We start from the raw sequence: 1,153,433 nt of genomic DNA, 5'->3' as shown, positions 1-1,153,433 counted from the left end.
GTCTAAAAGAAATATTGAGGATGGTAACTAGAAACATGAAGTAATTTTTAGAGGTGACATTAAAATTCTAAAGATGAAAACAACAATATCCAAAGTAAAAAAGAAATAAAACACTAAATATGATTAAGAGTAGATTTGATGCTGCATAAAAAAAAAATTAATGAACATGAATAAAAAGCAACAGTAATTGTCCAAAATCAAGCAAAAACTGAAAAGAAATAAAATATAGCATTTTGAACTGTGAGAAAACCTTAAGTGGCCAAATATACAAATAATTAAAGTACCCAAAGAAAAGGTAGGGGTAAGAGGGCCAGAAAAAAATATTTATAAGATAGGATTGAACATTTTCCAAATTCGATAAAAATTATAAATCTACATATCTAAGGAGTTCAACAAAGAGTACAAGAAATGTAAAAACAAAACCAACTACACTAAGGCATATGATAATCAAATTTCTTAAAATCATCTATAAAGACAAAAATCTTAAAAACAACCAGAGAAATAAAAACACAAATTACATTCAAGGGAACAAAGATAAGAATGTCAGCAGACTTCTTTTTGTAGATAATGTAAGCCAGAAGGCAGTAGAGTAACAAAGGATTGAAAAAAAAAAATCTGTCAACCTAAAATTCTATACTCAGTGAAAATGTTTTTTAAAAATACTTGCAGGGCTTCCCTGGTGATGCAGTGGTTGAGAGTCTGCCTGCCGATGCAGGGGATGCAGGTTCGGGCCCCGGTCTGGGAGGATCCCCCATGCCGCGGAGTGGCTGGGCCTGTGAGCCATGGCCACTGAGCCTGCGCGTCTGGAGCCTGTGCTCCGCAATGGGAGAGGCCACAACAGTGAGAGGCCCGCGTACCACAAAAAAAAAATAAATAAATGCTTGTGAAGTACAGATTTGTTCAGTCATGTAAAAGCAAAATAATTCATGAACATTATACCTGCACTACAACAAATTTATACCTTGTATCATATATCAAACTGTTAACTCAAATTTGATCATAGACTTAAGGTAAAATATAAATGTACCACTTCTGGAAGAAAAAAGGAAAAAAATCTTTGTGTCTTGATTGGAGAAGTACTTCTTTGATAAGACACTAAAACCACAATTCATTTAAAAAAATTGGTGTCACAAAAATTAAATATCCTCTTCAAAAGATACTATTAAGAGAAAAAAGAGACAAGCTGCAGACTGAGAAAAATATTTATAAATTACATATCTGATAAAAAAACTTACATCTAGAAGATATAAAGAGTTCACAAAACCCAAGAGAAGGATGAACCCACTCAAAAAAAAAGAGCATAAGATTAGAACACACTCTCCACCAAAGAAGAAAAATGAATGGCAAATAAGCACATGAAAAGTGCTCAATATCATTAGACACTAGATACATGAAAATTAAAACCAGAATAAGATATACCTACATACCTATTAAAATGTTTACATGTTAAAAAGACTGACCTTATCAATTGTTTATTAAAAGGTAGAGTTACGGGAACTCCCATACATTGCTGGTGCAAAAGTATACAACTCATTTGAAAAACAATTTGGTCATTTCTAAAAAGTATGTACCTGTCAGGCATTTTACTACTAAGTATTTATCATAGAAGAAGGAAATAAATGTCCCTACAGAGACTTGCACATGAATGTTTATGCCAGCCTTATTTTAATAGCCAAAAGCTGGAACCAAATCAAATGTCCATCAATAGGTGAATGGATAAACAAACTGTATTTTAAAAAATAAAACAGACTACTAAACAGTTATAAAAAGAAAAGAACTTCAACAGGGATTGGAAAACTAAGATCCTGGATAAATTTGGTCCATAGCCTGTTTTTGTATGGTCCACCAAGTAAGAACATTATTTACATTTTTAAGGGTTATTAAATAAACAAACAAACAAGAATATGCAATAGAGACCTTATATGGCCTAACAAATTAAATAAGTTTACTATGTGGTCTTTTGTAAAAAAATGTTTGCTGACCCCTGCACTACAAAATGCTCTTTAGTTTTCTTATAACACTGGAAATTCCTAATTCTCGTATTTAGATAATTCCTTATTTTATAATCTCATGAAGTAGACAGTTAAGTAATTAAGCCCTACAGAGTTTATCTGTTACAATTTCATTGCTTCTGAAAGACTTTAATATCTCCCCAATATATTCATATAAAGTTCCAAATCATCTGCATAGCTTAAACTGTCTCCTATGACCTGATTCTTATTTAATCAACCAGCCTCATCTTTGGCCAATTTTCAGTATTCTCCAGCAATACTGACTTTTTGTAAGCATAAGAAAGCTGGTGACTATATTAATAAATTAAACCTGCAGACAACAAGCATTAACAGATAAAAAGGCATATCAGGGTCAATTCATCAGGAAGACATACACTAAATGTGTATGCACCTAATAACAAAGCATCAAAATACATGGAACAAAAGTAGACAGAACTGAAAGGAGACATAAACAAATCCACATTGCAGTTGGAGATTAAGAAATCTTTTTTTCATAACTGATAGAACAACATCACAAAGAATCAGCAAAAGCATAGGATTTTTGAATACACTGTTAACTACTTTATATGAAGATATTGGGGAGATAGTATTTTCAGAAGCAGTGAAATTGTAACAGATAAACTCTGTAGGAAGGCTTAATTACTTAATTGCCTACTTCACTAGATTATGAGATAAGGCATTACCTAAATATAAGAATTATAAATTTCCAAACTTTTATAAGAAAACTAAAGAACTCATATTTTTTATAGATAATTTCTCCCCAACCAATTTTTCCAGAATAATTTTAACGTATACTTTTCAATATAAATATATATTTTGCATATGCCTAAATATGTGGGTTTATATATATATATATATATATCAACCTTATTTTAATCAATTGCAAGCCTTGGCACAGTAGCAGAATATCAAAGAGAAGGAAAACAGAAAGAAAGTCAATATGCCCAATATGCCTACCTTCACTTCTCTTTCAAGAAACTCCTTGAAATACACTGGAAAATCATTGCTTCTGATTTCCTTAAACTCTCTCTCAATCAAAATTTAGCTCTGACCTACTTTCATTCTCTTTTCCCTAAAGCACTCAACTTATGTCCTTTGATCTCAGAATACTTATTAAACTCTGTGTATATTTCTATTACATTTATTGTGCTCAGGAAAGTGTCCTGAATATGACCATATAAACTTATAACCACACTTCACAGAAAGTTACATAAATACAGAGGCACAAATATTCTGGTTTTATATTCTATTTCATATTTCTTCTTGTTTTCCTCTTTTTGAGCAGACTCCTAAGAAAGACGTAGCTATAACCATGGCCATTTTACAAATGATTTAAGGAAGATATTAATCATACACTTAACCTTCTGTGCTGTTCTTGGAAGGATATACTTTCCAGTTTGAAGGGTCTGATATGGCATTTCTTTTTCTTAAGAGACAAAATGATTTTCTGAAAAATTAAGAAAAAATAAGTAAAAGCAGGTAGAGTATCACAGTGTCTATGTGTTGTACCTACTTACAATTTCGAAAAACTGGAATAACCCGTGGAATGTAATAATTCTCATGTTGTCCTCAATGATTTGGTCTGTACAGACAGTGTAACATAAGCAAAGAACCTCAAAGTCCAGAAAGGTATGGAAGGATTGAAGCTACCAGCATTCCTGAGGCCATCTGGAAATCACTAGTGACATAACGCTTTGGTTTTAATGTTTTCAAGGGCCCCACACAAGTTGAAGAATCTGAGTAGTTACTAAAACAAACAAGCAAAGACTCTGGAAAGCAAACTCTTAGTGAAAGGATAAAATAGGAAAAAAACTTTTCCTGAAGTTGTTATAACCGTAAGCAAGACTTATCATATATATATTTTTTTACAAGTCCACCTTCACATAAGATTCTGGTCTAAATTCATAGCACTCAATTCTTCTGAAAACTCTTCAGTTGAGAATATATTTTCAGCTGAGAATTCTTAGATTGTTAGTGCCCTCAGACAGCTGAGAGAAACAAACAGAAATCATCCCAAAGATCTCAAAGAATTTGTCAGATAATGATTTTTTTAAAATCACAACATAAATGGTACATTATTAAAAACAAGCATTAATGGATCAAGAAAAGAAACAAACAATAGAAGGGGATAAAAGAACACTTAAAATATTAGTATTATCAGATCCAGAAAATAAAATAAGTGTTTAAGTATTAGTAAAAGTGGAAGTGGACATCAATAGAGAGATTAAGAAACAGACTATAAAATATGACTAGGCAAATTGCCAACTAAAAACCACTGGTCCTGCCCACAGGTGTCCCCAGTCATGGAGTGACAATGCGGTGGTGGCAGTGCAAGAACCTAAAACCCTCAGGGAAAAATATCTTCTGGCCAGAAGAATAGAAGAAAGGAGATCGTGTGATCTGTGTGTAAGTGAAACTCCCATTATTTTTTCTCTAGTTTTAGGGGATGGAGTCTTGCCCAGAGGGTGTCCCTAGTCCTGTGGTACTGCAATAATGGGCAGAGGACTGAAACTCTGAGAGAAACCTGTCTTTTAAGCCAGAGGACCAGAAAAAGCAGCCCCTAGAAGTCAAAGAGTGTGGGAAAAGCAGATCCCCTAATTCAGTGTATGAACCAACACAAATGCAATTTACCCCTGAGTTGGGCAAATATGAGACAGATTCAAAGCATCCTAGCAAAAGCCTTGAAACATAATCTGCTGTTAGAATTACTGCCCCAGAAGCTGAGACAGAACTTTCAATCTAAACCTAACCATGCAGATTGTCTGCTAAAAGAAACTGGTGAGTCATCAGAAGATTTTAACAGGACCCAGAGTCTTCACAACATACTGGAAATGTCTGAAACATAATCCAAAATTCATCCACATACAAAGAACCAGGAAAATTCTTAAGGGAAAGGATTATCAAGAGATGCCAATGCTGAGATGTTCCATATGTTGGAAATATCAGACAAAAATTTTAAAACAATTTTAAAAGTTTAAAAGCAATTTTAAATTATTTTAATCATGCTGTATAAATAAGATAAAATTTATACCATTAAATGAAAAGTAAGAAAGAAATTCTAAGAAGAGAAATAAAAAACTATAAAAGAAAAGAACAAATGGAAATGTGACAAATACCCAGAATGATCTGTGAAAACTTGATACTGCAAACTATAAAATATTACACAGGAAACTTAAAGAAGACCTAAATAAATAGGTATATCATATCCATGGATTGGAAGATTCAAAATTAAGACATCAATTTTTCCCCAAATTGAAAATGTAAATTATCTAGAATAGACAAAATAATTTTTAAAAAGAGCAAAGTTGGAGGACTTCTAACTGATTTAGAGAATCACTCTAAAGCCACTGTAATCGAGAGTATGGTATTATCAAAAAGATATTTAGATCAGTGGGACAGAATTGGCGATTCAGAAATAGACTCTCATGTATTTGGTGCTAGGAAAACTATATATTTATATATAGTTTTCCTAGAAAAAAATCAATTTTGGCTATTACCTCACATTATGAAAATTGAGATGTATCTTGACCTAATTGTGAAAACTAAAATAGTAATATTCCTGGGAGGAATCATAAGAGAAAATCCTTGCAACATTAGAATAGGCAAATGTTTCTTGTATTAGACACACAGGAAGCACACACACACAGAAAATTAATGAATTGGACTTTCTCAAAATTAAGAACAATTTCCCTTTGAAAGACTTTGAAAACAAAACAAAGGAATGGAAAAAAAACAACAACAAAGAAATGGGAAAAAATAATCGCAATACAAATATCTGTCAAATACTTGTATCCAAAATACATAAAGAACCCTTGCAAGTCAATAATAATACAAATAGCCCAATTTAAAAATAAAATATTAAAACAGACACTTCACAAAAGAAGATATATGTATGATAAATAGGCACTTGGAAAGATGCTCAGCACCATTAGTCATCAGAAAAATGCAAATTTAAACCACAATAAGTATGTCTATATTCCCATTATAATAGCTACATATTTAAAAACCTGACAATAAGGAGTGTTGATGAAGATGGGTAGCAACTGGAACTCTCATGCACACTGGGGGGAACGTAAAATGTACCATCACTTTGGTAAACTTCTTGGTTAGTATATAAAGTTAAATATATACCTACCATATAGCCCAGCCATTTCACTTTTAGGTACTTCCTCAGGAGAGTGGTCTGTTAAACACTCTTCCCCCAGGGTTAATAAAAGATCTGTAAATATCTTTGCTGAGATACAAACAACCGAGATTAGAATAACTGTTTGGAGACAATACCAAGCCTTTTTACTTTTTTTTTTCATTAAAATATATCCTAAGTTAAAAATATGATATTTTTTAACAGATTTTAGTAAGACATTTTGTTTTGACTTTAAAGATCTTGGAAAGCATAATTTATAGAACAAATTTTTAATGCAATATATGATACAAGAACACAGAAAACTTTTATTATTATCTATAACTTTTACCCTTAAAATACATATTAACAGTTATGTTCCTATTATTTCCTACAGTGTTGAACATTTTAAAATATCTGAGATAAAATCAATAAAAATAAAACTATTATTTCTTATTATTTTAGAGCAAATGTGAGATCATAAAAACTTTTTGCAAAACTTCAACATTGCACAAGTTAAATATTCTCTTGCTCTCTTAGGTACTTTCTTTACCTCACTAGTTTAGCTTTTTTTTTTTTTTTAAGCAAAGTTTTCATATGAACAATTTCTAATAGACCTTCCAGATATACAGCATCTTGTTAAAAATTCATGCTGGCCAGAAGACTAGAAGGTCAGAAAATGTCTTTGAATTTATGCCATGGTCTTTTCGATAATTCATTCAGGTTTTAAAAGGGGAATTCCTCATTAAGTAAAGGACCTAATGCTTATTAATTTATATGCTTAAGCAAGGGCCACCACTAATTCGTTTATTAAATATCAAAGACCATATGCTTTCACCCCTTGTCCTTGCTTATTGATTAACTGCCTTAAGCCAATATAGATGAAAGCAGGGGGAGGAAGCACAGTAACCTAGGTGAGTTTCTTATCTCATTTTTTAACCTAATGAAAGATGGCACTTCTTACATTCCTGTGCGAAAGCCCAGATGAGACAATCCAAAATGAGTTTCCTTGTGTAAGTGTGGATTTTTTGAGCCATGTGATGCAGTCACTTAGATGCAGTGAAGATGATGTGCAGAAGTGGAGGAAGTGAATGGGATGGAGGCAGTAATGGACTGTGGAATGCCAGACTCAATTCTTCAGTTTCAACATATTCCTCACAGACACAGTTAATTCATCAGAACACGTTGCTCAAAGCATGTTAACTGGAGCTAATAGATGTCTAAGGGATAAGGGGGGTGAAGCAGAGGGGGAGGAGATTTTTGGTCAAGTCAGATTGAGAAATATTGGGTAAAACATAGCTATAGACAGAGAGAGACAGAAAGAGAGAGAGAGAGAGGGAGAGAGATGTACAGATACATACGTATACACACATATTTCCTTCCTGGCTTGTTGGCAGGTTGTATGTGTGTTTGTTTGTTTTGTCTGTGTTTATCATTTAACTTCCTTTCACTGCAAGTAAAACAAAGACATTGCCTAAATTGAACAGAGTTGAGATATAATTGTTGTATATCTTGTAGCTCACAGAATTGACAAGGATGGAGAATAGGCTTGGAAAATAGAGAAGCCAGGATCTGGGTAGTAAGAACTTATAACAAATCCTGTCCGGTCACCACCATGGAATGCATGAGCTCCAATTGTCTTTCAGTCGATTATTGCAGCCCTTGGGTCATTCAGATTAAGATTAGAAACCATAGGAGATAGGATTCAATTGGCTAGTTTGGGTTACATATCTGGTGTTTTTATATATAAAGGGCTCCTTTGATTTATAATTCCGCCAGGACTGCACACAATCGAGGAGAGTAACTTCAGGAAAGAGGTTGAGGTGCTGTTTTCCAAAGAAAGGAAACTCTGGATAACTATAACATATAATATAACATTACAATGCAGGATTCCGAAGAATATTTTTATACCTCTTGTTTCCAAAGTTTACTTGACATTGACACTTTGTGGGGTTTTATTTATATTTTTTTCAGAACGTCTATGTAACAAGTAACATTTTAGGATATAACCTGTGGGAAGCATGACTTAGGAGCACAGCTCCAGTGATCAGGCTACATTATTAGTAGAGGAAATGTATTTACCTAGTATGAATCAGTGTTTTTTTTTTTTATAGACGGTCTATTAAGTCTTTTGGATACTATATTTTGTGCATAACTATGTTCCTGTGCAAGTGAGTAGGAGAGTGAAATTGTCTTATTCCACTCCAGTTATTATAACAAAATACTATGGACTGGGGTGATTAAACCACTGACTTTCTCACAGTTATGGAGGCTAGGAAGCCCAAGATCATGGTGCTGGCAGATTTAGTGTCTGGTTAGGTCTGGCATCCTGGCTGTAAACAACTAGTTCCTTGCTGTGTCCTTACATGGTCTCTCCTCAGCACCCAGACATTAGGGGAGCAGGCTGGAGGGAGAGAAAGCTCTCAGGACTCTTTCTCTTTTTATAAGGGCACCAGTCCCATCATGAAGGTCCCACCCTCATGACCTCATCTAAACCTATCTTCCAAATGCCTCATCTCCAAATACATGACATTGGGGGTTAGGGCTTCAAGATAAGAGTTTTGTGGGTTTTTTTGCAGTACGTGGGCCTCTCACTGTTGTGGCCTCTCCCATTGCGGAGCACAGGCTCCGGACACGCAGGCTCAGCGGCCATGGCTCAGGGCCTAGCCACTCCGTGGAATGTGGGATCTTCCCAGACCGGGGCACGAACCCATGTCCCCTGCATCGGCAGGCAGACTCTCAACCACTGCGCCACCAGGGAAGCCCCTCAAGTTAAGAGTTTTGAGGGAGACACAAGCATTCAGTTCTTAACAGAAATATTCTATATTTTAATGTAAAGAAGGAAAGAGAAATTCCATCGTATAGGCCTTTTTACCAACTATATATCTTCCACGCTTGTTAAATAGAGAATCAAAAGGAGAGAGAGTTTTAACAATGACAGAAGCAGTAATTAAGGCTTATTGAATGTTTTCTGAGTGTCAGGCCTATCTTAAGCACTTTACATACATTATGCTATTTAATTTAATGAGGAAATATGAACAAAAATGTAGCATGCCCAATCACATGGCTAATAAATAGAGAGCCACAGGAGGAGTTTATTTTTGTGAATATATAAAAATATCTTATTTCATTGCTCATGCTTTCCCATTTATTTAAATACTGTATAATGAACATCTACTGAAAGTTACAAATAATCTAAAATACTTAAATATTACTATTCTGTTTAGAGTGTTTGAATAACTATAGAGTTTCATGGCAGAAACTTTGGCTATTTACTAAAGTAACAGAAAAAACACCTCATCTAACTGAGTGTAAAAATTGTTAAGGCTTTTGGCATATACTTCTTTTTACCTGATTTATTAGCCTTCAAAAACATGCAAAATTAAATATGTGCAAATGCCACCTCTGTAAAGATTATAATTAATTCATTTTATAATCACATCTCAGGCATTTTATGAGAGCTGGATGACTTTAAATCTGATATGGGTTACAGATCTTTCACTCATTCAATTTGATTATGGTCAGGAGGTCCTGAGCCATGCAAAGAACAGCTATTTCCTGCCTTTACTAAGGCAATATTTATGCACAATTTGAAGACGTTTTGAAGGGAAATGCCAAAGCTTATTTCTCTTTCACAGCATGTTTACAGGTTTCAAAAATAAATGGGGGCTTCCCTGGTGGCGTAGTGGTTGAGAGTCCGCCTGCCGATGCAGGGGACACTGGTTCGTGCCCCAGTCTGGGAGGATCCCACATGCTGCAGAGCGCCTGGGCCTGTGAGCCATGGCCGCTGAGCCTGCGCGACCGGAGCCTGTGTTCCGCAACGGGAGAGGCCACAACAGTGAGAGACCCGTGTACCGCAAAAAATAAAATAAAATAAAATAAAATAAAATAAATGGAAGCCGTTAAGAAGTTATTTTCAACAATCATATTTCATTCATTCACAGAAAGAAGAACGTGCTTAAGGCCATAATTTCTAAAGCTTGTTTTGTGACAGACTAATACATTCTAATAGAACTTAAAGCACTACCCCAGATGCCAAATATAAACTGTTATAAGATGGTAGAAGATGTACTTTTTACCTTTTATGTGCCCACATACATACATGACTCCTACTTGAGTCATGTAGTTAAGACTGAATCACTTATGATTTGAAAGCTGACAATACATGTTAAATTCATATTGCAAGCCAGAAAACTCACTTCCACATCTCTCATACTCTCTGTGGTCATTTAAAATACAATATAGAAGGAGAATGTGATAAATGTATAAATTGGCAAAATATAACTATTTTCTTCAAGAAAGACCAACTGTCCATATTAAAAGAGGATTAGAAGCCCCTACCTCTAATTCCATTTCTGATATTAAGTAGTTTCATAATCTTAAACAAATTGCTTGCTCCCCAGAACCACATGTTAAGTGAACGTTAGACCTGTAAGGAAGCTAAGGGGAAACACTGTACAAATGCTCACCACATTGCCAGCACCCAACCTTTGCTGTTTCTCAAATGAAGTCACTCTCTTTGGTTGGAAAATTCCAGATGTAAGAGATGTCCTTACCTTAAGGACAAGCCATTCATTGTATGACAACAATTTGAGGTTTGATTTGAGGTCAGTTCTTAGCCAAACGACCTTTTTTTTTTCTGCTTGTGTTCACCATACACACTTAATTTCCAAGTTAAAAATTACCAGCTCTTTGAATTTTTTTTTTTATATCACCACATGTCAAGATCCTTCTTTATCTTATTCATTCCTTTTTGGACAAACCAGAATCTCAAATCCAGTATGACTTGCACAGAGTGAGAATAAAATATATCCTGATATGGCGACTACTCTTCTTTTGATGCAGCTAAACTCACATTAGGGAGGGTTGTTTTGTTTTGTCTTAATAGCCACAACACTCCAGCATTTCATATGGAACATGCAAGCTGCTAAATTCCTACATCTTTTAATACATACATTTCTAAACTGCAAGACCATTATCCTATCCTTTCATAGCCAAGTCTTTATCTCAGAATCCAGGAGTCAGCTTTATTCCCTCTATTAAACATTAGCATCATTATTTTAGTATAAGGTTGTTTTGAAAGTAGACCTTTGTTATGCCAAGAATTATATGTTGTTCATAATATTATGTCACCACAGTTTTTACAAGTCAGCATCCTATTCACTTCACTGATAAAGATTTTACAATCGTCAAAGTAGAGGATTAGACTTTATATAGGACACGTTCTCTCTCTGTCTCTCTGTCTCTCTGTCGCTCTCTCTCTCTCTCTCTCTCTCTCTCTCTCTCTCTCACACACACACACACACACACACTGCACACCTTTTAGATATACTTTGGATTGTAGTTTAACCAGATATAAGTCAAACTACTTCTATTATTAATTAGCATACAAAAAAATCTTTCTGCAATATAATCAAGATTTGTTAAATGCCTTGCTGAAATCAGCATTCGGCATATCTGTGATCTTGCCTTGATTATTAGTCTCCAAATTGTGTCAGAAAATAAAATGAAGTTGGATTTTAGTATTAAATAATTCATTTTAAGAGCCCTCAAACAATTTGCTAAATAATCTGCTCCACTGAGTGTGCTGTTCTGGAGCAGCATTCTCAGTCTTGGCTGTATATTAGAATCGCCTGGGAGTCTGGGGAATATGCTGGTACCCGGGCGTCTCCCAGGTCAACTGAATCTGCAGCTCTGCTAGGAGGCCCTGAGCATGGGTATATTTTAAAAACTCCCCAGGTGATTCTGGTAGTTTCTACGGTGTATTTGCCTCAAGCAAGACATAATACTCTGGTTGTACAAGTTGACTTCAGCTGAACTTCAAATCACTTCATGTAATACACTGACTTAAATGATTATTAATTGAATAATTATATGATATTAATTAAAGGATGTCAAATCATTCCCTTCATTCCCTTTTCAGTTATAAAATTATATTCATCAAGAAGGACGTCTCAGTTTGGTAATAGCATTTATTAACGTGCTTTAGTAACACTTGCTAACATTCCGATTTAAAAAAAAACCAAATCACAGACTCAGAGTTTCGGCAGGCAGGAGCATCTAGAAAGAATTTTAAAACATGGTTCATTATATTCATCATGATATTTCTATTAGTAGTAAGTGACACTTGGTTTCCATTTATAGAAGTAATCAAAACATTCTTTTTAAAAACAAATACTGATGGTATGCAGAAACGGTCCTGACAGAGTTATGGAATGGACTGCCTGTTGGGAAATAGTAGTCTAGAAATTTCAGAATCTACCCAATTACCTCTTCTTTTAGAAATATCAGGATGATATTTTTCAGGTCTTCTTTCTTTAGTTTTTCTCAAAATTGCACTCTTAATACTTCTGAAGTACTATTTAGTAAACTTGAAAGACATTCATCATCCAAGGCTGGAGACAGGCTTTTGTAAAGAGTCTGGTTCTTGTTCGGTGTCTTGTCTTCTATGTTAGTTTTCAGTGCCTTTGGTCATCAAATTTTAGCTCAACAAATCAAACAATGATTCTGGTTTTGTCCCAACTCAATGAGCTTCTTAATCATGTTTGATTTTTTTGTTGTTGTTCAATCAAAGTAGAAATTGCATAATTCTACTTTGCCCTCTTTATCTTTCCCAGATTAGAAGTTTGTGTTTTCTTGTGTTCACTCCCAGCTCTAAATGTAAAAGCTCTTTTGGTCTTTTTTAGTATCATTTTCAAAATTTACTGTATTTTAGACTTTAGGGTACTACAGGTTTATGCCACTATGTTTTTTTTAAACATCTTTATTGAAGTATAATTGCTTTACAGTTGTGTGTTAGTTTCTGCTTTATAACAAAGTGAATCAGCTCTACATATACATATATACCCATAACTTCTCCTTCTTGTGTCTCCCTCCCACCCTCCCTATCCCACCCCTCTAGGTGGTCACAAAGCACCGAGCTGATCTCCCTGTGCTATGCAGCTGCTTCTGTTTTACATGTGATAGTGTGTATATGTCCATGCCACTCTCTCATTTTATCCCAGCTTACCCTTTCCCCTCCCCATGTCCTCAAGTCCATTCCCTACGTCTGCATCTTTATTCCTGTCCTGCCCCTAGGTTCTTCAGAACCATTTTCTTTTTTTTTTAGATTTCATATATATGTGTTAGCATATGGTATTTGTTTTTCTCTTTCTGACTTACTTCACTCTGTATGACTGACTCTAGGTCCATCCACCTCACTACAAATAACTCAATTTCATTTCTTTTTATGGCTGAGTAAGATTCCATTGTATACATGTGCCACATCTTCTTTATCCATTCATCCGATGATAGACACTTAGGTTGTTTCTATCTCCTGGCTATTGTAAATAGAGCTGCAATGAACATTTTGGTACATGACTCTTTTTGAATTATGGTTTTCTCGGGGTGTATGCCCAGTAGTGGTATTGCTGGGTTGTGTGGTAGTTCTATTTTTAGTTTCTTAAGGAACCTCCATACTGTTCTCCATGGTGGCTGTATCAATTTACATTCCCACCAACAGTGCAAGAGGGTTCCCTTTTCTCCACACCCTCTCCAGCATTTATTGTTTGTAGATTTTTTGATGATGGCCATTCTGACTGGTGTGAGATATCTCATTGTAGTTTTGATTTGCATTTCTCTAATGATTAGTGATGTTAAGCATCCTTTCATGGCTTATGCCACTATTTTAAATAGGATCTTTTAAATAGGTCACTTTTGTATATTTTGTTTCTTCAGTTTTAGTAATTGATTTTTTTCATAGGGTCTATTAACTAAAAAGAAATTTCAGATCTTAAATTTTATCTTGGAGATCATCCTAGCAAGTATTCTTAACTTATGGGTAAAAATACTAATAAATAAAAGGTGCTGTTTGCCCCACACTATTACAAGCATTTTACTAAGTGCTTTAATTTTGTTATTGCACCTAATATCCACACACAAAATAAATACTATAAGGTAGACAATATTTTCATCCCCATTCTCTGGCTAAAAAAACACATAATGAAGCTCATGAAAGGAACCTGTAATGGTTATCAGCTAGTAACTGTCAGATTTAGGGTGTGCATCCTCCTGTGTTATTCAGTAACTCCAACTCATAACTACTAGAGTTGTTTCCACCTCAATATTATAAAAGAACTTAGCTGAAACAGAACTAGATACCAGGCCTGCCAAATCCAAGTCTGGCTTTCTTTAAAGTATAAACATTGCTTTCCAACTTCAACAGGGAGTTTCAAATATAGCCATGATAGTTTGTTCTGATGTTTTCTCTTTTTTCTCATTGTAGTAATTTGTGATTTATTTTTTTGTAATCTCACGTATTCATGGAGCTATATTATTACGTAGAGTGGGATTTCTCAACTTTAATTATATTGATATTTTGTGTTGGATAGTTGTTGAAGCAAGGGGATTGTAGGATGCTCTATCCCAAAGTTGTGACAACCTAAAATGTCTTCAGATGTAGGCAAATGTTACATAGGTGGCAAAAGTTGCCCCCGGGTAAGAACCACTGCTCTACAAATTTAGGTCACAGGATCATACCTTTTTCTCTTTCCCTAAGCTATTTTTTATGCTCCTAAATCCTTAGTTAAAGTGTCGGGCACATTCTGTTCCTTGGCAATTATAGACTTTTAGAAGGCAAAATGAACTTTTTTTTTAAGTTATTTTAAAATGTTATCATTTACAACATCTCTTTCTCTACTTCTTTCTCCATATGAGGTAGTATTTTTTTTAATTTATTTTTTGGCTGCGTTGGGTCTTTGTTGCTGTGTGCAGGCTTTCTCTAGTTGCAGCGAGTGGCGGCTACTCTTCATTGTGGTGCGTGGACTTCTCATTGTGGTGGCTTCTCTTGTTGCGGAGCACAGGCTCTAGGCGCATGGGCTTCAGTAGTTGTGGCTCATGGGCTCAGTAGTTGTGGTTTGCGGGCTCTAGAGCGCAGGCTCAGTAGTTGTAGCACACAGGCTAAGTTGCTCCGCGGCATGTGGGATCTTCCTGAACCAGGGCTCAAACCCGTGTCACCTGCATTGACAGGCAGATTCTTAACCACTGTGCCACCAGGGAAGTCCCATGAGGTAGTATTACATCAACATAAAAAGATCCTCTAGTTTCTTTTTAAAATATTTGAAAGAGAAAATTATTATCAAGGCAGAATACCTCAGGAATTTATCATATATCAGACTTTCTTAAAATGGAATTCTTACAAAAACTCTATTACTAAGACCCTGTCTCTTTCCCTGTTTTGTAATCTTTAGTAAGAAATCATTGTGATTGGTTAGGCAGAAGTATATTTCTGAAATAAAATGCCTTTGATATCTCTTTCTTCTCTAACCAAGTGTTTTTTTTTCCTTTTAAGTAAATTTACAAATAATTATTTATAAACTTGACATAAAATTCTACTCCCATTTTTTAGTCAGATTGTTACTCCTGAGCATGGTATAGCTTTCATTACAGCAATTTAAATTGATACCCCATCCCACATTTGCCTTCTTTATGTTAAGATTTCATATTTATCTCATTATACTTAATCTCAGTATTTTTATTTAGAAGTATAAAGACATTTAGTTGCATTCTAAACAAACTAATTTTTCCTTAGAAATAGTAAGTATCCACACCACTGTTTTTCTTCTCTGTATTTTAATTGATATACATCATATTATTTATTATTGACCTTTCCTCAGGCATTTGCTGTCCTTTTCAAGATTTAAGAATCTTCTTGATTTGCCAGTGAATGTCCTGAAAAATATGTCCTCTACGGACCCATGAGATGTACTTTGCACTGCAGGAGCTAATAATTTTGTTAGCATAATCATGGTCCAAAAAGCCAAATCCTGTTCTTTGATGCCACTGATGCAACCAGCTGTTCATTTTTCATGTCTTCTTTTCTCTTCCAAAGGTATGACCTTCAAATGGGGAAAAAAGATGAAAATGAAAAATGAAAATACCACCTGGATTCCATGCCCTTCAGTTCCCTATATAATACTTAAAAAGCGGCAGTGACAGGCTCAAGGTTTGTCATTATTGTTTTTTTTTTTTTTTTCTTAACTCCAGTATTAATCTCGTGTGTGTCAGCTCAACTGGCTAAAAGGTTAATGAGATTTTTGTTCCTAGTTGTGGGAGAAATCTCTCTCACATTTAACTCACAGGTTCCAAGAAGATAGCCTAGCACCTGATCAACTGATTAGCCGTGACTCTTTTGCCCTTTGAAAGGTAATCGCCAATCTTTATATTTGATCTCTTCTTACAAGTATCCTTCAAACCTGGCAAATTTTCCAAATTTTTGCATTGTTATGTCCAGTATTGAATATTATGTATTTGGAAAAGCCAAATTTACTTTTGTTACACCTTCAGATGCCATAGAGCTCAGGTGATTAAGAGAGAAAAAAAACTGTTACGATTTTTTTCCTTTGTCAATATTTTGACACTTTGGTTTTCTTCCACTCATTTAGTATCTTCTTTTTTATAAATTTATTTAATTTTATTTATTTATGGCTGCATTGGGTCTTTGTTGCTGTGTGTGGGCTTCTCTCTAGTTGTGGAGAGCGGGGGCTGCTCTTTGTTGTGGTGCGTGGGCTTCTCATTGCTGTGGCTTCTCCTGTTGCAGAGCATGGGCACTAGGCACACAGGTTTCAGTAGTTGCGGCTTACAGGCTCTAGAGCGCAGGCTCAGTAGTTGTGGTGCATGGGCTTAGTTTCTCTGCGGCATGTGGGATCCTCCCAGACTGGGGCTCAAACCCGTGTCCTCTGCACTGGCAGGCGGATTCTTAACCACTGCGCCACCAGGGAAGCCCGAGTATCTTATTTTTTATTAAAAGTTTTCTCCTAGGATTATTTCTCCATCCTCTCTGACTAAACTGATCCTAAGTAATTGTTTAACAATGTCTCTTTTTTCTTTGCAAGTAGTATTTCCAACTTCCATTTATAACACTTTATATCAGAGAGTTTCTCAGACAGTAAGAAAAAGTTAGCATAAAGCCAATAGCTATTTGGAAATGATTCCTTACTGCTCTTCACTTCCATATACACAGTTCTTTACAACTCCTCCAAGAAATTTTCTTTCATCCATTCACTCTGCACATATATTCCATCACTGTTCTAAATTCTGAGGATTTGGCTGAAAACAACATCACAAGGACCATACTCTCGAGGTGCTTACTTTAGCATAAGAGGAGGCAAAGAGAAGGCAAAATTTCATTCAATACATACAATAATTTCACATCGTAATGAAAGCTATGTAGAAGGTGAAACAGGCTGATACGTAGGAGAAAAGTGACAGGTCTCTGCATGCTTGGGAACACTGCCTTGAAGACAACTTGGCCAATTCTGTCTTTCTTTTGGCTCCTGCAAATGCACGAGCATGTTGGCCAATAGTACACCTTGCCCTGATTCTGGAACAGCCACTCATCCTCGAATAGCAGCAAATAACTCCAGAACCTCAAATTAGAGCTGAGTTTGTTATATATTTATTTGCTTACTATTCCTGAGAACTATTTCAGATGTTGGAATAGATATAAAATTTATACATACCCAGAAATATAAGTAAATACCTGAGTCGTTAAGAAAATAGATTTAGGTAACAGGAAAAAAAAGTTCAATTTCCACAGTGGCTGCATGCTAGCTATGAATTTGAGCAAATTTACTTACTTCTTGGAGCCTCAGTTACCTAACCTATAAATTAGAGCAATCCTTTGAGCAATCTATGTTATACATTTGGAATGAGAATAAAACATAATATCTAACCGAAAGCAAATAACTGAATATATAGCATAGGATAGGCAAAGTATGGGTTATCTCTTATTTCTATACATGTTTGCTATGATACTACCTTGGTCTAGAAAAATTTTAAGACAGTAATTGTTACTTGTGGTAACAATAGCACATTGACTTTTCTAGCACAGTTCCCGATTTATAAATTTTATTCCATTTCTAAACTATCAAGCCTGGATTAGTTTTCCTTAGTTTTCTGTTTGAAAAAATAGGAATAAATTATATATACACCAAATATACTGTGCTCTGTATATTGATAAATAGGCCTTGCTTTTCCTGCTTTCTTGGCTGGCAGTACCATCTCCTGTACAAATGATTTAGAGGCCAGATGCAGAGCAATTTGAGATGCAGATGCCCCCTACCATGAAGCAAGTATTGCTCTAGAGGCTCTTATCCTGCCTGGTTATAATTTTGTTATAAAGCAAATAAACTTTTTACTGTGCAGTATTCATCAATCTGTAGCAACAGAATCATTAAAGATGAAAATTTACATGACCATATTGGTAGACATGTTGTAATGGTCTGCATCATAGCATTAATGGCAACAAATAAAGTCTAGGATTTTTTCCAACCACACTTATTATTGATGGAAGCTTATATGCCAGTCCCCTGTTTTATTCTTGTTGCTTAAAATGTGGAAAAAAATTCTCAGGAAAATGTTATAAAGTATAAGCCTAGATAACTCAATTAAAGTATTTAAAATCCTGAATAAGGAGTCTTGGAAATAATCCAAGAAATATATAGAGTTTTATATAAAAAAGAAGCTGGTATTGAAAGGGGAAAAAAATAGGATTGAGGTGAAAGATGAGTTGGTTCTTTGGCCACATAACATCGGTTCATGTCCTATCCCTGAAAATACAGACATGGGCTGGGAAGATTTTGATTATCTTTCTGCCTATCACCCATGTAACAACAAGAAAATGTGCACAGAATTTTGTAGCACCATCAAGTAAGTATACCACCAACTTAATTACTGTTACAGGAAAAAACTATGTATTTTAAAGGGAAAGAGAAAGTCTGGATTTCCTTTTAACTTTTGGATAAACACTGAAGGGAGAAATACAATTCAATTTCAATTTTTTAGAAGCCCATGTTTGTAAAATATCAATCAAATTGATGATAGGAGAGGACTTTGAAATTGTAAGTTAGCCTGGATAACACAGAAATTTATTTTTTAATACAATATGATTATATATTTTTATTTCCTCTGCTTATGAGAGCATCAACAGCTGTTAGTGAGAGAATAGGCTTTCTTCTGAAAGATTCAATCTGAAGGAGAATAAATATATGCTAGAAATTCAGATTTCTAAATTTCTCATTTTATCTAAGTGGCAAGATACTCTTTTTATGAGTGATCTCTTCAAAACTCCTAAAATAAAAAAAAAGTTTATACTTCTGGATGGAAAATATTAGAGTAATCATTAAATAAACAAACAATTATCAGCAAAGTCAAAATTTCTTAATATCTGCTAGACAGCACAGGAAGGATATTTAAACATGAGTGAATAACTTGCTTCTCTGGTAATCATTCAACATGAGGAAAAGGAAAGGGGGTGGAATCAGTAAGGAAATAATGAAGAAAATATGTCTAACCATTTTTATTTGTCATCTACAACATTTCCTGCTGATCGAACTGGCTTCTATGAACGGCTAATGAGAAGAAAATGAATATTGAAGTGCAAGAAAAAATTTTTTAAGAGGTTTGTCTCCTTTTCATTAGAATGTACCATGGGAATATAAAAATGGAGGAGAAATGAGATTTAACATCTTTTTCGCTTCAAATGATTTGTTTACTTCGAAAAGAAATAACAAATTTCTGGTATGTAAGAAGCTTAGAAGTCACCACTCTATCCTAACAAGTAAAAGCTGAACAAACTGAAAAATCAACAACTCATGTTAGATGTGTAAGAAAGTTAGGTCAGAGACAAAGAGCTGCCCCCAAATTGGAGAGACTGACAGGCAAATACAGAGAATCACAACTTACTGAAGAAAAAACCCATGAGGTGAAACCTCCCTGGGAGACAGTGCTGGGGTAAGGAAACCTGAATTGTATTTGATGAATTGCTGGAGGCTCACTGTGTACAACTCTGAGTGTTAAAGTCTTCAAAGAGACCCAGTCACTGGGAAGCCATCCACTTTTGTGAGTTTTGGAACCTACTAGATTCTCATGGTGGATATCAGATAAAAATCTCCTCATGCTCTTGGCATGGGGAGAAGAAAAGGAATTATTTTGAAACACTCCAGAGCATTCCGTATTTCTTAACAATATCTGCCCTCAGGGAAAACTATTTAGCCAGAGCCTAACCTGCTGGGGTTTTATCAGAGCCTCACTGACCAGAGGGAATTGAAATACCAAGCTCCAGATAGTTTTAGCCTTCCACATAGAAGAAGAGAAATACTCCATTCCTGCATACTCTATCCATCCTGTCCCACTTGAGCAGGAGGGGTGGGGGGTTGGTTGGGGAGGAGAGGACTGAGAAACAAATGTGAAGTTCACAGTCTAAAGGCACAGGCTCACTAAGAGACTGAGACCTAATCACAGAACGATAGAATGCTTCCACTTCCCTACATATTACCACCATAATACTAAAGGTCTATTTACATTCCCTTTTACCTAGTAAACCATTCCTGCCTATCAAGAAAAAATCATAAGACATACTAAAAGGCAAAGAACACACAGTTCAAAGAGACAAAGGAAGCATCAGCACCAGATTCAAATATGACAGGGATGGTATAAGTATCAGACCAGGAATTAGAAATAAAACAATGATTAATATGCTCAGGACTCTAATGGATAAAGCAGACAACATGCAAGAACAGATGGATAATGTAAGCAAAAAGATGGAAATTCTTAAGAACCAAAAATAATACTATAGATCAAAAACACTGTAACAGATATGAACAATGACTTTAATGGCTTCTCAACAGACTGATACAACCTAAGGAAAGAGTCTATGAGCTTGAGAATACCTCAATAGAAACCTCCAAGACTGAGAAGTAAACAGAAAAAAAAAAAAGAAAAACCCAGAAGAGTATGTCCAAGAAATATGGGACAACTATAAAAGGTATAACATGCACAAAATGGAACTACCAGGGGAGAAGAGTGGAAGGAGCAGAAGAAATGTTTGAAACAATAGTGACTGATAATTTTCCCAAATTAATGACACCAATCCACAGACCCAGGAAACTCAGAGAATGCCAAGCAGGACAAATGCCAAAAACTTTATAACTTGGCATATGTTTTTCAAACTATAGACAATCAAAGATAAAGAAAAATATCTTAAAAGAAGCCAGAGTGGGGGGAAAAAAGTCTTTCCTACAGAGGAACAACTTCTCTTCAGAAACTATCAAGCAAGGAGAGAGTGGAGTAAAATATTTAAAATGTGGAGAGAAATAAAACCCACCAACCTAGAATTCTGTACCCTGCAAAATTATCCTTCAAAAGTAAGGAAGAAATAAAAACTTTCCCAAACAAAAATCGAGGGATTTTATTACTGGTATACCTGCCTTGCAAGAAATTTTTTTAAAAGTTCTTTAAAGAGAAGGAAAATAACAAAGATAATAAACATGGATCTACATAAAGAAAGGAAGAGCAGTGGAGAAGTAGTAAGTGAAGGTAAAATAAAAATGTTTATTTTTTATTCTTAATTGATCTAACAGATAACAGTTTATTAAAATAATATCAACAATGTGTATATACACAATATGTAAGTGTATATATGTATACACACTCAGGCATATTTATATATAAGTGAAATGGAGGACTGCAATGATATAAGGGATGGAAGGAAGGAATTAGGACTATTTTGTTATTATAATATACTCACATTACTTATGAAGTGGTTTAGTATTATTTGAAAATTGATCTGGATTAGTTGTAAGTGTAAATTGCAAACTCTAGAGTGACCACTAAAAAAGTAAAAAGAAAGAGTATAATTGGTATACTAAGAAAAGAGAGAAAATTTAGTCATATGGGAACTTCCACATCTTGATAAAGAATAACTACAAAACTCTACAGCTAACTACATATTATTGGTGAAAAACTTGAAGCTTTTCCACTAAGGTTAAGAACAGGCAAAAATATCCCCTCTCACCACTTCTTTTCCACATTGTATCACAAATCCTGGCTAATGCAGTAAGACAAGAAAAGGAAAAAAAAGTATAAAAAATTTGGGAGAAAAAGTAAAACTGTGCAGATAATGTGGTGATCTATGTAGAAAATCTGAAATAACTGACAGAAAAACTCCTGGAACTAATAATCTATTGTGCAAATTTGCAGAATACATGGTGAATATACAAAAGTCAATTGCTTTTCTATATACCAACAATAAACAAGTGAAATTTGAAATTAAGAATATAATTTACATTAGCACCCCCCAAATGAAATACATAGGCATAAATCTATCAAAATATGATATCTATATGAGGAAAATTACAAAACCATGGTGAACAAAATCAGAGAAGAACTACATAAGTGGGGAGATATTCCATGTTCATGGGTATGAAGACTCAATATTGTCAAAGATGTCAGTTCTTCCCAACTTGATCTCTAGATTCAGTGCAGTGCTAACCAAAATCCTAAAAAGTTACTTTGTGGATATTGACATAGTGATTATAAAGATTTTTGGAGAGGCAAAAGACCCAGAATAGCCAACGCAATATTGAAGGATAAGAACAAGGTTGGAGGAGTGGCACTATCCAACTTCAAGACATACTATAAAGCTATAGTAATCAAGACAATATGGTACTGGAGAAAGAACAGACAGATGAAGGGAATGTATTAGAGAGCCCAGAAATAGATATGTATAGGTAGATAGATAGATAGATAGATATAATTGCCTGATCATTGAAGAAGTAGCAAAGGCAATACAATGGAACAAAGATAGTCTTTTCAACAAATGGTCCTGGAACAACTGTATATCCACATGCAGAAAAACTAAACACAGACTTTACATCCTTAACAAAAATAAACTCAAAATAGATCACAGAAGTAAATGTAAAACAGAAAACTATAAAAATCCTAGAAGATAACATAGGAGAAAATCTACATGACTTTGAGTTTGGTGATGACTTTTTACATGTATTGCCAAAGGCATAATTCATGATAGATAGAATTGATAAGCTGGACTTTATTGAAATTTTCTGTTTTTTGAAAGACTTTTAAGAGAATGATAAGCCACAGACTGGGAGAAAATATTTGAAAAACATATATCTGATAAGTGACTTCTATACAACATATACAAAGAACTCTTAAACTCAACATAAGAAAACAAAAAGCCTAATTAAAAACGAGCCAAAGGTCTGAACAGAAACCTAATCAAAGAAGATATACAGATGACAAAGACGCCTGTGAAAAGATGCTCCATATCACATATCATCAAGGAAATGCAAACTAAAACAACAATGAGATTCCACCGTATACCTCTAAGAATGGCAAAAATCCAGAACACTGACAACATCAAATGCTAGCAGGCTTGTGGAGTAATAGAATCTCTCATTAATTGCTGGTTAGAATGCAAAATGGTACAGATATTTTAGAACACAGTATGACAGTTTCTTACAAAACTAATCATACTCTTACTATACTATCTAGTAATTGTGCTCCTAGGTATTTACCCAAAGAAGTTGAAGGCTTATGTCCACACAAACACTGACTACACGGATGTTTACAAGAGCTTTATTTATAATTACCCAAACTTGGAAGCAACCAGATGTCTTTCAGGAGGTGAATGGATTAATAAACTGTGGTACATGCAGACAATGGAATATTATTTAGTATTAAAAAGAAATGAACTGTCAATCCATTAAAAGACATGGAGGGAACTTAAATGCATTTTACTCAAAGAAGCTAATCTGAAAAGACCACATATCGTTCCAACTATACAACATTCTGGAAAAGACAAAACTGTAGAAGACAATTAAAAAAAAAAAAAGAAAACACAGCGGTTACCAGTGGTTAGCAGGAGGGAGGGATGAAAAGGTGAAGCTCAAAGGTTTTTTTTTAATGGCAGTGAAACTACTCTGTATGATACTATAATGGTGGCTACATGTCATTATAAATTTGTCAAAACTCATAGAATGTACAACACCAAGAGTAAAGCCTAATGTAAATAAACTATGGCCTCTTGGTGATAATGATGTGTCATTGTAGGTTCATCAGTTGTAACAAATGCACTGCTCTAGTGGGGAATGTTGATAATCGGGGAAGCTATGCATGTGTGAGGGCAAGGAGTATATGGTAAATGTCCTTACTCTTTGCTTAATAATGCTGTGAACCTAAAACTGCTCTTAAAGATAGACTATTTAAAATTATGGGGGACTTACTGCAGTAATTATTTCATAATACATGCAAGTCAAATCATCATGCCATACACCTTAAACTTATATAATGATGTATGTCAATTATATCTCAATAAAACCAGAAAAAAAATTGTGGGGGAAAGAATTACACCAGTCCTGCTCTAAATCTTGATAGATACTATGCCATATGTTCTGTGCTGAGTTTATGTCAAAGGCCAGCTGTAAAGTCTCCTGGGATACCGATGCATTTGGTGAGATTTTTAAACCATTTTGATATATTTTTATTGTTGCTATTTGTTTGTAGAATCAGTTCTGAAATGAATGAATAATGAGCCTCTAAGAAGAGTCAGATGTAGCACATTTCTTCTAGCTCAACTGGGACAAAAGTAACCATTTCTTTTCCTTTATGTTTCTTTCTTTTTTAATGTTATATGCACTAAGAATCCCACTTAAGTGGAGAGCTGAGAATCTCTGAAGAAAAGTAACTATTCAAGGGCTTCCAATTAAAAATGCTGTATATCTTTTCAATGTCAGTGTTATAAGATTCCGGGAAAACTGCTGCTCACCATGCTGTAAAGAAGTCCTGAAATTGATTTTATATTTTAATATGTCCTGTTAAGAATGGTGACTGATCGGAGATTTTGCCCTACTTGCAAATTCCCAATTTAATGAATACTGGCAGAATGAATGAATGACTTGAGAATACTGACTTGAGAGCCCTGGTCAGAGACAACGGATGGCATTAGTTACAGCATAGAAGAACACAGAGCATCATTGTGAGTTTCCTGGCATTAAAATTCCCACAGGACAATATGATGAGAGCCGAGTGATACCAGAACATCAGGCAGGTGGGATATGTCAGACCTTTGCGAAGGTCTTTGGATAACTGCAAAGATTTCACAAAAAGGTACTGCAGATGAGTCTGAGCAGCAGTTCTTAAAAGTGTGGCCCCAGATAAGCAACACTTAATGTCTTCTGGGAACTTGTTACAAATGCAAATTCTCAAGCTTCAGGCCAGACTTAGAGAATCAGAAACTCTGGGGTTGGAGCCCAGCAATCTGAGTTATAACAAAGCTCCAAATGATTCTGATATGTGCTAAAGATTGAGAATCATTAAATTAAAGGAAGAACACAAAAAGCTTGATTCATAAACTCATAAAACAATGGTTCTGTTAATGTTTTACAAGATATTGCCTTTGCTGGAATAATTACCACAGCTATAGCTTGAGTATAAAGTGTGTTTCATTTATTTGTTCATTTATTTATTTTTTCATTCATTATTCCATGTACTGTTAAACTCAGTCACTATTAATTGAGTACTCATTATGTACGAGATAACATTATATGTGCTTAGGAGACATCAGAGAAAAAAACAATAATGGATATGAAGTGCCACAATACTCAAATTAAATTTAAAGCTTCTCATGAAGTATCAAATAATTTTAACTTATACATAATAACAAATAGTTGAGTAGTTTTTATCCACCCTTAGTAAACATTAAAATCACCTGAAAAGCTTGACTTAGTTCCACTGGAAGCCAGTTACATTAGGAACTTGGGGTTGTGATGCTAAGTTCCCCCATATGATTCTAATGCAACCCAAAGTGAAGAATCATTCATTGATACTGATTACCTTATTTAAATAGCATAAAAGACCTTAATTACTGAATTTGATTATTGCCATCCTCTGTAGTGGGACATTAACAAATGTTCAGCCTTTAGTCACAATATTGTCAAGTTGCTCAACATTAGTGCCATGTGTCTCCACCCCCCTAGATTTTTTCAAAGAAAATCTAAACATTCTATACAAAAACAGGCACCTTGGGGATTCAGAGAAATACTTCTTGTTTCTGACATCAAACACAAGAAGTCACTCAATTCATATCAAGTTCAAATATCTCTTTTTGGTTAGAGTCTTTAAACTTAAAATCAAGACACATCATTTCTAAAGAGGAGGGTAGATAAGACTTTTATTGAAATTTTTCCAAAGCTTCTTTGTTTTTCCCTTATGTGATACTAGAAGATGAAATAAGAAGTTAAAAAATAATGTGAAAATTGCATGAACTTAAAGGGGATTCATGTTGGAAAGGAAAATGTAAGCAATGATTTGAGATTCCTCTAAAAAATTTACCTTAAGAGTATCTAAGAAATAATTATGTTAAAGAAATAATTAATGTTAAAATGATTTCAGAAACAGAAAAGATTTTAAAGAGATTGCTTACACAAGTAGTGATGAAAGTGCTATTCTGGGGGTAAGAATATGTTGATTTATTCCCAGTCCTGCCACCTACTAGTTACACAGACTTGGAGAATCTTGTACATGCTTCCTGATCTGAAAAATTCTATCAGGCATTCCTTATTTCAGTATCAGTGATCTATTGTCACAGAAATACTATTTGGTAAACAACCACCAAACCTTAGTGACATACAACAATAATTTATTAAGCTAAGGAGTTTGAAGTTCAGAGATTTCAGGTAGGTGCTTCTGGTCTCAACTGGGCTTGCTCACATGTCTTGAGAATCAGCTGGCTCTGAGGCTGGGGACTGAATCATCTGTGGATCATCTGGCTATAGGCTGAGATGGCTTATTTCTGTACCACACTCTTCTCAGTTCTCTCTGGCAGGCTGGCTGAAGCATCTTCTCATGGTGAAGGCAGATGAGAACAAGCAGGAGTACATGCCAGTGTTTTATAAGCCTTAAAATCACATGGAAGTTCACTATAAAGTTGTATGACAGAGTTCATGGATACAGGGAAGGGGGAAGAATTGGGAATTTTTTTGCAATCTACCACAATCAACTCTCTAGCATAATTATTTTCATTCCTTCCACATGTAAAATATATTCGCCCGTCCCCAGACCTTCAGAAGTTTCCTTCCATCATGGCGACAGACTTGAAATTCAGGATCTTATAAGGTTTCTTCTGATCGGGAGGCTTGTGAGTGAAATAGGGTCAGTATGAGAGAGACACAGCAATCAGTCACTGGTCATTCTGGATTCTGCTGGGCAAATATTGCCAGGCTCCCCCATAAACAAAGTTGCTAGGCTGTTGGTTGAGGAAGTCAGCAGAAATTGTGAGTAGATATTGATTAGATATACAGGAAATGTGTAGAAAATAGAGATTGTGGTGTTCAAAATAGTGTTTAGAGAGGACAGTCAGAATGCTGTTAGTATAATACCTTTGTTATTAATTATACAGTGTAAATCTTAAACTATAATTTAATACCTCATTTTTTAGTAATACATTTAAAAAATTTTTTTCAATAAGCCCTTTGAGTAGCAACTCATTAAAAAAGGGAAACCACATGATTCATTGAAAAAAATACCAGCTTTTCATTTTCCAAATTTGATGATGAATGTTTAATTTTAACACAAACTAGATGTCAGAATTTTCCATTTATCAGGGTGAGTTCATGGTATTAGTGACTCTATGAAAACCGTAAAAGCAGAAGAAAATTTGTTTTTTGCTTAAAAAGCATCATTCTATTCTATTAAAAAAATATATTAAAATGATAACTAAAATGACAGTTTACTACCTGTAGCTTCAAAAAATGTATTTACATATTTCTCTGTGAAGCATGACTTTTCATTTACGTTAAACCATTGTTTTTGCTTTTTAGAAATACATTTGATCATTTTCTCTTCCAAGCCTTCTTTTGCACCTAGAAAAGTGAAGCAATAGTTGTTAACAATTTGGTTCCAATAGCAGGAAGAACTTTCAAACAGTCAAATTATACTAGTTTTACTTCTGCTAGTGTCATCAGATATTTTAAAAAGACAAATTAATTCTAAGAACAGTTTGATTTTTTCCATCAAATTAAAACAAAATGAAAATAAAATTTCTGGAAATTAATTTTTCAAATATAACAGCTGACAATATTGTGAATAATACTGTAAATGTAGTTAAAATTCTCAATACTTAAGATAATTTATCATTGAGAAAAACAAATTTGCTGAATAAGAGGGTCCACATTGAAGCAAATAAATTATTCTTAATAATTAAGAAGATAACTGAGTGAAAATGTACTTTGGATTGTGGTTTTAATATAACTCATTATTTAGCTATACAAGTGATAATGCTATAATAATCAAATCAGAAACTGTTGTTAAAATTTATAAATATTTATATACTGTTATATATGTGTATGTATAGGTTTATACTTTTATCTATATAAAGTTAAATAATGATATCTAGACATTAAGACAAATAAAAATGGAGAGAAGTTGTCATCAGCAGGTTTGAGTTAAAGGAAATACTTCAGAAGACAATCCTTATAGATTGAAAGCAGGAAGACATGGTTAAAAATGAAGAACAAGGGCTTACCTGGTGGCGCAGTGGTTGAGAGTCCGCCTGCCGATGCAGGGGACACGGGTTCGTGCCCCGGTCCGGGAAGATCCCACATGCCGCGGACCAGCTGGGCCTGTGAGCCATGGCCGCTGAGCCTGCACGTCCGGAGCCTGTGCTCCGCAATGGGAGAGGCCACAACAGTGAGAGGCCTGCATAACACACACACAAAAAAAAAAAAAAAAAAATGAAGAACAAAAGAAAGGTCAAATGTATAGGTAGATTTAAACAAATAATGCCTGTCTAAAATAATAATAATGATGTTTTTGGTTTTAGGGTTATATATGTATGTATTATATGTTAACATTAGCATAAAGATGGATGGTAGTAATTGAAAGTAAAGTATTCAAAAGTCTTTATAATTATTAGGGAAATGGTAAAAGTACAATTTTATGTCTTTAATAAGTTTGTATAAAATTTTGTATTATCTTGGGTTTTCACTATAATAAAAGTAAAATATTTCATTAAGAAGATAATAAAATAGAAAACACAAAAATTATAATAATACTTAACCCAAAAGAAAGAATAAAAGGAGTCAAAGAGTAATCTTGAATATTTGGGACAAATCTGGAATATTTGGGACAAAATCAGAAACAGGTTTGTAGAGTTAAACTCAGACATATCAGTAATTACATTAAATGTAAACATATTAAATATTCCAATTGAAAGACAAGGATTGTGTAGCTGAATACAAAAACAAAACCACCTATATGCTGCTTAAAAAAGAAAATTCTTAAATACTAAGGAAATGTGAAGATTGAAAATAGACATATTTGCAAGCCAACACTAAACAAAAAATACTTGGTTTAGCTGTAGTGGTATTGGGTAAAGTAAGCTTCAAAGCAGAAAGTATTACTAGAGACAAAGAGAAAATTTTATAGTAGCAAAATGATCAACCCACCAAGGATATTTAACAATTCTAAATTTATGTGAAACTAATATCATAGTCTCAAAATACATAATGCAAAAATTAAAAGAGCCAAAAGGAGAAATAGACAATTATACAAACTGAAGAGTTTTACCAGTCATCTCTCAGTAAATGTAAATATAGGAAAAAACAAAACAATGCTTTATACATGGACCTACTATGTATTTTCCATTTTTGAACTTACTTTAGCTTTTAATTTATCATTTATGGTACATTCACCAAAATTTATTTAAATAAGTATTTACAGTGCTCCAGACTAAAATAAAGGAGGAAATATGAGTTCTTTTTCTTAAGGAACTCACAAAAGAATAGGTAGATATAATATAAATAGATTACTACAGTACCGAATAACTTGAGTTTGCAGTTAAAATGGAGGTGTGGGAAAGAAGATGTAGGATTCAGAAAACGTATTTAACTTTATCTTGAGATGTGAAGGATGATTTCATAAGATGAGTGAATACAGCCCTGAAAGAGCAGTACCTGTAAAGCCCTTTAAGAATGGAAATTGTATCTCATTCATTTTGCATTATCAGTGTCTAGCACATCTGAGAACAGTTTTTCACCTGAAAAACAGAATAAAGAGTATCCCAGGCAGATACACATTGCTAAGAGAGACCAAGGGAGCTTAAGGGACCTGCTGGTTCTGTGCAGGTTTTATGGAGACTATGAAGAGATAAGGTAAGAAAGGTAAACTGGAAACTAGGTATTGAAGGAAGTCTGATGATCATGACCTCTGTAAGGTTTGAGGTTCTTCCTGAAAGCAACAAAACGCAACAAAACATTCAGATATCCCTTTTTGAAAGAAATGTTTTATAGTTCAAGTGTGGGAAAAAAAAGAAGATGGACCACTTATCTAGCAAGTATTTATCCAAGTAGAACTTGTGGAAATATTGAGTATTGACTTTTAGGCTTAGGAAGGTGTTTTAGTAAGTATGTTTAAATTTTTTCTCTATTTGAAAATACCAATATTTTCCTTTTCTACAATTATTTAAATGATATGAAACATTTCTGTGCATCATATGTAACCCAAATTTTTGACTGAAATAGTTTTTCTGTTGTAGGTTTGAAAAATATATTAAATATGGTCTGATTCAGAGCTTGTACACAGTAGTCTTAAAGTTAAATGTGGATTCAAAAAAAACAAAACTGACACATAGGGCAAATATTATCCTAAAAAAGATATTTTAGAAGAACACTACACCTTGATTTTACTTTTACTAGTATAGGCTTTCTGGTAAATAACATGGTTTTTAATTAAATGACTAATTTTTGTCCAAATAATGGATTATATCTGTTTTTACATATATAATTGCAACTATCACTGAAAAAATGAGCTCATCTAGGCAGAGTTAAATAAAAGTTATGGGTGCCATAAACAGAGAAGCATGCCAAACTCTTAACCAATGCAGAGGAGATAAGCTTTAAGTCCTTTATTAACTTTAACACATGAATGTCTTTTGAAGAAAGATATTAAAGGAAATATTTTAAACTATTCTGTATTACAGGAATATATCCAAAATCACTACCTGGATTATAATTGATGAAGTCACAATGTAATGAAAAATTTGGACAGTATTCAATTATGTAGTTTATTGAAAATTTTCCAAATATTTGCAAAGGTCTATGAAGTTATTAGAGTGAAGCATACTTATTCATATTATGGGGTTCAAGGCATGCTACCCCAAAATATGGCATCTCCCCATACTGAATTTAAGTTGAAGGGGTTTGAGAAAATGGCAGAAGCAGGAAGGTCGTTTTGACCTCCTCCCCACCTACACTTCTTCTTTGAAACAGGTCATAAAACCTTTCTATGAGAGATGCCCTCCCTATGCCTAGAGGAAAGGCTCATCCTTACCTCTGAAGACAAAGGGACACAGATGAGGATCCCAACAAACAGGACTTTGTAAGTTTCCCCCAGTTTACCGCATTTACTTCATACTCCTTAACCTACCATATTTTTACACTACTGCCCACTCTTCATCAAACCTAGCATAAAAATACACAAGTCTAACTGTTTCTTTGGGTCTTATCTCCTTATGAAGTCTCCTGTGTCATGTAAAACTTACATTAAATAAATTTCTGTGCTTTTCTCCTGTTAATTTGTCTTTGTCAATTTAATTTTCAGACCTAACCAGAAACACTAAAAGGTTTGAGGAAAAACTCCCTGCCTTACACCTAAAGAAACATATATAAGGGAGAAGAGGAGAAGAAAAGGTACCAAAAAAGAATATCAAAATTAACCAAATGGTTTTGAAAGGAATGTTACATTTAATTCTGTTCATAAATTATGACTGCATCTATAAATGTACTTCTTATGATAGGATATTTAATTACCTGATAAACTGTAATGGCTACTTTGCATCAAAAATCAAGTCAATAATCTGCATTTTTTTAATTCCCTAAATATGCATTTACAGGATTCCCTATAACAGCTCCAAGACTTTTTGGTCTATTGGACCATTGACCTGAAATTTACAAAGTCATTAAATCTATATTTACATGATAGGCTGGAAAAGCTTTTGCACCAAGTCAATGATCTGCTTCTTCAAAATGCTTAAGACTATATTTACATGAAAGATCAGGTTTTTCCTTCTTCCTTTTTTTAAAAAACAACTCTCAGTATGTATTTCCTTTAGAGCAGAAGGGTTATGTCCTGTTTTGTCGGTAATGTGTGAAACGAAGGTTGACACAGTAAGTTTTAATGGGCCCAGTGGAGATATCATACCAGCAAGATAGTATCTCCATGTTTAAATAAATAAAAATGCACACTTATTTTATCTAAGAAACCATCAAACTCATATTCGTGTCCATCATTTTTGTCCCATAGCATACTACTCCTTCACCCACATATTAAAAATACCCAGCTAATCAATATTCACAAAACTATTTAAACATTTATATATATCCCTGCCCGTGTCCATCAAATTATGTCTTTCTCAGAAATGCTTTTGGGATGTTATTTGTATCTTTATCTACTATTAATTATGACTTTTCTTACAAATATTTCTTTGTCTCTCACCATTGGACTGTTTCTTTAACCCAACACCTGCTGTGTGTATCTACCAGACCCTATCTTCCTACACTAAGTGATAAATAATTATTTACTATATATTTTGTTATATTAAAATGCTTTCAATAAATTACCAATGATTGTCCCCATAATATCAATTTAATTTTCTTTTATTAAATTATTCCAAATACCATATCTGACACTTTGTAGTAAAAAATGTAGAACTACTTAAAAATTTTGTTGCAGGTAATAATAGGTACAGAGAGATAAATTATATTGGTTTTACTTTCTTTTATTTTTGGATGAGAATGTTAAATTACTTAGACTGGATTAAAGACCTGAGTTATTCCTTATTTCAGTTGGAGATTGGGTGACTTCATTTTCTCTATGTTCTTAAAAGCTTTAGAAAAGGACCAAAGGGTAAAAATATTGCATAACACAGAGTATTTTGTTAGCTGAATTTTTTAATTTCATAGTTCACCATAAAGGTTTTTTCTTTGCTTGTTTTTAACATTTGTTGAAGATTTTTGGAATATATGTCAGCAGTTCTCTCTATTGCGTTATAAGTTGGAACCATAGTAAGAAATGAAATAAAGATAAGTGAGGCCAAAAAAAAGTTTCTTAACATTTTTTTTTATTAAACATGTTTATTTGTGTTTGAATACCTATAATCATTATGCTGTATACATAGGAAATTTAATTTATATTATTTTACACTGAATATTTTTTCCTCATTATTATTATTATCCAATACCAGCTAATGGAATTATTTTGACATTCAAACATTTAATGCAGAAAAAGATGCAGGTCAATTGAAGATTTTTTTTGTTTTTTTTTTTTCTGGATTATAGCGGTTTAACATCTGTCACAATTAGGAAGGCTTAGGAATCAAATGCATAAGCCAGTTTTTCAAAGGTGCTTTAAAAATAACAGTGATTTTTAGAATATATAAATAAGTTTAATTAGGCCTCTGAATTTCCAGAGGCAGAACTGCTGATCTTTTGAACCCTCTGTTGATAAGCATCTTGAAGTAGGTCAAAATTTGCCACATAATTATTTGGCAGTATTCCAGTACATGCATTTTGGAAAAGTGTAATACTGACTTTTATTTCTCCTTCTCTGGGTGGTAATAGAAATTGTAATATTTGAGAAATGTGTTACATTTCTGTCAGTCAGGACCTTCCTGTCTCTATTTTATTTAAACTCTACTAAGGAAAGTAAATGTGACCATTCTGCTTCCGACTGCAAAAATATTTCTACTGGGCATCACATTTATGCAGTTTTTTTTTCCATTCTTACTTCATAGTTCCATTTCCATTTTTTAATTTCTTTCTTTCCTGTTGTAGCAGGCGTGCCAGAAAACCAGTAATGGAAGTAAAAGAAGGTAAGTTCATCCAAATTATAAAATTAAAAACTACAATTTATTTCCATCAATTCTCTTTCCTTGTGAAATTTATGGAGAGTGGATTCAATCTGTGGTAACCTGTCTACCCTCAGACCTGCACAGTATCAGTGGTTTGTCTTCCATGCATAAACAGTTCACAAATCCTTGAGTGGATTCAGCATAAAAGTAGACCATTAACTCAAGCCAGAAAAGGATTTTTTAAAGTACTTTGCTATCTGCTGATAAAGGGATTCTAAGATTTTAAATCTTGCATTATTTATGTTCTACACAGCCCATGAAGAGAATGATCTGCCATAGTATTAAGGATGAGATAATAAATTCTTTAGCTTTAACAAAATAAAAAGGTGATGACCTTTAGCTAATAATCTCTTGCAAGAAAGTTCAATAACTGCCAGGGAAAAAGAAAGGCAACTTTTAAGTCTGTTACCGAATTAAAAAAAATCAAACTTTGGAAAGGTTTTGTTTTATTTTGTCAAATAGAAAATAGGTCTGAAGTTAGAATATGAATAAAGTATTTAGTGGTGCATATTTTAGTGATCACGTACAAGAATTCAAATAGTAAACCATGAGAGTGGATATTAAAAAATAATTAGAAGTAAAAATAAATTTAACAAATTACAAAATAAAAAGGAAAGAACCTTAAAAATCATCTAAAGCCATCTGATTTTTCAGAATAGAAAATATACTCAGAACAAATCAAAATTGGATAACAATTTAGGAATTTATGAACCTACATTAAGAAGCAAACACACTCATGTTTAATTAGATTTCTTCCACATCAATAGAAAATTTCTATTTCTAAAACAATTGGTATAAATATCCCTATAAATATAAGAGCCAAAATTGTTTTTAAGTTTTAAACATTTAAAGCCACTTTGAATTTTTTGATGGTTTAAAGGAATATGTTCTTAATTAAAAACAACAAACAAACAAAAAACTTTGTATGGTCATTTAATGGCAAGCTATACCACATGAGCCCCATGTGACCTAAGAAGAAGAAACAAACTTAACCATCAGAGTTTCAAATAGATATGCAAACTACCATTTTGAAAACTTTTCTACCTTTTCAAAGACGTGTTAACAATACCATATACTATGTTCTTCAATAATTCTAAAACATGTACTCATTCAGTAAATTCCCACCTAAATTCAATGCCAGAACAGATACATTGCTTTCTTACACAGAAAACAAGAATTACGTTAACTCAAAATACTATCCCTTTTTTATGGCATCTGCTATGATAGTCTGTACTGAATTTATTGTTCATCTATACTCAAAAACTCCTTTTGGATGCCTGGTAATATTTATTTCCCTATGTCTTTCAAGTATTTGTAGACTGCTTTATTGTAAATGTTATTGTTGATAATGTGTTCAATTTGTAAGATTACCTTATAACTTTAATATGTTACTAATTATTATTTTATTCACTCTTTTGATTAAAATACTTTCTTTCCCAAATTCCATTCCTAGAGGTTATTATAAGCACAAAACAAATATACTTTTTTTAATATTAATTATTAACTAATCCATATTACAATATTCTATTATTTTTATGTTAAAGCTTTTGGGGTTTCTATTTACAAAAATCATACTTAAGAATTATATTCTCTGTCTACATATATATGAATGTATATATATGTGAGATTATAATTTTATGATCCTATCTCTTTTTTAGCCTTATAAAATTAAAATTAATTAGGAGATTTCCATCTTTACTACTGTTAAATATAGCTTAAGTAGTATTTGAAGGTCTACAAATCCATTAAATATGAGATAGAATTCAGTTGTGAAACTGTCAGGTACCCTGGCTGGTTTTAAGGTTGATTTTTAGTCATCTTCTCATTCTTTCAGGTCTTTTCAAGCTTTTTACATCTTCTTGAGTTTAGTTTAGTAATTTAAGTTTAGCTAGAAAACTACCCATTTTCTTTAGGCTTTCAAATTTGTGTCTAAAGAGTTAAGCACAGTATTTCCACTGTAGTTTATGGTATATCTTCATTTGTATGCTAATCTGTATTGTTTCTCTCCCCTGTATTTTTCCTTGAGATCATTTGTGGTTTATGTATTGGCTTTATCTTTTCAAAAAAATTATATCAATCAATATTTGTATGTTTTTGTTTTTCCTACCTTATTAGTTTCAGCTATGTGTTATTTTTCTTCCTTTTCTTTTTTTTTTTTTTTTTTTTATTTTTTTATTTTTTTTTTTTTTTTTTACATCTTTATTGGGGTATAATTGCTTTACAATGGTGTGTTAGTTTCTGTTTTATAACAAAGTGAATCAGTCATACATAAACATATGTTCCCATATGTCTTCCCTGTTGCGTCTCCCTCCCTCCCACCCTCCCCATCCCACCCCTCCAGGCTGTCACAAAGCACCGAGCCAATATCCCTGTGCCATGCAGCTGCTTCCCACTAGCTATCTACCTTACTGCGTTTGTTAGTGTGTATATGCCCATGACTCTCTCTCGCCCTGTCACAGCTCACCCTTCCCCCTCCCCATAACCTCAAGTCCGTTCTCTAAGAGGTCTGCGTATTTATTCCTGCTTTACCCCTAGGTTTTTCATGACATTTTTTCCTTATATTCCATATATATGTGTTAGCATACGGTATTTGTCTCTCTCTTTCTGACTTACTTCACTCTGTATGACAGACTCTAGGTCTATCCACCTCATTACAAATAGCTCAATTTCGTTTCTTTTTATGGCTGAGTAATATTCCATTGTATATATGTGCCACATCTTCTTTATCCATTCATCAGATGACGGGCATTTAGGTTGTTTCCATCTCTGGGCTATTGTAAATAGAGCTGCAATGAACATTTTGGTACATGTCTCTTTTTGAATTATGGTTTTCTCAGGGTATATGCCCAGTAGTGGGATTGCTGGGTCATATGGTAGTTCTATTTGTAGCTTTTTAAGGAACCTCCATACTGTTCTCCACAGTGGCTGTATCAATTTACATTCCCACCAACAGTGTAAGAGGGTTCCCTTTTCTCCACACCCTCTCCAGCATTTATTGTTTCTAGATTTTTTGATGATGGCCATTCTGACTGGTGTGAGATGATATCTCATTGTAGTTTTGATTTGCATTTCTCTAATGATTAGTGATGTTGAGCATTCTTTCATGTGTTTGTTGGCAGTCTGTATATCTTCTTTGGAGAAATGTCTATTTAGGTCTTCTGCCCATTTTTGGATTGGGTTGTTTGTTTTCTTGTTATTGAGCTGCATGAGCTGCTTGTAAATTTTGGAGATTAATCCTTTGTCGGTTGCTTCATTTGCAAATATTTTCTCCCATTCTGAGGGTTGTCTTTTTGTCTTGTTTATGGTTTCCTTTGCTGTGCAAAAGCTTTGAAGTTTCATTAGGTCCCATTTGTTTATTTTTGTTTTTATTCCCATTACTCTAGGAGGTGGGTCAGAAAGGATCTTGCTTTGATTTATGTCATAGAGTGTTCTGCCTATGTTTTCCTCTAAGAGTTTGATAGTTTCTGGCCTTACATTTAGGTCTTTAATCCATTTTGAGCTTATTTTTGTGTATGGTGTTAGGGAGTGATCTAATCTCATACTTTTACATGTACCTGTCCAGTTTTCCCAGCACCACTTATTGAAGAGGCTGTCCTTTCTCCATTGTACATTACTGCCACCTTTATCAAAGATAAGGTGTCCATATGTGCATGGGTTTATCTCTGGGCTTTCTATCCTGTTCCATTGATCTATCTTTCTGTTTTTGTGCCAGTACCATACCGTCTTGATGACTGTAGCTTTGTAGTATAGTCTGAAGTCAGGGAGCCTGATTCCTCCAGTTCCTTCTTTCGTTCTCAAAATTGCTTTGGCTATTCGGGGTCTTTTGTGTTTCCATACAAATTGCAAAATTTTTTGTTCTAGTTCTGTGAAAAATGCCAGTGGTAGTTTGATAGGGATTGCATTGAATCTATAAATTGCTTTGGGTAGTAGAGTCATTTTCACAATGTTGATTCTTCCAATCCAAGAACATGGTATATCTCTCCATCTATTTATATCATCTTTAATTTCTTTCATCAGTGTCTTATAATTTTCTGCATACAGGTCTTTTGTCTCCTTAGGTAGGTTTATTCCTAGATATTTTATTCTTTTTGTTGCAATGGTAAATGGGAGTGTTTTCTTGATTTCACTTTCAGATTTTTCATCATTAGTGTATAGGAATGCCAGAGATTTCTGTGCATTAATTTTGTATCCTGCCACTTTACCAAATTCATTGATTAGCTCTAGTAGTTTTCGGATAGCATCTTTAGGGTTCTCTATGTATAGGATCATGTCATCTGCAAACAGTGACAGCTTTACTTCTTCTTTTCCAATTTGGATTCCTTTTATTTCCTTTTCTTCTCTGATTGCTGTGGCTAAAACTTCCAAAACAATGTTGAATAATAGTGGTGAGAGTGGGCAACCTTGTCTTGTTCCTGATCTTAGTGGAAATGCTTTCAGTTTTTCACCATTGAGGATGATGTTTGCTGTGGGCTTGTCATATATGGCCTTTATTATGTTGAGGAAAGTTCCCTCTATGCCTACTTTCTGCAGGGTTTTTATCATAAATGGGTGTTGAATTTTGTCAAAAGCTTTCTCTGCATCTATTGAGATGATCATATGGTTTTTCTCCTTCAATTTGTTAATATGGTTTATCACATTGATAGATTTGCGTATATTGAAGAATCCTTGCATTCCTGGAATAAACCCCACTTGATCATGGTGTATGATCCTTTTCATGTGCTGTTGGATTCTGTTTGCTAGTATTTTGTTGAGGATTTTTGCATCTATGTTCATCAGTGATATTGGCCTATAGTTTTCTTTCTTTGTGACATCCTTGTCTGGTTTTGGTATCAAGGTGATGGTGGCCTCGTAGAAGGAGTTAGGGAGTGGTCCTCCCTCTGCTATATTTTGGAAGAGTTTGAGAAGGATAGGTGTTAGCTCTTCTCTATATGTTTGATAGAATTCGCCTGTGAAGCCATCTGGTCCTGGGCTTTTCTTTGTTGGAAGATTTTTAATCACAGTTTCAATTTCAGTGCTTGTGATTGGTCTGTTCATATTTTCTATTTCTTCCTGATTCAGTCTTGGCAGCTTGTGCATTTCTAAGAATTTGTCCATTTCTTCCAGATTGTCCATTTTATTGGCATAGAGTTGCTTGTAGTAATCTCTCATGATCTCTTTTATCTCTGCAGTGTCAGTTGTTACCTCTCCTTTTTCATTTCTAATTCTATTGATTTGAGTCTTCTCCCTTTTTTTCTTGATGAGTCTGGCTAGTGGTTTATCTATTTTGTTTATCTTCTCAAAGAACCAGCTTTTAGTTTTATTGATCTTTGCTATTGTTTCCTTCATTTCTTTTTCATTTATTTCTGATCTGATTTTTATGATTTCTTTCCTTCTGCTAGCTTTGGGGTTTTTTTGTTCTTCTTTCTCTAATTGCTTGAGGTGCAAGGTTAGGTTGTTTATTCGAGATGATTCCTGCTTCTTAAGGTGGGCTTGTATTGCTATAAACTTCCCCCTTAGAACTGCTTTTGCTGCATCCCACAGGTTTTGGGTCGTTGTATCTCCATTGTCATTTGTTTCTAGGTATTTTTTGATTTCCTCTTTGATTTCTTCAGTGACCTCTTCATTATTAAGTAGTGTATTGTTTAGCCTCCATGTGTTTGTATTTTTTACAGATCTTTTCCTGTAATTGATATCTAGTCTCATGGCGTTGTGGTCAGAAAAGATACTTGATACAATTTCAATTTTCTTAAATTTACCAAGGCTTGATTTGTGACCTAAGATATGATCTATCCTGGAGAATGTTCCATGAGCACTTGAGAAAAATGTGTATTCTGTTGTTTTTGGATGGAGTGTCCTATAAATATCAATTAAGTCCATCTTGTTTAATGTATCATTTAAAGCTTGTGTTTCCTTATTTATTTTCATTTTGGATGATCTGTCCATGGGTGAAAGTGGGGTGTTTAAGTCCCCTACTATGAATGTGTTACTGTCGATTTCCCCTTTTATGGCTGTTAGTATTTGCCTAATGTATTGAGGTGCTCCTATGTTGGGTGCATAAATATTTACAATTGTTATATCTTCTTCTTGGATCGATCCCTTGATCATTATGTAGTGTCCTTCTTTGTCTCTTTTAATAGTCCTTATTTTAAAGTCTATTTTGTCTGATATGAGAATTGCTACTCCAGCTTTCTTTTGGCTTCCATTTGCATGGAATATCTTTTTCCATCCCCTTACTTTCAGTCTGTATGTGTCTCTAGGTCTGAAGTGGGTCTCTTGTAGACAGCATATATAAGGGTCTTGTTTTTGTATCCATTCAGCTAATCTGTGTCTTTTGGTGGGAGCATTTAGTCCATTTACATTTAAGGTAATTATCGATATGTATGTTCCTATTCCCATTTTCTAAATTGTTTTGGGTTCGTTATTATAGGTCTTTTCCTTCTCTTGTGTTTCTTGCCTAGAGAAGATCCTTTAGCATTTGTTGTAAAGCTGGTTTGGTGGTGCTGAACTCTCTCAGCTTTTGCTTGTCTGTAAAGGTTTTAATTTCTCCATCAAATCTGAATGAGATCCTTGCTGGGTAGAGTAGTCTTGGCTGCAGGTTTTTCTCCTTCATCACTTTCAGTATGTCCTGCCACTCCCTTCTGGCTTGTAGGGTTTCTGCTGAGAGATCAGCTGTTAACCTTATGGGGATTCCCTTATGTGTTATTTGTTGTTTTTCCCTTGCTGCTTTTAATATGCTTTCTTTGTATTTAATTTTTGACAGTTTGATTAATATGTGTCTTGGCGTATTTCTCCTTGTATTTATCTTGTATGGGACTCTCTGTGCTTCCTGGACTTGATTAACTATTTCCTTTCCCATATTAGGGAAGTTTTCAACTATAATCTCTTCAAATATTTTCTCAGTCCCTTTCTTTTTCTCTTCTTCTTCTGGAACCCCTATAATTCGAATGTTGGTGCGTTTAATGTTGTCCCAGAGGTCTCTGAGACTGTCCTCAGTTCTTTTCATTCTTTTTTCTTTATTCTGCTCTGCAGTAGTTATTTCCACTATTTTATCTTCCAGGTCACTTATCCGTTCTTCTGCCTCAGTTATTCTGCTATTGATCCCATCTAGAGTACTTTTAATTTCATTTATTGTGTTGTTCATCGTTGCTTGTTTCATCTTTAGTTCTTCTAGGTCCTTGTTAACTGATTCTTGCATTTTGTCCAATCTATTGTCCATTCTATCTCCAAGATTTCGGATCAACCTTACTATCATTATTCTGAATTCTCTTTCAGGTAGACTGCCTATTTCCTCTTCATTTGTTAGGTCTGGTGCATTTTTATCTTGCTCCTTTATCTGCTGTGTGTTTTTCTGTCTTCTCATTTTGCTTATCTTACTGTGTTTGGGGTCTCCTTTTTGCAGGCTGCAGGTTCGTAGTTCCCGTTGTTTTTGGTGACTGTCTCCAGTGGCTAAGGTTGGTTCAGTGGGTTTTGTAGGCTTCCTGGTGGAGGGGGCTAGTGCCTGTGTTGTGGTGGATGAGGCTGGATCTTGTCTCTCTAGTGGGCAGGTTCACGTCTGGTGGTGTGTTTGGGGGCGTCTGTGGCCTTATTATGATTTTAGGCAGCCTCTCTGCTAATGGGTGGGGTTGTGTTCCTGTTTTGCTAGTTGTTTGGCATAGGTTTTCCAGCACTGTGGCTTGCTGGTCGTTGAGTGAAGCTGGGTGCTGTTGTTAAGATGAAGGTCTCTGGGAGATTTTCGCCGTTTGATATTATGTGGAGCTGGGAGGTCTCTTGTTGATCAGTGTCCTGAAGTTGGCTGTCCTACCTCAGAGGCAGAGCCCTGCCTCCTGGCTGGAGCACCAAAAGCTTTTCATCCACAGGCTCAGGATAAAAGGGAGAAAAAGTAGAGGGAATTAGTAGAAGTATGAGGAAAGAAAGAAGGAAAGGAGGGTAGGAAGGAAGGAAGAAAGAAAGAAAGAAGCAAAGAAGGCAAGAAGGCAAGAAGGAAAGAAAGGAGGGAGGGAGGGAGGGAGGAAGGAAGGAAGGAGGGAAAGAAGGAAAAAAGACAGAAAGAAAGAAGATACAGTAAAAATAAAATAAAGTATAATAAAGTTATTGAATTAAAAACTTATTTAGAAAAAAAAAAAAAGGGACGGAAAGAACCTTAGGACAAATGTTGGAAGCAAAGCTATACAGACAAAATCTTACACAGAAGCATACACATACACCCTCACTAAAAGAGGTAAATGGGGAAAAATCCTAAATCTTGCTGTCAGAGACCACCTCCTCAATTTGGGATGATTCGTTGTCTAAAGGAGGGAAGGAAGGACGGAAAGAAAGAAAGAAAGAACGAAGGTAAAGTATAATAAGGTTATTAAAATTAATTATTAAGAAAAAAAATTAAAAAAAAAACATGGACGGATAGAACCCTAGGACAAATGGTGGAATCAAGACTATAGAGACAAGATCTCACACAGAAGCATACACATACACATTCACAAAAAGAGGAAAGGGGAAAAAATCATAGATCTTGCTCCTAAAGTCCACTTCCTTAATTTGGGATGATTGATTGTCTATTCAGGTATTCCACAGATGCAGGGTACATCAAGTTGATTGTGGAGCTTTAATCCGCTGCTTCTGAGGCTGCTGGGAGAGATTTCCCTTTCTCTTCTTTGTTCTCACAGCTCCCAGGGCTAAGCTTTGGATTTGGCCCTGCCACTGCGTGTAGATCGCTGGAGGGCGTCTGTTTTTTGCTCAGACAGGATGGGGTTAAAAGAGCCGCTGATTGGGGGCTCTGGCGCACTCAGGCCGGCGGGGACGGAGGGGCACAGAGTGCGGGGACGGAGGGGCACAGAGTGCGGGGCGGGCCTGCGGTGGCAAAGGCCGGCGTGACTTTGCACCAGCCTGAGGCGCGCTGTGCGCCCTCCCGGGGAAGTTGTCCCTGGATCCCAGGAACCCGGCAGTGGCGGGCTGCACAGGCTCCGCCGAAGAGGGGTGTGGAGAGTGACCTGTGCTCGCACACAGGCCCCTCGGTGGCGGCAGCAGCAGCCTTAACGTCTCCCGCCCGCCTCTGGGGTCCGCGCTTTTAGCCGCGGCTTGCGCCCGTCTCTGAATTCCGCGCTTTCAGCCGCGGCTCGCGCCCGTCTCTGGATTCCGCGCTTTCAGCCGCGGCTCGCGCCCGTCTCTGGATTCCGCGCTTTCAGCCGCGGCTCGCGCCCGTCTCTGGGGTCCGCGCTTTCAGCCGCGGCTCGCGCCCGTCTCTGGGGTTCGCGCTTTTAGCCGCGGCTCGCGCCCGTCTCTGGAGTTCCTTTAAGCAGCGTTCTTAAACCCCTCTCCTCACGCCCCAGGAAACAAAGAGGGAAGGAAAAGTCTCCTGCCTCTTCTGCAGGTGCAGGCTTTTCCCCGGACTCCCTCCCGGCTAGCTGTGGTGCACTAACCCCTTCAGGCTATGTTCAAGCCGCCAACCCCAGTCCTCTCCCTGCGCTCCGGCCTCAGCTCACAGCCCCGCCCGCCCCGGCGGGTGAGCAGACAAGCCTCTCGGGCTGGTGAGTGCCGGTCGGCACCGATCCTCTGTGCGGGAATATCCTCGCTTTGCCCTCTGCACCCCAGTGGCTGTGCTCTCCTCCGCAGCTTCGAAGCTCCCCCCTCCGCCTCCCGCAGTCTCCGCCCGCGAAGGGGCTTCCTAGAGTGTGGAAACTTTTCCTCCTTCACCGCTCCCTCCCACTGGTGCAGGTGCCGTCCCTATTCTTTTGTCTCTGTTTTTTCTTTTGCCCTACCCAGGTACGTGGGGAGTTTCTTGCCTTTTGGGAGGTCTGAGGTCTTCTGCCAGCCTTCAGTAGGTGTTCTGTAGGAGTTGTTCCACGTGTAGATGTATTTCTGGTGTATCTGTGGGGAGGAAGGTGATCTCCGCGTCTTACTCTTCCGCCATCTTCCGCCTTCCTCCCTTCCTTTTCTATTAGATTTATTTTTTAAAAATTAAGTGGAATAATACTTTTATTTTATTCATACTTCTTATTACTGAAAGCACTTACATTTTCCTATGAGTACAGATTTTGCTGTGACCCACAAACTTTGTATGATATATGACAATATTTATTGCTTTCAAAAGGATTAAAATCATTTTTATTTCTATTTTGATCCAAATTATATGTGATGAAGTGCTTAATTTCCAGTGGTTCAAAAGTTATATTTAATGGTATTTGAGTGTCACCAGAAAATAAGGCTATATAATGGTCTTTTGTTTTTTAATTTTTATTTTATTTATGTTTTTATACAGCAGGTTCTTATTAGTTATCCATTTTATACATATTAGTGTATATATGTCAATCCCAATCTCCCAGTTCATCCCACCACCACCGCCACCACGCCACATTCCCCCGTTAGTGTCCATTCGTTTGTTCTCTACATCTGTGTCTCAATTTCTGCCCTGCAAACTGGTTCATCTGTACCACTATTCTAAGTTTCAAATATATGCGTTAATATACAATATTTGTTTCTCTCTTTCTGACTTACTTCACTGTGTATGACAGTCTCTAGGTCCATCCACGACTCTGCAAATGACCCAATTTCGTTCCTTTTTATGGCTGAGTAATATTTCATTGTATATATGTGCCAAATCTTCTTTATCCATTCATCTGGCAATGGGCATTTAGGTTGCTTCCATGACATGGCTATTGTAAATAGTACTGCAGTGAACACTGAGGTGCATGAGTCCTTTGAATTAAGGTTTTCTCTGGGTATATACCCAGTACTGGGATTGCTGGGTCATATGGTAATTCTATTTTTAGTATTTTAAGGAACCTCTGTACTGTTCTCCATAGTGGCCGTATCAATTTACATTCTCACCAACAGGCAAGAGGGTTCCCTTTTCTCCACACCCTCTCCAGCATTCGTTTTTTATAGATTTTCTGATTATGCCCATTCTGACTGGTGTGAGGTAATACCTCATTGTAGTTTTGATTTGCATTTCTCTAATAATTAACGATGCTGAGCAGCTTTTCATGTGCTTCTTGACCATCTGAATGTCTTCTTTGTAAAACTGTCTATTTAGGACTTCTGCCTATTTTTGGATTGGATTGTTTTTTATTTTAAAATTGAGCTCCATGAGCTGTTTATATATTTTGGAGATTAATCCTTTATCCGTTGATTCATTTACAAATATTTTCTCCCACTCTGAGGGTTGTCTTTTTGTATTGTTTGTAGTTTCCTTTGCTTTGCAAAAGCTTTTACGTTTCACTAGGTCCCATTTGTTTATTTTTGTTTTTATTTCCATTACTCTAGGAGGTGGATCAAAAAAGATCTTGCTGTGATTTATGTCAAAGAGTTTTCTTCCTATGTTTACCTCTAAGAGTTTTATAGTGTCTGGTCTTACATGTAGGTCTCTAATCCATTTTGAGTTTATTTTTGTGTATGGTGTTAGGGAGTGTTCTAATTTCATTTCTTTACATGTAGCTTTCCTCTTTTCACAGCACCACTTATTGATGAGACTGTCTTTTCTCCATTGTATATCCTTGCCTCCTTAGTCATAGATTAGTTGACCATAGGTGAGTGGGTTTATCTCTGGGCTTTCTATCTTGTTCCATTGATCTGTATTTCTTATTTCATACCAGTACCATATTGTCTTGATTACTGTAGCTTTGTAATATAGTCTGAAGTCACAGAGTCTGATTCCTCCAGATATGCTTTTTTTCCCTCAAGACTGCTTTGGCTATTTGGGGTCTTTTGTGTCTCCATACAAATTTTAAGATTTTTTGTTCTAGTTCTATAAAAATGCCATTGGTAATTTCATAGGGATTGCATTGAATCTGTAGATTGCTTTGGGTAGTATTGTCATTTTCACAATATTGATTCTTCTAATCCAAGAACATGGTATATCTGTCCATCTATTTGTATCATCTTTAATTTCTTTCATCAGTGTCTTATAATTTTCTGCATACAGGTCTTTTGTCTCCTTAGGTCAGTTTATTCCTATATTTTATTCTTTTTGTTGCAATGGTAAAAGGGAGTGTTTTCTTCATTTCACTTTCAGATTTTTCATCATTAGTGTATAGGAATGCAAGAGATTTCTGTGCATTAATTTTCTATCCTGCTACTTTACCAAATTCATTGCTCTAGTATTTTTCTGGTAGCATCTTTAGGATTGTCTATGTATATAGTGTCATATCATCTGCAAACAGTGACATCTTTACTTTTTCTTTTCCAATTTGGATTCCTTTCATTTCTTTTTTTTCTCTGATTGCTGTGGCCAAAAATTACAAAACTATGTTGAATAATAGTGGTGAGAGTCAGCTACCTTGTCTTTTTCCTCATCTTACTGGAAATAGTTTCAGTTTTGCACCATTGAGGACAATGTTAGCTGTGGGGTTTTATATATGGCCTTTATTTGTTGAGAAAGTTCCCTTATGCCTACTTTCTGCAGAGTTTTAATCATTAATGGGTGTTGAATTTTGTCGAAAGCTTTCTCTGCATCTCTTGAGATGATCATAGGGTTTTTCTCCTTCAATTTGTTAATATGGTGTGTCACATTGATTGATTTGCGTATATTGAAGAATCCTTGCATTCCTGGAATAAACCCCACTTGATCATGGTGTATGATCCTTTTCATGTGCTGTTGGATTCTGTTTGCTAGTATTCTGTTGAGGATTTTTGTTCTATGTTCATCAGTGATATTGGCCTGTAGTTTCCTTTCTTTGTGACATCTTTCTCTGCTTTTGGTATCAGGGTGATGGTGCCCTCGTAGAATGAGTTTGGGAGTGTTCCTCCCTCTGCTATATTTTGGAAGAGTTTGAGAAGGATAGGTGTTAGCTCTTCTCTAAATGTTTGGTAGAATTCGCCTGTAAAGCCATCTGATCCTGGGCTTTTGTTTGTTGGAAGATTTTAAATCACAGTTTCAATTTCATTGCTTGTGATTGGTCTGTTCATATTTTCTATTTCTTCCTGGTTCAGTCTCAGAAGGTTGTGCATTTCTAAGAATTTGTCTATATCTTCCAGTTTGTCCATTTTATTGGCATATAATTGCTTGTAGTAGTGTCTCATGATCCTTTGTACTTCTGCAGTGTCAGTTGTTACTTCTCCTTTTTCATTTCTAATTCTATTGATTTGAGTCTTCTCCCTTTTTTTCTTGGTGAGTGTGGCTAGTGGTTTATAAATTTTGTTTATCTTCTCAAAGTACCAGCTTTTAGTTTTATTGATCTTTGCTATTGTTTCCTTCATTTCTTTTTCATTTATTTCTGATCTGATCTTTATGACTTCTTTCCTTCTGCTAACTTTGAGTATTTTTGTTGTTCTTTCTCTAATTGCTTTAAGTGTAAGGTTAGGTTGTTTATTTGAGATGTTTCTTGTTTCTTAAGGTAGGATATTATTGCTTTGAACTTCCCTCTTAGAAGTGCTTTTGCTGCATCCCATAGGTTTTGGGTTGTTTTGTTTTCATTGTCATTTGTTTCTAGGTATTTTTCGACTTCCTCTTTGATTTCTTCAGTGATCTCTTGGTTATTAAGTAGTGTATTGTCTAGCCTCCATGTGTTTGTATTTTTTACAGATTTTTTCCTGTAATTGAAATCTAGTCTCATAGCGTTGTGATTGGAAAAGATAGTTGATACGATTTCAATTTTCTTAAATTTACTGAGGCGTAATTTGTGACCCAAGATATGATCTATCTCAGAGAATATTCCATGAGCACTTGAGATGAGAATGTATTCTGTTGTTTTTGGATGGAATGTCCTATAAGTATCAATTAAATCCATCTTGTTTAATGTATCATTCAAAGCTTCTGTTTCCTCTTTTATTTCCATTTTGGATAATCTGTCCATTGGTGAAAGTGGGTTGCTAAAGTCTCCTAATATGATTATGTTACTGTCGATTTCCCCTTTTATGGCTGTTAGTATTTGCCTTATATATTGAGGTGTTCCTATGTTGAGTGTATACATATTTACAATTGTTATATCTTTTTTCTTGGATTGATCCCTTGACATTATGTAGTGTCCTTCTTTGTCTCTTGTAATAGTCTTTGTTTTAAAGTCTACTTAGTCTGATATGAGAATTACTTCTCCAGCTTTCTTTTGATTTCTATTTGCGTCGAATATCTTTTTTCATCCCCTCACTTTCAGTCTGTATGTGTCCCTAGGTCTGAAGTGGGTCTCTTGTAGACAGCATATATACAGGTTTTGTTTTTTAATCCATTCCGCCAGTCTCTGTCTTTTGGTTGGAGCATTTAATCCATTTACATTTAAGGTAATTATTGATATGTATGTTCCTATTACCATTTTCTTAATTGTTTGGGCTTGCTATTGTAGGTCTTTTCCTCCTCTTGTGTTTCCTGCCTAGAGGAGTTCCTTTAGCATTTGTTGTAAAGCTGGTTTGGTGGTGCTGAATTCCTTTAGCCTTTGCTTGTCTGTAAAGCTTTTAATTTCTGCCTCAAAACTGAATGAGATCCTTGCTGGGTAGAGTAATCTTGGTTGTAGATTCTTCTCCTTCATCACTTTAAATATGTCCTGCCACTCCCTTCTGTCTTGCAGTGTCTCTGCTGAAAGATCAGGTGTTAACCTTATGGGGATTCCCTTGTGTGTTATTTGTTGTTTTTCCCTTGCTGCTTTTAATATGTTTTCTTTGTATTTAATTTTTGATAGTTTGATTAATATGTGCCTTGCCGTGTTTCTCCTTGGATTTATCCTGTATGGGACTCTCTGTGCTTCCTGGACTTGGTTAACTATTTCCTTTCCCATATTAGGGAAGTTTTCAACTATAATCTCTTCAAATATCTTCTCAGTCCCTTTCTTTTTCTCTTCTACTAGGATCTCTATAATTCGAATGTTGGTGCATTTAATGATGTTCCAGAGGTCTCTGAGACTGTTCTCAATTCTTTTCATTCTTTTTTCTTTATTCTGCTCTGCGGTAGTATTTCCACTATTTTATCTTCCAGGTCACTTTTCCATTCTTCTGCCTCAGTTTTTCTGCTATTGATCCCTTGTAGATAATTTTTAATTTCATTTATTGTGTTGTTCATCACTGTTTGTTTGCTCTTTAGTTCTTCTAGGTCCTTGTTAAATGTTTCTTGTATTTTCTCCATTCTATTTCCAAGATTTTGGATCATCATTACTATCATTATTCTGAATTCTTTTTCAGGTAGACTGCCTATTTCCCCTTTATTTGTTAGGTCTGGTGGGTTTTTATCTTGCTCCTTCATCTGTTATGTGTTTCTCTGTCTTCTCATTTTGCTTAACTTAACTGTGTTTGGGGCCTCCTTTTCGCACGCTGCAGGTTCGTAGTTACTGTTGTTTTTGGTGTCTGCCCCCAGTGTTTAAGTTTGGTTCAGTGGGTTGTGTAGGCTTCCTGTTGGAGGGGACTTGTGCCTGTGTTCTTGTGGATGAGGCTGTATCTTGTCTTTCTGGTGGGCAGGTCCACGTCTGGTGGTGTGTTTTGGGCTGTCTGTGGCCTTATTATGATTTTCGACAGCCTCTCTGCTAATGGATGGGGCTGTGGTCCTGTGTTGCTAGTTGTTTGGCATAGCGTGTCCAGCACTGTAGATCGCTGGTCGTTGAGTGCAGCTGGGTCTTGTCTTTGAGATGGAGACCTCTGGGAGATTTTCGCCATTTGATATTATGTGGAGCTGGGAGGTCCCTTGTGTTCCAGTGTCCTGAGCTTGGCTCTCCCACCTCAGAGGCACAGCTATGATGCCTGCCTGGAGCACCAAGAGCTTGTCATCCACATGGCTCAGAATAATAGGGAGAAAAGAAAGAAAGAAGAAGATAAAATAAAATAAAATATAGTAAATTAAAATAAAATGGTTATTAAAGTAAAAAATAATTATCCAAAAAAAATTTTTAAGTAATAAAAAAGAACGAAAGAAGAGAGCAACCAAACTAAAAAACAAATCCACCAATGATAACAAGTGCTAAAAACTATAGTAAAAAAGAAAACTAAACACACAGAACACTAGGACAAATGGTAAAAGCAAAGCTATACAGACAAAATCACACACAGAAGCATACACATACACACTCACAGAAAGAGGAAAAGGGAAAAAATATATATATATCGTTGCTCCCAAAGTCCAGCTCCTCAATTTGGGATTATTCATTGTCTCTTCAGGTGTTCCACAGATGCAGTGTACATCAGGTTGATTGTGGAGATTTAATCCGCTGCTCCTGAGGCTGCTGGGAGAGATTTCCCTTTCTCTTCTTTGTTCCCATAGCTCCTGGGATTCAACTTTGGATTTGGCCCTGCCTCTGCGTGTAGGTCACCTGAGGGCACCTGTTCTTTGCTCAGACAGGACTGGGTTAAAGGAGCAGCTGATTTGGGGGCTCTGGCTCACTCAGGCCATGGGGAGGGTGGAGTATGGAATGCAAGACAAACATGCGGTGGCACAACCCGGCGTCAATTTGTACCAGCCTGAGGCGCACCATGTGTTCTCCCAGAATGGTTGTCCCTGGATCCCGGGACCCTGGCAGTGGCGGGCTGCACAGGCTTCCAGGAGGGGAGCTGTGGAGAGTGACCTGTGCTTGCACACATGCTTCTTGGTGGCTGCAGCAGCATCCTTAGCGTCTCATGCCCGTCTCTGGGGTCCGCGCTGTTAGCCGCGGCTCATGCCCGTCTCTGGAGCTACTTTAAGCGGTGCTCCTAATCCTCTCTCTTTGTGCACCAGGAAACAAAGAGGCAAGAAAACGTCACTTGCCTCTTCGGCAGCTCCAGATTTTTTTCCCAGACTCCGTCCCAGCTAGCTGTGGTGCACTAGCCCCCTTCAGGCTGTGTTCACACAGCCAACCCCAGTCCTCTCCCTGGAATCCTACCTCTGAAGCCCGAGCCTCAGCTCCTAGCCCCCACCAGCCTGGCCAGTGAGCAGACAAGCCTCCCGTGCTAGTGAGTGCCCGTCAGCACCGGTCCTCTGTGTGGGAATCTCTCCACTTTGCCCTCTGCACCCCTGTTGCTGTGCTCTCCTCCATGGCTCCGAAGCTCCCCCCCTCCACCACCCACAGTCTCCGCCCGCGAAGGGGCTTCCTAGTGTGTGGAAACCTTTCCTCCTTCACAGCTCCCTCCCACTGGTGCAGGTCCCATCCCTATTCTTTTGTCTCCGTTTATTCTTTCTTTTGTCCTACCCAGGTATGTGGGGAGATTTTTGCCTTTTCGGAGGTCTGAGGTCTTCTACCAGCGTTCAGTAGGTATTCTCTAGGAGTTGTTCCACATGTAGATGTATTTCTGATGTATTTGTGGTGAGGAAGGTGATCTCCACGTCTTACTCTTCCGCCACCTTGAAGCTCCCCAATTTCCTCTTTTATAGCTGTTAGCAGTTGCCTTACATATTGAGGTGCCTTCTATGTTGGGTGCATATATATTTATAATTGTTATATCTTCTTCTTGGATTGATCCCTTGATCATTATGTAGTGTCCTCCCTTGTCTCTTGTAACATTCTTTATTTTAAAGTCTATTTTATCTGGTACGAGTATTGCTACTCCAGCTTTCTTTTGATTTCTATTTGCATGGAATATCTTTCTCCATCCCCTCACTTTCAGTCTGTATGTGTGCCTAGGTCTAAAGTTGGTCTCTTGTAGACAGCATATATATGGGTCTGGTGTTTGCATCCATTCTATGAGCCTGTGTTTTGGTTGGAGCATTTAATCCATTCACATTTAAGGTAATTATCGATATGTATGTTCCTATTACCATTTTCTTAATTGTTTTGGGGTACATAGCCCTCTGCCTTTTCATCTTGTCCACCTTTCTGTTAATGTGGTTTCTGTTCCACAGCCTGCAGGATTGTAGTTTTTCTTGCTTCTGCTGTCTGCCCTCTGGAGGATGAGGCTATCTCGGTCATTTTTTTTTTTACTTGAGAAAGAAATATTTTTTGTCCAAATATATGATTGAGTTTTACTTTGTCAGATTTTCACTGAAGTATAGTGTACAAATATGAAAATGCACAAATTATTATTGAATGGTCAGCCCATTTGAGATGGTTGTTCTCTTGCTCTCTGTACATCCCCTGTTTCACTCACATGACTATCCAATCCTCTTAATTATAGGGCTTTATTAGTAACTGCCTGTGGTCCTTTGCCCCATTCCCCAGCTGCTGGTTTCCCTGGAAATTGATGAGCAAACCTGACATCAATTCCCCCTCTAAATAGTTGCCTCCTTCTCCCGCGAGAAGCGAAGACTGCTGCCATGTCCTGTCTGCCGTCTGCCCGACATGGTAGGGTGTTTCTCTAGGACATTTTGTGTAAGATTCCTCCTGCCCAGTAAGCCATTGACGTCTCTCTCACTGTCTGGCTCTTTCTTCAGTCTCAAGGCTGGGCGACTACAAGGCTTGCAGGCCTGCCTGGTGAAGCCTAACAATACAACACAAGGAATGGGGCACACAGCTGTGAAATATATTACCAACAATCCAGAAGTCTCCTTTGCGCTCCCCCAAACCTCCACCCGAAACAACAAAGGTAACTATTAACCTGGCTTCTATGTCATAATTTAGTTTAACCTGGCTTTGATCTTTATATAAAAAGAAGGATACAGTATATCTTTCTTAATGATCTTTCCCTCAATATTGAATTAATAAGATTAATCCATGCTGTTTTGTGTTATTATAGCTTGTTCATTATCATTGTTGAAATATATAGGGTTTTGCTGTCAGAATATATCCCAATATATTATCCTTTCTAACATAAATGGACATTTAGTTTTCTCCCAGTTTAGAATGATTACAAAAATGGTCTTCTAAATAATCTTATACTTGTATTTTGGTACACATGTGCATTCATCCTTTTGCATTAATATTTAGAAGTGAACTTTCTGGGTGACAAATGTCAAACTATAGTTGATTATCTTAAACAGCCTTGCAAAATAGCTATTTCCAACCTCACTAGCAATGTATGAGTTCCTCTTGCTCCTTACTCTCAGCAATACTTGACATTGTCTGCCTAAATTTTAGCCATTGTAGTGGTATGTGGAAGTATAAAAATTTGGACTTCATTTGCATTTTCCTGCTTATCCATGAGATTGAAAACTTTTCCATGTTTTTATTAACCATGTGGATATCCTTATTGTGAAGGATGTGTTCGAGTTTGTTGCCTAGTTTTGTGCTGAATTGCCAGTCTTTCCTCACTGATGTGTAGGAGTTTGTTATTTATCCCTGGCAGAAAGTTTGTTAGATACATAAACTACAAAGAGCTTATCTTATTTTCTGACTGCTTTCTTTAGTCTCTTCTTTTTAATAACTTTTTAATTAAACATTTTTATTTTGAGAGAAGTGTACATATTCCCATGAAGTTGTAAGAAATAATAGAGACATCCCATGTACCCTGTACTCAGTTTCCCCCAATAGTAATACCTTGAAGAACTATAGAATAATAACACAATCAGGATATTGGCATAGATACAATCAAGATACAGAATATTTCCATCACCACAAGGTTCTATAATGTTGTCCTTATACAACCACACCTTCATTCCACTCCCTCTACCCCCCTCCTTAACTACTGGCAACAACTAATCTTTTCTCCATTTTTATAATTCTGTCATTTCAAGAATGTTATATAAATTGGATCATACATTATGTAACCTTTTGAGTTTGGCTTTTTGCATACAGTACAATTCTCTGAATATTCATTTAGGTTGTTGTGTACCAATAGTTTATTGAATTTTATTGCCGAGTGGCATTCCATGGTATGTTTGTACCACAGTTTTATTTTTTAAACCATTAACCCATTGAAAAACACCTCCAGTTTGGAGATATTAAAAATAAAGCTGCTATATGTATCCCTATACAGGTTTTGTTTGTTTGTTTGATAGTCCTAGTCAGGCCTGATGTGGTTTGACAATGTTTTCTCCCATTCTAAAGCTACTTCCTCATCCTATTAACAGGGTCTTCTGCAGAGCAAAATTTTACAATCTGATGAGGGCAACTTATCAATATTTTCATTTATGAATGATGCTTTTGGTGCCAAGTCCAATAACTTTTTTCCTTGTCCTAAATTTTAAAGATATTTCTCCTTCATTTTTCCTAAAAGTTTTAGAGTTTTATGTTATATATTTAAGTCCAAGACCTTTTTGTGTAGGGTGTGAAAACTAAGTTAGGATGATTCTTTTTCCAGTGGATGTCCAATTGCTTCAACACCATTTGTTGAAAAAGTGATCTTTCCTTCGTTGAATTGCTTTGTTAGCTTTGTCAAAAATCAGTTGAATATTTGTGTGGGTCTGTTTCTGGGTTCTCTGTTGTGTTCTCTTGATCTGTGTACCTATTCCTCTACCAATACCACAAAGTCAAGTTTTCAGCAGGGCTGGCTTCTTCCAGAGGCTCCAGGGGAGAATCTGTCTCTTGCCTCATTTTTTTTTTTAACATCTTTATTGGAGTATAATTGGCTTACAATGGTGTGTTAGTTTCTGCTGTATCACAAAGTGAATCAGCTATACATATACTTATATCCCCATATCTCCTCCCTCTTGCTTCTCCATCCCAGCCTCCCTATCCCACCCCTCTAGGTGGTCATAAAGCACTGAGCTGATCCCCCTGTGCTATGTGGCTGCTTCCCACTAGCTATCTGTTTTACATTTGGTAGTGTATATATGTCCATGCCACTCTCTCACCTCATCCCAGCTTACCCTTCCCCCTCCCCGTGTCCTCAAGTCTATTCTCTACACCTGCCAACAAACACATGAAAGGATGCTCAACATCACTAATCATTAGAGAAATGCAAATCAAAACTACCATGAGGTATCACCTCACACTGATCAGAATGGCCATCATCAAAAAATGTGCAAACAATAAATGCTGGAGAGGGTGTGGAGAAAAGGGAACCCTCTTGCATTGTTTGTGTCTCTTGCCTTTTCAAGCTTCTGGTGGCTGCTAGCATTCCTTGGTTTGTGACTGCATTACTCCAGTCTCTGCCCTCATTGTCACATTGGTTTCTCTACTTCTGTCATCAAAATTTTCTCTGTAACCATCTTGTAAAGGTACTCGTGTTTACATTTAGGGACGACCTGAATAATCCAGGAGAATCTCCCCGTCTCAAGATAGTTAACCTAATCATATTGCAAAGTCCTACTTGCCATATATGGTAACATTCACAGTTCCCAGGGATTAAAATCTGTATATCTTTAAGGGTCATTATTTGAACTACCATATGGAGTATGATTTGCATATTATATCATTAACTCATTTTGAGTGTGAAATTCCATGATTTTTAATAAATTTGTAGTTGTACAACAATAAGCACAATTTAGTGAGAACAGTTCCTTTACTCCAAGAAAAACTTTATGCCAGTTTACGGTTACTCTTTCTTCCTGCTTTCAGTACCAATCACTAATTCTTTCACTATAGATTTGGCCATTTCTTTTTTTTAAATTTATTTTATTTAAGTTTAGTTTATTTACAATGTTGTGTTAATTTCTGCTGCACAGCAAAGTGATTCAGATATATATATAAAATTATATGTGTTCTTTTTCATATTCTTTTCCATTATGGTTTATCATGGGATATTGAATACAGTTCCCTGTGCTATCCTGCAGGACCTTGTTGTTTATCCATTCTATATATAATGGTTTGCATCTGCTAATCCCAAACTCCCACTCCATTTCTCCTCCACCCACCTCTCCCTTGGCAACAACAAATCTGTTCTCTATGTCTGTGAGTCTGTTTCTGTTTCATAGATAAGTTCATTTGTGTCATATTTTAGATTCCACATATAAGTAATATATGGCATTTGCCTTTCTCTTTCTGACTTGCTTCACTTAGTATGATAATCTCTAGTTGCAAATGGCATTATTTCATCCTTTTCTATGGATGAGTAGTATTCCATCATGTATATGTATATCTTTTTTATCCACTCATCTGTTAATAGACATTTTTTTCCATGTCTTGGCTATTGTGAATAGTGCTGCTAAGAACATAAGGGTGCATATATCTTTTTGAATTATGGTTTTTGTATGAATATATGCCCAGGGGTGGGATTGCAGGATCATATGGTAGTTCTATTTTTAGTTTTTTGAGGAACCTCCATACTGTTTTCCATTGTGCCTCTATCAATTTACATTCCCACCGACAGTGTAGGAGGGTTCCCTTTTCTCCATGCCCTCTCCAGCATATGTTATTTGTAGACTTTTTAATGATGGCCACTCTGACTGGTGTTAGGTGATACCTCAGTGTAGTTTCGACTTGCATTTCTCTAATAGTTAGTGATGTTGAGCCTCACTGTGTCTGTTGGCCATCTGTATGTCTTCTTCGGAGAAATATCTATTTAGGTCCTCTGCCCATTTTTCAATTGGGTTGTTTGGATTTTTGTTATTGTGTTGTATGAGCTGTTGCTATAATTTGGAAATTGATAAATTTGGCTACTTCTTATATGAACATTTCATATAAATGGAATCATATCATATATGTTATTTTATGTCTGGCTTCTTTCACTTAGCGTAATATTTGACGTTCATTTATATTGTATTATGTTTCAGTAGCCTATCCTTTCTACTGATGAATTACAGTATATTCCATTTTGTGGATATATCACATTTTGTCCATCCCATTCACCATTGATAGACATTTGTATAGTTTTCACTTGTTCCCCATTATTTAAAATACTCTTGTGAACACTTATGTACAAGTCTCTGGATGGACATATATTCTTATTTCTCTTCAATCAAAATCTAGTAGTTGTGTTGCTGAGTCATATGGTAATATATGTTTAACATTTTTAAAAACTTTCAAGTTCTTTTCTAAAGTGGCTGCAACATTTAAAATTCCAATAAGCAATGTATGTGGGTTCTGGTTTCTCCACATCTTTGATAAGACCTGTTATTGCTTGTCTTTTTTATCATAACCATTTTACAAGGTGTGGTTTTAATATGTATCTCCTTAATGGCTAACGGTTTTAAGCACCCTTTTATGTGCTTATTAACCATTTTAGATACTATTTTGTGAAATAGTTATTCAAATAATTTTCCCAGCATCTGGGTCTATAGGGCTGGTCCAGGACTGGGACAGACTGGGAATCTGGTTTTGAGGGAGGCAGCCTGGAGGCTGGGGCCACAGGGTTGACCTGGCCCTAGGGCAAGCTGGGAGTTGTGGTCAGCCTAGACGTAAGGTCTGTGAGGGTCAGCTTGGTGCTGGGGTGGGCCAGGGGGCAGGGGCTTCAGTAGTTTACCTCGTACTGGGCCTGGCCAGGAGACCAGGTTTGCAGGTACCTACAAGGAGCTTGAGTTCATGTGGGCTGATTGGAAGGCGGGGGCCATAAAAGCCACCCAGGGCCACAGGAGCTGGCCAGTGCTGGGGTGTGCTAGGAATCTGGGTTCACAGGATCCTGCAGGGAGCCACCTAGGGCCATGGGAGTTAGTATGGTACTGGGGCAAGCAAGCTCTGAGGTCCATGGTGAAGTTGGCACTCACATCACCATCCCTCTCCTACAGGGAGAATGTCTCTCTGCTCTGGGTGGCCCATGCTTGGGGAAAGGTTGATAAGGGTAGTGTGAATCTATCTTTCCTATTCTCCTCAATGTGTCTTCACTTATTTTTGTGTTTCACCTAGATTCTGTAATCCCTCACCTGGAATCCTTGACTCTTGTATAGGTATTTTCCTGTACAGATATCTGTTCAAATTGATGTTTCTGGGAGGGGACCAGAGCTAGAAATTCCACCATCATTTTGCTGACATCATTTCCCTGGTAAAATGTTCTAAGTGAAAAAGACTTCATTTCACATTTAGTTAGCTATTAAGAATATGTGTAAATAGTTAGGTAATATCATGAAACCACCAAGCTGAAGACATCTGCATTAAATCCAGATGCCAATCACATTCAAGTTCCATGCAAACTCATTTAGAAATTTCAGATAATGACTAAAGAAAAAAAAATGTCCTCATGCCACTACTTTCCCTAGATCTTACTGTAGGATACCAAATATCATCTTTGAAAAGAGATATAAGCCATGTATTTCTAAAATGTTACATAGTCTCTCCTCGAAATCACATTTTGCTTCCCTAAATGGAGAATATTATAGATTAGACCTCATGACACTTAAGAACTCATAATTTTTCATATTTAAAGAAATTTTTCTTGTTATTTCTAACAGTTATCACATGTTTATAAATTAATTTGTATGGTTAAATAAAACAATGGCATTTGTGGTCCTGTAATCAAGCTAACTTTCATTCTTATTCTGTAGATAACTTTGTGAAGACTCACAAAGGGCTACAGACTTTACACATATAATCAGCTGATTGCATCCTGACAATAGGCCTGTGAGCTATATACTATTGCCAGTTTACAGCTGAGGACACTGCTCAAAATTATACAAGTAAAGAGCTACCTTAATTACTATATTATTCTGTATTTCCTTTGAAAAAATGGAAAGACAAGCCCAATTCCCACATCCTGTTAAATGTGAAATAGGTACAATTATTTAGTCATTGATAAACACTTTGAGACTATACATTACTGACTTACCAAAAATAAATGCACCTAATGCGATTTCTTAACATAAAAATATAACCTAAGGACAATATTGCAGGGAACCAATAATTTGTGACCAGTTAAATATTTTGAGTTAAATTTATATATTATCTATATATAATAGTCTAATTTTCAAATTGAATAATATAATTATGCTTATTATAATTTGAATGTACACCTTCATGATTCCTCAACAAATTAGTTACTAATAAGATGTTATAAACTGAATGATATCTCCCCAAAATTCAAATGTTAAAGCCTTAACCTCCAATGTGACTTAATTGGAGATAGTCTTTCAGGAAGTAATTAAGGTTAAATAAGGTCCTAAGGGTGAAGCCCTAATCCAATAGAACAGGTGTCATAAGAAAAGGAAGAGGGACTTTCCTGGTGGTGCAGTGGTTAAGAATCTGCCTGCCAATGAAGGGGACATAGGTTTGAGCCCTGGTCCAGGAAGATCCCACATGACGCAGAACAACTAAGCCTGTGAGCCACAACTCCTGAGCCTGTGTGCCGCACTACTACTGAAGCCTACTTGCCTAGAGCCTGTGCTCCGCAGCAAGAGAAGCCACCACAATGAGAAGCCCGCGCACCGCAATGAAGAGTAGCCCCCACTAGCCACAACTAGAGAAAGCCCGCGTGCAGCAACAAAGACCCAACAAAGCCAAAAATAAATAAATTAATTAATAAATTAATTTAAAAAAAAAAGAAAAGGAAGAGACACCAGAGATCTCTTTCTCTCTCTGCACATACAGAGGAAAGGCCATGTGAGGACACAGTAGGAAGGTGACTATCTGCAAGCCAGGAAGAGAGGCCTCACCAGAAACCAACCCTGACAGCAACTTGATCTTGGACTTTAGCTTCTAAAACTGGAAGAAATAACTTTCTGTTGCTTAATCCATCCAGATTGTGATACCTAATTATAGCAGACTGAGCTGACTAATACAGAAGGCATAGAGTCTATTTATTGCTTTAACATATGTGCTGTGTTTGTGTTACCTACTTACTTCAGAAGAGTGAGGCAAAGTTACACTGTAGTAACATATGATCCCCAAATCAAATATTATATATTTGTGGTATATATTTTATATATATATATAATATATTATATATATTGTGGTATATATTATATATTAATATCAGTGGTATATAACCGCAATGGTTTATTTCCTGATCACATTTCACAATCACCATGTCTAGGATGAAGCTTTGCTCCACACTGTCTTTATTCCAGAACTCAAGCTGACAGAATAAACCCTACCAAGCCCATCTTGTGGCAAAGGGATAAAAAGGGACTGTGAACCATGAGCTGGCTCCTAAAGCTTCCACTCAGAAATTACACATTTTACTTCTACATGTGTGTTATTGGCCAAAGTAAGCAATAAGACCACTCCTTACATCAAAGGGACAAGGAAGTATAATCCTCCTGCTGGGAAATGGGACGAATATATAACCTGCCACAAAAGAGAGAGTCACATAAACCATCTCATCTAGCAAAATTATAACACTAGTTAAAAATAAAAATTAACTCTTCTCTAAATATCCATACATGCAATGGTCGAATAAACTATGATTCCTCCCCAAAATGGAGTGTTGGGAAGCTTTAAAGAGAATGAGGAGTATGTCTATGAACTGATATGAAATGATTTCAGATATATATGGTGAAACCAAAACAAACTGTATATTGTGAAAAGAAAGTACAGAAGTGTATCTATTACAGTATCTTTCATGTAAGAAAAAAGGAATATATGAAATTATTCATGCATCCAAAGATATACAAGAATGATAGGCCAGAAACTAGACTGATTATCTGAAGATGTAGGTGGGTATAGGTTGGAAAGTATTAAGGAAATGGGAATATGTTAAAAGGAATGAAGGGAGCATGGAACTTCTATGAGTATCTTTTTATATCACTCTGACTTTTAGAACCATTGAAATAGTTCATTTCTAAATACCATTTACTAATAAAAGGAAGCAGGGGTCCTTGGAGAAATGACTGATTCCAGGGTTAAGGCAGGGAAAAAATAAAAGATGAGTCTGGAATATGTTGTTATTCCAAAGGAAGCAAGTGCTCAGAAAAGGATTGAGACATGTTGGGATAAACTGAAAGAGCTCACAATAGCCAAAAATGGAACAGTTTGATCAGCAATATAGATATAACATTTTATTAGTATAGTATTTTATTGTATTCCATAGAATATATTCTATGTACTACTTATTTAATATATTATGTACATTCTATATATGTACATCCTTTCTGATATAAATAATTGATTAAATAAATAAATGTAAGTATTGTAGGCAAGAATCATTGAAAGATGATGCTAAAGTTAGTGCACAAAATTATGATGATAAATGGGATCTATGCTTAGACTCAAAATACACCCACACATGGTTCTTACTTACTGCAAGGATGGAAATAGCAACTCTACAGTGGAGAAATCTGGCAGGCACCACCTCAAACAAGAAACTGAAGTCAACATCACAAGTAGTAAGTAATGTTCATATCATATACCCCTCATAAGATGGCCTGAAAAGGGCACAAAATCACTTCTGTGGTATTTTTAGCAAAAATACATAACCTTAATCCTGAGAAAACATCAGACAAACTCAAATTGAGAGACTCTTTACAAAATAACTGGCCAGAAACATCAAGGTTGTACAAGACAAACAAAAATATTGTGGAACTGAGACAGACCGTAAGAGACTAATGAGACATGACGAGTAAATGCAAGGTGGGATCCTGCACTGGAGCCTCTTCACTTACTGGATAACTGCTCCCATAGAGCTGAACATGGCTGAAGAAGCACTCTCACTAGCCTCATTTCAGATTCAAAGCCAGGAACCTCAAGTGTACTTCTAATACTGCACAATAATCATTCCATGTTCCTTTATTCATTGACTCCCTCACACTCCTTGATAAGCATTTCACCTTATCCTGTCCTCATGTAAAAAGCTCTACTTCATCTTTATTCTCAATTTATAATCTTGTTTTCTATTTCACTAGGAAAATCAAAGCAACCAGAAAGAAACTCCCAACGTTACACCGTGGCACCTGCTATCATCTGCTTTCATATGGTGTCTGCTTTTTTGTTAATAGAGTTGCACTGATCATGATCCTACTTAATGCCAAACATTTGTCTTACACTCTAAAGTTCATTCCTTCTCACCTCTCTAGTGTATCATTATAACTTTCCCATTTCACTCCTATACCATTGTTTTCTCTCTGCTGCATCATTCCTATGAGACATTATCTTGCTAACTTGCCTTGAAAAAATCGCTTTGACACAACAACTCCTCCATTTCTCTGCTCCCCTTTACAGCTAAATCTCTTGAAAGAATTGTCAATATTTTCCCCTTCCCATTCATCTCTACCCATTGTCCATTGAATCCACTCCAATATTGATTTTGCCACTAGCACTCCATTAAACTTGTTCTTGTCATGTCAGCAATTACCTCGACACTGCTAAATCCTATACTCAATTACCAGCTATTATAATACTTGACCTATTAGCAGTCAAGTTGATCTGTCCTTCTTCCTTAAGAAACACTTTTTTTTTCTTTTTTCCAATTGGTTTCCTAAAACTACAAAATTATGTTTTTCATCCTATGTCACTCCTAAGGTCAAATTTTGGAATGCTCTATACTCAATCCTTGGGCCTCTTATTTTCTCTATTACATCACTTCATAGATGTTCATAGATGTTCACAGATGTTCTCATTCAGTTGCTTGCACTTAAATAGCACCCATATGTTAATGATTCCCAAATATGTATCTCTGGACTGGACCTCTCCCCTGAATTTCAGTCCAGTGTATCTCTTACTGCCTACTTAACATTTTGGATATCAAATAGATATTCTGAAAGCTAGCATGTCCATTCTCATACCCCTTCAAGTCCACTTTATCTATTGCCATCCCAATTCCAGTTAATGTCAGCGTTATCGTTCCAGTTAGATTGAAAAACTTGAAGTCACCTTTGAGTGTTCTCTTTTTCTCACACCCCAAATCCAACTCAGCAGTAAATCATGTTTGGTTTTACCACTTCTTACCACCTACTATCCTGGTGGAAATTACCAGGACTTACATTAGCCAAGAGCCTTCTGATTTTCCTGATCCTACCTTTCACACCTACCATTTATTTCTACACAGTACAGAGATCATTCCTTTTAAGTAATAAGTTAGATTGTATCATTTTAGTAGAAACTTCCAATATTTTTATATTTCATTGAGAAAAAAAGCCAAAATCTTCAAATGGCCTAAAAACCCTACATATCCTGACCTTGTTATCTCTCTGACTTCATCTACTACTATCCTCCTCTTTGTTCTCACTGGCCTCCTTGCTGTTCCTTGGCTGTTCCTGTTTCTTAAGACTGACCGCTTAATACGTTTGAAAAGGATTTCCCCCATGTATCTCCATGACGCATTTCCGCACCTTCCTTAAGAACTTATCAGAGATATGACAATTCTGTTTAAGTTTGCAACCCTTCTAACACAGTGCTCTTGGCTCCTTAACCTGATATACATGCTCTAACATAATACATAATTTATTATTTGTTACGTTTATTGAAAGTCCTATCTTTACCTGCAGTAGAATATAAGATTAATGAGGATTGTTTATATATTCCTTGTTGTACCTCTACCATGTAGAATAGTACACAGTAGGTGCTCAATAAATATTTAATCAATGCATGAATGAAAAGCCCCAGCTTCATCATCAATAGCATAGAGATGAATTATGCCACAGCTTTCTTTCCAGATAAAACAAATGTTCTTTTGTAGATATAAAATGTTGAACAAATGAGTGATAGTAGTATATTCCTCAATAGCTAGTAATGTAATCCTCTGAAGTAACTTATTGTTTTCTCTATAGACCAAAATATGTCATGGATGTGGATGATAAAATGCAAAAGACTAAAGTTAATAACTTATTCTTCAAAGATTTTTACAAACACTGTTCACTTTCAAATGTTGAAAATCATATTTTTATTAATTTTTATTGGAGTATAGTTGCTTTACAATGTTATGTTAATTTCTGCTGTGCAGCAAAGTGAATCAGCTATGCATATACATGTGTCTCCTCTTTCTTGGATTTCCTTCCCATTTAGGTCACCACAGAGTACTGAGTAGAGTTCCCTGTGCTATACAGTAGGTTCTCACTAGTTATCTATTTTATGCGTAGTATCAGTAGTGTATATATGTCAATCCCAATCTCCCAATTTATCCCACTCCCACCCCCATTTTCTCCCTTAGTATCCATACGTTTGTTCTCTACGTCTGTGTCTCTATTTCTGTTTGGCAAATAAGTTCATCTATACCATTTTTCTATGTTCCACGTATATGGGTTAATATATAATATTTGTTTTTCTCTTACTGACTTAACTTCACTCTGTATGACAGTCTCTAGTTCCATCGACGTCTCTGCAAACGGCACAATTTCATTCCTTTCTATGGCTGAGTAATATTCCATTATATATATGTACCACATCTTCTTTATCCATTCATCTATAGATGGACATTTAGGTTGCTTCCATGTCCTGGCTATTGTAAATAGTGCTGCTATGAACATTGGGGTGCATGTTTGTTTTGAATTATGGTTTTCTCTGGGTATGTGCCCAGTAGTGGGATTGCTGGATCATATGGTAATTCTATTTTTAGTATTTTAAGGAACCTCCATACTGTCTGTATTGATTTACATTCCCACCAACAGTGCAAGAGTGTTCCCTTGTCTCCACACCCTCTTCAGCATTTATTGTTTGTAGATTTTTTGATGATGGCCATTCTGACTGGTGTGAGGTGATACCTCATTGTAGGGTTTTTTAAAATTAATTAATTTATTTATTTATTTTGGGGTGTATTGGGTCCTCATTGCTGTGCCCGGGCTTTCTCTAATTGCAGCAAGCAGGGGCTACTCTCCATTGCGGTGCGCGGGCTTCTCATTGCGGTGACTTCTCTTGTTGCGGAGCACGGGCTCTAGGTGCACGGGCTTCAGTAACTGTGGCTTGTGGGCTCTAGAGCGCAGGCTCAGTAGTTGTTGTGCACGGGCTTAGGTGCTCCACATTATGTGGGATCTTCCCAGACCAGGGCTCGGACCTGTGTGCTCTGTATTGGCAGGCGGATTCTTAACCACTGAGCCACGAGGGAAGCCCGTCATTGTAGTTTTGATTTACATTTCTCTAATAATTGATGATGTTGAGCATATTTTCATGTGTTTGTTGGCCATCTGTATGTCTTATTTTTAATGAGCTTACATGGAATGAAGTTATCCTTCAAGAGAGAAATATGGCCAGTAAGAATTTCATTCCAAATAATATCACATTTACAGGTTTTAGGTGTTAGGTTGCGGACGTATCCTTTTGAAAGCCACAATTCAGCTCAAACGGTAATGATAAAATTAGACATTCTTCTTTCAAAATTATTTTATTGTTTTGCACCTTCTCTCTTTCCTTGTTTCTACTTTTATGTATAGACTCACTATGATATTTCTTACCTTCAAAATTACTTTAGGATAGGTGAATATCCTAAGCTATGTAGTTTTTTCTTTAGGAAAAAAGAGAAAGCTTTTAAGCCTTGAAGTAAAGATTTACATTTTTCAATAGTGTTAGAATGCACTTTAGTATTGCTAGTAATAGCTTCAATTATTTTCTTAAAGTCTTTAAAGATTTCTCAAAGTACAGCAAATTCACTTAGGCTAAAGACATGTCTAAATGTATAAAAGAGGCAGTTGAAGGCTATAGGCAAACCTCAATTTAGTATGTGATGATGAGCATTTGGCAAAAAAGGTTGTGACAATGGATATACCGAAGAAGATAAAAGAGTAGTCACTGAGTAGCACAGTTTTAACGAACTGACCCAGAGTATAAAAAGGTATTTAGAGTCATAATTAGAGAACAGTAATTCATATCTGAAATTATATGTGAATACCCTACAGTAAAAGGCTGGTGTTTTTGGTTGAATCAATTCAATACTTTAAATGTAATCCAGTGTTTACTGTTTTTGTGAGAGAGACAAGAGCTAAAACTGACCTTCCCTCAAAGGCAGCACTGAGTGTGAGAAATGCCCTGTGTAAGAGTACATTTTTTTAAAACAAAGAATTTTAGCTCCAAGATATTAGCAGCTAAGCTAACAGTAGAAATTGGCCTGTTCCTTCTACCCTCCAAATACAATACTTTCTGCTTCAGTGTATCTTAAATACCCAATGAGACACCTTGAAAGTTCACCATAGTTTTAAAATATCCATTTTCATAGGGCAAACTCATTTGGCAGACAACGCAAATAGTACAATGAATTAGAGAAATCCTGGTTGTTCCCACTGAAATCCCTTGAGCCTAACATGGAATCCAGTCTGACACCAAATTATTCCTAGGAACTCAGAGAAAGATCTCAAATAACGTGCAGGCTGTTTGGGGCAGCAAAATTACTACTAGCAATGAACAGATAGAGGCTATCCCATCTTCACACCTGAAATAAAAATACTGAAGAATTAGATTTTGCTCTTAACCTGTTCTTCACACCCAACTGATTTTTTGTTTCTTCTCTCCTATTTCTACTCTCTTATTCATTCTGCCTGATTCCTTCATTAAGCCAAAATTTCCTGAATTCCTACTATGTGCCAGGCACGAAGATCAGTAAGTCATAAAGCATCTGCTCTCACAGGGATTCTTTATTAACTCCACATAGCTACTGCTTATGGGGCACTTCACACTGTGTTCGTTGTTTACGATGATTAACTCACTTAATGCTCACAACAACCTATGGATGCAGGCATTAGTATCACCTTCATTTTATAAATGAGAAGATAAAGGCTTATGGAAGTTCCATAACATATCCAAAGTCAGAAAGTGTAGAGCTGGCTTTCAGCCCAGGCTTCCTGACTTTAAAGGCAGGCCCTCACTGACTGTGTGATCACACTCTGTCAACATGGCCCTTGCACACATTCCCCACCTTCAAAGCTACCCTGTGTTGTTTAGTTTCTCCGCAAAGCTTTACCCTTTTCATTCTTGATGATGAGCCGATGGTGAGCTCCAGCAATGAGCCTGCGTCCTCTCTACAATAGTTTCTGTTTCCACTCTCCAGATATCTTTCTACTGCTCTAGAAAATCTTCAGTCCCTGATCCCTCAAGGAGGCAGCAAGAGGAAGGAAGGGAAGAATGGCCTTTCAGTGAGAAAGAAACTGAGCTGAAAATATAGGGATGAGAAATATGACTCATATCCTGGTTGTGGCAGGATCTAAAAAAGATATTATTTTTAGTGACAATTTGTGGGGATTCCATTGGATCTTAACCAGATCTGGCTTATAAAGGTCAAAGGGATGAAGCTGGCTCTGTTTTTTTTTTAAGAAAACAATGACTATATTCTGTTTGTGCCAGTCTTCATCGTCTACCTCAGAGTGGACACAGAATGTTACTATATCGAAGGAAAAACTAAACGTGAATTTATCTATTTCAGGCATTGCTCAGTAGAGCCAGAAATCCAAACTGGTATATCTGATGGGACTCTGACACAGTCTCTGAATGGAGCAATGAAATTCACGTGTCTGATGTCTCAGTTCTTCTCTGAACAACTCTGTGTGAGGCAGTGACCATGTTGATTTCTTAGATTGTGCAGCTGTTTCTGCCAGGCAAAGAGAATCAGGAAGAGGAAAGATTTTCCTATTTAAGTCTTGGTAGAGCATATTTTCACAAGCAAAGAGAATAACAAAACGGTATGCTCTAGAGGCTAGAGTTTAAGAGCTATGCACTTAAAAAACAATTTTATTTTATTGAAGTATAGTTGATTTACAATGTTGTGTTAATTTCTGCTGTACAGCCAAGTGATTCAGTTATACATATATATGAATTCTTTTTCATATTCATTTCCATTATGGTTTATCACAGGTTATTGAATATAGTTCCCTGTGCAATACAGTAGGACCTTGCTGTTTATCCATCCTATATATAATAGTTTGTATAAGAGTCATGCACTTTTGAGCAGACCTAGCTGTTTTGAATTTAGATTTTAATAATCAAGTGAAAAACTGGCTAAGGATGCAAACGTTAGAATCAGGATCCTGGGCTCGAATCTAGTCTCTACCACTTACTAGTAGTACTACTTACTAGCTGAGTGATCTCGATTACATTGTTGACCCCTGAAAGCCTTGCCTACACCATTCATAAAATAAACATAACAACATTCCCTACTAGAATAATTGGAATAATGTAAGTAAAACATCAGGAAGAATCCCTGACTTACAGCAGACAATCAATAGTAGCTCTTTTTGTTTTTATGTCATAATGACAGGTGCTAGGATAATCTTTTTAAGTTCTAATTAATAGGAAGAGAATGAAAGACCTCAATAAAATTGAGAAGAATAAAAGACCTCAATTTAGAATTCCAAAGCTTCTCAGAATTTTTGCACTGAAGACTAGGTTTATTTTCCCTGGAGTCTGGGTAGCCATGTGAGACCAGCAGTGGACTAGACCTCAGCAACACCATGTCAGGATGGGTTCAACTCCATGACACATATCAGATCAGTGCTGGCTCCCTCAGGGCAGGCACCCACCTCAGGGATATTTATGAGGCCTCTGGAATTTTTGATGTCATCAAGCTGAGCTAGACATACACACACAACACTCCATGGGGGAAAAAGTAAAACTTTGCTTTTTGACAAGAAAAGTGGAATGATGTTAAAACTTTGCTAGTTCTACTTAAATTAAGACACAGCCCTCACAGCCCCCAGTTCTCTAAGCTATAAAACCTTCCACCCTCTGCCAGGAATGCTTATAAATTGTGACTCATCTCGCAGTACCCATTAGCAATCTTCACTGCTAAATGGATACTTTCAACATGATAAGTGCCTTTCTAGCCTGTGAATGAGCACCGACTTGCCTTTCCACTTAGAAGTGAGCTGGAGGAATTTTTGTTGTTGTTGAGTTTAGCTATGTCACCTGAGCTACCGTAGAATCCTCTGCAAAGGCTCTACCTGTAACTCCTGCTTAGCAGTGTGTGAGGAAACAGTCTTAACACTTTAATCTTTGTTCCCACATCAATGAAATAATAATTATTTCAAGTCATATTTCAACTCCATCCAAAGAATGTAAAAGTTTCACAGACATCAGTTTATTACAGTTGTCCCCCTTTTCCACAGGGGATACATTCCAAGATTAGCAACAATAAATATAATAATAATAATAAAATAGAACAATTATAACAATATACTATAATAAAAGTTATGTGAATGTGGTCTTTCTTTCAAAATATCTTATAGCATTGTACTCACTTTTCTTCTTTTTGTGATGATGTGAGATGCCTAATTGATGAGATGAAATGAAGTGACCAACATAGGCATTGTGATGTAGTGTTAGGCTACTGTTGACCTGATGACCATACGTCTGAAGGGGGATCATCTGCTTTGTGTGATCCTGGATCACCCAGCATGATGATGTTTTTGGTTGGATGTTAGGAGGAGATGATGTTGATGGTTGGGTATCCCAGGCAGGACGGAGTGGCACAGTGGGAGATTTTATCACTCTACTCAGAACACTGTGGCACACAATTTAAAATTTATGATTTGTTTATTTCTAGAATTTTCCATTTAATATTTTCAGACTGTGGTTGACTGCAGGTAACTGAGGCCACAGAAGGAGAAACTTGTGGATATATATGTATTGTATCTGATAGGTGATCATCTTCAAAATGAGAAATGGGGTTACTGGGGAACAAAAATTTCTTGACACTGATTCATGCAATAAAATACAGTTGTTCCTTTGAAGAACATAGAAACTTGCTATCAGTACTTTCAGGTTAATATCAGAACACTTCTATAAATAAAATTACAAAGTATTTTCTGTTGTTTTCTTTAAATGACCCTTACTATCATTGAGTATATTTTTTATGATAATTTTCCTAAAAAATTAATAGGTAAGAAGGAAAGATAGTACAAGTTCAGTGGTAACTAAGACTGTGAGGGGAACTCTTTTATCATCAATATCAAAATAAGAGAGAAAGAAAATGATGAGCAAGAGGTTCAGTAAAAATAGATTAATCTGGCTTTCCTGGTGGCACAGTGGTTGAGAGTCTGCCTGCCGATGCAGGGGACACGGGTTCGTGCCCCGGTCCGCGAAGACCCCACGTGCTGCGGAGCGGCTAGGCCCGTGAGCCATGGCTGCTGAGCCTGCGCGTCCGGAGCCTGTGCATCCGGAGCCTGTGCTCCGCAACGGGAGAGGCCCGCGTACCGCAAAAAAAAAAAAAAAAAAAAAAAAAGATTAATCTGAAAGTTGTATGCTTTCAGGAATGTGGCCAATAGAGACAGAAAATTATTTGTATGCCTAAGAGTGTCATTAAACCTGTGGAAGAAAAGAATATACAGCTTAGTAACAAAACAAAACAAAAATAAAAAAAATAATTTGTGGGAAAAAAATCTGGATAGGAGATATACTTTATAACCAAAATTGGCAAAGAAAGATGACAGTCTAACATATACACAGTAATAGATAAATAAAAGAGAAATAGGAGTGACAATAAAAATAGGACACTAAAGATGAGATGAAGAAGATTAATGACAAAGGAATAATGCATCAGTGAGAAATGATATTACTACTGAAGGTGAAAAAAGTCCATAAATAAATGTACTGGTATTATTTTCAGAATGTTTCCAATTTTAATTTCAGGCTTCAAATACAGTTAAAACAGAGTAATGTAAGAGACTTAAGAATTATGCTAGGTGCAAAATTAAACTTTAATTCTATTTTAAAGAGGGAGAGGGAGGGAAAAGACCATTAAAGTTTCCTTAATGAGAAAACAATTTGATGTTACTTGTTGAATACAATGTCAGAATCAGATATTATAGAATGTTCTCAATAACATTCTACCTACTCAATGATACACTTTTCTGCAGCACCCAAGGTTCAGGATTAACAAATATAAAGACATTTTCCTAGCTGAGATTACTGTGTAAGTAATAGTGGTTGTTTACTGAACATACATTACTTACTTTAGTTCCTTTGTCTAATTAGTCTGTTCCTTACAACAACTACACATTTATCTTTATCTATTAATAAGATAGACTGAAACAGAGAGGTTAAGAAACTTGCTAAAAGCACACAGTTTGCAAGGGCTGGAAATCAAATGTATATGTGTGACTTCAGATCACTCAATCTTTAAACATGTCTGGCTGGAGGGAGTTTGTATGTGTAATTGGGAGAGTTATTTACATGATAGATATCACATTATTACTTCCATATCTTTCTACTTATTCCCTAGTTAACGCATATATTTATTACCTTAGCTCCATTTTGGAGAAAGACCGAGTAAAAAAACAGTTCAAAATAGATAGTAGCAAGATAAATGATAAAAACATAAAAAATTAAATCTCACCAGGTAAGTTGTAGAGATTTTATTTAAAAATCATTTTCTATTCCTTTGTCTATTTCTGTAATAGGTAGACTAGTATAAAACGCAAAAGATAGCTTCCATAAGCATTCATTGAATAAATTATACTGGTCAATCTTATTAAATTTCCAAAGCCTGCCATATATAGAACTAATAAAATTGATCTCCAGAAGTTACAAAAATAAATAATAATAAGATTCAGGTAGAGAGAAGAAGATTGAAGAACAGTGAAAAACTGATAAAATAAACCTACATGATACATTAATAATAACAGGTAGCATTTATTGACCTTTACTTTGTGCCTGGCATTGTTCTAAGAATTTTACACCGATTAACCTCTTTTAATCTGCATTATAATCCTATAAAGAATTAAGCAACATTATTATTGAATTACCAATATTCAAACTTAAAAAAAAATTTTTTTTTAAACCCCACATTTGTTTATTTATTTATTTTTGTCTGTGTTGGGTCTTTGTTTCTGTGCGAGGGCTTCCTCTAGTTGTGGCAAGCGGGGGCCACTCTTCAACGCAGTGCACGGGCCTCTCACTATCGCCGCCTCTCTTGTTGCGGAGCACAGGCTCCAGACATGCAGGCTCAGTAGTTGTGGCTCACGGGCCTAGTTGCTCCGCGGCATGTGGGATCTTCCCAGACCAGGGCTCGAACCTGTGCGCCTGCATTAGCAGGCAGATTCTCAACCACTGTGCCACCAGGGAAGCCCTCAAACTTTTTTTAAATAAACTTTTTTATTCTACAGTAGTCTTAGATTTACAGAAAAATGGCAAAGATAGGGCAGAGTTCTCATATATCTCACACTAAATTTGTCTTATTATTAACATTTTACTTCAGTATGTGTATTAGTCAGGGTTCTCCAGAGAAACAGACCAATAGGATACATATATATAATACATATATACAACATATATATATTCTCTCTCTCTCTCTCTCTCTCTCTATATATATATATATATATATGTATATATGCTATTTATTTAGGTATTATTCAGGATTGGCTCATGTGATTATGGATCCTGAGAAGTCCTATGACCTGCCCTCTGCAAACTGGAGACTCAGGAGACCTAGAGGTGCAAATTCCAATCCAAGTGCAATAAAAGAGCCAGGTCCCATTTCAAAAACAATCGGGCAGAGAGCAAATGCTTCTTTGTCCTGCCTTTTATTTTATTCAGGCCTCCTATGGATTGGATGAGACCCACTGGCATTGGGGTGGACCATCTGATTTACTCAGTCTACTGATTTGTATGTAAATCTCATCCAGAAACAACCTCACAGACACACATAGACTAATATTTAACCAAATATGTAGGCACCTTGTGTTCCAGTCAAGTTGACACATAATATTAACCATCACAGATGTTACATGTGTCACACTTAATGAACCAGTATTGATATATTATTATTAACTAAAGTTTATACTTGACTCAGATTTTTTTAGTTTTTACCTAATGTTCTTTTCAATTCCAAAATCCTATCCAGGGTACCACATTACATTTAGTTATCATAGCTCCTTAGGTTCCTCTTGGCTTTAATAGTTTCTCAGACTTGTTTGTGATGAACTTGACAGTTTTGAGGAGTACTGGTCGGTGTTTTGTTTTATACGCTACTCTTCGAATTTGTTTGATGTTTTTCTCATGATTAATCTGGGATTATAGGTTGCTGAGAGGAAGATCACAGAGGTAAAGTGTCATTTTCATTCATCATATCAAAGGTACATAATATCAATGACATAACTGTTGATCACCTGGCCGAGATAGTGTTTTTTCAGGTTTCTTTTGGAAGAAAATATGCACGTCAGCACTTAATTAGTGGGCCGTTATGTTGTACTTCCTTGAGGTCAGAGTAGCTACATAAATTATTTGAGATTCTTCTGCATGAAAGATTTGCCTATTCTCCACCATTTATTTATTCAATCATTTATTTATGTCATTTATGGACTCAGGTTATTTACTTTACACTTTGTGCTGAAATCTGATCCTACTTTATTTGTTGCTCAACTTGTTCTAGCTCTGGGGATTTGGAGCTCTTTAAGTTGGCTCCTCTGTTCTTTACCTAGAGGTAAGGCCTATAAAAGAATGGGCTTCCCCTATGACTGCTGATCCTAGGAGTTTTTCATTCTCATAGTAGTCCACACTCAGCCTCTCCTAATTCAACCAAAGTATATTTAAGTGTTCCTCCCAGTTGATTGCTTCAATGACTTTTGCTCCAGGTAAGCAGATCTGGTCTCTAACTCTCCAGGTGAGCCTGTCTCACCAGATTTTAGTAGTGGTTTGCCCTGAAACTTCAGTTCCTTGATGGGTCCAAGAAAAGTAATTGCTTTTCAGTTTGTTTAACTTTTTCTTGTTGTGAGGTTAGGAGTGTGCCCTCTGAGCTCTTTACCTGTTAAACTTGAAACAGGAAGTAATCAACCACCTTTGACCTACTATTGTTACCTCTTTTTTACAGGTGGTGAAATTGAGAGCCAAAGAGCTCACATAACTTGCTCAAGGTTATGCTCTGGGAATTGCTGAGTCAAAGGCATGATCTTAACCACTATGGTGTACTCTCTCCATATCCCATAGAACTATTAAAGTTATGAATAAAATTATGTTGGAGCAATGAAAAGGAGGAACTATAAAGGAAAGGAACTGTAAAGTTTTCCTTTCTGTAAAGGAAAGCCTCATGAAAGACATGACATGAGGTGCTGCAGAGAATGGCAAGTTTGCTAGGCAAGGGAGAATGGGGACTTCTAGGCAAAGGAACAACAGGTGTAAAGGCATGCAGACATTAAAACAATGTCATCTGTTCGGATTCACTTGTTGAAGTGGAGGATATATGCTCAGGACACTAATATATCTGGAGACAGGCCCTGTCCTTGTGAAGGGCTGTCCTAAGGGCTGTTCATGGAATTTATAACTGACAAAGAATGGACAGAGTCTTTTAAAGTGAAGAAGAATTCATTAGAAAGATAGCCCATAGGAGGTGAGAGGTAGCAAGAACTTAGTTAAGAGACTTTAACTGAGGCAAGAATAAAACATGAGGGATGTGTGTTTACATACTTAAGAGTTTATGTGTTATGTTTGATTACCTGTGATTAAAACAAAAATTGCAAAACACAATCTCTCAAGAGGCTGATTCAAATCTCTCCAAGTTCTCTCTGTTGCTAATTAAATCTCTCATCAGTATGCAGAACCTAGGGTAGATGAACTTATGTACAAAGCAGAAATAGACTCACAGACTTTGAAAACAAACTTATGGTTACCAAAGCGGGGAGAGATAAATTAGGAATTTGGGATTAACATGTACACACTACTATATATAAAATAGATAATCAACAATGACCTACGTCATAGCACAGGGAACTCTACTCAATATTCTGTAATAACCTATATGGGAAAAGAATCTGAAAATGATTGTGTGTGTATATATATATATATATATATATATATATATATATATATATTTGCTGTATACCTGAAACTAACATGACACTGTAAATGAACTATACGACAAACAATAAAAATTAAATTAAATTTAAATTAAAGAAAAATAAAGTTCTCATCAGTATACAGCACCTAGGGTAGATGGCTTTCATGAGACATTTTCTCCATATTATGACCACTGACATGACAGAGATTTGAACTCACAATAATGCTACTGTTTATTACTTACATCACATTACTATTTTTTTATAAAATCATGCCCTGTTACTAAAACCACACTTGTAATTAAAAAATAACAAGTACTATAATCTCAAAATATTCCTATAGAAAATGATTGAACATAGTTATAATTTCAGAAAAAGCAATTTAAACAAACAATAGGCAACGGACCTTTAAGGCACCTTCTTTCACCCAAGCACACTGGTTTTGAATATGACTTAGGATAATCACCATAATACATGTAAGGTGGAATTTATTCTTACTTTTTTCTCTAAATTCTATGAGTTTTGGCATTGTTTGCGCACCCTTTGGCAATGTTCTTGCAGACTACATTTCTGTAGAACAATTTATGGCAAATGGAACTTTGTGTTCAGTTCTTTGTCTTCTGACTACTACATTGACACTCATTTTTTTCCCATGATGCTCATACTCATTCCTATTAACATTGTAGAGTTTATCTATGTATCCATGCTGACTTCAAATAAAAATTGAAACTCAAAGGAAAGACAGTAACAATTGTCACCTCTGAGTCTTGTATCTTTTTTTCTGCCACCCTTTAACAGGAAGCCTCATACTTAAAAAAACAAACAAACAAAACTAGAAGGAAACCAGTTGCTTAAATAATTAAATAGGAAATATTGGTGCTCCCACCTCCTTCTGGTGTTCAAAATCTAGGCTAGTGTAAGGATGGTAGCTAACTCATTTACTCTCCATAGTCACCAGTTTGAATTAGGAAACAGCTCCGTACAATAATTTCAAACAGATTTTATTACATGATTTTCCAAAGTTATAACAAGAGGAGTTGGGAGAAAGAATTAGGCTGGGCTAAAAGTGGAGTGCCTGCTCATTATTCTCTAGGACTAGAATTGTCTGAGTGAGGGACCCTGACCCCAAATCTTCAGAGACATTGAAACTAAGCATGAAAAATGAAAACTAGGTTAGAAGGCAAAATCAGTAACCCACAAAAGGGAGCCAAAATGAATAACCAAACCAAAATAGAGTAAAGTGGTTGGGAAGAAATAGATATAAAGAATAGGAACACAGCAATGATAAGGCTGGGGGATAAAGAAAGAAAAAAGAGTTATCTATTAAGTGACAAACTTTAAAAAACTGAGCATCAAATTCAAATATGAAAAGTTAAGAAAAATTGCTCCATTATCTGTATGTCTCTGTCATTGGACTAGCAAGACTAGATACACAATCATCATTAAACAAACAAATAATAATAATAACAGTTCCACTGGCAATGTAAAATTTAATTAGTTTACATTTTTGTAAATAGCAAGTTAATTTTAGTGAAATAACAACAAAAAAATCATGAAGCTGAAAAAGTCTCAAATAACCAGGGACAATGTTAGTGATATATAAATAGTTTTAAATAATAGTGTTAGTCTCAAAGTGTTATTATATTACCTAGTGTGGAATAAGTTTGCTTGACTGTTGAATAGTAAAATTTCTTCAATGACTACTATATAGAACCTACAACATAATATATATTCATTGAATAAAAAAATATTTAGTATGTCAAATATTAAATAGATTAGTGAGGTTGATTCCAGGAAATTCAATGAAATTCAAGGAAAGCATCCAAATTAAGAAAGGAAATGGATAAAGGAAAAGTTGTAAAAAATTTAAAGAGATGTGAACATAATGGGTCAAGCAACCTTTATCTGCTCAGAGGATTTTGTAAGAATAAACCTATTAAAGGAATAAATTTACTGAAAATCTCACCCTACTGTGGTTATAATGAAACTCATTTAAATGAATACTTGATAAATGAATAAAGATGAAATGAATAAATGAATGAAAAGGGAACATAAATACTAAATGGTGGAAATTAAATGAATAATTCTCTTGAATAAATCAGCTTCACTTGTGTTTGCCAGAATTCTGTATAGAGCAATACCATCTAAAATGGTTATTCTGAATGGATCATGGTAATGAATTTATCTACACAAGAAGTATATAAATTTATGGCTGTAATCAATATACTCTAAATATACTTTATTAAGTACTCTGTCCTTTAAGTGCCTTAACACATTATATTTAAATGATATTTTTTTCACTGAGTTAGATTATTCAATATTTCTCTCAATAATTCTTTAACACTGAGACTACTTATGTTCCTGGGAATAGGAGGGATCCTTCTCCATGTGTTTTCTTCTCAGAACATTAAACATATTAGCCTAATTACTCTCTTAATATCATTCTTATTCTTCTGGAACATTTCCAATTGTCATTTCTATGGCTATTTTTAGATTAGGTCAACACAAACCACATTGAATCCCAGTCATGTTGTAGAATTTAGGATAAGGCAATGTTTTGTGTTTGTCTTCTGAGTAGCCAAGAAATTTTTTCTTTGATTCCTAAACTAATCTTTTAAAAGGGGAATTGTGCATAAAAAACACACATTTTCCTACCATGTAGAAAAATGACTAGAATTTTTGGAAAACAAATTATGAGTATTTTATAAGCAATTAAGGTTTCATACATTTAAGTTTCTGGAGAAAAATCATCTCTTGAAGGCCAAAGTTCTCAGATCCTGCTCAAATGAATAGATAAGCCTCATTCATTTGTGATTAGAAGACTGATTATATTGAATTAAGTCAATATTTTTTATATCCATGAAAAATGTGAACAATTAAAAAGATAATCCTCTTCTTTTAAACTTTCAATCTTAACACAGTTAATTTGCTTACAGTACTGATTCTTTTTAAATGGTGCAAAGGTAAACGTAAGCCTGATTCACTTTGAATTATTGCCAAATCCAAATTAGTGGGCTCTAAACTCAAAGTTTTTAATTCTAGTTTTAAAAAAAATAAATCTTACAAAGTTCTAATTATTAATCCAGCAAATTAGAAGGTATGTACTCTTTGAAAATGTACCAAATTAGCTTGGGGAAAACTTTGTCCCGGTGCCAGATCTACAATTGGCTTACTATACAATTTCAGACATATTTTACAGTTTTATCTAAATGTTCTAAGTGAAGAAATATCTATATATTTTTTAAGTGCTTTCATTTGCTTTTTAAAATTGTATTTGTTTATTCTAACGTAATTAATACATATAAAGGAATATATACCATTTATAAATTAAAATGCATAATAATAATAATTTCTCTAAGTACCCCCAACTCAATAACTAGAGCATTTATGTTCATGCATTCTCATATGTGTCCCTATCCAACCCTTTGTCCTGCCTCTTTCATATTTATCATTCTGTTGTTTTAAAAATAGTCTTATCATAGATGTTTATATCCCTAAAAGGTATTATTTTTGCTGTTTAGTCCATAAAAACAACACACTATATGTAATTTTCTGAAACTTATTTTCACTCAAATTATTTTTTGAACACAACACTATTTATCTATAGTATATTACTTTTTATTTTGAAATATATTTCATTTTCTAATCATACCATACTTTATGTATTCTTCTGAGAAAATATATTTTGGTGGTTTTCCTAATTCTTTCTTCTTTCATTTAGCAAATATTTATTGAACACCTACTAGCTGCTAAGTACTCTTTCAATAGAAAACACACACACAAACACAATTTCCTGGTCCTTATGGAGTTTATATTCTAATGAGGGTGAACATTGTTATATGTGACATATATGGAACCACTTCTCATATGGTATCAAAATATTCTAATTTATAAGATAATATAAAATGTTCATATTTTTTTTAACATCTTTATTGGAGTATAATTGCTTTACAATGGTATGTTAGTTTCAGCTTCACAACAAAATGAATCAGTTATATATATACATATATTCCCATATCTCTTCCCGCTTGCGTCTCCCTCCCTCCCACCCTGCCTATCCCACCCCTCCAGGCGGTCACAAAGCACCGAGCTGATCTCCCTGTGCTATGCGGCTGCTTCCCACTAGCTATCTATTTTACGTTTGGTAATGTATATATGTCCATGCTACTCTCTCACTTTGTCACAGCTTACCCTTCCCCCTCCCCATATCTTCAAGTCCATTCTCTAGTAGGTCTGTGTCTTTATTCCTGTTTCACCCCTAGGTTTTTCATGACATTTTTTTTTAAATTCCATATATATGTGTTAGCATACGGTATTTGTCTCTCTCTTTCTGACTTACTTCACTCTGTATGACAGACTCTAGGTCTATCCACCTCATTACAAATAGCTCAATTTCGTCTCTTTTTATGGCTGAGTAATATTCCATTGTATATATGTGCCACATCTTCTTTATCCATTCATCCGATGATGGACACTTAGGTTGTTTCCATCTCTGGGCTATTGTAAATAGAGCTGCAATGAACATTTTGGTACATGACTCTTTTTGAATTATGGTTTTCTCAGGGTATATGCCCAGTAGTGGGATTGCTGGGTCATATGGTAGTTCTATTTGTAGCTTTTTGAGGAACCTCCATACTGTTCTCCACAGTGGCTGTATCAATTTACATTCCCACCAACAGTGTAAGAGGGTTCCCTTTTCTCCACACCCTCTCCAGCATTTATTGTTTCTAGATTTTTTGATGATGGCCATTCTGACTGGTGTGAGATGATATCTCATTGTAGTTTTGATTTGCATTTCTCTAATGATTAGTGATGTTGAGCATTCTTTCATGTGTTTGTTGGCACTCTGTATATCTTCTTTGGAGAAATGTCTATTTAGGTCTTCTGCCCATTTTTGGATTGGGTTGTTTGTTTTTTTGTTATTAAGCTGCATGAGCTGCTTATAAATTTTGGAGATTAATCCTTTGTCCGTTGCTTCATTTGCAAATATTTTCTCCCATTCTGAGGGTTGTCTTTTGGTCTTCTTTATGGTTTCCTTTGCTGTGCAAAAGCTTTTAAGTTTCATTAGGTCCCATTTGTTTACTTTTGTTTTTATTTCCATTTCTCTAGGAGGTGGGTCAAAAAGGACCTTGCTGTGATTTATGTCATAGAGTGTTCTGCCTATGTTTTCCTCTAAGAGTTTGATAGTTTCTGGCCTTACATTTAGGTCTTTAATCCATTTTGAGCTTATAAAATGTTCATATTTTAATATTAAAAATATTTTACATGTGGTTAAACCAATTTAATTTCAATCATTGGTTAATTTTTCTATCATTTTCTTACATGAATGAAAGTATATATTGATATTATTGACATTTGGTAAGGAAAGTCATCTCATTCTCTTTTTCAAGTTTATTTTGGCTATTCTTAGCCCTTTGCTTTCCCATATATAGGAAAATATCTCAGAGAATTTTATTTGAATTACATTGAATCTATAGATAGATTTGGGGAGACTTCATAATCATTATGATAGATTTGTCAACTTCTCCCTGTACTTTTATCCATTTTTCTGTATATATTTTAAACTAATTTATTAGATACATCTAAGTTTGAAATGGTTATATCTTCCTGAATTTTGTCAAAATGTAATGATGCTTTTTAGCCCTAATAATGCTTTTGTCCTTAATTTAATGCATATGTATTAAGTGTTCAGTAAATACTAGGAACTTGAAATGTAAAATAGGGTAATAGAGCATCACACATTTTGACCATTTCAAGTATTTCTTTGGGTCTGATTCCTTTGTTTGTCAGGTATGTAGTGAAAGAGTTCTGAACACATCACCCCAAAATATGCCACTCTGGCAGATTGACTATTTTGAGTTAAAGGCACGTGATAAACAGCAAAGATAAGAAAAACATTTTTACCTTCTTTTTCTTAAAAGCAGGATATGAAACTCCTCTGTGAAAGATATCCTCCATATGCTAGAAAAGTAACATTCTTATCATCAGGAACGAGAAGTTGAGACTAAGAGAATTTTACACAAACAGACTTTGTTAAAATAATTCTTTTCTTGTCTTCCTTTAGCACCCCCCCCATATAGTTTACTTACTTTTCCACAAATGCCTTTGTTCAACCTAATATAAAAACATCTAAGTTTCACCACTTCTTTGGGTCTTCATTCCTTATGAAGGCTCCCATATCACATAAAACTTACATTAAGTAAATTTGTATGTCTTCCTTCTGCTGATGGCTTATGTCAGTTTAATTCTCAGACTCCAACAAAAAAACAAACAAAAACAAACCCTAATAGAGTAAGGATAATATATTGCCTCCCCTGTGGTAGTGAGAGATATTGGCAGGAAACAAAATCATAAGGGGTCCTAAGAGCCTTGTTAGGAAGACGAAACTCGTCTGAATCTGCCTGTCTGGCTTGGCTATGCCTACATAATGTGCCACTGCAAATGTGATCTGGGCTCGTATCACTGAGTTTCCTCTGTTTATCCAGGAAAAATCAGTTAAACATTATTAGATGATAGTTCTGCATCTGTACTGTTTCCACTTTCATAACAGAAATTTTCTTAACAAAACCTGATTTTCTTTGAGATTTACAGTCTTCAGTGGAGCCCATCTACTGATCCCATTCCCATCTCTGGAGGTGGTTCTTATAGGCTTAAAATCAGTTGTCTCTTTTGATGGTAATTGGTTCAGAAATGAGCATGTGATTCAATTTAGGTCAATGTAACTGAAGGAGAGGTTTCCTGAAGCTTCTAGAAAGGCCTTTTCTGTTCTGGAATTAACTAGTATATAGATGGTAGAGAACTTTATTCTTCTTCTGGATATTGTTTTAACCAAATTTAAGATCTGGAGCTGCTATAACTAATTAAACTATAACTGCCTCAGGATGAAAGGACATGAAGAGGAGCAAAGCAAAGAGAATCCTACAGAAATGGAACAGGGATCATTGGATTTAAGCCAACTCTACCCCTGGATTTTTTCTTGTGGGTCCCTAGGAATTTATAAATTTTAAAGGTTTATTTGAGTTGTATTTTCTGTAGGGTAACTATTCATCACAGTTTGTCCCAAATCAGGTGGATTTATGCCTCTTGTCCCAGCGAGGTTACAGTGGTGCCCCTTTCAAGATCAAAACCATCCTGGTTTAGATGATGAATTATGTAGTCACCGTCCTTCTTCACAGGTGTTCAACCAGTGCACCAGCACAGGGCCTTATACCCAGAAGGTACTCCTTTTGGATTTAATGCTCTGAGCTTGCTTCTTAAAATTCTTAATTTTATCTTTGAATTTGTGGTTTTTAAATGAAGCCCAGTGATACAATGGAACATAACTCAGGGACTTGGAGCTCATATGCATTCTCACCTCTCAGCACCTTCCTGAGGTGGGTTTTGGTCCACCTGCTCCCTGCTCCTGCCCAGCAGCGATGGCTGTACTCCACTCCTGGGGTTGGGCTCAGAGACAGGGACACTTGAAGTCTGGCTCAACAAGTTTTAGGGCAGGGCCCCAAGCACCTGTAAGGGTCTGCACTCCTGTCAGTTTCTCTGTGCCCGGGGGAGGGGAGGGTGTGTGTAATATGAAATAGAAAAATTTAAAAACACCATGACAGTAAATAGGGAAACTGTGTAAGAAAGGAAAAACCTTCTTTTCTGTTTTTTGAACAAGGAGCACATTTTCATTGCACAATGGGCCCTAGAATTTATGTAGCTGGCCCCGGGAATCATTCTAATACCACCTAAAGGCATCCTATGGAACACAGCAGATTCTGTGTCCACCTACCTCTTAATAACCAAATGAGAACCAGGTGTAGACAGTGGGCCTCCATCATGTTCAACCACGAGGTTACCATTCACACGATACATTAAATGAACGGCACTCGAATGGCACTCCCTGGAGTTACATAACACATAGTAGTAAGGTCCATTTACAGAAAAGTATCCTTTCCCAGAAAAGCAAGTTAAGAACAATAGTTCTAAATCTAAAAAAAAAAAAAAAGAAATTCTTTGCTTTCATATATGTTATTTTCAAGATTCCTTTAAAAAGTGAGTAATACATTTAGTTTTATTTAAGAAATATTTTTTGGCAATTAAGTTTTTTTAACATCTTTATTGGAGTATAATTGCTTTACAATGGTGTGTTAGTTTCTGCTTTATAACAAAGTGAATCAGTTATACATATACATATGTTCCCATATCTCTGCCCTCTTGCGTCTCCCTCCCTCCCACCCTCCCTATCCCACCCCTCTAGGTGGTCACAAACTACCGAGCTGATCTCCCTGACCTACTAGAGAATGGACTTGAGGATATGGGGAGGGGGAAGGGTAAGCTGTGACAAAGTGAGAGAGTGGCATGGACATATATACACTACCAAATGTAAAATAGATAGCTAGTGGGAAGCAGCCACATAGCACAGGGCAATTAAGTTTTAATTGATCTTTTATTCTTTACATCTTGAAATTATTATGACTTCTTAATACATATATTACTAATACTGAAGTATATTTAAATATTTTTTGTGAGTATAGGAGGTAAACCCTTGACAAGATTTACTTTCCACCATGATCATTTAACAACTGAGGAATTCAGTGCCATGAGAATTAGATTCTTATGTCTTTATTTTTTATCTATTTATTTTCACTGAATCATCCACTGATTTCTAATGTTTTGTATTTGAGGATATTTAAAGTTCAGCATTTTTACTTATGTATGAAATATATTTACTCATTCTAATAATTGTTAAGATTTTTATGATTAGGTTAAGGAGAAAAGTTTATTAAATTCTTCAAAAATCTACATAACCTCCCCATATTCAGAAAGACCAAATAATAACCAAAAAAATCCTCTGTTTCTTTATAGAAAAGCAGTTTTTTGAAGTAAATATAACATGGTTTTATAGTTTTAAGTAAGTGAGTGAAAAAAACTGTAGCATCTTTTATTTAAAAAAAAAGAAAAAGATAGATCGCAGGAGAGTAGTCCTTAAGACTTGCTGACTGCTCTGCTATGAATCCACTTGGAACTGGAGTGTGTTAGCAGTGTTTGAAAGATATAGAGTGCTCCCCACATGATATATGTTAATTGAGTTAGAGTCTCACCTCATATAACTTAATTGGAGAATGATAAATATTATTAAATTTCAAGATGGCTATGTGGATAACGGAACGATAGAAAGACAGGGCCACAAGAAAATGTGAAATAGTGATATGCCTGGGACAAGGAAAGCAGAATGTATTCTGTTTGGATATTTTACCAATAACTGTACAAGTAATCAAGGAAAGTCCAAGGCAAGTATTCCCCCTTCCCACTCTTGAAGCCTGTTTTGCATTTCTTGTGTCTTGATAAGCATCAACCTTCTTCTCTTTTCTGCAGAGAATAAATCAACTTTTTCGCATGAATAAAATAAATCCTCTTAAACAGTATATCTGGAAGAGAAAATAGACATTATTTTTAAAATATCAAAATAAACTGGATTAAATTTAAATTTTAAAAATGGGTATTTAAAGGAAGATGTATACAGTTTAGAGTAGAACAACCTAGAATTATTGAAATTTACTCACAGCTTAAATTTAGTGTGTCTCTCTTTCTCCATTGTTTGGAATAATGTGCATAGAAATGTATCTATAAGCAGTAAAGCACGTGATTGACATCTTTTGTAAGTGCTAAAGACTTTTTTGAGCTCTTACTCTTGGTTATGAGAATTCAGCATTTATATGTGCATTTCATGAATCTCAGTAAGTCTAAAGAATTCTTTACTGACCTCAAATGTAGCCCCCCTAACCATGTCTGTCTCTCTAAGCACCTTTGTATTCAGGTACTTCACATAAAAGGAAATCAGAGTAAAAGATTAAAAACCCTAATTATCTGATCCAAAAATTTTTTAAAAAGTAAATAAACACGGAGAAATAAAAAATCCCGATCATAGTTCTCTATTAAACCTGTGGAAGTGTAGATATAAAACCAATTTAGAAAAATTTCTTTTAAAGCCTTTCAAAATACACCATTTATGGCATATTCAGTCTTTTTAAATTACTAATTTTTAAAACTATTATTGTTAAAAGAACCCTTCACTGTAGATTGGAAACTTCATTTGGGGAGGTATAATGCTGTCTTGTTCAGCTTTATGGTCTAGAGCCCAACGAATTCCAGAATGGGTGAATCCATCTTTACTGAAAATATAGGTTTATTTATAAATTACAGAAGGATAGTAACAAGACTCCATTGAAAACTTAAATTTAAATGCACTAATAAGAGTAAAGAACAAGTGGAGATATTCATTTAAATTATGAAAAACTGATGAATGTTGATGTCTCAGTTTCATATTTATGAAAACTAATCCAGCAAGAATATGAGCATTGTTAGTTTTGACATCTTCAATATTTTATTTTAACTTAGCAAAAGTTTGCTAATATGTAATAAACTCTACTCTGAAAATATGATTGAGTATACATTTTTATATTTATAAAATAAAGGGAGACTTCCATCATACCAACATAACCAAAATTACTTTTTTAAAAAATTTTTTATTGGAGTACATTTGAATTACAGTGTTGTTAATTTCTGGTGTACAGTAAAGTGAATCAGTTATACATAAACATATATCCACTCTATTTTAAATTCTTTTCCCATATAGGTTATTACAGAGTATTGAGTAAAATTCTCTGTGCTATACAGTAGATCCTTTTTAGTTATCTATTTTATATATAGTAGTGTGTATATATCACTTCCAATCTCTCAATTTATCCCTCCCCCCGCTTATCCCCTGGTAACCGTAAGTTTGTTTTCTACATCTACATCTACATTTCAGTTTTGTAAATAAGATCATTTGTACTATTTTTTTTTTAGATTCTGCGTAGAAGTGATATCATGTGATATTTGTCTTTCTCTGTCTGACTTACTTCACTCTGTATGACAGTCTCTAGGTCCATCCATGTTGCTGCAAATGGCATTATTTTGTTTTTGTTTTTTATGCCTGAGTAATATTCCATTGTATATATGTACCACGTCTTTCCTATCCATTCCTCTGTTGATATACATTTAGGTTGCTTCCATGTCTTGGCTATTGTAAATAATGCTGCAATGAACATTGGTGTGCATGTATCTTTTTAAATAATGGTTTCCTCTGGGTATGTGTCCAGGAGTGGGATTGCTGTATCATATGATAGTTTTATATTAGTTTTTTAAATATAAAACTGTACTGTTCTTCATAATGGTTGTACCAATTTACATTCCCACCAAGAATGTAGGAGGGTTCCCTTTTCTCCACACTCTCTCCAGCATTTATTGTTTGTAGATTTTTTGATGATGGCCATTCTGACTGGTATGAGGCAATACCTCATTGCAGTTTTGATTTGCATTTCTCTAATAATTAGTGATGTTGAGCATCTTTCATGTGCTTTTTGGCCCTTTGTAAGTCTTCTTTGGAGAAATGTCTATTTCGATATTCTGCCCATTTTTAATTGGGTTACTTTTTTTGATATTAAGCCGCATGTTCTGTTTGTATATTTTGGAGATTAATCCCTTGTCGGTCACTTGGTTTGCAAATGTTTTCTCCCATTCTGTGGGTTGTCTTTTTGTTTTTTTTGTGGTTTCCTTTGCTCTGCAAAATCTTTTAAGTTTAATTAGGTCCCATTTGTTTATTTTTGTTTTTATTTTCATTACTCTAGGAGGTGGATCAACAGAGATATTGCTGAGATTTATGTCAGAGAGGGTTCTGCCTATGTTTTCCTCTAAGAGTTTTATAGTATCTGGCATTACATTTAGGTCTTTAATCCATTTTGAGTTTATTTTTGTGTATAGTGTTAGAGAGTATTCTAATTTCATTCTTTTACACATAGCTATCCAGTTTTCCCAGCACCACTTATCAAAGGGACTGTCTTTTCTCCATTGTATATTCTTGACTCCTTTGTCATAGATAAGTTGACCATAGGTGTATGGGTTTATCTCTGGACTTTCTATCCTCTTCCATTGAATCTATGTTTCTGTTTTTGTGCCAGTACCAAACTGTTCTGATTACTGTAGCTTTGAGACCCCAAATAGCCAAAGCAATCTTGAGACAGAAAAATGGAGCTGGAAGAATCAGGCTCCCTGACTTTAGACTATACTACAAAATTATTTTTTAAATGACATTTTTAATCTGGTTACCAAACACTAATTTACATTTTTCCACTAAGCAGACTCAGTCTTTGAGAAAATTTTTAAACAAGATATAGATATATCTTTCAAATTATTAATGTAACATATAAAGGGCGTAAAGGGACATAGACCTCTTTCTGTTCAGTATGTTTCCTACATGGAAAGTTAGCAGAATTTCCACAGCTCAACTGTCATTTGGTCTTTTTTAAGAACACTGTTGATGTTTAAACTCTTTTATGGGTGCCAAGATTCACTGTTTAAATATTCAGCTTTAGAACGATTGCCAAAAAATGACACAGTGCTATTTCCCTTCTCTTGAGAGTATGTTAGATTTATAAAATTAACTTGTGTTAAAAGTAAGGCATATTTCTGCCAGGATTTCATTAGACAAGCAGATACTTCACATCAAACTCGTGTAATATTTTTTTCACTTATCAATGCTTCAAATAAAATACTTGCATTTTTCAGTTCATGCTATCCATGAAAAAAACTCTTTTAAAATGGACCAAAAGAGGGAAATATTTTAATGTCATTTCTATTAAAGTGCAGAAAGCTTGCTTATCAGTCTCCTGGCCTAATTCTTTACACATTCAGAAAGTCTCAGAACTCTGAGAGAGGACTACATTTTCCTTAATATGAGGTCTGACAAAGATTAGACTTAAATGAATATAATTATCTAAACAAATAAAAAACACTGGTTAATTATTACACTATAATTTCAAGGCTTCTATAAAAATCACATTCCTTCATATTAAAATAACATTTCTATATGTAAATTCATAGGATTTAATAAGAGCATACTCATAATTATTTTAGCCACTGCTCTAATTAAGATCTGTTCCCTCTCTCACTCAGACATAAGTCATACTCAAAATCTTCTTCCTTGATTGTCTTTATTTTCTTCCCTACTTGGAATGACATGGGCTTTTCATTCATCGATTTATCCTTTCTAAGAACTCAGTGTCACTCGGCGCTTCTGATCTGGCCCTGGTTTTCTTTCAGTTTGTCAGTTCTTATACAGCTTCCATCGAGTACCACCTGTTACTTTGGGGCAAGTTAGTTGAGCTCTCTATCTTTCAATTGACTTATCTATAAAATAGAAATAAGCAAAGTATGTACTCATAAGATTATTGTGAGGATTACATAAGCCGAGTGCATAAAGCAGTTAAAATAATATTCAACACACAGCAAGCTTCAAGCCTTTATTATCCTTAGCACAGGCTTTCAATGTTCTTTTCTCCACAAAGTCTACGCCATTTTACACTTCCTTCACCTTGTGAATACTTACTGCATTTCTATGCAGTAGCATATATCTGTTACTTAATTATGAATTAATTTTCCATAGTTGAGTCTTGTTTCATCAAGGCAATTGCAGTCCCCTTGAAGATAGCCCATCTTGTGTAACTTGGTGTTTGCATTCTACAGTGTTTGGGTGCACGACATCTTTTTGTTTGTTTGTTTGTTTTTTGTTTTTGTTTTTGTTTTGTGGTACGTGGGCCTCTCACTGTTGTGGCCTCTCCTGTTGCAGAGCACAGGCTCCGGACGCGCAGGCTCAGTGGCCATGGCTCACGGGCCCAGCCGCTCAGCGGCATGTGGGATCTTCCCGGACCGGGGCACGAACCCATGTCCCCTGCATCGGCAGGCGGACTCTCAACCGCTGCGCCACCAAGGAAGCCCTGGGTGCATGACATCTTTGATAGCTTAAAATCATACTTCTACTACTAACAAAAGCAGTAGTATCATAACAAAAATAGCTAGCATCTATTAAACTGTGACTATTGCCACTTCAGTGCTCTACATGCACTGTCTTTTTAAAACCTTATAATATTCTGAAATGGATCCTATTTTCATAGCTATTTTACCAATGAGGGAACTGAGAAAAGGGAATGTGGAGTGACTTTCCCAAGGTCACATAACTACCAGTAAGTGTCGTCATTGGTATGCCTATGTGGGTTGCCTGGCCTGAAAACACATGGCACTTCTATCTTCCTCACGGTCCCAGAGCTTCTCACTCTTGATTATTGCATGAACTCTTCATTCTTATTTCTGTACTTCTGTCCAGTCAGTTCCGCATAGCACCACATGTTCTGTGTTCAGTTTCCTGTAGCACTAGGGAGAAGGGTAGTGATTAGTAATAATTTGAAGCCTGCCTCACTATGGAATCTCTATAGGGTTTTCTTTTTCTGTTCAGTTGAAGGAATGTAAATAGACTGGAGTCTGTCAATACCATATAAATCTTTATCTAAATTGGATTCTTTAAATTTGTAATTGCTTTTTATTATATTTGTATAGCAATTGCTTCATTAATATGAATGTCTTGCAGGTTTTCTTTTCCAACTTCTTAACAAGAACTTGTCATAGAATAAAATAGTCAGTTTCACAGAATATTATATTGGAGAGGCTTTAGAGACCCTCTAGTCTAGTATCTTTATTTTGTCAGTGAGGAAACCAGACCTTTAAGAGGGGTCTTTCCCACATGACTTAATTAGGCTGACAGATAAGCTGCTGCAATAGAGATTCAAAAGTATAAGAACTATAAAAACATGACGTTTTCCTCTCTCTTTTCTGTGGAAGCCCTTATATGAAAGGCCGAGATCATCCAGGGAATCTCTGCTCCACTTTGTCAGAGAGCCAGGTTTTTGTCCTTTGTTGCTCCAATTTCTCCTACAGTATTTTCATATTCTGCATGATAGAGGCTGACTCACTGCCTTGACACATCTACCAACAGGAAAGGGAAAGAGAGTATGTGATGCAAGTGTTCTGCATCTAAAAGCCAAGATCCAAAGGGGCACATGACACATCCACTCGTATTCTGTTGGTGAGTTTAATCACATAGTCACACCTAACTTCAGGTGAGACTACAGAATGCCTTCTAGGTCGGCAGCCCTAGAGACAATTTGGGCACTATAGTAATAGGGGAGCTGGACTTTGATGAACACCTGGAGGTCCCACCAGGCCACATAGAATATATAGATGGAAGACTTATACTGCCAAAATCATTTACATTACTTTATGTTGAATAAACATATAATGCTAATGTTTTACAGGGTATTGGTCTAATATTGTTACTTTCTTACTTACATATCGTTGTTGTGCCGGTGCTGTTTCCTACCGAAACTTTTGAGAATAAAAACATTGTGTCTGTCAAAACTGTTCTGTATCTTCAGGACAGTTGATGTTGTAGGGAGACATGTTGTGGTTGACTTTTTTTGATGTAATAAAGATACACACATACAAAGAACATATGCTTATTATATATTCAGAGCTTTTTGAGATGAGGAAGGTAATAAAGACATTCAAGGGTTTGTATCTATTAGTAACATAAGACTTTCTGAGTCACGGACTACAAGAAGAGGCATCCTTATATGTGAAGGTTGCATGAATAATTTCATTCATAACCATGGTGAGGTAGGTTATCCACACTTGGAGTAAGAGCTATTAGGAATCAAAATCAGAAGGCTGCCTTATTTATACTTTTATTATTTTATAGCAGCATTTCTGTATAATGCCTTGATTTTGGAATAAAATCTAATTAGAATTAAACTTAAGAAGTTCAAAGTTAGACAATTATTTGCATTCAGCTTCTATAACTGTAACAAAACACAGCACAACTGTCTACAGCACAACAGCTGCTATAACAGTCTACAGCACGACAGCTGTAGACTGTTGTGTTTACAGAATTACATAATGGCAGAGGATAAGATGCAGTTCGATCCATTTGGTTCCTTCCTTCATGTGTATTCATTAGCTGGGACAACAATTTTTGTATGTAACTCAGATGGGAGTCTCCAGAATTGTCATTTGGCCCATAAGCCCCACTTTAAACTTTCTAAAATTTACTTATCAAAAATAACTGAGGGCTTCCCTGGTGGCGCAGTGGTTGAGAGTCTGCCTGCCGATGCAGGGGACACGGGTTCGTGCCCTGGTCCGGGAGGATCCCATGTGCCGCGGAGTGGCTGGGCCCGTGAGCCATGGCCACTGAGCCTGCACGTCCGGACCCTGTGCTCCACGACGGGAGAGGCCACAACAGTGAGAGGCCTGTGTATCGCAAAAACAAACAAACAAACTGATTTTATTTGTTACAGTATTCAGTATCCATATGGTACATAAACAAAATGGGAATATCAAAGTGTATATCATACACAGGGAATTACATATAACTCTGGGATTGTACATTACTTGTACAGGAAACATATCATTGAAATATAAACAATAGCAGCAATATTGTCATAAAATGGTTGTATATTGTCCATATCATTCATCGATTTTATAAATTAGGAGATCTGGGATGATGAATTCTAATTGAGTATCTGTCCGATGAATGTTGACTCTTAAAGATGCATTCACATATGACTGCCTTGTTCATCAGCAGATATTAACTGTTCATTTTGAGTTATAGAATCTGAGTGATTTGAATTTGAATCCAGGCTTAGTCACTTACAAGATATGTGCGTTTCTTAGTTAAGTTACATAAATTCGCAGGTTCTCAGACTTCCGCTCTAGATAATAGGAGAATAAATTCTTACAGACTTTTAGGAGGCAGTAGAAATCGGTTTAAAAGGCTAAAAAGATGGCTAATACAGCTACAGATGTGTAGTCTGTGCCCCCAAAATGGTAGCCATTTCCAGTCCATCTCTGCTCCCACATTATTATAGGCAAAGACTGAATCTCATTTATCTCCACATCTCAACAATGCCTAGTTAAATACCTTGTACAATAGACAGATATTTGTTGAATTGACCTGAATCTGAAATAGAGGATAAAAGAAAATACCAGTATAATTCAAGAGAAAACATATTCCTTGGTTTATATTATCTGGATATCTCAGATGAAAAATATATTTTATTTTCCCTTCTGGTCTGAAATATCAGATAATATCCTAAGTCCTCCAATTTAGTTTGTGTGCAAAGACTCAGTCTAAGATGAATGTTTATGGTTTTCCTTTGGAACTAAAGTGTTTTGGCACTTGTTCAATTCACTAGATGTGCTATTAAAACAGCATAACTGATTAAGCAATTTCACTCAGGTGCAGGTTTGCCTAATGTTGCAGACCTCCTGCAATAACCTGGAAAAATAAATAGGGAATTCAGAGGTTACACTGCTTATATAGTCATTAGGAATAAGCTCCATAGTGACATGAAGTGATTTTCTTAATTGTAATTTCTCCCCTTTTTCTTATACTTGGGTCTTAAATTATAACTGACTACCTTCCTTGGATACTTCATGACAGGACTCATGCAGACCTCTAAGTATATATAAAGAAGAGAACAGATGTTAAATCTCTTCCTCACCTAAAATACAAATAAGGAAAACACACAAGAAAATAAAATCAGCTGTGTTCCCCAAAAACCCATTTTTCTCATACGTTTTTGTAAATTTTTATTTCTATCTTGAAAAAACAATTTCCCTTATTAAAACAGTGTTCATCCTAGAGTTTACATGTCACATAACCTGACAAAATTGTTAAACTGGAATATTACAACATAAACTACATAAATTTAGATTATAAATGTGCTCACATTTCTTACCTTCCTAAAGACGTCCACTGGCATTAGTTGTAGGGAGTCCAGTGTTGCTGTCACCCACCCCTCCCACCACTATTTAAGAATCTAGGGCTTAAACAATCCAAAAATGAAGGCAGAGTCCTGCTTCTAAAAACCAGCCAGAAAGTTCACTGCTTAATGCTGTTTCTCATGATCACACAGTGAGACTATATTAATTTGGAACTGCCTAGTCTCTTGGGCATTTTCATAATCTGCAATGAGCCCTTGATGATCTGGGTCGATGCCTAAGCTCAAGGATTAGCTCAGGCATTGCTCAAATCCCAAATTTGGGATTACATTTGCGATTCTCTTAGTTAATCATCTGCAGACACAGTGCTAGGTATGCTGAACTCTAAAGACCTAAGCCTCTCTTGACAGAACATTAGGGTAATGCATTAGCTTAATCACTAGTTTACAGTCTCCTTTCCTCGTGGGATTGTTTTTAAGGGTCTTGGTCAGGATATGGTAGTGACCTACAATGAGTTCCTACCTTTGAAATCCAGTTCCTCTTTAGATTTGCATTCCAGAGTTTTCATAGAGTAATAGCATCTTTTGAATCAAAATAAATGTTGTTATACATTTTACCCTGCTAATTGGTACATTTTGTCACATTTTATGTGAATTTGATGTAAGAAATATTTACATAATTAGTATTATTAAGTCTTCAAAGGGATATGAATTTCTCAAATCTTAAAATAATCAAGAATTGGATGATTTCAAAACTGGTAGACAATTGGATTATAGACTACATTTCTTCTATTAAATTATAGTATTTTCACAGGAGCTATAAATAGAAATATTGCCATCTTTTATCAGAATTAGTGAGGAATATCCCCTTCCTTCCTCTTGAGAGTGGGTTGGACTTTGTGACTCATTTCTAATAAACCTAATATGTCAGAAGTGACAGTGTGGGATTTCTGAGCCTAAATCCTAAAAAACACTGTGGCTACTCTCTTGCTCTCTCTCTTAGATTGTTACTTCTGAGTGGATCCAAGTGCATTGAAGTTGGATTTGGGGAGGGTTCCCACCATTCCCAGAACCGTGGATTAGTTCACTGTGCCAAAACTGTTTGTGTAAACAATATGGTTTATGCTGACTACCTGCTTTCCTTCTGGGAAGCTAGAATTTCAGTACATGCTAGGCCAAGGGTACTTATGTGACCAATCCCTAATAAAATCCCTAGGCAATTAGTCTTTAATGAGCTTCCCTGGTAACAATATTTCACACATTCTGTCACGTTCACGCCTGGAGGAATTAAGCATGTCTCACGTGAGTCACTGGGAGAGGACTTTTAGAAGTTTGAGCCTGTTTTCATGTGGAATTTGCCCCTTGTGCCTTTTCCCGGTACTGATTTTGCTTTGTATCTTTGAACCAAGCTGGCACATCATTTTTATTTATATACTGTCCTATGAAAACAAAGTTGGGATGAAGGAATAAGAAGCAACAGTCACCAAACAGAAACACTGGGAACCTCTATGTGTGCATTAGGTGCTAAATACCAAAACTGAGAGATACACCTTCAGGGTAAATGATAGTCGATGAAAGAACGTTTGAGTCACAGTGCCTAAATCAAAGCTGTGATCTTGGCTAACTCTCCTCTTTTCTTTCCACAATGTCCTTAAGCAAGTGCTTCATCCAATAGAAAGGCCTTCATAACTGTAAATTATGAACTAATATTTTTTACTGCTTAGTTATCTGTAAAAACAGTTAATAATAGTACCTACTCTCATAAGTTTATTCTGAATATTAACTACAAAATGAATACAAAGTGATTTGAAAATCACTGTTTCTGGAACATCTTGAGAGTTCAGTAAATGTGAATTATTAATTACCATAGAAAATAGGAAAGAAATACAAAAAATTCTTCAAGATAACAGGGAGACTAAAAGAATGGGGAAAAAATAAAACAACTGAGACATAAAAGATAACAAAAAAAGGCAAAAAAATAAGCTAGTAGGAGTCAGTAGCTCAGAAAAGGAATGAAAAAAAAGTAGTCATGGGAATTCCCTGGTGGTCCAGTGGTTAGGACTTGGTGCTCTCACTGCCATGGCCCTGGTTCAATCCCAGGTCAGGAAACTAAATCCCACAAGCTGCATGGCATGGCCAAAAGAAAAAAAAAAAAAAATCAGACGGAACAGCAACTACACAAAATAATACAAATGATAGAGAAATAAAGAATCAGCCTGAGGAAACCATCAAAGTACTGAGACAAAGAACAGAGATATTTTTAAAAAATAGACAATAATAAATGTGAAAAATAGGCAAATGGATTCTAACACATGCATAATTATGCTTCTGAAAAAGAAAACAGAAAAATAAAACAATAAAATGTATATTCAAAATGTAATAGATGAAAATTTTCCTGAAATAAAAACTTGAATTTGAAGAGCGAAAAGATACACATAGTAATCAAATATAAGACATATCTTAGTGAAATTGAACTGAACTTCAGGAATAAATAATCCTGTGACTAATCAAATGAGAAACAGAAAAAAAGCAAGAAACGTACATTGTTGTTGAACTACAACAACTTAAGAAGTTTTAAGGCAAAAAAGAAAAGACTCAATACATTTACACCCATCTAAGTTCCTTTGATTAAAAGGCAACAATCAAGCATTCTCAAGTTTGCCAGAATTTAAGGAATACAGCATTTAAGTGTCTACCAAAGTAAATTTTAAAAGACAAGACTCTCCTTGCCTGCCTTTTGAAGTGGGTTGAAGGTTGGAAATAACTCCACCTGCAAGGTGGCAGAACCAAGGAGAAGACCTATGGTTAAGACCTCAGTTATCCAGGGTACCTAACAGAGAAGAAAGATACTATATGAAATGGGGAAGACCAGTGGTGTTGGATTGGAATTTAAAGTATAGGTGTGAGTTTTCTTTTCATTAGTTCATTTTCTGAATATTCTATGCTAAATTATAGATATATATATATAAAATATATAAATGAAAACTCCACTGGAACAATGAAACCATCTCTATGTTGGGCTTCATTAATTTCTTCCCAATATTTGCCTTCTGTTTTTCAACATGAGAGCATTTTTCATGACAGACAAGAGGTAAGCAAAAAGGAATATGAACAATTCTACTTTTGATGCCTATACATTGTGAGTATAAATCAGTCAGTCAAGAAACCCTTCAGTTAGTCCTGAAATGGGATGGTTTCAGCGAATTATACAGGGGATGTAGTAGCACTATCCAAAAGCAAAGCATTTTCAAATAAAATCCGAACTGGAAGTCATATTTCCCTCTTAAATGGATGAAATATAACTTTTTCCCTCTTTTCAATGTAGCACATTACATAGCTCTGGGCAGAAAGCACAAATAAGACCATAGGAGGCCTCTCTGCAATTAAGATAAGCACATGCTCAATTCTTAGAATTTCCTGGTAGCTTAAAACATAAATACTTAAACAAGTATATAAAATGCGTGGAATATTTTTAAAGCTTACATTTAATATAATCATGCATTTAGTAAACAAAAACAAGGCAATGGAATTTTATTATCCACTGAAAAATTAGGTTTGAATTAGAGATAAAATCATATACCTAAATTTGAGGCCCTGTGAATGTGAGACCTGGGCCAAACTGCTCTCCTGTCCTGGAAGGAGCTGTAGAAGAACATAGAAAATAGAGAAGTACAAATTGCTGCCATCCAGCCTAGATTCTAAGTCAGAGATTTGCATTGCAAGATGCTAACCTTCCAATCAATTAATTTTAGGCCAAAGTAATTAAAGCAAATTTAAGTTAGGCTGTTAAAGATGGAAAATGGTCTGCAAATAAAAATAAGAGCCTTGAAACTAGCAGCGCTGATCTGGTGGAAGAGAAAAAAAAAAAAATGAAGTTCACTTAGTAGAGGATTAATCAAACCTGAAAGAAGGAGAATCCAAATCAGACTGGATCAGAGACACCAAGTGTTCTCAATAGTTCCTGGTTGAGGCAAAACTGGATATTAGTTTCAGAACCCAAAGAACAGGATCCATTACTCACTCTTAAACTTCTATGCTGAAGTTAAATGTTGTATAACATGGGGTCAATCATTATTTTTTTAAATCTGCTTTTATTTTTTTTAATTTCCCAAGTTTAAAACTTCTACGTATTGCAGAATATGGAGAGATCTGAACTGGATAGACACTACCTAAAGAACCTATGTTTATATTACATTTTCTCAATTATTCATCTGCTCCAAATAAAGCCCAGCCCCTCCCTTATTCATCCACTCACTAAGCACTTAATTAGAATCTCCTAGGTCTAAGAAATTTGCTAATTATTATAATTGCAAAAATGTACAAGGTACCTTCTTGCCCTCAAATGACCCAAAATAGTGTTTCCTGTCCTGGGATAGGAATACATACCAGGTGCTATGGAAGTACGGAGGAGAGCACCTAACTTAAACTGGCATTATCAGAGAAGTCTTCTCAGGGAAGATGACATTTTAAATGAGTTTTAAACCATGAGAAGTGGCCAAGGGAACATAATGCATAAAAATATGGAAGAGTGACAGAGTGTGATACACTTTGGAAGCTGAATATTGTTTTGAAAACCTAACAGTATGGCATGATAAATAGAGGTCAGTTCATGGTGGACCTCGAATATAAGCTAAAGATTCTTTTTTGCTTCTCAATACATTGAAGAAAAGCTTTAATGTGTTTTGGAAATCTTACCTGTTAGCACTTTTTGAAGGAAAGCACAGTGAGAATCTTTATGTACTTAGCCTAGACAGAACTCATACACAATCTGGCAGAATTCACCCACCGTATCAGTATGACAAATATTTGGCTTTTACCTACTTCAGTTTTATCCCCAGGTATGGAACATGAGCTCTTACTGTCAGCTATGGCTTCTGGCATCTGTGGCTCTGGATTCCCAGAATCTCTTTGTGACCTCAGAGCTCTAAAATCTTCACTGTACTTTTCTCCCTGACATCCAGTGCTGTGATGAGAAATCTGATTCTACAGTAGATGCTTATATCTTTGTAGGTGGCCTACATTTGCCCACCAGAACATTTAAGGACTCTTTTCCTTGTTCTAAAATTTTGAGAGGACTTTTCTTAGGTTAGGGTTTGTTTCTTGTATGAATATAGCCTAAGCTCCTAGAAAAACTTGGCACTCCTAGAAAAATTAGGCACTTAGTCTTTCTGTACATACCTCTCAAAATTTTTTCTTCCAGTAAATCCTTGATTATTGCTAAATCTCAATTTTCTCTGTGGTCTCCTGTTGACACTCTTTAGAAGATGTTAGACCCTCCGAATTTATCCTCTATGCTTCTGGGCCTTTAATTCTTATATTTTTAGTTTATTTTCTTTTTAAGCTATATTCTGGAAACTGTCTCAATTTCATCTTCCAGGCCATATTTTTGACTTTTTTAAAAAACAAATTTATTTATTTATTTATTTTTGGCTGCATTGGGTCTTTGTTATTGTGTGCAGATTTTCTCTAGTTGCGGCGAGCGGGGGCTACTCTTTGTTTCTGTGTGCAGGCTTCTGATTGCAGGGGCTTCTCTTGTTACGGAGCACAGGCTCTAGGCACGCGGGCTTCAGTAGTTGTGGCACATAGGCTCAGTAGTTGTGGCTCATGGGCTTAGTTGCTCTGCAGGACGTGGGATCTTCCTGGACCAGGGCTCAAACCCATGACCCCTGCATTGGTGGGCGGATTCTCAACCACTGCACCCACCAGGGAAGCCCTATTTTTGACTTTTCAATTCATCAATATTTTAATTTCTAAAAGAATTATCATACTGACAATATTAATTTAAATATTTTATTTTCTTCACTGTTTCCTGTGGTGGTTCTTTTGGTCATGACAGTCATTCTCATTTGTTCTTTGGGCTTTCCTCAAATAGCAAATCTTTGCCCATTTATTTTTTAAAAATAAAGCCCTAAGTTGATTATTATTGATAGCTGCAGTGAATTTTCTCTCCCACTGTGTGGGTAAGTTTGTTTATTTGTTTGCCCCAATACTATCTCTTCCTTAAATGAGAGGTCTGACCTGGAACTCTGATTCAATGGGAAGATTTATGCATTGACTTTGGACATCAGTTTGAGTAAGTGAGCAGGCCAACTGGATGGGCCATACTCCCTGAATGTCACACCAAATACCCATCGCTCCTCAAAAGCTTAGACAATGGTCTTTCAGCTCTTGCTCAAGACTAAACATAGGCTAATAGTTGAACTGGGACTGAAAGCTGTTCCAGAACTAATCAAAATTGGGCCCTGTAGGACTAGTTTTGATCTTCCCATACTCTTCAATATTTTGAATACAACATCAACCTTGAAATCTTAGCTAGCATTCTGCTGAACTTTTTAATGCCCACCTTCTTAAAATTTAGGAAAATATTTGATTTATTTTCTCACTAGCTATTTTTTATTGATATATAATTGATATTTATATTAGTTTTAGGCATACCACTTTGAATATTTGTATACACTGAGAAATGATCACCACAATAAGTCTAGATATCATCTGTCACCATATAAAGTTACAAATTTTTTTATTGCGATGAGAACTTTTAAGATTTACTGCTTTAGCAAATTTCCAATAGGCAATAAAATATTATTGACTACAATCACCATGCTATACATAACATCTCCTTGACTTATTCTGTAACTGGAAGTTTATACCTCTTGACCCCCTTCACCCATTTTGCCCACTCACCAGCCCCCCTCCTCTCTGGCAACCATAATTTGTTCTTTTCATCTGTGAGTTTATCCTGTTTTATTCATTTATTTTGGTTTGGTTTTTAAATTCCACAAATAAGTGAAATCATATAGTATTTGTCTTTCTCTTAGCATGATACCCTCGAGGTCCATTTATGTTGTCACAAATGGCAAAATTTGAAAACCAAAACCATAATAATAAGAAATCACTTCAATACCTGTTAGAATGGCTATTATAAAAGAGACAAGAAATAGGAAGTGTTGGCGAGGATGTGGAGAAAAGGGAACCGTTATGCACTGCTGGTGGGAATGTAAATTGGTGCAGCCACTACAGAAAACAGTATGGATGTTAATCAAAAAAGTAAAAATAGAACTATCATATGATCCAGCAATTCTACTTCTAAGCATTTATTCAAAGAAAATTAAAACAGTAATTTGAAATGACATATACACTCATATGTTCATTACAGCATTTTGTACGATAGCCAAGCTATAGAAACAACCTAAGTGTCCATCAATGGATAAATGGATAAAGAAGAGGTGGTACATATCTATACTGAGGTACTACTCAGCCATAAAAATGACTGAAATCTCACTGGCTGTTTTTCATAAACAAAAAGTCAAACAATAACAACATATGATTTCAGGGCATATGAAGAGAAATAATATCCCCTATTTTCCTCAAGGAGAAAAGGAAAATTAGTGTCTCTTTTCTATATCTGAACACACTTGACATTTGATTTTATTCATATTTATGCATACATTCCTTTTTTGAATTTGTATTTTCCTTTTAAATAGGATATGTTCACTTTAAAAAGTATGTTAACTTAGAATACTTTCTTAGATTTAAGAATTATTGGTTTAGGTAAATTAGACATATAGCCAATAAATTTTTCAAAGAGATTAGTAGATGTATTAAGGAATAAAATATTAGCAATTGGTTCATTTAACAAGCTTTTTTGAAGCTCGTATGATTTATTACTATATATTTGCGATTAGTATTACAGATTTGAACTAAAATTGCAAAGAAATTGCTCAATCATACCAGTTCCATATCTAATGCCAATAGTAATAAGACTTTTCAAAATATTAGTCTTTTTCTCAGGACATTGTTATAGGTTCAATTCATTTACTTCATCCTTAGATTTTCCTGCTTTTCTCCTTAAGAATTTATAGATTGCTCCTTTCACAGGGAAGCCATTTGATAGGCCTACTTTCAACTCTACTCTTGTTTCTTTGCATCAGCAATAGAGTTAGCATTATTCTCATCACCAAGATCTAGTTCATTATCTGATAAGAACAGATATTCTTCACATTCAATTTTGGATATATGATTTTTCTTATTTGTGTTCTCAGTAGGCATATCCTCTTTATTTGCTAGAAATGAAAATTCATTCTTTTCCATAAGAGAATTATCATTCATCTAATTAATATACCTTGATTACCACTTCTCCCTTCATCACTACAACTAAGGTAGTTATTTCTCTGTTATTTTTATGATTTAATTAATTAGTGTGAATCCTAAGTATTTCTGGCATTTTCTGATATCTAATATACAGGTAGCACAAAAAAAAATACTACCTAATAAAGTGATATGTAAGTAAACTTCAGCCCTAAGAGGTCCTGAACTTGGGAAGAAGAACAACTTTATTGGATTTATCCTCTTTTATTTAAATGAAAACAAAAGCATGCCAAACATAGAATATTTAGTTAAGCTTTATCCATTCCCCACAATATAACAATTGTCCAACACATAAGAGATTTTATGAGCAAAGCACTTTCTTTAACTGAAATCGAAATAGCATCAAGATATAAATGAGAATGGGTGGGGGAAGGGGGAAAGTAATTTTATGGATGTCTAAAAGAGCAGCTTTGAAAACAGAGTGTTCAACCAGGCAAACTGATTCCACCAATATCTTCCTCTCTGGCATAGGCTAACATGTTTGCAACCAAGATTGTTGGTTGCTGAAACCAACTGAAAGATGCAATTAACTACCCTAGAAGAGGTACTTGATAATGTAATAAAGATTAAGTGAACTTGCTGCATTTAAGTATAGCATACTGCTTCCAGTGATCCTCTGGAAAAAGTTAGCCATGTGCTCTAGACTAACACAGGCATTTAACAAAAATTTTTTTCTATGACTTCAAGGATAAGATTCCTAAAGGGTATGAGGTTAATGAGTTAGAACACTTAAAAAAAAACTGCAATTTTGACTGTACAAAATTGGGAAGAGGAAAGAATTGCAGAGCCATCAAACACACACACACACACACACACACACACACACAAACACACTTCAGTCAGTGAAGTTCTCTAATGGAGAAACGATTTTGTAATATGGCAGGGTCACAAGGATTACTCAGACTACACTTCTTAAAATTGAAAAGAGACAGTCCTGCAGCCTGTGAAACAAAAGCCACATTCACAGAAAGATAGACAAGATGAAAAGGCAGAGGGCTATGTACCAGATGAAGGAACAAGAGAAAACCCCAGAAAAACAACTAAATGAAGTAGAGATAGGCAACCTTCCAGAAAACGAATTCAGAATAATGATAGTGAAGATGATCAAGGACCTCGGAAAAAGAATGGAGGCAAAGATCGAGAAGATACAAGAAATGTTTAACAAAGACCAAGAAGAATTAAGGAACAAACAAACAGAGATGAACAATACAATAACGGGAAAAAAACCTACACTAGAAGGAATCAATAGCAGAATAACCGAGGCAGAAGAACGGATAAGTGACCTGGAAGACAGAATGGTGGAATTCACTGCTGCAGAACAGAATAAAGAAAAAAGGAATGAGAAGATATGAAAACAGCCTAAAAGAACTCAGGGACAACATTAAATGCAACAACATTCGCATTATAGGGGTCCCAAAAGGAGAAGAGAGATAGAAACGACCCGAGAAAATATTTGAAGAGATTATAGTCGAAAATTTCCCTAACATGGGAAAGGAAATAGCCACCCAAGTGCAGGAAGTACAGAGAGTCCCATACAGAATAAACCCAAAGAGAAACAGGCTGGGACACAGATTAATCAAATTGCCAAAAATTAAAGAAAAATTATTGAAAACAGCAAGGGAAAAATGCCAAATAAAATACAAGGGAACTCCCATAAGGTTAACAGATGATTTCTCAGCAGAAACTCTACAAGCCAGAAGGGAGTGGCATGATATACGTAAAGTGAAGAAAACGAAGAACCTACAACCAAGATTACTCTACCCAGCAAGGATCTCACTCAGATTCGATGGAGAAATCAAAAGCTTTACAGACAAGCAAAAACTAAGAGAACTCAGCACCACCAAACCAGCTCTACAACAAATGCTAAAGGAACTAAGTGGGAAACACAAGAGAAGAAAAGGACCTACAAATACAAACCCAAAACAATTAGGAAAATGGTCATAGGAACATACATATCAATAATTAACTTAAATGTGAATGGATTAATACTCCAACCAAAAGACACAGGCATGCTGAATGGATACAAAAACAAAATCCATATATATGTTGTCTACAAGACACTCACTTCAGAACAAGGGACATACAGACTGAAAGCGCAGGGATGGAAAAAGATACTCCATGCAAATGGAAATCAAAAGAAAGCTGGAGTAGCAATACTCATATCAGATAAAATAGACTTTAAAATAAAGAATGTTACAAGAGACAAGGAAGGACACTACATAATGATCAAGGGATCAATCCAAGAAGAGGATATAACAATCATAAATGTATGTGCATGCAATATAGGAGCACCTCAATATGTAAGGCAACTGCTAACAGCTATAAAAGAGGAAATCGACAGTAACGAAATAATAGTGGATGACATTAACATCTCACTTATACCAATGGACTGATCATCCAAACACAAAATTATAAAGGAAATGCAAGTTTTAAATGACACAATAGACCAAATAGATTTAATTGATATTTCTGGACATTCCATCCAAAAAAGATTACACTTGCTTCTCAAGTGTACATGGAAGATTCTCCAGGATAGATCACATCTTGGGTCACAAATCAAGCCTCAGTAAATTTAAGAAAATTGAAATCATATCAGTCATCCTTTCTGACCACAACGCTATGAGATTAGAAATGAATACAGGGAAACAAACATAAAGAACACAAACACATGGAGGTTAAACATTGCATTACTAAATAACCAAGAGATCACTGAAGAAATCAAAGAGGAAATCAAAGAATACCTACACAAAAATAACAATGAAAACACGACGATCCAAAACCTATGGGATACAGCAAAGGCAGTTCTAAGAGTGAAGTTTAGAGCTATAAAAGCCTACCTCAAGAAACAAGAAAAATCACAAAACAATCTAACCTTACACCTAAAGGAACTACAGAAAGAAGAACAAACAAAACCCAAAGTAAGCAGAAGGAAAGAAATCATAAATATCAGAGCAGAAATAAATGAAATAGAAACAAAGGGAACAATAGAAAGATCAATAAAACTAAAAGCTGGTTCTTTGAGAAGATAAAAGAAAATTGATAAACCATTAGCCAGACTCATCAAGAAAAAGAGGGAGAGGACTCAAATCAATAAAATTAGAAATGAAAAAAGAGAAGTCACCACAGACGCCACAGAAATACAAAGCATCCTAAGAGACTACTACAAACAAATCTATGCCAATAAAATGGACAACCTGGAAGAAATGGACAAATACTTAGAAAGGGATAAGCTTGCATGATTGAACCAGGAAGAAATAGAAAATATGAACAGACCAATCACAAGTAATGAAATTGAAACTGTGATTAAAAATCTTCCAACAAAAATAAAGCCCAGGACCAGAGGTCTTCACAGGTAAATTCTATCAAACATTTAGAGAAGAGCTAACACCCATCCTTCTCAGACTCTTCCAAAAAACTGCAGAGGAAGGAACACTCCCAAACTCATTCTATGAGGCCAACATCACCCTGATACCAAGACCAGACAAAGATACTTACTACAAAAAAAGAACATTACAGACCAATATCACTGATGAATATAGATGCAAAAATCCTCAACAAAATACTAGCAAACAGAATCCAACAACACATTAACAGGATCATACACCATGATCAGGTGAGATTTATACCAGGGATGCAAGGATTCTTCAATATATGCAAATCAATCAGTGTGATACACCATATTAACAAATTGAAGAATAAAAACCATATCATCTCAATAGATGTAGAAAAACTTTTGAAAAAATTCAACACCCATTTATGGTAAAAAGTCTCCAGAAAGTGGGCAAAGAGGGAACCTACCTCAACATAATAAAGGCCATATATGCCAAACCCACAGCAAACATCATTCTCAATGGTGAAAAATTGAAAGCATTTCCTCGAAGATCAGGAACAAGACAAGGATGTCCACTCTCACCACTGTTATTCAACATAGTTTTGGGAGTCCTAGCCATGGCAATCAGAGAAGAAAAAGAAATAAAAGCAATAGAAATTGGAAAAGAAGAAGTAAAACTGTCACTGTTTGCAGATGACATGATACTATGCATAGAGAATCCCAAAGATGTCACCAGGAAACTGCTAGAGCTAATCAATGAATTTGGTAAGTTGCAGGATACAAAATTAATGCACAAAAATCTCTTGCATTCCTGTATACTAATGATGAAAATTATGAAAGAGAAATTAAGGTCACACTCCCATATACCATTGCAATGAAAAGAATAAAACACCTAGGAATCAACCTAAGTAGGGAGACAAAAGACCTGTATACAGAAAACTATAAGACACTAATGAAAGAAATTAAAGCTGATACCAACAGGTGGAGAGATATACCATGTTCTTGGATTGGAAGAATCAATATTGTGAAAATGACAGTACTACCCAAAGCAATCTACAGATTCAATGCAATTCCCTATCAAATTACCAATGGCATTTTTTTACGGAACTAGAAGAAAATATCTTAAAATTTGTATGGAGACACAAAAGACCCAAATAGCCAAAGCAGTCTTGAGGAAAAAATGCGGGGCTGGAGGAATCACACTCCCTGACTTCAGACTATACTATAAAGCTACAGTAATCAAGACAATATGGTACTGGCACAAAAACAGAAATATAGATCAATGGAACAGGATAGAAAGCCCAGAGATTAACCCACACACCTATGGCCAACTAATCTATGACAAAGGAGGCAAGGATGTACAATGGAGAAAAGACAGTCTCTTCAATAAGTGGTGCTGGGAAAACTGGACTGCTTCATGTAAAAGAATGAAATTAGAACACTCCCTAACACCATACACAAAAATAAACTCAAAATGGATTCAAGTCCTACATGTAAGACCAGACACTATAAAACTCTTAGAGGAAACATAGGAAGAACACTCTTTGACATAAATCACAGCAAGATCTTTTTTGATCCACCTCCTAGAGTAATGGAAATAAAAACAAAAATAAACAAAGGGGACCTAATGCAACTTCAAAGCTTTTGCACATCAAAGGAAATCATAAACAAGACAAAAAGACAACCCCCAGAGTGGGAGAAAATATTTGCAAATGAATCAACAGACAAAGGATTAATCTCCAACATATATAAACAGCTCATGTAGCTCAATATTAAAAAAACAAACAACCCAATCCAAAATGGGCAGAAGACCTAAATAGACATTTCTCCAAAGAAGACATACAGATGGCCAAGAAGCACATGAAAAGCTGCTCAACATCACTAATTATTAGAGAAATGCAAATCAAAACTACAATGAGGTATCACCTCACACCAATTAGAATGGGCATCATCAGAAAATCTACAGACAACAAATGCTAGAGAGGGTGTGGAGAAAAGGGAACCCTCTTGCCCTGTTGGTGGGAATGTAAACTGATACAGCCACTACGGAAAACAGTATGGAGGTTCCTTAAAAAAACTAAAAGTAAAATTAGCATATGATCCAGCAATCCCACTACTGGGCCTATACACAGAGAAAACCATAATTCAAAAAAACACATGCATCCCAATGTTCATTGCAGCACTATTTACAATAGCCAGGTCATGGAAGCAACCTACATGCCCATCAACAGATGAATGCATAAAGAAGAGGTGGTACATATATACAATGGACTATTACTTAGCCATAAAAAGGAACAAAATTGGGTCATTTGTAGAGATGTGCATGGATCTAGAGACTCATACAGAGTGAAGTAAGTCAGAAAGAGAAAAACAAATATCATATATTAAGACATCTATGTGGAACCTAGAAAAATGGTACAGATGAACCAGTTTGCAGGACAGAAATTGAGTCACAGATATAGAGAACCAACATATGGACACCAAGGGGGGAAAGCAGCGGGGGTGGAGGTGATGGTGTGATGAATTGGGCGATTGGGATTGACATGTATACACTGATGTGTATAAAATTGATGACTAATAAGAACCTGCTGTATAAAAAAATAAATACAATTCAAAAAAAAGTGTAAGGGAGCTATAGTTTTGTGTACAGATCAGTCAACCAAAGACAGTTCCTTTTTATTGGAAAAAATATTTTTTACAATGATATATTAGATAATTAATTAAATTTACTATGGAAGCTGTCAAAAATAATTACAACCTATCATAACAATTTATTATGGAAAGTCCTAAATTATTTTAGTCCACGAGATTGTATGGAATTCCTACCAACCTGCTAGAAGGTTCACCTCAGAATTCCAGTTGTCATGCTAAGTCTGTCTTCATGAGGTATAAATCTTTCACCATTAGTTTTATGGTGTTTTAGTGGTAAGTGATGCTGTTGGTTCAAATTATGGCAGTGTCAACGTGTAGAGATGCCAGTAGTTTGACACTTGCATCTAGCAAATGTTGTCATCCAAGGCAGAACCTCACTTCAGAGAAATGAGAGTGAGGTAGAAGGAAATGTGGAATAGTGAGCCAAATTGAAAATAGAAGGGGACCATGAACACAGAAGGCTTTCTTTTCAGGGATCCAAAGTATCATAGAATGAGTCATTTGGGGCAAGAGCTTCATGAGGAAGGTGCTTACTGGCACCTTAGAGCAATTGTCCAGCAATCTGGCACAGGCTTCACTCATTACGTTTGATGAATAATAGCACACATTGTATGATATCAGGGTGCTTCACTATTTAAATATGCAATCATTATATTCACTTTTTTACTATTTTTCCCCAGCTTATCAAGTTACTTCTATAACCATTTTTGAAAGTTATGTGTTGGGTTATGTTATACAATATTTTCCCCTAATGTTTAGAATGAGTGCAGTATAAAATGCAGTGAGAAATAGTTAACTGGTTTTATTTAAACATATATAATATAACCTATAAATCTATGTAAACAGTCATCACCCATGTAAAGATGTGCCATTTCACTATTTGCTTAAAGTGGCTAAGATATGAGTACACTGCCACAGGTTCTATGTAAAGGACTATACACTCTTCCCTCACAATATCTTCACATGTGGCCACATAAAATATGATTAATGTGAGGGTGTCACTGAATATCCTTATCCTAAATATTAGTAAAGCTAAACATTTATCTAAATTTAGAATTTTTAGATCTCTGTATAAATAATATTGTCCTTCTGAATTTTATCAACCATCACACTGTGTGGACCAATGACCTGCAGAGCACTTGGTAGGAGGTGGATCATGTTCTCTTCTTGTATGACAGCCTTAGGCACTCTGGGATTTCATTCTTAGAAATACCCATGATTCTATGAGAGTCATTCTTATAGCCTATCTTCTTCAGAAAAATCACAAAAGCAGTTGCTTAGCTGTCACATTAGACTGAGCTGTGAATAAAATTTAATATGATTTGAGAATATTGTAATAATGTTTTTAGACATTTTTCTCTCTTCTCAAAATCAGGGAAAACCTGTGCTTTCCCAGAACAGGTTTGTTTCTATCTCATGAACACTGGTTTCATTCCGGTTTGCTTTTGCAACATGTAAGCAAAGACATGAATTTGTGATCAAACTCTAGCCCTTTAGTGTTAAGCATTGTGAGAACATTTTCACACATTGTTTGCCCTTGGCTTACCTATGTTCCATCCGTTACTCAGATCCCCTATTTATTTGGTTTATCCTTTAGTATTACACTTACTTTTTGTAAACAATGTCATGTCTTTTATGGAAGGTAGAAAGGGAGTGAAAGAGATAGTGATAACTGTGATTGTGGATAACCACTGAAAGCATAATTACTATTGTAAAAATTGAGGTGAGTAGACAGTTCTAAGGAATTACATATATACCTTATTTATTAATGTGACATAATTGTTCTTATTATTAAAATGTTTACCTGAAAATTCTCAAGAAAAAAAACATGATACATGATGTATATGCATGATGTAAAATACAGAATATGTAACGTAATATACACATACACTGCATATATACACATGTACACAATGTATAATGTTATGTGTAATGTGTTATGCAATTTATAATATATATGATCATATAACATAATACATGATGTATAATATATTGAATAGAATCTGTAATGTATAATACATACATAATATATTATACATAATATATATGTACAGTATAACATATCTCGCTACTAGAGTGTATCCTGTGGGTTGGGTTGTGTGTGTGTGTGTGTATGTGTGTTTATGTATACACTTTTTTCATGACTACTTGAAGTGTGTTTGAGACAATGGTAGAGAAAACAGAGGACACGTAGGGATTTGGGGGTTGGGAGAATACTCTGACAGCACTGCAGTCTGGAAGAATTGACTGTTGTATGAAATGAAGCTAGAAAAAACAACAGCTGAAGGCACAAATCACCTACTTTTCAGTATAACAATTTCTTTAAGGTCCAATTCTAAAGGTTTTTTACTTTTTTTTTTTTTGTCTGTTGCGGTACGTGGGCCTTTCACTGTTGTGGCCTCTCCCGTTGTGGAGCACAGGCTCCGGACGCGCAGGCTCAGCGTCATGGCTCACGGGCCTAGCCGCTCCACGGCATGTGGGATCTTCCCGGACCAGGGCACGAACCCGTGTCCCCTGCATCAGCAGGCGGACTCTCAACCACTGTGCCACCAGGGAAGGCCACTTTTTTTTTAATTTAATTTATTTTTTTATACAGCAGGTTCTTATTAGTCATCAATTTAATACACATCAGTGTATACGTGTCAATCCCAATTGCCCAATTCATCCCACCACCACCCCCACCCCCACCGCTTTCCGCCCTTGGTGTCCATATGTTTGTTCTCTGCATCTGTGTCTCAATTTCTGCCCTGCAAACCAGTTCATCTGTATCATTTTTCTAGGTTCCACATGTATGCATTAATATACGATATTTGTTTTTCTCTTTCTGACTTACTTCACTCTGTATGACAGTCTTCAGATCCATCCACATCTCAACAAACGACCCAATTTCGTTCCTTTTTATGGCTGAGTAATAGTCCATTGTATATATGTACCACATCTTCTTTATTCATTCATTTGTCGATGGGCATTTAGGTTGCTTCCATGACCTAGCTATTATAAATAGTGCTGCAATGAACACTGGGGTGCATGTGTCTTTTTGAATTATAGTTTTCTCTGTGTATATGCCCAGTAGTGGGATTGCTGGATCATATGCTAATTTTATTTTTACTTTTTTAAGGAACCTCCATACTGTTCTCCATGGTGACTGTATCAATTTACATTCCCACCAACAGTGCAAGAGGGTTCCCTTTTTTCCACACCCTCTCCAGCATTTGTTGTTTCTAGATTTTCTGATGACACCCATTCTAACTGGTGTGAGGTGATACCTCATTGTAGTTTTGATTTGCATTTCTCTGATAGTTGGTGATTAGTAATTAGTGATGTTTTGATGTGCTTCTTGGTCATCTGTATGTCTTCTTTGGAGGAATGTCTATTTAGGTCTTCTGCCCATTTTGGATTGGGTTGTTTGTTTCTTTAATATTGAGCTGCATGAGCTATTTATATAATTTGGAGAATAATCCTTTGTCCATTGATTTGTTTGCAAATATTTTCTCCCATTCTGAGGGTTGTCTTTTCGTCTTGTTTATGATTTCCTTTGTTGTGCAAAAGCTTTGAAGTTGTATTAGGTACCATTTATTTATTTTTGTTTTTATTTCTAGGAGGTAGATCAGAAAAGATCTTGTTGAGTTTATGTCAAAGAATGTTCTTCCTATGTTTTCCTCTAAGAGTTTTATAGTGTTTGGTCTTACATTTAGGTCTCAAAACCATTTTTGAGTTTATTTTTGTGTATGGCATTAGGGAGTGTTCTAATTTCATTCTTTTACATGTAGCTGTCCATTTTTCCGACCACCACTTATTGAAGAGACTGTCTTTTCTCCATTGTACATCCTTGCCTCCTTTGTCATAGATTAGTTGACCATAGGTGAGTGGGTTTATCTCTGGGCTTTCTATCCTGTTCCATTGATCTGTGTTTCTGTATTTGTGCCAGTACCATATTGTCTTGATTACTGTGACTTTGTAGTATAGTCTGAAGTCAGGGACTCTGATTCCTCCAGCTCCGTTTTTTTCCCTCAAGACTGCTTTGGCTATTCAGGGTCTGTTGTGTCTCCATACAAATTTTAAGATTTTTTGTTATAGTTCTGTAAAAAATGCCATTGTTAATTTGATAGGGACTGCATTGAATCTGTAGATTGCTTTGGGTAGTATAGTCATTTTCACAATATTGATTCTTCCAATCCAAGAACGTGGTATATCTCTCCTTCTGTTGGTATCAACTTTGATTTCTTTCATTAGTGTCATATTTTTCTGCATACAGGTCTTTTGTCTCCCTAGGTAAGTTTATTCCTAGGTATTTTATTCCTTTTTGTGCATTGGTAAATGGGACTGTTTCCTTAATTTATCTTTCAGATTTTTCATCATTAGTGTAAAGGAATGCAAGAGATTTCTGTGCATTAATTTTGTATCCTGCAACTTTACCAAATTCATTGATCAGCTCTAGTAGTTTTCTGGTGGCATCTTTAGGATTCTCTATGTATAGTATCATGTCATCTGCAAACAATGACACTTTTACTTCTTCCTTTCCAATCTGTATTCCTTTTATTTCTTTTAATTCTCTGATTGCCATGGCAGGAACTTCCAAAAGTATGTTGAATAATAGTGGTGAGAGTGGACATCCTTGTCTTGTTCCTGATGTTAGAGGAAATGCTTTCAGTTTTTTACCATTGAGAATGATGTTTGCTGCGGGTTTGTCATATATTTCCTTTATTATGCTGAGGTAGGTTCCCTCTATGCCCACTTTCTGGAGAGTTTTTTTATGATAAATGGGTGTTGAATTTTGTCAAAAGCTTTTTCTGCATCTATTGAGATGATCATATGGTTTTTATTCTTCAATTTGTTAATATGGTGTATCACATTGATTAATTTGCATATATTGAAGACCCCTGCCTCATTGGGATAAATCCCACTTGATTGTAGTGTATGATTCTTTCAATGTGTTGTTGTATTCTGTTTGCTACTAATTTGTTGAGGATTTTTACATCTGTATTCATCAGTGATACTGGTCACTAGTGTTCTTTTTTTGTAGTAAGTATCTTTGTCTGGTCTTGGTATCAGGGTTATGGTGGCCTCATAGAATGAGTTTGGGAGTGTTCCTTCCTCCACTATTTTTTGGAAGAGTTTCAAAGGATGGGTGTCAGCTGTTCTCTAAATATTTGATAGAATTCACCTGTGAAGCCATGTGGTCCTGGACTTTTGTTTGTTGGAAGATTTTTAATCACAGTTTTAATTTCATTACTTGTGGTTGGTCTGTTCATATTTTCTATTTCTTCCTGGTTAAGTCTTGGAAGTTTATACCTTTCTAAGAATTTGTCCATTTCTTCCAGGTTGTCCTTTTTATTGGCATAGAGTTGCTTGTAGCAGTCTCTTAGGATGCTTTGTATTTCTGCAGTGTCTGTTGTAACTTCTCTTTTTTCATTTCTAATTTTATTGATTTGAGTCCTCTCACTCTTTTTCTTGATGAGTCTGGCTAATGGTTTATCAATTTTGTTTATCTTCTCAAAGAAGCAGCTTTTAGTTTTATTGATCTTTGCTATTGTTTTCTTTGTTTCTATTTCATTTATTTCTGCTCTCATATTTATGATTTCTTTCCTTCTGCTAATTTTGGGTTTGTTTGTTCTTCTTTCTCTGTGTCCTTTAGGTGTAATGTTAGATTGTTTATTTGTGATTTTTCTTGTTTCTTGAGGTAGGCTTGTATAGCTCTAAACTTCCCTTTTAGAACTGTATTTTCTGCATCCCATACGTTTTGGTTCATCGTGTTTTCATTGTCATTTGTGTCTAGTATTTTTTGATTTCCTCTTTGATTTCTTCAGTGATCTCTTGGTTATTTAGTAAAGTGTTGTTTAGCCTCCATGTATTTGTGTTTTTTACGTTTTTTCCCCTGTAATTCATTTCCAATCTGATAGTGTTGTGGTCAGAAAAGATGATTGATATGATTTCAGTTTTCTTAAATTTACTGAGGCTTTATTTGTGACCCGAGATGTGATCTATCCTGGAGAATCTTCCAGGCGCACTTGATAGGAAAGTGTAATGTGCTCTTTTGGATGGAATGTCCTATAAATATCAATTAAATCTATCTGGTCTATTGTGTTATTTAAAGCTTGTGTTTCCTTTATAATTTTCTGTTTGAATGATCAGTCCATTGGTGTAAGTGAGATTTGAAAGTCACCCACTCTTTTTGTGTTATTGTCAATTTCCTCTTTTATAGCTCTTAGCAGTTGCTTGTGTATTGAGGTGCTCCTGTGTTGGGTGCGCATATATTTATGATTGTCATATCTTCTTCTTGGATTGATCCCTTGATCATTATGTAGTGTCCTTCCTTGTCTCTTGTAACATTCTTTATTTTAAAGTCTATTTTATCTGATATGAGTATTGCTACTCCAGCTTTCTTTTGATTTCCATTTGCATGGAATATCTTTTTCCGTCCCCTCATTTTCAGTCTGTATGTGTCCCTAAGTCTGAAGTAGGTCTCTTTTAGACAGCATATATGTGGGTCTTGTTTTTGTATCCATTCACCAAGCCTGTGTCTTTTGGTGGGAGCATTTTATCCATTCACGTTTAAGGTAATTATCAACATGTATGTTTCTGTGACCATTTTCTTAATTGTTTTGGGTTTGTTTTTGTAGGTCCTTTTCTTCTCTTGTGTTTCCCACTTACAGAAGTTCCTTTAGCATTTATTGTAGAGCTGGTTTAGTGGTGCTGAGTTCTCTTAGCTTTTGCTTGTCTGTAAAGATTTTGATTTCTTCATTGAATCTGAATGAGATCCTTGCCAGGTAGAGTAATCTTGGTTGTACGTTCTTCCCTTTCATCACTTTAAGTATATCATTCCACTCCCTTCTGGCTTGTAGAATTTCTGCTGAGAAATCAGCTGTTAACCTTATGGGAGTTCCCTTGTATTTTATTTGTCATTTTTCGCTTGCTGCTTTCAATAATATTTCTTTTCTTTAATTTTTGCCAATTTGATTACTGTGTTTATCCTTTTTTTTATCTTGTATGGGACTCTCTGCACTTCCTGGGCTTGGGTGGCTATTTCCCTTCCCATTTTAGGGAAGTTTTTGACTATTATCTCTTCAAATATTTACCCTCGTCCTTTCTCTCTCTTCTCCTTCTGGGACCCCTATAATGCGAATGTTGTTGTGTTTAATGTTGTCCCAGAAGTCTCTTAGGCTCTCCCCATTTCTTTTTGATTCTTTTTTTTTCTTTATTTTGTACCACAGCAGTGAATTCCACCATTCTGTCTTCCAGGTCACTTATCCATTCTTCTGCCTCAGTTATTCTGCTATTGATTCCTTGTAGTGTAGTTTTCATTTCAGTTATTGTATTGTTCATCTCTCTTTGCTTGTTCTTTAATTCTTGTAGGTCTTTGTTAAACATTTCGTGCATCTTCTCAATCTTTGTCTGCACTCTTTTTCCGAGGTCCTGGATCATCTTCTTTTTCTGGAAGGTTGCCTATCTGTACTTCATTTAGTTGATTTTCTGGGGTTTTATCTTGTTCCTTCATCTGGTACATAGCCCTCTGCCGTTTCATCTTGTCTATCTTTCTGTGAATGTGGTTTTTGTTCCACAGGCTGCAGGATTGTAGTTCTTGTTGCTTCTGCTGTCTGCCCTCTGGTGGATGTGGCTATCTCCTAAATGTTCTTCTAAGCTTGATTATTATTTCTTCTTTGACCCACAAGTTATCTAAGGGTATATTTCCCCTAAGTGAATGCTTTTTCTTTTCTTTTTGTTATTCACTTTAACCTAATTGTACTCTAATCGAAAGATATTTGTATATAACAAATCTTTTAAAAATTTAATGAGATATTTTATAACCATATACATAATATCATATATATAATACATACAGTTATATATTATATGTGTATATCAGCTTATATATCTCATAATTGTATGTATATTTGTAAACATACATGTATAATATATATGTGTGTGTATATACACAAGTATAATCAGATAGATATAGATATAAATATATCCATTAAATCAAATGTGTTAACATGATGGTAAATTTCTGTTTTTTGCGTTATTTTTTTGTTAAATTTTCCTTAGGCTACAGAAAGTTTATTTCCATTCATATCTCATAGTGACCTGAAGCTTTTATCATTATGTATTTAAACTGTTAATTCCGTATAAGTTTTAACCATAAAATCCATTTTGCCTGATATTAACATGGCTACACCAGTCTTCATTTGGTTAGTTCTATTTTATGTATTTTCCATTCATGTCTGTCTCTTATATATTTTTCCCCTATGAGTTAGGTATCACTCTTGTAAACAGGATATAGCACTCTTTTAAATCCTTTTTGACAATTTTCATCTCCAATGGTTGTTTTTATCTCTTTCTATTTATCGTGATTTCTAGTATATATGGATTTATTCCTATCATCAATTTGGGAATTTCTATTTGTTTAGCATTTTTGTGGGTGTTTTTCTAGTTGCTTTCCTTTTTCTTTAATAAGGTTTTTGGAGTATAGTTGATTTACAATTGTGGTCATTACTTTTAGCTCAAATTGCACGCTGAAAGGAAGTTTGAATCAACCCTGATAAAAACTCAGATCCTTTTTGTACCCTTAATACAAAAGATGATTAATGTCAAAAAATGCTCTACACAGATAATCCTAGAATTCTCAAAGTGATTATTTGATACTAATACTGATTTTTTTCCCAGTAGTAGCACAGTGCTAATAATCATTACAGTGATTAAGTTAATTTTTAGGTGATACAGTGCGAATGATCCATCACTTGATTCTTAAAGCAAATGAGGTTTAAACCCTACCTTCTTGTTTGGCAAATTAACAGACAAATTTTCTACTGAAACACTTCACTTATAACAAGGAAAGAGTGAGTCTTTCTAATTCTGAATTTCTGTTTCCTAAATGAGAAACCGAGAAATAAAAAATACATAACTTATCTACCTCCAGCTGGTATATAATACAACATCTTATAAGATATCCTCTAAAGTATGACTCATTTTTGTTTGCCCTTTCCTCAGTTTTCACCATTTTCATGAAAACTATGCCATTAATTAATAGTTTTCATTATTTGGAAGGTAGAGATTCTTTGAAAATCAATTCAATGGACTCTGTTCATAAACTAATTTGCATTTATTGCCCTTATCAGGTTTTCCTTCAGTTTATTTGGATTTAAAAAATATTTTATTTCATATTAGAGTATAGTTGATTAATAATGTTGTGTTAGTTTCAGGTGTACAACAAAGTCATTCAGTTATACATACATGTGTATCTATTCTTTTTCAAATTCTTTTCCCACATAGGTTATTAAAGAGTATTGAGCAAAGTTCCCTGTGCTATACATTAGTTCCTTGTGGGTTATCTGTTTTATATATGACAGTGGGTACATGTCATTTCCAAACTCCCAATCTATCCCTTGCCCCCACCCTTCACCCCTGGTAACCATAAATTTGTCCTCTAAGTCTGTGAGTTTGTTTCTGTCTTGTAAATAAGTTCATTTTTATCATTTTTTTTAGATTCTGCATATAAGTATTATCTTATGATATTTGTCTTTCTCTATCTGACTTACTTCACTTAGTATGATAATCTCCAGATCCATCCATGTTGCTGCAAATGGCATTATTTCATTCTTTGTAATGGCTGAGTAATATTCCATTGTATATATGCCACATCTTTATCCATTCATCTGTTGTTGAACATTTAATTGCTTCCATGTCTTAACTATTATAAACAGTGCTGCAGTGAAAGAACAGTGGGGTACATGTGTCCTTTTAAACCAGGTTTTTCTCCAGATATATGCCTAAGAGTGGGATTGCTGGATCATATGGTAGCATTATTTTTAGTTTTTTAAGCAACCTACATACTGTTCTCCATAGTGGCTATAACAATTTACATTCCCACCAACAGTGTCGGAAGGTTCCCTTTTCTCCACACCCTCTACAGCATTTATTGTCTGCAGACTTTTTGATGATGGCCATTCCGACTTGTGTGAGATGATTTCTCATTGCAGTTTTGATTTGAATTTCTCTAATAATTAGCGATGTTGAGCATCTTTTCATCTGCCTCTTGGCCATCTGTATGTCTTCTTTGGAGAAACGTCTCTTTAGTTCTGCCCATTTTCTGGTTGTGTTGTGTTTTTTTTGATGTTGAGGCACATGAGTTGTTTGTAAATTTTGGAGATTAATCCCTTATTGGTCGCATGATTTGCAAATATTTTCTCCCATTCCGTGGGTTGTCTTTCATTTTGTTGACGGTTTCCTTTGCCTTGAAAAAGGTTTTGAGTTTAATTAGGTCCCATATTTTTACTTTTGTTTTTATTTCCATTACTCTAGGAGACAGGTCAAAAAAGATCTTGCTGTGATTTATGTCAAACAATGTTCTGCCTATGTTTTCCTCTAAGAGTTTTATAGTATCCCATCCTACATTTAGGTCTTTAATTTTCAGTTTTTTGATGTGGTGTATCACACTGATTAATTTGTGGATATTGAAAAATCCTTGCAACCCTGGGATTAATACCACTTGATCATGGTGTATGATCCTTTTAATTTATTGTTGGATTCAGTTTGCTAGTATTTTGTTGAGGATTTTTGTATCTATGTTCATCAGTGATATTGGCCTGTAATTTTCTTTTTTTGGGTATCTTTGTCTGGTTTTGGTATCAGGGTGATGGTGGCCTCATAGGATAAGTTTGGGAGTGTTCCTTTCTTTGCAATTATTTGGAAGAGTTTGAGAAGGATAGGTGTTAACTCTTCTCTAAATATTTGATAGAATTCACCTATGAAACCATCTGGTCCTAGGCTTTTGTGTGTTGGGGTTTTTAAATCACAGTTTCAGCTTCAGTACTTTGATTTTTCTGTTCATATTTTCTATTTTTTCATGGTTCAGTCTTGGGAGATTGTATCTTTTTAAGAATTTGTCTATTTCTTCTAGGTTGTCCATTTTATTGGCATGTAGTTACTTATAGTAGTCTCTCATGAGCCTTTGTATTTCTGTGCGGTTTGTTGTAACTTCTCCTTTTTCATTTCTAATTTTTTTTGATTTGAGCCTTCTCCCTCTTTTTCTTGATGAGTCTGGTTAAAGCTTTATAAATTTTGTTTATCTTTTCAAAGAATCAGCTTTTAGTTTAATTGATCTGTTCTATTATTTTCTTTATCTCTATTACATTTATTTCTGCTGTGATCTTTATGATTTCTTTCCCTCTACTAACTTTTGGTTTTGTTTGTTCTCTCTCTAGTTGCTTTAGGTATAAGGTTAGATTGTTTATTTGAGATTTTTCTTATTTCCTGAGGTAAGATTGTATTGCTACACACTTCCCTCTTAGAACTGCTTTTGCTGTGTCCCTTAGGTTTTGGATCATCGTGCTTTAGTTGTCATTTGTCTCTAGGTATTTTTTAATTTTCTCTTCGATTACTTCAGTAATCCATTACTTATTTAGTAGCATATTGTTTAACATCCTTGTGCTTGTGTTTCTTTAAAGTTTTTTTCTTGTAGTTGATTTCTAATCTCATTGCATTGTGATTGCAAAAGATGTTTGATTTGATTTCAATTTTCTTAAGTTTACCAAGGCTCGCTTTGTGGCCCGGCATGTGATCAGTCCTGGAAAATGTTCCATGTGCACTTGAGAAGAATGTTTATTCTGCTACTTTTGGATGAAATGCTCTATAAATATCAATTAAGTTCATATGGTCTAATGTGTCATTTAAGGCCTGTGTTTCCTTATTGATTTTCTGTCTGGATGATCTGTCTATTGATGTAAGTGGGGTGTTAAAGTCCCCCAATATTATTGTGTTACTGTCAATTTCTCCTTTTATGGCTGTTAGTATTTGCCTTATATATTGAGGTGCTCCAGTGTCAGGTGCATATATATTTACAATCATTATATCTTCTTCTTGGATTGATCTCTTGATCATTATGTAGTATCCTTCTTTGTTTCCTCTAGCAGCCTTTATTTTAAAGTCTATTTTGTCTGATATGAGTATTGCTGCTCCAGCTTTCTTTTGATCTTCATTTGCATGGAATACCTTTTTCCATCCCTTCACTTCCAGTCTATATGTATCCCTAGATCTGAAGTGTATCTCTTTCTTTTTTTTTTTTTTTTTTTTTTTTTTTTGCGATACGCGGGCCTCTTACTGTTGTGGCCTCTCACATTGCGGAGCACAGGCTCCGGACGCACAGGCTCAGTGGCCATGGCTCACGGGCCCAGCCGCTCCACAGCATGTGGGATCCTCCTGGACCGGGGCACAAACCCGTGTCCCCTGCATTGGCAGGCGGACTCTCAACCACTGCGTCACCAGGGAAGCCCTGAAGTGTATCTCTTGATCTGGGTCTTATCTTTGTATCCATTCAGGCACTGTATGTCTTTTGGTTAGAGCATTTAATCAATTTACATTTAAGGTAATTATCAATATGTATGCTCCTATTGCCATTTTCTCAATTGTTTTGGATTAGTTTTATAGGGGCATGTTTAATAGTCAGCTGTTTCCTCAGTAAGACTTTAAGCATCCTTTCTGCTGTGTTTCTGCCCTGTTGGTTGTTTGGCCTGAGGTGTCCCAGCACTTGAGCCTACAGGCTGTTGGGTGGGGCCAGGTCTTGGTGAGAAAATGGCAGCCTCCGGGGGGGCTCATGCCAATGAGTACTCTTTAGAACTACCACTGCCAGTGTCTTTGTCCCAGCAGTGAGCCACAGCTGCCCCCCACCTCTGCGGGAGATCCTCTAGTACTAGCAGGTAGGTCTGGCCCAGACTCTTATGAGGTCACTGCTTTTTTTCCTGGGTCCTGGTGTGCACGAGGAGACCTTGTGTGTCCCCTCCAAGAGTGAAATTTCTGTTTCTCCCAGTCCTGTGGAATTCCTGGTATCAAACCCCGGTGGCCTTCAAAGCCATATTCTCTGGGGGCTCCTCCTCCCATTGCCAGACCCCCAGGCTGAGAAGCCTAATGTGAGGCTCAAAACTTTCTCTTCTGTAGGAGAATTTCTGTGGTATATTTATTTTCCATTTTATGAGTCACCCACCTGGCCTCTATGGGATTTGACTTTATTGAAGTTGTGCCCCTCCTACCATCTCATTGTGGCTTCTTTTTTGTCTTTGGATGTAGGGTATCTTTTTTTGGTAGCTTCCAGCATTTTTTTTTTGATGATTGTTAGGAAGTCAGTTGTGATTTTGTTGTTTCCGTAAGAAGAGGTGAGCTCATGTTCTTCTACTCTGCCACCTTGTCTCCAAGCCTACTTGTTTTCCTTTAGATTGGGGTTGTATTTGTACCACTCATTTCGAAGTTAAATAGTATGTAAAGTTATTTCTCTCAACAGTTTCCTGGCTTTCCCCTTCTTCAGAGTGGCCTTCACTGTAGTTCAATCTTCTATTGAGACTATAGCCTTTTGAGGTTCCAGTTTGGGAAGGAGATCACCTATTTGTCCTTATCTTTGTATTGAGCATAGACTTGTTTTCTTGTTCCTCACACCCTTGCATATCCATCAAAACTGACTTTCAAGGTTACCAAATTTCAGAGGCCCATTGGCCCAATGCCATCTACAGAGCAAGCTCACATCTTCTTTACTTTACAGCTCCAGAGGATTCATTTCTAAGGGTTTAATAAGAAGTTTGATTATTTTTAAAATATCCAGCCTTTTTGATTATTTTCAAGGAGGCAGTTGTCATGTTTGCCATAATTCTAGAAAGGAAGTCACTTAGAGGAGTTTAAGAAGATTAAAGCAAAATTGCCAGTACAGACTCTGAAGGATAACATTACAGTGATCTGTAGCATATACTCATTCCTTCATGCTCTATTTCTAGAGTTCTAGGAGTGAATATTTTTACTTTGAAATTTTTATTATTGTACTCCTTTTGATAGGATTTGTATAGATTCTAATTAACTCTGTTTCAAAATCTTTTTCTTTCTTCTTTAAAAGAATATGTGCTCTTTAAATCTGTAAAATTTTTATCACTATGTCTCATCCTGACTTCTTTTCTAGCTCAGATGCTCCCTGTTTATTTGATATGAAAAATACCTGATCTGAGCCTTGCAAGTGGTCTTTAAAAATTCAATTAGCTTTCTTTAATATATTCCATGCATTTATAACATCAAAGAGACACATTACTGCAAATTAATTTTGATGATGGTCTTTTCTACAATTGTTATTTCTCAGAGAGGATAAAAAGTCAATTTCAACTCAATTCATTTTTTGTATATTCCAGAGAATGTGTTATTTTTAAATTTAAAAAAATAAATCCTTTATAGCATGTTTATATTTTAAGTGAAGACAAGCAGGTGAATTGAGTTTAATACTATTTACAAATGTTTTGCTGTGATTTAAAAATGTAAACATGCTATTTCCATTTTATTTAGCCTTTTAAACTAGAAAATGTTATAAAATTAATGAATGACAATGACAATAATGGCATACATTTTCTGTTAATATTTTATAGAAATTTGATCCTAAATGTTTAATACATTGTTGGTTGAAAATATAGGAATAAAAGAGTCCAAATTATACCTATCACAGCATGGGGTTGCATTATCCAGGCCCAAATAAAACTGAGTGCTCAAAATCATCTGTGAATTCCTCAGTTTGAGAGACAAACTAGGGAGGAGTCTTATGTACATTATTGTTGGAAAGTAAAGTCACGAGTTATTTTAAGAAGATATTAGAATGATTGAATATGGACTCTAGAAACTCAATTATCTAATAACTAGCAAATATATATGTATATATATATACATAAAATACTATGCTATGATAATCGGTATGAGAAAGACCTATGTCCTTGTGGTTCCATGTCCTGAATTTTTAAAAATACATAGTTTGATTTCTCTCAGAGTCCTGAGCAATAATAGCCTTATCTCTATAGGAATGAAAAATGCTTCCTAGGCCAGTCAGAGAACAAAATATTTCTTTGTTCTCCTTGCTCCCAAGGTATTTTACTGACTGAAGCAGAGAAGAGGAGGAAAATGACACTTCAAAACTAAGAGTGGGTGTCAAAATCCACTGGATTGGGAGCAAACAGTTCTCACTCAAAAATCTTTGGCACTAGATCAGTATAAATATTTGCCTTGGGGGATGCTCAAGGGTACACTGAGAAATGGGCAGAATAAAATTGGGGGGAGTGAGGAAATATATGGGTGGTTTATTATCCCAGCTACCTCTCACACCTCAGTTTGGTGCAGTGAGTCCTGAGAGCATGATGTATTTACTAGGTGGAAAGCCGGGAACGCCTGCAATCTTGAGGGCAATGAGCTAGGAGCTAGTGGGAGACTTTGTGGGATTTTTCTACTTTTCTTAAAAAAGGAGAATTCACCTAAGAAGTAGAAAAATCAGACTGATAACAAAGAGAAATCTACATGACTTTTGTAAATCTAAACAAATACAAATGTATTTTTTGCAACATTAGTAGGCATCCATAGAATTATTTTAATAAAATCCAATTTATAGAATATTTGATATGTTTTAATTATATATTGGATTTATCTATTCTCACCTCTTCCACTTCCCCTCCTACCCAGTTATCTTGCTTAAAACAGAGTTGGTTTCACTCAATTAATATGCCTTAGAAAATGTTTTACAGATGTTTGTATGTGTGCACTCATGTCCCTGCCCAGCTCTTCTCACATTAGCAGTGCTTTCCGTGATTTCCTAAGCTCCTGCTTAATAAAAGAATAGTAAATAAAAGTGAAAAATAAAATATTGGAGAAGAAGAAGGAAGGCAAGACAGGGTTATAGAAATAAGCTAGGTAAATGAGTGAGAAAAAGGAACCATAGCCAGGTTGACAGTGAGGGAGTAACAGATCTCTGTGAAGTAAGGCATGACTTCAGTCTAAAAGCAAACATACTATATGTAAACTTAATTCATGGTTTTAAAAAGAGGATGATATAAATGCTTGCCCTTCCTCTCCAGTAAAAAATAATACTAAAAACAAAAGCAAACAGACAGTATTTTTTTAAAAAAATATCAGGCTGTTTTGTAATTACCTGCATTCCTTCCCTTCTTGCTTAGGGCAAATTAAAAGGTGATTATGTATTTCATGGATGATGTCTTTATTTGTAGACAAAAATGTGCGATATCATTAGTATTAGCTTATCTGGCTGAATTTTTTCTAATATAATTAAGCAGAATAGATTTATTTATTCTAAATGCATAATACTCATGGCTCTTTATGGTATTCTCTAGGACCTTGATTTAAAATAGCGTGTCTACATTTAAAAAAAATGCTTACCTTGAGCACATTCCAAAGGAGAGCATTGCCAGCAGCTGAAACAATGAATCAGGTTTTCAGCCATGCACATTGCTGTGTTGCTGCTGCCAGGAACATACCCACTGCTGGAGAACCTTTCCCAATTCTGCCTCTTGGCACATGGACAGTCATTGTTGAACTAGCATCTCTCATTAGAGAAAATGACGGATATATATGGCATCTAGTTAATTATGAAAAAAAACCCTTTTCTTTTCACTCCTCTTATTTAATTTGATATACTTTCATATATTCAGTAAAACATTTGGTCACATTTTCTCATCTTTCATGCTTGAGTCTGATAATCATGCATCTGTCTGATGAAATCTGATCAACTGGACCTGGAATTGGACCTTTTCTCACTAAATTTCTCCTTATTGCCTAAACCTCCACAATAATCCTCCTTTTACAACACTTATTTTTAACTCTGTTCTGTAAGGTTCTGGGATTCATTGATGAGTCCTTAAGGGATGAGAAGACACAATTCAGGAAGAAAATTAAGAAGTAAAACTCCAGGCTTCCCATACCAGTTTCAACCAAGCTTCGCTTACTTTTTGTGTGTTGAGGTTCCAGACAAAATTTTGTTACGGATTTAAAAAAGAAAAAAGATACTGCAGCTAAAAATTAAATAACTTGAGAAATGTTTTTAAATAAATACGTTCAAGATTTCTATTGAAATGCATATGTTAGGTAGGAAGGGTACAATATCCTATTGAATATCACTTAAGAACCCCTTAATAGGAATAATTTGATCACATTGGATGCCATCAACCAGCAAAACTTGACACAGACTGTCAATTTTGATGTCAGAGAAGGAAAGGTTCAAAGCGTTTCATTCACTTCATTTTCAGGAGTGTGGCTTTTGCTTAGGATTCATAAGCAACCAGGAGATAAAATAGAGAAGAAGAAAAGAAGCAGGAAAAAATGAACAAAATTTTCAATCCATCAACATTACACACAAGACCGGGTATATTACTTTTTTGGAGGGTGAGCAGCTCTCAAGACTATCTTTTTTTATTTTTAATTTTTATTGGAGCATAGTTGATTTACAATGTTTTTTTTTAATGAGTTTATTTATTTATTTATTTTTGGCTGCATTGGGTCTTTGCTGTGCACAGGCTTTCTCTAGTTGCAGCGAGCGGGGGCTACTCTTCATTGTGGTGCGTGGGCTTCTCACTGTGGTGGCTTCTCTTGTTGTGGAACATGGGCTAGGCATGTGGGCTTCAGTAGTTGTGGCTTGTGGTCTCAGTTGTTGTGGCTCATGGTCTGAGTAGTTGTGGCTCACAGGCTCTAGAGTGCAGGCTCAGTAGTTGTGGCTCATGGGATTAGTTGCTCCACGGCAGGTGGGTTCTTCTCAGACCAGGGCTTGAACCCGTGTCCCCTGCATTGGCAGGCGGATTCTTAACCACTGCACCACCAGGGAAGTCCCTACAATGTTGTTTTAGTTTCAGGTGTACAGCAAAGTGAATCAGTTATACATATACAAATATCTACTCTTTTTCTTTAGATTCTTTTCCCATATAGGGCCATTATAGAGTATTGAGTAAAGTTCCCAGTGCTATACAGTAGGTTCTTATTAGTTATCTATTTTATATATAGTAGTGTGTATATGTCAATCCCAATCTCCCAGTGTATCCCTCCCCCCACCTTATCACTTGATAACCATGTTTGTTTTCTACTTTTGTGACTCTACTTCTATTTTATAAGTAAGTTCATTTGTACCCCTTTTTTAGATTCCACATATAAGTGATATCATATGATATTTGCCTTTCTGTGTCTGACTTACTTCACTCAGTATGACAATCTCTGGGTCCACCCATGTTGCTGCAAATGGCATTATTTTGTTCTTTATTATGGCTGAATAACATTCCATTGTATATATGTACCACATCTTTATCCCTTCCTCTGTTGATGGATATTTAGGTTCTTCCATGTCCTGGCTATTGTAAATAATGCTGCAATGAACATTGGGCTGCATGTATCTTTTAGAATTATGGTTTTCTCTGAGTATATGCATAGGAATGGGATTGCTGGGTCATATGGTAGTTCTATTTTTAGTTTTTTAAAGAACCTCCATACTGTTCTCCATAGTGGCTGTATGTACCAGTTTACATTCCCACCAACAGTGTAAGAGGATTCCCTTTTCTCCATACCCTCTCCAGGATTTATTGTTTGTAGTTTTTTGAGGATGGCCTTTCTGACTGGTGTGAGGTGATACCGCATTGTAGTTTTGATTTACATTTCTCTAATAATTAGTGATGTTGAGCATCTTTTTTAGTTTTGAATTTTATTTATTTTTTTCATACAGCAGGTTCTTATTAGTTATCTATTTTATACATATTAGTGTATATATGTCAATCCCAATCTCCCAACTCATCCCACCACCATCCACTTGCTTTCCCCCCTTGGTTGCCATACATTTCTCTACATCTGTGTCTCTACATCTGTGTCTATCTCTGCTTTGCAAACCGGTTCATCTGTACCATTTTTCTAGATTCTACGTATATGTTAATATATAATATTTGTTTTTCTGACTTACTGCACTCTGTATAACAGTCTGAGCTAAAAGTCTGAATCAAGGTTTCATCAAGGCCACACTCCTCCTGACATCTGTAGGGGATTCAGAGGTCCTTGACCCTTCCTAGCTTTTGGTGATTTGCTAGAAACCTCTGGCATTCCTTGGCTTGCAGCTGTGTAACTCCAAGTTCTGCCTTCATCGTCATATATTGATCTCCCACGTCTGTGTCTTTACATGGCCATCTTCATGTAAGGATACTAGTCATGTTGAATTAGGGAACCCACCATATATCAGTATGACCTCATCTTAACTATTACATCTGCCATTACCCTATTTCCAAATAAGGTCACATTCTGAGGTACTGGGGCTTAGGATTTCTTTGTGGGTGGGAGAAAAAGATAGAATTCAATCGATAGCATCAGGGTTCAGCAAACTACCCATGGGCAAAATCTAGCCACTGTTTTTATAAGTCCATAGCCTCAGGGTTCAGCAACTACCCATGGGCAAAATCTAGCCACTGTTTTTATAAATAGAGTCATATTGTAACACAGCAAACCAATTATTTTATTGTTTTCTATGACTGCTTTCATGCTACATTGGTAGAGTTGAATAGTTGTGGTAAAGAACTTAAGGCTCCTTAGAATCTGAATATTTACTATCTAAACTGCTGTACAAAAATTTAGCTGACCACTGCATTAGACTGAAGTCATCCTTCTTTTTGTTACTATGCAAATTGCAGTGAAAAAGAGAAAGCAGGGAGGGAAGAGAGAGAGAGAGAAAAAAAAGAGAGAGGAGAGAGTGACTATGGGTTGGATTAACACACTTTGCCATACATTTTGTAGCTCCTTCCATCAAAAGATGGAGTCTACTTCCCACCCCTTGAATCTGGACTGAAATTACAATTTGTTTTGACTAACAGAATATGGCAGGTGATACTGTCTGAGATGTATCCTTTGCAAAGGCTTGACCAGGCTCTCGAATGATGAGGGCTAGTTTGAATGATGTGGAAAGAGAGAGAGGCCAACCAATAGCCAGCAACAGGGTTCTGGATATTGAATGGGGCTGTCTTAAATCCTCCAGCCATGGCCAAACCTCTAGATGTCTACAGGTGAAGGGCTACATGAGGAGAGAGCATCAGAGGAACCACCTAGCTGACAACTATCCAACCCACAGACTTATGAGAAATAATAAATCATTATTACTTTAAGGATTGGTTTTCGATGGGTTTGTTATACAGCAATAGGTAACAGACAGAGAAACACTAAGACTGTGAATACATTTTTTTTTTTTTTGGAAACTTATCTGAGTGTGAATTACAATAGCTAGCTCCTTGGTGGTACTGAGATAAACAGAAATATTTTCCCATAACTCCCCCATAGTTTGCTGTTTCTCAGGGAGATGGATGTTTCAGTTTCCCTGTCTCCTCACTTTCAACTCTGACATTTCCTTCTTTTGAGTAGTTCACTAAATTCTTTAATATAATACCCCACACCCCTGATATTTCTGGTGTGTAAAGTAAAACCTATGGTTGTTTATTAAAGTTAATTTATGTGTAGTGTGATATGAATAAAACAATTTCATTTTATACTGACTTGCTATATAACCCAACACTTAATTTTGTTTTAATATAACTTTAGCAAAACAGTGTGGAGACCATAGTACTGCCTGCATTTCTATATACAGAATTGAAAAAAATACACTTACATGCTCTCATAATAAGGTAAAGTAACAGATGAAGTATGCTTTACTCAGTGAGAAGTCAATCAGCTATCAATAATGTCACATTTCAAAAAATATTTCATTAAAAAGAGTGGAAGCTGTAGTAATTTTTCAATAGAAGAATGTCACCTACATACTATCCCCCAAGATACACCTTTAAGTATAAATATTTACACAGATTTCAGCTATTTAATTGTTATTCTTCTTTCTGCTTCCATACGAAAGATTTTTATAGAAGACGTTTGTACAAATGGATGGTCTTTTGTTTGTATGTGTTTTCTTTTCTTTTTTTTTTAAGTAGTTGGATGCTTGGCTAGTTTTATTGAATATACCATAGGGAACACTAACTGCAAACATAAAATACGTGTTCTTAAATTAGACATAGAAGACTTTCCCTGCTTTTATTGAAGCTATAATATATCACGGCAAAGGCCTTGTTTGAGACAACTTGAAAGTTATTGAGACCTAATGAAGACAAAAGATATGGAAGATGTGAAACTTACTAATACAGAAATAAGTCAGTGCTGTCCATTTTAGATGCAAGAAAGTATCTTGTTTAAGTATTCACAGAGGGCAGGAGGGGAGTGAAGTGACTAATATCTATTCTATCCCAGTCCTGATAGCACTTGTAAAGTCCACACTTGTTAAGACTCACAAATCTTGAATGTTAATACTGAGTTTAAAAGGAGAGCTGTAACTACAATTTGCGAGTGCCCATCTCTGTAACAGACTCAGTAACGTTCTCTTAACTGCTTTCATGCCTGGCTTTGTATTGTTATTTCTCATTTCTCAATACATACCATATTTTTACACTTGCTTGTAAACTTGTTTTATTAGATAATAATAAAAAGAAAATGGAGGAGAAGGCCAATTTTTTATTGGAATAAAACTACCCAAGTTAATTCTACTCTAAATCTTAGCAGTACTCAACTATAGGAAATTGAAAGGAACATTCACTATCTAATAAAATGCTAACTAATTACTAATGAATTAAGAAGGAATAAAGTGCTAATAGTAAATTACAGAGCTCTTTTGTGTACATATCCACTCTACAGCTCCTCAGTTAACATAATTTTTTAACCAGCAAGGGGGTAACCACTGTATAACACAGCTAGATTAAGGGAGTTCATTTTAGCCATATGCGTTGTTTACATTAGTTTTGCTTGCTACTAAATTCATCCTTTGATTATGAAGACATCTCTCTTATTGGCACTGAAAAGTTTTCTTCAAATTAGTGTAGTAAACTCAGTACCGCTTATCCTACATTCTCAGCCAATTTGTGCAGGGCACCATTCACACAGACAATATAGAGCTACCTACACATGCGTACTTGTAGTCCTGATGTTTGGATAGGATTGACCTCGTTGCCGACTTCGGCAGCGGGTACTGTCTTAGACAAAGCAGAGCTTATCAACCCACTAGACACAGTGACTGGTTCAAAGATAGACTTTCAAGCCAATAAGAGACAATATGTTGTGATAGTTTTCTTGAGATTTTTTAGGTGAGCTCAGTTCTCTCTTGTCCCATAGAAGTTTAAGATAGAGCCTAAAGTTGCCCAAGGTCTCCAAAAAGTCAGCAAAGGAGAACCTAGAGGAAATGAAGAAAAATTTCATAAATGCACTGCTTTAGGCCTGAACTGAGTATGTTGGATTGTGCTATGTTGACTTTATTAAGCCAGGCACATTTCCCCAAATATTCTTCCTTTTGGATCTGGGTTAGAATTGGTCAAAAAGGCACTCTCACAGCATTTTTTTTTTTTTTTTTTTTTTTTTGCAGTACGCGGGCCTCTCACTGCTGTGGCTTCTCCCGGTGCAGAGCACAGGCTCCGGACGCGCAGGCTCAGCGGCCATGGCTCACGGGCCCAGCCACTCCGCAGCATGTGGGATCCTCCCGGACCGGGACACGAACCTGTGTCCCCTGCATCAGCAGGCGGACTCTCAACCACTGTGCCACCAGGGAAGCCCCACAGCATTTTGAAGGCAAAAATGAAGCAGCAACTGTCAGAAGGTAATTTTGGTCAAACATGCTGCTGTACAGCCTCAGGGGAGCCTGGTCAGTCCCATCTTGTCCTCCATCTCCACTCTGTGTACAGCTAGTCTTCCTGACTTGTAGCTCCGATGATGAATAGGAGCCCTAAACCAGATCCTTTGACTGAGATTCACACAGGTGTTAGCTACCCAGGGACAACAGGTTCTCATAGACCTGTTCAGTGCTCTCCCATTATGGTTCCATTGTGGTTGCTGAACATGCTTGGCTTATCAGCTCTTTCCTGAAAGTTCTTATTTGTTCATCTGTGCAGTGCTTCAAGGAGTACTAGCCAGTGACTCTTTCTCTGCTCCTTCTAAGGCCCATTTCAGACCATCTTTTCTCCAGCTCCTCCCAAACTTCTATAAAGTTTAATTCTGTAATATCTTATTTCTGTAATACTCATACTGGCTCTGCTTCCTTGACTGATACAGATATTGGTAGTAAAAGGGGGCTTGATTGGATTCTTTAGGACAATTTGAAGAAAGAACATGATAATTTATGAGTTCAGAACTTTAAATATCCACCCAAGGACTGCATAAGTATTCAGAAAGGGTTTAGGACCTTCCTGAAATCAATACCACACATAGACCGGAGCAACTAGGGCTCTTCCCTTGGGCCTTGCCTCTCAGGTGGTCCACACATTGGTATGCCTTAGTTAAAAACTTCTGGTTTTCCCCAGCATACAATTATCCTATGTGGGATCCAGGTACTAGATGTACCTACCACAATTTTTTCTAAGTATTCCTTGAGTTTTTAGGATGTCTGGGACTGTCTAGGACTGAGAGGGCTATGTAGGCAGAGAACCCCAAACCAAAACCAGAATCTTCATGGGTCCTAGTTCTGGTTTTCATTCTTTGGGATGATGACCAAACCTTTACTTCATGTATGGGGTCAACCTGAAACCCTGTATCTGGGCTTCTGTTCCAGAAAGGTAATCTGATCACTTCCACTGGCTGGAACAGTAGTTAATTTACAGTTCACTGTTTTGCATAAAATTGCACCACCAGAATGGCGTTGACATGCTGATTTTGTATTATACTCACTCATGTTGGACCCAGGACAAATTCAGGGCTATGGGATAGCCACATTCCTTCACTGACCCTTGCTTGGGATTAGCCACATCTCTGGGTCCATACATCAACTCTCACCAGTGCATATACTGGCTACAGTGCTGTCTCTTGTCTATATCACTGAGAGTAGCAGTGATAGTAGCAGGTATCCTTATTCCTGTGCATTTTCAACACTGACACTCAACATGGTCACCCCACCCTTCCACAGGTTCTACACCACATAAAGGATTTTTTCAGGGGTAGTTGTGCCTATAATCTTCACAAATTATCAAGACTATTGTCCTTCAGTGCCAAGGGGCTTTCTGATTGATATCCTCTGTTGCCTCCAGTTGATGTTACTATGTCATATTCTCCTAGATCAGTCTTAAAGACTAACAGATAAGGGACAAAAATTCTTCATATGAATGGAAGCTTTCTTCTCAGTTCACTCAGAGGAACTTGCCAATCCTCCTTGCTGATATCAGTTTGTGAAAGGCAAAAAATATCCTAGGAATACAATGATCATGACCCAAAGAGTTCTTGAGAAGATATAGTTGGATGATGAGCTGTTCTATGTTTTTGCTGTAATATTCCAAATGGTAAATTTAACGAGACCAAATATTAAATTATCATTTTCCTGTATACTCTGGTTGAGACTTGCATTTGTGGTCATCATAAACAAAACATAGCAATCAGTTTTGGGAGAGTCTCTGGAAGCCAGTATTCATGGACAACAGCAGGAGTGTTACAGTGTCATGAGTAGCAATGTAACAATGTAACAAGCATTAAATAAATGGTAATAGGTAATTGAAGAAACAACAAGTTCAATATTTTTTCAATGAAAATAGATTTTGACGAGCCATGGCATTGTGAGTCCATTTAGTATTTTTAATATTGATGATCATAGTTGTAATTACCAAGACTCTGATTTTTTTTGTAACAACCATTCTACTTATTTCCAAAACAGCCATTTTCCATCTGAAAAATATAAAATTATTTCTTAAAATTAAAGGACAAAAAACCAAATATCTTTAATAGATATCAAATTTTTAAATCAAAATTATTTAATTGCAACAGAAATAGTCACTTTTTAATGAAATTTAATTAAATGTTAATTATTTTCATAAATATAAAACTTCACAATTTTGGCACTCAGTGTCTAGCAAGTTGCCAATATAAAAAATTCATATTGGTCTTGCAAATATTAAAGTTAGACCAAAATATATACAAATGTATCAGTAATATGAATTAATATGAAAAATATTTCATAGTCAAAAATATTATAAGTACCTCCAGAACCACAAGTTGAAACACAAAGCAAAGCAAGAAAAAGGACACTTGGCAATGTACTTTATCATCTAAGATTCTATAACATTCATGATATCTGAAGGGAAGGATTGATATAATTATTTTTTTCTTTTCTGTTACCTAAGTGATTCTATAGCTCAGATCCTTGCCTCACTTCAACAAAGGGTCTGTTGCTCTTTGACAGACACAAATTTCACTGTGTTTAGTCATTCAGATGTGACTTTTCTTTTGAGAGCACAGGACAGAAGATATGTTGAAGTTTTCTATGACCTAATAGTTAATACTTAGCAGCATAGGTGGGTACTCTAATGTGTGGAATCCTTTAAAGTATGGGATCATGGGCTCAGTTCTAAGAGTTGGCTCTTTAAATGATTTTAGCTTTCCTGAATTATTTGGTGTTAAGTGCTGTCTGGTCAGGCTTGGAGTTGACACAGTGTAGATTTAATTGTCTTGTTCAGTAGCACAGATTGACATCCCAGGTGCAGTCTCTGTATTTATAGGAAATAGAAACATATAACACTAGGAGTGAGTATTTTCCTTGTAAATTCTTATTTGGTGTTTTAAGTTGCTAAGGGCAAAATCCTGTATCTCTAATGCTGATGGTCTGATTGTATTATGAGTTTGTGTTTTACCAATTCATAATCCATCTCCCTCTTAGGTCTTCAGAATTTGTTGGGGGCCCAATCAACTCCATTATTCTGATATCTGTTAGTCCATTGCTGATTCTGACCATACTCCATAGATCATACAGAGAGAGAGAGAGGCAGACATAGATATATACATATATCCAGGTGTATATGTACACATATATGTATATAAATATATACACATATTTCTGTAACTGTAGGACATTTGGTCTGAAATGTATTAAATGATGATTTAATACGTTTCAGATTTCATCTGAAATCTGATGATTTCAGATTGCAATTTTATGTCATTCCCTTAATCTGCTTTAATAATTGGCCTACCGTATGCAAGATTTCATTTGAAGTAAAAGTTTTGAAGTTATAAAAAGTTCCAGAAAGCAAGATATCTATTTTATGGATGTGTTATTTACCCTGCTGGGAAAGTTTTGATTATTTTATGAAGAGCCTTCTCCAGTAGAGCTTACATTTTGAAAATTTATGTTGGAGTTTCACCATCTACAAACTTTCCCAGATTTTGGTTAAATTAAGAGGCCTTCCTAGAGAGGTTTATCATAAAAGCTGCATACAAGGCTATTTTACGACCTTGCCAGGTACAGTAAAGAGACACAAAGTTTCTGTGGTGTGGAAGCAGGAATGCTTTCACTGAGCTATAGATCCCATAAGTGAAGTTTAGGTCTGTAAATAAGTTCCCCAATGTCTTAATTTTAGATGGTATAGGAGCTGTGAAAAACATTTTGAACCTTTTATGAACACTCTTGAACGCAATGTACTTCTATTAAGACCAGACTTCTTTACAACTTTAAGACTGGACACAGATGTAGAGAACAAGAATATGGACACCAAGGGGGGAAAGTGGTGGGGTGGTGGGAGTGGTGGTGTGATGAATTGGGCAATTGGGATTGACATGTATACACTGATATGTATAAAATGGATGACTAATAAGAACCTGCTGTATAAAAAAAAAAAAGACTGAATGTTGTTTTTTAATAATTGAAGCCAGAAAATCAATATGAAGCTCTTCAAAATGCCTAGAAGCAGCTGATCTAAGCAGAATGTGCTCACTTTCTAAAATGGATTCTGCATTTAATTGTTTGATCCTACTTAACCTGCTTCCTACTTCTATTGTCTTAATCTTTGTTAGTTTCAGTTTCCTAATCTCTATAATGGGTTTTTAAATAGGACTTACCTCATATAATTGTTGTAATGAGTGATATAATGCATGTTAGCTGATTAATTAGATGGTGCATATAAAGTCAAAATCATATTACCTAGCACATGGTGAGTGCTTAATGAATATTGTTTTTCAGTTATTGGAAGTTTTTTTTGTTTTGTTTTGTTTTTTTTTGCGGTACGCGGGCCTCTCACTGTTGCGGCCTCTCCCGCTGCGGAGCACAGGCTCCGGACACGCAGGCTCAGCAGCCATGGCTCACGGGCCCAGCCGCTCTGCGGCATGTGGGATCTTCCCGGACCGGGGCACGAACCCATGTTCCCTGCATTGGCAGGCGGACTCTCAACCACTGTGCCACCAGGGAAGCCTTGGAAGTTTTTAAGGATAGTATGTGCAAAGCACTGGTGAATAGCTGTGTAGTTTACCATTTTATCTCATTATCTCATTTTTTAAACATCTTTATGAACATGAACTTGATGGATGAAAAATGGCATGAAATGCACATGTTGCAGACACAATGGTGAAAGTGACCTCTAATTTTTCTTATGACCACAAGATTCCATAAAAATTTAATTTATAATGCAGAAATGTTAGTTGTTGCATTCAGTTCACCAGAGAAAGAATTTATATCCAGGAAAGGGCAAGGTAAGAAACATAGATATTAACTATTTATATACTAAAGTGTGATAAATAAAAAGGGTGTCATCCAATTTAGGTTGTCTGATCTATAATACATAGAAGATGTGTCCATGTATATATGAAAGGAAAAGATTTTTAAAAGATAAGAAAAATTTTAAAACGAAAGATTTAGTCAGTCTTAGTATATCATTCAAAATAATGTTTTAAATTACATACATTCAAATTGGTGTGTTTGAGAAAGAGGGGAGTAGGGAGAGAAGAGTTGGAGATAAAAAGAGAGAAAGCACATGTAGTCTAGGTCCTAACTACGTTTTTTGTTACAACTAGATAGCCTCCTAACAAAATAGCTTCCAGCTGTAACAATAAGATCCTGTTTGCTTGTTTTATTGGTGCAAACAGTCATTCAAACTCTTCTTTAAAAACTATTAACCTTGCAAAGTGTTATTATTCCCATCATACTGCAAAGGATACAAAGGCTCAAGAAAGAAATTATCTAGTGATACATGGATTATATATGGAGCAACCAGTATTCAAACTGAAATCTATTTGAAAATCCATGTTCTTTCCATAGCATTATGCTGCCTTTCCTGGAAAGTGAGCACCATCTGGGCAAATACCACACTTCAATTTGTGTTTTTCTTTGTTTCATTGGCATTTAAGACACTGCTTTAACAAATTACATATACTCATTTGGAGTTCTGTTGAAAGAACAAAATGAGTGAAACAATGACGAATTTCATTGGCAAAAACCTCACTGCTTAAAAGGCATTTAATTCCATGTTCATATAGTTCTAAATGTTCAAAAATTTCTGACATTGGATAATGCACTAAAGTAAATTAGTACTACAGAATTTCTTTTTTGTTCCCTGAGGGTGCAAAACATGTCTTATTTTCTTTGTTTCTACAACCATAGTGACTGGAATTTCAGTGAATGTTTCTTGAGTTAATGAAAAGATTTATATGTGGGTTAAATAGAGAGCCAAGTAGGCACAGTGATGAGCATTTGGGACATTGCATAGATATTTTTTGATGCAAATGTGCAGCATATGTTTCTACTTATAATGCAGAAAGCCTTAATTGTATATTAACAACCACTAATTAATAAAAACAGGCAAAAGTTATGTACTGCTTCATGTCCATTAGTAAAAATGTATCCTGTTTCTATTTGTAGTTCTATTCACTATATTGCAATTTATTCAGATAATAAGATGTTCACCTAAGGTAGTTGCCATATATAAGTGGTGTTTAAATGATCAAAGAATTAAACTGAGGAAGAAATATAGAAAAACAGGGACAGTTTATCTTTTTATCAAGATCATTACAATCACTAATTTGATGTGATATGTGGTCTTAATAAGACTAGTAGCCTACAGTTAAATAATGATACATTTAGGCTACAAGCAAAAATGTAGGTATAGGAAAAATCCATAAGTGTATTTATTGTTGAAACCTCACTTATAATTTAAATTGAACCATATGAGACTATGATACACCGTCATTTTTTTACCTATAAAAACAGCAGTTCCATATGGTTGTACAGAAGAAGGAAGGGCATTTTGTTGTTGTTGTGTTTGTTGTTACTTAATCTCCTAGGTTTAGAGCTTTAAAAGTGGGGTCTAAATTTTGTTGTCGGGATTAAAGGACTGTTGGAGCATAGTGAAAATCCAATACACAGCAGCTGGTATTTTTATTAATAATAAATTAGAACTTTAGCTATCATGTTGTCAAAAGAATACTGATGTTAGAACTAGCCTCCTAGTATTGATCTTTTTCTAAAATATACATTATGCCCATGCTGTTCTTCAGATGTTCTGAATATGAACTAATCCAGGTAGAGGAGAGTGTAGACCTTACCAAAGGTTTAGTGTTTGACTTTCTTTTCTAAATGTCACAAACACACACACAAAAAGATTTCCTCAGGAAAATTTTTGAGAAGAAGCCCAAGAGATTTCTTGCTCAATTCTTTGCTAAACAAAACTTCCAGACCTTTCAAAATCCATTTCAGATGTACTCCCAAGGAGCATGGTTGTATGATCTGCACCTTGAATGGGTTATAAGCCATGCTGACCTATATTGTGTATGCTGAGCATGGATCTTTCCAGGATGTCAACGGAAGTTTTATACATAACACAGGTTCAGAATGTGTCAAGCAAAATCTGCATAGTAGACAAGTAAAATGGATTTTTTATTTTAAATAATGCCAGTGCGTCTAATTTTTCAAGTGTCAAGAAAATAAAATAATACAGGCAGTATGAAGTACATTTCTGCAAATACATTAAACTGAAAATCAGTTATGAAGTCCCATCATATAAGAAAAAATTTCAGGTTGGAAATAAGTAAAAATGCCCTTGACCTGATTAAACCATCATCAGTATAATAACTTAGTTTGCTACTTGTCCCTCTGTTTTTCCCTCTTCATGTACCAAGAATATCACCCGGCAGTATATTCTGTGTTTATTTGCCAAGCACTGATTTATATACGTCACCCTTTACCCATATATTTTGTTCCTTTTCCTTACAAAACTTCTGTTATTTTTTCCCTCAGGACTGAGTTCTATGTAGCATGTGGAAGATACCAAACACAAACCCCTCTCTTGGCATCTGGCTCTACTCTGCCAAAGAAAGTTGTGCTGGGGATTACTTTTAATTTCTTTCTTTTACTCTTCAATTGGTTATTTCCAAAATGTCAGCCTTTCCCTCCAAACCATTTCCTTAATGGCTGTCAGCTTCTGAAAAACAAAAGGTGGGAAGGGGCACTTAATACCCCAGTTACCTGCAGGATTCCCGACGCCAGACAGGATCAGGCTTCAGTGCCTCAAACTTTCAGTATGGAATGGCAGCTCTGTTGCCTGGGTCACTTGCTAAGTACAGAAAAGAAAAAAAAAAAAAAGTACTTGAATAGTTCCATGGCACAAGGAAGCAAAGCTGTCAAGTACAGTCAGAACTGAAAACAGCATTTTGCAGAACAAGAAATCACTGCTTGAAAATAAGACACATGGCTGTAGGCAGGTGACGCAGCTGGGTGGTGAGCTGTCTTCACCCACAAACTGGAATTACCTGTATGTCAGATGGGCCAAGGCCATTTCATGCTTAGTCAAGGAAACTGGGGCCAGAAGGAACACAAAAAGAAAAATTTCAGAAGCCTTAAGAGTCATAAAATACTTTAAGCATGAAAGCAATTTTAGTTTTTCCAGAGATATCTACATTTTAACCACATTTACATGTATTATGTAAACCTTAATTGAAGGAGCTTTTGAGTTGATCCATTATCATGCCTTGTCACTAGGGTAGGAATCTGAACAAGGAGACAGAACTGTTAAATTAACCTAAAACCAGATTGTCAGTTCTGTGAGGTACAAGCTTCATTTACTTGATCTATGAGAATGATTATATGTTAGAACAGATGGGGGCCTGAGGGACTCTGGACTCCAATCCTATCACTTTTGTTTTTTTGTTTTGGGGTTTTTTTTTTTTTGAAGAAGAAGACAGAATGGAGAACTAGACTTGAAGTGACAGGGCAGGAAACACACTGAAATTCCTGCCCTAAGGATAGTGTCCACGGCCACTTTCATGCCTGTAGTCAAATGTTAAACTTCAGCCTTCCAAAACAGTTTCTGTTTGCTATTCTGTTAGATATTTTAAGACTCGTATGTAGAGAGAAATCTTGCTTGTAGTTAATATATCACATTATAAATATATGTAGGTATATATTATAATTGTATGTAGTTATATGACATATATAATTACTATGTTTATATAAGGTGCTTTGGGGTTTTTAAGATCTATCTACACACACACACGTAGGTATACATGTGTGTGCCTGCATGTGTGTGTATAGGTCATAAGGGTTCCCAAGACACTTTCAGGGGGTCCATGAGGTCTTTCTGTTTCCAACCTCACATCTGTGTGAGGCTAGATTTCCTCCTTGTACATCAACTAAGAAAACATACACAACAGGTTGAATTCAGAAGCAGGTATGAGAATCCAAAGAGATTTGCAAAAATGTAAAACCATGCCACTCTCCTTACTAAATATGTTATTTTTGAAATTATCGGTTTTTTATAGAAATATACTAGTTATGTCAACATGCAGTGGATTTTTATTGTGAGTTTTAAATAAATAAGTAAATATTTTAAGCTGTTTTAATATCTAATACGATAACCATCAATAGGTATAAACCATATAAACAAAATATCTTTGAGATCCTCAGTAATTTGTAACAATATAAAGAGGTCCTGAGAACACACATCTTGGGACCCTCTGGGCAAAACAATCGTCCCTAAAGCGACTTAGAGCTAGAGCTCTGGGCATGAGAAGGTCTTACACTGAATAGTGACTGGTTACCCATTAATTCCTGGTTTTGGAGGATTTGAGAGAGGCCATCTAACAATACAGAAGACTGAGGTGCATACAGAGAAGGAGTAAATGAAGGCGGCAATAAAGACACCAGAAATGCACCAAGGGTATGAGTAGAAAATAGACTAGAAGGAGAGCAGGCCCGGAAGTAGCACCAGCAGAGACAGGTCCCTGGGTCAGTGAGTAGCAGCCACACCCTTCCCATCATGGGGTTACTGGAAGAGTGAAAATGGCCTGCTATGTTCCCTCGAGACAATCCCGTTTACAGAGATGCCTGAGTGTGTGGCCACTGACACTGTCTCCAGCTCTTCCTTATTTTCTTATGTATCTGCAAACTCAAGGAAGACTTAAAGAAAGCAAATCATAAATACCACTTTATTTTTGTGTCCCACTGATTTTTGTACCTGCTTCGGGGGAACAGTCATTACAAACTCAGGCAGTTCCATGACTTTTCTGATCACTCTTGAGTAAGAGAAAGTCTTATAACCACTTTAAACTGCAAACATAGTTTCAATGACATAGCTGATAAAAAAGATAAAAAAAAAAAAACAAACAAACCTAGTTACATGTAATAACCAGAACTCCAACTAGATCTAAAGTTAAATCACTTTCTCCCTCCCTTGCTCGCCAATTTGAGACATGCTTAGAACTAGCTTCTTGCAGTGAGACAGGTGTTGGGCTGTTTCTCTCCTTACCCACCCATCACGGTGCCTCCTTGCCTGGCATGTAAATACTTGCCTCTTATCTCTCCATTGCTTCCATTGCTGTAGCAGGGGTCCCAGCGTCAAGGGATATTATCTTCTCTGGACCTGGCAAATACTGACAGCTGATTCACATGGAGGCACTTTTGTGGGGTCTATCCCAAAGCTGACTGAGGTCCCTGGGGTTACTTCAGACTGAAATTTCCACCACAGTTTACATGTCTATTCCCCTGTCATCAAAGTACAATTATAACCTGCTATGACAGAAGCCTTCAGATATGTTATGTGTGTGTGTATATGGGTGAGGAGGCTAAAATTGCAATGGCTCCTTCCAAAAAAATCCTTTCTACTCTTTTGACCTTTATGTACTGCTGCTAATAGTAATAGGGTTCAAAGTCATATAACTAGCTTCTGACTATCTAATTCAAAACTTTGCTTTTGATAAGCACCTCCTTTGGAATGAAGCATCTATTATAGATTGATGTCTTAGTTGAAACTTTTCAATTTAAGGCCCTGTTTCACATCCTGATAATGAGCTCCCTTTAATTGAAGAAATCTGCTTTCCTTTGCAACATGAGAGATCCTTTTAACATTAAATGTCTTATGGAATTACATATAAGAAATATGCTTAGAATTATGACCCAGTACACACATAAGCATAAATATTTATGGATTTACACACACACGCATGCACACACACACTCACACATCGTGAGTTTCTCAAAATCTTCTAATTCGAAGTTTATTCTTATCACACCTTTTCTTAACCCTTACTGTAATAATTCATTTCTCAACTCTTTCTTTTTCCTTTTAATAAAAAGGTCTCTCTTTTATTCCTCTACACCGAGCCACGTGCTTCAAACCACAGGAAAAAAATAAATTCGGAAAAATTTTCCCATCTTGGACCAAATCATAGTTACCAATATAATAGAGGATTTTAGGGAGGAAATTAATCTTTCCTTTTAGAGTTATGAGAAACCTTGTAGTCTAGGAGCCAGCCTGAAACAGCATTTAATGGAGTGGATATTGGGAGACATTATTTTGAAACCCATAAATAACCTTTAAAATGATACAATTTCCTTTTTTTTTTCAGAGTAGGGAAATGGAATTTAAGTCATCAAATTTTCTTAGCCTGAAACAATAGTTATTGTATATCTTAAACATCTAACTGAATTATTCTGTCTCCTATTCCCAGCCATCTAAATTCTGCTTAAGTATTTTGATAATATGTGAAAATATGTTTTCTGGGGAGCAGGTAAAAGTCTTATGTGTCCACTAATGCACCAAAATAAGTGACCCATGAAGGTTAGTATAAAGAAAAATCTTAGTAGCAAAGGACAAAAAATTCAGAAAAGAAATTGGCACCCACCGAAACCACTTCATGATTACTCTACAGCTGATTCTGTTTATGTGTAAGTGTGGGCAAACAAGAATTGATGTATTGAGGCGGAGGGGAAGATGGCGGAAGAGTAAGACGCGGAGATCACCTTCCTCCCCACAGATACACCAGAAATACATCTATACGTGGAAGAACTCCTACAGAACACCTACTGAACGCTGGCAGAAGACCTCAGACCTCCCAAAAGGCAAGAAACCCCCCCACGTACCTGGGTAGGGCAAAAGAGAAAAGAATAAACAGAGACAAAAGGATAGGGACGGGACCTGTACCAGTGGGAGGGAGCTGTTAAGGAGCAAAGGTTTTCACATGCTAGGAAGCCCCTTCGCAGGCAGAGACTGCGGGTGGCGGAGGGGTAAAGCCTCGGAGGAGAGCACAGAAACAGGGGTGCGGAGGGCAAAGCGGGGAGATTCCGACCGGCACTCACCAGCCCGAGAGGCTTGTCTGCTCACCCGCCGGAGCGGGCGGGGCTGGGAGCTGAGGCTCGGGCTTTGGTCAGAGCGCAGGGAGAGGATTGGGGTTGGCGGCGTGAACACAGCCTGCAGGGGGTTAGTGCGCCACGGCTGGCCGGGAGGGAGTCCGGGAAAAGGTCTGGAGCTGCCGAAGAGGCAAGAGACTTTTTCTTCCCTCTTTGTTTCCTGGTGCGCGAGGAGAGGGGTTTAAGAGCGCTGCTTAAAGGAACTCCAGAGACAGGCGCGAGCCGCGGCAAAAAGCGCGGACCCCAGAGACGGGCGCGAGCCGCGGCTAAAAGCACGGACCCCCCAGACACGGGCGGGAGACGCTAAGGCTGCTGCTGCAGCCACCAAGGGGCCTGTGTGCGAGCACAGGTCACTATCCACACCCCTCTTCTGGGGAGCCTGTGCAGCCCACCACTGCCAGGTTCCCGGGATCCAGGGACAACTTCCCCGGGAGAACGCACGGCGCGCCTCAGGCTGGTGCAACGTCACGCCGGCCTCTGCCGCCGCAGGCCCGCCCCCGCACTCCGCGCCCCTCCCTCCCCCCAGCCTGAGTGAGCCAGAGCCGCCGAATGAGCGGCTCCTTTAACCCTCTCCTGCCTGAGCAAAAAACAGACGCCCTCCAGCGACCTACACGCAGAGGCAAGGCCAAATCCAAAGCTGAGCTCCTGGGAGCTGTGAGAACAAAGAAGAGAAAGGAAAATCTCTCCCAGCAGCCTCAGAAGCAGCGGATTAAAGCACCACAATCAACTTGATGTACCCTGCATCTGTGGAATACATGAATAGACAGCGAATCATCCCAAATTGAGGAGGTGGACATTGAGAGCAAGATCTATGATTTTTTCCCCTTTTCCTCTTTTTGTGAGTGTGTATGTGTATGCTTCTGTGTGAGATTTTGTCTGTATAGATTTGCTTCCACCATTTGTCCTAGGGGTCTATCCGTCCGTTTTTTTTTAAATTTCTTTTCTTAATAATTAATTTTAATTTTAATAACTTTATTTTACTTTCTTTCTTTCCTTCTTTCTTTCCTTCCTTCCTTCCTTCCTTCCTTCCTTCCTTCCTTCCTTCCTTCCTTCCCTCCTTTAGACAACGAATCATCCCAAATTGAGGAGGTGGACTTTGAGAGCAAGATTTATGATTTTTTCCCCTTTTCCTCTTTTTACGAGGGTGTATGTATATGCTTCTGTGTGAGATTTTGTCTGTATAGCTTTGCTTCCACCATTTGTCCTAAGGTTCTATCCGTCCCTTTTTTTTCTAAATATTTTTTTAATTTAATAACTTTATTATATTTTACTTTATTTTATTTTACTGTATCTTGTTTCTTTTTTCCTTCCTTCCCTCCTTCCTTCTTTCCTTCCTCCCTCCCTCCTTTCTTTCTTTCCTTCTTTTCTTCTTTCTTCCTTCCTTCCTTCCTTCCTTCTTGCCCTCCTTTCTTTCTCTCTTTCTTACTATTTCTACTAATTCTTTCTCTCTACTTTTTCTCCCTTTTATTCTGAGCTGTGTGGATGAAAGGCTCTTGGTGCTGCAGCCAGGAGTCAGTGCTGTGCCTCTGAGGTGGGAGAGCCAACTTCAGGACACTGGTCCACAAGAGACCTCCCAGCTCCACATAATATCAAACGGCAAAAATCTCCCAGAGATCTCAATCTCAACACCAGCACCCAGCTTCACTCAACGACCAGCAAGCTACAGTGCTGGATAACCTATGCCAAACAACTAGCAAAACAGGAACACAACCCCACCCATTAGCAGAGAGGCTGCCTAAAATCATAATAAGTCCACAGACACCCTAAAACACACCACCAGACGTGGACCTGCCCACCAGAAAGACAAGATCCAGCCTCATCCACCAGAACACAGGCACTAGTCCCCTCCACCAGGAAGCCTACACAACCCACTGAACCAACCTTACCCACTGGGGACAGACATCAAAAACAATGGGAACTATGAACCTGAAGCCTGCAAAAAGGAGACCCCAAACACAGTAAGATAAGCAAAATGAGAAGACAGAAAAACACACAGCAGATGAAGGAGCAAGGCAAAAACCCACCAGACTTAACAAATGAAGAGGAAATAGGCAGTCTACCTGAAAAAGAATTCAGAATCATGATAGTAAAGATGATCCAAAATCTTGGAAATAGAATAGACAAAATGCAAGAAACATTTAACAAGGACCTAGAAGAACTAAAGATGAAACAAGCAACGATGAGCAACACAATAAATGAAATGAAAAATACTCTAGATGGGATCAATAGCAGAATAACTGAGGCAGAAGAACGGATAAGTGAACTGGAAGATAAAATAGTGGAAATAACTACTGCAGAGCAGAATGAAGAAAAAAGAATGAAAAGAACTGAGGATAGTCTCAGAGACCTCTGGGACAACATTAAATGCACCAACATTCGAATTATAGGGGTTCAAGAAGAAGAAGAGAAAAAGAAAGGGACTGAGAAAATATTTGAAGAGATTATAGTTGAAAACTTCCCTAATATGGTAAAGGAAATAGTTAACCAAGTCCAGGAAGCACAGAGAGTCCCATACAGGATAAATCCAAGGAGAAATATGTCAAGACACATATTAATCAAACTGTCAAAAATTAAATACAAAGAAAGGATATTAAAAGCAGCAAGGGTAAAACAACACATAACACACAAGGGAATTCCCCATAAGGTTAACAGCTGATCTCTCATTAGAAACTCTGCAAGCCAGAAGGGAGTGGCAGGACATACTGAAAGTGATGAAGGAGAAAAACCTGCAACCAAGATTACTCTACCCAGCAAGGATCTCATTCAGATTTGATGGAGAAATTAAAACCTTTACAGACAAGCAAAAGCTGAGAGAGTTCAGCACCACCAAACCAGCTTTACAGCAAATGCTAAAGGAACTTCTCTAGGCAAGAAACACAAGAGAAGGATAACACCTATAATAACAAACCCAAAACAATTTAGAAAATGGGAATAGGAACATACATATTGATAATTACCTTAAATGTAAATGGACTAAGTGATCCCACCAAAAGACTCAGATTGGCTGAATGGATACAAAAACAAGACCCATATATATGCTGTCTACAAGAGGCCCACTTCAGACCTAGAGACACATACAGACTGAAAGTAAGGGGATGGAAAAGATATTCCATGCAAATGGAAACCAAAAGAAAGCTGGAGTAGCAATTCTCATATCAGACAAAATAGACTTTAAAATAAAAACTATTAGAAGAGACAAAGAAGGACACTACATAATGATCAAGGGATCGATCCAAGAAGAAGATATAACAATTGTAAATATTTATGCACCCAACATAGGAGCATCTCAATACATAAGGCAAATACTAACAGCCATAAAAGGGGAAATCGACAGTAACACATTCATAGTAGGGGACTTTAGCACCCCACTTTCACCCATGGACAGATCATCCAAAATGAAAATAAATAAGGAAACACAAGCTTTAAATGATACATTAAACAAGATGGACTTAATTGATATTTATAGGACACTCCGTCCAAAAACAACAGAATACACACTTTTCTCAAGTTCTCATGGAACATTCTCCAGGATAGATCATATCTTGGGTCACATATCAAGCCTTGGTAAATTTAAGAAAATTGACATTGTATCAAGTATCTTTTCTGACCACCATGCCATGAGACTAGATATCAATTACAGGAAAAGATCTGTAAAAAATACATGGAGGCTAAACAATACACTACTTAATAACGAAGTGATCACTGAAGAAATCAAAGAGGAAATAAAAAAATACCTAGAAACAAATGACAATGGAGACATGACGACCGAAAACCTATGGGATGCAGCAAAAGCAGTTCTAAGAGGGACGTTTATAGCAATACAAGCCCACCTTAAGAAACGGGAAACATCTTGAATAAACAACCTAACCTTGACCCTAAAGCAATTAGAGAAAGAAGAACAAAAATCCTCAAAGTTAGCAGAAGGAGAGAAGTCATAAAGATCAGATCAGAAATAAATGAAAAAGAAATGAAGGAAACAATAGCAAAGATCAATAAAACTAAAAGCTGGTTCTTTGAGAAGATAAACAAAATAGATAAACCACTAGCCAGACTTATCAAGAAAAAAAGGGAGAAGACTCAAATCAATAGAATTAGAAATGAAAAAGGAGAAGTAACAACTGACACTGCAGAAATATAAAAGATCATGAGAGATTACTACAAGCAACTCTATGCCAATAAAATGGACAACCTGGAAGAAATCGACAAATTCTTAGAAATGCGCAACCTGCCAAGACTGGATCAGGAAGAAATAGAAAATATGAACAGACCAATCACAAGCACTGAAATTGAAACTGTGATTAAAAATCTTCCAACAAACAAAAGCCCAGAACCAGATGGCTTCACAGGCGAATTGTATCAAACATTTAGAGAACAGCTAACACCTATTCTTCTCAAACTCTTCCAAAATATAGCAGAGGGAGGAACACTCCCAAATTCATTCTATGAGGCCACCATCACCTTGATACGAAAGCCAGACAAGGATGTCACAAAGAAAGAAAACTACAGGCCAATATCACTGATGAACATAGATGCAAAAATCCTCAACAAAATACTAGCAAACAGAATCCAACAGCACATTAAAAGGATCGTACAGCCTGATCAAGTGGGGTCTATTCCAGGAATGCAAGGATTCTTCAATATACGCAAATCTATCAATGTGATAAACCATATTAACAAATTGAAGGAGAAAAACCATATGATCATCTCAATAGATGCAGAGTAAGCTTTTCACAAAATTCAACACCCATTTATGAGAAAAACCTTGCAGAAAGTAGGCATAGAGGGAACTTTCCTCAACATAATAAAGGCCATATATGACAAGCCCACAGCCAATATTGTGCTCAATGGTGAAAAACTGAAAGCATTTCCACTAAGATCAGGAACAAGACATGGTTGCCCACTCTCACCACTCTTATTCAATATAGTTTTGGAAGTTTTAGCCACAGCAATCAGAGAAGAAAAGGAAATAATAGGAATCCAAATCGGAAAAGAAGAAGTAAAGCTGTCACTGTTTGCAGATGACATGATACTATACATAGAGAATCCTAAAGATGCCACCAGAAAACTAGTAGAGCTAATCAATGAATTTGGTAAAGTAGCAGGAAACAAAATTAATGCACAGAAATCTCTGGCATTCCTATACATTAATGATGAAAAATCTGAAAGTGAAATCAAGAAAACACTCCCATTTACCATTGCAACAAAAAGAATAAAATATCTAGGAATAAACCTACCTAAGGAGACAAAAGACCTGTATGCAGAAAATTATAAGACACTGATGAAAGAAATTAAAGATGATACAAATAGATGGAGAGATATACCATGTTCTTAGATTGGAAGAATCAACATTGTGAAAATGACTCTACTACCCGAAGCAATCTACAGATTCAATACAATCCCTATCAAACTACCACTGGCATTTTTCACAGAACTACAACAAAAATTTTCGCAATTTGTATGGAAACACAAAAGACCCCAAATAGCCAAAGGAATATTGAGAAAGGAAAACGGAGCTGGAGGAATCAGGCTCTCTGACTTCAGACTATACTACAAAGCTACAGTAATCAAGACAGTATGATACTGGCACAAAAAACAGAAAGATAGATCAATGGAACAGGATAGAAAGCCCAGAGATAAACCCATGCACATATGGTCACCTTGTCTTTGACAAAGGAGGCAGGAATGTACAGTGGAGAAAGGACAGCCTCTTCAATAAGTGGTGCTGGGAAAACTGGACAGGTACATGTAAAAGTATGTGATTAGATCACTCTGTAACACTATACACAAAAATAAGCTCAAAATGGATTAAAGACCTAAAGGTAAGGCCAGAAACTATGAAAGTCTTAGAGGAAAACATAGGCAGAACACTATGACATAAATCACAGCAAGATCCTTTTTGACCCACCTCCTAGAGAAATGGAAATAAAAAGAAAAACAAATGGGACATAGTGAAACTTCAAAGCTTTTGCACAGCAAAGGAAACCATAAACAAGACCAAAAGACAACCCTCAGAACGGGAGAAAATATTTGCATATGTAGCAACTGACAAAGGATTAATTTCCACAATTTTCAAGCAGCTCATGCAGCTCAATAACAAAAAAACAAACAACCCAATCCAAAAATGGGCAGAACACCTAAACAGACATTTCTCCAAAGAAGATATACAGACTGCCAACAAACACATGAAAGAATGCTCAACATCATTAATCCTTAGAGAAATGCAAATCAAAACTACAATGAGTTACCATCTCACACCAGTTAGAATGGCCATCATCAAAAAATGTAGAAACAATAAATGCTGGAGAGGGTGTGGAGAAAAGGGAACACTCTTGCACTGCTGGTGGGTTGTTTCAGCCACTATGGAGAATTGGTTCAGCCACTATGGAGAACAGTATGGAGGTTTCTTAAAAAACTACAAATAGAACTACCATATGACCCAGCAATCCCACTACTGGGCATATACGCTGAGAAAACCATAATTCAAAAAGAGTCATGTACCAAAATGTTTATTGCAGCTCTATTTACAATAGCCCGGAGATGGAAACAACCTAAGTGCCCATCATCGGATGAATGGATAAAGAAGATGTGGCACATATATACAATGGAATATTACTCAGCCATAAAAAGAAACAAAATTGAGCTATTTGTAATGAGGTGGATAGACCTAGAGTCTGTCATACAGAGTGAAGTAAGTCAGAAAGAGAAAGACAAATATCATATGCTAACACAGCTATATGGAATTCAAGGGGAAAAACATGTCATCTAGGACCTAGGGGTAAGACAGTAATAAAGACACAGACCTACTGGAGAACGGACTTGAGGATATGGGGAGGGGGAAGGGTGAGCTTTGACAAAGCAAGAGAGAGGCATGGACATATATACACTAACAAACGTAAGGTAGATAGCTAGTGGGAAGCAGCCGCATACCACAGGGATATCAGCTCGGTGCTTTGTGACCGCCTGGAGTGGTGGGATAGGGAGGGTGGGAGGGAGGGAGATGCAGAGGGAAGATATATGGGAACATATGTATATGTACAACTGATTCACTTTGTTATGAAGCAGAAACTAACACACCATTGTAAAGCAAGTATACCCCAATAAAGATGTTAAAAAAAATGAATTGATGTATTTACCTGCAGCCTACTCAGGGCCAAAAGCTGTATTATAATATGTTGGCACATCAATAGTTATCTTTTACTCCCTCTAATAATTTTAATAGTTTTCAAAGGCTTTCATAATAAGTACCACAGACTTGGTGGCTTCAACCATAGAAATATATATTCTCACAATTTTGAAGACTAGAAGTTCGAGATTGAGATGCCAGCTGGTGGCATCTTCTGAGGTCTTTCTCCTTGGCTTGTAGATAGCTTTGTCTTCTCCTTGTGTCCTTGCATGGTCTTCGCTCTGTGTCTTTGTCCTCAGCCCTTCTTATAACAACTCTGGTCATATTGGGTTAAGGTCCACCCTAAAGACCTCATTTTAACTTAATTACCTCTTTACAGACCTTACCTCCAAATACGTTCACAGCTGAAGGTACTGAGGTTTAGGACTTAAAATTGGGGGGATACAATTCAGCCCATAACACTTCCCTCTTAGTTGCAGACCTCTACTAATTTTTGCTCATATCTCCCTACCTATCAAATATGTTAGCACCTGGGTCATAATATTTATTTCTTCCTCATTCCCGCCATCATTATGAATGTCTTTAAGATTCAGGTGGACAATGGCTCCATCCCAACCGTCATCAGCGTACTTCACTTAAGCAGTTCACTTCTATTATCAACCCCCCATGGTAGCATTTATATATATTTCACCACTGCACTCTTACATTTCCGAGCCCACTGTGCAGCCAAGGCTTCCCACTCTTCTAATTCTCTCAAATTTATACTTATTACACCTATTATTAACCCTCATTTGATTATTCCCTTCTTAACCCTTTTTCTCTCAAAATAAATCCCCTTCTTTTAATTTCTTCTCTACTGAGACATTATTTTGTTATCAAACCACAGGAAAAAATAAATCAGACAAAAATTTCCTATCCTTCCACACATGGGCTGTTAAGTATGTGTATTTGTTTTCTATTCATGCATAACAAATTACCACAAATTTAGTACTTAAACAAAGCACAAATTATGAGTTTACAGCTTTCATGGGTCAGTAGTCCAGGTGAGAGTTAGCTGGATCCTCTGCTCAGGTCTCACTGGGCTGAAATTAAGGTGTCAGCCAGGAATGAAATCTCGTTTGAGGCTTAGCGTTCTCTTCCAACCTCATTAATTGAGGGAAGAATTCATTCCCTTGTTCTGTCTGACAGAAGTCCTTGCTTTTTGTTGCTAGCTATCAGCTAGGGCCTGCTCTCAGGCCCTGGAGGCCTCCCTCCTCCAGTCCTTTGCCTTGTGGCCCCTTCTCTTCATCATGTCAGCTCACTTCATTTTTGATGCCAGTAGAAGAATGTCTCTCCATCACTTGATTTTCTTTTAGAGAGCTGGCCTGATTAGGTTAGGCCAACCAAAGATATGTTTCCTTTTGTTTTAAATCAGTCAACTGATTAGTAACCTAATCATGGGAATGATATCTCATCATATTCACTTTTCTGAGATTTTATAGGGCATGTAACAGAGGATAGGAATCTCAGAGTCTATCTTATAATTCTTCCTACCCCAAGGTGGCTGGACAGCATCATACAATGATGTGACCACAGGCACTTCAAATGCATGATATCCAGAAATTTATTTTATCCTACCTTCTTCAAAATAAATTTAGTGTGGCTAAGGACTGACTAAATATTTGTTTAATGTATTATCAAAGGGATGAGCATTGTATTGTGATTCAGGAAAAACAGGTCTTATCCATACTCCAAGCCTTGGTTTTCCTTCAAATCCTCTCCAATTCTAACATTAAATGACAATGTATTTGTACAACTTTAATAAAAAGAAAAACTGTGTCTCTTGAAATAATAAAATATGTCATGCCCTTTAAAATTATTTTCATAGCTTATATGTTAGTTTGTAAACAATATAAGCATGAAAAACAGATCTCATTGTAAAATAATCATTGAAGAACAAGAGCTAGTATTTATAAATTATTTATGGGTTTGTTATGTTACAGTGAGAGAGAAGCAGTGTACAGGCATCAACCAATGGTAAGAATTCACTAACACCCTCACACTGTTTTATAATTTATATTTTGATTAACTTCCTCACACAGTTTTGTAATTTATACTATATATATATATATATATATATATAATATACTCCTAGACTATATTATTATTTGGGGCAAGGTCTATGTCTTATTCATCTTTGTCTTCTTAGCACCAAATAAAATACCTAGAACATGGAAATTATTAGTTATTTATTGAATTAAAGAATGGATTGACTAATGAGTGAGTAATTTGATACACAGGACACTGATAAAAGGCTTGCAAAGGTAAGATACTTTCTTAGGTCATAATTTTCAACAGCATTTGGAAATGTAGAAAGAGAGGTAATTCAGGTGTGTGTATGTGTGTGTGTGTATTCCAGATAATTTTCCATTATAGTTTATTACAAGATAATGAATGTAGTTCCCTGTGCTATACAGTAGGTCCTTGTTTATCTATTTTATATAGTGTGTATATGTTAATCCCAAACTCCTAATTTATCTCTTCACCCACACTATCTCTTTTAAAGCCATAAGTTTGTTTTCTCTGTCTGTGAATCTATTTCTGTTTTTTAAATAAGTTCATTTGTATCAATTTTTTAGATTACACAAATAAGTGATATTATATGATATTTGTCTTTCTCAGTCCAACTTACTTCACTTAATATGATAATCTCTAGGTCCATCCATTTGGCTGCAAATGGTATTCTTTCGTTCCTTTTATGGCTGAGTAATATTCCTGTGTGTGTGTGTGTGTGTGTGTGTGTGTGTGTATCAGATCTTCTTTATCCATTCCTCTGTCACTGGACACTTAGGTTGCTTCCATGTCTTGGCTATTGTAAATAGTGCTTCTATGAATATTGAGGGACATGTATCTTTTCAAATCAGAATTTTTTTCCAGATATATACCCAAGAGTGGAATTGCAGGATCATATGGTAACACTGTTTTTAGTTTTTTGGTGACCCTCAATACTGTTCTCTATAGTGGCTACACCAATTTACATTCCTGCTGACAGTGTAGGAGGGTTCCTTTTTTCTCCACACCCTCTCCAGCATTTATTATTTGTAGACTTTTCTTGATGGCCATTCTGACTGGTGAGAAGTGATTTCTCATTGCAGTTTTGATTTGAAATTCTTTAATAATTAACAATATTGTGCACCTTTTCATGTGCCTGTTGGCTATCTGTATGTCTTCTTTGGAGAAATGTCTATTTAGGTCTTCTACCCATTTTTTTATTGCATTTTTAAAATTTTAAGCTATATGAACTATTTGTGTATTTTGGAAATGAATCCTTTGTTGGTAGAATTGTTTGCAAATATTTTCTCCCATTCTGTAGGTTGTCTTTTCATTTTGTTTATGGTTTCCTTTGCTGTGCAAAAACTCTTATGTTTAATTCGGTCCTATTTGTTTACTTTTGTTTTTATTTCCATTACTCTAGGAAACTGATCCAAAAAAGATATTGCTGCAATTTATGTCAAAGTGTGTTCTGCCTATGTTTTCCCCTAGGAGTTTTATAGTATCTGGTCTTACATTTATGTCTTTAATCCATTTTGAGTTTATTTTTTGTAAATGGTATTAGAGAATGTTCTGTTTTCATGTAGCTGTCCAGTTATCCCAGCAACACTTATTGAAGAGACTTTCCTTTCTCCATTCTATATTCTTGTCTCTTTGTTGTAAATTAATTGACCATATGTGCGTGGGCTTATTTCTAGGCTTTTTACACTGTTCCATTGATCTGTATTTCTGTTTTTGTGCCAGTAACATACTGTTTTGATTACTATAACTTTGTAGTATAGTCTGAACTCAGGGAGCCTGATTCCTTCAGCTCTGTTCTTCTTTCTCAAGATTGTTTTAGCTATTTGGGGTCTTTTGTGTTTCCATACAAATTAAGAAAAAAAATGTGTTTTAATTCTGTGAAAAATGTCACTGGCAATTTGATAGGGATTGTATTAAATCTGTAGATTGCTTTGGGTAGTTGGTCATTTTAGCAATATTGATTTTTCCAATCTAGGAACACAAACATATGTTCCAATGCATGAACATATCTTTTCATCTGTTTGTGTTGTTTTCAATCATTCTCATCACTCTTATAGTTTTTTGGAGTATAGGTCTTTTGCCTCCTTAGATAGGTTTATTCCTAGGTATTTTATTGTTTTTGATGTAATGGTAAATGGGATTGTTTCCTTAATTTTTCTTTCTGATAGTTCATTATTAGTATATAGAAATGCAACAGATTTCTGTATATTAATTTTGTATCCAGGAACTTTTCCAAATTCATTGATGAGCTCTAGTAGTTTTCTGGTAGTGTCTTTAGAATTTTCTATGTATAGCATCATGTCATCTGCAAACAGTGACAATTTTACTTCTTCTTTTCCAATTTGGATTACTCTTATTTCTTTTTCTTCTCTGATTGCTATGACTAGGACTACCAAAACTATGTTGAATAAAAGTGGTGAGAGTGGACCTCCTTGTTTCATTCCTGATCTTAGAGGAAATGCTTTCAGCTTTTCACTGTTGAGTATGATGTTAGCTGTGGGTCTGTCATATATGGCCTTTATCATGTTGAGGTATGTTCCCTCTGTGCCCACTTTCTGGAGGGTTTTGATCATAAATGCATGTTGAATTTTATCAAAAGCCTTTTCCTGCATCTATTGAGACGATCATATGGTTTTTATCCTTCAGTTTGTTAATGTGGTGTATCATATTGATTGATTTGCAGACATTGAAAAGTCCTTGCATCCCTGGGGTAAATACCACTTGATCATAGTGTATGATCCTTTTAATGTATTGCTGGAGTCAGTTTGCTAGTATTTTATTGATATTTTTACATCTATATTCATCAGTGATATTGGCCAGTAATTTTCTTTTTTGTGTGTGATATCTTTGTCTGGTTTTGGTATCAGGGTGACGGTGGCCTCATAGAATGAGTTTAGAAGTGTTCCTTCCTCTGCAATTTTTTGGAATAGTTTCATAAGGCTAGGTGTTAACTCTTCTCTAAATGTTTGGTAGAATTCACCTGTGAAGCCATCTGGTCCTGGACTGTTGTTTGTTGGCAGTTTTTAAGTTACTGATTCAATGTCAGTACTGGTAATTGGTCTGTTCATATTTTCTATTGCTTCCTGGTTCAGATTGTACCTTTCTAAGAATTTACCCATTTATTCCAGGTTGTCCACTTTATTGTCATATAGTTGCTTGTAGTAGTCTCCCATGGTCCTTTATATTTCTGTAGTGTAGTTGTAACTTCTCCTTTTTCATTTCTAATTTTATTGCTTTGAGTCCTCTCCCTTTTTTACTTGACGAGTCTGGCTAAAGGTTTATTAATTTTATCTTTTCAAAGAACAAACGTTTAGTTCCATTGATCTTTTCTATTGTTTCCTTTGTCTCTATTTCATTTATTTCTGCTTTGATCTTTATGATTTCTTTCCTTCTACTAACTTAGGGTTTTGTTTGTTCTTCTTTTTCTAGTTGCTTTAGATGTAAGGTTAGGTTGTTTATTTGAGATTTTTCTTGTTTCCTGAGGAAAGCTTTTATTGCTGTAAACTTTCCTCTTAGAACTGCTTTTGCTCCATCCCATAAGTTTTGTATCAACACGTTTTCATTTCTATTTGTCTCTAGATATTTTTTGTTTTCCTCTTTGATTTTCTAAGTGATCCATTGGTTGTTTAGTAGCATATTGTTTATCCTCCACATGTTTGTGCTTTTTGCATTTTTTTTTCTTGTAGTTGATTTCTAACTTCATAGTGTTGTGGTTGGAAATGATGCTTGATATAATTGCAGTTTTCTTAAATTTACTGAGGCTTGCTTTGTGGTCTAGCATGTGATCTATCCTGGAGAATGTTCCAGGTGCACTTGAGTAGAAATAGAAAGTAGAAAGTGTATTCTGCTGCTTTCAGGTAGAATGCTCTATAAATATCAGTTAAGTCCATCTGGTCTAATGTATCATTTAAGACCTGTGTTTCCTTATTGTTTTTCTTTCTTGGATGATCTGTCCATTGATTTAATGGGATTTTAAAGTCCCTCACTATTATTATATTTCTCCTTTTATGTCTGTTAACATTTGCCTTATATATTGAGGTTCTCCTGTGTTGGGTGTATATATGTTCACAGTTGTTATATATTCTTCTTGGATTGATCATTTGATCATTATGTAGTGTCCTTCTTTGTCCTTGTAACTGTCTTTATTATTTTTTATTTATTTATTTATTTTTTGCGGTAGGCGGGTCTCTCACTGTTGTGGCCTCTCCTGTTGCGGAGCACAAGCTCCGGACCTGCAGGCTCAGCGGCCATGGCTCATGGGCCTAGCTGCTCCGTGACATGTGGGATCCTCCCAGACCGGGGCACGAACCCATGTCCCCTGCATCGGCAGACGGACTCTCAACCACTGAGCCACCAGGGAAGCCCCGTCTTTATTTTAAAGTCTATTTTCTCTGATATAAGTATTGTCACTCCAGCTTTCTTTTCATTTTATGCCTTTTTTTAAACAAATACTACCATCAGGTGGCAATAATGTTACTTAATATAACACTCAGTGATGATTCATTAATATGTTCAATATTTCTTTAAATTTTTCTAAATGTTGCAAGTTCAGATTATAGGCAATTGTGTTAATACCAATGAGTGATTAAGTGATTGTCCACTTGAAATACTAAATAGAGACATTTCTGGAGAAAATAAATTTGGAATAATTGGACAAAGTATCACCCATAGTCAATTTAATCACTGTGTCACCTAATAAGTATTTTCAATTTTATACCACTGTTAATCTTGGCATTTGGAATGATGGTTTGGGAGTAATTCAATAAAGGATGTCTGCTTTAACACATCAAAAATTGTTAAATATTTCTAGTAAAAAAAAATTGATAGGCTTTTGAGATCTAATCAGTTTTCATCTTTAAAAAAAAAAGAAACTGAAGATCTCAGTCTCAAATGAAATATGATGAGTATAATCATTTTCAGTAATACTACTAGATATAAAATTTTTTCTCTAAGTGCTGCCAGAAATATAAAAAGGGACAACGTGAGACTTACAAGGCACCTGGACACCATACTTCCCCAGTTAAGGAAAAGAGGCAGTAAATACTTAATCTTTACATAAAATGTATATTTGATTTGGAGTGCAACAAAAATTTATTACTTAAAAAAAATACTAAATTTGTAGTTCTAGGAAAATGGAGTACTTTTCCCTATTCCCCCCATTGAGTACAACTGAAAACCTTGCACATACATATACAACAAACAAAAGCACTTTGAAAGGTACAGAGAAGGAACCAAGAGATGATACCATAGTGAGCTTCTTGGGTTTTCTTTTTGACTCATATATCCCAGGTTTGGAGCTGAAGAAGCCAGCAATCTGGACACCCTAATGAGAGCAGGAAGAAGACACCAACAAAATCCTTCTCCCTCTAGCCAAAAGACCAGGGAATGGGTAACCTAGCAAGGTAAAAAACACGGAAAAATATTGTAGTCTCCACCCGTAACCAAGGGTTGAGTTGGGAATCTGTACTTACACCCTTTCCAGGCTCTAGACACCCAAACATTCCCACCAAGATGGTGTCTGAGAAAGTTGAGTAGGGAGGTGAGACTTTCATTCCCACCTGATGGTAATGAACCTCACCTCTGTTGAGATATCAGAGTGTACCCTATGGGGAGCCTGGGCTTCCATCCCTACCTGGTAGTAATGTGGAGCCCTTTCCATTCTCCACTAGGGTGATATCAGAGGAAGCCTAGAGAATCAGATCTTTTACCACTGCCTGGTAGTAATAAAGCTAACCTATCCTACTCTCAGAAGCACCAGTGGAGGCCACACAGGGAGCAGTAACAAGGTAATCCTGTCCCTCCCAGTTAGGAGTATATCAGTGGAGACATCGGTAGGGAGGCAGGACTCTCACCCCTCCTCAGTAATGAGGAGCCTCTGTTAGCAAGTGTAAATGGAGGCCTAGTGGGGGATGTGAAATTCCTCCACTGGTGATAATGAGGCTCTACCTCCAAGGTCTCTGGTCATAGCAGTGTCAGAAGAAACCAGTTAAAACAAAGTTTAAGTAAGATTCAGTCTCATGACAAAAAAAGTCCAGTTTTCAATTAAAAAAATCACTCATCATACCAAGAATCAGGAAGATCTTCAACTGAATCAAAAAAGTAATCAATAGACGTCAACAACATGGTAACAAAAAAATTAGAATTATAAAGATCTTAAAGCAGCCATCATAAAAATGTTTCTATAAGCAATTATGAACACAATACAAATGAAAATATAGAAAGTCTCAGCAAATAAACAAAGTTTTAGCCATTGAATAGAAGATATGAAAAACCAAATGTAAATTTTAGAACCATAAATTATAACTGAAATTAAAATTCAATGACTCACGTATAAATATTTGTGGAATACAGCTAAAGCAGTGCTGAGAAGGAAATTTATAGCACTAAATGCATATATTAGAAAAGACAAGAGTCTCAAATCAATAATTAAGCCCCTCCTTGAAAACCTAGAAAAAGAAAGACAAAATAAACCCAAAGCAAGGATACAGAGAAAATAGATCACACGTACATTTCTGGTGGGAGTAAAAAAATACTACAACCACTCTGGAAAACAATTCAGCAGTTTCTTAATAAACATTCAACTACCATATAACCCAGGAATTTCACTCTTGTGCATTTACTCCAGAAATATGAAAACTTATGTTCACACCAAAATCTGTACATGAATGTTTATAGCAGCTTTATTTATACAAGGCCAAAATTAGTAAAACACAGATGTGCTTCAAATGGTGAATGGTTAAACAGACTATAGTACATTCATACCACATAACACGGCTCAGCAATGAAAAGCAATGAACTATTGGTGCATATAACAACTTGGACAAATCTCCACACTGAGTAATACACTGAGTTAAAAAAAGAAATCAGTCCCTATAGGTTATATATAATATAATGCAATTTATGTAACATTTTTAAAATGGTAAAATTGTAGAAATAAAGAACAGATTTCTGGTTGACAACATTTAAGACCTGGAGGAAACTATAAATGGCAATATGCAAGATCCTCATGATGATGGAAAATTCTGTACCTTGACAATTCAGTGTCAATGTCTTGATTGTGATATTGCTCTATAGAGTTGGCCCTGGAACAACATGAGTTTGAACTGCAGGGGTCCACTTCTATGTGAATTTTTTCAATAAACATGTAGTACATATCCATGGTTGGTTGAATCCTGGGGTACAGAACTTCAGATAGGGAGGGCCGACTCTAAAGTTGTACGTGGATTTTTGGCTGTGCAGGGGGTGGGCATCCCTAGCCCTCTTGGGTTGTTCAAGCGTAAACTGTAGTTTAAAAATGTTACTATTGTGGGAAATTGAGTAAAAGGTATGTGGAATCTCCTTGTATTATTTCTTAAAACTACAGGTGAGTCTATATCTCAAAATTTCCTTTTGCTTAAAGAAAAACCATACTGAGTTAGTTCTTTTAGACAGTGACAAATGGTAAAGAGATCAAAAGATGTGTAATTATGAATTCCTGAAAGTAAGGCTCTCTCTGCATTATGCCAGAATTCCAGGTGAAAGTCATTGATTAGTAAAGCAAGTTTTCACTGGTTGAGTGATGATTTGATAATATTTATTTGGTTAGAGGCCCGAGGAATTCCCAAAATCTGTTTGGACAATCACTCCTCATCCCCATGGAGTTCCCAAAGGAACTACCTACACATAGAAAACACAGGGCAAAGATACCATTTTACCCAGAAGCAAAGTGCTTGATACCTCCCAATCCAGAGCTCGGGTAAATCTGGGAAGGAGAATATAGATTAGCAGGAGGCCTACTAAATGAGGCCTCTCTCCTAATCCTAAAATTAGATTTTGAGGTCTTTATCATTTTAGTTAAACCCTGAAGCAATGATGAGCCTACACAAGGAACTGTGAACCCCTGAATAGAGGAGACAGGGAGAAGGCATGACCATGATCTTTAAATGAACAGTGATCCTGCTTCCAGTAAACACGAGCGATGTCTGGTTCAATGATTTAAATAGCCACTTGTCATGAATGCACTGCTATATTTAAAATAGATAACCAACAAGGGCCTACTGTACGGCACAGGGAACTCTGCTTAGTATTTTGTAATAACCTAAATGGGAAAAGAATTTGAAAAAGAATAGATACATTGTATATGTATAACTGAATCGCTTCGCTGTATACCTCAAACTAAGACAACATTTGTTAATCAACTATACTCCAATATAAAATAAAAATTAAAAACTTAAATAAATAGCTGCTTGTCCATGGGGAAAAAGCTAGGGAGTAGGTAAGGTGGGAGTTCCTGTAAAGTTGTTTGGTTACTGACAATCACATTTGGAATAATTTGACCAGAATTTTCACTTATAATCAGAGCATTTTGCATCAGTTAGACAAAATGGTAATAGAAGAATTAAAACATCTACTGCCTAACTGCTCTTTCATTACCCAATTACTGTAGGGCATAGTTGTAATTCAGGGCTTCTCCTCCTCCAAATGTCTCATCATCTGGGAGTAATACACCATGCAAGGAGCAATCAGATTACTTAAAACATCTGCAATGGAGAGCAGGGTACAGGGTACAGGGTACAGTTCTTCAGCAGAGCTCAGTGGAGCAGTTCAGGAACTCAGGGAATGTTCAGTGGTAGTGATGCTAATGGCAGGTCAGAGTCCTAAAGAGACAGGCCTGAGAATTTATCTAGGCTGTACTTATCTCCTGTTCTCTCTGCCCATTCTGAAAGCTAGTCCTCCAGACCTGCTGTTGATGTCGTTACCATCCCATAGTCACTAAATGAATTTACTCTCTGTGCAGTTTAACCTGAGATGTTTCTGTTGTTCAGAACCAAGAACACTGCCTGGTACTATTAAGTACAGGAGAGGTAATGGATGCTCAAAGAATTTGGAATTAGTTACTTGCCTATTTGGGCCTGAAGCTAAACAAAATCCTGCTGGGTTTCAGGAACATGATTCTGGCAGACTATAACTTGAAAGGATGGAATTTCTAATTAAATTATCAACTCTATTCTCCCAGAATAAATTCTCCTTTGAAAGCAAGGCTGTATAAAACTGAATTGCCTATGCTTTGAAACAGTAAAAAATAGAAAGAGGAATTCCAGAACAATGGAGTCCGTTGACTGTTTTTTAGGACAATGGCCAGCTTAAAAAAAGAGAATGGCAAGCTCAAAACCCTAAATTCTTAATGCACATTTTCTATGATCATGTTATAGCTATAGTTGCAGGCCTGCAGGAGCCAAGAATCAAATGCAAAATTTGAATCTATAGTCTGCCAAATTATAACACCTACTGAATTCAGTTAATCATCAGATCTCTTCTGGGAAAGTTACAGCTTTGATTAGAATAGGGCAGGAGTCTAAGAACTGGTGTTGGGCCAATATGGAAAGATTCAGAACACATTGTTTATCCTGAACCCCAAGCCCACAGGGCCTCCCTCCCTTGCTATTTGAAGCAGTCCTTCTTCCCTTAGTTGCGACCGTTTCTCCTTGCTTATAAATGCTATAACTCCCTAACCTGAAGAAATTATTTCTTTAAAAAAATTGTCTTCATTGCCTATCTCTTACATTTTATTATTTCTAGATTTTTAATTTTTATATATTTAATTTATAGGCATGATAAGACATACAATGTTCTGAAATAATTATGCTATTCTAACAGCTGGAAATATTTAACCATACAGCTTGCTGACTAAAACCTGAACTCAATGGTAATATACACCAAATGAAGTTGAAATAAGATCTTTCTCTTGGTGTGATAGAATTCAAAGATTTAGTAGTTAGAAATGCTAGAGAACATTTATCATTTGTGACCTACTCTTTTACTATATTCCCCATGAAGGCACGGAAAAGGTAATGAAGTACATGCGAAAATCTTGGAAGAGAGCTTTAATAGCCTATTTTCATTTTGTTTTTGCTTTCATCTTTTATAAGCACTATACACTAGTGGGAGAAGATGCAGTTGAACTGAGCTTCCTGATAGGAATCAGAGACAAAGTGGCCGTGGTTACAATGAGATGAAGAAAGTAGTTGTGATAATTAAAATGGTCTTAGATTTTTTTTTTTTTTTTTTTTTTTTTTTGCGGTACACGGGCCTCTCACTGCTCTGGCCCCTCTCGTTGCGGAGCACAGGCTACGGACGCGCAGGCTCAGTGGCCATGGCTCACGGGCCCAGCCGCTCCGCGGCATGTGGGATCTTCCCGGACCGGGGCACGAACCCGTGTCTCCCGCATCAGCAGGCGGACTCCCAACCACTGCGCCACCAGGGAAGCCCTGGTCTTAGATTTTTGACAGTTGCTAACTGGTTATAGAGTTTCATAGAATCACAACACATGGACAGTATACCAAAGCTTCTATTACTTAGGGTAGGTCAGACTGTGAAAATATGTAACAAATATACACACACCCCCCCCAAATATGTACACAAGTATATAATAGCTCAACGCTCTAAAAATGTATTTCTTTCCCAGATAGCAATTCTAAGTGGTTCTAGGATGGAGGTTGAACGAAGAGGACATAGGTACCACAAAGCCATTCAGTGATCCAGGATGATGGTGTCTCTGCCAACCTTAGCATGCAGCTTGCATGGGGGATCCTGGGATATTCTGGAAAGGAAAAGAATATGAAGGAGTGAGAGGTTTTTATGGGCCAGACCTAGAAGTGGCAGACATCATTTAAGGTAACATTCAGTTGACTAGAATTCAGTCATGTGGCCACACGCAGTTGCAGGGAAAGCAGGAACTGTAACCTCACTGTGGTCCAAGCGAGAAGAGGAAGCCTATTTTGGTGAATAGTTATCAGTTTAAAAAAAAAAAGCTTCATGACAGAAGCCTGACTAGAATCACAGTGTTAGACTGTTGCAGCCATTCAGCCCAGTCCTCATGTCTGAAGGTGTTGTCAGGCCCCAAGTCTGTTACACTTTGAGGAAGCCACACTCACCGGGAAGCATTCTGAAATCACATCACACATATGCTTGGTGAATATTTCTGCTATCTTTTCTCAGAGATCAGTAACCATTTACAAAGGAACTGTACTATACAGTTGTGATCTAACAGAATACCTACCCCTAGGAGGTTGGTGGTTTCATGGTTATTTTTTTCCCACAGGTTTCAGAATATTGAGATGAGAAGCACAACGGATAGAGAGAAAAATGGATATTATTCAGAGACGAACTGTTGGGTGCTTCCCTTTGTGATGTGGGTGAGTACACATAAGACTTCATTGCCTTACACTAGAGTCTAGAATTGGTTTTGAAATACAATGTGAGAAAAAGAGAATTGTGGGTATTGGGCAACTATGAGGGTTAGATTACAGTGAGCATTTGTTTTGGTCTTCCCAGCATCCAAACATCCTTCTTATTTGATATGGACCTCAAGAAAGTTTAATGGCAAGGCCCTTCTTTCCATAATGGAAGACAGAAGGGGCAGACAGTCTCTCTTACAGTTCTCTAATAGTTGTGGTGTGGCTATGTGACCTAGGCTCAGTCTAGCAGATGCTTAGGCATAGGATTTTGAATTTTGAGGGTTTGACATGAGGCTCAGAGGAGAGTTAAAAGTTACTCAAGCCATAGGGTATATAGAATAAGAAATATGGTGTGTATACATGAAACTCATATGATGTTATAAACCAATGTTACCTCAATTAAAAAATATATATATTCAGTGAGCACCCTTGGTATGGTCAAGAGCCTGTGAGTTTGGCTAGACTTATTAGAGACTGTTTCTGACATGATTTTGCTGTGTATTTCTGCCCTCATCTTCTGACTTTGGTTGCCAATACTTTTGTCAATTCTGTGAATGCTAAAGTTTTCCTTAAGTACATTTCTTTTCTGTTTAAATTGGCCAGGTATAGTTTCAGTTTCTTACAAATACAAAGCCCCATTAAAAAACACCACCACCACCACCACAACAAAGATGTTTACTCATTAGTCAGGATGAAAGGATCAATAGGAAAACATGTTTCAGAAGGATGAATATTGCTAAAGAAGATTACCAAATAATGTTAATATCATGAAAAACTGGTATAAAAATGATACATGGAGTAAACTAAAGAAAAAATTGATATTCTAGTTAATAAATATTAGGAAGAAAGCAAATGGAAACAATCCATTATTTTAACTTAGCTCAAAATATCTATATATTTACCTTTTGCCAGGCACCCTACTAGGTGCTTATTGTTATGGTATCTTATATAACAGTCTGGATAACCATTTGAGATTTATGCTAACACTATTTTAAAGACGAACAAATGATTGTCTGACAGTTTTGTGGCTTCTTATAACAATTCAGGTGATAACGGAATCAAGGGCATAATCTTTGACCTTAGCTCAGAATCTACCTTTTTTTTTTTGGTATAAAATTTCAGAAAACTCCAAAAATGAGTTATTTTGCCACAATGATTAATGTGGCAGACTGCATTGACTATCCCAATAATAGTCTCCATATATCCTGTGAAATAACACTTTTCAGCAACTTCCAACAAAAGATGAAGTCTATTTCTCACCCCTTAGATCTAGGCTGAAGTTAAAATTTTTTCTGATCCATAAATATAGCAAAAATGACATTATATTAGTCATTTTAGTCAAGTCACTAGTCATTGTGATTAAGTCATTAGTCTTGACAAAACCTAGGTCAAGAGACTTTGCACCTATCTTTTCTCCCTTGGACCCGGTGACCTGCATTTGAACAAACTTGACATAGCCTCTTTGTCTTTGAGACAAGACATCCCAATTGAGGCAACACTAGAACAGCTAGACTATCTCCCAGCAACCCTCCACCTGACCACAAATATATGAGTGGGCCTGGCATAGATCAGCCCAGCCAAGTTCAGCCCAAATCAGACCACTTAGCCAACTCACAGATTCATGAAAAATAATAAATGGTAGTTGTTTTAAGTCACTAAGTTTTGGAGTGATTTCTTACACAGTAATAGTTAACTAATACAAGCAGTAATATTTAGTATTCATGAAAGCATTAAAACACTAATGTGTTTATTGGATCAACAAAGCAAGTCTACGGCCTCTGCAATTTGAATGATGTAAATTAAGTACCTTGAGTTTTGGCATTCTATGAAAAATATCTATATTTCCACAATATTGTGATTAATCAAAACTAATTTAAGTAGCCTAACTAGTTTAGAGAATTAGAATATTTTCATATTTCCAATAATTAAATTTTTAAAAATGTATATAGTATAGGTCTTCTTGGGTTAAGATCAGAAGAAGAATATATGCAGTCCATCCAACAACAGAAATATTAGTAAGTGGTAATATTTATTGAATGCTCACCCTGAGCCAGGCTCTATGCTAAGTACTTAGGCTTCATTCTCTTTTTTAACCCTGGGTGACCCCCAATCTGTACTTTATACAGGGAATCCATACATCCTCAGGGTCTAGTCTGATTAAAGGTAAACCCAGAGAACATGTCCTGTCACAGCTCATCAGAGTCAGTTTGCAGACTGCCAATATGCAGAGCTGTTCTAGGATTTGACGGCAGCAGTTGGGGCAGCACCTATGAAACTCAGTGAGTATCTAGGAGTAGAGTCAGTGAGATGAATCTTCTGCAATGAATTTTGAATGGAGAAGGTAGTATGGAGATTTTTGGAGTCCATTAAAGGGGTTTCCAATTTTCCTAAAAGCTCGAGGAATCAGCTTTAGGAAAGACATTCAATTGAGAGTCTTCTTTCTAGGTCTGAGGAAGCTGAACTAGTGCTTAATGAAGTCCCAAACTAAGACAAGTGGTCACTGGAGGAAACAGTTGTTCCAAAACAGAGGTAACCCTCTGTTCATGGTATTTGCGGTTATCTTCTTCAGGATTATCTGGGGAATGTGTTTTAAAATGCAGATTGCTAAACCCAATTCCTGCAGTTTCTATTTAGTAGATCTGAGATTGAGCTCAAGAATTTGTATTTTTAATAAGTACCCTCACGGAGCTTTATAGTTAAACAAATTTGGGAAACACTACTTGAGTGACATAGGATTTACAGCATCAAGATCTCTTGCAGCAGGCAGCAAGGGAGGGTGTAACTAAGAAGAAGGTTTGCAAGATTGAAGCAGTACAACCACAGGCAAAACTGAACAGACTAGAAAGAGGTGATTGTGTGAAACAAAGGGCAAGCTTTATAGCTAAAGGAGTACTGAGAAACAACTGATCTCATACTTCTCTGTGTCCTAAGTTAATGGTTCATTCATTCACTCATTCTTCATATGCTGAGTGTTACTATGGGTCAGGCAAGAGTCTGGGTCTGCCAAACTAAAAGGTTTGTTATAAATGACCCCATCCTCAAGGGCGTCACAGTCTAACAGTAGAGATAGACATATAAACGGTAATTAAAAACCTCATGGTTTTGATGATGTAATAGAAGTATAAACAAAATGAGAGGGAAATAGAAAAGGGAGTAATTAACTTTATTGGGAAAAAGGAGATGTCAGGAAAGACTTTAGTGGAACTTGATCTTGAAGGATGAATTAGAGTTTACACCAGGCAAAGGGGATGAACGTCATCTGCAGCAGAGAGAACAGTATATGCGAAGCCAGTTAAAGAATCAGACATTTCTAGTGAAGGATAATGAAACACGTTGTGGCTAGAGGGTAGAGTCCAGGCAGGAGGGGAGTGCAGAAACCAAGGACCCTGGGGTCAGGTATTAAAAGTGTCTTGTAATTTTACTCTAAGAAACTTGGAAATTATCCAAAGCTCTATGAAGAATCAATTCAGCCATCTAGGTATTTTTTAACAGAAAAAAAAATTATCAGATTTACTTTCAAGAACACTTTCTACATTTAATACATGTACCATATGCCTGGAGTATATGCTACAGATTGAATTGTGTCCTCAAAATGATATGTTGACACTCTAACCTTCAATGTGATGGTATTTGGAAGTGAGGCCTTTGGGAAATAATTAGGTTTAGATGAGATTGTGCCCCCCCCCCGCATGATAAGATTAGTGGGTTTATAAGAAGAAGAGAGACCAGAGCTACCCATCTCTCTCTGCCATGTGGGGGGCAGATTCAGCAAGAAGGTGGTGATATATAAGCCAGGAAAAGAGCTAACACCTGTGTACCCTTTGATCTTGGACTTCCTATGAGAAATAAATATTTATTGTTTAAGCCACCTAGTTTATGGTTTTGTTATGGCAGATCAAGCTGAGTAAGACAATGTACAGGACTCTGTTTATATTTCTGTGTATTTGAAATATGTGCAGATGGTAGGGTGGGGGAGGAGCCAGAGGAAGAATTAAGAAAACCAAAGAGTTCCCTGACCCTAGAAGTCAGGGTTAGAAGCCTATTTTTGTAGCCTATCTGATATTATAGGTTGTTGTGGCATCATACTGAGAGATTTGAAAGATGCTACCATTTTCCTACCCCTCAGCTTGCCTAATTCATATCTAAGCACCGTGACTTGAATGAGATAAAGGTATGTGTGAAAAATTAGGGTGCTGCAGGAAGAGAATTGGGGAGAAGTAAAACTGGGGAAAAAACATGAATTAAAGTAGAAAAAGTATTGAAAATAAATATTGATAAAATTGGGTAAATGCATGTTAGGTGAATCAGATTGTCTCATGGTGAGGACTAAGGTAGTTGTGACACACCCATCACATTCTCATTGTTAATCTTTCCACTATTTTCACTTTTATCCAGACATTTCCATCTGAAGGTCCATTTATAAGACCTATTTCTATTCTTACAGTACTCCCAGTGTCAAGATTCATGAGGTCAGATGTAAATATGAATTAGTTGGTTTAGCTGTTCTCTCCTAAGGGCAAGGGGCTTAATCTTTTTTTTTTTTTTTTTTTTGTACTGAACATGTCTTGTCTGGAGATGAATCAATGAATCAAGTTAGGACTGGTAAATCATGAATAAATGATTTATGCTTGTCTTGATCAAATATGATAGATTGCTTGGGTTTCTATTACTGTGTATAAAGATTTATATAATATGCAAGTGACTGTGGATTGGAGGAAAAACTGAAGGTTTTCTCCAAGGATATAGTCCTATATAACACTGTAATGTTATTCCAAGTGAGTTAGTCCTTGAGAGAATCATGACTGGATATGATCAATTCAATAAGATTTTTTTCAAGTTATTAACCCATTCTTCCTCATTAGCTCATGTCTTTGCCCTTTCTCCTTTTTCCTTTCTTAGCCATAATTCAATATCAATAATTCAACATCAATAATATAATAATACCAAAGATCCATTTGGTAATGGATCTTTCTTAGTGATCTAGTCACTCAAATTTCTGGAAAGTTCTCTACAGTCTTTAACCAGCAATGAACTAAGAGGAAATTCACTACAGCCAAAGGTGAACTAAGAGCTAAATGATTGGATTTCCTCTGGATAAGCTGTAATATGCCGTGTGTTTCTGAGATAGAGGAGGGAAGGATGGAAAGGAGATGGCACCCCAAGATAGTAAAGCTAGTTCAACTTTTCAGGCTAACACCTCCTAGAGAAGATCCAACGGATTTACCAACTTGTATTGCATAATTTTCCATGTGAGCCTTTTAAAAGAATAAATTGGGAGTTGATTGACAAATGACTATTTACTCTGGACTTGGTAATGTATATCACACACAGTGTGTTGGAAGCAGAGGTTTGAGATGGGAAATATTTTGCTTTCCATGGAAGTTGAAATGACTATAATTCTTCACAAACATTATTACATAATGAAAAGCACTACATGCCGTGAAAGTTGCTGTCATCAACAAAGTATCAATACAAATCACAGAGATGGTTTGAATTATGTGCTTGGCAATCTGAGTATAGTGTAAAATCACTTTTCTTAATCTTAAAAAATATGTGAGCAGTATTCAGTGTAAGATAGAAGTCCACATACTACACAATTTAATTTCATTCTGCATTATGAAGAATCAAAGAATAAAAGTGTTTTTAATGTCTTGACCACACCTTTATGGTTTCAGCTGGATGAATTAATTTGACAGGATATGTTAAATATATTCTATACTGTATATCCTAAGGGAATAAAAATATCCAGCAAAAGGTAGATGCAGAGTGTCTTAAGAAAATACATTATCTTGATGAAACCCAGAGAATTCATAAGAAAGAGCACAGGGATATTTCTAGCCTATTCCAAAAGAGAACATGTGACCCCACTTTACGTAGATCATAGAAACACCCTTTGCTCTGCTGAATAGTAAGAAGTAAAGTTTGTTTGTTTGCTTGTTTGTTTTCTGCAGTCTTTTCTGAGGCTTTATTTTCTTTTTGATATTCTGATATTTTAAATTCCATTCTGGGCACTTCTATGGAACTCTAACTTTTGAGGACCATTTCATTTTGAAGTTCTCAGGTTCTTTAAAATTTTCATATCCTCAAGTCTGTAGATACTAAAGGCAAGAAAGATGCAAAGGACGTATCAGAAACAATCTAAAATAATTAACTGGGTTAAGTAAGAAAAATTCTGTGACCTCAAAGATTCCTACCCCCTGATATACACATCCCTTGAATGTAGGCACTACTTGTGAGTATGATGGAGGTCACTCCCATGATTAGTTTACATTATATGGCAAAGGTGAAGTGATTTTGCACATGTAATTAAGGTCTCTGATCAGTTTTACTTTGATATAATCAAAAGGAGATTACCCTCAGTGGACCTTACCAAGTCAAGTGAGCCCTTTACCTTTAAAAGAGAAGTTAGTCTTTGCTTGAGTTCAGAGACATTTTCCTGTTGGCCTTGAAAAAGCAAGCTACCCTGAGTTATACAGCTGCAAGAAAGTGAATTCTGCCAATAATCACATAGGCTTGGAAGAGAACCCACACACACTTCAAATGAGACTGCAGGCCTGGCTGACATCTTATTGCAGCCATATGAGACTCTGAGCAATGGACCCACCTAAGTTATATCTGGACTACTGACCTACAGAAACTGTGAGATGATAAATGACTGTTGTTTTAAGCTGCAAAGTTTGTGATGATTTGCTTATATCCATAGAAAACTCACTAAAGGATATGAGGAATGTATACATTTATATCAATATCAATATGATATCTGTAGATATCTGTATATAGCTAGAAATAGAGAGATTTATTATAGGGAATTGGCTTATGTGATTTGGAGGCTGAGAGACCCAAGATTTGCAGCTGGAACCCCAAAATTGCTGACGGTATAAGTTCAAGTCCAAGTCTGAGTTAAAAGGTGGAACAGTGATGTCCCACGTTGAAGACAGTCAAGCAGAGAGAGGGATTTCTCTCTTAACTGTTTTTATTCTACTCCTGCCTCCAACAGATTGGATGAAGCCACTCAATTGAGGAGGGCAATCTGCTTTACTCAGTCTATCGATTCAAAAGTTAATCTTATCCAGAAACACCTTCACAGACACATTCAGAATACTGTTTAACCAAATACCTGGGCACCCCATACCCCAGACAAATTGAAACATAAATTAATCTTTACAAGAGATAACAAAAGGGATAACTTTATGTAAATACTAGACATTTCCTGTTGATCTGCTTTAAGATAATGTCCAATCTATGGCAGGGAATGAATGAGAAGTTGCAAAGTTTGTCTACAGATCTAATAGTTTATTCCATTCTTTTTTATATTAATATTTATGTTAATATTTATGTTAATGTTATGTTAGGTTTCTCCATCTTTTTTTAAATTTTTAAATTTTATTTTTTTTTTATACAGCCAGTTCTTATTAGTCATCAATTTTATACACATCAGTGTGTACATGTCAATCCCAATCGCCCAATTCATCACACCACCACCCCCACCCTCCGCCACTTCCCCCCTTGGTGTCCATACGTTTGTTCTCTACATCTGTGTCTCAATTTCTGCCCTGCAAACCGCTTCACCTGTACCATTTTTCTAGGTTCCACATATATGCGCTAACATGCGATATTTGTTTTTCTCTTTCTGACTTACTTCACTATGTATGACAGTCTCTAGATCCATCCACGTCTCAACAAATGACCCAATTTTGTTCCTTTTTATGGCTGAGTAATATTCCATTGTATATATATACCACAACTTCTTTATCCATTTGTCTGTCGATGGGCATTTAGGTTGCTTCCATGGCCTGGCTATTATAAATAGTGTTGCAATGAACATTGGGGTGCATGTGTCTTCTCTTTCTTTTTTTAAAACATCTTTATTGGAGTATAATTGCTTCACAATGGTGTGTTAGTTTCTGCTTTATAACAAAGTGAATCAGTCATACATATACACATGTACCCATATCTCTTCCCTCTTGCATCTCCCTCTCTCCTACCCTCCCCAACCCACCCCCCTACGTGGTCACAAAGTACCGAGCTGATCTCCCTGTGCTGTGCAGCTGCTTCCCACTAGCTATCTATTTTACGTTTGGTAGTGTATATATGTCCATGCCATTCTCTCACTTTGTCCCAGCTTACCCTTCCCGCTCTCCGTATACGCAACTCCATTCTCTAGTAGGTCTGCGTCTTTATTCCCACCTTGCCCCTAGATTCTTCATGACCATTTTTTTTTTTTTTTAGATTCCATATATACGTGTTAGCATACGGTATCTATTTTTGTCTTTCTAACTTACTTCACTCTGAATGACAGTCTCTAGGTCCATCCACCTCACTACTAATAACTCAGTTTTTTTCCTTTTTATGGCTGAGTAATATTCCATTGTATATATGTGCCACATCTTCTTAATCCATCCATCTGTTTATGGACACTTAGGTTGCTTCCATGTCCTGGCTATTCTAAATAGAGCTGCAATGAACATTTTGGTGCATGACTCTTTTTGAATTATGGTTTTCTCTGGGTATATACCGAGTACTGGGATTGCTGGATCATATGGTAGTACTATTTTTAGTTTTTTAAGGAACCTCCATACTGTTTTCCATAGTGGCTGTATCAATTTACATTCCCACCAACAGGCAAGAGGGTTCCTTTTCTCCACACCTTCTCCAGCATTTGTTGTTTGTAGATTTTCTGATGATGCCCATTCTAACTGGTGTGAGGTGATAACACATTGTAGTTTTGATTTGCATTTCTCTAATAATTAGTGATGTTGAGCAGCTTTTCATGTACTTCTTGGCCATCTCTATGTCTTCTTTGGAGAAATGTTTATTTAGGTCTTCTGCCCATTTTTGGGTTGGGTTGTTAATGTTTTTTTTTAATATTGAGCTTCATGAGCTGTTTATATATTTTGGAGATTAACCCTTTGTCCATTGATTCGTTTGCAAATATTTTCTCCCATTCTGGGGGTTGCCATTTCATCTTGTTTATGGTTTCCTTTGCTGTGCAAAAGCTTTGACATTTCATTAGGTCCCGTTTGTTTATTTTTGTTTCCATTATTCTAGGAGGTGGATCACAAAAGATCTTGCTGTGATTTATGTCAAAGAATGTTCTTCCTATATTTTCCTCTAAGAGTTTTGTAGTGTCCGGTCTTACATTTAAGGTCTTGAATCCATTTTGAGTTTATTTTTGTTTACGGTGTTAGGGAGTGTTCTAATTACATTCTTTTGCATGTAGCTGTCAATTTTTCCAAGCACCACTTACTGAAGAGACTATCTTTTCTCCATTGTATATCCTTGCCTCCTTTGTCATAGATTAGTTGACCATAGGTGTGTGGGTTAATCTCTGGGCTTTCTATCTTGTTCCATTGATCTATGTTTCTGTTTTTGTGCCAGTACCATATTGTCTTGATTACTGTAGCTTTATAGTATAGTCTGAAGTCAGGGAGTCTGATTCCTCCAGCTCTGTTTTTCTCTGTCAATACTGCTTTGGCTATTCGGGGTCTTTGGTGTCTCCAAACAAATTTTAAGATGTTTTATTCTAGTTCTGTAAAAAATGCCATTGGTAATTTGACAGGGATTACATTGAATCTGTAGATTGCTTTGGGTAGTATAGTCATTTTCACAATATTGATTCTTCCAATCCAAGAACATGGTATATCTCTCCATCTGTTGGTATCATTTTTAATTTCTTTCATCAGTGTCTTATAGTTTTCTGCATACAGGTCTTTTGTCACCATAGGTAGGTTTATTCCTAGGTATTTTATTCTTTTTGTTGCAATGGTAAATGGAAGTGTTTCCTTAATTTTTCTTTCAGATTGGTCATCATTAGTGTATGGGAATGCAAGAGATTTCTGTGCATTAATTTTGTATCCTGCAACGTTACCAAATTCATTAATTACTTCTAGTAGTTTTCTGGTGGTATCTTTAGGATTCTCTATGTATAGTATCATGTCATCTGCAAACAGTGACACTTTTACTTCTTCTTTTCCAATATGTATTGCTTTTATTTCTTTTTCTTCTCTGATTGCTGTGGCCAGGACTTCCAAAACTACGTTGAATAATAGTGGTGAGAGTGGACGTCCTTGTGTTTTTCCTGATCTTAGAGTAAATGCTTTCAGTTTTTCACCATTGAGAATGATGTTTGCTGTGGGTTTGTCATATATGGCCTTTATTATGTTGAGGTAGGTTCCATCTATGCCCACTTTCTGGAGACTTTTTTATGATAAATGGGTGTTGAATTTTGTCAAAAGCTTTTTCTGCATCTATTGAGATGATCATATGGTTTTTCTTCTTAAATTTGTTAATATGGTGTATCACATTGATCGACTTGCATATATTGAAGAATCGTTGCATCCCTGGGATAAATCGCCCTTGATCGTAGTGTATGATTCTTTTAATGTGTTGTTGGATTCTGTTTGCTAGTATTTTGTTGAGGATTTTTGCATCTATATTTATCAATGATATTGGTCTGTAATTTTCTTTTTTTTTGTAGTATCTGTGTCTGTTTTTGGAATCAACGTGTTGGTGGCCTCATAGAATGAGTTTCAGAGTGTTCCTTCCTCTGCAAATTTTTGGAAGACTTTGAGAGTGATGGGTGTTAGCTCTTCTCTAAATATTTGATAGAATTCACCTGTGAAGCCATGTGGTCCTGGACTTTTGTTTGTTGGAAGATTTTTAATCACATTTTCAATTTCAATACTCGTGATTGGTCTGTTCATATTTTCTATTTCTTCCTGGTTCAGTCTTGGAAGGTTATACCTTTGCAAGAATTTGTCCATTTCTTCCACATTGTCCATATTATTGGCATAGTGTTGCTTGTAGTAGTCTCTTAGGATGCTTTGTATTTCTGCGGTGTCTGTTGTAACTTCTCCTTTTTCATTTCTAATTTTATTGATTTGAGTCCTCTCCCTCTTTTTCTTGATGAGTCTCGCTAATGGTTTATCAATTTCATTTATTGTCTCAAAGACCCAGCTTTTAGTTTTATTGATGTTTGTTATTGTTTTCTCTGTTTCTATTTCATTTATTTCTGCTCTGATCTTCATGATTTCTTTCCTTCTGCTAACTTTGGGGTTTTTTTTGTTCTTCTTTCTCTAGTTCCTTTAGGTAAGGTTAGATTATTTTATTTGAGATTTTTCTTGTTTCTTGAGGTAGGCCTGTATAGTTCTAAACTTCCCTCTTAGAACTGCATTTGCTGCATCCCATAGGTTTTGTATTGTCGTGTTTTCATAGTCATTTGTCTCTAGGTATTTTTTCATTTTCTCCTTGATTTCTTCAGTGATCTCTTGGTGGTTTATTAACGTATTGTTTAGCCTCCATGTGTTTTTGTTTTTTATGTTTTTTTTCCTGCAGTTGATTTCTAATCTCATAGCATTGTTTTCACAAAAGATGCTTGATATGATTTCAATTTTCTTAAATTTACTGAGGCTTGATTTGTGACCCAAGATGTGATCTATCCTGGAGAACGTTCTGTGCTCACTTGAGAACAAAGTGTAAACTGCTGTTTTTGGATGGAATGTCCTATAAATATCAATTAAATCTGTCTGGTCTATTGTGTCATTTAAAGCTTCTGTTCCCTTATTTATTTTCATTTTGGATGATCTGTCCATTGGTATAAGTGAGGTGTCAAAGTCCCCCACTATTATTTTGTTACTGTCAATTTTCTCTTATAGCTGTTAGAAGTAGAAGTTGCCATATGTATTGAGGTGCTCCTATGTTGGCTGCATATGTATTTATAATTGTTATATCTTCTTGGGTTGATCCCTTGATCATTATGTAGTGTCCTTCCTTGTGTCTTGTAACATTCTTTATTTTAAAGTCTATTTTATCTGATATGAGTATAGCTACTCCAGCTTTCTTTTGATTTCCATTTGCATGGATATCTTTTTCCATCCCCTCACTTTCAGTCTGAATGTGTCCCTAGGTCTGAAGTGGGTCTCTTATAGACAGCGTATATATGGGTCTTGTTTTTGTGTCCATTCAGTAAGCCTGTGTCTTTTGTTAGAGCATTTAATCCTTTCACATTTAAGGTAATTATCAATATATATGTTCCTATGACCATTTTCTTAATTGTTTTGGGTTTGTTTTCTTTTCTTCTTTCTTTTCTTCAAAAACACATGGAGGCTAAACAATACGTTAATAAACCACCAAGAGATCACTGAAGAAATCAAGGAGAAAATGAAAAAATACCTAGAGACAAATGACTATGAAAACACGACAATACAAAACCTATGGGATGCAGCAAATGCAGTTCTAAGAGGGAAGTTTAGAACTATACAGGCCTACCTCAAGAAACAAGAAAAATCTCAAATAAAAAAATCTAACCTTACCTAAAGGAACTAGAGAAAGAAGAACAAAAAAACCCCAAAGTTAGCAGAAGGAAAGAAATCATGAAGATCAGAGCAGAAATAAATGAAATAGAAACAGAGAAAACAATAACAAACATCAATAAAACTAAAAGCTGGGTCTTTGAGACAATAAATGAAATTGATAAACCATTAGCGAGACTCATCAAGAAAAAGAGGGAGAGGACTCAAATCAATAGGTCCTTTTCTTCTCTTGTGTTTCCCACTTACAGAAGTTCCTTTAGCATTTGTTGTAGAGCTGGTTTGGTGGTGCTGAATTCTCTTAGCTTTTGCTTGTCTGTAAAGCTTTTGATTTCTCCATCGAATCTGAATGAGATCCTTGCTGGGTAGAGTAATCTTGGTTGTAGGTTCTTCGTTTTCATCACTTTAAGTATATCATGCCACTCCCTTCTGGACTGTAGAGTTTCTGTTGAGAAATCAGCTGTTAACCTTATGGGAGTTCCCTTGTATTTTATTTTTCATTATTCCCTTGCTGCTTTCAATAATTTTTCTTTGTCTTTAATTTTTCCAGTTTGATTACTGTGTGTCTTGGCCTGTTTCTCCGTGGGTTTATCGTGTGTGGGACTCTCCTGTACTTAGGTGGCTATTTCCTTTCCCATGTTAGGGACGTTTTCGACTATAATGTCTTCAGTATTTTCTCTGGTCCTTTCTCTCTCTCTTCTCCTTCTGGGACCCCTATAATGCGAATGCTGTTGTGTTTAATGTTGTCCCAGAGGTCTCTTAGGCTGTCTTCATTTCTTTTCATTCTTTTTTCTTTATTCTGTTCTGCAGCAGTGAATTCCACCATTCTGTCTTCCAAGTCACTTATCCATTCTTCTGACTCAGTTATTCTGCTACTGATTCCTTCTAGTGTAATTTCAATTTCAGTTATTGTATTGTTCATCTCTGTTTATTTGTTCTTTAATTCTTCTAGGTCTCTGTGAAACATTTCTTGCATCTTCTCGATCTTTGCCTCCATTGTTTTTCCGAGGTCCTGGATCATCTTCACTATCATTATTCTGAATTCTTTTTCTGGAAGGTTGCCTATCTGCACTTCATTTAGTTGTTTTTCTGCGGTTTTATCTTGTTCCTTCATCCGGTACATAGCCCTCTGCCTTTTCATCTTGTCTCTCTTTCTTTGAATGTGGTTTTTGTTCCACAGCCTGCAGGATTGTAGTTCTTGCTTCTGCTGTCTGCCCTCTGGTGGATGATGCTATCTAAGAGACTTATGCAAGTTTCCTGATGGGAGAGACTGGTAGTGGGTAGAGCTGACTCTTGCTCTGGTGGGCAGAGCTCAGTAAAATTTTCTTCCCCTTGACTGCTGTAGGGTGGGGCTGGTTTCCCTCCCTGTTGGTTGTTTGGCCTGAGGCAACCCAACAGTGGAGCCTACCTGGGCTCTTTGGTGGTGCTAATGGCAGACTCTGGGAGGGCTCACGCCAAGGAGTACTTCCCAGAACTTCTGCTGCCAGTGTCCTTGTCCCCACAGTGAGCCACAGCCAACCCCTGCCTCTGCAGGAGACCCTCCAACACTAGCAGGTAGGTCTTGTTCAGTCTCCTCTGTGGTCACTGCTCCTTTCCCTGGGTCCCATTGCACACACTGCTTTGTGTGTGCCCTCCAAGAGTGGAGTCTCTCTTTCCCCCAGTTCTGCCGAAGTCCTGTAATCCAATCCCAGTAGCCTTCAAAGTCTGATTCTCTAGGAATTCCTCCTCCCGTTGCTGGACCCCCAGGTTGGGAAGCCTGACGTGTGGCTCAGAACCTTCACTCCAGTGGGTGGACTTCTGTGGTATGTGTTCTCCAGTCTGTGAGTCACCCACCCAGCAGTTATGGGATTTGATTTTACTCTGATTTCGCCCCTCCTACCGTCTCATTGTGGCTTCTCCCTTTGTCTTTGGATGTTGGGTATCTTTTTTGGTGAGTTCCAGTGTTTTCCTGTCGATGATTGTCCAGCAGCTAGTTGTGATTCTGGTGTTCTCACAAGAGGGAGTGAGAGCATGTCCTTCTACTCCGCCATCTTGGTTCCAATCCCGTTTCTCCGTCTTTAATATTTTTGAACACAATGCCTATTCATTCCTTCAAAGAAATAAATTACTGAACAACTAGTATTGGGCATAAGTGTCTGTGGGTCAAACCAAGGTTAGGCACTCTGCCCCATTCTTCAAGATATTAAAAAAAATACTGCATGCATTATTTAATAAACAAACTTGGATACTTACTAGGTGCAAAATATTGTACTAGGTACCATGAGTACTATAAAGGAAAATTGAGCCACTATTCCAAGAATAATATCTGATGGGAACAGAGCTGACACACATACAATAACATAAGTAGGCTAGAACAAATATCTTAACATTCTATGAAATTGTGGGAGAGGAAGACATCAGTTCTGTGGGCAAAGGTCAGTTCTAACTGGGGTACTGTAGGTTTCAGGGAAAACATAGTATTTAAAATCAATATTGAAATACAGAGATGACTTTGAAATGTTGGGATATGGTAAAGTTTATTATGTTAATAGATAAGGTAGACATTAATAGATAAGGTTAATGGATAATATGAATGAACCATGTCTGTTGTAAATACTTTTCAAAGCGCAGGGGCAATAAAGTAGCATGGCACATGGACTTGGAAAATGTATTTGTATATCATCCAGTTCACTTAGGATCAAGCTTAACTTTTCTGAGCCCAAGAATTTTTTGACCATAAAATGCTGATAATATTAAAACCTGCACTCATGTCATGAGAATTAAATGATATCATGTGATTAATTTGATTAAAATAAAAATTTTATTTTGCCAATTACTGCTTCCCACTGTTCTCTGTCAAATCTCCCTAAACAGCCGAGCAGGGGCTTCCTGAAGGATATCTCTGTGTGATTGCATATCTCTCTTTTTTTCACTTTTATTAAAAAATCTCATTTTAGATGAGGCTTTGTTTCAAACCTTACAAAATTTCAATATTATATTTGATTCAGAGATTTTCCTCTTTCCCCAGCGCATAGACTTTTTGCTCCAATAGTGTGGAGCAGAAAAGGGAGGGAGGAGAAGGTTGGGTGGTATCTCCCAGTCTCTCTTCTGTCTTCCACATTTTCCTCTCATGGTGTTGGTCCTGGGACAAGGTAGGGAGAATTATAAATTGATCAATCCATAGAGAGAGAACAAGGATCATTTTCCACAGAATTTTACTAATCTATACGAAAGTTCTACTCTTTTTTAAAAAACTTTTTTTCCTTTTGACTTACAGTGTCTTTGTATGCATATTCTTTTTTGTTCTCATAATTGTTTGAGTTGGATTTTCTTGAACTCTTAGCACTGGATTCTAGAGAGAAGCATGGAGGGGCCCTAGTAGTTTTTCAGATTTCAGGCTCAAGGGCTCCCGGTACTCCTTCTACACCAATAAATTGTTTCCTTCTGATAATATGGGACCACTGAGTATACACTCTCTGATTCTCAGAAACTGTCATGGTTCAGAAGGGCTTATTCCTCCAGCCCTGTTCTTTCCTGACTTTCTCACAGGCTGCCATCAACAAATGACTCAGATCTTGTCATTTGGTTTTTTCCTGGTGTTTTCTGAGCTCTGCCTCCTATGAAGAGTTTTGAAGCCTTAGTCTCTCGTCCTCCCCTCTGTGCTTACATTCTGTCTTGTTTCAGCTAAGAGCATAGCACTTACCTCTGGGGAAAGGCCTTCCTACTCTTTTTGAATGTGAATATTTTCCAGAGGTTTTTGAGGTTTTCCATTGGTTAGACCCTGTATATGCTTCCTGCCAGCCTCTGACTTTGTTCCCTTATGTGCAATTTGGAGCTTGTAAGTTTTAGTCAAGTTTAAATAAACATATCTGTGCTTTCTATTTTTCTTTCCCTTTTTTTCCAGAAGAACGTGAGGATATTCAAATCTAAGCTTCTGCCGTATTCCTAATGGAAGCTCTTGTCTTCATTGAATTTTAGGGCTGCAACATCATCATATAGTTCTCAAATTTTTAAACATATTTAATATAACACTCCAATCTGCTTACTCTTGGTAGTTGAAATTCTCTTTTAGACCTTGTTGCCTCTAGTTTTTTCAGTCTGGGGTAGTGAAACCCTGAGTAATCAGTAGTCAAATCCATTTCACCTGCCTTCACCAGTTAAGGTTGTTTTAATTGCTGCTACAAAAGACTTGCCTGTCTTCCACGTGGAAGTAACCAAAACAAAAAGATATTTGCCAGAGTTGTTTTTCAGGAATTCGGAGTTAGCTGCATCTAGTTGGAGCTGAGCTGGTTAAGACTGGATAAGACCACCCACCCTCCAACTAGGCATGCAGTAGTGTTCACCCTGTGATCTTTTGACATCAGAGGGACAAAAACTCCATCCTCAGATCTTGCTAAATGCTTTCATATTAAAATATGCAGAGGGGGGTGGCATGGGGTGGAGCTGCCGTCGATACTGCCTCTTCCCTTCTCCCCACAGTCCAGGCAGCCGGTTGACTAGGCTGATGGCCCTCAAGTCGAGCCTCATCCCTTATTTTGGTCTGGGGAATGCCTGGCCGATGTGAGGGCTGTAAAGGAGAAGGACGTGGAGGGCAGATGGGTAAAACCACTTTAGAAGGTGCACTTCTACCTGTACGAATCCTCTTCTCCTGGGGCTTGTGGATGGAAGAGTTTTGAAGGGTGGCCTGTGCAGAACCACAATTACCACACTTTTTCCAATCACCTTTTCTCACGCTCACCACACCTTGGACCACCCTGCTTCTTTATTGGTATCCTATGAATAACCACCTGCCTGGGGCTTCTCTTGTGTGCAGTGGTAAAGCATCCACCTGCCACAATGGTGGAGACACAGGTTTGAGCACTGGTCTGGGAAGATCCCACATGCTGCAGAACAATTAAGCTCGTGTGCCACAACCACTGAGACTGCACTCTAGAGCCCACGAGCCACAGCTACTGAAGTCCATGCACCTAGAGCCTATGCTCTGCAACAAGGGAAGCCACCACAGTGAGAAGCCCACGCACTGCAATGCAGAGTATCCCCCGCTCACCTCAACTAATGAAAAGCCCCACACGCAGCAACAAAGACCCAATGCAACCAAAAATAAATAAATTAATTAATTTTAAAAATAACCCCTCGCTTTAGGGGAGGTGGTTCTGAGATTTGTTTTCCTGTCTTCACGCTTGGCTGCCGTGTGAATGAACCTTCTCTTTGCTGCAAATCATGGCGTCTTAGCGTTTTGGCTTGCTGCATGTTGCACAAATGAACCTGGTTTGGTAACAGTACCGGGGTTGGAGAAGAAGGTGAATTTGTGTAAAGGACTAAACCCCATGGTATGCAGGTGTGGACCACATTGGTCTGAGCATGGCTGTGTGTCTCTGGGATGGGCAGTCCTTTAGAATGCTTTTCTGTCTCTCTGACCTATGTTCCTTCACCCACTGCTTAAAGGTAGACGCAGATACCCCAGTGGGGCTTGTATGGGGAAAGAGGAGGCAATGTATGCAGAAGTGGACCCACCTGGATGCTAATGCTGGTGGTCCCCAATTTTCACTCGTCTTGTTGCTCCTGGCTATCCTCTAGCTCTGGTTTTCCTCAATGAGGCTATAATAGCCACATTTTTTGATATTATTTTTCTCTATGCATTCTTGGATTTCTGGGATTTCTCATGGTTTCTGGTCCACTCAGGGAACCTCTTCCAACTTAGGTTAATTTTTTCTTGTTATTCATTTCTGTCATTTAGGGGGATACAAGGTGGATCAGAAAGACTATCATGTATTTTTAGATCTCTGCCTTTAGCTGGAAATCAATATGTTTTCTTCAGTTTTCAACATTTTGGTCATGCTCCTCTGGATAAAGTCTGGTTTATCTGTGTTCTTTTAAATTGGTGTACAGTACTGAATAAAACATTCTATTTGCTCTGTCATTAGAAATATGTGGGACATCACTTCCCTTGCCCTCCATTAAATTCCTATGAATTTAGTGTAAGATTAAATTAACACATTTTGACAGTCATCATATTTGCTCTTATAGAAATTAAAGCAACTAACACCAGTAGGTCTTTTTAAATTTTATTTTATTTTTTTGTAGTTATACTAATGTTAAGCTAAGCATTCTATGTTATACTCATGCAGCTGAAGTTTTGATCCATTTCACTCCTTTATTCCAGTGTTTTTGGATTTGGTTTGTTTTCCAATTTATTTTATTTATTTATTTATTTATTTATTTATTTATTATTTTTATTTATTTATTTATTCATTCATTCATTCATTCATTCATTCGCGGGCCTCTCACTGTTGTGGCCTCTCCCATTGCGGAGCACAGGCTCTGGACGCGCAGCCTCAGCGGCCATGGCTCACGGGCCCAGCCGCTCCATGGCATGTGGGATCCTCCCGGACCGGGGCACGAAACTGTGTCCCCGGCATCGGCAGGCGGACTCTCAACCATTGCGCCACCAGAGAAGCCCTGTTTTCCAATTTATTATCTATCACTTCCTGTTTTCATATAAATTATGATCAATATGACCAAAGCTAAAAATAACTTTTTCAAAAGACCACTGTATTTTTTTGCTGAATATACAATTCACATATTAAATTCACATAGGATCAAATTTTAAAATTTTATTATTTTCAGTACTTTTCTAGAGAAACTATTCATTTAATAAATTATTTATTGAGCACCAAGTTGAGCTCTAGATATTAGAGAGAGAGCAAGTCAAATAGGCTCATGGAGCTTGTTGGTGAGGGGGTGAGACTACTGGTACAAACACACACATATTTCAAAGAACAGTATCAGTGAAAGATTATTGTTTTGCAGAGAAGTACCTAGGTAGCTACTTTAGATTTGCTATTCCTGAAAAATAATTGTCTTTTTGTTTTAAGGCCAGTGTTGTATACTAAGAAGATGGCTTCAGGAACACGTAACTTGAGAGAAGTTCCTGAACAATTTTTAGCTACAGCCTTTCACACACCAGGTGCCCTAAAGAGACTAAGGCTTCAAAATAAGAATACATCAAGGATCCCTAGCCAGGTTAGCCCCATAGGTAACCTAAGGAAGTGAGAATTACAGTTCCCAAGTGAGCTGATGGTGTTATGTGTATCATAAATTTTATGCTTACTTTGATTATGATCAAAATACTGACTGTTTTACCTTAGATGATCTAAAGAATTTCATGTTAGGGAAATTGAGGCAATAGTATGTATTTACTATTTATAGCCTCCAATCTTGTAAATAGGCTGTCAGCAATATGCCCACCCTTTGCCCCAAAGGGGAGACAATATCATTATACAGGTTAGGAAACAAATGTCCTTTAACTTGGACAAGGCGTTCTATCTTTCTTCTAAGGACCTTGAATAGCAAACATTCTTGGAGAGTCCTTAACAAAAGCTATCACAAAATGTATAGAAATGTCATGGAGAATTTTCTCCCAACACTGGACTTCTAAATAGGATTTATTTCACTTAGCATAATGCTCTTGAGAGTCATCCATGTTAATGTATATATCAATAATTTGCTCCTTTTTATTCCTGGATAGTACCCATTTTATGGATATATGACAATGTGTTGTATCATTTCAACAGTTCATGGTCATTTGAGTTGTCTTCAGTTTATGAAAAATTCTCTTATGAACATAAGTACGTGTCTTTGTCAAGGAATAAGTTTTTATTTCTTTTGAATAACTACACTGGGGCAGGATTGCTGGGTCACATGGTATGTATATTTATAAGAGATTGTCAAATTGTTTCCCAAAGTGGCTGTACCATTTTGTCTTTCCACCAGTAGTGTATGAGAGTTTCAGTTGCTTCATATCCTTGTGAAAATTTCGTATTGTCATTCTTTGTGCAGAAGTAACACATTATGGCTTATTTGGACTTATTTTGCCATTAATAACTTTTCTTTTGTGGGATATCTATTTAAAATTTTTTGCCCACTGTTTTAATTGTTGGTTTTGTTTTTTATTACCGAGATATAAGAGTTCTTTATATATTCTGGATGAGTTCCTTTATCAGATATACTTTGCAAATAATTTCTGTCAATATTTGGCTTGTATTTTCTTTTTGTTAAAAATGCCTTTTGAAAAGCAAACTTTTAGCCATCTGTACGTCTTTTTTGGAAAAATGTCTGTTCAGGTCTTCTGCCTTTTTTTTTTTTTATGAGTTCTTTGTTTTTTAAGTTGTATGACCTGTTTCTATATTTTGAATCTTAATCTGTTATCAGTCATATCATTTGCAAATATTTTCTCCCATTCAGTAGGTTGTCTTTTTGTTTTGCTGACAGTTTCCTTTTCTGTGGAAAAGCTTTTAAGTTTAACTAGCTCCTATTTATTATTGCTGTGTTTTCCTTTGCATTAGGAGACAGATCCAAAAAAAAAAAAAAAATGTTACCAGGATTCATGTCAGAGTATTCTGTCTCTGTTCTCTTTTATGGTTTTAGGTCTTACATTTAGGTCTTTAATCCATTTTGAGTTTATTTTTGTCTATGGTGGGAGGAAATGTTGTCATCTCATTCTTCTACATGTAGCTGTTCAGTTTTCCCAGCACCAATTATTGAAGAGACTGTCTTTTCTTCATTGTATATTATTGCCTCCTTTGTCATAGATTAATTGACCATAGGTACATGAGTTTATTTCTGGGCTGTCTGTTCTGTTTCATTGATCTGTGTCCATTTTTGTGCCAGTACCATACTGTTTTGGGTAATGTAGCTTTGTAGTATAGTCTGAAGTCAGGGTGTGTGATACCTCAAGCTTTGTTCGTTTTTTTTGACGACTGCTTTGGCAATTTGAGATCTTTGCTGTTTCCACATAAATTTTAGGATTATTTTTTCTAGTTCTGTGGAAGATTTCATTGGTATTTTGATTGGGAGTGCATTAAATATATAGATTTCTTTTGCTAGTATGGACATTTTAATAATATTAATTATTCTAATCCAAGAGTGCAAGATATCTTTCCATTTCTTTCTATTGTCTTCAGTTTTATAGTTTTCAGCATATAGATCTTTCACCTCTTTGGTTAAGTTTATTCCTAGGTATTTTATTCTTTTTGATACAATTTTAAATGTTTTTTGTTTGTTTGTTTTCTCTAATAGTTCATTATTAGTGTATAGAAAAGCAACATTTTCTGCATAGTAATCTTGTATCCTGCAACTTTACTGAGTTCATTTATTCTAATAGTTTTTTGGTGGAAATTTTATGGTTTTTCTATATATAGTATCATGCCATCTGCAAATAGTTACAGTTTTACTTCTTCTCTTTAAATTTTGGATACCTTTTTATTTCTTGTCTGATTTCTGTGGCTAGGACTTCCAATACTATGTTAAATAGAAATGGCAAGAGTGGGCATCCTTGTCTTTTTCCTGATTTTGAAGGAAAAGTTTTCAGCTTTTCACCATTGAGTATGATGTGAGCTGTTGGTTTGTCACATGACTTTTATTATGTTGAGATGTGTTCCCTCTATACCAACTGTGATGAGTTTTTAACATGAATGGATGTTGAATTTTGTCAAATGCTTTTTCTGTGTCTATTCAGATGATCATATGATTTTTATCCTTCCTTTGTTGGTGTGGTGTATCACATTGATTTATTTGCAAATATTAAACCACACTTGCATCCCTGGAGTAAATCCCACTTTATCATGGTGTATGATCCTTTTTATGTATTTTTAGATTTGGTTTGCTAATAGTCTTTTGATGATTTTTGCACCTATATTCATCACAGTTATTGGTCCCTAATTTTCTTTATTTGTAATGTCTTTGTCTGGTTTTGATATCAGGGTAAAAGTGGCTTTGTAGAATGAATTTAGAAGCTTTCCATTCTCTTCACTTCTTTGGAATAGTTTCAGAAGGATGGGTATTATCTATTTTTTATATGTTTGGTGGAATTCCCAAATTTCCCTATGAAGCCATAAGGTCCTGGACCTTTGTTTGCCAGAAGGTTTTTTTTTCTTTTTTTAATTACAATTCAATTTTACCCCTAGTGATCAGTCTGTTCATATTACCTGTTTCTTCCTGATTCAGTCATGGCATGTTTTATGTTCCTAGAAATTTATTCTAGGTTGTCCAATTTTTTGGCATCTAAGTGTTCATAGTATTCTCTTACGACTTTTTGTATCTCTTTGGTATTGCTTGTTATTTCTGCCCTTGCTTGAAATGTCTTTTTGAATATGTTTTGTTCTAAAGTCTATTTCACTTGATAAAAGAACTCTTTGGGCTCTCTTTTAATTTGTGCCATGTTGTATCTTTTCCCATTCTTTTCATTTTAGCTTATATATGTTTTCATATTTAAAGTTGGTTCTTATATTCAGCGTATAGTTTGGTTTTTGCGTTTTAACCACTCTGACAATCTTTGCCTTTGTGTGTTTTCTATGTTTATCTCACTTGTGGATTGTTTAGCTTTTTGAAAATATAGGTCTATAATTTTCATCATTTGATAAATTTTGGTCATTATTTCATTGTTTCTACAAACATTTACACCTGCTCTCCATGTCTCTTCTCCTTCTATACCACCAGTTGCATTTTCTGCTATATAAGATCACTTGACATTGACTTACAGGTCACTGTTGCGCTGTTTATTTTTCTCTTTCAGTATTTGTTCTTTCTCTCTCTACTTTGTTTTGGGTAGATAATATTGCAAGATTTTAATTTCACTTTTTTTCTTCAGTATGTAATTTACTATTAATCCTTTGAGTATATATGTGTATCTTTTATTTCTCCATATTTCTAGAAGTTTAAGTCTTTAATAACCTCCAATTTTCTCCTCATAAATTTTATATTTCTTTTATATTTTTGATCATAGGGAGAAAGTTATAATATACTTTTAATATAGTTATCTGCTAGTTCCCTAAATTTTTATTTCTGGTTTCTTTCCATTGATTGTTTTTTACTCTTATTATGTGTCGTATTTTCCTGCTCCTGTGCATGCCTGACAGTTTCTTATTGGATGCTTCACATTGTATGTAGCTCTTACATTTTGGGATACTAGATTTTCTTGTATTCCTAGTGTGTTGTGCTTTGTTCAGGCATATAGTTAAATTACTAAGGGTTAGTTTAATCCTTTTAAGGCTTGGTTTTAGCTTGGTTTGGAAGTGTCCAGAGCAGCCTTTGACCTAGGATTAGTTTTGCTTGCTATGAAGGAGTTATCCTTTTGACTACTCTTCCCAAGTCCCTGGATATTACAAATTCTCTCTACTAGTCCCAACCCAGAGCTTGTTCAGACTCCTGTTTTCTGGTGATTCGTTTTCAGTAGCTTCCTGGAAGTCCGCCCAACATATATAAATCAGTATCAAGTAAAGGTTCCTGTCTCCAGATATTGAAAACTCTTTGTCCAATATCCTCCCCCCATTATTATTCTCATCTTTGTATTTAATTAACCTACTGCCTTTAGGCAGTAAGCAGGGACAATAACAGGGCTCACATTACTTGTTCACCTTCCCTCAGGCATCTTATTTCTGGGTTGCCTATTGTCTAATGTCCAGAAAAATATTTGTTTCATATAGTGGGTCTTGTTTTCTAGTTGTTTATAGCGGGAGAATAATTTCCAAAACACTTATTTCTTTTTTTATTTTTACATTTTATTATTTATTTATTTACTAGTGAAGTACAGTTGATTTACTATATTGTGTTTAGTTTCAGGCGTACAGCAAAGTGATTCAGCTTTACATATATATAATTTCAGATTGTTCTCCATTATAGGTCATTCCAAGATATTGAATATTTTCCCTATGTTATATACTAAGTGCTTCTTGCTTATGTATTTTATGTACAGTAGTTTGTGTCTCTGTTAATCCCAAACTCCTAATTTATCCCTCCCTGCCTCCCTCTCCCCTTTGGTAACTGTAAACTTGTTTTCCATGTCTGTGAGTCTTTTTCCGTTTTGCATATAAATTCATTTGTATTATTTTTTAGATTCCACATGTAAGTGATAAGGTATAATATTTCTCTTTTTCTGTGTGAATTCACTTAGTATGATATTCTCTAGGTCCATCCTTGTTGCTGCAAATGGCAGTATTTCATTCTTTTTTATGATTGAGTAATATTCTATTGTGTATATATATACCAGCTTTCTTAATTGTCTGTTGTTGGGCATTTGGGTTGCTTCCATGTCTTGCTATTGTAAATAGTGCATGAACATTGGGGTGCACGTATCTTTTTGATTTAAGAGTTTTCATCCCTTCTGGATATATGCCTAGGAGTGGGATTGCTGGATTATATGGTAGCTTTATTTTTCATTTTTTAAGGAACCACCATACTGTTTTCCATAGTGGCTGAACCAAGTTACATTCCCACTGACAGTGCAGAAGGGTTTCCTTTTCTCCACACCCCCTCCACATTTATTATTTGTAGGCTTTCAAAACATTTAATTCTTTACGAATGTGAGAACTGGTTGATTCATTTATTATTGTTGGACTTCCTGGATTGATATTTGTTTTTTTCATTCTCTGCTATATTTGCTTCCTTACACACACACACACACACACACACACACACACACACACACACACTTATATATATATATAAATTTATAAATATATATAAATTTATGTATATAAATATATATATGTCACTGTGAACAGTAGCTTCTTACATTTATGAACTATTTTATTTTCATAATCATATTTTATTTTTTAAGAGCCTTCCTTGCTTTATGATTATTGCCATTATATTTTGTGAAAATAATATCTCCTCAAATTATCATACATATTGATTAACAGTTTGGGGAGATTTTCTTTTCCTTGAATTACCTCTTTTTTCTTAGGCATCTGTTGATTTTTTTTTTCAGTTCTGTTTTAGGCTTCTTTCAACTGTTTAGTGATTCTTTGTCCCTCTGCATCTAAAGATGCAGGGATAAAGGTATGAGTGTGAGCTTATTTTTTTCTTTTGTGCTATAAGGGAGGTTTGAATAACTTTTTACAAAAGTTTGAGATGACTTCATAAGATTTATTTTGGAAAAGAAAGATGTGCATCGTATGGGAATTGGGAGCTGGGGAGTGCCTTATTGAAAGAACGAAAGCAGTCACATAGGGATTGAGAAAGTGCAGCACAAGTTGGAAAAATTCAGGCCCTTCAATTTGGCTGGTATATAAGACATGAGAGGGAGAAAAGGCAAACACAGAGGAAGAGGTAGGGGTGGGAGTCATCTGTGGAGGATCTTGAATATCATCAAAAGACATATGGATTTTATGCTGAAGATGGTGGGAAACCACTATGACTTCTCTACTGTGATGGGAATCTCTTCCATATGTATTATATGTAACTTAGTCACTTTAAGTATTTTATAATCCCGAGTAGTATCTAAACTATCAATAGTAAATAAGCAGTCTAAAGGTTGCTCTTCCCACAAAAACCACAGTATTAAATCATAATTTTTGCTGAAGCTGAGATAAAAGTAATAGACTTCAAAGGAGAAAAGTATGGGAATGCCCTGTCTTTTGTTTCTGCCGTGGCTTGCATATACTGCTCCCTATTTCTGGAATGACATTCTTCTCCTTTTCCCCTACAGAACTTCTATTCACTCTTCAGACTCAACTCAAATATTTTCTCCTGAGAAACCTTTCTTGGCTTCTATAGGATTTAAGTATTTTAACTCTCTGCTCTCTTATCACCTTATTTAGGTCTCCATTATAAGACTTAAGGCTTTACTACAGCTATGTGTTTACATGTCTTTTGCTCTCTTAGTTCTGCCTTGAGCTAGCCATTTTGTGATGAAGTGGTATAGGGAAATTACACTAAAGTCACTTCAAGTTATTTTATTATAGATTAAGTGACATCCATAGATTCGGGGGAAAATAATCAAGGGATCTTAATACATATGTATGGATGAGTTAGGTATGTTCATTCATTCATACATTCAAAGAAGAACAGAGAGCCATTTGGAGACTGCAGTAGCCATGATGTGTGTGGACTTGGTCCCATGCCCACCCACTGACATCCTCCCCTATAATGCTGGGGCTGGAAGCAGAAACTCACATTTCAGAGCCTCTCATGCCAGCTGGATTCCAGTTTGATCTGCCAAGGAGAGGCACTCAGAAGAGAGTAAAAGTCAAAGAAGTGTGGAAGATTTTTTTTCCTGCTTCTAGTAGGGGAGGTAGAGGAAGTGCAGACTCCCAGACTCAGCAACCTTGTGGTGGTTCTTTAGGCCCTGTGAGCAGTGGTTCCACCACCAGCAGCAGTAAAGTTTCCAAGAGTGTGAGTAGATTGTTGGTTCCCGGGCCATCACAGGTTTCCTCCTTTATGCTGCTCCTGCGTGCAGGTCAGTAGTGGTTTCCTGCAGTTACTGATCTCTGAGAAACGGTAGCTTCACATTTTTGTTAGCCCTTTCGATAATTTTGTAATCATTTTCCTTTTTAAAATCCCCTTTGCTTTAAATACTTATTATGTTTAGTGCAGTGCAGGGAAGAGGAGAGGTTGGCATTGAGTAGAATGGTGGCAGTGGAGATGGAGAAATGTCAAGTTTGGGCTATATTTTACAGCAAAGCCAATACAACTTGCTGATAGATTGGAAGTAGGAAGTGAGGAAAATCAAGGATCAAGGAAGATTCCTATTTTTAGTTAGAGAATCGAGTGTATTTACTAACACAAGGAAGAATTTTGAAGAGGAGCAAATTGTACAAGAAATATAACTGTGCTGAAATTCTATCTGTGAGCACTTAGGATGTCAGAGAATTCCTTATAAGAAAGCCTCTGCCTTTATAAGATTAGTACAATTGAAGGAGGAGAGAGGAAAGGAACTGAGTTTAAAAAATTGTGTCCTTTAGAAAGGCAGATTAGGGTAGTGGTTATAAGTGTGAGCTCCAGGATCAGACCATCTTATTAGGAATTTGTTACATTGAGAATTTTATTTTTTATTCAGAAAACTAGTAAGAATCCCATAACAAACATATATATCCACCACCCAAACTGACGAGGGGGATATAAAGAAATGAGAAGAAAATCTGATCTAGCACTCCTCCATTTTATTGTATGTGCTTCAATTCCTTTTTCTGTAAAAAAAGAAATGACTGTTAAATTGTACTCTGTACCCCTATCCTTAGCACTTGTTTCCCTCCTACCATGAATCAAATTAGATATTTACTTTTTCAGTCTGTAGTTTTATACTTTGAATACATATATGCTATTCATGGATATGTATATAATTTTGTATATTTAAATTTTACTTCATGGTTAGAATAATATATATGTTATTCTGTAGAATATACATAATACATATTATTTTTTCAAAATTTTTATGTGTGTGTATATGTATACCTGGTGCAATGGTAAGCCCCCAATAAATGTTAGTTATCATACAGCAACGATATTGGAGATAAGAACATTCTGCTTTAGTCTTAATGAACCTTAAGGAAGGCCCAGCGAGTTAGGTATGTAGCCTGAACACATGGTGCCTTTAAACTATCTCTGCTCTGTCATTATCCTTGTGATAAACTACACTATCTATAAGTCCCTCTGAATCTAGTATTGCCAATAGTTAAACTGAAGTTTATATTTTATTTGGCTGTGCAGTCCTAGAAGGTAAAACTGTGTTCACCATTTTTGTATCTCTAGCACTTAATACAGTATCTGGCCTAGAATAGGCTCTCTGTAAATATTTGCTGAATGAATAATTGAGTGAAATCTGCTACATCATGCAATAGAGATGCCTTTGTGCAATAAAGAACTGACAGCATTTTTTAGAGCAAATTTGAAGAAACAAAGCTCCTTAGCACTGGAGTTGATACAAATGCTGTTACTTGATGTTAGAACTTGGCACAAACTACAAACCTAAATGGCCCAATATGAGGACTGCATGTTTGAGAAAAGAATGGAAGGAAAAAAAAGAAAAAGTGATAAAATCTTAGAGTGTTCCCTGAGCAAGGCTTATTTCTGTTTGGGTGTAATACACAATACATAAAGATAATTCATTAATAATACATACTAATAACTAATTCATTTTGCATGTTTATAACAAAACAGTTAACAATGATTTTCAACTGTATTTAATATTTTTTTAATGGGCATTTTAAATATGATCATTTTGCTGTACATACACATTGCATTTATGAATTAGAAAATATTCCTTAAAAGATGCCTTCATTTCATAGTACTGTGTTTTCAATTATGTGCAAATATTTAAGCAACTATAAAATATAAAATATTCACTCATATTCTTAATGGATGTGATGTCCCAATCCATTTTTTGTCACTCCAAATCACAACATACTTTTTTACGTAAGCTGTATATTGAATCATGTGAATAATACATAAAAAGTTGTAAAATAAATTGAAATCACAATTGATCTAAATATAGAATGCACTGGATTCCTGATGGGTATCCACACATTATAGAAATTAGGCATTCAACCCTATATAGTAATTAAGAAACTACAGACACATGCCTCTAAATCAGTCATTCAAAATCAATCACAGCAAAGACACTGACAATAAATTTCTTTACAATGAAAATATTTCCAAATCACAGATGATAATCTATTTTGAACAATACTCAACACTATAACAGTTCAGTGCAATTTAGTAATTGGGACACCCCTTGAAAGAGATTTGTTTTTTAATCAAAGCAAATTTAATTAGAGAAATTGTGCTCCAGATTTTATCCCAAGTTAATTTATAAATCTGCTCACCACCATTCTCTATTTTAGGGCTATATTTTTTTATTATACAACTGAGAAATTTTATTCGTTATAAAATTTCATATATCTAAATATTGCTATACTACTGACATGGCTAAAAAAATGAATGGTTTATATTAACATTCCAAACACATCTGAAACTATTATCAGTGATGTGCTGATTTTTCTAGATGTCTATAAAATCAAATTAGCCCTTCAAAGTGTCCTAGAAAGCTCTTTTCTTTTCTGAATACAATTGTATTCATATTCTCCAAGTAGCCAGTCTGAATATGTGGGATATAGTTGCCGTTAAACCTTCCTGTGTGAAATGTAAATACTAAATCACCTAATAGAGACCTATCTCAGCTTAATAAATGAAATTATCTATAACATCTTTGGAATAGAATTATGTGAGCTACAATTAACCATCTGGCCTTTTTGTTTCCTGCAGACAAGTTGCAATGGTGTAATAAAATATTTTATTTCTTGTTAAACAGATATGATAAACTTGTCTTTATAGAGCAATAGCATTTTTTCTGACTTTCAGAATAAGGCAGTCCATTTGCAGCAGCTTGATATAAAGGTAGACAAATCATTATTAATATTAATAAAACACTATCACATACACTAAAAGCATGATTCAACAATGGCTAAGAATTTCAAAAGATAAAGCACACTCCAAGGAATGTCCGTCTGTGTCATTACTATATTGAATAAATATTGTTTGAAGAAATTGGAGAGTTAAACTTACTGAGCAGGCCAGATAATTAAATAATTACACATTTGGATTGAAAAATAGACGTAGTTCATTAAAATAGAGACTAACTCTACTTCTGTAGCTAAGCTTCTGTTCAGATGCCAAGTTTGTACTTTAATTAGGACAAAAAAGACCTACGTTAACTTCAATACAACATAATAATTCATAATAATGATTGTATATTAATCTCTTGAGCTTGCTGGAATAAAGCACATGACATATGGCATGGTACAGGCACCTGTGTGGTCCTTTTGGGACTGAGGTGGTACATATTAATTAGCAACTGGAAAATAAAATCTGCTTCCTTCTAAGAAAAGCTACCTCAGTGCGTATTGGTTTAAGGCGTCAAAGGAATTAGAAGGAATACTGTTAGACTCTGTCTACACTCCTTAAATCTTTGTCTAGATGTAGGCCCTGGATTAACTGCAATTAACTGAGTTAATTCTTGACAGATCCTGCTTAAGGAGTTAGAGCAGACATACTTTTCTTTGGCCTCGATGATTGTATTTTGGCTAAAAACATCAAAATTACCATTTTGGTTATAGAAAACTATAATTCAAACACAAGCTAACCAGAACATATTAAAATTTGAAAGCAGCTTTCTCTTGAATGCTACCTGAAAGTGCCTCAATTTAATCCTTTGCTTTGTAAATTCAGATACAATCTGAGTATGAAACTATAAATGTCTTTAAGAAATATGTCATCTCACAATCAGCAAGCTCTCAAGATTCTTGGTGGTCCCAGGAATGCTAAAGGCACTTCAGTGTACATCTTTGAAGGGTAATGGAATGTTATTATGGAAATAAAACTCCGGCTGATTAACAGATAAATGTATATTGAGAAGACTAGATCTTAAAATTACTTTCTCGGGATTAAAAAGAAAAAAAATCCTAATCCCATTGCTAGAGTATATTTAGAAAGGGAAGACAGAAAATTCAGTGGACATTGTGGTGATCAAAATTGGTGACATTTAAAAACTTTCCTTTGCAACTCCACTTTAAATTTACATCACTTGAAATTCTAAATTGCATATAATAACACACTTAACTTAAAAATATTTATACTTAATGGGGTGCTTAAAACTCTGAGAACTTTCCGAATAGCAATTCTAATGAGGCTTTTTTAAACTACCAATTTAAACTCATGCAAGAAATACAGATTCACTAGTGTACCTAGGTAGAATATTTCTTTGCTCAAATGTCACACTATTTTTTTCTCCTGGGTTGCATCCATGCTCCTGTGATGGAACCATTAGGTTGCTGATCTATCTTTTGGAATATATAGACCCATTTCCCTTCCACTCAACACATGGATTAGCAGTTTAAAATGTAATTCCTTTCTATTGAAGGAACGTGTAATTAAGGCACATTTAAATAGCCCTTTAAACCAATGAGATGACAATGTGCTACCCACAGAGAAAGCTTAATTTTTGGAGTAATTACATATAACACAGAATATCTCATGAGAACATTTTTGGCTAGGTCTCCTAATTACAAAAATAGTTTTTCATTTGAGGCAAAGATGCCGATTCATCATTGGACAGATGGTAACGAATCATCATTTTATTTTTGTAACACCTATCTTTGCAAGGGGGAAAGCTACTATATATGGAATATTTATGTAATATAAGAAGTCAATTAGGTATTCTGTGTTTTAAGGAGGATATAAAACTGTGGTTGTAAATCCCAGAACCTGGTCTTTTTTTTTTTTTCCCCCCAGTGAAATTATATGGACATTTTGCGGAGGAAATTATGAGATGTAGCTTGTGGTCTGTTATAATTTTTCATCTAGTTGTCATGGTGTTCTACAATGGTGCACTTATATTTAATGCTCTTATAGATCTAAGTTACCTACATATGTCCACCATTGTTGGGGTGGGCTACCATAATGAGGAATGATGGCATAGGTTTCTTCAAACTCCTCCATTAAGCCAGTGAAGTGGCAGATGACATAGTCTGATCAGTGGTGCAGAAATACATTAAAAATGTCAATCATATCACTTTCTATAATCAAAAGTTTCTTAACTTTTTGCAGCACACAGCGTGAAGAACACAGGTCTGGACCCAGTCTTTATAGCTGTGCAACTTTGGGCAAGCCACTCCACCAAGTTTCCTCATTTTTTTAAATGAGTTGTCGTGAGGATTCATTAGAAAAAACAAATAGGTTAAATCTCGAACAGTTCCTGACCTGTAGTAGGCACAGACTTTAGCTGTGTCTGCGTCTTTTTTGAGAGATACAATGGTTACTCTCTCTCCCTCTTTTTAAAATGGTGCCATTCACAGCAAAGCCGTAGGCGTCTCTTATTATTGTGACTTTTCAGTTTCTTTAGTACATCGCCAAGTGATGTTTTCTCAGGACCCAGGATTAATGTAGATGAGAAATCCTTAAACTTCAGTATGCATAAGGATCGTTTGGGAAATTTTGCTTGAAGACGAAGATTCCTAGGCTTTCTTCCCCCAAATCAGAAATACTGATTTAAACTGCTGATTTAATATAGGGCTAAAATGTCCTCTCATAAAAGCATTTTACTTAATACCCTCCTTCCTGACTGCTGGTGTCATGCAGAGACTCTCCACCTCCCCACAAGTACCCAGGCTTTGTGCCTTTTGCGTGGATTCCCTGGGACAGTTTCGTTTGTTAGGTATAGTCAGAGAATGAACTAGTTCTTCATTTAAAGAGCAGTGATTCCAGCCCATACATCATCTGATAGAATGGCTGGTTATATAGAGTGTACTGGAAAAGAACATTTATAACCCCGTTATATACTGCATGAGAAAGCAGAGAAGCTTAAATTCTAGCAGCACTTCTGCTACTAACTGAATATGTGACTCTACCCCAGTTCCTTAATCACTTTGTATGCACTTAGTGTATCTGATGGGAACGCTGATGCTTTCCCCGACTGAAGGTAACATTCTAGGGCTTAGATCAGAATGTCTCAGGCTTCCTTTTACTCTGGAATCTATACTTTTTCACAAAGGGTTGTATCCCACGTGTGCCCTGCCTGAACCCAAATTGCAGTGGTGCACATCTGCCACATTTTCTTGGGAGAATAATCATTTATGATTCATTATGTCCTGGTACAATACTACGTATGAAGGATTGTGAGAAGTACCAGGCACCCAGATATCTCAGCAACAATTTAAACCTACTACCAATTCACTGAAAACACTTGTTATTTTAATGTGCAAAGGATTTTATTTACTTGGATCTATTAGGGAAAAATTTAAATGATATAAATTTAAAGGCACCCTGAGGTAATCAGACTATAGCAGTAATGTTCTTAGTTAAGAGGTTTGTTGCAGTCAAAGATGTAGAGCAGCATTTATATAATTGATGGATATCTGTTTTAATTATAATTTAGTTTCTTCACATCATCTCTTAAATAGACTCATAAAAATGTTAGTCCAGAGTTAACTTCAGTCTTCAAGTAGCGAATACCATATAATGTAGAAGTAAAAAATACCGAATATTGAGATTTTGATCTGTGCAGTGTGGTTTAGCTAAGTACACAGTCTTTAAACAAAAATATACAAACACAAGTGTTTTGTGCTCTCAATGCTATTAGAAACTAAGGGAGTGAATTTACTTAGGATTTTGTTGTAAAATGATAAACTACCTAACTGACAATTATTTGTCTTTGTTTGTTTCAAATTCAGCTCCAAAGGAAGAACTAGAATGAATACATTGAACCTTGATTCACTATTTCTGATCCTTTGGTATAAGGGATTCTGTTATTTGACCTGACATGCAACTATATGTGTATTTCTCCCACCTCTTTTCTGCTGTTTTCTGTGTAGCAAGAGAGGGCACTGACATTGAGGCTTGTGGGATCTTGGTTCTTTAGCCCTTTCCTATACACACTCCTCAACATGGCAGATACTTTCAGACACACAAGTGCATTGTTTACGAAATATAAGGTAGTTTCATTTCTTATGTAAAATATGTGCACACAGGCAATTCAGATGAAAATGGATTTCTGCTTGAATTATCTAGCTAATTGCCTCAATTCTCTTCTTTGCCTTGAGCGTATAAGCATTACTTATAGTAGGAACAGCTGACCTTTATAAATCAATCAATGCTGATTAATTCTCTCCTTTCAACTTCAGTTTCCCTTTGAACTAAGATTAGGTTTATGTTCATCCATTAAAAAGTGAAGACTTAGACCTATAGACACCGTCTGTGAAGTTGCTCTGGAGGCGTATGATGGGGACGTGTGTTTCAATGTTGTGTTAGAGAAAAATAATCCACATGAAATATTCTGAGGATATGTTTCCTAAGGGGAATTGCTTTGTCAAATACCAAATCAATTTCTAAAGGTAAGCTCAAAGTTTAAACACCTAATGCAATTCTGTGGTTTCGGGGAATAGTGGGTACTAAGGCCATTCAATGACAATGTCAGTATGAAAAGCTTCATTTTCAACATGAGAGAAGAACTGAAGTATAGTAACCCTGTATTTTCTGCCTAAAAGTAGAAGCATGAATATTTTCCACGTTGTCATCTTAGTCACAATTAAGGATAAAGAAGGGAAAAAACATCAAAAGATTTTTTGTAGAATTAAGGAGATTTTCGTTGATCAAAATAACTATTTCTTTCATAAGGAGTCCTTTTTGTTAGTGGCAGAAATAGCAATTTGATGCTTTTTAAGATATTTTGGGTTTTCAAAGAGAAACCTTGCTACTTTCCTGTGGAAATTATATGGTATTCTGTGAAAACTGCCTTACAGCAAGGAGTTTCAGAAAAGTACATGAAGGAAGAGCAATGTGAGATGCTTTCATTTGAGAGTAGCTCTATTTCAGTGCTTCCAACAGAAACAGCACAGGAAGAAATAAATATTTTCTCCCTCACAAGACATACATCACTCCCGAAATCAACTGAGACATATTAGGGATTTCAAAGCTAGTCACCTTATAAGTTGTTAGGAAAAAAATTTACATTTATATTGCTCTGTGCAGCTACCTTGAGATTTTCCCCTGGAATGTTTATGGCTCTTTTTTTTTTTTCATTAATACTTAAAAAAATACAATTTCATAACCAGTGTATTACTACATCTAGTTGTGTTACTAACAGGCACTTCACTTCATAAAATAGTCACATTCAAAGTGGTTTTGCAACCAATCACTCAGTCAGAATACTCGTTCTTCATATTGAATACTTGATAGTGAAAGTTAATCTGAAACCATATCAACTCTTCATTTCTATTACAGAAACTAGGTCACTAAAGCTCTAACATAGGGAATCATTTCTGTTTCTACGTGTTTTATCCATAGGGGCGAAGATTGTCCAGAACTTCTTGGAAAATTTCCCCCCCCAAATATTTTATATATATCTATATATCTATAGATATATCGATATCTATAGATATATAGATATATATAGATATAGATACAGCAGATTTCTTTTTAATAGATAAATCTTAATTATTCTTTCAATAACTTGCTTTTACATAATCAGAAATCTAGATATAAGAAAAAATATTAAATGTGCAAAATGCTCTTTTTACACATACATTAAAAAATACAAAGGATAGCTTTATACTTATATCAAAAGCCATTGGAGGGAAAAAGTCTTCAATGTCAGAAAATCTAGTCAGATTAGAGCTTTCACTTGAATTGTAAACAAACGTTTTCAAATGCTGAGAGTTTTCTCAGTTCTTTCCAACTAAAACACTCTCAAACACATCAAGTCCTGCTTTGAAGTAAACCTGAGCTGCATTAATGCTGTTCAATACTTCTGACAGGGCTTCTTGAAGGGTCTCATTTGATGCAAGTGACTTGCAGTGTTCCCAAGCCTCCAGGAGTATTGAAAACTGGCTTGTCTTCCCATCAAGGTGGTACAGGATATTTCTGAAAAGAAATACAGAATGAGTAAATGTTTTATGCACCATGCTATTTTCATATCAAACATTGTAAAAAATATTTCCAAGAAACTTATGTTTTTAAGAAATTAAGAAATTATAAGAATACAATATTATCATTTTGGGACCTCTGTTGAATTAATGGATCTAGACATTGATCATCAAAAGTTCCCTCTAGTGATGAGAGAGGATCAGACAGTATGTACCTCCTGATGGAAGTACACAGTACTACCTATGAAATCAATTATTTTTGCTAAAAAATTGATCTAAATCTGATGAAGCTTCTAAATCTAACTGCTAATAAATACAAGGGACAGAAAAATATAAAAATGATACCACAGTCTGTCATCAGCAAAATACTGTGAAAATTCTGTAGGACAAATGACCCAGTTTATTCAATGAATAAATTGTAATAAATAGGTGAAGGAGGAACCACTCGACCAGGGCTTTTCAACCTTGTGTTGTTGACATTTGTGGGGTGGTGGGGTGGATAATTCTTTATTGTGGCAGCTTTCCTGTGCATTGTGGGATGTTTAGCAGTATCCCTGACCTCCACCCACTAGGTACTAGCAGCACCCCTCCTTTAGTTGTCTCAGTTAGTTTGGGCTGCTATAACAGAATTCCGGAGACTGGGCAGCTTAAACAATAATCCAATGGTTGGATTGTTGATGAGAGGCCTTTTCCTAGTTATATTCTCACATGGCCTTGTGCATGAGCACAGAGAGATCCCGTGTCTTCTTTTAATAAGGACATTAGTCCCATCATGAGGGCCCCACCTGTATATGACCTAATCTAACCTGGATTACTTCCCAAAGGCCCATCTTCGAATACCATCACATTGAGGGTAGGATTTTAACACACATATTTTGGGAGAACCCAAACATTCAGTCCACGGCTGTTGTAAAAACTAAAACTGTCTCCAGACTGCCAAAACTGTCTCTTATAGGGCAAAATTGCCCCCAGTTAAGAACTGCTGCTTTAGACTAAAAGAAATGTCAACCCATCCAGTATAGACTTTACTAGGTCTTTATTCAAACAAACAATTTTTAAAAATGAGTAGTACAAAATTGAATACTAATTAAGGATGTGTTAATATTAAGAAATTGTTAATATTTTAGGTGTGATAATGGTATCATCAGTATGTTTTCAAAGTGTCCTTATCTTCTAGAAATATACAGTAATATTTACAAATGAAAAGTTATTACGTCTGGGATTTGCTTCAAAATATTTGGAAGGAAAAAGGAGAGTGGAGCTATGGACATCACAGGTAGAACAAGACTGACCATTAGTTAATAATTGTTGAAATGGGGTAATGGATTCATTATACTATTCTCTCTCCCTTTGTATATGTTTGACATTTAGAATTCTTCTCAAGTAGAGTGTGTGTAATAAGACGGTGACTTGAAATTTATCCAAATATCTGAGAAAGAGGAATTTGGCCGTGGGCAAGTCTAAGAGCTTCTTTTTATTCACTGATAGATAGAAAGAATACATTTTGGTAGAAAGCTATGGATTATTGCATCATTTGACTTATTTCCAACCCAAACCACCTGAAATAGCTGAAATTTCATGGTCTAATAAGAGAGGCAGATATATAAATGATTAAAATAATTGTCTAATTGTCATATTAGAAATGTAAGGTCCAGTGATAACGGAAGAAGGATTGCTGCTGGGAACATTTATCATGGAGAATATTACAATTTCATCTTGAAGGATGATGGGAATTACCAGTTACAAGGGTATAAGAAAGGAAACAAGCTAGAAAGTGGAGACAGCACCCTATGCAGGAGGAATAGCATATGCAAAGGTATGGATTTATAAAACAGCTTGCTCTTCTTAGTGGATCAATGCCAGTGTTTCTGTATGGCCAGAGTGCAAGGCCACAGTGGGCAGCTGTAGGAGAAGAGCTGGCAGAGCAAGCCATGGCCACGTCCTACCGGGCCTTCTGTACCAAGCTAAGGAAGTTACACTTTTTCTTATGGGCGGTAGGAAACCAATGAAAGTTTTTAAGCAAGAAAGAAAGATTATTAGATTTTATTTTGGAATAGTTACTTTGGTTGTAATATAAAGCCTAGAGAAGGACTTAGTCCAGATGAAAATTGACAAAGATGTCAATTACACAATGATAGTTGTTTGAAAGGGCCACAGTGCAAGGTTTAGTTAATTTACACTTACCCTAGCACTGACCTCAGTTTTATATAGAGTTCTGGATCATTGTTTCCTAGCTCATCCAGGCTTCACTACTTCAGCCTCTCCTGAACTTCCCACTCTGTACTCTGATGGTGGTGAATGGACACTGAAATTTACCTAATCACCCATGGCAGAACTCTGCAAGTCATTTCTTTCCCTTATATATCCAACTGGTTTCTGAAGATACTCACTTGTCCATCTTTTCAGCATCTTTTCTCCTCTGTTGTGGGACCCTGATCCCTATATTTTCAAGGATATATTATAATATCATTGCTTTACATATCAGCGTTGAGAAATATGTTCCTTCTTTATCAGGTCTAATTCAGTGTTGTGAATATAGGAGGTCTTCAATCATGGTGATTTGACTGACTTACATTTTTATCAGGCTTTGTTCATTGATGGAAATTTCGTAGACCCTCTAATGTCAGTGTAAACTACATCAATTCAGGTTATTTTGCCTTTTAAGCATTAACTCACTTCAAAACAATAGATTTTGTGTCTTTGGAGAAAAATTTCAGTTGATAATAGTACATGGTGGGTGGCAGTGGAGCAGAAGGTGCTTGAACTCAGAGGTTATTTCAGTAATTTTTTTTTCAAAACCTATTATTTGAAATGGGAACTATCCCTAATAATCCAATATCCTTAATCTTTGTACTTATGAATACACTTGGCATTTTATGAATTAGAGCAGTGCAAGAAGGATATTCTTTATATTCCAAATATCCTTGAATTCAGGTATAAACTTTGTATTAAGAAACATATCCCCTGGATATAGGAGGGAGAAAAACATCTTCCAAATGAAGAGGCAAGTGGGTCATGAGCAATGATCTGGCTATGAGCTGTACTCTGAGAAAAATGTGGCTCTACTTTTACAAGGAGAATACTCCTTGAAATAGAGATTTCCCTTTTGATATTTCCACAGCCTTCATAAAATTAAAGAACTTTTCAGAAGTAGCCACTGTGCCATGTTAAAATAAGCAATTATATATGTATATACATAGACATATGTACATGTGTTTTATGTGTAAAAATTGTTATTATATCAAAATGACAAACAAAATAGAATTAGCAAAACACCTAATGAAAGTTTCCCTAAATATAAGTTTTATTAGTTTTATATTTATTATTAAATCGGGGAGGGGGTGGTGAAAGAAACCAACCAATAGAGAGGAAGCTTGACATAGCCATGGAATTTTCCCAGATGAAGATGAAACTGCCTCAGATGGTCACATGTATTCTCCTTCATGACAGAGCTGTGCAAAAGTTACTTTTTCCTGTTAACCTAATCCTTAATTGCCATAAAAAAAGGAGTGGGTTTTTACTGTCAGGATACCTATCAAACATATTTAAATTCCTGGTAAACGATTTAAATAGGTAGGTAGATAGATAGATAAAAACTGGTTTAGTATTTTGAGGATAAAAGTAGTTTAAAGTATATTTTAATTACTTAATCATTTAAAATAGTATTCCTTTGTAGGCAAGTTATACTGCTTTACCATTAAGAATAACCAAATTAGTATAATAAAAATATTTAATCATCTCTCATAATATTCATAGTTTTGAATTCTCTTCCTCTAATTCTCAGTTTCATTATAAATCATTTAATGGCAAATATATTTCCAGAATTTAAGAGTGCAAAAATATTTTCAAAAGCTGTATGAAACCCTTCTGTTTCTTGAGGGCATACTGCTCAGCATGCTGGCAAACAAAGATATTACAATCATTTTTATCCAGAACTGCCCCTTCAATGTGTTGTACCAGTGCAATTAATACATTATGAGAAGTAAGTTTAATGATGTGGGGGGCTGGCATAGTGACCTTTTGACATATTCAAAACCCACTGGCATGAAATACATTCCTATATACACATTCTATGTTTATTAAATGTTAAATGTTATTAATATTCAATTTAATGATAAGATATTAATAAAACATGCTCATAAAGGTTACAGTATTAATCCCTCAATGACAGTTCATTTAAGCATGAGCACAATCTCTAATATATTTACATAAAACTTCAGCCATAACTAGTATAAAATATCTAGAAGAGAGATCATGTGGAAGCATAAAAATACATGCTAAAAATAATGTTTGGGTCTAAAGCACAAGACATGCAATTACTGTGTTTTTTTTTTTTTTTTAACTCGAAAGCAATACATATATTTCTTAAAGACCAGTGCAATGGAGTCTGCAATGTGCCAACATTTGCTTTTTCTAACTAGTAAGCAACACAGTAATACTTTTATAATGACTGTAAACAAGCCATGTGCATAGAAATAGATTCTGTTTTGGTTTGTGAAATTCTACAAGAAGCTAAACACATTTTCCATATGCTACATGATTCAAGTAGTAGGCTGCGGCAAGCTATTATGTAAGACAAACACTCAGATCCATTTCTACCCAAATTGGATACAAATCAGCTTAAAATTACAGATACTTAGATTCTGGCTGAAGATCAGTGACTAGGATTCTTTCATCACAGTTTAAGAGAGAACCTTAATTTGGGGTAGTTGCTGATACAACTTAAGTCAGTTGATCTTTATTATGGTAGAATTTTTTCACCTTGATAAATTGCTTTACCTTAAAAACAAATTGAAGATAACAAAAATATCTTCTTTAAATTTTCATGAGAAGGATAATTTCTCCTGCCCATTTTCAGAAGTAGCTCATCTTTTACTATTTCTCCTTTGTGTACTAAAAACCATTTAGCTTGCTGCATACAAAAAATAAATTGCTGTATTTGGAGACCTTTCCCAAAAGAGTATTACCATATTATTTTATATTTGCTATTTCAATGGAAGACAAAACCCATAAAACTCAGCCATGTTGTTACATTTTGTCACATATGTTTCCATATACTTCTTAGTTTTGAAAACTTTCTTATGCATTCAGTCATTAACCCTAAAGTACCCCAGGATCATCCCTGGGGAGCAAAACTACTGTAAATAGTAGAAACATCAGCTCTTTGCTTTGGGAACTCTAAAAGAAGATGCATTCGCCCATGGCTCTCAGCCATGGGTATCAGAGGGTCAAAAGGGTTCCCCAGGTACCTGACTCAAAGAAGGTGTACATTTGGTTGTACCAGTCAAACACTAATTTTATCTAATTTAAGAAAAAGCATTCATTTATTGAAAGTGTGTATATATGTAAATATATGACTACGTGTACATGTAATAGTTTACAGAAGTGATGAAAAACATTGAGAAGAAGGCAGTAACCAAGGGAAGCTGAGTATCATAGAGTACTGCCAAGATTCTGCTTAGCAACATGTTTAGGACATTGATGTTTCAGACACTCCCACTGCCACCACTTCATTGAGAATACTTCTCCACCACGGCAGCATTGCTGTCTCTTAACACTTGCTCTGTCATTGCCAGAATGTTAATCTACAACTAGCATGAATAATCTTGAACTGCCCCTACATCTTTGCCTCACTTCTCTCAGATATAAAGTCCTAGGAGAGCTCATCCAATTGACTGAACTTAGGTCATGTGCCTGTACCCCAGGAACAAAATACCTAGATCCATTCGCCTTCTGTGGGGGAGATAAGCCCTGCTTTCCACCAAGCTCACAGGGAATTACCCTCACATAGGAAAGAAATTTTGATACCAGGAAGATTTTTTTTTTAATTAAAAAAAAATTAAAACTGCAACTCAATAAATATCTACTACACTAGTGACAGGAAGGAAGAGTGTATTTTAACAGGGTTCTCTTGGAATTACCCTGGAAATTGCTGTTCTACTGTATGGCAGTTTTTCCCCTTATGTTAAATGTTAGCAACTACTCTATAATATGGCAGCAGTGTTTATCAAATTGAATGTGTATAAGAATAAGCTGAGACATTTAAAAAAATTCTCAAGGGATTCAGATGCAACAGGTCTGGGATACCTTATAGGAGTGTATGTTTTTTTCCCTGCTGCATTACTTAAACCTACTGGGTGACACCCATGCCTACTCAGCAGTTCCCTCTGGTGAGTTTTACATTTACCAAGAGGTCTTGGTTTGGTCCCAAATTAGCTTCTTCCAGCCACATGTTATTATATACAAACTTACATGATTTAAATGACATATTAAGTGTGAAAGAAAGTTACTCCTGTGAAAACGAACCTGAACGCTTTGGAAAGACTCACAGAGATGAATTGTCAAAGTGAGAGTGTTGTTGAATTATATGTGGAGAGATAACTGAAAAGATTATTAGCAAGGGGAGGGGAGGACTACAGTGACAATGGAGAAGGAATCTGCATTCAGATTGTTTTGCAAATACCTATTTATTGCTCCAAAATAAGGAAACTGAAATTGGAAATCTCAGATGATGCAGCATTAGTGTGGCTTAAATAGGAAAGTAAATCCGGAATTCCAATTCCCAGAACAGAACTCAAAGAAAAGTCCTTGGTCCTATCTCAAAAGATTGGTGATGAATGTTTCGGTTAAAAATAGACCGCTTTTTCTATCATTTGACCATTTACTGGTTCTGATTGTGTCAGATTAAGGGATGTTTACACTTTGGGCATTAGTCAAACCTTTACTCTTAAGAACTAGAAGGGCAAATAGGTATCATCTTGAGTCCCACCTCTCATGGACTGCTTACTGTGGCTTGAAGTACTAGGTTGACAATGGATTGGGCTGTTTCAGAGCCCAGAATAAAAGAGGTCTGTCATGACTTAGATTCCTACTTGTAGACCCTGCTTTACGTAAGATTATTTAGCCCATTCACTTGATAATAATGTATAGGTTTCTTGAATTAATCAATGGAAGTATAAACCAAGTTATCAAAACAAAGAGAGAAAGTCATAATTATTTAGTTTTGCTAATTAGAGTATAGTCAACCCCAGTAATCCCTTCTAAATTGTATATTATAAATTCTCTAGTTTTCCTGTTTATGGATCTGAATTAACAGAATAGCTACTAAGTTTTCTCTTCACTTGATGCTCTAGACCGTGTCGTCTCTGTTTGTTTAAGCAATGGCCCAATCTGTTATTAATCAATTAAATTACACTAAAAAAATTAGAATTTATGGGCATTTTTCACAAATAACTCTGTTTCTGGATATTTAATTAGTTCTTTTGCAAGATATAAGTTCACTATCTGAAATACAAACTAGTTTTTAAAGTACTTTATTCAGTGAGTAGAGTTATATTAATCTATAGCCACCTTTCTTGAAGCCTAATATTTAATATATGCAAAAAATAATACATGCAGTTCTTAACTGAACCCTTAGGGAAGCTATGGCCTTATTATTGCCAAGAATATATCAACTCCTGCAAGAATCTGTGCCAATAAAACTATCTGCCTTTTAATTATAAAAAATGCCACCCCTTCACTTTGCTGTATACATATAACATATATGTATATGAATGACTATTTTAAAAGGTGTACGCAGGTCAGAATAATTAGACGGCTGATAGGGATAATATAATACATGGACACACACATATGTGAAGATGTTTTAGTAAACTTTATTTTAGGCTATTAGAAAAAATGTAACTTGGTCCATTGGTAGACAAAAAAAGCAGATTCTTTTTACTTGTAATGTTTAAAGGATCATGGTAAATTAATGAATAAAAGTTCTATATTTTCTGACTTGGTATATGGGAGGAAATCCAGCTACTGACTCTGGGAGTTACTAATGAGAGCACAGGTTTCTTATGGTCTAGAGAAACAAGAACGCACATTTGATGAATTTCAGAAAGAAGCCCACTCCTCATGTTTTGTCAGCAACCCAAAGCAAACTTTGTTGCTTAAGCTCAGTGCAACCATAGCATGGTTTCATCGTGGCACTGATCACACACCATTGCTACTCTTAGATGGACACTTGTCTCTCAGGCAGAACTCCTCAAGAACAGAGAGTTTCCTGTTCACTGTGGATTTCACCAGGTTTCTAACAAGTTGATATGGAATAAATTTGATGGCATAAATTAATAATGGTGAAAATAATTGTTAATATTTGTAGCGAAGTTAATGTTGTACGAAATATGCCACCCAAACACGCCACTTTAGCATAAGAAGTATTTTGATCTGAAGACAATTGAGAAAGTGTAGACAGAAGAGCTCTCTATCCTCCCCTAACTCTTAATCACTGGAAATGCATCTACACTCTCATCAGACCAGAGATACAACCAAGAGGAATCTATATAACAAATCTTACTAAAACAACCCTCAACATCTTTTAGTTTCCACCACATATTTCCCTTCCCACAGTTTGCTGCCCTTGAAAGCCTAAAACAATTTTGGGGAGGCTTGTCACTTCTCTATTAATCCATTGCTCTTTTTTAAAAAAAATTTTCCAATTAATTGAGGTATAGTTGATTTACAATGTTGTGTTTATTTTTTCTGTACAGCAAAGTGACTCAGTTTTACATGTGTGTGAGTGTGTGTGTATATATATATATATATATACACACACACACATACGTACAAATAAATATATATACATGTATATATATACACACACACATTATTTTTTCATATCCTTTGCCATTATGGTTTATCACAGGGTATTGAATATAGTTCCCCGTGCTATATAGTAGGACCTTGTTGTTTAGCAATCCTATTTATAATAGTTTGCCTCTGCTAATCACAGTCCTCCCTGCCCCAGCACCCCACCACCATAAGTCTGTTCTCTGTGAGTCTGTTCCTGTTTTGTAGATAGGTTCGTTTGTGCCATATTTCAGATTTCACAAAAAGTGGTATCATATGATATTTGTCTTTCTCTTTCTGACTTACTTCACTTAGTATGATAATCTCTAGTTGCATCCATGTTGTTGCAAATAGCATTATTTCATTCTTTTTTGTGGCTGAGAAGTATTCTCTTGTATATATGTACCACACCTGCTTTACCTATTTATCTGTCAATGTATATTTAGGTTGTTTCTGTGTCTTGACTATTGTGAATAGTGCTGATATGAACATAGGGGTGCAAGTATCTTTTCAAATTATAGGTTTGTCTGGGAATATGCCTATATGAGTGATTTCTGGATCATATGGCAACTCTATTTTTTAGTTTTTTGAGGAACCTCCATACTGGCTGTACCAGTTTACATTCCCAACAACTGCATAAGAGGATTCCCTTTTCTCCACACCCTCTCCAGCATCTGTTATTTGTAGAATTTTTAATAATGGCCTTTCTGACCAGTGTGAGGTGGTACCTCATTGTAGTTTTGATTTTCATTTCTCTAGTAATTAGAGATGTTGAGCATCTTTTCATGTGCCTATTGGACATATGTATATCTTCTTGGGAGAAATGTCTATTTAGGCCTTCTGATCACTTTTTGATTGGGTTTGTTTTTTGTTGCTGAACTGCATGAGCTGCTTTTGTATTTTGGAAATTAAACCCTTGTTGGTCGCATCATTTGCAAAGATTTTCTCCCAGTCTGTAGATTTTCTTTTCATTTTGTTTATGGTTTCTTTTGCTGTGCAAAAGCCTGTAAGTTTGATTATGTCCCATTTGTTTATTTCTGTTTTTATTTCTATTGCCTTGGGAGACTGACCTAAGAAAACAGTGGTATGTCAGAGAATGTTTTGCCTATGTTCTCTTCTAGGAGTTTTTTGCTGTCTTGTCTTATATTTTAGTATTTAAGTTATTTTCAGTTTATTTTTGTGAATGGTGTGAGGGTGTGTTCTAACTTCATTTGATTTATATACGGCTGTCCAACTTCCCAAACACTTGCTGAGGAGACTATCTTTTCCCCATTGTATATTCTTGCCTCCTTTGTTGAAGATTAATTGTCCATAGGTGTGTGAGTTTATTTCTGGACTCTCTATTCTGTTCCATTGATCTGTATGTCTGTTTTTGTGCCAGTACTATGCTGTTTTGATTACTGTACCCTTGTAGTATTGTCTGAAGTCTGGGAGGGTTATGCCTCCTGCTTTTTTCTTTTTCCTCAGGATTGCTTTGGCAATTCTGGCTCTTTTATGGTTCCATATGATTTTTAGTATAATTTATTTCTGTGAAAAATGCCTTGGGTAATTTAATAGGGATTGCATTCAATCTGTTGATTGCTTTGCATAGTATGGTCATTTTAAAAATATTAATTCTTCCAGTACAACAGCATGGGATATACTTCCATTTCTTTGAATCATCTTTAATTTCCTTTACTAATGTTTTGTAGTTCTCAGCATATAAGTCTTTCACCTCCTTGGTAAGGTTTTTTCCTAAGTATTTTATTTTGGGGGTTGCTATTTTAAAAGGGATTGTGTGTTTACATTCCCTTTCTGATATTTCATTGTTAGTGTAAAGAAATGCAACTGATTTCTGTATGTTAATCTTACATCCTGCTACCTTGCTGAATTCGTTGATCAGTTCTAGTTGTTTTTGTTTGGAGTCTTTAGGGTTTTCTATATGTATTATCATGTCATCTGTGGACAATGACAATTTTACCTCTTCCCTACCAATTTGAATAACTTTTATTTCTTTTTCTTGTTTGATTGCTGTGGCTAGGACTTCCTTCCAATACTATGTTGAAGAGAAGGGGTGAGAGTGTGCATCCTTGTCTTGTTCTAGATTTTAGCAGGAAGGCTTTCAGGTTTTCACCATTGAGCATTATACTGGATGTGGATTTGTCATAAATAGCTTTTATGTTGAGATATGTTCCCTCTATACACACTTTCTTAAGGGTTTTTATAATGAATGGATGTTGAATTTTATCAAATGATTTTTCTGCATGTATTGAGATGAACATATGGTTTTTGTCTTTTCTTATGTTGATGTGGTGTATCACATTGATTGATTTGCATATATTGAACCATCCTTGTGACCATGGGATGAATCCCACTTGGTCATGGTGTATGACCTTTTTTATGTGTTGTTTGATTTGATTTGCTAATATTTTGTTGAGTATTTTTACATCTATATTCATCAAAGATATTGAACTATAATTTTCTTTTTTGGTAGTGTCTTTGTCTGGTTTTAATATCAGGATGATGGTGTCTTTGTAGAATGTCTTTGGGAGTGTTCCTTCATCTTCAGTCTTTTGGAAGAGTTTGACAAAGATCAATATAAGTTCTTCTTTGTTTGTTCGGTAGAATTCCCCATGAAGCCATCTGGTCCTGGACTTTGGTTTGTAGGAATTTATTTTTATTACAGATTCTATTTCATTTCTGGGGATTGGTCTGTTCAAGTTATCTCTTTCTTCTTAATTCAGTTTTGGTGAGCTGTATGTTTCTAGAAAGTTGTCCATTTCTTTCAGATTGTCAAATTTGTTGGCATATACTTTTTCATAGTATTTTTTTTTTCAGCAGTATCTGTTGTGATTTTTCCTCTTTCACTTCTTATTTTGTTCTTTTAGGTCCTCTCTCTTTTCTTCTTGGTGAGCCTGGACAGAGATTTGTCAATTTTGTTTACCCTTTCAAAGAACCAGGTCTTGTTTTTATTGATTTTTTTCTATTTTTTAAACTCTATTTTATTTTTTTCCTCTTTGATCTATATTATCTCCTTCCTTCTGCTATTTTATTCTTTTTCTAATTTTGTTTGTTCTTGGTTTTCTATTTTTTTTTTAATTTATTTATTTGGTTGTACCAGGTCTTAGTTGCGGCAGACAGGCTCCTTAGTTGCGGTTCCCTGGCTCCTTAGTTGAGGCACTTGGGCTTCTTAGTTGTGGCATATGAACTCTTACTTGCAGCATGCATGTGGGATCCAATTCCCTGAGCAGGGATCGAACCCTGGCCCCTTGCATTGGGATTGCAGAGTCTTATCCACTGTGCCTGGTGTTCTAATTCTTTCAGGTGGTGGGTTAGGTTGTTTATTTGAGATTTTTTCTTGTTTCTTAAAGAAGGCCTGTATCACTATGAACTTCCCTCTAAGGACTGCTTTTGCTGAATCCCATAGATTTCATATGGTTGTGTTTTCATTGTCATTTGCCTCAAGGTATTTTTTAATTTCTTCTTTGATTTCATTCTTGACCAACCAGTTGGTTTTTTACTAGCATGTTGTTAAGTCTCCATGTAATTGTTTCTTTCTCATTTCTTTTTCTGTGGTTGATTTCTAATTTCATGTCATTGTGGTCAGAAAAGATGCTTGAAATAATTTCTATACTTTTAAATTTGTTGAGGCTTATTTTGTGCCCTAGTATGTGGCCAATCCTAGACAGTGTTCCATATGCACTTGGAAAGAATGTGTATTCTGCTTTTTTTGGATGTAATGTCCTGAAGATATCAATTAAATGTAGCTGTTCTATTGTATCATTTAGGGTCTCTGTTGCCTTATTGGTTTTCTGCTTTGAAGATCTGTCCATTGATATGAGTGGAGTGTTAAAGTCTCCTACTATTATTGTATACCTGTCAGTTTCTCCCTTTATGGCTGTTACTATTTGTTTTGTGTATTTGGGTGCTCTTATGTTGGGTGCATATACATTGATGGGTGTAATATCCTCTCCTTGTATTGATCCTTTTATCATTATATAATGTCCTTTTTTTTTTTTTTCTTTTTTGTGTTACGTGGGCCTCCCACTGTTGTGGCCTCTCCCGTTGCGGAGCACAGGCTCTGGACGTGCAGGCTCAGCGGCCATGGCTCACGGGCCCAGCCGCTCTGCGGCATGTGGGATCCTCCTGGAACGGGGCACGAACCGGTGTCCCCTGCATCGGCAGGCAGACTCTCAACCACTGCGCCACCAGGGGAGCCCTATATATAGTGTCCTTTTTATCTTTCTTTGTAGATTTTGTTTTAAAATCTGTTTTGTCTGATATGAGTATTGTGACTCCCACTTTCTTGTCATTTCTGTTTGCATGAAATATCTTTTTCCATCCCCTCACTTTTAATCTATGTGTGTTCTTTGCCCTAAAGTGGGTCTCTTGTAGGCAGCATACTGTAGGCTCTTATATTTTAATCCAGTCTGCCACTCTGTGTCTTTTGACTGGAACATTTAGTTCATTGACATTTAAGGTAATTATTGGTAGTTAGTATTTATTACCATTTTAAATCTTGTTTTCCCATTGATTTTATATTTCTTCTTTGTCCCCCTTTTCTTTTCCACATCTTTATTGGCGTATAAATGCTTTACAATGTTGTGTTAGTTTCTGCTGTACAACAAAGTGAATCAGCTATATGTATACATATATCCCCATAGCCCCTCCTCCCTCTTAAGCCTCCCTCCCACTTTCCCTATCCTATCCCTCTAGGTCGTCGCAAAGCACCGAGCTGATCTCCCTGTGCTATGCAGCAGCTTCCCACTAACCATCCATTTTACATTTGGTAGTATATATATGTCAATGCTACTCTCTCACTTCATCCCAGCTTCCCCTTACCCAACTGTGCCCTTTCTTTTTGTTTTTCCTTTTGTGGTTTGATGATTTTGTTTTCATAGTATACTATGTTCTCTTCTTTTTGGTTTTTGTGAATCTATTGTATGTTTTTGATTTGTGGTTGCCCTGTTTTTCAAATATGTTAACCCCTTCCTATATTTACTTGCCTTAGAATGGTAGTCATATAGACTCAAACACATTCTAGGAAAAAAAAATCTACATTTTCTTACTCTCCTCGCCCACACTTTATGATTTTGATGTCCTCTTTTGCATCTTCATGTTCATCCTTTTGCTGTTCACTTTCACAGAATTTTTTTTTTTAGCCTGTGTACTGGCTTATTTAAAGTGATTTTCCAATATTAATTTTCTCTTCCTATGGATTCTTACTTCTTTTCTATTTAGAGAAGAACTTTCAATATTTCCTTTAGGATAGGTTTAGTATTGCTGTATTCTTTTAATTTTTGTTTGTCTGAGAAATTCTTTCTCTCTCCCTCTATTCTAAATGATAATCTTGCTGGGTAGAGAATCCTAGCTTGCAGATTTTTCCATTTCAGGACTTTGAATATACCTTACCACTTCCTTCTGGCCTGCAACATTTCTGTAGAAAAATCAGTTGACAGCCTTATGGGGGTTCCCTTGTAGTTAATTCTTTGTTATTCTCGTGATGCCTTTAGAATCCTCTCTTTAACTTTTGTTATTTTTATTATGTCTTGGTGTAGGTCTGTTTGGGTTTATCTTGTTTGGGACTCTCTGTGCTTCCTGTATCTGGATGTCTGTTTCCTTCTTTAGGTTTGGGAAGTTTTCAGCCATAATTTCTTCAAATACATTTTCCCCTTTTCTCTTTCTTTTCCTTCTGGGATCCCTATTATGTGTAGATTGGCATACTTGATATTATCCTATAGGTGTCTTATATTGCTTTTAATTTATTTTTTTTCCTTTGGGTTTCTGTCTGCTATTCTAAATGGGTGATTTCCATTATTCTGTTTTCTAGATCACTTATTCATTCTTCTGTATTATTCATTCTGCTATTCATAGCCTTTGGTTAGCTTTTGTCTCTTCAAATGAATTTTCTAGTTTTTCTTGGCTCCTCCTTGTAGTTTCTAGTTCCTTTTTACAGTAATCTGTATTTCTGTTGAGAGCCTTTCTTAATTCCTTCAGTATTTTCATTATCTCCATTTTGAACTCAGTGTCTATTAGATTGAAGAGTTCCGTTTCATTTATTTGTTCTTTCAGGGGAATTCTCTCAATCTTTTTTTTTTTTTTCCTCCACATACTTTTTCTTAAATGCTTTAATTTTATTTGAGTATAGTTGATTTACAATGTTGTATTAGTTTCAGGTGTAGAGCAAAGTGATTCAGTTATACATATATATATATTTACTATTTTTTAGATTCTTTTCTCATAATTGGGAGTGGTTCCTGTGCTTCTTCATTTTACTTATATTTCTCTTGCTCTATGAGTTTAGGAGAAACGGTTATCTAGTGTGATCTTGGAGGGCTATTTTTATGTGGGAATGTCCCTGTGTAACCAGTGTGGGTTTAATATTTTTTGGTGTGAGCATTGTTTTGAGTATGGATGTTTTCTACCTCTTTCCTCAGTGTATGCTGGCTGTTATACCCTTGATAGGAGGTGTGACTGATGTTGCGGTGACCAGGGCATGCACTGGATATTGAGTGTGGCCTCCTCTTTGCTCTGTGGTTGTCACTGTACTTTCAGGGGTAGGGTCATCTCCCTATTTGGAGTAGAAGCCCCCAGATCCATTTGTGAGCTGTGTTTCTGATCTGTGGTGTGAGGTACGCAGGATTGGAGCACTCCCACTGGGAGAGAAGCCCCTGAGTGTTCCTCTGCTGGCTATGGTCAGCTGTGAGTGTGCTCTGTTGTGTCACCATTCACCCATTGTGCAGGCTCACAGAGTACACTGTTGTTGTCACTGCTCTCAGACCACCTCAGCCGAGAATGTGCTGGCAATATGCTGGATAGGCTGGTAATCGGCCCTGGTGCCTCTTAGGCTTTGTTTTCACAAGGCCACCAGTGCAGGTGCACTGAAGTCAGGTCCCAGGACTGCAGTAGTTGCACACCTAGACCCACTGTGAGAGATATGGAGGCAGCTCAGACCCTAGCTCAGCCCAGCCTTTGTGTGTACATGCCCACAAAGCCCATAGCTTCTAAGGCCAGACCTATCCCAGCCATGGGAGCATCTGTTGTCCATTTGGACGTTCTGCAGGTGCTGAATTTACAAAGCTGGAAGAGGAGGTGTAAATCTGTGGCTCACGCAGCTGCAGGGAGAGATTTCAGCCCTGCTTCCTAAGTTACATGGCCCCTGGGGCTCAGCTGTGATTTCAGCCCCACCACTGCATGGAGGCAAGCCACTGGCTTGTATTCCTGGGGCCACTGAGGCCATGGCCAGGGAGTGTGAGCCTGCCCAGATGGGAGCCTCCCCTGGAGCCCATGGAGGCAGGGTTCAGCAAGTGGGGAAAGAGGCTTCAGTGGCAGCCCTACCCCTCCCTTTGCACACCACTTAACAATGGTACTTCTGTGGCAGCTCAGGCTTCTTCCATGTACACACCCTAGAGCAGTGCCCCACACTCCAGCCCCTCCCGGCTGTCTCTGCACAAGCAACACAAGTTCTCTCCCTGGGTCTTCCTCTAAACCCTGTGTTTCAGCACCCAGACCCTGCCCATACAACTAGACACGCATCACAGGCTGGGACACACAGGGCGGTGACATGGACCGCCTCTGTCCTGACTGCCACAAACCAGTTGTACTCTCCTCTGAGCCTGTGAAGCTTCTTTTCTGTCCTGGTTGATTTCCCCCGTGAGGGTACTTCCCTAGGTACAGGAGCCTCTCCTCTCCTTCAGCCCCCTCCCAGGGGCACAGAACCTGTCCTGCTTCCTCTTTGTTTTTATTTTTTTCCTTTTGTCCTACCCAATTACGTGGAGACCTTTCTTGTCCTTTCAGGTTTCTGAGATCTTCTGGTAATGTTCAGTAGCTGTCTGTGAGAATTGTTCCATTTGTAGGTGTATTCTTGATGTATTTGTGGTAAGAAGTGAGTTCTATATTCTACTACTCTGTCATCTTGATTCCAGTCCACCCATTGCTCTTTTTTAAGATGCTATAAAACCACCACTTTGAGTTACTCATCACTGAGTTTCTCTTCTGTGGATGTGTGCTTCATGCGTTAACCTGCCTTTGTCAGTCTAATTTGCAGGGCCTCAGTTAGTGAACCTAGGGAGGTAGAGGAGAAAGTTGTTTTTTCCTCCCCCACAGTATGCTTAGCAATATTCTAAGCAGTTTTTTATATTCTAGCTCAGTCTTTAAAACAGCTTAGTGCAATATATACCATTAGAATACCCATTTTATAGAGAAAGAAAAGGGCACAGAGAGATTAGCTTGTCCAACATAACATAGCCCTTAAGTAGTAGAGGCAAGATTTAGAAAAGCACATGTTGAAAGGGATTTAATTTGAATATCTGCCTCTGTTTTGGGACTTATATTAAAACCATATTTCAACAAGTACTAAACTTGAAACTCATGGCTGACAGAGAAAAAAGTTCCAAAGAAATAACAAAATGGACTCTTTCCAAACTGCCAGAGTATAGCAAACCTCAGACTTCACAGCATCATCAATAGGAAAACAGTAAATAAATTTTTCTCCCTACTTCATGATAATGATTTCCTTTCAAAATCAAGTGAGATGGTAAGAAATACTTGACTGAGGAAGTTTTCTAACAAAAGAGGGAGATGATCACAGATACTAAGTACTTTTCTACCCACCCTGAGCATTTGAAAACTGTATCTCTTTCTTTTCTTATCAAATTTTACCTAGACAATATTATAACATTTAAGTAAATACTATATCTAAATAGACTCCAAATATGAGGCCTGTACTCATTTTGTGTGTGTGTGTTAGTGTGTTTTCTTTTTTTATAGAAGTATAGTTGATTTACAGTACTGTGTTAATTTCAGGTGTATGGTGTAATTATTCAGTTATATTTTTTTCTTATTCCATTATAGGTTATTACAAGATATTGAATATAATTCCCTGTGCTATACAGTAAATCCTCATTACTTACCTATTTATGTATAATAGTTTGTATCTATTAATCCCATACTCCTAATTGGTCCCTCCCCCATCTCTCCCCTTTGGTAAGCATGTTTGTTTTCTGTGTCTGTCTCTGTTTTGTGTACAGTTTTATTTGTAATTTTATTTTTAGATTCCACATATAAGTAAAGTCATATATTTGTCTTTGACATATTTTACTTAGTATAATAATCTCTAGGTCCATCCATGTTGCTGCAAATGGCAATATTCTTTTTTATGGCTGAGTAATATTCCATTGTATACATATATCACATCTTAAGCCAATCATCTGCTGATGAGCACATGGGTTTTTACATGTCTTGGCTATTGTAAATAGTGCTGCCATGAACGTTGGAGTGCATGTATCTTTTTGAGTTAGTGTTTCTGGTTTTTTCCAGATATATACCCATGTGTGGGATTGCTGGATCATATGGTAGCTGTATTTTTAGCTTTTTAAGGAACCTCCATATTGTTTTCCATAGTGACTGTACCAATTTACATTCCCACCAACAGTGTGCGAGGATTCCCTTTTCTACACATCCTATCCAGCATTTATTATTTGTAGACATTTTCACGATAGCTATTCTGACCAATAAGAGGTGATACCTCATTGTGGCTTTGATTTGCATTTATCTAATAATAAGCAATGTTGAGCATCATTTCGTGTGCCTGTTGGCCATCTGTATATCTGTTTTGGAAAAATGCCTATTTAGGTCTCCTGCCCATGTTTGGATTGGGTTTTTTGTTTTTTTCAATATTGAGTTGTATGAGCTGTTTGTATATTTTGGATATTAACCCCTGTTGTTCACATCATCTGCAAATATTTTCTCCCATTCTGTAGGTTGTATTTTCATTTTGTTGATGGTTTCCTTTGCTGAGCAAAGCTTTTACATTCGATTAGGTCCCATTAGTTTATTTTTGCTTTTATTCCCTTGCCTTTGAAGACTCATCTAAGAAAATATTTGTATGATTTATGTCTGAGAATGTTTTGTCTATGTTCTCTTCTAGGAATTATGGTGTCTTATATTTAGGTCTTTAAACCATTCTGAGTTTATTTTTGTATGCGGTATGGGGAAGCATTTTAATATAGCTGTCCAGCTTTCCCAGCATCACTTGTTGAAGAGACTGTGATTTCTGCATTGTATACTTTTGCCTCCTTTGCTGTAGATTAACTGACTGCAAGTGCATGAGTTTATTTCTGAGCTCTCTATTCTGTTCCATTGATCTATGTCTGTTTTTGTGCCAATACCATGCTGTTTTGATTACTCTAGCTTTGTAGTATAGTCTTAAGCCTGGAAGGTTATACCTCCAGCTTTATTCTATTTCCTCAGGAATGCTTTGACAATTCTGGGTCTTTTGTGGTTCCATATAAATTTTAGGATTATTTGTCCTAGTTCTGTGAAAAATGTCATGGGTATTTTTTAATAGGAATTGCATTAAATCTGTAGGTTACTTTGGATAGTATGGTCATTTTAATAATATTAATTTTTCCAATCCAAGAGCATGGGATATCTCCCCATTTCTTTAAATCATCTTCAGTTTCCTTTGTCAATATTTCACAGTTTTCAGTGTATAGGTCTTTCATCTCCTTAAGTTTGTTCCTAGGTATTTTTTTTTGATGCAACTTTAAATGAAATATTTTTTAACTTTCTGATATTTCATTATTAGTGTAAAGAAATGCAACACATTTCTGTATATTAATCTTGTATCTTGCTACCTTAGTGAATTCATCTATTAGTTCTAATAGTTTTGCTTGGTTTTTTTTTTAGCCACTATTATTCTTTTTTAATTGAGATATAACTGATGTATAATATTATATAAATTATAGGTGTACAACATAGTGATTCACAACTTTTAAAGGTTATATTCCATTTATAGTTTTATAAAATATTGGCTATTTTTGCTGTGTTGTACAATATATCCTTGTACCTTATTTATTTTATTAATAATAGTTTATACCTCTTAATCCCTTATCCTATTGTACCCCCTGCACTGGTAACCACTAATATGTTCTCATTATCTGTGAGTCTGTTTCCTTTTTTGTTATATTCACTAGTTTGTTTTAATTTTTAGATTTCACATATAAGTGATATCATACAGTGTTTGTCTTTCTCTGTCTGAATTATTTCACTTAGCATAATATTTTCCAAGTCCATCCATGTGGTTGCAAATGGAAAAATTTCATTCTTTTTCATGGCTAAGTAGTATTCCATTGTGTGTGTGTGTGTGTGTGTGTGTGTGTGTGTGTGTGTTTGTGTGTGTGTACATCTCAGATCTTTTTTATCTATATCTTGGCAGTTGTAAATAATGCTGCTATGAACATTGGGGTGCATGTGTCGTTTCAAATTAGTGTTTTCAATCTTTTTATATATATATACTCATGAGTGGAATTGCTGGGTCATATGGTAGTTCTATTTTTAGTTTTTTGAGAAACCTCCATACTGTTTTCCATAGTGGCTGCACTAATTTACATTCCCACCAACAGTGTATGAGTATTTCCTTTTCTCCATATCCTCATCAACTTTTGTTATTTGTGTTCTTTTTGATGATAGCCATTCTGCCAGGTTTAAGGTGATATATCATTGTGTGTTGAAATATCTTTTCATGTGCCTGTTGGCCATCTTAATGTCTTTGGGAAAATGTCTATTCAGGTCTTCTGCACATTTTTAAATTGGGTTGTTTGTTTTTTTTGATAGGTCTTATTTTTGTATCCATTCAGCCACTCTGTGTTCAGTTACATGAGCTGTTTATATATTTCATATATTAACCCCTTATTGATCATATTTATTAGCATAGATTTTGGATTGTTATATTTTTATTTTCATTTGGCTCCAGGTATTTTTTTTTATTTCCTCTTTGACTTCTTCAGTGATCCATTGATTGTTTAGTAGCATACTGTTTAGCCTCCACATGTTTTTGTTTTTTGCAGATTTTTTCTTGTAGTTGATTTCTAGTCTCATAGTGTTGTGGTCAGAAAAGATGCTTCATATGACTTAAGAAAATATAAATTTACCAAGGATTTTTTTATGGCCCAACATGTGATCTATCCTGGAGAATATTCCATGTGCACTTGAAAAGAATGTGTATTCTGTTGATTTCAGATGGAATGTTCTATATATATATATATATATATATATATATATATATATATATATAAAGCCACCTGATGTAACTGTAAGGCCAGTGTTTCCTTATTGACTTTCTGTCGGAATAATATGCCCATTGATGTAAGTGGAGTGTTAAAGTCCTCTATTATTAGTGTGTTGCTGTCAATTTCTCCCTTCATGTCTGTTATTATTTGCTTTATTTATTTAGGTGCTCCTGTGTTGGGTGCAAATATATTTACAATTGTTATGTATTCTTGTTGGATTGATTCCTCAATCATTATATAATGTCCTCCTTTGTCTCTTGTAAGTCTTTACAAGTCTATTTTGTCTGATATAAGTATTGCTACCATGGTTTTCTTTTGCTTTCCATTTGCATGGAATGCCTTTTTCCATCCCCTCACTTTCATTCTGTGTGTGCCTTTGGATCTGAAGTGAGTCTTGTAGGCTCACTTGACCCCAGTCGTGAATCCATATGTGTGGGTCTTATTTTTGTATCCATTCAGCCACTCTGTGTCTTTTGATTGGAGCATTTGTCCATTCATTTATGGCAATTATTGATATGTATGTTCTTATTGCCATTTTCTTAATTGCTTTGAGGTTATTTTCTCAGGTACTTTTTGTAATATATATATGATTGTTTTAAGCTGCTGATCTCTTACTTTCAAATGTGTTTTAACAAGCCTGCATTTGTACTCTCCTCCCCTCATGATTTTGTGTATCCCTTAACTGCTTACTGTGGATATAGATGATTTTACTATTTTGTCTTTTAGCTTTCCTACTAGCTTTGCGTATGGATGATTTCCTACCTTTACTGTATGTTTGCCTTTACTGATTAGCTTTTCCATTTTGTAATTTTTATGTTTCTAGTTGTGGCCTCTTCTTTTTTGCCTAAAGGAGTTCCTTTAATAGTTGTTGTAAAGTTGGCTTGGTGGTGCTGAACTATTTTAGCTTTTGCTTGTCTAAAGCTTTTGATCTTTCCATCAAATCTGAAGGAGAGCCTTGCTTGGTAGACTATTTTTGTTTGTAGGCTTTTCCCTTTCATAACTTTAAATATATTGTGCCATTCCCTTCTGACCTGCAGAGTTTCCACTGAAAAATCAGCTGATAGCCTTATGGAAGTTCCCTTCTATGTTATTTGTTGCTTTTACCTTGCTGCTTTTAATATTTTCTCTTTATCTTTAATTTTTGTGATTTTAATTACAGTGTGTCTTGTGTGTTCCTCTTTGGATTAATCCTGTAGAGGACTCTCTGCATCTCCTGAACTTGGATGTCTTTTTCCTTTCCCAGGTTAGAGGAGTTTTCCTACATTATGTCTTCAAATATATTCTCAGGCCCTTTCTCTCTCTTTTCTCCTTCTCAGGCCCCTATAATATGAATGTTAGTGTGCTTGATATTGTCCCAGATGTCTCTTAAACTGTCCTTATTTCTTTTTCTTTTTCTTTTTCTTTTTTTTCTGTTCAGAGCAGTGATTTCCACTACTCTGTCTTCCAGCTCACTGATCCATTCCTCTGTATCATTTAATCTACTGTTAGTTCCTTCTAGTGTATTTTTTATTTCAGTTATTGTATTCTTCATCTCTGTTTGGTTGTCTTTATATTTTATAACTCTTTTTTAAAAACTTCTAGCTCTGTGCATCCATTCTCCTCCTGTGTGCTTTGATCATTTTTATGATCATTACTCTGAATTTTTTCTTAGGTAGATTGCCTATCTCCACTTCACTTAGTTCTTTTCAGGTTTTATTTTGTTCCTTCACCTGGAACATGTTCCTCTGTTGCCTCATGTTGCCTAATTTGCTTTTATTATTATTATGTTTCTGGTAGGTTGGTTACATTTCCCAGTCTTGGAGAAATGGCCTTTTTTAGGAGACATCCTGTGCATCCCAGCAGCACACTCCCCTCTCACCACCTGAGTAATATGCTCTAGGGTTTCCTCCATGAGTGCTGTGTAGGTTCTTCTGTTGTGATGGGCTAACTGTGGGCTGTATGGTGGGCTTGGTTGGCCCCCAGTCCAGTTGGTTGCCAGGCCTTACCTTGTGTGGATGCTGCTGGCCACTAGTTGGTGGGACCAGGTTACAAAGTGGCTGACTGTGGAACCCCAGGGTGTCCTGGGACTTATGCTGGCTCACTGGTGGGCAGAGTCAGGATCCAGAAGACTCTGAGACTGCTGTCTGCACTCTGGTGGGTAAAGCCAGGTCCTGGGGTTAGTGTTGGCCTACTGGTGGGCAGAGCTGGGTCATACAGTCTTGTTGTAGGACCAAGGGTCCCAGATCTGATGTCAGATTGCTGGAGGGGGTTTCTAGTTCCTGACAGTTGGCATGGGGTCCAGGGTGTCCTGAAGCATGTGTTGGCATGCTAGTGGTCATGGCTGGGGTCCAACTGATCCCATGGCAGGGTCTGGGCTGCTGATTGTCAGGCTGGGTCTGCAGGTCACGGGATTGTGGTTTTCTTGAGTCTGATGTCTTCCCACTGGTGGGTGAAGCTGGTCCAGAGGTTAGAGAAGCCTCCCTGGAGGGCAGGGCTAGGGCCAGGGGGATTCTGGGACTATTGTCTTCCCACTGGTGGGTGGAGCTGGGTGTTGGGCCCTGTGGTGCTTAGGGCCATATCCAAAGGCAGCTGTGAGCTCAGAGGGTCTTAAGCCAGCCTGTCTGTTGATGGCTGGGGCTGTGTCCTCACCCAGTTAGCTCTTTGGCCTGAGGCATCCCAGCGCTGGTGCATACAGGCTGTTGTGTGGCGCCAGGTCTTGTGCTAATAAGCTGGATGGAGGATTCCACAATGGTGCTCGCCAGCACCAGTGTCCACGTGGTAGAAGGAGCTTCCGAAAATGGCTGCTTCCAGTGTCTATATTCCCAGGGTGAGTTACACTTGCCTCCTGCCTCTCTGGGAGACTCTGATCCAGGGTCCTCTCAAATTACTTCTTCTGCCCTGGGCCCCTGATCATGTGACATTTTGTGTGTGTACTTCAAAAGTGAAGTGTCTATTTCCCCCAGCCGTCTGGGACTCCTAAAATTATTCCCCACTGGCCTTCACAGCCAAATGCTTTGGGGACTCTTGTTCCCAGTGCAGGACACCCAGGCTGGGGAGCCCAGACCTCTCACTCCTTTGGAAGAACCTCTGCAATATGATTATTCTCCAGTTTGTGGGTCTCCTACCCAGGAGTATGGGACTTGACTATATTGCAAGTCTGCCCCGCCTACCCATCATGTTATGGTTCCTTCTTTGTAGAACATCTTTTTTGGTAGGTTCAGGTCTTTTTCATCAGTGGTTGTTCTGCAGATATTTGTGATTTTGGTGTACTTGTGAGAGGAGGTAAACTATGGTCTTTCTACTCTGCCATTTTGGCCCATCTCTATTAGTTCTAATAGTTTTTGTGTAGAAACTTTAGTGTTCTCTATATAGAGTATCATGTCATCGCAAATAGTGACAGTTTTACCTTTTCCCTTCCAGTTTGGATATCTTTTATTTCTTTTGCCTGTATGATTGCTGTGGCTAGGACTTCCAATACCATGTTGAGAAGTGGTGAGAGTGCACATCTCTGTCTTGTTCTTGAATTCAGCAGAAGGATTTCAGCTTTTCACCAATGAGTATTATGTTGACTGTGGGATTATTGTAAATGGCTTTTATTATGTAATGATATGTTCCCTCTATACCCACTTTGATGAGAATTTTTTTCATGAATGGATGTTGAATTTTGTCAAATGATTTTTCTGCATCTAATGAGATGATCATGGTTTCTGGTTAAGTTAATGTGGTATATTACATTGATTTGCATATGTTGAACTATCTTTATGACCTTGGAATGAATCCAACTTGGTCATGGTGTATTATCCTCTTTACATATTGCTGGATTCAGTATACTAATATTTTGTTGAGGATTTTGCATCTATATTCATCAAAGAAGATATTGGCCTGTAATTTTCTTTTTTTGTAGTGTCTTTGTCTGGTTTGGTATCAGGGTGATGATAGCCTCATATAACAAATTTCACAGTGTTCCCTCCTCTTCAGTTTTTTGGAATAGTTTGAGAATGTTAGGTATCAGTTCATCTTTGTATGTTTGGTAGAATTCCCCAGTGAAGCCATCTCCAAAAGTTTCTAGTATTTAACTTTTATTCTTAAATTTTCCTTGTTCGATGTTCCTAAGCTTTTATTTTAAAGTGAACATAAGTAATAAAATGAAATCTGAAATAACAGTTTATTTCTTAGCATTCACTTAAGTCAAGTGTTTGGGGCTAAAACAAATACGTGGCCTATATATAGCTGCTGTTTTTGAGTTATGAGACTGCTAAAAGCTAGTTTATCCTAACTTTCATTATTTAGCATTTTAATAGCTAAAAAAAAGACAAATAAATATTTTATAATCTTGTTAAAAGAACTTTGGAGATGTCCTCCCACAGCTGAGGCCTTGCCATCATATAATTCAAAAAAGAGTAAGGATAAATGACCACATTATCAAATGCTGAAATAATGGTGTATGTTATAAATGTTGACAGATCTTTAATTGTAGCAGCACAGTGTGCTGCTCTATGTACCATACATCATTGATAAATAGGAATTTAGGATGCAGTTTTCTGCCTTGACCTTCAAGCTCCAACTGTGTTTTGACCATCAAGAGTCTGTAAATAATGTAATTTACAATCTCTGAAAAGAGACTATGTGGACACAATAAACCATATATGTTACACGGGGAAAAGGGAGATATATAGTTGGCCTTATAGCCTCAAATTCAGTCAACGTTACACTCAAAATTCACTGATGTTAACACATCACTTTTTAGTCAGTGTTAAATGGCTAGTGTTTATCCTCAGGTCTTTTATTTATGATCCTATAACCCAGGCTCATTTTAGAGAACTTTAGATATGGCCTAGTGAGTCTTTAATATTTAGGTCTCAAAGGTTTCTCAGCAAACTTTTTTCTGACTATCATCACTGTAGGATGAACACCTGTGACCTACAAAAAAGTAAAAATTTTACCCTCCTGTTCCAGAAAGGGAAAGCTGAAACAGGGATAAGTTTATGTATAGTAATACTCCAAGGTCATGCTTCTAGAACACAGCAATCAAGCTAATTAATAGACTAAAATAGCATCTGCACAGTCAAATAATTGTCACAAAGGCCAACAGACTATTTAGGGAGACAGAATAATACTGAATAACTGAGGCAGCAGCTAGGCACAATGACACCAGGTAGAAGTAGCCAATAAGAACAGAGGAATAAAAAAGGGAACTTACCAGAACACTGAACTACTCATTCAGTTTTCTAGTTTTCAGCAGCAAATCATCTATAGTTACTTAGTCATAGGGGCAAATGACTCACTAATCTTTGACGGCTTTGTTATATTAGTAGAGAATACATAACTTTGATGACTTTCAATTGGCAAGAGAATGCTAAACATTAAGGAGATTTTGAGAAAGGTAAACTGATACCTTTCAGAAAGCTTTCCTTGAGAAATGCCCTTCCATTGTTATCTCTTATAGACCAAACTCTTGACTAATTTATAAGACTCTACCTAGATCCCACCCATCTGAAGAAATTAAAAAATCCTCTCACTCCTCCTAGCTATAACTCTTAGAATATATTACTTTTAGCCTTATTTGACAGTTATTTTTGGAGATATTTTGTATCTGTATTAGATTATAAGGACAGAGGAAACACTAAATTACCATAGTGGTTATAACAGCAGGAAGGGACTACTATCCCCAGGGCTGGGAAATGGCAAGGTTGGAACTATTAAAACTTAGAAGGTGGGAGGAGGTGTCCTACAAAGCTGAAACTCAGACCTCTGAATAGGGATTACTGCTTGGCTGTTGTTAGTATTGCTGAGCTCAGAGATGGGACCCTGTGAAACTGGGGCCCAGACTTATGAGGAAGGGATTCTAGGCAGCCAGTGCTGGTGTCTCTGATGAGTATTATGAGGTTGGTTTAGCTAATGTTGGAAAAAGAGCAAATCAGAATTACTTGCTGCTACCAAGTGAACTGTCACTACCTGGGTGAAGAAGCATTGCAAGAGTGGCAATGACAGGAAAAGCAAGTAAAAACAGGAATAAAATGCAAATAGCAAGAAGCCTCTCTTCCTGCTCCAGGATTCCAGGTTTCCTTCAGTACTTTCCATGACAGAGTAGTGGGGAGTGAGCTGGCCAAGCAGAAATGTGGATTGCAGAGTCCCAACCCCAGGTTTACAGAATAGTATACAGAATGGGATTTCAACTGAAAGACTAAAGCTTAATAATGGCACATTTGTGAAAATAAAGCCGTTGTCTAATCCACACTCATATTCCTTACACTGTTTGGTGTAGTAGGTTGAGTGGTGACCCCAAAGATATGTCCATACCCTAATCCCTGAGACCTGTAAATGTTACCTGATTTGTAAAAAGTGTCCTTGCAGATGTGGTTAAGAATCTTGATATAAGCAGATCATCTTGTATTACCTGGATGGGCCCTAAATTCATTCACAAGGGTCCTTATACAAGAGAGGTAGAGGGAGATTACTTAAATACATGAAGAAGAGAAGAAGGCAGTGTGGAAACTGAGGTAGGTTGGGGTGATAGAGCCACATGGGCAGCCAGCAGAAGCTGCAAGAGGCACAGGGAATGGACTCTCCCCTAGAGCCTCTGGAGAGAGTGTGTGGCCCTGGTAACACTCTGATCTCATACCTCTGGCACCCAGACCTTTGAGAGAACAAAATTCTGTTTTAAGACAAGTTTTTGGTAATTTATTACGACAGGCACATGAAACTAAGAAACTTAGCTTATGCCTTATATAGTGTCCCTCCATATCTGTGGGTTCTGCATCTGTAGACTCAGCCAACCATGGATTATACTATTATATGCAAATATGTACGCATTTTACATAAGGGACTTGAGCATTCATGAATGTTGGTATCCATGAGGGATCCTGGAACCAATCTCCCATGGATATCGAGGGATGACTATATATAAATAGAGATACTTACTAAAATTTATGAAAAAAATGAATTAAATTGATAATCACAAACCTTGATTTATTTAATTAGATGAAGTTTCATTTATTTAGAAATTTTACAAATATAAAACACTAATAAGCTTAGGTAATTGAAAGTTGACTAAACCTACTCTAAATTGTATGCAAAATTAACCATTTAAAAGTTTGAAGAAATTTGACTTTATGGGTTATCAAGACTTTCACTTGTGGCTTACAGTAATAAGTATATAAAAGTGAAAGCAAACATTTTCTGAAATAAAATGAAAGTTATTCATCAACCTCCAGAAATTAATCTAGAAAAATGATTTCTCATATTTTTAATTCTTAATTTTCAATATCTGGAATGATTTTCTATTTATCCATTTGATATTCTGCTTTAGAAAGGAAAAACTGGCACTATAAATCAGCTTTGAGAAAATGTCTTATTTTTTCAGAACTGTCTATTTAATTTCATAGTTAACAGTTAAGAAAAGGAGAGAAGAATCGGGAACAAAGAGAATTTGCAGCAGCTCGCAGAGAAGATACTTAATATTTGGTGCATATATTATTTTCTTTCCTCCTAAACTTTTGTATCTGACAAGACTACATTTTATTGGCTTTGAATGATATTATGTAAAATTAGATTGAGATAGCATATCTTCCAGATTCCCTGGTGGAGCATATGTAAGCTTTGATTAGAAAATAAGACCTACTATGATTAGCAATAAAAAAAATTGGAGACACCTTAACTGGCACATTTGAAAGCTGTTCCTTCCAAAAATATTTGGCCCTGCTTCCTCTCATTTCACATTATTGTATAAAGAGCAGATTACTATTTGCATGTAATTATTTCTGGATGAGAAAGAGAAGGCAAGGTGAATTTTTATTCTACATTACTACCAGCCAAATATAACCAGGCAGATACAAACAGAATTTCTTCCCAATACTATTCAGCCATTTAAAGTGCTTACCAAAAGTAATCTTACCTTGCCAGTCATATTATTTGGGCTGAAATCAGCACAACCTCTATTAGAAAACAGAGAAACTCATCTGGTCCACATCATAATGGTTAAAATCCATTGCTCACATGAGAAGCCTGTAATTCACCCTCACATCTAATCCACTGACAAGTTCTATAGATTCTACCTCCAACATGTTACAAATTCATCTTCTCTCCATTCATCCTTCTATCAGTATGATCTCTAGTGATAAATTTTATGTGTCAACTTGGCTAGGCTATGCTGCCCAGTTGTTGGGTCAAACACTAAATTATATGTTGTTCTGAAGGCACTTTGTATATGTAATTTAAATTTACAATCAGTTGACTTTAATTAAAGGATATTATTCTTGATCTTGCGAATGGGATTCATCCAATCAGTTGAGGTCCTTAAAAGCAAAAACTGAGGCTTCATGGAGAAAAAGGAAGTCTGCTTCAAGACCATAGTATAGAAATCCATCCTGAATTCCCAGCCTACTGCCAGCCTTACAAATTTCAGATTTAAGACCACAACGTCAACTTTTCCCTGATTTCCAGCCTTTCTGCCCTACAGATTTTGGACTTGCCAGCCTCCACAATCACAGGGACTGATTCTTTTAAATCTATCTATCTATCTATCTATCTATCTATCTATCTATCTATCTATCATGAGCCATCCATCCTATATGTTCTTCTCTGGGGAACCCTGATACACTTATATCATTAAACTATTACATCATTTTTTTTTTAATTTATTTTTTTGTAGTATAGTTGATTTATAATGTGTTAATTTCTGCTGTACAGCAAAGTGATTCAGCCATACATATATAATATATATATACACATATATATATTCTTTTTCACATTATTTTCCATTATGGTTTATCACAGGATTTTTTAATATATTTCCCTATGCTATATAGTAAGACCTTGTTGTTTATCCAGTCTACATATAATAGTTTACATCTGCTAATTCCGAACTCCCAATCCATCCCTCTCCCATCCCCCCTCCCTCTTGGCAACCACAAGTGTGCTCTCTATGTCTGTGAGTCTGTTTCTGTTTCGTAGGTAAGTTCATTTGTGTCATATTTTAGATTCCACCATATAAGTGACATCATATGATATTTATCTTTCTCTGTCTGACTTCACTTAGTATGATAATCTCTAGGTCCATCCATGTTGCTTGAAATGGCATTATTTTGTTCTTTTTTTTTTTGCGGTATGCGGGCCTCTCACTGTTGTGGCTTCTCCCGTTGCGGAGCACAGGCTCCGGACGTGCAGGCTCAGCAGCCATGGCTCACGGGCCCAGCCGCTCCGCGGCATGTGGGATCTTCCCGAACCGGGGCACAAACCCATGTCCCCTGCATTGGCAGGCGGACTCTCAACCACTGCGCCACCAGGGAAGCCCTATTTCATTCTTTTTTATGGCTGAGTAACATTCCACTGTATATATGTACCACATCTTCTTTGTCCATTCATCTGTTGATGGACATTTAGGTTGTTTCTATGTCTTGGCTATTGTGAATAGTGCTGCTATGAATATAGGGGTGCATGTATCTTTTTGCAATCCAGTGGGATTGCTGGATTGTATGGTAGTTCTATTTTTAGTTGTTTGAGGAACCTCCATACCATTTTCCATCATAGCTGCACCAATTTACATTCCCACCAACAGTGTAGGAGGGTTCCCTTTTCTCCACACCCTCTCCAGCATTTGTTATTTGTAGATTTTCTAGTAATGGCCATTCTGACTGGTGTGAGGTGATACCTCATTGTAGTTTTGATTTGCATCTCTCTAATAATTAGTGATGTTGAGCATCTTTTCAATGTGCTGTTTGGCCATCTGTATGTCTTCTTTGGAGAAATGTCTATTTATGTCTTCTGCCCATTTTTCAATTGGGTTGTTTGTTTTTTGTTGTTGTTGAGTTGTATGAGCTGTTTGTATATTTTGGAAATTAAGCCCTCGTTGGTTGCATCATTTATAAATATTTTCTCCCAGTCCATAGGTTGGCTTTTCATTTTTGTTTTTCTTTGCTGTACAAAAGCTTGTAAGTTTGATTAGGTCCCATTTGTTTATTTTGCCTTTATTTCTATTGTCTTGGGAGAATGACCTAAGAAAATATTGGTACAATTTATGTCAGAGAATGTTTTGCTTATGTTCTCTTCTAGGAGTTTTATACTGTCATGTCCTATATTTAAGTCTTTAAGCCATTTTGAGTTTATTTTTGTATCACATCATTTTTAATCTCTTCACTTCTTTCATTACCTCTACAATTCCTTCTCCACATTGCAGACAAGGATGGATGGATGAAGAATAGATGGATGGTTGAATTGTTACCCTGTGCTTAGAATCAGATTTAAAATGTACTGAAAATAACATCTCACCCCCTTCTTCATGATTCTAGGCCCTTGTCTAATTCTAATCTCAACCCATATTGCTCTCCCCCAATCAATTTGGACACCTTAAAAGAAAAAGTCCTGTTTCTTTACTTCTACGCACTTATAAAATTTGTAATTAAATATTTATTTCATACATATTTATTGTTTGCTTATTCTCTTTCTCCCCACTAAAGTGTAAAGTCCACAAGGTAAGGTCAGTATTTACATTTTTGAGCACTGTATTCTGAGTACCTCGCATAGTTCTGGCATTTGGTAGACACTAAGTATTTGCTGAATTAATTAATGTAATGTAATCAGTAGTAATCCTAGATAAACATTTTGAAAAAGTGGCACTGACTTCTAACTCACAGATAAGAAAAACAGTAAAATTAACACAAAAATCAAAGGAGATACAAGAAACAAAGTGTCACCCAACCCATAGGCATCAGTCGTACAACCGAGGTCTGAGTAGTAGCAAAGGATTAAATAACTAACTATTTTTCATGAGATAATATATATTCTGCTTTTGCTTCTCTTTACTGGGTTGAGATAGGATTATTTTATTCACCTTGACTTTTTTTTTAATCTCCTTTTTATCTTCTGTCTGTGAGGCTACTACAAATGTGGTCATGAATTTCATTTAAAAATAAAATTCAGAAAGGCTGCAACTAGGTTTTATTACTTACTAATTTGTGGCATTTACCATCTCTGGGAACTTTGGGGGAAAATTTAATTTTTCTGAACTTTAGAGCCTTTATCTGCAAAATGGGGAAAATATCTACCTGGATGAGTGACTGACAGATTAGTAAATATGTATAGAGTGCACCACGGAACAAATTGAATCTTCCATAAATAGTCTTGGAGAGAATGTCAGAGTGAACGAGAAAGGATTTTAAAGCCAGAAAGCCCTGGGTAAAACTCCCAGCTCCAACAATTATTATGTGCATTGTTTTGAAGATCAGAGATAGGCACCAAGTATATTAAATGCCTGACATGATTAGTATTTTAATTTTTAAAATTCTTATAGGCAGTATCCTTGAGTCTTTAATCTTTGCTTGACAGAAAAATGTATTATAAATTGAACACTCCCAATAAAACCTGGGCTATACCTCCACCATGGCCATCACCACCAATTGCAGTATAATGTAGATCCCAACTCATTTAAGATCTAGAGAGAACAGCATAAAGGACCAACTTGATTTTTCTGAATAAAGGGGTCAGCAAATGCTTTCAAAGCACAGAAAAGGGTACACAAGTTAAATCAATCATCACAGGATTTGGCAGAAGAGGACATGAAACTGTACTTTCTAACAGTGGTGGCAGGCAGGCAGGTAGGTGGATGGCAGACATAAGATTCACAGAGTTTCCCAGAGTGCTCCTAAAATTGCCTGCTTGAAAGCTGCAAGTATCTGGACTGTTACTGAAGGATTTCTTTCAGTTCTGGTAATTCTTGATTTCATAAATCACAAAGGAAACTTCCTTCATCTTCACATCTCCAAAACTTCCAATGGACATGCAAACATCAAATTCTCTCTATTCAGACTATTCATACTTTGAATACCTTTATTGCCTTCTAGTTTTCTCAGTGAAACTTGTCTAATAAAGATAGATTTGAAGGAAATACTAGAATCCCAACATATGTAATTTGAGGGTTTGTTGTATTGTCTAGTTAGGGTTACATCAATTATATATTAAACTATATATTATATCTTGTTCTAATTAGAGATTCTAGGGTAAGGAATTCTCATTTCATCCTTATAAATCTTTATAAATTTTCAAGTTGATGTAATCTCAGTATGGTTGTATATTCACAGCCCTTCCCACTTTTTTTTTTTTCATCAGTTAAAAATGTTGTAGCCTTGCAATCTTAGTAAGCCGACTGGATAAGAAGCACAGTAAATGTAATGGGTGGCAAAATCATGAAGGCCCTTGAGGTGACCATGGGGAAGGAGGGACATCTGTGTCCCTTTCCTCCTCAACTAGAGTAACTTATATAAGCTTTCCTCTGAACAAAAGATTCCACTGGGGTTGGGTTCAGGACTAAATATGTGCTTTACAGAATCATGTCTATAGGGTCTCACTTTTTTCTGTATGTGCTTCTCAATATGCTATACCTGCTCCATATTTTGTGTGTATGTGTGGTATAAAGATCTACCTACTTACCATAAGAAGAAAATGTTTCTACTTACAATCTAGTTATTGGCAAATACAAAATAATTCCTGAGCATTTGACCCACTAAACATATGATCTATACAGCAATCAGGTACTGATATTTTAGTTTTGTTATGTAGTGAAATAAAATGTTTAGTGTTTCAGTAGGTACAAAGAAAGTATTAGCCATGATTCTCTCTCTTAATTCTCCTTGAGTCATATTAAATAAGCAAGATATTTGTACATATGGAATGATAAAATATGTTGTACTGATGATAGATAAAATAGGTGATAGGTAAAGGAGAGAGAAACAAGTGCTAAAATGTTTAACATGGTTTCATGGAGAATCTAGATTTTGTTATTTTTTCCCTCATTGAAATAATTATTTCAAAAATTATTTTATTGTTTTTTATTTATTTATTTAAATAAATTTATTTATTTATTTTTGGCTGCATTGGGTCTTCGTTGCTGCACAAGTACTTTCTCTAATTGCAGTGAGCGGGGGCTACTCTTTGTTGTGGTGCGTAGGCTTCTCATTGCGGTGGCCACTTATTGCAGAGCAGAGGCTCTAGGCATGTGGGCTTCAGTAGTTGTGGCACATGGGCTCAGTAGTTGTGGCTCGCAGGCTCTAGAGAGCAGGATCAGTAGTTGTGGCGCACGGGCTTAGTTGCTCCGCGGCATGTGGGATCTTCCTGGACCAGGTCTTGAACCAGGGGGAATCCCCTGCATTGGCAGGCAGATTCTTAACCACTGCGCCACCAGGGAAGTCCCAAAAATTGTTTTTAAAAGAATCAGAATCATAAATACTTCCTCAACTAATATTTCCATTATCTTAGAGATCTGCCAGTTTATTTTTTTTTTACTTAATTGATTAAAATAGTGAATGTCAGGGAAGTTTAAGTGACTTGAAGGATTACGTGATCAGTAGCTCTTTTAGATCGAAACCCATATCTCTAAATTCCCATTCTAGTGATTCCTCCGCTGTACTGCACTGTTGTTTATGTAAAAGCATTTCTAACTATGATATATGAGATTTAGCAGACAAAAGTCCCTCTTCTTTTAATTGTATCTAAGATTTATGGAAACATGAAAGGGTAGGCAACGTTTTGGGACAAGATAATTTTATTAATTCAGGACAATAGGGCCTATCTTTTTTTTCCAGAAGTAGGGATAAATTTGCTGCCTAACAAATGTGCTTTGACAACCATTAGGGTTAGGGGATATAATTCTGCAAATGTAGAACAAATGAAACCTAAGTCTTTATGAAAATTGAATTTATTTCGTATGAGGCTACATTTGCACCAAAATCTAACTAAATTTATTGGTGACTTCTGAGCAGACCGGGGATAATTTGGATCAAACACAAGCAGTACTGTCTAGTAGAAGGAGCAACGCTTTTAGATAAAGAAAAGCCAGGCTCAAATCCCTTTTCTGCCACACATTAACCTTTCCTAAGCTTCAGTTTTCTAAACACATTTTTGACCGGAGATGATGTATTAAGGCCGCAGCCGTTGGTTTCTGCAAAAATCCCCAGGTCAATAATGTGTTAACTGTATAAAGGGGATAATAAGACCAATCTTGCAATTTTGTTAGATGGATTAGAGATAATATATGAAAATGTACAGCGTAGTGCCTGGTACAAGGTAAATCCTCTTCTGTGAAAAGTACTGCTACTACTATTAGTCTTAACGTTATTAAGTACACCATAAAGTTACAAATCATCCTCAGACTGGCAATGTGTCTTGACTTATAAATATGACAACAGTAAATTTTTCTCACTTTAAATGGACAGAAACCTCAAACCTGAAAGAGGTATTTTTTATGAAATCCAAACAGTTGGGCACACATGGATTTCTATTTTGGTATTAGCAGACTGGATCTCAGACTAATTAGCCTGATAAAGTGGTCGTTGTCAACTGAAATTTTTTAAACAAGTGTTTCAACGTCTAATGAAATTGCAGGGAACGTTATCTGTCACAACGGGATATGCTCTTTGTTTTAATAATAACAAAATAAGCTATTGAAAAAAAAGGCTGGAATTCCAGTATATTAATTTGGTTTCTTTTAAAATTTGGTAGTCCTTTTTCTTTTGCTCCTTGTAGTAGAAACTTTAAAAATATGAAAGGGATACATAATTACAAAGCTAGTACATATATTTATTCATAAAAGGGTAAAAGGGGATGTATATAATGATCAGCATTATAATAATTTTGCATATGAGCCAGATCTTCAACCCCCTTTTAGAAATTTTACATTGTGTAGATTATCAAACTCTGTATTCATACATAGATTCTTTTGTGCAAGTAGCCACTATTATTTTAAAAGCATTATGGTAATTCTTAATCACTAGTTATTTTTTTCATAGTCTAAAGAAAGGCGTTGCTGATAGAATTAATGACAAGAGAAACAATGGTGGGATTTTAGTGCCATTCAGACCACCCACACCTCACTGAAAGAAAAAGTACAACCGGAACAAAGTAGTTATTATCCCAATCAAACACTGAACATGAGGTTCTGTTAGTACTTATAACTAACTATAATTTAAACACCGTGAAAACTGTATAATGGGATCAATGTTATTCTGAAATGTTTTTGGGGGGTTTGGGTCTCGACGTCTTAAAATTCTTAAAATCAACTGCATATATGGAGTAGCTGGAAACCTGATCATAGAGCCACTGAGAAATGTGTTTTTCAATAGTTTTGTCTAATGTCATTGATTGCCTAAGTGTAAACCAGTTCTAATATCTTTCAAAAGCGAAGTTTGGGGAGCTTACGTGTTTGAAAAGTACTTTTAATGGATTACTTGCTCTGTTTATTCTTGGCTCAAGGCAGCAGCATCTTGACATTTACATTGCTATTTTCCTGCTTTCAAGGATGCTAACAAAAAATTGTCTTGGCATGGATTGGCTCGAAACTATCCTCTGAACTTTCCACAAGGCCATTCCAGCTATCTTGGAAAGGACATCCTTTATTATGAACCTGCTTTCTTAAGGACATGAAGCCAGAGACTCGCACACATGCAACACACTGCCATTCAAATTACAAATGGGTGTGTTCCCAAAACTCCCGATTAAAGCCATTGTTTAGCATACAGAAGCATCTTCTCAAAGCAATATTAAAAATGTAGTTGCTTAGATAGCCCCTAACAGACTACTTAACCACGGTGTAGCTGAAATATCATGTATTTAGAAAGAACAACAGGACAATACTGCAGCATAACCAATAGTTTTGTTTTAAAGATAATAATTAGCTTTTAATTTATTTTGAATGGTGGTTCTTGAGGATGTTCACTTTCCCAGAGTCTCATTTCTACTTAGCAGCCAGCATTAAACACTAGCTCATGTTGGCTTCCTTCTCAGTTCCCCACCCCCTCAAATCAAAACCACTGCAAGACAGTGGGTGGATTTCTAATTCTGCTCCCCAGAGCCACACCCAATTTCCTATCCTTTGGTAAAATTACCTGATAACCCCACCTAACCCCAGTTAATAGTGCAGCAGTGTGTGTGTGTGTGTGTGTGTGTGTGTGTGTGTGTGTGCGTGTAACCATAATGGGGAGGGAGGGAGGGAAACCTTTATTAGCTTTACTATTTAACTGCTGTCTCTTTATATGTGCAGAGAGACTAGACATGGGATTTTATGCAGATGATTTATTCCAGTGTATAAATGTACGGTTGTGTTGCTGTATTTTGCGCTCATATATTGGAGTTGCCTATAAATAGAAAACCTTTGCCAATCATCTTTTTGATGAGAGCAATGTTAATATCCCATGATTTTCTACTGGTACACTAAAAGTTTAAAATCAAAGATCTTTCTATGTCTCAGCAGTTTAGTCCAGACACTAAATGAAGAAGATGGCAATAATCAGTGCTCTCCCATTTTTAAGACTTTCTACACTGGTATAAGGGCGCTTGAAGAAAGGAGATACCCAGTTACAACAACAGCCTTTAGGACTCATGCCCTTAAGCATAGCAACAATCAGTGACAAGACCAGGATTTTGCTGAAATTTGCTAAAATATGCTAGGAAGAATGCATATTCATAACCTATTAAATTTCAAGCATGAAATGGTTGGTGCCAAAATCTAAAAAGTGGTCCAAACTTCAAAACTTAAAATGTGAGAGAATCTGTCTCAGAAAACTATGATGTTTGCCATGGGGTTTCCTGAACGCTTAAAGAAAATGGTTTGAGGAAAGGCTTTCCTACTGGAAAAGGTTTGTCATTTAGAGTGCCCACATTTATTTCAGAATATAATGCTATTTAAATATTATAATGACTCTTTTTTAAAAACTGCACGTTTAATTCCATTTACCTACAACACTTTATTTTCTATGGGATGTTGCAACCACTCAATAGTCAGGCTTTTAGCAAATGTATAAGGGAAAGGACTGTATACTGAAAATTAAAAATGAAGGAAATAGGTCACTGCAGTGACCCTGGGGAAAAAGAACTCGTGTCACTGGATTTTAAAATATATCTTCCTTGGTTAAGAGAGGTGTGGGGAAGCAGCTTTGACATCTAGAACATTATCAGAGGCTAAGTAAAAACAGCAGAATGGTATACAAGTATTACTTTTATTTTGTAATATTTGTATGGGATTCTATAGCTTATAAATTATCTTCTCACATTTTATCCTCATGTTATCAAACTTTATGCTAATATTTTTTCTAAATTTATTGTCATATTAATAGTCCTTTGAGAGTTTCTATTTTACAGATGAGAAACTGACTCTGAATTGCTAATTAGCTTGCTCCAAGACAAGTCAGTAGTAAAAGACTAGTGTTCATATTCAAACCCCCTTCCCACTTTTACTAATGCAAGATCCAGTGGTCTTCCTCCAATAGTATTGTCACATGGTGTTCTTAATTCAGAAAGCTATTCTACTATTGACCAGTGACCTGCTGAGAGTAAAAGGCAATATTAAAAGCAAATTAAAAAAAAATTTATTGGGCTTCCCTGGTGGCGCAGTGGTTGAGAGTCCGCCTGCTGATGCAGGGGACGTGGGTTCATGCCCCGGTCCGGGAGGATCCCACATGCCGCAGAGCGGCTGGGTCTGTGAGCCATGGCCACTGAGCCTGCGCGTCCGGAGCCTGTGCTCCACAACGGGAGAGGCCACAGCAGTGAGAGGCCCGTGTAACGCAAAAAAAAAAAAAAAAAAAAAAAAAATTATTTTATATTGGACCATAGTTGATTAACAATGTGTGTTAATTTCAGGTGTACAGCAAAGTGATTCACTTATACATACACATGTACCTAGTCTTTTTCAAGTTCTTTTCCTATTTAGGTGATTACAGAATATTGAGCAGAGTTCCCTGTGCTATACAGTAGGTCCTTGTTGGTTATCTGTTTTAAATATAGCAGTGTATATATGTCAGTTCCAAATTCCCAATCTATCACTTCCCACCACCTTTCTACCCTGGTAACCATAAGTTCTTTCTCTAAGTTTGTGAGTCTGTTTCTGTTTTGTAAATAAGTACATTTTTACTTATTTTTACTTTTTTTTAGATTCTGTGTATACGTGGCATCATGATATTTGTCTTTCTGTGTCTGACTTACTTCACTTAGTATGATAATCTCCAGGTCCATCCATGTGGCTGCAAATGGCATTATTTCATTCTTTTAAATGGCTGAGTAATATTCCATCGTATATATATACCGCATCTTCTTTATTCCCCTGTCGATGGATATTTAGGTTGCTTCCATGCCTTGGCTACTGTAAATAGTGCTGCAATGAACACTGTGGTACATGTATCCTTTCGAAACATGGTTTTCTCCAGATATATGCCCAGGAGTGGGATTGCTGGATCATATGGTAGCTCTATTTTTAGTTTTTTAAGGAACTTCCATAATGTTCTCCATAGTGGCTGTACCAAGTTACATTGCCAGTAACAGTGTAGGAGGGTTCTCTTTTCTTCATACCCTCTCCAGCATTTATTTTTGTAGACTTTTTGACAATGGCCATTCTCACTAGTGTGAGGTGATACCTCATTGTTGTCTTGATTTGTATTTCTCTGACAATTAGCAATGTTGAGTATATTTTCATGTGCCTCTTGGCCATCTGTATCTCTTCTTTGGAGAAGTGTCTCTTTAGGTCTTCTGTACATTTTTTGATTGGGTTGTTTATTTTTATTGTTGAGCTGTATGAGCTGTTTGTATATTTTCGAAATTAAGCCCTTGCTGGTCAAGAAATGCAACAGATTTTGTGTGTTAATTTCATATCCTGCAACTTTACCAAATTCATTGATGAGCTCTAGTAGTTTTTGGGTAGCATCTTTAGGATTGTCTGTGTATAGTATTGTGTCATCTGCAAAAAGTGACAGTTTTACTTCTTCCTTTCCAGTTTGGATTCCCTTTATTTCTTTTTCTTCTCTGATTGCCATGGCTAGGACTTCCAAAACTATGTTGAATAAAAATCACAAGAGCGGACATCCTTATCTTGTTCCTGATCTTAGAGGGAATGCATTCAGCTTTTCACTGTTGAGTATGATGTTAGCTATAGGTTTGTCATATATGGCCTTTATTATGTTGAGGTATGTTCCCTCTATGCCTACTTTCTGGAGAGTTTTTATAAGTGGGTGTGGAATTCTGTCAAAAGGTTTTTCTGCATCCACTGAGATAATCATATTGTTTTTATTCTTCAATTTGTTGAGGTGTTGTATCACACTGATTTACAGATATTGAAAAATGCTTGCATCTCTGGGATAAATCCCACATGATCATGTAGTATGATCCTTTTATGTATTGTTGGATTCAGTTTGCTAGTACTTTGTTGAGGATTTTTGTGTCTATGTTCATCAGTGATATTGGCCTGTAATTGCCTTTTTCTGTGGTATCTTTGTCTGGTTTTGGTGTTGAGGTGATAGTGGCCTTATAGAATCAGTTTGGGAGTGTTCCTTCCTCTGTGATTTTTTGGAATAGTTTCAGAAGGATAGACGTTAACTCTTTTTCAATGTTTGATAAAATTTGCCCGTGAAGCCATCTGGTCCTGGACTTTTGTTTGTTGAGAGTTTTTTAATCACATTTTCAGTTTCATTATTTACAATTGGTCTGTTCATATTTTCTACTTCTTCCTGGCTCAGTCTTGGGAGATTGTACCTTTCTAAGAATTTGTCCATATCTTCTAGGTTATCCATTTTATAGGCATAGAGTTGCTTGTGGTAGTCTCTCATGAGCCTTTGTATTTCTGTGCTGTTCGTTGTAACTTCTCCTTGTTCACTTCTAATTTTATTGATTTGTATCCTCTCCCTTTTTTTCTTGATGAGTCTGGCTAAAGGTTTATTGATTTTGTTAATCTTTTCAAAGTACCAGCTTTTAGTTTCATTGATCTTTTCTATTGTTTTCTTTGTAACTACTGCATTTATTTCTGCTCTGATCTTTATGATTTCTTTCCTTCTACTAACTTTGGGTTTTGTTTGTTCTTCTTTTCTAGTTGCTTTAGGTGTAAAATTAGCTCGGTGGTTTATTTGAGATTTTTCTTATTTCCTGAGGTAAGACTGTATTGCTATAAACTTCCCTCTTAGAACTGCTTTTGCTGTGACCCTTAGGTTTTGGATCATTGTGCTTTCATTTTCATTTGTCTTTAGGTATTTTTTGATTTCCTCTTTGATTTCTTCAGTGATCCATTGGTTGTTTAATAGCATATTGTCTAGCCTCCACATGTTTGTGGTTTTGACAGTTTTTTTTCTGGTAGTTGCTTTCTAATCTCATAGCTTTGTGGTCAGAAAAGATGCTTCATATGATTTCAATTTTCTTAAATTTACCAAGGCTTGCTTTGTGGGCCAGCTCTTGATCAATCCTGGAGAATGTTCCATGTGCACTTGAGAAGAATGTGTATTCTGCTGCTTTTGGATGGAATGCTCTATGAATATCAGTTAAGTCCATCTGGACTAATGTGTCATTCAAGGCCTATGTTTCCTTATTGATTTTCTGTCTGAATGATCTGTCCATTGATGAAATGTAGGGTGTTAAAGTCCCCCACTATTATTGTGTTACTGTTGATTTATCCTTGTATGGCTGCTTGGAGAATCTCAATATATAAGGTAAATACTATGTTGGGTGCATATATATTAACAATTTTTATATCTTTTTCTTAGATTGATACCTTGATCATCATGTAGTGTCCTGCTTTGTGTATTGTAACAGTCTTTATGGTAAAGCCTGTTTTTTCTGATACGAGCATTGCTATTCCAGCTTTCTTTTTGTTTCCACTTGCATGGAATATGTTTTTCCAACCCCTCACTTTGAGTCTGTATGTGTCCCTAAGTCTGAAGTGGGTCTCTTGTAGACAGCATATATACGGGTCTTGTTTTTGCATCCATTCAACTAGTCTAGTCTTTGTTGGAGCATTTAATCCATTTACTTTTAAGGTAATTATCGATATGTATGTTCTTACTGCCATTTTGTTAATGGCAAAATGGATAGGCTTTTATAAGTGTTTTTTCTTCCCTTCCTCTTTTTTTTTCTCATGTGATTTGATGACTAATTTCAGTGTTGTGTTTGGATTCCTTTCTCTTTTGTATGTTGTGTGTCTATTATAGATTTTCGGCTTACAGTTACCATGAGGTTTGGATACAGAAGTCTATATATAAACAAGATTGTTTTTAGTTGCTGGTCTTTTAATTTCAAATGTATTTCCAGTGTCCTGAATTTGTGGTCTCCTCTTTGTACAACTGCTGGTTTTGATATCACATTTGTGTGCAGATGATTTCCTACCTTACAGTATACTGTATGTTTGCCTTTACCAGTGAGCTTTTCCATTTATAATTTTCTTGATTCTAGTTGTGGCCTTTTCTCCCTAGAGAAATTCCTTTAGCATTTGTTGCAAAGCTGGTCTGTCAGTGCTGAATTCTCTTAGCTTGTGCTTGTCTGATTTCTCCTTCAAAACTGAATGAACGCCTGGCTCAGCAGAGTATTCTTTGTTGCAGCTTCTCCCCTTTCATCACTTTAAATATATCGTGCCACTCCCTGCTGGCCTGCAGAGTTTCTGCTGAGAATCTTATAGGAATTCCCTTGTATGTTATTTGTTGCTTTTAATATTTTTCCTTTGTCTTTAATTTTTGTCAATTTGATTACTGTGTATCTTGGCATGTTCCTCCTTGGGTTTATCCTGCTTGGGACTCCATGCGCTTCCTGGACTTCAGTGACTGTTTCCTTTCCCATGCTGGGGAAGTTTTTAGCTATTATATCTTCAAATATTTTCTCAGGTCTTTTCTCTCTCTCTCCTCCTTCTGGAACCCCTATACTGAGAATGTTGGTGCATTTAATGCCCCCACCTCTGAGGAGACACTCCGATACTAGCAAGTAGGTCTGGTCCAGGCTCCTATGAGGTCACTGCTTTTTTCCCGGGTCCTGGTGTGCAGAAGACCCTGTATGAACCCTCCAAGAGTGGAGTTTCTGTTTCTCCCAGTCCTGTGGAATTAATGCAATCAAACCTCACTGGCCTTCATAGCCAGATGCTCTGGGAGCTCCTCCTCCCATTGCCAGACCCCCAGGCTGGGGAGCCTGACATGGGGCTCAGAACTTTCACTCCTGTGGGAGAACTCTGTGGTATAATTATTTTCCACTTTGTGGGGTCACCCACCTTGTGGGTATGGGATTTTATTTTATTGCAATTAAGCCCCTCCTACCATCTTGTATGGCTTCTTTCTTTGTCTTTCTTTGGATGTAGGATATCTTTTTTGGTAGGTTCCACCTGGTTTTTTTGATTGTTTTTCAGCAGTTAGTTGTGACTTTCATGTTTTCATAAGAAGAGGTGAGCTCACGTCTGTCTATTCGTCCATCTTATCTCTGTCCATGGTAGAGGTATTCTAAATCACTTGAGGAGCTGAGAAAAATCACCTGAGGGCTGTGGCAGGGGAAGAGGAAGAGTAACCATCAGGAAACCCTTCCAGGATCTTCTCTATCACAAAGGCCTACTCTCCAGAGGAAAGATTTTGTCAAAGAGCAATATTGCAATATTATCCCAGCTTGGGGAGGGAAATTTCACCCCTCTCCAACCTTCCTATTTCACCACATGATCAGCAATTCCCCTCCTAAGTCTTAACCCAAGAAAAAAAAATCTGAAAGCAAATTGTATGGCAAAAGAGGAAAGGCAATTCAATGAGAAAGAATAGCCTTTTTGACAAATGGTGCCAGCACAAGACATCCACAAGCAAAAATAATGAATCTAGACAGTGACCTTATACCTTTCACAAAAATTAACGGGAAATGGATCAGTGACCTAAATATAAAACACCAAACTATAAAACACCTAGAAGACAACATAGGAGAAAAATCTAGGTGACCTTAGGTTTGATGGATTTTTAGATACAACAATACCATAAGCACAATCCATGAAAAAAAAAAAGATAAGTTGGATTTAATTAAATTAAAACTTCTGCTCTACAACAGGCATGCTTAAGAAAATATTTGCAATATTCAGATCTGATAAAGGATTGGCATCCAAAATATAAAAAGAGCTCTTAAAACTCAATAATAAGAAAACAATTCAATTTAAAAGAAGATAGGGAAAAGATCTGAACAAACACCTCACCAAAGAAGATATACAGATAAAAAGTACATAAAATGGGGCTTCCCTGGTGGCGCAGTGGTTGAGAGTCTGCCTGCCAATGCAGGGGACACGGGTTCGAACCCTGGTCTGGGAAGATCCCACATGCCGCGGAGCAACTAGGCCCGTGAGCCACAACTACTGAGCCTGCGCGTCTGGAGCCCGTGCTCCACAACAAGAGAGGCCGCAATAGTGAGAGGACTGCGCACCGCGATGAAGAGTGGCCCCCATTTGCCGCAATTAGAGAAAGCCCTCGCACAGAAACGAAGACCCAACACAGTCATAAATAAATAAATAAATAAATAATTAAAAAAAAAAAAGTACATAAAATGATGTTCAAGATCATATATCATTAGAGAATTGCAAATTAAAAAATGATATAACAATACTGACAAGAGAAAATGCTGACAAAGATGTGGAACAACCAAAAACCTTATTTATTGCTAGTGGGATTGCAAAATGGTATAGCCACTTTGGCAGACAGTGTGGCAGTTTCTTGCAAAACTATACATAGGCTTATCATATGATCCAGCAGTTGTGCTCCTTGGTATTTACCCAAATGAATTGAAAATGTACATCCACAAGAACCTGCCCACAAATGTATGTAAAAGCTTTGTTCATAATTGTGAAAATCTGAAAACAACTAAAATGTCTTTCAACGGGTGAATGGATAAATAAACTGGTACATCTGTGCAATGGAATATTGTTCAGTGATAAAAAGAAATTAATATGGAGGAAACAATTTCAGATTGCTAAGTGATGAGGCCCATATGAAAAAGTTATATGCTGTATGATTCAAACTGTATGACATTCTAGAAAAGGCAAAACTGTGGACATAGTAAAAAGGCCAGAGGCTCAGGGAGGAGAGAGGGAAAGATGGAGAGGTGGAGCACAGATTTTTTAGGGCAGTGATACTGAAATGGTGGATACATGCTATTTATTATACACTTGTCAAAAATCCATAGAATGTAAAGAACAAAAAGTAAACCCTAGCATAAACTGTAGACTCTTTAGTTAATAATGCGTCAATATTGGCTCATCAACTATAACAAACGTACTAAGCTAATGTAAGATGTTAATAATAGGGGAACTATGTGTTGGGAGATGAGGGGACTGTGTGTGTGTATGTGTGTGTGAAGGGTTATATGGGAACTCTCTGTGCTTTCTACTCAATTTTTCTCTAAACCTAAAATATTTTTTACATATATATATTTTAGTGGAGACTGCATAGGTCACTGGGTCATACTGCTTACTCTGCCTTTGCACAGTAATAACTATAGGGAGTTAAAACGAAGCCAACAACAAAACACAGGTGCCACAAGATCTCATCTGCAGATATGCCAGTCCCTTGGAAGCAGTAGAGTAGTACATATTAGAATCACAGTAAAGGAAGGAGGGAGAGAGAAAATTCAGAATACTTAAGGAAATATTGATACATAATCCCCTCCCTACTCAGGGGCAACGATTTAGATTTTACACTGCTGAATCTTGATAGTAGTAATATTTTTGCAATGTTTTGTAGTTTTCAACACACTTTCACTTTCACTATCACTATCATGAATAGTCCCTGATCATATATATCATTGCATCTGCTCTCCACTGCCTACTAAGCTCAGTACATCTGGAGCCCTTTGCAGCTTTTCATTGCACCATTGCAGTCTATCATTATGCTCTTTCTTGGTCCCCTCCCTCAGGATTAGAAGAATCTCCCTTGACTGTAGAGGTTGTGAAGCTTAATGCAGTGGCTATGCATTGAATCCGATTTTTAGAGCTAGAAGAGACTTTAGATAGAAATTTTTATCAACAGATTATCATACAATTAAATGGAAAACCAGAGATACTGAGTGCCTTAACCAACTGGCTGGAGAAATGGGCAGAGAGGAGACTCTTTCCACTACTAAACCATGCTTCATTTGCCTAGCTCTATGCGAACCCTAAAAAAAAAAAAAATCCCAAAATAAGATTCGAACCTCTTGTTTGCTAAATTCTTCAAATCTTCCTTAATACCATCTCCCAAATTTGCTCTTTGCTCTTCATTCCTGACTCCAATGTGCCAAATCATGTTCTCAGCATTCCATACCATTTTTACACCTGTAGTCTCCCTGACTTCCCAACTCCAGGGCACCCTATCTGGAGCACCAGGTAAATCTAACACAAATTTCTTCATGGCTTCTTTTGTGTAAAAAATAACTAAATTCCAAACCTCTCAACAGAGCACTCATGGGACTCTGTAACTTGATTCCTTCCTACCTCTCCATAATCATTAACTAAATAACCATTCAAACAATTCCACTTCCTGTGCTTCACTCCTCAGCACACCACACACAACCTCTACTTTTTGTCTCTCTTCACACTATCCTCCCCTGGTAATGCTCCCTGCCTTAGTCAGTTTGGGCTGCTACAACGGAATGCGATAGACTGAGTGACTGACTTATAAACAACACACATTTATTTCTCACAGTTCTAGAGGGTGGGAAGTCCAAGATCAAGGTGCAGGCGGATTATGCGTCTGGTGAAGGCTTGCTTCATGGTCTATAGATGGCTCTGTCCTCACATGGCAGTAGGGATGAGGGAGCTCTCAGGGGTCCCCTTTATAAGAGTGCTAATCCCATTAATGAGGGTTCTGCCCTCATGACCTAATTATCTCCGAAAGGTCCCACATCCAAATATCATCATTAGATCTCAACATACGAATTTTGGGAGGACACAAACGTTCAGTCTATATAGCACTCCCTAATTTACTGGGCATCCTACCATTCCCTCAAGCCCAGATAAATTTCTCCCTTTTCCTATAAATTCTTTTTTGAATGCCACAAGGTAATAATTTCTCTGTTCACTAAATCCCAATAGCATTTCTTACCTGTAGCATTCATGGGGCACTTTGCATAAGGGTTCTGGAAACTTATTTGAATTATGATTTATATATTTTACCTCGAGTTAGGCTAAATTCCTTGAAGGTAGGGATCTTATATTGCCAGTTTCCATCAGCATGCTGGCACAGAGCAGTGTTCAATGAAGATTTATTTATGAGAAGGAGAGTCAGGCAGTTTTAGATGTAATATCATAGGACTTGAAATCTTTGAATTTTCTGATGCCAAATAATGGGGAAAATTCTTTCACATATTCCAAAAATAAGATATTTCGGTGTTCAGTGACACTTTTTGTTTTAAGGCAAGTATCCTTTGAGACATGATCCAGATTCCAAATGCAACATTTAGCTTTATACAGTGAACTTCTGTCAACTACTTTCTTAAAAAGCAAATCACATTTGACTTCCTTCTTGTATATTTGATGAGAATTGTCATGACACCATTGGTTTGAAGAGTGAGATTCTTACATGGATAACATCTTTAAAGATTCCTTAACATTAAAAAGAACACTGTTCACCAAATGTTGTTTTGTACAATGTAATTAACAATTTTATCTTTTCTCCAAATAGTTGTCATAATAAATAATCAATTTTTCCATCTTCCTAAAGTCTATATCATCCTGTCATACTCATCTTTTTCCTTTGAACATTTCCTCTCCCATAAAGGAAGCGCTTCCAAGAATTGAAGGTAGAAAGTCTACTGCAATTTTGAAATTTTTGTGTCAATAATAATTAGAAATGTGAATTCTCTACCAAGAAAAAAAATAAAGTAGGATGATTTGTTATATATTTCAGAAATAAATACAGTAAAAATTCATGACAATCTTGGAATAAAGGTCAGTTAGATAAATCAGAATGAAGTATTTAATCTATCTGTATTGTTGGCATATATGTGAAAATAGAGCCAAGGAGAAGAATGCAAACAAACATGTATGTTTTTCAATAGAGTAGAGTAATAGTTTAAAATAATGCCAAAATATTGAACCATAAGCTTTCAACTACAAAGTTTGTTATATGAGTTAGAACATTATCATAATCAACATTTTGGGCCTTGCACACTGGAATACAAGGTATGCTGTAATCATATTATTAACAGGAGAAAATATCACTTGCTTAATCATTGTTAACTCAGAGGAAAACAAATATTTTCTTTTCTACTCCAAATGCATGATAAAGTAAATCGTTGAAGGAATAATAAAGTTTACTATACACGTAACTCAGACCACAGAGAGGTCTCTTGTATTTAGTGCAAGAGCCAAAAAGGGCAAAGGGAGAAAGTTTTATATATTTCATAATATATAAAACTATGTCCTTAATATAGGATACTAATATCTGAATTTTTTATAAACTAAAAGTGAAGGAAATATAACTTACATAGTATATTCTAAAAGATATAATTTATCTACTTTGATAAAGACTTTTTAATAATGCTGGATTTAATAATGTGGCTTAATTTTTCTCTTTAGCAGTCATTACATCTACCATACACTATATTTTACTAAATTACCTTGTTCATTCTGTTTCCCCATCCCCCCAACTGGAATATAACCTCATCAAGGCAGATGTTTTTAACTTAAGGTGACTCCTTTCTCTGGTGCTTACAAGAGTACCTGGGGCTTACAAAGTGCCTTAAAAGTGTCTGCTGTGATAAATGAATATTTTCCAAAGTCTTATGATACAGAGTCATAATATTAAAAAGATGATATAAAATAAAGATTTTAAATGTGAATTTGAGATTAAAATCATGAAGGAAAATCCTCAAATATCGGAAGTCAGAAAAGGGTTTTTATTACAAAAGGGTCTCATTCCATCATCTCATTTTATAGATGCAGAAATTAAAGTGTAGAGAGAGCAAGTGATTTGTCAGATCACAGAATTTTGGTACTAAAAGGCATCTTAAACCTCATGTAGCCCAAATATTCAGGTGCTTAGGGCTACTTAGCCTGTTTTAATACCTACAGCGGTAATGAGTTCACCACTCTATAAAAGCATCATACTGTTTGTTTTGTTTTTTTTTTTTTTAGTAGGACTTCTTTACTGGAGTATAATTGCTTCATAATACTGTGTTAGTTTCTGTTGCACAACAAAGCGAATCAGCCACATGCGTACACATGTCCCTATATCCCCTCGCTCCTGAGCCTCCCTCCCATCTTCCATAACCCACCCCTCTAGGTCATCACAAAGCACCGAGCTGATTTTGATTTCTCTGTGCTATGCTACTGCTTCCCACCAGCCAACTATTTTACATTCCATAGTGTATATATGTTGATGTTACTTTCATTTCACCCCAGCTTCACCCCCCGCCATGTCCTCTAGTCCATTTTCTATGTCTGCCTCTTTATTCCTGCCCTGACACTAGGTTCATCAGTACCTTTTTTTTTTTTTAAGAACACAACTTGTTAGAAATTTTTCTCATATGTAATTAAGATTTGTATTCCTGTGTTTCAATTCTTTAGTCTTAGTTGTAGCTTTGATCATACACTATATGTGTAGTCCAGGGTGTTATTTGTGTGTGTGTGTGTATATATATATATTATACATATAACTGATGTGGTGCAAAAGTACCCTTATGAAGAGAGTTCTGGGCCAAATAGTTTTCTTACCTTACTCTTTCTCCAACACCTCTGTCTCCCACCTTTTCCCATGATAAACCTTGAACTAGACATATATATATAAATAATATATATATATGCCTAGTGTGTGTGTACACATACATATATCCAAAAAATATATACATATATACACACACACGTGTTTTTATTGAATGTTATATGCATACATTATATGTGCATCTGTTACACAAAGAGGTGTATGTTTTTATCTTTTGTGCTTTATACAAAAATCAAATAAAACATTTAAAACAGGTGATCCAAACAAGATGGCAGAGTAGAAGGATGTGAGCTCACCTCTTCTCAAGGAAACACCAAAATCACCATTAACTGGTGAACAACCATTGAAAAAAACCACTGGAACCTACCAAAAAAGATACTGAACATCCAAATACAAAGAAGAAGTCACAACAAGATGGTAGGAGGGGTTCAATCACAATAAAATCAAATCCCATACCACCCAGGTGGGTGACCCGCAAAATGGAAATAAATATATCAAAGACGTTCTACCACAGGAGTGAAAGTTCTGAGCCCCATGTCAGGCTTCTCAGCCTGGGGGTCTGAAAATGGGAGGAGGACCCTCCAGAGAATCTGGCTTTGAAGGCCAGCAGGGTTTGATTGCAAGAATTCCATAGGACTGGGAGAAACAGAAACTCCACTCTTGGAGGGTGCATGCAGGGTCCTGTGCATACCCAGATCCAGGAAAAAAAAAAAAAAAACAGTGACCACATAAGAGCCTGGGTCAGACCTACCTGCTAGTATTAGAGAGTCTCCTGTGGATGTGAAGGGCAGCTGTGGTTTACTGCGGGGACAAGGACACTGGCAGCGACAGTTCTGGGTAGTACACATTGGTGTGAGCCCTTTTGGAAGCCTCCATTTTCTCACCAAGACTTGGTCCCACACAACAGCCTGTAAGCTCCAGTGCTAGGACACCTCAGGCCAAACAACCAACAGGGCAGGAAAACAGCCCCACTCATCAGCAGACAGGCTGCTTAAAGTCTTCCTGAGGAAAACAAACAGCTGCCTGCTAAACATGCCCCTTGACACGGCCCTTGGCCATGAGGGAAAAGAACCAGCTACAACCACCAGTGAGCAGGGACCACTCCCTACAAGCAGGAAGCCTGCACAAGCATCTTAGACAGCTTCATCCACCAGGGAGCACACAGTAGAAGCAACAACTACAACCTGGCAGCCTGTGGAACAGAAACCACAATCACACAGAAAGTTAGACAAAATGAGATGGCAGAGAAATATCTCCCAGACAAAGCAACAAGACAAAACCCCAGAAGAACAATGAAGTGAAGTGGAGCTAGGCAATCTACCCAAAAAGAATTCAGTGTAATGATAGTAAAGATGATCCAAGATCTCAAAAAAAGAATGGAGGCATGGATCAAGAAGATACAAGAAATGTTTAACAAAGACCTAGAAGAACTAAATAACAAACAAACAGAGATGAGCAATACAATAATTGAAATGAAAAACACACTGGACGGAATCAATAGCAGAATAACTGAGGCAGAAGAATGGGTAAGTGAGCTGGAAGACAGAATGGTGGAAATCACTGCCTCAGAACAGAATAAAGAGAAAAGAATGAAAATAAATGAAGACCTCCTAAAAGACCTCTGGGATGACATTAAATGCAAGAACATTTGCATTATAGAGGTCCCAGAAGGAGAAGAGAGAGAGAAAGGAACTGAGAAAATACTTGAAGAGGTAATAGTTAAAAACTTCCCTAACATGGGAAAGAAAACAGTCACCCAAGTCCAGGAAGCCCAGGGAGTCCCAGACAGGATAAACTCAAGGAGGAACACACCAAGACATCTAGTAGTCAAACTGACAAAATTTAAGGACAAAGAAAAAATATTAAAAGCAACAAGGGAAAACAACAAATAACATACAAGTGAATTCCCATAAGATTATCAGCAGATTTCTCAGCAGAAACTCCACAGGCAAGCAGGGAGTGGCATGATATATTTAAAGTAATGAAAGGGAAGAAGCTACAACCAAGAATACTCTACCCAGCAAGGCACTCATTCAGTTTTGACAGCAAAATCAAGAGAAAGATTAACAGATAAGAAAGAGCTAAGAGAATTCAGCACCAACAGACCAGCTTTGCAACAAATGCTAAAGGAATTTCTCTAAGCAGAAAAGAAAAGGCCATAATTAGAAACAGAAAATTACAAATGGAAAAGCTCACCAGTAAAGGCAAAAATACAGTAAAGGTAGGAAATCATCTACACACATATATATCAAAACAAGCAATTGTGTGAAGAGGAGAGCACAAATGCAGGACGTTGAAAACGCGTTTGAAATTAGAAGAACAGCAACTTAAAACAATCTGTTTATATATAGACTTATATATCAAAACCTTCTGGTAACTGCAAACCAAAAATCTACAATAGATATACACACATAAAAGAAAAAGGAACCCAAACACAACACTAAAGTTAGGCATCAAATCACAAGAGAAGACAACAAAAAACACCTACAAAATCATATCCAAAACAATTAACAAAATGGCAGTAAGAACATACATATCAATAATTACCTTAAACATAAACATCAAATGCCCCAACCCAAAGACATAGACAAGCTGAATGGATACGAAAATAAGACCCATATATATGCCGTCTATAAGAGACCCACTTGAGATCTAGGGACACATACAGACTGAAAATGAGGTGATGTAAAGTTATTCAGTGCAAATAGAGATCAAAAGAGAGCTGGAATAGCAATGCTCATATTAGAAAAAACAGGCTTTAAAATAAACTGTTACAACACACAAAGAAGGACACTAGGACACTACATAACAATCAAGGGACCAATCCAAGAAAAAGTTATAACAATTTTAAATATGTATGCACACAACATTGGAGCACATGAATATGTAAGGAAAACACTAAGAACCATAAAAGGAGAAATTGACAGTAACACAATAATGGACTTTAACACCCCACTTTCATCAGTGGACAGATAATCCAGACAGAAAATCAATAAGGAAACACAGGCATTGAATGACACATTATACCAATTGGAGTTAATTGATATTTATAGAGCATTCCATCCAAAAGCAGCAGAATACACATTCTTCTCAAATGCACATGGAACATTCTCCAGGACTGATCAAGGGCTGGCCCACAAAGTGAGCCTGAGTAAATTTAAGAAAATTGAATCATATGAAGCACCTTTTCCAACCACAAAACTATGAGATTAGAAAGTAACTACCAGAAAATAACTGTAAAAACCACAAACATGTGGAGGCTAAATAATATGCTATTAAACAACCGATGGATCACTGAAGAAATCAAAGAGGAAATCAAAAAATACCTAGAGACAAATGAAAATGAAAGCACGATGATCCAAAATCTTAGGGTCACAGAAACAGCAGTTCTAAGAGGGAAGTTTATAGCAATACAGTCTTACCTCAGGAAATAAGAAAAATCTCAGATAAACCACCGAGCTAACTTTACACCTAAAGCAACTAGAAAAGAAGAACAAACAAAACCCAAAGTTGGTAGAAGGAAAGAAATCATAAAGATCAGAGCCAAAATGCAATAGAGACAAAGAAAACAATAGAAAAGATCAATGAAACTAAAAGCTGGTTCTTTGAAGAGATAAACAAAATCAATAAACCTTTAGCCAGACTCATCAAGAAAAAAAGGGAGAGGATACAAATCAATAAAATTAGAAATGAACAAGAAGTTACAACAGACAGCATGGAAATACAAAGGCTCTCATGGAGAGACTACCACAAGCAACTCTTTGCCAATAAAATGGACAACCTGGAGGAAATGGACAAATTCCTAGAAAGGTACAATCTCCCAAGACTGAATCAGGAAGAAATAGAAAATATGAACAGACCAATCACAAGTAATGAAATTGAAAGTGTGATGAAAAAACTCCCAGCAAACAAAAGTCCAGGGCCAGATGGCTTCACAGGCAAATTTTATCAAACATTCAGAGAAGAGTTAACATCTATCTTTCTGAAACTGTTCAAAAAAATCACAGAGGACAGAATACTCCCAAACTCGTTCTCCGAGGCCACCATCACCCTGATATCAAAACCAGACAAAGATACCACAAAAAAGACCATTACAGGCCAATATCACTGATGAACACAGACACAAAAATCCTCAACAAAATACTAGCAAGCCAAATCCAACAATACATTAAAAGGATCACACTACATGATCACACTTCATGATCAGGATTTATCCCAGGAACACAAGCCTTTTGCAATATCTGCAAATCAATCAGTGTGATACACCACATCAAAAAATGGAAGAATAAAAATAATATGATCATCTCAGTAGATGCAGAAAAAGCTTTTGACAAAATTGAACACCCATTTATGATAAAAACTCTCCAGGAGGTGGGCACAGAGGGAACCTACCTCAACATAATAAGGACCATGTATGACAAACCCACAGCCAACATCATAGTAAATATTGAAAAGTTGAAAGCATTTCCTCTAAGATCAGGAACAAGACACAGATGCCCACTCTTGCAACTTTTATTCAATATAGTTTTGGAAGTCCTAGCCACAGCAATCGGAGAAGAGAAGGAAATAAAGGGAATCCAAACTGGAAAAGAAGAAGTAAAACTGTGACCTTTTGCAGTTGACATAATATTATACAGAGACAATTCTAAAGATGCTACCAGAAAACTGCTAGAACTCATCAATGAATTTGATAAAGTTGCTGGAGGCAAAATAAATATACAGAAATCTCTTGCATTCCTATACACTAAGAACAAAAGAACAGAAGGAGAAATTAAAGAAACAATCCCCTTTACCATCACATCCAAAAGAATAAAATACCTAGGAATAAACCTACCTGAAGAGGCAAAATACCTATACTCCAAAAACTATAAAACACTAATGAAAGAAATAAAAGATGACACAAACAGATGGAAAGATATACTACGTTCTTGGACTGTCTTGCTCCCTGTCTTCAGACTATACTACAAAGCTACAGTCATCAAAATAGTATGGTACTGGCACCAAAACAGAAATATAGATTAATGGAATAGGATTGAAAGTCCAGAAATAAACCCAGGATCTATGGTCAATCAATCTATGACAAATGAGGCAAGACTATACAATGGAGAAACAACAATTTCTTTAATAAATGGTGGTTGGAGAACTGGACAGCTAAATGTAAAAAAAACAAAACAAAACAAAACAATGAAATTAGAACATTCTTTAACACCATACACAAAAATAAATTCAAAATGGTTTAAAGACCTAAATATAAGACCATATACTATAAAACTCTTACCGGAAAACATAGAACACTCTCTGACATAAATCACAGCAGTATCTTTTTTCTATCTGTCTTCCAGAATAATGGAAACAAAAACAAAAATAAACAAATGAGACCTATTTAAACTCAAAAGTTTTTGCACAGCAAGGGAAACCGTAAATAAAACAAAAGACAACCCACAGAAAGGGAGTAAATATTTGCAGACGATGCAACTGATAAGGTATTAATCTCCAAAATTTACAAACAGCTCATGAAGCTCAATATCAAAAAAACAAAGAAGCCAGTAAAAAGGGCAGAACACCCAAACAGACATTTCTCCTAAGAAGACATTCAGGTGGGCAAGAGGCACGTGAAAAGATGCTCAACGTCACTAATTATTTGAGAAATGCAAATCAAAATAACAATGATATATCACCTCACATCAGTCAGAATGGCCATCATCAAAAAGTCTACATACAATAAATGCTGGAGTGGGTGTGGAGAAAAGGGAACCCTCCTACGCTGTTGGTGGAAATGTAATTTGGTACAGCCACTATAGAGAACAGTATGGAGGTTCCTTAAGAAACTAAAAACAGAACCAGCATACGATCCAACAATCCAACTGCTGAGTATATATCTGAAGAAAACTATGGTTTGAAAGGATACATGCACCCCATGTTCATTGCATCACTGTTTACAATAGCCAAGACATGGAAGCAACTTAAATGTCCATCAACAGAGGAATGGATAAAGAAGATGTGGTACATATATACAATGGAATATTATTCATCCATTAAAGAGAATGAAATAATGACATTTGGAGCAACATGGATGGACCTGGAGATTATCATACTAAGTGAAATATGACAGAGGAAGACAAATATCATATGATATCGCTTATATGCAGAATCTAAAAAAATGATACAAATGTACTTATTTACAAAACAAACAGACTTACAGACTTAGAGAACAAACTTAGGGTTGCTTGGGTGAAGGGTCAGGGGGAGGGATAGACAGTTGTTTTGGATTGACATGTACACACTGCTACATTTAAAATAGATAACCAACAAGGACATAATGTATAGCACAGGGAATGCTGCTCAATACTCTGTAATAACCTAAATTGGTAAAGAACTTGAAAAAGAACAGATACATGTATATGTATAACTGAATCACTTTGCTGTACACCTGAAACTAACACAACATTGTTAATCAACTGTACTCCAACATAAAATAAAATTTTTTAAAAAAGAAACAGAAAAAACATTTTTAGTAAAGTGAGAGACAGGACATTCTCTGAAGTCTGCTTTATTATTTTGACCAGTCATTTAGCCTTTCTGATACCAGTTTCTCCATCTATAAGATGGGGACACTAAGAGTACCTAATCCATTGGCTGTTTTGCCAGGATTAAATTAATTAATGCGTGGAGAGTCTTTAACATAGTGCCTGAGACATATTTAGTGGTCAATAAATGTTACTTATTAAGAAAAACAAAAACATTTAAAACATGTTATCTTTTAAACTCCATTTTCCCTCTTTGTTTAATTTCTACTATTTCTGGAACCTCAAAAACAGGTACATATTTGTATCATCCTCTAAGAGCCTAAATTGAATCCCTGTTCTATGTGAAAATTGTTTTATTAAAATATCTGTTAAAATTGTTAAAATGTTTTCAGAAATCACTCTATTGTGACCCTCTAACCAAATGTGTCTAATCCCCTGGTTGTTTCAAGATTCCTGTAAATTCCACTCTCCCCTGAATATTAAACATACTTAACTCCCTCTTAAAATGTAGTTTCTAGAATTAAATCCAATGCTCTAGAAGTGGACTTACTAGGACAGAATAATATAGACATCTCCTGATTCATTCAAGAAAGCGTATTTCTCGCAGTACAACCTATAAATCCATTTGGTTTTTCAGTAGCTATAACACATTTGATTCATATTGACTTTAATTGTAAAAGAAAATCTTAGTCATTTTGTGTATGATACTGCTAAACCATTATCGTATAGATATAAATTATATCTACAGATAATATCAATATTTACAGGTATAAAGAAAAATAAAGTTTTCTTTATTCTCTATTTATGCAGTTGAACTTTGCTTTGGAGGAGGAGAATGCCCCTCAAATTGTAGATATAGGACTTCCCTGGTAACACAGTGGTTAAGAATTCACCTGCCAATGTAGGGGACACGGGTTCGAGACCTGGTCCGGGAAGATCCCACATGCCGTGGAGCAACTAAGCCTGTGCACCACAGCTACTGAGCCTGTGCTCTAGAGCCCACAAGCCACAACTACTGAGCCTGCATGCCACAACTACTGAAGCCTGCACGCCTAGAGGCCATGCTCTGCAACAAGAGAGGCCAAAGCAAGGAGAAGCCCGCACACCACAATGAAGAGTAGCCCCTGCTCGCCGCAACTAGGGAAAGCCTGTGTGCAGCGATGAAGACCCAATGCCACCATAAACAAATAAATAAATAAATTTGTTAAAAAAATTGTAGATATAATAATTTCTTCACATTAAAAAATAGCGTTATGTTCACAGAAGGTACACATTCTGAACATTAAACACAAATATTTCATTGAGAGGCATAAAAATACAAATTTTGAGCACACATCCTACCTGTAAAACCCTGGAGGTGCCCGCTGCACCAGGAAGCTCTTCTCCATGTCTTGGAGAATCTCATTCAGCATCCGCACACGGATGGGCGCTCTTTCCTTGGGGTCATTAGCAGGACGCATCTCATCTGATTGAAAGAGTTCAGCGCTCTCCCGCAGGCGTGAGGCCAGGGCTAGCAGTTGAGGTGTGTTGGGTTGATCACCTGGTAAAGATAAATGGGCCAGTCTCAGAAGACAGAATCTCAAGGGCACAAAGTAAACATTTTATAGTCATGATGTCAAAAGGAAGATTCACCATCAATACCACTTTTACAATCCTTCCACCAAAAATATTCTGGCTAAATATATTCTACTAAAAGTATTAAATTTATTTACTACTACTACTAATTACTGCTAATAATAATAATACCAGTAAATAGGAACTGACTGTTGAGAGACTGCAATGTTCCCGGCACTGTCAAGCCCTTCACATAATTATCTTGTTTAATATTCACCCAACCCTGTATTGGCATGTCCATTTCATAGAAGCTGAGAATTAATTAAGGTAAGCAAACTGCCACAGATCATCAAGCAAGTAAATGACAGGTAAGAATTAGAAGCCTTATCTTTCTGACTCAAAAATTCATGCTCTTAATGGAGTATCCTGTATTTCAAGAACAAAAAAATTGTAAAATGAATTGTTATCTTCCCTTCTGAGAACATGAGATATGTTACCCTATATTGTTACGTGTCTACTGGGCTCTTTTTACTTTGTAGAGTGTTCCTGTAATTTGAAGTTGAAATATACCTTTGATTTGAAAATACACTAAAAACTATCCTATATAATGTTTATATTGTTCTGTTTTCCTTTTGAGATGATTTTTGTTTGTTGTTTTATTTTTTCCTTCTGTTTATGTAACTTACTGTAAGTCATTCTGATACGAATGGTGGTAGCAAAAGGATCACAGGATGTTCCTTTGACTAAGGGAAAGGCTGCATTTGATATTAATTACAGCCACCAGATCCTGGAGCCAGATGACTTGAGTTCAAATCCCTGCTCTACCACTTAGTAGCTGTGTGATGTTGGGAGAGTTACTGAGCCTTAGTGTCCTTATCTGTGAAATGAACATAATAATAGCACCTGCTTTATAAATTTGTTAATGAGAGTTAAATGATTAGTATTTGTAAAGCACTCCCCTACAGTTAGTCAGTTCCTAGCTGGTGTTCAAACTTAATGCCTTGTTTAAAAAGCATTCTTTTATCATATCACGAGGGGGCCTTCCATCATCATCGTCTTCCAGATAGCTGCACCATTAGATGCAGTCTTTGGATGAGGCGACAGTCAGTGGTGTCATTCTCAGACTAGGTACAACTGACTCCAACAAGGTCAGCACTACACTAGGGAGGATTACTTCAAGTCAAGGTAATGAGATGCACACGGACCTGGTAAATCTCAGCTGGAAATCCTGAGAGCATGGCATTAAGATAAACAGGTGGAGGATTGAAAAGAGGCCTTATGGGACCTTCACTTAGGAAAGTTTCGGCAAAAGGGAAATGTCACAAAGGAACTCTTTCTTTAAATGAAGTCTAAGGGTAAGGGTCACCAACTCCCCAAACACCTGGTCTTTGTGAAAATGCAGATTCCCAGACATGCTGAATTTCTCTAGGGTCCAGGAATCACAATTTCAACATACTACTCAGATTATTCCTTACATTTTAAAGTTTAAGAAGCACTGTAGAGTGGTTATGTGCTAAGAAGATGAAAACTAGTTTAGAATTATAACTGTGGTATAAAATATGTCTGTCATAGAATTACTAACCTTTCATATAGGGATCTTTATTTTCTGTCACCTTCATTTGATGGGGATGATTTTACATGTCAGTTTCATTATATCCCAGCATAGTTCTGACACTCAATAATTGTTTACTGTTTACTGAATAAACAAAGTAGATTCCATAACATATTTTTAGAAAAAATACAATAAAAAATGAAAACTATGTAAATAAATAAATGGTTTTTATGAGGGCTGCAAAGAGAGAGCCTTCTTTGTAGTGCTCTGTTCACTGAAATTAACAAAATGAATAAAATCAATGTAGGAATTCACAGGGTTTCGGTATTTTGATGTTTTCATTAGTAATTTTGTTTGATTTCACAACAAAACTTGAGGGTGCAAGAAGCGGTATTTCTGCTCATTGAGAAAATCTAGCCTCTTAAATGATAATGACATTTTATGAAAATATGGTTTATCTTATTATGGTTAACCAAATTTAATATATGGAAAACTTACAGAAAATATCTTTTTGCACAAGGAAAGAGTAAGATGGATAAGGCACATTTGGATGACACTAGAATTGAAAGACTGAACAATGGAAAAAGCAAGTTCAACATCCTTAAGAGTCTTCCATTTAAAAAAGAAAAATCTCTTCAGATCTAACATACACTACAGAATTGAAGACATTACCACTAAATCAAGTGAGACAAATTGTACCATTTACCTTATTTAGCTTTAAATGAATTTATCTTTCATGATGCTGTGGGTGGACAAAATTGACAGCTTTAGGAACTGGCTGGTTCCAGAAAGGATCCTGATAATGGAAACCTGCCACCACAGCATACCCTATGCATTACTTCAAGGATATGAGGTTACAGATTGAAAAGTAGCTTTACTTCTAATGTTCACACAATCATTTTGATATATAGCTGATGTTCCAAAGATTCCTAATAGCCATTTCCATGACCCAAATGATTGTCCCTTTGTGATCCTTAGGATAACTACTAGAATGTCAGCTCTGTGAGGGAAGAGATTTTTGTTTGTTTCATTCACCACCATTTCCCCAGCACATAAAACTATGCCTGGCAAATCATTTACTGAGTGAATGTGTGAATTATGTACTGTGATCATAGCATCATAGCATCTGCAATATTTTTAGCCTTATCTCTCCTTTCCTTGACTGAAAAGAACCCCATAAGATCAGAAAATATGTTTTCTCTCTCTTTTTATCTCTGTATCCTAGCACAATACCTGATATACGGTAGCCATTTACTAAATATCTTATCGAGTATATGTTGAATTATAAGATAATGTCTTATTTGGGATACATTATTATATTAAATTACACCTAAAAAATCACTCAGGGAGATGTTTAGTTCATGATGAGCATCAACAAATGTTATTTCCTTTACTTTCTTGCTAAATATCAATACTAGCTGCAGTCAAAAGGAAAAAAAATTAAAAGAAGGTATTTTAGGGTAATGATAGGTTATATTAAACTAAAGTGAATTAAAATATGTCCTACCAATAATACTCCCCCCAAACTAAGAATATATAAAACATTATTTAGGGCACAGTGAATGTCAGAAAACAGAGAACTAATTGAGGCTCTTAACAGTTCAGTTTTAATGAATAATAAGTCCATTTGACCAAAGAACATCAACTGGGAGATAGAGATTTCTCTCAAAGAGGGTAAATACAATTATCTTGAAGTTATACATAGTACATGGAGTCTAAAGACCAAGGACTTGTTATCCAAAACCTTAAGAGCCTGGTTTACTTAGTCATTATCAATGTGGACTTGAACAGAGTACATAATACTGATGTTCTGTAGCTTCCTAGGGGAAAATGGTCATTTTACTTTCTAAGCATTTAAATCACTATATAAACACAAGCTACCATTATCAGAGCACGTAAACTAAACACAAATTAGTACCAACTCATTTGCTAAAGGCATACAAAAAATACTGTAATGGCTTTACTAACGATTTTATTCTCAGAGACATTATTTCTTATCACTTCCCCCAAATAATGGCCCCCCACAACTGTATCACACTTTTCCCCATATACACTTTAATGAAGATTTCCAATTTTATTTTGCAGTGCCTGTGAATCTGGAGGCAGTTTTTCTTTCCGTGCGCTGGCATCTCAAACCTCTGAAGAACAAGGAAAGGGGTAATATAAAGTGTAAAAGAACTAGGGAACGAACAAGATGATGGAATAGTAGTAGGATGTGAAGCTCACCTCCCACAAATACATCAAAAATACATCTACCTGTGGAACAATTCTAACAGAATATCTACAGGATGCTGACAGAAGACCTCAGACTGCTGAAAGATCAAGAAAATCTCCATGTAACTGGGTAGGAAAAAAGAAAAAAAGGAAAGTGAAAAAGGAATTGGGTCAGGACTTTGAGCCCCTGGGAGGGAGGTGTGAAAGAGGAAAGGTTTCTGCACCAGGGGAAGTCTCCTCACTGGCAGGGAGATCAGCCGGGACAGAAGGTGAGCTTTAGAGCCTCAGAGGAGAGCATAGCAGTTGGTTTGTGGTAGCCAGAGCTGAGGGAGAACTGCACAGGTGGTCATTGCTGCCACCCTGCACTCCCCAGCCTGATGCATGTCCACCAGTGCTGGTGGGGGCTGGGGGCTGGAACTTGGGCTTCAGGGATCAGAACTGGGGAGAGGACTGGGGTTGGTTGTGTGGAGATAGACTAAGGGGGCTGGAATCTAGTGCAACTGTGGTTGGGGGTGTACTCGGAGGAAGCCTGGGCTGCTTAGAGACCAGTCATCATTGTTTGGGGGGTGCGCGAGGGGAGGAGCTGGGCACAGATTGTAGCCTTTTCCCCTGTGCACATGCTCGCAGAGGGCAGGACACTGCCTGCATGGGCTTCAGGGGCTGTCGTGAGATGCCACTGCCACTTGCCCAAACACGAGGAGTGGTCGTGGGCCCCTGCGCCTCCCCCTCAGACCCCAGGAATGTTCATGAGCCACTGCTGCCAACCTTGCAGACACCACGAGTGGTTGCAAGCTGCCTCCACTCCCATCGTGTGCTCCAGGGGCATGCCTGAACCACCACCACTGAGAATCCCAAGACCAGGCACCAGTCACCACATCTGCACACCCCTATCAAGGGGATAATGACCAGTACATGCTGAGGAAAAAGGCAACTCGTATCCATATTAAAAACAGTCTTCGCACCAAATATACTAAACCCACACAAGCTACACAGGGGTGCCCCCAAATGTAAATAGCCCTTCAAGATCACAGTAGATAATTGTTTCTCCTAAACTCACAGAGTAAGAGAAATACAAGTAAAATGAAGAAACAGAGGAACCACGCCCAGTTAAAATACCAAGAGCATTCCTCTGAAAGAACAAATGAAACAGAACTCTTCAGTCTAATAGACACCAATTTCAAAAAGGAGACAATGAAAATACTGAAGGAATTAAGAAAGGCTAGACAAGAATACAGAGTATTGTAAAAAGGAGCTAGAAATTATAAAGAGGAACCAAGAAAAATTAGAAAACTCATTTGCAGAGATGAAAGCTGAGCTAAAGGCAATGAATAGCAGAATGAATAATGCAGAAGAACAAAAAAGTGACCTGGAAGATAGAATAATGGAAATCACCCAATCAGTACAGAAGACAGAAAGCCAAATTAAAGAAAAAAAGAGAAAGCAATATAAGAGACCTATAGGATAATATAAAGCATGCCAAACAAACAAAATAGGGATTCCAGAAGGGGAAGAAAGAGAAAAGGGGATTGAAAATGTATTTAAAGAAATTATGGTTGAAAACTCCCCAAACCTAAAGAAGGAAACAGATATCCAAGTACAGGAAGCACAGAGAATCCCAAGCAAGATAAACCCAAAAAGACCTACACCAAGACATATTATATTAAAAATGGCAAAAGTTAAATATAAAGAGAGGATTCTAAAGGGAGCAAGAGCAAAACAAAGAGTTAATTACAAGGGAACCCCCATAAGGCTGTCAGCTGATTTCTCCTCAGAAATGTTGCAGGCCAGAAGGGAATGGTAAGATATATTCAAAGTCCTAAAAGGGAAAACTCTGCAACCTAGTATAGTCTATCCAGCAAGATTATCATTTTGAATAGAGGGAGAGAGAAAGAATTTCTCAGACAAGCAAAAACTAAAACAATACAGCAATACTAAACCTATCCTAAAGGAAATATTGAAAGGTCTTCTCTAAATACAAAAGAAGTAAGAATCTATAGGAAAGAGAAAATTACAACTGGAAAATAAATCACTTAAATATGCCAGTACACAGATTAAAAAAAAAATTTAAAAATTTTCTGTGAAAGTGATGATAACAACAATGAAAAGCAAAAAAGATTAACATGAAGATGTAAAAGAGGACAACAAAATCATAAAATGTGGGGGAGGAGAGTAAGAATATGTAGATGTTTTTTTCCTAGAATGTGTTTGAGCCAGTATGACTACTTGTCTAAGTCAAGTAGATAAAGGAAGGGGATAACATACTTGAAAAACAGGGCAACCACAAATCAAAAACATACAACAGATTGTCTAAAACCAAAAGGAAGAGAATATAAGTATAATAAAAAAGAAAATCATCAAACCACAAAAGGAAAAAGAAACGGACAAAGAAGAAATATAAAATCAATGGGAAAACAAGGTTTAAAGTGACAATAGGTACATAACTATCAATAATTACCTTAAATGTCAATGGACTAAATGTTCCAATCAAAAGACACAGAGTGGCAGACTGGATAAAAGAATAAGAGCCTACTGTATGATGCCTACAAGAGACCCACTTTAGGGCAAAGGAGACACATAAATTGAAAGTGAGGGTGTGGAAAAAGATATTTCGTGCAAACGGAAATAACAAGAAAGTGGGGGTCGCAATACTCACATCAGACAAAATAGACTTTAAAACAAAGGCCGTAAAGAAAGATAAAGGACACTATATAATAATAAAAGCATCAATACAAGAAGAGAATTTTACACTTGTCAATATATATGCACCTAATATAGGAGCACCCAAATACATAAAAGAAATACTAACAGACATAAAGGGAGGAATTGACAGGAATACAATAATAGTTGCAGACAGAGAATCAAGAAGGCAACAAAGATCCTAAATGATACAGCAGAACAGATAGATGTAATTGATATTTTCAGGACATTACATGCAAAGAAACCCCCAGAATACACATTCTTTTCAAGTACACATGGAACATTTTCTAGGACTGACCACATACTAGGGAACCAAATAAGCCTCAACAAATTTAAAAGTATAGAAATTATCTCAAGCATCTTTTCTGACCACAACAGCATGAAATTAGAAATTAACCACAGAAAAAGAAACAAGAAAAAAACTATCACATGGAGACTAAGTAACATGCTACAAAAAAAATTTAAAAAGGGTCAATGATGAACTCAAAGAGGAAATCTAAAAATACCTTGAGACAAAAGACAATGAGGGGAGGAGCTTCAAGATGGCAGAAGAGTGAGATGTGGAGATCACCTTCGTCCCCACAAATACATCAGAAATATATCTACATGTGGAACAACTCCTAAAGAACACCTACTGAACACTGGCAGAAGACCTCAGACCTCCCAAAATGCAAGAAACTCCCCATGTACCTGGGTAGGGCAAAAGAAAAAAGAAAATATAGAGACAAAAGAATAGGGATGGGACCTGCACCAGTGGGAGGGAGCTGTGAAGAAGGAAAGGTTTCCACACACTAGGAAGCCCGTTCGTGGGCGGAGACTGTGGATGGTGGAGGGGGGAAGCTTCGGAGCCGTAGAGGAGAGCACAACAATGGGGGTTCAGAGGGCAAAGCAGAGAGATTCCCACACAGAGGATCGTTGCTGACCAGCGCTCACCAGCCCGAGAGGCTTGTCTGCTCATCCACCGGGGCGGGCGGGGGATGGGAGCTGAGGCTCGGGCTTCAGAGGTCGGATCCCAGGGAGAGGACTGGGGTTGGCTGTGCGAACACAGCCTGGAGGGGGCTAGTGAGCCACAGCTAGCTGGGAGGGAGTCTGGGAAAAAGTCTGGAGCTGCCAAAGAGGCAAGAGACTTCTCCTTGCCTCTTTGTTTCCAGGTGCGCAAGGAGAGGGGATAAAGAGCGCTGCTTAAAGGAGCTCCAGAGATGGGCGCGAGCCACGGCTATCAGAGCGGACCCCAGAGAAGGGCATGAGATGCTAAGGCTGCTACTGCAGCCACCAAGAAGCCTGTGTGCAAGCACAGGTCACTATCCACAACTCCCCTCCTGGGAGCCTGTGCAGCCCGCCACTGTCAGGGTCCTGTGATTCAGGGACAACTTCCCTGGGAGAACACATGGTGCGCCTCAGGTTGGTGTAACGTCACGTTGGTCTCTACCACTGCATGATCACCCCGCATCCGTACCCCTCCCTCCCCCCGGCCTGAGTGAGCCAGAGACCCCGAATCAGCTGCTTCCTTAACCCCATCTTGTTAGAGTGAAGAACAGACACCCTCAGGTGACCTACATGCAGAAGCGGGTCCAAATCCAAAGCTGAATGCTGGGAGCTGTGCGAACAAAGAAGAGAAAGGGAAATCTCTCCCGGCAGCCTCAGGAGCAGCGTATTAAATCTCCACAATCAACTTGATGTACCCTGCATGTGTAGAGTACCTGAATAGACAATGAATCATCCCATATTGAGGAGGTGGACTTTGGGAGCAATGATATATATACATTTTTTTCCCCTTTTTCTAAGTGTGTATGTGTATGCTTCTGTGTGTGATTTTGTCTGTATAGCTTTGCTTTTACCATTTGTCCTAGGGTTCTGTCTGTTCTTTTTTTAATTATTTTAAAAAACTTTTTTCTTAATTATTTTTTACTTTTTATTTTAATAACTTTATTTTACTTTATTTTATTTTATCTTCTTCTTTCCTTCTTTCTTTTTCCTCCCTTTTATTCTAAGCTGTGTGGAGGACAGGCTCTTGGTGCTCCAACCAGGCGTCAGGGCTGTGCCTCTGAGTTGCAAGAGCCAAGTTCAGGACACTGGACCACAAGAGACCTCCCAGCTCCATGTAATATCAAACGGCAAAAATCTCCCAGAGATCTCCATCTCAAAGCGTAGACACAGCTCCACTCAACGACCAGCAAGCTACAGTGCTGGACACCCTATTCCAAACAACTAGCAAGACAGGAACACAAGCCTATCCATTAGCACAGAGGCTGCCTAAAATCATAATAAGGCCACAGACACCTTAAAACACACCACCAGATGCAGTCCTGCCCACCAGAAAGAAAAGATCCAGCTTCATCCACCAGAACACAGGCACTAGTCCCCTCCACCAGGAACCTTAGCCACTGGGGACAGACACCAAAAACAACGGGAACTAAGAACCTGCAGCCTGCAAAAAGGAGACCCCAAACACAGTAAGGTAAGCAAAATGAGAAGACAGAGAAACACACAGCAGATGAAGGAGCAAGGCAAAAACCCACCAGACTTAACAAATGAAGAGGAAACAGGCAGTCTACCTGAAAAAGAATTCAGAATAATGATAGTAAAGATGATGCAAAATCTTGGAACTAGAATGGAGAAAATACAAGAAACGTTTAAAAAGGACCTAGAAGAACTAAAGAGCAAAAACACAGTGATGATCAATACAATTAATGAAATTAAATATTCTCTAGAAGGGATCAATAGCAGAATAACTGAGGCAGAAGAATGGATAAGTGACCTGGAAGATAAAATAGTGGAAATAACTACTGCAGAGCAGAATAAGGAACAAAGAATTAAAAGAATTGAGGACAGCCTCAGAGACCACTGGGACAACATTAAATGCACCAACATTCGAATTATAGGGGTCCCAGAAGAAGAAAAGAAAAAGAAGGGACTGAGAAAATATTTGAAGAGATTATAGTTGAAAACTTCCCTAATATGGGAAAGGAAATAGTTAATCAAGTCCAGGAAGCACTGAGAGTCCCATACAGGATAAATTCAAGGACAAGTCACATATTAATCACACTATCAAAAATTAACTACAAAGAACAAATATTAAAAGAAGCAAGGGAAAAATAACACATAAGGGAATCCTGATAAGGTTAACAGCTGATCTTTCAGCAGAAACTGCAAGCCAGAATGGAGTGGCAGCACATATTTAAAATGATGAAGGAGTAAAACCTACAACCAACATTACTCTACCCAGCCAAGGATCTCATTCAGATCTGATGGAGAAATCAAAAGCTTTACAGACAAGCAAAAGCTAAGAGAATTCAGCACCACCAAACCAGATTTACAACAAATGCTAAAGGAACTTCTCTAGGCAGAAAACACAAGAGAAGGGAAAGACCTACAATAATAAACCCAAAACAAGAAAATGGAAATAGGAACATACATATTGATAATTACCTTAAATGTAAATGGATTAAATGCTCCCATCATAAGATATATATATTGGCTGAATGGATACAAAAACAAGACCCGTATATATGCTGTCTACGAGAGATCCACTTCAGACCTAGGGACACATACAGACTGGAAGTGAGGGGATGCAAAAAGATATTCCATGCAAATGAAAATCAGAAGAAGCAGGAGTAGCAATTCTCATATCAGAAAAAATAGACTTTAACACAAAGACTATTACAAGAGACAAAGGACACTACATAATGATCAAGGGATCAATCCAAGAAGAAGATATAACAATTTTAAATATTTATGCACCCAACATAGGAGCACCTCAATACATAAAGCAGATACTAACAGCCATAAAAGGGGAAATCGACAGTAACACAATAATAGTAGGGGACTTTAACACCTCACTCTCACCAATGGACAGATCATCCAAAATGAAAATAAATAAGGAAACACAAGCTTTAAATGATACATTGAACAAGATGGACTTAATTGATATTTATAGGACATTCCATCCAAAAACAACAGAATACACATTCTTCTCAAGTGTTCATGGAACATTCTCTAGGATAGATCATATCTTGGGTCACAAATAAAGCCTTGGTAAATTTAAGAAAATTGAAATCATATCAAATATATTTTCCGACCACAATGCTGTGAGACTAGATATCATTTACAGAAAAAAAATCTGTAAGAAATACAAACACATGGAGGCTAAACCACACACTAATTAATAACCAAGAAATCACTGAATAAATCAAAGAGGAAATCAAAAAATACCTAGAAAAAAATGAAAATGAATACACGATGACCCAAAACCTATGGGTTGCAGCAAAAGCAGTTCTAAGAGGTAAGTTTATAGGAATACAATCCTACCTTAAAAAACAAGAAATATCTCAAATAAACAACCTAACCTTACACCAAAAGCAGTTAGAGAAAGAAGAACAAAAAACCCCAAAGTTAGCAGAAGGAAATAAATCATAAAGATCAGATCAGAAATAAATGAAAAAGAAATGAAGGAAATGATAGCTAGGATCAATAAAACTAAAAGCTGGTTCTTTGAGAAGATAAACAAAATTGATAAACCATTAGCCAGACTTATGAAGAAAAAAAGGGAGAAGACTCAAATCAATAGAATTAGAAATGAAAAAGGAGAAGTAACAATTGACACTGCAGAACTACAAAGGATCATGAGAGATTACTACAAGCAACTATATGCCAATAAAATGGACAACCTGGAATAAATGGACAAAGTCTTAGAAATTCACAACCTTCTGAGACTGAACCAGGAAGAAATAGAAAATATGAACAGACCAATCACAAGCACTGAAATTGAAACCGTGATTAAAAATCTTCCAACAAACAAAAGCCCAGGACAAGATGGCTTCACAGGAGAATTCTACCAAACATTTAGAGAAGAGCTAACACCTATCCTTCTCAAACTCTTCCAAAATGTAGCAGAGGGAGGAACACTCTCAAACTCATTCTACAAGGCCACCATCACCCTTATACCAAAAGCAGACAAAGATGTCACAAAGAAAGAAAACTACAGGCCCAAATAACTGATGAACATAGATGTAAACATCCTCAACAAAATGCTAGCAAACAGAATCCAACAGCACATTAAAAGGATCATACACTATGATCAAGTGGGGTTTATCCCAGGAATGTAAGGATTCTTCAATATATGCAAATCAATCAACATGATACACCATATTAACAAATTGAAGGAGAAAAACCACATGATCATCTCAATAGATGCAGAGAAAGCTTTTGACAAAATTCAATACCCATTATGTTAAAAACCCTCCAGAAAGTAGGCATAGAGGGAACTTTCCTCAACATAATAAAGGCCATGTATGACAAACCCACAGCCAAGGTTGTCCTCAATGGTGAAAAACCGAAACCATTTCCACTAAGATCAGGAACAAGACAAGGTTGCCCACTCTCACCACTATTATTCAACATAGTTTTGGAAGTTTTAGCCACAGCAACCAGAGAAGAAAAAGAAAAGGATTGCAAATTGGAAAAGAAGAAGTAAAGCTGTCAGTATTTGTAGATGACATGATACTATACATAAAGAATCCTAAAGATGCTACCAGAAAACTCCTAGAGCTAATCAATGAATTTGGTAAAGTAGCAGGAAGCAAAATTAATGCACAGAAATCTCTTGCATTCCAATATACTAGTGATGAGAAATCTGAAAGTGAAATTAAAAAAACACTCCTATTTACCATTGCAACAAATAGAATAAAATAGGTATAAACCTACCTAAAGAGACAAAAACCTGTATGAAGAAAATTATAAGACACTGATATAAGAAATTAATGATACAAATAGATGGAGAGATATACCATGTTCTTGGATTGGAAGAATCAACATTGTGAAAATGACTCTACTACCCAAAGCAATCACAAATTCAATGCAATCCCTATCAAACTACCACTGGTATTTTTCACAGAAGTAGAACACAAAATTTCACAATTTGTATGGAAACACAAAAGACCCCGAATAGCCAAAGCAATCTTGAGAAAGAAAAACCAAGCTGGAGGAATCAGGCTCCCTGACTTCAGACTATACTCAAACCTACAGTAATCAAGACAGTATGGTACTGGCATAGAAACCGAAATATAGATCAATGGAATAGGATAGAAAGCCCAGAGATAAACCCACCCACATATGGTCACCTTATCTTTGATAAAGGAGGCAACAATATATAGTGGAGAAAAGACAGCCTCTTCAGTAAGTGGTGCTTGGAAAATTGGACAGCTACATATAAAAGAATGAAATTAGAACACTCTCTAACACCATACACAAAAGTAAGCTCAAAATGGATTAAAGACCTAAATGTAAGGCCAGAAACTATCAAACTCTTAGAGGAAAACATAGGCAGAACACTCTTTGACATAAATCACAGCAACATCCTTTTTGACCCACCTCCCAGAGAAATGGAAATAAAAACAAAAATAAACAAATGGGACCTAATGAAACTTCAAAGCTTTTGCACAAGAAAGGAAACCATAAACAAGACCAAAAGACAACCCTCAGAATGGGAGAAAATATTTGCAAATGAAGCAACTGACAAAGGATTAATCTGCAAAATTTACAAGTAGCTCATGCAGCTCAATATCAAAAAATTAAACAACCCAATCCAAAAATGGGCAGAAGACCTAAATTGACATTTCTCCAAAGATGATGTACAGATTGCCAACAAACACATGAAAGAATGCTCAACATCACTAATCATTAGAGAAATGCAAATCAAAAGTACAATGAGATATCGTCTCACACCGGTCAGCGTGACCATCATCAAAAAATCTAGAAACAATAAATGCTGGAGAGGGTGTGGAGAAAAGGGAACCGTCTTGCACTGTTGATGGGAATGTAAATTGATACAGCCACTATGGAGAACAGTATGGACGTTTCTTAAAAAACTAAAAATAGAATTATCATATGACCCAGCAATCCCACTACTGGGCATATACCCTGAGAAAACCATAATTCAAAAAGAGTCATGTACCAAAATATTCACTGCAGCTCTATTTACAATAGCCAGGACATGCAAGCAACCGAAGTGTCCATCAACAGCTGAATGGATAAAGAAGATGTGGCACATATATTCAATGGAATAATACTTAGCTATAAAAAGGAATGAAACTGAGTTATTTGTAGTGAGGTGGATGGACATAGAGACTGTCATGCAGAGTGAAGTAAGGCAGAAAGAGAAAAACAAATACTGCATGCTAACACATATATATGGAATCTTAAAAAAAAAAAATGGTCATGAAGAACCATGGGCAAGATGGGAATAAAGGTGCAGACCTACTAGAGAATGGACTTGAGGATACGGGGAAGGTTAAGGGTAAGCTGGGACAAAGTGAGAGAGTGTCATGGACATATGTACACTACGAAATGTAAAACAGATAGCTAGTGGGAAGCAGTTGCATAGCACAGGGAGATCAGCTCGGTGCTTTGTGACCACCTAGAGGGGTGGGATAGGGAGGGTGGGAGTGAGGAAGATGCAAGAGGGAAGAGATATGCGGACATATGTATATGTATAACTGATTCACTTTGTTATAAAGTAGAAAGTAACACACCATTGTAAAGCATTTATACTCCAATAAAGTTGTTAAAAAAACAATGAAAACTCAACCATACAAAATCTATGGGATGCATAAAAAGCATTCTTGGAAGTTTATAGTGATATAGGCCTTCCTCTAAAAACAAGAAAAATCTCACAAAACCTAACCTACCACTTAAAAGAATTAGAAAAAGAAGAACAAACAAAACCTAAAGTCAGCAGAAAGAAGGAAATAATAAAGATCAGAGAGGAAATAAATAGAGATTTAAAGAATAATAAAAAAAATCAGTAAAACCAAGAGCTGCTTCTTTGTAAGGATAAACAAGATTGACAACCTCTGGCCTGGCTCACCAAAAAAAAAAGAGAGAGGACCCAAACAAACAACATAAGAAATGAAAAAGGAGACATAACAACTGATATTGCAGAAATACAAATAACCATAAGGGAATACTATGAACAATTATATGTCAACAAATTTGACAACCTAGAGGAAATGGACAAGTTTCTTGAAGCATGCAGCCCACAAAAACCGAGTCAAGAAGAAATAGATAATTTGAACAGACTAATCACTAGAAGTGAAATAGAATCTATAATTTAAAAACTCCCTACATACAAAAGTCCAGGAACAGATGGCTTCATAGACAAATTCTACCCAACATCCAAAGAAGAACTTATACTGATCCTTCTTAAACTCTTCCAAAAGAGTGGAAAGGATGGAACACTCCCAAGTCATTCTAGGAAGCCACCATCACCCTGATTCCAAAACCAGACAAAGACACCACCAAAAATGAAAATTGCAGGCCATTATCTTTAATGAATATACAGGCAAAAATGCTTAACAAAATATTAGCAAACCAAATCAAACAACACACAAAAAAGATCATATACCAAGACCAAGTGGGATTCATCACAACTTCACAAGGATGGTAAACTCTTACCAAAGTGGGTATAGAGGGAATGTATTTCAAGATAGTAAAAGCTATTTATGACAAACCCATAGCTAATATGATACTCAATGGTGAAAAGCTCAAAGCCTTCCCACTAAAATTTGGAACAAGACAAGGATGCCCACTTTCACCTCTTCTATTCAACATAGTGTTGGAAGTCCTAGACACTACAATCAGACAAGAAAAAGAAAAAGGTATCCAAATTGGAAGCAAAGAGAAGAGGTAAAATTGTCACTATATGCAGATGATATGATACTATATATAGAAAACCCTAAAGACTCTACACAAAAACTACTGGAAGTGATAAACAAATTCAGCAAGGTAGCAGGATACAAGATCAACATACAGAAATTGGTTGCATTTCTTTACACCAACAATGAAATATTAGAAAGGGGATGTAAAAAAATACCTTTTAAAATTGCAAGACCCAAAATAAAATACTTAGGAATAAGCCTCACCAAGGAGGTGAAAGAATTATATGCTGCAAACTATAAAACATTAAAGAAGGAAACTGAAGATGATTCAAAGAAGTGGAAAGAAATCCCATGCACTTGGATTGGAAGAATTAATATTGTTAAAATGGCCATACTACCCAAAGCATTCTACAGATTTAACACATTCTCTATCAAATTACCCATGATATTTTTCAGAGAACTAGAACAAATAATCCTAAAATTCATAAGGAACCATAAAAGAGCCAGAATTGCCAAGCAGTGCTGAAAAAAAAAAAAGAACAAAGCAGGAGGCATAACTCTCCCAGACGTCAGACAATAGTACAAGGCTAGAGTAATCAAAACAGTATAGTATTGGCACAAAAACAGATATACGGATCAATGGAACAGAATACAGAGCCCAGAAACAAACCCACACACCTATGGTCAACTAGTCTTTGACAAAGGAGGCAACAATATACAATGGAAAAAAGACAGTCCCTTCAGCAAGTGGTGTTGGGAAAGTTTGACAGCTACGTGTAAATCAATGAAGTTAGAACACACCCCTCTCACCAAAGAAAAAAATAAACTCAAAATGACTTAAGGACTTATGTACATAAGACACGACACCATAAAACTCCTAGAAGAGAACAGAGGCAAAACATTCTCTGACATAAATTGTACCAATATTTTCTTAGGTCAGTCTCCCAATGCAATAAAAATAAAAACAAAAATGAACAAATGGGACCTAATCAAACTTACAAACTTTTGCACAGCAAAGGAAACGATAAACAAAATGAAAAGACATCCTACAGAATGGGAGAAAATATCTGCAAACAATGCGACTTACAAGGGCTTAATTTCCAAATTACACAAACAGCTCAGACAACTCAACAACAACCAAAAACCCCAGCCCAATCAAAAAATGGGCAGTAGACCTAAAGAGACATTTCTCCAAAGAAGAAATACAGATGGTCAATAGGCACATGAAAAGATGCCCATCATCGCTAATCATTAGAGAAATGTAAATCAAAACTGCAATGAGGTATCACCTCACACTGGTCAGAATGGCCAACATTAACATGTCTACAAATGAATGCTGGAGAGAGTGTGGAGAAAAGGGAACACTATTGCACTGTTGGTGGGAATGTAACTTGGTGCATCCACTGTGGAAAACATTATGTCAGTTCCTCAGAAAACTAAAAATAGAATTACCATATGATCCAGCAATCCCACTCCAGGGCATATACCCAGACAAAACTATAATTCAAAAAAAATACATGCACCCCTATTTTCATAGCAGCACTATTCACAATAGCTGAGACATTGAAACAACCTAAATGTCCATTGACAGATGAATGGATAAATAAGTGGTACATATATACAATGGAATACTACTCAGCTATAAAAAATGAAATAATTCCATTTGCAGCAACATGGATACAACTAGAGATTATCATATTAAGTGAAGTAAATCAGAAAGAGAAAGACAAATACCATATGATATCACTTATATGTGGAATCTAAAATGTGACACAAATGAACCTATCTATGAATCAGAAACAGGATCACAGGCATAGAGAATAGACTGGTGGTTGCCAGCGGGGAGGGGTGTGTGAGAGGGTTGGATTCAGAGTTTGGGATTAGCAGATGCAATCTGGTGTATATAGAATGGATAAACAACAATGTCCTTCTGTATAGCACAGGGAACTATATTCAATATCCTGTGATAAACCATAATGGAAAAGAATATGAAAAAGAATGTATATATATATGTATAACTTGAGTCACTGTGCTGTACAGCAGTAATTAACACAACATTGTAAATCAACTGTACTTCAATTAAAAAAAAAGAATTAGACAGCCTACCTTTAAAATGCTCCTTTTATATCTTTGTTCGTGGTGAAAAGCCAACCATTAGTAAGTTTTTATAGCATAGCAGAACATAATGATTTGTGATAAATATTGAATAGCAACCTTAATATAATACAAAATTATTGAGACTACCTAGTGAAATTATCTTGATATTATTCAAGAGACAATTGAAATGTACTTCTAAATTTCAAACGGCAACAGTTTGCCTTTTTTTCTCCATCTGTATGGAAAATACAAATGTATCCTCCATAAGTATTTATCGAGTCCTGTTTTGTGTGTTGTTCGATAAGTACTCATTCTGTAAGAAAGACATAAAAGATTAAATCTCCAGTCTTAATAAATTCCTAATCTAGTTAGAAATAGCCCAAAACCAGGGAATAAATAAGTATGAAGTGAAATAAATGCTCATGAGGATGAAGGAACAGATCATTGTATATACCAATATTCTAATTAGACCCCAGGGAAGAAGTGAAACTTGAGAGATCAGGGAACTATGCAGAAATCAAGGGCATCTCTAATGGAACTCTTAAAAGTTCTGTAACTTATCTATATTAAAGCAGTTGAGGTAGGGTATTCCATCTGGAAACAATACTGATTAGTCTTCCCTTCCTTTCCCTCAGTCCTCGCTCACCCTTCTAGAGGATGAATCCGCATCCAGTTTAAACCCTTCCATTTTTCTAGCTTGCTATAGAGAGGACAGAGCTGAGTATTACAAGCAGTAATAATATTAAGTGAAGAGGAAGAAGGAAGGAGTTAGGGAGGGAGGAGGGAAGGAAGGAAGGAGGAATTACCAGTCAGTGGATATTGAGATCTAGGCAAGCCAGTTCAGAAGAGGCTCTAAAATGTACTGGAGGAAACAGATCCCTGCTACTCAGGGAATCTCTTGCCTTCTAGCCAACCTCCACCCTGCACTGTTCTCCCCAGTCAGAAGGCAGGGTGGGGTAGCATGAAGGGCAGGGGCCTTGGAATCTGATGGACCTATATTCAAGCCCTAAATCTACCATTTAAACGTATACAACCAAGTAAGACTCAGACTCTCTCTGAGCCCATTTCTTCATCTCTATATTGATCTTAATACTCAACTCAGCTCATGGTGTTAGAGTAATGTCACAGTGAATGTAAGGCACTTAGCAGATTACCTGGGGCTTTGGGGAGTGACCCCTAAAATGACAAGGTGCTTCTCAGAAAACATGTTCTTTTTGAGGACCCTTGATATAGGATCCTAAAACACCCTCCAACAGATCAGAAGCTCAAAGTTATTTAACACACATCCTATCCACAAGCCCTCTGAGGCTTCTGGGTATGATCAGTAACTACAGTGCTGACTACACCCCTTGTTCTAACCTGCTAGTGTCTGGGACTGGCACAAACTACCTCAACCTGAAGCACTTCATATCTTGCTGAGTTTCTGCTTGGCAGAAACCTGTGTGTTTTATGACTGTTCTACAATCTCCTGAACAAATTTATAACTGTCTTATTTTAAATAATGATTTTACTGCCTACTACTGTGGCCTCTCTTCAGAGGTTTATACTTCAAAATGTTTTAGTTTATTTCTATCCTTTGTTTTTCTTCTGTGGCTGTATTTTTAAAAACCCACTCAATTTCATTTTAAATTAAGAGTGAAATGTACTGGTCATACTCTAAAACTATATTTTTATATCAGACAGACATAGCCTTTTACTTTAATAGTATTTCACAGTACCTCATCTATGGATGAGCTTATCACAGCTTTAAAGGTGCTAACAATTGCACAATCACAGCTTAGATTTCACTGATTTATAGTGACAAGAAAAAGTATGATTTATGTTCTGCATAACACAGTGGATAAAAGCAGAATAGAAGATTATTTGGGGGGAAAAATGAATGTTACTTAATGTCATCTTGAAAATATCTTGTGGCATCACTAAAGAGAAGAAAAGAAATTGCCAATATGATTACAGTCGGGAAACAGCAGTCCTTTATTATCCTACATTTTCTGTTCTTTATGCTGAATCACAATGAATCATCTCAGCTGATTATTTAAAGAAGTTAAACAAACAAAAATGCAGGTAGAGAAAGAAGTGTGGGAGCTAGTACACTGCTGATATTCAAATAATCTAACATTGGTTCTACAATGCATAAATAAAAATATATTATTTTAAAAATGCAATATGCCAGAAGACAGTGGATAATTATGTCCAAACTAAATACAATAGAAATCCTTTTTGCAAAGATGCCAAAGTAGCATGTTTAGGAGAATCAGGTTGGCCACTTTTAAAAACATAGGTAACACATTCTAAAGATTATCTTGTATTCTAAATATTATCCAGTGATCTAGGTAGCCAAGGCAAGTGGAAATCTAGCAAGAGTCTCAATATATTGCATAGAATGGGTTCTCCCAACAGTGTCTGTCTGCCTAGCACAGAAATTGAACCAGGGGCTCTATTATGGCTTCCAGATGCTGCCACTGTATTATGTTTGCAACTACATGATCTGGTTATTGGCTGCTTTGGGAGAATGAGCACAAGCTTTCCTTCTTTCTTTTTTTTTTTTTTTTTTTTAAGATAAGGACTTAAAAAAATAATTTATATTTTTTTGTCTGTGTTGGGGCTTCATTGCTGTGCACGGGCTTTGTCTAGTTGCGGCAAGCGGGGGCTACTCTTCGTTGTGGTGGGTGGGCTTCTCATTGCAGTGACTTGTCTTTGTTGTGTAGCATGGGCTCTGGGTGCACAGGCTTCAGTAGTTGTGGCATGTGGGCTCAGTAGTTGTGGCTCACGGGCTCTAGAGCACAGGCTCAGTAGTTGTGGCACACGGGCTTAGTTGCTCCATGGCACGTGGGGTCTTCCTGGACCAGGGCTCGAACCCGTGTCCCCTGCATTGATAGGAGGGTTCTTAACCAGTGTGCCACCAGGGAAGTCCCAAGCTTTCTTAAATGAATTAAACTAAAATGTGGTTTATTTTTTATCACTCTCTTCCTGAGGCAGAAAGCTGGGGTTTTATATTTAATAACACATGTGAGTTTAATTATGTTTTGGCTAAACCAAGAAACTGAAAAAGGAAAGGTTTTAATACAATTAATCAACATGAGGGAAAGGGTACTTTATGCTCTATTACAAGCCATGATTAAAAGTATCTTTTAAAAAAAACCTGACTTCGTTAAGTGTTGCCAGTGAGGCAACACTCATAGTGCAATGGATTGTAGCGCTGTCCTGCCATGGGCACAGGGATTTATCTGAAAACTACACTTAGAGGAAAAAAAAATTCACAATGTAATAGCTTCAAGATGGCAGAGGAGTAAGATGTGGAGATCACCTTTCTTCCCACAAATACATCAAAAATACATGTACATGAGGAACAGCTCCTACAGAACACCTACTGAATGCTGGCAGAAGACCTCAGACTTCCCAAAATGCAAGAAACTGCCCACATACCTGGGTAGGGCAAAAGAAAAAAAAAACAGAGACAAAAGAATGGGGACGGGACCTGCACTACTGGGAGGGAGCTGTGAAGGAGGGAAAGTTTCCACACACTAGGAAGCCCCTTCACTGGCAGAGACAGCAGGTGGGTGGGGGGGAAGCTTTGGAGCCATGGAGGAGAGCGCAGCAACAGGGGTGCGGAGGTCAAAGCAGAGAGATTCCCTAACAGAGGATGCGTGCCAAACAGCACTCACCAGCCTGAGAGGCTTGTCCGCTCACCCACCGGGGCAGGCGGAGCTGGGAGCTGAGACTTGGGCTTTGGAGTTCAGATCCTAGGGAAAGGACTGAGGTTGGCTCCGTGAACTCAGCCTGAGGGGGGTAGTGCGCCACAGCTAGCCAGAAGGGAGTCTGGGAAAAAGTCTGGAACTGCCTAAGAGACAAGAGACAATTATTTTGGGGTGTGTGAGGAGAGGGGATTCAGAGAACCACCTAAACAAGCTCCAGAGACAGGTGAGAGACGCGGCTATCAGCGCGGACACCAGAGACGGGCATGAGATGCTAAGGCAGCTGCTGCAGCCACCAAGAGGCCTGTGTGCAAGCACAGGTCACTATCCACACCTCCCCTCCCGGGAGCCTACGAAGCCCACAACTGCCAGGGTCCAGTGATGCAGGGACAACTTCCCTGGGAGAAAACACACCACGCTTCAGGCTGGTGCAACTTCAAGCCAGCTTCTGCCACCACAGGCTTGCCTGGCATTCTATATCCCTATCTCCCCCTGGCCGGAGTGAGCCAGTGCCCCATAATCAGCTGCTACTTTAACCCCCTCCTGTCTGGGAGGGGAACAGACACCCTCAGGCGACCTACACACAGAGGCGGGGCCAAATCTAAAGCTGAACCACAGGAGCTCTGCGAACAAAGAAGAGAAATGCAAATTTCTGCATGCAGCCTCAGGAGCAGTGTATTAAATCTCCACAAATTGATGTACCCTGAATCTGTGGAATACCTGAATAGACAACAAATAATCCCAAAATTGAGGCAGAGGACTTGGGGAGCAAATGTAGACTTGGGCTTTGCTTTCTGCATCTAACTTGTTTTTGGTTTGATGTTTATCTTAGTTTAGTATTTACAGCTTATTATTACTGGTAGATTTTTTATTGATTTGGTTGTTCTTTTCCTTTTATATATATATATATATATATTTTTTTTTTTAAGTATAGTTTTTAGCACTTGTTATCATTAGTGGATTTCTTTTTTGGTTTGGTTGCTCTCTTTCTTTCATATTACTTTTTTATTTTAATAACTTTATTTTATTCTGTCTTTTCTTTCTTTCTCTTTCTTTCTCTCCTTCCTTTCTTTCTTTCTTTTCTTTTTCTTTCTTCCTTCCTCCCTCCCTCCCTCCCCCCCTTCTCTCTTTTCTCTCTTTCTTTCTCCCTTTTCTTCTGAGCCATGTGGTTGACAAGGGTCTCGGTGCTCCGGCTAGGTATCAGGCCTGAGCCTCTGAGGTAGGAGAGCCAAATTCAGGACATTGGTCGATCAGAGATCTCCTGACCCCACACAATACAAAATGGAGAAAGTTCTCTCAGAGATCTCCATCTCAATGCTAAGACCCAGCTCCACTCAACGACCAGTAAGCTAAAGTGCTGGACACCCTATGCCAAACAACTAGCAAGACAGGAACACAACACCACCCATTTGCAGAGAGGCTGCCTAAAATCATAATAAATTCACAGACACACAAAAACACACCACAGGAGGCGGTCCTGCCCACCAGAAAGACAAGATCCAGCCTTATCCATCTGTGTTCTGGTGGAAACCTACACAACCCACTGAACCAACCTTACCCACTGGGGGCAGACACCAAAAACAATGGGAACTATGAACCTGCAGCCTGCAAAAAGGAAACCACAAACACAGTAAGTTAAGTGAAATGAGAAGACAGAGAAACACAGCAGATGAAGGAGCAACGTAAAAACCCACCAGACCAAACGAAGAGGAAATAGGCAGTCTACCTGAAAAAGAATTCATAGTAATGATAGTCAAGATGATCCAAAATCTTGGAAATAGAATGGAGAAAATACAAGAAATGTTTAACAAGGATCTAAAAGAACTAAAGAGCAAACAAACAGTGATGAACAACACAATAAATGAAATTAAAAATTCTCTTCAAGGAATCAATAGCAAAATAACTGAGGCAAAAGAAAAGATACGTGACCTGGGAGTTAAAATAGTGGAAATAATTACCTCAGAGCAGAATAAAGAAAAAGAATGAAAAAAAATGAAGACAGTCTCAGAGACCTCCAGGACAATATTAAATGCACCAACATTCGAAATACAGGGGTCCCAGAAGCAGAAGAGAAAAAAAAGGTACTGAGAAAATTTTGAAGAGATTATAGTTGAAAACTTCCCTAATATGGGAAAGGAAATAGTCAATCACCTCCAGGAAGAGCAGAGAGTCCCACACAGGATAAATCCAAGGAGAAACAATCCAAGACACATATTAATCAAACTATCAAAAATTAAATACAAACAAAAAATATTAAAAGCAGCAAGGGAAAAGCAACAAATAACATACAAGGGAATCCCCATAAGGTTAACAGCTGATCATTCAGCAGAAGCTCTGCAAGCCAGGAGGGAGTGTCAGTACATATTTAAAGTGATGAAAAAAACCTACAACGAATATTACAACCCATCAAGGATCTCATTCAGATACGACGGACAAATTAAAACCTTTACAGACAAGCAAAAGCTATGAGAATTCAGCACCACCAAACCAGCTTTACAAAAAATGCTAAAGGAACTTTTCTAGGCAGGAAGCACAAGAGAAGGAAAACAACTATAGTAACAAACACAAAACAATTAAGAAAATGGTAATAGGAACACACATATCAATAATTACCTTAAATGTAAATGGATTAAATGCTCCCACCAAAAGACACAGACTGGCTGAATGGACACAAAAACAAGACCCGTATATATGCTGTCTAGAAGAGACCCACTTCAGACTTAGGGACACATACAGACTGGAAGTGAGGGGATGCAAAGAGATATTCCATGCAAATGAAAATCAAAAGAAAGCTGGAATAGCAATTCTCGTATCAGAAAAAATAGACTTTAAAATAAAGATGATTACAAGAGACAAAGAAACACACTACATAATGATCAAGGGATCAATCCAAGAAGAAGATATAACAATTTTAAATATTTATGCACCCAACATAGGAGCACCTCAATACATAAGGCAAATGCTAACAGCCATAAAAGGGGAAATCGACAGTAACAAAATCACAGTAGGGAACTTTAACACCCTATTTTCACCAATGGACAGATCATCCAAAATGAAAATAAATAAGGAAACACAAGCTTTAAATGATACATTGAACAAGATGGAATTAATAGATATTTATAGGACATTCCATCCAAAGACAACAGAATACACTTCCTTCTCAAGTGCTCATGGAACATTCTCCAGGACAGATTATATTTTGGGTCACAAATCAAGCCTCGGTAAATTTAAGAAAATTGAAATCACATCAAGTATCTTTTCCAACCACAATGTTATGAGACTAGATATCAATTACAGGAAAAATTTGAGAAAAATAAAAACACCTGAGGCTAAACAATACACTACTAAATAACCAAGAGATCACTGAAGAATTCAAAGAGGTAATCAAAAAATACGTAGAAACCAATGACAATGAAATCACGAGGACCCAAAACTATGGGATGAAGCAAAAACAGTTTTAATAGGGAAGTTTATAGCAATACAATCCTACCTCAAGAAACAAGAAACATCTCAAATAAACAACCTAATCTTACACCTAAAGGAATTAGAGAAAGCAGAACAAAAAAAACCCAAAGTTAGCAGAAGGAATGAAATCATAGAGATCAGATCAGAAATAAATGAAGGAAACGACAGCTAGGATCAATAAAACTGAAAGCTGGTTCGTTGAGAAGATAAACAAAATTGATAAACCACTAGCCAGACTCATCAAGAAAAAAAGGGCGAAGACTCAAATCAGTAGAATAAGAAATGAAAAAAGAGAAGTAACAACTGACACTGCAGAAATACAAAGGATCATGAACGATTACTACAAGCAACTACATGCCAATAAAATGGACAACCTGGAAGAAATGGACAAATTCTCAGAATGTACCACCTTCTGAGACTGAACCAGGAAGAAACAGAAAATATGAACAGGGCAATCACATGCACTGAAATTGAAACTGTGATTAAAAATCTTTGAACAAACAAAAGCCCAGGACCAGATGGCTTCACAGGTGAATTCTATCAAACATTTAGAGAAAAGCTAACAGCTTTCCTTCTCAAACTCTTACAAAATGTAGTAGAGGGAGGAACACTCCCAAAATCATTCTATGAGGTCACCATCACCCTTATACCAAAAGCAGACAAAGATGTCACAAAGAAAGAAAACTACAGGCCAAAATAACTGATGAACATAGATTCAAAAATCCTCAACAAAATACTAGCAAACAGAATCCAACAGCACATTAAAGGGATCATACACCATGATCAAGTGGGCTTTATCCCAGAAATGCAAGGATTCTTCAATATATGCAAATCAATCAGTGTGATACACCATATTAACAAATTGAAGGAGAAAAACCATATGATCATCTTAATAGATGCAGAGAAAGCTTTTGAGAAAATTCAACACCAATTTATGATAAAAAAACCCTCCAAAAAGTAGGCATAGAGGGAACTTTCCTCAACATAATAAAGGCCATATATGACAAACACACAGCCAACATCATCCTCAATGGTGAAAAACTGAAACCATTTCCAATAAGATGAGGAAAAAGACAAGTTTGCCCACTCTCAGCATTATTATTCAACATAGTTTTGGAAGTTTTAGCCACAGCAATCAGAGAAGAGAAAGAAATTAAAGGAATCCACATCGGAAAAGAAGAAGTAAACCTCTCACTGTTTGCAGATGACATGATACTATACATAGAGAATCCTAAATATGCTACCAGAAAATTACTAGAGCTAATCAATGAATTTGGTAAAGTAGCAGGAAACAAAATTAATGCACAGAAATCTCTAGCATTCCTATACACTAATGATGAAAAATCTGAAAGTGAAATTAAAAAACACTCCCATTTACCATTGCAACAAAAAGAAAAAAATATCTAGGAATAAACCTACCTAAGGAGACAAAAGACCTATATGCAGAAAATTATAAGACACTGATGAAAGAAATTAAAGATGATACAAATAGATGGAGAGATATACCATGTTCTTGGATTGGAAGAATCAACATTGTGAAAATGACTACTACCCAAAGCAATCTACAGATTCAATGCAATCCCAATCAAACTACCACTGGCATTTTTCACAGAAATAGAACAAAAAATTTCACAATTTGTATGGAAACACAAAAGAACCCGAATAGCTAAAGCAATCTTGAGGAAAAAAAAAAAAAAAACGGAGCTGGTGGAATCAGGCTCCCTGACTTTAGACTATACTACAAAGCTACAGTAATCAAGACAGTGGTACTGGCACACAAACAGAAATACAGATCAATGGAACAGGACAGAAAGCCCGGAGATAAACCTACAGACATATAGTCATCTTATTTTAATAAAGGAGGCAAGAATATACAATGGAGAAAAGACAGCCTCTTCAATAAGTGATGCTGGGAAAACTGGACAGCTACATGTAAAAGAATGAGATTAGAACACTCCCTAACACCATGCACAAAAATAAACTCAAAATGGATTAAGGACCTAAATGTAAGGCCAGACACCATCAAACTCTTAGAGGAAAACATAGGCAGAACAGTGTATGACATAAATCACAGCAAGATCCTTTTTGACCCACCTCCTAGAGAAATGGAAATGAAAACATAAATAAACAAATGGGACCTAATGAAACTTCAAAGCTTTTGCACAGCAAAGGAAACCATAAAGAAGACCAAAAGACAACCCTCAGAATGGGAGAAAATATTTGCAAATGAATCAACTGACAAAGGATTTATATCCAAAATATACATGCAGCTCAATATCAAAAAAACAAGCAACCTAATCCAAAAATGGGCAGAAGACCTAAATAGACATTTCTCCAAGGAAGATATACAGATTTCCAACAAACACATGAAAGGATGGTCAACATCACTAATCATTAGAGAAAGGCAGATCAAAACTACAATGAGGCCGTTGTAGTTCTGACCTCACACCGGTCAGAATGGCCATCGTCAAAAAGTCCACAAGTAATAAATGCTCGAGAGGGTGTGGAGAAAAGAGAATCCTCTTGCACTGCTGGTGGGAATGTAAATTGATACAGCCACTATGGAGAACTGTATTGAGGTTCCTTAAAATACTAAAAATAGAACTACCATATGACCCAGCAATCCCACTACTGGGCATATATCCTGAGAAAACCATAATTCAAAAAGATACATGTACCACAATGTTCATTGCAGCTCTATTTGCAATAGCCAGGACATGGAAGCAACCTAAGTGTCCATCAACAGATGAATGGATAAAGAAGATGTGGCACATATATACAACGGAATATTTCTCAACCATAAATAGAACCAAAATTGAGTTATTTGTGGTGAGGTGGATGGAACTAGAGTCTGTTATACAGAGTGAAGTAAGTCAGAAAGAGAAAAACAAATACCATATGCTAACACATATATATGGAATATACAAAAAAAGAAAAAAAGAAAAAAATGGTTCTGAAGAGTCTAGGGGCAGGACAGGAATAAAGACGCAGACATAGAGAATGGACTTGAGGATACAGGGAAGGGGAATTGTGCTGGGATGAAGTGAGAGAGTTGCATGGACCTATATACACTACCAAATATAAAATAGATAGGTAGTGGGAAGCAGCCACATAGCACAGGGAAATCAGCTCGGTGCTTTGTGTCCACCTAGAGTGGTGGGATAGGGAGGGTGGGAGGGCGACGCAAGAGGGAGGAGATATGGGGATATATGTATACATATAGCTGATTCACTTTGTTTTACAGCAGAAACTAACACTCCATTGTAAAGCAATTATACTCCAATAAAGATTTAAAAATAATAATAAAATAAAATTAATGTAAGCTTAAAAAAAAAAAAGCTCAAGAGGAACTTCATCCTGCCAACAACCAGGCAACTAAGTTAAGATGACTCTGCCCCAGCTGAGCCCTCAGATTTGTATTTCAATAAATTTTCAATAAATATGTTATTTATTTTCAATTAATATATTCAATATAGACTTGTCTGAATACATCAACATCATTTACAAATTCATAAGAAAAAGACAGAAACTTCATGTAAAGTGATCAAAATTCTTATTAGTAAAATTGAAGAAAATGCTACAGCGACTTTGGAAATCTTTTTGGCAGTATCTGCTGAGGTTAGACATACACATACCCTATGATCCAGCAAGGGGTATGCACGTGCACTAAGAGATACATAGGAGATTGATCACAGCAACATTGTTCGTAATAACCTCAGCCTGAGAGCATCCCAACTGTACCTCACGGTAGAATTGATAACCAAACTGCAGTTTGTTCATACAATGGAAGACTGCACAGCAGTGGAAACAAATTGCATCTCCATGCAACAACGTGTATGAACCTCACACTCATATGTAGGTCAAAGCTACGTTCAAAAGAATGCACATCATCATATCATTCCATCTTATAAAATGTAAAGTCTTCCTTTATAAGGGAAAAATTAGTCTTCAGTGTTTGGCAGTGTTTGCCTTTGGGAAGCAGAGCCAGGTTGAGATTAGGAAGGGCTCAGGGAAGCTCTGGAATTTGGCTTTTCTTCTGTGTCTCGATCAATACAAGTGTTTGCAAGCTGAGAAAATTCACTGAGCTGGATGCTTAGGAGTTTCACAGTTTTCAGCACTTACTATAATTTAAAGTATTTTTGAGATTGTAACTATCATTATTTTTATCTGCGTTTCACCTGTCAAGACAACTGAAAAGTCTGAAATATTTCTCTTAGCATAAAAAGCATATGGAAACAACTCCCTGGTAATATCTCAGGCAGGCACATGCCCAAGATGACGTTAATATTTAAGCCTTAAGCTCATATAAGGCTGCACTGGTTATCTGAACCATTAAGATGCCTCAAGGAAGAGGACCATATCCTGAATGCTGTGGGGCTTCTGGTGTCCCAGTCCTGGTAGAAGGCAATCCCACATCTCAGGAGGACCGTACTTCTAGGGAGAAAGGATAAACAGAGAAGGACAAGCAGAGAGACAACTGGAAGACAGATGAAGAAATGTGCATACAAAAATTCTTACTAGCCTTCTGCCTCATTTTTTTTAATTGAAGTACAATTGCTATTCAATATTATATAAGTTACAGGTGTACAATATAGAGATTCACAATTTTTAAAAGCTATACTCCATTTATAGTTATTATAAAATATTGACTATGTTCCCTGTGTTGTACAATATATCCTTGTAGCTTATTTGTTACATAATAGGTTGTACCTCTTACTCCCATCCCCCCTCCCCTCTCCCCACTGGTAACCACTAGTTTGTTCTCTACATCTGTGAGTCTGGAAGATGGATGGTGGAAGAAATGTGCATATAAAAATTCAAAAGAATTATTATGATGAGAGACTAGTAAAAATGATAAGTCATTAACGTATTTCAATCAATGTAGTGACACGTGAAATGTAGACAGTGAAAGAAAACTTTAAACAGATTTGGATGAAGTACTCAGAGCAGGGAAGAAAACAATGATCACAAAGGAAAGCTGTATGAATAGCAACAAATTGTGAGATAGGAGTAAACAAAAGCAAAGAAAGTATAACTCTGAGGAAAACAAAAGGGACACCATGCTTAGGGTAAGAATTAAGGAACATTATGCAATGAAAATATGAGTTCAAAGAGAAATGGGGAGAAAGAAAAACTAGTTTCAGGAGACAAACACTGACATAGAGACAACCAGGTTTGTTGCAGACCCAGCTGTCTCAAATCTTTCTTGGATGAGATGTGGAATATCAGTAAGTGAAATACAATCTTTAATATAGTTATGTAGTCAGAATCCATACAAAAATACAATGGGGATTAAAACTGAGCATATTTTCAGGAATTCGTACCCAATAAATGGCTAATCTCTTATCAAATTTCTCCATCATTTTGGGCAAGCAATGTAAGACACTTCTCAGAGAATGCTTTTGAGTTTAACTCCTTGTCACACAAAAAAGTCAGTTCCAGAAATGCCAGTTCAGACCACGAAAAATCTAGCATGGTTCAGAGCTCCCATGGGAACAAGATCTTTCCCTAGGACTGTTTGGATTTTAGATGGTCTGCTTTAGATTTCTCAGGGAGAGCACAGACCAGGTACCCAGGGCACCCATCCTTTACTATCTATAGGCCAGTCCAGAGTTTGAATTGGCGGTCATTAAAACCAAGACTGGAGACAGATGGGCTGAGGACTAGACTCATGCAATTTATAAAGTGCACTCTTAATTTTGCAAACTTCGAAATTCATCTTACATTACTCAGAAAGAAGAAGAAAAAAAAGGACATTAGATGGGCCCCCATCACTTGTGATTGTAGAAAAGAACCAAAGTGATACTTGAAAATATGACACTACAAATCTAACAGAAATCATAGCGCTTGCCTCAGTGGCATCATCACCTTGAAATACTATCCCTCCTCCAAAAATGAAGTGATTGACACTAATGAATTATCAAAGCTAATAAAAAAAAAGATCAAATCAGCATTGTCTGTTTTTTAAAGAACAGTGGGAAATGCTGTCAACAACCATTTGACATTTAGTGAGACAATCAGGAGGTGGCAACAAGCCACAGAGTTCGAAATTATGTTTCCTGCTGGGTCTGGTTGCACTAAATAAATGTGTACGTAGCCAGATCAAATGAACATGACTTTTACTTTATTTGGTCATTTGTCATTTTTACAATCATGCTAAATAATTACATCTAAAATTCTGGCAAAGAAAAATAGCAGATATTAAATTAAAAGCATCAGAATTATATAGTTGTTAATTATTTTGAAATGCTATTTTTGCATTGAAAAGTGGATAAAGTGAGAAACAGTAAACTTAGTAAGGTCATTAGTTCTCACTCCTTAGTCAGCTTCCAGGTTCAAGGGTGTGGTGATACTTATTCTTGACACCTTCCCTTGCCCCTATAAACTCGTACCATTGCCTTGTATGTGCGTTTTTTGGACATACTTTTATTTGTCACAAATACATCTGAAGCATGTCAGTTATCTTATCAGTCACTATTTACACTATATCCCCATGCACCATGTATAAATATTCATTCTCTATTATGTGCTTGGCATTGACCAAATATTAAGAGCCAAGGTCACTCAGTCAAAATGAGCTTTCAGGAACCAACCAATAAATCAACTCAAACAAATTATTCACTGGTAAATTATTCTTTTTTCTGGTGGTTGTGAGAATGATAGAGAATGGTCTGCTGCTACCATAAACTGTGTAATAAATAAACAAGATGGCTGGTTGTCAAGGGGTAAAAATTACACTGTTGAAAATGCAATTGGGTTTCAGAGACCTTCATACTTATACTCTCTGCAGTAAGGAGAAACAGTATTTTATAGTTCAGCCTTGAAGGTCTTTCTTTTTAAACTGTAATTGAGAATTTAAGACTAATCACCATTAACTGCCATAGCAAAATAAGAAAATATATCAACAATTAAAGCTTGTATTAAGCAGTAAAATTATATGTTTCATTTAACATGCTACAGGAACACTATTTAGCTAATGAAGTCGTCTAGCATTGTAGTTAAAACTGAAACTGAAATATTTATTTAGTTGTTGATAAGTGGTGTCCATTATTTACACATTAGTACATTAAAGTATTCTATTTTAAAAATAAGGTTAAAACCAAAGTAGTCAAAATAGAACAGGTAAAACAAATCACCTACAATTTAGCAAATATTTGAATAACCTTTTACTATAGTACAGATAATTCAAATAATTTTGAATCATGATAACTAAAATACAAAAATGTATAGCTTAAAGGTGACAACTCATATCCCCTTGATCAAATACTTATATGTAGGTCATGGTAAAAGAATAATTTTTGCCCATTTTGGGGGTTACTTTTTTGTTGTTTTGCTTTGTCTTTTTAGTATGGGTACATCTCGAGTCTGGCCACATCTTTCAGAGTGAAAGTGACAGGAAGACCCAAGTAGTTTCACATCAAAAGAAACAAAACTCAAAAATAACTAACAACTAAAGAAGAAACGGTCCAATATTACAGCAAGAAGCCAAAATGCTCCTGGCTCATCCAACTGAGAACCTGGGATTCTGGGGAGAGGTTCATCTAGACTTTGCCATGTCTGGCCTGCAGTGGAAATCATTGTAGAACGACTGAGGTTTGATTTTTTCCCCCTGTAATTACATGCTTTGAGATATAACTGTTAAAGAAAGGATTATTAATCTCATCTATTTTCAGACCGTTTTCTTTACCTTTTTGCCTTAACTGAAACCTGGCTCTCCCCTGTTGACATTTCTCCCACTGCAGCCCTCTCAGGCGGTAGCTCTTTTTTCTCCCACACCCTTTGTACCACTAGCCATAGAAGAACAATATGAGGTGTCTCTAAGTTGCTGCTCATTCTCTGAAGATTTTAGCTCCTGGCTCAGTCACTCTCTCTTAAAAAAATTACTCCTATCTTAGTTCTTGACAATATCAATATCCATGTAGACATAGTCTGGCCTCTCTTCTCCATAGCCTCTTTTCCTCTATTGATCAGCTACCATACTTCCATGGTCATACCTCAGCCCGTACACTGTCATTACCAATATCTGCACTCTTTACATGGTCAAATTTTCAATAATCCCATTTGCTGGTCTTTTCAGCTTATTTTTCCTTAATTCTTTGATTTCACCAATAAATAAAGTCTATCCATCCTCCTTTATTCATGTTCACCCTCTTTCCCTTTGCATCCTCGCGTTATTCTATACCCAGTTTAGATACATCAGTCCATCGCTATGAATGCTGCTTTGCAGACACTCTCATTTTTCCTTACCTTATCTAGTTCATTACCCTCTCCCAGCAAAACCTAGCTCTGATTAAATCCAACTCTGCCTGCTTTATGCCTGAATCCTGAGCTGAAAGCTGGAAAAAGATACACAATTATGTTGAATTATCTCATGTAAAATATATTTCTTTTGAGAGCTTAACGTTGCCCAAAAGACTAATCCCATTTTCATAGTTCATTCACTCTACCACCTTCTCAACCAACTATTTTATTGTGTTTTACAATCTAAGGAGACTTGCAAAGAGCTCCCAGCACCACATCTACCCATGTGCCATATGCTCTGCCTTCCTTCACATTTTTATGGGTGGACAACCGCATTCATACCTAAGGCAACGTCCTCCACCTTATGCAGCTTCTAGTCAAAGAAATCATTCCAGCAATTCTCCTTTCACTCTTCTAAATCAAATCTTCACTCTCCATCCGATCATTCTCATCAAAATAAAAACATGCTAACCATGCTCAACTCCATGCTTTCCATCTACCATCACCTGTCCCCAATTTATCAACTCCCATTCTCTTTTGAACCCCTCTAATCAGACTGTTTCATATACCACTCTACTAAAATTGTTTTTGTTGAGCTCACCAATGACTTCCAAATTGCTAAATCCAGCAGTCAACTCTCAGTCCTAATTTTTCTTAACCTGTGGCGGTATTTGACGGAGTGAATCACTCCTTCCTCTTTGAAAGCGTTTATTCACTTGGCTTCAGGTTATCACATTCACCGAGTTTGTCTCTTACTCTTTGTCTGCTCCTTCTTAGTCTCCTCCTCTGATTCCCCTATTCCCAATTTCTAAATTCAGGAGTGCCCAGAAATCTTAAACCTTTTCTGTCCTCTATCCGCACTCAACCCCTCAGAAATCTCATTTGGGGCAGCTCTCAAATTTATATTCCCACACGAAATTTCTCCTCTGGATACAACCACAGTCAGTTCTGCTCTTTAACACTTATTTTGAAAATGCAAATTTACTCCAAAGTGATTGATATTAGGGAACAGTTAGAGCATAAAGCTAACTTAAAAATTGCTTTGACTTATGCAAATTTTGTTCTACCATGCATGTATGTTTCTCAGGAGAAGAGATTTTAATTTTGTTTTATTTGTTTATTTAGTGGCTGGGTTTTATGTTTTTGTTTTTTTGGTCATATAAGTGTACCAGGCATACAGTAGGTGCTCAATATTTGTTAAATGAGTAAATGGGTTCAAGAGATCCTGTAAAGTCTATGGGGGTTATATGCAAAGCTTTTTGTACAAGTGTAATTTTCTGAAGAGAGAGACCATACTTTTCTTTGGATTTTCAAAGGGATTCCTAACTACCCACAAAGAAACAGAGTAATAATATAATTCTAACAATGACCCTTTAGGACTTTTTTCTGACCTTCAGAAGTAGCCTACATTACTTAAAATGCTCATATAGGAATGATAATGCTATAATATTACTTATGGATTCAAAAAATAAACCCAATTATTTAAAAAGAAAATAGAATTTGGAATTTAAAATGACAGTATTGTTATTGTTTTTGCTGGCTTTGTTTAATTTTTAAAATATCTCTTCATATCTTTATTACAATGGTATTAAACATTTATGTAGATTTGAACTCAGAAAAGCAACTTGTAAATCATTCATAATTCTATTGTATAATGTTTCTATTTCACAGTATACTCCTTGAGCCTCCTTTCTATGCATGAGAATTATTCTTTATAGATGAACAAATCTTTATGTAATACAAATAATAGTCTCCTCTTTTTGTTCTTTGTAAGTTTTAAGTATATGCAGTAGCAACTGAATTTTTAAAGTGAAAAAATGAGAACTAAAGAAAAGCAAAACAGTCTACAGAAAAAATAAAAGTTGCTTAAAAGAAATCCTTGCAAAAAATATATTATTCACAGAAGTCTTTAACCCTTTATTTATGCCCATATTGTTCTTATTTTGTAAAATACCATATATTTGATTACTCAGTTTCTAAGAAATATTCTAGGAATAGAAAATTATAAGTGGAGAACAGAGTAATTGCTACGGATAGTGACACTCATGACAATAAAAAGAAGAAGCTTGACAAAAGTAGAAAAAATAGAGACTAGCTTAAATATACCAAAAGCAGAGCAATATGAGGCCATTTAGTATGGGCGCAAAATAGCCCTAAACAGCTCAATTGTGCCCAAGGTCATGGTTTTACACAGTCACTATAATAAAAGTAATAAGAATCACTGAGGGAGATAAATATTGTTTTGTAGTAGTCTCTGGATTAAGAATCAACCCAGGTAGTCAAAATTTTAAAATAAAATTAATAAAGTTTCAGATACTAGAAATATTTGGCTCTTTAGAGTGATCCATTTTCCAAGATTTACTGCTTAAGTTCTATAGTGAAAATATTGGCTTTTATATTGAGAAATACATGTCTTCAAATGATCTGACAGTAAGATGTGTGGCCCAAAGAAGAGAAGGAGGGTGCATTTATTTAATTACAATACTGCCCTTTGTGTTTGGTGAATGGTGACAAACTAGAAGTTTAGGTAAAAGATTTGTATATAGATAAAGGGAAAATAAGGATAATTATTAGGTGGTGATTAGAATTCTGTAGAGAGAGAGAGAGAGATTTAAACAGGAAGGAACTTAAATAGAGACTGTGGAAATAATTTCCTGGTTTCCTCTTTGTCATCCTTAATCTAGGATGAGCCAACACTTCAGTCAAATGGACCCAGCCCATACTTCATGGAAACCAATTCCAAAGGACAAACTTCTGGGCCAGTCTTGTTTCAAATAACTGAATATTAGGTATACCTCATTCTTGTTGACATGGTAGCCCACATTCTTCTAAGCCCTTCTCATGATTCTCCTCTATAGGAAGGGAAATGCTATATTGCCATAGCTAGTAAGATAGTGGATAACTTTATCTATTCCTTGTTCACAATTAGTTGAAGAATTATTCATTTGCTAAAATTACTATAATTCAAAGAAAAATTACCTTTAAGGCTGTTTTGAACTTCTAAAGCTATATCGAGAGCATTAAAGGGCAGAACTGGTTCGTTGGCAATTTGTAAAATCACTTCTCCTGAGAGCTGAAAGAAAAAGAAAAAAACACTAGCAATTAATATTAAGGTTTTTTTTTTCCCATGATTTCATACACTTTTATACACTTATCTAGAGTAAGAAAACACAGAGGGTAAATTTATTTTTATAAAATCTTTTTCTTTTAAAACTTTTTAAAACTTTGTTTTCCTGTAAAGAAAAAAAAATCTTCAGTATATTTTTCATGTTTCAGAATAGTATAAGGAAAAATAATATTTTCTTCCTTTTGGGCTAGAATATTAAGAAATAGCTTCCCTAGTTGAAGGAGTTGTAATATGTAAACTTCAAAACAATTCTTTATAAAACAGTTCAGAATGTCACATGATAAAACAATCAAGAACAACTGCAAATCAATAGCTGATTATTGGACCAAGTAAAATTCCAGACAAAATTAATGATCAATTTATTTCATGTAAGATATAATTTAATTTTAAAAATCCTTTCAAGTCCACATACTATTTTCCTTCATGCTTTGCTATATTTGTAATCAGCTTTCCAAAATTTAATATCATTTATACATCTTGGAGATCAATGTTTAAATTAAATTCAAAAAAAATTAAATGGCATCCCCCAAACTCATACCTGGAATTTTCACACATGCATATGTCTCCACCACTGCACTCCAATTGTGTCTGAAAACCAGCATATGCACTACAGCTGAACTAGCATCTGCTTAATACACTGAATGTGTCATATGCATTTTTATACATCTCAAAGGAACTTAGGGCTGGTGGCAAATGACATTGTTACCCCCCATCCCCAAATGATATTTAATATTTACCTGGGTTTAACAAATGTCCCTACATCTTTTATAACACTGAAGCTGGCACGCAGGGAAATCTGGCTGTGTTGATGTTATTAATGCATTATGAAATGTTGTTAGTGAATGAAAACATTGTCTCGTGAAACTACACAGGGGAAATCACACTAACTTGAGATGGTAAAGAATACATAAAAGAAATAACTTACAAGGAAAATGTGATGTTAAATATTCAAATCTACATATTTAACAAGGGTCAAATTCCATTTAGTATTTAAAAGTTATATTTCCCAGTTGTTTGAACAATTTATATAATGATGAAAGTACAATTCAATTTGGTTCTTCCTCTACCTGCTTGAGGAAATGTATTTCTTAGGAGTAGGAAAATGAAACACCTCTGAGATCCTTTTATTTCTTTGAGGTATTTTTCTCCCAAATGTAACAACCACTTCTCCCCAAGTGTCTAAGGTACTTTTGCAGCATTTTATCCCCATCATATGATCACAAAAATCCCGCGAAACTATCTACTTTGATTATGCTGTACTTTAGGAAAAAAGCATTGTATGCAATATGTTGATATGAATCCTGTTTCTATCCCACTCCACCCCAAGCAAATCATGCAAAGAACACCGATATTTGGAAATAAATTATTTGTAAAAGGAAGGTTTAAAGAAGATTAAAAGGCATTATGGTTTCTTTTTCCAATTTGCCCTGGAGAATAAAAACCATAAAACGTACATGTTTCATTTACACTTTTGGAATCTGGAAACCACACATTACAAAAGATTAAAATGAAAGAACGGGGAGGGAGGAGAAAGGCAACTTCTCTGTGTGTTGCTGAAGAAAGTTGTTTTGTTTTGGCTTTCTGAGACATTTGGCAGCTAGAACAACTGGAAATATAAACCAGCCACCTTGCTATGTCTCAAAAAGAAGCTGGCAACAAATACTGGGACTTCCAAGGCACCTGGCCTACAATAGAATGTTTCAAGTAAATCAGCTTTATTTGCAGCTTCATAAGCAAGGGGGAGATTTGTATATGCTTTGCCATGCAGTGAGAATAGATGAGCCATACTGCATACTCTTCTTGCCCATTCTGGAATTCACTCTTATTCAGGCATGCCAAAGTAACTTTTCCTTATATTTATATAAGGCCCCATTCTTTTCAAAATGCTTTATACTCATTTCATTACCTCATTTAATTATCCTGCCAAGCCTAGAGGCAGATAGTGATAGAATTAATCCTGCATTGAAACCACTGAGTATAAACCTTACTGGGTTGTGGTCCAAGATGGTAACATAGGAAGTTCCTAAATTAACCTCCTCCCATAGATACATCGAATCTACAGCTGTACATGAAACAATTCCCTATGAAAAATCCAGCTGAGTGACTCCTACATGTTGGAGGAACAACAAAAAAACCCACACTGAAATGAATAAGAGAGGCTGAGACACACTCCTGCCATAAAACCCACCCCATCACACTGACATACAATAGGGAAGGAACTCCCAACTCCCAATTTCTCCTTTAGGAGAAAAGGGTTTTGACCCAACATCTAGTACCCCAACTTTTAAGACTTCCATCCAAGGCTCAAACCCCCAAAACATCTAGCCCTGAAAGCCAAAAGGGCTGTGTCCACAAGATATACAACACTACAGCCAACAAAGAAACAGTTCCTAATGGATTCAAGAGGACTCACTTTGGTTCTCTACCTATAGCTTAGTACAGAGGAAAATGCCCATCTCCCAGCCTTTCCCTGAAAGAGGCCTATTTGAATACTTTAAAAGTTGCTGCCTGAGGGTCATGCTTCTAATTTAGCTCTAGGGACAGAATGCAATCCTCCCTGGAGATCAGGGAAGCCAATAGATTCCATCTCAGCATTCTCCCTGTTTATTCACATATTTCAAAAGCTGCTCCCTGAGAGTTTGGCTTCTGATTAGCCTGCATCTAGATCTTCCCCTTTGGGACACTAACAGGTATTAGCATACCATCAACTACTGGGAGCCACTAAAACAAAGGAGGAGGCTTGGACAATCACAAAGGTTTGAGATACAACTAAGAGCTAGGGCTGGGCTGAATGATAAGCTTCTTATCCCACATGAGACCATTCTTCAAGAATGGAAGAAGTGGCTGTTTCATCTAATTCACAGAAACCAACACAGAGAATCCGAGAAAATGAAGAAACAAAGAAATAAGTTCCAAACAAAAGAACAAGATAAAACTTCAGAAACATACTTTAATGAAATGAAGATAACTGATTTACCTGATAAAGAGTTCAAAGTACCATCATAAATTTGCTCACCAAAGTCAGGAGAACAACACATTAACAAAGTGAGAATTTCAATAAAGAGAGAGAAAAATAAGGAATACCAAACAGAAATCACAGAGCTGAAGAATACAATAACCAAACTGAAAAATTCAATAGAAGGTTCAGCAAAAGACTAGATCAAGTGGAAGAAAGGATCAATGGACTTGGAGACAGGGCAGTGGAATTCATCGAATCAGAGGAGCAAAAAGGAAAAAAGTGAAAAAGAGTTAAAATAGTGTAAGGTACATATGGGACACCATCAAACACATCAATATTTGCATTATATGGGTCCTGAAGAAGAAGAAAGAGAGAAGAAAGGGGCAAAAAGCTTATTCAAAGAAATAATGACTACACCTGAAACTAACAAAATATTGTAAATCTCTATACTTCAATTAAAAAAAAAGAAAGAAAGAAAAAGGAAAACAGTAGGACTAGATCACTTTAAAAAAAAAAGAAGAAAAAGAAAAGAAAAGAAATAATGGCTGAAAAATTCCCTCTCCTAGGGAAAGAAACAGACATCCAGATCTATGAATCTTGGATGGTTCCAGATGAGTTGAATCCAAACAGACCCACATAGAGACACATTAAAATTAAACTGTCAAAGTTAAAGACAAGGAGAAAATCTTAAAAGCAGCAAGAGAAAAAACAAACTGTTACATACAAGGAAGCTCCATAAGAATTTCAGCAGATTCTTCAGCAGAAACTTTGTAGGCTGGGAGAGACTGGGATGATATATTCAAAGAGCTGAAAGAAAAAAACTCCTAAGCTAACTAAAAATACTCTACCCAGCAAAGTTGTCCTTCAAAATTGAAAGGGAGTTAAGAGTTTTCCAGACAAGCAAAACATAAAGAAGTTCATCACCAGATGTCTTAGAAGATAAGTTAAAGGAAATTCTTCAAGCTGAAATGAAAGGATACTAATTAGGAATAGGAAAACATGGAAATATACATTTCATTAGTATAGGTAGATATATAGTTAAATTTAGAATACTCTACTCTTTCATGGTGGTTGTCAAATCACTTATAAATGAAGGGTAAAAGACAAGAGTATTAAAAATGACTATAATGATAATAATTTTAATGGACTTACAAGATAAAAGATAAACTTGACATCAAAAACAAAAAGTGGAGGAACGTGCTCTTAAACCAAGATGGCGGAGTAGAAGGATGTGCTCCCACTCCCTCTTGCGAGAACACCAGAATCACAACTAGCTGCTGGACAATCATCAACAGGAAGACATTGGAACTCACCAAAAAAGATGCCCCACATCCAAAGACAAAGGAGAAGCCACAATTAGAAGGTAGGAGGGGCGCAATCATAGTAAAATCAAATCCCATAATTACTGGGTGAGTGACTCACAGACTGGAAAACACTTATACCACAGAAGTCCACACACTGGAGTGAAGGTTCTGAGCCCCACATCAGGCTTCCCAACCTGGGGGTATGGCAATGGGAGGAGGAATTCCTAGAGAATCAGACTTTGAAGCCTAGTGGGAATTGATTGCAGGATATTGACAGGACTAGGGTAAACAGAGACTCCACTCTTGGAGGGCACACACAAAGTAGTGTGCACATCAGGACCAAGGGGAAGGAGCAGTGATCCCAGGGGAGATGGAACTACACCTACCTGCTAGTGTGGGAGGGTCTACTGCAGAGGCGGGTGGGCAGGGGGAGCTGTGGCTCACCATGGGGACAAGGACACTGGCAGTAGAAGTTCTGGGAAATACTCCTTGGCATGAGCCTTCCCAGAGTCTGTCATAAGCCCCAACAAAGAGCCCAGGTAGGCCCCAGTGTTGGGTTGCCTCAGGCAAAAGAATCAAAAGGGAGGGAAACCAGTCCCACCCATCAACAGTCAAGTGGATTAAACTTTTACTGAGCTCTGCTCACCAGAGCAACAGTCAGCTCTACCCACCACCAGTCACTCCCATCAGGAAACTTACACAAGCCTCTTAAATAGCCTCATCCACCAGAGGGCAGAAAGCAGAAGCAAGAAAAACTACAATCCTGCAGCCTGTGGAACAAAAACCACATTAACAGAAAGACAAGATGAAAAGGCAGAGGGCTATGTACCAGATGAAGGAACAAGATAAAACGCCAGAAAAACAACTAAATGAAGTGGAGATAGGCAACCTTCCATAAAAAGAATTCAGAATAATGATAGTGAAGATGATCCAGGACCTCAGAAAAACAATGGAGGCAAAGATCGAGAAGATGCAAGAAATGTTTCACAAAGACCTAGAAGAATTAAAGAACAAACAAACAGAGATGAACAATACAATAACTGAAATGAAAAGTACACTAGAGGGAATCAACTGCAGAATAACTGAGGCAGAAGAACGGATAAGTGACCTGGAAGACAGAATGGTGGAATTCACTGCTGCAGAACACAAAAAGGAAAAAAGAATGAAAAGAAATGAAGACAGCCTAAGAGACCTCTGGGACAACATGAAACGCAACAACATTCACATTATAAGGGTCCCGGAAGGAGAAGAGAGAGGGAAAGGACCAGAGAAAATATTTGAAGAGATTATAGTCGAAAACTTCCCTAACATGGGAAAGGAAACAGCCACCCAAGTCCAGGAAGTGCAAATCACTGAAAGCAGCAAGGGAAAAACAAAAAATAACATACAAGGGAACTCCAATAAGGTTAAGAGTTGATTTCTCAGCAGAAACTCTACAAGCCAGAAGGGAGTGGCATGATATAATTAAAGTGATGAAAGGGAAGAACTTATAACAAAGATTACTCTACCCAGCAAGGATCTCATTCAGACTTGATGGAGAAATCGAAAGCTTTACAGACAAGCAAAAGCTAAGAGAATTCAGCACCACCAAACCAGCTCTACAAAAAATGCTAAAGGAACTTCTCTAGGTGGGAAACACAAGAGAAGAAAAGGATCTACTAAAACAAACCCAAAACAATTAAGAAAATGGTCATGGGAACATACATATCGATAATTACCTTAAACATGAATGGATTAAATGATCCAACCAAAAGACACAGGCTTGCTGACTGGATACGAAACAAGACCCATATATATGCTGTCTACAAGAGACCCACTACAGACCTTGGGACACATACAGACTGAAAGTGAGGGGAGGCAAAAAGATATTCCATGCAAATGGAAACCAAAAGAAAGCTGGAGTAGCTATATTCATATCACTTAAAATAGACTTTAAAATAAAGAATGCTACAAGAGATAAGGAAGGACACTACATAATGATCAAGGGATCAATCCAAGAAGAAGATATAACAACTATAAATATATATGCACCCAACAGAGGAGCACCTCAATACATAAGACAACTGCTAACAGCTATAAAAGAAGAAATAAACAGTAACACAATAATAGTGGGGGATGTTAACACCTCACTTACACCAATGGACAGATCAGTCAAAATGAAAATAAATAAGGAAACAGAAGCTTTACATGACACAATAGACCAGATAGATTTAATTGATATTTATAGGACATTACATCCAAACACAGCATATCACACTTTCTTCTCAAGTGTGCATGGAACATTCTCCAGGATAGATCACATCTTGGGTCACAAAAAAAGCCTCAGTAAATTTAAGAAAATTGAAATCATATCAAGCATCTTTTCTGACCACAACACTATGAGATTAGAAATGCATTACAGGGAAAAAAAGGTAAAAAACACAAACACATGGAGGATAAACAATATGTTACTAAACAACGAAGAGATCACTGAAGAAATCAAAGAGGAAATCGAAAAATACCTAGATACAAATGACAATGAAAACATGATGATCCAAAACCTATGGGATGCAGCAAAAGCAGTTTTAAGAGGGAAGCTTATAGCTATACAAGCCTACCTTAAGAAACAAGAAAAATCTCAAATAAAAATCTAAACTTGCATCTAAAGGAATTAGAGAAAGAAGAACAAACAAAACCCAAAGTTAGCAGAAGGAAAGAAATAATAAAGATCACAGCAGAAAAAAATGAAGTAGAAACAAAGAAAACAATAGCAAAGATCAATAAAACTAAAAGCTGGTTCTATGAGAAGATAAACAAAATTGATAAACCATTAGCCAGACTCATCAAGAAAAAGAGAGGACTCACATCAATAAAATTAAAAATAAAAAGGAGAAATTACAACAGACACTGCACAAATATGAAACATCCTAACAGACTCCTACAAGCCAAAAAAATGGACAACGTGGAAGAAATGGACAAATTCTTAGAAAGGTATAAACTTCCAAGACCAAACCAGGAAGAAACAGAAAATATGAACAGACCAATCACAAGTAATAAAATTGAAACTGTGATTAAAAATCTATCAACAAACAAAAGGCCAGGACCAGATTGATTCACAGGTGAATTCTATCAAACATTTAGAGAAGAGCTAACACCCATCCTTCTCAAACTCTTCCAAAAAATTACAGAGGAAGGAACACTCCCAAACTCATTCTATGAGGCTACCATCACCCTGATACCAAAATCAGACAACGATACTACCACAAAAGAAAATTACAGAGCAATATCCCTGATGAAAACAGATGCAAAAATCCTCAAGAAATTACTAGCAAACAGAATCCAACAACACTTTAAAAGGATCATACACCATGATCAAGTGGGATTTATCCCAGGGATGCAAGGATTCTTCAATATATGAAAATCAATCAATGTGATACACCATATTAACAAATTGAAGAAAAAACATACGATCATCTCAGTAGATGCAGAAAAAGTTTTTGACAATAGTCAACACCCATTAATGATAAAAACTCTCCAGAAAGTGGGCATAGAGGGAACCTACCTCAACTTAATAAAGGCCATATATGAGAAACCCACAGCAAACATCATTCTCAATGGTGAAAAAAAGAAAGCATTTCCTCTAAGATCAGGAAGAGGACAAGGATGTCCACTCTAACCACTATTACTCAACATAGTTTTGAAAGTCGTAGCCACAGCAATCAGAGAAGAAAAAGAAATAAAAGGAATACAAATTGGAAAAGAAGTAAAACTGTCACTGTTTGCAGATGACATGATACAATACATAGAGAATCCTAAAAAGGCCACCAGAAAACTACTAGAGGTAATCAATGAATTTGGTAAAGTTGCAGGATACAAAATTAATGCACAGAAATCTCTTGCATTCCTATACACTAATGATGAAAAATCTGAAAGAGAAATCATGGAAACACTCCCATTTACCATTTCAACAAAAAGAATAAAATACCTAGGAATAAACCTACTGATGGAGACAAAAGACCTGTATGCAGAAAACTATAAGACACTGATGAAAGAAATTAAAGATGATACCAACAGATGAAGAGATATACCATGTTCTTGGATTGGAAGAATCAATATTGTGAAAATGACTATACTACCCAAAGCAATCTACAGATTCAATGCAATCCCTATCAAATTACCAATGGCATTTTTTATGGAACTAGAACAAATCATCTTAAAATTTGTATGGAGACAAAAAAGATCCCGAATAGCCAAAGCACGCTTTAGGGAAAAAAACGGAGCTGGAGGAATTAGACCCCCTGACTTCAGACTATACTACAATGTTACAGTAATCAAGACAATATGGTACTAGCACAAAATTGGAAACATAGATCAATGGAACAAGATAGAAAGCCCAGAGATAAAGCCAGGCAGCTATGATCAACTAATCTATGACAAAGGAGGCAAAGATATACAATGGAGAAAAGACAGCCTCTTCAATATGTGGTGCTGAGAAAACTGGACAGCTACATGTAAAAAATGAAAATAGAACACTCCGTAACACCATACACAAAAATTAACTCAAAATGGATTTGAGACCTAAATGTAAGACCAGACACTATAAAACTCTTAGAGGAAAACAGGAAGAACCCTCTTTGACATAAATCACAGCAAGATCTTTTTTGATCCCCCTCCTAGAGTAATGGAAAAAAAACCAAAAATAAACAAATGGGACCTAATGAAACTTCAAAGCTTTTGCACAGCAAAGGAAACCATGAACAATACGAATAGACAACCTTCAGAATGGGAGAAAATATTTGCAAACGAATCAACGGACAAAGGATTAATCTCCAAAATATATAAACAGCTCATGCAGCTCCATATTAAAGAAACAAACAACCCAATCCAAAAATGGGCAGAAGACCTAAATAGACATTTCTCCAAAGAAGACATACAGATGGCCAAGAAGCAGATGAAAAGCTGCTGAACGTCACTACTTATTAGAGAAATGCAAATCAAAACTACAATGAGGTATCACCTCACACCAGTTAGAATGGGCATCATCAGAAAATCTACAAACAGCAAATGCTGGAGTGGGTGTGGAGAAAAGGGAACCCTCTTGCACTGTGGTGGGAATGTGAATTGATACGGCCACTATGGAGAACAGTATGGAGGTTCCTTAAAAAACTAAAAGTAGAACTACCATATGACCCAGCAATCCCACTACTGGGCATATACCCAGAGAAAACCATAATTCAAAAAGACACATGCACCCCAATGTTCATTGAAGCATTATTTAAAATAGCCAGGTCATGGAAGCAACCTAAATACCCATCAACAGACGAATGGATAAAGAAGAAGTGGTACATATATACAATGGAATATTACTCAGCCATAAAAAGGAATTAAATTGAATCATTTGTTGAGATTTGGATGGACCTAGAGACTGTCATAGTGAGTGAAATAAGTGATAAAGAGAAAAACAAATATCGTATATTAACGCATGTATGTGGAACCTAGAAAAATGGTACAGAAGAACCAGTTTGCAGGGCAGAAGTTGAGACACAGATGTAGAGAACAAACGTATGGACACCAAGAGGGGAAAAGCACGGAGGGGTGGTGATGGTGGTGTGCTGAATTGGGCGATTGGGATTGACATGTATACACTGATGTGTATAAAATTGATGACTAATAAGAACCTGCAATATAAACAAACAAACAAAACAACTAATACCAAACTTTCTTTGGGTTATTTATATGAAATATGTTAATAGAAATTTTTCAGACATTACATGAAATTTCTAAAAATCTTATATGTTCTGGTATTATAAGTCATAATTCTGGTTATTACTTTAAAATGTATATCTCAGAAATAACAATTCTTTATCAATTGCATTATTATGAATTTCATCAAATATTTAACCGTGGTCATTTTTAAGTCTTTTGTCATTTACAGACAGTTCTGGGTGTATTCTGATGCTTTTGCAAAAATGTTTCTATAAAAGGGTTTCATCTTCAAGGAATTCATGGAAAAGTCTCTGACAAGTACAGGTTTCTGGTAAATGACTATACTGCTGAACTGAGTGAATAAGCATTTTCAGAACTCTAATGGAAAACTGATGAATTCATAAAAGTGCTAACAAAAGATCAAGATAAAAAAGAATTAATTACATGGGACTGAGTGGACTGATGAGGATGATTATAATTTTTGTGACTTTCTGTTTGAATAAAAAGAAAAAAATCCCACAAGGACTCAGAGGCAAAAAGTATACAAATCTATTTTCAATGCAAAGTAAAGGACCTATTACAGTGGAAGATTACTGGACTGAATTTCAATATTATGACATAGTATTAGTGTCTTTCATGTTTGGTAATTGCAATCATTGTTACTTTTGTTGTGGTCATCCATTTACAATGCTTGGTGTCAGTTCATTTATCTCTTGTAAAAATAAAATATAGTGTGTGTGTGTGAAAAAAAAAGTGGAGTAATGTGAGAGTAAAAATATAGAACATTGGTATGTTTGAACCTAAGTTATTATGAACTTAAAATGGACTGTTATAAATATAAGATGTTTTATATGAACATAATGGTAACCACAAAGTAACAACATATAATGGACACACAAAAGATAAAAAGAAAAGAATCTGAGCACACCGCTACAGAAAATCATCAATTCTCAAAGGAAGAGAGAAAGAGAATAAGAAAGGGACAAAAGAATTACAAAAGAGCCGGAAAACAATGCACAGAATGTCAAGAGTAAATCCATTCCTCAACATAATAAAGGCCATATATGACAAGCCCACAGCAAACATCATCCTCAATGGTGAAAAACTGAAAGCATTTCCACTAAGATCAGGAAAAAGACAAGGTTGCCCACTCTCACCACTCTTATTCAACATAGTTTTGGAAGTTTTAGCCACAGCAATCAGAGAAGAAAAGGAAATAAAAGGAATCCAAATCGGAAAAGAAGAAGTAAAGCTGTCACTGTTTGCAGATGACATGATCCTATACATAGAGAACCCTAAAGATGCTACCAGAAAACTACTAGAGCTAATCAATGAATTTGGTAAAGTTGCAGGATACAAAATTAATGCACAGAAATCTCTGGCATTCCTATATACTAATGATGAAAAATCTGAAAGTGAAATCAAGAAAACACTCCCATTTACCATTGCAACAAAAAGAATAAAATATCTAGGAATAAACCTACCTAAGGAGACAAAAGACCTGTATGCAGAAAATTATAAGACACTGATGAAAGAAATTAAAGATGATACAAATAGATGGAGAGATATACCATGTTCTTGGATTGGAAGAATCAACATTGTGAAAATGACTCTACTACCCAAAGCAATCTATAGATTCAATGCAATCCCTATCAAACTACCACTGGCATTTTTCACAGAAATAGAACAAAAAATTTTGCAATTTGTATGGAAACACAAAAGACCCCGAATAGCCAAAGCAATCTTGAGAACGAAAGAAGGAACCGGAGGAATCAGGCTCCCTGACTTCAGACTATACTACAAAGCTACAGTTATCAAGACGGTATGGTACTGGCACAAAAACAGAAAGATAGATCAATGGAACAGGATAGAAAGCCCAGAGATAAACCCATGCACATATGGACACCTTATCTTTGATAAAGGTGGCAGGAATGTACAGTGGAGAAAGGACAGCCTCTTCAATAAGTGGTGCTGGGAAAACTGGACAGGTACATGTAAAAGTATGAGATTAGATCACTCCCTAACACCATACACAAAAGTAAGCTCAAAATGGATTAAAAACCTAAATGTAAGGCCAGAAACTATCAACTCTTTGAGGAAAACATAGGCAGAACACTCTATGACATAAATCACAGCAAGATCCTTTCTGACCCACCTCTTAGAGTAATGGAAATAAAAACAAAAATAAACAAATGGGACCTAATGAAACTTCAAAGCTTTTGCACAGCAAAGGAAACCATAAACAAGACCAAAAGACAACCCTCAGAATGGGAGAAAATATTTGCAAATGAAGCAACTGACAAAGGATTAATCTCCAAAATTTACAAGCAGCTCATGCAGCTCAATAACAAGAAAACAAACAACCCAATCCAAAAATGGGCAGAAGACCTAAATAGACATTTCTCCAAAGAAGATATACAGACTGCCAACAAACACATGAAAGAATGCTCAACATCATTAATCATTAGAGAAATGCAAATCAAAACTACAATGAGATATCATCTCACACCAGTCAGAATGGCCATCATCAAAAAATCTAGAAACAATAAATGCTGGAGAGGGTGTGGAGAAAAGGGAACACTCTTGCACTGCTGGTGGGAATGTGAATTGGTTCAGCCACTATGGAGAACAGTATGGAGGTTCCTTAAAAAACTACAAATAGAACTACCATATGACCCAGCAATCCCACTACTGGGCATATACCCTGAGAAAACCATAATTCAAAAAGAGTCATGTACCAAAATGTTCATTGCAGCTCTATTTACAATAGCCCGGAGATGGAAACAACCTAAGTGCCCATCATCGGATGAATGGATAAAGAAGATGTGGCACATATATACAATGGAATATTACTCAGCCATAAAAAGAAACGAAATTGAGCTATTTGTAATGAGGTGGATAGACCTAGAGTCTGTCATACAGAGTGAAGTAAGTCAGAAAGAAAAAGACAAATACCGTATGCTAACACATATATATGGAATTTAAGAAAAAAAATGTCATGAAGAACCTAGGGGTAAAGCAGGAATAAAGACGCAGACCTCCTAGAGAACGGACTTGAGGTTATGGGGAGGGGGAAGGGTGAGCTGTGACAGGGTGAGAGAGAGTCATGGGCATATACACACTAACAAACGTAGTAAGGTAGATAGCTGGTGGGAGGCAGCCGCATGGCACAGGGATATTGGCTCGGTGCTTTGTGACAGCCTGGAGGGGTGGGATGGGGAGGGTGGGGGGGGGAGACGTGAGAGGGAAGACATATGGGAACATATGTTTATGTATGACTGATTCACTTTGTTGTGGGGTGGAAACTAACACGCCATTGTGGGGCAATTGTGCCCCGGTGGAGATGTTGAAAAAAAAAAAAAAGAGTAAATCCGTACTTATCAATAATTACTTTAAATGTAATTTGACTAAATTCTCCAAAGAAAAGACATAAAGTGGCTAAATGGATAAAAACACAATAGATGGTTCAACATGTGCAAATCAATCAATGTGGTATACCATATCAACAAAAGAAAAGACAAAAACCACATGATCATCTCAATAAATGCAGAAAAGCATTTGATAAAATTCAACATCCATTCATGATACAAACACTTATGAAAGTGGGTATAGAGGGAATGTATCTCAAAATAATAAAAGCTATTTAGGATAAACCCAGAGCCAATATAACACTCAGTGGTGAAAAGCTGAAAGCCTTCCTCCTAAAATATGGAAAAAGACAAGGATGCACACCCTCACGACTTCTCTTCAAAGTAGTATCGGAAGTCTTAGCCACAGCAATCAGACAAAAAAAGAAATAAAAATTACTCAAATTGGTAGGGAAGAGGTAAAATTGTCATGATACGCAGATGACATGATACTATAGGTAGAAAACCCTAAAGGCTACACACAAAAACTGCTAGAACTGATAAACGAATTCAGCAAGGTAGCAGAGTACAAGATTAACATACAGAAATTGGTTGCATTTCTTTACACTAACAATCAAATATTGGAAAGGGAATGTAAATAAATAATCTCTTTTAAAATCACATTAAAAAAAAGTATTTAGGAATAAACCTCACTAAGCAGGTAAAAGAATTGTATGTTGAGAACTACAAAACATTAATAAAGGAAGTTGAAGATGATTCAAAGAAATGGAAAGATACCTCATGCTCTTGGATTGGAAGAATTTATATTGTTAAAATGGCCATGTTACCCAAAGCAATCTAAAGATTTAATGCAATACCTGTTAAAATACCCACAACATTTTTCACAGAACTAGAACAAATGACCCTAAAATTTATATGGAGCCACAAAAGGCCCAGAATTGCCAAATCTTGAGGAAAAAGAACAAAGCTGGAGGCATAACCCTCCCTAACTTCAGACAATACTACAAAGTTAGAGTAATCAAAACAGCATGGTATTGGCACAAAAACAGATATACGGATCATGGAACAGAATACAGAGCCCAGAAATAAACCCACACACCTATGGACAATTAATTTTTGACAAAGGAGCCAATAATATACAATAGGGAAAAACAGTGTCTTCAGCAAGCGGGGTTGGGAAAGTTGGACAGCCCCATGGAAATCAATGAAGCAAGAACACACCTTCATGCCGTACACAAAAGTAAACTCAAAATGGCTTAAAGACAAATATAAGACAAGAAACCATGAAACTCCTAGAAGAGAATATAGGCAAAATATTCTCTGACATAAATTGTACCAATGTTTTCTTAAGTCAGTCTCCCAAGGTAGTAGAAATAAAAGCAAAAATAAAGAAATGGGACCTAATCAAACTTATAAGCTTTTGGACAGCAAAGGAAACCATAAATGAAACAAAAAGACAACCTACAGATTGGGAGAAAATATTTACAAATGATGTGACCAACAAGGCCTTAATTTCCAAAATATACAAACAGCTCATACAATTCAACAACAACAACAAAACAACCCAATCAAAAAAAAAATGGGCAGAGACCTAAATAAACATTTCTCCAAAGAAGACATACAGTTGGCCAACAGACACATGTAAAGATGCTCAACATCTCTAATTATTAGAGAAATGCAAATCAAAACAACAATGAGGCACCACCTTATACCAGTCAGAATGGCATTATTAAGAAGTCTACAAGTAACAAATGCTGGAGAGGGTGTGGAAAAAAGGGAACCCTCTTACACTGTTGGTGGAAATGTAAATTTGTACAGCCACTATGGAAAACAGTATGGAGGTTTCCTAAAAAACTAAAAATAGAGCTGCCATATGATCCAGCAATCCCACTCCTGGGCATATACCCAGACAAACCTATAATTTGAAAAGATACATGCACCCCTATGTTCATAGAAACACTATTTACAATATCCAAGACACGGAAGCAACCTAAGTGTCTATTGACAGATGAATGGATAAAGAAGATGTGGTACATATATACAATGGAATATTATTCAACCATAAAAAAAGAATGAAATAATGCCATTTGCAACAACATGGACACAAATAGAGGTTATCATAGTAAGTGAAGCAAGTCAGAAAGAGAAAGACAAATACCATCTATCATTTTTATGTGGCATCTAAAATACAATTCAAATGAACGTATCTATGAAACAAAAACAGACTCACAGACATAGAGGACAGACTTGTGGTTGCCAAGGGGGAGGAGGAATAGAGGAGGGAAGGATGGGGAGTTTGGGATCAACAAATACAAACTATTATATATAGGATGGATAAACAACAAGGTCTTATTGTATAGCACAGGAAACTATATTCAATATCCTGTGATAAATGATAATGGATAAGAATATGAAAAAAATATATAAATATAAAACTGATCACTTTGCTGTACAGCAGAAATTAAACACAGCATTGTGCATCAACTATACTTCAATAAAATTTTTTAAAAAACCAAAATATCACTTCATCTTTAAGGGTCCACAGAAACTGAAAATGAAGGGATGGACAAAGATATTTCATGCAAATGGAAACCCAAAGAAAGCAGGGGTAGTTATACTTATTTAAGAGAAAACAAATGGGAGACATAGAAAGTCATTATATAATGATAAGTCAATTTAACAAGAGGATATAACATGTAAATATTTATGCACCCAACATAGGAGCATCTAAATATATAAAGTTAATATTAACAAACCTAAAGGGAGAAATAGACGGCAATTCAAAATAGTAGTGGGATAAAAAGCAAAAAAACAACAAAATAGTAAGGGGCTTCTATATCCTAGTTTCAATAATGAATAGATCATTCAGACAGAAAATCCATAAGGAAACATTGGACTTAAACTACCCATTAGACAAGATGTACCTAATACACATTTACAGAACACTCCATCCAACAACAGCAGAATATACTTTCTTCTCAAGTGCACATGGAACATTCTCCAGGATAGATAATATGTTAGGTCACAAAACAAGTCTTAATGAATTTGAGAAGTTTGAAATCAATCCAGCATCTTTTCCAACCACAATGGTATGAAACTAGAAATCAATGACAAGAAGAAAACTGGAAAATTCACAGATATGTCAAGATTTGGGGTGGTGAAGTATCTCATTGGCTCAAGAAGCTAAGGTCCATGACATTGGCAACTCTGTGATCCTTGACAGCAAGAACTGTGGGGGGTCCTTAGTACCTGCAAGGACTGTTGGGATCCTCAGCAAGAAATCAGGGCAGGTTGTGGTGTACACATGCTTGAATGCAGGGTTGGCTGCAGGTGCCTGCATGATGGCAGGGGCTAGCTATAGGCACACCCACATTGGCAAGGGCCCGGAGCAGTGGCAGGGGCTAGGGGCAATTGTGGGTACACGAGCAGCTACAGGACTCATGTGGCTGTAGAGGCTAGTGCACAGTGGTGGGGTCCAGTGACAGAAGTTGGTGTCACAGCATGTAGGTTTGAACTATAGGGGCTATCTTCAGGATAAGATGTAGCATGTAGGTTTGAACTACAGGGGCTATCTTCAGGCACAGGTAGTGGTACAGGCTCGGGTTAGGAGTCAGGACCGGCTCCCGGTACAGGGGCAGCTGTGAGGGCCCTGGTGGTCAGCGTGTACTCATGCGGCTGCAGGGGCTAGTCATGCGTGAGCACATAACAGCAGAGGATGGTACTGGGAGCTGGGGTCAGTGGTGTGCAGGTGCACAGCTACACAGGGTCCAGCTGCTTGAATGAGTGGAGGTGTAGGCCAGTGACAGGAGTTGGGATCAGGTCCTTTGTGCAGTGCCCTGAAAGGCTGGGGAAGCTGGTCACTCATTCTGTTCTCTATTTTCCTACAGAGAACTATCTCTGGCCAGGAAGTTCCCTCTTGGCTCTGAGCAGGGCCAGCCTGGGGGATGGAGTGATACAGGCAAAATGTGTTATTTGTGTGTGGTTATTTTCAGGTTATTTTGCTCCACTATGTGCTAAAGCTTCTTAAGTGGACTCCTGAGGTTTCCCAGTGCTATTTTCATTGAGATAGCTGTCTAATTGTTGTCTTTGTGGGGAGATGGAGGCTGGTATCTCCTACTCTGCCATCTTGGTGATATCACTCCCCTGAGCTGTCTGAAATTCCATTATAATAACTTCACAAGCACACCATCTGCCTCAAGAACACTGAGTCCTTTTTTCTTCACTCTTTGTGGACCATCCTACCTATGATCAGAGGGTAAAAGAAGAATACATTAGAATGAAAAAAAAAATGTTTTACAGAAGTAAAAGTGTTCAAAAAATTCAAAGGATTATACTAAGAAATGAGTTAATGAACACCACAATGCAAAACTTTTCCTCTCTTATTAAATACTATTGACGTCTCTAAAATTACTGGTTTCATAGGTGTTAGGCTAGATCAGGTTTTTGAAAGAGAATAATTACTAATAGAGACTTATTTTAGATTTTACGAGTAATAAAGGCAAATCATAGTTATCCCATATAAAAGTTTCGCTTCCTTCAGCTTGAAATATTTTGGGTTGTGTTTAAAGGTTCAAAAGAGTGTTTTCAGAAATTTAATAAAGGGAAACATATATACACACATATACTTTTTTCTTATACTGTGTAAATAACAATCTGTTGCCTTGTTGGAAGGTATTTTTATAGTTTCTGACTTTGTCACAAATCTTTCCCTTACTGACCAGTCTAGAGAGACAAAAAAAAAAAAAAAAAAAAAATTTACTAAACTCTGAATGTATAACTAGAGTCATTCTCCACCCACCCCCTCCAACTCACTTATTGTATCTCATTGACCAGTATGATGACTGTATTGGCAATAAATATATTAGATGAATTTACTAGTTAATACACGAATACTGCAATTAGACATACATAGGTTCACTAAAGCAAAACCATAGATTACCAAGGCTCCATAAGGTAATTTCTTTTTAATTACAAGCAGAGACACTCTGTAAACGTGTGTTTTGTTCCATTTTTATCATTCAAAATTAAAGTAACCATGGTTTATACCTCATCCCTAAGCTGTTAAGTTAAACTATCATTGTGGGATTGTTTCTAGGTCTTTAGTCAGACTTAAAATGCAGTATCGCCGCACTCTAGAAGGTAGCACTGTGACATAATCCTAACACCTGTTTTATAGGTTAGTGTGAGAAAGAAATCGAGAGAAACTGGATCTCTATGGCATGGTGTGACATAATATGACAAATAGTAGATGAATCACGAACCATCCCACTGGTAGTTATTGAGCCTTTATTGTGTGGTCATCATTGTGCTGAGGGAGAAAAGAGAAATATAAAACAGTTTCTCCTCTTGTGACTTACTTTTCTGTTAGAGACAAGTCTTGCCACTTTTACACAATAGAAAAAGAAATTAACAGTACAAAATTAGAAAACATGAATCTTTTGTTTTCCTAGAAAGCACCATTATCTACTCCACTTTTAACACACCATGGGCTTATCACACATGCATATTTTTTGGGCGCAAGCATCTAGAGTGCAAAAGGAGAAGGATATTCCAGACATGGGGAACAAAATGATCCAAAAACCCTGGAGTAGAAAGAAGCATAGACTTTTTAGAGAAACATGAAACAACCGGTGTGAGTGAAGTGGAGTTTTTGGTTAGTGGGAAGCAACTTACCATGTGGGACAGGGAGTCAGAAAACCCTAAAACTCAGCCGAGGCATATGGTCACGATTCAGTGATCTGTAGGGAGTCCTGCCCCCTTCCCTCTGCTTTCAGAGCAGAGGTATCATCTGATAAATTACGGCCTGCTGAGAGTCTTCATGATGTGATTTTGTGGTGCATGGTGCCCTTCAGACTGTTATGTTCATCCTGAAGTGACCTGACTCTGTTTCATGTCCCTTTATGGTATAATAGAAAACCCCCTATTTAGCAAAACATGCCCTGTGGATAAAAAAACTTCAGGGCAGCCAGCCATGGGCAGGGGGACTCAGTGGATCTCTCTGGAGATGAGCAGAGGTTACCAGTCTCTAGGACCCCTTTCCAGAGCTGGGATGTCAGTAGGGGAGAGGAAGCAAGGACATACTCCTGACATACCCAGCCAGTTTAACCAGCAAAAGGAGAAATTAAATGGTACTACACAAAATTAATGCACAAAATCTATGTACCTCTAATATGGCTAAAGTTTAGTATTAGGACTCTAATTATCTCTCATCTGGAATACTCCACAAGCTCCCTAGTTGATCTAAATGTCTCCTGTAACCCATTCTCTACATTATAGCTAGAGCTATGCAGTTACTTATTCAAAATATATTTCGCATGCGCCTCCCAAAATACAGAATTGCCTGTGCCACTTCCTTTCTATTGCTCCTTTTTAGCTTTGAGAAAATTGATGGTATCCAATGCTCAACTCAAAAACCTATAATCTGGCAAGTCTATTTATGGAAAAAAATGACTTGAAAATAAAACTTTCTTAGAAAATCAAGGACTTATATATCCCCACAAAAAGTATCACTTCATATCAAACCCACACATCAGAGAAACCAGTAAGCAAAACTTAAATGCTACAACTGCTCCCTCAGCCCTAACAGGGTCTGCCCTGTAAAGGTTGCATATGGAAGTAGAGACACACAATCACCTTGGAAGAAACTTCCAGTTGTTGCCAACTAATTTAATTTTTATTTTATATTGGGATATAGTTGATTTACAACATTATGTTAGTTTCAGGTGTACAGCAAAGTGGTTCAGTTACATATATACATATATCCATTCTTTTTCAGGTTCTTTTACCATATAGGTGATGACAGAAGATTGAATAGAGTTCCCTGTGCTGTATAATAGGTTCTTGTTGATTATCTAGTTTATATATAGAAGTGTGTATATGTTAATCCCACATGCCTAATTTATCTTGAGGGCTCCTTTCTGTGGAGTTTATTTTTTTTTAATTAATTTATTTTATTTATTTATTTTTGGCTGTGTTGGTCTTTGTTGCTGCGTGCTGGCTTTCTCTAGCTGAGGCGAGCGGGGTCTACTCTTCCTTGCGGTGTGTGGGCTTCTCATTGCGGTGGCTTCTCTTGTTGTGGAGCACGGGCTCTAGGCACATGGGCTTCAGTAGTTGTGGCTTGTCGGCTCTAGAACTCAGGCTCCGTAGTTGTGGCGCATGGGCTTAGTTGCTCCGTGGCATGTGGGATCTTCCCAGACCAGGGATTGAACCCGTGTCTCCTACATCGGCAGGCGGATTCTTAACCACTGAGCCACCAGGGAAGTCCCTCTGTGGAGTTTTGATGAGATGTTTAGGAGGCCTTGCCAAAGACCTTGTTTCCACTGTTCTGCACACACATTTGTGAAGCTCAATAGTAGGGGGGAGAAAAAGATGGGAATATTGTTATAGAATCCCTAAGCTTCCAGGAAAGAAATGGTTCAAGACCCCACCCTTTCCTTCTTAAGATTTCAGAGATATTAGACTAGTTTTGATGGCTGAGGTAGTCTCAAATGAAATTTACTGATAGCAAAGGTTTTGAAAAATCAATGAAGAATTCCAAAAGCTACTGAGAGGAAAATTCATTTTAAGGAGAAGAACGATTTTAATCAAGGAAAATATATGGGATATTTCGTTCCTAAAATTTGTGGCTTTTCTCACGAACTCCTTGTGACTGATCCTGTCTGGCCCATGGGCCTAGTGCAGAAACAGTGCATGTGAAGGTAAAGACCTATGTTAGCAAGAGTGGTAAACTTGGAGATCCAGCATTGTTGTGCAGTGCAACACCCAAGGCTCTGGATACCACAGGAAGAGAGAGTCCTTTTCTCTCGAGCACACTGAGAAACTACTTTTTCAGTCACCACCATGTCTCCTACAGCTGCCGAGGGCTGAGCAAGAATTCCGGGACACGAGGTTTGGGGGCTGATATGTGTTTTCACTGCAGAGCTGCTGCAGCTGACAAACCATGCAAAAGCTCGCTGGATCCCTTGGATATGGTGGCAAATTGATGGAATATGAATTAAAGACAGGAGGTATATAGGTGGTATGTCTCCACAGCGATTTAATTTGATGATTAAAGACATGTCCCCCTAATTTGTTTCCTAAACAGATAAAGGTATATTTTTTTTACAAAGGCACACTAACCACCTGTGAATGCCAGGGCATTAAAGAACCAAGAAGGCCGCCTCTGCTAGCAAGAAACTAATTGATGAGTAGTACAAATTCCCTGATTCTATCCTCCTTTCCAATCTCTGCTCCTGCTGGAAGCCCATCCCCTCTCTGTGTTCTCAGTCTAAACTCTGACCACAGAAGTTTATCATGAGCCTTACTTTGGCTTCCCCCAGAAATTTCGTTTGACACAAAATTTGAGTACAAGTAGTTCACTGAGAGGTGAGGGTAACAGAATGAGGAGAGACAAGAAAGGGAAGATGGCCTATAGAAGGCATTTGGTCAAGTCACCTACCACTGTGGGTGACCAGAGCTTAACCCTGTTGGGGCAAACCTGAGAACCAGTATAAATTAGGTTCCTCAGAATTTTCTCTTAAAAAGAGTAAGGGATCTGCGTTTTGTTTCTCCACCTCCCATTAGTCATTGGATGAGGGTTGCTTCATGGAGTTGTTAAATCTTTAACCATCTGGACTGTTGTCCATGGCTGAAGAGAGCCTTAGGCAAAGAAATGGAAATCTATCGCTAAAATAGAATGCTTACTTCCTATTCCCAGACCACAAAGTATGTGATATATATTTTTTTAATGTTAAGGTATCTTTTCTCTTTCAGTGACTGTTATCACCCATTTGTTATTAAATTGTAGCATAGAAAACATATTTACAGATTAACTTGGAAATAATCAAGTTACTGGTATTTTTAGTGATTATTCTTTAGGGCATTTAGTCATAGTTTTGACTCTATAACCCAGTTGTATTTTATGTTAGTTGTGTTGTTCTTAGACAGGAACCACTGTATATTGATATATCTTAGCTCACTGGAAAAAGACACTTTAAGATACCAAATTTTATTTTATACCATGTTTAGTAGTAATTTGCAAAGAGCTATATGTATGTGTTGACTGACAAAGTAAAACTTAAGTATCTTTATTATATTTCACTAATAAGTTACTAATAAGTAACTTCAGCACAGTATTAATAATAATAATAACAATAGCAGGTAACATTTATGAGCTCTTGCCGTGTGTCAGGCATTATTCTAAATTGTTTACATGAATCAATTCATTTAATTCTCACAATAGCCTTGTTCTATTTTACAGATGAGAAAACAGAGTATTGCTCAGTTAAGTAACTTTCCCAAGGCCACTAAGGTAGTACTTGGTAATTCTGAGATTTGAGGCCAAACATTTTGGCTGCAGAATATGGACTCTTACACTAAATTGCATTTTTTTTCTTTCCTTTCCAATCCCTCCAAACTAGGAAGGATTCAACAAGTTAACAAATCAGGAATACCGGTGGCCACTGAGACATTTACCCAACCTGAATACGTGATTCGAAGAAATAATCATTGGCTGATTATACCTACCAGGCATACTTAAAATCAAGACCACAAGTAAAGACTATCAGGAATTATAACTTTCGACACTTGTCAATTCTCATGCTTTCCCGAGCCTAGAAAAATGGATGTAGAGATTTATGAAATAAAAAGTTTTTCTGAGATGCCCTTAGCAAATTAAATATTTTCTCATTTTTCTTACAATAAACAACATTGATTAGATAAGTATCAAATGCAACTGGAAGAGTGAGGGTAATAAACAAGGAGGATCAGCTCGTGTGCATGATGAATGGTATCTATCTTAGGAGACTGTAAGTTATTATTACTCCAACTTTTGAGTTCTTTGAACAAGCCTTAGGGAAATACTTTAAAACTTGAACTAAAACTTTAAAACTTGAGTAAAAATACTTTAAAACATGAACGCTTACCCAACAGTTATCCTTGATAACCCATCCATCCATATTCATACAGCTTGAAGGCATTTCTTGTATTAAATCAATATTTACTGGGCACTGCTAATATGTCAGAGACTATGTCAGCTGCTGGGGATTTTCAGGCTTTTCTCATGAGAGGAAATAGATATTGACTATAATTATTTAATAGTTAAATGTTATATGGTGCTATGAAAAGGTATTCAGGGATGCTAATGCATCTGAGGGAATCGGAAAAGGCTTCCTTGGGAAAATTCCTTCTGTGGGGAAGGCACTGTGCTGGACTGTATATCCTATAGGAAAAATCAAAAGCAGATTTTATGCAAAGCATGTGCTGTACCATCAGCTTACACAGGGTTGCTTAGTTGAATTTTACATATCTTCACGATAATAATAAAACTAAAATGTCAAAAAATACATTTTATTGTTTATCTTGCGTGTATCTCATTAAAGTTTCTTTGAAAGAAAAATTCACCTCTTTGGGTAGGCAGAGCTAGCTACCCTTCTTCAGCTCTCCCCACATCCCTAACACAACAGAAATCAAATTCTCCGTTGTTGCAGGTAACGCTAACAGCTCTGGCGTGGCAAACAGGGTAGGGGTTGTTTATTTTTAAAAGGGTAATTGTATGTTTACTAAATCATGCACTTGGTAAATTATCCAAAGTAATTAATCATGGGCAGAAAGATTAGAGAATTGATTTAGCAGAGTTTGTAATAATGCAAAAGAAACATGCATCAAATATACATAATGCAATAAGACAGAGAAGCCAATGGTTTCCTATTTATAGCTTATTTTTAGCGACTGTCTTTTCAGAGCATAATGCTGGATATCTGTACATGCAAAATAACTTGGTTTTAGTTTGCTCTTTAAGAATTTAATAAAACAGTGCTTCAGTAAAGGATAAAGACAGCATTTCTTCTTAACACCCAATCATTAAACAAAGGATATTTTGGCTGGAGAGGGTGTAGAGAAAAGGGAACACTCTTGCACTGCTGGTGGGAATGTGAATTGGGAATGGAGAACAGTATGGAGGTTCCTTAAAAAACTACAAATAGAACTACCATATGACCCAGCAATTCCACTACTGGGCATATACCCTGAGAAAACCATAATTCAAAAAGAGTCATGTACCAAAATGTTCATTGCAGCTCTATTTACGATAGCCCGGAGATGGAAACAACCTAAGTGCCCATCATCGGATGAATGGATAAAGAAGATGTGGCACATATATACAATGGAATATTACTCAGCCATAAAAAGAAACGAAATTGAGCTATTTGTAATGAGGTGGATAGACCTAGAGTCTGTCATACAGAGTGAAGTAAGTCAGAAAGAAAAAGACAAATACCGTATGCTAACACATATATATGGAATTTAAGAAGAAAAAAAATGTCATGAAGAACCTAGGGGTAAGACAGGAATAAAGACACAGACCTACTGGAGAACGGACTTGAGGATATGGGGAGGGGGAAGGGTGAGCTGTGACAGGGCGAGAGAGGGTCATGGACATGTACACACTAACAAACGTAAGGTAGATAGCTAGTGGGAAGCAGCTGCATGGCAAAGGGATCGGCTTGGTGCTTTGTGACAGCCTGGAGGGGTGGGATAGGGAGGGTGGGAGGGAGGGAGACGCAAGAGGGAAGAGATATGGGAACATATGTATATATATAACTGATTCACTTTGTTATAAAGCAGAAACTAACACACCATTGTAAAGCAATTATACCCCAATAAAGATGTTAAAAAATAAATAAATAAAATAAAAAAAGGATATTTTGGTAGTAATGGATTCAATTCTGTATGAAGTCAATTATTTAGTTAATAGATTAATATTATCATTTGATATAAATTAATATAATCACTTCCTTCTGTACGTTCTAGTTAAAAAAAACAAGAAAAAGTAAAGTAAACCTCCATTCTACTACAGATTTGAACATTGGGTAAAACTTTACTTTTCTAAAAATAGTATTTTTAGAATATTGTTCTATTTTTTTCACAAAAATATTAACATAGAAATATAATGACATCATGTTTCTATAATGTAGAGTCAATAAGGGCAATAGAGAAAGGTAGAGATATGAGAATGCAAAAATAAATCAATTATTCTTTCGAACTTGCTGTTTCTACTTAGAGATGCTTTGAATGATGGTCAAAATATATGTGACCCTTACTGTATGCAAGTATATTATTAATGCAGTTTCTTTTCTGGCTGTAAATGCAATAAATGTTGTTGTAGACTACATCCTACAGAGTGAGACTTGACATTTTAAAAATAGTGAAAAAAATAGTAAAAAAAAAAAAAAAACCCACAATAGCTTTAGATTCTTTGATTTGTGATTATACTCCTGATAAGTTTCTCATGCCAACTTTCTCTGAACTAGATGCTACTGTTCAGTTGAATCCAAATATATATATATATATATATATATATGTATCAATAAATAAGGACTTGCACAAAGAGAGAACACAGTCTTGTTCTAGAATTTCCATGATTTTTCTCTCCTTTGCAAGACAGGACTCTTATAGCTCCTTGATTCTCAAACATCCCAGGATGTCCCCCAGAACAACACAGACCAACAATTCAATAATTTTTTAATATTATTATCGTTAACCAGGGTGATATGATCTTTAATTTTATAAGTAATTAATTCTAGAACACTTTACCTTAGAGATATTTATTTTGAACAAGTGCTTATATAAAGCACCTACAATTCAAGAGTCCTGGAGTAAGTGCTAACAAGCTGAAGCAGTTCTTGTAGGCAAGGGGTTTATGGGTTGGAAGCCAAGATATTAGCAAAGAAAAACAAAAAGAGCATTCAAAGTGATATATCCAAAAGGTCAAATGAGTAAAGCAATGACAAGAAAAAACAGTGATCATTATGGACAGCAAGAGCCCAAGAACACTTCTTGGAGATTTCACTTCTTTTGGACCTTAAGAAAGTAGACAATTTAGAGAGGTAGGGAAAACTGAAGGCAGCGCTCTCAGCAAGATGAAAAGGCAAATGCAAGTTCTGATTCCAAACACTATGTCAGTTTTGATGGAAGGAGGATTCTTTTAAAGGAGAAAAGGAAAATAAGGTTGAAGGAGAAGACTATATTGTAAGAGATCTCTGTTCTTGTTAATGAGTTCCTTATAAAGGAGAAAGATATTCCATTTACATTGAGATGTCTTGAAAAGCTAAAAAAAAAAAAAAGCTTTTTTTTTTAAAGAAACAATATATGATTAATAATAAATTAATCTGGAAAAAAGCTGATACCATTCTAAAGCCTGATCTGGAAAGGTAAAAATAAGGTTTTCATTTCTTCATTTCATCTGATAATTGGTAATTTGTGTTTCCATGTTGCCACCATCACCTAAGATCATAGTATTGGAATGTATGTTGTTAAAAACATGATGACCTTCAATTTGGAATGTATAGATTTATTCCTTGCACCTCTATCGGTCTTGGTTCCCTTATCTGCAGGAACTTATTCTCTTGAATTTTAAAAGTCGTACTGAAAGTATTGAGGGATTTAATCCAATAACAAAAGTTTGGGGCTGTCTAAAGAGCTTATTGTGGCTATTCTGTAGAAGCTGAACTGGATTTTAACCAACCATCATGTTTGCCATGACAAACTCCATGTTTTGTGGGCAGCTCACTTCCATAGATGCTGTGAACTTATTAGCGTACCATGGACTGAAACCTCCTACCCTGACTAGGGATGAAAATAACCACTTGCATAAGTTGTCTCACGACACGCCTAGAGCCTGTGCTCTGCAACAAGAGAAGCCGATGCAATGAGAGGCCTGCACACCGCAGCGAGGAGTGGCCCCTGCTCGCTGCAACTAGAGAAAGCCCATGCGCAACAGCAAAGACCCAATGCAGCCAAAAATAAATAAATAATAAATAAATAAAAAGAAAATTTAAAAAGGAGGTCCCTGTTGTGAGACAACTTATGTAACAGGTAACTGACAGGCTGCTTCCAAAACCAACCAGAAGAATTTGGGAGGGGCCAAAAAGAGGGAGGAGATGCCAGCCCATAATATGTCTAGCCAACCTCCTAGAAACCCTCGCTCTGTAATCCATCTTGAATGAGAGATGTGCATGCCACCAGGAAGGGCCCTGAGTCGAACCAAATATGGGCATGAGTAAGATGAATGGCCAGAGACAACCTGGAGGCTAACCCCATCTCCATAAAACCCAAAACTGCGAGCCACCAGGCAGGGCAGTTCTCCTGGGTTCCCTTATGCTGCTGCTCTCCACTTGAGCATCACTTTCCAATAAAGTCTTTTACTTTGTCAGTACATGTGTCTCCTTGGACAATTCATTTCTGAATGTTAGTCAAGAGCCCACTCTCGGGCCCTTGAAGGGGTACCTCTTTGGTCACAAACTGAGCAGTCTCTTCCACAAGGAGGAGAGCTTGTGTAAAGACTGGGGTTCAGTGAAGCCTGTCACTAGTTGCTGATTGAGATGCAGGGGAAGGCATCTTTCCATAAGCTTCAGGAATCCTGCTTCGTTTGCTTTCAGAAGTTTGTGCTATCTTTGTATTTTTAGCTCCTCAGAGAAAACAGAAACATTATACTACCCCTCACTGAATAATATTTCTTTTCACTCTTTGAAAAGAAACTAGTTCGATAAAGAGATGATATGGTAAATTTATGGGTTTTAAAGGAGTATTAATTGAAAATCTATGTGCCAGAACTTTCATTAATACTGTGAATGCATGATTTCATTTAATTTTACCAGCAAACCTGCCACATTTCATTAAGAAATTCATTAAGAAATGATTTGCCTAACATCACATAGCTGTTTAGAGGCAAAATTAGAACTGGGGTTAAAACGTTCAAACACTTAGTACATTGCTCCAATACAGATTGGAGCAAGGCTATGAAGGGTCTGGTAGGTTATAGAAAAGAATTCAGACTTTGTATTGCAGACCAGAATACCTTGGTGGCTGGTCTATCTGCATAAGAAGCACCCATGAAACTTCTTAAACTGCGAATTCGCCACCATGCCCTTCCATCCACCCTACTCACACAAGATTCTAACTCAGTTGATCTGCATAGAGATGCTGGAATTCACCATTATCAAATAATCACCCCTGCTGATTCTGATGCAGGTGGTTGAGAGATCAGACTTTGAGAACCAGCACTGTATAAAGTAAAATCCAATAAAGGATGTTTGTATGAGGTACTGACATAATCAGATTTACGTATAAGTCTATAATGTTTCCAAATTTCTATATAGAAAGTCTTGAAAAGGTATATATGAATGAGAGGTCATAACTGGTTTATAACAAAGTACATACATAAATAAGAGGAAACATAAGAAGACATTCAGCAAACTTGAGAACAAAGCAATAAAAGCAATTCTGAAAAGCTCATTAAACCATTCAGTTAATTTTTAACAATAGGAAAAATGTATCGAATAATAGAAATATAGTTTTCTCCATTTAAAATGCCACTTATTTAGTGGAAATGGCATCAAAAAGCTATACTTAGTTATGTGCCTGTTTTATTTTTCTTTTCATGTATGATAAGTTGCTAACAATGTATCATTTTTAAAGAAGACAGGGGAATCCAGTCCTCCTCCATTCAACTTATTTAGAAGATTGGGGACACAAACTGGGTCAGGCTGTAGTGAACTATCTCATTTATTTAGGTAGATTAAGAAGTGCTAAGGTTTTATTATTTCAGATCTATATTATGGCATTCATGTAATAAACAAGATAGCTTTGTCTGCATTTCTTTAATGGAAAAAAATTAATTGCTAGGCAACATATCCTTGTGAAATATATAATTTAAATATATATTTATAAGTTACAAAACTAATCCCCATAAGGTCAAACATTTTACGTAAACTTAAAGAGAAGCAAATGGTGAAAGAAATCTTAGCTGTCTGATCTTATCGCCTCAATTTGCAGATAACGAAATAGGGGTGGAAGACTGAAATGATTTGCCTAACATCACATAGCTGTTTAGAGGCAAAATTAGAACTGGGGTTAAAACGTTCAAACACTTAGTACATTGCTTTTTACATAACAAAATGCTAGAAGTAGAATCCAAATCGTGTGTGTGTGTGTGTGTGTGTGTGTGTGTGTGTGTGTGTGTGTGTGTGATGAAAATATGGAGGAATAATGGGAAATTTGGTAAACACACCATGTACACAAATGACCGTGGGCTATTAAATCTGCCCCTTGCATTAGCACAGCACATCCACTCTAATGCGTTAAAAATAATCTGAGTCCATTATTCTCCAACTCCTCTAGAAGTAAACTGACGGTCCTCTCTAGGGCATAAGCTTCCGTCCTCTAGGTACACTCTATCTATTCACCCCACCTTCTGTCCTAGTTCTTGTCCTGTACCTCAGTTTCTGTGTACCCTTAGATAATTTCTGATCTCTCACTTTCTGAGAAAAGTGTGTTAAAAATCCTACATTGTGATTGTGGACGTATTGATTCCTTCTTACAATTTGATCATTTTTATTTTGTATATATGTTGGTTGGTGCTAACATATTTGGAATTCTATATCTTCCTGGATAATTATTCCTTTTACCCTTATGAGATAATCCTCTAATTAAATAAGTCTCTATATTTGAGTTTTGAGTTTTAAAGTCTATTTGGTCTGGTGATGATAATCCTACATCAATTTTCTTTAATATCTGATATATCATTTTTATTAAAAAAATCTACTTTCAGGTTTTCTGTCTCATAATATTTTGTATAACTTGAAATTAGCATATAACTACATTTCTTGAAATTAAAAAATCCTGACAAATTTTCTTTCAACTGATTTAACCTATTTATAGTTATTATAATTTCAAATATATTTTCATTTATTCTATTATCTTATTCTGTATTTTCTAGACAATGAGCTCTTTTTTTCTTTTCTTTTTTTTTTTTTTTTTGCGGTATGCGGGCCTCTCACTGTTGTGGCCTCTCCCGCTGCGGAGCACAGGCTTCGGACACACAGGCTCAGCGGCCATGGCTCACGGGCTCAGCCGCTCTGTGGCATGTGGGATCTTCCCGGACCGGGGCACGAACCTGTGTCCCCTGCATCGGTAGGCGGACTCTCAACCACTGCGCCACCAGGGAAGCCCTCTTTTCTCCTTTTGAAGTCCATGAGTTTGGCTGAGTTTTCTTTGTTCCCTTTCCTATCTCTTCTTTCTCTATTAAAACCAGGCTTCTTATTTACACTCACAATACCAGCCAGCATCCTAGACGCCTGTGGCAATGTGGTCTTCAAACTCACTTTGAACCATTCTCCCTTTCAGTCACTTTAATTTCCCAGGACAGGCGAAGGTCTTCCCTGGCTTTACAAATTCCCATATGATTTTCCCACTAATAAAAGTGCTCTATTTCCAATTATTTGTGGAGCTGACTCCTTCTCATCCTTTAATCCTCAGTTTAATTTTGAGCTTCTTGGTCAAGCTTCCATGTATGATTCTTCCTATTTTCCCTAACATTCTTCTCTGAGTTCTCTGTTTATTACTTGTATAGGACTTTTATTAATATATGTGTATAGCTACTTGTTTGTTTTTGTCACCATTGATTATATATATAAGTTCTTTGAGGGCAGCTGTTCACTATATACCCAGTACCTTCCACAGTTCGTTCCTCATAGTAATGTTAAAGGAACATTCATTGAATGAATAAAGCAATTGTAAAGCTAGTCATGTCTATATCTCCAAATATTTAAGTATCCATTGTACAGTCATATGTTGAATTTTTTGATTCTCCAACATTTTTCGATGAATTACCACCAGATCACAAAGGAAAAATACATAAAATCATTTAATAAGAGTATAAGACATGTCTATGCAAAAATTTACAACTATACATATAGGTAACAATTAGAGATAAATCAAGGAAAAAATATGAGGTTTTGAAGACATTACTATTATATTAAGCATTTTAAACATCACCTAAAGAGAGCTCGTACATGATTGAACAAAATAGAGTAGAATGAACAGTGGGGTATCAGTCGGTGAAAATGGACTCTAACCCTAGCTCTGTCACTATTCGTGTGTCCTTAAAACTAATTCTCTAGGCCTTGTTTTTTTTTTAACTTCATAAGGGATGAGATGAGAGTAATTATATAATACCAAAGAAATGATTGATAACTACTTAAGGCATCGTTGTGATTAACAATCACGTAAATCATATAAGGGGAAATCTGATCTTTCTTAAATATTTGTACCTACTTTTAATATGAATAATTTATACAAGAGAAAATACTGATTTTTTTTTAAAAGTCTGATTTGAACAGAATGTCAAAGTTGTATAGGAACTCCGTTATCAATTATTAAATGACATCATAAATACTTGATATCTAAAATTTTAAACTCTTCCTCAAAAAAGCCCTGTACTGGAAGATATGAAATTATGTTAAATATATTTTAGCAGCCAATTCATATGCAAACAATTATAGTATTGTATTTCAAGAAAGTAGAAGATATTTTAAAGAATTAATTGAGTTTATTTTTATTTTATTCACTTTTCTTTCCAAACTATTTTTTTAAACACCTTTATTGGAGTATAATTGCTTTACAATGTTATGTTAGTTTCTGCTGTATAACAAAGTGAATCAGCTATATGTATACATATATCCCCATATCTCCTCCCTCTTGCGCCTCCCTCATACCCTCCCTATCCCACCGCTCTATGTGGTCACAAAGCACTGAGCTGATCTCCCTGTGCCATGCAGCTGCTTCCCACTAGCTATCTATTTTACATTTGGTAGTGTATATATGTCCATGTCACTCTGTCACTTCATCCCATCTTACCCTTCCCCCTCCCCATGTCCTCAAGTCCATTCTCTACGTTTGTGTCTTTATTCTTGTCCTGCCCCTAGGTTCATCAGAATCTTTTTTTTTTTTTAGATTCCATATACATATGTTAGCATACGGTATCTGTTTTCTCCTTCTGACTTACTTCACTCTGTATGAGAGACTCTAGGTCCATCCACCTCACTACAAATAACTCAATTTTGTTTCTTTTTATGGCTGAGTAACATTCCACTGTATATATATATGCCACATCTTCTTTATCCATTCATCTGTTGATGGACACTTAGGTTGCTTCCATGTCCTGGCTATTGTAAATAGAGCTGCAATGAACATTGCGGTACATGTCTCTTTTTGAATTATGGCTTTCTCAGGGTATATGCCCAATAGTGGGATTTCTGGGTCATATGGTAGTTCTATTTTCAGTTTTTTAAGGAACCTCCATACTGTTCTTCATAGTGGCTGTATTAATTTACATTCCCACCAACATGCAAGAGGGTTCCCTTTTCTCCACACCCTCTCCAGCATTTATTACTTGTAGATATTTTGATGATGGACATTCTGACCAGTGTGAGGTGCTACCTCATTGTGGTTTTGATTTGCATTTCTCTGATGATTAGTGATGTTGAGCATCCTTTCATGTGTCTGTTGGCAATCTGTGTATCTTCTTTGGAGAAATGTCTATTTAGGTCTTCCACCCATTTTTAGATTGGGTTGCTTGTTTTTTTTTTGGTTTTTTTTTTTTTCCTTTTTTTTTTTTGCGGTACGTGGGCCTCTCACTGCTGTGGCCTCTCCCGTTGCGGAGCACAGGCTCCGGACGGGCAGGCCCGGCGGCCATGGCTCACGGGCCCAGCCGCTCCGCGGCATGTGGGATCTTCCCAGACCGGGGCACGAACCCGTGTCCCCTGCATCGGCAGGCGGGCTCTCAACCGCCGCGCCACCAGGGAAGCCCGTTGCTTGCTTTTTTGATATTGAGCTGCATGAGCTGCTTGTATATTTTGGAGATTAATCCTTTTCAGTTGCCACATTTGCAAATATTTTCTCCCATTCTGAAGGTTGTCTTTTCATCTTGTTTGTGGTTTCCTTTGCTGTGCAAAAGCTTTTAAGTTTCATCAGGTCCCATTTGTTTATTTTTTTTTAGAAGACATTTTAAAGAATTAGTTGAGTTAGTTTATTTTTAAATAAGAAAAATGTATGAATCATATCACATACTGCCAGGAATATTATATTCTTTTCTCCTAAACAAAAACAATATGTACACTTAAAATGAATTAAGTTCAAAATTATTGATGAAAGGTGTATTAGGTGGGCAAGTAAAAATGTGCAAAGCTATCTCACTTTAAATTGTTGTAGCCTTTAACTACTAAGCATTTTACCAAATCACAGTAACATTGATATTACTTATCTGTGAATCTTAACTTTGTCATTACCACCTTACAGGAATTCTACCAATTCAGAGTTTGTATATGAAAATGAAATCAATGTTTGATTTCTAATTTCAGACTGTAGGAGAAATGAAATCATACATTAAGTTGTATTTGGACTGTCTTCCCATTAAATCACAACTGTTAACAGCATTTAGATTAAGAGCAATGATTTTGAAACTTTATTAATTACCTCACAAGCTAGAGTTATGGACTAGGTTATGCTGCAATAATAAATTAAGCTCTAAATCTCAGTGGTTTAGCACAACAATATTGGTCAGTGGGGTTTCTGTCCCACATGGTCACTTGGGGCCTCAGGATACCTCAGAATCCTCCACTGGGAACATTGCTGGTTAACAACACAGGTGAAGTGAAAGAGCTGGAGGACCACTCACTGACTATTAAGTGTTGTGGCTCAGAACTGACCTAGATGTCATTTACTCATTGTACATTATTTAGAACTAGTCACGTTACCTCCGACTGCAAAAGGTCTGTGAGATGTGGAGGAGCACACGAATGTATGATGAGAAGTAAAAGGTTCTACCAGTCAAACCTGTGTCTGAGCACCAGCTATGCTAATTCTCAGCTATGCTAAACTTAAAATTACACAACCTCTTCAAGCTCTAACCTGTCATTCATAACTAGAATATACATGTCTTGTTTTTAAAAATTAAATGGGACTACATACAATGTGCTTATCTTTGTACTTAGTATCATGTTGGCATTTTGGGGTGATGTAATATATTTTTCCCTAAAACTTTAAAAAGTAGAAAAATAGATGGTAAGGAAGTAGAAGAAAGACATGGTTAAGAAAAAGAACTCCTTCGGGCTTCCTTGGTGGCGCAGTGGTTGAGAGTCCGCCTGCCAATGGAGGGGACACAGGTTCGTGCCCTGGTCCGGGAAGATCCCATGTGCCGTGGAGCGGCTGGGCCCGTGAGCCATGGCTGCTGAGCCTGTGTGTCCGGAGCCTGTGCTCCGCAACCAGAGAGGCCACAACAGTAAGGGGCCCGCGTACCACCAAAAAAAAAAAAAAAAAAAAAAGAACTCCTTCTTTGCTTCCAAAGCGTGATTCATGAGTCAATATGAGATTTGAACAGTGTGAAAACCTAGTAACTTCAATAAAGTAGCTTTAATTACATGTATACATATATTTAAAATGTGCGACCATGTCTTTTCTATGTTGTTTCCTCAGAAGTCAGCATAATACTTAACATAACTGTTCAGCAAATGTTTATTGAATGTAAAGGTTTGAACCTTAAGACATGATGGACAAATGTCAGTGATTGTGTAAGGTAAGTATAATAGGCACAAATATACATATCTATAAAACCATATTAGAAAAATAAACACCTCTCTATAATGAAAGACACTTGGGTAAAGTTGAATGCTATATCTTAGCTGCCTAGAGATAAATGAATATGGAAATTGCATTTGAAATAAATTTTTAAATAAATGCTAGCCTCTATTTAAAAAAAAAATTACTGAAAGCCTTGTGTACTTGATGACAAAGAATATAACATTTTACCTTGTATTACTTCTCATAACGCTAATCGTTCTGATTTTGTCTGGAACAACAACAAAAAGAGGCAACAATAATCTCATTGAAATATTATCCAGTCAAAAGCCTTAAACTAAAAATAAATTTTATGAGAAAGGAAAAAATTAAGGTCAATGGGTTATAGATTATTTGTATAAGTTCTTCTTTGCATATGAGATACACACTAACTTCTGAAGCTCACTTCTCACTAATTTTAAGTCTGACTGGCAGAGATGGTTGTCTTTTGTGAATAAATGAAAATTCTTTAAATCCACCAGTAACATTAAATCATAGCCTAATTAAGACATATAATTTAACCACTCTTAAATTTCTTCCATTAATTTTAAGCCCTGTAGTCATTACCTGGTAAACCACATTGCAGAACTAAAAAAAAAAAAAAAAAAAAAAAAATATTTGAATGATGACTCAAAATACGATTCTGATAGCTTTTCTCTAATCACTCACCATTACTGAAATGAAGTTTATTTAATTGAACCTGTAAAAGAGATTGCATTTTCTAATCATACCTCATCTGTAGATGCTTATTATTCAAAGGAAGCCTTATGTATTTTCAAGCACCCTTAATTAAAATAATGCATGTAATCTTAGATATGTTTTCCCTTTGGTAGTTGTTTGCAAGTGATTTTGGGCTTTCTATTATTTTTATGCCTTTATAGTCTATGCACTACATAGTCAATATTTTCTTTTTAGCATTGAGCAAAGTGAAATTTGAAAATAATTCATTAATACCTATACTGGTAATCACTTGACTAATATCTTCATATATTCGAGGTAAATATAAAAATTCTGTATCAGAGTGAAATAATGTGTAGGCACAGAAATTCACAGAAAAGCATCAATAATAATTCTGAACTGTATTCATTCTTGAGCAACAAAAAATTATGGAATAATTTTTCCTGACCAACTCCTTATATATGAAGTCTTTTTATAGAGAGTAAAACTGTACAAAGAACACAATAAACAATATACTTTAAAAGTATGGTGAGGGTACAGAAGAATATATATGTATATATTTCACTATTTTTACATGTGTGTATCTATGTAAGTGTATTTACACATGCACATATATTGATACATACAGACATGTATACTAGAGGCTATTTACTCATCCCACAGAAATATTTGCGGAGAACATATTTGCCACATACTTGTGTTAGGGACTTCATTATCTTAGAAATAAGCAGATTTAATGTCAATATTAATTCATAATCACCAACATCTATCTGGCTTCTTCTCCTGTCCAACAACATACTATCTTCTTCTCCAAAATGATTATCTAAATACTAAATACTACAACTTGACCATCCTACTTCATTCCACTTACTTTTACCTACTTCAAAATAAAAATATTCAGAGGGAAATATCTCACCTAGTCATGATATCTACCATGCATTCATACTTTCCAATTTCCCTGTTATTTCAATGTAAACAAAGGGTATCATTCTGAAAATATATTTTCTATCTACTTCCTAGATTCCTTCCCCTCCTGCTTTACTAGTGATCTCTTTGAATCTTCAAAATTTCTTCCTACTAAATCTTTTCTATCACTTCTGGAACATGTTCCGGTCTCTCCCAACTACAAACAAACAAACAAAAAACTCCAGAAAAATAAGCAATAATTCATTAGTCCCTTCCCTGTCCCCTCGCGGGCCAAACTTCTTGAAAGAGCTATTATACTCATAGCCTTGATTTCCTCACTTCGTACTTATTCCTTTCCTCACTGCATCAGATTTTTAACCTTACTATTGACACCGTTTTTGTCAAGGTCACCATTGACTCTGTTTTGATAAATCCAGTGGCCCTTTATGAAGCTTTTGGTGCAATATACCTTCTTGAAACCAGTTTTCCTTGGCTTCTGCAACTGCCATCTCTGGACTTACCTTCTACCTCTTAGCTGCTCTTCCTCATTTCCTTTTGCTGAGGTCTTTTTTTCACATCCATCAAATGCTAATACTTCTCCAGACAAATTCACTAGGGAATTTCATTGCCATGGTTTCAAATATCAAAGAGAATAACTGCCAAGTCTATTATCTCCAGCTCAAAGTTCTTTCTTGAGGTTCAGATAAGTATATACAACAGCCTAGTGGACATATCTGCTGCAGACTTCACAGGCACATCAAACATTCTGTCAAGAACTAAACTTATCATTTTACTCTTTGTATAACTTTTTTCTTAAAAATGAAGATATCAAATTGCTAAGTTTCTCCGTTTACCTAACGAGGATACTTTGTAATGACTGTACCTCCAGCTCTGGAGTATTTTAAAAATACCATTTATGGATATGGTTTATTGTATATAAGGAGCATAAAATACAAGCTATTGGTGTTAGCCCAACTATACACACACACACACACACACACACACACACACACACACACACACACACACACACACACACACACACATACACCATAATATATTTACTTCTGTAAACCCTTACATTGATGGTACAATAATCACTATCTGAAAAACATTCTGAAGTTGAACTATATTGATGGGTAATATATTCTGAAGAAAATTATCTGTAGTACTAACCATTTTCAAGGGGTCCTAGAGTATAGAAAAAAGAGGTGGGGTGGTTCTTGTAGGTCTGGTAGAGATCTTGATAGGAAACTCTTTGAGTGAAGGGAGTACCTCAAGAACACAAGCTTCTGTCAATTATGTACAGTATTAAATTAGTGTATAAAAGCTCCAGATAAGCCATTTTAAAGCAGCGCGGCTGTTACCTTGGAAAAAAATCTATTTTGGAACGCAGGGAAGGAGGCATGATGGTACATAAATAGCTTTCCTCTGATATCTGCTTATATCATATCTGTCTGCTCTTGTTCTGTAACTCCAGTCATGTATTTCTTCTCCTCCAAAGATTATTATTTTTTCTTTATTCTCTGGGTATAAAAGGTAGGAGAAAGCTGAAAAAATAGTGACTCTGTTTTAGAGAGCCATAAACCTACTGTCTATTTTTGGTTCTTGTCCTAAATAGCCTTAGGGGAAATGCACTAAGGAAGAACTATAAACAATTTTAGTCAGAGTTTTTTAATCAATACACACCAAATCTGTTTCTCCTATTTTTTCTTATCTCAGTTCATGCTACCACCATCCACCCAGTTGTTAGAAACAAAAACCTGGAAATTTTTACTCTACGTTGTCCATCATTCTTACAGTAGGACAGAGATGTTGACCTGTTTTGTTTATTGTTATGTCCCCAGCAACTTGAACAGTGGATGGAATAAGCAGATATGAAATAAATATTTTAAGTAAATCCAATTACTTAATGTTTCTTCAATCTGGCCATTTATCTTAATTTCTTCTGCCATTACTCTAATTCAACCCTCCACCATCATTCATCTGGACCATAGCATCTACTTTCTAACCAGTCTCCCAGGACTCATTCTCACCAGTTTCCAATCCATTCTTTATATTACAGTAGGATGACCATTCAAAATGCAAGTCTAATATTATTTCTTCATTCTTTAAAACTTGTCAGGACTTCCTTTTGTTCCTAGGATGATGTCTATATCTATTAATATATCTTCAAATGTCTTCTTACTTCTTTAGCATTATCTCTTGAACTCTGCTTTATGTCCTGATCTCTATTCCTAGACATATTGAACTCCTTTTGCTTTCTTAATGGGCTAACTCTCTCACCTCTGGGATTTACCCATAGCCTTCTCCTTGCCTTGAATACTTTTTTCCCCACTTTTTCACTTCAGGACCTCATTTCATGGCTCCATTTGACACCACTGTTTTCCAGAAGGCTTTTCCTAAAACCTAGGATAGGCACCTGTGCTATATTTTCCCTTAGGCCTACATTTTTTTCTATCAGAGCAATCATCACATTTATTACAATTTTTAATTCACTGTATATCTTATAAACTTGTGAGCTTCATGTGGGCAAGCTCAAGGTCTGCTTTGTCCATTGTATATCCCCTGAACTTTATATTTCAGGGAAGTCTCTGCCACTAGGAAAGATTAAATAGCATTTGAATAAATTATTTTATTTTATCCCCATAATACCCCGATAATTGCAAGTATTTCTCACCAGTTTACCTATAAACTAAGACTCAGAGAAGTCATGAAAATTTCAAAGATTTGCCAATTACTTGCTATGTGATGTCCAAGTCAGTTTAGTGTTCTGGATACTTAGTTTCATCATCTATGCACTAGAGATAAATAAACGTTACCTTGAGATGGTTGACAGAATTTGAGATGAAAAAGGTAAATGTCTAGAACAATGATAAGCAAACCATGGCCCACAGGTAAATCCAACGCACTATCTGTTTTTATGTGAACCATGAGCAAAGAATGGTTTTAAAAATTTTAAATAGCTTAAAAAATTCTAAAGAACAATATTTCATAATACATAAAAATCATGCAATATTTAAATTTCTATTTATTTCTATTATTTATTATTATCTATTTATATTATTTATTATTATCTATTATATATCTATTATTATCTATTATTCTATTATCTATTATTCTATTTATTTCTATTTATTTCTATTTCATCTATTCACCTACATGTTGTACTTTGCTTTTGTGTCAACAGAGTTTGGTAGTTACAACAGATCTATGACAGATCTATCACAAAGCCAAAGTATTTACTCTCTGACTCTGCTGTACAAAAATGCCTGTAGGCACTCAATTATGTACCTATATTTTTTAGTATTGCTTTTAATAATAAAAATAATCACAAGTGACTTCCTAGACTACGTGACTTATAGCTCATCTACCAACAAAAATTCCGGCTAATAAAAATCTATAGTGATAAGTTTCTTTGTTGTTATTCCAAGTAAATACATTATATCCAGAGAGTCAATTAATCAAACATTTTTGCTTTCAGTGAGTTAAACCACTTACAGTATAAATACAGAGAACTACATACGATCCTTATGAGTACTAGGGAGGTAGAACTCAATTTTTTACCTCACTTTCTACCTTTGTACAATAAATATTTATCAAAGATATTCCTCTAAGATCAGGATCCTGAAGAAAGGTAGCTAAACACTGAAAGGTTAACTTGAGCATCCAAGATTTGTGAAGAAGCCGAGACTAGGCTCAAACAGGTATTGAAGCCCTCTTCCTCTGATGGTGAGCAGTCTCTCAGACACTAAGAGATTCCAGCTTAGGAGCCTGAATTAATAGCCTCTTCTCATGAGGTATCAGTGTATTCTAAAACTTAGCTTGGCCAACCATAGTAATTTTTAAATGTTTAATTATTTGGGATTCTGGGACAAAATCTGACCATTTGGAACACGGATCCTTTGGGAAATATGGAGTATAGGGTGTTGGGTACACTGACAAAACAAATATAATTTGAGCAGACTAAAGAAGCCCCCAAGAACCAGAGATTCTACATTCCTGCCTTGTTACACAGTGCATCACTTCCCACTCACTCCTTGTTTCTTCTTCATGCTGCCTCACGACCTATTTTGTTATCCATCCTCATCAGTCTTTCTGTAAACTTAGAGTCCAAAATGTATTCAAAATGAAAGGTTACTTACATGATTGCATTGAAAATTTCCCGTTACTTTCTTTGCCTATGCCCTTTCTTAAAGACATTATCCTAAAACCTTTCCTCCATCAATGTTTTCAGCTCTGATTGGCCTTGTTTTGAGCTTAATGTTGAACTTGTTCATGAGGAGCAGAGTTGGGTAAGTTGATGAGATGATTTGGGCCTGAGTCAAGCAGACCCAGATTTGAACCTCAGTTTGCCACTCAACTGGTTGCATGAACTTGGTCAAGTTACTTGGGCAACTGTCTTACATCTCAATCTCAAAGTCCTCATTTATAAAAAGTGGAAAATAATATCTAACTTAAAGCACTACTGTGAGCATTCAAATAATATAACATAGAAAATATCTAGGATAGTCCCTGGCTCAGAGTAGACAATCAATCAGTATTAGTTTCTTTCCTTTCTCCCCTTTGTCTTCAATTTTAGTTGCCTTAGGATGGGAAAGGCACCAAAATACATTCAGAAAAGTCCTTCTTTATGAGTAAATAGAATATTGGGTCACCTGTAAAAGGAACTCTGCCCAAAAAATCCCTTCAAAATATGTCACACCAGAGTATAATGCCTTGTATCTAAATTAGAAATTTACTACTTTGATTAAGGAAATTCCAACTAGCTATATAATGTAGTAGAAAATGTACTAGATGGGAGTTGGGAGAAGACCTGGTTCGAGTTTGAGCTCTGCTGTTTATTTTCTATGTCATTTATGTTCAATGGACCTCATTTTCCTCTTCTGCAAAATTAGGATAAAATCAACCATACAGGCCTGGCAGGTTGATGTAACATCCTTTCATAATTCCCATCTCTTACTTCTTTTCCAGGCTTTCTCTCACTGTTCCTTCTCTCCAGCCACAAAAGACGTAATTCTAAAGATTAGTGAGGTTCATGAGCCTCTGAAAATTTTGTTTCTTCCATCTAGAATGTCTTTCCACCCCAAGCTCTGATTTGTCTTTCACATATATCTCATCTGGAAGATGGTTTTAGCACTAACCCTCTGAGATAGAGTTGCTCCTTCTACTTTTGCTCCCATAGTCATTTGTGCATAATACTTTCACATGTTTCAGTACAGTTAAATGAAATTATTGGTTATGCATGGAGACCAGATTTCAGGAACAAATTCTAGGGCTTACTCAGCTTTGATGCCTGGATCTATAGGAGAGTATTAGTGCACAAATCTATTCAAATAAGATGGGGAAATATTAGCATGCTTTGTAATCTTTAAAGTCATCAAAATATCCCAATTTTAAAGATTTGGGGAAACAAAAGCATAGATCAGTGCAGAGCAAATGATTGTATGAGGGAACAATTGTATTGTTTTGTATTGAGAATCTGTGAATAGTTAGGATACATCTGAGATTTAGATGAAGAACAGAGGCCAGATAAAGTAAAGGAATTTAGAGAGTAAAGGGAAGAAAGTTACGTAGCTGCCTGGTTCATATTTTTTATTGTATTGGCAAAAAGCTATCTGTGAAAAAATTATTTTAAGCTTATTTGTATGTCATAAAGTTAAATGGCTCTAAGAAAAGAGGTTTTGTCAGAAGTACTATTATAAGCATGGCATAGAAATTGCTGTTATTAGAATTCATAGGATAGGAATGAACTTTAGAGATTATAACTTCCAGGGTCTTTCAAATGTTCACACCTAATGACAGAGGGCAGAGGAAACCCTTCTTCACAGCACAGATCTCTTTCAAGTAACAACAGCTAGTATTTATGGAGTATTTAGTTTATTGCAAGGACTGTGCTAAGAATTTTACATATATTAATGATTTTAATCCTCACGACAACTCTAAGAGGCAAATATGATTCTATCCCCATTTTGTAGAAGGAAAGAGAGAAGGGCAGAGAGAGGAAATATCTTGCCTAAGTCACACAGCTGAGACATGTTAGAGTTATAACTCAAGCACAAACAATTTGATTTGAAGTCAGTGCTCTTAAACTCCATACCAGTGGGAGCCCCCAGAGGTCTTAATAATGCACAAATTGCTGGACTCACCTAGAGCTTTAGATGGAGTCTGGGGCTGAGTCAGATAATTTGTATGTCTAAGGTATTCCCTGGTGATGCTGATGCTGTTGGTTCTCAGACCATACTTTGAGACCCTTGAGACCACTGCTCCATTCTAAGTCACCCAATATTCCATTTACTCATAAATATTTTCCTGAATGTATTTTAGTATTTTTCCCATCCCTCCTATATGGTGATAATCATTGTACTACGGAGGCTCCTTCCCAAAAGATGGACAACATCCAATCAGGTTTACTGGACTTCTGGGATCAACTAGTCATTTCTAGAGTTGATATTCTCACCCATTCAGTGGAAAGAATCATTTCCACGTAGGTTTTATGATGCTATGTCCCTCACCTCCTAAAACACTGTACCTTAAGCCCACTAATCCAAGTAACCTTATATACTGCTAATTCTAAAAATTAATATTTAAAAATGTTTACTTTGCTCTGAGACTCAGAGTAAAAGTTAAGGTTTACAGAAAAATTAACATATATTATTACACATAATCCTCACAACTGTGTGAAGGTGGGTATCTCTTCTAATTGCGGTATGGTTGTTTTACAATGTTGTTTTAGTTTCTACTATACAGCGAAGTGGAGTTCTCTGTGCTATACAGCAGGTTCTCATTACTTATCTATTTATTTTATACATATTAGTGTATATATGTTAGTCCCAATCTCCCAATTCATCAACCCCCCACTCCCCCCTTGGTGTCCATACGTTTGTTCTCTACATCTATGTCTCTATTTCTGCCTTGCAAACCAGTTCATCTGTACCATTTGTCTAGATTCCACAAATATGCGTTAATATACGATATTTGTTTTTCTCTTTCTGACTTACTTTACTCTGTAGGACAGTCTCTAGGTCCATCCACGTCTCTACAAATGACCCCATTTCATTCCTTTTTATGGTTGAGTAATATTCCATTGTATATATGTACCACATCTTCTTTATCCATTCATCTGTTAATGGACATTTAGGTTGCTTCCATGACCTGGCTATTGTAAAGAGTGCTGCAATGGACATTGGGGTGCCTGTGTCTTTTTGAATTATGTTTTTTTCTGGGTATATGCCCAGTAGTGGAATTGCTGGGTCATATGGTAATTCTATTTTTAGTTTTTAAAGGAATTTCCATACTGCTCTCCATAGTGGCTGTATAAATTTACATTCAAAGGTGGATATTTTTATCCCATTTTGCTCATTAGAAAAATGGAAGCTTGAAAGAGATAAACTGACTTTTCTAAGGTCACAGATATGACAATTGGCAGAGCTGGGCTAGGAGGTCAATTGGATTCCACCTCCGTGAAATCCTTGTTTGTCTGAGGACCTCATATTGTCTGACTTCCATATCTCACATACGGGGGAAAGAGACCACAAATTATATTGTTTAAGAAAATGGGCTTTGGAGACAGATGTTGAGGGTAAATTCCCACTTTCTCCATTCTGTAACTCACTAGCTCTGTAACCTAAGGTAAATAACTTGTCTTCTCTAGATCTTGGTTTTCTCATCTATAAAAGGATTATGACAGCACCCACTTAATAAGTTTACCATGTAGAATAAAGAATATGTGTATAGTGAACACACAGTACATGGAAGCATTAAAAAATAAATCCTTTGTTAGGATGTAATACTCTTGGCACACATCTTATGACCCAGAATGAGTGCTCAGTGAGTTCCTTCTGGGCCCCTTGGAGACAAGTAATTTCCTAGAAATCAACCACATGGTTAGAGGCTAAAACTGGAACAGGATGATATTTTACAAAAGACCAGAATTAATTTTAGAGACTCTTAGGGAAAAAACATTTGGAAAAGGAAGGCATTTTTTCCTCATAGAGCTACTAGCCATCAAAATTATTTTCTTCCTTAAACCAAGAACCCAAACATTTTTAGTTTTATTTTTCAATGATAATAGGATTAGAATCTCATTCAAGCCTGGTCCTGAAATTCCAAAGGAAACTCAAGAGTCAATTAAGTACTTAGATCAACTCATGTCATAATACTCTGTATGAATGGACACATTTTAAGAAAACTAATATAAAATGTATTCATCATGTCAAGTAGAGAGATGAAAAAAGAAGAAAGAGGAAAACGTATGCAAGTTGATTTATTTAGCTCTCAGTTAGCAACTTAGGTTAAGTAATAAGGAAAAGAAGGTTCTTAAAGAAAACATTAATTATAGTACATATATTGAGGACTGTCCAGTTTCTCCTTAGACTAGTAGAAAAATGCCAATGCTGTCAGACTTATAGCACCTTGGGGAATCTCTAGACAGTTTGATGGACCTCCTGAATTATTTTATAATTACTCTGCTTGTTCCCAAGTTTTAATGATTTACTTGCAAAAGAAATTTCTCTCCACATTAAAAAAACATGTTCATGAGCTGAGAAAACAGGACTCCAAGAATGCTTTATATTCGGGGGTTATTTACAAGAGAAATGCTGTGAGTGCTAGTGCATTTTGATTGAGTATTATTCTAACCCTAGATTAGATCTCCAATGGAACATCTTTCTAAGCTTTCAGAAGACAATCAATCATGGGACTAAATTTAATTAAGATAATTTATATAGCAGATAAAACATAGTAAGCATATTACATAGGATATTTCATAGCAATTTGGTGGTATACCATCCTCTTCTACTTATGAGAAAACTCTCACACACTTACATTTTGTTTTCTTTTCTTTTCTTCAATGTGTTCCTTTTCAGATTTAAATTTCTACTCTTCCTACCCATACCAATATATTCTTCCAGAGAATATAATTTTTGTCAGCAAAAATTGTTTTGCTGACAATTTAATTTACAATATGTACTTCAGTAGAAGAGCTTCTTTAAGTACTTGAAATAGAAAGGAGCTGCTGCTTTTCTTTTCTTAGATTCATCCTTTGTCCACTGAGAAAAGTTTAGTTCTTACAAGTTTTAAAATTAGGAACACTTTGATAACTTCTCTCAGGATCTTGCACGGGCTAGAAGACAAAGTCTATTATGTATCTTACGATGAACTATAACTGAGATGTAAAGGACACATTTATTTGACATGTTTAATATAGTGCTATTTTTTCTTTTTAGTCAAGCATTCTTCGTTATTCTGTATTTTTGTGGGTAGTTGAGTGTGTTTTTAGGTCTTTTTCTGTCTTCCATAAAGTCTAGTAAACTTTCAACATAGTAAGTCCTCTGTAAAGGTGTTTTGATTGAGTAATTTGGCAACAAAAATGAAATCAACACATTTAAGCTACTTTGAAAGAAACTCTAACATTAATCCTTTCTTCCAGATTCTTTAGTGAGGGTTTCTTTTAAAGATACATGGGCAGATTGTCAGTTTTGAATAATAGTGTCCTTCATGCTTTGTGACCTGCAGAGAAAGAACATCAAAACTTTGACTCCAGACCTCTATAAACTACTGCTAGAACAGAATTACAAGATTAGCTTTGTATTTCTTTTCTTTAGTGCTGTTTTATAAGACCATTTATTATCTTGTTAAATGTTAGAACTAGCATGCTTGACATATTCATAATTTATTTTCTCAAAGAAAAGAATCTCAGAGGAAACTGTAAATAAATATTGGATATTTAGAGGGTCTAATAAATTTAGCTGAATACATTAGCTCTCATGTCAGTTAAAGTCCATAATTCAGGAAATTGAAATTTGGAAAAATTAGTGTGGTATTCATCTAGTTTTAAAAAATAGAAGCATATAATAAAATTGAAGAACATGCAATTTGAAACAAGAAGATAGAAAATTTTAATACTTAAGTTAATATTACCTAAATGTAGAGATTGTTTCAACTGTAATAATCGCATGTTAAGTACATTTTTGGAAATACAAAATTAAATGGAGACATTATTTATGAGAAAAATTTGGCTTCAGAAATAATTTTTGCTTTTTTTCTTTCTCTACAAATACAGTCATGAGCTTAATATTAGAATTGTTCTTTATAGAGTTCCCCTGGTGCTGGCTTCTGTTGCTGTTTCACTCTGCTTGATATACTTAATATAGTAGAATCATAATCAATTAGCCATTGCAGTTTTTCCTAAGTCTACAAGTACAATTTTTCAATGGAATGCATGGTATTTCTGGTAAACACATATGTGAAATCATCTGCTGATTACATGTGCACTTGGGGTAGCAGAGACATATGTCTGTAATGAGAGCCTGAATATACAGATGATGACCAGGCCACATATAAAAATAGAACATTTGTCCACAATCTGCAACAGCAATCGACCCCAAAACAGCCAAATTTAATCAATAATGACAGCTTCTCTAATTTTTGCCCCCATTTCCAACACAGGACCTACCAGAAAAAGTCAAATATTCTTTGCTAACCTATTTAGGATGCCCTGCTTCTAGCTAGCCCTCATCCAGTTTCTCCATGCTTACAGCTTCCAATTAGGGCATATGCAAAGTCTTCCCTTTTTCCCACTACAAACTTTTCCTACTTTTCTGTCTGCCTCTGAGCCTCTGCCAAAGACAAGTGATGATGTGTGGTTCCCTTGCTCTAGCAAGCTCTGAATAAATAGCCTTTGCTCATTCTCATTTGAGTGGTCTTGACTTATTTCCACAGTAGTAATTTTCATGACCAATACTGCCTAGTCTGGAGCACCCTAAAGCCCTCATGATGGCTCCTCTCTCATGCTCCTTTTTGCCTTTCCACTGCCACCAAGCAAAACAGCACTGCATGTTCAACTGATATAGCCAACACTACAGTTTAAGACTCAATAACTACTCCACTGCTCTTACATACTTTCTCAAGATGAATATGCATTTTTAATTAAAAAAGAACATTAATCAACCAAAACTTAAATACAAAAATACAAACAAGAATGAGTTAGAAAGAATGATGAAACACAGATTGGAGACTATTTTATATCATTCATAATAATGTATTCATCCAGGAAGTCAGGAAAATTGATGAGTTTTTTTAAGGCTGCTTTAAAAACCTATGATTCCTTACATTCTTTTAACACATTCATATTGCCTCCTGTAGGCAATTTTAGGTAGTAAAGTTTCTGACTTTAAAATGTCATCTATACTGCAAATCTCATATTCATTGTAAAGAGCAACAAGATCTTTAATACTTATCTGACTCTTCTATGAGTTTCAGAACAGCTAGTTACCTTTGTTAGAACAGCTTTGGGTGACTCTTTTCCTAAAGGAAAATCTGTCTTTTAATTAAATTTTCTGCAGTAGCCTTTTCCTCTGAACATATAAGATTTTACAATCTTAAATCTCATTCATGGAAGTTTCCTATGCTTTCTCTGAAATCATATTCTGTTGGCCCAATGACTATATTGATCCCTCTCAAATTTATTCTAGTCAACTACCTCAACTGAAGCTGAGGAAAATTTATCAGTTAGCAATTTTTATTTTTTTATTTATTTTTAACACCTTTGTTAGAGTATAATTGCTTTACAATGGTGTGTTAGTTACTGCTTTATAACAAAGTGAATCAGCTATGCATATACATATATCCCCATATCTCCTCCCTTTGGCATCTCCCTCCCACCCTCCCTATCCCACACCTCTAGGTGGTCACAAAGCACCGAGCTGATCTCCCTGTGCTATGCGGCTGCTTCCCACTAGCTACCTATTTTACATTTGGAAGTATATATAAGTACATGCCACTCTCTCACTTCGTCCCATCTTACCCTTCCCCTTCCCCGTGTCCTCAAGTCCATTCTCTATGTCTGCATCTTTATTCCGGTCCTGCCCCTAGGCTCTTCAGAACCTTTTTTTTTTTTTTTAGATTCCATATATATGTGTTAGCATACGGTATTTATTTTTCTCTTTCTGACTTACTTCACTCTGTATGACAGTCTCTAGGTCTATCCACCTCACTACAAATAACTCAATTTCGTTTCTTTTTATGGCTGAGTAAGATTCCATTGTATATATGTGCCACATCTTCTTTATCCATTCATCTGTCGATGGACACTTAGGTTGCCTCCATGTCCTGGCTATTGTAAATAGTGCTGCAATGAACACTGTGGTACATGTCTCTTTTTGAATTATGGTTTTCTCTGGGTATCTGCCCAGTAGAGGGATTGCTGGGTCATATGGTAGGTAGTTCTATTTTTAGTTTTTTAAGGAACCTCCATACTGTTTTCCATAGTGGCTGTATCAATTTACATTCCCACCAACAGTGCAAGAGGGTTCCCTTTTCTCCACACACTCTCCAGCATTTATTGTTTGTAGATTTTTTTTTTTTTTTTTTTTTTTTTTTTTTGGCAGTACGCGGGCCTCTCACTGTTGTGGCCTCTCCCGTTGCGGAGCACAGGCTCCGGACGCACAGGCTCAGCGGCCATGGCTCACGGGCCCAACCGCTCTGCGGCATGTGGGATCTTCCCGGACCGGGGCACAAACCCGTGTGCCCTGCATCGGCAGGCGGACTCTCAACGACTGCACCACCAGGGAAGCCCTGTTTGTAGATTTTTTGATGATGGCCATTCTGAGTTAGCAATTTTTAAAAGCCAGTCTTATTTTTTACATACAACTAACATGTGTTTGAATAAACATAATCCAATATCCATAATATTTATAAATGAAACAAGACCTTCACAGACACTATCACTTATGCTCTCAAAAGAGTGCTGGTGTACATAGTTGACTGCAAATATAAAGGAAATAAATCTTTGTGTATCTGGAAAATTTAAATAACTGGTTTTATCTTTAAAAGCAAAATCCCAAAATGCAACTTGGAAATCATAAGAGTTTACTATCTCTGGTGTTCTAACCAGACTATAGAAAATGCCATTAGACATTCTGCCAAGTCTTTGAATCTTCTGCCCTCTGACATTACAACATTGTTTAAAATGTCTTGAAACTAAGTGTTAAAGGATTTGGCATTTATCAATTATTTAAAAGGCTCTATTACAATAATGACTATGCTGGGAAAAAAATCCTATGATATGCACTGTAGGATATAAAAATATCTTTCTAATTGTCACTCCATGGCACTCAATGAATATACTGATGTACGTGTGTGTGTGTTGTGTGTGTGTGTTCTATCATAACCCTGTACTAAATTTGTCTTGTTCCAGAAAGGGCAAAGAATAGTTGTTTAATAAATACTTGTTAAATAGAATTGATTTGTGGTAGAACAAATTTTAGGAGTTTTAATTTCCTGGCAAATAATTATATTAGAAGTGAATTTATAGCTACTCAAGTAGTTATGGAGGATAGAGCCCTAGTGGGACAGGAGCACCTTATGGGATCTCAATGGGAGATTCCAGACATACTCTTGAATATAGACCTAATGTCCTACATTACTCCTGGAGAAAGGTCAAGATAAAAGGTGGTGAGGATGCTTCATGTATTTTAGCACACCCAAGGCAGAGAACTACTTGAGAAAATAACTTTACTTTTACTCCCTTTTGGCCTGTTATCTATAGGGTAGTAGGAAAAAAATACAAAGACTCAGTTCAGAACATGTATATATAAACACATATACAGAAAGCCATATATATATATATATATATATATATGGCTTTATATTAAAATTTATTGTCATCAGTATTGATTTTGTGGATCCTCTAATTTCTTGAATGTGTAACTCCTGGATTCAAATCAGATTTTTCTAGCAAAAAGTTGCACAGCTGGAGCCTGGACATTTTGTCACAATGTTTCTTCCTTAAAATGACCCTGCTTATTAATCATGTAATTGAACAATATATTATAAACAAAATTTGAAAATGTGAAGAATATTTATACTTTGGGAGAGATTTTATGGAATGGTTTTCTACAGAACAATTTTGGGTTCTAGAAACCAGAAACTTTATAGAGTCTAACAAGTCAAAGTTTGAGCTTCATGTGTTGTTATATATTTCTGGATTGCTTTCACTTTTGTGTGATTAGTACTCTTTTCGGCATTTTGATTTCTCTCACTGCAAGATTGTACATATATATTTTTTGTGTGTGTGGTTAGAAAAAAAGGATTCAAAGATTTTATTTTTTTAACATCTTTATTGGACAATAATTGATTTACAATGGTGTTAGTTTCTGCTTTGTTACAAAGTGAATCAGCTATACATATACATATATCCCCATATCTCCTCCCTCTTGCGTCTCCCTCCCACCCTACCTACCCCACCCCTCTAGGTGGTCACAAAGCACTAAGCTGATCTCACTGTGCTATGCGGCTGCTTCCCACTAGCTGTCTATTTTACATTTGATAGTATAGGTAAGTCCATGCCACTTGCTCACTTCGAACCAGCTTACCCTTCCCCCTCCCCGTGTCCACAAGTCCATTCTCTATGTCTGCGTCTTTATTCCTGTCCTGCCCATAGGTTCTTCAGAACCATTTTTCCTTCCTTTTCTTTAAGATTCTATATATATGTGTCAGCATACGGTATTTGTTTTTCTCTTTCTGACTTACTTCACTCTGTACGGCATACTCTAGGTCCATCCACCTCACTACAAATAACTCAATTTTGGTTTTTTTTATGGCTGAGTAATATTCCATTGTATATATGTGCCACATCTTCTTTACCCATTCATCTGTTGATGGACACTTAGGTTGCTTCCATGTCCTGGCTATTGTAAAGAGCGCTGCAATGAACATTGGGGTGTATATGTCTTTTGGAACTATGGTTTTCCCAGGGTATATGCCCAGTAGTGGAATAGCTGGGTCATATGGTAGTTCTATTTTTAGTTTTCTAAGGACCCTCCACACAGTTCGCCATAGTGGCTGTATCAATTTACATTCCCACCAACAGTGCAATAAGGTTCCCCTTTCTCCACAACCTCTCCAGCATTTATTGCTTGTAGATATTTAGATGATGGCCATTCCGACTGGTGTGAGGTGACACTTCATTGTAGTTTTGATTTGCAATTTTCTGATGCTGAGCATTCTTTCATGTGTTTGTTGGCAATCTGTATGTCTTCTTTGGAGAAATGTCTATTTAGGTTTTCTACCCTTTTTTGGACTGGGTTGTTGGTTTTTTTGATATTGAGCTGCTTATAAATTTTGGAGATTAGTCAGATGCTTCATTTGCAAATATTTTCTCCCATTCTGAGGGTTCTCTTTTCATCTTGTTTATGGTTTCCTTTGCTGTGCAAAAGCTTTTAAGTTTCATTAAGTACCTTTGGTTTATTTTTGTTTTTATTTCCATTTCTCTAGGAGGTGGGCCAAAAAGGATATTGCTGATTGTGATTTATGTCATAGAGTGTTCTGCCTATGTTTTCCTCTAAGAGTTTTATAGTGCTGGCATTACATTTAGGTCCTTAATCCATTTTGAGTTTATTTTTGTATATGGTGTTAGGGAGTGTTCTAATTTCATTCTTTTACATGTAGCTGTCCACTTTCCCAGCACCACTTACTGAATAGGCTGTCTTTTCTCCATTGTATATTTTTGTCTCCTTTGTCATAGATTAGGTGACCATAGGTGTGTGGGTTTATCTCTGGGCTTTCTATCCTGTTCCATTGATCTATCTTTCTGTTTTTGTGCCAGTAACATACTGTCTTGATTACTGCAGCTTTGTAGTATAGTCTGAAGTCAGGAGGCCTGATTCCTCCAGCTCTGTTTTTCTTTCTCAAGATGGCCTTGGCTTTTCAGGGTGTTTTGTGTTTCCATACAAATTGTTAAATTTTTTGTTCTAGTTCTGTGAAAAATGCCAGTGGTAGTTTGATAGGTATTGCATTGAATCTGTAGATTGCCTTGGGCAGTATAGTCATTTTCACAATGTTGATTCTTCTAATCCAGGAACATGTTAAAACTCTCCATCTGTTTGTATCATCTTTTTTTGTTTTTTTTGTGGTACGCAGGTCTCTCACTGTTGTGGCCTCTCCCATTGCGGAGCACAGGCTCCAGACACGCAGGCTCAACAGCCATGGCTCACGGGCCCAGCTGTTCCACGGCATGTGGGATCTTCCCGGACCGGGGCACGAACCAGTGTGCCCTGCATCGGCAGGCAGACTCTCAACCACTGCGCCACCAGGGAAGCCCTGTTTGTATCATCTTTAATTTCTTTCATCAGTGTCTTATAGTGTTCTGCATACAGGTCTTTTGTCTCCTTAGGTAGGTTTATTCCTAGGTATTCTATTCTTTTTTGTTGCAGTGGTAAATGGGAGTGTTTCCTTAATTTCTCTTTCAGATTTTTCATCATTAGTGTATAGGAATGCAAGAGATTTCTATGCATTAACTTTTTATCCTGCAACTTTACCAAATTCATTGTTTAGCTCTAGTAGTTTTCTGTTAGTGTCTGTAGGATTCTCTATGTATAGTATCATCTCATCTGCAAACAATGACAGCTTTACTTCTTCTTTTCTGATTTGGATTTTTTTATTTCTTTTTGTTCTCTGATTGTTGTGGCTAAAACTTCCAAAACTATGTTGAGTAACAGTGGTGAGAGTGGACATACTTGTCTTGCTCCTGACCTTAGAGGAAATAGTTTCAGTGTTTCAACATTGAGAATGATGTTGACTCTGGGTTTGTCATATATGGCCTTTATTATGTTGAGGTAAGTTCCCTCTATGCCTACTTTCTGGAGGGTTTTTATCATAAATGGGTGTTAAATTTTGTTGAAAGATTTTTCTGCATCTATTGAGATGATCATAAGGTTTTTATTCTTCAATTTGTTAATATGGTGTATCACAGTGATTGATTTGCATATACTGGAGAATCCTTGCATTACTGGGATAAACCCCACTTGATCGTGGTGTATGATGCTTTTAATGTGCTGTTGGAATCTGTTTGCTAGTATTTTCTTGAGGACTTTTTCATTTATGTTCATCAGTGATATTGGCCTGTAGTTTTCTTTCTTCGTGACAGCTTTGTCTGGTTTTGGTATCAGGGTGATGATGGCCTCGTAGAATCAGTTTGGGAGTGTTCCTCCCTCTGCTATATTTTGGAAGAGTTTGAGAAGGATAGGTGTTAGCTCTTCTCTAAACGTATGATAGAATTCGTCTGTGAAGCTATTTGGTCTTGGGCTTTTGTTTGTTGGTAGATTTTTAATCACTGTTTCAATTACAGTGCTTGTGTCTGGTCTGTTTGTATATTCTATTTCTTCCTGGTTCAGTCTTGGAAGGTTGTGCTTTTCTAAGAATTTGTCCAATTCTTCCAGGTTGTCCATTGTACTGGCATATAGTTGCTTGTAGTAATCGCTCATGATCCTTTGTATTTCTGCTGTGTCAGTTTTCACTTCTCCTTTTTCATTTCTAATTCTAATGATTTGAAAACTCTCCTGGAGATCTCCGTTTCAATGCTAAGACTGAGCTCCACTCAAGGACCAGCAAGCTACAGTGCTGGACACCCTATGCTGAACAACTAGCAAGACAGGAACACAACACCACCCATTAGCAGAGAGGCTGCCTAAAATCATAATACGTTAACAGGCACCCCAAAACACACCACCAGATGCAGTCCTGCCCACCAGAAAGACAAGATCCAACCTCATCCACTGGAACACAGGCACTAGTCTCCTCCACCAGGAAGCCTACACAACCCACTGAACCAACCTTACCCACTGGGGGAAGACACCAGTGGGAACTATGAACCTGCAGCCTGCAAAATGAAGACCCCAAACACAGTAAGTGAAGCAAAATGAGAAGACAGAGAAACACACAGCAGATGAACCAGCAAGGTAAAAACCCACCTGACCAAACAAATGAAGAGGAAATAGGCAGTCTACCTGAAAAAGAATTCAGGGTAATGATAGTAAAGATGATCCAAAATCTTGGAAATAGAATGGAGAAAATACAAGAAACTTCTAACAAGGACCTAGAAGAACTAAAGGGCAAACAAATAATGACGAACAACACAATAAATGAAATTAAAAATTATCTACAAGGAATCAATAGCAGAATAACTGAGGCAGAAGATCAGATAAGTGACCTGGAAGATAAAATAATGGAAATAACTACTGCAGAGCGGAATAAAGAAAAAAGAATGAGAAGAATTGAGGACAGTCTCAGAGACCTCTGGGACAACATTAAATGCACCAACATTTGAATTAAAGGGGTCTCAGAAGAAGAAGAGGAAAAGAAAGGGACTGAGAAAATATTTGAAGCAATTATAGTCAAAAACTTCCCTAATATGGGAAAGAAAATAGTCAGTCAAGTCCAGGAAGGGCAGAGAGTCCCATATAGGATACATCCAAGGAGAAATATGCCAAGACACATATTAATCAAACTATCAAAAATTAAATACAAAGAAAAAATATTAAAAGCATTAAGGGAAAAACAACAAATAATATACAAGGGAATCCCCATAAGTTTAACAACTGATCTTTCAGCAGAAACTCTGGAAGCCAGAAGGGACTGGCAGGATATATGTAAAGTGATGAAAGGGAAAAACATACAACCAAGATTATTCTACCCAGCAAGGACCTCATTCACATTCAACAGAGAAATTAAAACCTTTACAGACAAGCAAAAGTTAAAAGAAATCAGCACCACCAAATGAGCTTTACAACAAATGCTATAGGAACTTTTCTAGGCAGAAAACACAAGAGAAGAAAAAGACCTACAATAACAAACCCAAAACAATTAAGAAAATGGGAATAGGAACATACATATCGATAATTACCTTAAATGTAAATGGATTAAATGCTCCCACCAAAAGACATAGACTGGCTGAATGGATACAAAAACCAGACCCATATATATGCTGTCTACAAGAGACCCACTTCAGACCTAGGGACACATACAGACTTAAAGATGAGGGGATGGAAAAAGATATTCCATGCAAATGGAAATCAAAAGAAAGCTGGAGTAGAAATTCTCATATCAGACAAAACAGACTTTAAAACAAAGACTATTATAAGAGACAAAGAAAGACACTACAGAATGATCAAGGGATCAATCCAAGAAGATATAACAATTGTAAATATTTATGCACCCAACATAGGAGCACCTCAATACAGAAGGCTAATGCTAACAGCCATAAAAGGGGAAATCGACAGTAACACAATGATATTATGGGACTTTAACACCCTACTTTCACCAATGGACAGATCATCCAAAATGAAAATAAATAAGGAAACACAAGCTTTAAATGATACCTTAAACAAGATGGACTTAATTGATATTTATAGGACATTCCATCCAAAAACAACACAATACACTTTCTTCTCAAGTGTTCATGGAACATTCTCCAGCATAGATCATATCTTGGGTCACAAATCAAGCATTCGTAAATTTAAGAAAATTGAAATCATATCAAGTATGTTTTCTGACCACAACGTTATGAGACTAGATATCAATTACAGGAAAACATCTGTAAAAAATACAACCACATGGAGGCTAAACAATACACTACTAAATTACCAAGAGATCACTGAAGAAATCAAATAGGAAATTCAAAAATATCTAGAAACAAATGACAAGGAAAACACGATGACCCAAAACCCATGGGATGCAGCAAAAGCAGTTCTACGAGGGAAGATTATAGCAATATAATCCTACCTTAAGAAACAAGAAACATCTCAAATAAACAACCTAACCTTACACCTAAAGCAATTAGAGAAAGATGAACCAAAAAACACCAAAGTTAGTAGAAGGAAAGAAATCATAAAGGTCAGTTCATAAATAAATGAAAAAGAAATGAAGGAAACAATAGCTAAGATCAATAAAACTAAAAGCTGGTTCTTTGAGAAGATAAATAAAATTGATAAACCATTAGCCAGACTGATCAAGAAAAAAAGGAAGAAGACTCAAATCAGTATATATGTATTTCAAGTAATATTTGAATTAACGAAAATCTAGTGTTTTATGATTTTTGAGGTCAAATAGTATTTGACCAAATTCTCTATTCTCATGAATATTATGAAGCTAGAGGTTCACATATTCATGTGGCTTAAAGGTTACATCTATATCTTAAATAACTGCCACTAATGGAACATGCCACAAAATATTTCAAAAGTTCATGTATTTTAAGTTTTAATGAAGTTGTCTACTTTTAATATATATTATCAGAATAGCTGTCTCGATTTAACTCTTAAAGGATGTAAAATTGTATTCCTCTTTTCAGGCACCCAGTCATCAGAATAAATGTTCTTGCATTCTACTTTCGAAGAATTTTTCTGGGATTTTTATATATACATGCCTTTCTCTCTGCCTTGTTTTATTCATCAGTGAGATTTGCTGTTCTTTTTCAAATTCAGTTGAGAATTTAGCCTTGGGACAATTAACGATTTACAGGATTATGAGATTAAAATGGTGGACAGGTTAGTTTTGGAGTCAAATTTTACTTTTAATTCCAGAGGTAGCCTACAACTCAACGTCAATTTCTACAACTGAAAAACAAAAATAAAAATACTTCTTCACAGGCAGTTTGTTGTACAACTTTAACACCGGCACATTGTAAGCAGTTGTTCAGCAGAAAGTGGCTAGTAAGTCCTATGCATAAAACGTGCATCGTGTGAAAATCGGATCCTCTATATCCTCCTCTAAGGTGTGAGAGGAATCATTTCTATGAGCATTCTACTGCTCTTATGGTCCAGCTGTACAAGCTCAAGAGAGCAGGGAGGGCTATAAGCTACAGATACCTAGTTTGAGCCTCCCCATAAGATCTAAATTCTGCAACTTTTCTGGCTGGTGCTCACTTAAGATTGATTGACACGGGGCTTCCCTGGTGGTGCAATGGTTAAGAATCTGCCTGCCAATGCAGGGGACATGGGTTCAAGCCCTGGTCCAGGAAGATTCCACATGCTGCAGAGCAACTAAGCCCGTGAGCCACAACTACTGAGCCTGCGTGCCACAACTACTGAAGCCTGCGCTCCACAACAAGAGAAGCCACAGCAATGAGAAGCCCCCACTCAACACAACTGGAGAAAGCCCGTGCACAGCAACGAAGACCCAACGCAGCCATAAATAAATAAAATAAAGTTAAAAAAAAATTGATTGATGCATCCAAAATACTCCTGGGCAGGATAGAATCCATCAGTGAGAGACCAGTAGTCCACCTCCTTAAAAGAATATCTCAAGTCCATCATCTGGCCCTAGCCAACATACCTTTTCAATATTACCCCCTATTTTACCTTTTCAATATTACCCCCTGTTTTTCCCCTTTATGTCCCTTACAGTGTAGGGAAACAACCCACTTTTGTGGCCCATAAACCCATCCTGCGTATTCAGATCTCTGTGCGTTTGTTCACTCTCTTTCCTCTATCTGGAGTGCCAATTACCTCAATTGTTCCCTAAATCTTTTCTCTCAAGCCCTAGCTAAATGGCACTTCCAAATGATCCTCCAACCTGGGGTGGAGGGAAGACTTCCTCCTTTGAAGTCTCATTTATATTTTTTTCATAATACTGATTTATTTCTCACTGTATTATAGTTTTGTGTGTATGCCTCAGCTCCCTGCAAGGATACACACCTCGGCATAATGTCTTGCAATGCGCTTTGTATGTGCTAGGTGCTCAATAAGACCTATTAAATAAATGTTAATATATGTTCTCTGGGAACACTGTGGATCAGACTAGGTTTCTGAGAATTTGGGGATTATTCTGAAAAATTATTTGTCACTCTTGCTATAAAAATCAATTGCTAAACTAGAAACTGTTCCTACATGCTCTTCAGAGGCAGACCTACAAAGATCAAGATCAGGTAATAACAAGAGTTAGTGTCATTTATTTTTTACTTTTGCATACCTAGTGGGATAGCTAGTTATTAGCCCTATTATTTTATATTTTTTAAGTAGAACATTATACTATGATTTTAATTTCAATAGGGACCACTGGGTTAATTATGACCAATAAAATGTATCAGCATCTATGGAGTATGGAACACTAAATATTATTATGTTTAATGATTATAAATTTGAGACATCTATAGTTTTTATTACTCAAAGGATACTCTAAAAATATCTCCTGCACATTTAAATCTATTTTTGGAAGTATTATGCTATTCTAAGGAATCATTTTTTAAAATTATTTTATCCATTTTTTTCAGTACTGTTGCTGAAAAGATGGTATCTGCTCATCAGAGTAGCTCTGATACTGAAAGAACAAACAGTACTAATTGTACAAGCACAGATTAAAGAGGGTAATAACTGTGCCTCCAAAAGCTAGGCATATGTTACTAGACTAAGAATGCAGTGTATTTTTTCAACAAGTATTCTTTTAAACATCACTGTGAAAATCACAACAACACATGCTGGAAAGTAAACTTCAACAACAAAATTGCAACTTGGAGTCTACAATTTGAGAGCATTTTGATGGAAGGAGTAGGAAAAAAGAAAAGTGCCTATTCAAAATCTGAAGGGATCTTGTTGGAAACCATGGTTTATGTATAACTGAAAAAATCACTCTAGATAAAACTGCAAGTGTGTATTATTCAAAAATGCCCAATTATACCAGAGACTGGATTTTTTTCAGGCATCTTATATGGATCTTACCACAAGCATGTCAAATTAGGCAATGTAAACATGGTGAGCTCCTGAAAGTCTAACGACAGTGAAGTCGAAAATGCTCATTAACTACAGAGTTCTGAATCTAATTTTATGCTTACCAATTACATTGTTGATAGTCTCCAAAAGCTTCACTGCCACACTACTTGGAAAGACCTGTCACTGGATTAAATAATGTATTTACCTGAATTTCTGTTTCTATACCCTTAAAAATCTCACAGGTGAAATGGAAGATTGAAGAGGACTAATTTTTTTATTAATTACTGACAAAGGACAAAGGACGCAAAGATAAAAAATACAAACAAAAATCCTGAAAGTCAGGATACCACTCTTTTGTTTTTAATATGGACATTTCACAGAACTGTCTTAAAAGTTCTTACCCCTCCCCCTCCAGTGTTGTTAATTCCTTCCTTATCTCCAGAAAACCACTATAGCATACAAAATAGACACATCGAGACAAAGTGCATAGTATTGGAGATCCTGAAGAGTTAATTGACTATGAACACCCTAAAATGCACTAAAATTCATTTCTCCAAGAGAACAACAATAACAAAACACTACAACCTGTATACTGTATTCTTCTACCATAGTTCAGACAATATATTCACACCAAGGATTCACTACTGCTCTCAAGGACATGTCTTGTATATACACTGGTTTTAATTTTATGATTTATTTATGATTCATTTTTTGACTTAAACCTATTTTTATTGCTAGAAGTAAAATAACCTATTAAAAAAACTGAGATTTTTTAAAATAAAGAATTAAATACACTGTGCAAGTGGATTAAGTTGTAAGTTTACATTGGGTTATATTTGCTATGTCTATTGGAACAAGAGAAAATTTACAGATATGAACTAAAGCTAAAGAGCTTTATTATTTATTCATAGCAGATTTATGTGAATTTATTCATTTGAATTTATTTTTTTTGACTAACCATGAAAACTTCTAGACACATATTTCTTGCAATTTTTTAAAATTCCTACAAATCGTTGTATAAAACATATTTCTCCACAGTAATGTTTTTGTATGGCCTTTACTTGTTATTATGCATCAGATATTTCCCCTAAAAGCAGAATAAGCTGATTAAAATACTGGTTGTTACAACACAGATAATAATTTATATTATTATAGCTTCCTAAAATAGCTGAAATTTCTAGAAAAGTTTATGTCATAGGCAGAAGATTCAATTTTATAAAAAGATACAGAGAAAAAAATGATAATATATGTAAAATTCTTTTTTAGTGGAGTAATAAAACATATCAATTTGTTGCTTTAAGAATACAAACAGGTATTATATGTAATTCAGCATATATCTTATTCACAGAATCATCACAGATTGCTATATATCTAACATATATTTTAGTTGGACAATAAGCTTAGTTTTACAAGGTACTTTACTTTTTTATTACAAAGATATGCACACTAAAGTACATTTGGAGAATTCAGAGAAGTAAAAAGAAAAAGCATTACACAGTTTCCCCACAACCTTAATTTTTATATTTACCTCAGTTTCTTTACTCAATAGTTATAAGCATGTTTTGTGTATCATACTGTCTACATTTTAATTTAAAGTTTTATTTACCTTTATATAGTTACAATTTTATTGGAAATATGTGTCTAAATCAATAAACTTTAAATAATTCAGCATTTTGAAGTTCATCATAAAAAGGAAAAACATTAAAAACAATTAAATTCCCAGGGTTAATTGCCAATAACCATTCATATTTCTCTTTTCTTTTATCCTAGTCAACTGACTAAACAATTCTAAGTGATGGAAAATCTCAGAACGCATTTTGTATATTAATCTAACATCTGGCTCTGATTTAACATTCCTAGTAGTTTCCCATTGTTTAACTTTCCATGTCCATTTTCTCCTAATTTTAATTTCATCTTTTGGCATTTTATATATATAATATATATATAATATATATATATATTATATATATAATCTGTCTTTTATTATTTCTGGGAATAGGTAGAGAATACACGCATGCATAGGGTTTCCTTTTTGTGTTCATTTATTAATTTTGTATTAAATATGGAAAATCTTGAAGCAGGCAATAAAAATGATTCAGTGACTGCTTCCCAAGGACCTATGAGTTTGTTAACTTGATTTCAAAAGGTATTCCTAATCTAAACTATAACAGATTACCTGTATCCTATTTTTATAAACACAAAACTCTTAAGGGGCTGCTTTGTTTTGGGGGGTCAGGGTCATTGTTTTCTGTTTTATTTTACTTTAGTAGTACAGTCTAATGAAATACAAGTAGGACAATGATTTAGATACTTCTTTCTGAAAAAGTAGATGTTTCTTCCAGGACTGGCTCTACTTCCCACCCCTTTAAACTTCGCCTATCTTTCAATATCCAGAATTTATCTGTCAGCCTCTATATTGAATCCTACAAGGCAATATCAAGTCATCTTTAAATTATCTTTTTCTTTCTTTTAAAATATGAATAGCTACTGAAATAACCAGTGAAGATAAAGTATAATGTGTTGACAAATTACGTAAATTTAAATCTTATGTTTTGAAAAGGAAAGACTTCAAGTCTTTTGTGAAAAAAAATTTTTTTTCTTCCACTTTGCTAAAAATGTTTCTCTTTTATTTCAGATCTTAATAGTTCCATTCCAAATGGAACTACCTACAATAAAAGTTAAATGTGGCAAGGTATCTTATCAGTCTCTTTCCAAATATATAGTACACTAAGGGTATGTATCAAGTATGACTTATGTTCCAAACACAGAGCCCCACCTCTGGCCACCATGCAGAAAGGAATTTACCTTTGCCTAAAGAGAAGTCTGGCCTTTTCCCTTGGCTCCTGGTAGGTAATATCTAAATCCTTGGAAGGTCATGCCCAATAGGAGTGTCTCTGTCTGTCTGGGAACCTTGGGTCCTACCAAATGTGATTTAGGGTGGTGGTTTTTAGTTTACTCTATCAGCTTAACCTCTGGAGGGGCTGGAGATGGGTATCAACAACATGGGCTATCAACCATGTCTACATGATAGAGCCTCAATAAACTCTCTGGATACCAAGGGTTGGGTGAGTTTTCCTGGTTGGTGGCACTCGATGTGTTTTCTCCCACATCACTGCTGGGGAAAGTAGCATTCTCCATGATTCCAGTGGGAGAGTACAGCAGGAAGCCCACACTTGGAAATGTTCTGGACTCTGCTCCATGCCTTTATTCCCTTGGCTATAACTGTGAGTATAACAGCTTTTAGTGAGTTTTGTGAGTCCTCTAGTAAATTATTAAACCTAAAATTGGTCTTAGAGACCCCCAGACATATAATTAGTGTTAGAGGTAAGGGAGATATTGGGATTTCCAAACTTGAACTTGGTGTCAGAAGTGAGGTATTTTGGACTGTTAACTTTGTAAACACTCCCCCCCCCCAAAAAAAAACCCCTGATTTAAATAAGAATTATTAGCAAATATTTTTTTAAAAACTCAAAAAAAAGGGAATTTGGGGTTTATTTTGTTCCCATAGTTCAATGATGGCACCAAAGACTAATTTTTCCCCCATACTTCCACTTTCCAATTTCTCAGCTTCACCTTAGACCTGAGTTTTCTTTGTGGCTGTAAGATGGCTGAAAACTTCCTAGTACAAATCCAGAGAGATGGAAAGTCTTTTCTTCCCCAACACTGGATTCCTAACCACAAATAAAATGTGATTATTACTACTTGGGTCACATACTTATTTTGAAAAGAAAAATCATCATGGCCAGTATAATGCCATACCTTCACTAGTTTAGACAAGTTTGATCTGTAGCTAAAATAAACTGTGGGACCAGTCCCATGGGAACCTCATGATGATACACAGTGGGTGAAGGCTGCAATGAATATTGGAAAGATGACTACAATGTCCACTATAGAATTCCATTGCTTATCAAAAACTCATTTATGAACAAAGGTAGTTAGTATTTACTTTAGTAAACTTTCACTTCTAGGCCCAAACTCTATGTCTTTCAAGATGCAATTAAGAATGATTTATAGTTTTAGGAGACTTAACAAATATGAAGTCAAGGGAAATCCCACATGAACATGGCAAAGTAAGTCACGATAAGTAAGTTCTAGAAATCAGAGAAAAGTAACAATGAGGTAAAACAAACAAGCAAGCAAACAAAAAAACCTGAACATCATTTTCAGAAAAATCCTAGAGACAAATCAAATTTTAGATTCTAAAAATTCATATCAGGGCAACTAAACATGAGATCAGGCAGAAGTTACACAAAAGTAAATGAGAAGAGAACTAGGAAGAGAAGTGAAAGACCCCAGTAGCATCTTACCTCAGAAAATAGCAACAAAATATAATTCCTGAAAGTGAAGGATTTGCCTTGACATGCACAAGCTATATCCTTTAAATAGCAGAAAATTCCAGTACTGACAAACTATTAAAATATTTCACAGCATACATAACAAAGGAAAACTTCTCAATTATTTTTACGATACATTTAACATTGACCCTAAATCTTAAAAAGATTGTATTATAAAAATGCAAGCCACTCTAATTTAGGAATGTTATTGCAAAAATCCTAACATATTAGTAAACAGTATCATGTGTAACGAGAACGCACTTTGGCATTCACGCTGAAATCAGAAATAGGTCAAATGTTTAGTATCAGCACTATTATTTTTATATATTCTGAATGTATCAGCCTATACAATTAGGAAAGAGATATAAACTGGTGACATAAAAATTGACAAGCAGGAAGGAAATAGAGGATAAGGTTTTAAACTGGAAAGCCCCATATCAATTAAAAAATATTACAAAAGATAAGAATTGCAATAACACCTTTGGTTACCAAATTAATAGATTCATAAGATTGAAACTCTCTCTCTCTCTCTCTCTATATATATATATATATAAAACATATATATAAATATACATAATAAAATATATATAAAATAATAGCAACTACATATATTAAAGTACATACACACATAAAACACAATCACAACATACAACGAAAGCAATGACTATCTATAAAAGGAAAGAAAAGATACTTAGGGACAAATTTAATAAGAAATGCACAATATCTATCTATGTGAAGAAAACTTGAAAATTGTACTGAAGGACACAAAAGAAGACTTGAACACAATGAAAGATATACCATGTTCTTGTGAAAAAAAAAAAGATTAGAATAATAAAGACATCCTTTCAATCTAAGGTAACAACAAGATTTAAGGTGCCACCAATAAAACTAACAAAAGGTTGGTTCTGTTTTTGCTTTTATATGTGTTTGTTAAAAAAAAAAGGCAAACTAGCCAGAAAAACATTGAAAAAGTAAGGCAGTACAGAGACTATTTTTGCTAGATATTAAAACCTATTATAAACACTCAATATTTAAAAATGTTAAATAGTTGAAAACTAAAAATTCAAAAACTGCCATATTTTTAGACACACATAATCCTTTATTAAATGATAAAGGTAGTGTCTTGATCCAATGTAATGTCTCATAATTAACATATCAAAGTCAACAAGGCTTCTTTTTTTCTATTTCCTAGTATTCTTTTCTCTGGACAAGTGAAGGTATCTAAATCTGGTAGCATTTTAGAATAACCTAGAAATTAAGAGAGAAAGAGATATAGTTTTACAAGACATTGGAATGGGTCTGAAATATGGCCCAGGAAGCTGAATTGGAAGACACCCATGGAAAGTGCATTCTTCTTTGGGATTGAGAAAAGGATACAGATATGGACCATGCATCTGTAAGGTACTGCTAAATAATTCAGAGGAAAATAATGCTCATGTTCTGAGTTCCCTATCTCTGACCCAGTTCATATTGTGGGTTAAAGTACCTGAAGGTATGCAGCTATAAATAAAGTCTTACCCATCTCAGGACCTCATATTTTCCATTTCACATTTTCAACAAGTTGAAAAACAGCCCTCAGTTTGTTGTTTGCCTTAAAGTTATTAGATCATTTCCCTCAAAATTTGTCATTTTTATTTGCAACCACTGGTGTGAGGAAAGGCAACGTTAAAATACCCATGCCAAAAAAGAAAACACAGAAGCACACTAAAGGCAATAAATTCTTGGGATTCACCACTGAAAGCTGTTCATAAGGTAGAGATTTTCCAAATAAACCATATGACTTGAGTCCATGATATGCATTTTTACCTCCCTTATATTGTTTATCTATCTATTCTGAATTGTAGCTTAGAGAAGGGAGCTGTACCACGGTGTATAAATGAGTTTTAGAGTCATTTTGGCTTGAGTATGAACCCTGTCACATAAGTTTTGTGCAAAATGTGAGCAAGTACCTTAACTCCTCTGACCCTCAATTTTCTCATTTGTTAAATGTAGATAATAACATTTATTACAGAAATGTCTTAAAGGTTAAATAAAATAATGTATGTAAAGTACGTAATTCATAGCAGTAACTCAATGAATGTAATTATTACAAAGTGATTCAAGCACAAGTATAAAGGCATACTTCAAAGGCAACTCGTGGATCAATAATAGGCCTTTCTCAAATATGGGAGTTAGGATCTTGAAAAATTACTAACATAGAAAACTGACAGTGGAAATATTTAAGATCTTATAGAGAAAATGGAGTTTGAGAACTATGATAACCAGAAAATCCATAAAAACCCTTATCATTAATTTTACACTAAAATAAAACAATAAAGACAGATTGTTAGAATGTTATAAATAATGCTTTTAGACACCCTAAATTATTAATGTAGTTAACTGCCTTTTATCATCTCTCGTTGAGATACTTTCCTCAACGTCCTCCCTCTGTAATTCCAAAGTGATTTTTAAACATGCATTTTCTGAATTTCAGAGAATGTGCATATTGAGACTCCCAGCTACCCCATATTTGGCTCTCTATCTAAATGCTCATTATCTTTCTGATTTCATGGTTCAGGGTTCTTGAATCCTGTCTCCTTGGTCTTATCACAATCCAGGAAGCAATGTAATTTGAATGGTTGAGATGAGACAAAAACAGCAATAATAACCATTTGGGGTGATTTTTAATAAGCATGTTTGGAATAACCAATAGATTTTTCTCAATTTGCTACATGATTGTATGTTTATATGGTCATAGTGCATGCCTTATTACCCTCTTACAATTTATTTCCCTCAGTTCTTCATAGATGTAGAAATATAGCTCAAAGGCCCTGGATATTTTTCCTCCACTTCCTTAATTTCTTTAAAGGCCCAATACTGTGTTTTACCTTTTATATGCACAGCCACTTTTTTAATTTGGCCCCATATGAGTGACCCACAAGTCATTATAGGAATTCTGGAATAAAAATTCTCCCAGGTCCCATGAAGGACTACACAATCAAACCTTCTATGTATATTTATATAGTCAATGTATCTATATTCTCTATGTATTTTACGTACATATTAAAATTCCTCCCAATCATAATTCTCAGTATAGGAAGTATTACTAAAGCCCCAAGGTATTTTGAAGGGCATTTCAATATATTTGCTTAATAATGCAATTACATTCAGTTGGAAATAATTCCACAGGTGGAATTAGAATTGAAAAAAGAAAAGGGAGCTAAAGGTGGTAGAAGAGGGTAAATACTCTTGGAGTATAGCTAATAACACCTATTGGGTAAAAGGACATCTCAAAGTTGCAGGTTCTTTTAGCCTGAAGCAGGTGGAGATTTTGCAAAAGGCCACAGTAAAGAACACGAATGTCAGACAATTCTCTAAATATCAGGTATCAGAACAACTTTCCTCATCAAGAAAAAAGGAAACATTAAGTCTATTTATCCTGCAAACTGCATTAGGTTGCAGCAGGATTCATTAGGAATGTTTGTAGTGGGTGGGAAGAAAGATATTGTATTTATCAGATAACCATGTGATAAGTATGGTTTGACCAACCATATAATTGATATAATAGATCTACCTCACATATATTACAATATCTACCTCACATAACCATATAATATCTACCTCATAAATATTTTATCAGTTTAAAAATCCTAATACATAGGTGGCGCTTGGAATAGTGAATAGAACATAGCTCATTATGTTCCATGTAAAAAAAAAGTCTGGTCCCTGGTTAAAAACCTCTGTGTTAATTTTTCAGGCCCTAACCTAGGCAATTATAAAGGCTTCCCTGGCAAGCCTCGTGGGGGAAGGCTGCCCTCCTCACTGGAGACGTGGTGCACAGCCAATGCACTGCTGTCCCTGAAGGGAGTTGCACTCAAGGTCTCAGGCCCCCTTGCCAGTCATGCTCTTTACATATTTGCATTCTTAGCCCAGGTGCCTTTACTCCTAGGCCTCTTTATCTGAGGCCTTGACAACAGGTCTTCTTCAAGAGCCTTTGCTGAGGCCTACTTGTTGAGAGGGGAAGAGGGAATAGGGGGAGAGAGAGGAGAACACTTAAAGACGCTATTCCTCAATCTAAATGCCCAATCTTTTCCACTCCCAGCTCTTCCTCCTTTCCCTCTTCTGGACCCCAAAGTCCATAAGAATGAATGGCCAAGCCTTTTGTTCTGGGCTTCCTCAACAGCGAGACCACCCCTACTCCAGGGCTGATCCACCTGACCCTTGACCAATGCCCCATTCCACGGAGGAAAATGGAACAAAGGAGTCAGCAGTCTCTCTGGTTTTAGACTCTTACTTATATCATCATTATAAGTGATTAAATGCCTAAGTCTTTCATTTTTAACTTGTTGCTTTAAATGGCTACTCCAACATTTAACAGTTCATTTCTGTCTCTCCCATCTCAGCTAAGCTCCTGACAATATGTTGTTATAAGAGTCTACAATATTACTCAATAATCTTGCTTTTTATTCAACACAAAAAATACAACTAACCTCTCAAAATGATATCTAATTCCTCATAGAAAAAGTAACACATGTTGAGAAAATAAATACTGAGAAAAAACATTGTTTAGGTTAGTTTTACAACATAAAGAAGATTTCATTAATTTCTCTTCCTAAGGAACCCATAGAGTCTTCGTAATGATAGTTTATTTCATTCTATTTAGCAAAACTTTCATATAGGATCTTAACTTTAGGATTCCTAAACACACAGAGTACTGTGTTTTGAGGCTATGTGTTGCTCTTCAAAGTTATATATAACAAATACTAAGGGAGTCTGGTGCATGGAAGGAGTATAACCTCTGGACCCAGTGTTCTGACTCTGTTATTTGCTAGACCCATTATCCAGGACCAGCCAGTAATCACCTCTGACTCTTCTATATCAAAGGTTGCTAGGAAGATGATGTAGAGCTACTCTGTAAACTGCTACATGTTCTCATCAGAATTTCTAATACTCATGAAGATATGCATAAACAATAACAGATTTAATGGATATTAGCAATAGTACATTTGATCTCTCTGGGCCACTATGGCATAATATCTACCTCATAAATATTTTATCAGTTTAAAAATCCTAATACATAGGTGGCACTTGGAATAGTGAATAGAGCATAGCTCATTATGTTCCATGTATTGATCACTACACTGTCATCATCGCCACCATCAACATTTCATTATCAATACATCTACAGGGTAAGTGGAACAAACTCAAAAAGAAATATAATTTAGAAGAGTCTATGTTAGTAATCATAGATTAATAGGATTCTTTTTTCTTTTGTAAATCTCTAGAAATTTTACAATCAGATAATTATCATCCTTCTACGTACAGTTTACCCTTCTGGAAAATACTAGGAATGCTAAAAATATTTTTGGAGCATACCACCATGAAAAATCCTTCATAATCTATAAGTGAGAAACTTATTACATTTCACTTTAAAAATTGTAATTTACAATATCCAACTTTATCACCTGCTTTATTTACCAAATTACTTACTTGGTAAGTAATTATCTACTTTATTTACCAAAGTACATTTATTTACTCCAGACTGTTGTTATTGTTTTCATAGTCAGATTCACCATTTGAAGATACCAATTTTCTCCTATATAGGAGTTTATGACAGCTTCATTAAAGAAAGTTTTTCTCTGGCTTAGAGCAAATCACTTATCTAGAATGAGACTCAAATTCTGGCTCTGCCATCTCATAACTTTGTAACTTAGACAACTTACTTGAACTCTAAGATTTCATTTCCTCATATGAAATAGGAATAATAAAAGTTTAAATGCCATAGAGTGAGATAAAATAAGATAATAAGTATAGAAAATTTAGAAGACAACTTGCTCATAGTAAACATCGTGTAACTGAATTGCAGCAATTTTGATTACTTCTGTTTTATTTTGGCTGTTCTGTAACATTGGACAGTTTTCAAATTAAGATATTTTGATGTCTGCAAGTAAATTTGATCAGGGCCTCTCTTATGTTTTACAAGATGATCAATATCCAAGCGTGGAATTAGGCATACAGTTAACTTTAAGCTAACCTTTTAATACCCTTCATAATTAAAAACTGTATATAATATTAATTATTGGTTTTATTTATTGCTACTTTTGTAGTGGTTACCCATCATTTAATCTCCACAACTACAGCTTATTTTATTACAGCATGACGACACTCAAGATATTTTAAATCAGTCTTCGATAGGGTTTGTGGAGGAAGAACCACTAAAACACTTGCAGGAAAATGGGACAGAATCTTGTGGAAGAAAAGCAGCTAAGACCAAGAAATGCAGAAATGGTGGCTAGGGCAATTATTTGTTTACCCATTGTTATGGTTTATGTGTCACCTTGACTGGGTCACAGGGTTACCAGATATTTGGTCAAACCTTATTCTGGTGTGTCTCTGAGGGTGGTTTTGGATGAGACTAACATTATAAGTAGATTAAGTAAAGCAGGTTGCCCTCTGTAATGTGAGTGGGCCTTATCCAATCAGTTCAAGGCCTGACTAGAAGGAAAAGGCTGACCCTCCTGAGTAACAGAGAATTCTTTCCTGACTGCCTTTGCCCTGAGACATCAGGATTTTTCCTACCTTCACACTTGAACTGAAACATCAGCTCTTCCTGGGTCTCAAGTCTGCTGCCCTTCAGGTGGGAACTACTCCCTCAGCTCACCTGGTTCTCAGGCTTTTAGACTCAGACTAGAACTAAACCATCAGCTTTTCTGGGGCTCTAGCTTGCTGACAAGTCACACAGTACATCTAGAGACTTTCTCACCTCCATAATCACATGAACAAATTCCTTATAATAAATCTGTCTCTCACACTCTCTCATTTATTCTCTCCCTCTACCTTTTATATTTATCTATCTATCTATCTAATCTTCACATTCTTTCTTTGATAAGTAAGCATTCAAATATAAATTTTTATAATAATTGGATTATTGTTTGCTTTGACAATATTTGTCTATGTAGATAGAGCCATTGATTATACCTCATGCTTTCAGTTTTGTTTTCTGGAGACATATTCAAATCTCATATTTGTCTGGGCTTCCTATCAACATTCCATTCAGCTATATTCCAGCAAACACAAGGGCAATATGCTCACCTTGTTGATATTTATATTGATTTACTTGAGCTCTCTACTTTTGATTTTGTTATATGTTTCCCCAAGGACATCCCATATTCATCTCATATAATAATATCAGATAGGATAAATAAACTGTGGATTTTTTCTCATAAAATAATAAGGATGCATTCTGGAATTTTAAAATGTTATGACAAGCAAGCAATTGAAAATTACAGGAATATCAATCAATGTATTTCTAATTCCTACACCACTAGTACATAAGCAGATGTAAATATGCTTATTAAAAAAAGTAACAAATGGAAAATAAGGAATGTTCATTTTAAAAGAAATTCTTGAAGTGGCTATGCATTGATTTTTGAAATGTCACTTTTAAATTATTTTTGTGTTACAGTTTCAAAGATTGCATTTTTTCCATTGTCTCTACTCTCTTATGGAACTTGTTTTGGGTAGATATTAGAGTTCTGCAATTTATCATAGCTGCTCTATTATATTTATTGTATCTTCATCTCTCAGTTGTATATTCTAGATTAATGACTCAGTGCTAACCTCCAATTTATTAATTATTTCTGCAATAGTTTCTAGTCAAATGCAAAATCTATTGCACTTTTAAAATTTCAATGACTGTATTTTTATTCCCAAATTTCATAAGTACTGTTTTCCTATTAACTTACTTTAATCCATTTCTTTCTTGAATTTAGAATAAACATGTATACTATAAAGTTAAATAATTTTTCAATAGAGAATTTATATTCTAAATGTTTTTAAGCTGTCTTTCTTAGAATCAGAAATTCTGAAATGAAGAAATTTATTTCTTCTCATTTAGAATTTGGGTTCCTAGATTGAAGTTTATTTAGGTGATAGGGTTTGATTTTATTTTTCTCTCTCTTTGTGATGATTTTTCCCTGTCCAGTGATATTACAGTTGGTGCTATATAAACCTGACCTGAAGTTATAAGGACATTTTGGCACTTTCGCTCCACAAAGTTATTGGAAGAATAAATCTTGGATTCAATCTCAAAGCTAACAGATAATTTTGTTCAGTTACTAACTTCTTTAGGCTTAAAGCTTATGGAAAGCTATAACTACAGGTGAAAATGGCAACAGGATTTGATTTTTTTTAATGTAATTTCACTTGAAACAGAGCTCCACATCAGGCTTTGTCTTCAAACTTTGAGTCAGTTTTTGTCTCTTTCAGGAGCTGCATCTTCAGATATTTACATTTCATGGGAGATGCATACTATACTCCTCATTGCCAATGCAAAGAAACTGACTTTTTAGTTTAGAAAACTATTTCATATTTTATCTGATGTTGTGTGTTTGGAATAAAGGAATCAAAAACTGAAAACTGAGCCATTGTGAACAAAAGTATTGGGTACTTTTGTCAAATTTCTTTTAGAATAATCTAAGAAAACAAATATATGCATACAGCCTTAAAACTTTATAATAAAAACTCATACAAGTTTTGAACAAGAAAATATCTTATTGTAGGTCACTTAGCTTATTATGGTATTAAATCTATTATATATAAATTCTAATATTTAGAAAGTATAATAGTGGTTTGAACTAAACCAGTTATCCCATTAAAATTAGAAATGCTCTGAAGATTGTAATAAAGGAGATTTCTATGAGCCATAAAAATTCTGTAAGCTTCAAACTGTAAGAAACAGACTTTATATATCCAGAGTAAGTTATACATATTTTGTAAATATTCACTATCCATTTAAAAAATATTGTAAACAAACAGTTCTCAAATCTATTGAGATATAACATACTAACACAGTGTAAAAAAGCAGATGATACAGATTGAGAATAAAAAATAAATTTACATAAGGATTATCAAGGATGTTCTTTATTGAGCAGTCACTGATGTATGCATATTATATAATATGATTCTTGTGTAGAGAGGAAGTTTAAGCTAATGAGTAAAGAACTTGGTTCTGGAATCCAACAGGCCTGGATGTGAATCCAGGCTTGGACATTCACTAGATGTGTGGCTTTGGCTCAGAAATGTGGCAATTTTTAATCTCAGTTTCCTTATTTTTACTATAGGGATACTGGTTATATCTACTTACAAGAGTATTATAAAGGCTAAATGGGATCAAGTGTGTAAAGCACATAATGCTGGTCCAGGATTAGAGCCAAAAAAATGTTATTTTGAAAAGTGAAGCAAATTAATAAACAATTTCTTTTCCCTTAACATGGTGGAAACCTCTACTAGCCTTTACACTTCTGAGCTTTAATAGCTATCTCCCTGTATCACTGGGTTCCTCAAGGAAAGAACATCTTTTCATCTTCATTACCCAGCACAGAGTATAGAACAGATAAATAAATGAAGGGAAAGCACAGACATATTCCTTTAGAGAGCTCTCAAATAGAAAACAAAATGTATTCACCAAAATATTGACATTTCCTGTATAGTCAAAACCACCATAGTACATTTTTTAGTGTAACAATGAAAGGCATTTTAAAGATCCTAAACTATCAAAAGAGGAAGGCTTTCCTGAAATGAGTTGTTAGGGCTAAAATACCTCTGAACCAATAACATCTCAAAGCAATCACTATAAACCTCAGGGCACTTCTGGGCTCCTCAAAGTGCTCAAAGATTTGGTATAGGTGATGATAATTTCATCCAAAGGTAAGGAGAATCTTTTCTCCTCACCATTTTCTTCTCCTTTTTCAGGCAGATGAAAATGTGTATGAAATCATCCTGTTTTTCTCACCCTCTCTCTCTTATCAACCTGACTCTCTGCTGTACAATCTTGAGTTGTCTGAACTCAAGTTCCAAATTCCATTTCTGCTTATTTGTTATACTCTTCACTGAAAAATCTTTGCTCAAATTGGGTCTCTGAAATGCATGACATAGACAATTTTCATGGTAAGAAAATCGCTAGCAAACATAGCCTTCCCTCACTTCTTAGGCAAGGCAGTTGCTGATGTTAATGGAGCCAGTCATTTGCTTATTAGGGGTAAAATAGATTTTGTATTGATTGGTTTGACTCGGGATATAGTATTCCAATTAAGATTGCTAAAAAGAGCAATAGAATTAAACCCTGAGTTAAAACAAGCAGTGATGCAATGGCATACAGATATCTATAGTCTGCTAAAATTCACAAGCAATTCCACAATATAGACAATGTTTCCAGTTCATTCTCAATAGGACTATACAGAGGAATGAAAGTGCACTTTAGATTATAAAAATCACATTTTACTGTTTTATATATATATATATATATATATATATATATTTAGAATCATTTATTTTAGAATCATTTTTTTAGAATCATTTATTCATCACCCATTAGCCTACCTCAAATCCTACTTCCTTTTCTAAAAGAAATGTGTTTTATCAGGTGCACTTCTCCCAAAACAACAACTTACACCCACAGTAGCACACACAGCCCAAATCTCTCTCAGAGCTGACTCTAGGGGTCTCCTGTTGCGTTATCCTCTGTTAAATAATACCATAGGGGCATAAGCTCACAGACCATGTCCCAGGGTCAGGGGGCAGGAGAAAATAATAAGCCACTCTTTTTCACTTGAACTCATTTGTATTTTGTCAGATATCAAGTATCAGCTGAATACTGTGTTCTCCGCTAAAAGAAACTATTTTTCATATTTCCAAAGATCAAAAATTACATTTTAAGAGACCAAAAAACAAACAAACAAACAAAACAAAAAAACAACCCACCTAGATAGGAGCACACACCTGAACTGAAACTGCAACAATGCTGTCACTTTGTTATTTAGGGGTCAGGCTACCAGGCTCTAACCCTTTGAACCTTCCAAATTCCCCATGAAATCCCTGTGAGGCTGAGGTTTTCAGTCAAGTCTAATTTAACTATGAATATTTAGAGGAAATTGAAGACCGCCTCGCCTACTCAGGTAAAGTAGAGACCTGAGGCAATTACCAGAGTAATTCAAGCAGAAAAATTTCCTACTGAGGAAGAGATAATGTTTGCTTGAACTATTCAGATTGGCCATCTGTAATATTAAATTCATTAACTCGCTCCTTCACTCTGCCTATGAAGACACAGCCTTGCTACTATTAAAAATATACACACAAGGGATCTCAAATATGTGTTTGTGAGTTTGCAAAATACTCCACTGATTACTGGTAAAAGAAGTTCACATGTTTAATGAACTATATAGTTCACAGGGAATTAGATGAGGCAGTCCCCAGAGGGGGCAGTAAAGATGGGGAAAAGAAGGATAAACCATAACAATAAGTTTTTCTGATTCTCTAAGATCGATCCCCCTATTCTAGTGACCTGCTGTAGGTGAATCTTTTACACAAACACACACATAAAATTATACCATTCATCAGCTACCAGAAATCCATATTCAAATCATTCAATAAATCTAATGATTTAATAATTCTGATTATAGAAGAGTCAGTGATCCTTCGACTTTAAAGGCAATGGGCAGGCTTCTTCAAGGATAAAAGAATTTTACAGACCACAGTACTGATAAACCCTTTTTAAAACAATAAAAGAACCTTATTTAGTTCCACTGGTCTCTAGTCCAGTAGCTCCAGTTCAACTATTGCCACCCCCAACCCCTCAAGACCGCACTGTTAGCAAAGCCACCTCCTGGAACTCATCACACTCAATTCTCTCCAGCTTCTTCCCCACCAACTAAACCCCCAATATCATGTTTTCTTACGCCGATGACCAAGACTGCAGACAGTATATATGGTTTGACACATCTTGATTAGGAGGAAGTTGGAAAGAGCCCCTATCTGGAAATAAGTATGGACACTCTGGAGAGAAACGAATTAAAAAGAATAGGTTCAGGTCATTCTAGGGGCAGAGGAGTCCATCGGACCCATTATTCACACAAAAAACAATGGATTAAATACCTTTAGATATAGAGAAGATTATAACAAGAGGTTACTTCCATCTGCTTAAGAGAGATTTGGGGGCAAGACCTCAAAATGGTGTTTACAGTATCACAAATTACATCAGTACTGAAAGTCATTTTGTGTCTGTTGGCATACAGACCAGTTTTAGGACTGGTAATACAACATGGACTGACCAGAACTGTAATGATGACACTCAGCAATATGGGATTAATACTCCAAATATGCACATTATGAACCAACAGGCATATACATGTGATACTAACTATGGTTGCACCTATGATTGGTATCCAGTGCAAATAGGATCGTCTCAATAAGACTTTGGAGTATATGTAAATGTCTGTTGTTCATAACTGCTCATCATATTGAATGTTATCACATAAAATATTTATTTTAAAAAGCAGAAATGACTGCAGTGTAGCAGTATTGTAATTCACTTTTTGGTTTTTAAGATGTAAATATCTCTACATTCCTGATACAAATTTAGTGTTTTGGGTTTTTTTTTTGTACTAGAAGATACAGGTAGTATTTTTACAAAAGTTAATGTACAGTGTTTTAAAATATAATAATTCAATGCAATACCAAATAAAAAATATTTGAAGACCAAGTTACGTGGAAATTGTGCTTTATTATATATATATATATGACATCATGTAAAACTTTGTTTAAATGACCTGCATTTTTAAACTATAAAATAAAAATCCAACTAAATAAGAGATTACTCAAAAACACTCAGAAATGAAGCAACTGTAGTAATAAAACTGGTACTAAGCATTGAATCCATTTCAATTAAAGAAAACTAATAAAAAGTTGGAAATTACTATTATAAAATAAAATGCATTCTTGATAATATAGATAACAACAAAAAAAATAAATATTAGCAATCAAGGTTTGGGGTTCCTCAGAAGGTGTAGTAAGTATGCTATTTACAACATCTTACAAGCAGAAATTTACTGGGTGTCATGCTAAGTTGAAACAGGTAGCAAAAAGTGCACAATGAACACAAGCTCTCAAATTTTTTCAGGGTTTTTTTCCCCATAACATAGTAGAGCTTTTTCAGAAACTAATATATATTATAATGAAGCAAAATTAAATATAATACCTCTTTTCCTAATATCACATGTAAATAATTATTTAATTAAATTAATTCTACGTATTCATCTCTATTCATCTATCTCTATTTTCCAACTGCATATATGCATTAAGAAATTATTAAAATAATGTTTATGAGATATTAACAATGGTTATTGGGAAGGTGGGATTTGGGTTAACTTTTTAAAATTTTAATCTTCATACTCCTCCGTATTGTTTTAAATTATTATACAGTTGACCCTTGAACAACCTGGGGGTTAGGGATGCCAACCCTCTGCATAGTTCAAAGTTTGTGTACAACTTGTAGTCAGCTCTCCACATGTGCGGTTCCTTTGTACCTGAGGTTTCACCACATCCATGGTTCTGCATCCGTGGTTCAACCAACCTCGAAACGTGTAGTACTGTAGTATTTACTATTGAAAATAATCCATGTATAAGTGGACCCACACAGTTCAAATCCATGTTGTTCAGGGTCAACTGTAGTAAGAATCTTTCAGAAGGTATTTGCAACACTGGTTTTCATGAGAAGAGGAACTGGGTGATTGGGGAAAGTGGGTATGAGGAGACTGTTCACAATCTACCACTTGGTAATGTTAGAATTTGAATCTTGTGAATTTCTTAGTAATTGATAAAAGCAAATTAAGTTAATCTTATTTTGGTGATTTTTATCAAATTTACACACACGGATGGATTTAAAAAGCTAAAGTCATTAATACTCAAAATGAGTTGAAATTTGAGATCCAACTCTACTACAAAGATTCTATGGCTGTATTGATATGTAGATATATCAACATAAAGCCCTTGGAAGAACTTATTATAACATAAACCTCATGACTGATAAATGTGTAGAAACCTTGTTTTTCCATAAATGATATTATACAGTTATTCATCTCCATCCAGTTTGAAAGTGATGCTCTGATTTTCCTTTCACTCAGCAGGCAAAGCAATGCCCAGTTCAAAATAAGATGCTTTTGCAACATGAAGATGCTGTAAATTGTTTAAAGAACTCTGCAAAACTCTTGTTCTTAGAAAGAAATATAAATGAGTCTGCCTGCTAAAAGGATACTTGGTGTGGGTAAGACAGAGCTAGAAGGTGATGACAGAAGTGAGTCAGCTGGACACAGAGTAGACAATAAAGAAGTATTAAAAGAAAAACAACCATATAAGGCCAGATTCATGTTCAATATAAAAAATTAAACACATTCCCACAAAACTCATTAACATTCCTCATAAAATAACCCGGGCTTGAAGTACCAAATTAACATATAACTGAGATCTAAGGAGATGACTCTCTAGTTTGAATCTTAGAATTTTAAGAAAACAATATATAAACAAAATAGTTTACATACCTCAGAATAGCTTTATACAATACGCTTTAAATAAATTTTCAAAAAAAATGCTACATTTACAAGCTTATTAGCAGATTTATAAAATCTAGGACAGTCATGAATCATGCCAATAAATCCTAAATTAAAAATATTTTTGACTTACAAATCTTTCCCATGCACTTTAAGGAATACATCAGTGTTTTTTGGACAGATGTCATTTTGATTGAGTTTATAAGTCCTACTCTCTCATTTTAGTTCAAAGCTCTGATTTATGAATCCTAACTTGTTCTTTCTTTTATTGCTAGTTCAGTCTTTTGAAGTTCAGATTTTGTAATGAGCTACATGAGAGGTTACACAATACTTTCCCTGTCTTTTTTCCGAAGGTAAAAAAAAAAATCCACCTTTTTTCCTTTGCCCAGGTGCCAAGAGTAAGCAGTCTTGTTCAGCAGGATTTTCATTTAAAAGCACTAACAGATCATTTTTCTCCATAGAACCCACAGGATAAGAGGATAAAGTTCCCATTATTGGAAAGATATCTCTACCGAAGAAGAGCAAAATAAAGCCAGAATCTGTATTTATGCATACTACTCATTATCTGGCACCTATAATTTAGTTGTAAATCAATGTTCCTGAATGGGGTTAAGATGGAAATGTGTTTCTGGAAGTTTCAAACAAGCACTATTAAGAAGCCAGCACAATTCTAAAAATGATTAACTCTTGACTCAAGTTCAAGTTCTAATTCAGCAACATTTCCCTCCCTCAGCAATTCCTGCTCCATCAGGCTTCGGTAATTAAAGTTATGTTTAAATTCTGAAGTAGCAGTGTTCCAAAGGTGGGAAAATATGATCTCTTTCAGTAACATTTTAATAAAAGATATCAGAGGTTAAAACCTTAGCATTGTTAGACATTGTATTAGAATTGAAAAAATATAATTTCATGGGAAATGATCTAAGAAAAAATTTTGCATGGTAACAATATTGTAATATAATAAATTGAAATAATTTAAGCTCCCTAATCATTAATATTTTCAATGATTCATTCCAAAAAAAATGAGAGAAAAACATTTTTTAAAAAATAGTGGGCTTCCCTGGTGGCGCAGTGGTTGGGAGTCCGCCTGCCGATGCAGGGGACACGGGTTCGTGCCCCGGTCCGGGAAGATCCCACATGCCGCGGAGCGGCTGGGCCCGTGAGCCATGGCCACTGAGCCTGCGCGTCTGGAGCCTGTGCTCCGCAAAGGGAGAGGCCGCAACAGTGAGAGGCCCGCATACTGCAAAAAAAAAATATATATATACATATATATATATATATATGTATGTGTGTGTGTGTGTGTGTATATATATATATATATATGTATATATATATATAGTAAAATTACACCCATCATGGATGAAAGCTTAAAGTTCTTTGGATTTTGGAGACACAAATAATTTTTTCTTTAAAAATTAAAAAAAAAAAAGTAATTTAGTGTATGTAATTTGACTTTTTCCAGCAAGAAATTCTCTTTCTAAGTAACTGTAAAGGAATTTAGCTCTTTATTTCTAGCAAGCTCTCAACCTTTTACAGTCTTCTCTAAAAATGGTTTGTAAAATTGATTTTACAGTAGCTCTATTTTTAGTTTTTTGAGAAACCTCCATACTCTTTTCCATAGTAGCTGCACCAATTTACATTTCCACCAACAGTGCACAAGGATTCCCTTTCTCACAAATCTCCACGGATAAGCTCATGTAAGATTTCTAGTGACTAACTCCTTTGGACAAACAAGAAACCAAACTGAAACAGCTAAGATTCTCTCAAAATGGAATCTAAATATATAAGTGATATTTCTTCATTATCTCAACATATAACAATAGATCTCATGTTAACATTACTTTAGCGACAAATCCCAGAATATCTGAAATTATCATTAAGACAAAAGGTAGCAGATGCTGCTTAAAGTAAAAAACATTAGGTAAATTCTTACAAAATATACTACAATTGAGCAAGCATAAACTTTTTTATTTAAGTAATTTAAAAGCTTATTCATGTACCCAAATTTCAGATATATTCAGCAAAATAGTTCAGAGGAATTTTAATTCCCAAAAAATGGGATTAACATTTTGCAGAAACTTATAATAGAAATGAAGGGATAAAAACGCTCAAATTATTGTTTTCATTTCCTCAGTAAAAACTTACAAATTCACAAGTCTTAAAACATGCATCACTGTTATAAATTGATTCTTTTCTTTAAAACAAAATTAAAATAATGTTTCCTAGGAGACATATTTAAAACATCTTCCTATATTTTAACTTTTTGTATTTTTTTTTTTTTACAACTAGAGGCCACTCTTTGCTCATGAGATCAACATAAGCTAGTTTTCATATGAACCAGGAATATTCAAAATTGCTCTTTAATTGCCTTTAATGCATCTAGTGACCTGAAAATTCATGTCTTTTGAGTATATTTTATTTATAACATTTTTCATGTATATTGTGCTTTAAAATAACAATGTTTGTAAAGAAACATCATTTTCCAAAATGCTGGACAACTTTGTATGAATATTTTAAAGTGCTGTGGGTCAAGAACCACCAGAAGTTTCTCCATTATTCCATTTAAACAAAACTTATATGTCTTGCAAGATTTTTAAAATTCTTGTTAATGGAAAACAAATATATGAATACAAAATCTAATTGAATGTGTTACTGGTTTTGATTAAAACATAAAAATATAATTTTTAAAGTCAATTTAATGACGTTGATTTAGTTATTTTTAAATTTCACCTCATAATCTTTATGTCAGTCAATGAGTTCCTATTTTACTTTAAAGTGGTTGTTGCTGATTGTCCCCAGCTTTATGAGCATAGACTCCAGGGCCAGACTATCTCGGTTTAAATCCTAGCCTTGCCACTTGCTGGCTCTGTTACCTTGGCCAAGTTACTACATTTTAGCTCATGCCTCTCTTTCTTCATCTATAAAATGGTGATGATAATAATAGAGCTTACTTCACAAAGTTGTTATGTGGAAATGAATCGATACAAAGTGAACAGTGCCTGGTATACAGTAGGCTCTACATAAGTGTTTAATTTTATTATTTCATTTTTATATTATTGATTATGAAATTATTATCAAGCACTGAACAGGGTTTTTGATAAAACAAACTAGCCCTCATTATTCCAATTAACAGTGCCCTTCATTGTATCACTTGAGAAAGTATGCATTTACTTCATACTGTCACTAATCAAAGAAATTTTAGATTTTCTCCTTTAGAGCTGCCTTTGGAGTCATTCCAAAGCCAAATAAGAAAATTAATCTCATTACTCTTAGTGCTGCAAACAGTATTTCTTAATTTGGTCATTCAGTGTAGTTAACAGACATAAACTTAAAATATTAATGCTAAGAACAATAATAACAAAACTCAAGTTTACTGAATATTTCATATGCCAAGTATAGCACTGAGTTTTAATTTCATTTGATTAACTTTGACCAATTTGGAAAAATGTTTTCATCCTCAGTGAATACAGATGCATATCACTGATAACTGGGGACATTCTGAAAAATATGACGAAAGCTTTGAAGGTGATTTCAGCATAAAAAGCCACAAAAGGTTTTGCATTATGATACAACTCAGGTCATAGGTGACCACTGGGGCTAAGAAAGGCACAACTCTCTGGATGGCATATATTATCTTATTTTGGTTAAAATAGATTGTCACATCATTTCAAAGTCATCAGTCATTAAGTACCTTTAATTAACAAGAAATTCATAACTAGCAATGAATAAAAAATTAAAATAACACATACTTAGTTTAGGCTACACTTTTCCTCTTATTTAATTGCTTCAGGGAGTTAGAAAAGCATGAGGGAATATGTGGCAATAAGATATGCTTTGTTCTAATGACTCTCAATGGACTATAATAATATGTTCTCTAAGTCTTTGGTTAAGTCCCCAAAGTAAATTTTTTAAGCCTCTATTAGTGGTTAAATGGGGATGATATCCACCAAAAACAATGAATATAAAACACAAGATGCATTGCCTAACACATCATAATACATAATAAATAATAACTATTATTACTAAATGTTAGTTATTAACAGTCATAAAATTTGCATCTGAAAGAAAAGAATATCAAAACACAAAGATGCAAATTTTTTTTTCTTTTTTTAAAAAATGTATTCTAGACCTTCTTGGCCTTTAACTATTTGTTATGCCAAATGGAAAACTCAGGCAATATAGTAGTAGTTTTATCAAAAGAAAAAATATTATCTTTATGTACAAACTTTACTGACATTGCTATCAAGGCAAAACCTGACAAGGAAAAATTAGTTGACAGCAATAGCGAGAAAAAGACAGAAATCTTATTAAGATTTGTATACAGAAACAAATAATATAAAGTTACAGGAATGGTTTGAAGTAACATTTTCCCCCTCATTAATGTCCCTTTGTACTGTATGATTGCTCTTATTTATTCTTTGGTCACTTAAACAAGACCAAAACTCATTCACATATAGTACAGCTGCAGCTTTTAGACAGTCTCATTTTTTGTGCTTGAAAAATGAAAATATCTGAAAACGCACTCTGCAACACTAAAGTAAAATTACAGTGCTAGTCTTAAGGTTATCATAATAGAGCAAACAATAGCCCATAAAAAAGATTTGTGGCCATGGCATAAAACTTATCAAATGCCACAATTGTTCTCTGAGAGCTACATAAGCCAAACTTAAGAAATACTATGGTATTTTTGTAACTCTAGAAGCAGCAAAAGTTCATCACAAAGAATAAGGATGCTAAAATGCTAAGGTAATCAGCTTTCTCCATCTCTCGGGGTAATTATTAGAATAATACACTCCAACCAGAGGTCACATATTGCCTAATGAAATAGTTCATCTGAAGAGAGGGTACAGTAATTCTTATCAGCTGAAGGATAGCAGATAGCATAGTCTTAAACCAATGTAATGACTGCAGCCTCACAGTGCTGTGTGGCGATGGGTACTTTCCACAGTGCAGGCTGGACAGTCCAGTACGTAGTGAGTGCCCAACAGTTAGTCAAAGGATAAATGAGCTGTATTAATATGAGTTACCTTTGAATAGAAACCAAGGTAGATTTCAAGGATATCAAAACCAATAAATCCAACACTTCAAAAAGATCTTCTTAGTGTCGCCTCATGACAGACTCACAAGTAGAAGGAAAGTCACAGCCTCAACTCTAACTTCAATCTTTTGTAACTGAAAAAACAGATGTCTGAGGTTATGTGAGCACTAAGGACACCAAAGAAACTTGAGGACAAAACCAAGCTGTACATTTCCTAACTTCAAGTTCAGTGTTGTTCTGGCTGCTAAATCTGATCTTTTTTTCTGTTTTTTTTTTTTGCGGTACGCGGGTCTCTCACTGTTGTGGCCTCTCCCTTTGCGGAGCACAGGCTCCGGACGTGCAGGCCCAGCGGCCATGGCTCACGGGCCCAGCTGCCCCGCGGCATGTGGGATCTTCCCGGACCGGGGCACGAACCCGTGTCGCCTGCATCAGCAGGTGGACCCTCAACCACTGCGCCACCAGGGAAGCCCCAAAATCTGATACTATTTACACAAAAGTTATGATATTGGATCTTTGTGACCTGCTCTCTCTGTGCTTGCATCAATAACAATAGTACTCTATGAAATGAAGAGGATGATACCTCACAACCTTATCATGGGATTCAACCACTCTTTCCATTTCCTCATCTCAAACCCAGGCAGACAATAAATAGTTCTCTAGTTCATAGATGAGGAGATCTATTGAACTGTTAAAATATGTGACAAATTGGATCTTTGTTCATATTTTCATTCTCTGAAGTACTGGATTTTGAAGCATCTGACCCAGAGAAATTAAGTAAATGTAATCCCTTCAGACTGTTTTCCCCTTCTTCCTTGCCAGCACAGATATAAGTTTCACAAATCTTTACATAAATTTCAAAATATTTATGTACATTTGAACCATTTGGAAAAGTGGAACTTAGGATATTTATCACACCATGTCATATTAATTTGTTTAACATGTACCCTGTACTACATGTGTATGAAATCTGAAGATGGCTAGAGTAGGAATAAATAGATCAATTAATTCAAATGCTGTTATTTTAATTAGATGCTAATATATTTAAGATCTTATTATTAACATTAATTTCCTAAGTCTACCTAAAAACAAAATGTGTTTTTTATCCACTGACTTATTTATATTAAAATGTAATCTATACAAAAAGATGCTAAAATTTCCAACTATAAACTGAAACCAATAGTTAAGGTTTTCATGTTCACGTGAACTATTATTTCTGTGACTATATAGTTATGCTCCAAGGACTAATTCTGCTATCTACAAAGCTGAAATAAAGAGTAGGAAAAAAAAAGTTGAACTCTTTCAGTGGGTTCATGGTACATAAGAATGATGCTTTTCATTTAAATTTCAAACCACAAGGTTTTCTTGTTAGTGTGGTGCCTGGATATATACAGGTTTTGAGAATAGGCACTTAAAAAAATCATCTATCATCTCCTGGTTAGAACAGTTTGTTTGGAAAATGTTACCTCTATATTATTAGTGCTAAAATAGAGACAATAAATTCACATGCTCTAATGTAAACAAGTACCATACCAAATATTTTAGGAGACACTTGTTCTAGAAAGTGTATCTTGTGGATGATTCTAGGAACCTGCATTCTCATCTTAGTTCTATCCTCTCACCCTGAACTTCATTTTTTTTCTGTAGTCAGGTAGGTTAGACCAGATGCTCTCCAATGTCCATTCCAGCTCTTTCTGAAACACATAAATACTATAAAAGGCAGTTTTGAATCGTGGAAAAACAGCTTGGTTTCATGAGATCTAGAGTCTGTTCTTGGTACTTGTAGTAGTTTTATGACTTTGAACAAATTTCCTATCTCTAAATTTCAGTTTTCTCATCTGTAAAGTAGGGTTACCATTATCTGTTATCTACTTCAAGTGCTCATTCTGGTGAACAAGATTTTGAAGGTAATATATTAAAACATTAGAAGATGTTAAGATGCCACCATAATGAACTAGAAAGGATTAATGTTTATTGCATTAGGTTGGATTGACTAATGTCAGAATTTATTCTAGCATTTGAATTCTATGAGACAATGAAAATGTGCTGGAAACACAGAACCAAAGATTTTTATTTGTAATGTGCCTTTCTATGTATTTAGGACATAACCCCTAGTTTATAATTCTAAGTTAAAAGATTTCAAAGATTTTTAAGTGTTTCTACAAACTTACATGTTCATGATGGGAAATTATTATATTTAAAATCCATGAAACGTTGGTTGAAGTCATAATGTGAGAAACGTATACTTAAAAGGATATCTATTTTCAAATATACTTGAATGTTTAGATGTTGACAAATAATTGATTTAAAGTATGGCCCTGTAACTGTATGCTCTATGGCACCTTGCATGTAATCTTGATTACACCCATTTCATTTTCTTATTGTAAGTTTCAAATTCCACTGAGCTTACATCATGAACTTTGATAGATGAGCTAGACTGTTGTGTCTGTCTGGGCAGGTGTGAGATAAATTGCTGGGCAGGCTATGATCTTTGGACAAATTACTCTCCTTGACTACAATATATATCGATGAGATGTGTCAGTGTTCATATACACACTTGTCAGTTGAGTTACCCAGGTGATGAAAATACAAGTTAAAGGAACATCAAAATGAAGGCGAAAAAATTCACTGTGTCATAGGAAATTAGTAAAAGAACCATCACCCTAAGCTAGAAATATAAAGCTAGAACCATCACCCTAAGCTAGAAATATAATATAATAAAAGAACCATCACCCTAAGCTAGAAATATAATGAGGTAAAACCTTTGGTAGGTTTGATAGGGGAAAAAATTCAAACCACTTAGTCAAGTCTAAGTAATTCTATTTTTTCATCTCCATTCAAAATTAGTTTTACTTAATACAAATGAAAGTGAACATGACAATAATTCAGGGTGTTTTAAGTGGGGAGGAGCAGGTAAAAGGTTTATAATTTCAATTCAATAAATTTTGACCATTCATTCAAACTAAAAACTGATTTGTTATTGTTTTGAGTTTAATACAAAGAAAAAAAAACATTGATTCATTAGCTTTATTAAAGAGATCTTTAGACTATATGAATATTTTATTCAGAATCTTTTCTGCAGATGTATCATCTATGCCTTAGGAGTAAGGCACTGTTCTAGGCACTGAGGATTAATGTGTAAGATTAAAAAAAAAAGACAAATGTGTCTTCCTTAATGAAGCTTGCTTTGTATAAAATAGTCTGTGCATGTTTCTGCTGCTTAATGAGAGCATTAATCAATCTTGTATTCAAGATATAGAATATTAAACATGCCATACTCAAAACATATCTATATCCAAGAAAAAAGCAAATTTCAGGAGGAAGCCAGATGATTCCCAGTAATTTTGTGTTTGACCAGACTAACTCCTAACTGATATCATTGTACTCCCTAAAACCTAAAAATGTCCTCCATTAGATGATGATTTTTCAGACTAGTGAACTAATGTAGATATACAAAGACATAATTATGAGAATGAGTGTTTAGAGAGAGAACTGGAAGCTACCAGAAAATACTATAACAGACTTAAGAGTAAAAAATATAAGAAATTGTCTAAAATCTGCTTTATCTATCCCCAATTGTTATTGCTCAACAAATTGTGCACTTCTATACACCCATTTTGCTTCTCCCAGACAGAACTTATTCCTAAATGCTGAGGAACAATCTAATCTTAAAAGGAGGCTCACTATCCCAAGAAAATACATCATGCAAATAACACTTTACTATCTATGTAGATTCTTTAGGTCTGATACTCGTCAAAAAAATAAGCTATTTTTCTACTTTTTTCTGAAAATTGGGTATTCTTTAATATTACAACTATCATCACCCCAAATTAACAAATTTCAGATTCAAAAGTTTTATATATATATAAAAATAGTTATATATATATAAAGTCTTATATATACATAATAATTTATTTCAGTAACTATAAAATAAAAGTTTCCAATCTTCTGATAATTTTACTTTTAAAAGAAGCTTTGAGCTTCATCTTAGTTATGTCAAGATTTCCAAGTATTAGATTCTTCATAAAACTCTCAAAATATTTTTTATAAGGAAGAATTTTATTTTAATACTATGCTACTTTTTCATAACAAGTAACAGAACAATTAACTTTCTTTTCCTAATTAATATAAAAGTTTAGAAAGGAATAATATTTTTGAAATTGTAAGAGAATCTGATATATAATAAAAACAAGGACTTTGCTTGAGAACAGTAATTTATTTTCAAGTATGAAGAAAGTGGATTCTAGCATTACACAAAAAGTAGCAGAAGATATATACCCTCTTTACCATCCTTGGTAATCTGTGCTCCTTTCATCTAGATAAATAAAATGAAAAAGTCTCTCTTTTATTCTGATCCTCATGCAAATTTCTTATACCACTAAGGTTACAGAAAACTGTGGTATCACTTGGCATTATTTGTCTTGGTGATAATCAAGAATAATATAACTGTTTCTGTTATACAAAGTACCCCAAAATGAAGACACAACATCTTTTGGAATGCTTTCAAAGGGTCTCATATGGTATTGTGGTGATTTTTTAGTCACTACAAGATTAATATTGTATGTCATCTTGATCCAGGTAGACCCTACTCATAGCCCAAATTTGTGTTTGGCAGTACACAGATAAAAACTGAATTCAGTTTCCTTGGAAACATGCTGACTTACAGAGAATTAAAAGACAAAGAACCCACATGCTACATATAAAAATTGAACTCCTGTTTGGTTAGCTAGTTGGGTGGGATAGAGCAATCTCAAGATCAAAGTAAATTTCATAGAATAATGAATTCATCTACTTTATTCTTAAGCGTGTCTTAAGCTTCTAAGGAAGACTTTAGTCGCTAAATTTGCTATTTAAAGTATTCAATCAATTCTATTGTACAAAATTGAATGTTTGCTAGTTTTTAAAATTACATAAAACTGAACTTATCAGTGAGACCTACTGATGTCCACACAATTTTCTCTATAGTGATCCAATAACTAGAAAGGCAAGCAACAGGAAGTCAAAGAAATTTGAGAAAGCATGAAATAGACTATCTGTTGCTAATTATCAAGAAGGAATAAACACTTTATTAAGCATACCCCTACCACATGCAAGGGATGAAACGGCCTGGTTTTAGAAATTGAAACAAAACTTTGAATTTTCCTTTAAATGCTATGATGATGAGATAACCCATAAAGAAAAATCATATAATTACAGGGAAATATTAATTTTTCCATTGACTCTTTCTTTCATGGTCAAACTTTGGGGGAATAAAAATATTAAAGGCTCTATCAGTAAATATACAATATTAACTAAAATTTATTATTTACTATGATGCAGCATATGATCTTCAAAACAACCATAGCTGGTAGATATTATTATTATCACCAATTTACAGATAAAGCAGCAAGGATTTTGAGAGTTTAACTAAATTTCTTAAAGTGGCACAGTACTAATAGTGGACCTAGGATTAAAATTACATCTGTGTCCAGATCCTTATCATCCACACTCTTCAGCCTTAGCTTTGTAAATATAGAATATAGCAGACATAAATGTGTGTGTGTAGACCTAGAATCTTTATTTAAATAGAATAAGGAAAATAATAATCTCTGAAAAATCATTATTGTAAGATACTCTGGGAAACATTGCTTTGACAATTTTGAAGTTACAAGAAGGCAGATGTGCAACTCTATTTTAAAGATAATAGTAATATATTCAATTCAAATTACAATGAATTTTCAAAATCAAAACTGGACATATCCATACATTTTCTAGTGTCTATTTTCTTTATTTTTGCATGTTAGAAATGATATATATCTAAATCAATTATGAAACCATAAGAAGCACTTCTGAGTTTAGAGAACTTCTGATTGTTGTTCCTTGTTTTGCAGAGAAGAAACAAAGCTATCATACTCAGTTTCTACCCTGTTGCATATTTTATGTATTAATCTACAACATTTTCCTTTTTTCTCAATGCCAACTAACCACAATCTCTATTTGAACAGAAGAAAGCAAGGAAAGAGAGCACCAGAGTTTCAATCTAATATTTCAGAAGAATGTTTTGTTCTCAATAGCAAGCTTCTCTTCTGGTTTTGTTTGTTTTCTTTGCTTTGTACAATGCATTTAAAAATCTATTGACTAGAAAATTAATAGCATATGTTGGTTGTACAGAGTCATATGACTCTTAACTCGCTGAAGGATTTGTATACTAATATTTAATAGAAAGGTAAGACTGTGATAAACAAGAACCTGAAGATATCATAGAGATTTAGCGGGGTGCTAAGAAATGGACTGGAAACATTTCAAATGCATAATGGTAAAGTTAATCTCCATTATTGAAGAGATAAAAACATATTTATACCTTAAAAAAATCTAGTGGGTTGTGGTAAAGGACTTATATAAATTCTTAACAATTTGTGGACCCCTATTTCTGTTATGTTGTTCCTGTAAATCCCAAGTGACTGCTGCTGTCCTATCTTTAAATAATAGCTATCCTCTAAACTCTTTTTTCTCTGGCTTAGCTGTGATAAGAACCTCTCTAAAATGAATTAAAGTGAAACCAACCAGTCACTTCCCACAAAGGCTCATGCTAGTAGATTGTATCATTTAATCATTAAATGCTATAGGTTTGTTCAAGCCCATAACATTGAATAAAAAGACTTAAATCATATGACAAATATTTGACATAAGCTGCTTTCTTATATTGCCCTTGAAAGTTATTTTGCTGTGCCCATTATACTCAAAACAACAGTGTTGTTGGTGGTTGTGTCACTATGCTTAGTCACTGATTCAATAATTTTCTTCAATTATGGAGAGAAATCCTATTTAGCTAAAGGCAGTGTAATTTTGAATTAGTTAAATGTACGAATTGTACAATATGTTAAAGAAATATTTTCCAGGAATAAAAGAAGAGAACACATTTAATACTAAAAGGCTATATAAACTATGTTACAAACATTGTATAACTTCTACCACTAATTTTTAACTTACATTCCCAACAATCCTGCTGATGTCATCCATATTTTAGAGATGAGGAGATAAATTCAGAAAAATTAGGTAACCTAGACAGAATCACTCAGCTAGCATGAAATAGAGCCAGGATTTGAATAGAGGATGCTCTCTTTCCAACAGCCCAGACATTTTCATCTATACCATGTTGCAACACCCACTCTCTCATAAATGTGCCCTTTTGTAGTGCATCTGTCAGGTAATCTGGAGGTCAAGTTTCTTTGATAAGAGAAAAGGTTTCACATAAAGCAAACCTAAGAAACGTAAGTCCTCTAGGGTAAAGTAATGTTTAGAGAGGAGAATTCTTCCCTGAAATCAGAAGGGTTAGAGACAACACTGAAATGAGTTCCAGAAATCAAAGATTATTTCAGGGGGATAATAGGACTGAATCTTACTGAAAAATGGCAAGAATCTGACTTGACAGTAAATAAAATGATACAGGGATACTAAATGCACAGAGTTGTACATCCATCTCCACAATTCAGTTTTAGAGCATTTTCAACATCCCCCCTGCCCATAGCTCCCTGCAGTCCCATTCGTAATCAGTCCTGCTCCCTCACCAGCCCTAGGAAACCTCTGCTTTCTTTCTCTATAAATTATTTTCTTTGAAACACTTCATATAAATACAATCATACAAAATGTAACCTTTTGCATCTGGCTTCTTTCATTTAGCATAATGTTTTGGAGGTTCATTCATGTTGAAGCCATATATCAGTATTTCATTCTCTTTATACTGAATAGTATTGACTTACATGTATATACCACATTTTATTTATCCGCTTGCCAAACTGATGGAAATCTGGATTGTTCATAGTGTCAGGCTATTCTGAATAATGCTGCTGTGAATATTCATGTTCATGTCTTTCTGTGAATGTAGTTTTCATTTTAAGGGAGTAGATTCCTAGTAGTGAAATTATTGGCTCATAAGGTAAACTTATGTTTAACTTTTTAAGAAACTACCAAACTGCTTTCCAAAGCAGCTATGCTATTGTACATTGAGAGAACTTTATCTTCATCATTAAATATATAAAACTTATGTGTTACTATAAGTAGTAGACCTCTTTTGGATATCGAAAATTCAGGTGCTAAGCATACTGTTATGGACTACATGATTTGTTCCCCCAAAATGTATGTATTGAAGCCTTAACCCACAGTGTGCCTGTATTTGGAGATGGGGTTTGTAAGGAAGTAATTAGGTTAAATGAGCTCATAAGCTTGGGGTTCGGGTTAGATGGATTAGTGTCCTTACAAGAAAAGACAGCAAACCACCAACAAAATGAAAGGACAACCTACTGAATGAGAGAAAATATTTGCAAATCATTTTTCTGATAAAGGGATAATATCCAAAATATACAAAGAACTCATATAACTCAATAGCAAAAAGACCAAAAAATCTTCAAAGAAGACATATAGATGGCCAAAAGTTACATGAAAAAGTGTTAAACAATACTAATCATCAAGGAAATGCAAACCAAACCAACAATTAGATGTCACATCACATGTCTTAGAATGGCTATAATCAAAAAGACAAAAAAATAACAAATGTTGGTGAGGATGTGGACAACAGAAAACGCTTGTGCATTTTTGGTAAGAATATAAATTAGTGCAGCTACTATGGAAAACAGTACGGAGGTTCCTCAAAAAATTAAAATTAGAACTACCATATAATCCAGCAATTCCACTTCTGGTTATTTATACAAAGGAAAAAAACCCACTAATTTGAAAAGATAATGCACCCCCAAGTTCTTTGCAGCATTATTTATAATAACCAAGACATGGAAACAACCTAGATATCCATCAATGGATGAATAGATAAAGAAGATGTGATATGTATACATAATGGAGAATTATTTGACCATAAAAAGAAGGAAACCTTGCCATTTGTGACACCATAAATGGACCTCAAGGGCATCATGCTAAGTGAAATAAGTCAGGGAAAAAAAAAAGATAAATGCCATATAAGCTCACTTATATGCAGAATCTCAAAAAACAAACACATACACACGTGAAATGAGTCCATGGATACAGGGAGCAGATTGGTGGTAGCTTGAGGCAGGGGTGGGGGTGGACAAATTGGGTGAAGGAAGTCAGAAGATACACATTTCTAGTTATAAAATGAATAAATCATGGAATGTAATGTACAGCATGATGACTTATAGTTAACAACATTGTATTGCATACTTGAAAGTAGCTAGGAGAGTGGATCTTGAAAAAAAATTGTAACTATGTATGGTGATGGGTGTTAACTGGACTTATTGTGGTAATCATTTAACAACATTAAAATATCAAATATCAAGTATCAAATAACAAGTATCAAATAATTATACTGTACATCTGAAACTAATAAAATGTTATGTCAATTATACCTTAATTTAAAAAAAAAATTAAAAGAGAGAGACACCAGAAAGCTTACTTCTTTTCTTTCTCAACGTGCATGTACTGAGGAAAGACCATGTGAGCACACAGTGAGAAGGGGAAATCCAATCCAAGAAGGAAAGTTCTTGCTGGAGAACTTGATCTTCCACTCCCCAGCCTCCAAAACTGTGAGACAATATCTGTTGTTTAAGCCACCCAGTCTGTGGTATTGTTATTGCCGCCCGAGCAGACTAATACATATACCAACAATTATTCATGGCCACTAAAGGGATAGTTGAGAGCTTGGCAGGTATCTGAGTTCCAGGGAAGAATCATTCTTCACTGAAGGCCTCTGAAACAGCCAGTGGAGGTTTGGAGTCTGGAAATTCTTCAGAAATATGAGTAACTAGACTATATCATATGTTTTCTTTGTTATGTTTCTTTCATAGAGCTGTCTTAAGTATAAAGAATTGCAAGCAATTTTGGATTGAAGAGATGGTGGTACTGAGGTTGGAGGACAGAATATAGTGAGTTAAAAGACTGTAAAATAAATTGCTGCTGCCATAACCACAGTTGTGGTCCATCTGTAGATTTTTTTTTTTTTTTTTTTTTAGAAATTATCTTGTTTTCACAGGCATCCAACTCACTAATTATATGCAAACAATAAGAATCAAACTTCTGCCAAAAGAATTAGCTCTGTAGCCAACAGCAACTTACTTTGGCAGGACAGATGTATTCACTAGCATTAAAAACACTTAATACATTTTTATTCCTGAATTAAATGCTTGTAACTAGTCTCCAAAAGGGACAACTGAAGATATGAAAAGAGAAGACAAGTAACCCTAGGCAAAATATTTTATTCTTATTAGAAAAATAAAGCTGAACCTCATTATTTTAGGAGTTAGAATTTATAAAGAGAAAAAATAATACTTTTATTTAAGCTGCACAGCTTTCATGAAATACAATAAGACTTAGTAATGACGGTTCTGAAATAAAAAGTGTTTGGATCTAAGAAAAGTTCTCTGGAGTACATATGGATTGGACTAGATATCCAAAAGTAGAATTAAAAGAATCAGTTGAAGTGAATATTTTGTTTGGAAGCATTTTCTGGCAAAGTATAAAAGTCTAAAATGTATGTGACATTGGCATATATTCAAAAGTAAAGTATTCTTTATAATTCATAATGATTAAAGCACAGAAGAAAGTAAGGAAAAGAAAATTATCTGAATTTTAGAATTCTTCATTTGAATTGTCGCCAAAAAAAAGTACTACGGTTCCAAACTCTCATTCAGCTGTTTATATTAAATATGAGTAATACCTAGCTTTAAAAAATAGTTTTTACATATTGGGCACACTCATACCATGAACTTTTACATACATTATCTAATTTATTTATGTCATAGATCCTCCCTAAGGATCCTACTATGTCTGCATATTTTTGCCCATTTTTGACAAGGGCAAACGATGAGGGAAAAAAAGGAAAAGAGGAAACCAGGAGAAATCGTCACCATTCTGTAGTCATAACACAATGGATGTAGAATGAAGATAAAATGGAGCCTGTTATAAATGTTGGTAATTCTTCTGCCCCACTCCACCCCCTCCATGCTTTAATTGTGCCGTCTCTGAGAAAAGTACCTAAAGCAAATATGTTACACCTCCAGTCATGTGAACTGGGATATGACAACCCAGCACGAGAAAGACAAAATGGAAAGACAGAACGTGACTTTAGTACACACCACTTTCTGCTGAATGTTATTACAAAGCTCTGCTGGCGGTACACCAGATCTAGACCAAATCAACATTGTAAAGTAATTGCTTTGTCTATGATTGCTCTAAGGGAAATCCATAGTCAATAAATACAGAGCACTAAGAAGTGCAAGAAATGAGAGCTGCTGCCTAGAAACTTTTTTTTTTGCCATGATGCCACAGTAACTGTTAAAGAAGTCCTCTGTGGACAGTAATCAAAGTGCTGTTAAGGCTCATCTCACTCAGACACTTCTTACATTTATACAGGGCTCCAGGTGTAAAGCCCTTCACAAACATTACCTGGAACCATTGTGCTTCCCGGTGAACTGTGCTTCCTTCTAATGCTTAAGTAGTAAACATATCAACCAAAAGTTGCCTATTAGATTTTAATCCTCACAAACAATTCATGGTTATATTTTCCAGTCCTCTTTCTAAGAGAATCTTTTGAAAATTGCAACATGAAATTCAGAGATTCAAAGTGAATTCAATTACCACTAAGACAAAATAGTGGGAAAATAATCTGACTACAATAGTCATGGTCCAGAAAAAAGTTAAAGACATCTGTATCTAATGAAGACCTCCCAACTGAGAAATTAAATGAACTTATATCCCTGTCTTTTTGCATAAAGTTTATTTTTGAGAGCTTAAACAATACTGTAAAGAAGTGTATCTCCTTTCCCTTATATTATACATGCCAGACTTATAGAAACAATTTTCAAGGTGTACATGCTATATCACATTTAATAATAACATATTTATGGGTCTGCCTTTTTGAATTTTCAGTAATTGGAATGTAAAATTCATATTCAAAATAACCTTAGGTATCAATTGCCTTAAAGAGCAAAACATATTAACATAAATTTTGAAGATTTTTAATGAACGTTTTATAGAACTAAATACTTTGCATTTTAATTATTATGTAACATAAAATATATATGTAATGTAATAATTACAGCTTTTAAGGAGACTTGAAGTGGAGGAAGATGTTGTCATTTTATATGGATATGTGTGTGTGTTTATGTGTACAACTATATTTATGACCTTCTTCAGAAAATATTTCTTTAATAAAAGAATAGAATCACACATTATTGGCAATACAGGAAACCAAATTATTTCATATAAGATTAATCCATAGCTATGGATTAGAAGTTGATTACACTGTAAGAACTTTTCTGTAGATAAAATTATAAATTATTTACTTTGAGCTATCTTTTGAAAAAAAATCTGTTCAAAGATACAGAAAACAATATTAGCATCTATTTATAGTGTCCTTTCACTGCAGAGTTCAAAAAGCCTTATTTTATATTAGCTCATTCAATCTAATAGAATTTTTATTGTTTTTTTTTCTGGAATAGAGAAAGTTCCTGAAAATCATTATGATAGAGGATCTCATTTTTATGTGTTTATAAGACATCTGAGATTATGTATAATAATAATAGATCTTAACCCCAGTGTATAGACTGCATTGCGAAGGAGAGCCTTATCCTTAAACTTTACACTAGTATTTCCCTGAATATGTTCCATGAAAAACTAGTTCCATTTTGGAAATACTAGTCTCAACAAAGTTAAACAGACATCTTTTTGTGTGTGTGTGTGGTACGCGGGCCTCTCACTGTTGTGGCCTCTCCCGTTGCGGAGCACAGGCTCTGGACGCGCAGGCTCAGCAGCCATGGCTCACGGGCCCAACCGCTCCGCGGCATGTGGGATCTTCCCGGACGGGGGCACGAACCGGTGTCCCCTGCATCGGCAGGCGGACTCTCAACCACTGCGCCACCAGGGAAGCCTCTAAACAGACATCTTTATGTCACAGCTTTTCAAAGTCTCTAATTTAATAATATGTTTTATGATTATCTTAACAGTGCAGTTTATGCTATGCAGCCTTTTCAAAAATTAATTGATTCCAGATTCACTTCCTTTTTTCCCTCAGAGAGTCTGATGTGATTATTGTACTACTTTCTACTTTGAGAAAGTAACTGTAGACTTCATGATTGGAAATTTTAGAAGTAACTATGATAACATTGCCATGATTCACAAATTTCATTGTAAAAGAAAAAAGATAATGCTATAAGAAAAAAAAAACATAAGTAAAATGCTGTAATGATGAAGTTGAGCTGGCTATATGATTTTTAAAAAATACATATTTTCTAGTTTTACCCATTTAAATTCTAAAAGTAATATTACCCCATGAGCAATGAGCACTTTAGTGACCAGGTAATGTACACTACTACCATTCTCCACTAAAAAGAACCAGGAATCATTGGAGAAATGGGTCTTTCCAGATCTTGGGCAGGGAAGGTACAAAGTAAGTCTGGAAAATTTTGTGCAAAAAAGCAAGGAAGCTGTCAAAGATTAATGGGGTCACGTCAAAAAATTTTAGGCCAAATCTGGAAAGAGTTCCCTGTATCAAAGTTGTGAAAATCTGAGCTTCTAATACAAATGATTTTAATTGATGGAGATACATTGATTCTAAGAAAACTGATTAATAATATAAAAACACTTAAAAGGGAAGAAACCAAAAACATTTATTATTACCATGTGAGGCAGCTATTAAACCAAGTTCATAAATATTTGTTATTAGAGAAAAAGAATTAGACATGTGACCTGCCTTTCCACAAAAACTGTATTTCAAGATAGCCAAATAGTTTGACTTTACAGAAGAATATCAGCTAATAAAGGCAAAATAAATGGTAAAATTAGAAAATCACCATCTTACAATTTTTAGTAAAACTAGTGACTTAGGCAGGAAATATCAATTATTATTAAAACTAGTAGGTAAAATGTTAATGGATATAATTTGTGCTTATCACCACTATTTCTGCTTTTCCTCTGTCAAGACGCATAGTAGTAAAGCCTTTCCCTGTCTCCTTGAAGTTAGACATAGCCATGTGATTTGCTTTAGCCAATGATAAACGAATAGCAGCAAGATGGGCAGAAATATTTAAGAGCTATAACATTCTTGTCAATTGCACTCTTTCCCGACCTTGGTGATTGTAACAAGTGCAACTGATATGGAGATGTAAATCTGAGTTGTCATACAGTGAAAGTTGCAGGCTTTGAATAAATAAGATTTTTTTTTTTTGGTCATTTTAAGCCACTGAGATTTTGGAATTCATTGTTACTGCAGTGTAACCTAGTCTTTCAGGACTATTAAAATGGGGAACTGAACATTTGATTGTGCTAAAGTAACTTCACAGATATGATTTTCTGGTAACAAGGGAAAATATAACTATAATAGAGAGATCAGATTATTACCTTCATCATCAGTGATCCATCTTGGAATTACTGATGATGTGGCAACCAGGTAAAATGTGTCTCTGATGGAATGCACTACAATGTATATATCATCTATGCTGCAATCTAGCCAAATGGGCTTAATATTAATGTATAATCAGGCCTTTAACTTCCAGTTTACAGGATATGAGAGGAGAGAAGAATGTGCTAAATGACACTACAAATCCAGAAGATAAACTAATAATCTGGACATTCACCAGATCAGTGTTATTAAAAAAAAACAAAAAGGACAACTCTACATAAAGACGCTTAATCCACTTCAATGTGTAGTCCCAAATTGAATCCAGGTTTAGACAAGCTAGCTGTAGAATGTATATGGAAGATAATTAGGGATATTTGAATATGAAATAGATATTAGATAACATTGGAGGATTGTTAGTAATTCTGGTAGGTATGACATTATTTTGAGTACTTAGGAACATGTCCTTGTATTTTAAATATTAATTCTGAAGTATTTAGAAATGAAGTCACTTACTTTTATATATATCAACATATTAAAAATGTCTTTAAAATGTGTTAATATAAGTTTGACACTTGGTGACATAAGCATCATTTTAAAGATTATGAACATAAAAATATGAAATGAACTTAAGCAAAGTTAAAAAAGGCAAAACCAAAAAATTAAATAGCTAATTTATATCTGTGTTTATAATTACATGTAAATTAGTTTTAAGCTAGACTTCTAGTTAAAAGTTCTACAAATTTAACAAGTATTTGTTACTTTATAGTGGATTCTCTTTCTCCACAACCTTCTATTTTCTTCATTTAATCTTTGTCAGACCATTGAACCAATTACTACTCAGAGGAGTTAGCTTTACTGTCTGATGCTGTTTACTGCCAAATGAAAATCGATAGAATCACCCATCATTGGTTGGTTTTGGAACACTGCTCGTACCGTCTTGGGAACTTTCTTCCTTTTACCAATAATACGATGCATCATGAAGTGCTATTTATCAGCTGACTCCCATCCTTCAGTCTAATTCCCACCAACATTACTCCTGCTCTCTGGTTTCCAGTGTCATAGCCTCTCTTCATTTCCTAGAATAAGCTGCACTCCCACTTTCCTCTAAGACTTTAGTCATACAGGTTTCTCTGCCTGACTCTTTTTCTTCTCCCTATTTAACTAGGTAATTCTTGCAGACACCTTAGGTCAAAAACTCAAAAATTACTTTTCTAGAAAAAATTTCCCAGGTATCCCAGACTAGGTCAGTACTTCCCATAGCCCTACTTATATTCTAATAGTACTCTATGCTTTCTCTCAGACTCTTAGTATAGTGTATATTTAGACCTATATTTTTATGATCTCTATCTCCCATAGACTCTCAGCAGCATGAGGACAACAATCATTCCTTTTTTGTTTACTGCTGTATCCTTTGCAACTATCCTAGCACTGTTTTGTGTTTTGTATTTAATAAAGATTTGTGTAATGGCTTTTAATAAAGATTTCTGCAATTTTTTTTTTTTTTTTTTAGTTTTGGCATAAAAAGCATCATGATACAGTAAAACACTGAGCAAACACAGTTTCTTATTTCATTCATTGTTATATCTCTGGAAATATAGAGATGCTGAATCTGCATTTTTAAAAGAATGAATGGGGTTGGAGCTTTGACTGAAACCTATTTCAGCTACATACTTGTTGCAATCTTGATCTTCACGTCTATGAGTTGTATAAATTCTATGAAATGAATTATTTAAAGGATGACTTTTAGTTCAGCACTAAAAATCTTTAAAACTAAGATATTCAATTATTTACCTTGCTATTGTCATTACTACATTTGATGCTAGTAATATAATAACCTTCTGAGAACAATCAACAATATTGGACCAGGCAATTATTTATTTGACAAGTATGTACTACCTTTAATTCCAATTGATATCCCAGCAAAGCATTAGTATTTAGAATATAACAAGCTAATTTCTTACATTTATGTGGAAGAACAAAGGGCAAGAATAGTCAAGATATTCTTACAGAAGAATTAAGTAGGGACCATGAATTATAAGACAGAAAGTCTTATTTTAAATATAAGACAGAAAGTCTTAAAGGCATAAGACTAAGACAGTATTGTGTTTGTAACCAGATGGACAAATAGACTGTGGAATATAATTGAGAAACAATCCTATACAAATATTGAAACTTGATATATAAGAGTTTTATTTTATATCATTAGGGAAGGTTGGAATTTTCAATAAATTAGGTTGAAAATGGAAATTGTGACCCTAACTATGGATAAATCACCGCAATCATTATCATCATCATAGTAGATTAAATATTTAAATGTTAAACAAAAAATTACAAAGATTTATAAGGTAGCATAAGAATATTTTCTCATGGTAGAGAAGAATTTCTTAAGACCCTAAAAACACTAAACTTAAAGGAAGAGATTGCTAAACTAGATTACACTGAAACACAGAACTGTTCATCATAAAGAACAAAAAGTGGAAATAAGAGTCAAAATCAAGGAGAAAATATTTGCAACACATGTAACTGACAACAAACTTATGGCCAAGATATATAAGTATCTCCTATGAATCAAAAGACAAACTACAAATTAAAAAGAGAAGAAAAGGCAATGATTGTAACAAACACTTAGAAAACATACTTACAAACATCCAGACAACTGAAATAGCCAATACACATATGTAAAGGAATTGGATTCCTTTAAAGGATTTAAAGGATTGTAAACTTGTATGTAAGAATGTATGAATGTAAAGGATTGCCAACTTCTTGGCAATCAGAGAAAGGAATATAATTTAAACCAAAGTTAGGCAACACTTACATATATCAGATTAGCAAAAATAAAGAAAAAAGCAAATTTGGTAGAAGACTCTATTAAAGAGCATGGTCGCACATGACTTCAAGAACTGAGACAACCTGAGTCCACTTAGCTATCAGCACTGAAAACTAAGGCCACCTGTATCAACATAACTGTTCCAAGAGATTCTTGCTTATGTAGACAAGGCTTTAGGCTAATACACAACTTTACTGTTTGATTCAAGCAATTTCTATGAACCAATATATGCAGATAAAGAGCTTGCTCTTATATGCAAACACCTCTGCTCTCTGGACGATATGTTGTTCACTTAGACAAACAGTTTATTTATCAAATAATTTTCCCATCACTGTGTCCACCGATCAATCCTAAGCTATTGCTATGATTTTTTCCATTAACAATTATTTCTTTGAATTAAAACCCTCAGCTTAGAACTCAAGCCCAGACACTCACATCTTCTATAAATATTTTCCCCAGGATACCCCTCTTACTAAGATTCACTCAAGGTGGTGTCCTCCCTTTGTAAAATTAGTGTAATACACTTTGCTTCATCAGTAGATTATTCTGGTAGTCTCTGGGGGATTTGCCAGTCAACTATTCTAACAAGTTAGCATTATCAAATAAAGGTAAAAATATTTATTCCCTATGTGCCAGTAATTCCATTACTGGGTGTATATGCTAAAGAAAATCATACAAGGAGACATGTACAAAAATGTTAATAGTTGTTGGAAACAACCCAAATTCCCATCAACAGTAGAGCACTACATAAACAAATTTGGTGTATTTATGCAACGGAAAGTTTTACAGTAATAAAAATAAACTACTGTGCCACCTATGAATGTGAATGATGAACAGGGAAATCAGCCTCTCTTCATTATCAATCAAAATTTCCATTACTATTCTAAAACTTAAAACCCAGGTAATACATATCTTTCATGCTTATTCCTCAAAATCAAACACATCTTTGTTCTTCTGAAATAATACTGAAACTCTTCTCTTTTTGGATACGTATATGGATTGCCTACCAAAGATGTACATTGCCTGGTTTGTTCTTCTCTTGGTTTCAAAACATATATTTGAATCCCTTCTCATATGTATATCTGATGTCCCATATTGTTACTGTCTCTGCCTTCAAAACATATACTTGAATCACTTTTCAAATGCACATTAGCAGCCATTTGACATTGTTTACTTTTTTTTATTGAAGTATAGTTGATTTAAAATATTATAAGTTACAGGTGTACAATATAATGATTCAACAAATTTAAAGGTTTTATTCCAGATATCGGCTTACTTTTGAGTAGAGCTGCTCTCCATTTTGATGATTGGCAAAAAGGTGCCCATAAAGGTTGAGGGTGGTGGCTACCTTAGGTACATTTATGTACAAAAGAAGACCTGAAAAACCGGTTTGAGATGTTGATATGCCTGGTGGTCAATCTCCTTTATTTCTATTTGCCTGCAGGTCTTGAGTAACCAGTAAAAGCATTATGTCAAATTCTGTGGTTTTATGCCCACAACAGTAAATCTCATAGAGCAAAGAATCAAATCACAAAAGCATACTCTGTAATTCTGCTTTTAGAAATGTTTTAAAATGGGTAAATCTAAACAATGCATTGTTTAAGGATGCATATAGAGGAGATGAAACTATAAAGAAGTATAATCAAAGGATTCTCAAAAAAAAACATGCATAATGGTTCGAGTGAACCACTCTCCTAGAAAGATTGAAAAGGGACACCTAGGAAGGGACTGGCATTATTCTATTTCTTAACCAGGATGGCTGGTGGTTATGTGGGGGTTTACTTTTTGATCATCCTCTAAGATGTACATATGATGAATACTCTCTTTTGTGCATATATTTTACAATGAAAAAATAAAAATTAAATTTTGTTTCATTTCATTCTAATGGCATGTATTGGTAACCAGTAATCTGGCATTTGAAAAAAGAAGTGTATTAATGCTTAACTTGGACTTATTGTGAGAATATATATTTTTATATTTTCTCAAGCAACTTAATTTACAATAATTTTTAATCTACAAAATAGCTCTAAGTAGAGAGTTTTAGCTTGGGAGGAGAATGCTTATGTCAGGCGTGGAATCAGAATGTATATCTGTATACTTTGAGAAATAAAAATGAAACTGGTAAGGAAGTGACCTGTTACCTTTGTCCATCTTTCACATGAAATATCACTAAGTCACTGTTGGTGTGGATGGGAAGACTTGTACAGAGAGAAAGCAATCACATTGTTTTAGTTTATTCCCCTGCTATGCTGCAAATTGCTTTTTAGTCATTCATTCAACAAATAATTAAACAGACCTGGAGATAAAGCAGGAAACAAAACAAGCCTAGTCCCTGCTCCTAGGGAACTACATTCTAATGGAGGGAAGACAAAAAATTATAATGGTTAAACTAGGGAGGGAAGGAAAAAGAGAAAGGAAGAAAGAATTGTAAGTCAGACAAAGAAAGGGCTTTGAAGAAAAAGCTGGGTGAGAAGATAGGGATGAGGGAGGGTGCTCTTTTATATAGTACTTGGGAAAGGCCTCAGAGACAAAGCAACATTTAAATGGAGATCTGAAGGAAGCATACGAGTGAGCCACATCGATACTCAAGAGGAGAGTCTTCTAGACAAAGGCAGCCCTGAAGAAGGCACATGCCTGCTATGTTTGAAGAATAGTAAAGAGTCCAGTGGAGCTGGAGCATAACTAGGAGAGGAAGTCAGAAAAGTCTTGGGTTTAAATTTTTGACCAATGAGGGTTAAATGCTTTCCCCACACTTTCATATGACTTTTCTGTCAGTGGCATGGAATAAGAAAACAGTTGCCTATTAAAATGGCTAACTGGATGCATCTATGTGTTGGCTCTCTCTCTGTTCCTGCTTAAGCGTCTTTTAACGCACTGTCAAAGCTCCTTACACATCCCTTATCATAACACTAATTAAATCATATTGTAATGTTTTTCTGGTTGTCTATATTTCCCATTAGATTTTAAATTCTGTGATAACAAAAACCATATATATATATATATATATATATATATACACACACATACTCAAACACACATCTTATTGAACACTGCATTATCATTAGAGCAAAGTATGCATACACACTTATTCAACACTGAATGCATGAGAGGATGAATCTATTCTTCAAATGAATTATAGGTAAGATATTGAATACTATTATGAATAGAGAAACTGTTTCTATTTGTTGTAGCTATTTATGAAGAAAGCATTGAAAAGTGAAATGATGATGCTCTCTGGAAATTTGAATCAACCATGTGTGGTCTATTCACATCTCATCAAGTTACTCAGTCTCTCTGACACTCAGATTTCTTCCCTGTACAATGAGAATAATATTTACGGTACACTGAATGAAGAAGAGAAGAATGAGAATCCTGTCTACTCCATAAACTTATTATGAGAACACATGTATAATGAACAATAATAGTCTTATTCTCATTTGAAGTTTTAACATGAGAGGGATAAAGCAACACTGAAGGGTTGCATTGCTTCACAATTAAGAGTGCTGATAAATTAATATAATTATATAATTAATATAATAATAGCATTTTCTCTCATCCTTATGTTGCTTTTCCACATAATTTGCAGTCTGTCACTTTTTAAGTAATAATATATTAATCATTTTTTATTGTGCATCTATGGGTAATCTACATGAAAAATGATTCCTACTAGTTGACTGAAAGAAGAAATGTCACCTAGAGAGGTTCAATAAAGCCCGTATTGTTCCAAAAACCTATAACTTTCTTTCCTTGTTTTAAAATGCTTTCATTATTTCCCCAAGTCATCTGACATAAAAATGACATTTTTTTCTATTCTGAAATAACTCTGCTTTCTAAGATTCTCATCAGTCGCTTGTTTATACATTTATTTGGTTCCATGTTCACAGTCATTTAGTGTAGTCATTCTGGCATATCCATCTGCCTTCATACCCTCCTCCCACTGGGTTATCACTAGTCTGGATTAGCCAAAATTATTAATCAAAGCAGATATGATCATAATTACTTGGTCTTCCTTAGTCTCATTCTTCCAAAGCAGGAGTTTTTAAACATCCACTGTGAGCCTCAGAAAATGTTCATATTCAAGACCTTAAATAGAGAGGACTTAAAAATACCCAAGAAGTGATTTTTTTCTTTAAAAAAACAAAGATAAATTATGCATGGAGAAAACAAGTCAGTTTATCAACAACAAAAAATGGTCTCCATTCTTTCTGTGTTTAAAAAAATAGATCACTTTTTTAAGAGTAGTACTCTTGCAAAAACTGATGTGAGCAAAAGCCAGTTTGATGACTTAAGTCAGTTTGAACAGGTGAAGGAGTCTACAGGCCCAAGCGTTTTGAGAGAGAAGCTCCACACAGGGCTTAATTCTCTTACTTAACTGTGACCCCCAACTCCCAATGCATTAGTGCAGACATGATGCTTTACGATATAGCTGAAATAGGGGGTAGAGTACCTGCTAATGAATAGATCTTCAGAGAAAAAGAGATTCTAGTTATTTAATCAAACCTTTAACAAGTCACTAATATGACTGATTAGTGAAAGCCACTAGGTTAGGTTAGATGTTATGGTACATTCAAAAATGGGCCAGAAGGCATAAATTGCACTTTAGAAATTGTAATCTATTAGTGAAAATAAGATAAATGCACAAACAACTGTAACTCACTACAAAACTGCCTATATGTTAGAGATTGACATGGTGAATATTTTATCATATTTTCAGTTAGGGGGTTTGTTTTGATGGACTCCTTAGAAAAATAACTGAATGCCACATATATGCCTAGGTTCTCATTCTTGTTAAATTTCTCCAAATAATATACTTTTATTAATCTGTCTAGGTTTCTTGAAAATACTTACATAATTTATTGTAAAGTAAAATATTTTGAATGTAATTATAAAAGTAGCTATATACAAAACTCATGCACTTGGATCTCTAAGAGTACTTAGAGAATCTCTATCTCTGTAATTCATGTTTCCAATTGAGAGAATACAGCCATCTCGTGGCAACCTGTAAAACTTTAGACACAAGGTCCTGAGGCACAGTGACCACATTTCCAAAAACAAATTGGAGCCAAACAACTTGATTTTATAATTAACTCATTGAAATCAGGAAAACCTCCCGAAAGTGGCAGCTTGATTGTCCCTAGGAGGGCCCTGAAGGATATGAATAAAATAAATGTGAACCATTTCATTAAGAGTATCTAAATCTTTTATCTGGCTCTTTGCTGAGGAAGTAAGCAGGGTAAGAAAAGGTGAAAAGAAATCACAAATTCCATCTTTCCTTTTCATTGCTCTGGGAATTAGTTACTTGGATCATATAAATGTCTTTATAGCATATAAATTGGGTGGCACTTAGGAGTTGTGATTAATATTTTGTTAATAAATTTCTTGTATTTAGATCAAATTTTCATTATTTGAGATAATAATGAAACTTACACTAATTATACAAATGCTTTGTTCATTCATGTATTTTACAAACTTTTTTTTTACATTTGCCTTGTGTTCTGAAGTTGTCTAATACACTTTACCATCTTCTCAATGTCACTGTTTATTCCAATGTCCCACATTTTTCTTATATTCTTCCTCCATCCTTTACATACTAAACTTGTTGTTAATACAGGCTAATCAAATGACAATTAATGTAATATCTCCATAGGCGCTTAAATATGCATCTCTAATATTTCAATCCCTAAGTCTATAAAATGCATTGCTACTAATATTTCAAGCACTTAGTAAAAAATGTATACTTAACTGCTAAATTGAATGTCAGTATCTTTGCTTTGGCCAAAAATGACAAGGAGAAATTTTAGGCTTTACAGAGACTCTTGTAAACTATTGCTGAAACAAGAATTCTACAGTTTTATTCAGTAGGCTGATCACTGATAGCCATGCCTTATATCAAATACAAACATCTCTTAGACTGAGACATGAGAAATCAAATCGGGAAATGAATAAATGCCAACAGCCAAAATGAACAACCCCTAGAGTGTATAGTATCTCAATATCTGTATGCTTATTTTATTTCATTGGCAATCTGGAGTATTTGCTGAAATCTGGATCAGTGTTGAACTGGAGAAATAGTGATAACTGTAAATGAATTAATTACCACTTGTTTAGTAAACAAAATCTTTTAAACATGAAGTTCTTGAGTCAGCAATAAAATGAAACACAGAAATACCCTGCTATACACAGAGGCATTCATTCAGATGTTTCTAACATTGACAAGAATATCACCCCTTAAGGGGCAGGAAGGGATTCTATCTTGAAATAGTTATTAGTGCCTCATCTTTTGAATATAAGTTACCATCCAAAAAATTAGTTGCTTTTGGTTACTTTAATTAGTCCATAGGCTTACAGAGGTCCTCACAGTGGGGCTTCTTAAATCAGTGATTCCTTGAAGTTTCTAAGGGTCAATCACCTCCTTAAAAGTAGAAGGTCATAACTGATGAGTATTTTAGGATACAGGTTGGCCAATAGGTTTATCTCATATGTCAAATCCAGTGAATTCATACTGGCTGTCTAAAGTGATATATTAAGAAGAACGCTGAGTTTCAGCGTAAATATGATGATTACCTTTGGATGTCTACCAAGGGGGCAGAAAAAGAGATTTGCTTCATGAATACAGCAAGTTTTCTTACTCTTTTAAGTCCATTTAATACTTCATAGGATGCACTGAAACTGGGAGGAAATGCAGTAACCAAACTCATTTTGTGAATACTTCCCATCTATATTTCACTTTTTTTTTTCCCATCGCCTGTTCCCTTTCAGGTGGTTACAATGACTAGACATACCAGAGTAATAGCAACCTGTAAACAGAAATGCTTCCACTGCTTAGCACTGATTTTGCCTTTTCCAAAATACTGATTCTTACTCATTTGTAGACAAATACATTGTTGCAACTGGTGCAGAGTTAGTGGTTGTCTCTGAAACACTATTGCTACTCTAATTTATACTGTTTTGCTGCTGCCACATATTGTGAATGGGACTGACTCCAGTTCCAAGGGAAAGAATGACGTCTAAACTAATCAGGGTAACTTTAATCCCTTTTCCATGGTGATCAGTTTATGTAAACCTGGTGTAATCCAGTCAGCATAGTTATTACCCTATTCACAAGAAATGATTCAAAATAAGCATAAGATCAATTCAGAATATGATTTTTTTTTTTTTTTTTTGGTTGCTGGGTCTTTCTAGCATCACTGCTGTCCTGAGAAAAGAGATCCTCTCCTGCTTTGACAGAATTATGTACAGGTATGATTCCAGAAACTGCTGTCAGCATTTTTGTACCATGGAGGAATTCCACTAGTAAAAAGTCCAGCAGAGAGAAAGACAGAGCTGAAAGGATAACAGATAAGTAGATCTGTGTTTGAGCTCCTCGTGAAGCATGAATCTCCTAGACATTTCACTTGCATGAGAAAAATAGAATTCCTTTATTTTTATTAAACATTTGCACATGGGTCTTTACTAATAGCAAACAAAATTGTTCTGATATGTACCTTTTTCAGTTTTGAAGGAAATGTCTTTAAAATGGATTACCCTCTCTCCTGTTTTCTTGAAAGTCAGTAACTATACAGATCATGATTCTTTTTCTTAATGACTCGGGAACGTAATTATGATCGTTCATTATTATTTTATTTTAGAATGCAGAAATATTACTATTTGAACCTTCACTAAGTGATTCAAGGCCACTGTAATTTCAAATGTAATGAAGTCCTAAACCTTGATTTTGTAAAATTTAATTGACATATTAATAAATAAAACCTAATTGAGTCAAAGTGAATATTGTTTTCCTATCATAATGCCTTTCAAACAAAAATTTGTTGATTTCTTCAAATGTAATTCTTGCTCAGTTTCTGAAATTCAATTCAATGTCATAAAAATATTCATATTTTTGGAATACATTCATTCTATCCTAAAATACCAATTATTGTGAACTCTTCAAGAGAGACACTGGATAATCAAATGATGACTATACTGGATGCTAAAAAAAAATGGCAATTTTGAATATTTTCTATATCACACCAACAGCAGAATTTACAGGTCCAAAGATTATTTTAAAAAATACAGTAGACATTCATTCTTCCCTGGAAAAGAAGGTATACGTACATACATACATATATTGATATAATTCAGTGCTTTCCAAGAAATAATACTGAGAGCAACTAGCACTGAAAGACCATATCGATCAGTTAATACCACACTGTGTGTGTGCACGCGTGTGCACGTGCACATGCACGCGTGAGGGGATCTTTTATTATTGTCACCCATGGGGTCAGTGGGTACTTCCCAGGACATTTAAGTATCATGATCAAAGTTCATTATAACAGACTCCAATAGACCGCTCAGCGTCTTCTGGTTTGTTGTGTTATATTAGAAATTTTTTTAGTAAGTGGTTATTGCCTGGGGATTTTAATTATTTTTATTATACAGAGGCTTTGTTTCAACAGTACGTTTTGGAAGGACATTTGACCTGCCTACCTAGAGCTAATCTGTTATCCATTGACTACCCTGCCCTTTGCCTCTGTACTTCTACAGACCTTTGAGAATGATGTTATCTGAGAATGGTATGAAAAGGCAAAGACTCTCTCGTTCAAAGTGAGAAAAAAATGCAGAAATCAACATTCAAATTCACTTTCTACTTATGAATAGATCTCTGAAATAAGAAGGACTTGTATTTAGCGCATACAAAATTCAGTTATCATCAAAAAAAGTTACTTTATGAGGCTACTGCTTCTTGAATTCGATATAAAAACTTCCTGAAGTAGGCTGACTGTCTTTAAAAGACTGTCATATTATTTACAGGTGATCACAGAGCTCCTTATTCTGATTTATATTACTATTATAATTATATTCTGTAATAAACACATGCCAAAATCAGTTTTTACATATATATATAAAAGAAAAATATATGTTCAGAAAATAACAGTTTTTCTACTTATTCCTATCTTAATATACAATAACAACTCCTTTAATATGTTGTAGCAGAATATCTACTTTGATGAATAACTTCTCTTTAAAAAGGGAGTCAAATTTTGACAAGCTTATATTGTGTGATAATTTGCTTTTGAGTAATAAAAACAAAAAAGAGAAACTGATAGTATAAGGCATGCCTTTAGAAGCTATAATATTTGTGCAGTATAATGAAACACCATAAACCAAACCTCTCTAGGCAAGAAGAAATATAATCAGCGCACTCTCCAATTTTAGTAAATGAAGATATTGAGTTTAATTATACATTTATAAAGAAAATACACACCTGTAATATTTCCCTTTCAAAGCATAAGAGGTTGGTTTTAATATCCTATCATCTCCCTTGAGTAGCTCCAACCAAAATTCTTTATTACAAAGTACAGTCTCTGCATTGAAAATACATATTTGAGATGTTTTCTGGTTTAGCTCATGTCATGAACACATAGAGTGTAGATCTCTATGGAGACATTTTGTATCTAGTAACAATAATTTGATATAGAAGAAAAAATTTCCAAAGTGTTTTTAAAAATAAAAACAAAAGCTTTAAATCCGCAGCTTCAGAATAACCTCAAATGTACACATAAACAGGATTAAAGAATATCATTTTGCTTGCTTTACTAAGTAGAATACAATATTCTCATATTTTATCCAAACAATACATCAACATTAGAGATACATGGAAGACAATCAGATTTGCTCATTCAGATTAGAAATCATAGCCAGGTTTTCTAAGCATTTAAAGAACTGCACCAGAAATTCTATTAGCTCATGAACACAACATGCCTTTGAAATTCAGGAAAAAGAGTAAAAGATATTTGGTCTCATCCCTTTCCTCCTACTTCATACAAGGCAACTGAGCTACATTTTTAAACTATAGCTGAGAATGACATCTCAAAAGAAGTAAAATCATTCTGTATTTTAGTCTGCCTCTCCATTCTGGAGTTATGAGTAGGTTCTTTTAAGTTTTCAGTTACCATGCTATAAGAATCTTAATATAACAACTGGTACAAACATGTTTTAATAGTGACATTTAGAGATAACTGCAGATTCATATTTCACAAGTCATGTTTTTAAAATAATATATTAGCAGAATATGACTCCATTAATTAAAGTGATGCTGGTTAATCATTTCTAAATGAAGATTGACAGCCAAATGCAATTAATATTAACTGAAATGGTTAAAAGTTACAATTATTTAAATGTTTCTCATCACTGAGGACACCACCATTAGCCTTTGTCCACACCACTGCAAAACTGAGTTAAAACTTGTAGCTATAAGTAAGGGCAAATACAACTATATTGATAGAATATAAACTATGTGAGAATTATTAGCCTTGATTTCTAGGCTATACACAAATGCTGCCTTACTCTGCAATGTAATCTGAGTCTGATACTTTCTCCATATATATAATGGAAATAGATATTATATTATTCCTACTGCTTTCTCTTTGTGATATTGTAATGTCCAAATAATTTTAGTAAAAGGTCTCTATTTTGACATTATGTAAGAAAAAGAAGAAATATATATCCATTTAAGAATATTTTTAAAACCACATACTAATAAAAATACTAATATTGCATATCCTATACTAATTAAAAATAAAAGAACCATTTTTTTATAAGGTGGGAAAAACAATGAAAGGACTAAGAAACTGGTATTTCTGGAGGAAGCTCACAAGCAGAATTAGGTCATTTGCTGGTTTCCATGGTACCACATGTACAAGGTATTTTTTGTTTTACTGGATGTACAATTCATACTCAGAGGTTTTAAAATATAATATTGAGCATTTGGGGTTCCAGAGGAAAAGTACTATTAATTCAATAATATAGTACCTTTTCTCTGCCACCCCAAATGCTCTATATTCACATTTGATTTTAAAGTTCTTTCCTTCTAAACATAGCTGCATTTATTTATTTATTGAATGTCTATTACGGCAAACTTTTAGCAAGAAAATGATAATAAAATATATTAAATCCCAAAACACATAAAATAAATACAGGACATTACATCATAGACAAGTAGATCAGAGAAAGGGGTACCAAGCTGGGTGAAGCTATTTATGGAAAATAGAAGAGAACTGAGGAGCAGGCATAAATGAAGAGAAAAACAATTTTAAATTTCCAAATACTTGCTTCAAAAGTTATAGTAAATGAGCAGTTGATTGGGTGAATATAATTTTTTCCAATTTAAAAAAAATGTGGTAAAACACACATAACTTAAAATTTACCATCTTAACTACTTTTAAGTGTACAGTTCAGTGATATTAAATACATTCATAATGTATAATCATCACCACTATCCATCTCCATATCTGTTTTCACCTTTTAAAGCTGAAACTCTATACCCATTAAAGAGTTAACTCCCCACTCTCTTCTCCCCCTCACTCCTGGCAACCACCATTCTGCTTTCTGTCTCTGTGATTATGACTTATCCTAGGAATCTCATGTAAGTGGAATCATATAGTAATTTTCTTTTGGTGACTGGCTTATTTCACTTAGCATAGTGTCCTCAAGGTTTATCCATGTTGTAGCAAATGTCAGAGTTTCCTATCTTTTAGAGGTTGAATCATATTCTGTTGTATGTACACACCACATTTTGCTTATCCATTCATCCATCTATGGACACTTGGGTGGTCTCCACATTTTAGCTATTGTGAATAATGCTACTATCAATATGGGTGTACAAATATCTCTTCAAGATGCCACTTTCAATTCTTTGGGGTATATACCCAGAAGTGGAATTGGTGGATCATGTGGTAACTCTATTTTTAATTTTTTGAGGAACTGCCATGTTGTTTTCCACAGCAGCACTACTATTTTATATTCCCACCAACAGTTCATGAGGGTTCCAATTTCTCCAAATCCTCACCAACACTTGTTATTTTCTGCTTTGTTCTGTTTTATCTTTTGATATTAGCCATCCTAATGGGTGCAAGGTGGTGTGTGGATATGCTTTTGAACATTTCTCCTTCTTAGAATAGCATCATCCTGTAGATTTAATGAAACACTCTACCCTGGATTGTTTGTCCTCTCCATTTTTCTTTTTCTCCTCATCATGAATACTGTCAGGGTAACATCATCTCTATCATTAGTGATGACGAAAATGTTCCATAACGTATGCTATTCAGTGCAGTAGTCACTACCCATATGTGATTACTAAGCATGTGGATTGTAGCTAATGAGATGGAGAAAATGAAATTCTAATTTCATTTAATTAATTTTTAATTTAAATCCACATGTGACTAGTGGTTATTATATCAGATAAAGCATTTCTAGATCCTACTTCTTCCTGAGCTCTAACCTCATGTCCCAACTGCTTCCTTGACATATCTGCCTAGAGGCACTATAGTAAACAAAATTCCACATATCCATCGCCAAACTCATTATCACTTTCTTCAGGCCAGCCCCTAATGTAGTTAATTCAATAATATCAACTTTGTCCAAGATAGAATTATTCAAATGATCCTTTACTATTCATTCTGCTTCATGTTCCATATCCAGGAAATCATATATCCTGTGCATATCCAGTGCTAGAAATATCTCTTAAATCTATCTTCTCTTTTCTAAACTACACATCATCATATCTTGCACACTACTACCAACAACCTACTCTTTAAGGAACTCTCAAGGGAAATTCACTGATATTAAGATAAAGTTAAAATTCTTAAATTCCTCAAGCATCACCCCTCTGGTGAATTCTTCAAGTCTCATAGAGGTAAAATCTTCATCCTCTTCCCTCCCATACGTTGCCCATATTACTATCATCTCTTTTAGTATGTTATATTGAAATGAATTGCTTACCTTGGACCCACTCCTGTATGTTAATTGTTTTTTATTTCAAGTGTTTTGCTTCATCCTTGGCTTATAGTAGGCTACTAGAATGCTTAGATATCTAATAACAATTTATGAGCTCAATGCTGATGATTTAGAAATATAATGAGAAAATTCCTAGGTGTAGAAGGAGAAATAAGCCTATTTCAAAACATGAATCCATCATGATTTTATTCATTTATTAAAGGATTAAGCAGCTAAGATTTATATTGGTATTTCATTCATGTTTAGTCTTTGGAAGAATTAGTTTGGTCTCTATGATAATTTAAAAAAACAAATGCTATTTTTTAAGGTAATTTTAAGGTAATTTAAGGTAATTGAAGAAAACATCTTCAACATCGATGTAAGGTGCAACCCTTCAGCAGCTTTATACTGTACCACCTGACTGTCCCTGAATCCATGATAAATTACACATTTTGGCATCAATATTGAGACTTCTTCATTATTTTCTTGGTTTCATGCTTTATATCAAAAAGACAAATGCCAAGATAAATTCAAACTTTGTAAAACATTTTTTTTTAAAAAAGGAACTATAGGACAACATTGGAAAACTACTTACTAGGATTCAACTCACAGCTCACATCCCATGTATAAGTGTGGGTTATTTATTTTTAATTTATTTTTAATTCAGAAAAGCACTAATGAAAAATTATTAAATTTTTAATGCTTAGAAATTGTAATTTAATTTGACACAAATTATATTTGTGGTATATAACTAAGGTCTAGAATGCAGTTATTAATTTGGAAAAAACAACAGATTGTATTATATGAACCTTTCTATAAGATGTATATTTTTGTATTTAATTAGATAACATTAAATATATGATTTTGTTATAGTGTTGTGTATCAAGTTTAAACTTTTATTGGGAAAATAAGGAATAGTATCTTCAGTATTTCCATTGTTTCTGATTTCTTGAAAATGTTTTAGTATTGATATAATAGCAAAAATAACTGTGCGTTATCATTTTACGAAGTGTTCTTCATATTTCATATCATTTTCATAATTGACAGTGACAGAATTTAAACCTATCTATATCTTTCTATTCAAAATCCAGCACTGTTTCTATAATATCACACTGCTATGTGGATTATAATAAACATGTGATATACTGTGATAATACCACTATTATCCTTACTGAAACAAAATATTCTAAAGACCTCAACCCTTCACAAATTAAATTTTATACTCCATTTATATACGTTAACTTATCACTATATTCTCAGTATTTAATTAATTAATTTAGTTATATGCTTTCATATCTAAGTTGGTATTTTTTTCCTCTCTTTTCTTTAAAGTAAAAGCTAAATGTAGAAAATTCAAGTAGGGGCCTATTTTGAAGACATTAGCACTAGTATTCTTTAATGTGTCAATAATTATACTCAATTATATATATATTGCATTTCCAGAGAAAATGTACACACCATCTTTTCAATCTCAGAGAATCCTAGTGAGAAAATCCATTATGACTGTACCATTTTTTGATGTAGAAAATAAAGTTCTACTAAATAATATAACAAGTTGGGAGTCAAGATAGAACCTAAAATCCATATTTCCTAGTTTTGTGCTCTGGTCAACCCCTCTATATTTATACTTTCATTTTGTTGTTGATCAAAGAAAATCTGATTTTAAAACAAAGTATCTATTAAACACTTTTTTTTTTTTTTAATGGTTCAACAAGTTCCTATATTGGTGAAATAAGACTGAACTTCTGAAGCATAATTTCTTCTCTTGGCCTGAGTCTACAACACGAGTGGTTACCACAGGTAATGTGATGACTGGGGAAACAGTATCAACATTAGGTAAATACATGCCATCATTTAAAAATGTCATAGAACACCTGCTTCTGCACTTTAGATTTTAATTTTTCATACACATAGAATTCTTTCCACCATCCATTTAATGGGTTAAACATCTGCTTACACGAGAAATATATTTGAAAATACATGTAGAAATTGTACCAATATCTGTGCATAAATTTGTGTCTTCTTTCAAATGGCCTCTTATTTTCTGTTTCACACTAAGTACTGATCTCATATTTATGTGTCAGGCCATATTCTATGCTCCCCTACTCCCTCTGACCCATCCATCCTTGCTTCCCAACATTCTCTCAGGAGTTGTAGGATGGCCGAAGCCTCATGTAGCAAGAATCAGTGAGTGTTTGTACCTTTAAAATCAAAACCTTAGAATTTTCTCTGGCTAGGAATTTCATGTGCTAGACATTATCTTCTCATTATATACCTGATATCAATATGTTCTCAAACTGCCCCTTCTATAAAAATCCATGAATTTCCTGATCCACAGAGAAAAGCAGAAAAATTGGAGAAAGTATTATTCTTTCATTGCCCTAAAAATCCTATAATGCTTTACTTAAAAATAAGTATATAAACCTAGGCTTTAAGTGTCCATAACATTTGAACAAATATATATATACATACACATACATATAAACACACACACATCCTCATCCAAATGTATCTAGATATATATACTTAAATATATATATAGATAGATAGATAGATATAGATATAGGTATCAGGTTTGTATTTCTTTCTCTCTCCCCCTCCCTCCCTCCCTCCCTCCCTCCCTCCCTCTCTCTCTCCCTCTCTCTCTCTCTCTCTCTCTCTCTCTCTCTCTCTCCCCCTCTTTCTTTGCACATCAGGAGTACAGTTAAGATTTCAAATGCTAAGGAGTTATTATTTGGGGGCCACATCTATTTTACTATATCCAAATAAGAATGAATAATGATCAGAGAATGGATATATTCAAAACTAAATCAAGGAACTAGATTAGACTGGAAAGGAAAGAGCTATAAATGTAGTTTAAGTTCAGAAATCTTGAGCTTAGGAGAATTTTACGTAAAATATGGTCCAAACTCTACTTATTTTAAAAGTTCAGAAAAAAATAAATGTACACATCTCTTAAACGTGAGGGTAGACCTAAAATTTTAGTTTTTGTATTCTGAGCTCATTCCATTGCCACTCATTGAGTTCAGTTATTTTACCACAATTCCTCTTTCTAAAGCAGAAAAACAGCCTTGTAAAATTTCACTAAGAAGATTTAAGAATGATTCAATCTTTCAACTAAGCATATATAAATATGGATTATTTTAAGTGTACTGAAATGCCAATATTCTGTACAAACTCTATCCCCCAAAGACTGGCTATGACTGGTTAAATCAATTGTTGGTAAATGTAAAAATTCACATAATGTCATATGATCTCAGAACATTAAACTTATTTGCTCCATACTGTAGGATTTAATTTTCTTCATTCTATAAACTCACAGCCAAGTATATACCATAAAAATAGGTATGAGCATCATCGAATAAAAGCAATTATTTTAAATTCAGTCTAACTTTTTCTTTAAGAAAAAGAGCCTTTTTTTTTTTACTGCAACAATAAAGTACCACAAACAACAATGTGGAATCTAAAAAACACAACAAACTAGTGAATATAACAAAAAAGAAGCAGGCTCACAGATATAGAGAACAAACTAGTGGTTACCAGTGGGGAGAGGGTACAGGGAGGAGAAATAAAAGGGCATGGGAGTAAGAGGTACAACTATTATGTATAAAATAAGCTACCAGGATATATTGTACAATACAAGGAATATAGCTTATATTTTATAATAACCGTAAATGGAGTATAACCTTTAAAAATTGTGAATCACTACTGTATACCTGTAATGTACAAAATATTGCACAACTGTACTTCAATTAAAAAATAATGGATTTTTTAATACAAACCATCAGTTATTGGTCTGTATGATCTTGATTGAGTTGCTTATCATCTTTACTCCTTAGTAAAATAGTAGGAAGTACGTGAAATCCTCTCTAGTATATTCTCCAAATGAATATATATATATATATATATATATATATTTCTCTTGATTGGTTATTTTCCTTTCCTCCTTCTACTAATAGAAAGAACAAAACTTTCTCAATCTTTTCATGAATGCATTCCTCTCCTACCTTGGTAATGGTCTCGTGAAGTTTGAAAAAAGGATCCGTTTCTTCAATTTTTGTTGCACGTTTAGGGAAAAAGCCTTCAGAGAGAAAACTTGGACCCTGTGGAAAACCAGAAAATAAACATTCTAAACTCTTCATTGATTTTGTTTTTCAAGGGCTTATTGGATTTTCTTTAAAGATTCAAAAGGACTCTAAATTGCTGTAAGGTTTCTGTTGATTGTTGGACTTCATTCTGTTGATATAATTAACCAGTCACAAAATATTTATAAATTAAAATGATTAGACTTCTATAACACTTGACATTATTTGTATTTACCAAAGGATGTTTTCTTACTCAGAAGAGATCATTATTTGCTGTTCACCCTTTTATTTTTCAAATGCAGACAGTGTAGAGTAAGATACCTTGACTGCAAAACCCATATCTAAAACCCCTTCTCTATTTTATATATTAAATTTTATGCTGAAAGACTGGTAGAATAGAATGTTTTTAATAAAAAAAAGTCTAGGCAACAGGGTGCATAATATTTTAAATACTGCAAAACTTACTTCAAAACAATAGTAGGATATGTTTTGAGTAGAATGACCTCATGGCTTTATGTGCTGCCAATAAAGTTGTAACGTTGTATCAGACCCTTAGCGTGAAGATGGTTGAAATGAATCAAGACATTGTAATTAATCATTCTGTACTTGCAGGTGCAGATAAATTTCAGGATGCAAGAAGACATGGGATGCTGATAAGGTAGCTATCTGCTATGGTCTGAATATTTATGCCCCCCCCCAATTCATATGCTGAAATCCTAATCTCCAAAGTAACAGTATTAGGAGGTGGGGCCTTAGGGATGTGATTAGGTCATCAGGGCTTTGTTTTCATAATTGGAATTAGTGTCCTATAAAAGAGACCTCACAGAGCTCCCTAGCCCCTTATGTGAGGATACAATAAGAATTCTGCAACCTGGAAGAAGGCTCTCACTTAACCATCCTGGCACCCTGATCTTGGACTTCCAGCCACCAGAACTTGAGAAATAAATTCCTGTTGTTTACAAGCCACTCAGTCTGTGATACTTTGTTATAACAGCTCAAATGGACTAAGACAATACCTAAAACAATGCTCTTATAGTTATCAACACTATAAGTATCCTATGAAACAATTATTATCTACATATAATTTTCATTTGAAAACCTGAAGTAACTAAACTTATTTGTCTTAAAAAATATAAGATTGGGACAGAATATATGTACTTATGCAGGTGATAGATATATAGAAAGAAAGAAAAATAGATGATAGATACATAGATGGGTAAATTTTTCAAAATCTATCATGGGAAAGATAGATTAAATCAAGTCTACACCAACAATAACCACACAGGATAACAAATTTAATTTGAATTCTATTAGAACCATTTATTAGAGTAATCCAACAGCAGAACAGACTACATTGGGATATATCAATAGTGAGAAAGAAAGTTAGGATGCTGTAGTTGAGACTCAGAAGTCATACACATGAGAAATGAAACCAACATAATTGTAAGTCTTCATATATTAAATAATTCTGTGATCAAGCAGACTCTTAACCCCCTATTTTGAACAATACTACGATTAAAAAAATAAAGTAATTTAGCTGTTTGCTCCAGCATATATGCACTTTTCGATAATAAGACCATGAATCAACCAAATAGCTTACCTATCAAGACTAACGCTTATTTGTCAAAACTTGTTTATGTTCCTCTCCTCATTTTAACCACCAATCTAAAAGTAATTTTAGAAACTGCCCAGTTCCAACCAGTATTCCAGTTTTTAAGACCTGCCATAAAACCACACAGCCAAGGCCTAAAATATCATAAATGCCCTTTCCTAATTTCTCCCCATTTTGAGAGACTACTAAGACTCAGTGCTATGGGTTGAATAATTCATATGTGAAATCCTAGCCTTTAGTACCTCAGAATGTGATCTTATTTGGAAGTAGGTCACTGCATAAATAACTAAGTTGGAATGAAGTCATACTGGAATAGAGCTGATCCCTAGTACAATGTGACTGGTGTCCTTATAAAAAGAGGAAATTTAGAGACAAATTTGTACACAGGGAGAAAAGCATTCAAACATGAAGGCACAGATTGGAGTGATGTGTCTACAAGCCAAAGAACTCAAAAGATTGCCTCAAAATCACCAGAAACTGGTCAAGAGGCTTGGAACTGATTCTCTGTCACAGACCTCAGGAAAAACCAACACTGATAACACGTTGAACTGTTAAGACAATACATGTCTGTTGTTTAAGTCACTCAATCTGTTGTGCTTTGTTATGGCAGCCCTAGGAAACTAATACACTCAGTCAAGGTGGTTTTCTTCTTTACTGAAATAGGTCTAATACACTTAATTTTGTTTATCAACAGAGTTTTGTGGAGGTATTTTGGGCAGTCAACATAGAAATAGGTTAAAATTTGGGTTTTGCCACTTAACAGTTGTGCCATATTAAGCATCTTAATCTCCAGAGGATTAGTTACAGCATCTAAGAAACTTGGAGAAAAACATATATTTCACAGAGATGTTGTCAACAGTCCAATCCTGCTACATAGGAGACACTATATTTAATAACATTGATGATGTTGCTAAAAACAATAAATATCATAATAATGATGGTGAGGGTGGTAATGATGGGGTAGTGATTACGGTATCATGCTGAACTAAAGGAAATCCAAAGACTCTGTGTGATCCTGGGAGAAACAGTGTACAATTTGCATAGAGGTATCTCTGAATTGACTTTAGTGAAAGTATGACATGGACAATTTGCCGTATTCATTTTCATTTAATAATTAAGCTTGAAGTTCTTAAAAAGTTTGCCCCATGAGTAATTGCAAATAAAGCTGAAATAATTTTATCCATTTAGTATACTTAGCAAAACTAAACTTCATAAATAGTGCAAAAGTAAACTATCAGCGAGACTCAAAATGAATGATCCCATAAGAATAGAAATTGGGAGTTATAATTAATGAGGTTTTTATTGAACTTTCAATTATTCAAAAACAGAACATATTAAATTAAATTATCCATATGTGCCTTATTCTCTAATATAATCTCCTTCTCTTTCTGGTTCCTTCACCTATCTCTTTCATCGCATTGTTTGTTTCTAGTGCCTCATTTTTATAAGCATTTAAACAATATGCATTTGACAATTACTGTATGCCAGGTCCTACACTAAATGCAGGATGTTGTCCTTAATCTCATGGAACTTAATCTAATGCGATTTGGACGATAATCTAACATCCATGTGTTTGAAAATATTAAGACACTACCATTCCTTTTCAATATAATAATAATCATTTATGAACAGTTATTTATATATCCTGACATAAAAAATAAAAGATTAAAAAGAATATATGCTTTGTAAAAGATTTTCACTGCTATCAAATTAACTATGATTGATAGCTGTTTGATAATGGCTCCCACCTGTTGATGAACAGAGGCAAGTAAAACACCACTAACCATTTAGAGAGCACTTTCGTTTAGAACAATTCATTGATAGACTGAAATGAAAGAGTAAGTTAAGATATGCAGAACTTAATATTGTATGTATGTCACATGGAGACCATAGTAAGAATATCACAGAAGAAGTGATATTGATAAGAAAAGTCTATCCAGGATCTAGTTTAAAATTCAGTGTGTCTCGGGGCTTCCCTGGTGGCGCAGTGGATGAGAGTCTGCCTGCCGATGCAGAGGACTGAGGGTTCGCGCCCCGGTCTGGGAAGATCCCACATGGCACGGAGCGGCTGGGCCCATGAGCCATGGCCGCTGGGCCTGCGCGTCCGGAGCCTGTGCTCCGCAACGGGGGAGGCCACAGCAGTGAGAGGCCCGCGTACCGCAAAAAAAAAAAAAAAAAAAAAATTCAGTGTGTCTCCCCAGTCTCTAAACTTACTTGTCCTTTCTGTAACATTTAACAATATTTAGCACACCTTTCTTCTTTCAACTCTTTTTCCTAAAGTCCATGATTTGACTCTGGTGGTTCTCCATTTATATATTATTTTCTACCTATAACTGGATTCTCTTTTCCTTTTTTGAGCCTTTATTGTTTCTAGGTGGTCTACCTAATCTTCTCCTTATCACAGTCTCCCTAGGTGGTTTGGTCTACTTTTCTGGCTTCAATGACCAAATTCAGATTGATAATTCCCAAATCTTTATCTCTGGCTTAGTTCCTGTTTTTAGTTCATCATTTTTTGCCTACAAGAGCTTTCAGACACATTAATTCATGTTGCAAATCATGAGCATGTGTTCCCCCATTGTCACCTTAATTTCTTACCTTGGATAATAGCATAATACCTACATTTTACCCAAATGTGAAATTTTATGTCATTCTTGACTCCCATTTCTTGCAACCTTGGTACCACAGAACTACACTAGCCAATTTCTTTCTAATTCATATGTTTAGACAATTCTCTACAAGTTCTTATTTGTTGCCATAGTCCAGTTACTCATTACTTTCACCCAAACTATGGTCCTTATTGTCTGTAGAGGAAAGTCCAAACTCATTAGTATATTTCACAAACAAGTCCCAACCTATCTTCTTTCACCTTTAAACAACTCTTTCTTTCCCATAAACTTATTTGCACTATTTTCATATAGCTACTGCTTAAGTCACAGCAGTCTATTCACCAAACCTTGAATTCATCCTTACCTTTGCTATCTCTGTCCCTTTCTGCCATTTCTTCTTCTGCCTGGAATGCTTTTTCTTTATCTGTTTATCAGGCTTCTTTCTATAACTGTTTTCCTCGATCCTCACCAACACATCAGAATTCATAGTTCTCGTCAGTCTTTCCATATCACCTTGTGTTTGCTTTTTACTCACCATTTATTACGTTTGTTATATTTCTGTTTTTATCACTATACCATGAGCTTTTTAAGACTTGAGACTCTTTTCTTATTAAATTAGTCTAAGACTGCCAGACAACCTTGAGTAAGTCATTAATCTCTCAAGCTTAGTATGATCCTCCATAAAGCTGAAATGTAAATATACTTGCCCTTCTAACACCAGAGAGCTCATGTCAGGATCAAGCAAAATAACAAAGCATACAAAATGCTCAGTAAGGAGGAAAGGACTACACTATTACTGGATGGTGGTTGATTTTTATCACACTTGCTAGGAATTGCTTTTCTATATAACCAAGAGTCAGAGTTTTGAAATTTAAATTACTAAAAATTTGTATTTGTATATTAAACTCTATGTGAGGGCTTCCCTGGTGGCGCAGAGGTTGAGAGTCCGCCTTCCGATGCAGGGGACGCGGGTTTGTGCCCCGGTCCGGGAAGATCCCACATGCCGCGGAGCGGCTGGGCCCGTGCACCGTGGCTGCTGAGCCTGCGCGTTCGGAGTCTGTGCTCCGCAGTAGGAGAGGTCACGGCAGTGAGAGGCCCGCGTACCACACACACACACACACACACAAAGAATGTGAAATTTTTCTTTTAAAACCTACAGTTGTTAAAATAAAAATTAAAAAAATGGTTTGAAAACCATTTCTGTAGGTAATAGTCCTTGGAGGGTTTTGAACAGAGCAAGTGATATTTTCAAGTGTGTATTCAGGATAGCACACACTGATGCATATGTGGGGAATAAATTTAAAAGAGAAACGATGGAAACAGGAAGTATAGACAGAAGACTATTGCAGTAATACAGTGAGAAAGAGTGAGAAGTTAAGCCAGGACAGTGGTAGTAGAAACAGAGAGGAGGAGATGTGTTTGGTAAATGTTGAGATAAAATTGGTACTACTTAGTAATTAACTGGAGTTAGAAACCTTTAAAAGGGGTCAAGATTGCAAGTATTTCTGGATTTGATAAAATGAGTGATAAAATTGGAGGTGATGTGTTTGTGGGACATCCATGTGATGTTATCCCAGAAAATGAGGGATGTCATTCAACACCAATTTGGTTAAAGACTAAATTCTAGACTAAAGATATAACAATAATTTGAAAAGCATGTACATGGTAGTTAAAATGTAAAAGGGGACTACATGCAGACTTAGAAGTATACTGCGTATAGCACAGATGACACTCTGAATAACAACAAGTTCTCTGAATGGCACTGATATTTGAGTGGGAGAATAAAAATAAAACCCACAATGACATTATAGATGAAATCATCAGAGAAATGTAAAGATAACCGGGTGAGTGTGATTTCATGAGAGTCAAAAAGGTAAAGACTGTTCGGAAATAATCAATGCTTCAAAGGAAGTGAAGAAATATGATAAGATAAAAATTATTCATCAGAAGTAGCATTTCAGAGATTCTTGGTGTTCTTTGTTGGAGGGGTCTCTGTGGATTCATGAATGCAGGAGACAATGCAATCAGTTGAGAGAATAAATGTGAAGAGAAGAAAGGAAACATCAACTATGAACTGCATTATTCTCTCTAGAAATTAAGATTAGGCTGAGAAGTTAGAAAAATTGATCATTAACTATAGAGAGTAAAAGAATCGAGAAAGAGTTTATTTGTTGTTTTTTAGACTGGATTAATGTGGATATATTTTTAATATAAGAGAAAGCATCCAGAAGATAAAAGAGATTTTAAAAATACCAGAAAAGTTGGGAGAAATAAATAGATCACAGTCTTAAAGGAAAGGAATTCAAAGCTCACTAAAGTTACCCAGAAATCAGAGTTGTAAGTAGATGAGCCATTGGTGAAAAAGGATGAAATGAAGGCAGGCTAAAAATATGGTGGAAGACAATGTTAGTATGTAGACAGAGGTGAAGAAAGGAAAAAACACAAAAACAAAAACAAAGGTATGTGTAGTTCAGCTCTAAACTGGATTGAGTTGACTAAACTTTAACTCACTACCATACTAAAATATACCCTTTGCATTTTTTTCCAGAAATAACCGTTTAAAATATTTAGTCCATGTGGGCTTAGGGGGTGCTGAACTAGACAAAAACAGTCTGCATGCACTTTCTTTTTTACAGTTGGCACCCAATGAGCATGACCTGGAATGAATAGGATAATAATTGCCTTTTTCATATACCAATACTAGGCTAAGCACTCTACACATATCACCTAATTTAATCCACAAACTTACTATTAAGGTAGAAACTATTATTACCCTGTCTTTACAAATGGGGGACCTGACAACCAATGAGTTTCATATAGTAGCTCAAGATCATACCATAAGTAAGTGGTAGAGCTAGATTTAAACCCATGTCTCTCTGACTCCACAGCCTACACTTTCATTCCTATGCCACACACCTCCTCCTCACTGCCAAAGTTTCTCATAGCCTGAGATCCTGTGCTTTTGCATTTAAGTAGGAAAAGATTTCCCTCACCTCTTGTTCCAATTCCCTCCAAGTCCTAGTCTACTCTCTAAGTGGCATAAACACTATGCACAGTTTAAAGGATATAATCAAAGACTCCCTGCTTAGACTAAATAAAATTGAATCTAAAACGTTCCATGTGCACTTCCTTCATTGCAATATTCTCCTTTCTGCAATCAGAGAATATACACATCAATACTTAAATTTAATATATGAAATTAAAACACTTGCAAGATTTGAATGGCACTGACATTCATGACACGCTGGGCTGAGGAAAAAGGTAATTAGATCCACAATTTTTGAAACATAACATTCTCATCACTATGCAAAGTAAAACAGATCTGAGATGATGTGGAGCCCAAATAGAAGTGTAACAATCCAAGGGTCAAATACAGAACAACATCAAGATATTATTTTCTGAATTCACTCATGTTTTTCATTTCAATTATTTTTTTCAAGTTCTAGGACGGTCCATAGCATTGGCTTTATTGAGAATATTCAAGGCACCTTCATAGTTTTATTCATATTTATTTAGCATCCTAATTTGAGACTTGGATATTAGAAATCTTAATTCAATCCAAATATACAAAGCAAAACATGGAAAATTCAGATTAAATATAATTTTTACAAAGTCAAAAAATATTTATTAGAAAACCAACACTAAAAATTAGCTCTGTGTGTTTCTTAAACATTTTGCCTTTTCTTGTAAAGTACTTTTGAGATGGGGATAATAATTGTAATATTAGCCTTTGTGAATTATTCCATTGAATTCATGATTTATTTTTGGTCTTGAAGTTCTTACATGCCAACACAATACTTTTATAGGACCCAGTCTTCATATTTTAGACTTTCTTCAAGCTAATCAGTTTTATTTATTTTGCCTTCTTTCCTCCCTTAATCATCGAATATGCGCCTGTCTTACCTATTAATAAATACAAACTGTGCATCACTAGTTAAATAGTCTATGCTTATGTTTTATTTTGTTTTGTTTTTCACATCACACTTTCTAGACATATCAGGAGGCAGGGAAAGCTAAGGTACAACAACAAAGAATCAAACAATAAAAGATGCTCTTATCAGAGTATTTCACAAATTAAGGCATTGTTATAATAAATGCTTTTAGTTTACTTATTTTTAATGGTAAATAATATTTTGATGGTAAATAATTGATTAAGTGCATAGATATGGCCTATTAAGCTTTCTTAATAAACATTAATTATTCCATATGGTAAAACCAATGAGTAGTGTTTGCTAATGCTTCCGTATCTGTGCTGCCATTATGGATAGAAGAATAACACATGACAATCCAGCATAAAGAGCAGGCTCAGGGGGAGGAACCCTGCGAAGGCTGTATTAACAAGGTGACAAAAAATGACTGATCCGAAGTCCCACTTATCAGCCCCGCAGCTTCTAGGATCTCATAACATTAACTCTATAAAGAGTTGTTATAAACTCTACAGATGAGTTGTAAAAGATAACTCATCTCATTTTACATTCTACCCCTTAAACTTCCATGAGAATTCTTTTGTTTTTTGTGTGTTTGTTTCCAGCAAAATAAGAGGGAGGAGCAATCAACTTGCTGACACATGCTAACACTGTGCAAGGGGCCAATGCAGCATAGTTTCACATTAGGAAGGAAAAAATAAATATAACTATTTATTGTTGTATTTTTCTATTCACTCCTAAACAGAGTTCTCTGTAGCTGTGATGCCCTGTAGTGCATACTTCCCAAAAAATAAGTAAATAAATATAATAAAGTATCAGCTGATAAAACAGAAAGATGAGAAATCAGCAGCCTTTTTCTGAAACCAGCAACTGACTGCCTACAGGCTCTTCGTTGTGCATATTTATCACCAGTGGCCCTGCACCCCTGTATTCATTCCCTGAGACTTTAGGGGTGATTCCTTCCTAGCCTCTTCTAGCTTTTTGACTGTGGCTGCATAACTCATATCTCTGCCTCTGTCTTTAAATGGCCTTGTCTTCCGTGTGTCTTCTGTGATAGAGATACTTGTCATTGGATTGAAAGCCCACCCTGATAATTCAGGATGATTTTATCTCAAATCCATAATTTAATTACATCCGCACAGACTCTTTCCCCATATAAGGTCCCATTCACAGGTTCCAGGTGACATATTGTTTTGGGGACCACCACTTCACCACACTACAATTACTATCTTCATGTCTTCAATGGGCTTTCTATACTAAAGCCTGGAAATGTTATTGCTAGTAACAGACCTCAAGATTCAATTCTAATTCAGACTTTATTCTTGCTTCTCCTTTTTTCAAGAATAACCGTAAAATTGAAGGATTATACCTTTGTAAAATAACCCTGAGGTGAGGCACACATTGAAACTGTTCTAATTAAGTAGTAGTTGTGGATTAGCTACAAATTCAAGGAGTTGTCTGGTTTGGAAGGTGTTTACATAGGTATAAAATTGTCAAAACCTATCTAACTTAACACATAAATGTGTGCATTTTATTGTGTATAAATTATATCTTAAAGGAAAGCAACTTTCCTAGATAAGGGACATTACTATCATCCCACACAGATTTTTCTTTCTCTTCTTCTAGTGTAAGTTTTGGTAAGTTCTGGTTTTCAAATAATTTGTCTATTTCATCTAAATTATGAAATATATTTTTATAAAATTATCCATAATATCACCTATTTATCACTTTAATAGGATCTGAGGTATTGATCATGTTGGTAATTTTTGTATCATCTCCTACACAGCTATTTACAATCATTAAAATTTTGGCTGTTGTCTTCTTACTCCCATGATTTCTTACAAATATATTCCATGTTTTAAAGTTTTCTGTGTTGCTTTGATATACATTATTTTTTGATAGCCACAGTTGTTTAAGATCAGAAAAGTGGTGTTGTCATTACCCTCATTTTATGAATAAGTACTGAGATTCAGAGATTATCTAACTAGATAGATTCTGCTACTAGGTGGTACAAACTGGATTGGAATTCAGATCTTCATCTCCAATCTGCTGCTACTCACATTCCATAATCCCGCATCTCAAATGCAAAAATCAAGCCAGATTAGCAGTCAGCGCTAGATATTAGAGAGGATACTATAGAAATTGCAAGACAAAAATGAGTGCCCAGTTTAGTGTAAAACTAAATTGGATACAATAGAGATCGTTTTAAGGTTTAAAAATCCATGATAAAATTCCACACATAAATCACTGTTTGTCCAGTTGTTTTATGGTACTTGTTGAGCGAACATGGTCACAGATAAATTCTTTCATTTCCCTTTCTTGTCCCTACACTTTCCAAGGCTAAGTGTGTATTATATAGAAATGGCTTTTTTAATTAGTGAAATTAACAAAGTCTTTCTTAGTATCCACAGGAAAGGGAGGAATAGGGCATGTATAGTCTCAAAAATAACATTTTATTAATTCAACAAGTGTTAATTACTAAATAATATCAGAAATTTCAAGGATTTATAAAATGAACATGTTTATACATGATATCCTCATCTTTAATTCTCCTGAAACTGCAAATTAAAATAAAACTTTAAAGCTTTTGGTATGTAGGAGGAATACTAAGAGACTAAAACAAAGTATATCTAGAGGACAGTGAATTCAATAACAGTGATTTTGGTAGCTATCATTTACTGAGTGCCTACTAAGTACTGTACTGTCAGAAAGGAAATCCTCATGTATATTTACATGGCTAAGATTTTATGAGCAAATTTTACTGGAACCTGTATTAAATAACAAACCTTGGAAGTTAAATGATGACTGAATAGTGAGAGACACCTGAAGAGATTTACCTTTCTGGAGGTAAATCTGTGTTTACTCTTTAAAGGGGATAAAACCCAGAACCCTGGAAACATACCATTACATTACATTCATAACATTACACATGTAATATTACACTCCAATGGGGAAGAATCCCACCATCCCCTTCCCTTTCAAAGGAGAATTTATTTACCTTAGGGAAAGGAAGCTTCTTTCCTTCTCTTAGGAGGGGAGGGAAGCAACGTACATATAAACTTATAAATTCATATTTTCAGGGTTCTTGTACTTTGTTATAGCATGCAAGCCTGTCTATCTGGCTCTTATTGCCTCAGAAGGGGAAGAAAATGGGATGTAAGGAACCAATGATGTTACTGCTGTAAATAATAATAAGTCTGATCTCTGCTCCAGAAACCTCATGTTGGCATTCAGGATAATATAAATGAATATAGATATTAAAAATATGTCAGTGATAGGTACTTTAATAACAATAGCAATAATAATAACAATGTTCTTATTAATTAATCTGAGTAAATATAATAAATGTATAAGTATTGCATAAATAAATATAATAATTTAAAATAAAAATATTTACTAGTTATATATTATGCATATATGTTTATTACACTAAAAGATATAAATATTTTATATTACATATACTATTTATGTAATAAATATACAATATATGTTTGTCTATGGTAAATAAAGAATCCTTCTGGTCTTCTTTGCTGTGCCTGTCTGACTGACTGCCACTGCCCATCAACCCTTTCTACTAATGATGTACTCAGGTAGCAGCTTTGCTGAGGCCATTTCAGGCAGCCTATCTTCATAACAGGACAAACAATAATGCAAGGCTACCCGGCCAGGGATACTCACCACCCCTTGCTGAGTGATCTTTGGCAAAGCAACACTCCTGAGATGATTTCTCCTTTGCAAACCGTGTGGCTGACAGGGTCTAGGTGCTCTGGCCAGGGATCAGGCCTGTGCCTCTGAGGTGGGAGAGCTGAGCTCAGGACATTGGTACACCACAGACCTCCTGGCTCCACATCATATCAAATAGTGAAAGCTCTCCCAATGACCTCCATATCAATGCTAAGACCCAGCTCCGCTCAATGACCAGCAAGCTACAGTGCTAGACACCCTAGGCCAAACAACAGGCAAGACAGGAACACAATCACACCCATTAGCAGAGAGGCTGCCTAAAATCATAATTAGGTCACAGACACCCCAAAACAACCACCGGACGTGGTCCCGCCCAGCAAAAAGAAAAGATCCAGCCTCATCCACCAGAACATAGGCACCAGTCCCCTCTACCAGGAAGCCTACACAACTCACTGAACCAACCTTAGCCACCGGGGGCAGACAACAAAACAAATGGGAACTACGAACCTGCAGCCTGTGAAAAGGAGACCACAAACACAGTGAGTTAAGCAAAATGAGAAGACAGAGAAACACACAACAGGTGAAGGAGCAGGGCAAAAACCCATGACACCAAACAAATGAAGAGGAAATAAGCAGTCTACCTGAAAAAAAATTCAGTGTAATGACAGTAAAGATGATCCAAAATCTTGGAAATAGAATGGAGAAAATACAAGAAAAGTTTAACAAGGACCTAGAAGAACTAAAGAGCAAACAAAAAATGATGAACAACACAATAAATGAAATTAAAAATTCTCTAGAAGGAATCAATAGCAGAATAAATGAGGCAGAAGAACAGATAAGTGACCTGGAAGATAAAATAGTGGAAATAACTACCGCAGAGCAGAATAAACAAAAAAGAATGAGAAGAATTGAGGACAGTCTCAGAGACTTCTGGGACAACATTTAATGCACCAACATTCGAATTATAGGGGTCCCAGAAGAAGAGAAAAAGAAAGGGACTGAGAAAATATTTCTAGGGATTATAGTTGAAAACTCCCTTAATATGGGAAAAAAAATAGTCAATCAAGTCCAGGTAGCACAGAGAGTCCCATACAGGATAAATGCAAGGAGAAACATGCCAAGACACATAGTAATCAAACTATCAAAAATTAAATACAGAGAAAAAATATTAAAAGCATCAAGGGAAAAACAACAACATAAAAGGGAATCCCCATAAGGTTAACAGCTGATTGTCAGCAGAAACTCTACAAGCCAGAAGGGAGTGGCAGGACATATTTAAAGTGATGAAAGGGAAAAAACTACAACCAAGGTTACTCTACCCAGCAAGTATCTCATTCAGATTCGACGGAGAAATTAAAACCTTTACAGACAAGAAAAACCTAAGCGAATTCAGCACCACCAAACGAGATTTACATCAACTGCTGAAGAAACTTCTCTAGGCAGGAAACACAAGAGAAGGAAAAGACCTACAATAACAAAACCAAAACAATTAAGAAAATGGTAATAGAAACATACATATAGATAACTACCTTAAATGCAAATGGATTATATGCTCCAAACAAAAGACACAGACTGGCTGAATGGATACAACAACAAGACCCATATATATGCTGTCTACAAGAGATCCACTTCAAACCTAGGGACACATACAAACTGAAAGTGAGGGGATGGAAAAAGATATTCCATGCAAATGGAAATCAAAAGAGAGCTGGAGTAGAAATTCTCATATCAGATAAAATAGACTTTAAAATAAAGACTATGACAATAGACAAAGAAGGACACTACATAATATCAAGGGATCAATCCAAGAAGAAGATATAACAATTGTAAATATTTATGCACCCAACATAGGAGAAACAAAATACATAAGGCAAATGCTAACAGCCATAAAAGGGGAAATCAACAGTAACACAATCACAGTAGGGGACTTTAACACCCTACTTTCACCAATGGACAGATCATCCAAAATGAAAATAAATAAGGAAACACAAGCTTTCAATGATACATTAAACAAGATGGAATTAATTGATGTTTATAGGACATTCCATCCAAAAAAAACAGAATACACTTTCTTCTCAAGTGCTCATGGAAAATTCTCCAGGATAGATCATATCTTGGGTAACAAATCAAGCGTTGATTAATTTAAGAAAACTGAAATCGCATCAAGTATCTTTTCCAACCACAACGCTATGAGACTAGATATCAATTATAGGAAAAAAATCTGTAAAAAAATAAAAACACATGGAGGCTAAAAAATACACTACTAAATAACCAAGAGATCACTGAAGAAAGAAAAGGGGAAATAAAAAAAATACCTAGAAACAGATGACAATGAAAACATGACGACCCAAAACTTATGGGATGCAGCAAAAGCAGTTTTAAGAGGGAAGTTTTTAGCAATACAATCCAACCTCAAGAAACATCCCAAATAAACAATGTAAACTTATACCTAAAGCAATTAGAGAAAGAATAACAAAAAAACCCCAAAGTTAACAGAAGGAAAGAAATCAGATCAGAAATAAATGAAAAAGAAATGAAGGAAATGATAGAAAAGATCACTAAAAATAAAAGCTGGGTCTTTGAGAAGATGAACAAAATTGATAAACCATTAGCCAGACTCATCAAGAAAAAAGGGAGTAGTCTCAAATCAATAGAATTAGAAATGAAAAAGGAGAAGTAACAACTGACACTGCAGAAATACAAAATATCATGAGAGATTACAACAAGCAACTCTATGCCAATAAAATGGACAAGCTGGAAGAAATGGGCAAATTCTCAGAAAAGCACAACCTTCTGAGACTGAACCAGGAAGAAATAGAAAATATAAACAGACAAATCACAAGCACTGAAATTGAGACTGTAATTAAAAATCTTCCAACAAACAAAAGCCCAGGACCAGATGGCTTCACAGGTGAATTCTATCAAACATTTAGAGAAGAGCTAACACCTATCTTTCTCAAATTCTTCCAAAATATAGCAGAGGCAGGAACACTCCCCAACTCATTCTACGAGGCCACCATCACCCTAATATGAAAACCAGACAAAGATGTCACAAAGAAAGAAAATTACAGTCCAATATCACTGATGAACACAGATGCAAAAATCCTCAACAAAATACTAACAAACAGAATCCAATGGCACATTAAAAGGATCATACACCACGTTCAAGTGGGGTTTATCCCAGGAATGCAAGATTCTTCAATATATGCAAATCAATCAATGTGAAACACCATATTAACAAATTGAAGGATAAAAACCATATGATCTCAATAGATGCAGAAAAATCTTTTGACAAAATTCAACACCCATTTATGATTAAAAAAACCTTCCAGAAAGTAGGCATAGAGGGAACTTACCTCAACATAGTAAGGGCCATATATGACAAACCCACAGGCAACATCGTTCTCGATGGTGAAAAACTGAAATCATTTCCTCTAAGATCAGGAGCAAGACAACGTTGCCCACTCTCACTGCTATTATTCAACATAGCTTTGGAAGTTTTAGCCACAGCCATCAGAGAATAAAAAGAAATAAAAAGAATCCAAATCGGGAAGAAGAAGTAAAGCTGTCATTGTTTGCAGATGACATGATTCTATACATAGAGAATCCTAAAGATGCTACAAGAAAACTCTTAGAGCTAATCAATGAATCTGATAAAGTAGCAGCATACAAAATGCACAGAAATCTCTTGCATTCCTATATACTAATGATGAAAAATCTTAAAGTCAAATCAAGGAAACACTCCCATATACCACTGCAACAAAAAGAATAAAATACCTAGGAATAAACCTACCTAAGGAGACAAAAGACCTGTATGCAGAAAACAATAAGACACTGATGAAAGAAATTAAAGATGATACAAACAGATGGAGAGATATACCATGTTCTTGGATTGAAGAATCAACATTGTGAAAATGACTATACTACCCAAAGCAATCTACAGATTCAGTGCAATCCCTATCAAACTACCAATGGCATCTTTCACAGAACTAGAACAAAAATTTTCACAATTTGTATGGAAACACAAAAGAAACAGAACAGTGAAAGCAATATTGAGAAAAAAACGGAGCTGGAGGAATCAGGATTCCTGACTTCAGACTACACGACAAAGCTACAGTCATCAAGACAGTATGGTACTGTCACAAAAACAGAAATATAGATCAATGGAACAGGATAGAAAGCCCAGAGATAAACCCCCACACATATGGTCACATTATCTTTGATAAAGAAGGCAAGAATATACAATGGAAAAAAGACAGACTCTTCATTAAGTGGTGCTGGGAAAACTGGACAGCTGCATGTAAAAGAATGAAATTGGAACACTCCCTAACACCATACACAACAATAAACTCAAAATGGATTAAAGACCTAAATGTAATGCCAGACACTATCAAACTCTTGGAGGAAAACACAGGCAGAACAGTCTATGACATCAATATCATCAAGATCCTTTTTGACCCATCTCCTAGAGAAATGGAAATAAAAACAAACAAAAAAAACACAAATGGGACCTAATGAAACTTAAAAACTTTTGCACAGCAAAGGAAACCGTAAACAAGATGAAAAGACAACCCTCAGAATGGGAGAAAATATTTGCAAGTGAAGCAACTGACAAAGGATTAATCTCCAAAATATACAAGCAGCTCATGCAGCTCAATATCAAAAAAACAAACAACCCAATCCAAAAATGGGCAGAAAACCTAAATAGACATTTTTCCAAAGAAGATATACAGAGCTTCCCTGGTGGCGCAGTGGTTGAGAATCTGCCTGCTAATGCAGGGTACACGGGTTCGAGCCCTGGTCTGGGAGGATCCCACATGCTGTGGAGCAACTAGGCCCGTGAGCCACAACTACTGAGCCTGCACGTCTGGAGCCTGTGCTCTTCAACAAGAGAGGCCGCGATAGTGAGAGGCCCGCGCACCATGGTGAAGAGTGGCCCCCGCTTGCCACAACTAGAGAAAGCCCTCTCACAGAAACGAAGACCCAACACAGCAAAAATAAATTAATTAATTAATAAACTCCTACCCCCAACATCTTCTTAAAAAAAAAAGAAGATATACAGATTGCCAACAAACACATGAAAGGATGCTCAACATCACTAATCATTAGAGAAATGCAAATCAAAACTACAATGAGGTATCACCTCACACCAGTCAGAATGGCCATCATCAAAAAATCTAGAAACAATAAATGCTGGAGAGGGTGTGGAGAAAAGGGAACCCTCTTGCACTGTTGGTGGGAATGTAAATTGATACAGCCACTATGGAGAACAGTATGGAGGTTCCTTAAAATACTAAAAATAGGACTATCGTATCCCAGCAATCCCACTGCTGGGCATATACCCTGCGAAAACCATAATTCAAAAAGAGTCATGTACCCCAATGTTCACTGTAGCTCTATTTACAATAGCCAGGACATGGAAGTAACCTAAGTGTCCATCCACAGATGAATGGATTAAGAAGATGTGGCACATATATACAATGGAATATTACTCAGCCATAAAAAGAAATGAAACTGAGTTATTTGTAGTGAGGTGGGTGGACCTAGAGTCTGTCATACAGAGTGAAGTAAGTCAGAAAAAGAAAAACAAATACTGTATGCTAACACATACATATGGAATCTAAAAAAAGAAAAAAATGGTTTTGAAGAACCTAGGGGCAGGACAGGAAGAAAGAAGCAGATGTAAAGAATGGACTTGAGGACATAGGGAGGGGGAAGTGTAAGCTTGGACGAAGTGAGAAAGTGGCATGGACAATTTTACACTACCAAATGTAAAATCGATAGCTAGTGGCAAGGAGCTGCATAGCACAGCGAGGTCAGCTCGGTGCTTTGTGACCACCTAGAGGGGTGGGATAGGGAGGGTGGGAGGGAGACTCAAGAGGGAGGAGATATGGGGATATATGTATATGTATAGATGATTCACTGTGTTACACAGCAGAAACTAACACACCACTGTAGAGCAATTATACTCCAATAAAGATGTTTAAAAAAAAAAGAATCCTTCTGTAAGAAATACAAATTTATACATCATAAATAATACTAATGAATATTATTGAATGTTTAATATTTATTGAATACTAGGTATATGGCAAGTTAATTAAATTTTCTGTGCCTCAGCTTTCTCATCTGCAAAATGAGTATAATAATTTTACCACTCATATTGTCCTTATAATGATTTGATGAATTAATATATGTAAACTTCAGAATAAAGCCCAGAACTGTTAATCCATATAGCAGGTATTACTGTCTCCAATTTTCAGATGAAGGAACCTGAGGCTGAGAAGGATGAAGAAATTTGCCAAAGGAAACACATTTATTCATTGCCAGGGTTTTAATTTACTCACTCTCAGTTAATTCTATGATAATTAGTGCTAGTTCATAGAGTGGTGTTATAGTCCAGTCCATAACAAATGGGACAAATAATACCACTGCAGAAAGTTAATTTTTTTCGTAAAATTATATTTTATTTAAAAAGCTGTATTTTTTCTAAATTTGTGTTCTTTCAACTCCTTTAATATTAAATCATTTCTTTTCATGAAATGAGTTGAAAGTAAATGGCAGTTTTTATTTTTTACTTGTTTTGTCTTTATATACTTAATTAATAAACGTAAAGTTGGCACTCTGTATCAGTCTCAACATTTTTATTTTATGATTAATATCATTTGTCCTAAAAAATATTTTAATGTGAGAAGTACTGATTAAATCCTTTAGGCCCTTTCATCACGTGAGTTTTAGAGATTAAAAAGGTTGATTTTCAGTGCATTTATTCAATTTTTCCATTTTTGAGTACCTTGTGTCAGAACTGAAATTTCAGCTTTGGTCAACTGAGTCTTAAACGTGCACTTATATTTACGACACTGTATCTGACTACACAGTTCTACTACTTCAATAATATACAGCCTAAGAAGCTTAGTAGGCACTTTCACAACTTCAAAACAATAAAAACAATTAAACTACTTACCTGAAACGCTTTTCTACAGAAGTAATACCTACACAGCAAAATGTCAGGGTAATACAGATTTCCTGATTGGTAGGAAGCTTACCAGAATTTTCAATATATATGCTAAATACTACTTAGCAGAAGGTCATAACACCCTCGACGCTTGAATATAATCTGATCATGAAAGAGGACTTGTAAGTTAAGCTAGAGTTCCCAAACATTTTTAAACCAAGTACTGGTTAAAAATAAATATTAAACATCTTGATTGTTTCAAAGATTCCGGCATGCCTGCTCTGTGTGGCTAAAGTATTAAAGCGGGATGTGGTGGTATTACACTCCCCTGAGAATGACTGGTAAGGAGAAGATATACGTTTATACCTAGATTTTACCCAAAGTGAATAAAATCTATAGATAGTTACTGTAAAATACAGGAAATTATGTCAATACTTGAGTTCTATAATATGCATTGAAAAAGATGCTTTATGTATTATGAATAATATCTAATCTTAGTAAAGCACACAGCAAATATTAGTTCAACTAGTTCTCATAAAATCCCTATCAAGTAGATACTACCATTATCCCACTTTATAGACAAAGAAACTGAGACAGAGGGAGTTTAAGTATCTTGCCCAATCAGTAGAGCTGGGAAATGAACCCAGGTAGTATCTGTTCTCTTGTCCACTATAAAATACACTGCCTATAAATTATAATAGAGTACAATATTGACTTATACATTTTTGAGAGTCTTTACAGGTAAGAAAAAATGAAATGCATGTTCACCTTGTATACATTTCATATACGAATAAAAGACATATCTGTGTGTAACATTGTAATTTAAAATCTTTCCTTGCCCTGAACTTCTCTTAGCCTGTAAATTCATCTCTTCTTCAGTAATTTTAAATTCATGCACTATTCTATCATATTTTAATTTTTTAGGTAGAATATATGAAACTAAAACTCCCCCAAATATTTTAGATCCTTATACTGACTAAGTTAGGCACTAGAGATGTGGTCTCCATTTTCGTATGAAGTTTAAATAACCATGAGGTAAAGGGGGCAATACCATAACCTCAAGTCATTGAATGTTTAGCTGAGTGCTCTGTTCTCTTCAGCTTGTCTCTTTTCTTTTGAGAGGCAGGCAGTTCTCTTAAGTATCACATGAACCAATAGGTGATTATAAATTTCATAGTCATTCAGCTGGAGTCCTGGAGAAGGTTCCAGGAGGAGCCACTATGGATGAGGGAAAGGCACACACAGGGGCTCAGAGCAGCAGCTATTTATCAACTCTACTAACTTATTTCAGATATAACTGGTTCAGCTCTACTGGTGCATACTGACTACACATGGCGGTAAGGTACGGCAGCCAGTGGCACTGTGACACAATCAACATTCTGTGCATCATTGAGAATTCAGGACATACAAAAAACAAGTTGCAAGATAGAAAAAGAAAAACTGGTATTTGCAGATCTTGGAGGCAGAGAAGTTTTCTCAATAATGAAGAATCCAAACTTTAATATGGTCCTGAGTAAAACTCGGTCTCTCTGGTAAAGTCTCAAGTCAATTTAACAACAGCATTTCTTGGAGGTCAGAGCCTATTAGCCTCCTGAAAAGTTTTCTGTTAGACAGTCAGTCAGTGCTTTTCTCATGGCTGTATTTAATCAACTGTGAAAGAAATGAGGGACTTAAAGGTCTTAAAGTTAAGGGCAAAAGAATCTAAACATCAGGTTAAGAAAAAAACAAATATATTATCCAAATCCTGGGAGAGCTACTGTAGTCCTTCAAAATCCTTTTGCTAGAAAGAGGAAGAGATTACCTTTATAGTCATGACCTCATGTTCCATAATCTGGGCGAAAACACCCAGAGAAATTAAACCTGGAACATTAGCCTAACTGAAATTTTGCCATTCATTCTATTACTCTTGTTATTAGTTTAAAATCTTTTGTGCGTGTGTGTCAAATACTAAACCCAATGCAGGTTAAATTGTGGAGAAACCAGAGCAGCTCGATTCTGGAAACGATTAGCTACTTAAATCTCTCCCAACCCACCTCCGCACTTTCCCCTTCTTCTAGCCCACACCATCGGTCTTACATTCAACAACATATGAATGACTTCACATTAATACAGTCAGATAACCCTGGGCATATTATGTATTTCTATTCCTGTTACTACTTACTAAAGGCTTAATGAAAGTCTTTATTTCCCTATGTATCCCAGGGAGCACAGGTAGATTTAATTTCAAGGACTGAAAATGATTTCTGGAATATCTTTAGTTTGAGGTAATGTTTTACTTTAGCTAAATGCATTCATTTTAATCATTTATTCCATTTATTCATTTGGAAATCAATAATGACACCAAATTAATTCTTTAATTCACTAAAGCAAAAATCCCATTTAACTGAATAAATACATGTTAAAGAAAAGAGCTACTATTTTAGCCCCAGTGGATTAAACATGTATGCTACATTTATCTCTTAATAAAAGTCTCTAAAGACTATTCTAAACTCGACTTCAAAAAATATCCAACCCCCAACACGAAACAGACTATTTCCTTTGTGATTAAAATATAGAGAAAGAAAATATGCTTTTGGTTGATTTCTGATAGCATCTTTCCTTAATGTTCATTTGAGAATAATCAGTTATCTTGATTTTCCCCTGTCCTCATTTAAAGACAGTGAAATTAAAAGGACATTGATGTCCTACTTTTCAAACAATGGATCACTTCTGATTTAACGTCGATTGAACATTAAACTTCCAGACTTAAAACTAATTGCCTCCTTTTTCTTATTAATTTGGACCCAATTTCCAGCTGCCCTAAGGTTCTCGAAGGTAATTAATTGATTGATGAATCAACTGAAGAGAAATTCAAATCGCCAAAAAAAAAAAAAAGAGATAAAGAAAAACTGTTTTTTTAAAATTTATGACCAACATTTTTTAAATGACTCAATTCTAAGTTTTTATATTCATAATTTAGCAAATTTCACATTTGTAAGGTATTTTTAGGGAAGCTGTTCAAATTTAATTTCATTTTAGATTATCTATTATTTGCCTTTGGGGAGGAGTTTTAATCAAAGTACCACATCACACTAAATAATTATTAAGTTATTCCACCGTGATTTGATAGAATACCAAATCTGAAGGGCTGCAGTAATTCTCACCAACCTCTCTCAATACAGGCAGCAAGGTTAAATAGGAATTTTGGACCTAGGTTTGAATTCTGACTCTGCTACTTACTATGGTGACTTTGAACAGGCACTTTAGTTTTCTGACACTGTTTCTTATGAGTATTATTGGAAACAATATAATGCACTTAGAGTATTATTGTATATTGTTATTTTAGTCATGTGTTAACATATTTTAATACATATATTAATATTTATATATTATTATTCAATATTATTCAATGAGATAATACAACAATCAAATCACTTAGCATGGTAGTTGACAATAGTAGCTGCTCAATAAATTCTAATAATTATTATTATATTAATGTATCTTATTAAACTCTGTATCTCCAGTGCTTAGTGAGACTTCAGGCACATTAATAAATACATATTTATTCGAGCTTAGTATCTTTGAATCTTTATAGGAAACATACGCAATCAAGCATTCCATATGAAAGGGGAAAAGTTGGGGTTTTTAAATCCTCAAAAATGTCTAGATTATTTTGGAGGATTTTTGTACATCATTTGAGAATTAAAAAATTCAAATTAGCAAATAATAACACTTGATTCTAAGACAAGTAAGCAAGAAGACAAGGGCTTACGGTGTTCTGACTAAACTATCATAGCTACCTGTGTGGCTGTGGGCACGCGTCATAAATATTTTCATGCTTTCTTCCCTCATTTGTAACAGTTAAACAAATGTTTATTGAGCTACAGGTTATTATTTACTCATGCACAAATAATAAAATACAGTGATTAACACTGAGAAGCAAATAGGAGAAACATGAAGGTGTAAATACACAAAAATGTGTCTAAATATGAATGTGTGTGCACGTTTGTGTGTGGAGAGAGAAACAGAAGATAAATAAAATTTACTTAAGTACACAATCTAGAGAGAAAGCTATACACACATCTATGCATATATTCAGTTAACGGTAGATGTACATACATATATGTTATATAAATATGGCATGTTGATTTATGCACTTATGAAGAAATAAACTTTCCTTAAATAAACTGAATGACAAAATAGAGGCATGAACAGGATGCAAACCCCAAATGATGGATTGGGGCTTCAGAGAAGGGATCCCGGAGAAGTACTTTCTTAGCTTAATCTTGAAAGATAAGATGCAATCAGGAAGAAAGGTGGTTAGCATATTTCACACAAAGGGAAAAGCATGCTCAAAAGCAAACAGATGAAGAACTCCTTGCTCTGTAGCTGGATACTCTTATTAGTTTGGTGTTAATTGGCTGTAATGTTTGAGTTGGGCAGTGGCAAGGACATGAAAAAATGGAAGGTCACTGAGGATCTTGATACAATGGATTTTATTTTGAAGATAATCAGGAGACATCTTTAAGGTTTTAAACAAGGAGTGAGGAAGTTTGATTAGATTATTTCAATGGCATCTCAGTTCTTATATTTTATGATTTTATCACAGGTATAGTACTTAAAAGACTTTTTTCAAAACTGTATATAAACTCATTCTAAAAAATATAACAGAAGCTCATAGCCATATATATTTACCACTTTTATAAATTATGTCTTGGCCACAGTGTGGTTATAAAATGAAAACTAAGTATTTTTTACAATTTTTATGAGTGCATGCTGGAAAAGACACTTGTTAAACAAAGCAGTTACAGCTATGAAAGAAGCCATATTTGATTTAAAAACTGTCAAAATGTTTTTATGATTACAGTTCAATAATGCAAACTATCACCAACAAAAAGTGAAGATAAAATCTATTTACAGCAAAAGTCATCATAGATCATTTTCTACAAAACAAAGCTCCTTTTCTATGTCAGCCTGATGGCAGTCATAGAATTTTGCTTATACAGTTGCATTCACTAATGTCCAAAACATGTAATCTAGTTCAATAATGATTATCTTAGTCTTTATGCCTATAATTATCCCTCTTCTATAATGATATGTCATCAGATTGTATATTGTTTGCAAAACAACTCTCACTTCATCATTTACTAAGAAAGAGGGAACACTGATAAAAATCTGCTTCTACTGGATGATCTTCTATGTTTTCCTGTTTATAAATTAAATGAGTAGGTTTAAATCACTAACATGGTAAATGGACAACAGTAAAAGTTCAACCAATATACATTTATTAACAATTTTTAGAAATTATTTTTCAGCTCCACATCTTAAAGTTAGAATTGGTATTTCAGGACTGGAAAAGATATTAGGAATTAGGAGAACCCCTCTTTTTACCTCTGTAGCATAAAGGTGGTGACTGATTTACCCATTATAAAGGGAACTCAGTAGGGGGACATCTAGGAATAGACTGTAAGGCAATTGTTAAGAGAAAAGCGCTTGTTTAAGTCACCATACTGCCATTTCACACCACCAGGTAACTTTTCTGAACTGCCCATCAAAACTGTCAGTCACTCACAACACAAAAATGGCCAGTGACTTTTAGTAGAAAGGGAGATGGAGGAGTGAAGGCATATGTAAGTAAATTTTCTTACAGCTATGTTACTTACGTAGCATCTAGACTTTTGTCCATTGCTAAGTTCATTCGCTTTAATGAGATTTTTAAAAATGCTGAGAAGAGAAACAAAATTCTAGCAATGTACTTACTATAACAGTATTCCCTCAAAAGGAAGAAGAATGCACACAAAAACAAATACCTGTATGCACATGTGAGTGAAGGACAAGGGTAAAAAAATAAAGCATATGAATGCACTCCACTTCTTTAGTAAAGTTAGTATCATATTTATATATATTAACTTTCTTGAATGGAAATCTTTCCCGTGCTTCCTTTCCTGGAATCAGTCTAAATTTTAAACAGAGGTCTTTAGTTATGTGAAAATCCTTGAAAATTCTTTTTTTTTCCCTACTGGCTAGCTCTGATAGATTGTGACAATGAGGCCAAAGGCAGGGTTCAATCCCCATGTGGACTAACAGGCTTGTCACTGAAAAAATATTTTCTGAAAACCATTGTCGTCCTAGTTCGCGATCTTGAAAATATGCACTTCTGTCCAAAAGGGAAATCGGCTCAACATCAAAAAATGACTTAGTACAAATAATCATCACCACTAGAAAAGCCAAGTCACATGAGGCCTGGGATCAACAGGATTATCTTTTTGTCTGTATATATTATGGTGAGAGTAGTGGTGCACAGCAGCGTTTATTTTGTTTTATAAATATTTTAGAAATAATGAGTCAATGATATGAACAAAATCTCAGTTAGGCATAGTGACAAAATGGCAATATTTGCGAGTTTTACTCTTATGCCACTTTGGAAGCAATTTACACTTTTCATAGAGCAGACATCCAGTAAACTTGTGATGGGAAAATAAAAGATCATTAGAATTTCCATGAATTCAATTGATTATAAAGTCTATAATATTATTAAATCAACCTACGTTTAAAAGACTTATTTAAAAGCCAAATCTCACTCCCCTACACGACTGCTATAAAAATGCTTAAATGATTGTCTCATTTTGCATTCAAGGGGTATGCCAAAGGCTGGGGAAGCATGAAGGAGAAAGAAACATTGGGAGAGAAGATAAAAAGAAAAGCAGCACAAAAATAATTCTTCTGTCTCCACTTCAGGAGCTTTCTTTACAGAATGGATTTCCCTTTCAATAAACAAAGCATTGGGCAGGGACTCATTTTGCAGACGAACTGCTTGTAATAAATTATACATTCTGGAGTTTTAAAAAATATAGAAAATGTAAATTTAGGGGAAAAAATGGTACTGATCTATCTTATTTAAGACATTAAGAGGGAAAAAAGATTTTAATAAAAAAGATATAAAGATATTTTAATAAATTACCTCATAGCCCACAATCTGAGATTACAAAGCATTATCTTTCATTAAATGAAAAACAAAAACATATAAACAAACAAGCAAAAAACCCCTAAAAGTATTTGTAGGACATGACACATAAGAGGCTGCCCCTTCTGGAAGCAACGGGAATGAAAAGAGGATTCTCATCCAGGTTTCACCACTGACATAACGACCTTGGGCAAAATCCTCAACATTAATGCACTTCAGTTTCTACTTAATGTGGGGCACTTAGCTTCCTTTAAATTCTAAATTTCTCAGATTTTAGATTTGGTATTCCCATTCTCCCCCAGCCATACACACACACACATTTCACCTGCTCTTCTGACTCTAACCATTGTTAGAATTACCCAGGGAGCTATTAAAATTCACTGATGCCTGGGCCCCATCCAGAACAATTAAATCAGCATCATAGGATTGACCTTAAACGATACCTTTTAACAAAATCTCTTTTAATGGGAGTCGACCTCTTCTCTCTTTGTGCAGGCATCATTGAGAAGAAAGGTATAATTGCAGGTTTTTAATAGATACTAGTTTATAAAAACTTTGAACTCCATGGTAGCTGTTACCTGATTTTTTAACATTTCAAACAGCTTTTTTCTTATCTTGGGAAGTAATACATAATAAAAACTATTAGATTATATGTTGAACTTCCTATCCTACCTTTATTTCTATAGCCTCTATTACCTCTGCCAACAAAATAGAGATGAGATACTATTTGGTGTGTATTTGTGAATTCATCAAGGAGTACACAAATGTGATTCTATTACAAATTATGAGTGGAAGAAAGTTTTCAACAACAACAAAAACACTTTAATTTAGCAGAGTGGAGGGAAAATTTATAATTATAAATCAAATATATACTACTATCATCCATGTAAAATACTGAGAAAACATCAAGCAAAATACAATAAAATTTAACAATGGGTACAGGATAATAGGTGACTTTTTCTCTTTATACTATGATTTCTTTCCATTTTTCAACAATGCACATGCATTATTTTTATAAATAAAAACACTTGAATTGAAAAAAATATATAGCCTAAGTTTTTGTGGATCAGCTGAAAAACATTCGGCTTAAGGCCAGAATTTTCCTCATGCTCATAAAAGAAACCAGACTTCACAATACACCTGCTTCCTCTCCTCTGTGTAATTTCTTTTTATATTCATGGAGTGAGCTGCAATTCAATAGCTTTTGTGGGCTTCTTCTCTCTTCTCCTCATTTGGTGTGGCATGAAAGACATTTCAAAAAAAAAAACAATATAAACAACTCAATTGCTTGTTAAATTTTATGTTAAGGATATGCACTGACCCAGCAAAATCACCATAGACAGCCAGACACGCTGCTGAAATTGAAGCATCCCTGCCCACCTACTTGTTGTTTACAGAGAAAGCAAGTAGTGACCTGAAATTGCTTTGCTCTTCTCTGACACATCAGCTAGAGGAACCAAACCAAGAGAAAGGAATAGAAATATGTTAGGTTTTTCTTACACCTTTCTATTTGTCTCAAGTAGAGCAAATTGTAATGAGGATTAAAAACAAATTCAACATAGTCCATTAATGTAACTGAATGTAGACTGGGATTCAAAAACAGTAGAGGCCTCTGATGTTCCTGCCAAAGTTGCACATTACCTGCATTTAATCACAAGGAAACATCAGAGAAACCCAAATTGAAGGACATTCTACAAAATAACCAACGTGTAATCTCCAAAAGCTTCAAGGTCATGAAAATCAACGAAAGACTGAAGAATTGTTCCACAATTGAAGGAGACTAAAAAGACATGACAACCAAATGCACTGTTATGATTCTGGACTAGATTCTTTTGCTATAAAGAATATTGTTTGGACAACTGAACTTGAATGGGATCTGAGGATCATGATATATATAAATGTTAATTTCTATTGATTGAATGGTTTTACCATGATTGTTTTGGAGGAGAATGTCCTTGTTTGTAAGAATTACACATTAAAGTATTTGGGGTTATATGACATCATGTTAGCAATTTAGTTTCAAATAGTCAGGAAAAAGACATTCTTTAAATTCTTTTGTAAGTTTGAGATTATTTTAAAATAAAAGGTACACACACAAAAAACAAAATACAAAAAAAACAGTCGAGGCCTGACCTGGTAGGACACAATGTCACAACTCCTCCCCCTACCAGGAAGACCTTTTAGTGAACGTCCAGTGGTTTCAGCAGTAAGGGGTTCTGAAATGTCATTCCTCAAATATTATGAATATTTTAGCTGAATCTATGTTGAAGGAATACCTTTGTTCTGAATCTGACAAAAAAGCAAAAAGGATCTCCTTCTTTTGCTATTACCTTTCCCCCTCAGTTTTTTTATTTTTTTTTTCCTTTCATCCCAGCAGGAAAGAAGCTTTTGTGTCAGAAAAAAAGACATTTCCCAATTAATCTGATGTTGCTTAGACCATCAGAATGGGGAAACCAATACTGCCTTGTCCCCAAACAGTAAGATTTTTCCTTCCCGTGGCTTTGCTTCTCAAGCAACCCTCACCAAAATCCTCGTTACAGTACCTGCTTCCAACCAAGGTGCTGGGGCATGAAATATTCATTTGTATTCCGAGGAGTTCTTTGTCAGATTTCAATTATTTGGCACTTTAGAAAGAAATTACTCAACACCCTTTGCAGCTGTAAGGCTGTTTTTGGTCCTGTTCCTCTTTAGCCCTTTCCTTGTGTCCCTTCAGTATATACAAAATATAATGGCAAAGTAAGAAACAGTTGAGAGAACTTGCTGAGAAAATCAGATAGCTAAGCTCCAGGCTTGGAGAGTGTGGTCCTGGGTTTAAGTACTCTTTCCTACCAGCCAGGTAAGGACAAATTTTCCTTTGGATTCTCTTTCACAAAGAGATGCTGAGGAACAGGGCCATACTTTAAAGTAAAATAACGCTTTTATTCACCATGAAGATATGCTCTAGTGATATGCCTTGTAATTCAGTACTTTATTATGAAACATACAGATAATAGAGGCTGCAATTTATTGTTCCACAACATCAAAAATGGGAGGCAATGTTGTAAAATTATAATTAAATGTTGGTTGAAGCACTTGGGTGAAAAACAAGCAATATACAATATTGGTGTTTTCAGGCTGAGAAGCAAATAAAGATTAGAGAAAGGAGATTGGGTAAAGCAGAGATCAGATCTATGCTTGGATTAGAAAAGAAAGCACATGAGCCTGTGTTTTGCCTTCCCCCAAATTTGAATCTTTTAATTATTTTCTGATCATCCCAGTTACTATAACAAAGTTTTGACCTGCCTTATACATAAATGCATAACATGATTTCCTCAAAAAAATTTACTTATATAGTTATCTTTATATCTATAGTGATAGAGAGGTAGAGGGAGAATAATTGATAATTAGGAAGAGTGTGAACAATCTGGGTAAAGGGTGTATAAGATTTTGTGTTAGTGTTTGTATTCTATTCTTATTCTTGCAACTTGTCTGTAAGTTTGAAATTGTTTCCAAATAAAAATGTTAAAAAGAGAAAAAAAACAAAACAAAAAAAAGAAGAAGAATTATGTCCTAAATTCTGCATGTGAAATTTGAGGCCCTTCACAGTTGGCCTTAGTCTATCTCTCCAGCCTCTTTCCAGTTCCCCCAACACTGTACTGAAACTGATACTTTCTGAATCACAGCATGGACTTTCATCAAGTCCTGTAACTTAGCTATTCTTCTGCATAATAATTATCTACTGATCCTGTAAAGCCCAACTCAATGACCAGTTCCAGGCTTTTCAGTCAGAATTAAAGGTTCATCTTTGTCCCTACTGAAATATAGATGCAGGTATAGATACTTATCACCATACTTGTAAATTCAGATTATAGGACAATGTCTATATTATGTTCCAATAAAAGTTTGAAATTAATTAATGATTAGTTGTTAATCATTAAATAATCATTATTAATTGATAAACATTAATTAAATAATGCTAAGTGGCTATGGTTCCATAATGAATTGATAAAGAAATGGATATAAATATATGTGCATATGTACTAAACCACGTTAATATTTTTTGTCTTGTCTTTTATTTTCCTGTCTACTCTCTTCTTCTCAATAGTTACTATGTATAGATAAGAAACCTTCCAAATTCATATTTTCTATAGAAGCTTACAAGCTATTAAAATTGAGAAAATTTCTTATATACATACTAATAAAATTCAGGTTCAAATGAGTACACATTAACATGTATACATATATATATATAAACACATACATACATATAGGTACACAAATAACCTGAATTATAAAAAGTATACGTTCATTGTGTTTTTACAATTGATGGAAATTCATATAAATGCTGACAAGTTCCAAGGAACTCAGAGGTTAATTTCTTTAAAGCAAAAATTATATTTCTGTACTTTCTTCTTATAAATACTTTACAATACATCTATGGCTATATATCTTTACTAAAAGGATGTTTTATAGCTAAAGATACTATAAAACCGCAAAGTCGATGCTCTGATTTTTAGTTTTGGTGTTTGGTGTTTCTGGAAGTTATTAAATTTATGTGTTAAGGAATTAAACCCTCCTTTTAGCCATGGGCCAGCTACTGTGTGGGTATATGCCCAGCCATTTAATCAACTTCTAGAACAATAAATATCTCTATGGATGATAGCATGACTTATTCACTGTGTTCAATTTATTCAAGGTATTTAAGAGTAAAAAAGTCTAAAATACCAGATTCTGACATTCTTCATGTCAGTATATTGCTGTGAACTTTTAACTTGCCCCAAATCGCCAGATATTCTGTGCTCCTGACACATGCATTATATTCAATCACTGTATAAAAATAAAGTGGGACTTTTCATATTGTGCCCAACATCACAGAACTAAAAATACTAAAAAACTTTTTACTGTTTGGCATAAGAAAACATGAAGAAAGGCGTTCACTTTGCCAAGTACATATATAAGACTTTAGAAATAACTTTTAAATATATATTTTACATTTTGATATTAAATAACATGCTACTAGTTATTTCAATTTTATTTTGAAACATTATAAATAAATGGTTATGGAAACTTGTGTAAGAATACTAAAATGAGTCTTAAAAGTAAACTTCAGGTATCTAAAAAAATCAAGAAAAAATGATTAGAAGGCATTTTTAAGGTGTGAAATAAGAATGCTAACTCCGTTTAGCCATATGCCTAAATTTGTCCTTCCTGAGAAGGAAAAAAAACCCAAAACTCTTTGTTCGACACAGATTTTTCTGCATTATAATTAGAAATGCAGATGGGAAGTTTAAATTAGGCAATGGTTGACAGGAGGAAAGACATTTGCTTTAAAACTGTTGGGAGTGATTTCAAGTTCAAATCCTTTGAAATGAAACAAGGTCCATTTGTCACAGAATATAATACAATGGTACATGGTCTGGTTAGTTGGCTCAAGTGTGGTTACGACTAAAATGCATTTGTGAGACAAAAGGCAAATGAAGAGCGGAAACTGGTAAGGGATACTTAGAAAAAATAAATTTGTTTTACATTTCCAAAAGCTAACGTACTAAGGCTTTCCAAACCTCTCCACAAGCTCATCTAATACTTTTCTGTGATGGTTTTTACCTTAAAAAAGGAAACATCTGCTATGTAATGAGATGGGATTCTTTTAGAATTTAAGATTATATATATGTACATACATCATACCTTCAAAACTGAGTGTCTTGAGACACAAGGGATAAATATATATGTGTATGTGTGTTTATATATATATATATTTATATTTATATTTCTCTGAACTTTTCTTTCTAGCCAGGGACATACAACTGAGTATCCTATAAATGATGTTCAAAGTAATTAGAAATACTGGTGTAAATCCTTAAGATACACACAGCTTGATTTAAGTTTTCAAAATTTTAAATTTCATATGGTATATCTGGTATTTATTTTTACTGCAATTAAATATGAGTAATTATGGAATATGACTTTGTCCTGCTCTTCCCCAGCTGATTTGGGTCTATGATTTGCACTCATAAAATAATTAGCTAACAGTGTTTAATTTAAATGTTACTTTCAATTAGTTATGTGATATTAAATGAAGGCAATTAAATGAAGGCAATAATCTTAAACTCTCTCTAAGATGATGTTGATTTGTCCACATAGTGATGGGTAGTACCATCAAAATAAAGATACCAGTTTGGTCAAATGAAGCCTAAGCTAGTAAAAAGAACATTGTTAGTGAATAAAGTTACATATGTTCTACCTTCATTAATTGGAGAAGGAGTGTATTCAAATAATACATTTCTAGATTCTCTGTCTTCCATGATGGTGTTTACAGAGACTCTCAGCTCCTGATTTTGTTCAATCAGCAACAAGATAAAGCATACAGGAAGCAAACAGATATCGATCAGTAGCTTTGCCTTACAACACGCCCTTTCTTACTGCTTGGACTCTTAACTCCTGCTTTGTGACCTGACTGAGTCATTTCTGCTCTCTCAATTTCTGAATTACCTTCTCTTCTTCCTTCCTCCCTTCCTCTTCTCCTTCCAGTTCTGATACTTTATTTACTCATATATCATCAGAGTAGTAATTAATGAGTTTTATTTACTACACACATGAGCTTCTGAGTTATCCTGATAGTTTTATATATTTTTCTGAATCATATGCTAGTACTACTCTCTATTAATTTGTACATTTAAAAAAAACTATTAACCTTGTGCTAAAAAGACGAATTTCATTCATAAACAGACATCAACTTTCTACTCTTGTACCCCATAAACACTATTTTTTGTTCCTGCATGTATTTAAATATTTATCTTTAAAACCTCAAAAGTACTTAAATCTCTATTTTTAGTTACATCAACAATTAATCGTATCTCAATGTCTCCTCCTGTAAGATTAATATATTAATGTCTCTATACTTTCATCTCCAAACTTGTCACATTTACTACTCTTACTTTTATATTGACGAGATTTCTATTATTTATATTCTGTTGTATGACCATAATTAAATTATTTATATATAGATTTATTCTAAAAGTTGAAAACCAATAAACAGTACGTAGAACATTTTGACTATGTAACTATTGTTCACTCTAGAGCCAAACTGGATGTCAGAATTACATATGCTTCTGTCCAGTAAGATATATAACCCATTCCTCTGAAAAATACTTTTCATATAGATTTTCCTTTTTTACTTATTGATCAAAATCAAGATACACTTTAGTCAGCTTTATATTTTGATTATGCTTTAGGTTTAATTTTAGTTTTTCTTTTCCAAACTGGAATTTCTGAACTCTTTTTCTTCTTCTTATGGAGTGAAGAAACATTTTCTGTCCTCATGATATTCCCAATATCTGTCAGCTTATTACTTGATCTACACTTATTTCATACTCTATTTTAAATTGAAGGTTTCATATTTGAACTAAAACTTTCTTATATGAATTTTGGGTTTTCCTAGTGTTTTTAGGAAACACTTGCTTTTGACATTTCTTTGCACCCTTCCAGATGCCTCTGTCCTTCTTGCTTCTAATTGGACCATTTGTGTTTTTTAGATGGCTATATAGCCACACTTCTATTTCCTCTATTCACTTCCCTTTTGAATCAGAGTCACTGTTTCTTGGATTCCATATCATCCTTTGTCTTGTTTTTCTCCTCATTTGGTTGAATAACATCTTAAAGTAATTCTCTAGGAATATATGCATGAGAGGTAAGCTTTGTGAGCTCACGCAATGGAGAGGTCTTGATTCTGTTTGCTCAGTTTTGGTAGAATGACTAAGTTTAGTATTCTAGGTTGAAAATATTATTCTCTAAAACCTTTAAAGATATTTTCTCATTTTCTGCTACTCCTCTAAGTTGCAGATGTGAATTCTGATGCCAGCCTTATCCTCATCCTTTTGTAGAGATTATGCTTTTAATCACATTGTTTGTTCATTTATTTTTAATATTTGGAAGCTTTGGGGTTCCTTATGTTTCTTGTGATAATAATATAACATGTTAGGAATAATTTATTAGAATAAGATTAGAGAATGGCCAGTTTACATGTTACTAAGATAAGAAAACTACCTATACTGTGAAATTTCAGATGTACCTAAAGGTCTGCATGCTCTTCCACCTTTAAAAAATTTTCCAGTACTGACCTAACATGGTACATAAAAATGCCCATAACTAAGTCATTTATTTGGAATAGGACACAAATATTTTTTAAAATTCCTGAGAATATCCCAATTAAAAAGGTTAGGTGAATTCATTAGCATTTCTTGAGTGCCTTAGCCTGTGCATTAAGCACTGGAGATACACAACTAAATAAAAACTATCTTTCCCAATGAGAAGCAACTAAGAATATTTGTATGCAATTAGTTTTTTATCCACCAGGGTTCTGAGAAACTAGTATAGAGTGGTCAATCAACGTATGGACTTAAAATGAGGAAGGCAGACAAATGAACAATCTAGAGGCAGAAAAAGTTGGAGGGCTTGACTCAAGGTCCAGCTCTTTGAAGGAAGCATAAGGAAGAAATGTATGGTGGAAGCTAAGGGAACGAACACTGAAACCAGACTGCCTGGCTTCAGTTTCCTCCTTAATGTGTGCATAGCCATAAAATGCTACTTAAACTTTCTAATAAAGCAATGGGTTTACAGATAATAAAACAGACAGATAATAAAACATTTAATACAACACCTGGTACATAGTAGCCACTTTATAAATGTTAGCCATTATCATCATCATCATCACTATTATTATTACTGGCACTTGGCAACTGTGCAACTTGACCAGGAGACTGAACCTCTGATCATCAATACTCTCATTGGGACAGTGGAATTAATAATGATTCCTATGTGACAAGATTTCAAATGAGCATACCATGTAGTATATAAATTTCCTTATAAATGTATGTTATATAGTACCTATGTGCCAGTGTAACTTCATCAGCAGTAAATTTTATAGCTCACATTTCAGAAATACTGTTAGAGTAGTACTGGGCTTGCTATTATGTTATCACTATTGATACCACACCATTAAGTGTGTAACAAAGACGTTCCTCCAAGGCAGGAAGTAACACCCACACTCAAGACCTTCACTTTGTTGAATAAAATGATCCAAACAATCAATTTAACCTCAAATGTGTTTCAACTTATAAAACACTGAGTCATTAACCTTAACAATGTCAGTGTGCTCTTACTACAAGCTCAACTAAATGAGGGTCCAGGGGAAGATTTAAGAGTACATGCATGGAAAGCATTACCAAAGCCTGTTAGGGGGACTAGCCCTTGAGTGTACTGTGAAGGATTAAGTAACTTGAAACAGTGAGAAAGAAAGGTAGATATATGGAAAATTCACCACAAGTGAGAAGGCCATCTATGTTTCTCAGAGTAGCAAATAGCTATTAGTAGGAGTTCTGCTTAAACATTTGAAGACCTGTGGGGTATTGGGGAAACTTCTAGACTCTGAGTCACTTTATCTGTCTCATATCTGTCACTTAATAGGAATATGACCTCTGTCTTAGTCTACATGTCTAGAAAAATGTTGAAATAATCCCTATCTAAATAGCACAGCTGAGGTAACTATATGAGACAAGGAAAATGGCCTTGAACTATATAGAAAACTAAACAAATCAAAGTACTGTTATAACTAACATTAAGAAAATGGAAATACTGGAACCAAATACCAGTTTTTATAATTTCACACACTACTTTTCATTTTAGGCTTTTAGGAATAAAGTAGCACTTTAAAAAAATATCTTAGACTATTTTATTTGGACCCAACTGTGGTGTTAGAGCTAAAAATCCTCACTTGGTCACAATCCTTTAATGTTGTATAATGATTAACAATTTTTTCACTCTACTTTATGCCATTTGCTATGCATGTATTTTATTCTTATAGGGTCACATAGGAGAGAGAGATAATTTAAGTCCATTTCTTTTGCAAGTTTTTGGTAATTTGTAAAATATTTAGTGTCAAAGTACATTAAAAATAATGACACTTGATAATTATCAGTAGATATTAGCTGTTTTACTATGCCCCTCACTACTTGGAATAATAGTTGGAAAATAGTTAATGCACATGTACACATATATGTACATACATACATATATTCATATATACATTTATATACACATTCACAGAGAGAGAGAAAGAACAGGGTGCTTATGTTTTTTTTCCCCACATTTTTATTGGAGTATAATTGCTATACAATGTTGTGTTAGTTTCTGCTTTACAACAAAGTGAATCAGCTATATGTATACATATATTTTCATATCCCCTCCCTCTTGAGCCTCCCTCCCACCCTCCCATCCCACCCCTCTAAGTCATCACAAAGTATCAAGTTGATCTCCCTGTGCAATGCAGCTGCTTCCCACTAGCTATCTATCTTACATTTGGTAGTATATATATGTCAATGCTACTTTCTTACTTCGTCCCAGCTTCCCCTTCCCCCCATGTCCTCAAGTCCATTCTCTACGTCTGCGTCTTTATTCCTGCCTTGCCCCTAGGTTCAACAGTACCGTTTTTTTGGATTCCATATATATGCATTAGAATACGGCATTTGTTTTTCTCTTTCTGACTTCCTTTCCTCTGTATGACTGACCCTAGGTCCATCTACCTCACTACAAAAAACTCAATTTCGTTCCTTTCTGTGGCTGAGTAATATTCCGTTTTATATATGTGCCACATCTTTTTTAACCATTCATCTGTTGATGGACACTTAGGTTACTTCCATGTCCTGGCTATTGTAAATAGTGCTGCATTGAACACTGTGGTACATGACTCTTCTTGAATTATGGTTTTCTCAGGGTATATGCCCAGTAGTGGGATTGCTGGGTCGTATGGTAGTTCTATTTTTAGTTTTTTAAGGAACCTCCATACTGTTCTCCATAGTGGCTATATCAATTTACATTCCCACCAACAGTGCAAGAGGGTTCCCTTTTCTCCACACCCTCTCCAGCATTTATTGTTTGTAGACTTCTTGATTATGGCCATTCTGACTGGTGTGAGGTAATACCTCATTGCAGTTTGATTTGCATTTCTCTAATGATTAGTAACATTGAGCATCCTTTCATGTGTTTGTTGGCGATCTGTATATCTTCTTTGGAGAAATGTCTGTTTAGGTCTTCTGCCCATTTTTGGATTGGGTTGTTTGTTTTTTTGATATTGAGCTGCATGAACTGCTTGTATATTTTGGAGATTAATCCTTTGTCAGTTGCTTCGTTGGCAAATATTTTCTCCCATTCTGAGGGTTGTCTTTTGGTCTTGTTTATTGTTTCCTTTGCTGTGGAAAAGCTTTTAAGTTTCATCAGGTCCCATTTGTTTATTTTTGTTTTTATTTCCATTTCTCTAGGAGGTGGGTCAAAAAGGATCTTGCTGTGATTTATGTGACAGAGTGTTCTGCCTATATTTTCCTCTAAGAGTTTGATAGTGTCTGGCCTTACATTAGGTCTTTAATCCATTTTGAGTTTATTTTTGTGTATGGTGTTAGGGAGTGTTCCAATTTCATTCTTTTACATGTAGCTGTCCAGTTTTTCCAGCACCACTTATTGAAGAGGCTGTCTTTTCTCCATTGTATATTCTTGCCTCCTTTATCAAAGATAAGGTGACCATATGTGCGTGGGTTTATCTCTGGGCTTTCTATCCTGTTCCATTGATCCATATTTCTGTTTTTGTGCCAGTACTATACTGTCTTGTTTGCTGTAGCTTTGTAGTATAGTCTGAAGTCAGGGAGCCTGATTCCTCCAGCTCCATTTTTCCTTCTCAGGATTGCTTTGGGTATTCGGGGTCTTTTGTGTTTACATACAAATTGTGCGATTTTTTGTTCTAGTTCTGTGAAAAATGCCATTGGTTGTTTGATAGGGATTGCACTGAATCTGTAGATTGCTTTGGGTAGTATAGTCATTTTCACAATGTTGATTCTTCCAATCCAAGAACATGGTATATCTCTCCATCTGTTTGTATCATCTTTAATTTCTTTCATCAGTGTCTTATAATTTTCTGCATACAGGTCTTTTGTCTCCCTAGGTAGGTTTATTCCTATGTATTTTATTCTTTTTGTTGCAATGGTAAATGGGAGTGTTTCCTTAATTTCAATTTCAGATTTTTCATCATTAGTGTATAGGAATGCAAGAGATTTCTGTGCATTAATTTTGTATCCTGCTACTTTACCAAATTCATTTATTAAGTGCTCATGTTCTTGAATAGTATGGCTCTTCAAAGAAGATATTATAAATTTCTGTTTATTATGTGATAATCAGAGCTAAAGTTTACTGAGCATTTATTATGTGCCAGGAAGTATACAAAGCTCTCTCTCCATATAGAAACATAGATATTGATATTCATTCAATATTCTCAACTGCAAGTGATTTTTCCCTGCAGGGTGCATTTAGCAATATGTGGAGCTATTGTTGGTGGTCACAGTTGCGAAGAGATTCACTATACTGTCATCTAGTAAACAGAGGTCAGCAATGTTGCTAAACATTCCTCAAAGCACAGGACAAAGAAGTGGCACAAAGTTTCATGGTGTTGTCATTGAGAAACCCCGATATAATACTCAATGGCATCATGAGGCAGGTATCATTATAACACTCATTTTATAGATGAAAAGATTATAGCTCCAAAAAATTAACTTGCACGTGGTAACAAGCCAGTAAGAAACAAGGCTGGGTTTCAAATCCAGACAGCCTGACTCCAAAAGCCACACTGTTATACATAAACTCATCTCCACTAACAGATCTTAACAGCATTCCATACTTTAGCTAGCATTAGAGATACATTCTTACAAGGCTGATTAGGTATGAGACTTAATGGAAAACCTCAACTTTTATGTCCATAGTAGGGTTTTTCCTCATAGATTAATGGAGTCAAAGTCCCAAACAAGAGGGAAAATGACTGAATTGTTGATAAGAAAACATTCACTCTATTCAAAGTTCAAGTATGTTGTACCCTTTACCCTCATAGAAATGGGAAACTTGCTTTGAAAAGTGCTAATGTGAGCTGAAAGTTACCTTCAAGATGTTACGCATATTTCAAAAGAAATAAAAGTCATTATGCATTCTCTCTAAAGAGGATACAATCGCTAACTGTCAAAACCCTAAACTCTTCTACATATATTACATGTAAATGCCATCTTTTAAAAACCTCTTCCCATTTTTTTTTTCTAAATTAGCTTAGTGGTCCATGGTATTACAGTGTCTTGGTCTGGCCTGTGAATAATGTGACAATTTTTCCACTTCTTCTTGCCTGTAGTTAAGTCTGACTGAAGATATGGAAAACAAGTTTTACGACTTAGGTGGTAAAAATATATGTCTGTAAGCTGTACTGAGCTAGCATAAAATATTGCATACTGAATTTATATCTGCCAATAAATAATTTTAAAAACTAGGGACATTTTATACTAATGTACACTAAAATATTTTCTGAAAACAAATTGATAATGTTAGTAATAATCTCAACATACCTGTCATGTTACTGGATAGCAAGTTTCTCAACATCAAAAAAGTACTCTACTTGTATGTGTTCAAAAGATAAATAGCAAATAAATAACATTCAAAACTGGGAAACACTAATTTTGAAGAGTAATTCTTTATGGTAAAGAAAACAGAAACATTCAAAATATGTCATCGCGACAATAATCTATTCCTGTCACTACAGTGGATAAGGACAGGCCTTCTGTAAGAGCCTATGATTGCAAACAACATGAAAATTCTCTCTAAAATAGTATAATTTAGCTTCGTTTAGTTTATAATGATCGTGATTAAATCTAAACTATTATAAGCAAGACACCATCTGGAACCATAGCAAATCAAGATTCTATTTTCTATGATGACCAATCATGGAAAACTTATGCAGACTTCTACTTTGCAATATTGTATAGTAATGTGATTAGATAATCACGCAGACCAATGAACCCAGCTAACTGGAACATAAACAAATGTACAGTTTGTCACTTGGAAATACTTCTATATTTTATCAGGGTCTCCTGACCCAAACTGCTAAAGTTATTTTAAAAGAATTGGAATGAAATTTGATATCAAGTGTTCTGAATCTACAGGAAAAGATATAGAAGGGGGAAATAGAAGGAATGGAAAAGCAGACATTTTACATGCAGTTCACAGGATCAAATGAACACTTTCAGGGATAAAAGAATAGCAACATAGTCAAGTGAGAATCTACAAATTGATTTCGTAAAAAAAAAAAATCTTCTGCAGTACACATTAAGGTGACATATTACTGTTGGTTATGGGTTGGATTGTATCTCCTAAAAAGATATTAAAGTCTTAACCCCCAGTATCTTTGAGTGTGGCCTTATTGGGAAATAGAGTCTTTGTAGATGAACAGGTTAAGATAGCTCATTAGGGTGAGCCCTAATCCAATATGATTGTGTCCTTATTAAAAGGGGAAATTTGGACACAAAGGCAGAGACGGGGAGAAACCCGTGTGAAGATTGGAATTATGCTGCCACAAGCCAAAGAAAGCCAAAGATTGCCAGCAAACCAGCAGAAACTAGGAGGGACGGATTCTTCCTCATAGCCCCCAGAAGAAACTGACCCTGTCTACTGACAGCTTGATCTTGACTTCTAACAACCAGAAGAAACCCCAGAAGAAACAACCAGAACCTCTAGGCAATATGTTTTTGTTGTTTAAGCCACCCAGTTGGTGGTACTTTGTTATGGCAGCTCCAAGAAATGAATACACTGTTTCAGTAGAGATTAATTTCATGGTTCTACTGATATATTCTATGTAAAAATGCAGTATGCAAAGACGTTTAAGACAAAGTCTATAGCCTCAACTAGTATAATATACTATTATGAGAAAAAGAGAATATGAGTAACTTCAAGGCATTACCCTGTTAGATGTCATGAGAATGAAAAAAACAATAGCTGTGTTTCAGGGAAGGATTATGTTACTTACAGGACCATTAGGCTTTATTCATTGGAAAATGTGGAAGGTTGTTATGTCAGGGAGAGGAACGGGAAGGAGGGGAGTAATCAAAGCAGCTTTTTAGGAGGTTAGTTTCTGAGCAGTTTGCAGGATGTACTCGTGGGAGGAAAGGCTCCAAATTAGGAGAACAAAGTCCAGATGTGGTGGAGTAATGAATGGCCTGAATTAGGCAGCAACTATTAGAGATTAAATGATACCAATGAGACACATAATAAGAAAAAATAAACTGAACTCAGCAATAGAGTGACTGGCAAAAATAAGAGAAGAATTGATTGGGGTATGAAGAAGAAAATAGTCAACAATAATTTCAAGAATTAGAGCTCAGAGATAACCAACAAGGACCTACTATATAGCACAGAGAACTATACTGTATATTTTATAATAACCTATAAGAGAAAAGAATCTGAAAAAGAACATATATATATATATGACTGAATAACTCTGTTGTTCAGCTGAAACTACCACAACATTGTAAATCAACTATATTTCAATAAAAAAAATAAAAGGACAGATCCAGTGGAAAGGAAGGGAGGGAGGGAGGAAGGGAGGGAGGGAGAGAGAGGGAGGGAGGGAGGGAGAGAGAGGGGGGAGGGAGGGAGGGAGAGGGAGGGCGGGAGGGAGGGCGGGAGGGAGGGAGGGAGGGAGGGAGGGAGGAAGGAAAGAATTAGAGGAATTTAGATGGATGGGCTTATGACTATATGTCCTGGGTAGGTGGTATTTCCAGAAGTTTGGATTCTGGATTTAAAGGATGTTATTTATAGATGCCTTTATAGATGGATGGTTCCAGAAACTGACCCTAAATATTACTATGGAATAACTGTACTCCTGGTGCTGTCACTTTGACCTCCAGAAAGGCACAGGGGTTTGTAGACTTGTAAGACCTGCTCTCTGCTGAATTTTTTCTCTGATTTGTCATCTGACAGGTATAGTTTCAGATTTTATTTTTCACCCATAGTACTCTTGAGATTTACTTTATCTATGGTGTGTGCCTCTGTATTTCATAAAGTGTCCAAGAGTCTATGGTAATGTTAAAAGTTTTTAAATATATATGTAAATTCTAAGAAAATAAAAATAATGAAAAATTTAAATGAATCACTCTGTTTGCTATGGCTCAGACAACCTTTCTATCTACAGAAATCACTTGGCACTGCGCCTTGGCTTCTTTTTATTGCCATTTATTTGTTTATGCTCATGCCTGGATGCTCTAAAGAGAAATGAATCCCTTGAGCACCACGGATTGTATCACAGCTTTATCTGTTCTTAATGCATAGCAGAGTGTTCTGCACATAGTTTGTGCTCAGTTAAACTTAATTGACGATGATGATTAATATTTTTAAGGAAGTGAAGGCTTAAATTCCTTTCCTGATACCATCATGCATTTGTTCCTTTCCATTATTTCCTTTCTCTGAAATATTTTTCACAAACATAAACAAGTCTAACACATGTTTTTTAGGAAGCTACTAGGCCTACAAATATGGTATTTCTTTTAGCATCAGAATTATATCTTCTGTTTAAAATAAGCTAAAGCCCACTCCTCATTTTGAGAGAAATGCTTCATATTATATATGAAAGCAGAGACAAAATCCAATAATAAAACAGACAAAATAGAGACATCATGAATAGCATCGAGATTCAGAAAACTATACCTTCTTCCATCTCCCACACTAACCCTTTCCCACCCACCCATCCACCCATGATGAAGTGTCACTTTTCCTACGGCACTTCCTGAAAAATGACATCAGGGAGTAATAGAGTGCAATGTGGTGCAGGTCTATTTTTCTGTTGCCTTACAGGTTAATCATAGTGTAGTAACAGCACCAGCTATTTTGAAGGGGTGGCGTGCCCACTAGACAGGGACATTAATCATGCTCTCGGCCTCTTAACAACCTGCACCCCCTCCCCATCCCTAAGCACACACATATACTTTTGTTCAGTACTAAAAGCAAATACCTATAAGTTTAAAATTATGACCTTGGAATCATTAAACTCTGATTTATGTACATGTTTAACTCCATTTCTTTTCACTGTCCCCTCTCTCCCACCCTCTTAGCAACTACTATGACCTTGTTGAAGGAACTGGATATACTACTTCCTTGCAGTAGTTTGGAACAATATATTGGGACTTTCATAAGGCAATCTGATACCTGTCAACCTAGTTGTCACGCATTTTCTATTTTTTAGCTTCAACAATTCAGATGTTTTAAAGCTTCTTGAAGCTCAGCCTTCAAAAGGTGAGTATGTTGATTTGCAGAAAGATTCATGCCTTGGCAAACGTAAACACAGACTCCTTTAAAAATATCATCGTGGGACTGATTATTAAATTAATTACAAATGTATCATGTCTTAGGGTAGATCCTGCCATTAACATCTGTGCCACATTATTTCTATTTTTATATCAGGAAGGGGATTTAATTATCTTGATCTATGCCAACATATTCATTTCCAAACACAGACTCTACATTGGATAGCCTTACAAAATATTTTCATAACTTAGTAAATTAATATATGAATTATATTCATATATTATATATGAATAAGTTAATAAAAGAGAAATCAATTAAAACAATGGGATACCAAATTTACCCAGCAGACTGGTAAAGATTTCTTTTAATGCACACTATTAGCAAGAGTGAGATTAAAAAACATGCTAGGGCTTCCCTGGTGGTGCAGTGGTTGAGAGTCCGCCTGCCGACGCAGGGGACACGGGTTCGTGCCCCGGTCCGGGAAGATCCCACATACTGCGGAGCGGCTGGGCCCGTGAACCATGGCCGCTGGGCCTGCGCGTCGAAGCCTGTGCTCCACAATGGCAGAGGCCACAACAGTGAGAGGCCCGTGTACCGCACCAAAAAAAAAAAAAAAAAAGAAACATGCTAGTGCTCTTCCATAAAGGTTTTAAAATGTATCACCATTCAGTAAGGTCTTTTCAATATGGGGTTTAAAATATTAATACTTTGACCCAAACTTTATGCCTGGAAATATATCCCAGAAGAACTAGAAAGAGAAACAAATATCAAGTTTAAAAATGTTCCACAAAATCGGCTGGGCCCGTGAGCCATGGCCGCTGAGCCTGCGCGTCCAGAGCCTGTGCTCCGCAACGGGAGAGGCCACAACAGTGAGAGGCCCACGTACCGCAAAAATAAATAAATAAATAAAAATTTAAAAGAAGTTCCACAAAAGATTACTTATAATAACAAAACAATGCAGGCAAACTTATCCAATAATAGGTGAATAGTTGCATTAATTATAGTACAATTATATTACAGATTATTAGGTTTTATGAGGTTTTGCTAATATTTGGTTGACGATTTTTACATCTATATCCATCAGAGATATTGGCCTGTAATTTTCTTTTTTTGTAATGTCTTTGTCTGGTTTTGCCATGAGGGTAATGGTGGCCTCAGAGAATGAATTTGGGAGTGTTCCCTCCAATGGATTATTATTTTTTAAAACAATATGAGAAACTATATTATTATCTTAAATAAATGAGAACAATACATACACAGTATGATCAACATTTGATTAAAGATAGGAAAGAAGAAATAAAAGATGGAGAGGAATTAAGGTTTGTAAGCACGTAGTAACCATGATCAAAATATTAATTAAAAAAAGTTTCCATCTACAAATGTAATATTACCAATAACGATGTTTCAAGCAAAGAGTAGAATTATTTTGCTTTCTGGTATAATATTTTATTTATATTATGCTACATAGCAGGATTCTCTTTGCAAGATATAACCAAAAGAACTGTGGCTACTAAGAAAATATAAGAAAACTGAATTAATTCTGACTAAATTCTTAACCAACATTCTCTACTTTCTTTCCAGTTTTCTGACTTGTGTTTTAGTTCAGAATTTATATTTGTCTCACTAAGAATCAAACACAGAAATTCTAATGATCCTCTGTCAAAAAATATCCAAATATACTTTTGCTCAAAATACTGCTCAAAATATGTTGGTATGCATATACACACCATTTGGGGCTCATAACACACACACAGTTTTACAAACTTCTCACAGTAGTACATGGTCATAATCTTTAAAATGGAATAGATGGCAGAGAGTTAGCACTTGAAATTTGCTCAGTTTGTTCAAGGTTCTATCATGTATTCCTTTGTTCAGAAAATGTTCTTAAATTAACTCTTGCTTTAAAACATACCTCCCAGACACTGTCTCCTTAACTGAAGACTCTTCATTCTGACAACTTTTTACTTCTTTTTATGCCCTTTAAGCTTGAAAGTTTGGAACATATTTTCAACCATACCATGGAAATAATTTGCTGTAGTGAGTACCTCATAGCCTCAAGGTCACACCCATTGAATAGCGACACCTTTTAGAACCCAGGTTAGGCGAACACCTAGCTGATACTGCCAAAGATCCTATAACAACTGCTTCAATCTTAAGTTTTCTTAAGGACTCTTATTATTAGATTACAGACTGAAGGCATTTGAGCAGGTTTGTTCTAGAATACTTATCTGTCCTACACCAGGACTTTCTACAGTTTGGCATACCTAAAGTTTAGGATCTAGACTTTAGTCATTTTCATTTCCAAGGTCTTTAGATCTTAAATCAACACAGGCAGATGTGTCCACTCAGGGTCTATGACTTCCTTTCTAGATCAAATTCTAGCTACCCTGAGCTCTAGAATCTCAGAATTCCCTGCTCAGATGGCCCCAGATCTGCTTCCAGTGATTGGGCAGCCCTCTTCTTCAGGTCCATTACCTTCGGGGAAGACTGTGCTTCCAGTGCATGACCATAGGCCCAGGGAGTAAGTGAGGAACAGATGTTTATGGTGGCTACGGATTGTGCTTAAAAGTGTAGACCAAGGATCAAGGGTCAGGGGCTGGGGACCAATTCTTCCTCAGTCGTCACATTTTGCCACAGGATTCTCAGGAGTCTAAGAACATTAAATTCAAACCTTCCTTCCTCATAACTTTAAACATGTATTTGTCAGATCACAAGGAAAAAGCATTTTTATTTAAGAGTTTGTTTTAGTTTGAGTTATAACATTTAAGTATTTAGTGTTTAGCCATATGGTATAATGGCCTCTGTTTATACTACTGCCTCATAGTGTTAAGGGAAAACCAGGATATGGCTTCGCCTTTAAGCAAATTAAAGACATCAAGTCAATTGAAACAGACTGAATTTCAGAGTCAACTAAAAAATTAAAAATAAAGAAAATGGGGACGGGGACAAAAAGAGTGGAAGTAGAAGATTATATAGAAAAAGGCAAGGGATGAAAAAAGAAGGAAAGGATATGAAGAGAAAGACCATATGTGTAGGAAAAGGTGGAAGAAGCCAGACTAAAAAGGAGAGAGAAGTTGAGAAAAGAGGTGAGAGAATGAATAGAACATACAGAACAGGAGTGTAGAAGAGAGGGAGGAGCTGTAGATAGAAGCAACCGGCCGGGTATAGGGAGAATTAAGTCTGTACTTTCTCTTAACTCCTTCAGTCAAGTACCATATCCCGCTAAGTTTCTATCTCCTTGTACTACAGAGGAATGGATTAAACCACCTAGGTTCAATGAACAGTGTTGCTCTAAAAGTCAGTGAATCTACGAGTGCTTCTTTTCCATCAGTCCATCAGAGAGAGTCGGGCCAGGCACATCTCTGGACCCACCACACTTAAGGACCATACTCTCACCAAAGAGGCCTCTGATTTCACTGTGACCACTTTGATTATCCAAAGTCACCCCCTGAACTGGTGGCAGTCTGCAAACCAGTGACTGCCAATGGAGCAACCATTCCTAACCTGGGCCGTATGGCCGCTACATGAAGATGTGCCCTGAATTTAACCTTAATGTTCTGCCATGATCCATGTCCTAATCTAATTTTATTGTTTCAAAGATAAGATCTCAGCAATATTAACACGAATTTTTTTAATTCAACTTTCATATATATACATACACGTATATGTGTGTGTGTGTGTGTGTGTGTGTGTGTGTGTGTGTGTGTATATATCTGAGTCATACATTAGAAGTTATCTCTAAACATGGAGTATGTGTAAAATTTCTAACGTTCTGATAAGAATTACCAGTAAATAAAAATAAAGTGACAAGATACTAATTTAAAGAAAAACTGAAAACGACCATGTGCAGAAAGCTGCTGTTTATTTTTCCTACTTTTGCCCAGTTATCAGTACCACAGAAACACTACACTATTTAGATTTAAAATGTTCTCCACTGATATGAGAAAATTGGGTCAGAATAACTTCAATGCTAAAGCTATTGACAAGAGACTGTAGCAATGAGAATACTGATAAATACTTTGTTCTCTTTAAGAATTCTTTCCATTCATTTACAATCACAGGGACAGAAGCATCATGAAAGGAGACTGAAGACAACTGAAAGCTCTCTTGAGACTAACATGAAAGCCAGCACTATCATGAGGAAGCAATAGCAAGCTGTATAAGCTAAGTGGCATTGGCTTCAATGCATGTTTTTATATTTTAACATTTATGAGACTTCAAGGCCACTGTTGTATCCTTCCTTGTAGTTTCTATAGAAACATTTGCTTATTTAAAAAACAAAACTGTAACCTCCTGTGTGAAACACTCTAAGCTGTGAAACAGACAGAGAAGACCTGTAATTCCAGATGCAAATAAAATAGTATGAAGAAGTTGTGGAGAGAATGGAGAAGGAAATTCATTCATGGCCATAGTCACCATCCACAGCTATGTGAGCTCTAGATAGGCCATTTCCTTCTGAAGTTTATAGTTAGAGCACATGGGTACCAATACTGCTCTTAACATTTTAATTATTCATTGAAAAAATTCATCTAATTAGTCTCGAAAATAGTTTTAGATGTCAAAATATTCTACTTAAAGAAATGTGGCATTATCATTGAAATTAGGAGAGACAAAATTGTCCACCTCCTCATCTTCCAAAATTACCTTGGAAATAAATTTAGGAAACAAGGGATGGAAAAATTAGCACATATTAAAGCTACTGGCCTTCACATTAAATTGACAGTTAAAATATCATATTACAAAGGAAAAAACAGATGAGCAAAACCATTTTCAATTTTTATTTTTAAAATTTAGGAAACTAAATACTCAGGTTTAGAGTAGTTCGGTGTTATCAGATTTTTCCTCTAATGCTTTTTAATCCATTTACCTATATTTGTTTGAAATGTAAACTTTGGATAGCTTAGAATCTAATTTTAGTCTCTGTTTTGTAAAAGAATATATAAACTACTATAAGTGAACATTAATATCAGTTTTGTCATTACATATGAATTATGGCTCATTTTAAATTCAGTTAAGAAATATTACCCACCTCCAGTTGTTACCTAACTTTGAGTCATCAAAGCTGAAATGTTTAGAACCTTTGCAAAGGAAACTATGAAAACTAGGAATTAAGTACCATAGCATTCCACTGCATTCTGAATGCAGTGGGAGATGGAAAGCATTTTAGAACTAATTCATTTTATCTCAAAAACCTTGAGAAATAGTGTAAGAATAGGGAAAAGAGCCCAGAAATCTGTTGCTAGGAGTGCCAGGTTTGAATCCTAATTCCATCACTTGACAGATGTGTGATGTTGGCCAAGTTACTTGACCACTTTGTGCCTCAGTTTCATCTTTAATGAAAGTAGTAATACTGGTACCTTCCTTATAAGTGCTAGTTATAAGTACAAGGATTAAATTAAATGAATAAGTTTAAAGGATTTAGAACAAAACAATGTGTACCACAAATGTTACATGAGTATTTGTTAAACATGATTTTCCTTGATAATGATTACTTGATACTCTATTGACGTCATTTCACTCTACATAAGAGCCCTCTTAGCCAATATGATTTGTCCCACTGATTGGAAGGTTAATATCTAGAAGCTGATTCAAATAAGTAACCAGTAAAACAAACCAAAACACTACACAGTAAAATATTACATGTTAATTGAAAACCTGTGCATGCATGTTTATTGGCCAATATTTTCATATAAAGCCAAGGCCTTTTCTCTGAATACTGATCTGTTGAATAAAGTTCTATGATTTCTTTCTTGTCATATATTATCTACATTTCATGCTGCCTTTTATTTAAAGTGGAATTATTAAAGACATTTTTGAAGTATGCTGAGTGCAGAATGTGTTTAGATGACTACAATTTTCCCCAACTTTGAGAGTTGCCTGGACCATTTCATATCAATTCTTTATTAGCAACTCACCTTTTAAAGTGTTATCGCTACAGGTTTCTAAGAAGTCATTTTTTTCATACTCATGATTCATAATTTTATGTAACAATTAAATTACCTAGTTACTAAAAACAAACACAAAGGGCATATATAGGTCTGAAAATAGAGCTGACTCCAGGCAAATGTACCATTGAAACAGAGAGAACTGAGTGTGCAAAAATTCAGGCAGGATCTCATTACAATGAGCTTCAAGCCTTAAGCATTAATCATTATGTTTTAAGGGAATGAAAATAGTCAATGAATCCCACAAATTGGTTAAGTGGAAGTCATTTAAGACAATGTCTACTGTACTGACTTATTTGGTTGTTTATATGTCTGAGTCCCAATCTAGACTGTGGCCACTGTGAGGAAAAGAGGGCATTTTTGGATTCATCTTTGTATTTCTAACAGAGTGCTGGATTACAACCAATGCTTAATAACTAACTGCTGGCTAAATTAATGAGTGTGTTAGAATGAACCAATATCTGAATAAATCACATCTGGAATTGCCTTATATTCTTAACTTAAATGTTGCCAAGTTTACAACTTGGTCTATCATTAAACCTATTGCAAGTAGTGTTATTGAAATTATCAAAAACTTCATTATAAAACAAGTCCCCTCCTAACAGGCATGATCACAAGATCATCCCTGAAAAGAGCGTTAGAGTTAAAATACAGTGTGCATGCTATATATTTTGATCCAATCACTGTAGGCATTCAGAATAAATATTCTTATTTAGAAGTCCAAGCAAGGACAATTGCTAGGGGAATCTGTCCTCCTTCCAGCCATTTCAAAATATGAGGCAATTTGAAATATGATCTTTGAATTATCCAACTGAGTCTTAAGAGTGTCTCCATTCTTTGTCTTTTCAATATTTGTCTCATATTTCAATTTCTTGTGTTTACTCCTCAGGCTCTTGGAAGCATACTGCAACTTTAGCAGCACTCCCTCTGTGACAGGCATTTCATATACTGTACAATCAAAGCTTTTCAAGTCTGCTCTATAACGGTTGATTTGTTGATTGGGGTTTAACCTTCCCTTCCAAAAGAAGGATTCCAAGGAAGAGAATCCTTCGTAGGGTCACAGTTTATGAGAGTGTTATATTCCCTACTTCATGCTGTTTGCCAGGTGAATGGGATGGTAATACTCAAAGATGACCAAAAAAGGTAAACACAGGTTATATAGAATCACAGTTCAAAATCCTTGTAACAGGGACTTCCCTGGTGGCCCAGTGGTTAAGAATCCGCCTGCCAATGCAGGGGACACGGGTTCAAGCCCTGGTCCAGGAGGATCCCACATGCCGCGGAGCACCTAAGCCCGTGCGCCACAACTACTGAGCCTGCACTCTAGAGCCCGCAAGCCACTACTGAAGCCCGTGTGCCTGGAGCCCGTGCGCCACAACAAGAGAAGCCACTGCAGTGAGAAGCCCGTGCATCGCAGGGAAGGGTGGCCCCCACTCACCACAACTAGAGAAAGCCCAAACGTGGCAAGGAAGACCCAACACAGCCAAAAATAAACAAATAAAATAAATAAATTAAAACAAAAATCCTTGTAACGGCAAAGTTAAACAGCTAGTCAGATATTATAAAGGATAAAGCACAGTAATCCCTCGGTATACGTGGACACCCCCATGGATACCAAAATTCATGGATGTTCAAGTCCCTTATATAAAATGACGTAGTAGAGTTTGGCCCTCCATACCTGCAGGTTCTGCATGTGGATACGGAGGGGCCTGCTGTAGAACAGTTTAACCAAGGCCATTTCCCCAAATCAGTATTTCTTCAAATGTGGTCGAGAGACCTGCAAGTGTCCCTGAGACCAAATCTATTTTCATAATAATAGTAATATTACATGGCTTTTTCACTCTCATTTTCTACATTCATAAGTGTATAGGGTACAGAAAGTCCATTAATAGGGTTTCGGATTCCATACTGGACCTTTAGGAAACTAATACTTGCCATTTCAGTATAGTATCAAAGAAGAATGTCTGTCATTATATGAACAGACTGTTAGACCATATTTCATTCATATATTTCCACCAAAACAACATGTTACAACAGATTAAATGCAGAAACAGATATGAGAACCCAGCTACCAAGTGTTAAGTCACATTAAAGAGACTGGCAAAATGTAAAACACTGCACTCTTCTCATTTATGTTTTCTTGTCTTGGGAAATGTAATTATATTTTATAAAAATAAGTTATTTATATTAATTTATAACAAGTATATTACTGATATTTTTAAAGAATTAATAAATACTATATATATTTCTTCAGTTTCAACTTCTAATATGGTAAATATTTGCACATATTACTCACATAAACAAAAAGCTCTTTTCTTTGGAGTGCTCAGTACTCGAAGAGTGCAAATGGGTTTTTAGAACAAAATGTTTGAAAACCTTTGCTCTAAATGAAGCAGGTCTGATCTGAAAATAACCATACCATATATTTTGTTCTGACATTTTCCTTGTCCTAAAATAACTTACAAAGAAAAGGAATGAGCTAGAGAGAACACTGAAGACCCCCTCCCCACCCGTTTCCAGATGGCACATTTTGAAGTAGAAGAGGTAAAATCTCATTTCTAAGTGACATTAATGAGTTGCATAGCTATCAGTATAAAACAAATTCTATCATATACTACAAAACATCAGTACAGCTTGTGTATAGTTACACAAACTACTTGGTCTCAAGTCAAGAGATATTAATTGACTTTTGAATTCTTATTACCTGTTAACATAACCATGACAGTGACTAATTTCCCAACAGAAAATGTAATGACAGAATGACCTCTAATTTAAGTAAGATAAGTTTTTCTTCAACTTAGTAGAATAAAACAAAGAATCAACATGTAAACTATGAGTTACTTTGCTCCAAAATGTGTTTATGTGTATTGCATCTGCACAAATTATCATTTTTATCCCATAAAATTACCTTAAAGTTCACACACACACTCTCATGCTGCTGTCTATCAGTTTAAGAATCAGATTGATATCAAACTCATCTAACTTAAAAAGAATTAATAAGAGTTTCAAAATACCTAGGCTACTTGGTTTTCGTTTTCTGGATTACCAAAGGACATTAAAACAATTATGCAAAGACCCCTGCTATATAAAAGCTATCATACCCTTTTATCTCATTATCATTTAAATGTTAAATGCTCCATTATAGAGGTAAATTGGGTTTAAAAAGGAATTTTTAAAGCAGAAGAGCAAAAAATATAAGGTTAAACAGAGTGAAGAATCAGAGCTTCAAACTGTAATATAAAGTTTACTAGGGCAAGGATTGATCTTTTGGTATACTAAGAAAGCCCGACCCTCTGACATGCCCTATATAGAGTAAATATACTGATCTGGAACAAAAGTTATGTGAAACAGCTGTTAAGTGTTAAGTGTTGACAGAAGAAATGTGCATTGGACCACCAGCTTGTCATAAATATTGCACTCTTAATCAGAAAGCATCTGTCTTTTCATTTCCTTTTCAGCAATCTCTGCATTGTATTTAATCTGTGCAGAATGCTTCTCCTAACAGGTGCAACAATGTTTACAAATTGAAAACCTTATTTAAATGAAGTTTACAACTAGAGACGTTTCAATTAACAAGGTGATATCTTATGAGAAGGAATAATTCTAACATTTGGCAAACCCATAGATTGCTTTCCATTTGTGAAATTTAATTATTGAAAAATTAGAGTATAGATGCCAAAAAAGCTAAAGATGAAAGGTGCCTCAAGCAATCTATGCAATATACAGGCATCCAGAGAAACTACAGGGAGAAATTGCTGGTGGGAATGTGGATAGTATGAAATATTGGGAATAGATATTATAAAATGTCATATTTCATCAAACAATATTTTTAGAACTAATAATGTCCCATATGTCCATAAAAAGTGGTGTCTACGGCACTAATCTACTTTCCTACAGGTAATTTTTCTCTTATTATCATTATTTTTGAAATTGAGTATAAAATACTTATAATCAATCTTGCTGGATTAAAAAAACTGTCAGAAATTCTAAGGCTTGCATTATAATCATCTAAATAAATTTTAAATGGATAGTTTCTTCAAAAATGAGTATAAATTAGCACACTTAGAGTGCATATACAATTTTTAAAGTGAAAGGACTACAAAATTATCGACTTTAACTTTTTTACTCAAAATTAGTGCAAAGATAATGAACTCACTTCCTACAGGGGCCAAACAGGTAATAGAGGTGATACAAGTCTGGTGAAACATGTGGCCCTTTAGGTTGATCCATCATTCATTTCCCAATTTTTGATAGAAAGAGATATTGAAGAAATATTCTTTAATACTGTAATCATAATGCACAATTTAGCCAATTGTTTCCATGGAAAAAAAGGAATCCATTTCTCCAAAAATTCAAGTTTTCAATAAAGCGCAGAACAAACAAAAGGTATTTGTGGACTGGATCTGACCCTGGGGCTTCCAATTTACAAGCTTTAGTTTAATAGTTGAGAACATGGGCTTACTGTTAAAGAGATCTAAGGTCAACTTCTATCTTGGCCATTTATTAGCTTTATGACCTTGGATCAGCTACTTGATTTTAAGCTCCATTTCACCCTCAGAAAAAAAAGTGTTAATAATAAAAGGTGACTCATAGGGATATCATAAACATTGAATGAGATGAGGTAATATAAAATATTTGCTAATATAAAAATTTTAGCAAAGCAAGCACTCAATAAGTGGTAGATATTACATACTATACATATAGTATATTATGCAATACAAAAATATAACATATATTTTAAATTTAATTGCATGGGAAAAGCTCTAACTTCCTTACCGGCTTTCACTAATTGACATAGGATAAATATCCTTTATATCATGGGTAAAGACTTTCAATATTTATAATTCCTCTTAATAACTGTATACAGATATCTATTATAGGTTAACGCAGAAAGCAAAGATCATTATCTGTTCTTTGGAGAATTTACCGTACAAAATTATCTCATCTCAAGCATTCATATTTTGTAAGGGACAAATCCATTAAAAAAATTTTCCACACTAAAGCAATATAAACAAGGTCATTAGTTATAAAGCATAGAAGATTCTCTTTCAATTGCTTTTTTTGAGACAAATACAGTAGAAAATGAAAATGATTTTGATGGGAGTTAGACATTCTGTGTGTAATTTGAAAAACTGATTAGCTTCTTCAGACTAAGCCAGCTCTAGCCAATAAACTTTAGCCTGAGGTGTTTCACATTATAATAGTACCTTCTGAGAAAATCACTGGGACCTGTTTCCAAATCTTCTCCCATTAACACCTCAGATCTTCCAGCTGATCCTCATCAAATCCCACCTCTTCAGCCTTAGAAGCTTGTTTTTCTTAACGATTCACAAGCTCCTCCCTCCCACTAATGTCTTCTTATTGAAAAAGTTTAGAAATTCTCCCTAATATGTAAATCAGATAATAATAATTGTGATGATACCTATAGTTACTGGAGGTCTTATTATATGCTTAAAGTTAGCCAAGCCCTTTACATGCATAATCTCATTTAATCCTTACCATGGCTCTCTAGATTCCATAAGTATACCAAGTTTCCCTCATCTATAAACCAATTCTGAAAGAAGTTAAATCATTTGTCTAGTACTTGAGTTCAGAGTCAAGTCTAGTGCCATACCTAAGGCTATACTACATTGCCTCTCTAAATTCTTGGCTTAAACTCAACCAAAATGAATTAAACATGTATTGGATAAAAGCTTTCATTCAATGTGTTAACATGACAGGAGCTGGATGGGCTGGGATGGGGTGGGGATGATAAAAAGATGTTAGAAGATATCAAGCAGGAAAATTAAAAGTGAGTTAATTTCTTAATACATCAGTTTCATTATATGTAGTGGTTTTGGTAAGAGGAAAGGTACCTCTATACATGTACCCCGTTTTCAAACAGCAATAGCATATGAAAATTCCATTTTAAAAAATTGATAAATCACAGTGATTACTTTTGCATTACCCAAGAATTCATCTCATTACAATAGGAGTCACCAGAGTTTCTCCATCTGTGAATTTAAGTTGTTAGTGATCATTTGTGTCTACTGAGGGAGTAAGGGGTGAGGGTAGAGGGCTGCAGAGAAACCTAAAGGTCACTTTTGCTAAAAGCTATCAGACATTAAGATATTGCATATCTGACGTTGATAAAAATATAATTTAAACACAACTTCCCAGGAACGTTTATAATTTGAAAAACAAAGAAGGTTTTAGTCTATTTTCCAGCCACTATTTTGTTAATGAAATAGTTACATCAAGAAGGCCACCCCAGAGACTTTCAAATAGCTCCCAATAATGCATGCACAATTTGTAAAAGAAGGAAAAGTCTTTCAGCAGGTTTGGATCTACAGAGAAACAGTTTCCTGTGACATAACTCTGAGAAAGATTAAAAGGCTTAATGTCCAACAGAAGAATGAACATACTTAAGGTGAATCAGGTCTCTGTGATATTCTTTGGGGAAAAACTTCGTATCCTCACACACAAAAAAAGTAGCATCTTTTTAGGCAAGCAAACTATTGACAAACTTTGGGAAGCTAATCCACAAGACTCACATTAACATACAGCACATGAAATGCACTTTCCCTTGGGCAAGAAGAGGATAATCTATTGCACATGTCATCTGTTTCTGTGAATTCTGAAGATTACAATTACGTTTTGATGTTAATCCAACAACTGCACATTTCTTGCTGCGAAGCACACTGAAAATGTGAGTGACTGTATAAATCTTTTTAAATTGAATTCAACACTATTGAAAAGAGCTGATGTTTTCAAATATTCTTACAAAGCCTCTGAACAACAAGAATAACTTTCTAAATGAAGCAGCTTCTTATAGTTACCTATTGGGTAAGAAAGACAAAAAAGCCAGGATAAAATAAAATTCTGCATGTCTGCTATATATATTGTGTGTGTTTTGCATTTTTGGAAACACTCACCTCTAATGCTTTGATGTCCTCATAAGTAAACCTCACGGTGGGAACTCCAAGATGGTTGATGAAGTAATTGGCATCATCTTGCATCTGTACAGAACTGATATTTGTTTCTGGGCACTGACCTCTTCTGGAACAGTTGAAATTATTTTTCTGAAAAACATAATTTAAATTGTTAGCACACACTATGCTTCTTAGGTTATCCCTAAATGAATGCTACTCAAAACGTGGTTCACAGTTCAGCAGCATCAATGGCACCCAGGAGCTTATTCGAAACATGAAATGTAAATGCTTAGTCTCCACCCATGTCCTCCCAAATGGGAACCTTTGGGGATGGAGCCCAGAAATCTGTGTAGCAACATTCCTCTACTGCGCTCATGCTCACTGAAGAGTGACTAGCACTGGACTAAATCAAGCTTTGCTTGTTATTGTTGCTTAAAAAGCATTTTTATCATAGCTATATTATCTGTAATGACTCGTTAAGAGAATGTTGAGTCCCTAAAAAAGGTTTAGTTTTGTCTTTTTTAAAGTTTTCCCACAAATTTAAAGGACAGTTTGGTAAGATATAATTCTATTCTAAAAATGTTTATTGGACAACCACAGAAAAAAATTTCTCAATTTCCTCGTCAAAGCATATCCCCACATGTGTTAAGAGTATATGCCAGGTGAAAGAGTAAGACGCGGAGATCACCTTCCTCCCCACAGATACACCAGAAATACATCTACACACGTGGAACAACTACATCACGTGGAACAAATACATCTACACACGTGGAACAACTACATCACGTGGAACAAATACATCTACACACGTGGAACAACTCCTACAGAACACCTACTGAACGCTGGCAAAAGACCTCAGACCTCCCAAAAGGCAAGAAACCCCCCATGTACCTGGGGAGGGCAAAAGAAAAAAGAATAAACACAGACAAAAGGATAGGGATGGGACAAGGGAGCTGTGAAGGAGGAAAGGATTCCACACACTAGAAGCCCCTTCGCGGGCGGAGACTGCAGGTAGCGGAGGGGGAAAGCTTCAGAGCCGCGGAGGAGAGCACAGTAACAGGGGTGCGGGGGGCAAAGCGGGGAGATTCCCGCACAGAGGATCGGTGCCGACCGGCACTTACCAGCCCGAGAGGCTTGTCTGCTCACCCGCCGGGGCGGGCGGGGCTGGGAGCTGAGGCTCGGGTTTCGGTCGGAGCGCAGGGAGAGGACTGGGGTTGGCGGCGTGAACACAGCCTGCAGGGGGTTAGTGCGCCACGGCTAGCCGGGAGGGAGTCCGGGGAAAAGCCTGGACCTGCCGAAGAGGCAAGAGACTTTTTCTTCCCTCTTTGTTTCCTGGTGCGCGAGGAGACGGGATTAAGAGCGCTGCTTAAAGGAGCTCCAGAGACGGGCGCCAGCCGCGGCTAAAAGCGCGGACCCCAGAGACGGGCATGAGACGCTAAGGCTGCTGCTGCCGCCACCAAGAAGCCTGTGTGCGAGCACAGGTCACTATCCACACCCACCTTCCGGGGAGCCTGTGCAGCCCACCACTGCCAGGGTCCCGGGATCCAGGGACAACTACCCCAGGAGAATGCACGGCGCGCCTCACGCTGTTGCAATGTCACGCCGGCCTCTGCCGCTGTAGGCCCGCCCCCGCACTACGTGCCCCGCCCTCCCCCCCCCCCGCACTACGTGCCCCGCCCTCCCCCCCCCCGCACTACGTGCCCCGCCCTCCCCCCCCGCACTACGTGCCCCGCCCTCCCCCCCCGCACTACGTGCCCCGCCCTCCCCCCCCGCACTACGTGCCCCGCCCTCCCCCCCCCCGCACTACGTGCCCCGCCCTCCCCCCCGCACTACGTGCCCCGCCCTCCCCCCCCCGCACTACGTGCCCCGCCCTCCCCCCCCCGCACTACGTGCCCCGCCCTCCCCCCCCCGCACTACGTGCCCCGCCCTCCCCCCCCCCGCACTACGTGCCCCGCCCTCCCCCCCCCGCACTACGTGCCCCGCCCTCCCCCCCCGCACTACGTGCCCCGCCCTCCCCCCCCCCCGCACTACGTGCCCCGCCCTCCCCCCCGCACTACGTGCCCCGCCCTCCCCCCCGCACTACGTGCCCCGCCCTCCCCCCAATACGTGCCCCGCCCTCCCCCCTCCCCCCTCCCCCCCCCCCCCGGCCTGAGTGAGCCGGAGCCTCTGAATCAGCTGCTCCTTTAACCCCGTCCTGTCTGAGCGAAGAACAGATGCCCTCCTACGACCTACACGCAGAGGCGGGGCCAGATCCAAAGCTGAACCCAAGGAGCTGTGAGAACAAAGAAGAGAAAGGGAAATCTGTCCCAGCAGCCTCAGAAGCAGCAAATTAAAGCTCCACAATCAACTTGATGTACCCTGCACCTGTGGAATACATGAATACACAACGAATCATCCCAAATTGAGGAGGTGGACGTTGAGAGCAAGATTTATGATTTTTTCCCTTTTTCCTTTTTTTGTGGGTGTGTATGCTTCTGTGTGAGATTTTGTCTGTATAGCTTTGCTTCCACCATTTGTCCGAGGGTTCTATCCTTACGTTATTTTTTGTTTGTTTTTAATTTTTTCTTAATAATTCATTTTTATTTTAATAACTTTATTTCACTTTATCTTCGTTCTTTCTTTCCTTCCTTCCCTCCTTTAAACAATGAATCATCACAAATTGAGGAGGTGGACTTTGAGAGCAAGATTTATGATTTTTTCCCCTTTTCCTCTTTTTGTGAGTGTGTATGTGTATGCTTCTGTGAGATTTTGTCTGTATAGCTTTGCTTCCACCATTTTCCTAGGGCTCTATGCGTCCATTTTTTATTTATCAATAATTATTTTTTTATTTTAATAACTTTATTATATTTTATCTTACTTTATTTTATTTTATCTTCTTTCTTTCTTTTTTTCCATCTTTCCCTCCTTCCTTCCTTCCTTCCTCGCTCCCTCCCTCCTTCCCTCACTCCTTTCTTTCTTTCTTTCTTTCTTTCTTTCTTTCTTTCTTTCTTTCTACTTCTACTAATTCTTTCTTTCTACTTTGTCTCTCTTTTATTCTGAGCCGTGTGGATGAAAGGCTCTTGGTGCTGCAGCCAGGAGTCAGTGCTGTGCCTCTGAGGTGGGAGAGCCAACTTCAGGACACTGGTCCACAAGAGACCTCCAAGCTCCACATAATATCAAATGGTGAAAATCTCCCAGAGATCTCCATCTCAACACCAGCACCCAGCTTCACTCAACGACCAGCAAGCTACAGTGCTGGACATCCTATGCCAAACAACTAGCAAAACAGGAACACAACCCCACCCATTAGCAGAGAGGCTGCCTAAAATCATAATAAGTCCACAGACACCTCAAAACACACCATCAGACGTAGATCTGCCCACCAGAAAGACAAGATCCAGCCTCATCCACCAGAACACAGGCACTAGTCCCCTCCACCAGGAAGGCTACACAAGCCACTGAACCAACTTTAGCCACTGGGGACAGACACCAAAAACAACGGGAACTGCAGCCTGCAAAAAAGAGACCCCCAAACACAGTAAGATAAGCAAAATGAGAAGACAGAAAAACACACAGCAGATGAAGGAGCAAGATAAAAACCCACCAGACCTAACAATTGAAGAGGAAATAGGCAGTCTACCTGAAAAAGAATTCAGAATAATGATAGTAAAGATGATCCAAAATCTTGGAAATAGAATAGACAAAATGCAAGAAACATTTAACAAGGACCTAGAAGAACTAAAGATGAAACAAACAATGATAAACAACAAAATAAATGAAATTAAAAATACTCTAGATGGGATCAATAGCAGAATAACTGAGGCAGAAGAACTAATAATTGACCTGGAAGATAAAATAGTGGAAATAACTACTGCAGAGCTGAATAAAGAAAAAAGAATGAAAAGAACTGAGGACAGTCTCAGAGACCTCTGGGACAACATTAAGCGCACCAACATTCAAATCATAGGGGTTCAAAAAGAAGAAGAGAAAAAGAAAGGGACTGAGAAAATATTTGAAGAGATTATAGTTGAAAACTTCCCTAATATGGGAAAGGAAATAGTTAATCAAGTCCAGGAAGCACAGAGAGTCCCATACAGGATAAATCCAAGGAGAAATACTCCAAGACACATATTAATCAAACTGTCAAAATTTAAATACAAAGAAAACATATTAAAAGCAGCAAGGGAAAAACAACAAATAACACACAAAGGAATCCCCATAAGGTTAACAGCTGATCTTTGAGCAGAAACTCTACAAACCAGAAGGGACTGGCAGGACATATTTAGAGTGATGAAGGCGAAAAACCTGGAACCAAGGTTACTCTACCCAGCAAGGATCTCATTCAGATTTGATGGAGAAATTAAAACCTTTACAGACAAGCAAAAGCTGAGAGAGTTCAGCACCACCAAACCAGCTCTACAACAAGTGCTAAAGGAACTTCTCTAGGCAGGAAACACGAGAGAAGGAAAACACCTATAATAATGAACACAAAACAATTAAGAAAATGGTAATAGGAACATACATATCAATAATTACCTTAAATGTAAATGGACTAAATGGTGCCACCAAAAGACACAGACTGGCTGAAGGGATACAAAACCAAGACCCATATATTTGCTGTCTACAAGAGACCCACTTCAGACCTAGAGACACACACAGACTGAAAGTAAGGGGATGGAAAAAGATATTTCATGCAAATGGAAACCAAAAGAAAGCTGGAGTAGCAATTCTTATCAGACAAAATAGACTTTAAAATAAAGACTATTAGAAGAGACAAGAAGAACCCTACATAATGATCAAGGGATCAATCCAAGAAGAAGATATAACAATTGTAAATATTTATGCACCCAACATAGGAAAGCATTTCCACTAAGATCAGGCACAAGACAAGGTTGCCCACTCTCACCACTTTTATTCAGCATAGTTTTGGAAGTTATAACCACAGCAATCAGAGAAGAAAAGAAAATAAAAGGAATCCAAATCAGAAAAGAAGAAGTAAAGCTGTCACTGTTTGCAGATGACATGATACTATACATAGAGAATCCTAAAGATGCTACCAGAAAACTACTAGAGCTAATCAATGAATTTGGTAAAGTAGCAGGATACAAAATAAATGCACAGAAATCTCTGGCATTCCTATACACTAATGATGATAAATCTGAAAGTGAAATCAAGAAAACACTCCCATTTACCACTGCAACATAAAGAATAAAATATCTAGGAATAAACCTACCTAAGGAGACAAAAGTCCTGTATGCAGAAAATTATAAGACACTGATGAAATTAAAGATGGTACAAATAGATGGAGAAATATACCATGTTCTTGGATTGGAAGAATCAACATTTACTCTACTACCCAAAGCAATCTACAGATTCAATGCAATCCCTATCAAACTACCACTGGCATTTTTCACAGAACTAGAACAAAAAAATTCACAATTTGTATGGAAACACAAAAGACCCTGAATAGCCAAAGCAATCTTGAGAACGAAAAACGGAGCTGGAGGAATCAGGCTCCCTGACTTCAGACTATACTACAAAGCTACAGTAATCAAGACAGTATGGTTCTGGCACAAAAACAGAAAGGTTGATCAATGGAACAGGATAGAAAGCCCAGAGATCAACCCACACACATATGGTCACCTTATCTTTGATAAAGGAGGCAGGAATGTACAGTGGAGAAAGGACAGCCTATTCAATAAGTGGTGCTGGGAAAACTGGACAGGTACATGTAAAAGTATGAAATTAGATCACTCCCTAACACCATACACAAAAATAAACTCAAAATGGACTAAAGACCTAAACGTAAGCCCAGAAACTATCAAACTGTTAGAGGAAAACAAAGGCAGGACACTCTATGACATAAATCACAGCAAGATCCTTTTTGACCCACCTCCTACAGAAATGGAAATAAAAACAAAAATAAACCAATGGGACCTAATGAAACTTCAAAGCTGTTGCACAGCAAAGGAAACCATAAACAAGACCAAAAGACAACCCTCAGAATGGGAGAAAATATTTGCAAATGAAGCAACTGACAAAGGATTAATCTCCAAAATTTATAAGCAGCTCATGCAGCTCAATAACAAAAAAACAAACAACCCAATCCAAAAATGGGCAGAAGACCTAAATAAACATTTCTCCAAAGAAGATATACAGACTGCCAACAAACACATGAAAGAATGCTCAACATCACTAATCATTAGAGAAATGCAAATCAAAACTACAATGAGATATCATCTCACACTGGTCAGAAAGGCCATCATCAAAAAATCTAGAAACAATAAATGCTGGATAGAGTGTGGTGAAAAGGGAACCCTCTTACACTGTTGGTGGAATGTGAATTGGTTCAGCCACTGTGGAGAACAGTATGGAGGTTCCTTAAAAAACTACAAATAGAACTACCATATGACCCAGCAATCCCACTACTGGGCATATACCCTTAGAAAACCATAATTCAAAAAGAGTCATGTACCAGACTTCCCTGGTGGCACAGTGGTTAAGAATCCGCCTGCCAATGCAGGGGACATGGGTTCGAGTCCTGGTCTGGGAAGATCCCACATGCCGCAGAGCAACTAAGCCCGTGCGCCACAACTACTGAGCCTGCACTCTAGAGCCCGCGAGCCACAGCTACTGAGCCCACGTGCCACAACTACTGAAGCCCACGTGCCTAGAGCCTGCGCTCTGCAACAAGAGAAGCCACCGCAACGAGAAGCCTGCACACCGCAACGAAGACCCAACGCAGACAAATTAATTAATTAATTAATTAATTTAAAAAAAAAAGAGTCATGTACCAAAATGTTCATTGCAGCTCTATTTACAATAGCCCGGAGATGGAAACAACCTAAGTGTCCATCATCGGATGAATGGATAAAGAAGATGTGGCACATATATACAATGGACTATTACTCAGCCATAAAAAGAAACGAAATTGAGCTATTTGTAATGAGGTGGATTGACCTCGAGTCTGTCATACAGAGTGAAGTAAGTCAGAAAGTGAGAGACAAATACCGTATGCTAACACATATATATGGAATTTAAGAAAAAAAAATGTCATGAAGAACCTAGGGGTAAGACAGGAATAAAGACACAGAACTACTAGAGAATGGACTTGAGGATATGGAGAGGGGGAAGGGTAAGCTGTGACAAAGCGAGAGAGATGCATGGACATATATACACTATCAAACGTAATGTAGATAGCTAGTGGGAAGCAGCCACATAGCACAGGGAGATCAGCTCGGTGCTTTGTGATCGCCTGGAGGGGTGGGCTAGGGAGGGCGGGAGGGAGGGAGACGGAAGAGGGAAGAGATATGGGAACATATGTATATATATAACTGATTCATTTTGTTGTAAAGCAGAAACTAACACACCATTGTAAAGCAATTATACTCCAATAAAGAAAAAAAAAAGAGTATATGCCAAATACCATGGGTCAAGGAGAACCACAAAGCTAAGTGCAACCTCTAGGGAAATAAACGGTGATAGAGTATTATTTCTTAAACTAAGAGTTGTCTAGCATGCAAAACAAATGGCAGTAGCTTTATAAAAATAAATCAAAGCATAATTAAAAAATCATAACCAGTAAAAAAACTGTTCCTATAACTATTATTGATTTAAAATGTCTTCATTAGTAAAATTTCCAAAAATCTAGAATCGTTCTGTGATGCTGTTGTCTCAAGTATGAAATGTGGAAGAATGCCAATCTCCTCAGCAGGAATCATGAGGGATATGAGACAATAGTGCGAGAACATCTCATCCAAAATCTGGCAAAACATATGTATTCAGTGTATGTTTGCCATTGAATCAAGACATTGACACTTCAACCTCTTCCCATGCTTCTTTGGCATGATATAATTTCAAAAACACTTTTAAATATAATCCATCAAAAGATTTGGAAATATAAATTTTAATATTCAGAAAGTGAGTTTTTCTAACTTTTTTCAACTACAATGCTAGATCTTTCAAACATATAATAATGTTTCATTACCTATCCATTTTTTTGAGGTCCTAACAGAAAGATATCTGAAACAAATTTAAAATCAATTAAAATGGAAAGTCTGTGTAAGTGTTTATAAACTAGGCATGGCATGTGGGATCTTCATGTTATTTGCAAATATCTTGGGTAATTAAGCACTTTGGAAATAGAAAGTAAAAAGAGTGTTCTAGCACACAGTCTAACCAGCAAGCTAATGCTTTTTATGGTGACCCCCAGAAACTTTCTTTGTTTGAAAGCCTAATTTTCTGAAAAGACAGTTAATCCTCTTTCACTCCCTCATATACTCCTGGGGCAAAGACTCCTGTAGGTTTTACATCAACTGGGATAGTTTGGGGAGGGTCTTGATTATTCCCAAAGAAGAGCTACCCTTAAGTACTGGATCACAAAAAGCAAAGAGACTACATTGTGTAAGAAGTCCCAAGTATTTTTGAGAGATCCAATTGAAATCAGTTGTGAAAACTGATAACTTTGAAGGTATTTGTTGAGCCAGAATAAACTTTTTTCTAGTTGAATTTGATTGCACTGAGCAGGCAAGACATTCATCAGTGTCCCATCATTAGTGTGTCATGCTCAGCCTGCCTCACTCATTCAAATGTACTAAATGGTGGCTGGAGGCATTTGAATTTGTGAAACCTAGGCTGTTGCATTCTTGTATGTTATTAATGAGGCTTTGGTGGAATCTAGTCTTTTCTCAGATGCTTAAAAAATAAATTTTAATTTTATTGGCTAAGTGGTCTACTTCCCCTTTACTGCAGCAACATCTATGTCTTTTTTGTGTGTGTGTGGTACGCAGGCTTCTCACTGTTGTGGCCTCTCCCGTTGCAGAGCACAGGCTCCGGACGCGCAGGCTCAGCGGCCATGGCTCACGGGCCCAGCCGCATGTGGGATCTTCCCGGACCAGGGCACGAACCCGTGTCCCCTGCATCGGCAGGCGGACTCTCAACCACTGTGCCACCAGGGAAGCCCCTCTATGTCTTTCTGAGATAGCATATGTACCCTACTCATCATCAATGAAAATATAGATTTGGTTTTAATTTAATTTCATATACACAATTCTTACATCCACTCTAAATATCAGCCATGTTCCTTAGATAGAAAATTTTTCTCAACAGAGGAATGCCATGGATCAAAAATTGACAACTCGGGCTTCCAGTGGTTGAGAGTCCGCCTGCCGCTGCAGGGGACACGGGTTCGTGCCCCGGTCCGGGAAGATCCCACATGCCGCGGAGCGGCTGGGCCCGTGAGCCATGGCCGCTGAGCCTGCGCGTTCGGAGCCTGTGCTCCTCAACGGGAGAGCCCACAACAGTGAGAGGCCTGCGTACCAGAAAAAAAAAAAAAAAAAAATTGACAACTCTAAATTCCATGAGTTGTCTGAAAAAAAAATTATTCAATTAAATTTTTAAAAATAATTGTGGTTTAAAATTTTGATATCACTTTTACTCAGTCATCATTTTTATATAATAGCTTCCCTCTGACAAAAAGTATTAATTTCCCATATGTGCAAATAATTAAAATGGCAGAGATGACTCACTCCAATCAATACTTACATTTTTTGTTTGATCTAACAGTTGCACAAAGCAAAATTCTTGTTTTGCCTCAGTCTTTTTCGGGCCCCAGGGATTCTTTCCAGAGGCAGTACAGATTCTCTAGTCTCTCTGTTCTTTCCATGACTAATCCCATTGCATAGATTTAATATTTTCATTGCATTCCATTTTCCAGGCAAATCAAAAGGGTAACATCCAGCCTTCAGAATCACATTTCTTAAAATACTTCTGCATCCTTTCCCCTACTCTGGCTTGCTTTACTTTACCCATTTATTGGAAAGTCTATCTTTTCCCTAAAGGTTTGTATTGCCACCTCCATCATACTTAAACTCCTTTCTAAACCAACTCTAAGATGGCAACAGGCTGAGCATTACCTAGAATTGCTTTAAAATTATATTTTGACGGTTAAGATCTCTTAAACCACATCTATGGTGCTAACATAGACTATTTACAGAGGGAAGACAGGGTACAGAACAATAGGGTTGCGTGGCCCAAGGTGTAGCTCGACTCTACAGCTTGGGGCACTGGGATGTTGAGTCTCCTGTCAGAGTTAAGCCCAAATGAAGAGTAAAAGCTTCAAGAAAGCCAATCCAAGATTGGAGGATCAGAGGGGACACAGAGTTCCCTAACGAGCCTTTCTGGGGCTTGTTCCTTACCTACTGAGTTTCCCTGTAAAGTCTTGTGGAGGACTTCTCTTGCCAGCCCACAACGTTTCTCCTCTCTGTGTCTCTCTCTGTCTCTCCCACCACCTTGTTTTCTACTGTCTACTCTCCTGTGATTTAATCAGTGATGAGGGGCAGAACTACAGGACCCTCAAGCCTATGTTTATTTTGTCCTTTTGTTCCTAACTAGTCTCAGAGTAAAATAGGATAAAAAAAGAACCCAATTTTCAGACTGATTGTTTTTCCCCAAGTTATTTCATCTGGGGATCTCCCTTAAGAGGAGAACATTCCTGGCACACAAACCCTATCCTCTAAGTCTTTTTTATTATTCACTACTTTAAAATCTAGGCCAGATTTACAGACCTGAAGTGATCCTAAATCTGCTTTCTATCTTCATGTGACTTGTTTCCCCTCACAGCACTGCAGTGGATTGTAATGGATCCATATCAGGTAATAGATACTAATCTACTCAACCTCTGAAACACTAATATCTGAAAGGGAAGTACAAAGAAAAGTTATTTCCTTCATTTTTCTAGAAGTTAGCCACCATGGGGGAGAGAAGGTTGATAATAAATTTGTGCAGGTCAATCAATTTTTTGAATTAATTTGCAAGGCTGAGTAAATTCAAATTAAGTATTTCATCCAAGGAGTTCAAAATGTTCCACAATTAATGTCTGATAACAAACATTTTTATTCCAGTTTATAAAATAAGCAAGTTCAGGCAAAGACCATGATTATGTCACTTGTTTAATCTCCTACCACTACTCTGTTGAAGACCTGAAATGAAATCACTATCTCAATCCTAAAGGGGTATGCTCTTTGCAAGTATACTTTTAAGCTTGAAGGCAAAACCTCAGAGTAAATTACTATAAAAGTGAAATATAAAGACATTAAGTCAACATCTGTATTGGTTGAATAGCAATACCAAGACACATTGACAGGTTTCTAAAGTATTTAAATACTTACTCTACATACATAAGAAATCTAAGGTGATTACTTATTCAAACAGCAAGAAAAGCATAACATTCAAAATGAAAATACCACATTCTACATATTATAATAAGATTAAGTCACTTTATCTTCATTTCAGTATTATTTTGTAACTTCAGTTGTGTAGAAACAACTTATCTTCCAGATGTTCCCAGTGTAATAATGTTCACATTGTGATAATGATGCCTATGGTATTTAGAAAATGATTTCTTATTATAGGCACTGGGATGGTTAATTTTATGTGTCAACTTGTCTAGGCCACAAGATGCCCAGATATTTACTCAGTATTATTCTGGGTGTATCTGTGAGCATGTTTTTGGATGAGATTTTTATTTGAATTGGTAGACTGGCTAAAGCAGATTGCCCTCCCTAATGTGGATGGGCCTTAATTCAATCAATTTAAGGTTTAAATAGATCAAAGGGCAGACTTTCCCACCAGTAAGGGAGAACTCCTCCTCCCTGACTGCCTTGAGCTGGGACATGGGTCTTTTCCTTCTTTATATTCAGCTGAAACTTCAGTTCTTCATGGGTCTCAAGCCTGCTGGCATTTGGGCTGGAACTTATACCATCAGCTCTCCTGGATCTCTAGCTGGCCAACTGCAGATATTGGGACCCTGGAGAACTCTGATTAATGTGGACACTCTTAGATGGTAGATCACCTACTTGAATAAGAAATTTTAATCAGAACTAGTGAAAAATTAAACTTTAATGGTAGAGTTTAATGGTAGAGTTTTTGGGGGTTGTTTGATCAACTGGATGTAGTTTCACACAATTTTGTTACATTTTTAATTTTCAGAATTTATAAACATGATCCCAGGCAATGTGAACATGTAACCAGGTGAGGAATCATAGAGAAATTACTACATTTTGAAACTACAAAGAACCTAAAAATCCCAAAGCCCCAAGGTGATTAACCTGAGCTCCACATAAAAAATTTAGGAGATCTGTGGACCTGGTGGACCAAAAAAAAAAAGCATTTTTATTTTACTCAATTCTAACTGAAATTTAACCTTTCATTCAAATGTGAAGAGACCATAAACCCAATAGTATTAGCATTATCTGTAACTTTGTGACCAAATGAAATGAGGCATTTTCATATCACATTTCAGTTGTTGGATAAACTCACCACTAATTTGAAAAGAAGAAAGTTATGAGATATATTGCTGGATTTTGGTATTCAATGTGCTTAATTTTTTTTAAGTTTATATATTACTAAAATGCAAATTTGTGTGCTTTCATATTTAGCTAATTGCACTTTGATATATTTGGTTTCTTTTGTCATCCTGTGTATTTTAATTTAAGCATTTTAAAACATTATTTCTGAGAATGGGTCGATATAGGGTTAACCGGCCTGTCAAAGAGTTCCACAGGGGTGATCTCTCCTTGCAAAACAGTTTTATTTTACAAATTAGAAAACTGAGGCCTCAAATCAATACAACAAGGATTTGATCCCAGTTCTTTTCACTCCAAATGCAATGCTTTTTCCTCTCTACCATGCTTATATATGCAGCATACAGACCACATTAATGCACGTGAACATCCTAATCTTAAATGTGTTCTTCCTGGGATTCTAGTTTTGTTTTGTTTTTAAGTCGTATTAAATTACTGGATATGGTTGTAACAAACTGTTTATCTGTGGCATCTCTTCAGTGCTTGTATTATGTGTTCTTCATTTACTTAGTTTGTATTTTTATGCCAGTATGTCAAGTTGCTATCTAGTATGTCATTCTTAATAATGAATTGCAGATCTCCTCTAACAATCTTTGAGAGGAAACAGGAAGTTATGTCTACCAACTTTCTTTAATATTTTAAACTAGAAACTTAATTTATCCTTAACACCAGCATCTGATACTGAGTTCCTTATACATAAAATATACTTTCAAAATGGTAAAAATATTTTAAAAAATCAATAAATATCTTGCAATGCCTTTTTAAAAGATTAAATTGAGTAGAGGAAAAAATAGTTTTATCTTAAAGTGGCAATTTTCAACCCATAAAATGGGACTTCTAAAATCTCTAGTATCTCAAGGTTTCTGCAAAGTTTTAACAACCAACTCACAGGGTATTAACAAAGTATTCTCAGCCTTAAACAGTGAAGAATTGTTATTCCTCTGGTATATACAAGTAGAATTGGCAAACTGAAAAACACACTAATTCTCATTTCATTCTGTTAATTTTTAAAACTGTAATCTTGTTATTGAATGTAGACAAATACAACTTTATATGTGACATAATTCAAACTGTATTTAAAATATATTTATGAACTAATGAATGCTTAAAGATAACTCTGTAAAGGTGCAAATGGAGAAGAATAAAGACATTTGCCCTTGTTTTTACTGTAACTTCTAACTTATATCCTCCCCCACCCCAAACTCTCTTTTCTCCTTCCACTTCCCTGACCAACTTTAGCTCCCTGACCAAGAGGCACATGATGGCAGAAGACCTATTTCCTTTTTATTTCTCTCCACTTAAGGCTTTGTATAACAATAAAAACTGGTGTGTTATTTTAGAACTATAAAAGTATTCACATTTCAACAACTCTGTTGGGTTTAAATAAAAATCTCAACTAATAAAATAAAATAGTATCCACTATATGCTATCTTATACCACAATACATTCCAGATGAACCCTTCTTTTAAGTGTAAAACTCTAAATCATAAAAGTATGGAGGAAACAACAATAGAAGATAATTTTAATAAACTTAGAGTACAAAAGACAAACTCAGAAGACAAAAAAGATTGATTAGTCCAACTACATAAAATTATGACTTTTCTGCTTGACAAAAATTACCATAAACAAGAACAATCAAAAACCTGGGGGAAAAGAGTCAATGAATATGAACTGACATTTCACAGAAAAAAAAATTATAAATGTTTTTTATACATAAAAGACATATAAAGTGTCTTTTATATTTATTTTACAAAAAACTTTGGCAACTTTTATTGTAGATTGCATTGTAAATGATGTGGGAATTCCAGTGCCTCATATACTGCTGAAGAAAAAAATTAGGACAAATTTTATGAAGGTTAAATAAATGATATTCTATTTATTCAATGGAATAATATGCTGTCTCTAAAAAAAAAATGAAGGTATTTTTGCAAATGGAGAAAAACAATCTCTAAGATATAGTTTTACATTTTTAATGTAAAAGATTAAAAGATTGTAAGATGTCATTTGTGTTTAAAAACAAAAGTAACATTAAAAAAGTATATGTATGTGCTGTAATCCAGCTGGCCCTCTATATCTGTGGATGTACTATGCCATTTCATATACGGGACTTGAACATCCTCAGAGCTTGGTATGGGACGGGGATGGGGAGTTGTCATGGAACCAGTCCCTGCAGATACTGAGGGACAACTACATACACAAATACTATTTGCCTCTGGGGAGAGGTACTGGTGGGAGAAATAGGCTTAGGAGAAAGACTTTTCATTGTCTACTTGTTTACTATTTTTGAACTTTAAATCTGTGACTGAATCACCTGCCCCTCTCCCGTAAATAACATGTTGCAAATCCACTCTGAACTATACGTTCTATGTTCCCAATTCTGAGATTCCCTTGATTGTAAGGAATAGTAGCAATCTAAAAATAGTTTTTCTTAAACAGTAGGAAAGAAATAAACCATCTAACAGCTATCTCACAGTTTCAGAAATGTTAACATTTTATAAAATGTCCACAAGTAGAAAGATGGGGTATTTAGAGTTGTATTGCTGACAACCTTTTAATATAAGAAGGTCAAGTTAGTATCATCAAAAATGTATGTGGTATTGGGTAGGAGACAGATAAAAGTAACTGCCCCTTTAGTTGATTAGGGAAGAAAAAGTTCTCATATAGAGGATTTGGGAATGGATACAACAGCATGAGACCCTTGCTGGGGTAGGGGGTTACTAAAGTAGGCATCCCAAATTACCAGGAGGATACTGAGAGGGAATAGAAAGCCAAAAGACAGTGGGAAAAACTAAGAACAAAACTCCATTCATTTAGTATCATGATTTCCTTAAGGACTACTCTTATTTACATGGTTTGTGTGTTTTTATATTTTCTAGACAAGTATCAAATTATTATCAAAATATGCAAAGATGGACCACCTCACTTACTACAAAGAGACATTTACATAAGTATTTATCATTTACAAACAGACGTCATATTATACTGCAACCCTGTGAGGTAGGTGAAGCAAGTATTATTATCCCATTTTGCAGACTAAAAGCTTTGCTATCCTCTAGAGATGTAAGGATAGCAAATGGAATGACAGGTAGGGATTTCTAACTTAGATTGTTATGCTGTTGCCTCCTTCCCCCACCTACACTCATCCCTGGTTCAATGACTTCTTTTTTTTTTTTTTTTTTTTTTTTTGTGTTATGCGGGCCTCTAACTGTTGTAGCCTCTCCCGTTGCAGAGCACAGGCTCCGGACACGCAGGCTCAGCGGCCATGGCTCACGGGCCCAGCCGCTCCGCGGCATGTGGGATCTTCCCGGACCGGGGCACGAACCTGTGTGCCCTGCATCGGCAGGCGGACTCTCAACCACTGCGCCACCAGGGAAGCCCTCAATGATTTCTTGCTCCCCCAGCTTAACTAAGGAAATAAGGAAGGAGTTCCTCAATTTGTACGGAAAGAGCCGGTTCACTGCTGACTAATCAACTAAATTAAAATTCTTTCAGTTTAAGAGAAACAGAGAAAAACAATTTACCAGCTAAACAAATTCCATAGATCCCTTAGCCACTTTGGCACTTCTGTAATAGGTTTGCTGTTGGTCATCGCAATTACTAAACCTATTTCTTCATGAAATGCACACTGCATATAGAGTGACAACCCCAGAGCCCTTTCAAAAACGGTACTCTGATTATATCTAAATGAAACCATGAGCATATTGAAAAGGTAAAGCAGAAACATCCAAACTGACCTTTGGTCAACACACTGGCTGAAAGCACACTCCCCCTGGGTACACTTCCTATAGGACCTTTAATGACCAAAAGGATCAAGATATAAATTTTACGTCTCAGTGAATGATAACAATTCTGGCTTCACAGTGCTGCTCCATGTTGTGGAATTGGCTGACATAACATACCTTCAGCTATTATTCCACCAGCCTTCTTTTTTTGTTTTTTGTTTTTTGCCGTACGCGGGCCTCTCACTGTCATGGCCTCTCCCGCTGTGGAGCGCAGGCTCCGGACACGCAGGCTCAGCGGCCATGGCTCCAGGGCCTAGCCGCTACGCGGCACGCGTGATCCTCCCGGACCGGGGCACAAACCTGTGTCCCCTGCATCGGCAGGCGGACCCTCAACCACTGCGCCACCAGGGAAGCCCCCCACCAGCCTTCCTGAGGTTTGTCTTAAATAGCTTCTCTTAGTCTCACAGGCAATGCTATTTTAAATAATCCAGGGTCAGCATATTAATGATGTATTCCAGCTGCCAGGCATTAAAAAAATTAACCGAAAAACCTAACTGGTTTTCAATTCAACATTAACTGTCTCAGGCTGCAAATATTTTTAATGAAAATTTAGTAACTTCCCTCAAGAAAAAAAAAAAAGCAGACATTTCAAAAAAGGGACATGCAAAAGCAAGGAAACATTGGAGTTACTCTGCATATATTTAGCATCATTCAGTAGACAGCAGAAGAAAGTTTGCTGTCCTCTCTATGACCAGGGTTATGGGAAGGTTGTAAATCAGGAGGGTACTCTCAGGTTTTTTTAGAGGTAATTCATTTAATTTTAGGAAGGCACAGGGAGAAAAAGCTGAAAAATTCAGACTTGGCAAGCAGAAGGGCAAAAGGATATGGATGGCAAACCATCACATATCACCATTTCAAGCAAGTTAAGTGCTGAGAGTGAGAAGTTAGGTAGAGGAAATAACACCATCAGCAGTACTATGTCTCACTCTGACAGATGACAGCATCGTGGCATAACCTTAAAGCCCTGGGCCAAATTAACTGCTAGCCTAGGGACAGTTTTGCTAGAATAAGTTCATCAGAGCTTTGTAGCCACCGTTGTGTCTAAGGAGCACTGTGCTTAGGATACTCAGACACTACACATGACTCTCACCCCCATTCCTATCCCCACATGTTAAGTTTCTTTGCACCAGACCTAGGCCCATTATTTTGGTCAGCATGTACCAGGAAGTCTTACACTTCTATCACTTGTTTTAACTTAATTTTCCTTTGTGTGAAAGCACAGAGTTCTAAACACTGGACTGCCAGGGAATTCCCCACTTAATTCTCAATTCTTTAATCCCAATGCTGTGATTCCAAAGACATCAGCTTTCAAAATTCACTTTGGAAATCCCCTCTTCCCCACATGTGGAACTAAAAGCACTTTGAAATAGAGACTACTTTTATATGAGACTGTGTATTGGATTTGACATTTTGCAGATAGACACAAAAAGCACACAAATGACCATTTAGCATGCCCTCCTGCTATCTGCCACGACGACATCTCACTTGGATGTGGAATAGTTACGTCAAACTTAACAAAGATTAAGTTCTACATTATGCTAAATGAAATAAGCTGGTCACAAAAAGACAAATACTGTAGGATTCCACTTACATGAATGCTATGACTATATTGGGTCCCACCCACCAAAATTCATATGTTGAAGCCCTAACCTCCAATGTGACTGTATTTGGAGATAGGGTCCATGAGGAAGTGACAAAGGTTAAATGAAGTCATAAGGGTGGGGTCCTAATCTCATAGGGCTGGTGACCTTAAGAGAACAGAAAGAGACACCAGAACTTTCTCCACCATGTGATGACACAGCAAGAAGGTGGCTGTCTGCAAGATAGGAAGAGAGCTCTCACCAGGAACCAGCACCTTGACCCTGGACTTTTCAGCTTCCAGAATTATGAAAAGTAAATGTTGGTTGTTTAAACCACCCAGATGGGACTTCCCTAGCGGTCCAGTGGTTGAGACTCCAGGCTTCCACTGCAGGGGGCATGGGTTCAATCCCTGGTCGGGGAACTAAGATCCCGTATGCCATGCACACTGAGCAGCCAAAAAACAAACAAATAAACAAACAAAAACAATTTTAAAAATAAAAACCACCCAGTCTATGGTGTTTTGTTATAGCTGCCCAACCAGATTAATATAATCAAGCATCTAGAATGGTCAAATTCATAGAGACAGAAAATAGAATGATGGTTGCTAGGGACTAGGCGGAGGGGGAAGCTGGGGAATGGTTTAATGGGTATAGAGTTGCAGTTTTGCAGGGTAAAAAGTTCTGGAGATTCATTGCACAACAATGTGAATATACATAACACTACTGAACTGTACACTTAAGAATAATTAAGGTGGTAAATGTTATGTGTAGTCTATCTTACCATAATTAAAATTTTGATAAAAAATAAATCAAAGAAAAAAAGTATTGATATCTTCTCTCAAATCAGCTCTTTCCTCAGTGTTCCTTAGATCCAAATATGGTCCCAACATTCACCCAGTTCCTCACACCAAATTTTTATAGTCTTTCTATACTATTCAGTTTCTTTTGCCCCTTACTTGTAACTTAGTGTTTCTCAAACTGTAGCATTCAAGAGATCACCTGAGGGCTTGTTACAACACAGGTTGCTGGGCTCTATCCCCAGACTTACAATTCAGTCAGTCTGAGGTAGAGCTAAAGAAACAAGTACATAGAGCCCAATGTTCATAGCAGCACTACTTACAATAGCCAAGACACAGAAGCAACCTAAGTGTCTATCGACAGATGAATGGATAAAGAAGATGTATATATAAACCTAGCATGACACGAATAAGTAGGCAAGGTGGTGCTCCTCTTTCAAATAATATTAAGAATGATTAATTTTCATCTCTCAGGGTTGTCTACAAGACACATGCTAATAAGTAATCACAAAGAATTGCAAAAAGAGGTTAGCAAATAATGTAATAATTTGCACCCACTGCTATCTGAAAGAGAGGTAGGGGTTTTCACCTATAGACACTACTAGCTAGAAGTTTCTTTTCTGATAACTGAACACTGTGGTGGATAGACAAATTACTAGGAGGATCACTTTGTCAATGAAGTTTGGATTTCTGTTTCAAATACATTCAGTTAAATAGCAATGTATTTCTTTGTTCTGAAATTGAACAATAACTTAAAATAAGTTCAAAAAATAAAAAACAAAAACAAAAAAAACTTCAGGACTCACCAATAGATAGGGTCTTGGCTCACAGGAGCTAGAGTTAGAAAGTGTTTGAAAACCCCTAGCCCTAAAGTGACTGGCTTTAAGCCAAATTGTGCTACTCCCCAGGCTCTGAGGAAAATCTGCAAAAGACTTTCTTGGATGTTCATCACTAAGATTCAGGCTGCTCTCCAAGTCTGAAAGCACCATGGTGTGTTCTAATTAGACCAAGATAGCAGATTTATCATAAGGTAAATAACAACTGATAGCACATAAATTGTATAAGTTTAAGCTAAGTTGTATTTTATATAGTTGTGTTTGCTATTTAATTTCTTACTTTAAGTAACAGTGTTTTTCTCTTATGCTAAATATGTAATATATGTAATCATTTGGGGGGTTTTGCTTATTTAATTAACAGGATTTGAGTCAGTAAGCCTGCAATAAATTGTGTGCTCCTATTATCACCAATGTAAACAATTTAATACAAGCCTTTTAGAAAGTCATTTAGCAGGATGTATTAAGTGCTTAAAAAAAAAAATCCTGTTCTTTGATCCAGTTACCTCATTTCTGAGAACCCATAGCCTATAACCAATCTAACAGAAGAGGAAAATTATTTACATAAAGATATTTACCACGTCATTATTTATACTATGTTATTTTTTGAATGTATTAAATATTATAAGTAGGGAATGAATATTAAAAGTAACCTAAATACCCCAAAAGATAAGTACTTAAATTACAACTCATCATATATCATCTAGCCATTAAACATAATCATCATAAAGGCTAGCAGCATGAAAAATGCTTTTGAAAACACAATATTGCTAGACTAATCTCTAAAAATGTAAAACCTACCATGATCCTCCATCCTAGTTTCAACTTTCCAAGGGCTCCCCATTGCACTCAAAATAAAACCCAAACACTGAGCCTGGTTTGGACAACCCAACCTGATATCTGGGTTCTGACTACTTCCTCACTCTCCTCTAGTATTGCACTCTCCCTCACCCACTAACATCACACACTAAGGATTACTTGATTCCACCACATGGAGTTCTTGCCCCCTGGTCTTTTCTTAGCCAGCTCCTTCAGGTCTTAATTTTTTTTAAAAAAATTTTATTGGAGTATAGTTGATTTACAATGTTGTGTTAATTTCAGGTGTACAGTAAAGTGAATAAGTTTTATGTATACATATATCCACTCTTTTTTAGATTCTTTTCCCATACAGGTCATTATAGAATATTGAGTAGAGTTCTCTGTGCTATACAGTAGGTACTTATTAGTTATCTATTTTATATATAGTAGTGTGTATATGTCAATCCCAATGTCCCAATTTATCCCTCCTCCGCTTCCCCCTCCCACCTAAGTTTGTTTTCTACATGTGTGACTCTATTTCTGTTTTATAAATGTCGTCTCCTCCCAGAAAACCTCTTTGGTTATCCAATATGAAGCAGTCAGCCACTCACTCTCTATCATGTCCTGTTGTTTTAATTTTCTACATAGTACTCTTATCATGTGATAATTTCTTGTTCACCTCTTCATTAATTTGTATATCATCAGGCTACTCCTGCTAGAATGCATACTCCATAAGAGCCCAGATCTTGTGCGATGTGGATGGTACATAGAAGATGCTTGATAAATATTTCTTGAATGAATGTGAGGGGGTGCAGAGTATGCCACCCCAAAATATGCTACTTTGACATAAGGATTATTTTGAGCTGAAAGTAATTGAGAGGAAGCAGACATAGTAAAAATTCTCTGCCTTCCTCCTCTCTACTAGGAAAGGAAGGAGGGTTCTTAATCACCAGGGACAACTCTAGACTCTTTTCAGCCCAGACAGATGGCACTAGAGGAATCTACATAACAAACCTTGCTAAAACAACCCTTCCAACAATTCTTTTCCGACATATATTTTCCTTTCTAATTTGCCGCCCCTAAAAGCCTAAAACCCCGTTCCTTTGTCGTGTCACTTCTGTACAAATTCATTGTCCTTTGTAAAGATGCTATATAAACCCAAGTTCTAACCACCTCTTTGAGTTACTCATCACTGAATTCTCTTGTGTGTATGTACAATGCACACATTAATAAATTTTGTTTGTTTTTCTTTTGTTAATCTGTCTTTTGTCCAGTCTAATTTGCAGGACCCCAGTCAGGGGATAGAGGAGAGTAGAAGAAAAGCTGATTTCCCACCACTCCCCTTACAAATGAATCAATCAATACTAATATTTTTTTTTAAATAAAAACATCCTTTAAAAGCAATATTAGATATATTTAAAGAGGACTATGTGGAAATCTTTAAATGAATACATAATGGGCCTAGTTTTTAGGCTATAATATCAGCTACCACTACTACCTGAGAACAGCTTTTGTCATTAAAATATAAAGGATTCCCAAGGAAATGAATCATATTTTAGAGTTTTTCTTTTTAGCCATGCTGCACGGTATGTGGGATCTTATTTCTCTGACCAGGGATCGAACCCTTGCCCCCTGCAGTGGAAGCATAGAGTCTTAACCACTGGACTGCCAGGGAAGTCCAGAGTTTTGCTTTTTGAAACAAAATTTTACAGTGTCAAACATTTACAAAAACCTAAAGCAACATATAATTAAGAAATAAACTATTAGTTCACTGTGTAAGTATAAGAGCTATAAGAGAAAGAAAAGATTCATGTGGGATATAGCTCTTTGGGAAGATTTCATGGAGAAGACACAACTCAAGGACAGACAGAAGTATCTGGACTCAGGGAAAATAAAAAGGATCCCAGAAACATTTGGGAGAAAATTTTTCAAGGAACTTTGAAATATTTTCTTCCCTTATGACTTGCTTTTTTAGAACCTAAATTATCCTAATTTCAATCATGTTGCTTAGAGCCAAGATAATACAGGACTGCAAGGAAATTTATATATATATATATATATATATATATTCTGAGAATAAAGATCTTTATATATATATATATATATATATATATATATATACACACACACAGATTTATTCATTTTGGAAGTTTGAAAAGCTCCAACTGATATGTAATTGGTCAGGAGATATCCAGAATTTATATAGATTCTTTTTAGGCTTTAAGCATATTTATTCAGCATCTGCTTCATTAAATAACAGTGATTTTGATATTTCTATTTACTTTCTGGGGCCTTGATAAGCATAGCAAATACAAACTGAACTATCAGCATAAATGGAAGATAATTATTCAGATATAAACATGGATATTTCACAAACTGCCAAGACTTCTTTCCACAACGAGTGTTTTGAAAGGCAAGAAAGTAAAAGGAACGCTTACGTTTTTAAGAGTAGATTTAATTTGGCGCCATTTAAATCAGACTATAAAATTTTTAAAAATGATAAAATATATAATAAATAAAACTAATTTGTCACCAGCAGTATCTTTCAAAGTGCACCTGCTTAAAGTTAAATAAGATTATATTGAACTCTATACCCCACTGAATCAAGCAATTAATTCCAGGAATTTCTGACATACCATCAGTATATATTTGAATCACCAGCTATGAAAAATGATACAATGCATTATATTCATCAGTGTATGTTTCTAAATTTAAAAAGTGGAATAAAAACAAGACATAAGCAAAGAGGAAATTTTAATATATTGTGTAAAATGTGCTTCACATCTTGTTATAATTTTATTAAATATTTAGTTGCTAATATAGCACTATAAGACTACGGCAAGAGCACACATATTAATAGAACATTTCTTTAACAACTTATAAAAAAGAAACATGCAGATTTTGACAAGCACATAATATGGTAAATCTCAGTAATATGAAAGTTAAGCTATATATTTCAACATAAAATGAATGTTCAATATTTTAAAATAGCAGTAGTGGGAATAAAGTAATTTAATAGGCAGAATTGCCCCTAGTCATTTGCAAACTACTGAAAATTTGCATGTAAAATTTAATAGTCTATTTTCTTTTTCACTAGAGGCCTTATTGAAGACAGGAGAAAAGAGCAAATATGAAGAAATTATGCATTAGTGAGTATATTGTTCTTCTAGAAACTTCAGCTAAAGGAATGACAACACTTTTACCCTGTTGCATTTCCAATGGACTTCATATTTCTACCTAAAAAACATTTTCTTAACAATCATTTGATGCTTGCTTTTGCATTACAACTACAAAAAGTTTGGTTATAAACAGTCATTATTTCTAATATATATATTGTATTCACCTATTTTTACACAGTTTAAAAATTTTCACAATTTATATACACATATACTTTTAAGATAATAAATGATACTATATAAATCACTAGCATAATAATGTATGGCCATAAAAATTCCATATTTACCACAAAACAGAATTAGTATACTAAGGGATACCTAGGAAAATCATTCCATCCTGTACAGTTTTTGTCATATATAAAGTGGTATAGCAGAGAATAATTCACACTCTAAGGGATGATACTTCCCAATTTCAATGAGACTCTTAACTTAATTGTATGAGGAAAGATTTGAAGACTAGAAATTGTTAAAGAAAAATGTGAAGCCAGAAAATGTTGTCACTCCATAAGTCTTTTATATCTGCAATTAACCAAAAGTAAAGGATCTGACTAGGATTTACAGAAGACAGCGTATTTGTGGCTGTTGTTGCTTAAGCTAAGTCATCCCTATGCTACAACACTGACACTCCTGTGAAATCTAGGTTGCTGGGGCCTCATTGCCACTGCTCCCAGTACAATCGCTCATAAAGTGTCTGTCTCTTCCCAAAATGAAGGATCTCATCCTTGTTACTTTTTCTCGGTTGCCTGGTTCAGATCATTAAACTTTCAAGTATTGCCTGAAGTTAAGCAAAATTCACCTGCACCTCACCAAACGCACCATTAAGTCAGTGACAAGAACACACACACACACACACACACACACACACACACACACACACACACAAATACGTCTCCAAATGGATTCTATGTCAAAAATGTTTTCTTCAGATCCAATTCCTAATTACTCCAAATGAAACCTCCAGCAAAAAATCCATTTTAGGACAGTCTGGAATTCTTTAATATCATCTCTCCTCTGTTTTGAAAATCCATTGCTATTAAACCAGTCTGGTGCCTGTGCTTCTCCCAAAGGAGATGGCACCAGTCAAATGTTTTATTTAATTTAATTTATTTTATTTTTTTAATACATCTTTATTGGAGTATAATTGCTTCAGAACAAGGTTAGTTTCTGTTGTACAGCAAAGTGAATCAGCCATATGCATACATATATCCCCATATCCCCTCCCTTTTGAGCCTCCCTCCAACCCTCCCTATCCCACCCCTCTAGGTGGTTGCAAAGCACCGAGCTGATCTCCCTGTGCTATGCAGCTGCTTCCCACTAGCTATCTATTTTATATTCGGTAGTGTATATATGTCCATGCCACTCTCTCACATCGCCCCAGCTTCCCCCTCCCACCACCCCTGTGTCCTCAAGTCCATTCTCTATGTCTATGTCTTTATTCCTGTCCTGCCACTAGGTTCATCAGTATCATTTTTTTTTTTTTTAGATTCCATATATACGTGTTAGCATATGGTATTTGTTTTTCTCTTTCTGACTTACCTCACTTTGTATGTCTCTTTTTGAATTATGGTTTTCTCAGGGTATATGCCCAGTAGTGAGATTGCTGTGTCAAATGGTAGTTCTATTTTTAGTTTTTTAAGGAACCTCCATACTGTTCTCCATAGTGGCTGTATCCATTTACATTCCCACCAACAGTGCAAGAGGATTCCCTTTTCTCCACAACCTCTCCAGCATTTAGTGTTTGTAGAGTTTTTCATGATGGCCATTCTGACTGGTGTGAGGTGATACCTCAATGTAGTTTTGATTTGCTTTTCTCTAATGATTAGTGATACTGAGCATCCTTTCATGTGTTTGTTGGCAATCTGTGTATTTCTTTGAAGAAATGTCTATTTAGATCTTCTGCCCATTTTTGGATTGGGTTGTTTGTTTTTTCAATATTGAGCTGTATGAGCTGCTTGTAAATTATGGACATTAATTCATTGTCAGTTGCTTGGTTTGCAAATATTTTCTTCCATTTTGAGGGTTGTCTTTTGGTCTTGTTTATGGTTTCCTTTGCTGTGCAAAAGTTTTTAAGTTTAATTAGGTCCCATTGGTTTATTTTTGTTTTTATTTCCATTATTCTACGAGGTGGGTCAAAAAAGATCTTGCTATGGTTTATGTCAAAGACAGTTTTTTCCTATGCTTTCCTCTAAGAGTTTTATAATGTCTGGTCTTATATTTAGGTCTTTAATCAATTTTGAGTTTATTATTGTGTCTGGTGTTAGGGAGTGTTCTAATTTCATTCTTTTACATGTAGCTGTCCAGTTTTCCCAGTGCCACTTATTGAGAGGCTGTCTTTTCTCCATTGTATATTCTTGCCACCTTTATCAAAGATAAGGTGACCATATGTGCATGGGTTTATTGCTGGGGTTTCTATCCTGTTCCATTGATCTATATTTCTGTTTTTGTGCCAGTACCATACTCTCCTGATTACTGTAGCTTTGTAGTATAGTTTGAAGTCAGGGAGCCTGATTCCTCCAGATCCGTTTTTCTTTCGCTAGATTGCTTTTGCTATTCGGGGTCTTTAGTGTTTCCATACGAATTGTAAAATTTTTTGTTCTAATTCTGTGAGGAATACCACTGGTAGTTTGATAGGGATTGCATTGAATCTGTAGATTGCTTTGGGTAGTATAGTCATTTTCAAACTATTGATTCTGTCAATCCAAGAACATGGTATACCTCTCCATTTGTTTAGGTAATCTTTGATTTCTTTCATCAGTGTCTTATAGTTTTCTGTGTACAAGTCTTTTGCCTCCTTAGGAAGGTTTATTCTTATGTCTTTATTCTTTTTTGTTGCAGTGGTAAGTGGGATTGTTTCCTTAATTTCTCTTTCTGATTTTTCATTGTTAGTGTATAGGAATGCCAGAGATTTCTGTGCATTAATTTTGTATCCTGCAACTTTACCAAATTCATTGATTAGTTCTAGTAGTTTTCTGGTGGCATCTTTAGGATTATCTATGCATAGTATCACGTCATCTGCAAACAGTGACAGTTTTACTGCTTCTTTTCCAATATGTATGCCTTTTATTTCTTTTTCTTCTCTGACTGAGGTGGCTAGGACTTCCGAAACTATGTTGAATAACAGTGGCAAGAGTGGACATCTGTGTCTTGTTCCTGATCTTAGTGGAAGTGCTTTCAGTTTTTCACCATTGAGAATGATGTTTGCTGCGGGTTTGTCGTATATGGCCTTTATTATGTTGAAGTAGGTTTCCTCTATGCCCACGTTCTGGAGAGTTTTCATCATAAATTGGTGTTGAATTTTTTCAAAAGCTTTTTCTGCATCTTTTGAGATGATCATATGGTTTTTATTCTACAATTTGTTAATGTGGTGTATTACATTGATTGATTTGCGTATATTGAAGAATACTTGCATCCCTGGGATAAATCCCATTTGATCATGGCGTATGATCCTTTTAATAGGCTACTGGATTCTGTTTGCTAGTATTTTGTTCAGGATTTTTCATCTATGTTCATCAGTGATATTGGTCTATAATTTTCTTTACTTGTGACATCTTTGTCTGGTTTTGGTACCACAGTGATAGTGGCTTTGTAGAATGAATTTGGGAGTGTTTCTCTCTCTGCAAATTTTTGGAAGAGTTTGTGAAGGATCAGTGTTAGCTCTTCTCTAAATGTTTGATAGAGTTCACCTGTGAAGCCATCTGGTCCCGGACTTTTGTTTGTTGGCGGATTTTTAATTACAGTTTCAATTTCATTACTTGTGACAGGTATGTTTATATTTTCTAATTCTTCCTGATTCAGTTTTCAAAAATGGTACTTTTCCAAGAATTTGTCCATTTCTTCATGGTTGTCCATTTTATGGTTGTTAGTATGTGCCTTACATATTGAGGTGCTCCTATGTTGGGTGCATAAACATTTATAATTGTTATATCATCTTCTTGGATTGATCCCGTGATCATTATGTAGTGTCCTTCTCTGTCTCTTGTAATAGTCTTTATTTTAAAGTCTATTTTATCTGATATGAGTATTGCTACTCCAGCTTTCTTTTGATTTCCATTTGCATGGAATATCTTTTTCCATCCCCTCACTTTCAGTCTGTATGTGTCCCTAGGTCTGAAGTGGGTCTCTTGTAGACAGCATATATATGGGTCTGGTTTTTTTATCCATTAAGCCAGTCTGTGTCTTTTGGCTGGAGCATTTATTCCATTTACATTCAAGTTATTATCGATATGTATGTTCCTATTCCCATTTTCTTAATTGTTTTGTGTTTGTGGGTCTCTTTCTTCTCTTGTGTTTCCCACTTAGAGAAGTTCCTTTAGCATTTGTTGTAAAGCTGGTTTGGTGGAGCTGTATTCTCTTAGCTTTTGCTTGTCTGAAAAGCTTTGGATTTCTCAGTCGAATCTGAATGAGGTCCTTGCTGGGTAGAGTAATCTCGGTTGTAGGTTTTTCTCTTTCATCACTTTATGTATATCCTGCCACTCCCTTCTGGCCTGCAGAGTTTCCTCTGAAAAATCAGCTGATAACCCTATGGGGATTCCTTTGTATGTTATTTTTTGTTTTTTCCCTCACTGCTTTTAATATTTTTTCTTTGAATTTAATTTTTGTTAGTTTGATTAATATGTGTCTTGGTGCGTTTCTCCTTAAAATATGTTTATTTTATCAGTAAAGAAACTTAGTTACATTTCTTGCCATATATAGGACCTATAAGTCATAAATGTATACTATTTACTTTCATGTTTAGTTCCACCCAATCAAACCACTATTTATTTTGTCTTAGAATCTACCTGCTTCCATATATCTTGAAGTAGAAAATTAATGTCTCTTTTCCCCCATTTCTCTTTTCTCTGAAAGACAATTTTTATTTGCCTTTTTATATCCAGGTTTCCAGTGCAGTCAAACCAGTTACCTTAGACTAAGTTTACACTAAAAGTCCTATTATGTTTTCCAGAGCCTCCCAAATACTTTTTTTTTTTTTTTTTTTTTTTTTTGCCGTATGCAGCATGTGGGATCTTAAGTTCTCTGACCAGGAATCGAACCCTCAGCCCCTGCAGTGGAAGCACGGAGCCCCAACTTCCCTGGACCACCAGGGAATCCCCCCAAATACTTTTGAAATATCATGTTGATAGTATGTTTTCTGACCACTCTGACCAAATTGGCAATGGCTATCTGTTGACCTTCCCGCCAACAAAAGCTCACAGCATGATAGAATCAAAAGAAGACTTGGATTTAAAACCATATTTGGATATTACATTTAAATAATCATACCAAAACAGAATATAATTTTGGGGAAAATTTCCAATGTTATATAATGCAAAAACTATTTTTAACAGTATAAAATATTTTATCATGGGCTTGCCAGGTCCATTATTATTATTGCTATTATTAACATTTAAATGAAAAAAAAGAATTTATCTTACAAATATGAATTTTAAACTGCTTAAAAAAAGATCTTACCTCCACAGTTCAGAGTATATCTCAGTCTCCAAAATGCAATATGAAAAGGAGACCCAGCCCTGTCTGAACCTAGATTAAAATGGAACAGGAATATCCAGAGTTCCTTTAATTATTTGGAACTACCCTGTCAAAGTGGGAAAATGATCTTAAAGAAACAGTTTAGAGCCATCTGATGGATTTTCTGGGCTCATAAATGCAAAAGTGCCTTAGGTCCAGACCAGTAATTCTCAACTATTTTTCAAACCCCAATATATTTATAAGTAACAAGAGCTCATTAAGCAAATAAAGGAAAAGCTTTTCACAATCTCCAGAGGGAAAGAACAGGAACAGGATAGGTAGACTTAAAAGTATCCAGCCTGTTACACTTTTAATTAAACCCCTTAAAGCTGGTAAGTCATCCTGTTACACTTTTAATTAAACCCCTTAAAGCTGGTAAGTCTCTTCCAGTTTTAAGTCACTGATCTAGACCCCAGAGCTGTGGGAAATATAGCATTAAACAGAGTGCTGTGGCTAACAGAAAAATCTGTTGTTTAACGATTTATAGCTTTAACTATTATTAATGAGTTCAACTGGAATAATAAGCATCATTTGGGAGAAAGAGTGAAGACAAAGAATAATCAAAAGAGAAATCCACACTATAATGGAAGTGGGAAGTTAGAAATGCCAGGATATACTTGGATGACACATAGAGCTGCATTAATCATTTGTCAAAGACTTAATAAAAATCATATGTTTTCTACCATAAAGCCTTCTTCAAATTAGACATCTTAGCTGTGTAAAATAAATATTATCTAACAGGGAAATAAAAGATAGCTATACTCTAACACAAAGAAACTATACTCTAATTTTTGTCAGGTATTCACATAGAGCAAATATAACCATTTACCTCAGAAAAACCCAAAGTGTAAAATAAAATGTTCATTACAGATGACATTTCTAAAATTCTGATAAGTACTGGAAATATGGTAAAAAAAAAAGTCTCAATCTAATTTACTCTAAGGAATGTATACATTATGTTCCATTGAAAGAAAATTACCATTTAATTTTGGCACAAGAGTTGTGTTTAGATCATTTGAGAGTGTTCTTAAAAGACTTTTTCAATTAAAATTGCCTCTCTCATTTGCCAGCTCTGTACCTTTGGGTGGAGTGCTTTAACTATCTATGCCTTACCTAATCACTAAATGAGATTAATAATAGTGCTTACTTCCTAGGGTTAATTTCAGGATTAAAATGCATAAGAAAATATTTTATAATGTATATTGATAAGAAATGTTGCTCCCCAAATGTAAGCTGTTAGAAATGTTATTATCAACAAAAGTAAAATTAAATACCTGATACCTAATTTCTGTCATGAAGAAGATTCTGGATTTCTGTCACACAAAGGGAACATAATTCAGAGCTTCAAACGAACCCTGGTAGTTCACAAAGCTCCGTATCAAACTTGCATTGCATTTAACAACTTTTCCTAGAGAAATCATTACACATCTTACAAGACACTAGGAGAGAAAAAGGATTATTGGTGGGGTAATAATAATGAATGGATTTCTTTAAATTACATTCCATTTATTCAAGGGTTTAAAAATGTTAAGGAGCCAGTTAGTTTTCCTATATTAATCAGAAAATAAGGACGATGGCTTATTTAACACCTTCCATTTTTCAAAGTGTGCTCACGTTTATTATCTCCATTGACTGTTATAATAACTTACAATCTATAAGTCTTGAAGACTTAAGTTCTTTGAAGACTGTCTCTGTGTTGCCCACACTTAACATATAAAAGGTATTCAATAAACGTGTGAAAAGATAATTAGCTCTAATTATGAACATTAGTTTACAATAAGAAGAGTGAGAAATCAAATGTTCTATATATTATGGCTAATAGTGTATCAGAGATTTCAAATTCATATTTTCTGATTCTCTCTAAAAACTGTACTGTCACTGGAAGTAGGATAAGGATTCACTATATGAAGACAAATTAGATAAGCTGTCATAGTGAATTCAATTAAATGATATAAGGACAAATATATAAGAGTTTCATAGAAATAGCATACACACAGTATTTACAATGCTAAAAATAATTTTAGGAATAGAGTTAACACCCAGAGTAGTGCATAAATCAAATATAAATAAATTGTAATGTCAGTTAATGGAAAACAACCCAATGGTTAAATGGTTAGATGTATAAGTAGAATACTCACATTCGACTTTACTTAAGGTTTCTATTTTGGCTGTTCCAGATCTTAACAGAAGGGTGGAATGAGTATCATTTATAGAGTAATGGAAATGGGCTTAAGTATCACATCATAGAACTACATGACAAAAAAAAGACAATGTGTAAGGGAAATAAATGATGATCTCTAAAATTTTCATGTATAGATTACCAAAAATCCATTTTAACTATACTATAAATAAGGGAAAATTTTTTAAAAGATATTAATTCAGAAAGAGAGCAGAATCCTAGATTGCTAGACAATCCAGATAGCTAGCAATTTGGGGGAACACAAGGCAGGCATTCCCTTGTCTAGGCTGTGTTGGGAGTAATAATCAGTACAGACATTAGAATCACCCTACGAGCCTTTGAGTTTGTTAATTGCCATCTATGAGTCACCCACTCATCCTTTAAAACTCTAGTAAAATATAATCCACTCCATCAGCATTAATCTTACATTCCTCTGCACATTTATTCTTCAAATAGACTTCTCATCACACTGTACCACATAACAAATCATGGAGTTTGGGCCTTGAAAGCCACAACCAGGACTATTTATATCTGAATCACCAGTGTCTAGCACTGTGCACTCTCCTTAGTATGCACTTATAACAATCATTTACCATGCCATTCAAATATCGCAATGACATCTGTGAAGCCTTCCCCTATCCATTCAGCTGGTAGCTATTCTCATCAGATCGCAGTGCCTTAGGACTTAATCCACCAGCCACTACCGTCCTGCTGCCCCCTTAGCTTAAATCTCTCTATGTTGTATTATAGTTATTGCTTCTGTGTTTTTTGTTGGTGGTGGTGGTGGTTTTTTTTTTGCGGTACGCAGGCCTCTCACTGTTGTGGCCTCTCCCGTTGCAGAGCACAGGCTCCGGACGCGCAGGCTCAGCGGCCATGGCCCACAAGCCCAGCCGCTCCGCGGCATGTGGGATCTTCCCGGACCGGGGCACGAACCCGTGTCCCCTGCATCGGCAGGCGGACTCTCAACCACTGCACCACCAGGGAAGCCCTGCTTCTGTGTTTAATCTGTTTTACCAAATCTGCACCAGCCACTTGAGTGCAGAGGACTGTATTATTTCTCTTTGTATCCTCTGCAGTATAAATTGTTCTGTCTTACAGACAGTAGGTGCATAGTACAGATTTTGTTAAATTCACCATTGTATATATAATGATATGTAACAGTTAATACATAAAATAAGGGCTAGAAATGCAAAACCTAGATAACAGTGCTTAAATATCAAAGAAGTAAATCTTTTATGTCCATATCTTTCAGAACTTTGACATATTCAGAACACTAATATTCTTGTTTGTGTAAGCTGGCATTTAATAGCTTAGTTCAACTTTTATTAAACCAACAGCCTTAGAATGCAAAATACACGTTAAAATACGGACTGAGGTTCGCTAGCATCAGGATAGCATGACAGTAAATATTTAACATTATAGTAAATAGAGAATGCTTTGCATGCCAGATACAATGCTTTTAGCAGCTTATCTCTTATTAAACAATGAAAGAACCAACAATATTATTCAGGCTGTCAAGTGTCTGCAAACACTACCAACAATGTGGAATAGCATAAGAAAAATAAAATAGTAAAAGCAAACATAGAAGCTGTGGAAATCATTCATTTCTTGACAAGACTGAAATATACTCACTTTCAGGTACCCGAAATTTCAAGAAATTTGCCATCACTATTAGATATGTAACGACCTGGATATAAATCTAGTACTTTAAAACTAACTTGACTAGTCAGCACTACCAGTGCATAAGTGAATGGCTACTCTACAGCTCTTCTTGTCACTGGATTTATAAGGGGATTTCCTTTTAATTCTGGACTTTTGCTACTTACTAGCTCAGTGAGGTTTTATAAGTCATGTAAGCCCTCTGATTCTGTTTTCTGCCAAATGAATATAATACCTGCTTGGCCTCTCTCACAATGGTGTTGAAGAATCCAATTGGCATATGGAAACTTCTTGAATATTTTTATTTGCTATACAGATATTTTTAAATATTATTATTGACAATGTTACTATTATTGCTGTTCTAGAGTACTAGGAAAATCATCCTACCCAAAAGAATCTTCACATTGCTTGTAAATCTTTCCTTTGATATTAATTTGTTTAGAGGTAAGGCTTGCCAGAGATGACTTGGTTGAACGCTAAATTGTGCAGGTATCTTGAATGGGGACCAAGTAAAAAGCTAATTTCAGAAGATGAGTGGACTAGAGTATAGGCAGAAATGACTTGGCTAGGTAAGCACTGGATTTTCAGGCACACTGGAGTTGAGGACATGATTACTAAAGGGAAGAGAAAAGGCATTCAAGGTTGTAAAAAAGAGGGAGAGAGAACAAAGACAGAAGGGTTATTGAAAAGATATCATAGGGAAATATGAAATGCAATTCTGATTCCTTCAAATTCCAAGTGGAGAATAACTATCAGACAGTCTACAAATAATTTCTATGGAAAGAAAGTAATAGCATATAATACAATTATTGTAGAGATTCAATAGTTTAGTGTCTATATGTGGTAGAAAAGGAAGATAGGAAAGATCTCATGAAGAAAGGGAAAATTATTTTTGAGAATAAAGTCCACCTGTACCTAGAGAAAGTCCACCTGGACTTAGAGAGTGCAATACAAAGTGAAGTAAGAAAGAGAAAAGCAAATATCGTATAATAACGTATACATACGGATTCTAGAAAAATGGTACAGATGAACCTGTTTGCAAAGCAGAAATAGAGACATAGATGTAGAGAACAAATGTATGGATACCAAGGGGGAAAGGGGTGGGGAAGGAGGAATTGGGAGACTGCCATTGACACATATACGTTATTGATATTGATGGGAACATACCGTAAAGCACAGGGAACTCTACCTAATGCACTGTGGTAACCTAAATGGGAGGGAAGTCCAAAAGGGAGGGGATATGTATATGTGTATGGCTGATTCATTTTGTTGTGCAGTGGAGGCTAACACAACATTGTAAAGCAAACATACACCAATAAAAATTAAAATAAATAAAAGCCACCTGTGTTCATGCATTTTAACAATCAAGACTCAGAACTGAGGCCATCTGTGTCAACATGACTTAACTACTGGCTACAGAAAATTCTTGCCAGGAAGATAAGCCTGTAAGCCGTTAAGTTAACATTACTGTTTGCTTCAGGAATTTTTTGCAAATCAATTTATCCAGACAAATAATTTCCTCATTAGGGTAAATAGCGTATTCAGCAAAAATAACTTACTCATAAATTTATCAATACCCTCATTTTGTTTTTTCTAGCAATCCTCAAATTATTCCAGTTTATCCAATGACAACAATTTTTGCTCTTGAAAGACCTGCCTTCACCCACTTGAGCCCAGAACCCTGACAATGTTGAACTTTATCTGAGCCTTGTCCTCCTACTCTTTTCTGGAAATCCCTCCTTTTAATTGTGTTCTGAGAAAGGATGAATCACAAAGGACTGCACTGCTGTCAGCTATTCAGAGACCCCACTGCCTCCACCCTTCAGGTAAGACTTCCTTCCAGATTCCCTCTTCATTTGCCTCCGTAAAACCCCAGGCTTTCTCCCTCTTCTTTGAGAGATGCCTCATTAATAAAAGTTCTCCATATGACAATAGCCCAAATAAAACTGAAACCGTGGACCTCAGATTGGGATATGGACCCATGCGTTGGGACTCGAACCTGGCCTAAAAGCAAGATTGGGACTTGAACCCACAGTCTTTTAATTGAGATCACACACTTGGTTTCAGGACTTAATGAAGCTCGGGTTCTTGATGTCTCATCACAGAAAGAATCCAGTGAGAGACAAAGTGATAGGTAAGAAGTGGATTTATTTAGAGAGAAACACACTCCACAGACAGAGTGTGGGCCATCTCAGAAAGCAAGAGGCAACAGGGTATGGGGGGGGGTTGTCAGTTTTTATAGGGGTGGATAATTTCATAGAATAATGAAGGGAGGAGTATTCCAGCTATTTGGGAGAAGGGGCGGGGATTTCCAGGAATTGGGCCACCGCCCCCTTTTGTCTTTTATGGTCGGCCTTGGAACTGTCAAGGTGCCTGTGGGTGTGTCATTTAGCATGCTGACATGTTACAATGAGTGTATACTGAGTTTCAAGGTCTACTGGAAGTCAAATCTTCTGCCATCTTGGATCTAGTTAGTTCTAACCAGTTTTTGTCATGTCCTATGGCTACGTCATTCTTTTAAAGGTTGTGCCCTGCCCCCTTCCCTCCTGTTTCAAAACCATCTCCTTAATTCCCTGGTGCATTTTCTGTTTAACACCTCCAAACCCTATAAACATCCTCCCCTGACCTCACATTCTGAAACGCTATTAACAGTCAAGGTGATACTTTTTTCTCACTGCAGTAGGTCTAATAAACTTAATTTTGTTTGATCAATAAGTCATCCTTGTGGTAGTTTTGTGATTCAGCTGTCAACAATGTTAAGGTAAGCCTTCAAAGATGCAAGAGGAGTTTGGGGACGCAGCGATAGGCAGTATAGGAAGAGGTGGGAGGGCAGAGGGAAAGGGAATGTATGAGGTAGATAAAAATTCATGTGAAACAGTGAGTGGCTTCTCTTTGGAAATGAAATGTTTCAGGGAAGCTGGCTGAAATTAAATACATGTAAGAAATTTTCTGGTGATAGAGATGGAAGGATAGATTGAAGCAACATCACAGAAGACCATAAATGATGCTGTAACAGGCAGGAAGGGGGCAGGGCACAACCTTTGAAAGAATGACTTAGTCCCAGGACATGACATAAACTGATTAGAATCAAATGGGTCCAAGATGGTGGACAAGTCGACTTCCACTAGACCTTGAGCCACAGTACATGCTCATTGTAACAGATCAGCAAGCTAAATGACATACCCACAGGTGTCATGACAGCCATGACAGTTCCAAGGCCAACCATAAAATGTCAAAAGGGGGTGGTGGCCCAATTCCTGTAAATCCCCACCCCTTCCTGAAATAGCTGGAATACTCCTTCCACTCATTAGCCTATGAAATTACCCACCCCTATAAAACTGAGAACCCCATACCCTGGGGCAGCTCTTGCCTTCTGAGATGACCCACACTCTGTGGAGTGTGTTTCTCTTTAAATAAATCCACTTCTTACCTATCACTTTGTCTCTCACTGAATTCTTTCTGCAATGAGACATCAAGAACCTGAGCTTCATTAAGTCTTGAAACCACGTGTGTGATCTCAGTTGGAAGACTGTGTGTTTTGGCTGGGTCTGAGTCCTGGCACATGGGTTCAAGCCCCAATCTGAGGGGCACGGTTTCAATGCCACCTTGAAAAATATGCAAGGGAGTGAGGGACTATAAAATTTTAATAGGAATTTTACCTCTGTCTGGTCCGGTAACCCATTTTCCTCTGGTTCATCCATTTTCTAGTTCACTTCAAGAATAGGACATCGGAGGGCATTTCAAGAGCACAACTGAATTGAATTGGCTTATCAAAATATTTCAGAATTAATATATATTGAATTTTACAGGGTTTCCTTTAGCGGTATTACACCCTGAGTACATACATCTGGGAACATAGTTGAAATTCTGTGTGAATGTATCCTCCTGTGTCTGTCTAGAAACCTCCTTAGTTCATTCAAAATTTAGAATAATAAAAGCGATTTCCTCTTATTCAAGATACCGCTTGTAAATTGTTGTTGGTGTTTGATGACCTTTAATTCAAAGCCCCTGCAGGAACAATCATTTCCTGTCATAAGTCTTCTGCTCCTCCTTTATTATGTCCTTAAATCTTCTCTTGGAGTTAGAGATGACCGACAATGGCTTCCTTACAAAAGGGGATTAAAAACCAGGCATAAATACTGGCCTTAGGATATCTGGAAGAAACTTTAAAAAAGAGAAGTCTATTCTGGCCTCCATTGCACATTCTACTATTTGGAGATTAAGCAGAAGTAAAATCAGTTAAAAACATAGATCTGGCTATTAGTTTGCTTTTGCAAATTGACTGGTGATTGAGATTGAAGAAACTGAAGATATTTGGCAGACATCATCTCAAGGCTTTTGCCTGGTCAGTCAGGTCAGTCTGGAGGGCTTCCCCCCCATCCTCACAAGCCACATTCTTCTCAAGGTTTTCCCATCTAAAGGCAATGCCACCAGTGATTTTCTATTGCATTATTCACTCATTTTTTTCATGGCATTTATCACTAAATTACCGTATCTACCTCTTGGTTTGTTTAGCTAAACTACCTGCCTCTAATCCTGACTTAACTGCATTTGTGATAAGCTTTGAAAATCATTTTCTTCTAAAGATAACTTTGGATCTTTGATTCTATCAAAGTAACATCACTGAAGCTGAGTGTCTGACACTTTCACTTCTTCAACAGTTGCCCTGCTTTAGTAAATGGCACTGTCATTCATTCATCCTGTTGCTCAGTCCAAAAGCCATAGACTCTTCTCTTTCCCCTATATTTCATATCCTATGTATCAGCAAAGCCTTCAACTCCACTCTCAAAATGCATCTCACCAGCCCAGAGGAACCTCCCTGGTCCAAACAACTATTGTTTCACCTGTTCCCACTGCAGTGTCCTCCCATCCAGCCTTCCTGCTGCCTTTATTCCCAGAACCTACTATTCTTACTCAGCCAAAGTGAGCTTTAAAAAAAATGATATCAGACCATGTCAATCACCAGCTTAAAGCCCTACAATTACTGCTCCTTCGACTTAGAATAAAATCCAAACTCTGCCATGGCCTCTAAAGCCTTATGTGATCTGTGCCCTATGCTCCCTCTAACCTCATCATTACTGCTTTGGGCATTTAGTTGCTTTATCCCTGACTCATTGGCCTCCTTGTTCTTCCCCAACACACTCCCACTTTAGGGCCTTTGTGCTTTGTTTCCACAAGGATCATTTGCTCACTTCATTCTGATTTCTGCTAAAATATCACTTTCCTAAAAAGGCCTTTCTGGATGATACTGAAATAATACTCCTTACTATATGCTCCTGGCCTACTTTATTTTCCTTCAGAGCATGTATGTCTGAAATCTGAAACCAAAATAATTTCCTATTCCTGTGTTAAACATCATGGGAAACAGGCATATTTTCCCATCCCTGTGTTAAATAATTCTGGAATCAAATTTACTTCCTTGTCCCTGTGCTAAATAATTCTATGGTGAAGTATAATTTTTCCTTCAGTTTGAAAACAAGCAAAATAACTGAGCTGCTTACTTAAGGAAATGCCTGTTTAATCATAAACAGCTTAGTTACCAAGTTTTGCTTGAAGACTCTCACTTCACTGTGCCCTTCAGTTCAAAGTAATTCTGTCACATATTCTCCTCTATGCCAACCAGCTCACCATATTGCAAGACCCACCTTAAAATTACCCAATTCAGTCCTAATACCCTATAAATACCTTGTTCTAATTTCCCACTCGGAAGCCCAATTATGGTTCTGTTAAGGTGATAGTCAACTTTAATATAGAAATTCAATGAACTTATAGCTTTGACTGACCAGAAGTATTTTTTTTCCTGGTGGTATTTTGGAGAGTTACTCATTGCTAATGCTGGAGGTTCCACCAATATCCCATCAAGACTTGTGATGGAAGCCTCTAGACTTCTGTACTCAAAATAGAATGTTTCCCTAAGGCCCTTTGAGGCTCCCTTTTGGGGATCTCTCCAACAGCAACAGTGATGTGGGTCTGAGCTCTGATTTTTTTTGATGACCTTCCAAATTCTATGTTTATTTTGTCTCCTAGGAATGCAGAACAATGGTAAATCTTTATCTACTCAATTAGAAAATCACTACCTTTAGTAGAAAAACACAAACTACCCTTTTTTGGCCTGTTCTTGTCAGTTTCTGTTGTGAATCTATATAACCCAGATAATTTTGTCTTTGAACCATGGAGTGAACAGTCAGCATGGTTTATTGTCCCCCTGAGTAGAAGAAAGAAAGCTCTTTTAAGGCTAGTACTGAAATGAAGCAGGACCCTGTGGGGGATCCTGGGCACAGCAGCCTTTAAAACAGTTGCTAATCAGGGAAGGGAGAGTATGAAAAGACAAGGGAGGAGCGGCCAAGAAACAGCAGTGCAGCTTTGAGGCAGGGTCCTGGTTTTGTCTCAAGGTATACATATAAAAATATCTTTGAGCTCTTTATAGAACTAAAACCCCCAACAAATGGAAGATGTTAGTATTCTTCATTTCAGAGAAGAGACCACCTGAGGCCAGATTAAAGGAACCAGAAAGGCTCATCAGGAGACTACCTGAGACCAGATTAAAGGTGTGCAGGGCCTGCACACACCCTGATCCTTATCAACAACCCTGCCCTTGAACCATGGCTATAAAACTCCTCACCAAATCTGCCCGGGTTGGGACACACAGTTTTGAGGGGCACCAGCCTGCTCTGTCCCCCTTTGCCTGGCAAAGCAATAAAGCTATTTTTTTCCATTTCACGCAGAACTCTGTCTCTGAGATTCAATTCTGCACAGCTGCACAGAGGCTGAGCTTTCGGCATCAGTACCTAGACTGCCTTGGTTACCACATTAGCCCTGGTACCTGGAGGAGTGCTGTTATATAATAGGTGTTCAATAAATATCTGTTTACTAAATAAAAATCTTTTCAGATATAAAATATTTAACAACTAAAAAGTAATTTTTTTTAATTACATAAGATGCACCGTTCTGAGTTTCTCAAATCACAATTTCTGACTAGGGAATTATTTGAAAAATATGAATGGAGAAAAATGGAAGAAAATCTAATTCATTTATATCTACCTGTCTACATATTGTTACATATCTGTAAAAACCAATGGTAAAATATAAGGCTTTAGTCAGTGGTTGCTGGAGAAGCAAGTTTGAACAAGCCTATGCCCTATGCCCTGTCCTATGGAGATCATATTTTGTGTGTGATGTAGATTCCCTCACATTTCTTAATTTTCCCTGGGATTGGCAAACTAGAGCCTTCCCTGCCTTAGAGCTAGAATATACTTTTTCTGCTTCCTCAAATGTCTTATTTTAGCTGAGGAGGAAAAAGAAAATGTTAATATTTTATTCCCCACTTTAGATTATCTTAAAATACACTGATGGAACATTATACTAAAATAAAAAGGCAAAAATTAGTTAAAGCCAAATAATATTTCCAAGTCAGAGGATCTTATCAATATACCAATATATTAAATATATATAATCAATGATAATCTAATTGGGATATTCTCTCTGTATATGTTAACAGAGTATTACCTCTTCAGAAATTCCCCTGATTACTGTCACTGATATTACTTATTCTATGTTCCATTTCCCAAAGTAATTTAATAAAATTTAATGGAAACAATAACTTTCTGATCTAGCTTTTTAAAGTTTCACAAGCAAATGGGTATCTAAAACAAGAATTCATGGCTTGAAGTTGCAGGCATATCACCCTTGCCAGTTTAAGATGGTTAAAATTATTTTTCTGTATATTTACATATATAAAAGTCATCAATGGACTATACGGAACCCACCAATAAGATAAGTCAAATACTTCCTATTCAAATATTTAACCTTATCACTAGCATTTTTCCTCCAACTCCATATATGTTGAATATATTCAAATTTGTTTAGGCATCAGTAAACAGGAAGCTAAACTTGTTAACCTTCCATGGTCTCTCCTAACTTCATCATTAACACTATATCTTATTTCAACAAATATGGCAAGATCAGCTAGTGAGATCCTGCTCACAACATCTAAATTTTTATTTTAGGAAGCTAACAGCAGAGGATTTCCTAAGGTATGTTTCTTCTGCTGGTTCTTTATATCTTAAGCTAGTACTAATTCAACTTTTTGATGTAGTTGTATGGTATTTTGAAAGCCGCTGCTATTTTATGATCGCTAATTAACGTTGTCATTTGTATAACAGAACACTGAGGCTTAGTTGTTAAAGTCAGTATAATATTTAATTCATTATCTAACTGTCCTATACTTATTGTGGACATAGAGAAAAATATAATCTTCCTGAAATCAATCTCTGATGTTCCCCCACACACAAAGCAAACAAAATAAAATCTCAACGCTAATAGTACAAGGTACAGTGATATAATAAATTGACAAATTCATAGGCTATCTTCTCTATATTGCCCAAAGTACTACTGATTTATTTTAATATACAAAATATAGTTTGAGAAGCAGTGGTGTTCAAGGAGAGTCTTACTTTGCCACTAAACTTTATATTCTTGAAAAAGTTACATATTGAGTCTCAGTTTCTGCATTTCTAAAAGGAAGGTAATAGTGTCTATTTTCACAAGATATTTCACAGATACAAATGCATATCTCCTAACCTAGAGTGTGGATCATCAGAGCAGTCCAGTGAATAAAACACATTCTTTTTTTAACAAGATAAAATGAGTAAAGAGCAGAGGTTTATTTTTAAACTCTGGTATACTGAGGTCCCTCAGTATATACCCTTAAAAAGAATCTATCTTTTAATTTAATACTTTGAATAGTAAGTACTTACCATATATTTATTACAAGCAAATACCTTAATCCCAGCTCTCCACTAAAATTAGGTTGGGCAAATAAGACTTTCTACATATTGTCCCATTTAATTGTTACAACCATCTTAAACAAAATGAGTAGTGACTTGCTTTTAGAGGTGAGAACATCCTGCAATCCCACTCCTGGGCATATGCTCAGAGAGAAACATGGTCCGAAAAGATACAGGCACCCCAATGTTCACTGTAGCACTGGTTACAATAGCCAAGACATGGAAGCAACCTAAATGTCCACTGAGAGAAGGATGGATAAAGAAGATGTGGTAGGGGCTTCCCTGGTGGCGCAGTGGTTGAGAGTCCGCCTGCCGATGCAGGGGACACGGGTTCGTGCCCTGGTCCGGGAAGATCCCACATGCCGCGGAGCGGCTGGGCCCGTGGGCCATGGCCGCTGAGCCTGCGCGTCCGGAGCCTGTGCTCCACAACGGGAGAGGCCACAACAGTGAGAGGCCCACGTATGGCAAAAAAAAAAAAGAAAAAAAAATGTGGTACATATATACAATGGAATATTACTCAGCCATTAAAAAGAATGAAATAATGCCATTTGCAGCAACATGGATGGACTTAGAGATTGTCATACTCAGTGAAGTAAATCAGACAGAGAAAGACAAATATCGTATGATATCGCTTATATGCGGAATCTAAAAATTGATACAAATGAACTTATTTACAAAAAAGAAACGGACACAGACTTAGAGAACAAACTTATGGTTACAGTGGGGAGGGATAGTTAAGGAGTTTGGGATTGACATGTACACACTGTTATATTTAAAATGGATAATGAACAAGGACCTACTGCACAGCACAGAGAACTCTGCTCAATATTCTGTAACAACCTAATTGGGAAAAGAATTTGAAAAAGGGTAGATGCATGTATATGTATAACTGAATCAATTTGTTGTACACGTGAAACAAACACAACATTGTTAATCAACTGTACTCCAGTATAAAATAAAAAGTTAAAAAAAAAAAAAGTTGGGGCTTTGGAATCAGACCAATCTGGGATATGGTATCAGGTTTGCCATCTGTCAACTCTACTAAACTTCATTGGGCCTCAATTTGGGCTCCTAAAAAATGGACATATTAGTGCATTTCTCATGTTTGTTGAGAGAATGAAATGAGATATATATAACACACTTAACAGATTGCTTAAAAGCTAGTACATTTAGAGGTAGCTGTTACATTATCAGCCTCAGGAAGAGGTGAGGCCATAAGGGCTGGGACAAATTAAAAATTATTCCCAGGCTTCCAACCTGAAAACCAGGTGGTTCCATTTTCCAAAATTTAAAATATATAATCCTATAATATACAAATATGTCATTTTTTCTCCTGTTCATATCGCTTTCTCACCTCTGAAGAGGGGTTCATATATCATGTGACATGCTATTATCTCCCACAGCTAATGTAGGTACACCCACTGGAAATGGACTGACCAGTCATCTTTTTCATTCCTAGAATTTGAGATTAAGACATCAAAAGTGTGGCTAGTCATAGTTACAGGTATGCGAGGTGTAAGGTGTTTTAAACTACTGGCTTGTAGTCTTTTTTGACTATGTATCCTCTGTTAAAGAAATAGAGAAAGGCAACTTCTGGAAAGTAGCAGGAGAATAAGCAAAAATTCCAAGGTAAGCTGAGATGAGAGAAATGATGGAACAGAAAGATAGGAAGCACATGGTTGATAAACTGTCAAGTTTCTGAGAGGTCAGGCTGTATTTCCTAAAACTGAGTTCCTTGAGATTGTTCTCAATCCTTTTTCAACAAATGTTTTCATTTCTCCTAACTCAATGTTTCTGTTTTTATAACCAAACAATCTCTAAACAGGGGGGAAATATGAAATATGTGGACATTGTGGTTGTCCCCCCCAACATCCGATTTATTATCTGTCATTATATATAGCAGTCCTGTGACTGTGTGGGACTGCTCACCGCACTTCAAGGTGTGGATCCTGACAGGTTGAAGAACTTGCCACAGCAACTGGTTAGGGAAGTAGCCAGCCATCTTCCTTTGGCCAGGAGGGTTTTTACCCTGAGGGCTTTGGAGAAAGTTCTCTTGCTCTGTGAAAAGAACTCTTTAAAGGTTTGTTTTCTTTCTTTTTGAACAGTGTGAATGAAGAAATAAAACGTAGAACTATTGCAACTATTGTGTAACATTCAAAGAAGCCTATTTGGGAACAAAGCTGACTCTCAAAGAACCATAGAGCCAAAAAATCCTAAAGAAAGAGAGCCAAATCAGCTTTTCCCAGATCTATAGTCCTAACTACTTCTGAGCCAATAGATCTCCTTTATTGTTTAAGTAGCCAGTTGAGTTGGGGGTTTTGTTCATTTAAATGAAAGCATTCTGCCTGGTAGAGGAGAGAGGAAAAAGGATGAGGAGACATAAAACAATGAAGTCAGTTTGGAGCACAGTGAATTTGACAATCTTGTAGAATATCCAGGTGGTGATTCCCAGAGTCCCAAAACTGATATACAGCTTTGGAGTTCACTGGAGAGATCAAAGATGGCAATATAAATTGGGAGGGTCATCAGCATAAAGGTGGGAACCAAAGCCCTGGCAATAGTTGAGGTCATCCAGACAGGGCACATTTAGGACTAATTGTGTGTTATTTTCTTTTAGTCACCAGTATCATTTGGCTCAGACAAAACTTGTCTTAAATATTATTTTTTTAAAATAGGTTTCACTTGCATGTGAAATGTTTCAGAACCATCTAAAAATGAAAACTCTTGGAACTCACAGAAATTCTACTATATGGCAAGAAATATGCAGTTGTTTGAAGTGCTTTTCAGAATGACGTGTTGGAATTTAATGCTAGGGGTTTTCTCATATAGAATATATATTTAAGGATTTGAACAGAAGGAATAAGTATTAGTTTTGCTATTACTATTTACCAGAAGTACAATTTGCAGATGTAACCATTACCTGGCATTTATTTTTTTACAATTCTCTGAGTTTTGAATTCTATGCTAAAAAAACAGTACATGTGAATTTATTAATTCCACTGATAATTATATATATATGATATATCTATATGTCTGTCTGTCTGCCTGTCTATCTATCTATACTAAAACAATAAAAAACACTATAGATTTGAAGTTTCTACAGAGTTTATTTTGGAAGAAAGGAAGATTTCTGCTTGCTGCTTATAATCCCCAAATGTATATCAGAAAAACATGTTAAAAAAAGGAAGAAAAAAATATTTGATTGATATAAACCATATATATTCTTTACTGCTAGCATGAATGTTAGATCAGAGAGGGATGCAGCACTACTAACACTGGAGAAGGAATTTTAAAAATCAAAACACTGAAACAGAAAATGGATAAGGGATTAAAAATTAAAGTTGAGGGGAGAACAGTTTACAAAAAGTATAATTACTGGAGATTGATTCACGATGGCAGAGTAGAAGGATGTGCGCTCACTCCCTCTTGCGAGAGCACCAGAATCACAATGACCTGCTGAATAAACATTGACAGGAAGACACTGGAACTCACAAAAAAGATACCCCACATCCAAAGACAAAGGAGAAGCTGCAATAAGATGGTAGGAGGTGCACAATCACAATAAAATCAAATCCTATAACTGTTGGGTGGGTGACTCACAAACTGGAGAACAATTATACCCCAGAAGTCTACCCACTGGAGTGAAGGTTCTGAGCCCCACGTCAGGCTTCTCAACCTGGGGGTCCAGCAACGGGAGGAGGAATTCCCAGAGAATCAGACTTTGAAGGATAGCGGGATGTGACTGCAGGACTTTGACAGGACTGGAGGAAACAGAGACTCCACTCTTGGAGGGCACACACAACGTAGTGTGCACATCAGGACCCAGGGGAAGGACCAGTGACCCCATGCAAGACTGAACCAGACCTACCTGCTACTGTAGGAAGGTCTCCTGCAGAGGTGGGGAGTGGCTGTGGTTCACTGAGGGGACAAGGATACTGGCAACAAAAGTTCTGGAAACTAATCCTTGGCGTGGGCCATCTCACAGTCCACCATTAGCCCCACCAAAGGTCCCGTAGGCTCCAGTGCTGGGTTACCTCAGGCCAAACAACCAAAAGGGAGGGAACTCAAACCCACAAATCAGCAGAAAAGTGGAATAAAGTTCTACTGAGCTCTGCCCACCAGAGCAACACCCAGGTCTACCCAGCACCAGTCCCTCCCATCAGGAAGCTTGCACAAGCCTCTTAGATAGCCTCATCCAACAGAGGGCAGACAGCAGAAGCAAGAAGAACTACAATCCTGCAGCCTGTGGAACAAAAACCACATTCACAGAAAGAGAGACAAAATGAAAAGGCAGAGAGGACCTTGTAACAGATAAAGGAACAAGATAAAACCACAGAAAAACAACTAAATGAAGTAGAGATAGGCAAACTTCCAGAAAAAGAATTCAGAATAAAGATAGTGAAGATGATACAAGACCTCAGAGAAAGAATGGAGGCAAAGATCAAGAAGATGCAAGAAATGTTGAAAAAAGACCTAGAAGAATTAAAGAACAAACACCTTGAAGAATTAAAGAACAAACAGAGATGAACAGTACAATAACTGAAATGAAAACTACACTAGAAGGAATCAATAGCAGAATAACTGAGGCAGAAGAATGGATAAATGACATGGAAGACAGAATGGTGGAATTCACTGCCATGGAACAGAATAAAGAATAAAGAATGAAAGAAATGAAGACAGCTTAAGAGACCTCTGGGACAACATTAAATGCACCAACATTCACATTATAGGGGTTCCAGAAGGAGAAGAGAGAGAGAAAGGATCTGAGAAAATATTTGAAGAGATTAGATTTGAAAACTTCCCTAACATGAGAAAGGAAACAGTCACCCAAGTCCAGGCAGTGCAGAGAGTCCCAGGCAGGATAAACCCAAGGAGAAACACGCCAAGACACATAGTAATCAAACTGACAAAAATTGAAGACTAAGAAAAATTATTAAAAGCAACAAGGGAAAAATGACAACTAACATACAAATAACCTCCCCTAAAGTTAACAGCAGATTTCTGAGTAGAAACTCTACAAGCCAGAAGGGAGTGGTACGATATATTCAAAGTGATGAAAGGGAAGAACCTACAACCAAGATTACTCTACCCAGCAAGGATCTCACTCAGATTCGACTGGAAATCAAAAGTTTTACAGACAAGCAAAAGCTAAGAGATTTCAGCACTACAAAACCAGCTCTACAACAAATGTTAAAGGAACTTCTCTAAGTAGGAAAAACAAGAAGAAAAGGACCTACCAAAACAAACCCATAACAATAAAGAATATGGGAATAGGGACATACATATTGATAAATACCTTAAATGTGAATGGATTAAATGCTCCAACCAAAAGACATAGCCTTGTTGAATGGATACAAAAACAACACCCATATATATGCTGTCTACAACAAACCCACTTCAGACCTAGAGACACATACAAACTGAAAGTGAGGGGATAGAAAAAGATATTCCATGCAAATGGAAATCAAAAGAAAGCTGGAGGGCTTCCCTGGTGGCAGAGCAGTGGAAAGTCCGCCTGCCAATGCAGGGGACGCAGGTTTGTGCCCCGGTACGGGAAGATCCCACATGCCGCAGAGCGGCTGGGCCCATGAGCCATGGCCTCTGAGCCTGCACATCTAGAACCTGTGCTCCGCAATGGGAGAGGCCACAACAGTGAGAGGTCCGTATACCGGAAAAAAAAAAAAAAAAGAAAGCTGGAGTAGCAATACTCATATCAGATAAAATAGACTTTAAAATAAAGAATGTTACAAGAGACAATGAAGGACACTACATAATGATCAAGGGATCAATCCAAGAAGATATAACAATTATAAATGTATATATACACCCAATATAGGAGCACCTCAATACATAAGGCAAATGTTAACAGCTCTAAAAGAGGAAACTGACAGTAACACAATAAGAGTGGGGGACTTTAACACCTCAGTTACACCAATGGACAGATCATACAGACAGAAATTAATAAGGAAACAAAAGCTTTAAATGACATGGTAGACCAGATAGATTTAGTTGATATTTATAGGACATTCCATCAGAAAACAGCAGATTAAACTTTCTTCTGAAGTGCACATGGAACATTATCTAGGATAGATCACATCTTGAGTCACAAATCAAGCCTCTGTAAATTTAAGAAAATTGAAATCATATCAAGCATCTTTTCGACCACAACACTATGAGATTAGAAATAAATTACAGGGAAAACAATGTGAAAAACACAAACACATGGAGGCTAAACACTACGTTACAAGAGATCACTGATGCTATAAAAGAGGAAGTCAAAAAATACCTAGAGACAAATGACCATGAAAACACGATGATCCAAAACCTAAGGGATGCAGTAAAGGCATTTCTAAGAAGGAAGTTTATAGCAATACAATCCTACCTCAAGAAACAAGAAAAATCTCAAATAAACAATATAACCTTACACCTAAAGGAACTAGAGAAAGAAGAAGCAACAAAACCCAAACTTAGTAGAAGGAAAGAAATCATAGAGATCAGAGCAGAAATTAATGAAATAGAAACAAAGAAAACAATAGCAAAGATCAATAAAACTAAAAACTGGTTCTTTGAGAAGATAAACAAAATTGATAAACCTTTAGCCAGGCTCATCAAGAAAAAGAGGGTGAGCACTCCAATCAAAACAATTAGAAATGAAAAAGAAGTTACAACAGACACCGCAGAAATACAAGCATCCTAAGAGACTACTACAAACAACTCTATGCCAATAAAATGGACAACCTGGAAGAAATGGACAAATTCCTAGAGAGGCATAACCTTCCAAAATTGAACCAGAAAGAAATACGAAACATGAGCAGACCAATCACAAGTAATGAAATTGAAACTGTGACTAAAATCTTCCCCCAAAAAAGTTCAGGACCAGATGGCTTCACAGGTGATTTCTATCAAACATTTAGAGAGGAGATAACACCCATCCTTCCCTTCTCAAACTCCTCTAAAAATTGCAGAGGAAGGAATGCTCCCAAACTCATTCTATAAGGCCACCATCACCCTGACACCAAAACCACAGAAAGATGCTACCAAAAAAAAAAAAAAAAAAGAAAAAGAAAATTGCAGACAAATATCACTGATGAATATAGATGCAAAAATCTCAACAAAATACTAGCAAACAGAATCCAACAACACATTAAAAGGATCATACACCATAATCAAGTGGGATTTATCCCAGGGATGCAAGGATTTTTCAGTATATGCATATCAAGCAATGTGATACACCATATGAACAAACTGAAGAATAAAAACAATATGATCATCTCAATAGATGCAGAGAAAGCTTTTGACACAATTCAACACCCATTTATGATAAAAACTCTCCAGAAAGTGGGCATAGAGGGAACCTACCTCAACATAATAAAGGCCATATATGACAAACCCACAGCAAACATCATTCTCAATGGTGAAAAACTGAAAGCATTTCCTTTAAGATCAGGAACAAGACAAGGATGTCCACTCTTGCCACTATTATTCAACATGGTTTTGGAAGTCCTAGCCACAGCAACCAGAGAAGAAAAAGAAATAAAAGGAATACAAATTGGAAAAGAAAAATTAAAACTGTCACTGTTTTCACATGACATGATAGTATACATAGAGAATCCTAAAGATGCCACCAGAAAACTACTAGAGCTAACCAATGAATTTGGTAAGGTTTGCAGGATACAAAATTAGTGCCCAGAAATCTCTTCCATCCCTATACACTAACAATGAAAAATCAGAAAGAGAAATTAAGGGAACAATCCCATTCACCATTGCAACAAAAAGAATAAAATACCTAGGAATAAATCTACCTAAGGAGGTAAAAGACCTGTACTCAGAAAACTATAGGACACTGATGAAAGAAATCAAACATGATACAAACAGATGGAGAGATATACCATGTTCTTGGACTGGAAGAATCAAAATTGTGAAAATGACTATACTACCCAAAGCAATCTACATAATACCCATACTACCAAATGCAATCCCTATCAAATTACCAATGGCAATTTTTACAGAACTAGAACAAAAATATCTTAAAATTTGTGTGGAGACACCAAAGGCCCCGAATAGCCAAAGCAATCTTGAGGGAAAAAAAAAGGAGCTGGAGGAATCAGACTTCCTAACTTCAGACTATACTACAAAGCTACAGTAAGGTACCAGCACCAAAACAGAAATATAGATCAATGGAACAGGATAGAAAGCCCAGAGATAAACCCACACACCTATGGTCAACTAATCTCTGACAAAGGAGGCAAGGGTATACAATGGAGAAAAGACAGTCTCTTCAATAAGTGGTGCTGGGAAAAATGGGCAGTTACATGTAAAATAATGAAATTAGAACACTCCCTAACACCATTGACAAGAACAAACTCAAAATGGATTTAAGACCTAAATGTAAGACCAGACACCATAAAACTCTTAGAGGCAAATATAGGAAGAACACTCTTTGACATAAATCACAGCAAGATCTTTTTTGACCCACCTCCTAGAGTAATGGAAATAAAAACAAAAATAAACTATGGGAGCTAATGAAATTTATAAACTTTTACATAGCAACAGATATCATAAACAAGACGAAAACACAACCCTCAGAATGGGAGAAAATATTTGCCAATGAAGCAACTGACAAAGGATTAATCTCCAATTGCAGTTCAATAGCAAAAAAACAAACAACCCAATCGAAAAATAGGCAGAAGACCTAAATAGACATTTCTCCAAAGAAGATATACAGATTGCCAACAAACACATGAAAGGATGCTCAACATCACTAATCATTAGAGAAATGCAAATCAAAACTACAATGAGGTATCACCTCACACTAGTTAGAATGGACATCAGCAGAGAATCTAGAAACAAAACATGCTGGAAAGGGTGTGGAGAAAATGGAACCCTCTTGCACTGTTGGTGAGAATGTAAATTGATACAGCCATTATGGAGAACAGTATGGAGGTTCCTTAGAAAACTAAAAATAGAATTACCATATGACCCAGCAATCCCACTACCTGGCATATACCTAGAGAAAACCATAATTCAAAAAACCACATGCACCCCAATGTCCATTGTAGCGCTATTTATCATAGCCAGGTTATGGAAACAACCTAAATGTCCATTGACAGATGAATGAATAAGGAAAAGTGGTACATACATACAATGGAATATTACTCAGCCATAAAAAGGAACAAAATTGGGTCATTTTTAGAGACGTGGATGGATCTAGAGGCTGTCATACAGAGTGAAGTAAATCAGAAAGAGAAAAACAAATATCGTATATTAACGCATATATGTGGAATATAGAAAAATGGTACAGATAAACCAGTTTGCAAGGCAGAAATAGAGATGCAGATGTAGAGAACAAACATATGGACACCAAGGGGGGGAAACCAGGGAGGCAGGGGTGGTGGTGGTGGTGGGATGCATTGCTTGATTGGGATTGACATATATACAGTAATATGTATAAAATGGATAACTGATAAGTACCATACATATATAAAAAAATTATTTATAAAAATAAATAAAAATTAAAAAAAGAAATTTTGAAAAATGTGTAATTATTTTCTCATAATGGGAATTTCTGGCTATGTCTTTATGATGAAAACAAAACCAAGGGCATTTTGAACAGCAGAGAAAATCAGTATAATCAACTTTCAGAATAACTTTCTACTTTGTGAAGATCTTAACATTGATATATAAAATTGACATTTTTAAATCATCTACTTGAATGTCCTTATACCAGGCATCTTGCCATCAACTTAAGTGGAACTTGCCCCATTTGATAGTGAATACCTTATGTGGAAATTCTGAAAATTCTTTTACAATCTCCAAAATAAATATACCTTGACTTTTTGGATTATTGTGTGTTTGCTTCTTCTTTAAGCTCTCCTTGGACTTCTAGTTATGTGATCTAGGCCTTGGGAAACTAATTAAATCTCAGAACCTCAATTTCCTCATTGCTAAAAAGAGGGAATTAAATCAATATATATATATATTTTTTTTAAGAAGGAATTATCCCTTGAAAGTCAGAACTTCTAAAGGTAAATGGATGGGTGCAGTTCTTTGCGAAATCCCTGTATCATGATAAAATACAATTTTATTTTAAAAAAAACAGTGATCTTTTCAAGTTATGAACTATAAAAACTTTAGCTCAGCAAGATCATTTTTGAAAACACACTGTCTTTTCAGTTAGTGCCCACCAGATGGAGAAGAAATATGTGGAAGGAATATGATTCCAAGAGGAAAGCCCTATCAGAATCTCTCCCCGGTTACTGTTTACACTTCTCTCCTCTGCCTTGTGATGCAGTTTTGTACAGTTTGCTTGTGAACAACAGCCTCCCTACAACAGTATTCACTTCTGAAATATCACGACTGGACCACTACGTCTCTTGTGTGTTCTGCTGGGTCTCAAAACTCTCCTTTCTAATGAACTTGTTTAGAATCTCTTTTATCACTCGTTTTTCCCCATACTCTCACTAACCAAAAATGCTTTGCTACGAAAATGTAAATATAATTTTTCAGGCAACACACCCACTCCTGTACAGAAGGCCATAACCTATCTCTTGAGAATCAACCAGATTCTGAACGTGTGGGTCTTCAACCCCTTAGGGAGACCATGAGATCATTATAAGTAGTCCTAAAATATGAGCATAAAGACTTATCTGGAGTATAAGTCAATTTATAACATGTGTATTACTGTTTTTCAATTGTGTGATGTGTATGTAATATAAATGTATGTACAGTGCATGTAATAAGTTACATACACTTAATATGTTATATGCAGAATATTATAAAATGTTTTGGGGATTTACAATATTTAACTTTACTTTTAAATGTTGCTGAACTCAGTATATACCATGTATCATGGCCGGGAGATAGTAAAATACCTCCTTTATCTCACTGATTTGGAACTACCTGAATAAATCACTCTTTACAGTATTATTTGTATACTATCTTGGATCATCTTTTTTATTGGTGGAATCAGAATTTTAGAAAGAGGTGGAAGGGGATAAGACACTAGCTAATCCAATATTCTTGATCTATCATTTACTTTCTCAAGTATATTTTGGCTAGCTGAGTAACTAGTAGTATTTTATTATAAGAAAATTGGGGGTGGGTGGCAATCAGCCATCCAAGAAAGTATTACCCATGCATGATTTTCTAGATTATAACCAGGTATCTAACTGTCCATCTATACCTACAACATTGGTTGGTGGGCCTCATCAGCCACAAAGTCAGACTAAAAACAGGCCTATGTAGTATTCAAGTGAATGTAACAGCAGAGCTCTAACCAAGACTCCACTTAAAGGGCTTCAGCAAACACCAAGCCAAACCCAGAGCTCCTCCCACCTAGGTTAGCTGTAGGCAAGTCCTTTTCCTGTCTTGCAGCAGATTCCTACCTGGCTACTCAGACGACAAGCCCTCAGCCTCTGTTCATTCTTAGGTTTTTACTGCTAATCACTCCAAAAAAAAGAAAATAGTCCAAGGAAAGTGAAAAATCTCAGGGAAAAATAATCACAATCCTTTGGAAATGTTGTTCTGTTGACCCCCAAGCCTAGACACTGTGACTCGATTTGCTAGGATAATAGCAAACTCAAGTGGTCCCGGATGAATGATTTTGTTACTGAAAGTGGATTCACCCAAACATTACCTAAGAGTGAAAGTACTATGCATATGTTATCCCTGGAAGAAAGTTCCTCATTTCTGCACGTGGACTCCCCAAACCAATTAAGACAGAACAAGGGTTATATTTTTATTTCTAGTTTTGTTTTGTTTTGTTTTTTTAAACTCTGGAGACCTCTATTTGGAGAGCTCCCCTTTCATCAGGCCTCTGCCTAGTTGAGGAATGATGCCCCCTCTGGTCAGTTCCTCATCAAACCTCCCATTTGGATACATTTTATATATATATATTTTTTTTTTCTTTTTTGAATTTTATTTTATTTTTTTATACAGCAGGTTCTTACTGGTCATCCATTTTATACACATCAGTGTATACATGTCAATCCCAATCTCCCAATTCATCACACCACCACCCCCATCCCCGCCACTTTCTCCCCTTGGTGTCCATACGTTGGATACATTATATATTTTATGAATTCATTTGCTCATTTAGATAGTCTGAAATAACATTAGATACATAAACTTTGGCCTAGAGATGCTTTAGAAAGAAAAAAATTCTTAACAGTAGAATAAGTTTCATTTTGTTTTTATTTTAGCTCTAATTTTAAGCAAAAACCTAAATGATTTAATCTGTGCAGACTTGTCAACTATTTTTGGAATGCCTAAAATGCTTAAAGAGCAAGAAGAGGGAGTATGATTGCCAATTCCTCCTTCCAATTATTTAACTGTAAAATAAGGGTCAATTCTAGCCATCATCTAGACACAAAGCCAATGATATTGTAAAGCACAGCTGCATTGCAAATGAATTAGGGTGTTTTCTTATTTTATACACACACACACACACACATACATAAATACACCTTTTTGGTAAACCAAAACCTACTAAAAATTGCATGAATCACTTTTATGTTATTTTTTTCCCTTGTAGTAACACTAGTCCTTGTTGCAAAAACATCAGTTAAGTAGTTCCAAGATTAGCATTTGACAAGAGTGTGTCCTCATTTTTAAAAAGGCTGATACTTTACATTTTAAAGATCCTCATTTTTGAATTATAGATTATTCTTTTTAAAGGCTCCAGGCATTCTTGTTCTATATCACACAGTCCTGATAAATATTAAAATCAAACAGGGTTCTTAGAATACCTTCTCCAAGCCCAACAGCATTGGCTTTGATATCCCTGTAGAAAAAGGTTAATGCTAAAATACAATTTTTTAGAAAAGTAATGATGATAAATAGTGACCAAGTTATTGCCATAAGAATACATGATAGTATTTTTTTTAAAAAACACAATAGCAACTTTTTTTTGAATGGTATCTTTTCAGCTACATGTTCTATAGTCAAATGTTATAGGAAAATGCATATAATAATCATACACTTTGAGGAGTGCCTGTTATCACAATGAAGGCCCCGAGAAGTTTATCAATGAAAAAAACACAAAAAAACTCACGTAATTTTGACTAATTCAGCTTTTCTCGAATGCATTTGACCAATAATTCCCTTTCTCATAGTCATTGGAGAATAAATTTTGAAAAACACTACATTTGAGGAAGTCAAACATGTTATTTTTTAATGTTTTGATTGTTAAATGTATGGTTATTACTCTGACCAGATAGGGTAGGGGGTCCCCGGAGGAAGAGAACCAGGCATGGCTTTCTTGACATAAGAGAGCCATTTTGGGCCTAAACCATATTCTGACCTAAGTCTGGCCACAATGCTTGCCCTTGAACAAGTCTCAGTAATATTGATCTTAAGAAAACAAAATGACAGATTTATCAGGCAAGACAAGTAACAACAGCAAAGATAACAAATCAGTTGTAAAGAGTCCCAGTTCTATTTCAATGGTAAAGACTAGCCTAAAGTGCTGTCTTGAGCTATTTTGCAGAATTTAAATCCCTCCTCAGGTACTCAACCACCAGTTGAACTGAAATCTAAGGAATGTTGATATTGACCTTTTCTGACCCTCCTGACTTCAATCAACTGAAACTTGGACTCTGCCTACCGCCCAAGCCCCTTCATGAATATGTATGTACTTATAGCTTAAGACTTCCCCAGTTTTGCTGTTGGGGAGACATTGCTTTGGGAAAGATCCCCAGTGATCTCCTTCCTTGCTACAAGTAATAAATCTTTTCTTCTCCCGATCTTTGCCTTGGTTGTGTCTTTTGGCTCAACACCCACCTTCGGGTAACATTACTAAGTTATGAAATTATGCTTTAGTTCACATTCAACTGAATGTGTCCACAGCATGCTAGATTCAGAGAACAGATTCCAGTGAATTGGTATGTGGGGGGAGAAATGGGAGGTGGTGTAGAGGAAGGGAATAAGGGAATAATAAAATCCTTGGGTTCCACCTAAGCTAATTCTGAGCTTTGTCCTGCTTATCTTTATTAAAATGACCTGGATGAGTTTCTTTATTAAGTGGATAGATTTACATACAACTGGAAATAAGGTGATTAGAGGAATGTTAAAAAGCCATTGTAGATTGGATAATTTATCAAAACAACCGGAATAACTTTCAAAAGCAATTGGAAGTTCAGTGAATCTGTATATCTATTACATATTATATGGATATTCTATCTATCTACTTATCTATCTATCTAGCTGTCATTTTCTATCTAAAATAATTTTTTAAATGAAAAAATAAAAAAAGATAGAGAATGTTCAGCTCCCTGTTTTCTTCTCTGTCAATTAGCATCTACAGGATTTGATCATGCCACCTTTTGCCACTATATACTTAGAGCATATTCCTCTTATTCCTAACAGCATCAGAATTAGCATATTTCCCTGTCATTATTGATTTACATAGTTATCTCTCTTGTTACCATGTAAGCTCTGTGAAAAAAAAATGTTTTATTTTATTTATGTTTATATCAACAAAGACTTTTAGCACAGTAGGTGCTAATTTTTTTTTAGTTGAATAAAGGGAATAAACTAAAGAGCCTAACTGTAAGAGATACAAAAATGATATAGGACATATAATCTAAATAGAGATGGTAATATGAAATGGCATTGGTATTAAAGAATTAAGTGGTGTAAACTGTATAAAGAAATCATGTACTAGAGTTGACCCTTGAACAATGCCACGTTAGGGGCACTGGCTCTCTGGATCCCCTTAAAACTTTACAGTCGGCTCTCCCTATCCGCAGTTCCACCAGTATGGATTCAATTAATCATAGAGCATGTAGTACTGTAGTTCATCTTTTTTTTTTTTTTAACTGAAGTAGAGTTAATTTACAATGTTGTGTTAGTTTCGAGTGTACAGTTTAGTAGAACTTTATCTTTAAAAATCTGCATGTCAGTGGACCCATGCAGTTCAAACCCATGTTGTTCAAAGGTCAACCATATTTACTTGTTATTTTTTGTGTGAAGTCCTGTGATTGACAGGATTTTTAAATGTATTCTTTACTTCATTCAAAGAAAAAAAATGTAGATTGTATAAAAAATGCTTATGATAAAGCTAACAAAAATTGTAAGTTAGTAAGTAAAAGCCTAGGAAAAATAGATATTAGAATATTAAAGTGAAGACAGAATCAGATTATTATCCAAACTACAACAGAAGATAGTCTTCAAGTTAAGTTCATATCTCCCTAATGATCAAAACAAAAAAGAAGCAAGATCAGTTCCACCTCACATTATCCATTGATATCCAGAGCTGATCTTCCTAGAACTGAAAGGAAATCTGTAGGTAGATAAAAACAAATCTGTAGGCAGATAGGAAATCTGTAGGCAGATAAAAACAAAGCCATTGTGGGACATCACATTCACGTCAAATCACTTTCCAGGGACAGAGTTCTATAACATGACTTGAAAGTGAGTGACAACATTATGTCAAGAAACAAGAAGTTTAATAAAGGACAGAGGAACTAAAATAACGTAGTTTATTTTATGCTGTTTTTAAATCTTAATCTTGATTGGGGAGATGCAAAAGAGTCGATTATCCATAGCAAGGTTTCTCAACAGTGGCATTGAATGCCATTCTAGGCACAGTCATTTTTTGTCGTGTGGGCTGTCCTGTGCTTTGCAGAAGGTTTAGCAGCATCCCTGAGCTCTATCTACTCCATGCCAGCAACGACCTCCCATTCCCCAGTTGTAACGAGCAAAAGTTTTTTGGAAATGTTTCCTGGGGGACAAAACCACCCCCAGTTGAGAAACACTACTTTAGAGCATTGATTCCTACCTTATGGTAGAATCACAGATCCTTTTAAGAGCCTACTCAAAGCCATGGATTCTTTAACCACAGAAAGACCTGTGTGTACACAAGACAAAAATGCACATGTAATCTTCAGCGTTTGTGGACCTTTACTATACCTCTTATTTAAAGAAAGAGCAGATTGGATATCCATCAGACCATTTCATGAACGTTTATTTCTTGCAACTGAATCTTATATACAATTGGGTGGTTTTAAGGGATATATGGAGAAATTGAAAAAGATTGTTCATAGGAATAACTGAAATCAGAGAAAACACTGCTTTAACTAAAGCTCTCCAAAAATATTTCCATGATTAAGATCAAAATAACTTGGACTACCACTTTTCTTTCTGGAGAAGGTAAGGTATATTTTAAATATTAAAATCGTGGTTGTGTTCTAATTGTGTGCTGAGAAGACTTAACATCAGAAGTGAGATCAGACATAAGAAAAATTATTTACTGAAATCTGTTGTACTTAAATTTGTTGTTTCTACACGACAAGTGACCTTACACTGTTTAATTTGAGAGATGGCCCCATCCCTGCAGTTTGAGTGGGCTGTTTCGCCTTGTGGTTCTGGTAAAGAGCACATTGCCCCAAGCAATGTCATTTCAGAGAATACCATCTCCTTGGCCCAGAGACTACATTAAGATGTGGTATATGACCTCACCTGAGTCCTAAGAAGTCAGTCTGGGCAGTTGAGGAAACGTTTTTTCCTGCTGTGTGCGCTAAGCCTGGAATTGCTGCTGCTGGTATTTGTCCCTACAGTGGGAGCCTTCCACAAATGCTTCTGAGTATTTACGATGTGCCAACTGTGGTTACAACAACCAGAGTTACTGCTTTCAATGAGCTTATGTCATAGTGAGGGACAATAAATAAACAAGTAAATAAAATAAATAATATAATTTCAAATACTGATGAGTACTTAAAAGAGAATAAAAGGAAAGATGTAGAGATCTATATCTCCAGATTTTTGATCTTTTAGTTTAAAACATTTAATTATTTAATGAATGGTTTCATTTCTTTTTTAAAGCCAGTATGAAAGTTCAAAGCATTCTTGATAGCAGCCTCTAAAGGGAAATAATATAAAAAGACATTATTAAATAATGATCTAGAGTTAGAAAGTGGGAAAATGTTTATTATTTTTATTACTAATACTAAAATCCTGAGGATTTTCCTATTTAGTAAAAATCTACTGCTAAATATTTCCCTCTGTATTCATTTCCTAGGGCTGCTGTAACAAAATACCACAAAATATGTGGCTTAAAACAACAGAAATTTGTCTCAAGTTCTGGAGGCTAGAAGTCCTAAATGTTCCCTGAAAGGCTCTAGGCTAGGATCCTTCTTTCCCTCTTCCTGGTTTCTGGTGGATGCCTGTGATCCTTGCCATTCCTTGGCTTGTAAATATATCACTCCAATCTCCTTTACATCTTTACATGGCCTTTTCCCTGTGTGTTACTGTGTCCAAAATTCCCTTTCCACAAGGACATCAGTCATTGGCCTAATGCACTAAGACTTCATCTTAACTTGATTATATCTGCAAAGACCCTAATCCCAAGTAAGGTCACTTTCACCAGCACTGGAAGTTAGGACTTGAACATAACTTTCTGGGGGACACAATTTAACCCACTAAACCTTCTACAGATTCTTAAGCATTTAGTACCAAAAATATAAAAATATGCTCACTTACAGAATAAAAACAAACTATAATTACAACTAATTAAATTATGCATATTTTAAATAACAAAATACTTATTTTGAGAATTATAAAGATATATAGATGACTATCAACCACAGGATTTCTTCCAAAGATACAATGTCATTTCTTTTTTTGACTCAAGTTAAAATAGCATTATTTTATTAGATTTTTAAAAATCATATTCAAAAATGGTTCATAAAATATAAAAGAAAAATCCATAATCTCTTGAGACAAAGATACTATAAATATTTTATTATACTTCCATACATCTCTCTAGTTGTATGAGCTTTTAATCTATAACATTTCCATATTTTTGTACTGTCAATATTAAGAAACTGATGTTTAGATATTTTTTGTGTTGTTGGAAGCATACTGAATCTGCGTAATCTAGATATCATAGGAGACAGTATTAAAATTTTATATGATAGACCACAGCCATCTTTCTCTGCAAAATTGCCAACTGATCATGAAATTTTAGATTCTCACACTTGGTTCTCATTTCAGCTCCAATGGTAGACACTTTTTAAAGTGGGCCTTTCTTTTGTGGGACAGATCAAAATGTAAAAGTTCTTCATTTTTCTTGGCCAGTTAATAAACACTCTTTTAAAATGTCCCCCACTGGTCATTGTTCTGTCTTCTTAAACTATAATAATATATCTACTCCCTTTGCCGTGTGTAAGGGCAGTTATCCACCTTAAGTTTTTCCTTTCTCTAAGCTTAATTGCTTTAATTATATTTCATATAATGCAATTTCAGATGTATTTACTATCTTTCTCACTTTCTCCTGGTTATATGGCCCTTTTAAATTATGTTCTTCAGAACTCATGCAAATTCTCCAGGGACAGTGTGACAAGTACAGTGAAAAGTGGAGTAACGACCATCCTGACTCCTTTCTCTAAAGTTTATTAATGCAAATTAAGGTAAATTTAGGCTTTTAATAGTCATGCAACACTCTTGATTCATATTTAGCTTGCTGCCAAATAGAAGCTCAGAGCTTTTCCACATGTGATATTTCTAAGACGTCTCCTCCAATTATCTATTATAATGGGAACTAGCATTAGTAAGGATAATTAAAATACACAGATAATTCTCCAATTACATCTTACCCATTAATCTGAACTCTTACTACAATTAAATCTCTACAGAATCACTAAAAAGTATAAAAACAGATTGGTTTGGAATTTGGTGTCTTTAATTGCATACCTTAGTAAAATGGTCAAAAGTTAAGCAGAGATTCAGAGATAACAGAAAAGCTTTAAGTGTGCTGTGGATAATCTTACTGATAATAACGAAAAGCACTGCATTTTAATATTTTGAACTCTTAGTATTTTAAAGTTCATACATTAGCTTTCCTTTTAAAGCATTTTAGTAATTTACTCCATCTTTCAATTTGACTAATAGGAATTCAGCCTATTTAAAAAAGAATGGTTTCATCATTATGGTTGATATACAAGTCTGATCATTTATATTTTTATAGACACTTTCATAATGTCTATTAATTCAATGAATACTTGTTGAGTGCCATATATGTATCAGGTCTGTCTCTATTTTGCATTCTGACAAGTTTCTTTGTATACTTGTGTATATGTATGCACATTTACTTCGCTACACTTAATAAGGGCCCATAAGAGTAAAGACAATCCAAAGGACTAAAGTCACTATTTCCTCATATGATCTGCTTTATGGATCTCCTCCCAATTGGTCAACAACTCAGGGAAAAGCATGAAGTTCATGAATTCAGTTCTTAGCTCTGTCACTGTCTGCCTAACTTCTGGATAGTAACTAATTGTCTATATTAATAATACAACACAATTTGTGTGATCTTCAAATTTAAATTTAGAGGAAATAATGTAAATAGCAAATTAATGATTAAAGGTGCTTATATGAAGCATTGATATGTGTCAAAACTTTTAGTTTTAATTCTGTAAATGTTTTTGTGTGACATTATCAGAATTATGTCAGAAAAAAAATTTATAAATTGACAAGAATAAAGAAAGAAGAAAAGGTTATTTTGTATCTTCTCTGTTTAGCCCTGTCGCACACTAAGGTCTGTTTAGAGATAACTAATGCATAAAATTACAAAAAATAATCACTTATTTAAAGTCATAGTTGGCCGTCATCCTGTCACATACTGTAAGAGTCACCGTAGTCCATTTGTCTACTTACTGATAAGTTATATTAGTGAATATGAGCCATTATAAATCTTAAGATTATGGATTGAGAGAGTGGAAACTTTAGATGAAACATAGGAACATGATATTGTTTTAAGTACAGCATCACTAAAAATAATATTGACATAAAGACAAACCAAGGGGTGTTCCACTATGCTCTAGAAGAACTGGTCTTGAAGAGTGTTTAGAAAAGAGAAATAGCTGCAGATATCTGCATATAAGAAATAGCTAAACATTTGTATTATCTCCCAATGTGACACATACAAGATGAGGAAGACTAATATTTATGTGATAAACTTACGGAGATGGCGAGAGAATTACTTAAAATAACTTAGAGTTAACAGAAGTGATAGTAACAAGCAGATGTCCAGATTTGGGGAAGAGGGCCAGGGAAAGAAAACATTGAGTCCTCTTGTCATGATGTTTGAAAATTGTGAAATTGAATAAAATCTCACAATATAAAGGAAGAAATGAATAAAGTGATCACAACTTAGAGCCATCCAGGGTCCAGACTTTGTGCATTTTCAAACTATGAAGGTAATCTTCAAGGTCTTTTTCTTTCTCCTAACTGGTATTCAAAACAACAATGGGCAAATGAATTGCTCAAATAATAGTTTTCTTTCATTATTTGAGAGTTTCAGGTTCATGGCTAACATCTAAAGAGGAGGATTTGCTCATCTAATCCCAGACCTTTTAATTAGAGGTTCTTAACAAAGCGTGCACTTTTGAATCATGCTAGTACCATGCAGTAGTTTGCACAGCTTATCACAAATGCTCATCTCACATATATTCATACATTTACAAAAGAGCTTGATGTCAGCTCTTCTGTGCTCCTAAGACAGTACCTCCTCTTGCTTGTGTAACCAGGGAAACAGCCTTGTTTCTCAGCCTGAAGAGATGTGGGTCACCATCTAAATAAAAGATAAGTTATAGGAATATCTTGCTGCTGTAGATACAGATATATCTTTATACACGCATTTATTTATTTATTTATTTAATAGCTCCATAGGTAATTCAGTTATTTATTCTTAGTGAAGAACCACTGTCTAATAGAGACTAGACACTCAGGAAGAATCTGCATAGAAAATAGCAAAATCCCAGCTGCTGATATCTATCCACATGAATAGAACTGAGATTTACAACTTTTTTCATTCCTTTCAGTACTAACTCTACCTCTCATTTTTATCTGAGTTTCCTCCTTTCATTCATCTGTAATCTTGCCTCTAGTAATTGCCACAGACTGTTCGCTTTTGTGACCAATTTTTTATTCATTTTCTCCTTTACCAGCAGTGCTTTCACAAAGAAAACATGCCCCTAACTGCCTATAACAGAAAACCACCCTAAACCCTACTCCATTTACTACTCCCGTCCCCACCTGGACTGTATATACATTCCCATCAGAAGAGGGGATTTCACAGAAACTACCATGTAAAAAGCAAGATCAAAAGTCAAAATTTAACAATCTCATGAGACTTGCCAGAATGCCACCTCAATGTTTAATGCTGAATTATCCATATATAATGCCGCCTGAACTGCCTCTGTACTCATACAGAAGAGGAAAAAGATGAAAAGATATGATGAAAATCTTTGCATTTTTAGAGTGCAGATAACCATTTTCTCTTTCATTATGTTACAGTTAATAGCTTTTTTGAATGCTAATAAAACTTGTACGTTTTTCAACACTAGTGATAATGTTCAGTCATTTTCAGAGCAACATAACATTTAGATCCTCAAGTAATGAATACAAAGGTATGCAATCAGAAGAGTATGGGAAACAAATAACTACAACTGTTTATTAAGAAATTAATTCAATTACAAGAGTCATAGAAGCATTCGATTACCATGCTGCAGTTACTACATTAATCTTAACCATGACACCATACAACTCAAAGTTGCCCATATGATTTCTGAAAAGGTGTGACATGGCAGTCACTTGTAAATTCTAATAATCAATATATTTAGAAAAGGCAGTAAGGTATCTGTTCAGTGAAACCCATCTGTATTGCCCTGTAGTTGGTTCACTGCCCTCATCTTGTTCTTAAGCCTCGCTTTGTCTCCCAAATTTTTTTTTGATTCTCTTACCCTTTGGAATGGTGGATCTCCATGACAGCACCTTGTATAGATTTCTCTGCTAACCCTGAGAGGCATCCTTGACCTTGAAAAAACCCTTATAATATTTTGTATAATTCTGTAATTTTGTTGATCACTAACGTCCGTCTTTCTGAAGCCCTGGGGATCCAGGATGCCATAATCTCTGCAGTCTATTGTAGATTTCCCTTGTTGAAAAGTGCAATAGTGAAAAAAAGATGCTTGCTCTTTACATATACCCATCAATTACTTTTCCCCGACCATGGCTAAAATAGGTTATCCATAGTATGGCCCATAGTAAACAGAATTAAACTATGCTTTATCAGAACATGCAAATTGTTGGAAAATGCCAATCTCTAGACCAGAGCAGAACGTTTGGCAAAGATGAAAATTTTCTTCTATACTGTCCAGTAGGGTAGCCACTGTCACATATGACTACTAAGCACTTGAAAATTGGCTAGTATGACTGAGGAAATGAATTCTCCATTTTATTTTATTTTTATTAATTTAAACTTAAAAATCCACATGCAGCTAGTGTACACTATCAAACAGTTAAGGTTCAGACTGTGGTTTCTTTTAGGGCTTTTATCTTTTCTTCTTTCTATCTCTACAATTGTGCCTGGCACATATAAAAAACAGGTTCCATTAATAATGTTTATTGAATTAGTAAGCAAGTGAATTGTGTACTATGAGATTAGCTTCTAACTTCCAGAAAAAGTGAAATAATAAGCACACGGAAACTAGGATAGAGCATAGAGCTCAGAACAGTGCATTCAATAAGTAATAGCTACATGTATATTTTAGAATAGTTTCTTGTAAAGTTGCTACTGAATATGGTCTTTCACTCTGCAATGCAAACAGGGAAGTCTGAAAATAGATGAATTTAGCAAACTAGACAATAGTACTTCAACTTTGAATTTGAAAGACTGTGAATTCAGGGGCTGCTGACCCAAGAAAACAAAGGCAAATTGTTTGCCTCTGCCAGCCAATCTTTCAGGTCTCACCAAGGAACACTGTTCAAAGTAGAAGAAACATGCAGAGGCAGGTGCTATATTTTTCATGGAAGTGACAGCAGATAATATCTCATTTGAAAGAAGACTGGTCCTTTCAAGAAAATTGTACAGTATTTCAATCCCTACTCAAGAGCATTTTTCACCACAATGACACCACCATCAATTCTTGCTTTATCTTTTGTCTTCTGTCTTTCATATGATAAAAATAATTGTAGAAAAGCAGACTTGTTATCTGAAGTTTTTATTTCTCTCTTTAAAGTACTGAAAAAGTTGGATTCTATCTTAGTCTTCCTAGGATTGGCTTTTCCTCATAAAATCTTAAATAGGAGAAATGAAAGAATTTGGGGAAGTTAACCGCACTACATCAATGCCGTGTATTAATATTACAATTATTTTAAAAGGTCAGTTATTTTTTTTATAAATTGTTGATATCACTAACCCTTTTATATCTTCCATAGACTCAAACCTGAATCATTAACATTTAACAAAGGGCTTAACTGCTCATGAAAATTTCCCAAAAGTTTAAGGAAACTATTTCTTAAGCCAATTAGTAGACAGGAACGCACTGATTGAAGCTTAATCCAGATGAAATTGAACACTTCCTGGGTTGAAACCTGACTGTATCGAGGACTAACTCCTTGCACGATAGGTTCCTGACATTTGTAATTTCCTACTGTTTTTGAATTAATTTAATGTAGAAGCACAAATTCAGTTCCCGAGGTAGACTTAGCAATATTTATGGCTCTGGCAGAATCTGTGAGATCAGAAGCAAGACGCTAAGTCTCCACTTGACCCAGTTTCTAGCTGAGTAAACTGTGGGCTGATGATGAGCAACAGTCCCTGCATTAGTTTGCCACGGCTGCCATAGCAAAGCCACAGACTGGGTGGCTTAAACAACAGAAATGCATTTTCTCACATTTCTGGAGATTAGAAATCCAAGATCAAGGTGTCATCAGGTTTGGTTCTTCTGAGGCTTCTCTCCTGGGCTTGCAGATGGCCACCTTCTTGCTGTGTCTTTACATGGTCAGAGGCATCCCTAAGTGTCTCCTTGTATCAAATCTTCAATTATAAAAACACCAGTCAGATTGGATTAGGGCCCACCCTAATGCTTTGTTTTAACTTAATCACCTCTTTAAAGGCCCTATTCCAAATTGGCATATTCTAAGGCACTGGGGATTGGGGTTTTAACATACTAATTTGTGGGGAGGGGAACACAATTCAGCCTATAATAGCCCCATTTAATCTCTCCTGAGAGTTTCATGAGACAAGATTAGGATTAATTTGGGTCAAGACATGTAGAAACAACCCATGTAGGAGTGATTGGCCTTCTAACCATGTGTCTAGGTGACTTTCTTATTTTATTATTTTCTGTGACATTACCCGACTCACATGCTCTTTTGAATTTAGCCTCTTAAATTAATTGTTGAGAGAATGGTGGGAGGAGAGAAAGAGAGAGAGAGTGATTCTAGCTATGATATCAACCCAGTCCCTCTTTACCAGAGAAAATCTATAGCATAATAATAATAATAAGTAACACTTGTAAGGATTAACTAAATGGCAGGCACTCTGCTAAGAGCTGTGGATATATTAAATTCATTTATCCTTCATAAAAAGCCTTTTAGGTAGGGAACAATATCATCTGATTTTATGGGTGAAGAAAGGAGACACAGGGCTACTAAGTGGGAGAACTGGGATTTAAAGAGGCACAGAGCTACTAAGTGGGAGAACTGGGATTTAAACCCACGCAGTCTTAATCCATAGAACGTATAATAGCAGGCTTTAGTATGAAATCTTGGGTGATTTCTAAATTCTGTCATTTTCTGCCTGTTTTGCCCTTAAACAAGTCTTTTAACTTCAGATGTGCCCCCTGTAAAGTGCCTAATTTAGAGTTGTTCAAAAGAGAGTTAATATTTAGGGAAAAACTTTGAAAATTGCAAACACATTATAAATATTAGTTATTATTTTTTCATCATTTCCAAATAGTTGATTCAACAGAGCCAGCACGTAATGGCATTCTTATTGGGAGCCTTACAGATTTACTCAGTGCCATCACAGAGAGACTAGTCGTGACAGAGCTGACTGACATGTTCCATGCACGTGGGAATGAATGAAACTGAGGCACAGAAGGAAACTCACATTCCAGTTCATTCATTCATTCAATATTTAAATACCTAGTCTATGTCTCCAATAAAGCTAATACTATAGTAGGAGATTCAAACAGATAAATGATCTGTAAGTAATACAATGTGATTCTTACTACAGTAGAGTTCTTTATAATGCACAAAGAAAAGAAGCAATTCATTTTCTTCTGATGTTAAAGGAATGGGTAGTAAGTACATCAGGGAAGATCTCATAGAGCAGGTGACATTTGTAGGATAAGTAGGGTATCCTCAAAGGGGAAGAGTGAGACATCCACGTTGGGATCATTACCTACAGCATTAAAGGGCAAAGCCTGTTCCTGAACTAGCAAGCCACTCATGCAAGTTCAGCTGTAGGATGCCCAGATGGGACCAGGTCTTGTAGAGGAGGTAGGGATGGCTAATGTTAAAGCTGTGGTAGTTTCTAGAACTAGGACATGGATGCCATATTATTGAAAAGAAATATTACACTACAGAAATAGGCAAACAATAGGGGCTCTGCTTACATATCTCTGTTCTTAAAGACAATCTAATGTTAATTTTTGGAAAACCCTCAAAATGCAAGAGAACAGACTCAAAAGGACTAATTAAGATAATTTTGCAACAATATAAATAAGCAGTTAAGAGGTCCTGAATTATGGCAGTGGAAGTTAAAAACAGAGAAGAATTAGTAGATTTAGAGTCACTCTGAAGTAAAATTAATGGAACTTGGTGACTGATTAGATAAGGAAGAGGAAAAGGAGAGGAAAAGTATTAAGTGGAACCATATGAAATTGCTGGTTCAAATTGTTGGATATTGGCAGTAAGTTTCAATCTACTACGTTAATACCTAGATTGCTAACTATTGGGTTAAGTGAATCAATGACCTATTAACTGAGAAAATATATAGAGGAGGAGGATAAAGTTTGAGTATATATAGACATTTATTCAATGAGAACTGAAGTGCCTAGGAGTATTCAAGTAGGCAAATGGACACCAAGGAGACAGGTTCAGGTGATCTCCAAGAAGTCCATGGTAGTTGACACCATAGGACTTAAGGAGATCACCCAGGTAGAGGTGAAGAAAAAAAGAAAAGACCTAAGGATGAAACCATGTGTTTGAACATGTGTATGAGTGTGGAGGGGAAATATTTAAGGGATAAATACGGACATAATTGGTGAAGCAGGAAGAGAAATAATGAAGAATGCCTTATAATCCAAATGATGAGTGATTCAGAGCAGTCTGTAAGGTTAAGAGTTGAAAAGAGACACCTAGATGTCCCCTATTGACCCTTGTGAGGGCTAAGATATTCCTATCCATGTCTCCAATGCAGAAGCAATTTTCATTCAGTAGCAAAAGTGTAAATTAGATCATGGTGGGAGGAAAAGTGGGATCAAAGACCTAAAAATGGACATAGAAAAATTCCTTCAGGTGTCTGGAGGGTGAGAGAGGATATAAAGAGGGCAATGTCACAGAGAGAGGCAGCACAGAAAGAAAGATTTGTTTGATTTTGTCTTGTGTGTTTATTTTCTGAGGGTGAGGAAAAATGTCTGTTTACAGGCTGATAGGAAAGATCTAGTGAAGAGGAAATGACTAGAGATATGAGAGAAGAGGGAATTGTGAAATTTTGATGAAGGAGGGGTTGACAACAGGAGCTGTCATCACAGCAAGTGGGGTTAAAAGTCTCAGGAACCTTATAACTATGACCCAAAACACATGAATAACAAAGTAAAGAAATTTTTTTTTAAGACCAAAATGTTTACGTATGGTGACTATACCTTAACATATACCTGTGAAGTAACCCAAGAGATTATATCTAACTAGTTTCTACATATTCTTTAAAGAGAGCATTGCATTTTTAAATTTGGTTAAGTCTTTCCTGTAACTTTTATACTCCTGGAAATGTTCTGCATTTGTGTTTTCCCCCTCACTATCTTAAGTCTAGTAAAGTGTGACTGAGATGAATAAAAATCTGTTAAGGAAAAGTAAGTAGAAGAGTTCGTATTTTTCAACCCATATTTCAATATGATTTTTCACAGCAAGGCTATATGCTCCTGAAAGGCTGATAACATATTTTATCTTTAAAATTATTAGATCAAACATTTAGAGAATGAAAGTTGATAGTTCTTAAATGTTATACAATATTATCTAAAATGAACATAAATGGCATGAACCTTCAAGTTTTCTTCCATTATAAGATGACCTTCGGAAATTACTTTTGCAGCCATAAAACTAAACATTCAAGGATGATGCATGCACCGTGAATTAAGTGAGAAGTGTTTACATGGCACACACTGCAAAAGATAAATTGGCAGATGGACCACAGCACCACTCCGTACTTTTTTTCCATTTCACCAGAGTGAATGAAAAACAATGAAATATCTGTGTTAGTGGAAACTTTAAGTGCTATAGTTTATAATGTTTTTTGTGCCTTGAGGTAAAAGAAGATAATGAGAGCAGTAGCCAGAATTCTTCGATCCAACGGGAGCCTGGTAGTAAATGACCCAAATCCTGCTGTGGCCTAAGGCTGTCAGTTTCCATGCTTCCTGATTAACCTTGCTGTGCTTCCAATCACCAGAACCCAGGAGGAGGAGGCGGCAACCTTAGGGAGGCCCCCTAACATCTACAAAAATTGAATGACGCAGGACTTTGGGCGTTAAGTCTAAAATAAATGAAGAAAACTTGTTATCTACATCATTATGTTATCCATTAGGTTATCCATAATCTGCACCTCAAACTTTGCTTTATCTTTTCTCATTTTCTCCTTCTCAGAGGAAAAGTTGTTCAATCTGCTTGCCAAGGTAAACTCCTCCTGCTAGGATCCTGAATACATTTTCTATCGTCTCTTCAGTTCCTTGCTCCATTTACTATCAGATGCCTTTCTTGCAACTTCAGTTTCTTTTTCTCCGGAATACAAATCCTCAGCCTATGTAAATCTCAGGTTTACTTTCTAAATAAATCAAATCAAAACACCAAAAATAAAATTTAATAACCTCTTCCCTAGATTATGTCGTTCCCACAAGTTATGTCTGTTCTCTTTATCTTTTGCTATGAAACAAAATATAGTGCTTTAAAACAATAATTTAATATAGCAGAGGGAGGAACACTCCCAAATTCCTTCTACGAGGCCACCATCACCTTGATACCAAAACCAGACAAGGATGTCACAAAGAAAGAAAACTACAGGCCAATATCACTGATGAACGTAGATGCAAAAATCCTCAACAAAATACTAGCAAACAGAATCCAACAGCACATTAAAAGGATCATACACCATGATCAAGTGGGGTTTATTCCAGGAATGCAAGGATTCTTCAATATACGCAAATCTATCAATGTGATAAACCATATTAACAAATTGAAGGAGAAAAACCACATGATCATCTCAATAGATGCAGAGAAAGCTTTTGACAAAATTCAACACCAATTTATGATAAAAACCCTGCAGAAAGTAGGCATAGAGGGAACTTTCCTCAACATAATCAAGGCCATATATGACAAGCCCACAGCAAACATCATCCTCAATGGTGAAAAACTGAAAGCATTTCCACTAAGATCAGGAATAAGACAAGGTTGCCCACTCTCACCACTCTTATTCAACATAGTTTTGGAAGTTTTAGCCACAGCAATCAGAGAAGAAAAGGAAATAAAAGGAATCCAAATTGGAAAAGAAGTAAAGCTGTCACTGTTTGCAGATGACATGATCCTATACATAGAGAATCCTAAAGATGCTACCAGAAAACTACTAGAGCTAATCAATGAATCTGATAAAGTAGCAGCATACAAAATTAATGCACAGAAATCTCTGGCATTCCTATATACTAATGATGAAAAATCTGAAAGTGAAATCAAGAAAACACTCCCATTTACCACTGCAACAAAAAGAATACAATATCTAGGAATAAACCTACTTAAGGAGACAAAAGACCTGTATGCAGAAAATTATAAGACACTGATGAAAGAAATTAAAGATGATACAAATAGATGGAGAGAGATACCATGTTCTTGGATTGGAAGAATCAACATTGTGAAAATGACTCTACTACCCAAAGCAATCTATAGATTCAATGCAATCCCTATCAAACTACCACTGGCATTTTTCACAGAACTAGAACAAAAAATTTCGCCATTTGTATGGAAACACAAAAGACCCCGAATAGCCAAAGCAATCTTGAGAACGAAAAAAGGATCTGGAGGAATCAGGCTCCCTGACTTCAGACTATACTACAAAGCTACAGTAATCAAGACAGTATGGTACTGGCACAAAAACAGAAAGATAGATCAATGGAACAGGATAGAAAGCCCAGAGATAAACCTACGCACATATGGTCACCTTATCTTTGATAAAGGTGGCAGGAATGTACAGTGGAGAAAGGACAGCCTCTTCAGTAAGTGGTGCTGGGAAAACTGGACAGGTACATGTAAAAGTATGAAATTAGATCACTCCCTAACACCATACACAAAAATAAGCTCAAAATGGATTAAAGACCTAAATGTAAGGCCAGAAACTATCAAACTCTTAGAGGAAAACATAGGCAGAACACTCTATGACATAAATCACAGCAAGATCCTTTCTGACCCACCTCCTAGAGTAATGGAAATAAAAACAAAAATAAACAAATGGGACCTAATGAAACTTCAAAGCTTTTGCACAGCAAAGGAAACCATAAACAAGACCAAAAGACAACCCTCAGAATGGGAGAAAATATTTGCAAATGAAGCAACCGACAAAGGATTAATCTCCAAAATTTACAAGCAGCTCATGCAGCTCAATAACAAAAAAACAAACAACCCAATCCAAAAATGGGCAGAAGACCGAAATAGACATTTCTCCAAAGAAGATATACAGACTGCCAACAAACACATGAAGGAATGCTCAACATCATTAATCATTAGATAAATGCAAATCAAAACTACAATGAGATATCATCTTACACCAGTCAGAATGACCATCATCAAAAAATCTAGAAACAATAAATACTGGAGAGGGTGTGGAGAAAAGGGAACACTCTTGCACTGCTGGTGGGAATGTGAATTGGTTCAGCCACTATGGAGAACAGTATGGAGGTTCCTTAAAAAACTACAAATAGAACTACCATATGACCCAGCAATCCCACTACTGGGCATATACCCTGAGAAAACCATAATTCAAAAAGAGTTATGTACCAAAATGTTCATTGCAGCTCTATTTACAATAGCCCAGAGATGGAAACAACCTAAGTGCCCATCATCGGATGAATGGATAAAGAAGATGTGGCACATATATACAATGGAATATTACTCAACCATAAAAAGAAACAAAATTGAGCTATTTTTAATGAGGTGGATAGACCTAGAGTCTGTCATACAGAGTGAAGTAAGTCAGAAAGAAAAAGACAAATACCGTATGCTAACACATATATATGGCATTTAAGAAAAATAAAATGTCATGAAGAAACTAGGGGTAAGGCAGGAATAAAGACACAGACCTACTAGAGAACGGACTTGAGGTTATGGGGAGGGGGAAGGGTGAGCTCTGACAGGGCGATAGAGAGTCATGGACATATACACACTAACAAACGTAGTAAGGTAGATAGCTAGTGGGAAGCAGCGGCATGGCACTGGGATATTGGCTCGGTGCTTTGTGACAGCCTGGAGGGGTGGGATAGGGAGGGTGGGAAGGAGGGAGACGCAAGAGGGAAGACATATGGGAACATATGTATATGTATAACTGATTCACTTTGTTATAAAGCAGAAAATAACACACCATTGTAAAGCAATTATACCCAATAAAGATGTTAAAAAATAAATAAAAACAAAATAATAATTTATTGTTATCACTCATGGGTGTGGGCTGATTGAGTTCTAGTGAGCAATTTTCACTCAGGGTCCCTCATTTTAAGTGGCTCATTTTAAGTGGAGTGGTGGTTGCAGCTGGAGACCTAAGGGGTCATCTTCACACACGTTTCTGGCCTGGCCTCTCTCTTCAGACATGCTTTCCTCATGGTTAGCTAGAGTTTCCTCATGGATGGCAGTCACAGGATCACTGCACTTTTTACATGGCGACTTGATTTCTCCAGAGCAAACATTCTGAGACAGCAAGTGGGAGCGGGATCCATCTCTTAACAGGAGACATGTCAAAGAATTTGCAGCACTTTTAATCTGCCCCATATGTCTCTTTACTTCCCTTCACTGCAACACATCTTGTAATAATCCTAAATTTTGCTCCTGCTGCATCCTCCATACTCATTGTATCATCCACACACACCTAGAGCTAACATTTACTGAGAACTTGCAATTTTCCAGGTACTAGGTTAAGTACTTTTGAACACAACCTCAACTAAAATCTATAAAGTAGATACAATTACTATTATAATCTCTATTTTATGCATGAGTAAACAGAGCCTTAGAGATTTTAAGTTTCTTGCCCATGGGCACAAAGCTTGCTATTTAGTAGCCTGGCTAGGAATTTAAGTCCACCCTATTCTCTCTCTTATTTATTCTTTAATTCTTCAAAATGTGTTTTTGTTTTACCTGAACTGTTCTCTTTGAGACCACCATTGATTTGCTGTTTATCAAGACCAAATACCTTTTTATCAGCCCTTCTTTGATCTAGCTGTGGCTTTTGATCCTGGTGATCCATCTGTCTTATTGGAATGCTTACCACTTAGTTTCAGTGATAGTATTTGATTTTGGGTCTTCTTTTATATGTGTGATGATCATTTTTCTTAATCTCATAAAGTTCACAGTTTCAGCAACCATTTCTCTATCCACTTGACTTCTACTATTTTATATTTAGCATTCATCTTTCTCCTAAACTCAAGTTTCATTGTTTCAAACACTTTGCTACTCATTTCTTCCCAAGTGTTCTGCCATTATTCAAACTTAACATGTCTCTGAATTCTTCTTTTCATTCTCAAACTTCCTATTAACCTTTTTCTCATATACCTTATTTTTGACAAAGGGCACTATCACACTCTTGGTCACTAGGCTCAAAATATTGGTTAGGCAAATACTTATTTTCTGCCTGTCTTGTACCTTCTTCTTTTGGGAAACCCTTCTTTCCTATCTCTCAATCCCAGGGTTTCAAAAGAAGTTGATCCAAACTCTAGCTCCTGGGGTGGACATCTGACTTAAACTGAGTCATTTAGAGCCATTCTCTACCTTCTGACTGAAACATATGCAAAGATACTCCCTTTTGATGGAGATTTTCTAGTCTCTAGGATGATGTAATTCTGGAGGCCAGGAGCCATCTTCACCACCACATATATGAAATCTACCTGAAGATGAAGCCAATATGAGAAAGTGGATCTGAGAAACAGTAAAAGACCAAATGTTCTGATTCAAATATATGAACCAACGAATTCTCATTTCTGTTTAAGCCAGTTTAAGTTGGCTTCCTGTCACTTGTAATCTACAGAGTCTTGACTGATGCCACTAAGATTATATTTGACTCTTGTTCTCTTATCCAATTCCTGATAATTCTATCCCTATAAAATTCTTTTCTGTGTATTATCACAGATACCACCCTAGCTCAAAACTTCATCATCACTTATCTAGAGTAAAGCAATAGCCACCCACTTGCTGTAGAACTTCACTGTTTCAGTCTTATTAGCTGCTGCCAGAATGATCTTTTAAAGTTAGGGTTTTGATTTTGCCAAGCTTCTTAGCTTGTCATTTAAGGCCATTCAGTCTGTCTGTATTTATCTGTAGAGACTTATCTACCAATTCACTATATCATGTAGCAGAATGCAGTGCTTAAAAGCACAGACTCTTGAGTCAGATTCTAGAGTTTAAATCCTGAATCTGCCATTTCTCAGCTATGTAAATTGATCAAGTTTCTTACCTTTTCTGTATATCAGTTTCAACATCTATAAAATGGAGATAATAGTACCCACTCCATAAGGTCGTTATGAAGATTAAAGTAATTAATAGTAGTAAAGCACCTTGAACATACCTGGCACATAATAATTGTTAATTATTATTTTAATATTGTTATTGTTATTTAGTTTTCATTATAAGACAGTAAAACACTCGAGTGAAAGAATTTTTATCTTCTCTCTCTTTTATTGCTTTTTTTTTGTAGCCCTTGTACCTAACATACTCTGATTCATAGGTGGCCCCAATTAGAAGTTTACTGAATGAATGTATGGATGGAAGGAAGGAAGGAAGGAAGGAAGGAAGGAAGGAAGGAAGGAAGGAAGGAAGGAAGGAAGAAAAAAGTATTTGCTCTCTCAAAACAAAGCTCCCTTCCTCCCCATGAATGTCTACATCCTCACTTCTACTTTTGCGCATTTATGCATACTGTATCTTTGGCCTAAGATATTCTTTTCCTCTAGGATTATATATAGAATACTGTTCATACATCAATATCTTATATAAATGCTGCCTTCTTGAGTAATTGTCTTAGATCCCTCAAGCCAGCTACAAATGGAACTCCCCCCCAAAAAATTCATTCTGATTTATCTAGACTTCTCTAATGGCACATATTTTCCCCTGCTTTGCATTAGAGTTATTTATTGTATGTACATTATACCTTATTTCTAAAGATTAATGATTATAGGAGATAGAAGAAGTATTATTTTTTGCAGTATCTCATAACACCTAACATAGGGTCTTGGGTGGTTAAGACATTCAATAATTATTTTTGTTTTACTTTACTATAATACATATGCAAACAAGTGATTTATTACTAGTAGGAATAAATAGGGATATGTCAATACTGAAGTTCTAATAGGACTAGGAGAAAGAAGTGTTTCAATATTAGTGAACCAAATAGGCTAAAGGCTTTAGATTGAACTAAACTAGATCAGACCCCACACAGACCAGCACCTGCAAAATTGGCTTTATCTGTTTACAATGAAGAAAAGGGATAGCAGGCTTACTACAAATACAAAAAAAATCAAATCAAACATCCTTTTTTAAAAATGACTAATGTCATAATCAAAATATAGCTGATATATGAGAGGTAATAATGTGGACAGTAATTGATGGAATGGGCAAAATTAAATAATACATGGGACCTGATCATCTGGAAACAGACTCATTAAAAATCATCTTGGAATGTTCACTAAAGGTTCACATCTCAGGTTCTCAATCATGGACGTGTTGCATCAGTCACACAACTCTGGGTGTGAAGCCCTCTTTAGTTAGGTGCAAAATATATCAAGTAGATCTAAAGAACTAAGATGATAAATAAATAAGTTGAGCTCAGAGAGACAGTAGAATGATGGGTTGTCTGGGGGAAACAGGGAGGTCGATTAAAGGGTACAAACTTTCAGTATAAGATGAATAAGAACTGAGGATCTAATATAACTACAGTTGATAATACTGGATTGTATAATTGAAATTTGCTAAAAAAAATAAAAAGAAGGTAAGTATGTGAGGTAGTGTATGTTAATTAACTCAATGGTGGGAGTCTTTTCATGTTGTGTATATATATCAAATCATCACATTGTACAGTTTAAGTATTTTACAATTTTATTTGTCAATTAGACCACAATAAAGCTGAAAAAAAGTTAAAATAAGAATAAGAACAGAGTTCAGAAACAATTTATATCCACAGATTTAGCATTTTGTACTCAACTTTGAGAAAAGAGAGGTGACAAGATTGTAATCACTATATTTTTACTTGCTTAATTTTTAGGGTGATTAAAGTGTTAAGGCTCTCATAGAATTGTTAAGGCATTTCATTTCCTAAGTTTTTAATTAAAGTTTAAATGTTTGGTGAAATCTCAGTAGTTATATGCATATTTTATTAGTTATATTAGTAGCATATTAATAATTAGAGAATGCTAAAATAAATTGAAAATTAGACAACGTGTAAATAGTAGTAAGTATTCCTATCTTTGTACTAAGGCCTCTTGAATATTACTGACTCTATCACAAACTGAAGTATGGATTATCCAATAATGAATCATAGCTCAAATGTCTACCATTAATCTGCATTAACCCTATAGAAAATATGAAGAAAATACAGTATAACTAATTAGAGTAGTCTCTCTATATGGAAAACTTTCTTGGAAATAAGCAAGGGACTGATAATTTGTAGAATGGTGAATTTAAGTTGTATAATCACTGAAAAGAAAATCCTTAAGTAAAACTAAAAATGAAAGAATTCACAGAAAGCCTCTAAGACATACTCTGCTATGACTGTGTTAGTTTGTTAGGGCTGTCATCCTAATCACCTCATTTTAATTTAGTTTTCCTTAAAGACCCTATCTCCAAATGCAGTCACATTCTTAGGTAACTGTAGTTTAGGACCTCAGTATATGAATTTTGTGAGGACACAATTCAAGCCCATAACAATGACAAAACAGTTCTATTTTATTTTATTCTACTGGTAAGAAATCTTTTTTTTATATAATGCTCCTAAATATAAACCAGTTGGAAAGACAATTTCATACATTACTTTTAAAAAGTCCAACACTTAAGTATATGTATTCACAATAGTTATGTAAAATGTAAAAATGGGAAAGCAAAATCATATACGAATACCCAGATGAGCCTAACTCAAGATAAACCCTGAATTTTATATACCACACTGTACTATAAGTGACCCCCCCACAAATTATTCCACATAACACCAAGTAAAATAGTATTCTTAGTAGAATGATAACCTGGATCAGTCATAGGCAAATTCATAAAATATTGATATGTACTTTCAATAATCTTTTGTTTCACATTTATAAAACCTACTTGGACAAAGGATTAAGATTCTCATAGTTTGTCATTTCCCACCCTATTAACACTTTCTCAGTTTACACTCACACGTCACTCTTACTGTATAAATTGGCCCTGCTTCTCTGGAAGGATTTGGCCATAGGTAGCAAAATTAACTTGTTCCAGAAATCCTACTCCTGGGAATTCGTCCTATTGATATACTGTCCTTAAATGAAATGATGCAACTACAGAGGCCTTTTTTACAGCATTGTTTGTGATAGCAAAAAACTGAAATAACCTAACAGTCCACCAATAAAGGACTAATTAAATAAATACATAATAACCACACACTGGAATATTATACAGCTGAGAAAAAGAATGGAGAATTCATTTTTGTATCAATAAAGCTGCCCAAGGTATACTGCTAAGTGAAAAAGGAAAGATGTAGAGGAGTTTGTATGAAAGTTTGTACAAGTTTGTGTGTGTGTGTATAATTATTTGTATTTGAATTAAAAATTTCTGAAAGTACACAGAAAATACTGATAAAGGGATTATCTGTAGAAGAAGGATAAAGGGAAGAAATGGGAACAAAATATTTCACCAAAATCTTTTATGCTGTTTGATTTTGAATCATGTGAACATATTATTTCCTGAAGAAAGGAGGAATTTTTAAAAAATGCTTCATTTGCTGTTAGGGTAGGCAAAAAAATTATCACTTTCAGGTAAGATGTACATATATCTCATTTTCTCCAGAGAATCCCATTTTATATTTTGTATCCTTGTGTCTTATACAGTTTAACATTTGTCTCAGAAAACATAAACTGGTTTGGACAGTAAATTATATGGTAATCCTATTTTTTTGAGCATCTTACTATGTGCCAGGCACACTGTTGAACCAATAAGCCTCTTTTGATTAATTCATTTTCTTTTTATTGTGGTAAAGTTTATATAAGACAAAATTCACCGTTTGAATTAATTTAAAATGTACAATTCTGTAGTATTTAATACATTTACAGTGTTATACAAATATCATCACCATTTAGTTCCAGAACATTTTCATCCCCTCAATAATTTTTTTTGTTTAATGTAGGAACTTTTTTGCTATATCATATATTTAGATAGAGAAAAAGAGAAATAGCAGGGATTCTTAGAGTCTTTCTATGTGAAGTTTACAACAGAGGGACTAAAAATGTCTTGACATGAGCAGATAAAGAATAGTATTGTGTTGGCTATTTTGCTGAATTTCATTACAAGTTTAAGTCCATGTCAATGACTGGGAAAATCACTTAAGAAATAAAACTCAAGCTTTTGTAAGGGAAATAGCTAAGGCTCCTGTAAACAAAATATGATCAAATTCCATAAATAATAGTTTTCATTATTGGTATTCAGATTCAACGGGGAAAGGGGAAGGAAATAAATTTTTGAGGGCCTACTATGTTTCAACCATTTTAGGTTTATCCCATATATTGTCTAGTCAAATCCTCACAATAAATATGTGATACAGATATTATAAAAACAATTTTATCGATGAGGAAACAGACTTTCATGAGACTAAGTGATTTGTCAAAGGTGATATAATCAATAATGATGGAACTGAAAGTCAAAACTGTTCGCTCATTGGAAGTCCAAAGCTCATTTCAGTTTACCAGACATGAAATATAACAGCAATAGGAGATTCAGGCTATTTTCAGATGAAAAAGCCATACATACATACATACTACATCCTACTCCAAAGCCATCAGGAAGCGCTAATATAGAGTGGTTTTAGGCAATTTCCTAAGAAGGAAAATATTATAAAAGTAAAACCAGGAAAGTCACATTAACCATTCCTCCACTACTTTATGAAGTGTTCTGTTAGGGGTGATGCTTAACTTTCTTTTGTATGATACTCATGGCATAGAGGAAAACATTTGGAAAACTTATATTTATATATTTTTATCTTATTCCTAAGAGAGGGGAAATGCTTCTTATAAGTTGTATCGAAATATTTTCCTTTATCTTATAACAACAGTATACATTTAGTATCTTCACTTTAAAAAGAATAAAAATTATTTTTAAGATTCTTAGTATGTTTTCACATATAATTGAGAAAAGTTTCATAATTACCATTACATAAATTCCAGTATATTTTTAGATTGATTTAAATTCATCTCTACAGTGAAAAAAATGTTAGAAAAACATGAACAGGTAATCCAGATAAATTCATTAGAAGTTAATTCAGAATGTTTTGAGGTATTCTCCAACTTTTTGTTATTTCTTAGAAAATAACCCCCAACCACTCTAAGGAGATTAAGAAAATACTTGCATTTAAATTACAAGTTGTAATTTAATTGTAATTACAATTGTAATTAAATCATTTCTTTCCATATAATCAATCAAGATATACTGTATTATTAAAGATTATATACTAGAATAAATATTTTAAAGAGTACTTCAAGTGCAAACCTGCTATATATATAGGAAAATCACACATATATGTTACAGGCTAAGATATTTTAAATGGAAAGTCATGTTTTTCATCTAATAAAATAGATGTACTTATACAACTGAGATAAGAACTTACTCAGTGAAAAGATAAATTTCTAGTTTGAAGTAGAATCAACTAAAAGAGAAATTACTGAGAAAAGTGAAGAAGGTAAAATACTATATTTCTTAACTACTATGTTATTTGGAAATTCTAAATCCTATTTCCAGTGGGATAATGAAAATCTGATGTTTAGAATCCTAGTTTCATAAGTAAAATTTTTGCCACTAATGACATGCTAAGGTAGTCATTAAAATTTGACTTTAAAATTATGTATATTCATCTATCTCAGGGGAGAAATGCCACTTATAAAATGTTTGAATGTGATTTCTCCAGTATATACTCTCTGCTATTCCAATTAACAGCAAGTAAAGGAAATTCATCACTGTCAACTCACCATAAGGTCCACAGAATACTGAAATAAGTGAAAGATAATTTATTGAAGTCAAAGCATCTTAAGTTTCTTAGATCACAGCTTTATTGTTTTTGGTTTTTTTAAAAAATTTCCAGGCCTGAATATCTGGATAAGCCTCAATATTATAAAGTTAAACTACAAAAAAAAAACCCAAACATAAATAACTAAGCTTGCATTTATACTTGGAAGTCAATCCATCAATTTTGTTATACTTTATAGAATTCATAAAAAGCTGTTTTCACATATATCATTATGTTCCAGGGGGCCCATTTTATTTTCTCAAACCACAGCTCTCATGAAATTTAGATGGAAAGAAAAAGTATCAGGTTAGTTTTCTACCTTTTCTTCTTTCTTTTTTTAATAACGTCTAATTTCAGCCACAGACCAGCTTGACACAAATGATAAAATATTTATGTAAAAAACAAAGTAAAGTTTTAGCTTCTTGATTTTATAATGCTAAAATGTTTTTCTGATGACCTAAAATAATGTAATTTACTACTAGAAAAGCATATTTAGAGATGGCAATCATTAGTGAGTAGAAATTGCAGTAAGAGTTTATGAATATAATTTGGACTAAGACAAAAATAAGGAAGCAGGGATAGTTCCACTAGAGGTTATGAGCAATTTAATTTAAGTCAGGAAATGTTCTTAGAAACCATCCAGACCAAAGTTTCTCATTTTAAAGTTTAAGAAACTGAATGCCAGAAAAATTATTCTTAAATTTATATGTATAGCCAATGAGTAGCAGTAATCAGAAACTGATCCCAAATTACTGAATACTCAGTCCATCTTTCCCTCTAGAATGGTGAATTCCAGAAACTAGAGCTTCTATCTGGAATTCTGACATAAACTCATGAAAACGCAGTCATGGTATAGACTAATGTTTGTTTTTATTTCCACCTACTTTATCATGTTTTCAGCTTGTGTTGGTCACTATAATTCTACCAGACTTCAAATAGAAAGGAATAGATTTTCATGTCCTTCATACTTCCATATCCCTAGCATCTAGCAAATGATCTGTACCTGATACGTAAAGAATTTCAAAATAATTAATTATATTTTCAAGAGAAGGTAAGTGTATAACTGATGTAAATGGTATAGACTAGGATAGATTGCCAGCTTATGACAAACTTTCCTGTCTGAGCAGCAGTCTCAAATATATACTACAGAAGGTCAATCAGTTATTTGAAGAATAAGTCCCTCCTCTTACTTTTCTAAATATCACATGAACACTAAAATTAATTGAATGCTTTCTGTTTGAGAGGCACCATACCAAGTACTTTCCAAGTATTTGCAGTATCTCATCTGATAACAAAACAATTTATCTCCAACTTACAGAGGAGTTAACCTCAAGCTTAAATGTGATTTGCACTCAGGCTGCCTGACTCTATGACTTATGGTTGTAAGTAATGCTTATCTATACGGTATAGACATTTTAAAATATAAGATTACACTTTCTAATTAAAATAGAATTTTGAGCACTATCTTTATAATATGGTAGGTATTTTCACAAAATTAACTTGAAGGAAAAACAAAAAACAGTATTGGTCCTGGGAATGTAGATTAAGCATTTGAATAAACTATCCATTTTTAGCCATCTGCTTTAACCATGTGACTTAAGGATCATTGTCTATCCTGACACTATTTCATAAGCATTTACAATTTGCAAAAAACTCCAAAGATTTTTGTGAAATGGAATTTTATATGAGTGACTGCAAATCAATAGGAATGAAAAAAAATTGTGGAAGGTTTTTCACCATTAGTAAGCATCACGTTACAAGAAATTTTGTAGAAAGTGAATTCTGTAAATGTGTAAACTTCTTAAGGATTAAAAAGATTAGTAAAGGTTTCCTTCATCTTTAGCAGATATTTACTGTTTGCCTGCTGTGTACAAGGTGATGTATTAATTAAGGGTAGGGCTCTAAAGAAAACTGTCTAGCTTTGTACCCCATTTATATGGACTGTGTGATCCTGAACAAGTTACTTAATTTTGAGTTTTAAATCTCTCATCAGTAAAGCAAGGTTATAATAATATTTGTCTGATAGAGTTGGGGGGAGGATTAGATAATTCATGTAAAGTGCTTAGTTGTGTATCTGGTACATACTGAGTGTTCAACAATAGTGTTAACTATTACCTTAAAGCCACTGTAGAGTAAGAAATCCAATGAAATTGGCATCCACCCAGTTTAAAAGGAGATTAAGTTAATTATAAAGTTAAGATAATAATTGCATGTAAATGATAATGTAGAAAAACATACGCAGAGAAAGACCAAAAATAAAAAAAAATAAATAAATGCTTGTTTTAGCTTTTTTTGATATAGAATGGCAGAAATTAAAAGATATGATAAATCACAAATATTAGCAAATTATAATATAGGTCTTAAAGTTGCCAAACCTCAACCAGCTGTAGACATAAAAGATCTTTAATCCATAGGCTCTGTTAAATCCCTAAATTCTAGTGTGATCTAGTTTGGTGTCACCTATTTATTTTGACATTTAGTTACATTGCATCTTGGTTTTATTTTTTTAAATATATCTATTAGTTATTTGCATTATCTTATAATAATATCTATGGCGGAGGCTTCCTAACTGTAGATACTGGTGTCAAACATGTTTTGCTCCATCACAATACATGCCATTTAAATAAAGAGAGTGATGAATAAGGTTAAATAATTTAGAGAGATAAGTTGATGAATCATAAATAAAACATATAATTGGAAAATTCGTTATCTAGAACCAATCACCAGCACACTGAATAACAAATTTGGGTGACTGAAAGTTACATAAAACCATTTCCTCAAAAACATGGCAGGTTAAACATATTTGTGTATCTCTTCTCCCTCCTGAGACACGACTAAAATAAGAAGAAATAAAGCTATTAAGAACTCTCAAAGAAAAAGAGAAAAAGAGAGTAGACATTAATAGAAGAGATAGAAAGCAGGTAAATAAGTAGTAAATGATTTAACTGGGGGAGGGAAATGACAATAAACTGTGTGTAGAGAAGTTACAAGCAAAAAGAGTCAATTCACCAAGCAAAAACCCAAATTCAGGATGTGAAGATCCCAGTACAGCACAGGTTGAGAGTGAGCCTGAGCTGGGAAATGGGAATATGCTGAAGGTCTGTACATGGAAAGTCACTGCTCATGCTACTCTTAGCCCTGCTCCCATACAGAAACTGTCAACATCTAGGCTCCCATCTTTCAGCCAGAAGGCTGGATGTTTGTTCTCTGGAGGCATGAAACACGACGTAATGACTTGGTACCCATAGACGCCAGGCACAGTGCAAAATGGGGTGAGTCTTTATCTTAAGTTTGAATGGATAATAAAAACTACCAGATGTGTGAGAAAAAACTGCAACATGATAAAGACTGACATAAACCGATAGGAAAAAAAACATGGTAGAAAACCCAAATAATATATAGTCAGATAAAAATATCAAAAAAGCTAATGAAAATCATCAAAAAAGACTAAATAGTAACAATCAGAAAAGTATTGTGTCTGATTAAAAAACAAGAGAAAAGAGTATGCTATAAAAAAGAAACAGAGGAAATCAGCATGAAAAAAATTCAAAAGAAGTTTTTAAAGATAATGAGAGGTGAAAGTTGCTGAGAGTAAATCTTAAAAGTTCTCATCACAAAAAAAAAAAAAAAAGATAATGAGATGTTATCTCCCAGAAATCAGATTTTTAAAAAATGACAGAGATGGGAAATATTTTTTTAAATAACAATAAAATCAGTTAAAGAAAAACCCTACATCTCTCAGAGCCAACTAGGAGGGGTTTCCGAAAAAAAGGACAAAGGCAATAGAGATGTGAAACGTATCAAAGAGAAATTACAAGGAAATTCACCAGGAATGAAGGACATGACTAACAGGGCACATCCATTATCTAACCCAATATGTGCAGAAGTATCCTCATGATGGGACACTTCATTTAAGAACACCAAGAATAAACATGCTACAAGATCTCAAAAGAAAAAGTTTACTTTTAATAGAAAAACAATCAGAATGACACTGTATTCTAAACAGCACCACTGGAATCCAAAATATAAGGAAGAAATGACTTCAAGATTCTGGCTGAATGTAATTCTTGGCATTGGGATATACTGCACCTGGGATATATATGTTGTCCTCTGAGGCAGTGCTCAGACCTGGAAATGAAGACACTGACCTTCCATTCATCTCTGGCCTGTGAGTGATCACAGAGTTGTTGGAATTTGCTAGGAACCAGAGTCACAGGAGGAATTTATAATTTCCTTGATTTTCTAAAGCTACAGGCTTATTTTAAAAGCTTAAAATATATTACGTGTTTACAAATGAACAGGCAAAGTTGCTCTGCCATTCTGATTGCTGGAAGTCTAATTGCTGAAATATGCACAAGGATACATGTATAAGGATGTTTATCAACATAAATAAGAGAAAAAATTAAAATGGTTTAAATGCTCCAAAATATATATATATAAATTATCAATTATAGAAAACAACTTAATAGCAGGAAATATTTAGTATATTAAATTTAAAAATCAAGTTATTAAACAATATATATAGCACGTAAAAGCTTTATGAAAAGCAATAAAAATATATATATACACACACACATATATTTGGACAAAACATTAGAAAAAGTTCTGAAATGATGAAATTATAAATTATTTTTTATTTTTGTCACTTTCTATGTATTTTTAAGTTTGTCAATAAGTATATAATACTTTTAACGTAAGACTTTAATTTTAAAGTATTTTATGTTATATAAAAGATAAGGAAGAGAAGAAAAATGATACCAGGAAATCCATACTAATCCTACTTATTACAAAAATTTATATCTGAACTTCTTACCTCCTAGGAAAATGAGGAAAACTCAATAGATTGTACCACTTTCACTCTATGTGTGCATGTGTATCTATCTGTCTATCTATCTGCCTATATCACAAATAATTTGAGAGTTTTGACAATAATTTGTAATGGAGCTTCCAATGAAAGATGCAAAGACAACATAATGGCAAAATTCATACTAGTAGATGGAAAAAAATTGCATTTGCAATACTGGGGACTATTACATATATTGGTCCTTGGGAAAAGACACACACATAGTGTTTTGTAAGGGAAATGCTACAGAGACCCAAGTCAAGTGCCCTGCGCTGTCTCTTGGCTAAGCTAGGCAGCTTTCATGGACATAGAGTTAAATTGAAATTTTGTAAAAAAATTAAAATTAAAAAGGTGTGCTGTGGAGGGTAAAATTAAATGGTTAAGCTGCTTTGCTTTCTGGTGAGCTGGTGTAATGTGGGAATTGAGCTTGATGATCTTGGGCAGTAAATGATCAACATGACCCACAGATGAATGTTTCACCTAGTATGTGTCCCTAAGGGTGGACTACATTTAAATTGCATTAGATGATCCCTGTTTTATTAGAGTTCTGACTGCTTCAGTCTTGTTTTTAAGGCAAGCTGAATCCAAAAAATACAAATGTGAGGTTTATAGAAAGACAGCTTTTTTTTTCTTAGTAAAATGGAAATAGCTTTACTATATTTTCTGATTATAAAATTAATGTCTTTACTACCGAAACTCAGAAAGTGGAAGGAAGTGTGAAGTAGGAAGTAAACCACCAATAATCCAATGGTCCTACTCTTATCATTTAAGTGCATACAACATTTAGTTTTTAACACTGATAGTTGTATACACATATGAACATTCATATAAATATATATACACAAAATATATGTGTATGTTATATATGCTAACATATACACATACAAAGTGATAACATGTTATGAAAGTAATTTTTTACTCCAAAAATATATCATGAATTTATTTTTTATATAAAAAAAGTATATCTACAACATGCTTAGTGGTAAGGAGAGCTAGAATATGTTTCAATTAAAGAAAGATCCATATGTTCTAGATATCAGTCATGTAGATGAAAACATAATGTTTAATTATGAAAGTAAAGGGGACTAGATGGTCTTCTTTCCCTATCATACTTGTTTTTAAAGGCATTATTTAGAAGTAATATAATAACATTTTATTCAGCAATATACTTATATGTATATCTCCACACAGATATTTAAGTATGATGAAGAACATATATAATTTATATCTGTGTATGAATATGTATGTAAATTCACATGTGCTTTTGCAATTCCATTTATGTTTAAATTTATGTGACCATTCTTTGTATGCTTGGAATGATTATGAACATTATGAACCAATACACAGGCTTCCCTCAGAATACTCCTTCCCTGCAAAAAGCACTGATATGTTGGCACAACTACCAAACATTCACAATCATCATCCATTATGTGGGTATCATCTCTCCCCTTGAATGGCATTTACCATCTTACCTGATTAGCATTTCATACTCTATATGTCTTAATGTCTTTTCTTTCTAAGACACTTTAAGGACAGTGATAAAAAGCGGGAATACAGATGAAAAGTGTCCTGTCTCTCAAAGCCACAAATTCAATTTCAAGGGCTTCATTTTAGCACACTTCAGAGTTGCCTGATTGACTACTCCACATACTAAAGAATGAGCGGCAATTGAGGCCAATCACGCTGAACTAAAAGGAGTTGTGGAGGAAAAACTTTTGATGCGGAGTTCAACTGTAAGAGATAAACAGTATTATTCTACATTAAGAAGCAGCATTTTCTCATCTCAAAGCTCAAAAGAAAATTTTACCTTGGAAATTCTTTTGAAAAATCCTTATTATACTGCCTGCGTTAAAGAAGTTATGTAAGCCTGATACTTGACGTACTTTTGTATCTATTGCATAATTTTCTTCAAAAGTCCAAATGTGACCTCACATGGGGGATCCATTCTAGAAAATGGATAACCTTGCTGAGGTCAGAAAACATCAAAAACATCATTTCTGAGTTTTGTGATAGTACGTTTATTTATAAATGTTTCTGGCCATAGTTTTTAGTCAAGGTGATTCCTAACCATTTTCCATATCATGGTACTCATTTAAAAAATGATAATATTTAGATCTCTACCCTAAATGTTGGTAATTACCCACAGCTGGAGACTGAATTATAGGTACAGAGAGCTGCAGGCTTTCCCTGGACACTCAGGTAACCCATGTCAGCATGGCAGGTGGCATGGCTCAACATACAGAAAATTCTGCTCTACAGGGAAGTCGATATTGCAGTGAGCTTAGAGTGCCTCATCCACAGCTAATCAGTATGATGGCAATGTGGAAAATAATTCTGTTATTCAACAAAGCAAATTTTATTTAAAGGAAACCATAAAATAACTAGAAGTAAGCATCTGGAAAAAAATTTAAACATTGGGCTGTGAAAAGGGTTTACAAAGTTAACCCTAAAGTCAGAACCTTATTAAAGGCAAAAGTTAAAAATCTCAACTACATAACAATTTAAAACGTTATATACTTCAAATGGAGACAAAAATAACATACAAAAGAGATAAAAGTTTACTAAGCTTTATATAAACGCATATAAGACCAACAAACTAACAGAAAAACGGAAAACAAAGTTTACTGAAATGAAATACAAATAAGATACAATGAAAATGAAAACAAGTTCAAATGAATTAATGATCAAAAAAGGGCACAGAGAACAATGAGTTACTCCCTATGGTTAATTGATTAAATAGGATACTACTCAATTTGATCAAAGGTTTTGGGAAACATACACTCTCATATAATTTTATTGGTAAAATTATAAACTATTATATCTTTTTAGGAGGACAACGTTTATCAAAAGTCTTAAATAGCTGCATACACTTTCACTAGCCATTGTACTTATAAGAATTTTACTCTGTGTAGAGGTAATGATGTATATAGTCATTTACATATATCAATGTCTATGAAAATAAAAATTCAAAACAATTAAAATATACAAAAATAGGAAATTGGGCTTCCCTGGTGGCGCAGTGGTTGAGAGTCTGCCTGCCGATGCAGAGGACACGGGTTCGTGCCCCGGCCTAGGAGGATCCCACATACTGCGGAGCGGCTGGGCCCGTGAGCCATGGCCGCTGAGCCTGCGCGTCCGGAGTCTGTGCTCCGCAATGGGAGAGGCCACGACAGCGAGAGGCCCACGTACCGCAAAAAAAAAAAAAAAAAAAAAAAAAATAGGAAATTGGTGAAGTAATATATGGTCTATATATAGGCTGGAATACATATGTATAGAATCATTAAAAATGATCATATAGAATTATATTTATAAATATTAAAAACATTAAATATTTAAAACATGACTTAATGAAGCAGATCCAAAATCAGATTTTGATTAGTCAGAGTCTGTAATTACCATGATTATTTCTGACATGCTCTTATAAGCAAGAGGCAATTTCTGAATCTATAATATCTCATAGTCATAATTGAAATTCATAACTATCCAATTCAATATTTATTGAGCATGTATTACATATGAGGTATTGTGTGTTATCTATTATGGGGCTAAATGAAGAAAAAGACATGTTTCTAGGGCTTCCCTGGTGGTTCAGTGGTTGAGAGTCCGCCTGTCGATGCAGGGGACACGTCCCAGTCTGGGAAGATCCCACATGCCGCGGAGCGGCTGGGCCCGTGAGCCATGGCCACTGAGCCTGCGCATCCAGAGCCTGTGCTCCACAACAGGAGAGGCCACAACAGTGAGAGGCCCACATACCGAAAAAAAAAAAAAAAAAAAGACATGTTTCTAGCCTCAAGACGTTTATAAACTGGCAGAAGAAATACTACCTGCATCACAAGGCAAACTATGATAAATGCCATGTAAGAGTTTCCAGTAAAATGAGTGTAGAGAAAGGAGAGATAATTTTCCGAAATGACCTTCAAGAAGCATAAAATTTAATAACTTTATACTTACTAAGGCAAGAGATAATACTTAGTCATTTTAGGAATTCTGCAACAAAATGGGCATGATATTAAAGGATTTTCTGTTTATCTTCCATTATTCAGAAAATTAAATTACCAGAACACTTCATTCTCTAAAATTCCAGCTAATTAAGGCTTTATTTCTAAGGGCATAGGAAAATATTTTCTCCATCATTAGGCTTAATTTTATTATTCTTAATTTTATCTCATTATCTAGAGCAAGATGAGTTAATGGTGTCTTTTACGATTACTTCTATACATTTAGACTAGCTAAAATATGTTCCAATACTTTGGTTTTTGTCATATCCTTTCTATATAAAAAATAAAACTGTCAGTGCCACATAATAAAACTGTCAATAATTTTCCCCAATATTCCTTTGTCTAAACATATCACCCAAATCAGGAGGGAAAACTGTGTCTCTCCAACAAGTTTTTTTGCAAGTTCATGTAACAAAATTAGAACAACATAACTTAAAACTATGGGATGACTCAAGCATCATCTTTCTAATTAAAAGTCTCATTTTTGTGTGTGTGTGTGTTTGTGTATGAGTGAGAGAGTGGGGGGGGAGAGAGAGAGAAAGAGAGAGGATGCAGAGAGTTAGTTCTGTGAGATACTTCTGTGAATAAGTAATTTTTCTCCTTGAAAACAGAAAAAAATAAATTTGTAATGTGGCAAAGAATATAATAGCTAAAACACTAACAGGAAAACAAAATAAAAGAAGTACTATTTTGACAAAGAGCACATCAACTTCTATTTCCAATTACTGGTAGTAATTTTGAAGTAAAAACCTCACATTACTTGGATATAGTCTGTTTTAAGTCTGAATCTCTTACCATTGCACCCTTATGAAAAGACATATAATTAGTGATATTTTTTCAGTATATGAGGGTGCTAATAGTAGGATATTTTCAACAAGTCTGAAATTTTAGAAGTAGAAGGAACTTTCAGAAATCACCAACTTCTTATCCAATGCAGAAATATCTCCATCACCATGCTGCTAGATGCTATTAAATATTCTGATAAATTCTGGATCAGGATCTGAAATGTAACTTAATAGGTTCCGAGTGTTTAAAGAAATTTATGGAAAAGAGTTGTTATTCACCAAGATAAATTACAGGTTTCATGTGCATTATTCATTTTTGGGTATCCTTCTTGTTATGTGAAAGATAATATTTGTTCTACTATTTCCAGTTTAAAGATCCTTCCACTTTGTGAAGGTGATACAAACAAGAAGCCTATGGAATATCTTTGATTTTATTTTTTCTCTAGTCATCTTCCTAGATCATTACAGGCATATTTTAGAGAGATTATTTTTCTCCTTTAATAAACAGTAAGGTATAATTGTTTCTTCCGAGCCTTTTCAACTGTTTTCTTAGCAGGCATACATTGGTAACATATAAATCACTAGTATATCAGACAGAAATTAGAGCCCCAAACTAGTCGGCAGCAGTTTTTTTAGACACTCATAAATCCTGGATAGGATAGATCCTATCCAGGATAGGATAGATCTAGAGACTGTCATACAGAGTGAAGTAAGTCAGAAAGAGAAAAACAAATATTGTATATTAACGCATATATGTGGAACTGAGAAAAATGGTACAGATGAACTGGTTTGCAGGGCAGAAGTTGAGACACAGATGTAGAGAACAAATGTGTGGACACCAAGGGGGAAAGTGGCGGGAGGGTGGTGGTGGTGGGATGAATTGGGAAATTGGGATTGACATGTATACACAATATGTATAAAATGGATAACTAATAAGAATCTGCTGTATAAAAAAATAAATAAAATAAAATTCAAAAGATAAAAAAATCCTGGTTGGAGATGACCATACTTTATCAAATATAATGGCAAGACAGAATTTCTACATTTAAAGATAAGCTTCTGTTTCAGAAATTTCAAAGTAATGCTTACAACTTTGTGTTAACTTTTTGGTTATTATTTCTGCTCTTGTGTGAATTGATACCTTCTGGAAAAATTCCTCACATTCTAAAGCAGGGGTCAGCAAACTACAGTCAGAGGGCCAAATAGCCCACTACCTGTTTTTGTAAATAAAGTGGTTTTTTTTTTAATGCAGCCATGCCAATTCCTTTCTAACTATGGCTGCTTTCCTGACAGCATAGAGTAGAAGGAACAGAGGCTACATGACACACAAAACCTAAAATATTTACTATTGGGTCTTGTACAGCAAGTTTTCTGATCCTGGCTTCACAGTCAGACCACTATTTTTAAAATTCATGCAGAAAACTTGTAGAAATTCCTTTTGCTTTTTGTCTCAGAATGTGTAAAATTAATACATATATATAATAGTCATATATGTTTATATATGCTTAAGTACAGGCAATATCAAAAAAGCGACTACCTAAGTTAAAATGAATAGTTCATCAAATTGTGGTATATAGTATTATTAGTCACAGACTATTTTGTTAAATTGTTGATTACTGAGAATCTGTAAAAAGCAATGGGGAATAACAAACTTGTTATTTTGCTTCAAAGACTATTTGAAATATCTAAGGAAATAAATGGGCAATGAGGTACAGTCCACCCTAAGTATTATTCCACAGAACTGGGTCTTCTGCATGTTTCTCTATATGAAGGAATATATTCAAAAGATAATAGCATGCCTTATGTATTTCTCCATACAGATTATTAGTGGGAGAAAAAAAAAAAAAACAAGTAAAATTGAGAAGAAAGACCAGTTTCTAGAATGAGTCACCAATGTTCTGTGAATTACATTAGTCACTAAACTAAAGAGCATGGAGCAGTACCTTCTACAATGAAGTAATAAGGCAGCAAAAAATAATGAGTGAAGAAAAAAAGTTCTTTTTTTCAATCTTTTCAAAGTTTCCACTGAATGGAATCTACTTGGTGAATGTTAACACTTTTGTCCTTTTACAGGGAAGAAAAGTAATTTGATATTGGAGGGAGAACTTTTTATTATCCAGTCACAATGATCTCTTATTCTATTCAGAAAGATCATGTAAATTAGAATTAAAGTCCTTTTTTGTTCCCCTTTCTGGAATTTCCATTTCTATTAAATAAAATCAACCCATTTCCTCCACTTTGGAGCAGAAACTGCAACTTATTCGCATGATACATGGTGTTTGATAAATGTTCATTGATCTTTTATATAAGCTTATTCCTTTAAAGAAACATTTTCAGAGACAAATTTAATTTGTCTTCTTCCTATGAATGGAATAGCATTTAATAACTTTGTGGTTCAATCACAGCAAATGATACCCTGGTGAACTGAATTGCAAATTCACTTGCCTGTTCAATTTTGCTTCCTTTGTCAAGAAAATAGTTGAGCCCGGAGAGGCAATTCTTCCTCCAAAAAGTGTTTAGCCTTACCCAGGTGGGCAAGTAGAAATACCATGGTTTTTCAGCCTAGAAGTCAATGATAATTAGTAACTGTGAGACCTTAGATCTCAAAGCCTCTAAATTTCCTCATTAAATGGGGAGTTGGAATGGATGCACCACCAGGTTTCTTCCATTTGAAATGGAGGTCATGTGGAGGCTTTGAAGTAAAACAAGAAGAAAATGAGTTTAGATGTAAAAACTAATCATCTAGTACAAATCCTTTCCATGTCCCCTGTTTCTTGTTTATAGGAAATAGGTTTAATTTGGCTTCCTTGATCTTCTCTGAGTTCCAAAGGGCAGATTCAAATAGTTGCTAAGCAGGAAAGGGAGGGGATGCAGAAAGAAAGGAGACGCAGTCAAGAAACAGTAATGCAGCCTTGGGGCAGGTCCTGCTTCCTTCTCATAGAATATACATAACAATACCCTTGAGTTCTTCTACAGGAAATAAGATCCCCACCCACATGGAGGATGGAAACTTCATGTTGAGCACAAGATACCTGGAGTACCACCCTGTTACCTCACCACCAACCAATCAAAGCAAAGTCACACATACTACAGCCCTCACCCTAAATTTTTCCTATAAAAACTTCTCCCTGAAAACCATCAGGGAGTTTGGGGTTTCTCAGCACGAGCCACCCATTCTCCTTGTTTGGCCCAGCAATAAACATTTCTCTCCTCCAAACTCCAGCACTTCCGTTTGTTTGGCCTCACTGTGCATTGGGCACACAAACTTGGGTTTGGTAACATCATAACAGTAATAAAATGAAAATGGTTTGGGGAAAATAATCTATTAATAATAAGAAATATGTAATTTTTAAAGTTATTTTTTCTTTTAAAACAAGCACTAATTTGATCATGCACATGTAAGGGGATGTTTAAAAGATAGTTTTTAAGTTGTTTAGATTAACAGAGGCTGATGAAAAATTAATGTGTGAAATGTGTTTAATCAATTAGGTTTCTCAGGCCACAAACAACAGAAATTTACTCTGGTTAATGTCAGTAAAAGGAAATTGACTGGAAAACTATCTGGAACTTCTAGAATAAATGGGAAGGGCTGAAAACAAGGTTTGGAAAGAAGAAAATACTATGGCATCTCTGGAGTCCTGGGAACTGGCAGTTATAAAATGTTCTCAAAGTTTGGACAGATTTGTTTCAAACCTGCTGCTGGAAAAAAAAAATTCAATTGTTTTTAAAGAGCCTCTGTTCATTTTTGTGTTCAATTGTACTTTCAAAGTAACTTTATTTCTAATGAATGTTCTGAAGGCCATCATATACCACCATACTTAGAATATTTTCTACCAAGTATCTTAACTCTGCAGTCTTGATTTGAATCCCTAAATACAAGGTGATATTTACCCAGCTATTCAGCTATGATGTAACAAGGGTTGTCTGCTTCCTTATTTTGGTGGGGAATGAGGGGGTTTTCATTTTTCTTGTAGGGGTGCAAAATTTGCCACCCCAAAATGTGTCTCTTTGTCATGAAGATTATTTTAGGCTGATTACTTTTAAGAAACAAAAGACTCAGGAAGAACGTTTGATGTTCCCTCTACCTGACTTAAAAAACTGAGATAGAGAATCTGTTCCAGGAAGGCAGCTATTACCGTAGATAACTATAATATAATATGAACCAGGTGTGACAGACAGGGAGAAACCTAGCAAAGTCTGTTTGTTAAAAAACAGTGTCCCATTGTTTCTATGTGGCTCAGCACAGCAAACATTTGTTTAACAAACATTTGCTCTCTTTATCTTCCTTTAAATTGCCTTCCTTCTCTTTGAAGTCCCAGACCCCTACCTACCTCACCTTAGTCCAGGATGACATATATACCTCATTTTACTCATCTTTAGAATCTCTCATGTTATGTGGGTTTCCCATACAATCATAAGTATGTTTTTTTTTTTTTTACTTGTTAATCTGTCTCATGTCAATTTAATTATTAGGCCAGCAGAGGAACCTAGAATGTTAGAGGAAGAATTTTCCATCACATATTTTCAGTTATCTATTGCCACATTTCAGGTCTATTATTTTTACCATCCTACTTTTAATAGCACTTTCCATGAAAATAATTATTTACGTTTCAAATGAGAAAAAAAATCCAACTAAAACAATAAAGGGAATCTATCACTTTATTAACTGAAAGTATAAAAGTAGAAAAAAATTGAACCAGAAGCTTAAAATCAGATCACCAAGGATCTGATTCCTCTCTCTCTCTCTCTCTCTCTGACCTCTCTTCCACACTCTGGCCTTGCCCTCAGACTCCACACTGTTGCCTCCTAATAACTAGATTCCCTGCTATAGTGGTAAAATGACTGTTACAGTTTTACCACACACCATCAAACGAAAGAAAGACGGTCTTTCCCAGTAACTTCAAAGTTAAGAGGAAAAGTTCTTGTTTTCTCAAAGGAAGTCAATGTCCCACCTCTAGAGGTGAGGGTCAGGACAAGCCCACCCATACCATCTGGATGAGGATGGAACAGGATGTCGGTCCCAGCAAAATCTGTGTATCATTTTCCCAGAAGAGGGGGAGTAAATAAAAAGAAAAAAACAATAATTGTTTATCACATACTGATTTAGAGTCTATCACATCTTCTTATGGTAGTTTCATAAAGAGCAATGTTTTGCTTTTTAAATGAGAGTTATATTTGATTTTGTAAAGGAATAGGAGACTGGTTTATTCCATCTAATTTCATTATTTTGCCTCAACAAATTTCCATACCTATCTTACTTCTAATAATTCATAGTATGCATGGCCATTTCTACTCTTGGAAAAGAAATGTGAGAATTACCTTATTTCACATAAGACACTATGGTAATGGCTTTGGTCCCTGATGACATGTCATCTGCTGTATTCAGATCAGTGATCCAGAAGTGAAAAGTTCTAGCCAGTATTGTCCAGTTTTTAAAATTTCATATGCTAACAACTAATTTAGTTCTTTCTCTTTTAAAAAAGAATTTCTTGAGGAAACTTTTGCCTTCCTTGTACATACTTGATTATTTTTCCCTTCTCTAATCTTCTTGGGTATGGATAATAAAAACAAGCTCCATACCTATACATGTCTGTGACCATTATATGTCAGTTTCATTATTTTCACTTATCAACCTATGTAAACAAACATATGTGGTTCAATTCCCATTATTCTGTTCTAACTGTAACCCATTTTTCCTTGAGATAAGAGGGGTAAAAAATAATTTAAAAAAATTTTTAATAGCATTACTTAATTAACTTGCCAAAAGATTCCCTTAATGAATTTTTTCTAAATATTTGTGTAGTATCTTTTTATTCCACCCTCAGTTTTATTAGAATTTTTAGAGTGACTTATATACAAAATCCAATCACTTTAATAAACATAATTTTTCATTCTTCCTCAATGATAATATAAATATAAGAGTTCTTATTTTACCTCTAGATGCTAGGATGAATAGCCTGACCTGTTAATCCCCATCCTTTGTGGTCTTGGCAAAATACACAGGGAAATCTCTCAGTCACTTTATTCCCACACCAATAGCCACTGTCATCAGCAATTCAGATTGTTCCTTCATTATAAGTCCTGCTTTTAGCCAGGACTTATAATGTAGTGTTATTCTACTTGACTAAGCCCCCCAGCTCTCTCCAGTCAAGCAAGAGATGTGCTGGCAGGGAATCTGATTTCAGTACAAAAAAAGTTGTCATAAAATGTATGTTTTATTGCACACTTTTCAAATATTTTATCAGTAGAAAGATACAATTCTGTGCAGCAGACATGGAAAATGTGGCCTTAAACACAATCTCAAAGGTAAATAATCTTATAATGGGTCCTGTTTCTCTGGCCTAAAATCTGTTTGAAAGCAAAACTAAAACATGTTAGAGAAAAATAAAGCATTATTACTTTATAACTTGCCGACTTGAAATTTTTTAGTTTCGAATTCAAGGAAAATCATTTTTTATGACTGTTTTATTTACACATAGATATATGTTTGTGTGTATACACATGCACACACCCACGTGCATGCACACACATACATATATACTAGTCAAATAGTAAACCTGGCAGGGAAACTATTTCTAAGTAATATTTAGCATTTCCACAAACATTGATCAAATAATAGAATACCAGTTTGTCCTCATTTTGTCTACATATTCTAGATTACAGCCAAATTCAAAACTAGTGTAAAGAAAGACCTAGGACTTCAAACTAATTCATGGTTGCTCTCTAATTCATATTATGTCTGCCTACAATCTTTGCTCATTTTCATTTGAAAGAGTAACAAAAGAAATCACTGATTATGTCAAACGTTCAAAGAAACATCTTTGATGTAAAATTAAACAAAAGTTGAGGTATTTCAATGAAGACAAATGTTTTTCTGACAAGCAAATATCTCAGCTATTCATGCTATAAAACATTATGCCATTTTCCATTTCAATAATCTCGGTTTTATCATGTCACTTTCTTTGTGGCATTTTCATTTCAGTAGTGTTTGCTTTGGTTTGGCCTATTAACACTTTTACTTAAACTAGTGTCAATCTTTCCCAGACTACAGAGGTATTTGATAGAATATCTAGATAAAGGGTAAAGGAAATAAAGGAATTACTTTTAAAACATGTATTTCTAACAATCCTAGGAATGCCAGACATTCTATACCTTGCCAAGAAACTATTTACCACATCTGAATTAGACACATTTTCTGCAACATACACACAGACTCCCAAGTAAATTTTCTGTTAAAATGCATCTTTAGACTAAGTTGTTTAGACAGTTTAAATTTATTTAAGAAGATATCGTACAACAAATTCTAAAAATGAGCAATGAGATGTTGTGTAGATTCCAGAAAGGGGCTTAGTCTTTATGGTCTTCGTGGCCTATTACGCATGTCAGAGAAAGCAGCTGCCAGGAACTCTCTCTATATAAAGGCTCTGTAGATATACTTTGGACTAATGATCAAATCTGGTACTGAGGCACTTGCAGAGAGGAAAAAAATCTGCCCTTAATACCCTAGATAGTGCCCTAGATGGGCCACAAAAAAAATTATATATATATATATATTTCATTCATTCTTAGAGCAACTATTGGAGAAGTTACTACATAACAGGCAATGATTTAGATTCCAGGAAAACATCAGTGAATAAAACAGACAAGTATCCCTCCAAGTCCTCACACACCTTTTATTGCAGAGGTGAGAGACTGACAGTCAATAAGTAGCTTATATAGGATGTTATAAGTGCTATGGTTTTATACAGGCTAGGGGACTCAGTAGTGCTGGGGATGGGGTTTAAACTTAAATAAGGTAGACTGTGAAAGACCAGGACCGGAGCAGTGAGCAGAGGGGATAGGAGCAGGAGATGGGGTCAGTTAGGTAAGGAGGTTAGATTTTGTAAGGCCTTTTAGGGCATTAAAAGGACTGGCTTTTACCCAGAGGGTTATGAGAAGCAGAGCACTGCATGGGTCTGAGTTAGCTTTTGAAGGATAACTGTGGCTGATATTCTGAGAAGACACTGTGGGGAGGGAGCCAGAGACAGAAGTAGGGTGAGTAGTTAGGAGGCTGCTGAAACCATCGTAGACAGGACAAGAGTGGCGAGAAAGTAGTGAGATGTGGTTGGATTCTGGCTATCTATTGATGGTAGAGCTAACAGGATTTCCTGATGGAGTGTGTGGGCAGTATGATATCAAGGGAGAAGTAAAGGATGACTCCACCATTTTTGGCCTAAACAACCGGGTAAGAGTTAAGATGCCTGGGTCCAGACAAGAGACTTGCTCCAAATATTGCCAAGTAAAGAGTTTGGTGTAGAAACAATCCCATTTACCATCACATCAAAAAGAATAGAATACCTAGGAATAAACCTACCTAAGGAGAGAAAAGACCTATATACCAAAAACTATAAAATGCTCATGAAAGAAATCAAAGATGACCAAACAGATGGAAAGATATACCATGTTCTTGGACTAGAAGAAGCAATATTGTCAATATTGCCAATATTGCCTTGGGTAGTACTGACTATATTACCCAAGGCAGTCTACAGATTCAATGAAATCCCTATCAAATTACCAGTGGCAGTTTTCATAGAACTAGAACAAAAAATCTTAAAATTTGTATGGAGACACAAAAGACCCTGAATAACCAAAGCAATCTTTAGAAAGAAAAACAGAGCTACAGGAATCAGGCTCCCTGATTTCAGACTATACTACCAAGCTATAGTCATCAAAACAATATGGTACTGGCACAAAAACAGAAATACAGATCAATGGAACAGGACAGAAAGCCCAGAAATAAACCCATGCACCTGTGGTCAATTAACCTATGACAAAGTAGGCAAGACTATATGATGGAGAAAAGACAGCCTCTTCAATAAATGGTGCTGGGAAAACTGGACAGCTACATGTAAAAAAATGAAACTAGAACATTTTCTAACACCATACACAAAAATAAACTCAAAATGGATTAAATACCTAAATGTAACACTAGATACTATAAAACTCTTAGAAGAAAACATAGGCAGAAGACTCTTTGACATAAATCACAGCAATACCTTTTTGATCGATCTCCTAGTGTAACAGAAATACAAACAAAAATAAACAAATGGGACCTAATTAAACTCAAAAGCTTTTGCACAGCAAAGGAAACCATAAACAAGATGAAAAGAGAACCCTCAGAATGGGAGAAAATATTTGCAAGCAATGTGACTGACAAGGGATTAATATCCAAAATATACAAACAGCTCATGTGGCTCAATATCAAAAACACAAACAATCCAATCAAAAAATAGGCAGAAGACCTAAATAAATATTTCTCCAAAGAAGACATACAGATGGCCAAGAGTCATGTGAAAAGATGCTCAACATCATTAATTATTAGAGAAATGCACATCAAAATTACAATGAGGTATCACCTCACACTGGTCAGAATAGCCATCATCAAAAAATCTGCAAACAATAAATGCTGGAGAGGGTGTGGAGAAAAGGGAACCCTCCTACACTGTTGGTGGGAATATAAATTGGTACAGCCACAATGGAGAACAGTATGGAGGTTCCTTAAAAAACTAAAAATAGGGGCTTCCCTGGTGGCGCAGTTGTTGAGAGTCCACCTGCCGATGCAGGGGACATAGGTTTGTGCCCCGGTCCAGGAAGGTCCCACATGCCACGGAGCGGCTGGGCCCGTGAGCCATGGCCGCTGAGCCTGCGCATCCGGAGCCTGTGCTCCGCAACGGGAGAGGCCACAACAGTGAGAGGCCCACATACCGCAAAACAAAAACAAAAACAACAAAAAAACTAAAGCTAGAGCTACCATATGATCCAGCAATCTTACTCCTGGGCATATATGGTTCGAAAGAATACATACACACCAATGTTCATAGCAGCATTGTTTGCAATACCCAAGACAGGAAAGCAACCTAAATGTCCATCGACAGATGAATGGATAAAGAAGATGTGATACATATATACAATGGAATATTACTCAGCCATAAGAAAGAATGAAATAGTGCCATTGCAGCGACATAGATAGACCTAGACATTGTCAGACTGAATGAAGTAAATCAGACGAGAAAGACAAATATATGCTATCGTTTATATGTGGAATCTAAAAACATGGTACAAATGAACTTATTTACAAGAGAAATAGAGTTACAGATGTAGAAAACAAACTTATGGTTACCAGGAGGAAAAAGGGTAGGAAGGATAAATCAGGAGATAAATTAGGAGATTGCAAGTGATATATACACACTATTATGTATAAAATAGAGAGCTAATAAGGACCTACTGTATAGCACAGGGAACTCTACTCAATACTCTGTAATGGCCTATATGGGAAAAGGATCAAATGAAGAGTGGATATATGCATATTTATAGCTGATTCACTTTGCTGTATACTTGAAACTAATACAACACTGTAAATCAACTATACTCCAATAAAAATTTTTAAAAAATAAATAAATAAACAACAAAGACCTACTGTATAGCACAGGGAACTCTGTTCAATATTCTGTAATAACCTAAATGGGAAAAGAATTTGAAAAAAAAATAGATACTTGTATATGTATAACTGAATCACTTTGCTGTACACTGGAAACTAATACAACATTGTTAATCAACTATACTCCAATATAAAAAAAAAATTTTTTTAAGTTTGGTGTAGTAACCTATATTATGACACTCACCTTATTTCTAAACCAGACCCCAAGGAAATTTTGCCACATCTAAGAATTTTCACTCTGAGGAATTAGAGAATGTGTGAGGCCTCCCTCTTGGGAAACTAGTTAAGAATTATAGCCCCAGAAGTTGGGAGTATAACTCAACACACAGCCTGAAGACTGCTAAAGACAGAACAGAAGGATGAATGTGGACTTGGAAAATCACAACAAATTTATCATTCAGGAAGCCAATAATGGTGAAGGAATAAGGAGAGACACCATCTGGGCAATGAAAGTCCTCCAAGTCATGGTACACAAGCTTGAGTGAAGAATAGAACTGGAGAGTACATGGTGGGGATATAGGTTCTAAGGCTCTTAGGAAAGAACCTTCTCCTTAGTCTCTGCCCTCCAAGAAGAAAGAAATTTGAGAAGGCCAAGAATCTGGCACCCGATTTTGATTCCGAGGAGCAAGGTAAAGCTAATATGTTTTTACCCCTTGATTTTACTACAGTCTGTTTTGATCTGGTCTTGTTATGGGACAATAGATTTATAAGTTTTGCAATTTTGAGAGGTGCTTTTGGCATGCTAAATTAATTAAACAAGAAGACCATTAGACCAATAGGAGCCTACAAAAGCAAACTAAAACCTAAGCCTGAAATGTCTCAAGTTTAAGAAATTACAGTGTAAAGACAACGAATCACAGCTAACTAGGCTTTCTCAAAGAATGTAACCACTTAAGCTGTAGCCAATCAAATAATGCCCTTACTTTGCTTCCCCCTCTTCTCTATAAGCCTTGCCCCTAGCTCCTATCTGCAGAGTGCATCCAGTTTGATGCTGCCAGAGTCAAATCAATTTTTGCTCACATAAACCCTTAAATTTTTAAATATGCCTCCGTTATCTTTTAACAGATATAATCTTTTTTTGATTCCCACAATAACTTTTTGAAGAAGGTAAGATAGTATTATTATTATTCCTGTTTTACAGACTGATGCAACAAACAAACCAAACAGGCTGAGAGATGTTAACCAGTTGACCAAATATCACAAAGCTAATGAACTGTCAACCCAGAAATGGTCCTTCTAGACATACACACAGGCATCAGTCTCATGATCCCTGTCTTGCTTATTGCTCTCCATCCTTAACTAATGCAGTTGGCAAAGCCAAAAACCATTAAGGCAACTGGTAGTTGTATTTCAACTTAGAACTAGTTTACACAGTCAAAGAGCACCACTAATAGGAAGAGTAACCAGCAGCTCTGTCATCTTAACAGAGAGCCACACAAACTTTCTACCTCCTCTCATCAGGTGACAACAAACAAAGCAAAAAAAAAAAAAATTAACTATTTATGCTGCTGGTTAATGCTGGCAATTTAAACAATGGAATTTGCTTGTTATAATCCAGCTGTTAACCACAGTTCTTATAATACTTGGCCTCATTAGCTTCGGTTCTAATCAATACCAAATGAACACACACACAATGTCTGTGAAGATAACCTAAATCACTACATATTTTTGTTTTTACTGGATGCATCATAAGATGTATCAATACCATACTATTTTAAGAATGAGTTTGACATTGTCAAAACATTATTTTCTTTACTAAAAAAAGTAAGTTATGTTCTTACTTTTTAAAAAACACAAAGAGGGCTTCCCTGGTGGCACAGCGGTTAAGAATCCACCTGCCAATGCAGGGGACACGGGTTCGAGCCCTGGACTGGGAGGATCCCACATGCCACGGAACATCCAAGCCCGTGTGCCACAACTACTGAGCCCATGAGCCTAGAGTCGGTGCTCCGTAACAAGAGAAGCCACTGCAATGAGAAGCCCACGTACCACAATGAAGAGTAGCCCCCTCTCGTCGCAACTAGAGAAAGCCCGCGCATAGCAACAAAGACCCAACACAGGCAAAAAAAACAAAACAAAACCCCACAAAGAACAGCAGCAATTGAGTACATAGGAACCTTAATTTGGAGCATACAGTATCAATCAAGTGGCATTTTAGCTGTGATGACAGAAGTTTTATAACATGATTAAAATATATCTTGTAAACATGATTTGTTACTTGTACAGTATTTGCAAATAATTATGTCTTTTAAGAGATATTTTGTGATTTTAAATTATTGACTATTATAATGTTACTCAAACTGTGAACTGTTTCCATAAATATGTATATTTTATGAATGTAATGATTAATTTTTTTCTCACTGGGTTTTCCTGACAGATTAACTTTTAAAATAACAGGAATCATTTTATTCTTTGTGCACTTGTGTACACTATTCATAGTTAAAGGACATTTATCAGTATTTTTCTTTTAATTTCACCCTTGCCTAAATAAAGCTTTTGGCTGGGAAGTGGTTCTGCTGAACTATCTTGCTCCTCAGTACGTCTGTGTGACTAAGACACCCAGTTGCAAGACTGGCTGCTCTAAGTGTGAAGTCCATCTGGCTGTAATTTACATGTCTGCCAGTCTAATCTCATTACCAGCAACTCTTTGCTGCAAAACTAGATTGTACCTCTTCTATCTGAAATCCCAAGCTTGTAGAGTCATTTAAAGGACACAATGAAATAATTAATAATATATAAGCATTTACTTAGTATAGGACATGCTCAATAAATACTTATTTTCCTTTCTATTCTTCTCAGCAAAAGAAGCCTGCACTGTTTTCAGTACTCAATGCAGACTTTCAATTACCCAAGCACACACACAGTTTTGTCTTCCCAAGACCAGTATCCCATTGCTGTCAACATGTGACAACTGTGTTTGAATTAATGATGCTCAGCAACCCCGAGTATTCCTCTGAGATGATTTTAAAAAGTAAACAGTCCTGAAGTCTTAGCCCTGAGGGTGACTGAGTTGAAGTTAATTGTGGTTATAAAACAAGTAATAAAAGTGAGGGAAAATTTTAAATGATAGATAAGGAGATACATTTGGGACTTGATTTTTAAATTCCTTGAAAGGAAGAAAAAGAGATAGAAAAATGAGAAAAGAGAATTTATGAAGAAGCCTGGAAAGAGCAGGTTTAAAGGGCCTACAGGAGAATAAAAGGAAAGTGAAAGAAAAAGCCAAAAAGGGAAATCAGCTCCAACTAAACTTGTTTGGTGCCTGGCACATAGCTTACCAGGTGAATGCTTTCTAAAGAATGATTGCCTACCTTTTTCCAGCATTTCTCCAGATATTGTCTCTATGTATTTTTATAGCATAAGATGCAATTATTAAAATACTGACGTTAAGAATTCATATTACATATAGCACAGCAACTTGATCCATATATGTTCTGTTCAACTCGTACCATTTCCGAGGAAAGTTTATTTCTCAAGTAAATTATTTCGTGTATTTGTAAAATTCCGATTTCTTGTTTCAGGTATGTTTATTTTAAGAAACAATGCTGGAATGAAGTGCACACATCTAATTTGTGTGTCCATGTCCAAAAGATGTTATTGGAATGAGCAGAGAAGTTTGCAAATAAAATGCAATTTCCTACATCCAGTAAAATGCTTAAGGAAATTAGAAAAGGTCCAGAAAATAACTAAAAGTATACAGTGTCGATCTCAAAAGGTTATATTAAATATCTAGCTATGCTTTCCTCATAAAATTCCCTAAGATCAACATCAGAATGTCCTCCAAATAAATTATGAGTCTGATCTAAATTTACTGTTTATTTTTTAGGCTGAAAGGGATCGGTAATCTCAAATAAAACTAATAGGTTAGTGAACATGTAGACAAGAATAAGTTACTTTTAAGGAAGCAATGAATCTATAAGAACAACTATCTTTTTAAACACGATGAAAAGATCTTTTGAGAAATTTCCAAAAATATCACATGACAATTTACACAGCCCTCTGAAAGATTTCCTCAAAGGGAGTTGAAAGTTGTATTGCTATAATAAATGTCCTTCAAGACACTGACAGATTAAAAGACCATACCATAGACCATGGCCTTCGTTGCTAACTGCATAGCTTTCCTGAGTTATTTAAAAAAAGCTTTTGGCTAAATAAACTCTATGTCTGCAGTCTATGATTACATTTTTGAAGCTAAGAATTTTTATGATTTTATCTTTTGAGATACATTTGGTGATTGGAAATTTAATACTGAACAGCAGCCTCTTGAAAATTTCAGACTTAAGGAGCCTCCTGTGCAAAGTGAAGAATTCACTGAACATAAAATTATTATAATTTTAACAGACTTAGAATCTAATGATTACTTCAACATTCATGCTGAGATTTTCTAGATGTTGGCTATGTTGGCTAATATCTGTCCCTTAATAAGTATATTTTAGTTTCTCTAATTCTTTCTTATTGAAAAGTGAATAACTTTTTTTTTTCTCAACAGTATTTTTAGTATTTTGTGCTTAGCCTCAGCACTATTATATTAGAAATTCTGCGTCTCTAAGCATGAGATGAACCCTTTTGAGGATTTCTTTTTTTTTTAGGATTTATACTGAGTACATTTACAATGGTACTCCAATCCCAAAGGTGAATACTGTTCTGATTTCTTTCACCATAGATTGGTTCTAGGACTTTGTATAAATGGAATTTTACAAATGTACTCTTGTGTTTGGCTTCTTTCGCATATCATAACATTTTGAGATTCATCCATGGTGTTGTATGTGTCAATAAGCTCTTCCTTTTTTGTTACTAGGTATGAATAAACCACAGTTTGCTTATCTGTTCTCCAAATAATAGTCATTAAGGTTGTTTCCAGTTTTGTCTATTATAAATAAAGTTATCATGAACATGCTTGTGCATGTTTTTGTATTTTCCATTTTTCTTGGATAAATACCTAGACTTGGGATTGCTGGGTAATATGGCTGATACATGTTTATCTTTCTAAGAAATTTCCAAACTGATTTTTCAAGAGGTAGTACCATTTTATGTGATCACCAGCCAAGTACGAGAGTTCCAGTTGCTCCAAAGCCCTGTCAATATATGGTGTTGACAGTCTTTTTAATTTTAGCCATTCTAGCAGGTATATATAAAATTTAAAAATACATGTATCTATTACATTTGCTCATTAAATACCAATTATATTTACCTTTTGGGTGCTCTCTATTTCTCCCTGCAGATCATTTCCTTTCAGTGTGAAGAAATTATTTCAACATTTCTGCATGGGAAAGAGTTAAGGGTTAACTCAGCAGGCCTGGTTTCCTCAAGTCTAGCACATTCCCCGAAAGGCTGGTCTTTAGGACTGGGCTTTGGCCACTGCAGAGAGATGAGCTCTGAGCCCTTGGAACAGTCCACCTGCTAAGAGTGTTTTTGTATGCCTGAGGTCTCAAGTCATAAACTATTAGAGTTTATGCTAACAATGTAATTTATGGTAAACTCCATGCTGAGATTTGATTCCTGATGTGACTCTGATGATACTTCTATATCCAGCGGCCAGTACTCCAAAGCATGCGTGATCTCTCTGTTTTACAGCCTAAATGTCAGTTTGGTTTTGTCTTGATTTGTTTTTGGCTGCTTGAAGTAACCTTTGCTCTACAGTCCCGTGGCTAGTTTTCTGAACTTCAGGAGATTTCTTTTTGCCCTGCTGCCCTGCTCTAAACTTCAGTGAGCTACTGCCTTGTACTTATTGATGACTTGGAGTACCTGGAATGGATTTTTCTTCTTTTACCTACCCTCCCCCCCTCATCTCCAGAAACCATTGACTTACACTGTACCCAGTAAAATGCTGGATGCCTCAGAGGAATTTTTCTCAGATATCCTTCCTTGTCCGCAACCACTGGTGGCTAGTTCTATGTGCTCAGTACAGATCTGAGGCACTTCAGAAGGATTTCTCTGAGCAAACCTAACCCAGCTTTCAACAGCTGGTTCTTGTACTTGGTGAACACCTTTTGTGTTTCAGAGAGATTTCTTGCAGTTAATCTTCCATGCTTCCAGCCTCTTGGTGTCCTACTCTGTGTTCTCCGTGAAGGCCTATGGGGAAGAATCGGTGGCTGATACTGGCTCCGTGGCTGAGGCTGTAGGGATTCTAAGTCATCATGACATCCCAAGGGGGTCTGTTAAAAGTTCATTAGAAGTTTTTCTGATCTCTCTTTACCATGATACCTCTTCATCTTGTCATTCTGCCATAAGTCCTAGGAAGGACTCATAGCTTTCTGGATTTCAGTTTATTTAGGCTTATTTGCATCTCAGATCTCTAAAAGATTATTTGAAACTATGCTTTTGTAACCTGTCTCACTTATTCTCATTTTAGGGTGGGAGCAATGGTCCTCTGCAACTTTTTACATTTTAAGTGGAAGCAAAAGTCCCATATGCATGCTTTAATTAATAAAAACAGGACATGTAAGAAACATAGTATCTATCCACTCATTTATTCATTTAATATATAGTATTGAATGGTCTCTACTTGCCAGATACAGCATTGAACAAAACAGTCCGAATTCTCTACTTTCAAGGAGTTTATATTCTACTGCAGGAAAGAGGTAATAAACAAAACTGTTAGTTATATAATATGTTAATAAGTGCTAGAGAGGAAAATATAGAGGTATAAGGAGATATAAAATGTCAGGATGGTGTTTCATATTTAATATATGAGGCCAGGAATTTCTAACTCAGAAGGTGATGTGAGTAAAGATCTGAAGGAAAAGATAATGCTTCAAATCTATGACCCCTTTGAACCAGAAAACTGGGCATCGGACAGTTGTGTCTGTCTGTATCTTAGGAACTTCTCTGTGATGTACACTGTTGTTCACCCAACCTTCTAACAATGTAATCCTCTCCTCATACAATCAGGGACAGACAACATAAATTAAACAGCAATATAGATACTACCATGCTTGATTATCACATTCACAAATAATAAAAAAAAAAGATGTTAAAACACAATGCTGTGAAAGACTGTATACAAGAATAGGTACTCTAGTGGGCTTCCCTGGTGGCGCAGTGGTTGAGAGTCCACCTGCCGATGCAGGGGACACGGGTTGGTGCCCCGGTCCGGGAAGATCCCACATGCTGCGGAGCGGCTGGGCCCGTGAGCCATGGCCGCTGAGCCTGCGTGTCTGGAGCCGGTGCTCCACAACGGGAGAGGCCACAACAGTGAGAGGCCCGCGTACCGCAAAAAAAAAAAAAAAAATGAATAGGCATTCCAGGATACTGCTGTGATGTTATAAACTAATATTCTTTGACCCAGAAGCTTCATATTTTGGAATTGATACTAGGAAAGTGTAAAACACTGCAGATTGGCTACTGCATTACTAGAGACTGGAAAGTTAATGATCACTTTACAACTTGCTGAGACTTAGCTGCCATGTGCACATGCATGCATGGAATTAGTAAGGTGAACATAAGACAGTGTTTGTTTCTACTGTGATAGGATAGTCACAGAGGTGTGGGCTGGCACTGCATCCCTGGTAATTAGGGCGCAACATTTCCTGTATTGTATGCCTGAGGCAATGTGGTTCTAAAGCCAATGACTTAGCTTGCTGGGCCTTAGTAGAAATACTGGGTTCTACAGTGAGCAATTTGGGCAGTAGCTTCTTGATCCCCAAGCTTTCTGATCATGCAGAGGTAGCAATGCCCTTGGAAGGTCTCTATGACCATGCTGTTCTGTGAGTCATGCTTGGAAGACCTACAGGTGGCTCTCGCAGCCCTCGCAAAGACTTCGTAACAACTAATTCCCTATCAAAACCTACTTCTGATTAAAGAGAATGCGTTCTGTTACTGCAGTTGTCTAATGATTGATAAAGCAACTCTTTGGAAAAGGGCAAGAGGTTTGTACAACTATGTGTATAATAGCATGGTAAACAATTAAAAAATCTTTAAACAATATATAAAAGTTCAAAAAAAGGGAATTGGTTAGCAAATGGTAATATATCTATGTAATGAAATAATATACATTCACTAATTAAATTTATTTTGAAAAAATTCAAATCTACAGAGAAGGTGTAAGTATATTACAATGAATTTCCCTATATTCACTTTCATCTATATTCACTCACGTACCAATGATATTACTATATATATTTGGAAATGTAAGCTATTTATCATCTATTGAGAGAAAAAATGCAGACAGTTTCCTTTTGGTAACAATATGTCTACATACATTACACAAAGAAAAATATTCTCAGTAGTTTTCTCTGGATAGTAAAATTATAGATTATTAAGTACATTTTTATTTTTGTCCATATATAGTTGATAATCTGTCTACAAAGAACACAATAAGCTAATAAAAGGAGCTACATTAGTTCTCAGGGAATCCTTTGTAATGTACATAGTTCTTTTATCAAATTCCTACTTCTAGGATAGAGTGAAAATGTCAATCACCCTTGTGGACCTTTACCAAGCTAGAGCATATAAACTCCTTTGAGATCATGCAATACCTTATTATTTTCTTAACCAATAACTACCTACTGAATATTATTGAAATTTGCTTAATATTTTGGATGATACTCTATACACAGCTAGAAAAATGTCATTCTATTTCAAAGATGATTGGACTTCATGTACAACATAATTTATAAATTAATATCCTTCATTCAATTTCTGAAATTTTCAAACTAAATAATTCTGGGTTACTTTACTTGAAAAAGGGTGCCGTGGAAAAGGGTACTAGTTTTGATGCTGTGATTCTAAAATTGCTTTTCTTTATAATCCTCTCTAGCTTCACATCTATTTCAATTTTACATCTAAGCTACTGCCACCTTTAACTCTTTTTGTAATTACCATTGACTGCCACAGATAAAGGACTTGGAGCTGCTTCAGGGTGACATGGTTATCACAGATGAATATCTACAGCTACCCTCCATATTTATTTACTTAGACTGTCTCAGAAAACAGTTGTAAACATCAAGATTGAACTTAAAATTGTCATGGTCTCTTATATTCACCAACTGTTATTATACATGGCTTAGAGACATATGGCCAGAATTTGTAAAGGCACAACACAGATAAGTAAACAATAAACATGAAAGCTAACAACCTAGAAACCAGCAGAGCTTAGGAAACCAATTGCAGGTTCTCATATATTATGATGCCAAATTAACAAATAAATAAGTACAAAAATAAATAAAGGATGAATTCACAAGTTAATTACTATATAAATTAAGACTGGCTGGAACAGCCACCCATAAAAATGTTTGATCCCCCTTCACAACACCTGCACAGAGTTTGAGCACCTTAAGATAATTTATCCTATTTGAGAATTCTTCCTTAGGCTGAACTGAAATGATTTCTCTACTCCTTGAAGACACACAGGAAATTGCTATCATGGCCCTCAGGAGGATTGTTGTTTCAGGGTTAAAATAGCTTAATTTCTTCTGCTGTTCAATTTCTTTTATCACCCTGGTCTTAAAATTATAATTTTGCAACTAAAAATATAGTTAACAGTAGTAACTGTGAGGAGATTAGTGTCAAATTGTATGATACTTAAGGCTAAAAATTTGCAGGTGAAATTCCAGATCAAAGGGAAGGAATAATCAATGCCTTCAAGTCTTATCAGCACTGTATGTAGAAGTGCATTTCTGAAAAAGTGTATGCAAATTGTAGATCTTGCCATTTGAAGAAATCCATTTTCAAAGTGAAGAGATTGAACACTTATGTAAGTTTCTATTAAAATTCCAACTTTCAGGTGCATATAGGGTTTGCTTACAGCAGCAACTGTGGCCATTTTCACAAGATGCCTATAGGAAAAAGGTTCCAGAATAAAACAAGTTTGGGAAAAGATGTGTATACATTTTTACTGGAAAATACTAGTTTAAAGCAAAGTTAATTTACATATTGTTTAAGCATTTATTTAACATTATTATTATATCAAATTCCTTTTGTTTCAGAGAACCATATTTTTTCAGTCCAAACATTTATGTTACTTTTACCAAGATCCTATTTAGATTCCTCATTTTATATTTTTTTCTTTCAAATTTTTAAATTGTATATATTTAAAATGTACAAATTAATGATGTGATGTTTATATATCTATGTATTTGTGTGTGTGTGTGTATATATATATATATATATATATGCCACACACATATAGACAAACACACACATTGTAGAATGATTACCAAGATCAAGATAATTAACACATCCATCACCTAACATAGTTAGTATAGAAAACTTTGGTGTGTGTGATGAGAATGCTTAAGAACTACGCTCAAAAACTTTTAAGCATACGATACTGCAATTATTAACTACAATCACCATGCTGTATATTAGATCCTCAGAATTTACTCTTCTTATAATTGAAAATTTGTGCCTTTGACCTACATCACCCCATTTTCCCCTTTCCGTAGAACCTGACAACCACCACTTTATTCTTTTGTTTTCATTAAATCTTTTTTTTTTAAGATTCCTCATATAACTGATACCAAAGAATATTTGTCATTCTCTTTCTAGCTTATTCACTTAGTAAAATGCTCTCCACACTGAGCCATGTTATTGCAAATGGCAGGATTTCTTTCTTTTTTATGGTTCAATCATACTCCATTTTACATATATTACATTTTTTAAAATCCATTATAATATATACTACATTTTTTTTAATCCATTCATCTGTTGATGGACACTGAGGTTGTTTTCATATAATGAATAAGCATGAATAATGCTTATGAATGTGGGTATGCACACATCCTTTGGAGATACTGATTTCATTTATTGGATATATACCCAGGAATGGGATCACCAGATCATATGGTAGTTTAATTTTTAATTTTTTGAGGAACTGCCTTACTGTTTTCCATAATGGCTATATCATTTTAATTCCACCACTAGCATATAAGGGTTCCCTTTTCTCCACGTCCTCACCAACATTTATTGTCTCTTGTCTTTTTTATAATAGCCACCCTAACAAGTGTGAGGAGATATCTCATTGTGGTTTCAATTTTCATTTCCCTGATGATTAGTGATGTTGAGCACCTTTTCATAGACCTATTGGCTATTTGTATGTTTTCTTTGGAAAAAGGTATATTCAGGTCCTCTGCCCACTTGTAATTGGATTATTCACTTTTGTGCTCTTGAGTTTTATGGGTTCTTTATATATTTAGGATATTAACTCCTTATCAGATATGTGGTTTACAAATACTTTATTCCATTTCTGTAGGTTGTTTTTCAATTTATTGACTGTTTCCTTTGCTCTGCAGAGGCCCTTTAATGTAGTACCACTCGTTTATTTGCAGTTTTTTTGCCTATGCTTTTGATGTCTTATCCAAGAAATTATCGCCAAGATCAATGTCAAGGATTTTTTACCTATGTTTTCTTTTAGGATTTTCATAGTTTCAGGTTTTACATTTAAGTCTTTGATCCGTTTCGAGTTAATTGTTATGAGTGGTGTTAAGATAGGGGTCCAACTTCATGCTTTTGTATTTGGATATCCAATTTTCCCAACACCATTTATTGAAGAGAGTGTTTTTCCTCATTACATGTTTTCAGCAGTCTTGTCAAAAATTAAATTACCATATATAAATGGGTTTATGTCTGGACTCTATTCTGTTCCACTGGTCTATGGGCCTGTTTTTATGCAAGTACCACATTATTTTGATTACTATAGTTTTATAGTTTGGCTAGAAATCAGGCAGCGTGATGCCTCTGGCCTTATTCTTCTTTCTCAGTATTGCTTTGACTATTTGGGGTCTTTTGTGTTTCCATACAAATGTAGGATAGTTTTTCTTTTTCTATGAAAAATGCTACTTGAATTTTGATAGGTATTGCATTAACTCTGTGGATCATTGTAGGTATTATTGACATTTTAACAATACTAATGCTTCCAATCCAAGAACATCAAATATCTTTCCATTTAGTTGTGTATTCTTCCATCTTTTTCATCAAGATCTCACAGTTTTCAGTATACAGGTCTTTCACCTCTTTGGTTAAATTTATTTCTAAGTATTCTATTGTTTTTGATGTTATCCTAAATGACATTACTTTTAAAATTACTCTTTCAGATAAATTGTTGTTAGTGTACAGAAAAAAATTATTTTGTTAAAGAACCAAGCAAAACATTCAAATCCAAAATATTAATAATATTTTGCTAATACAATACAAAAGTGCTTGATTAAGATACCACTTAAAAAAGAGAAACGGCAAGCCAAGGAATGGAAACAACCTAAGGGTCCACTGATGGATGAATGGATACAGAAGGTGTGGTATATATGTAACAGAGAATAACAAACCTGATTTCATATTGGATCAATTCCTTTAGCTCTACCCCTTGTCCTCTGTTGCCTGTGCTTAGTCATGTTGACTCTGCACCTTTGTAAAAGAATGTTGCCTATAGCCTGAAATAACACATGATGGCCCTTCTCAAGGCTCTGACCTTCAAAGGTACAACTTTTCCATTATTATAGAGATAAAAAGTTGCAGAACAGAAAATAACAATTTTCTTGTTGAAGGTTTATAGGAACATTGTGATCAGCTGCAAGAACAAAGAAGTTTACAACAGCCAACCATACCCCTTCCCCTTTTAGTAAAAAAGAAGCCTAAATTCTAATTCAGGGAAGATGGTTCTTTGGGACATGAGTCCACTGTTTTCTCAATTTGCTGACTTTTCAAATAAAGTCACTATTCCTTGCCCCAACAACACATCTCTCAATTTATTGGCCTGTCATGCAGCAAGTAGTATGTGCTTAGACTTGGTAACATATATACAAAATGGAATACTACTCAACCACAAAAAGAATAAAATCCTTCCATTTGTGACAACATGGATAAAACTTGAAGGTATTACGCTAAGTGAAATAAGTCAGAGAAAGATAAATACCATATGATTTCATTCATATTTTGAATCTAAAAGAACAAAACAAATGAACAAACAATAAAATAAAAACAAACTCACAGATACAGACATCAGATCAGTGGTTACCAAAGGGGAAGAAGGTTCATGGGTGAGCGAAATGAGTGAAGGGGGTCAACGGTATGGGAACAAGATGACAACTATATTTGAGTAGTGATCACTTTGTAGCACATACAAATGTTGAATTATAATGCTGCACATCTGAAATTTATGAAATAAAAGAGAAAGAGAGAGAAAGAAAAGCAACAAAAAAATTTAAAAAGCCATAACTTACTCAATTTATCAAAGGTAAGCATGTGTCAGTAGATAGTAAAATTATCCCAATACTTATACTTAAAAAGGTGGTTTCTTGTAAAAGCATAAATCCATGTTTGTTTACATTAATTTCATTACTCATAAAAATCCTACATAAAATGTCATGTGTCAGAATGGCAAAGCATTATTATCATGGTTGCTATACAGTTGATTAACTGATGACATAAGTGGTAGGTTTTTAAAACATATTAAATATCAGATGGGAAAAAATAATTCATCAGAAAAGTTTAATTTTTTTTTAAATGATAAAGTGTATTGTTCTGCACTAAAGATGCCATGTAATTGAAATTGAAACAATTTTATGCAACTTGTAAACAACGATGATTTACTAATACCTCTCCTGAGTAAAATGGCCATTCTTTTGAGTCCTATAGAGGTCTAATGTCCAAAAAGTCACAGACAAAAAGTAAGTCAGCTAAAGCCATTAAGAATGTGATATTAATTTTGATTGCATAAATGTGTTTAATCTAAATTTGTTAATACCTCAATTTGTTCACACTGCTCTTTGTCTATATAGTCCACATATTTAAGTCAAGTGCCTTCTGCAATTCAGAGCTTTAGCCAGAATCTCAATAAGACTTCCCTTGATATCTAGATTTAAATAAAAAGAGATTTACAAATTGTCAGTGTATACTGAACAGAAAACATTGTAAAACAGTTATAAACTGGAGGGATTGCTTGGTTTTAACACAAAGTAAAGCCTTGTAAACCTAGGAGATAGATAAACCTGCCAATAGAATCACAATTTTAAATGTGAGACTTTATTGAAGTGGTAAATTAGTGTAAAAAAGGGTTTTAAATCAGTTTATTAGTCTTTATGGTCACTTAAGTTGACTACTTATAGTAGAAGCAGCAGAAAGAAATATAAAGTAGAATCCACTGAAAAGAGTTGGAATTCATAGTGAACAAGAGAGTACAAAGAATCTCTCCTTAAAACATAAAAGATAAGAACAAATAAATGAAAATTATGCCATGAGTCATAAAAGACAAGTCAGTACAAGAATGTAAAAGTCAATTTTAATTTTATATTTTAAAGCAAGCAGAATAGAAAGTAAGCTTCGTTTCAGTACTCTGCATTAAAATTATCAACAACAAAGAGAGAAAAAGAAAATACAACTATTTTAATTCCACCACCCTATTTTCTGTACTCTACCACTCTGCATTTTGGTCAGTAATACGGACTAAATTATGCCTTCCCAAAATTAAGAAGTTGAAGTCTAACCACCAACGTAACTGCACTTGGAGATACAGCCTTTAAGGAGGTAATTAAGGTTGGTGTGCACAGAGAAAAGGCCATTTAGGGACACAGTGAGAAGGTGGCTGGCTGCAAACAAAGGAAAGAGGCTTCAGGAGAATCTACACTACCTGCAACTTATGTTGGACTTCCAACCTCTAGAACTGTGAGAAAATAAAGTTCTGTTTTTTAAGGCACCCAGTCTATAGCATTTTTTTATGGCTGCCCTAGCAAACTAGAGCTATTTTTTTTTTAATTCTAGCATGTATATGCATATCATCAAGACAAAAACTATTCATTAATAACTCAGTTATTTGAAAGTCAGGCTTTTCTTAACTCAAGAAATGAACCAACAGGTTCTGGGTCTAAAATATCTGCCATGCGTTGTTTTTAAATTCTATAGAACAGAGGCATGGTCAGGCAGAAGGCAAACCTGCACTCCATCAGTCAGTAACAACCACACAAGTCCCACAGCAGGCACAGCTGTGGCAGACCAGTACCCCTCAACACAAGAGAAAGAGAGCAGATGCTTAACAACATGGCACTTGATTTGAGGAAGGAAATGGAAATGGACATCAGTTTGTGTGATCTGAAAAGAAACATTGGTAGTTCAATAAAAGGGGAGTTTGTTTACATGATCAAAATATTGAGATTTGAAAAGACAGATTCTGAGTACATTCAAACTTTGTGCCGTTGTTATGTAACATATAATTTTGAATTAAATCAATCACATTATTTCTTTCCTGTGTATTCCAGTATCCATATATCACATTCACCCCTATATTTTAGCTAGTTATGCATGTCTTAGGTTCATGATAAAATCATAAACTCCTGGGTGACAGGGGCAGTCCATCTGCTTATTATGTGTCCTACACACCTAAAGCAACGCTGTACATGGTACAAATATTTATTCTCTATAAATATTTATCACATAATAGAACTCTGTAACAGACAATGAAGTCATAGTGTAGTTTGGTTCTGGGCTCAATGCTCTAATGAATTTGGTTGAAATGAATTATATGTACTGTATTTTCTGGTGGGCAGTTTTTGGTATGTAAAAAAAGAAAACATATTAAAAAACTCTATAAAAATATAACTTTACTACTTTTTCAGACTTTTATAAAAGCACTGTCTATCCTGTGGAGAGTTTTACAATATTGATGCAATCATTTGGTTTTGATCAGGTTTGCAAGCTTCTGGCAGATGCTTCCAAAGCAACATTTAAGTAGAATATATCTAGATTGACTACTTTCATATGTATGAATGCTCCAGGCTTCCTCAAAATAACTTCTTAGAAATTTCACCACAATTTACTTGAGAGTTACAGAACACTGACTAATACATGGATGATCAAATTCTGGTTTTCTAAAGGCAAAATCAATACCTTCTGTGATCTATGAAACATTTCAAAAAATAAAGTGAAACAGCAATATGTATATAGAGAGATGCATGTGCTTGTGTTGCATCCTAATGTTTAAAACTATTATTTGGGGAGAAATCTTATCTTTAATTTTATAACCTACTTTGCATGAAGGCAGTTGTGTTTCATTAATAAAAAGCCATTGACTTTATATCCTTTACTATATATTTAATGGGTCAGTGGAAATTGTTTTCAAGAAAGAGTTTTTTCCCAGGAAAGTGTATCTTTTCTAGATATTCTACTTTCTATTTTCTAAATAGATTTTCTATTCCTTACTCATTCAAGGGACCTGGGTACTTCATTCATCTCTACAGAACATCCTATAGTCCCCAGAAGAATGAAAAGCATACATATCAAGTAAGCATTCAAATATTTGTGAACAACAGGATGGATTATAAACATTTATAATGCTCCTTAAACATCAATACTGGATAAAACTAAGTTCACCATGTTCTATATAATATTAGAACAATAAATGCTGTATAGAAGATATACATAAGAAAGATTAACAAAAATTAATAAAGTGATTAACAAGAGAGTGAAAAGTCACACCACAGACTGGGAGAATAATTCACAATATATAACCAACAAATGACCTGTATCGAGAATGTAAAAAGAACTCTTACAAATTGATAAGAAAAACAGTATGTGAGAAGGTGTTCAATATTAGTAATCATCAGACAAATTAAAACTAAAACCCCCAAATATACCACCATACACGCATGAGGATGATAATACCAAATGTTGGGGATGACATGGAGCAACTAGGACATTCATACATTCATGCTGGTGGTAGTGTATTGGTACAAGTACTTTGGAAACTCTTGGGCAGTATCTACTAAAGTTAAACACACGTCTACCTGGTGACCTAGCAACATCACTTCTAGATAAATACCCAAGAAAAATGAGTGCACCCATTCTACCAACACATGAGAATAATCATAGCAACTAACTCATTAGAGCTGAAAATTGGAAACAATCTCTATATCCAAATAACCACCAACCATGGAGAAAAAATTAGGAGATTCACATCTCAATCTCTTAAGTACCACGTAGATGAGATTTCTTTTCTAACTAAAAAGTTAATTTCTGAATATTTTAATAGATTTTTATCAAAAATCCTTTGTTTCATATGACTGACATACTTTTTTTGATGTCTATAATGCACACTTTAGCATTACCATTATAGGAAAATATTTTTAAATTATTTCCCTGTATTTTGCAGAATAAAATGTAAATATGAAGTAAAATATTAATATGAAATGAATATTTTCACAGAGAGGTAATTTATGATTTAAAATATATATATTCATTTCTTAAACGGAACTCTTAAAAGAAATATTAATATTTATTTTATACTCCTTGTGAGTTTTTAAATTCTAAAACTTATAAGCTAATATAAAGTGAACTAATTATTTCTATTTCTGTAAAAATATTTACCACACAAAGGTAATAGAAAAGCGTATTCAAAACAGTAACAAAATTACGAGAAAAAATTGACAATATAAAAGCATTGGGACACCAACCTTCAAGATGGTGGAGGAGTAAGACGTGGAGATCACTTTCCTCCCCACAAATACATCAAATATACATCTACATGTGGAACAGCTCCTACAGAACACCCAGTAAATGCAGGCAGAAGACCTCAGACTTCCAAAAAGGCAAGAAACTCCCCCCATACCTGGCCGTGTGGCTGACATGGTTGGGGTGCTCCGGCTTATCAGGCCTGAGCCTCTGAGGTGGGAGAGCCAAGTTCAGGATATTGGTCCACCAGAGACGTCCTGGCCCCTTATAATATCAATCAGTGAGAGCCCTCCCAGAGAACTCCAGCTCAATGCTAAGACTCAGTCCCACTCAACAACCAGTAACCTCCAGTGCTGGACACACCATCCCAAACAACTAGCAAAACAGGAACACAACCCCACCCATTAGCACAGAGGCAGCCTAAGATCATACTTAGTTCACAGACACCACAAGAGACACCACCAGACATGGTGCTGTCCACCAGAAAGACAAGATCCAGCCTCATCCACCAGAACAAAGGCACCAGTCCCCTCCAACAGGAAGTCTACACAACCCACTGAACCAACCTTACCCACTGGGAGCAGACACCAAAAACAACGGGAAATACGGACATACAGCCTATAAAAAGGAGACCCCAAACACAATGGGAAGACAGAGGAATACCCAGCAGATTAAGGAGCAAGGTAATAATAACCCACCTAACCAAACAAATGAAGAGGAAATAGGTGGCTTACCTGAAAACGAATTCACAGTAATGATAGTAAAGATGATCCAAAATCTTGGAAATAGAATGGAGAAAATACAAGAAATATTTAACAAGAACCTAGAAGAACTAAAGAGCAAATAAACAATGATAAACAACAGAATAAATGAAATTAAAATTCTCTAGAAGGAATCAATAACAGAATAACTGAGGCAGCAGAATGGATAAGTGACCTGGAAGATAAAATAGTGCAAATAACTACCACAGAGCAGAATAAAGAAAAAAAATTGAAAAGAATCCAGGACAGTCTCAGAGACCTCTGGGATAATAGTAAACACATCAACATTTGAATTATAGGGGTCCCAGAAGAAGAAGAGAAAAAGAAAGGGACTGAGAAAGTATTTAAAAAGATTATAGTTGAAAACTTCCCTAATATGGGAAAGGAAATAGTCAATCAAGTCCAGGAAGCACAGAGAGTTCCATACAGAATAAATCCAAGGAGAAACATGCCAAGACACATATTAATCAAACTATCTAAAATTAAATACAAAGAAACAATATTAAAAGCAGGAAGGGAAATGCAACAAATAACATACAAGGGAATCCCCATAAGGTTAACAGCTGATCTTTCAGCAGAAACTCTGCAAGCCAGAAGGGAGTGGCAGGACATATTTACAGTGATGAAAGGGAAAATCCTACAACCAAGATTACTCTACCCAGCAAGGATCTCATTCAGATACAACAGAGAAATTAAAAGCTTTACAGACAAGCAAAAGCTAAGAGAATACAGCACCACCAAATCAGCTTTACAACAAATGCAAAGGGAACTTCTCTAGGCAGGAAACACAACAGAAGGAAAAGACCTACAATAACAAACCCAAAACAATTCAGAAAAAGGTAACAGGAACATACATATCGATAATTATCTTAAATGCAAATGGATTAAATGCTCCCACCAAAAGACATAGACTGGCTGAATGGATACAAAAACAAGACCGGTACATATGCTGTCTACAAGAGACCCACTTCAGACCTAGGGACACATACAGACTGAAAGTGAGAGGATGGAAAAAGATATTCCATGAGAATGCAAATCAAAAGAAAGTTGGAGTAGCAATTCTCATATAAGGCAAAATAGACTTTAAAATAAAGACTATTACAAGAGACAAAGAAGGACACTACAAAATGATCAAGGAATCAATCCAAGAAGAAGATATAACAACTGAAAATATTTATGCACCCAACATAGGAGTACCTCAGTTCATAAGGCAAATGCTAACAGCCATAAAAGGGGAAACTGACAGTAAAACAATAATAGTATGGGACTTTAACACCCCACTTTCACCAATGGATAGTTAATCCAAAATGAAAATAAATAAGGAAACACAAGCTTTAAAATACACATTAAACAAGATGGACTTCATTGATATTTATAGGACATTCCATCCAACAACAACAGAATATACTTTCTTCTCAAGTGCTTACAGAACATTCTGCAGGATAAATCATATCTTGGGTCACAAATCAAGCCTTGGTAAATTTAAGAAAATTGAAATCATATCAAGTATTTTTCCGACCACAACACTATGAGATTAGATATCAATTACAGGAAAAAAACTATAAAAAATACAAACACATGGAGGTTAAACAATACACAACTAAATAATCAAGAGACCACTGAAGAAATCAAAGGGGAAATCAAAAAATTCCTAGAAACAAATGACAGTGAAAACACGATGATCCAAAACCTATGGGATGCAGCAAAACAGTTCTAAGAGGGAAGTTTATAGCAACAAAATCCTGCCTCAAGAAACAAGAAAAATCTCAAATAAACAACCTTACATTACACCTAAAACAACTAGAGAAAAAATAACAAAAAAACCCCAAAGTTAGCAGAAGGAAAGAAATCATAAAGATTAGATCAGAAATAAATGAAAAAGAAATGAAGGAAACGATAGCAAAGAACAATAAAACTAAAATCTGGTTCTTTGAGAAGATAAACAAAATTTATATATCATTAGCCAGACTCATCAAGAAAAAAAGGGAAAAACTCAAACCAATGGAATTAGAAATGAAAAAGGAGAAGTAACAGCTACATTGCAGAAATATAAAAGATCATGAGAAATTACTACAAGCAACTCTATGCCAATAAAATGGACAACCTGGAAGAAATGGACAAATTCTTAGAAAAGCACAACCTTCCGAGACTGAACCAGGAAGAAATAGAAAATAAAAACAGACCAATCACAAGCACTGAAATTGAGACTGTGATTAAAAATCTTCCAACAAACAAAAGCCCAGAACCAGATGGCTTCACAAGTTGAATTCAAAAGCCCAGAACCAGATGGCTTCACAAGTTGAATTCTATCAAACATTTAGAGAACACCTAACATCTACCCTTCTCAAACTGTTCCAAAATATACCAGAGGGAGGAACACTCCTAAACTCGTTGTATGAGGCCACCATCACCCTGATACCAAAACCAGAAAAAAATGTCACAAAAAAAAGAAAACTACAGGCCAATATCACTGATGAACATAGGTGCAAAAATCCTCAATAAAATACTAGCAAACAGAATCCAACAGCCTAATAAAAGGATCATACACCATGATCAAGTGGGGTTTATCCTAGGCCTACAAGGATTCTTCAATATACACAAATCAATCAATGGAAAAAACATATTAAAAAATTGAAGGAGAAAAACCATATGATCATCTCCATAGATGCAGAAAAATTTCTCATCAAAATTCAACACCGATTTGTGATAAAAACCCTCCAAAAGAAGGCAAAGAGGGAACTTATCTCAACATAATAAAGGCCACATATGACAAACGCACAGCCAACATCGTTCTCAATGGTGAAAAACTGAAACCATTTCCACTGAGATCAGGAAGAAGACAAAGTTGCCCACTCTCACCACTATTATTCAACATAGTTTTGGAAGCTTTAGCCACAGCAATCAGAGAAGAAAAAGAAATAAAAGGAATCCACATCAGAAAAGAAGAAGTAAAACTGTCTCTGTTTGCAGATGACATGATACTGTACATAGAGAATCCTAAAGTAGCCACCAGAAAACTACTAGAGCTAATCAATGAATTTGGTAAAGTAGCAGGATACAAAATTAATGCACAGAAATCTCTGGCATTCCTATGCACTAACGATGAAAAATCTGAAAGAGAAATTAAGGAAACACTCACATTTACCATTGCAACAAAAATAATAAAATACCTAGGGGTAAACCGACCCAAGGAGACAAAAGACCTGTATGCACAAAACTATAAAACGCTGATAAAGGAAATTAAAGATGATACAAACAGATGGAGAGATATACCATGTCCTTGTATTAGAAGAATCAACATTGTGAAAATGACTCTACTACCCAAAGCAATCTATAGATTCAGTGCAATCCCTATCAAGCTAGCAATGGCATTTTTCACAGAACTAGAAAAAAAATTTCACAGTTTGTATGGAAACACAAAAGACCCTGCATAGCCAAAGAAATCTTGAGAAAGAAAAACGGTAGTGGAGGAATCAGGCTCCCTGACTTCAGACTATACTACAAAGCTACAGTAATCGAGAAAATATGGTACTGGCACAAAAACAGAAATATAGATCAATGGAACAGGATAGAAAGTCCAGAGATAAACCCACGCACCTATGGTCACCTTATCTTTCATAAAGGAGGCAAAAATATACAATGGAGAAAAGACAGCCTCTCAATAAGTGGTGCTGGGTAAACTGGACAGCTACATGGAAAAGAATGAAATTAGAACACTCCCTAACACCATACACAAAAATAAACTTAAAATGGATTAAAGACCTAAATGTAAGGCCAGAAACTATCAAACTCTTAGAGGAAAACATAGGCAGAACACTCTATGATATAAATCACAGCAAGATCCTTTTTGACCCACCTCCTAGAGAAATGGAAATTAAAAGAAAAATAAACCAATGGGACCTAATGAAACTTAAAAGCTTTTGCACAGCCAAGGAAACAATAAACAAGACAAAAAGACAACCCACAGAATGGGAGAAAATATTTACAAATGAAACCACTGACAAAGGATTAATATCCAAAATTAGAAGCAGCTCATGCAGCTCAATATCAAAAAAACAAACAACCGAGTCCAAAAATGGGCAGAAGACCTAAACAGACATTTCTCCAAAGAAGGTATACAGATTGCCATCAAATACATGAAAGGATGCTCAACATCACTAATCATTAGAGAAATGCAAATCAAAACTACAATGATATATCACCTCACGCTGGTCAGAATGGCCATCATCAAAAAGTCTACAAACAATAAATGCTGGAGAGGTTGTGGAGAAAAGGGAACCCTCTTGTACTGCTGGTGGGAAGGTAAATTGATACAGCCACTATGGAGAACAGTATGGAGGTTCCTTAAAGAACTAAAAATAGAATTACCACATGACCCAGCCTTCTCACTACTGGGCATATACCCGGAGAAAATCATAATTCAAAAAGAATCATGTACCACAATGTTTATTGCAGCACTATTTACAATAGCCAGGACATGGAAGCAACCTAAGTGTCCATCGACTGATGAATGGATACAGCACATGTGGCACACAGATACAGTGGAATATTACTAAGCCATAAAAATAAACAAAACTGAATTATTTGTATTAAGGTGGATGGACCTAAATCTATCATACAGATTGAAGTAAGTCAGAAAATGAAAAGCAAATACTGTATGCTAACACATATATATGGAATCTAAAAAAAAAAATGTTCTGAAGAATCCAGGGGCAGGACAGGAATAAAGATGCAGATGTAGAGAATGGACTTGAGGACATGGGGAGGAGGAAGGGTAAGATGGGATGAAGTGAGAGAGTGGCATGGACATATATACATCACCAAATGTAAAACAGATAGCTAGTGGGGTCCAGCCACATAGCACAGGAAGATCAGCTCAGTGCTTTGTGACTACCTAGAGGGGTGGGTTAGGGAGGGTGGGAGGGAGACACAAGAGAGAGGAGATATGGGGATATACATGTAAGTATAGCTGATTCACTTTCTTATACAGAAGAAACTAACACACCATTGTAAAGCAATTATACTCCAATAAAGATGTTAAAAAAATAAATAAATAAAAATGAAAGCCTTCGTTATTGCCCCTTACTACCATTCAGTGTGTAAGTCACTGATAGATTATTGCTACTTTCAGAAAACAAACTAATTTATTAGTGTTGTAACTTATAAAATTTAAGTATTTTTGAGATTCTTTTTTCAAGTTATAATGAAAATTTCCAAATAAACCCAAAAGAGAGAGCAGTACAATGAACTCTCTTGTTCCTATTACCCATCTTTGGTAACCATCAACTTTTCACTGTTCTTCAGGAATTTTTTTTGAAAGTGGAGCTTTCATGAATCCCAAGAAAAACCTATAATCCACTGCAGTGGATTTAGATTAATTAAACATTTCTCAATCTTCAAAAGATTCCATCTTTTTCACTCAGGATGATTTAGTTCAAATTTAGTGGACTCACCTCAGGGAAATGGCTTATTTTCTTATGTGAATAGTTTAATTTCTCTTCATTTCAAAACCAAAGTTAGAATATCAAACCAGAGGGAGAGCTCCAAAGATATTACACTCATCTAGTTATTACTGACTGTTTCCTTAGTGTTCTAGAAGATGCTGTAAACTACTGACCCATGTAAGAACATGGGTAAATCTTAAAAGTCATTATGCTAAGTAAAATAAACCACACACAAATGGCTACATACTGTGTGATTCCATTTTTTATGATATTCTGAAAGACAAAGCTGTAAGGGCAAAATCATTTTTAAACACTCACTAGTTTCTGGATACTTGAGCTCATACTTCTTTCTTCCTGATAACCTATTCAGGAATATCTTAACTTCCCAAGGGAGACAACGGCAGCTGACTTTCCTCTTTTGACATTTTTCCCAGACATGTAAGAAAGTCAGAGATTTCAAAGCAGTACAAAGAGAAGGAGAGACTCACTTACAGTTCTGGATTACATGCATGCACACTGGGGTTTGGCTGATCTTAAATGTACAGATTTATCTATTTCATCTTTCATAATGTCTTCTTTATTATACTACATATGGAAATGTCAGTGAAAATTATTAAACTAGTAAATACATTATGAAAGTCATAAAATGTTAGTTTGCATTACATTTCAATCAAGAATTATGGCTAATCCAAAGCACCGTTCATTATCCTTCTCTTTTTCTAGTTCAGTGTCTGTGATACTGGACACTCTGTGGGTATCTAAAAGGTCATTTTCTAATATACACCAGTAGCCCTTGGGGTTGGGAGAAAACCACCCTGCAGTCGTGGCATGATTGCTTTCATTCTGAGATATAATACATATCATTTTAGTGAAAGTCATAAAAAGAATGCAGAAACAAAAGTGTGAACTCTAACAATAAATAGGAAAGATGTTCTGAAAATTTCTTTGAAACAGGTGAGGAGTAACTAAATTTAAAAAATAGATAACTCTAGCAAGACATTATCACAAACTGCATAATTTTTTTTTGTTACTTTGTAGAAAAAACATGCTTTCCTTTTCCATAAATGTTCTGCAAACAATATTTTCCAAGTTTCTTGAATTTACTTCTCATGATATTCTAGGAATTAGACACAGGTCCTGCTATGAGGAGGCTTACAGTGTAGTTGAAAAGACAGAACAGGTTCCACATTTACTCAAAACATGAATGAAGGAGAAGAAATCCCAAAGTAACCAAGTTTACCACAACATGCCAAAATTGGCAGAATTGGGAACTTAAACACTAAATTCAATTTTTAAGAAATAAATTTACACTTTTACACACATTCTCTATAGATTCATGCCTGCAACTATAACCATAAGAGAGTAGAAAGTGAAGAACTTCAGAACATAGGACATTGGTTGAAGGGACAATGATAAAAAAAAATCAGCAATAGATCATTCCTTAAAACACTTAGGGGGACTTTCTTGGCAGTGCAGTGGTTAAGAATCCACCTGCCAATGCAGGGGACATGGGGTCGAGCCCTGGTCTGGGAAGATCCCACATGCTGAGCAATAACTAAGCCCGTGTGCCACAACTACTGAGCCTGCGCTCTAAGGTCTGCGAGCTACAACTATTGAGCCCACATGCCACAATTACTGAAGTCCGTGCGCCACAACTACTGAGCCTGCGCTCTAAGGTCTGCGAGCCACAACTACTGAGCCCACATGCCACAACTACTGAAGTCCATGCGCCTAGAGCCCACGATCTGCAACAAAGAGAAGCCACCAAAATGAGAAGCCCGCATGCAGCAACAAAAAGTAGCCCCTGCTTGCTGCAACTAGAGAAAGCCCGCAGCAACTAGAGAAAGCCCACATGTAGCAACAAACACCCAACGCAGCCAAAAATAAATAAATATATTAAAAAAACAAAAAAAAACTTAGGGATGGTTTTATGCATATTAAAAAAATGAAAATATCAAGAAATGCCAGATTATAAAGAAAAAGGCAGTTTTGCAAAATCATTTTATTCAAAAGTGGTTCATCTTACCTCAGCTACCAGTTGCTGAAGAGATGGTGAAGCTACAGAGTAGAGACTTGAGTTACCGCTTACAGGACTGTGGAGACTAACATAAGCCACAACATTCTTCTGCAGAACCTTCTTGAAATCCTGACATTAAAAAAAAAAAATCTATCTTTAACAGAAATAAAAGTAACAGATTCCACTTTACCAGTTACATGTTGAATAATAAACACTTCCTACCTAAAATCATTACATTGCATAATACTCTCTTTTTTTTTAATGTAAAGCCATCCCATACTATTTACTAGAGTACCCAAGGGTCATAAAGGGGTTTTAAATAAGGGTGGTGAGGAGTTTCATATAACATATAACAAAATATTTTAAAGCATGTTCATGTTCCCAAAAAAGGTAAAAATTTAAGAGAAAATGTCCCTATATGGTTAATACAGTATGAGATTCAACTTCAGAATACAGGATGGAATATTTGCTCTAGTGACAGCATTTAATTTTATAGTCATTGAATTAGAGAACAGACATGGATAAATCACTTCAGTGTTTAATAAAACCAGCGCTTTCCTTTGAAGTGTTGAGCTACTTTTTGCACAAAGCAGCTTTTTATTCTGAGCAAAATAAGGCATAATACAATTGTGGCCTTGCACATATTACTTGAAGTAAAACCTTATGCATTTCATCCACTTTAGTAGAATAAAATGATTCAGTATAATAGTTTTCCACTTTTCTGCTAAACCCTACTTCCAAAAATTGAAGACCACTGATCCTATTAATAATGTACCACTAAGAAGTCCTTCTGTTATTTGCTTCCTTTTCTTGTGCAAATATGTAATGAGTAATTATCATGATGGCAGTTCTATAGATATATCCTAAAAATTGTATTATATTATTTTGTATCTTAGAAACATATCTTTCTTCTTCCAACACTATCAGATGAAAGTCTGCAAGGACTAGTACACCTAGCAAATCAATAATATTATTCCTAGTTCATGTTGAAAATTCAGCTATACCTCTGTAAAAGAAGTGAAAAGACAGTTTATTTAAAAATAAATATTTTAAATAAGTAGAAATGATGAACTGTGGTTTACACATAATATTGTTATTAAAAATGTCCATTATTACACAAGAGCTATAGAAAAACAGCTTTTAATTACATACTACCATACTGACAATGTCTATATGTCAGTCCATTTAACTCTCATGAGAACCTCACAACCTAGGCATTAGTGTACTCATTGGAACAATCAAGTCTTGAGAAGTTAATCTTGCCTAAGACCACTTGTTTTATGGTAGAGAGGATTTGAACTCAGATTTCTTTGACTGCAAAGTCTATAGTATTTCCACAATAGCCTGAAGATGAAGATTCTTCACAGGAGAAATGGTACTTTTTAAAGAACCTATTTAGTAAAATGTTACAATTTTCCTCAAGGATTGAAATCAGTATTGAGTCAAATCTCTAATAACTTTATCACTATAAATTCCATTTGACCAGTATAACCTAATCTTTTTAATTACAACTCTGAGTTTCAAGGGGTTCCTGTGTAAGCAAAATTAGAAAGGGCATTATGACCTGTCAACAAGTGCTTTCCTTACTCATCTTCATTAGGGAATATATTTAGCACACAAATTGCTTTCTTCTAAAAGAAAATCTTTCATTTTCAGAAGGAGTAGGTTTGATAAGAGTAGACAGAACAGTAAAACTAATAGTTTTCTAAATTCCTCCTCAACCAGATTGTTACAAAAAGGCTTCATGAACTGTATTGAAATAATCTAAGATACAGCAATTTACAATAGTACATTTTATAAGCTAATAATCAAATCCATATATTATTCACCATTTTCTTTGCTTACATATTTTTGCTCACCTAGTCAAGGAAAAAGCCAGAAAGTGACTGGATATATAATTAGTTGTCAAATATGCATACATACATATAATAAATACTCTTAAGACAGAGGTCCCTAATCTTTTTGAATAGGAAGAGACTTTTCTACCATAAACATTTTTTCCTATAGACTTCCCACAGTATAGTAGTTGTATTTTTAGTATCTGTTGATTGAGAACTATAAAATTACCAAAAGGTACAACGCAGTCAATAATCAAAATATTTTATTAACTACAAAAATATTTACTTAATTTGAAAATGTAATTGTTCACATACACACAAGGCCACAATACTGAACAAACTGCAGGTTACCATGCATGATGCTCAAATAAATTCAAGGACTATTTGCAGTACACTTCACTTTCCCATGCAGAGGGGTTAAGGATACTTAGGAATTTAAGTTACAAACTATTAATGTTACACAAGCCTACTTTGAGAACACAGCTTAGAAATACACATGCTAATTTAGAATTAACATGAGTTGACTATGAAAATTATTAGATAGATATGGAGAAGGCTGTATGAGATAGTAGAATAAATTTTTGGAAAGAATCTTAAAGACATTTTTTTTAAATGTGCCTTATTGTTACAAGAAAACTAAAACATTGTTTTCTTTATGATAAAAAATTCTGAATTAGTAAAATCATCCCAGATCACAAATACACTCCCCAGATTGTTTCTTAAATTGTTTATATCCTTAAAGTATGGAATTTGGAATAGAAGTTTGAGAGATTGGTTCAGCTATTACATTTTCCATCTTACTAAAAATCTGTCAATTTTAAAATGTTCTGTCAGCAATGGAATTTCTTTATTTGAACTAGTTCTTTTGAGTAATGGGAAAAAATTCACACCACTAATTTGAATACAGAAAAGCATTTCAATTTGCAATGTGTGAATCTTGATAAATTTTACAACTGTAAAATTTTTCTCATTTTGAAGACCTCTTTCTCTCAAAATAAAAAGATCTTTGCTATTTTCTTTTGTATACCTTTTTTGATTTTTCTTGATAGCCAATAGACATTTTATCTTTTTTTGAGTAATTAAATGAAAAATGAAATGAGAATTTCTCATTATATATTTGATATTTTTTTCTGCAAAGCTGAAGCAGTATACAAACTAGGATATCAAATGGTTTTATTTCCCTAGCTAAAGTTGTGTAGGTTTTTTTCCTACATATTTCCATTAAACTTCTTTTTATAAAGTCATAAAAATAAATAGAATATCTAAGAGTTTTATGATGTTTTTATTGTTGTTAATGTGGCATCAATCCAAAGTTGTCATATCCCATTAAAAACACAGTGCATTTGTGAGACACAAACATATCAGAAATATTTGAAAATGTACTCCAGTTGTATTCTAACTGTGATCCATTGCACACAAGATTTCATTTGAACAAAGGCTTCCTAAGGTAGTTAGATAAGTGGATAGGTAGAGATATAGGTAGAAAAGAAGGAGCAGGGAGGTAGGGGTGTAAGAATAGAGGGAGGAAGGATTGAAGGGAGGGAGAAAACAAGGGTAGAAGGAAGGAAACTGCTATTTTGAGTCCAATCCCTATATTGTTTAGGTAAGGTATAATGCTAAGTTAATAAACATTTTACATACAAGATTGTTTCCTAATTCCAGAAAATTGCTAGAAAATTAAAAAAAAAAAAAAGGTAATGGTATGTATCACTTGACCCTTTCTTGTCCAGTGTCTGTCAACCTAAGAAGAAACACAATAACCAGGTAAACACCACTGTGGGTGTAACAGTGTGTAGGTCTGGTAGCAATAAGAAGAAGATACCTGTAGATCATACACAAATCACTGTGGTCTAACTCTAATTCCCTAGCATTCTTAGAAGTGATCTCAGCAAATGAGCATACTGCACACCCTGGTTGAGACACACATTCTTGTTCATGGCTTTATCAATTTGACTTTGTCTACTTTAGTCCAGAGCAAGAGCGAGAGTGAGAGCGAGAGAGTGACTGCGCAATTTTGAGAGCAAGGCATAGTAATTTATGCACGTTTACCTCTCCCCATTCATAGGAGCCAATATTTCCAAAAGCTGTTCCACCCCATGAACAGAAAACAATAGTGCGGTCTGGTCTCCACCCTCTCTTGACTCTTGACATCAAGGCCTGGATAAAAGCTGTGATGACGGCAGTGCTGCTGGCCCATTCTTGTCCATTATAACTGTATGTGGTATGATGATGGCTGCCAACTATGATATAACGGTCTGCAAATAGAAGACAACAAGAGCCATTATAATACAATATACATCTTAACAATAAATTTAATGACATTTACATGATCCTATTGCACAACCAAGCAACAATTATGCAAAATTGTTCTGATAATTAAAACTAACATTTTTCCCCCACTGTCTTGACTCACACATGTGTGTATATCAAAGCAGAGGCAGCTGCTGAACTCAATTATGAATCCAAAGCTTAGATCCATATTACTGTTGTCTCAAGATGCATATTAATTAATGAAGTATACAAATATGCCACAATGAAACCCTTATCTAACATTTTGCCAGAATCATAGTGGGAAGTGCCCTATAAACAATGTGTATATGCTCAGTAAGTATTAATGAACTATTCATACATTTGAGGGAACAGTTATTCAGTAGCTGTAAGTATTAAAAATGTGGTAGTCATGTATGGACTTTGCAATAAATGAAGTATTTAGGGAATCAGTTTTCACTTCCAACTTAGAGTTTTAGACCCTCTCCTTTTTCTGATGGAAAAAATAAATCATCATCAAAAGTCATCCAAATACTTTTTCTTTTTTGCATATTTTATTTCACATAATCATACAAAATCCATTAGATACACCACTAGAAAGATCTCCATGACACATTGATGGCTTCTGAATAACGTATATTGCTGACAATTGTTAGTAATAAGGTAGACTAAAAATGTATCTCCAGAGTTTCCTCTGATTTTGCCAGTGAATGTTGTTGGTACACAGCTAAATTTACTTTATCAAGTAGCCCTACAATCTGTGTAAAAATATTTTTCTTCATTAAGTGTCATTTCCTTAGGAGATGTCCCATAACTTGATGGTTAAGTGTACAGAGTTTAAAGCCTTTCTGCTTGGGTTTGAATCCAGGCCATTCATCTTACTAGTTGTACGACCTTAGAAAGCTTATTTAGGCTCTCATGCCTTAAATTCTTCAACCATAAAATGGGAATAAAAATAGTACATACATCATTCAGTTTTTTTGAGTTTTAAGTTAGTTACTATTTGTAAGGCACTTTGAATAACATCTGACATATAATAAGTACTACACATGTATGGAATGAATGAATCACACCTTGACTTCATGGCATCAAAACACTACTTTACTGGAAACATAACTGTGTGAAACTATTTTAGTTTTCCACACTGATATTGGAACCAACAATGAATTTGATCTGTCAACAATTTATCAAAACTTAATTAATGATATACACAGTGTGCCTGAAATGTTGAATTGATTCACTCATCTCCCAGATATGTATAAAAATTCTGTTGGAATTGTCTGTATCCTGGATAAACCATATATAAAAACCTTAATACTAACTGATGGTTATTTCTAATTTTCAGAGTCATTAAATAAGAAAAGTATGTGAATGAACAGCCAATATTTTTGTGTAGAATTCAAATAAATAAAATTGAGAAGCTTTACATATTATACACCTAGGAATACTACTAGTAAATTGATTTTTTAAATTTGGGTTTTTTTTTCTACATTGAATTCAATAATTTTTTTTTTATCCTATAGTGAGTATAATTTTGTACAGTTTGGTTTTCCAAAAATAACTAGCGAATGTAGCAATGATGATAAATATTTCTAATGCTTCAATTAGAGATCCTTATGATATAAATTTGTTGAAATGGTTGAAATGCAATAGTAACAATTTCCAAATTCATTTATATCTTGTATTTAAAGATATTATGATCAGAGGTTGTTCATCAGAGGTTGCTACTGTAAGGAAACCAGAGAGAAGATGTCCGTGAATTTTTAAAGAGTTGGCAGGCAGGAAACTTGATGGGAATGTAAAACTTGATCTCAGAATTTCCTGGGTTAGCAATTATGGAGTCAGTTTGACTAAGATCATGGAGAAGAATTATGCTCCAAGGATGACTTCAGTAAATATCCCAACCAAATCAATAGCAATGACACAAATGTACTAAAAGACTACTGCATTCTACCATGTAAAACAAGCACCGCAGACAGTAATATGTCATTCAACCTCACAATATGTTCAGAAGTGTTGTTAATTTGTTAATATATTTGTCAGTTATTTTCACTTTTTTAGCCTATATAGTATCATCTGAAGATTCCATAAGCATCCCATAACAAGGTATAAAACTATTTAAAATGTAACCAGGTGATCCTTTTCATAAGCACCTTCAAAACCTAAGCCATGCAAACATTAGGCAGAATGTCAGTGGACCAAGGGTCAGAGATGGGACACAGACTAACAATGAAAGATTTGAAAACCAAAATTTTTATTTTTTTTAAAAACACATAATTAAAACTAAAATATTTCCTTTTTAAAAAAGTCTTTTCTTGATATAAATAAAATCTTCAATGGTGTTACAGTGAATAAAGAAAAAGAAAACATTGGTTTCTATAGCTTTTACTCACAGGTACATGCCAATTTAACAAATCTAAACTCTGTTTTCTCTGTTTTGTTTTGTTTCCCTCTTACATTCTCTACTATGATTTATCTTTGAAGGGATGTGGTAAGAAAGAATAAAGACTTGCTTCTTGGTTTTATATACCAGCCTTTAGAGTGGTATGAACTTGTAATCACATCTAAAGTAGGACATTTAACTATGCTATTAAATTGTTACAGAGCATTTTCTTGTGATATTTCATATAAAGTGTAGATTATAAATATTTGGGTCTACTTACCTGGAGATGTTGAGCCCTTTAAATATCCAACAACATTAGTAACTGTTTCAAATTTTGTGACTGTCTGAATTTGCATGCTGACAATTCTTTCCTCTGGGGGGGAAAAGAAAATTAAAAGATACTTGTTTCTCTATATTCTGCTGTTTTTTTTTTTTCTTAAAGCATTCAAATTTATTTATCCAATATGATCAGACAAATAATTCCAAACAACTGAATTTTTCTAGATAACCAACGTTACATTTTTCGGCAAATATGTATTTGAAACTTTGTGTAGACATTTTAGGTGCTTGTTATATAATGATGACTAAGATACAATTGCTAGCCTCATAGAACTTCAGAACCATAAATAGGCAATTCTAAATTTCACATTAAAAACTGCAGTGGGGTTCAACAGGAAAGCACACAGAACAAGACCTCAAGGAGATGTGGACAACTCATATTTTTAAAAATGAAAAAAATCAGATAAAAATATTTTCAAAGAATTTTAAGTACTTGTCTAGCTTCAGAAAAATAGCATGTGAAGATGATTTAACTTTTTTTGTATGATTCATTATTACATTATCACACTGAAAACTATAAAGCATTACACAAATTAAAAGAATACAGATTCTTAAAGCTACACTTATTTTCAAATCTTGGAGTTTTCATTTCTACCTGTGTTTGTAGGTTTCTCACCTCTCTACTAAATCTCTGCCACCTGCCCTGCCTCTTTGAGTTCTTCTATTAATGCTTGATATTCAAAAATTTTGACAACAAATAAGGCAAAGACACCAATCAGAAAGGACTTCAGTCACAGCCCTGAAGTGGTCTTTGAAGGTCTTTGGTGATGACATGTGTTAATCCTGTATTTGATGGATCTTGGGAAGTCTGGGGGCTGGGGGTGGGGGTGGGAAGGTGGTTTCTCTAGGAGAGGTCCAAGGGCAGCCAAGTGGTACTGTTGGGGAGAGGGTGGCAATTAGATAGCAAGCAATGCAAAGTAGACATGCTATACTGATGGGCCTTCAAATGTCACTTCTTACTGCTATATGAAAACTGTTATGATAAATAAGTTGCTTCTTTCTTTGAATGTGCCCTACTAACAATTTAAATAGAAAATCAGTACACTGAAAAAATTATAACTAAACAAGAATAAAGAGACCTCAAGAGAACACCTGAGTGCCTCATATAGGAGAAAAGGAAATCTGCTTATTGTGTATTGTGAATATTGTAATCTGAGTATTGCAGTTCTAATTTACGTGCTATGAATTTCTGTTCAATATTTTTTAAGTATTATACTTTGTGAGGTTTTTTAGAGCAGTTTCAAAATACAGAAAAACTGAGCAGAAAACACAGAGTTCCCAAATACCCTCTCTCCCCTGCTCCTATTATTAATATCTTACATTAGCATGATCAATATCTGTTACCATTAATGAGACAATATTAATACATTAAGTCCATAATTTATATTAAGGGTCACTCTTTGTATTGTACACTCTATGGGTTTTGACCTAAGCATAACGGCATGTATCCACAATTATAGTACCATATAGAATAGTTTCATTGCCCTAAAAATTTCCTGTGCTATACCTGTTTATACTTTCCTCTCTCCCTTCCTCTTGAGCCCCTGGCAACCACTGATCTTTTAAATGTCTCTACAGTTTTGCCTTTTCCAGAATGTGATACACTTGAAATCATATGTTTGTTTTTAGTCATTAATTCCCTGTTCTAAGTTTGTTCCAAATTGTCCAGATAAATGAACTTTAGATGAGGCAGTCATGAACTTATAGTTGTTGTTTTTAATATTTTCATCTTATTTTTGAGTTAGAAAACCAGAGAAGATTCTTCAGCTGTATCTAAGATTCAATATTAATTTTTTTTTCAAATTCAGCAATGAGAAAACCTTATAATATGTACAAATGTAAGGCAAACTCCTTGAAATATTACCTTATATTAATATAGTGCCTTACAATTTATATTTCCATTTGCACACACATGTACTAATTCTCATTGGATCTCTTTTTCTCTGTGAAGCATTAATGAAGCTGTTATCCTTGTTACTGCATTTCATTTTAAGCAGTGTCATACTGTTTTAATTAACATAACTTTATCATGACTGAAGTAATGGGTCCCCTACCACCACCACCACCACCATCACTGTCATCGTCTCTTTTAATTATTATTCAATGTGGGGGGATTTATGGACCACTACTTTCATATAAACTTTTATATTAGTTCGTCATGTGCCATGGAAAGACATTTCAGGATTTCATTAGGATTGTATTAAATTAATGGAACCATTTGAGAAAATCATGCATTTTATCTATGAATATGGTATGCCTCTCAATTTATTTCAGTTGATTTTATGTCTTTTATGAAGTTTTATATTTTTCTTTATAAAAGGTTTGCACAACTATTATTAAATTTATTTTTAAGGTTTTCCTGCTATGTTAACAAAATATAGCATTTATAATTATTTTACTGTGTATAAGCATGCTATTTAATTTCATATATTAGTCTTATAACAAACCTTCTTGTTAATCTCCTATAGGTTTTAATGGTTAATCTATAGGGTTTTTATTTTTGTTAATTTCACTGTAGATATATACCAAAAAACAGTTTTGCTTATTCCTTTTAAAACTGTAAAGCTTTTATCTACTGCTCTCATCATTTTGTATAGGACTGCCAGTGCACTGTGGAATGGAGGCAGTAAAAGCAGCATTCCTTCGTCCTTTCCTTGTGTTCTTCACTTCTACAAAATGTTTCTACAACTGTGTTTTTTTTTACGTAGTTTGCTATAGGTGTCTGGGAAATTCCTTTTATAAGGAAGATCACTTTTGCTCTTCCTTTGCTAATAGATTTTAGCATAAACAGATGTTGAATCAACTTTTGAGATAACTGCAAGGCTTTTCACTTTACAATGTTAAAAAATGCATGTATTCCTGGAATAAGCCCTTCTTGGTCATGATATATTTTCTGTCTTTGGTTACTAATATTTTCAGGATATATGCATATATATTTATAAGTGGCTTATTGATAATTATACTTCTCAATTTTTTCTTGTCTCATTTTGATATGTGGATTATATAACCTCGCAAATGTTTAGTGATCTTTGTTTCTTTTCATTGATTCTGTAAGAGTTTATGTAGCACAGACATTATCCATTTTACAAAGGAGAGTTAGTGTTCGTATATAAAACTATTTCATCCTGGTATTTTTCGTGTGTGTTGCAGGGAGGAGTACTTTTTCACTCAATGTATATTTTCATTTTATTTCACTTAATATTTTCAAATTATTAACGAATATAAGTAAATTCAGATTTTTACATGTTTATTTCTTCTAAATGCATTTAGCTGTTTGCTTTATTCTAATGCTTCAGAAAAAATACTGTCATTTAACTATAATTTTGTTTCCTTTCCTATTTCTAAGATCAATTTACTTCTGTCTTTTTTGTTTCCCTTCATCAGTTTTACCAGAGTTTAGCTAATTTTTTAGAATTTTCAGAAAACCAGTTTTAGGATTTGTGGATCCTCAATATTTTTTTCTTTATTTTTTGCTACAATATTATATTCTACGCTTATTAGTATCTTTGTTAAATTTTGCCTGAATATATTCTCTGGCGTTTTTTAACCTAAATTTTTAAGTTAAAACGCTTAGCTCATTACTTTTTAATCTTTATACATGTCTTTAAGGCTACAGATTTTCTATTGCGGTGAAGCACACTAATTTTGATATATGTATATATATATATATAAATTGATTTGATATATATTTGATATATATATAAATTTAAAATTCTAGCATTTTAAATTTCTATGATAATTATTTCTATAATAAATGTATTAGTTCAAAGAATTCTTAAAATATTCAAATATAAGGTGTGAGTTACTGTTTTAATATTGATACCTAGCTTAATTTAATTATGAACTGAGAGCAAGGTCTATATACTACTGATACTTTGATTTTAGGTGAGTTTTGTGACCCTGTAGCCTATTACATCTGATAAATAGAGAATAAACATTTTTGTGTATGTTCCATATAAAGAATGTGTATTTCCTATTACAGGGATGTAGCATTTCATATATAGGTCCAGTAAATCAAGCTTGAAAACTGTGTGGCTATAACTTTATTAACTGTTCTACATATTCTCTCTGTTAATTATTGAGACATGTTAAAGTTTCCCATTTGATGCTAATTTATCAATTTATCTTGGCAATAGTATAATATTTTTCCTTGTATATTTTTAGACTACTTAGTTACATGTATGCAAGCTTGGAATTGCTACAACTTCCTGATTTCTATATAGATTATATAGAACAATTATTCTTTATATTGTTTCTATCCCAATTTTTCTCCCTAAAGTCTCCCCCCCCCATTAATATAATTATCCTATCTTTCTTTTGCTTAGTATTTCTCCAATACTTATTTTCCCAGCATTGCATTTGCTTTTGTCAGGCATCCCAGGGGCATTTCTGGCTTGGGCACAATTTTTATGCTAATTTTTTGGCTTGATGTTTCTATACTACAATGTTAATGAAAATTCTGAGCCAGGATTTTTTATTTCTAGAGACATTAAAAAAGATTTTTTTAAAATTTTTTATCCAGAGCTCAGGCAGAAGAAAGCTTTTCTCCATCAGTGGGTGGATTTCTTTCTAGTTTTTCTACTTCAACTCCATGATCCTGGTTTATATAGATGTTAGTTACAACTCCTTTCTCCCTATAGGCTCATAACCATGTCTTTTGTCCCCCTGTGAGTTCTATATTCCCACTCTAATTTACCTAATTCACTGGGATCCATGACCTCCCAAAACTAGGTGACCAGAGGGTCAACTCTTCTGCTTATTTCTCTGATTTTTCATTCTGTCTTCATGTTTCCTTCTTGACATTTTACTTTCTTTTTTGACAGATGCCTTTAAAGACATTTTTTTCTTATGGCTCATACAGAGTTCCTAGACATTTGCATGAACAGATTTCAAATTATTTTACCTGCCCTCTTCTACAGCCTTAAGTCTAAGAGTTTTATTTAAAAGAAACACAGAGGTCTGAGAAAGTTGAACACAACCTTTTTTGCAAGGTTCTTTTCAACTGACAGAAGGTTCTTTTCAACTGACAGAAGGACTTCCTTATGTGTCACAGGGCCAAGACCAGGTCCAAATAATGGCATGCAACATAGCAAAAAGCAGCCTTTAATCTATTTATTTACATCCCCACACATGATGTTGATCCTAATATATGTTGTTTCATAGTATTCCATACCCATGTCTGAAAACAAATGCACATAGAGCCTGTTTTCCGTCACTAAAAGCAGCACTATGATCACACTTTCTATTTTAATAATAAATATCAGTAAAATCTTGGATAAACTTTCACATTCATATTGCTGTTGGCATTGCTAATTTAAACAACCCATAGGTAAAGTAATATTATTCTTCATAGCAATAATATTAGCAATCTTGCACTTTGGAATTTATTCTACAAGAATAATTGTACTCTTTGCAGTACAATTATAGTAGCAATTACAGAAAACAACATAGATTTCCCAAACAGGAAAATTACTTAGAAAATTGCAATAAAATGTGTGGCTGTTAAAATATAAATTAATATGTAGAAACATGGGTACACTAGAAGTGAAAAGAACAGAATACAAATACAAATATACAGATATATATAATGATTGAACTTAGGTAAAATGTATATTTATGGTAACATATTTAAAAAGAGAGATTAATAACTTAAACATAAATTGGGTTAGGTAAAGACATTTCTCCAAAGAAAATATAGATAGCCAAAAGGCACGTGAAAAGATGTTCAACATTGCTAATTATTAGAGAAATTCAAATCAAAACTACAATAAGATATCACCTCACACCAGTCAGAATGGCCATCATCAAAAAATCTGCAAACAAAAAATGTCAGAGAGGGTGTGGAGAAAAGGGAACCCTCCTATACTGTGGGTGGAAATGGAAATTGGCACAGCCACTATGGAGAACAGTATGGATGTTCCTTAAAAAACTAAAACTAGAGTTGCCATATGTCCCAGCAATCCCACTCTTGGGCATATGTCAGGAGAAAAACACAGTTCAAAAGGATACATGTACCCCAATGTTCATTGCAGCACTGTTTACAATAGCGAAGACATGGAAGCAACTTAAATGTGCATCAACAGATGAATGGATAAAGAAGACGTGGTACATATATACAATGGAATATTATTCAGCCATTAAAAAGAATGAAATAATGCCATTTGCAGTGACATGGATGGACCTGGAGATTATCATACTAAGTGAAGTATGTCAGACAGAGAAAGACAAATGTATGATAACACTTATATGTGGAATCTAAAAAAATATGATACAAATGAACTTATTTACAAAACAGAAACAGACTCACAGACTTAGAGAATGAACTTATGGTTACAAGAGTGGAAGGGTTGGAGAGGGGGAGGGATAGATTGAGAGTTTGGGATTGACATTTACAACACCGCTATATTTAAAATAAAATGCCTTTCCATGAAAAGAAAATTAGGATATGTGGAAAAGGCAAGATCATATAACTGATAAGCAAAGAAAACATAGATGATGAAAGTAGATCCATAGGTGACTGAGATATTGGAATTAGCAGACAAGGACTTTAAAATAACTATACTTGTTACCTGGAGGTGTAACTGGTGGGGGACTCCTAGGTGTGCTTGTTGTGTTGTTTCTTGATCTGGGTGCTGGTTACATAAGTGTGCTCAACTGTGAAAAGTAAGTGGGCTCTACAATTATGATTTGTGTTGTTTTCTGAATATAAGTCACATTTAATAAATTTATTTATTTAAAACAATTTTTTGGCTCCATTGGGTCTTTGTTGCTGCGCACAGTCTTTCTCTAATTGCAGTGAGTGGGGGCTACTCTTCATTGTGGTGTGCAGGTTTCTCATTGTGGTGGCAGGCTCTAGGCACACAGGCTCTAGAGTGCAGGGTCAGTAGTTGTGGCACATGGGCTTAGCTGCTCTGCGGCATGTGGGATCTTCCAGGACCAGGGATCGAACCTGTGTCCCCTGCACTGGCAGGTGGACTCCTAACCATTGCACCACCAAGGAAGTCCCTATAAGTCACATTTAAATGAAAAGGTTTAAAAGCTAAAATTGTTTGACCTAATGAACAGTGGCTTAGTTCTGAAAGACCTCTGTCTATAAAGTACAATCTATTAAAAGCACAAAACCTGCAAAAAAAAATTTTTTTTAATGTGTGTAGTTTTAATTGAGATGTACTATAAATGTAAAATACACACTGGATTTTGAAGACTTAGAATGAAAAAAGAATGTAAACTATTTCATTATAATGTTTGCATATTGATGACAATATATTGATAATATTTTGGATACACTGAATTAAATAAAATATGTTATTAAAGTTAAAAAATAAATAAAATAAATAAGTTGGGTTAGGAAGTCCTGCCTGTGTCAGTTGGGGTGAAACACTGGTCATAAAGACGCTTAAGCAAACCTGAACTCTGGGCATTTATTTCTCTTTTCCAAATCCCAGGGATGGTGAAATTAAAACCTTAAGGGGATTGTCTTCTCCTTATAACATCAAATCTCTGAAAACTGGGGCTTCCTGGTGAACCAGAAGAAAATGATGGTGGTTTAGAATAGTTTCATTGTAACTGGAACACAATGACTCTCTCTCATTATACAAACCCATGAAGATATAAACTGGGGCCTGACTTCAGGTCTGCCCTCCTATAAGTCACAAGAAGATGGCTAATTCCTCCAGGGCAACATGAACTCCCAAGCTAAAGTATCTAGATATCTGAGATCCACACTCTCATAAACGAAAGTTAACACAATGAACACATATAATACTCAAAGTAAACATATTAAAACACACAATACATTAATTTAAAAATACGCATTATAACTAAACTTGCTAAAAGAAAAGGGACTGCATTAGTAATAAGAAACAGCCTGAAAACATTTTTTTAAAAAGAGGAAATAAGAGGTATGAAAAATAGAATAATTGAAAGAAATATACCAATAGGTAGGGAGAGTAGAGAGAGATGGTAAGGAATAGATAGATATAAATGAAAAATAAATTCAAGATATAGAAGATCAGATTCAGAATTTTTTCCAAGAAACCACAGAAAGGAATGAAAACATAAAATATAAACATACAAGTAAAAGACACAATGAATAGAAATGGGAGTTCTAGAAAGAACACCAGAAGGAGGAAAAACAAATGGAGGAGAGAAAATAGTTGAAGAAAATATTTATTTTTATTATTATCTTTCCAGAGAAGAGGAGAAGCATCTACATACTTTAGCACAAAATTTAAAGGCATGAAAGACAAAGAAAAAATTACTAAAAGTTCCCCAAGTCAAAAAGTAGACCGCTTACAGAAAAAACAAGAATCAGATTGGTACCAAGCATGTCAAAAACAACATAATACAAGAAGGTCATAAGTTAATGTTGTTAAAGAAATAAAAAATAGCAAGAGGAAATTTGAACCTAGAATGTTTGGCAACAAGGAAGTGAGGGCAATCTAGGCATCCATCCTTGGAGTAATGGATGTATCAAATAGAGTAAAGCTACTCTAAATATTCTATAGCACTTAGAAGAAATGAAGTAAATGTACCTTTGACAACATGGATAAATATTAACTACAGACTGCTAAATGTAAAGAAAAAACTAAGAAAGAAATATACTGCTCAAGAATATTTATGTGAATTAAACATTCATGTACTCATAAACAATGTATGTTTTCTTCTTCTTCCTCTTCCCTTCCTTTCTCTTCATGAGTGAATCAGTCCTAAAGCCATTACACGGGTTGTCCAAGGTTAGCACCTCTGACAGTGGCAGTAGAAGATGATGCCACTGTGGCCCAGAGCAAGGGGTTGAAGACCATGTGAGGAAAGGAAGGCATCCAAATGGATTGGGGTAGTTTAGCACAGGGTATCAGGGCCCAAGCATGAGGAGGATATTGTGTATGTCTGTGTGTATGTAAGTCTGAATATGGAAAGGAAAGTAACTGTCAGGGGGAACAGTGTAATGAGAGAAGTCATTAAAGCTGACTAAGGTTATCCCCATTTAAGAGCTGAACAACACACAGTGTGGGAGCCTGAGTGGGGTGCATTTCAGGTGGGGAATAGGGAAAGCACTTGATATAGGGTAAATAGTCCATGTGTGACAGTGCCTGGTTTGGTTGTCAGAGCCATAATGGAGTGGGAAAGGCATTCTTGTAGAGGAAGAAGGAAAGGCATCAACTGTATACACTCAAGGGAACTGATTACTCAAGTATATATATTCAAAATAATGAGAAGCAGATTTCTCACTCTCAGAGATGGGATTTACAAACATGAAAGGAGAAAAACACTAGGTATTGATATGTACTGATGGTTTTTCAGATAGAGAGATAGATATAGATGTAAATCTATGTGTGTGTATATATATATATTCATACATATTTATATCAAAATATAGTATCAAAAAATATATTTTCCTATCTTTGTTTACTAAGAGGTACTGAAAAAAGCAACACTCCAATAGCAATGAGCACATCTAGAATCCACATCTTGTTTTCTAGACAGCACTCTCCACTCAAAGGAACTAGGGATCATTTAGGAAAAAGCTGGTAACAGGGTTGGGGTGGGGAAATACAACATGATTTGGTACACCTTGCTGTGTCAAAAACCAAGGAAATACACAAAGAATTCTGAGGAAACATCAAAGGACACAGAATCCAGGTAGAAACTGCTGTTACTGGCTGACCTAGGAAAACTTGGGTATCAAAATAAAAATAGGATTGAATAATAATCCATTGAATAAATTAGGAATATAAATCTTCATTATGTAATACATTGATACTGTATTTATAAGTAAAGAAACATACAAACAAACAAGAAAAAGAAAATTCTTCTTTACAGCAAAATGCCGATTAATGAAAGTAGAGAGGATGATGGACTTAGAAGGTCACCGTTGGCATCATCTTGGAAATAATTACTTGAGCAAAAAAAACATCAGTGAACATTGAAACTACTGGGTGAAGGTAGAAATGGTGGGGGTAAGATGTTTGCATAACTTCAAATGCTATTGATTATAAAAAAAAAAGGATAGAGCGTAACTTTAATGAGGTCTGGTGGACACCACCTTAATCAAGTGGTCAAAGTTAGCTTTACCAGTAATGGAACAAACTAATATTAGCAATCAGAAAACAGTCTTATTTCCATAATACTGCTGCCAAGGGTTCAGAGCCTGAATTTATTCATGAGAAACATCAGGTAAACCCAAACTGGGGAACATTCTGAAGATAACTGGCATGTAAGTTTTAAAAGGATGAAGCAGGGCTTCCCTTGTGGCGCGGTGGTTGGGAGTCCGCCTGCCGATGCAGGGGACGCGGGTTCGTGCCCCGGTCCGGTAGGATCCCACATGCCGCGGAGCGCCTGGGCCCGTGAGCCATGGCCGCTGAGCCTGCGCGTCCGGAGCCTGTGCTCCACAACGGGAGAGGCGACGGCAGTGATAAGCCCGCGTACCTCAGGAAAAAAAAAAAAAGGATAAAGCAATGAAAGTAAAAAAAAAAAAAGCTAGAAACTGTTCCAGTTTGAAGGAAATTTGAGACTTGATAACTCGAAACACATGATCCTAGTTTAGATCTATTTGCTATTTAGGACATTATTGGGACAATTGGCAAAAGGTGAATGGGGGCTACTTAGTGCATGGTAGAAATGTATCCAAGTTTAATTCCTGTTTGTAACGGTCCTGCTGTTTGTGCAAGAGAATGTCACTGTTTGCGAGAGAATTCAGATGCAACTGTTTATCATGTCTGTAGCCTACACTTGGGTAGCTGAGGAAGAAATTTCTTTGTGCTATTCTTGCAACTTTTCTGTAAGCTTGAATGTATTCCGAAATAATAAAAATACTTCTGAAATTAGAAAACCCTGGGGAACCTTTAGATGCAGTTTATTATTCGAAAAGTCGGTGCATGTGTATGTGTGTATATATTCTTACTTTAAGATAACATTTCCAGCTCACATTTACCAAATGTTTTCTGTCTTTCATGTTCCATAGTTGGATGGAAGCTTTAAATTTTATATGTGAAGTTCAAAAGATTTCAAGATGACAAAAATGTGTTCCACTCAGAGAACATTTGTATTCAAATAGGGTGAGGAGTGTCAGAGCTAAGAGACATAAAAGCAGCTGCCTCTCTCCAGTCCTTAATTTCATCATGTGCAGAAATTATGTTCCAGTGATAATTCTGTCTTGCATTTTTGTTGCTATCATGAAGGATCAACTGATTCTCAGTCATCTTCCCCAGTAGCTAACAAAGCTTCATCTCCACCTGCACTGTAAGCTTACCCAGTATCTAGGAAAAATTCCAACCTTCTTTAGAGAGATTTGAGGACTAACAATTGCTGCTAATTCTTGAGTCCCAGCTGCAATAATTAAGCATTTGTTGCTTTCCTGACTTCAGAATAGAACTTCTAGGACTGGGACTCTGAATTATTTTTTCAATTTTATTGCACCCCAGGGACAGGAATCTGCTCTAGAATCACAGTTTTGATGACTGGCCTTTTGTAGTCTGCTCACATCTTTCCTAAATGCCAACTGCTTGCCTAAATATCTGAGTATAAAATTTCTGGATTATATATCGGCATAATTTTTATAGCTTTCTGGGTACTCCATTTTTCCACATGGGATCTCCCTATTGCCAAAGGTGTTTCTGAACAAACACTGGTGACTGGACATCATATGTTCTAGACTAAGGGTCTTATTTTCTTATTTTAAATATTTAGCAATTGATACAGCATACACTAACCAATCAGAATGGATTGGCAGCAAATGATTAGAATGTCCACAGCAATGTATACAAACAGATATCAGACCTGCCCCAGACACCATGTTCTTCTTGCCATACTGGAATTTTCTCAGAAATTACATTTTACTATATCCTCCAGTGAATTTAACCTTATGCAAGGAGGTAATTCTAGTCTTAAGACCCAACTCTGTCCACTATGCCCCACTTCACCTGAATCAATGGGGCATGCCCTACCATGTCCTGGATACTGACAAAAACATCAGCTACAAGAAAATGTCCTTACAAAATTTTATCCTCTAATTACATAACGAGTTTTCTATTATAAACCTTAAGAATTAATTGCAAGTTTACAGGAAATACAAGGATTAGAAGAATTAGTTGAATAAAAATCACAAGAAGCATCCTACAAATCTAGACAATAAGACACATGCAGGACCACTGACTTGGTCCCACAGACAAGTGAGTGTCAAAAGAGGAAAAGAGGATCATACTGCATTAGAAGAAATACAATTTTTAGGCCTCAACTGGATATTGGTTTGGATAAACCCACTGTACAAGACTACAGTGATTACTAAAATTTAATACAGTCTGTGTATTAAAAATGATTAAGTTTACTATCATGAAACAGTGGCAATAATTAAACAATTTTCAAAATAATATGTATAGTATGATCTCATTTTGGCTATATATATACATTTATATCTAAATCTATAGGAATTTATATCAAGGTGTTCAAAGCAGTAACTACTGGGTGTAAAAAATGTGTTCTAGACTGAATTGTGGCCCTTAAAATTCATATGTTGAAGCCCTCAACTCCAGTCTGGCTCTATTTGAAGACAGGGCCTTTAAGAAGGTAACTAAAGTTAAAAGAGATCTTAAGAATGGTACTCTAATCTGATAGGACTGGTGGTCTTATAAAAAGAGGGACAGACAGAAGAGATCTGTTACTCTCTCTGTGTGTACATAGCAAAAAGGCCATGTGAGGACTTGGAGAGAAGGCAGTCGTCTGTAAACCAGGAAGAGAGCTCTCACCAGAAGGCTAATTTTCTGGCACTTTGAGTCTCGCACTTCTCAGCTCCAGAATTGTGAGAAAATAAATGTCTGTTGTCTAATGCATCCAGTCTGTGGTAACTTACTATGGAAGCCTAAAATGACTAACACAGAATGTATTGATTTATTTTCATATTTTTGCTTATCTCTTTTCTAACTCAATGTGTAGTAACCATTTTTGTAATAACAGAAATTACATTTTAAAAAAGTAAAAATATGCATGCATATTCCCTAAATATGCTGTAGTACTGTAAAATTTTGGTTCTGAAAAAGTGAGACAAGCAAAGAGATTCTGAACAAAAACCATATGCTTGGTCAGTTTTACCACATACTTTCCGGCAATAGTAGCTAACCCCTCTTTAGTGAACACATATACACAGAAAAATACACGTGTGCATGTACTCTTGGGGGCTTGCATGTATTTGGAAAAAACATTTAAAATTTAACTAAATATTATTCTTTAAAACTAGTAAAATTATCTAAATAGGAAGATATTTTGAGGAGTGTGAACCTAAGAACAAAAATAGCTTTTACCTTCTTTGTATCCCTTATAAGAGTGTATCGACAGTAACACAATAATAGTGGGGGACTTTAACGCCTCACTTACACAAATGGACAGATCAACCAAACAGAAAATTAATAAGGAAATACAAGTTTTAAATGACAGAGTAGACCAGAGAGATTTAAGTGATATTTATAGGACATTCCATCCAAAAACAGCAGATTACACTTTCTTCTCAAGTGCACATGGAACACTGTCCAGGATAGATCACATCTTGGGTCACAAAACAAGCCTCAGTAAATTTAAGAAAATTGAAATCATATCGAGCATCTTTTCTGACCACAATGCTATGACATTAGAAATCAATTACAGGGAAAAAAACGTAAAAAACACAAACATATGGAGGCTAAACAATACATTACTAAATACCCAAGAGATAACTGAAGAAATCAAAGAGGAAAACAAAAAATACGTAGAGACAAATGACAATGAACAAATGATGATCCAAAACCTATGGGATGCAGCAAAAGTAGTTCTAAGGGGGAAGTTTATAGAAACACAATCTTACCTCAAGAAACAAGAAATATCTCAAATAATCTAACCTTATACCTAAAGGAACTAGAGAATGAAGAATGAACAAAACCCAAAGTTAGCAGAAGGAAAGAAATAATAAAGATCAGAGCAGAAATAAATGAAATACAAACAAAGAAAACAAAAGCAAAGATCAATAAAACTAAAAGCTGGTTCTTTGAGAAGATAAACAAAATTGATAAACCATTAGCCAGACTCATCAAGAAGAAGAGGGAGAGGACTCAAATCAATAAAATTAGAAATGAAAAAGGAGAAGTTACAACAGACACCACAGAAATACAAACCATCCTAAGAGACTACTACAAGCAACTCTATGCCAATGAAATGGACAACCTGGAAGAAACGGACAAATTCTTAAAAAGGTATAACCTTCCAAGACTGAACCAGGAAGAAACAGAAAATATGAACAGACTAATCACAAGTAATGAAATTGAAACTGTGATGAAAAATCTTCCAACAAACAAAAGTTCAGGACCAGAAAGCTCCACAGGTGAATTCTATCAAACATTTAGAGAAGAGCTAACACCCATCCTTCTCAAAATCTTCCAAAAAACTGCAGAGGAAGGAACACTCCCAAACTCATCCAATGAGGCCACCATCACCCTGATACCAAAAAGAGACAAAGATACTACAAGAAAAGAAAATTACAGACCAATATCACTGATGCATATAGATGCAAAAATCCTCAACAAAATACTAGCAAACAGAATCCAACAACACATTAAAAGGATCATACACCATGATCAAGTGGGATTTATCCCAGGGATGCAAGGATTCTTCAATATATGCAAATCAAACAATGTGATACATCATATTAACATACTGAAGAATAAAAACCGGAGACTTCCGGGAAGATGGCGGAAGAGTAAGACGCGGAGATCACCTTCCTCTCCACAGATACACCAGAAGTACATCTACGCGTGGAACAACTCCTACGGAGCACCTACTGAACGCTGGCATAAGACCTCAGACCTCCCAAAAGGCAAGGAACCCCCCACGTACCTGGTTAGGGCAAAAGAAAAAACTAAACAGAGACAAAAGGATAGGGACGGGTCCTGCACCAGCGGGAGAGAGCTGTGAAGGAGGAAAAGTGTCCACACACTAGGAAGCCCCTTCGCGGGTGGAGACTTTGGGAGGCGGAGTGGGGGAGCTTGGGAGCCGCGGAGGAGAACACAGCAACAGGGGTGCGGAGGGCAAAGCGGCCAGATTCCAGCGCAGAGGATCGGGCCGACCGGCACTCACCAGCCGAGAGGCTTGTCTGCTCGCCCGCCGGGGCGGGCGGGACTGGGAGCTGAGGCTCCGGCTTTTGTCGGAGCGACGGGAGAGGACTGAGGTTGGCGGCGTGAACACAGCCTGCAGGGCGTTGGTGCGCCGCGGCTGGCCGGGAGAGAGTCCGGGGAGGGGTCTGGACCTGCCGAAGAGGCAAGAGACTTTTACGTCCCTCTTTGTTTCCTGGTGCACGAGGAGAGGGGATTAAGAGCGCTGCTTGAGAGGGCTCCAGGGACGGGCGCGAGCCGCGGCTAAGATTGTGGAGCCCAGAGACGGACATGGGACGCTGAGGCCGCTGCTGCTGCCGCCAGGAGGCCTGTGTGCGAGCACAGGTAACTAGCCACACGCTCTTCCGGGGAGCCTGTGCAGCCCGCCACTGCCAGGGTCCCGGGATCCAGGGACGGCTCCCCCGGGAGAGCGCACGGCGCCCTCAGGCTGCAGCGTCACACCAGCCTCTGCCGCTGCAGGCCCGCCCCGCACTCCGTGACCCTCCCTACCCCCCCGGCCTGGGTGAGCCAGAGCCTCCGAATCAGCGGCTCCTTTAACCCCGTCCTGTCTGAGCAAAGAACAGACGCCCTCCGGCGACCTACACGCACAGGCGGGGCCAAATCCAAAGCTGAGCCCCTGGGAACTGTCAGAACAAAGAAGAGAAAGGGAAATCTCTCCCAGCAGCCTCAGAAGCAGCGGATTAAAGCTCCACAATCAACTTGATATACCCTGCATCTGTGGAATACCTGAATAGACAACGAATCATCCCAAATTAAGGAGCCCTGTGGATGAAAGGCTCTTGGTGCTGCAGCCAGGAGTCAGTGCTGTGCCTCTGAGGTGGGAGAGCCAACTTCAGGACACTGGTCCACAAGAGGCCTCCCAGCTGCACATAATATCAAACAGCAAAAATCTCCGAGAGATCTCCATCTCAACACCAGCACCCAGCTTCACTCAACGACCAGCAAGCTACAGTGCTGGACATCCTATGCCAAACAACTAGCAAGACAGGAACACAACCCCACCCATTAGCAGAGAGGCTGCCCAAAATCATAGTAAGTCTACAGACACCCCAAAACACACCACCAGACGTGGACCTGCCCACCAGAAAGACAAGATCCAGCCTCATACACCAGAACACAGGCACTAGTACCCTCCACCAGGAAGCCTACACAACCCACTGAACCAACCTTAGCCACTGGGGACAGACACAAAAAACAACAGGAACTACGAACCTTCAGCCTGCAAAAAAGGAGACCCCAAACACAGTAAGATAAGCAAAATGAAAAGACAGAAAAACACACAGCAGATGAAGGAGCAAGATAAAATCCCACCAGACCTAACAAATGAAGAGGAAATAGGCAGTCTACCTGAAAAAGAATTCAGAATAATGATAGTAAGGTTGATCCGAAATCTTGGAGATAGAATGGACAATAGAATGGACAAATTGCAAGAATCAGTTAACAAGGACCTAGAAGAACTAAAGATGAAACAAGCAACGATGAACACCACAATAAATGAAATTAAAAGTACTCTAGATGGGATCAATAGCAGAATAACTGAGGCAGAAGAACGGATAAGTGACCTGGAAGATAAAATAGTGGAAATAACTACTGCAGAGCAGAAAAAAGAAAAAAGAATGAAAAGAACTGAGGACAGTCTCAGAGACCTCTGGGACAACATTAAACGCACCAACATTCGAATTATAGGGGTTCCAGAAGAAGAAGAGAAAAAGAAAGGGACTGAGAAAATATTTGAAGAGATTATAGTTGAAAACTTCCCTAATATGGGAAAAGAAATAGTTAATCAAGTCCAGGAAGCACAGAGAGTCCCATACAGGATAAATCCAAGGAGAAATACGCCAAGACACATATTAATCAAACTGTCAAAAATTAAATACAAAGAAAACATATTAAAAGCAGCAAGGGAAAAACAACAAATAACACACAAGGGAATCCCCATAAGGTTAACAGCTGATCTTTCAGCAGAAACTCTGCAAGCCAGAAGGGAGTGGCAGGACATATTGAAAGTGTTGAAGGAGAAAAACCTGCAACCAAGATTACTTTACCCAGCAAGGATCTCATTCAGATTTGATGGAGAAATTAAAACCTTTACAGACAAGCAAAAGCTGAGAGAGTTCAGCACCACCAAACCAGCTCTACAACAACTGCTAAAGGAACTTCTCTAGGTAAGAAACACAAAAGAAGGAAAGGACCTACAATAATGAACCCAAAACAATTAAGAAAATGGGAATAGGAACACACATATCGATAATTACCTTAAATGTAAATGGACTAAATGCTCCCACCAAAAGACACAGATTGGCTGAATGGATACAAAAACAAGACCCATATATTTGCTGTCCACAAGAGACCCACTTCAGACCTAGAGACACATACAGACTGAAAGTAAGGGGATGGAAAAAGGTATTTCATGCAAATGGAAACCAAAAGAAAGCTGGAGTAGCAATTCTCATATCAGACAAAATAGACTTTAAAACAAAGACTATTAGAAGAGACAAAGAAGGACACTACATAATGATCAAGGGATCGATCCAAGAGGAAGATATAACAATTGTAAATATTTATGCACCCAACTTAGGTGCACCTCAATACATAAGGCAAATACTGACAACCATAAAAGGGGAAATCGACAGTAACACATTCATAGTAGGGGACTTTAACACCCCACTTTCACCAATGGACAGATCATCCAAAATGAAAATAAATAAGGAAACACAAGCTTTAAATGATACATTAAACGAGATGGAGTTAATTGATATTTATAGGACATTCCATCCAAAAACAACAGAATACACATTTTTCTCAAGTGCTCATGGAACATTCTCCAGGATAGATCATATCTTGGGTCACAAATCAAGCCTTGGTAAATTTAAGAAAATTGAAATTGTATCAAGTATCTTTTCTGACCACAACGCCATGAGACTAGATATCAATTACAGGAAAAGATCTGTAAAAAATACAAACACATGGAGGCTAAACAATACACTACTTAATAATGAAGTGACCACTGAAGAAATCAAAGAGGAAATCAAAAAATACCTAGAAACAAACGACAATGGAGACACAACGACCCAAAACCTGTGGGATGCAGCAAAAGCAGTTCTAAGGGGGAAGTTTATAGCAATACAAGCCCACCTTAAGAAGCAGGAAACATCTCGAATAAACAACCTAACCTTGCACCTCAAGCAATTAGAGAAAGAAGAACAAAAAAACCCCAAAGCTAGCAGAAGGAAAGAAATCATAAAAATCAGATCAGAAATAAATGAAAAAGAAATGAAGGAAACAATAGCAAAGATCAATAAAACTAAAAGCTGGTTCTTTGAGAAGATAAACAAAATAGATAAACCACTAGCCAGACTCATCAAGAAAAAAAGGGAGAAGACTCAAATCAATAGAATTAGAAATGAAAAAGGAGAGGTAACAACTGACACTGCAGAAATAAAAGAGATCATGAGAGATTACTACAAGCAACTCTATGCCAATAAAATGGACAATCTGGAAGAAATGGACAAATTCTTGGAAATGCACAACCTGCCAAGACTGAATCAGGAAGAAATAGAAAATATGAACAGACCAATCACAAGCACTGAAATTGAAACTGTGATTAAAAATCTTCCAACAAAGAAAAGCCCAGGACCAGATGGCTTCACAGGCGAATTCTATCAAACATTTAGAGAAGAGCTAACACCTATCCTTCTCAAACTCTTCCAAAATATAGCAGAGGGAGGAACACTCCCAAACTCCTTCTATGAGGCCACCATCACACCTTGATACCAAAACCAGACAAGGATGTCACAAAGAAAGAAAAATACAGGCCAATATCACTGATGAACATAGATGCAAAAATCCTCAACAAAATACTAGCAAACAGAATCCAACAGCACATTAAAAGGATCATACACCATGATCAAGTGGGGTTTATTCCAGCAATGCAAGGATTCTTCAATATACGCAAATCTATCAATGTGATAAACCATATTAACAAACTGAAGGAGAAAAACCATATGATCATCTCAATAGATGCAGAGAAAGCTTTTGACAAAATTCAACACCCATTTATGATAAAAACCCTCCAGAAAGTAGGCATAGAGGGAACTTTCCTCAACATAATAAAGGCCATATATGACAAGCCCACAGCAAACATCATCCTCAATGGTGAAAAACTGAAAGCATTTCCACTAAGATCAGGAACAAGACAAGTTTGCCCACTCTCACCACTCTTATTCAACATAGTTTTGGAAGTTTTAGCCACAGCAATCAGAGAAGAAAAGGAAATAAAAGGAATCCAAATCGGAAAAGAAGAAGTAAAGCTGTCACTGTTTGCAGATGACATGATCCTATACATAGAGAACCCTAAAGATGCTACCAGAAAACTACTAGAGCTAATCAATGAATTTGGTAAAGTGGCAGGATACAAAATTAATGCACAGAAATCTCTGGCATTCCTATATACTAATGATGAAAAATCTGAAAGTGAAATCAAGAAAACACTCCCATTTACCATTGCAACAAAAAGAATAAAATATCTAGGAATAAACCTACCTAAGGAGACAAAAGATCTGTATGCAGAAAATTATAAGACACTGATGAAAGAAATTAAAGACGATACAAATAGATGGAGAGATATACCATGTTCTTGGATTGGAAGAATCAACATTGTGAAAATGACTCTACTACCGAAAGCAATCTATAGATTCAATGCAATCCCTATCAAACTACCACTGGCATTTTTCACAGAACTAGAACAAAAAATTTTGCAATTTGTATGGAAACACAAAAGACCCCGAATAGCCAAAGCAATTTTGAGAACGAAAGAAGGAACTGGAGGAATCAGGCTCCCAGACTTCAGACTATACTACAAAGCTACAGTTATCAAGACGGTATGGTACTGGCACAAAAACAGAAAGATAGATCAATGGAACAGGATAGAAAGCCCAGAGATAAACCCACGCACATATGGTCACCTTATCTTTGACAAAGGAGGCAGAAATGTACAGTGGAGAAAGGACAGCCTATTCAATAAGTGGTGCTGGGAAAACTGGAGAGCTACATGTAAAGGTATGAAATTAGATCACTCCCTAACACCATACACAAAAATAAGCTCAAAATGGATTAAAGACCTAAATGTAAGGCCAGAAACTATCAAACTCTTAGAGGAAAACATAGGCAGAACACTCTATGACATAAATCACAGCAAGGTCCTTTTTGACCCACCTCCTAGAGAAATGGAAATAAAAACAAGAGTAAACAAATGGGACCTAATGAAACTTAAAAGCTTTTGCGCAGCAAAGGAAACCATAAAGAAGACCAATAGACAACCCTCAGAATGGGAGAAAATATTTGCAAATGAAGCAACTGACAAAGGATTGATCTCCAAAATTTATAAGCAGCTCATGCAGCTTAATAACAAAAAAACAAACAACCCAATCCAAAAATAGGCAGAAGACCTAAATAGACATTTCTCCAAAGAAGATATACAGACTGCCAACAAACACATGAAAGAATGCTCAACATCACTAATCATTAGAGAAATGCAAATCAAAACTACAATGAGATATCATCTCACACCAGTCAGAATGGCCATCATCAAAAAATCTAGAAACAATAAATGCTGGAGAGGGTGTGGAGAAAAGGGAACCCTCTTACACTGTTGGTGGGAATGTAAAGTGATACAGCCACTGTGGAGAACAGTATGGAGGTTCCTTAAAAAGCTACAAATAGAACTACCATATGACCCAGCAATCCCACTACTGGGTATATACCCTGAGAAAACCATAATTCAAAAAGAGTCATGTACCAAAATGTTCATTGCAGCTCTATTTACAATAGCCCGGAGATGGAAACAACCTAAGTGTCCATCATCGGATGAATGGATAAAGAAGATGTGGCACATATATACAATGGAATATTACTCAGCCATAAAAAGAGACGAAATTGAACTATTTGTAATGAGGTGGATAGACCTAGAGTCTGTCATACAGAGTGAAGTAAGTCAGAAAGAGAGAGACAAATACCGTATGCTAACACATATATATGGAATTTAAAAAAAAAATGTCATGAAAAACCTAGGGGTGAAACAGGAATAAAGACACAGACTTACTAGAGAATGGACTTGAGGTTATGGGGAGGGGGAAGGGTAAACGGTGACAAAGCGATAAAGAGGCATGGACATATATACACTACCAAACGTAAGGTAAATAGCTAGTGGGAAGCAGCCGCATAGCACAGGGAGATCAGCTCGGTGCTTTGTGACCACCTGGAGGGGTGGGATGGGGAGGGTGGGAGGGAGGGAGACGCAAGCGGGAAGAGATATGGGAATATATGTGTGTATATAGCTGATTCATTTTGTTGTGAAGCTGAAGCTAACATACCATTGTAAAGCAATTATACTCCAATAAAGATGTTAAAAAAAAAAGAATAAAAACCATATGATCATCTTAATAGATGCAGAAAAAGCTTTTGACAATATTCAACACCTATTTATGATAAAAACTCTCCAGAAAGTGGGCATAGAGGGAACCTACCTCAACATAATAAAGGCCATATATGACAAACCGACAGCAAACATCATTCTCAATGGTGAAAAACTGATAGCACTTCCTACAAGATCAGGAACAAGACAAGGTTGCTCACTCTCACCACTCTTATTCAACATAGTTTTGGAAGTCCTAGCCACGGCAGTCAGAGAAGAAAAAAAAATAAAAGGAATACAAAGTGGAAAAGAAGAAGTAAAACTGTAACTGTTTGCAGATGACATGATACTATACATAGAGAATCCTAAAGATACCACCAGAAAACTACTAGAGCTAATCAATGAATTTGGTAAAGTTGCAGGACACAAAATTAATGCACAGAAATCTTTTGCATTCCTATGCACTAATGATGAAAATCAGAAAGAGAAATTAAGGATACACTCCCATTTACCATTGTAACAAAAAGAAGAAAATACCTAGCAATAAACCTACCTAGGGAGACAAAAGAACTGTATGCAGAAAACTATAAAACACTGATGAAAGAAATTAAAGATGATACCAACGGTTGGAGAGATATACCATGTTCTTGGATTGGAAGAAACAACATTGTGAAAAGCAATCTACAGATTCAGCGCAATCCCTATCAAATTACTAATGGCATTTCTTACAGAACTAGAACAAAAAATCTTAAAATTTGTATGGAGACACAAAAGATCCTGAATAGCCAAAGCAGTCTTGAGGGAAAAGAACAGAACTGGAGGAATCAGACTTCCTGACTTCAGACTATACTACAAAGCTACAGTAATCAAGACAATATGGTACTGCCACAAAAACAGAAATATAGATCAATGGAACAGGATAGAAAGCCCAGAGATAAACCCACACACCTATGGTCACCTAATCTATGACAAAGGAGACAAGGATATACAATGGAGAAAAGACAGCCTCTTCAATAAGTGGTGCTGGTAAAACTTGACAGGTATGAGTAAAAGAATGAAATTAGAACACTCCCTAGCACGAGACACAAAAATAAACTCAAAATGGATTAGAGACCTAAATATAAGACCAGACACTATAAAACTCTTAGAGGAAAACATAGGCAGAACATTCTTTGAGATAAATCACAGCAAGATTTTTTTGATCCACCTCCTAGAGTAATGGAAATAAAAACAAAAATATACAAATGGGACCTAATGAAACTTAAAAGGTTTTGCATAGCAAAGGAAACCATAAACAAGACAAAAAGACAACCCTCAGAATGGGAGAAAATATTTGCAAACGAATCAACGGACAAAGGATTAATCTCTAAAATATATAAACAGTTCATGCAGCTCAATATTAAAAAAACAAACAACCCAATCCAAAAATGGGCAGAAGCCCTAAATAGACATTTCTCCAAAGAAGACATACAGATGGCCGAGAAGCAAATGAAAAGCTGCTCAACATCATTAATGATTAGAGAAATGCAAATCAAAACTACAATGAGGTATCACCTCACACCAGTTAGAATGGGCATCATCAGAAAATCTACAAACAACAAATGCTGGAGAGGGTGTGGAGAAAAGGGAACCCTCTTGCACTGTTGGTGGAAATGGAAATTGATACAGCAACTATGGAGGACAGTATGGAGGTTCCTTAAGAAACTAAAAATAGAATTACCACATGACCCAGTGATCCCACTACTGGGCATATACCTAGAGAAAACCATAATTCAAAAAGACACATGCACCCGAGTGTTCATTGCAGCACTATTTACAATAGCCAGGTCATGGAAGCAACCTAAATGCCCATTGACAGATGAATGGATAAAGAAGAGGTGGTACATATATACAATGGAATATTACTCAGCCATAAAAAGGAATGAAATTGGGTCATTTGTTGAGACGTGGATGGATCTAGAGACTGTCATACACAGTGAAGTAAGTCAGAAAGAGAAAAACAAATATTAACGCATATATGTGGAACCTAGAAAAATGGTATAGATGAACTGGTTTGCAGGGCAGAAATTGAGATTCAGATGTGGAGTACAAACGTATGGACACCAAAGGGGGAAGCGGTGGGGGGTGGGGGTGGTGGTGTGATGAATTAGGAGATTGGGATTGATATGTATACACTAATATGTTTAAAATGGATAACTAATAAAAACCTGCTGTATAAAAAAAAAGAAAAAAAGAGTGAAAATTAACACATTTTTATACATCTTTCTACCCAGTCTACATATCACAAATCATCCAATTAGTCAGCAGACTAACCATCTGTAACACTATCTGTGCTGCATATTTTCCATTTGTCCATCCAGATCTATCTTCACCCTTTACCCAGCTCTCTGCCCCAGGAGTCTCACCTCTGTGGCATACATATACCTGGCTCCTTTACACTTGGCTTCAAGTTGATTTTAGCAAATGGAAGGCATCAACAAGTGATCAGCAAATTGGATAAGAGAAAGATTTTTAATTTTCCATCACCCTTTCTGTCTGGTCACTTGCAAAACATAAGCATAAATACATTAGTAATCACATTAAATGGATTAGATGCTCCAATTGAAAGATGATCAGATTGTAGGTAAAATGAAAATTATTTGTTATCAAGAGGACATGTTAAAATATAAAGATACAGAAAGGTTGAAAGTAAAAAAAAAGATATAGCATAAAGACACTAACCAAAAAAAGAAAAAGAAAAAGCTAATGTAGTTAAATTAGAATCAGGTGAAATCAAATTTAAGACATGCGTTATAAAGATCACTTCATCTGATAAGTGTTTCAACTAACCAGGAAGATTTGATATATTTGAATTTATAAACATCTAAGAAATGATCTCAAAATATATAAATCAAAAACTGATAGAACTACAAGATAAAATAAACAAATAGATACTTATAGTAGGAGATTTTAGCAGTAAAAATAAGATACAGAATATTTGAATGACCTGACTAAGGTACTTGGTCTAAATGGATACATATAAAACTCTATACCTGCAACTACACAGTACACATTCTTTTCAAATTCTCATGGGACACTAATCAAATCCTGGGCTATAAAGAAAACCTGAAAGAATTGAAATCATACAGAAATAAAGCGGAAATAATACATTCTAATGAAAATCCAAGTTGTTTATCTCTTCCTCAGAAGAGTATGATATCCCGATACCAAATAGCATATAACTTCCAAAAACATAGCAGAGAGTCAGGGTAATTCCAACTGGAGTAGAACTCCAAAGGGCTCTTTATGGAGGAGATGGCACTTGCACAGAGCTTTAGAGTATACTGGGGTTTTACAGCTTGCAAGACATATTTGGATAATACTAAATAGAATAATAGGAAGAAATTGTGGCTACATGAAGGGAATAGCAAGATATAGAACCAGAAAGGCATTCAGGAATCTCTGGCAGTTTCTAGGATAGTAAATGACAATGGTCACCCATTATGAAAAAATGATCCTCAAAATATAAAGATAAGGTATTGCTCTGATAGATTTATACATAAACTACGAAATTTAGTTGGAGCTTCTATAATTTGGAAAGAGTACAGATACTTAAGAAACGATGTGATAAGAATGTAAGAAACTGTAAAAAATTGCTGAGAAACATTAAAAATTGGAAAATACTTGTTAAAGTAATTTTGCTTCAGAGTGTGTATTTCAGATTGTCTCTAGGTCTTCCAGCAAACAAACAAACAAAACTCTAGACTGGATCTAAGCTGAATCATTTCCTAAAATCAAAACCGTCAAGACAGAAAACTGGAAACCTGAGAAGTTCTGGTGAATGACATCTGTGTCACCCTCCGTAAATCCAACCTGTACTCCCCGGGAAACAGAGAATTGACTGTACTTTCTGTGGACTTTGGATAATAGGTTTCCCACCTGTGTTCACTCTGTTTAAGACCCTTGATGAACAGACCTTCAAAGTGATTTCTAAAGCTTTTTTTCCCTTTTGTCTGAGGACTGCAGACTGGCAGCTCATGAAGGCTGATCTCTACTTCTACAGAGTACTCTGTTATCGGCTTCCTGCTCAGACTCCTAGGTTCACTGTGCAACTGGCTGCTTGAAGAGCCATAAAATTGGGGTGTCATCAGTGCCATTTAGTGATTCCTAACAACTAGCTTGCATCTGTCACAAGACCTATCAGTCTTTCCTACAGCAGTCTAGCTCACTGATTTTTTTTTTTTAAAGAGTGGCCATCATATCTACATGAATGCTATATAGAAGTTATCTGAGTACATTACATTTTTCCTTGTGTTCTTCTGGATATTTCCCTCCATGTTGATGCCTAGAAGTTATTAAAGCTCACCCTACGCTAAAACAAGTCTTCAATTCTCTGACTTTTTAAAAAATCTACTGGGGAATTCTCTTTTACAAAGCCTCTAAAAGCCAAGCCACAGCATATCACATCCATACCACTCCATTATCTACTTAAGACACACACACACACACACACACACACACACACACACACACGTATATCTCAAGACATTCTTTTAACAGAATAGCACAATGTACTCTTGGATCTTTTCACATACAGCAACACTGAGTCTACTCTGAACAGGATGGTTAGTCTCATATGTAACAAAAAGCAATGCTGGACTTAACCTGTACTAACATTTCTTGTTAGTGGATATTTCCTTAAAAGCTAGTATGTATTATTTGCCAAAAAAATTTTTAGAATAACCACACTTTGTAGATAATATGTTCAATACTTCTTTTTACATTTCTGTTCAAAAAATGAAAATAATGCATACTTTCAAGTGGCTGTTAACAAATTAGAAATATAGATCTTCAAAATTCATTTGAAATATGTGAAAATTATAAAAATTATCAGAGAACATTATATTACTCTGATGAAAATAATTTTGAACAAAGAACATATATAATTATGAATAGGGAAATAGTAGTGTTATATAGCTACATATATATATAACCATTTGAAGATATACGATCCAAATTTACTTATGTGAAAACTTATCACTAATGACACTAAATTTTATGCATCATAGTAAGTCACTTTTTTCTATTTATCAAAAGCAATTCAAGCATATTAAAATATTTCTTTAAGCACAATTCATTAATATTTTTCACCCTAAATTACATTAACAGGTTTTATACTTTCTCATCTCATTTTTTTCACTATAGTCATGGTTTTAACAACAAGCTCAGATTGATATCTGAAAATTCACATTTCCATGTATTCATTGACTCTCAAGGACAAAGATTGACAATATATAATCAATGGGTAAGACCTACAAAAGTCATGGAAAATTAAATGGCGTCAATATCCAATTATCTAATCAATGCAACAAATCTCTATATATTGGGGCAAGAAACTTTTCTCCTGCTTCCTTTTCTATTCCTCATACAATTTTCTTAGTTCTTCCAGGACTTGCCCTACAAATACCATCCTCTTCACTTCACTTAGCTGAGTCTATTTCATGCATATAGATATTTAATTATTTTGTTTAGTGTGGTTTTACAGTATCAATTTTGTAGCTTTTGTTTGCAAGCAACTGAAAATCGAACATAAGTTGACAAGAAAAAGAAAGGAAATGTACTGCCTCACATATATGGCTAATTCAGTAGATTTGGCTTTTAGACAAGGCTTTATTTAGGCATCAAATGATGTGGACAAGAGTCAGTCTCTCTCTCACCACATTATTCACCTACCCCTTCCTTGTGTTGGTTCCATTTTCAGGTATTATACTCTCAAGGTCCCAGAAAGGCTATTGAAAGATCCCAGGGCTATATGCTTTCTTGTTCAGCTCTACTGTTAAAGTTAGCCATTATTCAAAGTCCAGAAGTTGAGTCATGTCTCTGTTTGGCCAAACTTACATCATCCTTGAACCAACCATCATCCCACCGTTGATGTGATATGCTGATAGACTCAAGCCAATCAGGATCTACTTCTACAACTTAAGATATGGTCAAACCTACTCATACTATATTGCTAGGAAATGTTGGCAACAGTTCAAAAAGGGGAAGGGGCAAATGGATGCTGAAAAAGAAAGCATGGCAGGCAAACTCTACCACATTGCTGTCTGGACTCTAGAGAATTCTGTTTAAGTGTATATAAAGGGTTAAATGAGCAAGATAAATAATTAGTTGATTTGCACACGTATTTTTAATGCACTCCTGTCCAAACTTTTGAGTGAAGATTTTCCTACATTAAAACTCAAGACTATACTTATAAAATTCAAGTCAGATGTAATTATAATAAGCTTTACATTACTTTTTTAAATCTGTAAACTACAAGTGTTGCTCTTATTGCTCAAAAACATAGCACATCATTCTGTATCCTTTTCATGTCCCACCCCGATGCAGATCATAGAGAGGAACTAACGTATTTATGTGTTTCTCAGAAAACTTAAAAGTTAATTATCTTGGATGTACGTATCATGAGTACTGTTGTCTAAAACATTGGGGTTAAGGGTCATTTATCCTACATTTAAGATCAGTTTAAATGTAATAACTCACTGAGACTGCTCAGTAGGTATTTGGGAAATCAAAAGGTAATATTCCATAGTAAAAAAATGATGAAAGAAGGATCCATTACAATGTGAAATATCTTGATTGAAATATATCTCTGTCTGAAAATTTCTAAAACCAGTAATAATCACCACACCCATGAGGAAAACTTGATATGACATAACTGCTTAGAAAGCAGGCCTAGGTTGTTCCTTCTTTAACAATGGAGTTACAAACAGGTTTCAGAGTATATCTCAATTTTTCCTCTAAACTTCATACATGTTGCTAACTTAGTGCAGAGAGAGATATAGCTGGAGAATGCCATTTTGCTTCGTTGTGCTCTTATTATGCAGCCATTTAATATATTTGGGGGAAATTGATCTAGTTATTTGATAAGGAAGATACTTGCTAACATTACATTTTACAGTATAGAAAAGTACTCACTTAAACGTCCTAATTTGATTCTCAGAACAACGTAAGATACTAGAAGGTGAGATATCCTTCCGTAGACACAGACACAGAAAGCTTCCCGCAGGGAGGTGACATATGAGCAGTCATGGAGCTGACATGGACTGTCAGCTCACTGAGGGCAGGACAGTGGCTGAACATGTTAGGGGCTGTAAATGTTTCTTGAATAAATCAATCAGTTAATTAAATCTGGACTTAAATCTGGTCTTTTCAATGTTCAGTGCTTTTCTTACAAGTGAACTATTATTATAGTGTTATTTACATATTTTAACAAATAGAGCTCATTATAAAATTGTGGGGCTCAGGAATAGAAGACAGAAAAAACTAAGCAAAACAAAAATCTCCTCAAGAGCTTCTTCTTTCCTGCTTTGAGGACATAGGCTTAACCCTGTTTTCTATAGTTCCCACTATGTTCAATCAACAATCAGTTGAGGCTCTCAAGATACAGAACTTTGAAAAGCCTATGTCTCTAACAAAGGGCAATTCTGAATGTACTCAGGTGTTTTTTGTTTTTTTTTTAGGCTTTTTCAAAACATATTTTTTATGCTTTTGTTGTCAGGAGAAAACAGATGAGATAAAACATGGTAGTTGAGCCTTTGGGTCTGGACACAAAAACAGAGCCCTCAAGTTGACTTTCACAGCGACTTGATACAAATTTAACAATATGTAAAGAGAGTCTCTTCTTTAGAGGTCTAATGCTGAGGCTGGAGGTAGAAATAAGACACAGCCCCTGATTTTCACCCTACCACAGTAGCTGAATGAGTTGAGTTTTATCCTATGTGGTCCAACAAGGCCTGACAAACTGCACTGCAGTACAAGAAGCATCTCTCGGGCAATGATGCGTAAAGACAGAGGGATTTTTTAGTCAACAGCAGGAATTAGGCTTTAATGCTTTCAACTAAAAGACTTCATACGCCAGATAGCCGACTGCTATCCACTGAATCTTGGCAGGCAACAAGACTGCTGAAGCTTAAACTGAGAAGCTGTGTTAAGCAGATTTTCATGAATGTACAAAATGCTTTATTTGTAAAGCTGCTTTTCTTTGTTACAGTTCAAAATGTTTTTCTTCTTTTTTTAATCTCTCAGCTTGGTCAACTCTCAGTCTTTATCAAAATTACTTTCAAAAATGTCCTTTTAAGAGCCAGAGAAGAGAAATAAATGCTCACATCAACAAAAATATATATTTGTTTTTTTTTAAAAAAAGAATAATCCAAAAAATGTCAATCAAAAGAGATTAATAATGATCATGGGCGTTATAAAAACTAGAAGACACACAGAAAGACATTAAGTACTTTACCATTATTTGGAAGTTCTAGAGGGCTACAGGCACTGTGTGTGATTCTATCTTTCGGTGAAGAGATGAGTTTTGCAACGAGAGATGCTGAGATGGGCTGCACTAGTAGAGAGGTGAGGTTTGATCGGTTTTGTCTAAAGCTTCCATCTGTATTCAAAAGAGAAAGAAAGAGAATCCTTAGTAAACAGAAGTTAAAAACACTTGAAGAGCAGGTTTTTCTGTAATACGTCTTTAAATGATGAGTGGTAAGTTTATTTCAGCTTGTTTATTCCTTGGTTATACTCTGTCTACTTATTAAAAATGATTTGAGATACTTCATAATAAAAATTCAGTCCAAATACTATTAAGTATCCTAGTCAATTATGGCAGATCGTACACAGGCATTTACTTCCATTCTCCACTGAAATGACAACAAAGAGATAAAAAGCATCAATCCACAGGGGCCAAGAGAATAGGAGACACATTAGCAATAAGATTCTATCGATAGAAGCATGAAAGCAGATAAATAAGTGTCAACTGATATGACAGACCAAGAAGACCAAAACCTAAGCCAGCAGAGGGAGGAAGCTGAAAAGCAATGCAGTTTGTACCACAGAACCCAGAAACTCTTGAGAACTGATAACACCAGCTACCTATTAAAATAGGGATAATGGAGGGGCTGGAAACAGGAGAGTTTGATGAAATTTGGATTGTGAGGGGGGGTCTCTCCTCCCGAACCCCTCACTCACCCAGTCAACATGAACAGTGCCCGGTCCTCCCTCCCTCCAGCAGAGACTGAAAGTGGGACACTGAACAGGGAGACACCAGACACAGGGAAGGGTGACTCATACTTTAAATGGGACGGTATTATGATTGCTGAGACCCTTCAGATGCCTTACTCTTGTGGTGCCCAGAATCCTTCCTTCCAGGTTGGGCACTAGATAATTCACTTGTGGTAAATAGGACCAGGGCAATGGAGAATATAGAAAAATACTGAAAATCTGGAAGTCTACCAATAAAATAACTCCCTCAAGACATCCTACATTGACACTTAGCAGTCAATACATCTCACCACATGCAGAACTTCAAATGAACTTATGCTGCCATTCTTAAGTCAGAGCTCTCAGCTAAGGCCAAACCTAGAAAGGCACAAGAGCAGCAGACCTAGTGAGGATAAGAAGAGGACGTCAGGAAGGGGGTCACCAGGAAAACAAAAATCATGGGAATACCAGATGCGTCTTAATGTTCTGAGAACATATTCACAGCAAGATCAGAGAATTAGCATTTGAAGAGGTTCGAGATATACAGAAGAATGAAAAATCTATAAAATGAGACAACTATTAGTTTCAAAGGGAGCAAAAATTTTCTCGAGAAAAATGCAATCATCGTACATTGTGAAAAATATTCACACAGAGTAATATAAATAATGACTTTTTAATACAAAAATGGATATAATTCTTTAGGAAAAAAGAGAAAAGGGCAAATGTCAGGGATGAAGGTACATGGAAACTTATGAAGGAAAATTAAATCTTTATCTTCCATAGTGGTAAGTCAATATAATAAATACAACTGAAAAATGTATTCAGCTCTTAAACATACTATTGGGAGGCACAGACGTAAATATGAAAAGTAGGTAACAACTAAAAATGTTGAAAGCAATTAAGTGCTTGCCTTTGGGACAGACAAAGGGGAGAGAAACACAGGGAAGGATGGGAGAGAAAAGGTGACACACTTTTATAAATGAAGCTTTATAGAAATATCTATTTATATTCATCTATAACTTTGAAAAAATAAAAATTAAATGAAAATGAGAGAAAAAACTATGGTAACACAAGAGAAAAATTACACAAGTACTCTGAGTAAAGAGATTGGAGAGAATAAATTCTACATAAGGAAAGAACTAAAAAATATATGCTTATTCGGTTTATATATTCATACTGACTCAGAAAAAGAAATACACAATGGAATGACTATCAGGCAGCCAATAATGCTTGAGAATACAGAGCTATATTTTTCAGACCTTTATTAGGGAAAATAATTGCCACAGGTTTTCTCAGAATTTAATTTGGTAGAACTGCATGGGGCTGCAGACCTCTACAATACTGGTATACAGGCTCCAGGAGAAAGATTATAAATGAGAAAATATGTTACGGAAGCATTTCCTTAATTTTTCATCAGGAAAACCACAAGGCTAAAATGTGGTATTTAGCTTGGGCCTATGGCAATCACAGAAGTCATGGCTTTGAAGAAAAAGTAATGAGATTTAAGCTTAGGATCGTTTTTGTTGTATAAACACAGAGCTGGTCTCATAATTTAGTAGCCCTTTTTATATGGATATACAACTGTGCATTTTGACCACAGCATAGTTCACTTGACCCTAGTGTAGTTCATAACCATTTTTGTGTCACAGTACTGAGACTGGCTATATAATTTGCAAGGCCCAGAGCAAAATGACAATGTGGGGCCTCTTGTTCAAACAGTGGGAAGGATTTCAATACGGCAATAGCAGGTAAATGAATCAGGTGTGGGTGCTTTTGAGAGCAGATTGCACACCCATGAATCGGGCCCTGCATGGTTCACACAGAAGATGCTAGCAGCCGTGCAGCCAGCTGAGGTCAACTGAAAGGGACTTTCAGACCACAAGGAAGCTGCTGTCCTGAGTTGCTGTTTCTCCAGGCTGCACCTGGGGCCATGGTGATTAATATCTCAAGGCACAGACATTATACCTCACTCCGCGTGCCCGCTGGGAGGTCCTGATATAGCCATCTCACTATGGTTCTCCCAGCATGTATTTTCTCCCTCAGCCATTACCTTTGAAATTTATAGTGTACACAGGACAATGAGATGTATTTATGAGAAATGTGCAGTCTGTTATTTTGCAGTTTTCATGGATGTTAGGTGCTAACATGCTGCCAACACAAAATGAAACGTCTTAAAATGCTGCATGATTTCACCACTCTTCAGTTCAGATACTGAACTTGCCATTCAAGGCCCTTCACCATCTCAGACCTTATATTTCCAACATTATTTCCTACCATTCCTCTCCATATATCTTATGCTAAAACTTAAGCTATCCCCCTACATATTCTGTGATTTAAACCTCCATGTTTTTACGTAACCCATTCCTTCCACTTTACTTGCTCTTCTCATGTATCTCACGTCTGAACTATACATTTCCTTTAAGGCCCAACTCATTTTCCACAAGAAACTTTCTCTGACACCTTCAGTTCTATGTGATATATCTGCATCTTTTTTTTTTCACTGCTTGCCGTTACTAATTAACATTATCGCTATGTAAAAACATTTTGGTTTCCCCTCTAAACTCCTTAAAGAAAAGGACCAAGTCTTCTACATCATTGCATGACACACAATGCTCAGCACGTTGCCAGGATCATAACAGGAGCTCCATAATTAATGGGAGGAAGGAAGGAAGGAAGGAAGGAAGGAAGCAAAAGAAAAGAAAGAAAAGAAAGAAAGAAAAGAAAGAAAGAAAGAAAGAAAGAAAGAAAGAAAGAAAGAAAGAAAGAAAGAAAGAAAGAAAGAAAGAAAGAAAGAAAAGAAAGAAAGAAAGAAAGAAAGAAAAGAAAAGAGAGGAAAGGGAGAGAGGGAGGGAGGGAAGATGGATGAACAGTTTCTTGAAAAATAGTTTAACATCTCTGTCTTACCAGTTTTCTGAATGCCTAGAAAATGGAGCAGGGGTACAACTGAAAAAAAATTAGAATTCTATTAATTCTATGCTTGCTGAACATTAGTGCTTTCTCCCCAGCTAACTACTCTCAAAACCTTCAAAACCCATTCATCCCGGGCTTCCCTGGAGGCGCAGTGGTTGAAAGTCCGCCTGCCGATGCAGGGAACACGGGTTCGTGCCCCGGTCTGGGAAGATCCCACAATGCCGCGGAGCGGCTGGGCCCGTGAGCCATGGCCGCTGAGCCTGCGCGACCGGAGCCTGTGCTCCGCAATGGGAGAGGCCACAGCAGTGAGAGGCCCGTGTACCGCAAAAAAAAAAAAAAAAAAAATTCATCCCAATCAACTCACTAATTAACTTTGCTCTAAAATTACCTTTGTCTGGGTAAAAAAAGGTATATAAATAAAATTATCTTTGAGATATATTTAAAGTTAATAAAAAAATCAATAACTTTATTCTTTTTTTTTCCTCCACAATGCCCTATTAAGCATCTGAAACAATGCATTTAAAAGTTAAATGTGAGTGAACCCTAAACAGTAATTGAACATACCAAAATCTTTGATTTTTTGTACTGCGTGACTAGTAGACTTGCATTCATTTTGAAATACCTGAAGTAAGTGGTTCATTAATTTTTCACCTTCAGCTTAATGGAAATTTGACAAACAGTTCACTTCTAAGAGCAGATACTAAAAGCAGGACTTTACAGGACGCAAACACTAAGTTATAGACAAAAGTTATTTTTAAAAAATTCATTTATTGAAGAATTGATAGAATTTCATTTTCTTACATGATTAAGAGACTTTGAATAAAACCAAATACATGTACCATTTTTATGCAGTTATATTTTAAAGCATTTATAAACTATAAGAACCCATTAGATATGAGCTGAAAATCAGGTGGATTATGTACCTTGATGCAAACGGTACCATCCAGAAAATATATGACATTATATTTTAGCATTTTAACTTTTAGATTATAGCATTTATATCATAGCTTGTACATTGTGTAGGCTCTATAAAGACTGACACTAAGTTTTATTTTAATAGATAGCTAGTTCTCTCTTCACTTTATGAACTCTTTGTAATCTAGATAAGGATCCAAATCGATTCATCCCATTCAATATTCCAATCCTCAGTACAATGCCACATGCATACAGTAGAAAGAGCAAACTGGATATATATACAGAGTCCCAAAATTGACTCACTGTTTGAAAAGTAACTTATAAATAATTTCACTATGAGAAGACTGTCATCCCATCTACTATACCTGAACAACCAAGGTAACGCTGAAGGGTCTTCATTATGCGATTGACTGAAATAAAAATAATACATTAGCTCAGAGGCCTAGACCCTGAACCACAGTGGCTGAAATTGAGAAGAAATGAGATTAAAAATAAGTAAAATGGTTTCTTATTGTACATATGTAATAGGATTTCATTATGCTTTTTCAAATCATTGATGCCCACTTCAAGCCCATCTGCATATAAAGAAAATGTTAGTTGCCAGCATTTTTTGTGTGGCGAGATGGAATTCTTTTAAAATCAACTGAAATGTTAGTGTATAAAGCAATGCCAATTACCCAAAGAGTATCAGGAAAGATAAACCTTCAGAGACCAGAAGTCTTAGACACTGGGATCCTCAGAATTAAGGCACTGAGAGGAGGGATAAGGTAAAGAATGTGCTGGTAAATAAAACAATAAGGGCCTTGTATGGCTCAGTGATGAGAATGTGCTGCCTTTGGGGAGGACAGCACGATTTCCAAATTGAGGTGTGTAACTCAGCCCTCAGCACCTGACTCTGTGTGTGTGTGTGTGTGTGAACATAAGATCAGTGCTACATGATGTAACCATGGACCCTACAGATCCTTCCTATTCAGTGTGTAGTTCTTGGACAAGCAGCAGGGGCAGGACTCATTAGAAATGCAGAATCTCAGGCCCCATCCCAGCCCTTCTGAATCAGAATCTGTAGCCTAACAAGATCCCCAGGTGACTAATGTGCACATTAGATGAGCAATGGTCTAAATCACTATATATTTTTCTGTAGCATAATTGATGTAATTTTCATAGCAAAGAAGATATAAAAAGTGCAATGAAGAGGATGAAGAATAATAGACTATGTTTGCTCACCTTACCCCAAATTAAAGATGACAGAGCCTTTGACTATATTAATAAACTCCAAATCAGCAGTTTTTTCAGAGGGTCTCCTTCAAAATGGGTAACAGGTCTGTGCATATGCTGTCACTAAATAGCAAGTTTAAATTGGACTGAGAACATTTCTTTTTGGTTCTGCTCTTTTCTCAAAGATAAATTTGTTGATTTAAAGATCAAAATTACATTTACAACACTTTATTTCAGTCATGAATAAATATTACAGTCTCTAACTGATTTGAATTTCTCTTCTACATTTTCAGCTATTCTAATTCATTATAGTAAGAGACTGACAAACCTAAAGTGTAAATATTTCCCATTTGCCAGAGAACCAAGCAATCAAAGAGCTTAAAAAGTAGAGATTTTAAGAATACATTTTGTGCTGCACTTTTATGAAAAAGACTTAAATATCAAATGAACAAGCTGATATCAGCAATGTTATCCCAGAATATTTGATCTGACTTTCTCCAGAGGACTGCCACTTTGACAGAAATCAGACCATTAAATATTCGGCGTGGATGTTTTTTCACTTTTATCTTAGCTCACTAAATTTAGTTATTTCCCTGAAATGACCAGCACACTAAATTGGCTAGTCATTTTGTTATCCTTGTAAATACAGCTGATCCTTTATTATTTCAGTGTCTCATAACCTGCTGGTTATATCACCATCTTCCTTCAAACTAGTCAAGTTCAGCACTGTGTTGTTCCGATTTTTATTAAAAATGAAATACATACATTTAAATATGCTTTGTGCTACGCAGTCTTCTGAGAGCTTGTCCAGGCTCTCTATGTGTATACATATTTACATACATACACAAACATACATGTATACACATACACACATGTATAATTATTTTTAAGGATACAGGATTTTTATTACTGACAGCTATTCTCATAATTAAAATGAAAATTACTATTTCATGAGTTTACATCATGTTTCTTGCCTTCTCTCAAACTAACACAAATTGTAGGTCTAAAAGCTGGCTAATGCCAGTTTACCAAACTCTTAGATGTCGCTTACTCTAGGAAGCTTGGTCCTCATATGTGTCCCCACGTAAGTCCTTGCTTATACACTTAGTAAACTGGCTCTGCTCTAATTTCCTTTTCACTTTCTGCTCACTGGCCAGAGTATAGTATAGATATCTTGAGGGCTCATTCACTGGTCTATTGCCACGGTTTAGTACACTTCATAGTAAAAGGGAGGGCACAGTGAATATTTTTTGAATGAATGATCACATCAGTATTCAAGTGAGTAACTCAGTTTCATCTAATCATAAGCCTAAAACTCATGACTTATAACACAATCACAAAATGCTAAACATGAAGACAGATGGTCTCGTCACCTCATTTCCTTGGTCCTCTCTCAAGCTAAAGCGCCCTACCACGTTCCCTAGTAAATATCATATTTAAATATTTAATTACCTTTTAATAAAATAATTTAATTAGCTTCAGCTGATGAATTATAAAAAGTCATATTTAGTTTTACATTAAAGAGAATAGAAAGTAACATACTCATTTATAAAGCAGTATCTGTATATTCTGACTTTAAAAGAGCATACAAATTATGTAGTCAACTGTATTTTTAAAAAGTAGTATATAAAAAAGTCTTTGGTAATAATAATTGATTAATTTATATTAATAACTGTTCATTTAATTTGAGCTCTACCTTTCCAATTAGTTTATTCAAAGGTACTGATCACAGATATGACACAGGCTCAGAAAAAGCTAGAAAAGCTTTCCCATCACTAAAAATATTTTTCCTTTAGGTTTAGACATATAAACTCAAGATTTATATCAGTAAAGTGAAATTATTTGGGCCACAGGAAACTAAAATTAATTTAAATTACCATCATTCTCTCCCCTGAAACAAATACACTTGGTCATCTGTATATCTGTGGTTATGCAGCCTTGGAATTTGTTCTAAGCTTGGCAAACATTTAATTAAAGAAGAGTTTGTATTATATTAAAAAGTTTTGATTAATGTGCAGTTAAGCAAGGTGCTAGGCTTCTTTTGGTCATTATACAGGACATAAGCATAGTATTTAATTATATTGTTAGCTGAAATCTGGCATGTCCTATAATTGAATTGATTATTATTTACAGAATTATGAGAATATATTTTTATAAATAATTTGTTTTTTAATAGCTTTAAAACACATTGATATAATTACTTCAAAGTCCATTGCTATGTTTCAGGTAGATGGTGGTCATCATTAACAACATGTTTTCTAAAGATATTTTTGTAGTATGATCCTTTCTACTCAAAAAATTGGACTTCCTTTGGCATAGGGTTTTACATCACTGAGTTTATATTTATAAATTTGTCATTTTAAGTAAAAATGTAGATGTACAATGGCAGTAGTAATATTCAGATACTGACAAATGTTTTCTTAATTTTATTTCAGAAGAATAAGTGGTTACATGAGAACTGATTCCCTATTCCACATAACTCTAAATATTTCTATTCTTTTGTATTCATCATTTGTCTACTCCAAGACTATTTCATTCCCTAAAGCATTCTAAGAACATGAACATTTGGAAATAAACTATAAACTGTATCATAAGAAAAACAAACTAACAGACAGACAAAATATTTAGTCTGTTCTTTACTTCGAGAAGAGTAGTCTAGATTCATAACTGGAATAATTGGCCATCTGCACATTACATGTAATATAAACAAAGCAATCCTCTTCAGAGGCATTCCCCCGAGAAATTTCCCATTTCAGACTTGAAGGGTGTGAACATTGGAATGATTTGCAAAGTTTCTTATTTTAGAAAAAGTACAGTTTGCAAAGATAGAAGATAAACTATGTAGATGTGTTTTGTCTGTTTTTTGGTTGCTGTGAAAGTATGAAGCCATTAATTTACAATAAAGTTCTTCTTACCAGATTGTAATGAGAACACATTATTTTATGAGACTGATTAGATGAACAGGCAGAAAACCAGTGCATTATTTCTGGATTAACTTAGTTTTTAGATGTTTTCTGAGAGTAAAAATGGAAAAAAAATAGTAACCCTTGTTCTTCTGATATAGATGTTAGATTAAACGAGCTATCTATATGAAGAGCTTCCCAGCTTTTCCTGGCTTCCTGTGTATTTTCTGTTGTCGAAGTGTAAATACTGACACAACAAAGGGACAATGGTCTGGATTCCAAAGACCAGAACGTGCTCCTTACTCTGCCTCTAATTGGGAAGTGACTCAGAGAAATTTTTCACCTCATTTACAGCCTTAAACTCATCCTATATATAATGTCTAAGGATTACCATTTCTAAGATTTTGATTCTAAACTGGTTCATGAGTGATTGTTTAAACAAGCTAATAGTTCCCTCTCCAAACTGTGTTTCAGAATAACATATGGAATTTTATAATCCTGATATGAATTTAATAAAAGTCTTTCTCATCTTTATATTGAAAGAACTTCTTTGTATTTACATGGTTACATCTAAATTTTAGGTAAGATTCCACTGTAATTACAGAAAAGTTCCTGATATTTGGAATGGGTAATATGAAAGATTTCAATCAATTCTCTTCCTGACTTATTTTTCTTAAAAAAATTATTTAAATTATTTTTACTATTAATCACACAAAGAATTATGACTTGAAAAATTTCCCTCTATTATCTTGCTGTAGTGGTAGTGTGTCTTCAGAGAAGATACACCTGAAAGAATAGGATGGAGATTTTTAAACATGTGCCATGGAAAAAATTCCATCAGCTAATAAGCCACAGATTGATCATCAAGAATTGTGTGTACATGGAACTCAAGTCAGAAATATTCTATTATTAATTCTTCCTCTGAATTTATGTATATGAGAATTTTCTTACAGAAGAGTCCTATAACTTGAATCTAATTTAATCAAATTGTTTTGGATGTACATTTTCTCAAAGTATTTTACAAAGTGGAGCCTAAATTCACATCCAAAAAAATTTGCCTATTTTCTTACTAAGGTAAAATTTTTTACTGTATTGAAAGGTTATCTCACTAAATAATGTCTTCTTTGAAGTCACAGCACAGGCTGTAAAGAAACAGTGAGAGACACAGTATAGCACTAATGGTCCAGTTAATAAGCTAGCGTGTTTTTAAGGATAGGAATAATGTCTCTGTTAGTTGTTGTATGTAGGACTTCAAACAGCACCAAGTACAGTTACCTTTTAAAAGCTTTTCCATGATAATGGCGCTTAAACAAACTTCAAGATTATTCACTTTGGCCTAAATTTTCTTTCTAGATTCTTCATTTAATCTTCCTAACAATCCAATGATGTCATATTATATGCTGAGCTACACATCAAGGACCTTCTGGGTCCATCTTAATTAACATCAGACCCTGACTGGTAAGTGGGCAGCATGTCAGAGCTCAGCTACAAAACAATTACTAGAACTGTCCTCTTTACCTATGTCAGGTTTTGAATGATTCTGGCTTTGATAGGATATTTTATACAAGTTTCAAACTAGAAAGAAAATGTGAATGAGAGAGATGACTCCAGACAAAAGAATCAACATGATTAAACTGGCCATGATGGGAAAACAAAGGTGTGAAAGGGAGGGGTAAGGAGCCAAGGCTAACTGAGATCATCATGTATGTTGTAGATTAAGGTGAGAATTAGAGAGAGTCCTTATTGTTCTGTGCCTTGTATGACAGATAAGAAGTATGGGGAATAGTAAGTACTGGGCTCTTGGATAGGGTACTGAACAGAGAATTGGTAGCATGAAAGTGGATTTTAGAAATATTGATCTGAGAGTACTATGCAGAAAAGGACAGAACTGGAAAAGGGAACACAATAAAAACAACACACATAGATCCCATTTTTTCCAGACACAGAGCTCAGTGTTTAAAATATATTATCTCATTCCATTCCCAAACTTTAAATATGATAATACAACTTTTCAAACTGGTTACTGTTATTTCCATTTTACGGAAATGACTCTAAAGCTCAGAAACTTAGAAATGCTTAATAGCTGGTAAGCAACAGAAGTGGACTCACAGTCCACTTCCTATAGACTCTGAAATGAAGGCCCTGGTGTCAAAACTGTGAGAAGTTATTGCGGTTTCTCAACAAGAAGTAACACCTACATGAAAAAAGATGTCTCTGGAAGCAGAAAGGTAGAGGTCCACATGAAAAGCCTACACGAGCCTGCAAAATTTGGCAACCCATTAAACAGAGTCGTGCCAATAAGGTAACAGAGTAAGAACTAAGGTTTCAATCCTGGATTTGTAGAAGAATGAAAGTCCTATTAACCACCCAGATTCAGAAGGAAAACTGTCCTCAAGGTAAAGAGAAGTGAGAATATTTCAAATAATTCCATGTAGCATTTGGCTTCTTGGGACAATTATTACTATAAAGCCTTTATAAATAAAGTAAGAAATCCTTCTCACCTGTTCACATTACAGTTGGTTGTTTTCTGAACACTGCAAATGCCTGCACAATGACATCCTTAAAACTAGAGTCTCCCAGGCCATCAGATGAGGACAAAAGCTGTCAAATACCTAGCCCATAGCAAGGCTTTAGGATTAACGAGAGTGGCCATAAAGTGCTTTGAGCTCCACAGAAGAACAGATACAATATAAATGAGCCACATTATTCCTGTGACAAATATTAACCATATACTGTCTAACAGAACTGAAAAAAATGCAATTTCCTGTTGTACCTTCTAATACTGCATACTGTCCTGCTATAACTTCTTTTAATTCTTTTGAGTTTCCCCTGGAGGGGGAAGGGGGGAATAAACACTTCTGCTTCATGCTCAACTTGTGGAGTGTACTGAGATACACAAATCAGATAGATAAGAGGATAGTCCACGCCCACTTTCTCATAATACCTTTGGAATAAAATGAACTAAAAAGAGAAACACACTTGCAAGGTGGCTTCAAAGAAAAAATAAATCATATGAAAGCAAGATGTCTATTTTTAGAATGTTTTATGTTAAAGTCAAATTCAATTTTTAGTACAAAAGAAGACATCAACTACCTTCTGCATGCATTCAGGATTTATTTGAACTATTTGAAATTTCAAAATTATTTCAAATTCCAATGAAAAAAGTTAATGATGCTAGATTTATAAGATCCCATATTATATCTGTACAACCTATACTGATCCAGTGTTGATATTAATACTGAATAGTTCTCCATAAGAAATTCTAAAAAGATTAACTAATGTCACACTAATGTCATATCAAAATATAAAGATTCAGTAGTCTAAATCTGAGTTTTAATTATCAACAACAATGCATATACTCTTTTAAATATAGTTACAACAAACTTTAAAAAATCTACCTCTATACTAATCTTACAGGTTTAGCAATTTATGTAATATTGAGATGGGAAAATCTCAGTGCGGAAATAATAACGTGTAGAGAAAAGTACAATTATTCACTGAGCCTATTCTGGATAACAGAGATATAAGTAAGACATAAGATGTTAATATCTCTGAGACTCATCATACTAATTTTAGCTGGATGACAAACTAGAGTTATATATAATTTAGTTAATAATATGAATTGGAATATTAGAACACAAATCTGAAAGATTCTCTTTAACAGTGGGATTGAGACAGAGGAGATTGGTTAAAGATGGCAGAGTAGAAGGACGTGCGCTCAATCCCTCTTGGGAGAGCATCAGAATCACAACTAACTGCTAAACAATCATCAACAGGAAGACACTGGAACTCACCAGAAAAGATACCCTACATCCAAATACAAAGGAGAAGCTGAAACGAGATGGTAGGAAGGTCACAATCACAATAAAATCAAATCCCATAATGGCTGGGTGGGTGACTCACAAACTGGAGAACACATACCACAGAAGTCCACCCACTGGAGTGAAGGTTCTGAGCCCCATGTCAGGCTTCCCAGCCTGGGGGCTCAAGCAACAGAAGGAGGAATTCCTAGAGAATCAGACTTTGAAAGCTAGCGGGATTTGATTGCAGAACTTCAACAGGACTGGGAAACAGAGACTCCACTCTTGGAGAGCACACACAAAGTAGTGTGAGCATCAGGACCCAGGGGAAGGAGCAATGACCCGTAGGAGACAGAACCAGACCTACCTGCTAGTGTGGAAGGGTCTCCAGCAGAGGTGGGGGGTGGCTGCAGCTCAAGGTGGGGAAAAAGACACTGGCAGCAGAAGTACTGGGAAGTAATCCTTGGTTTGAGCCCTCCCAGAGCCCACAATTAGCCCCACCAAAGAGCCGGGTAGACTCCAGTGATGGGTTGAACATCACTGGAGGCCAAACAACCAACAGGGAGGGAACCCAGCCCCACCCAACAACAGACAAGCAGATTAAAGTTTTACTGAGCTCTGCCCACCAGAGCAGCTCTAACCAGGACCAGTCCCTCCCATCAGGAAGCTTGCACAAGCCACTTAGATAGCCTTATCCACCAGAGGGCAGACAACAAAAGCAAGGAGAACTACAATTCTGCAGCCTGTGGAAGGAAAACCACATTCACAGCAAGATAGACAAAATGAAAAAGCAGAGGACTTTGTACCAGATGAAGGAGAAAGATAAAACCCCAGAAAAACAATTAAATGAAGTGGAGATAGGCAACGTTCCAGAAAAAAGAATTCAGAATAATGATAGTGAAGATGATCCAGGACCTCAGAAAAACAATGGAGGCAAAGATCGAGAAGATGCAAGAAATGTTTAACAAAGACTTAGAAGAATTAAAGGACAGACAAACAGAGATGAACAATACAATAACTGAAATGAAAAATACACTAGAAGGAATCAATAGCAGAATAACTGAGGCAGAAGAACGGATAAGTGATCTGCAAGACAGAATGGTGGAATTCACGGCCGCAGAATAGAATAAAGAAAAAAGAATGAAAAGAAATGAAGACAGCCTAAGAGACCTCTGGGATAACATTAAACACAACAACATTCGCATTATAGGTGTCCCAGAAGGAGAAGAGAGAAAAAGGACCCGAGAAAATATTTGAAGAGATTATAGTCAAAAACTTCCCTAACATGGGAAAGGAAATAGCAACCCAAGTCCAGGAAGGGCAGAGAGTCACAGGCAAGATAAACCCAAGGAGAAACACACTGAGACACATAGTAATAAAACTGACAAAAATTAAAGACAAAGAAAAATTATTGAAAGCAACAAGGGAAAAATGACAAATAACATACAAGGGAACTCCCATAAGGTAAACAGCTGATTTCTCAGCAGAAACTCTACATGCAGAAGGGAATGATATGATATATTTAAAGTGATGAGAGGGAAGTACCTACAACCAAGCTTACTCTATCTGGCAAGGATCTTATTCAGATTCAACGGAGAAATTAAAACCTTTACAGACAAGAAAAACCTAAGAGAATTCAGCACCACAAAACTAGCTCTACAACAAATGTTAAAGAAACTTCTCTAAGTGGGAGAAACAAGAAAAGAAAAGGACCTACAAAAACAAACCCATAACAAATAAGAAAATGGTAACAGGAACATACATAACAGTAATTACTTTAAACATGAATGGATTAAATGCTCCGACCAAAAGACACAGGCTTGCTGAAGGTATACAAAAACAAGACCCATATATATGCTTTCTACAAGAGACCCACTTCAGACCTAGGGACACATACACACTGAAAGTGAGGGGATGGAAAAGTGTATTCCATGTAAATGGAAATCAAAAGAAAGCTGGAGTAGCAATACTCATGTCAGATAAAATAGACTTTAAAATAAAGAATGTTACAAGAGACAATGAAGACAAGAGACAATGAAGGTCACAACATAACGATCAAGGGATCAATCCAAGAAGAAGATAACACAATTATAAATATATATGTACCCAACACAGAGGCATCTCAATACATAAGGGAACTACTAACAGCTATAAAAGAGGAAATCGACAGTAACACAGTAATAGTGGGGGATTTTAACACCTCACTTACACCAATGGCCAGATCATCCAGACAAAAAATAATAAGCTTTAAATGACACAATAGACCATATAGATTTAATTGATATTTATAGGACATCCCATCCAAAAACAGCAGATTACACTTCCTTCTCAAGTGCGCATGGAATATTCTCAAGGATAGATCATATCCTGGGTCACAAATCGAGCCTCGGTAAATTTTAGAAAATTGACATTATATCAAGCATCTTTTCCGACCACAATGCTATGCAATTAGAAATCAATTACAGGGGAAAAAACATAAAAACACAAACACATGGAGGCTAAACAATATGGTATTAAATAACAAAGAGATCACTAAAGAAATCAAAGAGGAAATCAAAAAAATACATAGAGACCAATTACAATGAAAACATGATGATCCAAAACCTATGGGATGCAGCAACAGCAGTCCTAACAGGTAAGTTTATAGCAATACAAGCCTAACCCAAGAAAAAAGAAAAATCTCAAATAAACAATCTAAACTTACACCTAAAGGAACTAGAGAAAGAAGAACAAACAAAACCCAAAGTTAGCAGAAGGAAAGAAATAATAAAGATCAGAGCAGAAATAAATGAAATAGAAACAAAGAAAACATTAGCTAGGATCAATAAAACTAACAGCTGGTTCTTGAGAAGGTAAACAAAATTGATCAACCATTAGTGAGACTCATCAAGAAAAAGAGGGAGATGACTCAAATCTATAAAATTAGAAATGAAAAAGGAGAAGTTACAACAGACACTGCAGATATACAAAGCATCCTAAGAGATTACTCCAAGCAACTGTATGCCAATAAAATGGACAACCTGGAAGAAATGGACAAATTCTTAAAAAGGTATAACCTCCCAAGACTGAACCAGGAAGAAATAGAAAATATGAACAGGCCAATCACAAGTACTGAAATGGAAACTGTGATGAAAAATCTTCCAACAAACAAAAGTCCAGGACCAGATGGCTTCACAGGTGAATTCTATCAAACATTTAGAGATGAGCTAACTCCCATTCTTCTCAAAATCTTCCCAAAGAATTGCAGAGGAAGGAACATTCCCAAACTCATTCTATGAGGCCACCATCACCCTGATACCAAAACCAGACAGAGATACTACAAAATAAGAAAATTACAGACCAATATCACTGATGTATACAGATGTACAAATCCTCAACAAAATACTAGCAAACAGAATCCAACAACACATTAAAAGGATCATACACCACGATCAAGTGGGATTTATCCCAGGGATGCAAGGATTCTTCAATATACACAAATCACTCAATGTGATACACCATATTAACATACTGAAGAATAAAAACCATATGATCATCTCAATAGATGCAGAAAAAGCTTCTGAAAACATTCAACACCAATTTATAATAAAAACTCTCCAGAAAGTGGGCATAGAGGGAACCTACCTCAACATAATAAAGGCCATATATGACAAACCCACAGCAAACATCATTCTCAGTGGTGAAGGACTGAAAGCATTTCCTCTAAGATTAGGCACAAGACAAGGATGTCCACTCTCACTGCTATTATTCAACATAGTTTTGGAAGTCCTATCGTGGAAATTAGAGAAGAAAAAGAAATACAAATTGGAAAAGAAGGAGTAAAACTGTCACTGTTTGCATATGACATGATACTATACATTGAGAATCCTAAGATGCCACCAGAAAACTACTAGAGTTAATCAATGAATTTGGTAAAGTTGCAGGATACAAAATTAATGCACAGAAATCTCTTGGATTCCTACACACTAACAATGAAAGATCAGAAAGAGAAATTAAGGGAACACTCCCATTCACCACTGCAAGAAAAAGAATAAAATACCTAGGAATAAACCTACCTAAGGAGGTAAAAAACCTGTATTCAGAAAACTATAAGACACTGATGAAAAAAATCAAAGATGACACAAACAGATGGAGAGATATACCACATTCTTGGATTGGAAGAATCAATATTGTGAAAATGACTATACTATCCATAGCAATCAACAGAGTCAATGCAATCCCTATCAAATTACCAGTGGCATTTTTTTTTTTTTACAGAACTAGAACAAAAATCTTAAAATTTGTATGGCGACACAAAAGACCCCAAATAGCCAAAGCAGTCTTGAGGGGAAAAAACAGAGCTGGAGGAATAAGACTCCCTTACATCAGACTATACTACAAAGCTACAATAATCAAGACAATATGGTACTGGCACAAAAATAGAAATACAGATCAATGGAACAGGATAGAAAGACCAGAAATAAACCCATGCACCTATGGTCAAATAATCCATGACAAAGGAGGCAAGGATATACAATGGAGAAAGTACAGTCTCTTCAATAAGTGGTGCTGGGATGACTGGACAGCTACATGTAAAAGAATGAAATTAGAACACTCCGTAACACCATATACAAAAATAAACTCAAAATGGATTAGAGACCTAAATGTCAGACCAGACACTATAAAACTCTTAGAGGAAAACATAGGCAGAACACTATGACATAAATCACAGCAAGATTCTTTTTAACCCACCTCCTAGAGAAATGGAAATAAAAACAAAAATTAAAAAATGGGATCTAATGAAACTTAAAAGCTTTTGCAAAGCAAAGGAAACCATAAACAAGACGAAAAGACAACCCTCAGAATGGGAGAAAATATTTGCAAACAAATCAACAGACAAAGGATTAATCTTGAAAATATATAAACAACTCATGCAGCTCAATAACAAAAAAACAAACAACCCAATCCAAAAATGGGCAGAAGATCTAAATAGACATTTCTCCAAAGAAGACATACAGATGGCCAAGAAGCACATGAAAAGCTGCTCAAAATCACTAAACATTAGAGAAATGCAAATCAAAACTACAATGAGGTATCACCTCACACCAGTTAGAATGGGCATCATCAGAAAATCTACAAACAACAAATGCTGGAGAGGGTGTGGAGAAAAGGGAACCCTCTTGCACTGTTGGTGGGAATGGAAATTGATACAGCCACTATGGAAAACAGTATGGAGGTTCCTTAAAGAACTAAAAATAGAATTACCATATGACCCAACAATCCCACTACTGGGCATATACCCAGAGAAAACCATAATTCAAAAAGACACATGTACTCCAATGTTCACTGCGGCAATATTTACAATAGCCAGGCCATGGAAGCAACCTAAATGCCCATCGACAGACGAATGGATAAAGAAGAGGTGGTACATATATACAATGGAATATTACTCAGCCATATAAAGGAATGAAAGTGGGTCATCTGTAGAGAAGTGGATGGATCTAGAGACTGTCATACACAGTGAAGTAAGTCAGATGAGAAAAACAAATATCATATATTAACGCATATATGTGGAACCTAGAAAAATGGTGCAGATGAACCAGTTTGCAGGGCAGAAATATAGACACAGATGTAGAAAACTAACATGGACATCAAGGGGGGAAAGTGGTGGGGGAGGTCTTGGTGGGATGAATTGGGAGATTGGGATTGACATGTGTACACTAATATGTATAAAATAGATAACAAATTAGAACCTGCTGTATAAAAAATAAATAAAATGAAATTCAAAAATTCAAAAAAAATAAATAAATAAAACAGTGGGATTGAAATCTCGAAGTTCTGTACTGAATACTTCAATTAGAGTATATTTTAAAATAATACTATTGAGGCTGTTACAAAGTCTTCAATGCTTTCAAGTTCCCAAATTAACATACATGTAAGTGTTAACACACACACACAAACATATACACATATACATATATAACAAAAAATAAATCACATTATAGTTTTCTAAAACATGCAGATTAATTACTGGAAAATAGTGTAATTTAGGATGGTAGTTGACAAAGGCATGATTCAAAGACCAAAGAGTATAAAATCAGGATATTGAAGATAAAATGATTCACAGAATAATAATCTCTATTTCTCTTCTGCGGCTAATAGGGAACTTTACTAATTCTTAATTATCTGAATAGAATACATTAATGCCTTCTTATTACAAAAACAGGAACATTGCAAATAAAGCTAAAGGTCATTCTGATCATGCCTCACATTTCAGCCCTCCATACCACCACCACCAACATATTTTAAACTTTATATTCTTTTCATATATACAAAATTTTAAATAACTATGTATTATTATTTCCTTTTCTTTTACTTAAATGATATTGTAATATAATTATCACCGTGGTATTTCTTTTCACTCAACAAAGATTCCTTAAAGATATTTTTCATGTAAGTTTGCAGAGATCTATTTTATTCTTTTTGGATACTGCATAGAATTCCATAATTATAACATTTCTTAATTTATTTGGTCAATTCTAAATTTTGCTACTGCAATCAAAATCTTCGTGAATATACTTGTACATTAATCCACTTGTACATGTGTGAGGGCTTCTGCGAGGCTGCTACAGAGAAGCAGATTTGGGGTAAGAGGATATATAAATTTATAATTTTAATACACCCTGGTATGATGTCCTGCAAATTGGCTATACATATTTTCATTGCAATTAGCAGTATAGGATAGAACTCATATTCCCTATCCTCCCCAAACCTTCTAAGCAAAAGAAACCACGTATGTGAAGGCCCTGAATTATGAAATAACGTGGTGTATTTGAGGAAGCAAAAGGTCAAGCATGACTGGAGTGATGTAAAAGAAGGTCACAAAATCATGAAAAATATTAGGGCATGAAAAAGGTCTTGTCTTTAAGAGCAATGTAATCAATTAAGTGACTGTACTTCCCAGGGTATTTGTGAAAAACTGAGAAGACTGAAAAATACTGAAATGCATAAGGAAAAATAATAAATATAATACATATACATCCATATTTTTATGACCCACAAATCTTCTCTACCACCTCCAGTCCTCTCTCCATCCCTCTCTGAAAGGGACTAATATCATGAACTTGGTTTGGTTAAGCTCATTCAATACATGCTCTGTATTTTAATGTCACCCTAAGCAATCAAAACAGATTTCAAAACATGTTGAGTGGGGAAAAGTCAAATGTAAGTATGTATGCATTTGTGTGTGTGTGTGTGTGTGTGTGTGTGTGTATACACACACACACACACGGTTATGCATATTTTAAAGGATAACAGCAACAAATATAAATGTTTTATATATAATAGAAGAGCATGGCATAATCAGACTTGGGGCTTTGAAAACTCATTAATAATTTATCAGAGAATGAATTGGAAGTTGTAAGAGAGGACACAGTGAGATCAGTTAGCAGGTAGCTGCAGTTGGCCAGATGAGAATTAATGTTGGCTTTGACCAGGGCGGAGACAGTGAAGATGGAGAAAAACAGAAAGATTTAGAACTTACTGTAGGAGGTAGAACTGCTAAGACTACTTGAAAAGATACAGGAATTGAAAGAGTAGTAGGAGTCTAGGAAACTTCTGGATTGAGAGTGCTGGTCAACTTCTCCTCACCCTCCACATGCTTAGTTAACTCTGGGCTGAACTCCTCCACCCCACATAACCCCCTCCACCCCCGTGCACGCACAACCATCCACTCAGGTATTTCTCTGCCTTTCTGCCCCAGTATAAATTTTCTGAACTGAGAAGAGATTTTATTTTGTTGGATGACAAGCAATAGTAGTTGTTCTAGGGACTGGGCATTTTGCTCTTATGAAATGGAATGAAGTCTGAAATCTTTGAGAAAATGCATACTTTTATATTGCTGTAATTCATTTTTCATTTCAGTATTATAAAGCAGAGAATTTTTCTTGTTTTTTCCAAAAAAAAACCACTTTTCTTGAACATCTGTTTTACTCTAGCTATGTGCTAAAGGTACAGACATGACACTGAAGTCAAGCTACAAGCCATCATGGAGACTATGATCAAGTAACCCGGCAGTTTCTGGAAGAGTAAAATGCAAAGTAGGGTTGGAAATCATGGGGATGCTGGAAATATTCCATATATAAACATTGCTAATGATTACACAGCTATAATCATGAAAGGTTCAGCAACCTTTAACATTCAGATTTGTGTCCTTTATGCTCTTCCTTATATGCATGATTTAAAAAAAAAAGTGAAAAAGGTTGGGTCAGAAAAAAAATGCTCCACATAAACACACACAAACAGTTAATATGTAAATGTGAAAGAGATTACAAGTCCACATCTCTACAACTTTCATTCTATAAATATAAGAATTTATATAATACTGTATAAGAATATACAATAGCATGAGGAACATTAAACAATATTTGGGTATAGATGAAAGAAAATTGAATTACTTGAATGTTTTCCTACCTGAGATGCGTGGTATAAAAGTAGACAAATTCAGAAAATATGTCTACTGCAACAGGCTAAAGAAATGATAATCATTCTGAAAAGCAAGAAATCTAATATTTTTAAGAATATGAGATGTACATCAAACAGAAATGATGAGCTATTCAAAGCCAGAAACAAAATTATTTCAAGAAACGAATACCAAGTAAATTCTTACCTTCCAGTGTTGTGAAAACATATTAGTGTTGCCCTGGAAGTTTGGCAACATGTTTGATAATTTTCTTGCCTGAAAGTAATGTATATATAGGGTATGTATCTGCCTCAGATCAGCAATTACAACAGTATATGGAGAAAAGAGAGTGGATCATTTAATAAGTGTATCAGTGTTTCAGAAAGAATGTAAGGAAAGAAATTCATTAATCTTTACAACTTTTTTTTCATTTTCTATTTCCATAAATGCAGGGTATTCAGGGTGCTTAAGTGTTAGAAGCACAAATACCTTTGCAATATGTTATGTGAGAATCAATCCCAAAAAACTACTTGATATAATTTCTTTCATCTGTGTTGTTACTTTTTAAAAATAGGTTTTCAGAGGTTTTTTCAAGTTGATTCAGCAGATTGATCCTTTCTGAGCCTTTAAGTGGTAAAGAAGTGGAGAGCAGTACATAGTTAAGGAATAAATTCATCAGTCACATTTTTTGTTTTTTTCTTCTGTCATAAGCCTTAGACTACCAGAAGTGAAGATTTTTGACCTTAAATGCCTGAGTTCAAAACCAGTCTGGCAATCTTTCAAAAATAATTACCTCCTAACACTCATCTCAGGTCTGAAGAGGGCATCATGTTATTCAGGTCACTGAGTCAATGCATCACAAATCCAAGGATGGGCTTCTATCTCCACCAAATGTGGCACTTTCCCTGTTACCCTGTCAGCTGCACAGGTGCCATTAGAAAGACTCAGCTGCTAATTATTTTTAAAGCAGCAAATGTGTATAGAGATGGGAAGCTGAGGGAAAAAAAACAGTTTGTCAATAGAAATGATAAATGCATGTTTATTATATCAGAAATACTGTACACTGAGCTCTGTGAGTAGGAAAGGTTAAGGTGGGAGTATGGTTTTATCATAGTTAGGGTTGGTTTACTTTGTAATTGCAACCATAGAGTCAAACATTAATTACCCTAAAACCAATTGCCATAATACTGTAACTACAGACCTGTGTGCACTCTTGCAGATATATGTGCACAAACTCATTTATAGTCTATGTGTGTGAGTGCCTGGGTGGTGAATCATATGCAAACAGAAAGAACATGGGAAGGAGGAATTCATAAAAGCCCTGTCTTTAAGTGGGCCTGACCTTATAGAGGTGTAACAGTGACAAAACAAAAGTCATTGCCGAGCCACAGTATTCTTCACCCGGCCACTGAATATCAGAAGTAGCATTTCAGTTCTCTATGACAGACCCTATGCTCTCTCATACTCCATAAGACAAAAGTCTGAGGTTGCCAACATTCATTCAACTGTATCTGTCTCAGAACTCATCCCCACCATGAACTCTTCTTTCCTCAGCTGCAACATAAGGAGTTGGGTCAGTGGATGATTTATATGCATCTTTATTCTAACAACCATAGAATTTTCAGTCTCTCCACATATTAGCTACAATATGGATGATACTAGGTTTGGAGGTTTTCTTCTTCAAAATTATCTAAAAACACTGGAATATATTATTATTGTTAACAAGTAGAAGTCATGTTATGTTATATAATGCAATTTTATAAGATTATATCTGAATTCTTGTGATCTGTCATCCTAAAATCATAGCTACAAACAGAAATGAGAATCATGGACTCAAAGGCCTGTGGAGCCAACAAATAACAAAATTGTGTAAATCAGGACCTCTGTAGGACTATGAAAACCAGTAGGGCCGGTGGCAACTCAAGTCCAAAGAGAGCACTGTGGAATTCAAATTCAATTTCAAAGCAGCAATGACAAAAATAACAACATATTGACAGTCAACCAAAACACCACTATGGATCAGATTCGGTTTTAAGTTGAAAAACATGAGGTGACATTTTTCTAATGAATGTGTTTTTTGCAGTTTTCCTATAGTAAGTGAACACTCAAAGCAAAAGAAGAAAGCTCCTGAGAACCTGCTCATTTATACTGCTCTGCAACAGCCAAGCCTGAGGGCCAGTTACTTCATCACGTGAGTTGTCAGACATTGTTTCCGACAATGCGCTTGCGATTTCTTCACCTGAGTTGATGATATTTACCAACAGGAATTTTATCCAAGCTGTACAATTATTGTACTAGATTATCATGAAAAAAATATCCAGATCATCATAGGAAAAATACAGCAGTGATAAAAACACCCAGAGAAGGTACAGAAGAAGAAAAGGAGAATACACTGACGTTATTTTATTTCCTAATATTTATCAAGCCTGTTTGAGAACACACTTGCATCAAAATGAGTGATACCTGAGATAGGCACATTTGCTCTAAAATGGCTGGATACAGTAAGTCCCCTACATACGAACCTTCAAGTTGGGAACTTTCAAAGTTGTAACATGTGTTCGCATGTCCAATCACGTAAGTTAGGTCACGTGAAATTGCAGCTTGCCCTCCGTCTCCTATTGCTGACAATCCTTCAGCTCTACCATCTCCCACCTCCTCTCCCCGCTCCAGTCAGTAACTCTTCTTGCCTGCTCACTCGATGCCAGCCCCTGTATGCCAGCTGTTGTGCTGTACTACTGTACTTTTCAAGATACTGTACTGTAAGATTAAAAATGTTTTCTTTATTTTTGTGTGCTTTTTATGTATTATTTGTGTAAAAAGTATTATAAACCTATTACAGTACAGTAGTATATAGCTAATTGTGTTAGTTGGGTACCTGGGCTAACTTTGTTGGACTTACAAACAAATTGGACTTACAAATGCACTCTCGGAACAGAATTCATTCATATGTAGGGACTTACTGTAATTTTCTCTAGAAGTTTTCTAATGCACGATTCCCAGAGAATCACTTCATAATTTAACCTGCCTTTAGGCTTTTGTTGAATTTTTTTTGTTTTATTTTTTATTTTCTGAGAAATGTGAAAGACAGGACAATTATTGGAATAATTGCCATACTGACTTCTTTCCAGGATAAATCTAGTTCAAGCCAGCCACCCCCTTCAAGACAAGAATTTCAGGAACCTTCTTTATATAGAACAGAAAAGAAGGCTGTTTGAGTAGAGATGGCCTCTCCCCCAGGGAATACCTCCCTTCCCCACTCATGGGCAACATGTATAATGGTTATGAGAATTCACTCTGAAATTAGAATGCTTGAGTTTGGATCCCAGCTCTGATGCTGAACAGCTGTGTGAACTAATTTATGTAATCTCTCTGTGCATCTGTGACTTCAAATCTTTAAAAACAAAATAAAAAATGGTGGGGATATTAAGGTTTAGTCCATTTGATACAGGTGAGTTAAGACAGATAAGCTTTCAGTTACCTTCCATTGCTCTCAGTAGTGCAGAAATTCAAGTGTCTTTGAGTCCTAACACAAGCTACAAAACTATAACAATCTAATTTGAGTGCCCGAAGCTGATCTATTGTACAGTCTCTCCTTTTTCAAACAATCTCAAACCGAGTGGAAATACAGACTACTCTGATCTATGTTCTTCTTCCTTTCCAATTATCTGTCCTCTCCACTATGAACATCACTGTCATTGACCCCACTGTTTTTCATCAACCGACACCAATTAGGCTATTATGTACCAATCACTCCTGAATTCAAAATGAAGGCTGGAACACCATCTTCCACGGGTAATGAGAAAGTGAACAACCAAAGCAACATTACAGTTTTCATACATAGTTCTTTCATGTGCTGCATTGCTCAGAGGGAGAAAAATGGTGCTTAGCATTCAATCTCATAAAGTTTCCGCTTCTAAGAACATTAGTGAGGGATATAAACATTCAATGAACTTTAGAAATACAATTCAACCACGTAGAACTTGCACAATAGCTTACATCGAATCTATAACCACATATTGCACAATAACCTAACAAAAGTGAAACTCCATTTTTTAAAAAATTTAGTTGAGTAATTTACCAGATGCCCCAAATTAAAAAATGTGTCTGTTACTCAGTAGAAGGTTCTTGTACCTGCCTTGAGGCCCATCTGCTTGAAGGCTGGTGCTCAGCAGATAAAACAAATTCAATCTTTACTGAAGTTTTTCCAAAATATAAAAAGGTGATTTTATTCATATTCTCAAAAAAAAAAAACTATATATATATTTTTTTATGGCTGTGTTGGGTCTTCGTTTCTGTGAAAGGGCTTTCTCTAGTTGCGGCAAGTGGGGGCTACTCTTCATCACAGTGTGCGGGCCTCTCACTATCGCGGCCTCTCTTGTTGTGGAGCACAGGCTCCAGACACTCAGGCTCAGTAATTGTGGCTCACGGGCCTAGTTGCTCCGCAGCATGTGGGATCTTCCCAGACCAGGGCTCGAACCTATGCCCCCTGCATTGGCAGGCAGATTCTCAACCACTGTGCCACCAGGGAAGACCCCTCAAAAATATTTTTATTTCTTTTCTTGTCTCATATACCTTAGTTCACCTCTCCTGATTCCCCCAAACCTAACCAACCCAGAACTCCCAATGCCCTTTTCTCACCTTCCTTTTTACCTTTTTCATCTGTTTTAGTTCCTTTTACCATAACTCCCCACCATTTCCAATATAAATCAAGCAAGATTCTGAGGCTCTCTAAGTACTCAAGTTCATCCATTAAGCTGATCTGCATTAAAAGGCTCAGAGCCCATAAGGCCAGAAATATTCTTCCATAGCTGGTGAAGCGTAGCAGAATATGCCAACTCAAATTATATCACTTTGGTCTAAGGATTATTTTGCGTTGAATGCAATTGAGAAGAAGCTGACACAAAAAAACCTCTTTGTGTGATTAAAAGCAGGACATAAATTTGTAAAGGTATCCTCCCTCTCCTCTCTACAGAAAAAAACAGAAGTTAATTACCAGAAACACTCTAGATCTTTATCAGCCCAAAGATGCACCAGAGGGATCTATATAACTAACTTTACTAACTGGCCCTTATCTTCCATTATTTACCCCATTATATTTACTATCCCACAATTTGTTGCTTTTAGAAACTCAAAGTCCTTTTCCTTTGTCACTTGAATACAAATTTATTGTTCTTTTGTTAAGATGCTACATAAGCCCAAGTTCTAACCACCCTTTTGAGTTATTCATCACCCAGCTCTCGTGTATGCACCATCCCTGCATTAACAAGTTTCTGTTTGTTTTTCTTTTGTTAATCTCTTTTCTCAGACTGATTTGCAAGGCCCCAAGGAAACCCAAGAGGGTAAAGGAAAAAAGTGTTTCCTCCTCTACACTGGCTTTCAATACTCAGATGATTTGTCCAGTCACAATATTTATAAGGCTCTTATTAGTAAACATCAGGGTTTTTGATAACAAGTAAAACTAGATATGTATTATACACCAAAACTTTTTTTTTTTAGAAAACTCGTATTTTCTTGTTAGACAGCTCTAAAATGCCTTTAAAAAGAACTGATATTATAATCTCATTTTACATATGTTCCCTCTTCCTTATTTCAGTATTCTACTTAGAATTTTTAAATTACAGTGCCCATGAGTTAGAGCTTCTAGGGGGTGTGTGGAGAGCTAATGGGCTTATGTTTAATAGAAATTCTAGAACTGAGATAATTACTGAATCGACTTTCTTAAACTCATTATCCTACTCAGTAGAAGTTAATATATTCTTACAATATTAATTGAAGCAAAACAGATTTTTTTTTTTAATTTGAAGGCATATATTTCAGCTGACAACATAGTGATGATGAGCTTTAAATGCAAAAGTGACTATAATGCTAAGTTTTCTTCTAGGATTATTATTGAATTAAACAATTTATGGCCAATGAATAATGGTGTTAATTATGTCCACTTTCAGAAATACATCAATAATTATTTATTATCTTCTGCTTCTGAGTAATTAATTACAGCAGATGCATCTTAGTTTACATTGCCTTGTCTCATAAAAAAGAGTTAGTATTATCTATTGAACATTTTAGAAACCATTATGTTTTGGACAGTTTTGGTGGCTGCCTAGACTATTTTCTCTTCTTTTCTTTTTTTTTTTCCCTGCATTTAGGCTGCTAGTTTTCTAACTAAAACTTCTTAACTGCCATTCATTATTCAGCTAGATTCCAATTGTAACTAAATTTATGCAGGTTTTTATTACTTAATGTATCCTGAAAAAAACCACTGAGAACTCTGTAAAGTCCAACTTAACACTGATTTACCCTCAATTTTTTATTTTTAAATCTTTTATATTTCAAAGATAATATTATACGATCATTTAAAGCACGAATTTAAGCAACTCAGCCTCATATTCTTATTTGTTTTCACACATTATCATTCACGTACATTCATGTATTGAGTCACAAGCACAGTTTTCACACTTTTTTCACAGTCATCTAATCTAATGCATTCTCTCCTGCATAACTAAAACCTTCAATTATTTAAAAATCATGTAATAAGAACTGCTTGAATGGAGAAAAGAGACTTAGGAGCTAGTTTTCATGCTAGCCATAACTTTGTACTTTTGCTGAGTTTAATAGCTATGTGTATACAGCTATGAAACCTACATATCATTGAGAAAACCCAGCATTTTATTTATTACACCTAACTTGTCCAAAAGTGAAGGAGGCCTTCCTCCCTTTTAACACCAGTAATCTTGTCACTAGCACAATACTTCTTATATTTGTCATTTACTGTCATGATAAACTCCAAAGCTATTTAAGCAAAGACACTGTTTCCAGTAACAAACTGCTGATTCAATTACTACCACATGCTCTCTTCAGATGCAAATTATGTTTCAAAATTAGTTAATTTTGCTATACCTAATTGTGAGAACTAGTAATTTGGAAAAAAAAAAAAAAGCCCACATATATACACTTTAAAAATTCATCTGAGACATTTTCTTTTCTTTTTTTTTTTTTTTTTTGCAGTTCGCAGGCCTCTCACTGTTGTGGCCTCTCCTGTTGCGGAGCACAGGCTCTGGACGCGCAGGCCCAGTGGCCATGGCTCACAGGCCCAGCCGCTCCATGCGGCATGTGGGACCTTCCCGGACCGAGGCACAAACCCGTGTCCCCTGCATCGGCAGGCAGACTCAACCACTGCACCACCAAGGAAGCCCACAAAGTCACTTTTTTGAACAATATATTTTTGACTAAAACCTGCACTGAAATGTCAGCCTTTTTTTCTGATGTCACAATAAAGGGAAGACTTTTGGCTTTAAGTTTTGGAGAAAAGCATTTGCTTTTGAGAATATTCATTTTAATAAAAAAAAGATGTATAAGTTTGCTGTTCAGAAAACATAAAACAATATTTTAAGGTACGTTAAGTATAGGTAAGTAGTTAATAAGTAGACCATGTGTCTGTTAAATATAGATAGAAAAAGATGGAGAGATCAAGAGATACCAACTATTTGAGAGGCATTAAATACACATAAGGCATCTGCACACAAAATACTCATATACTGCAAATACGTGAGCATTTAATATTTATTAAGTCCTTAATTATGCTAGCTGTTGTTGACAAGGATTGGGGGTCCAAGTGTCCTCTGCCCAAGAAACACAAAATCTCTGGCTATTTAGCAGGCTAATTGGAAAACTACAACTATTATGCAGGCATACCTGTTGTCCCTGTGTCTTTCCCATAGAATAAATATATAGTACATCCCCCTCTATGGGCCCCTTGCTTGAAACCAAAACTCTGGACCTCCTAACCACACAGTCATTGGGGAAAGCTGATGTGACAAAGAGACAAGGCACATGAACATTGTGTACCTCAGAATTCAGGTACTGTGGTCTTTCCAACCTGCCTGCACTTTGTCGTAAGAATGTTAACCTATCCCTTATATCTCCCCCTTGTTTCTCTTTATGTGTTTTAAATTGATTTTTTTTTAAAACCATGTGAGCAAGCAATTTAATTTGGTTTGTGCAGCTCTCTGTTTTATAACCTCTGGGAGAGCTTGCCTCGTGGTATAATTGGAGGCTACCTTTGCAATAAGGTAATTTTCTAAATGACAAGTTTCATTTCAGTTAGTGATCACACCCTCAAAATTAGCATACACCACATGCTTTGGGTTTTTAACTAAAAATAAATCATTTAATGACTAGGTATACCAGGAATTAAGTTGTGACTCAGAATGTCCCACTACTTGAAAAAACCAGATGCAGAATTTCAAGAACGGCTGAAGTTTATAAAGAATTTGACAAAAGAAAAATGAAGACTTCAGGATTTTCAAAATTAACTTGGGTCTGTTCTTCTGTTTCTGAGATAAGCATTCATTTAAGCCTTGTATAGCAAAGAAACGTACTCATCAATGGGAATATTCACAGCATCATCTGGGGATCTCTACCTTCATATTTTAATGTTTAATAAGGACAATGTCAACCGATGAGTTATTTAAAAATAGCTAATTTCTTGGAAAGAATAATTAATATCTAAGAGATTACCCCCATTCTAAAGATAACAAGCAAAACTACCACACTGCTTGGTTGAATTGTTCTTTAGCGAACAGCTGTCCAAATACTAAAGGTTTATTTTTTCCTCCTTTATCATATGACATACAGGTAAAAACCTTCCTCATCATAAAGACCAATTTAAATAAATGCCCAACATCCATTTACCCATTGAATGTTTTGCTTATTTTGAGCAATGTAAATTCCAACAACAAAAAAATTATATGAACTACACACACACATTCACAGACACACAATCTCTTTGGTGTCATCCTTTGCGTGAAGAAAGGGAGAAAACACTATAAGGTTTTGTAAAGGGTGTTCTAAGAGTTGCTCACACATCAACTTAAAGTACAAGTTGATGTGATTTATTTATTTATTTTTGGCCACATAGCGTGGCTTGCTGGATCTCAGTTCCGCACTAGGGATTGAACCTGGGCCCTCAGCAGTGAAAGTGCCAAGTTCTAATCACTGGACTGGCAGGGAACTTCCTGAATGTGATTTAAATACAAAGAAAATGTGTTGAATTCAGACAGTCAGAAGACTTTTACCAGTATCAGGATTCAGACAGACTTTAGGCAGAGGCTTGAGCATTTGGAAGAAGCTTGCCATCATAAACCACTGCTTACAGGATTCATCTAGTCTTTTAGAACCTGGCCATGTTCACACATCATTTGACTCTGATCTTTCCCACACTTGGAATTTTCAGACCAGGCTCTGGTTTCTTGCCCACAATCTTCCACAGCCCCACACAGTTGATCTCCTAGTGGCTCTGACAGCTTGCTATTGACCAATTAGTCAGTGATATTCCATAGTTGTTTTAAAAATAAATCATTAACAAAGAAAATTATCTACTTTTGTTCCTGACTCTTGCACATATTAACTTATGGCTACTTTTCAGACAGACAGCCATATTCTACCCCGCACCTGCCTTTATTGTCATCAAATGAAGCTGCTTCCTTTTAATCATTTTCTGATCATGAGCATGTCTTCCTCTGGTTTGCTTATTCAGCTTCTCCCCTATACATTTTTATCACATGTTGGAGATCTCTCAATTCCTTAAGCTCATGTTACATTTCACTTCAAGTTTTTTTCCTTAAAACATCTCATCAATACCCAGTCCTTTAATTTGAGCATAGGTGAAATTAAAGGACTCAAAATTTTACCCCCAGTCCACACTCTTCTCTGAATTCCAGACTGCTATATCCAACATACTACTTCCTCTCTCTTCCTGAATATTTGCAAGCCTCCCACTACACGTCCACACCAAACAAACGAAGAGAGTAACTCAAAGCTGCTCCTCTTCCTGTAGTCCCTTCTTTGTGCAATGCCCTTCCAATTCACCTACGTAGGCATGCCAGAAACAAAGGAATTATAGGATACCTCCTATGCCCAATGCAATAGAGAATGCTCCTCTCTCTTCCTGATATGTATCTGTTGATTCCATCCACTTGTTTCCATCTCTACAGCTAGGGACCAGCATCACTTCCCTGACCTATTGACAAGATCTTCCTCTGCCCTCACTTAACCTGTTCTTCTGTCCTCCTAATTTATCTTTAACACTGCATCCAAAGTAACTATTTTAAAACACAGATATGATCTTTATAACATCTCAGTGGCTTCTCATTCTACCTAGGTGCCTAGAATCCTAAACTGTAAACTGTCCCACTTACCTTGCCCACCCCTCACGTTCTATCATACATGTTATCCTCACTCTTTGCAAAGGATACAGAGGGTTTCTTTAATTTACTCCACTTTTGCATGTTTGTTCCACTCATAGGGTAATAACCTATGCCACTCACTGCATCTGAAACACCTGGAAAGTTCTCCCTGACTTCACCTCACCCATCCAAGTCTAGGTCAGAGCCACCTGCTATATATGCTCATGATACCATATGTAAATATGTTCAAATTCTACATTTACTTGTGAAGTTATTTGACCACCCATCTTCTCCTCTAGACTGGGAGCTCCGTGAGGCAGCAATGTTGTGTATTTTGCCCACAGTGTTCTTCAATGCTTTAACAGAATGCCTACAAGGAACAGGCAATCCATAAATATTTGTTGAATATACCAGTAAATGAGTGTAGGAGAAGACTGCAGTTTCCTGAATTTTCTGTTGTAGTACTTGGTTCCACATAAAGTGGTATCCATGCACGGTTTCTATGTGCTTGTTTCTGGTGGCTTACAACTCAGCTGTCTGGGATCCTTAAAATCAAACAAGAGATAATTTCCAAAGATACCTAACTTAAAAGAAATGTTATTATCAAAATAGTATATGTATATGGGAGCAAATGAAAAGAACAGTTGAGTTTATGATGAAAAGTAATCGATTGCCATCTCTTCTCTGTACCCCAAACCCACCTCTCAGAGGCACTTTCTTTAATTATTCCTCCTTTCAGTGTTTCTCTTCATAGCACTGGTTCTAGATTTATCAAATATTTGAATAGTATAAATTGATTCCCTGATATTAAAAAGTGAAAATTTAACTTACACTACCCTTCCCCATTTCTTTTCAAAGCTTAACACTTATACAATTATGCTGAGTCCTTCAACTGGTTGTTTCTCTACTTTTAAATAATATCTGACCCTTTACATTTCTGCAGTATCTTCCAAATCTTCCCTTGAAAGATGTTTTATTTTTAAAACTTTGCAGTTTATGGTTTTACTCTTATATTTTGCATTTTCCCAAAAAGGGCATGCTAACAAATGTATAATCTGATTACATCCTAGTATTCCTTCTGCAAGTTTACACATTATTAAAATATGCCTAAAAACGAGAAAAAACTTGCTCCCAAAGTGTACTGGTTAAAATGTATTCAATAGTTCATGCATATTTACTTTTTTATAAGTGAAAAATGTTGAACTATGTAAATTAATAAATTTATAAGCCATCTGAAAAAAAATTGGTAATTTCTTAGGACAAGGAGGGTAAAAATAAAAGGAAAAACTTCTGACTATTAAATAAAGCTAAATTATGTCTTGATTTGCTATAGTTTTACCTTCTACTTTACAAATAATCTATTTATAATAAATTCCACTTGAATTTAAATTTAACATAGATAAAGAATTTTTCACATGCAAGATGAGTCAAACATCTCCAGGTGAGATTCACCAACCTAAGAATTCATTGAGTCAAATTACTCAAAGTAATGGTTGCAAATATTTTTAGAAGTGAAAATAGAAGAACGTTTATAAATCAATGAAATTTTAGATAATTTTTGCCAGAAGTAGATAGGTAGAACATAGTTCAATTCACATTTTTTTCCCTCCTTCCTTCCTTCCCTCTTTCCTTCTTTCCTTCCTTCTTCCCTCCCTCCCTCCCCTTTTCTTTAAAGTAATAGAGTAGAAAAGAAAATCCCTAATGACTTCGAAATTTCTCCATCGATACCATCAATACCTCTACAACTATAGAGCTTAGGGTTTGATAGAATTTTGCATTTATAATTAAATTTCTAAGGTTGACATTCAGAATACACAGAAGAGAAGACAACTTAGATTCATGTGGAAAAAAATATCTTCATATGTAACAAAATTATTTAAGAAAATATTTTCTATTTAGAAAATAAAATGTATATACATTTTAAAATAAGAAATTTAATGTAAAGAAGATGGAAAACTAAGTTTTGATTGACAAAGATGTGTGGGTATGTTGTAAATATCTATAAACAAAATCTGAGAAAACAAAGGAAGCTTGTCCTATTTTATGAATAAATCGACTGCACTTCTATAAAAACTGAAACAATCCATTAATTAACCTCAATTTTCCCAATTCTTTTAATTCATTTGACTAACTATTCTATCATTAGTATTTGCTTCTCAACATAAAGTCTCTATTGACAATTATTTATTAAAATACGGCAAAAAAAAGAGTAGAAGCACACTTTTGAATTTAATAAAGGCAATACAAGGTCATTAGGTAGATAACATTTTTTGTATTCAAATAAATAAACCAGATCAATCCATTTACCATGAGGCAGTCACTATGATTGTTCAAATGGCATCAATGGTCTATTCATTCTGGAACATTCTGTACATTCTCAGTTTCTTTAATCTTTTTAAATCTATCAGAATGGGTTCCAAGTCTTAGCTAGATCCTTTATCATTTCAAAGAAAAGTGTCTGTAAATGGTCACCCCATAGCAGTTAGAATGCTATTCCAATTATAAGATTTAAACAATTTATATTAGTTTTTATACTTTTAAGGTTTCATAGCTTACTGTACAAAGTTGAGGGAAGAATTCATAAATTAAATAATAAATAATGTTCAATTATCAAATCACTAGCAAGTGAACTAAAATTCTTGGCAAACAACTGTAAAACAGCATCTTATGTTTAGAAGTTCCTAACACACATCTTTTAGATTCCCATTACAATGCTAAAAACTAGGACTGACAGACAACTTAGGCTGTAAAGGCAAGACCAATGGAACTTAATCATGAAATCAATTGGAAACTTACTATGGTTTATTGGTAGAAAATAAGCCAAATTGCCAATTTTATGCATTCAGCTTTAGAAATAATATCTATATTATCTAGAAACCATTCCTCAATTGCATCTTTCTAAAGTAAGGTGTTATTCTCACTTCCTTCCTCCTTACCAAATATCTTTTCCTCTATATTTATTTAGAGATAAATAATGAGTGGAATGAGTGGAAAAAATGAGTGGAAAAAAGGAAGGGGAAATCATATTGGATTACAGAAATATATTTTTTTCTTTGGGTAAATATATAAAAAATATAAGGAAACATCATAGAAACAGTACATACTGAGTTTTGTAATGGAGAAATACATACGTAAAACATATAGAATGCTTTCCTTGGGATGAGATTATAGAAACAAGTATTATAGATAGAATATAAGAAGATTAGAATCTGGTCCTTAGCCTGGTTTTTAGTAGGTTCTCAGTATACAAACACATGTGAATAAACAGAAATGTGTAAATAATTTCTAGTATTGAGAATAAACTACAAGAGAATGTTCTCCATAATACTCATGTTTAAAATCACTAGGAAAATATTAAAATAAGGTTAATTACAGTGTAGTAACTTACCTCATAGTGTCATTGGCAGATTACATGAGACAAATGACTTAGTACAAGACCTGATAGCTTAAGCATATAGAAGGTACATAATGAAGGTTCTTATCATTGTTAGTTATTTCTTCAACAAAATATGTGTAAAGAAATTATTAAGGCATTAGGATTAATACATTTTGATGTATGAAAAAAAATTAGAAAGAAAATATTAACATTTTATTATGCATAAGAAATTATCATGAAGTCCACAGAGTTTTTAAATAACATTAACAATTTATAGCAAAGCTTCATATTTGCAAAAATGTTATGTAAAACTTAAAATCACCTCAGTAACTTAAAATTTTGGCATATTTACTAATGATCAGGAGCGTTAGACTATTGTTATGTGTCCTGCTAAATATGAGCTCAATAAAGTATACATGGCCCCTCTTTTTTTAATTTAAATTATGTATTTCCTTGAACAAAATCACTTAATTATTTTTTACATTAAATGGTAAATGAGTCGTGTAACAATAACTTATAGAAATAAAATTATAAATCAAAGCACAGGAAAAGATCACACAAAAAGGAAATCTCCAAGTTACCTTTATTTTAAAAAAGCTGCTTAAAGTTGCACTGTAAATCTTGAAGAATACTACTTTATATTGCTAATGCAGACATGCTGTACAAAGTTAAAATGAATCAAAATGTGTATAGCTATATATGTGAGTTACAGTAAAATTAAACCTCACATGATACAGTTGGATTTAGGTGATTGTGTAGATTGTAATTTCAAGTTGTAACTTTTTTGAAAATCCATTTTCTCTCTCAAGTCAGCTGATTTGCCTAGTGAAATTATAAAAGACACAATAAAATTAAAATATTTTCCAGGAAACATATTTTGTGCAAATACAAATTTAAGTGATTAATTACTATTCTCAGTAAATATGATATTCCCTGAAATGTGTCTCATCAAAGTAATTTATCCTACAGTAAGGATGGTAGTAGTGAAGTGCTAATGGTCCTTGATATATGAGGCCATCTTCTCCTTGGTTCAGATGTAGCTTGGAATGAAATTCCATTTAGAAGTGTAACCTTAGATTTTCTCAGCATTTTACAGAAGCAGGAATAAAGGATTTTGCATTACACATTTCTCTAACTCATCCTATCTATTGCTCTTATTCCTATATTGAAGGTCTCATGTTGCTGGGTAAGAACTTAAATCTAGTTCTGTCTTAAATGTCCAGCCACTAACAGATTAGATGCACTGCCAGTCAACATGCACACGCGCTGTCTACATTACTTGCCCCTGCTGTGCTCTTGTTTACAGGAAGACGTAAACTCACATGTCTTTTGCAAATGATTCTCCTTGGTAAGTTGTAACCATTACATGTTTGGAAATACAGGTGAGGTGACAGTTATTTAGTGATTAAGGAGCACTTTTCATTAGCAAATTATTAGATTACATAAGCAGGGTCATAGATAGGAAGCAGGTTTAAAGAAACTCTAATTTTATTCACTGAAGAGCTGGGAGGTCCAGCCTCTGTCCAGAATCCCATAAGTCTCTGGCAGAGCTGGTGAGGACCAGAGCCCAGCATTCTTGCTCCAAAGCCAGTGTTTGCTGTTTCCACTACTGCATTCAAGGATTGCCAGAAAATGACTCACAGATAATTATGTGAGAAACTGTGCTTTTACAAAATTTGGACTGGGTCCCAGAAACCAGATCAAGATATTTTAATTTTCACTGTCTACTCTTCAAAATGATTTGAGAATGTATAATTAAATTTATGACAACACAGAAATGTTACCAACGAGGGTGTGGAAGACTGTACTTAGTAAAAGAGTAGGCTCTTCCCTTGTTACTGCTATTCACAGGCCCTGAAAGAATGCTGGGCTAATGTGTGACACTTTATAAATATTTGTTGCATAAACAAATAAATGAACTTTAAAAATTAATGAACTAGGACGGCGGGGAAGATGGCAGTAGAGTAGGATGCAGAGATCACCTTCCTCCCCACAAATACATCAGAAATACATCTACACGTGGAACAACTCCTACAGAACACCTACTGAACGCTGGCAGAAGACCTCAGACCTCCCAAAAGGCAAGAAACTCCCCACGTACCTGGGTAGGGCAAAAGAAAAAAGAATAAACAGAGATAAAAGAATAGGGATGGGACATGCACCAGTGGGAGGGAGCTGTGAAGGAGGAAAGGTTTCCACATACTAGAAGCCCCTTCACAGGCGGAGACTGTGGCTGGCGGAGGGGGAAGCTTCAGAGCCTTGGAGGAGAGCACAGCAACAGGGGTGCAGAGGGCAAAGCAGAGAGACTCCCGCACAGAGGATCGCTGCCGACTGGCACTCACTAGCCCGAGAGGCTTGTCTGCTCACCCGCCGGGGTGGGCGGGGTTGGGAGCTGAGGCTTGGGCTTCAGTTGGAGTGCAGGGAGAGGGCTGGTGGCGTGAACACAGCCTGAAGGGGCTAGTGCAACATGGCTAGCTGGGAGGGAGTCCGGGGGAAAAGTCTGGACCTGCCGAAGAGGCAAGAGACATTTTCTCCCCTCTTTGTTTCCTGGTGCACGAGGAGAGGGGATTAAGAGCGCTGCTTAAAGGAGCTCCAGAGACAGGTGCGAGCTGCAGCTAACACAGCGGACCCCAGAGACAGGCATGATACACTAAGGCTGCTGCTGCCGCCACCAAGAAGCCTGTGTGCGAGCACAGGTCACTATCCACACCTCCCCTCCCAGGAGCCTGTGGAGCCGGCCACTGCCAGGGTCCCGGGATCCAGGGACAACTTCCCCAGGAGAACGCATGGCACGCCTCAGGCTAGTGCAACGTCAGGACGGCCTCTGCCGCAGCAGGCTCTCCCCGCATCGTTCCCCTCCCTCCCCCCGGCCTGAGTGAGCCAGAGCCCCCGAAGCAGCTGCTCCTTTAACCCCGTCCTGTCTGAGAGAAGAACAGAAGCCCTCCGGTGATCTACACGCAGAGGTGGGGCCAAATCCAAAGCTGAATCCCGGGAGTTGTGCGAACAAAGGGAAATCTCTCCCAGCAGCCTCAGGAGCAGCGGATAAAATCTCCACAATCAACTTGATGTAACCTGCATCTGTGGAATACCTGAATAGACAACAAATCATCCCAAATTAGGAGGTGGACCTTTGAGAGCAAGATTTATTATTTTTTCCTCTTTTTGTGAGCGTGTATGTGTATGGTTCTGTGTGAGATTTTGTCTGTATAGCTTTGCTTTCACCATTTGTCCTAGGGTTCCATCAGTCCTTTTTTTTTTTTTGATTTTTAAAAAAATTTTCTCAATTATTTTTTATTTTAATAACTTTATTTTATTTGCTTTATTTTCTTTTATCCTCTTTCTTTCTACTTTTTCTTCCTTTTATTCTGAGCCGTGTGGATGAAACGCTCTTGGTGCTCCAGCCTGGTATCAGTGCTCTGCCTCTGAGGTGGGAGAGCCAACTTCAGGACACTGGTCCACAAGAGACCACCCAGCTCCACATAATATCAAATGGCAAAAATCTCCCAGGGATCTCCATCTCAACGTCAACATCCAGCTTCGCTCAATGACCAGCAAGCTACAGTGCTGGACACCCTATGCCAAACAACTAGCAAGACAGGAACACAACAACACCCATTAGCAGAGAGGCTGCCTAAAATCATAATAAGTCCACAGACACCTCAAAACACACCATCAGAGGTGGATCTGCCCACCAGAAAGACAAGATCCAGCCTCATCCACCAGAACACAGGCACTAGTCCATTCCACCAGGAAGCCTACACAACCCACTGAACAAACTTTAGCCACTGGGGACAGATACCAAAAACAATGGGAACTACGAACCTGAAGCCTGCAAAAAGGAGACCCCAAACACAGTATATAAGCAAAATGATAAGACAGAAAAACACACAGCAGATGAAGGAGCAAGATAAAAACCCACCAGACCTAACAAATGAAGAGGAAATAGGCAATCTACCTAAAAAAGAATTCAGAATAATGATAGTAAAGATGATCCAAAATCTTGGAAATACAATAGAGAAAATGCAAGAAACATTGAACAAGGACCTAGAAGAACTAAAGATGAAACAAACAATGATGAACAACACAATAAATGAAATGAAAAGTACTCTAGATGGGATCAATAGCAGAATAACTGAGGCAGAAGAACAGATCAGTGACCTGGAAGGTAAAATAGTGGAAATAACTACTGCAAAGCAGAATAAAGAGAAAAGAATGAAAAGAACTGAGGACAGTCTCAGAGACCTCTGGGACAACATTAAATGCACCAACATTTAAATCATGAGGGTCCCAGAAGAAGAGAAAAAAAAAGGGACTGAGAAAATATTTGAAGGGATTATAGTTGAAAACTTCCCTAATATGGGAAAGGAAATAGTTAATCAAGTCCAGGAAGCACAGAGAGTCCCATACAGGGCAAATCCAAGGAGAAACATGCCAAGACACATATTAATCAAACTGTCAAAAATTAAATACAAAGAAAATGTGTTAAAAGCAGCAAGGGAAAAGCAACAAATAACACACACAGGAATCCCCATAATGTTAACAGCTGATCTTTCAGCAGAAACTATGCAAGCCAGAAGGGACTCGCAGGAAATATTTGAAGTGATGAAGGAGAAAAACCTGCAACCAAGATTACTCTACCCAGCAAGGATCTCATTCAGATTTGATGGAGAAATTAAAACCTTTACAGACAAGCAAAAGCTGAGAGTTCAGCACTGCCAAACAAGCTTTACAGCAAATGTTAAAGGACCTTCTCTAGGCAAGAAACACAAGAGGAGGAAAAGACCTACAATAACAAACCCAAAACAATTAATAAAATGGGAATAGGAACATATATATCAATAATTACCTTAAATGTAAGTGGATTAAATGCTCCCAGCAAAAGACACAGACTGGCTGAATGGATACAAAAACAAGACCCATATATATGCTGACTACAAGAGACCCACTTCAGACCTAGAGACACATACAGACTGAAAGTGAGGGGATGGAAAAAGATATTCCATGCAAATGGAAACCAAAAGAAAGCTGGAGTACCAATTCTCATATCAGACAAAATAGACTTTAAAATAAAGACTATTAGAAGAGACAAAGAAGGACACTACATAATGAGCAAGGGATCGATCCAAGAAGAAGATATAACAATTGTAAATATTTATGCACCCAACATAGGAGCACCTCAATACATAAGGCAAATACTAACAGCCATAAAAGGGCAAATCGACAGTAACACATTCATAGTAGGGGACTTTAACACCCCACTTTTACCAATGGACAGATCATCCAAAATGAAAATAAATAAGGAAACAGAAGCTTTAAATGATACATTAAACAAGATGGACTTAATTGATATTTGTAGGATATCCCATCCAAAAACAACAGAATACACATTTTTCTCAAGGGCTCATGGAACATTCTCCAGGACAGATCATATCTTGGGTCACAAATCAAGCCTTGGTAAATTTAAGATAATTGAAATTGTATCAACTATCTTTTCTGACCACAATGCTATGAGACGAGACATCAATTACAGGATAAGATCTGTAAAAAATACAAACACATGGAGGCTAAACAATACACTACTTAATAACGAAGTGATCACTGAAGAAATTAAAGAGGAAATCAGAAAATACCTAGAACAAATGACAATGGATACACAATGACGCAAAACCTATGGGATGCAGCAAAAGCAGTTCTAAGAGGGAAGTTTATAGCAATACAATCCTACCTTAAGAAACAGGAAACATCTCGAATAAACAACCTAACCTTGAACCTAAAGCAATTAGAGAAAGAAGAACAAAAGAAACACAAAGTTAGCAGAAGGAAATAAATCATAAAGATCAGATCAGAAATAAATGAAAAAGAAATGAAGTAAACGATAGCAAAGATCAATAAAACTAAAAGCTGGTTCTTTCAGAAGATAAACAAAATTGATAAACCATTAGCCAGACTCATCAAGAGAAACAGGGAGAAGACTCAAATCAGTAGGATTAGAAATGAAAAAGGAGAAGTAACAACTGACACTGCAGAAATACAAAAGATCATGAGAGATTACTACAAGAAACTCTATGCTAATAAAATGGACAACCTGGAAGAAATGGACAAATTCTTAGAAAGGTATGACCTTCCAAGACTGAATCAGGAAGAAATAGAAAATATGAACAGACCAATCACAAGCACTGAAATGGAAACTGTGATTAAAAATCTTCCAACAAACAAAAGTCCAGGACCAGATGGCTTCACAGGCTAATTCTATCAAACGATTAGAGAAGAGCAAACACCTATCCTTCTCAAACTCTTCCAAAATATAGCAGAGGGAGGAACACTCCCAAACTCATTCTACGAGGCCACCATCACCCTGATACTAAAACCAGACAAGGATGTCACAAAGAAAGAAAACTACAGGCCAGTATCACTGATCAACATAGATGCAAAAATCCTCTACAAAATACTAGTAAACAGAATCCAACAGCACATTAAGAGGATCATACACCATGATCAGGTGGGGTTTATTCCAGGAATGCAAGGATTCTTTAATATATGCAAATCAATCAATGTGATATACCATATTAACAAATTGAAGGAGAAAGAACATATGGTCATCTCAATAGATGCAGAGAAAGCTTTTGACAAAGTTCAACACCCATTTATGAGAAAAACCTTGCAGAAAGTAGGCATAGAGGGAACTTTCCTCAACATAATAAAGGCCATATATGACAAACCCGCAGCCAACATCATCTTCAATGGTGAAAAACTGAAAGCATTTCCACTAAGATCAGGAACAAGACAAGCTTGCCCACTCTCACCACTCTTATTCAACATAGTTTTGGAAGTTTTAGCCACAGCAATCAGAGAACAAAAGGAAGTAAAAGGAATCCAAATCAGAAAAGAAGAAGTAAAGTTGTCACTGTTTGCAGATGACATGATACTATACATAGAGAATCCTAAAGATGCTACCAGAAAACTACTAGAGCTAATCAATGAATTTGGTAAAGTAGCAGGATACAAAAAAAATGCACAGAAATCTCTGGCATTCCTATACACTAATGATGAAAAATATGAAAATGAAATCAAGAAAACACTCCCATTTACCACTGCAACAAAAAGAATAAAATATCTAGGAATAAACCTACCTAAGGAGAAAAAAGACCTGTATGCAGAAAATTATAAGACACTGATGAAAGAAATTAAAGATGATACAAATAGATGGAGAGAGATACCATGTTCTTGGATTGGAAGAATCAACATTGTGAAAATGACTCTACTACCCAAAGCAATCTACAGATTCAATGCAATCCTTATCAAACTACCACTGGCATTTTTCACAGAACTAGAACAAAAAACTTCACAATTTGTATGGAAACACAAAAGACCCTGAATAGCCAAAGGAATCTTGAGAACGAAAAACGGAGCTGGAGGAATCAGGCTCCGTGACTTCAGACTATACTACAAAGCTACAGTAATCAAGACAGTATGGGACTGACACAAAAACAGAAATACAGATCAATGGAACAGGATAGAAAGCCCAGAGATAAACCCACACACATATGGTCACCTTATCTTTGATAAAGGAGGCAGGAATGTACAGTGGAGAAAGGACAGCCTATTCAATAAGTGGTGCTGGGAAAACTGGACAGGTACGTGTAAAAGTATGAGATTAGAACACTCCCTAACACCATACACAAAAATAAGCTCAAAATGGATTAAAGACCTAAATGTAAGGTCAGAAACTATCAAACTCTTAGAGGAAAACATAGGCAGAACACTCTATGACATAAATCACAGCAAGATCCTTTTTGACCCACCTCCCAGAGAAATGGAAATAAAAACAAAAATAAACCAATGGGACCTAATGAAACTTCAAAGCTTTTGCACAGCAAAGGAAACCATAAACAAGACCAAAAGACAACCCTCAGAATGGGAGAAAATATTTGCAAATGAAGTAACTGACAAAGGATTAATCTCCAAAATTTACGAGCAGCTCATGCAGCTCAATAACAACAAAAAAAAACAACCCTATCGAAAAATGGGCAGAAGACCTAAATAGACATTTCTCCAAAGAAGATATACAGAGTGCCAACAAACACATGAAAGAATGCTCAACATCACTAATCATTAGAGAAATGCAAATCAAAACTACAATGAGATATCATCTCACACCAGTCAGAATGGTCATCATCAAAAAATCTAGAAACAATAAATGCTGGAGAGGGTGTGGAGAAAAGAGAACACTCTTCCACTGCTGGTGGGAATGTGAATTGGTACAGCCACTATGGAGAACAGTATGTAGGTTCCTTAAAAAAACTACAAATAGAACTACCATATGATCCAGCAATCCCACTACTGGGCATATACCCTGAGAAAACCATAATTCAAAAAGAGTCATGTACCAAAATGTTCATTGCAGCTCTATTTACAATAGCCAGAAGATGGAAACAACCTAAGTGTCCATCATCAGATTAATGGATAAAGAAGATGTGGCACATATATACAATGGAATATTACTCAGCCATAAAAAGAAACGAAATTGACTTATTTGTATTGAGGTGGATGGACCTAGAGTCTGTCATACAGAGTGAAGTAAGTCAGAAAGAGAAAGACAAATACTGTATGCTAACACATATATATGGAATATAAGGGGAAAAAAATGTCATGAAGAACCTAGTGGTAATACAGGAATAAAGACACAGACCTACTAGAGAATGGACTTGAGGATATGGGGAGGGGGAAGGGTAAGCTGTGACAAAGTGAGAGAGTGGCATGGACATATACAAACTACCAAACATAAAATAGATAACTAGGGGGAAGCAGCCGCACAGCACAGGGAGATCAAATCTGTGCTTTGTGACCACCTAGAGGCGTGGGATAGGGAGGGTGGAGGGAGGGAGACGCAAGAGGGAAGAGATATGGGAACATATGTATATGTATAACTGATTCACTTTGTTATAAAGCAGAAACTAACACACCATTGTAAAGCAATTATACTCCAATAAAGATTTAAAAAAAAAATTAATGAACTCATAGAATAGCCTCCAATTCAGGTTCAGTTCTAATATTGGATGAGCTTTGGAATTCTGCATAATTAAATTTTTATGGCAGACAATTATTATGAATTATGTCAATGATGTCTGATAAATTCTCTTTTTTATTTTTTATTATATTTATTTATTTATTTTTGAGAACTACAAATACACACTACAGTATGGCTGGAACATATACCATAGATGTGTCTATATAATTATGGACTATATTACCATATAGTGGAGGCTAGAGATAAGCAGGACTCAAATGAAAAGGACCTTGTTTACTAACTTGAGAAGTTTGAGTCATTTTAGTAAGCAGTGGGGAGCCATTCAAAGACTGCAAACACATCACTCCGAGAGGAGTTTCTCAAAAAGGATTGACGGAGACCCAGACAAGAGCCAGAAAGTAAGGTAGGTCTGCTTGACTCAAAGAATTGCTCCATAGTAATCAGTTCATTGTTATGATGTAAGCATGATTTTCTTTTTTAAAAAGTAATCATTTGTCACATTAATTCTGTCAATTTGCTTTTTATTGGCTTTGTAGTTTTACTTGTATTTAATATGTAAATTACACTTGGTTTTATATTTTCCCTACTGGTTCCCATTCAGTGCCTCATATCACACACACACACACACACACACACACACACACACACACACACCTGTAAGTTAAAGATCAATTGTACCTGAAAACTTTACATACATTAAGAAGATAGAATATACTTTCCATCAACATATTAACTAAACTCAATCTAGCACCATGATTATAAGTGTCCAGGAATCGAAGGATATAAGTTAGGAAGCTTTGAATAAGAAAGAGAAGTCAGTCCATGAGAAGCTTATCTCCTGCCACCAAAATAAACTAGATTTTCAAATGATGCTCCTTAAATACTCAGAATTTTCTACTGGACTTTTAGCCTTAGAATGCCAGGAGCTGCACCAAAAAATTACTATACCCTAGTAAAGGGCAACACATGATAATATATTCCTACTTCAAATAGAACCAGTTGAATCTCAGAATGAGATATGTATGATATATGTGGATTTATATATATGTGTGTGTACCTACATATACATATTTTTAAACATAAATCTTCTGTGTAAACTGATCTCTAACAAAGAGATGAGTTATGACTTCAACAAATAACTAACATTTTAAGGCAAGATTTAAAAAAAAAAAAGAAACCACCCAGGCACTAATAAAAAATGTCTCTGACTAGGACAGAATTGGTTGGTCTATTTAAAGCAAAATGTTTCATCTTTTCCATAGTATGTATAGAAAAATTTAATATTAGCACACCAGAGTAAACACATGTGACTGCTTCTGGCCAGAGGTGACAAATGAGGATTTCTGGCATCTTAGGTTCCAAGTGACCCCTGAGTGCTGGGACATCAATAACTCGTATATTTATGTACCCATTTTGACCTACTGATGTGTCTTGTTATTTCAGTTGGGAAGCTCTGCCTTAAGGGACACTCGAGCTGAGAAAGCTGGCCATGCCAGGAACCTGCTGACTTTAGGGAAAGGATCAGTTTGCTGCATACAAGCTGCTTGGCTTATCTAACTCTAAGTTAATAAAATTGCTCATGCCTCTAGCAGATGAGTCACACACGAGATAGCAATAATTTTCCATTCAAATGCCAACTGCTTGATTGATAATGGCTGCTTGGAGAATTTTGTTGAGAAACATTCTCAAGCTTTGTCTAGGTCCAGTCAGATATAATGCTGGATTGATTAATGACATCAACCATGGGTGCAGTAGGAGAGAGTAGCATTATTAGCTGACCCAGACCATAGGTGGATTGTACAACATATTCTCTGCAACCCTTTCTTTGAAACTATTTTATGAATTGAACCGTTGAATCTTTATATCCTAGATTTGTTGTATGGTTTTGTTTACAAATAATTTAGGTGACAAACCTACCATAATCTTTTGTTGTAAATCTCTGTCTGATTCCATGCTTTTCATGTAGTTGCCTATTTTTATTGATTTATCTCTTTCTATTGATCAGGTAATCTGTAGTTGATTTTATTCCCATTTATCTTTGACATTAAAGTAGAATTTAATAAGCAACCTCACAACAGGACACTGATGAACATAGCCTTGGTCCTAGAGGAAGCTGGATGTGTACACTTTTCCTGTGAGCTCTGCACAGGAGTTTCTGTAACACAAAAGAGATCCCTAGACCAGTGTTGATGAACCCTTGGTTCTATGCTCATTGACTCAGAAAGACTGATAGTAATACCTTGAAAATTACTCATCTCTGTGACTTAGGAGAAGCAGATCAAATTATCAGTGATGAAATAAAGTCCGAGAATTTGTAGGAATAATGCAGACTAATCAGATTTCTTTTTCTTTCCAAATCCACATATGTAATCTTCTTTCAAGTATTTATTTAATGCTCAGCCCAGTCCCCTTTCATGTAAAGAAAGGGAATAATATTTCATTTGTTTGAAAATATGAAAAATCAGCCATCTTATCTTTCAAATAAAAATAACTTTGCTTCTCACATGGTTGGTATCTGGAACATATCAATTGACAGCCCAGAATACCTTCTCTTCAGAGATTTATTACTTTTTATGCTGAATTAGCTGCTAGGGCATTACTATATAGAGCCAGGTGAAAAAATAAAAAAGATGGATACACCAATAGGAAAATGGGCAAAGAAATGAACAGTCTATTCACAGAACAAGAAATACAAATGGCTAATAAATTTAAACAGTCCACCTTGCTAGTCATCAAAGAAATGCATATTAAAGTGAAACATCTTTGGAAATGTTTAAAATAAAATGATATTGGGATTCAGGGAAGCAGGTGCTCTCCCACAGGGGTATAATCTCTCCTAGAGGCTAATTTGACAATATGTATCAATACTTTTATGGGTCATATACTTCCACCCAGCAGTTCCTTTACTGAAAATGTATCCTAAGAAAACTTTCCCCAAAGGCCTTGCTTATAATATTCTTAGTTCTCTCTTTAAAAGTGACTTAGCCTTAAAGCAGGTTATAGAGTTTGGAAACATCACATTGTGAACTACTCAGCACTTTCCTCATGTGAGCACTTGAGCTGAGAAGGGATATTGGAGGATGGTGGAGAATAGGGGCAACGAGTGCTTGGAAAGGATAGAAACAATAAAAGTAGCAGAAGCATCAAGGATTAAGAAGAAAAGTGTCATGGACTTCAACCTCACAATCCCGCTGAGGATCAGATCTGGGACTAGCCTCTGACTCCTTTCTTTGTCTCTAATTAGTGTCTTTCTCCTGTCCCATCACGAGGAAATCTAATTGGCCTGTGCTTCTGCTGCACAGAGAAGTGGTCCTCAGTGGCAGAGCTCGGTCTACATCACTGCTAAACAAGCAACATTGGTTACATACTTCCCCTCACTTCAATTGAATAAACTTTCTCACTTAAATATTTAACAAGACATAAAGTTATAGTTTTGCTTGTTTGAGAGGGTGATACCCTCAAGAACATCCAGTTCAACACTTTTGTGAGTCAGAAACGAGACTAAAGAGGTAAACTGGCTTGACTATCATTACATAGCTGGTTGTAATAACACGGGAAGGGTTTCAACCTGAGTGTTTAGGGAAACGCTTAGTCAAATCTCCCCACAGAGAACAAAAGCCCCCTAACCTTCACCGTAAAGTTAATGCATTGCCCCTTTCTCATGGGTTGTGAGACTGTAAACAGTAAATTGTGACTTCTGTCCCTATAATTACATAAGTCACGTGAAGGTATGTGTGCACATTGCCCAGAAAATTAAAGTGTACAAGTTACAGCAAATGGAATATGTGATGTCACAGAATTCTCATGAGGATCACTCTATCCAGGAATTATACTTGCTTAATGGTTTTATGTTGTCCTTAGAGACTAAGGAAGGATTTGTCCCACCCACTGAACCTGCTTTCAACCAGGTAATAAAGTATGACTGGATGTCACTACTGTTCAGCATTTCTGTCCTGAGGAGAAATCAACAAGATCAGAAATACACATGCATCCCATGATGGTGTGACCCCATCATGACCTTAAAGATTGGGTTGTGGGCAAACCTTTCTGGTATAGCTGTGCCCCACACTCCCCTATACACACCTCTCCAAAACAGAGAGAATTTATAACTGCTTAGAAATAGAGAAAAGGATTTAGAAATGGAGGAGGGAAGGGTGAAAGTATCTCACTAACAGAGGACTAAAATTAGAAGGAATAGTACATATAGCTTAGCACTGTCTTAGATAATGAATAAATAACATGGAATAATCATCTGACTAACAGCTATGTCTTTGTGTCCCAAAACTTACATCTCAGAGCTTATCAAAAGGATTTTAAACTAGACCTACTGCCCTGGATATTTACAATGTGCTTGAATCAATAGGTTTAGAAGAATAATTCAAGATAAAGTTAATTCAGATGAAACTTGGATTCTACTTGGAAGCCTTTTCTGAATTTTGAGGGGTCCACTCTGGTATTTTCATGTCATGTTTAACCTCAGAACCATCACAGCTTCTCGTCAGGTCTCCAGGATTTCTTTTCCTTCTTACTTTGCACAGACATGCTCATATAAACCTTTCAATGCTCAAGGAGGTAAGGAAGGCAAGAGTTGCAAGTCAGGTGGCTTGAGTACAATAAGAATGCTGAAATGGACTAAATAGATAATTGAGGTTTCTGCTTCATGAAGTAGTGATCACTCTTAATGCCATGATGATATGCACATGCCACTGAGTAGCAAGGCATTATATTTTTAAAAAACATGTAGGATGGGTCTCAAATGCAGTCAATAAATGTAATCACAGGCCTGGAATTCTGGCTCCTCTAGAGCATAACTATATTTGCTTTGGGATTTAGAGCAAGGAGAAAAAAAATCTATTTGGTGATGCTTGCTTTAATCTACCTGGTCTAATGACTGTAAGTCCCAAGTTCATACTGGAGAAGTATTATTTATCCAGAAGAAAAGAAGGTAATAAAATGTTAGTGTTGTATCTTTCGAAAACAAAAAGATGAAAGGAGACTCACATGTACGTGTCTTTGTGTGTGATTTTTTAATGCACTGAATAATACTTATCAAATATTGGTCATATTAAAATCTTGCCATTTTTGTAGCAAGATCACAATACCTAAGATTAAGAGAATAAGAAATCAGACACTGCAATGCCTCTTAAAGTTCTACAAATGATGTTATGAGGTATAATCTGGTATACAGAAGGCATACTTTTAAAATAAAAGAATTCATTATAAAAGATGTATTTCAGGTGTTTTTTTCTTGGTTGCCTATGGCCCAAGGGAGTTTACTTCCAAAATGAAAGTCTTCCCTAACTTCTGACTGAGGGGTAAAAGGTGAAACCCATTCACCCAGTTTTGGGAGGCACAGAATTAAGTGGCTTTTTTTCCTTTTCAGAAGGGAATATTTCTGCAGGTGACAGAGGGAAAAGCATATATCAGAAGAAAAACCAATTGTTCACTGAATCATTTAATAGTCCTTAAGCTGAAGATTACTAACCTTCAGACTCATATCATAGCTGGCTGAATTTCATAAAATCAAGTCAAATGAATTTGGCAAATACATATTGAACTCCTACTGTGTACCAGGTGATGGAGTAGGCCCTAGTCTAAAAGAGGCTGGTTACAGGTTCAGTAGTTAAATACTACTAAACTCTGGAAACAAACAGCCCTCTTCATGTATCTGAGCTTAACAGAGTCTTCTCAAGATGTTAAAATTTCACGTTCGAAGAAAGAAAAAGACTACATAGATTTGAAAAACATATTTAGAATATGTTTGCCAAAAGATAGAAAACCACTAAAATAGTTGTCATCAGAATCGTGCAATAACAATATTATACTGCTAACATTTATTAAGAGTTGTGCTAGATCCTGGGCTAAATGTTTTATATGACTTATTTAGTCTCCACATTAACCCTTTGAGTAAGGTAATGTTGAAAACGTAGTATTATACAGAAAACAGTATATAGCACAGAAATTTTTCAATCAGTAATGAATGGATAAATTAGCCCCATTTAAAAAGGAGGAAACTGACTTAGTGGTCTCTCTTGGTCAAAGTCACTCAGCTTGCAAGAGTTCAAGCTTTAGTTTAGTGTGGTAAACACCATGTTAGAACCATACACTTATTCACATGGGAGTAGAGAGAAAGGCTCCCTAATCTAGACTGGGGAGAAGGAGGAGGTCATGAAGAAGATGGAATTTCATATTGCTTTTTCCCAAAGCAGGAAATCTGTGCATTTATTACACTGTGTTCTGATGGTCTGCTGGTATGTCATCTTCCCTAATTAAACTGTCAGTCCCCCGAAGCCTTTAAGATGTCTTAATCCATCTTTATTTTTTAGTGCGTTGGGTCATCTCTTATACAGTGTAGGTAATAGAGAAGATTTTGCTGACTGGATAAATGACCAAGGAGAGAGTGACTTTGATTAACCAATAGATCAAACCTGCACTGCATGGTGGTCCAGACTTGGGGGTATTTTCTAACACTTTACTGAAAATAAACTACATTGAATGAAGATCGTGACTTACAACATCACTGTGTTTGACCCTGTACCCATAAGGTCATGAGACATATTCATCTTTCTAAAAAATATTCATCTTTCATATTATATATGATTACCTAGGAAGATGGTCATGAAAGAAAAGATATTTGTCACATATATGGGTTTTATTTTATGATTTAATAGCAAGATTCCATTGCTATTCATCAGCAAATAAAATTTACCCATCTACCCACAGTGAGTTGTTTATTGAATACAGCAAGATTGATTTTAGCTTGTTTTGGCAGGTGAAAATGAACACCATGCTTTGTTCGTTCCAATGCTTGGTAATATACAAAGTAACAAAGGAACTAGAACAGAAACAGTTCATATATTTCTTAGGAGTCAGAGATCAAGGATTGGTTCATACTGCCATTTCATTGCCCATAAAATATAATACAGAGAAGTTCAGTGAGACTGGCAGGTGTTATTATTGTAGCAACTTATAATATTTGGAAACAATGGTCTTTTTTATAAGTGGGATTAGCTGTGATTGTTACCTTGTGTAACCAAAGATTGCACAGGTATCATTTTGAGTAATAACATGATAAGTAATTTAACAGTAAATGAAAGTGGCATCTGAAGTTCTTCCTTGATCTTTGCTGAAAATACATACCAGGCATGTGGTCATCTTGAATTTTTAACTCACAATAATGGAACAGTCTTCTAAAGACTCAAGGCCATTGTTTGGATTCAGGTATCCCTAAAGGACCACATCCTTAATGTACTGCCCTCTCTTTCCATTACTCTATTTTAATTTGCTAAAGAAGAGCTCTTGAGAAATTCGGCTGCACTTATCTACAGTATAGCATTTTGTGGGAATGAACATCTCTTCAGGGCTTGATAAAAAAGATGAGTACAGCACAATCTAGGTCATAAGGCTATAGAAAACATTAGTTAATATAACTACCAGTTTATAGACTTGTTCACAAATCTAGTCTCTGTTTCTTAATATATTGTGTAAAACACAGTGGATCTAAGTCAGTATCACAGCTTATCTTTTTTGTTTTGTTTGCATGTGTGTGTTTTGTTTCTTGTTTTTGTAAAAATCCTAACAGCTTTCAAAAAGAACCGAAGTGAAATGGATTTGTTAAAAAATCCAAAGTGATATGCATTACTTTTCCTTTACCTCAAAATAGCAAAGAGCATATTGGCTATCTACTTCTTGGGTATCTTCAAAATGAGCTTTAAAATTCTACCCTAATAAATTTCCCTGCAGATATGTAAATTACAACTCAGCACAGACAGACAAATTGAGAGATAGTCTGTAGAAGAATGAGCTTGTGCTCTAAAAAAATGTTAAGGTCATGAAAAACAAACAACATTTTAAAAAGGCTGACACTTCTCTCCAAAAGAGTGGTTGGAATGGAGAGACAGCTATAAGGGATATTTTTAGGATAACTGTCAAAATGTCAGGATGGTCAGTGGGTTGAACAAGAGTATTATATCAATATTAAAATTTACTGATTTGATCACCAAACTGTAGGTGTATAAAAGAATGTCCTTGTCTTAGGAAAAACACAATGAAATATGTAGGATAAAAAACTGAAGTCTGCAACTTCCTGTTAGATTATAAGACAATTAACTCTCAAATAATTTAGAGAGAAAGTGTGCTTGAGAGAGTGTACAGAGTAAGCGTAAAATGATTAAATAAATGAGACAAAATGTTAACTGGTGAATCTAAGTAAATGGTGTGCATTTTTGTGATATTCTTTCAAACCTCTTGTGAAATGAAAATTTTATTTTAAAAAAAATTGATAAAAAAAAATTATAGCAGTAAAATTTATAGTATTATTACTCCAAGAATAATCATAATAATTAAGATAATACTGTTTTTGCATATTCATTGACCATTAACAAAGCCTCCAAATATGCTAATTTGTTTGACATTATCATTGGAACAAATCTAAGACTACAGATGTCCTTAGTCCCATTTTGTTTTGTTTTGTTTTGTTTTTGCGGTACGCGGGCCTCTCGCCGCCGTGGCCTCTCCCGTTGCGGAGCACAGGCTCCGGACGCACAGGCTCAGTGGCCACGGCTCACGGGCCCAGCCGCTCCGTGGCATGCGGGATCCTCCCAGACCGGGGCACGAACCCGCGTCCCCTGCGTCAGCAGGCGGACTCTCAACACTGCGCCACCAGGGAAGCCCCCTTAGTCCCATTTTAAAGATGGAGAAACTTGGAAACAGAACTACGTCAATCCTGTAGTTTGAAAGATTTTGATTTGTAGTCCTTTCTGAAGTAACTACACCACAGACTGCAAATTGCCCTCATTTAGGTCATGAAGGCAAGCTTGTGGTTTGTCCTGTGGTCACTAATCAGCTATCAAGCTGGAAGAATTTGGGTGGTTGCAGATCACTAAGCAGCTCTATAATTTAGAATCAATCTTCTAAGCTGTCTTGTCTATTTTTATTGCATACTATCAGTTTTCATCCCAAAGCTGTGCTAGCTCTTGGCATGATTGATAGCGCAGGTGCACAGTTTTAGGAAAGAAACAATAGGAAACCCTATTGGTTTATGCTGCATTACAAACAGAAAAGGAAAGAAAAAAATCAATGTTAGACAAGTAGAATAGAGAAAATCATTAGGGAAATAAATTTCATTTTCATGCTTTCAAGAATTACATCAAAGAGTACATATTTTACTTGAAAAGGTATAGGTATTCTTTGGGGAGAGAAAGCAAGAAAGGGGGGAGGGTCTAGAAATGCCTATTTCCAGAATTCTTATCTCATGAGAATATAAGGCTTGTCTTCTGAATTGAGAATACTTTTCCTTATTTAAAATTACTTGATGTATCTTGGTTTCTTTGTGTATGAGGGCAAATGTGAGAGAACAAAGTTCTCTACGCTAGCTCTTTTAAAAAATGTTACTACATCCTATAAAGTAGTAGTCTCCAAAGGTAAATGCAATTCAGTGGCTGTACAAGATAATCCACTGAGCTCTGGGTAGAAAAAAAATATATCTAGGTAGGTAGGTAGGTAGGTAGATAGACAGACTTTGTTTTTACATAATATGTTAATATAGTAGTACTGGCATATTATTAATGTAATAGTATGTACCATTTTATTTATTTACATAAATAAATATACATATGTTGAGGATACTTGGTCAAATATTTTTAAACAAATGGTGTGTTCATAAAAGTAGTTTGGAGACCACAACTTTAGTATTCCTAAATAGTATTGGCTATCAAGGGGAAATAAAGAACACTGAACTTTAACATTATATATGTAAGTCTAAGTGTTATACATATAAAAAATTATTACACAGAAACTTCAATTAAATAGATTCAGGAGACCAGAAAGAGAAGTTTTCATGCCTGGCAACAGTAGCAGTGCCCAACAGGAAGAAGAAAGAACTTTCTTCATTCCTGGCAAGGACTCAGTCAATGAAAAGCCCTGGACTCTTTGTTTACTACAGCCCTGCCAACTTCCTTTTCATCTCTATGAAAGACTTCTTCCCTTGCCGTGGGGGGATTTTCATGTGGCTCACCATGGTTGCAGACCCTGAACTACAATTCTCTGTTGATTCCAGATTAAAGCCACCTTTGCTGGAGAAATATCTAGCAGTCTATTTCAGTTCAACATTGCGGTGGCAGATACAGGGGCCAGAAGGGACTCCCAAAGGCTCCAGCATTGGTGAGTAAACAGCCACAGTTGAGCCCACTGTCCTTGCTGCTTTTCTTGCTGATCCTAGAGTTTGAAGGTATGTCTTTTTCCTGGATCCAAGCTCCTGCCCTCTTTGCAGGTGAAGCTGTCCAGGTTTTACCTGGGGTCTATTTTAAGTTTTTGTATTTCTGGTTAAGTCCTTGTTCTCTATGCAAGTACTAATTTGGCACTTTGGCCTGATTTTGAGATAAGACTGATTCAGTGAAAGCTGGCTGAAAACACATTCAGCCCATTTCTTCAGAAATAGGGGCTGCTTCACTGAAACTGTGCTCGTTTTCCAGCCTTCCGTGTATTCCTCTGGAATAGGGTATTCCCTGGAAACTCCCTGAAAAGCCATCAGCCTAGATCCTCCAAGACAAAGCTGTTTCCTTAGAATTGGCTAGTATAGCTTACAAGCTGTTTGAACTGAGTTGTTTGAGCTGTCAGCTGTTTGAAAATTGTTCTTTTACTCTCGAGAAAAAATTCCAGGAAGTGAGATCCCAGTTATTTAAATACTTGGAGGGAGCTCCCATTACAGGGACCCTGGCCGACTTTATGTTTAAAGACTATGATCCTTCCTCATGTGCATTTCCAGTTAAATGGGCCAACCTGACCAAAGGCAATTTAGAATACCAATGACCATTATGAGGAAATTTTGAAATCCCCAAATTCAGTTTTCTTAAAATCAAACTGAACAATAACAGCTCAAAGTTTTTCCGAATTATGTGGAATACTTATTTCAATTTGTATTGGGTTGGCCAAAATGTTTGTTCGGTTAATGAATACATTGTTCAATAACGTTGTTGGTGAAAATGTAAAATGTCTTTTATTTTTACTTAAAACTGAATGAACTTTTTGGCCAGCCCAGTATTTTGAGGCTCTCCAACATTATCAGGAATCTAAAATGACCTCTCATCCAAAAAACATTTGAAGATTAACTGAGTCAAAGCAAGATAAAATGGCTCCCAAAGCCTCAGGATCCTCTTCCTTAGCTTCTTTGCCTCAGGCTCCTCCTTTGGCACCATCCTCTCTCTCTCCCTTGGCTCCTCATGGCCAGACTCTACCTCTGGTTCCACCTTCCTCCTTCCCTTCTACACCTCCTCTATATCCTCAATTCCCCAATACAAATTCTGTCACCAAACCTCCGCTGTTCTCTACCCACTCCCTTTTCCTTTGAAACTGCCAGAACCTGTCTCTTTAAAATTAAGCCTTCTGAGGATCCAGAGGCTAAAACCCTAATTTCTTGTTTTCCCCGGACTAAATCTGAACTGCCAGCCATTGTCAAAGATTTTCCTAAAGTAACTGAAGATCCTCATAAATTTGCTGAGGAATTTAATATATTCATTCAAACTTATCAAACTTGTTTCTCTGACTTATATCAGCTAGTTTATATGCCTGTTGGTAAAGGCCAGGCCTAGCATTGAATGAATATGACTAATTGGGAAAATCCTGAAAGGTCTCTAGGATTACAACTGTTGGGATGAACTGCTAACTCTTGTATAAGCAGACTCAAGTAAGCACCAGGTGACTTCACTGAGCAAGTCCTAGGGCTGTTCCAAAGCCTGTTGACTGGAACAAAATGCAGGCTGGCACACCAAAATCTTATTAATCTGTTCATAACTATTACAATCAATTTAAGATTTTAAAATAAAATTCTGGAAGACAGTAGGAGTGGGTAGTGCAGCACCTGGGGCCTGGCAACAGAGGGGAGCCGTGACCACCCCCAGACCAGAAGGGGCAGGGGAGGGAAGTTCCTGAATGCAGAGGACCCCAACAGGGGCTGTCAGAAGACACCACCGCCATCACTGGTTGTGTTTTCCTCACTGCACTTATCACTATTTAAATTGAAACTGTTCAGTTATTTATTTATGCATTTTTATTCTAACTCCCATTCCTGGAATCACCCCCAGGACAGCAGGGCCTCTGTCTGTTTGCTCAACACTTCATCTCCAGGGCCTAGATAGAGCTTGGTACATGGTAGGTGCCCAGTAAATATTCATGCCTGGTGCATTTAAGCACTCAATAAATATGTGTTGAATCAAAATATAAATAAATAAAATAAAATTCCGATCCTCCTTCAGGTGTAGAGCACAGCAGTGTAGCTTTTAACTCTATGCTTATTAATAGGCTGAATTGAATCTTTCCCTTCAAGTAAAAAGGGCCAGAATGGAATGGGAAACTGTGTCCACTCTAGATTTAATCAGGCAAACCAGCTTTCTTATACTCTAGACAAGTCACCCTCAAGGAAGACCACCAAAATTCTTAAACGTCAACTGTAACAAACAAAGGCACCTAAACAAAACCAAAATCCTCCTAGTTTCTGTTATTATTACAAATAAACAGGACTTGGAGATATGATTATTACAAATTCAAGCACTACGTGCCTTCGGCCTTCTAACGAGCCTTTCCAATGTTTTCCCAATTCTGTTTCTTTTTTGTTTTGTTTTGTTTTTGCGGCCTCTCCCGTTGTGGAGCACAGGATCCGGACGCACAGGCTCAGCGGCCATGGCTCACCGGCCCAGCTGCTCCACAGCATGTGGGATCTTCCCAGACCGGGGCACGAACCCGTGTCCCTTGCATCGGCAGGCGGACTCTCAACCACTGTGCCACCAGGGAAGCCCCCCAATTCTTAATGACAGCGCTCCGAGGAACTACAGGGACTCTTCCTAATCCTTCCTCTTAATCAGTTTAGAGAAACATTTCTCCAAATTGGGGATGAATCTCTGCCAGTCCTAATTGACGATAGAGCCATACTCTCAATACTCAACTCCACTACTATAAAGCAGCCCCTGCCTCAGAGTACTAGAGCAGGTCAAATAGTGGGGATCTCTAATGAACCTCAAGAGGTGTCTGTCTCGGAACCTATTGCATTTTGTTTAGGACCTTTGAGAGATAAACACCCATTTCTCCTTTATTCCTCTGTCCCATACATGTATTAGGCCAGACTTCTTAGAAAAGTATCATGCCAGAATTTCTTTCTCCCAACAGGGGGAAATAATTCTAGAATTTGACAGTAGTCATCAATGTAACCAACCAGATGAATTAAATAATCCTCTGACAACTTTTATTTGTTCCATCTCTCACAGTACCAGAAATGATTCTCAAAACACTGATTATTTGTCCCTATTGAATCAGTTACCACCTTCCTTATGGGTAAAATCTCCAAATGATGTTGGCAAAATGCACAGTGTACCTCCCATCAAGATTCATATAGACCACTTAAAATCTCTTCTGATAATTAATATTCTATAAGTAAAGAAGCCCTTCAAGGCATTAAGCCCACAGTAGAAGATTACAAGGCTTAAGGCCTCATAATTCTTTGTACTATCACCTGTAACACTCACAGTTTACCAGTGAGAAAACCTAAGGGCTGAGAGTGAAGGTTCGTCTACCACCTCTGAGCAATAAAAAACACTGTTATCCCTGACACCTTGTTGTCCCTAACCCTCATTCATTACTAGTTACTAACATTTATTCCCACCAGAAGTGAATTCTTTACTGTAATTGTATTATGCAGCACATTCTTTTGTATTCCAGTTGATGAAGGTAGCCAATACCTTTTTGCCTTCACTTGGGAAGAAAAACAATTTACCTGGACAGTAACGCTGTAGAGTTTTACTGAGAATCCTTCTAATTTCTTACAAATCCTGAAGGCTGATCTGGATGATATGACGTTCCTTAGAGGGTCTACTTTGGTGTAATATGTGGATGATTTGCTTCTTTGATCTCCTTCTCAAGCCTCCTCACAGGAAGACAGAATCCACTTGCTAAAGCTTTTAGCCTTAAAGGGACATGAGGTCCCCAAAGAAAAATTGCAGTTTTCCCAATCCCAGATTAAATATTTAGGGCACCTGATATCAAAACAAGGGCTACATCTAGATCCAGATAGACTTCGTGTCCTGTGTTTCCCAAAACTAAGCACCGATTGGGAGGTTTTCTCAGGTTAGTTGGTTACTGCCAAAACTGAATTCCAATTTCTCTTTTATGGCCAAACCTCTGTATGTTTTACTAAATAACAAACAACCAACCCAATTCAATGGAAAGTACCAAATGACAAAGCCAAGGAGGTATTAAAGGAAAGTGTGAAGAACCCACCTGCCCCTGGGCATCCTAATTCTTAGATTCACTTTTTTCTTGTTTGTATATGAAAAGGAAGGGAATGCCCTTGGGCTGCTACCCAAAAACATGGGGACCAACATCAACCCATAGGGTATTATAGCCAACAAATGGACTCTGTGGAATGAAGATACCCTCCTTGCCTTAAAGCCATTACAGCCACTGTTTTTATTTGGTTAAGGCCACTGACAAAATCATCGTGTGATCCCCTTCAATCATTTTTATACCTCACACGGTAGAAGCCCTCCTGAATTCTCGTCACATTCAATATTTATCAGCCAGCCATGTCACCTCCTAGTAAGTCCTTCTGTTAACTCTTCTCATATAACTCTTTTACATGGTAGTAACCTTAATCCTGCTACTCTCCTCACTGCATTATCAACAAAGTCCCTCAGGACTGTTTAACACTGACAGATCACCTCCTGATTCCTCATGATGATCTGCAGGAAATTTCTTTGGGTAATGCTGACTTCTCATGGTTCACTGGTCATTCTTATTTAAAAATTGACCGTGGCGAATATTGTGCTGGGTATACTATTACAACTCCTTTTTATGTTATTGAGGCAGCACCTTTACCTAAGGCTACTGCAGCCCAACAGGCTGAGTTATATGCTCTTACATGGCCTTGTACTTTAGCCACGGGCAAAACTGCTAATATTTATACGGATAGTAGGTATGCTTTTGAAGTAGTTCATGATTTGTGGATGTCATGGAAGCAATGTGGCTGCCTTATTTCCAGTAGTAATAACATTTAAAGTGGCTTCTACGTTCAGGAATTATTGGATGCAATACTTTACCTACTGCTTTAGCTATTATTAAGATTCCCAGGCATTCTAAACTTGACTCACCAGAAGCTAAGGGAAATCACCTTGCTGACATTTCCACAAGGAATGCTGTTGTTAAAGGGACCAACAGCAGCCAAACCTCTGTCATGGTCCAAAGGGATATTTCCCCAAATGATAACTTGGAAAAATTGGCTAGAGAAAACTCAGAATTGGACTTAGGAAAGGAAAAATCAAGATTGGAAATTTGACAGTTGTTGTTTTGATAAAAAGAGAAAGCTCTGGGGCTTCCCTGGTGGTGCAGTGGTTGAGAGTCCGCCTGCCGCTGCAGGGGACATGGGTTCGTGCCCGGGTCTGGGAAGATCCCACATGCTGCAGAGCGGCTGTGCCCGTGAGCCATGGCCGCTGAGCCTGCGCGTCCGGAGCCTGTGTTCCGCAACGGGAGAGGCCACAACAGCGAGAGGCCCGCGTACCCAAAAAAAAAAAAAAAGAGAGAGAAAAAGCTCTGGTTTGAACCAAATAATAACCTAGTCCTACCGGAGACTATAAAATTCTCACTCCTCAACACTCTACATTCATTAAACCATTGTTCTCCTGACAAGACAACAGAATTCATGAATCAATATTAGTAGGAAAACATTAGCAAGGCCACAAAAAATGTCTACTTCATTTGTCCCACTTGTCTGAAGTACAACCTCAGGAAGCCTGTTGATACTGCTATCAAATATTTTAAACTGCCTAATGGACCATTAGAGACCTGGGAAATGAATTGCACAGAACTTCCTCTGTCTTATGAATATAAATATGTTTTAGCAATGGTCTGGTATGTTTTCACACTAGAATGAAATAATCTACTGCCCCTTCTTTGGCAAAAACCTTTTTGGAAAGACCTCCTCTCAAACTTCATAGTGATTAAGGAACCCATTTTACTGACCAGGTGTTTTGACAAGTCTGTGCTGTTTGGTCAGTTTACAACACTTTTACTGATTTAGAAGAATGTACTAACAGCATTAGTAAGACTCAGCTCAATCTGTAGAAACCCTCGAAATACCTTGGGCAAAAGCACTGCCATTGGCCTTCCTAAATCTAAGATTCACCCCTTTTGGAACTCGTAAACTCTCACCCTTTGAGACAGTCGCAGGATGCCCCATGCATTTGAATTTTGCTTCTTTTGGCCCACGACTGATAAAAGGAAATATACTCCAATACTGCAAAGGCCTAATTGCTCTATTAAAAATAACTATGTTTTGGTAAAGCGATCTTTTCACAGCGAGCTCTTGGGAGATGAAAACCTTAATCATCACACCTTGCAACCTGAAAATTTCATCTACTGGAAAAGCTATCTCCAGAAGAACCCTCAACAACCTTGCTGGACAGTCCCATATTGGGTACTGCTAACCAACCCTTGTACTGCCAAACTCCAAAGAACAGACTGTTGGATTCACATGATAAAACCTAAAGAAACACCAAATCCTGACTGGAACTTCACTTCATCTGGTGACCTGAAAATAAAGATTTCCTGCGATTGAAGCAGATGACATCTGATAAGACAGCTTTCGTAAGATATTGAGATGAGGCCTGTTAGAAGTTTGTCACCAAAACTTTGATAATGATATAATGCTTCAGATGAACTCCAATGTCTATGATGCTGATAACATATAGGACTTTAGATAAAAAGTACCTAAAAGTTCTCCCTCCTACCCCTCCTCATTACTTGAATGTCATCTTAGTAGGTTTCTAATCTGTTTACTCTCCCTCCAACATGAGACACTACACCCAGGATAGGTCCTTCCCTGACATCAAGGGACAAAAAGCCACTGAAACCAAAAAACCTGACTTTTGATGAGTGATGCTATCAGAGAAAGTTCTCAATCAAAAGGGGAAAATGTAAAAAAATCATCATCAGCAGCAGCAGCAACCTCAATTAAAGAGAGTCAGGAAAAGGGGAGCTCTCATGCCATATGATGACAGCAAGGCCCAACAGGAAGAAGAAAGACTCCTCTTCTTTCCTGGCAAGGACTCAGCCAATGGAAAGCCAGGACTCTTTTTTTTTTTTTTTTTTTAACTATACCTCCCAACTTCATTTTCCTCCCCATAAAAGTGTTCTCCTTCCCTTGCCATGAAGGAACTTGCACGTGGCTCACCATGGTTGCAGACTCTGAAGTACAATTCTCTGTTGATCTTGAACAAACCCATTTTTTCTGGAGAAATATCTGGCAGTCAATTTATTTCAGGTCAATATATATGATCAGGTGATGCATTCTTTCACTGAGCAAATATTCGTTGATTCATTAGAAGCAGCAACATGTAGTAGCCAAAAGCAGTGTATGCTGGAGTCAGACTACCTGGGTTCAATTACAGACTCTACCACTTAGAAGCCATGCCATTTTGGGCAAGTTTCTTAACCTCTCTAGACCACAATTTCCTCATTTATAAAATGAGGTTGATGACTGAACTTACCTCACAGGGCTGTTGTGATGATTAAAAGGGTAAATATATGTGAAACATTTAAAGATGCTTGGTACATTGTTAGCATTCAGTAGATTTTTTATTGCTATTATTCATACAATTAATCTGACAAATATTTATTGAGTATGTAGTATGATCCAGGTACTGTGGTAAGCATGGGATTACATGGTTGCCACATACAAGGCCCTGTATTAAGCTCTATGAGGAATAAACAGACAGTTCAGAAAATGACTCTGCCTTAGTATGTATATTAGTTATCTATTGCTGTATAGCTTAAACAGCAAATCTCTCATTTCCGCTTATTTATATGTATGAACTATAAAAGCAGTGAATTCTACTAATTAATACTCTCCAGTTCTTTCTCAATAATCAACTGGCAATAATTTTTACCACTATGACTACGGTAGTAATTCTGGTTCTGTCAGAATTATACTGTGTGGTTCATATTGTCTTGGCTGCTTCTTGCCTCAAGGCCCTTTTAATTAATCAGATATTCTTTTTTTGTGTGTGTGGTACGCGGGCCTCTCACTGTTGTGGCCTCTCCCGTTGTGGAGCACAGGCTCCGGACGCGCAGGATCAGCGGCCACGGCTCACGGGCCCAGCTGCTCCGCGGCATGTGGGATCTTCCCAGACCGGGGCACGAACCCGTGGTCCCCTGCATCGGCAGGCGGACTCTCAACCACTGCGCCACCAGGGAAGCCCTAATCAGATATTCTTACTCTTTGCTTATGTAGGGAAGCAAAATTTGCCACCCCAAAATATACCTCCTTGGCATAAGGATTAATTTAGGGTGACTATTCTTAAGAAACAGAAGACTCGGGAAGTTTGTCTTGTTACCCCCTTAATTGCCTGAGAAAATTTAGATAAAGGGCTTGTTCCTGGAATAGAGCTCTCACCAGAGGTATCTGCAAATCATCAGGGCTAGGAGTGGTAGGGGAAACTTGGCAGGGCCTACAGATCAGGGTCCGCTCTGTGTCCCAGTGTCTACGCAGGGTCCAGCGAACATTTGTTTACCAAATATTTGTGTTTCTGTCTCCAGGTGAATTGCCTTCCTCCCCTCTCTGAAGTTCTAAACCACTACCCCCAGCATCTTCTTTTGTCTTTAGCTGAAAATGGTATTTAAGGTGAGGATTTTGGCCATTTTATCGATTTACTCAGTTTTCCTGGGTCTCCCATGTATATATGCTATTATCAACTGTTTGATTTTCTCCTGTTAATCTGTCTCATATCAATTTAATTCTTAGACAAGCTAGAAAGGCTTATAAAAGAAGAGAAAAAATGTCTTCCTCCTCAGCACCTATGTATTTTGGTAGTAGCTGAGCAATGCAGTCACTTTTTCCTCTCCTGCCTGAGTGCACTGTGGCTGTATTTATGCTCTCTGAGAGCTTGTCTCTGACTAAGGAATTCTCTCCATGATATCACCGACTGCATTCTTCTTTTTACTATAAATGGCAAATAGTCCTATTCTTTGTATTCTCTTAGTTACGATAATGATAATTTTATGTTTTGAATGTGAGTTGGTAAAAGGTCTTTGTTGGTGTCCTCAACTCTCCTAATTTTACTGAAGACATTGATTTTGTATTCATTTGAGCAGTTGTCCTGGAATTTTATATTAGAAAATTTGAAGAGTACCCTCAATCTGGGAAGATGCTTTGTTTCCTTGATTAATTTAACTGCATCATTATAAGCTAGGTTTTGTTTCTTTGGTTCTTCCATTAACAAAAGTGTGAGTGGAGATGTATCCTTCAGCCTTACACTTTGTACAAAAATAAAGTTTTAAATCATGCATTGCCGATTAATAGGAATTATTCATACTCCCACTGCTAAATTACAGTCCCTACCAATTTGTTTGTACAATGAAACATCATTGTTATCATCAGGTTTATTTTCCATAGGAAATTAAACATAAGCAGGAAATGCAGTGTTCCTTTTTCTCATTATGTAAAAGGAAAAAACAAATGAGCCTCTCAGGCTTCATCTGGGTCATTGTTGAACAGACCATGGCCAAGAACAGAATCTAGTGTCACACCAAGTCACATATCTTCATAACCAGGAGGACATTTTGACTGTGGTCACTGAATGACCATTCACTCATCTGATTAATCTGTCAAGCTCTAAGCTCCTATTTCATAATCTTACTTTTGAGTCTATTAAGAGAAAACATTGATGTGTACAAATAGATCACATTAGTATAAATGAAGGCCCCCCAAATCAACTTTTATTCAAAAGCATAAGAAAAAGAAAACACAAAAAGGAAAAAAAGATGTTACTGATAAATGTCACTCAAATTACCTTAATTTGCTAGTAAATTTGATTCTTGCTTTATCTACCTTAAAACGTAAATAAATCCTCAATACTAGATTCCTTTTTGAAATCATACACATATTTATATTCTGTATTCATTTCTGACTTCAGCCATAAATGACATAAGATAGTTTATATCTATAATGCAAATATATGTTATTATCTATTATGTAGAATTTATTTACTATAATTTCTTTAAATAGAGAGTTCCTTATGATTATTTATATAATATTAAATGGCATAAAAGATACATAAGCAACTCCTCCATAAAACAGGTTAACATAATCTTCTGAATTAAAAAAAAACAGTTACTAAACCAGCTTTGGTAGTCATTCGCAAAGCAATACAATTCCATAGCTATATCATACCTTGTAAATGGATCTTAATAGATATGAACATGTAGCTTCAATATGCCATAGAAAACTTTACTGACCCTATGACAGGTGTGAAACTTTGTGATATTTCATTCTTATAAAAATTTTACCATGGAAAATGTCAATGTATAAACAGGTAAAAAGAACAGGACAATAAAACTCCAGGCAGCCATCGCCCAGCTTTAAAAACTCACCAGTTTGGGGGTGTCCTCTTTTTCATCTACACCCCACCTAACAGGATTATTTTGAAGTAAATCCCACATATTCTTTTACTTCAGTTTAAATATTTCATGGTATGTATCATTAAATAGAAAGACTTTTTCTATATTATATCTGTAATACTATTATGCCACTATGAAAAATTTAAGATTATCCCTAATAGCAATTTGTTTTTTTCTTAACTGTTATTTTGATTCAGTCAGAATCATGGAGTCCAGTTAGGCCCACACATTGCATTGGGCTGATAGATCATTTGTCTCTTTCATCTTATAGGTAGCCCTCCCTCTCTTAATTCCCTATGATTTATTTGTGAAGAATCTGGTCATTTGTTTTGTAGAGCTTTTCACAGTATGGATCTTGCTGCTTCCATCCTCATGGTATCATTTAAAATACTTGCTTCTGTAACCTGATAGTTAAATCCAGAGTCCTGATCGGGTTAGATTCAGAGTTTCTACAAGTACACTTCACAGATGTAGAATTCCATCATGAGGCACATAACGTCTGTTTCTCTCTATTCCTCTTTTCCTCTCACTCTTATTAATGTCCACTGTTGCTTAGTGCCTAGATTCATTATCTCATTGGGGGATTACAAAATCGTAATATTTTAATTCTGTCATTCTTTCTTCATGTATTAGCTAGAATACTTCTACAAAGAAAAAGTGTTCCTGTGGCACAATGTTTTATAGGAAAGTTAGGTTAAATGCTTAAGTATTTCTTCTATTTACCCATATTCAGACTGATGAGTTGGTTCTCTAGCAACCTCTGATGGTCCCCAACAGATTTATATTTTAGAATCACTATGCATTCAAGGATTATTTCACTTTTGAATATGTGAAACTCATTCAAATTTAGTTATCTTAGAATAAAAATAAATAAATAAACCAAGACTATACCTTCGGTTGAAAAAGATAATAAAAGAATAAAATTAAAATTCTAGAAGATTTGACCAATACACTGAACGTATAGTTTGTGTTAAAAAGCAGACATTGGGCTTCCCTGGTGGTGCAGTGGTTGGGAGTCCGCCTACCGATGCAGGGGATGCGGGTTTGTGCCCCGGTCCGGGAGGATCCCACATGCCGCGGAGCGGCTGGGCCCGTGAGCCACGGCCGCTGAGCCTGCGCGTCCGGAGCCTGTGCTCCGCAACGGGAGAGGCCACGACACTGGGAGGTCCGCGAACCACAAAAAAAAAAAAAGCAGACATTCCCCAGTTTTTAGAAAGATAATAGTACTAATAAATGGGCAATAAAGTGGAATAATATAGTCCCACTAAGTTTTATTTCCAAAGATCTACAATGTTTTGTCTTCTTACTATGTGCCAACATCTATGCCAAACCCTTTGTGTGATTTACCATGCAGAATACTCACAACTTTATAAGGAATAGATTATTACTAACACTTACACTTGGGAATATCTAGCCTTGTTAGAAAGGCTGAATGATGCTTAATATTATACTTATGCCCTGTTTAACCTTGGGTTCCTGAAATCCCTAGGGGATCTGTGAATGGCTCCAGGAGATCCACCATCCTTCTGAATTTATCTATGTGCACGCACATTTTTCTAGAGGGACTCCGTATAATTTTAAGCAAATTTTGAAAGGAAACCATAATCTCCCAAAAGTCAAGAATCAATGCAATACCTGGGTTGATCAACAAGAGTTTGATGAAGACATTGAGAACTGAGAATCTAGTTGATTTTATTTGTGCAAACATTCCACATATCTACCTGATATTAGAGGCAGTAGCTAGCCACCTTCCTTTGGATATATTTTTCTAATATGCATGACTTTATATCTAAAAACTTACAGAACCTCGAATGTATCTTCTACCCAAGTTGGAAGATGTTTTTCTGATGACAAATAAGACTTAGTCATAGACATTGCTAGATGTTATGTAATCTAGACTTGAAGTCCCAGTAGGTATGCATCTGTTAATGCCATGAAATACAAAAATCTGTTGCATTTAATTATAAAACAAATTCTTAAAATTGTTTCAGAAAATAAAGATCTCTAAGGAAAACATCATCATTAAATAAAATATAAAGATGTCAAATAAACACCATTCACTTTAATATATGCACTTGACAAGAATACCAGGCATAAACATAAGACTGATTTCTCCCACCATCCCTAACAATGAATTTCATGATAGACACACAAGTCTGCTGGTGATTTTCTCACATAACTTTTTTACATTATTCATATCAACTTTAGTCAGTTTCAACAATATTATTGGTGCTATCCGAACTGTTTTTCAATGAATTGGCCATTTTTTAGTTTAACTCTGTGTCCTTCATCCTACACTCTACCTCTAATTGTTAGAAACAAATCACAATATCAGATATTTGCTACTGATAGAATTTCAAAGGTACACTCAATGCCAACTTATTGACAGTTTTAATACTGTATTCGAAGTACAGATCATTCTTTTACTAACACACAAACCCACAACCCTTTTTGCCCTGATGGGTATTCTATTTCATTTCTGCTTAATGGTACTTTTTATCACTCTGTTCATTACAATAATCATCCTGGAACCACTAAAATGAAACACACTAAATGAAATGCTGCAGGGGACAGATTACCAATATTTCTAATTAAAGATACTGTTGACCATAAGCTAATTAGAGTAAGCAACATTTTAGGCATGATACAGAAACTATAAAAATATAAATTACTAGGATTAAAGATAGTGTGTTAGTAGAAACTATTAGGCTATATAAGGTATGTTTACATTGAATTAAAGATAATATTGGGCTGGATTCGTTTCACTGGAATTTTATTTTATTTTTTTAGTTATCTAATTCCTGGAAAAGACCACACTTGGCAGAGTCAATATTTAGATCCAAGAAGGAATAGACACTGCATCCACAATCCTCACCCCTCTTTTTTTCCCCTTTACCTCTGTAAGTTAAATGGAGAATTGAAATATTATCTCATTGATACAAGAAACGTTTAAACCTTCACTTAAATGACTCAAGTGAAGATTTTTATTTTTTCCTGCTTGAATGAATCTATTTTGTTTTTGATGGAGATGTCATTGCTAATGTCCAGGGTGAGGGGTAATATAAGCAAATGAATGCTCACCTTTTTACATTTTTCTAGACAATAACTGAATAAATCTTTCCTATTTTAACTAAATGTATTAAGTCTTAGTCTGGAAACCAAAAGTTAACCCTTTGGAAAACAGAAGGATGGAAGAAGGGCAATTCTGACCATAGAGGTCAGGTCAAAGAACAGGCCTTGTTTGTCAGGGGCATACTCTGTGACATCAAACACTAGCTCCAGGGAAGAGAAAAAATATTTCCTACAAGACACTAGGAAGAATATGTTTGTCTAAAGCTAAAATCAGAAGTCTTTAACTGAATTCTAAAGCAGAATGAAACATTTGAGATATAACAGTAAACTCAGAACTATATAGAAATATTTTCATTTTCAAAATAAGAAAACCAATAAATGCAGAAAACTTTGTTCTAATGAAACCACTATTAAGCTTCATAGAACAAAAGTATATTTAAAGTTGGTGGAATAAAGATTTTCAAAGATTACTATGAATGAAAGAATTATTGAAAGAAAGGTAATATGTTGAATTCTCGAGACAGGTAGCACAGTATTACTAAGGGCAATGTACTAAACCACATGAAACAAATAAGAAGAAATATTAGTGACTGTCTGCATTTAGGTAACCAAAAAATTAATTACCTAAGTATGGGAGAGGGGAATCAAGGTTGGACAATGGATAAGTTAAAGGGGAAAGAAGGGCGGGGCCATAGCAAGAAGCCGGAAGCAGCCGCGGCCCCAGCTCAGGAGACACGGCGGGCGTTAAAGCTCTTGTGGCATTATCCTTCACTGGGGCTATTGGGCTGACTTTTCTTATGCTGGGATGTGCCTTAGAGGATTACGGTGTTTACTGACCCTTGTTTGCCCTGATATTCCACGTCATCTCTCCCATCCCCTATTTTATTGCCAAACGAGCAACATATGACGCCGATGCAACAAGTAGTGCCTGTCGGGAACGGACTTATTTTTTCACTACCGGAAGGGTTGTTTCTGCCTTTGGATTTCCTGTTATTCTTGCTCAGGTGCCTGTGATCAAATGGGGAGCCTGTGGCCTGGTGCTGGCAGGCAATGCAGTGGTTTTCCTTACAATTCAAGGTTTTTTTCCTTATATTTGGAAGAGGAGATGATTTTAGCTGGGAGCAGTGGTAGCACGTGCTTTATTCTGAAAAAATGCATTTAATTTCTTAGAATTCATACTGTATGTACATGTGTGCAAATGTGGCCTTTTACTATGAAATTTAAAATGCTGTTTTTTTATACCTTTGTAATCATGTTCACTTTAAGGAGGACTACATGGGGAAAAGGTTAGTTTTATTCCCAGCCAGTAGATCTCTCCATTTACTCAAGTTGAATTATGTTATTTGTTTAGCTGTTCATAGAGTCCTGGTGCTCTCAGAAAATATGTTAACACAGTCTTGTAGACAGTTGCTCACTCAGTGTGCTGCATCTCCACCTTTTCCCTGGGGACGTGCTTGAGTGGGTACATAGCACTGGGGCTGTCTCAGCTCTGCCCAGGACTTCCAAGATATACCTGTGGTCCAGAGACACAGAGGCGGCTCCCTCTTTATGTTGCAGACTCTTGCTTCTCCAAGTGTGGTCCATAGACCAAGAGCATCAGCATCTCGAAGCGTGGTCCATAGGAGCTTATTACAAATGCAGAGTCTGAGGCCCCACCCTCAACCTAATACATTCTGATGAGATCCCAAGTGAATCGCATGCACGTTAAAGCCTGAGAAGTGCTGTCATGAAGGAAGAAGCATTGCCTTCCCCTTGGCTGAACCCCTTAGCCTCTCTGGGCATTAGCTGCTTGTAAAAACTGTTTCCCCTGCCCCTCATGTTGAGGCCTACTTCAGACTATCCTTGGTATTTGTGAAATGTCCAAACCTATAACTTATAGCCTGTTCCTCACATTTGTGAAGTGTTCTCAGTAGGGAACAGCTATGGCTTCACATTGTCTGAAAGGCAGTGGCTGCCTTCACAATGCTGGGGGGACGAATCCCCCACTGGGAGGCAGGGGAGGGAGGCTGGGCTGGAACTGGCCCCTGCTTTAGCAGGATGGGGAAGAATGGATAAGTAACGCTGTTTAATTTCCCTTCATAATATGACATTTCTCCCCAGCTCCTTCCCTATGCTGCTCCCTACACACCCTCACCAGCCCCTCCAGCCCCCCAAACACACACACTCCCAGCAGTTCCAATTTGCCCTAACTTCTTCATGGCTCGGCTTCTCCTTCCTATAGAGACGTGGAGCCAAGTAAGCAAGCAGAGGGTGAGCTGCTTTATCTTATTTACATGCGATATACTTATTGTCTTTCAGGCCCTGTAGGACTTAAATATATATATATATATATATATATATATATATATATGCCACTTTATGCCACTTTTAAATGAGTCATTGAGAATTCATGTCATGCTGGGTCCTATAATCATAGGTTTTCTAGATCAACTTTTTGTCCAAGACCTATCGAGAAAGGGAAATATGGGAACTAGAACCACGTGTAGAATATAAGCAATGATTTTAAAGCATTGTTAATGTGTGATAACTGACATACATTGAAAACACTGAAACCTTGAAGTTTGTAACTCCTTCATATTCTGTAATGATGCTGGGATCAGAAGACACGAGTAATACCTAAAAGGATAATGTGCAAAGTGATATTTTAGCCTTGTGCATGATTTTATGTTTTCAGTGTACTATGTATGTATAGAACTGTTAAAGTTGTTATTTCCAATATTTATATTAGAAAAATTATATAGACACTATAATTTTAACAAGCATTTTTAATAACACTTGCACTCACTGTATTGTAATAAATTTCACTTTTAACAGAAAAGAAAAGTTTAATTTTAAAAGTTTTTATTCTGATGTCACCTCGCTTAAAAGGTAACAAAAATATGAAAACTGCTTGGTGTTCTGAAATGTGCGGTTGTGAGCAATAATCTACCCTGCATGAGAATAATAGCAATAAGTTGTAAGATACCATTTTGAATGTGTAGTTGGCTTGTAATAGCTTTTCTTTTCCTAAGATGGAGATACTATTTAATTTATACTACCTTTTGCAAAAGTGCCCTTGTTGCTTATACACATTTAAATAACCAAAGTAGCCTTAATGTGTAGCCTTAAAGCATTGCCTCTTGATTGTATTTCCAGAATGATATAAAGTACTTGCATATAGAATATTTGTAGTTATTCCCTACTAATGGAATGGTTTATCAAAGTGATAGATTATTGGATTTTCTGTATGTCTGAAACAGAGGCATTTATTCTACAGCACCTAAGTATCATTAAAGTAATAAATGTCAGTAGGGAAAATAAATAAATAAAGGGGAAAGAAAATAAGCACTCTATGTATTATAGCTTCCCTCAGTGGGGAGGTGGTTAACACCAAGTGAATTATGGGAGTCTGAACAAGGGTGTTGATGGTTTCTCTTCACTCCTCCAGCTCAACTACTTTCAGGTTATTACCCTTGGTATTTTTACATTAATATAAAATAAATTTTTTAAATGATAGTAATGGATTTAGTTGAGAGGAGCTTCATGTTAAGCACTCCAGTTTATTGCAATTAATTAAAAATTAACTTGTTTGATTTTGTATTACTTATTTCAGTTGATAATCTCTTAAAGTAGCACATCTACTTATTACACATATACATTATTTTTTATGCATTACAAAAGATAACCTAGTTTTCTTTTGGCAATGATCGCAGAGAAGTTAAAGTTTAACTCGACAAAATCATTACTGTTATAAAATGGGACGCATTTGGTCTAATCAGAAGATTTTACAGAAAATAAATATTTATTTCACAAATTCATCGCTTGATATATGCTGCATGGCAAAACAAAATTAAATCAACGAACTTATAACTTCCTAGGTACAAAACACTTTGAGAGCTACATTATAGTTAAAAAGAACTATTGGAAGTCAATTCTTCATGGGTCTCACACTTCTGTATATCTTGTAAGCAGAAGCACTGACTGCCTTTGTTCTGGGCTATCATTTCAAGAATGTTTTATATAGTAAACAGACATGGAAAACAGAAACAGTATCTTTCTCTCAAGTTTAATGTTCCTCTTGGGTGACATAATGCATTGTGTGTGCTGATGTCACTTGTCCCTCTTCATGTCACCCTGAACAAACTGGAGACTGGGGAAGAGGCAAAGGAAAATGCTGATATTCTGGCTATTGCTATTGTGGTAAGTAACAGAGTTCTTTGTCTCTGACTGAGAAGGCCTGTGTCTTCTGCCAGCAACCATGAAACTGTGGCAGGCTTATTTGTTAGCTGGAAAGTAAGGTAGAATCCCAGACCCTTCACAGCTCTCAGGAACATATAAAACAGAACTGCTGCCTTTAAAAGAGGGTTAATCTACTTAGGGAGAATACTGATGGAATAAATCAGAGCATACATATAAAAAATAAAACATTTAATAGCACATAAAATTTGATCCAAAACATAGGAAATATTAATTCGAATGTGATCTTCTGAATAAATTAATGTTAAAACTTTGAATTCTAAGATGATTTACTTATAATAGTGATTCCTTAACTCAGTTATATAAATCTTTGGAGAGCTACTTATAGTGAAAGGCTACTGTCAAATGTACAGTCTTCTAATTAAAAAAAAAAAAAGAAGTCCATATTTTCTGAAACCACCCCCAAGAGAAGATAATATTTACATAATTAACCATAGCTTCTTACAAATACCTCTCCCAGGGCTGCTGGTATTTAAAATTCCACAAATTGAAAGCCATTTTCTATTAAAAAATAATAACCTTAGAAGACTATAATAAGAAAGATCAATAATAACAAGTGTTGGCCTGGAGAAATTGGAATCATCGTATACTGCTGGTGGCAATGTAAACTTGCACAGCCAGTTTGGAAAACAGTTTGAATGTTCTTCAAAAAGTTCAAACATAAAATTGTTTTCATATGATCTAGCAATTCCACTCCTGGTTATATATCCAAGAGAATTCAAAGCATGTATCCACACACAAAAAGACTTGTACATAAATGTTAATATTAGTATTATTCATAATAGCCAAAAAGCAGGAAAAAAGTCTATCAATTAATGAATGGATAAACCAAATATGGGATGTCCACATAATGGGAAATTATTTGGCAATAAAAAGGAATAAAATACTGATACATGCTACCACATGTAACAATGAAGCTTGAGAATATTATACTAAGTGAAAGAAACCAGTCACAAAAGACAACATATTGTATTGATATTATTCTATTTATACATGCATTATATTGTACTGCACTATTCCATTTATATGAAATGCCCAGAATAGAGAAATCCATAGAATCAGAAAGTAAATTAGTAGTTGCAAGGTAGCCTTCCCTGGCCCCTTTCCTAAAAAGTGGGTTAGTCTCTTCCTAAGTGACTCATAGCCTCTATATTTATCTCTATTGTGTATTTTCTACATGGTGCTACAAATGCCTTTAAGCAATTTGAGTACTGAGATTGTTTCATGTTATGCTGCTGAATCTTCAGTATTTAAAACCATTCATTCATTCAATACATAGTTTTGAGTAGCTACTATATGCCAAGCAATAAGGACACAGCATAAACAAATCAAGATTTCTGCTTTGTGGATTTTATATTCTAATAGGATACATAGTAAGTTCTCAACAAGGATTTGTTTAATAGAAGAATGAATGTGAAAAATATTTTTTTTAATTTTAGACTCAACTGGCAATCCATAAAAGAATGACTACATTTACAATAAAATGCTAAATGGAAGTGAATTTTGTCTTTCTGAGTTTATACTTCTCAGGGTCTAACGGATTCAATAATAATTTTGACCAACACATGGATGTCAACCCTCTTACTAAATTTATTCCATCACACAGTATTAAAAGCATCATTCTAGATTTAATTAATCCCATTCACAAATAGTGATAAGACGCATTCAAGCCATTAAAATGAAAGTGATAACCCAGAGGTAAAATAAAAATCTATTTGGATTATCTGCATAATTAAACTTACATTACCTCTAAAATAACAAAACATGTAGAGGGTGCATTCAGTACTTAGTTATAAAGTAATCTAGTTAGGGACTTAAAAACATCCTATTAAAATTAATTATAGCACTAACTGATTTAATGCAATATGCAAAACCACAATTGTTTCAGCACTTATGGCATAATGATGCTTTAACTACAGTGAGTGAAGCCAACATATATACACAATTCATTAAGTGCATTTTGTTAACTTGAAGATAGTCATGATTAGCCATCTCTTATGTAGTAAAATAAGATTAGCATATTGGAATTATCAATTTTATTTTTCTGTAATCTGCTAAGATTGGGAATTCGATTAAATAAACTATATGGCTCTTTTAAATCTACAATCTGTGATTCTATAAATTCAGTTGAGCTATTCTGACCTATATGTTTTCACGTTTTAGAAGTACATATTTTTTTAGGTTAGCATTTTTAGCACTTTCTTCTGCAGACCACTATTGTCCTACAAAAATATTAAAAACTGGTTTATAGTGGGGAGAAGGGGAAGTCAAAGAAATTTGGGTAATATTAGATTTAAAAAGTTAAAGTCGTTAATTTATTGAACGATTTCTCAGATCCTCATCATCTGACAGATTCTCAAGTAGGAGAAAAGAGAGTATCCCGTTCAACTATAGGATCCCTTTTGTTTTTCTTTCTTTTAAACATACCCATAGGCTTTCCACAAAACTCACTTTGGGGGGCTTCCCTGGTGGCACAGTGGTTAAGAATTCGCCTGCCAATGCAGGGAACATGGGTTCGATCCCTGTTTCAGGAAGATCCCACATGCTGTGGAGCAACAAAGCCCATGCACCACAACTACTGAGCCTGCGCTCTACAGCCCGCAAGCACAACTACTGAGACCGCATGCCACAACTACTGAAGCCCGCATGCCTAGAGCCCGTTCTCGGCAATGAGAAGCCACCGCAGTGAGAAGCCCATGCATCGCAACGAAGAATAGACCCTGCTTGCTGCAACTAGAGAAAGCCAGCGAGCAGAAACGAGGACCCAATGCAGCCAAAAATTAATTAATTAATTAAAAAAAAAACCAAACCTCACTTTGGTACATTACTGATTTATCTGAAAATTTTCTAAGAAAATATTGAACATAAGTCTTATAATACTTATTCTTTTTAGACTATAATAAATTTAAGCTTCAACAGGTGCGGTTTTATGATTTAGACAAGAGTCGCAAACCTTTCTGTAGAGGCCAGAGAGTAAGTATTTTTGTTGGACATATGGTCTCTGTTATGACTACTCAACCCATTTGTATCATGAAAGTAGCCATAGATATTAAGTAAATGAATGGGCATAGTTATGTTAGAATAAAACTTATTTTCAAAAACAAGAAGTGGGACATAGTTTGCCAATCTCTGTTTTAAACAGTGGAAATTGATTCCAAAATAAAAGTTTAAATCTGTTGTAAGAAACTACATTAAGCTACCTGTTGACAGCTAAGAATAAATTAATTATGGTTCTATTTAATTCAGATTTCTGGCCTTAAAATATCCTTTTAAATCAATCAATCTTAATATTATGTGTTTTGCTCAAAAAGTGATACTTTCTTATAAACATAGGTCATTGTGTTGTTGGACTACTGGTCTTTTCTGAATTCAGTAAAGAACAGGAGAACAGATGGCAACGTTTTATATCAAATGTTAATATATTCCAACTTTGATGTACACTAGGTTTAAGAGTTCCCATTATGTTCCCAAACATCATATTAAAAAAAAAAAAGATTCCTGTCTACAAATGTTTATTTCACAAGCAAGAGGATTTTTGCCTTAGACCACCTGGCATGTGTGTACTCTTCAAACCCTTCACTTCTTAAAGATGTATGAAATAATGTCATATTGTTTCATGAGCCATTTGAAAAGATTTATTCACATTTTATTTCATTTATTTATCTATTTTTATCTAGGACTCTTTCCTTGAACCATTTTCAGCTCTTATCCAAACAGCATGCTTTTATCCTGGAAGGTGGAAAAATATAACAGTACTTCAGTTCTCTAAGGCGCTCCCCTCCTGTGGTACTGATAAGAGCTGCCACTGAAAGCATTTAAGATTCTGTATCAAAGATAGGACAAGACACAGCAGTTAGTCCAAGAGAAGGGCAAGGAGCAGTATGGTAGTAAGCGGGTTAATGGGAAAACTAGGGCACTGAGGAGGATCATCCTTCAAAATAGAGCAATCTCATCACACTGACAGGTGCCACCAAAATTCTTACAACTGGGCTGTTGCTGGCAGTACTCACTGCCGTCTCACTGTCCCAACTCTGCGGTCACCTGTTGCTCCACAAATCAGATAGATGTTAAATAGAAACTTACACTTTGCTATTCTTTGAAACTTATTCACACTAAATTTTACAAATCAATTATATTCTATGGCAAAAAAAGGAAGTTATTAATTTCTAACCATTTAAACCAGACCATTTATATTTTTGCAAGCTCTTATTCAAGAGAAGCAAAACACTGCATATACTACTTACAGCTCTAGAATATTACCCTTACAGATATTCAGTAAACAAATATACTGAGAAATGAAAATGTATTTTCTATTAAACAGAGTACTTAAAAAATGATTAAACTAATAGTTGACTCTAGGGTTTGTTTAAGTGCTTTATATGCTAAGAACCAATTGTCAGGAATGTTTGAGTTATATATGGTGAAATTTCAAGGTGATGGTTTCATTGCAACGAGCATTGTTTTTTGGTCAGCAAATGTCCTGATGTAAAATAACAACTACTGATAAAAATAAATGTTCCACATACATTGCAGTTACGAAACTTGGTCCACTAGAATTATTCTCCCTTCACCAGGCTGTGGATGTGATGTGACTGATTTGGCAGGATGCCATTCTATTTTTTAAAATAAACTTCTTGATATCAAGTTAAAAAAATTATCATTAAAAATTGATGTATTTGTTTTAGAAGAAGATTGCTATGAATCAACTCTAATAAATATAGTCTTTTTGAAATTTAAAGATTCACATACTTGAGAAATTATTAAATGAAAAAATATTTTTAGAAAAACTGTTAAAATGCTAAATCTATTTGTTACTAAACTTATGTATATGGAAGAAATATATCTTCCACTTGTCTGCTGTTTCCTCTCCAACTAAAATTTGAATTGTCAAATAAAACTAAAATAATTGTACTGCATAAGAAACAACTATAAACATATTAATGTTTTAAATCACTACCTGGAAAAAGAACTTCATCCACAAAATTACTTTAAGAATGCATAAGAAAAAAATTATTCCACCCTATAATTATGGGAAGCTACCTGCTACTGTTGGAGGGTCTCCTGCAGAGGCAGGGGGTCACTCTGTCTCATGGTGAGGACAAGGAAACTGGCAGCAGAAGTGCTGGGAAGTACTCCTTGGCATGACCCCTCCCAGAGTCCCCATTAGCCCCAACAAAGAGCCTGGGTAGGCTCCAGTGTTGGGTGCCTAAGGCCAAAAATCCAACAGAGAGGGGACCCAGCCCCACCCATTAGCAGACAAGCTGATTAAAGTTTTACTGAGCTCTGCCCACCAGAGCAACAGCCAGCTCTACCCACCAACAGTCCCTCCCATCAGGAAACTTCCACAAATCTCTTAGATAGCCTCATCCACCAGAGGGCAGACAGCAGAAGCAAGAAGAACTATAATTCTGCAGCCTGTGGAACAAAAACCACATTCACAGAAAGACAGACAAAATGAAAAGTCACAGGACTATGTACCAGATGAAGGAATAAGATGAAACCCCAGAAAAACAACTAAATGAAGTGGAGAAAGGCAACCTTCCAGAAAAAGAATTCAGAATAATGATAGTGAAGATGATCCAGGACCTCAGAAAAAGAATGGAGGCAAAGATCTAGAAGATACAAGAAGTGTTTAACAAAAATCTAGAAGAATTAAAGAACAAACAGAGAGAGATGAACAATACAATAACTGAAATGAAAAATACACTAGAAGGAATCAATAGCAGAATAACTGAGGCAGAAGAACGGATAAGTGACCTGGAAGACAGAATGGTGGAATTCACTGCCATGGAACAGAATAAAGAAAAAAGAATGAAAAGAAATGAAGACAGGCTCTGGGGCAACATTAAATGCAACAACATTCTCATTACAGGGGTCCCAGAAGGAAAACAGAGACAGAAAGGACTTGAGAAAATATTTGAAGAGATCATAGTTGAAAACTTCCCTATCATGTGAAAGGAAATACCCACCCAAGTCCACGAAGCAGAGAAAGTCCAGATAGGATAAACCAAAGGAGAAACACGCCAAGACACATAGTAATCAAACTGGCAAAAATTAAAGACAAAGAAAAATTATTGAAAGAAAAAAGGGAAAAATGACAAATAACATACAAGGTAACTCCCATAAGGTTAACAGCTGATTTCTCAGTAGAAACTCTACAAGCCAGAAGGGAGTAGCATGATATACTTAAAGTGATGAAAGGGAAGAAACTACAACCAAGATTACTCTACCCAGCAAGGATCTCATTCAGATTCAATGGAGAAATCAAAATCTATACAGACAAAAAGAAGCTAAGAGATTCAGCACCACCAAACCAGCCCTACAACAAATGGTAAAGGAACTTCTCTAAGTGAGAACCACAAGAGAAGAAAAAGGCCTACAAAAAAACCCCAAAAACAATTAAGAAAAGGGTAACAGGAACATACATATGGATAATTACCTTAAACATGATTGGATTAAATGCTCCCACCAGAAGACAGAGGCTTGCTGAATGGATACAAAAACAAGCTGTCTTTTGAGACATATATATGCTGTCTACAAGAGACTGACTTCAGACCTAGGGACACATACACACTGAAAGTGAGGGATGGAAAAAGATACTCCATGAAAACGGAAATCTGTCTACAAGATATGCTGTCTACAAGAGACTGACTTCAGACCTAGGGACACATACACACTGAAAGTGAGGGATGGAAAAAGATACTCCATGAAAACGGAAATCAAATGGAAGCTGGAGCACCAATACTCATGTCAGGGCAGAAACTGAGAGACAGATGTACAGAACAAACGTATGGACACCAAGCGGGGAAAGCAGCTGGGGGTGGGGGTGGGGGTGTGATGAATTGGGAGATTGGGATTGACATGTATACACTGATGTGTATAAAATGGATGACTAATAAGAAAATGCTGTATAAAAAAATAAGTAAAATTAAATTTAAAAATTCAAAAAAAAAGAAAAAAATAACAAAAAACCAAACAACCTGATTCAACATTAACAAAAGACTTGAACAGATATTTGTCCAAAGAAGAGATACAAATGGCCAATAAGCACACGAAAAAATGCTCAACTTCACCAATCATTAGGGAAATGCAAATCAAAACTGCAACTGCACCTTACACCCATTAGGATGGCTACCATCAAAAAAACAGAATATGAGTGTTTGCAAGGACATGGAGAAATTGGGACCCTGGCGTACTACTGGTGGAAACTGGTACAGTCAGTTTGGAAAACAGTATGGTGTTTCCTCAAGTAATTAAAGATAGAATTACTATATGATCCAGCAATTCCGCTTCTGCGGATATACCCCAAAGAAGTGAAAGTAGGATCTCAAAGAGATATTTGTACACCCATGTTCATAGCAGCACTATCTGTAATAACTAAACCATGGAAGCAACTCAAGTGTCCATCAGTGGATGAACAGATAAGCAAAATGTGGATATACATGCAATGGAATATTGTTCAGTCCTAAAAAGGAAGGAGATTCTGCAGTATGTTTATAACATGGATGAACCTTGGGGACATTATGCTAAATGAAATTAGCCAGTCAGAAAAAGATACATACTGTATGATCCCGCTTATATGAGGTACTTAGAATAGTCAAAATCATAAAGACAGAAAGTAGACTGGTGGTTACCAGGGGCTGGGGACAAGGAATAATGGGGAGTTATTGATTAATGGGTATAGAGCTTCAGTTTCACAAGATGAAAACAGTTATGGGGATGGACAGAGGTGATTTTTGCACAACGATGTGAATGTATTTGATACCGCTGAACTGAACACTTAAAAAATGGTTAAGATGGAAAAAAAATTGTTTATCATGAAATATATCAAATACAAAGTATAAATAAAATATATATGTATAAAAAAAACTACAATGAGTACACAAATATTAGAATTTTAAAATAAAGACTGAAGATAGAAATGTTTCAGTGATGTGGGGCAAGGAGACTACCAAACATTACTGGTGGGAGTGTAATATGGTTTAACCACTGTGAAAATCAGATTGGCATTTTCTCATAAAGTTAAACATACACTTACTATAGGACCCAGCAATTCTACTCCTGTTTGCTAAGGAGAAAGAAAGCCTGTGTTTACGATAAGACTTGTATATGAACATTCACCTCAGGTTGATTCAAAATAGCCCCAAAGTGGAAAAAATCAAAATGCCAATCAGTTGGAGGATAGATAAGCAAACAGTGGTTTGCGTGCATAATGGAATATATTGAGCAATAATCAGAAATGAATTAATGATACACACATCAACACAAATAAATTTTAAAACCAAGCTGTGCGAAAGATGCCAGGCATGAAAGAATATATATGATCCTGTTTTTATGAGGTTTCTAGAGTAGACAAAATAAATTTATAATAACGGAAATTTGACCAGTAGTTTCCTGGGACAGGTGGTGATGGGACTGACAGGAAAAGGGCATGAGAGTACTTTTTGAGGTGATGGAAATATTCTATATCTTGTTTGTAGTGGTGGTTACACAATTGTGCACATTTGCCAAAGCTCAACAAATTTCACATTTATAATGGGTGCTTTTTATCATATGTAAATGACACCTCAATAAAGTTGATTAAAATGTAAGTATGGGATAGGGTAATCCTAGCTTTGGTTCATTCCATGTGAAAAATTTCAGCTGGCTTTGCCTGGTTGCATGTTCAATTTGAGCTAGTGACTGAAAAAGATTTCTAAATGTGAGGCTGCCTGAATAGAAATGCAGTAACTACAGGACAAGAGTATCGCCGCGGTCTGACCCCAAGTGTCATATTATGTCCAACTCTGTGTGCTGTACTTTAAGAAGGCACTCCACACTTTGGGAAGATGATGATGTTTTTCATGAGGGATCTCAAAAAGAAAGTTCAAAGTAGTTGGAATTGCTTCTACCTTGAGAGAGAGAAGAGAGAACTTGGGATTTTGCAGATGTTCTAGGATACTTAAAGGTTAATGTGGTAGAGACTGCTTGATGCTATATTGATTTTCCTCTCTTCTTTATTAACAGAATCTCAATTTCACTGGGTATGACAGTGTGCCCAGGTATAAAAATTCTTTTCTCAGTCATTTTAGCTAAGACCAATGAGACTTAAGCAAAAATTGTTGGGCAGAACTTTAAAGACTGTTGAAAGATCAGGCAGACTTTGTGGATGTGAGTATTTCCTCCACTTCTGTCCACATGGAGTACTGAAGTTATGGCTGTAACCTTAGCCTCCATCAGCAACCATGAAGAAAAGGCAGAGACTTTGGGTCTATTACCTTTGAAACACTGAATTAATACCAAGCTTTCTACCGGACTTCTCATTTTGTGAGAAAAACAGTCCCGCACTCGTACAAGTCCACTGGTGATGGGTTTCTGACATATGGAGAAAAACACAGAGCCCCTAACAGAAACTAGGTAGGTATGAAGAGTGCATGGATAAATTTACTTTGGCCTCAAAAAGCATAGTGTGAGTGAGCGACTGATAGATAGGTAGGTATTTGGTCAATATAAGGTAAAAATTAATAATAGAGCTTTACAAAAACTGAGCAGGTCTGCTAACAATGTAGTGACTGCTCAGCAGAGGCCGTGGGGCAACATGTCAGCCATGTTAAATGAGGTCTACCTATAAAACAGCGGATAAGAAATTATGTGAGCTAATTCCTAAGGGCTATTCCTTTAAATTCTAAGATACTGTGGCTGAGCTTTTTTTAGACTAATTGCTTTTGCCTATTTCATGTTGTGACAAGAATTTGGCCTAAGGAAGTGAAACTCTTTTACCTCAGTGTGGTAATATTTCTTATAAAAATTATTAGGAAACTAGAAGGAACATTTCTGTGAATGCAGTTTTCTAAAGGTCACATAAAACTTCCAGGTATAACAGATTCTGAAAGATGAATGACAGCCACTTTAGTGGTTATCAAATCATTTTCAAAGGGCTTGTGCAGCACACAGAATGGTTTCTAAATAATATTATTCATAATATTAATTGACAGTCCCTTCAGAATTCTAAATTCAGCATTTTACAAAGCTTTACAAACGAAGGGGAATTGTTAAGGTAGAGCTAAATGCAGAAAAAAGTAAGAAACAAATTACTGCCAAACGACTACACCTATTATCATGTGAAATTTTGTTAATATTGTCTAAGCTAAATCATCCTTTTGGGATACTTCATGCCATACTTTTCAAACTATCCTTCACCTTATAACAGTAAATATGGCCCAGTGATTCTCATTTTTAATCGACAGTGTTGTCAGACATTTCAATGACGCTAGACATAATATTATGACATTCAGGGCCAGAGAGCAAGGGTTCTCTACTTGCTTTCAGTGGAAAGCAAAGAGGTTCTCAAAAGCTGTCAGCCTTTCTCCTTTATGTTCTGAAAGCTGCCTGAACTTGTCAGTTTGCTTTCATGGCACTTTTATGAAATAATGCAAGAAAAAAAGTTATCAGAGCGTTCACACTTTTAAATGTTGTTCTTTTGTAATAGGGTAGAAATGTCACAGGACCATAGAATGTTGGAATCAGAAGAGTGTTTAGTTATCATTAATTCTAGTACCCCCATCCTACTTAGGAGGAAAGCTGGAGAGGCCGGAGGACCTCTCCAAGCCACACATGCAGTCAGGAACAGAGCCACTCTAAAAACTGCATGTCACTCTGAGGGCCACTGGTCATCTTGCTCTTAACATGCAAATAGATAAAGCTAATTTTTACATAATCCTATTTATTGGCAATAATTGTAAATTCTAGTCCCTTTTTTTAACGTTTAAAGCATAAGATTAGAAGCAGCCATAGTTAATAATAATTTCAATTTTATGTAGAGTTTTATGGTTCACAAATATGTTTTAAAAAACACGTTTCCAATATCTCATTTTCTTACATTGGGTGTTTTAAAAAGAAATAAAACCCCCAAATCCATTTTATTAAAATTTCATATTGAAAGTCATGGGTAAGAATAATGGAAGATTCCTCCCATTATCTTTGCTCTTCTACTAACATAGCAACCAGATAAATGACTTTCCAGAGAAATTGATAGAATCACATAAGATAAAACAATTTTTCCCCCATTCTGTTCAGGGTTGACAATGAACTGTGTCTAAATATTGGAATAATCATTCTTTTACCGTTCGTAGTCAGGCTTACTTTGTGCAGTGGCAACACGATCAGGCAAGTAGCTCTCAGATGACATGTGACAATATTAAATTCGATCTTAGTAAGCAGCTCCTCAGTTTCACACTTACGGTGGCTGGATTGACCCAATTATTTTTTTGGAGGTTAAGGGAAACTATATTTGCAGGACATCATCTTTCATAGACCAGGAGCTAGGATTTTGTTATCTCAGTAGAATTTTATGAAGGCAAAAGGATCAGTTAGTTATTTATTAAATTTTAGCACAAATCAGATGAAGAGTTTTGAAGGAAGTAGATATGATTCCCTAACAATGCACTATGAGTTCTTCACTTTGATCCTCAGAAATGTGTGAAGCTTGGAACTTTCATTTAGCACACCTTTCAGGTAAAATATTTCCAGTGTACCGGTTTCAGGCTCCTGGCTCTAGCAAAGAAGATGTATATCGGCTGCCATCCTTAAAAAGGACTTAACCAAAACCAATTAGAGATTCAAGTTTGTAAAATGTAACCATTTTCATTACAGTAGATTGCAAGTTTATTAGATATTTTAAAAAATTATAATAAATTCCTTTTAAAATACATCAGAGCCTCATCCCTGATGTTAAACATATCATTATCTTTTTTAGCTCAGATTTTTTTTGACTATACAATTTCAAATGCTCTATCGCATGCCACTCAGAAGTATATCCACTTTCAGACCCGGTATTTTGATTTTTAGACTAAGAAAGATGACCGTACAACATGTTATTTTGACTTGCTGGAATAGGGAAAACTCACAAAATCTAATTTACATAAATTTACCAGGGATCATAGATGATACAGGTCATGGATGACTTAATCTTTATGAAAATAGAATAGGATTTGGAACCACAAGACTTCTATTCTGTCTCTGCCGTTTACCAGTGGCGTGGCCTCATGTGATTTACTATAACTGTGAATCAGGATCAGCATTTCCTATTCTGTAAAATGGGGATAATGACACTTTCTAACTGGGTTTTTGCAAAAATTAAACAAAGTAATGAAATCATGTAATTTGTGGGAATGCCATGTCAATATCAATTTTATATTAATGTATAAAAACAAATTTGCACAGTAACTCATCACTGTAATTAGCCTACAAATACACCTTTTCCTTTGTGATCTAGACTAAAATCTACAGCAATTCCTATAAACATTCATGCATAATTTGCAGACAAACTTCCTTTACTTTTCTTCATAAATACAGTGCTAATGATATGCAATCAAATATGTCTTCCATCTAATTGTTCCAGAATAAATTTCCGAGTAGTGAATGGAGTAAATCATATGGAAGGCAGTGCTATACAAAGTGTAATTCTCCTGTAGCAGTTTAAGAGAAAGATTATTTCAGTGCACTGAAAATATCAGATTTTCCAGCAGAAATGTATTTTCTCCACGTTACCAGATGGAGTCATAGAGAATGTAAGCCAAAAATAGTTCTTAAAAATCACCAGTTTAATTTTTCTCCCATCCAAGATGTGTCTCCTTATTCTCCCATCCAAGATATGTCTCCTTATTCCAAGATAACTTGTGACATGTCTTTTGAATGCATCATTATACTCATTTTACTGTCATAATACTTTAATTATAATGATACCAATATCAATGTATAATTTGCCCCAAATGTAGGGCACTGCTTTCATCTACCATTTTATACTTGGCCCAAATATTTGCTTTGCCTTCACAATTGGAGATTAGGAAGTATGTTAATTAGGTAAGAAGGGACTGATGGGGGTAGGCATGCTTTGGGGACATCAAGGTGGGTCTCAGCTGCTGCACTGCAGAAATAATTTCTTCCACTATAGGCTGTGTGTTATGTGACTCGGGGGGACGTTAAAAAGTGTGAATAATCTAAACAATAATTTAAGAGACAGGGAATAACTGTTGATTATCACTCTCAAATCCACAACCCAAGACAATTATTTCACTATGCTACTTCTAACCAACTTCTCAGAACATAGAATCTGCTCTACTTCCCTTGCCATCCTCCATTTTGCTTCCTCTTCCCTTCCCCCACTATCACATCAGTCTTCACCATCAATGGTATTAAAATGGAACCAGTCCTTTGGTTTTGTTTCATGCATGGGGATAAAAATTTATATTTCCTCATCTTAACAAAAAAGAGACAAATTAGGCCTCTTGTATTTTTTAAAGAAGAAAAAGGATACGAGGGAGAAAGAGAGAAAAAGCGGGAGAATGTGTGTGTCCATTGATTTATCTCCCCTTTTTCTCTTTGAAACAGTAAACCTAATTACATAGAGTGGTCAGGGGGAAGACTTCTCACTGCTCCTCTATCACAAAGCCATGTTCCCTAGAAATACAGCTAGTAAAAAAACACACTGTAACTGCTTCAAATCACAAGGAGGTAATGATGAAAATGCATTTGTGCTAATGCCCAAGACTCAAGTCAAACCAGTCTTCAAAGCAGTTTCTTAACTAAGGTACTGATTTCTCACAGGACATTTCAATATGCATTATTTTCCATGCCTAGACTTTCATTTTCTGAATACACCTGAAAGATTACACAGCTGAAGAAAATATACTGAATTAAAATTACAGCAATATTCTAGTTACTAAGAGACTTGTTAACAGTTTCTCTAGTTTATGTTATTAGATTCTCTAGTGTTCTTATGACAGACATCTTAAAGAACAGCAGAAAATGCTATTTCATGGGAAAATAAATTAGATTTTATGGACAAAAATGAGAATTATATAAAAATAATGAAAATGATTTCATATTAAGATACACATATGTGTATGTGTTCAGTTGAACATGGAAAATTAACATTTTACACTTGAAACTTGATAGAGAGACAGCAGATATCTATTTATTCAAATACATATATAGATATGTATATAAGGTATATATGTATATACATTTATCCATCTATCTACATCTATATTTGTCTGTGTATCTGTCTGTCTATCTATCTGTCTATCTATCTATCTATCTATGTAGAGTTCTATCTCAGAAGGAAAAGAAAATCTACTTGACAAGCTCCTCTTCCCCTATGGCTACACACAGATTTCAGTTACATTTTTGGTATTTTATTTTTAAATATAAAAGCCAGAATAAGGTCAGCAGGTATTTGAGGATAAGCCACAACATAAAAGAAACAGCAAAAAAACAGAAAAAAAATAATGCACATAAATAAAGACAGTGCATAGAAAGAAACTGGAAAAGGCATAGTTATAACTAATATTATAGGAAGATTTCTACATTCATTAAAAAGTCAGTGTATTTAAGAAAAAATATATCAGAGTTCCAGAAACAGCTCCTAGAAATTAAAGATATGATAGTAGAAAGTTGAGCCAAAGTTGAGGTATATTCTAGAGGTAGAACCAAACAAGCAAACAGAGATGGATTATAAAGAAGAAAAGAAAATTAGAGGTTAGTGTAGGTGGTCAAACATCCAACAGTGTCAGAAAATGGAAGCAAATAAAACAAGGCAAATGATTTTAGTAAATAAATATTTAAGAACATTTCCCAAAACTGAAGGACTTGTATATCCAGATTGAAAACTCCCACTGAGAGGTGTGGGGGAAATAATGGAAAAATAATCCATACTGATGCACATCATTATATATGTATAGAAAAAAGACCCTAAAAGTTTCCTAGGGTAAAAAGCAGCAAAATAGGTCATCCCATAGAAAGGACGTTGAATTAAAATAGTACTGAACTTTTCAACAGGAACACTGTCAGCTGACAAGCATTATAATATTCTGAAGAAAAATTATTTCTAACATAAAATTTTAATACCTAGCCAAAATACCAGCCAAGTATATGGCTAAAAAAAGACATTTTCAAATATGCAATACCTAAATACTTTTACCTCCTACCCATCCTTTCCCAGGAAGAAACTGGAGAATAAAGTGAAGTAATCAAAAAGGAATAATACATTGGACTCAGGAAAGGAAGCAAGAAGAGCAAGGCAAAGGAATGATTAGGCTGATTATAAAAAGGAAATGATCAAGGCAACGAGAGTGAAAGGGTGACATACTCCAAAAGGATGTCTCCAAGATAAAAGAATGGAGCTGAGACATCATCTAATATATCTGTACATATTCAGAGATGTCATAGTACGGCTGAAGAGTTTGGAAAATAATTTATGACGATCACCTCGAAAACTAAATAAATTAAGAAACAGTAATTTAAAAAGTCTTACAAGAAATTCACATAAATAGATTATACGATGACTGATCTGTGAACAATGATTGCATTATCACAAAAACACAAAATACTGATTTATTTAAAAATTGAGGAATAAATAAAATGGGAAGACAGGAAGTGAAGGATGGAGTGCATTGAGTGTTAGTCATGTAAAAAAGCCCAGTCATCTCCTTTCTTAAGAAGATATCAGTTCAACATTCACAAAATAGTAGCATGAATATAGAGCTAAACAGAGCTAAATGACAAATGACATAGTTAAAATAATTTAAAGTGGCTCCATTTAGGGAGTGAGCTGAGGGGTTCAGAAGAGGTGGGATAACAAATTGCTCTCTCTCTTTTTCTTCCTCTCTCTTCCCCCTCCTTCCCCTTTCCTTCCTTTCTGGTCCTAAGTTTTATCTTTCTAACTTACTTCTTAGCCATGTACATCTATTAATTCAGCAAAGAAAAAAAGATAAACCCATATGACATTTAATGATATATCTGTATTTCATATAATTTACTGTTTATTTTTTTGAGAATTTTGGTACTCTATCATTGCACGGTAATCATGCAAAAGGGAACAGAAAATTGTTCTTATTCATACATCAGGCACTGGTGAATTTTTTTTAGTGCTAAGATATTGAATAAAAGTCACATAATACTTGCAAATAAACATTTTCTAACTTGATCAGATTGAATTAAGAGTTTCATTATTTCTACCTCCATTAGGTAGTTAGTACATGGAAGGCATAAATTGAATTTTAGTTATTATCATTCAGTATTTTTTACCAGCCACCCTTAGCATAGTGAAGTGGTCTGTTGCTATGGTCGTTGTTTTAATTAAACTGGATAATCATGGTGTATTTTTCTAAGATGGTCTTGGAAAAATCATTAATTAAATTGTTTTTTTTTGTCCTTGGCAAAAACACATGTAATGTTTCCCTATCATGATTGGTTTTGGGGGGAGGTCATTTTAATAAGCTCGATAACTGTAAACTAATTATTGTGAATGATGATTGTATATTGGCAAGAATTGAATATTTAAGGGTTATGGGTTTAACTGACAGTAGGATATTGCTATTTTGGAGTTTATACAATAACTGCTGTTGTCCATTTACTGCTTACAATAAGCACTGGTGGACAGGAATTAAACCTGTATTTTCAATAAGTTAAAAAAATGGTATGATTGCTTCCTTCAATGACAAGTGTTGAGACAGCATTTGAAACCTCAGAACAGAACCTGTGTGTGGCTGGCTTACAGTTCCATGGGTTGTCACTTTAAGGGAATTTTGCTCTCCTCATAGCAGTTGATAGCTGGTGGGGTTCATTCTTTCCCAAGACTACTTATCCCGAAAGCACAGCTCTATACTTTTTTTTTTTTTTTTTTTGGCGGTATGCGGGCCTCTCACTGTCGTGGCCTCTCCCGTTGCGGCGCACAGGTTCCGGACGCGCAGGCTCAGCGGCCATGGCTCACGGGCCCAGCCGCTCCGCGGCATGAGGGATCTTCCCGGACCGGGGCACGAATCCGTGTCCCCTGCATCGGCAAGCGGACTCAACCACTGCGCCACCAGGGAAGCCCAAGCTTTTTAAACTATTGTGCCAAATTTGGGAGAATATATGTGTTTTTTGTTGTGCTCCAATCTTCCACTTATCTCTCGAAGGTATGGGATTTAGGGTAGTGACTATCAGCAATAAAAAGCATGTTTGCTGGACTATCACTTCGTCATATCTGTGAACTATTACTTCACTGTGTTGGGAGCACACAAGAGTAGGGCAGCATAATATAGTACAAAGGAAAATTGAACTTACTCCCCACCTTCGGAAAAATTCTACAATTTTGCTATATCTTAATTCACATTGGAAAGAATAGCATTCAGCCCCTTTCACAGGTTAAAAGACAACAGCTTAAGTTCTGGGTCTCATTAATCCTAACTGGGGCCATCTTCTTTCTTCAGCTTTACTAGGACATTTTATCTTGTTGATTTTCAAAAAATAAAAAATAAACTGACTTCCTAAGCCAGTGATTTAATCAAATTTCATAAGGCAGTCATCATTTCTGTAAAGAATGGAAAATCCGGGCTTCCCTGGTGGTGCAATGGTTGAGAATCTGCCTGCTAATGCAGGGGACATGGGTTCGAGCCCTGGTCTGGGAGGATCCCACATGCTGCGGAGCAACTAGGCCCATGAGCCACAACTACTGAGCCTGCGCGTCTGGAGCCTGTGCTCCGCAACAAGAGAGGCCGCGATAGTGAGAGGCCCGCTTGTCGCGATGAAGAGTGGCCCCTGCTCACCGCAACTAGAGAAAGCCCTCGCACAGAAACGAAGACCCAACACAGCAAAAATAAATAAATTAATTAATAAACTCTTACCCCCATCTTAAAAAAAAAAAAGAATGGGAAATCCAAAATGCTACCACAATTACTTAAAAATATAAATTTGATATTCTGAGTCAAGGTATTAAAGTTAGAAAGAAGAAGAAATGATTGCACATTAAAACTAAAAAAAAAAAAAAAAAAAAAAAACTATACGAGTGTGTATGTATGTATCCAGAAAGGGAGATACAGAAGGAGCCCACCAGGAGGAATCTAAGAATAGACAAAATCACCCTTCACTTCTTCTGCTGCTTAGGTCTAAGAACTTTACAAAAACCAAGTATTTTTAACTTATATCACATGAGAATATTGTGGTTTTCACATCAAACGGCATGCGTTTCAATTCTTGAAGTTCTTCCTTTGGTGACTCCATAAGCTAAGACTGTCTGCTGGCCCGGCCAGGTTGCCTTTAGGGGCACTCCCACTTTCTCCAGGCTCTGCTCTGCATTGTAGGAGGCCCTGGCCTCTCCAGCAGCATTTCCCAGGCTTCCATGTCAGCTGATGCCTGGCACTGATGGCTTTCTGCTGTTGCAGAAACCTCTGGGTTTCCTTACCGTCTCCCGTTGAGCTTTTCAGTTGTGCTAGTCTCTGTAAAACCTCTATTATAGTCCCTCTGTTTAAAATACTTAAAGCAGTTCCTCCCCATCCCCCAGCATTAGACCTTGATTGATATAGCCACAAAAGTATCTCTCTTTTTTTTTTTTTAATGTGAAGAGATCAGAAAATGCATCATCATTTGTATGGCCTTACAAATCTCTGTATGGCCAGATACATACAAATTCTGTATGGCCAGAATCTCAAGTTAAGCTCAGAACCATGAGCAATTCCATATCCTGGTATTTGTTGCAAATACTGTGTAACAAACTTGTTAGCAGGAAGGATGGCATATCTGTAAATTTGTTGCTGACCACAAACATTAAAATTCACATCAGAATATATCTAATAAGGCAAAGGGAAAAATCAGTAGAACAATTATTTCCTATAAGGAAGAAAATTTTCTAATTATAATTTACAACATGTCTATAATTACAGATTTCCAACATAAAGATAAGGAATAATCCTTATCTTTCATAGAGAATGAAAAAGAAAACTAGTGTAGCAAGAGTTTTGGCAGAAGCTTAAGTCTGATTTTCCTGAGAAAAATCCTTTTTTCCAATAATTTGTTAGTTGTCCACAACAAATGTAACCAACTTGAGATGAATCAAGCCTAAATAATGCAGTAGCATAGCCTGTCACTTTTCCTCAATTGATCTTTGTGACCTATTCCTTAGTGTAGGTTACTTTCCTCACTTTTCAAAGAGTAAGGAGAAAATGGATTCCATGTGGGTGGAATATGTCTATCAAAGCAAGCCAAGTGGAATAAAAAAATAGCATGGAGAGGATATAAAAATGTTTAAAGGATTAGTTTTCACTTTAAAAAGAGAAGAATCGGGCTTCCCTGGTGGCTCAGTGGTTGAGAGTCAGCCTGCCGATGCAGGGGACACGGGTTCGTGCCCCGGTCCGGGAGGATCCCACATGCCGTGGAGCGGCTGGGCCCGTGAGCCATGGCCGCTGAGCCTGCGCTTCGGGAGCCTGCGCTCCGCAACGGGAGAGGCCACAACAGTGAGAGGCCCGCGTACCGCAAAAAAAAAAAAAAAAAAAAAGAGAGAGAGAAGAATCCATCATTCACTGAGTATAAAGAGAGATGATTGACTGGGAAAGTAGCGTAGTTTGAAAATACCATGAGCCAAGAGACTCCACAGTGGACACAAAGGATCGGAGGTATTGGGACCATCCAGCTCCCCCAGGGGGACCCGACCCTTTCACATTCTGCCCACAGAAAAAAATAACAATGGTAATAACAATATGAACATGCTCACAACTCTTTCACATGATAATGGACCATTTCAGCAGCAAGGGATCTGTGAGAAATGAAGTCAGTGCTTCTAAAATCATGCTTGCCGAGAACTCACACCTGTTATAGGTCACTTTCTCAGTGGCTTCAAATTGTTCATGCCTCTCCCCTCTTCTCATCTTCTTTTCATCATGTACTAAGCTGCCCAGCTTGTCTTACCATAACACCAAGTATAACTGCTTAAGAATCTTTCATGGCTCCTGATGTTTCTATCTTTAATGTGAATGAAATGGCATTTTCTTTCTTTGGGGCAAAAGGCTATATATGCCATTGACATTCCTTACAATTCTAATGGCCATTATTCTAAGGATTTCTGTCACATCAAGGGTCTTAAGGACTTTGTTCTTTTCTCCCTTTTACAGCCCACTCCTCCCACCACCCACTCAGTGCAGAGATGAGAAGTCACTTAGGAGATACTGTTTAGGTTCTTCTCCATTCATTTCCAAGATCCCGTATCAAACAGACAGCATGTCCCTATTACAACTGTTGTTTGCTATCCAAAATATGGAGTTTTCACTCCACTCCAGTCAGGCTATTCTTACTATGCTCAAAAATCTCACACTCTTCCTACTTCTGCTTATTATTTTCCATCATGGGAACAGTCTTTCCATTATCTCCCTAGTTATTTGTCAAGCTCTTACTTGTCACATTAGGCAACACTTCTAATAACTACTGTGGTCACCAAAAGTAAGTTGTTAATTGTTCTCTATTCCATTTCTGGTGAAATAATAAAAATAAAAGCTACCATTTACTGAACCCACACTGGGGTTCAACAAGGGTTAACAAGGCATTGTGTTAAAGCTTTGTTTACATGAAATCCTCCCGGGCACCTTCTGGAGAAGATTTTGCTGTTATCATTACCATATAAGAGAACCTAGGATAGCTGTGTTTAAAAGATTCCTAACGTCATAGTAAGCAGCAAAACTGAATTATAATCCTGGTTTCTGAAGTCCAAGCTGGGACTCTTAAGAATTTTGATACGTAGTATCGCTTGACACTTTAACCAACCGAAAAAGTCAGTGGAAGTAGTTATAGTGGCATGATGCTTTCCCTTTGTCTATTCTATAGTGCCTACAATACTGATCCTGATGTATTTATTGGTTGATGGCTTGAATAGACATCTACCTTATTTTACAATCAACATTTTATGGGGCCCTCAAAGTCTATTATACTCAAAAGTAATATATGCAAAGTTTAAATAATTCAAGACAAATTTAAAAAAGTTTTCTGTTTTAAAAGCCCAAGTCTTAAGATACAGAAAAGTATATATATAAAGTATATATATATATATATATATATATACAGAAAAGTATATATATATATATACAGAAAAGTATATATATATATATATATATATATATATATATATATTTTTACAGAAAAGTATATAAAATCATCTCTGAATAGGAATTGCCAGTATTTTTTCTTGGGAGGTGTCAATCACTCTTTAATGTAACTAGGTCCTAAAAATAAAGATTTTCTTCCTACTATTCCCTGATTATTACTATTATTATTAAGGTTTTATCATATTCCTACTATCAGTTGTAAGTATATAAGGTAATTCCAGTTCATGTATTTTTCACCTGAATTTTGGACAATCTGCAATAAATTTCAGAACATCCTTTAGTTTGTAAAACAGTAATAGGATCTGCATAATTTAAATTTAAGATGGGGTTAGATTACCCAACTAATCCTTTCCAGTCTCAAAGCATTAGTCACTATCAAGGTGTCACTGATAAGATACATTACTGTTGCTCCTTTTGCTAGATTATTTTCTCTAAAAATAACTTATCAGACTTTTAATGCATCAGTCAGTGGAATGAAGGCTGGAGAAAGGAGACTGGACATGGGTCTAAAAAGACCTATGGTGGTACACACGGTTATAATTTTGGCAACAGTTCATAGGTCTGCAAACAGCCAATGTTTTATGCATTATGAAGTAAATCTCCCAGCTGCTGGGCAATTCCAAGTGATGAAATTTCCATATGATTCTTGATTATCATGAAAGCATATCTTAGGCTGTTTTAGTTGTCATTTGGCTGTTTCACAGACACAGAAATTATTTTTATATATTAACCAGTTTGACAAAATATGTTGAGTGAAAAACCTGCCGTATTTGAAAGCTAGATTAGAGGGAATTTGATGTTTCAAAATAAGTGGTTGTTAGATTTCAAATCTTTTTCTTCCAAGCCAGCTTGCAAACCAATAAAAGCTAAATTTTCTTGGACATATTTTAAGTTCCTATGACACTGAAAATAATAGGAGGACAACAACTGGCCAAAAAGCAAGAAACCAGCTCTATTATTTGTAGCCTTATGACTTCGGGTAAATTACATAGATTTGACACATCTTAGGCTTCTCATTTTCTGAAATTCTTTAAAGTAATAGCAACCTATAATAAGTTACTTGTACAGAAAACTATGCTGTTTCATCTTTAGGTTTTTAAGGAATTGTGAATAAATTGGAAATCACGAATAGCCAAAATATGAAGTGAATACATACTGAATGAATATTTATATTCCTATTCAAACTTTTTAAAACTAAAAAGAAAAAGCAGATTAAGTTGAAAATGAAATATATCAGGATTGTAAATGAATAACAGCACAAAGCCAAACACACACACACACAGTGTCTTAAAAGAAAATAACAGAAACTCCTCATCATTCTTTTGAATTAGTGTGAATACTCTATCTTCTGAGTTCATTGATTTCAAGAAAACAATAGCTGGAGAAATAATGACTATCCACTTGAGTCCAAGCATGCCAGGAATAAGTAGGAGGTTTAACAGTTATCTGTGAAAGCTCATATTGGACTAAAACTTCTTTGTCTTTTAGTTTTCTACCACACACACGGAAATGTAATTCAGCAAAATTCTGAGAGATAAAACATTTTCTTTTCACTCTTTATATCATGTCTTTGCACCTCTTTCAGGCAGCTGCTCAATTCTCTCTGCTCCATCTTAGTCCCAAAACAAATCTTGAGCTTCACTCCTTTGTGAAAATGCTCCCTAGTAAGATATTATTGAGAGGTGTGCATATATTCTTCTATCAAGACTCTGAAGTCACTAAGGATAGATCATGAATGGCAGCACTTTATACTCTACGACTGGAAGAAAGGAAACTATCTGATATATCTCAACTAACAAGGTAAGAAACTTGAAGGAATGCTTTCAACCTACCTTAACTGGGGACTAAATTGTCTGCAAATGGAATTTTGGGGTAGTGAATTTTTCAGATGAGCTCTCAGTAGACTGTACATTAGGATCCCTTTGCGTAGTAAAGAATCTTAGTCCAGTTTTCGATGTTACTGACAGGTTTTAAGCTTTACCCCCTCCCTCTGGGCCCTGTCCCTACAGGTGGTCAAACTGACTAGAAAGCCTGGTGCTCCCCACTTTGTTGCTGGAAGTTCAAACCATGTACAGGAACCTTCAGCTTGGCTGTATCCCTTAATCACCCAACAACAACAACAAAAAAAAACACAAGTCAGTCTCTTTCCCCTGCCCTTCAAGCCATTTCAGATCTTGTGAGCTGCCTGCTTTCCACAGAAAGCCTCATTCTCTAAGTAATAAACCTCTTCATACCCTCTTGGTGCACGCACAGCATCACGAATCTTAAACTTGGAACCAAATTTTGTGTCCACCCCGTTACTGCAGACTGCCCGCAACACCTCGTTAGTTCTGACAAAATTGATTAAGGTTTAGTGGAATATCTCATTTCTTCCTCTGATGTAGTATCTTTAAGATCAGGCAAGCACATTCCGCACGCTCAAGTGGCTGACTCGGAATTTCCTGGAGAAACTCCAATTGTTACTTTCCGTCCACTCCCCCTTTTCCTCCTCATCATTTAGCATATTTCCATCATTCCCCCAATTTGACTGTTTAGATGAGCTGCACCAGACTCATTAATGCTTTGAGGTTATCTCTACTCCTATTGTGGTCTCCCTGATATCTCTGCACATATGCAAATGCAGCAGCATTTAAGCCAATCCAGAGTGGGGATGACCCCTGCTGGCAATGTTTCCTATATCCTCTTGCCTCATACCTTACATTCAACTTCTTCTATTGCTCAAAGATAAAACTTTTGATTTATTCAACATTTTAAATCTATAGTACTAGTTAACTGTATGTTTATATATAAAAATATTTATGTATGGAAAATACCTGTTTTGATGCTGAGTGGGTATATGTATAAACTTACAATTATTCATATGTAAACTTGCAATTACACATATAAATATGCTTCTAATTTTTCACTATACACATATATATATATTTTGTCTGCTAAGTGATATGGTTATGAATATTTATTATCTCATTGAGAAAAATCTACTGCTATTTTTAAGCAACAGAAAAATATCCTAGATAATATTAATAAAATGAATGGAGCTTTGCCATACAGAATCCAACACTTATTAAATTTCCCCTATGTGGCCTTGAAAAGCAAGGTTCACTGAAGTCACTATGTGAGGCAAGCTGTACAATTTACAGGTTTATAGCACATTTATTGAACATATTAAATCATATTCCAAGCTATGTGTAATTCGCATTTTATTGTTTCAAAGCTGTTGGGTTTTTTTCTCCTCAGGAAAACTATTTATATGCTGTTAGTTATTCTAAGGTCATCTATTTCTATTTTTAACCCAAAAAAAAGAATGCCAGGACTGTTTGTATGTGTGTGAAAGTACCCATTTTGAGAAAAAGGAAGGATTGGATTAATAGCAGAGATCATTTTACTTAAAATTTACATTAAACTTTTTTTTAGGATTTTAGAAATTCGATAAAAAGCAAGCTATTTTTGAGAAGGGGAGATATTTTTCCAGAGGTCAATGAAGTAACAAGAAGAAGGAAAGTTAGAAGAAAGAGTCTAACCGTTGGCTATCCCACACAGTATCTTAAATTGAAAGACTCCTCCCTAGGAGAAATCCCTGACATCTTCCCTCCCCTCCTCTTTCCCATTTATCAACCACGACTCCAACCTAAAACCTTAGTAGGAAAAGAAGAGACCCATTACGTGGGTATAACGCATAAAGAAAGACATGGTAGCATTGATGTCCTGATTCTACACTCTCCCACCCCAACCCCTGCCAATAAGCCCTCTGGAATTACCACTCTGAATACTACTGAACCCTTTGAAACATGTTTGCTCATCAGAGAGAGTTTCAAGCTTTCCAGAAAATTCTCAACACATCATCCAAACAAGCAGAATCCACCAGAAGGAAAAGTGCCACCGCTCTATATCCATTTGACATTTTCCCGTTTAGGACAGAGAGCTGCTCCTCCTGTCTCTTCCCCAAGGTAAGGGCTTAGTTAAGTGAGGGCTTAACTTTCACTGAATTTGTTAGAAACAGGAACATATTTTATTGAATTTACTGATTTATCCTGCATAATATTTTAATAAATGAGGAAGTAAAACAAACAGAGAGCAAGGAGTATCAAGGAAAAAGGTAAAAGAAAAAAAAGCAAGCCAGCCGATTAAAATAAGGGAGAAAGGTACTACCAAGAATATTCTTTTCTGAATGAAAGACGTTATTCAGAATTAATAAGGTTTTAGTTTTTTCCTTTTTCAATCAAGCCTTGGATAAATGTGAAGAACAAGTATCTATTTGGTAAGATTAGAAGTGATGCTTTGTGTTGTATTTTCTAAATGTTATAAACTGTTATTCTGCAACAGTACTTTAAAAAGTTAAGGGGAAAAAAAAGAAATAAAGGTTGTAATGAGTTGAATTATGTTCTCTAAAAAGATATTATAGGTTCATGTCCTAACCTCCAGTACCTCTGAATGTGACCCTATTTGGAAATAGTGTCTTTGCACATGTAATTAAGACATTTAAGTTAAGATGAGGTCATGCTAGATTAATATGGGTCCCAAATCCAGTCACTGTAGAGACACAGTCACACACAGAAGGAAGATAGCCATGTAAAGATGGAAGCAGAAATTGGAGGGATGCAGCTGAAAGCTGCATCCTAGGGACACCTAGGATTACTGGCAATGACCAGAAGCTACGATGATGCAAGGAAGGATCCTCTCCTAGTATTTCAGAGGGAGTACAGCCTCACTGACAGCTTTGTTTTGAACTTCTATCCTCCAGAACTGTGAAAGAATAAATTTCTGTTATTTTAAGCCACCCAGTTTGTGATACTTCATTATGGCTGCCTTAGAAAACCACTACTAAGGTCTATGATAATCCTTCACAAATATCCTTCTTTAAATTAGGAACATTGCTGAGTAAAGATATGGATTTAGTATACAGAACTGCCTTTTTGAAATCTGCACTGGTCTCTTTAAGCCATCAAGTATTACTGTGCTTGTTCTGTGTGTTAACCTAAAATAATTATTTCACCTCTTTAATGAAATCTTGACATTAAGCTATGGTCAAGCAAGAACATGGACCAAAACATCTTCTTGGGGATTCTGCCGGCAGCTTTCGTTTGGGCTGCAGCTCTTCCCAGACTCTCCGGCCTGCTGGCCTACTACATCAGATTTTGCATTCACCAGGCCTCCACAATCATGTGCATCAGAGAAAAGCCGGCGACTTTTGACAGTTCTTTGGTGGAAAAAGTAGGAAAGTGAGGAAGAAAGAAGTAAAATAAGTCATCCAAGATCATACATACACAGTGTGGATGAAAGGCTCTTTGTGCTGCAGCCAGGAGTCACTGCTCTGCCTCTGAGGTGGGAGAGCCAACTTCAGGACACTGGTCAACAAGAGACCTCCCAGCTCCACATAATATTAAACAGCGAAAATCTCCCAGAGATCTCCACCTCAACACCAGCACCCAGCTTCACTCAACGACCAGAAAGCTACAGTGCTGGACACCCTATGCCAAACAACTAGCAAGACAGGAACACAACCCCACCCATTAGCAGAGAGGCTGCCTAAAATCATAATAAGTCCACAGACACCCCAAAACACACCACCAGACGTGGATCTGCCCACCAGAAAGACAAGATCCAGCCTCATCCACCAGAACACAGGCACTAGTCCCCTCCACCAGGAAGTCTACACAACTCACTGAACCAACTTTAGCCAATGGGGACAGACACCAAAAACAACGGGAACTATGAACCTGCAGCCTGCAAAAAGGAGACCCCAAACACAGTAAGGTAAGCAAAATGAAAAGACAGAAAAAAACACAGCAGATGAAGGAGCAAGATAAAAACCCATCAGACCTAACAAATGAAGAGGAAATAGGCAGTCCACCTGAAAAAGAATTCAGAATAATGATAGTAATCCAAAATCCTGGACACAGAATAGAGAAAATGCAAGTAACATTTAACAAGGACCTAGAAGAACTAAAGACGAAACAAGCAACGATGAACAACACAATAAATAAAATAAAAAATACTCTAGATGGGATCAATAGCAGAATAACTGAAGCAGAAGAACGGATAAGTGACCTGGAAGATAAAATAGTGGAAATAACTACTGCAGAGCAGAATAAAGAAAAAAGAATGAAAAGAACTGAGGACAGTCTCAGAGACCTCTGGGACAACATTAAACACACCAACATTCGAATTATAGGGCTCCCAGAAGAAGAAGAGAAAAGAAAGGGACTGAGAAAATATTTGAAGAGATTATAGTTGAAAATTTCCCTATTATGGGAAAGGAAATAGTTAATCAAGTCCAGGAAGCACAGAGAGTCCCATACAGGATAAATCCAAGGCAAAACACGCCAAGACACATATTAATCAAATTGTCAAAAATTAAATACAAAGAAAACATATTAAAAGCAGCAAGGGAAAAACAACAAATAACACACAAGGGAATCCCCATAAGGTTAAGAGCTGATTCTGAGCAGAAACTCTGCAAGCCAGAAGCGACTGGCAGGACACATTTAAAGTGATGAAGGAGAAAAACCTACAACCAAGATTACTCTACCCAGCAAGGATCTCATTCAGATTTGATGGAGAAATTAAAACCTTTACAGACAAGCAAAGGCTGAGAGAGTTCAGCACCACCAAACCAGCTTTACAACAAATGCTAAAGGACCTTCTCTAGGCAAGAAACACAAGAGAAGGGAAAGACCTACAATAACAAACCCAAAACAATTAAGAAAATGGGAATAGGAACATACATATCGATAATTACCTTAAATGTAAATGGATTAAATGCTCCCAGCAAAAGACACAGACTGGCTGAATGGATACAAAAACAGGACCCATATATATGCTGTATACAAGAGACCAACTCAGACCTAGAGACACATATAGACTGAAAGTGAGGGGATGGAAAAAGATATTCCATGCAAATGGAAACCAAAAGGAGCTGGAGTAGCAATACTCATATCAGACAAAATAGACTTTAAAATAAAGACTATTAGAAGAGACAAAGAAGAACACTACATAATAATCAAGGGATCAATCCAAGAAGAAGATATAACAATTGTAAATATTTATGCACCCAACATAGAAGCACCTCAATACATAAGGCAAATACTAACAGCCATAAAAGGGGAAATCAACAGTAACACATTCTTAGTAGGGGACTTTAACACCCCACTCTCACCAATGGACAGATCATCCAAAATGAAAATAAATAAGGAAACACAAGCTTTAAATGATACATTAAACAAGATGGACTTAATTGATATTTACAGGACATTCCATCCAAAAACAACAGAATACACATTTTTCTCAAGTGCTCATGGATCATTCTCCAGGATTCATCATAACTTGGGTCACATGTCAAGCCTTGGTAAATTTAAGAAAATTGAAATCGTATCAAGTATCTTTTCCGACCACAATGCTCTGAGACTAGATTTAAAATACAGGAAAAGATCTGTAGAAAATAAAAACACATGGAGGCTAAACAGTACAGTACTTAATAACAAAGTGATCACTGAAGAAATCAAAGAGGAAGTCAAAAAATACCTAGAAACAAATGACAATGGAGACACGACGACCCAAAACCTTTGGGATACAGCAAAAGCTGTTCTAAGAGGGAAGTATATAGCAATACAATCCTACCTTAAGAAATAGGAAACATCTCGAATAAACAACCTAACCTTGCACCTAAAGCAATTAGAGAAAGAAGAACAAAAAACCCGAAGTTAGCAGAAGGAAAGAAATTATATAGATCAGATGAGAAATAAATGAAAAAGAAATGAAGGAAATGATAGCAAAGATCAATAAAACTAAAAGCTGGTTCTTTGAGAAGATAAACAAAATTGATAAGCCATTAGCCAGAATCATCCAGAAAAAAAGGGGGAAGACTCAAATCAACAGAATTAGAAACGAAAAAGTAGAAGTAACAACTGACATTGCAGAAATACAAAAGATCATGAGAGATTACTACAAGAAACTCTATGCCAATAAAATGGACAACCTGGAAGAAATGGACAAATTCTTAGAAAGGTATGACCTTCCAAGACTGAATCAGGAAGAAATAGAAAATATGAACAGACCAATCACAAGCACTGAAATGGAAACTGTGATGAAAAATCTTCCAACAAACAAAAGTCCAGGACCAGATGGCTTCACAGGCTAATTCTATCAAACATTTAGAGAAGAGCTAACACCTATCCTTCTCAAACTCTTCCAAAATATAGCAGAGGGAGGAACACTCCCAAACTCATTCTACGAGGCCACCATCACCCTGATACCAAAACCAGACAAGGATGTCACAAAGAAAGAAAACTACAGGCCAGTATCACTGATCAACATAGATGCAAAAATCCTCTACAAAATACTAGCAAACAGAATCCAACATCACATTAAGAGGATCATACACCATGATCAACTGGGGTTTATTCCAGGAATGCAAGGATTCTTCAATATACGCAAATCAATCAATGTGATACACCATATTGACAAATTGAAGGAGAAAAAACGTATGATCATCTCAATAGATGTAGAGAAAGCTTTCAACAAATTTCAACACCCATTTATGATAAAAACCCTGCAGAAAGTAGGCATAGAGGGAACTTTCCTCAACATAATCAAGGCCATATATGACAAACCCACAGCCAACATCGTCCTCAATGGTGAAAAACTGAAAGCATTTCCACTAAGATCAGGAAAAAGACAAGCTTGCTCACTCTCACCACTCTTATTCAACATAGTTTTGGAAGTTTTAGCCACAGCAATCAAAGAAGAAAAGGAAATAAAAGGAATCCAAATCGGAAAAGAAAAAGTAAAGTTGTCACTGTTTGCAGATGACATGATACTATACATAGAGAATCCTAAAGATGCTACCAGAAAACTACTAGAGCTAATCAATGAATTAGGTAAAGTAGCAGGATACAGAATTAATGCACAGAAATCTCTGGCATTCCTATACAATAATGTCGAAAAATCTGAAAGTGAAATCAAGAAAACATTCCCATTTACCACTGCAACAAAAAGAATAAAATATCTAGGAATAAACCTACCTAAGGAGACAAAAGATCTGTATGCAAAACATTATAAGACACTGATGAAAGAAATTAAAGATGGTACAAATAGATGGAGAAATATACCACGTTCTTGGATTGGAAGAATCAACATTGTGAAAATGACCCTACTACCCAAAGCAATCTACAGATGCAATGCAAACCCTATCAAACTACCACTGGCATTTTTCACAGAACTAGAACAAAAAATTTCACAGTTTGTATGGAAACACAAAAGACCCCGAATAGCCAAAGCAATCTTGAGAACGAAAAACGGAGCTGGAGGAATCAGACTCCCTGACTTCAGACTATACTACAAAGCTACAGTAATCAAGACAGTATGGTACTGGCACAAAAACAGAAATATAGATCAATGGAACAGGATAGAAAGCCCAGAGATAAACCCACACACATATGGTCACCTTATCTTTGATAAAGGAGGCAGGAATGTACAGTGGAGAAAGGACAGCCTATTCAATAAGTGGTGCTGGGAAAACTGGAGAGCTACATGTAAAAGTATGAAATTAGATCACTCCCTAACACCATACACAAAAATAAGCTGAAAATTGATTAAAGACCTAAATGTAAGGCCAGAAACTATCAAAGTCTTAGAGGAAAACATAGGCAGAACATTCTATGACATAAATCACAGCAAGATCCTTTTTGACCCACCTCCCAGAGAAATGGAAATAAAAACAAAAATAAACCAATGGGACCTAATGAAACTTCAAAGCTTTTGCACAGCAAAGGAAACCATAAACAAGACCAAAAGACAACCCTCAGAATGGGAGAAAGTATTTGCAAACGAAGCAACTGACAAAGGATTAATCTCCAAAATTTATAGCAGCTCATGCAGCTCAATAACAAAAAAAAAAACAACCCAATCCAAAAATAGGCAGAAGACCTAAATAGACATTTCTCCAAAGAAGATATACAGAGTGCCAACAAACACATGAAAGAATGCTCAACATCACTAATCATTAGAGAAATGCAAATCAAAACTACAATGAGATATCATCTCACACCAGTCAGGATGGCCATCATCAAAAAATCTAGAAACAATAAATGCTGGAGAGGGTGTGGAGAAAAGGGAACACTCTTGCACTGCTGGTGGGAATGTGAATTGGTAGAGCCACTATGGAGAACAGTTTGGGAGGTTCCTTAAAAAACGACAAATAGAACTACCATATGATCCAGCAATCCCACTACTGGGCATATAACCTGAGAAAACCATAATTCAAAAAGAGTCATGTACCAAAATGTTCATTGCAGCTCTATTTACAATAGCCCGGAGACTGAAACAACCTAAGTGTTCATCGTCGGATGAATGGATAAAGAAGATGTGGCACATATATACAATGGAATATTACTCAGACATAAAAAGAAACAAAATTGAGCTATTTATAATGAGGTGGATGGACCTAGAGTCTGTCATACAGAGTGAAGTAAGTCAGAAAGAGAAAGACAAATACCGTATGCTAACACATATATATGGAATTTAAGAAAAAAAAATGTCATGAAGAACCTAGAGGTAAGACAGGAATAAAGACACAGACCTACTAGAGAATGGACTTGAGGATATGGGGAGGGGGAAGGGTAAGCTTTGACAAAGCGAGAGAGTGGCATGGACATATACACACTACCAAACATAAAATAGATAGCTAGGGGGAAGCAGCCGCATAGCACAGGGAGATCATCTCGGTGCTTTGTGACCATCTAGAGGGGTGGGATAGGGAGGGTGGGAGGGAGGGAGATGCAAGAGGTAAGAGATATGGGAACATATGTATATGTATAACTGATTCACTTTGTTATAAAGCAGAAACTAGCACACCATTGTAAAGCATTTATACTCCAATAAAGATGTAAAAAATATAAAATAAAATAAAAGAAAACCAAAACATCTTCTTTATTATTATTATTATTACTTCTACTACATGAATGTGTGTTGATGGTGGAGTTACCTATTTAGATAACCGTGCCTAGTTTCTTCCTTTCCTCTGCCCCGTGAACACAACTGCATGGTTGTGTGGTGTATTCTTGTACAAATTAAAAGTAGCTGACTCTGTCTCTGCTTCCCCTCTCTGTGCTCTGAGTATAATCTGAAGACTTAGGGGGTAGACCTAGTATATTTAGTTTTAAATACTCCACTTAAGTGCACAGTCAATAGTCAATTTACAGAGCATGAATTCCGTTTATCAAATACAAAGCATAAACTTGCTTTACCAGCTAGTAGATCCGGGGCCAGCCAATTGGAAAGAGATTAGGCAATCCAAGGCCTGCTTGGCTAAATTCATCACTTGACAAAAGGGAGAGATGTCAGCAGTATCAGTTGAAAGCTGAAAATTAATGCTGAGCATAGCTTAACAAGCCCTGAGTCACCAGCCTCCTGGTTTCCAGGTGCTACTGCTGTTGGAAGGCAGCTCAGTATAATAGCAGCAGCTCAGACTCTGAGTCAAGGGGCTGCTTGACGTCAGCAAGTGACAGGCCATTTGTGCACCTTATTTTCCTCAGCTCTAAAATTTTGACAATAATACTTGTGATTAACAATAATACTTGCCTTGCAAGACTAAAATCTGTATAAAGGCCCAACACAGTTTGACATTTAATAGATGCTCAATAAGTCGTAACCATTATTGTTGATACTGTTTTCATTTTGTTTTTCAAGGTAGTTGTTCAACTCCTAAAAGATGTTTAGTTTCTTGTATGGATTCACATAAGGCGGGCACACTTTCTGCTTCTAACAAGCCATTGAAACTTGAGCAAGTCATTTACCCCTCTTGACCTCAGTTTCTTCATCTGTGAAATGAGAGAGTTGGATTTGGTTTGTGACAACCCTCAAAGTGTATGATTTTAAACCAGAGCACAAAGGAACTGAAAAATGCCAGTTGTCTTTCTGTCATTCTGTTTTGGAGTCATTGAGCCATCTTGACTGATCTTTTAACCACTCACATATATAATGTATATAATGCTGGCTCCAGTGGAGTGGTTAAAGGAAACCCTTAGTTTTCACTAGGCATATCTTCTGTGAGGTGAATATGAATTTGATTGAAAGAAAGAAGATTCCATTGTCTATGGTGGGATGAGGGTAGAGAATTTTGGGGTGCTGACATCGGGGTAGATGAGCAGAAAAGACAGCATATGGAATACATATGAACCCATTTGGTAAAATAATACATATATACATATGTGTGTATATGTAGGCACATGTTTATATATATTATAAGTGTATTATAAAGATGCATAAAAGAGTAGCCATTAGGTATCAGTGGAAGTTATCTCAGTGTGGTAGAACTGCAAAAGGCCTTAACTTTCTTCTTCATATTTTTATATACTGTTTGAACTTGTATAATGAATATATTTTATTTATATATTCAGAAAAATGTAATACAATTACATCCTTGAGATAAGAAAAAGATGTACACATAATACTCAAATATGCAAAAAAGGCCAGCTTGAATTTTTAATTTTACTGCAGCTGATGTATCCTTTCTCATCAATCTCCTTTGTCCCTGGACAATTGGAAGAACAAATATGCCAATTAAATAAATCTCAGTCTGTTTCCTTTCTGCTATTTTAGGGAGGGTAAATTTTCAAAGATGGCATTTGTTTCAAAGAGAGGCTTTTTATTGTCCTTGCAGGAAAGTGGGCCTGGTATCCGTATGCAGAACATGTTAGGGTCTTTTAGCATTTTGCAAACCTGAACAGCAATTTCTCCATGTCATTTGGTTATTAAATATACAGCCGCAACTGCTATCAAGTCAGTGATGTCAACAATTTATAAACTCTCCCCCAACTCTACTCTGAAGCTCACATTTCACTTAAGAATTGATCTCAGCCCTGCTCTGCTAGTGTAGATTTTCTAGTTCTCAGTCACTCGATGGTGCTGTAGGTTCACATGGTATCTCATGCCAGTCAACAGATTCGAAACTATCACACTCCATATCTCCCATGGCTTCCATTCCAAGCTCCATAAATGCTGAGGAAGACTTCTCAGTGCCCCAGTGGGACTTCTCTTTGCCAAACGCAGCACACTGTCATTCCTCCTCCACTGTGATCACTATGGGGGATCAAGCTGGAGTAGTACCTGCCAGGCGATTTTTTTTCTAAAATGCAGAATACCAACAACACCATTCTAGAACTTGCTCTCACTTTCATCCTCTCTTTCTTCTCCTTAACCAGAAAGGCCCTTTCTGTCTGAAAGAAACCTCCCTTACATCATACACTTGTTCTCCAGGAAGTTGCATTTGACACTCTCATTTCCTGGTTCCAAACTGGTAGGGAAGGTAATGGGAGAGAAACTGACCTCAAAAGGAAGGTATATCAGAAGGTATTTTTAAAATATCCTGAAATATTGGAAAAGATACATTCACCCCAATGTTCATAGCACCACTATTTACAATAGCCAAGACTTGGAAACAACCTAAGTGTCCATCAACAGATGAATAAATAAAGATGTGAGATATATACAATACAATGGAATACTATTCAGCCATAAAAAAGAATGAAATTTTGCCATTTGCAACAACATGGATAACTTGAGGGCATTATATTGGGTTGACCAAAAAGTTTGGGTTTTTCCAACAAAAACCCAAAGGAACTTTTTCGCCAAGTCAATACTAAGTGAAATGAGTCATAGAAGGATGATATTGCTTACATGTGGAATCTAAAAATTACAACAAACTAGTGAATCTAACAAAAAAGAAGCAGACTCACAGATATAGAGAACAAATTAGTGGTTACCAGTGGGGGGGCAATATAGGGGTGAGGGAGTGGGAGGCACAAACTACTGGGTGTAATATAGGCTCAAGGATGTATTGTACAATGTGGGAAATATAGCCAATATTTTGTAATAATTATAAATGGAAAGTAACATTTAAAAATTGTATAGAAAAAAAGATTCTCTGGGAACATACCCCTGATTTTTTCCTACTGTTAGAGGACTCTTCTTCACCTTTAGTCTTTGAGCTTAATATCTATTTACGTATAATACTAAAATTCTTTTAAAAATAAATAATAAAAGAAAAAATTGTAAAAATCCCTTTCATATTTCTCTTTAATATTATTTAAATTAACATTCACTGAGTATTTCCTAAGGGTCAGCTATGGAATTAATCAGCTATAGCATTAAGCATGATTCAGTGTAATTCTATGAAGTACTAGCACTTTAGGAATGTTACTCAATGTGCCTGAGCTTCAGTATTGTTTTTTTGCAGAATGGTGACAGTACTGTCTGACTAACTAGTTCCGTTGGCTGCACAATGTGGTGAATAAGGGCATAGATTTTGGACTCAAAAATATGTGAGTTCAATCTCAACTCCTACAGTTACTATCTATGTAATTTGGGAGAAACCTATTTAATCTCTTTTTTGCTTCAGTTTCCTTATCTGTAAAGTGGGGATTAATAATACCAATAATAATGAAAATACCTACACCTCATATATTGTTGTGAAATTCAGAGTAATTACTTGTACAATATTTATATGCTTGGTGCATAATAAGTGTTCAATAAATGATTGCTTTTCAGAATTGTTTGAATATTAAAGGACAAAAAATGAATATGAGAGAAAGTTGTACCCCCTGATATGTTTTATAAAGCTAGTTTATTATGCTACCTGTACTAATAATATGCTATCCATATATACTTCTCCAGTATTTCTGGATAATCCAGGAAAAGTTTTTTAAGTTTACACAATAGATTCATGTGTCAATAATCCATGATTATCAAGTAAATAATACAAACTGAAGTACAAAGACGTAAACATTACCAACACTTTAAGTCACATCCAAATTATTTCCACAGTTCAAGAAACCCATTAAAGCAGAAGAGAAGGAGGATAGGACAAGGTTTGGCAGAAGACATGTTTCTCATAACCCCATCTATAGAGTAGCTTTGGGCAAAATAATCATACTTGACCAATGAATGTCATATTTTGTGGGATGTATTGGGCATGGCTTCCTGCCCTTTCCACTACTGAATTCCATGCCTCCTGCAAAGCTGAAACAGATTAAGTAAACCAAAAATAGTGCTCTCAAAGAGAAGTGCCAATTTTCATGCACTTGGCAAAGAAACTGCCAAATATAATGGGATCTACCTGGATGTCAGCACATAAATACCTTGACCTCTTTCTTCACTAGTAGAAATCTTCTAAATTTTATAAAAGCAAGTTCCTGATCATGAGTGATCCTGGCAGAGAAAATAAAAGATAACTTGTCAGTATTAATCTGGTGTTTTGCAGTATTAAACTGGTGTTTATGAGACAGAAATGGAGTTACTTCAGATTTGATATAAGCTCTGGAATCTTGCAGTGCACAAGGAAGATTTTTTTTTTTAACCAAAACTGGTTTAATCGCCTTTTACAGATGAAAAATGTAGGTCACTCTAATAGTGTTCCACTCATTGTAACTTCTCATTCAATTTGTTATTCTATCTCTTTCTTGCACTTCTACTGACCCCTTTCACTTTTAATACTTTTTAACAGAAATGCTACTGTTAACTTTGCCCTGCCTACACTGCATATTTTCATTGGCAGTTCCTCTTTTTCAATCTCCCCAGCCCACACTTTTGCAGTTCAATCATTGGAAGAAAGGAGAAACATAACTAAACACAAGCGGCCTCTGGGCAAAAACCGAAAATATTCATACAAGATGCTTGAAAGACCAGGTTGCTCAGTGAACTAAACAGCACCAGAGAAATTTAGATTGTAGGGGCAGAGAGCAGAAGCAAGAACTATAATCCTGCAGCCTGTGGAACAAAATCCACATTCACAGAAAGAGAGACAAGATGAAAAGGGAGAGGGCTATGCACCAGATGAAGGAACAAGATAAAACCCCAGAAAAACAACTAAATGAAGTGGAGATAGGCAACATTCCAGAAAAATATTTCAGAATAATGATAGTGAAGGTGATCCAGGAACTCGGAAAAACAATGGAAGCAAATATCAAGAAGATGCAAGAAATGTTTCACAAAGACCTAGAAGAATTAAAACACAAACAAACAGAGATGATTAATACAATAACTGAAATGAAAACTACACTAGAAGGCATCAATAGCAGAATAACTGAGGCAGAAGAACGGATAAGTGACCTGGAAGAAAGAATGGTGGAATTCACTGCTGCGGAACAGAATAAGGAAAAAAGAATGAAAAGAAGTGAAGACAGCCTAAGAGACCTCTGGGACAACATTAAATGCAATAACATTTGCATTATAGGGGTCCCAGAAGGAGAAGAGAGAGAGAAAGGACCCAAGAAAATATTTGAAGAGATTACAGTCGAAAACATCCCTAACATGGGAAAGGAAATAGCCACCCAAGTCCAGGAAGCACAGAGAGTCCCATACAGGATAAACCCAAGGAAAAACATGCCAAGACACATAGTAATCAAATTGGCAAAAAATAAAGACAAAGAAAAATTATTGAAAGCAGCAAGGGAAAAATGACAAATAACATACAAGGGAACTCCTGTAAGGTTAACAGCTGATTTCTCAGCAGAAACTCTACAAGCCAGAAGGGTGTGGCATGATATACTTAAGGTGATGAAAGAGAAGAAACTAAAACCAAGATTACTCTACCCAGCAAGGATCTCATTCAGATTCGATGGAGAAATCAAAAGCTTTACAGACAAGCAAAACATAAGAGAATTCAGCACCACCAAACTAGCTCTACAACAAATGCTAAAGGAACTTCTCTAAGTGGGAAACACAAGAGAAGAAAAGATCTACGTAAACAAACCCAAAACAATTAAGAAAATGGTCATAGGAACATACATATCGATCATTACCTTAAACGTGAATGGATTAAATGCTCCAACCAAAAGACACAGGCTTGCTGACTGGATACGAAAACAAGACCAATATATATGCTGTCTAAAAGAGACCCATTTCAGATCTAGGGACACATACAGACTGAAAGTGAGCAGATGCAAAAAGACAGTCCATGCAAATGGAAATCAAAAGAAAGCTGGAGTAGCTATACTCATTTCAGATAAAATAGACTTTAAATAAAGAATGTTACAAGAGACAAGGAAGGACACTATATAATGATCAAGGGATCAATCCAAGAAGAAGATATAACAATTATAAATATATATGCACCCAACATAGGAGCACCTCAATACATAAGGTAACTGCTAACAGCTATAAAAGAGGAAATCGACAGTAGTACAATAATAGTGGGGGACTTTAACACCTCACTTACACCAATGGACAGATCATCCAAAGTGAAAATAAATCAGGAAACAGAAGCTTTAAATGACACAATAGACCAGATACATTTAATTGATATTTATAGGACATTCCATCCAAAAACATCAGATTACACTTCCTTCTCAAGTGCGCACAGAACATTCTCCAGGATAAATCACATCTTGTGTCACAAATCAAGCCTCAGTAAATTTAAGAAAATTGAACTCATATCAAGCATCTTTTCTGACCACAATGCTATGAGATTAGAAATGAATTACAGGGAAAAAAAACATAAAAATCACAAACACATGGAGGCTGAACAATACATTACTAAATAACCAAGAGATCACTGAAGAAATCAAAGAGAAAATCAAAAAATACCTAGAGACAAATGACAATGAAAACACGATGATCCAAAACCTATGGAATGCAGCAAAAGCAGTTCTAAGAGGGAAGTTTATAGCTATACAAGCCTACCTCAAGAAACAAGAAAAACTGAAGTAAACAATCTAACCTTACACCTAAAGGAACTAGAGAAACAAGAAAAAACAAAACCCAAAGTTAGCAGAAGGAAAGAAATCATAAAGACCAGAGCAGAAATAAATGAAATAGAAACAAAGAAAACAATAGCAAAGATCAATAAAACTAAAAGCTGGTTCTTTGAGAAAATAAACAAAATTGATAAACCATTAGCCAGACTCATCAAGAAAAAGAGGGAAGGGACTCAAATCAATAAAATTAGAAATGAAAAAGGAGAAGTTACAAAAGACACCGCAGAAATACAAAGCATCCTGAGACTACAACAAGCAACTCTATGCCTATAAAATGGACAACCTGGAAGAAATGGACAACCCTCAGAATGGGAGAAAATATTTGCAAACGAATCAATGAACAAAGGATTAATCTCCAAACTATATAAACAGCTCATGCATTTCAATATTAAAGAAACAAACAACCCAATCCAAAACTGGGCAGAAAACCTAATTAGACATTTCTCCAAAGAAGACATACAGATGGCCATGAAGCACATGAAAACCTGCTCAACATCACTAATTATTAGAGAAATGCAAATCAAAACTACAATGAGGTATCACTTCACACTGGTTAGAATGAGCATCATCAGAAAATCTACAAACAACAAATGCTGGAGAGGGTGTGGAGAAATGGGAACACTCTTGCACTGTTTGTGGGAATGTAAATTGATACAGCCACTATGAAGAACGGTATGGAGGTTCCTTAAAAAACTAAAAATAGAATTAGCATATGACCCAGCGATCCCACTAATGGGCATATACTCAGAGAAAACCATAATTCAAAAAGACACATGCACCCCAATGTTCACTGCAGCACTATTTACAAGAGCCACGTCATGGAAGCAACCTAAATGCCCATCGACAGACGAAATGGATAAAGAAGTTTTGGTACATATATACAATGGAATATTACTCAGCCATAAGAAAGAATGAAATTGAGTCATTTTTTGAGACGTGGATGGATCTAGAGACGGTCATACAGAGTGAAGTAAGTCAGAAAGAGAAAAACAAATATCGTATATTAACGCATGTATGTGGAACCTAGAAAAATGGTACAGATGAACTGGTTTGCAGGGCAGAAGTTGAGACACAGATGTAGAGAACAAACGTATGGACACCAAGGGGTGAAAACTGCGGTGGGGTGGGGACGGTGGTGTGCTGTATTGGGTAATTGGGATTGACATGTATACACTGATGTGTATAAAACTGATGACTAATAAGAACCTGCAGTATAAAAAAACAAACAAACAAGCAAAAACAACTAATACTAAACTTTCTTTATTTGTATGGAAATATGTTAATATAAATGTTTCAGACATTACATGAAATTTCTAACAATCTTATATGTTCTGGTATAATGTTATAAGTCATAATTCTAGTTATTATTTTAAAATGTATATCTCAGAAATAACTAAATGTCCTTGTCAATTGCATTATTATGAACTTTCATCAAATCTTTAACCATGGTCATTTTTAAGTCTTTTGTCATTTACAGACAGTTCTGGGTGTACTCTGATGCTTTTGCAAAAATGTTCCTATAAAAGGGTTTCATCTTCAACGAATTCATGGAAAAGACTCTGACAAGTACAGGTTTCTGGTAACTGACTATACTGCTGAACTGAATGAATAAGCATTTTCAGAACTCTAATGGAAAACTGATGAATTCATAAAAGTGCTAACAAAAGATCAAGATGAAAAAAGAAAATTAATTACATGGGACTAAGTGAACTGATGAGGATGATTATAATTTTTGTGACTTTTTGTTTTAATAATAATAAAAAAAATCCCACAAGACTCAGATGCAAAAAACATACAAATCAATTTTCACTGCGAAGTAAAGGAGCTGTTACAGTGGAGGATTACTGGACTGAATGTCAATATTATGACATAGTATGAGTGTGTTTTGTGTTTGGTAATTGCAATCATTGTTGCTTTTGTTGGGGTCATGCATTTACAATGCTTGGTGTCAGTTTATTTATCTCTTGTAAAAATAAAATACAGTGTGTGTGTGTGTGTGTGTGTGTGTGTGTGTGTGTGTGTGTGTGAGTTGTGGGGAAAAAAAGTAAAATTAATCCATCAGCAATTCAATCAGTCTAAACAATTTATATAAGAAGGCTTCATCTTAATATTGATTTATTCTACCATTTCACTTTGTTCTATCAGTTTATATCTGGTCTTATTTAGTTGGCTAAATATATAAGTTATTACATTAATGACCATTCTGAATATCTCACATTTGGTTAATCCTTAGCTGACAAACCTTCTTTTATAAAATATTCATTTAACATAACTTTCAGACTATTATTGTGTTCCAGAGGGGACTGGGTGCAAAGGTCAAATTTCCACCCTTTTCCTTTCATCACATCTTTTCCTTCTGATTTTCAACAATAACTTTACTTTAGCCCCTGTTAATCAGCTTTAGTGGTTTCCATAACCATATATATATATATATATATATATAAGATGATACATAAAATTATCCAAGGCCTTAGAGAAATAAATGCCTATCTCTAATGTAGTAATCTGCAGTAACAGATTTTAAGAAAAATTACCAAGAGTTTACAGTCTACTCTATGATACTAAACAAGATATTGCTCTTTTTATGTATTTATGTACTTATGTATTTATATATGTATGTATGTATGTATTTATAAATGAGAATAGGAGGCTTATGGTGGGGAGTGAAGGACAAAAAAAAGAGAAAAAAGAAACATAGATTGCAAAAGGTCTTCCTCCCCTTGCTTAATTTCTGTAATTTAATCTTTTCTTGTTGTTTTTTTTTTTTGACTGTCCAGTTGGATCATCAACACGTTTCAGAAAGTTATGTAAGCTATTGTAATTTATAGCAAAGTAATGACTCTCTAGAATTTGTTAAGAAAAATAATATGGAAATAGGTTGTTGGTGTAGAGAAGCAGTGTTCTAATTTATTCAACCTCAGGTTTTTTGTCAGTACAATGGAGAAATTCTACACACCTCAGGGCATGTACTGCTTATAAAGTTATTTGTCATGAGAAAACTGAGAAAGAATAGCGGTTGCTATTTATTATTAACACAATTGTACCAAAGCTTTCATGCTTATGACAAAAAATGTGTAGTTAAAATTATAAAGCTGTTGTTCAATCTGGGGCATTTATAAGAAATATTGTGCTCAACTTCACTGCACTAAAAACACACATGTGACTGATTGGTACCATACTGTATTGGACTTTTCCAAAGGGATTAAAGTATAAGGCACAGCTTCACTCACCCAGGGTGATTAAACTCAGGCATCATGAAAAGCTGTACCTGAGGACCACAGTTGTGAAGTTTTGATTAAGCACCAAACAGAAAAAAACTATAATCTTAAGACAGAAAGAAAAATAATGGAAAACATTTTTTCTTTAATGTATTGTTATTTATTTCGCTTTTCCCAGTGTGAATAATTTAGAAAAGTCAGAGTCACTATAACGGTTTGGTTTGACTGCCTGCCTTGGGTAATTAACCATAAAATGATTTATTTTGTTTAAGACGATCTCTGTATTAAGTGGGAGGGTGGCGTTAGTTTAAAATATCTCTATATATCAATATTTCTCTGTATATACAGTTGACTCTTAAACAAAGTGTGGGTTAGGGGTGTCAACCCTCCATGCAGTTGAAAATCTGCATATAGCTTTACAGTCAGTCCTCCGTATCCACAGTTTGGCTTCTGTGGATTCAACCAACAAGAGATCGTGTAGTACTGCAATACATATTTATTGAAAAAAATCCACATATAAGTGGACCTGAGCATTTCAAACCTGTGCTGTTCTTAGGTCATATATGTATGACTTATGTGTTGTTGTGTATATATATATATATATAAAACCTGTGTGTTGGTGTATACACACACACATACATGAGTGTGTGTGTGTCCAAAGAGAATACCAATATTTCACAAATACCAGGAAAAAGTATTTAACACTGGAACAACAAAAAAGGATTGCCATCAACTTTTGTAACTCCCCACTGCCTAGAGAACAAAAGACTGCCTGTAGGATCAAATGTGCTGTGGGCTGGCCCCAACTACTGTTCCATCTTCATCTCTTTCAACTCCGTATCCTCTTGTCCAGGCACACACAATCAAAAAGTACTTGTTTCTCCTTAGCTCAGTGCTTGTGATTGTATAGCTCTTCACCGGGAATCCATCTCATACTTAGACTTTTGATATATTTCTTTTTTTTTTTCCTCTGACAGTTCTCTTTCCAAAAGCCTTACATCCAAAAAATTTAATCATCTCCCACTCACCTTTCAAAATTTAGTCCAAACTTCATATGGAAATGCAAAGTGTCCAGAATAGTCAAAACAAGAACAAAGTTAAAGGACTGATACAAACTACAAAAACTATAGTAATCAAGAGAGTATGGTACTAGCATAAGGATAGACACATAGTTCAACACGTATAGCATTGAGAGTACATATATAAATCCTTGCATCTATGCATAACTGATTATCAACAAGGATGCTAAGATATTCCATGGGGAAAAACAGTCTTCAACAAATGGTACTGAAAAACTGGATATATACATGCAAAAGAATAAATATGGATCCCTACATCACACCAATTCCAAAAATTAACCTAAAATTAATCAAAGGCCTAAATGTAAGAGCTAAAACTATAAAACTCTTAGATGAAAACTTAGGTGTAAATCTTCATAACCTTGGACTAGGCAATGGTTTCTTAGATCTAGCACCAAAAGCATATGTAGTTAAAGGGGGAAAAAATGATAAAGTGGATTCCATCAAAATTAAACTTTTGTGCACAAAGAACATTATTACAACCATGAAAAGACAATGTACAGAATGGGTGAAAATATTTATAAATCAAGTACTGATAAAGAACTCACACCAACTGCTAATGAAAAAATAGATACAAAAGCTGGAAAAACATTCCTCCAAAGAAGACATACAAATAGCCAATAATTGCATGAAAGATGCGCAACATCGTTAGTCATTAGGAAAATGCAAATTAAAACCACAATGAGCTACCACTTTAAGAATAATATAATTTATAAAACAAAACAAAATAAAGAAAAATAACAAAGGAGGCAAGGATACAGGAAAAATTGGACCTCTCATATATTGCTGGTGAAAAGTTAAAATGGTGTGTCTTCTATGGAAAACAGTTTGGTAGTTCTTCCAAAAGTTAAACACAGAGTTATAATCTGAGCAAGTAATTCTCCTCTCAAGAGACTTGAAAGCACATGTTCACACAAAACTTGTATATGAATGTTTGTAGCAGCATTATTTGAAACAGTGAAGAAATGAAAACTCAAATGTACATGAACTGATGAATGGATAGACAATATGTGGTATGTCCATGCAATGGAAAATTATTCAGCCATAAAAAGAATGAAGTTGTGATATATACTATGACATGGATGAACTTTGAAAATATGATACTAACTGAAAGAAGCTAGTCACAAAACATATTACATAATTTCATTTATATGAAATGTTCAGAGTAGGGAAATCTATGGATATGAAAAGTAGATTAGTGGTTGCCAAAAGCTAGAGACAGGGAATGAGGAGTGACTGTTGATAGGTACAGGGTTTCCACTTTGGAGCAATGAAAATGATTTTGGGGTTAGATAGTTACTATTGTTGCAAAACTCTGTAAATACACTAAAAAAATTATGAACTGTACACTTTAACATGGTGAATTTTACGGTATATAAACTATATCTCAATAAATTAAAAAAAAATTGAAGCCGCACCTCCTCTACAATATTTTAGGCTGAGGAAGGTGTCCATCTCATTCCTGCAGCACCTTATTCTTCTTTTCTGGACTATTGTTATACTCTTTCATAATTAGCCCTCATGTCCCCTCTGGATCTTTAGCTTTTTTAATAAGAAGTCTCTTCTTTTGCCTCTCTGTGCTTCACTAATAATAGTCACTTGAGCAATGCTTATTGACTGGATAAAGGAGGGCACTCTCAGGGCATATAAATATAGCTTGAGGAGGGCTTCCCTGGTGGCGCAGTGGTTGAGAGTCCGCCTGCCGATGCAGGGGACACGGGTTCGTGCCCCGGTCCGGGAAGATCCCACATGCCGTGGAGCGGCTAGGCCCATGAGCCATGGACGCTGAGCCTGCCTGTCCGGAGCCTGTGCTCTGCAATGGGAGAGGCCACAACAGTGAGAGGCCCGCGTACCGCATAAAATAATATATATATATATATATATATATATATATATATATATATATATATATATATAGCTTGAGAAGAGAAAGAATCTATAAGTGTGGGTATTTGTATTTCTTCTTTACTTCAGCAATGTCAAAATGTTGCTTACAAGCATCTTGAATAGTGTGATGGGAGCTTGCTTCTATAACCCAAGGGCCACTTAAAGAAGCTCAAGTAACACAAAGCTACTCCTAAAACTCCCTGCTGAGAACTACCTTCTTTATGTAGAACTAAGAGAGTTGTTCAACTGTTCTAGGTCCCAATAGTAATTCCTTGAGAGTCGGGAAGGACCAGTGGGCGTTACGCCAGCCACTGAGGGCTGCTGTATCACAAGAGAGAAGTGAACACAGCACACATTTAGAGGCTGCACAGCTCACATACCCATGGCCTTGTTCAGCATCTTGATGTAAATCACCTGGCCATCCCTGCACTGAAAAGTGTGGCCTAAGAGTCATATTTAATCATTGTCTACTCCATTATAGTCAAATGTGGTTTACAGTAATCTTAATTATATCACAGTTACTTTCATACTTATAAAATTGGCAGCATTTCTTCTACATCTTATAATGAACTACCCGCTATATGGTAATATACATGTTGAGTTATATTTACCAAAATGATTCCTATCCTATGGTTTGTTCTAGTTTAGAGAAGAGAAAATAAAAGGATTAGAGATTTAGCAGGGACTGTGTAACATCATATGCCACACACCTGAAACTCTCAAAAGGCTAAAAATAATTGTCTATGTAATTTAGACTGTTGAATAGTGATGCGTTGGGGTTACCTTTCTTTCAGAAAATGATACAATTCTTTGCTCAAATATCATCTCAGTGTTCAGATTTTAATACATTTCCTTACTAGTTTTGAACCTTTTTTCCCCAAGAGAATTTTATCCCCTAAATTATATTCTCCTTTTACTTCTGAGTATAGGGTCTATCCAGATAGTTGGTGGATACCTATGGAAAGAAAGTCTAAATCTGGTTTCCATAAGTCTATGAAGGGGGAATATCTTGAAGCATTTTTTCAAGGCAATCCATAAATTCTCTGAAATTATAGGCAATTTTTTAAAGTATGTTTTTATGTATAGTTCTTTGGAGAGAAGACAGTGTGTTTCTCAAAGCTGTCAGCATCTTACATAATGATTGTCACTTATTTCTCCTGCCCATTCTCATTAATAATATTCACTCTTTTGTTCAAGAGTAGTATGTCCACAGTATAAAATGAGACACTATGAGGAATTAAAGACAAACATAAAGCATCGTTCATAGAGTCAGGAGTTTAATCATGCATCTGAAGAGACAAGTCTGTTACTTCTTCATTTTTATACAGAATAGAGTGCATCCCTGACCTCCAAGATCCCTTCCAGGGCTGGAAATCTGAAATTGTGAATCATTATTCACATGGAGTAGTGGAGATAAAAAGAGAAAAAATAAACAATGCGGAACTTGCGCACCTTTTCACACCTCATTCAGCTAACTGAACCTGATAATTCCAAGCTGGATGATACCTACAGTGGGATCATTCAGCCCAACCCCCTCGGTTCACACAGGCTCTCTATCTTTTGATCAGTAACAGTAGTCAAAGTGTGATGTGACTGTCACTATTTGCAACATTTATTTATGAAGATTTAACTTCATCCTCCTGAAGTCTGCTGAACAACACCTTTGAGCTGCCTGCCAGCCCAGCATGCCAGTGCGGCTGTCCCGCATGTTTCCAAGTCCCTCTTCACTGCCAGAGGCTGTCCTTGAGGCTGTGTGCCGGTGAGTCTTTCAAACTCCTCCTGCCCTCTTTCTAATAAACAGGCTTCCACTCTGTACAACACCAACACGGTTCCAGGCTGCCTTCCCTCCTCTCTCTGCATCACTTTGTCTAGTGCAGCCAAGATAATGACTCATTTCTTCCACCAGCCTCGCTCTTCACTTCGGTTGACTTGACGGCGCCCTGAAAGCTCAGCCCCAGAGCAGGTATAGGACCGATCTGAACCATATCTAATGGGAACCCAAGGAAGTCTTGCACTCCTGTCCATGTTTTAGCACCTGGCATTTACCTGGAACCTAAAACTCTTCATATTAGTTTCAGCAACTCAGTCTCTGTTTTTCTTTCCTTGTTCCTCTGCCTCTCCTAAATTGACAACTGGCTCAGCACCTCTGTTCTTCTAAAACAGGGGCCCTGTTATGATTTTTAATTTCCTCATGGGACTGGGCTCTGCTTCAGAGCCCCAGTCCTGAGGTTGCCCCAAATTCCCAGCTCCTTACCATCCGAAACTGCTGCCCTTTCCCTATACCTGCCCACAGGACTCAGTACAGAGCTGTTGTCTTTAGCAGGCCTTTAAAGAAAGCTTAGAATCACAAACAAAAAAAGGGCAAAATGAAAAATTTAATATTAATTATCTCTAGCCTTAAAAATGAATCAGCTCTTTCCCATCACAGGGACTTTCTTTCAAGTGCTCTCCCCTAAGGTCAGCTGAACATAGGCTGTCCTACCTCTCCTTTCTTTTAAGAATGTTTCTTCCTTTTCTAGCTCCCACAACAAAATCACACTCCTCTCATAGCTTTGTGTATCTAAAAACTCATTTATACGAGTCACTAGTGCAGGGGCAGTGAAAGGCCAGTTTATTTTATGAGGGATCAGGAATAGTTTACTAGGCAGGGTTCTACACCCTTCTCTCATCAGAGCTGTTGCCAGGGCTAGGGTATTGGGCTCTTCCTGGTTATAGGAAATTGTTCAAGTGATAACATTATCAAATCATAAGCCAAAAAAAGTTACTTAGACCTAATCAGGAATGGAGACTAATGAGCTACCATAATAGGTGTTGAACTCGGCATTTTTTTTGTTTTTCTTCTTGAAGATGATGAAAATAGCAGCATGTGGAAATTTTATCTCTTTCCTCTGTCCTTTTTCATGATAAAGTCAAAGAAGCTGTTTTTTTCCGTTGTTGTTGTTTGTTTTTTTAAATTTCCTCTTGTATTAGTTTGCTAGGGTTGCAATAACAAAGTACCATAGACTGGGTGGTTTAAACAGCAGAAAATTATATCCTCACAGTTCCATAGACTAGAAGTCTAAGATCAAGGTATCTACAGGGTTGATTTCTTCTGAGGCCTCTCTCCTTGGCTCGTAGATGGCCATCTTCTCCCTGTGTCTTCTGTGTTTGTCTGTGTTCTATCTCCTTTTCTTAGAAGGACACCAATCATATTGGATTAGGGTCTACCCTACTTCCCTCATTTTAACTTGGTTATCTCTTTAAAGACCCTCTCTCTAAATACAGTCTGAGGTACTGGGGGTTAGTACTTCATCATAAGAATTTGGGGGGGGGATGCATTTCAGTCTGTAATACCTCTTAACTAAATATATATCACCTGGATTCCATCATCAAATATATTGGGAAATCTTAGTTTTAATCTAAATAGAGTCATGACAACCAGTAAATACCTGTTATTTCACATAGTTATTCATAGCAAGCCATTTTACTCTCAAAAGTGTCCTGGTTGGTCTGCATATGATATAGTTACCCTGAGTCTAAAGAAAGTTTCTTGGTTTTATCCTGTTTTCCTTAGTGTACTAGAAGCCATCCCAGGATGATCAATATCACTGAGTAAGGTTACTGAATAGTGAACTGGCCTCTGCTTACTCGGTTTAATATTCATCAAAGCTTTCTTGGAATATTGAAATGACAGATTTTCACAGAGGTATCATGGTAACAACTTAAGTGTGTTCATGGAGCAGGTGAATATTTCAATGAGATGTTTTCTAGAAATAATTGCCTAAAAATAGCACATTATCATTTTGGTCTGTTGAATGAAAATGTGTGTATGTGAATTATATTAAAAACTGTCACTTTATCATTTTTCCCAGGATAAAATTGCATTTTCTATTCTGTCTCTGAAATGGGAAAAAAAATCACCTGAGGGGCTGGTTAGAGAAGGCTGTTTATGAGTTTTGTTCAAATTTGTGTTTTAAAAAACCAGATTTTTGAACATGGTTTGCAATGAACTGGAACAGATCATGCTGAGTAAAGGATTAGTTGGGATACACTGATTTTCCAGACTCTAGACTATACCAAAAATTCAATTACAAATCTACTTATAACTTTAATTCTTAAACAATGAACCAGATTTTTTTTTTTTTTTGCTGCTTGTTGTTTTGTTTCCTGCTGACTCATAAGCAGGTGTACCTGCAGGTGTTAACTTTGCCATCACAGGTGATATAATCAGCCCTGCCCTTTCCTACTTTCTGTATTACTTTTTACACCATATCCCAAGCTACAAATCTGCAAAAGCTGAGATACAAACCATTCATCTCTATGTAGGGGCATAAAACTGGGGAAGGATTTGTGGCAAGAAGGGGAAGGGGCAGGTGCTTCAGGCCAGCAATCCCACAGGAGATATGACTGAATAATAGTCCTGCCAGATGCTCCTCTTAAAAATGAACTCCATGGTCAAATAAATTTGAGAAACCTTTCAGACTACAGTGCTTTTGGAATTTTGTAAAACACATTATAATAATAGTAGGTTTAAAAGTTCTATAGTAAAGAAAGCTGTGTTTAGTTTAACCCTCTATTTCCTCAACAAATTTACTAAATATACATTTGTAAATGTTATCAAGTCCAAAACCTGAGTAGTTAATGAGAAGTGTAGGGAGAAAAGAGAAGAAAGGCTTTCAGGAGCTCCTGTGCCTAATAGGAAGCTATGAGGGTATTCAGTAATCACATAGGTGTGTAAACATGTAAGTCACAATCTTTGTGAATATACAGGTGGTGATACTTCATGTTACTCAGATGTCAAGGAAAGAAAGGTCATTACCTGACTGGTTTCCATCAGACAGACCCAGTTTTACATGCAAAAGAGGTCCTGAAGCCTGGCTTTTGACTTATTACAAAAGCAGTCCACATTTATACTCCTCAAAAGTCTAACACTGAGGGCTTCCCTGGTGGCGCAGTGGTTGAGAGTCCGCCTGCCGATGCAGGGAACATGGGTTCGTGCCCCGGTCTGGGAAGATCCCACATGCTGCGGAGTGGCTGGGCCCGTGAGCCATGGCTGAGCCTGAGCGTCCGGAGCCTGTGCTCCGCAATGGGAGAGGCCACGGCAGTGAGAGGCCCGTGTACCGCAAAAAAAGTCTAACACTGAGAAGCTTCTCTCTGAAAAAACATAATATTCCAAAGATTTAATTTTACAACTCTCGCTGAAAAATTTAGGACTGAGTGGCTGTTGATAGGCAAAACACAAGTAGAGCACATTTTTTCATCCAGGATGCAGCTCTCAAATGAAATCGTATGGGACTGAAATTTACAATGCCAGCAGCTTGAAGCAAATGCAGTAACACTTTAAAGTAGCATTACAAGATTTATTTTTACATACTTAAAATTTGAAAACTCTCCAGAGAATACTGGAAGTGGAAAATGTTTACTTTAGGAGCACTCAACTATGTTTTGGTTCAACACTAAACCATAAAAGAATTCATGAAGCATCCCTAGAATGTGGTTCTTAGAGACTGCTTTGTAAATAGATTTTAAATAATTCAAGTGGTAAAAAAGATAAACAATTTTCAATTCTCAAGATTATATACAGAAAGTCTCATGGATGATCTAATACAGCAGATAACCATCAAATTTTGTATAAAATCACATTGTTTCAAATATTTACTCTGTAGAGCTCATCCAGTAGAGCTCTCCTTAATGATGGAAGTCCTCTATAATAGTCCCATGTGGCTACTGAGAACGTGAAATGAGAACAGTATGACTATATTTTACGTTTTATTTAATTTTAATTTATTTAATTTAAAATTAAATAGCCACATAGGGCTATTGGCTACCATGTTAGACAGTGTAGCTCTAGCCCTTCTAACTCATGACCAAGAATGGAATTAAAGCCAGATTTCTGTGGTGGACATAGTAATGTCCTGTCCAGATGTTCCATGGTGATCTTCCATTCTGTCAAGGGAGAACTTGTCAACCTGCTGCTGTGAGTGCTATGAACAGACAGTCACCAGCTGTTAAGTTTTTCAGGGTTTGCCTTAGTCACAGGAATCACTTTGCCAAGTGTCATGCCTTTCTTGACGCAGCATACATCCAAAGACTGATTTCAGAAGAGGCATATGGACCTGGCCGTTTGGTTCACTAATGGTCAATCCCGATAGACCATCTATTTCCAGTGGTTGCACTGTTTTGAAGTCCATATTCCCCTCTGCCCAATCCCTACTGCACTCCCTCTTTCCCACAGGTGTTGATCTCTAATAACAATCCTGCCAACTAAACTCTCTCTCAGTACCTGCTTCTGGAGAAGCCAACCATTAAGGATTGCTTAAGGATTACCTTAAGCAATCCTTTCTTAAGGATTTATTCCATTTTAAGGATTCTTAAGGATTTAATTTAAATTAAATTAAATTAAAATTCTTAAGGATTTAATCCATTTCTTAAGCAATCCTTAAGAAATGATATGGAGAGATTTTTAGAATAACTGCTACATTAAAAAAAAAAAAAGAAGTACCTCTAGCACACTCTCTCCACTTCTATTCAACACTGTACTGGAAGTCCTGACCAAAGCAATTAGGCAAGAAAGATAAATAAAAGGCATCTGAATAGGAAGAAGTAAAAGTGTCTCTGTTGCAGATAACATGATCTTTATATATATATGTGTGTGTATGTATATATATGAAACCCTAAAATATCTTCCAAAAAACTGTTAGAAATACTAAACTTATTCAATAAAGTTACAGGTTATGAAATGAATATTAAAAACTCAGTTGTGTTTCTATATACTAACAATAAACTACTGGAAAGAAAAATTAAGAATAAAATTTCACTTATAATAGCTTCAAAAAATAACAGAGATAAACTCATTCAAGGAAGTGAAAGATCTGTGTTCTGAAAACTATAAGACACTGATAAAAGAAATAGAAAAAGACTCAAATGAATGGAAAGAAATCCCACTTTCTAGGATTAGAAGAATTAATATTGTTAAAATATCCATAATACCCAAAGCAATCTACAGACTCAATGCAACCCCTATAAAAATTCTGATGGCATTTTTCACAGAATTAGAAGAAAGAATACTAAAATTTGTATGGTACCACAAACGATCCCAAATAACCAAAGCAATCTTGAAAAAAGAAGAACAGTACTGGAGGTACTACACTCCCTGATTTCAAACTATATTACAAAGTCATAGTAATCAAAACAGTATGATACTAGCATAAAAGTAGATACATAGATCAATGGAACAGAATAGAGAGCCCAGAAATAAACACACACATATAGCCAATTAATTTATAACAATGGAGCCAACAATGGGGGAAGGATAGTCTTTTCAATAAATAAATATCTAGTTATCTATTGAAAACTAGATATCCATATGCAAAAGAATGAAATTGAACTTTTGTCTTACACTATTCACAAAAGTTAACTCAAAAATAAAAAAAAAAAAGACTTGCATATAAGACATGAAAATGTACAACCACTAGAAGAACATATAGGGGGTAAGCCCCTTTACATTGGTCTTGGCAATGATTTTTTGGATTGACACCAAAAGTAAAGACAATACAAGCAAAAATAAATAACTGGGACTACATCAAACTAAGAAGCTTTGCACAGCAAAAGAAAACTGTCAACAAAAAGGCTACATACTGAATAGGAAAAAATATTTGAAAATCATATATCTGATAAGTGGTTAATAGTCAACATATATAAAGAACACGTACAATTCAATAGCACACACACACACACAAATCTGACTAAAAAATGGGCAGAAGACCTGAAGAGACTTTTTCCAAAGAAGACATACAGAAGGTCAACAGGTACATGACAAAGATGTTCAACATCACTAATCATCAGGGAAATGCAAATCAAAACCATAAGGTGAAATCACCTCACATCTGTTAGAATGGCTATTATAAAAAGAAAATAAATAATAAGGGTTGATGAGAATGTGGAGAAAAAGCAACTCTCATACACTGTTGGTGGGAATGAAAACTGATTCAACCACTACAGGAAACAGTATGGATGTTCCTCAAAAAGTTAAGAATATGACTACCATCTGATCCAGCATTCTCATTTCTGTATATATATCAAAAGGCAACAAAACATTATCTTGAAAAGAGATCTGATGCAGCAGATGTTGCAAATAATGTTGCATTATTTACAATAGCCAAATTATAAAAATCACCTAAGTTTCAGTAAACAGATGAATGGATAACAAATAGTGTTGAGAAAAAAAAAAGAGACTGATATTATTTTTATGTTGGCTTTATCATTTGGTAGTGAATGTAAAACCAGACTATATTGACCTTTATAATTTCATATCTGACATTAGTTATACTAATGATATTTTCTCTAAAAAAGCTTAATTTTGTCAATAGCAAAATCTCCTCATACTGTAGTTTATAGGTTCTGACCACAGCAGATAAAAAAGCATGAAAACTGGCTGGAAAAAGTAAAATTAATTGTGTTGATCAGCCTGATTTATTATTTCTCAGGTTTATTCCTTTTCTTTTATATCTGCTATTGCTCAGCTACTGACAAGTTCCTTGAAAAGGTGGGTTGTACTCAGGATAATAACAACAATTTAAATCTTTGAGGAAGCTAATCTGATTATTCTATTTTACAATTTAAAGCTATTAAATTAAAAGGTTAATAAAGTTTGGAAAATGACAAGTTCTGAATATATTCCACTAAAATAATTCACATAAATTTGTGGTTGAAAAAGTAAAATTCAAATAACTAATTCTTTGGTTAGTTGATTAATTGTTCAATTTATTTATTTTATAATATGCAATTTCCATTTTTATAGGTAAGTGTAAAAAACTGTACTCTGGAAGACAACTGGTAATTGCATATGATTTAATCTAAATTTGTTCTGAGGTTATACTGATATAGTCTAAACCTATAGGTACATTTTATAATTTTACTATTATATTTTATATTTCACCTTCAACATTACCCCCCCCCAAGCATATGGCGAACGTATGAGAAAAACGAAGTCAAACTTTGTTCATCATTAAGTCTGAATCACATCAAACTGCAAATCTTATTTGCCTAAGTTGTATAGTGGATGCCAAATCATATAGTGGAATTCCCATTACGTTAGAAGTTAGATAACCTTGTATTTAAGTTCTAGTCATGTTAGTCAAGTCACATTGATTAAGGCTCAGTTTCTTTAAAGATCAGCTTATTTACCTCAAGCAGGGCCAGTAAAAGCTGTCCTGTTAAAAGATATTATAAGATAAAATGCTAAAAACATGTAAAACTAATTCTATTGTTGTTTCAATTAACTTCTTATATGCATTGTGATGGAATATATTTGTAAATCATTTTTTTAAAGCAGTGGACTTTATCCTCTTAGAATGGCCACCAATTTTTGTGAAAACTTTGATTCTTAAAGCAAACAAACAAAAAACCTGATTGTCTCTACTGACAGAGTATTTGTTTAATTTAAAATAGAAAGCTCCTTATACAATAATGAGTAAAGAACATTCTGAGCAACTAATATACTACATGGCAGACTGATTTCCTAAGAATAATAATCACTCAAAAATGTCTCTGAATACTATAATCCTAGACATTTCAACAATCAATTGGAAATTTTCAATTTTTTGGAACCAAGAAATACAAGAAAACTTATATTACCAAAATTACATTTCAAAATGAAATTTAGATTTTTTTAAAAGGAGTGTTTTGAATTTAAACTACTTTTAAAATATGTTGCAAATTAAACTTTCTAAAAAAAATTCACATTGTTTAATAATGAGCCACTCTTTAAATGGATCTAAGAATCATGTTGAATAATACTTCATGTAAATAGGAAGACTTTAGGACATATTCAAGAACCACCAGTTACAGTAAAATAGTAAGAATACAGACATTTTTTATTTTTTCCCAACCAAGTGACAAGGTAGTTCACGCTGTGAGTATCTAACACTCTGCTTTGACAACTAGGCGCATATTTATATCTGCTCTTCTAGTTCAACATTGTCTCAGTTGATTTAGTGCCAACTCAAGTCAGTCTTTCAATATTTGTCCAGGTAACTGGACCAAGAACACCTGGTGAAGACTTGTCACAAATTACAGAGATATTCTTTATTCTTTGAATGGTTTTGGTTGGCAGAGGCAATGTTGAACAGACAGGAGGTAAACAACACACGGATCCACTGAATTGTAACACTGGGAATATTAAATAAACTGTGTTGTTTGATACACATCACTAGAGTAAAATGACTGAAATGATTTTCCTCTCCAGAATCAAAAACAAAACAGGTTTATAACAAATAAAGAACAGGACACAGACATAAAGCTTTAAATCAGGATGGATTTTAGGAAATAGGGTATAATGAGAATCAAGTCTAAGCCAAGATAAAAGAAATATCTTGGGTTTCAATTAAGTAGTAGTCCAGAGATTAGCCAGGCAGTTATCTGCAGATGGTACTAAATTTAAAATCAACTCTGTAACCTACAGAGTTTTCAGAAGATATATTATTAAGGGAAATAATATGGAAACAAAAGGATTTCTAACTCCTAATACTATTTCTAGGCCTTCAGATGACAGACAATCTTAATACTTAGAAATTGGGGTAGGATTTCCTTTTCTGTGTTTCAACATAGTAAAAATAGAATACTCCTTAATGATATCAATTTCTCACTTCTTGATTTTAATGCTCACCCCATAGTTTTTGATCCCCTCTTTCTTTGGAGCCTTACCTTATGCACCCAATTAGTGATTTTAAGCCAAGTACATCTTTGATTATAACTGATCACAGGTATTTTAATAATAACCAGTTACTGTAAATGTCAGTTCTTATGCCTCATTTATCTGAGTCCCTAGATAACATGATCAAGTTTCTTATGCCTCAATTTTGAGAATAAAATTATGCTATTTATACCCTAAAGCCTCTCAGGATTCTAAAATTATATGGTTCCAGGGAACAGGGTTTGCTTGGATCATAGTTTAATGTATTAAAACACTCCTGGCAAGTTGGTGGAAGAAGTTATGATAAAGTCTGATAGTTTGAACATTTTGTCTTTGAAATATTTGATAAATTATCAAAGGAATTAAGAGACTAGATTAGACTTCTGACATCCTAATATCTTAAATGGAATTTCAAAGCTTTTTCAATCAGGGCAATCTCTGCTATTCTGAGTGGTAAAAGAGATGTGAGAGAGTTGACAGAAGCATTTAGGGAGAAAAACTGTGTAAGTGTGTATACATATTTTTTTAAAAGGAGTTTTAATTAGGTTAATTAAAATTAGCATATAGCCAAGGATCAGAATCATCACACAAGCAGCCATGGACCTAGAGATTATCACTTACTTAAGTGAAGTAAGTCAGACAGAGAAAGACAAAAATCATATGATATCACTTATATGTGGAACCTAATAAAAAATGATACAAATGAACTTATTTACAAAACAAAACAGACTCACAGATCTGGAAATCATACTTATGGTTACCAAAGAGGAAACGTGGTGGGAAGTGATAAATAAGGAGATTGGGACTGACATATACACACTACTATATATAAAACAGATAACTAACAAGGACCTACTGTATAGCACAGGGAACCCTACTCAATATTCTGTATGTGGTAAACGAATCTGAAAAAGAATGGATATATCTCTATATATCTATATAAAGATATATATGTATGTATAACTGATTCACTTTGCTGTACACCTGAAACTAACACAACACTGTAAATCAACTATACTCCAATAAAAAGTTAAAAATAAAAGAGAATAATTTATTCACTCAACAAATATTCACTAAGAGCCCACTGAGTACAAAAATTGGGTTGAGGATCAGGAATACATATGTTCCTCTGTCCTGATTGGTGTGGAGGCAGCAATACAAGATGCTGAAAGAAGAGTAACATGAGGTCACAAAGTTTAGGTCAGTAGCCCCAGTGGTCCAACTCAGATGTGGTAGATAAAGAATAGCTCAGTGGCTCTCAAAATTTAGCTGCACCAGAACTACCTGAAGAATCTGTTAGAACACAGATGGCTGGGCCCTTTCCTCAGAGTTTCTATCTAAGTATAAGGTGGAGGCCAGAATTTTGCACTTCCTTACAAACAATCTTGTGAGATATGTATTAGTATAATCCTCCTTTTTATTGTGAAGAGAATAAGGCTCAGAGTAGTTAACGTGCCAAATGAAGCTGAAGTCTTATTCTCGTAAAAAGAGTGATGAATTCTTTTCTGTGTTATAGGGACGAAGATTATTTTAAAACTTTTTACTCTTTTCTCTGATTCTATAATAATCAAGAACTATTTGGATATGCAACAAGACTTACTGAGCTACCTTACAAGAAGACCATGTGTTTCTTTGAAGAACTTATTTGGATCATGCATTGTGGAAGAGTGCATTGACATTCTTATTTAAAAAAAACCTACTTAAACCTATATAAAAATTGTGGTATGCTTCTCAGCAACAAAAGGGAATGAACTACTGATACCTGCAACCATGAATAAATATCACAGACATTATTCTGAGCAAAACAACCTGCACACAAAGAATATATACTTCATGTTTCCATTTTTATAAAATTCTAAAATTTTTTACCATGAAAATCTTGAGACTGGTGGTTAGCTAGGTTTGGTGATGGGAAATTATTCTGAAGTGACTCAGAGAACTTCTGGAGGTGATGGGAATGTTCTAATACTAAATACGAATGGAGAGTACATGGCTGTATCCTTTTGTCAATTAAGATATATCTATTTCAATTTACGTAAATTTTATTTGAAAAAATAAGTGGTGCTATGAAGTATGAGGGGATATATAGACAAAACAAAAATGGTAGAGTAATTGATGAAGCTGGTTGAGGTAGATGGAGGGTTAACTGTACTATTCTTTTTATTTCATATGTATTAAACAAACAAAAGAGAGGGTTCAAGATAGCAGTATGGGAAGATCCTGAACTCACCTCCTCCCAGAGATACAACAAATCTACAACTACATATGGAATAAATCCCACGGTAAGGGACCTGAAAACTGGCTGAACAGAGCCTCCACAACAAAGGGTAAAAGGACAGCTTCGAGATGAGTAGGAAAGGTAGAGATATGATCTCATCAAGGAAAACACCACACCATCTCAGAAAACCACAATTAGAAAGAATCACAAAGATATGGATCTTTAACCTGAGGAGCAAGGGATTGAGCTGCGTATCAGGCATCCCAGCTCCTAGATCCTTCACAGGAGAAAGAAGCTCCCAAAACATCTGGCTTTGAAAACCAATGAGAAATATATCCAGGAAAACCACAGAACTGCAGGAAATGAAAAACCTCTTCTTAAAGTGCTTGCACACAGACTCGACCTGAAAATCAGCACAAAACATATGGCCTATAGGTGAAGGGGACCCACTTCCTAATCTTAAAGTTTCTGTCAGAGAGAAACTAGCTGAGATACTCTCTGGGGGCTGAGATACTGGCAGAAGCCATTTTGTGATCTCAGGCTACTTTGATAATGCCAGAACTGAAGGGCAGCATTTTGGAATTCTCCCTATAAACTGTTAGAGACAGTGGGCATGGCCCCACTGAGAGCTCTGCCTACCCTAGCACCTAAGTCAGGCCTAACAAACAACTGAGCAACAGTCCTGCTTACCAGTGTCCAACAGAAGCCACAACCAGACCCTGCAGCCAGTCCAAGGACAAATCCCACCTGACAGTATACCACAGCAGCCATGACTGTGCTCCACCACAGGAGGAAGATGCACAGAGTGCACACAGGGAAAAATCCCTTGAGCACCTGGCTCTGGTGGCCAGGCAGGATTGTACATCTGAGCCCCACAGGACATCTCCTAAATAGCATCACTCCTTAAGTCTGGGAGAGATAGTTACTAACTAATACATAAAAACAGAGAATTAGACAAATTGAGGAGACAGAGAAATATGTTCAAAATGAAAGAATAAGACAAAACATCAGAAAAAGAACTAAAGGAAACAGAGATAAGCAATCTACCTGATAAAGATTTAAAAGTAATGGCCAGGAAAGATGCTTCACTGAACATGGGAGAACAATGGATGAACACAATGAAGACTTCAACAAAGAGACAGAAAATATAAGAAAATACCAACAGAAGTTATAATGGAACAGAAGAATTCACTAGAGGGGTTAAACTGCAGATAGAAGAACAAATCACTAAGCTGGAAGACAAAACAATGGAGCTCACTCAGACAGAGCTGCAAAATGAAAGAGGCATTTTAAAAAGTGAAAATACCTTAAGGGAATTTTGCAACAACATTGAACAGAATGACATTTATATAATAGGGGTTCCAGAAGGAAAAAAGAGAGAAAAAGGGCCAGAAAAATTATTTGAGGAAATAGTGACTGAAAACTTCTCTAATCTGGGGAAGAAAACAGACATCAGGTCCAGAAAGCCCAGAGAGTTCCAAACAAGATGAAGCCAAAGAGACACATATGAAGACATATTACAATTAAAATGGTAAATGTTAAGGATAAAGAGAGAATCCTAAAAGCAGCAAGAGAACACAATTTGTTACATACAAGGAAAATCCCACAGCAATATCTGCAGATTTTTCAGCAGGAACCTTACAGGCCAGAAAGGAGTGGCACGACATATCCATCATGTGGAAAGGAAATATCCTCTAACCCAGAATTCTCTACCCAGCAAAGTTATCATTCAGAATTAAAGGAGAGATCAACGCTTTCCTCTGATCTCTAAAGGAATTCATCACCACTAAACTGGCCCTGAAAGAAATATTAAAGGGATTTCTTTAAGCTGAAAAGAAATGGCATTAGTTAATAATAAGAAAATATACTAAAGAAAAAAATCTTATTGGAAAACATAAATATACAATAAAGGTAGTAAAAAAATCACATAAAGCAAACATAAAGATCACAAGGAAAAAAACAGTAAAATTTACTAATATTATAATACTTAGTTAAGGAATGCATAAAATAAAATGATGTAAAATGTATCATCAAAAATATAAAATGTGTGTGTGTGGTGGGTGGAAGTAAAAAGACAAAATTTTGGAATGTGTTCAAATTTAAGTAGCTACCAACGTAAAACAGGCAACACTCAAAAATGTTATATGTGAACCTCACAGAAACCACAAGGAAAAAATATATAGTAAATACACAAAGGAAAACAAGAAAGAAATCTAAGTATAACACTAAAGAAAACCACCAATACACAAGGAAAGAGATAAAAAGAAAGAGAAAAAAACATAAAACAGCAAAATGGCAATAAGTACATACCCATCAATAATTACTTTAAATGTAAATAAACTAAAGCAGCCAATCAAAAGACAGAGTGTCAGAATGGATAAAAAAACAAGACCCATTTATTTACCGCCTATAAGAGACTCATTTCATAAGAAAGGACACACACAGAGAGAAAGTGAAGGAATGGAAAAATATATTCCATGCAAATGGAAATGAAAAGAAAGCTGGAGTAGCTATACTCATATTAGACAAAAATAGACTTTAAAACAAAGACTGTAAGAAAAGACAAAGAAGAGTATTACATGATGATAAACAGGTCAATCCAGCAGGAAGATACAACATTTATAAATGTATATGCACCCAACAGAGGAGCACCAAGATATAAAAGCAAATATTAATTTAATATTTGCTTAAAAGGAGACTTAAAAGGAGAATTTGAAAGCAATGCAATAATAGTAGGGGACTTTAACACCCTACTTACATCAGTGGATACACCATTCAGACAAAAAAATCAATAAGGAAACATCAAATTTAAACAACACATTGGACCAGAGGGACTTAATAGCTATAGAGCATTCCATCCAAAAGCAGGAGAATATGCATTCTTCTTAAGTACACATGAAACATTTTCCTGGATAGATCACATGTTAGGTCGCAAAATGAGTCTCAATAAATTCAAGAAAAATCTTCTCCAACCACAATGGTATGAAACTAGAAATCTTTCATGAGAGAAAAAAAAAAAACCCAAAAAAATGTGGAGATTAAAAATATGTTACTGAACAACCAAGGGGTCTTTGGAGAAATCAAAAAAATACCTACAGACAAATGAAAACAGAAATATGACATAACCAAATCTATGGGATGCAGCAAAAATTGTTCTAAGAGGGAAGTTCATAATAATGAAACAACAACAAAAAAATCCCAAATAAACAATCTAACTTTACACCTAAAGGATCTAGAAAAAGAAGACTGAGTGAAGACCACAATTAGCAGAAGGAAGGGAATAATAAAGATCAGATGGAAATAAATGAAAGCGAGACTAAAAAAAAATAGGAAAGATAAATGAAACTAAGAGCTGGTAATTTGAAATGATAAATTCAACAAAACTTTAGCTAGACTAACCAAGAGAAAAAGAGAGGACTCAAATAAATAAAATCATACATGAAAGAGAAGTTACAAATGTAACCACATAAATATGAAGGATCAAATGAGACTACTACAAATAATTATATGCCAACAGTGTGACAACCTAAAAGAAATGGATAAATTCCTAGAAACATAAAATCTTCCAAGACTGAATCATGAAGAAATAGAAAATCTGAACAGAGCAATTACTAGTAAGGAGATTGAAACAGGAATCAAAAATCTCACAACAAACAAAAGCCGAGGACCAGATGGCTTCACTGGCAAACTCCACAAAACACCCAAAGAAGATTTAATACCTATTCTTCTCTCAAAGTTGACACAAAATGTTCACAGATGACTTAATACTTTTCTTCCAAAAAAATTGAGGACTAGGGAAACCTTCCAAAGCACTTTACAAAGCCAGCATTACCCTGATATTAAAACCAGACAAGGACACCACAAAAAAAGAAATTTGCATGCCACTATCACTAATAACCACAGATACAAACCTCAATGAACTATTAGCAAATAAAATCCAACAATACATTAAAAATTGTACATCATGATCAAGTGTGATTTATTCCAGGGAAGTAAGGATGATTCAACATCTATAAAACAATCCATGTGATACATCCCATTAACAAAATGAAGGATCAAAATCATATGATCATCTCAACAGATGCAGAAAAAGCATTTGACAAAATACAACCCTCATTTAACTGTCAATAAAGTGGGTATAGAGGGAATATACCTCAACATAGTAAAGGCCATATATGACAATTTCACAGATAATAACATACTCAATGATGAAAAACTGACAGCTTTTCCTCTAAAATCAGGAATAAGACAAGGATGCCCACTCTTGCCACTTTTATTCAACATAGTATTGAAACTCCTAGCCACAGCAATTAGGCAAAAAAAGAAATAAAAGACACTCAAATCTGGACACAGAAATAAAACTGTCACTATTTGCAGATGACATTATATTATATATAGAAAACCCTGAATACCCCACCAAAAAGATGTGAGAACTAATAAATAAATTCAGTAAAGCTACAGGATACAAAATCAATATACAGAAATCTGTGGCGTTTCTATACACTAATAACAAACTATCAGAAAGAGAAGTTAACAATCCCATTTACAATTACATCAAAAGAATAAAATAACTAGGAATAAATTTAACCAAGTAGGTGAAGTATTTGCACAGTGAAAACTATAAGACACTGATGAAACAAAAAGACATATAAATGAAAAAATATTCTGTGCTCATGGATTGGAATAATTAATATTGTTAAGACGTCCATATTACATAAAGCAATCTACAGCTTCAATGCAATTTCTATCAAAATTCCAATGACTTATTTCACAGAAATAGAACAAATTAAAATTTCCATGAAACACAAAAAACTCTGAATAGCCAAAACAAACTTGAGAAAGAAGGACAAAACTGGAGGTATCATGCGTCCTGATTTCGAACTATACTACCAAGCTATGGCAGTCAAAATAGTACGGTACTGGCAAAAATACATACACAGACATCAATGGAACAAAACTGAGAACCTAGAAATAAACCCATACATATATGGACAATTAAGTTACAACAAAGGAGCAAAGAACATACAATGGGGAAAGGATAGTCTCTTTCATAAATGGTGTTGGGAAAACTGAACACCCACATGCAGAAGAATGAAACTAGACCACTTCTTACACCATACACAAAAATTAACTCAAAATGCATTAAGGATTTGAATGTAAGACCTGAAACCATACAATTCCTTAGAGAAAATGTTGGTGGTAATCTCATTGACATCAGTCTTAACAAATATTTTTTTGTGGATCTGACTCTAAAAGCAAAGGAAACAAAAGCAAAAATAAACAAATGGGACAATGTTAAACTAAAAAGATACTGCATGTGAAGGAAACCATCATCAAAATGAAAAGGCAACCTACTGAATGAGAGAAGATTTTTGCAAACCATATATCTGACAAGGGGTTAATATCCAAAATATATAAAGGACCCATACAACACAACAATAAAAAACTAAACAAACCAATTCAAAAAATGGGCAGAGAGTCTGAATAGACATTTTTCCAAAGAAGACGTACATAATATTAGAAGATGCTGGGATAAAGATATAAGGATTCTATACATACTATATTTGCAACATTTTTGTGAGTTGAAATTGTTTCGAAATAAAAAAAATTAATTAAAAAAAACATTCTGAGATTCTCAAGACACTGGCCAGCACTTTGCTAGATATGACTGAATTCTACTTTTATTAAATGACCTGAGCCAAAAATATATAAAGAGTAACTGTTGCCAACGGGGCAACTTACCACTTAAGCAGAGTATTCATAAAGTATCTGCTTTTCAGTAGCATTGCAGACCACTGATTTACCATACAGAGTTAGCTGCCACGTACAACCTCCTGATGCTGAGGCATTACAACCCAAGGCAATTAGAGCATTTGCAAATGAGAGAGCTCAACTGATATTTTTGGTGATGCCTGAGAATTGTAGATGGATACCTACTAATTTTAATTTCAAAATTGTAATTACGAGAGAGCGGAATGTACAAAGTACAGATTCTTACATGGATTATTAAAGGGGTACTTTAAAAGACAAAGCAGTACTCAGTAGAGCAACAAAATTCATAAATTATAGTCATATTTGACTGAGTTTACTTCCTTCTTGGAAAAAGTTATTAATTGATTGGTAATATTAATATATATAAAGGACAGTTAGACTTAAGTAAGATATTATTAGTCTTTTATAATATCTTGTTGAAAACAAGGAAAAATATTGATGGAACACATGGATAATTACATGAACTTTTGTTAGCTTAATTCCTGACTGAAGTATCATGGTTAATGGGTTAGTATCACAATGAAAGGAGGTCCAAAGAGCTTCTCCTCTGCCAAGTCTGTTTAAAAAGAATATTTGTCAATGACACATTAGACTGAGAATCAATGGTACAGTGAGCACCTGCCAAAATCACAGTTGTTTTTATCTTTGCCACATGATTCCCACTATAATGAACACAGCTTGCTGGGAAAGAAAAGGATGTTTGATGCAAAATGACCATGTCTATGTTGCCAGTGGCTAGACAAACCAATGAGATCCCTTCTTTTAGGGAGCCAGACAATTTGTGTCAACTCCATTCCTTTCCAGCATCATTTCCCAATGTTTTAGTCACCTGACTTGAGCATGTGTACCCCTCGACTCTGGACTTAAAGTTGTAACAACTCCAAAGCAGCAGACATTTCATACTTCTAGGTATGTGCACGTGCTTTGCACCTACATAGCGTACTCGTCCCACATGGTGTTAATTTATCTTATCAGTCAATCAATAATAACACATAAAATGTTTTCTCTTGTTATTGAGACAAAAATGTATTGCAGGCTTTTTAGCAAGTTTTATTCCAACAAATGGGTAGTCTACAATTTTGGGAAGATAAAACATTCACTTTTAAAAATATGGAGTGCTAAGAATTCTTCAACTTTACTATCCTTTGATTACTTTAGGTAGAGTGTACTTATAAATTACAACCTTGTAGTGTTTACAAGAATAATAAAAGATTAATAATGAACTTACCAATACTTGGATAACCAGGTGTAGAAGGGTCTCCTCCTGGATTCAGTGACACCATAAAGGTATCATAGCTAAGAGTTGCAGTCTTTGGTAAATCACAAGGATCAATATACAGAAGAACACCTCCAAATCCAGCCTTTTCCAATAAGGAAAGCTAAAAGAGGAGAACAAATTATTAAAAATGTCCTCATATACATTTTTAGTTCATATATGGACACTTCATAAATGTCACTACAATTAGATGACTCCTTTTTCTGTTATTGTTTTCTTTTAAAATAAGTAGAAACTTCCGATTTTCTCATTATCAAAGCCCAGACAGAGTTATCCTACTGGCCTCTTCCTTTTTCCTCTGTTCAACAATATTTAAGCTGCATTCTTATAATGTTTATATTTGATTTCAGTTGTCTGCATTTGGAATTTCTTCATTTTTTAATTGTCCAAGTAGATTTGGAAGTTTTCACTTTCATGAGATTAACAAAAAAATCTACCACAGACAAAGTTCCATCGTAAAAGGAGAGCTGTTCTGACCATTATTATATTCTTCCCTAGAGCAGAAGACATCCAACAGCATTTTGATTTATTTTCTCCAAGGCTGAGACTGCCACACCAGTTGTTAAAATGTTGAAATCTTTCACATGGTTTGGCAAACAGCCACTGTCCCGAAGCTCCTGAGGGCCCCCACTAGTCACTCTGGTCTCTGCCCTGGATGTCCCAGTCAGACCTCTAAGATAGAGCAACTAATGGGTATATACACAACAAAGTAGTGGGCCTCCTTCTAAATGGTCAGTTCCTGCTTTGTCTCTGTCATTAAATACTTTGAAAATATCCCAATTACCTCTATGAACATACTTAATGCAAAGGTTCCGCTCTGTTCTTAAGTACACAATAGAGAAGTATGATGGGGCAGATGAACTTGACATCCCAGGTTCTCTTTGTTTTAACTTATTAAATTAATTTTGGTGGGTAAAGATCTTATTCATCTTAGTGTGACTTACATGATTGATATAAGTCACAATCTTGATATAAGTATGCTATGTTAATTGCATCTTTTCAACTCCTTTAAAACTGTTCTGTTTCCATTTTTAAACAAGTAATGAACAAGTATGGATTTTTATAATAAGAAAAAAAAAAACCCAACATTGAGAACCTAAGCTAAGTATAATGGACTCACATGTATACCTTCTATAAGAAACCACTCTGATCAGACTTCTTTTTTTTCCCCATCAATGTCTTAATGAAGATAGGGAAAAAATTCAGGGAGAGAGGAGGAATGAGAGAGAAAAAGAGAGAAAATAATATGTGAATAAAGGGCGAGATTTAAGACTGATGCTCCAAATGCAGGACTGAAGTCCTTAGGGAGGATTTCTAATGTTTGGATGCTAAAATTGCTATTCTCAAAAAGAATGATCAATGGAATGATTTTCAATGTTCTGCTTACTATAGGAGAATATATCAAGAAAAAAAATGAACTTCTCTAGAAAGCAATTTTTTAAATATTAAAAATTTCTTTTTTTATTACTAAAGCAATTTGTGATCATTAGCGAGAAAGATATACATGTCAACAAAACAAAGCAAAACAAAAAAGCAAAAGGCAATCCCATTATCTTACCTGTCAAGAGGTTGCAAATGTTAACATGTTGGTGTTTCTAGATCCTTTTACTGGGGCTTATGCACATTCACACATATATTTACAAATAAATCTATGATAAATACTATTTTGCAATCTTTATTTTTCACTTAACAGTATATACTAAACATTTGTCCATGTTGATAAGTATACTTTTGTATCATTTTAATAGCTGTATACTGTGTATGAGTGATACAAATAATATTATATAAAAAGGCCATCAAATGTTATGTAACCAACCCCTGACTGTTAATCAAATTATTCAAAAATTTTTTACATTACATTGGAACAAAATTCCTTATATCTAAATCATTGCACAAATATCTATTTTAATCAAGTGTAGTTTCACAGGTCGAATTTCTAAGTCAAAGTATTCCTGTTCTTATGATTTTCCATTTAGAAAAGCTATAAAAAGTTATATTCTTACCTGTAGTATATGTATTTGTTTCCCCTCATTATCACCAACATTGAATATTATTACTTTTCAAAAGATATTTGTCAATCTGGCCAAAATTTATTTCTCCAAAGATCTTTAATTATTAATGAAGTTAAATTTATTTTTGCTTGTGATTTTGGCAACTGTATATTTTCTTCTGAGAATTACCTGCTTGTGAAAAACTATTTTTACAATTCCTGGGCCATGTATCCATTTGTAACTATATAATGGGTGTTGCTGTTATGCAGGTAATATGCTGGCATTGGGATATGAAGGTAAGTAGGACAAGGTCTTTGCTCGTAGGAAGTTAAGTTTACCAGCGGAATGACGAACAGTTTTCAATTTGAGTACTAACTCCAATTAACTGACAATGAATGGACGCCGGGAGAAGGATTGTGAGGCTAGATTCAGGGTCAGTGGAAAGTGAATCTATGAGAGATCACTGCTTTGGACAAAGAAAGGGAAGTGATAACCAACAATTTTTTTTTTTAATGTGCTGATACTGCTTTAGTGGAAGTCGAAATAGCTTCAAAAGTATCTTCTAAAAAGGTAAATATGATAATTTAATGTTTATGAAACCTAGTGGTTAAATTTATCCTAGTCAAAAATAAAATGCTAAAGTTGCATATTTTGTCTCTTCTGATTATATTTGGAAATATGCTGAGATCCCTTTTATAAGGAATATGTACCATGGTATGTTTCTATACCTAACTTGTCACTTCTGATTATATTTGGAAATATGTTGAGATCCCTTTTATAAGGAATATGTACCATGATATGTTTCTATACCTAACGGCTGATAATGAAGCAATGTGGTTTAATAGAATACCATCTTTGGCCAGACTTGATTACCTCCCTACACCTCATAAGAGACAGCTTTAGATGCGAGCTGACCCCCTCTACCCGTCCTCTGCCTATAACAGTTGGACCTGAGGTGGACACCTCTTCAACATTGTCAAATCTGGTTCCTGATGCCACCCCACACTGACCATCATAGAGCTCTTAAATAAGTAGTTTAATTCAGTGACTTAATTTCAGGAATTGTCTATTGCCAATGACACTGGCAACAGAAGAAACTGCTTACATGACATCAAATTTTAAAAATGTTCCTTTACATTGTTAACATTGCATTTTGAACTTGATGAGGTGAAGGTTGCCTAAAATGCTCAAAAGACCTTGTGTTCTGGTGAGATTACATTTTTTTAAATACTTCCAAAGGCAAGCCAAGGCCAAAAGAATGAAACCAGCTGTCCTTGGGCTGTCTGATTGCAGACTGTCCCTGGGTACACAGGTGAAAGTTATTAGCTCTGCCTAGGCCCTCTTACAGCTTGAGACCTAGATTGACGATTATACTAGGGGTCTAATACATGAAAAGAGATGGCAAGTGTAAGGCCAGATTCCCTATATTAAACTTCAACTGTCCTTTGCTTCTCTTTCTCAAGTATATATATGATAAGTTTGGGGTTCTTTGTCATACTTACCACCTTGTAAACTAAGACAACATTTGATACAAGTAGGACCAATCAGGACTTGGAATGGAGACACCAAAAATGAGTCAGGCAGACGGTGTTGGGCCTGAGTGTTGTGTGCTCACGGAGAAGCAGGCCACAGCCACTGGCTAGTGTGGTGCACTGACCCACAAGGCTGTATTGCCCTGGAGGGGCACCATTTCCTAATTCACACAAAGCACCATATGAGCAACTGGCTTCTCTGTTCAGAATCAATTTTCTGACATGTGCAAACTAGTCTTTTCAGAATGTAGAAACCATGAGCCTTGCCAAGGAAAGTGGCAACTAAAAAGGAGTGGGAATTCAGAGGAAACAAAGATGAGGATGGGCAAGAGAGGGAATGGCACGTACAGACCTCAGGTCCAGCTGTGTGCCTTTCACTTGTATTGGGTGAGATTCTCCTCCCTTTCTCTGAGGGTGCTTCAGTTATTTGCAAATAAATCAATCCATAACCAAGACAAATGAAAAAGCATGAGACTTTTCATTTGATGGTACTGGATTTTGGTACCAACCCTGACACTAAATAGCTATGTGACAACTCATATAGTTTTTCCAGGTCTTTGTTTCACCATCCATAAAATGCAAGGATTGAACAACATTAGTCTCAAAGACCCATTCTGTTCTCAATTAAAAACACATGTAGTCTAATTCTATGATTTTAAAATTGTTTAAGGAGACATTTATTGTACTTTTAAATATATTGTCACACGTGAAATTTGCTTTTAAACTATTGGCAGGGATACCCTCCCCCAAAATAACACACTTTCTATGATTAATAAAGATTTTTCAGGTAGTTTTTATGATATGATTTCATATAATATATAGTATGAATATTTTAATTTTGCATTAAACTTCTGTTAGGGACAGAATATAGGGGAAACAAAAACACTTAGAATCTGTACATTGAAACTATTCTGAGTTACTGAATTGATTCTTCCTTTTCAGTATAAATTCAGTACTAATTTAAATATAGTACACTGTGAAGTGTTAATTTCATCTTTCAAAACTATTTTACAGTGTTTATACCCCAAAACATATATGACAATTGTAATAAATCATGCAGTTAAATGAATAATATTTCAATGCAGCTATCAACCTTCTGTCTAAATTGGAAATATTTCTACTCTACTCTAAAAAGTACTTCAACTAATATTTTATTTCTAGGAGAGAAGTTAAATATTGCATAAATTTACTGACTATGTTTATTCAAAATGTCCACCAGTGATAATTACTAGTCTCCACATATCTAAGGATTGCTCCTCCTCTTCAAAAAAATCATATTGTTTCCATGAACATAGGAACCATTAAAATAAACCAGCATCCTACTCACATGCCTCCCACCCTCTTTTGTTTAACTCAAAGAACCACTAAGTGCTGAGCCAACATGATTCTTAAGTTTTTATGGGTGCTAAAATCTCAATAGGCATGAGGTATCTGAGATAGATGCTAGACTAGTAACCAAGAAATGGTCCTTAGTAACCCCGAGACACTTTTCTGTTTCTATACAGAGTCAGTCAACTCCCTTCAAGCTATGTCATGGCTTCTCATCACCTGAAACACTTCTAATGCCCCCAGTCTCCAAAGTGACATTTTATTAGTATTATTTTTTATCCTCAGTAATTAAAAAGGATTTGATGGATAACTTTAATGGCACTCGATTATGACCTGCTTGAAGACAGTAACCTTATACCTTCATTTTATATCCCTAGTGCCTAGTATAGTGCCTGGCAACAAATGATTTTTCTATTGTTGGGTTAATGAATAAACTAGTGTATGTACCAATGAATGAATGAATGAATGAAAAACATAGTGTATACAGGTACAAGTGTATTACATGAATGTTATTTTGCTCTACTGTTCACCTCCCCTGGCTGGAAAACTTATTCAATAAATTCTTTTGTGACATCTTACATGTGTTCATTAGAACGTGAGATAAGTATTAAGCCAGCTTGTTTCTGAAATAAAAATAAACATGTTCAACTAAGTGTGTTGTCTTTTTATACTTCTGTAAAAATACATAATAAAATAGGTCTATTTTGTTTTGATTTTTGTTTTATTTTGTTTTGTATGATGTTTTGTTATCTAAGGATAGCGATAAAAAGCAGAAACTAGCCCCCAGGGATTTGAACATGTGGATTTGTCTTATTGACAGGGTCTTGGAGGTAAAATGTCTTTGACCAAGAAATATGATCTCATATTTCTTGCTGTGAACCATATTAATATATTTTTCCTTGTGTATAGTATATAAAGCTATCTGTTGCCAAATAACCACCTCTGAAATAAATGGTACTACCAATCCGTGGGCAGGACACAACAATCTTACTGAACAAACCTTACAAAATGAAAAGCTCCTTGGGAATTACTCATTCAGGGGTAGTAGTCTGGCACCTGAAAATGGTCCAACATAGGTTTATATTCCCATTGCCTTGGACAGACAGCATATGTGAACTGGGTGGCTGCATGGTATTCAGATATTCAGGAAACAATCATTTAAGGAAAAATCAAAGCCAGGGACAGTAAAAGAGAAAGGACCCTTCTCTGATTCCTACCACTTAACTTCTGTACTTAACTGGCATCTACTCTTACTTTCAACCCAAATGCCTTTCCTGTTCCAGGAGGATGCTGTTGCTATTGTCATTTAGACAATCCACTCCTTCAGTGTCCAACAAGGGAATACTGGCTGAATTCCACAGTTAGGCTCTAATCCATTTACAGATGCTCCCAAGTTGTTGACTCACCCTTTTGAACCCACTGAATGTGAGCCTTGCTCTTTATTTTCACTGGTCACAATGCAGGAGATCCCTGAACTACCACCTGATATCAAGAACCAAAGGAGAAAGCTTGTGGTTTTCTCTGTAATTTAGTCTCATCAAAACATTGGCTCAGTATTAGAACCATTCCTCTGGCCTCCGTAGCCTAGAAAAGTTTCCTGAGCCTTCATGTGGAAAACGAGAACAAATATAACGTAATGAGACAAACTTGATTTTACAGATAAAATTAAGGCCTATTGTTATGGGCTGAGTTGTGTCTCCCTAAGATTCATAAGTTTAAGTCCTAACACCCAGCACACCTCAGAATGTGACTACATTTGAAAATAGGGTCTTTAAAGAGGTAACTAAGGTTAAATGAGGTCATATGGGTAGGCTCTAATCCAATGCAACTAGTGTCCTTATAAGAAGAGGGAAAGACATCAGAGGTCTGTGTACATACAGAAAAATCACATGAGAACACAGCAAGAAGGTGGCGATCAGCAAGCCAAGAAGAGAGGCCTCAGGAGAAACTGAACCTGTCAACACCTTCATCTTAAATTTTCAGCTTCCAGAACTATGAGAAAATAAATCTGTGTTTAAGCCACCCAGCCTGGAGTATTTTGTTATAGAAGCCCTAACAAATTAATACATTCATATATGATAAATATCTGTCAAACTTTATATAAAGATTCAGGAAAATCATGTGATTAGAATCTAGGTCTTCTGAGCCATCTTCAGGCCAAATCAAGTATTAATTGTACATCTACTATAAACCAGATACTGTCTCACAAGTTATTTGCTGATTTTTATTCAAAGCATTTGATATAAGTCATTTCAATTCCCATTATATAGTTGCTGAAATTGTGATTAAGGAAGGTGAAGAGCTTGACCTGGGGTCAGAGCTAATAAGTGGTAATGCCAGGGATCAAACAAGAGTTTTCTGAATTCAAGCCTAGTGATCTTTCCACTAAAGCACACCTTTTCTTTAAATTATACATCCATCCTTTACAAAGACAAATAGACTAGCCAAAGGGTGAATTTATAAAACACATCAGATGCTTCTTGCTGTGATCTGCTTTCTGAGAAGATACTAAAATCAATACTGTGTGAATTGTATGACTGTTTATTTAGAATGCTAAGAAGACCTGGATTTTTACAAAGTGCCATAATGGGAATTAATATGGATTAAAACAACAGAATGTGGACATTTTAGATTGAAGATTCATGGCTATAATAACAGAAAAATAACAGAAAAATAAAAATACACTTTTAAAAACCATGAACTAACATTTCATAGTACATTCTTACTCACTTAAATTAAATAGTTCTGGAACATGTGAAAAATAAAAACATTGAACACAATATGTGATCATTTCTTAAGCAGATATTTTGACTTCAGGGCTCAAATTTTATGTTGTTCTTTCTTCTTGAAATTGTTTTCCTTATTAATAGGTTTGTTGTTTGGTCCTTTAATTATGTATTGTATCATTAGGATGCCATTAAAGAGATTTGTAAGATTCCTGTTTGCTTTGTTATATTTTGTTATATTTTGGAAGTAAACTCATCTTTCTTTTTTTTTTTTTTAAAAAAAGACTATTATGGTGAGGAATATTCACTGTAATCAGACTGAGTATATCTGAGGCATAATCACAGCATTCTTTTTTTATTTCACTGAACACCTTTACTTGGATTTTAAATTGCTTTACTTGATGTATCCAAAGTTATTTAAATAATTATAGTAAGATTAATAAGAAGCAATGACCCTCTGCTTTTGTAAAGAAAAAACCTGAAGTTATTCAGGAAGTTAAGCCTGTTGTCAGAGTTCTAAAAAGAGTCCTCAACTTTTGTCACTAGATTACAGGGGAGGGAAAGAAGGAGGGAAGAAGGGAGGGAAGGAAAGAAGGAAGGGAGGAAGGGAGGGAGGGAGGGAAGGTGTCCTATTTTATAAGGTATTCTCATGCATATATTTTTGTGCTTTAAACTAATATCTCATTGTGGCCTATGGGATTATTCTTATTTCACAAATGTAATCATGGGATAAAGATGGTTTTATCAAGATCACATAGTTAATCACAGATTTCAGACTAAACGAATGTGTCCTCATAGTTTATTTTCCTGTGCTTCTCCCATTAAACCATATTGCTTTCAAATAATGAAAAAAATTGTGACTCTGCATTTTTTTGTTTTTTAAAGTTCATATTACATATTTGACAGCCTTTGCAATGTCTGCTGCATGGAAGAAGTCTAAATATTTAAAAAAACATCTTTTCAAATATGATGTTATTTTTCCAACTATAGCTTCAAAATATTGAGGAGAATGCTATAATTTATTTTCCCATTCCTCATTTTTCCTATCCATTGTGGATCCACCTATGCAGTATAGATCCATTGCTCCAGGTTCTAGGTTGAGAATATAGTGACAGAGTGGGGACCAGCAAGCATTAACCTAAATTGTTTTATTTTTAGTGAGAGGAAACACAGTGGCCTGGGGTATTTTCATTTGCATAGGTGGTTCATGAACTGAAAACACTAAAGGGTATTTGTCTTTATCAATTTCTCTAACATGATTTCATTACTGATAGCGAATATTAAGAAAAAAATATACAATTGTTACTAGTAAATATGTTGCTGATATTACCAACTGCGTGTACATCTCTTTCCCTTTGTAGACGTGCTGTTGCTTTTCATGTTCAAAAGGAATGGAAAAGAATACTAACACTATATATATTTAGAAATGAAGTCATAAAGACATAAGCTTCTGACTTACAAACTTAATATTTTTTGTGCTTATATATGTAAATATATGAGAGAGGAAGAGACAGGCAGTGGAGAAAGAGAGCATAGTCTCACATAACCACATGCATGAATCTCTGAGATTATGCCATTTTCTAGCTGAATAACAAGATCAAGAAAAAAGTTAGAGCACTTCACATCATTTAGTCTTTGAAAATATACTATTTTTTTAAAAATTTAATATATGCTACAAATGCTCTTAACTAAGAGCATATTTAACTAAAGCCATAATGAATAGAGATAACCCCATGTATAATACATAATAAAGATAAAATATTTCTACAAGTGAATCTATATACAAAACAGAAACAGACTCAGACATAAAAAACAAACTTATGGTTACCAAAGGGGAGTGTGGGGGGGGGAGGGACAAATTAGGAGTATGTGATTGACAGATATGAACTATACATAAAATAGATAAGCAAGAAGGATTTACTGCATAGCACAGGGAATTATATTCAACATCTTGTAATAACCTACAATGGAAGGTAATAAAAAAACTTAATCATTATGTTGTATGCCTGGAACTAACACAATACTGTAAATCAACTATACTTCAATAAAAAATAAAATATTTCTAAAGATATCTCAGAAATTATTATGTTTACTGACAATCTTCTGATGTTTCAATGTGCTGATATTAATCACTATTTAATATTCTTATTTCTACTGCCTACAAAATTGCTTCTTTAACAGAAATATTAAACAGACCTCCCAATTTTCTTACACATAAAAAAAAACATTGGTGACTAGATGTATGTATGACATTCAATCTTTTCTAAATTTACAGCATTATGACTCATCATATAAAATTTTTAAAAACAAGTCAAGTTCTGGGAGTGTCATTCTTTAGCTAAAAATTTTATATGTATTTTCTCCAAGGTGGGTGGATGTGGAAGAGACACACAGGAGAAAATTAAATGAATATTAACATAAAAAAGACTATGTCAAATTACTTTTAAAAATTTACCATGGTAAAACTTCTAATCTTGCACTACCTGCAAGTGTTACATGATATCTGAAGCTGTTAGGAATACATCTGAATTTATTGATTTATTGTTCTGTAGCTTGGTTTGTAAGCAACATGGTGGATGAAAAGAATAGCAAGTCTTGAAGTGGACCAGCCATTAGGTGACGGATGCTGGGCATGCCACAGCCACAAAGTTCAATTTTCTCATCCATAAAAAGAGATGACATTTGCCCCGCCAATCACACAAAATGACTGGTAGATTCAAAGGAGGTAATATTTCTGAAGGATTTTGAGAGTGCAAAATGCTATATAATGTGTGAGGGTTTTTATTTTCTTTTGTTTTTCAAGGGAATGATAAGGAAGAAGAGAAGGTAGAGAATGAAGAAGGTTGATAATTGAGGGAATGCAATTTCTTTGCAATTGTCTGTGGTTAGAGAATGGTATCAGGGAAAAAACAAAAACAACTAGTTAATCTGAAAAAAAACATTTTTCTTGACATAAAAATGATGAGATTTCATGAATTTATTTCCAAAAGTAAATATTCATATAACTTTAAAATACTCCTCCACTGTCTATCACTTATTACCAGGCTGTTTTTTGTATGTTAGATTGGAGGAACCATGAATAAAAAATCCTAAAATACTCCAAGTCATAATTTTTTTCCAAACTGCAGTAGGCTTTTAAATTTTTTATAATCCCATTACTTAAAATAGTAGCTTATATCTTTAAATATTAGGATAATGATTATTACATTTTCCTTACCTATCAAGGAAACATTATTTTTGTTATCCAGTTATTTTTTTCTCCATTAAAAAGAAAAGGCAGTCTATTTCACAGAGACAATTTCTCAACCTCTCCTGAAATTAATTCATTTAATTATTCAAAACCTAAGATTTTAGTCAGGCATAGGATTTGTAACCAGATGTGAACAGCTGAAGGATGTTCTTACTCCAGGACAAGGTAAAGGATTACACATACATGGACATGGATTCTTTGTAGCTTCTTTTAGGAAGCAAACCTGATGCATACGTCTTGCAGATAATTTAATCAGAATAGAAATAACTTCCATATTATCCTTTCTAATGTCATTAATTAGAAAGATTTATACTTGTCAAACAAGGGTCAGAGTGCACATCTCTTGTCCATGCAGTTTATAGATCACCATTTGCTGTCTTTGCAATTCTGTCTGGCAGAAATTGACAATGTCTTCTTACAGTGAAAATCCGTCAGGGGTCACAGCCAGAGTTTCCATTTCCCTGGCCCTGGAAAGGCTTTTGATTTTCTTGAGAATCACTACTCCCTTTTGGGTAAAGAAAACATTATCTATATATTCAGTCAGATTTCAGATATTTTTAAAATAGATATCAAAGGTGCATCTGACTCTGAGTTACCTTTCAAAAACTATAATAACTGTTAAATCAACCTGTTACATTTTTCATTATCTTATATACAATATCTTATCTAAGAGTATAGTTCAAAGTGTTATTTCAATGGACTGTATCCCAGGTGACTGAGGTAACTATTGCAAACTTCCCCACTTCTTTCTCTCTCTTTTAGTACTATATTAAGATAAAATGATGGGCAGAGAACATGTCCAGTTTAATGCCTGAGTGCATGGAAAAAAACAAAGTTACTTTGGATGCAGTGTTCTCAACTAGCTCCAACATGATGAACAGCATTAAAATACCACTGAACAAAAAGACACAGAAAAGAAACAGGTGTGGAAAACTGGGAGAGAAAAAAACATTAGCACACTGGCCTTATGGTTCATTGCTTCTTTCCACATGGGTTCATCACAAGGGAACTTAAGTCTCTCTTCTCTTGTGAATGTTTTCCTATAGAGAAATATCTATCCCATATGAATACACCTATATTTTATTGAAGCAATATCTAAGCAAAAGTGATTTTTTAAGCCAACAAATCTACCTTCCTAGGCATTTCTAGAACCTTTACAAGCTATTGTGCACATCAAATAGGAGTAAATAATTACTTTGTTTTCTCTTTTAATTGAGTAAGTTTTGCTCATGTTGTGATAACAGATTTATTTGAAAGTGAATGTAATTTGTTATAGAAAGCAGCTTTTATAAATGGAAACTTCAACAGAATATGGTGAGATGTTTAAATATTAACCAGACATACTGCTCACTCTCTGCACTAAATTTCAGAAACTTACTACAAATTAAGTACATACTTTATTGCTGGATCTTGCTTACCAGTGGTAAGAAATCCACAATGTTTAATTCTAATTAAAAATGAAATTGAACTGCAATTCCCTGAAAACAAGGGCTGATCAGACTCAATAAGCTTTACTTAATTGAATTGCTTATAGACAAAGAAAAAAATGCTTACATTGTTAGCGAAATATATGCTTCCAAATCTTTTGCAATTCTATTATATTTTCTAATGTTCACAGCTGATTATATCCCATATATATGTTTCAAACTATTTAAGAGTCCAGGAATATACCACTTATCTTTATCTTTAGTATTCACATCTTCTATATGTATACTTACTAGGGCTGCACTGTAAATTACATACTTAAACATTTTTTCTTTAATTTTCAAAGAGATATAAAGAAAACTATTATTCTTCATTATATTTCTTAAATTGGATTAGTATTTTTAAGAAGGATTTTCCCAAATGCCTGACTAATATTATTTAATTATCACAACCACCACAGGAGACTTTTGAGATTACTCTCATAATTTTTATTATTTGTATTTGATTTTTGTTTCTTCAGCTTAAGAAAACTGTTTCTCTGTGAGGTGTGATTTTTCCTATGGTTATGAAGCTTGTAATAGTGAAAATAATAAGTGTTTTTAAACTAATAGGAACACTGAAAAAATAAACTGAACATGAATGAAAAGTATACTGGTGAGCAATAGCAGACCAAATGATTCCTTACTCCCCTCTCTTTGTGTTTTCAATTGTTTGAGATCACAATGGTCCCAACATATCTAAGCCCAGAAATGAAATGGCTTTATCTTCAGAAACAGTGTTCTTTGGATATGAGGTTGGATTAAGGAGCAATGATTCTAGAATAGTCCTAGACAATAACTCTATGTAGCTCTGGACATCTATGTAAGAAGAGACGTTGCAAAAATTGGAATTGCCCAGCAATGAAATAAACATGAAGACTTCATCAAGAGATAGAGTTTATGACAGAGAAATGTCCATCTGTCAAGGATTCATAGAAGTCACACTGGCACTGAGCAGAAGTTTATCTAAATCCATTTCTCTAAGAGTACGTGCCCTGTACAAGTCAAATAAATAAGACAAATGTGATAATACATGATAATATTTTGAAACAGGTGTATGCAAAATAGTATCACTGTCATAATTAATACTGCAGTATAATTTTTATTAGAAGATCTCAAAAATGTTTAAGAGAATAAAAAAATGTGTTCATGTAATAAAGTTGGATGAACACATTAAATCAGAAAATAGAAAAATAAAGTAAGATAAACAATGAACATTAAGGTAGAAGAAAAAATTAAACATAAATTTTTACCCTGAAAGGAAACAAATGAATTATCACACTAAATCAGATGTTTGAATTGAATCAAAGGGAATAATAACCTAGCAATATGTTTTTCTTTTTTCTTCTTTTACAAGAAACTTTCTTGAAACAAGACAAGATTGGAAAAAAGAAGATAATCAAATAGACATCTGGCCAACTAAAAAAGGCAGAAGAGGCAAATTCATATAAAACATCTAAAATTAAAAGTAATTTTAATTAAGATTTGGAAACGTGTATTTCTTTAACATCGTAAGCTTTTTTATTTGTTTATGAGAACTTCAATTACTTTGTTTCAGAAATAAATTAAGTAGATTAAAGAATAAAAAAAATACACTATAGAATGATAAAAATATCAAAGAAATAGATAAAGGATATGGCATAAATTTGAATGCACTAAACAACATAATGGCAAAATAAAAATACAGTATAAGACGTGCAAGATAGAACCCTACAAACAGAATTATATGAGAGATCTACCTCTTTCAGAATTGAAAAAATTCCAAAAGCCAAATATGTATGAATATACAGGAATTAAATAATTAATTACTGAACTTGAGATAGACAATTGCATTTCTCACAGAGCACACATCTACCCACCAATAATCATTTACATGAACTTTGTCAGAAAGAAAAGCTTTTAAAAATTCTAAAAGCTAGACTTTTATTCGCCATATATTTACCATACTCCAATCAATTTGAAATTAATAGTAAAACCATGAACAAAATTAATTTATTCCCAAATAACTATGGATCAGACAGCAAGTGAAAAGCACCTGGAGCACAATAAAAAGTAGAAAACATAATAATGAAACTTTTGGGATACAGTGGAAATTACATTCAGCAAAAAATTTATAGTTTATATGGTTTACCTAGGAACTTAGTTCTCATCTTAATAAATTAGAAGAAAAAACACAGGGAGGATCTTCAAGATGGCGGAGGAGTAATACGTGGAGATCACCTTCCCCCCCACAAATACATCAAAAATACACCTACATGTGCAATAACTCCTACAGGACACCTACTCAATGCTGGCAGAAGACCTCAGACTCCCCAAAAGGCAAGAAATTCCCCACGTACCTGGGTAGGGCAAAAGAAAACAGAAAAAATAGAGAAAAAAGAATAGGGATGGGACCTGCACCTCTGCGAGGAGCTGTGAAGGAGGAAACGTTTCCAAACACTATGAAGCCACTTCACTGGTGGAGATGGGGGGGTGGATGGGGGGGAAGTTTCAGAGCCATGGAGGAGAGCGCAGCAACAGGGGTGCAGACAGCAAAGCAGAGAGATTCCCACACAGAGGATCAGTACCGACCAGCAGTCACCAGCCTGAGACCTTGTCTGCTCACCCACTAGGGCAGGTGGGGGCTGGGAGCTGAGCCTCGGGTTTCGGAGGTCAGACCCCAGGGAGAGGACTGGGGTTGGCTGTGTGAACACAGCCTGAGGGGCCTCGTGCGCCACAGCTACCCGGGAGGGAGTATGGGGGAAATCTGGGACTGCCTAAGACTCAATAAACCATTGTTTCAGGGTGCACAAGGAAAGGAGATTCACTGCCTAAACGAGCTTCAGAGATGGGAGAGAGCTGCGGCTATAAGCTCAGACACCAGAGATGGGCATGAAATGCTAATGCTGCTGCTGCAGCCACCAAGAAGCCTGTGTGCGAGCACAGGTCACTATCCACACCTCCCTTCCCAGGAGTCTGTGCAGCCCGCCACTGCCAGGTTCCCGTGATCCATGGACAACTTTCCAGGAGAACACATGGTGTGCCTTAGGCTGTTGCAACATCACGCCAGCCTCTGCCACCACAGGCTCGCCCCACATTCCATACCCCTCCCACCCCTGGCCTCAGTGAGCCAGAGCTCCCTAATCAGCCACTCCTTTAACCCCCTCCTGTCTGGGCAAAGGACAGATGCCAGAGAGTGACTTACATGTAAGTAATGTGGCTGACAGGGTCTTGGTACTCCAGCTGGGAGTCAGGCCTGTGCCTCTGAGATGGGAGAGCCGAGTTCAGGACACTGGACCACCAGAGACCTCCTGGTCCCATGTAATATCAATCAGTGAGAGCTCTCCCAGAGATCTGGTCTCATTGCTAAGACCTAGCTCCACTCAACAACCAGCAAGCTCAAGTGCTCGACACCCCAGGCTAAACAACTAGGAAGAAAGGAACACAACCCCACCCATTAGCAGAGAGGCTGACTAAAATCATAATAAGCTCACAGACACCCCAAAATACACCACCAGACACAGTCCTGCCCACAAGAAGGACAAGATCCAGCCTCATCCACCAGAACACAGGCACCAGTCCCCTCCACCAGGAAGCCTACACAACCCACTGAACCAAACTTACCCACTGGGGGCAGACACCGAAAACAATGGGAACTATGAACCTGCAGCCTGGGAAAAGGAGACTCCAAGCACAGTAAGTTAAGCAAAATGAGAAGACAGAGAGACACACAGCAGATGAAGGAGCAAGGTAAAAACCCAACTGACTTAACAAATGAAGAGGAAATAGGCAGTCTACCTGAAAAAGAAGTCAGAGTAATGATAGTAAAGATGATCAAAAATCTTGGAAATAGAATAGAGAAAATACAAGAAACGTTTAACAAGGACCTAGAAGAACAACAGAGCAAACAAACAATTAATGAACAACACAATAAACGCAATTAAAAATTCTCTAGACGGAATCAATAGCATAATAACTGAGGCAGAAGAACAGATGAGTGACCTGGAAGATAAAATAGTGGAAATAACTATCACACAGCAGAATAAAGTGAAAAGAATGAAAAGAATTGAGGACAGTCTCAGAGACCTCAGTGACAATATTAAACGTACCAACATTCGAATTATAGGGGTCCCAGAAAAAGAAGAGAAAGAGACTGAGAAAATATTTGAGGAGATTACAGTTGAAAACCTCCCTAATATGGGAAAGGAAATAGTCAATCAAGTCTAGGAAGTGCAAAGGCCCCCATACAGAACAAATCCAAGGAGAAACATGCCAAGACACATATTAATCGAACTATCAAAAATTAAATTCAAAATATTAAAAGCAGCAGGGAAACACAACAAATAACATACAAGGGAATCCCCATAAGGTTAACAGCTGATCGTTCAGCAGAAACTCTGCAAGCAAGAAGGGAGTGGCAGGACATAAAGTGATGAAGGAGAAAAACCTACAACCAAGATCACTATACCCAGCAAGGATCTCCTTCAGATTTGAAGGAGACATTAAAACCTTTACAGACAAGCAATAGTTAAGAGAATTCAGCATGACCAAACCAGCTTTACAACAAATGCTAAAGGAACTTCTCTAGGCAGGAAACACAAGAGAAGGAAAAGACCTACAATAACAACCCCAAAACAATTAAGAATATGTTAATAGGAACATACATATCGATAATTATTTTAAATGTAAATGGATTAAATGCTCCAAAAAAAAAGATAAAGACTGAATGAATGGATATGAAAACAAGACCCATATATATACACTGTCTAGAAGAAACCCAGTTCAGACCTAGGGACGCATACAGACTGAGAGGGGATGGAAAAATATTTTCCATGCAAATAGAAATCAAAAGAAAGCTGGAGTAGCAATTTTTGTATCAGACAAAATGACTTTAAAATAAAGATTATTACAAGAGACAAAGAAGGACACTATATAATGATCAAGGGGTCAATCCAAGAAGAAGATAAAACAATTGAAAATATTTCTGCACCCACCATAGGAGCACCTCAATACATAAGACAAATGTTAGCAGCCATAAAAGGGGAAATCAACAGTAACACAATAATAGTAGCAGACTTTAACACCCCACTTTCACCAATGGACAGATCATTCTAAATGAAAATAAATAAGGAAACACAAGCTTTAAATGACACATTAAAAAAGATGGACTTTATTGATATTTATAGGACATTTCATCCAAAAACAAGAGAATAAACTTTCTGCTCAAGTACTCATGGAACATTCTCCAGGATAAATCATAACTTGGGTCACAAATCAAGCCTTGGTAAATTTAAGAAAATTGAACTTGTATCAAGTATCTTTTCCGACCACAATGCTATGGGACTAGATATCAATTACAGGAAACAAACTATAAAAAATACAAACAAATTGGAGGTGAAACACTACGCTACTAAATAACCAAGAGATCACTGGAGAAATCAAAGAAGAAATCAAAAAATACATAGAAAAGACTGACAGTTAAAACACGACAACCTAAAACAAATGTGACGCAGCAATAGCAGTTCTACGAGGGAAGTTTATAACAATACAATCCTGTCTGAAGAAATATCTCAAATAAACAACCTAACGTTACACCTAAAGAAATTATAGTAGGAAGAACAAAAATAACCCAAACTTAACAGAAGGAAAGAAATCATAAAGATAAGATCAGAAAAAAAGAAATGAAGAAATGATAGCAAAGATCAATAAAACTAAAACCTAGTTTTTTGAGAAGATACACAAAATTGCTAAACAATTAGCCAGACTCATCAAGAAAAAAAGGGAGAACTCAAATCAACAGAATTAGAAATAAAAAAGGAGAAGTAACAACTGACACTGCAGAAATACAAAGGATCAAGAGTGATTACTACAAGCAACTCAATGCCAATAAAATGAACAACCTAGAAGAAATGAACAAATTCTTAGAAAAGCACAACCTTCCAACACTGACCCAGGAAGAAGTAGAAAATATAAACAGATCAATCACAAGTAATGAAATTGAAACTGTGATTAAAAATCTTCCAACAAACAAAAGCCCAGGACGAGATGGCTTCACAGGCGATTTCTACCAAATATTTAGAGAAGAGCTAACACCTATCCTTCTCAAACTCTTCCAAAATATAGCAGAGGGAGGAACACACCCAAACTACTTCTATGAGGCCACCATCACCCTGACACCAAACCAGACAAAGATGTCACAAAAAAATAAAACTACAGGCCAGCATTTCTGATGAACATAGATGCAAAAATCCTCAAGAAAATTCTAGCAAACAGAAACCAACAGCACATTAAAAGGATCATACACCATGATCAAGTGAGATTTTTCCCAGGAACGCAAGGATTCTTCACTATACACAAATCAATCAATGTGATACAACATATTAACAAATTGAAGGAGAAAAACCATATGATCATCTCAATAGATGCAGAAAAAGCTTTCGATGAAATTCAACACCCATTTATGATAAAAATCCTCCAGAAAGTAGGCATAGAGGGAACTTAACTCAACATAATAGAGACCATATATGACAAACACACAGCCAACATCATTCTCAATGTTGAAAAACTGAAACCATTTTCACCAAGATCAGGAACAAGACAAGCTTGCCCACTCACACCACTATTTTTTAAATAGTTTTGGATGTTTTAGTCACAACAATCAGAGAAGAAAAAGAAATAAAAGGAATCCAAATAGGAAAAGAAGCAGTAAAACTGTCACTCTTTGCAGATGACCTGATACTATCCATAAAGAATCCTAAAGATGCCACCAGAAAAATACTAGAGCTAATCAATGAATTTGGTAAAGTAGCAGGATACAAATTAAAGCACAGAAATCTCTTGCATTCCTACACACTAATGATGAAAAATCTGAAAGAAAAATTAAGGAAACACTCCCATTTACCACTTCAACAAAAAGAATAAAATACCTAGGAATAAACCTATCTAAGGAGGCAAAAGACCTGTGTGCAGAAAACTATAAGACACTGATGAAAGAAATTAAAGATGATACAAACAGATGGAGAGATACAGTATGTTCTTGGATTAGAAAAATCAACATTGTGAGAATGACCATATTACCCAAAGCAATCTACAGATTCAATGCAATCCTTATCAAACTACCAATGGCATTTTTTACAGAACTAGAACAAAAAAATTCACAATTTGTATAGAAACACAAAAGACCCCGAATAGCCAAAGTGATCTTGAGAAAGAAAAATGGAGCTGGAGGAATCAGGCTCCCTGACTTCAGACTGTACTACAAAGCTATGGTAATCAAGACAGTATGGTACTGGCACAAAAACAGTAATATAGATCAATGGAACAACATAGAAAGCCCTGAGATAAACCCACACACATATGGTCACCTTATCTTTGACAAAGGAGGCAAGAATATACCATGCAGAAAAGAGAGCCTCTTCAGTAAGTGCTACTGGGAAAACTGGACAGCTACATGTAAAAGCATGAAATTAGAACACTCCCTAACACCATACACAAAAATAAACTCAAAATGGATTAAAGTCCTAAATGTAAGGCCAGACACTCTAAAACTCTCAGAATAAAACATAGGCACAACTGTCTGCTATAAAGCACAGCAAGACCCTTTTTGACCCACCTCATATAGAAATGGAAATAAAAACAGAAATAAACAAATGGGAACTAATGGAACTTAAAAGCTTTTGCACAGCAAAGGAAACCATAAATAAGACGAAAAGACAACCTTCAGAACGGGAGAAAATATTTGCAAACAAAACAACTGACAAAGGATTTATCTCCAAAATATGCTAGCAGTTCATGCAGCTCAATGTCCATAAAACAAACAACCCAGTCCAAAAATGGGCCGTAGACCTAAACAGACATTTCTCCAAAGAAGATATACAGATTGCCAACAAACTCATCAAAGGATGCTCAACATCACTAATCATTAGAGAACTGCAAATCAAACTACAATGAGGTATCACATCACACGAGTCAGAATGGCCATCATTAAAAAATCTACAAACAATAAATGCTGGAGAGTGTGTGGAGAAAAGGGAACCCTCTTGCACTGTTGGTGGGAACGTAAATTCATACAGCCACTATGGAGAACAGTATGGAGGTTCCTTACAAAACTAACAATAGAACTACCATATGACCCAACAATCCCACTACTGGGCAAATACCATGAGAAAACCATAATTCAAAAAAAGAGTTATGTGGGCTTCCCTGGTGGTCCAGTGGTTAAGAATCCGCCTGCCAATGCAGGGGACACAGATTTGAGCCCTGGTCTGGGAAGATCCCACATGCCGTGGAGCAACTAAGCCCATGCACCACAACTACTGAGCCTGCACTCTAGAGCCCATGAGCCACAACTACTGAGCCCATGTGCCACAACTACTGAAGCCCGTATGCCTAAAACCTGTGCTCCACAGCAAGAGAAGCCACCGCAATGAGAAGCCCGTGCACCACAATTAAGAGTAGCCCCCGCTCGCCACACTAGAGAAAGCCCGCGTGCAGCAACCAAGACCCAACGCAGCCAAAAATAATAAATAAATAAAATTAAAAAAAAAAAGAGTCATGAACCACAATGTTCATTGCAGCACTATTATAGTAGCCAGGACATGGAAGCAACCTAAGTGTCCATCAACTGATGAATGGATAAAGAAGATGTGGCACATGTATACAATGGAATATTACTCAGCCACAAAAGAAATGAAATTGAGTTATTTTTAGTGATGTGGATGGACCTAGAGTCTGTCATACAGAGTGAAGTAAGTCAGAAAGAGATAAAAAATACCATATGCTATTACATATATATGGAATCTAAAAATAAAGAAAAAAAAGGTTATGAAGAACCTAGGGGCAGGACAGGAATAAAGACACAGGTGTAGAGAATGGACTTGAGGACACAGGAAGGGGGGAAGGGTAAGCTGGGACGAAGTGAGAGAGTGGCATGGACATACATACACTACCAAATGTAAAATAGATAGCTAGTGGGAAGCAGCCGCATAGCACAGGGAGATCAGCTCAGGGCTTTGTGACCACCCAGAGATGTGGGATAGGGAGGGTGGGAGGGAGCCGCAAGAGGGAGGGTATATGGGGATATGTGTACGTATAGCTGATTCACTTTGTTATAAAGCAGAAACTAACACAACATTGTAAAGAAATTATATTCCAATAAAGATGTTAAACAAAAAAAAAGAAACACAAAATTAACTAGGAAGAGGAATTATTTAATATAGAAGCAGAAAACAATGAACCGGAGAACAAAAAAAATTGAAAAGCACATTATTTTTTAATATACGGATCTTAAGAACGATTTGCACATTGTAATATCTGCAAATATTAAGTATGGAACAAATTCATCACAAGTGACAGCACATTGAAGACTGTGGCATCTGGCTAAATTAAATATTTCGAAAGCAGCCTGACCGTGTCCCTTGACTCAAATCAGACAAAGTGTCCAGCAGTGGAGCATCTGGTCCAGCAGCTGGCAAGCACCCCCTGTGAGTAGAAATGAGCACTAGCTTCACTTGTAAACTAAAGAGTAGGCTGCCGAGGGGAAGGGCCTTTAATAAAGCCAACAGTGGGCAGGAACAATGCCAAATTAATATAGAAATTAGTACAGGCATGTGCCATTTTGTCTCAATTACAAAAGTCATATCTGCAAAGTGGGGAGTCACATCAGACATTTACAGAGGGTTGCAATTTTTGAATATTTTGATCATAATCATTCGGACGTGCTTGCATACATTTCTAACCTCTCTGGATAAAAGATGCTGGAAAATAAAGGAGGGCCAGAATTTCTTCCATATCTGCACAGTTGAAGAGGCGATTACCCACTAACAAACTCATTTCTGCAAATCAAAAAACTCATGACTCCTGATTTCATGACTGACGCAGATGTGAAAGGAATCAGATGGACAGTGAATAATTCTCATGGAGCAGCATTTCTCTTTAGTTTCCCCTTCTCTCCCTTCTTGGACAAATAATAATATTTTTTCCTTATAGAACTCATAGTGAATATTCATTCTTAAAATTATCGAGAGCAAGAAAAGACAAAGAAAAGCATTATCTGTATTTGGTTGTATAGTCTATATCTGACCTTACTCTCATCTTAATGTAGAAAAATATTTTCTAATTCTGTGAGGCTATCCTTTAAGATGTCCTTTGGGTTACTGACATAATTTTACAAGTATTTTGGGAACAGAATGAAAAGCTCCATACTGAGCCATAGCCTGCTTCCACTGCTGCCCTACTGGCTTCATAACTAACATCTAAAAAGGAATATAGTAGAGCAAGATGATAGATAAATCATATAATCAAATGAATGAGAAACCACACCATTTCAGACCTGTAACAATTTTCACAGAAACCGCTGTAGCTGTCATGTGTAATCAGTGAAAATTATCTGAATCATTGTTATTATCTAGCTTCTCCAGTACTATGATCCCTAAGGAAGGGAAACTTAAAAATGGGAATGGAGGCCAAGTCATTCACTGTGTGGGGTAGTTTAGGAGAAATTATAATAACCTAATTTCTATACAAAATCCTGAAAGGAAACTAATAATATATAACCATGAGATTTTTCAATAAAGAGACTCATGTCAGGGCTTGGTATATATTTTAGGGGTTAGAAAAGTAGAAAAACCAGGTTAGGATCTGAGATATGGGAAATGCTTTTTTTTTGATGGTACTCTCTTTGCTCACAGTTCGCAAAACTCAAAAGCTTTTTCAAGTACAAAGCTAGTTCCAGCAGCCTTAAAAATTGCATGATTGCTATACAACCTATTTATTGGTTTCTAAGTTTTATCCTTAGAAAGTAACAATCACCATTTATTATTTGCCTGTATCCTGACATACATTTTGCAGTTGGAGCTACACGATAATGCAGAAAGAAGGGTGTTATTAATTTTCTTGTACAATTGGGAACACTGAGGCCAAAAGTTTAAGTAACTTGTCCAATCTATTAACACAAAGTGATGGAGCTGAGAAAAGAACTATGTCTGTCTGTCTTCAAAACCTATGTCTTTTCTATCATACTATAATTCATGGGGTCTCTTAAAGTATTCTAAAAAAATTATGATTTCCACTTAAACCTGTATCTACAGATTATTCATAGTACCTATCAATGCCTTTTGTTTAATAATTGTTTCCTATTGCTTTTAATATTTCCTTTCAATTAATTTTTGAAATATAATTCTTCCCTTTCTCCTGCTCTACTTTAATTTTCTTATATCCTTTCATTTGTTAACTCTACTGGAAACTATTTATGAATGTACATATATATGTGAGAGACAGAGACAGAGAGAAAGGAAGAGACAGATACTAACATTTGTGACTAAATGTAAGTAACAGACCTAGTGACCCAGTATTTACAAAGTATCTCTCTGCTACATGCCATTTTCTAAATACTATGTTAAAGTATGGATATTTTGAGTAATACAAAATATTTAATACAGTAAAAACAAAAATCTTTACCTTTCTACAATGTATGTTCTATTAACTCAGCCTATATATGGGGATGAATTTACATATTATTTGCATTTTCTTAAAGGAGGTATGTGTAAACATAACATTTCAAATATTAAAAAAACAAAAAAAAGTTTATTGAAAAAGTTTACTACCCTGAAGAGTGGTTACTGAAATATGATTATTATTCTAAAATCCCTTAAGCCCCAGCTGAGCTATGATTAATTAAGGTGGACAAATAAAAATGACCTAAAAGTTAATCCACTGAAATACATATGTCGGTAAAACAAATATTTGCCTTTGATTCATTCTTGTCCTTCATTCACCTAAAAAATAAAAAAGTCATTAATTTATTTCTTTCTCCTTTAAATATTACTTAATTCCTAGTATATGGTTCAAACTATACCTCCTTGAATACTGAAGTAGTTAATAACTTAGACTCAGTAGAAAAAAAAATTAAAGGAGAATTATGGATTGGATAACTCAGAGTGCTGAAATAATTACCCACATTTAAAAATGAGAAATTATTTCTTGTTCCTCTTACCTTAACATCAATTACTGCTTTCTGTATTCTCAGGATCAAATTCATTCTATACTTTATCTTCTTAAATTAAACTATCGCTCACACTGCTGGCTAACAGCTGGACAGTCACAGGAGTAGATTTAATCAGTTAATGGTGTTCCCCCAACTGGAAGGGCAACTGGATTTACCATATCTGCCATCTTTCTTGTATTTTGTCTCAATTCAGATTCAAAGCAAAGAGTCTCAGATCCTCAGACTGTGAAAGTGGCACGATTATTGAGTAATCCACAATGAATATCCACTGCGGCTGGTGTTATAATTTAGAGCTAGATGCCATTCTTCACTTAACAAAAGGGGAGGATTATTTTGGTCCAGTAGAATTTCATCATTCACATTCTTTCGGGTTTACATCAGTAGTTATCAATCCTGCCAAAAATTCTCTATTTCAGTAATTATTTTCTTCCTATTTTCTTTTTCACCCATCCTCATTACATCAACAGCCTAAATCACAGTTAATTGAATGTGCTTCAGTATGAGTTTTTATATTCAGTGAATCAGAAATGTGTAATAGAGAAATTGGAATTAATAGTGTTTTACTAATGCAAAGCAGAAAAGACAGCTGCAGGCGTTTCTGTAGTAGCATCTAAGCCATTCCACATACTTTGCTGATGCTTACACTGCTGTCATTACTCTGATAGGATTGACTTAAAACTTAACCTTAATAAATAAATATATAACGTGCTTCATTTTACTTGCACTTAAAAATGTTCCAATATACAGCTCCAAAGGTAGTTTAAAGGAAACACAAAGGTTTAACAAAAAAAAAAGAATAAACAGTGATTTACACCTCATTAAGATATAAGGTATTCCACAAAAGTGCATTTTCCATATAAATGAAAGTTGATCTTTTAAATCCTAAAACCGTTTTCCTAATTAAAGACTTTAGCTTTATCCTGATTTAAATGAAGCCAGTATAGAAATGCACAACAGAAAGAACTCAACTTTACAGAAGGCCAGGACTTTGGAAAGAAAAGGCTGAGAAACGGTGTTGCAGAAGAAGTGGCCATAGGGTGGTGGTGAGGTGGGGGCAGGGGGAGAGGGGGTCATTTGAGCAGAGATTTGAAAACTCTACGGATTTTTAGATTTAAGGTTGGACAATAAGAACCCAAGAAATATAAAGTTCAAAAGGAATGACAAGAAATTTTTAATTCTCTCCTTTTGTGACATTCTTGTTTCAAAGGGTAAAGAAAATGATTAATTATCCATGGTCTGTTGATAAAGTTTTATCATATTCATGAAGAGTGATCTACATTCTCCACAAACGCACTACTAAAATATAACCATCTGAGCTCAAAAGCAGTGAAATAAATGAAAGTGTCCACTCAAGAATATCCTAAGAATCTATAATAACAAAACAACAAAACAAGCTTTCACATCCATCTGGTCCATTGCTCATTAAGGTCACCACACAGAGGTGTTTTTATCACAAGTTGATTTCAAATGGGCAACAGTCCCATTAAAAACTTACAAAAGGCCCAACAAGAGAATGTGGAAAATTTACAGTTGGAATGAGTATTTCAGTGCTTTGTTCCCACCAACTCTTATTTATAAAAATTATAAAATGAAAATGCATTATTAATTTAGCTATCATTCAACAAGTACTCATTGTGGGCCCCCTATATGCTAGGCACTGTTCTAGGGTCTGAGATTCAACAATTAGCAAATACTAAGCTGCAACTATTTTCAGCTATTTTTTCAAAGAGAGACAATGTGTTCACAAGCATTAAATTTTCAGAGTCCATCATATGTGACAATGCCAGATTTTTACACAGAAGAAATTAAAATATTTATCATGTAAAATGAAAAATGCATATGTTAGTTCTCTGCAAGATAAGTGACCCAATCTACATTATTATAACAAAATACAATGAAATCAAATACAAGCAGATATATGTTAACATCAAGTATCAGGACTTTAATAATCAGACTAAAGTAAGGGCTGATATGCTACCCTATAAGCAATATGGGACAATTTTAAAATGTGGATTACCCATGGTTAGTAAGTAACACCACAGTAAAATGGTTATATCTAAAAATGTAACAAAAATGACTAAAAATTGCAGAGAATGTGATAAAGGCATAGTATCCAAAGTAGAAAAAAGCAATTTTGCCAGCAAAATCACTTTTGCTTAGGATCAAATAGCTGGTTCATAAAGGCTATTTTATAAAGTGATTCATAACTAACATGAAGAAAAGCCCTTCTGCGTTCCTGTTTCTTGTTTGCAGAAAAATGCTTTAGTCTCCTAGGCCTTTCCTGAGTTCCAAAGAGCAGACTTGAGCACTTACTAATTAGGGAAGTGAGGTAATAGGGAAACAAAGGAAAAGCAGTCAAGCAAGAAAAGTAATGATAGCTTAAACAATAGTTCAAGGATAAAAGAGAGTCCTAGTTCCTCCTCAAGGGATACACATAACAATCTGATGCATATCCTTGAGTTGTTCTGCAGAATCTAAGACACCCACACCCCTATCCAGGTGCAGGATGGTGACAAAATGCTGACCACAGCATGCAGACCCCAGACTAGTTGGAACCAGAAGGTGGATGACTGAGATTCCCAAAACATCACCCAGTTACCTCATCACCAATCAATCAGAAGAAAGTCATGCACCCTGCAATCCTTACCCCAAATACTGCCTTTAGAAACCGTTCCCTGAAGGCCATTGAGGATTTCAGGTCTTTTGAGCATATGCTGCCTGTTCTCCTTGCAAATAAATGCTGTGGTGGGAGTATTCCTTCACCACAACCCAGTTTCAGTAGTTTGGTTTGGTTCAGAAACAACTGTAGCTTAAGATACAACATTCTTGAAAATTAAAGTAGCTCTTACTTAGGAATTCTATTCTGGTGATAACAGCTGACAATTTGTTTTGATGTACTAACATGGTTAAATAAAAAGTTAGGAGTACTATGTTGAACACTTAGTTTTCTGCCGGCTTTTTGCTGAAAACTTTTTTTTTTTTTTAAGAACAGAATCCAGCAGATATTTCTTGCAAGGGCCACCTAGTAAATATTTTAGGTTATGCAGGCCATATGGTCTCCATTGCAACTACTACTACTCTGCTGTAGTAGCACAAAACAAAAACCCCAAAACATAGACAATACCTATGTTCCCGTGACTGTATTCCAATAAAAGTTTATTTGCAAAAACAGGCTGTGAGCTGGATTTGTCCCACAGCCAAAGTTTGCCAACTCCTGCTCTAGACCTCCTCTGTGGTCCTTTATGTAAGCCTGGATAGGGAATTATTTAAGAGCCCTGATAGCCATTCTGAATAATCTAATCCTGTTCCTCCCCCACTGCATCAGCCTACCTACCCCAGTCAGGAAAGGCAGCAGCTCATTCCCTGAAGTGTAGAGGATGAAGTCCTTCATTTCTCTTGGTAAGCCTCTGAGAAGCAATAGTAGGCCCAGTGTACATCCTCACTCAAATTCTTAACAGAATTTATTGCAATTATTTTTACTAGTCAGCATTTATGCTGGGAGCACATTCAAAATATATTGTGGAGATTTACAGGAAAAAACCCTAGTGGGACACTAGGAATAAATCAATCTTCCAAGAGGAAAATAGAAATATTAATCCTTTTGGACATTAAATCTGAGCTTCTCGTTGGTCAGAGTAAAAAGAAAAATCACAGGGCTATATTAGTGACTTAAACAGGAGGGCACATCAGAGTTACTTGGAAAACTGTTTAAACATATACAAGCCTAAAACCAACTTGTCTGAGATCTGGTTTCAGAAGGCTGTGGTGAAATCCAACTATGTTTTGAACCCTCAAGGTAAATTTCCTTCATGGTGTGTATAATCTAGTGCACAATTTCTTACAGGAGGTATTTTTGGAATTTTGGGTAGAACAGCTCTTCCTCTTATGGGCCTGTCCCAACCAATGCAGAACATATGATTTCTGCCCTCGGCCATTTAATACGTGTAGTGCCTCCTAGTCATTATGACAATTGAAAATGCTCCTACATATTTCCAGTGGGATATAGGTTATGGGCTATTGATCTAATGAATACAAAGAGAAGTTAGTTATGGAGTGTGCTCAGAGAGCTAATGGTAGATTTAATATTATAGTCAGGGAAGTGATACAGATATGATAAAGGTTTCTATGAGAGAACAAAGATCCCTAATTAGGCAGATAGGTTAAAGAAAACTTCCTATGATAGCTAAGACTAAACTAAGTCTGAAAGCTTTTGGTCACTGGCAAAGTGCCTTCCAAAATAGGATACAGCATCAGCAAGGATACAAAAGTGAGACCAGCATGAGTTTGCATGAGGATTATAATCAATTAGATTTTGATTGATAAACAAGTATGAGGCAGAGAATGATGCATGGTAAGGTTGGAGAGGTCAAAATGGTCAGATTACGGAAGTCTTTGTATGACTGCTTTAGGACTTCAGATATTTGTCCCAAATGTGTTTGAGAATCATAGAAGAGTGTGTATGTGGGGAGGGGGGTCTGGGGGGGGGGAGGTGGGATTGATGGATTTTCATCAAGGAAGCATATTGTCAGACTGTGCTTCTAGATAACACTCTGGCAGCCACACAGATGGTATGTGTGAATGAACGAGGATTAGGGCCAAGAAAAGCTATGGTAGAGGACAGGAAGGATTAAAGATGTGGTTATAAGTTGCAAGCCTTGGTAGTTTTTTTTTTTATTAGGGCATGAAGACAGTCTGAAGAATCAAGGGTGACATTGGTTTCTAACTTGTGTAAGGAGGTATATTGCTCTACTATTCAGGGAGGAAAAAAAATATAGAAGAAGCAAGGGCACGGGGATGAAATGAGTTCAGGTCTGTCCATGTTGAGTCAACCTGCTTCTGAAACATCTAAATGGAGCTGTCCAGCCCTCAGTGGGCGGGACTGTGATGGACTATGCTGTTTGGCAGACTTGTTTGTAAAATCAAGACTAGTCCACTCCTTGATGAAGCATTTAAAACTCCCCTTAAGCATGCAGAGATTGCAAATGATCAGATAATTTATTTTCGTGGGATATTATCAATGACAGGATAGTCTATGGATCTAGTTTCTCATTCCTGAATTTCTGAAAATATATAATAATGTCAACATTTACTAAACACTTATTCTGTGCCACAGACTCTTCTGCATGTCTCATGCAGTCCTCACAGCAACCCTATGAAGAAGGGTCTTTTATTACCTAGCCCCATTTGAAAGATGAGTAAACTGAAGCAGGGACAGTATCTCTACCTTCTACTCAATCACACAGATATTAACAGGAAGCCATGTTAATCCAAGTAAACTTCAGAGGGTCTACCACACTAGTAACTCACATGCATGGCAGACCCTCTACTGATCCTAATATTTAAATCTCCCAAATATTTTTTTCTGCCAGCCAAAGAGCAAACAGCAGTGAACATTTCCAATGCTCTTGCCTATACTTCTTTAGGTATGGCCATTAGAAATTTCTCTATAAAATTATTTTCATAAATTGTCTTTGTTTCTAGTTCCACACAAATGTTTTTTTTTTTTTTTTGAAACCACAGACATTGGTTATCAATATGAGCTTTAGAATTAGACAGACTTGGGTTTGAATCCTGGCTCGGCAACCTACAAGCTGTGTAAACTAGAATAAGCTGCCATCAGCCCTCAAAGCGACAGATCCTATCTATAGGTAACTGTAAAGGTTATGTAGTAAGTCAAAATTCACCATGTTTTTCTTTTGTCTGGGTTGTTTTGGTGCCCTGACTACCTTCTGCTCCACTTGTTGTGTTCTAGGTCTTTAGGGATTTCTCCAGGACACTATTCCCACACACCCCATCAAATTCCTTGGCTAACATTTCATTTCCTTGGGTTCTTTTCCTCTTCCCTAGTACTTGTTGCAAACTCCCTGCTCAGTGCATCTAGACTGAGCTGTTGGAGGTGCTCAGCCTGGGATGGTCTGGCCATACCCTAGGGTAGCCCCTTTATGACCTCCTTTGGGTTCATGAACTGAAGACCAAAGGCCAGTCAAGTCTAGCTCTGTGTACTGCTTCAGCTATCAGACCTGAGGTCACATGTTAAGTTGTTCAAGAAAATGTTCTACCCTGGAAAACTTATATATACTCAGGAAAAATAGTTAGTTTGCTCATTGTTTCCTATATTAGTAGTGATGACAAAAGCTACTAATTACTAACTGCTTTCTATGTGACATGCAGTGGATTTTAAATAGAGTATGTTATTTAAATCTCAAAATAAATTTGTGGCAATATGTATCATGTACTCTATTCAGAAGGCATGATGAAGCTCAGAGCTGTGGCTAAATAGCTCTGGCTATCTGATGTCTGCTAGGAAGCTCTTCCTCTGCAATGCCCACCTATTTATAGAAACAGGCTCCACTCCAAAAAATTTAACCAGGGTTTGAGTCTGGAAATGATTGTATCTTTGTATCTACTAGACTGAACACAATCACAAGGAGACTAAATTATTTCACAGTGGTAACCAAGTTCTCTTTATTTCTATAAACCTGGACTCTTGCACACAGCCTACCACTTTGATGATCAATGAACATTTGTTGAATGGATGACTGAACTATCAGAATGAATCTGGTAAACCTAGAATTCCCCTGGGTGTCAAAAGAAGATTATTTAAGTCTCAACTCACAATCAGATGTCTGACCATGTGTTTGCAGAGGCTCAATTTATCGTGTTCCATTGACAGATAGTAACAACTGGTAAAAGTAATTATTCATGGATCAAACTTTGGTTAAGTATTTTGTAGCTAGAATTTACCAAGATAAAATACGGCAGTCCAGAAAATCACTCTCCACACACAGATTCCAAGTTTCTATCATTCAAAATACAGGTATATTTTAAAGGTGTCACAAAGGTAAATACTAGCGTATATGCCCATGGCCTAAAATTATAAATCAGAGTAGTTCCTTGAAGACTTTAGGCAAGAAACCTGGGGCAGAATTCTTCATAATGCCTAAAAGTCATTTGCTGGGCTCTGCTTTTCATTTTTGTTAAATTTTTTTTTAAATTGATGTGGAAATTTGTGCCTAGTGGCAAACTCAGTATAGATAGCAAATAAGCCAAAGTCTGGTGCTTTTATTCAAATGATAAAGGCATCGAAAGAAGAATATCTGATGGGGAAGAGACAGGTAGGGTATTTCAATATGTGTGAATGAAGTCAATGCAAATTCTGTTGTTCAAATGGCATTCTCTGAATAATTCTGTAAAACCACCTGCAAGGCTAACATATAAAGTATATTGGAAACTAATAAGAGATTAAAAAGAATTTAGAAATTGTATTTGCCTTGTGTGCATGGTAAATGAGCCATTATTAGTATATGTTCTTAAAACATGTATAAATAACAATTATCCTCAGTCTTTAATCACTAAGTCACATTTACTACACTGGGTAATTGCAGCTTGGGAATCCTGTTAGATGTTTTAAATGTGATGGTTTTCAGCAGTCATGGTTTGTGGGTTCCCTTTCCTCTCTTCATTATGTCACTGCATAAATGTCACTGCATTAATAGGTATCCTATCTCCATGAAATTCTATGAATACTCAGGACTCTTCATTCCTTGAGAAGAAGTTCCTGTGTATCACAATTCCAAAGCAGCCTAAAATCATCATCATATTTCTCTGATATTTTAGATATATTATTTTATAAACCATTTAAACTTTCTCTTGTTGTAATTATTTCTAGCTTGAATAACAAATGTAACTCCAGGCATGGGTAGGTACCTATGAGTTGGAATAAATTATTTAGTCAATTAATACTTACATTCACTTACAAAATTAGACATGTGATTTTAATTACTTGGTAAATCTTATCTTTAGGTAAATCAATATTGCAAGATAAACTCATTTATCATTCTTATTAGAAAAATATATACGAATAAGTAATAAAACATAGCAAATGGGAAAAGTCTAATTTAGATCAAATCAACTGCTGCTTCAATATGCTTGTATTTGAAAGAAATTACAAGCATTCAGTGAACGCTTAAAAGTTTAGGATTCAGAACAAATCAGTAGTTTCGTTTGGCTCTGAAACGAAATTCAAAACCAAAATTATTTTCTACTCAATTACTGCTCAATTGACATTCATATTGATAAACGAAATAGATACACTTACAATTTACTTTCAGTCTAAAGGAAATAAGCAGCAGTGGAGAAATGGCAAAATAGTTCACTATAGTGATAATATATATATACACATATATATATGCTTAAATATAATGTGCATATATGTAAGAATAAATAACATTGGAGGTATTGCCCAAAGAAATTTATATACTTTTATAAATTTATATAATTTTTTCCAACAAAATTACTGTTTTGAGGAAATAATCATAGTGGCAGTGAAAAAGTTTAAGATCTATTATTCTTCATTAGAAGTGAGACATATATTCAAGTTTCCTTTCACCAAGACGAGAAGATGTGGAGATCCTGGAACAGACTATGTGATTTAACACTGGCTATTCAACAGTTACAGTGAGATTTGCAAAACTACATTTTAAATTATATTTTAAATAAATTTTATTGAGGTATAATTTCCATAACATAAAATTTACTAGTTTTTAAGTGTATATTTCAATGAGTTTTGACAAATACATATGCCTATGTATCCACCACCATTATCAAAGTAACAAATATTTCTATTGCTCCCAGGTATACAATATTTCCATTACCCCCAAACGTTTATGCCCCTTTGCTGTCAATCCCCCAACCATCAATTTTGGCAACCACTGATCTACTTTCTGCCTCCATAGATTAGATTTGTTTTCTCTAAATTGTGATATAAAAGGAATCGTAGAGTGTGTACTCTTTCACATCTGTCTCCTTTTGCTCAGCTTAATATTTTTTAGATTCATTGTATTGTTGCTTATATCGACAGTTTGTTCCTTGTTATTGTAGAGTAATATCCCATTTTTTTCTGAACTCTATCCTCTGAGCTATATGTATATCCTTACAATAGTACAAACTATTTGATTACCATAGTTTTATCGAAATCTTGGAATCAGGTGGTACAAATACTTCAAACTCCAGTTTATTTTTAATCTAATATATACTTATTTGAAACAATAGAATATCAGCTTATTCCTTAAAATCTAAAAATTTCACAGAGCAATTTTTGTTTTTAAAATAATGCATATTTAAAATAATGGATATTTATGAAAAGAAATGTCTAGAGATGTTCATTTTCTTGCTAATTATTACACAGCATGAGCAATTACAAATATAATTTTTAATATTAGAGATAAGGGCTAAAAATCTTACATAAACTCTATAAAAATTATGTCACAATTTAGAAAAAGTCACAAGTGTAGTAATCTTTAAACATATTAATTTTTACGAGGTTTTCTACACGATCCATATTTTGTCATGCTTGATTTCAGGAGACCTCTAAATCAGCAGTTTTCTCTCTTCTGACCTCCTAAGTAGCCAGTTTTACCAAAATTAAATAGAAAAAGCTTCTTGGAAGACATTCAGAGTTCCAATGTTTGATGAGAACAGAGTCTATAACTGATTTAGCTTGGCAAAAATAAAATTTGGCATCCCACAATAATACAATTATGCTACTAGACTATATCTAGGTTATATTCAAGAGTAATATGAATAATTTTAACTACCATGCACTATGGGAACTGACCAATCCGAATGGATTCTAAGCAAATGGCTTGGGTATACTGAAGTGTACTGGCTCAGTAGCCACTTGGATATCAATCTATAGAAACATCTCTGACTAAGGAGCAACAAGGGAAACAATGGATAGATGGATGAAATGAAGAATCATGCCACATTTCCACAAATATTTGAGATACCATGACAGTTAATTTTATATGTCAACTTAACTGGGCCAAAAAGTGCCCAGATAGTTGGTCAAACATAATTCTGGATGTTTCTGTGAGGGTGTTTTTGGACAACAACATTTAAATGCGTAGAATGAGTAAAACGAATTGCCTTCTCTACTGTGGGTGGGCCTCATCCAATAGTTGAAGGCCTGAACAGAACAAAAAGGCTGACTCTCCTTCTAGTAAGAGAATTGCTCCTGCCTGATAGCCTTTGAACTAGGGCTTTTTCCTGCCTTTGAACTCTAACTGAAACATCGACTCCTCCTGGGTCTAAAATTTGCCAGCTTTGGGATTAGAACTATACCATTGGCTCTCCTGGGCCTCCAGCATGCCAACTCACATTGCAGGTCTTGGGACATAGTGACTTTCCAGTCTATATAATCATGTGGGCCAATTCCTTATAATAATTAAAAATACACACACACACTTACACATTCTATATCCTATCGGTTCTGCTTTTCTAAAAGTATAGAATGTCGGCAGATATGTAATTTCTACAATTGTGATGAAGATTTGGGGTTGATAGTAACGATTGATTAAATTCTAGAAATCTCACCCATTTCTTTACCTAAAATTAAATACAGGAGTGGGTCATGTCTAAATCTTGGTGAGTAAAACATTAAAATTGGTTAACTGTCTGATGTATCATGAAATGTTCATATGATAATATAAACATGCAATGTTAATATTAAAATAAACAAATAAATGGAGCTGGTTATCTAACCATGTCAGTAGCACTTCTGTGGAAAATTTGAGGGACATGGGCCAAATTTTTCTCCTTTCTTATATTCATTTGCCATGACAAAGACAGGTTTATTCAAACCACATTTACTGAGAATGCATTCTGTCCTGGACACTGTATTAGTCATCTGGGATTCAAAAACAAATGTATCCACTTCATTCCTCAGAGATCTTTTACTTCCTCCCTCTCTATCCTGTAAGATGGGGAACGGCACTTCCAGATGTGGTGGGGCTTTGTGGATGAGGCTTTAGTTTTAACAACTCAGTTACTTAAAAACACATAGCACTGTGGGTAAGAGCATATGCTTTGGAGCCTAACAGCATGGCTCCAGCATGGGTTTGAATTCAAACTGTCACAGTGACCATCAGCTGTGTGACTTTGGCAAGTTATGTCACCTCTTTGTGTCTCCATTCCCTCTTGTGTCTCTGTTCCCTCTAAGTACAGTGGAAATAACTGTACGTTCCTCACTGTGTTGTTAGGAGGGTTACTGAGGCAACACATTTAAAAGTATTTGTAACAGTGCCTGGTGTATAATAAACACTTGAAAATTGTTTGCAGTATTTACTGTCTGAGGTACCTAATGTTCTCTCTTGCTGATGCAGGTGTCATTGATGTCATTTTTACACTCTGACAATACTTGAAATATTTATTCATTAAAAATTTTAAAGAAAAATGCTAGAGAAACTTAAATACTATTTACATTAACAATCAAACCCATAAGGTATCTTTGAATTAGTTGAAAAATAACTCAGAACACTTTTACGGAGAAATATTTAACACTATATAAAAGACTTGAAGAAAGATCTGAACAAATGGAGAAACATGGGATCATGTATGGAACAAGACCACATTGTTAATATGGCAATTTTCCATGCAATAAGTTTTAAATTAAAATTAATTTTTAAATGTTTGTAAAAGAATATAGCTACAATTTGGATAAATAATTGGCATTATCAAAATAAATACATATTACAAAGGCCTAAAAAATAAAAGGTGTGTCACTGCTACAGAAGCAAACAATGGAATAAAGTAGAGAACCCAGAAGCTGATCTGTGGATATTATAGAGGTAGCCCCACAAATGTTGGTGAAAGGATGAATATAGTAAACAGCTCTGAGAAAGCTTGCTCACTATTTTGCACCTTGGAGACATAAAAGTCTTCAAAGCTCCAGTTCTTCTGAGTCTCTGCTATAAAATGCTTTCTTACCACCTGGGTAGACATGGCATCCTTAATTGTCTATGGTAATGCCTTGGCGCACACCACAACCTGCAAACACCTGCTTCTGCCAGCTGGGGCTGGTCGAGGTCCAGGAAGAAGCTGCATAAGTCACCTTACCAACCTTCTACTCTTCCCACTCCTAATCACTGTGGTCTAAATAAATTTGTCCTACTTTTCTAGAATTTTCCACCATTCAGGACCAAAGTTTACATCACTTAACATAGCAACATGCTGCAGCAAAAATGCTTAAAGTTATTCTTTCCTCCTAAAGTCAACAGATAATCTGAGTTTTACAATTACTTTCCATAAACTTACTTGTTTTCACATAACTACATCTTGGTTTCTCTTTCTGAATAAAGAAACTCAAAACTCATTTGAACAAGTTTATACAACATATTTGGATAAAAGTAAAATTACAAACAATAAAACATTGAGTTTGAATCTTTAGTTCACCTTGACATAGAATATTCTGTATAATGGCTTCTATGAAAATATAGCTCTAATTTTCTAAATCAAATTTAATATCTTTCAAGGGTAGAAATCATTGGCATGATGAATATATATTAGGGATTTAACACAAGAAATATTATATTTTACAATATGATATGTTATAAATAACATGTTAATGCTTTGCATTTTAAATATGTAAAATAATAAGTGATCACTTAAACTATAGATGTAGATAGCATGGTTTATAAAATAGGTCAGAATGTAATTGCTTTAAATGTAGTACTTATTGTAATGTCAAAAATAGAAATGCCAACCTTAAAGAAAAAAAGGAAACAGAAAAAAGAAAGGTTTTGAGGACAAAGCACAAATAGGAAAAAAGCAAATTACTTCATTTATCTGATTTTATTAGCCAATTTCCTCCCACCACACTGCCACATGAGTTAGTAACACTACCAGACTGACTACAAATCCGTGTATACTAATTCTCCATCTTAGAAGGTCACAAAGCTTCCCATAAGAAATAGCCACTTGAATACTTCTTATTTTAAAACAAGAAAGTAAACAGTAATGTCATGAGCTTTATGCCTTTATTTTTTAAAAATTTCAAAGGACTGATAATTCCATTTTAAATGAGATGGGGAAGGTGAGATCGCCCTATTGTAACTCTACGAAGCACTACGTACAGTATACATACTGTAACATGTGGTACAGTAAGTACCACACATTGTTTTTAAATTAGATGACCAATCTCTCTAGAAAATATGCCCTTGTTGACTAGCCTACAACTAAAATGTTTTATAAGGTTTTAAAATATGATCTATGACCTCTTGCAAAAACTGTGTTAATGTGTCTTCAATTTTTTTCTGGAAAGAATTAAGGTTCAAAAAGATAGAAGGCAGAAATGTCTCAAATAATGAAGAAACTGTTACTCCATCTATAATTATCTATAAAGGTAGACATACCATAGGAGGCAAAGCATCCAAGATGGAGTTAGTGGAGTTACATTTATGTTATGCTTTCAAGATTATACTTCTATTTATGAACGACCTGTGAGGAATACTAGGGTTCTCTAACCTGAGCAGGTAAGTTTACTACGTCTTGAAAGATGCCTGTGATCAGAACTCAGAAAAACATCTTACCCGTTCATAAGCTGATAAGGCCACGTGAGAATCTAGCAGTGCTTCAAGTCTTATTTTTACTCTCAAAAGGTCTAATTCAGAGAAACTACCATTGACACCAACTGCTCCAACCCAGTTTGATATTCAAAGTATAGTAACTGCATAATTAAGAATACTCTAAGACCTAGCAATTCCACTCCTAAGTTTATACTCAGCAGAAATTAGTACGTAAGTTCACCAAAAGACATGTACAAGAACCCTTATAACAGCAACATTCATAATAGTCCCCAAATGGAAACAACCCAAATAGCAACCAACTACTGTATGTATAAACAGACTGTGGTATATATTGGTATAATGAAGACTTTACAACAATAAGAATGAGCAATGACATGCAATAACAATGTGGGTAAATCACTCTCACAAATATAATATTGAGCAAAAGAATGCTAGCAGTAAGGATATATACTGCTGATTCCATTTATTGTAGTTCAAAAACAGACAAAATTAAACCATGTTATTAGAAGTGTGGATAGTTGTTCTTGGGGCTTAGTGATTGAAAGGGGCTATAACGATGGCCTCTGGGATGCTGGCAACACAGGCATATAAACTTTATTAAAGTCATTTAGCAGTATGCCTAAGATTTGTGCATTTTTCTGTGTGTGCATGGTATTTTAATAAAATTTTTATTAAAAATTTAACCACATAAGAATAAAAAACTTAGAAAGTGATTTTTCTGAGTGGTAGTGACTTATTAGGTATTTTAACACAAATTATTTTATTTAATTATGTCTTAGTTTCATCCAAATCAGAAAGGAAGAAATAAAAGCGTCTCTGTTTGCAGATGACATGATATTACGTATAGAACAGACTCCACTCAAAAAACCATTAGAACTGATCAACAAATTCAGTAAATTTGCAGGATATAAAATCAATACACAAAATCAGTTGCATTTCTATACACTAACAATAAACTATTTGAAAGAGAAATAAGGAAAACAATCCCATTTATAATAGTATCAAAACAATAAGAGATGTAAGAATAAATTTAACCAAAATGGTAAATCTGTATACTGTAAGAAAGAAATTGAAAAAGACACAAATAAATGGAAAAATATCCCATGTTTTGGATCAGAAGAATTAAAATTGCTAAAATATCCATACTACCAAAAGTCATCTACAGACTCAATGCAATCCCTATCAAAATTTGGATGACATTTTTCACAGAAATAGAAAAAAAATCCTAAAATTCATATGGAACCACAAAGACCTCAAACAGCCAAAGTAATCTTGAAGAAAGAACAAAGCTGGCAGCATCACATTCCTGATTTCAAATTATATTACAAAGCTATAGTAATCAAAACATATGGTACTGGCATAAAAATGGACACATAGATCAATGGAGCAGAATTAAGAGCCCCAAAATAATACCATGCATATATAGTCAACATTTGTTCAACAAAGGAACCAAGACTGTACAATAGGGAAAGAACAGTCTCCTCAATAAATGGTGCTGGGAAAACTGGACAGCCACGTGCAAAAGAATTTAAGTGGACTCGTATCTTATACCAACCACAAAAATCAACCCAAAATGGATTAAAGACTTGAAATCATAAACTCCTAGAAGAAGACATGGGGGTGAGCTCCTTGACATTGGTCTTGGCCATATACATATATATATATATATATATATATATATATATATATATATATAAATTTCAACCAAAAGCAAAGGCAACAAAGGCAAAAACAAACAAGTCTGATTACATCAAACTAAAATGTTTCTGCTCAGTGAAGGAAACCAACAAAATGCAAACGCAACCCATGGAATGGGATAAAATATTTGCAAACCTTATCTCTGATAAGGAGTTAATATCCAAAATGCACAAGGAACTCATTCAACTTAATGGCAGAAAACAACAACAACAAAACACACACCCAACTGAAAAATGGACAAAGGGCCTGAACAGACATTTCTCCAAGGTGACATACCAATGACCAATAGGTACATGAAAAGATGCCCAACATCACTAATCATCAGGAAAATGAAAATCAAAACCACGATGAGATATTACCTTACAGTTGTTAGGATGTCTATTAACAAAAAGAGAAGAGATAACAAATGCTGGTGGCAATGTGAAGAAAACAGAACACCTGTACACTGTTAGTGGGAATGTAAGTTGGTACAGCACTGTGGAAAACTGTATGGAGGTTCCTCAAAATGGTAGCAATAGAACTTCCATGTAGCACAGCAATACCACTTCTCGGTATATATTCGAAGGAAACAAAATCACTCTTGGAAAGATATCTGTACTCCCATGTCCACTGCAGCATTACTCACAATAGCCAAGACATGGAAACAACCTAAATGTCCATCAACAGGAGAATTGATAAAGAAGATGTGGTATAAATATATACTATTCAATAATATTCAGCCTTAAAAAAGAAGGAAATCCTGTGATTTGCCACAACATGGATGAACCTGAGAGAGCGTTATGCTAAGTAAAGTAAGCCAGACAGAGAAAGACAAATACTGTGTGGTATCACATATGTGGAATCTAAAAAAAAATAATAATAAATAAAATAATTTTTAAAAAGGGATATGTGTGACGAGAGTTCACCCAGACATCAACTAGTTTTGAGGATTCTGACATTTATCAATCTAGCAGAAGTTTCCAAATGAACAAGTAAGCATTAATAAGATGTTAAAATAACCAATTCAGGTACTTCCCTGGCAGTCCAGTGGTTAAGGCTCCATGCTTCCCCTGCAGGGGGCACCGGTTCCATCATGGGCCGGGGAACTAAGATCCCGCATGCCGTGCGGCATGGACAAAAAATTAAAAATAAGCAATTCAGTTAAAATCTGAAAATTTGCCTAAATAATTTCCTGAATTAACTGAGCAGGTATTCTGACATATATGGTTATATCTTGCTTCTTCTTAAGTGCTATTAGCCTTCTAGGCAGGTAGAAGGCTTACATTTACTTAAAAAATTGACAAACATAAATCAGAGGAATTGATTCAGATTTGAGGAAAAAGTCTCAAGACAAAACAGACATTTTTAACTTTTTTGTGTCCACAGAATGAGGTTCTTTGTGTTACACTCTTGGAGTTTAACTGGCAGCCAACAACAAAGATGCTGAATTTCCAGACTGTCTTCAGATTATTCACACATGTGAATCCAGACACCAAAACATAAGAATACTTTTTTTTCTCAAATACAAGGACAACTCAGTTAGTGCCCGGTTATCCATTACAAAAAATAGATTTTGTTATTATTATTTTAATTTAAGGACTCTCCCCCCTTTCTATTAAGAAACATTGTTTATTCTATTAGAAGAATCTGATTCCTAAAACCTTCTAAGAACAGGCATTGCCAAATGTTTGTGAATTCTAAGTCTTACTGGAAACTTTCAGAGAAAAAGAAAACAATTTGTTGAGTTGATAAGCTAACTAATTAAGAGCTCAGCTTCTTTTATCAGGTCCCTACACAAATAATCCTGGCTCCTTTTAAGTCATACACTAATTCACACATATAAGAAATATCAGAATATTTTCCTTTCCAAATGGAAAATAGAATGTAGTAGTATAAGAAAATAAAATATTTAGAGGTAACCCATTCCATCTCTGAAAATATTTAGTTTCCAGAGCTGAACGTTTCATGACCCTATTCTCAGTATAAATCCAATTTCTAGAAGCAAGACCAAGAGAGCCACTATAAGTCATCCTTGTACACATATCCTCTGACACACATTTGCACACCAGAACAAAAGCACATTAAAAAAAAATACAACAGCTCTAATGGAAAGAGGAAAAAAATATCCTTTACCATTTTCTTTCTCATTCCCAAGGCATTCCACTTCCATTTAAGTATGTTTCTTTTACAAATTAAACCAATATTTTAGAAGAGAAGCTCATTTTGTTTCAGGATGGACAGGCGTTGTTTGGTGTAAGGTGTTGGGAGTGCAAAGATAAATTAAAATGATTTTCTCTGTTTATAAAGGGTATTTAGAGACTATTTTGCCCTTCTCCCTTTCTTTAGTGTGTTTCTATGGAGACACGGTGAATCTGATTCCTTCCTCTAGGAAGATTAGAACCTTTAGGATAGAGATCAATCTCTCTAGAGATTAAGCCTCATCCCTAGTTGTACAATGAAGAAATATCTCCAAGATGGCAGCCAAATAACCACTAGATATGTTAAAGCATATTTCCAGAATTAGCTCAGGGGACTCCAAGGAGATGTTCAGGAAATTGACACAAGGTACAGATCCTTGCCTCTCAAGCAGGTAAGAGAAGTTCCTATTTTTTTTTTAATTTGGAATATAATTGCTTTACAATGTTCTGTTAGTTTCTGTTGTACAACGAAGTGAATCAGCTATATGTATACAAATATCCCCTCCCTCTTGGACCTCCCTCCCACACCCACCTCCCAGTCCCAACCATCTAGATCATCACAGAGCACCGAGCTGAGCTCTCTGTGTTATAGAGCAGGTTCCCACTAGCTATCTATTTTAAACATGGTAGTGTATTTATGAAAGTTCCTATTCTTTCTTCCGCTTTGCTGTATCAAATGAGAGAGACTTTGTCCTAACTTTGTATTCAACTTCCTGCTAACTTACATGCAAGTAAATCTGTAAATGCTCACAGAATGATAAATTACGTTCTCCTTAACATTGGTATGAGGGCTCTTTTTATTGGCAGGAGTCTTTTATTTTTCCAACAGGAGGAAGAAAAGGAACATAAAATGAGTGCTAACTGCATGTCAGAGTTGTCTGAAGTAACAAAAACTTTCTGTAAAGTACACTGAAGAAATAACTTCTGTTAATGTCACAAACTCTATTATTTTTGGTAGTCTAGATGGTAGCAGCAAATACAATGACTATCTTGCAAGTAGAAAGTATAAACAGCAGTCTCATTTGAGATTCATGCTTCTTTGAGCTTCCTATATGGAAATGTAAGAGAAGAAAAGGGAAAGAGGTGGTCAGGCAGTTTTTACTATATTGTAAACTGAATCTTAAAACATGCACGCAAATGGATAGTGAGTTCACCTGAATCCTTAAAAGAGTATTATCAATATTTTTTTAAAGTTTTGAGTCCATTTCCCTTAGCCAATTTCAATGTGGGAACAAATGTGTCTATGTCTCCACGTGGCCCTGATGTTTCAGTTTAAAAGTTTGTTACTGATCATTGCCAAATCTGCTACTTCTAACGGGAATTTCTTTAAGTAAACAAACCCTGAATAATTGGAGGATGAAGGGGAAAAAAAGAACAGTGATAACAGTTGTATGCTTCATTCTTGAGAGTAAAGTCAGACCAAAGCTTGAGTCATAAACCTAAGGACATTGGGACACTAGCTAAAAGCCATCAAGATTATCTGCAGAAGAACAACATTACCCTTTCCTTCACCCAAATTTCCTCTTAATTAAGAGCTGCTGAGTTGCTGAATAAATGTAATAAACATTACCCAAACTTTCCTTATAAGAATCATTCATATTTCTGGGGACCCCTGAGATGACTAGGACTTTTGGAAGTTTGTGGGGCAGGCGATAGGTAGATTGGTGGGGATTTGAAGAACTATCCAAAGTTAATTCATTTTTATGAGACATTTAAGAGAATCTAAAGGCTGTAATAATGCTTTTAAAGTTGGAAAAACAGCTGATGTCACAGGCTTTCAAATAAGAAAATGTCTAATAACTGTGATCTATTAAGTGTTCTTAAAAGCAAACTAAGAATTGAAAGTTGTCCCTGACCAGCTCTCTTAAGTAACAGAACAGTAAATGACAATTTTCTGGTAACCTCACTCATGCCATACTCATCATAGATTGATTTGGTTAATTGTAGGAACATAAGTCAGATACTAGGGCTTTCTAAAACGTATAGAAAAATATGTATCTTATAGCTCAACGTTTGTACCCTTTTACTGACATCTCCCTGTTCCCCCCACCCTCTGGCAACTGCCATTCTACTCTGCTTCTATGAGTTTGACTTTTTTTTTTTTTTTGGATTCCACATAGAAGTGATACCATGCAGTATTGCCTTCTCTGTCTGGCTTACCTCACTTAGCATAATGTCCTCAAGGCCCACCAATGTTGGCACAAATGGCAGGATTTCCTTAAGAGGTTGAATAATATTTCTTTATGTATATGCATGTGTGTGTGTGTGTGTGTGTGTGTGTGTGTGTGTGTGTGTGTATCTATCTCACATTTTATCAATTCTCTCATTGAAGGACACAGTTTGTTTCTATATCTTAGCTATAATGAATAATGTTACAATGAACATGAGAGTGCAGATACCTCTTCGATATCTGTTTTCATTTCTTTTGGATATGTATACCCAGAATTGAGATTACTGAATCATATGGTAGTTCTATTTTTAATATTTTGAGTAACCTCCATATTGTTTTCTATAGTGACTGCATCAACTTACATTCCCACCAACAATGCAAAAGGGTTCTCTTTTTCTCCACTAAGCTCCAAATAATACACACTGTGTTTATGTGATAGAAAATGTCTAAGTGTATCAGGAAGAGAAAAGGCCAAGGTGGCTCCCTCAGGGATTATTTTTCAATTTCATAGAAAGATTCCAAAGCAAATAGTCATATTTTTTCAATGGTAAAAACATATTACAATGAGCATCTCCTATAGCCTTCACTGGGATGCAACGACCTGCCTAATCTTATTCCCTAGTTATTTCCTAGTTATTGCATCTAGCATGGTGCAATAGGATTTCTTCCAAATATAGGTGGTCTCTGACTAAGGACAGTTCAACTTATGATGTTATGACTTTACGATAGTGCAAAAGTGATATGAAATCAGTAGAAACCATACGTCAAAATTTGAATTTTGATCATCTCCCAGGATAGCAATATGTGGTAAGAGCCTCTCTCGGGGTGCTGGGCAGGGCAGTAAGCCACAGCTCCCAGTCAGCCACACGACCAAGAGGGTAAAAAACTATAAAACAATGAAATTAGAAAATTCCCTAACATCATACACAAAAATAAACTCAAAATGGATTAAAGACCTCCACGTAAGGCTGGATATTTTAAAACTCTTGGAGGAAAACATAGGCAGAACACTCTGACATAAATTGCAACAAGATCTTCTTCAATCCACCTCCTAGAGTAATGAAAATAAAAACAAAAATAGAGGGGGCTTCCGGGAAGATGGTGGAAGAGTAAGACGTGGAGTTCACTTTCCTCCCCACAGATACACCAGAAATACATCTACACGTGGAACAACTCCTACAGAACACCTACTGAACGCTGGCAGAAGACCTCAGACCTCCCAAAAGGCAAGAAACCCCCCATGTACCTGGGGAGGGCAAAAGAAAAAAGAATAAACACAGACAAAAGGATAGGGATGGGACGAGGGAGCTGTGAAGGAGGAAAGCTTTCCACACACTAGGAAGCCCCTTCGTGGACAGAGACTGCAGGTGGCGGAGGGGGGAAGCTTCGGAGCCTCGGAAAAGAGCACAGCAACAGGGGTGCGGAGGGCAAAGTGGGGATATTCCCGCACAGAGGATCAGGGCCGACGGGCACTCACCAGCTCGAGAGGCCTGTCTGCTCACCCGCCGGGGCGGACGGGGCTGGGAGCTGAGGCCTGGGCTTCCGTCGGAGCGCCAGGAGAGGACTGGGGTTGGCGGCGTGAACACAGACTGCAGGGAGTTAGTGCGCCACGGCTAGCTGGGAGGGAGTCCGGGGAAAAGTCTGAACCTGCCGAGGAGGCAAGAGACTTTTTTTTCCCTCTTTATTGCCTGGTGCGCAAGGAGAGGGGATTAAGAGCGCTGCTTAAAGGAGCTCCAGAGACAGGCGCGAGCCGCGGCTAAAAGCGCGGACCCCAGAGACGGGCATGAGACACTAAGGCTGCTGCTGCCGCCCCCAAAAAGCCTGTGTGAGAGTACAGGTCACTATCCACACCCTGCTTCCGGGGAGTTTGTGCAGCCCGCCACCGCCAGGGTCCCGGGATCCAGGGACAACTGCCCCCGGGGAGAACGCACGGCGCGCCTCACGCTGTTGCAACCTCACGCCGGCCTCTGCCGCCGCAGGCCCGCCCCGCACTCCGTGCCCCTCCCTCCCTCCGGCCGGAGTGACCCAGAGCCCCCGCATCAGCGGCTGCTTTAACCCCGTCCTGTCTGAGCGAAGAACAGACGCCCTCCGGCGACCTACGTGCAGAGGCGGGGCCAAATCCAAAGCTGAGCACCTGGGAGCTGTGAGAACAAAGAAGAGAAAGGGAAATCTCTCACAGCAGACTCAGAAGCAGCAGATTAAAGCTCCAGTACCCTGCATCTGTGGAATACATGAATAGACAACTAATCATCCTGAATTAAGGAGGTGGACTTTGAGAGCAAGATTTATGATTTTTTCCCCTTTTCCTCTTTTTGTGAGTGTGTATGTGCATGCTTCTGTGTGAGATTTTGTCTGTATAGCTTTGCTTCCACCATTTGTCCTAGGGTTCTATCCGTCTGTTTTTTTTTCTAATAATTATTTTAATAACTTTCATATATTTTATCTTACTTTATTTTACTTTATCTTTTCTTTCTATTTTTCCTTCCTTCCTTCCTTCCGTCCTTCCATCCTCCCTCCCTCTCTCCCTCCCCTCTTTCTTTCTTTCTACTTCTACTAATTCTTTCTTTCTACTTTTTCTCCCTTTTATTCTGAGCCATGTGGATGAAAGGATCTTGGTGCTCCAGCCAGGCGTCAGTGCTGTGCCTCTGAGGTGGGTGAGCCAACTTCAGGACACTGGTCCACAAGAGACCTCCCAGCTCCACATAATATCAAACGGCAAAAATCTCCCAGAGATCTCCATCTCAACACCAGCACCCAGCTTCACTCAACGACCAGCAAGCTACAGTGCTGGACATCCTATGCCAAACAACTAGCAAGACAGGAACACAACCCCACCCATTAGCAGAGAGGCTGTCTAAAATCATAAAAAGTCCACAGACACCCCAAAACACACCACCAGACGTGGACCTGCCCAACAGAAAGACAAGATCCAGCCTCATCCACCAGAACACAGGCACTAGTCCCCTCCACCAGGAAGCCTACACAACCCACTGAACCAACCTTAGCCACTGGGGACAGACACCAAAAACAACGGGAACTATAAACCTGAAGCCTGCAAAAAGGAGACCCCAAACACAGTAAGATAAGCAAAATGAGAAGACAGAAAAACACACAGCAGATGAAGGAGCAAAATAAAAACACACCAGACCTAACAAATGAAGAAGAAATAGGCAGTCTACCCAAAAAAGAATTCAGAATAATGATAGTAAAGATGATCCAAAATCTTGGAAATAGAATAGTCAAAATGCAAGAAACATTTAACAAGGACCTAGAAGAACTAAAGATGAAACAAACAATGATGAACAACACAATAAATGAAATTAAAAATACTCTAGATGGGATCAATAGCAGAATAACTGAGGCAGAAGAACGGATAAGTGACCTGGAAGATAAAATAGTGGAAATAACTACTGCAGAGCACAATAAAGAAAACAGAATGAAAAGAACAGAGGACAGTCTCAGAGACCTCTGGGACAACATTAAACGCAACAACATTCGAATTATAGGGGTTCCAGAAGAAGAGAAAAAGAAAGGGACTGAGAAAATATTTGAAGGGATTATAGTTGAAAACTTCCTTAATATGGGAAAGGAAATAGTTACTCAAGTCCAGGAAAAACAGAGAGTCCCATACAGAGTAAATCCAAGGAGAAATACACCAAGACACATATTAATCAAACTGTCAAAAATTAAATACAAAGAAAACATTAAAGGCAAAAAGGGAAAAACAACAAATAACACACAAGGGAATCCCTATAAGGTTAACAGCTGATCTTTCAGCAGAAACTCTGCAAGCCAGAAGGGACTACCAAGACATATTGAAAGTGTTGAAGGAGAAAAACCTGCAACCAAGATTACTTTACCCAGCAAGGATCTCATTCAGATTTGATGGAGAAATTAAAACCTTTACAGACAAGCAAAAGCTGAGAGAGTTCAGCACCACCAAACCAGCTTTACAACAAATGCTAAAGGAAATTCTCTGGGCGAGAAACACAAGAGAAGAAAAAGACCTACAATAATGAACCCAAAACAATTAAGAAAATGGGAATAGGAACATACATATTGATAATTATCTTAAATGTAAATGGACTAAATGCTCCCATCAAAAGACACAGATTAGCTGAATGGATACAAAAACAAGACCATTATATTTGCTCTCTATAAGAGACCCACGTCAGACCTAGAGACACATACAGACTGAAAGTAAGGGGATGGAAAAAGATATTTCATGCAAATGGAAACCAAAAGAAAGCTGGAGTAGCAATTCTCATATCAGACAAAATAGACTTTAAAATAAAGACTATTAGAAGAGACAAAGCACACTACATAATGATCAAGGGATCGATCCAAGAAGAAGATATAACAATTGTATATATTTATGCACCCAACATAGGAGCACCACAATACATAAGGCAAATACTAACAGCCATAAAAGGGGAAATCGACAGTAACACATTCATAGTAGGGGACTTTAACACCCCACTTTCACCAATGGACAGAACATCCAAGATGAAAATAAATAAGGAAACACAAGCTTTAAATGATACATTAAACAAGATGGACTTAATTGATATTTATAGGACATTCCATCCTAAAACAACAGAATACACATTTTTCTCCAGTGCTCATGGAACATTCTCCATGATAGATTATATCTTGGGTCACAAATCAAGCCTTGGTATATTTAAGAAAATTGAAATTGTATCAAGTATCTTTTCTGACCACAACGCTATGAGACTAGATATCAATAACAGGAAAAGATCTGTAAAAAATAAAAACACATGGAGGCTAAACAACATACTAGTTAATATGGAAGTGATCACTGAAGAAATTAAAGAGGAAATAAAGAAATACCAAGAAACAAATGACAGTAGAGACACGACAACCCAAAACCTATGGGATGCAGCAAAAGCAGTTCTAAGAGGGAAGTTTATAGCAATAGAATCCTACTTAAGAAAGAGGAACCATCTCGAATAAACAACCTAACCTTGCACCTAAAGCATTTAGAGAAAGAAGAACAAAAAAACCCCAAAGTTAGCAGAAGAAATCATAAATATCAGATCAGAAATAAATGAAAAAGAAATGAAGGAAATGATAGCAAAGATCAATAAAACTGAAAGCTGGTTCTTTCAGAAGATAAACAAAATTGATAAACCATTAGCCAGACTCATCAAGAGAAACAGGGAGAAGACTCAAATCAGTAGGATTAGAAATGAAAAAGGAGAAGTAACAACTGACACTGCAGAAATACAAAAGATCATGAGAGATTACTACAAGAAACTCTATGCTAATAAATTGGACAACCTGGAAGAAATAGAAAAATTCCTAGAAATGCACAACCTGCCAAGACTGAATCAGGAAGAAATAGAAAATACAAACAGACCAATCACAAGCACTGAAATTGAAACTGTGATTAAAAATCTTCCAACTAACAAAAGCCCAGGACCAGATGGCTTCACAGGCGAATTCTATCAAACATTTAGAGAAGAGCTAACACATATCCTTTTCAAACTCTTCCAAAATATAGCAGAGGGAGGAACACACCCAAACTCATTCTACGAGGCCACCATCACCCTGATGCCAAAACCAGACAAGGATGTCACAAAGAAAGAAAACTACAGGCCAATATCACTGATGAACAGAGATGCAAAAATCCTCAACAAAATACTAGCAAACAGAATCCAACAGCACATTAAACGGATCATACACCATGATCAGGTGGGGTTTATTCCAGGAATTCAAGGATTCCTTAATATACGCAAATCAATCAATGTGATACACCATATTAACAAATTGAAGGAGAAAAACCGTATGATCATCTCAATAGATGCAGAGAAAGCTTTTGAGAAAATTCAACACCCATTTATGATAAAATCCCTGCAGAAAGTAGGCATAGAGGGAACTTTTCTCAACATAATCAAGGCCATATATGACAATCCCACAGCCAACATCGTCCTCAATGGTGAAAAACTGAAAGCATTTCCACTAAGATCAGGAACAAGACAAGCTTGCCCACTCTCACCACTCTTATTCAACATAGTTTTGGAAGTTTTAGCCACAGCAATCAGAGAAGAAAAGGAAATAAAAAGAATCCAAATCGGAAAAGAAGAAGTAAAGCTGTCACTGTTTTGCAGATGACATGATACTATACATAGAGAATCCTAAAGATGCTACCAGAAAACTACTAGAGCTAATCAATGAATTTGGTAAAATAGCAGGATACAAAATTAATCCACAGAAATCGCTTGCATTCCTGTACACTAATGATGAAAAATCTGAAAGTGAAATCAAGAAAACACTCCCATTTCCCACTGCAACAAAAAGAATAAAATATCTAGGAATAAACCTACCTAAGGAGACAAAAGACCTGTATGCAGAAAAGTATAAGACACTGATGAAAGAAATTAAAAATGATACAAATAGATGGAGAGATATACCATGTTCTTGGATTGGAAGAATCAACATTTTGAAAATGACACTACTACCGAAAGCAATCTACAGATTCAATTCAATCCCTATAAAACTACCACTGGCATTTTTCACAGAACTAGAACAAAAAATTTCACAATTTGTATGGAAACACAAAAGACCCCGAATATCCAAAGCAATCTTGAGAACGAAAAACGGAGCTGCAGGAATCAGGCTCTCTGACTTTAGACTATACTACAAACCTACAATAATCAATACAGTATGGTACTGGCACAAAAACAGAAATATAGATCAATGGAACAGGATAGAAAGCCCAGGGATAAACCCACGCACATATGGTCACCTTATCTTTGATAAAGGAGGCAGGAATGTACAGTGGAGAAAGGACAGCCTCTTCAATAAATGGTGCTGGGAAAACTGGATAGGTACATGTAAATGTATGAGATTAGATCACTCCCTAACACCATACAGAAAAATAAGCTCAAAGTGGATTAAAGACCTAAATATAAGGCCAGAAACTATCAAACTCTTAGAGGAAAACATAGGCAGAACACTCTATGACATAAATCACAGCAAGATCCTCTTTGACCCACCTCCTAGAGAAATGGAAATAAAAACAAAAATAAACAAATGGGACCTAATGAAAGTTCAAAGCTTTTGCACAGCAAAGGAAACCATAAACAAGACCAAAAGACAGCCCTCAGAATGGGAGAAAATATTTGCAAATGAAGCAACTGACAATGGATTAATCTCCAAAATTTATAAGCAGCTCATGCAGCTCAATAACAAAAAAACAAACAACCCAATCCAAAAATGGGCAGAAGACCTAAACAGACATTTCTCCAAAGAAGATACACAGACTGCCAACAAACACATGAAAGAATGCTCAACATCATTAATCATTAGAGAAATGCAAATCAAAACTACAATGAGATATCATCTCACACCAGTCAGAATGGCCATCATCAAAAAATCTAGAAACAATAAATGCTGGAGAGGGTGCGGTGAAAAGGGAACCCTCTTGCACTGTTGGTGGGAATGTAAATTGATACAGCCACTGTGGAGAACAGTATGTAGTAGGTTCCTTAAAAAACTACAAATAGAACTACCATATGACCCAGCAATCTCACTACTGGACATATACCCTGAGAAAACCAAAATTCAAAAAGAGTCATGTACCAAAATGTTCATTGCAGCTCTATTTACAATAACCGGAGATGGAAACAACCTAAGTGTCCATCATCGGATGAATGGATAAAGTAGATATGGCACATATATACAATAGAATATTACTCAGCCATAAAAAGAAACGAAATTGAGCTATTTTTAATGAGGTGGATAGACCTAGAGTCTGTCATACAGAGTGAAGTAAGTCAGAAAGAGAAAGACAAATAGCATATGCTAACACATATATATGGAATTAAAAAAAAATGTCATGAAGAACCTAGGGGTAAGACAGGAATAAAGACACAAACCTACTAGAGAATGGACTTGAGGATATGGGGAGGGGGAAGGGGAAGCTGTGACAAAGCGAGAGAGAGGCATGGACATTTATACACTACCAAGGTAGATAGCTAGTGGGAAGCAGCCGCATAGCACAGGGAGATCAGCTCGGTGCTTTGTGACCACCTGGAGGAGCCTGATAGGGAGAGTGGGAGGGAGGGAGACGCAAGAGGGAAAATATATGGGAACATATGTATATTTATAACTGATTCACTTTGTTATAAAGCAGAAACTAACACACCATTGTAAAGTAATTATACTCCAATAAAGATGTAAAAACAAACAAACAAACAAATGGGACCTAATTAAACTTAAAAGCTTTTGCACAGAAAAGGAAACCATAAACAGAACAAAAAGACAACCCTCGGAATGGGAGAAAATATTTGCAAATGGAGCAACGACAAGGGATTAATCTCCAAAATATACAAACAGCTCATGCAGCTCAATATCAAAAAAGAAAATAACCCAATCAAAAAATGGGCATAAGATCTAAGTAGACATTTCTCCAAGGAAGATATATAGATGGCTAAAAAGCACATGAAAAGATGTTCCACTTCACTAATTATCACAGAAATGCAAATCAAAATTACAGTGACGTACCACCTCACACCAGTCAGAATGGCCATCATTAAAAAGTCTACAAATAACAAATGTTGTAGAGGGTGTGGAGAAAAGGGAGCCCTCCTACACTGTTGGTGGGAATGCAAACTGGTATAGCCACTATGGAGAACAGTATGAAGGTTCCTTAAAAAACTAAAACTAGAGCTACCATATGATCCAGTAATTCCACTCCTGGGCATATATCTATAGAAAATCATAATTTGAAAAGATACATGCACCCCAATATTCACTGCAGCACTATTTATAATAGCCAGAACATGGTAGCAACCTAACTGTTCATCAAAAGAGGAATGGATAAAGAAGATGTGGTACATATATACAATGGAATATTAGCCATAAAAAAGAATGAAATAATGTCACTTGCAGCAACATGGATGGACCTAGAGATTCTCATACTGAGTGCAGTAAGCCAGATGGAGAAAGACAAATATCATATGATATTGCTTATATGTGGAATCTAAAAAAAGGGTACAAATGAACTTATCTACAAAACAGAAGTAAAGTCACATATGCAGATAACAAACTTATGGTTACCAGGGGATAAGCAGGGGATGGGGGGGATAAATTGGAAGATTGGGATTGATATAAATACACTACTATATATAAAATACATAACTAATAAGGACCTACTGTATAGCACAGGGAACTCTACTCAATACTCTGTAATGGCCTGTTTGGAAAAAGAATCTAAAAAAGAGTGGATATATGTATATATATAACAGATTCACTTTGCTGTACACCTGAAACACAACATTGTAAGTCAATTATACTCCAATAAAATTTTTTAAAAAAAGAATAAACAACTGATACCTTACAAACATTCTGTGCCCATAGAACCCACTGTTTTTCACCTTCAGTACAGTATTTAACAAATTACATATATATTCAACACTTTAGTATAAAATAAGCTCTGTGTTAGAAGATTTTGCCCATCTGTAGGCTAATGTAAGTGTTCTTGGCATGTTTAAGGTAGGCTAGGCTAAACTATGATAGTGTATTAAATTCATTTTCAACTTACAATATTTTTGACTCTATGAGGGGTTTTATCAGGACAGAACCACAACCTAAGTTGAGGAAGATCTGTACAGCTATAAATATATAATGCAGAAGAGTTAGGAGGCCAATCACAAACTAACAACATTAAGCCCTTTTTTTTCTGAGTATATGAATTTCTTCACAAAATCTTTAAGGGTTTTATGAATTCTGGTAAAGGGGAGGGGACACGATCTTCACTTTGTTCTTTACATAGTAGATTTTTTAAAAAGTAGAAAATATTTTCAAGAGTATAAATGGAGGCAATGGTTAGATGGAGAAAAAGAGAGAAATGAAGATAAAATTGAAGAACTAGAAAGGAATGACCACTTGGATAGGATAGCTAGCGGGACAGTAAGAACAAAGATTCCTCATCTTTCCAATTCCATAAAGATCAGACGCCTGCCCAGAAATAGATGATTGTTGAGTGCTGATTCCCAGGATCCCCTCAAAATGTATTTTAAAGTTTATAAAATGTAGGAGCAAAGACAACTGTCTAGTCTATTTATTCTATCAAGAAAGGAGAAAAAAAATTCCTATCCCTACATTTTCCTTACATAAATTTGCATGTTCTATGCTTCTAAATTTCTAGGAAAGTGCATACCTATTCAGTGAGTAATTCCCATGAGCATGTTTTGATATTTGAATGCAGCTTGTGGTGCACATCCTTATTTATGATATGTATATATACTAATATGTAGAGAATCTTATTTAGAGATTGTTGTAAAATTCAGAGCCATTTTTAATCATGTTGGCCCTCATGACATTGTCATTCTAGATCATTCTTTCCCCCCAAATTTCAGGAAGTAATAAAATATTATGTAGTATCTTCTGCCATAAAAAATAAAGCCCAGATGGTTTGAACTAGGAATTAAAGTATGTGGTTTTGAAGAGATATATGATTTTATGCCTAGAATATAATAAAGCAACAGATTTATTATGTGTCTTAACCCAAATGGGAAAATTTTTCAAAGAAAAATAACTTATGCTTTTAATTAAATGTATCTTTTCAATCAAAAGCATCAGCACTTTACATATGAATCTAAAATGAAAACTGACATTAAAATCCACATTAAGGAGGTTTAGCTTTCAGGCAGAATTATAAGCAGTAAATTTTTTTAAATAGTAGGATGGGCTTTCTTGTCCTAGAGCTGTTTCTAGAATATTTTAGTAATTTCAATGAGTACATTGACAATAAGGATAAATCTCTTCAGTTAGCTTAGATTAAATATCCACTTGCCCTAGGGTTCAATATAAAATGAATCCAAGTTTGAGCGTTCCCTTTGTATCTGATGTGTCACTGTCAATGGTGCATTACTTGTAGGGAATGTATCTGGCGATCTATCTACTTCTATGAGCAAAAGAAAATTCTAACGGCAACTAGCAGATTTATTCATAGTTGGAGAGTTAAACACTTTCTGAGATGAAGGACACACAGTGTGAACTTTTGCAAGAGGAAGGAAATGTACACTCACTCCCTCTGGTATATAGAAGCACTGTATAAAACAGCACAACAAAAACAGAATCTTTGCTTTACAGAAGCTACATTTTTAAGATGGTAGTTCTTACCTCATAGATAAATATAAATTTCCCTGGATATATAGATAAAATTATTACAACTTTGTATAGGAAAAGAATAGAATCTTCCAGTCCTATATTCCAGTCCTTCAGTCTGACATCTACTAAACTGTATAATTGAAAAGTAATTACTTAGGGCCTCAGTTTACCCATGTGTACAGTGAGCATGATACCTTAAAAACAGGTTGTGGAAAGGACTAAATTTAAATGAAGTCATATAAACATGTCATCTTGTACACTACAAAATCACCACCTCATCAGACCAGGGTTCTTAACCTGGAGTTTTCCAAAAAGACACTCTTAAGCAAAAAAGGAGAGGTAGAGGGTTGCAAATCCATCAAAAAGTTGGCACACTATGGATAAGTTTCTATTTTCAAAATTATTCTAATCAGGGTTTGGCTAGTCATACACTGGCTAAAATTCCACTTGTTCCCTTGAACTCTAATATAAGACGGTTAGACTCACCTACTCAACTAGCTAATATAAAGCAGTTTTAGAGCTGAAAAGAGAGTCAAGCTTGGATTTTTCTCTGATATATTAACCAGACACACTCATTAACTCACTCACTCCTTCAACACATAATTTTTGAGAAACACATAGCATGTGTCAAGGACAAGGCATGTTGTTAAAAGCTGAAGGCATAACAGTGCAGAAAAATAGACATCTTTCCCTTTTTGAATTTATCATCTAGCAGGGAGGTCAAATACTAAATAATATCACACAAATGCATTAAATAATAAATGTGATATTTGTTAAGAAAAGGGGAACTATGTATCCAGAAGGCCCAATATATTCTTTGGGATCAGGAAAGAATTACCTAAGGAAGTAATAATATATGAGTTGAAGGTCAAAGAGATTTGTGTGGGAAAAAGTATAGGAGGAGGAAAAACCAGGTAGAAGAAACTAGAATGAAAAAATGTCCTGAGATAAGAGAGTAAATGGTATAATTTAGAAACTAAAAGAAGGTAATAGCCAAGAAATGAAGTTGTACAAGATGAGTCATATAAATGTCAGATTATTAAGGGATTTGTAAGTATAATAATACCAAGCATTTTGTTCTCTGTCAGTGGAGAATATCTTTATAACATTGGGAACCCACTGGAGAGTTGTAAGCATAGATTGATAGGATCAAGTTTGCGTAAGGAAAAGATCACTTTGACCGTTGAATGAAAGATACACTGAAAAGGAAGAGCACTGGATAAAGATCCATATATATCTGGAAATGCGGCCATTTTGTTAGATTAACATATTGGTTCCAATCCTTTAGTTTTCTCCTCTATTAATCGGTAAGTCCACAGCCTTGCCATAACTTTATTCTCTTCAGAAAAGAGAATAAATTAGGAACTCTGTCTTGATTATCTCATAATAAAATGTATTATCTGTATCAAATAGTCAAAATATGGGTACTTTTGACACAAAGTTCAAATCTTATTTGATAAAATCAAATCAAACACAAATTTCAGTTTGTGGTACAATGCATGGTAAATATATTAATATATATTGGGTTTCAGTGGTTCTATACCCTTGGTCTTTGAGTGAGCATACTGCAAGTCTTATCCTGCACAATTATAAATATTTTTTCTGAGTACCCCTAAAGATACATATAACAACTGTTGATTAGAATTAGGTCCAGCCACTAATAGTTAGCATACCTTAGTGCCTCTGGAATTGAGAATTGAGGATGGGGTGGGAAGATGAGATGAGTTGTTAAATCAAAGGATTAGCTGAATTAGTAGGATTGCATTATTGAGGTGGGAAGATGAAAGAAGTGGATTTCATGTTAATGAAAACTGAAATTCCTCATTACTCTAAATATATATTTTTAATTTTAGAGTTCTATTTTTATCTGTTCCAATTATGAAACTTCTACTTGAATTTTTTTTTCACATCTGGTTAGTTATACATGACTTGCAAAACCGTTTTCTTGACAATAGCTGCTGAAAGCTATGAGGTTAAAGAACACATTTGCAAAGGGATCCTCAAAAGCCTTGCTAGGGAGAGAATTATTTTTTAATTATACCACACAGGGAAATGTAGACCCTTGTTAGCTGAACTCAACAATGAAATAATTAATTCTGTTCAAATGACAGATAAAAAGTAGTTTATGATAAAACTGCTTATATTATACTGTTCCATATGTATACTCAGCTTATATAACCGTATCTAATGAATATCAATATTTGTGGGGTATAATTTTTATTAAAAAGCAATTTTTTCAAGTGGATGCATTTTTTTGAATTTTATTTTATTTATTTTTTTATACAGTAGATGATTATTAGTTATCCATTTTATACATATTAGTGTATATATGTCAATCCCAATCTCCCAATTCATCCCACCACATGCCCCCCCCCCGGCCACATTCCCCTCTTGGTGTGCATACGTTTATTCTCTACATCTATATCTCTATTTCTGCACTGCAAACCGGTTCACCTGTACCATTTTTCTAGATTCCACATATAGGCGTTGATCTACAATATTTGTTTTTCTATTTCTGACTTTTTTCACTCTGTATGACAGTCTCTAGACCCATCCACGATTCTACAAATGACCCAATTTTGTTCCTTTTTATGGCTGAGTAATATTCCATTGTATATATGTACCACATCTTCTTTAGCCATTCGTCTGTCGATGGGCATTTAGGTTGCTTCCATGACCTGTCTATTGTAAATAGTGCTGCAATGAACATTGGGGTGCATGTGTTTTTAGAATTATGGCTTTCTGTGGGTATATGCCAGGTAGTGGGATTGCTGGGTCATATGCTAATTCTAAGTTTTTTAAGGAACCTCCATGCTGTTCTCCATAGTGCCTGTATCAATTTACATTCCTAGCAACAGTGCAAGAGGGTTCCATTTTCTCCACACCCTCTCCAGCATTTTTTGTTTGTAGATTTTCTGATGATATCTCACTGTAGTTTTCATTTGCATTTCTCTAATAATTAGTCATGTTGAACAGCTTTTCATTTGCTTCTTGGCCATCTGTATGTCTTCTTTGGAGAAATGTCTATTTAGGACTTCTGCCCAATTTTTGATTGGGGTGTTTGTTTGTTTTTAATATTGACCTGCATGAGCTCTTTATATATTTTGGAGACTAATCCATTGTCCGCTGACTCGTTTGCAAATATTTTCTCCCATTCTGAGGGTTGTCTTTTCATCTTGTTTGTAGTTTGCTTTGCAAAAGCTTTTCAGTTTCACTAGGTCCCATTTGTTTTTGTTTTTATTTCCATTACTCTAGGAGGTGGATCAAAAAAGATCTTGCTGTGATTTATGTCAGAGAGTGTTCTTCCTATGTTTTGCTCTAAGAGTTTTATAGGGTCCAGTCTTACATTTAAGTCTCTAATCCATTTTGAGTTTATTTGTGTGTATGGTGTTAGGGAGTGTTCTAATTTCATTTTTTTACATGTAGCTGTCCAGTTTTCCCAGCACCATTTATTGAAGAGACTGTCTTTTCTCCATTGTATATCCTTGCCTCCTTTGTCATAGATAAATTGACTATAGGTGTATGGGTTTGTCTTTGGGGCTTTCTATCCTGTTCCATTGATCTATGTTTCTGTTTTTGTGCCAGTACAATATTGTCTTGATTATTGTAGCTTTGTAGTATAGTCTGAAGTCAGGTAGTCTGATTTCTCCAACTCCGTTTTTTTCCCTCAAGACTACTTTGACTATTCGCAGTCTTTTGTGTTTCCATACAAATTTTAAGATTTTTTGTTCTAGTTCTGTAAAAAATGCCTTTGGGAATTTGATAGGGATTGCATTGAATCTGTAGATTGCTTTGGGTAGTATAATCATTTTCACAATGTTGATTCTTCCAATCCAACAACATGGTATATCTCTCCATCTGTTTATATCACCTTTAATTTCTTTCACCAGTGTCTTATAGTTTTCTGCATACAGATCTTTTGTCTCACTAGGTAGGTCTATTCTTAGGTATTTTATTCTTTTTCCTGCAGTGGTAAATGGGAGTGTTCCCTTAATTTCTCTTTCACATTATTCATCATTAGTGTATAGGAATGCAAAAGATTTCTGTGCATTAATTTTGTATCCTGCTACTTTACCAAATTCATTGATTAGCTCTAGTAGTTTTCTGGTGGCATCTTTAGGATTCTTTATGTATAGTATCATGTCATCTGCAAACAGTGAGTTTTACTTCCTCTTTTCCAATTTGTAATCTTTTGTTGCTTTTTCTTCTCTGATTGCCATGGCTAGGACTTCCAAAACTATATTGAATAATAGTGGCAAGAAAGGATATCTTTGTCTTTATCCTGATCTTAGAGGGAATGCTTTCAGTTTTTCACCATTTAGAATGATGTTTGCTGTAGGTTTGACATATACGGCCTTTATTATGTTGAGGTAGGTTCCCTCTATGCCCACTTTCTGGAGAGTTTATATCATAAATTGCTGTTGAATCTTGTCAAAAGCTTTTTCTGCATCTATTGAGATGATCATATGGTTTTTATTCTTCAATTCATTAATATGGTGTATCACATTGATTGACTGGCAAATATTGAAGAATCCTTGCATCCCTGGGATAAATCCCACTTGATCATGGTGTATGATCCTTTTAATGTGTTGCTGGATTCTCTTTGCTAGTAGTTTGTTAAGAATTTTTGCATCTATGTATCAGTGATATTCGTCTGTAATTTTCTTTTTTTGTTGTTTCTTTGTCTGGTTTTGGTATCAGGGTGATGGTGGCCTCATAGAATGAGTTTGGGAGTGTTCCTTCCTCTGCAGTTTTTTGGAAGAGTTTCAGAAGTTTGGGTGTTAGCTCTTCTCTAAATGATTGATAGAAGTCACCTGTGAAGCCATCTGGTCCTGGACTTTTGTTTGTTGGAAGATTTTAAATCACAGTTTCAATTTCATTACTTGTGATTGGTCTGTTCATATTTTCTATTTCTTCCTGGTTCAGTCTTGGAAGGTTATAACTTTCTAACACTTTGTCCGTTTCTTCCAGGTTGTCCATTTTATTGGCATAGGGTTGCTTGCAGTTGTCTCTTAGGATGCTTTGCATTTCTGTGGTGTCCACTCTAACTTCTCCTTTTTCATTTCTAATTGTATTTATTGGAGTCCTCACCCTCTTTATCTTGAGTCAGGCTAACGGTTTATCAAGTTTGTTTATCTTCTCAAAGAACCAGCTTTTACTTTTATTTCTTTGCTATTGTTTTCTTTGTTCCTATTTCATTTATTTCTGCTGTGATCTTTATGATTTCTTTCCTTCTGCTAACTTTGGGTTTTGTTTATTCTTCTTTCTCTAGTTTCTTTATGTGTAAGGTTAGATTGTTTATTTGAGATTTTTTTTGTTTCTTGAGGCGGGCTTGTATTGCCATAAACTTCCCTCTTCAAACTGCTTTTGCCACATCCCATAGGCTTTGGATCATCGTGTTTTCATTGTCATTTGTCTCTAGGTATTTTTTGATTTCCTCTTTGATTTCTTCAGTGATCTCTTGGTTATTTAGTAACGTATTGTTTAGCCTCCATGTGTTTGTGATTTTTACGTTGTTTTTTCTTGTAATTCATTTCTAATCTCATAGCGTTGTGTTCAGAAAAGATGTTTGATATGATTTCAATTTTCTTAAATTTAGTGAGGCTTGATTTGTGACCCAAGATGTGATCCATCCTAGAGAATGTTCCATGCGCACTTGAGAAGAAAGTGTAATCTGATGTTTTTGGATGGAACGTCCTATAAATATCAATTAAATCTATCTGGTCTATTGTGTCATTTAAAACTTCTGTTTCCTTATTTATTTTCATTTTGGATGATCTGTCCATTGGTGTAAGTGAGGTGTTAAAGTCCCCCGCTATTATTGTGTTACTGTCGATTTCCTCTTTTATAGCTGTTAGCAGTTGCCTTATGTATTGAGGTGCTCCTATGTTGGGTGCCTATATATTTATAATTGTTATGTCTTCTTCTTGGATTGATCCCTGGATCATTATGTAGTGTCCTTCCTTGTTTCTTGTAAAGTTCTTTATTTTAAGTCTATTTTATCTGAGTATTGCTACTCCACCTTTCTTTTGATTTCCATTTGCACGGAATATCTTTTTCCATCCCCTCACTTTCAGTCTGTATGTGTCTCTAGGTCTGAATTGGGTCTCTTATAGAAAACATATGTATGGGTCTTGTTTTTGTATGCATTCAGTAAGCCTGTGTCTTTTGGTTGGAGCCTTTAATCCATTCACATTTAAGGTAATTATTGATATGTATGTTCCTATTACCATTTTCTTAATTATTATGGGTTTGTTTTTGTAGGTCCTTTTCTTCTCTTGTGTTTCCCACTTAGAGTCGTTCCTTTAGCATTTCTTGTAGAGCCAGTTTGGTGGTGCTGAATTCTCTTAGCTTTTGCTTGTCTGTAAAGCTTTTGATTTTTCCATCGAATCTGAATGAGATCCTTGCTGGGTAGAGTAATCTTGGTTGTAGGTTCTTCCCTTTCATCACTTTAAATATATCATGCCACTCCCTTCTGGCTTTTAGAGTTTCTGCTGAGAAATCAGCTGTTAACCTTATGGGAGTTCCCTTGTATGTGATTTGCCATTTTTCCCTGCTTCTTTCAATAATTTTTCTTTGTCTTTAATTTTTGTCAATTTGATTACTATGTGACTCAACGTGTTTCTTCTTGGGTTTATCCTTCCTGAGACTCTCTGTGCTTCCTGGACTTGGGTGGCTATTTCCTTTTCCTTGTTAGGGAATTTTCGACTATAATCTTTTCAAATATTTTCTCGGGTCCTTTCTGTCTCTCTTCTCCTTCTGGGACCCCTAGAATGGAATGTTGCTGTGTTTAATGTTGGCCCAGAGGTCTCTTAGGCTATCCTCATTTCTTTTCATTGTTTTTTCTTTATTCTGTTCCCAGCAGTGAATTCCACCATTCTGTCTTCCAGGTCACTTATCTGTTCTTCTGCCTCAGTGATTCTGCTATTTATTCCTTCTAGTGTATTTTTCATTTCAATTATTGTATTGTTCATCTCTATTTGTTTGTTCTTTAATTCTTCTAGGTCTTTGTTAAATACTTCTTTCATCTTCTAGACCTTTGTCTCTAATCTTTTTCTGAGGTCCTGGATCATGTTCACTATTATTATTCTGAATTCCTTTTCTGGAAGGTTGCTTATCTCCACTTCCTTTAGTTGTTTTTCTGGGGTTTTATCTTGCTCATCCATTTTGTAATTAGCTCTCTGCCTTTTCATCTTTTCTATCTTTCTGTGAATGTGGTTTTTGTTCCACAGGTTGCAGGATTGTAGTTCTTTTTGCTTCTGCTGTCTGCCCTTTGGTGGATGATGCTATCTAAGAGGCTTGTGCAAGTTTCTTGATGGGAGGGACTGGTGGTGGGTAGAGCTAGGTGTTGCTCTGGTGGGCAGAGCTCAGTAAAACTTTAATCCTCTTGTCTGCTGATGGGTCGGGCTGGGTTCCCTTCCTGTTGGTTGTTTGGCCTAAGGCGACCCAACACTGGATCCTACCCAGCTCTTTTGTGGGGCTATTTGCGGACTCTGGGAGGGCTCTCGCCAAGGAACACTTCCCAGAACTTCTGCTGCCAGCGTCCTTGTCCTCATGATGAGCCACAGCACCTCCTGCCTCTGCAGGAGACCCTCCAACACTAGCAGGTAGGTCTTGTTAAGTTTCTTATGAGTTCACTGCTCCTTCCTCTGGGTCCTGATGTGCACACTACTTTGTGCGTGCCCTCCAAGAGTGGAGTCTCTGTTTCCCCCAGTCCTGTCAGAGTCCTGCAATCAAATCCCACTAGCCTGCAAAGTCTGATTCTCTAGGAATTCCTCCTCCCATTGCCAGACCCCCAGATTGGGAAGCCTGATGTGAGGCTCAGAAGCTTCACTCCAGTGGGTGGACTTCTGTGGTATAAGTGTTCTCCAGTTTGTGAGTCACCCACCCAGCAGCTATGGGATTTGATTTTATTGTGATTGAGCCCTTCTTACCATCTCATTGTGGCTTCTCCTTTGTCTTTGGATGTGGGGTATCTTTTTTGGTGAGTTCTAGTGTCTTCCTGTCAATGATTATTCAGCAGTTAGTTGTGATTCCGGTGCTCTCACAAGATGGAGTGCATGTCCTTTCACTCTGCCATCTTGAACCAATCTCTGCATCTGCATTTCTAACAAGTTCCTGGGTCATGCTGAAACTGCTGGTCTGGGGACCACACTTTGAAAACCACTGGGTTAGAACAATGAAAACTATTAACCTTGTGTCAGACAGCCTACTTACTGTTCTTGGGAAGCTCCGAGGATCAGAGTGTGGGTGATGGTGGTGGTGGTGGGCTGGTGTGCTCTGGATGCATATTTATTGAAACTCATTATTTTATGACTATAGAGAAAAATAGAACTAGAATGGTTTACATCATGTAAGTGTCATACTATCTTCTGGTGGATATCAGAGTTGCAGTCTGAATTCTAAAAAAAAAGGAAATGGTCTTCAGAATTTTCTTATAATTATTATTATAGTCTTAATATGTTTCTTACAATTATTATTTTTAATAATAATAGCTAAAAGAGCACTAATACACTTTGTTGAAAGCCTAGGCACATACTTAGAATTTTCATCTGTGACCCTATTTGATCTTTGGGTTAGAATATATCATAATTTTATATCATTTAAATTTTGAGCTCTTACTAATATGCATAAAGATACCACATAGGTAGAGTTACGTATAAGACAGGTGTCCTCAAGATAATTGACTTCCATCTGGCTAAAATTTGTCATACTGATTTTGTTAGGAGACACTTTACTTCTGTCAGACAGAAAATGGTTATAAAAAATATACAAATGCCTCATATCTCTGTTGTAAATGTTACCCTACAACATGTAAACTGCATGACTGGCACAACTGTATACAGTAGCCCTGGTAAACAAACTCCACACTTGTTTATGAATGGAAAGGACATGTGAGATTTTAGTTTCCTGGAAATATACAAGAAAAAATCTTCCTTATTTAATTTTTGAAAATCTTAAGATCTTCCTGAAAACATTATTAAAGTAAACTACTTCTTTTAGATGAATATATATTCTTTATCCAGCTATTTGGAATGACATTCTCAGAAACTACCTGAGTTTTCTCTTTATACATCTTCAATCAGTAAATATCTGTTTACACATAATGAAACTGTAATGTGGCCTTTGATGTTCACATCTGTTTTTCTGCCACCACTGTACTCTGGTTGCTAACACCAGGAAAACTTCTACAATTCTAACATATCTTTACTGCCACATTTCAAAAGGTGGAGGTAATCTTTAGCCAGTAAAAATGGCACAAGCATTGAGGAGCTGTCTGGCTAATAAAGGAAAATAGTGGGTCAGAAACAGCAGGTGTTTCATGTTATAGCTCTTAGAATTTCATGGGGGTTTATATCTTAGTATTCATCACTCTGACAAGTTCTTCTCAATTAAACAAATAATGCCTTTTTGTGAATCATCTTCAAGAGTATGGAAAGAATAATTATGTCTGATAGTATCAACATATAATTCTAAATATGTGATAGTTATGGGCTGAAATTGCCTATCCTCAATTGAGAAAATGGGCTTGTATCATCTTGAAGTTAGTTCACCTTCAGTTCACTTAGTGAATACTTTGTGGCAAGTATTTTATTAATTTTAAGATGAAGATGAACTTGTAGGTGAAGTGGTTCTCTTGATGTAAAAGGTTGAGCCAGGATTTAAATCCCAAAATGTTTGCTTCCAGAGCCCGTGCCATTAGGCACTAAGTTCCCCTCCCTCATTAGTTAATTTTATGGTTGCTCTTTTAAATGGGAGAAGGGAACTGTGCCATATTAAAACAAAGTTCACAGAGCTCACTAATATTCTAAAATTTGACATTGTAATCTCTAAGTAGACTAGCACTGAAAGTATAAAATTCAAAATACTGTGCATGTGACATTTATTTATTTTACTTTCTTTTATTGTAATACTATGCTATTTTGAGTATTTTGGGAAACATTTCTATTTATACTTAACAAAACTGTTTTAATCTATAGCCAGCTTATCTAAAATATCCTAATAAGTCAAAGAAAACCCTATTTAAGAGATATTTTAATTTGTTGGAAAAAAATAAAATAGTGATAACATGCTTACTTTAAAATACTTTGAGTAAACAGATATGTATAAAGGGGAAATAAGAAAAGCCACCTTCATATTCATCACATATATATCCAAAACAAATTGTAATAGAAATATCAATTCCTTACCCATTCCCCACGCTGCCAGAGAATTCATTATGAAATACTCCCACACAGGGTTAGAAAGGAGAATAAATGGTCTCCTTTTGATCTGTGCAACAATTGTTTGATCCATGGAAGTTTCTTAACCTCTTTATCATCTTAAAATTAAGAATTTAATATACAGAATCTTGAGTGATCATCTTTCCTAAATGAATGAAAAATTCAAGGTTCTAATATGGAAGGTAACCTAGTGTAGTAATTGAAAATCCTTGGCATTGATTTGGAGTAAGAAACATGCATTATAATAGACTACTTTCAAATGAAATACTTATGGAAAAATAAATTACCTTGGTTATTTGCAAATATGCTACCAAATTAAACTTTAGTGAATTTTTCATGTCTATAGACATATGTGTGGAGATAAATTATAAGATAGGAACAAACACACAAATAACTGCAGCATTCTATCACTTATATTGCAATCAGAAAGAAGTATTCATACACATATTTGTTCATGAACTACATGAACAATGTGATACCTAATGTCTTGTAATTAAAAATACATTAAAATCATTATGGGAATCTAATATTAAATTACATATGCCATGATTTTAAATGGGCTAAATGTTTAGAGGTAAACCTATGAAAAATGGATACTTTATAGATGAACTATAAGTCAAATATTGTTTCTTTTCTTATCCTGATCCATAATCTTCATGTTATTATTATTATATGTTTTTGCTATATTGTCATTATTATGTTTACTTTTCTCACATTTTAATCTTAGTATTTCCCCCATTAGAAGAGGATATACTTAAAAGCAAAATATCCATGCCTTATTTTAAATCAGATAAATAAGCCAAGAGAACTGATTAAATAATTTATAAAATTAGGTTTCTATGGACCTGGAATTATAGATATGAGAAATGGGATGCATATTATATGATGTTCAATTCTTCCCAGGTACATCTTCTACATTATAAAAAATAATACTTTAAATGATTTTGTGGGATAGAGAGGGCAGTACCAAGGATGACATATGATAGCAGAAGTAAACTTCTCAACCCTCAATATTTATCTGATGTCAAATGCAGCAGGTTCAATGCATCATACATTTATGTGATCAAGTAAATTGCTAGAAGCAAATTTGACATTAAGATGATAAACATGGCTATTAACAGAAATCAGGCTCTATGGTAATCAGATCCAATACGGTAATTAATCTTAGCTCTGTCACAAAGATTCCTTGAGAGTGGAATGATAACCTAGCACATTTCAAATAATTTAGCCTTCCATCTCCTATGAGGTAAACATGAGAAGGACAGGGCCATGGTGACTGGGATTAAATGCTCTTCTTTTCAATGTCTATTCTGGGAATCTGCACAGGAATACATCGTTAATCCAGCTCCCTTTCAGTCAGAATCATGAAATTATCAAAATAACTGATCGTTATCATAAAATGAAATATGATCGATTTTTACTCTGGTTAAGTTACACATTAAGCAGAAAAATATCAAGTCTGGGCCTCATTGAAATGGTGTCTGCAGATCTTGCTAAGGTTATAGCAGGGGGGAGTGGTGGCAATTTTTCCATAATACCAGCACAGTCAGAACAGGGATTGTGTCTGCCACAGTCGCATAGACACTAGTCATCTTCACAAGTGAAAATAAGTCACCCACCTACACAGTCCTCTTTTTACACTAAAGATGAATAATTCACATAATTTGACTGAAAATATAATAAACTAATTTTCTTAACAATATACACAAAAGTGGTCTGATTTTCTAAAAAATCAGTTTTCTAAAAAATCAGTTTAGCATATTCATGCTAAACTAATGCATTCCTGGAGCAGAATTTTTTTTAAAGAAAAGTACAGAATTTGCCATAAGTTGAATAAAAAGGTCCAACATCTTTTACTAGAATGAAGTAACGAGTTTATAAATGCCTTAACCTCTTCTTTCAGAAAGGACCAATTCCTCAGCCTACCTTAGATCACAAAATCATTACTAGCGTGTGGTAACATTACGGGCCTTCTTACTTTTTGTTTGAAAGTTTTCTTACGAGGGCTAAGGTGGTATAAAGAGAAAGATAGCTAGTGTACAACATATACTAAACCAACACATAACTCCATAACTTGCAGTGAATTACCAAAGATTTATAGATATATATAACCAGTAAATATATATATTAACATATATATATAAAAGTCAGGAAACAAATAAAATATTAGGTATTCTAAAGTTCTAGAAGCAGACTGATACAACCATCTTTGGAAGGCGTTTCTAGTATTTAATTAGCCTTATTTTATAAAATTACTTATCTGTAACCTAAAATATTTTGCCATAATTGAAGCCCATACTTTATAACTTTAAGCTCTGCAAAGATTGGAACAGCTCCTGTTTATAACACATGAAAACTCCTTCGTGTGCTTAAAAACTGTTCTTAACTTTCCCCTCAGGCTTGTCTTTAGATTAAATAACTTCCAATTAAATAATTCACCGCATTTTCCTGATCCATCAATCATTTCTGAGTCAGTTTCTCAAATTCTTCTACCTATTTTAAAATAGAGCAAATCAAACCTACCCTGAGATTCTACTAATTAACAATGCTTGTGGCAGATTTTTTTTCCACTTTTGCATATCATTTTCTTGCTAAAATGAACCCAGTAAGTTTTTGTTTATTTTTAATGATGCTGTCCTGATATTTCCTGGTCTTTTTCAGCTGCTCTAGGGTCAAATTATTCATATTTTTCTATAACTAAAATTTCTCTGGGATTCTGAGACATCAAAGCAGTAAAAGAATATAATTATACAGGATCCCTATCTGCAAAAAAAAAAAAAAAAAAAAAGGGAGCCTACTCACTAAGATCTACTTTGCTCAGACATGTATTTTTAAAATGCATTTTAATAAAAAGAAACAAAGAATAAATCACTAATCCTCGCTCCGAACTTATAGGCCTAGTTAGTGCAATAAAATAAGCCTGTCATTTTCAACTTATAATTAGAAACTATTTCTTTCCTTGAGGGTTTTGTTAACAGCCAACAAAAATCACTACAATACTGGAAGATGTTCACAGCAGCCCAGCAGGTACTTCTCACTTTCCCATTAAACATTCCATATGCATCCATCAAGTCATTACCGTATTCCACATATCTGTCAACCTTTGCCAGGCTATCACACACAAGCATGCACCCTAAGACGATTCTTATGAAATATTCATAAACATTTTCAAGTTACAAATTCCTCTCATTCAAGATAAGATTTAATGGCAACACTTTCCTGAACAAGTTAATGAGAACTCTTCTCTAATAATAAACGAGCTCAGATATACAAGGGCCCCATGATTTCACCAGGCACTCTTGTTGGGAGCAAATTCAACACCAATTCACATTCAGCTTTCTTTTCTTTAGGTGCCTAAGGCTATGTCTTCCTGGCTGTCAGTAATCTGATAAAAATATCAAAATTCAGTCAATGTGGATGAAGAGGGATTTAACCTTAATGACCATATACAACCGATCAGTTGATTTTTACCATATTTCAAGGAGAATATCAAGTGACATTTTTTACCCATTAAATCAAGTCAGATTTTGGACATCTAAACTGGTAAATCTAAATTTTCTGATTAATACACCTGATTGACTAAGAGCAGAAGCCAACAGAAAGACTCCTGACATAAATGAGAAATCGTGTCCAAATGGAAAGCACTTCTCGTACCCACTCAATCAGTTCCCACGGAGCAGGGAATAAGCTAAATTAACGTTAAAACAGAAGAATTACAGAAGAATGTTGAGAATCCTGATTTAGTCCACTCTCACCACACCCCTCTCCCAAATTTTTATTTTGAATATTTCAATTGAAATGCAAAATACAGTAGGATTAACATTCACATACTAATCACCTGACTTCTCCAGATGTTATTTTTTTCCTCACATTTGCTTTATTTTTCATGTGTATCTTTCTCACTCTGAATCATTTGAAAGTAATCTGAAAACTCTTTGTTTAGTTGTGAAGAACGTGACTGAAGCCATAGCGGCACTAAGGTCTGGAAAAGGTATCTTAAAGGTTCTTTCATAAATACAGATACGTTAATGAGCTGTGGGGTGCAGAAAGTACACTGGGTTTGGAATAACAGCCCTATCCCTCCTGTGTAATCCAGGTATGACATTGAGGAAGACACTCAGAGACTAAGTCACTCACTACAGAGCTGTGACCATGCCTACTTCGCCATGATTTTGTGAGGACTATGGGTGTTTACATGAGATAATGTATCTGAAAGAAAATTACATTGTCACACAGATATTATTTGGGTAACTATGTTTTTAAAAAATCCTCAATGACAATAAGAACTGTTCCTTTATCTGGTTACAACACAACAATAATAATGAACATTTATCAAGCATTTACTAAAAGCTACGTGACCATTATTGTACTGGTTTTATAAGAAAGAAAATTAAGTCTTATAGAGGTTAAAAGGTTTGAAGACTGACTCATAGCAATTTAAGTCGTAGAGCTGGGATTCCAAGCTCATATAACTGGTCAGATTCTATACTTTAGCCAGTGAATGTGAGATAGAAAATTTACTACAAGTACAAATAAACAATTGATGCAAATGTATCCAACAAAGGCCACCCAGGTCAGAACTGTGACAAATTCAAATCTGTTTTTAGTCACCTCTTCTACTCCAAGCCCCATCATCCAGATAAAGTATACCTACTTTGTCCCTATGCTAAGGATACTGAATTGGCATTATCCTGATATCAATTACCTTTTAATAAAATCTTTCTAATTATCTTATGTATAGTGACATCTTGAGAAATTTCCCGTTAAATATATGAAGAAGTAACTTCTAATTTCCAGCATTTAACTGATATAATTTCATCCAGAGAGGACTCCCCAAAACCTCCCAAATCACATGAACGTGGTCACATACCCTGCCTATTTATTGCCATCTGCATATATGTATTTCCCAGCCTCAGGGCAAAAGGTAACTTTCTATTTCATCAGAATTTTAAACAACCTCAAATTAATTATAAAACACAAGCCTTTCCTGGCTTACTGGCTGCCTGATCTACCTTATTTTTAAAATATATTTCACCTACCTGTTTTATAATCAATTAAAACACACAAATAATGAAGCCAAGCCAAATAAAAGAAAAGAAATCTACATATGTAGCAACATACGCAGAATTTTTTAAAAACCCAAGAAAAATAATTTTGTACATGTTTTGCAATCATCACCTATAGTACACCATTTGTAGCCATGTTTCACTTCATTGTTTCCCACACAGGTTACTCGGATATTTTCTCCAGACCTCTTTGTTTCTGATTGAGCATTAAACACTTTCTGCCATTTAGCTTTGTTGCCTAAGAATGACAGACAATAAAGAAGCCAAGAATACTGCAGACAACTTTGAAAATTTGAGAAATTAAATTATTTCATTAATGATCTCACCAATAAATCTTCTGACCCAATCAGAATCATATCCTGCAGTTACTTATATCTTTGGTTTACTTTGAAATAGGCTGTGTACATGAAAACACGTTGACATCAATAACTACAAATATTAAAACATACAGAATATGTTAGCACACATAATACCACAGGAATCCAATGTGTGCTAATTTGCTTGTGTTTACAATTCTAAAGAAAAAAAAAATTTAATCCAGGCACATCACACACGTGTGAAAGGTTTAGATAACCTGGAAAGGAAGTCGCATAAAACTTCTCAATAAGGAAGGATTTAAAATGGGAAGAACAATGCTTGCCCATCTGTAATGTAATGGTAACTTTGGAGAAAAGATAATTCCATTTTAATCTGCTGAAGAGTACAATTTTTTTAAACTAATTCTACTCTGAAGTTAAAGAATTCTTGAGCTTGTAAAGTTTATAAAACTGAGAAGAGAGTTTGGTATCATCTAAAATATGTCAAAGTGTTAAAACTGTTCTTTTTTTTTTTTTTTTTTTTTTTTTTTTGCGGTACACAGGCCTCTCACTGTTGTGGCCTCTCCCGTTGCGGAGCGCAGGCTCAGCGGCCATGGCTCACGGGCCCAGCCGCTCCGCGGCATGTGGGATCCTCCCGGACTGGGGCACAAACCCGTGTCCCCTGCATCGGCAGGTGGACTCTCAACCACGGCGCCACCAGGAAGCCAAAAATTGTTCTTTTCTTAACAAAACGAAAATTAAACTGGATTATAACAAATTATATTTATATAGATATAAATTAGATATCACAGATGTCCATAATATCATCACCAAGTTGTACTATTATTTAATTACAGACATGCTATTATTTAAAAGCAAAGAAACTGTATTAGAACAGCTATTAATTTGGGTATTAGACCAGTGTCAAATAAGGATGGCATGTTAAAACTGTAAGCGTTCCTCCTGCATTTCATTCACTCATTTCATACACGATGAAATTTAACCTAAAACTGTTTGGGAATTGTCTTTGTGTGAGAATTATGAAAGAAGTTTGATATGGGTAACTTATGCACTTATGAAAAATAAGCATGTTCCTTATTGATAGGTAAGGATAGTAATTTTAACAACCTAATAGATTCAGATTAAAACAAAATTATAATCATAAACTGAAGAGCAAACATAATTTTCTTTAAAGGATCTACTTATAGTTCTTCTTTGATTGTGCATATTAGTCCAGATTTAAGTCTGCTATTATTCTACATGTATTTCTGGGATTATAGACACTTTAATTTTTCTAAATTTTCCAGTACAGAATTGATTCAAAGAATGGAATTATTCTAATGATGGCTGAAATTCTTGGTGTTGTCAGAGTTTTAAAATTTAGATATTACATGATTATACTATTCAAATAATTTATTAATTATTAAGTTAGGAAAACAAGGAATTTATTACGCTAAATGAGATTACAAGGTGTAATCTAAAATGCAATACAAGAGAAAATATACAAAACTGATGTAAAGATTTCATAAAATTTGGAAATGCAAATCTAGTCAAGAAAAGTAACTTTTTAAAAAATCTGTAATAGAAAGGCTTTTTTTCCCACCAGTACATTATTAAAACCACAAAAGCTTTATTCTTAACTATAATATATATGGAGCTATAAAACCTTCCCAATAACTTTTGCATAAACACAGTAAAAACACATTTTCAGTTAAAAAGCAATTTATTGAATATTTTTGACAATAATAAATAAACATCTGTTATTAATTACTTATTAAAATAATATTTTGAGTGTATATTGTTTTCAAAGTTCAGGTGAAAATATTTTAAGCTTGTGTAGCTACATCAGGTCTTATAGCTTACTAAAGGTTATTATAAAAATAAGAAGTCTGTTGAATTCAAAAATAGATACATTTTGTAGCTGTAACTTTAATTACATAAATTTTAAGAAGAGGTATTTTTCCCCCAATATTAATTTTTTTCAATGATGTTTCCTTCCAGAAGTAATTTAACTCTGTCTTCACATATCTTATAACAACAACAAATTAATAAAATCCAAAGTTGCTGCCCAGGACTCGTTACCAATGTGTTCCAGAGCAAAGTAATAATTAATCTACTTTTATCATAAGAAAATGGATGAGAAAAAATAGCAAAAAAGAACTTAGTGCCGTATCGTGATTAATAATTAGACATCAAGTGGGTTCTTTTAAAACTCTGTTAATGTAGAGCCAAGGGTTTATCTATTTTTTAATTTAAAAAATTGTTAACACCCATGACCTCTATGAAATATCAGCGAGGAAGTGAAAGGAACTATGCAAAATCTCCACGTCAGTTTTAGGATATTCTAAATTCAAATTGTAAGAAAATCTTGAACTAAAGTTTCAACATCATAATCATTCCTGCGATAATCTAAACCCTTTACTGAAGTACAGATCCTTTACTTAAACAAACAAGTCTGGGATTACACTATTTAGCAAATGATATGGTCTTAGATTTTTGATCACATAGGATGGTGACCATTAAGAAAAATGGAATTCAAGCAGAAAATGTAGTATTTAATAAAATTTTTAATGTGATTAAATAAAATATTAGCTTTCTTTTAATGAGTGCTTAGTATGTTCTTGGCATTGTGTTGCATACTTACATGTATTATTTAAATTATTTTTTACAACAGCCTTATGATGTAGGCAATTTCATGATGTTCTTGGAAACACACATGATACCTCAACTTTCAAAATAGTTTAAAATTTGTATTATTTATACAACTACTATAAATGTAATATAGTTTTAATTCCTAAGACAATATTATTTTCTTAATATTACATAATTCTATCACCTCACAAAAAAGTCTATGTATTAATACTGAAGAATGTAAAAATCAAAATCATCTACTATCCTTTTAGGTCATTGTTCATATTCATCCTTAATAATCGAGTTATATTTATTTTTAACATTCATTTCTCCACTTACTTATACCTGCCTTATTCCACAAAAATCATTAGAGGCAGCTTTAGTTTTTTTGTTTAAGATTCAAAGTATGCTACATAGCATCAGCATAATCCTTACTGTTAAATAATGCAAAAGTGCAATCTTGAGAGACCATATTTCTATAATAGATTTAGCTAGTATTGATATTATTATATGCAGTTCAGTTTTGGAATTTTGAGAGAGCTGTCATTCCCCATTATTAAACTCATATCGTTTCTCTTTAGAATCTTATTCAGATTTTAAGGGCTTGCTAATAGTAACTAATATTTATTAGGAATTATGCATGCATTTTAAGATTTAATGCTCACACAAGTTTGTGAGTTGGGATTACTTTTATCGCCATTTTGAGATTAAAAAAAAAAACTTTAAAACTTCAGAGGGGTTACATGATATCCCAAGGTCACATAAACATCAAGCTTGAACTTGAGCCTGTCTCTACCATCTTTGCATCCTGCCATGCTGTACTTCACTACTGAAAATAAATCACCTGTTGAATACGGAACAAATACAACACATTGGAAAGACTGAGAAACCCATCTACAGCAGGAAAAAATGAAAAGCGTCAACCAGACAGAGGGAGAGAAGGAAAAGTTAAAATGTGAAAGGATAGCTCACAATTATCACAAAGCCAGGTGTTATTATCATAGAGACATTTATGCTGGTGTGTCCAAATAATTCCTCAAAAATTAAAATGTCTGAAACTTACTCTTTTGGATTTTAGAGTAATATATAATGTATAAAAAAGATTTCTGAAATGTAATTTTAGAGCACGAACTAGGGGGGAATCAAGTGCTTTTTTCTTTCTTTCCTTCTATCCTTCTTTCCTGCCTCCCTTTCTGTCTGACTTCTTTCTTGATTTCTTGCTTTTCTTAGTTTATATTATAATATTTAAGACAAACAAAATGCTTAGCACCTTTTCTTATACTACCAAACTTGCATGAATGCATGGGGATGATTTATGCTTAACATACTACAATAAGATAATGCAAAAATCAAGGCCTCTAATGAATGATGTCACTAGTTATGATTTCCCAATATTCAAACTGTCAGTCAATAAAAGTAATTATATTATCATGAAGGTAAAATACAGGCATGACTTCTTAGTTATGGGAATCATTAACAACAGACTGAAGATTTGTAAACATACCTTGATTTGGTTTTAAGCCATGAAAAATATTTTAATTTTAGGTATAAGATCGGAAGTATTCAGGATTAGTTATTCTCATTCTAAATGCACTTTCTTAAAGTCTGACTGCTAAATGGCAGAATAACACTCAGTCTAAAGTTTTTCCATTATAACTTATGATTGAAGTTGTATTTCAACAAAAATTACCTTTCGTAGATATGGTAATATTTGGTCTAAGACATTTAGAAAAATAACTAAAGCCAGTCAGTGGAAAATGGAAAACATTCTGATTAAAAAAAAATAATAGCAGATTTGGCTTTTAAATACATTAAACCATTGTTTCCTGATTTTGTGTTCTAGTCCTCACCATGTTTTCTGTGAGCAGTGTAGCAGCTCTGGACTCGTACAATTACAAAGTACGGAGCACTGGTCTTTTGTAATTACTTCTGAAAACAGGGTAGGAAGTGCCTCATTCAATCAGCCAGTGAACAAGCATACCCTTTCTAAGTATCAAGATAGTGTTCACTTCTTTGGGTTCATAAAATGTCTTCCAAAATTGTCTTAAAAAAGAAGCAACTTTGCCTCCAAATACAAAACTATACCCCCCAAATCATGCAATGACACTGAATTAAATGGTTTTTTTTATCTGAAATATTCACAGACTACCATGTAAATAGATCTGCTAGGTTCATCAATACCAGGGAAAATTATAATTATTTTTATATTATAATTTATATTATATATATTTTATATATTATAATTTATATTTATAAAAATATAAATTATAATGCATCAAAAGTTTCAATAAGGAAGGAGTCTTTCTCTTCTTTCCTATTTTCCCAGCATGACACATAAGGCTGTACCAATGTGCACATACATACACCACACACACACACCATGAACATCATATTCAAAAAATATTGAGTTCCTTTTTTATGCACATTGTTGTACTATTGTACTGGATATCACATTTTTTAACATCTTTATACGAATATAATGGCTTTACAATGTTGTGTTAGTTTCTGCTGTATAACAAAGTGAATCATCTATATGTGTATATATATATCCCCATATCTCCTACCTCTTGCATCTCCCTCACACTATCCCTATCCCACCCCTCTAGGTGGTCACAAAGCACCAAGCTGATCTCCCTGTGCTATGCAGCTGCTTCCCATTAGCTAACTATTTTACATTTGATAGTGTATATATGTCAAGGCAACTCTCTCACTTCGTCCCAGAATAACCTTCCCCCTCCCGATGTCCTCAAGACCATCCTCTACGTCTGTGTCTTTATTCCTGTCCTGACCCTAGGTTCTTCAGAACCAATTTTTTTTTAGATTCCATATATTTGTGTTAGCTACAGTATTTGTTTTTCTCTTTCTGACTTACTTCACTCTGCGTGACAGATTTTACGTCCATCCACATCACTACAAATAACTAAATTTCATTTCTTTTTATGGCTGAGTAACATTCCATTGTATACATGTGCCACATCTTCATTAATCACTCATCAGTCGATGGACACTTAGGTTACTTCCATGCCCTGGCTATTGTAAATACTGCAGCAACGAACATTGTGGTACATGACTTTTTCTGAATTATAGTTTTCTCAGGATATATGCTCAGTGTGAGATTACTGGGTCATATGGTAGTTCTATTGTTAGTTTTGTAAGGAACCTCCATAGTGCTCTCCATAGTGGCTGTATCAATTTACATTCCTACCAAGAGTGCAAGAGGGTTCCCTTTTCTCCACACCCTCTCCAGCATTTGTTTGTAGATTTTTTGATGATGGCCATTCTAACTGGTGTGAGATGATACCTCATTGTAGTTTTGATTTGCATTTCTCTAATGATTAGTGATGTTGAGCATTCTTTCATGTGTTTGTTGGAAATCTGCACATATCCTTTGGAGAAATGTCTGTATAGGTCTTCTGCCAATTTTTGTATAGGGTTGTTTGTTTTTTTGATGCTGCAGGGGCTGCTTGTATATTTTGGAGGTTAATCCTTTGTCTGTTTCTTCATTTACAAATATTTTCTCTCATTCTGAGGGTTGTCTTTTCATCTTGTTTATGGTTTCCTTTGCAGTGTGACAGCGTTTAAATTTCATTAGGTCTCATTAGTTTATTTTTGTTTTTATTTCCATTTCTCTAGGAGGTGGGTCAAAAAGGATCTTGCTGTGATTTATGTCATAGTGTTCTGCCTATGTTTTCCTCTAAGAGTTTTATATTCCCTGGCCATACATTTAGGTCTTTAATCCATTTGGAGTTTATTTTTGTATATGGTGTTAGGGAGTGTTCTAATTTCGTGTTTTTACATGTGGCCATCCAGTTTCCCAGCACCACGTATTGAAGAGACTGTCTTTTCTCCATTGTATACACTTGCCTGCTTTGTCAAAGATAAGGTGACCATATGTGCATGGGTTTATCTCTGGATTTTCTATCCTGTTCTATTGATCTATATTTCTGTTTTTGTGCCAGTACCGTACTATCTTGATTACTGTAGCTTTGTAGTATAGTCTGAAATCAGGGAGCCTCATTCCTCCAGCTCTGGTTTTCTTTCACAAGATTGCTTTGGCTATTCCGGGTCTTTTGTGTTTCTATACAATTTGTGAAAAATTTTGTTCTACTCCTGTGAAAAATGCCATTGGTAGTTTGATAGGGATTGCATTGAATCTGTAGATTGCTTTGGGTAATATAGTCGTTTTCACAATGTTGATTCTTCCAATCCAAAAACATGGTATATTTCACTATCTGTTTTTATCTTCTTTAATTTCTTTCATCAGTGTATTATAGTTTTCTGCATACAGGTGTTTTGTCTCCTTGGGTAGGTTTATTCCTAGGTATTTTATTCTTTTTGTTGCCATGGTAAATGGGGGTATTTCCTTAATTTCTCTTTCAGATTTTTCATCATTAGTGTATAGGAATACAAGAGATTTCTGTGCATTAATTTTTATCCTGCTAGTTTACCAAATTCATTCATTAGCTCTAGTAGTTTTCTGGTAGTATCTTTAAGATTCTCTATGTATAGTATCATGCCATCTGCAAAGAGTGACAGCTTGAATTCTTCTTTTCCAATTTGGATTCCTTTTATTTCTATTTCTTATCTGATTGCTGTGGCTAAAACTTCCAAAACTATGTGGAATAATAGTGCTGAGAGTGGGCAACCTTGTCTTATTTCTGATCTTAGTGTAAATGGTTTCAGTTTTTCACCACTGAGAACGGTGTTGGCTGTGGGTTTGTCATATATATGACAAAATGTTGGCTGTGGGTTTGTCTCTATTATGTTGAGGTACGTTCCCTCTATGCCTACTTTCTGGAGAGTTTTTTTTTATCATAAATGGTGTTGAATTTTGTCAAAAGGTTTTTCTGCATCTATTGAGATGATCATATAGTTTTTCTCCTTCAATTTGTTAAAATGTCTTTTCACATTGATTGATTTGCATATACTGCAAATGCAAGAATCCTTGCATTCTTGAGATAAACCCCACTTGAACATGGTGTATGATCCTTTTAATGTGTTGTTGGATTCTGTTTGCTAGTATTTTGTTGAGAATTTTTGCATCTTGTTCATCAGAAATATTGGCCTGCAGTTTTCTTTTATTTTGGACATGTTTGCCTGGTTTTGGTATCAGGGTGATAGTGGCCTCATAGAATGCATTTGGGAGTGTTCTTCCCTCTGCTATATTTTGGAAGAGTTTGAGAAGGATAGGTGTTAGCTCTTCTCTGAATGTTTGATAGAATTCATCTGTGAAGCCAACTGGCCGTGGGCTTTTGTTTGTTCAAAGATTTTTAATCACACTTTCAATATCAGTGCTTGTGATTGGTCTGTTTATATTTTCTATTTATCCCTGGTTCAGTCTTGGAAGGTTGTGCTTTTTTGAGAATTTGTCCATTTCTTCCAGGTTGTCCATTTTATTGGCATAGAATTGCTTGTAGTAACCTCATGATCCTTTGCATTTCTGCAGTATCAGTTGTTACTTCTCCTTTTTTATTACTAATTCTGTTGATTTGAATTTTCTCCTTTTCTTGATGAGTCTGGCTAATGGTTTATCAATTTTGTTTATCTTCTTAAAGAACAAGCTTTTAGTTTTGCTGATCTTTGCTATCGTTTCTTTCATTTCTTTTTCATTTACTTCTGATCGGATCTTTATGATTTCTTTCCTTCTGCTAACTTTGGGCGTTTTTTTGTTCTTCTTTCTCTAATTGCTTCAGGGGTAAAGTTAGGTTGTTTATTTGAGAGTTCTTGTTTCTTGAGGTAGGATTGTAATGCTATACACTTCCCTCTTAGAACTGCTTTTGCTAGCCCATAGGTTTTGGGTGGTCGTGTTTTCATTGTCATTTGTTTGTAGGTATTTTCTGATTTCCTCTTTGATTTCTTCAGTGATCTATTGGTTATTTAGTAGCCTATTGTTTGGTCTCCGTGTGTTTGTATTTTTTACAGTTTTTTTTCCTGTAATTGATATCTAGTCTCATAGCATTGTGCTCAGAAAAGATACTTGATATGATTTCAAGTTTGTTAAGTTTACCAAGGCTTGATTTGTGACACAAGATATGATCTATCCTGGAGAATTTTTCATAATCACTTGAAAAGAAAGTGTATTCTGTTGTTTTTGGATGGAATGTACATAAATATCAATTAAGTCCATATTATTTAATATGTCACTTAAAGCTTGTGTTTCCTTGTTTATTTTCACTTTGATTGATCTGTCCATTGGTGAAAGTGGGGTGTGAAAGTCCCTTACTATTATTGTATTTCTGTCTATTCACCCTTTTATGGCTGTTAGCGTTTGCCTTATGTTTTGAGGTGCTCCTATGTTGGGTGCATAAATATTTACAATTGTAATATCTTCTTCTTGGATTGATCCCTTGATCATTATGTAGTGTCCTTCTTTGTCTCCTGTTAATAGTCTTTATTTTAAAGTCTGTTCTGTCTAATATGAGAACTGCTACTCCAGCTTTCTTTTGATTTCCATTTGCATGGAATATCTTTTTCCATCTGCTCACTTTCTGTCTGTATGTGTCCCTAGGTCTGAAGTGGGTCTCTTGTAGACAGCATATATATGGGTCTTGTTTTTGTATCCATTCAGCCAGTCTATGTCTTTTGGTGGGAGCATTTAATCCATTTACATTTAAGGTAGTTATCAGTATGTATGTTCCTATTACCATTTTCTTAATTGTTTTGGGTTTGTTATTGTAGGTCTTTTCCTTGTCTTGTGTTTCCTACCTAGAGAAGTTCCTTTAGCATTTGTTGTAAAGCTGGTTTGGTGGTGCTGAACTCTCAGCTTTTGCTTGTCTGTAAAGGTTTTAATTTCTCCTTCGAATCTGAATGAGATCCTTGCTGGGCAGAGTAATTTTCATTGTCGGTTTTTCCGTTTCATCACTTTACATATGTCCTGCCAGTCCCTTCTGGCTTGCAGAGTTTCTCTGAACAATCAGCTGTTAACCTTATGGGGATTCCCTTGTATGTTATTTGTTGTTTTTCCCTTGCTGCTTTTAATATTTTTTCTTTGTATTTAATTTTTGATAGTTTGATTAATATGTATGTTGGCGTGTTTCTCCTTGGATTTATCCTGTATGGGACTCTCTGTGCATCCTTGACTTGATTACTTCCTTTCCCATGTTAGAGAATTTTTCATCTATAATCTCTTCAAATATTTTCTCGGTCCCTTCATTTTTCTCTTCTTCTTCTGGGACCCTTATAATTAGAATGTTGGTGCCTTTAATGTTGTCTGTGAAGTCTCGGAGAATGTCCTAAATTCTTTTCATTCTTTTTTCTTTATTCTGCTCTGTGGTAGTTATTTCTACTTTTTAATCTTCCAGGTCACTTATCTGTTCTTCTGCCTCAGGTATTCTGCTATTGATTCCTTCTAGAGAATTTTCTATTTCATTTATTGTGGTGTTCATCATTGTTTGTTTGTTCTTTAGTTCTTCTAAGTCCTTGTTAAACATTTCTTGTATTTTCTCTATTCTATTTCCAAGATTTTTGATCATCTTTACTATCATTACTCTGAATTCTTTTTCAGGTAGACTGCCTATTTTCTCTTCATTTGTTTGGTCTGGTGGGTGTTTACCTTGCTTCTTCATCTGCTGCATATTTCTCTGTCTTCTCATTTTGCTTAACTTACTGTGTGGGGTCTCCTTTTTCGCAGGCTGCAGGTTTGTAGTTCCCACTGTTTTTGGTGTTTGCCCCCAGTGGGTAAGGTTGTTCAGTGGGTTGTGGAGGGTTCCTGGTGGAGGGGACTGGTGCCTTTGTTCTGGTGGATGAGGCTGGATCATGTCTTTCTGGTGGGCAGGACCACGTTCAGTGTTGTGTTTTGGGGTGTCTGTGAGCTTGTTATGATTTTAGTCATCCTGTCTAATAGTGGGTGGGGTTGTGTTCCTGTCTTGCTAGGTGTTTTGCATGGGGTGTCCAGCACTGTAGCTTTCTGGTTGTTGAGTGGAGCTGGGTCTTAGCGTTGAGACAGAGATCTCTGGGAGAGCTCTCGCCAATTTCTATTATGTGGGGCCAGGATGTCTCTAGTGGTCCAATGTCCTGAACTTGTCCCTCCCACCTCAGAGGCTCAGGTCTGGCACCTGGCCAGAGCACCAAGACCCTGTTAGCCACATGGCTCAGAATAAAAGGGAGAAAAAAAAGAAAGAAAAAAAGAAAAATACAAGAAAGTTATTAAAATACAAACTAAAAATTATTAAAATAGAGAAATATAATACATAATTTAAAAAATTGTAAAACAAAGAGCAAGCAAACCAATAAATAAATCCAATGATAACAAGCACTAAAAACTATACTAAGATAAACATAAAAATCAGAAACTAGTCAGCTGCGTACAAAAACACCAAGTCTACATTTGCTCCCAAAATCTACCACCTCAATTTTGGGATGGTTCATTGTCAATTCAGGTATTCCACAGATGCAGCGTATTTCAAGTTGATTGTGGGGATTTAGTCTGCTGTTCCTGAAGCTGCTGGGAGAGATTTCCCTTTCTCTTCTTTGTTTGCACAGCTCCTGGGGTTCAGCTTTGGATTTGGCCCCACCTCTGCATGCAGGTAGCCCTCTGGCATGTGTTCTTCACCCAGACAGGAGGGAGTTAAGGGAATGGCTGACTAGGGGGCTCTGGCTCACTCAGGCCGGTGGGAAGGAGGGATACAGAATGTGGGGCGAGCCTGCGGTGGCAGAATCCTGTGTGACTTTGCAACAGCCTGAGGCATGCTGTGTGTTCTTCCGGGGAAACTGTCCATGGATCAAAGAACCCTGGCAGTGGCAGGCTGCACAGGCTCCCAGGAGGGGAGGTGTGGAGAGTGATCTGTGCTTTCACACAGAATTCTTGGTGGCTGCAGCAGCAGCCTTAGTGTTTCATGCCCGTCTCTGGTGTCCACGCTAATAACAATGGCTCACGCCTATCTCTGAAGCTCATTTAGGCGGTGCTCTGAATCTCCTCTCCTCCTGCACCCCGAAACAATGGTCTCTTGCCTCTTAGGCAGTTCCAGTCTTTTTCCCAGACTCTCTCCCCATTAGCTGTGGTGCACTATCACCCTTCAGGCTGTGTTCACGCAGCCAATCCCAGTCCTCTCCCTGGGGTCTGACGTCCGAAACCCGAGCCTCAGCTCCCAGCCCCCACCTGTCCTGGTGGGTGAGCAGACAAGGTCTCAGGCTGGTGAGTGCTGGTCAGCACCGATCCTCTGTGCGGGAATCTCTCTGCTTTGCCCTCTGCACCCCTGTTGCTGCACTCTCCTCCGTGGCTCTGAATTTCCCTCCCCGTCCACCCCCCGTCTCTGTCAGTGAAGGGGCCTCCTAGTGTGTGGAAACTTTTCCTCCTTCACAGCTCCTTCCCAGAGGTCCAGGTCCCATCTCTATTCTTTTGTCTGTTTTTTTCTTTTGCCCTACCTAGGTACATGGAAAGTTTCTTGCCTTTGGGGAATTGTGAGGTCTTCTGCCAGCCTTCAGTAGGTTTTCTGAAGGAGTTGTTCCACATGTAGATGTATTTTTGATGTATTTGTGGGCAGGAAGGTGATCTCCATGCCTTACTCCACCACCATCTTGAAGGTTCTCATATCACATATTTTTGACACTATTAGCTGAATACATTATATGTTAATTGGGGAAATGGAAATTAAATTTTAAATCTACCATCTTAAACTTCTACCACATGTAATAGAGTAATTTAAAAAAATAATTCTTTTGAATGTAGTTATCATAAGGATTAAATAATTGTCATCAGAAAAAAAAAAGGAGATTGGAGCAAATGAAACAGAGTATAGTTCAGCAAATATGAAAATCATGTCAATGCCTTATGTGAGGTAAGGTTTCAAAATATAGTATTTCTCAGCATTTACTTTACCTAAACTAGAGAATTTCTTACTGATCTTCCTATTGTCCACTTGTTGAGTACTGATTGGTAATTCACCAAATATAGAGATTTCCTCACTAAACCCCCAACTCAGTGTTTTAAATTTACTTGTTTTGTAGATGAAATTGGGTTTGAAATTCAAATAGTATGAAGTTTACTTTTTTCCTAATCTGTTGGAAACAATCTACTGAATATTTGAAAATATCAACACATAACAATTGTTTTCTATCTCTCATTTCCCTCCAGGCTCTTCCAAAATGCCTTCCTCTTTAAGCATACTTTATGGACTTGAGTGGTAGTTGGTTAAGTCATACACTGGCCAAACAATGCAAAATTGATATTAAAATATAAATCTTATCCGATGAATAGATAGGAAACTGTTTCATTTGTAGGAAACTACAAAATCATTTGGATTCCCAAATCATTAAAATTGTGATTACAGGGATAAAGAGGTATATAAGAAAATGCAAAAACCAGGTAATATTTGCTAGTATCTTACCATCTAGCTGTGAGTACTAGGAATGTACTGTATGTTACTTCATTTATGAAAATATCACAATGGCATTTATGAATTTTCATGTGTAACTTCACCATGCACAAAAGGCATAAGATATTTAGTCATTTGTAATTTTACCATATGCAAATTTGACTCTTACAAGATTTGGGGCTTATATGTGGTGCAGACCCAGAAAATGGCCCATCTTCCACATTTCAGTGGGATTTACTCAATTTCTAGTTGTCATGGACTACACAGTAATTTTTTTTTATTACTGCTTTTTGTGAAAATGACTCTAAAAGAAAGCCAAATGCTTTTATTGCCTTTTATAAAATAAATTTCGTACTAGAGACCTATTTAGCAATTTGGGAATTTGCAAGGGTTTGGGGATCTGCTTTATTATGTCTCAGATTGTCACTGAGAGAAATCTAAGTAAATCCATCATGACAGATAAAAGACTATTTTGTCTTAAAGCTTAAGGAATGAAAGCACTCTCCTATAAAATAAACTGCTATAAATACAAAGCTCATAGAAACCTAAAGCCTTTCCTCTAAGGTTTAAGCTTAAGGAAACTAGCACAAGCTAGGTCTGAAGGACTTGGCCCTTTCCTGCAACAACAAAATGTGGACATCAAGGCTTATAGCTAGAAGCCATCTGCCTTTTACAGCTCCTGCTACAAATGTGGGGATTACCTCATCAATCCCTTCCTAGTGAATAAATTAACACATACATACCATTTATGATAAAACTAATGAGATCTCCTCCTTCTTGACTGCGGATTATTTTTCTACTCTCTTTAGGAGGTAATATCACAATTTTGCTTCCCTTTGCCCTCTTTATCTCAGATACAGAGCTTCCCTCCCAGATTCATTTTTTAAACTGTGATTTAGTTACTACTGCACAGTTAAAATAGGATTAACTTTTCTCTACTCATTCAGCCCCATGTTCCCAGTCCAGATGCTCATTTGGAATCATGAGTAACAGTTGTAATTCACATAGAAGTCCATTGGTCCTCTGCCTTTTCTTCAACCCAGCTGTATTACTCTATTACCTCATTTTCCAATTTCAGCCTCAGAATATATCTGATGGACAGGTGAAGCAAGTTCAGCTACAATCATGCTATATAACCTTGTCTACACCATGCTTTCTTTTTTTTTTACAATATGAATATATATTAACAGATATGGAATCCGTGATTCCATAATCTCTGGGACAATCTACAGAAAACAGAGATGCCTAGAATAGAATCTAAAAGGTTAAAGAAAGAGTGCTCTCTCTTCTCTGGCTAGAAGATAATGCCAAGTTTGTGGCAAGGCTCTGTCTAAAGGGAAATTCTGCACAGACCTCTTTGTTAAATCTCTTCATAGGCCTTTAAGGAAGGTGATCAGGGAAAATGTACCGGCGTTTTAATAACTGTGACCTATTCTAGATAAACCACTATTTCAGTACTTTGCGGACCTTGCCAAATGGTTTCATAATGTAAATATTCTCTGCAGCAGTCAAATAAAAAGAAACTGGCTATGTTTTAACCCATTATCTACTGGTAGGGATTTTGAGTATTTGGCCTATAAACACTGTTAGAAAAAATTTTAAATGCCTTATCTTAACATGAATTTTTAGACTTTTTTTCCTTACAAAATATATACAAAATCATTAGGAATTTAGAAAATATAAAGAAATAGAAATCCATAATTCCATCAACCCAATTTAGATAATTGGCCCCTACCACAAACAACATTTTAGACATCTGTATCACTCTTAGGTTGAACAAGCAGGATTCATGTACTGTACTCAAAGCAGTGTTACAGTAGTTCCCTGTTATCCATAGTTTCACTTTTAGAGGTTTCAGATGCTCGTGGTCAACTGCAGTCCAAAGTACACTGAACGGAAAATTCCAAAAATACTATTCCTAATTTTTAAACTACGGGCTGTTCTGAGTAGCTTGATGTCATCTCAGGCTGTCCCACTCCATCCAGCCAGGATGTGAATCGTCCCTTTGCCCAGCATATCCATGCTGTATATCCTAGCCTGCCCATTAGTCACTAAGCAGCCCTCTAAATTATCAGAATGATGTTGGTGGTATCACACATAATTTTTATTATAGTATATTGTTATATGCTCTATTTTATTATTAGTTATTGTTGTTAATCTCTTACTATGCCTAATTATAAATGAAACACTATCATAAGTATATATGTATAGGAAAAAGCATAGTATATGTAGGGTTTGGTACTAACTGTGGTTTCAGGCATCCACTGGGAGTCTTGGAAGTTATCCTTCATGGGTAAGTGGGTCTGTTGTGCTTTGTTTTCCACTGCCCCTTTAAAACATCTGGAAAAGAACATTCTTCCTCAAACAACTAGAGGAAGAGTTCTTCTGATTACTGGTAATAAAATGTCCTCTAAGCAATTTGAATCGCTTGTCTTAAGTAAGTAATTAGAATGCCTAGTCTCATACCATGATCAAATCTGTACCATTGATTTAAAATGTCATCATTTTGCCCCTCTACCAGATTGGGGCTGTTTTGGGGGAAAGAGTATACTTTACCTTATTTCCTTCCTCATGCACTTGTGATACTCATCTATAAATTGAAGATAATAATCTGTACCTCAACACTATGGTTATTGTAAAGATTAATGTGAAAATACATTAAAAAATGCTTAGAAAAATATTTAACCCATATTTCTAACAATGTTACTTTTAGAAGTAACTATAAATGTAATCATTATTATATAATTATTATAAATGTCCTCTTTATAATTTATTTGTTTGACTTATGAGGATTTTCACATATTAAATATTCTTCACATTGTAATTTTTGTATTCAGCTGTACAAATGTAGCATAATTTTCAGTGCTAAATTGGATGTATATATCATTTCAAATATTTTCTCACATCATTGGTAATCATTGTGTTCATCATCTCTGATTTTTTTCCCCTTTAGAATATACTGTTGAAATGGAATTACTGGGTCAAAATGATAATTTTAAGGCCTTTAATACATACTAACAAATCCTACAAAAATCCTACAAAAAATTATCATCAGTGTGTATTATATTTTCAAGACTAACTTAAAATTCTGGCCTATTATCTACTATCAGACATTGATTAAAGTATAAGAGCATCCTTGGAAAATAAAAAACAGGCACAGAATATTCTCTTGGGTCCTTACAGAGTGTGCCAACAGATTTCTGGAAACATTTTTTGCTCCTGGGAATTAGCTAATCTCATATAGGTTTGAATGAGGAGAAATCCAATATATCTTCAGAACCAGAGCATTCCAGGGACATAACTACACAACTACACTGATCATTCTTTCTTAATAGAAAAAGAAAATGAAGTAAGAATGAGCAGTAGTGACTCTCTATTGTGGTGGCTCATTATGAGATACTTAGATTGAACTGCTTTAATTATGTAAATGCATCTGGTGGATGAGTATTAATAAACTCTTAAAATAAATCATAATTCTGCTTTTCCTTAGTATATTATATTTTAATTAAATTTCTGAGCACAGTCAGTAACTGTGAAGTTATACAGTTGGCAAAAATTAATCACTAAGGAGTGTAAATCAGCGAGATACTAGTCTAACATAAAGCACATGGTAATTAGATAACAGATTAGAAGTTTTGCAGATGTCGCGAGAAGAAGACACTGTGGTTCTCATTTTTAGCATTCCAGATAGGTATTATGAAGGAAGCACCAATTTTATGAAGGTCCCACAAACTCACAATATCTTAAAGGTCTTAATATAAAATTATCCATTTTGGAAAGGTTATCTTCCTGTGATACCGCACGCCTCTTTGTCTTTCCACTCTCTTGCTCTCCCTCACACACACACACACACACACACACACACACACACACACTCACTCACTCTCTCTCTCTTCATGTTCTCATATGCACATGTAACCCCAACTGAACAAAATATTCACCCTACCACCAAATAACAGCCATTGGACCAACCTTATAAAGTAGTGGCAGTTTTCCTAATTTCAGGAGTGCAATCTGATTTGTGACATTTTTCATTTTTTTAATCCTATTTAAATCATCTGCATTTCCATAACTCACATCAATGACTTCAGCCTGAAAGAGAAGACAAAGAAAAATAAAGCCCTGTCAGAAGCATTACAGCAAATTGCCCATTTAGCATAACAAAATCATTCATAGTAATTCAAAATGTTCAAAGGAGAACTAATCTCTCTCTTACCCTGTCCCAATCATGACCTTTCTATTTCTATCAGGGTACAACAATTCTCCTTTGAGAAGTCACTTGAGAAAAAGGTTTAGATTAATTTTTGCTTTGCAGTCTCTTCTAAACAAATTACAAACCCTGTTTATGCCTCTAACAGACCACCCAGTTTGGTATATTCTTACATTCATGTTTCTGGAATTTGAATCATTTTACAAGATGCTGCAAAATTAATTTCCTTAAGGTTCAACAACAATCATACTACTCTTAGATGTGAAAACAACTCAAAGATTCTCTACTGTTATCCAAATTAAGTACAAAGTTCACAATGCACAGCTGTTCAGGATGTGCATATATCCAGCTGTGAATGACAACCCCCTGGGTTATGCAGGATACAACCTATACAGCCACCTGTACCACTGTGAAATTCAAGACTTTAGACTATAACACCAAACAACTACTTCTGTCACATTTCCCACTACTCCCTTAGAGTTATGTTTCATATCAATATTTCTCATTTTTAAAAGTCTCATTTTATTAATGTAAAAATTGTATGCCTTCCTGGAAATTTTACTGGGAATCCTATGATTTGGTGAACCCCATCCCACACTTTGAAATGTACTGCCCTGAGAGTTCCATCCAGCATACAGCCAAGAGGATTCCTTTGGACTTTACTTTCTGGAATTTCTATTATTAAAATAATAGCTGTTATGCTTTCCAGTCATAAAATTATAATACTAAATGTGCTGTTTCAGGAGGGAGGATCTTCAAGATGGCAGAGGAGTAAGATGTGGAGATCATCTTCCTCCCCACAAATACATCAGAAATACATCTACATGTGGAACAACTACAGGACACCTACTGAATGCTGGCAGAAGACCTCAGCCTTCCCAAAGGCAAGAAACTCCCCACGTACCTGGGTAGGGAAAAAGAAAAAAAGGAAAAACAGAGACAGAAGAAGAGGGACGGGACCGGCACTTCTGGGAGGGAGCTGTGAAGAAGGAAAAGTTTCCACACACTAGGAAGCCCCTTCACTGGTGGGGAGAGGGGGTGGGCAGGGTAGGGAATCTTTGGAGCCACAGAGGAGAGTGCAGCAAGAGGGGTGCAGACAGCAAAGCAGAGAGATTCCTCCATAGAGAATGGGTGCCGGCCAGCACTCACCAGCCTGAGAGGCTTGTCTGCTCACCCGCCAGGGCAGGTGGGGGCTGGGAGCTGAGGCTTGGGCTTTAGAGATCAGACCCCAGGGAGAGGACTGGGGTTGGCTGGGTGAACACAGCCTGAAAGGGGCTAGTGCACCACAGCTGGCCAGGAGGGAGTCTGGGAAAAAGTATGGAATGGCTAAAGAGGCAAGAAACCATTGTTATGGGATGCGTGAGGAGAGGAGATTCAGAGCACTGACTAAACGAGCTTCAGAGACAGGCGTGAGCTGCGGCTATCAGCACAGACACCAGAGACAGGCATGAAACGCTAAGGCTGCTACTGCAGCCACCAAGAATCCTGTGTGCAAGCACAGGTCACTGTCCACACCTCCCCTCCCGGGAGCCTGTGCAGCCCACCACTGCCAGGTTCCCGTGATCCAGGGACAACTTCCTTGGGAGAACACATGGCATGCCTCAGACTGATGCAACGTCATGCCGGCCTCTGCCTCTGCAGGCTAGCTCCGCATGCTGTATCCCTCCCTCCCCCCAGACTGAGTGAGCCAGAGCCCCCTAATCAGCTGCTACTTTAACCCCGTCCTGTCTGAGAAAAGAACAGAGGCCCTCAGGTGACCTACACACAGAGGTGTGGCCAAATCCAAAGCTGAAACCCAGGAGCTGTGCAAAACAGAAGAGAAAGGGAAATTTCTCCATGCAGTCTCAGGAGCAGTGGATAAAATCTCTGCAATCAACTTGGTGTAACCTGCATCTGTGGAACACCTGAATGGAAAACGAATCATCCCAAAATTGAGGCAGTGGATTTTGGAAGCAACTGTAGACATGGGTTGGCCGTACGCAACTGACCAGTTTTTGATTTTTATGTTTATCTTAGTTTACTTTTTAGCGCTTGTTATCATTGGTGGATTTGTTTATTGATTTGGTGGCTCTCTTCTTATTTTTTCTTTTTTTATTACTTTTTAAATTTTTTATTTTAATACTTTTAAAAAATATTTTATTTTAATAACTTTATTCATTTCATTTTATTTTTTTCTACCTTTCTTTTTTTTTCCTTTTTCTTCTGAGCCATGTGGCTGACAGGGTCTTGGTGCTCTGGCCAGATGTCAGGCCTGAGCCTTCGATGTGGGAAAGCCGAGTTCAGGAGATTGGACCACCAGAGACCTCTGAGCCCCATGTAATAAAAATCAGCAAGAGTTCCACCAGAGATCTCCAACTCAGTGCTAAGGCCCACCTCCACTCAACAACCAGCAAGCTCCAGTGCTGGACGACACATGCCAAACAACTAGCAAGACAGGAAAATTGTAGAATAATACAAGGCTGACCAGTATTTATTAAATAAATGGTCACATAATATTAATGATCACATTGTAAAAATGAGATAATTTATGTTTTCCATTTCAACTTTCTAAGCTATCTACTAAATATGACTCACTGATAGCATCTTAAAACAGAGATATTATACATTTGGTTATATTAATGAACATACTTTTCATATTTAGGAGAGTTTGGGGGAAAATCATACTGGTCTGAGAGCGTGTAGGCCAGACTATGACTTTTTGTTTGTGTACATACCAGAAAAATATGGCAGTTACTAAAATACCAATTCTGTAAATGACATCAAAAATGGCAATTTCAATTAAAGAGCTCTCCAACTCATCTTCTATAAATAGCATATATAAACGATCAATGCATTTTAACATGTAAGAGGACTTTATCCCACAAAAATATTCCTCAAAAAAGGCATCATTTTATCAATTTATTTTGGTTTATGTACTTTGAGGCTATGCATTAAAAGTCAATATTTACAGAAGTCTCAATGTTCTGACAGTTTGACAGGTGATAATAAAAATTATCTATTGTCTTCAAAGGATGCTTCTGAACCAGGTCCTTTCCAAAAGTCTTTCATATTTACCTTCAAGCAAACTGAAAATCACAGATGCAAGAAAGCACATTGAATTTTTCTGAGACAAATCAATATACAATGATATGATAAAATGTCAAGCCATTTTTTCCAACCATTCTTGTTGCTACAATGAACCTCTCTTTATTGCATGTATTCTGTCACGCTAGAAAACCGTCCACTTACCAGTTGGCATACCATGTTTAATTTATGTCCAAATATCAAGGATTAAGTCACATCTGAGCCGTCTTTGGGAAATGCCAAGTGAACAGGAATGTAGGTGCTTGTTGAACTATTTACTCTATGTGTACCAGTTTTTCCCTAACACATAGAGGACTTCCTGACACATAGGAAAGAGTAAATGAGAGGTGCAGAGTGAAAGGAAACTAGCTCTGTTTTATTTTTTTTACCACAGAGAAATATTAAAAAGTCTACACATTTTTATTTAAATTTTATATGTTAATTTTTTTTTTTTTTTTTTTTTTTTTTTTTGCGGTACACAGGCCTCTCACTGTTGTGGCCTCTCCCGTTGTGGAGCGCAGGCTCCAGACGCGCAGGCTCAGCGGCCATGGCTCACAGGCCTAGCTGCTCCGTGGCATGTGGGTTCTTCCCGGACTGGGGCACGAACCCGTGTCCCCTGCATCGGCAGGCGGACTCTCAACCACTGTGCCACCAGGGAAGCCCTATATGTTAATTTTTGAACAAAGAACTTAAAAAACAACAATTGTAACAGAAAATCAAATATTTATACTTTGTTAAAAAAGAAAAAGTATCGGCATGACAACAGACGGGCCACATAGTAACAGCTAAGAGGATACTGGTACACTTTAGAAATGAACAGTAAAATACAATTATCTTCTATCCACTGTAAAATATGTGATTAGAAGGAATCATAAACCAAATAATTAGCAATGACTAAAAATCAAAACATTAAAAAGTGACATTCTAGAGCACCAAATGTTCTATGGAAAAGTGGAGAGACTATTCTGAGAAGAAGCAACAGAAGAGAATAAACAAGAGAACTGAATAGAATTGTTATTTTCTGTAGTAAGCTAACTAAAATTAATAGAACAATCACGGAAAGTAGCCAGGTCAGAGAAGTGTTTCTGGGGCCCTCCACCTGCTGGTGGCCTGGGTTCAACATTGAGGAATGATCCAGGGCCATGTTTCTCTTCTACCTGAGGTAGCAAAAATTATTCATGCTTATGAAATGATGTATGCCTTGAAATTTTTCAGACTTGACATTTTCAACCAAATCAATCACTCTGAATCCTCCCAGTTTTCTCTAAGAGAGATTCTGAATGTACAGAATATTTGAAAAGCCTGCTTTGACTAAAACAGTAATTTTCTACTCAAAGTCAGAAATGGTAAACCCAAGCATTTCTCATACTGACAAAATACAGGGTTATCAGAAGTACTATTCATCTAAATACAAATTTTACTTTAGAAACTTACTACTACTTTATGTAACCTAGCTTTTGAATATTCTTCAAATTAAAGTGCTTATGTTTATTAAAAACTTGTAAAATCAGAATAATCTCCCATGTTTACTGATATCCTTTCTAAAAAAATAGTATATTAGTAATGATGAAGAGTTCAAAATTCAAAGACTGTTAGTACTTTCTTAGTTCTTTTTTTTCAAGTTCACTGAAGGGCTTTCCATCATAGACCTTATTATGAAAACCACAATGTATTAAAACACGAAAGCCAATGCTGCTTCCTCCCACCCTTGTGGCAGACATCACTAATCAATCCTTTCAAACTCCTTCTCAAACTAGTATTCTAGCTAATAAAGACCAGTTAAGATGGGGTTGGCATAAGCATCCAGATATATAAAATAGTAAGTATTTTAGTATTAAAAAGCTATTAATAATTTAAATAATATTTAGTTATTCAAAATATTTAATTACTAGAACAGCAGAAGAACTAATCAGTTAAAATAGACTCCCAACCGATCAGAAGGGACACCAGCAAGTGTGCTAAACTAGTATATCCCAACTGAATTCACACAATCCATTCTGCTGTCTTCAGTGTAAAAGGTCAGATAAAGGGATGGCTGGTCAATTTTATCACTTTTTATTACTGTACTATAAACACATGCTGAAAAAATATTTGCTACAATGATATACTAAATGCAGTGCTTAATGGCACAGTGAATAATTTATTTTCTTTTATTTGTGTACAGTGACCATGTTTTGAAAGCAGAAAAAACAAAGATAAGCCAGAGTAGTCACTTGTCTTGGCATATAGTAATCATTTTTAACAACTTGTGAAATGTTTTATAATCTAACATATAAAGCACATCCATCTAAAGGAGAGAAAATTAAGTTAAAAAGTACTGTAATATAGAAATTTAACCAAAGTGAAGCAAAGTTCTGTCAGGATTCTATTTCCATATTTACATCAATAATCTCCAAAGTCAACAGGCAAAATAATGCAAACCTGGGATAAGAATGTATACTAAATTAAGAAAACAAATTGTTGGGAAGAAAAAAATGCACTATTTAAGGATTTTCTAGGTAATTTAGAAAAAAAAAAGATACGCATTAGAGATGTGGGTTGAAGCATGTGCCTAGGACTTGGCAAAGTGGAAAAAATTCATAAGTAGATCAGGGCAAGAGGTGGGTAACGGCAAGAGAGAGATGAGGGCAAGAGGAGGTTCACAGGGAACCCCAGCTGTTGGAAAACTGGAATTTGAATACAGAACTTTAGAGGGAGAGAGGGAGGGAGGAAGAGAGAGAGAGAAAGAGAGAGGGAGGGAGGAAGAAAGAGAGAGAGGGAGAGATCACATGCACGCACGTGTGTATTATAAGAAGGGTTAAATTGGACAGGGCTGTTATGATAAAAAAGGAAAAAGAAAATCAGTACTTAACCATTTATGTCCTCTGTACTAGCCATTTTACCATGGAGATTACATCAGTTGTTTTCAGTCAATCTTCAGAACATTCATATTTCTCAATATTTCTGACCACTATACAGATGAGGAAATGGAGTCTAGAATATTTAGGTAACTTGCTAGTTTTCATAGCAGGATGGCACCATGCAGTTGTGTAATTGCTTACCTAATAGCAAGTTTCCCCTATTAGACTGCCAGCTACATGTGGGCAGTGTCCAAAACTTTCTTATGGATAATTTTGCTCCTGTGATCGGCATAAAAAAGGGCACTCAGTATATACTTGCTAAATGTTGAGTGTTTCTTGTTACATTAGTGACAGCCAGCAGGCTAAATTCTATATCAGTCAATCTTTCAGTATCAAATTAAAATACAAGGAAAAACAGATTAATAATCAAAGGGTACTTTATTTAATAAATGATACTCAACTTATTAAGGTAAGGATATTGAAGGAGTTGCAAATTCATTCAAGAGAATTCTTCCTGGAGACCATGAAAGTAATATGATAGAATTCTGCTTCCTTTAAAATCAACTATATTAATGTACTGAAATAGTGCATAAACCTAAGGATCAACTTTTGCACAGATCTCTCTAGTTCTGAAAAGACTGAATTTGCAGCATCCAATGAAATGAGGTAAATCTTATTTGTAAACTGTATACTGGCATTTTATGAAAATTAAACTATATATTAAATCTGCTAAGAAAGTTATGTTATCAAAACATTGTAAGTGGTATGCTTTAACTTATATTAAAACTAAAAATCCTGACCTAGAATTTTCTGTCAAACAACAATTATGGTGATTCAGAATCTTTAGAAATAACTTTAGTCAAATTAGAAATCTGTAGTCAAGGGGCTTCTCTGATGGAGCAGTGGTTGAGAATCTGCCTGCCAATGCAGGGGACACGGGTTCGAGCCCTGGTCTGGTTATATCCCACATGCCGCGGAGCAACTGGGCCCGTGAGCCACAACTACTGAGCCCGCGCGTCTGGAGCCTGTGTTCCGCAACAAGAGAGGCCGCGACAGTGAGAGGGCTGCGCACCGCGATGAAGAGTGGCCCCCACTTGCTGCAACTAGAGAAAGCCCTCGCACAGAAACGAAGACCCAACACAGCCAAATATAAATAAATTAATAAATTAAAAAAAAAAAAAGAAAAAAGAAATCTCTAGTCAAACACTTTCTCACTCAAAATGCTATATTTCTTCTAATGAAGAGGGAGAAAAATAGTCCATTGTACTTTAACTGTTTAGGTGAATTCAACTATCTTTGTTGTAAACTTTTATTTCGTATAATAGGCTTTTATTCTTTCCCGGGAATAAGATGTAACCTCCCTAACAAATATTTCACTATGGACACTATGTTGTGATATATTACTTTTTTATTTGTAAATGCTTCTATCTATGAAATTTTAAATCCAGGAAAAATATATACCTTAAATATGTGGAAACTAATCCCATGGACTCTCTTGAAAAAACAAAAAAAGCAGCCAACTTTGAAATTATTTTGTTAACTCAGTTACTGCACAGAGCTCGTGAAATCAGAAACAGAAGGTTATATTAAACCAAGGGATTTTATGTAGATTTTTTTAAGTGAATCACTTACATACAACTTTGTTCAAAGCCATTCATCTCACATTGTGCACCATTGACCAAAAGATGGATTCCACAAAAGAGGGGAGACAAATAAAATGCAAAATCCTTTTCAGCATTGAAAAACTGCTCGAAGCTCACATTTCTTTATTTGTGAGACAGTAGCCTCATCTTCATACCCAGACAATAATACAATTTCATTCTATTCCTTTAGCTTTCCGATATTTTTATCTGTAACAGGAAGCATTCAGAGCTAAATACATATAGCTTTGCCTTCTGCCATAACACTGATAAGTTGCCTTTGTTTGAGAATATTAAAAATAAAAGAGGAATAAAAGAGGAAGACAAAGTCTTCCTAGCTGTGAGAAAATAGACATCTGATTACAAGTTATCCAAGGATTCCATGCAGCGATTATTTTCTCTTTAAGACTTTTTGACAAAATATTTGATGCAGTGTTCAGATTTCATGTGTTAAACTATGTCATGAAATTTCACAAAACAAAGACAAGCAACGCTCTTCAGGCCTAACCTGACATGCTTTGCCATTCTGCATTCAAAAATAAAATACTTCATTTATCTGAGCTTTCAGTTTTAAATGAAAAATTATATTATATATCAGGGAATTATATTTATTTTATTATGTATTCATACTTAAGGCATTTTCCTCCCTAATGATTAATATTTGTCATGTTAAATAGAAGACAGGAAGACTGTATTCAGACAATGTGGTAAACATTTGTACTCCAAATTTTATGATATATAGTTCTGATATTTTCTTAATTTCTCCCATTTAAATGCATCTACTTTATACCGACTACTAATAACAATAGCTAACATTTATTGAGTGCTTCTAAGTTCTGGGCCCTTGACATGGTTTCTATCATTTCTTCCTCACAACAATCATTTGAGGTACTATTACTATTCCCCTTATACAGATAAGGACTTTTGAGGCTTAGAGAATTGAAGCAACCAATCGACAGATGTGCAACTGGTAAGGAAGGTTGCTAGTCTGGGCTCCTGAACTATGCTTTCTGAGGAATGGGATAGTGAGAAGTGTGTTGGTAACAATATTTCATGCACAGCTAATGAGTTGTTGAAAATGTTTCTTCATAAAACTGCATTATTTGACTTGTCTTCCCGATACAAAATAATGCTTAACAGAAAGAAAACTTCAACATTTATAAAATGTACTGGAATAAACACAAATCCCTTATTCAAAGTAAGAACATGGTAGACCCAATCTGACCAACCTGTATTAAATACTAATTGTTCCCTTTACTCTTCTGTACCTGCACTGGTTTCACAAAGGACAAAAGAAATAACTGCACAGGAATTACATAAAGCCATATATTCTATTTATAAAACTGACTAGACATTGCCAGCACTATCAATGTCTTTAACATTATGATGATATTATAGTTGATATTTCCCTTTAATAAAAATATAAATCACTGTTTATTCCCTGAAGCTAACCTCATTCATGCTAAATTATTTATGTATCCATTTTAATATGTATTTTGCATCTGACAGGAGAACTCTCCTTAGGACCATTTTACTGACCCACCTGTCATTATGATGGGGTAAACAATGTCACCTTTCCAGTGCACAATGAATTACAAAATGTTGCAAAGTACACCATCCATCATGCTGGCACTAAGTAGGTTTTCGAAGTAGATCTCAGATATCACAAATGCTGTTTAGACTGTTAGCAGAAAGCAAAAATTGGAAGCTTATACAAAACGGTCATATGATGAATGGACATGACAGCTCTTCAAAGTAAAAGGGCATGGCTCTTCTACAAATAACCTTGTCAAAAGCAAAAGTAGCAGGGAGCTTTGCTGGCAGTTAGACTAGAATAATTTAAGAACTTGTTAATGGCACTGCCTGATAGAAATTCATGCAAATACAGTGTATTCAAAATCAAAAAGTCGGTATGCCTGAGTCATCAGCAGCAACCTCTCAAGCTTGATTTGAATTGGGAAATAGTCTGAAGAGACATAGAAAATTCACCAGTGTCCTATTAATTAGAATATGCGAGTTTCAGTAATACACCTATCTAAAACATGTATATAAAATATATGCAAGTATTCTATATGCATATAAAATAGTCACCAAGAAATTGCTTTGCTTTTGAAAATTATAATACTAATATAGTAAAAGTTTAAAAAGTCAATATCACATTATGTCCTTTATTTATATAAATCTTTAAATTATTATGTACTTAGTGTAATAGATTTGAATTATTAACATAATTCTAAAAATACTTACTGCCAGTGTTGTCATCTAATTTGCACGGTTAATTTCTTAAATTATGTTCTTCAAATACAAAGTGTTTGTTTTATCTATAATTGCATTTTAGTTCCTTTAACATTATTCCCTTCTATCTAGGCCTAATATTTCACACGTGGAATACACTTCTACGTCTATAGCTAACTTTATTTCTCCCTTTTAATAGCTATATTATTTAAAATCTTTTTCACCACTTCTTTATTGAAAATGGTATTTTTTAATTCAAATATAGTTAATTTATAATATTATATTGGTTCCAGGTATGCAACATAGGGATTCAATATTTTTATAGATTATACTCCATTTAAAGTTATTATAAAATATTGGCTATATTCCCTGTGCTGTACAATATATCTTTGTAGCTTATTTACTTTATACATAGTAATTTGTATTTCTTAATCTCCTATCTTGCCCTTCGCCTTCCCTCTCCTCACTGGTAACCACTAGTTTGTTGTCTATATCTGTGAGTCTCTTTTTATTTTGTTATATTCATTCACTTTATTTTTTAGATTCCACACATAAGTGATAAAATAGAGTATTTTCCTTTCTCTGGCTGACATTTCACTAAGCATAATATCCTCCAGGTCCATCCATGTTGCTTCAAATGGCAAAATTTCATTTTTTATGGCTGAGTAATATTCCATTGTGTGTGGGCGCCTGTGTGTGTGTGTGTGTGTGTGTGTGTGTGTGTGTGGGCGCCTGTGTGTGTGTGTAAAAAATTACACTGCTATGAACATTGGGGTGGGTGTATTTTTTTGAGTTAGTGTTTTTGTTTTCTTCAAATATATACCCAGAAGTGGAATTGCTCAGTCATGTGGTAATTCTGTTTTTAGTTTCTTGAGGAACCTCCATACTGTTTTCCATAGTGGCTGCACCAATTTACACTCCTACCAAGTTAATACTAGAGTTCCATGACTTATGACTTCGCAGATACTTAACTACTTCCATGATTCTATAGTAGACCTTGGTTTTCTTTTATATGAAACAAACAGAAAATTTAAACACTTATAACTGATAAGATAAATGTGTGAAAATCCCACAGAGATATGGTTACACAGGAATACAAAAAAAAAAATCCAATGTGCCCAGGCAATTATTAAAGAGGTACACACTAAGGCAACTGAGACACAAGCTATAGTTCCACGGCTTTTCCATATCACCTCAGTCCAGGAATAATGGATGTTTGCCAGAGGAAACTGGAAAGAAAATAGATGGGGGTGATTCCAAGGATCCACTCAAGCTTCTGGGGTTTTGTTCTTGTTCTGTGTTTTGGACATGCTTTTGTTTAAGGAAGGAGATGACTGTGCTGTACTTGAATCAACCAGGATAAAGAGGAGCCTGGAAATGTGTAGGGCTTATGTAGGGTTGGGAGTCTAAAATATGTGGGGTAACTTTAGAATCTCGACTTGGGACCAAAGTTTCTGAACCAAAGAAAGAATGCTGGCGGCCTCCCTCTATTTCCATTAGTACGCAAGTACTTTTCCATTATTGCCTATCAGACATAGTGTATCAAGTCAAATCATGAGTCCTACACTAGGACATGTAATATTATGTTAACTTTTAATTAATAAAAAGGCTTTCAAGGTGGTGCTGGTTATATGCGGTTCTGCTAAATATCAGAGAATGTTACAACACAGAACAAGAACAATGCCAAAGCAGTGGTTAGCTGCTTCTCCTCATGCCGCACCCAAAAAAAATTTTTTTTAAATTGGGAACAAGCATCTATTTCTGCAATGTAATTTTAAGTGATTTAAATTAATCATCTTAATCACAGTTGGATTCTTAAAAATCTGTGCCAATAATCAACAATCAGAAACAGCATTTCATTCATATAAAATCTATAGAAGAAATCAATAGTTTTATTAAAAAAACTGAATGTGTTTGTTCAAATGGGACTCTTACATGGAGATGGAAAAGTTGCCTATATAAAGGAAACTAGTGACCAATTAAATGCTATGGTTTCTAACTGCTCTCTTGTCCTTACCATAGGCTAAGCTCTATCCTCCAAGATTTACATATATTAATTTAATTCTCATAACAAGCTTATGAAGCTGGAACTATTATTATCCCCATTACAGAGATGAGAAAACTCAGCCCTATATGCTTAATTAACAGTGGTAATTGGGCAACTGAGATTTGAGACTAGTCCACGTGGCTCTAGAAGCTGTGCACTTAACCACAATGCCAAAAAACCACCACATCAAAAAAACCAGCTAACCCAGAAAGACTAAAGCAATAATTCACACCTCGTCCCTTGTTTATATTTTCCATCATAAAGCAGACACACTGTATGTCAAATCTTAAATGTGTGAGATCAATTTTCCACTTCATTTCTTGTGTGCATACACAATTTCAAAACACAACTGCTTCCGTTTCTATTCTTTCTGTCCACATTGATCTATTAAAATTTGCCTCTTCAGAACCAAAGAACGAAATGAACTCACACTGTAAGGATTAAGCAAACTGTGAATGACTCAGTCACACACTCAACACTTTTAAATTAAATTCTTCTAACATGTTTTCACTTTCAAAATATGACAAGGAAAGGGTCAGGCAATTCAAATCTTCCTTCCCCTTTCCTGGCACCTCCACACTGAGAATATTTACTGGGTATTTTGGTATGTTGCTTCTTGCCAGTTAGTTCAATTTAGATGAAAGCTGTTGTTTTCTAATTTCATTTCACTGTAAATGACAGAGACAAATTGTCATATTACCTTGAGAGTTCCACTGGCAGAATAGGCTGCATATGAGTAGAGCGGATCTTGGCTGCCATGTTGTTTGGCTTCTTCGCTGCAAGGCTGGCCATTAGGATGAAAGCACTGGCCACTGCTGCTTAGAGTCACTGAGCTGGGAGAAGGGCCTGGCAGGTTCAGCAGCACAGAGTAATTTACAAACTGTACGTCTTCTAGGCCCAAAGAAGTCCACTGAGTCTTAATCTTCTTTGAAATTTCTATGTCGTTTTCACTTTTGTACAGTTGTACCAAATTTCTGAAAGAAATTTAAAAGGTATATTCTAAAAAAAAAAGGAAATCTTTATTCTTTCAAGTTGTGGTGATTCAGTATACGAACCATTATTAATAGATGTGGGATGTGAAAGATGCGTGAGACAGGACACTACACAAGAAATTCACAATTTGGTAGAGGTGATGAGCTTTACAGAAATTATAGAAAATCAAAGCAGAATGAATTAAACTCAAATTAAGAACTAATAAAGTTCTATGGGCTACAGAGAAGAGAAGAATTAATACCAACTAGCTCTTTTATTACTTCTGATCCTTCTATTGACAACAACATAATCTATTTAAAACTCGGCTCCAAACCTAGGGGTCATGTTGGTTGAGACAGTTCTGCACTGTAGTTAATATGATTACATATAAAGCTATGTGATTAATACACAGATATTGGTATTTAAAAAATGATTCAGAGGGAACTCTTCTGATACAAGTTACATGCCAAATTACATGATGCTATGAACATAATGATATGCAATAAAATCAGTATATTGTGGCAAAACCAACCACAGATTGTCAAACCAATATGAAGTTAATTTTTGTGTGTGCTTGCTGTGTAGTCTATATATTTATTCCTATACTTGTTCCATAACCCATAATGACACTATTTTTGCTTAGGACATCCTAGAAACCAGACAAGCTCTGTTTAAAAAATGCATAGAACCTAGAAAAGCATGAGATATGGGAAATTAAAAAATAAAAATTTAATAAAGTTTTGCTTTGTTTTGGGCTAGAATGCAAAGGAACCAGCTCTTTTTTCGGCAAAAAAATCTTCCTATAAGCATTTTATTGCTATCCAAACTAATACCTAAGTGGAAATTTTACTATAGTTGTCATTTTTGCCCATCAAATTATTTTTCTCACACATCCTTATTTTAGGACCCTGTTTATTCAAGAACCCTCAATGAAACATATTTGAAAAAAGAATAAGAAACAGGCACAATAGAAAAAAATACATAGGATGGTATAGGAAAGCATTACTGGAGAAAAAAGGTCTGTTGACACAGCTTAAAAGCTGGTGTATACAGGAAGGTGCGATGACAATTTACCAATTGTTTTCTATCTTTTTAAGGTTATTTCTATTCTTTTTTAAAACAATATCTAATTTAACCAATCATCAGTGTCATGTAAATTTTATGGAAAAACTTATGGGAAGAATTCTACTTTTTATTCTGAAAAATACTGGTCAGCCTCGTATTTTTTTTTTCTTTTTTTGGTGGGGAGGCTTTTTGAGGTATAATTGACAAACGAAATTGTATATATTTAAAGTGTACAACATGATGATTTAATATACATGTATGGTGTGAAATTATTATCACAATCAAATGAACACATCCATCAACTCACCTTTGTTACTTAGTCGTGTGCCTGTGTGTGTTGAGACCACTTAAGATCTACTCTCTTGGCAAAATTCAAGAATACAATACAGTATTGTTAACTATAGTCACCATGCTATATGTTAGATTCTCAGAACTTATTCATCTTATAACTGAAGGCTTCTATTCTTTGACCAACATCTCCCCATTTCCCTCAGCGCCCAGTCCCTGACAACTATGATTCTACCCTGTTTCCAAGAGTTTGACTTTTTTTAAGATTCAACATGTAAGTGATATGATGCAGTCTCTGGCTTTCTTGGTCTGGCTTATCGCACTTATCACAGTGTTCTCTGAATTCATCTACATTGTCGCTAATGGCATGATCTCCTTTTTTAAGGCCGAATAATATTATTAAATGTGTATATTGTATATACACACCACTTTTCTTTATCCATTCATCTGTCCGTGAACACTTAGGTTGTTTTCATACTTTGGCTATTGTGAATAATGCTGCAATAAACATGGCAGTGCAGATATCTCTTTTAGATACTGACTTCATTTTCTTTGGATATATACACAGAAGTAGTACAGCTAAATTGTGGTAGTTCTAGATTTAATTTTTTGAGGAACCTCTATACTATTTTCCATAATGGCCCTACCAGTTTACATTCCTACCAGCAGTGTACAATTTTACCTTTTCTTCACACCCTCACCAGCATTTGCTATCTAGTCTTTTTGACAGATCTCCTAACAGGTGTGAGGTGATATTTCATTGTGGTTTTGCTTTGTATTCCCTGATGATGTTGAGAACCTTTCATGTATCTATTGGTCATCTCTGTATCTTCTTTGGAGAAATATTAAGGTCCTCTGCCCAGTTTTTAACTGTTTTTTTTTCTTTTTCTGCTAATGAATTGTGTGAGTTTCTTATATATTTTAGATATTATCCCCTTATTAGCTATACGTTGGGTATTTTCTCCTATTCCATAGATTGCCTTTTTATTTTGTTAATCATTTCCTTGGCAAAAAAAATTGCCAAGACCAATGTCAAGAAGTATTCTTTTTTAGGAGTATTGCAGTTTCGGGTCTTACATTTAAGTCCTTAATCCATTTCAAGTTAATATTTATGATGGAGTAAGATAGGGGTTTCTTTTGCATGTGTACATTGTTTTCCTTACACGATTTATTGAAGACACTGTTCTTTCCCCATTGTGTTCTTGCCTCCTTGGTCAAAAATTAATTGACCATATATATTGGGTTTATTTCTGGGCTCACTATTCTGTTCCATTGACCTATTTTCTATGATTAATTTGTTTCATTGATCATTTTTGATCAAACAGATCATTGATGTGTTTGGATGACAAAATAATCTTTTGATCACTATAGCTTTGTAATATAGTTTGAAATCAACAAGTGTGATGTGTCCAGCTTTGTTCTTTTTTTCTCAAGATTGCATTGGCTATTCAATGTCTTTTGTGGTTCCATATAGATTTTAGAAATGCCACTGGAATTTTGATAGGGATTACATTGAATCTGAAGATTGCTTTGGGTAGTGTGGACATTTTAACAATATTAGTTCTTCAAATAAGAACATGAGATATCTTTCCATTGATTTGTCTTAATTTTTTTCATCAATGTCTTAAAGTTTTCAGTGTACAGGTCTTTCACCTCCTTGGTTAAATTTATTCTGAAGGATTTTATCCTTTATTCTAGGCTTCCAATTTGTTGGCTGATATTTGTTCATAGTAGTCTCTTAAGTTCCTTTGTATTTCTGTGGTGGCAGTTGTAATGTCTCCTCCTTTATCTCAGATTTTATTTGAGTCTTCTTTTTTCTTAGTCTAGCTAAAGGTTTGTTGATGTTGTTTATCTTTTCAAAAATACAGCTCAGTTTCATTGATCTTTTCCATTGCTTTTCTGGTCTCTATTTCATTGATTTCTGTTATTTACTGATCTTTGTTATTCCCATCTTTCTGCTAACTTTGGGCTTAGTTTGTTCTCTTTCTACTTTCTTCAGACGTAAAGTTAGATTGCATATTTGAGATCTTTCTTTTTTCTTAAAGTATTTATCACTATAAACTTCTTTTTAAAACTGTCTTTGCTGCATCCCATAAGTGTTCATATGTTCTGTTCCATTTTTTCTCAGGATGTATTTTGATTTCCCTTTTGATTTCTTCCATGACACACTGGTTACTCAGGAGTATGTTGTTTAATTTCCATGTTTCAAAATTTTCCAGCTTTCTTCCTATTATTGAGCTCTAGTTTTACACCACTGTGGTCAGAAAAGATATTTGATATGATTTCATACTTCTTAAATTTGCTAAGTCTTGCTTTGTGACCTAAATTATGATCCATCCTGGAGATGTTCTATGTGTGCTTGAAAAGAAGGGGTATTCTGTTGCTGTTGGGTAGAATATTTTGTATATGTCTGTTAGGTTCATTTGGTCTAAAGTGTAGTTCATATTCAATATTTCCTTACTGATTTTCTGTCTGGATGATATATCCATTGTTTAAAGTTGGGTATTGGAGTCCCCAACAATTATTATATTGTTCAGATCTGTTAATGGTTGCTTAATATAGGTGCCAATGTTCAGTACCTATATACTTACAATTGTTACACACTCTTAATGAATCAATCCCTTTGTAATTACATAATGACGTTCTTTGTGTCTTTACAGTTTTTAAAGTAAGTCTATTTTGTCTGATATAAGATTGTAGGGGTCCTCAGTGGCCAAGGTTGTGACTATACACAGTAGCAGTGAGGGCTGTTTGGTAGCAAAGGCTGCTGGGGACTCCCCATCTCTTTTTCTCCCATGTAGGATGTTTTGGCTGAAGGGATCCCTCTTGGTGCCTGGTTGGCTTGCAGGGCTATTACAGTGAGGGTGGCATGGGTGTCTGATGAATGGATGCCCATAGAGTAATCACAAAGCCAGGGTCTGGAGTACAGGTGCTTGTAGAGTGATAGCAGCTCCCAGGATCCAGGACATTGGTCAGCCTACAGTGGCAGTGACTCTATTGCCTAAGTCACAAGAACACATGGAATGGCAGCTATATCCAGGTCTAAAGTGCAGGTATAGCAGAGTAGCCATGGTTCTGAGTTCTGGGGAATGTGCACGGTTAGGGGGGTGGTGGCAGCCCTGGTTCTGGGGACTCTGCAACAGCAATTCTTTTGGGTGTGGGGAGGGACAGCAGCATCTCCCTCTCCTGGGAGTCTGCAGCAGTGATGGCTTTTGGTTACCTCAGTGGTGAAAGCTGTTGGTATCCTCTAAGCATCAGGTCACTGAAGTCCATGCCAATGAACATTTTGGGGCCTCCCACCATGAAAGCTGTGGGGAGTTTGTGGCTGTTGGGGTGTTACAGTCCTGAGTGACAAGATTGTTAGGATCCTCCACAGAGCCAACCACTTGGGACCATGGTTGATACCAATAGCCTCCACCCTTCTTGGTTCCTAGCCATCTTTGGATGTCCCAGCTAAACTGATCTCCCCCACAACCTTTCTCCTTTTTTTTTTTTTTGATCCACTGTGTTGCTATAGCCCTCCCAGACCTATTTTAGTGCCTGGGTATCTAATTTTTTTTTTTTGGTGGGGGAGAGGAGGGGTGAATACAGGTTAGTATTTTCTACTCCCTCATCTTGCTCTCTTCCCTGTTCTTTCATTGCTGTATCTGATCTCTGCCTCTGCAACTCTCTTTGTTCCTAACTGCAGTTCTTTCTGCAGTATTTTGGACAGGGCAAGTAAACTAATTGAATTGAAACTTAACTCAGTTTGATGAAAAAACCATTTGGAAATTAATAATCAATAATCTCCTTTTGTAATATGTATAAAGTGGACTTGCAGAATACACACGTTTTATTCATGTAAATTTGACTATGTACAGTCAACATTAACAGAAAAAGAGAAGAGAAATTTTAATACTACTTTAGACTTCTATTTTTTTTTTTTTTTTTGCTCCTCTACCCAGTCAATTGATGACCATAAGTCTACCAATTAGTAGGCAAGATGTTTACTCTGCCATTTCTTTTGCTAGTCTCAGGTTCAAAGTGCTTTACAGTGTAAGCAACACACAAAAAAGTTTCAAGATGTTTATACTATACAACATGGCCTTGAAAGGTAAATAAAATACTACTTTAGGGACTCAAATGAAGAATTAGTAATTTGTCTCAATGCTGGAGAATTTCTAAATATTATTCACTATTAAGCTAAAATTACTGAGTAAAGGATATTTGTATTCTCTATTTCAATTTAAAGGATATATACTTTTTGTATTATAATTTCATTTTTCAATGTTATGAAAAAATTGAATATATAATATATATAACTTATGAAGAATAATGAAAGAATGACCCAGCCTATGAAGTATAACATTTCCAATATTACTGAAGCCCTCTAGATAGTCTTTATTTCACCAGTTACCCTGGCCCGCAGGGTAATCATCAACCTTTTTTCTCTTTTTGTGGCTTCCTTTGTCTTCTTTTTATAGATTTAATATGTATGTATCTATAAGTCCTTAACAGTTCATTCCTTAGGCTTTGAGTTTCTACCTTTATAGATTTGGTATCTTCTATATATTCTTTTTTTACATATATTGACATATGACATTATGTAAGTTTAAAGTGTACAACATGATGATTTGATACACTTATATATTACAAAATGATTACCACCATACCATTAGCTAACACCTTCAGCACATCACATAACTATCATCTATTTTTTGTGGTGAGAACATTTAAGATCTACTCTCTGGGCTTCCCTGGTGGCACAGTGGTTGAGAATCTGCCTGCCAATGCAGGGGACACGGGTTCGAGCCCTGGTCTGGGAAGATCCCATATGCCGCGGAGCAACTAGGCCCGTGAGCCACAACTACTGAGCCTGCGCGTCTGGAGCCTGTGCTCCGCAACGAGAGGCCGCGATAGTGAGAGGCCCGCGCATGGCGATGAAGAGTGGCCCCCGCTCACCGCAACTAGAGAAAGCCCTCGCACAGAAACGAAGACCCAACACAGCCAAGAATTAATTAATTAATTTTAAAAAAAAGATCTACTCTCTTAGCAGCTTACAATATGATGATTATTGTAAAAATACGAATATTCTTTTGTGATTTGATTTTCACTCAGTATTAAATTTCTGAGATTCCTCCAGGTTTATTATCAGTTTCCTGAGACAAGTATTTTAAAGTTGTTTTGTTTTCTCATTATTACAAATAATACTGCATTGATCATTCTTGTCTATGTTTCCTAATAGATATAGGCAAGAACCTCTCTAGGGAAGGACTTACTGGTCCATAGGTTATGTGCTTGTATAACTTTAATCAAAAATGCCAAAATGCTTTTTAAAAAGTTCTGATTGCACTGCTGCCAGGTCTGCATGAAACTTATTCTTCCATTCCTCACCAATACCTGGTATTGTCTTTATTATTTTATTTGATTTTATCTTATATTTTTACCAAGGGTAGTGGGTGTAAAATTGTATATCATTATGTAACTCAGAAATACTGTCACTGGTGTATGCTAAATAGTTTTCCAAAGCTTGTACTACCAGCATTATTTGAGAGGTCCTTTTTTTTTTTTTTTGCAGTACGCAGACCTCTCACTGTTGTGGCCTCTCCCGCTGTGGAGCACAGGCTCCGGACGCGCAGGCTCAGTGGCCATGGCTCAGGGGCCCAGCCGCTCTGCAGCATGTGGGATCTTCCCGGACTGGGGCATGAACCCATGTCCCCTGCATCGGCAGGCGGACTCTCAACCACTGTGCCACCAGGGAAGCCCTAAGAGGTCCTATTTTTAGAGTATCTAACTTTTGCTATCCAATAAAAGTAAAATTGTATCCAATTTTTATTTGGACAATAAAATTATTTTATTTGGATAATACAAATTATTTATTAATTTGTATCCAAAATTGTATCCAACTATGATTTTAGTTTGCATTTCCAGGATTACTAATGAAGATTTTTTCATGTATTATTTAGCCACCCATATTCCCTTTCTATGCAATGACTATCTGTGTCTTTTGCCCACATTTATGGAAGCTTTTGTATATTCCTGATAATATTTTTAGGTCAGGTGTAGGGTACCTATCTTCTCCCAGTTTTTGGCTTCTCTTTCATTTTCAATGTCTTGTTTTATGGTATTATAAAAGTTTATAATCTTAATGTACATTTTTTAAAGGTTTTTTGGTTTCTTATTTGTTTTTAATAGAATGTACAGTGCCATAAGCTGGCCACAGCATGGTGTCATTTGCTCCACAGAGCCTTTGTGTACATGTATTTTTTAATACAGTGTGATGGTTTCCACATTTTCCTGATGTGCTTAAGAAATTCCTCTCAGGGATTTCCCTGGTGGCACAGTGGTTAAGAATCTGCCTGCCAATGCAGGGGACACGGGTTCGAGCCCTGGTTCAGGAAGATCCCACATGCTGTGGAGCAACTAAGCCCATGAGCCACAACTACTGAGCCTGCTCTCTAGAGCCCACGTGCCACAACTACTGAGCCCATGTGCTACAGCTACTGAAGCCCATGTGCCTAGAGCCTGTGCTTCACAGCAAAGAGAAGCCACCACAATGAGAAGCCCACGCACAGCAACGAAGACCCAACACAGCCATAAATAAATAAATAAATAAATTTTAAAAAAAGAAATTCTTCTCAAACCTAAGGAAATGAAGTCATTCTCATAAAAGTTTTAAAGAATTAAGTTTCTCACATTTCAATGTTTACTTGGAATATTTGTGTGTGTGTGTGTGTGTGGTATGGGATAGGAATGCATGAAATATTACTTTTTTCCATATGAATAATCATCCTAGTCACCTTTGTCATATTCTTCACTCATGTGCAGTGACAGTCATATACAAATTTGCACATGTCTGTCAGTCTGACTCAGCTCCTTAGTCAATTCCATTAGTCCTTTTGATCCATCTTCATAGAAATATTCTATTTTAATTATTATTACCTTAAAATATGCCTCAGTATTCAGAAGGGCAAGTCCTCCTACTTGTTCTTCCTCAAGAACATCTTATTGTTTCTTTTTCTCTTCCATACTAATATTAAAATGAGTGTATCAATTTCCATATCAAGATTATGATTAGAATTACACTGAGACAAGATCAATATGAGGAGAAATATCATCCTTATAATAAAATAACAATAAGCCCTAAATATTATCAAATACCCAGTTAGTGTTAACATAAAAATGTTTTAAAATTAAAATATTTTCTGCTTATTGATGGTGTAGAGGAATACTATTCCATTGTTCTATCAAGTAATCCTGCTAGGCTCTAATTATAATATTTTTATCTTTTTCTTAGTTTTCTTCATTAAAAATATAAGCAAATAATGAAGTTTTATTACTACCTTTCTCATCATTTATAGACTGTAATTTTTTGATTACTAAGCAGGCTAAAACCTCCAGAAGATATTTAATAAAATATTTAATAAGTTATGATAGTTATTTCTAAATATTAGATTAAATATGTTCCTCTCATTTTGATAGAAGCTGTTTTATAATTAGGTATTGGATTGTATCAGAAATTCTGATGCATTTATTAAGACAATAATATTATCCTTTTCTTAATAGGGTGGATTACCTTAATTGAAATTTTTTAGCATTAACTCAAACTTGCATTCCAAAAATTAACTCTACTTAGTAGAATGCATTATGATTTTTAGCTATTATGTGATTTATTTTGCAAACATTTTATTCACAATTATCATGTCTTTTTATAAGTAAAGCTGGTATGCAATTTTCAGGCATGATTTTAATTTGAAGTTACACAAACCTCAAAAAATGAGGTAGAGAGTATTTCGTCCCTTGATCTGTTTTTTTGGGAGAACTTGAATATGATTATAATTTTTGAAAAATACATATTATTCTAATTTTTTAACATCTTTATTGGAGTATAATTGCTTTACAATGTTGTGTTAGTTTCTGCTGTATAACAAAGTGAATCAGCTATACATATACATATATCCCCATATCTCTTCCCTCTTGCATCTCCCTCTTACCCTCCCTATCCCACCCCTCTAGGTGGTCACAACACTGAGCTGATATCCCTGTGCTATGCAGCTGCTTCCCACCAGCTATCTATTTTACATTTTGTAGTGTATATATGTACATGCCACTCTCTCACTTCATCCCAGCTTACCCTTTCCTCTCCCCGTGTCCTCAAGTCCATTCTCTACGTCTGCATCTTTATTCCTGTCCTGCCCCTAGGTTCTTCAGAACCTTTTTTTTTTAGATTCCATATATATGTGTTAGCATACAGTATTTGTTTTTCTCTTTCTGAATAGTTATTATTCTTAAACTAAAAATTGTCTTACTTGATGTTCTTATTATGGGAGAACTATGAACTGCTGATTCAAACTCTTTAATGCTATACTAATTTTATTAGTTCTTCTTTGAATCATAGCTCTTTCATTGCTCCCTGTGTCACTTGCTATTAATCTTCAAAGTTTCTGATTTCATCACTTGCCACAGTACTCTATCGTACGTTTTGATTCCCTTGCCAACTTCTCTTACTATCCTGTCAGCTCAGGATACCAGTGTTTTAAAGGAGGTATATGATAATATACCTCCTTTAAAGGTAGTACTGTAGGTACTGTACACAGCCTCTACATGTTTTGTATGGTACCTACTTAAAAATAATACCAAAACCAAAAATGCACTAACTCGAGCACCTAAATCCCTACATGTATTAGACATGATGTCTTTGTAAGTACTGATTACTATTCCCACAGCATCTAATAGGGAAAAATCTGGATAAGCAGCTAAGAATTATGACCCAAATTCCTGCATCTTCCACAGACTTACATTGCAAATATTTGTTCAAAATTTATTGATGTATCATTTTACACATTATTTTTACCTTAGAGAGATTATCTTATTCAAATCTTATACGCTATGATGGTTGACTGGATTTAAGGGAACATGTATTACAGTAGTCTGAATACCACTTTATCAATATAACAAAAATGCATCCTGCAAGATGTTAACAAAGCTTTGGTATACACATGGTTATAAAAGTACTGGTCTTTAAAAAATGATAGAGAAAACATTTCCTAATAAATATTGCCTAACATTCCAAATAATTAAGGTAATAAATACCTGTTCAAGCTTAATCTTCCTAGATCAATTTTTAATTCTACTGCCTTTAAAACTGTATTTTAAATTTATCAAATTGTTTATATGAGTCTTGCCCCCTGCACCACCCCTCCAAAAAAGTTTTAAAGAAGCTATATGAGTTCTATGTTCTGAAATTATGTAACCTTTAAATCTAAATTGTTTTACATAAATCAGTTTTATTGATACAAATAGTTTGGTCAAATGATTCTATCCATTAATTATTTCAAATCCCTTCGAATGTTAAAATGCAGAAATTTTATTGAGAATCTACAGTTTTCTGAACTTTTTCCCCACAATATTTTGAGATATACGGTGAACAGTTCTGTTATAATTAGGCAGTTTGCTATATTCAAAAAGAAATGTTATTCAGTAATTAACTGCAATATAATTTCAATTTACTAATTTCAGAAAAAGCTGCAAAACTAGGAGTGTGTCACCTAAACTCACACGATATTTGACAAATATTTCACTCTGCCTTAATTTTTAGGAGTTTCCATGGGCCAGCAGTTTTGGCAGGAAGCATAATGAACTGTGATGCCTGAGACTTGAATTTGGAAGTAAGTTTGGCATTAGTGTTTCACTGGCTGGTAGAGACTGGAAATGGGAGGACTTTGGCTTTGGTAGACAAAATTCTGTTTATATCAATGTTTCACACCTGCTACTGGATGAGCCACAGAGCAACCCTGGCGTTCGAATTGGAGGAAGCGATGCATGTAGTATTCCTAGTGCAAGGGTGAGTGCCAAGATTCTACTGTAAATGAACAGGGAAAGAAAACACCTAAAGAAACACACTCACATTACACAGAAAACAAACAGCGCATTTACTCATGTCCACCGAGATTTTCTTATGTGCACATACAATAACATACACACATACTGTAGGGGTTTGATATTTCTTATTTGACTTGGTATTCAATGTAGTAAATTCTGTGAATCATGCACTATATGTACCTAGTAAATTTCAAGATTACAGCATGAACTGACTTTTTATCTCAATTTTGCTTTAGAAATATTAACACTAAAATGCATGGTAAAACTGTATTACACATGATAGCAAGAAATTAAGTGGTGAGGAGGGTAAAGGAACATTCTTTCACTTTTCCTCCCAGCCACCCACTAATACCATGCCAAATAAAACATGATTACTTGCTCAACTACTTTTTGCCTTTTAAAAGACCATATTAACAGTAAGTCCTGTATTTAATGTCTACTCTAGAGACTGAAAACATTGTGCATAATTATTTCACAAAAAGACCCTCATGTAACTACTGTTATTGTTTTACAGGTAAGAAATTTGAGGGTCAGGCAATGTAACCAAGAAGTAAAATGTCCCAGATTTTAAGGAGGTCAGATTTCTCCTACACTACATTGTACTTTAGATTTCCACTATACTACACTGCTATTTAGAAGGAGCAGATAGTCTTACAAACCCTGATGCTTTCCAAAAGCAATACAAATGTTGAGGTTTATAAAGCATAGTATTTGGGTAAAATAATTAAAAGTTAGATGGTATGAGGTTGGAAGAAAGAGATCTTTATGCTCATGAGAAAATAAGACTTAGAGAAATCAAAGTATTTCAAGAACACAGTAGTCTAAATTTCAGCGTTTGAGAACCATCTGAACAAGAAAGAAAAAACTGCTTCTTATATACTCTATTTTTAAAAAAACTAGAACAGAAGTAGATTAGCTGAAAGATATCTTCCTGTCTCCTCCTTGTGATCAAGGATAACATGGTACATAGCTGTCTGCTTTGCACGTTATGGAAGGCACACAGACGGGCTTGGTGATCTCTAGCTAAATCCCTGGCATAAAGCTGGTAATTAATACTCAATTAATTTGATATTTCTTTTAACTTGATATTACACAAACAGTAAAATAAATGACTAAAACCCAGGACACACAGAAATGAAACAAAATAAACTGCCAATACATCTGTTACTACCTGAATTAGAAAAAATAAGAGTCTAGTGGTACATCTCTACATCTTTCATCCTTTGCACACATTCGTACAGGAGATAATTCCATCCCTGGTTAATAACATGTGCATATTTCGATTGTAAGAAAAAAATACAGTAGTATCTAATGATGAAGCATTTAAAAATACATTTTAGAAAGAAGAAATGTGAAAAAATGGAGGCTAATAAGCTTTTATAGAAGGCACCAGCCCAGTATATATACTTATACTTACTATTAATAGCGCCTGGCTTTAGAGACTCTTTCTCTGTCTTTTAGGGAAAATAGTTGTCAAAGGTCACTTTCTGATTAAGCACCTAAATTATCTAAGCTAAATTTAAAAGTTGATTCACAAAATGGACAAGTTAATCCAATCAGTAAGACATTATAAGTCTTCAGTGTCATCTGCTTGGTTCTCTAATGCAATGACATAAACTTGGATGGTACCAAAACTTACATGGATTCTTGATTTAAATAGTCACTACTCTATGATCCAATGAATAAATATTGAGAGAAGCATATTCCATTTCAATAAGATCATAACAAAAGTGACTGGTCTCCATACTTCAGAATAAGCATTTTTACTGAGAAATGTTTAAAGTACCTGAAACACTAACATGATTCCCTATTCTTGACATTAACACAAAATTATTAACATATTTTACTAAACTTAAAAAATAAACTTTTTAAGGACAAGTATTGAGTCTCACCCTTTTTAACACATCCTAAAACTCTAACTACAGTTCCTTGTGCTTAGTAAATGGGAACCATAGCAAATAATCAGTAAATGTTTTTTACTAAATATACTGTTAAGACTATATTGAAAGTATAATTTTAACATACTTATTTTCATTTATTTTCCAATATAGCAAATTAAATCTTGAGTAGTACAGCAAGGTTAACTAAAATAATGAAGTAACCTTATATAATGGGGGGAATTAATATATTTAAAAAATAATTTTTAGATATTGTCTTTCTGTGACACTGCAAATACATTAAAGCTATTGTCAAAACAATGAATGATAATGTCTCCATGAGGACAATAATCAAAATCAGTAGGAATTTGTGTTACTTGTCACTTGTTAATCAAAACTACCTTCCTTCATGCACACATTCATTTCAGCACTCGAGTGAAATCTTCTCTATTAAATCATACTCATTACATGACATGTTGCATAAATCATGAGAAAAAACTCTTAAAACAGTCATCTTTATGAAATGCTTTGAAATCAATCTGTAGAGATATCTGGTCATTGAAAGTAATAACAGTATGGAAACAAAAATGAAAAATGAAAAGTAAATGTTAAAATGATAGAAAATTAGGGTTTTGACAAGAAAAACATATTGCATGTTGAGATATTTGAATAAGCTGTCATTTACAAGCTTCATCTTTATTGTACATGTGAAGAAAGAAGAAAAGAGACTTACTGCTAGAGAAGAAATGAGCAGCATTGATGGTCATGTATTTCTGACATATACTATCCCTAGTTGGGCCAGACCCTCATCTGCTGAACATCATGAATAATCCAGGATAATTGGACAACCAACTGTCAACAAAAGATTGGTAGAGGGTAGTGGGTGCAGGTGGAGAGAGACAGGAGCTTTGGAAGGAGGAGAATAGAGAGTGGAAAGACTCTGGATTACCTATTGGTTTACCTACTGGTAAAAAAAAAAAGAAAGAGGGCTTACCTATTGGTTTTCACATATAAGCTAGATGACCTTGTGCATATCAGTATCTTTTGAGCCTCAGTTTCCACACTGTAATATGTTGAATAGTAACATGTTAAGGTTTTTTTTGAGAGCATTAAATACATATGTAAAGTGCTTAGCACAGTCTCTAGCACTTCCAGGAGTATAATAAAGGTTACTTTTCTTTCCCTTTTCCTGTCCTAAATGGTCTGTCCCAAGTACTGAAACAAGAATAACAGCATCTACTTTAGTATAAGAACTGCATCAGAATATATACATGGACATAATTTGATTCATGGTTGGAACTACTGATATTAAGCCCCATTTGCCATCTTTCTCTTCTTCTGAGAAAGTTCATGATATTTGAATATACTGCTACATATTTGAATTCTAGACACTGGATTCAATGTTTTATATTTTCTTTCTTCCCTCCAGGTCCTTAACAGTTAGGAGCACAATGGAAAAGTTAAGTCTAGAATGATCTCAGATTATTTGTTACTTATTCTTCACAGAAAAATTACCATCATCTCCCTTTAAAAGTTTTTATTTTTTCTTTATGTAATTAATGTGTATTTACTGGAGGAAAAAACTAGAAAAAACAGAGGAGCAAAAAAGTTTAACAAAAGAATGCAAGAAAATAATCCCAACAGGAAAATGCTCTCCTGGTAATAAAAACAAAAACAACAACAAAACAATATTACCTGTTGGCAAAATTGAGTTCATAATTCAAATGCTTTTTAAAATAATACTCATAATTGTTACGGCATTTATACTGTCACCACTACCAACATTTTCTGAGTGTTTGCTCTGTGCCAATCATTGTTTTAGGTGGTTTATATTCATATAATATTTGAACACAAAATTTGAAATTATATTAAAATGGGCCTAGGAAAGAATTAGAATAATTCCCAAGTTTTAAGAAAAGATGTCTAGAAATTTGTTTCTTTGCCCTGGCCCACACCAAACAGCTGAATATAGAGCTGCCAGTTAATGAAGACTGGCAGAGCAAGCTGACAGCATCAAGTCTGGAGGATAAGCCAGTAAGCAAAGTTTCAGAGAATTGTATTCTTTCTAGTAATCTAGAGATGGTGGACATTTCTTGAATCTAGGTCAAATATGTCTTTGTGTGTGTATATTCATACCACTGAATGAATATTGGTGATGCTAACCCAATTGATGAAGCAAAAGCAGATGGCTAATATGCTCCCAGATGAAGGAAAAAAACAAACAAAGAATAGTACTCTCATCACTGAATATCTACTATGTACAAGGAAATGTAAAAGCTCCCATCTGGCAAAATCTGGCTAAAACATCTGAACTTCTTTGGCAGTTGGTCAAATCTCACTTTGAACTGTCCCATGCATTTTTTTTTTTTGGACTTTGCCACTAGATACGTATTTTTATTCTCACATTCATTCTCCCCCCGGCCCTCCACCCGCAAAATGATTACTGACTATCTACTGTGTGGCAGCCACTGTGTTTATTTCAGGTAAATGGTTAAACCAAACAGACAAAACTCCTTGATCTCTAGTTAAGTGAGGTAGGCTTTAAAACTTACAAAACAAAATTTGAAAGTACGAAGAAAATATGCAAATTCACAATCAGAGTTGGAAATTTTAACAAACTTCTCTCACTAACTGATAGAATAAACAGAAAAAGAAAAGTTGACTTTTCTGGAATAATACGACTGGTTTTAAAAATTGACCAATTTGACATACACAGAAAACCATACCCAATAACTTTCTAAGTGCACATGGAACATTTACCAAAACTTCCCATATGGTAGGGCCATAAAACACTAAAATCATATAAACTGTATGTTTTGAACACAGTGGAGTTAGGCTAGAAACAAAAAAGAAAAATATAAGCAGAAATTCCAGTTGCTTAGAAATTAGATAATTCTCCTTAGTAACTAGTAAGTCAAAGGTGAAATTAAAATAGAAATAGGGAATATTTTTAAATGAATGATACTGAAAATATGACAGCAGCATTTTGGGGAAGCAGCTAAAGCAGAGCTTAGAGAAAAATGTATTGCCTTAAACAAGTAAGAAAACAGAAAGTCAATGATTTAGCTTCAATTTCAAGAAATTAGAAAAATAAAAGCAAAATAAACTCAAATGAAATTTAAAAGAAGTAAGAAAAATAAGAACAAAAATGATCGAAATAGAAAACAAATGTACAGGAGAAAAAATCCTATGGACGCTCTGATATGCATTTTGGGTTTTTGGTTTTTTAATTATTTATTTATTTATTTTGGGCTGCATTGGGTCTTTGTTGCTGCACGCAGGCTTTCACTAGTTGCAGAGAGCAGGGGCTACTCTTTGCTGTGGTGGGTGGGCTTCTCATTGCGGTGGCTTCTCTTGTTGTGGAGCACAGGCTCTAGGTGTGCAGGCTTCAGTAGTTGTGGCATGCAGGCTCAGTAGTTTTGGCTCATGGGTTCTAGAGCACAGGCTTAGTAGTTGTGGTGCATGGGCTTAGTTGCTCCATGGTATGTGGGATCTTCCCAGACCAGGGCTCGAACCTGTGTCCCCTGCATTGGCAGGCGGATTCTTAACCACTGCACCACCAGGGAAGTCCTGGTTTTTTTTTATAACACATGAATTTTTAATAGATATTCTTTTAATAAATATCTCTTAATTACCTATTATGGAACATTTACATAGTACATGAATATTTAATATTTGGAATCCATTTACATAATATATGAAGTACATAATACATGGAACAACTAAAAAGTATGCTTCGTTTTAACCTAAAAATTCAGCTAGCAAAGAACTGAAATATACATAATGGTTTTCAGAAACTTGATCAGGCTACTCATTAAACACAGTTAAAGTAACATGGATATTACCTATTCATGTTCCCCTGCCCTTTCCTTAGTCGTCACCATTTTTATGGCTTCTACATACTGTACACAAACTATGATTTAATTTCTCTCATTAGCCAATGGGTTTGGATTTCCTAACAAACTCCAATGAAGACAAAGACCCGAAGATAATAGAAGGAAAAATATAGGGGAAATGAACTAATTCTTTAGAGCCCACTACTCCAAATCCTTGTTTTAATTCTTGGAATATGGGCATAAGCTTATCTTCATATGAGTTCATGGCTGCTTATGGCTACACAATGTTTAAAGTGGTGTATAGTTAAAGCTAGAGCTCTGATTTTTCTTATAGTCACTCACTGCACTTTTCACAGCCATAATAATGTTACATAATTATATTGAACTGTGTTAAGCTATTGTGAGAAAAAGGTACTAACCAAGCAACTTCTGTTAATTGCCACCTTTAGCATTACTTTTCATGAATGGCCAGCAGACTATTTTTAGTCTTTAAAAATATATGCACATATTTCCAAATTAAATCATGCTGTTTGGGAATACTTGAACTAATTTTTAGTCTATATGAAATTAATAAAACAAAAACATTTAATTTGAATCCTAAGCAAGAAAGTCATGCAAAGTAGAGTTTCTTCTTCTGCTTGTTATTTTTGGAAAAACAAAGCTTCTGTGAGGACTGAAAACTGGAAATGAGCACACAATGTTGCTGGCCAGGCTTTCCTCAATATTTCTCTCAAAGAACTGAAATGTCATTATTTTTATATTGTTCAATACCTCTCTCTGTATGTTTTGGCTATATGCACCATGTTGGGCTGTACTCAGCACATGTATAAACAGAGAAAAAAAGGGAACAAAATTGTTCTAATTTTTTTTCTGAATTCAATTATATTGTAGACATAATCCAAAATAACAATATATCAAATACCTAAAGCATTGATACTCCTATACCTTGTATTTCATTAACATTTAAAATCGAAAGTTTTAAAAAATCCAGAATTTCTGATTCTTCTTTTTTCTCCTTTCTTTTCTGGTCTCATCTTTTAAATTGAAGATCTGACATCACTGGTCTGGAATTCTTGCTTCTGAACAATCTACTGGAGTGGAGAACATTCGGCTATTTTAAACAAAGTGTGAGCCTTGCAGTTCACTATGTGCCCTGTCCCCAGTACTCTAGTACTTACTCTATTTATTTTACAATATCTAGTTGGCTTAAATAGGCTTTTTAGTTTTTTGACCTCCCTTCCTAAAATATATACTCTAGAAAGGTAGCAACTGTAAATAATTTATCTACTTTTCAATGAACTTGTTGCAACTATTTGCATTTATCTTTAAAGGTTTTTTTTAATACTCTCTTGAGGGCTTATTAAGCCTGAGGTAATTCATTTTATTTCCTATAAACTAATGGAACCAAAAAATATGCTAAAGAAAATGGCCACAGCAGAATTTATTTTTTTTAACATCTTTATTGGAGTATAATTGCTTTACAATGGTGTGTTAGTTTCTGCTGTATAACAAAGTAAATCAGCTATACATATACATATATTCCCATATCTCCTCCCTCTTGTGTCTCCCTCCCACCCCTCTAGGTGGACACAATTTTGTTTTAATATTAACGACACTGGTATATGTGAAAAAATGAGGGAATGGGAATAGGGATATGCAATATTCATAATTGGTCATCTTTTTTCATATGAATGCATTTATACTACTTCTTGTCATACTAAAAGTCAAAAAAGAATTTTACAAATCAAATAAGAAGCCATGTGGTATACTTGTGACAGGTTATTGGCAGGCTAGAAAATGCATTTATCTTTGGGAAGGATGATTAAAAATTGGCACTAAAATTATTCATCCATTAAGGATCTACTGACATGTCATGATATCAGAGAAATTAATAGAAAAGAAAAAATTCTATTTAGAGATAATTCCATTTGGTCCTACATTTTTCTCCAGGAATATGTTTATTACTACCCAGCCTGTCTGTCTGACTAAACCAGTTCTCACAGTCTTACTACCTATCCTATCCAAAAGAATTATTTTAATTATAAAAAGAATCAGGCCCAGATTGATAGATTGTTTGAAATGTTTTCAATGGAATGAGTGTGGACTGGCCTGTATGCATAAAATCAAGGGTTGAATTGCTGAATTAGGGGTATGCAGACAACCACATCACTTCTAAGAATGAGAGAGGTCATCAACTAAAATGATTTCTGACCCAGTGTTTAGAGGGCATTACTTGCATAATTCCTGAGGCCAGAATTCTCCAAGGGACATTAAGGAAGCCATAGAAGTGGCCTGAGAGGTGGCCACAGCCTGGTGATGAGAAACATAACACTGAATAATGTGCAAAAATCCAGGTAAGCAGTCAATTGTCAGGTAATTGGTTCCCAGATAGCAAGACTCCTGCATGAGTTTATTAATCTGGAGCAGTCTTCAGTCCCTGGGCAGAGAAGACTAAGAAATGCAAGACAAAGGGCCATGAGAGAAAGGAACAAGTGATACATCAGGACTGTGATTTAAGAATTGGCATTTTATTAGAGGAAATAGGGTTTCCCTGGTGGCGCAGTGGTTAAGAGTCCGCCTGCCGATTCAGGGGACACGGGTTCGTGCCCCGGTCTGGGAAAATCCCACATGCCGTGGAGCAGCTGGGCCCGTGAGCCATGGCCGCTGAGCCTGTGCGTCCGGAGCCTGTGCTCCGCAACAGGAGAGGCCACAACAGTGAGAGGCCCATGTACCGAAAAAAAAAAAACAAAAAACTATACAGTATTAGAGGAAATAGACATAATACTAACATGGGAGAAATGCAAGTTTTTGGTGATATTTCTCTGATTATTGATGAACCAGCACTAATAATAATTTATCAACGTGCATTTCAATCCTGAAAAGTATATGTACCGAAACATCAGAGATGAGGAAACTGAAGTTCGGATAGATTGAGTTAGAAAACTCTAATTCAAAAAGATACACGTATCCCAGTGTTCACTGCAGCACTATTTACAATAGCCAAGACACAGAAGCAACCTAAACATCCATAGTCAGATGAATGGATAAAGAAGATGTGGGGTGTGTGTGTGTGTGTGTGTGTGTGTGTGTGTGTGTGTGTGTATATATACACACACAGTGCAGTATTACTCAGCCATAAAAAAGAATGAAATAATGTCATTTGCAGCAACATGGATGGACCTAGAGATTATCATATTAAGTGAAGTAAGTCAGACAAAGACAAATATCATAATGATATCACTTATATGTGAATCTAAAAAAAGGGTATAAATGAACTTATTTACAAAACAGAAATAGAGCCATAGATGTAGAAAACAAATTTATGGTTACCAAAGAGTATAGTGGGGTTTGGTGGGGGAGATAAATTAAGAGTTTGGGATTAACATAGACACACTACTGTATATAAAATAGGCGAACAACAAGGCCCTACTGTATAGTACAGGGAATTATACTCAATATCTTGTAATAATCTATAATGGAAAATAATCTGAAAAAGAATATATATATGTATATATAGATATATATATATATAACTGAATCAATTTGCTGTACACTTGAAACTAACACAACACTGTAAATTAACTATACTTCAATAAAAAATAAAATTAAAAAAATACAATAAATCTCTAAAAAAAAAAAAGAAAGATGGAGTTAGAGACTCTCATATTTCCCCTTAATAGTGATTAATCTCAGAGACTGTGATGGTGATTTGATTGCATGTAGATGTCAAGTAACTTCAGTTGGGGAAGAAGAGAGTCATAGTTGCTGGGAACCACTAAATGAGCCCAATTATAGGAAAGCAATTTATATCATCTAAAGTTGCAAACAACATGTAAAGAATTAGTAAGTCCCATTACTTGATGCAAATGCATTACACACTTGTTCGTTGTGAAGTCACCACAAAACCAAACACTTATGTATATGGATCCAAATGAACACCCAAGAAGGTCTATACTGCTGAATTGTGGGTCTTAATGGTTAGGGCTTGAATTAACAAAGAACGTGTGCAAATGGAATCATGTTCTTATTAATTACATTTCATTTTGATATCTACATAGCTTAAAGTTGCCAGTTTAGTAAGAATGAACAAAACTAGCTCCAATTTTGTTCTTAATATCTGTACTACCTTCGTAGTTCTATCAAACAGCACAAGAATATGTTTGCTGTCTCTTGAAGACTCTATAAGAAAAAATGGTTTTCTCATGACAACTGATTTTTACTTTTCAGGGGTCAGCCAAAGAAGACTGATGATAAACAATACCTTAACTCACCTAAAGCTCCAACAGGATATGAATAGATCCATCAAAATGAAATCAGTAACTGACATTTGTACAAAATATGCAATTAATCCAAAGGTTTACAGCCTCTCAAGATAAATAACTGTCAGGAAGCCATCCTTTACTAAAAGAATGTTTCATCTGAAAGGCACTTAACAATTTCCAGCTCTGCTGTGAAAGCCGACACAATGGCAATGACTGGTTTCCAAAAACTGTGTTTAATTTTCTATGATTTTTATTTAAATGATGAATTCAATACATTGATTTATTAGGCAAAAATGCTGTCAGATAGATGACAATAAACATAGCTTCTATATATAAAAGCAATGTGTTTCTTCTCCAAACGTCTTGATGTTTGGTTTGAAAAATAATTTCAGTTATTTATATAAAATAAGCATGTTAACTTTCATTAAGTATATATTTCTTATAAAATGATAACTGAGTTCTATTTTCAGAGGCTTTTATCCCCTAATTTTTATAGAACCATTATGGAGCACTGCATTTTATTCAATCTTAAGAATTCCCTCTTATAGTCCCTAGGTAAAAAGTTGTTAAGTAAATGGGATATTCCCACTTCACATGAGAAGAAGGAATGAAAAGTGTGATTCTGGAGACAAAAAGTATTCAAATCTCTATTCTGTCATTTACATACTGAACAATCTTGGGCAGATTATTAAAGATCTTTAAGCCTCAGTTGCTTCACTGGAAAAAGGAGATAATAACAGTACATACATTATTAAGTTGCTATGATTAGATATGATAATCCCTATAAAGTATTTTATACTTTATAAATCCCAGTGACCACTCAGCTCCCATCCGCTGCTCAATCCATCACACTGTCTTCGGTACCTACTACATGCATTATATAAATGCAGAGTACCTATCCAGATTATTCCTGCCCAGGTCACAAGTAGATACTATCATGAAGAGGGTTCCATTACTTCAACAGCTGTAGATATTCACTTGATTATGATGCATCAAATAGCTAGTTTCTAATTGTTGACTAGCCAAGAGCACTAGCTCTCGTGTGACCTCCACTACCCTTGTGTACTCCAGACATGGGAAGTAGACACTGTGTTTTGATGACGTAACTTCCCTACAACTACCGCCAATCTCCCTTATTGTCTATAAGGCAAAGCCCCAAACCTACTTTTCCGTATTTACGTTTGGTAAGAGCCTTGTCCCCACTTCCATTTTCAATCTGATCTACTATAGTACTCCCACCCGTTGGATGATTCAGAGGCAGCACACCCCAGTACTGAGGAATAGAGATTGGGAGCCAGCCTAGCATAGGTTCTCCTACTGTTCAGATATGAGACCTGGGATAAGTTATTAACTCAAGTGCCTCATAACAATTCCTACTCCACTGAGCTGCTAAAATCAAAACTGATGCTTGTAAACTGCATAGCACAGTGCAGGTATACCATAAGCACTCTACTTTAAGCTTGCACTTTCTTCTTGCCACGCCTGCCTATCATCTGAGGCTGCCATGCTCCACGTGCCACCACCCATACCTGCTCCCCTCACCTGCATCAGGAAGCTATTTCTGCACAGACCAGCCAACACTCAGTAATCCGTACTCCAAACACTTGGCATCTGGCTTGTAAAGCATCACACAGACTTCTATGGTTATTTAAATATTTCACCTGAACTTTTAACATCAGCAGCTCTTTTATTTCCATAAGTGTAGAAATAGACTTTTAAATTTCTTTTACAGCAGCTCATTTCTTGGAAAGTTGACTTAAAATTATCCTCAAAGTAAGTAATCAGTAAATCAATGTTGAATTAGGGAGATAATAAAGAAGGGAAGAAGGGAGGAAAGAAGAGAGGGAGCAAAAACGAAGGGAAGAAAGGATGTAAGAAATAATGTACGGTGTTTCCTGATTCCTGAGGTATGTCATTATTTATACCTGGAAATATATACTGTTTTTCCCCTATGATTTCTCCAAAAGAAGAAATGTGTATTTTCAGATTTGATTTTACCCTAGAATCAAACTGTTAACACGATTTAAACCCAAAAGACACTTTTAGCTTTGTTTTCTTTTATACAAGTTAGTCAAATATAACTCATTTCTTCATCTTACTATGGCTTAATTAGCTCTTGTAGAGCAATGTGATTGTCAGTTGGTAGTTCCCTAGTGTGTACATACAAAATATATTCTAAACAGACTAGTGTTTGCTTTCTTAATGGGCATAGACATCATATAGGAATCTAACTACTGCAGATAATAGCAACTATTCTAGATTGATGTGTTTCATCTGTTCTACTTCAACTGCTATTATTTTTCAGGGAGAGTAAAAAAAAATGTCCTTTCAGTTACTCTCTTGAAAAAACACAAACTTTGAAACAGTTATCCCACCGCCCTGTCTGAATAACATCAAATATCCTGCTAAAAATAGCCAACACGTGGCTACTTCATTGTGTTTAAGCAGGACATTTTAGTGAGTGATTGAATTGTATGTCAGCACAAAAGGAGAGGACTAGCTCTTCTTGGATTAGGCAGATACTTTTGTAAATGGACATTCATTGTTTTAAGAACAAAACCTGAAAACTCAAAGTGCTTTTTTTGTGCATACGTTTTCCACTAAGAAATACAATGACACGTCAGAACCTGTTAATCTTACATTTAACTTGTTTGGTAATCAAGCAACCCCCACAGACTTAAACACGCTGGGTGTGTTCACTTGGCATCAGAAAGCATGAGGTAATATATCCTAGGTCTACTTTCCTGATATGGTCATTTCAGGAAATGTATGACACTATATAAATATGAATGATAATATAAGTGAGGAGTCTGTAGGAATGGCCCACCAATTATTTTGTAATAAATATAATATGTCAATGTTTTAAGTACAGGATTACTTTGGTGTAAAATAGAGGCATATTTCTAAAAGCAAGGCAAATAGAATATCCCTAGATTTAATAGGCAATGTTGGCCTTAGATCAAACATAATTACTGAGCTACTTCTCCTTGGATTTCTTTCATTACTTATTTCCACCTGGACTGCCTTATCACTAAAACTTGCACTATTCAAATTCTGCCCATTATTCAAGTTCCTCTACCCTGAGAGCACTTTTGAACATGTGCACAAAATGTAATAAAGACCTTGGAGTATCCTTGCTTATTTGGTGTTTTTCCAATGTGGTTTCAATAGATTAAATTAAAATGTATATCACTTTAAATTGAAGTACTCTATCCCACCCCCCACTTTTACTCAAATAAATTGTTCTATTTTAAACTTTTAATGATTTGGCCTAATTAAGGAATTTCTATCCTGGTTAGAATATAAAGAATCCTCAGAGCTAATGGGCCTTTCCATTTAAAATGTTAAATTTAATTTCCTGTGAATTATATTTTACAACATGGAAAATACTAGATCTTGTTATTGAAACACTAGTCAAGTACAGTAATCATGAAAAATGCCAATAAGTAAAAACATCCTGTTCACATCCTCTACAATTAGAGTAATAGAAAAGGTAGATAAGTTATAAATATTTCAATATTTGGAAATTTAAGATATTTAAAAAAAATTTTATGGGTAATATAGAATAATAGAACACTGGGTTAGGAATCACGGACCAAGGGGCTAATATTTTATTTTTTAATATTTATTATTTTATACATATATAGTCATGTAAAATTAGTCATCTCATAACATTTTAAAATTTTTCCTTTTTCCTTTTTTCTTTTTTCTTTTCTTTTGCTTGTTCTGCCTTCCTCCTGTCCACTCACATCACTCTATTCCACACTGCATATTAACAACTTCTGTATTCTTCACACATAACATGAATATGTAATTACAAAATATGTATTGTGTATTCACCAGTATTTTCTCCTAGAACATATATACATAATACACATGCAAATAGATATATACAAATCAATGTATAAACTGGTTTACAAAAAAAGGTAGAGATCAAAATGTACACATTTTTCTATATCCTGCTTATTGTACTGAATTTTATCTCTTGGAAATCCCTCCAAGTCAACCGAAATGTTTTTAATTATTATTATTTTTTACTGATTGCAAAACTAATATTTTATACTTTATGGTAAGCCATATTCAATCATTCTTCTATTGATGTTCAATAATTTTAGTTTTAGTTTTTTCACCAATATGAAATATTCTTGTACTCATCTTTTAATTTACTCGTAGATTTTTTTTTTTTTCTAAACCACACTATATTTCCAGAAGTGGGATTCCTCAGTAAATATTTATCCTTGCAATCCCTTGACAATTACAGAATTTGAGTAGTAACTTTTCACATTTTATTTGGCCATCAAGATTTGCTTTCATGTAAATGATTTATTCGGTCTTTGTCTAATTTTTCTTTTGGTTTGTTTAGCTTTTTCTTCCAAGTTTGAAATGGCTCTCTGTCCATTATAGATATCCACCTTATTTTTGTCACTAATATTGCAACTGGTATTGTTTTTACTACATTATATGACAATTTTAATGTATTTTACTATATTTATAGAATTAAGTAGATTGCTGTTTATTTTCCACTTTCTTGACTTCCCTCATAGGTTAAGGTTCTTTCTCTCAATGCTATATTTAAAATGAAAACTGCTATAATTTTTTTCTAAGATCTTTCTAATAATTATTTTTTGCATTTTGAACATGTGTGTTACTCTTTCTGAAAAGTAATTTGTATATGGTTTAAGTTAAAATTCCAACTTTATGTTGGGATAGCTTGCCAGGTTTACAAAGTCATTTATTAATAAATTTGTCCACTAGCCACCAAATTGAAATACTATCTTTATTGTAGAAAAAAACACTATTTTTATCATCATTCTTTACTGAATTTTCTATTCTGTTCACAATTTTTAAAATCTGCTGCTATACTATATTTATTTGGATTTCATTTCATTACCTTTTATAGAATGCTTACTATAAGGCAAACCTCCAACATTATTATCTTTTTTTTTTTTGCGGTACGCAGGCCTCTCACTGTTGTGGCCTCTCCCGTTGCGGAGAACAGGCTCAGCGGCCATGGCTCACGGGCCCCGGCCGCTCTGTGGCATGTGGGATCTTCCCGGACTGGGGCACGAACCCGTGTCCCCTGCATCGGCAGGCGGACTCTCAACCACTGTGCCACTAGGGAAGCCCTATCCTTTATTATAATTTTCTTGGCTTATTTAGATATTTACTCTTCATAAGAAGTTTAAGAAAATTTTTCCAATTAATAAAAAATCGTTTTAAAATTCTAACTAGAGCTACTTTTTATTTTTAAAGGATAGTTACTTTAAAATTTTTTTTTGATTTTTGGCCGTGTTGGGTCTTCATTGCTGCACACAGGCTTTCTCTAGTTGTGGCGAGCAGGGGCTACTCTTTCTTGAGGTGCGCAGGCTTCTCATTGTGGTGGCTTCTCTTGTCGCGGAGCATGGTTTCTAGGCACGTGGGCTTCAGTAGTTGTGGCATGTGGGCTCAGTAGTTGTGGCTCACAGGCTCTAGAGCGCAGGCTCAGTAGTTGTGGCACATGGACTTAGTTTCTCTGCGGCATGTGGGATCTTCCTGGAGCAGGGCTCAAACCCATGTCACTTGCATTGGCAGGTAGATTCTTAACCACTGAGCCACCAGGGAAGCCCTAGAGCTGCATTAAATTTATATATTGATTTGAAAACCATTATGTCTCTTTAATACGAAATCTTTCCATAAATGAAGACAATGTCTTCCATTTGTTCAAATCTTAATTTTTATTCTTCATAATATTTTGTAGTTTTAAAAATAAATATTCCACTATTTTCTTATTCAAATCATTAAATATTTTATTTGGTTTTGATACTGTTGAGAATTAAATATTATCTCAGTTCTTGGTGTTAACTGCTTGTGTGGATAATGTAACTATTTTCTCTATCAGATACTTAGCTACTTTACTGAGTTCATTATGAGTATTCCTTTGAATCATTTGGGTTTCCTTAGTAATGGGTATCATCATCATCAAAAAGAGGCAGTTGTATCTATTCCAATGTTATAGTGATCACTTCTCCTGACATTAAATTTTATAGTTCTTAGTTCTGAAAAAATTATTAGACACAAACCTCAATTAAACAGAGCTGAGAAACCAGAAAGGGAGGCTCTCATGCCCTGCAGCCATAGCAGAGCTCAGCAAGAAGAAAGTTTTCTCTTCTTTCCTGGCAAGGACTCAGCCAGTGAAAAGCCATGGACTCTTTGTTCTCTTTAGCCCTCCCAACTTCCTTTTCCCCTCTACGAAAGTGTTCTTCTCTTGCCATGCAGGAACTTCTACACGGTTCAACATGGTTGCAGACCACAAATTGCAACTCTTTGCTGATCCAGAATAAATCCATCTTTGCTGGAGAAATATCTGGTAGTCTATTTGTTTCAAGTCAACAGTTTTTATTTGGTTTTAAAATTTTGTTTTAAACTAAATTATGTTTATTTATTTGTTGAACAATCTTATTATACTTAAGTAGTTTCTTTCTCTTCTCAGTTACCCGAAATGTTATCAAGTGTGGCTTCTACATTTTTATCAAATGTTTTTTCAGTGGCTTTTGATGTGATCATCTAGATTTATCTTCTTCAATGATTGTTATAATGAATCATGATGTTAGTTTTCCTGAGTCTGGAGTACTGCCTGACATAGCAAATTCAATTTTAGATATACTAAAGCTTGTCTTCTGTCATTTTATTTAGAATTTCTCTATCTATAGTCACAAATGAGTTTCAGTTAGTTTTACTTTTTGTACTATGTTTATTAGGTGCTGGTATAATAAGCTGGATTCATAAAATAAATAAAAAGGTTTTCTTAAGTTTTTCTGTGGTATGGAATAAACATTGAAATTACAATTTCTTTAAATGTTTAATCTAATTCAGTTGTAAACATAGCTGGTTAGGGCCTCTTTGTGGAAGAGCTCCAAACACATTTCCAATTTCTTTCAGAAGGACACTACTCAAATATTTTTAATCTTTGGTAATTTTATTTTGATAATAAATCATCTATTCCCTGTAGGTTTATGAATTTGTTGCTTGAGTTTTATGTTGTATTCTGTTCTAATTTGTCTTTTAATCTGTCTTGTATTTGACATTATATCTCCTTTTAAACCTTAGCTTCCTTTGCTTTTTTTCCTAAATTAGTTTTCTTAAGGAACTGACATTTGAATGTAGTTATATATCAACTAGCTTTTTTCTGTATTTCAGTCATTTAAGTGTTTTTCTTTGTTAACTCCTCTTCATTGGTAATTGTAGTTTATTTTTATATTTATTTTTAATTACTTAGATCAAGTAATGAATTCTTCTATTTACCCTCTTTCTTCTTTAATAACGAAGACATGAGATTGTCCTGTGAGTGAAGCTTTTGCTGTTGTCCTGTAGATTCTGGTAGGTAATAATTTCCCTTTTTTCTAGGTAATTATAATTTTAATGCTGATTTCCAGTTTGAATAAAATATTTTAAAGAGTATAGATTTGGGAGGAATTCAATTTTTAATATTTAGTTCTAATGTTTTCATGTGACTAAATATATAATGCTATGATTGGATAATAATCAAACATTAGTATGTTATGCTTGGAGAAAATATCAAAAAAAGTAAGGTATCTTTGGTGGCCAAGTACTTGAATGATTTTTGTATGTTCTATGGACATTAAAAAATATTAGGATGTTAAGACTGTCTCTATATATTTTAAATAGTCTCCTACTACAATCTTTATCAAGTTATTTTCTCTTTACATATTTTATTGCTATATTGATAGGTGCAGAGTTCATGCCATTGTTAATCTGTAAATTTGAAAGTACTATCCTATTCCTTGGATGGTTACCTTCTCCTTCCTTTGTTAATCTATAAATTCTACTTTAATATTCTGTTTCCATGATGACTACCATTTTCAGTGTTTATACCAAGACATACATATTATCTGCTCCAAATATTTTATACAAACATTGGTTTTTACCATGATGCTATATACTACCAAAACCTGTATTTATAGTATAATCACAAACAAATTTTTCATTAATATTCAACTTCTGCAATGTCTGAGGTTTCAACTTGGCCAGATTTAAACTCTAAGAACTTGATTTTAACTTCATGCAGTACATGCAAAAAGAGAAACACTGTTGGAATTAACTGACTTTCCCTTGAAACTTTAGATAGCACACATCACTGAACTCTTGAGGGTAAAGAACTCAACAGTTATCACTTCACTTTTGATAGGCACCCACATACACGCAGCTTGGAATTGCAAATGAGTACCTTTAATTTAGAAGGACCATCATTTGATCTATAAGAGCTATCATTTGATTTAAATGATATGATCACAGAGTGGTAAACACACCTTAGCAGTTGTGTTAAATTCCAATAATTCTTCTTAACATCGCTAATAACTTTTGAAGTAATTATTGATGTTTCTTTAGCACATTTGTGTCCTGTGATTTTCATGAGATTTTCAAGCTTCCATAGTGGATGGTAAATGTCAACAAACATGTTGTGCAAGTTAATCATCTCAACTTTTAAAAAAAGGAAAGTCTGTGCTAAATTTTCCATTAAATGTGTATCTTCATTTTTTCAAACTTACTGTTTCTGAAAAAGTTGACTGCAAAATTATAAGAAGCACTACCAAACAAAAAGTTAATAGTTAATAGGTTTATAAAACCACTGAAACGTAAGTTTCTCTACACACTCTAAAGATTGACTGCTCAGCTTCATTACCCTGCTTATTACAGGTAAAGCTAATCTTTAAATCTCTGTTTCTTTCTCTCAGATTCTTCTTATTGGCAGCCTGCTGGCTTTGTGTATTTCACAAGCATTGGCCAGAAGGGGCAGCAGGTTTGAATCTTTATCCCACTACCACTGGGAATCAAAGAGATCCATTTGTCCCTCATGTTACAGTACACTTCATGTTACCTTGTGTGTAAATGAAGTCAAGAAAAAGAGAAATGTAATCCTGTTAGCCATTTCATATAACAAAATATGACTTGTTTTAATGTAACTGATAATATTTTGCTAAAGGAAGAGAGGAAGGAAGGAAAGAAGTCAAGAAAGAGAGAAAGAAAGAAGGACAATTGAGGTTAAGTACTAAATTTGTCAAGATGATAGGTCAACAGGTGCACAAGTGAAATTGTCCCAGGCCACCATGTGTGCAAAAGTCTCTCTATTACAGCACATAAGCTAAGCCTCCATTATCACATTTTTCACATGGTATTGTACAAGTTTCCCTAAATTTCTATCAGGTACATACTAAGATTGCAGAAGAGAGGAAATGTTTTGTTATTTTCTATAACCCTATTGTCTGTTACAGATCTAGAAAAACAAGTGAGCAAATGAATTTAAGCAGTAAGAAAGCTGTTCATGTGAATGGTATTTATAGGGACTCAAGGTCTTTAAATAAAAGGGAAAATGTTTGCTTGGGTTCTATGGCACAAATATTCATTATCATTAGTTATGAGGACTTTGTGCTACTTATAGATATCTACCAAGTATGTATATCCAAATAACTAATACATGTGTCAAAAACATGCCATTGAAAATTAGCCATATATTTTATTTTTTTAATCTATTCAAATGTACATAATCTTTTACTGATTATGTTACACCATAATAGGCACACAACAACATATTTTCTATGGTTGATCTTCTGAAATTATAGAAATAGAAGTTCTACTAAAGCACTGCTTTTATTATTACATAAAAGGCACAATTACCGCAAGCATTTTAAAAGCAGCCATTTTCAAGACAAAATTTTGTCGTTTCAAGAATGTTCGTTAAAACTATAATATAACCACATACTAGTTCTACTTCTGCTCTTTAAGAAAAATGAACTCCTCCCTGACTAGTTTAGTAGTAACTGGATAGAAGGAATATAGCATCACTTCCAGACTCTTCATTGAACTAAATACTTTTTTGCTGCTTTTATCATCAGCAATATCTTTTATAACTACTGAATAAATGCAGTTTATATAAGCACACTATCTCGAAAAAGTCAGAAAACCATTTTTTTTACCATTTTAAGTTGATTTAGGAACAGACAGCATGTTTTCTTTGATATCCTGTTCCCTACTACACCTTCAATTTAAGACCCACTAAAAGAAGAGAAAGGAGATCAAACACTCAACAAAATAAAAGCCTTTTTTTTCAATTAAACAAAGCTTTTGCTTTTAATACTAGAACAGAAGTCCTTTGTGAACAGTATGATTTTGTAGCCATCGAAAAGGGAACAGATTAGAAAACACTACAGAAGTTCTGGTCCAAGATGATAATGTAAGAAGATCCTGAACTCAACTTCTCCCATGGAAATACCAAATCTACAGCAATATAGAAACAATTTTCTCTAGAAAAAAATCTCCAAACTAGTAGAGCAATCCCATCACATCAGGCAAATGAAAAGGAAACCACACTGTAGTGGGTAGGAGAGGCAAAGACAAGATCTCAACATAGACCCCACCCCTGGCATTGCAACCCACAAATGGGAGGGAGGTCAAAACCTGGAGCTTCTCCCTGAGGAGCAAAGGGTTCATACCCCACATCGGGCACCCCAACTTTTAAGACTGGCACCTGACAGATGAGCTTCCATCTGACTTGGAAGACCATCTGACTTGGAAGACCATCTGACTTGGAAGACCAACAGGGTTCACAACTTGCAGAGCCGTGGTAAACTGAGGAATGGCTCTTAAAGAGCTCATGCACAGACACATCCACTGCAGGGCCCAGCAGAGAAGACACCCTTTGAAAAGCACCCAGAGTTTATGTGAAAGAGACTCATTTCATAATTTTGAAGTGCTGGTCTGAGGGCAGGGGCCTGCTGGGATACTCTCCAGGGATAGAAGATGGTGGGTGTCACCTTCCTGCTTGCCTTCTGCCTTGCTAAAGCTGGAAGGCTCCATCTTTTTTTCCCATTCTGGTGGGTGCCATTTTTATGTTCCAGTAGGTGGGCACTACTTCCATGTTCTCTCTCTGACTTGTTAAACCTGGCGGGCACCATTCTTTGTTTTCCCCCTTTCCCTATTTTTTCTTTTTATTCATTTCCTTTTTTTTTTTTTTTCTTTTTTCTGATGGGTGCTATCTTTGCACTCCAGCCCAGAAGGTGACATTTCTCATTCTACCTCATCCACGCTCCACAGTGCCTTCACCTCCTGGAGGGGAGCCTCTATGCATGCCTGGTGTCCCATTTTTTATGTCTGGTAACCCAGCTTTTGCAACTGCCACCCAGGGGACACACCTGACTGCCTGGCTCTGGATGCCAGGAGGGCTTACATTCTTGGTACCCTAGGACTGTAATAATCAGAGATTCAGTTCTTGGCAGACTACCACTCTCAGGGCACTGCACGGATAGCAGACTGAAACACACCCCTAGTCTTTCTGAGAAAGAGGCCTATGTGCTTGCCCAGGAGCTTTGTCTTGAGGGACAGGCTTCTGGTTTGGCACACTCATAGAAGTCTATGGAGCTACTCTCAGGGAAAAGAAGCCTGTGGATACAATCTCTGTACTCTCCCCCTCCACCAGCTTGCTAGTAACTTTCAGAAAGAACCGTTTACCCTTTTCTGGTGCCCTGACTTTTGCTGCCAAGAGACACTTCTACATTGTCCAGTTCTTGTGGCCATACCTGCAAGGCTTATACTTGCAGGTCCCACAGGACTCTAACCAATGGAGAAAGAGTTCTTAAACAGCTAACACCCCCAGCAAGAGGCACAAGAGGCAACAGACCCAGGAGTTCAATCTTTCTGTGAAAGAAGGCTATTAGTTTATCAACAGAGCTGCAGCCTGAGAGACTGGCTTCTAATTAAGCACACAACTATGGGCCAACTGTAACCTTTCCTGAGATCCTGAAGGGCAAGCACTATCTTCCTGCTTTCCTTCTGCCCTGCTCCGGAGCACCAGCTTCTCTCAGATGGGAGCTCTTAAATGTGTCTGGTGCTCTAGTCTTTACATCTGGTGCCATGGTTTTTGCAGCTGCCACCCAGGGGATACCCCTTGATCATCTGGCTTCGGTGGCCAGGGGAGCTTGTATTTCTGGTCCCTACAGGACTGTAATAATCAAAGAGACAGTTCTTGGAAGGCTATCATCCCCAAGACACTGAACAGAGAGCGGTCTGAAACACACTTCCAGTGTTTCTGTGACTTGCTAGTCTCAACCTTAGGGGCAGGATTCAGGTTTGGCACACATCTAGAGGCTATGGAAATGCTTTCAGGGAATGTAGGCTGAGAAATGCCATCTCTGTGCTTTTGCTCTGTCTCACTGCAACTCACTGGTATCTCCCAGAAAGGGCTTATACACTCATTCGGAGTTCCGGATTTTGTGACTGCTACACAGGAAACACACCTCCAGATCACCTGGCTCTGGAGGCCAGCAGGACTTATGTTTACAGTCTCAGGACTATATTTGCATTCTTGAAAGGCTGCAGCCTAAGGATCTGGCTTCTAATCAGCCTGAATCTAGGTGCTGAATGAGATCTTCCCCTTTAGGACACTGGCTGATCTTGGCACACCCTCAATTACTAGGAGCTATTAAAAATAAAATAGGCTGCATGGACAATCACAAAGGTCTGAGAGACAACCAAGAGCTAGGGCAGGGTTGAATGATAAGGGTCATCATCTACATAAGGCCGACCCTTATGTAGACTGGGAGAAGTGGCTGTCTCATCTAACACATAGAAACCATCAAAGAGAGTCAAGCAAAATGAAGAAATAGAGGAATTTTTCCCAAATGGAAGAACATCATAAAACCTCAGGGGGAAAAAAAAAACAAACACCTAATGAAACAGAGGTAAGTAATATACCTGATAAAGGGTTCTAAGTAATGATCACAAAGATGCTCCCTGAACTTGAGAGAAGAATGGAGAAAAACAGAGAGAACTTCAACAAAGACACACAAAATGTAACAAACTTCCAAAAAGAAGTTGCAAAGCTGAAGAATACAATAACAAAAGTGAAAAATACACTAGAGAAGTTCCACAATAAACTAGATGAAGCAGAAAAAATTATCAGTGAACTCAAAGAAGGGTAGAGGATCTCACCCAACTGGAACAAAACAAAAAAGAAAAAAAACAAAAAAGTGAAGATAGCTTAAGGGACTTATGGAACGACAGCAAAGAGGCTAACATTTGCATTATAGGAGTCCGAGATGAAAAGACAGAGAAAAAGACAGAGATCTTATTTGGAGAAATAATGACTGAAAACTTCCCTTATCTGGGGGGTTGTGAGGGGGAAACAGACTTCCAATCCAGGAAGCCTAGAGAGTTTCAAATAATATGAACCCAAAGAGACCTAAAACAAGACACATTATAATTAAAATGTCAGAAGTTAAGGACAAGGAGAGAATCTTTAAAAACATTAAGAAAAGAAAAAAAAACTTGTAATATACAGGGGAATCCCCATAAGACTATCAGATTTTTCAAAAGCAAATTTTCAGGGAAGAAGGGAGTGTCACAATATATTCAAAGTGTTGGAAGAAAAAAAAATTTACCCAAGAATACTCTACATAGCGAAGTTGTCTTCAGAATTGAAGGAGATAGAAAAGAAAAAGGTTTTCAAACAAAAACTAAAGAAATTTATTACCACCAAACTGTCCTTACTAGAAATGTTAAGGGATTTCTTTAAGTTGAAAAGAAAGGGCACTAATTATTAACAAGAAAATATGTAAAAGTTTAAATTTCATTGGTAAAAGTAAATATATAGTAAAGGTAGTGGATTAGCCACTTATAAAGACAGTAAAAAGGTTAAAAGACAAAAGTAGTAAAAATAACTGTAACTACAATAATTAGTTAAGGGAAATACAAGATAAAAAGATGTAAAATATTACATCAAAAACAAAACATAGTAGGGGAGAGTAAAAATGTTGAGTGCTAGAATGCATTCAAACTTAAATAGTTACAAATTTAAAATAGACCGTTATATAAGTTCTTATACATAAACATCATGGTAGTCACAAAGCAAAAACCTATAGTAGATACAAAAAGATGAGAAAGTAATCTAAGCATACCACTAAAGAAACTCATCAAACCACAGAAGGATAGAGCAAGAGAAGAAGAAAGGAACAGAGGAACTACAAAACAGTCCTAAAACAATAACATGGCAATCAGTACATACCTATCATTATCACTTTAAATAAAAATGGACAATATTCTCCAAAAAGATGTGGAGTGGCTAAATAACTTAAAACAAACAAACAAAAAGCCACCAAAGAAAAAAAACATGGCCATCTGTATGCTGCCTACAAGAGACTCATCTCAGATGTAAGAACACAGACTAGATGTGAAGGGATGAAAAAGGATATTCCATGCAAATAGAAACCAAAAGAAAGCTGGGGTATTGATACTTTTATCAGACAAAATAGACCTTAAACAAAGATTGCTATAAGAGACAAAGAAGGGCATTACATATTGATAAAGGGGTCAATCAAACAAGATATAACATTTGTAAACATTTATTTACCCAACAAAAAAGCACCTAAATACATAAAACAAATATTAAAAGACCCTACACATGAACAAAAGTTCTGTTCTGAGAGTGTGTTCGTAAGTCCAACAAAGTTAGCCTAGATACCTAACTAACACAGTCGGGTATACAGTACTGTATTGTAATAGGTTTATAATACTTTTCACACAAATAATACATAGAAAACAAACAAACACAAAAAATAAAGAAAAGATTTTTAATCTTACAATACAGTACCTTGAAAAGTACAGTAGTACAATACAACAGCTGGTATACAGGGGCTGGCATTAAGTGAACAGACAAGAAGACTTGCTGATTGGAGGAGGAAGGGGAGGTGGGAGATGGTAGAGCTGAAGAACTGTCAGCAATAGGAGACGGAGGGCAAGCTGTAATTTCACTCACGCCTGCTTTTATGCTTGCTTCCAGAAATCCTGGGCTTGAAATAAAGATACTGTACTACTGTATTGTATACAGTACTGTAAAGTACACAAAAGCACAACCACTTGTAGAGGATGCACATACATGACAATATACACCAGACATATGAACTAACTTATGTGACTGGACATATAAATGCACATTCGCATCTTTGAAAGTTCGCAACTTGAGGTTTGTATGTAGGGAACTTACTGTATAATAACAGTAGGGGATTTTAATAGTCCACTTACATCAATGGATAGATCATCCAGACAGAAAAATCAATAAAGAAACCTCAGCCTTAAACATGTTAGACTACATGAATTTAACAGATACATACAAAATATTCCATCCAAAAGAAAGAATACACATTCTTCTGTGCACATGGGATACTTCCCAGGATAAATCGTATGTTAGGGCACAAAACAAGCCTTAACAAATTTTAAAAAGTATGAAATCATATCAAGCATCTTTTCTGACAACAATGGTATGAAACTAGAAATCAATTATAAGAGCAAAATGAGATAACTGGCAAATATGTGGAGATTAGATAACATGCTATTTAACAACCAATGGGTCAACAAAAAATCATAAATGATATAAAAATACCTTGAGACAAATTTAAATGGAAATACAACAATCCAAAATTTATATGATGACGTTTTAAGAGGGAAGAACATAGCAATAAATGACTATCTCAAGAAATGAAAAAAGTCTCCAATAAAACTTTAGTTTATATCTTAAGGAAGTAGAAAAATAAGAACAAAGCCCAATGGTAGTAGAAGAAAGGAAATAAAGATGAGAGCAGAAAGAAATGAAATAGAGACTAAAAAGACAATAGAAAAAATAAAAGAAATCAAAACCTAGTTATCTGAAAAGAAAAAAAAAATTGACTAAACCCTTAGCTAGACTAACCAGATAAAAAGAGATATGGCTCAAATAAAATAAGAAAGGAAAGAGTAGATGTTACAACTGATCACATAGAAATACAAAGGGTCATAAGAGACTACTATGAACAGATATATGCCAACAAATTTGAAAACCTAAAAGATATGGATAAATTCCTAGAAATATACAATCTCCAAGACTGAATCATGAATAAATAGAAAATGTGAATTCTACCAAACATTCAAATAAGACTTATTACCTACTTCTCTCAAACTGTTCCAAAGGATTGAAGAGGATGGAACACTTCCAAAGTCATTTCACAATGCCAATATTACCCTGATACCAAAACCAGAGAAAATCAGAGAAGGATACCACAAAAAAAGAAAATTACACGTTAATATCTCTGATGAAACAGATGCAAAAATCTTCAATAAACTATTAGCAAACTGAAATCAACAATACATGAATTGAATACCATGATCAAGTGGGACTAGGGAAGCAAGGATGGTTCAACATCTGTAAAAATCAGTATGATACCCCACATTAAATGAAGAACAAAAAATTACATTACTGTCTTAATAAATGCAGAAAAAAATTTGACAAAATTCAACATGCATTTCTGATTAAAAAAAGAAACTCTCAACAATGTGGGTATAGAGGGAACATATTTCAACATAATAAAGGCCATATATGACAATCCCACAGATAACATCATACTCAATGAAAAAGCTGAAAGCTTTTCCTCCAAGGTCTGGAACAAGGCAAGAATGCCCATTCTCACCACTTTTATTAAACATAGTATTGGGAGTTCTAGGCAGAGCATTTAGGCAAGAAAAGGAAATAAAAGACAACCAAATCAGAAGAAGCAAAACTATCACTATTTACAGATGATGTGATATTATCAATATATATACAGAAAACCTTAAAGACCTCACAAAAAATGTTAGAATAAATGAATTCAATAAAGTTGCAGGACACAAGATTAATATACAGAAATCTGTTTTTTTCCCATAATTCATTGATAATGAGCTATTGGAAAGAGAATTCAAGAAAACAATCCCATTTACAATTGCAACAAAAACAATAAAGTACCTAGGAACAAATTTAACCAATGAGCTAAAAGATCTGTACACTGAACCCTATACTACATTGATGGAAGAAATAGAAGACACAAATAAAAAGACAGTACATGCTCATGGACTGGAAAAATTAACATTGTTAAAATGTCCATACTAGCCAATGCTATCCACAGATCAATTGTCTCTATTAAAATTCCAATGATATTTTTTACAAAGCTAGAATAATCTTGAAATCTGTATGGAACCACAAAAGACCCCCATTAGCCAAAGGAATCTTGAGAAAGAAGAAAAAAGTTGGAGGCACCATGTTCCCTGACTTCAAACTCTGTTACAAGTCTACAGTAATCAAAACGGTACGGTATTAGCAGAAGAACAGACACATAGGTCAATGAAACATAATATAGAGCCCAGAAATAAACCCACACATTTAGTCAATCAATTTATGATCAAGGAGCCAAATACATACAATGGGGAAAGGAGAGTCTTCAAAAAGTGGTGCTGGGAAAACTGGATAACACATGCAAAAAATGAAATGGGATCACTATCTTACACCATACACAAAAATTAACTCAAAATGGATTAAAGACTTGAACCTAAGACTTGAAGTCATAAAACTAGAAGAAAACATAAGTGGTTAGCTCTTTGACATCTATCCGGGAAATAATTTTTTGTATTTTACATCAGAAGCAAAGGTAACAAAAACAAAAAATTGGTACTACATCAAATTAAAAAGCTTTGAAATTTATCAAATTTTATCAAATCATGTATCCGATGAGAGGCTAATATACAAAATATGTAAAGAACTCATACAACTCAATAGCAAAGAAAAAAATCTTAATAAAAAATGGGCAGAATATCTGAATAGATATTTTCCAAAGAAGACATTTAGAAGGTCAACAGGTACATGAAAAGATGCTCAGCATCACTAATCATCACGGAAATGCAAATCAAAACCACGAGATATCACCTCACACCTATCAGATAGCTATTTTCAAAAAAACAACAAACCACAAGTGTTGAAGTAGTGGAGAGAAGGGAAACCTACTGCATTGTTGGTGGGACTGTAAACTGTTGTAGCCACTATGGAAAACAGTATGGAGTTTCCTCAAAAAATTCAAAGAAGAACTTCCATATGATTCAGCAATTCTGCTTCTGGGTATTTATCTGAAGCAAATAAAAGCACTAACTCGAAAGATACATGTACCCCCATGCTCACTGCAGCATTATCTACAATAGCCAAGACATGGAAACAACTTATGTGGGCATCAATGGGCGAATAGAAAAAGTGGTATATGAGTATGTGTGTGTGTGTGTGTGTGTGTGTGTGTGTGTGTGTGTGTGTGTGCATTGTGTGCGTGTGTATTACTCAGCCACAAAAAAGTGAAATCTTGCCGTCTGTGACAACGTGGATCAATCTTGAGGGCATTATGCTAAGTGAAATAAGTCAGACAGATACTGTATGATCTCAATTCTATATGGAATCTAAGAACAAACAAAGCTCATAGATAGAATAGATTGATGGTTGCCAGAGTTGGGGGGTGGGCAAAATAGTTGAACAGAGTCAAAAGGTACAAACTTCCAGTTATAAAGTAAACAGGTCATGGAGATGTAATATATAGCATTGACTGTAGTTAATAATAGTTATAAAATAAATAGGTCATGGGATATAATATACAACATGGTGACTGTAGTTAACACTGTATTTCATATTTGAAAGTTGCTAAGCGAGTAGATCTTAAAAGTCCTCAACACAAGGAAAAATTTGTAACCACGTATAGCGATGGATGTTAACTAGACTTACTGTGGTGATATTTCTCAACATATACAAATATCCAATCACTGTGTTGTACATGTGAAACTAATATAATGTTGTATGTCAATTATACTTTAATATTTTTAATTAAAAAATCACAAGTTGTTTATAATTTAGAAGGCAAAAAATTCTAAAATGCAACCTAGCCAGTTCTATGTCTAGACTGACCCTTACAATCCTCAAAGAATAAACATTTATTCCAAAAGCAAAAAAATGGTTCAGAGTTGTTCTTCAAATAATACAATCTATTAAACTTGTTCTGATATTAATGCACTTCCCATTTTTCATATTATTTACTTCCGATCTATCTAAATTGAGTTTTAATGTTCAACAGTATGGAGGATTGTGTGCCTAGTGGAAAAATGCATTATTGGGAGAATTTAATATAAGCTGCATCTTTAGGATATAAAACAAAATTGTATTCATATTAATTTTAGCCAAGTCACTAGGATTGGCTGTTGGAATTTCACTTCATAACAGAGTTGATTCATTAAGTACACAATGACCAGCTAGTGCCATGGTGTCTACCAAGGGCGAAGAGAATCTAAAAACAAAAAACAAAAAAACAAAAAAAACCCCACCTTTTCTAAGAGGCTAATCATGTTTTGAATGGAAGTACAAAATATAGTATACACAAAGAAAACATTATAAACTTTCAGATGCCTGTGAAGGGTAACAGAATATCCCACCCCAAAATATATCACTTGGCATAAGTATTATTTTGAGCTGAAAGCAACTGAGAAGAAGCAGATTCAAGAAAAGCTCTCTGCCCTCCCCCTTTTACCTAAGAACAGGACATAGATTTGTTAAAGGTGCCAATCCTCCTCTCTCCACTAGAAAGGACAGAAGTTAATCAACTGGAGATATAAGTTAGAACCTTATCAATCCAGAGGCTGGCACTAGAAAAAATCTACACAACACACCTGGCTAAAATTAGCCCTTATTTACCATCACTGTCCTCATATATTTTCCTTCCCACAATTTGCTACCCCAGATACACAAAATCCTTTTCCTTTTTGTCTGTCACTTCTCTACAAAATTATGGTTCTTTTGTTAAGATAATATACGAACCCAAATTCTAACCACTCTGTTGAATTACTCATCATTGAGTACTCCTACTAGGATGCATGACTCAACTTTAATAAACTTCGGTTTGCTCTTTTATTAAACTGTTTTTTGTTTTTGTTTTTGCAGTACGTGGGCCTCTCACTGTTGTGGCCTCTCCCATTGCGGAGCACAGGCTCCGGACGCGCAGGCTTAGTGGCCATGGCTCATGGGCCCAGCCGCTCCGTGGCATGTGGGATCTTCCCGGACCGGGGCACGAACCCGTGTCCCCTGCATCGGCAGGCAGACTCTCAACCACTGCGCCACCAGGGAAGCCCTATTAAACTCTTTTGTTGGTCTAATTTGCAGAATCCCAGCCAACAAACCTAAAATGGATGGAGGAAGAAGAAAATTTTTCCTCCCTTGCACCTGGGAGATCCAATGACAGGTGTGCTAGAAAAACAAGAGAGGTTTAGACAGAAGTCTTCACCTACACTTCTAAAGAATTAACATACCCAAATTGATGGAACAAGGTGCAAAATGCAAACAGGTTAATGGAAAGAATAATACAAGCAGGTTGGGACAGAAAGAAATCAGTATTGGTAAGATAAGGAGGTTGTTTTACTGGAGCTGAGGATGGGTGGGATAGTTGTGATTCCCTTAAGAACAGTCAGGTGGAAGACAATAAGCCACCAAAAGAAACAGTGGACAGTTTGTTTCTCAAGAGATATGTCATTTATTTTTGCTTCCTTTCCCTTTGTTTAGCTTCTGGCGCACTTTATAATTCTTTCCAGTGAGAGTTTTTGTGTCCTTGTTCAGTTTATACTCCCTTAAGTAAATCTTCTCAGGTCATTGATTCTATGGTTTCAAATATATATTTGGTGGTACAGTTTCCTTTTCGTGTGGAACCAAGTCCACCATTTCATTTATCAAATGAAGGACAAAGCATCACTGCTTTGTCTGTGCATTTAATTATGGGTCCCCGTAGAGCAGCCCCCCTTTTTTCAGATATGTTTAAGCACTTAAATCTACACATTAGATGAAGGGAAGATTTGATCAGCCTCATTCAGCTTAATGTGCCTCCAAGTCCTACTATTAAAGCATTAAATGAAGAAACAATCAAGAGAAAACAGGAAAGAGGAAATGTACAGATAAAGAACTAGTAGATACAGATGTTGAAGAATTACAAGTAAACTGAAAGATGCCCCTAGTAACATGTTCTCATGTGCAATCACCTGATTTGCCGACCAAAATATACAAATGGGCTGTTTTGCTTTATGAATATTGAGTCCTGAAAAACAGAGGTGGAAAGCTATCATTATGTAGTAAAGACAAATTAAGGCACTCCAAAATCCAGCATTAAATCTCTCAAAATAAAGCCAACTTGTAATATGATATTTGATATTAACCTCCACATTTAATAAAAGTCACTTAAGATCAAAATTCAAATTATCTATTTTTACTTTTACCCACCTGTGTGATTTACCTGTCCTCAATTTCAAGCCTTCCAATGCCTCCGGTGGTTTCTAAAAACAGTGTTAATATTGTCTCAGTCTGATATAAATACCTGTGTTTAGTGAGACATAATATTGACTTGCTCAACTAGTTATTCCACCCTTAATTCACAGATATCAATTGAGCACTTCATTTCTACACACTGCCGTGTTCTCAGATGCAACGCTTTTAATAATAGTGCCCCTTCCAAGAACTGTTCTATTCCTTTGAACTTTTTCCTTATTTTTCATCTTATTCTCTTTTATCATTGCATTATTTTTCCTTATTTCTCTGTGGTTTCTCCTATTTTGTTTTCCTCATTTTGTGTATATCTCCCCAGTCTTCCCTTCACATCGTACATTATTCATTGCTTTCTTTCCATGTATCATCATCGCAGAAGTTCGCCTTTCTCCTCTCACTTGTATCCTTATTCATTTATTCATTATACATGCTTTGCCATCCCCTCCTGCATACATCAAGGAAAACCTCCCATTCACTAATTCACATACTCATTTATTTTCTAATATTTTCTCTTTCTATGTACAATTTCCCTGATGTTTTCTCAAAGTTATATGTATATAAAGAAAATATCAATATATATGAGTAAAGCTCTGTAATATCATTCAATCCATATATCTATACCAATCTATTTCTGTTACATGTAAATGTATAAATATAGAATATGTATATAAATACGACATACATATAAATATATATGTGTGTGTATATGTATTTGTGTTATCAGTGTCTGAGTATGTGTATGCAGTATTTCTTACTTTTCCATTCATTTTTTCTTCTCATTTTCTCATCTTTCCTCTTTTTAATCATGAGCTGAATATTTAAAGACCTGTGTATGTTTACTGTGTTTAACACCACTAAAAAAAGAGTTGATTGAGCTGGGTTACTCCATCTCTAAAGATGGTGGAAGGGTTAGCAGAGCTAACCTAGGAAAAGCAACAAAGTAGTGGCTCCACCCCTCTACTCTGCTGCCAGTGACATTTGGCATCATCCCCAAATGGTGGTTCTTTCTACTCCCCCTGAGTCCATGTAGCCATGAATGCTAAAATCACTTTTCCTTGAATCAGGGGAAAGCTGCTGGCATGTTGGATGAGACAATTCTTCATCATTCTAATGAAGCATGTCAGACATTCCTGAACTCACTCCCCTACTCAGCATTAAACAGCCATGGCAAACCCCAACCCAGCCCCCAAGACCTGTCCTTATACTAAGTGGAGAGATGCATGAGTCAGAGAGGATGCAAGAGGGACCTCATCAGGGCTTGAATAACAGAACTTTCCTTCCTGGAGGAGGAAGGAAGGTGCTGGAACAAGGCCAACATGGTTGCCTTGGCTGGAGACCACCGTGTTCAGTAAAGCCAGACGCTGTGAGGACAACTCCAGCCTGGCAAAGAAGCTAGTCAGCTGCAAACCTCACTGTCCTATGGAATTCATCTTCCAAAGGAGCTATCATAACACAGTGATTATGAGTATGGATTCGGTCATGCTCAAATCCTCAGCTCTAAATATTGGGTAAGTTACAGAAGCCTTCTGTGCCTCAGTTTTCTTATCAAAAAAGTGGGAATAACAGTATCAGTACTGATAGGCTTAGGACTGTTTTGCAGATTAAATAAGTTGTTATTTGTTCATGTTTTAAATGTGTTAAGTACCATACAAAAAATAAAGTGAAAAAATACACTGACAAGATCAAGTACATCCTTTCTGAGGAAGAGCAGATGAATGAGTCTTTCTATTTATCGCCCTATGTCCTCAAAATCTTCCTCTCTGTCAACCCTTCCTTTAGCAATACTTTTGCAAATATGTTTTTTTTTTTTGAATAAGTACCTCCAATTGAACAACTAGCTAGCTAAACAAAGAAATGATGCTTAAGCGAGAAAAGTACACAAGAGATGGTAGGAGGCATGCAAAAGGAAATTAGAGAACAAAGTTAAAAGAATATGGTTATTTAAAAAAGAATTGGATAAACTAAGTTGAGTTCTGTTTGTAGAGAAACACTGTAATGAAAGAATGTAGTGCCTGAAATGATTTAGATTTACTTTCAAACTCTGTTAACATGTCTTATTGTTTTCCATATGTAGACTCTGAAGCTGAAAAGTTAAATTATTCCATGGTAATTGACATGTTGAATGATTATAATATTAGAATAAGAAACCATCTGGTGTTTTAACACTATTGGACATAGGAAAAAATATTACTTATTAAACTTGTGGAAAATCATTAAGTGACTGGGACATATAATATTTTAGCTATTGATGGTGGGAGATGGTTGATAAAAGTTAAAGTGTAAATATGCTGCTAAAGTAACCAGATTAGCCCAAGATGGAGTCACTCATGCTAGACCCCATGTCAGCAAACCAAAACTTAACAAAGTTTCTGTGCTTGGATCTCCCAGAAAAAGCAGCCCTAGGTGAACCAGTCAGTGCTTGCCTGTTCAGCACATGTTACCTGGCTCAGCTCCAAGATTTCCCTTTGCTCCATGTAAGGAAGGTAACCCTGCTTTAACCACTCGGCAAATGCCCAGTATAACTTCTTTGTTCGTGCTCACTTTGATCTATAAAAATCTCTCACCTTGGGCTTCCCTGGTGGCGCAGTGGTTGAGAGTCCGCCTGCCGATGCAGGGGACACGGGTTCGTGCCCCGGTACGGGAGGATCCCACATGCCGCGGAGCGGCTGGGCCCATGAGCCATGGCCGTTGAGCCTGCGTGTCCAGAGCCTGTGCTCCACAATGGGAGAGGCCACAACAGTGAGAGGCCCACGTACCGCAAAAAAAAAAAAAAAAAAAAAAAGAATTTGTGGGACTGGGAACCTCATACTCTAGAGGTGACCGTATAAGTGCATATTCTAATTATTATACTTGATGAATAAAGCCAAACAATTTGGCTTTATTCATCAAGTATAATAAAAATATGTATACCCTTAACCCAGCTATTGCATTTCAACTCTAAAAACATGGAAAGTAGACAAAGATGTTCATTACAGTGTTGTGATAATCAACATAGCCAACAAAAATATCCAACAATAGGGAGGTAATTAAATAAATAATGGAATCACGTGATAGGGAATTTTGATGTCTATAAAAAGCAGTAACACCATACAAAAACACAGTGAAATGCTAAATGAAAATTACTTAAATTTCTCTCTCGCTTAAGTGTGACTGTAGATGTGTGTATAAACAAACACAGTTTACAGAGAAAGATAAGTAGTAATGCTTCAAAATGTCAATTTGGGGCTGGCAATCTGAGCTGAAGGATTATAAGTTATTATGTTTCTTATATTTTGTAATTTCTACGTTTTGGGCAATAAGGATATGCTAATTTTATATTAGAAAATATGGTTATATATTTAATAATTTGATCTTAAAACACCTTAGGTGAGGGTATCAGACAATAGATGGCAAAAGGTAGAAAGTCTTTGGGAAAAAACAATTAAAAATTGGAAAACAAATATACAAGCTTATGAGATTTTATAGGTGTTGACATGAAATAGCAATATAGGCTCTCCATTCAAAATTTTTAAAACGAAAAAGGCTACTGAACCATTGTATCACACAAAAACTAAACTCTATTCAAAATGCTTTCAGTTTTGAAGATGTTAGCCGATTAAAATACATTGTTTTGCTTAAGAGTTACTCTGCTACAGGAGCCATTTGTTTTCCTTTGCTGCAAAGCCCCAGAAATACTTAACTCACATTTATACTTAATATGAGACTGAGATCAGTGTGTCCAAGAGTTATATGTGACTGCTAAAGACAGAAAGATGTTGATAACGTAACCTGCTTCTTCTACCTTCAGACATGTCTAACTACAGTCCAACTTGTCTCCTGCTAGATGAAGCATAAACCCACAGAGAAAAGCCACACTGGAGCTGGGATCTACTCCACCTTCAATGTCATTCAAAAGAAGCCTCAGAGAAAAATCTGTGTTCTTTGGGCAGGAGGAACCTCCACTTTTATCTTCAGATTTATAAAAACATATTAGGTTGTATTGCTGGCCAACACAGTCCCCTTTTCAAAGGCAAAATGATTGTATTGCCTCTAACATGATGCTTACCTAAAACTATTTGTTGAAAGTGTCCTTAAAATGTAAGTTTAGAGTGTCCAGATGTAAATATGCACTGATTAACAGTTAATCTCAGTTCTGAGCTTCCCATGATACAAAAAATAGATCCTATTTTTGAGATGCATGAATGGGTTCGCCTGAGGTTTACATCTGGATACTAATTATTAACGCTCACTGTATTTCTTTTACATAAAATTTAAGGATGACCTTATGAAAATCCCTAGAGTTTAAGGGGGAAAAGTACTGGCCCTTAAATTTAAAAACCTGGTGAGTACTCTAGGTTACAGGCAAGTTTCCTGTCAGTACAACTAAAGTTTCAGTCTGGAGAGCGTGAAACCCTCATCCCGTTTGTCATGAAATCCTCCTCCAACATTGCCACATCCAGGCAACATGAAGAAAGAGCTCAAGTATGTGGAGAAGTTATTGACTATATTATGGGATTATATGAATATATAAATCCTATGTGCATGCAGGTATACTTCATATATTTATATATTTATTTATACACACATAACTAATGTATCTAATTTTATGCTCAGTTACAGTTGGGGGGACTAAGTAAATGAAATATTGTACATGTGTAGATAGATTTTCATGACAGGTAAATGTCATCAGGTATGAAGTGATATATGGGAATAGGAAAATAGACTTTAACATATAAAATTTAAATTACTTTTTAAAAGTAATTTAAAAAGACTTTGCTTTTCCATTTATATATAATTCAAGTTTTCTAACTAGGAAAACTATTTGATACCTAGAGTTTAAAATTTACCTTGAGTATAAGGTTTCTTACACTCTTGCTAGGAGTAGAGCCCGAGGGACAGCTCTAAAGTATATTCTACCCCAGTGTCATTCAAAGTGCTTTCTGAGAATGGTGCGCTATTGATCCATGATTGAGTAAATACAGAAATTGAACGAGTGATTGAACACCTTTACAGCAATTCTGCAGGCTAATTTTTTTTTTTTTTTTTTTTTTTTTTTTTTTGCGGTACACGGGCCTCTCACTGCTGTGGCCTCTCCCGTTGCGGAGCACAGGCTCCGGACGTGCAGGCCTAGCGGCCACGACTCACGGACCCAGCCGCTCCGCGGCATGTGGGATCTTCCCAGACCGGGGCACGAACCCGTGTCCCCTGCATCGGCAGGTGGACTCTCAACCACTGCGCCACCAGGGAAGCCCTTGCAGGCTAATTTTGTTTCTGTTGGATCTAATAATAAAAAGTATCAAATAATCCACCACAGAGTGAAATTTATTTTAAAAACGTCCTTCCCCACAAATTCCCCACAGAGAATGTAAGCAGCACTGTTCTAGACTGTCTCACTGAGATTTCCAGCACAACTGATCCCCAACTGCCCTCAGCACTTATCTTATAAGTATGGTATCTTTGTTGGCTTCCTACCTTCCCTCTCACTTCCACACTTGTCTACAGAAGCTTCCTGAGGTTACCTTCCAAATAAACTGCCTGAGTTCGTATTTTGTCTCAGAGTCTGCTTCTGATGTCAGAGAGTTTGTTTGGTCTACTCCTGTACCTCTGATATCTGTAACAACGCCCGACAAACAGTAGCTGTTCTATCAATCTTAATTAATTAGTTAATGTTTTTTATTACAGGTTGGGTAACCTTGGACAAATCAGTCTACTTCCCTGTCGCTCAAATTCTTCATGTACATATCAATAGTTCAGAATGGATAACCCCAAAGTACCTTCTGGCTTCCAGCTCTATGGTTATATAATTTGTTTTGTAAAGGACTGTGGTAGACAATGCCCCAAATCCAAAGAAGAGGCAGATTTCAGTGAACTCAGGTAGGTGGAAGTGATATTGATGAGAATTAGGAAATATGGAGGATGCTTAGGATTGGGGTAGGCAGAGAGGAAGGAAGAATCCATTTGGAGACAAGTTGATGTTTAAGGGATGAGAAATCAGACATGTTGAAAAGCCAGTGTGTAAACCACGATTGACCTATAAAGCAAATGTGTTTAGGACAGTGGGAAATTATCCTGGAAAAGCATTTAAGGACAGGATTAATGGCTTCCTCTGCCTGACAAAAACTGGCAATATATATGTATGTGTGTACAGAAAACATTATGAGTCTATAACTAATACTAAGGGAGGACAGCAAAAAAAAATTAAATCTACCTCTAGATGTAATTCATTTCAGTAGAACATTCTAAGCACTAAGAGTCCATAGAGATAAGGACATGAGTTAAGTACACCATTTGAGTGCTGCCTATGCTCCGGGCACTATACTAAGTGCTTTATACGCAGAGTCTCATTGAATCCTCAAGACAACATATGAGGTAGTAAAGTTCTATCCTCATTCTGCTATGAGGAACTGAGGCATACCACAACCAACCTCACAGAATCTGAATCAAGTAATGTTTACTCAAGGCCTAGGGGGGTTCATGATCTTTAAAAGAGAGCTGTCACATGCAACATGAATCCAGCACCTAAGAAGTCACATCTGTCTTGAGGACTGAGGTGGACTTGTTCAATGGAGAGTAGAAGGCACATTATGGGTTACACAAGAGTGGAAGCACCTGAGAGATGTCAGGCAGATGTTTAGGCAAGAATGAGGATCTCCCCAGATAATCTATATGAGAACGCATATCAGGGAATAATAGAAAGGAGGATCCAGCATAAGGGCAATTTAACTACACACCTAAACTGGCTTACCTTTCAGAAAAGGTGAGTATTGGTCTAAATGTTATTTTTTATTTATTTTTTAATTGAAGTACAGTTGATTTACAATATCAGTTTCAGGTGTACAACATAGTGATTCGATATTTTTACAGATTATACTCCATTTAAAGGTATTATTTAAAAAATGGCTATATTCCCTGTGCTGTGTGTTACATCCTTGTGGCTATATATTTTATAGAGTAGTTTGTACCTCTTAATCCCTCCCCTCTCTTGCCCTTTCCCCCTTCCCTCTCCCTATAGGTACCCACTAGTTTGTTCCCTATATCTGTGAGTTTGTTTCTGCTTTGTTATATTCATTCGTTTTATTTTTTAGACTCTACATATAAATGATAACATACAGTATTTGTCTTTGACTTATTGTACTAAGCATAACAAATGCTAGTATTAAAAACACTTTGGTAAAGTCATTAATATTTTTGGAGCCCATTCTTCATTTTCTATATCCATCACTGTATGAGATGCTTTCATCTTCATTTTATTTAATCTTAAATCCCTCTAATAAGTCAGCATTTTTATTCCCACTTCCAGATAAAGCACATGAATAACTTGAGACAAATTGTTAGTATCGATTAACAGTCTCAATCCTTCACTGACTCATTACCAGTTTATATCATACTGTCTTGCACTTGTGAAAATGTATTTGTTTCCCCCAAATGGAGCGATGGCATATTGAGAGGAGGGAACCTGCGTTATCCATCTTTTTGTCTCCAGTATCTACTATGATTTAGGACATAGTAAGGATATAGTAGGTGCAAAATAAATATTTTAAAACATTAAATATATATTATATATATCAAATATTAAATATTTGGGGCTTCCCTGGTGGTGCAGTGGTTGAGAGTCTGCCTGCTGACGCAGGGGACACGGGTTCGTGCCCCAGTCCGGGAGGATCCCACATGCCGCGGAGTGGTTAGGCCCGTGAGCCATGGCTGCTGAGCCTGCACGTCCGGAGCCTGTGCTCCGCAACGGGCGAGGCCACAACAGTGAGAGGCCCGCGTACCGCAAAAAAAAAAAAAAAAAATTAAATATTTTAAAGTGATACACAGGGTTTCTTTTTTTAATATTCCTCTCCAAAACTGAAAGTCCTTTTAAAGAATTTCAGCGAGGGAATCAAGGTTCTTCATACACTAAAGTAAGTCCTTGAATCACAAAGACTTCCTTCTTTAAAATGTAAAGCAAAACAAAACTTTTGCCAAGAAAAGTCTTCTTTAAACAAAGAAAACTAAAAAGCAAACCAGACAGTGTTAGTCTCCATCTCATTTGCAAGTTTCTTCTCATCTCCTCAACCTGTGAAAGTTGGGGTGCCCCATGTTTCCATCCTCAGATATTATTCAGGCTCATGGCTGGATCATGGGCCAAGAATATGCTGATCATTCCTAAATTTCTGTTGCTAATCTCAACTTCTCTCCTAAACTCAAGATGCAAATATCCAGCTTCATACTCAACATCTCCAACTCGATTGATAGTACAGCCCTGAAAATCAGTGTCGCCAGAGGTCCTGACCAAGCACCCTGCATGCAAACATGCTCTTACTATAGTCTTTCCCATTTCAGCTTTGTGACCATTCCACCCTTTCAGTTGCTCAGACCAAAAACTTTCTACTGTAATCGACTAAATTCTTTTCTTTCAATCCCAATTTAAATCCACTTACAAATCCTGTTGGATCTAATTTTAAAATGTATTTGGAATGTGAACCTCCACCTCCAACAGTACTACTCTAATGTAAAGGATCACTATCTTGGACTTGGGTTTCTACAGTAGCCTCGTAATTTGTCTCTCAGCTGCTATTCTTGCCCAGCTCGTGTCTTCTCTAATAACTAGCCCGAGTGACCCTCTTAAAAATCTATCATATCATATCATTCTTCTATCCCAAGCTATCTAATAATTTCCCTATTCATTCAAAGTTAAAGCCTGAGCCCTTCAAATGCCTCTAATTTTTGTCCTCCTTGTTTTCACCACCTTAACTTCATCACCTTCATGCTCTTGCAACACCAGTCACTCAGACCACCTCACCATTCTTTAAACACATGTATGCTCCCAGCTCAGGGTACTGCTTGACACAGACCATGGTTATTATTCAGTCTATGTTCAAAAATCGCCTATCAGAAGAGCCTTCACATACCATCTTATATGAAAAATTATCCCACACCTTTTCCTCACTACCTGATCCATCCCAAAATGTCTGCTTGATTTTTTTCATAACTTTAAAAAAATAATTTTGCACCATCTGACATATATTTACTCATATATTTATTTATTGTCTAAATTCTCCACTAGCATGTAAATACTATAAAATCAGGAAATTGTTTTATTCACTGCCTCTCTCCCCACCAGCAACTAGAACAGTGCCTGGAACACAATAAGTTCTTCAAAATACATTTTAAATGAATAAATAAATAAATGAAGGGGAGATATTATATGACTCACTGTCTCCTGCAGTTATTATCCAAATAAAGTACTATTAGTGGTATAAATCAGTTTTCCATGCAGCATTAACCCGTTTACACACATATTGTGATTTTATAATAAAGGAGAAGAAATTTTAAAAGAATAGTGCATGATCATCTATGCTGGGGGATTACACAGTCTTAGAGACAGAGAATGACAGAGAGAGAGAATTAGAAATGAAAGTTTCACTTAGCTTAAGCTTTAAGGGACTAATCCTACATTGTTTAAATGGTGACTCCAGCTAAACTTTATTCTTGTACAATAATGGAAGCTTCTTAAATTTTAAGTCTGTTGCCCATATTAACGTGATTGAGGGGAAAACTTCATTATTAAATGAGTTGATGCTTTTAATATTATGACCATTTCAGAGTTACAAGGATGTGATCCCTTAAATAGAAAGATATTTAAGCAAAATTAACAAACTAAGCAAAATTTTTGAATGCATATGCAGTAATAATATTGTGAACACTCACTGACTGAATCATAATTATTAATGCCCTGGGTTTTAAAAAACTCATCTAATCTGCATAATAAATGCTTGATTAATAATGAGCCCACCTCTGTAAATGTTAACCCGATTACAACGCAATATTTATAAGGGCAAATATGTCTTTAATGTGCCTTAAAATATTCAAAGAGAGATTTCTACTTGGATATTTTTCTTGCCACATCGTTTCTAAGTTGCTGTAGCCTACCTTTCATCACAAGTTGATGTGACAGATTGCTGTAATTTTCAGATTGCTAAATACTTCTGTCAAAGCCCCTTAAGGCATTTTCAAAATTTCGTTCTTGGACTTTTGGGGATAATTTCCAGGCTATCCTTTTTGGTGGAGATGAGGTAAGCAACAGCTTGAAACTATGATTCATTTCTGTTGGAGTCTCTGTCAGATACTTGCAGGAAAAAGAAAATGACTAATCACCTATTAAAAATGGCAGCAGATGCCATAAGCAAAATTTCATTCAACCTGTTAACTTTGGTTTCAATGTAAGAATTATTTAATTAAAAGTCTTAGTTTTTAAATATCATTTTTTAAAAATAACATCTGCTAAAATATGAGGTAATGAAATTTACTTTCAATATTTTAACAAAGTTCTTTACAATGACCTTTCTCCGCACTTCAGTTTGCACACATCAATATGCATGTATGTATAGAATATACTTTACAGTATTATGAGGACATACATACATGTGCTCCAAGACAGGGCTATTAGCATTTAATATTTCTATCTTTTAAAAAGTCCTAAGGGTATAATGTTTACCACATTTGGTTTTATGAAATAGTGATTAATGTTTCATAAAATAGTTTTCTATCTTTTGTATTCTAAATACATTTTTGTTCAATGTTCCTGTGGTATATCTGAAAAAATCAGGTCCAAGAAATAGCAGATCAATTTTGTGATTCAAAGCAGTATACTGATAAAATGGAAGAATTCAAAACTTTTTCTAAACCAAACAGGGACCTATGGAGGGTTTTTTTTTTTTTTCATGAAGTACTTTTGGGAATTTTGCCGCCAGTTCTTGAAGTAGGTAGTGAAGTGTGGAATGTGGTAAGGACGGAAGAGAGCTAGATCCTGAAGGAGAAGAGAGGAGGGAGATAATGTCGAGATTGTTTCTTAACTACTCCCTGTGCCAGAGGAAGGAGACTACAACAGTACATGAGTTGATGTCTATGTAGGATATTCATAAAGACCATAATCGGTTTGGGCCTGAAAGCAGGGCTAATGCTAGAGTGTCTATTTCCCCGCTTCTGATCATTACAAAAGCAAAAGGGCCCATATAGAGGAAGAACAGTGTTGTCGTTGAGAAAAATCCTCCAGAGATAATACTTTCACACCTACCATTACATCTGCTACTTCAAACAGTTCTGTGAGCTTACATGTCTCCATTTCACAGAAAGGAAACCAAGCCTCAGAAAGGATAATCTGACAAGGGACACATAACTAGTAAGAGGCAGAGCCAGAATCTACCCAGGGCTACTGACATTTAATTCAATTGTTGTTCTACGACACATGCTTAAACATGCATCCCTGACATTCTGTAGTTGGAAAATATCAAGTTCACAAAAGTCAGGTGACTTTCCAAACATCAAAAAATCTAAGCAGGATAGTATTTTCTTATGATTTTCAATCCAGTGATATATACATGACTTCCAAAAGTCTCTTGGTCTTTTTGAGTCACGTTGTATTTGGAAAGTAAGAGATATAGACCAAGTGATTTCCGAGGTCTCTTCCAGCTCTAAAATGCATAGTTTTTTTATTCTATTATACGTTGGCTATAATTAAAAATCATAAACTGATTGATATCATCAGAAACAATTCCAAATTGACTTGGACAATGTTAAATATCACAGATATGTTGATAAGAGCATTATTTCAAACAAACAAACAAAACAAAAACAAACAAACAAAAAACTACTGACTTGGGAAATATATACTGGATAGGAGCAAACCGAAACGGTGCCAAGAACAGCTAATATAAATGTTAGCCATGATTCAGAAAAAAATACACAAGTAATGACTTTTGTAATAATTAAATAATTATTTAATTATAATTAATTATAGTAATTTTAATAATTATTAAAAATTAATAATTTTGTAATAATTAAAATGCATGTGGTGATTTTTTTTGCTTGGAACAGTAATTAATAATTCTTTTTCTTCTGTCTTTGATGACCAATTCACTTAAAACTCAGAAGGCAAATTAGTGAACATTCTACACTTATTATGAACAAAATTTTAGCTGCAAATCTCCTAGGAAGTGATGACAAAATACATTAAACAGACCTATATTAAGTTATTCAAATGTGACAAGGTAAAAACCAAGTTTCTGTTCAACTGATATAACAAAATGAATTTACAAATGAAATGATAGAGCATATAATTCCATTCAGAGCACAAAAATCAAATTGTTAAAAAATCACCCCTCTGAATCTTGAAAACATAAGACTTAACTTTCTGATGGTAAAGCTCTAGTTTTAATTGAACCACTATTTTGGAAACTAGCTTTATATTTATTTATAAACACACATAGATTAATCCTGAGGTTTTTTTCCTTTCAAATACATCTTGCCACAAGATGGAGTACACCCCTTTCAATAATTTCCAGAACACTATGGTAAAACCTGATGCATTAACAATATTTGTTTTACCTATTTTATGGCTAATATAAGACAATTAACACATGAAAAAGCTAAATGAGATTTATTACCAAATATATTAATCAATTACATAACTAATTGAAACTTTCAGTCTTTATTTTTAAGATGTATTTTTAAACTATTTTATTTTGGTTGAAACGAATGTGTTTATTTGGGAGACCACTGATGACACAACATCTCAATAATGCTGTTGGAGATGAAGTCAGGGTGCTCTGACTCCCATCCCTTCCTTAGAAATAGATAAGAACCATCTTATTTCAAGCAGATTCTAAAAGTGGGGATCATAATAGCCTTGCATTTTCCATCCACTTTTTCAACAAATCAATAAAAATACTTGTTACATAAAAGGTTTAACCTTAGACAGCAGCTCCTCAAAATTGCTTACTGTAAAGTAAAATCAAAACACACAGACTATAACTACCTTTTGGGACTCATCCAGAACTTACTGCTTAGTGAAGCCTTTCTGACTCCCCTACTGCAATTAGATCTCTCTTCTCTCTGCACCCAGAGAGCATTTCATCCATATACACATATACCGTTTGATTCAGGGCATGCCCTCTGGGGTTATTATTGTAGAGAGGAGTCCCTGACATCATGCTTGACAACTGTCCCTCTCTTCTTTCAAAACTTCCCCTAATCAGAGCATCCCCCTGGCCAGAATGTCTTAGGTCACCACTCATATATTTATTGATTGAACTCTGAGTTGCAATGAATTTATGACTTCCATAAAAGCAAAAGACTCCTACTGTTCCCTAATTACTTGATTATATTCACTTGTTGTCTCAACTACATGAACATTCTTGGAACTGCTATACAATTTACATTTTAAGATCATGCCGAATATTTTTCCTTTGTTTCTTTCATCAGTTGCATTATTGCAATCAGGTATAGGTCAAAATTGCCTACGAGAGTACAAAATTAATGACAGAAAGAGAGTTCATAATGAGTCAACAACATGTATTGCAGAATAAAGAGAGCTTTTGATGTGTGGAGGATTTTTCCTTGCTGACCCAGAATCGGAGTTCTGTTTGATGCATTAACCCATGGTAGGTAAGAAGAGCATATGAATACTGTACACTCAGATCACAGGCAAAATAAATACTAACTAAGCAAAATATTTAAGACAAAATGGAGAAGCAATGCGTTAGTCCTGCAAGTGACCATATGCAATTAAAGCACTTACACTTCACAATAATAATGTGTTTATGTATTTATCTACTACTTGAGGGCAAGGACTATGTTCACTCATCTATATAGTCTCAGTTCCACTCAGGCCCCAGGACTGTACTTGGCACATAATATGGAAGGCATTCAATGCCTACTGAGTGGGTACATATCCTACTGATCAGATCATTCTCATATGTCCTCATGGGATAATTCATACTAGAATTAATAACTCACAGTTGCCTTATATACTGAAAATTTTTTTAATTGAACTAGAATAAATGTTTAGTCTTTATATAATTAAGGTGATATAAACATATATAATAACATAATAATTTGCAAGAATTTTATTCTACAGTATTCTGGGCCTAATCAAAGATTTGTGAGGGAAAAATAATAATAGAAGAAAACAGATTCAAATCTAAAGCTTATAATAGTTGGGGGAGTTAAAGAAAAGTTAGAACACATCATAACATTCAAAGTGACCAAAAAATGTAAATGCTAGGATCCATAAACAAATGTAGGCAATAATCAACCTTGAGTCTTTACACCATTGTATCAGTGCTTCTGTTACAGCACTTGCTACTGTTATGAAATTGTTTATGTCCATGTAATTCTGATCCCTGCTACTTTCTGCAGGACAACAATTACAAGACACACAATTGGTGTTTACAAATGTTTATGAAATAAGTGACAGACTGCATGCATGCACGCACGAATGAACAGTTGTCAGCGAAATGTAGAAAGACATCTCCTAGATGAAGGGTAATTCAGTCTACAAGGCCTTAGCAACTGCAGCAGCTAGGGTGACATACCAGAAACACCAACTTTCAGATGTTACCAAGCACTGTGAATTTAAATTTTATTTATTATAAAATGAAAAGTCAGAAAATAAAATAATGGACTAAAGGGCTGTTAAGATGGTCTTTGTTTTGTATTGTATTATTTTTCTTTGGGGAATTTTCTCTTACTGTTCTTCTATTGCATGAAGTAATAACTAGTAGGGCTCTGACTCCTAGAAAAAGGCAGTCAGGACAGCCTTTTAATTAGTTGGAAACTACTTGTGCTGGTAGAGAGATGGAAAAACTACCAGATCTTCAGAAATAAAGAGTTCAAGGCATTTGACCTTGAGGTAACCAAAGCGTCCACTATTTGACCAGAAAGCATTCTGTACTTGATGCTAAAACTTAGAGGCAATAAAAGAAAAGCAAGTTATGGTTAATAAAGAAACAGCTTAATACTTTAGGTATTAATTTCTTTACCTCTTTCTTTAAGGTAAAATTTTAAAATAATGGGTCATCAATATTTTATAATCTTGGTTGTTTCCTTAAAGACATAAACAAAGGGGGCACTTGGATGTTTTTATTTTTAAATTAGTCAAGTAATTATTTTTAAGTCAAAGGAAAAGCAGGAGACAATTAGAAGGAAAAGGTAGGGACATATGACAAAGGTCTTACAGTTAGTTCTTGACTGGTGTCTGGGAGCCCTGCGGGACAATGAGAAGGTCAAGGTTGCATCTGGAATGCCACAACAGGAAGAGAATTTTCTGGGAATATAGAATGGTCATATGCAAGATTACTGAATAATGAAGACTGACACTAAAATTAAAATAATTTTCATCATTTTAGTTATCTAAGTTCATCTCTTCAGCATTTACAATATGTCAGACATCACTCAAATGGTCAAATATTTAAGTTATGTCATTCAATATCACAGGCTGACACCTCCAGCTGTTCAATAATCAGGTTGAAAGAAGTACAGAGATAATTTACTAAGAGTGAAAATTAGATGACGTCTAAAATTTGATACTGAAATCTCACCCAATAAGTACCAAATAGAATATTTAAAGTTTCAAAATAAAAATAATACATTTTTGAATGTATAATTTTTAAGAAAATGATGACATAGTAAAAAAAAAAGGAAAATAACAAATAGTAAGTTACAAGGGTTTATTTTTGGCTGTATATTTATAATTGACATATTGCACTATATTATTTTACTAAATATTTTACTTATACAAAAGGCTTAAAAGAATGATATAATAAATACTAACTTAAGAAATGTCATTTCCAGTTGCATGATCACACTCCTCTCTCCCCAAAGAAAACTATCTTGAATTTGATATTATTCCCGTGCATGAATTTATGCTTTTACACATATATAGCATATATCTATGCAATACTGCTTTGATATAGTAAAACATTATATAAATATATCATGCTGCATGCATCCTTCTGCATAATTTTTTTTTCTTTCAATCTTATGTTTCTAAGATTCGTCCATGCTAACACCAAAACATTTACCTCATACATTTTCTTTGCTGCTCTATGAGTATACTACAATTTACCTACATAGCTAGAAAGGGACATCTATGTTTTCCTTTTTTTTTCCCATTATAAACTACACTGTCAAGAACATTCTTGCACACATCTCCTTGTTCATATGTGGACAAGTCTCTCTGGGGTGTACAACCAGGAATAGCATTGGTGGATTATAGATCATGTCTATCTTCAGCTTTGTAGATAACATCAAGTGGGTGTCCCAATTTACCAAAATGGATAAGATTTTCTGTGGTCTCCCCAGTACTCCATTTAGTAGGTCTTCAATGTATTTCAGTTGTTCTCTAGGTTCTCATTCTCGGCATCAGAGTCTTTCCCAGAGTGACACATGACAGGTAATATCTATGCTTCAAAAACTGAACATCACTCCCCAGATTCAAGAAAAACCAAGGAATTTTCCTATCCCTCATCCTTAAAATGCTCAGAGGCAAAAGGAGCAAGAGTCCCAAACAACAATCAAAATATATAAGCTATCATACAGTAGTTAAAATGATAATAATTGCTATTATTTACTCTAAAGCAATTATTTGCCAAGCACAGTAGTAGGTACCTAATGTGCATTACCTAACCGTATCCTTTGAATAAGATTGGTGATGCAGTTGTTGTTATCCTTGCTTTGTATAAGAAAAAATTCAGAAGATGAATCACAACTTCAGTTACTTACCCAAGACAACATAGCTAGAGTAAATGACAATCAGCATTCAGCTGACTTAGTCACACTCCAAACCCAGTTTTCTCTATTCTACCCTGCAGTAGGCTTCAAGTTAGAACTCAAAGCATTCATTCACCACAACAATCTATAAAGAACTGTGAAGAGCAAGTAGCTTTAATTAACTTCACTTAAAATTTAGGAACCTGTACACACACATGAGATTCTCCAACTGCCTGTTGCTTTATTTTGGTGGTAAAATTTCACTACTCAAAACTTCCAGAAGAAGATAAGGGGTCATTAAATAAAATAAGAATTCAAATATGCTTAGTCAATTGTACTAAAAAGTCACAATACTGCTAAAAGATGCAGCAGAAAGTACATGATTACTTAAAATGAATTTGGGTCATTATCTGTGGATTTAACCTATTTATAATATCCCTCTACGACATTTACTTAGATGACTCAACTGCTCAGTCAGCACCTTAAGCCTTGCTTAACGTTAAACGGAAAAGGAATTCTGAGCCTCTAAAGGAGAATGAATCTAACAGAATTAAAATCATTCCAATTAAACTCTATTCTGCCAGATGGCATCAGCCCTACAAAGAATTTTAAGCAATGGGGCACACAGGCAAAGAGGGTCAAGGGAACTTCCTAAGAACACGTAGAGACGTCAACAATCCCAGCACAGGAGAGTCTGCCTTCTAAGGAATGACACCATGAGAAAATCGGGGCAATCAGAGGAATGATACCAACAAAGAATAAAGGCAAAAATCTGAAGAGCTTGAAAAAGGATGGAAAACATATATTTTCATTTTGAGGGTGGGGAAAATATGTTCACCTGATGACCAAAAGTAGCACTCTCAAACTCAGCTTTTTTCAATATATTAGTTAAAATATAACTGTTTGTCATATGCTGGGCCTCATACTCTATAACAAGGTAAGAAATAACAGAACACTGAAGTCTATCAAAGTAAAAATCCTGGAAAATAAAAAATTCAAGGGGTGTGAAATGAGCTGTTTCAAATATAAAATTTTTTTTTCACTTTTCTCCTTTTTGTTTTTTTTTAAAACTTATCATTTTTTACTATACCAATTATTATTATTTTTTACTATACCACGTGAGAAAGCTAGGATCAATGGATCTACCTTGCAGGGGGACATATTTTGGTCCAGTGCCATATCCCCCACCCACTCACCAAAATGCTAATAGACAAAGGTCTTAAAGAACACAGTTGCATCCAAATGTCATGGAAGGTGTGAAACATAGCAGAAATTTTCACTTCGTCAAGGATTTCACTCACAGGCGGCTATATAACATGGTGATTCACAGACCTTTAGAGTTCAATGGGCTCAGATTCAGTTCAATCTCTTACCATCTATGAGACTTTGGGCAAACTATTTAGACTCTTTACACCTCACATTTGTTATCTCTAGAATGAGGATAATAAAAGCATCTACCTGAGAGACACATTATAAGGATTAAAGGATTTAAAGAAGTGCCAGCCAAATAATACATTTTAGAAACAATAATAATATTGTTAATTTTTATTTTATAAATCATAATTAAAATAATAACATTCATGATGATGATGATAAATAAATGGTAATTGGAAAAATGGCCTCAGTCCTCTTTCTCATTCCATGAATTAGTAATATAAATTTAAATTTGCTATCTCCTTCCTATTTATTACCAAGAATATAACAACAGATATACTGCATGGGAGCTGAACTAGGAAGTTACCCAGAGGGATCACTTGTGGGCTTGATTTCACTCCTTTGTTATCAATCATTAAGCCAGGAAAATTATAACTTTTTGCCCATTTTTACTGAGTTTCTGTAATGGCAAAAGATTTCCAAATGATGATAAAACAATGAAAAGGTGGTATTGGATGTATAGCTATAATAAAGTTATCTCTTACACATTGACTATTTCAATAACTTGTAATTGTATTAGACATTTTCATACATCAAGAAAAAGACATTTTATATTCTTTTTACTCTTTTTATCTCAATAATTCTAAATAATCGATTCACAACAGACACTGTTATGGACTGAATGTTTATGCCCCCTCCACCAGATTAATATGTTGAAGGCTTAACCTTCAATGTGATGTATTAGGAGGTGGGGGCTTAGGAAATAATCAGTTTCAGATAAGGTCATAAGTGTGAAGCCCCATGATGGAACTAGTGTTCATATGAGAGGAGGAAGAGACACCAAAACTTCCTCTCTCTGCCACGAGAGGGTACAGCGAGAAGGCAGCTGTTTGCCAGCTGGGAAGACGACCCTACCTCCTAGGACCCTTCTACCTTTTCCTAGTTCCCCCATCAGCATCTATAAACAAACACCTTATGGCCTGCTAAAATGAGCCTCAAAAAGCTGATCTGAGCAATCAACGTAATTGTAGGAATTGAAATGTGCTTAAAATCTGAGTTACTGCTGTCAGTGAATGTGCTTGAATACAAACAAAAATCTATGCATACCAATACTGTTTCATCATTCTGATTGTCAGAAATCATGTTTTTCAAGGCTCAGCCTAATCTAAAATGTGTTGCTGGAAATTCTGAACCAGTATAAATCATGCTAAAGTAGCTAATAAAGTAGCTTAAATTCAACAAAGTAAACTATGATAAAAATAAAAATGTAATTGCTATACTTTAATTTGCCAGCAATTCAGTCAAAATCCTTGTAACAATGACAGTGGCTATGACTTAATTCTCTCCGGGAGTAACACATGTCTGGGGAACCTACAAATAGTTATGAAGCTTTACAAGTATCTAAAGGTTTCCAGGCAACCGGGAGCACTCCACAGATATTCATATTACAAAAGAAGGAAATATGTATGTATTTTGAATTTCTAAGAAGAACCAGTGAACTACTTTAGGCTACTTATTCTTTCATGAGGATCCCATTAATGTGAGATGACGTTTCCTGAGTAATAGTATTGAATAGTGATCTTGGTTTTGATAACGAGAACTCTGGTAGCCATCATACCCCACCCCTCGCTGTATGTATACATGTGGGGGGGGAGGGGGGAGAGGGGGAGGGAGGGAGAGGGAGAGGGGGAGAGAGAGAGAGAGAGAGAGATTTTATCTATCTATATTTAACAGAGGTCAGAAGTTATCACAACTCACGAAGTATAATTTATTTACTTAGATAGTTATTCACTTAACATTTATTTAGGGCCTGTCTTATTCCTGGCACTGAGCTAGTTGCTGGAACTGTAAGACAAATAAGAGATCACACTTTATAAAGGGGAATAAATGTATAAATTAACCAATTAAACTACAACTTGGTCAGTGCATAAACGGTAGTATATTTTATGTGTTACACATAATAAAAGGATAATAACATCTGGTGTACCAGAGAAGGCACCCCAGAAAACCTTAATATAAAAACAATTCTTAAAGACTAAACTTGTCCAGCAGATCACAGACGGTAGTCATATCTAGACAAAGGAACAGCGTGGTGAATATTGGTGAAGAGTGCCTGTGAAAATAACATTATATATTTTAAATCATTCACTTAACGAAGTGGCATTTAAAAGTAGCCCTTTAGGAGAAAACTTACACAAGAATCTTAGATAGCCTCATCCACCAGAGGGCAGACAGGAGAAGCAAGAAGAACTACAGTCCTGCAGCCTGTGGAACAAAAAATACAATCACAGAAAGATAGACAAGATGAAAAGGCAGAGGGCTATGTACCAGATGAATGAACAAGATAAAACCCCAGTAAAACAACTAAATGAAGTGGAGATAGGCAACCTTCCAGAAAAAGAATTCAGAATAATGATAGTGAAGATGATCCAGGACCTCGGAAAAAGAATGGAGGCAAAGACTGAGAAGATGCAAGAAATGTTTAACAAAGACCTAGAAGAATTAAAGAACAAACAAACAGAGATGAACAATACAATAACTGAAATGAAAACTACACTAGAAGTAATCAAGAGCAGAATAACTGAGGCAGAAGAATGGATAAGTGACCGGGAAGACAGAATGGTGGAATTCACTGCTGCAGAACACAATAAAGAAAAAAGAATGAAAGGAATTGAAGACAGCCTAAGAGACCTCTGGGACAACATTAAACACACCAACATTTGCATTACAGGGGACCCAGAAGGATAAGAGAGAGATAAAGGACCAGAGAAAATATTTGAAGAGATTGTAGTCGAAAACTTCCCTAACATGGGAAAGGAAACAGCCACCCAAGCCCAGGAAGAGCAGCAAGTCCCATACAGGATAAACCAAAGAAGAAACGTGCCGAGACACATAGTAATCAAATTGGCAAAAATTGAAGAAAAATTATTGAAAGCAGCAAGGGAAAAACGACAAATAACATACAAGGGAATTTCCGTAAAGTTAACAGCTGATTTCTCAGCAGAAACTCTACAAGCCAGAAGGTAGTGGCATGATATACTTAAAGTGATGAAAGGGAAGAAACTACAACCAAGATTACTCTACCTGGCAAGGATCTCATTCAGATTCGATGGAGAAATTAAAAGCTTTACAGACAAGCAAAACCTAAGAGAATTCAGCACCACAAAACCAGCTCTACAACAATTTCTAAAGGAACTTCTCTAAGTGGGAAACACAAGAGAAGAAAAGGGTCTACAAAAACAAGCCCAAAACAATTAAGAAAATGGTCATAGGAACATACATATTGATAAAAACCTTCAATGTGAAAGGATTAAACGCTCCAACCACAAGACACAGGCTTGCTGAATGGATACAAAAACAAGACGATATATATGCTATCTACAAGAGACCCACTTCAGACCTAGGGACATGTACAGACTGAAAGTGAGGGGATGGAAAAAGATATTCCATGCAAATGGAAATCAAAAGAAAGCTGGAGTAGCAATACTCATATCAGATAAAATAGACTTTAAAATAAAGAATGTTACAAGAGACAAAGAAGGACACTACACAATGATCAAGGGATCAATCCAAGAAGAAGATATAACAATTATAAATATATATGCACCCAACATAGGAGCATCTCAATACACAAGGCCACTGTTAACAGCTATAAAAGGGGAAATCTACAGTAACACAATAATAGTGGGGGACTTCAACAACTCACTTACACCAATGGACAGATCATCAAAAATGAAAATAAATAAGGAAACAGAAGCTTTAAATGACACAACAGACCAGATAGATTTAATTGATATTTATAGGACATTCCATCCAAAAACAACAGATTACTCTTTCTTCTCAAGTGCACATGGTACATTTTCCAGGATAGATCACATCTTAGGTCACAAATTAAGCCTCAGTAGAGTTAAGAAAACTGAAATCATATCAAGCATCTTTTCTGACCACAACGCTATGAGATTAGAAATGAATTACAGGGAAAAAAACACAAAAAACACAAACATTACGTTACTAAATAAACAAGAGATCACTGAAGAAATCAAAGAGGAAATCAAAAAATACGTAGAGACAAATGACAATGAAAACACAGTGTACCAAAACCTATGGGATGCAGCAAAAGCAGTTCTAAGAAGGAAGCTTATAGCTATACATGCCTACCTCAAGAAACAAGAAAAATCTCAAGTAAACAATCTAACCTTACACCTAAAGAAACTAGAGAAAGAAGAACAAACAAACCCCAAAGATAGCAGAAGGAAAGAAATCATAAAGATCACAGCAGAAATAAATGAAATAGAAACAAAGAAAAAAATAGCAAAGACCAATAAAATGAAAAGCTGGTTCTCTGAGAAGATAAACAAAACTGATAAACAATTAGCCAGACTCATCAAGAGGGAGAGGACTCAAATCAATAAATTTAGAAATGAAAAAGGAGAACTTACAACAGACACTGCAGAAATACAAAGCATCCTAAAAAACTACTACAAGCAACTGTATGCCAGTAAAATGGACAACCTGGAAGAAATGGACAAATTCTAAGAAACATATAACCTTCCAAGACTGAACCAGGAAGAAATACAAAATATAAACAGACCAATCACAAGTAATGAAATTGAAACTGTGATTAAAAATCTTCCAACAGGGCTTCCCTGGTGGCACAGTGGTTAAGAATCTGCCTGCCAATGCAGCGGACACGGGTTCGAGCCCTGGCCTGGGAAGATCCCACATGCCGCAGAGCAACTGGGCCTGTGTGCCACAACTACTGAGCCTGCGCGCCCAGAGCCCGTGCTCCACAATAAGAGAAGCCACTGCAATGAGAAGCCCGTGCACCACAACGAAGAGTGACCCCTGCTCGCTGCAACCAGAGAAAAAAAAACCCATGCACAGCAACGAGGACCCAATGCAGCCCAAAATAAAATAAATTAAAAAAAAAAAAAAACTTCCAACAAACAAAAGTCCAAGACCAGATGGCTTCACAGGTGAATTCTATCAAACATTTACAGAAGAGCTTACATCCATGCTTCTCAAACTCTTCCAAAAAATTGCAGAGGAAGGAACACTCGCAAACTCTTTCTATGAGGCCACTATCACCCTGATATCAAAACCAAAGATACTACAAAAAAAGAAAATTGCAGACCAATATCACTGATGAATATAGATGCAAAAATCCTCAACAAAATACTAGTAAACAGAATCCAACAACACATTAAAAGGATCATACACCATGATCAAGTGGGATTTATCCCAGGGATGCAAACATTCTTCAATATACCAGTCAGTCAATGTGATACACCACATTAATGAACTGAAGAATAAAAACCATATGATCATCTCAATAGATGCATAAAAAGCTTTTGACAAAATTCAACACCAATTTACGAGAAAAACTCTCCAGAAAGTGGGCATAGAGGGAACCTACCTCAACATAATAAAGGCCATATATGACAAACCCACAGCAAACATCATTTTTAATGGTGAAAAACTGAAAGCATTTCCTCTAAGATCAGGAACAAGACAAGGATGTCCACTCTCACCAGTATTATTCAACATAGATTTGGAAGCCCTAGCTACGGCAATCAGAGAAGAAAAATAAATAAAAGCAATACAAATTCGAAAAGAAGAAGTAAACATGTCACTGTTTGCAGATGACATGATACTATACATAGAGAATCCTAAAGATGCCACCAGAAAACTACTAGAGCTAATTAATGAATTTGGTAAAGTAGCAGGATACGAAATTCATGCATAGAAATCTCTTGCATTCCTATATGCTCATGATGAATAATCTGAAAGAGAAATTAAGGAAACACTCCCATTTACAACTGCAACAAAACAAAATAAAATACCTAGGAATAAACCTACCTAGGGAGACAAAAGACCTGTATGCAGAGAACTATAAGACATTGATGAAAGAAATTAAAGATGATACCAACAGATGGAGAGAGATACCATGTTCTTGGACTGGAAGGATCAATTTTGTGAAAATGACTATACTACCGAAAGCAATCTACAGATTCAATGCAATCCCTATCAAATTTCCATTGTCATTTTTTACAGAACTAGAACAAAAAAACTTAAAATCTGTATGGAGACACAAAAGACCCTGAATAGCCAAAGCAGTCTTGAGGGGAAAAAAACGGAGCTGGAGGAATCAGACTCCCTGACTTCAGACTATACTACAAAGCTACAGTAATCAAGACAATATGGTACTGGAACAAAAACAGAAACACAGATCAATGGAACAAGATAGAAAGCCTAGAGATAAACCCATGCACCTATGGTCAACTAATCTATGACAAAGGAGGCAAGGATATACAATGGAGAAAATACAGTCTCTTCAATAAGTGCTGCTGGGAAAACTGGACAGCTACATGTAAAAGAATGAAATTAGAACACTCCCTACCGTCATACACAAAAATAAAATCAAAATGGACTCAAGATCTAAATGTAAGACCAGACACTATAAAACTCTTAGAGGAAAACATAGGAAGAACACTCTTTGACATAAATCACAACAAGATATTTTTTGATCCACCTCCTAGAGTAATGGAAATAAAAACAAAGTAAACAAATGGAACCTAATGAAACTTAAAAGCTTTTGCAAAGCAAAGTTAACCATAAACAAGACGAAAAGACAACCCTCAGAATGGGAGAAAACATTTGCAAACAAATCAACGGACAAAGGATTAATCTCCAAAATATATAAACAGCTCATGCAGCTCAATATTAAAGAAACAAACAACCCAATCCAAAAATGGGCAGAAGACCTAAATAGACATTTCTCCAAAGAAGACATACAGATGGCCAAGAAGCACATGAAAAACTGCTCAACATCACTAATTATTAGAGAAATGAAAATCAAAACTACAATAAGGTATCACCTCACACCAGTTAGAATGGGCATCATCAGAAAATCTACAAACAACAAATGCTGGAGAGGGTGTGGAGAAAAGGGAACCCTCTTGCACTGTTGGTGGGAATGTAACTTGATACAGACACTATGGAGAACAGTATGTAGGTTGCTTAAAAACTAAAAATAGAATTACCATATGGTCCAGCCATCCCACTACTGGGCATATACCCAGAGAAAACCATAATTCAAAAAGACACATGCACCCCAATGTTCATTGCAGCACTATTTACAATAGCCAGGTCATGGAAGCAACCTAAATGCCCATCGACAGACGAAATGGATAAAGAAGAAGTGGTACATATATACAATGGAATATTACTCAGCCATAAAAAGGAATGAAACTGGGTCATTTGTTGAGACGTGGATGGATCTAGAGACTGTCATACAGAGTGAAGTAAGTCAGAAAGAGAAGAACAAATATCGTATATTAATGCACGTGTGTGGAACCTAGAAAAATGGTACAGATGAACCAGTTTGCAGGGCAGAAGTTGAGACACAGATGTAGAGAACAAACATATGGACAGCAAGGGGGGAAATCTGAGGGGGCTTGGGGATGGTGGTGTGATGAATTGGTCGACTGGGATTTACATGTATACACTGACGTGTATAAAATTGATGACTTATAAGAACCTGTTGTATAAGAAAATAAATTAAATTAATTTAAAAAATTTTTTAAAAAAAGTATCCCTTTAGAGATCAGCTCGGTGCTTTGTGTCCTCCTAGAGGGGTGGGATAGGGAGGGTGGGAGGGAGAATCAAGAGGGAGGAGATACGGGAATATATGTTTATGTATAGCTGATTCACTTTGTTATACAGCAGAAACTAACAGACCATTGTAAAGCAATTATACCCCAAAAAAGATATTAAAAAAAATTAAAAAATAGAACTACCAAATGAAAAAAGAAAAAGTAGCCCTTTATCTCTCTCAATAGGAAACTTCCTAGTGAATCTATAATGTTAATATTCCGATAGATATTCTGATGGAGATAATGTGTCCAAAGTTTCTAACCTCATACAGGGTTAGCTTGTGTCACTTAGAGTTATTTAAAATGGAAGCCAAGAAAAAAAATTATTTAAAAAATTTTATGTTTGTCACAGAATTGGTTCTGCTATAGCTTAAAGATTTAAAGCAGTGGTTCTCATAGTATGACCACTGGACCAGCAGCATCACTGGCTGGAACTTTTAGAAATTCAGATTCTCAGGCCTCTCCTTAGACCTACTATATTCGATGCTATGGAGATGAGGACCAGCACTCTGTGTTTTAAGAAGCCTTCTAGATCATTCTGAGGTAGAGTTTGAGAATCACTAATGTAAAATCATTGCTTATTCTGGCAGTAACACATTCATTTTCTGTATGAGTCTCCTTGCTATCTTAAGAGAGAAGGAAAACTCAACTCTACAATAGCCTAACTTGACCACTTCTACTTTGAACCAATCTCAATTTTGTTGCACATAAATACATAACTGACCACATTAGTTTATCTAAAATTATTTGATTTGACAGTGATTAAAGATAACGGAGACCAAAATGTACATTTGGGACAAATGAAAGAAGTATTTTTAGAAGTATGTGTATAATTATTTTTTCCTATTAAAATGCACATGTATATTAGATAACTTTAATTAAAATGATCATTATAATAGCTAACAATGACACAGCACTTAACTTGTGTCAAACAATGTTCCAGAATATTTTACATAGATTAACTCCCCTAACCCTCCTGAGTTCTTTGCAACACACAGCTGTAATATCCCAAGCGACTAAGGCACAGTACAGTCAAATGACTTGTCTGGGAAACAATGCTTTGAATCTGAGCAGTGAGAGCTGGGCAGTGAATACAGACAGTATGGTTTCAGTCTCCCTGCTTGTTATACCGCAACCAGTGCAAGAGGTATTTTTAATTAAACTAAGAGTCTAATAGCAGAGGATACCTTATAGCATTAGTAAATAATGTTATTGGTTGTAGGTTATTTTGTGAGTACCTAGAATGCGTGCATGCACAAATACACACACACTCACACTTTGCCAACCCTGCTACTTGCATGACCTTGGGTAAATCAACTCACTTCTTTCTGCTTCAGTTTCCTCTTGTGTTACATGAGGACAGAGTTCTAAGCGTTCATTAAATGCATTTGTAAATTATTTAGAACAGTGGTCAGGATAGGTCCTATCACTGTTTTTGTTGCTACCTGAAATAAAAAGTCAGAGTACATTATACAACAGAGGCTCCTTCATATTTTGTATTTTTATGGCCTGCACCACTAAATTTTTACATTTATTTTAATTGTTTCTTCCTTGAAAATTTTTCATCAGTTGCTTTGAATAGTCAACTATTGCTATTCTTCCCAACCCTTTCTTTGAATTAGAATCCTCTCTATATGTAGGTTTGAATAAAAATTTCTCTATGAATAGTTTTGAAATAGCTTACTATTAGTTTAGAGAATAGGTATGAAGAGACTGTCATCAACAGGGAAGTTCTCATGAAAACACAGCACACAGATAGCTACTTTATGGGTTGCAGGCACAGAGATCAAACACAAAGTTATAGTGATGGGGGTGAGAGAGCGGTATAATGGAGGTGGCTGGAAAACAGAAAGGTAGTAAACCAAAACAGACAAAGGAACCTGCAGCAGAAAAGGAGTAGTGATTTAGATAAGATGTCTGTGCTGGGGCATGGAGGAAAAGTCCAGAGAAATGGTTCATTTCTATTAGAGAACATCCAAGAGAAGGAGAAAGATACCCAGGAATTAATTTTATCTACTTTATTATTATACTTTGGCTGGCTTTTCTTTTCTACAAGTCATCCTCTTATACATGATTAATTGTTGTATTAGTTTCCTATTGCTGCTGTAAGAAGTCACCACAAACTTAGTAGTTTAAAATGGCACAACTTTATTATCTTTCAGCTCTGAAGGTCAAAGCCCGAAATGTGTTTTACTGGGCTAAAACCAAAGTCAAGTTTTGACAGGGCTGTGTTTCTTCCAGTGTCTCTATGGGAAAAAATCAATCTCCTTGACTTTTCCAGCTTCTAGAAATTGCTACATTCCTCCACTCACGATCTCTTACCCCATTTTCAAAGTCAGTAGTGTAGTATCTTCAAATTCATTCAGTCATTCATATTCTTTCTTCTCTCTTTCTCTCTCCCTGCTGCTTCCAACATCACATTTCCTTCTCTGACTCATTGCCTTCTTGTTTCTAAGAACCCTGTGATTATATTGGGCCCATCCAACAACCAGTATAATCTCATCTCTAAAGCCTTAACTTAATCACATATACAAAGTTCCACTTGTCATGTCAGGTAACATATTCAGAGGTTGCAGGGATTAGAATGGAGCCATCTTTGGCGGTGGTGGCGAGGGGAGCATTATTTGTTTACTGGAATCTAGTTCCAATATCCCTTCTGACAATGCCTGATTTAAGTGCAAACCTACCTAAGGGCTAGGGCCTTAAATATGTCATCCTGTAAGACTGCTCCAAGATTCACAGAACTATTCGTGAAGCTTATGCAAAGTATTTCTCTTCTATTTAGTAAACTCATATGCTGCTATTATAACATAATAACTGATATAATGACAAATAACTATGCATTTGTCTGACAAGAAATGATTCATTAAAATGCAGAGAAATCTAATTTTTTTTTTTAAAAGATGTTTTCCAAGGGAGCAGGGAAGAGTTACAGCTCTATGGCCACAGAAGATATATTTATAATTATTTTACCCATGGAACATAAAAATCATTCAGTATGAAATGCACAGATTCAAATAAACCAGTTCTTGATGAAAATGTGCTTTGTAAAAATTCTCTTTTATACCATCAAAATAGAATGTCTTTTCAAAACAATTTCCAGATGAATAGCATATCATAATGTATATTTGCCAGCACATAAATAACTGTCTGAATAAAAAAGATGGCAAGCATAGAAATAATTTGAAGATATGTGTTACAAATAAAGCAGATATTTTATGATTCACTGCTACAGCTAATTTTGTGCCTGTATGTTTCTCTTCCCAGTATGACATCTGAATATTTAGATGATAATTTCTGTATGTTTGGAACCTAATGTTAAATCCACTAGTACAGATTGAGTAAGCATATGAAAGAAATATATCACCGGCTAAAAATCAGGTAAGATAATTAAACTATTGAAAGTGAATGAGAAAAACAAAGTCCAGCTCAATTATTCCCTATCACTTGATTAATTATTGAAACAGAAAGAAAGCAGTGGGTACTTTGAATAAAAACTAAACACATTTTAAAAATCCACGTGCAGGGCTTCCCTGGTGGCGCAGTCGTTGAGAATTTGCCTGCCGATGCAAGGGACATGGGCTCGTGTCCCGGTCCAGGAAGATCCCACATGCCGTGGAGCATCTGGGCCCGTGAGCCATGGCCGCTGAGCCTGCAGGTCCAGAGCCTATGCTCCACAATGCGAGAGGCCACAACAGTGAGAGGCCTGCGTACTGAAAAAAAAAAAAAAAAAAAAAAAAAAATCCACATACATATACCTACAATATGGTGTGATGTGAAAAACATAAAACTACATGAAATTAACAGAAGATTACAAAAATAGATGGTTAAGATGTTGTAAAACTAATTTAAAGAACAGAGCAGTTAAAATGTCAAGTAAGAAAGGACACTTACAAAAATATAAGCTAATAGAAAGAACAAAATATAAGCTAATAGAAAGAACTAAACTATTTATAAAAGGGCTATCTTCAAAAGTTGAAAGAGTAGGATGTAGTGAATAACTAGACTGGATGAGACAATAAGAAAGCTGCCTGCATATTCAAAATATGCAATCAGTTGTCAATGACCTGAAATTTAAGTTGAAAACCTAAAAAAAAAAAAAACTCTGTTCGAAAAAACAGCTCAAAATGAAGGGCAAAATGATGCAGACAGGTTTTCTCTTCCAGACACTAAATCCTATCAAAGTACTAAATAAGCATGCTCATTTCTAGAAGAAAAGGTAATTATTTTAGATCTGCACATTTACATGACAATGTATCCTATTTACTAATTAATCAAAAGCCAAGAGTTTTCTTAGAATTTGTACAAATGTCATCAAACTGATTTCTACAATATCTGGTCACGAAACTTGCAACAACACAATGAAAAGCAGAAAAGTAAGAAAAAATTGTACATTAAAAAAAAGAATTAAGTACTGCTTTTAAGATTACCTTCATTGAGTTTTCAGCTGCTAACTGCCACAGTATGTATCTTCCTAATATTGTGCAAGAAATTTAATGGGCAAAATTTGAACAGTAGATTTATCTCTGCTTGGGTTTTTATCTGCAAATTTTTGAAAGAAAAAAATATATTCAATCTCTATTGATATGTTACCAGAATTTTATGTATGGTCTTTAATTTTTCTAATTTTTCATCACAATTAAAAATACCTGTCATTTGTGTTAAGTCCAACGGGTATCAAATTGAGCCTAAAAATATGTCATCATCGCCATACTTAATTATTCTCATATTTGTTCTATTTTAGTAAGTACAAGATAATTGCTTTTTATTATTTGTGTCAGCAATTTTTCCATTCTCATGTTCTTATATAAAATATTGAGGACAGTATGAAAAATGCGATTAGATATTCAAATAATTGCACATTACTTTTTAAATAAGATGGAAATGCTGCAAAAATGTGACTGTCATCCATCAAGATGTGCTAAAATGTGGTAGCCAAAAATGTTTGTTTAGATGGTAATATATACGGTTACTTAACCATGGTAACTCGTACTAGTACTGGCTGATTGATAGGGAGGCCTATTAAATACTGGTTAACTTGTAATAATAAGAAAGATTTTTAAAACATTGGTTATATGAATTGGTCAATAATTTGAAGCACAAAATAAATTAGTGTAAGCAAATGTGCCCACATTTTATAGTACATTTTTTTTTGTGTAATATGTGGGATTAAGGGTATATTACTGCAATTCATAATCCTTCTAAAATTTATGTTCTAAATAGTGTTTTAAAGATGACCAAGAGTACAATAATATAATAATTTCCCTTAGAAAATCATTAAGTATATGCAACTGGAGGACCAGTAGTACAAAACTCAAAGTGAGGAATTATACTCAAAAGTATAATACATTTGACATCTGTTATTAAGGTATTAATTATTCTTAGATGAGTCAAAATCAAAGAAAACAGATCCACAGACTAAAGTTGCAGAAGTCCAATTCAATACATCTGCTGATACTATAACCTGTATGCTGCTATATACAAAACTATGCTGAGAACATTGAAGACATTGGATACAACTTTCATTGATCAAGGTGTTTGCAGCTAGGAAGCTTGAATACACTGAAGAAGAGGAATGCTAAACAGAACAACAGGGAAAAGGAAAATAAAGCAGTGTTACTAATCATGTTTTTAGTTAATGTAGGAGATCAGCTAATGACTCAGAAAGTTAGAAAATGTGTACCAAATATAATATGGTGAATAAATAAAGGTTAAGATAAAGTCACTCTCGTTTCTCTCAAACTATTCGAAAAATCTCATTGAAATACTTTTAAAAGATGCCAGGGTGGAATGGCTCTATTTGATAGCGCACCAAAAAACTGTACTTCGGGGCTTCCCTGGTGGCGCAGTGGTTGAGAGTCCACCTGCCGATGCAGGGGACACGGGTTCGTGCCCCGGTCCGGGAAGATCCCACATACCGCGGAGCGGCTGGGCCCATGAGCCATGGCTGCTGAGCCTGCACGTCCGGAACCTGTGCTCCGCAACGGGAGAGGCCACAGCAGTGAGAGGCCCGCGTACCGCAAAAAAAAAAAAAAAAAAGCAAAAATAAAACTGTACTTCGGCTCCTTTCCTGGAAAATTTCTAATTAGCATCACAGAGTAGTTATCAAAATAATATAATTAGCATTTCTGCTAAGATGCTAACTGGATGTGCTCCTCCCGCACCAAGTACAAAGAATCTTCACTGGGCAATGTTTAGTGGTACTTCCCAACATCTTCATGTAAGACGTAGATGCTATCTTTGACCCAGAACATTCACTATAGTGGGGATTATGGCTTCTTTGATAATATTTTGTTTTGTGTTTAAGTGATAAGTTTCATGTATCTATTTACTCAGGACCCAATTATTGAACTTTCATATTTCAGTCAGCATATAATGGCTTGAAATATAGCGGTCTTCCACAAGACAAATCTGGGTCATAAGGATTCTTTTCGAGATGTGTAGAATCATTTTATTTTTTCTTTTGGCCCAGAAAATAAAAATTTTTCTCTAAAGCAGATATAAAACCTGTTTAAAGGCTATTACACAAAGGGAAACAAATATAGTATAAACTGCATTAATAGATAAATCTCCATTCCATTCTCCCTTTAAACTATAAAGCCGCTTGAGCAGTGAAATAAGTTTTATTCTGAACAGAATTCAGCATCTGTGATAGTGCCAGACACGTAACATATTCTCAATAAATTTTAATAAATGAGTGAAATTTGGTAAAAAATAGTGGCTTGTCTCTAAAGATTATATTTCCCAGGTCACATGGAGCCTGTTTTTAAAACACCTTTAATAAGAAATTTAACTACAAAAAACCCCATCATCCTTAAAGTAAAGTGGCTATCCATTTTATCTTATATGTTTTAAAAGCGCAACTATAACAGTAACATCTACTCTATAAATTACATATGGACTAGGAGGAAAATAGAGCAAGGAGGAGTAGTTTGATAGATTAGCAAAATCTAAGATCCAGTGTAGTCAGAAGAAATAAGAACTCTGCTCTTCCAGCAGGCAACACAATAGCTAGAACTGAGGATTTTCAACACATGTTTCATAGAAGAACGAATGACTAATGAGCAAATATGTAACTTCCATTCTCCCAATGCCAGCTACTATTGGTACTTTAGTATTTCTAAGTGTAGGTTTTGTTTAAGATGACTAAAGCACAATCCGTGTACTATACACACAACTATATTTGGAAGGCAACACAAAACCGTTCCAGTCACTATGTGTGACTCTATAAGGAGAAACATGGTGACTTGCTTAGTCACTTACTACTCTATACTGTAGTCCCAAATTGCCAATTCTTTTGGTTTCAGTATGCACTGCTTCTCTATGATATACGTTTATGACATAATAAGGCAGTATAATAGAAAAACAATAATAGCTCCTTTTATACCTAATTATAACCCTGAGATGTAAGAACTTTTAAATCTTTGAAAAGGTAAAAGTATCATAACATACAAAAGAAAAAATAAAACTATTCTGAATATATATTGCATTTTACCTAATGATAATTGTCCTATTTTACACTCTTACATATTCATTATAGAAACTGAGAAAGCAGGGGAAAATATAATTAAAAATGTAGAATCATCTGTATTACTTTCTGATGGTAGCCATTACTAGCATTTTGTTTTATTTCCATCCAGTTTCTCATATATATTATATTTTTCCATACTTGAATCATCCTGAATATAAAATTTTAATATTCTTATAGGTTTTATACTATATTCTAAACATGTGCAACTATGACATGAATACATGTCAATGAATACATGTTTTAATGGCAATATCACATTAAGGTATACAGCTGTTCCATAATTTAATCATTCCCCCAATATGGCTTATTAATTTTTGTTTCCAGTTTATCTCTATTGTAAATAATATTCCAATGAACATCTTTATATATGAATTTCCATGTGAATCCTTGCTAACTTTCTTGGAATTTATGGAATAGTAGTAGTTATACAGTCACAGAGTATAGATTATTTACTATTGAAGTCACATAAGAAAATGATAAAGGCACCTTTTATCTCTCTTCTAAGCAAATGGTATATATACATATATACACACACATACACAAATTGTGTGTATATATATTTTTTATTTTATCTTTAAAGATTTTAACAGAAAATCCTCTTTCAACTCACCAATTTAATTTCATGTGCTGATTTAGAAATATAGAAAATTAGCAAGAAAATAGTATAATTTTGCAATTTTTATCCTATGATTCTTTTTTTAAAGAAGAAAAGAGAAATATATAGTTTGGGAATTAGGAATTCATTTCAGTACTTTAAATAGCAGAAATTGCCTATTAGTCACTTAATAAAAACAAAGCAATGCAGTATGAAATCTAAATGGAGTTAAAAGTTGTCAACAAAGTAGGCTTATCAGAACACTTCTATTAAGTGAAATACAACCAGGTTGTAAAAAGTTAAACATAAGGGAATAAACTGTGTAGAACTCACTCATATCAAGGAAATGCTTTAAAATATTCTCAAGCAGAGAGTTGAAAATGATGTTAAATTGTGTAAACCACCACCTGCAACTGCAAGCTCTATCAGTAAGTTAACAAATGTGTGTCTCCAGGTTATCTCTTCCTATGCAACATGTAACAAATCACTGGAATAGCCCCATCCAACAAAATAGCTATCATCGAAGTCTGGATGAACCTATATAATGATAAACTGAGATATTTCCAAACTGGCAGTACAGAATATGACAAAGGGTATATCACGGACAGAATGCAAAAAGCAATACAGAAAAAATAAAAAGGAATAAAACCCCATAATTAGAAAAAATACCTATAAAATTAAAATGTCACATTGAACCAAAAGCAGTGAAATTTTTAGCCATATTTCTGGAGTCTTACAAAATCATTAGACATGATGCCATCATCAACAATAGCAATATCATTTATACGTGTCAAGAGATTATATGTATAGGATTTCCAGGGCTGTTCCACATGGAAAACTGAAAGTTCCAGAAGCTAAGTTACCTGGCCATGGTGACTGCTAGTAAGTAGCAGAACCAGAATTCAAATCCAGCTGTCCTAAACCCAGAAATAGCTCTCTCTATACTAATAGCTCTGAAATAGCTATACTAATAGCCCAGAAATAGCTCTCTCTATACTAATTTCTAAAAATAAGAAAAATGTAGTTATAAATACTTTAAAAGCATTAAGTAGATTGGTGGCAAAAATCAATTAGAGGCATATGTCTGAAGAAATCTTTCAGAGAAAGCATGTCCTTCAAGTTTACCTAAATAACTTTTTTTTGGATTTAAGATTATATCATTCTAACAGCAGCATTTAGTAGCAGATCCAAATTAACAATTAAGATCAGCCAAAATGCCAACTCAATGCTTCATTGGGGTTTAATGGGGTTGGTTTTGATGGTAATAAATTTAAATTTTAGAATTAATCTGGATGACTCATACTTTTAAAAAAACCATAGAGCTACAAAATATCCTATTGTGCTTTCCTCTACTAATTTGTTTTTCATGGGTAACCCAAAAGTCTCAATCTTATGTTAGAACAACAATAAAATTCCAGTGAATAAATGTTTGATAGCAAAATACCAAAGATTATTCATGGGTCTGGCACCCATAGCATATATTCTCACTCAGTAAGTAGTATAAAATATCTACAAGCTCATGTTGGAGAGAAGAAATCTAATGGACCTGAATCCACTTTCCAGAGCTCCATTTTTTAATCTTAATTTTTGAATGAGGGCCCTGCATTTTAGTTCTTCACTAGGCCTTGACAATTACATAGCTGATCCTGAACACTGTTCATGCTTAAGAAGCCTAAATGAAAATGGTGATTTTGGAGGATGTGACCTCAGATAAAATAGGAATGGCAAGAAAGGGCCAAGCCTTGCAGTGCCTTGACAGCTGCATAAGAAGTTTGGATTTTATTTTAAATGTATTAAGAAGTCATTGAAGGCAGGTGTTCCACAGGGGAGTGACATAACATTTGCATTTAGAATATTCCCTCTAGCTGCAGCATGGCAGAGGCTCACCATTTCTTTTATAAATAAAGTTTTATTAGAACACAACCATATCCATTCTTTTATATATTGTCTATGTCCTCTTTCACACCACAATGGCACAGCTGAGTAGTGGCAACAGAGAGACTGTTTGGCTGACACAGCCTAAAATATTTATTTTCTGTTCCTTTATAAGAAAGGTTTGCTGACCCCTGGATTAGAAGGGTGCAAGAATGTAGGCAGGAAGATCTGATGGCAAGCTTTAATACTAAGAGAGCTTATGTGTCACCGATCAATTAGTGGAAAAACATATCAATATAAGGCAGCAGATTCAGACATATTTAGAAGACTTAATGAAAGGATTAAGTGATTGATTGGATGTGAGTTGGAGGTTGAGCAGCTAGGCAAAAGGTGATGTCATTCATTAAAACAGGTAAGACTGGGTAAGCATTATGGCACTGTGAGGAGGAAATCAAAAGTTCTATTTCATACATACATACATGAGATGCCGTGAGAGAGTTAGAGAGGTCAAAGGGTAGCAATATCTATGACAATAGATACTTGGATTTTGAAAAGAACAAGGACAGGCATGTAAATATTGGAATCACTGTCAGAGAAATGCAACTAAATTCATGGCAATGGATGAGATCATCTAAAAAGAGAAGACCAACAGTAATGGAAAAATGAAGAATATACGGCGTCTTGGAAGTCAACAAGAACAGTTTCTTAATGAGAAGAAGTTGCTAGGAGTTTTAAATGCTACTGAGAGACTGAGTAGGATAAAGCCAGAAAGACGTCCACTGGATTTTCAAATTGAAAGGCATTAGTGATATTTATTATTGTTCTACCACTGGCATAGATGTAGAAGACATATTGAAGAGAGTGAAGAATGAATGGGAGGAAATGGAAGCAGGGTGAGAAGACAGATAGTTGCAAAACTTTGGGAAGTAGGAAAATGGGAGGAGAACCAGAAGCACAAGGGAAAGTAAGAGTAGTTGTGTGTGTGTGTGTGTGTGTGTGTGTGTGTGTGTGTGTGTGTGTGTGTGTGTGTGTGTGTGTGTAGAACTGGTTTATGTGAATGGGGAAAGGGAGGGGAGTAACACTGAGCAAGTTGTGTTTGAGAAGTAAGATGTTCTAAGTCATGACTCCAAAGGCAATGGCAGTTGAAAATCCCAGTATATGTCCATTTGAGTGTGTATCTAAACTAGATAAGCTAAAAAATCGAAACTTTAGAAGATTAAGAAACGAAAAAGAAAAGTCCATTGAATGTTGAAGATGGTGATATTAAAAGAGCCAGAAAATGGTAACAGGAGAAAGACTGTGAGGCTAGCGCTCAGTCCACATGTTGTTGAATGAAGGAGAGTTGAACAGAAAGATAACAGCAAACAGCAATGAGGGGAGGGAGATGGTGGCTTAAACAGAGTAAAGAGCATTACCAGGCAAGAAGACACTGAGCACACTCTGAGGTTCCTCTGTGTGTATCCACCAGAGAGAGGGATACAGGAAAGGTAAGTCAGCATGGGGTGTGCATCCCACAGCAGTGGATGTGTAGGACCTTATGTGATGAACACTGTAAAATGCAAACATGATTATAGGCACATCGTTAGCATCACATCCCAAGTTCATTAATTTCAAGGAACACTTTTTTGAGAGGTGAGTCAAAACCATTTCTTACACATTTTACATAAATTGCTGTGTTACTGTCCTACACCAATATATTTTTTCCAAATTCTGGGATTTGGTACACAAATAAGTACACCTCCACCTTTTTCTACAGTTTATCTGCTGCTAACATTTTGTTTTCTGTTACACTTGATTGGAGTTCAGGGCGTTAGTTATACAGGATGGACCTGCAGACCTAGGATACACATTAGACAATGCTTATTGTGCTTTTCAAAGTCCTTCTTGGGGGATGCCCCCAAACTCTGTTAGCTTTTATGGCTATCATAGAAAAAATATGTTGGCATGACTTTTCTTTCAATCCATCAACACATTTTAATTTGTTACAATATACTCTCACTTCCACACCATGTCTATAGCTCTTGCCAATTAACAACTCTCCATCCAGAGTAACAGATATTATTGAATCATTTTATACAAGTCAGTTTTTAATATATACTTGTCTCTTATGCACTCTTTTTTTAACCCCTTAGAAAACTTTTGAAATGCTGTAAATAGTAAAATCAATACTTTTCTTCTTTAGAAATTAAATTATTCTAAAGAAATTAAATTATTATGGCAATCCAGTTTCCCAGATTCTTCTCTTCCGTTTATCATTATTTGAGCGAAAGAAGAAGAACAGAATGTTGATGAAACAAGAGCCATTCCTAATGGAAAGGTGTCTACCCTATATGGTTGACTAAAAATTTTACATTTTACATGTTTATTATATATATATATATCTTTTTAAGAGGGAATGAGAAATTGGACTATTGGTTCTTTTCCTTTTCTTCTTGCATGGATATATTGATGCACATGCATTTATTTTGTTAATTATAAAACAATAAAAGGCTGTTTTAAAAATAACGTTTTGGCAGTGGACCTAAGATTGGTACTCATGTTGATTAGATTTAAAAAGAAAACGCCACCACACGTAGTAAGATACGCCATCACTTTAACTTCCCATATAAAGCGTGTGAATCTGTATAGTGTTTTCCTTATGGTCTCCAACAAAACTAGAAGTTTCTGGCAAAATGCTAAGAGGAGAACCTGTTTCACATTCAAATTTCTGCATCATTGAGAGTGGAAGCTTGTGCACTGTCTTTGAGAACAAACACTGTCTTCACTCTTTCCTGTGTATGTTCATGAATCATTGAATTTCCTTCCCCAGCATATGAGCAGCTGCCCCTCTGGTTCTCACCCAAGGCTTGTACAAACCAAAAGGTGCAATGAAGCACAGCAAAAGAACTATGTAACCTACCACGTGAACTCAAATAGATGGACTGAAAAATAAATCAATTTACAATACGATAGGAAGTGAAAAATACCAGTGTTAAGAATCCATGGGTCTCTCTATACTAGTCAAGTATGGATAGTTGCATGGTAATAAGCAAAGGCAGAAAGGCAGTCATGCATCTCCCCTACTCTCACTAGATGGGTAGAATATTATGGTGTGCACTCTTAGCCTTATTCCTGGCTCTCCTCCACCCTCACATTTATTTGTTTTTATTTATTATACCAATTTCAGTTTGAAGCTAAATTTTCATATTTTGCCTATCCATGTTAGCTACCTTAAAATCTTAATATATCTAATCCCTTTCCATTTAAAAGACAATACTGCACAAAAAGAAACCTCTTGGAGGGGAGAAAAAAATCAGTTACTCTATTTGCAAACAACTGCTGTATAACTTTTCACCTAATTGTCTCAGAGTGATGTGCCATTCATCATTTGAAAGGAGTATGGATTTTTTTCTCAATAAGTTTATATCATTAGCAGGTAGAAAGAGTTCCCACAGACATCCTGAACTTTCCCTCTGTGTCATGGATAAACTTTTTAAAGTAGAAGACTAGCCACATTTTTTTTCCAGTCATTCCACTCTACTCTGCTATATCCTCCAGTTGTAACATGAGTTTCATTTCATATATACCTGAAGCATAACATAAAGATTTGCCTATGAACTACGTATAGACTAGTTCACTTCAGATACTTTTCAGAAACCAATATAGGTTGTAATGGTCAAATCACAGAGATTATTTGTGATATCCTTTCTCAAGCCTGGAGAAAAGAAATAAGTGGTCAGTTCCAGGCAATATAATTTCATCTAGGCTTTATTCCTATGTAAACATCATTGCATGCTCGGAGACTGAGATCTTATATATGTATATGGTCAGAAAATGTTCTAAAAAATGCAACAGAGTTTTTTTAATTTAAAAAATTTAAATATTATATAGGTATCTCAGTTTGCCTAAACAGAGAAAAGACAACAAAGAATCAAACATACAAATTAATATGAACAAAAATTTCGAGATACGCCTCTCTTATACCTTTAATTTGACAAAGCTTCCTTTGAAAATGAAATCAAATTGAGCTATTTGAATATCCTGGAATATTAACTTCCCTCTTGAGTGCTGGCTCCTGGCAAGAATCACTTAGAGAGTTTGCAAACAGTATAAGGATGTAGTGCAACTTTTGGGCTCATATTATATACTGAAGAGGCAAAAATTATTTGAATTAACTATGTATGAGAAAGAGATGTAATCAGTCAAAGCTGAAGAAAATAGAAACCTCTGGTATTCCTTCATAAACATGGCAAAAGGCATCCTCTCCCACAGCCCGTTAAACATTAAGATGGGATTTCAATCTGCAGTCTGTATCCTTTTGAGCATCTATGCAGACACCACAACATAGTGCAATGTAAATTTTCAATATGCTGGCGGTGGGTGGGTGCACAAAACATTTTGGATAAATAGAATGTGGTCTCTCATAGGAACAAAGAAATATCGAAGCATTTAATCTACGGGTACAGGTGATATGATGTTAATTCTTGGTTAAGAAGCAGAATAAAAGGAAAATTTAACAGCCTTTTCCCTAAAACTCAGTTTATACTTTACACCAAATGTGTTTAAACATTAGGACTTTACAATTAATATTAAAATTAAATGATCATAGATAACATTAACCTTTTGGTGGCTCTGGTACAACTGAAGTCCCGTGCTTTCATTTGTATTTTTTGTAAAATCCTTGCACTTATTTGACTCGATTAATTTAATGAATGACAAAGATTCTCTCCATGACCAAACTCTACTCAGACACCTTTGAGCTCTTTTTCAACTAGGCTTTCACGTTTGAGCTTCTGCGTTCCTCTCTGTACTGGCCAATTTTAGCAAGAATCCTGTGAAGTCAGTTTAACCAGAATCGTCCATCCTCAATAAATCATCACCCTCAATATCTAATCAGTTTCCTCATCCTCTAATCAGGTTCCTGATCACCTTGGCTTACCTTCAGAAAGAAACTTGTCGGGTCAGTTTAGCCAGAATTTCCCCTTATCACTGATGTGGCCTCTTAATATTCCATCCACTGACCCAAATCCTGTTCCTTGGCTATAAACTCCTACTTTTTCTGGTATTCGGAGTTGAGCCTAACCTCTGTCTTTCACTGCAAAACCCCATTGCAGTGGTCCCTGTACCTACTAAGATAGTGAGACAATAAGCCTGAATAAAGTCTGCCTTACCTTCCTTACTGAGCGGCATGAATAATTTTTTCTTTAAATAAGTAGCCCACCAAAATGGCAATTCCAAAATGTGTTTTGTTCTCTCCCAAAAGACAAATATGAATTTACTGATAGAAAGCTAATCCTCAGAGATAAATATTAATTTTATGGACACCTTCTGGTAAAATATAGAAAAAAATAATTTCCAAATTGGCATGAATTATTTTCCAAAATTTTATCTCTCCTGAAAGGGTAAAAGTTTTTCAACTTTGTTTAGAGATTATTCAGGATCATAATTTTTCTGTTTCTAAATTAACCTTTACTTCTTTCAGATGATAAACAATTGAATATTGCTTATACTTTTTTAAACGGAAAGAGTATATATACATATATAACCATATAACTTCATATATATATAACTTTATATACATATATACAATTTATATGCCTTTCATAAAGAATTACTATAATATTTAGCCTCTGGTAAAGCAAATTTAAAAAATGTAAATTCAAAATTGGTAGCTAATGTTATTAACCATTAATATTATTCACTCAATTTTTTAAAAAAATGAATTTGCTACAACCTCCACTATTTCAGTAATATCCAGAAACTCCTTAGGTACTGCTAATAAGTCCAATGTAGTCCCGTGTAGTCAAGACCAATGAATTTCCTTCATGTCACAGTTTTACACTACCTATAAAGGTTCTGAAAAATTGTCAGTGTTATCCCAGGTGCATTGTGTGAATCTGGCCCTACAAAGGATGGACATATTAGAGAGATTTTAAATTCTTTCACTTCCTGTCAAAAGTCTTATCAAGGCTAAAATCAAAGATGCATATTACAGAGAGAGAAAGAGAGAGAGCAAAACAGAACTCTAGATGCTTCTTTCCTAAACTTGCCTACAATTCTGATAAAATTTCAACTTCTGTTCATGGCATCTTTATAGGCCTAGACATAGTCAGTACCCAAGTCAACTACTTTTGGCGGTAGGTATGCTTCTGTAACCCTGGCTAAGTTAATCTTTGTTATATTCTCAATATCAGTGAAACCCAAGACTTCCTTTTCATTAAGATTTCTTTTTACATGTTTGTGAGAATCTTACAGTTATAGATGACTGATTTTTCATTGCACTTGCAGCTAACTGCATATCTGCAAATAAAATTGAGAATAAATTAATCTAAAAATTTTAGATTATCCATCCTTATTAAGCTGACAAATTTGATTTGAATTTATATGCTTTTGTTGGCATCCAAATTGAACCCTTAAATTAATATACATTTTCTTTTACCTCTCAATTTGATTTCCAAAACAAAATTTTTAAAAAATTCAGATGAAATAAATCTATCATATGTTCATTAATTAACATATTTCAAAAATAGAATACACTAACTGTGAAATTCCAATAAATTTTCTTTCTGAAAATATGTTTTGAATAAGCATATGATAATTTTTAAGGGTAGTATCTTTACAAGATGGCTGTTCACTATGAAATTGCAATGATTTCAAACACACTTAACTTTATTCACATTTTCTGGCCATTTCAAGAAGTTTGTTTTTCCTGATTAGAAACTCCATTTGTTCCCTTTTCTTGGTAGAACAATCTTCACTGCCAAACCTATTGCTATTTATACTTTAAACACTAGAGTTCCAGAAAGAAAAGTTTTCTGTGATTTACTTTAGTTTTTAACCACTGAGGTACATTTCAATCGTTCTTACAAATTTCAAACAGTGATCAGAATTCATTCTATATTGATGGATGAATATAATACTGGCAATATTGGGAATACTGTGTTGTTCCAAGATATTACTAGTATTGAAAACATGATTTGCCGTGTGTGTGTGTGTGTGTGTGTGTGTGTGTATTTTGGTGAAAAAAATAGTAACATAAATTTTATATTCTTTTTTCAGTTACTACAAAAGAAGTCAAAATAGCAAATAACATAAAGAGGGCAAACAATCTGTGAGCTGAGTAATGCAAAACCAAATAGGATAAAATTTGGTTTTAACCAATTTTATAAACATAAAATTTCATGTATGCCAAGAATTTGAGTACTAGACAAATACAAATAATGAAATAGTAAAGTCATTGTTAATAACGAAATGCATGGTTTTTTCTTTTAGATTAAAAATATACAGATTTTACGTTGCCACAGAAAAATTAGAATCATGACTTGTTTTTAAGTTTCCAAAGAAAATAAGCATTTAACAATTTTAAAATATTATCTGAATTGAGTTCAGTGTATACTAATCCTCTACCAGCACTAGCTTCATGTCAGTACTAACTCTGTTCATACATAAAGAACCTTAGGATTTAGTCCAGCAGTTCTGAAGCCCAGCTGCAGAGTACAATCACTTAGAGATCAAGTTAAATTCTGGTGCTTAGCCACCACACCAGCCTAATTAAATCAGAACCTCTGATAATAGGCTCAGACATCAGTATTTTTAGAGAGTTCCCCAGGTGATACTAATGGGTTGAGAATCAGCAATAGTCCCAAATATTCATTTTATAGATGAGAAAACAAACCTAAAGAAACAAACTTCCCTGAAATCAAAGTTACTAAGAGGCAATGTCAGAGAGCTTACCCAGGTTCTTCTGATTCAAAACAGTGTTAAACATGGAAACAGGTTTTAATTTTTCTCACTGTTCACTGGTGACTTGACCCTCTCCTTCAATTCTAATTATTTGCTTTGATAGAGCCAAATAAATCATCTATTTTAATTATTTTTTTTTCTGATATGTTCTGAAAATAAAACAACTCTCTTAAGATTTTAGGGTAAACCTGGTATGTTAGAGTTCTCCAGAGAAACAGAAGCAATAGGGTGTGTGTGTGCATGTATAAATGTTTACATAAAAGTAGATTATGAATAACTGGCTCATGCAATTATGGAGGCTCAGAAATCCCAAGATCTGCAGTGAGTGAGCTGGAGACCCAGCAGAGCCGTTAAATAGTTCCAGTCCGACTCCAAAGGTCTGAGAACCATGAGAGCTGATGCTGCAAATTCTAGTCCAAAAGCCAGGAGGCTCAAGAGCCAAGAAGAATCAATGTTTTAGTCCCAGTATGAAGGTCAGAAAAGCCTGATGTCAGAGCTCAATCAGTCACGCAGGAGGTATTCCCTCTCACTCAGCCTACTGAGGTGTTTGACTGGGAGATTCCCACCCACACTGGGGAGGGCAATCTGCTTTATTCAGTCTACTGATTCAAGTGCTAATCTCATTCAGAAACACCCTCACAGACACACCCAGAATAATGTTGGCCAAATATCTGGTCACCCTGTGGCCCAATCAAGTTGACACATAAAATTAACCATTTTACTTGGAATCCAGAAATTCTATCCCCCAGTTCTCAGACAGGTCCAACCCATTTCCTTGTCTCACCAATACACTGTGCCATCAAGCTCCTGGCTCCTAGTGATTGCTTCACCTGTTGATCTACCAGTTCAGGATCGTGTAATGTTTGTGCTGAATGGAATATGATAAACCACAATGAAGAGTCATTGGAGTTTGTGTTCTTGCTTCTTCTGCTTGATGTGAAAACGACCCTTATTTTGAGACTTAGGACTGACTTTCCTTCCCATCAGATGAGGCCACAAAATCAGTAACCCTACTGACATGTACCTGAAGCACATGTTAAAGACAGTAATTCAGCTAAAAGCTGAATGTGCCTTGCACAAACAAATGCTTGATGACTGATGAAATAAATGATCCCACCTGACTTCTAGTTCCACATCTAAAGAAAACTCCAAAACTAAGATATTGAGGTAAAAGATCACTATCATTTTCTTTCATAAAGTACATACATATATATATTTTACAAAGGGAAAATGTAAGCCACTTCTATAACTTTTTGGCTGTTGTGAGTGAGGTATTAGGCTGAACTGTCAATTTTCATGTCTCAGGAAAATTTGCTTTTGACTAAATGAACAGCACTTTCAGAATGTGGGAAAGACTGTGCTCTCTATGTCGATCAACAGCAGTTCTGTGTTTTTTTTAGGAAATTGTTAATCATCACCTGGAATTACATTAAGTTATTTTTGCCCCAAAGGATAGAAACTAAGATATAAGATAACCTTCCAGTTAAACATGGAGAGACTGCAGTCAACTTGAGAATCCTAGTTAAGGCGTGATTCTCTGTTCCTCTTCATTTTCAGGTAGCTTTTTGTGGATAGAAAAATGCCATGTGACAGCAAGCTGACCCTGTAACATACTATACAAATATGGTTGGGATAATAGACGTCCAGATCAAGCTTAGAGCCTTCGACCTCTCCCAATAATAAGACTAATTCAAAATTGTTTGTTTTCCAAAATCACACAGAATCAAAATATTAATAGAACCCATTACTCAATCCCTTCCGTGTGTCGACGTATTTACAAGTATAATATCATTTAATTATAATTCTAATAACTAATTAATTTAGAATACTTTTTTTTAAAAGTTGAACACAGTAGTTACAGAGATATCTCCCCTGCTTTTCTGGAAGTCAGCTGTACCCAACTAGGTATGTGATTGCATGAGAAGTTCTAAATTGTTAAAATTAGGTAAGAGCTAGTTCCAGAAGTCCTCCAGCCAGTATTTCGGAAGAACAGAGAATCTACTACTTTTTCTACTACGAACTTTTAGTATCTTAAGAACGAATAAGATTTAGTAATTCAATCAGTATCTCATCATTGAACACTCTAAAATAACACAAAAGCACAGGATACACCAAACAATTTATTACATCATATTTTAGAGTCTCTTTAATACTTTTCAAAGCCACTGATGAGTGTGATTTCAATGTTGTGCTCACATATAAAAGCAATGTAAGAAATAATAAGCATAATCAATCACTGATCACATTATGTGTAATTAAGTATATACTAATCACATACCTCATCTTCAAATAATAAACTTCATTCATGCAAGAAATTATTAATATTACCTTCACTGAGGTAGTAGAACTATTTATCTCAAGATTTGCCCAAGAATAAAGAACATGGCGTCTAACATGCCTCCAAATGTTTACGGTCTCATTTTAAATCTATGATTCACTTCAGTATTTCACTCTGGTATTGGGATAGCATCAAAATACTGAAAAATACTCCTGACAATCACTTTAATCTAGAAATATGAACCCTTAGTCTAACAACAACCTCAAAAGTTCTTTTACTCCACCTCCTTGAACAAGTCTGAATTCAACCCATTACTTCATTAATAATCACCTAAAAAGAGAGTCTAGGATTTTTCTGTAAAAATATATTCTGTTTTTTCCCCTCAAATTTTACTAAACTTTACACTGCATTATTTTCTTTTTCACTTAGCATATATTTCTTTGCTTTTTCACAATTGTTTTATCTAAACTTCCTAAATAAATTATTCTCATGCACTGTTATTTAATTTTAAAACAAAATTTCAACGTCTGTGTCTCCTCCCACCAAAGATTCTGATTCAAGTGGTCTAGGCTGAGGCCCAAGGATCTGTATCTCTTAAAAGCTTCTTGATTCTAATACACACTCATTGGGACACACCACTTAGATCCTCTAAATGCAATACTTATAAATATCTGGAGAAATATAAACTATTTATTAAGACATCAGCATGAATAATAATCACACAGGACATGGCTGTATTCCAGACCCAGCCTAAAACAAATAGAAAAGGACTCTTAAACAAGGAAACAACAGCAGTCCCTCCCATCAGGAAACTTACACAAGCCTCTTAGATAGCCTTATCCACCAGAGGGCAGACGGCAGAAGCAAGAAGAACTACAATCCTACAGCCTGTGGAACAAAAACTACATTCACAGAAAGATAGACAAGATGAAAAGGCAGAGGGCTATGTACCACATGAAGGAATAAGATAAAACCCCAAAAAACAATTAAATGAAGTGGACATAGGCAACCTTCCAGAAAAAGAATTCAGAATAATGAGAGTGAAGATGATCCAGGACCTTGGAAAAACAATGGAGGCAAAGATCGAGAAGATGCAAGAAATGTTTAACAAAGACCTAGAAGAATTAAAGAACAAACAAACAGAGATGAACAATACAATAACTGAAACTAAAACTACACTAGAAGGAATCAATAGCAGAATAACTGTGGCAGAAGAACAGATAAGTGACCTGGAAGACAGAATGGTGGAATTCACTGCTGCAGAACACAATAAAGAAAAAAGAATGAAAAGAATTGAAGACAGCCTAAGAGACCTCTGGGACATCATTAAATGCAACAACATTCGCATTATAGGGGTCCCAGAAGGAAAATATAGAGATAAAGAACCAGAGAAAATATTTGAAGAGATTATAGTCGAAAACTTCCCTAACATGGGAAACGAAATAGCCACCCAAGTCCAGGAAGCACAGCGAGTCCCATACAGGATAAACCCAAGGAGAAACATGCCAAGACACATAGTAATCAAATTGGAAAAAATTAAAGACAAAGAAAAATTATTAAAAGTAGCAAGGCAAAAACGAAAAATAACATACAAGGTAACTCCCATAAAGTTAACAGCTGATTTCTCAGCAGAAAGTGTACAAGCCAGAAGGGAATGGCATGATATAATTAAAGTAATGAAAGAGAAGAACCTACAACCAAGATTACTCTACTTGGCAAGGATCTCATTCAGCTTCAATGGAGAAATCAAAAGCTTTACAGACAAGCGAAAGCTACGGGAATTCAGCACCACAGAACGAGCTCTACAACAAGTGCTAAAGGAACTTCTATAAGTGGGAAACACAAGAGAAGAAAAGGGTCTACAAAAACAAGCCCAAAACAATGAAGAAAATGGTCATAGGAGTATACATATTGATAATTACCTTACACGTGACTGGATTAAGTGCTCCAACCAAAAGACACAGACTCGCCGAATGGATACAAAAACAAGACCCATATGTATGCTGTCTACAAGAGACCCACTTCATACTTAGGTACACACACAGACTGAAAGTGAGGGGATGGAAAAAGATATTCCATGCAAATGGAAATCAAAAGAAAGCTGGAGTAGCAATACTCATATCAGATAAAATAGACTTTAAAATAAAGAATGTTACAAGAGACAAAGAAGGACACTACATAATGATCAAGGGATCAATCCAAGAAGAAGATATAACAATTATAAATATATATGCACCCAACATAGGAGCATCTCAATACATAAGGCCACTGCTAACAGCTATAAAAGAGGAAATCAACAGTAACAAAATAATAGTAGGGGACTTTAACACCTCACTTACACCAATGGACAGATCATCTAAAATGAAAATAAATAAGGAAACAGAAGCTTTAAATGACACAATAGACCAGATAGATTTAATTGATGTTTATAGGGCGCTCCATCCAAAAACAGCACTTTCTTCTCAAGTGCGCACGGAACATTCTCCAGGACAGATCACATCTTGGTTCACAAATCAAGCCTCTGTAAATTTAAGAAAATTGAAATGATACCAAGCATCTTTACTGACCACAACACTATGAGATTAGAAATAAATTACAGGGAAAAAAAACGCAAAGAACACAAACACATGGAGGCTAAACAATACACTAGTAAATAACCAAGAGACAACTGAAGAAATCAAAGGGAAAATAAAAAAAATACCTAGAGAGAAATGACAATGAAAACAAGACGATCCAAAACCTCTGGGATGCAGCAAAAGCAGTTCTAAGAGGGAAGTTTAGAGCTATACAAGCCTACCTTAAGAAACAAGAAAAATCTAAAATAAACAATCTAACCTTACACATAAAGGAACTAGAAAAAGAAGAACAAACAAAACCCAAAGTTAGCAGAAGGAAAGAAATCATAAAGGTCAGAGCAGAAATAAATGAAATAGAAACAAAGAAAAAAATAGAAAAGATCAATAAAACTAAAAGCTGGTTCTTTGAGAAGACAAACTAAATTGATAAACCATTAGCCAGACTCATCAAGAAAAAGAGGGAGGAGACTCAAATCAATAAAACTAGAAATCAAAAAGGAGAAGTTACAACAGAAACCGCAGAAATATAAAGCATCCTAAAAGGTTACTACAAGCAACTCTATGGCAATAAAATGGACAACCTGGAAGAAATGGACAAATTCTTAGAAAGGTATAACCTTCCAAGACTGAACCAGGAAGAAATACAAAATATGAACAGACCAATCACAAGTAATGAAACTGAAACTGTGATTAAAAATCTTCCAACAAACAAAAGTCCAGGACCAGATGGCTTCACAGATGAATTTTATCAAACATTTAGAGAAGAGCTAACACTCATCCTTCTCAAACTCTTCCAAAGAATTACAGAGGATGAAACACTCCCAAACTCTTTCTATGAGGCCACTATCACCCTGATACCAAAACCAGACAAAGATACTACAAAAAAAGAAAATTGCAAACCAATATCACTGATGCATATAGATGCAAAAATCCTCAACAAGATACTAGCAAACAGAATCCAACAACACATTAAAAGGATCATACACCATGATCATTGGAATTTATCCCAGAGATACAAGGATTCTTCAATATACACAAATCAATCAATGTGATATGCCATATTAACAAACTGAAGAATGAAAACCATATAATCAGTTCAATAGATACAGAAAAAAGCTTTTGACAAATTCAACATGCACTTTATGATAAAAACTGTCCAGAAAGTGGGCATAGTGAGAACCTACCTCAACATAATAAAGGCCATATATGATAAACCCATAGCAAACATCATGCTCAATGGTGAAAAACTGAAACATTTCCTCTAGGATCAGGAACAAGACAAGGATGTCCACTCTTGCCACTATTATTCAACATAGTTTTGGAATTCCTAGCCACAGCAATCAGAGAAGAAAAATAAATAAAAGCAATACAAATTCGAAAAGAAGAAGTAAAACTGTCACTCTTTGCAGATGACATGATAGTATACATAGAGAATCCTAAAAATGCCACCAGAAAACTACTAGAGCTAATTAATGAATTTGGTAAAGGTGCAGGATACAAAATTAATGCACAGAAATCTCTTGCATTCCTATACACGAATGATGAAAAATCTGAAAGAAAAATTAAGGAAACACTCCCACTTACCATTGCAACAAAAATAATAAAATACCTAGGAATAAACCTACCTAGGGAGACAAAAGACCTGTATGCAGAGAACTGTAAGACACTGATGAAAGAAATTAAAGATGATACCAACAGATGGAGAGATATACCATATTCTTGGATTGGAAGAATCAACATTGTGAAAATGACTATACTACGCAAAGCAATCTATCTACAAATTCAATGCAATCCCTATCAAATTTCCAATGCATTTTTTACAGAACTAGAATAAAAAATCTTAAAATTTGTATGGAGACACAAAAGACCTCAAAGAGCCAAAGCAGTCTTGAGGGAAAAAAACGGAGCTGGAGGAATCAGACTCCCTGACTTCAGACTATACTACAATGCTACAGTAATCAAGACAATATGGTACTGGCACAAAAACAGAAACATAGATCAATGGAACAAGATAGAAAGCCCAGAGATTAATCCACGCACCTATGGTCAACTAATCTATGGCAAAGGAGGCAAGGATATACAATGGAGAAAAGACAGCCTCTTCAATAAGTGGTGCTGGGAAAACTGGGCAGCTACATGTAAAAGAATGAAATTAGAACACTCCCTACCACCATACACATAAATAAACTCAAAATGGATTCGAGACCTAAATGTAAGACTGGACACTATAAAACTCTTAGAGGAACACATAGGAAGAACACTCTTTGACATAAATCACAGCAAGATCTTTTTTGATCCACCTCCTAGAGTAATGGAAATAAAAACTGATTCACTTTGTTATAAAGTAGAAACCAACACACCATTGTAAAGCAATTATACTCCAATAAAGATGTTAAAAAAAAAAAACTTAGCACAGGACTTGGTTCACAGTAGGCAGAGAATGCATGTTAGTCCCTTTCTCTACCCAATACTTTCCATGAGTCTTTAAGTACAAAGACACATTAACAGAGTAACTCATTAAATGGTTCACACTAATTGAAAAAAAAACCAAAAAACAAAAAACCCCAAAAATAAACAAATGGGACCTAATGAAACTTAAAAGCTTTTGCACAGTAAAGGAAACGATAAACAGGACGAAAAGGCAACCATCAGAATGGGAGAAAATATTTGCAAACGAATCAACGGACAAAGGATTAATCTCCAAAATATATAAATAACTCATGCAGCTCAATATTAAAGAAACAAACAACCCAATCCAAAAATGGGCAGAAGACCTAAATAGACATTTCTCCAAAGAAGACATACAGATGGCCAAGAAGCACATGAAAAACTGCTCAACATCACTAATTATTAGAGAAATGCAAATCAAAACTACAATGATGTATCACCTCACACCAGTTAGAATGGGCATCATCAGAAAATCTACAAACAACAAATGCTGGAGAGGGTGTGGAGAAAAGGGAACCCTCTTGCACTGTTGGTGGGAATGTAAATTGATACAGCCACTATGGAGAATAGTATGGAGGTTCCTTAAAAAACTAAAAATAGAATTACCATATGATCCAGCAATCCCACTACTGGGCATATACCTAGAGAAAACCATAATACAAAAAGACACATGCACCCCAATGTTCATTGCAGCACTATTTACAATAGCCAGGTCATGGAAGCAACCTAAATGCCCATTGACAGATGAACGGATAAAGAAGAGGTGGTACATATATACAATGGAATATTACTCAGCCATAAAAAGGAATGAAACTGAGTCATTTGTTGAGACGTGGATTGATCTAGAGACTGTCATACAGAGTGAAGTAAGTCAGAAAGAGAAAAACAAATATCGTATATTAACGCATGTATGTGGAACATAGAAAAATGGTACAGATGAGCTGGTTTGCAGGGCAGAAGTTGAGACACAGATGTAGAAAACAAACGTATGGACACCAAGGGGGGAAAACCGCAGAGGGGTGGGGATGGTGGTGTGATGAATTGGGTGATTGGAATTGACATGTATACACTGATGTGTATAAAATTGATGACTAATAAGAACCTGCTGTATAAAAAAACAAAAAAAACAACAAAAAAGAAAGAAACAACATGCTACACACTTAAAGTACCAGGAACTAATTCCCAATATAAAGATTGTCATTAATCACCACTTCCTTTATTACCAGAAGTTTCTGAACTACTTTTGCAGTGGTCGAGACTCTGTAGCTTGTGTGTAGCTAGCCAGGTTTGTTTCTTTCACTTTGAGTTTTAAAGAATCAAAGATACTAAAGTTCAGAGAAGCAGGTGGAGACCTGGTAAAGAATCATGTGTCAAAGGGGCAATAGCTGCAGCTACTGCAAATGTAGGCACCCACTAGCCAAGGCACACCTGGAATAATTCAGTAATTTTCTGCTCTGGTTGCACTCTCTGGGGAACTTTGAAAAATTCCTGATACCCAGGTCCCACTGCCCCAGAGATGTGAGGTGGGGCTAGAGCATCTTATGTTTGGAAACCTCTCCAAGGGTTTGTTAGGTGCAGCCAGTATAGAGAACCGCTGACTCAGATGGGTTTGAAAAATCCTGCAGTTCATGTGAATGTAGGCAATTTGTAATATCCCCATGATGACAAAATCTGAGGGACTCCTCCTCACTCATACACCGTTGACTCCCCTTTCTGACATGCCCTCCCTTTATTGTTACTCAAACATTGCCCTTTTTTCATTTTGAACTTATATTAACTCTAAAATAACAGGGATTTGAAGTAGGGAAAGTACTGTGAATTGCTATGAATTCTCTAACTCACAGAGTGGCTTTCATCAGAGGTAAATAGATATCTGGGACTTTGATCCTTCTGTTATATTTTGTTTAATTTATCTTCATTCTCATTTCTTCACAGTTTAGGTGTCAAAGATGTCCTACATTGTTCCTCAGAAGTCAGAAATATGTAATAAATGTAATGACAAATTGCAAAGCTTCTTTCCTTTCTTCTCAACTACCCAGATGCAAAAATGACTTTTAAAGCCTTTGATATTAATAGTGAAATTAAACACATGCTATTATTAGAGCACAATATACCAGGACTGCTCTAAACACTTTGCATATATTAATTCACTTAATCCTAATAACTCAATAACAAAGTAATATTTTATATCCATTTTACAGATGAGAAAAGAGAGGCATGGAGAGGTTAAATTTCTCAAGGTCACCAACAAGTAGGTAGCAGACAATTCCTCTTTTAAAATCTCAGTTCTTAACTATAGTACTATGATGCCTCTATGAAAATTAAGATTTACCTTCCTAGAGTAGACAGATGATTTACCATATTATGCTTAAAATTAATGGATTCAGTTTTCATAGCCTAGTGGGATAATGCAACAGAAACAAAATTTATAGTATTTTTTGAGTCACAAAGATACCAGAAAAATCACCTTGAAAGCACTAAATGCATCCTCCAGTCCTTAGAAAAACAAGTACGTGATATTGGAATCACCTAGGAACTATCTGTTAGAAAAATAAGTCACTTCGGAGGCTCCGTTAAATAAGGAGTCATTTTGAGTATACTCAGGCAAATCCCCTCAGAAGAGTTGGTAAAAATAGCATGGAAAGTTCAATGAGTTGGGGAAAGAGAAGAAAAAAGTTCCCACAATCCTAGGAAACATCTAATTGTTCTAAGCTTCAGAAGTGGTTTTAACATTTTAATCAATGACAATTCACTTCAATGAACAGTCTCTGAAAGCCAACCAATCATGACAGCCACATCCTCTGAAAGTCAGCCAATGAGCAGCAGACTCACTCCAGTGGAAAGCTTCTAAGGCCTCAGTTAACCTGCTCCCAAGTCTGTAATTCATGTGCCAGTGATCTAAATGAGATCATAAGTTTGCTTTGCTCAGCAAGACTGCCTGACCAGCATAGCACTCCCTTACTTTACTTTCTTGGTTTCAGATACTGAGTGGTGATCTCTTCTCTCAATAGAGGATTCATTTAAGTGTTTTTGTTTTAAAAGCTTAAAACGTAATGCTATTCCAACCCTAGACTGCACCCAGTTAACAGTAGTTCTAACTGTATTATGTAGAGCAAGTGACGTCTAGTGCTGACAGAGTGACCTTTTGGTAGACTGGCACCCATCGACGAAGCTTCATAGGTGAACCAAAAAAGCTACATATGAAGACGGGTCCTCCATAAGGACCTGCGCACAGGGCAGCCTCTGCTGTTAGACTGAGAAGATGCAATTGTCCTTTCATGGAATTAAGGTTGAAATGGTTCTAGGTGAGGGAAACCTCACTGCATCAAGGAACACCATGTTAGAAGGGCAATCTAGTCTTCAACACTGACAAGACCTGGTACAGAAAAGCAACTTCTTTGCCCATTTTGGCAGAAAAGCTGGACATCTTTTGAATTGTATAAACCTTTAAGGTTTAGTGCAGTTCAGCAGGAAGCTCTTTAAAAGTTAAGTGGTATATTTCCTGTTAATAAGGCATGTGGGTTCTCAAACAATAAACTGGAAAAATAAGAGATATATGTGTATTTGCACCTCAAGCTTGGAAGAAAGTTGATACTTGTGAACGTGTAATTTCTATTTAATAATGAAATCTCATGGCTCTTTTGGGTACTTTCTAAAATCTCTTCTCAAAGAGAGACCTTACCTGAGACCCTATTTAGATATGTTAGAATTTTATGTAATGTAGAAATTCTTGAATATCCATATTATGTTCCCTATCACTACCAAATCCTCATTTTACTTCTATAATATTTTTATGTATCAGTTTTAGTTCTCTTTAATCTTCCCTAGGAATTAAGTACCCACATATTATGAGTATTATAGTCCTAATTTCTCAGGTTCCATTGTAGAAGGAAACCATCAAAGACATCCTAGCATTTTAGTCACAATATTTTGATGGTTCAAATCATGCAAAAAATTTGTCTAAGGTTTAGTTTATCTGTTAGAGACAAGAACAAAAACTAGTTCCATGATCTTAGAAACACGGGTAAAGGTTTCTATGTATATTATAGAAATCTAGATATCTTTACTGTGTTACTTATATGCCAGTTTTTCTGTTCAAAGTTTTGGAAATTACTGCTGATAACTTTCTATAATATAGCCATACTTATAAACTCTTAATCAAAGAAAATCCAGCTTATACCAGAAGACAAGGCATTACTCAACTGACACAAGCTATTAAAAACAAATACAAACTGGAAGGAGAACATTACTTTTTATCTGTTGAATGATGAAAAAGAATGGTGGTAATAGACATTAGCAATTTTATTTTATACCAAAGTTAAAAAATATACTTGGTAATTGCTCAATTTGTTGGATGTTAACTGTATCTAGAAGGTAATAAACACTCAATAAATGTTAGTATTATTGTTGCTGTTAATTTTTAGCCTTTGATGAGAGGCAAATGGATGATAATCTTTTAAAGTGTGCAAATAAAATATTAAGATATTTCACCCTTTTAAAAACTTCTATTCTTTTGCATAAGTTTTGTAATTCACACAATATTTGGAAGAGTGGTATAATGTATACATAAAGTGTGTAGTCAAATCATTACTATGTCATCAATTATCTTTAGTTTTTCTATTTTGCTGTGATGCTCAGTCAAAAAAGTATGGCAATTTCTGACCTAGAGATAATCAGACCTACATCCACATTAAAGTAGTCTCAGGATAGTTCACCCTTTAGAAAACAAACTATCTGCTATGAATTAGAAGACAATTCCCAGTCTAGGAGGATAAATAGGATGTTAATGGCAGAAAAGAAAACCAGTCTATAGGCCAGAACTGCTGAATTTGACCAGAGCAGACAGCAAGCCCAGCCTGCCCGACATGGGCACCAAGCAGTGGTTGCCTGCAGTGCCTAGGGTGGCTGGCTGTTCAGCTAGGCATAATATAGTTACTCAGTGATTAGGGACTTGAAAACTCATCCTGGCTCCTCCAGGTCCCTGACTGCACATGGCTGATGACATGATAAGTGGTAAATGGGAGAAGCAGCTCACTAATGCAGACAAAGTTCTCACAGTCACTGGGACATCCCTACTCTAATTCACTACCAGAAGCTCAACCTCAGGAGCAGAGAGCTGCATAAATTACTCAGACCCCCAGGTGTGTCTCTTTATTTAAGGGATGCCTCAATGTTTAAATAAATTTTGAATTTGAATTCTGTCCAGTAGAATATTCACTCTCCTTTAGCCACTGCCTCTACCACTAATTATAAGCTTTTATTCACAGTTCCCTCATTTTCTTTATTTACTTGGCCCTAAAGGCGTTTGAATTTATAACTCCTATGACTAACCTGTCAACTACAGGGGGGCAGGGATTATGTCAGTTTCATTCACTGATGTATATTTGGCACCTACCAGAACACCTTATACAGTGTAGGCTATCATTAATATTTGATGAAGCAAAGAATGTATAAATGGATGAACGGCAGCCTTGTATTCAGATTTCCTGAGTGAGCAGCAGAGAAGTAAACTCTGTACGTGCCCACTCTGTTCATCTTTAGAGTCCTTAAAAATGACCATTACTGTTCCCTTTAACTCTGGCAAACAGATGCAAATTAAGGCAGGCTATCTAAACTGGTTACTATGATACCAAATGACAAATCTCACTTTCTGAGTCCTGGAGGGGAAGGTTACCAAGTGAATCCAGACCATTATATTTGTGGGCACACTCAGTATATAACATATTGCTTCTAAAAGACAAACAACATATAGCTGTACTGGCATCTGTCATATCCTTTTAAATAATAATCTGTCTCAGAGAAAGAGAAAAATGGGGAAAGGGGATTCTTAACAGCAGAGATAAACAAAGCTAGGACAAACTCCTTTCACTGGCACAAAATCTGACAGTCTCATTTACGAGTGGCTCCAGGACAGAGTGTGAAACCAAGAGAGGTTACTGTCATCAACTTCTCTTTGAAAAGGCTAGCCTTTGAATTTTTGGCACATGGCTTTGGAACAGGCGCTTGGAGACAACAAAACATTTCCATCACATCTTTATGCTCTTTTGAAAACTTTCTATTGCTTAAAAACACACAACGGTTCTTAATCTCATTGTTGTATATGATCTAGAAATTTCATCTCCAAAACTGAGAAAACATATGCTGGCAGGGAAGTACAAAATGATTGTCTCTTTCTAATACCTGCGGTCAGAGCATGATAATAACTGTGTAAGACAACTTTTCCCTTCTCTCAAAATAATTATGGCTCTCTAGAATTAAGCATCTGTGCTACCAGATGTTCCTGTCAAACACGTAAGCAATGGGTTTGAGCACTGAACAAGCCTGTCTAGCTTCCAGGAATCTTTTTCTGAATACCTCAGCAAAAGCAGGTGGCTTTCTGAAGTCCAAGATTTTAAGTACCAGACCACACTAATCCAGTTTCAAAAGGAAGACATGGTTTTCTCTAGTGATGGATTGAATCTGTTCAGGTTCAAGCTACTACTTTGGGGCTATGGATGAACACTTTTATAGCTATGTTTTAAATGCATGGAATATAAACTCAAACATTTAACATCACTAATAAAAAAAGATAAATAGGGCTTCCCTGGTGGCGCAGTGGTTGAGAGTCCGCCTGCCGATGCAGGGGACGGGGATTCGTGCCCCGGTCCGGCAGGATGCCACATGCCGCGGAGCAGCTGGGCCCGTGAGCCATGGCCGCTGAGCCTGCGGCCGGAGCCTGTGCTCTGCGGCGGGAGGGGCCACAGCAGTGAGAGGCCCGCGTACCGCAAAAAAAAAAAAAAATATATATATATAAATAATTATAAACCCAAATTATTTCACTATTTTCTCTCAAATAAATGACATCCTGCTGTCATGGCAACTAACCAAATGACTCTGTAAGAATAGGAAGAAAATTTTCTTTCTTTTTTTTTTTTTTTAGAAAAAGATGCAACATTAACGTTTTAGGTAGCCTGTGAAATGTTTGTTACATAATACAGTCAGTGTTAGGCAGCCATTAAAATGGTGATTTTGAGATGCAGTGAGTTTTAATAAAGCACATCATAAAATTAGATGCAATTCTTAAAACTGGAGATTCTCCTTCCTTTTTGATATTAAAATAGGCTTCAATTTATGAAATAATGATAGTAGACCATAGTTCCATTTTTTGTCTTTACTTGATTAAATTAAAAATTGATAACCATAAAAATATTTGAAGAAATTAAATGTAAAATACTGATGTTTCACTAATATTTAATATTTAAATAAAACGTTTCACTAATATTTAAAATATTTCACTAAAATATTTAAAATACTGATGTTTCACTAATATTTAAAGACACATCTGCTTTTCTTAACTCTAAATTTACTTCAGAAGGTATTTGTTAACCTTTTCCTAAAAGAATGTCTCAGTCAAAATCAGTGCTCCTCTCTATCAAGAACTGCAAATAATTTGGAAACTATATTAAAATGAAGCTACTCTGTGCACATTTTTTATGATTAAGTGAGTGATGCATTTCAGACCTTAGAAGACTATGTATCTACATGATGCCAGTAAATCAGAATTTATTTAAATGTAGTAAAAAAGCAAAAAAAAAAAAACCAAGTTTTTTTCTTTTTTCCAAAAAAGGTAACTGATTGATTTTCCTACTACTATTTTGTCATCATGTGGCTACAGGGAAAACATACACACACACAATGAAGGAAAACAGTAACTTTAGGTCTTTTAAAATTATTTTTTCTAGTCATTCATATGATTGAAGCCATCCATTCTTCAAAAACTACTTCTTCCAGTATAGTTAGTAATACATGTGATATGCCCAACATTATAAAGTAAGATAAGTCAAACTCTGAGTTTAATTTCACCTCTGATTTATCTATATTTTTCTTCTGCATCCTCTCACTACAAGCTAAATTATTTTAGCTTGCCAGTTATTTATTAGTAGTCCCACCAGAGGGCAGACAGGGGAAAGCTCAGACTAAAATCTCAAATAAGCACAATACTGTTATTTACTCATTTTCCTACCAAAGTCGGGGAGATATCGGATGCTTATTTCGGAGTTTTGCATAGTTTTCCATAGTCATCTCATCTCTGGGTAGACCAGAAACTCTCTTCATGATCTAATAACTATCTAGAATAAATCTTAGTGGGACTGAGTTTATTGTGTTTAATCTGTATACAGATTAGTTAAGAGTCAACAGATACACATCAACCAAATTTAAAATTCAAAAACAGTTCATAATAATAAATCAATAGGAAGACTTCAACTGGTGAGATTTTTCACTATCTTGTGGGAACCATGAATCATACTTATTACCAAATGTATGTGTCACATTTTCAACAATGAGAGTTCTGACACGGGCGAAAACAGATACTATATTAATCCAATCTGTATGCTACAAAAACATATAAAACAATTTCCACAACCACAGGAGTCAGTCAGTACTTGATTCCAACTGTAGGTCTGAAATAATATAAAGGAGGTTTAATAGCAACTTTATTATATTTGTCAAAAGAGAGGATTCCCTTCAAATTCAAAATTCTTTGAAATGGTAGGGAGGATTGTTCTAGAATATATTTTTAAAGAAATTTTAAATACCATAATTATAAAGAACAGTAAATCATTACTTCCAAAATAATTTTATACATTTTTGCAATAGCAATAATAATCCAGGTGAAAAACTACTGAGGAGCTTCACAGAGTAATACAAAATTTAATGCTTTAGTTATCAGTAAATTAGCCAAGAACTAATGTACTTCACTACTATGTCCAAAGAGCTTTATCTTTGAGGCTAGATTTATAAATACAGGCTCAAGAAGGTCAAAAGAAAGAAAAAAATAATTTTGTTTATTGTAAGTTTTATCTGCTGCTCTCCAAACCCATAGAAACTAACTATGTTAATTCTAAAGGTAACCTGTTCAAAGTCCTTAATACTTAGATCTGTTAGTGGGTCTATATTTGTTGAATGCCACCAATAAGTAGGTATACTGGGAAACAGAAGTGTATTTATTCTAACTGAAGAGATATGACCAATTTACTAAATGAAAAATCCAGGTAGCTAAAAGGAGTGTTGGCATGTCAATGTGCACAGCAGATATTGTTATAGAGGAGGTAAATGGACACTGATTTACAACAGTCATCCAAACATGGGATATACTGGCTACAGAAATTTTGTCACCACTAAATGAACAGTAAGGGATCCAAGGCAAATATCCTGCCTACTGGCAAATACTAGATCCTCCAAAATTCCTCTCTATCCAAAGATGAATTCAAAGATTTAAAATTTAATATGTATGAAAAAATGCAGCAAATTAAGGAGAGAATGGTGGTGAATAACAAAAAAATAAATAAATAAAAGGGATTTTTTTAAGAAAAACTGATTTAATACTAGTAAGTGAAGAAGAATATTCAAACTATTGTTCTGAAAATATATAAGGTTACAAGGTCTCTTTGAAACCTTGTAATTTTGTATGAAGTCAGACATAGGCTGAGATTCAAAGAGTGCTTCTCAAAATGAGTAAAAATGTCAAGATATCAAAAAACACAATAGTGAAGTTAGAATCAGCATTGGAGATGTTAAATACCATAACTGGTGCTGGAGAAAATTAAATCAGGGATTTAGAGAGTAAATCTGAGAGTAAAAAATACAGAGGAAAAAAAAAATCAAGTAGAATAAGCAGCATGCTCAATTCTGTGTATAGCATGATTCTGCATGTGGGGATTACATTTATTAAGAATAAACAGAGGAAATAGTCAAATGTGCTAATAGTGGCTATCTCTGAATTGTGCAATCAGGAGAGGATTTTGCTCTTATTCTTTACATTTTCTCTATATAACTAGTTTTTACAGCTAGTATGCACTATTTTTATAATCAGAAGGAAAAGTAAACACACACAGGCTCAAATCGACTTATACATATCTTTGATGTATCCATTGATGGACTTTGTCTACAATAACCAATCTTAGATTGGAGGCTTTGTAAAGCTGCTACCTTTAAATTACAAGAATGAAGCTTAATTAACCTAGGCTCTATTTCTCCCTTGCAACCCTGCATACTTTAAAGTTCCATGAAGCTGCTACTTAGAATTAATTCTAACTTGTAAAAGCATGCCATGCTGGATGATTGTTGGTTACACCATTCAAGAAAGATACTCTTTTATAAGTCTTTAATAACCCAAGAAATCTTCTTTAATAACCCAAGAAGAAATTAAATAGAATAATTTGAAAAATATCATCTCCAAGATCTAACATTTTTGTTATTCTTTTAAATTATCTTGGGGGGGGGTTGGTGGGATGAACTGGGAGATTGGGATTGACATATATATACTAATATGTATAAAATAGATAAGTAATAAAACCTGCTGTATAGCACAGGGAACTCTACTTCACTTTGCTATACAGTAGAAATTAACACAACACTGTAAAACAACTATACCCCAATTAAAAAAAATTATCTTAAGCTCTATTTTAAAGTTCTCCTTTATGAATTTGCTTAGTTTCTCCTAATGAAAATTTAGGAAAACCTCCTTTAATTCAATTTTTCATGAAGACAGAAGAAAAAAACACTACTTTTTCTACAATAATATCTATTGTGCAGAGCAAGCTAGCATGGTATGGTAGAAGGAACACCAGCTTTGAGGTTAATACATTTATTCCCCAAACTCTGCCAGACACTATTCTATTTACAGGTACTTTGGGATTTAATGAATTATTTTCTGTAACATCTATATGCCAATTTTTAAAGGGCCTCCGTTATTCAATATTAGCTTTTCTACAAAAGTGAACTTTAAAGTGAATGCTAGATTATTATTTTCTCTTTATTTTTTCTAACATTAACAATTAAATGACTGGAACTTTCAATATTAAATCTGTACTGAGATGCCAAACAAAATCATGCCATTTTTGTTGACTGTTTATGACTGGTACAGGACAGAGTTAGCAGTTCTGCAACTACCCTGTTTTCAGAAATGGCAAAAAGCACACCGTGATTAAATATTTTAAATGCAAAGAATTAACTTTTAGGGTCAAGTAGAATAACAACTGCTACTGTCTAATATATATCATGAAATTTATCTCTGCATGATTAACAAACGGGAATAGTTATGTGCATTAAGACATGGAGAACGAAAGCCTCATCCACCAGAGGGCAGACAGAAGCAAAAAGAACTACAATCCTGCAGCCTGTGAAATGAAAACCACATTCACAGAAAGACAGACAAAATGAAAAGGCAGAGGACTAAGTACCACATGAATGAACAAGATAAAACTCCAGAAAAACAATTAAATGAAGTGGAGATAGCCAAGTGTACAGAAAAAGAAATCAGAATAATGACAGTGAAGATGATCCACGACCTTGGAAAAAGAATGGAGGCAAAGATCCAAAACATGCAAATGACCTAGAAGAATTAAAGAACAAACAAACAGAGATGAACAATACAATAACTGAAATAAAAACTACACTAGAAGGAATCAATAGCAGAATAACTGAGGCGGAAAAACGGATAAGTGACCTGGAAGACAGAATGGGGGAATTCACTGCCATGGAGCCGAATAAAGCAAAAAGAATGAAAAGAAATGAAAACAGTCTAAGAGACTCCTGGGACAACATTAAACACACCAACTTTCCCATTATAGGGGTCCCAGAAGGAGGAGAGAGAGAGAAAGGACTTAAGAAAATATTTGAAGAGATTACAGTGGAAAACTTCCCTAACATGGGAAAGCAGATAGCCACCACCCAAGTCCAGGGAGCACAAAGAGTCCCAGGTAGGAAAAAGCCAAGGAGAAACACGCCCAGACACACAGTAATCAAACTGACAAAAATGAAAAACAAAGAAAAGTTATTAAAGGCAACAAGGGAAAAATGACAACATACAAGGGAACTTCCATAAGGTTACCAGCTGATTTCTCAGCAGAAAGTCTACAAGCCAGAAGGGAATGGCACAATATATTTAAAGTGAAGAAAGGGAAGGACCTACAACCGAGATTAGTCTCCCAACAAGGATCTCATTCAGATTCAACCAAGGAATCAAAAGCTTTAGAGACAAGCAAAAGCTAAGAGATTTCATCACCACCAAACCAGCTGTGCAACAAATGCTAAAGGAACTTCTCTAAGTGGGAAACACAAGAGAAGAAAAGGACCTACAAAAACAAGCCCAAAATAATTCAGAAAATGGTAATAGCAACATACATATTGATAACTACCTTAAATGTGAATGGATTAAATGCTGCAACCAAAAGACACAGGCTTGCTGAATGCATACAAAAACAAGGCCCATATATATGCTGTCTATAAGAGACCCACTTCAGACCTAGGGAAACATACAGAGCAAAAGTGAGGGGATGGAAAAAGAAATTCCGTGCAAATGGAAAACAAAAGAAAGCCGGAATAGCAATACTCATATCAGATAAAATAGACTTTAAAATAAAGAATGTTACAAGAGACAAGGAAGGACACTACATAATCATCAAGGGATCAATCCAAGAAGAAGATATAATATTTATAAATATATATGCACCCAACATAGGAGCACCTCAAGACATAAGACTGCTGCTGACAGCTATAAAAGAGGAAATCAACAGTAACACAGTAATAGTGGGGGACTTTAACACCTCACTTACACCAATGGACAGATCATCCAGACAGAAAATTAATAAGGAAAAACAAGCTTTAAATGACACAACAGACCAGACAGATTTAATTGATATTTACAGGCCATCCCAACCGAAAACAGCAGATTACACTTTCTTCTCAAGTGCATATGGAACATTATCCAGGATAGATCACATCTTGGGTCACAAATCAAGCCTTGGTAAATTTAAGAAAATTGAAATCATATCAAGCATCTTTTCCTACCACAACGCTATGAGATTAGAAATGAATTACAGGGAAAAAAAGGTAAAAAACACAAACACATGGAGGATAAACAATATGTTACTAAACAACCAAGAGATCACTGAAGAAATCAAAGAGGAAATTAAAAAATACCTAGAGACAAATGACAATGAAAACACAGTGATCCAAAACCTATGGGATGCAGCAAAAGCAGTTCTAAGAGGGAAGTTTACAGCAATACAATCCTACTTCAAGAAACAAAAAACATCTCAAATAAACACCTCTGTGTTCTGATGTTGCCTTAACATTCTGCTGCTGCAGCAGTTAAACACTGTGTCCACACACACCTTGAACTAACATTTCATATGATGTATTTCTGAGCTATGAAACTTTTTACCTAATAGCCAGGTAGACTGGTAGTCTGGGAGTGTAAAGCCACTCAGCTGAGTTAATTCTCAACACCCTGGCTAGTGATGTTCTGAGAGAAGAATGCTGTGCTTTGTCTGCAAGTAAGAGAAAACCTTGAATTAAAAAACAAACAAAAAAAATTAAAAAAAAAAACAAACACAAAACCTTACACCTAAAGGAACTAGAGAACGAAGAACAAACAAAACCCAAAGTGGGTAGAGGGAAAGAAATCATAAAGATCAAAGCAGAAATAAATGAAACAGAAACAAAGAAAACAATAGCAAAGATCAATAAAACAAAAAGCTGGTTCTTTGCGAAGATAAACAAAATTGATAAACCTTTAGCCAGACTCATCAAGAAAAAGAGGGAGAGGACTCAAATAAATCAAATTAGAAATGAAAAAGGAGAAGTTGCAATGGACACCGCAGAAATACAAAACATCATAAGAGACTGCTACAAGAAACACTATGCCAATAAAATGGACAACCTGGAAGAAATGGACAAATTCTAAGAAACGTATAACATTCCAAGATTGAACCAGGAAGAAATAGAAAATATGAACAGACCAATCACAAGTAATGAACTTGAAACTGTGATTAAAAATCTTCCAACAAACAAAAGTCCAGGACCAGATGGCTTCACAGGTGAGTTCTATCAAACATTTAGAGAAGAGCTAACACCCATCCTTCTCAAACTCTTCCAAAAAGTTGCAGAGGAAGGAACACTCCTCAACTCATTCCACGAGGCCACTATCACCCTGATATCAAAACGAGACAGGGATACTACAAAAAAAGAAAATTATAGACCAATATCACTGATGGATATAGATGCAAAAATCCTCAACAAAATACTAGCAAACAGAATCCAACAGCACATTAAAAGGATCATACACCATGATCAAGTGGGGTTTATCACAGGGATGCAAGGATTCTTCAATATACACAAATCAATCAATGTGATACATCATATTAACAAACTGAAGAATAAAAACCATATGATCATCTCAATAGATGCAGAAAAAGCTTTTGACAAAATTCAACATCCACTTATGATAAAAACTCTCCAGAAAGTGAGCATAGAGGGAAACTACCTCAACAAAATAAAGGCTATATATGACTAACTCACAGCAAACATCATTCTCAATGGTGAAAAACTGAAAGCACTTCCTATAAGATAAGGAACAAGACAAGGATGTCCACTCTTGCCACCATTATTCACCATAGTTTTGGAATTCCCAGCCACGGCCATCAGAGAAGAAAAAGAAATAAAAGGAATACAAACTGGAAAAGAAGTAAAACTGTTACTGTTGGCTGATGACATGATACTATACATAGAGAATCCTAAAGATGCCACCAGAGGGCTTCCCTGGTGGCTCAGTGGTTGAGAGTCAGCCTGCCGATGCAGGGGACACGGGTTCATGCCCTGGTCCGGGAAGATCCCACATGTTGCAGAGCGGCTGGGCCCATGAGCCATGGCCACTGAGCCTGTGTGTCCGGAGTCTGTTCTCCACAATGGGAGAGGCCACAACAGTGAGAGGCCCGTGTACTGCAAAAAAAAAAAAAAAAAAAAAAATAGATGCCACCAGAAAGCTACTAGAGCTAATCAATGAATTTGGTAAAGTTGCAGCATACAAAATTAAGGCACAGAAATCTCTTGCATTCCTATACACTAACAATGAAAGATCAGAAAGAGAAATTAAAGAAGCAATCCCATTCACCAGTGCAATAAAAAAAAAAAAAACCTAGGAATAAACCTACCTAAGGAGGTAAAAGACCTGTACTCAGAAAACTATAAGACACTGATGAAAGAAATCAAAGATGACACAAACAGATGGAGCGATATACCATGTTCTTGGATTGGAAGAATCAATACTGTGAAAATGACTATACTACCCAAAGCAATCTATGGATTCAATGCAATCTCTATCAAATTACCAGTGGTATTTTTCTTTACAGAACTAGAACAAAAAATATCTTAAAATTTGGCGACACAAAAGACCCTGAATAACCAAAGCAGTCCTGAGGGGAAAAAACGGAGCTGGAGGAATCAGACTCCCTGATTTCAGACTATACTACAAACCTACAGTAATCAAGACAATAAGGTACCAGCACAAAAACAGAAATATAGATCAATGGAACAGGATAGAAAGCCCAGAGGTAAACCCATGCACCTACGGTCAACTAATCTATGGCAAAGGAGGCAAGAATATATCATGGAGAAAAGACAGTCTCTTCAATAAGTGGTGCTGGGAAAACTGGACAGCTACATGTAAAAGAATGAAATTAGAACACTCCCTAACACCATACACAAAAATAAAATCAAAATGGATTAAAGACCTAAATGTAAGGCCAGACAGTATAAAACGCTTAGAGGAAAACAGGAAGAACACTCTTTTGTGTAAATTACAGTAGGATCTTTTTTTGTCCCACCTCCTAGAGTAATGGAAATAAAAACAAAAATAAACAATGGGACCTAATGAAACTTAAAAGCTTTTGCACAGCAAAGGAAACTCCAAAGAAGACTAAAAGACAACCCTCAGAATGGGAGAAAATATTTGCAAATGAATCAGTGGACAAAGGATTAATCTCCAAAATAAATAAACAGCTCAGGCAGCTCAATATTCAAAAAAACATACAACCCAATCAAAACATGGGCAGAAGACCTAAATAGACATTTCTCCACGAAGACATACAGATGGCCAAGAGGCACATGAAAAGCTGCTCCACAACACTAATTATCAGAGAAATGCAAATCAAAACCTCAATGAGGTATCACCTCACACCAGTTAGAATGAGCATCATCAGAAAATCTACAAACCACAAATGCTGGAGAGGGTGTGGAGAAAAGGGAACCCTCTTGCACTGTTGGTGGGAATATAAATTGATACGGCCCCTATGGAGAACAGTATGGAGGTTCCTTAAAGAACTAAAAATAGAATTACCATATGACCCAGCAATCCCAGTACTGGACATATACCTAGAGAAAACCATAATTCAAAAAGACACATGCACCCCGATGTTCATTGCAGTACTATTTACAATAGCCAGGTCATGGATGCAGCCTAAATGCCCATCTACAGATGAATGGATAAAGAAGAAGTGGTACATATATACAATGGAATATTACTCAGCCATAAAATCGAGTGAAGCTGGGTCATTTGCAGAGATGTGGATGGACCTAGAGACTGTCATACAGAGTGAAGTAAGTCAGAAAGAGAAAAAGAAATATTGTATATTGATGCATATATGTGGAATCTAGAAGAATGGTACAGATGAACCAGTTTGCAAGTCAGAAATAGAGACACAGATGTAAAGGACAAACTTATGGACACCATGGAGGGCAGCTCAGAGGCAGAGGGTGGTTGTGGTGGGATGAATTGGCAGATTGGGATTGACATATATACACTAATATGTATAAAATAGATAACTAAGAACCTGCTGTATAAAAAAATAATACAAATCAAACAAAAAAAAAGACATGGAGAACATTTATGGACTCTTGATATTAAATATACAAGAGAGATAGAAAATGAGAGTCTGCACTTGTGTAAAATTATTCAATTTTTGCTTTGATACTTTAAGGTAAGTATAATACTTTTGTGGTAAGAAATTGAGGCAGGTGCCTTGCCCAAAGTTATATACTATAACATGGTAGTGTCCACTGTCAGACTTTTGTAGGCAAGTCTTCCAAGCTCTATGGCCTGTATTATTGCCTCTAGAAAGAATAATTATCCAACTTAAAGTATTTTAAGACAAAGTCTTTTCAATATATACATGATCATGCATTATTAAAAGTTAAAATATGACAATGTACAAAAAATATTCTGTAGCACAGATGAAAAGATATACTAATGACAGGTATTCATATCTCTCTTCAAATAGAATTTGACAAGTTAAAATACCTTTCAAGTAGCCAAAATCATGTGAGAATCAAATATTAACAGAAGATTTATCACCCTCAGAGAATCCAGTGAAGACATATCCATAGAACGAACTTGTCTCTATAAAATACTGAATGAGACAGACTGCAAATGTTACTTGACATAGGTTGCAGTTCAGTGAATGTATGAGAAAGTATTCAGACTGTATTTTGAACAAAGTATTGAGGCTGGAGAGCATAGTGGGAAAAGGCACTGACTCTGGATGCAGACTCCTGCGTTTAAATCCAGGTTCTGTTTCTTACTAGAAGTCTCAAGCAAATTACTTCGCAGCTCCATGCCTCAACTTCCCCATTTGTAAAAGAGGACAATAATAGTACTTTTCATAAGGTTGTTAAAAGGATTAAAAGTAAGTAAAATGTTTTGTAAGGTAAGTAGCAAGATCTCAGTTTATATTAAAAGGGCAGTATTTCTCTATATAAGGAAATACATGATATTTTAAAAGTAAAACATGGCTGACTCAAAGTTATACATCATCATCAACGACATGTTAATCTAAAGCACTTTGGGTTTAACAATGGCAACTGCCATTTCGCTTAATTCATTTCAGGAAATTTTTTCGAACTTAGATGCACAAATGAGAAAGGTTTAAATTTATTCAGGGAGGACAAGAATAGTACTAGGCTAACCACTTTGCTACAGCTACAAAACATTGAGTTTTCAATCACAGATGGAGAACTTCATATGTGCTGTGGCCTTGCGCTGGACACTGGGGCAGGGGTGTGGGGTGTCAAAGAATAAACAAGACTTTAGGAGCTCATCAACAAATACTGAAGACAAGAAGGCAAATACCCATGGTGTTTTTCATGGACACCGTACTTTTAAGTCTTCAGAGAAAACAGCAATATACGAAATGTTCTCTGAGGGATGGTGAAGGTTCTCCTAACCTGCTAAATTACATCCTCATCTGCTTCTGTCAGTGCCTAAAATACCTTAATCCTTTGCATAAAAAGGTGGAGTCCCTCGTTATACAATAAACACTCTCTGGAAGCAGAGCACATTAAACCATTAAACAAATATGTCAAAGTTACTTCATTTAATTGCTTGGTTAGGCTGAAAATTCTGGGGAGAGAAAACAGGACGAATATTCCTAATATTGTGGTATCAGATCAACTTTGTCAGCACATTTGTTACCCAATCTGAGCACGCATATCTCTAAACACCACAGCAGATTTATCTGTACTTTCTTATGACATGTATAGATTTCTGCATTGAAATAAATGTATAATATTTCTTAGAACAGTTCACGTTGAATATCTCAATCAGGGTTTGTTATGCCCACAGTTACTTTTAGTCTAAGGAATCATCTGGACTGCCTCTCCCTCTCTCCCTCTCCCTCTCTCTCTCTCTCTCTCTCTCAGACAACTCCTGTCTTCACATTCTCCTCTATGATCAAGTAGGCTACATATCCAACACTTGAAATTATATCTTGCCTATATTCTCAGTTGTTTCTCTGCTTCACTTGCTTAATAAGACCCCTGAACCCCAAATTGCAGCAGTGGTCCGCCTAATATATCTGAACTTGGCCTACTAAGAGCTGCTGAAAAACTTCTCAGGTTGATATCACCATATTTTGCAGCATGGCTTCTCCAGAAGCAAGGACACTCAAGATGGTTATTAGGGAGGTAGCCCTCTGCGGCCGAAGCGGACTCTGACAGAGCGGACAACTGGAGGCCAAGTGCTGAATACACTCTCTAAAGCTGGGTAGTGGTCCTTCCTTGACAGGTAGTCTGGGTAAGTATACCTCTGTATCCAGACCACATATTTATGGACTCTAATTTCAACTTTATTCTCCATGACAACCTGAAATTCTTTTATGATCCCACTTTAACTTTGTTTTTAACCCAAGTACAAAGAGCATAGAAATAATTTGAAATGCATAATTTTTTAAAGAAATGTTTTTCACTGTGGAGAAATGAGAGTTGAAGACCCATGCAATCTTCAAACATGAGAACATATATAATTTGGTGAGAAGTATCTACTCTTTGTTTCAAATAAAGATAGGGTTAGTGGTAATGAATCTGAATTATACAAAGAATGAGTTAGGGTAGAAAAAATTATCTGAATATGAAAAATGAAATATAAGATGATGCCAAAGGAAGATCTATGATTCACTATCTATGCAGCATTTGCAAATAATGTAGATGGAAAAGTCTCTATTAGAACAGCAGAGACATAGGAAAGAAAATTACCTCTTCTGGGCTTATGATTATATATTCATATCCTTCTTATCTGATAATGGTTACTTTTGTATTCCTAAGAAAGATCAAGTTGTATTATGTATAAAGAGGGAAAAAAGAACATTTCCACAACACAAATTACAAAGTAGAAAGGAATCCAAACTTCTTTTTCTCACTGAGTCACTTTTTCAGGTATTACACAAATATCCAACACCAATATTTTGTTTTATGATTATCAGAACAAGAATATATTTTAAACAGAAGCAGTAAATACCAAAGAAATGAATAAATCTGAGGGTAAATCTACCTTCTTCCTAAATATGATAGTTTATATCTCCTCAATATTTAATCAAAGTATTTGCTTGGAAAATCTAATTTCCACAAGGAGACTTTTCAGACAAAATATCCCTGACTCTCAGAGAGTAAAATTTGTATAGGTTTTTAATATCTTATTGGGTTAAAAAATTCAGAGAGAAAAATGTTCCAGTTCTTACAACAAAGTATACGTAAAATACTTAATTTATATGACCTTTGAAAAAGTATTTCTAAAAAACAAAGGGAAAGAGAAATAAAACCCCCATTATTTCTTTTAGAAAAAAACCTTAAAAATCTTAGGCCCTGTGAGTTTCCTATGTATGCATCACAGCTCTAAACCCAGACTTCCAATAGCCATACATATTCATATTCATTTATCTATATTTCCTAGATCCAAAAGGCTCTGAAAACCGAAATCATTTTTTGTTAACTTTGCAGTAAATTCATCTGATGGCAAAACCGCATCTCTACTTAGAATCTTAAGGTATCTTACACCAAGAGTTACATGTGGGGCAGCAAAAATATTTATGTTTTATTACCTGTGCTTCCCAAAACTCTATTGGGGTGTTATATACTATATTACCATAATATGTAAATCTGAAAAAAAAAGCCCTAAAAATCTCAAAACATCTGGATTTAAAACATACCTGGCCCCAAAGGTTTTGGACAAGAAATTGTGACTCTCTCTCTGGGTGATTGCCTATGACCCATGTCAGTTTTTCTCAGCATCTACTGAGTCACTGTTGGGTACTTCTCTTAGTCTGTGTATCTCTGTATCCAGTCTTCTAGAACAGGCACCGTGACAATCTGCCTCATCCTCCTTTTGGCTTCTTGAATCCCAGTCTTCTCTCAGACTTCCTTTCCCTTCTGACATTTGTTTCTCACTCTACCCTCTGCCTTGAGACTCCCTTTACTATCTCCAGCCAACTTAATCTCCCAGGCATGGCCTCTTACACCATGAGCAGACTTTTGGAGAAAGAAGAACAAATATCTTCTAACTGGGCAAAATTTAAAAAGTGGTAAAATACTCTTTTGGAAAGATGATATTTGACATTTTTATTAAGATATTTAAAAACCGAGTCAAGGTTTTATCATGTTAATCCCACTTGTGGGAATCTAAAGAAACAATTGTACACACTACTATATATAAAATAGATAACCAACAAGGACCTACTGTATAGCATAGGGAACTACACTCAATATCTTGTAATAACCTATAATGGAAAAGAATACAAAAAAGAATAGGTATATATGTATAACTGAATCATTTTGCTGTACACCTGAAACTAACACAACATTGTAAATCAACTATATTTCACTAAAAATCTTAAAAAAACAAAAGAGAAACAATTCTATATATGAAATATATTTTATGCACAAGGTTCTTTATAGAAGTGTTACTTATAAGGTTGGAAAAAATGGAGTTAATTTGCACATACAATAAGAAGGGGTTAAATAAATTACAGCATGTCACTTTATAGTATATTATGTAATCATTATAAATAATAATTACCAAGAATAAGTAAAACCATAATTAGGAAGAATGTGTTATAAAAACCTAATGATATAAAGTTAGGTTAAATAAACTGGGTAAAATAATACATAATATAAATGCAACTTTTTTCCTTGAAGTACACATGCTTGTGCAAAAGAAACACTGATAGGCATATTGTGATGGGACTGATGAAGATATCTTTTATTTTCCATACTTAGGCATTCTCAATTTTTCCATAATGGGAGAATATTACTGTGTAATGAGAAATATTTTTCTTGAATATGAAAGAAAGAGACATGCTTAAGACTACTAAATGCCAATCTTTCATACTGTTGACCATCTTACAAGGTTTAATTTTGGTGAATTCTATAGTTCCCAGAACAAAAACTTAACTAGTCATTTAGGGAAAGAAATCCATTACATGGACAGTTATCTTTGCCCACCAATAATGTATTTACCTCTTTTCCAAAAATAATATTAGCTTTCCTGGAGTTATTTTTAAATCCAAATCCTTATGTGATGAATCATTTCAAACACACTTCATCATTTTTATTGACTTATGCAAACAAAAGTTCACTCTGACCTCTTCAGAAAGTAGAAATCTGCTAAATAGTGTTGCCCTACATCAATCAAGCCTTTAATTGGTAGCAAATTGTAAAGTATGAGGTCATTTTTGAAGAACAGCCTCATTACTGTGAAAATCCCATTTAGCACCTCCAGACCAAAAAAAAAAAAAGAAAAGAGCTGGATTTAAAAGTTTTCTCTTCAGGCAGTGCTTAAAAAATGTTCATCACGATGTCTTCAATAACAAATGGCTTCAATAAGAAGAACAAACAGAGCAAGTTGTCTCTGCCCCTCTCTCACCAGGCTGCCTGGCTCTAGGTCCCCTAATCAGTCCTTTAATCTACACCTAGGACCATTCATCTGCCACGTGCAGCCTCAGTGCCACCTAACTCATGTCCTTTTGGGGGGAAGTTTAAAGGACTGGAACAGTTAAGCTTATCCAGCTCATTGTGGGACGCCCAATGACGATTTAAGCTGACACACTCACACACCACATACCTATAAGATTCTAAACACTGCCTCCCCACTCAGGTCAACTGAGCTGCCTGCCTCCCCACTCAGGTCAACTCAAAGCTCTTGGCCCAACACCCTGACTCTATCCTGCCTCGGCTTTGTGTTTTTTCAGTCTTCCGTTCCTTTTGAAGTAAAATGACCTTACTTTGCCTCCTTCAGCAGAGCTCCTGAGCTCTGACCCCTCAGACACTCTGGCTCTGTCCACTTCACCTGATCTTCCCTCTCCTCACCCTAAGGAGCTGGTTCACGTTGGTTCCCAACCTACAAGATGTGCTTTCCAGAGCCTTGCTTTTGCTAAGTACTCCCGTCCCTTCTCCCAATACTTGAATGTTGGGTCTACAAATAGTTTTCAGCGTCTGCTAGAATGAGCTTCTCAGAGCTTATTCTTAACATTTTTCTCCAGGATTGAACTTCTGTTTCCTAAAATTGTACTCTTAGACCAACTGCCATTTTTTTCTGGTAGCTATTATATAAATACCTACTTATTCTCTTGACCCCAAATTTCTTATTAAGACGTATACCTTCCCCTGATGTTAACACCCTCTATCCTCCAGGTACTGTTCATAGGACCTTCCAATGGTTACCTGCTCTGAGAGATATTATCATCTCCATGTTTTGGACTTTATTGCTATGGGTCTCCCATTACCAGTTGAATTTGGGCTTTGAGATTTATACCTTTTTCTATTACTAATTTTTTTCACCAGCAATTAGCTAAAATGGTGGCTGTTTATTAAAAGTCATCATATGCCTGTAAAAATCCTACTATAAGGTTTATAGTATTGGTTATTTACTTGTGCTTACTATACAAATCTGTGTTTATATGTGTAGTGTGCCTATCATTTTTTGAGAGGAGCCTAGGGATATTAGCAAAGGAAATTCAACAACTTTCCCATTACTGTAAAAAGAAATATATGCCCTCATTCATCTTTCCAGCACAATGAATTATCAATTTTCTTGGCAAGTGTGTTAAATGATTTTGAAACAAATCTCTCACAGGTAATGATGATGCTCTATTAGAATTCTTCTCATTAACTGAGAATTAACTCATTCCTCCCAATGGGGAAATCAGCTCTCCAGAACATTTATGGGGATTGTAATGATAGGAGTTTAAACTGTTGAGGATAGTATTTGTTGAACAAAACTGATTATTTGCATTAGTAGTAGGACAGGAGCCACCTATTTGTTAAATGAAGAGCTACAGACAAGATAAGGAAATAATTATATCTCAATTATGTGAAAAGAAAACAAAAAGGGCAAAACTTAATCATCAGTTAGTGTAGAATATCAGCATTTTACTCTATGAGGTTATATTTGATGTCTTCAGATTTGAACTATAATACGTTCCATCCTATATAACCATTACTTTTGTTAAACTGATTTCTGCTTTATTGTGATGAAGACCTTTATAGGTATTTTTTGTGTGTGTTAATTACCTTGGAATCAGTCTAGCAGGAAGAAAGCAAAGCAAGCGTAGCAGACTAGAACAGAGATAAGGGTCAGTGACCAAAAGCATATTTAAAGACTGAATGAGTTCAGTTTTTGCCCCTTTTGAAGGTCATTCTGACTGGAATTTCTTAGGGTAGGCCACCTTTAGGACTTGGCACGTAGTTGAACTGCCTTTTCTGTACACGTGATGTTGAACTTAAATTTAACCAGTATTCAAAAAAGCCACGAATATGGCAATAGACTAAGACCAAGAAGAGAGATATTCAGGTCTCACTTAGGGTGGAGGTGGCAAGATGGTTAAGAACAGTGATATATATTCAATACTATCAAATTTAAGTTCTTCCATGCTCAGTATTTCAGTATGTACTTAACTCCCATATTTAACACTCCACCCACCAAGTCTTCAAGACACCTGTATTAATTCCTGAAATGGATGCTACACTTGTATTCCACTATATTTTTTACTCAGCACAACTTCTAATGCTATAAATTGGGGAAAAGAATATTTAGGTGTCAGAGTTGTTTGAGGATTAAAAATAATGTACTCAAAATACCAGACACATGGGATCAACACATGACAACTGTTGCACATTTTTGAGCTACAAAAGAGGCATGAAAGAGAACAAAAAAGAAGCTGGGAAGTTGATGGCACTCATAGTGAATTAAACGTATGTCTTATGTGGACAAGTATTATCGCTTCCAGGAGACACAACAGAAACGTGAGTGCACAAATAAACTTTGCAGCTGGAAAAGAAAAGTGGCAAGTACAGGCTACAAGTAACCCTGAAGCTATTTGTCCAAGATAATTCTCCAAGGAATCCCAGCTTCTTTATTGATATGTCAAATAACACGAGCATATATTACAAGATATGAGAGGAAAAGAAACTAAATCAAAACAGAAGTAAACTGTGATTGTAGACAAACCATGCACACACACACACAAGACATACTCACTGCTAACACGTGTGTGTGTGCACATTCAAACTTCACCGCATAGAACTCTACAGAATCACCCAGAAAACCACTAGCCAGATGACAGATAGGTCATTATCTGAGGAATTAACAACTTGCATTATATGCCTAAAGATGATGTCAACTAGTTGTTTGATCATGAGCAAATTATTTAATCTGTCTGACTTTGGTTCTATCATCTAAAAATAAAGCACTAGATTTGATGACATTTAATGGCTCTTCTAGTTCTAACATTCTATGAATCTGTAGAAATTAATAAGAAACCAAAGTGCAAAGAACACACTGGAGCTTTATAGCTAGGGGGTCTACTGAAAATAAAAAGACACTCTCAGAATGACATCAATGGCATTTCATAAAACTAACTGTACAAGTGAAAGACTCCTCACCAGTATCAAAAAAAGAAATGAACAGGTCAGAGTAATAAGCAAGGAAAAGAATGTCAGTCCTCTCACACTTCTTTCTGTAAAATTCATTCATATCTAAATCTTGATATTGAACTGCATTTCTCCTTGTAGTCCCCTATACCTGTTAAATTTCCAAATGAACAATATAATAGGACATTTTCCCAATCTTTTGTGCAATGATGAGAATACAGAATAAAATCTAACAGATAAAATCTCGGCAGGCTTTAGAACTGCCTACTAGCAACACAAAAGGTGGGGGGGAGGATAAATTGGGGAAATGATACTAATTAAATGATCCTATGATTCTTTAAAGTAGCCAGTCTTTTACTATTGACCATTATTTTATTCATTCTAAAGGTTGAAAAATTAGACAGCTGTACCCTTAATATATCTAAGAATTTGGAAACATTTAAGTTAACCCTATATTTTTCCTTCTAAAAGATGACTGTAATTAATTTTACTAGCAAGCACTTCCTTTCCAATTGAAATATATTAATTTTATAAATTATTTTCCAAAATATACCCGTGTTGATGTTTTGTTCTCTAATAAAAATGTAAGGTTATCATTCAGTAGAGTAATCCTGACAACCTTCTATACCACCTAGCAGAGGGATGATTACAGTCATAGATACATGAACCCACACAAAATCTATTTCTATTCATGTATTTTATGATTATAAATATAAACTTACTGCATAAAAAAAGAAAAACACATAAAAGTATAAAAAATTAAATTGATGACCCATAATTATACAACTTTTATTATTGTTTTCTTTTTATTTCCATCTTTTTATATTGCATATCTTTCATAATATTTATTTTATAGTGTAAACATAGTATAAAAAGTTTTACATGATAACTCAAATTACTGAACTTGAGTGTAATTGGCATAAATGTAACAATGTAAACAGTATTTAATATTATTTCCAGATAAGAGTCACTAAAAAGTCCAATTGAGAATACAGTCCAGGGACCTCCCTGGTGGTCCAGTGGTTAAGAATCTGCCTTCCAATGCAGGGGATGCGGGTTCAATCCCTGGTCTGGGAACTAAGACCCCACGTGCCGTGGGGCAACTAAGCCCGCATGCCCCTGCGTGCCACAACTAGAGAGCCCACATGCCGCAACTACTGAGCCTCTGTGCTCTGGAGCCTGTGCACTACAACTAGGGAGAAGCCCTTGCGCCACAACACAGAGCCTGTGAGCCACAACGAAAGATCCCGCATGCCTCAGTGAAGATCCGACGTGCCGCAACTAAGACCCCATGCAGCCAAATACATTAATAAATAAATATTTTTTTAAAAAAGAATACAGTCCACCTAAAAGAAATGCAAAAAAGATTCCTTCCTCTTCACATTCAATTAATACTGTGGTCAACAACATAATAGAAACAGGCCTATCTTTGGCACATCTGCAGGAGTTCTCCTATGGACCAAGCAAACATAGCTGATAATGTCCAAAGGTGTCCCATGTTAGTCCTGAAAGTAAATCTTTCTATTATTCATGAATTTACTATGTAAACTTCAGGAATATTTGGAAATTACCGATTTATACTTTACAGGAAAAGGATATCTCACTCATTTGAGATACCACTTAGATTGCCTGGGATGCAATCTATGACCACAACCAAAGTGCTTTTTTGTTTGGGTGGAGGGTGATGAAGTGGAAGAAAATTTATTTATCATATTTACCTTTCCTGGATGACATACCATGATGCCCAGAAATCTGTTCATATGTCAACATATCTATGAATACAATGTGGGTAAGACAGTGTCCCCTAGCAGTGGCCAACAGACCAACATTTCTGGAGATTTCCTTCAAGAAAGGCCAAGCTCCAAGCCATGGCCCCTAGGTTTCCTCAGGCTTCTTTCAGCAGTCTCAATTAAGTATACTCTTTGTTCTTTCCTAAGAAACATGTTAAGTGAAGACTTTTCTTCCTTAGATGTTCACAGCATTGAGCCATGATACTGCAACAAGACCAACAACTCACATTCAATTTTCAAGATGCTCAGTAAGGAAAAAAAAAAAAAAGTGTTCCTTAAACAAGTTGAATGTCCTTGGGCAAATTATTTAATCTCTTTGAGTTTTGATAAGTCTAGAATATCTATGAGATTTCAGTTGCAAACATTTATGTTTTTATCTGTAAAATTTAGGAGACTTCATAAATTTATGCATTAAATATGTTTTCCTTGAAGTGCTCTGCTTAACAGCTGAGGGAAAAATAGTTTTCATTTAATTGCAATAAAGCTCCCCATTATGATATATAATTATTTACTTTTTCTCAGAAAATAAGCTAAAATTCTTCGTTTGAAATGAAAATATTTTCCTTTCTCATGTCTTTGAATTAAGACTGAATTTTAAAATTGGAATTATCCAGTTACTTTTGAAATGCCAGTTTGATAGGCTGATAAACTTAATAAGACAGTTCTAAACCAGTGAAACTGCCAATACTGTGTGCAGTGAGTCAGACAGCTCAGCCGATCCAAGAACCAATAAAAGGAATTATGTCTGCTTTAAAATGTACTTTTCTTCCTTTACCGCTATCAAATTAAGCCTATATCCTGCACAATCAGAATTTATTAGAGCATATCGTTTTTTCCCTAAATCAATCACCTTTTTTTTTTAATCTATCGTATCTCCAATTCCTCTTTTCTAGTCTCTCTTTAATCTACTCTGATCAGGCTTTTGTCACCCCTACTCCCCAGAAATTGTGCTTGTTGCCATCACCAGTAACTCTCAGACCCGATACACACACACCCCACATTGCTAAATCCAATGCTCCGTCACAGATCTCATTCCCTTATGCATAGCAAAGACATTTTGACAGAGTTGAACATTTCACCCTTCTTGACTATCTTGGTTTTCCTCCTACGTCACTAGCATTTCCCTCTGAGTCTCTTTGGTGGGGGTGGGGTGCGCCTCAGCCAATGCTGCTGGATGGAATGCCTCAAGATTCAGTCCACACACATCATCTCTCTCAACCTACACTCACGCCTTTAGTGTCCTCAGCGAGTCTCATGATTTTAAATACCACTAACATGTGAACAACTCTAAAAATTTTACCTCTAAACTAGACCCTGCTAAATTATACATTCACCATATGTTCTCGGATGTCTAGTAGGCATCTCAAACTCGCCAGGCTCCAGATCCAAGCTTCTGCTCTTCTACAACGTCTGTGCCTCCTTTCGGTGTCCTCAATCCAGTTAAGAAATTTTCCATTCTTCTAGCCAATTAGGCTAACAAATGTAGTTATTCTCTATTCCTTCTCTTCTCTCACATCCCACATCTAATCCATCAGGGAATTCTGTTGATTTGACTTTCAAAATATACACAGAATCCTGCCTCTTCAAACCACTAGCACTTATGCTATACTAACTAGGACAAGCCACCACCACCCACCACCTGGATTAGAGCAATAGCCTCCATCCCCTACTTTGCACTATTTTTAACAAAGTAGTGGAGTGGTCCTGTCAAAACATAGTTTGGATTACGTCACTCCTTTACTCAATACCCTCCAATGGTTTCTCCAACTTTCTCAGAGGAAAAAATCAAATTCAACGTACAATGGCCCACAATGCTCTAACCTGTAATGTTGAGTATGGTAACCACCGGCCACATGTGGCTAAAGTGAAACTGAAAATATTTAAAATTCAGTTCTTTGGTCACAATAGTATATTTCAATGTGCAAGAGTCTAGTGGCTAGCCCACTGAACAGCACACACAGAACATTTCCCTCATCACAGAGAGCTATATTGGACGGCACTGCCCTATACAATCTACTCCTTCCCATGATCTCACTCACCCACTAAACCCACTTCTGCAAGCTGAAGATTGATCTCCACACTGAATGATTTCTAAATACAGTTTTACTGCTCCTCCCTTTACTTCAATATATTGCCTGTTATACTTTATGCCTGTTGAAATTGTTTCCACCTTTAAGTTCTGTATCAGACAACACATTTCATAAAGTTTATCCTGGACACAACCCTCTCCTTAATCAGTTATAATCTCATCATACTTAGAACATCCATATTGTCCTGTTTGGATTGTGTCATATGACACATATTCTTATTCTACTATGTAGGATAATCATTTAAACACCTGTCTTAACATCCTGCTAATATGTGGCCCACACTCTTGGTTAACGAACATCTCACCCTTTTCCCCCTATTTTCTTTCTTGCTCCGTTCCCTAAAAAGGCTGGAAAAGCCTCTCTTGCAGCTAGGGAAAGCCATGTGCCAGAAATCTGGCCAGTGTGAAGACTTGCTGAGGGACTCTGGGAAAACATTCCTATCCCTGATCAAAGTGATTGGTGTGGTTAGTGCTGCCTTTCCTCCTTTTTCCTTCATATATGCCTAGATATGCAGTGGCTTTCCCGTGACCACGAGGGAAAAGCTTGAGGGTGAAGAAAGCCAAGGTGTTGAGGTTGGCAAACAGAATGTTACAATGTGCTTGGGCCCGATGTCACCACTGAGTAGCTGCACCAACACCAGACACCACCTAGTTCCAAGTATCTTTTCTGGTTTGCTTGAGCCACCATGAACTGAATTTTCTATTTCTTGAAGCTAAAAACAGAATATATAGACTGTAAGATTTAACTATGCCCTAATCATTTCTGTACATTTATTGAATGTGGCAGAGACCCCTGCACAGAGAAGGAAGTCCAATACGTATTTTAACTGAGTGGAATCAAGTTGGACTGTCCACTTAAACACACAGACATCAACACACTAAAGCAAGAGATGGGCAAGAACAATACAGACACCTACAATCTGATTTAGAGAGTACCTTAGGAGGTTAGTCTCAGGTTCTTACTTTCCTTCAGAGGAAGAAAATGTCTTTTTATGACAAAAAAGATCACACTGTTAGACAAAAAGCAAGCAAGCAAACAAAAAATGTATACTACACAGCCCTTACTCTTAAGAAACACAATCTGGTAGAAGAAAACAAAACCAATAATGAAGAATGTTGAAGTGCTCAATACTACTATACTGTCAGAGCACAGAATTCAATATGTTCAGTGCCATTTGACAGAAAACTGGTAAGGGTTGGAAAGTACTCAGAGGAGGAAATGCTTGAGCGGACCCTTGAAAGATACAAGGGCGTTTGAAGCAGAGGCAGCAGCTTGAGCCAAGGACACAAGGACAGTAACAAGGAGGGGGCATCTGGACAATGGCAGGTAGCCCAGCTGAAAGCCACGTAGGGAGAGAAAGTCAGACATAGAAAAAGGAGCCAGGTCATGCTCTGAAGCTGTGCTCAGGAATTTGGGCATTTTTCTATCAGCAACAAGGAACAACGATATTATCAAGATCATTGTCAAGAACAATCATTAACTGAGCAGATCACCCAAACACTAGTGTCGAGAGGCACTGTGTCAAGCACTGAGCACCTAAAAAGGTTTCATGACAGAAATCATGACTTGGCACCATTGCCCTAATATCTATTAGTACCACCATCCATAAGCTTGAACACAAGTCCTGAATTGCATTAGTCACTGGCACAGTTCAAAAGTCTGAGCATCTTATAATCAACAAGTATTTCCATATTCTGGATTCTTCTCTTAGTTTAAGGGCTTTTCCACATGATTTTTGTCTTTCCTATTTTAAATACTGAAAAAATAATTTTAAAAGATGCCCATATACATTTTTCTCTACCTGGATGTTACAAAAAGTGTGCGTGGTATGTGGGGGGCAATGTCATGGGGGAGGAGATAATAAAGAGAGAGCTGCTCTATGCCAAACCCAGACCCCAGAGGGAAGCAAGCCAAACTGAATAGGGAACTCCCAATTTATAACCTAAGTTATTACTAAATTACAATTTCTAACTGTTCTCAGGTAGTGTTGCTCAAAGATTTTTTTTTTTTTTTTTTTTTGGTCTAATGAGATGCCAGCTAGCTTTCTTCTTGAAGCCCTATAGCCAGCCTTTACTGGGATATAATATTTGATGGTCTCACCATACGTATTCAAAAGCATTTAGAAGAATATATTTAATACTTTGATGTCTTACCACACCCTTCAGGAGCATGTAATAGAAAATAAGACCTAAGCGAAAAAAGCAATGCTTGGTTCACAGCCAAGTGAAATCCAGGAATCTCATCCATACAATCAAATTTTTCCACTGCATAAATCAACCCGTCACATATCTTTGTCCCTTTTTTTTTTTTTTTTTGCGGTACGCGGGCCTCTCACTGTTGTGGCCTCTCCCGTTGCAGAGCGCAGGCTCTGGACGCGCAGGCTCAGTGGCCATGGCTCACGGGCCCAGCCGCTCCACGGCATGTGGGATCTTCCCGGACCGGGGCACGAACCCGTGTCTCCTGCATCGGCAGGCGGACTCTCAACCACTGCGCCACCAGGGAAGCCCTCTTTGTCACTTTTGATTGCAGTGGCCAAGTGGCAATCAACTAGGGTGCAGAATGGGCACACCTTTCTGTCCTGAGGCGATCATGAACACAAGTTTCTATCAGTATACACAGTCATAATACAAAAAAAATCCTTTGTAAAAGTGGATTCACAAGGTGTGTTTGTTCCACCTCTTCACTGCCTAACGCCTCTAACGATACAAAGCTGAGTTTAATCAACTACCAATTCAGGACAACATAATTCTTTTCTATTCTTATTTCCTTTCAACTACTGCAACATGTCTCCACTGTGATAGTAAGGAAAGAAATGGAAAGAAACACAGGGATCACAGACAACAAAATGAAATGAGTGAAAGGTAGCAGGGGCTTGTCCTGTCTTTCAGGCTGAGAGTCTCTCCTAACTACTGGCCTCTATTCTGAAAAAGAGTAAGGAGAAGTGTATATTCCAGTTAAGTTGAAGAGGCCAACAAAACTGAGGCCAGAAGGAAAGCTCAGAAAAGCCTGCCTTGAGTCCTGCCGCAAAGTTCTGTGGTACAAGGCCCAACATAGGGAAGGGTGCCCAAGTTGCTAAATAAAAGAGTAAAAGCCTTTCAGCCCCAAACCATAAACAAAATTGTGATGTTAATGGAAATGTAGGTTTGAACTTTATTTGAATGTTGGAACCACGTGGACCCTGCCCACAGGACAACAACTATTTCCATCTAGTCCCATAGAATAGGGTGCCCCTCAGCTTTCTGAACCAGGAGGGACATTCTGTAGGTACAGCTGTAACCACTGGAGTCCACTAATCAAAGTGTGCTTCTTTCCTGTCCGCAAGAGGTCACCAAGATAAGTTCCTGTTTTTCTCCCTACCCATCAGCTTGCCCCAAGCTCTGGTTATGAAGCTTCCTACCCCTTACTTTGTAGGCCAAGAGGTAACCAAGGACAGCAGTGAAATAAGCATGAATATGTCATCAGGAAGTTGCCTACATGTCCATTTCTTTGTTCAAATGCAAGGTTAAAGAACCTCAGACAAGTTAGTATATATAAGCAGAGGGATGACCAGGCCTCACTAACACACCTGCATATTTGTATGAGCATTTAGCCAGATCCTCAAGATCGGTCTTAGGCAAATCTCTCTCTTCCTTGTACTATGTGAACAGGTTCAATCTTATTACTAGTCTTAAGTCAGGATCAGAGAAAATATTAACCTAAACCAGAAAGAATTAATTCTTAATAACCACTTGAGAATGCTGGATAACACCCAAAAGAGCTGAGCCAAAAAGGGGACTATCAGAAAATCAAGGACTGTCTGCACCTCCATCAATAATTATTTTAGTGAATTAATTTATAGCTTTCTGAGACTTATGAATCAAGACACCTTTGTTAGATGATTGATTTTTTATTAGCCCAGACTAGCTTTGCTCTTTGAAGATTAACTTTTTAAGGTTACATCTATATGATAGCAAAATAAGAGTTGGTGTGAACAGTTTGATCAACCAATTAGCTAAATTAGTTTTTGTTTGGAGTTTGCAAAGAAAAGCATCAACAGTCAAACAGATTATTGCACAGGTGTTGAAAACAGCTACACTTTTCAACCAGTTGTGTTACAATCATGTAGACATAGCTTAAGTGAACTGAATTGAAAATAACATCTTTTTATTGCAAAAATTATAACTTATTAAAATTGATTAATACTTGGGCCAAAGCAATTTCATTATCTCTGATCGATTTCAAGCATTACTTTTTAATGGCCTTCACTCTTGTCATTTTGGTTAGAACTGCATGAACACTAGCTTAGTGGAACAACACACAGCCCTTTTATATAAGATTAAGCTCTCTGCTTAAATGAGTCCCAAATGAATAAACGGTGAAAGACAGAAGACCAGATGCTTCTACAAACACTGTTTAGAAATCCATACCTTTTAGAGAATTTATTTTGATGGATTTTCATGTTTATAATGCCAGAAAAAATTGCATCGAATAGGGGTTGTAATTACATTATAGTCCACAGCATTGGGCTTTACTTAAAATAGGCACCCAGGAAGTGGTTGTTATGTGATTGCATGAAAAAGATAGAAAACAAATACAATCTGACCTAAAATCATCTTTTCCTCAAAATCAGGAAAGTACGATCTGGAAGGACCAGGCTCCCTACTTCTTTGTCGACTGCTAAAGCAGCAAATCCTCTGGATGCTACCCCTAAAATATCAGGGAAGTCCATTCTGTGCCTCAGTTACCATGAAGTTTGCTTTGATTCAACCTTCAACAGCAAAGCAAGCAATAAATTTAATTCTTGGGCTTCCCTGGTGGCGCAGTGGTTGAGAGTCCGCCTGCCGATGCAGGGAACACGGGTTCGTGCCCCGGTCCGGGAAGATCCCACATGCCGTGGAGCGGCTGGGCCCGTGAGCCATGGCCGCTGAGCCTGCGCATCCGGAGCCTGTGCTCCTCAACGGGAGAGGCCACAACAGTGAGAGGCCCGCGTACCGCAAAAAAGAAAAAAAAAATTAATTCTTGCAACAGCTTCCTATGTTCTTAATCTCATTGAACATTTTCCTCATATAATGCATCCTCAATATTGTTTCCTGTTCTTGTTTTAAAATACATACCTCATAAAGGACTCCTCAACCATCATGTTAGAAATAAAGCAAAACAAACCAAAACATTTTAAGACGGCATAAAACGTTCTTTATAATCTGACTGTAACCTGTATCTGTCTCTCTCTCTGTTCCTCCTCTCCCCTCTTCTCCCCTTTCCAATTCCATCTCTCTTCCTCTTTCTCAAATCACCTTACCTCCACATACCTTACACTTCAGCCACATAGAACTAAAGGCCATTTCCAAATACTCCATATAATTCTGCACCTTCCTATCTTACACCTTGAACTCTCTTTGTCCCTTTTTCCACCTGGAAAACTCCTTTAAAACTCATGCCCTTTGTGAATCTATCCCTGTTCTTTAAAACCTTGTTATTAGTTATTACACAGATATTTCCATAATTCTTTGTTATACCACACTTTTCTTCCAAGATATCATTTCACCGAACATTCCCATCTCCTACCTCCTAGTAGTCTCTGGGCTTTCTGAAACCAGGAAACCCAGCTTATTTTAAAATTGTCTGTACCCTGGTATCTCCTGCAATGTAAACATACGCTTAACAATGTCCACCGTATAAATGTGTGAATACAATTTAGGAATTTGGGTTTAGTATTCAACTGATACAAAATAAATATATTTTAAATTATGGATATCCTTAAGTGTTATAATATGCAATACTTTATTTTCTTGATAGCTATTGACCAGCACGTCTTACCCAGGGAAGTAAAAATTAGACTGTATTAAGAGCATACTTTACAAAACTGATTATATCTCTGTACACAGGCTATAATCTTGAGTCTAAGCATCCACAGGAAGGATCAATATCATCAAGGCAGTAATCTTAGGAGATAAATGGGCAGCTGGTGTCATTCTCCATTCATCATGATATTGTTATAGAAGAGACTGTGCACAACTATAATCTAGCCTGACAGTGCTCACTGATCCAGAACCCTATTGCAGATTTTTATAACTTGCATCTTTTAAAATGCATTAGAAACTTTGATTTAGACTTTATGGAGTATTGAATAAAAGAGACAACCGAGTAAGTCATGGTTCTCTTGTGCGTGGCACCATTGTACCATATGCTGACTAGTCTACTCACAGCTTGACGGTCTATTTACCACTTCTGGCAGACTGCTGTCATGAAAACACATCATCTGGTGATTACAAAGTGCTAATTCATTGTTGTTCCCAAGGCTAGTTTTATTTTATGATTTTTTATGCTTTATGTATTTATTTTTTTGATGACCCAAGCCCCACTAGCAAAACTCACTACTGATACACAAAACAGTGAGGCAATTCATTTCAGTTCTGTGGTCTCTCCATAGCCACTGTTAAAATTTGGGAGGACATTTTGAGCTATTCAGAATGTTGAAATTCTTAAATCTGATTTGGGAGAAGCAAAGTAAGCAAGTATTTTATCAAAGCAGTAATATCCATTATTGCTCCCTCACTTAAAGACTCTGAGATTCTCACAACACATATTTCTAGCAAATACTTTCTAAGTGGATCATCTTAAAAATCAAACATAGAAGAATTTTTTATTTGCTGCCTATAAGTATATATTCACTTTTATGCTAACACTATACTTGTAGACTTGGTATGAAATTATTAAGCATGTTTTCTTTTATTTGCAAATGTTCAGAGTTTTACACAGAACTTGCAAAAATGTTTTACTAGCATGTTTTATTTAAACAAAAATAAAGCCAAGTTTGTATGCTAATTACCATGTGTCTTGAATAGATTTTGGTACCCATATGTCAAGAAACTATACCTAACTTTTGTGACATCTATAATAAGGTTTGATTGGAAACACACACACACACACACACACACACACACACACACACACAACAAATGGGATGCAAATACTAACTCAACAAACTTTTGTTTGTTGGTTTGCTCAGGCTATCAGCGACCAGGCAAGCTCTCCTGTTAACTACTTAAACTCTCTACATGGGAATCAGAGTTAATTTCAAGAACTAATAGAGAAATAGGTATTTCCTTCTGCAAATATAATTCTAATATGTAATAGATATGACACTCTAAATAAATGGACAGAAATAGAAGTCATTTTATTACTTAGTCAATGAAATTTTAACATCTTTATTTTCCATTTAAAACCAAGGTTATAGATGTTTTAGCTTCAAAAATCCATTTTAGTTCACGATAAAAATTTGGGAAGGGACACAGATTGGTTAAACCTATAAACTAATGGTTAAAAAGAAAGCACAACTATGAAGTTTTCTCTTCTGATTTGAATGAGCTGAAATGAATACTATGGCCAATACACATCTGCTTAGAAATTTTCTCATTGCTTTTATATCATAATTAGTCTAAGCCTTCTGCCCCACCAAACAAACACTACATGACAGATAACATCACAATCTTCTCAAATTTTAGGCATACTTTTTCATCCTAAGAACTTCTAAATCCCAACGCATTATTGTGACATTACAACCATGGCTAAAGGGTTTAGGGTTTAGAGCATATCCTAGAATGTCTACTTAGTTCTAACATTCTGCTTTCCTGTGTTTAATTGCCACGTGATTAGTAATGCCTCACCAGAGTATCATAAAGCATAGCTAGCTAGTTTTTCAAGGCCTGAAGTAACTCTGAGAGTATAACACTTACATGTTTAGTATACATTTATAAAATAAATATCCATTGAGAACAATGAAAGCTAAATTAGTTAGATTCACTTTTTTCCAATAAAACCACAAAGCCCATAGCCTAAAGAGGGTAATCTGTCAAAATCCTATTTCCATCTATTGGTATCCCTATCCCCTCCAGACTGCCTGGGTTTTCTCTCAGGTTTGGTTTGATTTATCAGAGTTTATTTTTGCTGTGAAGCTAAATTCAACTGTTGAAAAGCACTACTGCCATACCCATGTGATTTAATATTCGTCTAATGAGAATGCTCTTTCTCCTGATGACACTTTGTCTATGTCTGTTTTACCACAATTATGACAGTCGACTTCTACTATTAGGACATATTTTTCTCTGTATCCTTCACCAAGACTTCAAGCTCCTTGGGCTTCCCTGGTGGCGCAGTGGTTGAGAGTCCACCTGCCGATACAGGGGACACGGGTTCGTGCCCTGGTCCGGGAAGATCCCACATGCCGCGGAGAGGCTCGGCCCGTGAGCCATGGCTGCTGAGCCTGCGCGTCCGGAGCCTCTGCTCCGCAACGGGAGAGGCCACAAGAGTGAGAGGCCCGCGTACCACAAAAAAAAAAAAAAACTTCAAACTCCTTGAAATCAGAAACTACATTATATTCCTCTGAGATTTCCACTCCTTCTACCTATTGCATGAAGCAAATGTTTAATACATCTAGGTAACTTACTAAGGCCTGCCAAATCTGAGCCAAAGATGAAACGTGATTCTTCCTGAAACTCTCACATTTTGGCACATCTTATGAGCAGAGGCACAGACTGCCTTTGCTCAGAAATATCTTTCCAAGGGCATGTATACAGCAAACAGCCCTGGAAGATAAAGATAGTGTTGCCCCCAGAGAAAAAGTCAGGTCTGTTTACTGCTTTGTAAAAATAAATATAGTGTCTCCCTCGAAGGCATGCTTACTGTCCAGTATAAAAGATTTGGGATCCCTAAATCAAAGGTTCCTCTTCTGCGATGCAACCACTGCATGTTCAGGTGTCAACTAGCCCTCTTTTCATCACCCTGTGGGAAGCTGGTCTCAGTGAACTCATGCAAGCATAATCCTTAGGCTGCTTGCTGTGATGTAATAAACAATCTTTCATCTTTGACCCAGGGGTCTCATGTCTTCTGCAAGTATCCATGTGACAATGACAGACTGATGTGTTAGCTTGGTAGCTCAGTAAAATCTCAGACCTTTCACAGATTCTTGGCAAGGAGAAGTGATATAGATGCTTTAGTCTCAAAGCCTGAGAATTTTAGTTTGTATCAAAATTTGGCCATAGATATAAAATCAAATTTGTATATTATGCCTCTCACTTGAGCATTTTAGCACTTGTACACCTTTCACTGATGCTCCACCAACACATAGCTCACTGGTCATGCATCTGATGAACATTGAGTGTCTACTGTGAAAGTGAGATCAGCAACAATCTCTGCACTGCCTTTCTTGTTTCCAGCCTCTCCCTGTCTCTAACCCATTCTTCAGAGAATGATCTTCTGAAAAGGCACTTCTGGTCTTGTATTCTCATACTCAGAACTCTTTGATGATTTATCATTATGTCGGAAACAACTTCTATCAACTTTACTTCAAAACTCATCATGAAATTATCCTAACTTACCTCTCCAGCCTTTACAGTATGATTTAAAAAGAATGAGCTGCTGCTTCTTACCTACCTACTGCTGTCATCATAGAGGAGTGTGGTTTTCAGTAGGGATGTTGGATTTTTTTCCTCATATGTGTTGAGAACTAAGATAATTTATTTATAAGGTAGAATAAAAGTTTTCTTTGCAAATATGATCAAGCACTTTGTACAAGTATTATTTGGGCTGACATTGAAATTATTAGATGACTCTGGGAAAATACTTGGAATATGAAAGGTGAGACTCTAATGGGCATGACTTGGAAGGAGAAAAAAATTAATACGAACATCAAGTTGAGGAGAGAGGTAGAGAAGAGACATGGGCTGGGCCACATTCCAAGAAGCCAGCTTATGAAGGATGGTGATCAATGAGAAATTATCACTGGAACACGACTGAAGACCTCTTACTAACAAAAATAACAACAACGATAAATAGGTAATATTGGGTTTTTTACATGCTAAGCCCTAAGTACTTTTTATTTTTCTATCCATTTATGTGAAAGTGGGATGATTACTACCTACATTTTCTAAATGAGGAAAACTGTGTTATCACAAGTTTAAGAAATTCCTCAAGATCATACAGCTGGATATAGTAGAGCTGGGATTTGATCCCATGCAGACTGGTTTGTTTGTATTGTTGTGATATAAATTCCCTTGACTTCAAGTCTTCAGTGATATGGACATTACAGAAATATAGTACAGGTACCGCAGGGAACAATGATATGTGTGGAATGACCCTAAATTTACCTTTTCCCAACTGGCTGACTGGAGAAGTCGGCGGCACTGAATCATGAGAAACATGAGTCTACATGTTCCAAGAAGTGACCTGTGCTTAAGTTATCTGTGGACAACAGCTGAGTTATGAGCAATAGCTTCAAGGTAAACTAACTCAGGAACAAAGGAAACCCAAGTCTTTATTATTTTCCCAAATAGACTATTACTACCTGCCTGCAAAGGATCACAGGTTGATACTGTAGCATCTGAGTTGGTATTTAATTTCAACAGTAGCTCTAGGTGCATAGTCCTATTTCCCATCACTCTGGAGGATTTCAGAAACACTAGGCATAAATAATCCTATGACAGTTATATCAGTTTCATCTGCAGAAAAATACTGCATGACCTCTATCAACATTGAGTGTGCAGTTTAGATATAGATTCTGGGCAACGTTCCAAGGTCAAGTGAGACCTAGAAGTATGTTTGGTTTTCTGCTAAGTTTTGCAGCTTTGTCTAGGTTCCTCTTCAGATGTTTACTTCACTTCCAAGACTCAGACTGGATAAATTTTCCCTGGATAAATCTTCACCTTCTTTCCAGGACTTGTACACAGCCCACACAGAATATTGGAGCGGGGCCTCTCAGATATGAACAGCTGACTTGCCATTTCTCCACGGCCCTATTGTTGACTCTCCCATTAGCTTCTACTGGAGCCTCTTTTCTTCCCTTCTAACAATTTTCTAGACTAGATTCTCATGGTAGCCTTTCCTTCCTGGCTTATTTTCTAACCCAGATTTCTAAGCTAGAAACCCTCTCCTAAATCACATGGCAGAAGGAAAACTTAACTGGTTCTGCTGGTGACTGTCATCTTATTTCTCTCACTTCAAATTGTTCTCTAGTTTTCTGATTTTTTTGTCATCCTGTGTCATTTTCACAGCTTTTTCCCCCAACCAATCAGCAAATTATCTTCCAAGTGACACTTCCCCCAATACCCAAATTTATTTTTCCTGCTTACAGACTATCGTAGCAATGCTTAATACCAGTACTGTCTGTCATTTAGTTTGCCCCTATTCCCAGAACAGGAAAAGAGTTTTATTTCTGGATTGAAAATCGCTAGCTGTAATCACTATCTTCTCTACCTGCATGATTACCACAAAGCTGCTACTTTCCCAATTCTGAGAACCCATACCTGGAGACTTCTCAAATCCTCTGATCCCAATTCCTTCTGGACATTTCCTGCCAAAACGGTAACATTTTCCACCAAAAAGGCTAGAGTAGAAAAACTTCCAATACCCTGTCCCTACCCATTTGAAGGACTCAGTTGCAATATATGTAGATATTAAGAAAATTAAACAAAAAATATTCAAGTGAATTTTCTTATCTGTAAAGCAACTCCCTCACGGATACTGCCTGCAGCCTTAAAACGCTAACATGTACCACTGGGCGTCAGATCATAATTACATATAATTAGCAAACTGCAACTCTTTCAAAAGACTGCAACTGATTAAACAAGAACTAAGAACTGAAGAATCCAGAGTTAACAAATCATCCTTAGAATGGTTATTTCAGAATAAGACTGAGTTATAACAAAGATTTTACTTATTATGTAATGTGGAATTTATGGGGGAAAAAACTAAACAAAAACAACAGGCAGTGATGAGGCAATCCTTAGAAATGAGGCTATCTGGGGAAGAAAAACAGAACTTTAAGTAAGTGATCCTATTCAGTAATTTTAAAGAGAGAAAGCAATGGAGCACAGTGTTTCTTATTTGGAGCAATTAAATTCCATGTTGGATATTACAAATAAATAGAAATTCAAGGCTGGTCAGAGGTCACCATCTCCTCCCATCTGCTTGCTTCCTATTAAACTCACTCTTCACAAGTGGGTTAGTTTTGTATTTTTTGTTGTCATTTATTTGCAAAAGTAGTGGCAAAGCAAATAAATTAGCAGGAGAAGAGCTCCATGCAAGTCCACTGAGCAGGGAGGAGCGACAGTAAGTGTCCATTTGAAACTGAATTGACCACTTCATCCAAAATTAACCGGTAGAGACCTCTGCAAATTAGTCAATCTCTCCCTCCCTCCCTCCCTTCCTACTGACCACAATGTATCATTTTGTTTCATTATGCTTAGTTTACAGAACAAGTATGTTCCCATTGATTCCCTCTGGCCAGTGGGAACATAAACACCACAAATGCAGGTACTTAATTATATGTCTTGTTCATTGTTTTGTCGCTAGCCCAGCACACAGTAGGCTCACAAGAAATAGTCATTAAATAAATACATGCATAAGGAAATGCACTGATGTTAAAGGGCACTGGATAAGTCTTCGATGGTAGGCCATCAGGTGTTTTTTTTTTAATGGAACATAAATTGGATTAAGAATACAAATCCTTAAATTAGAAAGTTGAGGTTCTCAACTTGTATAGCTTTGATTTTGCCTCTAATTCCCTAGTACTTTTCTATATAAATAGATAATGTGCTTACTTTTGTGTATTATTTGATTGAAACGTAATTTAAAATTTTGAACCAGGAGAAACAGATCATATGGGAATTTAGGTTTTCTACTTTAAATAAGAATGGCAGAATGAAGGCTTAGATCTCTATCATGTGGTATGCCAGCACCAACTGATTCAGATCCAGCTATGGCTCACAAGAGCAAGATGCAGGCCAAGAGAAAAACCCATAGGAAGCCACAAGAAGTAAAAGTAAAAGCCTATGAAAACCTGATACAATTTATCTTGGCTGCACCCTCTGGGCTAAAATAAACATTTTTCTCCCTTTGCTCTTTGCCCATATGAATAGCAAGACATATTCTGAAATACCCAGCTAAATTCCGATATGCCACTCAGACACATGGAAGGCAGCTATAATAAGAGAATATCTGATGTGTTTCATCAAATTACAAAAATTATCAGGCTAATAAATTAGAACTTTTAAATCTCTGTAGCAGTTTGAACTACAATATTGGCACAAGCTGATTTTACAAGTTGTTCCCTACAGAATAGAGTTAATATAATGAAAGCGAGCGAAGAAATAGCGAGAAAACGCCCACACTTATTTTATTTTTATTGAAGGTAAAAACCACCTGCACACGTTTCTGTTCAGTGCAGAAACAAAGCAAAATGTTCAGTTTCATTTTTCTCTCACAGAGAAATGTACTCCACAGAACTGGAACGACTTCTTTTGTTTCTTGTTCTATCAGAATTTGATTTGCATATTTTGGGACATGATAAGGTCCTCTCTGATTTAAAGAGTTTATAAAAAGGTAATTTGATCTCAAATTGTAGTTTTCTTCCTTTATTTCTAATACTGAAACCTGCATACCCTTCTGAGAAGTGAGTCATGAGAGGAAGACATTAGCTTACCTTGTATGAGATAATAAAAAAGTTCCACAGGGGACGAGTTACATATTATGACATTGTGAATATAAGGCTCATTTGGATTTAATTCATTACTACATCATGTTGCACAGGAAAGCAATTTTTAAGCAATAGAAGTGCACTTCATCTGTAAAGGGCCCAGTTATAACACACACTCAGTTATTGAAGACAGAAACTGATTTCCCAAATCAGGCATATAAAATTTAATACATTTGCTCTAGTTATAATGAAAGGGAAGGGAACTTCAATGCCATTTTTTTTTCCAGATAAGAATGACTCTTGTAAAATTTGGAAAAAGCATTTTTGCTTGGGAAGTTGATTACATTTTGATGCCACCAAACTAAGTTGAGAAAATTAAGCATTTTTAAAATATTTGAAATAGTTGGTAGACACTTTGAATGTAATTTCAAATTCTATCCTATAAATGTATTTTACATTAAAAATAAGATCTGAAATTAATGAACTAAGGGTAATGATGAGCACTGGCTTAAAAAAATCAGTATCAATTTTCCATATTATTCAGTTTAACACTAAAGATTGACTATGTTATTCTAGAGTTTAAAAAAAAAAAACCAGTCAAATTGTATTGGTTTATTTAAGTTTCCTAAATCTGCATGTATTATTAGTTAGGGTTCTCCAGAGAAAGAGAACAGGATTTATATATAGAGAGAGGGAGATATCTATTTTAAGGAGTCAGCTTATGCAACTGTGGAAGCTTGGCAAGTCCAAAATCTGTAAGATAGACCAGTAGGCTGGAGACTCAGGGAAGAGTTGCAGTTAAAGTCCAAAGGCATTCAGTGTGCTGGTAGAATTTCTTCTTCTTCCTGAGAGGTCAGTCTTTTTCTAGTAAGGCCTTCAACTGATTGGATGAAACCCATCCACATTATTAAAGATAATCTGCTTTACACAAAGTCTACTGATTTAAATGTTAATCTCATTTAAAAAAAAATACCTTCACAGAAATATCTACAATAATGTTTGACCAAACATCTGTGCACTGTGGCCTAGCCAAGTTGATATATAAAAATAACCATCACAGTGTATTTATATAAGCATCTAACATTTGGGAAATAATATCACCTATCTATTTTGTTATAGTTTCCCAAGATGGGGGCAGTGGAGAGGAAGTTTTCATCATCCATTTTTAAATATCTGAATTACCAGCCAAATCTACTTTTTTTTCCATCAGCTAGAAACATCCATTTAAATTTTTTTAGGTAACTATAATAAAATACTTTATGCAATGTTTACAAAATCAAATTATCTCTTTTCATATACATTTTAATTTTTCTCTTGTAAACTAGCCTGATGAGATTATGGGATTAATGCTTTTAGCTGCAATTGTCAAATACTTTGCTTAAGTTCTAAAGCATGGATTGAGATTTTCAAATTGCAAATCTCAAAGGGCCATGTCTGCTATTTGAATCTTGATTTCACTGACATTAAAAAGGAACATGGGGCTTCCCTGGTGGCGCACTGGTTGAGAGTCCGCCTGCCGATGGAGGCGACACGGTTCGTGCCCGGGTCTGGGAAGATCCCACATGCCGCGGAGCGGCTGGGCCTGTGAGCCATGGACGCTGAGCCTGCGCGTCCGGAGCCTGTGCTCCGCAACGGGAGAGGCCACAACAGTGAGAGGCCCGCGTACCACACACAAAAAAAAAGGAACATGAAAGAGAGAAGTATGTAATCAGTTCCCAACCTTTCCATGTTTAACTATACTTCAGTCTACTGAATGTGATCATTACCAACTTTTCTATCGCCAAGAGTGTCAGGAAGTCAAGTGAATCCACAGGAAACTGACATACTTGATCCTCAAAGGAAATGGTTTATTTATTCCCTTGTACTACATCTGACTGATCTTGTTCCTTTTTTGGAATGAATAAGATCAAGAAGTGAATGGAAGAAAACGACTATTACAGTCAATGCAGGAAAGATACAAGAAAAATGTGATGAGCCTTAAGGTTGAGCAGTTTCAGGATAGCCAGACAGTAAGGGCAGATGACCTTGATATAGCTAACAAAAATATTTCACTGACCATCACTGCAAAAGAGTCCTTTCATTATGTAAAATATATTCCTCCCATTAAGACAAAACCAAATTTGAAAAACGAAGAGTTCCTGCATTTCGATCCTTAACAATCTAACTTACTCCTGGTGTTTCACAAGAGAGAGAGATTTAATGAAAAAGATAAAGAAAATTTGCTTACTAGGAAAGTAAGTAACCTAATCGTAGTATATAACCTCGAGGATAAAATAATGTGTGTGTGTAGGGAGCAGGGAGAGGGCAAGAGATGAGGGATAGGGTGGGGGGAAAGGGAGAAGGTGCGGGGAGAACCCTTTGATTCTACTTGACCATGGAGAAGGAATAAAGCAAGCCTTCGGGCTGAACTGGCCCTCGTCTGAGACAACCCTTTCCTGACACTGGCAGGGCATGAAAAGATCTGTGAGGGAATCTACTTTGCACCTCCATCAAACCTGTGATCATAGAAGTACCTTTCTGTGCAATTTTTACTTTCATTTCTTCTTTATAGAAAGGAAATGCTCTCTAGATTAAACAGAATATCATTAAAACCTGTCGAGTGACTGGCAGAGTGCCTGGTATACAGCAGACACACAACACATGTTTTCATTAGAGAAAAGAAAATCCTCTACCTTCAAAATCAACTTTTTAGCACATGCTATGAGAATGTATATAAAATATGTTAAAAAGGCAAAGGTCTGATACATATATATATATAATTTTGAATTTCAGTAATGTACATGAATAGCCAGAAGTATATTTTCTTTTAAAAAAATGATAGTAGGTTTATATTTTGGGTGCACTCTCTCCCGCAATAAAGATTTACTGAGTGTCCACATACTATGACTCAAGGACTGGGCCAGACGCATAGTTCTTTCTCCACTGCAAGGTAGAAGGTAGTTTATGTCAACAAAGAGAGAGAAAATGAAGTACTGAGAGTTTCAAGGAAAGAGAGAACTCAATTGGTGGGAGATCAAAAAAGGGAATCATGGGAATTCCCTGGGGTCCAGTGGTTAGGACTCAGGCTTTCACTGAGGCACCTGAGCCACCCTCAAAGAATGCCTAGGATTGAGAAGGTGGCCATTGCACTCAAAGACCCTCTGTCAATAATCCTCATTCATCTTATTGGTGGGTGCTGCTCTTGTTCCAGACAAATGCCTAAGAATTGTGAAAGGCATAAGCTTTTATCTGAGTTGAGCCATTTAAGAGAATTCATGTCACTCTACATGACACTGAGAAACTGAGTGAAGCAGTTGCTTTACTTCAAGTCCAGAGCAATAAAATACTATGGATAATTAAATAAATCTAATCCTTTGTATTCCTTTTGTGATTAAATTTAAGACAATGTGCATTTGTTATCTGGAAAAATCAATGATAGAATAGCTAATTACTTCCTTTAGGAACCATCACTCTATTACTGTTAAATTCATTCTGCTGTCATTTGCATAAATTGAATTATGTGCACTTTTTAAATACATTTACATGTTTTTCTCCAGTTCAAATGCCAGGTGCTTTATTGCCTTCATATCTCCCAACATTCCTGCTCTCACCCCTCTAAATACTGAAATTGGAAAGGAACAAAAAACACAAACAGTAGAAAAGACAGAAGCCAAAATATAATTCAAGACAGAGGAGGGGCAGAAAGATGGCTGGAAAGTACAGCTGGAAACCAGAGAACAGTTGCTGATGGTATCACCATCATCAAGCCTTGCATTTTTAAAGTGTAACAGCAAAAAATATAGCCCTGTGGGATCAGAGGAGAGAAAAATCACTGAAGATAATTTATAACATTTCCTAAACTTTCGAAGAATTAATCAACAGCTAAGAAAATGTGGTGTTTTACTTAATGTTTGTAAAGATCATTTCACAGTATAACTTAACTCATGGTTAATTACTTGTACCGAGCCAGAGAAAGATGAAAAATATTGCCCCTGTCCAAATAATGCAGAAATTTTTAAAAATCTAGGGATTTTATTTTATTGTTCATTTGCTAACAAATAAAATGCATCAACTAAATAAAATCCAGAAAGATTACATAAAGTAATAGACTATTTTTCTACTACAATATTCAGTAAACATGTTTTTAAATTATAAAAGGTTCATACATGCAAAAAGAACTATGAATGGTCAATTAAGATATAAAAGTTTGTCAACACTATTTTTGGCCTATCAAAACAAAAAAATAATGAGGACCTAGAAGGCTGGCAGCCCTACAGGCAATTTGGTAACTAACACAAAGCAAACAACTAAACAAATTTCAACTCCCCGAATCTGTGATCTGCTTCCAGGAATTTATCAGAAGGGAATAATTAAATAAGCACACAAAGACTTACATATGAAAATGTTTGTAGAGACAAACTAAATGTACATTTATAAAGGATGGGCTCAATAAATTCATGTCCTCTACATAAGGGAATGCCAGCAGCATTTTAATGTACTGATTCAATTCTGTATTTACTAGTTTGAAAAATGGTTCTCAATATATTGTAAGTGGAAAAAAATTCAGAAGCAGATATCAAAAAATATATACATGGTACAATACAATTTTGCTTCTTGTTAGGTAAAGATAGAAAGAAAGAATAAAATTATGGGGGAAAAGGTGGTAGGGTTATGGGTGGTTTTTACTTTATTTTTTTCCAACTTTCTGTATACATTTTACTTATAAGAAGAAAAAAAATAATGCCCCTTCCATAAAAAAAGATACCATATTAACCATAATTAGAGTAGCACATTTTCTCCTTTTCTTCTCACCATTTCACAGCATCTACAGCTGTCAAAAAGCAACATTCCTACATTCAAAAATATACTTAACCACATTGGCTTATTCACTTCAATTATTATTATAATTTATATTACGTAACTAAATTTTGAAGCTTTCAACATGCTTTACTCTGTTCAGCAACGTGCTTACGATCTTTAGTATGTATATACACATGCACACACATATAGATCATTCATTCAACAATATATATGATAAAAGCTCTGTGACTTATACAGGAGAAATAAAACATGTACCAGTCACATTTAAGCTTCTTCTAAGTTAAAGAGCTCTCGGCCAAATCTGATTAGACTAGGGATAAGCACTTGACAGAGTCACAAACATCGCTGACCCCCAAAGGGAAAACAATCATACTTCATTCTAGCCCCATAGGCTAGAAGAGGAATGGAGGAATAATGTATTGGAGAACATAGCAGTGGGTACTGGGAGAAGAATAAGGCAAACAAAAAGTAGTACAGATGGAAAGGGAGATAAATCACTTTGGTGGTTCAACCCTTTAGTAAAAATTAGAGGACTGTGGCTACTAGGGTCCCTGGAGTTGACTGGATCCAAATTCCTTATCAACAAGGCTCAGTCAAATGAATTCCTATTCACAGATTATTGTGTGAGCCCAGCCTCCTGTTTTGATACTTACAATAAACTTGCATTATCTAGTTACTGTTCCAAGTCACCAAAAGCATACATGAATGCAACTTTTAACGGCCTATTTTAAATCTCACGCATCTGAATATATCCAATATACATCTGAATATACACCATCTGTTTACATGAAGATACATGAAAGAAATCAACCACCACTGTAAGAGTGAATGCCTTTTTCAAATAGCAACAAGTATTTGCAGAAGTGACCAGGAGAATCTTATTAGAAGACTGATTAATACACACACACGGTATTCATATTCCTGTGCTAATGTTGAAAATGATTTCCTTTTATTTGATCAACATGATATCAAGTAATTGGCTTATGTGGGCTTTATTATGGGATAATTAGGTCCATAAACTGGAATATGCTGTCAATATGTCTATCAATGATTCTCTGGATCAACACATTATTCAAATGTATTTTTTTCTAAAACATTACACATAAAAATAGCACATGTGTAATCTCTACACTGAGCAAGCATGATTCAGGGAATGCAATCATAAAGCACTTTTTTTCTCCCATTTATATTAATTGGGGTTAGTTTGTTTGTTTGTTTTCCTGTTTCTGGATTAAAAACCCAGTAATTCTGGTCACTGTTAAGTGACCTGAGTTCCTCCAGTGAGTAATTAAAAGGTTCAGTGTCATTTAATAGTCAAAACTTTGAACTTTTCCCCACTTTTTGACCATCTCTAGATTGGGAAACTTACAGCCAAGGAAAGGAGAATAGTCAGTTTCTTCTGTGTTTTTACACCTCCTTTCTCAGAGCTTCTGACACCTCCAGGGTTGCAACAGAGCAAGTGAGAATAGCTAAAGCAGGAGCAAAAGGTTCTCACTGGACAAGAACTCTCAAGAACTGGCATGGTACTCTGACTGTAGCAGGAGTAGTCAGCTGAACTTTCCACTTGTCCAGCTTCATCAGTTCTTTGGGGACCCACCCACCCATCCCACGACTGGGGATTTCTCACCTTCCTTTAACATGAGTAATGCACTCTCCTCTACCTCCTTCTTCCTTCTTCCAGGCATCTGACCAGACCTCTAGCTCTGTCTCTGGTAAGTTCTTTTCAGCCATGCAGGAAGCTTGCTTGCTCCTCCCCCGCAATCTCTCTCTTTCTGTTAGTCCTTTCAGGCTGCTATAACAAAGTACCACGGACTGGTTGGCTTATCAACATTATGTCATAGTTCTCGAGTTAGGGAATTCTAAGATCATGGCACTGGCAGATTTGGTGTGGTGGCTGATAAGGGCCCTCTCCCTGGTTCACAAAGGATACCTTCTCCCTGTGTCCTCACATGACGGAAGGACTAGAAGTCCTGTGGGGTCTCTTGTATAAAATCTCAGCCCATTCACGAGGGCTCCAGCTTCATGACCTGAGCATCTCCCTCCCAGCAGCCCCACCTCCGAATACCATTACATTGGGCATTAGGATTTCAACAACATATGAATTCTGGGGCGGGGGGGACACAAACATTTAGACCATAGTGATTTCTCTCCCTCTTCCCCTCTCTCTCTCTCCCTGCTTGGATAGAGCCCCTAGAAGGAAACTTTGCCATAGGCTACCCCAAACCACCACCTCTTCTTCGGCAATCTTATCCACAACTAGCCAGTCCGTGACTTGTCATTTCGATTTCTTAGGTAGAAAGGCAGACACCCAGTTCTTCCAAGGAGTTCTATTAAACCCCTTTTTCATTGGACTTGAGGCTTCCTCCTTGAGAAAAGACTGGGGCTTACAACACCATTAGCAGCTTTCTCCCCAAATCCTCTTTTTCCACTCTCCTAGTTCTCAGCTTCTCTAACCTCTCCTAGGCTACAACAGGGTCATCATCTCAAGATTTTATACCATCTTTTTCTTTTTTCCTCCGAAGTTCTACATACTGGTCCTAGTAGTAGCAATTGTATTTAAGCCTCAGCTGAAAATGAGACATCAATAGTGATACTTTAGCATTTTTACAGTATCTGGTTTTGATTTAAGTTGTCACTTATCTAAAATCAGAACTTAGCATAGCCTCTGAGTAACTATAGCTATATAATTTAGTATTTTATAATTGTGTTACAAATCAAAATTTTATTTATAATACTTTGAATATAATCAGAATATGAAAAACCTAAATGGTAAGTACAATGATTTTCAGAATACATAATAAAATTGATGAATTAAACACAGATCTGTTCCTCACCTATTCATGCATTCATTTCCTCCCTTAGAAAAATAATGATTCAATGTCTGCTGGACAATAGTCTAATGATGGGCAAAGCAAGTAGGTCCATTCCTTCATGGAGTCTGCAAACTTATCTATTATAAAAAGAGTGTCTTTTATATTGCATAACTGTTAGGATGTTTGGCAAGAACTGACATAGTCTTACAGCACGGGCAGGAATGGAGAACAAATAGAGAAGAAATACAGCAACTGATGAACAAGACAGTAGATCGGTGAGAGCCCAAAACTGATCATAAATTGATGAAAAGAAACAGGAGGAACCCATGATGTACAGAGCCAATGCCAGGATGACTTAGTAAACACAAGAAATCATAATAAGGCATGTGGTTAGCGCGACTACTGGGGGAACAGTTGTCTTTGGATGAAGAGTTGTAATTCGAAGAAAGTTACGTAAACAAATTTGTACCAAAATATTATTTTTTGATGAAAAAGACCTATTATCTCAGCAAGGAAAAAACTGTGGCTATCTGACAGGACATAATTGTGAATTTGTGCCCAACCACTGAATATTGCTTAGAAGTAAAATTGCCAGTGGTTATATTTTTTAAATATATAGTTTGTTGATTTTTGAGTTTAAGAGAATATAAGCCTTATGGTAATACAACTCCTATTCTGAGGGAAATGATGAATATGTTTACTTAATTATACATTTTCAACATTTTAGAACCAGCTGCCTATTTACAAAAAGGACATGTCAGTTTTTAAAATTGTCTACGATGCTGGGAAAAAAAATAAGGCAAAGAAAGCCAAAGGAAGTTAAGGAGAGAAAATATGCAGACTAGTTAGTATACAAAAGGCATGCCTGTAAGTTCTTTATGATTTCAATACAAATTTGACTCTGAACTTACTAAAAGCCAAAGTAAAGAGGGAAGCAGGCTAGGTTATGAGATTCATTGTGTCCATCATTAAAAACTAAACAGTTGCTCAGGAAAAATGAGTTAAATCCATGGATCCTTTTCCAGAAGACACTTTCGTAATGAAATGAATGTCCACCATGAAGTTAGAGTAGACAGAGTTTTATGGAATTCTTCTATTTTCTTTCTTCCTTTCTCTCTCTCTCTCTCTCTCTTTAAATAACATCCCTGTGCTGGTTAGATCTAATTTTTGGACAGACCCCTTGCCTTTCCCCTGCTACAGGGATCTGAACGCCTTGGGATGAGTTTTTCCAGGCTCTGAGTCAGCAGCCTGCGTGCTGGGTTCAGACAACCAACGGAACAACTGGTAGGAGGGCAGGAGGAAGGGAGAAGCCATGGTACTTCTTACTCTGTCTTCAGTAGTACCCCTGGCTGAGGTTACATCCCCACTGCCAGCCCAACCCCTGCATTTGTGTACGCAGAAAGTTCCAGCTTCCATCAAGTTACCCCAACTCCCTTTCTCCAGCGTAGGTTTAGTAATGGCTCCATTTTGTTGTTCATCTCTTGGCTACCTCAGTGTCCCCTGACTGGCCTCTCAGTTTTTCATCACTGATGGAATTATTTCCCTACTTTAAATGCCCTCTGCTTTAAATATTTAGGGAGTTTTCTTTTATGGTTGGATCCTGACGGATACAATCACTCATTATAAGACAATGCTATATCTTTCACTCAATTCACTGTAAGTAATTTTACATTGAGAAATACCATGGAAATTGTTAGTATCTGCATATGACACATCCAGAGACGCTTATGCAACAGTAAATAGCAGACATAGAAGGGTGCAGAAAACAAATTCCCACAAGTCATTCAGATGTGATATTCAGAAAGAGAATTATAATTTGCCAACGTCAATACATGTGATATTTCAGCACACAGATTAAATGGTGCACCTGCAGTGGGCATGCTCCCTAGAAGATCCCTAGAAATGCACATGTGCCAACATCTTGATGGTAATAAGTCAGTGTAACCCAGAAGGAATATCCTTATGACCTAGTATCCTTCTCTCTCATCTACCTACAATCAACAAACATGATTCACCTAGGATTATTCTTTATTGCCAGGTATGGAAGACATATGTGGAGGCTAATATCTAACCTTCCTCTTCCAGTTCCTCACTTCTCTAAATATGTTAACTAGGGAACTCTTTACAATTAAACATATATGCTAATGATATATCAAGCAACAAAATTTAAGTTACCCAATAGCTATATGACATGAGTGGAGCTTTTCCCAAGAATTCAGAATTATTAAGGCCTGATAAAAAATATTTTCTTATCATTTAACTTATTAACAACACATTCTGGCTAGAGAGGTCATATGCAAACTTACCTTAAAGAGAGAGGTGACCTTTTAGAATTGCCTGATATATGGAATGCAATGTGTTTCAATAAAAATACTCAACTGGGAAACTCAGTGATGCAGGGGACCAAATACGAGCAGTGCTTGTCTTACCTCCTGTCAGTTATTTCAGTCCATAAAGCAAGTTTATTTTATTCTGATGTCATTAAAAATTTCAATCTTATGGCTAATGCCCTAGTTTTTATTACACACACATCCAGCAATCTTTGCATCCCAATTTGGCTTACCTGGGCTTTCCCAAGAGGGAGAAAATACACTGGCTGGAGTCTATTATCTCCACAGTAGTTACAGTTCTTATTATCAATTATTAAAGCAGCACCATAAATTTGCATTACAGTATCGTAAATCTGAAAACGTGCACCCCCTCTGTGAAGGGGTTGCTGGTTAGTTATGTTTCTCAGCTTGTAAGACTAACCTTAAACAATAGAAAAATCACAGCATGATATCCGCTGTAAGACATCTTTCCCAGAAGATGCATCCCACCAACATCCATTTCTTGCATACCTACCTGAAAGACTTCCTAATATCTTCTGCTTGGATTGTCTTGAGAATCTCTTGGTGTAACTGAAGATCAAGTGTTCCTGAAGACGTAGCATTTGAAGAGCAGTTTTTATGCGTGTAATAGCCTATCAAAATTCCAGAAATAAATAAAATGCTTGCTGTGCAAAATAGCTTTAAAAGGCGGCAAAAGTTGCAGGGGTTGCTCTTTGGTGCAGATCTTGTATAATGGGTCACATAGTCAGACTCTTCTTGAAGTCGCTGAAACCTTCCTTTGGGTGAAGTTGCTGGTTGAATGGGATCAAGACTGAGGTCCGCAGTCTCTGAATTCTCCAGGTTCTGATTCTCAGCACTATCTAGCTGGAACTGGTCAAAACCAGGCTCCTCCAGTTCCTTTTCCATGTCCCACTCTAAGTCAAGGGCAGTGGCTTGGAGGTCATCATTGTCTAGGTACTGTGAATGTCCTGGAGCTCTTCGATCTGCATTGACCTTCTGATAGGCCATCTTTTTACCTGTGAAAATAAGAGCAGTATATTTTCTGAAAATAAATCAACAAAGAGAACCTCCAAGGTGAAAACAAAACAGTAATCTATATTAGCTGTTCATAAAATTTTAGTGATTTTAATCAGGGGAAATACTTCATTCCTATAGAAAATCATGTATTAATTATTTAATCTTATGTTTTGCTGTTGATGTTTACTATAGAAAAAAGACAAACAATAAATAAAAGTAGAAGGCACCTGATGCAAAAGCTATGAGAAGACATAAAATACACACACACAAACACGCACTATTCTTTTGAAGCTCAGAAGTAAAGTCACAAATGCACAACTGCATTAAAGACAATGTATTACAATGAAAGCCAAGTTTAAGCTTATACATTTTCAAAATCACTTTTAAGAAAAACTGAGGACAGAAGCAATAAAGTGTGATTTGTTAAGTTAAGGGGGGAAAAAAAGACCCTGGGATCAGTTACATCACCAGAGCTAATTTTAAAAACACAAATTCAGGGTAAGAATGAGGACAACAAAATGAAGTAGCACCTCTATAGAAATCCAAGAAGCAAAATATGGTGTATTGCCTAGTCATGAGTTATCAGAATGACTGGAAAACTTTAAGGCTACCACAGAAAGCCAACATGTTTTATGGAATTAGTGACATGAATTGGCCTGGCTCGCTGAACTTTAAATAAAAGTCTGGGATGGCATCCATCCAAAGAGGGAAGCCTTTTGCCAGGATAGGAGAGTTTAGTTTCATAACCTTGCTACTGAGTGGCAGATGGAGGCTTTTCTCCCCTACACAGTTTTGGATGACAGTTTGTTGTATCCTGCAGAGCAGTATTAGGAAAACTGGACTAATTAACTACAAGTGGTCTTCAGTCTGTATTCAGTAACACACTGGTGTATTGTAGTTGCACATTAGGAGTATTTATACTTAAATTTTCTGTGTATTAGATTTGTCATCCCAGCTGGATTCTAAGGTCCCTCATTACGTTTTACGATTTTTCTATGGACCCCACCGTGGTGAGTGAAAAACAGAGCTCAGCTGACAACTGATCTGCTAAGTGTCTTAGGGCGGGTTGTTAACAAGTGAACTCTAATGAAAAATATACAAAGACTTCATGAAAGGGAGTGGCGTTATGTACAGAATTATGGGTATATACAATTCCAATCCTGGCTGACAGAGGTCCATATAAATTAAAATGTCCTGAATGTTTAAGAGAGTTCAAGTACAATTAAATATTAAACTTTACAAAATAAAAATTCTAATTCTGACTAGATTTCTCATCTGCTACGATACCATTTTTGATTTATTCTTGTCCAGAGCTGATTCAATAAAGATGAGTACCTAATATATATCAGGTATGGGGATAGGCAATGAAAACAAAGATGAATGGGTCCCTATTCCTCAAGTAGGGAATGATTCAATAAGAGAGACAGACATTTGAACAAACAAGTATGTCACATAAAATATGCAAAGCACAAGGGAGACTCAGGGGTGACAGATTCTAGCAGAGAATATGGGAAATAATTCCCCACCCAAAGTTATTTCTGAGGTACTTCTGGAGAGAAAGGAGGAGTTAAACTAGGACACACCAGGGGTGTGAGAGGAGAACAGCCAGGCAGGGGAAAATGTATAAGCACACGGAGGAATACAAGTGCACGGTGCATGGTACGTGGACCCTTTGAAAAACCCAGACTGGTGTGCGAACCAGAGTTGGAGAAAAAGCTAGGAAAGGGTGACCATAGGCAAAAGGCTTAACTTCTTTGCAACACAGGGTCTTCATTTGTGATATGGGCATGGTGATAATATAAACATCATAGTGCCGTTACTAGGAATAATTGAGACAGTGATCCTAAAACATCCATTGAGTGTCACGTAGGCTATATAGGTTTGAAGGGATATTTCTGGTATTAGAGGAGAGAGGATTGTCAAGGATTGTTGGAAGAAATAAAATGAATTAAATAATGCAGAAGAAATTATATAATTTTTCAGGACATTGTGGAGAAGGGGAGCAGGTTGCATAATACACACACACGTACACTCACACACGTATATGATAGGTTTTTGCTTGTTTTTCTCGTTTGTTTTTTTTTTTTTACAATTAATCTATATGTAGAGACTAAAATATTTTTTAAAAGTACCACATGACATAGCAACTCTTACCATGCAGATATTAGTTGGTACTACGTATTAGAACAGCCTCAGGAGTGACTCTGCAGACCCCTTTCGTCCCTCCCTCTTTTCCTTCCTCTCTTCCTCTCCCTTTTTTCTGCTTGGCCTGGTTTCCATGATGATTCAAGAATGTGCATTATTTGAATTCTGTCTTTGGTCACATCAAGACAAGCAGAGAAAAGAAGTGATATATGGAGTCAGTGATAATTATTCAGACAGGTTAGGAGATGGTCGATTAACTGATAGAAGAAGAAGACTTTAAATCATACTTGGTTAAAACAAGAACAAAAATAGTACAAGACAATACTAGAGAACAGGAAAAACCTGAAGGCAGTAGAAATAAAGTAACCTTTAAAATCCATGATTCTAACCTCTCTCATATTACAGAAGAGGAAGCTGATGTCCAAAGTTGAGTCATTCTTTAGGCTGAGAAAAGTGATGTTTGGGGACACATAAGGTGATGTGTGGTTTTATAAAAATATGAAATTAATAAGTTAGTCGTAACTTAATAAGTTGTGGGGTTAAATACCCCACAATCCATTTTTTTAATGTACATTGCAAAATACTGCAATATCTTGGCAGTAGTCATTTTTTTTCTTGTTTGGCTTAAATATCAATCAATTCCTATCTTGACATGATATTATGATATTTACTTCTCTAACTGTTCAGTTTATGCATTATTGATTTACTTAGACACTATCTCAACATAGTTTTCTAGACTTTTTCCTCCCATTTTAATGATTCAGAGTCTCTCTAAAGGTTTTGGGTTTTTTCTGTTTTTTGTTTTAAATTGAATTGTAGAGTGTGTTTTATGCTCAAGGAAGACTTGGCACACAGGAGTTACTACAGAAATCTGAAATCTCTAATTCTGACCTCTAATACAAACATTCAAAGTCATTTCTCTACAAATCATTTACAAACCAACTGCAGTGATGAGGAAGAGTTTTCATTTCTAGCCTGACAATAGGTATTCCATCATCTGCACATCAGCAATTTAACGCTTTTCAAACATCAGACAGAGCCATCAATTAGAATGTAATGTAGATACAGATATTAACTCCTCACCATGATGGATGTCTGCCTGACACCCTTACTACCACTTTTGGACTCATTACACATTTATAAATTTACACTAAATTCTATCTTCTAGGAGAGCAGTATCTGGGTAGATCAAGCCACTTGATGTAAAAAAAAAAAAAAAAAAAAAACCCAAAGGATTTTAGGAAAATTTCCAAGAAAATAAGTATGTGATGACATCTATAATGAAGCATTTAACCACTTATTTGATAAATTTATATTAGAAATCCATTAGAAATTCATTTCTTTAAAATTATCTTGCCTTAAGGAAAATAGTGTAGCTTTTTACAAAAAATATAAACCTCTGCCCTGACAGTTTTGTTTCACTTAAGGTATTTAAAATGAACTCCTCAAAAATTAAACTGAGTAACAAACTATTAAATAAAACTAATAACATATTTAAAGTAAGCATCAATTATTTCATTTGTCCCACAAAGAATGTAGCTTTCTTTAAAAACCTACTCCCCATGAGGTCAAGTAAAGGAAATACCACACTTTTTTCAAGAGAACTTTCAAATTCCCACAATGGAAATTTTATATTATAAAAAGAAATCTTAAGCAAAATCAGCATGTCTTAGGTATGATTGCATAATTATGCCAAACTTCATATATTTTCTGTAACTGATGTACATGATTCATTTAATTTATATTGTCATATTATTTATAGCTACCCTATATGAGTAATTTAAAAAACACATGTAGTAGATTTTGGAATCTACCACATGAGTGTTTCCCTCAAAAATATGTACTTAGGTGTAGACCAGTCATAGAAACTTGCTACATTTCTTAAAACAGAAATATTTGTAGCATCCGTACATTCTATATTATACTTATTTTTATAAAATGCAATTTTTATGAAAAGTACAATGCATTCCCCATGTTTTCAACATCTCTTATTTGCTTAGGTGAGATCCTTTCCCACCCAGGCCCACAATGAAGGCTAAATTGTTATTAAAATTCAATATACTCAAAAGTTTATCATTTATATACACTTATTCTTTTCTAAGGAAAAGAAAGCAAATACAAGATGAACTAAAAGGTATTTCTTCTATACTATGACAAGCTTAGATCAATAAAAAATGAAGTTGTATTTTTACTAAGCATATGGGTAGTTTAAAATAAATTGATGCTTCCGAATGCTTTGTTTCACACATTTTTACTGGCTGAAACTAAGTAAATTATGTAGAAATAAAAGATGAATATAGAAATAGGCTGAAATTTCAATATATAAAATACAGTCTCTGGATGCTGCAAATCTAACCTAACACAACAGCTGGCAAATATTTTAGATGATACATACATGTTAAACAAAAGTTTCATTTTAATAAGTTGTATATTACAAATGTCACTTAGAAATATGATTATGACACGTTATCTTGCTCAGCAATCACAATGAGGGAATTTATTACATGAATGCCCTGACCTTATTGATCTCTAAATTAGCAGACTCTATAGTCAGACTACCTGGTTCAAGTCCTAGCTCTGCTATGGAATTTAGACCAGTCACTTAACCTTTTTATGCTTAAATCCCTTATTTGTACAGTGGAAATAATAAGAGCGCTGTATTTGCAGCATTACCACGAGTAAATTATATAAATTATTAAAGATGCTTATAACAAGGTCTAACATGGTGTAAGTGATCCACTAACAAAGCACCACCCCAGAAATTCTATAGAGTTTAGGAAAATAGAAGGATTTGGCACTTACAATTTTAAAATACAGACTTTACGAAATTAAATTATGACCTGAGGGCTTAAGTTTCAATAACAAGAACCTGGAGATAATGAGAGATGGAGCAGCGCACTCAAGCACTTCTGAAGGGGAAGCATCTGTTCGTCATTAGCTGTGGTTCAGATAGATAGGAGAGAAGTGTGGCTAATATGTACATAAAAGTCATTATTACATTTTACTTGCAACCACCAATTCTATATCTTGTTATTACAGAGTTTTCTTTTCAGTCAATTTACAAAAACAACAGAGCTTTTCCATAATGCTCAAGAATTCAGTTTAACAGTTCCAGGAATTAGTGATAATTAATCATGAACATGGGTTATGTATGTTTTTGGTAGAACACCATGTTTGTCGTAGGTGGTTGACTTGATCCACTGACTATGATGATACCGATAGCATTTTAACTCAACCAGTATAAAAGACTGTATAGATCTTATTAGAACTACGAACACATCTAAAGGCTTTTCTACTTGTAAAAGTTATTTTACAAGTAAAATAAATAAATGAGTCTGGCAGATTAACCTGAAAACATAAGGCAGAATCTCAATTTCCGATGACAGCTCTATGATTGAATCTTTATCGTACAATGGGGAAAAAAATATATTCATATAGTGTTTCCTGAAGCTTTGAATACCAAATCATTTGCTGGTTGGAGCGGATTGATTGGAGGCAAAGGCATCTCTTAGAAATGTCAGTGCATCATCAAAAGGTATTCATTATGCACCTTCGTGCAGCATTACTTTAGATGCTGCACCAGTGAACCAGGAGTGCCCAGAGGGGTTTTTAAATTTAAGTTTAAGGATATTCCTTATAGGCTGAAAACACTTGACATAAATTTTTCAGTATGAACCTAGTTTGTACAAATAAAGCCCATATTTGTGGAATAAATTTTTGTTGTTGAAAGCTTTAATGTTCTCAGCTTGAGAGCAGGGCCAAAGATAAAACTATAAAAAGAGTAATTCAGAAGACTGTTCTCTGACTTAATTTTTCAGTATAATGAGATTATTTTTCCCATCTAGTTTTGTGAAATGGCCTCAGCAATTGTTACAGTGTCTGGAAAGGTGGTTAAGAAAGCCTTATTGCAAATTTGTATATTAACTGCATAAAAGAAATGACAATAATTATTTGTTGTTCATGCTTCACTAACTGAATAAAGAGTCTATAAAGTAAGGGGAAGTTATTATCTGTGCTTTATTTTTAGAAAAAAAAATTAGGCCTAGTCTACCCTCAAACAGGTAATAGCACACTCAATTTAGGCAGAGCAGATCATTAAGCGGGAGAGTATAAAATTAAAACTTAACTCTGAGGCCTGAGTTACCTTGATCTCTAAATGACATGTAAAAGGTGTGCTTCTAAGATGCCAAATTAATGAGCTTTAAATTGCAAAGTGAAGTCAAAACCATCTGAGGGAAAATTACTTGATGAAATCCAGCAGGTTTGTGTAAATGTGTTTTATATCGCTTGCATATGTATGACCACCTGCCAGTTCCCTGAGTGGGCCTGCCTTTCTTTGGGTACCTGTATGTAACAGCAATTTGTGTAACACACTCTAACTGAATGGTTAGTTGGGCCCACCTGAGAGCTCCTGTATTTACAGTAAGGTTTTCCAATATTAGAATGATATAATTCAATATAGAACTTGGCAAAGAGAAGAATTAATTTAAATGACCTGAAATAATAGAGTGCACTCTATGGGTTACTTGAACAGGTAGATACTCTATATAATACTAAATGTTCGAACTATCATGGGAGTTTCAATTTCCACTAACATCACAAAACTCTATCTAGGGATGTGTAAACAGTTCTATGACTCCTTTCCTGGTCCTCTGAGTGTCTGATTTCCCTCTAGATTCTAAAGTGTCTTCTTTTTTTTCCTTCCTGGTCATCATTTCCATTTATAGTAAAGTATTTAGAGTATTCATTTACTTCTATAGAATTTACATTCTTTTACCCTTCAGAGTATGGATGTGGCTTACATTAGATATGCACATACATGAGATAAATGACACCACAAACCATAAAATAAAGAAGAGTAGAGGGAAAAAAACTCCGATAGTCTGACTAAGGAAAGCCACTGAAATTGAGTTTTACTGTAGGTAAGCTTCACTGCAGTCAGGGTGCAGAAGGGCATCTGTGGGGTCTTCTGAGGCTGGTCAGCCTTCCCCTAATCTCACCTGGTAGTCACAAGGCTGTCAGTCTTAGGTGAAGAGTTTATTTTTATTTTTTCTGAGTTATCTTTTTGTAGTTGCCAATTTCCATGTTGGTAAGCTATCAGCATTTTTCTCTATCTAGTCAGAGAAATCCGTGTGTCTCCTTTTTACTCCTGGATTTGGATATACAACCATGCCCATGTTATGGTATCCAAAATCATATGCTAATAGATGATTTATTGGGCCCTTAAAATGATCCAGGACTTACTAGAAGGTTAGCACTTTACATACATACTGTCGTTTAATTAAACAATCCTATGTGATAAGTACTATTACTATCCCCATTTTACAGATGAGGTATCTGAGACTGAGGGATTAAGTCATTTCCCCAAGTTCTCACAGCTATTAAAGTACAAGCAGCTGGAGTATCACACCCGACCTGTCAAATTCCAAAACCTGCTCTTTTTAAATATTACAACATTCAGACTCTCTGAAAGTTCCCAAAGTTGGTATGACGTTAACAACTTCAGAGATCTGAGGGGTTTATTTATCCCTGGTTTGTCACCAATATGACTGCAAACACCAGGAGTCTCGATGTCCATTAAATCTGAATGATCCTGCCTTGATCTTTAGATCCCCGGGGGCTGCTCAGACTCCAGGACCTAAAAGATCTCTGTGGTTTGCTCTCGACAGTGCCCTAGCAGACACTGATGTTTCCTGGCCCTGTAGTTTTTAAATAAGGGAGAACTGCTTCCAAGTCCATTGCTCTGAGCAAAACAACTGTGCTTAGAACTTGAAAGCTACAGTTCACATTCAACATGCCACTGTCCTGCTTTCAGACATTCAAAACCTTTGTTCCACCCCTACTACATGTGGTTTACATGGGCCTAAGAGGGCTTCGAGAGTGTCAAGAGTTAAAATGTCAATACAGTCACTGCTCCGCTCCGAGAACTGTCTGCCAGGAGGAGCCTCTTAGCTTGATAGATACAACTGCAATTTTCCATCCTTTCAGCCAACGTGAATAATCTTAAATTGCTGCTTTTTGACTATGGCTCTTGGATTTCTGGGAACAGACAGATGAAGCTTTTACCTACATAATACCACTACGCACTCTATTTTTCACTTTTTTCAAAGGTGCTTTATTGGCTTACTTTTTAAATATCTTTACTCTTCAAAAAGTATCAACAGGTTTCTACAAACTGTAAGTGCTTTACTTTAAAACTCAGATCCCTATGTTTCCTAAAATCATAACACAGAAAGCCTATTCGATGCCCAGGTTGGTAATTCAATGCACCCAGAATCTGTGCTTTTCATTTTCTGAAATGGTTCTTTTCATACTGGCTCCTTTAGGGTGTTATTAGGAAAAAGTGTTAACATATCATGATACTGTGGTTAACTGGTGGGAAAGGAAACATCCCAGAAAAGCACATGGGTAGAGAATATTCATGTTCACTTAAAATTCAGTTACTAAGAAAATATGTATCATATGAACCGTCCCAAATCTTTATTGGGTAAATTCTGAAAAACTATTCTTCAAATAAAGATCCAAGAGCAATATCCCGATGTAAAAATTTTAGTATTCAGCTTATATAAACTGTTAGACCATGGAGTTAAGAAAATTAAAATTGGGGATTTAACCCAAAATACGATAGGAATAGAGTGCAGTTAACAGCATGGTATGCTCCTTATAAGACAAAGATCTTATATATTAATTCACTTTACCTTAGGACTAAAAATGAATTTAACTGAATTATTATTTCTGCACAAGTAGTAGGAATATATTAATGGTAAGAAAACTAAGAATTATGAAGTTTTCAATTGACAGCTGATGGCAGAGTCAAAATTGAAATGCTTTTTAAGAATTTCTCTAAAAGCTTTTGCACAGCAAAGGAAACTATAAACAAGATGAAAAACCAGCCCTCAGAATGGGAGAAAATATTTGCAAATGAATCAACGGACAAAGGATCAATCTCCAAAATATATAAACAACTCATCTAGCTCAATATTTAAAAAAAAAAAAAACAATCAAAAAATGGGCAGAAGACCTAAATAGACATTTCTCCAAAGAAGACATACAGATGGCCAAGAGGCACTTGAAAAGCTGCTCACCATCACTAATTATTAGAGAAATGCAAATCAAAACTACAATGAGGTATCACCTCACACCGGTTACAATGGGCATCATCAGAAAATGTACAAACAACAAATGCTGGAGAGGGTGTGCAGAAAAGGGAACCCTCTTGCACTGTTGGTGGGAATGTAACTTGATACAGCCACTATGGAGAACACTATGGAGTTTCCTCAGAACACTAAAAATAGGATTACCATATGACCCAGTAATCTCACTACTGGGCATATACCCTGAGAAAACCATAATTCAAAGAGAGTCATGTACCACAATATTCATTGAAGCTCTATTTACAATAGCCAGGACATGGAAGCAACCTAAATGCCCATTGACAGACGAATGGATAAAGAAGATGTGGTACATATATACAATGGAATATTACTCAGCCATAAAAAGGAACGAAATTGGGTCATTTGTAGAGATGTGGATGGATCTAGAGACTGTCATAGAGAGTGAAGTAAGTCAGAAAAAGAAAAACAAGTATTGTATATTAATGCATATATGCGGAACCTAGGAAAATGGTACAGATGAACTGGTTTGCAGGGCAGAAATAGAGACACAGATGTAGAGAACAAATGTATGGACACCAAGGGGGTAAAGCAGGGGGTGTGGGTGGTGGTGATGGGATGAATTGGGAGATTGGGATTGACATGTATACACTGATGTGTATAAAATAGATAACTAATAAGAACCTGCTGTATAAAAAAATCAAAATAAAAATATATCTCAAGCAGCATAAAAGAGCAACAATTTGCCCAAGACTTTGCTATTCTTTCTTACTTCTAAAATGCCATATCCATAATTATATATATATATATCTGAAGTTAATAAGAATATACTTTTGCAATATTTTCTTCTAGGCCTCCTACTCATACAAAACATAAAATGGTATCTGGAAAAAAGTTGACAAAATTATTATTTTAACGTACAAAATTCAAGTTCTTTCTATAAAAGACCTTTAAGTATGATAATACTAGTGACTGTCAACCTCTTCAGAAAAAAGGATTTATTGAAAAAGAAACAGGATGAGGAATACTACAACAACATATTACATCTGTATGACAGTTTGACACTGAGAAGTTAATTTTTATTACTAATTTACATATATGCACAGTAATAGTTTTGGGTAAATTAAAGCAACTAAATAATTTACTAAAAACTATATTGGGCATTGCTTATGTCATTTATATTTTATTTATGAACAGGATTATAAAAAATGGAAGACCTCCAATGGCACAAAAAGTAATGCTGATAAGAAATTAAATGTCAGGCAAAAGGCATGAAAATGCAATATTCACAAAGCATTAAATGTAAAATATTTAACAGGACTTTTATATAATTGGGACTATTGAAAGGTAGTTTATTATAACACATGCAAAATTTTAAAATTCACCTAGCTCTTCAATTTTAAAATGTCAAATATTATTACTTTACCAACATGAATTTTACCTTCTTTTCTCTTTTCTTTCTTCCCATAATAAGTCTTTTTTCTTTATATTATTTGCCTCCCTTCAGCCATTCCCATTATTTCATTTTCACTTTTCCGTTCTTACTTATTTCACTATTGACGTCTCAGGAAATTGTTGAAAATAAAATAACTGACCACAAAGAGTTCATTTCATTCTCTTCTATATATTGGGAGTGATATATCTTGAATAAAAAATCAGTGGATGTATTTGAAATGATAACCTCATGGCCAAATCAAAGATTATGTTTGGCCCTACCATTCCAAACACACCAAATCTTGGCTCTTCAAAATAATAGTAAAACTCAACTTGCCCTTAACCTGCTGCTTGCTGCTTGGGAGTTCCATTCTCTGACACTCTATATGAAAGGCCTTCTAAATGAAAGGCCTTCTCTCTAACACTTCTCTCTAACACTTCTGTATAGGTTTCCTTCAGCTATTGCGACTGGTGGCCCTTCTCGTTCCATTCATCCTCCGTAACTATGGCCCTCAAACAAAACCTCTCTCTCTCAGTAATAGATTTTAGGAACCAAAGCTTTCTTTTTCTTTTCTTTATCCTTTTCTTTTTTTCAACCCTGTAAAGGATTGAGGTATTTAATCATTCCTGAGAAATTTAAAAATATTTCAGAGTCCAAAATAATGGAAATATTATGGTTTCTGCCTAAAAAGAAACATAATCATTAAGGTTGTGGAAAATCAAAGTTAAGTTCAAAATTAAAATGGGAACGAGCATTGCAACACAAGGTGTAAACGGATGACCTTGACTAGTTTAATTGTACTAAAGAGTATAGTACTAGGGGAAAAAAAGCACACATTTATGTATCACTATGTACCCTCTACTTATATCAATTCATTTAACCATCAAAACCATACCATGAAGCTACCATCGTTATCATCCCCATTTTACAAATAAGGACACTACAGAGAGAGAGAGTTTGAAGTCACTTGCTCTAGATAACACAGGACTTGAACTCAGGCAGTATGGTTCCAGTGCCTTTGTTCTTAACCATTCTGCAATCGTGACCAAAATCAATCACATGAGAGCATATTTTTAATTCCTCCAAAAATTAAGAAAAATACATAGAAGAACATCACTCAATTTTCCCACAATCAAGCCCTAATAACATTGTGTAGTATGACCTTTTCATATAATCTCCATCCCTAAGTAGCTTCCTTAGAATCTTTCAGAAAAAAGTGAAGACAGGAAATGAATAAACTCACCCATTCACACACCCATGGAAGCCTCTACTCTCTAGCCTCACTAAACTGGCTTGTGGCTTTCCCCAATAAACTTCACATCCATCCTCATGGCTACTGGTGCTAAGCTCATGATTTTATTTTAATTAATTTAAAAATTTTTCTTTTCAATAGACTTTTTCTCTCTGGTTCTGCCTTCAAGAATTAGATCTTATTAATATTTTTATTGCCCACAGTTTTTATAATAATTCTTTGACCATGTAAACATTTGTTGGACTAAACCCAGAATTTTGACAACCCCTGAATAATTCACAATCCCCTCACATTTAAATCTATGATCTTTCAGACATACATACATCTTAAGAGAGATCATTTAACTTAAATATGACAGCTCTTAACGAAACAGATTAAATCATAGTGCAATATTTATTTGCTAAAGTGTCTTATGAGAACTGTAATTAAGGCATGAATAACTTTTACGGAGAACAAATCCTTGAAGCCCTGAACACAAGAAGTCCAACTACCCTGTTGGAGAGGCCATGTGGAGAAGCACTGAGACCATATGGAAAGGAAGCTGAGTCCAGGCATCCAAATCAATGTGCCACACATGTAAGAACAGACCAGCCACCAGCTGATTTCCGAGTGACAAGCACGTGGAGCCAAATAATTGGCCAGCAGAGACCTGACCATATTCCTGATCAAATAAGAAGACATAGGGGCTTCCCTGGTGGCGCAGTGGTTGAGAGTCCGCCTGCCGATGCAGGGGACGTGGGTTCGTGCCCCGGTCCGGGAAGATTCCACATGCCGCAGAGCGGCTGGGCACATGAGCCATGGCCGCTGAGCCTGCGCGTCCGGAGCCTGTGCTCCGCAACGGGAGAGGCCACAACAGTGAGAGGCCCGAGTACCACAAAAAAAAAAAAAAAAAAAAAAAAAAAGACATAATAAAATGGTGCTTGTTCAAAGCTCCACCATATGGGGGTGGTTTGGAACTCAGCAATAAACAACCAGAATACTACTAAAGCTCTTTTTCCAAAGCAGAAATCTGACCACATCGCTTGACCATTTAAGATCCCATGAGGGGTTTTATTCTGCACTACCAGGACATTTCACAGACTCCTTTCCAAGGCACAGAACACCTTTGTGCCCTGGCCTCAACTTCTGTTCTGATCCTTTTCCTTACTTCCCGCTTTCAGGAACACATCACACGCCTTGCATGTGCTCTTCCTCTGCCTGATTTGCCCTCAGGTTCAGATTCATGGAGGTAGTTAATTTGTGTAGTTTTTTATCTTTAGAGCCTAGCATGGTATTTGGAAACTTGTAGCTGCATAATAAATGATAGGTGCACAATAGGTATGATGTCTTGAAGAAAGTACAGAATTTAGGGTAAGATAATTGCCATTTTATCAGCAATGCATCTTATTGCAATTACTTCAGCTCATTCAGGTTTTAAAAGAGGATGTAGTATCTATTCTATATATCTCTAAGTGTTAACTGATGAATAAAATTATTTAAAAGGCAGTTGATAAACTGTACAACCCAATATAACTGCTATTGTTTTAAAATTCTAAACTATTAGGCATCAAGAGAGCTACGTTTATTTTTTGTTTGTTTCACTTACTCTTAATTGAGGTAACATTGGTTTATAACGTTTTATAAATTTCATGTGTGTTACATTGTAATTCAACTTCTGTAAACACATGACCAAAAGTCTCCTTTCCATCTGTCCCCATACAATTGACTCACTTTACCCATTTTTACCCTACCCCCACCACACTTAGGTTCAGATTTTGGATGCACAGTTCCTAGCTATGAACCCCAGAGCAAATCACTTTTCTCCATAGGTAAAATTAGATTTATGTGTGTGAAAAACCAAATGAGATAACTGATAAAATATTTTAAGAACTATTTATCATTATTATATAATTAATCAAAGACTTAATGATGAATAAAAATTGATTAATATGAATTGAGTTCATCACTCTCATGTCTATATCACAGGCAGCCATCCCAATTTCTGAATATTGCTGCTGGGAGGAAAAACCACAAGTGAATTTGTACAACTGCTTAAATTTCTCTTATCACTGAGCAGGACATAAGAGACTGGAATGAGAGAATGAAACAGGAGACTTCTGGGGGGTGTGTCAGATGTGAAAATTGTATCGGGGGATGGGTACACAGAAGCAAAAGGAGGAAGGAAGTAACTTCTGGAGAGAAGGCTTCTGGAAAATCCATCCTAGAACTTACCAACTTTGAGTCCCTAAGATACATTATAAAGTTACTTACATCTTTCAGAACTGATGTCTGTAATGTGGGCATACACAGAGTTAAAAACAAAATCAGGTCCTATCTCTTGAGGGGGAAAATGTGAAGAGATCTATGGGAGAAGATTAATCAACTTCCCTTCTGCACATAATGCATTTTGAAAGGAATCTGTCCAAAAAAATCCATTTAGCTATGCCCAGAACAATCAAGACTGTGTAGAGATTGAAGTGCCTCAGTCCATCTGCTGATGATATTTATTACTTTTTGGCACCTTCTACATATTTACCAAGCCTATGTAAAAGAAAGCTATGCTTCTTATTTCTAGGACAAAAACAGATGGTGCTTCCAGCAGGTAATAATTTAATTAAATGGCTCCTAAAGCATGAACAAATTGTTCCAAAGAAAAGAAAATATTTTTATTTATTCTTTAAAAATAGGGAGGGGGGAGAAAAAAACTAAATCAGGTTTGACTCTTTTTTTTTCCTCTCCCATTGCGGAGCACAGGCTCTGGATGCGCAGGCTCAGCGGTCACATCTCACGGGCCCAGCCGCTCCGCGGCATGTGGGATCCTCCCAGACCGGGGCACAAACCTGTTTCCCCTGCATCGGCCGGCGGACTCTCAACCACTGCGCCACCAGGGAAGCCCTCAAGTTTGACTTTTAATGCAACAAAACTAGAGTTTACTAAATCTCCTGCTCTTAAAAACAAAGGGCATCCCCCTCTCTGCCTTCCACCTCAACTGGAATCAAAATTGTAACAAATGATATTAATGTTGTTCATCAAGTTTCATTTTTCATCTCTAAGAAATAAGTTCAAGCTAAAATGAAACACTTTTTGATAATGCTGAAATCAGATATTCTTGGAATAGGATTAATTTTTATGATATTTAAATGATGTTTCATACACTTTGTGGACTCAGGATAGAAACAGATTATATATCTAAAATGCAGATTCTAATAATCAAAAACAAAGTCTTTCATTCCACTTAAGGCCAGGAGGCCCTTTTAAAGCTCCTGTGACACATGCATCAAAGATGTTATAAGAGTAGAAAACAGTAACAATGTTGCAGCAAAACATAGTAAAGAGCATTCACTTGGGTTTAAGACAGAAATGCATATGAATCCCACTACTGCCACTTACCAACTTTGTGACTTTAGGACAGGAAATTAATTTTTCTAAGATTCTGCTTCCTAACCTGTATGTACATATATGCATACACACACACACACACAGACACACACACACACACACACACACACACACAGAATGACTGTAGTTATGGGGTCACTGTAAGACTTCAATGGATAAATTTCAAGCACTTAGCACTTTCTTAAGACAGAGTAAGCATTCTATAAATGGCTGTCAATCATCATCACCGGTAAGATTAAGCAACAAGAATATGTGTACAGTATTGGAGCTATGAGAATAGAAACAAAAATATATAAGGATATGCTTCAAGTAAATTATATCAACAAAGACGAACTTCTACATACACACGTAAAGCCTAATCAAGAAGTAAACCATGGGATCTAAAGAATTCAAGAATGGTGAAACTAAGAAGGGTTTTGATAGAAATTAAAGCTGTGCCTTGAAAAATGAATAGGGCTTAAGAATTAAGTCACTAAAGAAATAAAGAAGATAAGCTCAAGCAGGAAGCTGGGAATAAGTATCTGCATATAGGAGTCAATGAAGGGACTCTTTTGAGAAAAAAGAACATATCAGAGGGTGGTAGAAAATAAGTTTTAATTGAGGGGACAGGAAACGTCTACCTATGTAAAAGGTGATCATTGCAGGTTATTCGAGGATAAAGATTCATGAGAGTTATGTTTCACAAAAATGACATGGATGAAGGAAAGCTAGCATCAAGAACATATTACAGTGAAGCAGAATAACTAGGTAACCCAGAGAGGTATGCAGATAGGTAACAGTGTAGATCGAAGCAATTACACTAGAATATGATGCTCTTTACCAAAGTTGGGTTATTTAGAACTCAAAGTGTGTACATTTGGCTTAATTTTATGATCATTTGCAATTATACTATGTTATATATATGTTTTATTTAATACATATTTATACTAAATATATATATCAATTTTATACAATAATTATTTTAAATTATCATTTAAATTTTATATTATATGTATATGTGAACGTTGCCTTGTGTTAAGTGATAATGATGACAGCGATGTGTTTTACACATTCATATCCTCAATCATCCATCTGCTCCCAAACTTTTCACTGGCAAAATGGTTAGAAAGAAAGGAGGCTGTGCACTGGCATTGCTCTGATAGCTGTGGAAAGCATTTGCTGATGGCTGGTGTCCCACTTCCAACCTCTACCAGTGGACCCTGGGGGAAGAGCTAAGGGATAAAAACTACGTTCAAGGCACTTCCATTGTCTTTATACATTTCATCTCATGTCCTGAATGTCAAAGAACTGCTGATATGAACTCCAAACAAGAGATCATTTTGAAGGCAAAATTCAATCTTATATTTTCTTCTGAAAAATTCACAACAGGGTTAAGTGAGACTCTTTTTCTTTTTTAAGTTCTAGTGACAAAGTTAGCAGAGTTTAATGTACAGAAGAGATTTATTAGGCATTGGACCAAGTCAAACCTTGGTTAAAAAATATGTAAACAGGATTTTTGAGGTGTTGAATCCTATTTTAATTTGTTCTTTAACCCCAATGAGCAGTGATCCAAATGTTTCAGCATGTAAAATGAACTCCTAATTAAGAAAACATTCTTTTTCTTATAACCAATAATACCTTAGATTTCAATGCTTTGTCTACAAGGTATCAGGCAGCTGTAATTCTGCCTGGATAAGTTTATATTATGACATACAAGCAAATGCTGCTAACTTTGGGAGAATAGATACTTTATGAAGACACATACTCTTGTTATCCTGCTGATGTAGTGGACCCTCACCAACTTGGAGAATTAGGGTTAGAATTAAGGTAAATACAGCAAACTACTTTGATAGCATAATTTCCAGCTTAAGAATTTAAGAACTTAAAGGAAATATTGGGGTTAGATTAACTAAAAAACCCATAGAAATAACCTTTTAATGGTATATTTCTGAAATATGTGAAACAATGTCTTCAGAGTTTAACAATTCTTATATTCATTAAAAATGAAATGTTAAAGACAGAAGTTAAATTATGAAAATACCAAGGGTATCCTACACAATTTAAGTAAATAATAATAGTTATTTTGAAGTTGGCTCATTTGCATCCTTTGCTTCTTCAGGGATCCCTCCTCTAGAGTTTCAGAAAGAAGCTTGCATATGCATTTTACTTTGTCCCAGAAAATATGCACGTAAAGAGTTACTTTCCATGGCCTGTCCTTGTTCCAAAGGTTGAAAACCATTTTTTTGTTTGACTTGGAGTTAGATTCCACATCCCATCTCTCACTTTAGTCCCAGACATTAAGTGTAATCTGGACATGTATATCCAAAAACATTTTAGAAAACTTGTAGCATACTTAAGGACCAGTGTGTTTCTCCATATTTCTCTCAAAACTTTATTGCAAAAAAAAAAAAAGCAACAAAAGAAAAAGTTGCACTTCATCAAAAGCACATTTGTACTTCAAAGGACACTATCAAGAAAGTGATAAGGCAATCCAGAGAACAAGAGGAAATATTTACAAATCATATCTGACAAGGGACTCCATCCAGCATAAATAAAGAATATACACAGCTCAATAACCAGAAGTAAATTTTTTTAAATGGACAAAGGATCTGAACAGACATTTCTCAAAAGAAGATATACAAACGGATAATACGCACATGAAAAGACACTGAGCGTCATTAAGGAAATGCACATCAACATCACAACGAAAGACCGCTTCACACTCTTTAGGGTGACTATAATCAGAAAGCAGTAATAAGAAGTGTTAAGAATGTGGAGAAACTGGAACTCTGATGAATTGCTAGTGGGAATGTAAAATAGTGCAGCTACTTTGGAAAGTAGTCTGGCATATCTTCATAAGGCTGAACATTAAGTTACTGTATGATCTAGCAGTTCCATTTCTAGGAATATACCTAAGAGAAATGAAAACACATTACACAAAAATTTGTACACAAATGTTTCAAAGCAGCATTATTCGTAATAACCACAAAGGGAAAACACCCCCAAATATCTACTAAATAATGAAAAGATAAATAAAATATAGTATATCTATACAAAGGAATATTATTTAGCAATGAAAATGAATTAAGTACTGATACATTACAACATGGATGAATCTCATTACTTTAAGTGAAGGTTAAGTTTTTCACAAAAGATCACATATTGTAAGATTCTATTTATACTAAAAGTCCAGAATAGGCAAGTTTATAGAGATAAGAAGTAGATTAGTGATTGCATGGTGCTGAGGCAGGTGCAGAGGAAGGAGTTGGTTTGGAGGAAATGAGGAAGTAACCATGTGACTGCTAATGAATGGGAGATTTCTGAAGTAATAAGAAGTTTCTAAAATTGATTTGATTATGGTGATAGTTGTACAACTCTGAATACATTAAAACCATTAAATTGTATACATCATACAGGTGGATTTTATGGTATGTGATTTATATCTCAATAAAACTTTTTAAAGTTCATTGCAAACTCCTATTACTCTTGCTCTGTCTTTTGCTATAACTTCCTTTCCTAAACTCCAGTCAAAATTTCTTCATTATATAATTGTTCCCAGTAAAAATGCAGGTAATTTATATGGGCTAGAGGCAAAAAGTTTCCAAAAAGGTATACAGAAGTGAACCTAAATATTCCAAACTTACACCAGGGAAACTTTCAGGTAGGAGAACGTTTTGCCTTCAGGATCTGTCGTCCATTGATAAGATTAATGATTCTTCCTCTTCCTATCCACAGACTTGTGTTTGCTTATAAATGAAATGTGGAGAACAGTATGGAGGTTCCGTAAAAAATTAAAAATAGAGCTACCATATGATCCATCAATCCCACTCTTGGACACATATCCAGAGAAAAAGTTGGCTCGAAAGTATACGTGCACCCCAATATTCATCACAGCACTGTTTACAATAGCCAAGACATGGAAGCAACCTAAGCATCCATCAACAGATGAATGAATAAACAAGATTCATCTTCTTTATTCACCTTCTTTATATATACATTTTCTTTATATATAGATGTATATATGTGTAATATATACAATGGAATACTACTCAGACATAAAAAGGAATGAAATAACTCCATTTGCAGCAACATGGATGGACCTGGAGATTATCATACTAAGTGAAGTAAGTCAGACAGAGAAAGACAAATATCATATGATATCACTTATACGTGGAATCTAAAAAAAAAAAAAGATACAAATGAAATTATCTACAAATCAGAAACAGACTCACAGACTTAAAGAATGAACTTATGGTTACCGGGGGGAAGGGTGAAGGGGGAGGGATAGACTGGGAGCTTGGGATTGACATTTACACACTGCTCTATATAAAATTGAAAACCAACAAGGACCTACTGTATAGCACAGGGAACTCTGCTTAATATTCTGTAATAATCTAAATGGGAAAAGAATTTGAAAAAGAATAGAAAAAATCAATGACAAAAAATAAACGCAACAGGAGCTATTAAAAAATTTAAAAAGATCATGCTATGCAAAAAAAACCCAACGAAATGTGGACACATACAAGGTTTTTGTTTTAGAAAAGTAAAGCCTCTTTTTATATGGATACATAGGATGTTGGAATCAGAAGCAATTTTTTTTTAAAAGAGCAGATGCCTCTATTAATAAATATTCATGTGCCAGAGAATTAGAAAGCTGAAAGTACATTTATAACAGTACTAAATAAATAGCACTGTCCTTACTGCATGTTTAATAATGCTATTAGTATGGTAAATATACAGAAAGCTCAGATTCATTACATTTTTAGTATTTTTAAATGTCTTCTTAACAGCTTTAGAAATAAGGATCCAAGTTAGAAATGTTCCCCTGTATGTTATTTTCTTTGAATTCCCGTTCAAACTTTAAAGCACAACTATTTTTTTTTAAATAAGTTTAAATGCTGGCTAATCTGATGGAAAAACTGTTGGGTGCTGCAGATGTTTTGTCTATGTACACTGCATACATTTTTGTTGTTTTCCTTTCTGTTCTGCTTTTCCTTTCAGACATCAGAACATTAAACAGAACCACACTAAAGGTCACTTTGATGTAGAAATAGCCGAATTTCCAACGTTCTCCCCAGTTGTTTTACACAGTTAAAACTCAAAATGTTAAATAAACTGTGAAAATAAATGTACTTATTTAATTTCTTAAAACACTTCAAATTCTTTAGGCTAGAGTTGTCACTTGAAAAAACACCGAAGAGCCGATCTTAATAAAATTCATTTAACTTCATGGTACATCTGCCATTTGGAAACTTTTTTTTTTTTCTTCTGAACACAGCTTAATGAACCTTTTACCTTGCATTCAGTATCCACTGAGGATCATTAAAAGACAAAGTCTTAAGTCAATGTACTTAATTACAGTCATCACATGTTATTCTGTATTGTTATATAACACCATACGCCAATTATCAGGTGACTTCAATAGATACTGAATGAACACACATCTGCATAGATATATCACTTGTACTACAGACCTAGATTTGAACAGTATTTTTGAAAATAAACAGTACTTTTAAAGTATTTGCATTTGAGACACTGACTAAACACATCATAGATTTTATTTTATTTTTTTAACATCTTTACTGGAGTATAATTGCTTTACAGTGGTGTGTTAGTTTCTGCTGAATAACAAAGTGAATCAGCTATACATATACATACATCCCCATATCTCCTCCCTCTTGCATCTCCCTCCCACCCTCCCTATCCCAACCCTCTAGGTGGACACAAAGCGCCGAGCTGATCTCCCTGTGCTATGCGGCTGCTTCCCACTAGCTATCTATTTTACATTTGGTAGTGTATATATGTCAATGCCACTCCCTCACTTCGTCCCAGCTTCCCCTTCCCCTTCCCCATGTTCTCAAGTCCATTCTCTATGTCTGCGTCTTTATTCCTGTCCTGCCCCTAGGTTCTTCAGAACCATTTTTTTTTAGATTCCATATATATATGTGTTAGCATATGGTATTTCTTTTTCTCTGACGTACTGCACTCTGTATGAAAGTCTCTAGGTCCATCCACCTCACTACAAATAACTCAGTTTTGTTTCTTTTTATGGCTGAGTAATATTCCATTGTATATACGTGCCACATCTTCTTTATCCATTCATCTGTCAGTGGACACTTAGGTTGCTTCCATGTCCTGCTATTGTAAATAGACCTGCAATGAACATTGTGGTACATGACTCTTTTTGAATTATGGTTTTCTCAGGGTATATGCCCAGTAGTGGGATTGCTGGGTCATATGGTAGTTCTATTTTAGTTTTTAAGGAACCTTCATATTGTTCTCCATAGTGGCAGTATCAATTTACATTCCCACCAATGGTGCAAGAGGGTTCCCTTTTCTCCACACCCTCTCCAGCATTTATTGTTTGTAGATCTTTTATAGATTTTAAAACAATATTGTATTAAGTATAACGGTGTCAACTGTTCCCTACTTACGTCTTGATATTAGACTATGTTTCAATGTATCAAGCAGAACGTCTAAAATAAAACAGACTGATCATTGCATTTAGACATCAAAACACATTCAGTCCAAAGTAATTTAATGTTTGACTTTCTGAAAGATGAGGTAAATAACAAGCCAAGATATGCCTGATATTTATTCATGAAGTATTAGTGGGTTTGTCATTCATCCAGTGTCCTGTCCCACTTCACAGTCACCCAAATTTACCCTATGTTCTGTCCCCTTTGTTTTTCTCAGTCCTTAATGCTGCTTCTAGCCATAATTAGTCTCTATTACACACTGTTAACAGAGTTATCTTTTAAAATTAAGCATTTTTGGTTTTGTTTCTGTCCTTCTTAAGAACCTCCTCTAAATACCCATTCTCTAGAATAAAGGGAAAAATTTTTTAGCATGAAATACGAGGTTTGGCATAAGCATCTCAATCTACCTTTCATGTCTCATCTAATTTTTTGTTATGATGTTGTTGGTTTGTAAATTGGCCACTGTACATGGAGGGCAAGGAGAGGCTGCAGAAAGAGGGAGACGGCTCTAGATTGTTAGGTTGCAGGTTTAATAAGCAAGGCTTATTATGAGGCTTGTCTTGGGTGGGCACAAGATGAATAGAGCTCCGTACCACCGCCCCCCCTCCAGAATCTTAAACGTTTTGTAATAGAGGACTTAACTGGCCTCAGTCACATATACTAGGCCGATGGTCTCAACAGCATATTTTCTCAGGGCTGCATCCTTGAAAATGGTCTTCACTGTAAGAACACTGGGCAGAATGTACATTCCATGGACAAGGAAGGGGATGAGGAACCTCCCATTGCTAGAGTCCAGCTCATGGGTCAACCAGCAGTCATATCCTCTCAAAGGCCCCCTCCAACAAACATTTTATATACACAAAATGAATATCTGTGCACTCATTACCCAGCTAAGAAATCTACTTTATATATTCCGAGATGTTTACTTTTTTCCCCACATATTCTAATATCTCCAAATTCATATCAAGTCTTTATAATTGCCCTACCCCAGGTGGCATTTGTGACATACTTTCACTAGTTTGTTCATGTGCTAAATTGGTTATTATTCTGGACCTGATTAGACAACTGTAGTCCCTTCTAGGTTTCAAGTTATTGAGCCACTGAATGATGGTTTTAGAAAAAACTAGGATCCTGGTTGTTGTTAAAAAAACCTTACATTGATAATTTTTGACAAATTCAGGAAATTATCAGCACAAAGCTTGCAGAATGGGTGTCACAGGCTTGGAAGAAAGGCCCAGAGACAATCATGGAGCACTTTTAATGGATCCTGTATCACTACCTCTCTTCATGGTAGAGAGAGGGTTACTGCATGAAGAAATACAGGCATTAACCACTCTGAGTCAAAAAGAGATTTGAATGAGCCATTCTCTGAATGTAAAATGTTTTAGAAAAGGCTTATTTTGCTTATGTTTTCTTTTTTATGTATAAAGAATGATTTAAAAAAAGGTGTCAAGAACCCTAAAAGGGTTCTTTCAGTAAGTATAAAAATTCTCCATTTTTCCTTCTTAGAGATACATAAAATAATAGCGTGCCTTACAATGATTCAGTGACACGAAGCGTTCGACAGCTTCACCACTGATGTTTTGGACAAGCTGCTTAACCACTCTGAACTTCAATTTCCTCATCTGAAAATTGATGATAATACTAGAATCCAGCTTTTTGTGAAGATTAAAGGATTTAAAACAGTCTTGACATGAAATAAGGTTTTATAGTGTTGCTTGTATGTCTAACTCCTACTCTATTCCTCCATAAATACTTTTGTCTTCTCATACTTCCTTTCTTCCTTCTTCTCCCCCTTTCCATCCTCCTGCTCCTTTTTCTCCTTATTTTTCTTCTATTATGGAGAATATTTAACACACATCGAAGTAGAGAAAAATATATTAACCATCAACCCCTGGTAATCATCACCCAGCTGACCATCAACCTAACCATATCCACATTCCCATCAACTCTCACTCGTATTATTTTGGAAAAAATAAAAAATAAACAATCTCAAACCAAAAAACTCAGACATAGTTTACATGTAATTATTTTAGTATATAGTTCTAAATAATAAGGACTAATTTTTAACATAACTACAATTATTCACCTAAAATAACATTAATTCTCTAATATTATCTAGGGAGTATCTAGGGAGTGTTCAAATCACAAATAGTTTTGAAGAATTATAATTATACGTGATATACTCCAGTGGAAAAGCTGTAGAGTCAATGTATTTATTTCACACACAAAAATTTTTCAATAACAAGATTAAGATTATGGAGTAGAATGAGGAAATAATAACAGCATTACCCAGAATATCAGATTTCCCTAACTTTAATGGATGGTAATGGGTGGTATGTAATAGATACTGAAAATCTGGCTTTGGGAATATTTTTGATAAATAAAATCTGGCCTAAAATACCTTATATATCACCAGATATGTTCTTGTATTTTAGTAGCTTTGGTTAGCATTATGTTAGATCATTATAACTTTGAAAGATGTTAGTCAAAAGTTATTAGCGGGCTTCCCTGGTGGCACAGTGGTTAGGAATCTGCCTGCCAATGCAGGGGACATGGGTTCGAGCCCTGGTCCAGGAAGATCCCACATGCCGTGGAGCAGCTAAGCCCGTGTGCCACAACTACTGAGCCTGCGCTCTGCAGCCTGCGAGCCACAATCGCTGAGCCCGCGTGCCACAGCTACTGAAGCCTGCATGCCTAGAGCCCATGCTCCGCAACAGGAGAGGCCACCACAGTGAGAAGCCCACGCACCGCAGCGAGGAGTGGCCCCCACTCGCCACAACTGGAGAAAGCCCGTGCGCAGCAACAAGGACCCAACATAGTCAAAAATAAATTTAAAAAAAAGAAGTTATTAGAATTTATTCTAAAAAAAATACTAGTCACATCTATTTCATCTTGTTCTTTACTGCATCTTTTAGAAATATAATTTTTGGTAAAATTCATTCACTAATTTAACAAATGGTTATTGAGCGTCTACTATGTGCTGCCAGGTACACTTCTAGACACATGAGATAGAGCAATGAAGAGAACAGCAAAAATCCTTGCCCTCGTGAAACTTACTTCTCATGTGTTACGAAAAACAATAAAACAAAAATTTAAATATATATTATATGCAGTATAACATATATAATATGTAATATAAATATACATAGGATATGAAATGGTGCATAGATGGAAAAAAATCCTGAATAGAGACAGAAACTGGGACTTAGCTGGGGGCAGGGGGAGGGCTTACAGTTTTAAATAGTTGGTCAAAGAAGTCTTAACTGAGGTTCTTTTTATAATGATCATTCATTCCAATCACTGTCTTACATGAGGAAGATGTCTATTAATAATGAATATTCAGTGGCATGTAACCACTGGTTTCCATTAAATTCTCCTCTTGGGTAGCAGTGAATATAAACTCTGAAATTTAGCCGTAGGTCAAGCTGGCCATCTAGGATTTATCTGAAATAAAACTGCAGCACTGACTTCAAATATATCCTTCACAATGCTTCAGAAAAAATAAAAATATAATTCATGCCACTAACAAGGTTAAAAAAATAGCACTCAAACATTTTCACTTCAGTTCAGACAAGTAACTGTATTAGGACAAAGAACCTAGGAAGAAGCCTCCACTCTGATGCTCCAGGTAACTGTGGTAACCCCTCTTTAGAGCTACTGAATTACACTATCTGTGTGACTACCTTCAACATGACTTAGAATCATGATTTACAAGAGAAATATAGAGCTGCTCTGTTTTCCCATGACTGATCTCAAAGCTGTAGGATCATCTCTCTTGCAGTCACTTCTATGCTACAGGACCAAATAAACCTTTTTCAAGGCAACATTAATAACATAATAAATGTTGGTCCCGTTTAACACTTTCAAATATAAAACAAACAAAACTGATTTTAGCTTTAGAAAAAGAAAGCCATTACTGACCCAATAGTGTCTCATTAATAACTGAGGACTGGAGGCAATTGTGCTATTCAATTTGCAAGTTTGGCCTCAAAAATCTTTAATGGTATTAAAAAAAATCACTGTGTGCCAAGGAGGTTGTAAAGAGGCCAGCAGTCTCAAAACACTGCTGATTAGGAGTATGAATGAGACCAACACTTTTGGAAACACAATTTAAGAAAATGTATCAAAGGTCTTAAAATGTCTACAGCTGTAATCTACTTCGTACAATCTAGCCTGAGGAATTAAAAGAAAATGGAATAAAATTGTCATTGCAATTATTTGTAAAGAATTAGAATGGCTCTTTTCTTTTTAAACCTCTACTACCTTTTCAATTTTCACTAACTAACCTATACTACAGTTATTATCAGCAGTAAGAAAGGCAATTGGAAACCTTTTAAAGACACGTCACAATAAGCATTCTAGTAGTGGTATCTGTCTAAGATGGAGAGGTCATCCTCTTCTTATTTTTATTTTTTGTTTGTTTTTTTTTGTTTGTTTTGTTTGTTTTCTTTGCGGTACGCAGGCCTCTCACTGTTGTGGCCTCTCCCGTTGCAGAGCACAGGCTCCGGACGCACAGGCTCAGTGGCCATGGCTCACGGGCCCAGCCGCTGCGTGGCATGTGGGATCTTCCCGGACCGGGGCACGAACCCGCGTCCCCTGCATCGGCAGGCGGACTCTCAACCACCGCGCCACCAGGGAAGCCCCATCTTCTTTTTAAATTGGAGAGCTAACTCAGTCAATAATATAAAATCCAAAGAAGGGAAAGAATTCTTACCAGAGGTCTTTAGCATGACCATTTTGTTTTAGACAGGCCTAGATAATTTGACACAGCCTCAAATGTTGATATCCAATTATTTGTTGTCCTGTCTAATAAAATTAACTATAAAAATGACAACACGTAGCATTTATGAAGAATTTACACACCATGCCTCTAGTCTCATTAAAACCATTTTGAAATTTATTCTTTAATGATCCTCACGTTCAGATAAGGAAACCAAGACTTTGAAAGGTTGGTCACTTGCCTATGATCACAGATACTAAGGGGCAGGATGAGGATGCAAATTCAAGACACAAGATTTCCTACTTCCTCACCCAATGCTATACTGTCATCCTTGGTGTAAAGGCTCTCAAGCTCTTCCAGCATTCTTGAATGATAGTTGAAGTAAAATTTCCATGGCAAACTCTACAGCCTATTGTGATGTTGTGGCTTTTACACCGTGACCATATTTTCTGAATCACAAGACTTGCCTACATCGTCTAACAAGTTCAAGCATTCTTACAGGGACAAAATATAGAATACATGAAGTGGAAATAGTCCTGAAAAGAAAGACATACAACTGCTTCACCATATAGTTGAAAATATAGCACTTGTTCCTAAAAAAAAAAAAAATCTGAAAGTTATTCCTGAAACACTGAGGACAAGACTCAATAAATTACCTGGGACCTGACTAAGTATTTCACCTCTTTTTATATTTTGCATTGCTCAAACTTTCCTTTTTCTTTATCATACTTTTGGTGCTGTTTCTCTCATTTTTGTCTCAGCTTTTTCACAAATCTCATTTCCTTTAAATATATGCCCCAACCAGCGTTGCTACCAGGCACTGGTGGCTGTGTACATTTGGCCTGATAACATTCTGTAGTCAACTGATACAACCAATTAATTAATGCATGTACATATACAGACACCAAACGTGACAACCTTGTCATGCATGAGATATAGTTTAAATACTATAATCATTTTATACAGGAGCATTATAAATGTGTAATCTCCCCAGGAGGTATGTAAGTATAATATATGTAAATAATTCCAAATATGTAATATTTGTATATGTAAACAGATAGATTTTTATATGAAAAACTATGCACACAAATGACAGACACCAAAAAGAAAAATATGACTTCCTTATTAACTGATAACTGGACAGACAATGGAGACAATACAGCAAAGCAGCCTTTGAAAAGCAAATTATAAGATTATGCCTCCAAAAATAAATGTAAAGGAATTCAAGATATAATAGCATGCATTTAAAAGACCTTAACCCAATTCACACAACTAAAATAGAGTTGAAAAGATCATTAAAACAAGTCAGACTTACTCCATGGCATTAGTCTGTGGTAATAACTGGGAACTTTAGGAGGCACTTGCACTTATTTAGAACATGAAAACATGTATGTTTGTGTATTTGTCCCTGTAGTGCACTAAATGGCACCACAGTGGCCCAAGAGGATTCTCCTTCGTAGCACTATTGTGACATCAGGATAAGCCAGCTAAGTCTTCAGCACAGGCCCCTTTCAGATTTCAGACACATTTCGACCCACTGATAGAGCATCTTCTTAGATGCCCTTTGTTTCTTGACACTGACATTGTATATCTTTTTTTTTTAACTGAAGTATAGTTGATTTTCAATGTTGTATTAGTTCCTGGTGTACAGCAAAGTGATTCAGTTGTACATATATATACATATTCTTTTCCAGATTCTTTTCCATTATAGGTTACGAGAAGATATTGAATATAGTTCCCTGTGTTATACAGTAGGTCCTTGTTTATCTATTTTATACATGGTAGTGTGTGTATCTGTTAATTCCAAATTCCTAATTTATACCTCTCCCCACATCCCCCTTTGTTAACCATAAGTTTTTCTATGTTTGTGAGTCTGTTTCTGTTTCATAAATAAGTTTATTTGCATCATATTTTAGATTCCACATATAAGTGATATCATATGGTATTTGTCTTTCTCGGTCTTACTTCACTTAGTATGCTAACCTCTAGGTCTGTGAATGTTCCTGCACATGACATTATTTCATTCTTTTTTGTGGCTGAGTAATATTCCATTGTGTGTGTGTATATACATATATATATAAATATATATATTATATATGTATAAATAAATATGTATATTTATATGTATATGTATGTATGTATTATATATGTATAAATAAATGTATATATATATATGTATGTATATATACACCACATCTTCTTTATCCATTCATCTGTCAATGGACATTTAGGTTGCTTCCACATCTTGGCTACTGTTAATAGTGCTCCTATGAACACTGGGGTGAATGTATCTTTTTGAATTAGAGTTTTCTCTGGATATATGCCCAGGAGTGGGATTGCTGGATCATACAGGAACTCTATTTTTAGATTTTTAAGGAACCTCCATACTGTTCTCCATAGTGGCTGCACCAATTTACATTCCCACCAACAGTGTAGAAGGGTTCCCTTTTCTCCACACCCTCTCCAACATCTATTATTTGTAGACTTTTTAATGATAGCTATTCTGACCAGTGAGAGGTGATACCTCATTGTAGTTTTGATTTGGATTTCTCTATTAATTAGCAATGTTGAGAATATTTTCATGTGCCTGTTGGCCATCTGTATGTCTTCTTTGAAGAAATGTCTATTCAGGTCTCCTGTACATTTTTTGATTAGGCTATTTTTTCATTATTGAGTTGTAGGAGCTGATTGTATATTTTGGAAATAAATCCCTTGTTGGTTGCATCATTTGCAAATATTTTCTCTGAGTCTATAGGCTGTCTTTTCATTTTGTTTATAGTTTCCCTTGCTGTGCAAAAGCTTATAAGTTTGATTAGGTTCCACCTGTTCATTTTTGCTTGTATTTCTATTGCCTTGGAAGACTGACCTAAGAAAACACTGGTACGAGTTATGTCAGAGAATGTTTTGCCTATGTTCCCTTCTAGGAGTTTTATGGTGCCATGTCTTATATTTAAGTCTTTAAGCCATTTTGAGTTTATTTTTCTGTACAGTGTGAAGGTGTGTCCTAACTTCATGGATTTGCGTGTGGTTGTCCAGCTTTCCCAACACCACTTGCTGAATATATCTTCTTAAACAAGAGCAATGGTTCAATGAAACTCACAAAGTCCTAACAGGGTTAGGAGAGCAAGAACTGTTCAATCATACACATAATATATACATATACTAATAGTATAATATATATATCTTCATTTTTCAAATGAGTATAAATGCTATTTAGATTAACAAATACATATCTACTTTACATCGATATTAAAGTCACAGTAGCATTTCATCAAGCACATTTTGAACCAAAACAAGTTAAAAGGCCAGCTATCATAATATGGGTCTATAACAAAATAATTTATACTAAAAAGTGTCTTCAAATTTGAAATGTTTGAGATTCACTGTATTATAGCATAATTTTATTTGAAGGAGGTGAGAACTCACTTTAAACACCTGTGACAAAATGAATATACTACACTTTAATAGTTATAACAGGATTATCAATTTTAAAAAGCCAGCCACTTTACTTCATCAATGAACTAGAACAACACTAGAAAATTAGGAAGGCTTATCAGTTCAAGACACGTTAGGACATGTCCAGTGGTTATAATATTAATTTTTAATGAGTTCTAAACCATCTGGGAGACCCTCATTACGTGTAATAAAAGCTAACCTAATAATGTTTTAAAATTCCCCATTTCACCTAGTCATCACAGAGGTCTAGTAATTTTATGTTCAAGTCCTAATGAAAATTTATACATTTGGGTAGAATTATACAAAATATTTAAGATAACATTTTTTAAACTTATAGATTATAGACCTTTCTTAATAAAGTTTTTTGATGGCTCTTCTCCCCTCCAAATAATTAAAACATATGTGGCATATGGCAAATTTAGCCAATAAAAATCTGCTGGCAATTTTCTTAATGGTTCATCTATTTTAGAGTGGCCCATGTTTCCAGTGGAGTTTTGCCTGGAAGGTAAAAAGTACATGCTTTTCTAAAGGCATTCTGATTGCAAATTTGCTGTATCCACTAGGTGGATGTTCACTGTGCTAAAATAGAAGTAGGCCTATGTTCACAAACCAAGGAATCATAACTGTATCTCCAGTACTATTTTCTTCATAAATTTTCATACTTTCAGTTCAAGTACCAGAGTTACATCTCTCTGATGCTAAAATTTTCACTTCATTACCAAGTAGACGTGATAACAAGAACTGGATTAAACTGAGTCTGCCCTCAGTTACAGAGAACCCCTGGGACTCCTCCTTCCCAGTTTGGCAGAGGTAACACTGGTAGGAAGAATCTCCTAGTCCCTCTAAACCTTCACAAATGTCTTTATTGTAAGATATCTTATCACTACCTTCAGTGTTTTGTTTTTACTTCCCTTGTGTCCCTTGTGTGTTGAATACTACTCATTTAACAGTAAATTCTAAAGTTTTTTCTTTTTTTTAATGGTACCACTCTTAGTTCTAAAACTTCTTACATATTTCAAATAGCATCCGTCCAAAACTTTTTTTACTCATCCATTGTTTCAAGGAGTTAGAAGTGCAAGTAAGCATTTTTAAAAGGTAAGAAAAATGTCAGCACATTTCTGTAAGATCTGTCAGCACATTTCTATCAGGACCTTTCTCCACCCAAAACAGCAGTCAACAACCTATTTTTAGCAAACTAAGGATTAAGTGTGAAATGTTGCTTATGTTATTAGAATTTAAAAATCAAAGGGAAATGGAGAGGGTTCAAGATGCTGGTATAGGAGGATCCTAGAACACACACACACATCAAGAAGCTTTATAATTAAGATGGTAAAAATTAAGGATAAAGGGAAAATCCTAAAAACAGCAAAAGAAAGTTTGTTACGTACAAAGGGAAATCCCAGAAAGCTATAAGAATTTTTTCAGCTGAAATTTTACAGGCCAAATGTCATGACATATTCAGAGTGCTGAAAGAAAAAACTTCCAACCAAGACACTACCTAGTAAGGTTTTCATTCAGAATTGAAGGAGAGCTCAAGAGTTTCCTAGAAAAGCAAAAACTAAGAGTTCATCATGACTAAACAAGCCTTACAAGAAATATTAAAGAGACTTCAATAAGCTGAAAAGAAATGGCACTAATTAATACTAGGACAACATACGAAAGAAAAAAAAACTCACTGGAAAAGGTAAATATATAATAAAGGTAGGAAATTAATTACTTAAAGCAAGCATCAAGGTTAAAAGATAAAATTAATGAAAATAACTAAAACTACAATAAGTAGTTAAGGGATGCATAAAATTAAAAGATGTAAAATGTGTCATCAAAAGTGAAAACGTTAGGGGTGATTAAAAAGAAATTTGAACACATTCCAAAGCTTTAAGTTGCCACAAACTTAAAACAGACTACTATTTACATAGGATGTCATATGTGAACGTAAGTAACCACAAGGAAAAATGTATAGTAAATACACAAAAGAAAATGAGATAGAAATTTAACACTAAAGAACACCACCAAAGCACATTCGAAGAGAGAAAGAGAAGAAAGGCACGAAGGAACTACAAAAACATCCAGAAAACAACTACAAAATGGTAATAAGTACATATCTATCAATAATTAAATGTAAATGGACTGAAGTCACCAATCAAAAAACAGTGTCTACATAGATTAAAAGCAAGACCCATCTATATGCTGCCTACAAGAGATGCACTTCAGAAGGAAGAATACACACAAGGTGAAGGGACAGAAAAATACATTCCATGCAAATGGAAATGAAAGAAAGCTGGAGTAGCTACTCATATCAGTCAAAATAGACGTTAAAACAATAACTATAATAAAAGACAAAGAAGGGCATTAAATAATGATTAAGGAGTCAATCCAACAAGAAGATATAACATTTATACCTATATATATATGTATCCAACAGAGAAGAACCACAACATGTAAAGCAAATATTAACAGATTTAAAGGAAGAAATTGTAAGAAATACAATAATAGCAGGGGACTTTAACACCCAACTTACATCAATTAATAGATCATCCACATGGAGCCTCAATAAAGAAACACAGGACTCTAATTCCACATTAGATCAGATGAATTAATAGATATACACAGAACATTCCATTGAAAGTAGCAGAAAACACATTCTTAAGTGCATATGGAACATTCCTCAGGAGGAATTACTACACAAGTTTCAAATTCAAGAAAAATGAAATCATGTCAAGCATCTTCTCCAACCAAAATGATATGAAGCTAGAAATCAATCACAAGAAAAAAAAAGGGGAAAGCCACAGAGATGTGAAGAGTAAACAACATGCTACTGAATAACCAATGGGTTATCAAAGAAATCAAAGGAGAAATAAAAAAATATCTAGAGAAAAACAAATACAACATACCAAAATTTATGAGATGCAGCAAAAGTGGTTCTAAGAGGAAACTTTGTGGCAATATAGGCCTATGTAAAGAAACAAGAAAATTTTCAATCTAAATTTATATCTAAAGGAACTAGAAAAAGAACAAATGAAGCCCAAAATTAGTATAAGGAAGGAAAAGACAAAAATTGGAGTGGAAACAGAGACTTAAAAAAAAATAGAAAAGGTCAATAAAATCAAGAGCTGGTTCACTGAAAAGGAAAAAATCAACAAATCTTTATCTACACTACCCAAATAAAAAGGAGAGAGGACTCAAAATCAGATGAAAGGGAAGTTACAAATGACACCACAGAAATACAAAGGATCATAAGAGACTACTATGAACAATATAAGTCAACAAGTTGCACAAACTAGAAGAAATGGATAAATCCTAGAAGCCTACAATCTTTTGACTGTATCATGAAGAAACAGAAAGTCTAAGTAGACAGAATATTAGTAAAAGAATTGAGGTAAAAAAAAATCTCCCCCCATCCAAAAAAAAAACACATAAGCTCAGCACCAGAAGGCTTCACTGGAAAATTCTACAAAACATTCAAAGACTTAATACCTGTCCTTCTCAAACCCTTGCAAAACACTGAAGAGGAGGGAAACTTTCCAAGCACTTTATAAAGCTGGCAGGACTCTAATACAAAAACCAGACAAGGACACCATACACAAAAAGAAAATTATAAATAAATATCTTTGATGAACATAGGATGTAAAAAAGCAAAAGTCCTCAACAAAATATCAGCAAACTGAATCCAACAATACATTAAGAGGATCATATACCATGATCAAGTGGGATTTGTTCCAAGTATGCAAGAATAGTTCAACATCCACAAAAACCAAGCAACATGATACACCACATTAACAAAATACAGGATAAAAATCATATGATCATCTCAGCAGATGCTGAAAAACCATTTGACAAAATTCAACATCCATTTAAGATAAAAACTCTCAACAAAGTGGGTATAAAGGGAACATACCTCAACATAATAAAGGCCGTATATGACAAATCCACAGATAACATCATACTCAAAGGTGAAAGGCTGAAAGCTTTTTATCAAAGATCAGGAACAAGATAAGGATGCCTACTCGCACTACTTTTATTCAACACAGTATTGGAAGTCCTTGCAATCAGACTAGAACAAAAAAAGGCATCCAAATTGGAAAGGAAGAAGGAAAGCTCATTATTTCTAAATGACATGATACTATATAGAGACAACCCTAAAGAATCCACCCAAAAAAGCTGTTAGAACTGATAAATGAATTTAGTAAAGTTGCAGGATACTGAATCAATATACAGGAATCTGTGGCATTTCTATACCTAATAAACTATCAGAAAGGGAAATTAAGAACATAATTCTATTTATAACTGCATCAGAAATAATAAGATACCTAGAAATAAATTTAACCAAGGAGGTGAAAGACCTGTACACTGAACATTAATAAGATACTGATGAAAACAACTGAAGAAAGCACAAATAAATGGAAAGATATCCCATGCTCATGAATTGGAAAAATATTGTTAAAGTGTCCATATTACCTAAAGCAATCTACAGATTCAATGGAATCCCTATCAAAATTCCAATGGTATATTGCACAGAACTAGAACAAATAATTCTGAAATTTGTATGGAACCACAAAAGGTCCTGAATAACCAAAACTACATTGAGAAAGAACAAAGCTGGAGGTATTATGTTCCCTGATTTCAAACTATACTACAAAGCTATATTAATTAAATCAATAATGTACTGGCACAAAAACAGATACATAGATAAATGGAACAGAATAGAAAGCCCAGAAATAAATCCACACATATATGGACAATTAATTTACAACAAAGGAGTAAAGAATATACAATGGAGAAAGGACAGTCTCTTCAATAAATGGTGATGAGAAAATTGGATAGCCACATACAGAAGAATGAAACTAGCCCACTATCTTACACCACATACAAAAATTAACTCAAAATCGATTAAAGACTTGAATGTAAGAAAGACCAGAAATCATAAAACTCCTAGAAGAAAACATAGGCCATAACTTCATGGACATCAGTCAGTGATATTTTGTGGCTCTTACTCAAAGGCAGGGGAAACAAAAACAAAAATAAAAAAATGGGATTTCAAATGAAAAATCCTCTGCACAGGGAAGGAAACTATCACCAAAATGAAAAGGCCTACTGAATGGGAGAAGGTATTTCAAAATCATCTATCTGATAAGGGGTTAATATCCAAAATAAATAATGAACTCACACAACTCAGCAACAACCAGAAAACAAACAAATAAACAAAAACCTGATCAAAAGAGGGACAGAAGATCTCAATAGACTTTTTTTTTTTTCCAAAGAAGACACACAGATGGCCAGGAGGCACATGAAAAAATGTTCAGCATTGTTAATTATTAGGAAAATGCAAACCAAAACCACAATGAGATCTATCACCTCACACCTGTTAGAATGGCTATTATCAAACATGAAAAACAGATGTTGGAGAGGATATGGAGAACAGTCCTGTTGGTGAAACTTAATTGGTACAGCTACTATGGAAAACAGCATGGAGACAGCTCAAAAAAGTTAAGAAGAGAAGTACCATATGATTCAGTTATTTCATTTCTGGGTATTTATCTGAAGAACACTAATTTTGAAAGATATATGCCCCACTATGTTCATTGCAGTATTATTTACAGTAGCCAACTTAAGTGTCCATTGATGGATGAATGGAGAAAGAAAATGTGGTACACACAGGCATGTACACACACACACACACACACACACACATACAGAGAATGGAATACTACTCAGCCATAAAAACAAATGACATCTGCCATTAACCACAACACAGATGGACCTTGAAGTATTATGCTAAGTGAAATAAGTCAGAAAAAGACAAAAACCATATGATTTCATTCATTTATGGAATCTCAAAGAACAAACCTAAATAAAACAAAAATTCACCCATATATACACCGATCAGTATTTACCATAGGGGAAGGGGTTGGGGATTAGATGAAATGGATGAAGGGGGTCAATTGTATGGTGATGGATGGCAACTAGACTTGTGGTGACCACTCTGTAGTGTATACAGATGTCAAGTTATAATGCTGTACCCCTAAAACTTATATAATAAAAAATAAAAAAGAATCAATATATCAGATGGGCCTCAATATTCACAATTTATAGAATCCTAGTAAAGTTTAAGAATAAACTAGAGTGAATACACTTCTGTCAGAATAAACTCTAAACTCAAGGATCCATTCTCCAAACAAGCATTTATTAACAATATCTTCCAGGAAGAGTGTTCAAACTAATCAAGGAAAAATCCCACCTTACCAAAAATCCATCAGGGTAAAAAAGGCAGTCTTATATCAGCCTACAATTCTGTCCATCAATTCCAGGTGGAGGTGGGTTTCCCCACCACCAAGCAATTTTTAGATACCAACTGGTGTCCTACAATTCAACTCAACTGTGACAACACCTGGGGATAGTGCAAGATCCCACAGGGTAAGGGCTCATTCCTTCAAGACTGCCACCTCCTCACTACCACTTTAAATTCCAATCATCAGTCCAGGTTGTCACCTGCACTTCTGATCATCTGGCTATAGATTGGAGGTTCCAAAACCCTCTCCTTGGGTTTGATTAAGTTACTAGAGCAGCTCAAAGAACTCAGAGGAACAATTTAGCTACTAGATTACCTGTTTATTATAAAAGGATGTAAGTGAGGAACAGCCAGATGAAAGAGACACATAAAGCAAGGTATGGGGAAAAGATGATGAGTTTCCATATCTTCTTCAGAAGGTACCATTCTTCCCAGATCTCCAGGTGTTCACCCACCTGGAAGCTCTCGAAACCCCATCCTTTTCTGATTTTATGGAGGCTTCATTACACAGGCACACTGATTCAACCATTGGCCATTGGTGATTGAACTCAATCCAGGGGTCAGGGAGATGGACTGAAAGTTCCAACCTGCTAATCACATGGTTGGTACTCCTGGCAAACAGCCCCCATCCTTAGGTGTGGTCCAAAGCTACCTCATTAACAAAACAAAAGACACCTTTATCTTAGGAAATTCCAAGAGTTTTAGAAGCTCTGTGCCCAGAACAGTGGATTAAGTATACATAGTTATTATTATAAATCACAGCGTCACAGAGCCCCAGTTGGTCCAATCCGTTTTCTAGTTACAAGCCCTTTTGGTTGTTCCTACTGCTCAAACATGTGCTGAACATCCACTTTGTTCAGTACAAGGCACCCGATAGCACATGGAGTAGACAATCCCTCCCCTCATGGAACTTCCAGTCTAGTGCAAAACTCAGATAAATAACTACATGCAGCACAGCATGATGTTAAAGTGTGAGAGTACTCAGGACAGCAGGCTAACCCAAGTGTAGAGGGTCAGAAAAGAATCCTAACTTATTCTGTCTTCATGCTGGCTACAATGTCACTCTTTGTGAAAACTGTGACTGTGTCTTTGCCTATAATGTGGCTATCCTCTAGTCAAGCTCTCCTCCCATACACCCAGTCCTGGAGAGTGGCAGAATAGCCATCTTGTTTCAGCCATTCCAGGATGGCTACATTTCAGAATTTCCACTTGTTCTCTGGAGTGCAGTGAATATAGAAGCTCCAGGGACTAACTAAGGTTGAATCTCAAAGTACATTCTGTTACACTGTTCTCTGCTGTACATGCCTTCCTGACTTTCTTGATTCATCTCTGTTTCTCTGCTGTTCTCTGATACATGGAAACTTATATAACCAAGTTTAGATTCATCTTTCCAGTCACTCTGCATTATAGATAAAGGGGTAATTTTTCTCTGTTTCAGGGAATATGTTTTATAACAGTGTTATTTCCTGAATGTGCTTTTGAAGAACGTAGCCACTTCTGCACGTGTCTTTTTTGTCTCTATGACCTTTGACAAGAATTGCAGCCAGCTGCATTGAAAGACCTTACCATATGTTGAAAACTGTCTTCTGCTCTTACATTCCTTGTTTCAAACATGAACATGTGTCTAAAATGACTTGAATTATACAGCCTTGATTCTTATCACTGGTAACAGGGATAGGTCTGGTAGGGAGTCATCCATTTAAACTAGGATTACCCAGACCTTATATGTCATTTTGGAATGTTTTAATGAATATCAGTGAATGTGATCATCAGTAGTTAAAAAAAGTATATTCCTTTATAAACTCCATATAGATTGGTTCGTTTTTTTACTCTAAAAGGAGTCTAATAGCAGGCATTAACATTTTTAAAGCAAGATTACAAGGCTCAGTGGTATACTAAAATTGATATTTGCATTTTCTGTGATTTATATTAAGACTTCAGCAAGGGAGTCCTGATAACAAAAAATAGCACTAGGTCATTCAAGCAGCATAGTGCCCACTGGTTAAGTAAAATACCTAAGTTCTCAGTAGTAATGCCCCAGTCAGGATTTAAACTCAGTTCTGACACAAAAGTCACTTGATTTTCCAAGTCCCCTAGCTGCCTTATAACAACCTTCCCGTCTTGTTAAATACTGGTTAGACGATCTGTAAGTTTATCCTCACTTCTTATTCCAATATGTACTATAAATATGTATTATCACTGTTGAACAAGAATCTTTAAATCAAGAAATGATTATCTGAAGTAGTTTTTCACGCTATGTATTATTAAATCATATTCTTAAGGTAACAAAAGTCTTCTTTACACTTAAAGCTGAGCCAATTTAGTTTATATTTTACACACACAGCTCCACCAGGAAAGGTTTATATGCAGAATTTTCATTGGCTCTCCAGCTTTCTCTGCCCCACTCTGCCCAGAGAAGTTGACCTGTGAGGCCTCCATCAATAAGCTCCCTAGCCCTCCAGTTTTTAGTTGGATTGGTCCAATGAAAGGCAACAGTAGGAGATCATGGGCAGAAGGAGAGTAACACTAGAGTGTTTATCCCTCAGCTTCCTCCCTGCCAGGTCACAGCAAGCTGGGCCTGTTCCTTGACTGAAGGCCACAGCTCCTCCGGTAATGTCCTCTACACAACTCTCTTTCGAACTATTGATCCATTTTCCCCTTGCCCACTAGGCAAAGGACAATGAAAGTTTCCTTGTTGCTAGCCCTGGGACACTTTCCTTAGACCTGCCTACAACTTTTCCCCATCTGAGTATGCCCAGTTTCCTGATTGATACAATTGAAAATAAACAACATGTTCTAGACTTGGGCCTTAGACAAATGAATGTGACTAACATCATCATTTGATTTTAGTATGTTTGTGGACTAGAAACTACATTGTTTAAGTATGTTTTCTTTTTCCTTTTCCCCAGGTTTAACTCTTTTCCTAGGATAGGTAACAAATACCTACCGTAACCCCAACAATAATGCCATCTTTACAACACAACTCCATAACCTGGCTTGTTGATTCCTGTCTCTAAAAAAGTCTGTCCACCTAAGCTTTAGACAACTTCAGGGTGAAGAGACCTGACGTGAATTCCTGAGGTGGTCCTTGTTCCTGGGTATACAGGATTTCTGACCTTCATGCTGCTTTAACAGTTAAAGAATGTTGACTATGCACTGACAGCTGAGCTGCAGAGATAGCAGCACAGAGTAACTCAGCAGCACCAAGGATTATGAAAATATTTGGATCACTCCGTTAAAAAGGGCTGTTTAAAAATGGTGTCATTATTAACCTTACTGATTTGGATAAATTTGACTGTAGTTGCTTAATATAAAAGATCTTATTCTAGAGTTGTCTGTTTTCAACTGAAAAGGTAGAAGAACAAACTTCAAAACCAAACTGCTTACTTTTACTTTACTATTCTGTTATCTATTTTTCCTGAACTCTCACCTACTAGCTTGAGTTTCTCAGTACTGTGCATTTCCACTGCTTCAGCATAAGACCTTATCCTGCTCTATTTCACAAAAATATAGGTAGAACAAAATCATTTTATAGAAATATATTTTTAATCCCAAAGTAAAAAAATGTTCTTTAGTAAATAAAATGAGTTTCCTAGATTAAAAAAAAATTCAACAGGTAAATTTTGCCAATGGATTGGTTAGGATTAGGCCTATGGAATCGAAAAAAACAAACAAAAAAAACTAACCACATTACAGCTAGAGAAAAATGGTTCAATATCATTCTTTTGCCCTAAATGCATTTATAGTTCTATAATAGTAGTAATTCCTAGCCACCACTTTGGGAGAAATAGCTGGGCAAATCAAATGTCATTCACAGTTGGGAAAAAAACCACACACACCTAGCCAAACTTCCTGCCCTCCAAACAGGATGGAGAGACACTGATAACAATCATTATTACAAGTTAAGTGGTGTCACAAGCCCAAGTTCAAATTTATCTTCCCAGCATCTAGCTAAGAACTAGCTGAGCCAACAATCTCCAGAAATAAGATTACCATAGAATGAGCAAAACATCAAGGCCTATGACCTTGAGTTTCTTTATCTATCAATAATCCTGTCAGGATGGCAAGAGTACATTTTGTAACCAAAACAAGTTCCTCTGGTTTTGCTTCAAAGTGAGGTTGCTATTGCTATTACTTCACCCAATAGTCAGGCTAAAATGAGAAAAGATTCAAAGCACTGGATGTCAATTCTCTCTTCATTCAAAGTTACTGCCATACCATCTCTTTCTACTGTTCCAAGAGTTACTTTTTTTGAACTGTTAAACAAAATAAAGATTCCTTTTCTGTTTTTCTTTCTTAAACTTACCAAGAAATGTCTGTGTCTCTCTCACACCTGTGCTTAAGCTCTTCTGTTGCCGTGATGTATGGGCACAAGTCATGGTTTAAATCTCATCTGTTTGAATGCAGTTGGAGACTTCTATATTTACCGAAGCGCGTCTATCTCTTTAATGCAAGGCTTTCGTTAGAACTTAAAAATGGCCAAAACGCAGAAATACATGAGCATTAGCTCATGGGTTAGCTACAACATATCATTTTGTGGCTTAAAAAAAATATTTTTGCACAATTGGCCAGATTAAAATGAATTATTGATTTTATTACATACCGATGGGAAATAAACAGAAGACAAAAGAAATTATCTGAATTTCCTGAGGCTGAAAAAGGTCTAAAGTTTAGAAGTCTCTTGACTCAAATGTGGGCACTGCTAGTGTCTTTTTCCTCACATTCTCTTTCTTCCTACATGGAAGTGTAAAGTACTAATTCCTTTTGCCACCACTGTAGGCAGCCTTAGAGGAAGAACACAAGGCTGTGTATTTGAGGTGTTTATGAATGAGGACTGTAGACAGGAAAACATATGTAACAGCAATAGACATCTGTAATTGAATATTTCTCTATTTAAAATTCCAGTTTAGATTTATTTTCTCAGTTTATTTTCACTGAATAATAAAACCAACTGATGACAATCCTGCTCACAGAACACTTTCCCTACTGCTTAAATTACTGACTTATGAAAAGACCATTCGCTTTTTCATCGGCACATGAACTAATTCCAATTCATGTAGGTCGGTCCGACTGCTAATATTTCCTGGCATTTTAATGAGTGATATTATCCTGCTCTGCTCTTTTCTTAACTGCATCATATTCACAAATATAAAAGTAAAAGAAGAAAAAATGGATGATGACCACATAACTATTTATAAAATTTCTGAAATATGCCTTTTTAAAGAATTCCTTTAAAAATTCACATACAGCTTGTGGTCCACTTTGTTTTTTTCCTTTGTTTTCTTTTTTTGAATTTTATTTATTTTTATACAGCAGGTTCTTATTAGTAATCTATTTTATAGATATTAGGGTATACATGTTACTCCCAATCCCCCATTTCATCCCACCACCACCACCCTCTGCCAATTTCTGCCCTTGGTGTCCATACATTTGTTCTCTACATCTGTGTCTCTACTGCTGCCCTGCAAACCGGTTCATCTGTACCATTTTTCTAGGTTCCACATATATGCGTTAATAAACGATATTTGTTTTTCTCTTTCTGACTTACTTCACTCTGTATGACAGTCTCTAAATCCATCCACGTCTCTACAAATTACCCAGTTTCATTCCTTTCTATGGCTGAGTAATATTCCATTGTATATATGTACCACCTCTTCTTTATCCATTCATCTGTTGATGGGCATTTAGGTTGCTTCCAGGTCCTGGCAACTGTGAATAGTGCTGCAGTGAACACTGGGGTGCATGTGTCTTTCTGAATTATGGTTTTCTCTGGGTGTATGTCCAGTACTGGGATTGCTGGGTCATATGGTAATTCCATTTTTAGTTTTTTAAAGAACCTCCATACTGTTCTCCATAATGGCCATATCAATTTACATTCCCACCAACAGTGCAAGAGGGTTCCCTTTTCTCCACACCCTCTCCAGCATTTGTTGTTTGTAGATTTGCTGATGATGCCCATTCTAACTGGTGTGAGGTGATACCTCATTGTAGTTTTGATTTGCATTTCTTTAATAATTAGTGATGTTGAGCAGCTTTTCATATGCTTCTTGGCCATCTGTATGTCTTCTTTGGAGAAATGTCTATTTAGATCTTCTGCTCAATTTTTGATTGGGTTGTTTGTTTTTTTAATATTGAGCTGCATAAGCTATTTATATATTTTGGAGATTAATCCTTTGCCTGTTGATTCATTTACAAATATTTTCTCCCATTCTGAGGGTTTTCTTTTTGTGTTGTTTGTAGTATCCTTTGCTGTGCAAAAGCTTTGAAGTTTCATTAGGCCCCATTTGTTTATTTTTGCTTTTATTTCCATTACTCTAGGAGGTGGATCAAAAAAGATCTTGCTGTGATTTATGTCAAAGAGGGTTCTTCCTATGTTTTCTTCTAAGAGTTTCATAGTGTCCAGTCTTACATTTAGGTTTCTAATCCATTTTGAGTTTATTTTTGTGTATGGTGTTAGGGAGTGTTCTAATTTCATTCTTTTACATGTAGCTGCCCAGTTTTCCCAGCACAACTTATTGAAGAGACTGTCTTTTTCTCCATTTTATATCCTTGCCTCCTTTACCATAGATTAGTTGACCATAGGTGTGTGGGTTTATCTCTGGGCTTTCTATCCTGTTCCATTAATCTATTTTTCTGTTTTTGTGCCAGTACCATACTGTCTTGATTACTGTAGCTTTGTAGTATAGTCTGAAGCCAGGGAGTCTGATTCCTCCAGCTCCGTTTTTTCCCCTCAAGGCTGCTTTGGCTATTCGGGGTCTTTTGTGTCTCCACACAAATTTAAGATTTTTTGTTCTAGTTCTGTAAAAAATACCACTGGTAATTTGATAGGGATTGCATTGAATCTGTAGATTGCTTTGCATAGTATAGTCATTTTCAAAATATTGATTCTTCCAATCCAAGAACATGGTATATCTCTCCATCTGTTTGTGTAACCTTTGATTTCTTTCATCAGTGTCTTATACTTTTTGGAGTACAGGTCTTTTACCTCCTTAGGTATGTTTATCTCTAGGTATCTTATTCTTTTTGTTGCAAAGGTGAATGGGATTGTTTCCTTTAATTCTCTTTCTGATCTTTCATTGTTAGTGTATACGAATGCAAGAGATTTCTGTGCATTGGTTTTGTATACTGCAACTTCACCAGATTCATTGATTAGCTCTAGTAGTTTGCTGGTGGCATCTTTAGGATTCTCTATGTATAGTATCATGTCATCTGCAAACAGTGGCAGTTTTAATTCTTTTCCAATTTGTATTCCTTCTATTTCTTTTTCTTCTCTGATTGCCATGGCTATGACTTGCAAAACTATGTTGAATAATAGTGGTGAGAGTGGACATCCTTGTCTTGTTCCTAATCTTAGAGGAAATGCTTTCAGTTTTTCACCATTGAGAATGATGAGGGTTTGTCATATATGGCCTTTATTATGTTGAGGTAGGTTCCCTCTATGCCCACTTTTGGAGAGTTTTTATCATAAATGAGTGTTGAATTTTATCAACAGCTTTTTCTGCATCGATTGAGTTGATCATATGGTTTTTATTCTTCAATTTGTTAATATGGTGTATCACATTGATTGATTTACATATATTGAAGAATCCTTGCATCCCTGGGATAAATCCCACTTGATCATGGTGTATGATCCTTTTAATGTGTTGTTGGATTCTGTTTGATAGCACTGAGTTGAGGATTTTTGCATCTACATTCATCAGTGATATTGGTCTCTAATTTTCTTTGTTTGTAGTATCTTTGTCTGGTTTTGGTATCAGGGTGATGGTGGCCTCATAGAATGAGTTTGGGAGTGTTCCTTCCTCTGCAAATTTTTGGAAGAGTTTGAGAAGGATGGGTGTTAGCTCTTCTCTAAATGTTTGATAGAATTCACCTGTGAAGCCATCTGGTCCTGGACTTCTGTTTGTTGGAAGACTCTTTTTTTTTTTTTTTTAAGATTTTTAATCAGAGTTTCAATTTCATTACTTGTGATTGGTCTGTTCATATTTTCCATTTCTTCCTGGTTCAGTCTTGGAGGGTTATTCATTTCTACGAATTTGTCCATTTCCTCCAGGTTGGCCATTTTACTGGCATAGAATTGCTTGTAGTAGTCTCTTAGGATGCTTTGTATTTCTGCAGTGTCCATTGCAACTTCTTCTTTTTCATTTCTAATTTTATTGATTTGAGTCCTCTCCCTCTTTTTCTTGATGAGTCTGGCTAAAGGTTTATCAATTTTGTTTATCTTCTCAAAGAGCCAGATTTTAATTTTATTGATCTTTGCTCTTGTTTCCTTTGTTTCTCTTTCATTTATTTCTGCTCTGATCTTTATGATTTATTTCCCTCTACTAACTTTGGGTTTAGTTTGTTCTTCTTTCTCTAGTTCCTTTAGGTGTAAGGTTCAATTGTTTATTTGAGCTGTGTCTTGTTTCTTGAGGCAGGCTTGTATTGCTATAAACTTCCCTCTCAGGACTGCTGTTGCTGCAACCCTTAGGTTTTGGATCACCATGTTTTTGTTGTAATTGTTCTCTAGGTATTTTTTGATTTCCTTTTGATTTCTTCAGTGATCGCTTGGTTATTTAGTAACATACTGTTTAGCCTCCACGTGTTTGTGTCATTTACATTTTTTTCCATGTAACTGATTTCTAATCTCATAGCGTTGTGGTCAGAAAAGATGCTTGATATGATTTCAATTTTCTTAAATTTACTGTGGCTTGCTTTGTGACCCAAGATGTGATCTATCCTGGAGAATGTTCCATGTGCACTTAAGAAAGTGTAATCTGCTATTTTTGGATGGAATGCCCTATAATATCAATTAAATCTATGTGGTCTATGGTGTCACTTAAAGCTTGCATTTCCTTATTCAATTTCTGTCTGGATGATCTGTGCACTTGGTGTAAATGATGTGTTAATGTCCCCCACTACTACTGTGTTACTGTTGATTTCCTCTTTTATAGCTGTTAGCAGGTGCCTTATATATTGAGATGCTCATATATATAGATATAGATATATATGTTATATCTTCTTCTTGGATTGATCCTTTGATCACTATGTAGTATCCTTCCTTGTCTCTTGTAATATTCTTTATTTTAAAGTCTATTTTATCTGATATGAGTATTGCTACTCCAGCTCTTTTGATTTCCATTTGCATCGGATTTCTTTTTCCATCCCCTCCCTTTCAGTCTGTATGTGTCCCTAGGTCTGAAGTGGGTCTCTTGTAGACGGCATATATATGGGTCTTCTTTTTGTATACATTCAGCGAGCCTGTTTCTTTTGGTTGGAGCATTTAATCCATTCACATTTAAAGTAATTATCGATATGTATATTCCTATTACCATTTTCTTAATTTTTATGTGTTTGGTTTTGTAGGTCCTTTTCTTTTCTTGTATTTCCCACTTAGAGAAGTTCCTTTAGCATTTGTTGTAGAGCTGGTTTGGTGGTGCTGAAATCTCTTAGCTTTTGCTTATCTGTAAAGCTTTTGATTTCTCCATCGAATCTGAATGAGATCCTTGCCGGGCAGAGTAATCTTGGTTGTAGGTTCTTCCTTTTCATCACTTTAAATTTCTCATGCCACTCCCTTCTGACTCTAGCATTTCTACTGAGAAATCAGCTGTTAACCTTATGGGACTTCCCTTGTATGTTACTTGTCATTTTTCCCTTGTTGCTTTCAGTAATTTTTCCTTGTCTTTAATTTTTGTCAATTTGATTACTATGTGTCTCAGCATGTTTCTCCTTGGGTTTATCCTGTATGGGACTCTTTCCACTTCCTGGACTTGGGTTGCTATTTCCTTTCCCATGTTAGGGAAGTTTTTGACTCTAACCTCTTCAAATATTTTCTCAGGTCCTTTCTCTCTCTCTTCTCCTTCTGGGAACCTTATAATGTGAATGTTGTTGCATTTAATGTTGTCCCAGAGGTCTCTTAGGCTGTCTTCATTTCTTTTCATTCTTTTTTCTTTATTCTGTTCCAGGGCAGTGAATTCCACCATTCTGTCTTCCAGGTCACTTATCTGTTCTTATGCCTCAGTGATTCTGCTATTGATTCCTTCTCGTGTATTTTTTATTTCAGCTATTGTATTGTTCATCTCTGTTTGTTTGTTCTTTAATCCTTCTAGGTGTTTGTTAAATATTTCTTGCATCTTCTCGATCTTTGCCTCCATTCTTTTTCTGAAGTCCTGGATTATCTTCACTATCATTATTCTGAATTCTTTTTCTGGAAGGTTGCCTATCTCCACTTCATTTAGTTGTTTTTCTGGGGTTTTATCTTGTTCCTTCATCTGGAACAAAATCCTCTGCCTTTTTGTCTATCTTTCCGTGAATGTGGTTTTCCTTCCACAGGCTGCAGAATTGTAGTTCTTCTTGCTTCTGCTCTCTGCCCTCTGGTGGATGAGGCTATCTAAGAAGCTTGTGCAAGCTTCCTGATGGGAGGTACTGGCGGTGGGTAGAGCTGGGTGTTGCTCTGGTGGGCAGAGCTTAGTAAAACTTTAATCCACTTGTCTGCTGATGGGTGGGGATGGGTTGCCTCCCTGCTAGTTGTTTGGCCTGAGACGATCCAGCTCTGGAGTCTACCCGGCTCTTTGGTGGGGTAATGGTGATCTCTGGGAGGGCTCACGCCAAGGAGTACTTCCCAGAACTTCTGCTGCCAGTGTCCTTGTCCCCATGGTGAGCCACAGCCACCCCCTGCCTCTGCAGGAGACCCTCCAACACTAGCAGGTAGGTCTGGTTCTGTGTCCTATGGGGTCACTGCTCCTTTCCCTGAGTCCCGATGTGCACACTGCTTCGTGTGTACCCTCCAAGAGTGGAGTCTCTTTTTCCCCCAGTCCTGTTGAAATCCTGCAATCCAGTCCCACTAGCCTTCAAAGTCTGATTCTCTAAGATTTCCTCCTCCTGTTGCTGGATCCCCAGGTTGGGAAGCCTGACGTGGGGCTGAGAACCTTCACTCCAGTGGGTTGACTTTTGTGGTATAAGTGTTCTCCAGTTTGTGAGTCACCCACCCAGCTGTTATGGGATTTGATTTTATTGTGACTGCGCCCCTCCTACCATCTTGTTGCAGCTTCTTCTTTGTCTTTGGATGTGGGGTATCTTTTTTTGTGAGTTCCAGTGTCTTCCTCTTGATGACTGTTCAGCAGTTAGCTGTGATTCCGGTGCTCTCTCAAGCGGAGTGAGTGCACATCCTTCTACTCTGCCATCTTGAACCTATCTTTGTGGTCCACTTTGGCTCCCAGATCTTATTCTACTATACACCTTGTAGCTAATATAAGTTAATAGCTAGTATAATACAACTAATAACTATGATGCCCAGATTTTAAAGACATTTTGTGTTATATTTGCATCATTTTCAGTTATATTACCTATATGAATATTAATTTTTAAAAGAGAACATTATAAATAAAATTAAGACAAAATTTGAAGAAATATCCAGAGCAAAAGTATGAATTGAAAGTCTTTAAAACAATGCTGTATGTCAGATCTAGCATCTGCCCGTTGTTCGGTATTTGACAGATCACTCACACTTTGTAACTTTTTTTTGTTAGTGAAGCCTACAAAATAGAGATCGTATCACAGCATTCTTGGAACAAGTAGATGAAATTCTATTTGTGCTTTAAAAGTTTTCTTTTTTTTTCCTCCATATATCTTTATAACTAAAATCACTGGAGGAAAGGGGAGATTAATACATTGATCCCCAACTATCTCTCTTGTCACCAATGAACTTCCATCTCTCTCTTGAAAAAAAGAGCATATGAGTGTTTGATTAATGCAGTTGTGGGGGAATCTTTTTTTTTAAACAAATTGGAATCAAACACAGCTCAACATCCACTATTGACATATGTAATCACCAAGGAAAACTAATTATATAACAGAATATTTCATTTCCTAAGCAGAATTGGGAAAAAGGGCTTATTAAAAATTATCTGAAGACAAACTAAGTAAATACAGAAACAGGCATAAGAGCTCTGAAAAGCTTTGTCTTCACACAAGGTATTGTTATTTTATTTAAAGTTTAATACCAATAATTATTCCCTGGCCCAAGGATTGTGATGCACTACAAGAAAAGATCCATTTTAGAGCAAGGCCACTGGTAACTCCCTCTAAGTTCACTAGGAGGATTATGAAGATTATTATTCAAGATTGGTAGGTGGGGGAAAATGCAAAACTGAGCCCACTGATCTATTCACTAATTTTTCTCTTAGTGAGAGGCAGGGTTGAGTTTAGACAGCCTGAAGAAAAGAGAACAGGTCTTAATGTTAAAGATACTCCTGGAAGGTGATTCTCTAGCTTCAGTAGATAAAATAGTTTAAGATTAATATTTTAGGTCAACTTAGGAAGCCTTTCCTTAGACCTCACATGTTGTAATTCCCCATTCTCTCTGAAAACCAGCTTTGCTGGCCTTCTTTCAGATGTACCTGCTCCTCCAAAACAGGGCATCTACATGTGTTTTTCTCTTTTCAGAAAGCTCTGTTTCCCTCCCTTGCATGTTGCCTCAGTATCCCAAATTTATCATTCCTATCTCATCAGTTCAAATAGCTTCCTCAGGGAATATATTCCTATTTACCAGATTAGTTCAACACTTTGAATTGAGATCTTATGGAAGCAGGTATGTCTCCTTATCACTGTAATCATATTTTGTCTTCATGGTTATTTGATGAATGAATTAATCAACAGATGAATGAGGGACTTCCCTGGCAGTCCAACGGTTAAGACTTCACCTTCCAATGCAGAGGGTGCAGGTTCGATCCCTGGTAGGGGAGCTAAGATCCCACATGCCTCTCAGCCAAAAAACCAAAACAGAAAACACAAGCAATATTGTAACAAATTCAATAAAGGCGTTAAAAATGGTCCACATTAAAAAAAAAAATCAACAGATGAATACTTAGCTCATCCAAGAAGTATTAGAGTCAGTTGATGAATACTTATGATGGCTCTGTCCCTGAACTTGGAAAACCCTGAGTTGATATATTTTGCATTATGACCATTTTCCTCTTTCTTTTAACTATTAATAGTTAGAAAATGTTTATTCAAGTTAACCAAACCACTCATTTGAGAGGTATTTTTCTTACAGTAGAACTTCATCAATTTGGCATTTGAAAAGGAGACCATTTGTTCTACTTAAATATGTCTGGAATGCTAACACTTTGAACAATCTGTCCTCAGAGAGTGTAATTAACTGGATGCATTTAATTATGGCACATATAGTAATCTCAGTATTGGGTTTAGATAGTATTCTACAAACATCATTGACTAGTTCTGACAAGAAGGTTGGCCTGAAGGCAGATCTGACAGCCTAAGGGTTAGAATGTTCTCAAATGACACAGTAGAGACAGCTGTGAACTCAGTGGGGGATAACTTAGTGTCTCAATTAAGTACAGAAAGTCTCCTTTAAGGTGAAGTCATTGATTTGGGTTTAGCAGCCAACGATCTGGATCTGGATTCCCTTTCTTGTCTTGAGTATCAAACAGGAATTTTAGTGACCTTGACATCTGAATGCATGGAGTCATGGATTTGTTACACAGCCACCCAAGGCTCTCAGTGCCTGAATACAGCAGACAGCCTAATTAAACAGCAAGAGTTCCTGGAGGGGAATGTTAATGGGTCTACTTGGCAGCCCACAGTCTGTTCCCCAGATGGTGCAGAGGTTATAAATTGTCAATAGGGTAAGAGTAGTGAAGGAAGTCAGGGAAAACACAGACTCCTACATTACTGGAATTTTCTGAGATATTAGCCCCACCATGAAAATATTTGGAGATTCAGTGGCAGGGGCTCGGGTAGAAGAAGGACTAGCATATTCTGTTTACTTTGAGCTGTAGGAGTACATCTTGAGTTGCTCTGGCTTTTCAAGTAGACATCACTCCATTAAACTGAATATTGGGATGGTTATTGCAAGCACTTTTATTGGGTTGATAATGACTGTAAAAGAGTGACAAGATCATTAAAGCCTGACCAGGTTTGTAGTTTGTATTTATTATTTTCTGCCTTTTTACTTTTCCTAATGGATGGAATCTGGAACACGAGAGCCTTTGCCTAATTAGGTCATTTTTGAATGAGTAATATCTTAGGAAGAAAAAATCACCCATGACCTTAAAGTCACATCATCACTATTCCAAAACAGCCAGTGTCAAAGCAACTTCTATTAACTAAAATTAGGAATGAAAACATCTCTTTTCCTTTTGTCAAGCTTTCTCTTTAATTGTTCAATTGGTCTTTAATTAAGCTTTGGAGCCAACCGGATATATGAACGCTACAGTTAAGTTTAACTTTCACTGCATTTCAAAAGCCAATTCCAAGAACCATCTGTGGTGGACTCTAGGGTGACCCCAATAATTTAATTTATGACTCTTAGTCCATATCTTTGTGCAACATTGTTTCCATTAGTGTGTCTAGTTTCTAAATAATAGAATATAACAAAGAATGTCACTTTGATGATTAGATGATGTTATGTAAGACTGTCTTAGCTGACCAAAGTGAGAGTCTCTTCTAGTGAGCTTGGAGAAGCAAGCTGCTATATTAACTGTCCTTGGAGAGCACCACAGGGTAGAGAACTGCGGGTGAACTCTAGGAGCTGAGAGCCTTATTTCCATAGCTACAAGGAACTGGATTCTTCCAACAACCGCCTTTAGAGGACCACAAGCTCCAGAAAGAAATACAGCCTGGCTAATCTTGACAGTAGTCTTATGAAACCCAGAGCCATAGACTCTGATAAGCTAAGCCTGAACTCCTGACCCATGGAAACTGAGATAATAAAGTTGTATTGTTTTAAACCAATAAGTTGTAGTAATTTGCTATGTAGCAATATAAAATGAATATACCATTGAAGTATTATCCATTTGAGCTATGTGATGGTTACTTTTATGTGTTGACCTGACTGAACCTCAGGGTGCTCAGATATTTGATCAAACAGTATTCTGGGTGTTTCTGTAAGGATGCTTGTGGATAAGATGAACATTTAAATAGGTAGACTGGGTAAAGCAGATTGCCCTCTCTAAAGTGAGTGGGACTCATCCAATCAGCTGAAGGCCTGAAAAGAACAAAAAGGCTAACATTCCACCAAGTAAGAGAGAATTCTTCCTGCCTGATAGCCTTTGAAGTAGGACATCAGCTTTCTTCTGCCTTTAGACTTGAACTAAAATAGCAGCTCTTCTTGGGTTCTTGAGCCCACCAGCCTTTGAACTGGACCTGCATTCTTGGCTTTCTTGGGTCTCCAGCTTGCCCCCTCACCCTGAAGACCCTGGGACTCGCCAGCCTCCATACTCATATGAACCAATCCCTTCTTATACACACACCACACACACTACTGTTTCCGTTTCTCTGGAGAACCTTGACTAATACAGGCCATAATCACAAATGGAAAGAACTGTAAAATCTTAGAGTTGGAGGGGACTGTAAACATCATTATGAGAAGTTTCCATCCTCAATCTACAGAGTCAATAGATTGTTATGTCATTTCTAATTTAACACAAGCAGAAGTTTACAGCCCTGATTCTTAGCAAGTTCTTTCAAAGTGACCTAAAATCTGTCTTCCACACTGGTGCTAGTTTTATTAACCCACAGTAAGTATATTCTCTCTTTCAAATATTTGGATAACTCTTAGGCCTCTACTAAATCGTATCCTCTCAGGAATTCCCTGGCGGTCCAGTGGTTAGGATTCTGCGCTTCCACTGCAGGGGACACATGTTCAATTCCTGGTCGGGGAATTAAGTTCCTGCATGCTGTGTGGAACAGCAAAAAATAAATAAAGCCCCCTTTTACTTAAAAAATAAAAATAAATCAATCCTCTCTTCTCCAAGTAAAACAACCCTACTTCCTTCAGTTCTTTCTTACATGACGTTATGTTAGCACAACTTACATCCACACCACATATTTTTGAAGGTACATTAACTCTTCTATGTACTCAGGACTAAAGATAACATTCTCAATTAGATGGGGCTATAATAAAATATAATGGTCATATTAAATCCTTTCCACTGAATTGATACTGTTTCTAGAACATCAGTTTGTTAAAGAGACTTGGCTTACACAGTATGTGTGGCCCATATTATAGATTAGTTTAATCAATACCTGTTCTCAACAGCTTTCTCCCTTGTCTTCCTCCAACGTAGAGTCCAGAAAGCTAAATGCTTGATATCTCAGCTTCTCTTGCAGTTAGGAGACAGTAAGTGACATCATGCTGGCTAATGAAGTATACAGAGAGAAGTCTACTCGGAATGAATCATCTTTTTTCTCAATAAAAAGGTGAAACCTCATCAGGAAAAAAAATGTTGCCTTTCTTTTCTTCCTGCCTTCCTGGAAGGCAGACATGATACATGAAAGTTTAGCAATTATCTTGTGACAACGGGGCCACAACTACAAACAGGAAAGACAAATAATGGAGTCCCTGACGACGGCATTAAGCATCTCCATCAGCCCTGGACTACCCACTTACTGTCTTCTGGTTATATGAGAAAAATCAGCCTCCATTTTTAAAACCACTCTAACTGGTTATATGAGAAAAATCAGCCTCCGTTTTTAAAACCACTCTAACTGTTACTTGTAACTGAATGCATTCCAAACTTGCACTGTTATTTTTCTGACAGAAACTAGAGCTTAGGAAGCTAAAGAGTTTGTCAAAGGCCACATATCCAGTAAAAGAACCATAAACTCCCTAACTCAGCTTTCTTGCCACCATATGGTTTTTCCATTGTACATAATGTTGCCACTCTAAGGGTGTAATATGAATGTTCCATTTTACATATATCACAAAGACAATTTCAATGTTAAAACTGTCAAAGATGTGATTAAGAAACATACATGCTCTGTCTACAACTTAAAAAGAAACAATACTTGGCCATAGATATATTCAAGATACTCAAGAGAAGATTCAATTATGATCATAAAATTCAATCCTATAAATAAACCAAAGTGACCCAGAAACTGTTCCTGGGAAATGCCACTCTGCCTTAACCAGAACAGTCGTCTTTTCCTCTTTCCATTAATTTGCTTACTTTGGCTCCTCCATAAAAGTGGGTTTGGAAGTCAAATTTCCACTTTCAGTGATGGCTCTGAATGAACACTTTTAAGTTACCACAGCAAACACTCTGAAAAAATATTTTCTCATTGTGCTCACGAAACAAGAAAAATCTTTATGGGCCCTTCTCAACTTTTTTGAAAATGCAGTAAAGAACAATTTTTGCTTTCTTCTACATAGCCATTTTCTCCCTTTTTTCCTTTCTACAATAGGCATAAACTTACCAATTTGATTTTAACTCTAAAAGACATTTTCCTGGCAGATAATCTTTAGTTCGAACAAAAATCCTTCACCTGACATTTTTCGCCATTTTAGACGAAGGGAAAAAACAAAACCTATGCACAATGTATAGCTGAAGGGAAATAAAGAGTATAGCCTTCAGTTACATTTTATTTCCAACTTATCAAAAAGCCACAGAAATTAAAGTACAAATCCCACTACCACAGACATAGTAAAAGGTTGGAAGAATATTCTAAAGGTCACATTATCTTAATGAACTGCCACTTCCTGACAACATGGCCATGATATTGGAGTAATATACTCCATTTAGTGGGAAATGCTCTGTGAAATCCATGCCCTCTGCACTCTAAACAGAGATGTTGATAATTTTCTTAAAAGGTCACACACAAATGCGTTACTTAAAACTAGGCATTTGCCAGCTGTGAATATATGAAAGGTGAATATCAGATATAGGAATTGGGATAAACTGTTTGTAAAATGCCAGGGCTTTTCGCCTATGCTTTAATCATATAAAATTGTGTCAGGTCATGTCATTCTTTGATCTCTATCATTTTATCAAAATATTAAAGGGAAAATTATGCTGAAGATTTTAATAAGATTTTATTTAAAGCCTCTCACTCAAATTCGAAAGTAAGTTTGAGTAAATTGACAAAGCTTATTTAGTGTTTGCTTTATTTTAAATTTTTCAGGGAAGAAGCTGCATGTTTACAGATGTGCCACAACTTTAAGTACACTCTCAACAAACAATATTTAAAGAACGAAATTATAACAGACCTTTCAACCAGAGAAGAAAAAAACAGAAACTTTACTTATCAAAGTCCCTGACTGAACAACAACCACTGTCACACTGCTAAAGGAAATACATATTCTATTTCATTTTCATAAAGTTTATTTAGCATGTGTGGATAAAGAGGTTAAAACAATAGTGGCTTTTAAATTTCGTAGAACTATAGCAATATCATGGTCAAATAAATTTGTGGTAACATGAAAAAGGTTGTATTTTAAAACTTGAAAGATAAGATATTTAATAAGTAAAAGCTGGAAAACTGGTTAGTAACATCGGAAACAAAGAACAGTCATCTTAAACACTTAATATACAATAATCATGAACATAAATCTCAGCTAGATTTGAAAAGTTCTGCATATAATAAATTTTAAATTAATAATTAAACAAAAGAAAAACAATATATATATTGTATGTATATATACACATAAAAACAGAAGACAAAAATACACAAAAATGCAGTTTGATAGATCAAAATTAAAAATTCCTACACACATACAAAAGTAACAAAAATTAAAAGCCAAAAATATTAATACATGCTTCTATAATCCCTTGCTTCTTAAAAATCCCAGTGAAATTACAGAATAAATAAAATAACCAAAACAGTAATAGAAAGGAACTGGGATAGCAATGATAAGTAAGAAATAACAGCATTTATGGATCTAAAACCTTGCAAAAACTCAGATACACCTGGATGGACAGAGGAAGGATAGTTAGGTAGTTAGGTTGCCAAACCCAGAGGTAAGCAAGTATGGGGCCTGCCAAAGAGAGGTGAGAAAAGCATCTCCAAGCTTAGAATCAAGGAAAACTAAGAGTCAGTATGAATATTGCCTTGCTCTATTTAAAAATTCCACTTGAAACAACTGAGGTAGCTGGGGGGCTCTCCTTTTCTCATGGGAGGAAAAAGATCAACTGGTAATCTGGCTTTACGCTGAAGTCAGGAATGCGCTATCAAAGAAAGTATAGTTTCTATCTCTGTATGCTCCTCGTGGGGATTATTGGAGCCTGAGAGGCAAAACTGATTTTAAGGTAACTCCATATTCCCAGAGGAGATACAGAAGAAAAGAGAAACCAAGGTAGGTGGCTAAACCACGAAGGAGTCAAAGGTATTATGTCTTGCTTCTCAAACTTCAACGCACCTATGGATTGAATCTGGGCAGCTTTCTAAAATATAGAATCTGATTTAGTAGGTCCAGGGTAGGGCCAGAGATTCTGCATTTCTAACGAGCTCCCAGGGGACACCCCCCCCCACCCCCGGCAACGCTGTTGATCCTAAGATTTCCTTTGAGTAGCAAAAGGTTTTTATTCCCAGCATAAAACTCTCCATACCCTAGAAATTACAGAGATTCAGTTCAATTCCCCACCCCTGGGAAGCTTGGGAAGCTTTTTTTTTTTCCACTTTTGCACATTTTAAATTTAGCATAGTTTTTATCACAAGTTTCAATAATGACAGAGATATAATTTTCAATCTATTGTATATATTGGCATAAAACTCACATTCATTTCTACTTTAAATGGAATCTAAATACCATAGTGATTTGATAGCCGTGATCATCTGTTTAAAAATTAAAGGACATGCTCTTCTTTAACAGCCAGAAATTATTTTTTCTTTAAAAACATTAACCTTCCAATTAACTTCTCCTATAGAATTTTTCTGAGATACAATTTACACAACATAAAATTCACCTGTTCAAGTGAACAATTTAGAGGGTTTTTACCATATTCAAAGTTGTGCAATCATCACAGCAATTTTATCACCCCAAAAAGACCACCCCTCATCCATTATTTTTTTCACTCTGTTTTATAAAAATGATGTCATCTTTGACTAGAGATACCTTTACAGTTTTCTTACCTATTGGGATTTCTTTTTCTTGCCTAATTGTTCTGGCTAGAACCTCCAGTACAATGCTAAATAGAAGTCATGATAGTGGACATTCTGGTCTCTATCTGGATCTCAGGGGAATAGCATTTAGCCTGTCACCATTAAGTATGATGTTAGCTATGGGTTTTTAATAGATGCTCTTTACCAAGTAGAGGAAATTACCTTTTATTCCTAGTTTATTGAATGTAGTTATCATGAAGGGTGTTGGATTTTGTGAAATGATTTTTCTGAGATGATTTCTATTGAGATAATCATGTAGTTTTTTTTCTTTTATTCTATTAATGTGTTATAATACATTTATGAATTTTCAAATGTTAAGCAAACCTTATATTCCTTAGATAAATCCCACTTGGTCATGGTGTATAATCCTTGTTTCATGTTACTGAGTTTGGTTTGTTACCCGTTTGTTGAGGATTTTTACATTTATGTTCATAAAGAATATTGATTTTCTTCTCTTTTGATGTCCTGGACTGGTTTTAGAAACAGGTGATAAGGGCTTCATAAAATGAGTTTGGAATTATTTCTTCCCTTTGTAACTTTTGAAAGAGTTTATGAAGGAATGGTATTAATTTTTCTTTAAAGCTTTCGTAGAATTCACCAGTGAAGTCATCTGGGCTTGGGCTTTTCTTTGTGGGAAGATTTTGATTACTAATTCAATCTTTTCTTAAACATCTGTTCCAATTTTCACTTTCTTCTTCAGTCAGTTCTAGTAGCTCATGTCTAAGAATTTATTTTTAGGGACACAGTTATAATAGTATTACCAAATAATTATTTTCATTTTTGTAATGTCCCCTCTTTCATTCCTGATTTCCTAATTTGAGTTTTTCCTCTTTTCTTGGTCTAGCTAAAGGTTTATAAATTTTGCTGATTTTTTTTTTACATCTTTATTGGAGTATAATTGCTTTACAATGGTGTGTTAGTTTCTGCTTTATAACAAAGTAAATCAGTTATACATATACATATGTTCCCATATCTCTTCCCTCTTGCATCTCCCTCCCTCCCACCCTCCCTATCCCACCCCTCTAGGTGGTCACAAAGCACCGAGCTGATCTCCCTGTGCTATGCGGCTGCTTCCCACTAGCTATCTATTTTACGTTTGGTAGTGTATATATGTCCATGCCACTCTCTCACTTTGTCACAGCTTCCCCTTCCCCTTCCCCATATCCTCAAGTCCATTCTCTAGTAGGTCTGTGTCTTTATTTCCGTCTTACCCCTAGGTTCTTCATGACATTTTTTTCTTAGATTCCATATATATGTGTTAGCATACGGTATTTGTCTTTCTCTTTCTGACTTACTTCACTCTGTATGACAGACTCTAGGTCCATCCACCTCACTGCAAATAACTCAATATTACTCAGCCATAAAAAGAAACGAAATTGCTGATCTTTTCAAAGAACCAATGTTTTGTTTGATTTTTGTCTATTGCTTTTCTACGTCTCATTTATTTTCACTCTAATTTTTATTGTTTACATCCTTCTGCTTGCTTGAGATTTAGTTTCCTATTTTTCTATTTTCTTAAAGTGGAAGGTCAGGCTTTTGATCTGAGATCTTTCTTCTCTTTTCTTTCTTTTTTTAATTGATCAATTGACTTGGCTGCATTGGGTCTTCGTTGCTGCACACAAGCTTTCTCTAGTTGTGGCGAGCAGGGGCTACTCTTCGTTGTGGTACATGGGCTTCTCATTGCAGTGGCTTCTCTTGTTGTGGAGCATGGGCTCTAGGTGCATGGGTTTCAGTAGTTGTGGCATGTGGTGTCAGTAGTTGTGGCTCACGGTCTCAGTAGTTGTGGCTCACAGGTCTAGAGTGCAGGCTCAGTAGCTGTGGCGCACAGGCTCAGTTGCTCCATGGCATGTGGGCTCTTCCAGGACCAGGGCTCGAACCCATGTCCCCTGCACTGGCAGATGGATTCTTAACCACCGTGCCACCAGGGAAGCCCCTTTCTTCTCTTTGCAAGTAGTCATTTACAGCTATAAATTTCCCTCTGAGCACTAATTTTACTGTATCTCATACATTTTAGTATGTTGTGTTTTCACTTTCATTCATCTCAATGTATTTTCTAATTTCCCTTGTGATTACTTCATTGGCACATATCCAGGAGGGTGTTAATTTCCACATATTTGTGTATTTTCCAAATCATCATTTGTTACTGAGTTATAATTTCATCCCGTTACAGTCAAAGAGCCTATTTTCTATGATTTCAATCCTTTTAAATTTATTGAGGTATTTTAAATGGAAAAACCCATGGTCTATTTTAGGGACTGTTTCATGTGCACTTAAGAATGTATATCCTGCTGGTGTTTGGTAGAGTGTTCTATTAGATGTCCATTAGGTCTGACTAATAATGTTCAGGTGTTCTTTTCCTTGTTGATCTTCTAGCTAGTTTTTCTATGCATTTTTTAAAGTGGGATATTGAAATCGCCAACTACTGTTGTTGAGTAGATTTTTAAAATAGATTAAGAATCTATTTTGCCTTCCTGGACATATACCCAGAGAAAATTCTAATTGGAAAAGATACATGCACCCCAGTGCTCATTGCAGCACTATTTACAATGGCTAAGACATGGAAGCAACCTAAGTGACCACAGACAGTCAGATGGATAAAGAAGATATGGTATGTGTGTATATATATGTATATATGTATATATTTATTTATACACAGAATGGAGTATTACTCAGCCACGAAAAAATGAAATAATGCCATTTGCAGCAACATGGATGGACCTAGAAATTATCATGCTAAGTGAAGTCAGACAGAGAAAGACAAATATCATGTGATATTACTTATATCTGGAACCTAAAAAAATAGTACAAATGAACTTATTTATGAAACGGAAACAGACTCATAGACATAGAAAACAAACTTATGGATAACAAAGGGGAAAGGTGGGGGAAGGATAAATTAAGAGTGATTAACAGATACACACTACTATATATAAAATAGATAAACAACAAGGACCTACTGTATAGAACAGGGAACTATATTAAATATCTTGTAATAGCCTATAATGGAAAAGAATCTGAAAAAGGATATCTATATGTATATATATAACTGAATCACTTTCCTATACACCTGAAACACTAAATCAACGATACTTCAATTAAAAAAACTAAAAAAGACAAAAAATAGCAAAAAAATCTATTTAGCCAATCTCTACCTTTTGATTCGAGTGTTCCAACTATTTACATATAATGGAATCTCTGAATTACTGATAAGGTATGATTTAAGTCTGCCATTTTACTATTTGTTTTCTATATATCTTATGTCTTATTGTTCCTCTATTCTTCAATTACTGCTTTCTTTGTGGTAATGAGTATTAGGCAGAATAATGACCCCTCAAAGATATGTATGCTCTAATCCCCTGAAATCTTTGCCAAATTACCTTACATGACAAAAGGGACTCTGCAGGTGTGATTAAAGTTAACTTGTAAGTGATGAAATGGACATTTAACTGAGGAAATATCCAAGCAAAGTGTTGAAGGTACAGTCTGGCTTCTGCCTGCTGCTTATAGTACAATATAAGAGGAAAGAAATAAATTGTTAAACAAAAAGGAAACAGGCCTTGATGATCTGGAAAATCCTCAACATATTCAGGTTGCAAAAAAATCTAAAATTAAGGGATTCACTGTTAGCAAAGCATGCTCTAGAGAAAAAGCCAAGTGTATGGCTGTATGATTTTTTGTTAATACCTTATGTTTTAGAATAACCTAAACCTTTTTTCTTTTCTCTGCATGTCTTTTGATCTTTTGTTGACAACAGGATATGTTAAATCATATACAATAATATGGTAACTTTGGAAAACTGTGTTTGTTATTGTTGCTTTCTGTTTAGTGACTTTCCTGAATTTATAAAGTCTGTATTCTTCATCATGTGTGGCCACAGAAGTTTCTTCTTTGTTAGCTTACTGGTCATCTAATAATTATACAGAGATTTCCTCAAATTCTTGGAACCAAGAAGTTCTCCAGACTTAGCCAAGGGGCCGTGTGTACATGCTGGGTCATGCCTGTATCACTCAGGCAGTCAGTTTACAACACTGCCTTAACATTCACTTCCTGTTTGTCCAGCAATTCAAAATCAGCCAGAGGTGAGATTTTGGTACTTCTCAGGTCTTTCCTTGACATGTACACAGTTCTTTATATGTGAATGGACTTCAATATTCTCAGAAGTTTGTTAGAGCTTCCCAAAGCCCCCAATCAATGGACATCTCATTCCCCAGATTTTCCTTTTAATTCTTTTGGTCAGCTTCTTGTTTCCCCAACCCTTATGGCCTTCTTAGGCAGCTTTGATATTAAACAATTGCCACTGATGGTTTCTGAACAATCAGTACTCCCAGAGAAAAGGTTGTTTGCACTGAGCAGGCTCTAAATGCAGTTAAATAATGGTACATCCCGGAAATGCAAGTTTTCAGGGATGGTCAGAAAAGTCAAATAATGACAATTCTGAAAATGTTGCTTTTGGGGGCTTCAAAACAAATTATTCCCCTCTGGTGACTGTTAGGCTGCTGGCTTTCACTGTGTTTGCGAGACTGATGGTTTTCAAGGCTACTACTGATACAACACTGGGAACAGGGGAAATGGGGGTATAAACTGGTCAGGTCAAAATGCCACAAGACTCGCTGTTGTTACTAAAATTCAGCCGTTTTTCTTGAATAAATATTCCTTGAATTGTTGCAAGCCTTTAGATATTTTCAGAGTTCTGAAAAAGTTGACACTTTTTGGCATTGCTCTTATTGTATCATGAGAAATAACTTTTTTTGGAGGTACTTATTCCATTGTTAGCTTCTAGTAAATTTTCTTTTTCTGAGAAGGAATCTAGAGTCAGATCTCCCATTGAGAGGGCTTTGAGGGAAAGACTTTCACTATATAGTTCAATCACTATTCATCTGAGACCTCTACTCATAAATATGGACAACATTAATGAAGAAAATTAAACGTATGAAAAGCTAATCTAAGATAAACAAACAGAACTGGCTCCTGAAGAAACAAAGATAATAGACACTGCTAGTCAATTTGCTGCCCAAAGATGAACAGCATGGCATCACCAAGATTTTATTAGCAATTTAGAATCTCAAACCCTACCCCAAACTTACTGAATCAGAATCTGCATTTAAACATATTCCCCAGGTGACATATGCACACTGAAGTTCAAGAAGCACTGACCTAGAGAACAGAAGACAATTCTTAAAAATCACTTTAAAGTGTCCTGAGATACTATTGTACTTCCTCACCCCATAAAAGAACAGAATTGTAAAAATGAATCAGGCAGAGAACAAACATTAGATTCGGAAAACTAAAAAATTTCCAAAGTTGAAAAAATTTAAAGGATAGATAAAATAATGAATGGAAGATACCTGAGTTTCTCTTATGTCAGTACATCTCGTGAAACAAAACACTGATTGCCTTTTGTTTGGGACTGTTTTTTCAAGGATATTTGAATAATAAGAAGCCTTAGAAAACAGTGGTAGTGTTTCCCTTCAGAGCAAAGGGCTGGTTTATTTATAGCCTTGGATGATAGAGATGGTATTCACCCCTGGAGCAGACGGCAGGCATGCTTCATGCCCACTTTAAAATATTTCAGTTCTTTAAGCTCAGAATTTCTCTCATGTTTGAGCAGACACTCCATGGGACTTAGGAGCAAGGGAACTGACACAAATACATTGGTGCTCATGCTACCTGCAATGCCACGAGTAATATATTTCTTAGTCTCTAACTCAAGAGTCTTGTGTTTCTATGAAACTTTGAGAGGCTAACTTGTGAGCCACAAGTAGGCTGAAATCTCAAACCATTCACAGTTTTTGGCAAAAATAAGATGGATACTGGTGAAGACCAAACTAGTAACCTAAAAGACAAATAATCAAGGAGATCTCTTCATATGTTAGGAAAAATGGGAGAAGAATATATATATGTAAAATAATGTTAAAAGACCTGGAGCTCCCAAAGATATGACAGGAATACTAGGAGATGACAAGGATAAGGAAGGAGAACAGAAAATAAATGAATAGAAATTTTCTTGAAAAAGGCATTTATAGCATGAGATGGAGTAAACATGGAGACTGCTACTAGTATGAAACTAAGACTCCATCTTAGTTACATAACCAACATTTCAGAAATTCAGAGAAAATTCTAAAAATTCTGTTTTTTATGGAAAAAACAGATTTTCTACAAAGGAATAAGATCCAAACAACTATTAGAGGTCTTATCAGCCAAGTTTTATGTTAGAAGATAATGTCCTCAGAGCTGGAACTGGATTGGAGAAATAAAATATAAACTGAGTAATCTATAAATATCCAAAACATCAGCCTATTATGAAGAGAAAATAAAATCATCTTCAAACATTTTTAAAAAATTAGAAAGTTTACCCCATGACTTTGTGACTAGAATCACTAGAGAAACTCCACCAAAATAAAAATGAACTGAAACAAAAAGAACAAATCTAGGCTATAAGAAAGCAATAACAACTGAGTAAGATCCAGGAGCAAAAGATGTTAGGGAAAAAAATATTCAAAACCTTTAGACTTTGATATGTTTAAGATTCTCTCTCAACATTTTTTATGGATCCAATCAACCTACACAGTCCAACAGAAAATAGTAATTACATGAACATAGAATTGTAAAGTTTCCTTATTAGCTTTCATTAGTTGAATACACAGCCTACCAATTGCACTTATAAAAAGTATCAAATGATAGAAGCGTGGCCTTCTAATTTTACCCTGGGGCATTCTTAGAGACCAAAAACACCTAAAGATATCATAAAATGAGTAAGTTCCTTTACAACTGTCAACAATCTATTTGTCAGTTGGAATACCATCAGCAACTGAAACTAGAATTTTGTCCCTTCATAAATGCTCAAAGATGTCAGATTTTATGTTCTGAAAGTCACCAGAGACAAACACATGCAACTCATTTTCTAGGCTTAAGATTATATGGATATCCATGAAGGGTTTAACCAAGTTTTTTGTGGCAGCTCAAAACTCTCATGAACAATTACCACAAAGATAACAGTTGCAGTGTTTCCTTGCAAAACAAGAGTTAGATAATAAGACAGATAAGAAGTGCATTTATGGTAGGAATATTTGAACAAATGAAGTAACAGAGGCAACACGAACGTCCTAACAGCAGGATGGTCTGAGACTGAAGAGGAGGGAGAAAGACTGCATTCTACTCATTCTTTTCACCTCTGATACACTTGATTCCTGTTCAAGATCTGATATTGGGCCTAAAATAGAACAGGAAAATCCCTTTTTGAAGCAACTATATAGTTCATTTTTTACAGGCAATTGAAATGTACCTCTAAAGCCTACGTGTGTATATAAAACTCAGAAGGAATGAATGGCGGATCTAACAAAGTGTCACTGGGTAAACATATTGAGGAAACGGATGGAAAGCACATTTCTAAGGATGCTCATCTCTTTGTATTCTAGAGGGATTCTTGCCTGACCATCATCAGTGAGCAAAGGGTTACTAAGACTCACTAAACAAATGAGTTACAATTCTGGCCCTGAACAAAATGTCAAAAACCTCAAAGCTTTGTGTAGTTGATGACTATTTAGAGTGTTAAGAGAAGAAGAGAAAAGCTCTGAGGAAAACTTCAAGTCATTCTGCAAACATGTATTTCCCAAAACAGCAAAATTTGAACACAGTTTCTTCTACCTCTAGATATTAAATGGAAATTTTCTTACACACCAACATCTGAGAGGATGCTGAAAGCATTAATTATACTGGATATATTTTGAACAATCCTGAGGATAAGAATTGCCAAATGAAAAACGGTAGACTCCAAGATGTTGTTAATAATAATGTATTCTAGACAGCAGACCTAGAAAACATAGGATCAGCATGAAAAGTGAATTTTCATACTGAAAAGTGCTATATCCACAATATGCAAAATATCAATAATAATGTATTCCAAGAGGCAGTTGCAGAAAATAAGACCATGGCATGAATAAAAAGCAACTTTTCAGGCTGACAGAAAAATTAAGGCAGGAAAGAGCGAATGAATAAAAATGTATTGTAAATATGCAGTGGCATGCAGACACTGTATCTACAGTTACTTGATGTGTGCCCAGGCATGAACATTTTCTGGGCCCTGAGTTGATGCATGTTTTTTAATATGGGGTTCTGCATATCTTAGTGCAGGATTAATACTGTGTATCTTGAAAAAACAGAAGAACGAATACCCTTCACGGAGAATGAATATTCTGTTGTGGACTTGCCTATAAATGTATGATCGAGAATATTGTAAATAAATAGCTTTATTTTTTATATATAACTTCATAGTTTACAAAGCCGTTTCAAATTTATTATCTCAATTGATTCTTGAAATAATACTTACAGTAGATGGAAAAAAGATTATTATTGTTACAGGGGTATAAAATGATATTCAGAAAATGCCACCAAGTTAAGAAGTGGGGTTTGAGATGGGGCAGAGAAGAACAAAGATCTTCTGACTTCTATTCTGGAGTATTTATGTCTTCATCACACTGACACTCTTGAGGAAGTGGCACCTCTAAGTATACTGCCATTAGGCTAGAAGATATAATTACATGTCTAGTCTTTGATTCCACAAGTATTGAATGCCTTTTTTATACCAAGCGTACTGCTAAATGCTGAAATATAATGATGAGAAAACACAAAACAAGACATGGTCTTGTTCTCATAAAGGTTACAGACTACTTGGTAGAGAAACAGCAATGACATTATTCCACTAGTTAATGGGTTTCTGAGGTTTGGGTATTTGGATGGCCAATGGGGACATTTTATTCAAACATAGTACACTGGGAGAGGAGCAGTCTGGAAAGAAATGATTATAAATTTAGGCTTGGACATGTGGATTCAGGAGTCTTGGAAACATCCAAAAAGAGATGTTAAATAGGCAGACTGACATAGGCTGGGGTTGGGGTTGAGAGTGTGAGTGTGTGTGTGTGTGTGTGTGTGTGTGTGTGTGTGTGTGTGTGCGCGCGAGCGCGTGTGATCATGCACATGTGTGCATCCTTTTACAAGTGTAAGATCTATATAGCTTTGTAAAGTATGAAGTCTCTACTATTAGGACTGAGTGTTGGTATAAGTCTACACAAATTTATTCAACTGTAAAACTAAAGGAATAAAAATGCATGAATAAATGAAAGAACAAGATAGGTGTGTGTGTGTGTACATATGTATGCGTGTGTATGTATATATATCTGAAAGCCAGGTCTATGTAAATTAAAGTGGTGTGGGAAAATGGAATATAGCTTTCTTGCTCTATACTAAACTCTTGGTACTCAGTAAATATTTCTCAAATAGAACTTCCTATAGTTAGAGCACCATGAACTGTTTTCTTCTGCTCACCTCTCCAGTAAGTTTAAAACTAGCAAAATAATGGTAAATGATCAAAATACTCCAGCACAAAGAGTACAAAGTAGAAGAGCATGTTACCTTTTTTATGATTCATGACTTTCAACTATGAAAACATCTACAAAAAAAATATGCCACATTTAAAACTAAAAACCCAAGAACTCTATGTGATTCCTTTCAAAATTTTGTAAATAATGTACTAGAAGATATCTGTGTGAAGAAAAGCAAGTGATTTTTTTTCCTTTAAAAAGAATGATCAGTGTTTTAATTGGCCAAGAAAAGGACTCTTCCTAGCCCACAACTGCACGTGATCTCACCACATGACCAATTCAACTAACAGAGTTGTTTGTTTTGATTAGGTAGTGTATTGCAGTCACCCATGGATAGAACTGCCCTATGTTCTGGTTTGGACAGTCCCAATGTACACCTCTTGCCCCAATTATTAATAGCTCCTTTTTTCACTTTCAGTAGTGTCGTCCAAGTTTGCACGATAAATTATTTGGTTACCACATATGTGAAACTCTAAAAAAATGAAAAGCCCTCAGCTGTTAAATCCAGATATTCAAAGTCCATGGGCCATTCAATTTGGAAACAATGATCTCTTTATTCTAAAAGGTCCGCAAGTACCTCCGGTAGGTACCCCTAGTTAAGAACTGCTGATCTAAAGTTCATCAAAAGTTACAGAAATAAAGAAGCATTTGGTGGCAGGTATTCATATGCTGAATTCACGGTAAGGACAACTAGATGGCTACTTTACAAGTATTTCTGCGATATCTTTATGGATGTTTAGCTTTGAGAGAAAACAGGGGATTTTACTTTATCAAATATCTAAAACTAAAGTTTTGAAAACTACTCCGGTTGTGACCAGAGAGGTGGTGCATTGCTCATAATAATGTGGTCCAAACAATAAACTTATGCCTTAGGCGAGTCTTATCTAAAATGTCAATAAATTCTCTTTTCATTGCTTTATTTATTTACTTAAAATAGAGCTGATTATTAAAACAATTCTATGTATACATTATTAATCCTTTCTCCTCTTTAAAGTATTGTTTTATAAGTTTTCCAAGAATATAAATACACAATTTTGATTTAACATCCTTCCCACTAACCTGAAAAGAAATAAGTACTCCACTTCAAGATTTTAAATAAAGATGTTACAGCATTTATTGACTTTTGCTCTAACAAAAATCTCAGTTCAAGATTTTGGACTGTCAGTGACAACTGAAACCTCTTATCTGCTTTCTTCTCATCTGAGAATAGCTTCTTGCAAATAATTAGAATCCACACTTTCAGTTAATTAGTGGGTCCCCCAAGGGGGACCCCTTGGCTTCCCCTTTAGGAGGGGAAGCCAAGAAACATGTAAATTTTCATCCTCCCTGCCTTCCTTAGGTTTCTCCTCCCAGGCAGCAGAAGCTTCATTCAATCATACAATCTGATTCTGATTTGGCAACTCTATCCAGTGCACAGAGGCCTGCTTATCCAAGCTCTTTGCAGACCCCCCCCGCCAAACACCCCTGCTTGGTCACTCCTTAGGATTAGGGTACACATACCAGCATACATCTTCATATAGTAGACCTAAGAAAGAGGTTCCAACAAGTTGTAGAAGCAGGCATGAAGCCACTTGGGCAGGGAATTTGGGGTTCAGGTACACACAGAGCTCAGTCTTGGGGTGGGGGAACTGTGGGATCCACTTGGGCCCACTTACAGGGGAATTACTTGCCCATGGAGCCCTGGTAACCTTGCACATCTTTACACCGGCCATGTGAGCAAGGCTTAACCATTAGCTCATCTAAGTCCTGGTCAAACACCCTGTTATTCTCTGAAAACATGAAAACATAGGAGGCATCAGAGGAGGTGCTACCAAGGCCATTTCCTTCCCATCTCCCTGTCTTCCAGGGATATCTTCATGAGACAATTTCTCATCTTCTGGGTTCTGCTGAGGTATGAAGCTTTCTCTCTCCCCACACCCTTCCACTTAGGGTACAGCTGCAGACGATAAACTGCTTAGTTGCAGCACAGAAGCATCCCAGCAGCAAGGTGCCCCAGCACGGAAGCCATTTCATCACATCATCCAGCCCCTTTGGTCTCAGTGTCGTACGGGGGGCCAAGGCATGTGGAGAGCTGGCACCTTGGTTCATCTTGCTTTTGCTCTCTATGGAAGTAATAAACTGTCTGAATTTAAAAGAGTTTGTTGTTTCTTTATAGGCTGAGTCTTTCAACCTCGTTGACCCCATGGGTGAGAAGTGTGGCTACAAGAGGCCAGAGCAGGGTCCTAGGTCAGGGGTCCTGTTGTCAGGTCTCAAGAAGAACTGCCTGCCACGTATACTTAGAGGTAGGAGCTCTCAACAAATCAGAGAGAGCTGAGTATAGAGAATTGACTGTGTGTGGATCCGTTTCAGAAAGAAAAGATGACACCACAACTTCAGGCCAGGAGAAAATAGAAATAATTTGAGGGTATTTATGTCATTGTGGTTATTGAATGGCTAGTAAAGGAAAACTGAAAAAGAACAGACTGCAAAACATGATGTTGGCCAGCAGGAAACTTAGGAAAGTATTTACTGTAACACGAGAATATTTTTTAAAAGCAGTAAATGAAAAAAAACCCCAAAACAAAAAACACCACAGGTTACAACACAGTATATCCTGTGTGAGCCTGATTTTGTAAAACAAAAGCACAGATTGAAAGCCAGTATTTTTCTTTAAAAAAAAAAATTTTCTAGGACTTCTCTGGTGGCGCAGTGGTTAAAAATCTGCCTGCCAATGCAGGGGACGTGGGCTTGAGCCCGGGTCCAGGAAGATCTCACGTGCCACAGAGCAACTAAGCCCGTGCACCACAACTACTGAGCCTGCGCTCCAGAGCCCACAAGCCACAACTACTGAGCCTGCGTGCCACAACTACTGAAGACTGCACGCCTAGAGCTCGTGCTCTGCAACAAGAGAAGCCACCACAACGAGAAGCCTGCGCACCGCTATGAAGAGTAGCCCCACTCACCACAACTAGAGAAAGCCCATGTGCTGCAACAAAGACCCAATGCAGCAAAAAAATAAATAAATTTATAAAATTATTCAAGGGCTTCCCTGGTGTCGCAGTGGTTGAGAGTCCGCCTGCCGATGCAGGGGACATGAGTTCGTGCCCCGGTCCGGGAAGATCCCACATGCCGCGGAGCGGCTGAGCCCGTGAGCCATAGCTGCTGAGCCTGCACGTCCAGAGCTTGTGCTCCGCAACGGGAGAGGCCACAGTAGTGAGAGGCCCGCGTACCGCCAAAAAAAAAAAAAAAAAAAAAAATTATTCAATACTGTTGAAAATGACCATAATTACCTTTGTAATTAGATAAAGAATAAACACCAAATGGGTAAAAGGGATAAATAAACATAAAATAGAAAAAAGGTCAGAAGACACATTAAAGAGAAAGATAAACAAGGTAATATTTAGATAAACAAAACATTGAAAACTTATTAGTGGCATGTTGCTTCTAATTAAGATTTTAAACATTTACTTACACTGGTGCATTTTACCATAAATGAAGTGAAAAATAAAAGAATTTATATGCTTCCCAAATTACTGACCTAGTGAAATTGTTGAGTATCCCTTCATCTTTTAATTAGCTCCTTTTTTCTAGGACTCCCTGCTTTACCTTCCTTCTCTAAACAAGTTGAAGGCATGTATTCTTGAATTTTAGTAAGCAAAGTATATGCTGGCAGAGACAAAGGGCTTCTTAAAATGTAGATACTTGAGCTGTACGTTAAAAATTCAGATTCGAACAGTCTGCACCAGAACCCAGGGCTCTGCATTTTCAATAAGCTTCCGAAATGATTCATATGCTGGAGATCTGGGAAACACACTTTGAAAGATTTTGAATGAACTAAAGAACCCCAATTAAACATAAATATACATAATTCTACACCTTTTGTTTAACCAAATGTTTGAATTTCTTGGTCACATACTCCTAACCAGTGCCTTTTCTAACCAGAGCCTTTTCCGGTTTATTCACACTGAGATAATAATTATCGTATTCATCTAAGAACACCCCCTTTCTAATTTTCTTTTTCTTGCCAAAGAGAAGTCACAGTCTGAGGGATTTGATAAGCCACACATACCCTTCTCCTTAATGAGTCTTGAAGCTTACTGAGCGACTTTTAGAACAGGAGAGTATTGTACCCTTCTGCAATGCTAGGGCAAAAGAAAAAAGGCCCATAGCATAAAGTCAGATGCCCTTGTCCCCTGTCCCAGGCCCTCCACATCTGGTCTTATCTCAAATTGCCTGTACCGTGACCAGCTGAATGACTGACCTTGGAGTGGCCGTGCTTGTGACCACTTTCTACACTTTCAATTTTCTTCACCTTCTGTTTCCCGCACTTATTAAAGTCTACTCCCACTTAAAGCTGTTTTGAGATCCACTTTCTTCTTAAAACTTGCCTATTTACCAACTCAAACTGATTCATCCTACATCTGAACCCAGTTGTGTTTATTAGCAACTTGACATATGTATAGGTCATGTAGAATTTATGTGCTCAAGGAGACACCCAGGGTCCAGTTGGACGTGGAGAGTGGTGGGGAGAGGTTAGTCACAGGGCAAGTTAAGACACCCTTCATTCATTTACTGTGACTTCATTTATTCAGTCACTCAATTTTTTCCACAATTCTCTCTTAATCACCTGCAATATGCCAGGAATACTTCTGGGTACTGGGAACACAGCAGTAAACAAAACACCCAAGGTGCTTATATTCTAATGAGAGTAAGCAGACATTAAAGAAATATATAAAAGATACCACAAAAAAAGAAAATTACAGACCAACATCACTGATGAGCAGAGATACAAAAATCCTCAACAAAATACTAGCAATCTGAATTCAACAACACATTAAAAGGATCATACACCATGACCAAGTGGAATTCATCCCAGGGATGCAAGGATTTTTTAACATCCACATATCAATCAGTGTGATACACCACATTAACAAGTTGAAGAATAAAAACCATATGATCATCTCATTAGATGCAGAAAAAGCTTTTGATAAAATTCAACATCCATTTATGATAAACCCTACAGAAAGTGGGCAGAGAGGGAACCTACCTCAACATAATAAAGGCCATATATGACAAACTCACAGCTAACATCATACTCAACAGTGAAAAACAAAACGTTTCCTATAAGATCAGGAACCAGACAAGCATGTCCACTCTTGCCACTTTTATTCAACGTAGTTCTGCAAATCCTAGCTATGGCAATCAGAGAAGAAAAATAAAAGGAACCCAAACTGGAAAAGAAGAAGTAAAACTGTCACTGTTTGCAGATGACATGATACTATACATAGAGATTCCTAAAGATACTACCAGAAAACTACTAGAGCTCATCAATGAATTCAGTAAAGTTTCAGGATACAAAATTAATACACAGAAATCTGTTGCATTCTGTACACTAACAGTGAAAGATCAGAAAGAGAAATTAAGGAAACAATCCCATTTACCATCACATCAAAAAGAATAAAATACTTAGGAATAAGCCTACCTAAGGAGGCAAAAGACCTGTAGTCTGAAAACTATAAAATGTTGATGAAAGAAATCAAAGATGACACAAACAGATGGAAAGATATACTGTGTTCTTGGATTGGAAGAATGAATAATTTCAAAATACTACCCAAGGCAGTCTACAGATTCAATGCAATTCCAATCAAATTACCAATGGCATTTTTCACAGAGCTAGCACAAAAAAAATTTTTAATTTGGATGGAAACACAAAAAACCTGGAACAGCCAAAGCAATCCTAAGAAAGAAAAATGGAGCTGGAGGAATCTTGCTCCCTGTCTTCAGATTATACTACAAAGCTACAGTCATCAAAACAGTATGGTACTGGCACAAAAAACAGAACTATAGATCAATGGAACAGGATAGAAAGACCAAAAATAAACCCATGCGCATACAGTCAATTAATCTATGACAAAGGAGGAGAGAATATACAATGGAGAAAAGATAGTCTCTTCAATAAATGGTGCTGGGAAAACTGGACAGCTACATGTAAAAGAATGAAATTAGAACATTATCTAACACCATACACAAAAATAAACTCAAAATGGATCAAAGACCTAAATGTAAGGCTGATTACTATAGAGGAAAACATAGGCAGAACACTCTGTGACATAAATCACAGCAATATCTTTTTGGAGCTACCTCCTAATGAAAACAAAAATAAACAAATGGGACCTAATGAAACTTAAAAGCTTTTGCACAGTAAAAGAAACCATAAACAAAATGAAAAGACAACTCGCAGAATGGGAGAAAATATTTGTTAATGCTGCGACCAACAGGGATTAATCTCCAAAATATCTAAATAGCTCATGCAGCTCAATATGAAAACACAACCCAATCAAAAAATGGGTGGAAGATCTAAATAGACACTTCTCCAAAGAAGACATACAGATGGCCAAAAAGCACATGAAAAGATGCTCAACATCACTAATTTTTAGAGAAATGCAAGTCAAAACTACAATGAGGTATCACCTCACACTGGTCAGAATGGCTATTATAAAAAAAGTCTACAAACAATAAATGCTGGAGAGGATGTGGAGGAAAGGAAACCTTCCTACTCTGTTGGTGGGAATGTAAATTGGTACAGCCACTATGGAGAACAGTATGGGGGCTCCTTAAAAAACTAAAAATAGCACTACCGTATGATCCAGCAATCCCACTCCTGGGCATACATCCGGAGCAAACCATAATTCAAAAAGACACATGCACCCCAGTGTTCACTGGAGCACTATTTACAATAGCCAAGACATGGCAGCAACCTAAATGTCCATTGACAGGAATGGATAAAGAAGATATGGTATATATAGACAATGGAATATTACTCAGCCATTAAAAAATGAAATAATGCCATTTGCAGCAACATGGATAAACCTGAAGATTATCATACGAAGTGAAGACAGACAGAGAAAGACAAATATCACGTGATATCACGTTACGTGGAATCTAAAAAAAATGATACAAATAAACTTATTTACAAAACAGAAACAGACTCAGACATGGAAAACAAGTTTATGGTTAACAAAGGGGAAGGGGGGAGGGATAAATTAGGAGTTAGGGATTATCATACACACTTCTATATATAAAATAAATAACTCATAAGGACCTACTGTCTAGCACAAGGAACTCTACTCAGTACTCTGCAATGACCTATATGGGAAAAGATTCTGAAAAAGAGTGGATATATGTGTATGTATACCTGGTTCACTTTGCTGTACGCCTGAAACTAACACAACATTATGAATGAATTATAGTCCAATATAAAATAAAAATTAAATTTAAAAAAGACAGTAAAAATAATGCATATTATTATAACCAACACTTATTGAATGTTTACTGATGCCAGGTACTATTCTATGTGCTTTGTGTTAACTCACAATTTATGAAATAAGAATTATTACTTTCCATCTTACAGATAAGGAACCCAGGCACAGAATGTTTCAAGAACTTGCCCAAAGTCATAAAGCAAGCAGTAGGAGGCAAAGATTTAAATCTAGGCATTCTGGCTCTAGCATTCACCCTCTTAAGTCCTCACCAAACCTCACCATCAATAATAAAAGTATGTGCTCTGAAGAAAAATAAAGCACAGTACGTGGGACAGAGAGTAATGAAAAAAGGGTGGTCAGAGAAGGCTTCTTTAATATTCATTTTTATAGGCAGATGCAAGTTCCTTCACTTGTGGAGTTCAACTCAGTTAGTTTCTATTAAAGTTGAAGTAAGACATATTTCGGTTAAGTGGTCATGATGCCAAACACAGCCCCACTTCAGAAACTTTGCACTTGAAGGGACCCAGGTCAAGAGTGACCCCAACCTACTTCTGTGGTCTTCTAAGGGTATAGAAGTTGTTCCCGTGGCTCCACATGAGGGAGTATGGGGTTAGAAAAGGGACAGCTGTTAGGTCAAGTAAAGGGACAACCAACCAACTTAAAGGGTAGAGATCAAAACCACAGAAGAGGTTAAAGATCTTTTAAGAAATAGTGGTATTTTCCTCAGGATATGAGGGAGCGAAGATGAAACTAACACACATTCATGGCAATGATCATATCATTAGAGCCATTACCATGCAATGGGGCCAGAACCAGGGACCCCTCCCCGTCACCACTTTATTTCCTCATTTATCCCTCCTCCCTGCCTCCAATCCTAGAGAAAGGGAGGTGTCACATGGCATGATCACATCACCACCTTTTCCTCTAAAGAAACTGTGGGCCACAGTCTTAAGCCTGTGCTGATTGGGAAAGAACAGGCAAGTCTTAAATATTGAGAATGCATTAATAAACTGAAGTGACAGAGAGTTATGGAATCTCTTTTAAGGGACTATTAGAGGAAATAGAGTTGAAAGCAGTGATAAGAAAAACAAAACTTCACTCAATTTACTTCTGAATGCATTTAGACTCCTAAACAACTTGGTGACACAATTAAGACACACCTATAGTAAAATTTCTGGTAGTGAAAGTGCTATAGTGAAAACTTGGAGGCAGTTATTTTTTAATTTCATAGTCAGGAAAGCCTCGAAGGAGGAAAACTGTGAGCCAAGACATCTGAACATAGTGAGGAAGTAAAACATGCCAACATCTGGGAAAAGAACATTCCTGGTAAAAGAATTTAAAAAAAAAATTCTGGCTCTTGGTTGACCGGTTGATTGAATTATATCATATTTGTACCTGGGATGGAAGTTCCATATGGGTGATGCCTGTGTCTTGACAATGTAATGTGGAAATGAGGTTTTGTGAACACTTGGTACATTGTAGACATTGTAGACATTCATACAGCAATGAGCATTTACAGCAATGAGCAGTAAAAGTTTTGATAAAAATCAGAAACCAAATTTACTCAAGATTTAATAGAATACTCACCATATGAATACTGCTGGCATGTATATTTGTGAGAAATTAGTTTTCACAGAATTAGTTACAGAAATTAGTTTTCACAGAATTAGTTACAGAAATTAGTTTTTACAGAATATAGCAGAGAATTAGAGATATATTACTATTCTCAATATATTATATTCTCAATATAAAATGACATTTCATTTAAAGTTTCATATGATTAATTTTGTTCTAATGCATTTAATAGTCATAGCATATGTGATTTTTAACTATTTAAAATTGTAATATTAATTTAATGGAATATTTTGAAGTTATTAAAATCATGTATTTGAAGAATATGGATTAGGTAATATATTTATTGGAAAATTAAGACAGAAGAATATAAATGAAGAAAGGAGAATGAAAAAAATGTTATCATTACCTCTAGAGTCTGAGGACTTGAAAATTTTATATTTTTTTAAATTTCAATACTTTTCAAGTTTACAACAATGAATTCGTGTTACTTTTATAATTGGGGGAGAAGCACAATACTTGTGTGTGTGTGTGTGTATATATATATATATATATATATATATATATACACACACATGCACACATTCCCAATTCTATTAATTATTCACACACAATCTTTTAATTCTTTGGCAAAAGTAAGTATGTTCAAGAAATACAGCAGCTAGCTAATAGTAAACTGTAATTTTATGTTTCCTTATATTAAAGATTTGTATTACCACACTTAAGATTTCCCTTTAAGTTTCTTAAACTTGATTTACAAGGAGTTATTCAGAATTTACAAACTAATTTTGTAAATTCTACACAGTGCTAATTGTAAATCAATAACTCTAATCTTAAACGAAGTAGAAACAGGTTGTTTTAACTCTCTGCTTTGTCCTTGGGAATGCAGAAACTAAAAATCCCATCAAATCTGCCCTGAAGCCTTTTAAACTTGCTTTTATTTTGGGCTCCTATTTTACCATTTGCTAGTCTCCATAGTATAGAACACAACTGTCAAAGTAAGAGCTTATATTTCACATCAGTCATTTGCCTCATCATAAAATGCATTTACAGGAATCAAATGCAAGATGAAAAAAAAATTAGGACATATCTTAATTTTCTGGAAAGCAACAAAATTCATTTATAAGCTACGTGTACACTAAGGTAATACCTATACGAAAACTTAATGGACTGAAGTACTATTCTCCTTAAAGGTCCATTTTTAAATCAGAGGAAAGCATAGCTAGCAGCAAATATCTTATTAAACAACAAGTGTGCAAATGCAAAAGGCAGAAGCCTCTAGGGCCATGTTAATTATCTCAGGGTCGCAGGCATTAAGAACACTGTCTGGCAGTTTCTAAGGCAGTCATATGGCAGTGCCAGCACACAAGCCTCCCCAAGGTCTTGCAGTTACAGCACTGTCATATCTCAAATGACAGGTAATACTTATGAACACTCCAACACTAACCTCCTCAATTATAGTCAATGTCAAGGTTTTACAACTGGAGGAACTACTAATTTCTAACATATATATTGCCTGACAAAAAGTACTTTATAAAAATAAGGTTTACAGGTTTAAATAGGTTTAAAACCTATTGCAAGATGCTAAAGAAATCTTTGGAATGTTCACACCAAGATTCTTTGGGTGTTTTTCTTCTTGGGGGGAAAAACACATACATTTTCTTTCATAAGGAAGATAATTTTTGTAGCATTTATAGGGCAAGAAAGCCTCAAAGCAGTTTAATGGGTCTGGATTCCATTCTTCTTGCCTATAGTGACATTTTATCACAAGATATTTCAAGTTAGATTTAATTCATTTCCAATATACTCATACATATTACATTAGAAATGTGTATTTATATAGACATGGTGTTATTTCATCAAATTACATTTCTTCCTACTTTTTACTAAGATGACATTTTTCTATCTTTCAGCTTGCTTGTGAATATTTGCAACTGATGTGCTGGCTCTGTTAACACCTCCTCTTTCTAGTTTTTCTTTTACTTGTAAGCCTCCTAATAAGACCACAGAGAGCCACTCAGATGTCAGTGTGTGTTCCTAGTAATCCTCACATGGTGCAACCTTTGACAAGAAACCCGAAATCTCACTTAGGATCAAGCTTAAACCTCCAAATTGTTAAAGTAATATGTCTAAGAGATTAAGTTCTAGGGGAAACTTTAGCTTTACCTGAATGGAGATTGTTAAGGGAAGCAGCTGGGCTTCTATGGGGCAGGAAGGCTGAACTATGAAAAACATTTTCAAGCTTTGGATGAGCAGTTTTTCCACTAGACATCTTTCATCTTCCATAGAAAGTTCTCAACTATGGGTTCATAGAGCATTGGTAGTCTCCAAATGGGGGCAGTATGAAATTGCATGCAAATTTTGTTTTTATATACACATGCATATTTTTCTGGGGAGAGTATATAATATTCATCTATTTCTTAAAAGAATCCATAACCCCGAAACTTAAATTATTAGACCATGTAATCTATGGGACTTTATTCCCCAAGAATACCCATTTATAAATGGAAAACATAGAAACAGACAGAAGTGAGAGACTCATTTAAGACTCAACTAAGAGTTTTAATTTAATTTGCAAATAAGAGAATATTGATTTTTTTCCAAATTTTGTCTGACAATAAAAAAAGACATTGAGAGTTGAAGCAGTTAAGTATTATACTCATTTAGATTCTGAATATGTGCTTATGTTTTTGGATGATTTACTTTATGAATTTAATACTATTAGGAAATAAACATTCCTTTAGTAATTTAGAAGACATTCTAATTGTTTCAAATGTATAAAAATGTTTAGATTATAAGGAAAATGAACTTCTGAGGTAAAATTTTCATGAAAATCTTTAATATTTACTTGTAAATGCATTTAAAATTTCTGAAACCTGGGTTTAAATTAATATACCTCATACAGTTACCTCTGGTCATGAGAATAATACAAAATTAGCTTCCAATTCCAGTTCTGTCATGGACATGTTAGAAATCTTAATCCTTACTTTGTCAAATGTGTAACAATTATTCTTAGGAATGGATTTTAAAATTTTCATATTTTAAAATGAGTAAAAATATAGAATAGGGAAATGATTAAATCATAACAGTATCTGCTATTTTGGGTGTAAGTATTTCTAATTTGTGATAGATGTTTCAGACCAACTTCCCCTCAGGGTAAAAGATGCTTTTAAAATTGTTTTGTTTTGTTGAAGCAGAAGAAATCGGTGACTCAAACACATCAAGAAAGAGGATGGGCTTCCCTGGTGGCGCAGTGGTTGAGAGTCCGCCTGCCGATGCAGGGGACACGGGTTCGTGCCCCGGTCCAGGAAGATCCCACATGCCGCGGAGCGGCTGGGCCCATGAGCCATGGCCGCTGAGCCTGCGCGTCCGGAGCCCGCAACGGGAGAGGCTACAAGAGGCTACAACAGTGAGAGGCCCGCGTACCGCAAAAAAAAAAAAAAAAAAGGAAGAGGATGAGGATCACCTCACCTTGTTTACTTTTGATTGGCATAGGAAACCTTTTACTCTGTTAAGTGATAGCTGCTCTGCTTGCCGCTATGGAGCAGCTCACATCTAGATTGCAAATTTCCTGAAGGTTAATTTCAGCTTCTGGCTAAAATGCCTTTGTTTGAATTGACTTGCATTGCCTTCTTACAGGTAAATAATTCCAGATACAGTTTTAGGTCAGTTCCACCTAGATACAAGATAAAGGGTTTAAAAACTAATGAATAGAAGCCACTCTACTTTAGCTAGGTGTTCAAAATAAATGCCTGTTCTGACCTGAAAACTTAAAAAAAACAACGATTATGCCATTTCAAGGTATTGCACATGAGCCTTGGTCACTGCCAAAAATACGAAATTCTAAGTAAGGAAAGCCAAGTACTCCCTACAAGTGTTTTGTCTGTCCCATACTCCTTTTTTATTTTAGAATAGAAAATACACTATATTAAGAATAACTTTCAGCAGCATATATCTTCTATTTATGGGATAAAGAGAGAAATTGTGAAGCCAAAGAATTTGGGGAAGAGCATATTAAATATTCAAATTATCTTAATTTGGAATTTAAATTGTCTCATCAGGGTTATCAGAGCTAAATTTTTATTGTCATTTAAGCATCTGGTCACACAGCCTTTTCAACTGAACTGATTATATTATTTAATAAAACCACACATTGTTTTTTTTTTTTTTTTTTTTTTTTTTTTTTGCTGTACGCGGGCCTCTCACTGCTGTGTCCTCTCCCGTTGCGGAGCACAGGCTCCGGACGCGCAGGCTCAGCGGCCATGGCTTACGGGCCCAGCCGCTCCGTGGCATGTGGGATCTTCCCGGACCGGGGCACGAACCCGTGTCCCCTGCATCGGCAGGCGGACTCTCAACCACTGCGCCACCAGGGAAGCCCCTAAAACCACACATTGTTTTTTCCTTAACCATTCTGATTTGGTAGAGAGCTCGTGGGGAGATGTGTTTGCAGTTGAAACTGGGATGCAATTTTGGATTTCATACAGTATTTTCCACCTGTTCTACTTCAGATCTGGAAACATACAAAAAGTTACTGATGTGTAACTTCACTTTTCATCCATTGGCACTAATTTTATTTTTTTTTATTGGATATATTTGCACCTGCTGTAATCAAAAGCAACAGATATTAAATGAACAAATGAAGATTTGTTTCACAGAGGAATGGAGTGTGTGTGTGTGAGCGTGTGTGTGTGAGCGTGTGTGTGTGTGTGTGTGTGTGTGTGTGTGTGTGTGTGTGTGTGTGTGTGTGTGTGTAGGGCAAAATGTTAACATTTTTTCCAAGGGTGGCGCTGGAAGAAATACAGACACAAACGCAAACCCTCCAAATCCATCCACTCATCCTTCACTGAAACAAATGGCAGGGATAATGCTGATGTGTCGAGGTTCCTATTGAGATCGTTGCCATATGAGGAGGATCCTGTAAGCTACGGATGGGATCCCTAGCTGAAGGAAAGGCTGAAGGCTGAATTCAGCCTGCAGAAACTGTCAGACAGGCTCAGGAGTTTTCAAAATAACCCACTGGAATCTCTTGAGATGTGCTACTCAGTGCACCACAGTTGGCTCCACTCCTTATTGCCATACACCCAGCCTCACCCGTTGCTTGAGTTGCCTTGTACCTGAAGATATTGGAGTTTGGTGCCTCTGTTAGGCAGTCTTTTCCCCTTACTTTAAACCAGAAGATGGTTTTTCATCTTAAACAGGAAGACAGTGTTTTCCCAGTGGGTCAGCAATTTGAACTTTCTGGGTACACTTCCTAGTCTCCTGCCCACTTGTAGCCAAATATTTATCTCTTGTCCATTCTTCAAAAATGTCACTGACCTCCAAATTACATGAGACTATGCCTAGACGTGTGTATTTTCTCCTCAACAGTGCCTGGAACTTTACAAGGCCATTCAATCTGCAGAATCAAATTTTTTGTCAGTAAAGAAAATTTTTCTTCCATTGTTAATTTAATAATTAATTTGTTAGAATGGCGAAAGGGAGATAGAATCAAGATAGAGAGGTGGTAAACACAGACTTGAATTTTCCCCTAATAAGCTTTTCTGATTCTCTATTTTCTCCATTAAAAGAAATACTTTTAGTGTTTTCTATTAAAATATTGTTTTTTGAAATCTTACACACTTAACATTTACGACTCCTTCCTTTATGCATCTGAAGATGCCTCATGACTGAGTTTGGAAATCTATAGTTACAAAGCATTTAGAAGGTTTCCACAATAACAGCAGCAGTTGCCAAAACTATGCACTTTAAATGCTTCTTTTCATTCCATACACACCGTGACCCTGTGGGGGACCTGTTACTATCTCTTTCTGACTGATGAAGAAATAAAATCAGAGGGATCATGTAACTTGGTGAAGATCACATCGTGAGAATATGGTAGAGCTGGAGTTGGTGCATTTAAAGGTGGCTCTCTCCACCACCCAGCATCCTGTCTCATCATTCAACAGCTTTTCAGTGGACAGTGCTGGCCAAGCTTACCCATCACTGACACAAAATACACGCACATAAGGACCTTTTTCATATGCCGGCTGCTCAGCTTGACCTTAAAACCCTCATCACAACCCGGAGTTGAGTGCTACCCCTACCCTCTGCTGGAAATACCCTAACACCATTTTAAAAGCAAACCACTAGATTATAGTGTGAATATCTGGAATCAAAAGCAATCATTCTTACCAACTGAAGTGAAAAAAAAATGGAATTCAATTCAAATTCAGTTTTTGAAATGCAGCGTTTTAGTTATTTAACTTAAATCATCTCAAAAGGTAACAGATGCTTTTAGACACTCATTTTCTCTTGTTCTCGTACCTAATAAACATTTTTATACATGAAATGCTATTTGCATGCCTGCGTGGGTGGCAGTGCCACCCTCAGACTCATCTCCCTTATTTATTGTTGTGTATCACTCAGAATCGCAGCAACTCGATTAGATCTCGATTCTCTGAAATGTATATGTTGCTCTGACAACGAAAAGCTGCTACCCTCGCTAGAGTGTACGTCGTTCTGTCAACTTGTCTTCAGCATATTAAAAAGAAAAACCACAAAAAATATTATTACTGCTCTTTTACACTCATATCTTGTTCTCCTATACTATGAAAGAAAATGGCTTCGATTTTTAAAATGTTTATGCCTTTTTTACTATAATACACACAATATTTTGAGAAAAAGTGAAAAATTTTATCCATAAACCATTTAGTTCTTTTTATCCCCTCTTACCTGTGACTCCTAATGAAATTTACAATCAGGAAATACAATGATTTTGCATTTTCTTTTTAAGGGGTCACTCATCTATTGGTAGCTTCTGTTTCAGGTTATTATACAAAAGTAACCACTTTGGCCTTTTTGCATTTGAGTAGTCCACTCCGTGGTGCTGTTTAGTTAATTTAGTTATTGTCTTTTTTTTTTTTTTTTTGCTACTTTTCTATTACTTGAACTTTTGTCTTTCTACAAAGCAGGTTTTTATAACCATGCATGGACAGTCATCATAGAGTACTTGGTGAGTCAGAATTTTAATACAGATTGGTCCAGTTTAACAGTATTTCATTATATAAATATATGTATACACTTATTATTTATAAATATAATTATAAAAATTAAATCTATGTATCTTATAAAGTAGTGTGTGGTTTACAAAAATCTTAAACTTCATTAAGTTATGTGACAGAGAGAGCTGGTATTATTATCCTCATGTTTGTATAGGGAAAGAAAGAGAAGACTGTAATAGTTTATGAGTATCACCCAAAGTGGTGGAAGCAAGTGTTTTCTGACATTAAACAATCTTTCCACTGCTGTCTCATAGTCCCACAGAATTTTATAGTCTCTAAGCTTTATGTTACCTTTACAACATAAACCTCACATACCTAACATTTTACTACCAACCCCTATCAATGAACTGGCTAAAAGAAATTATATTTACGAGAAATTGAAAGGGATATGGAACCCAAACAAACATCTAAGAAACCTGAGTTATGTTCCTCAATAAAGTTGTAATATCAGAAAGTGCCATATTCTGTCCACAGTAGCTTCATCTCCTGTTGGATCACATTCCTTATCTTGCATTCTAACAAGAAACTTTTTATTTTTATCACTGATGTCAAGAAACAGACACATTTGTTATAAACTTATTTTAGCGTATGATGACTAGTATGTCATTCAGCATCTCCTCATGATTAAGGTCTAAAGTATTTCTAGAATCTCATGCCAGGAAAAACTAAGAAATTGGTGAGCTTTTTGCTCTCTGATAATAAAAGCTCTATAGCCAATGCTGTTTCTTCTTTTCCTGTCAGGGCCCACAGGAAGCTCCAAATCAGATTAGTTTCTCCATCACAAAAATGATATTAAGTTTATGATAGACATACTTTCTTCTTTTTCCATTAGTTGCTTATCTCTTATTGGATGAATGCTATTTATAAGACACCTCAAATAATTTTCAGAAACAATGAGGTATGCATTTAAATCTGAGTAGTTATAATCAAGGGAAGTCTAATATACTTGAAAATTTTATTTCTTATGTTTTGTATACACACTATTTACTCAATACATACAACTTCATGAGTTGAGTGCTGATTTGGAATGCTTCTTAAAGTTGGAAAACTTTAACATTTTCATTTAATAATACAATTTGTAATAATTTGTAATTAATGATTTACAAAAAATAAAAATATTTAATACAGATATTCAGTATTTGTATTCTATATCTCCCTAGTGTTCAGATTGGTATCTTGTACGTGGAAAGAATTCAAAACAATAGCCTGCTGATTATTTTATTGTTCTCTTTACAAGATCTATTTATGAGCTTGTAGTAAAATATTCTATACTTGTTTCTAAACAGGAGCAAGTTTATCATATTACTGTCAGCCTTCTTAAAAGCTTCAACTTACAAAGATCATATAGGATTTTTTTCTAAAGAGTTAAATGTGATTCATTTAGGTCTGAAAAATATTGACAGGACAAAACATCATACTGGAAAATTTTCAGATAAAAGAGTGGCTTAAGTCCAAAGATCTAACCATCAACCAACCAACAAAAACAAAAAGAAAAAAGTCTCACAAACCTCCTATCAGTCCAAACAACCAAATCTAGGTAATTTGAGGTCTGCTATGGTCTGAATGCTTGTGAACCCCTCAAAATTCGGATGTTGAAATCCTAGTGACCAATGTGGTGGTGTGGTCTTTGGGAGGTGATTAGATCCTAAAGTGGACCTCTCATCAATGGGATTAATGCTCTCACAAAAGAGATCCCATAGAGCTCCCTAGTCCCTTCCACCATGTGAGTATACAAGAAGTCTGCAGACTGGAAGAGGGCTCTCTACTGACCATGTTGGCACCCTGATTTCAGACTTCAGCCTCCAGAACGGTGAGAAATAAATTCTGCTGTTTCTAAGTTACCTACACTGTGGTAGTCTGTTACAGCAGTCTGAAGGGACTAAGACAAGGTCAAGGTCCTTAAAAGATATAAATCTGAGAGCTCTCCTAGAGCAGATATAGAGTCACACTCATCTTTTTATCCCCAGGGTCTAGTAGAGTTGGACCCAAGGTAGGCGCCCCACAAATTTTGAATGGATCATTTAAGATGATGCTAGTGGAATATGTGCTTTGAGCTGCTTTTGCCTAGTAAGACTGATTTCTGCTGATCCATCAATATATTCCCAGGCAATCTCCCTTGGCCAAAGCATGCCTTTGAGAGTTGGCAGGCTAGGACTCGGTGTTTAGTCTCTGGCCAGAAACAGAATGAAAGGTAACTGAACGGCAAAGGGTATTAATCTCTTGACCCTGGACTTATTAACTTTATGCTTTAACTGAGTTAACCAGCCATGGTTAGAAGGAGCAGCAATGTTCGTAACCTCTAATTACACCATTCTTTCTGTCTAAATATTATGGACTTGGTTGAGGGGCACATTTGAAAAGACATTAATGGCATAGCATATGTTACATTGTAGTTTTGTTATCTGAGCCAAAATTAGAACTCATTTTTCAGATAATTTTCCAATGCTCTATTCTCTGAAATCAAGTAGTCTATTAAGGTCCTTAAAATTTCTCTATCAGAACCTATAGCCCCCCAAATCCAGAAGCATTCTATTAATAGTTACAAGGTATTTATTAGTATCCTTATAATATCCAAGTTCTTCAAATGCAACACGTATTTTGCAATCTATGGATTTTACTGCATTGAATCTATCCATTAGAAACAATGATCAAATACCTATGAGCAAGGTTCTCTTCCACATACCACCTGAGATACAAATTATGACAAATATCAATAGTTGTTGCTTTCAAGGAATGTACAACCTAATCTAAAAAATGAGGTGTACATACAGAAATATAAGTACTTCCCCCTCCCCAAAACACACCTATTAAAGAGCAATGCAACATGCAAGAAGGCACAGAAGGCCGTTTTGCAGGCAAGAAGGGCTGAATTCTGAGGATTGCAAATGAAAATAAGATTACATGGAAAAGACTTGGCAGTTTTATTTGTCTACACGTTCAATATGAAACACTTGAGGAGCAAGACTGAGACCACTGAATTCCTTATTATAGCACTCACACTGATTTTTAATTATTCCTACTATAGTGTTGTACCTAATACCTTGTGAGCTATTTGAGGGTCACAGCTGGATCCTTTTTTATCTTTGTGTACCCAAGACGTAGCATAGTACTGTGTATTTTGTTAGTTCAACAAAATTTGTTCATTTGAATATTTATTGAACATGAATACTTTGCACCAGGCACTGGGAACACAGGGTTTAACTAAAGACACATGGTCCCTGCTTAATGAGTTTACAGTCCTGTGAAGGAAAAAAAGAATGAAGGAATAAATGAATGTATTGGGCATGTCCAATGAACAGCAACTGCTTCCCAACTCTTTCTTTTGATCATAAATTTCTTTTACTTGCTGGAGATTCTGATACATCTTCCCACCGATTTTTAAGAAAATGCAGGAAAGTTTGTCTCCTGCTCTTCTGTTTTATCCTACCAACCAAGAAAATTCTGCCAAGTTTTATGTTCTATAGTCAGTATTTTGAAAATGATAGTGTTTCCCCCCACCAAAGACAAAATGTATTATAATACTGAATATGTTTTTGCAAACCACATTGCCCACAGGTGCTAATATCTTTGCTGGGGGTAGGCAGCCCTGACCAGGAACCCCAGAGGCAGAGGCTATGTGGAGAGAGTGAGAATGAGAAACAAGGGAAGAGAAACCAGGGCCCATTCTAATGGATTATAAATGCAGGTAGTTTGGTTATTCACCCTAAGGGCTGAAAAGTCTTTGGAGGTCTGTGAACTGGGAAGTGGCAGCATCAGAGTGATATTTTTGAGATAATAGTCCAGCAGTTATACATACAGTCCATGTTGTTACAGATAAACTTAAAACAAGAAAGGCCCGTTAGGCCACTACTGCAACTGTTCAGGAACAAACTTTCAATTGCCTAAACAATGATGGTTCCAGAGGTACTAGAAATATACTGAGGGTTTTAGCCTGGGGCTGGGTAGAATGGTAGTGCCACAAAGGAAATCAGGTCCATCAGGAAAAGGAACCAATTTGGAATTAGGAGAGAATAAGTGAATCTAGAGAATGACTTATTTTTAAGTATGATTAAATGCCATTACATGGAGTTCTATGATTAAAGCACTGAAGATAGATCAGCTTGAAATTCACAGACATAAAGATTAAGCATTCCTTTCGTGTTCAGAAAATTCTTCACAAATCTTATTATAAACAGTAACGTTAGTGTTGAACAACTGAGAAGTAACTTCTGGCTTTTCCTTGAAATTAGCAAGAGCCAAGACCTACCAATCCTTCATATATTATATAGTAATGTAAATCATAACTTTGGAAATTTGGTAAGATTAGTGCCGGACCCTATGGCAGAACGAGGTCCCTGAATGTTAAGTACTGTGCATGCCCCAATAGAGTATATGAATTTCCAACATTCATTCATTCATCCATTCACTCATCTATGTGAACTGACTGCTTATTATGTATAATATACTGTGATGGACTCTGGGATTCAGTCAAGAAACAGGAGAGATCTGGTCCCTGGTCTCGTGGAGGTCACATATTTCCTGGACTGAAAAACAAGCTCCTTTGTTTTTCCCAATGGTGTACCCTTAAAGGTTCTCCCTACAGATGTCTCAGGCTGACACTGAGGAAGTTATCAGGCATGTAAATTTTGGAGATGTCTAATAAAAGCCACATAACAAACAAACATTATAAATAAACTGAGTAATATTTGATGCTGCAGAATGGACTCTACCTCCTTCCATCTATAGATTCAGGGAGCCCAGATTAATGTCATTTTTAAGTAGGATGTAGTTATGCTCTGCAACTGCTTCCATAGTTCCACAGGGGAAACAGAAGGAGAGAAGGAGCTGAAAATAAGTTAAGTGAAATTAGATCATTGATAAGCTCATAATTTAAGTTCATACCATTTGGCCAGTTTTCTAATAGCTCTAACTTAATGATTCAACTAGTTTCCTGGGAACAAAAATGAGTGCATGTTCAATGTTCTGTATTATATTACTGATGAGAATCTGCCAGAGCCATGTCTAGCTGAAGCTTATGAGCAATGAACCCCAAAAATACTTTGTATTGTTATAGTTCCACTATGAGTAGATAGATGAATACACAGTGGTTGACAATAAGTAAAAATGAGTACACAGAATTGTTTTCTCAATTATTTTCCTAGCGGATCATAATTGTCTTAGTCATTCGACACACTGAACATCTACCACATGCAAGGCAAATGCTGTGCTCAGTACTATGAATGGAAAAAAGATGGCCTGTGGGAAGTTTTACATCAACACCCTGAGAGGCAACCTGATGCAGTTCAATAAATAGCAGTGTAGGCCACATACTTTATGTGAATATTAAAGATATAAATCATGATAGCAGAAGTGATGTAATATTATGCCATGTAGTAATCATCCACAATGATGGAGATTATGTTGGTTCCTTAGTTAAACTATGATATTTCACAAAATATAAAAGGAAATCAGGAGATTGCCTCCTTCCAGAAGATGAATAGGCAGAAAAATGTTAAATGCTTTGGTGTGAACGCTTGTCAAAAGAGATGAACCTCCATGAAGATTCCTAAGTTTCAGTGGCCCACCTTTATGCAGCCATTTTCCTATGTAAGGCTAACTATACCAATGGGTAGAAAACACTGGTACATTGTCTGTAATGCTCTGTAAATTTGTCATGTTCTTTTGGAGTGTCCTGGCTCTTAAATGTGAAGAATTAGTTCTCTCATATACAGAGAAGGCCACACAGAAGTGTGACACCTTTCACTTTTTATAAGTTGAATGCTATGAAATATATGGTAGTAAAAATATACCCCAGTTGATAAATTACTTTCATAGTCATTAAGGTATGTGTGTACTTAATGAGCTGGGGGTAACCAGAATTAAGTTTACTTAATTCTCAATTTTCAATAGGTCATCAACCAATAAGTATTTTACATCTGTTTATGAACATCCTGTTATATTTCTCATGTCTGAAAACAAGAAGAAAGTACTTCAGCCATTTATAAACATTTCTAGTGTAATTCAAAAATTAAGAACTTAAACCTCTGGACAGATATAGTAATAAAATTCCTAGCCACATCCTATTACTTTTTATATTTCACTCATGAAAAGTGGCCTGGCACCTGTCAGTGTGCCTGCTTCTAGAGGTATCTGAAAAAGCCTAGTAAAATTACAAATATACAAAACTTTGTAAAGGCATGCCCAGTTCACCTTGTGTGTGTATTTGATGGATGCTTTATATACTAATTTTGACAGTGATGTAAAAGCCGTGAACATGGAGGAGTCCTCCCTGTACATCTTTACTGCAAATGGAAATACTGGTACTAAAAGACAAGCTTGTCAGTATTTAGAATGATTGATAATTTTGAATATAAACATGGAGACCTCTTAACCAGAAGGTGGCATGACTGCGCTGGATGCTGGTATCATTTTTGACAGGTTTTATAAGACCCGAAACAAGTGAGGGATGGTGTTGCAAGACCACCTTTCATATATTTGCCACTCTGATTTCCTACAGTAATGAACTTTAGCAGCTCTGCTTGGTAGCCAAAGCCATGAAACCTAAGGAATGCACATGTGTCTCAAAAACCACCCAGGGAAGACAGAAGGGGTTGGCTAATATGCTAACCTGATTTTTCTTTTCTTTATTCTGAAGCAGAGAATAGAAAACTGCTTTAGTGCCAAAAAATAGCAGTTGGAAATATTATTTAGTGATAATTGGACATTACCCAAGGTGGGAAAAAAAGAACGTTAAAAGATAAAATTATTCTGGGAAGAGACTGTTGTATTTCTGTTCTTGTTTCAGGGCTTGGAAATCATCTTATTTAGGTGAGAGTATTTTCAGGAAAGCATATAATACCAATCATATAAAAATAGGCCTGCTAACTCCTGAGAACTTTGGGGGATAAACTAGGACACACTGTCAACAAAATAAGGTTCCAGGAAGGAGGATTCCTTGTATGCAAACAAGTGCATGACCTTCCCCTCTTCCTGCTGACATCCACGCTGTGCCAGAATTGGTCGGACAGGTTCAAATCCCTGGTCTGCCACTTAGTGAGTAACCTTGGGCAAGTTAACCTGCATCCACCTTGCAGGATAGTTTTGAGAATTAGCAGCAGAATACATTAACCATTTAGTGTGATGCTCACAACGAAACAGTAACTAAGTGGCTGGCTATTTTACTTAGTTCAATCCCACCAAGTCACAAACCAGTTCCATAGGATATAGGGTGTAAGTTATGTTGCTGTGTAAATTAAGGTAAGTTATTCAAAATCATTAAGTTTTTATTCCTGCCACATCCATTCTATGGGGTAAGTGGTTATGGTTCTCCAACTAGAAGACTGTGCAAGAAACATAACTGCCTTATGATTCATATGACCGTTCATACAAAATAGCTATTTGACTTTTCCATATCAAAGGTAGCATTTAATTACTGAAAAACAAAAGTCTAATGACACTAAAAAATCTATTTTAATGAAATTAATTTCTATATTTTTTAAAAATAAGCATATTTCAGGAAGACAAAAGGAAACCTCAGCGATAACCACTTTTAATGATATCTTGGAAACCACTGTTAGTATTGTGGGCTTAATCCAGATAGACTCTCATACAAAACTAGAATCTTAGTGCATATAGTTTTGTAACTAGATTTTTGTTCCACTTAGCAATATACCTTCCCTGGCCAAAAGATATATTTCTGTCACATTGTTTTAATAGGCCACAGAATATTCTACTATACAGATACACCATGTTCTATTATTAAAGTCCTTATATTGTTAGATATATAAATAATTTATCCAAGAATGAATGTTCTATGAAGATGAGATCAATGCTTGTTTTATTCACTAGTGTATGTCTAGCTTTCTAGCACCATGCCTACCATACAGAAGAAGCAGTTATTGTTGGTTAATGTTTGTAAAAAGCTTTGCAATTCTATTCATTCAGAAAGTAGTCATATAATACTAGTACAGGCCTAAAATGATGCTAGAGTCTGGAAGAGCAATGAACAATAATAAGTATACAGAATATTTACTAAAATGTTATAGATATTTATGATCTGCTCTTATAAAATTGAATATTTTTACCCTAATAGACAATTAGCAAGCTCTTACTATTAATATACCCCAGACTCTATATTAGGCACTGGGGATAAAGGAGTCAACAAAAGCTGTCCTTCTCTAGTGGGGAGACAGGTATTAAACAAAGAATTCTAAATGAGATTGGTAATTTTAAAAAAAGAGCAAGGAGTACATATATACAGGGAGCTTACTGAGCCAAAAAAAAGCAAGCTCAGGAAGCGTTCCCTAAGAACGCAAATTTTAGGCTGAGGTTTCAAGAATGAGTCGAAGTTGTCTAGGTAAAGATGGTAGATATGAATAATCCAGGCAGTGGGAAAAATGGGTACAGTGATGAAGACTTAAGAGACTAGTCAACAACGAAGGAACAGAAGACAACCTAGGATGACTGAAGCATAGGGAACACAACAAAGAGTGGCAGAATGTGAAGATGGGAGGTAAGAAGCTCCCACGGGACTTTGTAAGACACGTCTAATATCTCAGACATCATCTTTATGATACTAAAAATCAATAAAGGGTGAAGATACATTGCAAGGTGCAAGAGTAGAGAAGCAGGCAACTAATTACGAGGATGTTATTACAGTGGCCTAGGTGGAAAACGTCATCAATGGAGACAGAAAGAAGTAGGAAGACCCCCGAGATACTTATATGGTAGAATTGAGAGTTCTGGTTGTAGATGGTCCATTTCACTTTGTGGCTTGCTTTAATTTCAACTGCTATGTCATATGAAAATTGATTTTTTATTAAAGTTGTGCTATGAGGGTTTGTTTCATTTTTGTATACTTGGGTGTGGTGGAAACTGGTTTCCCCATATCCATTTTCCTCTCCTTTATTAGTATTAGGACCCCTGATTTTCAGCTAGGCACATAGCCACTGGGAAAAAAGGCTACCAGCCTACTTAGCAGCAAACTGTGGCCATGTGACTAACATCTGTCTTATAGGATAGGAACAGAAGTGTAATGTGTGGCTTCTGAGAAGTATTAGTAAAGGGAGGGGGTGTGACTGGTGTGACCCTCACCTGCTTTCTTCCAACTGACAAATGTGCGTGTAATGGCTGAAGCTCAATCAATGATCTTGACCTAAAATCAAAGCCATGTGAGACATGCCACGGCACAAGACAGAGCATCATACCAACGCCTGTCTTCCTGCCTACCTCTGGACTTCAGTAAGTAAAATTTCTATTCTGGTGAATTTACTGTTATTTGTTTTCCTGTCCTATGCAGCAGTACCTAGTCCTAAGTGTTACTGACGTTGGGCGGGGGGTGGGAGAGAGCTATTAATTTTATAATCATCATTTATGGCTAAATTTCCTGAAATGGGAGCTATATGTTTATGTCTTCTGTGGTTTTCAATATAAGGTCAATGAGCTTCTTTAATTGACTATAAGGGGATTTTGTGGACAAATTAGAGTCACTGTTTCAACTTCTAGGGACTGTCATAACAAATTATCACAAATTGGGTGTCTTAAAATAGAATTTATTCTCTCATACTTCTGGAGGCAAGAAATCTGAATATCAAGGAGTTGGCGGGGTTGTTTCTTCCTGGGAGATCTGAGGGAGAACTTGTTCCATGCTTCTCTCCTAGCTTATGTTGGTGGCCAGAAATCCCTGACTTTTCTTGGCCTGAAGAACCATCTTTCTATGTCTGTTTCCATCTTCACATGGTCTTCTCCCACATATCAGATGTGATGTGACATCACATGTCTGTGTCTTCACATGGCTTCATAAGGACATGAGTCATTTGACTTTGGGTCCACCCTAATCTAGTCTGACCTCATTTTAACTTGATTACATCTGCAAAGGGTCTCTCTCCAAGTAAGGTCACATTGACAAGTACTGGATGTTAGGATTTCAATGTGTCTTTTGCGGTGGACACAACCCATAACACTTGCCATATTTAAATATATATATATATATATATACATATATATAGTATAAACTCGTAATACTTTGCCTTCTTTAAATTTTTTTAAATTTCCAAATGCATGTGATATATAGCTAAAGTTGGATTTCGTGGAAAAGGTCTAACTAAACCTATGTACTTGTTATATTTTTTATGAAAAAATTACAAACTTAATATTTTAAAGTTCCTGGCATCTGTTAATTATTTCAATTGATTTTAACTGAAATTATACTTGTATCAAGTCCTCTTGATAAAACTTTGGAAAAAAAATTGAACATATAAGCAAGTTTTCATTTTTTTCCTAAAAATACCTGAAATGCCACACAAATATTTCTAAATTAAACTTGCATTTAATAAGTACTAAATGTATATTTAGTGAATGATAGAATGAGTGACAAATAGTATAATTTGTTCTTATTAAAATGTATAATACATGTTATAATCTTTGCTTCTGCTTAACTGAAAATGTTAAAGGAATTTTTCAGGTGAATATTATACTATTCAGAATATCAGTTTTTTTCCCCAAAATTGTAGATGAGTTCCACCCTCAAAAAAAAAGAAGACTATCAAAAAAATTAATCAACAAAAACTACTGTCAACAAAATTAAAAACTAAACTTAACTGTATGATTTATGATAGGTCTTTTAAAAGTTATCATTTGACATACGGTATTGGGATAATTTTTTAAAAGCTTTTAACTCTTATAAAACTTTTAATAAATTTTTACCAAATATTTGACAAAATTAGTACCTTAAATAGTAATATAAATAAGCTTTTCTTCAAAAGAAGTTGACCATTCTATTTAACTAGCCAAATTAGTTTAACATATGTCAAACAAAAAAAGTGGAAATTTAGATCTAAGTTGACTTTTAACTGCCACCATAAAACTAATTGACTTACCATTCTTCTGTTTTCTGAAAACACATACTCCTTAATATGATTTCAGTAAGGCAGGAAAAGGCACATTTCTTAGTACCTAAGCTGTGATGACTAGATATACCATAAGTGCTTCCTAAAATTAAACATCTGTATGCTTTATCAGGTCTCCGACAAAGAAGCTAACAAAAATCAATGCTAACGTGTGACGTGAGAATCACCGTTTGAGCAGCAACAGTTTAATGCACTGTTCTAATGGCAGGAGAAGCTTTCCTCTAAAGTTTAAATAGTTTTATTTGGAATACGCTTCTTGTGTTCTTTTAAGAGCTTTAAAATGCATGCACACACATACATTGATTAATAGAAAAATTCTGAAAAACTCCCTCAAAATTGTTGTCATGGTTTCATTTCACATAGTAAACAGTGAAGTTGAACACGATACCAAAGTGTTAAGTTCACCAAATGGTGTGTTTTAAAAGCCTAGTCTCAAAATGTAATAGGATTTTTAAATTGTTTTCTTTGTGCCAAATTATGACCTTTATAAGTCTGTGCTTCCGTGAGACGATATGCAATTGGTTTATTTTGTAATTAGGGTGTTCGCTTATTCGACACACTTTTTATTGGAAAAAATCTAATGTACATTAATAATGTATAAGTAAAAACAAAAATCAGTCTTTGAAATCTGAAGGTAGAATTCCTAAGCTGTATAGAATATAAGAGATCCAGACCCCTAATGGAAGCGAAAGGGCTGGGAAAGAGGAACAGAGGGAGGGAGAATAAATGTGCAAAATGACTTGTATATTTCCTTACTGTAGGTATTATGGATTTTAAGTCTAATTGGAGAAGATTTCAGTGCTCTAAGAACATAAATAGTTATAGAGTCAGTATTTGACCCTAATACTGAAGAATAGAGTCGTTGGCTATTTTTATTCTGGCGAGCTACTCCAGTAGTACAGAAACGTTTACTAATCCTGGAAAACGCAAGTAACTTTAAAATGTGTGCAATACACTGCAATAGAAATCTGCTCTTTTATAACTTACACACATTTAACTTATACCATCTGCATCGTTTCCAAATCATGTGTGTCATTCATTCACTTCCAAATAGTTTATATCATTTATTCATTTGTTCAACCTATATTTTAAGAAAACCTTCCATTCTAAGTACTAGGAATACAGGAAACAATCAAAAATTTCTGAAACTCAAAAGGGCTAATTTCTAGTAGAAAAAAATGGAGCAGTAAAATATATTTAACATCGATGCTAAGTGCTAAAGAAATAGCAACATTGGATATGGAATGTGTGTATTGCAAGGGGTTGCACAATTCTCAATACAGTTTCAAGGGAAGGCATCAAGGATATGAGAGAATAAACCACCCAGGTATCTAGGAGAATGTATCCCAGAGAGAAAGGGTATAATGGGCAAAGACTGAGAGCCAACCTGTCCTGTGAGGAATAGCAAGAAGGGAGAGAATCGTAGATGAGGTGAGAAGGCATAGTATGGACTCCTGCCATTGCACACATATGCATGTATGTTTCTCACTATGTAGAGCCTTGTGGGCTACTGTAAAAATGAAATAACTTTACCTAGTAGCACTCTGGTAAATGTCAGAGGTGAGATTTTAACTTATATGTCAGTTTCTTATCCAATTTTCTTAGTATGTGCCACCCAGAGCTGATACAATGCATGAACCTTCAGTATCATGGGATTAAGTCCTCAACCCTGCTATGTCTCAAACTTGTGAAAAGGCTTAATCTTAGGGTAGTTCTCGAGACTGATCAAAACCTAAGGAGTGGAAATCTGCATAGGTGAGAGGAGCAGGTTTAGGAAAACCTCTGCTGCTCCTGAAGAGCTATATACAACCAGGAGAATTTTATATAAGAAGGACCCTTTCTGAAGGGACTAGAAAGTTAAAAAACATTCAGGAATGTGGTTCAAATTCTAAGAACTTTTTCCAAATGGAAGACTCAACCAGGAGAGCTATCATAAGAAATGAGCCATCAAACAAGTTGGTAAACACAGGATGTACTGGACAAAAGAGATACAAAATGCATCTGTTTTAAAATTTATACAGTGGTTTTATTCCTGAAACATTAAATATATTTCAAAACAATGGAAATTAAAACCAATTTTCTTACACGAAACAGGAAAATAATTTTTAAAACAGGGATCAATAGATTTCTCTATATGTAGCCAGGTAGTATACTTGAGGCTTTTCAGGGCATATGTGATATGTTCTATCACAACCACTCAATTCTGCTGTTACAGTGTGAAAGCAGCCATGGACAATACTAAATGAATGGGTATGGCTTTGTTCCAAAAAACATTGACAAAAACAGGTTATGGGCCAGATTTGGCTTTCAATCTTCTCCTAGAAGGACAGAAAGATAATGGCCACAACACATTAATTATGAAGAAAAAATAGTTTACTAAAATAGTGACTATACAAAATGTTTATTCAGGAATAAATATTTCTGAATTAACTCACAATGCCTCAAAAGATATTAGCCACAGTCTGTCCACTGTTTCCTATATAGGGATCTTTGCTTGAGTACACTCAGTATGTTCTAGACAAAGTATTTTCATTAATCTTACTGACATTGCTGTACATTCTTGTTCCTGTTCTTTTTCTAAGGAGTAGTCTTTTACGATGTATCTGATAACCATCATATTGACTGTAAGGATAGCTTTTTCTGTGCTTTTATTTTTCAGGTATGTTACTTTGTTTTAAGAAAATAATAATCCTTAATAAATACATTGGTCCACAAAGCATAGTCTTACAGTATCTAAACAGTGTAGTCTTTTGGGAGAATGCTAGGAAGGACAAATATCTGCACTGTATCCTAAGCCTTGTTAGACCACATTCTCTTAGCACCCACCGTACCTCAGGACCTCTGCTGTACCCATCTTGTGGCCAATTCAGACTTGAAAAAGCAAAATGGAAAAACTTGTAGAAGGATACTGGGTTATGTCAAACCATCAAGCTGAACCATAGGCCAGAGTGCACTAAAGTTTCAAGCACCACTTGAGCTACAAACTTGAATACCATCAAGATTCTCCAACTCTCTTCTCTGCTTATCTAAAGGTTGGTTTTGTTTTCCTCTCTTTCTACACATTAGATATGCATATAATCAATGGAAAACAGACCTGCTGAGAGTGAGTTTTTACATTGACAAATAACTGAGCCATTGAGAAAATCCCTCAGGCTGTAAAACTTGGGATAATCAGAATTGGTCTCTCTTGACGTGGATGGATATAGAGAGTGTCATACAGAGTGAAGTAAGTCAGAAAGAGAAAAACATATATCGTATATTAACGCATATATGTGGAACCTAGAAAAATGGTACCGATGAACTGGTTTGCAGAGCAGAAATTGAGACACAGATGTAGAGAACAAACGTATGGACACCAAGGGGGGAAAGCGGCGGGGGTGGGGGGGTGATGGTGTCATGAATTGGGCGATTGGGATTGACATGTATACACTGATGTGTATAAAATGGATGACTAATAAGAACCTGCTGTATAAAAAATAAAATTCAAAAAGAAAAGATCTTTATGTTCAACTGAAAATAGGAAGATTTTTGTTAACCCATACAAAAATTAAAGGTTAAATGCAACTGAAAAAAAAAAAAAAAGAATTGGTCTCTCTTTAGTGCCTCAGTCTGTAAGATTATATCAGAAGCCCACGTTTGGGCTCATAAACTATGGCCAAGAGAAGAGGGCAATATACAATTATGGGACACCCCCCTCCACAGGCACTTTATGAATAAAAGAAAAATAAGCCAGTTCCTGAAAAAATGAGACGTATGTTACATAGTAAAATCAAGAAATAGTGCACATCTCAAGAGCCAAGACATTTCAGTAGGAAGTTAAAATCTGGCAGTTCTGAAGTTATAGTACCTAGATATTTTTAAAAGGAGGTAATTCACTCTACACCAAACATTATATAATGTACTTGTTTATAATTTTAAAAGTTGGTAAACAAGTAGGTCATGTGTGGGAACCCAGTGGGAGATGCACAATTTAGTGCCAAATGAGAGCCTTGAACTATCCTGGGCTGAAAGAACATTCTTACTTTATGACGCCAGACTTTATCATTCTAGACAAGGTACTGCTAAGCGTAGAATAGACAGCTTGGGTAAAGGCTGCTAAGGGACACACCAAATCATTCCATTAAAATCCACTAGGCAGCAAGATCTCATCGGCAAAACTGGTTTCACTTTTCCTCAGCTGGCCAAGAACTATTTGATGAAAGCTGGTGTATCAATTACTTCACAAACAAAGCCAACGGGTTTCTCCATTTTTATCCTTTGAGATAAGCATTCCTTAAGTTCAGACAGAAAATGGCACCACTTAAAGCTACAGTAAGAGAATTCTGCTGCTAAAACAAATGTTTTGAAGCAATAACACAGAAGCAACATGGTGATACCAGAGCAAGTTACGGAACAGACTGTAGATGCCGAATGAAGGTCAAGTGCTTTAAGGCTCTTAGATAGTAATGTTCTCTCCGCAAAACATTCCCCACTGTGCACTTATCCCTTTGGAAGATGTGGCATAATTGTCTTTAAGTAAATAAAAATAAAGCTAAATAGTTTTAGACGATATGGCTGTTGTCTAACATTTTACTTATTTGGACTACAGATAGCCAACGGTATCCCTCCATCACTTCCCTTAGTTTTTCTGAAGGGATGAAAGATTAAAAGCAACATTGTTGGCCAGGTTAAAACCATGTGTTACATAAGACTGAAATAAAATTCTGTATGGGGTTAGTCAAGATCCATTCCTCAACTGTAAATGTACCGATTCTAATCACTGCCCTTAACCTTTGGAGGGGTTTAAACTCTCATCCACTAAACATACTCACTGTATGTGATTAAACTCAAAGGCAGCCAAGAAACATTTTAGCAAATAAAATCAATTTCTTAAGCACTATTTTATCACCATTTTGTTTTGCTTCTTTCTGTTATACAATATTTGGTAAATACATCATTTGGATATGAAACCAATAAGTAAATCTGGCATAAAGATAAAAATCAAGAAATATTATTTATGTTGTTAAAAAGATCCAGATTTTACATTTAGAAGATTAGCTAATCGATACTGCTGTTGGATTCTCGCATCAATGAATAAATAAATGAGAAAGTATTTTGAGACTACCGGGTAATAATCTATCTCTTTCATTTATCATTTAAGAAAATTAAAGTATAATAATATAAACACATGTTACTCAACATCAGTCCAGATGTTGTTAATTTTTTCATGGCTGTGCTAGTAAATAGCCCTTTATCCTTTAATTAACTCTATCATTCTTTGTATTTTAAAAAAATATAAATTTTAAATATGTATTTTTTAAGTTGCATGAGTCTATCACAAACTGCTAAGACGTTAGGAGTACTAAATGCCCTGACAGTGTAAAGATATGATATTTAATAAGGTTGACCATAGTCAACTATTAAAGAATTATAATTTCATCTTTATAGCCTGTACAAGTTATTCATCCCAGATTGAGAAAAACAGAATTTAAGAAGTACTCTTTATCTAAAATTTTTTGTGGAAGACCAAAGCTACTTTCAGACAATCTCAAATTATATCTGTGATGTGGAGAAAAGGAACCTGCCTACACTGTTGGTGGGAATGTAAATTGGTACAACCACTGTGGAGAACAGTATGGAGGTTCCTTAAAAAACTAAAAATAGAGCTAACATATAATCCTGCAACCCCACTCCTAGGCATATATCCGGAGAAAACCATAATTCGAAAAGATACATGCACCCCAGTGTTCATTGCAGCACTATTTACAATAGTCAGGACATGGAAGCCACCTAAATGTCCATCGACAGATGAATAAAGAAGATATGGTACATATATACAATGGAATATTACTCAGCCGTAAAAAAGAATGAAATAATGTCATTTGCAGCAACATGGATGGACCTAGGGATTGTCATACTAAGTGAAGCAAGTCAGATAAAGACAAATATCATATGATATTGCTTATATGTGGAATCTTTAAAAAGGGTACAAATGAACTCATCTACAAAACAGAAACAGAATTACATATGTAAAAAACAAACTTATGGTTACTGGGGGTAAGCAGGGGACAGGGGAGGGGATAAATTGGATGACTGGGATCGAGATAAACACACTACTATATACAAAATAGGTAACTAATAAGTACCTACTGTATAGCACAGGGAACTCTACTCAATACTCTGTAATGACCTATATGGGAAAAGAATCTAAAATTTAAACAGTGGATATATGTGTATGTATAACTGATTCACTTTGCTGTACAGCAGAAACTAATACAACATTCTAATCAAATACACTCCAATAAAACTCTTTAAAAAAATTATCTGTAAATGCAATCATTTAAAACGAAAACACAACTTTTCAACATTAAGCTTTTTAATACTAATTTTGATGGCAAAAACAGGGTTTTAGAAAAATTATTACACAAACTCCTAAATTTGTTATAAAATTATTTCTCTCAATAAAAACCTTTTAAATACATGTATATAGATTCTTGCATTGATAACCAAAATACAGTCTAGATATCACTAACTTCTTCTAAAGAACACAGAGTAAAATGTTTTTCTTTAGAAAAACCAAAATAGTTACACTGTACCTAATATTTATGTTAAATCAGCATATACTCTTACTGCCTAATGACTATACTACTTGGTCCCTGTTTTCACTTTATTAGGATTAAAAACATGGTTCTCTTTTATAGTGGTATATTACCAAATTAGCATTTTAATATACATAATGATGGTATGTGGAGTTTTCATCCTTTGGGTAACACTCTTACAAAAATTAAGTACTAAGTTTGAAAAACACTAATGAAAATTATTACCTCCTCTGTTCTCACTCCACCCTCTAGGACAGTGGTTCTCAAAGTATGATCTTAGGACCAGGACATCAGCATCACCTGAGAATTACCAGAAATGAAATTTCTATGCCCACCCCATCCTCAGTCAGAAACTTTGGGACTGAGGCCCAACAAGATGTGCTTTAATATGCTCTCCAGGTGGTTCTGAGGCAGCTAAAGTTTGAACTGCTGCTCCAGACAAAATTTAGCACAAGCATTTGGTCATCATTAGATTGATTTTTTATATTAGAAAAATACCATAAAAATGTTGCACTTGGGCTTACTTTTTTCACAAAATAAGTACATTTAAGGATAAAATAAAGCATTTATTTTTTAAAAATAACAAGGGACTTCTCTGGTGGTGCAGTGGTTAAGAACCCGCCTGCCAATGCAGGGGACACGGGTTCAAGCCCTGGTCCGGGAAGATTCCACAAGCCGCAGAGCAACTAAGCTCGTGTGCCACAACTACTGAGCCTGTGCTCTAGAACCTGTGAGCCACAACTACTGAGCCCTCGTGCCACAACTATTGAAGCCCACACCCTAGAGCCCATGCTCCAGAACAACAGAAGCCACCACAATAAGAAGCACATGCAGGGCTTCCCTGGTAGCACAGCGGTTGAGAATCTGCCTGCTAATGCAGGGGACACGGGTTCGAGCCCTGGTCTGGGAAGATCCCACATGCCGCGGAGCAACTAGGCCCATGAGCCACAACTACTGAGCCTGCACGTCTGGAGCCTGTGCTCCGCAACAAGAAAGGCCGCGATAGTGAGAGGCCCGCGCACCGTGACGAAGAGTGGCCCCTGCTTGCCACAACTAGAGAAGGCCCTCGCACAGAAACGAAGACCCAACACAGCCAAAAATAAATCAATTAATTAATTTTTAAAAAAGTAACATGTTCAAGTACAATTGGTGTGTTTTAAAAAAAAGCACACGCACCACCATGAAGAGTGGCCTCCACTCGCCACAACTAGAGAAAGCCTGCGCAGCAACGAAGACCCAATGCAACCAAAAATAAATAAATAAATAAAAGTATTTTTAAAAATAAATAACGAAAAAAAATCCTTTTCCTGGGGCTTCCCTGGTGGCGCAGTGGTTGGGAGTCCGCCTGCCGATGCAGAGGACGCTGATTCGTGCCCCGGTCCGGGAAGATCCCACATGCCACGGAGCGGCTGGGCCCGTGAGCTGTGGCCGCTGGGCCTGCGCGTCCAGAGCCTGTGCTCCGCAGCGGGAGAGGACACAGCAGTGAGAGGCCCGCGTACCGCAAAAAAAAAAAAAAAAAAAAAAAAATCATTTTCCTTTATACCAGTTTTTACTAAGCTGAGAGTACTCAGTTTGCTCAATGTAAGAATATAATTTTCTAGTGACTCTGTAAGTAATGATGGCTTGACCGGCATGGCACTAGAAGGAACCCTAGGAGGTTGAGTGGCTTCCCTTCCCCTACAGCATAAAACGCAAACTCCTCCAAATGGCACACAAAGCTCCCACCACTACCAGAATCCAGTTTTGACTGGGCCACTGGTAGATTGTTAGCCCACATGATTTTTAGTCGGTCTAAGAAACTGCCTGAATTCCTGATTCCAAAATTGGCCTAGAACCAAGCCTCCTGAAGCCTGGGAAATCAGTAATTCTCAAGCTTAGCTGATAATCTGAATCTCTTGGGGGGACTGTTTCTAAAACAAAGTTTCCCAAATCTCATCCCAGACCTAAAATCTGTAGCCCCAGGAATTTTCTTTATGATGACCAGCTGGATACTGCTTCTTGGCCTCACCCAGGAATGGATTAGTATATTCACCTGACCTCCCTAACGCTATTCAGCTGAAGGGTGAAGACAGCTTGTGTGGCTGTTCTTCTTCCAGATTTTTCTACAACTGGATTAGCGTCACCTGTTCTCTGCAAACCTAGTAGGTAAATGTATTTTTAGCACCTCATTTCTCCCAACTACTCTGGTCTAAAGCAACCTACTTACTTCAACCTACTTACTCTCAGTCTGATACTTGTTAACTTGTAAACTGGTCCAAATTTACTAGCAGTGCCATTGGTTACATACATATCACTATCTTTTTTCTGGCCCCTAGGGTAACATTTCTTACACTATAAAAGAAATTAACTAGGCACCTCTAAGACTTGGGAGAGGGGAGAGGCATCACAGAATGCTTAATTTGTATCCAAGACTATTTACCTTTAAAATCTAATTTCTATCTAAGATAATGGGTTATATATAAAATTAATCGTCTTTCTAATAATTGTGACTACATTGAAATAGAAATTGTACAGTGATGAGATTAACTGTGCCAAAAATAAAATTTTAAAAACCTGTAAGGAACTGATTTACTCATCCACAGAAAGCTATACACACATAAGAATATATAAGTCATATGCTCACAGCATCCAAAAAGAAAAGACTTAATTAAAATACATAAAAATATGTTTTGGGTTTTGTTGACTGTAAAATGCAAACAGTAATAACAATTTGACAAAGGAACTTTTCAATATTTCAGAAACTACATCCCATCTTTTAGTAAAAATATCTATTCAACTGATTTAGAGGTGGCTGTTAAAAGCCCCAAGGGCCCTGTACACTTAGCAGGAAGATGAAATGATTTTTCTCTCTGCTTTCCTTCTACCTCAGACTCCCAATCACAAAGAACTATGTTTGTTCTATGAAGAAACAAAACAAAACAAAAAAAGCCTTCCACCAGCTGTATTTGAGTTTAGAAGCAGGTCTAAATAATTTGGAAAAGCCCTGGGGTAAACAACATTCCACATAACGGCAAGAGAAATGACACATACATGTGCAACTTTAGACAATGTTCAAATCAAATGAATCATTCAAGGAGTATTTCCTGCATATCCAATATATGTCCAGTTCTAGGTTTGGTTAAGATTCTGGGATGTATAAGATAGCGCCCCTGCATTCTGGAAAGTACGATCTAGTTATGGAGACAAGAATTACTCATAACGAACAAGAAAAGAATAAGGAAAGACCACTCACCCCATAAAGTGAATCACGAGAGGTGGTAGCAGAGATGAAAGTACCAGAGGGCAGAGAAGGCAGTGATCAGCGTAGCTGACGTCCTCTTGGACTGCTCCACAACGCTGGGGGATTGTGGGTAGGCCCTAAAGAGCTTCAGATCTCAAACAGGCCTAATCAAAGGGAGAGGCATTCCAGGTGGGAACAGTAGTGAACAAAGATAAAGAGGAGATAATGAGCAGGGAATCTGGCAAGCTGGAAACACAGGATTTAATTTCAGAGCAGTAGTAGGTATTTAAGGCTATTACACAGCTCATCTTAACCACAATAGATGTTTCAAGGTGTACTGCAAACTCAGTTTACTGCTTTAAGCCAAATGCTGTTGCAACATCTTCCAAATTAACTTAGGAATCATGATTTTTAAATGTTCTGAAGATGGCTTATGGCAGCAGCATTATTTCCAAATAAGCCCAAAGACTTCTTTTAAAGCAAAGCAAAACATAACTACAGTTGACCCTCAGTAGTTCCAGGTTCTGCATCTATGGTTTCAGCCAACCTTGAATGCAGAACCCGCAGACACCTAGGGCCAACTCTACTTTGCTATTTTATAGAAGGGACTTGAGCATCTGCAGATTTTGGTTTCCACAGGGGTCCTGGAAACAATCCCCAGTTAATATGAGAGAAGACTGTATTTTGACTTCTTAAACCTAAAATAAAATGAAATATATATACACCAAATTTTATGCATATGTATGTATATAACTTCTTGAAAAGTCTTTTCCAGCTTCCTATTAACATGGAGACTTGTAATTGTCTCAGATGGAAGTTTGACCAGTAGATACTGTGAAAGCATCAACCCAGCTTCTAAAGTCACAGCATTTCTCAGATTGGAGTGTTTTAGGAGACCCCAATTCCCCAGGCTGACAATCTTTCTCTCTTCTTTATACTTTGTACATGTATGTAGACTACTGATCTTACATTATTTTGAAGTTTATTCACTCATTTAACATTTACTGAACACCTACTATGTGCCAGGCACTTGAAATATAAGAGGGAACCAAAGAAACATGATCCCTTTTCAGAAGGAGGTTAAATCTTGAGAAGGCGGCAGATTGAAAGTGAAAATTAAAATAGATAATTATAAATTGTGGTCAGTGCTATGGAAGAAACAATCATGGAGCTGAAATACAGTCAGCATGTAGTGTAGTGTCAAGAGTATTTTCACTGGGCCTGCTCCCTAATCCTGACTTGACCGCTTACTAGCTCTTTGATCTTGGACAAGTTATTAGTGTTTTTCTGCTCAGTAGCTTCAACTGATAATTGGGGATAATAGGAGTATCTTACCTCATAGAGCCATTATGAACATTAAATGATAAAATGTAAATTACCTAGAAGACTGCCTAACATGTAATAAAAACATAGAAATAACCCTCAGTATAATTTCTACAACCTTCCATTACACTCAAACGATGGCAGGAGGAAGCACCTACCGCAAATAAATTTCATTTTATTCTTTTTTTTTTTTACTGGTGACACTGGGGAGTATTTTGAGACAGTAAGTTACTATTTTCACAGTCATATATACTATATTCTGATGGACAGTTTTATAGTTGAGAGTAAACAACTTTAAGGCTCCCTTTGATGCTGAACACCTGATTTTTTTCAAGTGGAATAATGGTCATTTGGGGAATAATAGCCACAGAAACAAACACCCAACATTGAGCTTAAATAATTGGGTTCAAGAACATTACAGGGTATTAGGAAAAATAAGGAATGAGCCAATAGGTCAATGTACAAGGAAAGAGGTGGCTGGACTCCCAGAAAGGTGAACTAAGGCAGATTAGTGAAAGGAGTTTTGTTGTATTCAGGAAGGCTTACTTAAATCAGGAAAAAAAAAAAAAAACACAGGTAAAGATTATCTTACTCTAATCAGAGGTGGACTAGAATTGAGCTCTTGAAACTTGAATGTGTGAATCACCTGGGGAATCTTGTTAAAAGGCAGATTCTGATTGATAAGGTCTGGGTGAGCCCTGAGATTGGACAAGGATACTTCATTATTCAGCATAGAAAGAGTTAAGCAGCATCAGCATCACCTGGGAGCTGGGTCGAAATGAAGATTCCCAGGCCCTGTCCCTGTCTACTCAACAAAAATCTGAATCAGAATCTGATAACCAGATTTCCAAGCGATTCCTAGGCACATTCAAGTTTAAGAGGCACTGCAATCAAAGCTGGGGCTATTTATTGAGAGTGATCAAATTGTCCTGGTCGGTCTGGAACCTTCCCAGTTTGGGCACTGTTAAGTCTCCCGTCTGGGGAAATCCCTGAGCCTCAGCCAAACTGGGGCAAAGATGTTGGTCACCCTGGCTATTGACTCCATAAATGGGACTAGAGTTTTCTATGCATGCTGTAGTGTGTTAAAAGTCACGGCTGTGGGCTTTCCTGGTGGTGCAGTGGTTGAGAGTCCGCCTGCCGATGCAGGGGACGTGGGTTCGTGCCCCGGTCCGGGAAGATCCCACATGCCGCGGAGCGGCTGGGCCCGTGGGCCATGGCCGCTGGGCCTGCGCGTCCGGAGCCTGTGCTTCGCGGCGGGAGAGGCCACAGCTGTGAGAGGCCCGCGTACCACAAAAGGGAAAAAGAAAAAAAAAAGTCACGGCTGTGATACAGTGCAATGAGCATATCGTTTCCCATCCTCTGCCAGCTGCATAGTCTTGAGCAAATCACTTCGCCTCTCCACGCCTTACTTTCCTTATGTATAAAATTAAAACGATACCTACCTCACAGGGTAGTTTTAAGGATTAAACGAGTTATAACGTAATTGAGCATGGTCTGCATACAAAAGTTTTAAAATGTTAGGTATTATTATTGAGAGTTCGTATCATGAAATAAGGGACTGAAATCTCTTTGTTTTCCAGGCTATAAGAATAACTGATTATGATTATGGACTCAGGCTTCTACTCAGGATAGGAAAGAAGAAAAGAATGAGAAGAAAACAAAAAAAAGGAAAGAGAAAGAATAAAGAAGTGAGTGTGGTGGGAAGGATACACAGGTTAAAATTACTACTCCAGCAGCAGGTACTAGTCTAGCAAGATTATTTCCACTAGAGGTTTGGAAGTGGCTCATGCTCTTTCCCTGAAATACTGTATATGTCCTTTCTCATTCTTGAGCTACAATGGGAGAGTGGAGTGGGTGTGATGGAGATTGCATGTCTGGCAAAGCTGAAAATATTTACTCTCTGGCCCATCATAGAAAATGGTGGCCAACTCTTGATCTATAGAATCTTAGCGAGAGTTCCAAAAAGATCCTACGGCCTAGTCAGGCTGAGCACAGGCTTGCCAATACTTCTACTGTAGTACCACGCTATGTTTACTGATCTGTCTTCCCCTGATGAGCTGAATGCGTCTCAAGGGAAGGGATCATGTCTTCTCTCTCCTCCTGTCTCCAGAGCCTAACAAAGAACCTGGTTCATAAGAGCTGGTCAATAAATGCATGTTGAACTGAACTGAGCTACAAGTTGAAGTTTATGTATATTACATATTTTAGATGTAGGGCAGGGCAGTGAACTACAAAAGTAATTTATATTTCTTTTAATATGTACTAGATCCTCTGGTGAAAGCTGACTTCTGAGCTAACAGCTAATTTGCTATTTTTTATGTTTCTCAAACCTACCTATCTGGCACACCAATGAAAGGTAGTTAAAACCGAGAGGTTCTCCATCTGAAGTGAGAAAGCATTCTTGCATCCTCCTGCAAAATCTAATAAAAGCTACAAAGTAAAAGGTTATATATAAAAATAACAATTGGCTAATAATTTTATTATTGAAAAATGCCTGTGTCAAATGCCTGCCTTAGTTAGCATGTACTTCCAGGAGCTAATTAGTTAACGGTACTCTAAAGTACTTACCAGGAACAATTCAGAAGCCTGACTTCCGTATGTATTTATTATTCCATAAATAAGTCTTAGCCACAATTAAATTCCTTGCTATTTTGATAAAGTTACCATACTGTTTTAATATCAAGGAATAATATGGCCAGTGGTACTAATTAGGGGGCTATTCTACAAATAACTGATGCACTTAAGAGTAAGCATTGCAAGAAATATGCTTTCTTCAGTAAATTGGAGTACAAATATTTAATACATTTCAAATAAAGCTAATAATTGTCAAGGCCAAGACTCCTTAAGAAAAGCATGTGCAGTATAAAAAGACAATTCTACAAATAAACCTTTGGAGAGAAAATTTAAAATATTTATCTTTTAAACATATAATTTTCTCCTTACTAGCTACTGTTGTTAGCCTGCTTTTTAATGTTAATAAAGTAAACTTAATTTTGGAAAAATTTATAATGCCAGACCTGTAGATGGGAGAAAAATATATTAAATTTATGTTAAAATCCTTGATACAAAATAGAGTAAATGCCTTCTAAGCTAAATTATTTTGCTTCAATTCCAAAGTAAAGGAAATAGGGAATGTGCTCCCTAAATGCTGAAAAACGAGTAGTAAATTTTTCAACAATTGTGTTTACACTTTTATGTTTAAAAATTTAATTGAATGTTTTGGCCTTTTACAATCATCATAAAGTTACAATCTTTAAATTGGTATTTCTCAGGCAGGATCAACTCTACAGATATTAGATTTTCTTCTAAAAGTTCAGTATTTCTACAGGTTGATAAATGGTTTTCCTTCTAATAGATGATTAGTCTTCATTGCTGCTAGCATAAACAGATACAATTTGACATTAGTATTGCAGACAGGGATTTAGCTCTGAAGTGCATATACAAATAGATGAACATATAGGTTTTGCCTGGAGTGGGAGGTGATTCTCAATAAAAAAAAAAAATTTGTGCTTTCTCAGGCATAGAAAAACATCTAGCCAAAAAGTGAATCTCCCATGTGTTGAAATGTTGCTTTACCTCTAGGTATTTCAGCAGACCCGGATCCAACATGCAGATTATTCCCAGGATTCATGTGAAAATTTATAAGCTGAAAATGTGTAACAGTTATGTTGATTTGAATATGAAAGTCAAAATGTATCAAAGTTTTGTTTAAAATTCTGTTGACTTACACCAAAATTCAGTGATGGAGGGCAACTGGATTACACATCAGGAAATCTAAGTGAAGTCCCAAGATTCACTCTTTGCAAGCCTACCTATTGCAGGCCCTTGAGGAAGTCCTTTTCCTTCTTTGAACCTGAGTTTCCTCAGGCGTAAAATGAGGTGTTTTGCTTAGAAGACAAATAACATCCAACTAGAGCATATCTGCAATTCGAATCCTACAAATTGACCTTTATGTGTTTGGCGGGATAGGGATATGTTTCCAGTAAATACGTCCCAGTGTTTGGCTCCCTTCATTTCCTTATCTGTAAAATGGGGTGATAATAGAGCACCTTGTTGATGGTTGTAAGTGTCAAATGAATATATGTGTCATGTACAAAGCATAATGCCTGCCATATAGTTAGTGCTACATATATGTTTGCTATTATTATTATTATTATTCTTATAGAAAACAAATGAGGTAATTTTCAACACCAGGTGCTATCTACTTTTGGAATAGATTAGGAATAAGAATAAAGGGAATTTTCAGATAATGTCACTCACATTGACTAGAACTTTAATGATGCCAAAGTATAAAGCATGAAAATAACCTTAATCCAAGGAAACATGATTAAACATACCAGTCCTGTTATCTACACTAATCGTCACCATCTTTTTTGTTTTACCCCTTCTTTTCCCCTTCGACTTTTGGTTAAATCTTCCGCTCTTCTGTCTTTTACCCTTTTCTCAATTTAGCATTTTCTCTTTTTGCTATTTTTATAATCATTTACTCTCTTCTTTAAGCATTAGTGGTCTTTACCTGTCTGACATTACTGCAGATAATTGCTTGAGGGTACAAATGAAAACCAACAAATAAAACAGGCTTTAGAATGAGCTCTCAATTATCAAATCTCTACTAGTTTTCTGTAAGGTAGGCATACAACTCAAGAGGAGGGAGCAGAAGTACCCAGGTAGGCAACTCTAAAAGCATTCAATGTGCCCCAGCCTTAATTCAGTATGTTCTAAAAAGATGACAGGGAATATAGGTAAATCAAGCTATTTGATTAAAGAAAGGTTGGTCAACAGAATTTACATTGTATAAAAATGGTAATATATATCTGGTTTTCTTAAAATTCAGTAGTCTTTAATATAAAGAAAATTGTTTGGTGTGTACTCTAGTGCAATGGGCAACTGCATCTTTGGTGAACCCGCCCCCCCCTTTCCAATTCTCCTCTCTTTGTCCCAGGACACATAGTCAGCTGAAAGTGGCTCTATTTGAATATTTTTTTTATATGTTACTGTTAACCATATAACACTGCCTCTTGTCTGGATTACTCAACCAATCCACAATGGGTTTATTATTAGATTTTGAAGTAAATCACTTCATCTCTGTATTTTTACAAATTTTTTAAGTCACAGCATATGAGCAATTTAAAGGTTTAGATTTTTAAAATTCCAGTTGATCTGCAACCTATTTGAATACAAGATATCCTAGTAGAAAATGCTATAATATGTTTTTATCTCATTTCTTAAGTGTAACTTTTAAAAGCCCTGTGAACAATTCCATTACTCATTACCTGTTGTATTCTGAGAAGTGTAATTGAAGTCAGAAAATTATGTGATGAAAGTATGAGGTCTGAAAAACCTGCAATTCATCAACACAATAGAACAGAAAAGCTAACACAAACAACTTTCCCTAAGCAAATGATGTGCTTGTTCATTAGGGAAAAAAAGCTTAACAGAAGTTTTCCTCTTTTGAGAGAAAAAAGCTAACTAAAAAGGAAATTATACAGTTTCAGATATCATATTTTCTCATCACATTTTTTTGCCATTCTTTTTCTAGTTTTTTTTTCCTTTCCTCTGCCTTTTTACTTTGTCCCTAAACTGCCAGAATCAGTAAATATTATAGGATAAGGTAAACATAGCTTTCTAAACCCTGAAGCATACCCAGGCAAAGAATCACCCTTCAGTTCGGTCTGTCCACCTCTGATGAGGTTAGTACAAAAGCAGTTTTTAAAATAGTACTTAACACTGACAAGTGATAAATATTATAAAGGAACTACAAAAAGAATAGTTGACAGCTTAAGCAGATAATAAATATGTTGTAAGCTCTATAAACTGTGAACATGATTCTTAGAAAAATGATATATTAAAATCTGTCTTTAAATCAAATTAAAACTTTGACAATTTCTAAACTGAAATTGACTCAGGTTAATGAAATCACAGTCTGGTTAAGGAAATTCACATTGTTTTCTTTTGTATTAATCATAGAACAGCTAGATAATCTCTCTGCAGATGAAATCCTGTAATTTTATATCAGCAGATCCACATCTTGTGATTTTTCCAATCCCTTTATAGAAGAAATTTTGGTGAACTAGCCTCTATTACCATTCATTTTTTGCTGTACTCTTACATATTGGTCTTCATCATTTGAATTTTAATATACTAAAGTGTGTTAATACCTAAAAGAATGGAAGAGTTTAATTTGTAGAATAAGTAAAATATACAATGTTAATAAAATTCAGAAATTTAAGTGTCAAGAAAAATGTGATATTGGTGTACCTGTATATCAGGTAATTATTCCAAAAAAATTATCATTGTTACCTACTAAAAATAGTCTATTTTGTTTTTTGGTTGTAATATTTCAAAGGGTCAAGAATATTTAGAAATATGGAATGGCATGGAGAGATGAATATTAAATGAATTACTGCTTCCGATTTTATGCCCAGGACATCTTTTCCCCTCTTCTTCTGAGGACCTTCACATCATTCTGCCAGCCTTTAATATATACATGGTTAGAATCAAGTATTCACAAACACCAAACCAAATACTATTTTCAGTTACAATGCCACGCAGATAAAAGATTTGGACATAGACCTGCTATTTTTTTTGCAATTTTGTGTGTTATGTGTTGTACTGAATAGTCTCTTAGTCTCTCTCTCTCTCTCTCTCTCACACACACACACACACACACACACACACACACACCCCAATTCACAGCCACCCGGAGCCTGTGAATGTGACCTTATTGGAAATAGAGTCTTTGTAAATGTAATCAAGTTACGATGAGGTCATACTGGAGTAGGGTGAGCCCATAATCTAAAAGTCTGATGTCCTATAAAATGAAGGAAAGTTGGACACAGAAACAGAGACAAACAGGGAGAATGCCATGCGATGATGGAGGCAGAGACTGGAATGACGTGTCCACGAGCCAAGGAATGTCAAGGATTGCCAGCAGCACCAAACGCCAAGGGAAAGGCATGAAACACTCTCCTCTGCAATCTTTAGCGAGATTATGGCCCTGCTGACATCTTGATTTCAGACTACTAGTCTCCGGGACTGCAGTAGAATAAGTTTCTGTTGTTTTAAGCCACAAAGTTTATGGTGCTTTTTCTCAATAGCCCTGGAAAACTAATACACATAATATTTTTTTAATTCCTTATTTTTCTTATCTCTTAATAGCAATGACTTACACATCTTTCTATGCAGGCTGTATCCTCATACTTATCTATACAGATAAAAATCCTCAGCAGGAATGGAGGTTTCTCCATGAATGCCACTGTGTCATCTCCTTTAAGAAGTCTCTCCTGATCTCTGTGACTTGGGCAATTCCCTTATCTTAGTGTCCCATGTCATTTGGTACAACTGCCATTTTATATTTGTTGAAGTTTTTCTCACTCACTTGAAGAGACACCCCATGAGAACAGATACTTGATTTGCTTCTGCTTGCTCCTGTATCCCCAGCATCTAGCACACTTCTTGGCTCATAATAGGGAGAAAAATGGTAAACAAATGAATGCATGTTAACATTTTCTGATGTCTCCAATTATAAATCCTCATTTTTCCTTTTGAATTGCATAATGTTTTTAGAACTTCTCGTAATATACTTATCTCCTTTCTTCAGCCCCTATTATTCTACATCACAGGGATTCTTAACAAGAAAGGTTTGTTTTTGGGCTTCCCTGGTGGCGCAGTGGTTGAGAGTCCGCCTGCCGATGCAGGGGACACGGGTTCGTGCCCCGGTCCGGGAAAACCCCACATGCCGTGGAGCGGCTGGGCCCGTGAGCCATGGCTGCTGAGCCTGCGCGTCCGGAGCCTGTGCTCCACAACGGGAGGGGCCACAGCAGTGAGAAGCCCGCGTACCGCAAAAAAAAAAAAAAAAAAAAAAAAAAAGAAAGGTTTGTTTTTTCCAAAATAAATATGCCTGACTTCCTTCCCTCCCACCCCAGTTATATTCTCCTGAGAGAAAAGAACATAGATGTGTGTGGAAGGTTTTGCTGTTTTTGTTTTTAAAACCTCCTTTGTGTTCTTTATATGCCTCATTTTCTTCCTCTCTGGTAGAGGGGACTAGAAGAAAACAGTAGACCTGGTATCGAGCCCTAGAGTTCCAGCACTTTCTAGTAAAATAAAGCAGAATGGTTCATTTACTGCCTCTCTACACATCCATCAAAAAATATCCTGATTCATACAATTCTATGTTTAAAAAGATATATCTCTGTACTGAAATACTTAGAGACATGCATGGCTATATTTGATATATTTCTTTTAATTTTTATTCCAAAGCAGACTAATATACTCTTCAATCAGTGCATCTTAGTCAGTTTCTAAATAGTATATTATCATAAATTTCCATGCTTTGAATATCATTTTTCCTAAGAAAACTTTTAAGAAGTTGATTGTTATTTTAGGGCCATTAGAAAATTGAAGAACATATTTATAAACTTAAGAAATAATCTGAAAGAAATGAAGGAGAAATGATAAAATCAAGTCTCCAAAATGAATTTCTATTTTTGTTAAAATAAGTGTAAAAATGCACTGAGTTAGTATGAATGGAAGTGCAGGAAATACAAACGCACAAGAAGAACATCTTACCCAATAATAGATATTATCTGTACCAAAAAAAAAAGTACATTACCTTGTGAGTTTAAAATATTTACTGGACTTGGAAACAAGAAAACTTTCTTGAGTGTTTCATTATTAGTAAACGCAAGAAATTACATTGCTTCAAATCAACAATGATCTTATCACAACTGATCCTCACTTTTTTCCTGCTCTTATTCCACAATAACAGAAAATCAATCTTCAAGTCTGTCTATGAGGAGTTGTAGGTTAAGCTCAACAAGTTTAAAGGTGGTTCTCAAAGCACTACATACAAAAATGATAAAACCCTACATGTTAATTGTTCTTAAATCAATTTGCATCATATCTATTGCCATATCCTCAGAGTCACAGGTGTATTTTGTTAAGTCTTGAACTAAATTTTTTTTAATTAATTTATTTTATTTTATTTATTTTATTTTTGGCTGTGTTGGGTCTTCGTTGCTGCACGCGGGCTTTTCTCTAGTTGCGGCAAGCGGGGGCTACTCTTCGTTGCAGTACATGGGCTTCTCATTGCAGTGGCTTCTCTTGCTGCAGAGCACGGGCTCTAGGCACACAGGCTTCAGTAGTTGTGGCACACAGGCTCAGTAGTTGTGGTGCACGGGCTTAGTTGCTCCACGGCATGTGGGATCTTCCCGGACCAGGGCTCAAACCTGTAGCCACTGCGTTGGCAGGCAGATACTCAGCCACTGCACCACCAGGGAAGCCCTGAACTAAATTTTAATAGGTCACTAGATATCAAAATTAACTGTTCTAATGGATCATTCTAGGATACTAATGCCATGTAAGCCATGTACTGCTTAGTAAAGTAAAATAGTAAACTATGATTTATTTTATAATTTAAATGTATTCAGGTCAATTTTAATATGATGTTTTCAATGACTATGAGGATTTTCAGTGACTCAGATCTACTACCAGGGAAACTTACAGAAAAATAAGGCTAGAAGCACTGCATTCATACACACATTGCCTTTCCTGGAGGTTTTACTTAGTCATGTGCAAACATGCACAGTAATCTTACGCATGGTACTTAATTTGAATGCTAATGTTTCCAAATATAATACTAACTTATCGTAAAGATCATTATGTGTCTATTCTCTCAAGTGAACAATAAGGTTTGTGCTCCACTGTTTCAAATCAATATATTCTCAAGGACAGCATTTATCACTTCTATCTCCATTCAGAAGCATATTTTAATTGCTTAGTCTCTTCTGACTTCTTTCTCCTTCATCTGTCTTCCAGCTTTTTGTTCTTTTGCATATAGATTGATGAGCATCAGAAAAGAAGGCAGGACATATCTGATGGTACTGAATAGCAGCTAATATTCTTATACAAAGTTTAAATAAAACATATGCTGAATGAAGAAAACTAAAAATGGCTCTAAAGAATATACTTCCATAAATATAAGTAAAGCTTCCAGCTCTATTTTCTCCTACATCTTTGAGCAACTAAGCTATTTCAGAGCCCGCATATGGATGCCAAGAATGTGGCCAAGTATCTGTCATTCAGGTAATATTTTCATAATTTTGACACATCAAGGTATTACCTGGATTATTAGTAATTTTACATATTTTATTAGACCTCAATTTTTAAATTTAAATGTTCATTTTAAAAAGTAATTTTATATCATTACAGAAAATGTAAATCCATAGGTAACCCAAAAAGAAATACAAAGAAAATAAACCAATGATAGTAAATTTTAAATGAATTTTAAATCCTTATAACTAGAATATAAGCTCCATGAAGGCAAGGATTTTGTCTCTTTTATTCATTGTTCTACCCCAAGCACTTATAGTAGTACCTGGTGCATAGTTATTACTTAGTAAAAATGTATTGAATGAATAAAGAATAAATATACTGGAAGGTAAATTGAAAATATTAATCTGTTTTGTGCTTCCGTGCTCCACAAAGATAATTTCCTAAATATCAAGGGTTTTTCTCCCCATAAATTCTTGTTCATCTCAAGGCAAAGGAAGTTCTTGTAAAATGTGATAGAAACTGGTACTTGTGTTCAGTATATACATAAATGCTTATATGGTTATTCACTGAAATTTGTTAATATCTGATAGTGAGCAGGATTTTATAATGTTATTGTTTAATGTTATATTGTCCTAATGTTATTATTGTATAAAGTTCAACGATGCAATTTCCAAGTTGACAAAAGCTATAAGGCAGTGCTTTTCTCTTTTGACTGCAAATAGAATCACTGGCAGAAACTTAAATAATACCAATGCCTGGGTCAACATACTCTGGGCCAATCAAATCAGAATCTACTGGAAACAGGCTACCCAACAATATTGTTTTTAAAAGCTCCCAAATGATTCAAATTGTGCAGACAGTGCCGAGAGCCACCAATCTAGGAGAAGAGCAGTGAAAAGACATTTGTCCATGTAGAATACGACCATATATCAGTCTTGAGCTTTTAAAATTTATCTTATCTTTATACCACCCAGCTTTTTCCTCGTTTTAGCAACTTTGAAAAGTTCCTCACAGGTTTCCATATATACAACTTTAAAAAGCTAACCTTATTTAAAACTATCTTCAAAAAAAAAAATCCTTCACTTTAATTTTTTATGTAGAACTTCAATAAAAACCTTCCAACTATCTCTCATATTGTTGGAACTAAAATCTCCTGAATTGGTTTAGAAAATAATATTTATCTCCTATGAGGCACAAAGCTTCATTTTCTCACTCCTTCTCTTTGGCTCAGGATTGGTAATGGATACCGTGTAAATTGTACACGGCATAACATAACGGATAAAATATATTTCAGACATGACAATGTGACAGCAGAGTAGCCCACAGTTGTGCCCACATGATCAGATAAGACAGAAAAATATCCTAGGTTGCCAATAACTTAAGAAACATTAAATCAGTAGTTTCATTTTAGGACCAAAGTGGGGATGGGTGTCTGACGGAGGTGTTTTTCAAAGGGATGCAGGGTGCATTCACAGAAATTCAGGTCTCCTACATGAACTCCAAGATCCATCATTTGGATAATGCTCTGTTCTATCCTCATGCAAATTGATTTATCTACATATTACACCATATTTTTTCAACAGGAAATCTGCTTTTGTGGTTCCCATAAGGAATTTATGACCATTGTTATTTAAGGACACCAAGTGAATCAACAAAGACTTAGTACATTAGGACAATGGGGGAAAATCCAGGTATATAATTAAAATCAAAAAATTAAAACAGAAAATAGTTCTTACTATATATGAAGGTTACCATTTTCCTTGGCATCAAGGCATGAAACCCTATTACACCTGATTTCTCTATTTCTACATGTAATTAGCAACTAAGTCTTATGAAATATACCTTTCCAAAATGTTTTTACCTATCCCAGGTTTACGTTCTCACTGCATCACCTCTTCTGGGCCTTGGATTTTCAAGCTTGAATTTCAGTTAGAGCCTCTGAACTTGTCTTCTTCTTTTCTTTCTTACTATCCATCTTTCACATTATTGGCAGATTAATATTTTAAAAACCCCACCACTGTCATCTTGTCCTGGTAAAACCTTTTCCTACCTATCAACAACATAAAAGCCAAAATCTATCATCAGATATTTCAAACCTTACGTGATTTTATTCTCAACAAATAGTTCATCACAACATTTTCTTCCTTCTCTTTTCTAACTCATTAAACATAGAAATATTACATTAAATTGCCTTTTATGGGAACAAAGTGTAAATTTATTTCTGCCATCATATGGTGTAAAATGTGAAGCCAGAAAAATTTTCAATTAAATACTAACTGCACTACCAGCTTACTGGTTGTGTCCTCCCAAAATTCACATGTTACAATCCTAACTCCTTGTACCTCAGAATGTGACTTTATTTGGAAATAGGATCGTTGCAGATGTAATTAGTTAAGATGAGTCATACTGACTTACTGTCCTTATAAAAAGGGGAAATTTGGACATAGACACAAACACACACAGGGAGAATGCCATGTAGACATTGGAGATATGCCAAGGAACTACCAGAAGCTAAGAGAGAGAGTTCTGGAATAGATCCTTCCCTAGTGCTTTCAGAGGGAGGATGGTCCCACCTACAGCTTGATCCTGGACTTCTGGCCTCCAAAATTGTGACAATAAATTTGTGTTGTTTAAGCTACTTAGCTCGTAGCACTTTCTTGCAGCAGCCCTAGGAAACTAATACATTGACTGAATGATTATTTTACATGTTTTAGTTGAATTATTTTCATTAAAAAAATGGGGATTATAACATTTGTATCACATGATTGTTCTGAGGGCTATGAGACACTATTTGTAAAGTAATACAGGGTCTGAATATAGGAATTATTTTCCTTCCTCTTTGTTTCCACTGTTTCTAATTTATGTGAACTATAGGTACCTTGGAAAATTAAACCTTCTCTGGGTCTTATTTGCTTTGGCTGTAGAATGGTAAAAATATTTTACCTGTGGTTCCTTCGAGCTCAAAATTCTACAGCTCTTGATCAGAACTAATATCCTTGAGCTTGTCTTAACTACTTACCCCCTCAGAGAGTTTATTCTTCAGGTGATGATATAACTTGAACCATGACTGACACTAACAGTTTTTGTTCTTCACATTCTGAGAATTAAACTCCCTTACAGTATACCAAAAGTGGTTTTATAATCTAAAATATTCTAATAGCCCTCACTCATGATTATTGATCTTTATGGTAAAAGAAAACAAATATTTTATTACATTAATACTAAAAGGCCCGATTTGCCATTATTTTTTTAAAATTAAGAATGAATATTTTTATTATTATATTTATTTTATCATGGTTGGCAAAGATCCTTTAAACACTAAATTTCTGCACCTGCATTGTTGGAATAAAGGACCATTCATGAATGTGTTTGTATTAGTCTTAATACTCTAACAACTAATGGTCAATGGCTACAGCGGTCATGAGCGGTGCATTAATTTGCAAAATTTTAATCAGATGATCAAGTGTTTGGTCTGAAAGAACAGAGGAAGCTCTTCATTTCCACTTGGAGGAGTGCAAACTCCTGTAGTTGAAAATGGATGGAGTCATCTTCATTTTCTTAAAAGTCTAACTTTAGTTCCATGTGTGCCTAGAGTACACAATTTGTCCATGGAGTGATAAATACCCTCTACTGATCTTTGTTCACTGTTACTCAAAAATTTAGAATTTAGAATCCATTTAATTAGGAATTAATTTGCTACCCAATATTTATGAAGTTATAATTCCAAGCCATTTTGAAACACTGTAAAAGGAGCAGTTTTAGGAATTAATCACCAATTAGAAAATGTCCCTGGCTCAATAAACTTTAGAGAACCATATATAATGTCCAAACATTAAAGTTCATATTAATTAAGTTATGTTACCTAGTGTCAGCAAATAACTATTACCTCAATTTGAGTACAGGATTATTCACCTTCTAACCAAGGGCTAAATTCCACCATTTAACAGTAAAGATAATATGCTAACAATATACATACTATTAGAAATAAATGAAAAAATTGAAGCTTTGTTAACTTTATAGTGATGAACAAGTAAAAAAAAATAAATGTTATTAGATAAATATCATGAGAATATGTACATACTTTATAGATAGATAGATAGATACACATACACACATATCTACATGTTGAACAAGGGATGCCAGCTATTTTCTAATAGTAATCTATATAATCAGAAATTCGTATACATACAGAAAGGTGCAGTTTTTATTACTTTTTATATAATACATATTTTAATTACTTAATATTATATTGATATATACCTGCTAAGTATCCAAATGTGAATTTTTATTCTCTAAAAAGGACTTAATTTCATATAGACAAAAAGTAAATTTATAGTTGTCATAGTCAATTATCAGCAGTTCAATAAGAATTCTGATGTCTAACATGCTATACTTTCTCAAGAACTCTCATTTCAAATCTGATCCTAGATAATATCAATAATGGTAGCCTTCTGCTTTCACTGTAGCAGCATTAAAAAAAAAGAAAGCCTACTTTCATAGAGCTATGTTATCCAAAGTTTAACCATAAAGCTAGAAATTTTAAGTTCACATTTTGTGTCCAAGATTCCAGAGAGATTGTGCTCACTTGATGGTCACCATTCACATTTACCTCAAAAGACTTTTCTTGAAACTAAGCCACACTGATAGGACAAGAACAATTGTGATACACCCTTATATTTGCACTCTGAGGGGTTTCAGAATGAGCTGCCCCCAAATGTATCACTTTAGCATGCAAACTATTTTGAGCTGAAGACAATGGAAGCCCAAAAGACTCAGGGAGAGCTTTTTACCTCCCCCTCAACTGCCTTAAAGAATTTAGATAGAGGGTCTGGTCTAGGAAGAGAGCTATCACCACAGATAACTACAGTGAGTATGGGCTAGGTGTGGTAAAATTCGTGGGTAAAAACAGGCTCAGCAGAGCCTGTTTGTTCAAAGTCCTCTCTGTGTGCTACTTTCTCTGCATGACATGACAAACACTTGTTTACCAAACATTTGCTTTTCCCATCTCCTGCAAATTGTTTTTCTTCCCTTTGAAGTCCAAGACCCCTACTCCTTCTTCTTAGCTCAGAACGGCAATAAGCCTCAATTGCCTGAATGTCAGGGACCTTCTCATTGTCTTTGTGGGGCTCCTGTATGCACACAATTAAATTTATTTTTCTTCTGTTAATCTGTCAGTGTCAATGTCAATTTAATTAACAGAACAGCCAAAAGAACCTAGAAGGGTAGAGGAAAAACTTTCCTTCCCTACAATTCAAAGATGGCCAGAGACACTTAAAGAATGATTCATATTCGCCAACATCTGTGAATCATTTCTAAAATCATTAGCTCATCAAATCATTTCTACCACAAAGCTCTATAATTTTTCAAAATCTATGATTCTGTTCAATTCAAATTGGATCAGTAACTAACATGGCTTTTAATCCTCATCAGATTAATTAGCATTTTCAATTTGAGTCTGAATACGAAACAATGTCCTTGTTTTTTTTTTTGTTTTTTCCCCTGAAGTTCCAAGTTCAAATGTGCTTAGATGTCATGATACATCTGTATGGAAGTATGATCTTATGAACCATATGTGTTGGGCAAATTGGAATTCTCAAAACACTTTTTAATTCTAAAAAGCCAGTGATCTGAGGAAGAAGCTCAGTATATACCTTCTGAAAGTTTCTACTCTCTCAACAAATGGCTGAGTTAAAGTAAACCACATCTCCAAATATTTCCCAAGTATTCACCAAATGTTGATGGCTAAAGGTTTGTTCAGAAAGACTTATTTTTCTGTTACATTACATCTTATGAACTCTACAGAGGAACAATGTATGGAATCTGGACACACCAACCTTCGCTTTGTTCTTGAACAATCTTTCTCCCTTCAATTATAAGTGCCTGACCTATGGTGAGTGCATTCAACTTTTCTGTGTTCAAATTTCTCAAATTCTTTACAGGCAGGTATTCAGGAACTTACAGCTCATTTATAATTGCTCATTAAAAATAAAAGGGTATTAAGTTGCATTTCTCTTTCTCTATTTCAGTGGCTTTCCAACTTTGACATTCATTTGAACCAGCTGAAAACTTGTTAAAAACGATTGCTAGGCCCCATCATTAGAGTTTCTGATTCATTAGATTTGAGAGTGAGGCCTAATAATTTGCATTTCTAACAAGTTCCCAGGTGACGCTGATGTCCCCAAACCACACTTTAAGAACCACAGCTCTATTTGTGTTGCAAAACAATTCAAGCAACCTACATTCAAGAATCAGTCCAAATTTGGCAGACGAGCAACCCATTTTTGTTAAAATTGGAAAATTGCGTACAAACATGCACACTCAGGCAGTCCTTTGCTACCATTTGATCTCTTTCTGAACAAAAGAAGTATTATAATTTTCCAGTGCAAAGTTCCATAGTTAAATCTAACATACAGTAATATATAACAATTAATAAATGATATACAGTTTTTGACCAACCTCCTTTTTATATTTTGAAAATTTATTTGTATTATTTACAAAGGGGTTAAATGACTAATACTTTTTTTTTTTTTACTCAAGCTCTTCATCACAATTTATTTTATACTTCATAATCCTTGCGGATTTATAAATAACTTGCCCAGGGTAACACAACTAGTTAAGTGATGGGGAACAGACTTGAACCTAGTTTTGTTTGATTATTCTAGAATGATATGTAACTGTGCAGATATTATTAGCCTATTCATAATTTATTAAATTAAGTATCTGAGGGCCTAGTCTTGGGTAAGGTATTGTATTTGATATTAGGAATACATACTGAAGACAAAATCTTGCACTAAAGTTTATAGTACATTAGAGGAGTTTGACACATAAGTAAAAAGCTTCAATACAAAGTGATAAGCACTATAATATCAACAATATAGCTTATCACACTGAAATCTAGTTTCAGAACACATTTCCAAAAACAATATAACCTGATCTTCAAAACAACGTGAGAGAATTTACTCGATTTTTCTTTCTCGATATGATAGATGAACCAGCTAAAGAATAAGGATTTTACATGACTTTCCTCCTGTTCTGTTTTCTAGATCAATGTTTCCCAAAGCATATTTAGCTGCACAATCAACCTAAGTGATGCTCAGAAAGAAAAAGGGTTCTCTGGGCAATTTTGTACTTCTCCTTAGAGATCCATAATGCCTATTATCATTTTAATAGTTCCAAGAAGACCTGTAGTTAAAAAAAAAAAAAAAAAAGCCTTTGCTTTTAACTTTGCTTAATCCAATCTTACCCAAACTTACATAACCATAAAACTCTATATGAAACTTTTAAAACACTGATCTGAACCTACAATTTTTTTTAAGATGTTCCAAAAATACCTAAAGATTTCCAGAAAATTATGGTATTGGGATGGGGTGCACAGAACCAGTCTTTCTTGGCTTCTACCCACTTAACCTACCAGCCTGGCTTCATTCAGAACAGTTCTACTTTTGTATCTATTCTATACTAAAGGATGTGATTATCCAAGTTGAATGAAAACTCACTACTTTACAAGAATCATCAAAATTTAAACTAAAAACCCAGGAAAATGGTTTGAATAGGACTTTATCTTGAAAGATAACTAAAGTTTATTTTACATTCAAAAACATTTAGGCTATAATGTGTTAATTTTTATGATGAACAAATAACAAATCATTATAGAGTTTAAATTTTTTTTGAAAAAATTTTCATAGCAAGACATGAGTTTCTTAATGCTTGACTTTTACATAATTAACATTAAAAAGCCTCTTCAATAATATTCAAAACTCTCATCAATTTTTTCAAAAGCCTCTCTTAATTCTTTGACAAATGTACCTAGCAGTCTTTCTGAAACAACTATCCTAATATTACCTTGAATCCCTTTTGTGGATGGATTTTATGACCACCACATAGGAAACAAAACTTAAAAAACATAGTGATAAAGACACGCATGAGAATTAGGAAACTAAATGTTGGGAGTGAAGTGGGAAGGGAAACAGAGGAGACTGTGTGATGTGGCAGTGTGTATTAATCACGTCTTTACTTTCTGTATTTTATGATGCTTTGACATCCTAGTGCCTTGTTAATCCTGGAGAGACTGCCCCCTCCCACCAAGGCCAGTTAATTCCTAGAGAGCACAAACAGCTTGTCTGCCAGCATGCCCTTGATAGGTAAGCCAACCAATTCAATTCGCCCCAGGGTCAGGTACCAGACAATTAGAAACCAGCCCTATAGCCCAGAGCCCCCAAAATTATTCAAACCAAACAATCCTAAATTGTTTACCCTGCCCCACCTTGCCTTTCTCCTGAAACTACAATAAAGGATCTGGGTCATGCTGTCCACTCACTCTGCCTCCTGACTGAAGGGGTTCAGAATGAGCCTCCCCAAAATATTCCACTTTGGCACGGGGATTACTTTGCGCTGGAGACAATCAAAAACTCAGGAAGAGCTTTTTATCTCTCCTTTAAATACTTAAAAGGATTTAGATAGGGAGCCTGGCGTAGAGAGAAACTTATTACCAGAGATAACTTTCTACCTACCGTGAATGACCTGTCTATAGGGCAGGGCAAACATCTAATTACCAAATATCTGCTCTTCTTATTGTCCTGTGAATTACCCTCATCCCCTTTGAAGCCCCAGGCCCTTAACCCATTTCTTAGTTTAGGATGGCATATAAGCCTCAACTGCCCGACTTGCCCTTGGGTCTTAATGTTTTATGGGGTTCCTGTATGTTCCTAATTAAATTTGTTTTTCTCCTGTTAATCTGTGTTATGTCAATTTAATTAATAGAGCAGCCAAAAGAACCTAGAAGGGTAAAAGAAAAACTTTCCTCCCCTATCTGACCCAACCTGGTACTTCCCTATATGGTCCTGCAGGACATGGCATGCCTTCTTCTCTTGGAAACTGTTAGCAGTAAAATTTCTTTACCAGAATTGACCTCCCCATGTTGTCATTCACCTCTAAAAAGGAAATTCCAAGTACAATCAAACTTAGTGGAAGTGCTCTCTGCCAGGTCACCATTTACCAATGGCTTTGTATGTAATTTGATCACTTTGCCAATAGTACCTACATCAAATTCACAAAATCTTGCACTTACTGCAAGGTTTAGATTTTACACTTTCAATTTAATTATGTAATGCAGTGGAGACTAAGTCTTGACCTTGTTAGATGACTTTATTAGATGAACTTAGATGATCTAACAAGAATGACCCTTTTAGATGGGGAAATATAGATTTGTATTAAACTGGGAGGGATATTTGAGTAGGGATTAAATATGTAATCAGTTCACTGAAGAATATTTTTATTGTATAATAGTTGTTTCCCTATCTAACTCATAGTGGCAAAATCTTATATAATGAAATCTCAGATAACCAGGAGCCCCTGTCTACACTCTACATATTAAGGAAATTTACACTTGTCAAGGAAACTTCCATTTGTAAAGGTATGTCCAAGCCAGGAAGAGAACTATACCTAGAGACAAATTATCACCTGAGAGACTCTTACCTGCATAACCAGACAACCCTAGGTACCATACATTTTCTCTCCTTCCTGTAAATCCCTCTCTCCCCAAGAAGACTAAACCCCCTTTTCCTTTGTTTAGACTAAGATAATGTATAAGCCTCAATCATCTGACCACTTCCTAGGGTCACATTTCATTATAAAACTCCCACATATACATAATTAAACAGCTTTTTTTCCTCTTGTTAATCCGCCTTTATCAGTTTGGTTTGCAGTCCCCAGCCATTGAACCTAGGATAGTAGAGGAACAAAAATCTTCCTCCCCTACAGTAGTCCCAATGAGTGTGAGGAAAACCAAGAAAACATTCCGTTACTATTTTACCATGTTGAATTTTTAAAGAGAAAAAGTAAGTTTTTATTGTCATAACTTAAGGCTTGTTTAATCTAGAATTTTCCCCAGGGCTTTATTTTTATCTTTTATGAACTAGTAAATACAAATTTCAAATAAATCTTCAGTTTTAAATACAATTTAATATCACTGTATTTTACACTAAGTCTTGAGGGCTGCAGCTTTTTAAAATCGCAACTTTGAAGATATAATGGATGTGATTAAAACTGTGCAAATAATTGATTGAAAATATAAGATACGTAACATATATGAAACCCATAATTAAGTGAGGAAGAATTATTTATATCATAAAAATAAGCCTAATAGGCATTAAAATGTGTCCCTATAAATATAGTAGGTTTGATAATCTAAGTGGCATAATTAGAAAACTTTCTTTCATTAATCAAATATTCTAATTAACAAAAGTCATATTTATCCTAAATATTAGTTACTATATTTATACATAGACTGAAGAATCACATCCATAATAAAACTACACATAATAATTTTATCTTTCCTTTCTGATTTGGAAAATATTTCATGAACTCTCAGTGCTTTGGGTTACCATTATGATCATCATTTTTAATTTAGGCATCCAATCAACAAATGCCTCCAACATGGCATATATTACACTAGGTTCTGGAAATACAATCACATATAAAACAAAAGTCTCTGCTCTTGAGAATTTTACAGGTCTGCTCAAGGGGCAGATAATTAAGCAGGAATTAAAATACATAGTGATATGCGCTATAGTAAGGGTATGCTAAATAGCCTGGGGAGATCAGAGGAGGCTTCCAAAAGAAGGAAACAACTAAAATGAGTAGGATTTGAAAAGCCATTCTGGTCTGTGGACTCAGAGGTAAGAGAGAGTAAAGCTGGCCCCAGGAAGTGGGATAGTGGCAACACATAAAGCCAAATTGGTCACAAGAAGTCAAATCATAAAGGGTTTCTTGGGCTGTGAAGAGTTTAGTAATTATCCTGAAGGTAACAGGGAGCCATTGAAAGATTTTTATCAGAGATATAAAATTATGGATACTGCTAAATATTAGAGGCAGATCATTGCTTAATTAAAATTTATAGAATCCCAAAGGTTCGTAAGTGCGTCAATTCAATAGTAATATAAATTTTCTTTTTCATGGAATGATTTATTCTATCTCATTCCTATTCGTTAAATTTACAATATTTTTCTTTGCTTTTTAGGTAAGATATATTTAAATTGGCTAAAATAGACTGCTATATCATTATGTATCTTATACATTTATATTATTGACAATATGCTTGTATAATATGAAAAAACAAGATTTCCATCACAGCAGGTACTGGTAAGTCTTTTTTACAATACTGTGATCAGTTGAAGAATATACAGATTTGAACAAATAAGAAAAATTTGGAGTACTCAAGAGAAGACCATAAAAATTCTTTAAAGAAAATAAGAGTTACAAGAAAAGGTCAGGAGAGACAAAAGCAATTCACTAAGAAATTCTGAATAATGTCTTAGAAACTGTCTTAAAACATACTTTTTCTGTTATGGATTAAATAGGCAACATTTCTTCTGAGTACTCATAATCCCCCTTTCTGTCTTCTTTCACTCAAAAAGAAATAAAAGAAAAAAAATCCCGATTATGCATGTGAATTAATTCCTGACTTGCAGAGATAGAGAGAAAATGAAATTATTTATCATCAGACATTTTCTGGTTAATATTTATTTTTAAGATAAATTAATGATTTGCCTACACTAAATATATCAAATACACATACCTTCAGGGAAACTACTGTATCATTTCTCGAGTCTTCTTAGGTCTCTTTGATTCTAAAATGTAATTGGGAATGTGAATTGGTACAGCCACTATGGAGAACAGTATGGAGGTTCCTTAAAAAACTACAAATAGAACTACCATAGGACCCAGCAATCCCACTACTGGGCATATACCCTGAGAAAACCATAATTCAAAAAGAGTCATGTACCAAAATGTTCATTGCAGCTCTATTTACAATAGCCAGGAGATGGAAACAACCTAAGTGCCCATCATCGGATGAATGGATAAATAAGATGTGGCACATATATACAATGGAATATTACTCAGCCATAAAAAGAAACGAAATTGAGCTATTGGTAATGAGGTGGATAGACCTAGAGTCTGTCATACAGAGTGAAGTAAGTCAGAAAGAGAAAGACAAATACCGTATGCTAACACATATATATGGAATTTAAGAAAAAAAAATGTCATGAAGAACCTAGGGGTAAGACAGGAATAAAGACACAGACCTACTAGAGAACAGACTTGAGGATATGGGGAGGGGGAAGGGTGAGCTGTGACAAAGCGAGAGAGAGGCATGGACATATATACACTACCAAACGTAAGGTAGATAGCCAGTGGGAAGCAGCTGCATAGCACAGGGAGATCAGTTCGGTGCTTTGTGACCGCCTGGAGGAGTGGGATAGAGAGGGTGGGAGGGAGGGAGATGCAAGAGGGAAGAGATATGAGAACATATGTGTGTGTATGACTGATTCACTTTGTTATAAAGCAGAAACTAACACACCATTGTAAAGCAATTATACTCCAATAAAGATGTTTAAAAAATAAATAAATAAAATGTAATTGGTTCCTTTTCTGAATTATTGGTATAATGGGGTTTCATAATATTATAGAGTAATTTACAATTAAATGTTCAATTATATTTAAATACTAATGATAATTTTTAAGGCTTTTATATTGGCCATATTAGGAAAAATAAATTCACCTTCCAAAGTTTATTCATAACAATGAATTTTTACTATTATTGGGAAAAATACATATTTTATAATAAGTATTAACAAGGCAAGATTAATCAAATTTAGCAGATTTTCCCTGTCCATTGCCATGTATACCAATAAAGTAGCAATTAGTAAATGACTTCTTATACTTCACAATAGACATTCTGTTAGCTATGAATCTCTAACAACAAACAAACATTCCCTTAAAAAAAAATTGTATTATAGAAAAGAGGGAGCAAGCTCTGAACAAATAGTTTTGCTTCTGCTAAGATTTTCATCAACTAGCATGTAGGCCTCTCTTCAAGTCCTTCAACCAAGACTAAATAACTAAAACCTGACATTAAAATTGACTAAATAATTTGAAATGATATGTAAGCAAAAGACATAGGCAAGAAAATTTCAAATTAAAAATGTTCAACTCCACCATATTTTCTAAAGAGACTGGCATGTTTGATGCTGAAACATAGCATAGGATAGTGTTAAGAAACCGAATTCTAATGCAAATTTTCTGGTTTAAATTCTGATGTTTCCACTTACTTGTATGTCCTTGTGTGAGTTTATTAACCTCTCTGTATTTCAGCTTTCTCTATGCCTCAGTTTCCTTGTCCATAAAATGAGCATAATTATCACCTACCTCACAAGATCGTTGTGAAGATTACGTGAATTAATACACGTAAAACATTTCTTTACAATACCTCCATTGCCCTTCTGTTCTGATAAAACCAAATTCTAGCTCCTTGACTTCAGATCTCAGACTTTTCTACCATAAGCCTACCACTATACATTTATATGAAACTTTGCATTAAAGATAACTTCAAATGTATAGGAAAATAGAAAAAAAAAAAAGGAAAAACTATCAGCTGAACAGTCAGTCATTCAGAGAAGAACTCATGTTTAGGATGCCTAGCAAGTTAGTCATTAAGTGCTCCAAAACTGACAACTATGTTATTTTTACTACATTATTTCATTTACTTTTCCTCAAGAACTTTTAGGGTATTGTTGGTTCTACAGAGGAAGCTGAGGCTTTAGCTAACAAGTTGAATAAGTATCCCAAGGTCATACCACTAGGATTTGAGGCCAGCAACCTTCTCCCTATGCTTTTACTGGGCTACTCTGCTCTCCATGAAGAGGAATGGCGAAGACTCCCAAAGATACTTACCAGTCAGAATGGAAAACCTATAGAGATCACTTAAATGCAATACCCAAGTCTTTGTGAGCTGTGGATTCATAACTTATCTCTCCTCCATTGAGAAAAAATTTGCTAAAGCCCAAAACTTGAATCTTGAAAAAAAGGAATTGTTTTTTAATATTTTATAAATTATTTTCTCTTTTCATAGGCAAGCCAGCATATTTACAAAAGAAGTTCCTGTTAAATAATCTCATTTAAAGTAGTCTTTAATGCAAAGTTTTGCATCCTGTTCCTTCTTAAAAGAGAATGATTTGACTGTAACAGTGTAGCTTTAAATGATTACATAAGATGTGCCTGGCATGGAGGTATATCTTTTAAATTTACCATTTCATTTAATCTCTACAACCACAGTAATTTACAAATGAAGAAACTGAAGCAGAAAAAGGTTAAGTAACTTGATGAAGGTCACAAAACTAGTAAGGGCTCACCTGTGATCCAAGCCCTATTGAGCTCTTACTTGCTGTGTGTTTTTCATACTTGTACCTGTTCCCAACTCCTTCCCTAAAATAAATTACACTAAAAAGTATGCACACACACACACAAATCTAGTGTGAACAGCATGATAAGTAATATACATGAATATAAAAATAAGTGAATATAAATAAAGAGAAAGTTGGACAACTATACCAAGAAAGATTAAGAATATACAGAATATGTATTTATGTATATATGAAAATATGTAAATGTTAATACTGGTTAAAACTAGGTGATAGGATAATTTACTTCTTATACATTTATTTTTTTTAATTTCCTTTAATGAGCATATGTTACTTTTATAATTAGAGACAAGGTTATTTTTTAGAAATTCTATTTTTGTTACAAATATGTGTGATTTTTATTCTACTTTTTGTTCTTTCTTGAATTTTCTCCAATACTATATATTATAATTTTTTTATGGAGTCTAAATCTTATATTAAAAAAGATTGCATTCTCTCTACATATTGATGTTATTAACTCATCTCGATTACAGCATAAAGAATGGATTTATTTATTCACACTTGTTAAGTGTATAAATGTTCACATATTTTAAGATTTCATACTAGAGGTGTATATAAAATTGGAATGGATCCAAACATTGCTAATATAAAACTACAACCAAAATATGCTGTAAGATGATAGATGTGTATATATATATATATATATACACATATATATATACACATATGCATATATATATCTGCTCTCAGTTCCTGTCACAGACCTCCTAAAATTCTTTGTAATTTCCTAAGAGCTAAGAGCACTAGCTGCATCTTTTTTTCTAATATTTGGTCTTTGGTCCTAGTTCCTGACAGAGTTCCTCAATTTCTCAGAATTTCCTGATTAACAGCAGTCATTTTTCCTCTATAAGGGAACTCTTGGTAGGCTCCTGAATAGTTCCTGGATGGGGGCTTGTCATCAGAAAGACCAAGCCCTGAGTAGAAGCTTGGAATTTTCAGCTCTCTCCCATTCAACAGATAATTGGATATGCGGGGCTGGATATGGAGTTGATAACTGACCATGTCCATGTGATGAAGCCTCCGTAAAAATCCCAACAGTCTGTGGTTTGGAGAGCTCTGGGGCTGGCGAACACAGGGAGGTGCTGGGAGAGTGGTGCCCCAAGGAGGGCAGGCAAGCTCCAGGCCCTTCCCCACATAACTTCCCCACATCTTTTCCATCCGATGTTCAGCTGTGGCTTTTATCATAACCTTTTATAATAAACTGGTAAACAGTAAGTAAACTCTTTTCCTGAGTTCTATGAGGTACTCTAGCGAATTAATCAAACCTGAGAAGGGAGTCATGGGAAGCTCTGATTTATAGCCAATTGATTAGAGACATAGGTGGTAATCTTGACTTGGGATTGGCGTCTGAAGTGGGGGAGTAAGGGACAGTCTCATGCGACTGAGCCCTTAACCTGTGGGATCTGAAGCTATCTCCAGATAAACAGTGTCAGAACAGAGTTACACTGTAGGACACCCAGCTGGTGTCACAGAGATTTGCTGGTGGGGGGGGCGGGGGAATCCCCTATCTCTGGTGTTAGAAGTGCTACAATGGGGGTAGTAGTGTGCGAGTGAAAGAGAAAAAAAAGAGGAAGATTGGGGTTTTTTCTTACACATAAACCTAAGGAAAATGATCTATCTGTAAACATAGTTAGGTTTTAGAATTTTTAGAGCTAATTGTTAAATTCATTATGACCCACCATCAAGGATACAGGCTTCGTTCTCTCTCCCATATGCACTTTGGAGCCTGGCCACACTGCCTCAGGGAAAACTTTCCACTTTCCCTTCCTATAGCTGTCCTCCCATCTTTCTCATTCTCTTCCCTTTTCACTCCTTGTTCACCAATCTTCCAGCCTACCCACACCCCAATTTGTTACACACAGAACAGAAAGAGAAATCATGAGAGTACATAGAAGAAAGAAGAAATTATTTTGTTCACCTCAATCTTACATATTAATGTTAATACTTCCCCCAATCCATACTATTACAGAGAAGAAACAAAATGGGGTAGACAGAGGAGCAGGAGGGAAAGGAAGGAAAAAAGAGGAGGAAGAGAAAGTTACTTGTGCCTTCCTCTTCCTTCATAACAGCTTAGTATTTCCAACTTTGAAACAAAAAGGGAAAAGGATGAAAGTGTCATGTTTAAACTCAGAAGCCTTTCAAACCTTTATCACTCTCCTTAAGACTCTTATTCATTCACACCCAACAATAATGCAATTATAGTCATGACACATTTATTTAAATAGGATTCAGAGTTGTTATTGAGGCAGTTGATGTTAATGGAGAAGTTGACGTCATAGATCACAGCTGTTTCTCTATTAAAACCACAGGGCAAAGTAACACTGGAAAACAGAGAGAAGTGTAGATTAAACAATGGTGGGGGGAAGGGGGAGGGAAATGGGGTGTGAAAACTTACGGGCAAAAATTGTTATAAGCAAATCACTATATGAATTGGGCTTTATACCTTAATCACATATTTTTTTAGGCAGCAACTATAGTCACATACAGGGTTCTTTCCTCCCTAGATTTTAATGCAACCAAGAATTATCAATGAATATGGTTAAAGAATTTAAAAATTCCAATTGGATTTCAAAGAAACTGTTGGTTATCTGTGTCTGTATATAGATTTATACTACATGTGTTTCTGGAAGAATCATTCATCTACATATCTACCAATGCCAAATAAGCATAATTAAAATCATGCAGCATTCTCTCAAGATTCTTCAAACAGCCACTGGAAAAGTGTCATTATGTGTGTTAACACAGTCTGTTTTATTCTAGTTAGTATTTGTCTAGTTGCTTGTTTAGGTTGGCAAATGACAGGATTAACTAAATGCCAGAGAAAAATCAATCTTCTACAAATAGTCATTTATAATTTATTCTTTTAATATAAATTTCTTTTTCATTTAGTATTTTAAAAGTAACATTTTGTTTTTTTAATGATTGATGTCTTAGGCAGGAAAAACAGACATACCCTAGCACATATACAAATCTTAAGAGTCTAGAACTGCTATAGGCAAAGCATGAATTAATTACTGCTCAACATAATTCTATATGCTTCACAATACAGTACAAACAAAGCAGCAGACAGGGTTCAGCAGATAATAAACATCCAGTTGGGCTGTGATAGCCTGAAGAAATAGGAAGGGTAAACCGGTAGCAGTATGGAAGTTTGGCTTTGTAGGGAAAAGGATAATATCTGTTTTATTTACATAATCTTTCAACCCTCTTCGAATCTACCAGAATCCTTTTAGTAGGGCAGAGGTAAGCATACTTCTTAGATAAAATTAAGCCACAATACAGAAGTATAGTCACAATGCAACCATTAGGCCAGCACCTTTACACTGTGCTCTATCAGCTATCTCATTTGAAGATGAGCCAGTATTTTAATTCAGTTCTTTAGTTTAACAAATATGTATTAACCACCTATATATTCCAGAACTGTCCTGAGCCCTTGGAATACAAAAATGAAAAAAATTGGCATGGTCTCTGCCCACTTGGAACTCACAGTCTCTATGTTTGTCTTTTTGGTCACAATTTTGTAAAATTGATAAAAGCATAAAAATTCTGGAAGAGCAATAAAACTGTCTATTCAGAGGCTTGCCCTAGGGCTGATGAAAGCTTCAGTTTGTTTACATCCTATTTAGTCCGATAGTCCACTGTGCCGTCTACAAAGCTGCCTACAATCTCCTGCATGCGTGCTTGACCTCCAGAAGAGAATTATCAATGCAGACGTTTTCTGTATGGCTGCCTCAAGATTTTGGTAATTTTCACAGCTGGGAATGGGAATAAATCCCCAAAACAAACGAAAGCAATGTCTGATAGGCCCTCTGAGAACCCTTGCCACATCCTGGAGTTCAAGTGAAGTGAGAAACTTAAAACCTGGGTTATTAATATTTACTTGTTTTTACATCTTCACTGGGACTGGGAAAGGAATTAAAACATTTCAGTGTCACACAGTGAATATCTGTGGGCCTTGAACCATCATTTGCTACACTTCATTTAAGACTATGCCACTGAACTAACTATACTTCAATAAAAAAAAGGGAAAGGATTAAAGACGATGCCACTGATGTGCCCTTTGATGAAGACACAATGTTGATGATTCCCCTAAGCCAGAGTGAACTTTGAGAGCAGTTATCCACACATTTGCATCCTATAGAGTACAGCAACCCTAACTGGCACATACTTAAGGGCTTGGTCTTACTAGTATCACATTCTAATAAATTGGGATGAACACTCATTTTTAGCTTAAGTGGCTGCTTTATAATCAGCAGTAGTTCAGTCACTGAATCAAGGCAAACCCAGAGGGAATGCGACTTCCTCGCAGCTCTCTTCCAGAAACACAAGAAGACTTACGAGAAGACACACTAAACAAACTGAACTTGCACTAAGATAAATAATTGTGAATATACTAAAGTGCAATGTGTACGCTCAACTGCTTCTAGTACTTCATAAAATACAAGAACATTCTGCTATACATTATGATCCAAAGGTATAAGATAGTTTTAAGAAATTATGACTAACTACAACTAATTAATCATTTTGCAAAACTCCTTTCAAACTCTTCAAACTCTTGATCTCACCAACTAGAAGCTGCCTGCCTTTCCTTACCACGTGTCCCCCATACGCAGCTCACAACAGGGATGTTTGCTTTCTTCCAGGGTAGCAAGAAAGCCTCTGTCTGATTCCAGTTCCCTCTCCAGATAGCACGGTAGTGACTATCTCATCACCATTTGTTATATTATAAGGTAACCTAATCAAAGGAGTAACTATCCCATCGTATTCAAAGGCTCTGCCCACACTCAAGGGGAGAGAATCATCCGAGGTACTTATATCCAAAGGCAAGAATCTTGGGAATCATCTTAGAATTCTGCCGACTACAACAATGCTGTCTTATTCGCAATATGATTAGAAATCGTGTAGCCCACATTGACGCCTTTTAGGACTTCTTCCAATGAATGCTTTATACAAATTATTAGTTATCCTAACAACATTATTACTATCATCATCAATAATCACTATTAACCTTAACTATGAGGAAATGACAAAAGCAGAAAGATGTCACACCAGCTTCAGCGAGCTTTTAAGTCACTCAGGGAGGGCAGTGGGAACAGAATCTAGTATGCCCGTACTCGGGCTGTTTCCCTAGCTCTGTACTGTGGCAGGATTCCTATATTAAGTAAACACAGATGGCAACCTGATGCTAGTGTACCAGTTCTGAAGGAAACTGGCAAATACTTTTCTCTTAAAGGGCAATTAATTCATTAAAACCAAATTGACTATAGAGCAAGTTTTCATAATTTCTCAAATTAGCGAAATTTCAAAAATAATCTATTTTGAAAGTTAAAGAATTTTTGGTTTCGGTTTTTAACTAAAAGAAAGGGAAAAAAAATTTCTGAAACCTAAATACTCAGACATCTTGCCACACGGCAAAAGTCACAGAAGAAGCCAATATACCTTAAACTTTTGGCCTCTCTTTCTCCCCTCTCTCTTTGCCTCTCTTTCTCTCCCTCCACCCTACCAATTGCTATAATAATGATTAAGAAAAACACATGGATAAAATTAATGTTCTCCAATTGAACAACTGTATCTCCTGAATAGGTCAGCTCCATTTTCAATTTCTCTAAAAAGAGGAAGAGGAATGATATTATTGCTAAAATGTCCTCCAACTTTAAGTTCTAAAATTCTATTGCAGTACAGTAATGTAAATTCTAAACAATCATAGGTAAAACTTAGATTCTGGGAGTCAGAAGGAAGGAAAAATAACAATTGGGATGATTCTTACTATGTGCCCAGCCACGTTCCAGGAGCTGTCACAACACTAGCTCAGTTAATATCCTCAGCAGCTATAGGAAGTATTAACAGCCCTGTTTAACAAGTGAAAAAACCAAGGCAGATTACGGGTTCAGCGATTTATCCAGCTCACACAGCTAATAAGGGCATTGCTTACACCTGAGAGGCCCTTGATAAAGGTTTGTTGAACAGGTGACTCAATTAACAAATGAATAAACAAATAATTCAGGGCCAAAGGCTGAAAGACTCAAGAGAACATTTATCCTTCAAATGCTGTAAGTTTAACTGGACAGTAAAAAGCAGATATTTTCAGCTATTTCAGTGAAGTTATTTTATAAATAACCTTGCAAAATATCAATAAGGGAATGGGGTTGACATCCGTTGGTTTGACATGGCATCCAACAGTCATTGCCATGGTCTTAAAGCAATGATTCAGCAAATATACAATTTTAAAAAAAGAAAAGCTACGTTTCCACATTTTTTGCTATCTTTTTTGTGATTCAATCAGCTAGACAAAATCTGTGAAAAACCTCTATGACAAAGTTAGGTCAATGGCAAATTAAATGTATTTTAATACATACATATTTTTAATAGAGAAATCTGCTGAGTGGTCCAATTTACTTATAGGTTATATCACTCCAATTTAGATTTTGGAAATGCAAAATTAAACCTGAAATAAGTTCTTTAACTAGGCAAAAAAAAGCATGTTAACTTAGTAATGTTTTTTCCTACAAACATAATTATATGAAATAAACTTTTAAAATTTAGATATCTTAAGAAATATCCATTAGAACTACAACATTAATCTTACATAAAAATAACAATCTAAAAAATAAGCTTGATATAAACACATGCAACTCATTGAAATCAGATATTACTTTCATTTTTAATGACGGACTAAACCATATAGTTAATTTTATTTCAATATTTTAAAATAATCTTAACTCTTCCTTCTAAAACAGTTGTTTAATTTACTCTTCTTTCATGCTGAAGAACAAGTAAAATTGACCAGGAAGTGTTAAATTGAGATTGAAAGCGTTCCTTTTATTTTTTAATCAAATAATTACTCCTTGAAGATGTATTCTGTAATGGACATAGAGCTATAATTTTTGCCCTCAAGTTATCTGCAACCTTGTAATGAAGATAATACAAGTATGTAAATTACAGTAATATCAAACAGTGCTATAATGAAGGTTAAAAAATAGTGCAATGGGCTGTCTAGGGAAGGTGCAGTCTCAACCATTTTAAAATAACATTCCCTCATTCATTCAACAAAAACTCTTTGTTATAGGTGGCATTGTGTTCCCCTCCAACTTCATATGTTGAAGTCCTAACTCCCAGTACCTTTGAGTACAACTGCATTTGGAAATAGGGCCTTTAAAGAGGTAATTAAGCTCAAATGAGTTCGTATGAGTGGAACCTAATCCACTGACTGTAGTCCTTACAAGAGGAAGAGACACTGGTGATGCACACATAGAGAAAAGCTGAAGAGGACACAGTGGGAAGGCAACCACCTGCAGCTAAGGAGACAGGCCTGAGAAGAAACCAACCCTATTGGACCCTTGATCTTAGACTTCCAGTCTCCAGATGTAAGAAAACAAATTCATGTTGTTTAAGTCACCCAGTCTGTGTTATTTTGTTATGGTAATTCTAGCAGACTAATCGATTCTTCCTCACAGGAAAAGCATAGTGGTAAGTTTAATACCACAAAAGACAATAAATCTTGAACCACAGCTTCCATTTTTCCCTTTAGAATTAATTAATTTACAGTACTGAACAAATCTCTAAATAAGGTGTCACAAACATAAGCACTATGGGACTAGGCAGATGAATGAGTGAAAAGTGTCTGGGATGAATAAAAGGGAGTGGTGGGGACTGCAGCTAACTGTGGAGTTCATGTCAGGACAAAGATGCTGGTGCTGCTCACCTTTAATCTATTATGTAGGTGAGAGCAAAACATATCTCTCTGGATACAGCTTAAGGATTGTCAGTTGCAACTTCAGCCTAGATCTCAGTTTTTTTTCAAATAAACCCTTTGATTAAATATCTCTAAAGTTCTTTCCAGCTTCATCTTTTTAAAGTCTGTCATATCAATCCTTTCTCTATTGGAGATATTACATAAAGGATAAATTAAGCATTCCCAAAATATTTGCCCGGTATTGCAAAACCACTTAGTAATCCACAGTTTAATCAAATTCTTTTCTAGAAATTAATTAGTATTGAACAGCACAAAAAATTAGGAGCTTTTCAATAATAATATTCCACACTTGGTAGCATACCTCAGTTTCACACTTACAGATGCTTTTAGCCGCTTGTTATTACCCACACTACACAAATTAACAAACCCGGATATCCCACAGGTACTTCAAACACAAATAGTTTGAAATGGATTAGATGGAAGCCACTGGAAGGAGCATCTTCATTGGAGCCAGGTTGAACCTCCACTCTGACATTCTTTAATTTTGTGTCATTCAGCAATGCTTAGTTAATATAGTTTACTCAGTATAAAATAAAGATGAACATTTATCTCAGAGGTTTGTTGTGAGGACTTCGAGAAAATATACGCTGAGAGACGTATTTCAGTGCATAGCTGAGAAAAAATATCCAAAAGGAGGAGCAATGGTAGTGGTAGTAAACAACAGCAACAGCAATAACAGCAGAAACATGCCCATCACATCTCAGGAAGTTCTCAGGGCCTCTTTCAATCTGTCCCTACACTATTCAAAAAGAAATAAAAACCTGAATTCTTTTCTCTCTTTAACCTGCTTCTCAGCGCACACCCTTTACTTCAGTGAACAGCAACATCATCCACCCAGGTGACTAATGACAAATGGGAGATCTTATTTAACCCTATCCTTTCTCTCACCCACATCTCTTCTTACCCCTACATTTGTCCATCACTAAAACCTAGCGTCTCTCCCATTCATTGGAAATCCATTCTTTTCCTTTCCCCTTCATTTTCACTGTTATTGCCTTATTACCTTTTGCCAGAGTAAGCAATGTTTTTTTTTAATTTATTCATTTTTTCATTGAAGTATAGTTGATTTACAGAGAAAGACAAATATCACATGATATCACCTATATGTGGAATCTAAAAACATGATACAAGAGATCTTATTTACAAAACAGAAACAGACTTACAGACTTAGAAAATAAACTTATGGTTATCAAAGGGGAAAGGTCAGGGTGGGGAGGGATAAATTAGGAATTTGGGACTAACATATACACACTACTGTATATAAAGTAGATAAACAATAAGGACCTACTGTATAGCACAGGGAACTATACTCAATATTTTGTATAAACTATACAGAAAAAGAATCTGAAAAAGAATATATGTGTGTGTGTGTGTTATACACACACACACACACACACATATATATGTATACCTGAATCACTTTGCTGTACCCTTGAAACTAACATAACATTATAAAGCAATGGTTTCTTAATTGGTCTCCTGGTATTCATTGTATCTCTCTATCCCCTCAAATTCTCTTGTTACTTTAAACAAAGAAATATGCTGAATATATGTCTCCTATACTTAAACTGTGCTAGAACCTTAATGTTGCTGCTGCTGTTTTTAGTGAAGTCCAAACTCCTTTGAAATGGCTGTATGTTTCACAGACTTCAGTCCTTTGCAATAATTTCAAACCCCAGTTCTGCCATTTACTAGTTGCTTGAGCACCTCATATTACTGTTTCTCCAACCAGATTTCTTTTTAAAAAAGGGATCTTGCCATGTATGACATCTCCAGAGTCATTCTTAGTGCCCAAAACAAAGAAGGCAGTAAAAGTATGCTCAATGAGTGAATGAGATCAGCCACTGCAAGTCCAAATAGCCAATAAAGTTGGAGTCAAACAGTCCCCTGGTCCAGAGATTTTTTCCCAATTTGGTGAGGTTTCCTCTCCAATAAACAGATTTTAAAAAATAAATCTCCCAATGAAGATGACTATATTGCTCAACCAAATGTAATAAACTTCTAAGGCCCAATGCAAGACTTTCTTTTATGCAAAAGGACAGGGTGGTCATATTTTAGATTCTAAGATCAGGCAAGTGTTTTTATGATTAACTATCTGAATAAGCACCACAAATACACTGGATCATTCATTTATTCACCAATAAATATTGGGCATCACAATGTACCAGACAATCTGAGGTTACACTTATGCTTCCTGCCCTCAATTTGCTTACAACCTAGAGGAAGAAAAAGTAAATAAATAATCACATAATACACCCATAATACACCCAAATCTTCTGTAAAATTTAAGTGCTATGAGGAAAAATATAAAAGCTGAGATAAGGACCATAAAATGAGGACCCAATTTAAGCAGTGTTTCATGAAAGACCTCTCTGGAGCTGTCTAAACAAAAATGAGACATGAAGGACAGAATTCATTTAGACATCTTTTGGATATAAATAAAAGGTTTAAGGACACCATAAAGAGAAATTTTTACTCTGGAATTGCTATTATATTTTTAATAATGATATCAATCCAATCCACAATGTCTTCCACACTGTGATCTACTGAATGATGGGATGTCTCATACTACTTTTGTATTACACTGATATATCTTATTCCAAATTGCATGAGTGACTACCCCATAAATCCTTGTTGACTGAACATGTGAGAAAGGGTTAAAGCTAATGAGACAAGATAAGTATATATGATTTAGACCACAACATAGCAGTCACTTCAATTAAGAGGTTAGTATGCTCATTAACCAATCTGAAGAACCATTAGCAATAGAAAATAAAGAGAGTGGAAATAAGTATTGAGGAACAACATATTACAATTAAATTCATGGGGTTTAGGGAGGATCCATGAAAGTGCCCGCAGCTTCTGCCTCTTCTTTATAATGTCATGGTTCTAATTTACCTCATTGATATTAATGAACGGAGGATTGCACAACTATTAGCATGATTGAAAATTACATTAATGCTCAGTAAATCCACTCCTAATTATTATGATTAATGAGAAGTTGATCATCCTGGACCAGATTAACAACCTAAAGCAACTGAAATAGAGCAAAAAAGCTTTTTCTTGCTAACCTAGGACTTTAGTCTTTTTTATTTAATGAAACCGTGAGCAATCCACTTAGTAATGTTATATACTAATTTACTATAACTATGCATTTACATAGATTATATTTTTCACATTTATGTATTTATTTGAAATAATTATTTCTACGTGTATTAAAATGTCTTATGATTGGCTTTATGCAGTGTTAGTGTTCCAGTATGAAACTGAATAACAAAATCAACCATATTTTTTCTCTACCTGGTTCCAAGTCAATACCACTCCTTCAAAAGAGAAATTATTCATCTTTGTAGTCATCAGAATTAATAATTAGGACATTAAGAGGCATAAAGCTTGCCTACTTATTTAAATATCGCTACTTTACAAAAAGATTTTAAAATGATAAAAAGAAAGGATAGAAGAACTAAGCAGCGAAATATCTGACTTCCTTTCTTGATCTGGAAAGGTGAGTTATTTTTATGTAAATTTTCCTTACTTCTCCCTTTATTAAAACTGCTATATGATATTACCTAATGTTTTGGTCTAGTTTATTTTCTATCTTCTGCTGCTGATAGGTGTCCATGGAAACAAACCTGTAGTCACTGCCAGACTCCTTAGCACAGTGTCCTGAGATGTACACTTTCACAGCACAGCAAGCAAAAATAGCCATCAAGGCTATTTCTGAGAGCTCCATGACAGGCTTTTAATGAAACAGAAAGAATTTCACATTAATGTGGCCTTTACGTCCTGACAGTGTTGTCCCATCTCAAAACTGTATTTATTCTGCTCTTATTATCAAGATTTTCTTACTGTACTATGGGATCTTAAGTTATAATCAATTTAAACACACAAATGTCATTTCTCCAGGCCTGCCCATAGTCTAAAAGTTCAAAAATTAATTCACAAAATATTTATTGAAGGACTGCTCTGCACCAGGCCCTGTGCTAGGGCTGGGTTTTAATAGTACATGAGACAAACGTCCCCATCTTCAGAGAGATTCTTGTTTAGTGGAAGAAACAGAAATGGAAACAGTTTTAAATATTGGGTTGGCCAAAAAGTTTGTTTGGGTTTTTCTGTAAGATGTTATGGAAAAACCTGAATGAACTTTTTGGCCAACCCAATATAACAGGTGCTGCATAAAGCATAAAAAAATGGACAGGTGATTTGGTAGCATGGAACAGGGGAAACTCAGCTAATGCAAAAGATCAGGAAAGGCCTCCCTGAGAAAATGACATTTAGGAGGAGAGCCTAAAGATGCAATAGTTCCTAGCAATTTATCTTGTGATGAAGAACTAGGACTCTGGGAATAAAATGGAGTTTATAACTAGATATAAACTCAAAGAAAAAGGCCAAGTAGCAACACAGACTTGTGTTAGGGTCTAGCCTTACCAGTTCCTAGGTTGTATGACCTTCGGGAAATTATCTGTCTCTCTGTTTTATGTGTAATAAAAGTAGAGATGATATGTACCATGTAGGATGGCTGTGAGGATTATATGAGATATACATATGAAAGTGTCTGACACAACAGCAAGTCTTCAAAGAATATTAATTTTCTTTTCCTATATAAAAAAAAAAGTGGCCCCAAATTCTGTCTTTCTGCAAATTCACAAAAGGAAATTTGGGGAGCATGTCGTGAGAGTGCTTTGGATGTAGAACTAAGTGACTACCACTAGTTAGGAAAATAGGTTGTGCATCAGTCAAAACTGTGTCAAGTCACTTTCCAGCCCTCACTAGTTGTGTGGCCTCGAGGAAGTTATTTTATCCACTCTGAGCCTCAGTTTCGTCATCTTTAAGATGATATAATAGGGCCCAGGTCACAGAATGTTAGAATAAAATGAGAGACTGAAGGCCAAGCTCATGGGAGGACTCCTGACAAATAGTAAAATTTTGATAAAGTTAGTTATTTATATTACTGTAGTGGTCATGGCAATAATAGCAGCAGCAGGAGTAACCATCTCGGGCCACCTTCTTTCATTTACATATACACAGTGAAAGGAGAGAAATAAATTTGGGAGAATAAATCATGAGACAAAATGCATCAAAATGAAAGAATTAAAAGAGTTCTAAACAGTAGTCTAAAAATACTCCAATGTTTCAGATACAGTACTGATATAAGGTTTGGGTGTTCAGCGGAGATTTAAAAGTAGGTTGTTCAGGAAACATCAAAAGTATCTATTCATGAAAGGATTTACAACCAATTGGTTGGTCAGTTACATCTAAGGATTAACAATTGTTTCTTATATAGTGTATGCATTATCTATGCTGCATAACAACCACCTCGAAACTTGGTGGCTTGCACAACTATTTTATTCATGATTTTGTGGGTAGGCGATCTGGTCTGTGCTAAGAAGGGAGGTTCCTCTGCTTGTCTTGGCTGCGGTTATTGATGTGCTTGTAGTCAGCAGGTAGTTCAACTGGGGCCAGATTGCCCCAAATGGCTCCATTCACATGTCTGGAGGATGGTACTGGCTATCAGCAGGGTCTCTCTCTCCACATGGCCTCTCTCCCTTAGGAGAGTAGCCTGGCTTCTTCACAGTGTGGTCTCAGAAAGACAAGAAAATGAGAACCAAAGCTACAAGGTCTCTTGTGGCCTGGGCCCAGAACTTCTAAAATATTACTACCACATTCTATTAGGCAAAGCAAATCACAAGGCCAGCTCATATTATGGAGGTAGAGAAATAAACTGTACCTCTTGAGAGAAGAGCAGCAAAGACAGATTGCAAAGAAGGGTACACACAGAATTAAAAGAAATTTCTAAAAGGAATTCTTTTTTTTCCCAACGTACCACATAAAGCTAGCTCATATTCCCTACCCTCTCATAGTAATAGTATTATCTAAGTTTTATTGCCACATGAAACTTAACCTTACTCCACTTATGCTTGTTCTACTGCATATAATGTGTGACACATACAGACAGCCAAATCACTCTACCTCTGTAGATCTCTTCAGTTGATGTGCATGAGACCTGTCAGGGAGCTTTAAAAAGAAATCTCTACCTCCCACTGCTTAGGTATTCTGATTTAATGGATCAGGCATATGACCTGGATATTGCTTTTTTTTAAAGAAGGTTCCCAGATGATACTAACAAATGGTCATGATTGAGAACCAATGTGTCTAACTTGTTGCAGTTCTTTTAAAATATAAATATGAGTGGACTTAAAAGGCTCTTTCTCTTCCCTTTGAAATACTACTAATTATTTTATTTCTCCTCCCCCTATAGCTTTTAATTTTTATTCTTCTTCCTGGAAACCTCTTCCTCTATCTTTAAATCTTCATTGCTAATGATCCCCAAGTTATGATCTCCATTCTTGAACTCACTCTGAAATTTTAGACTCATTTCTCCCTGGTGCCCATAGGACATCTGCATGTACATGTAACTTAAGTATCTCAAATTTTATATGTATTAAACTCAACTAATCTTTCTCTTCATCCTGTTTCTCCCTTTTCTATCCAGTTTCTCACTGAATGTTACCACCATCTATACAATCATGTAAGTAAAAATATCTATTTGTGATCCCAGATACCTCCCTATCACTTTATCCCTTTATCCCAAGTCAAGATGTCTTACTTTTTAATATCTCATCCTCATTGACTCATCTTTCTTCCCACTGCTAATGCTTTAACTGAGGTCATCATCAGTTACTGTGATGGTCTCACTGCTGGTCTGCTTGAATCTGGTAACGTCCTATTCCAAAAGATCTCCATACAACTGCCAGAATAACCATTCTAAAATACAAAACATATTAAAATGCAAAATGGTCATTGTCTAATGGAAAATATTTCATAGTTTGCTGTGGTTGGAGACACAGTCTTAGGCCGTATTATGACAGACCTAGGGATCAAAATCTAAGCATCTGACCTTCAAGATCAAGAGGAATCAATGACGTTGTTGGCCTAGAGTTTAATTTATGCAGAAAATTATTTTGAGACGATTGAGGTGACAGTAGCAGGGGAAATAAACCTGGGGGAAGGAAGACCATTTGGGTAACTATGATAATTATTCAGGCGTGTGGTAATAATGATCTGGCCTAAGATAGTCATAATCCCACAAATGTGCAGACTGAACTCACTTATATTTATGATCATGAATCTCAAATGGGCACTCGCAGAAGCCAGACAGTCCTACTATACCTTCCATAGTAAATTCATTTTCATTCTCTCCAAGCTAACTCACATCTCATTCCCTTTCTTAAATCCCCAGTACCCTCCTCTTTACCTTTCATTCTCCACGGCTATACTTACCTACTACTTCCCAAGAAAAATACATTATATCAAAAAGAATTACCCCATCATCTCCCCCTAAAGTTTGCCAGTCCACCTGTCTCCGTACCCGCCATGCTCTGCCTTCCCTCTGATTTCTGTGAAAGCAGCATCCCTGTTCCTTCCTTTCTGTATGGAGCCAAACCTACCCAAGCCCTCCAGGAAGTATCCTCTTTCCAGCCTTTATGTTGATTTCCCACTCCTGTGAACACAAAATATGCCTTAATATTGTCCTTAAAAAGAAAACAAATACTTTTCATTCACCTCTCATTGCAGTTGATATCTCATCTCTCTGCTACCCTTCTCAAAAGAAAATTCTCAAAGTAGTTGCATATGTCTGGGATCCACACTCCTTTACCACTAAAGTAATGGTTTAAAATATGTCCACACATTCCTTGACATTTGCTTCAAAAGGTAGAGCAGAAATTTCCTTAGGAATTCCCTTTTTGACACAGAAACAACAGAAGTGATATGATATAACTTCCGAGAATAAGTCATGAAAAGTGTCACAGCTTTCTCGTCATTTGATCTCTTGCTCTGTGGGAAAACCTGCTGCCATGTTGGGACCTTCCCTGTGGAAAGGCTTGAGTGCAAGGAACTGTGCCTCTGAGAACAGCCTGTGGGGACCTGAGCCCTCCAGCCAACGGCTTTGTGACTGAGTTATCTTACAGCAGGATCCTTCAGGCCACTGCAGCTCCCTGCGACATCTAACGGCTACTTCATGAGACTCGGAGGCCGACCCAACCAACTAAATTCTTCTGAATTTCTAATTTACAAGAATGATGAGATAGTAAATATTTGCTGTAAGACACTAAATTTGGGGTATTTTTTTAATGTCACAACAGATAACTAATACAACCGCCTCTCATTTTCGTTTCAGCCCAATCCAATTAGATATTTTCAATCATCACTCCAATAAGATGGTTCTTATATTAATTTATACATTAAATTGCTTAATACCTATTGAGCACTTAGAACAGTGTCTAGGCCTAAGAACTGTGGGGGGGGGTTGTTATTAAGAGTGATATTACTACTATTTTCACAAGGAGCAGTCGGAATACAGGAGTCACTGAGGACCATCCTGTAAAAGCCAACAGTCAGTTCTCTGTCCTTGTCTTCTCTACCTCTCACAGCACAAGCTACTCTCCTGTTATTGAAATACTTTTCCCCCCTTTGGTTTTTGGTATCATCTATCTCATGGTCTTTTTAATGGATTATCCTGTTTTGCCAGACCTCTCAATACTGAAGTATCCATAGTCTATTCTGATTTCTTTCTTTCCTTCCTTCTTTCTTTTCTTCCTTCCTTCCTTTCTCTTTCTCTCCTTCTTTCCTTCCTTCCTTCCTTCCTCTCTCTCTTTCTCTCTTTCTTTCTTTTTAATTGACACAGTCTCCCTAGGTGATTTTATTTAATACCAAAGCTTTATATACCATGATTTTTCTATATACCAATTCTTTATCTCCAGCCCTGATCCCTCCTCTAGGTCCTAGATATACATATTTCCTTCTCAACATTTCCATGTGAATCTATTAGGCTTCTTATATTTAGCATGTCTAAACAAGGACTTTTGATATCCTGCATAATTTCATTTTATATCTCCCACCACTGAAATGTAAGCTCTATGAATACAGGAAGTTTTTCATACCAGGCACTGGGTTCTGAAGATTCTGTGCTTAGAATAGTGCCAGGCACATAATAGGCACACTAGAAATTTGTATAAGTGAAGAAAGAACAGGTTGAATCTTTTAAAACATCCTGAAAAGTGTAAATAAATATCTATTTTAGATTCTACTTAAATCTAATAAAGGTAGGTCTTTTTAAATAACACGCAAAATAGTATGTAGAATCAAATTATCATGGCAAATTCCATTATTGTTTCTTATAATATTTTTTTTTTTTTTTTTTTTTTGCCGTACGCGGGCCTCTCACTGTTGTGGCCTCTCCCGTTGCGAAGCACAGGCTCCGGACGCGCAGGCTCACCGCCATGGCTCACGGGCCCAGCTGCTGCGCGGCATGTGGGATCTTCCTGGACCAGGGCACGAACCCGTGTCCCCTGCATCGGCAGGCGGACTCTCAACCACTGCGCCACCAGAGAAGCCCTGTTATAATAATTTTGACCTTTAAAATTATTGGTATTGTCAGAAAATGCAATACATCTTCGTTTAAAATTTTTTTTTAATTATTATCAAATATTTGCTTCCCTGCCATTGTAGCGTTCTACCAAACTTAGCAGCTTCTAATAGCAGCCATGTATACTTGTAATAAAAATTTATGAATCACTACCTTTTCTAAATTCTAACTTTTTAATTTTTTTCCATTCTCTATCATTTTGTTATGCTCCTAATACATGCCAAGCAATGCACACATAGTGTGACAATACCATGACAGGTATGGTCAGAGACAGACATTAAACCAAAGATCACAACGCCATGAGAAAGTCTACGGGCAGGTACTTGAATATAAAGGTAACTGGTCAACTAACTGCCAAGGGAGTCTGGGAAGACTTCCCAGAGGTATAACGCATCACACAAGTTATAATAATTATAAGGTCTGTCCCACCAGAATTAAAAATGCATCCAATCTGTAATAATTTTTCAATGTTTTTCTAATTTCTCCCTTTTTTCTATTTTGACACAACATTCAGCCCAGCTATAAAGTTCTCATTTTTTTATGCCAATATCCTTGAGACAAATTCTTAAATATCTTTTTGAAACCATCATAGGTATAATGTGACTGAAGTATTTATATTAATCCTATAAATGTTTCCCATGAATTGTTTCTCAAAGTCATTCATTCTGAATCTTTTTTTTTATATCTAGGTCACATGAAACACATCATGTTTTCCAATATCTTCAGTTGTTGAGTATCGGTGATTCAAGCCAGAAAATGTGCTAACCTTGACATCACCAGGGTCACAGAGTATATTAGGACAAGGAAAGCTGATACTTTCTCTTAGTCCACTCAGCTGTGAAACAAACACTCTTGAAATCATTTTACTTTTGACTACTGAGCATCAAGTCCCCTGTAACCAAGGAAACAGCTTTCAGATCCCAGTTTTAACACACAGAAGGCAATTATCAGTCTGAGATAAGGGTCCACCCTCAGCAGCCTTCTTTTCAGTTAATGCATCCCACTCCTTCACCTTTCCTTAACCTGACTGCATCAGTGACTTATAGCACTACTCTCTTCTGCCTCATATTATCTCTGGTCTACTTGTGAGACTTTCCTATTTTAAAATTACCAGGTAATAGCAAACCTTCCTCCACAGTTGAAGCAAATTCTAAACTGCAGCCTTTAAAAACCATATGTCATAGAAACTAGAGACAATGAATGTCATTAACAACAACACAACAATTCGGTGTTAATACAGCTGGGAATAGTAGCCTAAATACAACGCAGGAATCTCTGAGCAGCTTAGCTAGGTGGTTCTGGCTCATGATATCTCGTGAAGTTTCAGTCAAGCTATTGATGGAGGCTGCAGTAACCTGAGAGGTCGACTGGGGTCCTGGGATCTTCTAAACTCACTCGGGTAGCTGTGGGCAAGAGGCTTCACTTCCTCACCACTTGGCCCTCCCCATAGAGCTGCTCATGACATGGCAGCTGGTTTCCCCCAGGGTGAATGATCCGAGGGAGACAGAGACAGAAAGTGAGAGTATGCACCCAAGACAGAAGCCTCAGTGTCTTCCAAAACCCAATCTCAGAAGTGATATACCATCATATATCACACAGACCAAGACTACGCAGGGATCTGAATTCTGGAAGGAAAGATCTGTGAGTCCTGGGTTGTGAGAATAAGATGAGTTAATATCTCCAAAACATAAAAACTGTATCTGGCTCCTTATGAATGTTATGTAAGTTTTACATTTGCATCATCATCATCATGATCAGAGGTAAAGTTAGGGTAGAAACCTCTAACTGTGTGATGGGGGGCAAGCCTGCAAGATATCATCTCATCCCCTCAAATGGTCAGCAGTACACAGGACTATAATCCGAGTACTGCCCCTAATTATGGCATGTGAGGATGTTATTTAATCTTACTGCAGTTTCCTCATTTTGAAGATAGAGTACTAGAATTAAAACAAAATCTTCACTATCCCTTCTAGTCCAGGAAACCAATGATTCCACCATTTTTCCTTCCCCTGTTTAATGTTTCAGGAATGAATTAAAATAGGAAAAATACTTTTTCTCCCCATCTCACTCAACATCTTTAATCAAATTGTTATTATTTCCAGGGCATTAGATTTTCTTTTCCTAAATGGCAAGTCTATCATCTAGGTTAGCTAGAGGTACTTCTAACACCCTGGAGAGTTTTCAGGGAATCTGTTAAATAAAAATAGAATTTGTTTCCTTAATACCATCAAAGATTATGTTTCCAAAACTCCTATCTATTCACTAGCTGTAATGTTTTCCCATAGAGGCTATTAATATCTAGATGGTTTTCTTTCTTTCTTTCAGATGTTTTATTGTTATGATTGCATATAGAGACAAAACTATTTTCCGTATATTGATTCTGTATCCTGCAACTTTATTCAATTCTTCTTATTAGTCCTACTACTGTTTTGGTGGAGTCCTTAGGATTGTCTGTATGGATGGGTAAAACAGAGAAGGCTCCCAACTGGTACACTTTCTTATAATTATATACTCCCAAACTATTAGTTAGGGTAATAACATAGAGAAACACTAAAATCTCAGTTGCTTCTTATTCATATTAATTTCAAGATAGGTATTCTTTTTTTTAACATCTTTATTGAAGTATAATTGCTTTACAATGGTGTGTCAGTTTCTGCTGAATAACAAGGTGAATCAGCTATACATATACATACATCCCCATATCTCCTCCCTCTTGCGTCTCCCTCCCACCCTCCCTATCCCACCCCTCT

General features: G+C 35.8%; 1 protein-coding gene, 1 non-coding gene and 1 pseudogene across 2 annotated transcripts; 2 read left to right on the top strand and 1 right to left on the bottom strand.

The window, feature by feature from the left end:
- Positions 1-93,691: 93,691 nt before the first annotated feature.
- TRNAE-CUC (transfer RNA glutamic acid (anticodon CUC)) lies at positions 93,692-93,763 on the top strand. The gene has a single exon. It is a non-coding gene; the product is annotated as a tRNA-Glu (tRNA).
- Positions 93,764-195,646: 101,883 nt separating this feature from the next.
- NAALADL2 (N-acetylated alpha-linked acidic dipeptidase like 2) lies at positions 195,647-1,146,250 on the bottom strand. Its single transcript, XM_060149018.1, is given in 16 exon segments — positions 195,647-195,845; positions 252,794-252,992; positions 288,601-288,694; positions 405,213-405,308; positions 461,000-461,146; positions 586,613-586,732; positions 590,491-590,696; positions 593,373-593,465; positions 623,250-623,393; positions 759,214-759,364; positions 846,585-846,704; positions 859,348-859,621; positions 1,005,333-1,005,836; positions 1,006,651-1,006,695; positions 1,144,826-1,144,995; positions 1,146,209-1,146,250. Coding segments are annotated over 16 exon segments (2,604 nt in total).
- LOC132520765 (leptin receptor gene-related protein-like) lies at positions 683,360-691,396 on the top strand (annotated as a pseudogene).
- Positions 1,146,251-1,153,433: the final 7,183 nt, after the last annotated feature.

The sequence above is a fragment of the Lagenorhynchus albirostris genome, chromosome 5 (genome assembly GCF_949774975.1).
Source record: "Lagenorhynchus albirostris chromosome 5, mLagAlb1.1, whole genome shotgun sequence".
NCBI lineage: Eukaryota > Metazoa > Chordata > Mammalia > Artiodactyla > Delphinidae > Lagenorhynchus > Lagenorhynchus albirostris.
This window is presented reverse-complemented; position numbering and strand designations above follow the sequence as displayed.